Source organism: Camelus dromedarius, chromosome 1, assembly GCF_036321535.1.
Source record: "Camelus dromedarius isolate mCamDro1 chromosome 1, mCamDro1.pat, whole genome shotgun sequence".
NCBI lineage: Eukaryota > Metazoa > Chordata > Mammalia > Artiodactyla > Camelidae > Camelus > Camelus dromedarius.
The window spans coordinates 21531543-22684975 of NC_087436.1; the positions used below are offsets into that span (position 1 = coordinate 21531543).

Here is a 1153433-nt window from a genome sequence, read left to right on the forward strand (position 1 = left end):
CCATCTTCAAAGCCAATGACTTCACATATCTCTGACTTTTCTTCCATCATCATGTCTCTCTAACCACAGCTGGAAAAGGTTCTCTGCTTTTAAGTGCTCATGTGATTAGATAGGACCCACCTGGATAATCCAGGCAATCTCCGCTTCTCAGAGTCCATACCCATAACCACATTGTCAAAGTCCATTTTACTATGTATGGTAACGTATTCTGAGGTTCCGTGGGTGAAGATGTAGACATCTTTGGGACCATGTTTAGGCCTACCACATCCTTTTCTACAAACACGGGATGCACTGAGAAATGTATACATATAACTCCTGTTAAATCCCCATGTATAAATCCTTCTATATTCAGTTAAAACTCTCCTCTCTTGTCCTCTCCTTTCCTTACCACTTCCTGTCCTCCCATCCCCTACCCTCCAGTTTTCTTCTTTGGGGGATAGAGATGGAAAGAAAGTGAGATGAATATTGTGCTTTTGTCTACTTAGTTTCTTCTTGTAACAAGCCTTTGGTAGGAGAAGTGAGAGTTCTTTTTATCCACTCTAATCCTGATTTTCTGGTAGGGTTAGCAATCATAGTACTCCTCTACCTCCTTGCCTCAGAACCCCACATCCAAGTAGATTATCTTATCCATCTGGACATTGTGATGGGTTCAGTAGTGGGCATTTAACCAAAACTGGGCCAATCAGAATACTTCCCTGAGACTTTTTTTTTTGTAAGAGGCTCCATTGGGGAAAATTATTCTTTCTATCTTTGTTGCAGGAAAACTGAAAGCATATGATTCAGAGCTGCTGGTTCTGTCTTTCACCACTTGGAGAAACCAGGAGACTGATGAGAGCAGGAAGAGACAATTCTGGTGAGTTGTACCTTGATTTTATTCCTTGAGGTCTTCAAACCTTAGGTTCCTTTTTGATTTTATGAGTTACCTATGTTTGTTTCCAATAAATCTCCCTTTTGCTCAATCTAGTTTGTGTTGAGATTTGTTTCTTACAACTCAGAGTCCTGATTAAAATAGGTTATGTTCACTCTCTGAATGCGTTTGTCCTCTGACTTCACTGTTTATCTTGTTGATCCATTGGGTTTAAAAGGTCAAGGATGTCTCCATGGGAGAGGGGTGGGGAATCAAGAAATAATCAAAAGAGATTCTGAAATGAGTCCACATGATATTGCTTATGTTAATTCTTGGGTCACACTTTCTAAAAAAATTGACTCCCTGTTTTACAGTCCTTCTTGGATTATGCAACTCAGTTAATTAAAGAGGATTATGTACAGGTGCCAGTAATCCTATTAATACAATGGCAGTAATATGAAACGCTTGAAATTGGAATACTTTCTGTTTTCTATTATCCAGTCCAGTGAAATCAAAATCCTTAAAGTGAAGTCACCCTTCTCATTTTTCCTTATTTTGCTTCTGGAACTTACATATTCCCAACAAAACCTTCAAAGGCTTTTTATTTCTAAACCCAGATCTCTCATGCACTCCATTTTTCCAAAGTTCAGAAAGTTGTATAAGAACATTTCCACTGCAGCTCTGTACCTGGAATTTTCTGACCCAATCCAGTAAGTGCCAATTTTGCTTTATAAGTTAGATCGTCTCAACAGCATAGTTCTGAGACTTGGAAATGGTTGCCTCTTTGTGTATATTTCTGATGTACGTGGAGAGGTCCAGCATGCATTTTCCAATGCATTGCAAATTACGGTTCCAGGAGGGAATTGGTGGGGAGACAAATGCCCAGCCAGCATATGAGGCTTATTTCACATTAAATCATATGACTGTCAACTGGAGGTGCTGAACTACATTACTGACGAAGATACCTCTTCTGCATCCTGTTTAGGTATGGAAATAATTCCTCATCTCTAGCCTACAGTGACCATCATCACAAAACAAATTTAGCTTGCTGCTTAGAAAGTAGTTGTTCATCGTGTACTTGTTGAGCATAAGTTAGGTACTGGTATGTAAAGGTGGACGAGACAGACCTGACTCCAGCTCTCACTGAGCTTATCGTGGGAGACATAGGCACCCAATAAGTGACAAATAATGTTATAATTAAAAATTATCCTGAATGCTATAAGAGAAAAACTTCTAAAAGAAGGTGATATTTAATTCAAGATCTGAATGTGTTGGATGGGAAGGAACTAGTCAAAGGAAAACTATTAGGAAGAGGGTCTTAGGCAGTAAGAGGAGTGTCCAATGAGGAAGAAATAACAACTACATGGGTCCTGAGGCAGCACGTAAATTGTAGTTCTTCAGGGCCCTCATGCACACTGTGTGCTGGAGCCGGGTGAGTGATGTAGAGTGTAGTAAGAGTGTATGTGTGTTTGGAGGAGAGTGAAGGAAGGCAGATAAGTTGTACAAGGCTCAGTTTGCCTTAAACCAGGTTATGAATTTTAAATTTTATTTTAGGTACGATGAGAAGCTGTTGAAGTATTTTGGAACTGGGAGAGTCATGATCTAACGTACATTTTAATGGGATCACATAGAATCTCTTTGGAGAATGTCTTGGAGGGTTATCCCTAGTCAAAGCAGGGAGATTAGTTAGGGAACTATTACAATAGACTACACGGGAGGTCACAGTCATGACTCTTAGACTAGAGTCATGGCAATAGAGGTTAAGAGAATCATGTGGATTTGAGGTATATATTGGCAAAAAGGACCAACAGATTTTAGTGATGGGTTGATTAGGTGAGTGATGTCAAGAAATCTGCTTTGAGCGGCTGGATAGGTAGTGGTGGCATTTGGGGATTTGGAAAATGACTTCTAGTGGAAGAGATTTTGAAGATAAGTAAGAGTTCAGTTTGAGAAATGTTAAGCTTGAAATGTTTATAATACATCCAAGTAGAGATATCAAATGAGAAACTGAAAAAACTAGTTAAATTAGTCTGGAATTCAGAGGAGAAATCTAAGCTACAGTTTTAAATGTGAGATCAAAACACATACATTTTTCCCCCATGCTTTTAAAAAAAATAACTTCAGACATATAAAAAAGTTAGAAAATAGTACAAAAAATCCTGTATACATCCAGATTTCCCATATGTTAAAATCTTATGTAACCACATTACAATATGAAAACCAGGAAATTACCATTCATATAGCACTATCTAATGACAAACTTTATCCAAAGTTTACCAGTTGTCCAACTTGTATCCTTTTTGACATCCAGCATCCAAATCTACATATTGTATTTAGTTGTCATGTCTGCTCAGTCTCCTTTCATCTGAAACAATTTCTTTGTCTTCATGACCTTGACGTTCTTAAATAGTACTGGCCAATTATGTTGTAAAATGTCGCTTAATTTGGCCTTGGGTCTTTAGAGAGTCCTAACCAATATAATGACTAGAAGGGTAAACTTTGAACGTCCACCAAACCCTCAGAGCCCTGATACTGTCCAGCAAGGCCTTCCTGCTCCTAAATGTGTGAATTCCTGGCTACCATGCTAGTGGGCTAGGGAGGAGAATCATATGGTGGGAGGAGGTGGGAGGATGCAGAAAAGAGAAGCAGTATAGATTAAAACCCTCTTTTGCCCAGCAGATTTCCTGTCTAGAGCAGCCTGAAAAAGAATTGTGAATAAGTTTTGACCCTTAATGAATTTCAGAGTTTTGACTATTATGTGGGACCAGCTCTTAATTATTGCAATTAGACTATTCTTGGAATTAAAGTGACCAGAAGATTCTCATCATTTGAGATGCTGGGCATCAAAATTTGTTCCTCCAAAATGTGTCTCTTTGCCGTGAGGATTAATTGAGGCTGATTATTTTTAAGAAACAGAAGATTCAGGAAGTCTTGCTTTTTTACTTCCTCCATAGTTGCCCAAATAATTTAGATAAAAGACTTGTCTTCAGAATAGAGTCTGTCTTCTGAATATCACCAGAGATTTTGGGAAAGATTTTAGACCAGGTGTGGTCCATTGAGATCAGATTTCTCTCTGGGTCCCATTTTCTCTGCCAGCCCCAGCAAAATTTGTTTACCAAACATTTGCTTTTTCATCTCCATGTCAGTTGCCTTCTTCTCCTTTGAAGTCCCAAACCACTGATATCTTTTTTTTTTTTTTTTTAGCTGAAGATGGTATTTAGGGTGAGAGCTTCAGCCATTTTAGCAAGTTACTAGTTTTCCTGGGTCTCTCTCATGTATATATGATGTAAAATTTTTGTTTCATTTTCTCTTGTTCATCTGTCTCATGTCAATTTAATTCTTAGATCAGCTAGAAGAACCTAGAAGGGTAGAGGAAAATTTCTTCCTCTCTGACAGAGATGAAGGAAAAAGTCATGAGTTCTATTATACAGTTTACTCAAAGGGCAGGAAAGAACTAGCTTAATAAAATTTCAGTGGGCAAGAGGCAGGGTACAATTATTTTGTTTGTACTCCAGTTTCTTCTTCAAATGTAATAGTTAGACGTATTTGTGAATAAAAAGATTAAAAATTCATAAACTAAGTATTCAGCTAAACATTTTTAAAAAAGAATAGGGTTAGCCCAAACAACATAGAAGAAAGAAAATAATGCTGTGAGCATAAATTAAGGAAATAAAAATCAAACAAACAATTTAAGATCAACTAAACCAAAAGCTAGTTGTTGGAAAAGACTAACAAAATACATTAACTTTTTTCCAAGATTGAACAAGATAAAAAATAAAAATAAAGCATAAATAAACACTATTAGATATTAAATAACAGGCATCACTATAAGTAAGGTAAAAACTTATAGAGAATACTATAAAAATATTTATGTTAATGATTGGAAAAGAGCTGAAACAAATACTTTTCTAGAAAGATGTAAATCACCAAAATAGATTCAAAAGGAATTATAGGGATTAACAGATACACACCATCATATATAAAATAAACAACAAGGATTTACTTTGTAACACAGGAAATTATATTCAATATCTTGTAATAACTTGAAATGGAAAAAATTGAAAAAAAGAATATATATGTATAACTGAATCACTTTGCTGTATACCCAAAACTAACATATTATAAATTAGCTATACTTCAATAAAAAATGGAAAACAAAGAATTATAAAATCTGAAAGGACTTATTATACACACTAAAAAACTGAATGAAAATTCAAATATTGACACACAACAATGGCACCCTTCTCTGAACCTTTTACAGCTGAGTTTCATGAAGTTTTAAACGAAAAGAATAATCTCAATCTTATAAAACATGTTCATACAATAGTAAAAGAGGATGTACTTCTCAATTCCTTTCATGAATCCAGGTAACTTTGATACCCAAAAAATGATAGTATGAGAAAGGAAAATTAAAGGCCAATCTTGTTTATGAACATAGTTTAATAATTGAATAAAATATTTGCAAACTAAATCTATCACTGAATTTAAAAAAGACACATTTTAACCAAGCAAGAATCATGTCAAGAATGTAAGGATGATTTATTATCTGAAGTTCTATAAAGTAATTTCCAATAATCACAGGCTAAGCAAGGTTCAAACACAGTATAATGTCCCTTGTATTCTGTATTGTCAAGAAATCACCACAAATTTACTGGCTTCAAATAACACAAATTTAGTATCTTACAGTTCTGGAGGTCAGAAGTTCAAAATCGGTTTCAGTGGGCTAAAATGAAGTTATTGACAGGGATGCATTCCTTCTGGAGACTTTAGGGGAAAATTCACCCCTTTGCGTTTTCTAGCTTCTGGAGGCTGCTCACGCTCTTTGGCTCATGGTCTCATCTTCCATCTTCAAAATCAGCAGCGTTGTGTCTTCCAATCTTTTTTTCTTTCTCTCTGATGTTCCTGACTCCCTCTTATAAGGACCGGTGTAATTTGATCAGTGTACATTGAACTCACTCAGATATTCCAGGATATTCTCCCCATCTCAGAATTCTTAATTACATCTGAAAGTTCCTTTCTCATATAAAACAAAATATTCACAAGATCTGGGGTTTAGAATGCAGCTATATTTGGGGGCTATTATTCAGTCTACTACACCTTAGAAAAATAATTTGATAAAATTTAACATGTGCTCATAATTTTAAAACAAACAACAAAAACAATGATAACAAAACTCTTACCAATAGAAACAGTAAGAAACTTCCTTAGACTAGTGAATGGTATCTTTAGGAACATTTGCTTTTAAGGTCAGGACCTACTCAAGAATTCTCATTATCCTTGCTTCCGCTCAGTACTCTGCTGGAGGTCTTATCCAGTGCAACAGATAAAACAAAGAAATAAATGGTAAAGCACTAAACAGAAAAAAAAAAAATTTGTTGGCAGATTTTCCACAGAGAAAACCAAAGAAAATTTACAAATAAGTATTAGAACTAATGAGAAAATCTGCAAGGTTACTGGATACAAAATGAATTTACTGCTGTTCCTATTGTACATCAGCAGCAAACAAACAGAAAACATAAAATGTAATTTTAAAATTTCATTCAATCCTTACCTGTCTTACACAAATAAGAATTCCAGGTAGATTAAGGACTTAAATATTTAAGGCAAAACTATGGCATTTTTTGAAGGCAATATGAGAAATTAACTTTATAACATTGTAGTAGAGAAGGAGTCACTAAATAGGATACAAAAATGCAGCCTATAAAAAAAAGACGAAATTCAGCCACTTTAATATGATGAACTTCTTTTTCAAAAGGCATATAAAGGAAGCATAAAGACAAGTCACAGTGGAAAGATATTTTTCAAAATATGTAATTGAAACAGGATAAATACTCAGAACACATAGTGATCTTCTAGAAATTAATAAAAAAGAGATACCTAATAGAAAAATAAGCAAAAGATTTAAAAAGGCACTTCACAAAAGAGGAGCTCCAGATGGCCGATAGACATGTAAAAAGGTGTTCACCTCATTAGAATTAGAGAAAGACAAATGAAAACCACAATCAGATACCATTCCATACCTAACAAATGAGTAAAAATTAAAAAGCCGTGTACCGAGTGTTGTCATCAGTATGGAGCAAAAGAAACTTTCAGACAATGGCAGAGTGTAAAACGATAACATCACGTTGGAAAACAGTTTTAAATTTGAACATAAGTAGACACTGATTCAGCATTTCTACTCCCAGGCATAGACTTTAGGAAAATTAGAGCAGTTGACTGAAGATATATATACAGCATTGTTCGTACCAGTGTATTTTGTAATAGCCCCAAACTGAAAACAACCAAAATGGCCATCTCCAGTAGAATAGACAAAATTTAGCACATTCATGTTTGGAAATGCTCCACAGCAATGATAATGATTGAACAGCCATCATGTGTATCAATATGGCTCAACTGCAAAAATAAAAGTTTGACTAAAGTATAGAGAATATATACAGCATGATTCTATCTATAGAATTGAAAACCATCAAAACCTGATCAATATATTGTTCATAGATACATACATAGGTGATAACACTGTCAAGAAAAGCGCTGGAATGTCTAATACAAAAGTTAAGACAGAGGTTATGACTGGAGGAGGGAGGAAGATAAGATTATGGAGGTCATGAGAGTCTGGCTAAGCCTTATTTCTTGTCGGGGAGGAAGCAGATGGTTTCTCTACATAGCTGTTTTTAAACTACATTTCATACATCTTCCTTTTGTATAATGTATTTCTTCCTTTGTTTCTTTTACACCCACACCCACACTCAAGAAATTCCATTCAGATTAGCAATAAAAACTAAAGTTACTTAGGAATAAATCTACAAAAACATGCATAACCTTCATAGGGAAAATTCTGAAACTTTCTTGAAGGGCGTACAATGAGAAAATAAGCAACTATGACATTAGCGCTCAATATGGGTGAGTGAACTCAGAATTGAAAAGATGACAATTCTCCTCAAATTAACTTTACATTTAGTGTGTTTCCTTTTTTTTTTTCCCCCCCTTTTGGTGGACTTTGATAAACTGACCATAAATTCTGTGGAAAGGTAATGGGCCTAGATTAGCCAAGATAAATTAAAGTACAAGGATAAAGGGAAAAAAAATTCATACAACATGTATTAATATATTTCGTTTCTTTGAAAAAAAAAAAAAGACTGGGAAATGAAGAAATAAAGTAACATTTGTAGGCAACCCTTTTGAAAAGTTTGTCCGTGCAGAAGAGCAGGAACACAATTTGTCAATACTTGCTCTGGTGCACACAAACATCTGAGCTCATGCATCAGCTGCTTCCTGCGAAATTGAGACATAGCTTATCACTCAGATAATCAAGCTCAGGGTTTCCCAAACTTGCGTAGTCATAAGAATTGCCTAGGGTAGTTGTTAAAACTGCGGTTTCCTTTGCCCCATTCTAAATCAATTGAATTAGACTCTCCAAAGGAGGGTCCTGGGAACCTGTATTTTTAATAAACTGCCCAGGTGACTCTTCTGATTTGGCAAGGCTGTGTAACACCGATCACTTAAAGAATAATTGTTGTTAGAGAGAAACAGATGATAAAACACATTTTGTGGAAGTTTATACATCACTTTAAAATAATAGTAATCATCTAGAAAAATACGTATTTTCCATAGATGAAAAGTATTTCCGCAGAAGTTTGGAATCTGCCTTAGTTACTAAGAGACTTTTTAGGAGGCCACTTTATAAATGTGTCTAACTTGCCAAATTGAAAAAAGAAATGTAGAGGTCTTAATTTATAGGAGCAGTAATTATTTAATTCTGTTTACTTAGGATCTCCAATTAGGAGATCATTGGTTTAGCTACATTTTTCGTTTCTATGTATTTTTATAGAAGAAGGAGTTATGATACAAATTATGTTTTGTGGTTCTGTCCAACAAGATTTGTGATTCTTCTGTATTTGTTGCATTCAAGAGATAAGCAGGTCTAGGATGTGCTAAAAGATATAATATTATAGGTTTTTGACTCTTCTGAATTCTCACAGCCCTCAATTTGTACCTTTTGTTAGAGAATGTTTTTGATTGTTTTTTCAGTTACACAAATAGCATGACTAAATATATTCTCATTGTAGTTGATTCAGACAATTCAAAACATTAATATTTAATGCTTATTAGATGAATTCTCCGGGCACTTGGCGCATACATAGTACTGGCACCATTTTGCTGGTGGTGGGTGCTTGTGGAAGTGCAGGCTGGTGAGAGACAGGGCTTCTCAGCATTTCACCACTGCCAGGTACCATTCTTCCATCTCACAATTCCAGAAATGGGAATTTTTCAGTATATTTAGAGATAACAAGCTGCGCTATTGCTGACATGTTGCCTAAATTCCTACAATTTTGGTAGATGAGCCAGAATGTGATCTTCCTAATCTATGATGTAGTATATACCTGTTTGTTGTAACGGGAACGCTCACCATGCTCCACCAGGGCGACATCCTTCCTAACTACTGAGGAATGTGAAAAACCAAGCTCTTAGTTGGAGCACAGCTTGTGTACATGGAATCAGAACAAGGAGCATAGTCAATCCTTGGGGGAATATTTTATCTAAACTTTAGGAAATAAAAACAAAATTATCACTGGCCTATAACAGGAAGTTTCTTTGCTGACCGCAGTTGCCCAAGATAATTAGTGTCAATGAGAGAACTGGAAGGAAGAAGCGAATAAAAAGGTGTTTAAAAGGGAGCTTACTTTAACAACTGTGAGAAAAATTGTAACATGACAAGTTTTTATCAGTGATTGAAATCCAGACATCCAAGACTTTTCCAAGAGCTCAAAGCAGAAGAGTTATTAGTTAGCAATAGACTTTAAAAATATCCTGCCTGGGACTTAGATTTAAAATATGAAAAGTATTTATTCAAAGAAGTTAATCATGAATGGAAATGAAATGTGACAAGAAACTACCTCCGAAGCATTACAAATGTAAGAGTTTTAAAAAGTCACACTGAAAAAAGATTACAGAAATAAACTTTTTTTTTTTTTTTAACAAAAATAGGGTCTACAGCAAGTGAAGCTCTGCCAAATTTGTTTAAAATACCTACTTAAACAAGCAGGAATGTCAGAGTGCCTGTAATTACTGTCTCTGAATTTCCTGTGGAGTCTATTTTGCAATACTTTGGAAGTCTTTTACCTCAGTTTGCAGAGATGAGGGAAAAAAAAGTAAATAGACATTAAAAAAAAAAAAAAAGAACAATTTAAATGTAAGAATAAGAGACCTGAGTTGCACAAACACCCAAGTTCATTAACATATAGAGAAGCTCTGTACCACAAGAAGGTAATATCTGAGCAGATAAACAATACAATTGTTTTCTTTTTCTGATCTGAGCATGAAATCATCCCTGAGTTTAATAAAAGACATTTGGATGAGCTGTATGAGTGAAAACAGAGGGAAGAAAAATAAACCAAGGCCCTTAAGAGGAAAAAAAATCAAAATAGGCATCATAATCTTAAGAAAGAGGAATTATACAGATTATATATACATCAAGGAATTTGGACCTGCTAGTGCATTGGATCTTTTGGATATTAGGGATATTGAGTGAAACCCCTAGTTATCTTTGGTTCCTTGTTTATAAAAAATGAAAATAAGCATGTACCTTTTCAGTGGATGCTGGAATGTAAATGCAGGGTTTATGGAGAATGTTCTAAATGCTTTAGAAATAAGCTTAGAAGAATATGGTGTAAGTGCATTTATTTAAATCGAGCGAGCACCTTGGGCATGTTCATTTTTTACAGTTCATTAATTACAGGAGTGCAAATACTTTTATCTAGTGTTCACTGTATTTTAAAAAATAAATAGACTTTATTATGGTATAGTGTGCATATAATAAAATATGCCTATTTAAAGTACAATCCACCATATTTAGATAAATGTATGTACTCACCACCTCCACAGCCAAGACATGGAATATTGTCATCACCCTCAAAAGCTACTTCATAGTCTTTTGCAATTACCAGGACTTAGTATTTCAGACTTTTTAATGTTAGTCAATTTAATGGAGATGTAGCAGTATCTTATTGTGGTTCTAATTTGCATTTTATTGGTAGTTAATAATATTGACCATCTTTTCAAGTGCTTTTTTGCCATTCATATATTTTCTTTGGTGAAGTGTTGTTAACGTATTTATGTTGGGTTATTAGTTTTCTTCTTATTCAGTTAATGTGAGTTCTGTATATGTTCTGGATACAGATCCTTTATCAGATAAATGTTTTGCAAATACTTTCCCCAGTGTGTGGCTTGCCTTTCTACTTTCCTAAAAGTGTTTTTTGAAAAAGCAAAAATTTTAAATTTTAATGAAGTCTGATTTATCAATTCTTTTCTTTTCTGATTTGTATTTTTGGGGAATCTATGTAAGAAATCTTTGCCCATTGCATGGTCACAATGATTTACTCCTATGTTTTCTTCTAGAAGTTTTATATTTTTTGCTATTACATTGAAATCTATGAACTATTTTGAGTTAATTTCTATGTGGTATGAGGCAATGAATGAGGCTTATTTTTGTCCATATGAATATGGATATTTAATTGTTCAGCACTATTTATGCATGAGAGTATTTTATGCCCCTTAAGTTAGACTTAGATGGCTGTAGAGAATCACTTGACTCTATGTATGTGTGTTTCTGGACTCTGTCTTGTTCCAGTAATGTACACATCTAGTCTTGCACCAGTACCGCAATTTCCTGCTTATTACAGCTTTACTGTTTGGCCTGAGAGCAGAGAGTGTACGCTTTCTAAATTTTTCCTTTTTGGGCGCTATGCTAGGTCTTTATCTTTTGATATAAATTTTAGAGTTAGCTTGTTAAAAATATCTCCTGGAATGATTTACTGGTACTACACAGAATTTATTGACAGTTTTGTAGAAAACTGATATCTGAAAAATCTTCTGATCCATGAATATGGGGTGTTAATCCATTTGTTTTAGACTGTCTTCAATCTCTCTCCACAATGTTTTATAGTTTCCAGTACAAGGGTCTTGCATGTATTTTTCAAATTTATATCTAAGTATTTTATGTTTTTGGATGCTATTGTAAATTGTCTAGTTTTTATTTTCTGATTGTTTCCAGTATACTGAAATTAAATTAATTTTTCATATTGATTGTTTATTCTTCTACCTGGCTAAATATATTTGCTAGTTCTAACAGTTTTCTTTTAGAATCCTTAGAATTTTCTTCATAGACTACCGTATCACCTATGAATAAAGACAGTTTTACTTGTTTCTTTTAGTTATTATCCCCTTTGCTCACTTATTTTCATTTTATTGTACTGGCTAGGAAAAAATTAGAGGGAAAGCATTCCATTTTTACCATCAAGTGACATTTTAGCTATAAATTTTTCACTGATGTCCTTTATCAGGTTAATGAAATTTCCTTTAATTCTCAATTTATTGAGAGCTCTTATCACAAATGGGTGGCGAATTTTCATCAAATGCTTTTTCTGCATCTATTGAGACAAACCATATGGCTTTTCTCTTTTATTATGTTATTGTGAAGAATTACCTTGATTGATTTATAAATAGTAAATCAATCTTGTATTCCTAAAATAGAATCCACAATCTTATGCGGTATTATCCTTTTCCTCTATTGCTGGATTCTTTTTGTTAATATTTTAAAAGAAATTTTGTATCTATATTCATGAGAAATATGTCCATAATTTTCTTGTGATTTCTTTGCTTTGGGGATCAAGATAATACTGACCTCATAGTGTTGAATGAGTTGGGAAGTGTACTGGGGATCCCCAAGACCATCTTCAGGCTTGATGATTCTCTAGAAGGCTCACAGAACTCAGAAAACTATTATACTCATGATTGCACTCAATTACAGTGAAAAGATACAGATTAAATTCAGCTAAGGAAAAGGTACATGGGTTGAAGTCTTGGAGAAACCAGGCTCAAGCTTCCAGGGATCCTCTCCTAGTGGAGTCACATGATGTCCTTAATTCTCCTAGTAATGATGTGTGACAACATGTATGTTACCAGCCAGGGAGTTCACCTGAGTATTGGTGCTCAGACTACAGAGCTTTAGAGCAAAAACAGGTGTCCATCATAAATCACATTCGCTTGAACTACTTGATCAAACTGGTATCATGTGGCCCAAGGCCCCAGGCATACGAAAACTTTCTTATCAGTCAGAATATCAGAAGGGTTTAGGGCGCATATCCCAGAAGCTGGCTAAGGGCCAGTACTGGAGGAAGGACATTCTTGAGAATGTGCAGGATTTGAACCACCCAGGCCTGCTGGGTTAACCCTTTCCTGCACAGGATGTATATTTGTAGCCTCTGTTTTCTGAAAGAGTATATGTAAGATTGTTCTTATTTCTTATTAAATGTTGACTATAACTTACCAGTGAGGCCATCTGGAATTCAGATGTTCTTTGTGGAAAGATCTTTAGTTAAAAATGCAAAATTTTAGTTGATGTAGTACTATTTATGTTGTCTATTTTTTTCTTGTGTCTTCTTTGTAACTTGTATCTTTCAAGAAATTTGTCTATTTAATTTAGTCTTTAATTTTTTTGGCACCAACAAATTTTTAATAATATTCCTTCATTAGGTGTGGGAGTTTGAAAATAGTCCCCCAAAGATACATCCATATCCTAATCCCTGAAACATGTAGATGTTACTTTGGGAAAAGTTAAGTTGTAATTAAATTAAGGACTTTTAGATGAGGAGAACACCCAGGATTATTCAGGTAGGGCCTAAATGCCATCTCAGTGTCCTTATAAGAGAGAGGCCGATTAGAAAGTTACACAGAGGAGACACCGATGTGAAGATGGAGGCAGAATTTGGAGTAATGCAGCCACAGACAAGGAACACCAGGGAATGCTGACTGCTACCAGAAGCTACAAGAAACAAGGGGTTCTCTCAGAGCCTCCGTGGGGATGTAGCCCTGCTGACACCTTGATTTGAGACTTCTTGCCTCCAGAACTGTGAGATAATACATTTCTTGTGCTATAAAGTTTGTAACAATTTTTCCCAACAGCCTCAGGAAACTAATACTTTCATTTTTTATGGTCTATAATAACTGTAGCAGTATTGAAATTGGTAATTTGTGTCTTCCACTTTTTTCCTCTTGAACATTTTGGGTAGAAGTTTATCAGTTTTATTGATCTTAAGCTTTTATTGGTTTCTCTCTTGCTTGTCTAATTTATATTTCATTTATTTCTGCTCTTATCTTTATTATTTTATTCCTTTTGCTGGGTTTTAATTTTCTCTTTTTTTGCCTAGCTTCTTAAAATGGAATCTTAAATCATTGAGTTTGCCTCTTTTTTTTTCCTAATATAGGTATTTAAATTTATAAATTTCCCTCTGAACACTGCTCTAGAACCAACCCACAAAATTTGATGTGTTATATTTTTATCATCCAATTAACAATGTTTTAATGTTTTCTAATTTCTTTTATGACCAGTGGGTTCTTTAGAAGAAGTTTGCTCGAGGCCAACTTCAGCCAAAAAAGCCACAAATTTAATCCTTATCCATAATAGTAGCATCTCCATTTGTTTCTGTGAGCTTTTGGTTTTCAATGTCTACAAATAGTTACTTTTAAAACATTCGATCCACTTTTTATAATTACTATGTGCAAGAGGCTTTGCTCAACCACTTCATGGTGTGGAGGCAATAAAGAAAGGCCTTTTATTAGACATCCTATCCACTGCATTTTAATTGCCTCTTTTTATGCTTGTTATGCCTTTATTTCACTGTAAGCTCTTGGAATGTGGAGACTGTATGATATTCCACATTGCATCCTCAGCACCTAGAGCAATCCCTGGCACAAAGCAGTCCCTCCATAAATATTTGTTAACTAAATTAATAAAATTCTAGTAATGGGTCTCACCTGACATCTTCAGAAGCATGGCAGGATCATTGTTACGTATGCCCAGAAGGATGCACGATTATTAGAATTATGTGAAGGAATTTCAAATATGCAAGCAATATGTAAATAAGGAGTCCATTAAAGGTGAAGCCATGGTTTAGTGGGAGGGGAGATGGGATGTCAAGGCAGGTGAGGCTGAGCAGATTAGGAAATGACTATGATAAAACCCCAGGCAGAGAGATCATTGGGAGTCTCCTCATTAACACGTTCAGGAAGCCTAAATTTGTGATCACAGTGAATATAAGAATACTAAAGTGATCTTTGTTTCTCTGGGAACAGAAACAGAAGATAATTACTATTTAAAAAGGCAAATAAACAACACCTCTGTATTCATGGTTGTCAAAGAGAAGCTTACATATATATTAAAATATTTATGCTCTTTTCACCACTCTAACACTATCAAACCTTATTACTTGTACTGGTTTCGAAATAGTGATAAAGCAAGACTAAAATGGCTTTATTTATTTATTTTTGAATGTATCCTCAAGATATTTTTATCTTAGTCAAGGACTAATTTAAAAGCATATTATCTGGCGTGGGAGTGGTATGAAATAAAGAGAAGACTAAAGTTTCTATTTGTTGAGTTAAATACTAAAAATATATACTACAGTTATGGCTTATAGAAATGTAAAAAGAAAATAAATAACTAAGGGAAAGAAAGGAAGAAATTCTGCACAAGAAGAAGAAAGAAGATGGCCAACAGACACAAGGAAAGATGCTCAACAGTGCTATTTATTACATAAATGCAAATCAAAACTATAGTGAGGTACCGCCTCACACTGGTCAGAATGGCCATCAAAAAGTCTACAAATAATAAATGCTGGAGAGGGTGCAGAGAAAAGGGAACCCTCCTACACTGTTGGTGGGAATGTAAGTTGGTGCAGCCACTATGGAGAACAATATGGAGTTTCCTTAAAAAAACTAAAAATAGACTTACCATATGATCCAGCAATCCCACTCCTGGACATATATCCAGAAAAGACAAAAACTCTGATTTGGAAAGATACATGCACCCCAATGTTCATAGTAGCACTATTTATAATAAGTAAAATAGATACAGAAGCAACCTTAAAGGTCCATCTACAGATGACTGGATAAAGAAGATGTGTTATAAATATACAACTGAATTATACTCAGCCATAAAATAGAATAAAATAATGCCATTTGCAGCAACATGGATGGACCTGGAGATTGTCATCCTAAGTGAAGTAAGTCAGACAGAAAAAGACAAATATCCTATGATATCACTTATATGTGGAATCTAAAAAAAAATGATACAAATGAACTTATTTACAAAACAGAGACTCACAGACATAGAAAACAAAACTTATGGTTACCAAAGGGGAAGGGAGGGTGGGATAAATTGGGAATTTGGGATTAACAGATACATACTACTATGTATAAAATAGATAAATAACAAGGTCCTACTGTACAGCACAGGGAACTATATTTAATATCTTGTAATAACCTATAATGGAAAAGAATCTGAAAAAGAATATTTGGATCTATCTGTCTAGATCTGTAACTGAGTCACTTTGCTATATACCTGAAACATTATAAATCAACTATACTTCAGTTAAAAATATGTCAGCAGGGTGGGGGAAAATACCAAACTTTTTAGTAATTTATGAAGTATCTGGAAGTAGTATTTCTTTTTTTATTGATGTAAACCCTTTCGATATTTGGGGTAGTTCTTTTTATTATGGGTAAGATCATATTTAGGTGTACATAACAAAAGTCTTGTTTTACAAAATAAAAATTTTAAATGTTAGCCAAAAAAAAAAAAAAAAAAAAAAAGGAGGAAGAATAGGAATGCTAGAAATGCTTGCAGGGGGACAGACTTTCATCTCGAATGGGCCGGTTAGGTAACGTTACTGGTAATTCTGGCTGAACAGAGACTGAGTGGATGCAGAGTGTACCTCTGTCTAAAAGGGCGGAAGATACTCAGTAAAAGTTCATTGTCCATATGGGACCAGAGCCTTGTGTTACTAGGTTATTAATTTGTTTTCAATTCTGCTGCTGCTTTTGGACATTCTTCAAAAGTTCCACATAATTCTCTTTTGCTCTAATTTCCAGTTTATACCTAGCCTGGCATCCTTTCTGAGTTTCCCTGCTCTCTTTAACTAAACCACATTTCTAGTTTTTGAAAGATTCCTTTCTTTCCTCTTTTCCCTCCTTTTCTCTCCCCATTCTTCCCTCCTGCCCTACTTCCCTTTCTTCATTCTTTCCTTTTAAATAATTCTTTCTCAAATAGCTCTCTTAAATTGGAAAAATCTCCTTCCACAATCCTTTAACCTTGCCTAGGGACACACACACACACACACACGTGCATGCACAGCTTGACATTTTAAGATCTGACATACATTTATCTTGGGTTTTCAATGAAGTGTTCACAAATGCTTTCCAGCTTCCTGTAGGTTATTGAATTTTTAAATGTTATCATTCAATATCCCCCTAACTAATCTCCACAGATTTTTCAAGTTCTTTTCCTAAAATTGAATAACTGGGATGGATTTTTCTTTTGTTTTGCTTTCTCTCTTCCACTGGCATGCTCAATTTAATTGGCATTATCACAGACATTTATCAAGGGCTGCACTGTAAGGCACTGTGCAAGCGGGTGGGGACCCAAAGAATATGGCATGCTTCTCTAGTTGCTTATAATCATGATGGGGAGACAAGATATTGCATGAAAAGCTAAATAAGGATAGACTGTCATATATGCTAGGTAACAGAAAGGTAATATAAACAAGTACTGCAGGAATTCAGTGACAGGAACAGTTACTATGGCCTGGGATAGTCAGAGAAAGAAGGGTAGAAGTGAGCACTCATTTAATGTTTATTTTGTCTCGGTATTTCCCATGTGCCATTTCCCATTATTTAGTTATTTCAAGATACTGGTGAGGTTTATAATGTCATTTCTTTTCAAAATAGTGAAACTAAGACTCCGAGTGGTCAAAAACGGTATTTCCAAGAACACAGAGATAGTAAATTGCAACCCAGGATTTGAGATGAATAGTTATAACTTGTTTGAGAAGTAAAGAAGTGAAGAGCCTGGGAGAAGTGGAGAGTTCTTACGAGGTGTAGGAGAGAGAAAAGTTTTAATGTTAAAGGTCAGATCAGGTAATGCTTTGAAAGCTAGCTTCTCAGTGTGTACTTAATATATTCTAGAGGATTGTTTTAACATAGTCAAATATTACATGTTACTTTAGAAAGGTAACATATCTTCTAAAATTCTCTTGTTTTAGAAGATATCTTTTAGGTATCTTTTTGTCTGGTAAAACCTGTTTATACTACAGAAATACTGGTGTAAGTGTGCAAAAGTATATCTAGAAGGTGTTTATGATAGCCTTGTGTTTAATAGTGAAAAAAATGAAATTAACCTATGTGAGAGAGACTGGCTAGATTCTCATCAAATCTTCTTGTACTTCCTACACACAAATTCGAACAAATTTTCCAGCCTTCTTCATGGGCTGTAAGACTAGTTCTTGCCAGTAGAACATGAGTAGGAGAAATAAAGCACTTCTGTCCGTGACAGTGAAGAGTTATGTGTCTTCACACTTTCTCTCTCTTCCTTCTGTCTGCTGGGTGACCTTAAAGAAGGAAGGAACCTGATACCCAAAGGACCATGTGAATGAGAACACCACCTACTGACCCACTGGGCTGTGACCTGAGTTCAGCCATAACCTTCACTGAGTTGAACTGTTGAAGTTTCAGTCTTGTTTGTTATAGCTCTTAGCCTATCTAATTAATAACATCTGATGTACATCTAGGGGAATGAATTAGTAACTTGTGGTTCTTCTGTAACTGAGAAGGACCCTATGGGGCCTTCCAGGGACAGAGCCCCCCTCCCCACTCCACCACGACCTCTGCCTGACTCTTGTCTGTAGAAAAGCTTTAGCCTCCTATCCCTTTCCTTAGTTCCAAAGAATACATTTAATCAGAGAAGTGAAAAAATGCAGAAGCAAAGGAAAACAGTCAAACAAGACAAAGGAATACGAGTTTAGCCATTAACCAAAGTCAAGGACCTTTAGTTTCTCCTCAAGGGCTATAGATAATATTCTTAGCCATGTCCTTTGAGCTATTTTTCAGATACTGAAACTCCTACTAGGTGGAAGAAGTTAACTACATGATGACCAGACTATAGTTATGAAATAAGCTGCTCCATCTTGCACAATTCCAAGAATTAGCCTCAGGGAAGCAGGAGCAAGCTGACCCTGGAATTAAGAATTAACTGTACTTTAAAAATCAAGATGATGCTGATCAGGCCACCACATGACCAATTTCAAGATAATTGTCGAAGCTGACTGTGCTCTTCTGCACATAACACGCCCCCTTGGCCACCCCTGCCCCAAGCCTGTACACCTCTGAAACTCTTTTTTAAAAGCTCTTGCCCCTTGATTGGTAATGGAGAGTTGGTCCTTCGGGACATGCGTCCACCTTCTCCCCAGGATTGCTGGCCTCCTCAATAAAGCTACCTTTCCTTTACCCAACACTCTCTCAGTATTGGATTCCTGGGCTATGAGCGGCTGAACCTGAGTTTGGTAACACTTCTATATTATGGATTGCTATGTGGCCAGTTAAAAGAATTGGGCAGATTTTTGGTACCATCATAAAAAACACCTCCAGGCTATGTTGTTAAGTATGAAAGGCATATCACAAAATAGTATGTATAATATTCCACTTATGAATACCTACCTTCCTAAGCTCTGTGTTTGCATGTGCTTGTGCACAAACACACAGGGAAATGGTTGAAAGGATATTGGGCTTCAACAAGGAGGGCCATCACATTTTTCTCTATGTACTGTAGTATTTGAACTTTTAACAATGAAAATGTATATAAGACTTTCATAAGTGAAAAGAAAAAGAAAAAGAAATCTGTTCAGACTTTTTTACAGTCTTGTAAGTCTCAATTAAAGTAATAGTTGTAAAAATTCTTAGGCAAAAGTGCTAAATATATATGAGATTTTCATTATGACAAACCTCTTCAAATATCTATTGTTAAGATGTCTATTTAGATTTTTGATGAAGCTATAATTTTTTTGTAACATAGGAACGTTTTAGAAGTTGCAGGTTGCTAGGCTATCTTAGCTGCTTAATAAGGAATCACTGTGACTGCAATTTGAGATGCCTCCTGTCCTCTTATGTTTTTTGCTGCACTCATTCTCTAATTTTTCTGAAGATAAAATATTGGGAAGAGGAGGAGAGTTCTCTTTCCTTTTAGAGTAGCATAGAAACATTTTCCCAATTAAGTAGAAAGATTCATAAGTGGGGTGAAGAGGTGCCTACACGGCAGTAATTTTCAGCTCTCTGCTCTGGGAAGAGAGGTCGTAAATAATGAAGGTGTAATACTGTCAAAAGAAGCAAATAGATATTTCTAGCTGATAAGGAGACCTGAAGGCAAACTGAGCTTGTCTCTAATTAGCTTGAACAAGAATTAGTTCAAAGGCAATCAGAACATTAGACCAGGGGGTAGCAAGTCTTCATGAGGAGAAACCGGTGGAACCAACATGCTCTGCTTTGGACTGACCTGGGTTTGAGTCTTGATTTAGCCAGCTACATCATGTGCAATTTGGCAGAATGAAGTCATGTTTTTCAAATATCTAGGACAGTGTTTGATGCATGCGAGATACTCCATCCATTTTTTTTAAAAAACAAGTTTTTAAGAACATATTTTTTAAGAAGTACAGCACTTAAAGTAATTATTTCTATATTATTGTTCTGCTGAAAAGCTTTCTGGTTATGAAAGTCATTCTACTGCATAGTCAATTTTATTTGGTAGGAAATCTTAGGATCTGAGAAGAGGAGGAGGGAGGGAGATAGAGGAGAAGAACAAAAGGAGGAAGAAGATAAAAAATGGAGGAGGGGAACTGGAGGAGAAGATGGAGGAAGAAGAGGAGGATTGAGTGAAGGAGGACAAGGAGGAGGAGCAGAAATATGATTATAGTCACTTTTAGTTATGTGTCATATGACAAAAAATGTTCTTTTTTTAAATCAATGAGCTAGTCGGATACATTGCTTCCTCTTTTTAACAGAATTTTCATGACAGTTTTTACTCCTACAGTAATTTCCATTGACTGATTAGTTGCTAACTTGTTACCAGAAGTAATCTATCAGTAGTATTATCTTTATTGCTACCTATTTTATTAAAATCTAAGGATTTTTTATTATAGTGGCATTGATATGATAATCACGTGGAAATATCTATGTGTTAGTTGTTTTCTGCTAGAAAATTTAGAAAAGCTATGGTTCGAATGTATTAGTATATTGGTAAATAGAAATTATTAAATTATTAAATATTAAATTAGAGTCAAATTATTAAAAGATGAATTTGAAATTTATTTTGTTGCAGTTGTTGGTGAGAGAACATATGGACCTTATAGATCACCGTGAAACTCCACGGTGTGTGATTTGTAGGTTGTACTGATTCTCATTGTTTTCTCAATGTCCAAAAATAAACAGAGAACATTTTTTGAGTGTATCTTAATGGTAATTGTGACTTTTCCCAATGCTGTTTAAAGTTTTTATGTTTGTTGATTGAAAGTTCAAGAAATTTCTTCATTCTGCCCAAGTTGATCTTGCAAATGATGGTTACTAGAAGGTGGTTAGATTGTATAACTTTACACTCTTCTTGTAGAGAAGAATACATAATTATTCTTCATTAGTATAGTGTCAGAAATATTCATATTAATTATTACATTTAAAGATAATATAAATATAGGAAAATTTAAGGAAATGAATCTGAAAGTTCAGTTGAGGACCATACTTAGCAACCTTTACTATTAGACACGATTTGGTGTGGAACTTAAATTTCTATCTTAGAGACAAATAATTTCCTTGGTTAAAATCTATCTGCTGGAATACAACAATGTCTTTCCACTAACTAGCATGTTGTAGAATGAATAAAGAAAAGAAAATCCACTACCACTCTTACTGTCAATTATTTCCATTGTAAAATGAGGATAATAATATCAGCCATATCAGCACATGTTACTGTCAAGCTCAAGTAAGAAAGTGTGTGTGAAAATGTTTTGAAGATGTAAGGCATTGTTATAAGCATTGCCCAACAGGTATGATGAGAGATGTTTCTCATGGCCTGTTGGAAACTCAGTTCCATTCCCTTTCTTCTAGGATATTCCCTGTATTATAGAAATTGGAAGTCCGGAAACTAAATTTCTTAGACTCAAGACCAGAAAGATTCTGGGTTAGATTCTGTTAAGGAGAAGCAACTTCATGTGATTTGGAAGATTGAAGACAAGCTTCTGTCCTCTTGCTACTTCTGCAGCAGAGGGAAGGTGCTTGCATGCATCATCATATTCCCTCAAGTTCTCTCTTAAATGATAATGCCTGCCAACACCGACCCCCCTTCTGTCCTCAACCCATGGCCTCCAACATCACCCTATTAGTATAAAGCAGACAAAAGGGGTTCAACCATAGTCAAGATTTGTGGATATGATTTGGTTCCTATTTCTCCTTTTTTGAGACCCGCCTCCTTCTTTTATACCTTGGGTGATTGACAGTGATGCCCCTAAATTACAACACTTGTTTTCAAATTTGGGGATTTGGGATGTGAACTTCTTCTTTACTCTAAAATAGACAAAGTGGCAAGCATTCAAAATGTGATGTAGTGGGATTATTATAGATATTTAAAATTTTTTTCCTGTTAATTTCAACATCTTTGTCATATCTGGAACTTTTTCTATGGACTGTTTTCTTCCCCTCCTGGTTAAAAGTCAGATTTTCCTTTGCCTTTATACATCTAGTAATTTTTTTATTGTATGCTGGACAGTGTTGATGTCACGTTAAGAGTCTAAATTATGTTACCTTTCTCTATAAAGTGTTGATAACTGTTTTGGTAGGAAGTTAATTTGGTGATGATTCAGTTTGATTCTTCTGAGGCATTGTTTTCAGTTTTGTCTGCAAGGTCTATAATAGCCCCTACATTATGGTTAGATATGCTCCACTCCTAAGTTCTGAGGTCACATTGGGAAATGCTTAAAAGGATGTTGAATACTTAGAGAATTATATAAGATACATGGGAGGTCAGAGTGCCAGCATTGTATGATCTCTGGATTTTCCATTCAGCTTACAGACTCCTAGCAATTGATCCTTGCAGATACACAGCTAAGGATCTAGACAAAAACTCAAGAGAGCTTCTGCGTAGATTTATGTGTTTCCCTCTCTGCAAAGCTCCCTCCTCTCTGGCACCCCATCTAGCAAATAACTATTATCTCAGCAAACTCTAACTCTAATGTTTATATTCTATACCCAGGAAAGCTGATTTAAGCTCTACTTCTCTGTGAGGCAGTTTGCAAGTGTGCCTACAACAAAAGCCAGGGTGAAAGTAGAACCTAACTTATATGTTTTCTTTGAGTCTAGGATCACAGTCCCACGCTTTCTTCTGTTTAATGTTTAAAAACTTTTACTGCGTATATTTTTCCAGTTTTATTGTTACTGACTGCAGGAGGATAAATCTGATACTAATTACCTCATTATCGCTGAACTTCCAGAGAACTTTTGGAAGTCAGCCATTATTTTCCCTTGTGCCATTCTCATGTGTGAATGTGGTACAAGGAACCTCTGCATCTTGTTACTAGCATGGAAATGAATCCAAAACCTGGAGGAGGTCAAGGCCCAAAGAAATTGAGCCCAATATACTGCATTAAGCCAAACTTGAAGAATACTCTGTCTCTGGATTTCTAGTTATGTGAAGATATAAATGTCCTCATTGTTAAACCTAATTGGAATTACAATTTTTGTTACTTGCTGGCAAGCCATTGTAATTAATATAAGCCCACACATATATTTTTAAAATTAAGAGTTAAATCATGTTATAACATGCTATGAAAGAATATTAAAATTATTTCTTACACTGACTTTTTATTTGTCAATCATTATATGAAATAAATGCTCCATTGGTCAGGGCTAAATACAAGAGATTTTTCATGAAATTATGTTTTTTTTACTAATTAATTCCTTACTGCTTTTAACATTATGCAGTTATTTATTTAACACTCTGTGAAGCACTGGGGAATTCAGTTGTTAAACCCAAAAATAATGCGTGAATTTGCATCTATAAGCAATTATGTTCATGTATGCCTAGAGACAAGTCTAATAAGATTGAAAGAAAATGTCAAAAGGAGTTAACATGGGTGGTAGAATAGTAGATTATTTTCACATTTTAAAAATAATATTTTCTACTATTTCAGTTTTAAAAAGCACTGATACAATAACAGTACTATGTGTCTGGCATTGTGATAAATAACTTATATATTAATTTTTTTCTTTTAGTTTTCGCAACAAAAGATAGGAATTATATTATTCTTATTTTGTTGATAAGGATATTGAAACTTTGATTTTAAATATTGCCCAAGATAAAATAGTTAATAAATCATGGAGGATGTATTATTTTTGTAATTAGAAGACAAAAGAAAGTTAATTCTCCTTAATAAAAATAATAACATAGAAATGTTTTTAACAACACAGAAAGATGGTTATAGGTTAAGTGACAAAAAAATCTGTTTTAGTACAACTGTCTCAGAAGACCCTCATACTATGATGGCTATGGTCTGAGGAGATTTTTGACATTGGACATGTACAAACCTTTCTTCTCCTGTGAAAAAAATGGGACCAGTAAATTGACATTAGCTTTCTTAAGCTCAATGCCACAGCTATGTAAGAAAACATACAGTGTCCGGAGATCTGTGTTTATGTTCTCTCTTCTGGAATTATGGTTTATAGTTCTTTTAAAGATTTTATTAGGGAACAAAAAAACTGCCTCTCAGTGCCTTAATGGAGCCAAGAAAAGAACTTGTCATTGGTTAAGAATACTATTCTTCCAGTTTCTGCCCATGAAGCTTGACTACAAGAAACTCCTCCCCCCACCAAATATTTGTCCTGAGGGTCCAGACAGTGTGCCTATTTGAAAGAAAAATTCTCACCAGTAGCTGGTTGAGAAGCAGTCTAGGTAAATCTGACCCATACCTAACATGGCCTTGGGCACAAAATAGATGAATAAATCTCTTATCCATCTCTGTTTCTTAGTATCCTCAAACCTCTGTCCCATTGTTTCTGAAAGAAACAGTCAAATAAGACATCCTTGGTTTTGGAAAAACCATATTATCTTGTTTTTTTGCTAATCTGTATTTATAAGTTTTCTCTAATGAATGTATTTTACTTATGTAATAAGAGTATATATTATTTTAGAGTTTTAGGATTATAGTGGATCTTAGATATTATCTAGTTCAAACTCCTTTTCCCCTTTTACAGATGAGTACACTGAGGTCTACTGAGGGTAAATGCCCATCTTGTTGGAGCGTGTAATGGTACTGATTAGGAGTACTTTGCCAAAGGTTTTTGCTTACACTCTCTAAAAATCTATTTAATTATTACATTGTACTTTTTTGCTTCCTGGTTGGAGAATTTCTGGAGAATTTTTTTAATAAAGGAGGAATCTGAGTCATTCTCAAGTGAGTGAGAAATCTTTAGGTCCTATAAAAGCATATTCTTTCCATCTTTCTTTTTAAAATTCTAAGGGGATTTCACTATCAGATATTTAACATGGGTATTTTGTATCATTTTCTTCTTGCCATTTAAAAACTTTGCTGCTATAATCTCTAGGCCATCCAAAGACATACCTGTGGCTTTTCCATTCTGCACTGAAGTGCTCTTTCTAGTCTCTCTCATGAATGAGCTCTTCCAATACAAGGACAGTTTCCTTTGAAAAGGAATTTATCTGAGTGGTTTACAAACTCTTAAAAACTTTCAAAAGCCTGCCTCATGAAGGTCAAGTACTCTTGTAAAAATGGCATTTCACTGAGTGGGATGTTCATTGACTTTAGAATTCCTTTTGCCTTTGATTTCTCTTGGTACCTTGATCATGATACACAGCACAGTTGTCTTCTTACTGGGACCTAATTCACAATATTTACATGTAGTTCTTTTCTCCAAGAAGATTTTCTAAACTAAAAAAATCTTTGTTTCACTTTTCAATTTTTTATCTTTTCCTTGTGTATTATTTAGGATTTCTTTTGATTGCTGGAAACGAAAAATCTGGACAAGAGCCACTAAAGTATGGGTTTGTTTTGGTCAATATAATAAGAAATCCAGAGGCAGTTATCTGAGTTCAGTTACTCAGGGATGTCATCAAATACTAGGATTGTTTTATTTTCACCTCACTAATGTTAGTTGGTTGGCTTTTTCCGCATGCTTGCAGGAAAATTGCCAAGTAAATTCTGTCTAAAACTGAGTGAAGTTTTTGGGTTTTGGATTCACTTCTCCTTTAAGCAAACATCCAGTAAAGTGTGGGTAGATTTCAAGGACCTTGTTCTGAAAGGTGTTGAAGATTGGGAAGAACTTTCTTCTTTACACCATCCTTTCACTTTCTGTTTTAATCCAAGCCTAATCTCTGTCCACAACTCACTATCAGCAAGTAAAATGTTGAATTCTGGCATATTGATGTCCCATGAAAGGCTAGAAAGAGCAAGTCTGGATCTGAATCAAGCCACTAAGTGTGGGGATTTTGAGTCCAGACTGGGTAGTCATGATAGTGAATGTTTCTCACAAAATCCTCTAATACAGATGTTGTCTGGAGTCTCCCACCCTTTAGAGATCTGGCTGAACATGTCCTGAGACCCCAGTTTTTGAGTTTGTGAGACTCCTTTTCTGATTTCTGTGAATTTCTGTGACTTATTTTTTTAAAAAAATTTAGGTCATTTGTGATTATTTAAAGGTGTACAACGTGATGATTTAATACATGTATACATTGTGAAATGATTACCACAATCAAATTAACACATCCAACACCTCACATAGTTAACATTTTTTATAGTACTAAGAACATTTAAGACATAGTCTTAGCAAATTTCAAGACATAAGAGTGCATTATTAGCTGCAATCGCCATGCTAGCCATTATCCCCAGCATTTATTCACCTTATAACTGGAAGTTTGTGTGCTTTGGCCAGCTTTCTTCTTGCCTCTCTCTGCTTCTCTGCTCTTGAGTTTATACTAGTTCCTCTTTTTCTTTTAAACGTCAATTTAAAGATGGAGCCAAATTCTTCACAGTTCTTTGGAAAAATCCAGAGCAATGTTTTATGAATTCAGTATCATTACCAAAGGTTTTAGGTTTTAGAGGTAAGGATACAGCCTGTAATCTCTTGCTAGCCTCATGCTAAATACTCTCTGGTCTCTGCAAGTCCTCATCCCAAAGGGAAAGGACTTCAGTCTCCTACTGTAGTTCCTCTTGTGGGGAACAGCCTCATCAGGCCAGCCCTTTTCCCAGCGTTTTCTGAATTTTGGGGGCCATAGCATTCTGTAAATTGTTAAATTTCTCTACTAGTCAAAGGTCTTTTAGTTGATTTTGGCAAAAGCCAAACTCAAAGTTATTAGGGAAAAATGGGAACTTATTTGCTCATAACCCTGAAAATTCTGAGTAACACTGGCTCAGTCGGAGTTTGATCCAGAAACTCTCTTGGCCTCATCAGGACTAGATCTTTCTCTGATTTGTCTTTACTTTCCTTAGTAATGCTTCACTCACGGGTAGGCTCTGTTTTTGTTTGTATTTGTTTTTAACGGTTTTAAATTTTTATTCTATGTAGGTTATTTATTTCTATTTTATTTTTCAAAGTATGAATGTAGGAAGTTGGAAATTGTACCAGGTTGATCCTTTGGCACCTAGAGCTACTGCTGACCATCTGTGTGACCTGGAGCAAGTCACTTAACCTGTTAAATGTTAAATCTGTTATTTGGGAATAATACTACACGTATCAGAGCATTTTTATGAGATTATACGAGTTGATTTATATCGGACATTTTTAATGGCTTTTTAAAATTCTGGTAAAATATACGTAACATAAAATTTACTATTTTAATGATTTTTAAGTTTACAACTCAGTGGCATTAAGTATATTCACCGTGTTGTGCAACCATCACCATTATCTATTTCCAGAACTTTTCATCATCTCAAACAAAACTGTGTGCATTAAATAACACTTCTCCCCTCCTCCACAGCCCTCGGTAACCTCTAGTCTACCTTTTCTGCACAGGTTCTGTTTTAATAGTCTCCTCCACCCCACAGCGCCAGGCTTACATCCTTTAAATTTAGTGACTTCAGTAGAAAGAGTTTTTTACATCCCAATAATTTTCACAAAATTCCCAGGTTTGATCTCAGTTGGACCAAGTTGGTTCATTTGCCCTTCCTTGAACCAACCTTTGTGACCACTGGGATTGGCCAGACCTATGACATGCAGTACTTCTGGATGTTGGGGATGGGGCCATTCCTACCTTTTCCCCTAACTATATGGACTGAAGATAGTAATCTGTGATTTCTAAAGAAAAATCAAGAAGCTATGATCAGAATTGGAGGTGAGTTGAGGTGAAGGAGACGAGGCAGTGGTTGCTGGGCTGACAAACCCCAGGGAGAGTCTGGCCTGTGCACACTTGTCTATGTGGATCAGGTGACCTCTAATCTATGATCCTTCAAAAGGAAATGGGATGCTTTTTCTCCTAAAGGTGAATTGATCTACTAAAAATAATAACATCTGTCACATAAAAGTAAAAACACAATTTAAAAATCAATTGGAAACTTTTGTTGTGGTTGGGATGGGAGAAGATACTATATAAAAATTAATATGAAATTTTTAGGAGAAAGAAAGAATTGTTTTATTAAATAAATTTATAATTCTATTTTATGATAAAGCAAAAGGAATTAGGAAATAAATGAAGAGAGGGAGATACACATAAACGGAAACATAGACAGAGATTGGAAAATTCCTCTGTAGGGAGAGAGAGTGCAGATTACTAGAGACAAACTATTCTTATCCCAGGTTAGATTTTACTTGAACTTCTGAGCTAGGTATTTCAACTGTTTTTTCCCCGAAGTCCTTAGATCAGGATCAGTAAGTATGGGATATTTAAGTTGTTATTTCCCCCTTTCTGAATCCATGCATAGACGTAATCTCTCTTGGTACTGTTCCTGTGAGTCTATCTGTGGCCTGAGAAATGTTCCAAAGAATTTGCTCCAGGCAGCCATCAATGAGTTCACATGCAAAATTAAGCCTATTTGCGATCCTCGTCTTAGATGTTCATTCGGACTGAGACAAATAGGATTGTGGCCTAGGATACCTCGACAGTACCCAGGGCAATATTATTACCTTGAGAACTGGATACAGTGGACTTAGAGTTGGGTCCAGATCCAAACCTGATACTTCTTCATTCATGTGTTGTAAGATTGTGACATGTATCCTGAACTACCTTGGAGCAGCTAAACTGTCCCATTCCAGGACTATGCAGCAGGCCAGTGGGATAGCCAGCACGTTGATGTTGCTAGGAATCAGAGTTCTCACTGTAGAAGAATGGTGATAAAATTATGGATGGAGGCTCTAAAGGAAGAATCCTGTGGTATTACTTTGGAATCAGATACATCAGTAATTTTTATATATTCATTCAGAAGAAGTGATTTCATTTAGAAGCAGCCCTGCTCAAAAATGTGTATCTGAACTTAACCTACATATATTTGAAGTAACAGCTAAACACTCCTAGAGTGGTGAGAATGGTTGGCTAAAAGGAGAAGGGCATTACTTGTTAGTACTTTCCTATAAATAAATTCTATAAGCTTTTGTTAATACCTCATTAATAAACTCTAATTCAGTTGTTTTTAATAGGTGACAATGAAATGCTTTAATTTGTCATCAATATGCAAAAAATTTTTTTTGTTAACAGTTACTGTGAGGTTTTATGTCAGATGGAAAGTTGACTGATGCGTTATTTGACACCATACAGAATGGGTTAAAAGTTACTATGCAATTAAGAAGTTAGAAGCATATTTTAAGACCAAATAATGCCTGGTAAAGATTGTGAGTTTACTGTGATGTGTGAGAAATTTGCCTCTTGATTATCTAAGAAAGTGTGGTCAGGGCAAAAAATAGACCCCTCAAATGACAACTGAATTGTCTGATAATTCACTGAAGATGATTAAAGATCCATGTAACATTATATGACAGTTATAATTAGAAAGGAAATCTATTGTGACAGTAATACACATATAAAGTGTATTTATCCAGAGGTTTATTGTTACTTATGCTTAGAAATAATCAGCATATAATGGAAATACAATAGAATCAATGGCATCATATTAGTGGATTTAAGAGACCATGTCTTGGTCAATAAAGTATATGAAGACACAGAAGACAACGGGGAAGAACTTTAGAGTTTACATTCTTGTGATCATAAAAATTAAGTGAGTCAAAAACCACTGGGGATTCTTCCAAGTGGAGCAAAGTAAACTTTCCAAAACTCAACTGTGCTGACATCACTGCTGCTTCACCTGGTTGTGGGAAGCCCCCCTCTCCACTCCATTCATTAAACTGTAATAAATAAAGCAACATGCAAGTAAAGAAAGATGTAGTTAAATGCAAAGCAGCATATGGTCTTCAGAGCTTCATGCTGAAGGAGAAGAGATTCCTGGGGAGTTTGGGAGGATTTTAAATGGAGGACAAAGAGTGAGTTCTTTGGGGGAAGAAAGACTTCAGGCAGTAAATGAGAGATGGACTGAGTCTGTTAAGAGTATCCTGGGTATGGTGTCTGCCATCTCTCCTGCTGGTGTGTTTGGCCAGAATGTTTACCTGCCTGTTACCAGGAAGGAAATCCTAAGGAGTAGAGATGCCAGCTATAGGAATGATTACGTTATTGCTGAGATGTTAAAAGTTGATTAGTGGGTTTTTTAATATTTTTCAAGCACTGAACTGCCAAAACTTCTGATTTTAAAGTACTATAAACTAAAAATTTTGAAAACTATTGCTGAATGGGCTTCAAAGATTTGTCACCAGTTTTCTTCCCAACTGACTTGTGGATATATCTCATTTGGATCATAACTCAGCACGGGGAATTTTGTCAGCTCAGCTGTGGTGTGATGGAGGCAAAGCAAGTGAAATTCTAAGGAGGAAGAGATCCGAGACAGTAGTGGGACCAGAGTCCTGGTTTTCCAGTCTAAAGGAGATTTAGCTGAGAAGCAAGCCAGGGAACAAGAGAGGAGCACTCCTTGCCCAATGCTCCCATAGAGGTCTCAATCTGTGACTCCTGGACTACAGAACAATGTGTCATGATATCAAGCTTGGAGAATTAGGTAGTCATGAAAGGCGACAGATGAGGAATACAACAATGTGACTGAGTTAGAGTTTGGCCCAGGAGTGTTTCCAGAGCTGAGTAGGTAGTTGTAGTCTTTTAATATTAGGTTTCTGTAGCTGTGTGTGGTGGTGTGTCCCTTGTAGAAATACCAATAGGGAGGAGAGTCATTTTAAAACATGCTGAACTCCAGCAGCGTCCAGCGTTGGAAGAGTTCTGAAGCCCAGCTTGTTGGGTAGCTTGGTGTCAAATAAAATAAAGAGAAAGCTGTGAGGTAGAAGGAGGCATGAAAAGAAATGAAGGATTAGGGGTTAGAAAGGAAGAGGCTTAAATAATCTTAACTAAATTTTGTGCTAGGCAGACAAAATGAGTAGGATATTTTATGATTTGTATAGCTATGAAACGTCTTAATGATAGTTATGGCTACACTTACTCTGATTATTTGGGCAAAAATATTTTTTGTCTTAATTACCTAAATAATTGAGGAAATGTCTAATGGTCCCAATTAGCTATTTAAGATTCCTCAGTTCACCAGATAGTGTAATCCTCTATTGTATTTTGTATCAGGGAGCTAAGGAGAGATCTTCAGTAGAAAGATTTTCATATTTTCCCATTTCTAGTCCTTAAATCTGTTGGTGAAATTGGTCCAGCCTGTATAATTTCTGATAATTAGAAATCAAGACATTGTAGTGCACATCCCTTTTCACTATTTGTTAAAGAATTAGCTTTTGTTTTTCTTTTAAAACACTATGGAATATATCCAAGATCCTTCCTTTCTTTTTTTAAGTAAAGGGATCTTAACCAATTGTTCTAAATTTGCATAAATTTGAATACTATTTTACATCGAGTAGGAGAGTGCCTCTCTACTTTTTTTAAGAACACAAAGTTTGATGGGAGTGAAATTAAAACGTAATGACTATTAATTTCAAATATCATTACAATGTCAGACAATCGACAATTGTAAGATTCGGCTATTAGTCCTGTGTTCCATAAAGCTGAGTCACTTTTTCCATCAATATCTTGATTTCGGCTCTAATAGCATTTCTGTCTCCCTTAAAGGCTGTCAGTTAAGTTAATAAATAATGCCAGTAAAGTCCTTGACAAAACTTAGAAGCTAGCATGACATAGAAATCAAGATATTATTTATTATAAAATTGATTACTTGTTCATCTTCACACTTAAATTATGAGATGATAGTAATATAATATATAATATTTTAAAATTTAAAATGTGTCACTTTTACATACCCATCAATCATTGTCTGAGGGTTTTTTTTTTTTTATTTGAGAAATTTCTTACTTTCTGGAAGTACAAAATACTACATGTTTATTTTGTATATTTCCTGTACAAGACCATTCCTCTAGGGAGCCCTGGTTCCCTTCATTGGAGAATAGTATTAGCAACTAAGATCTGGCACTAGAGGTGCTCATTGGAACTGGACTGATGTTACTTCTTGGCTCTCTCAAATGACAAAGTAAGGAAATATATGAGTGTATATTAACCTAAGTATATTATGTATACATACAAATACCTATAATTTTATATAGAAATATGTAAATCTGAAAATGTCTAGAAGTATAAATATTTCTGTATGTAACCATCTGTGTCGTGTTACACTAAATAAACATGAGCTCATAGTGATGTCTCCAACCCTGATTCATTACCATGTGGATCCTTCTAGCCACCTCCCCTTGCTTATGTGAAACCTCTCACTTCAACAGTGAGAAATCTGGCTTGCACCATCTGCCATCTCCTTACTTAATTGCTTAATTTTTGTATTCATGTGCAGCGGTATCAGAATTGTTAATCCGTACTTCTGTGGCAAACGACATTATCAACTAGAGTACGGTGCTTATGTGGATTTATCTTGGCTTTCATTTATAACACCCATTAGTTTCCAGAGTTACTTAGGTCAACACCTTTTTTTCCCCTAACCTCTTAAGTGAGGTGATTTCATGCATCTGTAATGCAGTTAAGTTGCTTTGCCACATTCTGCATTCCACTGTGAGATTCTCCCAACCTTCTAAATAATTTTTTAAAAATTTAACATATTAAGGCTCACTGTCTGTGCTCTAAATTTCTATGGGTTTTGATAAATGCCTAGTATCATGTATCCACTACTACAATATCATACAACATAGTTTCAATGCCCTAAAAAAATCTCCTGTACTTTACGTGTTTAACATATCTCCCCTATCTCCAAATACCTGGCAACCATTGATTTTCAAAAAATCATTTCTATAGTCTTCCCCTTTCCAGACTCATACAATTTTCCATTATTTATTTTTTCAGGTTGGCTTCTTTCACTTAGCAATATGTATTTACAGTTCATCCATGTCTTTTCATGACTTGGTAGAAGAGGATTTTTCTCTCTTTATCCTTTCCTAGTCCCCAATATAATACCACAATTTTTGGTTAAATCCGTTTTTGGTGTTTTCATTATGATTGTGTGTGTGTGTATTCACTGCTGAAATCAAGTATTATAACATTAATACAGTTTCTTGTTAGACCTTTTTCCCTTTGGAGTTGATAAATGCCTTATTTTTTCCCATTTATTTGGTTTTGTTTAACTTAAAAGCTGTCTTACTGTACTCCCTAACAGTTCTGTAAAATATTTATGAATATAATTTTCTAAGCAGTCAAACTTCTGAGATAATCTGCTATCAACCTCACCATGATTTTTTACTTATTTTTTGCTAAAAGCATTCTTTCTGGAACCGTCAATATTCTGTTCCATGGTGATGTGTGGCATAGACTTTCTGCATGGCCCTCATATTGGGACTTCCTTTTGACAAGTTCATACAGATTCCTTTTATCTCTTTTCTCTTTTCGATCCTTGTACTGATTCCATGTCTTCTTTTGCCTTATTTACTTAATTTTAGTGTAACATATCCTTCAGTAACTTCTTGTAAAAAGGTACCTGGGAAGTTAAGTTTTTCAGACACTTGATTTTTCTTGTTAATTGTGAACACATTCTTAGCATTGTGAACCATTTTGCTAGCATCCCAGGTTTCTATTTGGAAATCCAGTGCCTTTCATATTCCTGAGTTTAGTGGAAATTTTGAGAAACAGTTTAATTGCTATTGAATATGTGCATGTTGATGTGTGTGTACTCTGGGTATTGCCTGGTAGTGTCATTAATGAAAAAAAAGGAAAAACTATTTTTTTGTGTTCTTCTTATAGCCAGTAGTATTTTTTCAAGAGGCTCAATGGTATGTAAAATGCTATCTTTATAAGCATGTTTTTGATCAAAGTACCCTGGTATATACCCAGTATACTACAGTTAGCAATTAGTTTTCATTTCATGATGATTGTACTTAACATTTTATTTACATCTTGAGTTTAATTAGAATCTTTTGCAAGTAGAACATACATAATAGCAATGATCACCAAGACACATTGTTTGTGTCATTATATAGTCATCTCTCAGGTCAGAACAAAAGTAAAATCATTAGATGACACAATTTAATAAAATCTCACACATAGAGTGAGCTTTATTTAAATCGTAAATGAAACAGTGAAAAGTACACTGCACTGACATAAAGACTCATAGGTGAAATATAACTAAAGGAAATAAACATTTTTTTCTTCACATCAGAATGGCAGAGGTAGGGATTCCATGTAATTTTCAAGTTACTAATATTAAAGTCAGTATTGTTTCAAAGAGCCTTAAATAAAGAAGGCTTGCAATAAGAAGTCCAGTTAGAGTACAGTTCTGCAAAACCTGACTTGGGAAATATTATGTCCCCAAATATCTGCTTGTGACAAATTTAACATCAATGACATTACGAGAATATCTGAATACTGGCTAATATCTTGTTTGTTAAGATAACTTACCCTCAACAAAAACAGACATTGGTCTTAAATGTTTGAAAAATAAAAATATATGTGTTCTGCTGAAGGTTTTGAAATGGTGATGTCATTTTAAGTGCAGTGATTGGTTTCATAGAGCAAGTGGCATAGAAATTTACGCATCTTGGTAAATGTCTCATTTAGACTCCTAGATAATGAGTATAAGTGTGGATAGGAAATAATGGTTTAACTGCACATATATTAGAATGAGCATACTAAGCATTCCTGCATGCATATTAATTTATCAGGAATTATGAGAAAATTAAAATTAATGATAATGATTCCTGTTCTTGAAGTTACAAAAGACTTATTAGAGTCTGAAGCTGAGAAAGATATTTGAATTTGGGTTTTGTTTTTTTTTTTTAGCAAAGGCAAGTAGTGTAACATTACATTATTAAGGATAAGGGAATAAAATAATTTCATTCCACAAGTGAATGTCTTACATGACTACTAGAGCTGTACTGGTGAATGCTATTTCTAGGAAGTATTGGATCAGTTTTCAAATAAATGATACTGGTTTGCCATAACAGCCCCTAACTAAAGTGGACACATAGGATATTTCTTTCCCATTTACTCTTCCACAGTAATCCTTTCAACATATTACGTTTTACAGGGCACAATATTGCTGGTTGCAACACTTAACTTAATGAATTTTCAATGCCTCCTTGTTTACAAACATAATGCCAGTGTTAAAACTCTTTATTTGTTCATTTATTATAAGGTAAATACCAGGTCACTAAGAAATATTAAATTCTTTTTATCCAAGTTTGTCAAAGTTATTACAGTACTTTTGTGCTTGGACTGGAAAATATATACACTTTATTGAGTTAGTGGCTTTTTACATTCTGGAGATCCATTCTGCACCCAATTCTCCAAATGGGAACAAATCGACACCTTACTGGAGAACACTCTGCCCCATTTTGTTTTTGCATTTATTTCTTCAGCTAAGAATATCCCAGTATCTCATTTTCTTTTCTTTATTGCTCTTTTGCGTGGGCTGATTGTTTCAGTGGTTTTTCCCACAGTAGCAGTCACATCTTTTTCCTGTTCACTGTGCTGGATGATTGTCCCATTTAGCACTTATTTGCTAGCTTAATTTCTTGCTTCTGTACTAATTATTTTACTTTACAAGGAACGCTGACAAAAAGAACAGACTGTTAGTCTAAACATTTACTATAGGTTCTATTCTCTTTCTATTTCACCAACAACAAATAAATACAGCATTTACTTAAATATCAGCAACAAAATCCAGAGGTTGTCAAATCACGTGGCATATTTCCATGCTTGGAACATTTCAAACTGTCTCAATATTAGATATTTTTTTCCTCATGGGATTGCTTGCCCCACTGTTTGATCTTGGAGCATTCATACCCCCCACCCCCATGCACTAATTCAGCCTACAGGGTTTTGACAACAGCCATGTTAACACAACAGGACTGGCCTCCTGGCCGTACCTATGCACCATGCTGGTCCAATCAGAACCTCTCTGAAACCAAGCTATTAAGTTTTGGTCTTGATCTGATGGGTCTTTTGAATTTTCAACACTAAATATTTTTTATTGGCCATGTTTTCCGCCAAAAGCAGAGAATGCCTGGCTGCAGAGATAGAAAGAAGGCTGGAGCTGACTTTAACGAATGAGCAGTGGTGAAGGAGGGAGAAAGAGTCATGAATGCATTTAAACTCCTGGTTTCTGTTTGTCCTGAGCTCAGCTGCATCTGTGTCTTTGAGATACCCTTATATATAGTCTTATGTTAAAGTCCCCTTTAAAAAATTTATACTACCCCTGGCTTGGTTTTTTTAGTTGTTAACAAAAGCATTCTAGTATATATATTTCTCAGGACCCAAGATACTTTACATTAATATTGTCTATACGTGTCTATGTTATTACAAAACAAAATACAATATAAAAATAAAACATAAAACATGATTCCTGACTTCTGTCATTCCACACAGAAAGGCTATGGTCCTTCTTAGATGTTAGCAAATAGTCCCAAACCCTTGAAATTTGATAACTGGGTGTCACCTGGGTGGTGTACATCAGTGTTTTCCTGATATATCAAAGATAATCTTATTTTATTCAGTATTAAACACTTTACATATTTTATTTTTTCCTGAAAGACAATATTTATGTATTGGATCATGTTTTCCTTTTGGTTTTTCCTTGTACTTTAACTATCTTTTCTCAATGGTACAGAGTTAGCTTTACTGCTTTTAGTGGTATGTGTGTGTATGTGTGTATATAAGTATGTATAGGTGTATTTATATATATATGTGTGTGTATATATATATAATCCAAATACATGCACATATATAAAGTTTTATGTATATATATATAAAACTTGACCTTTGTTAAAACATTTATTTAATTGTCCCTTTTTGCCCTAAAAAATCACAGTCTAAGGAAGTCTTAACCTACATTAAAAAGTGCATATAAATTAAAATACAGCAAAAATATTTCATTTTACTGAGAATCCTCACTTTCTTCATAGGTCATAGAAACTTATGCAGCCATACTAACTACTTTCCTTCTCTCTTTATTTAGAAATTCTAATGGAAACAGCCATATAAAAATACTTTTCAAAGGTTTCCAGGGACTGTAAGCCTTCCTTGATTTGTAATTAAAAGTAAGTTTTATATGAAAACGAACATATGTGTATATATGCATGACTGGGACTTTATGCTATACACCAGAAATTGACACATTATAACTGACTATACTTCGATTAAAAAAAAGTAAGTTCAGGGTGATGTCAGCAAAATGGCAGAATAGGAAGCCCCAGACCCTCCCAACAGAGACATCCACTCAACAATAAATGGACCAAATTCCTTTGTGAGAAATTGAGAATCAGTTAAGAGGCACCCGCACTCCAGGGGAGCAGTGAAACCAGCCAACATCAAAGTTAGTAGGAAAATTTGTGGCACCCACTCTGCCAGGCTGGACTGGAGAAAACTCCCAACTCTTGGCTTTTCTCTGGTGAGGGAAAGAGAAGAACGAAGCATATATCCAACTGTTCAGACTTTTCAGGGATCGGCCTGTGGGACTGGTTTCTGTTTTGCCTGAAGCTAAGCACTGACGGGAAAGGGTGCCAGCTCCAGGGCAGCTGAGAATTAGGTGATGATTTGGATTAGCACACACTCTTTCTTAATATTTCCTCCCCCTAGCTCCATGCAGAGAAAATCCCCTACTCCTGGCCTCTCCCTGGAGAGGGAAAGAGTTGGAGCATGTGTCCAATGTTTAGTTTTTCTGCGGGGAGGGCTCTCTTCCTCTCTGTCTTTACCTTTATGTTTTCTTAGCTTTTAAAATCATGTCTCTTTTTTTTTTTACATTTTTTTGTTGAGTGATAGTCATTTTACAATGTTGTGTCAAATTCCAGTGTAGAGCACAATTTTTCAGTTATTCACGGACATATATACATTCATTGTCACATTTTTTTTCCGCTATGAGCTACCAAAAGATCTTGTATCTATTTCCCTGTGCTGTATAGTATAATCTTGTTTATCTAGTCTACATTTTAAAATCCCAGTCTGTCCCTTCCCACCCCCCACCCCCTTGGCAACCACAAGTTTGTATTCTGTGTCTATGAGTCTGTTTCTGTTTTGTATTTATGTTTTGTTTTGTTTTGTTTTTTAGATTCCTCATATGAGCGACCTCATATGGTATTTTTCTTTCTCTTCTGGCTTACTTCACTTAGAATAACATTCTCCAGGAACATCCAAGTTGCTGCAGACGGCGTTATGTTGTCAGTTTTTATGGCTGAATAGTATTCCGTTGTATAAATATATCACATCTTCTTTACTCAGTCATCTGTTGATGGACATTTAGGCTGTTTCCATGTCTTGGCTACTGTAAATAGTGCTGCTATGAACACTGGGGTGCAGGTGTCATTCTGAAGTAGGGTTCCTTCTGGATATATGCCCAGGAGTGGGATTCCTGGGTCATATGGTAAGTCTATCCCTAGTCTTTTGAGGAATCTCCATACTGTTTTCCACAGTGGCTTTCCTTGCTTCCCTCTCCCACTCTTAATGATTTAGATGTCTTCTTTTACAATTTTGTGTTTATTCTTTTTGTAATTCATGGCAGTTATCTCCTTTCCAGTTATGAGTTTCTCATTTTTGTAGCATCCTGCTTCTTTTCTATTTAGAGTAGACCTGTCAATATTTCTTTTAGCATGGGTTTAGTGTTGCTAAACTCTTTTAGTTTTTGCTTGTCTGTGAAGTTTTTTATCTTAATCATCTCTTTATTTTTCACTTCATGCTTTTTTTTTTAATTGCGGCAAAAGAACATTAGGAACACAACATGAGATCTACCCTCTTAACAGATTTTTCACATGTAGAATGAGAGTAATATTAACTATAAGCACAATGTCGTACACAAGCTCTTTAGAACTTACTCATCTTGTATAACTGAACCTTTATACCTGTTGAATAGCAACTCCCCATATGACATACTTGTTGAAGATCATTTGACCGTAAATGCCTATATTCTCCTTTCTCAAGGTTGTTTTGGCTATTTGGTGTCCTTTGTGATTCCATATGAATTTTAGGATTGTTTTTTCCCATTTCTGCAGAAAAATACCAGAGATTTTGATAGGCATTGTATTGAATCTGTAGATTGCTTTGGGTATTATGGACATTTAAAAATATTGAATCTTAACATCCATGAATACAGGACTTATTTGTGTTTTCTTCAATATCTTCCAATAATGTTTTGTAGTTTTCAGTGTACAGATCTTTTATTTCCCTGGTTAGGTTTATAATTATTTCATTCTTTTTGACACTATTGTAAATGGGATTGTTTTCTTAATTCCCTTTTCATACTGTTTGTTGTTAGTATATAGAAACACAACTAATTTTTGTATATTGATTTTTGTATCCTGCAGCTTTACTGAATTTATTATTTCTAACAGTCTTTCAGTGGAATCTTAAGGTTTTCTGTATGTAAGATCTTGTCATCTGTAAACAGAGACAATTTTGTTTCTTCCTTTCTTATTTGAATATGTTTTATTTCTTTTTCTTGCCTTATTGCTCTGACTAGAACTTCTAGTACTATGTTGAATAGGAATGGTGAGAGTGAGCATCCTTATCTTGTTCCTGATCTTAGAGAAAAAGCTTTCAACCTTTCACCACTTAGTATGGTGTTAACTGTGGGCTCATCATATATAGACTTTATTGTGTTGAGATACATTCCTACTATCACCAAGCCTTTTACCTCTATTCTCTACCTCTCAGGCATCTAGAATATAACTGGGTCCTGGCAGTGCTCAGTGACAGGCAAGACAGAAGCCAGTCCCTTGGGCAGCAACCAGAGAAGATGGAATATTGGATGCACAGTCTAACTCTTTCCTTTCCCAGGGATAAACTGGGATTTGGGATTTTTTACCCACTTGCTTAAGGCTGAGTTACATGACCATGTGCATGCTCTTCCAAACTGCTGCCTTTGTTCTCAGCAGCCCCCAACCTGTGGACCTTTCCTGTCAGTGCTCAGATTCAGGCAAGGCAGAAAATAGTTCCTCAGGCAGTGCCCAGAAATATCAGAACTTAGGATATATTGTCCTGTCCTTTCATTCCCTCCCCAGGCTGATCCTGGGAATGGAGGGTTTCCTCCTGATTGTGTGGCACATTATCAGGGGGAGGGCTTACAGTGGTAGGGAATCTCAGACTTTCCTACTGGCTTCAATAGGGCTGTTTTTCACTTGCTAGAAGCTTCTAAGCTGGTTTCTGGATGTCTCAGAGAATTGGGCTGTGAATTGTTGTTGAATCATTGTGTCCGAGGAGAGTAGGGCTTCTTATTGTCATCTTGTTGACATCATTTCGTCTTGCCTTCATCTTAAAAACATTTATTAATTTGCTACTGCATATTGAGAGCTGTGCTAAACTCTGGAGATTCTGAAGTTACATTTCATTATACAGACTGCCGTAGGTGCTTTGTTCTTGTAACTCTGATTTTCTTTCTTTGTTTTCAGAATAATAACTTGTTTCTTCATCTTCAAGTTGTGACCGGTAAGTTCCTTTTCCTTTTGTTTTATAAAGCATTGGGGATCTGAACATGTTTCAAACTGTTACAGTCAATATTCCTACTGATGCTGAATTTATTTCGTTTGTGAACAGTGGTACCCCTTTCAAGTTGGCTCTTGAATCTTTATGATACAATCCTAGCGGTAGTCTTTGATAATTTCTTATTTTCTGGATAGGGTGTTTCAAACTCATCTTGTACCTTCCTTCCCTAGCCATGGGATCAGCCATTTCTTCAAAAATCTCTCTTCTTTTTTGGTGGGTAATGATATTTAAAAACTACAATGTTGGTGTTATTCCTTAGCATTTTGAATCAGTGATATAACATTCTTTCTCTTTCTTTCTCATTGTTAAACCATTCTGGCATCTATTGCTGTGAAACAAACCACCCTAAAGCTTAGTGGCTTAAAGCAACAATTTGTTGTTGTCTCTTAACAATTTTGTGGGTTCGCTGGACTCATCTGGGCACTTATTCCTTAGGGAGTCTCTTGAGATTGCAGTTAGATGGTGTTCAGACTGAAATCATGTGAAGGTTTGAATGGGGTGGATGTACAAGATGGCCTCTTCACTCATATGTCTGACACCTCAGCTAGGAAGGCTGGAGAAATTTGGGACTGGCCTGCCATCTATGTGTGTCTTCATTTAGTCTCTCTACAATGCCAGACTGAGCTTCCTCACATCATGTGGGTCTCAGAATTGTTGGGCATTTTGCTGTGGTGGCTAGGCATCCACCAAAATAAGTGTTCTAAAAGACCAAGGCAGAAACTACAGGTTTCTTCTGATCTAACCTCGGAAATCACACAGAATCACTTCCACCACAGTCTATTGGTTACAACAGCCAGCCCATATTCAACGTAGGGGGACACTATACTTGTCTAATAGGGATTCACGTGGTAATATTGTAGGGCCATACTTGGACGTTATCTATGATATACCATTTCTGTTAATAGCATCCTTTAGATCTAAATGCATGCAGTCGGATCATATCACTTTTCTTGGCGATATTTTTCAGAGGTGCCTCTACTACTTTTTCTAAGAATCAGCTCCCCGTTTTCTAATTTACCTATTTCTGTACTTTTTCATCAAACTCTTCCACCAGACATTTGTTTATCCTGCACACTTCTGTCTTTCAAGTCTGTTTAAATGTCACGTCTTCAGATAAACTCTGTGACTGTTTTATCTAAAATAACAACTTCTTTCTACCCCATTTCTGTCTCTAACTTTTTATCCTACTCTATTTTTCTTTACAGCATTAATCTCTAAATAACATTGTTACATAATGACTTGTTTATATGTCCACTTATTTACATATTTGCCTACAGTGTCTGGAATGTAATAAACCTTTACCAAATATTTGTAGGATAGATAATTGAATAGAGTGAACATTTTTACTCATCTTGCCTTCTTAAGAAATTTTTTTCTCAACCACTTTTGAGTTAAATTATGAGTTCATTTATTTCTATTTTTATTTAATAACCATAGTATTTAATTTAACAATACTTTATGACTGCACTTTTAATTTTTTTCTTTTCATGCTAGATTTATTTAGCAAGATTTTTTGATATTTCCAAGTGATTTGGGTATTTTTGTTGACAATTATCAGTTTCACTTTGCAATCAGAGAATGTTAGCTGTACAATGTATGTTTCTTGGCATTTACTGAGATTATTTTCATGAACTACTACTACATGGTAATTTTTTTTTTTTTTTTGGTAAATGTCCTCTAAAGTAAAGTTTAATTTATCTAATAAATAAACTTATTAATTGTACTACTCAAAATTTAGGAGAACTTGGTCAGTCTTTGTTTTGTAAAAAAGAGAGTTTTTTTCTAATTCTTATAACAAAAATCATTTTTCCATCAGTATTATCTTCTATTTCCTATATAAAAGTTAATGATTGTTTTATCTTTATTGAAATTAAATTGCTTATTTACTTTGTTTGAAATTAGTGTTACGATTTGCTTTCCTTTGGTCTGATTTTGCTTATTAAATCTTTGTTTCCTTTTGTTCTTAGAATTTTAATGTACAAATGTTAGGTGTGAATTTTGAAGTTGACTATTGTTAGATTTTGGCTTAATAGGAGAGTTCAGTTATTTTTTGTCCAAAGTCTTTACAGTGATCTTATTTCTGTTGTCTTTCTTTTTTCATTTTGAATGTTTCTTTGTTGTTAGATTTCTTGTCTCTGATTTTCATTTTCTTTTTTCTGGTGATTGAAAGATAAAAATCTTGTTTGAACTTTAAAAAACAGTTACTTGAATTAAAAATGAAACTTGAAACTAAATCTTATCTAATTAAATTAAAGAATAAGAATTTTTGAATTCTATGTAAAATAAAGAATTGAGCATAATTTCCTTTCCGTTACCTTTTTTTTGATTTCCTAATGTAGTCTGGAGTTATACATGTTATTATTTTTGTTATTTGGTTATAGTTTTCAACCTTGTTTCTCTTTCAAGACTCAGTTTTGCTTTTTGCTTTGAATTTTGTAAACATAAATAACAAAGACTTAACAAATTGAACCCCAGTATTTGATATTCTCATCTTTTTTTTTTTTAAATAGACTTCCTCCCGTACACACACATACAATCTGAGTTTCAGTTGGTCACATATCCATTCAGCTAGAGATTTTAGTTTCTAATCTCCCTGTAGCTAAGTGAGGCCATGTGACTAAGTTTTGCTCAACTGGATGTAAGCAAAGTAATGTGTGCAATTTCCAGATTAATTTTATATAAGGAAATGACTTGCTTTCCACACCTTCTATGTCCCAATTTCCGTGGCCTAGATTGTACATATGATTGTCCTTTCCATCTTTAACCTTATTCATGAGGACAACACTCTAGGGGATGGCAGAGCAAGAAGGTAGAAGGGATTTGGGTCCTCACATGACCTCATGGACTGTCTGCCTACTTACCAGGGATGGCCTTTCCTGTCTAGACTCTTATAAGAGAGAGAAGTAAACTGTAATCTTGTGTGAGCCATTGAATTTTGCAAGTCTTTTGTTTTAGTTTCTCAGCCTATTCCCTAATACATCATATTTTCAGGTTTTCATATTTTAAATTGCTTGAGATAGTCCTTTCATGTTTCTAGTTTCTCATTCTTTTTATTTTCTCTTAATATAGTAAAGAAATTTTTGTGTTTAATTTTTCAAGTAGATGTATAGATGGACAGTATATTTGTTAAGCCATTTCATCATGTTATCTTGTCTGAATCGCCACATTTTTTTTCTCCCCAAATTCTGAAGATAGTTCTGGTTTTCTGGGTTCAGTGAGACAGGCCTGACTTTCTTTTTTATTCTTCAAAGGTAATCTATTTCTGCCTGAATTAAAAAAAAATCTTATATTGGAATTTAAAATTTTGTTTACTTTATATTTAATTTAACCCATTTTATATAAATTTTGCCTGAAATTTGGTAAGCCTTTTGAGTTATCAATGTCTATGCTTTTTTTTCCCCCTCTGCTTCAGGGCATTACTATTTTTCCCTTCTAATAAATCTTTGATGATTACTTCTGCTCCCTTTCTCACTGGTGGTGACTATTTAAATATTGAATTTTCTTTTTCACTGTAGTTATCAAATTCTTGGGGAATTTCTCTAAGTTGTTACTGATTAAGTTGTATGCAGTCTTAATTCTGTACTTTACATGTTCCAGTGCATATTTTAATTATTTCATATTTTATTGTGCTTTCTTAAGGTCTTCTTTGCATTTTAATTTTTCTCTGCCAGGTCAGTTTTCATGTATGTCATATCTCTCATTTCACTGAGTCCATGATTTCTTATATTTCACTGAGATTAAAAAAACAATATAAGCTTTTATTTCTTGGGTAAATATTATTTAGAGGTAGACATCTCTATGTATTTTTAGGGTAATAGCTAAGTTCTTTCTTATATATCACAGAGGAATTTTATTTTAAAGGTCCCCTATTCCCCATTTCTTTCTGATGTTTTTAAACTTGAATGAAGAATTATTTCTTTGGGCCTGGTATTTGTCAAGTAACATGATAGTTTCATTCCCTTTGAGTTTATGTATTATTCACACCTTTATTGCTAGAATTCCCCCCCTCAGCTCTTAAGCTGACAACCAACTTCAAGAGCACAACCTCCAGCAAATTTCTGGTGTATAGCAGACATTCATGTAGGATCACTTTGTTCGATAGTGTGAGAAAATTTCTTCTTCTTTTAGTTTTTAATTCTTAAATTGTGAGGGAGTAAATTTATTTTTGGAATTAAAAATATTTTGAAATTTGGCTGATTTGTTTTAGATAGTCCATGAGCAGAGTAATGTCTGGAGGGCATTCTTCACTATGCTCTAACTAAAACCTTAATTTACCTCCAAAGAGTATACACCATGACCACCCATCCTCTGCCAAGTGTTCAGCACTAAACGTTGATGCTTCCTCAATGTGTGGCGAGAGAGAGAGGTAAATGTGAGCGTGGAGGGGAAATCTTCAGTATTAAGTCAACTGGTATGTTAGGACCTTTTCCAATTCGTTCCTATAAAGCCGAATAGGTGTTTTAGAGGTCATGTCAATGATTATTTTTAGATCCTATTGAAGCTATAATTAGGCGTAAATAATTAAACAACAGCTGATTTTTTTTTTTACATGTTTCTATTGCCCTTTAACTCTCATCACTTCTTTTTCTTTTTATGGGACGATAAGGAAGTGTGTGTCAGTTTCCGTTAAGTCAGCATCATCATGACCTCAGTGTTCTAATATTTCACCTCAGTTTTGTTTTAAGCCTCTTTATGCTTTGGGGAGAAAATTTCTTATTCTTTTGATCTAAAAATGAATAGATGTGAACTTCAAGCTCAAAGCTGTGCAGAGCTGTCATCGGCATTCCCAAAGGTGCATAATTGCCTGTGGGAAAGACTTGTTTTGTCTGAAAATCCTCTGAATGTTCATGAAAATTTATAGAAGTCAATTTGGCGCCTCACTCTGGGTAGTGGGACTGTTTTTTAGGCTTCCCCAGAAGTAAGTAATGGGTGGAAATGGTCACTTACAGTGTCTTTACAGAAATAGTCCTACAAAGGCAAAAATGCATTAGAAACTTGGGACAGATACAAACATTTCTGACAAGCAGCTTAATCATAATACATATCCATTCTCTTCCTCAAACTTTTAAATACTTTGCTCACAAAAGCACGCAAAGTCTTTGCAGAACCTCTTACAGGCTTTGCAGGAGATTCCCAGGAACTTAGAGGGTGTATTTACCCAGTTTTGGATGCCACATATTCATAGTCTTCATCTAATCAGATTAATCCATTTAGCATTTTTCAGATGTGAATTACCTTCTGTATTTAGGCCCTGGACTGTCGCATTGTGGAACTGGCTTTTGTTCTAGCAGAAGTTCCCTCACTGACCTGATTTTTGCTCTCTCTTTCCCGCCTTGATCTTTCATTATTTTCATAGGTCCTTGTTCTCAATGCAGTGACTTGTCTTAATCTTGGCAACTGTGTTCTCTCTAACCCTCATTTGTCTAGTTTTGATCTGTAGTTCCAAGTTGGTTATCAGTTTCCAGCCTTTTCTAGTATCTAAACTCTAAATTCTGTTACCTTTGATTATCTGAATTTGGCTCCACTTCTAATTCTGTAGTTTTCAACTGTTGAAAGTCTTGGAATATCAGAACCACTGGCAAATTCATATGCAATGTATATGTGTGTTTAGGTGTGTTTATGTGACTACACTTCAATTTAACAAAATATAGATATTACAGAACATCCTAAGCTGTGTCCAAAAAATAACTACCCCTTAAATTAAAAAAAACAAACAAACAAATATAGATGTACTTTTCCATCATGCCCTTCTCTCTGTGACTTCCCTGAATTCTGTAAGCTCTGTATTTTAAAGATATCAATATTGCAGAAATAGAAGATTCTGCATTTCCTGCTGCTTGGATTGCCTCAGGATCTAACACAGGACCACATAGTTATGCATCTCCTTCTTCAAGTTAGGGATTATTTAAGAATCTTAAATAATCTTTGTTATACTACACCCCCAGCCCCTACTGCCTGAGAGGTAATAAAACTACCAAATTAAAAGTATCATTAGGTGGAAGAGGAAGGGATAGGAAAGAAGAGGATTGGAAGGCTTTCTATTTATTCTTGGGAAACTGGTGTATTAAAGAAATTACATTCTTCCTTTGACAAACTTATTTGCCACCTTTTTTAAGATGAAGGGGTTTTCTCAGTTTAGATGGTCTCTGGAGACTAATGACAGGGTTCTTTTTAGGTAAGTTAGTAATAATTCCTATCCTCATAACATTTTCAGTCCCATGAAAAATATATGAAGTCATCTTGTCCTTGTATGTTTCCTTTTTGGAATGTTGATAATATATTCAAGGGAACAAACAAGTCATGAAGGTACAGGGGCGTGACATTTAATAATTGGTGACCTTCATCTTGAATGGTCAGCACTTATTACAAACATACAAGGGAAAAAGCCAGAGTAGAGAACCTTAACTCAGGAAAGAGAAATAGTGACTGGTAGCTAATGATGAGTCTTTTACAAAAGGTAACCATCACTGTGATTTTTAATTTAAATATATCTTAACATATTTATAGAATAATTTCTAATTCTTCTGCTGTATTTTGTTTTAAATAAAATTGAAAATCTTCCTTTCTTTGTGTATATTTAAACACTTCTAATTTTATTCTACCTGGTCTCATGTTTAGAACCCTTTGATGTTAAATATTTTGGTAAGTTAGCTACCTTCTGTTGGATCAACTGTTAGCTACTTACATTATAAAGTTATCATTTTTGCTTTAGTTTAGTTTGTTTAGTTAGCTTTTTTGCAAAATGTTTTTCATTTTGATTTTGCTTAGTTTGTCCTTTTACTTTCCAATACTCCATATTTTCTCAATTACTGTGATTTTTTCATCTTAATTGATCTATCATTGATCTCCTAACATTCTTACTGTCATTCATTATTAAGGTAGTGCCAGAGATGCACCTTGTGCTTTATATAGATTATTGAATACAAATGAATGGGTTACTGCTTGGGATAGAGCTATCTACCTTAGGGTATGATGTTTTCATAGTACCTGTGGTACCTGAATTGCTATGACGTTCTTAACTAATGGAGGTAAAAGGCTTTCATGGCAGAGGGCTATTGAGATGAAGTCACAGTACTCACTTCGTGCCGTAGTGATAGGAATGCTGAGTCTAATATTTACTTATTAGAGAGAAGTGATGTACCTTCTAATCTTTTGAAATTATATGTCAGCATGTATGACAGTCATAGGAAAATACATCTATAACCTTATATATTTCCTCACTGATTAATAGGGTAATCAAAAGAAAAATCATTATAGCTCAAAACCCCTAGGGCAGCTAGCAGGGACATTATGCTCGATTTGCAGAAAATCTTCCAAGCTTGCTTCTATGTACAGTAAAATGTTTTACTGAGCAAACTAAATCAATAAAGAGTAAGAAACGTAAAATGAGATAGGATACATATACTTAAAATTCTAAAGATGTTTTTTGACCTACAGCACGATTGGACAAAACCTAAATGATCAAAATTTGCATTACTCTTTGTAAGTTGTTTGAAAAAAAATTAACTCAATTTTTAGTTCCAGAATTGAATTAAGGTATCTATATTTGTGCTGCAGTCTCAGTATTCTCCTAGGAGAGCAAATGAATCACAAAATAAACCCACCCCTTTAAACATAGAGCCAAGCCGTCACCAAGCACTTGGGCTGCAGTCTTCACCTTCCTTAAGCAGTGGAAGCCCTTGTGATTTTAAATCCAAGATTAAAAAAAAAAATATTTTGGAACTCTTCCTGCTGTGTGAAGTTTCTTGATTCTTTCTCATTGTCTTTGCCCACTAACCCCATAGATTTTTTTTTTTTCTTTTTACTGTGTCCTTGGGCACGTGCAGAGAAGAAACCATTAAATAAAGGTGGTGTCCTTGTTTGGTAATAGAGGCTGGTCTTGCTACCAGCTCGTGTCTGAAAGATCATCGCATTAGCATACTAACCGATGATTTTTTTTGTTCTGTCTTCAACATAATGGTTTTAAATTTAATATATTCAACTCATAGTCTCATTAGGGGCTGTGAATACGACATGGGTGTTTGTGGAGCATACATTAAACTCTGGTTTAATCATAATATACTGTAATACATGGAGTAAGGAGTTGGGCACGCTAAGAGGTTTCAGGAGCAAGAAAAGAGATGCACAAAACCTTTAATTTTATTAATTTAGAAAGCATTTTTCTTCTGGCAAATTTTGATTTGTTAGTTTCCTAAATTCTAAGTGAACTCTGCTTGGCAATGGAGAGTTATAGTGAGTTTAGTCTAACATTCCACTCCTAGCCCATATTCAGCCCCTGTTAAAGTAAGTATTTAAATAATCTCTGCTAAGTTCCTATACAACTTGTTCTTATAGACTTTCCAAGTCCTCATAGAGTTTCCTAGCATGAAGACTTGGCAGGGGATTCTGCAAAGATCCATGGCCCTTTCTAAAGAAAACTGCCCTGTGCCCAGACTCTGCTGATGGAGAGTGCTAGGCAGACAGCTCTCGGCCAGCTCTCCTCTGCTCTCTCCTCTACTCCCACCTGTGGTTTTTCTGCATGTGGTTTAACGCCAATATGATTGGGCCTGATGGGCTTCTAACCCAAGGGCAGTAGGCTGGCAGATGACTAAAAGACGGATCCTTGTGGCGAGTTTGGTCCATGTAAAGTTTACCTGTGCTCATTAGTGCTTGCTGTGGGTGATGTCGGTTAGGAAGGTCAGAGGCAGTTAGCAGAGGGAGACAATGCTAAACCGCTATGGCCACAGTGGAGCCAAATCATGGGTAAACAGAAGCTATGAGAAGGCAACAGAGATACACAGAGGGTGAAGAGATTGGTGGTAGCAGGAAAAGAAAGAAGGAAATACTCACAGAAGAGCTGTCACATTAGCGATGGGCCACTAGGGTGAGATCCAGTTCCTGCTGCTCAGCTTCCCAGCAGCCTTCTGCTCTGAACCACCTCCCAGTTTCAGGCTCCAAGAGGCCAGCTCTACTCCAGTCCTGTTCTTCGTGAAGCCCAACTAGATGGTTTGGCTTTTCCTGGGTACCCCTGAGGCTAGTCGTGGACATAGTTTTTTTCTTTCTTATCTTACTGGTATGGTCCACTTCACCACTTTCACTTTGTGTACAAAAGAGTTCATATTTATTTTACTTTTCAAATACCGGCTTGAGTATTCACGTACCCAAATTATTAGAAAGTCCATTATCTTATTCATGAAGTTTTCTTCTCTTTCATTGTATTGAAAATGACTCGTAACCTTGGTCATACTTCTAAACTCTCACGGAGAAAGGAAGTCTTTGTTTTCTGCTGACTTTATTTCTGTCACCGCCACATGTTGCTGCTCAAAATGGAAGGCCTTGCAATTTTCTCTGCATTCAGTTCACTGATGCGGTGCTGTCACTGCAAATGTACTAGTAACTTTCAGCATAGGGAGGGGGATGTTCTAGAGGTCTCTCCCCATAGTGTTAAGTCTGTCTGTGGTCACATTAGTATTCTCATTAGTGCAACTATATTAATCAATAAAGTTTTTAATAATAACAATAATCTTTATTAAAAGAGATGCAGTCATGAGCTCAATGTTTGTGTTTCCAGGGGTCTCTTTAATCTAACTTCTATGCAATTTTTGCCCATACTTCCTCTATGGAGAACAGCTCTCCACACCAAGGGCTATTAGTAAGAGTGGCTTTCATTTGGTTATATAAATATAATGCTGCACCCATTCCCCAAGGCTTGGGGTACCCGCTTGTCTTGCATATATGTTACTAGGAAATCCACTCATTAAAGAAGATATCCTCCTAGTTTATGCAATTATTAAAAAGGAAATATGCACACTAGATTCAAAAATTGAAAGATACAAAAGGGTTTATTTTGAAAAACAAATTTCTGTCTCATACTGTTCCCTGATTGTTTAGTTCCTTTTTCCAGAGGTGTGTATATTTTATAATGATACTATATACATATACATAGACACATGCTACCATCCTACACATATAACTCTATGCTTTGTTCATTTTATAATCACAATTGCATAACAGTATATATAAAGAAATTTCCTTATTCTTTTTAAAGGTGACATATATTCTGTCATATGCAGAGTATGATTTATTTAGTCATACATCTATTAATAAACATTTAGGTTTACCAATCTTTTGCTATTATAATGCTAGAAGATGTGTCTTTTATATATATCATTTAACACGTGTGTATAGCATATCAATAGGACCAACTTCCAGAAGTGTAATAGTTGGGCCAGAACGTAAGTAGGTAATTACGATTTGCAATTTTGGATACACATTTCAAAATCCTTCTCCATAGTTGTTGAAGTAATTTACACTCCCACACACTGTATATGAGAGGGCCTGTTTTACATACCTTTCCTGACCCTGTAGGTTACTAGATTTTTTTAATCTTTATTAACTTTTTGGAGAAAAATGAAATCTAACTATAGTTTTTATTTGTGTTTCTCTTAGTAAGAGTGCAATTGAACATTTTCCCATATGTTTACAAATCATATTTATTTTTCTGTAAACTCATAGTTTTTGCCTGGTTTTCCATTGAATTTTTGGTGTTTTTGCTGTTGGATTTTAGGATCTCTTTCTCTCTGTTATCTCTCTCTCACACACACTATAAAGAAATTAATATTTTGTTTGTAATATGAATAACAAATATTCCAATTTTTAACTGTTTTGGGAGGACACAGTGAGCTGTGTTTTCAGGATAATTATATTTATCAGTCTATATTTTCATGGCTTCTAAATTTCATGTTCTATTTAGAAAGCCTTTTCCAACCCAGAGACTATGAGACTAGCATTATGCATCCCACTGCCCATATTTCTGCCAGTATCTGTATAGTAAGCCACCCACTACTTGAGATGACTTGAGTGAATCTCTGTTTCTTGTGACCTGAAAAGAATAACTTAAACTTGTGAGACAGTCAATAGGACAGAAAGAACATTTTAAAGGTGCATTGAACCATGATTTCCAGCAATGACATAGTCAGCAGGCAGGTCACCTTAGTGTGCAGGACTCACAGCTGTGGCAGTGTTTTTTTGAGCAAAGATTTGAACTCAGATACTCACCGAGACAGAGACAGAGTCTCAAATAGTAATAGCCCTGAAACAGGGACTTACTGGTGGGAAAATAGATGAACGTTTGATTTAGGAAATATTAAGCAAACATATTTAGAGTATGGACAACAGCAATTCAAACACATTTTTATCTACTTTAAATTTTTAACGTCTCTTTCCATCACATATTTCTGATGTATGTATTGAATAAATAATATGTGTAATTTCTATGTACATTAGTTTATTAGGCACCAAGAAGTTTAAAGAATTAGATGCAATAGTCTTTGACCTTCTGGAACTTAGAAGTTTACTTGAGAATTGATGAGTCAAGAAAATATGTATGTGTGAAACCAAGAACATATTTGCAAGGATATGTATCAGCTAAAGCACTGCAAATTGTATTTATAGATGAGTAGAAGTCAGTGAGTTTTTAAAAGTGGGAAGTAGATTAAAGAGCAAAGATTACTCCTTTTACAAAAACATTTATCATTGTTGAAAGTTTAAACAGATGAGCAAAAAAAAAAAAAAAAAAAAAAGGAGAGAGAGAGAGAAAAACATAACAGCACACCGGAGATCCACTTTGAGCATGTAGTGTCTCTTTCTTTCTCTGACTCAAATTACACATTATATACATTGTTTGGCAACCTTTTTTCATTAACAATAGGCTAGGGACATCTGTCATGTCATTGCATGTTCACCTAAAATATTTGTGGTGTTCTACTGAAGAGATATGCCATACTTATTTAGCCAATTCCGTGTTGTTGGAATTCTGGGTTAGTTTCTAAATGTTCAAGATTATAAACAATGGTGCTAAATATTTGTGTTTATCTTTATTTTGTTAGGCTACATTGAGTAAGTGCAACTGATGAGTCAAGTACCCTTTTTGAAAAAGGATTTTTGATATTCATTTATTCATTCATCCATCCATTCATTCATTCTTTATGCAGACAGATTACTCCGATTACACTCTCACCATGGCCTCATCAATACTTAATATCATCATTTATAAAAATCTGTATTAATTTGATGTACCAAAATAATGACTCACTGTAATTAGAATTTTCCAAGTTGCTAGTGAGACTAAATATCTTTTCACAAATATCTTTGCCTTATATATTTTGAGGGAGACAGTTTTTTTTTTTTAACATTTTTTATTGAGTAATAGTCATTTCACAATGTTGTGTCAAATTCCAGTGCTGAGCACAATTTTTCAGTTATATATGAACATATATATATATTCATTGTCACTTTTTTTTTTGCTGTGAGCTACCGTAAGATCTTGTATGTATTTCCCTGTGCTATACAATATAATCTTGTTTATCTATTCTACATTTTGAAATCCCAGTCTGTCCCTTCCCACCCCTCACCCCCTTGGCAACCACAAGTTTGTATTCTGTGTCTATGAGTCTCTTTCTGTTTTGTATTTATATTTTGATTTTTTTTTAGATTCCACATATGAGTGATCCCATATGGTATTTTTCTTTCTCTTTCTGGCTTACTTCACTTAGAATGACATTCTCCAGGAGCATCCAAGTTGCTGCAGATGGCGTTATGTTCTCAGTTTTTATAGCTGAATAGTATTCCATCATATAAATATGCCACATCTTCTTTATCCAGTCATCTGTTGATGGACATTTAGGCTGTTTCCATGTCTTGGCTACTGTAAATAGTGCTGCTATGAACACTGGGGTGCAGGTGTCATTTTGAAGTAGGGTTCCTTCTGGATATATGCCCAGGAGCAGGATTCCTGGGTCATATGGTAGGTCTATTCCTAGTCTTTTGAGGACTCTCCATACTGTTTTCCACAGTGGCTGCACCAAACTGCATTCCTACCAGCAGTGTAGGAGGGTTCCCTTTGAGGGATACAGTTTTTGAGTCAAGTGTTAGAGGGAAAAGTATAATTGTTTTGGGGCCACTAAGTGGTTAAGAGTTGTTTCTCAGATCAGTAAGTATTTTAAAGCCAGTCCTAACTTATAATTTTTAGTCATATTGCTTTTCTTCATTGGATAATACCTATTTATTGTAATGGAATGGAAAATATAAGAATAGCAAGAAGGAATGTAGTTCTAGAAAATTACAGTGAGAATTATATTTCCAGGACATTGGTGACAAAAACAAAGCAACTTGGGTTTCAAATTTTAATCATTTTTACCACCCCTACCTAACCGCACCTCATAGAGACGGAATGCACTTCTGATCATTGGCAAGTGGAGTGTAGTCCAGGCCGGCACTTCCATAGCCTTCCAGCATGGAAAGAAAGCCCCTTGTTCATGTTCTACATGATAGTCTGAAAGAGAATTCAGGGAGAAAGCAGGTTGTGTTGAATTCCTGATGTTTATATCCTAAGAGTGAAAACACATCCCTGTTGAGTTTGGGGTTACTCATTTTAGGTGAAAATTTTAAGCTGTCCATTTCACTTTCAGATGTTTCTGAAAGATGAACCAAAAATACTCCTGGTCACCCCAGTGTATGTATAGGACTCTAGGGACAAGAAGTTGAACCAGGCTAGAAGGTAGGAAATGGGTAACTGAAGTCACATGTGTCTGCCTGGACATGACCTGAGAAAGCGCTCTTGTCTCCTTTATTTCTTTATGTCTTTCATATTAAGACTGTCCCTCTTCCCTTTATATGCTGAGTCCCTGATCCCTGTTGTCATGGTATTTGGAGATGGAACATTTGGGAAGTAGTTATGGATAGATGAGATCATGAGGATGAGACCCTCATGGTGGGATTAGTGCCCTTGCAAGAAGAGACACCAAAGATCTTGCCCTCTCTCTCTTTCATGTAACTCCTCTGAAGTCCAGGAAGAGCATTCTCACCAGAACCCGACCATGATGGCACTCTGATCTCAGACTTCCCACTGTCAGAAGAGCTGTGAGAAAATAATTTTCTGTTATTTAAGCCACTCAGTCTTCAGTATTTTGTTATGTCAACCTTACTAGATAATACAAGGGCTGACTAGTAGTTAAACAGACTTCCTGGGTTCTGCTCTGGAGTGGACCCGAGTCATCTCCTGATACAAATTTATAATTCACCCTGCTAAGGTTGAAGCCTAAACTGGCTTCTCAGTGGACAGTCGATAACCATTGCTTGTTAAAAGGTAGTAATGAGATAATAGAACTCTTCTGAATATATCTCTTCTGATAGTGAAATTAATACTTCAGATCCTGAAAAGTTTAATGATTATAGGACTTTTGATGTTTATAGCTTTCAAAAATTAGAGGTTAAAAAGTGTGGACATATTAAGGTACGAAAAACACTGAATAAGAATGGGGGGAGACAATGGAATATAAAATAAATAAGAAATACCCATATTTCTCATATTTGAGAAATAATGGCTTTTTTTAAAAGTAAAAATACTCTTGGACTCTTAATGTTGGCTTAATTATTAATAGTATAACACTTAGCTGAGCACATATATATTTTATTTTTATCAAAATGAAAATTTTAAAGTTTAAACTTCTATTAGAAAATCATTAGATTCATCAAAATGTAATCATTTATTCTCTGGGATCTGTGGACTCCCATTTGAGAAATACTGATATGAACAGAATGTTTGGATAAACTTCTAACAAGAGTATTTGATATAGAAAAATTAAAAAAAATTCTTCTTCATAAAAAATGAGTTAGAACCAAGTTCCCCATCCATAGTGCTACTCACTTCCTCAGATGTGCCACCTTAGAAAATTTTTGGCATGTTTTTCCTCCTCTACCTCTGCCATGCTTCTCCATTTGTCTTTCTTCCTTCCCTCCTGACTATCCTCTGCCTTCTCTCTTTCCTTCCTTTCTACTTTATTTTCTTCCCTTCTTCCTCTCACATACTGTGTGCCAGACAGTATTCCACATGCCCAAAGGAGCTTTTGTATTAATGGAGTGAGTGACAGTAAACCAATGAACAAGTGCATAGATAAGGTGTCGGATGCTGATAAACAATCAAGGAATATAAAGCAGGGTAAAGAGGAATAGGTGACACTGGGGGTGTTATTTTATAATTACCCATTCTATATAGGATGATCTGGGAGAACATCTTGGATAAAGTGGCATTAAACCAGAGATACAACTAAAGAGCGAGCACTGTAGGTAAAACTGGGAGAAGAGTATCCCAAGTGTAAGTTTAGGTGGGAGAGTATTTGGCATCTTTAAAGTGTCTTTAAAGAACAGAAAGGATTTTAGCATGGCTGGAGCTGAGTGAGTAAGACGGAGAGTGTAGGGAATGGTCTAAGAGACATCAGAGGGTAATATCACATAGTGCCTCGTAGGTCATTGCAGGGAATTTGGCTTTTACTCTAAAAAAGGTGCAAACTATTTCAAGGTTTTGCACAGAAATGATTGTCTCCATGGGTCCCTCACATTCCTGCACATCTTCAAAGGCATTAACAGATAATTTGCTCTGAATTGTCTTTTTAAGGATGTTTGCCTAGCAAGCAGCCTTGGAAGGTAGAGCTGTTTCCTTTCCTGTAGCAGGTTTGTTTATATTGAAGAATAATAAAGGCAAACATAGCTCCCTCTGGAAAGGAGGATAGGCAGGTTTACAGGAGCCAGGTATATAATATTGAGGCTTCCTGACTCCTATAACACAACCCACTGCATATACTGGCAGTAATACCTGTGTCCTCATAATATCCTTGGAGAACTGGGGCTTAGGAACTTATGCAACAATGTTGCATTAACTCCTTCTAGTACTGTGGGTAATGCATTGTCTTTTGTCTCTGATCCAGTAGTCTTGTGTCTCTGTCAGCATCTATAAACTGCAGCAGGCTACTTTATTAGCTTTCTAGTAGGTAAAATCTCAAAACTGTCATAGTTCCTGTCCTGTGAGATGATCTGACTTATGTGAAAGCACAATTCTGGCTGATGTGTGGAAAGTCAGGTGCAGAGGACCAACAGTAGAAGCAGGCAGGCTGGTTAGTAGGCTCTTGCAATAATCTTGGAGAGAAATAATGGTGGCTTGGACCAGAGGATAGAAGTAGTGATGTATATTGAATGTTAAACAAGGATTCAGTAATGAATTGGATGAAGCATGTGAAAGAAAGGGAAATGCCAAGGATGATTCTAAAATTCTTGCTCAGAGCAATAGGAGGAATGGATGGGAAACTGAAGAAATCTTGGGGTAGATGTGGAAGAGAACTAAAAAATGTATTTTGGTCATATTCAGTTTATTTTATTTTAAACTTTTTTGTTACCCCTGGCTTTATTGAGATATAATTGACATAAAGCATTATATAAGTTTAAAGTATAAATATGATGATTTAATATACCTAATATTGTGAAATGATTACCACAATAAGGGTACTTAACATCCATCAACTCGTATGACTATAATTATTTAATTTGGTGAGAACACTTAAGATCTACACTCAGAGCAACTTTCATTGGTCAAGTATATAATACAGTATTGTTAACTAGAGTCACCATATTGTATATTACCCCCAGATTTATCCCCAGAACTTACTCATCTTGTAGCTAGAAGTTCACTTTGACATCATCTCCCATTTTGACCAACCCCTAGTCCTTGGCAACCACCATTCTACTCTCTATTTCTATGAGTTCCCATTTTCCTCTTTGTTTCTATGAGTTCCTTTTTAAAATTTTTTAGATTTCCTATATATGTGAGAGCATATGGTGTTTGCTTTTCTCTGCCTGACTTATTTCCCTTAGAATAATACCCTCTAGATCTATCCATGCTGTTGCAAATGTCAAAATCTCTCTTTTTTATGGCTAAGTAATATTCCATTGTGTGTGTATATACACCACATCTTCTTTATCCATTCATTTGTTGATAGACCCTTAAGGTGTTCTCGTATCTTGACTATTGTAAATAATGTTGCAGTAAATATGGGAGTGCAGACATCTCTTCAAGATAATGATATCTTTTCCTTTGGATATGTACTCAGAAGTGGATTGCTGGATCATACTGTGATTCTATTTTTAAGTTTTTGAAGAACCTCCATAATGTTTTCGATAGTGGTTGCATGAATTTAAATTCCCACTAACAAAGCACAAGGGTTCCTTTTTTCCTGCATCCTCACCAGCGTTTGTTATCACTTGTTTTTTTTTGATAACAGCTATTCTAACAGATGTGGAGTGATGTCTCATTGTGGTTTTGATTTGCATTTCCCTCATCACTAGTGATGCTGGGTATCTTTTCAGGTACCTGTTAGTTATTTGCATGTCTTCTTTGAAAAAATGTCTATTAATATCCTTTGTTCATTTCAAATTGGATTACTAGGGTTTTGTTTTTTGTTTTGTTTTTTTTTTTTTTTTTGGCTACTGAGTTGTAGAAATTTCTTATATATTTTGGATATTAACTCCTTATCTACTATATGGTTTGCAAATATTTTCTCTTATTCCATAAATTGCCTCTTCATTTTGTTTATTGTTTCTTCTGCTGTGCAGAAACTTTTTAGTTTGATGTAGTCCCATTTGTGGTTTTTGCTTTTGATGCTTATGTTTTTGATGTCATATCCAAAAATTATTGCCAAGACAAATATTAAGGAGCTTTTTTGTTATGTCTTATTCTAGGAGTTCTATGATTTCAGGTCTTACATTTAAGTCTTTTATCTATTTCAAGTTAAATTTTGTGAGTGGTGTAAGTTAGGGGTCCCATTTCATTCTTTTTCATGTGAGTATCTAATTTTCCCATTGCCATTTATTGAAAAGACTGTTCCTTCCCCACTAAGCATTATTGGCTCCCTTGTTAAATATTAGTTGACCAAGTATGCATGGGTTTATTCTGAGATCTCTACTCTATTCCATTGATCTATGTCTCTGTTTTTATGCCAGTGCCATACTGATTTATTTCCTATAGCTTTGCGATATAGTTTGAAATCAGAACATGTGAAGCCTGCAGTTTCATTTTCTTTCTGAGGATTTCTTTGGCTATTTGAGTTTTTTTGTGGTTCTATACAAATTTTAGGGTAGTTTTTGCCATTTCTGTGAAAATGCTACTCAAATTTTGATAAGGATTGAATTGTAAGTATAGATGACTTTGGATAGTGTGGACATTTTTAACAAAATTAATCCTTTCTATGAACAGGGAATATCTTTACATTTATTTATGTCTTCTTTGATTGCTTTCATCAATAGCTTTCATTATGCAGATCTTTCACATTCTTGATTAAATTTATTCCTAGGTACTTTATTGTTTGATGCTACTGTGAATGAATTTATTTTTTTTTCTTTTTTCATATATTTTGTTGTTAGTGTATAGAAGTACAACTGATTTCTCTATGTTGACTTTGTATCCTGCAACTTTACTGAATTTATTAGTTCTAAATTTTTTTTTGCTGGGGTCTTTAGGATTTTCTGTATGTAAAATCATATTATCTGCAAACAAAGATGATTTCACTTCTTCCTTTCCAGTTGGATGCCTTTTATTTCTTTATCTCGCCTGATTGCTCTGGCTAGGACTTCCAGTACTATGTTGGATAAGAGTGGTGAGAGGCAGCAACCTCATCTTGCTCCTCATCTTAGAGGTAAGGCTTTGAACCTTTCACTGTTGCATGTGATGTTAGCTGTGGGGTTGTCCTACATGGCCTTTATTATGTTGGCATAAATTCTTTCTATACCCAATTTATTGAGAGTTTTTATCATGAAAGAATGTTGAATCATCCTTGCATTCTAGGGATAACTCCTGCTTGATCATGGTTTATGATCCTTTAAATGTGCTGTTGAATTCAGTCTATAGTTTTCTTTTCTTGTAGTGCTCTTAATTGGTGTAACAGGGTAATTCTGGCCTGGTAAAATGAATTTGAGAGTGTTCCTTCCTCTTCAATTTTTTGGAAGAGTTTGATAAGAATTGGCATTAATTCTTATTTAAATGTTAGGTAGAATTCACCAGTGAAACCATTAGTTCTGGGCTTTTCTTTGTTGGGAGGTTTTTGATTACTGATTCAATCTCCTTACTAGTTATAGGGCTGTTCAAATTTAAACTTATTTATGATTCAGTCTGATAAATTTTATGTTTCTACGAATTTATTTATTTCTTCTAGGTTTACAATTTTTTTGGCACATAATTGTTCATAGTAGCTTCTATGATCATTTGTATTTGTGTGATATCCATTATAATGACTCCTCTTTCTTTATAGTTTTATTTGAGTCCTCTCTCTTTTTTTTTCTTGGTTAGTCTAGCTAAAAGTTTGTCAACTTTATCTTTTTAAAAACTCAACTCTTTGTTTCATTGATTTTTTTCCTGTTGTCTTTCTCATCTGTATTTCATTTATTTCTGCTGTAATATTTATTATTCCCTTTCTTCTGCTAACTTTGAGCTTAGCTTGTTCATCTGTTTTTAGTTCCTTAAGGTGAAAAGTTAGGTTGTTTATTTAAGATTTTTCTTTTCTGTTAATGTAGGCATAAATCACTATAAATTTCCCTCTTAGAAGCATTTTTGCTGCATCTCATAAATTTTGGTATGTTTTATTTCCATTTTTGTTTGTCTTAAGATACAGTCAGCCCTTTGGATCTGCAGGTTCTACATTCATGGATTCAACCAACTATAGATCAAAAGTATTTTTAAAAATTCCAAAAAATTCCAAACAGCAAAACTTGAACTTGCTGTGTGCCAGCAACTATTTACATAGCATTTATATTGCATTAGGTATTATAAATGATCCAGAGATGATTTAAAGTATATGGGAAGATGTGTATAGGTTATATGAAAATAACAGGCTAGGATGGATGAGAAGGAAAAAGAGACCATCAGTGAAGTAGGAGAACCAAGAGGAAGTAGCATCCTGGAAGCCTTATGAGGAAAATGGGGAGCGATCAATTGTGTTAAAAGCTGATGATAAAATAAAGATTAGGGATTTGCCATTGCATATAACAATGTTGTGGCAATTGGTGACTTGATATAAGCGGTTTCTATTAAGTGGTAAAAGCAAAAACCTATGTGAACTGGATTAAAGAGAGGTTGAAATTCAGGACAGAAAATTAAGTTTCTGAACAGTCTGGAATAGAGAATATGCAATAACTAAAGAAGAACTTGGAAACAACTTTTTAAAGATATTATAATATGTTTGTATGATAATGGTTTTGATCTAAGAGAGAGGAAAAATGATAATGGAAAAGAGGGAGGGAGAATAAATGTTGGAGTGATGTCTTTGAGTGGGTAAGAGGAGATTGGCCCCAGAGACCAGAGGAGGGGTTAGACTTGGAGAAGAGCATGGGCTGTTCATTTCTAGCATCAAGAAAAAGGTAGATGTAAGAGCAGTATGGCAATAAGAGCTTGAGAAATTTCTCTTAGGATATCATCTGACTTTTCAGAGAAATAGGAAACGAGATTATCAACCTAGAGGGCATAGTGTTGGAGATTTGAGGACAGGAAAGGCATGGAATAATTATCCAAGTGAATAGAAGAGTGAATGGACTAGAAAGGCAGATTGATTGCTAGGCATCCTCTTGAGGTTGAGGATTATGAAACAGAAGAGAGAAGGGTGAGCATGGTTGTATATTTCTCTTCAGCTCCATTCAGTTATCCAGGTGCAAGGGTAAAGAGCGTGGGGAGCTGGGCTTAAATAAGCACCAGGATTTAGCCAGGTGAGTATAATGGAAAGAGAGAGGAGGGTGGGTAGTTGGGAATGGGAAAGAGTGATTATAATTATGAATGGTGTTATTTAAATTGTGTAGGCAGGGAGGTGAGAACCTAATGGAGATGAGGGACAATTAATGGTTTCGGGAGATCAATGCATTGTAGGCAAAGGATTGATGGAAAATTTATTTGAGGGCAGGAGAATAAGTGGGGGGTTTTGGTTGAAGTGTTTATGGAAGAAAATCAGATCTAAGTGCAGATCTGTTTCATCTAATCCACTTTGAATTCTGTTTCTTGATCTTTTTTACATACATAACCCAGTCTGCGTACTCAATTGTTCGAACTCTTTTTATCACCTTCTCTGTTCTGTAAACTCTCCTGCGCACAGAGAGCAAGAAGCGTCTTTCTGAAGAGTCATTTTGATCTTGCTGCTCAAATCCTTAGAAGTCTATAATCATTCCAGTCCATTCTAAAATAAAAATTTGATGTTCTTACAAATAATATCCCCATAACTTCTTACTGTGGCCCTTTCTACTCCATTATTTTTATTTTTTTCATTTTGCATTTATAAACACAGTGTATTTCCCAGGAGTTCTTTCAATAAGAAAGGAATAGTTTTCTCCCTTTATCTCCTACTGATTTGTCTTATGAAAAAAGAAGCAGTTTAGGTCTAAAGTTTCTCTTTTGCTGATCTATGGCTCTTTGTAGTATCTTTTCACCACCTCTCCAGAGTAATTGCACCACAATCCCAGACCTTGATCTCTAAATTTTGCTTTATTTCCTCCTGTGATATCTAATAGGCTCAAAGCATAGAGAGTTAGGTTTTTTATTTTATTTTATTTTACTTTTTTAATCCAAATGTGTGGTTAAGATTCAAAAACACAGTCTTCAAACACAGAATGGGCCTTTGTCTTTCTGGTCCCTCTGGCAATCCATGCCCATTCTTTTTGATGTGTTATCAAGGAATTCCAGATGGAATCCTAACACTTTTTTTCTTTCTTTTTTTTTGTTTTTTGGCTTTCATCACGGTACCTTGCTCTAGGCTCAGTGTTCTAACTGGGTGTCTTTCCTTTTAAAGAGACAAGTATTAGGGCCCAAGGCTATTATTTTTTTCTCTACTGATTGGTTATTCTGAGTGATTAGTTATTCTCATTTGACTGACCTCTTCCATAGAACCTTGGGACTAGTGGCACTTGGGTAATTTTTTATGTAATAGATCTTAAAATGCTTTTTTTCTTGCATCCATTTCTCATCATATTTTTAGGGCTTTCAGGTAAACCATTTCTCTGCTTACAATGACAATTTAAGAACTGATGTGGGCTTTTTTTTTTTTTTTGATGTTTTTGGAGAGAGCTTCAGGCTCAATAAAGCTAAGTTCTGGTGAAAAATGGTACTTTTGATTTTTGGATGATCCTTATGAGGTCTAAAAGAAGAAGTATCTATTAGTCACAGGGCTTAGCTTCCTTATTTCTTTTTGGTGGGTATTATTAGCTGTCTAGGGCTACCACGAAACTAGGTGGCTTAAGACAACAAGAATTTATTCCCCCAAAGTTCTGGAGGCCAGAAGTTCAAAATCAAGATGGTGGCAGGTCCCTGCTTCCCCTGAAGCCTAGAGGGGAGGATTCCTTCTTGTCTCTTCCAGCTTCTGAGAGCCCCACACATTCCTTGGTTTGAGGCAGCATAACTCCAAATTCTGCTCTGTCTTCACATGTCTTCCTTGTCTGTATGTGTCTATGTCCAACTTCTCTTTTATAAGGATATAGCTCATATTGGATTAGGGCCCACCCTTGACCAGTATGACCTAACTTAACTAAATACATCTGCAAAGACTCTATTTTCCAAACAAAGTCACATTTTGAGGTTCTGGGTGGACATGAAGGTTTTTTTGGACATTTTTCAACTCAGTACAGTGGATGAAGAAAGGAGAGCAATAAAAATTGCATTATTATCATTCTGTAGGAGGGAGATGTTTTGGAATGGTGCTGTGGAATTTGGTTTCCCTTCCACCAATATATACCATTTATTCCTTTTATATGTAGAGTTGACATTAAAGAATGGAAATGATGGAGAGTGACTCGTTTCAGTGATTCATGATGCTTTTCTCTGGGAATTTTCACCAAACGTTAGAAAAATGAATGCTTTGAGGAGAAAAGTGGATTTGACAAAATATTATTAAAGTGGAAACATTAATAAATAATGTCTTTTACTAGATAAATGCTCTTTACCTGTGAAAGAAAAAATAAACTGTGAATCCTTAATTTTATCCATTTCACTACCCCTCAGTAGATGGCTTAACCTATTATTCTACTAAAAAGCCAGCTTCAGTGAGCCCTTTCACCTATGTGGAGTTGCCTTCAATGTCTTCATTTCTTCACCACCACCTGCCTCTTTTCTCTCACTTCCCTCCATGAAGAAAGTGCATCTCTCTTCCTGGCAGAGGCTGATCTTCGCACCTATGCTCCATCTAACCTCTTTTTCTTCCTCTGAGATTTCATTCCTTCAATTTTTCTTTCTCCTTCGTAAATGTGATCTTTCTCTCTACCGGCTGGTTCCCACATGTTGATAAACACGTTTAGGTCTCCATCTCCTGCCAAGCTTCATTTTTTTGACTCTGCCACTAAAATCAATACTGTTTTTCTCAGAGCTCAATTCCTTTTGCCCTCTAAGCAACATTTGATATGTTAACCATCCTCTCTTTGAATTTGCTTTTTCCACGTCTCTCATTTTTTTGTACCTCACTGCTGTTTCCTCCTCTATCTCCTTCACTAGCTCCTATCTTCTGTATAGTGTCTTAAAATGGAGGTATTTCCCAAGACTCTCTTTAAAACTTTCTCTTTTTGGATGATTTCCTCAACTCTCACATCTTCCATATATATGGAACACACACACAAAGAGAAGCCTTTCGAACTTACACCTCTTACTCCCAATTTTTCATAATGTCAAGAGAAAAAACAGCAATAAGAATATTAATTACTGTTTAGTGAGTGCCTATTGTGTGCTACCTACAGTGTTATGGTACCAGGTGCTTTTTCTTTCCTTTAAAAAAAATTATCTTATTTAATTCTCAAAAAGTCTATGAGTTGGATGTTATTATTCCTATTTTTCAGAGAAGAAAAAAGGTTTAGCGACTTTGTGTGTGTGTGTGTGTGTGTGTGTGTGTGTGCAAATCCATGTAAGTCATGGTGCAGAGAAAGCAAAGGTCTACACAACATCTCAATAAGCCCAGTGCACCTCCTTACCTCCAATTTTTTTTTTAATGTGTGAATAACAGCACCTAACTTCTTATTTTGTTAATTTCAGGGCTCAGGTTCTAAACCTTAGGATTATTTCCCCACTTCCTTTCTCATAGGACTCTTTACACAGTCACATAATTACTTGCCAAGTTCTTCATAATGTCTTGAGTTCAGCCCCTCTTTTCTAGGTTCAGGGTTGCCACTCTAATTCAGACCGCTCATCTCTTGCCTTGTCTACTACTAAAAAAAGAAAAAAATTTCACTGCTCCCCTTGGCATTCTGAGTTGTCCACGCCTACATGGTGACTGCCCTTCCTGAAGCCTAGCGAGAGAGTTCTCATTCATTTTCTCATAGTTCTATGAAATTTCCATTGCTTGCTGAATTAGGTACAGACTCCTGACACTAGAAGAGATATATAAAAGATTAGTTTATTTTGATGATAAACTAAGAAAGTACACATAAAGCACTTAGCACAATGTTTGCATATGGAAAGAACTTACTATGTATTTTATAATTATAGTAATTCAGTGCTCTTCAAAATGCGGTTCTAAACTTACTCTTTCAACATACATATTCCAAGGCCCCTCAGCCTTACCCTCTGTTCCAGCAGGACACATGAACGCGCATCCACTTTTCTGCTGTAGTGCTTTTGTTCACACTGTTTCTTTCCTCTCACTCTTTACCTCTGCTTTTGAAATCCTTTCAACTATAGGTCCTTCTCAAAGGTTGTCTTCATGAGACTTTTCCTGATTCAAGATTTCCTGGTCCAAATTAATAGGGTATTTCCTCCTATAACCCCATGGCACCTTGTTTATAACTCTCAGATGACAAGAAAAATAGGCTATGTGGTAATGTAATTGTCTGGGTACTTGGCTCATCTTTTCTGGATTATAAAGTCCCTGAGGGCAGAACTTGCATCTAATTAATTCTGCATCCTCATAGAGCCTAATGTAGTAATTTGTACAATACTTGCACTCAATATAGGTTTGAATTTATATTATCTCTCTCTCAATTTATTAGGATAATATTAAGCTGCTGCAACAAAAAAGACTCAAAATTGCTCTGGTTCGAGTGAGATAGCAGTTAATTGCCTTGAGGGAGGCATGGGGTCCAGGAGAGGTAGGGCACCCTGCTCTCTCTACAAGCTGACCTAGCGACCCAGTTACTTTGCCACTCTCCCCCATGAAATCACTTGTTTTATTTTGTTTTTTCTCTCAGTATCTTCTTATAATAAGACCACTTGGAATAAATCATTCTGAATAACAGTATTTTGGATAACTAAGTATGTATGTATTAAGGCACTAAAATGTCTTTTTTTTAAATTTTTACTTTTTTTGGGGGGGAAGGCAATTAGGTTTATTTGTTTGTTTGTTTGTTTATAATGGAGGTACTGGGGATTGAACCCAAGACTTCATGCATGCTAAGCATGTGCTTTACCACTGAGCTATATCTTCCCTCACCCTCTAAAATTTCTTATTTGGCTGTTTTGAACAGAAAGCTTTCAAAATGTATTGCATCGTCATTGAAATTATTGAGTCTATTTTAATCATTTCTTAAATGCACAAAGTTATTTTTATAAATGTCACCTATGTTACTGAGCTGAAATAGAGAGATCTCCTTGGACCTGATGGTTCAGGTTTGCTGCTCTGTTATGATGTAGTAGAGCGATGCTTTTGGACACTCACCAGGCTTTTACTCATACACAATGTCCCCATTTCTTACGTCTGTTTTTTAGCAATACCCCCATGCTTTCCCCTGGCTATTAGACTTTTAGCTGATAATGCTTTTGGGTGTCAGTGCAAATACCTGCAGAAGCCCATGTCCCTCTTCTTGTCCCTGTTTATAATATTCTGTGGGTTTAGAAATTAAACAAAAACTAATGCCTGGCACACTTCTAGGTGTTTTTACCTATTTTAACTCATTTCATCCTATAACAACTCTATAAAAGCTATTAATGTTTTCCTCATCTTCTGGGTGATCCAACAGAGCACTGAGTTTAAGTAACTTGCCCGAGGTCTCAGAATTAGTGAACAGCGGAGTCAGGATTCAACTCAGATAGTCTAACTCCAGCGTCTGTACTCTTAATACTGTACTGCCTTTAGGCTTCTCCAAATTCTACTTGAACTAAGAATGAGTGGATTCTGAAAGACAGTGAGAGGCACGCCTATAATAATCTCATTTTAGGTCATCAGGACATTCTCTCCTTGGTCGATTCCACGCAGATTGAACTGAGAGCTAGACCAGGTGCACAAAGGTGAGGTAACACGGCTGCTGCAGGTTGGGCCGTCATGTCCGAGAGCAGTTGAGGGAGCTTACTCCACACTTACACAGCCAGGATTCAGAGGTGAAATCAGGTGTTCTTCTCCGCTGCATGTGACATCACTGTGCTTGGAAACCCATTCATTCTCTTTTTCAAGGTGGCCAAACAGTTCGATGGCTCTTGGTCTGGGATACATGTGAGACTGCTATTTCACGTATTGACCATGTGCATCACCAGGATGTCAGAGGGAAAGTCTCAAAGGAGGAAAGAAAAAGTCTAGAGAATGTCACCAGTGTTTTTCTTTGGTGCTTTAATATAAAAGTTAGTTTACAAACATGATTGAGTGAAAGAAAAAAAGAAAAATCATCTCTTGGTCGAAGAAAAAGGTGGTTATGTTATGTGGAAATTTAGTACTTTGAAAGGAAATATGCATTTGAAAAATGCAATGTAAAGTATCTGGATATTGTTTTCAATGTAAAGTATAAGCAGCAGAGAGCATCTTAGAGTAAGGAGATACTAGCTTGGGAACAATGCTAATAACCAAGAGAATTAGTGAAGTGAAAACATGCTCTATAAATACTGATGGTAGTGTAGGCATTATATAAGATTATTGTAGCCTCCACAAGATTGATATTTTCAAATGACTTGGAGGCTTTGCTAGTTTATTTTGATGGCTAACAGTTTTCAGAGTGTTCCTTGGGTGTTTACGCATTTTTCTGCTTTGAAAACAACCCAGAGCATTTTCTTTTCTTAGCAGATGTGACTAACACTGATTGAAAAGTAAGAAGTCTCCTCTCTTAGCTGTGGCCGTGAATGGTTTTATTACAAGTCAGCAGCATGTTTCGGAGGCCTGCAATCTGGTTTATTATAAAACAAGTATGATAGTAGAATTTTCTATGAAATCACATACTTCTACCATTTTGCACTCCTGCACCTTATTAGCCTGTCAAAATGAATAGTTACAGTCATTTTTTATATAACAACACATATAATTACAAGTTATAAAACTTGGAATGCAGCATATAAAGGAAATAAACTAGCCTATATAGCATCAAAATGAGTATGAAGGGTGTAGTGGTCCAGTATTAAGAAATTTTGTATATCTAGCATCTGATATTGGCAGACATAAATATTTCTCCTTCAAACCAGTAGACATTCCCATTTCCTTCTTCGACTCCCCATCTCACTCAGCTTTGAGAACACAAGGGTACATCAATGAACACAGAACGCATTGAAAAGTTAAAAAAAAAAGGAGCAGATTGAAGTTGTTGGCCTACTGCCAAAGCATCCCTCAGCTTATACAGCGTTCCTTCAGTTCAAGCAATTTGGGCCAGTGCTTCTTGTCAAGGCTGTGCGACCTAAACCCCGTTAGGATTGATTACACCACTACTCTAAATGGGTGTAGGAAGAAGTAGAGGCCCGAGGTCAAAGCTGAATTTCTTGAGTTCCTATTAGAATCTTAAGCTGGTTTATTTAGCCTTGGCTCCGAATTTGAATAGTGCAATGTCATTTGCGATCTTGGGCATTTGGTTTTGCGACTTTGGTTTGATCTTTTAGATAGAATCAGTTTCCGTGGGATCGGATCACCCGGATTCCCTGGCAGAGGCTGAGGTCTTGCTCCGGAGGCCACATTCCTTTACGGCAGGTCTGAGTACTTTCACTGTAACCGGTGACTCTGAATGTAAACCCAGATTCACATCTTGCCCTGTCCTCTGGCTTTTGTGTCCATGAGTTTTGTCTCATGTTTTCACCCTCATGCAAACCTAGATTCTAGATACTGTCATTTCACTGCGTTGCAAGAATGAAAATATCCACTCATACCAAGATTTTCATGAATTTCCTACAACTGATAGAAGGTTTGAAGGTCTCAGGGTGAGGGCACCAACCTGGTTCTCTTTGCCTCGTTTCCTCTGTGTGCCTCACTCTGTTTTATCTTGGAATTCTTCAGACTCTGTCTTTTTATTATGGAGAGTATGCCTCATCCCCTCCAAGCTTTCAATGATTGATAAGTGGGGCCTGAGGGCTTAACTTTTACTCTAAAGGCCTCTCCTTATGTCTTTCCAACAGAAAGAGCTCTCTGCTGCAGAATTACAGCCTCAGCTGCCAGCTGTTATAAACTTTAACTATCCTATTATGAGTAATAGCTCAGTAATTTTATTAATTGCTTTTCTCCTTACATCTCTCTTTTCCCCTTTCTTCTTCCTTCCCATTTCCTTTCATTATTCCTTTCTTCTCTTCCTCTCTCCTTTCCTTTCTTCCTTCCTTTTTTCCTTCCTACCTTATATGCCTGATGTGTACTAGATACTCTTCTGGTCACTGAGATAAGGAGAATGAATAAGGCAGATGGTTACTTTCCAGAAGCATCAGTATAGGAAGGGGAGACCAACTTCCTCCCCCACCAAAAAACCCCGCCACATAGGAGTTGAGAGGCAGGTAGAGGAGCAAAAAGTCACTTCATGATTGCTAATTTGGAGGACTGCTCTGATAGAAATGCCACGAATAGAAAATACTAGAAAAGGCGGCTTTAGGCAGAAATGATAAGTAAGTTGGGCATGAAGTTTTATGCACCTGCAAGACACCTGAGAAGAGGAAAATTCAGTGTGGAGTTTAGGAAAGAGATTAAAGTTGGGATATAATTTTAAGAGTCACCAGCATGTGTGGTTGAGATTACATAGGAAGGAAAAAGAGAATAAAAAGAAAAAGGGGCCAAAAAAGGATGTCATTTTAAATAACATCCTCATTTGACAGCAGTCAGAAGCAGAGCCACAAAAAGTAAAAGCAAAAGAACACAGCAAAAGTAAAAACTTAGGTGGCGACTAACCCAGTTCATTTCCAAACTCTTGCCTTCTTTTCATGACCTTGAAACCTTGGAGACCATGGATACAAAACTGACCACCAAGGGAGGATAAGAATGGAGAGTTGTACTTTAGGAAGGAGAGGAAGATCTTCATAAGGGAGGAAGTAACTGACAACGTACAATGTCTTAGAAACAGGAAGTTCACTGAAAACGGGCCCTTGAGTGAGTCTTCTATCTTCTTTAACCTATTGCTGTTGATTGTTTCATCTTGTTCTGTTTCAGTGAAGCTGGAGGGCAGATGGTCACCATCTGGAATTCTCACTTTTCTGGTTTACTGTTTTTTTCACTGCTTTCCATTAAGTTCCATTATTTTAGGTACTATTTTGCGAGCCTTCTCAGAAATGCATTCTGGTTGTTTTTATTTCTCTAAAGTCCCTATTGAATCTTTATCTTGACAGAGTCTTACTAGTGAAATTGAGTTAATGCTTCATTTGATCTCATTATGCTTTTACTAATTCACTCCTAGATAGCACTTGTTTATTTAGAAGCCTGCTGAACTTCTGGATCATACTCAACCTGTGTTGCCTGGTAATCTCTGGATTTCTTTTGTTTACATTTCTACATAGACAAAAGTTAGTAGATCTTAGTCTGTTATAATAGAAACTTATTTCAAAGGATATGATTATAGGAAGCCCGAATGTTTCACTTTGTTTTGTTCTTTTGGCTAATGTGGAGAGAGACAGTCTGAGTAAACATAATGGAAAAGACAAGACAAAGGTAATTATTAAGAAGGTTTTTCAGTTAACAGAATTCACACTGAAGATTCCTATAAGCATGGACAATGGTCAGTAGGGTTTCTGTAAATTGACAGTAATGAACTGCCTTCCCAGTCCTTCCTACAAGAAGTTGAACACATTAGATGCTTAAAGACAACAGAAAGTTGTCTTTTTTTAAGTCATAGGTTTCTTTGGATTTGACATCTCACAAAAAGTGATTTTATTCTGTTATTTTCTATAAAATATGTGATTAGTTTTATGATTATTTTATGTTATTAATTTTATAGGGATCCTTGCAATAAATTTCAGTGCATTTTTTACAAGGAGAACAAAAAGATAAAATTGCAGTGGTGCTGAAATAATTCTTCTTATACCTAAACATTTATTATACAAGTTTATGTAAAACTTTGTGATCACAAGGCCAGTGAGTCTAAAGACCTATTTATATTTCATCTTTTGAGGGGAAAGCTGGGTGCCATGGGTCCAATGACCAAGTCTCTAATTCAACTCTTAAGTCACCAGGGATGGGAAAAAACTGCTAGATGTCCTGGTCACAGCCTTTAGGCCCTCGAAGTCTTTCTTCAGGCTCATCCATCTCAAAAAGGTGCACTAATCACAAGGTCATTAATCCAGAGTGGTTTCTCTTATTAGGCAGGGTGGGGGTTGAGATGTTGAGTTTTAAGCCATTTTATTATGATACTTTTTAAATAATCAGCAAAGTTGAGAGAATTTTACAGTGAAAAACAACACTATATATAGAACTACAACCCAGATTCTCTCACTTCTATTATCCTATAGATGCTTTATCATATATTTATATATCACTTTATCCATCCTTTAATCCATTTTAGCTTTTTGATGCATTTCAGAGTAAATTGTGGCTATCAGTATACTTCTCCCTGAATATTTCAGCATTCATATTATGAACTAGAATTAGATATCTATTTTTACATAAAACTTATATATAACAAAATACACAAACATTGCCAGCACATTCACTGAGTTTTGACCAATGAATATGCTTGTTAAAACCAAACCCCTATCAAGACATAGAATATCACCACCACCCAAGAAAATTCCAGTCAAACCCTACCTCTATCCCCAGAGGAAAATACCCTTCTGATTTTTTCCAACATAGACATTCTCTTCTAGAATGTCATATAAATGGAATAATATGTACTCTTTTGTGTCTGGCTTTTTTCACATAGCATGATGCTTTTGAGATCCACTTATGTTGTTGCATATATTGGTGGTTTATTCCTTTTTATTGCCATGTGGTATTCCCTTATATACAGATAAACTGATTGTTTATTCATTCTCTTTTTGATGGACCCTGGACTTTTCTAGTTTTGGGTCACTATGATTAATACCATGAATATTATTGTACAAGTGTTTCGTATAAACATACGTTTTCATTTCTCTTAGGTAAATATCTCAAAGTGGGATTGCTAAGAAATGGGGTAGGAGGAGTTTGTTTAGTTCTGTAAGAAACTGCCAAACCTTTTTTCAAAATGTTTATATCATTTTACATTCCTGTTAAAAATATATAAGATTTCCAATTGCTCCATATCCTTGTCAACTTTTAGTGTTGTCAGTCCTTTTAATTTTAGCCATTGTGGTGTGAATGAGAACTACAGAACTTAGGAGCAAATAATTCTCCTTTCACTGCCCCTGCCCCCTTTTAATTAAAAAATTAATTTATGTATTTATTTGCCTCAGGAACCTCTTGCAGTGTTTATTGTCTGATTATTAAGACCATCGAGTTTAGAGAGTTTCACCAACTTAAATCTCTGATCCAGAAGGACTCTACCTTATGGGCTTCTTGACCTTACATCTTTTTCTTTGGCTCACTACCAGATTATATAGGGACTAATCCAGTCTGCTTTCAAACTCTTGCCTCCTTTTTATGACCTTGACACCATGGACACCACAACACCAGCTAGCTGATCTAGACATAAAGCAGGGAAAGGGTGTGGAAGAATTGCTACCCTTTCTATGAGTGTTTTATGCAAGACAAAACATTTCTGCATTGATTTTTATATGGTTGAGAGAAAATACAGAGAATACAGCTGGGACACTTCCATCTGCATGGTTTGCTCTGTTTCTGTATGCTCCCTTGAAAGAATATGAAGAACTCCTTTTAAAAACACTCCTCTCGTTGGTTTCCCAAAAGGCCGGAGGAGCATGAGTGCATGTGTTGAGGTGTGATGAATAGGACACTGAACAGATCTTGTTTCACTTTCTCACTGCCAGCTTTTTTTTTTCTCCCTCCACCTCTCCCAGGTATGGGGAATAGGCAGTTGGCCCATAAGCCACAGGAAGTTTGACTGGGCTCATCAAACAGAATTTCCTCAAGAAGTCTTGATTGTTGAGGAATGCTGTCACATGTGAACTTTAAGAAATCTGTCATTAGCCCCATGCAGTGCTCTGAGTCCTTGGCTACATATATTGTCTCTTGAGTTACCTACTGTTTTAGCCTGCACTCTGAGATTTTGTTTAACCTGTAGTTATTTATTCTTAGTTACTATCTGTATTAGTAGTGGTATTTTACTGTTGCATTAGCCACTGGTTTTAGTGTCATAGGATCTTCTTATTTTTTCTTTGTTGGGTCTTTTCCCTTGCCTGTTCTCTTGTTTTGCCTTAAATTTGGATCAGAATGCTCATGGAACAAAGAAGATTCAAGTTCTGCAACCCTCTTTATATTTTGCAGCTGACTTTCTCTACTGCTGGTCTCATACTATCATTCCCTTCCACTCATTTCAGTTATTGAGGAAATTTTAATAAGTTTCCATTGCCCTCACAAACATAAGTCACCTTGATATTTATCTTAAAGGAATCCTGGACAATAGTATCAGTAATTACTACCTTTTACAGATACACAGAGAAATGACGTTCTCAGACTTGGTTAAGGTATAAAAATCAGAACCTAAGGCCAGAGTCTCCAGGAATCATTAATGGCTGTCATTGTCCCTTAGAAAGAATAGAGGTATAGATACAAAGTATTGGGGATAGAAAAGACAGAAGATGATTTTCTATGATACTATTAATAGCTGAAGTCCTGGATATTGCTAGTTAAAAATGAAATATATCAAAGAAAAGCAGGGTAACCAATACCTACCTTTTTTGTAATAATACCTACAATCTTTGTCATCATTTATTCATTCAGCAAATATTTGTTGATGGCATACTATGTGCCAGGCAGTGTTTTAGGGGGTTAGTAGTAATCGGTGAACAAAACATAAAACAGATTCACTCATTGAGTTGAAATTTTGATGGATGGGGGACAGAAAAATAAGGAAAATAAATGATTATTTAATATGTTAGGAAGTGATTAGTGCTGTGGAGAAAAATAATGCATGTGGTGGGTGAAATTTTAAAGGGGTGGTCTCATTAAGAAGAAAGCATTTGATCAAGTGACATCACTTATATATAGAATCTTAAAAAGTGATACAAATGAACTTATCTACAAAACAGAAACAAACTCACAGACACAGAAAACAAATTTATGGTTACCAAAGGAAAAAGGAGGAGGTGGAGGGATAAATTAGGCATTTGGGATTAGCAGGTACAAACTACTGTATATAAAATAGATAAACAACAAAGTCCTACTGTATAGCACAGGGAACTATATTCAATATCTTGTCATAACCTATAATGGAAAAGAATCTGAAAAAGAGCATATATTTGTATAAATGAATTACTTTGCTGTACACCTGAGACTAACACAACATTGTAAATCAACTATTCTTAAATTAAAAAAAAAAGAGAGAGCATGTGAGCAAAGATTTGAAAAACATAAGGAATAAACCATGTGAAAATCTGAGGAAAGATTGTCACAGGCAGTGAGCACCTGCTTGATACAGTGTAGGAACAACCTGGAGACCAGTGAGGCTGAAGTGAAGTGAACGGAGTACAGACAGTAAATGAGAGCAGAAAAGCAATGGAGGCCCAGATCCCACAGGTGTCTTGTCTGCTGTTATAAGGACTTTGCAATTAATTCTCAGCAAGCTATTTACTCTGTTAAAGGAGTGACATGATTTGACATGTCTAAACAGATCACTCTGGCTCTTGGTTGGGAATAAACTGAAGTGGAGCGAAAGTGTAAGTGGGGATATCATTTGAGCATGAATGTAACCTTCTGCATAATTGGAATGTACAAGAATTCTGAATGTAGTACAAATGAAGTGGGCAAATAGGGAAGCTACGATTAAAAAAGATAAGATTATACTGTGTAGCACAGGGTAGTGTGTACAAGATCTTGTGGTAGCTCACAGCAAAAAAAAAATGTGACAATGAATATATGTATGTTCATCTATAACTGAAAAATTGTGCTCTACACTGGAATTGACGCAACATTGTAAAATGACTATAACTCAATGAAAAAACGTAAAAAAAAATAATAAATTGGCTATGCCCCCCCCAAAAGATAACTGAGAATTTCTTTGTGAAAAGGCTACAGTGTGTGTCTGCCTTGGTTGGTGGTGTTTGCTGAATCTATCAGCTTTTTTATGCTTATGGTGAATAAATCTGCAATTGCGAATTTATCTTTGGCCCTTAAAATTCTGTTCTTTGCAGTTCTGTCTGTACTTCAGAAGTACCTCTTGCATCAGTTATATCAGGTGGCTTATCTTGGTGAATATTTGCCCAGCTGTCTCTGAAAAGTGTTATAACTGCTCAAGGACAAAAGCTTTCCTCAAACAAATAGTAATGAACTTGGGAAGGTATTATGTTAGGGGCTCCTTCAGGAATAATGGACTAGACAACCTCAGAAGTGTAATATTTAGAAGAATATGAGTCAATAGAAATTAACTAAGTGTTTAAAATAGTAAATATTTTATGTCTAAGACAAATTGGGTTTTAAAAGTCATCAAATCTATGGCATTGTGGCAAATAATAAGGCAGTTCATTCTTTGCTATGAGAGAATAAGGAGATTATCAAAGATTTCAGGAAAAATGAAATAGAAAAATTACTCAACAGAGTTAGCTGAATTGTAGTATATGAATAATTAAAATGATCAAACCAATAGGAACAAAAGCTTAAAGTAATTATATAGGTATTAATTTAACTGCCCACAAATTTAGTTTCAAAAATATAATTTTATTTTTCTCCAACTGGAATTAATTTCTGTTTCATCCCATTTTGCCTAGTGGCACAAATTTAACCATTGTCACTTCAGTCAACTCAGAAATTCCTCATTCCATTCAGGATTTTCTCCTTTCTGTTCTCCCTGAGAAGGAATACATATTCTGAGGGGTCTTTCTCCGGTGCCCAACTAGAGAGGCGGGGTATCTATTCTCCAGCCATCAATTGTCCTTTTCGGTATCTGTTTTCACCTTCCAGAGGCTGATCCTCAGTTGTTGGTGTCCATCTTTATTCTAGAGCTAAGATTTGGGTCTTTTGTTCCTTGTGTACTTTGTGATTCCTCTCCTGAGGCAGTGAATGCCACTGACTTAGTATGAAGAATGTCTTGGACACACAGGTGATGGGGTATGGTAGCATACTTCTAAGACGGCTGGCATCACTTCCTTCCTTACCCGTGCATGCATGTTAATTCCTCATTATGTAATAGTGTGTTTCACCCTCCTCCTCCTGAATCTAGACTGGCCCAGTTGACTTGCTTGACTAATAGAATGAGGTGATAGCAACGTTCTGAAACTTCTAAAGCTAGGCCAAGGAGTCTTGCAGCATCTGCCTGGGCCTCTTGGAATGCTCACTTCTGGAACACTGCCCGGGAACCCAAAGCATCTAAGTGAAGTCCAACTACTCTGAGATGGCCATTCTGGAGAGGGTGCATGTGAGCATTCTGATGAATGGTTTTAGCTGAGCCCAGCCAGCCATCCCAGCCAAGGCACTAGGCATAACACTAAGTGATGTTGTCTCGGACCCTTCCGGTGAGCCCAGTCACAAACTGAATGCACCAAGTCTCATCTATTGACACCATGCGGAGCATAAGACACGCTCAGCTGAGACTCTCCAAATTTGTGATCTCCAAAATCATGGGCAATAATATATTTACATGCTGTGTTAGGGCAGTTTGTTCATGCACCAAGATGGCCAGAACAGGAATGGGGCAACATAGTCTCATATCTCAAATTTTTATCCCATCACCTAGTCAGTATAATCAAGGCAATAACATAGCATTGATTCCACATTATTTTGAGCATTGTGACCCCATTGTCAGGGAAGCAGTTTTTTCCCCAAAGAATGGGGTCTGCTCCGTGACTCTGCACTTTTCTCTGTCTGCTGCTTTCATGTTTCACCACCCACAGATCTTCTAGGAATTCCTTCTTCGGAAACTTCCACCAGGGTTGTGTTTTTTTGTTTGTTGTTTTGGTTTTGAGTGTATAGCCACTCTCCTTGCTTTTAACCTGCTCCCTTAATTTCTCTTGCTCTTTTAACTGTTCACTATTTTAGATAGAGTACTTTCACTAACTCTTTTCTTCTATTTCTTTCGGCTTTGAAAATTTTCAAGTCATGGATCATCAGCATTAAAACAAGTGACCCTAAATGTGTGCTTCTGATCCTGGATTCCCTGTTCTGTTCTGTTGGTCTATTTATCCATCCTGGTGCCAAAAATCACACTTAACTAACCCTTACCTTACCTCTCTAGTCCTCTTCTGAACAGTACCTTCTTCATTGATCCTTTTATTTGGATTTTATTTGGATTGTCTTGGTGAATTTTTATTGAAAAAAGCATACATATAAAAAAGTACACCAATCTTAAGTGTGTGCTCTATGAATCTTCACAAAATGAACACATCTGTGCAACTACCCGCCAGATCAAGAAACAGAATATTCTGAAGTACCCAGAAACTCTCCTTTTGCCAGGCCTCCACTCATTATTCCAAAGTAACCTGCATTTTGACATTTCTAACCATCGATGAGTTTTGACTGTTTTGAACATTGCAAATGGATTTGTATAGTGTGTATCCTTTTGTTTGGATTCTTTCATTCAACTTTCTGTTTGTGGTATTCATGTATGTTGTATATATTTGTTTGTTCATTTTAATTATTGCATAGTATCCTGTTGTATGAATTACCACAATTTATTCATCCATTCGATTATTAATTAATATTTGAATCGCTTACAGGTTTTGACTATTAAATATAGTCAAATATTAATATTCAAGGATATTAGTATTCTAGTACATACGTACACATTTTTGTTCAGTATACACCCTGAAGTGGAATTGAGGAATCATAGAATATGTATATATTCAGCTTTGGTAGATACTTTCAAACCAGTTTCAGAAGTAGTAGTAATGCCAATTTACACATCTACTGGCAGCGTGTAAGAGTTCCAGTTGTAACACATCCTGGTCACTATTTGGTTTAGTTCAGTTTTTTTTTTTTTAAACTGTTAGCTCTTCTGGTGGATTATAGTGTTTTTTATTATGATTTTCATATTCATTTTACTGAAAGAATAATGATGTTAAACACCTGTTCATGTGTTTATGGCCCTTTGATGTCCTTTCTGTGAAGTACCTGTTTAAATTTTTTCCTATTAAAAAATTGAGTTGTCTATCTGTTTCTTATTGATTTATAGGAGTTTTATGGAATTGAGTCCTTTGAATGTATGGGTTTTGAATTTATTCTTACCCTTTACAGCTTGCCTTTTTACTCTCTTAATGGTGATTAAAGAGAGCTTTAATTTTAATGAAGTCTAATTTATCTTTTCCTTTATAGTTAGTGCTTTTATGTATTCTACTAAAGAAATGTTTGCCGACCTCACAGTCATTGTATTGGTTTTCTTTTGCTGCTGAACAACTTACTATAAACTTAGCAGCTTAAATAACATTATCTCATAGTTTCTGTGGGTCAGAAGTCTGAGCATGGCTTTGCTTTGTCCTTGCTCAGGGTCTCACAAAGTTGAAATCAAGGAATTAGCTAGGCTGTGTTTTCATTTGGAGACTCCACTGGGAAGAGTCTACTCCTAAGATCATTCAGATTGTTGGCAGTGTCTGTAGGACTGAGGACCCTGGATTTTTGCTGGCTGGTGGCTGGCGGCCACCCTCAGGTCACAGGGCCACTTGTAGTTCCTTGAGGCCACCTGCAGTGCATCACGTGAGCTTCCTCACAAGGCTACTGACTTCATCAGGACCCCAAGGAGAGTCCTTCTTTTAAAGGTGTCACCTGATTAAGACAGATCCATATGGGATAATCCCCCTTTTGATAATAACTCTAAATTAACTTTTTTGAGGCTTTAATTAAATTGGGAAACCTTGAACTTTTGCCACATTCTATTGGTTAGAACAACTCACAGATTCCCTTCACACTCAAAGGGAATGTGAGCACCAGGGACAGGAATCATAGGGGCCACCCTAGGGTCTGTCCCACAATCTGGAAGACTTTCTTAATGTTATCTTCTAGAAATTGTATTATTTTATATTTCACAGTTAGTCTCACAATCTACTTGGAATTGGTTTTTTATATGAGGATGAGGTTAAGATTTATTTTTATTTTATGTGAATAAACAACTGACCCAGGATAATTTATTTGTCATACATCAAATGAACATATATGTTTTCTTATTTTTCTAGATTCTGGTTTCTGTTCATTGACCTATGTATCTCTACTGTGCCAAAACCTCACTTTTTACTACGTAGGTTTATAATACATCTTGGTATCTGGGTAGTATAAATCCTCCAAATTTGTTCTTTATCTTAGCTATTCTTTGTTTTTTGTATTCCCATATAAATCATAGAATCAGCTTGTCAGTTTCTGCTAAAATCTCTAGTGTGATTTTTATTGGTATTTCATTAAATTTATAGATCCATCTGGAGGGAATTGATAAATTTAAAAGTTGAGTCTATCTCTGGATTGAGTCTTGGAATCTCTGTCTCTCTCCATATATATATGTATAAAACAATTTCTAACCATTTCTCTCCATATGTATATAATTTCTAACCAATGCCCTAGAGCAGGAGGCCAGCAAACTATAGCCCTACACACACACACACACACACACACACACACACACCTTCTAAATATATCTTTTAAATTTTATCTTAGTACTGTTTCATAGGTTTCTGTGTAGAGTATTTCAAATCTTTCATTATGGTTATTTCTCTAGGAAGTGAACCAATATTTTTTTATGTGGTTGGAGCTTTTCATTAATCTCAGAAGATCAAGCATTTCTGAACCAAGAGGCAAGGTTGGGAAAAGACATAAATTCCCCAATCAGAGACTTAAAATATAATTTCACTAATAAAAATTGTGAATGCTCAGAAAATGAGAGACTCCAATATTCAAATATATGAACAGACTCAATTCCAAAACCAAGTCTAACAGCAGTTACCCTGACAGCAAGAGAACTGACCTGTTTAGAATTCTATACCAGGGGTTGGCAGACTTTTTTTTTGTAAAGGACTACATAGTAAATATTTTAGGCTTTATTGGCCAGAAAGGAAATTTTCTTGCAATTGCTCAAGCCTGCTTTCGTGGCTTGAAAATAATCATAGGCAATATTTAAATAAATAGGTGTGGCTCTGTTCCAATAAAATTTTACTTGCAAAACAGATGCTAGCTGAATATGGCCCAAGGGCTATAGTTTGCTGGCCTCCTGTTCTAGGGTATTGGTTAGAAATTACTGAAATCTACATGTAGCCCATTTAATTATGGAAATGGAATGGTTAAATAGCAAGCCTCTGAGTCATTGCAACAAGGAAAGATGTTTAATGTTATTCAAGAAGTGTAAAAACATCTATGTCTCTGCCCAAAGGGGCAGTCTGGTTTCTGACCTTATAGTGTTTGCAGGCTAGTCTAAAGGGGAAAGAAATCCCAGCAAGAACTCTAGAATGCACTTATTGTACTTAATCTGACTTGCTTGTGAGTATAAACACTATTAATCAGTATAAATCATTTGAATTATGGGAATTCTGCTACTCACTTTTTGGTGTGCAGTGTTTTAGCATAATTACATTCAGAAGGTACAAAATTCTGAACTCAAAAGCTCTTGCTCTGAAGCTTTTAAACAGAAGGAGGGCAACCTTATTAATCATCTAAAACATTATATATGTTTTAATTACAGACCGTGAAAGAAGATTAATAGGTATGGGGGAAGGAATCCCTAAGCCCGGATATAGCTGTGGTAAATAAACTGTGAATCCAAATATCTGGAGCACAGGTTAAGATGAACAGATAGGTTATTTTTTCCCAAGAAGTCCTAAAACTTTCTGCTGCTATTTAGGAAACACATGGTGCAGTCTATCTATGGACTAGATTTATTTGGTTAGCTAAGGAATCAGGGGTACAATTTGTAATGTCTATTTTTGGAACTAATTATTTTAAATTTAGCAACTTCCTTGACATGTTGATAAGCATTTTGCACAACATGAGCTGTTAATAGCTATCATAAAAAAGGGGGGTTGTAATTAAATCAATGTGGGATGCATTGGATACTGCCTCCCTCCGTTAGAGATTCACCACCTGCATGAACATATGTTAAGGGCTTCAAGGAGTCTGGAAGTTATGAAACATGTTCATGCTTAGCCTAGATTTCTTCCAAACTTTTTGGATGATGAAGCAGTTTGTTTCTCCTACAGAACACTTATATTCTGAAGTGCCAATGTTCTAAGGATAAAAGCTTGGGAAACAACTTTTAATATTTTTAATCTGTAATTTTAATCTATAATTTATTTTAATCCATAATTTATTTTCCCATTGTTTTTTGGAACTGCTTTTCATTGTTTCTGACATTTCTAATCAAAATAGTTACACTTATTTCTGTCATTTCATATAGACTTGTAGAATCAGCTAACTTGAAAATAACTTAGGGAGAGAAGTTTATTTTTCTCTGCATGTTGATTCCTGCTTAGTCAAAGATATTAGAGGCAAGATATATTTTTGTATTGTTATCAGCAGTTAGAATAAAACATAAAAATTTCCCACTCATAAAGACAATCTCTGTGAATAATTTGGATTCTTCGGGAACCTTTAAAAAATGCATTTTAAAATTTGCTTTTTGACTTTTATTGCATATGTAGAAAGGCTTTTCTTTTCCCATAATTTTAAATAAAAAAACATATACTCCTTAAACATGATATACTTGTTAAACATGATGACCAGAAGTTCCGGAAGCCTAACTAAATATGCATAAGTGGCTTATTGATATTGTGTTACCATAAATACATTCAGTGACATTCATAATATGTTCAATGTGTTGTTTCTTATTAGTGCTGCATAGTTCAATGCTCTACAAATTTGCAACAAATGGGATACATTAACATGAAATTATCCTAAATCCCTGCACATGCATCTGTGATGCATTGATTTGTATCTCTGATTTTCATTGGATAAATCTGTGCCTTTAGTGTATCTCAGAAGACATCATCAAAGAGATTCAATTTGTGTGTGTATATATATATATATATATTTATATTACATTATTAAAAAATATATATATATATCCAAACTTTATGACTACTATGTATTTTTGTTAAAAAATCTTTACCTCTTTAACTCATTTAGGATTGAATTTTGTATATGGCAAATACTTATCTTTTCCCAAATGAATCATCAGTTGTTCTAATACCCTTATGGAACAATTCATATGAGACTTATGTATGCCCAACTTAAGGTGGAAAATAAAAGTTTCAGAGTCATCTGCAAAGAGATGAAAGTTGAGGATGTGAAGGTGGATGAGATCTTGGGGATGGGAGTAGATACAAGGAAGGAGAAAGCATGATACCCTGAACCTTACGACATGTGCTTGTTTAGAGAGAGAGAGAAAGAAAAAGAGTCTACCAGGAGATAGAATGACCCAGAGTGGTATCAAGGAATTTATGGATTAGGGAAGTTTCAAGGAAAGGAGACAGCAGTAGTAACCAGTGGGGAAGTAAGAGTCTGTTGTGAAATGGGTGAAACAGAACATTCAGTACATTGTTAATTCAGGTTATTAAATTCTGCACACAGCTGTAGTGTAACTGGCTTTTGGATGATTTTGCACTATCCACCATGTATTCCATTGTTTCCATCCATAGACATGGATGACTGAGTTAACTGTAGACATGGTCTGTTTCTGGGTAATAAAATGAAGTTTTCCAAACAATTTAAAGTGTCATTTTATGAAAATTTTACTTGTATGGTGCATTTAAGGAGTATTTGTAATGAAAACCCAGTGAACATACAATGATATAAATGTATATAAAAGAGCCTTTGAACTAAACAAACCATGAAATTAAAAGATGTGGTTTGCATCTGTAGTGTGTGGTGGCATCCATTTGGTGACAATATGGAGCATACTTGGCCAAGACTCTTAGCATCCCCGTGTTTGTCTGCACCCACGGTAATGCTATCAAAGACAGTTTAAGCTTGCTTGCTAATTCTTTGTTTTTTATAAGCTAGTCATTTCTAATGCCTATTTGTGGCTCACTTTTCTCTGTTTCCCTCTTCAAAAAGAGGTGAAAAGCAGAAGTGCATCTGTCCCATTAAGTTTGGACACATTGATCAGCCTGGGGCCGTGCCATAAGGGTGATAATCACTATATAAATGCATAGCAACACAGCATCCCACTAGCCTTTTCCAGCTGCCCTGGAAAGCAGCCAGTCTGCCAATACCCAAGCCATGTGCACCGCTCTGCTTGGCTGCACCCTGGCTGAGGATGGATGGCGGCAGGATCTGGAGCAGCTGCTCCACAGCAAGACGCAGGAAGAAACCTCCATCCAGGCAACTCACCGAGAAACCCATCGGACATGTGGACGTGACACCAGGGGAGCTGCGGTCGGTGATGAATGAAGGGTGCTGTCTGAGGGCAGACATGGCACACAGCAGTGAGATGGAGGGGGATCATTTTGATTCAAGGTATTGAGCAGCTTGTAAAGCTAGGAACGTCAGCAAACAGTGCCGGCCTCTACACTGGTGCCTGCAGTCAGAAGGCAGGGCTTGACCAGCTAAGCTCTCTGAGAGCTTAAAGCAACTTTCAGGGTTTTTTTTTTTTTAAAGCTATATCCATAAATATGGAAAGTAACATTGCCAGTATCATTACAATCATATATGAAGGAAGATGATGCACATCCATAAATCATACTAATGAATGCCAGCTAATGGAGATGTGCCCAACACTGTATTCCATAAAAGTCTTAAAGTCATTTTCTGTCTGCTTCTCCTGATTTATTTTTTTCACAGACTTATCTTTGCCAGATATTTTATTATATTTTTATTTCTTTATAGATCATTTCTTTCCTAGTCCCTACCAAATGGAAGTCACAGGGGCGTAGGGTCTTTGAATGGCCTTGCCTCCTGCTGCAGCCCAGCATCAAGAGAAGTCCCTGCATATTACTAAGCCTTTGACAGATACACGTGTTGAAAAAGTGTAAAAATTCAGTCTGGCATATTCTTAGTGATTTCCCATAATATTAAGGAAGCTTTAAACATCAATTTAGAGTAAAAAGTGTGCTCATTAAGTGAACAGTAATTTTCTTCAAAGTGATTCCTAAATAGCTGAGTTTTACAGTATTCAAAATGTATAAGGCCATATTCCTGATGGATTTACCAGTTAGCATTAACAATTTAGCTGGTAAGCTCATTGTTCTGTGCTCATGCCGCAGAACAACAGGTTTTGACTAAGTTTCCCTCCTCCCCTTTCCATCCCTCCCATCCTGCCCTGGAGAGGACGCTGTCACCGCACACAAACTACCTCCAGCTCACCGTCAATACCTGAATAACAGGAATCAAATGAGCTACTTCCTTTCATATATTGGGTGTGTCTGTATGTAAAAGGAGGTGGGAAGATACGAGTTTTCCTAGGTAGAAAGAAGAGAATGTTTGTACTTCCTTTAGGTGGAAATGTTTGGGCTCTTAGCTTGGAGGTGTTCAAGCAGACATAGGAGAAACCTTAGATTCCAGGTGATTCTTGGATCATGTGGTGGTTCTATTTTTAATTTTTTGCGGCACCGCCATACTGTTATCCGTAGTGGCTGTACCAGTTTGTATTCCCAGTCCCAGTGTTCCCTTTTTACCACATCCTCACCATCACTTGTTATTTGTGTTTTTTTGATGACAACCATTTTAACAGATGTGAAGTAATATTTCGTGGTTTTGATTTGCTGATCATTAGTGATGTTCAGCATCTTTTCATATGCCTGTTAGCCATCAGTATGTCTGTTCAGGGAATCTTCCCATATTATAATCAGGTATATATCTGAACAAAATGAAAACATGAATTTGAAAAGATATGCACCCCATGTTTATAGTGGCATTATTTACAATAGCCAGGATGCAGAAGCAACCTGTCTACCAACAGATGAATGGATAAAGAAGATGTGGTGTGTATATTTATATGCATACACACACACACACACACACACACACACAATGGAATATTACTCAGCCATAAAAAATGAAATTTTGCCATTTGCAACAACATGGATAGACCTGGAGGGTATTATGCTAAGTGAGAGAAGTCAGACAGAGAAAGACAAATACAGTATTTCACTTACGTGGAACCTAAAAAATAAAACAAAGGAACAAATACAACAAAATAGAAACAGACTCACAGATACAGAGAACAAACCAGTGGTTACCCGTAGGGAAAAGAGTGGGGAAAGAGGCAAGATAGGCAAAAGGAATTAGAGGTATAAGCCCCTAGGTATAAAATAAATAAAAATAATACAAGGATGTAATAGACAGCACAGGGGATAAAACCAATATTTTATTTACATGAAGTATAATCTATAAAAATATAAAATCCCTATGTTGTACACCTGACACTAAGATAATATTGTAAGTCAGCTATACTTCAGTTAAAAAAGGGCTCCAGGTGAGTCTTATTTTCAGGCACATTTGGAAACCATTAATGTGGAAGACGTTGAGGTCTGTTCCAGTCCTCAGATTTTGTGCTTATTCAAATAATTCTCTACTTCATCTGTGTGTAGATTCAGTCTTTAAATGATTTTGGGGAGTAGTGTTGGTTAGGAGTCATATAACTAAAATCATAGACAGTGGTTTATAAATTGGGCCATATATGCCTGGCTTAAGAACATACGAATGAATGAAGAGTCCTCATTTTATGCAAACTTCCCTGTGGAGTGACACACCCTCTGGATCACTGGACCCAGTCACATTTTTCATTTGTTTGTGGGCATGCTTGAGGGGCCTGCAGCCGTGGAGTGCAGAAGTTAAACTCAACAACTAGAAAAAAGATGACAGTCACAAAGTTTAAATAACAAAAAAGTGTGGTGCATGAAAACCAATCTTCAAACCCTATAAAACTCCCAATGCCAATCCCTCATTTTATTTTTAACTACATCATGATTATACAAGTTGAACTCCCCTGCAAGTTGAAAAACAAATAGTCAGGACTTAGAGCAATATTTCCCAATGATGGTTCTGCTTTGAATTTTCTTTTTCTTTATTTCTTTTTTCCCTATGTATTTCAAGTGGATTAAATAAGAGAATTTTAATTAAGAAAACAATGTTCAGAGCCCGATTTGCTTCTCAGATGCTGTACTCTATGGTCCAGTAAGTACTTTAATGAGTTGTAACGCTGCAAGATGTTTCTAGTTCCTTTACATCCTTAACTCCATCAGCATATATTTATGCCAGACTTACAAAATGAATTCTATTTTTCCCAAAGTGGATAATTTTTAACAAAGAGCTTAGTGAAAGAATTCATTCCTATTCTACTTTTTTAAAGTGCCTAATTTAAGGTATAAGCTATTCTTAACCCCAAGTAGGATTGAACTAATTTTTTCCCTAGCCATCTTACATAGCTATTCACATAGCAGAAGTCTTTGGATAATTATCTTATCTTAATTTTAGGTCTCTAGATACTGCAGAGAATAATTACAGAAATTTGGAATTTTATAATTTGAAGGAACATTCAAGATAGTTTATTATAACAATCTCAATTTTCAAATGTGAGGAATAAGACTCGAGGACTAAATGACTTGCTCACAGCCATTTAAATCAAGGAAAGCCAGTCAATGCTAGCACCTGGGCATATAGGAGCCAGATTCTGAGTTCTTTCCAACCCATGTGTTGACTTCAAGTGCCCTCATCCTAATGAGACCTGTTGATTCTGAATTATTCTTTCAAGCTATTCCGAAAGATGAATAGGGGTGATTTTGAAAACAAGATATTTCTGTTTATATACTATGTGCAAATAAATATACTTTAATGTATACACACGGTATTAATATCTATCATAACACGTATATACACACAGTAATAAAATGTCTCTCCAGACACAGACTTAGATGATTTTCTTCAAGCAGTGTGTGGCTTTTGTGTTCTCTCTTCTTCTTTCCTCCTCTTCTGCCCAACCTTTAGATCTCAGTTGGAGCATCACTTCCTTAGAGAACCTTTTCCTGAATGCCCAGATTGGGTCAGGGATGATTGTTATATGGTCTCTTAGCCCCTTTTAATCTTCCACCACAGCACTGCTCACAACTGTGATTTCATATTTGTGTGATTATGTAGTTAATGTCTGCCTCTCCCCACTCTAAACAGACTCTAGCCATGTGAGGACCGGGGTGCCTGCTGTTGCTCATGCTTGTCCCCCAGGGCCTGTCTCAGTGCTTGGAACACATTCTTAGGGAGCATTTGTGGAATGACTAAAGAAATGGAAATATCTTCTATCCTAAAATGAATCTATACATGAAGTTGTTGATCTATTGCCTTCCTTCCTTCTAGTATCACATTTAGGAAAATTAATTTAAATTTCTGATTTCTACTCTTACAGCTTCAGTCTGCTGCAAGTAGGCTTTATTTCAAGCATTTCCAAGTAGTCCTTGCCTGCGACCCACTCGGGTGATTCAGGAGAGGCTAATCCACAGGAACATCAAAGCCATCTTTCAGATGTCCTGGAGCTAAAGAGAAGGGAGGAGACCACACTTGAGAGCTAGAGTGAGAAAGTCTATACGATTCCTGGCAGAACTTCAGCCAGTGATTACAGCTCAGTATTGCTCAGCAGGGACCCTCAAGGTTCATCCCAGTCAGGAAGGGCAGTGTGCAACACCTAAAGGCAAGAGCCCCTAAGGTCCTCCTTAGCTACTCATGAAATGAAAACTCTCCCCATTTGGTCTTGGCTGTAAAGAAATGGCCATTTCCTCAGAAGGTTTGGGAAACTCCATGGGACTATTGAGATAAGTCACAATGACCCCTTGAATAGATCGAGGTGGATGAGTCCCTGGAAAAAGGATGAAGATTTCCAGGAAGGGAAAGGGGAAGGGCTAGCTGTACCCGTGCCTCCTAAATGGAGGTTGGCAGAGGATGCCACTCTCCACCTCCTGGTCCAAAACCAAGGCCAGAGGAAGGTCAGTGAAGAGTGTCCCCAGAGAGACACAAAAGCTGAGAGACTTCTGCCTACCCAGATCTATGTGCGTTTGGACTAGGGTGCCAGGAAGAAATGCCACATATACTCTTTGGGCTGCTTTGCCTGTGAAATACCATCTTTGGGGGCCCTACCCTGAGTGCAAATGAGCTTTGGAAAAAATACTAAGTTCCTACATTCTAGGAAAAGATTTCTGGAGAGAGACAGCCATCTTTGCAAAGGATTGCCAAGATTTTACTGGGGAGGTGCACCACGGCCTAGAGGGCAGGCATGACCATCCTCATTTTGGGATTGTGAAGGCTGGGCCTGGATTCCAGAGCCTAATCACATGAGATACCCCTGCCTCATGGAGAGAGTGAGCAATCCTGACAGACAGTCTAAAAAGAAGATGGCTTTGTGGGTCCCAGGGGAAGCCACATCAGGAAGTAAGTTATACATTAATCTCTGGATTGGGCTTTTGATCTTCTCCACGATCTGTGAAGCCTTGTGAGAGCTTACAGCTTGATTGAGCGGTGCTGTGGAGAAGTGATGGAAGTTCTCATCTCCTGAGTCAGTGTAAAAGGATGGTTGTGGCGAGAGACCCCAGTGGCAGCTTGTGGGGCCCAGCACAGTAGCCTTGGAGGAGGCTCACTTAACAGGTGCTGCAGAAACCAGTCCTAAGCAGGCACAAATGCTTGAGAGATAACAGGGGCTGGAAGTCCTGTGCATTGTGACTATTGTTATTAGCTGTGCTGGTGCAGGGAAGAGGCCCCATCCCAGACGAGCACCTCCCACTATGCTAATCTATGCTAATTGCACAGCCACCTTCAGCCCAGCACAGGCCAACAGAGCTTCTCTCTTTAGACACATGCATGTCTGGCAGGCAGGCACACGCCCTGCCCACTCTTTGTCTTTTAAACACCTAAAGATTCTTCTCACTCCTCTCTGTCCTTGTCCCTGTTTCCTTGGCCATTTTCATTCCCTAATGGCACCATTTTCTCCTGGTGTTCCCTATAAAGCTCTGAATACTTTTCATCAGTCTGTTTCTCGGAATCTCTGCCTCCCTCCTCCTCCTCCCTTTCAAACGTTGGCGTCTCAGGGTTCTGTCCTCCTCCTAGCTCTGCTGTCACCGTCGAAACTATCTTTGGGGGATCTTGGTCAGCTACTGCCAGGATGCCCACCCATGCCAGTTTTCTCTCTCTTCCCAAATATTTTTCCTGCTCTGGGGTCTATTGAGAGTTTTCTAAAAAATGTATATATATGAGATATGATCTTTTTCCTTACAGATAGTTTAAATTAGTTGCTATAAATGGCATCTTTTAATAGGAAACAAGTATTGTCCTTACGTCTGCATTTAACTATTCAGACTACTTTGATTTTTAGTTGAATTTAGAATATGATATTAAAAATTTTGTAGTTTATTTAAATCATAATTATATGAGATACTTAATATGTACATTTAATTTTTATTGGTAATAAAAATCATAATACTGAAGTAAGGATTAAAAGCCACTTAGGGGAATATAGAAACAGTAATAATGTCTTAGTACTTATAGTTAATAGAATTATTCTTTGAAATTACCTTGTCTCAAAAATTAAAGCATAAAATGAATTTATAGATACTCAGTTTTTAAAGCACTTTTATACATAGAAAAAACTTAGCTTTATACGTGGGCACAAATGTTGCTTATAAGGGAAAGGAATGTTTCCTTGGTAGCTAGCCATAAGTATAGTTACCAATGGAGAACGGAGAACTGTAATTTCCTTAGTCCCTAGATACATACAGGGGAGTTTTTTCTTTTCTTTAACATAAAAATGAGTTAATGCCCCTCAGAATTTTCTGTCAATAGTTAACTGCTCTGAAACTAGATCTCAGAGACAAAGTGACTCTGGAATTACTTAGATAATTCAAGAAAATCTTTCATTTTCATACAGAGTACTTCATTTAAACCATACAAGTTTGGGTTTTGCTTTTTCTCAAAGGTTATGATTTTTTTTTAAAATTCTTTTTTAGTTAACCACAGATGATCTGGGCATAGAAAACAAGTTCAGGGCGAGGGCCAGGACACAGGACAACCATTCTAACTTGGTGTCACCATCTGCCGAAACGAGAACGACACATACCGAAACACTCGTGGCAATCTATAGTGCCTCTATAAACGACAATAAGTGAGACAAACACTAAGCATAGTGCAAATATGCAGAATAGCGCTGTTCTGGGTCCTCAGAATCGGTGAGGCAAGTCTGCTGCAGCTCCAGGTGTCCACTTGAGCACAGTGATGGCCTTGTAAACAGATTGTGACGTGGCCAGAGCCATCTGTGCTGCTCCACAGACCAGCACAGAGTCCAACAGAAGGGAGCAGCCGCAGCGAGTTCCCCTAACCTTCCGCCCGTTCACAGCCTAGCGGTGCGCCTGTAGTTCAGGATCAAGAGGTATCTATCTGCACATCTGGACCCATTTTTGAGTCATCCCCATGGGAAGAGGAGTTGAGATGTTTGGCTGGCTCAGCTGCCTGGGCAGCTGTGAACTCAGCGGGAACAGAAGCCTCAGAGCACGTGTATTTATTGCTGATTAGGACCCCGGGCCTGATAATGAAAGTAAGTGGAACTTGATTGGTTGGTTTGTTCATGGAAGCGACGTCCTCATTGGCTGTCAGGGCGGCCGTTTGCCAAGGCTGGGGAAGAAAAGGTAGAGGAAGCGGAGAGCCGGAAGAAGTAACCCTAGAAAAGGCAAGGGATGCTGTATAGGCAGGAGTTAAGATGCTGCAAGGGCGGAGAGGAGAAGCGTTTCCGAAGCATGGTTGTGAAGTGGTTATGAGCTGGGTATATTAAGCTAGACTCCCCAGTTTCAAATTCCAGCTCTCATGACCATGGGGAAGTTCCTTACCCTCCCTTTGCCTAAATTTCCTCATAAAAGATGAAAATAGCAGTCTTTATGTAGGAGAGTTGTTGTGGGATTATATGAGTTAATAGAGGTGGGGCAATTAGAGCAGCATGAAACGCACAGAAAAATTGCTCAGTGAGTTTGCGCCTTCATTAGCCGCTGTGATGAATGTTCTTACATAGCGCCTGAATATGTATCACTGCTTCCCCTGGGACCCGCAGCCACACAGCACACCAGCCATGGGTGCAGAGTGTGGGAACCGGTAGCCGTCCTTGCGTGCGCCTCTGCATTTGAGGAATTGCCAGACTAAAAGCAGAGCACTTTCTAGAGAACGCAAAATAATTGGAGCCTTTAGTGCAAGGCTCTATAAACTCCACGTAGGTCGGTAACATTTTAGGGCATTTTTGTGGGAAACACGCACACACACACGCACACTCAGTGATCTCTTACTACGTGGCACACATTCTGTTAAGCGCTCTACATGTGTAATATCACATACTTCTCACAGCAATTCTGTGAGGCAAGCCTAACTATTATCTTCATTTCAAAGATGAAAGATCTGAGTTTTGGGTGTGTTACAGTTACCTGGGATCCAATATCCGGTAAATGGTATAGACAGAGTTTGGACCCATGTCTTCCTGACTCCAAAGCAAACGCTCTTAACTGAGGTACTGGAAGGTGTGCAGGCCACGGTGGTCAAAGGGAGGTCAGGGTGGTGAACACAGCCTGTAATGCTCTGAGGAAATTGTCACACTTTCTGGAGTTTGTGAGCTGAAAATTATGAAGCTTTGTTCTCTGTCACAGGGTTGAAATTTGACAGTTACACTAAAGAAGGGTGTCCAAATGATGGAGCTTTGTTTCCTGTATCCGAGATCCACTTCTCCTCGGCCCTCATTTCCCTCCTCATGAGAGGGAGAGTCACACTGCTTGCATCGGCCATCTAAAGCCCACCCAATATCTTCTGTTTTGTAGGAGTGAATATTCACTTTATTCAAAGTTCACCCGATGCTAATATCAAACCTGCTGTTATGTTTGCTTCCATTCTGTCGAACGTTCTTCTCCTTCTGTTTCCCAAGATGCGGAGTTTGGGTATCCTCAGGGCAGGGAGGCAGCAGACTGATTCCTCTGCTGAATGTCCCCAGGTGGGGTGCCAAGTGGGTCTTCCTCTTAGCGTTGTCAAGGTCATTACTCCTCTCTTGCTGCCTGAGCCTCCCACCTTGTCCTCCCGATGTGGCCGACCCTCTGAGGCATGGTCAGGGGTGCTGTTTAATTCCGAGACATTTTCCCTGGGCATCTGCTCTAGGTTACATTATTCTTCAAAGAGGGACCACCCTCCACCCACTCCCCCTGCAGCAAGTGTGCCAGTCAGCCTCCTCCAATGACTTTCCTTCTTCCTCAGGGGTGGGGAAACACATCCTCTAGACTCCCAACGTGCATGCTGTAAAGGCAGTTGCCTTCAGCCATTTCTACACTTTGACTTTGGAGTCAGGGTGAGAGCTGGGTGGTTCTCTGAAACAAGTGGTTTCAGAGAAACGGGCTTCTCTGAAAGGCTGGCCCAGCAGGCGGAGCAAAGACGCCTCCTGCTCAGAGAGGTCCTGTAACTTGTTTGTGTGTCTAAGCCACCCACCCTTCACCTGAGGACTTTTTCCGCAGGGGTGGGTTTGGCCCCAGTGATAGGGGAGGGGGCAGGAAGCCCCTCTGGAATTATTTACTCTGCATTTCTCTCTCTTCCTTTCTCTCAAAGAGAGGCTTAGCAGTTGGGTGGGAATTTTCTTTAGTGCATATCTTTTTTTTTTTCTCTTCATACTTTTAAAAAATTCATTTATTTTTATTGAAGTATAGTCAATTTACAATGTCATGTTAATTTCTGGTGTACCGCATAGTGATTCATATATATATAATATATATATTATATATATATTTCTTTTCATTATAGGCCATTACAAGGTATTGAATACAGTTCCCCGTGCTATACTTTTTTTAAAAAAGAAAGTTCTTTGTTATTTAATTATTTTATTTTTTAAGTGGAGGTACTGGGGATTGAACTCAGGACCTCCTGCATACTAAGCATGAGCTATTTCCCACCCTGCTTTAGTACATATCTTGACTAGTCTGCTTGATGATCTGCTATGTAGAAAATCTTCCAAAGTTCGTTCTCTGACTTGCGATGAGAAGATTTTGGAAATTAAGGAGTGTGTGGGGGTGGGAGGGGGAGGGTGCTCTTGCTCAAGGAAACCAGGCTTTCAGGAGTATTTCTCACTGTAAACTTTACAAATCTGATTTAACACTGAAATCTGAGCGATTCTTTTCCTCCAGGTAATATGGGCTTTTCCCTCAAGGCAATGAAAGCCCTTGATTCAATGTCTGGGAGAGCCTTAGGGAATTAAAAATACATGGTTACATTATTTTCAAGATATTACAGCCATTACATGTATATCTAGTTTAATGTTACTTTCTGTGTGGATTTCCATTTTGTGATCCTCAACTTTAATAAAATTTTTACTTAACTGTTCCAGGGTGATTTCAGTTGCAGTTTAGACCAGAGCATTAAACAGAGAACAACAATGGCCATGGGTTCCTGGGGGAAGGAACCAGAGATAGATTTAGGATACCAGCCTCGGGCTGTGTTGTGTGGTCCTTCAAAGGTCCCAGCCTCCCCCTTTAGTCAAGAGACTCGGGGTTTGTGAGTTGGCTTAAGTCTAGACGGATAAGGTATACATTTCCACTATGGTGATTTGAGTTAAGATTCTGATGCCTAAATCTAGACCACCTCTGTCAATTTAGGTACAGAAATGCTTTAAATAGGCAATCCATCTGCTTTATTTCTAGGGCTCATTGCTGATTCCATGGACAATTCACCGTCCCCAGGAATCCTTGCGGGTCAGAACAGCCTGACTTAATTTTCGCTGGAGGCTACTGTTTAATGGTATGCCCTTTCTCACTGGTGGTTAATTGCTAACACCTGGTCTCTGCCCTGCTGGGATCGCATTATTTCCATTGAGATCAGGAAGCTAAATTTTAATGCATCATCCTCCACTGTTGTCTCCAGCTTTCAGAGGACATCCAACACAGAGCTTTTCAGTCTTTCGGTGGCTTTCTCATCAATGCCTTGGTAAAGGAAGTATTCTGTGAGCCATCCCTAGGAGGTACAGTTGAGGTGGTGAGCAGGTTGCCACATAATGGATTCAGTCCAGCCTCCCATTCTCCATTAGGGCTCCTTCCTCTCCTATAACTCTGGAGCCTTCCCACATTTTGACCTCAGTGATGTCGATCAGGGGTCAGCAAATTTTTTCAGTAAACAGAAAATAGTAAATATCTTAGACTATGAGGAGAATATGGTCTCCATCACAACTACTCAGTTTTGCCATGATAGCTCAAAAGCAGCCACAGGCAATATGGAAATACATAAGTATAGCTGTGTTCCTATAAAGTTTTATTTATATAAACAGATGGAGGACTGGATTTGGCTAATGGGCCATAGTTTATTGGCCGCTGATGTAGATAACTTTTGGATCCAGCTTCAGTTAGCTAACTTAGCAAACCATCAACACCACTGTTGATGATCTAATACGTTATTTGCGAGTCCTTGGTGACAGGTGCTCTCAGGGAGCTAATGCTCTCAGAATCCACTTCCACACATGCTCCTCAGTCCTACTGGCACATGTTGTCTCTCTTTTGTTGTATAGATTCTCTCCTTTAGAGCTGGCCTTGTATTACTCTGTCTGGACTATGTAGGGCTTTAACTCTTGTTAGGGCCCAGAGTCAATGAGGGGGATTAGGGGTGAATCCTGAGAACAGTCATTAGTTTGTGGGACAGTTCTTCCTGGTTAGTCAGTGAAAGGCTCCTTACTAAGGATTAAGCTAGTTCCCTTGGAGGGTGGGCAGAGTATTCTTAAAGGAGAGAGAGTTCCTTGAACTCTACAAGGAATGTTCAGAGTTCCCCTTTGTATTTACCAGTGGTAATGTATAGACCACCCTTGCCCCCCCGCCAATAAATGAGCCTTCTGCATTCAGGGTGGGAAGAGCTGGGCACCCTTTGTCACTGGGAATAGTAACTGCATGGAATATGATGGCCTTAAGGAAAATAGAAGCATGTAAGGAAGGAAAGGTAATAGGTAATATGACAAGTTGACCTGGTCTGGACCTGCATGTATTTCCTGTTGGCTTTTGAGGAATGGGGAGGGGAACTGCTGAGCTGAGAGGCTCAAGATGGTGGTCAGATGTAGTCAGGCACCAAGAGAGATTGCTCTAAAGGCATATATTTCAGAATTGCAGAGTCAAATGCAAATTAGTCAAAAAGAGAAAATATGATTTTACATTTTAGATCATTTCAAACATTCAGAAGAGTTTCAGGAACTGTACAAGAAACACCATTAACACTTGACCCAGATCACCAAGTGTTTACATTTTGCTCCAAATGTTTATCATGCTTTCTCCCCTCCCTCTTTCTCTTGCTATATGTAGTTTTTGCGTGTGTGTGTAAACTTTTTCTTTCTGAACCGTTTGAGAGTACATTGAGGAATTGTACTTCTTTATCCTGTAATAATTCAGTGTGTACTTCCTAAGAAAAAGAACATTTTCTTTATTATCAAAACCCAGAAATGTAATATTGATATATAACATTACCTAATCTGCTGCCTATTCAGATTTTATCAATTGTCCCACCAATATCCTTTACAGCTTTTTTTTTTTTTTTTCTCTTGGTCTAAGATGGAGCAAGGTCGTTCTTGTAATGGATTCAGTTTCAATCTGTCTAGAACCATTCCTCAGCCTTTGCTTTTTTTGACTTTGACAATTTGAAGAGTGCATTATAGAATGACAGTTAATCTAGTTACTAAATTATTTTGTAGCATGACATTTAATTTGAATTTATCTAATTTTTCTTAATTTCAGATTCATTTTGTTTCTATGTATTTTTGGTAAGAAAGCAATGGAAGCAATGCTGTTTAGTTCTTAGACCATGATATTGAGAGGCACGTGACATCAGTTTGTTCCAGTGTTAGTGATATTAGCTTTCTGCACTGTAAACTAACTTTTTATTTTTGTAATAAGTAATTCATAGGAAGATACTACACAACTGTGTAAAAATAATGTTCCTCATCAAGCTTCCACTTCCTAGTTTTAGCATCCACTGATGATTTTTCTACTCCATCATTCTCTCTGTGTTAGTGGTCATTATACCGTAAGAGATTTTCCTCTTTCCCGTTTAATTATTGATTTACTTACATCAGAATGAACCCATGGATTATTATTTTATTCACTGGGTTATAGTCCATTATTATCAGTAGTTTGTTGCTTAATTTGTCCCAGATTTGGCCAGTGGGGTTCCTTCAAGCTGCTTCCTGTGACCTTTGTCAAATTCTCATGGTTATTTTGACACTTCCTTTTTGGCACAACAAGCTGCTCCAGGGTCATCCTGTACTTTTTCCTGAAGCATCCCTGAAACCAGGCATTGCTTTGAAGGATTTCTGGTTCATTGGAGTAAAGAATGGCATTTAGCAAGCAAGAACTTGGCTCAAGACTGCTCATTGCTACTGTGTGTGATTTATTTTAGGCCTTCTCAGATACAAGAGATAAGGAATACATGGACATATGTATAAATGGGTGTGGAGTCTTTAGTGTCTTGGGCACACTTAGTTATAGCAAATAATTCTCTATTTTGAGACTAACCGTTGAGATGTTGGTCCTGGTACTTGGGTAACTGTTAGGAGTGTAAGCTTTCAGGTAATCACAGTTCTTAGAGGATCTCCTATTAATATTACACATAGAGTTGATTTGACTTGATTTTAAAAATCAACAAATATTTACTGAGAACTACTATATCCTCCCCTTCCAGATACAGAATTAATAAAGAAAAAAAAATAATCTAGTGATTTCAGGATGGACAGAGTGATACTATAGGGAACACATGTGCACACAATTCCAGAATACAGTTGAGATTTCCACAGTAAATAATTTCTATCATGTTTTTAAAGAAAATTTTCAAGCCTAATATCAGATGTAAGAGTTTACCTTGAAATTAAGAGAACTTTTTCTGCTTCTAGTTTTAGTTCTTGATTCTTCCCTACTGTATGATATCTCATTGTCTAATTATATATCCTTGAAAATTCATTCTTTCAATGGACATTTGAGTTATTACTCTGTTTGTTTTCTGTATAAGAATTCTCATTGCTTTCTCATCAACATTTAGTATTATCAGACTTTATTATTCTTTTGGTTACTGTTTTGCCAGTCTGGCAGTTGTGAAGTGCTATTTCTTAATGGCCTAAATTTATGTTTCTTCCAGAGAGGTTTTCATCTGTTAGCTTGGAACCACTGTGATGATTTTAACATGGGGCCACCTGAGCCCCATTTGAGCAACCAAGTGGACCTCTCTGATTTAGCTTCACCACCTCAAGGGGGAGCCCCAAACTAGATTCCTGTCCCAGAACTGGAACAAATCTTCCCAGAGTAACAACTGGTTTTGTGTTTTCTTGTTGCTGATCTTTCTAACTTTATTTCACTCTTTCCCAATAGTTTGAACTTCCTGTCTGTACCCAGCCATGCATTATAGTGTTTATCTGGGATCTAGTTGTACTGTAGTAGAAGAGCTCTCAGAGATTCTAACCCACTTCATTTCCAGAAGCTGAAGCCAATGATGTACACATTTTTTTTTAGCAATATGCAAAAAGGTCACAGAACATTCCGTTCTCCCAGCCGAAATTTTCATAATCTGAGCATTTCACTAGCCACTCACATTGAATGCTAGGAGAGTGGAGTACAGTGACCTTTGAACAACACGGGTTTGGACTGCATGGGCCCACTTATATGCAGATTTTTAAAATAAATTTGTCCTGCAGTACTACATCATCTAGTTTTGTTGAACCTATGGATGCAGCGCCACTGATTAGGAGGGCCAACTGTAAAGTTATGTGTGGATTTTGATTGGGTGGTTGGGGGGATTTGTGCCTCTAACCCCAGAGTTGTTCAGGGGTTGACTGTAAACATTTTCAAGATAGACAAAGGAAATTTGTTTGCTATTTCAACCTTTGCTATTTGCTCAGAAGTTCCTGGCATCTTGTGGCCTCTAGCCCTCAGGATTGAAAGATTCAGGCTTTACCAGACATAGTATGATTGCTCCCTCCTCAGAGTTACCAGGAAAATGCCTTGAATCACATGGTTCCTACAGACGTAGAAGGCAGAGATGGTTTAGGATGGGTGGGTAGGGAGTTGACTCTATTTAATGTGTAAGGTGCCAGCTAAAAATTGACACTTGCCATCTGCCTCTACAAGGGTTAGATCATGAGTCACTGAAGCCACTGACCTACAACACACCTGGAAAAGAGTTCAGGACAGAGATCAGGAATGTGGCACTGTGTGCTCTGGGAAAAACTGGCAGAACAGGCCTTCAGATAGTTAGACATTTTCAGGAGAAGCTTTTATGAGCCCAAATTCTTACATCTCTTTATATCTAGAAAAACACTAAAGTTATTAATGGAGACATCTGCTCCTCAAGACTAGCAGTAATCTCACAAGACTAGCAGCAACCTTCTGCAAAAATGTGTGCTGATTGCATGTAACCCCTTCACCAAAATCACAAATATGCTGACCTCCCCCCTTACCTCTTTGGGGCAGTTCCTCAGAGCTGTCTGAAATGCTGTCTCTTGGGCTACAGTCTTCATTTTGCCCCCAATAAAACTTAACTCACAGCTCTCACAATGTGCATTTTTTTCAGTTGACAAAGGAAATCAGGCTGGGGTATTCCCTGGTACCTGGTGGGGGACTCTAGAATATTTTCCATTCTGATGAAGCCACCTCCACAAATGGAGCCCCAGCTGACCCTTTAGTCCTCAGTGCCCTCACCCCTGAACTCCATGCCCTCGGTGCTTTTAACCACACTGGACTCTGCTCTTCACCTGATATACAGGATACATTCCAGCCTGTTATGTTCATGCTGTGCTCTCTGCTTGGACTGCCCTCTTTTCTTCTCTTTCTTGTAAATACCAAGTCTTCCTTTCTGACCCAGCTTAGACTTCTCCTGGATCTTTTCCTTTTGTCCATGACACTTTTAATACAGTGAATTATGTCCTCCCAGATTAAAATTTAAAAAGCCTAAGAATGTGGCTTCTCAGTGCCTAACACAGTACTGAGCATGAAATAAGTACTTGATGGATGTTAAATGATGGAGTGAAAAGCAAAGGAACAAATTAATGTCCAAGTTCTTATATTTGCTGTATTCTGAGGTCAGGCTGAAGCCTTCCAGAAGGGTCGGAAGAGTGAGGATCATCCTCAGAATTGGAGTGAGGAAAATATACTGCTCTGTTTCCTCACCAGCCACAAGTCCAACAAGATAGAGTCATTATTTTGCTGTCCAGAAAGTGGATGGATGGGAACGAAGTGTGCTGCTTTGATGTGAGGCTAGGGGGTCCAATCAGCAAGCTCTCAAGGCTCTGCCAGGGCATTCCCCAGGAAACACCAATAAACAGCTAAAAGAGAGAGGGCTCTGTTGTAGAGGGAAGTCCTGGACCTCCAGTGCCCTGCTGGTGGGAGAGGAGAGTGACCTGCAACCCGTCTCACCTGCATCTGGTTAGCTCTAGGTCTTCCCATTCAAACCTTTTTCTTTGAGGTGGCTCTGACTGGGATTCAAAGATGAACAATATTTAAGAACATTCATTCAGAAATTTACCACTTATTTGCCAGAAGCAGACCATGGACCATTTTGTGTCTGAGTTTCTGGGCAACATGTTTTGCCTATTAGAGTGTCATCACCTTTCCTTCAAATTTTAACCTCCCAGGACCTCCAGGCCCCCTTTACATGCTCACAGTAGAGCTTCTCCTTTCCTTCTTTCTGTGACTCTTTGAGTGATGCCACTGTAACCTGGGGAGTTGAACTGAGGTCTGGGAAGTCCCTTCTTTCAGCCATCTTTTTTTCAGGGTTTGGTCATTCATCTTTCAACACAGAATATTTCTTCACCAATGTTCTGTGGGTTCCCTGAGTAAGACTGCAGGCTGTAAGCCTCATTGTGTGTCTTAGTCTAGATCTGTGGCTCTCAAATACACCAGAATCACCTGGAAATCTTGTTAAAACACAAATTTCTGGACCTCACCACTAGAATTTATGAATCCATATGTATTAGGTTAGGCCCAAGAATTTTCATTTCTAATAAAATCCAAGGTAATGCTGATACAGCTGGCCCTGGGAACACACTTTGAGAACCACTGGCTTCTAACTTTGAGACCCATTTATTTCATCCTGTGGAGATGATGATGGGATGGGTTATTAGTTATGACACTGGCCAAGCTGCTACAACTAAAAAACCCCCAAACATACTAACTCAATCAAGAAAGATTTTTATTGCTTTCCAATGTAAGAGTGCAGTGGTGAGTGGTCCACTGCTAATAGGAAATCTGTAACTTTTTCAGGAACTTCCCACCTTGTCCTGGGCATTTCTTTTTTCTAAGGAAATGGAAAAGGGCAAAGGAACAGTACAGACAGGTAGTGATGACTCTCAGGAGATGGCCTGGATATTACATACACCATTTCAGCTCCTATCGCATCAGCCAGTACTGTCAATAGCCACGCCTGCTTCAGGAAGGCTAGAAATGTAGCTACTTGGCCAAGCAGAAATGTTGTAGAGTTTATTACAAAGAGAAGAGAAGGAGATATACTGGTTGATGATTTGCTGTTGCTGCCTTGAATGAGGTTTTAAAGTTAAACAACTAGCAGGCAACACTTACAAGGACAAATGGAGGTAGGAGATGATGGCCTGGGACCCATAAATCTTATGTTTGGTGGAGTTGATTTGGAGGCTGAATTTGGAAGTTGGTTTATGAGTTCTTTGGTTTAGGATTTTGGTGTGAATATTTGATAACCTGAGGTACATTTATTGATCAGGAAGAAATTATGCAGTAAGTGCTATTCTTTTGTTATTGAAGTCCGTTGTGACATGCATAATTCATTTTTCTTAATATGTTCACTTGTCCAGTCATTATTTATTTTTGTGAGCTTATATTTATATTAGCCTTTTCAATTAAGATCTGCACTGATGAAACAACAAAAAGTCTAGAAGGGTTATTGGTTTTAGACAAGTGTATTTTACTTCATTCAACATGAGTGATATTTTTCAAGGTCTGAAAAGGACTTTATTATGTAATTATAAAGGTCTCAAGATCTCATATTTTGCCTTTAATAATGTAGTGGGGAAATGTGCTTATTCCTATTCATGCAAATCTAAATGCTGCTGGAGCTAATTCACAATAATTTGATAAGAATTTGAAATGGAGGCAATATTAAAAATACAGCATGCACTATGATAAAAAGTGCAATGGTCGTTTTGACATTACTATTTCTGGCTGATGCTAGGATTGGTGCCAAAAAAGACATTATTTTTGACACTTGAAATATTATAAGAATGATGCATTATATCTACTTGACATTATTATTTCTGATGATGCTTATGTCCCTTCATTTTAACCCTGGAGGGTAAGATAAAAGGTTAGTCTTTTTCAGAAGATTAAAACATATTTTTAATCTTACTTCTTTAGGCTAAGTAGAGAAAAGATTTGAAAAATTATGTAGAAAAGTCAGCAATATTTTTAGATCACCATGAACATGGTGCTGCCTTATTTACTTTTCAGGTGGTATCATGAGGGTATTATAACTTCTTCCATTTTGCCGAGGAATTAAGTAAGATTTAGAGATATTAAGGGCAGTAAGTCATTCAGCAGCAAACGTTCACTTGGTAGCAAAGTCAAGACTGAAGCAATTTCTGTCTCCAAATCCTGTATACTTTCTACTATACCACACTGCCTCTCATTACAGTAGACAAATAATCATGATCATTCATATTTTAAAAGACTACCTATTGTCCGGCCAATCACTCAATTTATCACTTTCTTTTCTTTTTCTTCAGATTATATTCCACTATAGGTTATTTCAGGATATTTTGTATAATTCCCTGTACTGGACAGTAAATCCTTGTTGCTTATCTATTTTTTATCATTTTATTTTCTAGGCTAGATTTCCAAAAAGAGAGCTTGGATTGCCTAAGTTCTTAGATTTAGCCACCTATAATTGTTATGAAATGTCTTCATGCTCACAATCCATGTTAAGTGCTATTCGTTGTATCTCTCCTGATTTTGAACTTTGGGCAAAGATTAACATGCTCAAGGGTTACAGGTACAGTCAAACAGCTACTGGTGGGATATTCCTCAAGTTGTGGCATCTGTGTAGACTTAGGGGGCATTTCAACAGGGGAAGGTTAAGCCCATCAACTTTTGACAAGTTAAAAAAAATTTTTAAGTTAAATTAAACTATTAAAAACTAGACAAATTAAACATAAAATACAGAATTTCTAATCTCAGTGAGATCATATTGCTTTAACTTTCCACAGAATAAAAACATCTAGTTCCATCTGGTGATGGATAGTTTGAGTTACTGGTCAAATTCTTTCTTTTCTTTCTCTTTATTTACCTAGAAAACCCCACCTTGCAGAGATTTGGTGAACTGGCCAATAGTTCTGGATGTTCAGGCCAAATATCCATCTAGTGATATTACGGAGTTTTCATACCGAAGACAGCATTTAGCACTCTCCCATCAGCTATAAAGTGAGAAACAGATTGCACACAGAAGCCAGAAGAGCTCATGAAGGTTTCATACTGAGAGGTAGAGGACAGTGGCCCTTTAAGTTCATTCTGGAGTTTCCTTTAACTCTGTTCCATTTCAGAGTTTACACATGGTAATGAAATAAGCTTTATAACTTAACTTATAAAATATACCATCAGTTTTTTGTCTGTAGGTGTGAAGAAAATCATCAGCTTTTATAATGTTAAACTCTTGGAGATAAGCCATTTGTATCACAGTTTGGTTTTCTAAAGAGGGCCTGATATCTTGTTTTTAACAATAGCAATATTTTGATCTGTTTCAAAATACCGGATATATCCCTAAAAACGTGTCAGCTGAGGAAGTAGAGAAATGGTCTCTCTTACATAACCGAAATTTCTCATTTAAAATGTGGCCTGCTTCCTTTTTAGAGAGTACACTGCACGTGGAGAAGCATCTCTTGTCCTGGCTGACCATCTCTTTATATAGCACGCTGAAAATAAAGTTCTCAGAGTTCCTGTGTATTGGATATTGGTTATGCTTTGTCTACTGATTTTAATCTGGTGGGACTTTTATCAGGGGCCCTTTCCTCTACTGTTCAAGGTGGAGAATTTGAACCCAATGCAGAGGGGAAGGGGAAGTTAAACAGCCGGCTCCCTGTGCTAACTCTTGCTTTTACCCGCGTGGCTCTGATACACCACCGTTGCTGGGCTTCCTGAGTCTTAGCCTCTGGGGCTGATTTCATTCCTGTTCATCCCCAAACCTGTTTCTCTCTCTGGCCTGCCATCAATTCTGTGAGCTCCTGTTACCATTCCCACAAGTTTATTTATACTTAAGTCAGCCAGAAATTGGTCCGGTTTTCTGTAAGAAAAGAACTTTGACCTGATTATATTCAAAATTATCACCATTTCCTGCAACAGTGAACCAACCACAAATTACTTATTTCTTGTATTGACAAAGCAAGGTGTTTGATATTTTGGTGCAGAAACTTATTTCATAACACCCTTTCTTGCTGCATAGCTAGTGAGTGCTACTTAAGTACTTCATCCAATACACCACTTCTAGCTGTATCATGGCTCAAAAAAATTGGTGCTAAAATTTTTAAAAAGGCCTTTTCTCCTGTAGGATGAAATTTTAGTGATAAATATTAAAAAGGAATCATCCTTTTCCCTTCATATGTCTACCGTGCATATTACAAGAACTGATTCGTACTGTACAGCAGTGCTGTCATCAGTAAAGTGAAGTAGCTTGTAGGATCCACGCATATTTGTAATTCTACATTTTGTGCCATTAATATTAGGTGACATACAACACGTTCACTAGATAAGACGAATTTTGCCAGTGACACTGTTATGAACTACATGTTTATGTCACCCCAAGTTCATGTGCTGAAACCTTAATGCCCAATGTAATGGTATTTGGATGTAGGGCCTTTGGGAGGTGGTTAAGCCTAGATGAGGTCATCAAGGTAGAGCCTCCATGATAGCATTAGTGTCCTCATAAGAAGAGTAGGAGACTCTCTCTGCCATATAAAGATACAGTGAGAAGACAACCACCATTTATAAACCAGGAAGGGAGCCTTCACCAAAAATCCAACCATGCCGGCACCCTGATTTTGAACCTCCAGGCTTCAGAACTGTGAGAGATAATGTGTGTTGTTTAAACCACAGTCTATGGTGTGCTGTTGTAGCAGTATGAATTGATTAAGACAGATAGGTGCTGTTTTCTTTTTAGCACAGTATTTTTCATTAACTTTAGAGACTTCTGGTCAACACTATGATTTCTGTATTTTTGCAAGAAGGTGTGCAGTAATGTATAATGCTTCTGTATTTTTGTCTCTTCTACCTTTTTAGTAATAACTATCACCAAATGTTTTTCCCAGAAACATTATTTTGTAATTATTCTGAAAAAAAAAAAAAACACAGTTGGCTTACAAAAGAGATCATTTTGCTTTGTTTGGAAATGAAATAGAAGCCTTGACAATGTTTTATATTTGAACTGCCATGGGGACTAGAAGGAATTCGATCACAAGTCCAGTATTATGGCTTATGCAAATAACTGTAACTGAAGATATAATCTTCCTAGCCTATTTTGCATTTGCTCCACGGTCATATTCATTATATATGTTTATGATATTATTCTGTTACAATATTTAGATTAATATTTTCTTTAGTTCTATTGTGCTTCAATAAACTAAACCTAAACCATATTCTCTGCTTTTGGGACTTAGCAACTTGACATTAGACAATAGTTAAGATAAAGTGCAACAGAAACAATAAAAAACCCAATGATAACAAATGTAAGTAGTAAGCACACAAATGATGTGAAAATGTGTTAGTTGAGATGAGCTACAATCTGTTACCTGGATGTTAGCTATGGTGACCAATCAGTATAACCTTTGTAGTGTACAGGCACACTTAATGCTATAATGATTGATAAGAACTTTAGAACTTCTTGTCAACAAATAGGAATTTAAAGGAATTCTCTTGGAATTCATAGGTAATATTACATCTAATCTTTGTGAAATATATACAAATAAACATGATTTTTACTTTGGAATCACCAAATCACCTGTAGATCATTTGGTAATTCGTAGAGGCATTTAGAAGACCACAATTAGATAGGTGTTGGATTAGAATAGAATAGTGGTTTCCATACTCTTAATTATACACTCATTCCAGTAAAATCCTGGCTATAAATGTTTATCTATTAATGATAAATTTTATACACTTACTTCTCTTCCAAAATTTTATGTACATTTAAAACCTATGCAAAATTACAAAACAAAAAAAGATAAAATAAAAACAAAGTAAATTATGTTTTAAAAATAGACTCATGACACAAAAATGTACTTTTTAATATTTATCCCTAGGCTTGCTATTTTACTGAGCTGTGTATTGTTAAATATACTTTATTATTTTTGAAAACCGTGGTCAACACTTTGTGATACAATGACTAAAAGCTATCTATGGTTGTGAATCTACCCCACAAAGAAACAGAAAGTCAAATTAGTTTGGCATTTCGAGGCCATTTATTCCATCAAGATGCATCATGCTTGACCTGAAAACTTGGTCAACATGATCTGCTACTGAAATCACTATCACAAAGAAATATGTTGAGAGAAGGAACACACACACACACACACACACAAACTTTGATTTACGTCCACTGCATCAGTTTTCACAGGGTTGGATAATTAAAAGGACCTACAAAATTCTCCATAGTATATTCACTTAAGCTTAAAGAAAGCTGAAGGATATGGTACAGCAGGAGGAAAAAGCACAAATATCACAGAGGTAAAAGACTTTCTGGCCAGCTCCCAGGTTCCTTTCTCAGTCACAAAAGATAGGTTGCCTTGATCTCAAAGAAATCAGAGTTCCAAGTGAAGAGATGTCTTTTATACTCCTCTGGCCATGTAGCTCAAATCAGGCTTTCTGAAGAGGCTTAATAACAGAAACCAAGAAAATACCCAGAAACCAGATGCAAACCATCCATCTGTATGTTTACTTATAGACATGATAAGCTGGCACAGGTTGCCCCTGGTCTTTCTTGGACCCTAGCTCAGGACTATATTCATCACTAGTTGGTACATTTCATTCATCACTAGTTGGTACATTTCATTCAAGTTTGGCCAAGGGTCAGCACCATGACTCAAATCTTCTCTGGAGATAATAAACATAGGGTTGCAACTGATCAGCTGAGAGTAACCCTGTTCTTACACCACCTACCCCCTGACCCTCTGTCAAGCTGTCTTAATTACAAATTGGTCATCATCATTCTTCTTTCTGCCTTTTGTGATATTTATAGAACAGAAAAAAGCAGAAAGATAAACACCAAACTACTAATCATTTGCAACATTCAATGAGGTGTAGGTATTCTTAAAAAAATAAAAACATGTTTGCTTTTCAAACACTCTAGCACAAAATTGTTCATTATCACCTATAAGCTTGACAACTTTTTTTTTGGTCTCCACTACCAAGAATATTAGAGCGTGGTGGCTGGAGAGCAGAGACAAGTCCTGGATTAGGGATGCACAGAAAATTCATATGTGTGAGTGTCCTAGCAGACGTGTGGAACATGGCGTCATGAAGTCCAGAATAGACAATAGGAGGAAAATCAAGATTTGTTTGGCACAAAGGAGATAAAGAAGCAGTTGAGGGAAGAACCAACCATGGGACCATAGTTCAGAAACAGTGCTCTTACACCTAGGACCACTGCAGAGCAAGGCAAGACCTCAGAAATATCAGGCGATTCACTAATTTGAATCCAGTTACAAGAAGGGCATGATGCTTAGAGCTAGGACACCAGAGAATCCATTAGTTCTTTCATTTATTTGTTCTTTCATTTTCACTCTTTCAATGTATATTTATAGAGCACCCATTATGTGGCAAAAATTAGAGCAGAATACACAAGGTTAAGCAAGACAGGAAAAAAAAATCCCTGGTCTCAAAATTTATATTCTGATGAATGGCTAAGGAAAGGTTACCTTGATTTTGGGCTAATAATCTAATGTAGAGATGCTTTAGTTCTTCGCAAATAGGAATGATACTATTTTTTTAAATCCACAGTCTAGAGTAGGAAGACACTGAAAGGAAAGGGCTTAGCATCCTTAGGTTTGAGTTTTGGAGGGATGTGCCAGTAGAAAGTCAAGCAGATTATTTCACCACCTATGTCTTCAGATTGGAGAGCTAAGAAATTACATAGTTTGTGTTGAAAATCTAAATCCATGTAGGAAATTCAGTCTCCCAGGTCTTCTTTTATTGTCATGATAGAATTATGTCTTGATGTAACTGGCTATTTCAACATTCCACTTGACTTTGTTACTGTAGATCTAGACTAAAATGAAGCATAGACTGAGAAAATGTTTAATATTTTTTTTCACTGGTGGTTGTTTTTAAAAGCAGATATTTAACAAAGGCTCTGCTCAAGCATCGCAGATCTGTTATAACAGTCAAACCTTAATGTCCTTCTGCCTCATCACTCAATATGATAAGTACAAACTGTATTCAAGCTCTGAATCTTTAAGGATTCAAACTTAAAGATAAATATCTTCTATCAACTACAGAAATATAGCTTTCGTGTTATCTTGCTTCCTGGAGCTTTGATAAGCTGACTTATTTTTTTCACTTTCCCTTATTTTTAACACTGAAATAGTGAGCACCCAATCATGCAATTACACTTGAAAACAGTAAAATCAGAAACTTCACTAGCCAATCAAACTCCTTGTAGCTTAATGGTGAGGGAAAGACCCTATATTTCCATTTCATTAAAACGTTGACTGCTACTTTCCTCTCTTAAAGAAATAAAATAAATTCTTACGGAATTAGCTGGCAGTTTTTAAGACTCTTATGCAAATTGGTAGCAGAGCTTAAGCAGTTATAAAAGAAGCTGATAACTATGGAAAATATGAAGAACTGGTTTGCTCTGACTTGCATACACATATGTGGCTGCATTTAAAGATTGAACATGAACCAATAGCTTTGTTGGAAAAAGAATGAGGTTTCTGAAGTATGTGCAGTGAGCAGAATGAAACCAGCATCTTTGCAAAGAAAATTTAAGTGAAAGAAAGGCAAAAGAAATATATTGGGGTCTTGGAAAAAATAATGGAACAACACTATATCATCAAATAATAATCAGAATGTGAAGGGTAAAAATGAGAGTGAGAAGTAACGTACCCATGACAACTTGGGTGATTTCTCTTTTCTTTTGTTAGAGACAATGGATCTTACCACCATGCTCAAATCTATAATAATAGCTTTTGTCACGAGAAAGTCATCCTGGATTTGTATTTGGGTTTATGCATTTATGTGCCATTTGTCTGTCTTTTGATGAATGACCTATCTGTGTTTCAGAAATGTAGATCTTATTTTCAAAAGCTATTCATAGTATTTTGAAAAAGAATGGTATATTTTGAGGGAAAAAAGGCAAATTAAAAAATTACAGCTTTGCTGACTCTAGAATTCTTAGCTCATTTTTCATTTGTTTCAATTATAGAATCTAATTAAACAATAATCCCTGCACATTTCATTGTAAGAAAGATTATGTAGCAGATGCCAAGGTTAATTAGTGGACAGTTGACTCCACCAATGAATGGAGAACGTTGTAATTAGATTCATATGAAGAAAAAAGTGTGAATTTGCACTTTTTGGATGTGTGAAGCCATATCAGTAATGCATACGGCTGCAAATAAACAATGAGGAATGGAAAGCTCTACCTCCAGTATCTTTAGCTGGTCTTGGCATGCACCAGTTGTTTTTTGTAGGTGGAAAGCATGTCTCAGTGCTAGATTGAGTCTACATTTAGGTATGGACTCTCGCTTCTAGGAGATTAGTATCCAGACAGTGAACAAGAGTCTGCAATATAAAGCACAGCATTGCCATGGAGAACAGGAACAAGTCTGGATTTGGAACCAAATGAAACTGGCTTACTCGTGTAGCCTTAGGTATACTGTACACGTTTTCTGGACCTTAATTTCTATAAAATGGAAAGTTGGAATCAATAATCTATAAATTTTTTCCTAACTCTAAATTCTTTAGTGTGTTTTTAAATTCTACGTTTGAGATCCTTCCTGGTCAACTCTATTTACTATGAAAGTGAAGTCAGGTTTAACTTTTGGCCACTGGCATTTCAGAAATATGAGTTAGATGGATTTGGATAGTGATACTATTAGATTCACACCATTTAATCTTAATGAAAGAATTGATTCTGTTTTTGCTAATATTAAAATCCTATGTCAGTTCAGTATTTCAAAACAATACAATCTATAAATACAGAATCATCTTCCTCATGCTGTGGGCCTCTTGAGAAATGAGGCATTGTGAACTACAGCAACATCTCAGGAGTGCCTCTGGAGGGAATCCCCATTTAATCCTGATTTAAATAATAGTTACACTGGGTAGCCAAAGAATCTGATTTTGAAAGTTATTGAGTATGTCCCTTTAGAAAATAAAACAAACCAAAACAGATCAAACAAACAAACAAAACCCTGCTGATCGAGACTATATATTTGGTGGTCTAAGATATCCAAATTAAGTAATTTCAACCACTAACCAATTTCAATTAAGAAGTGATTGCTGAATAGACAAATATTTAAGAAATATTTTTCCTGGCAAATAAGTTTCAGATACTTTTGCAAGAACATTTTAATAAATATACATTTGACTTGAACTGTCATAGACAACTGTGGGAGCATTTGTCTGAATAGTACTATGATAAACAAAGTCATAGATATATTTCTATACTGCCTGAATCATAATTTTTTGTTATATTTGATAGAAAAATCCAAAAATAACAGTTATTTAAACATAATAGAAGTGAATTCCTCTTTTGGATAGAATTCTGGAGTAGACAGTCCTAAGTGTGCATGGTGCCTTCTTTTTATCAGGCTCTACCTAAGCTTCTTGTACTACCCTGTCTGACTTCCATAGTCAAGAGCCTTTCATCTCCAAGATGGCTGCTGCAGCTCCAGGCATTTCACTTGCACTCTAGACAGCAAATATGAGAAGAGAGGAGAAGTATATATGTATATATGTGTATATATGTATATTTTTTTAAGGACATTTCCTGGATATGCAAATACCACTTCCACTTACATTGTATTGTCAGAAGCTAAAAATCAGAGGTTCTAATGGAGAAGTAGAATGGCAGGATGAATATTAGGGGACACTAGCTATTATCAATTATTTCTACCTGAATAAAAAGCAGAAACTACAAAATATGTAAGTGAGCATTTTTTCTTGACTAAGGTAGCCAGTGATTTGAACAAAATTAACAAAGCACTGGCTACCTTAATCAAGAAAAAAATTGAGAAACACAAATGCACAGAATAAAAAATGGCAAAAAAGTGAGAAAGCACAAATATACAAAATAAGAAACAAGACAGAATAATTTTTGTGTGTAAAATAAAAAATGATAGATTATCTTGCAGACCTCCTCTATGAAGATGTATTTGAAAACATAAATGGCTAATTTTCTATGAAATTAACTTTACCAATTATGCTTCCATTCAGATAGAAAGTTTAAGCAGACCAATTACTAAAGTTGTAGAGGAATTACCCCACTAGAAAACATTGAGCTTGGATGGTTTTACAGGGAAATTCTGACAAAACTTTAAAGACCAGATAGTCCTAATGCTATAAAAATGGTTTCGATTTTTTATGACTTCAATTATACCTCAATGAAGCTAAAAAAAAGCCCAATCAAATGTGATGTGAAAACTTAATTGAATCTTGATTCAAAAAAATTATAAAAGGTATTTTGAGAACAAGTGAATAAATTTGAATATGAACTAGATATTAGATAATTATTGAATTATGATCATGTCTTTATTTTCAGAGTGTGCATGTGGAATTATTTAGGGATGAAGGAACATAACATCTGCAACACCAAAAACAACAATTATTCCAAAGGATGGAAATTATTTGAGAACTTTACATTTCTTTTTTTTAACATGTAAAATATTGATCTCTAACTCTGATAAAAAACAGTACAAAAGAAAATAATCATGGATCAATATCACTGATATTGATGTAAATATCCTAAATAAACGTTAGTGTACTGAATTCAACGACACATTCAGAAGATAATATACTGGGACCAAATGGAATTCATTCTAGGAATGCCAGACAGATTTAAAACTTAGGAGATTCACTAATAAAACACACCATATAAAGTTCTAACAAGACAAATCATATGATTATCTCCATAAATGTTGAAAAGTCTTTGTCAAATCTCAACCTCCACTCTAGAGAAAAAAGTAAAGCATAAAAAATAGGAATTGATGTATACTTACTTAACATGAATTTATATATAATTATATTTTTATGTGATACATAAATTACATGCATATATAATTTTACATCAACCTATCTATATCTATATTTATTAGTCCTAAAGCCAGTATTTTACCTAATGGTGAAACACTAGTAACATTTCCACTAAAAATATGAAAAAAAGAATATTATTATTTAACACTGTACTGGACATATTGGCCAATGCAATTAGACAAGAGAAATCTATTAGGAGCATAAAAATTAGAAAAGAAGTAAAACTATTTTTTTTCTATTTGCACATAATGTGACAACATACCTGAAAATTCTAGAGAATCAGCAATACACTCAGCTTTTATGATGATGATTAATGATAACTCAAACAATAAAATAATTCACATATGCAAAAAAATATATAATTAGCACACAGAAATCAGTAGTCTTCACATACATAAATTAGCCAGGATAAGATATAATGGCTGAGAAGCCCCATGCACAATAAAAGAAGATAAAAATATTTAAGATAGACCTTACAATAACATGTAAAATTTATATAAAAAATACTCCAAAACATTTTGAAAAACACAAACTTAGACTTGAATAAATGAAAAGCGATTTCTTGTTTTTGGATAGGATTACTTAGCATCACAAAGATGCCATTGCTCGGTAAGTTAATTTATTAATTTAATAAATTCCCATTAAAAAGTGAACCAAACAACCAGCTTTTCCCCCTGAAGCTAGACAAGTTAATACCAAAATTCATGTGCAAAAATAAACATAAGAGAATAGTTAAGAAAATACTGAAATAGAAAGTTTATGGAAAATGTGAGTCTAGCCTTCCAGATATTAAATAGAAAAGAAACTTCTGTAATTAAAACAGTAAATTAACGGCACATAAATGGTGTGGCAGAATCAAAAGAAAGTTCAGATCTGGAGATAACACTGAAACAAAGGTGTGCTTTTTTTCTTTACCATCATAGTTTATAACAAGATATTGAATATAGCTCCCCATGCTATACAGTAGGACCTTGTTGTTTATCTATTTTATATATAAAGTGATAAATAGGAAGATAATATTAACAAAACATATTTAGAAAAAGAACTAATATGTCTAATACATAAAAAACTTTCAAAAATATAGAAAAAGCTGTACATTCACTAAGATGGCTATAATCAAAAAGACACAATAGTAAGGGAGGTTAGAGAGAAACTGGACTCCTCCTACATTTCAGTGTGAATGTAAAATAGTGCAGTGCTTTGGAAAATAGTCTGGCAGTTCTTCAAAATGTTCAGCATAGAGTTACCATATGACCCAGCAATTCTATTCCTGGTTATGTATCCAAGAGAACTGAAAACATATGTCCACCCCAAAACTCATGCACTAATATTCAAAATGACCAGAAAACTGGCAACAGCCCAAATGCTCATCAACTGACAAATGAATAAACAAAATGTGATCTATTTAAACAATGGGATATTATTTGACAATAAGAAGAAATGAACTTCTGATACATGCTACAGCATGGATAAACCTCGAAAACATTATGCTGTGTGAAATAAGCCAGACATAAAAGACCATGAATTGTACAATTCCCTCTATATGACACGTCCACCATAGGCAAATCCACAGAGACAGAAAGTAAGCTAGTGGTTGCCAGCAGCTGAGAAGAGGGGGCAGTGGGGAGAAGCTGCTAATATGTACAGAATTTCTTTTTGGAGTGATGAAAATTTGAAATTTTATACTTAGAATTAGATGTGATAATGGTTGCACAATTTTGTAAATATCCTGAAAAACACTAAATTGGATACTTTAAAAAGATGAATTTTATAATATGTGGATTATATCTCAATTTTTTTAATGAAGAGGAAAATTCCAAAAACCAGATTACAAAATCTGCAAATGACATGGAGAGACATTTTATTCTAAAAGATATATTTTTAAATATCCATTATCAATACTTTTGTTCAGTAATGATATATTTATATTTACCTCTCTTTTAGAATCCTTTTTTGGTTCTTTATGTTTCCTAGCACATAGCAATTACACCCAGGTTTTCGTATTTATTTGAATAGGGTTGAGCTCATAATTCTTCAGTGGTAGGTTCTGAGATCATGGTTTTATTTTTCTCCTTGACTCCAGGTTTAGTTAAGATTTTGTTACTCAAATCGGTTCTTAAATCAGCTGCATTGGTCTCATCTGGAGTGTGGAGAGCAATGCAGAATCTCTCACCCCACCTCCCAGCTGCCTACTGCAAATCATTTTAAAATGTGATCTGTAGGCCTGGGTTTTTTTCTCTGTGGTTCAGTCAGTACATGTGCACTTTGATAAACGTCCTTGGACATCTGAGAAGAGAACGTGGACTTCTCCAACACTAGTGAGTATCTATTAGAGCTATCTTATTGTTATTTAGGTTCTTCAGATTCTTACTGTTTTTTTGTCTCCTTGATTTCTCACAGTATGAGAAAGTTAAAATCTTTCTATTTTGTGACTATTTCCCTTGTGTTTCCTACAGCTTTTGCTGTATTAGTTTGCTTTATGTATTTTTTTTGTGTGTGTGCACAAATTCATGACAGTACCCTTTACAGACTGTCTACCATGCCTTGTCAAATGCTATGTAATTCCATGAATTCAGTATTTCCATCACGGCCTTTTTCATTGGCTCCTCTGTCCATCACTGGTTTGGTTGAATTTTACCAGGTGGTATCAGGAATGGCTCATGGGTACTATATTCCTCAAATTCTTCACATTTGACAACATCTGCCTTTATAACACTTTTAGTGTTATGTGTTATTTTTATGGCAACTTTGTTAAATGCTTCCTTATATTCTGGTATTAACATTGCTATGGATAATTTTAAGGCCAGCCTAATTTTCTGCCTTAAAACTGAGTTGACTCTTTTATGCCTAAAAGCTGACCATAGATGACTATCTGCTGCCCTGGAATCCTGTCTGACTTTGCATTTGCCTCAGCTTTTCCATATTTTAAAGATATTTTATAAACATTTGCATTACAGTAAACCTGGCATTTGACAGACCTTCCAGCTTTTACCTTGAAACTTGCTAGTTATGCATGTACAATGAGCAGAGTTTAGCTTGCTGTTAAATCTGAAAGTGGACCAGCAGTAACCTGCCTCACTTATCTCAACGCTTTCCAGACATAACCTAATAACACCTCCCTCTGGAATTCAGCAAGCAGGGCACGCGCCGTTGGAGTATACACAAACACAGACCATTGAGATATAACTAACTCCATTGGTATTTGGTGGTGGTGGGTTTGTGCTACTGCCTCTGCTGGCCATTTGGTGTACCAGTCAGCTGTACTGTGGCTTCTTGTGCCATTGCCTCTGAGATACACAAAGAAGCTCCAGGAAGATAAATGCTTTGTGCTAGTAGCTCAGAGCAAGGGCAGAAACTCTGCTGAATGAATAGAGAGCACTGGCTGCATCAGGCAGGGATTCCTAGAACTCAAAGACAAGCCTGAATCCCCAGTTCTTTTGCATCATGATCTGGCATTTTCTCTCCTTCTGCAGATCTGGGTCAGCAGCTACACTCCTGCCTCCTCCTCTCCTCCCACACCTGCTTCTGCAAATGTGGCGTGAGTCTGGCTCCTCGTTTAGCTGTGCCTCTTCTGCCACTCTGGGCTCTTAGATGACGGATGCTCACCTAGTCTTCCTGTATTCCTAGCTCAAAGCAAGGGTCATTGGCTTGCTTCCTCTTGGTTTGCCACTTAATTTTTGGAGAGCTCCTTAGGGTGCCTGAGGTCTGCATGGAAATATGTTCTCTCTTAATATCCTTTCTTGACTTGGTCTTAAATTCGGTGGCTATTTTAAATAGATTCTGGCTTGAGGCTGTGGTGTTTCCTAGTATCAATAGTTTTTTTCTTCTTTCTCTTTTTAATCTTTGTTGTTTCCTTTGGGTATCAGTGAGTGGAATGGTGGGAGAAACACCTTTATATGTCTGCTTTAGCTCTGTTTTGCCCCCACCTCCCCCACCCTAGTTGGCCTTTTTAGGTGTCTGACTATCCATCTTGTACAAAGATTGGGCCTGCCTACTACCTTTTCTTCTCGTGGATTAATTTTTTCCCATCTCTCCCTCCCTACCTCTTTGTGTCTTTCTTTCTGTCTTTAACATATTTACGTATACTCAGCATATACACTCACCCTAGTCTCAGATCAGAGTAGAAAATGAGTTTCTTATTTAGTATGAGGTAAGTTGTAAATACTTGTAGGTTAGCAATGAATAGTAAGAGGAAATAAATAGCACAAAAAATTCTGCTGAGAAATTGACTTAAATGATGCTTTTTGAACTCCATCAGCTGAAGTAGGTTTTTCCACTTTGTTTACATCTCTGCTCCAGCTGATTACTTTGCAATTCTGATGTTGCCTAAATAAGGAAGAGATGCTGTGGAACTATATAAATGGACTCACAATAGCCTTTAAAGGACAAAGAACAATGATTTTTTCCCCAGGTATTTCTAAAAGAGAATAGATCCACTTCCATTCAATTGCTTTAATGCTGTGATCCAGAAAATATAAATAAAGAAAGAAGATATCATGGGTCTTTGCTGAATAGTTAGTTCTGTCTTTCGTTTTCTTTTTTTTTATGGGAGATGAATTTTAGAAAAGTACTTTAAATTCTAAAATTATAGAATATTTTCCAGAATAGACCATATTTCATCCCAATCATTTGGAGGGTTACAGTCATTGGAAGGATTTTGGTGATTAATCTATATGAAATAAAGAATAACTGTAGAGTTTAGAAGACTGACATGATCTGACCTAACAAGGTCACTATGGTAGCTGTGTGAAGAAAAGACAGTGAGTGCAAAAACTGCAAGATCAGTTAGGAGGCTACTGAAATAATTCAGATATGACATAGCATTGACTGGGACTAGGATGGTGGCAGGAAGGGTGGTAAGAAGTAGTAAAATTAGGAATATGTTTTGAAGGTAAGATTGCTAATGGACAAGATGTAGGGAGATAAGGATGAGACCAAAATTTTTGTCCTGAGGAACTGCAAGAGGGGATTTGCAATGACCTGAGATGGGAAGACTTTAGGAGGACCTAGCCATGTGGAAAATAATGAAAACTCACTTTTGGACATGTTTTGTCTGAGATGTTTATTAGACACCCAAGTAGAGAGGTTGAGAAGCCGGTTGGGATGTAAGCATCTAGATTTTGATGGAGAGGTTTGGACTGAAAATGTATCTTGGGTGCCCTCAGCTTACAGATGGCATTGAAAGCCATAAGTCTGGATGAGATGATAAGATCATAGCTAGGGAGTGAATGTGGAAGGAAAAAGAAGACATCCTTGGGAACACCCACTTTTAGAGTTTGAGAGGTAAAGAGGAACCATTTAATGAGATGGATCAAGGCAAAAGCAAAGCCAGGGGAATGTGGGAATCCTGCTTCAAGAAGGAAAGTGATTGACTGTGTCAAATCCTACTGATGGGGCAAGGAAGACCAGGACTGGGAATCGAGCCTTAGAGTTAGCAATGTAGAGGTCCTTAGAGAGCTTGACAAGAGCTGTTTATAATGACATGTGTGTTAATTAACATCTTCTCTAACATGAGTAGCCAAGTATCATCAAAACGGACACTGCATCTTTGTTGGTCACCAGAATACCCATCACTTAGCATAATAAGCACTTGTAAATATTTGTTAAAGGAGTGAATTCACTAAAGATGGCCAAATTTTAATCTTTATCTGAGACCTGCTTCTGAGCTCCTATGTCATATACAAACATTCAGGGGAAATACTTTCCCTGGATTTACTACAGATTTACCCTGGATTTATGTGATTACTATGGACTAAGCTCCGAGCTTGGCCTTGGAATTGCAAAAGTAAATTAGGTGCAGTCAGTCTCCTAAAGAAGTTTGTTTGGGAGCCAGACAAATGAATGGACAATTAAAATGCCCTTGGATTAATGTAGTGATAGAAGTGAAGGAACTCTGTGAAGATGGAGGTGTGCCAGGTGGGCGGGGTGTGCCAGTCGGAGCATGGGGAGTGAAGAGGTGGGGAGACCACATCTTTGAGCCTGGTTAGTGGGCATCATCCAGATGAGGGCATGTGGGGAAGGCAAACCCGAGAGCACATGTGCTAGTGTGTGAGTGAGGGGAGCCTAGCCTGCAGATAAACACATATTTCTTTCTTTGGCTTGAACCCATCCTCCCACTCCTGTATCTCCCAGTTCCTCTGGCTTTGTTTGTTTTGCTTCTTTGCCTCTGTTCTCTCTGTTCTACCTCCTGATTTGTGGCTGACCTCTCTTCCTAGCTTAGTGCTTTCTCCGATTTCCTCTACAGAAACTCATTTCTTGGATTTAACCTGGAGTTGAATCTAATTAACTTCCACCATGTGCAGGCCTGACGGACACTCCCCAGATTTTCAGGCCTTCTCTTCATTTCAGAGGGGTCTAAGACCTTTACCGTTCCTCTCTCCTCCAGCATAACATCCTTGTTCTCCAGAAAAGTTTGACTACCTGAAGTTTCCTAAATTTACCATCCTGTTTAAAGCCTCAGAACGTCTCCTATGCCCACTTTGAGTCTCCTTCCCAGCACACTCTCCCCTCCTCTGGTGACTTCACCTCACACTAAGTTTGCAAGATAATTTGCACATCATCTCTCCTGGAATGTATTATCAAGACAGGCCAAGTTAGGCTACAGTAACATCATCAAAATCTGTGTGACTTGAGGCAATAAAAATTTATTTCTTGTGCTTCCAAGATTCTGCATGGGTCTGGGAGATGATCTTGGGATGATGTCTTTTTTGTGGAGGTTCAGCATCCCCCAGGATCTTTCCATCTTGTAGCAACCCCACAACAACAAGTGCTCTCATGACCACTGGGAAGGGCGAAGAGAGCGTGGAGAATTGTGGACTGGCTATTAAATGCTCCTGCCTGGAAGTGACACATGTCACTTCTGATCCCTTTTCAACAGCATGTGTCCATGCCTATAGTCAAAGAAGAAAGTGCCCTGAAGGAAAGGAGAACCAGAAATCTTGGTGATCATTAGTAATGTTTCCCTTGTGGGAAATACTGGTAAATGGTATTTGTGGGGACACTAGGTGGACTCCTGCTTCTAGCTCTATCATCAATGAGTTATTTACTGGGAAAATCACATAATTTCACCTCTGCCTTTGTTTCCTCAGCTATAAAAAGATCACCAATCATAAAAGGGTCATGGTGAGAGCAGAAGTGCTTAGATCAGTACCCAGAACAAATTGAGTTATCAAAAAAAATCATTATTGATTTTTACTAGGAACTCTTCCTTGAGCTGTCTGCCTCATCCCATCTTGCAGAGTGAAACATTTTCTCCTTTGTATTTTCACTCTTCCTTATGTGCAAATATAGATGTTTGCCTTTGTCTTGTAATACATGATTTTTAGGTGAAATGGTGAGTTTCTTAAAACTAGGATTTTGTCTGGTCAACACTGTACTCTGGAATCTAGCCCAGTGCCTGCCACATAGTAGAAACTCAATATATTTCATGTACATGAATGAATAAGTGAAAAAAGGAATGAGCTTGTGGTTTTAAAGCTCTGCACTGGGGATGAATCATTCGGGGGCTTACAAAAACCTCTGACCTTTTTATTCTAAAGTCCCACTCCTTAATGATCTTCTAGCTCCAAAACTGCTTGTAAATAATATACTGACAGAATGGAAGCATTCTTGATTTGGATATTGTCATGCTTAGAGGGATGTTTTCTCCACTCAAGAACCCAACTACTTTGCCCCTTGGTGTGGTCCACAGCCTAGCAGCCTCAGTGTGCCCTGAGAGCTTGTTAGAATTTCAGACTACACTCCAGAATTACTGAATCGGAATCTACATTTTAACAAGATCCCAGGTGATTTGTATGCACATTAACATTTGAGAAGCACTGTTCTATAATACTTGCTCAAGATGCCAGCCGAGCTCTGTTCCCTTCATGCCTATGGCTGAGAGTTAGGGACTGAGGGAATGCAGCCCTCCTAAAGTTGTTTTGGGTTAACTGTTCATTCTGATTTATTACTGAACAAAAGAACTTGCTTCACAGAAGCATTATTTACAGTAGCCAGGATGTGGAAGCAGCCTAAATGTCAATCAACAGCTGAGAAGATAAAGAAGATGTGGGGTTTGTGTGTATATATAAAATGGAATACTACTCAGCCATAAAAAAGAATGAAATAATGCTATTTGCAGTAACATGGATGAACGTGGAGATTGTCATATTAAATGAAGTCAGAAAGAGAAAGAAAAATACCATATGATATCACTTATATGTGGAATCTTAAAAAATGACACAAATGAACTTATTAACAAAACAGAAACAGACTCACAGACATAGAAAACAAACTTATGGTTACTAGAGGGGAGGGAGGTGGAGGGATAAAGTGGGAGTTTGGGATTAGGAGATACACACTATTATACATAAAATAGATAAAGAGTAAGGTCCTACTGTATAGCACAGGGAACTATATTCAATACCTTGTAATCTATAATGAAAAAGAATATGAAAAGGAATACATATATATTCCTTTACATATATCTGTATATAAATGAATCACTATGCTGTACACCTGAAATTAACACAACATTGTAAACTAACAATACTTCAAATTAAAAAAAACTTGCTTCTAACTGATCCAATGTTAGTAGGATATGTTTAGTATTGGGAGAATGATGGATTTAGAAATGCTGTGTTCAGGAAGTTGAGGGATTTGCCATTGATTATTATTTAGTGTCAATTGATCTAGTATGTTTTTGTTACCAAACATAAAAAACATATCCTGAGAAATTTCTAGATTTTGGAAGTTATGAAAATAGGTGGCTTTTGATGGGTGGTTTTATAACATGTAAAATTGAGCTGCTTCTTTGTAAATTAGCTGATCTTAACATCGTAGAAGACTTCATATAGTTTCTGTGGTACTTGAGAAAGAGATCAGGCAGCTGGGCTTCCTGGATGGGCAGTGATTGTTATCCTAGGTAAAGACCTTCAAAATATTTTTTAAAAAGTACTCACAAAGTGTATTCCCTGCTATAAGCATCTTCCATGTGAGCAGTTGAAGGTGATTCTTGACACCTGCCATGATTCAAGGCAGGCAAGGAGCAAGCCACAACTGGTTCACGCCCGAGGGAAGAACAATAGGGAAGCCTATAGAATCTAGCCAAGGACTGACTGGTGCTGCTTAAAAGCTTTTATTTCAGGAGCCATCCAATGACAGATTTTACAGAAAGTCTTATCTTATGACCTACCTTGAAGCTCCAAGTAGAAGGAAGCCTCCCATCGTCCTTCCTAATGAGTAATACCATTCAGCACAGTAAACATTAGTGCAGGGTTACATGGGGAAAATTTCCTTTCTATGTGAAAAATAGCCAGAAAAGTTCCCACAACTTCAGGATGTGTTTGGTTAAGGGAGCTAGTGCAGGACACTGATATGACTGTGTATAAATGTGGTCTGTAGCTTTTTAATAACAGACTCTGCCCAAGAATCATCAGGTTAGGTCTGATTCTACAAATTGCTGTCTTGTTCTTAGTAGCTGTATATTTCTGGCCTGCTGAGATTGCTATGTTCCTTTTTTTTTCACAGATAAAGAATTAATTAAAGATTTACTGGATAAGATATTCATAAATAAGTGGCAAACATTCAATATTATCTATCACATAAGGAACACACTCCAATTTTTATCACATTTTTGTTGCCTCCTCCTTAACATATTTCCTTAAAAAAGTATCATACATAAAAGAAGCATATTTACCAAGAGACGCTGCTGCATCTTTTGAGCAAGCATAACAAACAGTTTGCACCGCTATTTTAACTTGTTTTGATGGATTAATTGGTACTTACGACAAAGATTTCTTGCATAGTTGACTACAGGCTTACCTCAGAGATATTGTAGGCTCAGTTCCAGGCCACTGCAATAAAATGAGTATCTCAATAGGAGACAGTAAGGTGACTTACGTGAATTTTTTGGTTTCCAAGTGCATATAAAAGTTATATTTGTGCTATACTGTAGCCTATTAACTATGCAAGAGCATTATGTCTAAAAAACAACATACACACTTTAATTAAAAATACTTCATTGCTAAAAAATGCCAACCATGATCTAAGCCTTCAGCAAGTTGTAATCTTTTTGCTGGTGGAGGATTTGCCTCAGTGTTGATGGCTGCAGACTGATCAGGATGGTGGTTGCTGAAGGCTGGGGTGGCTGTGGCAATTTCTTAAAATAAGACAACAGTGAAATTTGCCACATCAATCGCCTCTTCCTTTCATGAACAATTTCTCTGTAGGATGTGGTGCTATTTGATAATATTTTACCCACAAGTAGAACTGCTTTCAAAATTGGAGACAGTCCTCTCAAAGTCCTTTGCTGCTTTATCAATTAAGTTTATGTAATATTCTAAATCCTTTGTTGTCATTTCAACAGCCTTCGCATCATTTGACTGGATTCCATCTCAGGAAACCACTTTCTTCGCATGTCTATAAGTAGCAACTCTTCATCCAGTAAAGTTTGGTCATGAGGTTACAGCAATTTAGAAACATCTTCAGGCTCCACTTCTAGTTCTAGTTCTCTCTCTGTCTCCACCACATCTGCAGTTGCTTCCTCCACTGAAGTCCTGAATCCCTCAAAGTCATCTGTGAGGATTGGAATTACTTCTTCCAAATTCCCGTTAATGTTCATATTTTGACTTCTTCCCATGAATTATGAATGTCCTTAATGGCATCTAGAAGGGTTAGTCCTTTCCAGGAGGTTTTCAATTTACTTTGTCCAGATCCATCAGAGGAATCACTATCTATGGCAGCTAGAGCCTTACAAAATGTGTTTCTTAAATAGTAAGACTTGAAAGTCAAAATGACTTCTTGACCTGTGGGCTGTAGGATGGATGTTGTATTAGCAGACATGAAAACAATATTAATCTCCTTATACATCTTCATCAGAGCTCTTGGGTGACCAGGTGCATATTATCAATGAATAATAATATTCTGAAAAGAATCTTTTTTCTGAGCAGTAGATCTCAAAACAGTAGGCTTAAATAGTCTGTAAATATGTTATAAAAAGATGTGCTGTCATCCAGGCTTTATTGTTCCATTGATAGAGCACAGGCAGAGTAGCTTTAGCATAATCCTTAAGGGCCCTAAGATTTTTGGAATGGTCATTGAGCACTGACTTTAATTTAAAGTCATCAGCTGTATTAGCCTCTGACAAGAGAGTCAGGCTGTCCTTTGAGGATTTGAAGCCAGGCATTGACTTCTCCTCTCTAGCTATGAAAGTCTTAGACGGCATCTTCTTCCAATAGAAGGCTGTTTCATCTACATTGAAAATCTGTTGTTTACTGTAGACACTTTTACTAGTGATCTGAGCTAGACCTTCTGGATAACTTGCTGCAGTTTCTACATCAGCACTTGCTGCTTTATTTTGTACTTTTCTGTTACAGAGACGGCTTCTTCTAAGCCTCATGAACCAATCTCTGCCAGTTTCAGAGTTTTCTTCTGCAGCTTCCAAACCTCTCTCAGCCTTCACAGAATTAAAGAGAGGTAGGGTCTTGCTCTGGGTTAGGCTTTGGCTTCACAGATTGTGGTGAATATTGGGGTAAAATTCACCAAAGTATTAATAGTGAATACCACTGAGTAGGTTACAATAGATGTTTTTAATTAAAATGCTTTTTAAGAATTTATTAGATGAGTGTTAACAATTTTGTAATTAGAAAAAAGAATATTTGAAAGTAACATAAAATAATTCAGTGGTGGGATACTTTTCCTTACCTGTTAGATCATCCTGGAATTCACGGCCACCAGCAGTGACCAAATGGGTAAAAACATTTTATCTTTCTTTCTCTATGAGCTACCTATTCTATTATTGTAATCAAAATTTCATACTTAAATCTTATATTACTTTATCAAAACCACAGGCCATTCCAATAGCAATTTCAGTAGTGTAACAAAAAGAAGTGCACATGTATATATTTAGACAAGTAAAACATAAACAAGGAAAGCAAAGAAAATTAAGATATTAAAAGTTTTTTTTTTGAAAAAGACATACAACTCATTTTCTTTTATTCAGACACTGTTAAATGAATTCCTATGTAACATTTAAATTGACATTTTCACTCAGGTTTCTTCAGTTTTTGCGTCTGGTTAGTGAACTGGCTTTTTCATGTCCCAAAGTCATAAGATTGTTAGAAAAGCCTTGTATTCTATAATTAAAAATTGCCAGTCCTTTAGCTGTTTTGCTCAGCAGAGGCATAGGGCACGGTGTCTTTTAGAGACATTGCTCCTGAGATGAGAATAAAAGATTTTGACCTTTTATTGCCATGTTCATGAGTCGGAAGAACTTCATTTATTTTAGGTAAAGAGCAAATGAAGCATTGCCTATTTTCAGTGATTCAAAGAGCGGCTGAAGTCACCTACAACTTGCCAGTCAATAGTCTTTTGTAATGTTTTCCGTTTAGAAAACTATTGTACTTTTCCTCAAAACATCAGTGGCTCTTAGCTAGCAATTTGAACACACACACACACACACAAAGACCACAATCCAGTTACTGGTGAACCATAGTCATAAACAACATTAGCCTCATGTGTGAAAATTTTCTTCCTCCTCCAACTGAAAACACATATTCTTCAAAACTGAGAAATCATTCAAAAATTGACTGTTAAATGTAAAATAATTAGAGCCATGGGGCTCCATCTAGTTTAATGTTTTAATGTGGGGGAAGAAAAAAGGCTTAAGGTCTCTTTGATATTAAGTCAATGCTATAAACACAATGACATTGGCTGCCCCAGCTTGCTCATATATAAAATTAAGTGCACGGAGAATCTCTGCACTCACTTCTATTTTAAAAGGAAAAATTATAATAGCAATTGAAAATTGGTAAGAAAAGATTATGTCACTTCCACCTTAGTCTATAAGTCACATTTTAAAGCTGTATGTGAGTGCTAAGAAAGCTAAGTTCCTTCTCTGGTTTGTTTAAACCACGTGCAATTATGGACACGTCAAAAATATGAACGTCCACAAGGTATTTGAACATCCTGAGTTTGTACAGCCCAAGAAGAAGCAAATCTTAGTTTAGGGCAAGTTTAGTCACTAAGATTCACCACTGCCGCTCTAGACAGTCGATATAAATTGCTGCATAATTAGCCCAGCGGCAATAATCCATCCATCAGGAAGACAAGGCGCAGACACCCGAAGCCATCGATTCTGCCTGCTGTGCTGCACCTTGTTAACCGTGCGCGCGCCTGGGAAACCCCGCGGGATGTAGTGTTCGCCACGTGGTTTGCTTCCGCATTGAAGAAGAACGTGGCAACAATTTTAAAAAGAGATCAGAACAAATAGCAGTGTCTATTTTTTAAAGGTTTGAAAGTACATGGGGTGGGCTCAGGAGTCAGGCTATGTGAGGGGCCCATGTTTCCTATTACTCCTGGTCAAGGAGACAAAGTTAGTTAATGCCTCCCTGGTTAGGATCCCCATAAAAGAAACAAGAATGACTTACGGATGGCGGTGATACTGGGGAGACAATGTGTTGATTTCAGAAACGTCATGGAAAGAAACATTCTGAGTGATATTAATAACTTGTGGAAATTATGTAATTTCAGAAGGCTACCCTGGGGGCAATCCAAAATCTATTTTTAGAATCAGACGTGTCAGACACATTTACACAAAACTAATTTCCTAAACTCATCAAAGATAGAAACCTTGGAACTATATGCTGGATATGTAATATCCAAAAAAACATAAAATGGCCGTTTTAGAACTAAATGTTTACTTTATCAGTGGCATGAGTAATAATTCAACAAAAATCTCGTATAGAAATAAAACAGAGTTCCCTCCTCATACTATATTCAACCTGATACAAACTATGCAAAAGATCAAGAATAAAATTCTGTAATAGGACAGTTACTAGGAAGATTCAACACAGTTGGGCAAAGCTACCATTTTCAATGAACTCCTTTTAAATTCTGCTATGACTAATATACAAAGGTCATGGGGTAGTGAGGGTCAAAGTGATCTTTGTGTGATTCACTGACATAAAAAATCTTTATGAAATATAATTATGTGCAAAAGGAAGCTACATACTTCATTTGGTACTAGATTCTTCAGAAAAATCTTAAGTTCAAACATAAAATCTCTGAAGTCAAGGAGTTTTGAAGAAAAGAGATGTGCTCATTAGGGTAAATCTGGTTACCTGAGGATGACTGATCAGCATAATTAATGGTCTTGGGGAACAAGAGGAAATATTTGAATCAGAAAAAAAAGTATGCTGTCTTATATGTGTGCTTGATTTAAAAGGAATATGTAAGATATTATTTAGTTCCTAGATATGAACTTGATAAATATTAATATCATTGTTAGTGAGTTTGTAAGAGATGATATGGGCTTCTTTGAAAATTTGGAATCGTTATCTAGAATGATGCCATTAAAGAGTCTTTATTAATACATAATGAGATTTGATGCAACATGTCCAAGTTTACTGCATCGGAATTGGATAGGTTGGTAGAGTCATAGGTACTTCTATTCAGTAGGCATAATAAAGAAGACAGCAGTAGGGGGTAGCAAAAGGTCAACTAGTAGGCAAAAAACTGCATGTGGAAGAGGATGACAAGGAGAAGCAGATAACAATAGTCCAGGAGGAGGTTCTTTTTTTAAACTGAAGTATAGTTTATTTACAGTGTTAGTTTCTGGTATACAGCATAGTGATTCAGTTATACATGCATATATATATTATTTTTCATATTCTTTTCCATTATAGGTTATTACGAGATACTGAATGCAGTTCCCTGTGGTATACAGTAGGACCTTTTTGTTTATCTATTTTTATATACAGTAATGTGTATCTGCTAATTCCAAACTCCTAATTTATCCCTCCTCCTCCTCCCGTAACCGTAAGTTTGTTTTCTATGTCTGTGGGTCTGTTTGTGTTTTGTAAATAAGTTCATTTGTATCATTTTTTAGATTCCACATATAAGTGATATTATCTGATATTTGTCTTTCTCTGTCTGACTTACTTCACTTAGTATGGTAATCTCTAGGTCCATCCATGTTGCTGCATTATTTCATTCTCTTTTATGGCTGAGTGATATTTCTTTCTGTGTCTGTGTGTATAATGAGATTTAATGCATATACACACACACCCACGTCTTCTTTATCCAGTCATCTGCTGATGGACATTTAGGTTGCTTCCATGTCTTGGCTGTTGTAAATAGTGCCGCTGTGAACACTGGGATGCATGTATCTTTTCAAATTAGCATTTTCTCCAGATACATGCCCAGGAGTGGGATTGCTGGATTATATGGCAAATCTATTTTTAGCTTTTTAAGGAATCTCTATACTATTTTCCATAATGGCTGCACAAATTTACACTCCCACCAACAGTGTAGAAGGGTTCCCCTTTCTCCACACCCCAAGGAGGAGTTTTAATACCAAATAATTGGGGGAGGTATTTGTCTAATAGCTGGAGATGAATGATCTCGGAGAAGTCAGTGTACAGAGATGTGGAAAGACAGGCAGGTTGGCATGAGGAAACCCCGGCAGCAGGTAGCAGAGTTCCAATCACCGGAAGCCCCCCCCCCCCCCCGGGAAAAGTACTGTGATGGCTACTGCAGACTGGCTTGCTCAAGATCAATTCCCACCTCCTGCTAGTGTGGTTTCCTATCCTGCAGAAGCTGGTGAGCTAAAATCTACACTTCCCACATTTCTAGATGTGATTTATGTTCTGCCAACCAGCTGCCTTTACAGAAGACTAAAATCCAGAACTGAAATAAGAGTGGAGGGAACATAGCGTGAGGCTCCTATTTTTGCTGGTGCGGATTGAAGTGGAAGTGATTTGATCTTGAGCTAGCAGCTGTCATCATGACTTCTTGCTTCATCAGGCAGCTTCCTGATTATGGGCAGAGCAATAGTAATTCTGCATCATGACTTGAGTGGTTTTTTTTTTTCTGGCCACAAAATACAGTTTTTTTCTGCAAGATCAGACTAAATTCTCTTCAGTTGATAAACATTATTATAAGCCATTTAATATCCCATAAAACAAATTCCTTTCTGCTGACACCATCTAGAGTAGGTTTTGTTCTCTATAATTGAACCCTCACAGGGCAATTACTGACTATAGTGATCGTAAGCAACAGACTCTCAAAGAAATGAGATTTTGAGATTGGTTAGCTCACCGGTTGGAAATAAAGGCAGCTAAGCTTCTGCTAGTATCATAAGATAGACACCAGCTGCATACTGGTGATGTACTAACTTAGAGTTAATATCATCCAGGGTTGTGTAGAATAAGAGATTCTTCATTATGGGAAGAAAAAGAATGTAAGGACTGTTCTGGGGATGTGGGGTGGGTTTTTCTATCAGTTCCATAGAACTTAAAAGAAGTGATAAAAGGAGATTTAAAGTGTTCTGCTTAAGGTATGGTCAGAACCAGAGAACTTCCATGGCTGCCTGTAGGACTCTCAGAGAAGATAGAAAGACAGAAACAGAGCCAGACCCTCTGAGTTTCTGAACTGCAATGTAGGGTGGATTCATAGACTTCACATCTCTTCTGTGAACAAGAGGGCATTTGGGGGAAAGAATGGGACCAAGGAAAGAAATAGGGAATTTGATGGATTCTTATGTCTCTCAGTACCTTAAAAGCCCATATTCCACCAAGTATTCCTTGAAAGCAAACTTGTTTCCTATTTTATGAAGCTGCTCCTTTCTTGCCAGAAGGCTCTGTGATGACTTCACCTGAGGGAGTGCAGTCAGCAGGGAAGCCAGTCTTCCCCGAGCTGTACACCCCAACATTGCCTTCAGAGCCTTCGCTAGAATCAAACCCCAGCATGCTGCTGTGGTGGCAAACACAGTCCAAGCTGGAGGGAAAAGATTTATACAACAAAAAGAATCATAAGATTTTGCTCATTTGCAATGGCAAAAACTTGCAGTCTGTGTGGGAATGGATTCCAAAGGTGTCAGACCAAGAAGGGAGAAGCTTAATTTGGATCAGGTTGATGATTTTGCATTGGGTGCACTTGCCAGAGATTCTGGGTTCAATATGCTCCCTTGAGCAGCTCAGAACGTTTAATAGAAACACGGGTATGGGGGTAGCCAATGCTTAAGCTATGATGCCAAAAGTTCTTGGGGCAGTGTAGGGAAATGGATGTAAAGAGAAGGAAACACTGGGGTATATTTATGATGTGCAAATCACTCATCAACACTTATTTATGTCTCCCAAGAGACTAAAGGACACTTCCTTCAGCAGGGCACTACCTTCATCAGGAAATACCTTGAGAAGAGTCAGAGTGGCTGACCTCTGATGGTAGGAGCTGCAGCCAAAGAAAAGGGCCCCCTGATTCCTCTGGGTGTGATGGGGTCCCAGGTGGCAAGGTACAAGGGGCAGCACCATGACAGGACTCAGAATAGAGGTGAAATGTGGTTACCATTATAAGCAGCAGGGCTGGACCGATGATCACAGGTTTTGAATGTCAAGGATATTTGACAGTGGTTAATGGAACAGGAGGTTCCCCTGAAAGAAATATACAGGCCTATTCTCATCCTCCTGGATCTGCATAAACTGACACCAAAACAAAAGTAAAGTCTAGGTGACCCGATAAACTCTAATTACGAGTTATAGCTCCTTACTGGTTCACCACCCTACAGCCCATAAATGATAATGTACCCTATGATAGTGCGGCAAACACTGCTCATCTTCTTAGTGGTCCCCTAAGAAGGATCTGCAGCCATCTGTCAGGAAAATGGCTGTGCCCAGCAGGAAGGAACCACCCAGATCTTTGTGGGATTACTGACAAGAGCTGTAGCTAATATTAATGCCAGGGGACCCAGAAATGCCAGAGTGGTCCCCTACTCAGGAGGGATTGATTGAAGTTAGGGAGTATAAATAAAGCTTTGGTTTGGGTTTATTGCACAGTGGGTCAACGTGGGCCAACTGGTGATTCATTCTATGGTTACTTTCCTAGTTTCCATACGTATGGTTGCAACAGGCATACTCATCAACGTCTGCATACTGGCTTCCAGATCCGTGGAATGAAGGCTCTGGCTGGGCGAGAGGAAGCTTCTGTACCAAGATGATGCCACAATAAACGTAAAGCAACGCCACACACCTGGAAGGGTGGTAGAGGTGAGTGTTACTGTCAAACCTTTCAGAAAGGGAGAGGTAATAATTTTTATTACATTCTCAAATTCCCACCGCCCCACCTTCCCCCTATCCTCATTAAGCTCTTCTGTTTGACCAGAGAGAAGACTGATGGGCCTTGGGAACAATATCAATGGATTATCGGAGCTTAATGAGAGAGTGATTCCAATTGAAGCTGCTGTCCCATATGTGGTTTATTTTCTGAAGCCATTGGACACAGATCCTTATGCCTGACAGAATTGTCAAGTTGGCAATTTTTTAAAAATTAAATACCCAATAAGAAGAGACCACAGATTCAGTTTCCTTTTTTGTTTTATTTTGTTTTAATTCTTATTTTTTATTGAAGTATAGTTGATTTACAATGTTAGTTTCAGGTGTACAGCAAAGCAATTCAGTTATACATATACATACATACATATACATATTTTCAGTTTATTTCCCACTACTTCTCATTACAAGAAATTGAATATAGTTCCCTGTGCTCTACAGTAGGTCCTTGTTGTTTATCTATTTTATATACAGTAATGTGTATCTATTAATCCCAAACTCCTAATCGCCTTTTAAATAGTAGGGAGCAGCAGAGGACAATGGGTTACATCAACTTTCTGGCTCTGTTTGGTAATTTAGTTCAGAGATTGGCTAACTTTTCCTGTAAAGGGCCAAATAGGAAATATTTTAGGCTTTGTGGGCCACATATAGTCTTTGTTGCATATTCTTCTTCTTCCTCTTTTTTTTTTTTAATAAAACAACCCAACAAAGTAAAAACCACTCCTAGCCTGCAAGCTTTATAAAAACAGGCTTTAGGGCAGATTTGGCCTCCACGCCACAGTGTGCTGGCCTCTGACTTGGTCCATGGGCTCCTTAGACGTCGCACGAGTCCACACGATATCACGCTGCTCCATTACATTGCTCATGCTGTAACTATGACCCCAGTAAGCAGAAAGTAGACCTGGATGTCCTGGGAAGACACGCTGATGTCAAAAATGGGAGAGAAATCTTTTGAAAGTTCAATTTCCAAGTCACAGAGCTTATTTCCAGAAAGATGTCTTTAGTTCTGGGTTTCAGAAACCAGGAAAATCCATCAGGAGCACTGGACACAAGCTGAGAGGAATGAACAGTAAGTGTGTCCTGAAGCCGGCCCCTCCATGTGGTGTGGCTGTTCTCAGGCTCTTCCCACCAGGGGACTTTGGAACTGTGAACTGGCTGAACTGACACCAGGGTGTCACATGGCTCACCTGCAAGGAGAGGAGGGATACAGTGGCCAGAAACCAGGGGCTTGGAGAAATAGGTCCCTGCCACATTGATTCTGAGCCTCTTCCACCAGTAAGCCATTTTGATTGAGGGTCTTGTCTGACTGATAGAAGGAAGTCAAAAGTTGACTTTATTTTTATTCCTCGGACTCCTAGAGAAAGAAATCTACCTATAGGTTGTATAAAAATGGCTATGTTCCAAGGGAATTTTAAAGAAAGAACCATTCAGATATTGCTGAAAACCATGTAATAGTGTAGTTGTGAGTGCAGAAATGACTTTTCTTCTTTATTCATTTTAAGAACAGTTTAAATTGGTTTGTGCATCATAAAAATTTAGCCTTTGATCAATACTTGGCTAAATAAACTGCAGTCTCCCTGGAATGTAGATGACCAAGGGACACTTACTCTTTCACATGGTACGCTTTCTCTTTTGGAACTAATAAAAGCCACAACTGCATGCTTTATTATAAAAAGCAGAACAGAATCTGGGCAGTTTTTTCCTTATTTCAGAAAGACAAAGCTCAACAATGAATAACATATTAGGAATCTGACCTGAATAGTAAGAGACTTGACTTTCTTGTTGCCAGGCTGGCTTAACCCCATGCATAAGCGTGGCCTGTAGTGGTGATAAGTACTTGAACCTTTTTCTTTGATTTCATGACCTTTAGCAGAAACATAATTTCACTGCATGTGTGTATCTTTTCACCCAAACTGTTTTCTTACATATCTGAATGTGCATTAGTTTCATTAAAGATCTTTACTGGCCTGATGCCCAATATCCCTGTCAAGCTGAAATTGTGAGCTCACAGTTCCTTGCTCTCAGAAACGATGCTAGGTTGTCCTTTGGACTCTCTAGAGAAGCGTGGACACCTGATCGAAGGCCAGCCTAACCATACATCAGCAACGTAGGAAGTAGCAAGAGGCTTTCTTCTTAATAGAACAGAGATTAATTGCCTCAGTCAGCCTGATGCTATCCTTTATAATTTGCACTGAGGAGAATGCAGGAAGTCATTGGAAGTAGGAGGAGAAAGAGGAAGCTCCAAAAAGAAGCATAGACAGTGAAAGTCGCTGAGATGTATTAATGATCACAGGGAAGGACGCAGATCAGAAGAGGGCAAAACTGGTTCGGAATGGCAGTGGCCCCCAAGTTTTCTTCATCCTGCCACTCCTAGCTGTCCACTCTGAGGTGATCAAGATCCCAGTAGCAGCAATGACAGTGGCTTCTCTGGCAGAGAAAAATGAGAGGTACAGAGAGGGGACCCATCAGGCCGACCAACACCACGGACTCCTAGTATTTCATGTCTGCCCAGGGTACCTCTGTCCCTTGTAACTATCACCCAAATGTGTGGCTTCTCTAGCCTCTGGGGATCACACCTCCCTGCAACAAATTATTAAGTGTATGGAAACTGAAAAATACAACAAATTAGTGAATATAACAAAAAAGAAGCAGACTCACAGCTATAGAGAACACACTAGTGGTGACCAGTGGGGGTGGGGTGGGGTAGTATAAGGGCAGAGGATTAAGAGGTGCAAACTATTTTGTATAAAATAAGCTACAAGGATATATTTTCCAACATAAGGAATATAGCCAGTATTTTATCATAACTATAAATGGAGTATAACCTTTAAAAATGACTCATTATGTTGTACACATGAAAATTCTATAATATTGTAATCAACTATACTTCAATAAAAAATCAAAATAAAAAAAAACAAGAGTTGGAGCTGATTTTTGGAGGTCCAGTATTTTTTTTTTTTTTTGATCCAAAGAATGCTTTTAAGTTCTACCAGTTTGTTCCAGTTTAGAGAGTCCCTTCAACCAATCATCTTCTCGTTCCAGCTCCAGGATGGCTTCTCCACATTGTTTCTGCCTTCTGATCTACCCTGGGAGGGGACAAAGTCACCAAGGCTCAGCTGAGATCCTGCTGTTGTGTTAACTGCACTTCACAGGTGAATGATGGGCACAGAAAGGAGTGACAATGGAGGAAGAACAAGCAAAGAACAGGCAATTTCTTGGGATTTCTTCTAAAGCGTAAAGACCGTGTCCTTCCATCATGGTACCTGGGATGTAGGGACAGAAGAGGGTGGAGAGGGGATGTTACTTGGGCTGCCAACATAGTGCAAGGGGCACTTGGCATCCTTGAGCAAAAAGTGCCTTTGACCTTGGGCTTCCTGCCTGGAGTTCAGTTGCCTCCAAGTCTTTTGAGGTCCAGCAAAAGAGAGATCTAGTTTCTGTCTCATCCACCACTCCTAACCTCCAGCTCAAAGCCTGCCTCCAGGAAACATAATCGTCTTCAAAGATGTAGTAGGGCCTAGAATGAGGGCCGCCTTTTTCATTGTTGTGTAGAGCCGTTGCTCCCTCACTGTTTTGAACATCCCATTGTAGAATAATATTCTTTTTGGCTTTACCATTACAAAAGCCCACCAAAGCACTTTTTCTCCTCTCAAATCAGAAGAAATCTGACCACGTGGTTCAAGTTAATCTTGTATTTGGAGAACTTGATAAAATGTTCGCAGTTTTAAAACAGTAGTATTCACCTGCCTCCTGCTTTGACTCACCTCTGAGTACCCTGTCTATCAAAGTTTTAAAATACACTGGAGACTAGTCTCAGCTAGAGCTTTTGGTTACAAAACCAGAAAAGGCTAATGCAGACAGGGAGGATTTTATTTTTATATTATAGAAAGCATAAAAAGAGTCACTCATTTTGTTTTCATTATAACTTTCATGAAAGTGAAATTCAGTCCTATAAAATGTTACTTCATCTTAGACCAAATAAAATGGTTGTCTTTGGTTGTCTTTTTACATTGATTAATGTCCTCAGCCTTTTCCTAAGATTTCAAATGATCCTATTTGCCCATAAGTGCTATGTTTCAAAGGAAGAACACTTTTGAGCTATCTATAATGATTTCTCAGCTTTTACCTTAGAGAATATTGCAGTGCATTCTGCGTGAAAAGCTCACATTCTGTTTACAAAGAAAAATATCTGTTACTTTGCTGGAATATGTTTTAGAAACTAATACTCCAATGTACATGAAAAGTTACTCTGGAATTTCATAAGTCTTGGAAAAGTTAGTGGTTACACACACACACACATACATGCACGCACAGGTACATACTCATACATCAATTTGTGTAACGTGGGATATTTTTCAAATAACCCAGATGAATTTTCTCCTCATGCTAGTTCCGATTCATTCTCTATCTTCTCTGGCATTATTGCTACAAGAAAGGGAAGCATAATTGCTGCCGGAGAAAGGAGAGGCTGTGATAAAAGAGCCTTTGTGAAAAGGGGAGGGAAGTGGAAAACCAGCAAGGGAGAAAGGATAGGAAATGAGAAAAGGACAGGAATGTAGATGTGACTGTCCTTTTTTTTCTTTAGAGGTTACTCTTCAAGGGAGAAAGAGCAGATCCACTGAGATATTTTCTGAAGAACCCCAAACATGGCACCTCTCAGAGAAGTTCCACACTCAACTGAGGGCAGCATTTAGAGAGCACTGACAGAGGAAGGCTCTGGATGGAGGGGCCAAGACTTCCCATGATCTTCATGCGCTACGTGGGACTCTAAGGTTCCTGATGACTTTGAGGAAACCAGGGGTCAGAAGACACCTCAGGACGAAGTAAACCCCCTTCCAAGCAGAAGGTCCAAAAGAGGTGAAGTGAACCCTAAGAACTAACAGATTTTTCAGCAAATATGATGAGAGGTTCAAGTTGGATATAACTTGATTTAAAAATAAATAAATGTAAAATTCCCTAAGCTCCAGATGCTCAGAGTTTTCTAGAACCTTCATATCTGTTATATTAAATAAATAAATAATAAATAAAGCATGGTTTCTATTCTCAGGAGGAGCCTACGACCCGGTGAAGGAGACATAGGGGTCAACAAATCCAATGCAGTAGGTGATACAACTGAGGCAGGTTCCTGGTGCTGGGGAAGCAAGGAAGACGGCTAAATGGATGGTCCCCTGGGAGTCGGTGAGACCTGCTCTGAAGGATGAGCATTTTTGTTTTCATCAGGTGGACTGGCCTGGTCTCTGCACTGAAATGCCTCCCTGTGGAATTTGTGCCAATTATGTTTCCCCAAATCCCTCACGTGTCCAACATCATCTCCTTCATGAGGATTTTTCTGATCCTTCCAACTAGATTTGACTTCTCTGGTCTGATTTTCATGGCGTGTCAGATTAATCTCTCTCCTCGTTTTGTCCTTTATGCTTATTTTGTTCTCTCAGCTAAATTTTATGCTCTTCCCTGAGTTGCCACATCCCTGCACCCTGTGTGTATGAGACACTCAATAAATGTGATGTTAAATTGAGTAGTAAATAAATAATAGAGAATAGGTTTAGGAAAATCAAGTCTAAACCTACTAAATGATGTGCTCTCTGTAAACAAATTTCCTTCCTTCTTTACCTTTTTGTTCCCAGAAGTTCATGTAATTCTTGGCAGAATAGTAGGTGCTCACTAAATGCTTATTGGAATTTAATAGGGGAGGCAGTTGTAAAGATAAACTAGGAGTTAGAAGTGGTTCTGCAGAAGGTTTCTATTTCAAGCTTTGTGGGAAATTCTCCTCTCAGATGCCAAAGACTATAGCTCCTTTAGCTTCTTTGGAATGATGCTGCTGTTCACAGGTGCTGACCAATACCTCTGCGACAAATTTCATTTTGTAGGTGATAGTGAAATACCGAGCCTCAAATATACAGATGAGAAGGTGTCCTGTTGAAACTCCACTTTTTCCCCTTCCATGTCCACCTTCTTCAGTCTTGGCAAGGGGCTATTGGGTGGATACATTGTGCAAGGCGGATGCCAGCTCATCTCGTGAACTTATGGTGTCACAAAGGATTCTCACAACCATTCTGTCTTTGAGGTAGGTAATGTTATCCCCACTTTTCAGATAAAGAAGCCAACTTAGACATTTTAAGGCACTCATCAAAAGGTCACACAGCTGGTGAATGGGAGCACCATGATGGGGCCCTAATTTGTCTGATTTCAAAGCACAAATCTTCTCTTGATGAACAAATGAAACCTTGATGGGTGGGGTCTCTGGAGATACAGGTTTAATTGGGAGATACAGTTGGGTGCAATTCTTCTGACTTACTCTGGTGATCAAAGCTGGTCTATTCCAGCCTAAATCAGGTCACTAGGAGATGAGAGAGTTTGATTATATGAAGAAGGGACCTAGGATGGTCAATTGACAGGAAGACTGGATGTAGCGAAGTTTTTGAAAACAGAAGGAGAAGGGTCTATCTGGGTGTTGAAGAGTGGAATGCAAGATAGAGACATTGCTGAACAAGATGTGACAAAATATTCAGGAATATCGCTACAATCAATGGCTCTGCTGACCACAAACCTTCCCTACAAATATGTCTGGTATGTAAGTTTCTCCTTTGTTGTATGCCACTGGTAACATTCTTAGGTAATAAAGTACTTGCTGGAAAATAAGGAGGAAGAAAAACAACTCAGATGTTTTCATTTTGAAGGCTTCTGTTAAAATGAAAAGCTTTATATTTCTCAAAGTGAAGTGGCATAATACTGTCACCTCTACTCCTTGAATACAGCTATCTTTACCCAGTGATGGTCTATAATTTCTCCATTTATGATTCTGTTCTTTTTCTGGCATTTACTAAACATAATCATGTGAGCTATTGTGCTGTAACCTACAGACACTCTTTATGAAAACAGAATTTCAAATAATACATTAGTGGAAAATTATACATATTAGCAGCATCTTTTCAGTTGAAAAGATTCTTCATACAACCAGATTTTAAAAACCAGATCCCTTAGGGCAAATATTCTTACTCTGGATTCATAGATGCTATTCCAGAGGAATCTATGTACTTGAAAAATGCATTAAAAATGTGAGGTATAAAGGATATATTTTTAAAAGTCAGCAGAGTCTTTACATCTCAAGTATAAAAAGTAGAACATAATTTTTCTACAATAAAATTAACTTATGAGCACCCATTTGTATGCAGAAACAGAAAACTTTTAGTTTTCATAGTCCCAGCCAGTCTTCTAAACCGAGTCCATCCTGGTTTAAAACTCACCCAGTTGAAGGTACCGCTGCTCCCTCTCCTCCTTCTCTGTCACCTCTGGGGTAGCTTGTTGGTCCAGGGGAGACTTAGAAGCATCGTGACATTGGCGGGACATGTCTGGGTGTTGATGACCCCTCTCATTTTCTGCAGAGATGACTTGGCCTCTGTTCTCCAGGTGTGAGTGACGCACGGCATCGCCCTAGTGCACAGCTGCTGACTGTTCTGAGCTCATTGCTTTGGCCCCGTGCCTGGTCTGGCAGTGCCACAGAACTGTAGCCAAGTCTCCGCGTACCGGTCAACAGGCCACACCCTTGCTTGGTCCTGCGTCTGGCTGCCCTCCTGGGTGGTCTCTTTCATGTCCCACTGGCTGTGTTTCCCAAAGAACTTCCAGGCCTCCTGCAGCTCACAGGAGCCCCTTGGTCACCACTAAGGCACCGTGAGCAAGCCCAGGGGCTGGCAAGGCGTTAATCCTCAGCCCTTTAGAATCTAGAAAAAACATACTACCATTTATTTTTCCACTTTACACCCTTGTGTTGTGGGTTCTTCCATTAAGACCGGGGTTTTGCAAAGACTCCAATGGGAATACTGAGTACAACTTTTTATTTTTAAACTCTTGGGCTCTCTTAATATAAAAGGGAAGTCTGTATTCCTACCTTCACCCTCAGACTCTTGGAGTTTGATGCAGTGCGTGTTGTTATGGGCTGAATTGTGTCTCCCCAAATTCATATGTCGAAACCCTAACCCCAATACCTCAGAATGTGACTGTATTCAGAGATAGATGATCAGGTTAAAAATGAGGCTGTCAGGACTCATAGACATAGAATACAAACTTGTGGTTGCTAAGGAGGTGGGGGGTGGGAAGGAACAGACTGGGATTTCAAAATTTGTAGATATTGATAGGCATATGCAGACTAGATAAACAAGATCATACTGTATAGCACAGGGAAATATATACAAGATCTTGTGGTAGCTCACAGTGAAAAAAATGTGACAATGAATATATGTATGTTTATGTATAACTGAAAAATTGTGCTCTACAGTGGAATTTGACACAACATTGTAAAATGACTATAACTCAATAAAAAATGTTAAAAAAATGAGGCTGTCAGGATGGGCTCTAATGCAATCTGAACATGTCCTTATGAGAAGAGGCTATTTAGACACACAGAGAGCTTGCAAAGAAAGAGAAGGCCACATGAGGATGTAAAGATAGGTGGTTATTGTTAAGCTAAGGAGCGAGGCCTCAGGAGAAATCAGCTCTGCCAGCACCTTGACCTTGGCCTTCGAGTCTTCAGAACCGTGAGAAATCAATTTCTGTTGTTCATGCCCCCCAGTTCGTAGTGTTTAGTTATGACAGACCTAGCAATGAATGTACAACATTCTTCCCCACATTGCAACTTTCTCCCATCCTTCTAAGAGCTCTCTTCTTCCCCTGCCTCCACCTCCTGTGCATCTCCTTCAGAGCAGGGGTGGTGGGAGGGGAATGCATTCCCCAAGGTCACACCTGCCCCAGCACTCCCTACTCCCGGCCAATTTTTTAACTTATACTTACTGGGCATTTTGAATCCTTTGTTGAAGAATCTGGAGTCTTTGTTTCATTTGTTCAAATGGGGTTGCTTGGAGGAATTCAAAAGACACACAATGTTAGAAGTTCCAGATCTCCAATAAATATGTCATATATCATCCCACTATCAACATGTGTGTGTCTGCTCATATCTTTTCTGGGGAAAGTCCACAGTTCTCTTGAAATTCTCCAAGAGGTTTCTGACCAGAAAAAAAAAATGTTAAGATTCACCATCTGATTATATTTGAACTATGGTTCAATTTCAAATATATGATTTATATACATTTTAGAAATAACTATTATGTAAATGAGAGAGCAGAATGTTTATCTTCAATAAATGTAAATGGTATCACACTCATTTTCTTCATTTAAAAAGATCTCTTATTTAATTTGTCATGAAAAAAAAAGCTAAAGCAAACTATCTGTGAAATACTTGATTCTGTCCTCACGCACATCTAGTCCCACATTGAGAGATCATAAAATCATCCTGTTACTTTTACGGGGACCAGCATCTTCAAGCATCACCGTCAGCAGGAGGCATTCCACCTCACTCAGTATTTAAACATGCATATGCACCCACACACACAGATGTCGTGGCAGCTAAAGTTTCTCCTCCCCGCCTCTTTCTGCCTTTTGTGCCATTATTCATGGAACAACAAGGATTTGGAGATAAGAGTGGTCAGGAAGGACCTATACTCTTCCCCATGTTCTGGGATTTTTTTCCTTTCCCTTCTTGCCTGATTGCTGTAGTCACTGCTATGGGAATGCAACTGGACCGTGAGCCCCTAGCCATGGTTGTCTGGACTGGAGCTTGGCAGCCAATCATGGCACTTCCTTGAGAATTTGAAACTAGCTGAAGAGTTATAAAATTCAAGAGCTGTTGGTGACCATGCAATTGAGTGCACACCAGAGAAGCAGAGAAAGTCAATGTATGGGGGGAGAGATAGGGAAGAGGGAGGGAGGGATAGAGAGAGAGAGAGAGAACAGAGCAGGCAGGGTTGTGGGAGAAAAGGGAGAGATAAAGTCCTTAACACATATCCCTGTTTCCAAGCTGTCGCTGATGCCTGGTTGCATTCCTGTCTTAGGTTCCATGGATAGCTGGGTATCTTACACAAGTTCCCCCCTTTTACTTAAGTTGGGTCAAATTTCTATTTCTAGTAACATCACTAACAAATTTAATTACACACACACACATATATATGCACACATAAGAGATGATCTTAATGTAAGTGTGTCAAAATGTCACTCTTCCAATGTTAAATTTTTAAAAATTGGGATGAAAACTGACTTGATCTATAATATAAATGAACAACCGTCAAACAAAAAACCCTTATGTCATACTTGGTGCTATATTTTGGAAGAGATTTTTAATAGTAAAGGCTCACAAAAGTGGAGAGTCCTTCTTGTGCCATACCAGTCTTACCTGAAATAAAAATCTCCAGGAACAATGAATCCATACAATGAAAAAGTATGAGCCACTTCACTAAAAAGGAGAATGTGATACCAGCCCTGCAGATTCTGGCTTGATTTTATTGCTTTAGACAGCAAGGTAACTACTGGAATCACCTTTGACCTCTGGCCCTACAAAGATATTTCAAAAGGAAATGAAAAATATTTTGTCCTTCACTGGCAAATAGAGTTATGTTTGGGGGGCACAAGTGGCTAAAAGTTCGAGGTTTGTAAAAGTGGATGCTGAATAAGTTTAATAAGTCATGGAAGCCAGGCTTATTCAAGGAAGACACTGCCAAATAACTAAAAAAGGTAAATATCAGTCTGACTGATGGATTTTTAAAATGTCATGTGGTATATGCATCTGATTCACTCTCTCTCTTTCCCCAGAATTTAAACTTCCTAGATGATGTGCACAGATATGTCCCATTTCCCACAGCAGCCCTGTAAAAGGTCTGCAAGGTCTTGGCCAGCATATATTTGTGTTTTAATTACAAGAGGGTTTTCTGGGTATCTCACATTAAGTGTTCATTTCCACAAAGACAGTTGCTACATCTATTTTTCAACTCTATCTTTTAGACAGAATGTTTTAGTACTTCTGGAAGTGTGGCAACCTTCATACTCACATGCACAATTGCACACGTGCACCAAGGCTCCACTTAAAGTTAAAGGACGGGTATGGTAAACATCTTTTCAACTTAGTGGCAAAGCTTTGGCACCTGGATGTCCTACTATTCTTCCAGTCTTTCTGTATCTTAAGAAAAGGCTGAAACTCTTGCCCAATGAGAAAGTCATCTCATCTTGCAGACAGATCTCTACAAACAGAACTTACCCATTGCTTTAAGCCCCAAGTACAACACAGGTGGTTGTTTTTCTTTTTCTTTTTTCCAAAATGGGTGTGTTCAGCACTAGCCATGGAGGAGAAATTCAATTGTGTAATGGGCTCCTCAAGTGTGATCCACATCCTCGCAGGACCACCTGGACTGCCTGTCCCTTTTGGCCCTCTTCCTCCTTCACTCCATCCAGCTCACGGCAGACTGTGGCTGAGTGTAGCAGAAAGAGCTTGAAGAGAAGGAAAGGTGAGGGCTGCAGGGAGACAGTGGGCCAAGCACAGTTTCTGGCCCAGAGTGTTTATTAATTCATTCTGTAAACATTTATTGAAGCGACAGCATGTTAGGCATTGTTCCAAGCTCTACGAGTGATGGGAAGAAAAAAAAAAAAAACAATCCCCAAACCAAACACCAGTGTCTTTGCTCTCATCGATAAAGCTTATAACCCAGTGGCAGCTGAATGCTTGCGGAGTGAATGGATGCCTAGATGCAGGAAGTGACAGCAGGGGTGACAGCTAGGGGCAACTCCAGCTTCCCACTTTGTGTAACTGTAAGAAATGACTTAGCCCAAGTCGATTTCACCATCTTAACTTTAGGATTCCAGTCTCTCTGCGTGACAAAGGGAACCCGCATGTACCACCATCTTCATTTTATTTAAAATGTGAATTTAAAGTGTCCTTAGGGAGGATGCGTGTCTGGACTGGAGCTCGGCTTTCCCAGCAGCACCATTACCTGTGAGCAGCTCAGTCGAAACCTCTCCACGAGAACCGCCAGGTGGCACCTGTAAGGCGCAGATGGGCAGTCCTTCGCCCCACACCCCACCGCCCGGAATAGTCAGGCAGCGTGCCTTCGCCCGTGGGCATGTTGGCGAGGAAGTGGGGGAGTTTTAGCCTCTGTTCAGACTGCGCGATTACATGCCCTGTTTTCCTGACATCCCAAACACTCATAGTGTAGATTTGTCCCCGCGCACCCAGGCTGCCACAGGCGTGTCACACGGTTGTTGGGAGCAGCTCGGCCTCAGTCACCGAGCCACGACGTGGGGGTTGGCGGTAGGTGGCCGTGGCTGCGCTGAGCTGGAAGCCTCGCCAGGGTCCGGGTCTCCCCCACCAGACCTCAACACTAGCCGAGGGAGGCGGAGGAGTGGCAAGAGAGACGGGTCCCAGGGTGGTCGCAGGCAGAAGTCCGGGGAACCCGGGGCCATGGCCTCCCATTACCGGCCCCCGACCCCCGGGTCCGAGCCGGCGCTGCCAGTGGCCCGGGCCTGGGGCGCCTTCTCCCGCGGGTTCAAACCCTGTGGTTTCCCGGGCCCCGGCCGCAGCGTGACGGTCCCGGGTCACCTCTCATCAGCGCTCCGCATTGGTGCTCCCAGCAGCCTAGCCTGAGGATCGTCTCCGCAGGCAGAGGGGCCCGTTAGAGGGTCGGGGTACGGGGCGGCCGCACACAGAGCAAGCGTGTTGGGGGTCACTTCAGGTTGGGCGACAGGGGCACCAACTCCACTCCCTTAGTCACGGGAAGCGAGCTGCGCCAGTTGCGCGACTGTCGCTGCCGTCGCTGCCTCTATTCGGCCGCCGGTGACATTGGGAGGAGACTGCTGGGAACGAGCAGAGGAGGAGGAAGAGGAGCAAGGAGGGGCGGGGTGGAGGGGAGGGGGTGGGGAGAAAGTAGCGACCGTGCCAGGGGGCGTGTGAGCAGCCGGAGAGGCGGCGCGCCGCTGACAACTTCTCTGGGGCGCGCGCGGCGGGGCGGGGAGCGAGCGGGGAGCGCGGCGGGAGCCGGGAGCCGGGAGCCGGAGGGCGGCGCGGGAGCCTCGGGGAGCCGCCGCCCGCGCCCTGCGCCCCGCGCCCTGTGCCGCCGCCGCGCCGCCGGCTCGCTTCCTCCGGGTTCCCAGCCCCGGGTGCTAAGGCTCCGCTCTATAAATAGCAGGTTACAGCTCCCGCCCCGCGTGCACACGCTCACCCGCGAACGCCGGAAAGTCAGGCTAAAAGTGTCTGCTGCTGCCGCTGCCGCTGCCGCCCCCCACTCTGCCTCCGGGAGAGGTAATTACCCGCCAAGGCTCCGAGGGCTCTGGGGGGGGGGGTTTGTAGGGTGGGGTGGGGGGCGGTGGGGGAGGCGGGAGGCGGGAGGCGTTGGAGCGGGTCTGAGAGCGCGCGGGCACATCTTGGCGGGGGGTGCTTGTCTGTTTTGGCATCAAGTTTCTCAGTCTTGTAGCCCCGATAGCCCCTCGCGCCTAAGGGGTGTGGTGTGCTGCCTCTCCTCGGTGGCCGGGGTACCCCTGACACCCGGGGACCCTCTGGCCGCGCGCCCCTCGGTCAGGCCCGCGCTCGGGTCCACGTTCACCCTCACCTCCTCACACTGTCTGGGCCCCGGGTAACTGAACTCTGGCCTCACTGACCTTCCAAGGCGGCGCCCACCTGCGCGGTCCCTTTGGAGTGGCTGCGGTGGCCCCGGGGGGCTCGCTCTCATCCCCATCCCGGCCGCAAAGCTGCCGCCGATACCCGCCTCAGAAGTCTTCAACGCGGGGGGTGGGGGTGGGAGTGGGAGTAAGGGTGACTGATACTGGGGTCTCAGTTGCCTCGTTTTTAGATTTTTTCTGAAGAGCTCCTCTCCATGAGCACCCCCAATCCCACTCCCAGCAACTCATTCTGGAAAAGAAGCCGGGTACGTCTCCTCTTGGCCACCTAGCATCTCTTGTCCTACCCCGGAGAGGTCTCTCTAGAGGCGTTAGAAAGCGGGGGCTGTGGCTTGAGGGCGCAGTGGTGGTGGGGGTTGTTTGAAAACTGCGCTGCAAGGTCCGCAGCTCTCTGGCATCTCTGGTCAGGAGGGCCCAGGCCGGGGGTGTTAGGAGCCAGGGGCTGGTTCCTGAATGGACTTTCAGGCTTGTAGCTGGGACTGAGATCAGGATGCTGGAGCTCCACATACCTGTTTTTGCCTCTGAAATCTCCTGCCTTTTGGGTAGTGGTTTCTGCCCCGGCACAGTGGAGAGGCACCGGCAGTTCTGTCTGGGGACAAGAGGTATAAGGGTGAGGATGAGCATATTGATTAGATTGTTGTTGCTGCTGCCGCCGCTGCATAAAACTTACTGGAAAAACCCGGGAGGGTTTTCTATTACTCTTGTTTTAATGATGCGGATTCACTTTGCCTGTCTTCTCCACTTCCCCCCCGCCCCTCTCCGGAACTAGGTTTCCTCCCTCTTTCTGAGATGTGTTATTTAAGGTCATTACATTACATTTTGCATATCTCCTTCCTCTCGGTATGACAGAACTTGTTTGTGAAGGTGTGGCTCTATAAAATAAGTGAAAGCCTGGAAGACAGAGTGTAGATTTGTCTTCCCCTCAGGATGGGCACTAGGTAGCCTGTATATAGGTGTACGACTGCGCTTCAAAGTCCTTGCTTGCAACAGGAATTTTCTTAGTGGGTCCTGGACCAGCAGTAGTGGTTATTGGACAATGCTAAGACAGCATACAAGGTGGAAGGAATCACCAGCAGGGCAGCTGGCTAGTGCAAGAAGTTGAGTAAAAAGAGGACTGGGTAAGTGGGCACCGTCTCCCTTAATAGACCGAGAAATGCATTATCTTGTGTTCCTTTGCGATATATCCCAGTAAAGCACTGGTATGAAATCAAAGGAGATAATCGGTGGCTTTGTAATACATACGTACTTGGGCGCTGAATATTGAACCTCTTGGATTTGTAGTAATGTAAGTAACTACTGCAGTGCAATGCTTTTCAACGTATTTCTTTAAAATGTGATTTGGTACATTGTCCTTGAAAGGTTATGATATGTATATACGAAGAGTCAAGATCTCCCGTGTTGTTAGCAAACATATGTGCTGATTGAAATACTGTTCTTATTTTAAGAGAATATTCTCTTTGATTAGGCAGATCAGTATTTATTTGTGATAAATTAATGACCAGTTAGGTTGTATATCTTTTTAACTGTGTTTTGCTTTTGATCCTTTGATAAAGTATAAGAAAAACCAGGCAGACCAAGTTTAGAATTGTTCCTCTAGCTGTTTAAAGAAGCACATGGTCAAAGTTATAGGCAGAAAATACTTTTTAAATGTTAGGTTTGAGCTTCACTTTGGGGTTGCAAATTGACTGAATGACTTCATTTCTCATAAGTTTTTTGTCAAAATACTCATAGCATAGACTCATTAGTTAAATTTGATTTTAACATAATGATATTATATGTGAGCTGTGTGCACCAGAAAATCACTGAGCTGAGAGAAAAGACAGATATTTGTTCTAAATTGTGAAAATTGAAAGTAATTCATTTCCTTTCTGACACCAGGGAGTTTCTGCTAATAAAAATAATATAAATCCTCACATGGGTAACAGAGGTAACTTTCACTGCTTTGAGGCAAAACCCTAGGGGCAATTCTCCTAAAGACAAAGAAACAGGTGCAAACTGATCTCATATTTCTTAGCAATGGAGTGGATGTCAGCTGTCAGGTTTACCTGACATCTGAGAATACAAAGTTTAAAAATTATGAAATCATAATTAGTGAGTAAAATGCTTCCTGAATGTCTGTTACATTTTCTTATTTCAGAATGTGCAATTCCTAGCTGGTACTAATATTAGATATACAAATATCATAATTTTTGTAATCGGTGTGGAATAAATTCTTATCTTTCACAACCATGGGGATTCTAATAGACAGAAATGATCTGTTTTAAATAATCTCAGGTTAAATATTAATATTCACTTGAAAGTTGTATCTGTCTCTTCTGTATTCTGTACCTTAATTTTTCAACACTTGCTATCTGTCTTTCTAAAGTCTTAGGGAATCAGCTTCATAGCCATTTTGTTGCTACTTTGTTGTATTGAGTTAGAAATCCGTGATTATAGAGCTCCTTAGAACATACTCATAAATATACATGCTTTCATATTCAGGCTAAGAAATGAGGTTATTAGACAAGTAATCTCAGTTTAAACATTTATTTTTAGATAAATCCAAATGATGCTGCTGTAATTGCATTTTTGTGTGCAAGATGCACACAGCTTTTGTTTTTCACAACTTTAAATGCCGTATGTACCTAGACCCACATGAAGATATGAGGGAAAATGTAAGGAATCTTCAGAGTCTCAGGCATAATTGTCTTTTGAATCAAGATTTGCTCATTTACTTTAGATATCACTCCCTTGTAGATCAATAGGAGCTTTTAAAAATGCTTATGAAGTTTTATTATCATAACTATATTGTTTGTGTATCTGCCACTGCTGTGGGATTTTTCTTGTGTAAGGCGTAGTTGTAACCACTGTCTTGTTTCCTGGAAGTGTCTTGTTATAGTTGGTATGCCATAAGGCCAATGGAATATCAAGGAGCAACTTGACTTTTTTTTTTTTTTCCAATTGTCTTTGTACTCTTAGTGAACACTGATGGATGTAGCCCCAGCACAGAGTGAAGAGTTGGATTGCAGTATAATATGTGTTCTTAAATCATGGTTTCCAAACTGACTCTCTTACATTGCAATATTTTGAGTAAGTCTTGTCTTCTGCATTGGCAGCAGTACCAGCTAGGTGTCCTAATTGTGCGGTAGAGGCCTCAAAATAGCCCTTTGCAGAGCTACGTGAAATCGACTTGGCGGCGTTCTTTTGGTTAAGCTGATTAAAGGAAATAGTGAGAAGTTTTCTAGATCATGTGGCTTTGATCAGAGATTCCTTTGGGAATTATCTAAATTAATGATTTCAAGGGGATGGAGGCAACACTTCCCTTAAAGGAGAAATTCCTTTCTCCCTCCCTCCTCCTTCCCTCCTTCCTTCCTTCCTTCCTTCCTTCCTTCCTTCCTTCCTTCCTTCCTTCCTTCCTTCCTTCCCCTCCACTTGTCTATCATCTATGTTTCTATTTTTACCAGCCCTACTGGTTGTTAAGAGGAAGCAATGCAATAGGCCTAATACTGAAATTACTGAGCTCCGTTCTCCATTTCCCACATTTCCAGGGTTGGGGAAGTTTGTGAGATGTAGAGGCAGCCTTGAGACTCTGATTTTGAATTACTAGCATAACAACAACAATGAAAAATGTCTTTTAAGATCAGTATAAAATATAATTCTTTAAAATTTCCATATATGGCTTATTTTTAATATATCATTTGTTTGTACATTGTCAGTACTTTAAAAGGAGAAACGGAGATTTTTATGTTTCTCCAAAGGGAGCGTGATTTTTAAAAAGTTAAGCAACAGTGATTTAAAGGGAGTCCTCTGAGCATTCTTCACTGTAATAAACTTAACTGACAGAAATATGACTCTTTCGCCTTTCACCTTAGTTCTTAAAACAGATAGTTACAGTACATTAAGAGGACCAAACTGGGGACTACCCAGTGAAGTAAATAAGATGTACTTTCTTAACCCTGGCACAGTTCTCTATAGCAATTCTGTCTTTAATCCAGCCTGTCAAATGTTTCTCATTTCATTTCCTTGGGGCTTTGCTTTTCTAGCCAGAAGATCTGAGATGAGCTCCAGCAATTAGCACAATCAAATCACAAAAATCATTCACCACTGGGAAAAATAAAGCAGAACTAAAAACCAGTGACATCTTAGGTTGGAATTATAATGTGTAGATGAGCGTACATTATAACTATGTCCTTAAGAAAGTTTGAAAGTTTCAGTAGTGATTATTTAACATCCTATGAAGCCCTTTTGAACATCTTCTTATGCCAAACTTGCTAGATAACCACATATTCCACTTAGAGCATGGGCATATATCACGTTCATAATAGAATATGTTGCCTACTTGATGCACAGTATTAAAAAAATCACCCTTTAAAAGAATTTCATGTCTTCATTAACAAAACCCATAAGTTTTTATACTTACTAATCAGATCTTTTTTACCTAAATTTATGAGCCAGGGATGATTTTACGTTATGTGTAATTTCATTTCTTCCTACTAGCCTTATTCTCTTGAAGCAATTATGAGTAAATATGTTTCAGAGCTGTCTTTTTGGATAAATTTGCTTTAAAATAGGGCCTTTCCACATCCATTGTGCATTTGGAGTGGAGTGAAAGAGACATTGAACACTAGGTGGCAGTGTGCAATGCTCAGTCGCCTTGGGTCTTTTTGATTGCAGTATACTCAGTATCAAAGCTTCTCTTTAAACGGAATTTATGTATATCACGAACGAGTTAATGAAATTAAAATCAACAGGCAGCTAAATCTTAGCAGTCAGTATATTTAGAAGATCTATTGTTTGTAATGCTTTAAAGATTTGATTGTAATATTTAACATACTCTACTTTTATGTGGGGTCCGCTTATGTAAGGAATTGTTAGGAATTAATTGAATTAAACATGCCAGAATTCTGCTTATGACTAGGTAAGAGAAAGGGGAAGGGAAAATTAAGTGAACACGAGACAAAAAAAAACCCCATGTGGACATTTTAAAACAGACACTGTATTAACCATCTGCATTTTAATCCTTATCCTCTCATTACACAGGCTAAGCAGATTCTTTTTACTAGGAATTGAAGGCTATAATTGTTAATTTTTCTCTATCTTCCTGCCCTTGAGACAATATGAAAAAAAAAGTGCAAATTGTTTCACTGACACTTCAGCAGTTCCCTAATGTCCTCTGTAATAGTGATGGTCTGGCCACCACAGTGATCAAATTGGATTAGCCATGTAGCACTATAATTTACTTTATTGTGACAGCTGAAATTTATCTAAACCATTTCTTCTTGGTTAATCTGGATGTCAACATCCCGTTCTTTGGCTGAATGATTAAATTATGGGTCACAGCAGAATTAAAATTCATTCCATCATCCGTGCACCAGAAGGTGACCTATGCATTGTACAGTCACCTGACTGGAACCTCCTCAAGACCAATATGGTAGGCATTTCAAAAGTGTTCATTGTTGTGGGAATGGAAACCATGGAAAAATTAATCAACATAAATTGGCATAATTAAGAAATATACTTCTTTAAAAAAAAGCTTTTTACTACATGCACTTGTAAGCACAACAAAAAAATAATACAGTGAACTCTCTTCTTTCCATTAGCCAGCTTCAGTAATTGTCAAATCATAGCCATTCTTGTTTTACTCACAGTCCCACTCACTTTTCCCTTCCCTGGAGTTTTGGGAAGCAAATCCTAGAAATTATATCAAAGGAAATAGACTTGTGAAGAAGTTATTTACAGAAATAGGTATCATATGAAGGGGAATTTAAAAATAATTCCTAAAGTATAAACACTACATATTTCACTTAAAAAATTAGACGTCTTGATATTAGGTAAATTAAACACTTGAATGTATTTCTGGAAGATATGGAAGACTATATAAGGAACAGATTTCAGTTTAGGTTCTGTATTGTATTTTTTTTAAATCACCAAAAGTGTGCAGTAATGTTCCTTGAACATGGTAAGTAGTTCGTACATGCTTGAAAACGAATGACTGCATTAGGATTCTTAGATGAAAACAAAGGTTGACTGCACATCTTATCACCACAGTTCTCTGCTATAACATTTTACTTCTAAAGAGGCAGACACTGTGGATACAGCAGACCCTTGGCATTAAAGAATTTAGTTTGCATGAGTCCAGATTTTACCATCTGTCTTAAATTACTTAAATTACTTCCATGTAGTAATCTGTAATTTTGCTGAAGTGTAAATTTCAATCACACAGTCCTGGAAACTGGCCTTTCAGGGAGGGAGCCGAGCCAGCGGCCCGGCGGTCATACGTCCAGGTAATTTTATGCTCTAGGTGACATGGCTCTTCGCTTTCTGGAGCTAATTATCCCTGGTGGGCGTGTTTGAGAATTTGGCAATCTGAGAAATTGTTTGGTCCTTCCCTTCGAGAATGTCATGAATCTCCCAAAATATACCTTTTAGATTTTGTGTGGAGTTGAAATTGTAAAGGAATAGAATTTTTTCAGATTTCAAAAACTTGACAGTAACCATTATGTATAAATCTTTGTTACATTATGTGTCTAAGAGAAAATATAATTCCATGATAGAGAAAACAGGTAATTTGTATCTAAACGGTTTATGCCACACCATGTTTTTCATAGGCATAAATTATATAGGGAACAAAGCCCCTGTATAATTTTATTAATATGAGGCACATAATTTTTGACTTTTGTTTTTGAAATTTCCTATAATATTTTCTTTCCTGGGCTATGTTTTAAAGGCTGCCTCCCAATTTATTCATGCTGTTCATGCTCCCATTTCCCATTTTATATTTTGGGTGGGAGTGAAGAATGGAACATATTCAGAAAAGTGTAATGGGAAATAATTGAGCCAGTTGGTTTCTGGCTGATTTCTTTCTTTCTTCCTTTCTTTCTTTTTTTTTTTCCTACTCTCTCTTCTTTTTTTTTTTTCAGATTATAAATGTAATAAATCTTTATTGAAAAGAATTTGGCAAGTAATGAAAAGTCCAAAGAGACAGAAAAAAAAAAAAAAAAAACCCCAAGGACATATCCATAACATTCTATCATATTTCTTTGTAGGATTTCATGTGATTCATTTACACAAGTTGAGATTATAGTATGTGCATATGTGTGTGTGAAGACGAGTGTTCTGGTTTTTTTTTTCCACTTAGAATTCTGTTGTTCAATTCAGTTTAGAATTTGAGCACCTACTGTGTGCCAGGTGCTATGCTAAGCTCTATACTGGTTTACAGCAATAAATGAAAAAGAAAACCAGTTTTCCCACGCCTGTAAACACTTCTCTAACCATTTTTAAAAAATTACTACCTGATAGTTAGGCATACGAATCATTATTATTTGTTTAACCATCCTTGCAACTTAGTCTCTTACATTATTAGCATTTTTCCCCTTTAACATGCTGTGATGAATCTTTTCTGTGTGACCTCATTTTCTGATATTCCTTGTCTATCATTTTCGCTGTTTTCTGAGGAATGATTCCTTGCGGTAGGATAATGGACCTTATAAAACTCCTTATACATATTGCCAGACTGCTTTCCAGAAAAACTGTACCCATTTTCATTGCCCCTGGAAGTACATAAGTCCAGTCTCCACCCTCACCAGCACTGAGGGATGTTATTATTTTTAAAGCTTGTTAATTGGAATGAGGAAGAAGATTCTAGCAACATCAGCAGCAGTAACACTTAGCACCTCGCAGGCCATCCATCACCCAAGACCTTTATCTGTACTGTCTCCTTTAATCTTTGCAACAACCTTAAGAGGAGGACAAGATTGCCATCCCATTTGAAAGGTGATTTTTTTGAGAGGTTAATTGTCTTCGCCAAAGTCATACAACTGGTAAGTGGTAGAACTGAGTCTGGGGCCAAGATGGATTTTACTGTGAAGTTTAGGCTTTAAAGTACTGCATTCTTCCATTGTTGTTTGATTAAGTGAGGCTGAACGTGTTTGAAGTGCTTATTTTCATTTGTGCTTTATTTTTAATATTACTTCATATTTTTAGCCAATATTTTTAATATTACTTCATATTTTTGCATATCAGGACCCTTGGTTTTCTTTTCATCGATTTTAGTGTCCTTTATGATACTGTCCTGTTTTCATTTATGTTATCTCTATTGTTTCTCTTTCTTATTTTTTTTAGCATATGAATGATGAAAATGTATGGGTAGTTAAGTTGAATGTCATATTTCTTCCTTTTTTTTTTTTTGCTTAGACAATACTTTCTCATTTATAAAACAGATTAAACTTTACCTAAATTATTCTTCCTTTAAAACAATTTGGATCTAATTCTTTAATGATTTTTTTTTTATCACTAGCCCACTCAACATTGTTTTGGTATATGGTGTGAGGTAAACATTAAATTGATTTCCCTCCTAAAAATAACATTTTTCTGCAGCAGTTTTTGAATAATCCATCCATTTCCCACTTAATTTGTGATTCTATCACATCGTATCATATATTATCTAATTCTAGAGGTACACACACACACACACATACTCCCACATAGTGGGTTTCTGCTTCTGGTATACCTACTTGATTCTTGTGTTCTGTCAGTGTTCTTTAATTAATATCACACAGGTTTAAATGTTATTTGCTTAATACCTGATAGTGTTAATACTTTCTTCTTGCTGATTTTTCTGTGTTTGTGTGTAGCTTTTAAGACATTCTCACTGATATTTCTTCCAGACTCATTTTAGAATAATTTGATAAAGCTGCCCCAAAATATGTTTAGATAAAGTTGAGTGTATTCATGGAATTGAGGAGAACTGGCAACTTTATGAGATTTAATCCTATAGTACAGAAACTTGGTGTGTCTCTCAGTAAAGTTTTGATTTGGGGGATTTTTCGTGCTAGATGTAAAGGCCTCTGTTGGGCATCAGTCATTTTGTCTAAATATTTTCCTTCTTCATGAGTCACTCTTCAGACTGACCAGGAGTCAGGCAGCATGCCCTGTGCACCATGGGCCTAGCTTTGCTCATCCAAGTTCACATATTTGGTCTAGTGGCATCTAATTGCTCAGGAAAGGAAGGGGCACATGAGGCTTGACAGCTTCTCTTTCCCATGACTGGGCTACAACTTTGCTCTAAATAAATATTTATTTTTCATTATTTTACTTAAATTAGCCAAAGAAGATACATTCAGTATAAATATTTAAAACATCAAAATGTAAATATTAATAGTTCTACTTCTACAGCTCACCAAGGAGGTATCATAAAATTATCCAAAAATGTATAATATTTTGTATATCAAAAAACAAACGAACAATGCATCAAAGATTGCTCAGTTTGCTATTTGGTTTCCAGGTGTCAAATCTGGTTAAAGTACCTCTACAGCCGTCAGTTTTACAGTGGCGTGACAGGGTTGGGTAACTAGCCGGAAGCTATGGCTTATTTATTCAGGTCTGAACATCAGTTACAGAGATGTTTTTAAAAAGTGAATATCCAGAAAGGTTTTCATACACACAGTTTGCATATGTCTTTTTAAAATGCTATAAAGCTATTATACTCCAGCTGTCTTCCATTGACCCTGGTATGTGAGACAATGTGCTTATTGGAATCATGCAGAAGAGAAGGCCTTGCTTTTATTAGCGTGAGTCCTCCAGGTTTGCTTGAAGCTGAGATTTTTTTTAGTCTCAGACTTAAGGACCCCACATTTGCTGTTGCCCTGTCTCAGGAAGCTGCAAATAGACAAGGAGGAAAAGTATTCCACACCTCCAATTCCAGTTATATTATTTTCAGTGGAAGTTCTTCTGTGTCATGGGATGGCATATGTAAGTTATATTTGAGTTACTAGCATCAGGCTGTGGTAAGAACCACTTTTATCTCCCTCCCTTGAAACTGTAAGGGCTTCCCCATAGATAGGTCTGCAAGTCAGATTCCAGCAACATCCACTTTCCATTTCATCGGCTAGATGATTGAGCTCAGCAACAGATGAAAACAAGTGAAAAACCGATCATTTGCTTCTGTTAACATTTTCTGGTTCCCATGCTTAGGTTTATATATTTCTTTTTAGTTGAAGGCTTGAAGCAACAATGCACTAGCAGTGATGAAAATCCTTTCAAAGCCTCAGGAGAGTATTTCTCCCACTAGTTTAAATTTTCCTGTCAGAGTTTCTCAGGTAATATGATACTGAGAAAGAGTGTGTGAGAGAGAAAAAGATAGACCAGGGTGAACAGTGCAGAGCAAAGACATTGCAGTGGGGTTGTGAATCACACGACATTTAACTTGGGATTCTAACTCACACAGACCTGTATCTCCATCATGTTTTCTGCTTCTAGCACATAAACATTAATATAATAAAAAAAGGTAAAAATGCACTGAAAAATATTGTTTTAGTTCAAGAAGGTACCTCTAGTGTTGAGACAGGAGGGAAGGGGCAGGGCACAGCCTTTAAAAGAATGAATAGCCATTGAGAATGGGACATAACCTGGTTAGTACCAACTTGGCCAAAGATGGTGGAAGAGTAGACTTCCAGTAGAGCTTGCACCTCATTATAGGCTTATTGTAATATATTATCTGACACACCCACATGTGTGATGACACTTCCCAGGATGACCATAAAAGGCCAAAAAGTGAGTGGGGCCCAATTCCTGGAAATCTCTGCCCCTTCTCCAAAACAGTTGGAATATCCTCCCACTTGTTAGCATATGAAATTACATGGCCCATTAAAAGCTAACCACCCCCGTACCTGGTGGCCAGTCTTACTTTCCTAGATGGCCTCATGCTCTGGGGCTGCCTCTCTTGCCTTTGGGATGGCCCTCGCTGTGTCTATGGAGTCTGTAGATCCCTGGACAAACTCACTTTCACTGTGCTGTGCCTCCCTCTTGAATTCTTTCCTGCGCAAGATAAGAACCTGTTCTCCAGTAACAGTTGAACTATGTCCGTGCTCCATTTTAGGATGTCCAACGTTTTGATTAGCTCAGGGCTAATGGGTTTCAGTGCTGAAACCTGATGAAATCTGAACAGATGGGCTGGTTGGTCACCCTGTCTCCACAAACCCATTTGAATAATATAGAGAGAGTAATAGGTAGAAGTTTTCAAATAACCGATTGTACTTAGTAGAAAGGAGAGACCGTTTTTGGTACATGAAAGTGTTCCTTGAATGCTCAACGAATAATAATCACCCCAGAGATGTTACAGAATCGGGACCCAGGTTGTTCTTTGCTGGCAGAAATTGGGTATTTTTAATTTATGTACTTGTACTTATTTATTCATAATTTATTCCCTGCATGCTTCTGAAAATGATTTGAGATGGTTTACAGTTAAACTGCATATAAAGATACTGAGTTTTTACAGCAGTTCAATACTAATGTAAAAGATACATTTTGGAGCTTGGCTAAAAGTACGCTGCCTTAAAAACTAAATTTGATAATACAAATACTAACCAGTATGAGATCTGAGGTGCTCTAAGTACAAACACGTATTGGGACATTTAAAATCACTACCCAAATCCCATGATTTTGGACAAAACTGTAGCCATGATTTGAACCATAATTTGATGTTAGAAGGTTCCCACCAGATGGCCTGGGTGAGCTGTTGTGGGAGGGCCCAGTATGCAAGAGCTCTGGGCCCATCCGAACAGGACTGGCTACTTCCTTTCACAGGCGTGTTTTTGATTCTGACTCCACACATTCTGGCGTTGGTGTTGCATCGAAAAGACGGTTGCATTTACTGCCTTTGTTCTTCCAAGTCCAGATGATAGTGACTTGGGGAAAGTCACTGTGATTTACTGGAGCCAGTTTTCTCATTTGTTAAGTACAGATGATAATAACTGTCTCACAGTTATGAAGTGAGAATTAAGTGGGACTATGCACAAAAAAATGACTTATCAAATACACTGTAAAACCATGGTATTAAAAATATTGACAACCACTAATGTAATTATTATTCTGTTATATCCTATGCTCAGAATGATCGTTTAGGACTCAATGACAGCTTTAAATGTAGCCAAGAAAGCGATATAGATTCAGAGTCCACTCTGATGGATTTTAAGCCATAGCCTCCTTATCTGTAAACTGGCTCATTAACATACACTTTGCAAAGATGTTGTGAGGATTAAATGCCATGAGGGTTGTAAAGCACACAGTGTCAGACCGTAGTAAGTCTTCAGTAAATAGTAAGACTTCAAGATATTTTATTACTATGATTAATACTTTTTTATATGAATGAATACAGAATTGATTTATTAGAGTTATCTGTTAATGTATTTTCTAAACTCTTGACAGAATTCTAAATGAAATCCCAGTGTATAGAGTAGATATAAAAACAATATTTTATTAGTGTAGATGCATTTTGTAAGTTCACATTTAAAAAATATGCTTGTTGATAAGGTCAGTCAATGGAAACATGTAGATTCCTTTGCTGAATACAAATACATAAAATCTGGGTTTATAGGTAATCTTTGCACAATTATATCAGCTCCATCATACAACTTATTTTTTCTTCTTTTATTTTTTAGATTTGATGTCTTTATATGATTTTGGCTTATTTGGTATTTTTATTTTGTGTCTTTGTTTGGGTAATATGGATTCTTCCTCTAAATTACAAATTTCTCAAACTTCTCAAAGATAAGTCTTCAACTTATCTTTTGGATCCAGTGCCCAGTAGAATGCGTGGCACATCAGAGGCCTCCACACTGCTTTGTGGATAAATGAATAATCAGCAGAGTGGGGCTTATTTTACCTCAGAAGAATTACTGTGTTTTTAAAGGTGTTAGAATATGAAGAGGATGGGACATGGAGTGATGAAATAACTGATCTAAAATTAACGCCTTCTTGATAAAGGGCTGGAGAACTTTAACCTATTGATAAAGCTCTTGCTACACCAGGGAAGAAGCTAGTCTTTGAAAAGTCTGTGTGTGTGTGTGTGTGTTTGCACACCTATGTGTGTTCCTTCATGCACGTGGGTTAATGAGAGCAGACGAGTGAGGGCAGGGTGAAGGAAGCTGCAAGGGCCTGCTCGTTTGTGCAGGACGTGCCGCGTGTCAGGCCTTGCCACGCGCACTGTCTTGACCATGGTCTCCTCTCATTGGGGGTCTTTGCTGCATCAGTGCCTGCTGAATGAAATGTGCCCAGGGAAATGTTTATCACACTTTGGCAGGTGGACTATGGGAAACAATTACCAACCCTTTGTAGAACAGTGGGCTCAACTGTTTTTTCTGTTTTTGAGGCAGAGTAGTTTGTAGAATTCTTTATCACTCCTGTCTTATCCATGAGCCAGCAAGAAAAGGTTGAAATAAATCAGGAAAACATCCTTATGGGAACGTGCATACTTGCTCCATTCTGATAAAAATCACAGTAGCTGGCATTTATTGAACATAATGGGTGTTTCCTTACTTTAACTCTTTTACTCCCCACAATTGTATGAGGTAGGCACTGCTCTTACCCCCATTTACAGGTGAGAACATCACGGCACAGGAAGGGAATGAAACATGCTGCAGTTATGTATTTAGGAAATGGTAGATCCAAGATTCTGAGCAATTCCTTCACCACTGAGGACCCTGCTCTTGCAATCTGGCTTTTATTTATTTATTTATTTTTTTGGTGGAGGGAGGCAGTTAGGATTGTTTTTGTTTGTTTATTTATTTAATGGCAGTACTGGGGATTGAACCCAGGACTTCATGCATGCTAAGCATGTACTCTGCCACTGAGCTATTATCCTCTGCCTGCAGTCTGACTCTTTGAATATCAGCTGCAGAAGTAAGAGGAAGCCTAATGTTCTTGCCAGTTTCATATTGGGGTTCTTCACTTGAGCTTCAATTGATGGGAAAAGAAAGTGCGCCTTTGAGGGTAGCTTGCAGCCATGGATGGTGTTGGGGCCAAATGTACTCTCCTTGTCCTTGTTGTGGTCAGGAAGGGCGATGGTGATTGTCCCCAACCAAGAGGGAGATTGGTTAGAAATAATGTAGATATCCTTAGGATCTTTCCCTTTGCCGTTTGTTTCAAGTTGGGAAAAATGGTTATTTGGTTCTAGTTGGATCCATCTGTTGAATATCTGTGCATTTAAAATCTAGAGATGCTATGATGATCATGAGCATAAAATTGCCCAGTGATTGGAAACCTTTAATCATGCACTTTGAACATTCCAGCCCCAATTTTTTTTGTGGCCTAAAAACCATCATAGGTGGAAGGAAACATCTGCTGTGTTTTTCATGAGAACCGTGGAATCAAATATGCCTCATTTACACGGTCAATTCATGTGCATTGGGCACGCTTAAGAATTTTACTTGTCACTGAGTTTTCTACTTGGAACATTCCACATACGTAGAAATAAACCTCTGTAAAATCCACTGGTTAAAGCCATCTATAGAAGTTGGCAGCTAAAGGTAGAAAAACCACTGTACAGGCTGGATTGTTTTTCCTTCCTGTTGTCTTAGAAGATATATCCTGAGCACAAAATATATTTTATTTTTAGGAAAGATATATTTACACCGTATGGTGCCAACCCTGCTAAGGTTTATTTGTACCCCGGCTACTTATAGTGAAGATACCGTGGGAATTCTTCTACACTGTAAGAACAGTATATTGGAAGGAAATGAGCACACCTTGGGTGACAGCTCTTCATTAAGATAAGCACGCATTAAATCCCAGTCTATGAAGAATCTTCTGTTTCTGAGTGGAAGATGGTGGAGCAAGCTAGCGTTGCAAGACCGTTGCAGATTTGTTTGCTGGTCTCTGTGGGTGGTTCATGTACAGATCACTCAACGTGGAGGCTTAATCTTGGAAAGAGGAAACAATGCTTTTTGAAAAACACTAGAGGAATTGGTGTTTTCAGTCTGATCATAATTCACTGAAAGCACGAGAGGATCTGTGTGAACCATGTTCCCGAAATTAATGGGGAGTGAGACGTCTTCCTTCACCCTTGTGAATCCTTGTAGAAGACGTTTGCAGAGAAATTATTGGAGCTGCTCCCCTGTGGGGAGATTAATGTTTTAATATGCAAAAGCAGACAACTCACAATTCCTTTGCGCCATGGCACTCCGAGCTGCACAGTCTTACTGCTTTATTTTCCCCTTATAGCTTGTCTGCCTTCAAACTTTTGTGGAGTCAAATAGAGCCGCTCATGCAAAGTCAAATCCTTGGTCTAGACTTGCGGTCTCGGCTACAGAGAACCACCAATTTGTGACCTAGCTTTGGTGGAATACATATCTATGTGAAGGTATTGAGATTTTCTTGCTCATGCCTTTGAAATTGCTACTTGATTTACCAGCATCAAAGTTAGCCACTGTTAGGGGAGGATGTGTTTTTAGGCTCTATTACCATGAATTTCCAGTAAAAGTAAAAGCAAACAAAAGCGTTACCTTAAATAACCTACCTTTAATCTACCACACTCCTGTGTCTTATCCCCACCCTCTCCTCCTTCCTGTCTGGTTGAACTAAAACCCACACCTCTGCACTCAATCCTGTTTCCTCCTGAAATCTCAGGGTTCTCTACATAGCCATCATTTCTTGTCTCCTGTATCTTCACTTCTCTGCCTCTATCCAATAAGCAGTGAACACACGCAAGATATGCACATGTTGAAAAGAACAGAACACCCTTTCTTCTGTATATCCCACTCCACCTGCCCGCATTTGTCTCCCATGAGGGAGCCAAGCATTTTGGAGGGGATGTCCAGCATTTCCTCTACTTTCCCGTTTCACTATAGTCTGGACTTTATCCCCACAGCTCCAATGAAACTGCTTCTGCCAAGATCTCTTGGAGGCTTTGAGTTGCATTTCACAAGTGGTTCTCTGTCTTTGACCACTTGGCAATATCAGCTCTGTTAACTATTTCTTAAAAAAATTCTTTATTTTTCTTAATACTGAAATCTCCTTTTCTTAAATTTAATTATTGAATATAAAATGTTTTTGACTCTCTCTCTCTCTATATGTGTGTGTGTGTGTGTGTGTACAGAATATCTGTGTAGTGTAAGAAAAAATAATCATCATGCTTGTGCCGTCTCCCAGCTGTGTCTCTCTCTCTGCTTGGAACTGCACTAAATCCTTAGACCAGCCTGAGTAGATTTGACCTCTTGTATTATTGATGTTAATCTTTGTATCCGTGAGCACAGTGTATTTCTTCTTTAGTGCCTTTTAAGACAGTATAAACATTTGCTCTATAAATGTCCTTTACATCCTGTGTTAGTTTTATTTTTAGGTATCTCGTTTTAATTGTAGTTATTTAAAATTGTATCTTTTTTGAAATTACATTTTCTAACTATTTGTTAATGGCATATAGAAATATTATTGATTTTAATGTATTGATCTGAGAAGCAGCCACTTTACAAAACTATCTTATTCTAACTTTGTATTTTCTGTAAGCTTTGCTGTTTCCTAAGTATATTTATTGCAATAAGAGTCTATTGCTAGTAAACGCTCTTGGTTTCTGTTTATCTAAAACTGCCTTGATTTTGGGCTTGCTATTGAATAATAGCGTTATGCAATTCCAAGTTGATAGTTTTTCCTCTCAGCACTTAGAAGATATTGTTCCCACAGTGCTCTGGCTTCTATTGTTACTACTGAGAATTTGACTGTCAGTCTAATTGCCATTTCTTTGTAGCGATCTATCTTTTCTTTCTGGTTAGGATAAAGGGGAACCACAAGGGAGAATGCAGAAGGTCGGGAGTAACGGCAGCAGGGCTGTCGCAGAGGGAGAGGTTACTGGACATTGGGAGGGAGAGTGGCGTCGTGCAGGAGCGGTGATCTTCTGTCCAGAGGCACAGCCAGTCCTGGGACTTCCCAGGGAAGGAGCCAAGGCCACAAACACCTGCACGCAGTCCCCCTCCTTCCTCCCATCTCCTGCCTGTGCTCTGTGTGCATTAAACCTTCAAAGAAGCCAGGAGTCATGCTGTGATTGACATGTTGACAAATAAAGGTCAGATCAACAGAGGGGCAGAGACTTGGTGGGAAAGGGTGGAGAGTGTGGATCTAGACGGCTCAACACAAGGTATTTAGCCCTTGTGATTTAGTTTTCTTTTTTCTTCAAACCTGTCTAGTCATTTTCAATCATTTTTGTTCCTTTCTTAAATTTCAATCCCATCTTTTATTTCTTTAGGCATCTCATATTTAATTATTCATATTAGATCTGTTAGAACTGAAATCTTAAGCCTTGAATCTGTAGTTTTTGGCTTTTCTGCTGACTCTTGCCATGATGGCTTGTTTTCTTGAGTTCATTTTTTAATGTGAGCACATCTTGGCTAAACATAAATGTGCTGCTTACAGGACCTGGGTTGAGGATCTTTGCTCCAAAGAGGAGTTGCATTTATTTCTTCAGGGACCAGGGACCTCCACCACCTTCTCCATTATGAGCAGTGTCATTTAAACCTCAGACTCTTGTGAAAGAATAATTAGAAATACATTTAGTCAGAGAAGACTATGCCTTTTTTTGCTCAGAGCTATGGTGGAGGCAGACAGATTACCTCATCTATTCCCTTTGTCGACGTGTAGGCGTTTTCCAGCCCGTGTTTTAGAAACACTACTTCCCTTCTGAGAGTTGCAGTTCTGTGTGGGGCTCAGGGTCAACCTCACCAGGACGCAGGTCCAAGACCTTAACACCTATTCATCTATCCCAGGACCTTGCATTTCCAAGGTCTGGTTTCCTGGTGTGACCACCTCTCCCACCCTTCTTGATTCATTGTTTATTTTAATTTGCCATTGAGAGATTGTCTTTAATTTCTTGTGGACTTAGCATTGTAAATATGATCGCAGTTTATCTGACATCTAGGACTCTGGTGTGAATGATTACCAGCTCTGCTGTGGTCTTTACTTCTTGTCTCACCCTGTCGATTTTCCCAAGGCCATTTCCTACCTGTCGTTTAAACTTGAGGTTCTTCAAAGTTCTGGCGAAGTCTCACTCCCTGTGTCATCTTACATTTGTGAATCAGTTATTACTTTAATTCACAGCTGACTGTAATCTCTGTGTGGGCGGTGATTGTGTTGATATTTTCCACCAATATCTCCCTAGTGTTTAGCATAATTTGTAACACCTCCTAAGTGTCCAGTTCATATTTGTTGAATGAATGAGTGAATGGAAGAACCGTAATGTGTCTCAATAGAGAGTGTTTAGTTTGTTGTACTGTAGGTGGGAGGGGTTGGAGCAGTAATGGTACGATAATGGATAAGTACTTTCATTTTACTTCAGTCTTTCTTGTTTTTTAAGTTAAAGTATAGTCAGTTTACAATGTTGTGTCAATCTCTGGTGCACAGCATAATGCTTCAGTCATACATGTACATATATACATTCGTTTTCATATTCTTTGTCATTAAAGGTTATTACAAGATACTAAATATAGTTCCCTGTGCTAATCAGAAGAAATGTTTTTTTACCTACTTTAATATATAGTAGTTAATATTTTCAAATCTCGAACTCCCAAATTTATCTCTTCTCACCCCCTCCCACCCCCTGCTCTCAGTAGCCATAAGATTGTTTGCTCTTCTCTTGATGAGATATATCTTGCATTTGGATTTGTCTCTACCTTCATGCTGCAGGCAATGTTGAATATTTTTACCCCTCCTTTAGAAATGTTCGTCCATAATACACGTGGACATGCGGAATTCTAAACAGCTTTAGTCCGTAATGGGATTTTTCTGTCTGCTGAGGTGGGTGTTACTGCATCTGGTGAATAGTAACAAATTATTATTGACCTTTTTGCCAATTAATATGAGGACCTTCTAGCTTGCGTATGACTTTATCACATTTGATGGTTGGGCTTGAAGACTTAACTTCAAGTAGAGCAGATAAAATGAAATTAACTTCTGCTGATACTCAGAGGCAGGCAACAACTGAATATAGGGAAAAGCACTTTGAATGCAGAAGTAGCAGGCCAGGGTGAAATCCGGTTTTATCAATGTTGCACGGTTTTTATGCTAACAGCGTGGGACTGGGTTGTGTCTATGAGATTCTTCCCACAGAGGAAAATCTGGAGAACAAGCTCCCGCTGTGTAGAGGCAAGCCAAAGACTGACCCCAGAAATAAAGAACTTCTGGTTTTTCCAAGAGTGCTGACTGACCTTGAAAGCAAGTGACTATTAGAAGCAGTAAGACAGGACCTGATTTGTGTTCTCCGGTGAGCCTTGAAAACAATGGTGGCGGTGATGACTTTGGGAGTGATGGATCCCGCGGAGAGGCACCAATAGGCGGTGGACAAAGAGATGCTACTGCAGATTTCAGGAGCTGCAGAGGGAAAGCTATTTCAATGACTGACAAGCTTCCAGGAGCTTTTAAAGATGAAAATGGTCATTGTACTTTATCTTGGCTATTTTAGAGAGCTTGCAGGGTTATTCATTTTTCCCGTCTGTCAGAAGCTGGAGAGTTGAGTTTGTGAAGGCTGTAGTGGGGAGAGCTCTTGTCAAAGTGTATAGAAACACAGGCTTAGCTGGCTGAGAGTTTCCACAGAGAAACAACCTTTGAAAAGCACAATATTAAAGATGAGGACAGTGCAACCCTGATATCAGAGAGGTAGGGCCTGTTGGGAGAACCGACACTGTGCAATTTTATGAGATGCGAGTGGGCAAGGTTGTCTGTTTGTTTTGTTTGTGTTTGAGCTTAAGAAAACAGTTTAGCATCAGGAGAATGAAAAGAGGTTCCGAACTCTGTGCTGACTAGGACTCAGAGATTGGGGAACAGCAGGCAAAATCTGCAGGAGCAAACCTGAAGGACATCAGCTTCTCAGGTAAAATGCTGGCACTAATGCTATTCGCTCTTCTGTGGTGTTGTTCTGATGTATCAGAATATTCAGAATGAAGAACTTGTTTTATGACATTTAAGGGTGTATTAGCCTCATTCCCCTGTGTGGCCAAATGAATTTATGGACTTAACTAAAGTTCAGGGAAAGGATTTACCATCCTGAAATTTTGACTGTGAGAACTGGGAAAAGAAAAAGTGTGGTCATTGCTTCTCATATATATATGTATATTTCTCAGATAATTTGTTAACTTTCATTCACGCTAACAGCATTGAAATTACATTTGAGCTGTTAATAGAAAACGGGCCACATAATCAAATTAAAAAGAAGTTTAGTGTCTAGAACAGGGAACGTAAACAACGGAACGTGTGAAAAGAGGCTTTTGTTTTCCACATTGGTAGAAACAGGAGATCGAACAAAGGGTCAGTGAGCTCTTCCTTCTCGCTTGAGCGTGATGTAGCTCTGAGAATCTACACTTGCATTTTATTTCCTGTTTCTTCCTTGCTGTGCCCTACGCTACAGGCAAATGAGGCTACTTGCTGGTTCCTAAACACACCCCCTGTTGTTCCTACTTCCTCCTGTTAGGGTGCTCTTCCCAATTCGGTCTCTCAAAATTCGACTCCTACTTTAAGGTCCATCCCAGGTCATACGCCACTCTTCAGCAAAGCTCTCCCCAGGTTTTCTAGCTGAAGGTGCTGTGTGCCAGGGCACTTGTGATTCTGCTATAATACTTTTCACGTGCTTCTTTGTGTTGTTTATTTACATGCCGTCTACTAGATTATAAACTTCTTGAGGTCAGGGATTCCATTGTTAGGTTCTCAATAATATATAGAATCGTGCTTTGCACATAACAGGCATTTTCTGTTTATATACTGAATTGAAAATTGAGTAAAGGAAGTGATTTGCTGGTAGATTAAAGCCAACTTGATAAAGTTACAGTAAAATCTTAAACTTCTGTCATGCATTTATTGAAAATGATAAGATTTAATGATCTAGAGTCTAAAATAAGTAAAATGGGGACTTTCTGGGGCATTTTAATTTCCAGATAAGAAGTTGGATTAGTACTCATATTAAAGTAATTCTAGTAACCGTGTGCCCTCTTGAAAAAGTGCTAAGGCTTCTAGAAGTCAAGAGAAAGAAAATAACGTCTCATATTCACAGAATGCACACAGCATGCCCTTCAACATGTCGAAAGGAACGTGGTTACTAGGAACGCCTGCCATGTACTTTAGCTCATCAAAGAGACCAACATGCTAATTTTGTGCTATTACACAAAACTGTCATTGTTTTTCCTCTCTCTGATATATTTCCTGGCTTTAAATTCTCTGAAATGAAATGGAGATGACTTAAAAACATCCTCAACGCTTTGTCAAGAAATGTGTCTCCAGACCAAGACACAAAGATTTCCATTTTGAACCATTTTTCTAATTTATATCACTAAAATTAAGGCATAATTTTTTTTTTAGTGCCGAGTTTTTTCTTTAAACTAAGAAGGGATCTTTTTAATGTAAAAATTGTTCTGTTGCCTGAAAAAATAAAAAAGCACACTGTGAGAACTGTGAGAATTGTTTTATTTGGGGCAAAATGAGGACTCTAGCCCTGGAGACAGCCTCTCAGATAGCTCTGAGGACCTGCTCTGAAGAGGTAGGGGAGAGGTCAGTATGTATGTGATTTTAGTGAAGGGGGTCTGTGCAGTCAAGCACACATTTTGACAGAAGGTTCTGCTGGTCACGAGGAGCAGTGTCTCCATTACTGGTTTTAGTTTTTCCTAGATACAAGATGTAAGAAATTGGGCTCATAAAATCTCCTGAAAATACCCAACTATCTGAAGACCGGTTCTGCCAGCTTCTGCCAGAGTACAGAGTGCCTCATTCCTGATCTCTGCCCTGAGCTCCTTTCAGGGTGTGATGAAGGTCTGAGACTGCAGTGGCTAGTAACTTCATTCTTGTAGAACCAGATGGCGAGTGACAACTTTTTGTTGGCAGTATGAAATGGAATAATGTTCAGGTGGTCCAACTATGTTTTTGAGAGACAGGCATTGAAACCCTGTATCTGAATAAAGGACTGGGGAAAATGAAGTAGGCTGAGATCCCTATGACAGCTTATGACCAAAGAAAGCCACCCTCCTGGCATTGTAGAGAGAAAGCTCTTGAGGGGGTGCCTTTGGAGGGGGTGATTCATATCAGGAGAGCCATAGCTCTTGGAGTTGGAGTTAATTCCGAATTTCAAAGGGACCACTTACTTAATTGAGTAGGTTCAAGACAACACTTAGCAACTAACTACTTTAGCCTGTTCTAGGATGTTTTAAAGCCAAGAGGGTTTAGAGGAAGGAAAGTGGTTTAGGATAAGAGCCCAGAGGACTGACTGCTGCCGCCTGGTGCAGCCTTTGCTTTCTCATTGGAGATTTTCAGAGCAGGAAAACAGCTTTTATCTTAAAGCACTATCAGTCCGAATGAAACAACCAAAAGTCTTTTGTGTCCCCAAGGCAGAGTAGATTTTTATGAATTACTGTTGAAGGTAGAGGTCATTTGGAAGAGAAAATATTTAGTCGTTTAGATCATCTGCAAACAATAAAGCACTTTAATGAAAAATGATCTTCATTTAAAATGACCATGATTGGTAGAAATTCAGTCTGTGCTTTTCAAAAGGCTACCTACTAGAAAAATTGTGCATTAGCTCTGCTGCGGTGGGTTGTTTGAGCAGTGGGTAGATTCGGTCGCATATTCTTGTAGCATTGCACATCTTAATTGTTTTTCATTCACGTTAGAAGAAACCCTACATTTTCGGAAGAGGTATGACTACCGTGAAAGAGAAACAAAGGGGCAATAGCGCTACCCTATTGTGTTTATTGTGCTACCAGGGTATTGTGCTACCACAGAAGGTTTCCTCTTTCTCTTGTTAATCACTTGGGAACATATTTTGAGAAGCTGTGAGATACTGAAGCTTTTGAATGAGAGAACACCTGGAAGCTGTGTAGTGAAAATGTGGTAATCAGTGCTCCTGTTCACCAGATACTCCTGGCTCCCTACCTGCTGAGTGAGCACAGGGTGGCGCTTCCTGGTCCCTTGTGTTTGGATGGGAAAGTGACTGATCTGACTAGTGACTTATGAGTGTCATTTCTTTACCTGAGCAATGGACTGCCACTGTGCCATCCTTCAGAAGTCTCTCCTTTTGTTCTGTGGTCAACAACGTATTTTGAGATGGTGGCCACCCCATCAACCCGGATCCAGTATTAGGAGACGTGAGGCAGGTCCCCGCCGCAGCCCATCATGAACATGTGTAGTAAGTGAGAAGGAAACCTTTGGTAGAAGATGGGAAGACTGAGGGGTTGTTTGCTAATATAGCGTAACCTTGAACATTTTGACTGATTCAACAGGAGGAATTCCAAACCATAGGACCACGTTGGAAGACTATATGAAAAAAATGAGATGGGATGTCCAGCTGCACTGGTATAAGGAGGGGACCCGAGTCAGGTGTATCACATCATGGAAGGCAATATAACCTAAGGTTGAGAGCTGCCAGGTCCTCCAAGGCAAAGAGGCTGAGCCATTATTTCCACATCTATAAAATGGGAGGGGTTATCTAAGTACTTACCTCCTGAAGTTGTTGTGATGATTAAATGACATGGTGCATTTGAAGTGCCTCCCACAGTGCCACGTAATAAACATGCAGTGAGCTTGCATGTTTACTGCTTTTTTTATTATTACAGTTGTAAGGACCCTTGAATTCTTCTGGTCGAACTTCCTAGCCATTTGAAGAATCACTTGTATAATATCTCAGGTAGTGGTCTTGCTTTTACCTGAAGTCTCTGGTAACATGGAACCTGCTGCCTTCTGAGGCAGGGAGAAGTTTCTCCGTGTCTGGAAACAAAGGCTGTCTTCCCATAGCTTCTACCTATTGGTTCGACTCCTGAGCTTTCTGGACGCTCAGGACAAAATCTCATCTTCCTTCCACAGAAGAGTGCCAGATCCTTTAGTCAATCTTTCAGCGATGCCTTCACTTCCTCAGATGCGCTTTGAGGGTCAGTGACCCATTTATGCCGTGGATCCAGACCTACACACAGGACAGGTGAGTGAGTGACACCCCTGTCCTGTGACAGTCGAGTTTGGTGAGCACTTCCTACCTGCCAGGCTGTGTCCTCTCCACGATTCTGTGAGGTAATTTTTATTATTATCTCCATTTTATATTTAAGAAACTGAGAAAAGTAAAAATACCTCATTCTACCTGTTAATAAGACTGTTGACCACATAGGAAACTATATGTATATACAGTTGTAACTGGGAACTCACAGAATAAACTGTACAATAAAAAATATGTTAAATACACTACATAGTTGATGGCAACTTGAAAAAGAAAATATGAAAATAACAATATATTAATATTGTTTAATTAGTTCTTATATGGTTAATATCAATCAGTTAAACCAATAATCAAATGTAAGAAATGTGTATTATTTTCAGGCTGATTAGTAACTTCTTGGATTATTCTAAGTAACAAAGAAAGAACATTGTCCCCTAAAAAAAGGTATAGCCACCTTGTGGTATCGTTTTAATTAAGGCCCTGTGTTTTCCCAACGCAATGTGTGAAGACAGAAAACCGACTGAAATATAGATCTCAGTGTTCCATGAGCAAGTAGTGTATAAATCAAATAAATAAATGAGCTCAAGAGAACGTAGTAAGTACTAAATCTTCATTGAAGCTTTTAATAATGTTATTACTAAAAAATGTGAACTAAAAATAAAAAAAGCAATTGGCCAAGTTCTCGAGAGGCATTGTAATTCCTTTGAGAAATAACGGACCAGGCAGAAGCAAGCTTGCATATTGTGAAGATAAGTCACACGGTTTGCTAATAAAATGCAGGAGACAGATTAAATTCTTAACCAACTATAACCAATATAAAGTTATAATAGAAACCATGAGATAGAGTCCTCTTAAAACCCATCAGATACACAAGACCAGCTTCATAAAACAAAAAAAAAATTAGAGTCAAGGGACTTAGAGTTGGCTAAGTTATTTCAGAGTCAACGTTCCTACATTAAAAGATTAAAAACAAATGCACAAAGCCCAACTAACCAACTATATGTGCAGAAGGGGAGCAAAAGGACACAGTGCTGTAGCACGCTGAAGGCATTCATTTGAACTGAGCACACCTGTCTTCCTCCCCAATACCGTCACAGCATACCTGGGGAAAGGACTTGTCAACTGAAATAGGAAAGGTTCCTCTTCTGCACGGAAACTTGTCATAGTTCTACGAACTCACTCATGATCTGTTAAATTCAAGGGACCTAAAATGAAGTAGGAGTTATTCCCATTTCATCTAATTTAAATAATTCTAATTTTGGATTTTAAGTCGATAGCTAACCAGGACATACACTGTTTCATGTTGGGTTTCAGGAGCCGAGTCTGAGACATGGATTCAGGAGACATGATTTATTGAGAGGATGCTCTTCAGGAAGGGAGAGGGCGATGCAGGCGAGGGAAGGGAGAAGAACTGAGCAAAGAAGTGGTTTCAGGTGAATTCTAGCCTTGGCTCGACGTGGGGTAAATGCTAGCCTTGGCTGGATGTGGATTCACAGTGGGGGTGAAAGGAGGGACTATGCAGGCATAAACCACACCACGAACCACAGCACACCGTAAGTGGTCATCTAATGATGCCAGTCAGTCATTGGCTGTGGGCTGGGTGTGAAAGTGTGTGTGTACCTGTGGGGTGTCCGGGGAAAGGGACGTGGCAACTTCCCTGATGAGGTGACTCCTGTCTACACTGGCCCCGTAAATGGGCAGACATGGACAGGGCATCAACAGCCTTCACCGCGTATACATCTGAATTTTAGTTTTAACAACTTGCTGTGGTCTACAGAAGTACCTTTTCTAGATATCTGGCTGGAGGGAGAGGGTAAACAGCTAGAATTTGCAGCCTAGACGTATACTGGTGTCTCACCTACATTGGTAAATAGCTGTAGACGGGGATGAATTGGGAAAAGGCTTCATTTAGCATTCTGGTTTTATTCCCTGAGACGCATGTTGAATTTTCTATTGCCGTTTTAAGACCTCCCACTTTGTGTGCTTAGTTTCTTTCCCTGTTGCTTGGTGAGTGACTCAAATGCTAACCAGACCCTGTGTTCTGCATCAGTGGGGTGTAAGCCTTTACAAGTTGATTTGAAAAAAAGGAATCCAACATCTCAGCACATTCCCTCCAGGCCATGTGATAAGATCAGGAGAGCCCTGGATGCAGCCCCCTAGGCCTCTAGGTGTTTGAAAGTGAAGTTGCTTATTCAAACTACTATATCTATTTACTTTCATCAGTACATACTCCTTCCTCAATGCTTGATCGTTCTTCTACTCCAGAGCATTTGAGTCTGAGAAGACCGGGAACACAAGTGTCTTAGACCCTCTTCCTTCTAGAGTAAGCACTGAAAGATCGTCCAACACACAGAGTGGAGCGGAGTCATTTCTCCCTCAAGAAAGATTCATTGGGAGCCTGTGAGACCCAGATGTTCTTCTAGGTGCTGAGTATGTGGCAGTAAACCAAACGGGCAAAGTCCCTGTCCTCATGGCATTCACGTGCTAGTGGACCAGAAACTAATAAGCAAATATATCAGTGGGAGAGATATATTTTTTTTAATTGAAGTATAGTCAGTTACAGTGTGTCAATTTCTGGTGTACAGCATAATGTCCCAGTCATGCATATAAATAAATACATATATTTGTTTTCATATTCTTTTTCATTAAAGGTTATTACAAGATATTGAATATAGTCCCTGTGCTATACAGATGGAATTTGTTTTTTATTTATTTTTATAGAGAGATATACTTTTATTTTATGGATAAAAATAAAACAGGATGAAGAGTTAAGGATGTTGGGTGATTGTGATTTTATATAAACTAGTGAGGGGGAAGGAGCTGTATGATATAGGAACAACTGAACAGTGACCGACAGAGCCATGAGGGTATCGGGGAGAAGGGAGTTCCAGGCGCTGGGTGCAGCACACGCAAGTATGGAGAGGCACCCTGCCTGGAGAGTAATGTGGCTGGCAGGCTAGGATGGGCCGCAGGGCGCAGGAGCTCACCTAGCCGCAAAGTCTTTTCTATTGCTAATGTTATGTTGATTTTTATTTTTCTATTGTCAATGCCATTTTTACAATCCAGACTTCGAGGCATACAATTGACTTAACTTTTGGTTTCTGCAGAAATTGTCATTCTTCGGAAATAGAGATATAATTGGTAACAGACACGTGTATATATTTAAATTGCATTCCTTTATTTATTTATTTATTTATTTATTTATTTATTTATTTATTTATTTATTTATTTATTTATGGTGGAAAAACCAGGCCCTAGAACAGCCTCTGATGAGAAAAAGCCATGGAACTGTCACTTTGGTAAAAATGCCAATAATGAAACCAAGAGCTGGCCTCATGTCTTGGGGAAAGCCGGTGTTGCTCAGGGAAGGGAAGATGGTCTTTGAAATTTGGGTGATGTATCGGAGGGAAGTGAAATGCTGGCGAGGGAAGAGGGTGAGAGCAGACTTAAGGGATCCACTTAGATCAAGGTGCTTCTCTCCCATTTTCCATGTAATGCCAGTAGTAGCTGGTTTCTTACTGGCTTTTCATTCTTCACATTAATGAAGTTCCATTTTCTTACTATTTTTGACTACTTGATTTTTTTTTTTTTCATATCATGTCACTTTCTTGTTATTTAAGTGTTGTCTCTCCCTTCCCCTCTCCCTTTCTGGAAAGCTGGCTGTTTATTTTTCTAATTCTAGTGAAAGGAAACCGAAAAAACCTCCTGGGTAAGTTTATCTAAGAAGTTCCAATTTCCTGGTGTCTTTTGTTGTTATTTTGGTTTCCTTTTTATAGCAATATATAGCCGTTGTAAAGCAGGTTTAGATGTTTTAAATTTTTTTTTTTTTTGGTTCAAATACATCCGGAATATAAAGTGGCACAAATATGGAGATGGAAGAGACCCAGGAAATCTTAATGTTAAGTTATTTAAAACGGATTTAGTTCTACTTGAAAGCTGACTTCCTGGGTGATGTGCTGTGGAGTCTTAATCCCTGGCTCTGGTTTCTGTGGTTGGCACACCTAAGCGTTTAATCAGTCAGTCATCACTCTGCTAAGGAGACTGTTGTGGCCCCAGCATTATAGTTGGGCTGTCACCTCCCTGGATGTGCCCCTCGGAACGGGGATGAATTGGATGCGTGGAAGGTGTGTAAGGGCTGGGGAACATCTGAAGCAGCTGCCTGTCCGGAGATGAAAGCACTCCATATGCAGTTTGACTTGAAAAGACTGGATAATCAAGGGGAAAGTAAGGAGAATGAAGAGGCTTGTAGGAGGCGGCTTGCTTGTGTTTGGCAAACCTATCGGGTCTGTGACTGCTAATTTCATTTCACACGCCTTTAGTTTTATGCTGCTTTTTAGCCATGGCTGGAAAGCTCACTAAACAACTTCTGTCCTGTAATCAGAATGATCGACCCCCTTGTTGAATGAACGCGTGCAGTGCAAGGTAAAGGAACAGGCCGGTAAACAGCTGAGAAAATAATCACATCCCATTTCCTCCCTGACTCCCATCTTCCCGGTTTGCACTTAGAATTTTACATCGAGGACAACCGTTTCCATACAGAAGGCCTGGTGTGTGTCAGCATTTTAGAAGGTGCTATTTGAACTGAATCCATTCTTCTAGAAGTTCTTGTTTGTGGATACATCTGTTTCGCTCCTGATATAAGCTTCCTAGGGCTGCCCACCCAAGTACCACAGATCTGATGACTCAGAGCAACAGAGGTGTGTTCTCTCCCAGTTCTGGAGGCCGGAGGTGTGAAGTCAGAGTGTTGGCAGGGCTGGGCTCTCTCTGAAGGCTCTAGAGGAGGGTCTTTCCTTGCCCTGCCCTCGCTTCTGGTAGTTGCCGGCAGTCCTTGGTGTCCTTGCTTTGTCACTGTGATCTGTGCCCCCACTGTCACATGGCAGTCACCCTGTGTGGGTCTCTGTGTGTCTATTTTTTCTCCTTACATGGACAGCAGCCATGGATTAGGGCCTTCCCTGATCTAGTGTGACCTCATCTTAACTAATTAAATCTTCAAAGACCCTGTTTCCAAATAAGGTCACACAGTGAGGTTCAGGTGGACATGCATTTGGTGGGGGGCACTATTCAAACCAGTAACCCCCCCATCCAACTAAGTTTTAAACCTTTTGAAAGACAGACCTATTCTTTAATTTTTTTATGTATCTCTACAATGGCACTTGGAACCCAGTAGATGCTAAGTAAATGATTTTTAAATAAAATAACAGGTTTACTTTGAACATTCAAATGTACTATAAAGGAAAAATAACCAGATTTTCAAATGGTACCCAAGAACATTTCTCTATGTATAACACACAGAGATTATATATGTATTTTATATATGATTTTCTAAAAAAGTTAGGCATCATGGAATATTGTTACTATTTTTACTATTTGTCTTTTTAAGATGGAAAATAAGCCTGAAGGAAATGACTAAGTGGATCCTTTTCCTTTCTTGGACTAACTAACTTTTCCTATAACAGCATATTTAACATAAGGGTACAGAAAACATGAACACATACTCAATTAAATATTTACAGAGTATCACTGTGATGTTCTTGATGAGATAATTTCTTATGAAATGGAGATTGGCCACTTGAAGTTTAACCTGCTTTGATCTATTCTGAGAATTATCTCCTCTGAAGTTACAACCCTACGAATGGAGAGTGGCAAAATATTCCTTCAGTAGGACATCTATGCCTGAAGACTTGATCATGGGCACGGAGGTGGACGTATTTCCCCGGGAGGGCCTACCACGAAGGGAGGCAGAAGACCTGCATCTCTGCTCTGCCCTGGAGTGGTTCTCATCATGTTCCTGACATCAGTCTGTTGCCACAGAAACAATGATGGTACCACAAATTTAGCGTTATGACTTCACAACAGAGAGTAGAAATTGACTTTCTTTATGCAGTTGGTGGACAAGCTCTGTGGTGAGGGGAGAAAAGCATCTTCTTTGAGTACAAAGCCAGCAATTTACAAAAGTGGAGAGAAAATGAATAACTACCTATGGGAAAAAAACGGGGTTTCCTGCCATTGGTTTTTACCTACCCTTTAAAGTAGGACATCTCAATTTCTGAAATGGGCCTCCGAACAATACACCTGATCTGTCATAAATAAAAATACATAGAGAATGAAGCTAATACATATAAAAATATGTGTAGAATTAAGCGAATGTTTTGTCAAGCTTACCTAGTTTGTCTTCATAAGGTTAAAAATCTAACGACAACTAAAACCCTGCAGAAAGACTTGGGTTGATTGGGACGTCAGGCTTGCCCTTCTCGTCACAGTTTACTTTAGTAGAATGAATAGCATGCAAGGTGATTGCTTTGTTAAACTGAAGTGTAAGAGTGGCATGATAGATTTATATTTGTTTGGTTTTCATTACAAGAAACTATTTTAGAACAGTTTTGGCTTTACAGAAAAAAAATTCGAGGTAATACAGAATTTCCAAGGACCCCATGCTGTCTTTCCTATCAATAATATCTTGCATTATTATGGTACATTTACTAAAGTTAATGAACCAGCATTGATTCATTATTATTAACCAAAATCTATACTTGACTCAGATTTTCTTAGTTCTTATCTAATGTCTTTTTCCGGTTCCAAGATCCCACCCAGGGTATCACATTACACTTTTGTTGTCGTGTCTCCTGAGCCTCTGCTTGACTGGGACAGTTTTCCCAGACTTTGCTTATTTTTGGTGACCTTGACGACTTTGAGGAGTACTAGTTGGGTGTATTGTAAAATGTCCCTCTAGTGGAATTTGATATTTTCTCATGATTCCACTGGGGTAATGGGTTCTTGGGAGGAAGACCATAGAAGTAAGATGCCATTCATACCACATCATACTATCCTCACGTCTCAGCGCTGCTGAGTTAACCTTGATCACTCGGTGAGGAAGTGTTTGTCAGATTTCTCCACTGTAAATTTACTCTCCCATTTCTTTCCATAGTGTATTCTTCATAAGGGGTTACCACGCAGAGCTCACACTTAAGGAGTCCTGGGGGCAGGGGTTAAGCTCCATATCCTGGAGGGTGGGGCACCTACTTAACTTGTCTCTTTCTGCACAGGAGAACCGTCTCTTCCCCACTACATGTTGATTTATTCATTCATTACAGTACTGTGGACTTGTGGATGTTTATCTTATGCTTTGGATTATAATCCCATGCTACTTCATGGATTTATTTGCTCAAATTGTTCCAGCTGCGGCCACTGGGAACTTTTTCAGTTGGTTCCTATGTCCTATGTGCAGTTTTTAGGCAGGCCAAATTCAATTTTAATAGCCCATGACACTTCCTTCCCTCTTTCTGCAATAATCAAAAAAATGATTTTGGAGAAGAGGACAGATTATCTGGTCATGGTATAAGTAGGTAACTTGACCAGATGATAACATCTACTTTCTATCTTAGTTTTTATTTTTATCTTAGCATTTTACTAATCGAGACTGTTTCAAGAAAAATGGACCTGCACTTTGCAATTTATGTTCATATATGTTTGTCAATTAATTTGTGCTCTCGGTGGTTTTTTTTTTAACCTCTTGGGGGTTGGGAGAAAAGCCGGGGATGTGGGTGGTGAAGGACTCGCCACCGCCACTGCAATTCCCTCTAGTCTTCCTCTGATGTTTTGCTTTTGCTTCAAGATACTACACTTAAAACATAACCTCTTCCAGAGAAAGAAAATGCGCGGTCCTCCTTTACCCCACGCATCTGCTTTCTTACCATTCCTCCCCTTTGGTTTTTGGCACAGTGATGGGGAAACACTCTGCCAGGGAAGAGGTTATGTCCCATCTTCCCACCACTGCCCCTCTGCAGCACCAACTCAGCCTGTGGCCGGAAGCACTTTCCCCTGGCCATGCCGGAATCAACGATGGCACCACAAATTTAGCATTATGACTTCACAGCAGAAAGTAGAAATTGACTTTCTTTACACAGTCGGCGGACAAGCTCTGTGGTGAGGGGAGAAAAGCATCTTTGAACACAAAGCCCTTTTGTGTGTGCGATGATTCCCTCCTCTCAGGAGCAACACCAAACTGCAAACAGTCTGATGGTTCTGAGTAGAGTGTCTTTTAGGGTTTATAGAGAAATTGGTGTTATGATTTTTAAGATAGTTACCACCATGTTTTATGTGGTATTAGAATTTCAGTTCAGAATATAAATGCTGCCCAAAGACACAGAATGCAGTGTAATAAAAGGAAGTGGGAGATGAGAGGGGGTGTCCTTCAGTTGCTTGGCTGTTTTGCAGTATATGGGACACCAGGAGATTGTAAATCATCCATTTAGTATTCATTTATTTTGTTGTTGGCACTATGATCTTTTAAAGTGAAATTTTTTATTCACTTGGATCTATAATCTATGTCACTAGAAAGCATTTCCAACTTCTTTTATGAGTAATTGTTTATTTCTTTATCTTTTTATTGCCAGTGACAAGGCATAGAGCAGAGCTCAACTGAGTAACACAAAACACCACTACATCGCTTAGTAACACAGGGGTGGTGGAAAGACATGGAGAAATTGGTATTAGAGAAACACTGTGTTATACTTCATGCATTAGCCCCGCTGACTCCTATGAGTCTGGACTCTTCATCCAGAGGTTTTTAGCTCCATGTGACGATTTGTCTGAAGAGGTGCTTCCTAAAAAGACCCATTGGCATTTCTTTACTTTTTATCAAATGAATGGTGGGGAATGACAGAGCAGGCTGCTACGAGACTGTTTGGAAAATGATGTCAATTTCCATTCTGAAATGACATACTATTTATGAAGCTTTATAAGGTTGCAAGGTAGCGCTATCTTTACTTGTTACTGGCTCAGAATATGAAGAGTGCGTGTATAAGTCTCCTTGCTGGGTTTAAGAAGGACTTAGGTGGCACTAGAGTGGAGTGGAAGAAACTCTGTCCTCCGGGAGGCTGTTTTGAAATCTCACTTTTAACATTTTGAGGCGTTAGATCACAAGTACATGAGGAGACGCTGAGGCAGGGCATATGGCATTAAAGACCCAGGTGGACCTTATGTTGTGGCTATAAATCTGATGTTGATCATAGTGAAGCCTTTCATTTTTTTTGGCATCTAAACAATAGATGAAAACCCTCCATCTGTGACCGGTGAGATGTTCCGGAAGGCTGTTCTTGTAATCGTTATAAAGGATTGTCATTCTTTTACGTATACGCAACCTGCCCAATCCATACAGCTGAAGACATTAGGAATCGTCTATGGATTTCAGAAGTCTATTGCTTAAAAATATTTTACTAAAATCATATGTTCTGATGTCTTTCTTATCCTGTTTTCTAATGCATATATATAAATAAGGCACCAATAAGGTCACAGAATTGTTTCTGTTTTCCTTCTATGGTAGCCTAGTTATTGATTAAACCCTTTAAGCATCTGTGTTGTTTGCTTCTCAAAATGGACAGCACATGCTCACATCCGTTACGGCGTATTAGGCAAGAAGACCAACGTTTTTGCAAGGATGGGATCAAACAGGATTTCGTGGGATTTTATTAACATCTATGTTGATTTAAATGCATATCTATCTTTCCTAATGCTAAAGGGGGAAAAACAAAGCAAAACTGAGACATTTGGTGATGAGGCAGCTTCATGTCCTGCAGAGCCAGAAAGTGCGGTGTCTTCTCCACTTGACATTCACAGCTGAAGGGAACAGCACTCGGGGCAATGTAGGACAGGCACAGTCCTGAAATCCTGGACCCTTTATCCACTATCGAGGCTGAAATAGCGCAGGTGTGTGGCCACGTGCATGCTGTTAGGTCTATCGCGTCCTGGAGATCCCGCTGTCCTTAGGATGCAGAGTTCAGCAGAGAAGTGTGAAATACATCTTAGGGATTTTAATTTTTATCACAAAACTCTATCTTGCATTAGATTTTAAATTTGTCTGAGAGCAGGGACTGGGTAATTCCTCATCCTCTTACCCTCCACAGAATTCCCATAGTGCCTCACACTTCGGAGGTACTTAGTGATTTGTGTGTGTGTGTGTGTGTGTGTGTGTGTGTGAGAAATTGAAGTTTGATTTTGGTTTTAGAGGGGCTTGGGGGATTATAACTTCTGGCTGAGTAAATACTTATTCAATTATTTAATCATTCATTGGATAATATTTTGAGGCCTGTTATGTGTCAGCACCACGTTTTCCTTTGGGGATATGTTGGTAAGCAAATGTAGGTAGAGGCACTCATCCTGATGAAGCGGGGGTGAGGAGAGTTGAATGAAAAAAATAATATTCAAAATATTCCTAACCAGATGGTCAGATGAATTAATATACAGATCAATGCATAAGAAAACATTTAAAAATAATGATTTTATTTTCTAACTTAACTGACATGGATCATAAGGCAGCTTCCCAAGTGCTGCAAATTCATTTAAATTTAACAAATCCTTCCAACAATTTCCAAATCATTGGTTGGCTTTTAGATAGGAGTTAACACAATGAATCACATCAGACTTTTCCAGTGACACCCTAAGTCTCCCCTAGTCAGCACTTCTGTGCACTTGGAGGGCAGCTGGCATGATGCCCTTGGGTCAGAGCAGGATACACACCTGGATGTCAGGTGACTCCCTTATGGCCTCGATTTAGGGACGTGCTGGCTTGGCCCTCTGTCAGCAATACCTCCGCCAGTGCTACCTGCCCCGCCTGCGTTGTGCTGCTCTGAGGCAGTGACAGCCATTGTCCATGACTCCACGGCCACGGCCACCCCTTGGTGCACTAGGCAGACGTATGGAGTGGGGGGCACATATTCACCATCACTGCACCCGGCCCCATTCCCAGCCTCTCCTGCCGCTGCTCCATGGCTGTAACCTTAGGTAACTCCTCATACAGCAATAGGGAGAACTCAGCAATTGGATTCAAAGTAAGTTAATATTTTAACAACCAGAGCAAAAAAATGTCAGCACTGTATACTGGTACCTATATAATATCTTTAATTTTTAGATTGCTAGAAAAGAGCCCTCTTCTGTCTGGACATGTATAATGAGTAAAATCAGGAGGAAATACTGTTAAACGAATGTGTTGTTGAATGACAATTTGTATGCAAGGCATTTTTTTTGGGAGGGTTGACAAGAGGATTAGGAGTTTGATATAAGTTTGGATCCATATGATGACAATGAAATTTGGTCTTGGAAAATCTCCAGGTGACTTTGGGATCCCAAAGTAGGGTTAATAAGAGGCTTACATGTACAATATACCTAAAGTATGAGTGTAAAGCTTACAAGTTAATCAACCGTATACTGAGATGACAACAGAAGTGTCTGAGAGAGTCCTTTGTGCTCTATAGGAATTCAGTATAAGATGTTAGTTGAGCTGATTTTATGAAGCCGCTGGTACAGCACGGAAAACATGATTGTATATATTAGCTGTGGTCCCATAACTGAAATGTTAATCTCAGTAGATTACTGCTCATATTTATGGCAGTAAAATATTTATATTCTGAATCAATGAATAAATAATGCTGATGGATCAAGATGTAGTTCAGGGTTGTGAGTAAAAGAAGCTAATACAACAGGAGCAAAACTTTATGTGTGGATGTGTAGTGGAAAAAATGTGAAATACATGATTTTATAACTAAATGCTAACTGCATTATTAATAAGTTCCTTGATGACAAATTCTTTTTTTAATTTGTGGTGACATTTACATAACATAAAATTTACCACTTTAACCATTTTTAAGTGTATAGTTCTGTGGCATTTACGTACATCTACATTGTTGTGCAATCCGATGATAAATTCTTATTAAGACCAAGGTCATATTATATCCTGTAGGATTTTTTTTTAAAACCCGGGAAAACTAAATCTTTTTGAGTCACTGATTGCAGAGCGACTGAATCTTGTTGATCTAGGACCATTCATCAGTCATAAAGAGGTTACCCAGGAAGAATACAGATAGTTTGGTACCACCTTCAGCACTTTGAAATACATTCTAGTATCTATTCTAGGATGTTCATACAATTTTTTTCTTTCATCTGAGTTAATAATTTCTGCACATGATGACAGGTTATTATTAATAGTTTACAAATGGAAATTCAGTCTATGAAGCCATCCTCAGTAATCTATATACATACCAAACGGATAGTTCCTGATACCTATTACTGTCGAGCTATATGGAGATGCGTAAGAAATGTACTGAAGGGTCAAACATTTGTCCTGAGTAGGATGTTGTAGATGTTAAAGACTAATGGAGTTCTGGAGTGCTTAGAACAGCTGGATTTTTGGAAGACCTTAGTTTTTTCAAAGAGTGAAATGAACATAAATTACTAGGTATTAAGGCAACATGCAAATTCATGATTAAAATTTGGCATGGCTGTTTAATCCTATTAAATATCTTTTCTTATACTACATCAATAGAATTGTGTGAAGAAATATGATTACATCTTAGAATCTTAAAAGTTTTACATCTTTTTCTTAAAATGAAAATGTTGACCATTTCCATTTTACCTTGTTTTTTTGACATCAAAATTCTTTCAGCGTGCACTGTATTCCAGAACACATTTCATTGATAAAAATCTATTTACTGATAAGATTAAACTTTCCTTCTTTAGTATTAAGGTTTTAATCCAAGATGACTGGTAAAATCACTTCTTATGTAAATACCTTGAAAATAAAAAATTAAAATTCCTTGTGTCCTTTCCCCTAACCAATCTGCATATTTGAGTCTTAATTTTTGAATACCGTATTGTAGTATTAACAATCCACAAACATTTAGGATAACAATGTTAGCTGCTTAGGCATTGTAGTCTTAACATTAAAAGATATCGATGATTTTTGTTCTGGTGTTTGGCTCTTCATAATCTTCATTATTTTTAATAGTGAGTTGTATACATAAATATCCTAACAATGGAAAAAGCATTCTGAAATAAAAATTCTTACATGGCAATTTCTGTTGGTGTCCTCATCATGAATTAGTTGGATAAACGTACAGAAGGAGAGAGATTTATATTTACATTGTCAAAGGCTACTTCCAAGTGAAAAATCTGTAAGTTTTAGCTCTTCCAGCATAACTACATCCTAAAGTACTCAGTTTATAATCTTATTAATTACGTATGCATATTATTTATCTAAAGTAGAGTAGTCTTGTTGCACTGAAAAAAAAAAGATGGGTACAGTTGAAATTAGGTTCTAGTTCTACTTTAAGCTTGTGTATTTTTTTCCTCCTGATGGGATGATCCTTTGAGTCTTAAAACAGGTGTATGAGAAATCTTTTGAGAGCTTTTCTCTATGTCATTTTCTTATGTATCTTCATCCGACTTTCAATTTGAGAAGTCTTGTGATTTCTCTGCAGTTTTACTTTCCATTTGAAAGCCTTCAAGCAAAAGTCCTAGGAAGTTTTACCTGTTGTGAAACCCTATTTGGTAATTTTCAGCGTTTGTTATTCAGTAAAATAAAACAAGAGAAGAAAAACGACTCCCCCCTCTGAAGGAAGAACCTAGCTGGTGGGTGGTTTTCTGGTGTGTGTGTGTGTGTGTGTGTGATCATGAAGGAGACCAGCAGGACTCCTTTCCTGGGGAAACTGTAAGTCTCCAGTAGAGTCTTTTAAGTGGTAAAGAGAGATGATGGAACTTGGCAACTTAAGTACTTATAACAAAGTGGAAAAATCAAAACACCATCTCTGGTACCTAGAGGAGCCAGAGTCAGATGAATCTTGAATAACATATATAAACTCAATCTTGGTTTTCATGTGATTCTAGTATAAATGTTAACATATTTAGATAAAATGTTGTTCCAAAATGCTCGAGCACCTACATATGGTATTCTTCCGGCTCAGGCATTGTCAGGGAAACGTCAAGTGATGGTGCCGACAACCAGTGGTGATTGACTAGGTAAGTTACTAGGTATATTATGGAGTAGGACACAAAGATGGACCTGGAGAAAATACCATTCTCATCATATCTCAGTAGACAATCGCATTTCTCAGTTTTCTAACTCATCTTTCACCTGCTCGGCAGCAGCGCGTGGATTTGGTCATGTGATCTCCCTGCTGAAAGCTCTTCTGGCTCCCAAGGACACAGCCTAAACTGTGACGCCTAAGCTCTTGTGGCATCTGACAGTTTGGTCACTGTTCTCTCTCCTACTTGTTTTCTTAAGATTTTATGCCAACACGTGTTTTAGAGACAAGTGTTTCTTTCCTTAAGAATGTATTTAATGTTTTGAAATAAATAATACATGCATAGAATCAGGTGTCAGAAAACATAAAACAAGATGTCCTATCAAAAGTCTCTCAACTCTGTCTCCCATTTGTCCTCTTCCACTGTCCCTAAGAGATAAAAATCATCCAGGGAACTTTTATGCTTGGAGGAGCTAGCACACACACGTATTTGTTACATGCTATTTCCTCCTCTGTTTTCACATTTATTCACACTCTTCCATGCCTTGCTTTTTTCACCTGACAGTATATTCCTGGAGATTTTTCTACCTGAGTGCATTGGCCAGAATAGGTTACCATGTTGATCCTAAAATCTCAGGGCCTTAAAATTACGTAGATTTACATCTCATGCACATTACGTCTACTGTGAATCATCTGTAGCCCTGGTCCAGGTCACTGTCTCTTGGGAATTCAGGCTGATTGAGAAAAGCTATCTGGAACATTACCAGGTACATGACAGAGGGGAGAAAAAAAGCATGGAAAATCACATGTTGGCTCTTTAATATTCTGTCTGGAAGTGACACATGACATATATGCCCACATTTTATTGGACAAAGCAAGTCATACCTTTTTCCAAGATCAACAAGGATGGGGATATAGAATCCTCTTACAGGGAGAAGCATCACAGTAAGGGAGTTTCTGGTGAATAGTAAGCTAGTCTGCCCCAATCAGTAATTAAGACGTCAGTATCATTTTTACACCTGCATTACATTACACTGAATGGACGTGACATAGTCTGTTTAACTAGTTTCTTATTAGTAGACATTAATTTGTTTTTAATCTTATTAAAGATTTTGGAGCAGAGGAGTGACACGATCTGACTTAAATATTAAAGTGATACATTTATTATAAGTATTAGTACATTTTCTCATATTGAAGGATCTTAGGATAAGCCATATTTGGTCATGATGCACTAGTCTTCTTTTTGAAGAAGTGTTGCTGGATTCTGTTTGCTTATATTTTCTTTGGGATTTTTACACTGGTAATCATAAGTGAAATTGGTCTGGAGTTTGTGTGTGTAGTGTCTGTGTGTGTGTTTTGAGTAGTACACATATCCTCAAGATTAGTATCAGTGTTTTGCTCACTTCATTAAAAGAATTGAGAGATTTTCTTCATTTTTCCATGCTTTGCAATACTTACAAGGAACTGGCATTATCCTTCTTTTTTTTTTTTTTTTTTAAAGTGTTTCTGGAATTCCCCTGGGAAACCAGAGACGTATTTCTTATCTCTATTCCTGCATTAGACTGCAGAAGGGAATTCACTTTGTAGGCTTCTTTGTAATGAAATTCAAAAGTAAAGTGGTAGAGATAGTTGGGTTTCAAAATTTTCTCTTATGAAAAAGTGCAAAGAAAATATGTTTTTTCTTATACAGCAAGAAAACTGAAAATGATTTTGCTGATAACTTTTCAGTGTTTCTGATGTCAAATGTAATCAGAAGTTGTTGAGCATCTAGTGTCTGATTATTAAATGAATACAAACTTGAAATTATATTGTACCTGTAGCTAATTGATGACTGTTACAAAGACCCATTTTAAAACTTGGATATTGTGTAAGGTGCTTTCAAGAACTATTTCATGATGTTTCCTGTCTTACATCCTCCCAATTTCTTTATTCAGTTTTATTATTTTTGCACAGAAAGGGTGATCAGTGCTATCTTTTAAATTACTATTATTTTCTGAGTAGAACCTGAAGGAGGAGACAGGAACCCCCCAGACTAAAAGCTGGAGGCTCGTAGCTTTATTGGGCTGAGCAGGCTGACATCCTGGCTCACACTTCTAAGATGCCATCCATAAAATGAAATTGCTATTTCAGAGAGATGTCAGCACCGTCATGTTCAGGGCAGCATTATTCACAATAGCGAAGACACGGACACAACCAAAGAAGTGTTACTCAGTTATAAAAAAGAAGCAAATCTTGCCTTTTGTGACAACATGGATGAACCTGGAGGACATTATGCTAAATAAAATAAACTAGTCACAGAAAGAGAATATTGCATGATCTCACTTACATGTGGAATCTAAAAAGGCTGAGCTCATAGAAAAAGAGAATAGATTGGTGCTTGCCCGGGATGAGGGCAGGGGAGATGGGGGAGATGTTGGCCAAAGGGTACTCACTTTTTCAGTTATAAGAAGAACAAGTTCTGGGAATGTAACGTACAGCATGATGACTCTAGTTAATACTGTATTATATACTTGGAAGTTGCTAAGAGAGATCTTAAATGTTATCACCGAAAAAAGATAATTATATACAGTGATGGAGGTTTAACTAACTTTATTGTGCAATATATATTTGTATCAGGTCATCACATTCTATACGTTAAACATATACAATGTTATATGTAAATTATATCTCAATAGAACTGAGGGATAGGTACCTTCCATGACATTTAGTAGGTGAGTTATTTGAGGAAAATTCTGGTACCTGTTGGTATGTTTTCAGGTGCACAAAACAGGATTCTCAACTGAAAGTGGAATTTTTTTAAAAAGTACACAAATGAACTTATTTCCAAAACAGAGACAGGCTCACAGACTTAGTAAACAAACTTATGGTTACTTGCGGGGAGAGGGGATGGGGAGGGATAAATATAAATTGGGAGTTTGGGATTTGTAGATACTAACTACTATATATGAGACAGATAAACAGCAAGGTCCTACTGTATAGCACAGGGAATTCTATTCAATACCTTGCAATAGCCTATAATGAAAAAGAATATGAAAAGGAATATATATATATATATATAGCTGAATCACTATGCTGTATACCAGAAATTAACACAACATTGTAAATCAACTATACTTCAATAAGAAAAAGTGGAATAAATAGTTTGGGATTATGTTTCTTCTACCATAACAAGTGAAGAAGTAGATGACTCCAGGAGGCATAGCAACCCCACATGTCCAGACCTCTGGGAAGGCTTCCCTTCAGTTCTCTTAACCATCCCTCATTCTTACAACGTGGCTGCCATAATACTAAGCATGACATCTTCTCACCAGTCCTCAAATTCAAGAAGAAAGAGGCAAACATTGCTTTGCACATATTTTTCCCTCTTTTTATCAAGAAGAAAATCTTTTCAGATATATTTCCATTGGAAATGAATAGTTCAAGTGCTTTGTAAACATTTTCTGGCAAAAGGAACTATGACTTCCATCTCTGGGCCTTGGCACGTTATTGCCCAGAACCTGAACCAGAGTAGCCTCCTATTAAAGAAAGCCCGCAAAGGGAAGTGTCTTCTGAATGGGCATTCAGGTGTCTGCCTCGATACCTAAAAGCCAAAGCCTTAGGGACCTTTGCAAGGGGAAGATGGACCCCTCTGTGATTGTTTCATTTCTCTGTCCTCATGTCCACATGTCACTGAGTTCAAGCAATCATTCTCTTGCTCACCAACAGGGTCTTCATTCAGCTACATGTCGAGGAACCTCGGCCCATTTCTCCAGCCAAGCTCTCTGTCCTGAGTTCCAGATCCATGTAGTTATCTCACTGTCTACTTCATAGTTAGATTTTCTGCTTGGATGTTTCGTAATTACAAAAATGCAATGTGTGCTCAACTGAATCCGTTATGTTTAGTCCCTCCTGCTTCTCCTGGAGCCCCTACTTCAGAAAACGCTCCACTCTCTGGAGTCACCTTGGCTCCTGCCTCTCCATGAAAGCTCATATCTGGTCACTGGATTTTGTGACTGTTGACTTCTAAGTGTCTCTCAGGCCCACTGGATTAGTTATTAGAAAGGCATCTGCATTAGTTTGCTACGACTGACTTAACAAAATGCCACAGACTGGCCTAAAAAACAGCTTCATTTTCTCACAGCTCTGGAGGCTTGAAGTCCAATATCAAGGTGTGTCAGAGCCGAGGGCTCTCCCCTTGGCTTGCAGATGGCTGCCCTCTCACTGTCTTCACACCATCTGTTCTCTGTGCGCACTCATCCTTGGTGTCTCTCTGGGTGTCCGTATTTCCTCTTCTTATAAGAACACCAGTGAGGTTGAATTGGGACCTACGCTAACAGCCCCATTTTAACTTAATCACCTCTTGAAAGGCTCTGTCTCCACCTGCAGACACATTCTGAGGTACAGGGCATTAGGGCTTCGACATCTGAACCTGGGGGGAACACAGTTCAGCCCATAACACCATCCCAGTTCTACTGTCTTAACTCTGGCCACATCATGTCTTCTCTCGATTACCGATTGCTCTTTGCCCCCCGCTGGAGTGTGCTTTCTCATCCTGACACCCATGTTTAAATGCCTTCCGTGGTTTTCTGCTACTTTAGCCTAGTATCCAAAGCCCTTTGTGATCTGTCTCTAGTCAGCCTCTCCATCTTTATCTCTAAACAATTTCTTCTCATCAGATCCACTCTCTAGCCGTATAGACGACCTTCAGATTCTCTAAGTGACTTGCTCTGCAGACGCGGGACCCTCAAATACCCACTTTGTTAGTAATTTACTTCCAGCGTGGAATAATGTTCTATCTTTTATTCCATCATCTTGAGTTATCACTACCTTCCTAACACCTTTAGTCACTTAATGGGAATTTAAGAAGTTCCAAGCACTGTACCAAGGGGGAAATACTAAAAGAGACCCTTAACATTTAACACTCAGGTAATTAGCACAAATCCTTGAAACAAAAGTAGGCACCATACTACCAATGCACTGTGATATTTCTAGGGTTATAAGCTAATTAATGTACGGTTAGTTAGTGTTTTGCCTTTTGAGCTTAAAAGACTAAGAGATCTTTAGAAGTCATTGGATCTCTTTCTTTCCTTTCAGAGATCTGCATGTAAACCTCAATTCTTTAATATCTCTTGAAAAAATGATGCCATGATGTATATGGTGATCCAGTTTCCATTTGATCAGATATACACACCATTGCGTTAACTTTATGCCATGTGAGAATCAGCGTCAGAGAGGAAGCATGATTTGTTAAAGAAACCCTTTCAACAGCCTTGAAAATAAGCAGTGGTACCTTATTGTTGACTCAGAATCTTCACCTGCTCTACTGCTTCCATAGAGATACATTGGCCATAAAAGGAATGAACCCAGCAGGGTTGTTTGTTTGCTTGGTATAAGTTATTACTCACTTTTGGGAGAAAGGAGATTGCTGTTTCTAAGTTTGCTGTATGTATATTCAACCCAAAAAGGATCATACTGTCTTACTGCTTCTCAGAGCACTTGAAAACAACTCATGCTTATCTTTCTGGTTCTTTTTTGTTTTTAATTTATGCAGTAATATTTTGCACAAGTCAAAGAATCGCTTGCCTTTATGTAAACTACATACTTTTCCTGTTATTGTACTCAGAATGATCTTTATATGGTCTAAATTTATTATACTTCTGTACAGCCAGTGTTTGTATTTCTGGAAATTTAACCAACGAAAAAAACCCAAAAGAGGCAAAGATTTTATGCACAAATGTGTTCATTGTATCATTATTTAAACAGTTAAAAAATTGGAAGAACACTAGTATTTGATAATAAGACAATAATTAATTAAAATTTGATAAATATAAAAGATATTTATAAAGAAGCTGATGTATAGGGGCATACTTTTGTTACAATATTTAGTAAAAAAATCAGGAAACAAACTTATATACACAATAGATCAACTATTAAGACACACTGTATGTGGAAAGATGGGAAGAGATATGAAATTGTTAAAACTACATATCTCTCGATTATGGAATTATAAAGAATTGTTGTTTTTCTCTTCCGTGCTTTTCTTTATTTTCTGACTTTCCTACACTAGTTATGTACTGTTTTTATAATCTCTCAACATTGATTTTAAAAATTATATTTGAATAGTCCTAATAGCATGGAAAAATTTTATATTATTTTTTGTAAGTAGAATGCAATATGTTAGTTGTGCTATGGTTTTAGTTACAGTAAACAATGAAGGCGATTACCACTGTTTTCAAAAGCAGTTGCTTCCGAAGAGTGAATTATGATGGTGTGTTCTATATATCTTTTCAGAATTGTCCAGTTTTTCCACAAAACGTATATCTTTTTATATGTATTATTTAAGATCAGTAAAAGATGCACACAACTATTTAAAATATATTGGGATTCGTGAGATTCAGAGAGTATTGCATAGACAGTATTCCTGAAATATATGTATTTAAGGAAAAGAGAATTAAGAGATTTTTTTTAAAGTAACATTTTAAACAATTATAGTTGTAAAACATTTAATAGAGGTTGAAGGTGAAATTTCCTTTATGTTGTGTGATACTTCAATGGGATTAATTCCAATCTTTGAATTTAGTGGTTTTGTGAAAAATTCACTCTTAAAAAAAAAAAACTACCCATGTATTATGTGTATGTGGGTAAAGTCCAGTGGTACCAAAGGGTTTATCAAGAAAAGAACCAGCCCGTTTCTCACTGTCTCCATCCCATTGTTCAGACACAAACACTTCAACCATTTAAACCACTTCTGATTTTGGTTCTTCCATTGATTAATACTATAACTTTAAATAATATACTTAAATACTAATTGATTTATCAATTTCTCACTTCTAACTACTTCTTCTTTTCACTATGGAATCTGGTTGTTGATCTCATTTATACAATTTTCTTCCCTTTTCAATTTTGAATATATATTTTGGAAAAGCTCTTCAATTGTGTCTCTGTGTAAGTTTTGATAATACATTTTAATTTCTACTTTTGTTCCCTAGTCTGTAGACAAGGTCTCTTCATTCCTCATGATGTCCAGGGGGATATTAATACCTCCTCCTCCGCTACACTTCTTTCCAACTCTGTCTTTCAACCTGTTGGCTGTAACTTTCCTTGTATGTCATCAAGGTAGATAGTATTTACAGTCTATTCTGAAACTGTAATCAGTTCCCTCATGCTTTAAGAATCTAAGTAATTTCTAGAGATGATGAGTAAAATTCTTTTCCTTCGTCATGGGCCCGGTTACCCAGCCCTCAAGCCTCTTGAATCAATCTAGCATCAAGTTAAGTGAGTTCTGTGTGATCTCACGCCCTGCTAACTGCTCAAAATCATGCCACATTTGGGTTTGCATTATATATGTAGAAATCGCTTTCTTGTAGAGTTCTCTGTCTTTTCTGATGTTTCTGTCCCTCCCTCTCCTTCTTCCCTCCCTTTGATAACCATAAACAACCTTTACACAACATCACTAATCTCTTCTGGCTGATTTTTATATTGATTGAGTTTATTTCATTTTTCTTCTTTGAGATTTTCTAGTGATGGCCCAGTGGCTTCCTGTCCTAACTGCAATCAGTTGCTTTCTAGGCTTGCTGCCTAGTGTTATGTCCAAATTTCCTTTCATTGTGCTCTGCTCTTCTGTTGTTTTTATTTCTTACACCTTTCTCTTTCTTGACTTCCATGCTTGTTTCAGTGAGGCATCCTCAAGAGATTTCCTCTGAAAGGCAGATGTGAGATAAATGTTCTGAATTTGTGACTATCTGAAGATATATTTATTTAACCTCACTTTTGAAAATAGATTATCTATGCTCAAAAAAAATTTCCCTTAAACTCTGAGAACACTAGAATTTAATGATGATAATGGCATATTTATTGTCACGCACTTTTTTTTTTGGTGAATTTTTATTTTTCCACTTTGGGAACATTTAGGATATGCTCTTTGTATTAGGGAGTATAAAATATCATGAAAGGATGTCTAGATTTTTTTTTCTTTTATTATTTCTTGGACTTTGAAATTTGGTGATTCCTTCTCATGTGAAAACATGTATCTTTTTTTGTCTTCACCCTCTAGAACTTTGGTCACTTAGATGTAGATCTCCCCTACCCGGCCCCCACCCTTTTTTGGAGATCTTATTTTACTCTGCTCTGGGAAAGCTCCTTGACTTTATCTCCCAATTTTTCTCTTGGTAATCATGATTTGCATCTGTGGAAACTGTTTTTCCTTCACATTGGTCTCCCCTGAATAGAGTCTGATTGGAAACTCCCTGTACGTGGATGAATCTTGTCAACTGACAGTCTGAGTTCTAGAGTGAATGAAAAGAAAGCTTCCTCTTAGGTCAAGAACTCCTAAATGCCAGAGTAGGTAAGTGCCAGCTTCAGTAGCAGAAGTCTAGTTTCTGCAACAATTATTCAAATCTTTAGCAAGAACTCTATTAGATGTTTTTCCCCCTGGCTGTAAATGTTAAGCTGCTGGAAACTCTGCCTCTCTGCTGTGGCAGGGATAGAGTCTCCTTGGTTAGACTTTCACTGACCTTCCGTGTTCAGCATCCTTTTTGCTACCCTCCATGCCTCGCTGCCTTCTAGCACAGGGCATGTTCAGTGTTCTCATTCCCTGGCTGTGGATTTTTCCATTCTGTTTCATTCATAGCACATCTCTTGGCTACTTTCCACCTCTCAGGATTTTGCTGAAATCTTTTGACTGCTGAACCCCTGATTCCTTATATAGATTTATTCCCCGTGGTGTTGATTTTTGTCACTTTAATGGCACTGTTGTCTTGCAACAAATGAGAGAGACAAACGTATCTGCCATGCCCTTTAACTTACACAAGAATCCTCCGTGTCTGTGTCCTCCTTAGTTCATTCATTTGAAAATCCATCCTTCATGCTTCAAACATTTTTTGAGCTCATATAAATGTGCCTGTCACATAGAGCGTGGTGTTGGGGATGGAACAATGATGAGATGTGACCCTCATCTTCGAGATGCTCACTTCCATTGTGCATGAATATTGAAATCAGATTCAAAGATGAAGGGCCTTTCTTTGGGAGGAATGGATATAAAAATGGAATGAATGTGGAGGTATTGTATGTCTCCCTCATATTAGATAATATTCTTAAATTAAAAATAATGACCTAAATTTAGGTGAAAGCATATGAAACATATTGAATAGAGGCAGCAATTATGAAAGTTTTAGAAAGAAGATTTGTAGTGGGAAGAACAGCATATATAAGACAAAAAAAGTAGTTGAATAAAAGCATAATTTATCAACAGAGTTTATTTATTTTTTGGTTGTAGAAGGGATTAAAACATTGGGTAAGCAGAGGCCATAGATTGGTTTGGCCACATTAATAATTGCATTGGTATTAGTAAATATGATACTGATGATAATAATAATGAAAATTAGCAATTATTAAGCACTTACTATATACCAGATGCTATTCTAAGATCTGTTGTATTTTCGCACATCCCTGTGAGGTAGATATTGTTAAAACTTGTTCTTCAAACTGAGAAAATAGGTTTTAAAAGGGCAGATTATCAGTCCAAGGACTTTAAGAGGAACTTTAGACAGCATTCTCTTTTACATTTTATTTTGTTACCTATTGCACAAGAAAACCCCCTATAAAGTATGCATAATATTATACAGAATGAAAATACAGCAGTTTTGCATACATACCACTCAAGTTAAGAGAACTGTTGTCTTTGAGGCTCCTGGGTGCTTGTTCCATTGTCATCCCTATCTACTCTTCCTAAGAGGTAATCACCTCTCACCCTGGATTTTGTGGTGTAATTCCTCTGTTTTTTCATCATAGTTTTATCACATGTGTTTCTATCCCTAAACCTATCTGGTTCGGTTTTTCATGCATTTGAAGTTACGTAAATGAACTCATGTAACTTGCTTTCTTACTGAACATTACATCTTGACCTTCACCCATGGTTTTGCACGCAATTATAGTTTATTCATTTTCAATGCTACATAGTGTTCCACAGAATGAATACAGCACAAGTCATTCATTTAATCCATTTTACCCTTGAGGCAGGAAGCCCCATAAAAAGACGGGCAGGACCCCTAGGCAGGGCCGCTGCTCTCCTTCTAGCACCGTCCGGTTCCCTGGCCCAGAGGCTCTATCTCGCTCTTTGCCTCTAAAGCAGCTAACTTACACCTAGAATTCTATTGGTTCCCTGAGCTAACTTCTGATTGGCTATCCTTTACTCCTGATTGGTTATTACTCTCACTTCTGATTGGTCCACTTCTCTAACTTCTGATTGGTCCATTTGTAGTACTTCATTTGCATGGAGCGCACTCCTGATTGGGCTAATTCTATAAAGCTTGTTCCTGGTTGGTCAACTTCTGTTGTACTTTATTTGCATATGATGTTGCAAAGTGTCAAACTGGCAGCCTATAAAAGGCCTGTGGAAACCTACAGAGGGGGTCCAGAGCTTGAAGTGTTAACTCGTCTTGGCCCACTGGCGTAATAAGCCTGAGTTCTCCAACCCTCTGATTCCTACTTGGTCTCTTGCCTGGATCCAGGTTGCTGTCACAACTGAGCTGTAACATGTTTTTCTGCAACACTCTTGGATTATATTTTGCCATTACAAAGAATTCTAAATGAATATTCTTGTGAAATATTCTTTAAGGTACATATGTGTGTATATACATTTCTATTTATCTATCTACCTATCTGTACTTAAGGTGTACATATATATATAAAACCGAGAGTTGAATTCTTAGCTTACAGTGTATGCACATACTTATACCCTAGTATCTAATGCCAAATTGTTTTCCAAATTACATTCTCTAAATTTTTATGGGTTTTTTTTTGCCGCTTTTGCTAAGTGCTGCCATTTTTCTTATTAGATTGTTTGTCATTTCTGATTGATTTGCGTATGTGCTTTGTGTATTTTCATGCTAACATTTAATATTATAAATTTTATCTCCCAGTGTGTGACTTGAATTCTCACTTTCTTTTTATGGTATCTTTCAATGAACAGAAGTTCTTAATTTTAAAGTAATCTAGCATATCAATATTTTCCTTTATGACTTGGGCTTTATATGTTTAAGAAATCATTCCTTGCCCAAGGGTATTAAAGATACACTCTCTTACCTTCTTAAAATTTTATTGTTTGCTCTTTCATATTTAGTTCTTAAATACACAGAATTTTTTGTGTATAATACCAGTACAGATTTAATGTTACATTATTTTTTTCCCCATTTTGTTTCAGCCCTTTATATGGAAAAGTTCATTCTTTTTCTACTGAGTTTCAGTTTTAGGGAAGTTTAAGGTTTTCTCTTTTAGGTGTTTACTGAAGAAATGCACAACTTAAAGCTGAGAGTTATGTTTTATTCGGTGGTGTTTTTGAGGACTACAATCCAGGTTGGCATCCTCTCAGATAGCTCTGGGGACTATTCTAAAGGGGTAAGGGAGGAGCCAGGCTATATAAAAGGTTTTGCTGAAAAAAGAAAAAAAAAAAAAAAAAGCCAAACATCAAAAGATTACTGCTAATCACAAAACAAACCTCTGAAATCTCAAGTTAATGATTTTAGTGCTTTTCCATGTATAGGAAGATGCATGAGTCTGGGGTCATTGAAATTATTCTTTTGATATGTGTGTTAATTATCTAGGGCTAATACTGTGTCTTTCTCCATCCTGAATTCCCCTCAGGGTATACATTTGGGGCAGCTGCAGTGGCTGATGGCTTGAAGGCTCAAGGGTGGGCAACATTCATTGTTTATGGGAATGGCAGGCAACATTTTTTGTTAACTTGAAACAGCGGAAACTTTTTTTTTGGTCCGCATATGAAAATTTTAAAGTTTTACTCTCTGAAGCTTTTGTATAACTTTTGCCAAGTTAATTTCTTAGTACTTTTTTTTGTGCACTGTAATGAATGATTTTTTTTTTAATGAAATTTTCTAGCTGATTACTAGTGGTTTAGAAACATTTCTGGATTTTGTCAGTTCGTCTGTATTTGGAAACCTTGCTAAACTATATTGAGAGCTTTCGTGCTGATTCTTGTGATTTGCCATGTAGATGATCATCTTCCTTACACATAGGGTAGTTTTGCTTCTTCCTTTCCAATCCTTATACCTCATTCTTATATTAAATAACAATGATAGCAGTTATCTTAATCTTATTTCTGAATTTAAAGACCATGTCAAAAATTTCTCTGTAAAGTAGGATATTTTCTGTAGTGTTTGGCCATTAAGCTTATTATCAAATTTAAGAAATGTTTTATTATTTTTATTTCTTTGCTTTTTATCCTATATTGTTGAACTTAAGAAATACTTTTTTTGTACCTATTGATATAGTCATATGAATTTTCCATGTAGTCTTTAATTTCTTTTCCATTTAGTTTTCTTTCATTTTTTGAATAAAGCTTTGTTTTTTCCATGTAGGTATTGTATATATTTTCTTAAATTTATTCCTAACTACTTTGTGTTTTTTAAATGTTATCTTTATTACATTTTATAGCTCCTTGATGATAGTGTTTAGAAATGCAATTGATTTTTGTACATTGATTTTGTTTTCAGCAACCTTGCTGAAATGTTTTGTTAATCTTGGTAACAAATACACTGTGCTTAGCACTGCACCTTATTTATTTATTTTGCCTTTTCAGTTTGACGTTTAGAATCACGGTTTTCTATGCACAGTTGATTGGAGTGTTTAGGATTACTGTCATGCTAGGGCTTTGAGGCCTCTGAGGAAATCCTTAGAGATACGTTTTCTTACTTGCAGGGTCTGACCCTTAGCTGCTGCGACAAATCCGTCCTCTACTTTGTTTTGTCCTTAATGCTTTTTGTCCTATTGGTGGTTACACTGAAGTAGTGCCCTGCTCACAGTTCTGCTTCCTTGTTCAGTTTCACATTTACTGAATTTCTGTTGTGGCTACACGCTGATCCAGACAGTGGGCTGGTGCTGAGGATACAAGAATGTGAAGTCAGTCCTTGTCTTCCTAGTAATGCAAGAGTTGGTAGACATTTGGGCAGATTTGTTCTTGATTAATTCTTCTGTGTTGCAAAGGGTAACTTACTTTCTTTGGGGGAGCTCCGTTTTTCATGCATGGGCAGTTACTGGAAATAAAACACTCTCTGTGGGTGTTTCATGTTTTTTAATCTTTGGGTTTAAACAAATGAATGTATGTAGTATTGGCCCATTTCAGGTTCTGTAGCATTTTTGTCATTTACTCTTTTTTTTTTTTTTTTGGTTTGTTTGTTTATTTATGTATTTAATGGGGGTACTGGGGATTGAACCTAGAACCTTGTGCATGCTAAGCATGTGCTCCACCACTGAGCTAGACCCTCCCCTATTGTCATGTGTTTTTTATTTCATGTGACATCTTGGGACACTCAAAAATTTAGAAGATCGTATTTTGCCAGAAAAGAAGTTGGACATTCTGACTCCTGGGTGTGGTCACAGATATCCATCTGGTCATGAGGACATGAGAGTGAAAATTGGGTATAGAGAAAGCTTGCGTGGCCCAATTCATTCTGAGATTACCTTTGGCAGATTTTAATCTTGTGTTTCTAAAAACATCTTGGGCACTTCATTTTCAAAGTCAGAGCAGTGTTTGAGTTGATTTGGTGGTGTTGTCACATCAACACTTTACCAGTGGTATGGAGGGTACCCTTGTTCTCTTGTGCTCTGTGACTTGGAAAGGCTCATCTGCTTAGATGTGGAGTGATTTTTGCATCTGTGACATCTCAGGACGTCTGCCACTCTAATGTCAGTGAGAATATGGTCAAAGAATCTGTTACCTTCTCCGAGCCCATGGTAATGCTTTTCATTTCTTAAGCACTGTCTCTGTTTACCTAAAAGCGGTTTCCTTATACTAAAAGAAAAAGCACTTGGGGGATGATTAAATCAACAATCATACTTTTATGTAATGGAAAATCATGCAGCATTTGAAAACATTTTCAAGGAATTTTTAATGTCAGGTGAAAATGTTTATGATAAAATAGTAAGTGAGAAATGAGTGACTATTAGTATTTTTCTGTCCCCTGCCAAACAAGTACTCTAATTGGTATGTGTTGTTTTGACAATTGGAGGGAAATTTTCTTTAAAAAATGTATAAAATCTATTTCTAAAACATATCACATATACACAAATATAATCAGTGGGATTAAATATGAGACATTGTAGGATTATTTACTTTAGAACTTAAAAAAATGAAGTTAACTTGAAAGGATTCTCTCTTGGTCAGTGCTACTTGAAGTTTATTTTGGGTTTCTGTCAACCACACTTGGGTGCTTGGGTTGTTGGAGGTGGGCTGATGAACAGCTGGAAGGCAGCGTGAGGCAGTATGAGAAGATCTGGGTGTGGAATCGGTGTTTGGGAGAACAGGCTGATGGTGGCTGGTTTGGTTTAGGACAGTCAATAGGTGGGTAAGTTGCAGAGCCCATTTCTCAGGGTCCAAACTGCATTGGTAGGGACTGTGGCTCTGAAAACGATTATAGCTGAGAAGGAAGGCAAAAAGAAGGCCATTCTTTACCTCTAGGGATGCAGTACAGTGAGCCAAAGTACTGGGGAGTTCTTCTGTAGGAAGATGTGGGTGAGACATTGAGCCAATCACTGAAGTAGAGCTTAGTTGTCAAGAAGAAATGAGGAGGCATGCACTGCTGGAAGGTACTCCTGCGGGAGGTCTCATCCGCAGCCTCCACATCACTGGCATCCTCATTCTAACTACCCCCCCCGCCAGTGCGCCCCCTGCCGGCCACTCTCTACACACACCCGCAGTAAAACTCATCCTGGAGTCTGAATGGGCAGGGTGTAATGCTATAGGCAGAATTCCATTTTAATGGCTGCTGTTAATAATCTCTGACCTTCTAGTATGAAACCATTACCTTCCCCTGGTTAATGGCCCATAGAAAAGAGTATTTGCTGAATTGCTGAAATCAAATGAAATGAAACAAAAGCCCTTACAGAGTAGCAGTATTTAAAAGTCCTGCTCTATACAGTAGTACGTTTCTGAGATGAAGTCTTCGATGCTGTGATATGAAGCTTTGGTGATAGAACTAGTAAGTCATGCCATTTCTTAGGCCTCTGATCTTGGGGAGATCACATCCCCATTCCAAGTCTGTTTTCCTTCGTTTCGGTAAAATCCTGGCTGTGAAGTCCGAAGTCAAAGATGGTAATGTGGATGAGAACACTGGGCGACTGTGATGCAAATGTCAGGTATTAGTCGTCGTCTTTCACGTAGAATATTCTGAAATGCGGGCAGGCTTCTGAAAGACTGCGATGGCGTCAGTGTTGGCGTTGGGGTGAGGTGTGGTGTTCGCCGTGAACTAGTGTGCCCCCCGGACATGGTCCTTCTCGCTTTCAAGCTTGTAAAGGAGAAAGGGAAATAAGGCAGCCCCTGAACTTGGTTTATGTGTAATATGAGAGAAAAAGGGATTCCAGTCGAAAACAATCTTCCATCCTTCACCATATAGAAATAGATGCTTGTATACATGTTAAAATACAAGGTAGCTTACTGTTCAGTCAAATGAATTACATCAGTTTTCTGTCCAGTTTGTGTTTCTTTTTCCCATACAAGACCACTGGCTTTGAAAACGTAGCTATTATAAATTTTTCATTTTCGCTAAGGTTTTAAAGAATATTCAAGGGTTAGTATTAAAAGACATAGCAGAACCAAGAGAAAATCCCTTGGGTCTATCTTGGAAAGCCTATTTTCTGTTCTTTTATATTGGCATTTTTGAGGTCCTTCTTTTACTGCTTTCAAGAATTGTGAAAAGTTAAGTGAAATTATTTTTGAAAAATATGTTGAGCTTTGTGGAATAAAGATACTTTATTAAAGTTATTAATATTTGCTTTGAATTTACCAAGTGTTTATTGGCTGGTGTATCATAATGGTTATGCCTTCTTCCCCATGGGTCAGCGTTCTTGGGGACACTGTATGAGGGGATAAGGTCCGTATTTCTTAAGCTGACTTAAGACTTTCTATAATCACAAGGGCTCCAATTGCTCCCATCTGAATTTTAGGGCTTTCTCCACTCCATCCATATTTCTCTATTCCCTGCTGGTCACATCTCTGCCCTCTCTCCCTTGCGTCTTGTACTGGTTTCTCTCTGGCACATTTTCTGTTGCTCAGGTCTACAGTAATCTTTCTGAACTAATGTAGCTTTTGTATTTACATGGGTTTTTACTGTGTTTTCTCTTATATTACCATTTGCCTTTTTATATGTATGTCTCTCCCACTGTGCTTCATCTTGACAGTAGGTGTTCTTTTTTTTTTTTTGAGACCAGACACTGTGTCCTGTAGGATTTTTTTTATCCTTTAAGCACCAATATAGTATTTTACTCAAATTAGAATTTGGAGATGGGTTTGTCATTGACTGTTGTAATCCCCAACTACTGTTGCATGAACCGAGGCACAACTGATTGCTCAGTGTCATAAAATAAGCTGATAACATGGATAGGAATGGAACCCAGGATAAAAGATTTCTAGTCATCCTGAACCTGACATGTATTTGAATAGATTTTATTTTTAGAGCTGTTCTAGATCTGCATCAAAATTGAGAAGATAGTACAGAGAGTTCCTATGCACTCCTACGTACAACTTACCCTGTTATTAACATCTTAGGGCAGTGTGGTATGTGTGATGTATTTAATGAACCAATATTGATACGTTATTTTTAACTGAAGCTCCTACTTTACTCACATTTTCTTAGTTTTTACCTCATGTCTTTTATTTTCCAAGGTCGCGTCCAAGATGCCACATTACATTTATTTAGTTGTCTTACTTCCTTAGGGACCTCTTGACCATGACGATTTCTCCCTTTACTTGTTTTTGATGGCTTTAACAGTTTTGAGAAGTACTTCATGTATTTTGTAGAATGTCTCTCAATTTAGACTTGTCTGATGTTTTCTTGATTAGATAGGAGTCATGCTTTTTTTGGGGAGAAAGCAGATAACGGTGGAAAACGGACATTTTTTGGACATTTTTGTCATCTCCTGTTGAGGGTGTATACGGCCACCATGATTCACCACTGCTGACGCTGACCTTAATCACCTGGCTGAAGGGGGTGTCTTTTAAGTTACTTTTTTTCCTTTTCCCATTTTCATCCTATTCCTTGGGAACAAATTGCTGTGCTCAGTCCTCACGTAGGGAGTGGAGAGTCATGATCCACTATTTAAATTCTTTGGAATCTGTTTCTTATCCCCCATGTATTAATTTATTCAGTCACTCATTTATATCTGTATGTACTCATGGATAGTTGTTTTCTACTTTGGATTATACTCTTACACAACTTTACTTACTAGCTTGTTCCAGCTTGGCCAAATGGAGCTCTTTCCCTTGGTTCCCGTGCCCTTTTGGTATAGTGTCCCCATCAGTCTGGGGTTCGAGGCACTTTCTTACTTTCCGGGACTGAAAAATGATTCTGGCTGATCTTGTATATTTCTTGTCCCAGTCCTAGAATTAACCGAAGAGCCTGGATTCTTTTCACTGAAGAATGGTAGCGACCAAGATATGCATGGGTACTAGGTATGTTTGTTTCATTTAGGCCCTCTCTGTTGACGTTCCAAGGAAATATGTGTGTGTGTTCTCCTGTAGACACACACACATATTTCTCTGTATAAGCATCTTTATCTTTATTAAGCTAAACGTGAGTTCTTTCTGATGCCTCCAGCTCTAATCCATTGTTGTATGCATCATTCTAGCCTTCTCCTCTTGCTTATCTGTAAATTCCCACTTGAACAGTGAGAACCCTGGCTCCCACCATCCATCCCCATGTGCATAATTGTTCAGTTCCAGTGTATATGTATAGCTGTGTCAGAACTGTTAACTTGTTACCCCCCCCATAAGAATAACTTTATCAACTAGAGTACAGTGTTTCTATGCACTTCCTTTTGCCTTCAGACTTACAGACTCCAGTCATTTCCAAAGCCCCTTAGGTCAACATCTCCGTCTACCACAATCAGGGAATTTGCTTCATACATTTGTAATGCATCTATATTCTCTTGTCACAGTCTATATTACTTCTTTGGATCCTCTGATTTCCAAAATGACTGACTTATAGAATCGGCATAAATTGAGGTTTACTCTTTGTGCCCGTATGGATTTTGAAAAATGCATGATGTCATAAGTCCAACATCGTAGTGTCATGCAGAATTGTTTAATCACCCTAAAAATCCTACGTGCTTCACCTATTCATCCCTCCTTGTCCCCTTCTGAATTCCTGGCAACCACTAATTTTTTAAAAAATATCTTGGTATTTTGCCATTTCCAGAATATCACATAATTGGAATCATACAGCATGTAGCCTTTTCAGGCTGGCTTCTTCCACTTGGTGACGTGCACGTAGGTGTTCCCAGCAGTCTGTGGCTCAGCAGTGCTTGCTCCGGGTAAGCTGTTCTTGGCTGTGGTTCTCTGTGCTTGCTCATCTCTGTAGATTTTGGGGGCAGTGGTTGGCCCTTAGACCTCAGTTCTTGCATTGGTCTAAGAATAGTCCTTGATTTTTAGTTTTTTCAGCTTTTTTCTTTCTGTAAGCATGGAAATCATGACTTCTAAGCTCTTTATATGCAGAAACCAAAAGCCACAGGGGTTTCCCTTACCTTAAAAGTCTTAAAAATCTCTTCTTATAAAGCAATTTATCTCTTATTCTTTATTGTCCAATAACGCACCTTTACTTGCTTGCTCTCGACCACTCTGGCGTTCCTCTCCCTCTGTTCTACGTTGACTATTTGCCACCCAGGCCTAGCACTTAAGGTGCCGAACCCACTTCAGTAATTGGCAAGGAAGGTGTGGGGAGGCTTGGGAGAAAGCAGGTGCTGTGCTACATGAAGTTTTATTACACTCCCTGTTCTTTTGAATGCCTATTTTCTATCATTTTAATGTTTTGCAGAGTACACAAAGGATTCTAAATTTCTGTTTATCATAATCCCAGTGTAGCAAAATGCAGTGTTTAAAAAAAAATCTTCCACAGGGGATGCATAAAAATAAAACTGGGAACTCAGAACTGAGAAGAGGGGAAAAGGAAGCTAGGTCAATAAAAATCGTCTCTGCATAATGCTTTAGTCTTCCCTCTAAAATAAATCTTTCTAATATGTAAGATACCCAACTTAATTTAAAATAAGTTTGCTTTAAAAAAGGTTAGCAAAGCGGGGAGGGCATAGCTCAAGTGGCAGAGTGCATGGTTAGCTTGCATGAGGTCCTGGGTTCAATCTCCAGTACCTCCTCAAAGAGTAGATAAATAAACCTAATTACCTCCCCCCCCACCAAAACAAAACAAAACAAATTTAAAAAAAGATAATGAAAAAGGTTAGCAAGACAAAAAAGGAAGTAAGTCAATCCAACTGAACCACTGGCTAGCAAGTAAAGCCATGGCCTTTCTGTAGTAATTCTTTAAAGGACGGTAGTTAAATCCTTATTGATAAAGCTTGGTTTTTCATAGTAAGCACACTTTCATGAAGTTAACTTTTTACTGTTAGAGCCTGTATGTCTAATATTGTCATGCCAGTGGCACACACCTTACATGTATATACTTTATATATATTTTATGGAAGTATAGTTGACTTACAATATTATGTTAGTTTCAGGTGTACAGCATAGTGATTCTGTATTTTTGCAGATTATACTCCATTATAGGTTATTATAAGATAAGGGGTATAATTCCGTGTGCTGTGTAGTATATCCTTATTGATGATCTATTATATATATAGTAGTTTGTATCTGTTAATCCCACAGCCCCAGTTTGTCCCTCTCCCCTTCCATCTCCCCTTTGATAACCACAAGTTTCTTTTCTCTATCTGTCAGTCTGTTTCTGTTTTGTGTATACATTCTTCGTATTATGTTTCAGATTCCGTATCTAAGTCCTATCATGTAGTATTTGTCTTTTTCTGGGTTACTTCCCTCACTATGAAGGGGGGAGACCTAGTCACCCTTATGGCATAGATCTCTAAATGAATAACCTCCCCCTCCTCCTGCTTTCCTAACAACCACTCTTACGCCAGCATTCCACCTCACCACCGTCCTGTTGAAAATTTGTCACATTTTCAGCGTATCTCACGTGCATGTAAAGAACCGCAGCGGTAATCCTGTGTGTTGTTATAGCACTTTTTAGCTCACAGATTCAGTGAGTATTATGAGATTGATTTCTTTAAAACCCCTAAAGTCTTGAGATAAATGAGCTTGCAGACACTCTCTCTATTCTCATTAATTTCAGATTCACAGCGGAAAAAGAAACAATCACACAGCTTCTGACACCTTTATGAGAAGTACATTAAGATCAGATTCAGTCTAGACAGAATCGAATTTTGGTTTAAATGGGAAGTTGTTTTCCTAGAGTTTATTAATGCCTTAATTCCTCAGTGCTAAATGGATGTGTCCCCAGCATCTATCAGATCAACCATAACTTGGTTTTCTGTCCTGCTTCCCTCACCATTTTGTATTTTGAGTAAGTTCTGTTGATCCTGCTCCTGAAAACTTATTCAAGCCCACCCCTTTCTCTCAATTTCTCTGATAGTCAGCCATAGGTGAAGCTCTCATGGCCGTACCTCTGGAATTTTGTTGAAGGTCAGCGATAAGAAGCCCTGCTTGATCGTATCATATGTGAAGATTCAGACGCTTAACTTGATGGAATTGACTGTGAAAATCATGTTCACTTTAAAGAATAAGATGTAAAAAGATGTAATTCACTCTAAATGACCCTGAACTTATGTAAGCTGTCATGGAGGGGCCAGAAGTCGCCCTATTCTTTCTTTGCTGTGAATACAAAAATAATGAGATTTATTTAATAAATATGAGCTCATTTCTCTAGAGGGCACTGCGTGCTTGGACATTTCCCTGACCTGTCACAGGCTTAGTTTCTGGCTCAACTCTCCCCAAGTCCACCCTCTTCTTCTGACTCACTGCCTTTTGTGCCCTCTGCCACTGTGGCATACATCGCCACATGATTTATAACAGTCTTCTCGCTTTCTTTCCATTCTTTCTGTTTCCTTCTTTCCTTTTTTTCCTCCTTTGTCCATCTTTATCTTATCATAATCTACTTGTCTATTCTTTAAAAGGAGGGTGATGGATGGTAACTTGACTTATGGTGACGATGACTTTGTAAATAACAAATATCAAATTATAATGATGTGCACCTGAAATTTATATAATATTATAAACCAATTTTACCTGAACAGCCAAATACAGCCTCCTGATCTCTTAGAACATGAGATTATGGAATAGGGACCAACCTCTCATGGTTTCAGTGACTATATTTTATTCTATGAACATGGAATGTAGGAAAAGAGGGGAAGGATGCTACACTGATATTGACCTCAGTGTACCATACTGGTATAAGATGATAACAGCTGGGAGTCATAGGTTTGTAGAAGGAACAGAAAGAAAATTTTTCTGATGGGACAGTAAACATATATCACTAATGCATCTTTTTTTTTTAATAAGCTTCTTTGGTCTATACTATTGATAGTTTTAAATCTTACAGATTCATGTGGACCCCAAATTACGTGAAGTTTGTATTCCAAAAGTTTGTTCATTAATGTCTTTGGGACCTTCTATAATTAAAACATTGTTACCAATGTTTGGGGTCCTAGGTGAGCCCACACACCATTCAACCCATTATAATGAATCTAAGCTATAATTTTAATAACTTTAATTCTGGTAACTGGCATTTATAAAATTGTCTCAGAAAGAAAAATTTTGAATTTTAACTTAGGATGCCAGGGACATTTAGCTGTGATTCTGTTAGTGATTGAGTTGAAATGGTCTGTAACAGTGGGTCACCAAAAAAATCAGGGGCATTTTAACTCTACTTCAGCTTAGAGAAAGTGACCTTTCCTGTTTACATACAAGATAATAAGTTGGTAATTCAGCTTACTCTCGAGAAGCTACATTCGTTTTTACACTCGTGGTGTTGATCAAGTAGAAATGCTCTAAATTTAGCTACTGAGCCATTTTTCACTATGAACCCATTTCTCGCCCAACATTAGAAGTCATATGTTGCATGCACAAAAATTTACACAATGGAGAGGTTTGGGAGTAGCAGTTTGTAAAAAGCTGTAGACTCAGAAAAAAAGTGACAGAGAAAACAAACATAACCTTGTACATCCCTGGAAGGCAAACTGTATGGAAATCTTTCTAAAATAATTATTCCTAACAAAGTAGTCGCGGTGAGTCGTTCACTTGCCTTGTCAGCATCACCAGAGAGTCTTTTTCAATCTACCCACCTGCCTTTATCTTATAGCTCCTCCTTCCAACCCCCACACTTACCCAGCCGAGAATCTCTGTCGTGGTGTCGCTGGTACTGAAGGGAGTGCATCTCACTGCTCTGGAGTGCTGGGTGGGAGAAAGCTGTCTAACTACTGGCTGTTAAAAGCAGGGGAATAAGGTGACAGCAACCTATGTTGAGACACCTTGAGATATTCCTGAATCTGTGCTGTAAATCCTTATGTAACTTGCCATTTTTTAAACTAATAAAGCAGAAAGAAGAATCTGAAAACAAGTAACAAGTCTCAAAAGAAATCATCACCTTTTGGCTTTCCCTGTCACCAGTGTGCCTTTAAACAGCTAACGTTACTGTATTATCTGTGTTTGGAGGGAAAAAAAAATAGAATAAGGAAGAATGTATGTGTTTGGGGCTGATGGTTCAATAATAAGCAGACAGAAAGGAAGATTAAAAATCAAATAGGAACTTCCCTGGACACACGTCTGGCAGTATGATGTGCTGCCAGGTGCCGAACGCCTACATTTCTACAGATGAGGACACTGAGGCTCAGTTTGAGTAACTTGCTCAAGGTACGCCTAATAACGGTAGTAAGAGCCAGCTTCATGACTAGTTGCATGGGGCCCTGTCCTTAGATGAGCCCATGCTTGGTTTAATGCTTGGGGCCACCATCCTGAAATTCTTAAAGATCTTTGTAACAAGAGGCCCCATGTTTTCATTGTGCACTGGGCCTTGCAAATTTCATAGCCAGTCTTTCTGGTAGGCTGTGCCGAGGTCTTCCATAGTGGTCCCTAGAGATGTATACTGAAGACGCCTAAGCTCTGTAAGGTAGACGAAGAGAAGGAGAGGTAACTCCAGGGCTTGGCCAGCAAGAACTTTGTGTTCTGGAATCAGGGTATTAGGTGTGGGGACATAACTTCCTCAGCAGAAGAATTGCTGCCTCATCTGGATATCAGTAGTGGTTCCAAGGTGCCATGTGGCCTGGTGCCTTATATTAATTTTCTGTTGCTATATGACAAATTACCACAACTTAGGGGCTTAAGTCTACAATATTTATTGACCCACAGTTTCTGTGGGTCAGAAGTCTGGGCACGGCTCAGCTAGGTCCCCTGCTCTGAGACTCACCAGGCTGCAGTCAAGTTGTTGGCCAGGTTGCATTCCTTTCTGGAGCTCAGGGTCCTCTTCCAAGCTCACGTGGTTGTTGGCAGAGTTCAGTTCCTTGAGGTTGTAGGACTGAGGTCCTAGAGACTAGAATTGACCAAGCTTCCTAGAAGCCAAGCCTAGAAGTTTCCTGCCGTGTGGCTTTCTCCATTGGCACTTCATCTGTATTCACACTTCTTCAAGGCTAGTGGGAGAATCAGTGTCTCTTTCTCCAGTCTGCTGTAATATAATTGTGAGAGTGACATTCTATTATCTTTGCTATATTCCATTGATTAGAAGCAAGTCACGAGGGGAGGGGTTTACACAAAGACCTTTACAACAAGAGGTGAGGAGTATTGGGTGGTCACCCGAGGGTCTGTCCACCACATATAAAAATCCACAGCTGTAGCACACTCTGCCTCAGTGGAACTCTCCCCGCACGCAGTTACTGAGACCATAAAACTTTGGATATACATCTGTGGGATATAAAGAAGGCAGCGTGGATATTCAGTTCCCACCTGGACCTATACCTTGTGCGTGCATATATATATACACACACACACATATATATATATATATATATATATTTTTTTTTTGCATTGCTTTGCTAGTTCAGGAATAAGTCAGATTAAAAGCAACCTTGAACTGAGTTCCAGTCATTTTTCATGATCACCTTCAAATCCAGGCCAGAATCTGTGTCTGCATGAGCTCACTAGTAGCTGGCAGATCTGGGGTTTAATCTCAGCTTTGTGTGGCTCTGAAATTCATACCCTTCAGGCTGGGTTCGATCCAGGTGTTCTGGAGTCTGAAATGTATGTATTTGTTGGGGGGGGGTCCACTTTGAGTAAGAGAATACAAAATGATTTCCAAGGTTAGATACAAATTGACTGTTAAGAATGAGAAAAGAAATCACAAAAAATTACCCAAACCTTGGAGATTCAGGTCTGTTTTTTCCTGAGATCTCTAAGTACTTTGCCAGACATGCTTATGTAGAAATGCTTCCTAATTGCAGCCTGGTTCCCTCAAATTCTCATACAGGCTATTCTCTAGCTATTGTCACCTTCCAGTATCCAAGGGAGGCAGCGCAGGTGATGGGCCTTGGAGCTTCATTAGCTTCACAGGAAACATGCTTTTGCTTCTCACTACATTCTCACTACTCAACAAGTGACTCATGGACCAGCAGTGTTGCCCGCTCTGGGAGCTTGTTTTAAAATGCAGAATCCCAGGCTCCATCCATACCTGCTAAAGAAAACCCTGCATTTTAGCAAGGTAATTTATATGCACATTAGCATTTGAGAACCATCTCAGTATGCATACTGAGCAGCATTGCTTTGTCTATGGGCTGCACCCAGCTTGTTTTCTCTTGGCCAGAACAAGTGGGTAATAGACTTTAGCCCACAGCCGGTAACAATCTTGACAAGAAATAGTAAGAGAACGTCACATTGCTTTAAATTAATACCAGTCTCCAGGGTCAGACAAATTACATCCTTGGGGTTCAGAAAAATTTATAGCTGTGATTAGAGAAACACCGTCAGTAATCTCTGAAGAATCCCAGGGAACCAGAGAAGTGCCATTTTTTTTCAAAGCAAGAAGAAGATGAATTCTGTAAATTACTAGGTAGTGAGTCTGACAGCAATTTCCTACAAAATTCTGGAAGGAATTATTAAACAAGTAACTTGTCAGCTCTTAGAAACAGAAATGGTGATTACCAGGAATCGTGCTAAATTACCTTCATTTGTTTTTCTTGTAGTGTGTTTCTAAGAGTGGGAGGCCCAGGGAAAGCTATAGGTATGATAGTTTTGATTTTAGGGAAATATTTGTGAATCTCCTGATGATATCATTATAGACCATATGCAGAAATTTGGTACAGATAATAGCACAGCAAAATGAATTCGTGGTTGGCTGAATGATTATCTACTCCCAATTAAATTGCAAATGGCGTGAGAAAAGGAGGTAATGGTAGGTCTCTGTATCAATCAGGGTTCAATTATAGAAGAACTCCTAGGAATGATACGAAATAAAGCATTGATTATAGGGATTTGACCTCATACAACTGTGGGAACTGGTTTATGTAAGGCTGCTGCTTTTGCTAGGCCAGGAAGTCAGGAAGAAAAGATGAAGTTGGGGAGAGCAAGGATAAACAGGAATGTGTGAGGAGGATGGTCTGGCTCCTACTTCAGCCTCCAGGTTTCCAATTCCTTTGATGCAGGCATCTGGCAGGAGAAACTGAGGCCCAAACATGCACCTGGCCTAGGAGTGGGAGAGGCTGACGGAGGTGTGGCCCTGGCAGCTGCTGCTTCCAGTGAAGTCAGCAAGCTGATTCATAACCCATCTGTAGGGGACCCCAGAGCACTCAGCTGAATGCCAGGCTTCCAAGCTCAAATATAGCTGCTGGTCGCTTTTGCCATCCAGTCTCACCTGAACTTCTCCTGTGGCCAATCTTAGCCCAGAACCCTGAGGGAAAGGAATTCTGGGAAATGTAGTTCCTGCTTAGCTGAGTCAACACAGTTGCAAGCTAATATAGCCATCAAGGTTGTTCTTGGCTTTGCCCTGTTGATTGTTTTTAGTAACACAAAGCCATGAATGGTAGCACTGGATGGTAGGATTGAAAGGAAAATCTTAATAGATTGATTTCACATTCAATGTGAGAGGCCATTCTTAACCACACTCAGTGAACTAGCATCTCAGCGTCCAGTGCCCCTGGCTATTCCCAAACCTTGCTCTACTTTTCCATAGTACTTACTAGGATCTGTTGATACAGCTACTGGTTTATTTATGTTTTGTCACCAGAATTGCATCAGAATGCAAGCTCCAGGAGAGCAAGGACTTGCCTGTTTGGCTCAATGCTCAGTCCTCAGCACCTGGAATAGACAGCACATAGACGGCAGCCAATAAATATTTGTTGCATAAATCTACAATGAAATATACTAATAAATGGAACATCATATATTGAGAGATTTAAAAAACCCACCTGCATTAAGTAGAGAATGGAAGATATCTAAATTAATAAAAATTCATAAGAAAAAATAAGCTTGGGGCTTTAGTCGATGGCAAGCACAAATTTCCAATCAAATTGGAGAATTAACACGTTTTATTTATGTTGGAAACAAAGGAGGCAATATTCACATTGCACTCTATATAGAAGAAGAGTTACCATAGTTTTAGAAGATAAGGAGCCACCATGTCAAGAGGCTAAAGAAGAAAAATTATATGATATCTATTGGTGCAGAAAAAGCAACTGACAGAAGTCCAATACCCATTTATGATTAAAAAATTTCATCAAACTATGAATAGAGGGGAACTTCCTCAACTTGATAAAGAACATCTACAAAAAAAACCTACAGTCAACATCGTACTTAATGGTGAGAAACTGGATACTTTCCTTCTAAGATCTGAAACAAGGCAAGGATGTTCACTCTTACCAATCCTATTCAACCTCATACTGCAAGTACTAGCTCATGCAGTAAGACAGTAAAACGTAATGCAAGGTATATAGATTGGGAAGGGATTGTTTGCAGATGACATGATTATCTATGTAGAAATCCCAAAGAATTGATGGGGAAAAAAATCCCCAAAGAAGTAACTAAGAATAGCTAGTTAGCAAGATTCAATGTTAATATACAATAATCAATTGTTTTCTTACATACCAGAAATTAACAATTTGATTTTGAAAATTAAAAAAAATACCATTTACAGTAGCACCAAAAAGTGAAATACTTAGAGGTGTAAAACTAACAAAATATGTATAGGATGTATAAATGGAAAACCACAAAACTCTTATGAAATAAATCAAAGAATATCTAAACATAATACAGAGATACTCTGTGTCGTTGGATTGGAAGACTCAATACTGTCAAGATGTCAGTTCTCTTATTTGATCTTTACATTCAGTGCATTCCCAACAAAAATCCCAGCAATCTATTTTAAACTTTATATGGAAAGCTGGGACACATGAAAAAGCCATACAATACTGCAGAAGAACAAAGTTGTTGGACTTATACCAACAGATTTCAAGACTTACTGTACAGCAATAATAATCAACAGAGTATGGAATCAGTGAAAGAACAGACACATAGATTAATGAAATTGAATATAGCACCCAGAAATAAACTAATGCAAATGTAGTCAATTGATCCTTGATAAAGAAACAAAGGTAATTCAGTGGGGAAAGGATATTTTTTAACAAATGGTGCTGAAACAATTGGACATTCATCCACAAGAAAATGAATTCTAAACACAGAGCTTACAATCGCTTACAAAAATTAAATCAAAATGGATCATAGAGATAATTGGAAAATGTAGAAGTACAAAACGTAAAATATGAAACTACAGAGTTTTTAGAAGTAATATAGGAGAATATCTAGGTGACCTTGGGTTTGGTGGTAACTTTTAAGATACAGCACCAGAAGCATGATCCATAAATAAAAACCTTATCTGTTGGACTTCTTAAAATTAAGAGCTTATGCTCTACGAGTGACACTTATTAAGAGAGTGAAAAGACAAGTCACAGAGGGGCAGAAAATATTTTCAAAATTCATATTTGATGAAAGTCTCTTCTCTAAAATATATAAAGAATTTTTTAAAAAATTCAAACAATCTGATTTTTAAACTGGGGAAAGGATCCAAACTGACACCTCACTAAAGGAAACATATAGATGGTAAATAAGGATAGGAAAAGAAGCCAACATCATTTGTCACAAGGGAACTTGAAGTTAAAACAGCAGTGAGACACCATGATGGCACGTGGGTTGAATAAGTGAAGTGTGGGAGACACTTAAGGATGGTTAAACAATTCTGTATTCAATTATACTGGTGGATACATGACACTATGCATTTGTCAAAACCCATAGACCTTTCCAGCACAATGAGTGAACCTTAATGTATGCAAATTAAAAAAAAAACATTAGTACCTTGGGAGGATTCCCAGAATAGAATGCAGACTTTAATGAAACATGTAACTGTATTACAAAAAGTATGAGACAGCCTCACTGAATGGGGTAAGGGGGAATAGATACTGATTAAGTAAGTTTGGAAATGAGTTGAATCCTTAAGAGTAAAGTCAAAAGAAACCATGAATAAGAACTACATAAAATTGCTTCCCACCTGGGGACAGGTTACAGTTTGGGCATTGCTTTACAAGTATCCTCGAACAGCTAAGTACACGGGGAATGGATAGTGGGAGCCAGATTTCTCAGTGTGGGAGTGGAAATTTGCAGATAAGTAACGGAGGAAGCTAGAATGATTCATGTAATGGATTAGAGTTGGAGCCATCGATGGGAACTCCTGTTTAGTTTAATACAGGTGCAAGTAGTTACATATGGAAATATTTTTAGACATGCATATAACATGGGTAAGTATATACACACATATTTTTTGCTCTGTGAGCTGAAAGAACCTCCAAGCAACTTCACCCCAATAGCAATAAGCATATCTAACTCTCTAACATATGGTTTCTAATATCATTCTTTAGTGTATAAATTATATAAAACCAGGCATCTGGGAGGAATGGTTGATTTTAGATGTGGGCCAGAAAATATACAAGATGAGCTCATAGAATCTTACAGTGCCTGAAAGTGAGGAACTACTTGAATAAACAAATAAATAAACAAAATCAAACAAATAAAACCCCTCAAAGAAATACAGGAGCCAACTGAAGGAGTTTCCAGTAGCCAAAGCTGGAATAATTCCAGGGACAAAATGAATAAAGCAATACTGGACTGTAATGCAAAGTATAAAATAAATATCTGTGGGTCTCTAAAGGTATAAATAAATGACTTAAAAATAAGTAGATGGGGGACAAAGACAAATGTCCTATGCAAATGGATTCCAAATAATGTATGTTGATATTCCATCTGCAAAGAGATGGTGCTTAGCTCCCCACTCTTTAAATATGGGATCTGTACCGTGATGTTCCTCCAGAGAGTACAGTGTGGAAAGGGGGGTGAGGGAGGAGCAACTACAGGTGGAGAAATCTGCGAAACACCACCTCACTGTGTGATCAAGGCCAGCATCAGCAGTGATGACACGTCCACAGTGTGGGCTTTTGACATATGTTAAAAATGTCACTTTACCAACACGGTCTTCCTCCCTAAACCCATCATCTTGGTCTAATGGTGAGAAAATCATCAAACAATTCTGATTTAAGGACATTCTACTAGATACTTGACCAGTATTCCTTAAAAGTGCCAAGGTCATCAAAAACAAAGGAAGTCTGAGAACTTGTCATGATCAAGAGGACCCCAATGTTTGTATCTACCATATATAAAATAGGTAAACAACAAGGGCCTACTTACAGCACAGGGAACTATATTCAATAGCTTGTAATAGCCTGTAATGGAAACGAATATGAAAAGGGATATATATTTATATGTATAACTGAATCACTGTGCTGTACACCAGAAACTAAGACAACATTGTAAATCAGCTATATTTATATTAAAGAAAAAAAAAGGAGCCTCATGTAACGTTGTGTCTAGATGGAGTCCTGGACATTGGTTAAAAACTAAGGAAATCTGAATACAGTCTAAACTTCAGTTAATAATAATTTGTCAATATAATGTCACTAATTGTGACAGACGTCCCATACTAATGTTAATAGTACAGGAAATTAGGTATTTATGGTATATGTAAACTCTCCCCTCTTCTTTGCAATTTTTTTTCTGTTAAGTCTAAAATATGTTTAAGACCAAGATTTTATTTAAAGAAAGACAAACAAAAAATGCAGAAGACGAAAATCAATGAGTGACCCTCATTGATTTAGATGGAATGGTTGATTTGAAAAAATAGAGAGCGAGTATGTATGAGGTACTTATAATTAAATAAGTGCTTATGAAGTAGCTGTCGTTGGAATACTGGTAATTCCTGCCTTCAGATATTTCACATGCTGAATGTAGAGGCATTATGCTCAGTGTAGTTTCCAGTGGATGAACAAGAACAAATGGATCAAAGTTACATGAAGCGGATTTCAACTCAGATGAAAAGAAGAATTTTCTGGTTATCAGAGCTGTCCCAATCTGACTCCTCTGCCTCTGGAGGGAGGCAGAGCACTTTCTCATCCTGGTCTTCAAGCTGAGGCTGAAGGAATGTCACGGTGAAGAGCGGCTGGAAGAGAAGGAGCCCTGAGGTGTCTTCACCTTAGATGCACTGATTCCATGTATGTTACCAACACCAGTGTGAGCACCTTGGTTCAGGCGGCTGCAGGCAGGCCCCCGAAATTAGTTATTTCGTCCAGGTGGCGAGTTTCTCTCTGATCATCTTAGAATTATACACTCCAGATAGGAAGGGAGATATCATTGTTGAGTACTGTGAGCAATGGGTTTAAGAAAAGCCTCTGTGATTACATTTGTGTACACGTAACTTCTTTCCTCTTAAAAAGAACACTAACAAAAAGTGAAAGAAAACAAAAAGAAGACATGAAACAAAGCCCCACAGTGGCTTTATACTGGATCCTCTCATCTCAGTTTTCAATACTGCCTGGTAATAACGATGCTTGTGACCAAGCCCTGTGAACAGTGATGGAGGGCAGGTATCCCCTACTGTTCTGTTACGCATCAGACCAGGTGGCTATTACCCTCCAGAAATTCAGACCAATTTAATTCTCTGCTGGGGAAACAGCACCAGGAGAAATTTTGGTCACTGCCCTTCTGCTACGTCTGACAGAAGAGTATTTTCTGCTTACGTGTTCCATACTCATGCATTTCTTCTTCACATATCTCTACTTTGTGATTCATGCTCCAAAATTAAGGCACTTCAGGAATACAGAGACTGCAGGATCTTCTGTCATGTCTGCTCTCTAACAAACATACACATTGAAGCTCAAGCAAAGTGTAGCCCATCCAGTAAAAAATAATTTCATCAGTAGATCTCAGATTAAGAAGTATCTCAGTGTATCTGCTATAGCGAGAGAAGTAAGTGCACATGTGCATTGGTTTGCATGCGTGCCTGTGTGCATAGCCCATGTGATTTTTTAAATAATGAACAATGTCTGTTCAATTAGAGACTTGTGCCACCTTGAAATATAAGGACATAAGTACATGGTAAATAATCTGTCTATGCCTTGGCAATGGTTTGCAAGCAAGAGTAAATGCAAATAAGGTAACTTTTTTAGTAGAAGACCGTGACCTTTGGATTTTATGTCTGCTCTCATGCCACACCAGTGTTCTAATTTCTTTGCTGATATTAATTATAGTCAAATGAATGCTATGGTGCATGACAAAGTGCAAAAGACAGCAAGACCCGTTTTTACTATGAATTTGCAGGCATAATAGCCTGGTCTCCCTGGCCCGTCTCCAGAGGATGGTTCTTGATTTTTATTTCCATCATCAGTTTCTAAGAGAATCTATTTCCTGGATTCAGACTGGGGGAGCAATGGTACTGCTAGAATGGGTCTTTAAAGCATCAGCTCACAGTGTCAGTATGCTGTCATCCTTCATCCACACCCTCCTCCGACCTCTTTGGATAGCCACGTTCATTATTTGTGTACATGTAGGTCTCCTTTCATAGACCTTAAGCTCCTTCCCTGTTGGGGACTGTGTTGCATTTATGTGTTCATTCCTTCCAGCTCCACCATGCTGTTTTGTATTCGCTTTTGTACCTCCCTGCTATTGCCCACACTGGACCTTCAACCCTATCCCTCTTCATCCACCTACCAATATCCACGCATTATTTAAGGGTCACCTGAAATGTTATAGCCTCCAAGGAACAGGTTGTTCGGTTGGAATTAATCACATCTTTCACTGGATCCCCGCTCCACTTTGCTCTGGTCTCTTTTATAGCTATTTCCTCTGCTGTGTGTTTTACTTATTTATGTCCATGCCCACCCCGGAGACACATGCAGGCACACACTCTGCTGGAAGCTCCTTAGGACAGCCATCCTGTTTATCCCAGCACGAGGACTGGCATCCGCTTTACACACTGCAGATGCCTCATACGTGTAAGTTTAATGACACAACACAGGATCTTGTTGGGGGAGTTTCAGAACTATTTATTCTCTAATGGCTCAAAAAATGATATCCCTAGCCTAGACCTCCCTTTTGCCTCTCTTGTACTCATGTCTCCAGTTATCTCCTTATCTCCAGTTGGCTTTCTAATTAGAATCTCATACTAAACATGGCCAGGAAACTCTTGAAATTTTTTCTAAACCTTCCTCATCTCAGTAAAAGTGGTACCATTTATAGCACCGTTTAGACTGAACCTGACAGTAAGCCTTGATTTCCCTTTTCCTCCTATTCTGTATCAGATTCATTAATAGGTCTTGTCAGTTCATTACCAAGTATGTATCTTGAATCTTACACATTTTCATCATCTCCAGATCTATAGCCCCCGTCCAAGCCACTGTGATCTCACCCCTGGATTTGTGTCACCATCATCTTACCTGAACCACAGCCTAATCAGCGTCCTGGACTCTGTTTTTTGCTCCCCTAAAATGGGTTCTCCACACAGTTGCCAGAGAACCTCTCTACTACGGCATACATCAGACCGCAGCATTTCTGGTTTTAAATCTCGCCAGTAGCTTCTACTTAGAACTAAGTGAAGACTTCTGCCACATGATCCAAAGGCCCACGTGATCTCACCTCTGAGGACCTCTGACCTTCCTCATTTCTCTCTGCCCTTCCTCATTTCTCTCCTCTGCCCTCTGTTCGCTGTGCTGTAGTTGGCCCTGTTCCTTTCCCCAGATATGGCAGGCTAGTTTGTTCGTACCTAGGAATTTATTTTTGCTGTAGTTTCAGGTCAGAGCTTCTCATGACCAGCTCGCTCTTCACGTCCTTAAAGAAGCCTTCCCTGACCACCCTGGCTCATGAGCCCCCGCAGTCGTCCTCTTCCATGATTTTGTTTCTTCCCAGCACTTCCTAGGTGCAGGACACCCTTTCTTCTTCCACTTCCCAACCAGAGTGTGATCTCTAGCATCTAAAAGAGCATCTGCCTTAATAGGAACTGACTGACCGATAGGCTAACACCATCTCCTTGGCAGCCTGTCTTGCATCTCTAGGTAGGTGGTTCCTTTTTAATGTGGTTAAGGATTTTTGCCCCACCTTGTGGCGATCTGCACACCTCACAGCTGTTTCCTGTGCTTGACCGTGAGCCACGCAGAAGTAGACACCGTGCTTGTGTCACCATGGCTTCTCAGAGGACTTGACACAGAGTGGTACCGAAATAGATGAGCCCATGTGTTTCCCCTTTAATTCTGTACTCTCTCTTGCCTTCCTCATTCTTTTGCTGTTGGAACTGCTTGTTAGTTATAGGAAACTTAAATTCCTATTAGAGCCTTTTAAAACTGAGACTGGGGAATTGATGAGGCCTGTAATTGGTAAAAGAAACTCTGACCCGAGGTTCTCGCCTAATGAAAGAATGTGGTGGGAGGGCAGTGGGAATAGTCTCACTTAGTAGAGGAGATGAAGATTTGATGCTCGTGGTACCAGTTTATTAGGTGGGAAAACCAGTGCTATTAATTCACTGAAAAAAATGATCTGTCAGAATAGTTCATCTGCTCTACAAGCTGAGAGATGGGCTTAGGTCTTTTCACCAGTTGCAGCTCTTTTACTTATATGAGCATGAGTAAATGGAGATTTATCTTTATCATAAAATTTTACATTCATTTAAAACTGAACATTGATATTGGACTTAGGCCACTGGCTTTATTCCCAACCAAGGGGATCAACCAGTGCCCATACTGGCAAACTCTCATGACCAAGAAACCCACTGATTTTGTAAAAACAAACAAACCAACAAAGAGTTATCAGTATTTTGCAAGCACAACCCTGTCTGTTTTTAATGCTTCCAGTATAGTCTTCTCGCACCACATTGTACTAGATTTTGAAAGTTGAGCCCCAAGAGCTAAAATCATTAAGTTGGCTTTTAATGATTTCCTATTTCCTTTGAATCCCACCCCAAGTCCATCTTACCTCTGGAAAGATTCTGGGCCTCTTAATAATGACTTCTGATCCCAGAGAAAAAGTAGAGACTTTTTTCATGCCCTCCTCTCCTCTGTGCTTCAAAGGACCTCATTCCTCCACCCCCGCCCCATCAAATCTCCTGCTTCCTTAGTGTCTTACTTTCAACTAGATTAATGAAGAAAAACATAGATTTGTTAATGAGTAATAACACCTCTATGTATGGATCTAAAGGTATTTGCACTTTTAAAATATAGATTCCTGGAGAGCACAACATTTTAAGAGTGATAAACTATCAGCGGTGGAATTTCAGACACATCATTAATCCATATCATGTTTTCAAACGCCTGTCATGCCCTGAATGCCTACTCTAATGAGGACATAGTAAATTAGTGGTGTTAAAAAAAATGGTTGTCTGTAGCTTAGCTATAGTTTATTAAAATATTGCACGTTTATTTATCAAGGTCTGGTTTCAGTTTGGTGCCCAGGAAAGTAGTTGAAAGTTCCCCGCAGTGCATCATGGGAAGCTCCCTGGGCCATTCTCACCTCAGCGTGGTCCCTCTGGCTGAGTTTGCCGTGGAAGCAAAGCCCAGCAGCTGTGGGCCCTGTGAGCTTGGAAGAGCCCTCAGTGTCAGCACGTGCAAAATGGACTCACTGTTTTTTAATTCCTTTCTCTGACACGGAGTCTCTTTTTAAATTTCCTGTCTTTGTTGAAAACATTACTAAACAATCAACTGTTTAAGCCAGAAACCTGGAGGTCATCTTAGAAAAATTAGCCTTTCTGAACTTTCATATATATTTAGCCACCTGAACGTATAAATTCTACCTCTCATCTTCACTGCCTTGCTTCTAGTTCGAGTTGGCCTTCCTCACGTTTACCTCAGGCTATTGCAATAGCCTTCTGTCTGATTCTTTCTGCACCCAGTGTTGTTCCTCACCAATCCGTCCTCCACCCTGCTAACAAGTTCCTAAAACATGAATCCTGCCTCTGTTCCCCATTGCCTATGAAATTAATTCCAAACTAAGGCCAAAGCTACCCTTGATCCTGCACTATCATGCTTTTCCTCTTGACAGCACGGCTTTGCTTCCTGACATTCGTCCGTGTAGCTCTAGGTTCCAGCCCCCTTGAGCCTCTAGGCTGTTCTTGCCCCTCTGACATGCTTCTGTATATACGATGCTCCCTCTGCATGAAATGCTTCTCCTCCTGAGGCCATTCCTACTTATCTGTCCAGATGCTGTGCAGACACAGCATCCGCCGTGAAACCTTTCTGGTTGCTGTGATCTCTGGGCAGAGTGTGTTCTCCCTGTATTGGGTAACAATTAGGCTCAATGTATGCCTTCATCAACAAATGCATTTCTTTGGGTGACAAATGCTTGATTCTTTGCTGCCTCTAATAGACTTTGACTAGATTGAGATATAACTGAGCAGGGCCCTGTAGGGCTTTCCCAGAAGTGATCTCCCCGCCACGTTCTCTGCCTGCCTCTTATTTGTAGAATAGCTGTGGTCTCCTAGGCCTCCTGTGAGTCACAAAAACCTGGCTCAGGAATTAGTGATTGAAAGGATGTGAACAAAGAGTGACAAAAGTAGCAGTTGGCCGGGAGAATTGGTAACAATTTAAACAGTGGATCAGCCGTGCGGCAGTCACAGAATCCTTAGTTCCTCCCTGAAGTACATAGATAACATTATTTGATGCACATTCCTGAGTTGTTTTACAGATACTAAAACCCCCAAGAAATGGAAGAAACTAACTGCATGGTGACCATGAGCACATAGCCCCCCAGACCAGCTGGAGCCTGAGGATTCATAATGTTAACCCTTGTGACCCCACCCTGTTACTTCACCATCAACCAGAGAATTTTGCGCTAGTTGGTCACACGCCCTGTGATTCCCCTCCCTCACTTTACCCTTAAAAACTCTTCCCTGAAACCCGCTGGAGAGTTTGGGTTTTTTGAACATCAGCTGCCCACACTCCTTGTTTGGCACCTGCAGTAAACACTGCCCTCTCCTTCACACAACCCACTGTCAGTAGCTTAGCTTTAGCGCTCCTGACCCAAGTTTGGTTTGGTAATAGGAGCAGAGTCTGTGATGTTTATTCATTTATTACTTATGTATTATTCTTATTTTTGTACCACGGGGTACAGTGTGCCTGGCATCTGGCAGGCAGTTAATAAATATCAAAAGGCTAATAATCACAGCTAACACGATTGATTGATTTTTATGTGGTTCTAACCCTTTAACATGAATGCCTTTATTAAATCCCTCCAGCAGGGCTTTGAGGTGGATAACATAGCCAGTGCTCTCAGCGCCCCATGTCACCGTTGTTTGACTCCACTCTGATCTCAGTCATCGGTGTGGCAGGTAGTTTTGTGTGAGCTCAGACTCATGCTGAGTGTTTCAGCTCAAGTCTGTGTGTGTCAATCTGCTTTCTGTCCCAGGCCTTCTCCAAAGCTGCTGGAAGCCACCAGGTCTGTTCGTGCACCTAGCACAAAAGTGAGGGGGATTTAACATCCCCAGGGCAGCCCTCAACCACAGGGGTGCCAGAGCTGGTGGGTAAGTGCTCCAGCCTCCTCGCCTTTGGGTCAGCAATTCTAAGAGGTTCTCTGTACTCTCGGAGGTCTCAGCGGAAGCCGGCTTCCATCGCTTGTGGGAGCAGCTTTGAATATTTGCTCCTATGCGGCTCTGTCTCTCCCCTGTTACTCCTCACTCCTCCCAGAGGCATCTTCCAAGCACACTGCTTACACACAAGAGCTCATCAGGTTCTGCTTTGGGGAGATCCAAATTAAGGCACGTTACAACTGTTGTCCTCATTGTGTTGGATACAGAGGCCCAGGAAGGCTAAATATGTTGCCTGAGGTCTTACGGCTGGAAAGAGAGGGAGCCTGGGTTTGAAGTCAGATGGCCTTTCTGCAGAGCCCATTTCTTGAGCTCCCCTCCATCCTGAGTAAATGTCATGGCAGATGCTAGGGTCTCAAACTGAATAAGTCACCTACCCCAACAGTGTTTAAAACTTGTAGCTGACAGATTAAAGTTTGTTTTCCTCCCCTAGGTTTGGAGTACAAAGGTATATTACTTCTTTGAACTTTTTCCCCCTCCAAGTAAATTCCCAATATTAAGTTCCACAGTGTTTGTTCCAGAGGAAGGAAAAGAACAGAAGAGTGACAGAGGAGACGTGAAGGTGTGATCACTTGACATTCTTAAAAGAAAAAAACAACAAAACTCCATTTTTTTTTCCCTTTGTGTCTTTTAAATTTCTCTCTCCTGATCCCAAACTTGGCAATTATAAATCTGTTCTTGAGAGAAGCCAAAAATATAAAGGAACAGAGGAATACTTGTCTGTACGCTGCTACCCAGACATGGCTATTATTTTGTCTCAGTCTCTTTTAACAGTATCGCCAGTCATCTGCTGGAACGAGCACACATGGGTTTATTTAAGCATATTTTGTATGTATGACATTTCTGGAAAATAGAAGTAAATTACTGTTTAAATCACTCATTAATTTTTGATACTTTTGTATTTTTATTTTCACTTTCTCTTGATTTTTTTACCCCTTTAGAGCCGTTGTTGCTGGTAATGAGGTTCTTGTCTCAGAATTCAGAGACGAGACACAGAGCTCAAGAAAGTCAAGAGAGGATTTATTAAGGGATGGCTAGTACGCTTCCAAGGGGAGAGCGGGCAGGCTCAGGTGAGCGGCTGGGCTGTTTCTTTGGCAAGTTGGTTACATGGAGTGTAAAATGAATGGGCGGAATATTCATCAAGGACGGAAGAGTTCGGGGTCGTATTCCCTGATTTCCATCCCATCTCCACCTTCCCGAGTGGTGGAGGGATTTTTGTTCTTATTTAGTCTGGACGGGAAGTGTCATGGTGTTGGTGCGTGAAGGGCACTTCTAATCTGCAAGGCTAATTTTATTGTAATGAGGGCACAATGAGCAAAAGGTTACATTCTTTGCTCATATCTATCTGTCTGCCGTCTCTAACACAGTGTTGTTAACCCTGTCTGACACCACAATCAACAAGGGAGTTAAAAGCTCCATTTTTCAGATTTCACAGTGAAGTCCTCTGAATAGTGGTGGTGTGGGAAGAAGAATGGGCATTTGATCATAATCTGGGAGTCCAGCATTATCTGAACCACTAAGTAGTTCCATGACCTTGGGTGACTTTATTCCCCGTTTAGGTCTCAATTTCCTAAGATGTAGAATAAGAATAAAGAGTTTACTCTACATGTATAGAATATAGAGAATAAATCTCATGCAGAGGAAAGAGAAAGTGAGTATTCCTACTTTCTTTCAGAGCCATAGAATCCCTTAAGAATCTGTTGAAATCTCTGTATATTGTCCCCAGTGTCCTCTCTCTCCCCACTCCAAATGCATGTGCACAAGTGTAACTTGTGGGGCTGGCGTCACCTGTGGGCCTTCTGAGTTTAAGAACCCATAGACATGACCTCTAAGTTCCATTTCAAATCTAGCTTTACTCTGATTCATTCTGCTTAAGATTTTTCTATAAGAAAAGAGATTATTCTTTTTGCTGACTACCAGACTCACCATGAGTGACTTAATAAAAGTCCAGGTGATTTTTAAATAGACATCAGTGATAAAAGTCAAACATTTATACTTACTTGCATCTCATTCTGTTATTATTCTATGTTTGGAAATCTTTTTAAACCATGGCAGTGGAAGATGTAAACGACTGACTGAAGGGCTATGTCCTACAAATAATATTTGTTACACAGCATAAATGAATTTAAAAGTATTAAGAACATGATTGAGTAGATGAAAATGTATTCCCACATGTTTCTATCACTGATCCAAATGTCTAGACTTAGGATATTCATGCAAATAGACTGCTCTGTATTTTTCTATAGAAGGCTATACTGATTCAAAATCTCAATTTTCTTCAGGGAGAAAAATCTCATTAAGTGAGAATCTAATGGGCTGGAAAAAACCAACAGACCAAACTCAATGAAATAATGTGTTTTTTGGGAAAAAAATAGGGCACCTTATTAGCTGGAAATGAATGGTAGCTTTGATTTACATTGTATTTGTCCTGTGTTTTCATGAAATTAGTACCTTTTGCTGACAGTTTCCCACACACTTCTTATGAGTTCAGGTCTTAGCTTATAAAAGAGAGGTAATTATAATCAGTAAAACAATGCTCAATTTTAATTCAGCTTACATAAATAAAAGAAAGATGGCATAATATCCTATTGTACTGGTTTAGTTAATGTTTCTCTTCAGAGTGATAGGAGTTATGACAATGTTAGCAATGAAAATCCTGTACACTTTTCTGAATCTAACCAAAACGAATTCTATGTTGTTAATTTTGTTTTGCACCAAACTGGCTCTTAGGTGATTTGTGGTTGATTGGAGGAAGGTGCAGAGATCAACCTATTCCAATCACAGGGATATCACCTTCCATCTGTGATAGAAGTACAGCTCTTCCTCCAAATACCATCGGAGTTATTGGTCCAGTGCGATTTTCTGCATTGTGTTTGGAGAGATTGTTTTCGTTCAGTCCACCACTCAGTGTGGCTTAGGACTCAGGATGTACCTGGGTGACCATGACTCTTGTGTTACAGTTCACAGTATTTAAAATTCAGTCCTTCAGCCCCTCCTTCCTTTATCATCTTGGCTTATAAGCACCTTGCAGATTTCACTAGCCTTGCTTGTCCCTCTGGACCCACTGTTAGTCATTTCAACAGTTCAACATTTCCATTGCCTTGCTGATCTCTAATGTTGAATCACCCCATTATCTGCTTTCTCCACTATCAGGTAACCAGTATCTGCCATGACAATTTTTGGGCTGAGGTCTGTGCAGCATTACACTGACTCCTTTCGGCTATGTCCCCAGTGTGTCTTAATCTCCTATTTATCTCTTAAAGACTTTCTAGAATATTTCAGAGAACCATTGCACCAAATCTTTTTCGCTATTTTCAAATACTTGGCTACTCATTGCCCCCTGCATAGATGACTTACTCTACTTTGAGATCACATACTTCCCCTGTCTTAATGAGTTAGCAGTCCCCTGTGGCCTTTCTAACCAAGTCCAGCTTCCTAGTTGCATATTCACGACCCTCCAAGCTCTGGCCCCAACATCCATGCTCTGGTGTGTGTGTCTGAGGGTCTCCAGTTTCTTAAGTTTCCTGAAGGATTTCTTGTTCTCAGGATAGATCTGATCATCATTGATAGTAGGAGGTGAAAGGGTGGGGATAGAGAGATTGGATACCCTTTGGGTATTGTATAATAGAGAAGCTCTTGGAAATCTAGAGTGTCTCTCAGTAACGTCTCTTGAGGAATAATGGCTCTCTGAATTTTAATATGGTCCTGGGAGAACAGCTGGTTCCTCCTTGTTCTTGTCAAAATAAGATGGTTATGTCACAGGGTGGGATTCCAGTATCATCAGAGCCCCAACTAAGTTACTTTTTGTTGAAAGTAACTATAGTATCAACAGCTTCTTTGATGTCAGCCCAGTATGGTGCTGTACCAGCTATTTTTTGACAGTTGCCTTGAATTTTTCATTACTACATAAAACAAGAAATGACCTTTGAGGGTTTCAGTATCTGTTTGATGTATGTGTTCATTCGTATACTTTTTCAACAATCATTTTAAAAGGGTCAAAAAGTGAACACAACGATTTTAGTCAGGAGAGAGCTTTTGTTGTTGTTTTTGGTTTATTTGTAAGTTTTTACTTACACAGTACAGATTAAATGTAGTTTATATTTTGGATGTAGATTTTTTATTTTTTACACGTGTAATTTTGTCTGACACATGAAAAAGGGAGATGGAGAATATCTTGAGAATATAAAACTTTTTTGGGGGGAAGAAAAATTTATACTCTTATAAATTAAATAATAAAATTAGCATTTTGTCATAACTTTTTAAATTTGAAATAAAGCGTCTTAAAACTGGATGAGCTCAAAGAATCTTAAACAGTAGATTAGAGCTTTTAGGAAGCTGTCAATGAATATGTTTAATTGTTAATTTCCTACAGAATTTTCTTTTTGTTTCTTTTCTGTAAGAATTGGAATAATTTCATCTGTGTTGACAATTTATATTGCTTTTATGTAGATTTTTTTTCCATTTAAAATTCCTTTTTACTAAGCAAAACTTGTGTTGTTGTATTTAGAAAATGCCATAGCTGTGGAGAGACAGAAGCATTAACAACTGAAACTTAGTTAAAATTGGTTCTGGCATGATTTTTACTCTTGACATACCTACTATGTTGATTTGACATTACAGGTTTCCTATTTCCTCATGATATTCTTTATTTCTCCTTTAGAAAAGAAACAAGTCCAAGTTGAATATATCTATGATTTCAGAGTTCTTCCTTAAGATATGATACTGTATTGTAATTCTCAAGATCAGTTTCCCTTCTCGATCATGTGTCAGTTTCTCTGGAGAAACTTCATCTTCATCAACTGTCCACAAAGGCAGTATCTTGATTCTCTGTCGTGTGTTCTGTTGTTTGTTTTTTGGTGTTACATCTTGTTACTGAGGGTTAAATCCATACAAGGAAGAAATTAATTAATAAATAGTGAAATAGTATTTCTCTTAAATCCATCCTTCTTATTTCATAAGTAAAATGCATTAATGAGCTTATTAGCAAAATTCTGAAAGGCTTTCCGTTAGTGCTGACAAGTGAGTATACTTGGAAAAAGACCTTGAGTATATATACTTATAAACTTAGAACCAATATTCACCCCGTATTCACAGTATTTAGGTTCAAGTAAGGACGTAGTTGCAAGCAGGTAGAAATTTATGCTTAGAGAATTTAAATGAATTCTCCAAGATGACACAACTGGAAGCTAAGATTTCATTCTCATTCTGATATTCTTTCTTCTGGCTTATACAACCTCTTGCAATGTATGTTATCCACCCTCATCCCCTCACCCCCATATAAACTACATTCAACTGCAATGATTGAAGATAACATAGTCATTCTCCTTGTCTCTTAGAACAGTATGCAGCAGTAGATTGGATCTGGGCTAACTAGGCAGGGAAATTCATGGAAAAATTTGGGCTGGCTTGCTGCAAAGTGCTTCTGCAGGATTGCTTTACTACTGGCAATGTACCAGAAGCCAGGTTTAACCAGAGGGGCCTTAGCTTAGGGCAGCTATTTTTAACTCTTGAGTGAACTCATCTCATCGGACTATAGTGGCTCCCAGAGTTACACTGAGAATTTAAATCACGAAGATGGTCTACCTTCCCAAAGTTCTTCTGAACTGTCATGAACCCTGAGCATCTGTGTTTGTGCTGGGGTGTTTGAGGGAATGCAGTTGGACAACTGTTGTGAGTGTGGTCAGGGATTTCTCTGCTTCATTCTAACATCAACCGGAGTGTTTCTAAGAACCCCACAGGCTCTAAAATGCTTCCAGAATGCCAGTGGGGATGCAGAATGAGGGCCAGAGCACCTAACCCAGAAATACAGAGTGCATCAGAATGAACAAATGAAAAAAGTGTGGGCATGTGTACATCTGGCGTATGCTATAGTGAACTCTCTTTGCCTGAGACAGTTAAGGGCATTGACCCCTGAGCCATGGGCTCAAGTTATGTAAGACATTTTTGTTTTAAATTCAATTATGTTAGGGTTTCATGTTGGAAATAGATGATCAGAGTGATCATTTTTGGTTAGCAAGCTGAATCTGGCCAACTTTGATGTCTACACAGTTGGCTTTGTGTCCTGAAAGATTTTGAAATGGTTTATGTTCTGCCATTGGCTAAGACATGTCTTAACTGTCCCTACGTGAGACTGATTCATATTCGAATGGACAAAAGGTCAGAGCTGCCCCAGTGTTTCGTTTTAACATAGCATCCAGAACGCAATTCACTTAATGTAATATCTGACAAAAAGGACTGTGCAATCTGTCATCCTCTGTCAATGTGTGAAAAACAAAAACAACCAGATATCCCACGTGTGTGGTCAGCTTGACAGTGACTTTCAAGTGAATTTTCCTAATATGGAACAGGCTGTAAAAATCACTCACAATGATTACAATGAGATCCACTGTGAACATTTTTTTTTAAAAAAACACAAAATTAATTGAAAATATATGACCTAGTCATCTGAAAAGGATGTTATAAATGCTCAAATGGACCCCTTTCTCCATCTTGACCACATGCCATCGTGATGTTTTGTGTAAAAAGGCTTTCCCAGTAACGATTTAAAATAAAGTACATGATATTATACATTTTCTCTGTTTTCAAAGTGGGAGATTAATTTGCAAAAGTATCAAAAGGGATCCATGCATCAAACTGCAACCAGTTTTCCAACTTGTGGAAGGACCAAGGACTCCTGCAACCATGTCCCTGAGATGAAATGGAGAATGTTGCAGAATACAGTTAAAAATGTGCAAGAAGATGTGTATGCTTTTTAGCTCACAGCAAAAATACTTTTTTATGACAAGTGCTTATTCATGAAAATTATGTTAGTTTCATACTGTGTTCTGGAAAACCCACTGGTGGATATGTCCTGGCTCAGAAAGATCTTGAATCTGCGTGTGTATGTGTGCCTGTGCATGTGCGTGTGCGTGTGCGTGTGCGTGTGTGTGTGTGTGTGTGTGCGTGTGCATGTGCACAGGATGGGGAGAGTACAGGTAGATAAGAAAGGACAGGACAGTGTGCTTTGTACTATGGTAGGGGTCGGCACAGAGTGTTAGGTCTAGTGGTCATTTTGGGGAGGGACAGTCAACCCAGCTTTGGGGAGGATGTTCAGGAAAGAATTATTGAAGAGCTTGTCATCTGAAACTTAAAGATTAAGTGCAATTCAGGCAGATGGGAATTAGGAGTGGAGAGTGGTAACTGATAATGTGGTTCTTAGATATGGTGACACCACTGCCGGGACAAAGGTGAAGGAGAGCATGGTTTGTTCAAAAAAACTTATTTTCAGTGGTTTTACACCAAATTTGTCATAAGAACAGTTGGAATAATTATAACCACAAAATTCCCTTTTTTTTTCAGTTGGCATATATATCGAGCTTCTTTATAACATGACTTCCATTTTTTTGAGTCAGTTGTTGGGAGTATTTTCAGCATAATTCATTGCTTCAAGAGTATCTTGGCTCTTCAGCATAACTGATTTCCTCTCTGGAATTGACTGCGAAGTCTTTTATAAATGTTGACACTAACTTCAAGTATACTGCTGGTCATTCATGTAAATTGCCAATTTGTTTAAAACAATAACCTTTCACAATATATATTTTGCTATGTGTTCTAAGTCCTCTGATTTTACATTCTTTTCTGTGTATCTCTTTTTTGAGATGAAAGACATTTTCTTTGTCTTTTCCATGTGTGACATGGCAGAGAGGCTGTTAAAATGATTTATTGCCGTTTCTTAATATGATGGCCTGAGAGCAGCATTTTCCAGATTTATTTGCTCAGGGAATGTATTCTCAACTCCACGATACTATCTACTTAATTAGAAATGTAGGTTGCTGGATATTTGCAAACTTTGGCAGTTGACTCTTTAGTGACTGCACTGACAAATCTCAGTGAGGTATTTGATCTTGGCTTTAATTATTTAAGATGAAATATCATTAAAAATATGGCAAAAAACAGACCTTCTGGTTTTCATTTTTCCAGAAAAGGAAACAGAGGGCTTCTCCTAAAAATTTTTGCCTCTATTTTCTTTTCTACCCCTTGGGGAGCTGGGTCAAAAGTGCACATGTTCTTTTCTTGTTTCTAGTTAACTAAGTTTGTAGCAGAATTGCTTCATGGTATAATAATAATAATAATAATAATAATAATAATAATAATAATAATAACAACAACAACAACAACAACAACAACAACAACAACAACAACCATATAGAACACGTAGGTTCAGGTTCTGGTAGAAGCTGCTTTTGGGATCCTGGGCAAATCATTTAAATTCTTCGTGGCTTCAGGATTTTTTTTTCATTTATTTAATCAAAAAGTGCTGACTATTTACCATGTGCATAATGGTACATTCAGTTTTGGAGGAAATTAGTGGGGAAATTTTAGAGATTAGTAGGAAAGAATAGACACACAAAAGTTGTTATAATGTAAATTATACACACACACATGCTTAATAAATGCAAAGTAGAAAGTTAATACTGCAAGAGAGCTAGTATAGAATGCAGTGGGGCTTCTAGGGATGGAAAACTTACTTTGAATTGAGGAGGAAGGAGACTTGAGGAGACAGTACTGGAACTGGGCCTTGAATTTGAGTTTATGGATATGGAGAATAGAAGAAGTGGTATTAGAAATGGAGGAGACCTTGTGCTTAAAAGGAAACAGGTAATTCAGTTTAGTTGGGTCATAAGGTGAATTAAGGGTAATGAGGAAACATAAGGTTGAAAATATAGGTTGGCGAAAAATCATAGAAGTTCTTGAACACAAAATAAGGAGTTTAGTATTCATTTTATTGATCTTGAGAAGTCATTGGGAGTTATCGTTAAAAAAAAGGAGAGACTTTGTCAAGACTGTATTTTAAGTCCTCTCTTGCACTAATGATTTAAATGTTTAAGCTAGATAATTTCTCAGAAGCTTGGCTTCTTCATCTGTAACATAAGACTAACTATATGATCTTTCTGAGTGGCCGTAAGAATTGGAGATAATGTGCATGTAGTCGTTGTTTACTACATGTTAGCAACTGTTATCTGTAGAATGAAGGGCATTTAACAGGTGAATTCCAAGTTTGCTTTCTGTGCTGTGTTTCTGTGATCTTTCTGTGACCTATTTGCTCTGAATACCGTAGACTCCCAGAGTCAAAGGTAACCTCAGCAGTGTTCTAGTCCACTTCCTGCTGGGGGCAGATCCCCCTGTGGCAGCCTTTGTACTTGTGTTCCACAATGTCAGTCATCTGACCTCCTGAGGGGACTTGCAGTTACGAGAAAATTGCTACTTTTCAAAGCAGTCCTTTCCACTGTTGACCATTTAATGGCTTGAAAAGTTTTCTTTATGTTGATCTGACACCTGTCATCTTCTAACTTCATGTATTAGTTCTCTAGTCCCCTTTATTTCAAAGCTAGCAAACAGTAGCGTCTCTTCCATGGGTCAAATCTGAAGCATCCAGCATGTCTTTATGGTTTTCTTTCATGGGTTCCTTCTGAGTACTTCCACTTCTACATCAAATATCCTTGGGTCTTTCATCTGCTCATCATATGACATAATTACAAGATTCCTTATCCTCTTGCTTGGCTTTCTTTGTGTGAGTTCCAGCTTTTAAATGTCTCTTTGAAACCGTGGTTCCCAGAGCTATATAAAGTCCCTCTGATGAGACTGACACAGAGATCAGTTCAGGGGATCTTGCTTGATCTAGAGTCTAGACCAGTTCATTGACTCTTGCCTATGGAATTTTACAACATGCACAAAACCAGGCTCAACTCCAAAATGTTCTGATTCACTAGATCTGGAATTGGGCCCAGATATTTGCATTTTTAAAAGGACATATAATTTTGATATCTAGCTGTGGCTAAAAATCAACCATCTAGACACTACACTCAACGGTGTCTAGAAGGAAGATTGCATGATGTTTATGGTGGCCACAGAGCATTATTTGTGCGTGCTGAGTTTGGGAACAACTAAAACCATGAGGGCTTCCTTTTAGCTCTTTCCTAAATCTGTACAGTGCCTTTTCTAGGACCGAGATCTAAGACTTTACATTTATTCCCATTACATCTCATCTTGGGCATTTCTGGCCATCACTCTGTTCTCCCCATATTGTTTTCAAAACTCACATGCCTTATTCAGATAACCTTTAAGGACTCATTTGTTCTGATGGGTTCTGGTTAGGCATTCCACAATGATAAATACAAAAAAGCTACAGATTCAAGTCTGTCTTTATTTATCACTAGTCTTCTCTGGTGAGGGTTATGTATTGCTCTCACTTTGTCATATTTGACATATTTATTATTTTGGCTAATGCTTTAAATGACTTTTCCATTCTAAGTTATAATAACACATGCCTATAGAGTTGGAAGCTGATGGAGGATAGGTCTTGGAATGCTATAATGTAAGGGCAGAAGCCTCCAGTCTAGCACCGAACTGATGGACATCTTTTAGCCTTTAGGAAGCATCTCATAAAGTGATATTACTATCGCTTAGTTAGGCTGATTTTGGCTGTAAGTATCAGGAACCCTAACTTAAAATGTCTTAAATTATGAGGACATTCATTATCTTACATAGCAAGAGCTCCAGAGGTAGGACAATCCCAAGTTTCGTTAATTCAGCAGTTTTATAATGTCATCAGAATTCTACCTAACTTTCACCTTTGTACTCTGCCATCCTCAGCATTTCCTTTCAGGCTAACTTCCTTCATGGTCCCAAGATGGGTGCTACAGTTTTATAACAATGTGCAGACATGACAATATCCAGGAGCAGAGAGGAGCCCTTTCTTCTTCATCATCTCTTTTCAGAATCCTCTCACCAGATGTCCTCTCCTGTCTCATTGTCCTGCACTATATCACATGTCCCAGCATAAAGCAAACACTGACAAAGGGAACTGGACAAATGGTGATTCACCCCCAGGTCTAGTACTGGGGCTGGATCTAAAAAGGCGGCCACCTCCCTTGAAGCTCATGGAGGGTTTGATACCTGGTGAAAATTGAGATTTAGTAAGCAAGACCTGAACAAAATTGGGATTCTGTGAGCAAGGAAGGAGGTGGATTTAGGAATAGTTTCTGGGTGAGCCAGTACTAAAATCCATTTTACTACCCGAGTTCAACAGCATTGTCTTTCTTCAAAGAGTAGATATGGTTATTGTGTCCCTGAAAATGTTGTCAAAATAGTGAGATTCTGTGAGTGTTGGCTTGTTACTAAAGATCAAGTGACCATTTTATAGGGCAAAGGTAACAGGACAAATCATTCTGCTGACCACATGGTAACATTTAATTTTTCTCTAAAGAAAATTCATTAAAGCCTAATTAAAGGAATATATAATTTGTGCATGACTCCAGATTTATGCTCTATTTGTGATTGTCGGTCCTATGTATAGGTGCTCCATCTTTGCTGAGAAGGGAGGACCTTCAGCTCTCAGAAGCAACTGCTCCTTAATTTTTTATTTTTTCCTTCAGTCTGACAGTCTTATAACAACTCTTTTCAAAGGAGTTAAAATTATAACTTTCACTTGGGAGTTAATGGGAAAAAAAGGACGAATTGAGATCCCTGACAGAGGAAAGAAGAATCTGGGAAAGAAACTATATTATAATCTTCAAAGAGCTGGATAATTAAATGCAAATTAAAATTTTATTTGGAAAAGTTTATAAAAAGTCAAAGTGATATGATTTCTAAGTGATCCTAGTGAAATCTAGAGTCAGGAATCCAAGATGTTGACGTAAATGTGTAGTCTGGGGGGTTCGTGTACTATGAATGACTCAGTGCCACTTGGGAAGAAAACCATAGGCGACTGAAAGTCCGTGGCCATTACTTGATTTCAGTGCTAACTTGAAGAAAAGACTCACAGACTTATAAGAACAGATTGAATAGAAACATATGTCATCCACAGAAGAAAATGAAATCGGTAACAGGAACAAGTTTCCATTTACTGTGACCTACGTATGTGTCAAGAGCTGACTTGCATTGTTTCATTTAATCTTTGCAACCTTTTGAGGCAGGTACAATATGAGGCAGGTATAATTATGAAAAATTATGTAATTTTAAATTGTAATGTGCCATACAAATGCAAGATATTTTTAGCCCATGTTTTTCTGCCCCTGTGTTAGTCTATTGTCGAGCAGAATGGCTTTCCTATGTGCTAAGGTGAATGCCAAAAAGCCCATGCGTGGGTCAGAGTTTAGCCATATAAGCACCATTAAGCAGTTTCACCTGATACATAGCCTCAGAAACCTCATTATATTGAATATATTCAGCACAGCAGGACTGAATTACATATTGAAATTCACAAACCATATCACACCTTGAGAACAAATCCTTTCGTGTTCCAGATATACATATATTTTTAAGTTGGCAAATAGTAGATGAACCCCCTAGATCACTTCAATATTCTTGAAGTGTTTAAAAATTTTTTTTTTTTATTTTGGAGAGAGATGTGTCTTGCTGATTTAACTGCATTTAAAATACTGCCCCAAGAGTTTTTAAGCCTCAATGTGGTATAGCTATGAAAAAAGGTAGAACTGTTGCTAAATGTTGGTGTGGATAAGGGGGAGCTCGATGAAGAAGGAGAGGGAAAAGCAGTTATATAATTTCAGAGTGCACTTGGCTTGTTCACATACAAATGCAGCATTTGGGTTCCAAGCAATTATTTTCTCTACTTGTCAGCACTCAGGGTCACCACTGCTTCAGCCCAAGTAAAGAAGCTCATTAGTAAAAGATGTCCTGGAGAACAGCATGACTCATTTCCTTGAGAAATCGAATGCAAAAGAAACCCCCTAGCTAATAATATTCTGGAGTTATTTTTGAGAAAAGAAGAGATATAGGGAAATTAGGAGAGGTATATAGGGAAATTTCGAATGGAAAATCCACATTCTTCTTCATTCCAGATAAGCTAGTTTGGAAATAAGCACAAATTTCACACATGACGTTAAACCTTACTTGGAATTCTACCATTGTTATTCATATTTTTCAGTTCCTGAAGGTAGAAATCAGTCATCAAGGTAGTGCCTTCTAGGTTTTTCTTTGGAATCAGGAAGCTCTGGACTGGGCAGACTTTTTCAATAACATTACGCATAAAAAGCACCCTAGATTTTTTGTTCAATTTTCACAAACAGAAAATGATACCAATACAGTTCTTAGATATTTACTTTGTCATCAATATACTGACTTAAAGCTCGTCTCTTTTTCCTATGGGAGGAACAATTTATTGAGATATGTTTTATTTCCTCTTTGAGAAGCATATTCTACCATAAGGGAGCTTTCAACAGTAAAATTTATCCTGAAAACAAATTTGTGAAAGATTTGCATTTTTCTGTCTTTGGAAAGATATATACTCCCAAGTGTCCCTAGATCACAGCAAGCCTCAAATATGATCAAAAAGAGACAGGGAGAGAGAAGAATCAATATGTACATTTGTTTTGAGAGGTTCTTTTGGGCTGACCTGGTCTCTGTCTTACTAGCTGGACAGCTGACGTCAAGATGATCATCAGCAAGTTGACCACAAATCGATTTTGCCTTCACTGTAAAGTGCAGAAACCTGTAGCACAAATAGTCCAACAAGCTAGCTACCGAGAAGAGCTGGATTTGCTTAACTATTTGACGACAACAAGAATGACAGAGATTTACTATGTCATCATTGTGTGCACCCCCCCCCACCACACAGTTAAAAGCTTAACCTTGAGAAAAGTGAAGATTTGAAATAAAATTTATCACTTTGTTAGAGCAAGAGATAACCAATTAATGTGAGGCCAACTCTGGTTATTGTAAGCAGGGCCTTATAAAACTAGTTCTGTGAGTGTTTTGTAACCATTTTACATCTTCATAAAATGTTTATTCTGACTAAAAATTCCTGATTTAGACATTTACAGGTTTGTCCGGATAAAGGCTTGATCACATGTGCTGAGGCTTAGAGCTCTCCTCTGCACAGGGCTGTTTCTACCTGGGCAGGGTATGCCAGGAATTATTTACATTATTCTGCACTAGATCTATAAATCCTAACTCAGTGCCTGGCTCAGACGGGGTACTTAGGAAGCGCTTCCTGGATCACTGAATTCTAGTAACTTTCTGTGAATACATGCTGTTCCTTCCCTCTTTCATAGAAAAGAGGGAAAGTTTGCTTTTCTTCAGAGACTCAAAATGTGCAGGAAAATGTGGCCAATAATGAAGACACACCTGGGCCTCTTTTATTGGGGAATTTATAGGCAATTGAGTCTCAGCTGTCTGGTCATCGGTAAATGATGTAAAATAGGACGCTATCTGAAGAATTACAGAGGATCTGTAAGACTCCTGTACCACTCTTGCTGCCTGGCAGCTGCATTCTGTGACTCTTCCAAGGGCAAAAGAAGGGCTCATTAAGTCTAGTATTTCCCCAGCTAGTTGCTTAAAAATCAAGCGATAAAGCCGGAAAAGGACAAAGCCTCCTTCTCCTCCAACAACCAGTAGGGTGTTTCACTTCTGACACATGAAAGACGGACAATTCCAAGCTTCAGGGACAGGGGCTTGGGCAGAAATTTGGGCTGTGATTCTGGAATCTAGACAAGTTACAGCTGGAAAAGATCTATAGATGGGGAATCTGAGGGCATGCCTGGCCTGTGGACTCTCCACACTGGAGATTTAATGCTGATCTTTAGGAGAAGATTACCAGGCGGGCCTCCTCCTGGATCAGAATTTCATTTCCCAGGTCTGCACCCCTCTGACCACAAGGCAACCTGGGCCTCCTCAATCTCGGGTCTCCACATAGAATTTCGTTTTCTTTTTCAGCCACATGTGGTACAATTCACTGATCTTTACCTCACATGGCTGGCTTCCATTCTACAGCTCTGAAAAAATGTCTGTTTCCTTAAGCAGGTCTTATAAGAACCCTCAACTTGGATGTCTATAGGTTTGTGGTGTTTGTGTTTTAGCCTTAGATGTGATGAGGCAGGCCCCTAGATAGGAATAAAATAGAATTCCACATCCTAAAAATGTTAAGTTGTTTAAAATGGAATTTTTTTTTTTGGAAAAGCACTTGTGTCTTAGTCTGTTTGTGCTGCTATAGACTGGGTGGCTTATAAACAACAGAAATTTATTTCTCATCGTTCTGGAGGCTGGAAGTCTGAAATCACGGTGCCCACTTGGTCAGGTTCTGGTGAGGACCCTGGTTGTCAACTGCCGACTTCTCAGGTGTCTTCACGTGGCAGAAGGAGAGTGAGCTAGCTCTCTGGTCCCTTCTTACAAGGGCACTAACCCCATTCACGAGGACTCCACCATCACGACCTAATCACCTCCCAAAGTTCCCACCGCCTAATACCATCACACTGGAGATTAGATTTCAACATTGAAAACTGGAGGGAAACCAATGTTCAGTCTGTAACAGGATATGGTTTGGGGAAATGAAATAAATAGCTCCCTAAGTACATGGAAAAATATTAAAGAAGAAATAGGGAAAATAGAACATACGGCGAGTGAAGCAGCACGTAGGTCAGGAATGAGAAAATTCAAGTTTCTAATCGTCTCTTTTGGATGGTGCACCTAACCCTCCAGGCCTTAGGAACAGTTTTCTATGCGGTTAACTGTTTAGTAATTTTTAAAAATCAGAGTCAGATATGGAATATGTGATGAGACCATAATATCTATCACACTTTTAATTACTGGTCGCTGATTCATATGGTCAAGCTGGCTTCAAGGAGTTCTCTCTCCTCCCAAATCCACGTGCCACAGGCAGAAGCCAGGAGCTTAAAATAGAACCTTACTGGATGGGACAGAATAGAGTCACAGAATCACGGCATTGGAAGTGCCTTCAGGAGGCCTTTGAGGAATGTGAATTTATTAAGTACATCGGGTGTTACTGCTTCATGAAGATGTCCGTCGAACTGGGGTCAAAGAGACAGAAGGGACAGAAGGTATGTGTTGAGAAGTGGGAAATACATCTTGTTTTCACGTTTAAGCTGAGTTTTTATTGTACTGTGCAGTCCAGATTTCCTGCAGAGATCAGCTAATCAGCATCGTACTCCCTAGCTCTCTCTGTATAGTTGGGGCCATTGTCATGACTGGGCATATTTTTTGACACTGTTAGCTCCTTTTTCTTTAAAAAATTACAACAACAACAACAAAGCTTCTGTTTTTGCCCTGTTGTTTATGCTAGTCCTGTAGCTTACTTTTAACACTTGATGAATGAAACTACCCCACGAAGTTCTGATTATATAGCATACACTGGCCTTTTCTTTGTCATATTCCTTTTTGCTGTTTCTCAGTGTCATATTATTTTTACAGTTGTACTCCAGACATGGCATGTGCCTGCAGAGTACCTGGGTCTTTCTGCAGGGGGTGTGCTTCATTCTTTTGCATACTGTATTAATTCCTGACTCTTCTGTTTTCTAAATACTTTTCCTCATTAAGTTCTCTTGTCTGGTATTTTGCGTTTTATCACCCTGTTTCTAGAATCTCCCGTGAGTTTCACATTAAATTATCTAAAGGACAGTAGTGTAGGTCATAACCCTTCACTCCCCAGGAGCTCTCAAAGCATCCCACTCCCTATGAGGATAACATTTAAATTCCTTTTCGTTGCGTCCGTGCTTATCATCTGACCTCGTGGGCTCCTTGTTCACTCGTTCCTCTAAGGACCCAGCAATCTGACCAGACCCATTTCCTAGGGCCCCTCATAGACGGACCCCTCAGCCTTGTCCCATGGTCTGTGCCGCTGTCACTGCCTGCTCTCAGACCCCTTCCCATTGCTTCCCAGTGATCTGAAGCCCACCCAGGCTTTGGCCCGCTCCTCTGACCCCCTCAAGAGCTTCATCCTGCCCTGTCTACCCAGTGTGTAGACACCTGCCTCCCCCAGCTCTGCATCGGCCCTGCAGAGCCACAGCTGTTTGGTAAATATCATAAAATGGTACCGAACAAGATTTTTGTCTTTTTTTCACCCTTTCCCCTACTGAAACATATTCTTTAAAAAAAAAAAAAAATGGGACTCATGCTGCTTTGTCAAGGTCATTCTAAAATGAGCTTTATTTTTCCTGAGTGGTGCCATTGAGTGACTCATTTTCTTCTCTATATACTTCTGTATTTTCCAAATACTCTTTACTAGAAAATAATGCAGTTAGTTTTTGTAGTAATAACAACAAACCCTTAGCTTGTGGCAACAGCCATCTAGAGTAGGCATCATTATTCCTATTCCGCATGTTAGGTAATTTACTTGAAACTAGCCCAAGTCTGTCTGACTCTAAAGCGGATGCTCTTAACCATCATACTCCTTTTAATGATCAGGAAAAAGAGCTTTAATCATTTTAAAAAATATTTTTGAGAGCATTAGTAATTCCTCTTAATTTAATATCAATGACAAGATTATATATTTGCCATTCCTTTATTCCGGGTTCATGAGAGATTATATTTTGACCACACCAGTATATAGATATCTTATCCCACATGTACTTCTCACATGACTAACGTGCCTCCCCTTGAAGATGGGATCTGTTACTACAGCTGGAGTCTGTGAGTAGGGTCTCCAACTAATAGACAATGACAGAAGTGAAGCTCTGGCTTCTGAAGCCGGGTCACAAAAAGTACGTGGCACCTGGTTTTCTCTCTCTCAGTGTAACCCAGTCCCAGTGGATAAACACTAATAATTAAGAGGGAGCAGGTTCATTCTGGGAGTTAGACCAGATATTAAGCAAGAAGTAAATTGTATAATTTTATGTAAAACAAGACATTTATTTTGAGGAAACAAAGGGAAAGCAAACGTTTAAATAGTAGGCATGAGAAAAAGCTGAAGGAAAAAGAGAGATGGGGATCCTCCATAAGACATTTATTTAGGCAGCACACAATTACACTTTGGTTGTAACATCGTTGGCAAATGAGAGTGAGAGTTAATAATGATGGGTTTAAGCGCTAAGAAGACAGATACATTGTTCCAGACACTTGTCATTTTTAAAAACAATACAGTCGACTCTCGGTATCCATGGAGGGATTGGTTCGAGGACTCTCGGGGATACCAAAATCTGGGCATGCTCAAGTCCTTTATGTAAAATGGAGAAGTGCAAACTACACCTGCATGTTCCCCACTCAGACAGATGAGGGCTTCCTTAATTATTCCCCGTTCTTTGGGCAGCTGGGTTGTTTCTGAATACTTCCAATCATAATGGTGTTACACATGTAATTTGTAGCCTGTGAGATGATTTCTTCTTTGTATTTTTCAGTCTGTATACTATTAGTTCATCTGTTTTGTCACTTCTCTGGAGAAATCTGGCCGTTGGTCGCTTACAAATTCCCTAAATATTTTTCAGAATAATTTTTCCACCAGTGTATTGGCATTCTGTTTGTATAGTTTTACATTTATTTTATCACATTTTAGTAAGCAATTTTAACAGGTATTTACTATCTTGTGTCTAATAATTTTCCTTCATCTCTTTAGTAGTCATAAGTTTTTAATCTCATTCTCAGATGGGAAGAAAAACTCAGTCTTTTATATTAAAATTGTTTTGAAATTATTTGATCCTTTTGAAATGTTTAGCCATGAAGCTGTGAATTACGGATTTCCAATTCTTTTCCACTCTGTTTTCACTGACAGTGACTAATAATGATTCTTTCATTCATTATGATGTTACTTTAATTTGACATTTATTAGGGTCTTATAATGATTTGACTCCTTTTCTTGGTTATCTTTTCTATTCTACTTATTTTTCTGTGTTAAATACTTTATGGTTTAAGTGATTTTCACTTTGTCATGTAGGTTAGCATTTCATAAGGTAACTGCATCAGGGCTTTAATGCTGTTTTTATATCATTTTATCTTATTCTTCCAAACGAATTGTGTCACCCTTGTGTAATACTATCTCTGTGGGATTGTCTGAGGTATGACATTAAATGCTTGCTTAGGGATTAATGTACATTTTAAGTTAATAATCTTAATCAGGACAGTGCTAATTTCTACATTTATTTCTATCTTCCTGGATTTTCTTGTTATGATTTTTCTGTATGTTTCAATAACTCTTTTGTGTTATGAACAGAATTAACACCTGTAGCCTGAGTACACTGGATTTGTCAGTGGAATCATTCTCTTATTGTCTATTTCTAGCTGTGCATCACTCATATGATAATAACTGCCATGTTTGAAGTGTTTAATTTATGTTAACTCTTTACATGTGATTTAATCCTCACAACAATGCTACAGGGTAGGCTCATTATCTCCAAGATACAGATGAAGCCACCAAAGCTCAGAGATTAAGAAAAATACTCAAGGGCACATCAGTGGTCAGCATTGGCTCCTGTGTTCAAGTCCATGTCTGTATGCCTTCAAAGTTAAATTCCTTACGCTGTCTCTCTTAGAAGTACTGTTGATAGTTCTGATATATCTCATATATTACAACTCTTCCCAACTCAATTACAAGGAGAGGATAGTATCTATGTTTTCTATGTGTAAAATTTATGAATTTAAATTTCCCCTGTTTTTTAATGACAAAATCCTTTTTGTGGAATCGATGGCACCTGCTTTCTTGTAACATGTAAAGTTAAAGTGCTGGTGGAGAAGGCTAATTTATCTGTCTCTCTAAAAATGTTTTATTTTGAAATAATTTCAATCTTATAGAAAAGTTGCCCAAAAAAGTAACAAATGTGCATACCACTATGCTCTTTTACTTAGATTCATTTTTTAAACATTTCAATTTTTATTTAGTTTTTAAAACATTTTGGCACATTGCTTTATTATTTATTACATGCATGCACAGTTGTGCATGTGCATGTGTGTGCACACGTGTAATATGTCTTATTTTCTGAGCTATTTGCGAGTGGGTTGCATGCATAGTGCTTCAATGAGTATTTCCTAAGAATAGGAATATTCTGTTGCATGTCTATAGTGTAGTTATCAAATTCAGGAAATTTAGCATTGATATAATACTTTTCTTTAGTCTGAAGTTTTCATTCCAATTCCATTAATGGTCCCAATAATGCTCTTTAAAGCGTATTTTCCCTTTTCTGAAACAAGATCCAGTTCATAATTCTAGGTTTCATTTTCCTGTCTTCTTGTTCTTCACTGCTTTATCATCCTTTTATTATTATTAATTTTTGTAGTACATGCAAAATATTTTAATATGATACCTTCAAGAGATCAGTGTTAAACCACATGATCGAAGTATGCATTTTAAAATGACGGTACACAAATCAGAAAGTGTTTTGGAGTCTTCTTAATTGTTTGGATATCTTTGTGATTGATCTCTAATTTATTTTTATTGTGATTAGAAGAATAGTCTAAAAATAACTTAATATTTAGCCAATTTGGGTAAATATTCCATGTATACTTGAGAAGAATAAGTTTTATCTTTTGTTAAGTACAGGGTTTTATCATTCCTATCATTTATATATTATTAATATATAATATATTTCTATCATTTTCCTTTAGATATTTGGCATGTTTATTAATTTTTGTTTCCTTGTTATATTGAGTACTCAAAAATTCAAAAAAAGTGTTATGTGTTAAAATCTCCCATTATGATAGTGTGATGGTAAATATTTCATTTTGCCCTTGTAATCCTATTAATTTTTATTTTATATAGCAAGGTGAATACGATTTTAGAATTGTTCATTGTTGTATTTTCAGGTGAATTGGATATTTTATCATTGAGTAGAAATCTCTTTATCCTCAATACTGTTTTTTGGCTTCACATGGATTTTGTCTGATATCAGATAGTAATGTGGCTCTACCTCTTTCTTTTACTCTTTTTACTCAGTCTATTTTTATGTAGTGTCTTTCTTAATATATTTGAAATTCCTACTGTTATTATTTTGTGCTTCCTATTTCTCTTTTTTTCTCTTATATTTTTCTCTTCTTTTTATGTCTTCTTTCTTTGTGAGAAAGTTTCTGATTATGAATTCAAGTTCTTTAGTAGAAGGAATGCCAGTTTTCTGTCTCCTTGATTCGGTTTTGGTAAGTTGGATTGTTCAGGGAATATATGCATTTCCTCTAAGTTATTGAATTAATAGGCATAAAGTTGTTCGTAACTTTTCTTTTTTTCTTTAAGGTCTGTAGGATCTCTACTAATATCCATTATGTCATTAATGATTTTCTTAATTTGTTTCCCCTCTTTTTTTCCTGATTAGTTTGCTAGAAGTTTATCGGTTTTATTAAACTGTTCAAAGAACCAATTTGTGTTTTTAAAATGTTTCTCTGTTTTTAATCTATTTAATGTTTAATTTCTGTTCTGATTTTTAGTATTTCTTTCCTTACTTTAATTTTTTCTTCCTTTTTCAGGGATTTAAGCCAGAAACTTAGATCTTATTTTCTAATAATGGGCATTTATTTGAAGCTATAGATCTCTTTCTAACTACTGTTTTAGTTATGTCCCATAAATTTTGCTATGTTGTATTCTTATTGTCATACAGTTTGAAACATTTTCTAATTTTCCTTACAATTTTTTCCTTGGCCCTTGGGTTATTTAGAAGTGGATTATTTAATTTTTAATTATTTCTTTTTCTATGTGGATAACTAGGTAACTGTTACAGACTTTTAATTTAATCATAATTTGAGAAGTGAACATACCCTGAGATTTTAGTCTTTTTAAATATATTGAGGTATATTTTATGGCTGGCATTGATTGTATCATGGTGACTATTCTGTATGTTCTTGAAAAGAATGTCTGTACTGCAGCTGTCAGATATAGGATTCTATAATTGTCAGTTAGGTGCAGATTATTGGTTGTTAAGGTTATTAAGATTGTTAAGATTAAGGTTGTTAAGATTATCTTTTCTTTGTCTTATATCAACTATTGAGAGAGGGATATTAAAAATCAATAATGATTATGGACTTATTTTTCTTTCTAGTTCTATCAGTATTTGGTTCATGAACTTTAAACTTTTATTATTAAGTGGATAAACAAATTGACCCTTTTATCATTGTGAAACATCCATCTTTATCTATTGGAATATGATTTGTTTTGAAATCTATGTTGTCTCATAGTAATATAATGATACCAGCTTTCTCATGCTTCCTGTTTGCATTGTAGATCTTTCCCCATCCTTTCACTTTCAATTTATTTATCTTCTTTAAATTTAAATTGAGTTTTTTTGTTGGCAGCATATAGTTGGATCTGGCTTTTAAAATCAGTCTTGCAAAATCTGCTATCTAATTGGAGTGTTTGGTCCAAGGGTTGGCAAACATTTTCTGTTAAGAGCCAGATAATAAACATTTTGGGCTTTGCAAGTCATATGGTCTCAGTCGTAACCACTGAACTCTGCCATTTTAGCAAAAAGCAACCACAGACGATGTGTAAATAGGTAGACAAGGGTATTTTTCAATAAATATTTATAAAATAAATGGGCAAAATTTGGCCTGCAGGTCATGGTTTCTCAATCCCTTGTTTAGTCTATTTGCTTTTCATTCTTTCTCTCTGTTTACATTTCATATAATTATTTATATTGTTGTTTTTAAGTCTATCTTCATATTTTTTCCATTTTTCCCTTACTTATTTTTTTGTTGTTGTTGCTTCTTTCCTGACTACTTTGGACTAACTGAATATTTTTAATACTATTATTTTATGTCCTTTCTTGCTTCTCATTTCATATGCTTTTAAAATGTATGTGGTGTTTGCTCTAGGATTAACGGTATCCCTCCTTAACTTCGAACGATTTAACTCTCCTTGAATTCTGTTAGAATCAGTATTACTCTGTGTATCGCCTGATTCTTCACAATGCCACCTTATTACTTCATATTTGATGTTCTTACTTCCCGGTTCCTACTTCCCCTTTCCAAAATGTTATACTCATTCAACAGAATTCCATTACTTGTCTCTCATCTATTGTGCTGCTTTTTGCATATTCCCTATTTTTTCATATGTCATAAATCCTACCTTGCAATTTTATTATTATTGCTTTTGAAAAAACAACTATCTTTTAAAGAAATATGGAAAGTAATACAGTCTCTTATATAACCCACTATTTATTTTTTCCAGCGTTTGTCTTTCCTTCAAGTATATCTGCTATTTCATGTGGTATGATTTTCCTTCCTTTTTTTTTTTTTTAACATTTCTTGTAGTTTATGTTTGCTGTAAATATTTTTTCACTTTTGTCTATAATAAAATGTCTTTATTTCACCTTATTTTTGAAGTATATTTTTGCTAGATGTTATATTCTTTTTTTTTTTTTTTTTGGCAGGGGGAGGTAATTAGGTTTATTTATTTATTTGGTTTTCCAACGGAGGTACTGGGGATTGAACCCAGGACCTCATGCAGCTTAAGCATGTGCTCTACTGCTTAAGCTATACCCAACCCCCTAGACATTACATTCTTAAAGTAAAAAAAAAAAAAAAATAGCATTTTAAAGATGCTGTTCCATGGTTGTTTGGACTATTTTGTTTAAATGAGAAGTCAACAGTTATCTTTATCCCTTTTCCTGTAGTAATGTGTCTTTTTCTCTGACTGCTTTATCTTTTGTTTTCAGTAATTTGATTGTAATGTGCTTTGGTGTACTTTGATTTTATCTTTTTGGGGGGCTTCCTCAAATTCTTGACTCCATAAGTTATTATTTTCCCATCAAATTGAGCATATTTTAGCCATTATTTCTTTAAATACCTTTAAGTACTATTATTTTTTTATGTCTGAGACTTCTATACATGTTTGATTGTTTGATACTGCCCTATAGGCCTCTGGAATTTGGTTAATTTCTTCAAACATTTTATCTCTGTTTTCCTCAGATTGCATAATTTCTATTGATTTCTCTTCAGCTTCACTGACTCTCTTCTACTATCTCCAACTTGCTATTAATCTGATCCAGTAAATTTTAAAGTTTACATATTAATTCTCTTTAATTCTAGAATTTCTGTTTGGCTTTTTAAATAGCTTTCATTTCTCATCTGAGATTCACTATTTTTTCTCTTATTAAAACCATGTTTTCCTTTAATTCTCTGAACACATTTTTCTTTGGTTCTTTGAATATGTATTTAATAAGTGCTTTAAAGTCATTGTCTGTTATATGCAAGAACTGTGTCATCTCTGAGTTAGTTTATTTTGAGGTATTTCCTTTACTACATGTCGTATTTTACTTTTTCTTTGTACTCCTAGTAATTAATGTATACTGACATTGTAAAAAAGTTACAGTATTAGGAGGTGTTAATGATCTACGTCCACTCTGGTTGGCATGGACTCCAATATCCATTGTCGCTGCTCGACCTCTAATATCTCTGTTTCATTCTCAGCGAGTGGCAGTGACTCTCTAAAAAGCCTCATGTTTTCTTGTGCTGCACGTGTATAGCCCAGTCTTTGCCTGAAAACTTACAGGGAATACTACCCAGACATCTGAGACTTCCCTTCCACACAAATGCTTCCTTTCTGACACCTTGTCTTGCGTATTCCATCTACTTCCGCTTCCCAGAACTCTCATTTTTGCCTTTTAAAGGCAGCAAGCCATGTACTTTGCTGGGATCCCAGCTTGCTTTACTGAGGTTGGAAAATTACTCCTCAGGAGAGTGTTGGGGAACTGGTGGAGTTTCCCCTTAACTCATAAAGTACAGTTCTGTGCTGTCTGTATAATGCCCAGGAAGATTTACCTTACATATTTTGTCCAATTTTATGGTTGTTTATATTGAGTGGACGAATCCAGGACCAGTTACTTTATTGTTATCAGAAACAGAAGTTTCTTAAGCTTTCTTTCTGATTGAGGTTTCCTAGTCTTCCATTCCCTCTTTGCTGGCTTGAAGTTAATATATTTGATTTCTGTTTTTGAGATAGTGACCTTAAAATTTTTGTTTGCGTTCTTAAAATCTAAAGTTAATTCATCTTGAGTTTCTACTCCTCAACAATGCAGGATATAACAACTTAAATTTAATTACCTCTCTTTTTTTGTGAAATAATTAATTCAACCTTATTTTATTATTCACTGAATTAAGCATTATTATTAATACAGTCATTGTTGATTAAGTTTACCCACATGCTCACTAATTTTTTTTCTCTAGTCCCTCTTGTGTCTTAGACTTCCCACCTGCAATTATCTTTTTTTCTGCCCTAAATCTTTTCTTTCAGATTTTTTTTTTTTTATTATGGGTCTCTTGGTGTAAGCTCTGCTTTGATATGTCTGAATATTTGTTTCACTTCTGCCTGAAAGTACAGTTTGGGAATAGAAATCTTAACTGACAGCTATTCTTTTCAGAGTTAAAATGTATTCTTTAGTATTCTGGCATCCATTGTTTTGAGAATCTGCTGTTTATTATCATTTGCTTATTGGTAAATGTACTTCCGAGTCAAACCCACAATAGGTATTCTTGATTTTTTGTGTTGAAATCAGAAGAAGAAAATTAGGAAAGCAGTATAGAAAAGAAAAAGCAGCTAGTCAAAGATGTGGATTTAGTGAAAGATCATTGATGCCACAGGAAGCTCTGCATCCTGAGGGTACCGCAGAAATGTCCCACCTTGATGCAGAGGACTAGCCTTTGATATCCTTTGATTAGTCATTGTTTGATGATGGGCTGTCCCCAGAAGGAGTATGGTAACTCAGAGACATTTCCAGGAAGCTGAAGACAGCTATCAAGAGAAGGGTAGGTGTGGGTCCACTGGCTGGTAAAGAGGATATGGGCGGGGAACCAAGTGTCCCCTAAAGTATTTTTTATTTATGACTGGTTCAGTACTCTTTGTTTCTGGTATTCCGCAGCTTTACTATTGTCTTTAAGGATAAATTTCTTTTTATTTATCCTTCTTGGAAAACATTGTGTTTTCTGGATCTCAAGTTTCAATTCTGAAAAACTTTTTAGCCAGTTAACTTTCTTGGTATTGCCCTTCCAGGTGGCAAAATTTAAGAAAAGTAAACTTCTCCTTTAGTTTTTGGCCCTTGCTACCTCACTTACCTCACCCTAGGTCTGGCCCTGGCCTCTCCTCCATTCTCTCTTATCTTCCCCTCAGAGAATCTGGTCACATGTTAGAACTTTTTATTCTCTCCTTCGTCTTATATATGTTTCATCACCTTTTCTTTCTTTGTTGCGTTTTATATATTTGTTCAAGTGTATCTTTCAGTTTATTAACTTGCTCTGATGTTGTACCTGGTTTTCTATTCAATGCATCTATTGAGATTGCAATTTTATTTTTTTTCCAGAAGTTACCTTTGGTCTTTCAAAATTCCAATTTTTTTTTCAGTTGAAGTACAGTTGATTTACAATATTATGTTAGTTTCTGGTACACAGCATAGTGATTCAGTTATATATACATATACATATATATTCCTTTTCATGTTCTTTTTCATCATAAGTTACTACAAGTTATTGAATGTACTTTCCTGTGCTGTATAGTAGGATCTTGTTATCTATTCTGTCCAGTTGATTTTTATACCCTATTGTTCCTTTCATATGATTTTAGTTCCCTTTTTTATATATTTAGAGATTTTTAGTGTATTTATTTTATGTTGTCTATCTGAGAGTTACAAAATCTGAAGTCTTTGGCAGTCTAATTCTGCTGTTTGATGCTTCTTTGGACCCTCCTTTATGAAGGCCCATTTTCTTGTAGGTTGCATAATTTTGGATTATGAGCTCATTTTTGGCTTTTTAAAAATTCTGGGAATCCTGAGAGGTCTGAAATGAGGTTATATTACTTTGGAGGAGATTTAATTTGCTTTTTTAAGTTAATTTCTCTGCTTGAAGTTTTTCAGGATTTGTAATCAGTGTAATCCAAGCTCCCTAATCATAAGTGAAGACTATGATTTATGCATTTTTAGAAGAGTGATTTTCTTCTTCTCTTCTCCAAGCTAGGGATGTCACAGATAATTTTCCCCTTGTCACTCCCCCTTGGTAGAGGGCATTTAAACTTTTTTTATACCCTTTTGGACTTTTTGATGTTTTTAATTCCAACTCCCCATCTTTTTCAAACCTTAAGTCTTGTCTGATGTTTCCTGTCAGGATACTGAAATCAATCTTGAAGATCCTCATATTAGTAAACACCACTGGGGCACGCATGATTTTTGCACGTGGATGCTACTGTTGTTTCTGCTCTGTCTTCATTTTGGCACTGTAAGGTCATTCTTATTTCCTGTGAGCTCAACAATGCATTTTAAAATGTGTTTGTCATATTGTAGTAAACATTCTACATGTTTTGAAGCAGAGGCTTTTTAAAATTACCAGTGTCTTTGCTACCAGAAGCAGAAATCTCCTAATTGGGCACCATACACTTTTTATTTTTTAGCCCCCTTTTTTCTGTAATACTTTGTAATGGAACATGGAGACATTCAACTATAATTTCTTTTTTTTAGATTTTTTTTCTTGCATTTAGATATTGTTCAGGTTTTCTGTTCATGAGTACTTTCAGCATTGTAAAATTTTTTCCTGCTGTGTTAGTTTTGTTGTTTATATCCTCCACCAAAATTGTTGATTCCTAGAGTAGGAGTAGAAAGTAAGAGTTAATTTAGTTAAAATTTTCTTCTAATGCCAGTTAATTTCCAAGCTTTTGGACTAAGTTTTACACTTGTATTAATGCGTTTAGGCACAGAAACCACCTACAAATAAAATATGGCTATCTGACTAGTGAAAATATCTTTTCATACCCTGTGGGGTGGAGTAAATATAAGATGAAACAGAAAGACTGTAGAGGGATGTAAAACTTCCCTCTCCTTGAGCTAAGCCAAGAATGTTATGAAAGTAGGCAAATTGTGCTTCATGTCTCTCCTAAATTGTCATTCTAAAGGTTAAGATTATTAAGAATAATAACATATAAAAGTTATCAGAGTAATTGGCTTGAGCAAGAGGCCAATACAATGTATCCATAGCATTTTTCAAATATAATGTGAATTATATTATGAATATTCATTTTGAATATGAATACATTATGAATACATTTTTTAAAAGTTTTTCTTTGGTCCCTTTTAATCCCATGAACTAATGGCTTATTTAAGCCTCCTGCATTGATATTAAAATGTATCTATTATTAATATCTTTTCTAGATTCCTAATGTCCCTCTTTTTCTTTTTGTTAGTGGTAGTTTTATTTTATTTCATTTTTACCGGTGGTGGTATGTACTAGTATGTCCTAATTGGCAATCTTTTTTGACATTTCAGCCCATACTTTTGTCTGCATTTCTAAAAGATAAGGATGTTTATCTTACATAACCACAATATGGTTACCACAGCCGATACAATTAAAATTAATTTTCTTTTACTGTCTAATAACTCAAACTCATTCTCAAACATTCTTTATTTTCCTATTGGAAACATTTTTAAGAGTGATCTTCCTTGATGCTATATACTCAAATAAGTTAACCTGTTTGCCTCAGCTAGCTCATATTTTGCAAATCCATGCAAGAACCAATGCAAAGAGATAATGTGGTAAATAAATCTGATCATGTTTTTTCAAGATATGGGTACTGGTGCTTCATTACAACAGTAAAAAGTAGCTACCAGCTCAGAATTTTGTCTTACAAAATTTGTCTTATTTTAAGATTGATTTTCTTTTGCATTAATTTACTCTTTTAAAGCTTATTTTGATTGTTTTCCATATGGATATTTCTGTTTGTTTGAGGAGTTTTTTGGATGGCTTAGGTGCATTTTATTGGTTTTCTTTCAGAATGAGGATTTTACGAATTAATGATTTTGGTTATTGTTGATGGTGGTAGTTTTAGCCAGAAGCAAAATCCTGTATTACTACTAAGATATTTTTCTAGAACTGTTTCAGGTCAGCTTATATCAAAAGCCAAAAAACTTTAGGGCAGCTTATAAGTGAATACCTGAGAAATAAGGAAATCTGAGAAGAATTCAAAAAGGATTTGAGATCAGCATTGTGCTATAATGTAGCATAAAATCTCCCAGGATTTGGAGAAAACAGTAGCTACTCTGCTATTGATCTTTTAATTTTGGAGCTCTCTTCGACATTTACAAGGCTGCACGCCAGAGTAAAAGCAAGTCAGCTCTGCCTGTTTCCAACTGATGGCATCTATAGTCATTTGTGGAGGATACAGCACCTTGCAAACAAAGAGCTTTACAGACAGCCCTAGAAAGGAAGCTGCTGTTTTTAAGTCCTCAGTAGTTAATTCAGCACAATTCAGTAACACTGCAGGTAATAAAGCTGACAGAGATAGTGAAGTACTCAATAATAATTTTAACAGACTAAAACACTAAGTGGTAAAATTGATAAAAGTATCTTTCACAGAACCTACAGAAATAAATTAGCTGAAGAAGGCCTTCAGTTTAGAGGAATATATCATCTAAAGTAAGTTTCTTGAAGTTGAATATTCCTACGGATCACCTGAGGTTCTTGTTGGTCTACTGCTGGTCTAGGATGGTACCTGGAATTCTGATTTCTAATAAGCTCTCAGGTCATGGTGAGGCTGCTGGATTATGAACACCCATTGAGAATAAAGAGCCTAGAGTCTGAGCATTTGACTTTGGCAATCGCGTGAGATAAAAGATGAAAAAATATGCGGTGAAATATGTAAAAATCAGTTCAGAGTCTAGTGCTGAGTGTGTATGTGTGTTTAAATTTAAGTGCCACGATATATGTAAATTGCTTCAAACTCTTAGGAGATAGAAGCCACTCTAAATTCAAAGTATGATGTATTTACAATTCTAAGGAATATATGAAAAGTGTAAAAAATAGCCAAGATAAACACAGAAGAGAAAATTTTTATGCAGCATACATTTAAAGTAAAATGGGAGATGTTGCAGTAAGAATTAATATTAATAATTTAAGTAATACAACCTAAAGACAGAACATGTGTTCTAGTAATGGGTACTCGCATGGAAATAGGAGAGGTACATTATCAGCAGAAGAGTCAAGGGAATGGGATTGGTGACAGCTACCTGTTTTCAAATCCTGCCTTTGCTCACTGGCTCTGTGGCCCAGGTAACTTTCAGTAATCAAGCTGTGCTTCAGTTTCCTCACTTATAAAATGGGATAATAGTGTGCCCAGCAGTTAAGGTTGTTATGAGTATTAAACGTGTAAGACAGCAACTCAGAACAATGCCTGGTTTGTATTTGACAGTACTAAATGTTTATTTTTTATTATTACAATAATAATAATAAGGTACTTCTAATTCAGCTTAAGAATTTTAAAAATAGTTTTCAAAAAGTAGAAGTTTTCTTGAGTTCATTTTATTGCTAAATTGCCTATGGGAAAATATTTGATTATTTGAATAAACAACAGAAAATGAAAATTTAAGATTAAGTAAATAAAATTATCAGTGAAATTAGAGTATATCATTTAGAGAAAATGTTTTCATCAATTAAGCAAAAGGTCTAAATAATGAAAAACAAAAAGGTAGAAATTAATTATTCCCAATATTAAGTGTTCTGTATGTTTTAAACACGGAATGTGGCCTTTTATCGTTATTTTATTTCTGCCTTTCCTCTGATATAGATTAAGCATACATTTCAAGTGCTTGGACTTTGATTATTACTTTTGTGGGTTTTCATTATTGATACTTAATCTAGGTATAATTTTAATTCAGAGAAGAGAAAGCTTTTTCTATCTCACTGCTTGTAGACAGAGGTAAACAGGTGTTAATTGTATTTCTTTTTTTTTCTTTCCAAAGTTTAAATGCAGACACTTCCAAAAACCTGAAATTCTAAACCTTTTATGTTTGTGTTTTTCTTGTCTGAAATAATTGTTTCATAAAATAAGCAAAGGGGAAATTAGAAAGGAATCCAGCTGGTAGCAGTTTTAGTATTTGCAAAAGGAAATACTTTCAAAGGTCAGTTATAACACTTCAAATCGGTCTCTAGATGTTTCCTGGCTAATGTAGCCCAAATTAAAAAAAAGTCTCAAACATATGTACTGTTAAATATACAGATATGCTTTAAAATGGAATATGCATACATTTTATGCTAGATTCCCTTTTAGTAAACAAAATCAACAATGAATAAGCAATTTTAGGAGGACTGTTATTGGTTAAAAATACAGAAAATGGCTTGTGTTCCAGGGAAAACACGAATGTTCTGTCTCTAGTTGTCATCCTGAGTTATTGCACCTGTAGTTGCTGAGGAAAAACATTTGCAGACCGAAATCTGCTCTTTTATTTCTTCCCAATCATCTTTAAAATCAAGGATTATCTTTAAAATTTATTTGTGCCCTTTTTTCAAGTGGGACAGACAGGTGAGTGGAGATTCCAATGCTATTTAAAAAAATACTTATCAAAGTATAACATGCATATGGAAAGTGAGCAGATCTTAAGTGGATAGCTTGATAAATTTTTGCAAAGTGAACACAACTGAAGATCTAAAAGGCAGATCAAGGAGAGACTAGTATCAGTACCTCAAAAGTTCCCCTTATGTCCTCTCCAAGTCGCTATGCACAGCACAAGAGGTACCCCCACCACATTATATATAAATGCTGTCATGTTGTGTGTGCTTTCTTGCATATGACTTCTTACCCTAAATATTGCATGTGATATTCATCCATTTTGTTCATTTAACTGTTCATTTGTTTGTTCTTTCTAATTAATGTATAGCATTTCATTGTATAAATAGATCTTAACTTGTTAATCTGTTCTGTTAATGGAATTTGGGTTATTTCCATTTTTTCCCTATTGTAAAGAGTCCTACTATGAACATTCTTGTACATAATTTTCGGCAGCCATAATATGCCTTTAGAGTGGTTATAAACCTAGTAGTGGAATTTGCCCAGCCATAGGACGTGTATACGTCTACCTTTAGTAAATACTACCAAACTGTTTTCTAAAATTACACCGATTTCCACTCTCTGCCCCCATCAAGCAGGATATGATGGTATCATTGTTCCATATTCTTGTCCACTCTCTTATTTTAAATTGAAGTACAGTCAATTATAATGTGTCAATTTCTGATGTACAATACAATGTCTCAGTCATGCATATACACACCTATATTTGTTTTCATATTTTTTTCATTAAAGTTTATTACAAGATATTGAACATAGTTACCTAAGAGACTTGTTTTTAAAATCTGTTTTTATATATAGTGGCTAACATTTGTAAATCTCAAACTCCCAAATTTATCCCTTCCCACACCCTTTGCCTGGTAACCGTAAGATTATTCACTATTTCTGCGAGTCTTTTTCCATTTTGTAGATGACTTCATAGTGTCCTTTTCCCCCCAACTCTTGATATTATCTGTCCTTTTTATTTTAGCCACATTTGTCTGCATGTAGTGGTATCTCACGGAGATTTTAATTTGCATTTCCAAAGGACTAGGCTTGAGAATATTTTCACGTTTACTGAAAATTTGAATGCTCTCTTTTGTGAAATTTCTGTTTATGTCTTTTGTCCATTTTTCTATTGAGTTGTCTGCCTTGTTCTTATTCCTTTGTAGGAGTTTATTTAAGTATTCTGAATATCAGTCATTTTCTGATATATGTATTGAAGAGTTTCTTCTTGTACTCTGTGCCTTGCCATTTCATTCTCTACCTGGTATCACTTGATGAACAGATCTTTTTTTCCCCCTGTTTTGTGGGTGAGAGTGAGATTTTATTGATTGATTGATTGATCTTCCAGTTTTTTTAAAAATTGAGATATAATTGACATACAGCACTGTGTAAGTTTAAGGTATAGAGCATAATAATTTGACTTACTTCATGAAATGAGTACCTCAGTAAGTTAAGTGAACATCTGTCATCTCCTATAGATAGAAAATTTAAAAAAATTTTTTCTTTGTGATGAGAATTCTTAGGATTTACTCTCTTAACGACTTTCATATATGACATACAGCAGTGTTAATTACATTTATCATGTTGTACATTACATCCCTAGTACCCATCTAGACGGGAGTGTAGGAAGGTGTGTTACCAGTTCAGGAGGTGCTAGAAAAAGTGGCATTGTTGCCTCTGCTTTGTCCTCACCTGCACAATACTCTTGAATAAATGAGTCTGCCACTCCGATCTTTAGTTTCCTCATCTGAAAAATGGTGACATTGGACTAGATGCTATTTAGTTCCTTTTTATCGAGGGTGGATGACTTAGATTTTAGATCATTGGCTGTGCTTTCAGACTTTTTCCCTTCTACTCTTCCCCTTGAAGCTTTGTGACTATAGGGGACAAGGGGTTTCTTATGATCTCATTTCGGGGGAAGATAGTAGGGGAGGCCAAGCCCACCCAGCACTCCTGTGTCCCCTGCTCAGGGCTCTTGGGAACATCTGTCTCCCTGGGACACCACACAGTGGCTGTGGGGATAGTGGGGTTCTGTCTCAGGTTCACGTCTTAGACACTTCCCTCCCTCCTCTGATGCCCCTTAACTGCTCCTATGTCATGTGAAGTGCTGAATGCTGGTTTTCTCCGAGTTTGCTTCAGTCTGTGCCCCGAAAAGTATCTGTTAGTCCTAATGCTCCTATTACCATGTTCATGTGGGGCTTTAACTTAGAGGAGGGGAAATAATGACTCCGTGTCTGACCCCTTCCTCTTCTGCCTGTCCTCTACGACCCTTGAACCTGGGGTAGTTTTCCGTATCCTTTTACATCACACGCTATGCTTTCTCCACTCTTGGCACTGTCATATTCTGTGATCTAGTTCTATAGGTCTGACTTCTAATGTGTTAATGGCAACTAAGATTGTGTTTTTAAAAATCTTGCTTTTCCTAAGGAAAGCTGGTAGAGAAGACTATTGTCTTGCTGTGGACTCAGAATTCTTGCTGGATGTCAAATTCTAAACACCTTTCTTATTTTATTGATCTTGTAACTATCCTAGTCCTACTTGAGGCGAGTGCTACCCCTGGCAGAAAGGTGAGGTCCTACGTAGAAAAATGCAAAAGCGTTACATGTAGATATATTTCCAAATAATAGCGCCCTTGTTACATGTTGACCTGTCCTCTTTCTCACATATCACCTCTATCTCTTTCCTATCTGATGTATCACTTTGTTCAGATATTCTTTATATTTGCACAACAGAAAGATTTTTTTAATAGAATTTCTATCATAGAACATGGTGAGATATTAATGCTATAAATGTTAACTCTGACTTATATTCATTAATAGGAACCTAATACATAGCAAGTAGCTATGTACTTACTAGGGATCTCCCTCCCATGCTGAGTTTTGAATTAGGCACTGAAGGGGATAGGTGAGAGTCAGAAGGTGCAATAACGGTCTTTTAGAAACTTGAAATATAGTTGGGAAGACGTGACAGCACAACGCAACCCAAGAAAGCAGTGTAAATGATAGGCATTGACTGTTTTCACTATACAAGGTCAGAGAGTATAAAATCAACAGAGTCCACAGTACCTGGAGATCATTTGTGGAGAAGCTGGAATTCAAGCTTTGACAGGGTGGTAAATTTGGAAGGTGCTGAAAAGTAAGAATTGAACCACAACCAGCAGGAATAGACATGGAGAAAGGAAGTGGGGGAGAAGAACACAGGGGCCCCTGGGCACTCTGCCTGACAGAATAGGAGGGATTATATTGAAGAACAATGTAAGACTCATGGAATGCTCAGGAAACTTAAAAAAAATCCAGTAGACATATTTTATAATTTTTAGCTGCCTCCCTCATGGTTTTCTTAAAGCTCAAATTATAAAAACTAATAACACAGGATGTAAAATTTGAAAATTTTGACCTCCTAAGGCAATAGCTACCAGATACCAAAGTGGTATTTGAGATGCATTACGTTGCAGAAGTCCCCTAGTAGGAGCTGGAGATCTAGTTAGATGCTGCCTACATTCCTAATGCAAAAGGGGTGGGAGATCTGGAAATTAAAGGCTGATTTCTTCGGAGTGACCCAAAGGTCCCCTAGGAACGTCCACAAGGAGGTAGGCTGTGTGGTGTTTTCATGTTTCCCACATAAGTGCTCAAAAGTGGTGTGTCAAGGAGACTCAGTAAGTTTTTTGTTTGTTTTGTTTTTGTGTTTATTTGGGGGGGCTAATTAGGTTTATTTATTTATTTTTTAATGGAGGTACTGGGGATTGAACTCAGGACATCATGTACGCTAAGCACGTGCTCTTCCACTGAGCTATACCCTCCCCTCCTCAGTGAGAGTTTAGTATGTGTCCCTTGAAGTTTTGGCGGTGGTCGTAGAGACAGTGCACTGGCTTCGGATGAGTCTAAAGACCAGGAATTGAGCTAGTGGGCAGTCCGTGGCAGAGCGAAGGAGAGGTGCTGAATTGGGATTAGCCTGTTTCCCTGGGGTTTGTTAGGGGGTTCCCTATGGAACCGATGTGGGCATGAGTGTGAGAAAGCTATCATGAGGCTGTCCAGGTCCTGTCCCCAAAGGCTGCCCGGTGACCAAACTGGTCTCAACTGATAGAAGCTTCAGGTGCCACTTGGAGCTGAGGGTGGAGTAAGGGATGAGGTGAGATGAATGACTCACATCAAGTACAGACGAGAGGACCCCAGTGACTGGAGAAGCAGGAGCAGTCGCAGGAGAACCTGGAATAAGTTGAGAATCAGCTTTAAATACATACGAGCCCGCCTAGCTCAGTGACCAGAAAGTCAGCCTTCCTTCTCCACTGACCTCTTCTTTCCCCACCTCCCCTTTTTCACTCCAGAGGCATTGGAACCAACATTAATTAGCTGGGGAGGAGGGACCTGGGGGAAAAAATATGGGACCCTCTTTTTTGGCTGTGGTTTCCATTGTAGCAGATCCTAGCCATGGAGGTAGACAATTTAAAGTTTAAATCAGCTCTTTATATGTAGCTGGGTATTCTGGTTTCTAAATTGAGGATATGTTTGGTGACTTCATGTAAATGTAAGATTTTTTTTGAAAGCTCTGGGTGATCAGGGTATGGGTAAGGCCCTAATGCTTATTGGCTCCAAAGATGATGTGTTAGTTAACAGGAGCTCCTGTAACAAACTGCCACAAACTGGGTGGCTCGAAACAGGAGATGTCTACTCTCTCACCGTTCTGGAGGCTAGAAGTCCAAAGCCAAGATGTCAACAGGGCCATGTTCTGTCTGAAAGCTCTAAGGGTCGTATGTTTATGACTTTCTCAGTCTCCAGTGTTGGCGGCATTCCTTGGCTTGTAGGTACTCGAGTCTCTGCCTCCCTAGGTCTCCACGATTGTCTTCCTCTGTGTCTTTGTCTTCACGTGATATCTCCTCTCTCTGTAAATTTGTATTTGTGTCTCATGTTATAAGGACATCAGTCATAGGGGATTAATGGTGTACCCTACTCCATGCAGTGTCATTTTAACTTATGTCCCTACTTACCTGCGTGCCAGACTTAGTCTTTCCAAGTCCTTCTCTTTTGTGAGATCTTCTTAGACCAGACAGGCTACGGTCAGCCAGTGTTTACCAGTTCAGCTAGTTTGATTGAACTTTTCTTTAAGATTATTTTTTAAATGACCCTTTCCTGATGGCAGAATATTCTTTTAATCCTTTCTGTGGCTTCAACACATCTGTATTGTTTAGTGATAGTATTTTCACAAACTACTTGAAATAATTGTCTACAAATGTGTCTTCCATTAAACTGTATTTTCCTCGAGTCCTTTTTGTTTATTATGGTTTCTCTGAAGTCTGTTATAGACCCTGGCTTGCAGTAGGGGCTCACTAAGTGTTTTCTAAATTGGATTGAGTATTCACAAGAGCTGACAGGGGCCTTTTGCTTCAAGTGAATGTTGGAGTATATCCCAATTTCTGGGAGGACATCTTTAAATTAAAATCCTCAGCAAAGTCCAGGGAAGTCACTGCAGTGGAGTGACAGCTTCCTCACCCCCTCGAAATGCTTTTCATCTTTTTCCCTTGCCTGCCCAAATACCTGAAACAACTCTATTTCCTTTGCCATCACAGAGTCTGATTAATAATAAATAAGCAAATTAAGTAACATCTAGTATGATGTGATTTAAATCATTCTACCATGTGGCTCACTAGGGCAGTGATTTTCAAAGGGCAGCAAGGTTTTTTTTTATAAGGAGAACAATGATAATAATGCTAATAATGATGTTTATAATTATAATAGCTAACATTCTTAGTTCTAGCTCCTGTATATGTATTTCTCTCATTTCTTTATCCTATCAGTTCTATGAAGTAGGAAGAATTATCATTCCGATGTTACAGATGAAAAAGGAAGGTTTACAGACTTTAATTTCCTTGCCTAAATTCACACCACTAGTAAGATGCTGTGGTAATTGCAGTTATATGACTGTTCTTATAATGACTGTTAAAGTCAATTAATCAACATTACTTTTAACTGTTTATATGTTTTTTTCAGTCAAATGACTTCTTAAGGGGTGAGTTTAAAATACCTATCTACGTGACAGTCCTTTCTGGAGACCTATTGCTCAGACTTGAATTTCTTATCCTCCAATCTGAACATTCAGATAATGATGCAATAAAATCTTTTATGGGATACTCCTCAAGACTGTTATATGCTAAGGGAGGGAATAAGATATATTTTCATAACTTTTGACTTCTACAAAGTACTTCCCTCCTCATCGCAGCATAGAAAATCTCTGAAATTGCATCTCATAAGGAGGGTAATCACCAATTATTTACCGAGTCATCCCACACTATCTCATTGTATCATTTCTGTGGAAAGACGGAATAGAAAAACATCCAAACTTTCATGCACATTTAAAAACCCATACTCACTGGGGGAGGGAGGAAAGTAAGTTTAGATAATTGCAAATTCCATTTCAGCCAGTTGTATTCCAAGTAAATGTTCTGTCCCGACATGGATTACATCTTATCTTTTGAAATGGTTGAAGCTAATGCTTTTCTGTGCTCACGTGCTAGTCTTGTTTCCATGTGAGAAAAGAGAGCAAAGCAAAGAAGTTGGGTTGAGAATCTGTCTCTGTCACCCATGTTCTCAGCTGCAGGGGAGAGGGGACCTTTGGGAAAGTTATTTGGCATTTAAAGGAAGTGGTTCCCAAGGCAGCTGCTGAAGGACATTGAATATTTTGTTAAATGATTTTCTTCTCTGCCCTCTTTTACTAATAAATCTTCTTTAAGAGGCATTTAAAGAGTAAAAGGAAAGGTTGTTTTTATTAATCTCTTTTCTCTTTGCCCACAGAACCTAAAGAAATGGTGTTACCTGGCAAGAGATCTGCTGTCCTTTATAAAAAGTCAGACCAAGGTAATGCTTATTTTGAACTGATTTTTAGGGTTTTTAGTCATTGTAACCTTCATACATTCCACTAGTTGGTTTTTCTTAATTCCTAGTTTCAGCTATTGAATAATCTATCAAAAAAGTAAATTGTTATCTGAAAAATAGAAGGAATGATTTTGGTTCATCACCATGTTTAGGATGTGAACAGTAAATTTTAAAATATACATTAGCTTAAAGCATTGTGGATAGTGGTTCATTTTCTGACACTGATCTTTCATTTATGTTGATTTATGGATAGGATCTCTACTAGAAGATTGTGTTCTCTTTGTTTGGAAATAACTCCTGTGAGTGTATCATATTTACAAATGATAGGCAGTAAGAGAATTAGATTTTTTTATTAAGATTTTCCTTTTATTTAAGCATTGGTCAGTTGTCTTTACATGTCATTTTTTGAATAGGCAAAAATTTCAGTGCAAATTCCTAGAAAACTTCATTGAGTCTGATGAAGACACCCTTACACAAAATGTATATTTTCTTTGGAAAGATTGAATTATATCTTACAGTTGTTGAATAGCATGCCTGATTATGTTCAATAGATTGCATATTTAGTTGCTAAATTTTCAAATTGCTATGTAATTTATTTACATATGTTGACCTAAGAATGTAAACACTCATGCAGATATTCTGATGACATATACGTGTAAACAAATTGGAGCATAGATGCAGATATAAAATGTGTGTATGTTTTATGAATAAAGCTGCTATCTCAAAAGAGTTTTTAATAGAAAAGTTTCTGAAAGGTTAGAATCCTGATGGGAACTAAATCCATCTATTGATACCATCTGCTTATATAGCTATGAAGATATGATGCCACTTTATATGTATAGACACACATCATGGATTTGTTGAAATGTGTATTAGACTACATAAGAATTGGAACTAATTGGGTTCTGTTTTTGATAAATTGTCTGATTTCTAAAGAACAAATGAGTGCCGAAACAAAGGAAGCATTTGAATTTAATGAACATCAGAAGAAAACTGGTTTCTGAACTTTAATTTGCAGTTGAGCAGAAGTAAATTGTTAGGCTGAATTACAAACTGGGGTGTTTCTAGTTATTTTTGGCTTTTAGTTAATTTTTTGAAGGAGATATTAAACCCCTTAAGGAAATAGCTTCTCTCCTCTAAAGGGGATTTTACATTCTAGGCATTCTGTTCAGGTTTTATCTATACTAAAATGTGAATTCAAACTATAAAGTATTTTTAAATGGTTAATGAAGTCAACTGAGGGCTACCTTTTGCATAGAACTATTAGCTGTGACTGCCCAAAGAGAGAGACACTGTGATGAGAGCTAATACCTAGACAATGTGTAGAAGAGTTAGTTCAGTTGAAGCTGAGCTCTGTGATGCAGACGTAGGGAGATGAATGGTAGAAAAGTGCTGGTTGAGGGATAATCAATGGAAGATGACACAGTAAAAAGAGATGTTATCCCAAAAGGGGAAGAGAAAAGACCCCAGTTTTTATCATACCCCAAAGACAGGAATTCAGTTGGAGATGGAGCACTGTGTAGTGAAAGATTTTACAGGATTTATTAGTAAAGGAAATGTACACTTGCAAGAATGGGAGGTGGGCTGATCCAGGGAGGAAAAGCGCTGTTTTTGCCCCTTATCTTACACCCTTGCTTAGAGGTGAGGTGGTCTTTTGACTGGTTGACAGTTCTTGCCCCTGGAGTGCTGAGTTATGTCTGGCCCCTTGGTGCATGTTCTTACCCATAATGCACACAGAAAAGCCCACGAGGCTAAACTGCAATGCTAACTGTATTACAGTGAGCATTGGGTCATGTCTGGCTGGGTCCTTCTCACTACCTCGCAGTTGCGGCTGTCGGCTTCTAACTGGTTTCTTGCTGGCACTCACTTAGAAGTAAAGCCCCTTTATGTGGGTGGTAGGCATACTGCCATCTTCTGGACCATCCTCCCTCTCCTCCACCTTATCTGCCCAGTGCCTCGACTTATCTAACTACCTAACAAAAGGGACACACTACAGAGGGTGGAGGATCCGTGTCCTTTAAAATAAAAAATAAAAGTGGAGGGAGGGAGCACAGACTGTCCACGAGGCATTCATGTGAAATTTTTCTTTTTTTAGAGGTATGCACATACTAATATATCCAGTTTTATTAGGCTTGTATGTTCTTTATTTAAGGTATGGATAAACTTAATCCAAACTGAGTGTAGTAAAGGAATAGTTGGGGTGAAGGAGGAAAATTCCCATTAACGTGACAGAATGTCCAGCAATGTGGACCCAGAGTAACAAAATTTGCTTCTCCCCAACATGCAAATAGAGGGGGAGTCCAAGTGCTTTGGTGTGACAACACTTCCAAAGAGGTTATGCTCTGGGGTGTCGGCGTTTGTATGGAGATTGGGAGTGGGGTGTGAAGGAGTAACTGGGGTGGGAGAAATGTTCATGTCATCACCTCTCTAGCTGGTCCTTTGGATTCATTGAAATAGGGATGTTTGCAACTTTATAAAAAAATTCCCGTGAATAAGACCAAGAGTGCTGATGTTCGCACACTCTGCCTCTATTGCCCTAATGGGATTTGTGCATTTAAATTCCAGTGTTCAAGTAGTAGAAGCAGAAGGCATACTGGTGAAGGTGCTATTTTTAGACCCATGAGACCATTCAGTTTTCCTCAGTTGTGCACGATGACTAACACACTCATTTTGTGTGTGTTTAACTCTGGCAGTGGGGTTTGGGAAGCAGCCTATTGAGTTAACAGGCACTTTTGTGTGTGCAGATACCTGAAAGTTCTACATTTGACTTTTTATAAAAGCGTTTTAAAATATGTTTTCATGTAGTGTTTCATTATGTAAAGTTATGGATGTCTGTTAGTCACAATATTCTTAATTTTGCCACCCAAAGGTAGAGGCAATTTTGCCTAGTCGGTTTAAATATCCCTCTCTATACCTAGTAAAATTAGGTACAAAAATAGAGACTGTTATTCTGTTCCATTTTTCCACAGGTTATATGTCCTGGAAATAGATTGAATTTGCATTAAGAATATTTCATGTTTGTAATTTATTTTTATTATGTAGGAATATTAAGTTTTATTCTCACATACATTTAACTTTCCTGTAGGAAATTGAAATAGGATATTAAGGATTCAGCAATTGTTTGGGGTACTGTAGGTTGAAATCTAAGCTTAGTATAAACACTTTTTTTGAGAATTGAAAATAAACTGTCATAAGGCTAGTGTCCAGCATTCTTTATGCCCTAGGGGCACTAAGAAATGTTACAAATACATTGTTTAGAGGTTGGCCTCATTGTGGTTTATTATAATTGGCTGTGGAACATTTTATAGATGTAATACACGTTGAAAAATTTTTAAAGGATACAATTCTGCTATTTTAAGAGCTTGTTACAAATTGTATTCTGTATTATTTCTTACAAACTACTGTAAAGTGACGATGGAAAGTAAAGCATCAAATTTACAGGTTAATTAATAAGTTAATGACCATGGATTTAAATGAGATTTAGGAATACTTCCACAGGTGTGATGAAAGGTGGGATGTAATTGTCGCAAGGCCTGAACTAATTCGTGTAGCGCCTGTCCAGGGCTTTACAGAAATGTAGCTACAATGTCAGGCGAACGTGCTTCCAAAGGGAATCCAAACTGAAAGTCAGAGAATAAGTCACTGAACAGTTTCATGGAGAAGGGATTCAAAAGTAATTCTTAAAAAGGAATTTACTTGACACAGAGTCATTACGATAACTTTTATGAATTCTCTGATTTTTTAGATGACTTTTGTCATTTGCAAAAGTTCATGGTGTTCTTTACTCTTCTGAATATTAGATTTTGTGGGATGCTCTGTCATTTGAAAACTTTAAGGAAAACTCCCAAGACTGCAATCCATAGCATCATCTAGAATTGCCTCCTGCTGATATGCAAGTTCTTGCATCGATTGCCCTCCTATGTTTCTTGCCATCTTTGTTTCTTCTTACTTCATTACGTACCGTTAATATTCTTGTCCTTCCCTGTGCTGAAAGCGCCACTTGGAATGCCCCCTCTTCTTTCTCTTTTATTCCAAAGCCTACATAACCTTAAAAATTCTCTTTACGATGCCTTCTGAGTTCCTCTCATGCTACACGTTCCATTACGCTACAGCTGTTTCTCCTCCTTAACCCATGTTCATTAACATGGATACAGATGGTATCTGTCACATGGTCACTGATCCGCATATAGTGCTATGTAATAGTTCTCATGTGTGCATGGTGTATATGTGTGTCTGTATTTACACACGTATAACTATTGTGTGTAAAGGTACACACACAGACATGGGATATTTTTCCCCTTTACTGTGATTGTAGAAGAGATCCCTCTGTCATCCACTTGACCCCTATCGGTGAGTGGAGTAGACAGGCGTTGGATGAATGGGCTCCTTGCGTCTCTCAGATTGCCATTGAAGGAATATCTAAAAGACTAGAAGATTCCTTTGTACTGTGAGAGTTACAATTTAGCTGTTATTTGTATTTATGAGGGCTAACTTGAGAACCTTCTCTCCCGTTACATCTTTTCAAGGTGAATAAAATCTAAATTCAAACGGACTAATTTATAAAGCAAATACTTTTCAACTATTGAAATACACTCTGTTCACCAAAGGGAGATTGCCTGATTCTGTCACCCACTGGCTTTGTGCCACTGTGCACATGTCATTGGAGAAAAATCTAACCTGGGCTACTCAGCAAAGGCACTGTTGCTTAAGCAAAACACTGCTTTACAAGGGCACTGCTTATTGCACACTTCAGATGAGAATCAGTAGGGGATAAAAGGTATGCTGTAATTTGCCACCTCATTTATTTATTCAATCATTCATCAATTCAACATTTACCCACCATAGCACAAGTGCCTTAGCAGGAGTGGGGTGCATGCAGAATTTGAGTGTCTCTCTCTTGTTCTACACACACACACACACACACACCTGTCTTATACGTACATATATACAGAGGCTATAAAATACACCTTTTTACTTGCTTTTAGAAGTTATCTCTACGCCCCTTATCATTTTTCACATCAATATCAATTTCTTGCATATTCTTCTGTACATCCTCATTCCTGTGGATGACTGGAAACATTAAAGCATTTTTAAATTTTAAAAATAGCCATTTAAAAGTTTTTAGTAATTATTGAATCTCAGGCATAGGGATTTCATGGCCATTTTGAATGTTCATGTCTGTGGATACGCAGTCTGAAATAACGTATTTCTAGTTCCGCAGTTGCGTCTCTTTAGGTTGGGACTCTCAAAGTCCCTAAATGCTAGGAGTGCAGGTTGGGGAAGGGCTATGGTTATTTGGGAAGTTAATAATACTAGGACTGGAGCTGGAGTTGGCCTTTGGGAACTGGGGCTTCCTGGGAGCTGGCAATTCTCTGGAAAGGACTAGGGATTTTGAGGGAGTTGGTTCCTTTAAGGCTTTAACAGATGTGTTGGTTTTCATTTCTTCAGTTTTGCAGTAATAGCGTTACCCTGGAAGGGGACGCATGTCACTGGGGCAGAGTGGTGTGGATGGAGGCAAATAATTTGTAACACGGCATGTCCACTAGACTTTGCAAGTACATGTGGATGTGTCTGTCCCTTCCTTTCTCTAGATTTATTTTTTAGTGCATTTAGCATTTAAAAAATTATGCCACTAGATGTCAGTAACAACCTCCTAGGGTTCCTGTGGCCTTAATATGTGGAAAAAATGGTACCTTATTAGAACATCTTATCTGAGAATAGTAAGTGCTTGTTTTGAAAGTTTAAAAAAAATACTTTTTGAGCTGTGAGGAGGAGGAAGATTACAAGCATCATAAAATCTTTAAACATTATTATTTTTTAAACTGGGTTTTGCTCACATGGGACAAGTCACTCTTACTTCCAGTCTTCTCTCTACCAATGAGATGGCATGAAGAAATATGTGCGAGGCTGAGTAATTTCTCAGAAATTGTACCTGAGCCAGAGCTTGAAATTTCTGTTTTAATGCTTTATGATTCATTTATGCCACGATGGCATGAGAATTTGTGCTTGGGGCTTGCTTCATTCTGTTTCTGTGGAAGCATATTTCGTGTACAGCCTATCAGAAGGTGGTGTGCTATTAATTTTTCAGCATCCACATCTGTGCACTCTTTACTTAGTAATGTCTAAACTTCCCTGGATCTGTGCTAGTAATGTTATTTTTATAATGCAGTTATTATCTGGTCAAATCAGATTTACATTACCAGAAGGCTTCAGACTAGTCTGTTGGATTTTGTCCATCAGCTGAAACTCAGTCTTAGGGGACTGGCTGTGAGTTGACCAAGTACCAAGCAGATTTTTGAGTAACGATGAAAAAAAGCAGAGTTCTCGTTTCTCTCCCTTGGAAAAATTCTGCTTTCAATATATTTAAAAAGAAAAGACCTTAGCAAAAGTTGGTGAAGAGAATTAAGAAAACATTTCCTTTCCTTAAACCAGTTTTACCAAGGAAAATACTAATGTAGATGTTACACCCTTATCACTTTGAAGATTTTTAAAAATTGTTTTAGTTGGTGCAGTGAGAGGGCTAACTCAGCTAGCACATAGACTAAAGAAATAATTCCTTTCACACCGAGGTTGCTATAGTTGAGAATTATTGGTTTATCTTTATAAGATTATCAGTAAGTTTGCAAATTTTTTGCATTTCTGTTTTAGAATTACTAGTAAGAAGGACTTACCGAGATTTTCCCCAGGACTGGGTTGTTATTCTTTGATTATGTTTGTAGGTGATGAGACAGACATTTGAAATCATGCTGCAGTTACTTGACCCACATAATTTCTTCACACAGAGCAGGTGCAGTGAGTAAGTGCCGTTAATAAATGGAAGGCACTTACTGGCCAGATGTTCAGTCAAGGCACCCTCAACATTGAATACACAGCTTGCTTGATCTATAGCAGTGCGTCCTATGCTTCCAGTACTTAACCCTCCAGAAGGGGGTCAGGGCTTCTGTCTTCAGTCTGTCACTTTCTTTGTCATTTGCAAATAGTTAAATGACACAGATGTATGTGAAGTATTTTGAGTTAGAGATGCTGCCAATTTCAAGCAAACAGTTTTAGCTCCATATTAAGAAACGAACTCCCACTCCCATATGGACCAGTGCGTCTCTGCTCAACCTGTTCATTTGCCTGTGCATTGACATGGCTTAAGTTAAGTATACAGAGGGTCAGGTCCCCTTTGGGCTGTACTGGAAGTTCAGACAGTTCAGCCTGACATTCAGAGCCCACTTTGCTACTGCTGCGTCCCAAATCTTCCCAAACCCATTTTCACCCGATTCTTCACCCAGGCGTGGCTTTGTAGCCCGTACTACCTGATTGAGCCCCATGCCTGTGTTTGATTGACTTATTTCTACCTTGATGACTTTTCATTCGCTATTACCTTTTTCTCTTTTCCCCTCCCCAACTTCTTATTCTTAAAAAAAATTTTTTTAGTCCGGTATAGTCGGCTTACAACGCTGTGTTAATTTCTGGTGTGTAGCAGAGTGTTTCAGTGATACATATATCTATATTCCTTTTCATGTTCTTTTTCATTATAGGCTTTACAAGATACTGAATATCCTCTTATTCTTCATTTCAGAGATAGCAGAATATAGTAGGGACACTTCTCAGTAGCCAGATGGTCTGCATTCAAATCCCGATTGATGATTTATTAGCTTCTTGCTGCCTGACCTAATGCAGGCTGTTTAAGCCACACAATCTCATATTGGTTTCTTTTACAAAAACTATTAAAGAAAAAATACCTAAGTAACTGAGTTAATGCTAATATTAACTTAGGATATTGATATTAACTTATAATAGTTACTGGTACATAGTAAGTGCTTATATGTATATTAGTTACTCTTTATTCTATCAAGTCAGCCTCAAAATTCACTTCCATAAAATTTAGTCTCAACACTTACCGTTCTTCATACAGCGCCTATTAATCTTACTGGTGTGTGTTTGCAGCTCTGTGTGCTCACCTCACCAGCACTTTTATGTTTGATGATCTGTACATCTTGGTATATTATTTTCCTCTTCAATAAAGTAGGATAATAATACTTACCATAGCCATCCCTCAGGTTATTATAAAGACAAAATTGGAGAACAAGAGTAACAACAGAATTGATGGTAATTATCATTCATCCGCCTTCTGTTATGTGTAAGGAACTGAATTCGGAGATTTACTTACAGTGAATTACTGCATAACGCCATACACATGTTTAGTGGGTGACAGCCAGGGAGGTGATGGATTCACATTTCAACTTAATGAGGGTGAAGAAATGGCAGACTATCCAAGTACAAAAGTCAAACAGAAATAGAAATCCGGAATTGGGTTCAAAAGACAAGTTACAACCTGATATGGAATTTGGAAACCTATGGAATTTGGCTGAAGTTGTTTAAGAGGCTGGAGGACTTATCTGAGAGAGAGAGCATGCAGGCAGAGAAGTCATGAAGAGCTCGCTCACTCCCACCACCGAGCATCTGCACGCTGATACAGGCGGGGGAAGCTCACAGTCGTGTGTTTCTGTAGTGTTTGTAAAGGTAAGGTCTGTAATACTGTTTTATTTCAGCTAATGTGTTTATTCTTTTGAAGTCCACCATTGAAAATATTATCATAAAATTATTATGTCTGAAAATGCTAGGGCAGATAAAATTACTCTTGTCCCAGTTTTTGTGCTGATATAAATATCATTAACAACAACAATTAATCATGTAATAAAAATGTTACTGTCCATTTTTCCTAGAAGTTGTTTGATATTTGATCTAATTGGTGATTTGATATCTGGGCATAGATCAGATATTAGATATTTACACGGCATGTGTGAAGGGCTTTGGAGATCATGTACTTTTTCTGCGTTAGCAATAGATACCTTGCTTTCCGTTACTAGAATATGCTTAGCTTTTGATGCTTTTTCTTAGTAATTTATTAAAATTGCTAAAGATGTAATAGATCAACATTCTCTGATAGCTCTCACGAAACTTGTGGTAGACATCTCATCTTCTTCAGGAAAATGGGAAACACATTCTGTGTGGTACTGGCAAATTTGGGGATAATAATAAAGGCAAATATTTATTGGCTGCTTATTTGATGCCAGGCACTGTTCTAAACACAGTACTTACACCTGCAACTGACATTGTAAATTGACTCTACTTCAATTAAAAAAATATTTAAAAATAAAATAGATAAACAACAAGGTCCTACTGTTCAGTACAGGGAACTATATTTAATATTTTATAATACACTATAATGAAAAAGTATATATTTATATATATATATATATATATATATATAAATATATATAAACTGAATCACTATGCTGTACACCAGAAACTAACACAACATTGTAAATCAACTATACCTCAATAAACAAACAAACAAAAATAAACACAGTACTGTTTATTAGGGCCTACTGTTAGCTCTGTTTCAGTTTTGTCACTAATACTATGGGACAAACACCCAATGAGCAAAATTCATTGGCACAAATCTGCAGATTTTCCGGGTTACGCTGGTCTTAGCTGGGGTTGTTCATGCGTCTACAGTCAGCTGGAAAGTCATCTGTGGGTTTGTTTTGCTGATCTTGGCTGACTTCTCTCACGTGTCTGTGGACAACTTTGGCTGGGACGGCTAAGCTGACTTGGCTTTGCTCTGCACCATCTCTGTTCCCCCAAAAGGCTAAACTGATCTTGTCCTCAGGGTGGGCTCAGGGATCTCAGAGAAATAGAGCGGAAATGCTAAGAGTCAGAACTAGCACAAAGCCATTTCTGCCACGCTCTGTTGGCCAAAGCAAATCTCAAAACAAGCCTGGAATCAAGGAATGGGAAAATAGACTCCAACGTTGGAATGAAAGGGGCCACAAAATCCCACTGCAATTGATTGAATACAGGAGAGTGGAGAACTGGGGTCGTTTTTATAGTCCATCCACCGGAATCTCCATTCTACATGTGAGAAAACTGAAATGCAAGGAGGTGCACTGTTCCTCTCATGGGCCCTGCCTAAGTTGCAGATTCATGAGCAAATCAGATGTCATTGATTTAAGCCACTCAATTTGGGGTAATTTTTTAAGCACTCATAGATGACTGCAACAATATCATTACACTTTTGCCCTGTAGCTCCTTCTCAGGAACATATGTCAGAGCCTGCTCCCACCCAGTGACTACCATTCCATTTTGACCCATGCTTTATTTAAACTTACTCTGATTTGCCAAGGAAACGTGGACATTTTTACCAATGCTGGCTAACATACTGAGCAGTGTAAAGTTGTAGAACATTTCCAGTGTCTCACTACGTTCTTTTGAGTGATGCTGCTCTAGGTTGTCACTTACACATGTGGTCCAAGGCTAACTCCTGTAAATATTGGCATGCAGTTGCAAACATCTTTTGACTTTGAACAGAGCCTTAAAGGATGTGGTCTCGATTTCCCAGGACTGAGCTCCAGGGGAGGACAGAGATGAGAATCTCTACTCTAGTTAATAGGGTTCTGTTTCATTTAAATCCACATGAAAAGGCAGCCTTTTTGTAGCCTTACCTACATTCTTTCCTAGCCCCTGGACATGTGGATAATGGTTTATTTTCTTGGCTACATTAGTTCCCTTTACTTTAGTCCTGCCTGACTTTCAGAATAATTCAATTCGCAGAAGTTATCCTAGGAACAATGATATCCCTCTGAAAATACTTGGGGGCTCTGTTCTCCCAGCAGAGAGTCCTCATGAACACGCAGGGCTTCTGTTGACTTGAAAGTGAACTCTGGCTGTGGAGTGGATATTACTCCCTTGAAAAAGAAAAAGAATAACTTCAAGGCAAAAGGGTCTTTATACTCCCAAGGTGTAAGTTTTCTTGAAAGCTTGTTTATTGATTTTCCTGGTAACAACTGAGCTTGCAAGCTATAAAAGAAAAAGAAACAAACAGAAGCAGGGAAATAATATCAACGATCAACAAGTATATTCATCAGCTTTATCTCCCTCGTAGGCAGTCACACCGAGCTGTGAAATAAAAAGTACCATATGCCCCAGTTCTAGTTTTATTATAGAGTCCAGAGAATTTAGTTCATCAAAAGGGAAAGCAAACACTTGAACTCTCAAGCCAGGGGCCATTCCCACTAAAGGTGACTGCCCAATTTAATGTCACTGTATGAAGAAGGTGAGGCGAATTGAAGAAAACATGGCCACTAAAAGGGATGGTACAAGTTAGAATGGTGTTGATTTTGGTCTCTAATTGTTCGATCAGATGGCCTGAAATAACCTCTATTAGCATTGGTCTTGTGGGAGGACATCTTCCTAAATTTCTGACCCATGTGATAACACTTTTAAAAAGTCTTATAATCAGGTAATTTTGGAAAATGCTGAATTTTATATCTCCCTCCTGTAGTTTTATGATGCACATTAGAATATTAGTCTCTGAAAATCCTGCTATAAAGAAACCTGTTTAACCCAGCATTTCCTAAAATTGGTGGACCATGAAACATTTCATACTTTAGTATATTTTTATGTAACTCATTGCATCCAGAGACTTGATTTCAGTGGTTTCTCAGAATGATAAATTTGTATTTTGGTGTTAGTTTGCTTTAACTAAGTTTTCTAACATTGAACACCTAAACTATTTTATCTAACAGCGATGGATTATTTTTGCAAAAATGCCTCCAGCAGTATATCCAGTCCACATGCTCCTCCCGAACCTTTTTGGCACTCCCCACCAAGATTATTTTCCCTTCCTTTGACCTTGAGTGGATTTGAGTGTGCTCTGATGGGCAGAGTGTACTGCAGAAGTGATGCTATGGGATTTCCAAAGCAAGGTCATAGAGAATGTATGGAATCCTCCTGACCTTCTTTATTTCTGGACCCTTTCCCTTGGAGTCCAGGCACCGTGGTGTGAGAAGCTTTGCTTTGCTTTATGACACAAAAGTTACCTGGGAAGAGTAGCACTGTAGCCACAAGCATCCATCTGCACAGATTAACTTTCCAAAATGAGCAGGATCCTAGGACCCTGATGGTGAGGGAGGGGCTGTAACATGGAATATTTTCTAAAGAGGGCTGTTTCAGGAGGGTTTCTGGGAAGGTAGACGATGGCCAAGCAGCTCTGGAAAGGTCTCTCCTGGGACATGAGAGTTTTCAGAGCTTTGTTTTTAGGAAGGTCAATTTTAGAAGGAGCCAAAAGGTAGATGATTAGCTGAAGCAAATTTTAATAGCTTCTGTAACTTCCAGATAGTTTTTAGTCACTTCCTTCCCCTTTGCAAATAGCCATTTCTCAGAAGAGCAGATTATTATCACTGTTTCTGCTTTCTCACCAACCATTCACTCTGACCTGTAATCTTTCAATCTTTCATTCACTCTCATTCCAGTCTCTTTCTCAGATAACTAGTTTGTTTTTTTGTTTGTTTCTATTTGCCAAATGTAGTGGACTCTTTCTGGGTGAACTTATTGGTCTCTGTGATTTTGGATTCTACCTAACTACTTTTAAGTTCCATATTTATATTTCCAGCCCAGGGCACAGTTCTAAGCTTCAAAATGTTACCCACAGGCATCTCAAGCTTACATCCAAAATTGATCTTACAAACTTGTACTCTAAACCTCTCCCTCCTGTAGATCATTGGAAGAAACATCATTCACCTGGTCGCCCAAACCAGAAACCTGGGAGTCACCCCCTATTCCTCTTTGTGCTCTTACCTTCTCTTCCCCACCAAAAAAATCAATCACAAATTTCATGGTCTCTCCTCTGTCTCATAATTCACATTTCTCTCCACACCTTAGGTTCAGAGTCAAATCATAGCACTTCTATGTGACATCTGAGTGATATTGAACAAGATTTCTAATCTCTTATGCCTCGATTTCTCATTTATTCAATGGGGATAACAGTAATGCCTAAATGAGAGCATTATTGTGAGCTGGGGAAGATTAAATGGGGATAAACTAGGGGAGGAGAGAAAAGATTAAGTTGATTAAGTTGACTTTTTTGTCCCCCTGTGGAGGGAAAAAGTACTATTTATTAATAGGGAAGGTTCTTAATGGGTTGTTGAGTATTTTTATAGGAGCAAATAGCTTTTAAAATGCTACAGTAGTAAATAAAAAAAACTAAGGTTGTAATTTGGTTGTAAGTCATGGGAAAATAGTTTATTAATATTTTTCTCCTTTCATTGCACAGTTATGGGATATTGTCAGGAAAATAAAGGAAGAGAATTGAACTATCTTTACCATCCTTTAGGCAAACAGAATTGATTGTGTGTGTGATGAAGTAGATTAAAAAGGAAGAACCCCAAAGCAGCGTCCTAGGACGTTTAACCAGGCCGATGTGAAGATACCTGCGTCTTGTAGGCTTAGCCAACAGAACACTGCTCACACAGGGTTAAGCCCTGGTTATGAATTTCAGACAATTTCCTGTAAGCATCTTTTATTTTTTGCTTAATAGCTAAAAGCCCTTTTAAAAATCATATTGCACATGGAGAGACTCATGCATGGAATAGTGTAGGTGAATCACATAGCCATGTGTACTCAGGCTACCACCATCAAACAAAGAATACATGATTGATGGTTGTCATCCCTTCTTTCAATGAATTTTTATTGGCCTTCTGCTATGGACCACTAATTCTGGATAGTAGTCTACAAAATAGACAGAAATCCTTTCCCTACTGGATCTTATGTCCCAGTAAGAGGAGACAGACATTAAACAAAATAAATAATTGTACTGTATTTTAGACAAGGGCTATGGAGGAAAGTAGGAAAGAGGGACAGGGCATCTTGTCATGGCGTTAGAATTGTCTGTTTCAAGAGAGAGGCTTGGAAGTCCTCACTAGGAAGATGCTATTTGAGCAAAGACCCCGAGGATGTCATGGAGTCAGTGAGTGGTTCTGCTCAAAGAAATGAGACGATCTGACTTTCCTTTTACCAGGATCCCTCTGGCTACCCTTTGAGAATAGACACAAAGGGAGATGAGTCATTAGGCTGCTGCAGTAATCCAGGCAGGAGTGGATGGGGCCTGGGAGGTAGTACCGGAGGTGAGCATGGCAGAGATAAAGTTCAATCTTAGTGTGTGTGTGGCATCTCTGAGGCCTATTCCTGTTTTGCAGAAATGCCAGTATTTGGGGGCAAGACTCAGGGAGAGGAACCAGGGAACAGAGGCTAGAGAGAAACATCAGGGAGCTAGCAGGAGAATCATTAGAAAGTGATGTCACAGAAGCCAGAGGCATCACGAGTAAGAGGGCGGCATGAACCATGTTCAGCACTGCAGAGAATTGAGCTATGACTGTATCTGAAGTGGGTACCTTCAGTCTGACAAGTAAAAGACCATCAGTGACATTATCAGGGAAAATTTAGTGGGTTTACTAAAGCAGAAATGACAGATTGAGATTGGGAAGTGAAAAGGTGTAGACAGAGAAAATAGATACTCGCTCATAACCAGTGGTTATATATATATATATATATATATATCTGTGTGTGTTTGTGTGTGTGTGTGTGTGTGTGTGTGTGTGTGCACAATCCACAGTAAGAAATATATTTTAGTAGGGGAGGGTATAACTCAAGTGGTAGAGCTCATGCTTAGCATGCATGAGGTCCTGGGTTCAATCCTCAGCACCTCCTCTAAAAAAATAATAATAAATAACCCTAATCACCCCCCCCCCCAGAAAAAAGAAAGGAACAAGAAAAAAATTTTTAAATTAAAAAAAATTTAAAAAAAAGTATATTCTATTTTGTGATCCATTGCACATGCACACACATACTAACTTACCAAGTTTTTCGTGACATAGTTATTACTTTTTATATGTGCCATCCACTCCATTTTCTATTCTATTCTATGTAATCTCTTATTAAAAATGCTTGCTGCAATCCACTAAATTGCTTTCAAAACCCACTCCAGGGTCCTGACTCATGATTTGGAAAACATGATCCCGGGCTGCAATCAAGATAAAAGATGTTCTCTTAGAACGTTCCCCACGTGCCTGTCAGTCTCATATTTTGGCATTTGTGTAAAACTTCCAGAAACAAGTCTCTCTTACACCCATGCCACTGACTTAGGATGCTGGTCTGGCCCCTATAGGCATATGACTGTGGAATCCCTGCTTTAAACCTCAGCCTATGGGATTTGTCTCTGTAAACAGCAGTAAAGACAGGCATACTTATTTAGCTTCAGCCTAGTCAGCCAACTCAATGGATTAAAGGTTTTTAAGGTCTGGTTACCAGCCCTAATGACTGAGCTCTGAGTATTGATTCATGCCGATAAAACATGTGAGACAGATTTACAAACGAACATGCACCCCTGACCAGACTAGGTGATGAACAGGGCATCCGTTTCCTGTGTGTGAGCCCATCCAGTGGTCCAAAGTGTTTATTCATTTACTGATACAGCCTCTCAAAATTGTTATTAAGTACCTACCGCGAGTCAAGAAGCCTGCGAGTTTGTGAACTTACAAAGACACGAGACAGAGATGAGTATGCTCTTGTCTCTCACACAGCTGAAAACCCAAAGCTGGAGACAGACAATTTTGCCATCACAACAGCACCATGCTCTTGGTATTCCCAGTTGCTGTGGGGATTCATAGCCAAGGCAATGGCCATGAGTGCTAGGGCCTGACTGTAGTAGCCAGGCAAGGACGAGTGGGAAAAGATGTTCAAGTGAAGGGAACTGCACTTGCAAAGTTTGGAGATGTGAGAGCATGAGGTTTGCGTGGAACTGATGGAAATTACCTGGGACTAGAACATAGAGGGCAGGAAAAAAAAATTGAGAGACGTGGCTGAGAGAGTGACTGAAGCCAGGTCTTGAATAATCTGGTAAAACATGTTAATGGATTTAGACTTTATGCCTCTTGCAACAGGAGCTGCCAAATGGTTTTAACTGGTGTAGTGACTTTATTGAATCTTTGTTTAGGAAGATCACTCGTTTTGCACTGTGGAGAATATATATCAGGGAGGAAGGCTGGCAGCCTGGACATACTCTCTCATACATACTGAGTACCTGACTCTTTGCCAGCACTGTGACAAGATCTTGGGCATTATCTCACTTAACTCTTATAATCGTCCTGTGAGGCTGGGCTTTATAAGCATTCCAGTTGTAAAGGTGAAGAAATGAAAGCAAAGAAAGATTAAGTAAGTTGTTTACAGTAGCATAATACATAGGTGGCAGAATTAAGATTCATTCCCTGCCTAGAAACCTTATGATGCTCTTGACAATTCGGCTGCATCGACTCTGTTGGCAGCTACTTATGTGATATATGGTCTAGGATCGTAGAAGGGGCTGAAGAGAGATAAAGTGCTTTTTTGGAAGTGAGGAGAATATGATGGGCTTGTTTCTGTGTGTCGGGGCACAGAGGGGCTTGGTGAGGGTCAACAGGAGAGAAGGATGTTATTGAGACTTTTGACTGTACCAGTTAAGTTGGTGATGAGCCAGTGTGTGGGAGACGATGATACCGTCATTTGACTATGTTAGATTTAAGGTGCCGAGGGAGTGCCTCTTGGAGCTGTCCAGTGTGGAAGCATGATGTGGATTAGCAGTGGAGAACTTGATGGTCCTGAACACCTAAGTAGCTGCCAAATCCTGGGGAATGTAGGACACTACCCAGGAGATATATTTAGGTTGGGAATAAAAAAATGACCTAGAAGAGAAGCAGTAGTTCTGGAATAGTCAGAGGAAGAAAGAGCCCATAAAGGGCATTGAGGACAATAGTTGATGGGAAACCCAGGAGACTATAATGAGTTTCAAGAAAAAGATAATGGTCAATGATCTTAAATGTTTTTGAAATGCTAAGTAAGAGAAGAGCTGAGAAATTCATTGGATTTAGTGATTTGTCTAGTGACAAAGTGACAGTGAGGAGGGCACTTTTGGAGAAAGATAGAGACAGAAGACAGATTACCATGGATTGAAGAATGAGGGTGAAAAGTATATAGAGAACATTTGTTTATTTATTGACATTTACTTATTTTAAAGGGCTAGTAAGTGGAAGGAATGAGGGCTGTGATGGGGGAGGAACAGGGATTTTAGAGAGAGGTGTTTTGGCATTTGTTAAATAAAAAGGAATCTTCAGCATGTTCACCTGCTGATAGAAAAAAGTGAGTAGAAAAGGAGAAGGTGAAAGATGTCAGGGAAGAAGGACATACAAGCAAATGAATTTTTTGAAGAAGTGAGAAGAAACGATGACATACAGAGCATTGGTGGCAAATCAGTTTTAAATTTAATTTTCCCATGATGATTGCCTTCGTCTGCTTGGGCTACTCTAACAGAAATACCATAGCGTGGCTTAAACAGCATTTGTTTTTCATGTTCTGGAGGCTGAGAAGTCATAGATCATGGTGCCAATGATTTGCTTCCTGGTGGGTCCCTCTTCCTGGATGGCAGACAGCCTTCTAGCTGTGTGCTTACATGGTGGAAAGAGAGAGAGGGTAAGCTTTCTGGTGTCTCTTCTTATAAGGGCACTAATCCCATCCCGAGGGTTCCACCCTCATGACCTAGTTATCTTCCAAGGGCCCCACCTCCCAATACCATCACATTAGGGATTAAGATTTCAAGGTATGAATTTGGGTGGGGAAACAACATTCAGTCCATTGCAGAAATAGAAGGAAAGAGTAAAAAGTATATATAGACGTCTATAAATGTGTAAGTTTTGTGGCAAGATGGGGGATTCTACGTGATGGCTTCCATTTGCTCTGTGAAGTCAAGGAGGTCTTGAATTAAATCCTGTATAACCCAAATGCCTGGATTATACAAGATTTAATTAAAGTGGATGTCTCGAGGGATAGCTTGGCCAAATTATATGTAATTCATATATCATTGTACTCACCATCATATAACTAAATGCAACTTCACTTTTTTTATATAGTAAAATTCTCATGGCAGAAGTCCTCCACTGATTCATCGCTGAGAATGAGCTCCCTCCAAGTGCACTGAATGTGCTGCTCATCACCCCCACTCTGTACTTAACCCCTCCCCTGCATCGTGCCTCTGTCTGTTTTTGAAAAGTTTGCCTCGCAGGTGTTTTGGAACAAGTCTGTGTGGTTTGCCCATTCTGGTACCCTTATCTGGCCGTCCCGCATCCTGTGTTGAGTGCCCTGTGTTGTGAGGCATGGCTCCTCCTATTAGTTGTTCTTTCTGATGCACCCTCCTTGGCTTTGGGGATGGGCGCCATCCTCCTTTTGTTCCAAGGGCGGCCATTGCTCCTGGCCAATTAAGGGCTAGATTTTGGGTACACCGGCTCCTTCCATATCCTGATGACAGTGTTTCCTTATTGGGCAGCCCCACCCTAGTGGAAGTAGAGCCCCAGAAACTGGCCATTCTCTCCACTGCTGATCTGGTGCTGCTGGCAAATAACAGAAACCGAATGGGTCCATTCACTTCTAGTCCAGGGTAACTTCTTTCACTGCTAAAACTTATCCAGTCTCTTATAGGTGACTGGAGGAGTTTGGTACCAACGCATTCTGTCCTCAAAGAGATGGACTCTTTCTATTTCGGGACAAATTCTGAGGAATGTTGATCATTGCAACATTCATTCTTTCAGGGATAATGGGACATGATGTCCGTCATTAAACTTCCCCAGAGAATACAAGCTATATATTTACTGTGCCCATAAACCCCAAACCCTGTGTACCAAGCTCTGGGCTAGTTTGTTTAGACTCGTTGCTAAATCTGGAAACACGTTTTACTTTTGTTCTCCTGAAGCTCTTGTTCTCCGTAGCCTTCTTATTAGTCTGTTTAAGGCTGATATTGTCATCTTGGCACCTCATGATAGCCCCTTCATGGTAAATCTGACCATAATAGTATTGTGGTCCAACCACTGAATCCAACTAACTGCAAAACATACTACTATTATTGTAAGGTATCAACTCATTTTTTTGAAAAGGAAAAACTGTTTACTAATTAAAAATTTGAGATGTCAAATACAGATTTGTTGTTTATGAGCTTGCGGCTTTGTTTGGAAGGGCACAAACCACAGGTGGCCCCTTCACAAACCCTCTTGAATTTAAACTCATGGTTTCAGGCTGTGGAGTTGATGCAGCCAGGTCTGTCCCTACCGTTTGGCAGTTAGGATGATGTGGCCATCCCGTGTATGGTAACTGATGGATGAGGATGCCCTGGAAGGGCTCACAAAGAGAGCAGGCAGAGTGACAGGCCCTGGACTGGGTGTTTTTAAAAATAAGTTCTCCCTTTTAATCATCATGTATTTATTATCTCTCTTTTGCAGTTAAGGGAATCAGTGCTAAAAAGAGTTAAGTAACTTGTCCAGAATAACACAGCTAATAAGCTTCTGAATCAGGCTTAATACCACATTTTTATGATTCCAGAGGAATCTCCAGTAATTATAGATGGTCTTTCTCCAATAAGGATAGATATAAAGACTGCTTTGAAAAAGATCTCCCTCAGTGTCATCTAACTTTATATGGAGCCAACACCAAAATGGAATTCCGTGAAGCCGAATTAAGGAAGAAATTTTGCAAATGTCAGTCTGTATTCTGAAAATGTTACATTTTGTAAGTCCAAAATAAATCCAAATGCCATGTTTTTAAACACTGGTCTATTGAAAAAATAGTCTATTTTTATATATTTTGGACTAAATAGATTTCTGGAATAAGACAAAGATCAGTAAAAAGAATAGATCATTGTTTTTCATTGAGCTTATTGAGGTATAATTGACATCCAGCACTGTGTAATTTAAAGGTGTACAGCATAATGATTTGACTTACATCATGAAATGATGACCACAGTAAGTTTAGTGAACATCCATCATCTCATACGGATAAAACATTAAAGAAATAGAAAAAATTTTTTTCCTGGTAATGAGACCTCTTAAGATTTACTCTCATTAGAGCAGAATAGATCAATTTAGAGTAGCAGGTTTGGATAGATCCTTGTAAAGACGGCCCCATTGGTAAGAGTTCTGTGAACTACACTCAGTGTGATAAACTCTACTCAACCCCTGTGTGGAGTCTCTCATGTCTAATGGTAACAGACACTTAGAGCTTAACAAGATCATTTAGTAAGGCACTAAAGCTGAAAGAAGCCAAAGCTATAAAAGCACAGAAAAGATGGCGAGTGGCATGTGTGGCCTTACCAGTCAGGAAAATCTTGAATGGGTAGGGCTCTTAACAGGTCTGTCACACTCCTGTCTTAGGCTTCACTTACTTGGGTGAGCTTTTGGTGTAAATGGGAACCTCTTTCCAATGACTTGGTTTGGTGTAGTTCATTTTATGTTGCACTATCATAGTGTTCTCAATAGTCCTTGTATGTACTCATGTTTGAGGCACTGAATTAGCTCACTGTGGACCTGCACTTGTGTTTATTGTGATAGAAGTTCAGAAGGACTTAGCCCTCACCGTGCTAGATTTTCAGTCTCTCCATAGTTGATTCTGTTCTCTGCACATCAGGATGTGGAGGTAGCAGCCCCTGATTTTTGAAAGCTGTGAATATAAGCAGTGAAAGCATCTGGCAGGAGAAATGGAAATGGAAATAGTAACTTCCAGCTAGTGTTCAAAACAAGATTCACTGCTTCACATATTTCAATGTAGATTAGGTGAACTTCTCAAGAAGGCAAAGTGCTTTTCCTTTCCTTGAGACCTCACCGTTTTTCCTGGCTACTCAGTGCTGCTCGTTTTAGGACATTTCTGATGATCATTTCAGCCTAATTGCACCTGCCAGAGTGTGGCTGCCCTTGATGTGATTGGATCTGTGAGGCATTCTTTCAAGGATGGCCTGGAGTTGGCTCTTAACGCTTTCTTGGCTATACCACATCCACTTAGGGCACTCCCTCACTCCTACTGTGTGGACACTGAGTTGGACGGAGTGTCCACTAATCTCTGTGGTAATTGAATGGGTGTAATCTCTACTCTTACCTTGCAATGGTCAGGGAGTCATCATGACCTGGCTCCATTGTCATCGGCACTTTCCTGACACTTTCAGGCAGAGGCTGTTAGCAGTGGCATGCAGACCAGACTGTTCTTGCTGTGTGACTTTTTCTGTGATTCCTGCTGCTTTATTGGGGCTCCCTTGTCCCCACCAGTTCTCCAAGACTGGCTTTCTAGCTTCTCATCAGCCCTGAAATCTTCCCAATAAATTCCTATATGGCTTAAGGTAGCAAGAGCCAATTTTTATTGTTTTCAGTCTCTCACTGATTTATGACCTTAACATTTTCTGAAATAACAAATATTTAAGTCATCTGAGTTTCAACATTGTGCAATATTTGAGGTATGATATTAACTAAGTATTCTTGGTCCAGATAGTTTTTATATTGAAAATTGGTATGAAGATATAAATTCAAGACATTTCACTGACGCTAAAACATAAAACTGCATATAATTTTTCCATAAGGTCATGTGACCTGATTCTACGGAAAGATTATAATCTGAGGAAGGAAAAAGCACTTGATGCAAGATTTAAAGATTTTAATTCTGTACAAACCACCCAGGGCAAAAACGAAGGATTAATAAATTGGGCCATATGCAATGGCTTGCTATTTTCTTAAATAAGAGTGCTCTTAATGTTCTTTAAAGTAATGAAGGGGGTTAATAGAATCTGGAACAGATATTTAGAAGACCAGAAATTCTCTATCCTACAATAGGAAGAAATATAGAAATATAGTTCTATAGAAATCTGACTGATTATGAAGACATAATTCCCTATGTACTGAGTTGAAGGAATACCAGATACACTGCAGAGAGGAATTATTAAAACCATATTTAACTCAGTATTGTACATTTGTGGGGAAAAGAAAGCATAGAGTCTCTCCATCTAGTGCATTTTTTAAGTTAAAAATGGCAGCTCATAATTTGATGACTTCATTTTAAATAATAAAAGGTTTATGCAAATATTCATGTTCTGAAACCAGATTACTCATTTACTGGGTCTAATCTGTCCCCCTGTTCCACTCTTCGTGGCTTTGGAAGTTACTACTCTGCATCCCCATGAGCACAGACTGAAGGTATCCTCTGACCCTTGCCTCCTTTTTACCTAAGAGACGAATCGCTGTGCAGTTACTGGAACCTCACCAGCTGTTTAGCTATCAGGTCATAGTCGCGTGGCCGTTGGTTATGCAACAAGGTTGTCATTGGTGGTCTAACAACAGAAGTTGTGGTAGGATAATGAGGGCAAAAGTTTCATTGGAACGGTTCCAAGGAGGGACGGAAAAGACAATTTGAGGACCAAGACTTTTGGCAAATCTATCAAGATGTTGTATGTAGAGGAAGGGAGAGATGGGGGGTGGTTACTGAAGAAAGTGTCATTTTGTTTTGTTTTTTAAGATGGGAGATGTAACAGGTGATTGAAAAAAAAAGACCCAGTTGTGGAACTGCATAGGAAAAAAGGGAAGAAGTACTAAAATGATGCCCTTGAGTAGAAGATGGGTTGAGATCTGGTGTGCAATTAGGATTGCTTTTAGCCAAGGGCTTAGAGTTTACCCATAATGATGGGGGAGATGGGGCCTATATAGGCAGAGGGTGGAAATGATGTAGGTGCTTGCATGCCTCCTGATCACTCATATTTTCTCATTGGACTGGGAAGCAAGGTCATCAGAGAAACAGAAGTATGGAGGAGAATGTTTCAGACATTTAACAAGAACAAAGGTGTCTGATAGTCCTTTAGGCATGTGGAAGAATGAATGGCCCAGGGATGTATAGTATGATTGTCAGGCTATCTTAAGAGCCTACTGAGGATAGAGGTGGATCTAAAGTGACACCAACCAGCGTGGTGATGAGATTTTCTCCAGACACATTCAAATGCACAGGTAGGAGTACAGGTGGGGAGATGGTTTTTCCCAAGTGAGATGATGAAGTGCAAGAGAGTTAGGGTTGTTTGGGGAGAAAGCAGGAGGTTGAAGGCAGGGACCAGCCATGATGGTTAAAGCAGGGTAAGAATGGAAGTGAGGCGGGGAGGAGACAAGGTATGCTGACGAGTGGTAGCACAGTGACTTGTAGGTGTCGGGGGCCAACCTGAGTTGCAGAGAGCTGACACCTGGCAGCCCAGCTGATTAAAATGATATGCTAAAATAAAAATGAGCAGTCAAAGCTTTCATCCGTTACTGGGATAATGTAAGCAAGAGGCTAATCCAGAGAAAGTCACCCGCCGAGGGGTCCCTGTCTTCCTATGGGGCATTGTTGGCTGAGGGTCCAGTGGGTCAACATAGATGTGGAGAATCACTTTACTGCCAAGGGAGCCCCGAACAAGAGGTTCCTGCAGGTTATGGATTCCGGGACCAGGTAAAAGGGCCAAAAGGAAGGGCTAGGAGTGAAAAAGTACTGCGTCAGAGGAGAGAAAATTATCTGCAGTGTTTCCCTCCCCCTCCTTTGAGTAAGAAGGTCTAGGCAAAGGTTCCTGAAGACAGTCTTGGTCAAGGTTCCTGGTAAAGAGGCCTCCAAATGAAGGGACTGAGCCAAGAGTGCAGTGTGCCAAGGAGTGCGGCTCAGCTCGGGGGGCCTGAGTCCTTGACTGCAGCTCCCCTCAGGGCCTGTAATGCGTTAGCTGGGTCTCAAGTCTGGGTTGGGCAGCGCAGCCTTCCCCAGTGAGACCTGCCAGGTAAAGCCTTTGTAGCCCCCTGGGCTCAGGTCTGAAAGATCACACACGGAGTTTTAGCCAGGAGCTGCACTGCTCAGTAGATTCTGAGATGAAGTCTACAAATTGTTGGTGACAGGGAGTGAGTTAGGAAAATGAGGAAATGAGATGCTGGCAGCTGAGATCCAGAGATTCAGGTTGTGGGAGTCTGGCAATGGAGATAAGTGGTCCATATAAGGTAGGAAAAAAATCATTTGAGAGAGGAGAAGCAGTCATCTCTCTGGATATTGAAATCTGAGAGAGTTATGACAGGAATCGTGCTGGAAAGAGAAATGGGGACCTATCCTTTCAGTGCTAAGATGCTTCAAAATTTAGCTCATCTGTGTCTTCTTTCTATGAAAAATATTTTATGAATAATTTATTGACTTGAAATTGATCAAAGTAACATATTTGTATCTGTTTCCTTTTTTTTTCTTCAAGCTGTGAGATCTGTAACTGCGTTGTGTTCTTTAGCAACAGGGTGTGTTCCTGCTGACAGTTGCCCTTGTCAGATGGCTGTGGTTGCTTGTCCTCATTAAAACCAAGTATTTGACAAAGTATATGTATAAGGTGAACGATGTGATGTTTTCATATACACATACATTGTGGAATAATTACTAAGATGAAAGTAGTTAATACATCTATCACCTCACATAGTTAACTCCTTTTTTTTTTTCCTGGTGGTAAGGATGCTTAAGATCTACTCTCAGCAACTTTCAAATATACAATACTGTATTGTTACCTGTAGTCATCATGCTGTGCATGATGGCCTCAGAACTTACTCTTCTTATGTCTGAAAGTTCGCACCTCTTGACCTGTATTTCCCCATTTTCCTCTCCCCCAGCCCCTGGCGACCACTATCTCTGTTTCTATGAAATTGCCTTTTTGTTTTAGGTCCCACATATAAGAGATATTACACATATTTGTCTTTCTGTCTGGCTTATTTCACTTAGCATAATGCCCTCCAGATTATCCGTATTGTCACAAATGGTAGGATTTCTGTGGCTGGATAAGATTCTGTTTTGTGTGTGTGTGTGTGTGTGTGTGTGTGTGTGTGTACATATACATATATATGCATATATATACACACATATTCCACATTTAGAAAATCCATTCATGGAAGAGCATTCAGGTGGTTCTCATACCTTGGCTATTATGAATAATGCTGCAGTGAACATGGAAGTACAGGTATCTCTTAGAGATATTGATTTCATTTCCATTGTGTACATACTCAGAAGGTGGATTGCTATCTCATATGGCAGTTCTATTTTAATTTTTTGAGGGATTATATTATTTCCATAACGGCTGCGCCAATTCACATTCCCACCAACGGTGTATAAGACTTTTCTCCACATCCTGGCTAGCGTTTGTTCTCTCTTGTCTTTTTGATGGTAGCCATCCTAAGAGGTGTCAGATGATAGCTTATTGTGGTTTTGGTTTACTTTTCCCTGATGATTAGTGATATTGAATACCTTTTCATCTATCTATTGGCCATTTGTTTGTCTTCTTTGGAAAAAAAGTCTATTTAGGGCCTTTGCTCATTTAAAAATTGGATTATTTGCTTTTTTGCTGTTGAGTTGTATGAATTATTTATCTATTTTGGATATTAACCTCTTATCAGATATATAACTGGCAAATATTTTCTCCCATTATCTAGGTTAGCCTGCGTGTCTTATAAACAGATCAGAATTTTAACAGCCTATCATCATACACTACTCTTCGTAAATTCAAGCACATGTCACATTCTGAGAACCCAGCCTTAACATATGTAGCCCTTTATTTTGTTAACTATTCAGCTTTCTGGGAATTTGAAATTCCCAAATAAAATCTTTAAAAATCTGAGTTTATCTCATAAGAATGTTATTAGTATTTGTATACGAATGGAGAAGGGAAAAAAGGGGGCTTAAGTAAGTCAGTGCCTAGAAAGTGATTAGTAATGCCTTGTCCCTATATAAGAACTTTTGCCCAGGCCTAGTGGCCTGGGATTTATACTTGGTCTCCAGTCTGGGGATCTGAATATATTTAAGTCATGATACTGAGAAATCTGATGGATGCATTTTCTTCCAGTCTTTGCATATCTCTGACCTTTGTTTCCTGTTTTTCTTGTAGGTTGCTAGGATAGGCTCTGACCACATAAATTAGTGAAAAGCAATTAGCTTCTGTCGTTTAATCCTATAGAAAAGCCCACTAAGAATATGCTGTCCAAACCTTTTCCAGTTGAAATCGATAATTTTATCTAATTGGATGGGATTTTTAGAAGATGAACAGAACATTGTCATGTGATTAAAACTGACTCCCAGAAACAATAAACTTGGCTTACCTATTTTGTTAGAGTATTATTTTGATTTATATGCTAATATGTATAATTCACTTTCACAGTTGATACCAGCTGCTTTCTTTTTTATTAATGGCCGCTCCATAAATTTAGGCAGGTTTTCTAGGAGTGAGGTTGGTGGCATTGGTGTGGGTTGAGGAAAATTTAACAGTTTCAGAGGGGAGGGTGATCTTGGGGTTGCTTGCCCTATGTTGCATCACAAATGTCTTTTCATTAGAAGTCTATCATTTAAATTGTCTCCTTTTCCTGGAAATTATTAAGCATGGTATAAGATTATTTAATAACAACATAACTCAGGCTGCTTATAACTGATATCAACATTACACGCATAAGATGTGATTCCAAGAAGTTTTTTTTTTAAATTTATCATTGGGATAATAAACTATAACTGACATACTATTAAACTAAAAGAAAGTGAAAGCTTGCCAACGTCCCTGTTGTGTTTCACTCTCTCTGACTTTCTGTTCTAAGAATGGCCGCACATTGTGAGTTTATCCACTTCCTTGATGGAGGAAAGTACTTTTATAAAAACAAGTAAGACATACAAAGGGAGGGGATAGAATACGTAACTTTACAGTAAGAGACTGGAACTATAAAAGTACTTTCGCTTGGATATCCTTGGTGTTATCCAATCTGCCCCCTCACTGGGACCCTCAATTGGCTGGCTGGCAAAGTGGATGACTGTGTATTGCCTAGTTTTGAAATGTTCAGAGAGCTGTATAAGAAGTAGCTGATGGTGAGACAGAGGGAGTTGAGGGTGAGGGTATATACTCAGTGGTAGAGTGTGTGCTTAGCATGCATAAGGTCCTGGGTTCAATTCCCAGGACCTTCATTAAAAAAGGAAAAAAAAAAAAAAAAAAGGTAGTTCAGCACTAAAGAAATCCGTAAGAGTCCTGCTGGAGTAAAAAGCAAAGTAAGGGCTCAAGACCATCATAAGTGCTAGTAAGCCCAGGGACACCCTCTCTCTTAGAAGACATGGAACAGGGCCGAGAGGAAACAACCTGTTTTAGGATCAGGATGTACTTTAAGTTCATTCTTTAGGCCAGCGTCACCATCTGACTTTCTCAACCCTAAACACTGTCTTCTAGACTCTTTGCTAGTCTTTTCACTCCTTCAACACTCAGCATTTTCCTGCTTGATCCAGGGCACCTAGCTAGTGCTCATAGTCCCAGCTTGCTCTCCTGGAACTTGACCTCTGACCTGAATGGCAGCATCTGGGTTTTGGTTCTTCCAGGCCATCCCATCCCCTTCACGCTAACATCCTGATACATATCGCCTTCCTCTGTTGGCCAATTAAGATTGGGTTGCGGTTGGCACTATGGATGGGTAACTTAGTCCTCTGTAGCTGTCTTAATGAGTATTATATAACTGATTTAAATTCTATTGCATAGCTTATTAAATCATATGTGTTGGCTAGGCTCCTGCCTTTGAGGCATGCTGCTAACAACATGATACAGCGTCTTATTTTTCCTTCAACCAGTTATTTCCAATCATAGACTAGTGAATGGTATTTTAAAAATAAGCTACTAATTTACAGATAATTGCATAAGGAAGTGACAGCTACGTTATACCTGATCCTTTGCTTAAAAACACATTAAGAACTAAGACATTCAGATCTTTTGCATGGGAAAGAATGTTTTCAGCATTATTAAAACTTATTTCAATATATTAATTTTTTTTTAAGATTTATTTTTAGGGAAGCAAAATAGCTATTAAGTTTAGCAGAATCCTTTGTTTTGGGCTTCCTGGCTAACAGAACACATACTTCAAGTCTGACAGCGCTGTTTGAGAACTAGCTCCATATCTGGGACTCTTCAGTTTCCTGATTCATTGTTGGACCTCAATTTCAGAACTTTGTATCTTTGTAAAATCCTGAAATAGTGTCAGTGATTTTGATGTCTTCACAAAGGAGATTATTTTGTCAAGTAATGCTTTAAACAATTTATAGATAATTTGATGATTTTTATTGCAGAGATGTAAGTGTTATTTAACAATGAAAAAAAAAAGTAGACGATGAAGATGTTATAAGTACCATAGAATTAGTCACACACATCCCTTCCCCAAGACCCTATTTTATTACTGGACCAATAGTAAAATGTAGTTCATTTTTAAATAAGAAAGTGGTTGTTTCTTAAGATTTTGCCCTAGTAGAGAGAAATATATTCCTGAGGGACCTCAGCTGGTATCCCTGTACATGTAGTAAAAGCAAATATATTTTTTAAGAATGCTAAATAATTGAGTCAGAGAACATTTTGGTAAATTTAATCCGAGAACATTTTTAGGTTCACTGTAAACCTGTTAGCAAATCAAAGGAAGTGAATGATGAAATGGTGGAAGGGATGCTTCCTGTTAATATTCTGTATTGTTTTTTGCCTTCAATATTTATTTATCTTTCAGTATTCTTTGCTTGTTTCTAGTAATCTACTTGAAGTAACAGCAAGGCAGATGAGAACCTAACCTGATTTGTCCCAACTGGGGCTTCTGAATAGAGGTCTTTAGTGGGACAGAGAAAGCTCAGCTCGTGGCTAAGGTTTCTGTTCTGTGTAAAGATCCAGTCTTAATCCGTTTTGAGAACACTGAGTAATTCATCAATTTTAAGCTGAAAGGGGGCTCTCAGTTTCTCTTATCCATTCCCTTCATTTCAGAGGAGACAGTGAGGCCCAGGAAAGTGACACCTGCCTGCCTGGGGAGGGGCAGAGTGGGAGGTGGACCTCAAGCCTTCTCACTCTCCCCGGCATTTCTTAATGTGGAGCTCCACACAGATCCTCCAAGGGAAAGCGTATGCAAAGGGCTCTTTGTAATCCAAGGTCAGTAGTCTAGGGGTTTTCTTGTTGCTAAGTACCCATCCCGCAGTCTCCGTTTTCCTGCGTTAGCCTGAGGAAGTGTAGAGAGGAGAAAAGGCAAGCAGAGCACTCAGTAGTCATAGGATGGATGAGGTTATCTGAGTCGGATGACTAGGGTGCTGAGATTGTGTTTCTAAATCTGGATTGTCGGTGGATCAGTAGTTGTGGTCTTATTAACGATTCTGAGACACGGGGTACCTGCCCTGACATTTTCTTCAATGGTTTCCTACCTCTACCTGATTCTCATAAATGTGTATCATGGTTGGACCTGCTTAAATGTACAACTTGAGTATTTACAGGATTAATCAGGAGACATTTTTTTAGTAGCATCTGTTTTTCAAACGTGGGCCTTGTGCATATGCTGCATTATGATATGGATCCTAAGAAACTAAAATTGACAAACAACAGCAACAAAAAGCCCGCCCCTGGAGGCATTTTGGACCCACTGCTCTTTTTCTCCGTCTCAAAATGCTTCAAAATCACCTGCGAGTCTTGATGTCAGAAGGGCTATCATTCCCCTCTGAGTTTTTTCGCTGGGCTCTTAGAGTCTGCTAGAAAATGTGGTGACAGCTACAGCTAAAGATAATGTTCCGATGAGAAGGAAATGAGACACATTGCAGGGCTGAGATGCGCTTGGAGCTTCATAGTCTCGCGGTGACAGGTTTAAATGGATGGTTCCTGCCGTTTTTAGTTCTGTCAAGTCCCACAGGTCAGCTGGTCATCACAGACTGAAGCATCCACTTTATGATAACTGACAATTATATTCAGAACTTGGAACAGTGGTGTGAACAAAGAGACCCAGTGGTTGTGTGTAAACGGCTTCTTAGTGTGCTTTTCTAAAAACAGATGCCAGGGAAAAGGTCCTTGACCTGTGGCCCCTGGTCTCTGGAGGTGGGTGAGGGGGCAGGTGCTGGGGGCCCTCCGGGCTAATTTCTGTCCCCTTGCTGTGCTTTACAAAAAGGTCAATTTCACTATTCATTGAGATAGAAAAGTCAGTATTGGGAGCCATTTAAAAAGTCTAAATTGGCTTTTCTAATGAAGTTGAAGGCACTGGGGAGGCTGTTGCAGGGATGGAAGGTGACCATTTACAATGCCTTCTTTGGTCCTTTTTGCCAGTTTTCCAGCAGTTCCCTGCAGGGGAGCTGGGTTTCTTTCAAGATTGTTTCAATGTTAAATTGACACTAAATCAAGAGCACAGTAAGCCCCAACTTAGCCTTTTTAAAGGAAGCAAATGTTGAAGGCAGCCAGGGCTCCTGTGGGGAGCTGATGCAGAAGAAGTGGGGAGACAGCAGATAAAATAACTGTTGAAGCTGGGGAGTGGAAAGTCAAAATTAAAAGGCTTTTGTATTTATTTCAAAATATGTCTTTCTTCTCTTCTTGTATGTCTTGTCCTCACTGCACCTCTTGTATTATTTATTTTCTATAGTGAATATTTTTCTCTAGTCTCTAAGAACAAAAATGACCTTTGAAACATTTTTCTCTGTGTTGTATTTAGGCCAGGACCTTCCAGATCATCCTTTACCTACTTGCAGGGCACCTTGTTGGCTCAAGCTCTTAGGCAGTGCCTCCTGCTTTGCAACACACCTGAGTCATATATTAATGGATCAATAAAAGATGCCCTATTGTGTCTTAAAAGGATATTAAGAAATAGAAGCTGACCTGAAAAGGCGTGGTGCTGATGGTGACCAGATCTCTTATCAGCAAAATATAGCTAAACATGTCACTCACTTTCTTAATAAAACTCCAAAGCAATATACAAGATAGTGCATTGTGGAAAAGATTATTAAATGTATAAATATCAGCTCACTTTGTTATGCAGATGGCAGTTGTCATCTTTTTTTCTTCCTTCCTCCTTCGCTCTTTTCTCTTTTTCTTTGTTTCTCTCTTTCTCTTTCCTTTCCTTCTTTCCTTCCTTCCTTTCTTTTTTCTTTCTTTTTCTTTCCTTCTTTTTTTCCTTTTTTCTCTTTCCTTCTTTCTTTCCTTCTTTGTCTTTTTAGCTATCTACCTGTTGTGCAAGATAAGGAAAGTTTGTGTGCCTTTTAAAATTGCATGAAACCAGAATTTAGTAGTTACTTGTAAACATAGTTCTACAGGAGAAGAGGCAGTTACATATTATTTTCTAAAGAATTACTCAGCTGTATATGAACAGGCATTTATGTGAAGCAGAATTTGTTTACTCTCAAATGTTTACCTCTGACAACTGTGAGACTTTTTAATGATTTAGTGTGAACTGAATTGTGGCCCATTCTATACCATCAGCTAGGGCTACTTCTTTAAGTTTAGTGATGCAGATCTTAAGACTTGATGCTACTTGAATAGAGAAATATCACTAGCCCTTCAAATATTCTGTGGACTTTTTTTGTTCTAAAATGGCCCCGAAACAGAGTCTGGGTAAGTCTGTTGAGGGAATTATAATTTATTGATTTAAAACTGACTGGCTAGATTACTGTAGGTAGCTTGACACAGCCTATTGAAAACACTTTTAACATTTTTTTGAGTAAGAGGTTGCAACTTGAGAAAATTTCACAAGTATTTATTGTCTGCCAGTGTGCTGGGAACTTCACGAGGTACTAGTCTCTCTTCTAAGTAGTTGATACCAAATAAACATGTAAATTAATTGCTGTGAGTTTTTTTTAGTGTATATACAAGGTACAGCAGTGACACAAAGGAGGACCATTGGCTTCCTGAGATGACTCAGGACGTGTACCAGAAAAGAGGGAATTCTTGGAGGAATAATATTTGCCAGATAAAAATGTTATGGGAAAACATTCCATAAAAAAAGAAAATCATGCAGAGTCACGGAGGCAAGAAATATCATCGTGTACTTAGGGAAGTGAACGCAGTCCTACAGTGTTTCCTGTTTGACTCTTGCTTTCATTTCAGTATTCATAAAGAAAACAAATTACATTGCTAGCCGCAGGTGTGAGATACTTGACAAGGAAACGGCCTTCAGCTCGCTGCTGAGGAGAATGACTTAGTACTGATTACACAGCTCATTCTGGTGAGAAAATGAATTAGGAAAATGTTTTGAAGACCAAATTTTCTAGCGTGTAATACTGTAAGATAAGAAGAAACGATACTCTGGAAGGGACAGGGGGTCTGTTGGAGAAGGCTAAGTGAAGCTTTGGTGCCGGTCCATGGACCACGGGTCATGAGAGGATGAACAGGATGGATTGTGCTGTCAGGCAAGAGTTGTGTTTCTTTGAGGTAAAGAGGCACAGAGTGAAGTTTGGTCAAGTCTGTCACGGTGGGACAGGGATTCCATAGGACAAGGTAGAACAGACTGGATGGAGAGGGAATCAAAGAATGGGGGGCCAAGGTAGAGAATGGTATAGGGACAGGCACAAAGTTATCCTGGTAGGGGAGGTGGACCTGACAGGGATAAGAAGTATGCGACCTGGAGTACAATTATGGAGACTGAGGGTCCCACAACGTCCCACACTGTTTGGAATGTCTCAGTGAATATCATCCATTTCATTCCTGCTCACCAGGATGGTGTCTTCTATTCCTAGCAATTTATTTACTATTTTTTTTTTTAATGGAGGTACTGGGAATTGAACCCAGGACCTTGTGCATGCTAAGCACACACCCTACCGGTGAACTATACCCTCTTCCTTACCCCTAGCAATTTAAGTGTGGCAACCAACTGGCCCTGGTATTCTCCATGCTCCCACTTTCTTGCTATTTTTGGTTGTCATCTCCCTGCCTGGCTTTGCCCTGCAGGACCCTCAGAACATGTGTGTACCTGGACTAGACCTAGGCTTTTGTTTTTCCTTCAAGGGTTTTGCTGAGGAAGGACGATCTGCTAAGAGAAAGAATTAGCAACTTCACTATCCCCATGTCCATTTTTGCCCTGAATCCTGGAAAAATTAAAGGTGAATTTGGTTTGCAGCTCAAGCAACTCTAGAAGACCTTATCTTCTGCATTTCTGTATACAAACCCCAATCAGAGCTTTATTGAATTTTCAATGGTTATTTTCTCTCTTTCTCAAGTTTTTTTTTTTTAATTGATTAATTCTTTGCTTTGGTATTGTAGCTTTGCTTTGGTATTTTAGAAGGTCCTTTGAAGCCTTTTGAAATGAATTGAAAATTAATAGATAAGAGTAATCAAGTCCTCTTTCTAACTTCATAGGTCCTTTGGTATAATCCTCTCAGTCTCTGTCTGCCCTGGAACATGTTCTTGGTCAATGATCAGTTTCACATCTTCTTCTATCTGATATTCTTTCTTAGGAACTCTTAGCATCACAAGTTTCAATTAAAAAAAAATTCCAATCTTACTAGTATCAAAACTCTTTATTTCTTCCCAGTTTTCTCAAGAATCCTGAGATTTTTTTTTCTCCTGAAATCATCACTGTTTCCAGTGATCAGAAAATAAGACCTTGCCATACAGCAGATTTTCTTCTCCAAATCTACTTTATTCTTAACAACAAGTCTTAGTCATCATCCCATATCTCCTACAAAATGAATATTTTCTGCTTTTCAATTTTTCTTGAGTTGGATGGCCTACTTTTAATTCTGGCGAGTGGAGGTAGACACATAATCTTCTCTCTGTTGGAGTTATTTTCTCCTAATAAAGGTTTATTTTTCCAAATTTTAAATTGCACATGGAACTGAGGAATAAATGAAGATTATTATTTATAGCTGAAGTTGTTTTGGGGACACATTATACAATATTTGAAACACATTTTATACTATAGTCAAGTTTTGAATGACTGATAAGAATTGTCAAAGATGAACAATATTTTGAGGATCACTGATCTTTCCTGTGCATGAGAATGGTGTTGCCCTGTGTTTTATTACTCCTTGACCTCATCTGTACTCCCGCCCTCATTTTGAGTCCTGACCAGTGAGTGTTAGGGCAACTCCCATTGAGGACCAGCTGAACTCTTGGTCTGGTTCTCAACTTGAACTTCATTTCTTGGCTTTTACCCAAGATATGACTAAATATTGCTTATTAAACTGGCAGCCAAGGTTATCAGAGTCAGCATTTCCCCTACTCAGAGTTCTTAACCTACAGTTGGTGATTTTGCCATTTTCTCCCTAAACTTGCCTTAACTTTCACATTCCATTAATTGAGAACTGGAATGTTAGTTTATAGCATGTAAGCATTTAAACTGCAGCATTCTAGATAACTTAATAAGTCCTTTTGGGCTATCCAGGGAGTAGAAACCACAGTCTCACTGTCTTGGAAGTATTTCTGGTCTCACTTCCAACCTGATTCTAGAGTTTGGAGAACTGGATCAACAGCTTAGGGGTTCAGTTGCAACCAATGTTGAAAGTAAGCCTGGGATTTGTAAACCTGTGCCTTGTAGTTTTTGTTTTGCTAACTTCAGTAATCTAGGTTTTAAGTTAATATCTATTTATAAGTCATATATTCTATGCAATTAATCTCTTGCTATTATATGACAGTAGGTAATTTTTGTTGACTTACTGTAAGTCCATTGTCTTGACAAGTATTTTTTTAAATGCTATGGATACATTTGCATGTAGACCTATTTGATTCTAGGGAAAGTATAATTGGTGTGAAAATTTAAAGACGACTTTAGCTTAGTAGGGAAACTCTTGACCCATTTGTATTTTTAGAAATGATGAAAGACAGTGAAATTTCAGTGAAAGGAAATATACCATATAAAAAACCCATACTATGAAATTTTCACCATGGAGTCACTAAAATATTTACTGTTTATAAAACATTATTTTCACCCTTGAACAGTCTTTGAAATATTACTCACTAAAAATGTCTCCCCGATGAAAGATTGTTCTAAAGGGCAATTGGCTTTTTTTCTCTTCTCTGCAGTCAGGGAGGATCTATAAAATGGTAAATATTCAAATGTTCTTCTTGTAAAGTACTATATATTTCCTTGTCTCAGGCAAGTAGAGGACTGTGTTGGCAGAAGTCAGCTTCTGCTTATTAAGTAATACTGCCGTGGCTTGTCAAATTGGGAGGCAGCGTACCTGAAGCCACAGCATTCCTTTGATATATCACTCACTGCTATGCCTTTCAGAATTATGGAAGACATACTTAAGTCTGAATCAGGGAGTAATGTCAGAGAAAATAAATATCCCACTTTTCTTGGCAGCAGTTTAAAATGTATTAAATTTTAGAAATGTTCAAAGTCACACATATGTTCTTTGATTTATCCCCTTTTATTAATATATAACCAGCATGCAGTGTTCAAACTGACCCTTTGAGGTCTGGATTATCACTCTGGCTACTGCTTTCTTTTCTAGTCTAATGCCAATTTAGTCCAATTATAATTTTGCCCAATAATTAGTAATAAGGACGTGTCTTTTTTCTTTTGTAGGAATCATGCGACCAGGGTATATTTAATTAAATACATTTTGGCTCTTCATTTCAAGCTGAAATGGCTGTGGCTAAATATCAAGGATGCCTTTTCAAAAACAATGTCTCTGAAGACTTGGGGAAAGGCAATGAAACATTGATGGTATATACAAAATCATAATTTAAAATGATCAACTTTTTAAATTTTTAAATTACGAGACTGCCTTTCTACCACTCCTGTAAATTCTCAGGCCTCTCTAAGTTTTGTGATTGTTGGGCTTACTTGGGAATTGCTGGCAGTGCAGCTCTTTTGCCTAAAGAGGAGTGGGAGAGGAGGGGGAGGAATTTTTACAGTGGACTTCAGTCGTTCACCTAGACTCATCTCCAGTCTGAGGGTATCGTCGTACGTGTAGCTCCGTCATACAGCCAAATACTCTTGGACAATTTTTATGGAAACTTTTTGGTGGTAATAGCTTGAGTCTCCATGAAGGAATCATACATGTGCAATCCTTTTTGGTAGAGCCATTTGTTAAGGTCTGGATTGCCTTCTAAGAACGTCCCATTTTGTATTGTTTCATAAAATGTACCTGAGATCTTGGCAAACATATCTATCCCCTGAGAAGCCTTGTTGGCTGCCAGCAACTTCCCCATTTGCAAGCATGCTAACCACAAAGATCCCAAAGAAAGTTTTATTATGCATACACATTGAAGGAGTTTTGTGGTGGACAAATCTGAGTTATACGTTTCCAGTTTTATTTATTGTCACTCCATCTACATATATACCCTATGTGTTAGCCTACTCCAGTAACAGCTAGTCCTGGAGCACACCGTGCTCTCTCCTGCCTCTGTATGTTTACCTGGTATGCCCGTCAAGTCTGTAGCTGCCTGGTAAATGTTTACTCACTTTTCCTGACTCATTTAAAACACCAATTCCTCTGTGAAGTTTTCTGAAATTTCCCTCCTTTTCCCCAACACACACTGGCTCTGGTGCTCCCTGTTTTAGATCACTCTGTACTCGTATCTGTTATCAGACTTAATAGACTGTATTCACATCTGCTGGTTCATTAACATATGTGATTCATACATCCCCAGGTCTTCCAGCCCGGAAAGTAAAACACAGGGTCACAGTAATTTGACAAAAAAGACATTTGTCTGGTGTCTTTCCCAAAAGTTGGTAGTCAGTGGAGTTGTCTCATATGAACCTGTTAAGTTGTCTTTTTAGCTTCCAAGTGGTAGATAGCATTTTAATCTTCCATAGCATGTTCCATGATACCCCTTGGAAGCCACCAGAGCCCAATACCCTTTGCTTTATCTTTTCTTTTCCACATGGAGGCTGGTCTGGTGTCTGTTTATCACATGCGTATCCTGTGTACCAGTGTCCTCCAAAAGCCTCCCTGATGGGGAATGTCCTTTCCTTCCCTCTGGTCCTGTGGTCTGTCCCACTGTCACCAAGAGTCCTGTTTTGTGCTGTCAGTTCCTTGCAGAAGTTTTCGTAAAATAACTCTTTGAGTGCCCCTCCTCTTCCACAGACACACAAACAAAACACACTGAGAAAATATGTCCTTTTCTTCCAGGGCGACACATTTAAGTGTAGGAGGCTGTTTGCATATGTAATATACATGGAGTCTATTAAAATAACTCAGAAGTTCAAGGGCCATATTGGTAGGGAACCGAAAAATAGGTAAGAGGAGTTTTGGCTGAACTAGCCTTCACTGATTTACAATAGTCATCTATCGCAAAACCTAAGAATTAAATTCTTCTGAGAGGCTTTCCATTTTTCATGTACATACACATATCATGTATATAGTGTGTAAATAAATATATATATGTGTATATGTATATAATACATAATCATTGTAATGGTTTTATTATATGATACGTTCTTCCTTGCCACCCCAAACTGCTAAAATACTCTTGTTTTTTGGCTTCTTTCCAACTCTACTGATATCTTATAGGTATCAAAGATATTTTCTATTAAGTATTTTTATAACATCAAACTCCCTGAATAGAACACTGTTCCTTTTGGTGATGAAATATCAGATATCAATTCCTTGTCTGTCTTGCACAATCCCATGGTCAGTGTCCATGGGGGGAGGATATTTTTAATTTCACACACCAATACTCTGTGGGAATATTTTCTACTTCCTTAAAATAGGGAAAGCAGTTTGTTTTAATTTTTCAAAGAATTATATTCTTTGTTCAGAAATTGGTTGTTATAATCATTAAATAATCAAATTAAGACTTTTAAAACTTGGTAAAATATAGATGCAAATGGAAAGAGACTTAGTCTTTTTATGAATTAATCAAATTATTTTAAATTCATTTTAATCTTTGGAAGGAGTCCACAAAAGCTGCCAAAATTGCTGTGGGAAGACAGCTTTACTAGATAAAAGGGAGAGCTTTAAAACCCATATTTATTTTATATCGGTTGCATTGTTAAGTATTTTTAAATTCTCACTTTTGTATTGGGATCCCTAAGACCACCCTCAGGTTTGATGATCCACTCCATGGACTCACAGAACTCAGAAAAACTGTTGAGCTCATGGTTACAGTTTATTACAGTGAAAGGATACAGATTAAAACCAGTAAAGGTGAAAGGTGCATAAGATAGCATCTGGGAGAGACTAGCCAAGAGGTTCAGGTTTCTTCTCACAGTGGAGATGTGTGGACAACAGTTAATTCTCCCTGCAACGATGTGTGACATGCAGAAAGTATTGGCAGCCAGGGAAGCTCACTGGACCCCAAGTGCAGGTTGTTTTTGGGGCCAGTCACATAGGCATGGAGGACCATATGCCTGACCTACTCAGTCTGCAGCTCTCCCAGATGTCAGACGGACTGTGGTCCAGACCCTGGGTGAGTAAAACACACAGGCATTCATCATATCGCACAATTAACGTAAACTATTTGCCCAAGGCATCAGGTATACAAAGACAGTCTTGTCAGGCAGGGTATTCTAAGGGCTTAGCGATTATCCACACCCAAGCCTGCTAAGTCAACCCTTTATTTTTAGCCTTCTCTTTGGAGACACCTAAGTTGAAATGATGCATATGGTTGCATTTTATTTAAGAGTCATGGTCCACCAATCAGAGTAAGTGTACTCAAAGAAGAGGTCTTATTTCAACCTCAGAAGATTGGCAAATACATGCATATGTTTATATTTTCAGTTAAAATAAAATGTTTAAAGCAGCAAATACCATTTTTTTGGATTCCTCCCTTATATTGGCTTTTAAATTTCCTAACTACTTGTCCCAATTTCATTTGCTCAAACCGCTTCTAATGAGCTTAAAATGATCTTAAATTTCTTTTATCCATGAAATGGCTCATAATATAAGGATGAAGTGAAGATTTAAAAAAAAAAATGAAGCAACTAAGTTATTCTCAGTAGTCACAAATAGAAACACTGCAAAAATCACCATCATGCAGTCTATTTAAATACATCTCAGTGCTTGGTGCTCCTTTAGCTCCAGGTTTCACTACCAAACAAAAGATACCAAAGGAAATGATACATAAGGGAAGAAACAGTGTTTTCAAGTAGGAATGTGGAGAGTCCTCATTTTGTCCTTGTGCTCCAGAGCATGCTGCAGTGAAACTGATCTGCTCCCCCCACCCCCACCGTCCCCCATCCTGGGAGGATTTGGTTGCATACAGGAAGTCAACAGGGTAAGGTGTTCTCATTGATTGATGCACACGTTTGTTGTACACAGCAGCATGTACCTTCACTCTTAATGAATCTCTTCTGCACATAGGGAGGGACATTGCCAGATTTCTTAAAATGAGAGGCAGCCTTAGCATGGCTGCTGTAAAGATGTTCACCTGTGCAGTATCTGTCAGAACTGCAGTAGCGGCTTCACATGGGGCTTGGGCCAGTGCCCTGACATGGAAGCCAAAGGTTGTCAGTGAGTGAGCCATCACTATTTTTATAGACGTCAGCTATGTTATATTAAATCAGATGTGGAGCAGTACTGATAAATTAGTAAGAAGTTATTCATTTGGATTGTGCTGTGCTAAACTTTAAGATCCAAATACATGGGATTTAATCTTCTAGAAAAGTTATTCTTATGCATGGTTCACAAATTCGTTGTTAATTTTTTGAAATTTTCATTAGGAACCTTTGCAAATATCTTTAATTATAATGGGAAACATACAAAGTTAACATTTTAAATCTTAAATCAGCTTCAACATTTTTAAGAAAAATGCGAGCACTAGCAGGAAAAAATATTGATAGTCACACTACTTTTTATCCCTGAGAAGGGTAGGCGTATTGAGTAATGAATTATTGATTCAGTGTGAGTGAACCTGAGTTTATCTTGAAACCTCCTCCTTGGATTGGGGCATAGCTAGAGTTTAACCTCTCTTTACTCATTATGAACCTCCATGAGATGGGAGTGGCCATAGGAAATGCAGGTTGTTGACATTTTCCTAGCAAAGATGTCTCTGCATACAACTTAATCCAACTCTTTATTGCCACTTCTTTGCATGGCAAATAATAGGTGCTGGTGGGAGGAAAGGTCAATACTGTGTTGGATAAATATATGCAAAAGATGGGTGTTTGTGAAGGCAGAGTCTAAAGATGTCCGGCTTCATATAGAAGCAAGACAGTGCATTTTGTTCCCAAATGAATAGTACATATTTAAAATGTACACAAAGTTATGGGGCTATCTTTTAGGTCATAAATCTAATTATTTCCTCTCCAATTAAAAATATAAAATTATCATCAACTTGTACCTCCTCATATTTCATGCATTGCATGAAGACAGTATTTTAGTATGCACTGGTATCATACTTCTATACGTTAAGGGTTTATTTCATCTCCCAAATCTTGTTTTCGGTCTACATGATCAACATAGTTACTCCATGATAAGAATAGATGATTGTCTGAATAAGGTTGTGACAGAGTAAATGAAAATGATATTTCCACATTTAAATCCTTAGGATGATTAAAAATCCAGAATCTGTCTTACTAATGTGACCTGGCATAACATAAAATGAGTGTTCATTTCCATAATTAAACTGTAATATTTATCTCGGTTAATATAACTTTATCCTATTCAATAAAATAAGTTGCTGATTTTGTCTTGTACATTATGACTAAGTTTGATTTTCATCTGTCACTGAATCCTGGTCAGGTAGATAAGGAAGTCATTCTGAGAGTGATGTACATGAAGGCATCAGGGCAATAATTCAGTTATCCAGGTGCCCAAGGGCTTCCAGTGCGGCTTTCTCTGTAGATCATCTCAGTCATATGTTTGTATTAAAGTGACACTGTCAAAAAAAAAAAAATAAAGTGACACTGTCTGTTTTAGTTAAAGATTATTATGGGTAAATCAATGATGCTATTTTAATGAAAAATAGGGTACTGTAATTATATTATCACTGACATAATTTAATGACTTTAAAGGATCATTATTGCATTTGCTACATAGTGTAGAACTATTACTCCTTTTCCAGTGTTTATTTTTTATTGACATTAATGACAAAGTCTTCAAAAAGAATATAACACTTCAGATTTTTTAAGATGTAATTTTTGTTTTACAATTCCCGTACAAGGTTAAATTGGGTAGGTATTGTTTTATAACTGAAAGGGAGAGAGAGGGAAAGAGAGAGACAGATTCTAGCCAAGTAATTACATTAAATATTCTCCCTGGGGGAAAAAAGTTTCCAAAAAAAGCCTCGAGAATTCATGGAAATTGATAGAATAAATTAACTTCTTGTAAAATCATTTTCCACATCATTAGAATATTTGTTTCCAAATGTCAGAAGCAGATGAGATAATTTTGCTGCAGATACTGCTTCAAGGATGAGGCTGAAACTCACCGAGCACTAGAACAGTGAGGGATATTGAACTTCCCAAAGGTGTAGAGCTGCTCCCAAAGACAGAACTATGACTGAACTTTTGAGTTGTTTCTGCCTGGATGTGGGATAATTATATGTGATGAAATATCGTGAAGCACAGACAGCGATGTCTGCCAGCCATATTTATTAAGATTGAATGCGCATGGAGAATTAAAATGCCAGACAATATTATTTGTTATGTTGAATTTTAAGAAATTTCAAGGCAGATTAAAAAGTGACATTAGAACAAATCGGCTGTCTTTGCCTTCTGCTATAAATCTTCTCATAATTGTTTTTTTTCCTCTCTCATCATTAACAACTTTCCTTTCTTTGACATTTGCAGACATCTACCTCTTTGAAAAGCCTTTCATTTTTTTCTCTTCTTCTCTCTCTTTCTTTCTTTGTTGTCTATTATCCAGATATTTGCTTTAATGCCAAAATTAATGACACTTTAAAATTACTCTTTATAATTTTAAGCTTTAGACACCTGACCTTTCCTGCCCATTTAATCTCTCTCTCTCTTTTTTTTCTTTAGCTTTACCCAGTAATCAAGGGCAGCTAATTAATTAGCATCCACAGCAGAGGAGGAAAAAGAAATTGCACTTGCTTGAAATGCCTTTTATATCACTACTGAACTGCACTTAGAATTTCATAAAGTCTAGTTTGGCTCAGTGGGCTCTTCCATGTTTGTTAAAGCAGGAGGTCCTGGCACCCTCAGGTTAAATGGAATCAGTTGCTCCGAACAGGATGTTTCTCTTTTTTACATGATAATAGGGGTATAGTGCCTGTGCTAGGAAAGAATATTGACTTCAGATCCATGGCTCATTAAAAGATCATACAGAGTAGAAAAAATGATGCTAGCATAAATGTGTGTTTTAGACTGTTTAAAGAGCCGTGTAATTACAGTCTATATGAGTATATACAGAATAAGACTGCAGAGAAGTGGAGTTTTATGCATGCAACCTGATAGAACAATATATTAACATACTTTGTATATAAATTTGAATGAAAATGCAGTCAGCCCAGCAGTCTTTCCATATAAATGTGTATAGCCTCGGGGATGGGCAGGATGATTCCCCTTGGCTCCTAAGAAGGAATATACTCAAGAGAATTACTAAGGATTAGTCATATGGGTAATTGGATTGTTGTGAATTGCTGTGAAGAGGGTCTGAGTTACCTTTGGGTTGGGGGTGTGTGTCAGAATCTTGCAGTATGACAGCGACTGAAGTAGATCATGAGGGAAGAGAGCCATTTCTGTCCACTCTAGCTTGCCCTGATACTTCAGAAACCTCTCCAAAGTCTTAAGCCTAAAACTCAAATGAGATGCCTGAGAAATGGACGTAGGAAGATGGTGGAGAAGACATTTCTAGGATTCGCAGCCCAGTTCTAGGATTGTGTTTGGTGAACCTGCACATCACTAGTAAAAAATATTTAGTACAAAAAGTGCTTTTTACAACTGACTTCAACTCCCAAATAGCTTGCAAGTAACTTGATGTGAAAAAAAAAAAAGAGGCTTAAATTATGTACTTACAGGAAACCATTTCATATCAAGCAAGAGTCTTTGGTTCTACAATTTTCTATCTTTTTATGTTTTATGATTATTTAGAGATGAATAGCCAGCTATAAATAAAGATTCGGGTTGTTTGGCAATAGCTACTTTACAGGGGGAACTAAATGCCTTTTTAATTTGGAAGCAAACCTAAAACAAATGATCATGTTAGTTGAAGTGCTTCCCTTGAGGGGGTGTGATAGGTAAGGATGGGCAATAGAATTTGGCATGAAGTAGGCAATTTTGGAATGCAGTGTAGCTAAGAAATATTTTGATTTGCTTTCCTGTTGACTTCTTGGCTGGGATTCCTGGCACAAAGGGAGAAAATCAAATTAATAGGAATATGTGAAGTTTTAATATTTTATGTTAAAATGCCATTTTAAAATTAGTCTAAAAATAATCAAGCTTAGTTTGAATTCAGCAACTAAGATCTGTAATTAGCTTTATGCATTGTGATTTTATGGCTCCAAACCAAACTCAAAGTGGATGAAGGGTAAGACTAGCTGAAACAAGCCAGCCAGTACATTGCTGAAAAGAAAATGGAATAGTTAGAAGAGAAGCTATGTCTTCTCTAAGAGTTGCCGTCCATTTCTAAGATCGGGTGTTCAGGTCTCTATGTCTAGATTAGACCATAGTGTATCTATTTTTTAAAAAAGTATTGACACAAAGGATACTGTTGAAGGATGCACAGCTCTTACGTCCCACTTGTCTGACTTAAGGAGAATGTTCAACTGGTACCATAATTGTGATCATTAGTGTCTTCTGCATAAGGATTGGATTCTATAAAGAGAACTTGAAGAGTTCTCTTTATAGAATAGTGTTTAATGCTAGATGAGGATTTGTCAAACCTTTATCTTTTAGAGCTCAAACCTCTGTATGGGTTTGAGGTACTGATGGTGCCAGAGAATAGACTGCCCATGCTTAAATACCTTCCAACTACGCATGACCCTTCAAATGACATTTATTTTAATTAGTGTTTCTCAACCTTTCTATAACAACTATTTTGGAATACCTGCTTTACTATCCTGAAACAAAATTCAGAAACAATGCAATCTGCCTATATACATAATTTTAAAAACTCAATCTAATGCCATAAACGAAGAAATAAAAAGAAAAGTAAGCTATCATCAAATAATATGTTTTGCAACAGGTAAACACTTATGCAGGATCTTACCAGAGGACAAAAAATAGCCCCACAGTTTCCAGTGCAATTTAGTTTCCAAGAAACTCAGAGGGGACCAGGGGGATCCCATTAGGATTCCTTGCTTTTTAAAGAAAGTATATTAAGTGTCTTATCAAACTTTGGATTCTCAATAAATGTTTTCCTGATTTGGCTAAAAGCAGCAGGACTTTGTCTTCCAAAGAAATCATATTCAGAGGTATAATATATAAATAAATAGTATATAAAGCAAATAAAAGCTTTTCTCCACTTTCTGTCTGCCACAGTGGCTGTCTCTGAAACATTGCTGTTCTAGGGGTCTGGATATCTGGGATATCCAGGGATAGCTTGAGAGCTAAAACTAAGTTGAAGGAGATGAAAGGAAACCTGTTTTTACTAGTAAGTGATTTCTTTTTTTTTTTTTTTCTTAAAACAATAGAACCATTCTCCCAGACTTACTGTTAAATGGAATTTTTAAGGTTAGAGAAGATAAATTACTGTCTCTTGGGAAGATGTCTCAGGAACGTTTTATACAATTCTTCATTGCAAGATAAAGGAAATAACAAATCTTTGAGTGGATGAGATACTCAACTTGCTGAATGCTGGTCTAACTTCAGGTCAGTTGCACATGTTTGCAGTAAAGCCATTTGAGGATAGGCTGTGTAACATTGCTTCCAGTTCAAAATGCAGATTAAAAATGTATCTCATGGAAAAACAAATCAAAACTACAATGAGATATCACTTCACGGCAGTCAGAATGGCCATCATTAAAAAGTCCACAAACGGTAAGTGCCAGAGAGGGAGTGGAGAAAAGGGAACCCTCCTACACTGTTGATGGGAATGTAATTTGGTGTAGGCACAATGGAAAACAGTATGGAGGTTCCTTTAAAAAGTAAGAACAGACTTACCATATGATCCAACAATCCCACTCCTGGGCATATATCTGAAGAAAACTCCAATTCAAAAAGATACATGCACCTCAGTGTTTATAGCAGCACTATTTACAACAGCCAAGACATGGAAACTACTTAAATGTCCATCGACAGATGACTGGATAGAGAAGATGTGGTATATATAGACAATGGAATGTTATTCAACCATAAAATAGAATGAAATAATGCCATTTGCAACAACATGGATGGACCTGGAAATTGTCATACTAAGTGAAGTAAGCCAGAAAGAAAGAAAAATACCATATGATAACACTTATATGTGGAGTCTAAAATATGATACAAACGAACTTATTTATGAAACAGAAACAGACTCAGACATAGAAAACAAACTTATGGTTACCAAAGGGAAAGGGCAGTGGGGAGGGCTAAATTAAGAGTTTGGGATTAGCAGATACAAACTACTGTATATAAGATAGATAAACAACAAGGTCCTACTGTATAGCACAGAGAACTATATTCAATATCTTGTAATAAATGTAATAGAAAAGAAAAAAAATGTATCTCATGTATGGATGTGTGGCAGGTAACTTTCCTTTCATTAACCTTTTCTGTATCTTATTACATTGTCAGATTTCCTTTATACTTGGTCTTCTTTTTTTTGGAGAAACAGATCATAGGAGTCTGTCATGCAGAGTCAGAAGAAACCTAAGGAATACCTATCTCAACATCTACATTTTGAAAATAAGGCAGTGAAGCCTGGCAGTGTAAACTGATTTGCCCGAGCTCACAACCAAAGTCAGTTGTCTAATGAGAAATACGTGCTGGCCACAGAGTCTGTACCATCTAAAAAAATCACTTCTCAAGAGGAACTTAAATCATTGTTACTAGTTTGGACAGTATCAGACACTTAGAATTAAATATTTCTTCTAACCAGATTGGTTTTATTAACTAGCAGGAACCAGACATGTTGCAGGACTAGAGGACATCTCATGGGATTGACCGCTCTGGGTGACTCACTTCTTACAGTCCTAGTGCCCAGCCACCAGGTCTTGTAGGTTTAATTCAGCAGACCATCACCATGGTCTTCTAATAAATAATGTCATGATGATCTGCCTTCATATTTATATTTCTCCTGAAAAAGTAAATTCATGTTGTCACCATTCATGACCTCAACAGGGCAGGAGACTCTCCTTGTGTACTCTACACTTTTAATAGGCATATCTATTTTTTTCTTAAAAATTGATTACCAGAATTGGCTCAAAACACTGTCCAAACTCAATCCATAATGCCACTGGTTCCCAGTAGGGCATCATAAACACCTGAGTAAGCTTTAAGACCAAATCGGGCCAGACTACCTCTCAGAGGTACTGAAAGAGGAACGTTAGAGGTGCAGGACCTACAGGACCTACAGGTAGGACAGTTTACACAGGGACCAGATTCTGAGTAGGTTTATATTCAGGGGGTTTACTGGAAAATGCTCTTGGAAACAACTCCTGTATGAAATTGTTGGGAGAAGCAGGGTGGGCAGAGGGAGAAGTTGAATAGTAATGTAGTTACGTTAGAGAGAAGCCTCAGACAGTCCTATTGGTAGCCTGGGATGTAGCCCAAAATTAGGGAAGGAGGTAGGGCCCAGTCATTGGAAGCAGACTCTCCCTGGGTGGAAGCGTAACCCAGGATGAGGGAGACAGCTTCCAGCTGCCATCTGGGCTGAGACTCAGCTATGAACCGTTAGCAGCCACCACTCCTAGCAGCTGGAGAAACGAGTGCTTGGGCCTGACAGGTTATCTAGGGGCTGGCTTCACCCAGATTCACTTGCTTTAAGTAGTAACTCACCCTATATAGGAACAGCTTTTCCTGGATTATGGTTGGTTTCTTTTTCTGAGGAAATATAATAGAAGAAAGTTAGTCTGACCGACTTCAGTCCTACCCCTGCAGCAGAACTTGAAGCTGCAACTGATACTCATGGTCTTCATCAATTTGTACTTATTCTAGGTTACATTCACCCCTAGCTGGAACCTCTGCTGGTCTGGATGGCTTACCTAGTGGTCTGATCCAAATCCCTGAAGGGTCAGAGCCCCAGATTCCCATAGCCTTCTCCGGCTAGTATACACCATGGCATTTGTCAGTTGACCATCAACATTGGGTAGGAGAGTACAGAGAAGTGCCCATCAGGAGCAGGTTGCAAATGTATTATTCTCTTCCCACACTGAGTTACAACATCCCTGTCTCCTCATGACAGTCAGAGTCGTGTGTGTGACTCCTTTCCTGCCTACCTATGTTTTGACATGAAGTGACCGGCAGCATTCATAGGTTAATATTCAACAAGACTCTTTCCAAACTATATCAGTGCAATTTTTAAAACTTTAAGGAACAGAATAGGTTCAATGCAATCTCAGTCAATACCAAAATAATTTTTTATGGAAATTGGCAAGTTGATTTTAACATTTAGAAAGGCAAAAGAATAATAATTGCTGAAATAATTTCTTAAAAGATGGACAAAGATGAAAGACTCACACTCAAGACTTAGTATAAAACTACCATAATCCAGAGTAGGTGGTATTAGAAAAAGGATAGATATATGGATGAATGAGAAAGATTTGGATTCAGAAATAGGCTTACACATACATAGTCAAGTGATTCTGACAAAGGTACAAGATTAATTCACTGGAAAAAGGTAGTCATTTCAACAAAAGATACTGGAAAAATTGAATATCCATATCCAAAAAAAATGAACTTCAATCCATACCACACACCATGTACAAAACTTAACTCTACATGAATCCTGGACCTAAATGCATAACCTAAACTATAAAACTTTTAGAAAAATAATGAGAGAAGGTATTTGTGACCTTTGGTTATATAAAAATTCCTTAGATATGGCACCAAAACCGATCCATAGAAAAATTATAAATTTTTAAACTATCAAAATTAGAATCTTCTGCTCTTCAAAATACATAGTTAAGAAAATGAAAACACAAGCCAGGCCATAGATGGGAGGAAAATATTTGCAGATGCATATTTGGTACAGGGCTTATATCCACAAGATATAAAAGATTCTCAGAGTTCAAGAAGAAAACAGTACAGTTCAATAAAAAGCAAAATAATTGAAGAGACACTTTGCCATGTACAGATGAAAAATAAGTACATGAAAAGATGCTCAATAACATTAGTCATTAGGGAAAAACAAATTGAAACCACAATGAGACACTACTATACATCTATGAGAATGACTGAATTTTTTAAATAAAGGAATATAAAGGACTATATCTATACCAAGGGCTGGCGAGAGTCCAGAATATCTGGAAGTCTCAAACATTGCTGAGAGGCAAAACAGAACAGCCACTTCCGAAAAGAGTTTGGAAGTTTCCTGTAAAGGTAAACGTACACCTACCATATAACTCAGCAGTCCTTCTCTTAGGTATTTGCTCACGAGAAATGAAAGCTTATGTTCACATGTAAGTACATTAGAACCTGTATGTGAATATTTATATATAACAGTTCTGTTCATAATAGCCAAAAATGGAAACCATGCAAGTGTCCTTCATCTGGTTAATTAATAAATAAACTGTGGTGCATTCATACAATGAAGTATGTAGAAACTCAGTAGTAAAAAGGAATGAACTATTGATTCATGAAAGAACATACCAATTGAAAGAAGACAGACTCAAAATGTTACATACTGTATAATTCCATTCTGGAAAAGGCAAACCTATAAGGACAGAAAACATTGAGGCATGAAGCATTGAGGATTTGACTATAAAGGAGCATAAGTATTTATTTTGGAGTTATGGAATTATTCTATATCTTGATTTGATGGTGGTACCTCATTAGATGCACTTTACAAAACTCAGAATTGTACACTTAAAAGGGTAAATTATGTAAATTATACCTCGGTAAAATAAACATTTAAAATAGTTCAATGGGACTTTTATTGTGTCCCCTACTAGAAGTGTTACTACCTGGGAACTATGACTTCTGTGCACTTAGAGCCTAGAGTTATGAGGATGATAAGCACACATTTCCCAGGTGTCACTGCCAGTGGTAGCAAGGACCGTGCCTTCCATCCCTTGGTTTCTGGATCCACATAGTCTACCCAACTCTAGTTGCAGCATCACACAGTGAGACTGTATGGGACAGGTCTTGCAGGATGGGTAGAATTGCAACGAATTTACAAAGTGGGAGGGATTTCTGGGAAGAAGGAATTATAAGAGCAAAAACACGAAGGCAGGAAATGCCTTGTTTGTCTCAGTCTGTTTTGTTGGAGCGCTAAGTGTAGGTGGAAATGTATGGTATAAAGGGTGCAAAGGAAAGCTGGATCATATGATGATGTTGTGCGGAAGAGATCATATGTAATTCTGTAATCCATTCAGAGGCTCTGAGAGATGAATTGGCAGATGGTCATAGTGCACTTTAGCAAGACTGGTGAGTCAGCAGTTGTTAGGATAGATTCATATGGCTCAAGAGTAAAGGTGGGTGTAATGATCCTCTGACTTTCAATATAACATGCTTCCAAACCCCAAAGCCTTGGTGTTTTCACCTACATCTATGTTTTCATCCCTTTCTCATGCTCTAGAACTAATTATCTATCTTGTTGAATGAAATTTCAGGTTTATCTTAACCTTTCAGGTAAGTTTATATTAAGATACTCTTGCTTTTTTTCCTGGCACTGATTTTATACCTAGATATCTAGGCTTCTAGCTTTTTATATGACAGAGATTAAACCTTGAATCATAATTTCAGAAGTTAGTTCCTAAACTGTACTCCTATTCCCTATTATCTCTGCCCAGTCATCTTCCTTGTCTTTCAACCTGAGCAGAAGGATCTGCGGGCTCGTCTGGCTCTTGAAGCCCTTATGTTTTTCACTATCCACAAGTAGCCTGCTCCTGGACTTACCAAGTGCTGGACATATGCTTGGCTTCTTATATAGACTCTCATTTAATTCCCAAAATAACCCCTTGCAGATATTTTCTCAGAAGGAGATACAGGCTTAGGGAAGTTAAGTGGCTCATTCTTGTTCATGCAGTTAGTAAGCAACTGACACAGGACTGGAGCCCAGTAATCTGACCCCAGAAGCTGCACTCCTGTCCTCTCTAATGTCCAGGTAGAAGCCACATTCAAACAGGCTGGTACAGTGCATCATCGTTACTGGGCTTGGTGGTCTGCACTTGTGGAGCTAGGTTCTGTGAGCATCATGATCAGTACCTGATGGTGGAAGTAGCTTCCAATGTATAGATAGCAAAGTCCTCGCCGAGTGGGTCAGGACTCTGGGGCAAGAAACTGGAGAAGAGATCAGGAACTAAGAAAAAAGGCAAAACATGAGTATCAGACAAGCATAGGAGGGGTGGAGAAAGTGGCTACAGTTAGGCACACAGATTCTAAGAGCTCTCCCTGGTTATGCCATTTAGGCAACGAATCTTACTGCTGATCCCATCTGGTGCTGGTTCTTGAGCCCATTATGATGTCAGTAAGGTCCGCATTGCCCCAGAATGTCAGCTTTAAGTGCCTGACCACAAAGAGTGACATGTCGTGTTCAGTGATTTCCTTTATTTATAAAGCCCATGCTTAAATATACAGGTGGACATTTGGTATGTGTATTTATAGCAACTGAACTCCAGCAGCCATTAAAATTTGACAGAACAGCATGAAAATAGCCTCAGGCAATGTTGACCTTCCATTCAAATAAAATGGCTTGTTTATCAAGCAAATGAATATTAAGGGTTATTAGTTCTCATTAAAGGATTTCAGCAAATTAAAAGGTTGATAGATAGCCCTCGTCTGTACCCTTTTCTTCCCCGTGCCAGCTCTGGTAATGTCATTGGACTTTAGCACTTTGTAGGTGTTTGGCATCTAGGAAAGTAAGCACATGTGCACACACAGGATATCAATTGTGTGGTAAAAAATCCTATTTCCAGCCTTAGAACTACTTGAATCTTGGAACTACCTCAAAAGTGTTAGAAAAAGGAAATTCATGTGATTGATTTTTGCTGTTATTAAAAAATCATCATTCTCTGTGTTTCTAGATTCTGAGCCATGACACTAATGAATTTGTTTTAAAAAACAGAAGAAAGGCTTAATTTTTTATTATTTTTTCATGTATTTTCCTCTTCTGATCTTATCTTTTATATTACATGAAATGATTGACTTTAGTAGCTGATACCTATTTCATATTTTAAATATTTTTTCTGTTTATAAAAATAGTATATTTGTATACAAATATGAAAATATGCTATGAATATTTAAAAAAATCATTTAATGAATCACCCAGGAAAGTCATTATGAATGTTTTACTTTATTTCTTATGGTCTTCTTTCATAATGTGTATGTCATAATAAGTGCTGTGCATAATATAGTCATTAAACTTTCTTATATGCATATTTAATATATTAAATGTAATATGCCATATCTATTGCATATTTTATTAATGGGTTTATAATGTGCATACAGTTAGGTGTCTTTTTTGCTTAATATTGTATCATAAGGCATTCATTAATAAAATATTGAGTGAAAATCTGGTTTTAATAGCTGTATAATGTCATTAATAAATTTTTCTTAATTCATTTAATATTTTTCAGTACAAGTGATGGTTTTATCTCTAATTACATTTTAACTTAACTTACCTATAAACTTTTCCTCATCTTTGTGTTTTGAAACTCTCCTATCATTTTCTTTAGGTGTATTACTTGTAAATAGGTTTTCACATTTTTCTTTAACCTAATCAGGGATTATATATAGTTTTATTCTTCTATTGCAGAAGTGAAAGTGTGTTTCTTGCAGAATAATTGAGGATTATGGATCAGTTATATGTAAATCAGCAATCTTCTCCCCCTAACTGTTAATATTTTGATGTGTACTTTTCAATTTTTTGTATATACACATATATATATACTTATGTAGTAAGCAGATTATTCTAAACATGAGATCCCATTGTTTTTAGTGTTCTTGACTACTTCGTAAAATATTCTGAAATTTTTATATCACTTCATTTAGTTAATGGAAATATTTTTAATGGCAGATTGCATCTCACTGTATCATAATGCTTAAAAAGGTCTTTTGGCTGTTTATAATATTTCCATTTTTTTCATTAGTAAACAAAGCTGCAGGGCATATGGTTGTAGCCTCTCTGACACATCAATCATTTCTTCAGAATAAAATCCTAGAAATGAAATTTCTGAGGAAAAAAAGGGATATGAAATATAAGAATTTGGGGTCAAAAAAATAAGATTTAATTTCTTACTCCAGTTATCTTGTTCATATTTTCTGCTTTCCCTGCTTTCTTGTAATTTTGTTTGCCCTTAAGTCTCTATTTTTTGTTTTCTCTTAATGAATTAAAATATTTATATCCCATTTCTATTAGTGTTTTCCTCTAAATTAAGGATTCAAAAAACTTAAATTTTTTGATTATAAATATTAAGTATATACAAATACGAAACTGATTGTTATTATTATTTTACTGTATTTGTTGTCTGTTTCATGGTTTTGAATAAAAGGGATTAACTGGATTTTGGCATTCCCAAGTGTTAGAAACTGTCTAATATCTCACCTTGGACTCTCGCATCCCCCACGTCTGTATATGCTGCAGTACCAGGTTTTGGATGACAACCACCTACTCTGAGCCGAGGAAGAATGACCCCAGCATTAGGTGAGACCTTGGTGTGCTGTATTAGACAGAAAGCTGGAAAGGGACGTAACTGCCATGGCCACAGAGGGCAGCAGAGGTGGCAGAGAGATCCAGGGGCCAGCAAGCAGGCAAACAGCTTGGGGTGGAAGTCGGGAGACGTAGTTGGGTGCGGCGGCAGCAGTATGGGCCTCAGCACAGTGGAACTAAGTAGGTGAGTCGCCAGCCAGGCTCTGAGCCTTGATGAAATATCTTGATGGGGCAGGGCGTAGTCCGCCCCCATCAGAGTTCCGGCGTGGATGATGTGGGTCGTGGTGAACAGGGAAAATCAACAAGCTGCTGAGTTAACGTCTTCCGAGGCAGGGGCCTCGCGTGCCTTCTGTCCAGCCCAGAACTGAAACTGCAAAGTGAGCTTGGTGGACCCATCAGGTGGACGATTAGAATCCTCAGGCCTGAGAATTAGGTGTTGACATTCCCAAGCAAAGTCATTACTTTAATTACTTCAAAGAACACACATATTGAGCTGTTTCTCTGATACATTTTAGTTCTTTGTCATCTTTTTGGAATATATGGAAATATTTTCCCAAGATAATTAGTTTGCATAAGCAGACATTAAAAAAATAACGTCTTTTTCTTTTTTTTACTTTCTTCTCATATTCCACATTCTTTAATTTTATCAGAGTAAAAAAATTTCACTGACTGAAAGGTTCCTAATTTCTTAAGTAGCTTTATCTGAAAATCTAAAAACTATGGTGACAGTTGCTATAGAAATGCTCAGGAACAGATCAAAACAATTAAAATAGTCTTTCAATTTACAAATGAATACAAATCTCAAATCTATTAACTTCTTTATGGTATAATAAATGGTCTATTTAAAAATATTAAATATAATTGTTTCAGCAAACTGGATAGATTTTTTAAAATATGCAATTAAATGGCTGTGTCTTAAAACAACCTGTTTCCCATATTGAAGAAAAATCTAATTGTGCAAATATTCTTATTCTCTAAAAAGAAGATATAGTCTTTGCATTTTAAAATGCTAACTTAGTCCATTCTTAAATATATCACTCACTTCTCACTCTCATTTTACTTCTAGATTTCTATTTCCTGTATTAAAATGTAGAATTACAAATTGCCTTGAACTTCTAACTCTAGTCTGAAAGATAAATGAAATTAATATAATTTCATTATCCTTCTATGTACAGACCTGTTCTGATTAATTTATTAGCAGTGATATTGCTTTACTTTTCTTAGTACTTGACAATTTTCAAGTGCTGTCACATCTTTTATCTGACTTGATATTTTAGTAAATAAATAAGATAGATATTAACCCTATCAAGAAAGATAAATTTGAGATGGAATAACTTGTTGGAGTACTTCTGGACTAGAAAAACACTGACTGTCTTTTGTTTCTCTGTCACATTCTTACCCTCAACCATGTTTTTAATCCCTTTCTGTTTCTCAGTTACCAAAATGAATGTTGCCTTCATCTTGATAATTTATTTCAACAAAGGATCCCAACCTGGTCCAATGATTTTTTAATCCTTACTAAAAAGATGACTGCCAACATTTATTAAGTATTTTGGATTTATGAAATGGCTTTCAATTGTTATAACAGTTCTATGTTGATACCAACCCATCTATTTTAGGATTGTAACTATTTATCCTACATTTCTATAGCCAGGAATTAAAATAAAAGTCTATATATCTGTATTTTTCTTTTACTCTATCCTAGGGTTTGGAGCTGTAGGGTTACTCTAGGTGGTCCAATTAATAAACTCTAAGTTTTCTTTACTTCTTACTTCTGTAAGAGACCAGTGGGGTATTCATAATTGGTGGAAAGTGTTCCTCCATGAAGGTGTTCAGAGAACTCAGGATCTTTCTACCTTTTGATTCTGCCATCCCCTGGGGCCTCTTGGTTCTCTATATCTCTACATCAGATCCATCTGCTTCTTAGAAGCTTCAGGATGGAGATGACACACTCCCATCTTCTCATCTTCCTTTGGTGGGAGCTAGTCATGTGGACAAGGCTGAACTGTCTCTCTGATTGAGAAGTACCTCCCAGAATCCACACCATGCTTTCGGTGGACAGTTAGCCATCAATGCCATAGAAGGTTAAAACTATGAATACTCCAAAGATAACACGTGTGATGGTATTTAATGATGAGGCAATAACAGGAGAGATTCAGGATTTTGCAGGGAAGTTTTTAAGAGCATGGCCACATGTATGCAAAGGATCAAGCTGTGTTCAACATCTCTCACTCTTCTGGTTGGTTATGTTTTGGAATCCAGTCTACCTCAACCTTCATCCGATCATCTAGAAGACCTGAGCGCACTTCATGGGCCCCGTTTACTAATGTCTTATCCCCAACAATGCATCTGCTAATAGCTTCAATTGGACTGTCTCCTGACTTGAGGGAAAGACTTCCAGCATCTGTTACTTCAGATGGAAGTAACAGCCTCACTGTTTCCTAGTCAGCAGCTGGTGCCCTCTAGGTGAATGGGGCTGGAAGATTTGTATTTTAAATAACCGTCCTTGAATATCTGACAGAACATGAAAGAAAGATCTAGTTGTGTTTTTAAAGGATTTTTCAACTCTGAGAGAATTGGTAAATTAAGAAGCTTCCGTGGTTTAACTATGAGAAAAGATATAATACTGCAATTGGAAAAAAAACTCTCAAACATTACCTCGTATTGAGATTGTAGCCTACTTTTCAAATTCTACCACATCTTGTCGATATCTGTTTTAAGGACTGAATGGCAGGAATCTGATTGAAATTCTTCATGATATAATTAAGGTCTTCCTTCTTGTGTTATTCTTCCACAGAATAGGAACAATTGCTGGTTATGACATTCAGCCCATTGAACTTTATCATTGCACATGTGATCTTGTTCTCTTACGGATGAGGTAATTTAAGGATCTTTCCCAAGATTATAATTTAATTTTGTCCTGAATCTTTAGTGTTGAAGTATTGATTTCACCTGGATCTTCCATTTCAGAATTAATCAAATAAATATTCTTACATTATATCACTGTCAATATTTAAGGAATAATATTAGCTTTTTAACTGATATTAAGTCTCCCTTTTGAAAACCAACAAAAATGCAGGAAGCTAGTAAATGTACAAGTGAAAAGAGCAAATAGATTAGAGGAGCAGAAAGCTCCCCATGCCCTTCATGTAGATTTTCAATGGAATAATGCATGTAAATGATAAAAACGAAATTAAGTTTATAACCTACAGTATGTTGCCACAGATTCCAATTTTTATACTTGTATAGTTAAATGTACTGTTCATTAACTTGACAGAATCCTTTTGATTCTTAAGTTACTTAACCATAGCCCCATGCTAGTTAATTATGGAAAATGTAAAGCGAAGGTGTATTTTTTTAGAAATATAATTCATTCAGGTGCCTTCAAACACTTAACATTCAGGGTGCACAAAATTAGCTACACTTGTCAGAAAATTTTCCAGCCAGATACTAAAAATGACCATGGGGAGGATCCTCTCGCCATGAGTTGGGCCAGTTTTGAAAGAATGTGGTTCACTGCAACCATGGTGTGCTCCATAACAAAATGATAATTCACCGAGGACACAAAATGTTAATCTACTGTTTGCTGCAAATGAAAGTTTAAAAAATAAAATGACAAGAGCTGTTCAACTGTGGAGATAATGGAGCTCACCTACTGAGCTAAACCACCAGGCGAGATGATTTTCATAAGTATCATTTTAACCAGGAAAATTGATACCATACAGCAATGATAAAAGGATTCACAGGAGGGTTTTTCTTTGTTGATGTTTTTGTTTTTGTTGTTATTGTTTTTTTAAGAGTTCTGAAACCATGCATGCTGAAATGCAATGGATTAGAAGACAGAAAACCCAAATTCTAGACCAAATTTGGTAATTTCTCATCCTGCATGTAGTTCCTCTGAGAATTGGAGGATGAGATGGATCTGAAAGTGCCTGATGCAGGTACTAGATTCAGGAATCCTTTCAGTTGCATGTTCTCTCTCTCTCTTTCTTTTTTGGAAGCTGTAAAGGATGGTATCTCGTGGCAGTGGCACTGAGATTGATCTGCTGTTGATTGTACTTACTTGGATATTTGTGTCACTTTGGGCTTTGGAACATTATTTGAGAACCGAGTCTCCTTACTCACTATTTTATCCACCTCATTGCTGACCACTGTTCTCTCAAAATGTTCTCAAAAAATGTATTGACTTTAACTGAGTAATTGGGTTTCACATGCGAATGAAATTGTAGCCCTGATTTTTTCTCCTTTGAATATTAGATAGGAGACACTATTCAGGGAAGGAGGGAAGTCTGGCTTTGAAAACAAGAACTTTAGAAAATCCAAAAATATGTGGAAAAGGAAACAAGAAAGATTTAATCAAGCAAGCCCTTCACCATTCCCTTGAAATGACACAATTCTACCAGAGTTTTGAGCCTGTGAATCTCCTTAAGACTGACTCATTACCATTGTATTTTCAGGGAACTGTGTAGAACAGAGGTAAGAGAACATTGCCCTTTATGGTCTCAGTTTACTAACTCATTTTATGTATTTTGCTGCTAGTTTGAGCCAATTTAGTTTTTTTGAGCCAGTAAATTGACCCAAATTTATTGTTTCATACTCTTGAGTAAAGGTGAATTACAGTTTTAGTACTGCATTAGGCAAATTAACCAAGAAAACACCTTTTTTTTGGTAGAGGAAATGGTACTGAGAATTAGTGAGTTCTTTTATAAGAAATTGAATTTACCTTGTGTCAAATTTTGAGGCATTTGGAAGTTCAGAGTAGAACCTAAGTGCGATAAAAGAGAGAGAAAGAGTGAGAGAGAGAATTTGCATGCACAGAATCAATAAGCAGATGTTTATTTAGAACTTACTAATCAATAAATCACTTGCTACAAATGTTGGAAAACAATAGAACAATGAAGGACAAGAGGAAGGTGCCATTTATCCTCATCTGCTATGGGCAAGAAGCTTATTTGCTATCTTATTTAATTCTCACACCCATCTAGTGTGGAGGGTATTATCCCTGCCGCATCATTTATGAGGAAATTGGGGCTTGGTGAAGTAACTTGCTTAAGGTGACTATGGTGACAAGGGAGCAAGGATTAGAATTCACATCTATTCTCTTTGTCATCCATGCTCCTTCAGCTACACTGTGCTCCCTCCATAGCTACAGAAAAGTCTTTCAGGATTTACTGAAATCACGCAGGGCTGTCAGCAGCACTTCGTTTGAACTGCGCGCACCAGAAGCCATAAAAGAGATCGACCATCTCTAAGGACAGCTTCTGTTTCTCCACACACAACTGGCAGGATTAAGCAAAACTGTGATGCAGATGAACATTTTCTTTTTTCCCAAGTTATCTTCATTGACCTTTCTACTTCTTTTCTTGGCATCTCTTCCTTCAGGTCTGTCTGTCTTCTCTGTACCAAAAAAACAGGGAAGGGTTGGTGCCTGGCATTATATGTATAGGGTTTTAGTTCCTGTGCTTACTGCATTTTGCTTTTCAGATATTTTTATTTTTTCAAATGATACATGTACATAAAGTGTGCTCTAAAATACAACAGAAACCCAGCATATCCCTGTTCCATCTCTCCTGGTTCCTAAATCCCACTTTCCTAAAACAGATACCTTCAACTGTTTAAACCATTTCTTTTGGTATTTCCTCCCCTCCCCACTAAATAGCAGGTCTAAACAGCTGTATCTTTATTTATGCATTTAATTTTACACAATATCTATAAATTTCTCTCTATGAAATTTGAGGATTTAGTTCTCAAATTTTCACCTGCTCATATCCTTCTTCCTTTCTACCAGTAAAGTGATGATTTCACTCTTTGGTGAAATCCTGTACTGTGTTTAGTTGTGCATGTTGCTCACCGTTGAGCCGCTTACTGTTATTACAATTTCATTCCTTTTCTTCTAACGCTTTTTATTTTCCTTGGCATTATTGTTTGCAGTGTTAATTAGGACAGGTTCCACCGCTGAAAAAAAAGAGCAGTGTGTCAGTGGCTTGAAAGATGGAGTTTATTTCCGTTTTATGCCCCATTCTGAGCAAGGAGTCCAGAGGCAGAGACCCAGACTCCTCCTGTACACTTTCACCAGCCTCAACACCTGGCTTCCGTTTCTGCTTCGTGGTCTAAAAACGCTTCTCTAACTTGACCGTCGTGTCTACTTTCCTAAAAGTGAGAATTAGAGAAGAGGGTGTGTGGAGCACACAAATTGAAACATCACATCGCATTGGCCAAAAGTTAGGCTCACGGCCACACGTAACTTCTGTGAGCAGGATGAGAAATATATGTCTTGGTACGAGGACAGCTACATATCTAGGTAAATCTGGGGGTTTTATACCGACGGAAGAAGGAAGAAAGCAACTGACTCGTCCTCTTCCTTGATTCCCACTCTGTTTTGCTGACTTCTGCCTCTACTACTGCACAGAATTATCCATTCTAAGATCACCTCTACATCCTCATTGCCAAATCCTGTGACCTCTTTTCAGTCAATAGGGCATTTCCTTCACTGAAATTTTGTCCAATTCTATTGACTATAATTTTACTGAAACTCTCCATTTGAGTTTATAAATGTCCTTCCCTTTTTTTTGTATTGTTGTAATTGTGAGAAGCAAAATTTAGAATTAATGAATGGATTTAATGTCTACTGTCTCCTATATATTTTTATTTGTTGATGACTAACAACATAAAATGTCAGCAAAGTTTTAAATACTACATCTTGACTTTTTTTTTTTTTGATTGAAGTACCATCAATTACAATGTTTCAGTCCCTGGTTCACAGCACAGTGTCCCAGTCATGCACATACATACACACATTCGTTTTCATATGCATCTTGGTTTTCAGTAATTGTATTATACAATCATCTATAACAGATCTTGCATATATATTTTTCCCACAGAATAAATTAATATTATAAAGCTAAGGTTTTGTTTGGTCTTCAAATACAGCCATAAAATAAATAAAAAGTTTCCCTGGAGTTGAATTACCTGTCATTTTATGTTGTTGAAGTTAACTAAAGCTAGTTACAGTAATATTCTTTTAAGCACTGAAGTTGGGCAAAAAAACCCCCTCTGTCTTAAGTTTTAATAATCTAAACAGAAATCATAATCCTGTGATATGATTTCATATCTAATTGGCCCATAATTTTAAACACTTCGAAGAGAAAGAATATCACCTGCTGATTCTTTGAGACTCTAATTAGAAAATATTATTGTAATATTCATGACAAGTAGAAGCAGATATTCTCATGTGGGGAATTGGTATAGATTCCTGCTGTTGTCTTGATTTTCTTGATCATGTTCTGTTCACATGTGATTCAGAATGAAAAAAAAAAGTCACTCAGCAGCACGCATCCTGTTTAGTAATTTGTTGCTCTCTGTCTTAACTTGAAATTTTATGGAATCCTTACCTAAACCTCCACACAATTGAGTGTTAAGTATTTTCACGGTAAGCCTTGCAGGCGAATAAGGCTGAGCTTATTATATTCCAAACAACGAAGTGAGATGAGAATTGAATGAGGATAGTTGTTACAATAGATTTTATCTTTTTTAAAAATTTGAGATATAGAAAAAATGTGGAAAATTGCACACACACACACACACAACACACTCCTTAATGATTTATCAAAGTGAACACCCCTGTAACCATTGTGAGGTCAAGGGTAAGATATCGCCACCCCTTCTGTGCCTCCATTGACTTGTCCACCCCTTAAATAGAATCATTAGGGTTACTTTGATTTACTCATTTTCTTGTTTTTCTTCATGGTTTTACCATCAAAGTATGTATCCTGACTAATCATGTTGTATACCCTCTCCTATTTTTGGACTTTATTTATTATATAAATATTGTAAAGCACACAGCATTCTTTCCTATCTTCTTTTGCTTGTTTCTGATATTCATCAGAGTATTGAGAAGCTGTAGCTTTAAAAACTTTGGGTATATTTTATTGTACAAATATACCACATTTTAGCTATTTAGTCTGTTGTTGATAGATATTTGATTTGTTTCTGGTTGGGAAAATTTTAGATAATATTGCTGGAAATATTCTTGCACATGTCTCTTAGGGCACGTGTGCATATATTTCTGATGGAAACATACCTAGGAATGCAATTTTTGCATCTCAGGTTATGTCTATCCATAATATTAACAGATATCATCAAAGAGGTTTTCCAAGTGATACCAATTTATATTCCCATCAGCAATAAAAGAGAGCTCTCTCTGCTTCACGTCCTCACCAATATAGGTGGTTGGGATTCTTTTCAATTTTAGCCATTTGACTGGGTGTGTGGCGGTATCTCATTGTGGCTTTAATTAGCATTTCCCTAATGAGCTTGAGCACTTTTTCATATCATTATTAACAATTTGGCTATCTTCTTTCTGCAAATGCTATTTAAAGGCTCTATTGTGTTGAATGTTTTTTTTTTTCAATTGTAGGAGTTCTTGATAGTCTGCTTCAAAAAATCTCCTCCAGCTTTCTAGATTGCCTCTTTACTCTCTTAATGTGAATGTTGATGAACAGAAGTTCTTAACTTTGATGTAGTCTAATTTATCCCTCATTTATTTTATGTTTAGTGCTGTTTAAATTCGTTTAAGAAATGTTTCCCTCTGCTGAGTTGTTGATGTTATATTACAATATACTATGTTTTTGAACCTTTGCTATTTTAGCTTCCATATTTAGACCATTTTTTAAATGTAGATATCTAATTGTCCTAGCACAAGTTATTGAAAAGTTATCTTTATCCCACAGCTCTGCAGTATCAACTTTCTAGTAATTCAACTATTCATGTATTAATAATTCTATGTCTAGGCTCTCTGTTTCATTCCATTTATCTATTATTTCACCCTTGTACCAATGCTGGCTAATCTTAATTACTGTAGCTTTATAATACATTTTGATTTGCAGTAGAGAAGACCTTCCACCTTGTCATTCTTCTAAAAGAGTGTCTTGGTTCTTCCTTTGACATTTTCAAATTAACTTGTTAGGTACAGCTAGAAAAACTGTTAGTATTTTATTAGAATTTCATTGAATTTGCATTTTTATTAAAACTGCATTGAATTCATAGAACTGCAATGTATGTTCTTTCCTGGTTTGCCTATGACTGTCCTGGTTTACACCTATGTTCCTAGTATCCTGTCTAATTTAGTATTTTTCTGAGGTTTTTTTAATCTTTCAATTTTTATTATTATCATTATTATTATTAAATTACAATAAGCAGGGCAAGTTTTGCTAGACCTCTACTTTATAATTTCAGTTCCTGCATGGTCTCAGCTAGAAGTGGATGAAACATGTGTACAGCGATAAGAATTCTCACTTTTATTTGTGGTTACATCTGGAAATAGCCAGCAGTGATCCACCTCTCTTTTTTCAGCTAATTCCTACCACAGTGCTATTAACATCACCCATTCAAAGACAGCAAGCATAACACTCACTGGTAGAATGAGGTGCACTCAAACATGAAGAGCTAGAGATAGCTAGCTCATTCTGATCCAGCATGGTGGTGGGAAAACTATACTATCTGATGTTTTTGTCTGTCTGTCACCGGCTGTGCCTATGGTATATTTGATAAATTATATCTTATAAAAATATTTGTCAAAAAACAGTGCTTTGAGAAGAGGCAGAGTTAATACCTGTGAAAATATTCCGGAGGAAGCATTTTAACATAGACAACTATATACACACAAATTTGACAACCTAGATTAAATGGACCAATTCCTTGTAAGACACAATGTGACAAAACTCACTCAAGAAAAAGTAGAAAATCTAAATTGGCCTCTATATATTCAAGAAATTCAATTAATAATTAATACCCTTTAAAAACAGAAAGCACCAGGTCCAAATGGGTTCAGACATTTAAGGAAGAAATCACACGAATTCTCTGCAGTCTCTTCCAGAAGGTAGAAGGGGAGAGTCTATGTCCCACTTCATTCTATGAGATCAGAATTACTCGAATGCAAAACAGACAAAGACATTACAAAAAAGAGAAAACTACAGACCAATATTTCTCATGAATGGGATGCAAAATCCTTAACAAAAGATTGGTAAATCAAATCTAATAATGTACACAAAGAAACTATACATCATGACCAAGCAAATTTACCCCAGATATGCAAGGCTGGTTCCACATTAAAAAATCAATTAATGTAATCCATCATATCAACAAGTTATGAAAAATTTTATGATCATATCAATAGATGTAGAACAATCATTTGACAAAATGCAACTTCCAGCATGATGAAAACTCTTAGCAAATTTGAAATAGAGGGGAACTTCCTCAACTTGATAAAAAGCATCTATTAAACCCTATAGCTAAAATTATACTTGATGGTGAGAAACTAGAAGCTTTCTGATTGGGACCATAACAAAGATGTTTGTTCTCATCTATGCTTTTCAGCATCATACTGGACATCCTAGCTAACGCAATCAGATAAGAAGAGGAAATAAAAGGTAGACAGATTGGGAAGGAAGAAATAAAGCTGTCTTTCTACTGATGACATAATTATCTATGTGGAAGAACCTAAAGAATCAGAAAAAACACTCTAGAACTCTTAAGCAATTATGGCAAGGTGGCAGGATACATGGTTAATACACAATCACTTCCCTATAAATCAGCAATGAACATGAGTAATTTGAAATTAAAAACACATTAATATTATATTAACAATCAAAACAACTAAATACTAGATATAAATCTCACAAAATATATACAAGATTTTTATGTGGATTAACTATAAAACTTCAATTAATTAGATAAACAAAAAACTAAATATTTGGAGAGATATTCCATGTTAGTGGATAGGAAGACTCAATATTGTCAAGTAGTCAGATTCTCTCAACTTGACCTATAGATTCAAGGCAATTCCAGCAAAACTCCCAGTGAGTTGCTTTGTGGAAAAACTGATTCTAAAATTTGTATGGAGATGCCAAAGATCCAGAATTACCAACTCAGTATTGAAGGAGAAGAACAAATAGAAAGCTGACATTACCTTACTTCAAGACTTAACAGAAAGCTACAGTAATCAAGACATTGTAGTATTGGTCAAAAAAAAGACAAATAGATCAATGAAAGACAAGGGAGATCAGAAATAGATCCCCCATAAATACAGTGGACTGATCTTTGACAAAAGAGCAAAGGCATACAATGGAGCAATGATGGTCTCTTCAACAAATGGTTTTGGAACAACTGGGCATTCACATGCAAAAAAAAAAGAAAAAAAGAATCTAGATACAGATCTTATAGCCTTCACAAAAATTAATTCAAAATGGATCATAGACTTAAATGTAAAACACAAAATTGTAAAATTCCTAGGATATAACACAGGGGAAAACTTAGATGGTATGGTGATACAACACCAAAGACTTGATCCATGAAAGAAATAACTGATAAGCTGGACTTCATTAAAATTACAGTTGTCTTTTCTATGAAAGACACTTTTAGCAAAATGAGAAAGCAATCCACATACTGGGAGAAAATATTTGCAAAATACACATCTAGTAAAGGAATGATACTGAAAATATACAAGGAACTCTTAAAACTCAACAATGAGAAAACAAACAACATGTTTACAAAATAGGATCTGAACAGACACCTCACCAGAAAAGATATACACATGGCAAATAAACATATGAAAAGATGCTCCACACTATATGTCATCAGGGAAATGCAAACTAAAGCAATAATGAGATAATACTATACACCTATTAGACATTTCAACATTTTTAACAACAAAATGAAATTGTAAGAATAATTGCAGGTAATTTTTTGAAAATTTTAAAATAATAAGGCCACATTAAAAAAACATTTTTTTCTTTAATGCCCCAATAATATTTTATAGATTTCTCTATAGAGATTTTGCACATTATTTGTTAGATTTTTTTCTAGGTATTTGATTTTTGTTCCATTTTTATGTGTATATTATCTTTTAAAAATTTATTTTTGTTTATTTTTGACATACATATAAATGCAATTACTTTTGTAGATTTTGTAGTTTTGCAAAACTTACTATTAATTCAAATAATACATTATAGAATCTTATGAATGGTCTAAGAGCACAACTATGTCTTTAGTAAATAATGATATTTTAATTTTTTCTTTCCATTTCTTATACATTGCACTGGGGAGAACTTTCCATACAACACTGAGTTAAAGTGGTGATAGTGAGCATTCTTTTTAACACTTTCATTCTCAAATAGAAAACTTTTCAACATTTCACCATTAAGGATGATTTTTTACAGAATTTTTCAGAGATCTCCTTTAGGAGATTAAGGAAGGTTTCTAAGAAATTTTAATGGTGAATTAATGGTAAATGTTGTAAAATTGTTTTACATAGATTGAGATAGTCATATGATTTTTATCCTATATATTCTGTTAATGTGATGAATTACAAAGCTTTATTTTTACGTGTTAAACTGACCTTGCATTCCTGGGTTAAACTTGGTTGTGTTGTATTATAATTTCCGTATGTTGCTAGATTTGATTTTTCCATATTTTATTTAGAATTTTTGCACCATGTTCATGAATGAGGTTAAACTATAATTTTTTTTTCTCAAAATGCCGTTATCTGGTTTTCATTTCAAGGATATATAGGATTTGAAAAATGAATTGGGAAGTTTTTCTTCTTTTTCTACTCTCTGAGACAGTTCGAAAGAGAGGGATATTATGTCTTTATTACGTGTTTCATAGAATAGGCAGTGAAACAATCTAAATTTGGAGTCTTTATTATGGATTTTATTTTTCTAATAGTGATAGTATTATACATATGCTAGTTTTGGTAACTTTTACTTTTTAAGTAATTTGTATTTTTCTTAGGTAGTTGAATTTATTTGTGTAAAAATGTTTCTAGTATTCCCTTTTTATCTTTTCATGTCCACAGGTTCTTTAGTTATGCTCCTTGTTCAGTTTATCTATTTTATTGTATCTCATTTTACTATTCTCTCCAGATTTTTATCAATTTTGGATCATTTTATCTTTTTGATCCTTCTAATGTGTATTTGTTTTCTCTTTTATAATTTCAGCTCTTTATTATTTTCTTCCTTTTATTTTTTAGATTTTATTTTAGTCTCCTTTTCAAACTTCTTAACGGACAATTTTAGTTACCATATTTACTGTTTCTAGAATTTTAATGTTATTCTTTATAGCCTCCACTTCTCTGCCAAAATGTCCAAACTATCTTTCTTTTCTCTCTGAAGATTTGAGCTTAGTTTCTTTAAAGTCTATTCTGATATTGGGAGGCTGTATTATTCTGTTTCTGTTTTTATTGTATCTGGAGGATTCTATCCCTATTGATCTGTTACCTTGTACCCTTATTTTGGATTATGTTATGAAATGGTATTTTTAAATTGGAGAAACAATTTGAGTTGTAGCATGACGGTATTTTCCTCCAGAGAGAAGTTATGTTAGCTACTCCCAGGCACTTGGTGGCACTGGTGATGCAGGAGTGTCTCACTTCAACTCCAGTCCTTGTGATGACTGGAAGCCAAGCGGTAATTCCGGTGAGGGACTGTTCACTTCTGGTTCACTGTTACTTCTAACATTAAGCCTTTTCATGTCTCAACCCAAAGAGATGAGTTTACCTATCTCCCCAACTTAGTAGGGCTTGGACTCCAATCTCATTCTTCCCGGTGCTGATGGGCTATATAAACTGATTCTTAACTGACCCTTCAGCTTCCTTGAAAAAGTGGCCCAAAGTCAGGCTTATCTTCCTGGGCCTCTGTCCTCTTCTGTATCTTTGCCTTGCAATTTTTTACTCTCTTGTTAGCTCAACAGAGTCTTCAAATATATCTTTTTTTTTATAGCACTTTATTCAGCTTTTCCAGTTGCCCTTAGTCACAGTATTAATTTATACTAAGAAGTCTGTGATGAACAGAAATAGAAGCCTTACTAGTGTTTATTTAGTTTACTTTTGTTAAAAAACTGAACACTGCCCCACCTCCAAAAAGCATAAAATATCACTAATATTTTTAAAAATTAAAAATGGAAGATAATCTATAATTTTTAAAGCATTTAATTTGGTAAAAAAAAAAGTAAAAAATTCAAAATAAAACACCAAATTATTGATTTGGTCCTAACAGAAATACAATTTTAATTATCTTGGATATAAAAGTATTGGCTTATTTAACCAAATTATTGAAAAAGTCTATGACAAGCTTGCCCTTGGTAGTGACTACGTGTAAAAAGCAAAACACTGTGAGGATGACACCTCCCTTGGTTCTTGTGCCTCTTCTGCTCTTTAGGTGTTCATCTGCCCTACTGGCAGACAGGCTTGGTCATTGTGGCAGGGAATACAACTCGTGATAATGTTGAGTTTACGTTTTTAAATCTGACTACCAATACAGGGAAGGAGGCTCTTCCTGTCCACTTCTCCTCTTTCCCATCAATTTCTGATAAGAAGAATTCTAGGAAATGCCTAGCTTTGGTCGTATGCCTGTCTTTGGATCATCACTGTGGTCCATTTCTACAGCTTGGCTTAGATGCTTCATCCATTCTGGACCCATCACTATGGTCAGTTTCCCTAGAAGATGTTACTCTTATTGGCTACAGTGGATGCCAGCCATGGATTGGGGTCTCTGTGAGGGAGGAAAAGAATGGGAAAGAAGAACAGTTTGATCCAGGAAAACAATTACCCCTTTGTTATGGAACATAAAACCTTTTATAAGTAAGTCCCATCCTGCTTCCAAAATTACATTTTACTCTTGCTTCTTCTATACCTTTATCCTTGTCACAGTAAACTTTTCAGCCTTTTCTCTAGATGTGCTGTCTTTTCATGAATTCATGTTGTTTTCCTGCCTAGAAATACCTTCTATCACACAACCTATCATTGCCTACACATTTTTAAAGACACAGCTTAAGGATCAGCTCTGTACACTCTCTCTCTTTCCCCCTTCACTCAAACTCACACACACACACTCTCATGCTTCAACTCCTCAAGAAAAATCTCTCCTTGCTGAAGCAGCGCCTCTGCATCCATCCTCTTGAACTCAATCTCATTACATGTACTGTTACACCAAACTCTGATCATCTCCAGTTCAGCTCCCATTTCTTATACTTATCTACTCATATTCTGCCACATCAAAAACAGGCCGTAAACGTTTGTTGAATAAGTAAATGAAAATCAACAACCTAAAAGATTTAGAGCTCAACCCAATAATCAGTCAGTGTTGAATGACTGTCTCTTCTCCCAGGAAGCAGTTCTAACATATGCTTGAGAACCTCCTTGCTCTCCCAGAAGTCCCGGGTTGAGAGAAGAACTGATGGACATGCTCTTTAGCCATTAATTACCTTTGTTTATTTCCTTAGCTCTAGAAGAGAACAGCAAACTCTCATCTGTGTAGTAGTATATTTTGTTTACTGAATTATTAATTGCAGGACAGCTAAATCTTGCTTCCATAAAAAATGGGTGAAAAAAGGGTAATAAATGAAGTGTGAGAGAAGCAGATTTTTTTATTGCCTCTTATGGACATATTGTGAACAGTAATGGATTATTTCTTTGGAAAGAAATGCTTTGTGTCATCCCTTTTATGTTTCGTTTGTTCTCTGCCCTCCATACACCTTCCCTGTCATGCCGCCTGGGCACTTACTGTGTTTATCATTTGTTTGGAGGACTCCGTGGGAAGAATCAATCTGTCATAGGGAATAAACACACTTTCATTGCAAAGAAATGAAACATTAGGGATTCCATAATATAGTGGGGTCATATGTTTATGAAATGTGCATCAAAAAGATGAATCAGAGGAAAATATAAGCAACCAGAGCATTCATAGAATAATCAGAACAGGAAAATGGTGCTCTTGGATGACACTTTCAAAGAATATGTTTTGAGAGTGGGGAGTTGGCTGAAATGCACTGATATTCCATAGAGGTGGGAAAATGGAAGAGTGTCATTTAGGTTATGCTCTGGTGTCACAGAGAAGGGCTCTTGTACCAGGGAGCTGTGTATCCACAGCTTTAGTGACAACGTAGATAGCCACTTGCAAGCATCTCTCAAGCAAAGTCCTTTAATCATAGCTTAGTTGCGTGAAGCTTTCATTTAGATGAGTGATGCACTGAGGAAACAGCTTTGTTGATGTGTTTGGATGGAGATGTATACCACAGAATGGAAGAAATAGTCTTCCTAGAGCATTAAATAATATTTATTTATTTGAGGAAATGTCAAGTGTTAGGAACAATTAACTTTTTCTGCCATTTGAGGGAGATAGATTTTTCAAATGGAAAAATGCAGGAGGGATATATAATTTTTAAAAAAAATACTGTGTAAAAATTCCTGCAAACTCAGTGGCTTAAAACAATGTCCATGTATTGGTTCATGGTTCTTTGGGGCAGAAGCTTGGGATCTCTTGAGGCTGAAATCAAGGTGTAAATTGGGCTAAAATCCTACTTGGAACTCAGGGTCCTCTTCGAAGTCACATGGTTGTTGGCAGAATCCAGTTATTTGTGGCTGTAAAATCAAGGTCCCTGCCTTCTTGGTGACTGTTGGCTGGAGGTTGATCTCAGCTCATAGAGGTGGCTCTGAGGTCCTTGCCACATGGCTCTCTTAGTCCTTGTAGCCAGTGTCAGAGACTCTGCCTCAGGTCAAATCTCTAACTTTAGGAACAGCCATATCCCTTTAAAGGATTTACCTGCTTAGGTTACTTCTTTTTGATGAATTCAAAGCCAGTTGATTATTAACTTAATCATGGAGATAATAGTCTGTCATACGCAAGTTTTACCCACATTCTAAAGGAGGGAATTATACAAGGCTTGTATACCAGGGATGAGACCACTGGAGGCCACCTTAGGATTCTGTCACCACAGTGGCTCTCTGTTTTAGGAGGGTGACCCTGGCAAAGTATGAATGATAGATTAGAAAGGTAAGAAGATACAGCCAATAGGCGCCATCTTGTGTGCCGCTTCCGGTCATGTGGTGGGGCTTCCTAGCGCATCGTGCTTAGGATGCACCAAGGCAGAAGGAGCCTCATAATTAAGCAAAGGAGTGGGGAGCAGCAGCAAAGGCATGATTCATTTACCACCCTTGACTTTTAGAGGGCGTCCCACTAGTCCTGAAAAAAAGACAGTGTCAACCTGAATCAAAGCAGGTACAACATAATGGAGTGGTTGGAAGATAGGCACACACCTTGAGGCTGTGATAGACCTTGAACAAGGAAACCGGAGGGAGAAGTGAAGATGATTCTGTTTGGCGGCATCACATGAGGGCTATTCACACAGGTTGCCTCAGGCAGTCAGAAGTGCACTCATGTCTGAGATAAGAGGGCATTTGGGAGCCTCCAGAGGACTCTCACTGGCCAAAAGTCTTTATGCCTCTTGGAAAAATCCAATTCCCATGGCTTAACACAGCGTTTTTTAATTAAAAAAAATAAGGGTCCAAGATGTCCATATCCTGTGGTAGCTTCTGTTTTCTACCGAGGCTATGATCTGCTGTGCCCATCTTTTTGCTTCTCCTGGATCACTAGTGACCTTCACTGATGTTCCTCTTCTAAGCCCCCTTGCCTATCTTCTTCTCTTGGTCCAGGGAGTTTTCCTGATGAGTTCCTTCCTCCTTCTCCACTCATGGGCTCTCTTCTCAATGTAAGGCAATTCATTTACCAGGACTGAACTGCAACAACTTCCATTTTTTCCCTTCATTTTATGTTCCATCTCTTCATCTACCACAATTCCTTACTGAACAGGTATTGCCATGTACACGGAGGTGCTTGGGAGCAGTTTGGCATCTGAGTACAGAGCTTGGGAGAGAGATTAAAGGCTGAGAACTTTCTTAAAAAAAAAAAAAAGTAAACCTTCACTTTTGATTAACATCAGCATTAAAAAGAAATCTCTGACTTTGCTGCACTGGTGAAGGGAAAATGGTGTGGAAAGTATCACAGTGTTAGCAAAATGGTTTCATTTATATCATTAGCATTTGTAGCCCTGTCCCGCTTTGAGTTTCTGGGAGCCCGGTGAGATTAATTTGCCATAAAAATAAAAATCTATAGTTATAGCAGCAACCATTCATTGAGCATCTACTCTGTGCCAAGTCATTTATACACGAGGCAATAATGGTGAAGTTGTTCAAGCAAATGGACTCTGGAACCAGAATATTTGAGTCCAAATCTCAGTTTCCAATGTAACTATATTCTCGTCAGTAAGTTACTTAACCTTTTGTGTCTGTTTTACTATCTGTAAGATGAGGATAATAATAACATTTGCCTCTAGACTTTTTCTGCAGACAAATAAATTATAATATTTAGAACACTTGGAAGAGTGTCTTATCCATGGCAAACACTAAATAAATGTGAACTGTTATTTGTATGCATCATAACATTTTGTCCACACAATTATCTATGGAGGAAGGGAGGATTATTACATTTATCAGTGAGAAAACAGAGACTCAAAGATGTTTTTTAAGAAAATTGTCAAATATCTCCGAGTGAGAAAGGGCATGAAGTTGCAATTTAAATCCTATTGTGTAATTGACAGTCATGTCCTTTCCGTGATCTTCTGGATTTATTCTTCATGTTTGCGTTAAATACAGATGATTGACGTTAAGAAATATTTCTTTTCCTCCTGAATAATTGTTCTGGACTGGATATAATTGACCCCCATCTAACACAGTGTCTAGCACGCAGGAACTCCATAAAGGCAGGCAGCTGTCATCAGTATCTATTTCAGCATAAACTGTTGAGAACTGACCTAAAAGGATATAATTTTTAAAATTTAGAGCCATATAGCTTACCTCTCTACTGGTTAGTTTCTCACACACAGAAATTCTCTCTCTCTCTTTTTTTGAAGGGGAGAGTCAGATTCAGTCCATCATAGGAGGAAGGACTTACAGTTCATTCTTATTTCCTTATTTTACATTTATATTTGATGATAAAGACATTGCAGCCAGTAAAGCAGCAGGCCGTCAAATACAATGGAATCAGTGAATAATGGACAGTGGGGTTAAAATGTCCTGATTTTATTCTTGGTTTTCTATTGAAAATAAATAAGAAATGATAGTATGAAGAATTCAGATACACTTGGTAAAAAGCCCAGCTTCTTCAGTAACACTGAAGGTTATTTTTTGGATGTTCTAAATTTACTTTTTGTGGTGTGCACTTCTATGAATTTTAACATATGTATAGACTTGTGCAAGTACCAGTACAATCAGGATACAGAGCAGTTCCATCATCCCAAAAAGCCCCCTCAAAGGTTATGCTTTAAGTGAGTCTTTGGGGAAAAAAATAAATAAGAAGGTTAAACTCAGAGATACAAAAAAGAATGAGAAAATACTGAAAACAAGATTGCATATTTGAACAAACTCTGAAGACCTGAGTTCTTCTCCTGCTCATTGTCTGTGTAATTTTTGTGAACATCCTTCACTTTTTTAAACCTAAGTTCTTTCATCTTTAAAATAAGGAAGTTAGTCTAAATGAGCCCTACTCCTCTTACTTGGTCTCAGATTCTGGCATTATGATTCTGTGTTAAATTAGGTGAACCCAAACTTTTCAGAAAGAATCCTTGCTTTATTTATTATTTTAATTTTTGGGGGGAGGTAATTAGGTTTATTTATTTATTGTTTTAACGGAGGTACTGGGAATTGCACCCAGGACCTCCTGCATGCCTTAATTTAGTTTTTAAATAAATGAATTTCTTCCATTCCCTTTTTAAATCTACTCCTGAGATGTAGTATTTAACCCCATGTTTAGATTCATTTCTTGATCTGCCCTTTGGAAAAGTTACTATAGCACATAAAGTACATAGCATCACATTTTCCTTCATTCCCTCTAGAGCATATGATTTAAATTATGGTTTCACCATTGTGATGACAGTTTGCCATATTGCTACTTCAATGTGATATTTTGATTAAGGAATTATTATAATTTTTGGTGGCCCATCTGCAACAAGAGAAGATGAAATTGGAGGAATGACAAGGGATGGAAGAAACTCAGACTTTCGCACTGTCCTCTCTGTTGCAGTTCCTGGAAGCTGTGTTGACATGATCCACTTTGGCAAGGCAAGGTGAAGGAAGATGTGTGTGCCCTTCACCCAGGGTTTTCTATCAGATTTCTGCTGTGGCTGACAAGTTTCACAGATGATGGACTCAGGGCCATTTCCCCCTTTCATCTGTGCTGTTTCCTCTGAACTCCAGGAGACACTGTGCTTGGGAAGTAAGACACTTGGCGCCTGGAATAGCACCAGATTTTTTAAGTTGTCTCACAAGCTAAATTTTATGAAATTAGTAACAGAGTATTCCCTCATTATATCACTAAATCTCATTTCCTCTCATGGCCATTTTGCGCCCCCTCTGGGTGGCTAGACGGTGGCTACCTGCTGTGAACTTCTCACTGATGCTGGGCCAGTCTTGCTGCAGGGAGCAGGGAGGACAGTGGGCAATGAGCCGGGGTCCCTGTCTGCAGGAGTTCCCCCTCCCAGCTGCCGTCACTGAGAGTCTGTGACCCAGAAGGACGGTGATGCAGGGCAGCTATGATCGTGTGCGCACTGGAGTGAATGTACCTCAGCTGTGTGCATCAACAGTGGCTGTAGGCATGGAGCCTTCTGGTGGGCTAGAAACTCCTGGTGCTCAAGGAGAGACATTGAGTAGAATGAACGATTACAAATCAGGGGTGTAAAGACTCTAGCCTTGAACATGTTTGGGTGGTTGAGGGTTTATTTTGACCATTGTCACTGAATTTAAGCATGAATTTCTCTTAACCAAGAATTTTTCTATAGCCTGGAGGGATGCAGAGCACACTGGCTATTTTATACAACAAACTCATGATATTTGTGGATTCAACCTTGGAGGACTTGGTTATTTACAAACAACCCTAAGGGTCATGATATAATTTTTTAAGTGTAATTTAAGGTATGGCTTTCAGTAATACGCACTGTGAGACTGATGTGTGGGACTAAGCCATTAACTGATGAGGGGATTTAGCCAACCACCAGCATCGATATCGATACTCTTCGCATTCCTCATTTTTTTACTGTATAGCTTTTTGTGTAGTGATTTAAACATTTTTCTTTGTAATGTGTGATGGACAGGTATTTTCAGAGACCGTGGGACTATGGACAGAAATTATATTTGTGAAAAATTAAGAGGTCTTTACAAAAATCTATGTGTTGTGAACTTTAGATTTCCCAAGGATCTCTAGCTATAGCTCCCCCAAATATTAAGAGTCTGCTGTAGTGTAATTAGTGTCTGTACTGTGGGATCCCATTAACCCCTATTAATTCAAAGTAGAGTTGACCTTGGTAGTAGCATGGAACAGTCCTTTATTCCTGTAATCTTGAAACCGTTTTATTGTACATCCTATCAGAGAAAAATCATGCATGTATTATGTGTATGTTAATTTGCATATTGTAAAAAGGGAGTGCTAACAAATCTATGTAACAATTAAGCTTAGGTTCAGCTGCATGCCATAGAAAATTATCTAAAATAGTGTCTTAAACTAGATGACGTTTTATTTTTCTTGCATGTGAAATCTGGAGGTTGACTGTTGAAAGCTGTTTGGTAGGTCCCTGAGGTCATCAAGTAAAAAGCTCTCTTCTTCCTGAGCTTCTGTCCTCACATAAGTCTTCTTCCTCATGGCATAAGGTAGCTGCTGAATCCCTAGCTATCATGTCCACATTCTAAGCAGCAGTACTGTGACTGCATCACAGTGGCCAAAACTTAGCTGCTAGGAAGGCCAGGAAATGGCAATCTTTATTCTAAGTGACAACATATTGAGCTAAAAATTGGGGTTTTCTTACTAAACAGGAAAGGATGGATTTTGCGATAGGCAATTAGCAGTCTGTATACAGTGTATATTAAATGTTTGTGAAGCTTAATTTCTCTCTTAGCTTTTTATATACACAATAAATATTAGTAGAAGTTTTCTTATTTTCTTTCTGTATACACATGGATCATCTTAAGCACCTACCAGGGTGTGGACCCCTCACACTGGAGGCAGAAGCAACAGAGTGCTTTCTCATGCACTGGCCATCTTCTTGAGAACCCCAACCAGAAGACACCATCCTTCCCCTGTCCCTTCTCCTGCTGAAGGTGGCTGGTGGGGCAGACCTGCTGACAGCACACCTGTGTGCGCAGTGTGTACAATCACAGTGTGTGTGCTATCCTGCAGGCTGCAGAAACCTGTCCTTCCAGAGAGACCTCTCAGAGGAGAACTGAAGCACTTGAGAAACCAGTTTTGTTTTTGCACATGGATGAAAAAATAAAAAGAGATTTTGTAACTACTCAGGCCAGATAAAATGTTTAATTCCTACTTATTGTGTGTTATATGCTTGTCATTACTTGCTTTTCCTTGGAGCAAACAAAACAAGATCTGAACGATTCTAGATTCTTACTTACCCATACCAGCATGTATTCTGGAGTGGTCCAGAAAAACTAATAAACTAGGGTTTCAGCAGCAAGATTTTAGTAAATTTGAGAATTGATGAGTTTGCATCATATTTTTCTTTAAGTATGTGTACATTGGTGTGCCATTTTCCAGTCTGCAAAGTATTCAGACATTTTTTTTCTCAGTTGATCCTCAAAAATATCCTTAAGGTACTTTGAAACTAATACAGAATCAAATCGTTTCAAAGTGGGTGATCACATGTTCTAAATGTTTAAGTCCCTGAGAAATAAAACAGTTTTCCCAACGCTGCACACCTAGCTTGGAATATAGCTGAAAACACACATCTTCTGACACCTAGGAAATATTCTTTCCAAATATTTGTTTTTATTTACCCAGAGATATGAACTCCAAGTATGAGAAGCATATACTGTTAAAATACATGTTATTTTATCCTGAATGTTATTTACTTATCCTTTGTAATTTCAGTAAATGCATAACCGTAACAGTGTTGAGTTACGAGCTCTATGTGGCTGTTTCAATTATCTAAAATGTAAACTCCAATTCCTCGACCACACTAGCCACACTTCAAGTGCTCAGTAGCCAGATACGGCTAGTGACTTCTGTCTCCAACAGGGCAAACTGAATAGCATTCCCATCATCATAGAAAGGTGGATTGGACAGTGCTCTGTTAGAAGGCTAGCATATTTGTTACTTCTAGATGAATTATGACTACATTCTTGTTTCAGCTGGTGCATGGGGCTGGCAGGAACAGTGAACAAACTAGCAGTATCAAAGGGTTTAGAGAATAGCTGACTCTTCAAGAAAGATTTTTCCTATTCAAGAGAAAATGAGTATGTGTGAAATTAGGATGGTAAATGCAACTAAGCAGATACATGGTTTTTAGGAAGTCAGCAGCACAATAGATATTTATAGATAGTACCCTAGATAAGCTTTTTTTGGGGAGGGGGAATTTTTAGATCATATTTTTTTTATCAGTGATAAAGCATTTTGGGGACAGTGTTCATATCAGTGAAGTTTTAAACACTTTGAGTTAATGTGCTACCCAACGATGTGAAGCTGAGCATGATAATCTTTCAGAAAAGGGGGAAAGAGAACCAAGTGCCCAGAGAGGAACAGGAGAGAAAGCTGAGTTCTGTCTTTTGGGATAAAAACACGCATTTACTTAATGTTCACACAACCACATCCTCATCGACCTGCATTTCTGGTTGAGCCGAAACCTTAAGATTCATTTCTGTGACTTTTACATGGCCATATTGTGCATCTGACAGGACTTGGGTAGTGAATTAAATCAGTCTCTCACCAGTGATTAGGCAGCCTCTGTGACCTGTGAGCCTCCACACAGTCTCACAGCCTTCCTGTGAATTACATTGAGACTACTGGGAAATCGCTGGGAGCATTAAGCGGGGAATGGAGAGGCAAACCACAGAAAAACAGGAAAGGAATAAAGCAGTAAGTAAGTGTAAGTTCAAACTAGGATAATCTCAGTGCAGAGTAAGAAAAGAAAAATATGTCACAAAGCAAGAGTTGAACTTCTTTTAAAGCATAAATGGAGTTTTGAGAGGGAGAAAGAAAGGTGGGCTCTTCTGAGTCAGTGATGGGTCCTGAGATGTTCGTGAATGTGCTTGCATTGTGGAAAGGGTGGAGGTGAAGAAGAGACCTTGGGAAGGCCTGGTGGGATCAGAAAGGGTGCCTTTGGTTCGTGATAAAAGCGTTGGCTAGAGAGGTGGGATACAGCAAAGAAAGAGAAGAGCTTGAAAGCAAGGGTGTTGGCTGTGGAAGGTGCTGTCAAAGGCAGCTTCTGTGGATTCTTGGTTGGAGAGGGGCGTGGCCAAACTGGTCCTCCAAGACCTGATCCACCTTAAGGTGGATCAGACACAGAGCGACAGTGGAGCCCAGAGGGTCCTGCTATGACCTCGGAAGTCCACTAATATTTCTTGAGCGCCTGCTGTCTTTCAGGCATTGTCCTAGGCACTGGGTTTACAATAGAGACAAGCCAGAGACTGATTTTGAGAGAAATGGGAGGAAAATTACAAGGTATTAAGAAAGGAAAGAGTAGTTCCAAGGTACAGGAGGTTTATAAATCCCTCATATATCAGAATGTTGGCATCACAAAAGGAGATGCTTTTCTTGTTTAGACCATTTATATAATCATGTTGGTTTGTAATCCCTGTTTTCTCCAAACTCATTGCAATGTTGAAGGTGTGATATTTCCGGGGAGGTAAGAGGAATGACTGCCCTTTGACTGGCTTTTGCCTTATCTAAGGAGGTCAATGAAGGGGAGAAGTGCGGATAATCCTGGCAGGAAACTCCGGAAGGAAATATCTGCCTTTATTTTAAGGAAATCTGATGGGCAGGGCAGCAGTCACTGCGCTGTTTATAATTAGAAGGCAACAGGCCCTCAGGGAGGTGATTCTTTCATTCATCCCAAAACAAAACAAAATGAAATTCACAAAACCTCTCAAATGCTTGCCTGTGCCCTGAAGATATAGCAGTAAATAGTCAGGTAATGGGAAGTGTCTGGTGGGGAGTGCCTGAGGTTCTGTGCTGATGCCTGGGGCATGCTCCATGCTGTCCTGGTCTGCAGAGGGGGCTGTGGCCATTCGTACCCTAGAGCAGAAACCATGTTTTCCATTCATGTTGAAAACAGATTTTCAAATAACTGAGGGCAGTAATGGAGGGTCCTTTTCTTCCCTTTGTCCCTAGCAGGGTATATGAATTGAAATCACCTGATCCTGAAAGCTAATATGTGTTCTTAAAAAAAAGATGTATATCTTCTCTATAAATTGTTGTCTTCTCTATGATTATTCTGTAGAACAAAACTGATATCATGTGCAGAAAAAGAGTAAGTCTTTATACAGAGGCTTAACATATTATTAGCTCTTAACTTTTTTATTGAAGTATAGTCAGTTTACAGTGTGTCAGTTTCTGGTGTACAGCATAGTGGTTCTTTTATATATACATCCCTTTTCATATTCTTTTTCATTATGGGCTATTACAAGGTATTGAATATAGTTCTCTGTGCTATACAGTAGGACCTTGTTGCTTATATGTTTTATATATAGTAGTTAATATTTGCAAATCTTGAACTCCCAATTTATCTCTTTCGTCTCTCCCCCTCTCCATAACCATGTTTGTGTATTATGTCTGTGGATCTGTTTCTGTTCTGTAGATGAGTTCATGAGTGTCTTCTTTTTTCTTTTTTTAGATTCCACAGGTAAGTGATATCATATGATATTTTTCTTTCTCTTTCTGGCTTACTTCATTTAGAATGACAATCTCCAGGTCCATCCATGTTGCTCAAAATGGCATTATTTTATTCTTTTTTATGGCTGAGTAGTATCCCATTGTATAAATATACCACATCTTCTCTATCCAGTGTCGGTGTCGCGATACCATGTACACATATACGCTATATGCGGAGAGAGCTGATGGCTGCTCTGAAGCTTTATTAAGTTGCACAGTCTTATATAACAAAGAAGAATGACAAGGGAAATGGTTAACAGGCAGCATTTGGCTCAAGGTCAGAAGACCCTTTATGTTTTGGTAAATCATGTTCCTGTTGGCAACAGCGAGCCTTACAGCTTATCAGGGCAGAACGTATGAGAAACGGCTGCTTTACAACATTCTTCCTGGACTCAGGCAGCTGTGCCTGTCTTAGGTTGCCCCCCTCTGGGGATTTTACCCGTCCTTGGCTAACCAGCATTCTCACCTCTGAGTCTGCATCTTTTTAGAACTTGTTTACCATTCCGGCCCAAGACTCGTTCCTTGGTTCCCACAGTCGGGGGCCTACAATCCAGTCATCTGTCGATGGACACTGAGATTGTTTTCACGTCTTGGGTATTGTGTATAGTGCTGCTATGAACATTAGGGTGCATGTTTTGTATAGAGACATCGGAAAAAAAACAACTTCAGAGTTTGCTAGTTTTTATTTTGGATCAGATTGGCAGACCAGAATCTGATGTACATTCTCTAGAGATCAAGAGATTTCAATACCAGACCAATGCTGGTGCCAGGCTTTATGTCAGCTAGGACTGAAACACTTTGAAAATGTGAAGCTACATCATAGACATATAAACACACACATGACAATTTATAAAAGCTTTGTATTAGTTTAACCAAATAGAGAGTGTTCAGAGTGCACAGTAATAAAAAAGCTACCACTGTAGCCTTTAGTATAGTTTATTTATTTACTTACATAGACTCAATTTTATGGCTAGTTTTATTTTTAAATAAAGTGCTTATCTGCTTTTTATGTATTTCCAAAATATCCAACAAGGAAAGGGAATGATGAAATGAACTGTTGGAAATCTACAAGGTGGAATTTGTACAGTATTAAAGGTTGTGTTTTTCCCTTTTGTTTTTTTTATTTTTTATTCTTATTGAAGGGCATGGGGATATACTCATGCCAAAATGTCAAGTAAAAAAATCAGGATATAATACTATATTTTTATTATAATACCATATGTGTAAGAAGGAAAAGAATATTACAAAATATAACATTTGTTAGTAATCTTGTTACTATGTTATATAGATTTTATTTTTTTATTTTTTGTTTATATTTTTAGATTTCCCAATTCTTTTACACTGATAGTACAGTCTCTTATAATAAGAAGAAAAGATTAGAATTTAAAAACATTTTTAGTCATCTTTTTCTTTGTGTTTTAAAGCATTTGCCTCTGATTTTCACTTAAAAGACTTATACTTGTACCACAGATAGTTGAAACTGTCTATTTCAGGGCTTCTCATTTTATAATTTGATCTGAGTTCAGAGTAAACTGATTTCAACATTCTTTCTCTAATGAAACAGAAATATTGCCAGCAGCTTCCTCATGGAATTTTAGCACTTTCAAGGCTAGAATGTTGCATGTGAAAAAGATTGAAAAATTCCTTTAGGCAAACAGTCTTAAGATCCAAAATATTTGAAAATATGTATTTGAACAGCTGTGTCTTAATCTGATGTTTTTAAATTGTATAGCTCTTCTTGATGCAGGAAGTTTGTCTCAGTCTTTTTTTTTTTTTTTTTTTTTTTAATAGAGTAATGGTTATTTCCAGAACAAATTTACTATGGAGTTAGGGCACTTGTTTTTCAACCTACAGACTCTGTGAAAGGGAGTCAGCACCTCGCTTGGTGGTACTTTAATTGCTCTTGCCTGTTACAGCTCCTGGTGTTCCAGAAAAGGGCTCAGGAGCCTTAGAGACAGACAGTAGATATTTTACCACAGTGAATACAATTTGTTAATGACTAATTTTTAAATGACACTTATCATAATATTCACTGAGTTTCCCCAAAGGAAAGATGCTTGCAGATAAAAGGATTTGTGTATCAACAAGTCTGCTTTTGAAACCTGCTGGCAGTTACCTTCCAGAATTTAATTCTATCTTAGGGGGAATGATTTTGTTTAGGATAAAGGGGGCTTCTGAGTGGCTTGAGGAATCATTCAAGTGAAAAACTACCTAGGTTCTCTGTCATCTAAATGTGTACGTTCATCTCAATTATTCTTTCTTCTGACATTGTCTGAAAAGCCTATGAAAGTGCCTGTGAAATGTTTAAGAACCAACTGTAGCCTCCTCAAAGCCCTGACCCCACTACATGTCTGCATCATTGACTGACAGAGTTTTCCCCGTGCAGAATCATAGAATCTGCAGGGCATATGGGAAGGTCTTTTCAAGAAATCAGATCTCTCTTAATTTGGACATTCAGGAAGATACAAATCATTAGGAGATTCCACAAGTTCTGGTATAAATAGTCCTTGAATTGGAGTGAGTCCCGATCTATTTGGGAAAACCAGGGCAATGAATTTACTCTCTCTGGTGTCTGGTACATGGTGATATTATGAGGGCTGATGACATGATGTATTTCCTCTAACTCAACACTTGGTTTCCAATAATGGAAACTTTTAATGAATGAACAGTGGCTTTGGAGCCCAGCAGGAAAAGGTGTTGCTTGTTTGAAGGTAACTGAGGTGACATTAATTTTGGAGGCCGGAACAAAAAGCAGAAAATAATGCCCTTTAATCTGTGCGGTGTGAAGCCTGCAGGGATATGAGATACGGTACAAACTCAGTCCCTACTTTATTGGTTTCCGCTTTACATCGAAGAGCTGCAGGGGCAAGCTTGCTGCTTTAGCTGGTGGCAGAGAGGCCATGTGCTGAAGATCGTGGTGATTTTAAAACCTGCACAGTCTTTGAAACTTGGTGGCTTGGATAAATCCCAACTGGCTTTATTGTAGTTATTAAACTACGAGTGTCTGAAGAACTATGGAGGAAGAGAGAATTTATTTTCAGCACTTGTTGCGGTTTTCATTTGTTGTGTAAGAGACCAACCCCAGATTTACTGGCTTAAAACAAAATGTGATTTGTTGTTTCTCACAGTTCTGTGGATTGCCTGGATGGTGTTTCTGCCCGTCTTTCCTGGGCCCGGTCATTCAGGGTGTAGGTCAAGGGAGGGGGGATGGTTAGCCTCTGCTGGGGGGATAGACCCCACTGTTGACACCTTCGTCCTGGGCTTCTTCACGTGAAGGTGGTCTCGGGGCATGATTCCTAAAGGGCAAAGGAGAAAGTGGCCAAGGCTTTGGTGGTCTGGGCCCTAGACAACACTTAACATCATTTCCTCCACGTGTTATTATTGGTCAAGGCAAATCACAAGATCAGTTCAAATTCAGGGTGAAGGAAAATAAATCCTGTCTCTTAGTGGAATACGTGGCAGAATCACATGGCCAATGATCATGGAAGCCATTCTTGTGGCCATTTTTGGAAAGATTTTTAAAAAGAGCCTATCTCAGCATTTCATAAGAAGGTGGATTTACCACAAGGAAAGTGATGCTCTGTGACCCGTTGAGGGGATACTGCTCATGTTAAGAGTGAAAGCAAAGAGCACCCTCTGATGTGTGTCTAATCAACCTGTATATCAGCAGGCAAATTGTTTACCATGGACAGGATGACTAAATGTCCTGGTTTGTTCAAGACAGTTTTGTTTATATCTGCTAACCAGAGTAAAAATAAAAAAGAGCTTCCCCTTTGCCTCTCAAAATGTCCAGCTTTGATTAATAAATTTTACATTAGCTTAAGTATAGTTTGACCATATACATTTTGTACCTTGAGATTCCATCACGCTATAGTAAAAATCACTTGAGTGGACACTTTGCAGGAAGAGTGTTATCTGGAGGAGGAAAATTAGAAAACGTTCCCATCCTGGGGACTTCTGTCCTTCATATATTAGTTTGTAGCTGTAGAAACTGTTAGCAAGGAGATGTCTCTTGAGTGAGACTGTTGAATGGAGCTGCCAGAGGCTACTTCATCTGAGAGCAAGAATCGGAAAGGAACAGGCAGAGAGAGGAGATACCACCAAGAGAATAAAGACTCAATATCTACTTCCCTGTTACTAAAAATTAGGTACTGTGTCACCTCACATACACCAACTTCAGATGTAATTTCAACTAATTATTGCAGACATCCTTAGACAGGCATTTTATGTAAAGAAAAATACAAATAAAGCAGAATAATGACAACAGCAGTGGAAATATGGGAAAGGCATTATAGCTAAGTCAAAGAAATCAAAACATAGCAGTCTTAAAGTATTTTATGCTATTAATACATCCCTTTTTTTAGAATTCTTGCCAGAATTCTAGTATCTAAAAATTTGATATATGTAATTAGTCAATGTGAGGTGACAATGAAATGTACTGTTCTGAAGTCAGACTGGATTCAAATTCAGCTCTGCCTGTTAAACATCATGTAACTTTAAGCAAATCACTTTTTCTTTATTTCTCAGTTTTCTCATCTGATGAAATGGGGTTGATGATAATAATAGTATCCAAACCTTTTAGGGTTTTTGTGAGACAAATGAGTTAATAGAGATAAGGTGCTTATAACAGTAACAGGTATAAAATAAACATTTGAAAAAAATTAGCTATTATTTTATTGTTGTTGGCATTGGATATTGATCCGAACTTTTTAAAAATGCAAAATGGCAGTGCATAGCAGGCACTGTAAAAATGTTCTTCACTTCGTCCCAGTGAACACACTTCTAAAAATTTACCTCATGACATAATCCAACAGAAGGAAAAAGATCTATTCTCCTGGGAAACATCGAGTGCAGTGTTACTTCCTTGTCAGAGCAAACACTGGCATTTGCTTTATATTTCAACATTGTTCACAGTGCTTGAATTTCGTGGGGTTGTTCTATGTGTCTCCTTATGTTATGGATTAGAACTGTGATGCAGATTCTGATTGGTGAAATCTTAAATGTACTCCCATCAGTGACTAGTTAAATTTATTATTATGGTATAGCCATAAAGCAGAAGCTGTGTAGGTATGAAAAAGAATGAAGCAAAACAAACCAAAAGATCTTGGTTTCTAATACAGTTCTTCAATGAAAGGAACCAAGGCTCTTTGGAGAAAAGGTTGGCCTAGGGCTGATACAGTGAATACATAAAATGGCCCTGGAATGTGTTTTACTGCCAGAAAGTAAGGAAGTGCTAATAGTAACTCACAACACCCTGCTCCTCCCTCCCAACACCCTGCTCCTCCCTCCCAACACACACAATTTTGGAGATACGGCAAAGGGACACAGGAGCCAACTAAAAGGACTCTCGGTGGCCGGAGCTGGAATCACTTGAACAACACATTAAAGTAGTATTGGATTGTAACTCACAGTATGAAGTAAGTACCCATGAGTCTATATAGACAAAAAGAAGTCATTGAATAAATAAATAGATGGGGAGAACAGATAGATCTCCTATGTGGAAGACTTGCAAATAATTTATGTAGATACTTGGCTTTCAAGGAGATGAAGTACAACCCTCACTCCTAGAATGTGGTCTACACGTAGTGACTTTCTTCCAAAAACTGCGGTATGGAAAGGGGGAAAGAAGGGTAACTTTGCAGTGGAGAAACCTGACCAAAAGGAGCCTTCTCCAGGTGATCAAGGTCGACGTCAGCAGTAACCAGTCATGCTGATCATGTGTACCCTTGATGTGATGTGATGAAAATGACACATCACCTCTGTGGGCTTTCTCCCAATCCCAGTCTAATCAGGCTGAAAACACCAGACAAATCCCAGCTGAGAGACGCCTTACAAAGCAGCTGACCAGTCTTACGCCAAACAAGTCACTCAAAACTGGAAAGGTCTGAGACAGTGTCTTAGGCTAGAGGAATCTAAGGAGATGTGATACCTAAATGTAACAGAGTATACTGGATGGGATTCTGGAGTAGAAAAGAGACACTGGGTAAAGACTGAGGAAGTCTGAATAAAGCACACACTTCAGGTACTAATAATGGATTAATATTGGTTCATTAATGCTAACAAATGTTCCACACTAATGTAAGATGTTAATCAGAGTGGAAACTGGGGATGGGGTGTGTGGGAACTCTGTTATCTTAGCAATTTGTTTGTGTATCTAACACTTCAAAATAAATAGTTTATCTCTGAAAAGCTTTCTGTAAACAAAATGAGGCTCTTGTTTTGTTTTCCTTCCTCCTCTCTCCCTGTCAGAAGAGGAGAGTACGGAGAGTCTAGAACAAGGAGGGCAAATGACCGAGCACATGGCAGGTTTCTAAGGCTGAGCCGACAGCTGGGGGATGCAGAGAGGCTTTAAGTCCACCGAGAGATTAAGGTTTTGGTTTTGATTGGAATAGGAGTGTTTAATATCTGATAATGCAACTGTCAATACTTGAAAACAACCAGCGAAGACTCGGGGGCCTTTCTGAGATAGTATTCAGGGGAAGAAAGGTTATCCAAAAAAGTGAATTTGAAAGCTATTCTATGAAACAAATACTATCATTTCTTGATTTCTCCCTACAAATCTAGCTGCTTTGGTAAACTTGTTCAATGAGATATGTGTTGGATATAAGAATGCATCCACACACAAACAGATACCTTGGCTGACTGAGCTGAGTCTCACGTGCTGTTTGTGTATCCCACCCACTTTGCACTTATCACCAGTATTTGTTTGCATTCGTTTACTTGCTCAGGGCTTTGTGTCTGGAAACTGGAAAGCCTTTACAGAGGTTTTGTTTGAGGTGAGGGATGGGAGGAGACAGACGGTTGGAAGGAGTGACAAGGGATCTCTTTTCTTGTTGAGTTCCATGGACTGGGTGATACATTATGGAAGGAGGGGGAAGGCGCAGGAGACTGAGATTCCAGAAGGAGGCAGCCCTGGTGGGGCTGTTCACCGCCCAGGTATAAAGACCATCACAGAGTTGGGAAGACGACCCTGTTTCCTGGCTCCACAAGGAATCAGGCACTGCTTTAGCAAACTGAAGATGAGCAGTTTCACAAGCGTCAGTTGGCAGCTGACTTGGCACAATACAAAAGTGTTCTCACAACTGCCTTGTTCTGCAAGGTGGCGGTAAGTTTCCCCTCTCCCAGCAGGATTTGGGCAGCAGGAGTGGTAGGTGGGAGCAGGAGAGGACAGGGAGAATGGCTGCAGTTGCTTAAGTCCATTTTCTAGACTCTCAAACATACCTGACAGAATCTTTGAGAGGGGCTGACTTCTTGCGCAGGCGGGTAGAGTCTCAGAATCATGGTAATTTTGGGCTAAAAATAAATATGACCCCATTCGGAGCAAAAAAAAAAAATGGCAAGGTTAGCTGGAGATACAGATTAATTTAATTCGATCCTTGGAGGTAAGAGGCACAATATTATTCTTATATCTGGTTTTCAGATAAAGAAAATGAGACTTAGCGAAGTTCAGATTGAGGTCACACAGCTCATAAGCTAGTAAAAGTGAGGCTCGATCTCAGCAGTTCATTCTCCGTGTTCTAGGTATATAACCCCATAGAAATGGTAATTAATCTCTGGTTAGGAGAAATTGTACTTTAAACATCAGTAGCAAAATGGACAGTGAACTGCTGAGCGCTTCATGCGTTCTCACATGATCATGCGGACTGTTACTCATTTTGGTTTTATAGGGAACTTATTGGGGAAGTTGATTTTTTTCCCCTGATTTTTACTCAGCTGTTACAGTTTAACAAGTGTGGAAAAACGCCAGAGAGGGAGGTTGCACTGTGCCTCCCGCAGGTGGCTCTGCCCAGGCCCATTTTATGAAGATATTTATTTTATACTCACCACACTGTCTGTCAAAAAGGCTTTTACAAAAATTCCTTCTTTTTTGTTGGATCATATTCTTTATAGATAGATGATGCTACTATTAATAACTATCACTGTCCCCTTTATGAGTTATTCTTGTTCTTTCTGGAACATCTCTAGTGCCAGGTGACATAAATGTTAATTTGCATCTTCTCTGCCCAGTTTCTCCTACCCACATGGCAAAATGTCGTGTGAACAAACTACAGGTTTCACAGACCTCTGGTCACCTGGGTTTCTTGCCGCCCACTTGAACAGACCTAGGTCAGCGCATGAAAGTCCTGTGCCCTCTTCTCTTATATACTTTTTGTGGTCTCATTTGACGGCTTTAATAACTGCAGGATCCAGTCCAAATTCTAGGTCCAGTCTTGGGCCTTTAAAAACTAATTTATGATTTTGTAACATCTTCTTTTGCACCACGTGTAGCCATCCATGAGTAGATGTATTTTCTTCCCCATGTGATGATTCTGTGTTTTAGCAGTTAGGGAAGTGACTGGCGAAGGCGTTCCAAGACCGCTAGGGCCTTTACAGCAAGGGCACACTGGCAGCAGCAGGCGTAACGTGTTTGGGAAGAGAGGCAGCGCGTACGGCACGTGCTCGCCAAATTGCTGCTAATGCGGCGGCTGCTGGCTCCCACCATGCACAGTGGCAGCTTCTCTTTTTTATTTTTTAAAGTAGGCTTTTCCTTGATGTGATTACTGTTCTTTTATTTTAACACAATTGCAGAAGGTGGTGAGCTTCACTCTTGCCAGCCTTACCTCTAGTAATTTTTCCGTAGCACCTGCTGTCCCGTCCTCCATTCGTGTAGATTCAGGATCAGCTGGTACAGAAGTCACATATCACTGCGGGATTCTGGGATAATCTCATACAAGGAACAGTGTGCTTGTGCTGACGCCCAGTTTAGAAAAATTGTAGCAGTCTCTTTTCCAGACCATCACAATCTGAAGGAAGATGAATTATTGGAAATAATTATTAGGGGAAGAATGGAATACCTGTCTATTTCTTGGTAACCCAGAGTTCATGGAGAATTGTCTGCTGACCTGAAGATGATTTGAAAGACAGCATGTCCATCAGTAGCCTGTTAATCTGACAGTACCTTGGGGAGTCTGTTTGCTTGCCCTTGATTGCCAGCAGAACTTGGGAAGCTGGATCTGAGAGATAACTGCTGTGTAGAAATGAGTGAGTGTTTTTCTTTGTGCAGTCTCAGGCTTGCGGCAAAAAGTCCCTGAAACTTTGAGGAGTATAAAATGTGTCCTTTTTGTCCTTCCAGATTTCATATCCTCTCTTCAAAGAGCAAACAAAAGTGTATTTTTCTAAACCTGATAGGTTTTTCTCTGCTCTCTTTTCTTTGGTCCTGTTCTTCACACCCAAGATAATGATGAGACATGCCACTGTCTGCCCCTTCCAGCCCGCATTCTGCACTTATTTCAGATGTATTTCTTCCAAAAATCTCACAGTGATGAAATGAGAGGAAGGAGTCCAGAATTACTTTTTGATCCAAGGGTGAATCTTACACATATTGTACAAGTAAGGGAAGTCCCAAGCCTGGGCTAGATGCCCTATAATAACATCAAATTCCACGTAACAGTGGGTCAATTCAGACCTGCTGAATTATGAAGCAGCACCTTCTAATCTGCCCCAGAAATTGAAATTACATGAGGGGTAGATTAATACTTTTGACCCAATTTATTTAATGTATCTCTCTCTCTCTCTGGTTTAACTTTATCCCATAAAATGAAACAGATTCTGCCTTCTCTGAGCCTGCCAAAATGTTTCAGGCACTCTTTTTGTTGTTGTTGGGAGAGGCGAACTAAAGAGAGAAAATTGAGTATTTCATACATGTTTTTGTCTTCTTTTAATATTTGAAGATAAAAATGAACTACATAAAAAAGTTCTTTGTCACCTGAGTCAGGATATTTTTTTCTTGACAGAATTAACACCTGGATTTTAAGCGTGTCTATCATCCCATGAAGTCTTTAAGGCTGAGTCTTCCCCAAATTAACTAGATCTCTTAATTAGAAACCCCTAATTAAGAAAAAAAACTTTCTGTTAGAGTTATCTTCAGATGCAGGTTTAATACAAGAAGGAACATAAAGAGAGAAATTTGTTTGTTGGGCTTATTTTATGTTAAGATGACTAATATTTGCTGAACACAGACTATGTGCCAGATGCCGAGTGCTTTACATTATTTAACTCACGTAGTCTTTACAATGACTTGCAAATGCAGAAACCTCCTGTTGCTTGTGAAGTTGGAAAGTTGGATCTTGGTTAACTTACCAGCTAGTAAGTGGCAGACATGGGGTTGGAAACCAAGTATGCACACACAGGCCCTTCGCCTGCGCCTGCTTTCTTGACCACACTGCTGTAACTTTTCAGTTATTGAGGTCCATAGTGGTGAGTCCCTGGGAACTTACAGTTAAGAGGAATGTACTTTCCCTCTGAGGGTTAAAATTCCACATGAGAGTGGAATGGATCACAGTCAGGATGGGTAAATCACTTTAAAGAGTCTGCAAACAAGTGAGATACGACTATAAGTTGATTAATGTTGCAACATTTCTAAGGATGGACTCAGTTGCTGCCTGCATTGTGCTCCCCAGAATTCATACGTTAAAGCCTTAGCCCCAGTACCTCACAATGTGGCTGTGTTTGGAGATAGGGCTTTTAAAGAGGTGATGGTTAAAAATGAGGCCCTAATCCAATCTGACAGTAGCCCTTGTAAGAAGAGAAAATTTGGACACACGAAGAGACTCCAGGAATGCATGTACCCAGAGGAAAGACCACGTGGGAAGACAGGGAGGAGGTGGCTCCTCTTGGTGCAAACCAAGGAGAAAGGCCGTCGTAGGTTCTGAGAAACCAAACCTGCCGATGCCCTGCTGTTGGACTTCCCGCCCCCAGAGCTGTGAGAAAATAAAGTTCTCTTAAGTCTCCGAGTCTATGAGATTTTGTGAGGCAGCCTTGACAAACGAATACAGCATCTAAGAATTAGAGGAAAGTGGGACATCCCCAGTGGCAGAGATAAGATGGTCACAAGGCAAACCTTGTCATCAGCTGTTTAAGTATTGCTCAGGGAAGAAGAGCATGTGGATTCTGTGTGTCCTATCTTGCTGGCAAGACTTTCTGGGCTGGAAACGAGGTAGATTCATTGGTCTGTCCTGGCCTGATATTGTCGCATGTTGGATTCTTGGGTCATTCATAAAACAAACATTAGCAAACAGACATTTAAGGCAGCCCTTTCAATCCCCACTCACTGGTGTTCACACCGTTGTGAAATCTCCTTGCCTAGAGTTTGAGCATGACCTGCTGTATTTTTCTAACCAATAGAATGTGACAGAGGTGACAGGCTGTACATGATTACATGTATATAACATGCTATGTAACATTATATGTTTTGGTTCCATGAGACTTTAGCATCCCTCTTGCTGGAGCCTCCTTTGCTGGCTTTGAGAAAGTACATGGCCATGTTGAGGAGCCCCAAGTGACCAGGACCTGCAGGTGACCTCTAAGAGCTGAGGGCAGCCTCTGGCCAACCCCAAACAAGACAGTGAAGCCCTCACTCCTCAGTGGAAGCACTCAATTTCACAAGAAACTGAATTCTGCCAACACCTAAGTGAGCTTGGGAGGAAATTCTCCCCAGTAAAGCCTTGGTTGAGACCGTGGCTCTGGCCAACACCTTGGTTGCAAACTTGTGAGACTCTGAACAGAGGACTCAGCTCTGATGTGTTAGAATTCCTGGCCCTTTGAAACTATGAGGTAATAAATGCCCTTTTTTTTTTTTTTATAGTTGCTAAGTTTGTGGTAATATTGTTACACAGCAGTAGGTAATTAATGTGCTTGATTTCCCAGATAGACCCCTCTACAGGGAAATAATTCACTGGTCAAACCAAAGTTATGGATTCTAGTTCATATGGCAGGGACTTCTCATTACAAATGAATGAGTAAACATTCTGAATATTATTTAGCTTACATGGATGTTTGTTTACTGGAAAAAATTGGGTTAATCCTATTTTCATTATTACCCCAGCTCACGCCTTCGCTGTAGATCTCGTTGTACGTGAATAGGTTGTCACTTGGATTTTTGCCAGTCTCACGAGCTTAGTGGTTATGAGTCTGCTCCTCAGAGGTAGATTTATCCTTCATGACATGACAACACATGGCTTCACCCAGATAACAAATGCTGCTTTGAGACCATAACTGCCTTCTGAACTCACCTCCCGTCTGAGCCACCAAGTACTGAGAGAGCCTTTTTATATTACTATGTCTCTAATATGTACATGTTCAACATCTTTAAATCTAAATGTTTGCATATCCCTGGTATTCCAACCTGCAGGGAAAAAAAACAAGTCTTTATGAGAATATTAATGTCGACTATCTTTGACTATAATTTGGACAATTAAACTAAGATGACCAAAACTATTAGGTGAACCAAGCATTCCTATAAGAAGGTAGTTAAACGAGTTGTTGTTTAAATTCAGTGTGTTGGCTAGTTCGTAGACAAATAATTCAAATGATCACTTTTGTAAGGTTATATCTTAGACCCTCGAAATCTAGCAGGACTTTCTCGTTAATGAGAAACAGGGCTAAGCAACATGCAACATGCTTTTTCCTATGACTTTGCTTTCCTTTAAGTGAGAAATTAGAGTGTGAGAAAATATAAACACTAAGTGTTGAATGCAGTTCTTATTATTGGGTTTTACTATTACTTGACCAAGTGTTACTGAATATATGCTGTTTAATTCTTAGAGCATTTGTTGGCTGTCTATGATGGATGAGGCACTGGGTCACTGGGTCATGTACTCGGGCACATCAGATAAGTGAAGTGTGGCCCCAAGTCACAATGAAGAAAAATGAAAAGGACGCAATTCTTACTATGCTTCATGTTCGTGCTCCCCTAGAGGTATTCTGAATAACTTAGCTTTTCACAGCACCACACATGTCTTTTTGGTGTCTTTTCACATTTTTTTCCCCAGACATTCTCGTGGCTAGCTTCAGTCCATTCACCAAAGCGAGGTCAAGCGGCCTTCCTCCAGGATGTCTTCCCTGGCCATGCTTTTGTCTCAGGCTGGACTAAGTACCCCATTCCACGCCCTTAGGCACCGAGGGATGGTGACTCCTCACCACGCCACTTAGTATGCTTTGTGGCAGTTCTCCCTTTGCTTTCCTCTCCCTCTTCCTGCACTAATGTCGTTTTCTTTCTTCTTAACAGTCGTGTTCTGGTAAAAGGGTAACTAATGGCTTTACCCTCCCCCTACCCATGTGTCTGTGTATATATAGTGTATATTGTGTACACACATATATGCATAGATATATACAAATGCATCAGTCTATTATACATCTTACAAATATAAAGGTGGCACACAGTTTATTCAATTCCATGTAGTCATTGATTCCTAAATGACATTTGCATTGATTCTTGCTTAATTCTTGTACCCCTACCAATCTATGATTATGATTTATCTATGATACCACTATTTTTTTATGCTATAAAAGACTTTGAAGCTTAATCTGCATGATTAACATATTGTCCATCACTTTCTTTAGATAACAAACAAAACAGCTAGTTAAGCCTTGATTTGTAGAGTTTGCTGAAATCTGTGGTGAAAATATGTTTATCATGGTCAGTTTCAAGCTACCAGCATGAGACCCCTGAACACAAAGTTGGGAAAAGGCACTCAGTAGCTTGCTGTTATAATGGTTTTCCTACCATACAGATAATTGGGTCTATATGAGCAGAACTAATAGTAAAATGTTGTACAGTAATTAGGAGCAATGAGTTTTGGTTATTCTACCTTTGTCTCTAATATAATTTATTAAAGTTTACATAATATACTTTTAACAAAAATAGTGGCTATGTTAAATAGCTGGCTCACAAAATTCCTGAAAATGTAACGATCAACTCCTATAAGCTGGCCAAATGAGACAAATGTTATAGTAAATGTTCAGAAATAGTGCTGGTGGTGCCCAGCAAAAGTAGAAGTCAATTGTGAATAGAGATTCAAGGGAAAAATTAAAGTTATCACTCCCTTATAAATAAGACTTCTTCTATATTTTAGCGTTTGGTTCACAAAACCCTTTCATGTGTATAATCAGATTATCTCATAAATACCCATGATAGGAAAAGAGCTAGGTTTGTAAACCCCTTTTTACACATGAGCAGAGCAAAATTTGAGGATTTAAAGTGATTTGTGGCTGATTGTTTTAATCTCCCTGGGCAATGTACAATCACATGACAGAGTTCTGGTCTTATAAGAGTTTTTCTGTCTACTACAAGAAACAGAAATGGGAAGAGAGAGCAGAAAGCAGGTCATGAAGTCATGGGTTAAGATGGAGCTGACTGTCTTGAGAAGGATTTTTAGCACGTGAAAGTCGGCAGCAGACTATCAAAGCCCCAGCTCTGTCAGTTACCAGTCATGAAAACTTGGGCAAGTTTTGTTAGTGTTCAGTGCTAGCTTTCCTTATCTGTAAAATGGGCATAATATCCGTACACATTTGTAGAGCTGAGTTTGCTTTTGTGTCAAGTAGAATAGTGCCTTGAACTTGATAAACATTGGCTTTCTTCACGATTACTCTTATTGCAAATCACCAGTTTCTTTATTTCTTTTTAAATAAAATATTTGCAACTAGCATGAGCCTTATAACAGGAAATACAGAACGCTCTGTTAATGCTCAGACGGTTCTTTTTGCTTTGTTTTTTTTTTTTTTTGAATTGTTCCTTGTATTTAAAAATTCTGGATTTGGATTTGATATTTTTATTGTAGCAGGTGGGGAGGGAGGAGGTGATACACTGCAGTGCAAACTCTTGAGTGTGATCACTAACCCCAGGTGCTGCTTTTGGTTTAAAAAGTTTAAGATACCAGACTGAGGGAGGAAGAAGAGGGAGGCAGAGATAGGGTGAATGGGCCCTAGAAGTGACTTTTGTGCATTCCTCTCCCTTGGAGATATGATTTATGCATTCTTTTTAAAGCTTTGGTATTTCTGATTTAAGTTATCTATTAATTACCATCCCTGTTACCAATAGATTTCCTCATGTTATATCTTTTGACATATTACTCTCATTTGGTATCCCTTGTGTAAATGAGGAAATTAAAGACATATCTGGAAAAACAATTGGTCATAAGGTACAAAGTCATACACCAAGTCTTGCCATTGTATAATGTCAAGGTAAAAGACAACTTTTCATTTAAAAAAACTTCATTTTGAGTATAAAGACAACTTATCTTTGAGCTTATTAGACGGCATTTTCAAAGACTAACCACTTTTATTTCTGCTGTATACTATTAAAATGTAGTTCCAACAGGTCAGGGGTTTTTATCTGCTTTGCTCACTGGTATATTCCCGGCACCAAGTAAGTGCCTGGTGCATATTAGAAGCTCAATAAATATTTGCTGAACAAACGAATTAGCCCCAGCTAGATATTGAGTGGAAATGTAGCTATGTTACATGTCAACTGTTGAGAGATCACAAATGATATCCAGGCAGAAGAAAAAAAAAATTAGAGCTCCCACACTACAACTTAGCGACTTAGTGGATTTAAAACATCTGTGAAAGGGCACAAGCAGGGATTCAAACTCTTAAATGTAACCTGGGCACACACAATATGTAATTTTGCATACAGCATCTTGACTTACTTGAGTCACTAGGTGAGTGGCAGGTACAGTGGTAAACACAGGTTGGAGGTGTGAGGGTTGAGTGTAGTTACCATAAGCTTCATTTCTGTGACATGGCATTGGATATGTCATGTTTGTATTTCTTCTGTTTTCATGCCAGCTTTACAGGAAGATCTTCATTGAAACAGGCATGTGTTTGAGTCAGACAATAGTTGGTAATAATAGTAATATTTATTGAATGTTTCCAATATGCCATCTCTGTTCTAAGCACTCTATACTATTGCATTTAACACTGACAAAGCCTCTGTGAATTAATTGTTCTGATCATTCCACCTTATTGATGAGGAAATAGGACTCAGAGTTGTTTATATTATTATATTATTACATGTTTATATTATTATTTTTATTGTAGGACTTTTAAACTTATAATATAGCAGCAATAGAAACATAGTAGAAAGGCAGTGAGGTATGGTGGAAAAAGTAAATGGTTGGTAGAAAACCTTGATTCAGTTAATTAATCTTAGTCACCTCACAACCCACAGAGGTCTTATCTGTTAAACTGGAGTAGGTTTTCAAAATCCTCTGCAGTTTTTTCAAGTTGCTATAATTCTTGCTTTGATTTCTTTGAGTGAGTCCACCTGCTGTTTCTGTCCAGTGGAAGCTCTTCCTCGTCTCCCTTTTCTCCTTTTTTTTTTTTTTCTTCCTTTTGTTTGGCCTCTGATTGATTCTGCTGCACCAGGGGTCAGATGGGATTTGGAGCTGAACTGAGAGCCAAAATAACATGGCTAACACTTCCTAAGGGAAACCATATTCCACAGTAAGTTTCTCTTCTGATCCTTATCAGAGTTGAAAGTTATTTCAGCCAAATAAAGGATTAACAAGGCTTTAGTTGGATAGCCAGAGACTGTCAGTGCTAGCGTACTGTCATTTAGGGAAACTGTTGTGACTTGCACGGAATCAGCATCTCCATTCATTCATTCATTCATCCTTCCATCCATCCAGCTACATAACATTGAGTGAAGTCTGCCTATCAGGAGCCAGTGCCATAGTGGGTCACAATGAGTGTCACTTTCCATGCATCTAGGGAGCTATGGAACTGAAGGCAGGAGACCACTGTGTAAACAAACAAAATATTTAAAGTTGTAGTAAGTGCTATGTAAGAAGATGTGCTGGGTACTGTGAGGGTAGGAGAAAGCTTCCTAAATTCTGACAAAGAGTCAGGGAAGCCGTTACTGGGGAGAGGGTATCTGAATTGAATCCTGACAATTTTGAAAAGTACTTTGTTGATAAATTGGTGATTTTCTGTCTGCAGTGACAGCGCAGCAGAAAGTGACAGGAGAACATGGTATCTCGGGGGAGACTCGTTCTCTAAGCTTCATGTAACTTTCTCCAGCCCAGGTAGGGCTGAGCGTTACTGTAGAAACAGCATTTAATGTCAGGAGGGTCTGCTCACAATGTCCACGTGACAGGTAGGAAATAACTGCACAGGGTTTTGAAGGAGGAGAGGCCATGCTAGGCTGTGGCAGTGTGGGAGGGCTGGAACAGAGTGGAATTTGAACCGATCCGGAAGCAGACACAAGGCTAGCACAGATTCTGGGTCAGGAAACACAGAGAGTAAGAAGACTGAAGAACATTCCGGGTTGGGGAATACACATAAGTAGGAAGAAACCAACTTCCCAGATGAAGTTGGGCAACCTTGCAAAGACTGGCTTTGCTAGAGTAGAAAGGTTAGCTATGAACAGCTGGCTGTAGTGTTGGAAATAGATGAGTTCAGATTGTGTAATATCTTAAATGTCATATTAAGGCATTTGGCATGAATGAAAGCCCTGGTCCAAGAGTTAAATGGTCTAGGTTAGAATTCTAGCTATGGTACTTTTTCAGGTGCATGATCTCAATCGTGTCTCCTAATCTCTCTGAACTTTTCACCTGTAAGATGAGGATGATACCAGTTTCCTTATCAGCATTTTTAAAGTAATCAACGAAAAGAGTGTGTGTGTGTATATATATATATATAAAAAAAGTATTTTGCAAATTGTAGAATTCTATGCAAATAAATAGACATGCCTCACTAGGAAGTTATATGTGGAGAGACGCGAGATGGTTGGAGAATGCAAATTGTCAGTGGAATTCAAGATGGATTTGATGAGGAGATTAAAGTCAAGGCAACAGGTGGCAATGGCACTGGTCCAGTATGAGGGCCAATATTCAGAAATCTTATGTGGTCATTCTTAAGCTAAACTTAGTCAACCTGTGATTTAGCACAAGGAGTCTATAATGGTGTGCTAAATCCTCCCGTCCACCCCCTGTACCAACACACATCTTTTACACCAGACTATTATGGGTCAAGCCAAAGGTAATAGATGGAGGTTTTTGGAAAATGGATCTTGAAAGTGAGAAGGTGACAGATATTTTTTCCAACACAGTAAGGTTTAGCTGGTGGAGATAACCCTTCTCTATTCAGGTGTATGATTGATTTTTAGAATTTTCAGGCCAGAACTGTGATAGCTTGCCTCAGGAACAGAATTCTCCGCTTCCTACTCTATTATCTTAAGGAGTAAAGACTTGCTGCCTGCTTTTGCCAGAGGCAAGCCATAAATGGATGTGGGGCCTTGGGCATGGAAGGGAGGAAAGGGTTTGTGAAAAGAACAAAGGAACTGGGTAGCACAGGATTCAAGCTAGAAGGTGCCAGAGGAATGCTTTCTGTCAAGGAGAATGGAGGCTGGCCAGGTGTGTGTCCCGAGGGCCCAGACCATGCTGCACTTCTCAGAAGGACTTGCCGGATAGACCGAAGAAGCCACTTCTGAATCCCCATCCCCCGAGGGCTCTCAGTGGGTTGCACATAACACTTCACTCTGACAATGAATTATTCTTAAGGCGGACACATGTGCGCTTGGCCGGCAGGCCCATGGGGCCCTCGCCCCACTTCTAGTCACTAGCACATACATATGCAGTTCTCGCCTGTGGAAAGCGAGCGGATACAGAGAGCAGTAAAAGGGGGTGAATGAACCAGCTGACAGAAGAATGTTTTTGTTTTATTTTATTTTGTTTGGCTTTACCAACCCTTTTTTCTGTGATAAAGAGCTTGGCAGTGGGGTTGCTATTTCTATTTCCCTTCCTCCTGCAGGAACTGAGAGTTTCTGGGTAATGATTGCAGTAACTAGAGACAGCTGTGGGGGAAGGAGGGCTGCGTCTTGTGTGACCCGCCCAAACCGACCAATCCGCCCTGTCTGCCATGGTAATTCTTTAAAATACATATAAGCATATATGTGTGTATACATATTACATATAATAGATGCATATATAATATAAATATAGAACATATTATATAACTATATATTATGTGATCTAATATATAATAACTATATAATGTATAATATACAATATAATAATATATTATGCCATACATAATATTATATACTAGATATATAATACATAATTATATTAAGTGAATGTGTATATATACACATATATTTACATTTACTGAGTATCTGTTTAACGCTCGCCAGTCATTCACTGAAAACTGACTAAGTGCCAACCGTGAGACTCGCAAACGTGGAAGGTGAGTGAATATTATCCCCTCCCGTTGTTTAATAGAGAAGAGAGGTTCGGGCACAGGGAGTGTAAGCATCTGGTCGAAGGTCAGAAAGTTCACAAGAGGCGGAGTTGGAACATTCTCACCTGGATAAAAAATTCCATACTTAAAAAAATCCTCAAATTACTAAATCCTTGCTTATTTATCTGTCCTACAAGGAGCAGAGAGAGTCCTTCTCTGTAAATAATAATCACATACAGATTTCTCACTGACTCATGCTTTTGCCAGAATATAGTGTTGTGGTTGTGAGAAGCGATGTTGTATTTTGATAACTTTCCATCAGCTCCTGAATGTTGCTAAGAGGTTTAGCGCCATTGCTACGCCAGCATCAGCATAACTTCTCACTTATTCCTGGAGGAACCCTCAGGAGGGGAGATGCCCCAGAGCTTGTCTGCACAGGTGTACTTTGCTCTCAGGCCTGCCCGGGAGCCACATATGCACCAGTGCCCAGCACCTCTCAGGAGACTTGACATTGCATCATTTCCCTACAACTCCACCTGCTGAGCAGCATTTCATAGTTTTATGTGCCAGTTGCATAGAGCTTTTTAGATCTAATTGAATTCAACAACAGGGCAGTATGACAGGCCATCTTCAAAGACAGGAAGGGCTTTGGAAAGAGAAGGTAAAATTAATGGGACCTACTACTGACCACCCAAGAAAATGAAATCTTCAGTGTTGATGGCTATGAAGCAGTAATATGTAGCTGAAGAATGTAGGAAATAGCTAGATATTTCTCAGTTTATTTTAACAGTCCTGATATAAACCAGAAAAGCAACTTACACTCATTCAGTGTAATTCAATTCAATTGAATTATTCAATTCAGTTAAATACTGAATGCTTTCTCTATATCAGGCACTATTAAGCACATATTTATCAACATTAAAAGTACCACTTGGCTGAAATACAGGTTTATGTTTTCTTTAGCTAATTGGTATTCTCTTTACTTTTGGCATAATCTGGTTTGAAGTAACTTTTTGCCATTCCTTTGCCAAAACCCTCAAAGTACCCCTTTATTTAATTCCGTGACTATTATCTTACTTTTACAGTTGTTGAGCTAATACTTTGAATCCCTAGAAAGGTGTGAAACAACATTTCTTTGATTTTTTTTTATTACAAGGAGATAATTATGCTAAATATGCAAGAATTTATAAAGACTGAGCACATTTGATGAGAATGGAGTGTTATTATTAAATAAAACTCACAACAAAGGTGTTTATGGCTATGTATAATCATTATTGGCCTACTGTTAATCGGTATATGTGAATAACGGTGAGCTATTTTATTTTACATAACCAAATCAAACAGTGCTCAGGTTAACCAGGTTGTAAAGGTGTAGGGTCAAAATAAAAATCAGAAACAGGAAGAGAGAAAAAATGAGGAAGATGGGAGCAGGGTGGATTGAAGCTTTTCTGAATGCAAAATAGGTTTCCAACTGGCTGTGTCAAGGGCCCCGCCATCTCCTCCCCTTCCCCTTCTACCCAGCCTTTCAGTCTTCCATTTCTGGGAGACAGCAAAGGACTGAGTGAGGACTCCCAGAAATCTTTGGGTGGGTGGGAAAGGGCTGGTGAAAAGAAAAAAAAATTTAATGGGACCCATGTTAAAAATAGGAGGGTAATTACAAGGTGCGACTTTAGAATAAGAGAGATCTGATGAGGGATTTTTGGTTGTCATAGGTTGAAGAGAAATGTCTTCCTTCAAGGGTGGTTGTGCATGTGATGAGATGTAGGAAAGAGAAATGAAGCCTGGAAGGAAAAGAGAATGAAGTACAGTTCATTAACAGTTAGGTTGCCTGTGCTGCGTGTACGCTACAGGTGGTGAAATCTATGATTAAGGGTTCATTAGAGGTCTTTAAAAGCATTTATTTATATGCAGGAATGTTGAAACAACATATATATTGTTTGAAAATTGCTAATACCCTTCTTCTTCTTTTAAATGGAGTTTAAAATGGCTTATTCCTAGAGCATCTTCTGGGTTCCCTACCAAGTTTAAAATCAACTTAGATCCTGTCTGCCTTCATGTGACTTACAGTCAGTTGCAGGGCACTGAGTCTTCCCCCAACTCAAATCAGCTCTAAATTACTTTCGCCAAACTTTCAATTTGTATTTTATCCCTCTTCCTTCCACTTAGAGTACTTTTAGAAATGTTACCTCTATTACTTCCTAATTAAAAACACGATTTGCAGTAAAATGTTATTTATTTAATTTTCATAATGCATTGAAGATTTTCAGTGGAGAAAGGAACAAGTGTAATAAGGGCTCTGAGTTAATTTTCAGATGAGTATTCAGGGATTAAAAAAAGAGAGAGGGAGAGAAAAGTCCGGGGCTCCTGGGATGTGGCTGTTTAGTAAGACAACATATTATTAATGTCATTGAAAATTGGTTCATTATTTGGTACGAAATGAAATACATAAAGAAGACATTTGGTTTCTTTCTGTTCTTACACAGACACCAAAAAAAAAATGATGTGATTTCTTTAGTATACAGTATAGTTCTCCATAGGGAGTTACAAATTTATTTTTTCTTAGTTTTGTTCCCTACATTTTCCTACTTTTTTTTTTTTTTTTGGATAAGAGGATCTAATTGACTCTTATACCTAGCTACTCACTCAAAATAATAAATCGTATTTTGGAGGAGTGGGAAGAAAAATAACATTGATTTTATTTTCTTACCTAGATATTTTCTATATACAGAATGTTTTTGTATGAAAAGTGGTATTTTTATATATATATATATATGTATATATATGAAGTTCTCTGATGAAGAAAACAGTGATTAGATCCACTATATATATATATATATATATTTATATATATATATTTATGTATTTATTTATTTGATATTTTGAGCTGATTTTAGTTGGGGGAAGACTCAATATCCTGTAGTTGACTATATCTATTATACATATATAGTGGATCTAATCACTGTATTCATCAGTGATGGAATGAAAGCGTCTTTCATCTTTTATGTCGACCTATGTTTTATATGAAAACTTTTCAGGAAAAAAAACATACTCCGTGAACTACAGAATACCAGAATGTGAATGTAGGTGTTAGTGCTAACTTTGAAATTAATCTTAGAATATAGTCATCAGTTTTTAAGGGTTATCTGTATTTTATTTTATATTTTATTTTATTTTATTTTATTTTATTTTATATTTTTATTGAAGTTTAGTCAGTTTACAATGCTGTGTCAATTTCTGGTGTACAGCATAATGTTTCAGTCATACACGAACATACATATATTCATTTTCGTATTCTTTTTCACCATAAGTTACCTCAGGATATCAGATATAGTTCTCTGCACTCTAGAGCATGAACTTGTTTATCTATTCTATATGTATCGGTTAGTATCTGTAAATCTCTAACTCTCAATTTATCCCCACCCACCTCCTTCCTCCGCTGGTAACCACAAGTTTGTTCTCTACGTCTGAGTCTGTTTCAGCTTTGCAAATAAGTTTGTCTTTTTTTGTTTTTTTTAGATTCCACACATAAGTGGTATCATATGGTATTTTTCTTTCTCTTTCTGGCTTATTTCACTGAGAATGACAACCTCCAGGTCCATCTATATTTTAGAGAAATTTTTTTGACTCTGTCCAGAACTGGGTAGTGGTAAGAGGCGAGATCCTCTGCTAGCCTGAGTTTCAATCCCGGCTCTTTTGTTCAGTTTCTTCCACCTGTAAGATAGGTGTGATAACAGTGCTCACTTTGTAAGGCTGTTACGCAAATTGAGTGATTTCATATTTATAAAGTACTTAGAATACATTTGGCACTCAGCACTATATGGTTGGTAATAAACAAAAGCAAGTAAATCACTCTGATGGGTTGGAAATATATTAAAGCACACATAAGAATATGTATGAAGTAATAAAAACCCATTATTATTTGCAGTGGTATTTTTGCATGTTCATTTGCTGTTTATTTTTGTGTATCTTTCCTTAATTAGGTGATCTTTTGTGGTTCTTAAATGTTATTGTCCTAGAAACTTGTTTCTACTTTTTCCTTTTTGAGTTTGCTACATATTATAAAACCTGAATATGGCAGATGGTTTACAGTGCCACATAAGAGGGACTTTTTTCCAATTATGTTTTCATCAGGCAAGCGGTCCTGCTGTGATGGGAATAAATGGTTATGGCGTTGCTATGAAATTGATATTGTCTGCTCCACAAGGCTGTAGAATTGAACAAACACTGGCCAGAATTATTCTTCACCTTTTCCAAATGTAAGGTCAAAATGGAAATAAACAGAGGAAGACTATGTACTTTTTTCCCTTTCCTTCTGGCCATCCAGTGGCCACCTCGAATTTGTAAAACAGAGAGACAGAATGTGTGTGTGTGCTCAGTCCCATGTAATGCAAAAATATTCTCTCTTATTCGTGCTCATATGCAGTCTAAAAAATATTGGTGGTATATTTAAATAATTTATTAAGTTACTACCTCATTCATGTAAAGAATTTTAGGTAAATATTACAACCATATAGTTTATTTTTAAGTTCTAGTTTCAGCAGAATGGTTAGATTTGTAAAGGTCAAGACTACTGACCTATAAATATTAATAATCCTTTTGCAATTACCATAATAATTTGTTCCATATGCCTATAAACTGTTTCTCAGAGTTACTGGATTATCACCTACTGAGAAGTTCAAAAATATCTATTTGATATTTTTTCCAACTGAGAAGCAATTCTGCTTCAATCCTGAGTAGCACTGAATTATATATTGAGATATATCTTATCAAGTAATATCTCCAGTAGCTGTTAAGTGTATCTATGATAATCGAACAAGATTGTTAATGTATTCCTTCTGCTCTTAATATATCAGGGATGGGAAAAAGACTTGATTTCTGAGAATTGTCACTTTTGAGTATCTTTGGAAAAAATCCATTAAGTGCCCAATTTTCATGAAATTCTTTGGGATGCTTAGGAATTTACATGATATTAAAGGAGAGAGAGAGAGGAAATAATGATAATAGCAGTGAAGTCCAATGTCCAAGTCCTTTATTTTTTCCTTTAGTTACTGCCTAAACATTTCTAAAACCCATTTTTATATGAGGGAAAACAGAGTTCCCGTAAGCAAGCCAGTTTCTGGGTGATTCAGGCGTTCAGGTACTGCTCTTGCAGGCTTTGGACCTGGGTGAGTCACTAGGAGTGATGAAGGTTCAGATGGTGCACCCAGAATAAGGCTGGGCTGGGAACCAACTCAAAAATGAAACATGCAACTTGAAAAAAACAACTTCCTTGGTAAGATCAGACTGCTCTTTCTCCCCGTAATTTATAATTCTGCTGAACAGCAGAAAGACAAAAAGAAAAGGAAAAGGGAAAAAAATAATTAAAACCAATCTAAAGTCAGAGACAGTGAATGTAGAGTAGGAAGCTTCGGCCCTAAGCTTACAGTCTCTCTCATTTTAGCTCCGGAACTATAATCCTTTAATTGAAGCTTTGCTCTGTTCCTGAGCGTTCAGCTGTTACTAACAAATTTCATGGAGTGTCTATTTTGGAAACATGGCTGTTTTAGGCAAGCCGTGTCTTTAGTAAATTGGTGTTTTAATTGCAAGAAGGTAGACTATGATATGAGAGTACCCAGATTCAAAATGTTTTTTTATCCCTTTTCAAGTGCATAAATAAATAAACAGCAATAATGAAAAAGCATACGCTTTTTTAGCGTATGTAATGAACTGTGGTTAGAGAAGGATTGAAGAATGTGATTACTCTGGCTGTGGCAATTTAAGAGAAGAATTGTGTTTGTATAGAGAATATGCCTCTTTTATGTGTACTTTTCCCAATGTGTATGGATTTATTTCATTGTTATTACAGGTATCAGAAACACAAAGAAAATTTTAATGAGAAGAAACTTACTTATTTCAGCAATATAGTCATTCAAACTTTTACAATACTAGCTAAAATGAAAGACTTCTCTTGTTCATGCCATCCTTTCTGCAGTGCAGTCTGCTTCTTTGTCTCATCATCTCCCTGTAACAGAAGGGTGACGGGGAGACTCTGGGCTCAATGACCACCCCCCTCACCAGGAGAGAACTGCTGGGACCGTTGTAGTTAGTGATCAGCAATTTCCACCTGGGTTCCCATTTCCCACCAAGGCTAAGTGATGCCCTAGAACCCAACGAGTTGAACAGGGCGGGGGGGGGGGGGTCTTCTGTCCACACTCAGAGCTGTTCTCGGTTATGTTGCTATATATGGATTCAAATATACTCAGGAAATGAGACTCTTCTTCAATGTAGACATTCAGGATGCAACACTTCTGCCAACTAACATAGAGCATCGAGCCCTAAAACTCTAGGTCCTGTCTGCTCTTAAAACAAGTTGAGAGACCTGGTAATAATTAAGTTACTTATACCGGAATCTTTTCATCTTTTCCATCGAACCTATGTATAAATATTTGAATGTGCAGGACCAGATACCTGATCTGTAAAATTATAGCACTTGAGTGGGTGATCTTTGAGGTTGACTAGAATCTGATAGTCAATCAAGTGACAGAAGAGGCTCTGAACATGGTCCTTACTTCAGTGTAAAGCCCAGTGGGGCTCACAGACAAAAAGGGAACTTACCTTATTCACTTACAGTTTTTAATGAGTTGCTTATAAGTTTGTGCATAGTCTGACTGTTTTTGCACTTAGAGACCGACAGTTGCTGATGTCTGCAGTTTTTTTTGAATCCTGTAGAGAAATCTTGATATACACAGAACTTCACATAGGCCACAGAAACTTCTAAACTTGTAGGAACGGGGTTTAAATACTGTTTCTGCCGTTCACTGGCATCATAGCACTGCACAAAGTACATGTACTCTTCAAACTCAGTTTCTTAATGGGAAATACACTCATGCCTACGTGCTGTATCTCTTTTCGACTGCAGACTGACCTTCCCTGCTACCTGCTGGATATTCTTTTTAGGATATCATGATGGTGCCTCAAATATCTGTCCAAAACAGAACTCCCTTTCCTCTCCTTCCATGTACCCACCTTCTGCCTAGATACCCAGGGGCTCAATCTGGTAATAGGGATCTCCTCCTCCCTCCTTCTCCGGACCTTTCATATTCAGTGAATGGAAAATTAATTTTGATTTTCTTCACATTATGTCTTGGCTTACTCTCCTCTTCTCCATTTCTAATGCCATTACCCTCTTTGAGATTATGATGACTATGTGCCTGAAATATCAGAACAGCTCCCTACAGGTTTTCATACCTTCCCCAGCTTTCATTTCCATCCCCTTTGTTTTGTATCTTACCATGTGCTGCCAGTTTAATCTCATTGAGACATAGCTGTCGTCCTGTCACTTTCTTCTTAAAAGCCTTCCAGTGGATCTCCGTGCACTGAACCAAGGCCAAACTGAAAAAGCACGTCACACACGAGCACCCTCGCGTGCCTCATACTAGGTCACCTAGGCTCCGGCAGTCGATACATTTTCTTTGACGTTTCCTCATGTTTAAGTTCAGATTTTGCGTTTTTTGGCAAAAAATACCCACAAGTGAGGTTGTGACCTCCTTGGTACGTCAAATCAGAAATAATATGATGTTAATTTGTTCCATTACTGAAAATGGTAACTTTGAACATTGGGTGAAGGTGATGTCTCTCAGGTTTATCCACTACAAAGTTAGTAAAATTTCTTTGTTTTTAACAAGGATCTTGGGGGGTATAATTTGAGCGTATTGAAATATCTTGTTGCTTATCACACCGTTAGCACTAACTTTAGCATCTGTTGACAATTCTTGTCTGAAACAATTATTACTGGGGTGTTTGCCAAATACTACTTGTAAATTTATAATAAGGAAGAATTTATTCAAACATTCATCTGTTCATTTATTATTTATATTAGTATGGGCAAATGAACTCATTTTATTCGATGGGTTGTAATCTGTCATAAATAATCATTACTCATTTCGTTGTTCAGTTTTCCCAGATTTGGCCTTTAGGAGTCCCCTTCAGGTTGGCACCTGTATCTTTTTAGAATGTACCTACCCCCACCCCCTTTTAAGCACTTGAGCATTTTCTGGCACCACGAGATATTTTAGGCTTACCTTGTACTTTCCCTGTTCCAGTCCCTCAATCAGCTGTTTCTCCAGAGACTTGTAGTTTTCTTTTATTGGAGCATGGTATTTAGAAACCAAGATCCGGGCAGTGAATGGGCTCATTAGTACTGGGGTATCACAATACCTGACCGACACTCTTGAAAGTTGACAAGGTTGTGAAAAACAAAGACAGACTGAGGACCTGTTCCATATTAATGGAAGCTAAGGAAACATGACAACTAAATGCAAAGTGTGATTTTGGATTGGATCCTGAACCAAAAAAGAACAATAGTAGGGCAATTGGAGAAATTTGAGTAAGTTCTATAGATTAAATAATACTGTATATTGTGTTATAGACTTATATATATCTGTCTTCCTGTAATGGTCAAGTCAAAATAACATGAGCATTCACATTATTACTGATTTTTTAAAAAAAATTATTGATGAAGTTCAAGAGACTGATCTAAATTAAGGTCAAGATAATTCATAAAAGAGATAAAAGTATAGTTGGTACTCTAACTATATCATTTAGAATTTTTGAGGGAAATTATCATGTAAACCCCAAATTATCTAATTAATCTCCTTTTGGTGAACATTTACATTGTTTCAGTTTTCCCCTGCTGATATATAATGCTGTATTAACATATTTCTGCATACATTTTAAAACATTTGAAAATCTCCTTGGGAAAAAAAAGAAAGAAAGAAAATCTCCTTGGGATACATTTCTTGAAGGTTGGTTTAATAATTTATGGTACAACCATAAGCAATATGAAATCACTAAAAATTGTGATATAGATCAGCATTTGGCAGACTATAGCCTATGGGCCAAATCATCTTTGCTCACTCATTTACATATTGTCTAAGGCTGCTTGCATGCTGCAGAGCAAGGACAGAGTCGAGTAGCTGCAACAGGGACTATATGGCTCACAAAGCCTAAAATATTTACTGTTGGCCCTTTACAGCAGAAGTTACCCAACCGTCCTGTAGATTTCTATATGCAGAATGACAAAATTCTGTGAAAAAGACACATTTTGATTACATATATTCTTATATATTTGTATATGTATATTTTTTCATTTTTTAATTGAAGTATGGTTGATTTACAATATTATATTAGTTTCAGGTGTACAACATAGTGACTCAATATTTTTATAGTGTATTCTCCATTTAAAGTTATTACAAAATAATGGCTATAATTCTCTGTGCTCTACAATATGTCCTTTTTGCTTATCTATTTTATACATAGTTTGTATCCCTTAATCTCATACCTGTATCTTGCCCTTCCCCTTTCCCTCTCCTCACTGGTACCCACTAATTTGTTTTCTATATTTGTAAGTCTGTTCTATTTTGCTATATGCATTCCTTTGTTTTTTTTTAGATTTCACATATAAGTTTATAACATATTATTTATCTTTCTCTGACTGATTTATTTCACTGAGCATAATACTCTGTAGGCCCATTCACATTCTTGCAAGTGGCATAATTTTATTCTTTTTTATGGCAGCATATTCTTGCCTTTTTTGTTGTAGATTAATTCTCTATAGGTGTTTTGGTTTATTTCTGGGCTCTCTATTCTGTTTCATTGATCTATTTATCTGTTTTTGTGCCAATACCATGCTGTTTTGATATCTTCAGCTTTGTAGTATAGTCTAAAGTCAGGGCACATGATATCCACAGGTTTTTATACTTCTCAATATTGTTTGGCAATCTGGGATCTTTTGTGGTTTCATATAAATTTTTGGATTATTTGTTCTAGTTCTGTGAAAAATATCCTAGGTATTTTGATAATGATTGCATTAAATCTGTAGATTCCTTTGGGTAGTATGGACATTTTAACAATATTACTTCTTTCAATCCAAGAACATGAGATAGCTTTCTGTTTCTCTGTATCAACTTCAATTTCCCTCATCAATATTTTGTAGTTTTCAGAGTATGTCTTTCACCACCTTGGCTAAGTTTATTCTTAGGTATTTTATTCTTTTTGATGTGATTGCAAACAAGATTTTTCTTTTTGCTTTCTCTTTCTGATAGTTTGTTATTCATGAATAGAAAAGTAGAAGAATTCTGTATATTAATCTTGTATTCTGCAACTTTACTGAATTCATTTGTTAGTTCTAATATGATTTTTCGTGGAGAATTTAGGGTTTTCTATATATAGTTTCATGTCATCTAAAAATAGTGACAATTTTACTTCTTTCCTTCCAATTTGGTTGCCTTTTTGGTCTTTTCCTTGTCTGATTGCTGCAGCTAGGAATTCCATTACTATATTAAATAGAATTGGTGAGAGCACAAAAAACTAAAAATAAGCTTACTATATGATCCAGCAATCCCACTTCTGGGCATATATCCAGAGGAAACTCTAATTCGAAAAGATACATGCACTCCAATGCTCATAGAAGTACTATTTACAATAGCCAATACATGGAAGCAACCTAAATGTCCATCAACAGATGACTGGATAAAGAAGCTGTGGAATATTTATACAATGGAATACTACTCAGCTGTAAAAAAGAAAAAATAATGCCACTTGCAGCACCATGGATAGACCTTATGAAAGGCATGTCATATACAGCCTTTATTATGTTGACATATGTTCCATCTATAGCCACTTTGATGAGAGGTTTAATAATGGATGGATATCGAATTTTGTCAAATGCTTTTTCCTGTGTCTGTGGAGATAATTGTGATTTTTATCCTTCCTTTTGCTAATGTAGCATATCATTGATTGATATGCAAATATTAAACCATTCATGGGTCCGTGGAATAAATCCCAGTTGATCATGGTGTATGATCCTTTATACTTACTGTTGACTGTATTTTGCTAGTATATTGTTGAGGATTTTTGCAATTATATTCATCAAAGATACTGACTGTAATTTTTTTTTTTGGTAGTGTCTTTGATTTTTAGCATCAGGGTGATGGTGGCCTTGTAGAATGAATTTGGAAGTATTCCCTCCTCTTCAATCTTTGGAATAGTTTGAGAAGGATTGGTATTAGTTCTTAATGTGTTTGTTAGAAGCCATCTGGTCTTGGATTTTTGATTGCAGGCATTTTTCATTTATTACAAATTCAATTTCACTACTAGTGTTCAGTCTGTTAAATTGTCCATTTCTTCTAGGTTGTCCAATCTGCTGGCATATAACTGCTTGTAGTATTCTCTTATGATCTTTTGTATCTCTGTGATATCAGCTGTTATTTCTCCTTTTTTATTTCTCATTTTGTTTATTTAAGTCATTTCTCTTTTTCTTGATAAACTCAGCTAAAGTTTTATCAATTTTATCTTTTCAAAAAACAAGCTCTTGTTTTCACTGATCTTTTCTTCCTTTCTTGTTTTCTTTCTTTCTTGTTTGCTTGCTTGCTTGCTTTCTCTCTTTTTTGTGTTTTTGTTTTTGGTCTCTATTTGTTTCCTCTCTGATTTTTATTATTTCCTTCCTTCTTCTGACTTTGGATTTTGTTTGTTCTTTTTCTAATTTCTTTAAGTGGAAGATTGTTCACAAGATTTTTCTTGTTTCTTGAGGAAGGCTTGGATCACTGTAAACTTCCCTCTTAGAACTGCTTTTGCTGCATCTCATCGATTTTGGAGCATGTGTTTTCATTTTCATTTGTCTCAAGGTATTTTCTAATTTCCTCTTTGACTTCTTCATTGACTCATTAGCTTTTTATTAACATATTCTTTATTCTCCATGTGTTTGTGCTTTACCCATTTTTCTTTCTGTAATTGGTATCTGGTTTTGTATATTGTGGTTGTGAAAAAAAAAAAGTGCTTGATATAATTTCTATCCTCTTAAATTTGTTGAGACTTATTTTGTGGCCTAGCATGTGATCTATCCTGGAGAATGTTCCATATGCATTTGAGAAGAATATGTATTCTACTGTTTTGGGATGGAATGTCCTGTGGATATCAATAAGTCCAATTGATCTGTTGTGTCTTTTAAGACCACTGTTGCTTTATTGATTTTCTATCTGGATCATCTGTCCATTGATGTAGGTGAAATGTTGAAGTTCCTTACTATTATTATATTATTGTCAGTTTATCCCTTTATATCTGTTAATATTTGCTTTATACCTTTAGGTGCCCCTGTATTGGGAGCATATATGTTCATGAATGTAATATCCTCTTCTTGTATTGAATCTTTTATCATTATATAATGCCTTTCTTTGTCTTTTGTTATAACATTTCTTTTAGAGTCTGTTTTGTCTGATATGAGTATTGCTACCGCTGTTCTCTTGTCATTTTTATTTGTATGAAATATCTTTTTCCATACCTTCACATTCAGTCTGTGTGTGTTTTTAGCTCTAAAGTGAGTGTCTTGTAGACAGCACAGAGATGTCTTTTTTTTTAAAAATTCAGTCAGCCACCCTGTGTCTTTTGATTAGAGTATTTATTCTATTGACATTTAAAATAATTAATGTTAAATATATTTATTGCCATTTGTTAATTGTTTTTAAGTAGTTCTTCTGTATTAATTTCTTCTTATTTTTATTTCTTCCCTTGTGGTTTGATTATTTTCTTTATTACTATGCTTATGTTCCTTTCTTTTTAGTTTCTGTGTATCTTTTCTAGGTTTTTAGTGGTTACCTTGGAATTCATATATATTAACCTATATCTACTTACTTTAAAGTGGTAGTCATAAGTTCAAATACATTCTAAAAGATCTACATATTTTACTCTCCTTTCCTACATTTTTGATGTTATTTTACATCTTCATGTGTATCCTGTGACTGTTTATTGTAATTATAGTTGTTTTTACAATTTTTTTGTCTTTTAATCTTCATACTAGCTTATTTAAGTGGTTGATCCTTATCACTTACTATATATTTGCCTTTCCTAGTGGGATTTTTTCATTTCCTACAGATTTTTACTTCTTTTCCATTTAGAGATGACTGTTTAACATTTCTTTGAGTGTAGGTTTAGTACTGATGAACTTGTTTAGTTTTCGCTTGTCTGAGAAGTTCTTTATCTCTCCTGCAATTCTCTATGATAATCTTGCCTGGTAGAGGATCCTAGGCAAGGATATTGCAGGTTTTCCCTTTCAGCACTTTGAATAAATCATACCACTGCCTTCTGGCCTGCAGATTCAGTAGACAAATAATTTGATAGCCTTATAAGATCTCCCTTAAAATGAATATTTGTTTTATTCTTGCTGTTTTTAGAATCCTCTCTTTCTCTTTAACTTTGCCATTTTAATTATGCCTTGCTGTGGGTCTGTTTGGGTTTTTCTTGTTTGGGACCCTCTGTGCTTTCTGTACTTGGATATCTGTTTACTTTTTCAGGTTTGGGAAACTTTCAGCCATATTTTCCATAAATACATTTTCCACCCATTTCTGTCTCTCTTCTCCTCTCAGACCCCTGTTATGCAAATGTTGGTATGCTTTGTGTTATGTCAAAGATCTCTTAAAAATTTTTTTTAATTTGTTTTTCTTTTTGCTGTTCTGATTGGATGATTTCCATTACTTTATATTCCAGATCACTTGTGCATTCTTCTATGTCACTTAATCTGCTATTCAGTCCTTCTGGTTTTTTTTTTTTTTTTAATTATTGAATTTGTATTTCTGATTTGGTCTTTTAGAATATTTTCTAGTACTTTGTTAAAATTATCACTGTGTTCATCTATTCTTTTACCTAATTCAGGTGGCATTCTTATTATGAGTGTTTTGAATTCTTTGTCTGGTGAATAGTTTATTTGTTTCATTATTTTTTTCAGGGGTTTTCTTTTGCTCTTTAAATTAAGACCAGTTCCTCTGTCTTCTCATTTGGTTAACTTTCTTTATTTCTATGAATTCAGGTGAAACAGTTACCTGTTGAAATCTTGAAGGAGTGTCCTTGTGTGGGAGCATCCCTACACAGACTGCTTGTGCCTAGTGCCTTTGGTTTGAGAGCTAGATTTAAAGTGGATGCAAGTCACATCTTTTCTCAGTGTATGCTGGCATGTATCACTTTGGTAGGAGGTGGGACTGGCTATGGAGAGGCTAGGGCTGGAGCCTAGTGTGAAGTGGGGCTTCCCTTCTGCTCACTGGCCATCACTTCCCTATTTGGGGCAGGTTTGGATCCCAAGTTCCTGGGTCAGAAGCCAAGAGAGTTGTGTCTGATCTGGTTCTATTCCCTTTAAGTGTTTGTTGTTCCATCTCCTAGCACTGGTACCTTTGCTGCAGAAGAGAGCAGTGCTGAAAAAGAAGGGCCTGTGGAGGCTCTCTGCTTGTGACAGGGCATGGGCTGCTGCAGGTCAGCCGGAGACTGAGATCCAAGCTGCCTCTGATGCGCTGCCTATGCCGGTACCAGCAATTGTTGCCCTCGCTCTGCTCAGACACAGCCTCAGGTCTGAGTCCTCTTTATCCCTCAGAGCTGATCACTCCCTCCAGCACCCCTCTGCCCTGCCCTATCTTAATCGATCTCCCGTGTGTATGTGTATATATACACATATATATACATATATATATATATATATAATTTAAATCATAGATCCTATTAATTTAAAATTATTTGTGGACAGAGAGACGCTGCAAGGTTGTTCACTGATGTTCAAAAGCAGTTCCTTTTTTTTACATTCTTGCTTATAATTTTCTGTATACCTAACATTTTCTTAAAAGGGTTGTGTAAATTCTGTTTTCACATTTTTACTTCAAGGTAACTACACTATTCAGTCTTCTACATCCAAAGTTCTAGTGAAATGAGACTGGCAATGATCACAAGAGACTTTGAATGACACATTTTAACTTTTAAGTAGGGCAACCATATGTCGTACTTTGCCTGGAACAGTGCAGGTCCATGACTACTGGGACTTTAATGTCATTGTAGCCGTGTTTCTCTCTTAACTCAGTGGTGGTTCTTCCTAGTCTCCTAAGCCGTTATTTATCCTTTGTGTGTGCTTTAAGTGTTTATGTACCTCTGGGTTCTGCCATTGGCCTTGTCCCTTCTCCCTGTGTTCACTCTCCTGGGAACTCTCTCCAACTTCCATAGTTTGGTTTACCCCTGTACACTGATGACTCCTAAATCTGTACCGTTAACTTCCAAACCAGTCCAGATTTCTGGACATTTTAAAGATATTTCAAATCTAATTTAATCTGGGTGCCGTCCTTGACACTTCCCTTCCCCTCCACCTCCATTCCTCCAATCAACAAAAATCTCTGACAATTTAACTGCCTAAATAATTCATAGCTTGATCCCCAATTTTTACTACCATTTTCCTAATTTAGATTCTCTGGTCCTTGCCTCTTCTCTGAGTGCCTTAAATTACCTTCCAAACCTCAGCCAGAAAAATCAGTGTTAAATGCCAACCTGAAAATAACAAGAGTGCCTGAGTCACTCTCTTTTTAAAATCACTTCAGGAGACCTCCCAGTGCCTAGTGATGTTTTTCAAAGTGTGGTCCATATACGACCTGAATCAGACCTTCCTGGGTTACGTTTTAAAAATGAAAATGAAAAAAAAAAAAAGTTGAAGCCCAGTCTGGGCTCCATCACCAAGCTACTGGATCAGAATTTATGGGTGATAAGAGCCCTGGAAATGTATATTAATTATATTCACCAGATAATTTCCATGTACTTTCATGGTGGAGAATTACTGGCCTAGGCCTCTATCAAGACACTTTTATCCAAGATGTTTATGAGAACATCCAGAGCCTTCATGGCCTGTTAACTTCTCTAGTCTCATTTCTTGCCATTTCCTAACTAAAACTTTACATTCTACTAACATAGAGTCCTGTATTTTCCTGCTTGTACCTTGCTGCGTGATTTCTGTATACATTTACCATCCCCTGTGACTGAAATTCCTGCCCCTGCTTACTTCACCTGGCCCACTCACAGGTACGTTTCAGGTCCTCACTCACGTCTCCTCTGCTGCAGGCCTTCCCGACAGCCTCAGGTTGGACTCTGCACCAGAGAGCTGCCTCCCCAGGGCACCGTTCCTGGGCTTTGTCAGTGTGCCCGGTGCGTGGTTAATACTCAACAGTGGTTTAGCAAATTGAGTTAATGACAGACTCCTATGAAGCTTCTTAGAATATATGGATTCTATCTGCTGTCTTTTGTTGTATAACAAATCACTACAAAACTTTATGGCTTTAGATAACCACTGTTTATTGAGCTCATGATTCAGGGTGTGGGATGGGCAGGGGTGGAATTTGGTCTGCGATCAGCTGGGTAGTTCTTCCGTTGATAAGACTGGTGTTACTCCTGCGTCCGTGATCAGCTGCTGGTTGGTGGGGTGGCTCTGCTTCTGGGACTGGCTTTCTGGTAGCTGGAACAGGGGCAAGTTACTGTGCAATGATTCCATTGGCTGCAGAAGTCTAAACTGACCGAGTTTGGGGTTTGTTCAAATGGAGGTGGCAGGTTCTGGGACTGGGGGTCAAGGGGCAGAAGACAGTGGGAGGAAAACTGCAAATTCTTTTGAGGTTTATTTTTAGAACTGGGAAAATATCATTTCTGCCGCTTTCTATTAGCCAAAACAAGTTACAACACCAGCCCAAATTTGAGGATGAAATGCCACTTATTGACTAGAGGGACTGTGAAGTATTAGGGCTGTTTCTGCAGTCTGTTCCATGGGTCTATGTATATGAATTGATAATTACCCTTTACAGTGGGAACTCTAAACTGGGTTACAATTTTCTGTCACATCGGTGCTCTTTCCTTATAAATACCTTTATTTCTTTTATCTTCAAACCATTTTATTGCCAAATGTTGCTGTTTCTTTTCCAGCTCTGTCACCTCATTTCTCTTCAATTAGCCTAATCTGGAGGGCCGTTTGCATCTATTCGTGAATAACATAAACAAGCATGTACCATTTAGTTAATGACTTGGATTTGGTTTAAGTCTTAAAATGAAGCCAACTTTCCCAGCACAACAAACGACAGACTCTTACGCATGACAAAGGTCCATGCTGCCAATAAGAAAACATGCCATTCCTGTCTCTTTGAATTTTACCTTTCATTTTCAGCTTTACTGCTTTAAAAAACTGACAGTATCCAGCTTTCGTTCTGTCATATCAGTTGACCTATTTTCTGTTTTGAAAGCGATATTCATCTTTCTGCCTACTGGAGGGTCTCTTCGCTGCTAAAAAGAGCTTTCTTTAAAGGGCAAAGCCATCTAAGATCAAGTCTGTTGGCCTCTGTACTGGTAAGGTGAGTAATGTTTTGACTTAGAGCTGGGGCTCTGAACCCAAGCATCGGACATTATAGTCTGCATCTTCCTGTCCTGATTTCCATGGTCAGTCTAGGGACTTTCACCTCAATGGCATTTTATTCTCTCTTCAGGCTTTAGAAGAAAATGTAGCAATAGTGAACATTTCCAAATAACATGAGAAGAAAGAATAGCATGGAAATTATTAAGCAGGCTTTTAGGGACATTTTTTCCCTTCTTTTTTTTTTGGCCTTATTGCCTCTCTGATTTTTCTCCTCATGGATACTGAATTAAACTCTCAACAATCTTTAATTTTTTTTCTTTAGCACACAAATGGATTTTATGTGAACACTTGGGAGCTGGACAATTCTGTTCCCAGAAGTGACAGAATTTCTTTCTTATTTTCGAGGGCACCTTGGTCACCAGTGTGTCCCTGCTCCTGGTCTCTTTGAAGGTTAGCATTCATGCCTGTCATTCACTGAGGGGAAAAAGTCCTAGAATTTTCCTTGTGACCTGGGACATATGGGGATGTAAGTGTGTGTTACAAAACTCAATGCATAAAGCTGCTACTTTTGATACAGTCTGGCTCATGGAGAGATGGGATTTAGCTGCTTATAATGAGAATTTGATGTGACCGGAAATTGAACAGAAGCATCTTTTTATTGAAGGTGCTGAGCCTTATAACAATCATTGTGGCAGAAGTTATTATTTTTCACATTACTTTTCAACTATAAAACCTTTCAGGCCTCATAAGAAAATCCCTATCCTTGTTCAAGCAACAAAAAGCTTGGTACCTTTTTCTTTACATCCACATAAAGCCAAACAATGTACCCCACTCTTTAAAGATCTGTCTCAGTTTTCCTCTGTGTTACAGATCTTCTTTTTCTCTTTCTAGCGCAGAACTGTCCTCTCATGAAATCTCATTTTTCCTCTTTTTTTCCCCTGTGAGACTCTCAAGGGAAAAAAAAAAGAGAGTGAGAGAAAAGAAATCTAGACAGGATGCTGGAAACTTGAAATGTACATAGAAACTTTTTTTTTTAAGATTTTTTTTACACTTTAGTTAGTATCTTTCTTACAATGCATACAAAACATTTCAGTCTTTACAGAAGATCAATACCCCAAAAAAATATCGAATTAGATATTTGAATTAAAGCTAGGAGAAAAGCATTCTATTTCTTGCTCCATTCACAAATCAACTTTAGAAACTTGAATAAGTCATTCAATTTTCCTCCTTCAGTTTTTCTGTTTTGAAATGGGTATCTATTCAAATGACATTACTTTGTGAATTGATTTCTGTTTTGGAAGTATTTTCATCTCAAAACTTTTTTTTTTTAAGCAGTACTATGTTTTATTCTTTCTCACTAGAAAATATATCTAGAGAAATTAGTAGAGAATTTTTTAATTTTCATTTTTGGTCTTCCAGCAGATCTGATAAAAAATAGTTTAAGCTCTAATCTCCTCTATATTTATGAGTTATCTTATTAGTGAGTTAAACTCTAACATATAAATTCTGTAAATTTAAGTATGGTCTTATTAAATATTTTTCTCTGGAATTTATAATGCTGGTTTGGCAACTATTCCCTGAAGAACAGCAGGTGATATTAAAAGTGTCACTTCAGTTTTCACCAAAATGACAGTAGAGATTTTATTAACCTGTGTGAGGATGATTTTTTAAAATCAATACTAGCATTTATGAGCTTTGGGGATTAAGAAGTATCTTAAATTCAATAGACAGGCTGGTTGCCCTGTGTTCATGCACCCTCCGAGCTGTAGAAGGGAGGACCAAGTCAGGTTTATGGTTTTTTTTTTTTAACTTTTATTTATTTATTTATTTATTTATTTATTTATTTATTTATTTTTGTCTTTGTTTTTGTTTCCTTTTTTTTTTTTTTTTTTTGTTAATGAAGATACTGGGGAATGAACCCAGGACCTTGTGCCTGCTAAGTATGCGCCCTACCACTGAGCTATACCCTCCCCACAGGTTTGTCATAGTTGTGGCAGTAGATACTTCCAGAAGGTGTGTTTCACACTACAGGCTTCTGGTGTTGAGGATTCCATCTTGCCAAAACACTTCTGTAGTGATATCAGTAGAGAAGACATTGCTTCATAACCCCAGTGTGTGAAATTAGAGGAGACATATTTGAACGTTTCTATTTCTTGCTGCTTATCTGATGTGAAGTGATGAGGGTTCTACAGAATCCAGTCCTGGCACACCACTCAGATGGCTCCAGGCAAATCAGATGGACAGAATTACAGCAGCCCTAATCCTACTGTAGGCTTTTAAAAGTGTATAAAAGCCAGGTCCATGAGTTAAATGTAAATAAACAACTCAAAGCTTTTTAAACATGTAATATGATGGAGAAGAGCAAGCAATAATAAAGGGTAATTCAACGGTTTTCTTTTCTCATTATTTTTAGTGTCCTCTTGGCAAAATGTTCCACTTCCGCCCTGAGAGTTTAAAGTATTTTAATGCCAGATCTAGGTAAGCTAGTGCCTTAATTAATACATGTTTTAAGTTGTCCTCGGTTTGTCTGTAAAGGGCTATGATTACAAGATTAAATACATATAGAAGTGCAGGTGATACTCTAGAATTACATCACAATATTGATAAGATCGATGCATATGATTTTACTGTTTGCAAGCCCACTGCTGCACTGAAACATTAAAGGTTGCTTTTAACAGGACATCCTGGCTTTTTTATGCTTTTGAATATTATATGCGAGTATCCATAAAAATAAGAGGTCAATCCTCCGCTTCTAATCTTGGTTCATTAAATACAAGGGAGACATTAAAAACTAACATGAAAAAAGTATTCTCCTCAAGTCACGAAAATGAAACAAAAACAGAAGAGTGAAATCAAATTGTAGAGCACAACCACTCTCGAATGCCTTAGGTTCTTAGCTCTTAACATCCACACCATCATTCCTCTTTCCATTAGTCCATAGTCATTCCTTTTTGTCACACTTGATTGCAACTAGAAATGAGAAGCATTGTCACCCCTGCAGGTGCATTAGCCCTTTAGCTAACATGACCACTGGGAGAATCTGAGAGCCGCATCGACTGGAATCATGGTGCCCTGGATGTTACTAGCATCCCCAGCCTCCAGGTCTCCTGTCCTTTGAACCACATGGAAAATCTGGGCTTCCCAGCCCCTTGAAGATGGGCAGGACCCCATGAGCACCTCCGGCTAATGAGCCGTGAGGAGTGATAGTGCTGATTCCAGGCTGACGCTGTGAAAAGCCCCTTGTGATCCTCTGATCCCTCTTCACTTGCCGGGAATTTAAGAAGGAGACTTGGTCCAGATGAAGCTTTGAGAAGTTGAGGCCTCCTTCAGCTCACTAGTCCCTGGTTCCTACATAGAACAAATTCTTTCCCACCTCCCAACACCCACTGAACATATAGGAAAAGGGGAAATAGAAGAAACCCTCCAGTAGGCATGTAAACCTGTCTCATGTTACTCCACTGAGATTCCCAGGTAGATTTATTAGCAGCCATACAGCCTCTCCTGCCCTGAGTAGTTTCTACAGATTGAATAATTTCCTCACCTGCAGGCTTCGTATTTAGCTATAATAGTAATAACTGTTTCTAAAAGAAGCCCTATCTCCTCCTTAACTTTTAGTCTTCATCTTTCTTCTTCCCTCATCTTCTGCTGCCAAAATCAAATGGTGGTCAGTGTCTCCTCTGGGCCAGGATGATGAAATTTGGAAGATAGTAAAGGTGTAAGGAAAAGTGGGCAGGACATATAAATATTATGAATTCAGCACACAGAGCAGAATCCGTCTGGATATCAAGCCACAAAATGGGCAACAAGGGACCAGAATACACTGGCTGAGCTCAGAATTTGGGGGTCAAAGTTGAGAAGAAGGCTCAGACAGAGGAACGGTGCCAGGCTGTGGGCTCTTCCAGAGTTTTGAGATGACAGGTGCGGTGTAGAATTCAGAGTGAAAGACTGTGACCAGTGCATTAGGACTGAAAAGGGCAAGTATGGTTGTCTTGGTTGGTACTACGGATGTGAGTCAAGGGCTTGCCAAGGAAGCAGAGACTCAGATGTAGAGGAACTAGGCAATGAGGTCAAATCCAACCCGGAGCAACCATGCTTCAAATACAGCAGTTAGAGACAAGATTGACTGTCTCCAAATTGCTTGTTTGGAATTCTTTGCGGCTCAGGGGGTGGGGCCAGAACCTAGAAGGGGAAGTAGGGGGCTGAGCCCACAGATGAGACCAGAAGCCCTGAAAGAACAGACCTTAGACATCGCTGTAGAACCCTACCATTTCTGATGGACTGACTTTGGGGATCTCAATTCCAGTGTTTACTTTATATGGCATTTTAGTTGACTTAATTCCATCTTAAATTTCATCACAGATGGTCCCCAGGGCTACCTCAGTAGTTTGCTTTACTAGTTATCAGATACCTGGGACGACCCTCCACAATTTGGGGCTTTATACTTCCCAGGACCACATCCTTGCAGGTTTTATGACGGGGAGTGGAACATGAGGAAGGGCCCTTGGAGCATGTGCCTGTCATCCTGAGGGTGTACCCTGTTCTGGCCCCGACAGTGGCCCGTGTGGCCCCAGAGGGTCATGTGACCTCTCGGCTGTTTCTTCCCCTGTGGAGGCAATGGGTCTGTGTGTTTGTGTGAGGTGTGCGTGTGGGTGGACTTGGTGAACTTCAAGACCTCTGTGTCTCCTCAGTTCTCTAAAATAATTCTCAGAGGGGAGTCTGACTTTCAGAGAATTTCCATTTCTGAGAAATAAAGGAACTTTACACGCCCCCCCCCTCACCGCCCCCGTCCTCACCTCTTATCCAGGTTGCTTCTAACATCAGAACCTACATTCAGCTCCAACATCTATCCATTCATTATTTTCTCCTCCCCAAAACTCTTTTTCCAAAGTTCCTGTCAGCAGCCCTACCCTGGCCGACTGCCAGACTTCCTCCAGCTCTGTCGGCACCATGAGGACTTCAGAAGATGCTCCCCTTGCACCAGCGAACCTCTCCAGGCAGCTCTTTGAAAGCCTCTCCGGGGCTGAGCAGCTGTGTTAAAACCTGACGTGGGGTGTGATGTGGGGGGCTGGCTGCCGGCCCCCTCCCTGGCAGGTCACAGCAGGACTATTTTGAGGAGCAGCTTTGTGTTGTATTCGTTCTGACACATCACAAAAGAGAAGAAAGAGCCCCTTCCAGCCCTCCGTCTTCTCTTCTCCTGCCTGAATGTATGGGGAGAGGGTGCTGGGTTCCCAGGCATCAGCTCAGATGATCAAAACTGCAGCCGACACTTTCCGCTGCAAATTGTGCCTCACTTTAGCCCTTTACCTTCTTGCTCTAACTGCTTAGATAATCTTTCTGACTCAGAGTGGAAATAAAACTGTCTTAGGTGATAGAAAACATTTTTTTCCCCAAATAGCACATCAGCAGGACATCTCCCCGTGCATAACCTGCCCTCTTGCCGAAGTTAATTTATCCCAGCCTGAGCTAACGGTTTTTCTCCCTGTGACTCTTGATGCCTCTCCTTCCCCTGTGACCCTGTTTTGGTCCATGGTACCAGCTTTCTTCCCACTCTCCAAGTCTTGGCTTCTTATTAAATACTTTCCTCTTTATCCCTTGTATCTTGTCAGACATTAAGTTCTTTTACCTTTTTCCCATATTGTCTCTAATATATGCACCTTTTTCTGTTTCAGTTACCATCCCCCCAATCCATGTCCCCATTTAAAAACCAGTAACTGTTTTTCTCCAGTTCCGTACTTAGTAACCGAGGGGGGATGTGGTGGAGCTCCCACTGGGTCGGTGGCAGGGGGATCAGAGCCTGCATGGATCAGGGAAGTAAGGAGGAGACTCCCAGGGGTCATGTTCAGGGACTGCGCTTTGACCCTGCGTGGTCTAGTGGACAAAGCCCTCCCCGGGTTGGCTGAGGTCCTGGGTTCTGGTTACAGATGTAGCTTGTGAGACAAGGGAGCTCTGAGCCTCTGTTTCCTTACCTACCACTTAGAGGGTTAAATTCATCCCATCTCTACAATCCTGCCTCCATGTGCCCACAGGTCACCCACAGCTTAGAACTCTCTTCTCTCACCAAATAGGAAAAAAAATAAATATATGCATTTCTGCTGGTAGGCGGAAACAGAGATTTTTTTTTTTCAATCAGCCTGAGGATCTTCCTCCTATTCACGCTGGCTCTGGACACTCTATACGTCAAGTATAAAATGCCCCCTGACAGCCAGTTAGTGTCTAATAAATATGTAAGTGGATTACATTGTAACTAAACCTTGCGGAGCTTCCCTCCTCTCCACCCGACAGCTGCTGTCTCTATCAGTACACTTTCGGGCACTCACCTGGGCTGCTGGACTTGCTTTCTAGATACAGGATCTTTGCCATATTTTGTCGACCTCCAATTTGTCCTTCACAGCATGCCTGAGTGTCCCAGAAAATTCCTGGTGGCTGCACTCTGATAGCTGAAGGCACTTGTACAGACTCTGCTTCCCACCTTCTTGCCCACCCCGCCTCTTCGGCCTGATATGGTTGCAGCCAAGTGCTTGGATTCTTCATGGCTTGGACTTTCAGTCTTTCTCATTTGGGTATGCTGAATTCTCCTTGGCTACAGATGGTCCTATCTGGAGGACAGTCCTTAGTGACACCCCCACCAGGCCCTCAGGACCCCAGCATGGATGCAGGGGCGCCGGGAGGGTGGATAGGAATTCCTAGGCACAGGGCTTGGGGCAGAGCCTCCCGGCAGAGGGAGCAGTACCTGAGGTTTGGTGACAGGAAAGAACGGAAATGCTTAAGGCGTCATTCTACCAACTTTTCAGTGTGATATTTGGTTATAAATAGGTTTTTCATCATGATGCAGTACACATATAATTGAAAAAAAAAGTTCTGGCAAATAACATTCTAATGTGTTTCTCTTCTTTCATTTCATTAAAATAAAATGCTGATCTTGACCAACTAAATTGCTTTCACGCCTCACTAAAATCCATTAGCGAGGTTGAAAATACAAAAAAAAAAAAAAAAAAGTGCTGCTTTAAGGTCCAGATTGGATGGAGCCAGGGTGTGAGGGGTAATGTGACGAAGATGAAGCTGGAAAGGAAAGTTAAATCAAAACCCGCGGTGGCTTGTCTGCTGGTTAAGCTTGTCTGTTGTTAGCTTAAAAGCCACAGAAAAACACTAAAGGGTTTCGGCAGTGGGTCATGTCACACTTGGAGAGGTTTGCATAATACTCTGGCTGCAAACCGATTTGAGGGTATCAAGAGTGGGTGAAGGTGGTCAAAGGGTACACACGTCCAGGTATGAAATAAGTAAATCCTGGGGGTGTAATGCACAGCATGGTGACTAGAGTTGAATACTGTACTGCGTATCTGAAAGCTGCTAGGAGAACAGATCTTAAAAGTTCTCATCACAAGAAAAAAAACCTTTCTAACTGTGTGTGATGATGTATGATAACTAGACTTACTGTGAGGATTATTTTGCAACATTTACATATATTGGATTGTTATGTTGTACACCTGAAACTAATATAATGTGATACATCAATTATATCTCAATTTTTAAAAAGTAAAAAAAAAAAAAAAAAAAAAGCAAGTGTGGGAGACCAGTTAGAGGTGTTTCATACTGTTCTAGGTGAGGAACGATAGCTTTTGGAGTAGGAGGTGGTAGAAGAGATGGAGAAGTGGACACTTTGAAGCTAGTGAATGGAGGACAGAATTTGTAGGACTTAACAGATGTTGGATCTGGAAGTAGGGCCAAGGATGGCTGGGTCTCCAGCCGGTGGAATAAAGTTGAAGGTGCACCCATACACTGAGAAGGGAAGACCTGAAGAAAATCACATGGTGGGTGTGTCTTCGTGTGGTCTTCTCAAGAAGCAGATGCCAAGATGGATTTAAGGGTTAAGTGGTTTATTTGGGAGTTGATGCCAGGGAACACCAATGGGGAAGTAAAGAAGTGAGACCGAGAAGGGAAGGCAGGCAATAAAAGGTGCATTTTTCAAGGGATTTACCACCATGGAGTTCAAGAGCTTATGCCTGTTGGGAAAGTCTAGAAGCCAGCATGGAACATGTGCCTTGGGGTCACCCCCACCGAAGGGGAGGGAAGCTGCAATATTTATGCCCCAGCTCCTCTCCTGTCAGTTGACTAGTGGGCATCAACTCTCCAGCAGAATTGCTTGCCCTGTGGGGTAGGCAGAGTGGACTCCAATGACCAGGGAAAACCTTCAGACAAGAGATGCAAATGCTGGAAGTTGGGAGTTGGGAGTTGGGAGTATGAACTGAAATAATAAAGCCAAGGGGATACAGGCAAGGCACAAGATGTTTTTGGTAAGGGAAGATGGAGGCGGCGATCTTGAACTTAGTTGTAGATCTATTGCATGTGACCTAACTTTCAGAGATGCAAATAGAGACATCACATGATGATATTAGTTTATTTAATCGACATTGGGGTCCTCTACTGTTTATTATTTCCTGAGGGAAATATTTTATTTCCTTGCTTCCCCAAGTATGGACCCCAGACCACCAGCCCCAGCAGCATCTGGGAGCTGATTCCAAATGCGGAGCCTCAGGTTCTCCCTCAGACCTCCGATTCAGAGTCTGCAGCTCGACAGCATTCCCAGGTGGCTCACATGCACATCAGAACTTAAGCAGCGTGCTCCTGAGGGCCCATATAACGGGGCATGGGCTTGCTTTTCTGCCACATGCACTCAGTCTCACAGAGCTTCCTTACTCAACCCTGTAAGAGTGCTTTTAGAGTGCTGGCCACAGCTTTCCTGTGACTTTGGGGTAGAAATCCTGTGCCCTGATTGGTTGATGCTGAGTTACTGCTTCTCCTCCGAAACAGGCACCCCATGGTTTGGCTGTCATACGCTTCTGGTACAGAACCAGGGCAGGGATCGAAACTAGGAACTCAAACTGTCTGTGGCATCAGTGTTCAAATGAACCTGAGTAGAACTTAAAATAAAATCCCACATCAGCTAGGGTGTCCCTTCCCTTCAAAGTAGATAAAGTTGGCTCGAATCACTACTCTGTGTCCTATCCTCTGCCTTCTTGCCATCCGACTTTTTGAAGGTTGCTACATGTGATTGACATTCTCTTGGCCATAGGCCACGCCCAGCTTCTACTGCAGCTGGGTTGGTTTAGTTTGCAGATCAGCGTGCCCACCCTTGCCTGCTCACCTTCCACTCTGTGTCAACACAGAGCTTGGCACTTGCCTTCTTTTCCAGGAAAACAAACAAGCAGAAGTACACAAGGCCTTTTTGTTTCGGGTGTAGGACACACGATAACAGGTTTGAGGAGACGGAAAGGACTTACATCACTTAAATGCCAACAATTTAATGGTAGACGATTAAGTCAATCCTTGCCTTAAAAACCCCCTTGGACATTTTTACAGCTGGAGTCCAGCCTCCCGCCTACTTCTGTGCGTCCTCAGAAAGGAAATTACAAAAGGAAAATACCCTACTAATTCTTTCCAGTTTTTAGTGCACTGTAATTCAGCGTTTAGGCTTCCTTTGTAACCTAGACTCTGCTGAAGCTTGCAAAAGGCTGCTTTCCAAGCTGTGTAACCAGAAATGGTGCGGACTGCTTCAGAAACACGCGGGCTGAGCCTGGGGAACAAGGGGGTTGTCCAAGGAAACTGGACTTTGTTGCCAAAGAAAGGATGTGCACTTGCCAGGCAGTCGTAAAGCAACAAATGTCCCCCTGTGGGAAGAGTAGCCTCCTCTTTTCTTTGTGTTTCTGACTCGTTATCATTTCTTGGAGAGAGTACTTACGCATCTGTGTTGTCACTTACTGGTTGGTATTAGGTCCCTAATATGTGCCAAGCCCACTATTCAGTGACTATATCCATTGATTCTTTCGTGTTTGTAACACTGTTGACAAGTTAAGTATTATTATTGTCATTTTACACTTGAAGAAACCGGGATTATGGAATTGAAGTGTTTCAGCCATAGTGACACAGCCAGGTAAGTACCTATGTGACTTACTTACCTCTCTGTCTCTCCAGCTGGACTCTGGGCTTTGGGGAAAGCAAGAATCCACATTGTCTTCATATGTGGTTTTGAAGTGCTTGGCCATCTAATATGTTGTAGGGCCCCAGTCATTGTCTGGATTGAATAAATACTTCAAAGCACAAGAGATGAGAGGAAAACCTCATTTCTCAGCTATAAAAAAATTCATATATATGTGTATATATATATGTATTTTTGTTCATAGTAGAGAGATCAAGAGGTAGGGGAGACAATCTTGAAAAGAACTCTATTCTGGATAAGTTCCCTTATCTCAGAGAAGTTTAACTCCCACCTCGAAGGGATTCAAATGAAGAATGAAATGTGGCTGTCCCCGTGAGCCACTCTTCTACCAAGATTACTAACATCCTGGTTTGCTCATTTTGAGTTCACAGACCTTAATTATGTACCACACAGCAGGACTCATCCTGTCTGTTCCTACAGAGAACAGCAATTTGTCTTCCAGACTGTGCAGCAAAGCACAGCTCCCTTTGACCGTGATAGAAAACAGGAAGGAAGGAAGCACATCAGACTCTCATCTGCCCACCGGGCGGAGCAGGGTGGGCGCTTCCCCTCTGAGGGGATAACAGCCTGGCCTGTGACCACCACTGGGAGCGCGTGGCTCTCACACATGATGGTTTTAGTCACAGGCAATGGCCTTGCTGTTGTATTAACCTGGACAAGTCATTTGCCCCCCAGGAGCTTCTCAGTCATCGCATCGAAGACAAAAGGGCGATTCTTTCAGAAAGTGAGAATTCACCATTCTGCCAGGCTCCAGCACAGCTGGCTTTTAAAATGCCATCTCCCTCTCTACTTACTCCACTGGGCGGTGGCCTTACCTGCTCATTGGCATGGGAACCAAAGCAGAAGGGAGCACCTCACCTACCTGGAATTTAATTGCTCTGAACCCTCGCAGGCTCTGGGACAAAGCCAGGAAAAGCTGTTACCAGGGAATAAACAAAAAGAGCTGTGAATTGCCACAGGCCCGTGTCTGATGCCCAGTGGCTGTTCTGCCTCCTGAAGACAGTCAGGCTGACTCGCCTGGATCTCTGGGACACCCGTATCTCACCATCCAAGGCATGAGTGCTCTTCTAAGATGGGTTCAAATTCTAATTGGTTGAGGGGCTGTAAAAGGAAGCTGGCTCCCTCCCTCCCTCCCACTGTGTTTACTTTCAAAATATTATCACCCTGGAATGGGGATTAAAACAACAACAACAACAACAACAACAACAACAACAACAACAACAGCACAGACATCCTTGTCATTCAGACTCTGCTGGACTGCCTCCCATGGCTTGCTCCTTCCTGTACCAGCTTCTGGGCATTGCTTCCTGCACCTCCTCCCCACTTTGGCTCTGGACCTTAGAATCCAACATTTGGTTAGATCCCTTGATTGAGGTCCAGGTTAGTGTACCCTCTAAATTTTAGATCACTCTCCTAAATTTTATCTGAACATTCCCCAGATCCTGACTTACGCCCATCACTCTCTGATGACCATGGGCTCCCCATCCTTTGCTTTGCACCAGAACTGCACCAGTCCCCATCAAAGCGCACTGTCAGGGGCTGGAGGAGATTGCATCCCCAGCAACCCTTAGGAGGGTGAGCACAGAACCCATAAAAAGGAGAGGGAGAAAGTATTAAAAAAAAAAAAAAAGAGAGAGACAGAAGAAGTAATGAAAAGCACAGGTGGCGGTGTCCAGTGTGAGGCAGTTGAAAGGACCCTGGAGGAGCAGTTGGGAGACCTGGGGCAGATGACTGTTTATGTCCCCTTCCTTACTGCACGTCACTCCTCTCTTGTCATCAGTGTCCTCATCTGTAATTGAGAAATCTGGACAAGCTCTCCAATCCTGTTTAATTCTGTCATTCTAAGGGCCATAAAAAGTATGCATTTCTGAGGGCCTCCCGGACATAATTTTATTACAGTGCAGTGTGACAATTAATATTCACCAAAATGACTCTAGGTCATCAAGGAAAAGGACATTATGCCCAATGGACTTTTAAGGAAGGCCACATAAAGTTTAATACATTTTGGAATGATTTTCTGTCAGAATGTTAAATGAAAAAAGTGTGTATCGTATTTGGTCCTTAGAAAGGTAAGCCCTCAGTTACACTGAATATATAGTCTAGAATGACTAAAATTTTTAAGATTCTGTAGAGTGCAGCTTAATGTATTTGTAAAGGCTTTGATCGAGATAACGGTTTCATACTAAAGTGTTTAACAACAGCAGAACTGTTTTCCAAATTAAATACTTTAGATGGATTGTTATGAAGGCAATCAGGTTTGCTTTCCTATTAACATGTATTTTCAGTTTTAACACATTAATCTTGTGTCATTGTTCTTCTGTAAGACAGGGTCATCGGCCATTTCTCCTACTAATTTATATATTGATCTTATCACTTATATTTCAGGAAGTAGATTTTTCTTTTGATGATATTTTTTCACATTTTCTATTTGGTTATTGACGTTCTTTAAAATGCATGGGCTATTGTTCCGTTCCTGACAGAAAAGCTTTAAAATGCTCAGATCACTACTTAAAATCTTACTCATTTGTCATTAAGTCCATGAGTCTCTCAGTGCTGGAAATGTTGCTCTGTAGTGACCAGTATGAGCATCTTGGTTCTTCCACTATTTAAGTATTCCAAGGAGATGGCTCTGCAGCCCTTGGGGAGGAGCTTGAGAGATGTGTTTAGCTTTCAAAGCTGCTCCTTTGGGCTGCTCTCCAAACTTATCGCTGATCACAGTCATAGCCTATTTCCCCCTCAACTGTGGCCTGTGTTAATAACAGTCCTTAGCTTATATCCAAAATCATTGGAGATGTATTAGCTTTTTTCTCAATCTTTAAGCATGCAGGCTCTCGAGTAAAATGTGGTGGTGATTAATGCCTGAATTTGTGTTGTTGCTACCTGAGTGTTACAGAACCAATGATTTTTTTTTATAGGTTCTTGTAATAGTTTAGTCTCCAGAAGAGACCAAATGTAATATATCAGATTCTAAGTTGGTCTCCAAATTTGTTCTCCAAGGATAAGGAAATATGATACAATAGAAAGTGGGGAGGCATTATTTCAATGTAAATAACTGGAGATGGGATATTTCCTTCAGGGGAGAAAAGGTAAAAGCAGCACTTTTCTGCCAGCCAGGGTGTGGCCCTCTCTCACCACACTGTGTCACTCCAGCCGAGTCACTTAACCTTCATGGTCTTTGCTTTCCTGAGATATAAAATGGGATATGAACTCGGTGACCCCTGATGGCCCATTTGGCTCTTTGGTCCTCTGATTTGCTAGTGAGCTACGTGGGGAAGATCACTTTTCCTTTGCCAAGAGTCGCTAATTGGGTTGCAGACAATCAGTGCAGAGTGTTGGGGCCACTTGTGAGTAGTGAATGTGTAACGATTGCCCAGCTATCCTGCAAGGACGTGGGGGCTCGGATGGTGAAGGGTCCTTCAGCCCATCTGAAAGCTCCCCAGAGCTTGGTGGAAGGATTAGAGCAGATGCACTGTTTAGTCAGAAGGCTTGTTTGGAAAAGGGTCTGCTAGCATCCTCAAAGACTTCTGAGACTCCAGAAATACTATTTGCATGTAAAATACTGATTTGAGATAAGTTCTCTGAATTTGCCAAAAGTAACTGCTCAGCTTTTTGAGGGCTTATTTGCTGTCCCGGTTGCCTTGGTAAAAATATACATAAAGTACAAAAAGCAATGGAATCGGGGAGAAGGAATAAGGAACACGTGTGTTGCTATACAATGGGAAATACACAGAGTCAGATGTATGACTTGAAAGAATCTTGAATGAAACAAATGCTCAAAATCTTCAGTTAACCAAAATAATCTAGGCAAAATGACTTATAATATGACTTTAATTCTGATAAAGAACATGAGCTATTAATAGTATTTGCAACTGGATGGTGAAATTATAGGTGATTTCTGTACTCTTTATATTTATCTACAGCATTTTAATATTATTCAAAAAGCAGGGATAACTTTTATAAACTGGTAAGTTAAATGTGTTGGGAATTCAGCTTTTCCTTAGACTGTTTTTTCGCATGTGCTTAAGTTCCATTACTGTTGAGTGGTGTGGCCTTTTCTTTTTTTGGAATTAATAAAAGGACATAATATAAAAACTCTACTTTAAAACGTTATTTGAGGATTCCCCTGTTCTGACTTATCAATAATAGATTACAGATACATTACTGAATAGCTTTTCAGCACTTCCACTTCCACTGTCCATTTTGATTCCTTTAACATCGCTTTGGCAGCATGACATTATAATTGCCCCAAGTCGTAACTGGCATATTAGGAGGAACAGCCTTCACTGTGTCACCTCAGGCTCCTAAGTGTCTCATTTTTAGGACATACGCTCTGGTCAAAAGTACTCTAGCCTGGGTATTTTACTCTATCAAATAAACATTTCCAGATTAAATGAAATAGAGCCTGGAAAATGAATGTCTCAATCATTTTTTTTTCCCCTGAATTTCACATCTCCAATTATTTGAATGACAGACCATTTTTGTATCTGTATTAGATCTAACATCTCTTGCTCTTTGCACAGGCAGGATAAAGTGGTATGTGAAAATGAATGTAATTGAGGGTAAAGGAGGTTTTCTGAGAATTAGAGGTGGATACGAAATTGTCCTCATAGGAGCTTGCCTTGCACTCAGAGCCGGGGTTCTATGGTATCTTCTTTGCCTCTGTATCTCTTTGGTTATTGAGATTGGTTGAGTTTCATCTCTGCATCTGTCTCTGTCACTTAGGACTTACTTAGTGACCTTGACTGAGTTACTCAATTACCTTCTTTGGGCCTTGGTTACCTTCTCTTTAGAGAAGAGACAGTGGGGATAGTAGCATTACCTATCTCATAGGGTTGATGAGATCACGTATACAAGTTCCCACTGTAAAGCCTTCAGGACGATGTTTGGCACAACATAAGTGCTTATTAGCATGTATTAGCTATTATCATTATGATTATTATCATTAAGCATAAAACTCTTGCACTGTAAATCCATCAGATCTTCACCTTTTATAAGGTAGTGTTTCCTCAATACATTGCATTCTAATCCTGCATGCCTGTAACTCTTTGGGCATTAATATAGACGTATTTATATATACTAATTTTTTTCTACATACCTATAAAAATAGTCCCTCAGATTCAAATTATGGAATTTCATAAAAAATAAATGTAACTGAAAAAGTACAACTCTCAAAATATAACCATAAAATCCACTTGATTTTGTTGTTCAGTGTCTGTGTAAAATAGATTCAGTAGCAGTTTTTCCCCCATTACTGGATGGAAACTTCAACAAGTTCATTACTCTTGGATAATAGGAAGTCCTAGGGTCACTTTACACAAAAAATACAGTCTCAATTCAGAAAATAGGCTGTCTAGTCCAATATATTCGTCCACACTCAGTCTTTATGTGGTCCCCTCCTCCAGCTGAGGCACAGTTCTGGTGGGTCACCTGCCTGCAGGAATTGATCAGCCCCTTCTGTCTGCACCCTGGCCTCTCCCTCCCTCCTTCCCTCTTTGGGGCTGTGGCTTCCAACCCTATCAGTGTCAAAACAGGGTGAGAGGGAGGGAGTTTGAGGGCATGGAGAGTATTCTTTCTTGAGTGATAACATCACAACTTGCTTTGTTCTTTCGTGTCCTCACAGGGCTGGTTAAAAGAATTTTTCTTTCACAGATGCTTCTGTGCTTTCTTTGGAAGTTTCCCTCGGATAGCAATGCCTGTGACTTGGGGAATGGGTTCCATCTAGCCAGCAGGGTCAGCCCACCCTGCCTGCGATTTTGTGGTGGGCCCCTCGACATGGTCTCTTTCCATTCTCGTTCCCCTTGAGGAGAAGTACAAGCCCCTCTAGGCCAGCTAGCCCTCCTGTGGGTTTCACCACATCTCATCCTCAGAAAACTCCCACGATTTGTTCTGATGAACTTTGAGGACCAGGTTGATTCCAACACATTAGTAACACTCTGGTTATGCTGCCAGAGCAGTTAGTCATTCCATTGCTCACTTTGTAGGTTTTTTCAACAAGAAGTCAGACCCCAGTCCCCTATTATCCCCCACACCTAACACGTATACCCTTCAGTGGTCAAACATTACACTTTCCGAGTAGCCCCTTGAATAGCTGCTTTTTCGAAAGAAAACTTCCATACAGACTTTGCTTCACGACAATCCACTTCCCTGTTTTAGACCTTCCTGTAGAATAGGGGCTACCATAGCCATTCCACGGGCTCTTGGGGATCTTTTCTGAGGCTCCCCCTGGTGGACACTTCCGCACTTACTTTGTTGCCTGTTATTTTGCGCATCTGGCATCTCATTTGAAACGTCGGATTTAAACTCCATTTTTATGGAACAGATACGTTTTTAAATATTTCATAAATGTTTCAGTAATTTCACACAACATATAATGTGGCAAGATTTTAAGTTAAAAATAAACTAAGGTCGCATAAAAACCTACGCAATGTAGATTTTGGGCAATAGTTGAAGACTTAAAGAGGAAAAAATGCCCTGCAATGGAGGAAAGAAAACATTACTGAGCGTCATTGTTTTTTTGGTTTTTTTTTTACTGCTGACTCTACAATTGAATTCTAAGATTAAGGGAAAAAGAACACTTATATTACAATGAAGTAAAATGACCTTTTAGCTGCACAGCTTGAAGTTTCACTAATGGTTTTTAGCTCCATCAGAAACAAAAGTTCCATTTCATTTTCTGCTTATCATCCACTATATAATAGATTATAATGCTAAAAGGGAATTAATCGTGTGACAGTGGAAATGAGTTTGCATAAAATTCGTTTACTTGAAAATAGAAGCACTCATATTTACCAAATTTGCAGTTAGCTAAAGAAGTGGCATGGTAACAGCAGAGTTAAACCAGAGAACAAACTGCACCACTAAACTTAATTGGAAACAGCGTTTACGTAGTGATTGAAATAGAAAGGTTGAAAATGTGAAGAACCATAATGTAATGTTTTCTGTTGGGATTTAAGAGTATTTATACTTTAATTTGTAAATGTAAACAAGATGCATTTTAAATTGTGCGCATGCATCAATACTTTGAGAAATGGACTTCCGATTCCCATTAATGTAATTTTTAGACCCAAGAAGTTGGTATTTCCAGAGAGTTTTTTTCCACCCATGGTAGTGAGAAAGATACTGTGTGAGTATGTAAATATGTATTTTTTCCCCTTTCTCTGGGCATCTGCTACCTTTCTTTATTACACAAACCAATTGATGTTCATTTTAAACAAGGAAAATTTAGTGTTTACACTGTGTAGAAGGCTAATTCATCCAGTGAGTTTTCATTGGTATATGCAACATCTTACCTAGCCTTCCTAAGTTATGTGTATTAGAAGAATACAATCTAGTTATTATTGATCTGGCAAAATGGCTTTTTTGGTCTGCAGTATTCCTAACATGAGAAGGAAATGAGCTTCATATGAAATTGGTTATTTAAGAAAGCAAGTGTCAAAGAACTGTGGCCCTGGAAACCACGACGAATGTGTATCCTAAGATTGGAGAAGTATTTCATAGAACTAACTATTCAATAATTAACCCCATAGTCCTGAATTAAGTTTCAGACACCACCCTAAGCAATTGCTTCATATGTATTAAGTAAAGGCAAGGAAGATTATTTAAAGATTCACAAAAATTTAAATTTTGTATCAAAGATGAGATTCAAAGAATCTGCTTCTTTTTCTCCTTAAACAGTTTTCATATCTAAAAATGAGAAGAGTTATTCACTTTATGAGGACTAGTGCCATAGTCTTCTGTAATGGGGAAGGAAATTTTTCTTTTTTTAATTGAAGTATAGTTGATTTACAATGCTGTGTTAGTTTTTGGTGCACAGCATAGTGATTCAGTTATACATACATATATATTTCCTTTTCATATTTTCATTATAGGTTATTACAAGATATTGAATATAGTTCCCTGTGCTGTACAGTAGGACCTTGTTGTTTATCTGTTTTATATATAGTAGTGTGTATCTGTTAATCCCGAACTCCTAATTTATCCCTCCCCCTACTTTCCCCTTTGGTAACCATAGTTTGTTTTCTATGTCTGTGAATAATTTTTGGTTTATAGATAAGTTCATTTGTGTCTTTTTTATTATTATTGTTCTTACAGCCAGGGCCTATTTCTAATCAGGAGATGGAAACCACACATTAATTTGGATAGAGAAAGTTTAATATAAAGAATGATCAGCTGGGAGGAGGGTATAGCTCAGTGGTAGAGTGTGCACTTAGCATACACAAGGTCCTGGGTTCAATCCCTGGTACCTCCACTAAAAATAAATAAAATAAAAATAATGATAAATAATAATAATAATTTAAAAGTACATAAATAAACCTAAGTATCTCCCCCACCAAACAAAAAAAATCAAAACAAAACAAACAAAAATTAATCAACTGTAAGGGAGGATTGGAGTAATAAACCGTGTGAGAATAGAAGCAATCACTTCCAGGAGGGTGGAGACGGAGCACTCTGCGAGGGTTTCCTCCCTCCTGCCTCCAACCCTGAGACCCAGGTCTTCTTGGAGAGGGCAAAGCCACAGTCACAGGATGGTGCAAAAGTTGTTGAGGTGTTGGAAGAACCTGCTGGACACGTGCCCTCTGGAATTTGTGGGAAACCCACGCTCTATTTGCAGGTAGGCATCTCCCCAGAGAAGCTCTGCTACAAAACGGCCCGAGAGGTCTGCCAGGACGCTCCTGGTGGTGAGTGGTGTTGGCCATCATGATCTTCAGGAGCTGGACACAGGAGAAGCATCTCATAGCTTTTTTCTTGGTTTTGTTTTGTCATGACAAATTCCCCCCAGGCAAGAAAAGTCTCTAAGCCAACATATTAAATATATTATAATCCCTATATTCCTCTCATTCTTAATCCTTCTCCTTGGTCATAAATTCTAACGTTTAAGCTATTCTCTAAAATCTGCCCCACTGAAGCAAACCAAATACTCCAGGTAATGTTGGGGAGATTTAAATGAGACTAACAGCCCATGAATGGGGAAAGTGCACATTTATTAATATAGTTTAATATTGCATTAATGTCAGCAGCTGCCTCAAATACCGGCTCATTAAAATTTTGGCGAACTAACACGTGTACATTTTTTTCTGTATAAATTGCTTCCTTGCTCATACATATGGTATTGGGTATTGGAACCAGAGCATGGATGAGAATGTTGATGGTTAAGTTGCTCACCATGATATCTTTTAAAATCTTAAGGAAATGTGACTCAGTCATTTAATATGTTTTCAGTTTCAGATGACTTAGTGTTACCTATAAACTTAAGAAACTTATCATCTATGTTTGTATTTAAATCATTGACTAAACAGGACCAGGCCAGGTGCTGCATGAATGCTGGAAGCTCATTATTTCCCAAATCGTGTTCTGATTCAAAAGATACTATTCATCGCTCCGAGGAGTAAGAGTTTCACCAGCATTTGCTTTATTGTAGATTCACATAACATATTAGCATTGAAAAATCTGAGGCATCTAGTAGAAAAAAAATGTTTAAAATTTTATTTACGAAGACGAGAGTATTTTGACAAGAGATGGTATTTTCCTCAGCCCATCCGTTTATCTGGTCATCTCTCTCCTGAGTTTTTTAGTAACATCGTTTTGATTCGTGTTGACATAGGCTAGCTAGTCAAGGCTAGAAGCGCATACTCAGTATGTTAATTAGGTGCTGAGATTAGCAGTTGCATCTGAACTAGTTATGGTGAGGCTAACTGCCTCAGCAAATAGCCTCCCAAATCCTTGTGTCTTACAACAGTAAAAGTTTATTGCTTGCTCAGGTCGCTGATGCTGTAGGCAGGCACGCAGGGTAAGGACGCTGCTCCACAGTCATCTGGAATCCCGTCTCCTTCCAACTTGAATGCCTCCATCCTCACCGTCTGGCCTTGGAGTTCATCTCCGAAGGAGCCGTTTCCTTCTGAACTACAGGGAGGGCACACTAGGTACAGAAACATCTTGAGCCACAGATCACTTCATCTTACGTCCCTTTGGCCAAAAACTTGTCATAAGGCGGACCTAAATAAAAGAAGACCAGGAGTTGTCTCCCCCATCTGGACACTGCTTCCCGTCAACAACTCTGCACCGTGAAAGGAAAGAACACATGTTGGATAATCAGCCAGTCATTTCTGCTGGAATGAAGAAGAGTGTTTTTGCTGTGATTTTTTGTAACAGAACTCTGACCAGGAAGAGAATTATACTTAGAAGAAAAATGTGGATAAGCCATCTGAGGAAAACAGTAAGACGTTGGACACATACTAAAAACCAAAACAACAACAACAAAAATCTTCAAAATTCTTAATCTGTCCTTTTGTTTTACTGATTACTGTGTTGAATTTCCTTATTCAATTTGGAGGTAGAAGCTGAGGCAGCAGAATTATTCCATTGATGGAGAAGAGAGAAAACTGACATTCCAAAAAGATCTTTAGGTGTTAGAGGAATGAGAAGGCCTGATAAAGACTGAAGGTGGAACAAGGAATAAAAACAGCAGGTGAGGGCATGACTGCAGGCAGCCTTGGAAATCAGAAACATCTAAGGGGTTAACCTGAGGAGTGGGCTGTTGGAGCAGCAGTGAGGGTAGGGGTGGAGGGAATGACAGTAAGAGCGAAAGAGAGTTTTTTTAGAGAATTTGAAGCAATGCTCAGACCTGTGTTTGGCACAAGATAAGAATAGAAGTGATACAGGACAAAAGCAATGGAATGGGGGCACCAGCCTCGGGGTTACAATTTGTAAGCGTAATTTCAGTGTCATCAGAAATGCTTACATAGCAGACATTATTTTTCCTATATAATGTGGCATTTTATCATGAGGGTTCAGTGCAAGAAACAGAAACAACTCTAGGTACCTCAGGCAAAATGGATTTGACACGAGGATTAAGTGCTTACAAAATCTTTAACAGCCTGGAGGAGTGGACGTCAGGGAGCCACCACATGACTCCTGGCATCAAAGCTTTTGCACCACCCCAGGCTCCAGAGGTCAGGATCTGCTGCTCCCACGCCTATGCTGCTGCCAAAGTCGCAGCCTCCCACACCCACCAAGCAAGGGAAGGACGTGGTGTTCAGCTGCCGCTGACACCCACCTGTGCTGGAGCCCATCTGCCCCTCGCCGTGTTCCCGTCTCCTTTGCATTTATTTTCCGACTCTCAGGATGAGACATCTCCTTGGCAGAAACAAAATTGCATCCAGAACAGCAGAGCAAGGGAGCTGATTTTTGCCTTCCGTGGCCGGTAATTCTGACAAGAAGTAAAACACAGGAAGTGGATGAAACTGGACCCAATATCTAACACAGACATTGTATTTTCATATTCAGTGCCTTTTTGGGGGGGGGCGGGGAAGGAATTAGTCATTTCATTAAGAGTTTAATGATAGTATCCCTTCTATGCATGTTAGTATTTCTACAAGTTATCTAAAATGTACTAATTAATTTTGTCATAAATGCATAGCCCCCTTTCCCTGTCAGTTCCCCATTTTGCCAAGGAACCCTTTAATCAAATATTCCAAACAGAGCACAAACATAAAAGGAAATTTTAACATTGGAGCTGGGGAATGAAGTGGAAGTTTATTCAGTTTGGCTAATCTCCTCACCAGGATCTCACAGGCAACTTTACAGTGAGAGCCGGGGAAGAAACTTTGAGACTCACTGGTTTATATAAACTAATATAGGTATGGTTCTCACATCGGCAAGACACAGTGTGAGAAAGAACTAAATTAGGGCAAGGGGAAGGAGACAGTGGTAATTTATGTTCTTTGCTAGATAACTGATCAAATGTTTTGAACTGACCAGTTGGTTCAATCAGTAAACAGTTGAGTGAAACCACTGTGACTTCCATCGAGTTGACCAGTTTGTTCAATCGGTAAACACAGTTGAGCACAACCACTGTAAGTTCCGCTGAGTTGATCAGCTATTAGAATGTACCTCATTGACAGGTGGATTGACTTAATGCAGCTAAACCTTTAAAAGTAGAATTATTCTGCCTGATGAAATTCCTCATTCAAATGTACTTTGAATCAGATACCACTTCAATAGGGAAAGCTTTTGTTGTTGTTGCTGTTATATTGTTCTGTAGATATGCAAAATCAATTCATCTGGCTGTTTTATGGCTTCTGCAGACACTCAAGTATCTGGGTGACAAGTATAGCAAATATCTAGCAGGTGGCGTGAGCAGTCTGAAGCCAGTCTTGTAATCTCAGCCTGGAGATGATCCAGACTTCCTGGTTTGAGAATGAAGGAACAGTTTCGGTCTACATCTGCCACCTCCGAGCTGCGGCTCACGAATGACTGTCTCCTCCGCGCGATATTTGTGTGAGTGTGAATGGATGGGTTGTACCTTGTTTGGTTTTTTTTCCCCCAGATGCACAAAAAGAGGCCTGAACAAGGCTAGGAACAAGTTCATATAATTTCATATGACTTCTAACCTCAGTGTGTGTGTGTCTCTCTCTCAAGTTCCCCCTTTTCTTAAAAACTGATTCTCTTTTTGAGTTTATTGGTAAAAGAATGCATGGTTTGTAACCATAGAGGTTCTTCTACAGTATCTAAGTTGAAGGAAGTCTTCTTTCACTAGGAAAATTATTTTGTTAAAATAATTCTAGGGAAGTATTTTTAGCCTTCCTTAACTTTCATGTCCAGGCCTGCAATATGGGTGTATGAATGGATACTACTCATCTTGAAAATAGTTAGAATTTCAAAGTGGCTTGTTCACCAAAGTACAACTTATATGCTTCTCAGTGTTCATAATAAGAGAACCCTTCAAATTCTTTAACGTTATATTTGCATGATTCATATTTTCTTAAACTGGCTTATTCATTCAAGGTATCCTTTTATGATATCACAAATAATTGTGATACCCCGTGTTACCGGTATTTAGTCAAAACAAATTTGAATTTGCCTGAAATATTATAGCTCAAGTATTTTGCTTCATAGTTATGTAAATTGCTTTATGTCTGTTTTTAATATGTATATTCACATGCATATAATCCTGATGAATTTACTAGATCATAGTCAGAATGTCACCATTATTTTTATAAATTTCTACCCTGTCACAGAGTCTGCAAGAAATCACTTCGAATGTATTACCATTTTTAGCACACTCCATATTGTTGCCTGCCCTTGCCATGTGGATTTAACCAATTTAGCAGCCAGTGTTGAACATGTTTGTGTTTAGAAAACAATGCTTACAAAGAAGGAGTATGGGGAGCCACTTACAGAAGGATTAAGGTGGATGATTAACAGCCAAGACCAAGCTGTGCTTTTTGTGCCTCTCCTGTGAAGGTCATTCATGATGATCATTTGCCAGAATCCTTAAGTTTAGGTGAGAGGTTTTGTTGTTGTTGTTGAAGGTACCAAATGTTTTCAAGAAAGGACTGGGAATAATACATTTTCTTGAAATAAGAATGTATACATCTTGAACTCAAGCTGACTTCAGTTTTCCTTTGCATTTCTTTTGAAACTAAGATTTGAAAAGTTCTAGGTAAATTTTGGAATAATTAAATATGCCTAGGGTTCAAGTGATAAGATGTATTTCCTCTTCCCTACCTGTGTGTGTGTGTGTGTGTGTGTGTGTGTGTGTGTGTGTGTGTGTGTGTGTGTGTATGATCTCTGCTCTCCTAGAACTGGTTTTCCTTCTGTTTTGTTTGTTGAGGCCACATCTTCGATGTATGTACTCAGCCTCCATCCAAGGTCTATACCTTGGTTTCCCTTTAAGAACCTTGCCCTCTCACTCTCACACCTAAGTCCTATTTCTCCTACTCCCCATTCCCATCTCTAGAAATCTGTGTCTGTTGATCACACAGGACTCTGCAGCTTTCAGTTTGAGTATATACCACTGTGCTTACTTTGAAAGTGGGCCTTTGCTGTCTGTGAATCGCATTTATTGTCCTGGTAACTTAAGCACAATTACCATAATCACTCCCTATTTCCTGGAACCTGTGCTTAGTAAACTTTTTGAAAATTTAGGATTGGCTGGAGTGGTGTTGGATGGAGAATGGAAAGCAAGGAGTGGAAAGTCACATTAAAAGAGGGTCAAATTTCCATAGCCACATTCATCCAAGGTCACCCAAGGTCAGCCTCACTCAAGCCTCGGGTGGAGGTGTGCTGGGATCTGACTACACAGGCTGAAGTGCAAGATGACTGCGGCATGTGTGGGAGACGTGCTATTTCATTTCCTCTCTCTCTTCTCTCTGGGGTTTAGTATCACCAAGTTCAAGGAGCAACAGAGGAACTCCAGTGGAGTGTTTTCAATTTGATTGATTTCAGTGTTGAGGAAGTGGCTCATGACCTTTACCTTAAATCAGTGTATCAGTATATTTGATTTCATTAAAAAACGTATCTTTAGGTAGATGATGATGGTTGTTGACGTATACAACATGATCATGTTCATCAAGCTAAAATAATACTTTCAAAATTAATAACTTAAAAAACCATGCAATATATTTTCTAGATTGTGAATTTTTTAAAGTAATTCTAACTTGATCTATAAAATTTATCTTATAGATGTTAACTATTGACTGTTACGATTATTGATACATAAAAATACACATCATAAACATCAGTCTCAAATTCTGACTAACAATTACCTTTGGGTACTACTATTTGGTTTTTAATCAAAGAAGATTTGAGAGAAGATGCAAATTTTTTTTTGTAAAATATCAAGTGTGACTAGACCTTATACTGGGTACTTGGGCCAACACAGAAAACACGTTAGGTAAAAAACTACAGCTCATTTCAAAAACATTAGACAGAAGTAATGCCCGGCCATCTAATTTTTGTGTCAGCAACACAGTTTTAAGATCATAACGATAGAAAGGAGCACAAGTGAGATAAAAAGTTAACCTTTAGAAATTTCATGAAATAGCAATGAAATGTCAAACTACAAGAAAAAGGGAAAAAAAGAGGTTTAAAAATATTTTCACTAAGTAATTTTATATTATTTATTAAACTGTATTGAGTTCTGTCTTTATACCCAACACTGCGATAAGTCTGGGAATACTGAGATTCTTACAGGCTAGCAGGATGGGCAGGCATATGAACAATTACCAAAGCAATACATTTTATCATTAATTTATATATACGTAATTTTTCCTGGGAGTGATCAGGGTGGGCTCTTAGAAGGAAGTAAACTGTGTCTTCAAGTAGATATAGGGATTTTCTAGGCAAATGGGGCAACTCTAAGCAAAAGGAGTATTTTGAAAATTCTAGCTGAGAAAGAACATGCGGTGTCCTGGAAACTGCACACTTCCAGATGAAATGTAGATGTTTATGGATGGTCACTGGAGATCACCAGCGCCTGAGATGCTGTGGGTATCTACTTCCTTAATGAGACCATATCCTGTAACCAGTGGATCAGTGGTACAGGTACATAGGTTTCATGTCATCATTCAAGTGAATTTACTTGGTTAACTGCTGTTTTCGTCTTGTCTTTCTTTGTCATGTTTTCCAAAATCACGTGGTCTCATGAACATCACACACATGCAAAGGAGAAGAAGCATATTGAACACTTACTTCCAAAGATATGATTTGTAGAGCAACTAAAGTTCCCACAAAGTGATAGGTCGCATATATACAGGAACAGAGTTTTAGATGTGGGAGGGCAGTGCATTTGAGAGATGATGAAGGTGAAGTCTAAAAAGGTTTAAGTGAGCTGCCCAATTGACCTGACAGATCCTTGCCAGATGCAGAAAAGAAAATGAATGTCGTCTCCCCAGCTGTGGTGATTTTGCCTGCTTAGAGTTAATTCATCTAAGTGAATGAGGGACGGAGTCATCAGGGAAGTTCCCAGCCCTTGGGGTTCTGAGACAGCCCCTTCCCATCACACGTGATGTTGCCTGGATTCCTTAAGTTCTGATAGAAGCTCTTTGATCAAGTGCAGGAAGAGGCAGCTTCAGCTCTAGCAATGCCAGGGCACACTGCTCTATGCACAGCTGTCTCTTCTTTGGATTTGAAAAAATAACGACGTTTCTACTTAGAGGGAAATAAAACCCTGAATTGTAGAAAGGCAGAAAATGATGACAACAGAGTCTTTTGTTAATTTTCAGGTGGTTAATTATCAGTTGAATTAATGGTCATTTATCTTTTCCCTCTTAGAAATTTTTCAGTTCCAATTTTTAGAAGTTAAAATCAGAGATGCTTTCTGAAGTGGAAAATGAAGAAAAAGATGGCCGTTAATTACCAAGACATACACAGAAAAGAGATTTAGCAAATCAGCTAGCATTGTTTATAGAAATATTTAACTGTAAGACTTTGTTAGATTTCATGAACCAAGGATTGAATGTTTATTTTAATTCCTATACAGATAATTGGGAGATTTAGTTCTATACTGTTAATCTGTCAATAGGTTTACTTGCCTTTGAGAAAATAGGGAAATTCTGAAATAATGATACAGTGATGGAAACTCTTGGTTCTGATGAATCCTTTCTCTGTGGGGAGGGGTGCAGTCAGAGAAGGGCCAGATTGGACCCCTCTAAATCAGACCAAGTCTAAGGCCAGCACTAGGTTAGAGATATGATGCATCTGTAGACACGATCAGTTTGAGATAACGATGGGATATCCACTTGGCAGTGTTACCCAGGGAACTGCACATATAAGCCTGTAAATCAGGGGAGGGGTGAGAGTGTAAACTTACAAATCTTGCTTTTGAGTTGATCATTGAAGCCTGGAGATTAAATGAGATTTCCATGGAAAAATGGAGTATGAAGTGGGAAAAAAGAGGACTGAGAAGTGAACTTAGGAAATGCCCATACACAAATAATTTATTGATTTAGATAATAGTAATAATTACCACTATATTATTATTATTATTATTACCATAATGACAATTACAATTTATGGAGCCGTTACCATGTGCCAGGCATTTTGTGTGGATTAGCTCATTTAATCCTCACAACCCTTGAGGTAAGTGATGTTATTAGTGTTACAGGTGAGAGAATTGTTGTAGCTCAATTTATCTTCTTGTATTTCTTCTTCTTCTTCGTCTCCTTCTCCTTTCTTCCTCTTTCTCTTCCTCTTCTTCCTCTTCTTCTTCTTCCTCTTCTTCTTCTTCTTCTTTCTTCTTTCTTCTTTCTTCTTTCTTCTTCTTCTCTTAAATTGAAGTATATAGTTGATTTACAATGTTGTGCTGGTTTCTAGTGTACAACATGGTTATTCAGTTATACGTATATCTCTATATATGTATGTGTGTGTTTTTTTGTATTCTTTTTCATTGTAGGTTATTACAAGGTGTTGAATATAGTTCCCTGTGCTATACAGTAGGTCCTTGTTGTTTATATATTTTATCTATAGTAGTTTCTCTCTGCCATTTCTTCTTAATAAATCAGGAGGAGCTGCATAGCAAATCAAACTGCTCACTTTTGTTGCACTACCGTCCTGTTCACTCTCATTTATGTGTAGATTCTCCCAAGAAGAGTCTAGAGATCTGCGTGGGTACAGAAGTAGGTAGTGGATTGCCTGATATGCAGGAAGTCCCTGCTCAGAATTTTGTCTTTGCTTAAATGACATGAAAGTCTTTGACATTCATCTGGAAGCAAGAAAAACAGGTTAACCCCGCTCTGAGTAGACAGATGAACTAAACTCTGCCTCAGTGTTTCTCTGTCTCTGAGTTGTTAACTTAACTCAAGGGAAAACATCTGACAGCAGACAAAAGATGTGATTCTAGGTGCTCAGGGATCTCTGTTCAATCATCAACTGACTCATGACGTTCCAGTGTTTGGCATTGCTAAACAAATTGTGCATAAATGTAGCCATTTGTACAACCTCTCAAGACACTATGTACTCCTTTTGATAATGCATGAAAATTGATGTTCTTTCAGTATTTTAATATGAACATAAGACCAGAAAATACTAGAGCATGAACCCTGACTTCTCCAGGGAATACATTTAACGAACAACTGGTATTGTTTTCAGTAACAAGTAAATTGTGCTGTACCTGTGAAAAAGAGTACAGAGAATTCTGGACTTACTTTTAAATAATTATAGGAATATATACAGTTTTCCTCTCTCAGGTTGAAAAGTTTAAAAAGAAATTTAAGAGAGCAACTACAGTAAGAAATTTTAATGAATTAAAATCTGATGACATTCCACAATCTTTGCATCCTTGGGCCTCGCATTCTGTGATGTCCATATATAAATATAAATATAATTGTAGTATAAAATTTGAAATTATTTTCGATGACTTGAGTTTACAAATGTTTGTCACTCAGAATGGGCTAGTTTATACTAGAGAAATGAACAACTTCAACTTTTAAAGGCTTAGAAGAGCAAAGGCACGCTTCTCACTCAAGATCCCTGTCCACAGTGGGTTGGCTGGGGTTCTAATCCATATCTTTACAGTTAGAGGCCCAGAATGAAGGAGTTTTTCCCATCTGCTGCAAAACCAGTGCAGCAGCAGCGGGTAAAAAACATTGCAGATTGCGCACTTGCTGTTAGAGCTTCCACCGCAAAGTGACACCCATAACTTCTGACATTTTATTGGCCAAAGTGAGTTCATGGCCATGTCATCCTAATAAAAGCGATCCCACTGTGTAAACAGAAAGGAAAATATAAAAATATTTGATGACTGGCACTGATGATCACTAGCTCTGGTTCTAACTGTGGTTCAAAGACGCAGATGTGGGGTTTAGACATTCATGAGTTGTCTTCACAGCTTTTAAAGGTGGATCATATTTCTGCCACTTCTTAAGAACACAAGATTTCATCTGTTCAAGCATTATGCTAATGAGGTCAAGGTGAAAATTTTATTACATTTTTAGCCCTGTTTCACCTCGCTTTGTTCCTGAAAACTAAACTGATCTTCTAAGTCTAGTATCTTAAAAAGTGTAGCATAGGAGTTGGTGTGAGTGATTGAGAATGGGTTTACTTCTTAAAAACGTCAGAAACAACTCTTATTATGTTCATATGGAGTTGTTGGATCAACTTGGCTTAGAAATCTCGACATTATTATTTGATTTTTTTCAGAAATATTTTGGTACATTTTAGAATCCAAAGCAACCTTGGTTTCTATTTGTTAAAAATCAAAACAAATGGTTGAAAGCGTATTGTTTTGAGTCTGTAACCCAGGCAGAGATCAGACCAAACGCATCTTTACAATTCTCCTAGAGGGATGCATCAGTGTGTCCTACGCTGATTTGAGAGCAAACTGTCTTTTGAACAGAACCTTATGATTGCCCTAGAGCAGTGAGAACATTTGTCTTGTATGTATAATCATCCAGTCGAAACTGAGCTCATTCAAATCATGAGACTGGTGAGATATTTACAATATACGTGTTGAACATTGACCTCCAGAGATAAAAGGGTGAACAGCACAATCACTTTTTAGACCTGTAATTTTGGACGCTGTAGCACCAAAACGATTTTCTGATTCACTTCCTTCTTGAGGCTGTGTTTTTGACATGTGTTTCACTTGCTTTCTAAGCCCATTAATGAATCTCTTTCTTAGCACTGCTATTAAAATAACCCCTAACATTACCAGTAGAGTTTACAGCTGCTAATGTGCAGCAAAAGAAAATCGTAAGGTATTCGGAAAGCCCATGAGGCAGCAGGTCAACTGATGAATGGCCTTTGAGTCAAACTGAAAGATCTGAATTTCCCAAGCCTCTTTTCTTCCAAATATCCATTTCATAGTCACAGCTGATTATTTAAATTTTTAGATGTCTAAATATATCTTTCACTTTCCCTCAAGTATTTTGATATGTTCCATTTTTACTCTCTGTCTTCTAACTTTTATCAAATGTTTCTTTTGTTTTGTGAATAATTTATATATACAGTAGTTACTCACCAAATAGTGACTGAGTGCCTATCTTACTCTATAGCCATCTGGTGAGCTTTAAGTGATTTTGGTCCCTCCCTGTTGAAGCTCACCATCTGGTAAAGGAGATGGCCATTAATGAAATAATCATACAGATTAGTTTTAAGTCACTACCATCATAAGTGCTATGAGCTCAAAGAACATGGGATGAATAGAGCATAAAACAGGGAGATTTGACCTCGATGGGGTGGAGAAGGGTGATCAGGGAAACATTCCCTGAAAAGTAAAGCAGGATGGCGAGAGGCCTGAAAGATAAACATGAACCAGGAGAGGACGAGGGTAAAGATTGTCCTGGGGGTGGGGTGGGGCAGGCTGTGCAAAGACCTTGGAATGACTGGGATGGAAAGAGCAGAGCCAAGAGCAGTGAGAGTGAGGGGGTCCTTCAGCTGAAGAGATGGAGAGGCCAGTTGCAGGCATCTACAGGTCCTCAGTGGTTTTTCATTATCTTATGAACATTTGGAAGTCTTTGAAAGTTTTTTTTTTTTTTTTAATGGAGGTACTGGGGATTGAGCCCAGGACCTCCCTCATGCTAAGCATGTGCTCTATCACTGCGCTATACCCACCCACCTTTAAAAGTTTTTAGGCTGAGGGAATGTAATATGTGATGTGAGTTTTGGAGAGGATCATTCTGATGGCTCTGCAGAGAAGGATCAGAGCTGCGCAGGACTGATGCAGAGACCAGGTGGGAGGAGATTGTTACTCCCAAACTACAGATGACTGTAGTTGGGACCAGGATGCTGATGGTGGCAATAGGGACAGTGGGTATGTCTAAGAATAATCAGAACATAAAATTAACATGGTGATCAACTGAAAAGGGAAATTGGATAAGTCTAACACAATTTTCTGATGTCTGTTCTCAGTGCCACTTGGTTCAGGATTTCATGTCTGACTGTTGAAACAAAAGTAAATTAAAACAAAAATATTACTCATTTAAAAATGTTCTCATACACTAAAAATAGATGAATAGTGTATATGCTTAGGGATTCTGTTCAGCTTAATCAATGCTTTATTATCAGTAGTTTGAAGAGAAATTGAAGAACTGGGCTTGGTGGATGGCAGTAGCAAATTCTGGCTCCTCTGTGGAGAAACAGACCACCTGTGACTAGTGTCTTGGTTTATTTGGTAGAGTCTTTACCCTTTGCCTGTGGCTGTGAAATTGACAGCAAATGTGACCTTCACACAAGCTTGTTAAAAAAAATCTGCTCTGAAGGAGTTTTATTTAGAGAAGGACAGGGCCATTTTACTGAAACGTGGATTAGATAATCATAAATCAAGTTGTAACAGTGTTGGAAGCTACATCATCCATTTGGACTCATAAAAGAGAAATTCCTTCTCACAGACCACACAAATGTGCATGAGCAGTCTCTCAACCAACACCAATGGACTTGTAGTGTGAATAAGAAATATATCATTTTGTTCAGGCTGCTGAGATCCTGACGTTATTGTGAAAACAGCAAAATCTAGCCCAGTGGTTCCCAAACGTTTAGATCTTAGGATCCTTTAGCACTCTTAAAAAGTATTGAGGAACTCAAAGAACTTCTGTTTACGTGGATTATATATCTACCAATATTTATCACACTCAGAATTAAAAGAGGTATTCTTAAATAATTCATTAAAAAGTAACAGTAATAAACCAATTTCATATCCACATGAAAATATTTTAATGAAAAAATGATGTATTCCAAATAAAAATAGTTTCATGAGAAGAGATATGCTTTTATACATATTTGTAAATATTTTCAGTGTCTAGCTTAATACAAGTTGGCTAGATTCTAGTATCTACTTCCACAGCACTCGGACCGTTGCCATTTCTTGTTGTGGTTGAAGTATATGGAAAAGATCCAGCTTCAGAGTTGCATATTTGAAAATGAAGAAGTAGTTTAATACCCTTTCCAGCTAATTGTGGATTTTTTTTTTTGACACCACACTGGAACTCTCTAAGTAATCTTAAAGGTTTCCTAAAGTTTAATTGCAAAATGTAACTGAAATCATATTAATGAACTTTTCATACTGTTGCATGCAATTGGTTGGTCTTTCTTGTGCTTTAAATGGATACACCCATGATTCTGTAAAAGCACCCATTGGTCATTTGAAAAACATTGGCTCACTGAGTTTCACAGCTCTTTCAGATGTTAGCACATTTCGTTATACATCTGAAACATTCTTTAATATTGCTGCCAAAATCTTTAGAAAAGTTTTTATATATTGAGGAACTGGTAAGACATTTTGCCAGATACAAGTTTTCCAAAATTCTAGCATTCACTTAAATATTCAAGTTCTATGGAGTGCTGACAATCAACATTGTTTTCCTTGAAGTGACAAAACTGATATTGTTCATTATCAAGAAATACACAATTCAGCAAATATCTGAAAAGTACCCAAGCCTGAATAACTAAAGTTCGTTTGTTAATTTTTCTTCCAAGTAAAAATGGTTTGTAATGAAAAACAGCAGCTAGTTCACCTTGCAACACAGAGTCACACAAGTGCTTTTTCCCAGGGACGGCCATTGTGGACGGCAGCTTCTGACTTGGCTCTTGATGGTCTCAGCCCCTTGAGACTCATGATCTCATGTAATTCCCTTCCCTCAGTGTGGTATGGGCTTAGTGACTTGCTTATAACAAGTAGAATATGGCAAAAGTTAAAAGGTGTCACTTCTGAGATTGGGCCATAAAAGACTGATTTCCATCTTGCTGGACTTCTCTCCATAGCTCTTCTCGAATGCTTGCCCTGATGGAGAGGGCGACCTGGCAAGGAAGGGACTGTGGCCTCTAGCCAATAACCAGGAAAGAGCTGAAGTCCTCAGTCCAAAATCCCTCAAGCAACTAAATCCTGCCAACAACCACAAGTGAGGTTTGAAGTAGATCCCTCCCCAGTAAGACCTTGAGGTGCCTGTGGCCCAAGTTGGTATTTTTACTGCAGCCTTATAAGAAACCTGAGCCAGAGGACCCAGGGAAGCAGTGCTTGAGTTCCTGACCCAGAAACTGAGATAACAAGTGTATGTCATTTTACGTTGCTAAATCTTGGGGTCATTTGTTACACAGCAGTATATAACTAATACAACTATCTATTTCATTATGTAGGAGAAGTGCTTTATATATATCTTGAATTTTCATTACACAGAATATTAAGATGTGTACTAAAATTACAGTTTGTTTACTGCTTCATCAATGATATTCTTAAGTAAAACTGGCATTTGAGTGCACAGTGGTGGATGAAATATACAAAATCTACTAGTACAGCATGTTTCTACTGCCTTGATTGTTCCAAGCACCAGTAATTTTACTCACTGTTGTATTTCTACCATCAGTGCAAATGCCAAAACAATGAAAAAGGCAAATAATGAAAAAGATAAATAATCCAGTGAGAATTGCTTGGATGCCACAAATCTCCCTGAAGCCTCCCTGGGACTTCTAAGGATCTGAAGATTACACTTTCAGAACTACTGATATAGACTATCCCAATTATTACATCAGATGAGTTGTTACTTTGCTATCCTTAGTCTGTATGTTGCAGCATAGTAAAATAACCTGAAAGGAAGGCAGTGCACACTTCTCTTTATTTAAATAGGAGAAGTGATTTTTGTAAAGTTTTGAAACCCTTTCTATGGAGTCTGTGCAGATGCTTGTCTCTGCCCATCAATTCAGAACTGCTGACAGATCTCCACACTTCCACGTCTGCTCTCCTAGTCCTAGATTATACGTGACAAGAAAACAGTTTTGACTCTCACTGTTACTTGCTGTTGCTGAGATTGGTGTCTTATTTCTTAGCTATTGAGAAAGGCTTTGTTCATATGATTTTATGTGTGCATTTGTGGGTGTGTATGTGTATGTCTTTGTTTTTGCTTTTGTATGAATACAAGTTTGAGGAGATTTCCAAGTATTTCCAAGTACATATTTCAATAGTGTCCTATTATTACTAACATCGGTGCTGTAATGAATAATAATACTTCCTTATGATAGGGAATCTAGGAAACATATATGTATAAATGAGAAGATTACATATAATCTTTCCAACAAGATAAAATCATTGCTAGCAGTTTTCTGTGTTTTCTTTCTTTTCATGCACTTGAAATTAGTATGGATAATATTTGAAATTTTCCTTAACAATATTAATGGGCAATTTTAATCCTATAACTTACTTTCAAAATTCTAGTTGTGGTTGTAGATAAATTAAGCACCCAAGTAATTGATTTTATTATGAAGAAAGGCACAAGACAAAGGCAGCAGTATTCAACTGTCCAAAATACTGAAAAAAAGAAAAAGCTTTTCAGCGTAAGTTAATTTTGTTCCTATTGTCAAATATGTTATATAGAATGATAATAAAAGATATATTTTATTGGTCTGCTTTTACACACTATCCTATATGTTTTAATTTCACATGTATGTGTGCATGCAATCTATAAATTATAAAGCAAAAGGAAAAACACATGAAGAAACACACAGACATTTTCTTGTATGTATAAGTAATAGGAGCGACATGTTTCAAGTCCCTGAAGATTGATTTCATTTTACCACACATGGGTTTCCTGAAGTTACAAGGCAGTCAGCACTGGTTTAAAATGCAGGTGATATTCCCATACACATTCTGCTCCAGAGAATGCCACAGTAGATTTACTTACCACAGACATCTACACAATCGATCCTCGTCTCCGGGACTGAGCTGATGCTTTGCTGCTGGAAGTGACACATTATGGCCAAAATTAATACACTGGTCAGGTCTCTAATAGGCTATTGTAATGAGATTTCTCCTTATTTATTACCTTTATATCTACCAAAGAATCAATAAAACTCCCTAAAAAAAACATAATGGAGAAATTTGAAAATTAGTCGATGTTTCCTGTGGCTAGCTACTGCTCACCTCTTTTTTCATACTTACACCTATTAGATTCAAGATGAAATTAGTTTTTAAAATAAAAGTACTCTTAAATAGTACTCATACAGCATGTTCTTTGCAGACGTCTGTTTTTTGGGGGGAAGAGAAGGGTCACTGGATATACATCTATTGATAACTGTTTTATATTTAATGGCCAGGGATTCCTACTATGAAAAGCGGGGTTCTAGGCTATTACTACCCTCATTTATTATATATAAGCCCTGTAAATGTACATGGTGTTTAACGTTAGATGAAATTGTGCCAGACAAATTGCTTTTCCCGAGGGGCCTCCAGACTGAAAGCTGGAGAAGAACAGTGCAGGAGGGAGGTTGTGGGAAGGATGGGGAGTAATTAAGGTTGCAGACTTGGCACTGCTTTGCCGAGTAGGCGGACTGCAAGGAGAACTTGAAAGCTGAGAAATGATTCTGAGATTGGGAAGCCATGCAGTAAAATCAAACCAATAGCTGGAAGCCAGCAAAGGCAGCAGAAAAAGGAGAATTTCAGCCCTTGAAGTGAGAATCTAGATCGTCAGCTCTGGCATTTCCCTGTACACCATGTTCACCTGGTTTCTCTGCATCACCTCTTACTCATCATGCTCTGAAACAATGGGTCTCAGACTTGTGCGAGTATCAGCATCACTCGGTGGGGTAGGGTCGGGTGGGAAGGTGTTGAAATACGGATTACCGGGCCACATGTCAGTCAGATTGTCTGAATCAGTACGTCTGCGGTCTTGAATTTGCATTTCTAACAAATTCTCAAAAATTGCTGCTGCTGGAACCAAACTTTGAGAACCTCTGTCTTAAACTGGTATCTTCAGTTCCTCTTAGGTCTTTTCCTCCAAACTTCAGCTTAGAGTCACCTCCAATTCTCACCTTCATAGTCTGACAATACCCTAGTTCTGTCTTTCCTTTCCTAGAAATTTCTTTCAAGTTTGTTTATCTTTTCAAACTTATAGCTACTAACCTACCAGATACAGCTACTCCTCCTCCTACTATTACAAGCAACAAGAGAACTACAATTACTACTAGTAACTTCTTTGAATACCTGCTATATTCAAGACACTGTGTTAACTACTTTCATATATATTATCTCATCAAATAATACAATTAGATAATCTGTGTTATTTCCATTCACAAGTGAAGAAATTCATTTGCAGCAAGGTTGACGTACAGCATACAGAAAGAGATAAAAATGAAGGTCCGTCTGACACCAAAACCTATGTCTTTATGTCCAACCAGTATTTGGCTCCTACCTGAAGGCCGCTTCCTTCGTGCAGCCCCTCATGTATATTGTCAGGGCCACAGTGAATCCTCTCCCCTCTCTCAACTAATAAGCATCTCCTCTATATTACAGAGACTTAGTATATGATGAAGTAGCTTTGGAGATCAGTATGGAAGGGATAGATTGATTTCCAAAAATGTCACTGGAACAATTAAATATCTGTATGACACCATGCACAAATAAATAGCAGATGGAATATAGTCCTCAATGAGAAAAATACAACTTTGAAAAAGTTTGAAGGAAACATAAGAGATCAAAGTACAAACTTTATAAAATTGATAAGCATAATTTAGACTTGTCAAAATGCAACAAAAGAAATAACAAACAAAATGAAAGTTAAACCATAAACCAGGGAAACGATTCGTGGTGAATTTGAACAGTGAAGAATTAGTTTAGGAGTATATAATTGACTCTGTCAGATCTTCCCAATTCACAAAAGAGGAGAGCCAGATGGCCAATATAATTATGAAACTATGTTCAAAAACAGATTTCAAAAATAAGGGAAATTAGCATTGTATATCAGCACATTATAAGTTCATACACATCAGGTTAATATAATGTCTGCGTGTCTGCAGATGTGAGTCCCTGGGAATTCCTGCAGTGCGTTGATTGGTGCGTTACTTAGTTCAATTACTTTGGAGAGAAGTTTGAAGTACCTACAAAAGTTAGTAATGTAGGTACCTATGACTTACTAATTCCACTTCTAGTTATATACTCTAGGACATCTCTCCCACAGACATACAAGGTTATATGTACAAGAATGTCCACCACAACATTGGTTACAATAGGAAAACATTAGAAACAAACCACGTCCTTAATAGGTTTTTGGATAATTAATTTTTGTGGTTTGTACAAAGAACACAATTCCATCTGTTTTAACACAGTTAAAACAGACAAGTCAACCTATATGCATTATCACGAATCTGTCCCATAAACATAATGTTGAATAAAATTAGTAAATCACAGTATGTACAAAAATGGTATTTGTGTAAACTGAACACACAGAAATCCTATGTATTACTTCTGTATACAAACATCTGAATCCAAGTAAATATATGGACAAGAAGAATATACACCAATTTCAGCATGATGGTAACCTCCAGGGAAGGAGGGAGGAAAAAGGGATGAAGGTAATCTTAATTGCATGAATAATCTTTTATTATTATTTAGATTTAAAAATCTGAACCAGATATAACAATATGCTAATGCTTATTAAATTAATATGGCAAATACGTGTGCTATTTTTTTTCTCTTTATGAAATTTTTGTAATCAAAAGGAGAGTATTTTAACAAAGGCTTCTATGGTTAAAGGAATTTTGAATATTCTGGGTTAATTAAAGTACAACCATTTTATTTTCTGCAAAGCTTTTCAGGCACTAATGTGCTAATAAACACTGTGAATTACCAACAGGGTAATAATGAAATATTCCTCAAATTATTTGACCATGGATGCCTTTAAAAAAAAACCTATTAACATCTCATGGATCTTTTGGGAAATGCTGTTATACATCACAGCACTTAATTTTTCCTAACTGTTTCATATATTTAACTTGATTTCTCTGGTTACGTTTTCATCTCCTTGATGTCATAACCTAAGTCTTAGGCCTTTTAGCTAGGCATGAGATGGACATACAAGTAGTACTTTGATGACTTGTTTGATTTTTCTGAGAAATTATTATTTAGATCATTATACTCAGTGTAGGTTTTGGCAGGGAGAAATAGTAAAAGTGGCCCTTGCACACAATTTTATATGGGAAGAAAAAGCAAAACTTAAGAACACAAGATCCACATAAAGATAGCAGTATTTTTCAAACAAATGGAGTGTATTTATACCAAAACATTGCCAGAACTAATTGCTGAAAATTCTTCGTGTATTCATTTATCTCATTCAACAGATATTTTAAAATTATCTGAAGAGAAATGATAGCTTAGTATATAAAAAGTAGATACAATCCAGTGCATAAGATTTTTAAGAATTAAATCATCAGTGATCTCTCAGGGCAAAATGACCCAGCCCTTTGAATTCATATTAAGCATAAGTCCATTCACAATTTTATTAAGTAATTAAATCATTTGACAATTTGTAAATGCTAGGTATGTCTTAAATTACTTGGTTTACAAGGGTATAATTTTGATGCAATAATAAATAAAATTGATTAAGCAAAATTTTGTCAACTAATACTTTAGCCTCTAAAGGAAGAGTCACTGTTCTTTGAAGCTTTGAAGCCAGGCATTGACTTCTCTCTGGCTATGAAAGTACTAGATGGCATCTTCTTCCAAAAGAAGGCTGTTTGCGTACACTGTAAATCTGTTGTTTCACGGAGCCACCTTCGTTAATTATTTTAGCTTAATCTTCTGGATAAGCTGCTGCAGCTTCCACCGCAGCCCTTGCTGCTTCGCCTTGCACTTTTATGTTATGGAGACGGCTTCATTTCTTACACCTCATGAACCAACCTAAGCTAGCTTCAGACCTTCTTCTGCAGTTCCGTCACCTCTCTCAGGCTTCGTAGAATTGAAGAGTTAGGACCTAGCTGTGCATCACACTTTGGCTCAAGGGAATGTGGTGGCTGGTTTAATTTTCTATCCAGACCACTAAAACTCCCTTCAGGTCAGCAATAAGGCTGTTTCCCCTTTTTGTCACTTGTGTGTTCACTGGAGGAGCACTTTTAATTTCCTTTGAGAACTTTCTCTTTGCATTCACAGCTTGGATAAATGTTTGGTGCAAGAGGCTTACCTTTCAGCCTATCTTTACTTTCAACATGCCTTCCTCACAAAGGTTAATCATTTTTAGCTTTTGACTTAAAAGTGAAAGGTGTATGACTCTTCCCTTCACATGAACAGATAGAGACTATTGTAGGATTGTTAATTGGTCTAATTTCAATATTGTTGTGTCTCAAGGAAAGGGGGTCCTGGGGAGAGAGAAAGAGATGGGGGAGTGACCAGTTGGTGGAGCAGTCAGGCACACACGACATTTACCAATTAAATTCACTGTCTTATTGGGTATGGTTGGTGGTGCAGATAACTACAGATAACTACAATAGTAACATCAAAGATCACTGATCACAGATCAGCCTAAGAATTATAATAATAATAGAAAAATTTTGAAATATTATGAGAATTCCCAAAATGTGACACAGACACACGAAGGGAGCAAATGCCGTTGTAAAAATGGTGCTGATAGACTTGCTTGACACAGGGTTGCCCAAGCCTTCAATTTCAAAAAAGCAGTATCTGCAAAGTGTAATAAAACAAAGTGCAGTAAAATGAAGATGCCTGTAGATATGTGACATCTAGTACCAAGAGTTAAGGAGTTAACTCATTTGAGTGTTTCAGAACAGCATTTTGTAATTCCTATTCCATAACCATTACCTTTTATGCCATTTCCTGTTTGGTAAAATTCTGCTGCTGTTTGAGGATAAAATATCTGAATCTCATTCCTTTCAAATTTTCCATTTTGGTATAATTCTTACAGCTCTAAAAACTGTTTTATAGACTCATATAAAAGAAAATTTCTGCCCTTTGCAGAAACTAAATTTGTATACAATAAAACCTCACTTGCAGTAGAATTCAATATTAATATAGTTTAGTTTAATTTAGAATTCTGGTTTTCCTAAGAGAAATTCACATCCATACTACTGAAGTAATCTGTGTTTTCGGGTCTGTTACTATATTGGAGTCTAATACTGAAAACAGGTTTTAAGTGGTTTTACTAAAAACTTCTACAGATAGCAAAAGTTCTTAGAGATGTGAGTTTTCATCTGTTTTGTCGTGTTAGTCTTGGAAATATAGTGATATTAACAGTAAGTGTGTATTTTCTCTAATTTTATTATACTTTAATATTGACCTGAAATGCTAATGACAAACTGATTTTATATGGAGTAGAAGGCAGGTGGGGAAGAATGATATATTACCTGCTTTGGGTGCTTCTGGTAATTATTAGTTCTTCAGCACTCTTTGTATAATGTCATCATGACTCATAGCAAAGGACCAGTTAATGATTGTTTGAAATTTTTCTGCAGCTGAAGAAACTCATACTTGGTTTAACTGCACTGCTAGATCCCAGCAGTATTTCAACAAGATATCCCTCTAAACCATGTAACTCACTTGTTTCACTATCAGCTGAGATAATATGACTCAGTTCCTGAGGCGAACAGGCGTTAATGGCAGGACATTAACTCGCTACTTATAACTGTCTGGGTAATAAAATGATGTCACCAGTATTCCACTTATGCTGCTGTAAGACAATGAAATAATCTACTGTGTTATAAATAAATTAGAGTTATATACCTTATGAAGATCAAACATGTAGTATTTATTTTTGTAAACAATTTCTTGGATGAGGACATTTTTTTTCCAGGTAGACCTTCAGTGTTTGTACAGGGGTAACACGTAGATCTTAGAGCATTAAGTCTTTAAAATTATGTTGTTATCGAAGTGTGCATATCCTCCTGTTGTTCCTAGATACTTTGCCATCCTCTTGTGTGGAGGGCTTGCTCGAACAATGGGTGTGTGTGTTGGGTTTGGGGGAAAGAATATATGTACATTCAAGGTAAACCTTGTATAGAACAGAAAATCAGCATAAATAGTATTTTAGTTATGTATTGCTATATAGCAAATTACCCTTCTATGCCACCCCCCAAAACCTTTGTGGCTTATACCAGCAAACATTTATTATCTCACACAGTTTCTATGGATCCAGTTTGGAAGCAGCTAAGCTGAATGATTCTGGCTTGGGATCTCTCATGAGGTTACAGTCAAGATGTCAGTTGGAGTTGCATTCATCTGAAGGCTTGAGTGGGGTGTAAAGATCTGCTTCTGGGATGTCTTAATCACATGCGGGCAGTTGGTGCTGGCTCTCGGTAGGAGGCCTCAGTTCCTCATCATGTGGGCTGTTCCATGGAGCTACTTGAGTGTCCTCTTCATGTCCTAGCTGATTTCTCCCAGAGCAAGTGATAACGAGAATGAGCAGAAGCCAAATGGCTTTTATGAACTAACCTTGGAAATCATACTACCATTTCAGAATATCTTATCAGATACGCAGGTCAGCCCTGATCAGTGTGGGAGAGAACTATGTGAGTGTGTGCATTCTAGAAGTTGATGATCATTAAAGGAGTTGACCTTAGAGGTAGGGAGGAAAAGAAAGAGCATGTGTAATTTGAAAGAAACACGGTATCTTGACTTTGTTTCAGAACAATGAGGTTCTCAATTATTTCAAAATTTCTAACTGAATTCAGCAAGGTGAAGTAGCAAAAACTTTTTGGATATTACTGTGTATACATATAAATCACTTTTTAAAAATGCCAGTCACTCTGCAAGCCAGGTCATACAGATAATTGTCATTTTGTAGTATTGGAGTTCTGACACCAAAAAAGTGGCAGTGTTATAATTAGAAAAGTAAGATCTACAATTCCTGTCTTTTAACCTTTGGTCTTGGTCATTGCTTCCTGCCAGACCAGAAGCACCCCCAAGAGATTCCCCAAATGCTTACTGCTGAAATCGGTCAATGTATTATACACCCATCTCTAGCCATTTTTCTATGAAACTGTAATTCAGAGATGTCAAAATGTTGCAGAAAAATGTGTTACAGCTCGGTGTTACAGCTCAGTTGTGACAGCAACCTGTATCAGGGCGAGAGACCAAGCAGCACCCGGAGAGTTGGAGAACTCAGGTTTATTACACCAGCGGGCCCAGAAGAGTTAACACTTCAAGCTCTGGACCCCGTCTGTAGGTTTACACAGGCCTTTTATAGGCTGCCAGTTTTACACTTTGCAACATCATATGCAAATAAAGTACAACAGAAGTTGACCAACCAGGAACAAGCTTTGTAGAAATAGACTAATCAGGAGTGAGCTCCATGTAAATGAAGCACTACAAATGGACCAATCAGAAGTTAGGGAAGTGGACCAATCAGAAGTTAGGGAGGTGGACCAATCAGAAGTGATACTAATAACCAATCAGGAGTGAGAGTAATAACCAATCAGAAGTGAGAGTAATAACCAATCAGGAGTGAGGGAAATAACCAATCAGAAGTGACCTCAGGGAACCAATAGAATTCTAGGTGTAAGTTAGTCGCTTTAGAGGCAAAAAGTGAGATAAAGCCTCTGGGCCAGGGAACCGGATGCTAGTGGGAGGAGAGCAGCGGCCCTGCGTAGGGCTCATGCCAGTTTTTTTATGGGGCTTCCCGCCTGAAATTTGCTGTATCTGTCCCACTGGTAATTGTACATGCTTATAGATTTTAAGACCTTTGTGACACCTTCTGATGATGTATGAAAGACAGCGAGTACCTTACCTCCACAAACATTTAACTTTGTAAACATCAAATGATGGTAAAAGGAAATGCATCCTTCTAACCAAGGTAGCTGAACTGCAGCTATAGAGCTAGACTTCTGACATGGAAACCCGGAGTAGAACAGTGAAGAGTTATCAGCACTGCTAAGGTGGATTAGGGGAGAAGAGTGGGTGAGTAACCATATTTTTCCTTTGAAGCATGACTCAGGGTCTTGTTCTTACAACCCTTTCAATGGAACCCATCTCTAGTGTCATCACAGGGTGAGCTGTTAAAGTAAATGACAAGATTAGCTTGAGATGTTTTGAAGAAGAGATGTTAAGGTCAGTCCAGATGCTCACTGTCTTTGTTTGGGCCCAAAACATTTTCATAAAAATGTATTGTTTCTGATGAATGACTAATCCGATTGAAGGAAAAACAAGGATGCACCTGGTATCTTTCTGCACCATGGGATTGCATTTCCTGGATATATTTTACTACCTCGTTCCAAGAAGTCAACTGTCTAGTGTTATCAGCTGCATAGCATCAGATATTTTTGTGTTTAATTAGGCTAAGAGTCTGATTTATGACACTTGAGTTAAGGTTCAGTAAGGTCACTCAACTCAAAGAGACCAACCCCCGATGTGAATAGTCGGTTACTGCCTGCTTCCTGACACTCAGGATGCTTTAATAGACCCAATGACTATTGTTAGGATAAAAATGCTGTTCTATTTGTAGACCTGAATTCCTGTTCTCTTGCAAAAACCAAGAACATTGAAAAATGATTTTCTCATAGGCTTGTTGTAGGAGTGACAGAGCTCTTTTTGGACAGCTGTGGAATTTATTTTCTGGGCCAGCTGTGCAGAGGATGGAAAATGGGGATGGTGAGGGTTAGGCTGCATCTTTTTGGTCTGGTTGTATGTAAACTAGATGGAGAGAGGAATTTGCTGCTCAGATTCCTGGAGCAGTGATTAGAGGAACGTTTAAGAAAGAACTGTTTACAAAGATGTGGTCAGGGTTTAGGGAAAATAACAAATGTGACTCAGTGCCATGGCAATTGTGACAGTAGAGAACTATTGTTTTCTCTAGGTCTTTAGGGGCAGAGGAAGGGAGAGACAGAGAATCCAGAGTGAAGTGAGTCACTGGACAGCCAGCCGGTAGTGACCTGACTGAGAGACCCAGGGAGACAAATACCCAGACCCTGCTCTCCTGTCGAGTTCTAACTGATGCCACGCTTGACTGGAAGCCTGCTGCTACTATTTCTCAGTATTCCTTTGGTGTTTCGCTGTAACCTGGGGTTAAAACATCCAGGTTGCTGTAATTGAATTTAGATCCTTAGGAACCTCACTTCCAACTAAAGGAGGCAGGGAACATTTCCCTGAATCTCCTCATAAGAACCAGGAAGTGTGGTGAATTTCTTTACTGCAAAAGATGACCGGCTGGGTTGACCCTGTGCGAATTAAATTTATGATGGAAAAGTTTAGTCAACTATTCCTGCTTCCTCCAGTAAATGAATCTCGTGAGGAATTCCTCTAGAAAGCATTTTAAATGTGCTTATTGCACAGAATGACGAAAAGGAATCTGGCTGGGAATGATGCCTTTTCTTGACATTTATTATCTAATTAAGTAATCTCCCAATAAAACAGGCATTTAAAATTTCACAGGAACCAAAAAAGAGCAATAATAATATTAAAAACTAATATTTGTAGATCACAGTACAATGCACAAAGGACCTCCACATTTCCTGGTTCAGTGGTTTTCTAGCTTTGTTTCATTCATGAACATTGTGTGTGTGTGTGTGTGTGTGTGTGTGTTTGACATGAAAATGGGGATTTCTGGTTCAAGCCCACCTGGTCAGCCCTCTTTTCTCCACTCTGAGGTAACATCATGGTGGGGTGCTGGGTTTCTGAGGAGTACGGTGTGAAAGCATCTTTCTTGTCTCTTTCTGGATTCCCTTCCTTCCTTGGACACAAGGCTCAGTCATGCCACTGCATTTGGGAGTTCTATTCCAAATACAGAGGGCTGGTTCTCAGGACAGTCTTCCCTGAACATATTTGTGTTAGTGTAGAGGAAGTCACTTAATGAGGGCTTTGAGAACAGAAGAAAAACAGAGAAGAATCGAAAGGACCCTTAGCAGCTCTTTTTGCCCCATTGTGATTATGTTTGAAACTTGATGTGTTGTCTGTGACCAAGAGTGAATGGAGTTTGGGATTTCAAGTCCCCCCAACCCCACCTTCTAGAATTCAGCCAAGTGAAAATGGTTGGATAGCCTCTTTTAGTCAGCAGACCACATGTGGTCTTCTAAGCAATAATTTTAAGAGGTCATTCAAAGAATAATATGGCAGGGGGAGGGCCTAGCTCTATGGTAAAGCATATGCTTAGCATGCACAAGGTTCTGGGTTCAATCCCCAGTACCTCTATTAAATAAATAAGTAAACCTAATTATCTACTTCCCCCCCCCCAAACAAAAACCAAAAGAATGAGGTATCACCTCACACCAGTCAGAATGGCCGTCATTCAAAAATCCACAAATGACAAATGCTGGAGAGGCTGTGGAGAAAGGGGAACCCTCCTACACTGCTGGTGGGAATGCAGTTTGGTGCAGCCACTATGGAAAACAGTGTGGAGATTCCTCAAAAGACTAGGAATAGACTTACCATATGACCCAGGAATCCCACTCCTGGGCTTGTATCCAGAAGGAAATCTACTTCAGGATGACACCTGCACCCCAATGTTCATAGCAGCACTATTTACAATAGCCAAAACATGGAAACAGCCTAAATGTCCATCAACAGGTGACTGGATAAAGAAGAGGTGGTATATTTATACAATGGAATACTACTCAGCCATAAAAACTGACAACATAATGCCATTTGCAGCAACATGGATGCTCCTGGAGAATGTCATTCTAAGTGAAGTAAGCCAGAAAGAGAAAGAAAAATACCATATGAGATCGCTCATATGTGGAATCTAAAAAACAAAAACAAAAACAAACAAACAAACAAAAACAAAGCGTAAATAAAGGACAGAAATAGACTCACAGACAGAGAACAGACTTGTGGTTACCAGGGGGGTGGAGGGTGGGAAGGGATAGACTGGGATTTCAAAATTGTAGAATAGACTACACTGTATAGCACAGGGAAATATACACAAAATGTTATGATAACTCACAGAGAGAAAAATGTGACAATGAGTGTGTATATGTCCATGAATAACTGAAAAATTGTGCTGAACACTGGAATTTGACACAACATTGTAAAATTATTATAAATCAATAAAAAATGTTAAAAAAAAAAACAAAAGAATATTCAAAGGGTAATATGGTATAACTAAACTAAGTCTTATTTTCACCACCATGTACTAAGATCTTTATCCGTGCAATATTTAAAATAATCCCAAGGGACAGTGTGTGTGTGTGAGCATTTATGCTGTTTCTCTTTCTACCTGCCTATGTATTAAAGGCTTGTGTGTCAGCCTCTAAGCTGAGTTCTCTGAATCATTTCTTTTAAAACACATTATTATTGTGATAATAATAATAATAATTTCCTGTGATAAGGAATTGTGGCTGGCCGAAGTAGCTTAGGTAAGATCTTACCATTGCACGTGTCCATGACCCATGCTTTTAACTGCAGTCCTACATCACTTGTACAAGCTTGACACAGCTCTGCTCCAAAATTGACAAGAACAATGATGACAACAACACAATATGAAATGTCAAAAATCATGGTAAATTGATGGTAAAAAAAAAAAAAAGGACAGCACACATTTTAATGAAAGTATATTATAAATTCTAACTACATGCTCAGTTGAAAGTTGAGGGAGGAGTTTGGTCACACCCATTCTCCTGTGATCAGTGAATGATCTGACAAAGGAATTGACCTCTAAGTACCTTTTGATGAAAGAATAAAGGAAGATTGGATCTGACACAAGAGAAGCCATACGAGGCTTTCAAGGAAGGGACATTTTCAAGGCTAGCTCACTCTTGGCCTGTACCTTTGTGAAGATCTATTCCAGGTAATTCAGAATTTCCAGGAAGGCAGCATTACCCCATTCTTCTTACATTTTCATATGCATAAGAGTTTCACATGGTTGATCTCTGCTTATCATTCAAATCTCAGATCAAACATTGTCCACTTGGAGATGGATATCTTTCCAAACACCTGCCCACTCTAACCAGCCTCCTCTCCAGAGTCCAAATCCTGTGACTGTTAAGAATTACTGCCTAAAATTATCTTTTTGATCAGTTTATTTTTCATTGTCTGTTTCTCCCCACTAGAATATAAGCTCCACAGAGCAGGAATCTTGTCTTTGTTTGCTCTGTGTCTTCAGAATCTAGACTATAATATCTGGTACATAGAAGGCACTGTATAAATATTTGCTCATTAAATTAATATTCTGAGGCTCTTGAAGTGCTCTGTAATATTAAGAATTTCAGCCATATACGATTTCAAATCTGTTTTATAGAGTTATTAATGAGAGTTTAAAATTCTTAAAATATAATATGAATATAAAGAACTGCATGCAAAATTTTAAATTCAGGATGATTTGAACTGAAAAAGCTTAATAAAGAAAAGGTTGTAAAGATATTACATATTATATATGGTTGTTATGGTGGTGGATTGTGAGTAATTTTATCTTGTACTTATCTAACGGTATAATGAGCACAAATATTTTATAAGGACATATAGAATAATCAAGAACTGAAAAAATTCTAAGTAGATCAACAGTAATTTTCCAGTGCCATAGCTTTGCTGTCAGACATACTTGTCAGTTATGTATTAGAGACTCTGAGTAGACAGTTGTGACAATCACCATGATGGTGATGAGATATGGTAAGAAAGCAAGAATGGAACAGAAATTTGGGGGGAAGTGGAGATATGAGAATCATTTACCATTTATTTTTGTTTTTGCATAAACCTTCACAAACTCAACTAGTAATGTTTACATTTTCAGTCTTTTCTGATCTCTTAGAAGATGGGGTATAGAAAAAGACATAGAATATCAACCAAGGTGACCTGGAAATACTGGGTTATATGGACAAATGGCACTTCATTTGTGATTTGATATATTACTAATGTTTAATACTATCTTGAGTTTACGGTGGATGTATGGATGGGATCAAAATCTTTGGCCTGACTTACAAATCAGCCAACTGGGCTGTATGTCAATGAGAGCAGGAACTGTGTTTTTTCAGACACCTTGTAGCCACAGGGCCTAGTGCAATGCCATGTATGTAAAAGGCACTTGACTACTTTTTAAGACGTTAATATACTAGTCATGTTTTTTATAATATTAAATATATAGAGCAAAAAGTTGTTTCCTCTGTTATAATATTCTTAAGCCAAATTTCATATTACTGTTCTGCTTTTGAGAAAAAATGTTACCTAACCAGTGAATGAATCTTCTGTTTCACCTAGAGTCAATTCAGTGAGTTAGCAATATATACATTCCTGACTTAGAATCTTATAAATGGCTATGTCACATCAAATTGCATCAACTCAAATATACACATATGGAAATGATTCCAATGTTTTGCTGGAATATCATTTAAAAAGTACAAAACTTAAAAAATCTATTTCAGTAGTGGTTTTAAATCTTATTTTAAATATTATAGTTTGGGGGTAGATAGGTAATTCTTATACTCTAAACAATTATATTTTCAATTATGAAAATCTATCTAAATATTCCTTTTAACTCTATGTTATAGAGGCAGTTGTTATGAAATCTTCTTTTTTAAAAGCATTGGTTCTCAACTTGGGCTGCTTATTAAAATCACCTGAGGAAGCTTTAAAAAAATACTGATGTCTGGTTCCCAGCCTACAGATTCTGATATAATTGATCTGGGGGCAGTCCAGGCATTCAAGTGTTTAAAAGCTCCCAGGGTGTTTCTGATGTACAACCAAGGTTGTGATCTACTGATTAAACTGTTAACCCCCTTTTCTACTTAGACGATGGTATTGTTTTCCAAACAAACTAACATGCTGACTTTTGTTAACTCAGCATCTATAACTGGTACTAATTAATCTACAGAAAAGTTCCTTCCAAACGATGTCTATAGAAGATTTCTAGATGATAAAATTTTTTCCCCTTTATATGGATGGTCAGGCAGATCATCTGTTAGGGTTATTGTAAAGGGTGATTTTATAGATTTCCTGCTCTTAATAAATTTAAAATAAAAATTTTTTTTGTAAAGTTCTTCTTAGCATCGTGTCCTGGTCTGTACCTCACTGAGGTTACACTTACTGTCCCCCTTTTCAAAAGTGCATTAGAGAGAACTAGCACTTTGAAGGTTTTATTCTTTGACTCAAAATTTTAGGGTAAAATTGAAAAAAGAAATGAACTTAATGGAAAGTTAAAGTAGGAATAGCATATTGAACCAACCAAAATGTACCCTCTGGAGCTCATAAAGAGAAAAGAAATTTGAAAATTTTAATACAACTCTGCTTTATATAGGAATAGAAAATGAAGCAAGATATCTCGCATTTCCCAGGATCTCAGAAACCAAGTCAAGTTCAATTTGGAACTGACAGGTCTATCTGAAGGAAAAATTAGTTTAGAAAACTTAGGGGTGGGCAGAGATCCATTGTTTTTCAACTTTAAGTTTCTTTTAGTTTGGTGGCTTAAAAGCATTCTTTATATATTGATTTAATAGTGAATTATTGAGTGGAGACTTCAGGGATTTTATGCATTTACTGCTCATATTCTAATGCATTTTTAAATTTAAAATACAGCTCTTGAGGAAACTCAGATACTCTTTAACATATTGCTAAGAAAGCACAAGACTGATATAAATAATAGAAGCTCTAAACGTGGGACAAATAAAAATAAGCCATAGTGTCTAAGGTTTATTACTCAACATGTGGTTCATGAGAATGAAGTAGAGGCTGACATTACAAAATAAACCAAGCTCATTCACATCTGAGCCACACAGAATCACTTTGTCAGTTTGTCCTGATACAGATTTTCTAGCTGTGTGCAAAAGGGGAGGAGGAGGGAAGGTGTTTAATTTTTTATTGTGTGCTTGCCAAATAAAATGATGTCAGTGTGTCACAAGTGGATTAAATGTATGTATGTTCTTTATTATTGCTACAATAACTGCTTTTTGAGTAAATGAAAAAGAAATCAGGTAATCTGTTTAAGTTAACTTGCCAGTTATTAAGAGAGCATTTGCAAACTTAGTGATTCTTCTAAGGGGGCTACAGGCTAACTAAAGAGCCCTTCTTTTGTCAGTGAGATAGTGACAGGGGGTGGCAGTCTGTATTATTAGTTGTTGTGCACCTAAATTGATTGAGATGGATCTCTAAAGAGATAATGGCAGAGTGGCAGTTCATTAGCCTATCCAGATTAATTAAACATCTAATTAGATTTTTCCTGGGAAATACCTTCATGTGATTATGAGACCAAAGTGATTCCAAAAGCCAGCCCACAAATTGGATTATTTGGATCTTAAATTCTCATTTAGATAATGGTGTTTGAAGAGTTAGCTTGGTCTCAAAATATTAAATGATGAACTCAGGACTTAATTAGACATCAGTTATTTCCTTGCTTGTTTATTAAGTAGCTAATTCTGGGGTCCCTATTTTCCTTTCTTATTGCGGTGTGTAAGTCATCATCACGTACTGAGAGTTTACTGCAAGGCGGACTCCGTGCTTCTCAGTGACGGCACGTCATCTTGCTAAATCTGTACAATGACACTGTGAAGCAGGGGTTATTATTCCTCTTTCACACCCAGGAGAAAACTAAGCCTGAGAATTAAACAACTGGGCCACGCTGCCACAGTTAGGAAGTGGCAGACCCTGCGCCTCAGCCACAGTGGTCCATGTCCTACACCAATATGGGCTCATTTCATGTTAAAGTAATAATTCAATATTCTGTAAATGTTATTGGTTCTACTCATGTTTCTCAGTGATAGTCTTCCCCAGAGCTACAGCTGACCTTCCGATCCATGCGTTCCACATCGTGTAGGGCTGACTGTGCTCTGCCATCTTGTATAAGGGACTTGAGCACCTGCAGATTCAGGTGCCCTTGGGGATCCTGGAACCAGTCCCCCCGTAGATACCAAGGGATGACTGTATTTGTAGCTACTTTTCAGTTGCCTGCTTTTGTTGTTTTTAGGATCTATAATCTAACTTATTCTGGTGGAGGCTTTTTAGCACAACCTAATTTTCCTGACCAGGCTGAGACTTAAGGAAGCGTGCTCAAGGGATCCTATATACCAGGTTTTCTCAGCCATGCATTATTAACATTTTTTGAGGGGCTGCCTTATACATTGTAAAATGATTAACAGCATCCCTGATCTCTATGCATTAGATGCCAAAAGCAAACCTCCCCCTTCTCTTCCTCCCTAATTGTGACAACCAAGAATGTCTCTGGACTTTATCAAATGTTCCCTGTTTGGCAAAATTGCTATTGGTTGAGAAGTACTGGTTGATAGAGGCAAGAAATTTTATTGAATATTTTACTCATCACACCTATTACCACCACTGTGTTATGGTTGAAGTGCTTTACAGTGGTTGTCAAAGAGCAGTTGCATTGGGTGAAGTTAAACAGGCAAGGAAGACTTTGATAAAGACTAGTGCAACAGGGAAGAGAAATTAAATTCAACTTCATTGAAACAAAGGGCTGGAAGAGCATTTAAGCACTGTGGTGAGCTGGTAGAAAAGTACTGGAGGACATTCGGGGGCAGGCTGGTCCGTGAGCAGTGTGATGAGGCCGTCTGTGGTTGCTAACTGATGCTATGGAAGTTAGGCTGCTACCCTCTCACAGAGGCTGGGTGAGAGGGGCACTATCATTCTTAATGATTCCATCTTAAAAGGATGGTCCCCAGGTTCTTGGAAAAGACAGTCCTGAGTTGTAAAACTGGCAAGAACCTGGGTGAAGATTTACACATCAAAGAGGCAGAGAAAGAATTTACAGTTACAAGTTTTCTAAAGTAAATCCTCTAAGGAAAAGAGATCAGGAGACTCTCATGAGAAAGAAACCATCTGAAGTTTAGTGAAGCTGAGGAGAATGTTAAGGCCTCTTGGTCAGGGTTATGGTAAGCTTTGTATACTTAGCGTAATTCCAGGACATTCCATTATTAAGTCAAAGGCTGGGCTGGGATTTACGCAACCGTCGCACACTCGCAGTAGAGGATGTCTATGGAAGGGGCTGGTGTTGGTGCCATGGCCTGTTTTTTCACCCTCAGCCTATGCCTACCTCTGTTTCCATGTCTTCATCTCCACGAGCTGACAACTCATAACCAGAGTTCCATCAGCTCCGAGTTTAAGCTGCCAGGGCTCTCAGCAAATGATGAATATACATTTTCCAAACTGAGATCCATTTTAAATGGCTGTAAACAAAAGTTAAAAGAACAGGCCAGGTGCTGGCTTCTTTATTTTTCATGCTTGAGGCCTGACAAATTATAGGTGCCTAATAGTTGTTTGCTCTGTGCATGGATGACATCTGGGTCTCCCTTTTCATGGTTGTTCAGCTGCGTCAGAATGACGGTGACTCTTCTCTGGGAAGTCCACAGGAAAGCAGACACAGTGTTCTGCTGTGTGCAGGATGATTTCTGGGTTTATCCTCTAGAGATATTGGGGCACAGCAGATATATCATGGTCCTACATTCTGTGACTGATTTCAATTATCAGTTTATTCCACAGCAATTTAATCAGCTAGTACTGAACATTTAGCCTGAGCAAGACACTGTGCCAAGAACTGGGAATAAAAAGACAAGTCTCTGTATGCGTCCTGAAGCAGCTCACTATTTCAGAGGGGTCTGACTATACTCATGGCTACAAAACTGTATAATTGATTGGGTGTAAGGCTGTGAACATAAAAAAGAAAGATTAATTTATTCGGAGATATTATGGAAGCAGGGTCATGGAAGGTGAGACTAGAATGCTGGGCAGAATTTCGAGAAAACAACGTATGTGAACAATGTCAGACAATGCAGAGGGGAGAAATAATGTTTCCTTATGTCACCAGTCAGTGAGGGATGGTCACAAAATGGCCTTATTCCTTCTCCCTCCACTGCCCTTGAACAGACTTTGTGGGACCTCCCGTCTCTGCCGCTGGGGATTATCTAGAAAGATCCTAGATCTTTCCAGAAAGAATATTAGGGTGGTCTTTGGATATTAGAGCTGTCATTTACTGATAGTAAAGCATAGGACAATCACATATCTTAACTTTCACCTCTAATCCCATTTAAGGCATCTATCTTTCCAGCTCAGTCCTGACGCAAGAGTTCCCCAGACCAACAGTGGTAAAGGAAGTGGGGGGTATTTTCTGCCTTTGCACTTTTCCCCCCATTTTGCTTTTACACACCTTTTCTCCCAAAGCTCTGAAGTCTAGGGGTCCTCCAAGATTGAGGTGGGACTAAGAAACAAATAAAGGGACACGTTCATTTAAGTCTGGTGCTCTTGTAGTCTGGCACAGTGCCCTGTGTCTCACATGCCCAGTAACTAGCTCCTTCTGTAATGGGGTGGTTCCTGAACATAGTCTGGAAGTGGGGAGATGAAACTCCCACCCTCTTCTCTCCTAACAAGTTTTCTTAAAAGCTCCATTACCGAATCAACCTTGTATAGACTGGTGATAGATGACAAAGAAGATAGGAACATGTTTAGATGTATTTCAGCAAATCTGTGTAGGAGTGTCTGGCACCTCTATTTAGAATGTGTGAACATTTATCACCTGCTATCCTCGATTTTAGGACCTCAGCCAAGACTCTAAGACAGCCGAAACCTCCCATGAGATATCGGGCGACTTTTAAACTCTTAGAATATTTACTCTTTATAGCACATGTGTACACTGATGGCGACAATTGATTAGACAAACCTGAGGTTTGGAACTAGACATGGCTAGCATTAAAACGAATTTGGACATTCATTTAACTATGAGAATATTAGTACCTTTGCAAAATGGGGGAGATAGAATGTACTTTTCAGTATTACTGCATATAGCACAGTGCCTGGCACGTAATAGGTTATCAAAAAACGTGAGTCAGCATCTCCCTTGTTTGACCCTAATAGTAACTCTGAGTAGGTATCGCAGGAATTGCTTGGGAAACAAATAGAATGTCTGGGTGTAGGAGAGTTGTCGCACTTGGGTGAAAGACCAATTTCAAGAATTTTGAAGGTCATGTTAAAACGTTTTGACTTTCTCTGCTACCCAATCAAAGCCTAGGATGGAGAATTTAAAATATAGCAACATAATTCCAAGTCATTTATGCTTGAACGTCAAAACCGTCTTGCTGCCCTCCTCTCCTCCTTTTATCTAACATGGACCTACAACTGGTCCCTTTGCAGTAACTATAATAAGAATGATAATATTAATAGTGATATTTATTGAGCATTTAGTATGGATCAGATGCTGTCCTAAGCAGTTTAATTGCATTGTTGCATTTTATTTTCACAACCTTATTTCATAAATAAGGACATTTTGAATTGGGAAAGTGAACAATGCAATGCAGTGGAAGTCTCCCCTCCAGTCCAGGACGGGGCTGGGACATGAACTCTGCTGTCCAACACCAGAGCTTGTGGGCCCACTGCCTCCCTGTCATTTCCTGAAAATACCCAAAGAAACTTTCCTAGTCACAGAGGAAATAGCTTTAAAGTTAACAGAGTGATCACTGTTTGTAAATTTTAAAAATTATATTCATGAATGTAATTTTGCATATTTGGATAGTTTCCAATTTTTTGATAGTCCTTTTTCTATTCTTTTTTTTTTTTTTTTTTGATCTGATTTTTTCCTGTTCTCCTCCATCTTCAACACAAATCACCATCCTAACTGCTTCCAGCAGCGTGGCAATTCTTGGTGGCGTCCTAATATTTATCCTTCCAACTTTCTGTTTCATATGATACTATGATGGTATAAATATGCTTATATGATTTGCAATCCTTTATATGTTTATTTGTAATCACTTATATTGCAAATAATTATATTTTACACATTTTTCTGTACTTTTCTGATTCAACAGTACGGTATGGTGTGGAGGGAAAAAAACCATTTTCTTCTACCCATCTTAGGTTCATTGCCTGAGTTTCTTTAAATTAGACTGATTGACAAAACAACACATCAACAACAGGAAAACAGTTTATTAACACGTGCCATACACTTCATGCTGGAGAAAATTCAGTGATTAGTGACTCAAATGGGTTGTGAGAATTTGGACTTAGCATCTTACCAAAGAACAATAGAGACGAACAAGACAAAGAAAAGGACTTTGAGCTTCTCGGGGTGGCAACTTGAGGGAGGACAAGTATACGGGGATACTAATGGTGGATCAGGCTAGTTAGCAAGGTTTGTGTAGACCTTGCCTCAGTGCCATTTTGTCTCCAGTAATAAAATTATTATCCCATTCGTGGTATGAGAAGTAGGGAGGGAGAAACCTTCATAAGAGGAGTGTATGCTCTGCTTTCAGACAGATAAAGGGGAGGCAGGGGGGGAGCTTCTCTTGACCTTCAGCTCTCAATAATCCATAGGCTAAAGTGACATATTTTGCTACCCTTGAATGAAATACTTCCAAGTGAACTGGTAAACCTCTCAGCCACTCTCTTTAATAACTGAGTAATATTCCATTGTGTAGTATGTCATCATTCATTCAGCCATTCCCCTATTATGGGCATTCACTTAACAAGGCTTTGCTTTTGTTTCTGTGTTTATTTTTGGTGAAAAGGAACAGAAGAGCAATAATCATCCCGTACATGAGTGTTAATGAACTGGGGCTTTTAGTCTCTGGAGCATATTCCCAGGAGTGGGAAAGTAAAAGCATTTATAATTCCAATAGATTTTGCTATACTGCCTTCCAAAAAGGCTGCAACACTTTGCACTCCCAGAAATACAGTAGAGTGCCTTTTTCTCCCACACCCTTGCCAGTATTTGGTGTTACAGCTTTTTTTTTTTTAATCTTTGGAAGTTCGATGTAAAGTGATATTTCATTGTGTTTTATTTCCATTTCCCCAACTATTGATAGATTTAAACATTTTTCCTTTGTGAACTGTCCTTTCATAACCTTTTGCTCATATTTCTATCCAGCTGTTTGTCTTTTTCCTATTATTTTAATACTTTGAATACATTTGTAGATTATGAATAACTGATCTTTGGCCTCACATTTGCTTGGCATTTGTCTATTGACTTATTTGCCTCAGAAAAGGTTTCATATAATCAGATAGATACAATTTGTGGGTTCCAGTCTTGTCTAGGATTTTCTGTCCCTTGACCAAATATTGCTGTCACTTAACTATTTTTTTTAACAATCAAGTTTATAATTAATCAGGAATTTGGTTTTTGCATATGATATAAAATAGGGGTAAACCATTGCATTTTTAAGATAGCTAATTGTGCCAGCATACTTATTTAATATTCTATTATTTGTCTGCTAATCACCATTAGCAAGATCCATTTCTAGGCTCACTTTCATTCCATTGATCTGTGTATTTCTGTACCAGTACATATCAAATATGATAATACATTGACTGTATCACAGTTCTTAAGTACCTCCTCATTGTTCTTCCATTACACAATTTTGCTAGCTGTTCTTAGACACCTATTCCTCCTGTAATTCCCCAAATATTTTATTCAATCCTATGTAAAGTCCTGTTGAGATTCTACTTGTAATTCCATTGAATGTATGTGCTAATTTGTGGGAAAATTGTCATTTTTATGCTTTCATGTCTTCCTACCTGAGGACCTTCCTGTTTGGTTCAGATCTTGTTTAATATCTTTCAGTAGAATTGTATGTTTTTTTTTCCACGTATCACACGTCTTATGCCATTTTTACTCTCCCAGTATTTTGTGATGCTTGTAACCATTATAAATGGTATACTTTAAAATTTTATTTTCAAGTTTATCATTGCTAGAGAAGGTAAAAGCTAAAGGCTATTTTTTGTATATTATTTCAAAGTACCCTTCTGAGCGCCTCCGTTATCTTGGACAATGGCCTTCACTTTCTCGGCACTCATAATCATGTGCATAAAACCTAACCATTTCAGCCCAGTCACTTTGCTTTACTTGACTCACCTTCCCTCATCTCAAAATTTCTGACCTGGTTGTTTGGTTAGAGTATTTTTCCAATTATTTTCTTCATATAGAGGATATTGGTGATTCTCTCTATATTATCACCTGTCCTCAAATACTGTTTTTTCACCCTGATGGGTGACAGATATCGGGGCTGATGAAAGGATTCTAACGTTGACAGGTCTGTCTTTCAGTTAGTTCTAAATTTTATTCCACTGTCTAATAGCTACCAGGGATTCCTGTGAGGAATCTCACACTGATGTGATTTTCTTTTCTTTTACTTAACTCGTTCTTTGTGGTTTTAAGCTCATGCATTATGTTGTCTGTGTTCAGAATTCTGAAATTTTAACTGCATAGGCCTGGGAATATATCTTTTCTTAGCAATGAAGTCTAGAACTGGGTGAGTCATTTCAAATGTCCATTTAAATGATTCTTCAGCTCAGAAAAATTCTCTTCTACTGTGGCTCAGTTATCACTTTGCCTTTATCTGTTCTTTTTCTTTTTCTAAAGTTTATATTATTTGAATATTAGGTCATATCTATCCTCCAAGTCTCTTATCTCTTATCTTTTCCTTTATCTTTTCCTAGTCATTATTTTTTTTGCTCTGAATTTTATAATAGGATTTTATTTTATTTCATTTATTTATTTTATTGAAGTACAGTCAGTTACAATGTGTTGATTTCAGGTATACAGCATAATGTCCCAGTCATGCATACACACACACACGTATTCATTTTCATATTTTTCATTAAATTTTTGTTAAAGGTTATTACAAGATATTGAATATAGTTCCCTGTGCTATATAGAAGAAAATTGCTTTTTATCTAATTTTATATATAGTGGTTAACCTTTGCAAATCACAAACTCCCAAGTTTATCCCTTTCTACCCCCTTTCCCCCGGTAACCATAAGATCGTTTACTATGTCTGTGAGTCTGTTTCTGTTTTGTAGATGAGTTCATTGTAATAGGACTCTTGGATTCTTAACCTTTCAAGCCACAATTTTGGTTCCTAGCAGTGGTAATCCACAACTGCATTTCATTTAATGAAATCTTTAGTTTGGAAATCAAGTTTATTAACTCTGTGTGTGTGTGTCTGCATGTGCACATGTGTGTCTGAGCTGAAGCATATTTTATTCAAATATCCATTTATCTTTTCCAGAAGTACTATTTTTCTGTCCAGGTTTTCTGATTGCTCTAATTTTCCTTTTATCTCTTGCTGCTAGTTTCCAAAAACGAGATGTAAGATTACTTTGTTTCATCATCTTGGTTTAGACCTTGTTGTTGGGATATTCTACAGACAGGCAAAGGCATTACAATTTCTACATCTGTGGGTCTGTGACACCAGCTGTCAGTCCCCACATAGATCTTGCACATATTTTATTAGATTTATACCTAAGTATTTTATTTTTGTGGGTGCTAATGTAAGTAGCATTGTGATTTTAATTTCAAATTCCACTTGTACGTTGTTGGTATATAGGAAAGCATTTGACTTTTGTAAATTAACCTTCTGTCCTGCAACCTTGCTATAATTGTTTATTAGTTCCATGAGTTTTTTGGTCAAATTTTTTTCAGATTTTTTACATAGATGATCATGTTATCCGTGAACAAAAACCATTTGTGTCTTTTTTTCAGTCTATGTATCTTTTCTTTAAGAAATTTTTTTTGTGTGTGTTAATTGTATTAGCAAGGACTTCCAGTACCATATTGAAAAGGAGTGAGAAGGGACACCCTTGCCATGCACCTGATCTTAGTGGGAAAGTTTTGCTTTTATTAGCATTAAATATGGTCTTAGTTGTAGGCTTTTTGTACATGTTTTTTATCAAAATGAGAAAATTCCCCTCTATTCTGATTTTCTGAGAGTTTTGGTCACGAGTGAAAGTTGCATTTTGTCAAATGCTTTTTCTGCATCAATTGATATGAATTTTTCTTCTTTAGCCTGTTGATGTGATAGATTTCATGAATTGATTTTTGAATGTTGAGCCAGTCTTGCATACCTGGGATAAATCCCAACTGGTTGTCTTGTAATTCTTGTTATGCTTTTTGAATTCAATTTGCTAATATTTTGTTGAGGATTTTTGCATCTACTTTCATCAGAGATATTGATCTAGTTTTCTTTTCTTGTAATGCCTCTGTCGGTTTTTGGTATTAGAATAGAAAGAGTTAGGAAGTATTCCCTCTGCCTGTGTTCTTTAAAGGAGATTGTAGAAAATGGATATAATTTCTACATTAAATACTTGGTAGAATTTACCACTGAACCCTTCTGTTTTTTCCTTTCTGTTTGGGAAAGGTTTAAATTATTGATTCAATTTCTGTAATAGATACAGGCTTATTCAGATGATCTATTTCTTCTGGGTACTATCTTTCTTGATGCTTACATTTCAAAGGGCTGGCTCCAGGATCCTTGAGAAAGACATTTCTGGGTTGTAAAATTGGCCAGAGGCTAGAAGAAGATTTATATATCAAAGAAGTAGAGAAAGAATTTACAACTGCAAGAATTTACAATGATTATTGCTCCTTGAAAAGCCATTCGGTTCTCAAGTGTCTTTGTAATCTTCTGGCCTCAAGGTTAGGAAGATTCAATCTGCCTGATGCACTTTCTCTACTCCATAGTGCAGGAGACACCAGAGTTTATTAAGTCAACCTTCTCAGGAGTAGTACACATGGTTTTAAGCACTAAGTTTGTCTCCAAAAGTACTGTTTACTGGATCTTGCTCTTGGGCTTCAGTGGAGTTCCTCAGAATCCTGCCAAGCCCTGTGTTTTGGGGAAGAGAGTGCATGCCTGTTCTCTCATGCTTGGCATCCCTCACTTCTGAGAGTGCTAGCTGGTGGTTTGATTCAGATTTGACAAAAAACCTTAGAGCTTATTGTGGAGGGGAAGAGAGCTCCTGAGTTTATTTTGCTAATTTCCAAAATCCAGCCTGCTTCTCAAAGCGAGTAATATTTTCTAAGGCTGCAAAGAGGCACACTGGGGGAAGCCTGAGGCCAGGCAGAGGACTTGACCTTTAGACTTTTATTTGTGACTTAAATGTCAGTCATCTTATGGGATCAGGGGATTTTGTTCAGATTGTAGGGTCGGAGTAGGAGCAAAGGAGTAAAGGTAGGGGATATATAGATTACTCTTTAAAGGCATAACAGGATTTAAATAATTTTTTGATGGTCCATCGGTTTGGTCTTTTTATTGGTTAAAGGGAAGAATACTTGGAGGATTGTTGAATTGTTAATTGATACCTTTTAGCAATTATGACTCCTTTGGGGTGATGGATGACAACATTCTCAGGATAGCTGATTCCATGGGATGCCTTTCACAGTTTCCTGGTGAAAGCAATTCCTGTTCCTGTGCAATATGTCTCAGGCAAAAGATGGCTTGTAAATAAAATCACTCAAAGAATTCTACCTAATAAAACTGGAAAAGGTGAAAAAAAAAATGAAATAAAATAAAATCACTCAAAGAAGCAAAATTATCTTACAACCTGAGTAACATAATGCAGTCTTAGTTTACTTCAGTGTAAGTCTGTCTGATAACATAGACTATAGATATGTCTACATTTAGATCAACACAATTCAAACCTATTCTAAATTTTATTTTGCATTAATTTAAACCACTGTTTCCTGACTAAGCCTTCTTTTAAACAAGTGGCAAATGCTAACAGTAGCTCCTTGTGCCCAGGTATTTGGTTATTGTTATTTTGTATGGTTGAGGCCTCTATTAAATACTATTTTTCTTTCTCAAAATGCTGGGCTATTGGCTTCCTTATAAGTCCAGTAAACAACCAGAGCTTTTCTCAGTGGTATTAAACTTCAGTTCTAGCTCCCTAGATAGGTTGAATGGCTTGTATGGAATAGATTTTTTTTTTTTCTTTATCCTTGGAGATCCAAGGCAGATCACAGGAATAAAGGAAAAGTGCCTGCATTATGCAGCTACAAAGATGATGATAACCAGTCCTTACAGGGTAAGAAGTCTTTCTGAATAACTTATCAAAATTCCTTGTACATTTTGGAAAATTGCTTTCCTCTCTTAAAGCCTGAGACTAGATATTTACAAAGACACACAGGTCGCTCTTTCTGTATTTGACAATTCTAACGCATACATTTGTCTTCTAGTAATACATTGTGAAGACTATCTTCTCATCTAAACCAGAGCATTTCAAACGAACTCTTCTCTAAATAAGACTTTTTAAAATAGGTGGATTCAGTGTAATGACAGTTGGCTTTCTCACAAAATCACAGTCATTTTCAGCTTTTAAAAGTTAAGGTGGTTGTAATTTTCTTAGTTAATTTCTGTGTCACATTGCTTTGTGGGAAGCAAGTTACCCATTAGAAAAATGATGTGATTGGTAAAGCCTGGTAGATCTGAGTTCCAGTCATACATTGCTTGGGTTAGCATTTTTGGACACTGACTTATTTCTCTGATGAAAACACCCAATAAATGTTAATATAAAGATAAAAAATCAGTTACAAGATAGAAATAAGAGGCTGTATCATGATTTCAAGTCCTTTTAAAGGCTCATAAAAATAGCTAACGTATGTATACATAATGTGTCCTTTGATTGCAGTTTTGTCTTTACATTTTAAATATCTTTATTATTTTCTGTGCTAGAAAATGTGATCTGTGCCTTATTTGGCACAAAACTGCAAGCAGTCATCTACTTCAGCTCATTTTGAAACTTTTTTAATTTTCGTTTTTTCGGCGGGTAGTGAGTGGACATGTATTAGAAGAGGTTGGCCTTTGCATCCTTCTGTTCAGCAATACACCAAGAATGCTGTAGGCTTCCTGTGCAATGACTGAAGCCAGTGATGATGTACTGGTAGGAGAAGATGGGAAATGTCGTTTCAAGATAACGTTGAAAAATTCAATGAAATTAAAAGGAAACCAAGAATTTAGACATGGTTTTTCTTCTGTAAGTATAGCACTGTTTATGGATATAATTATTTCCAAATTTGACTCTTTGGTTTATTTATCCTGTGTTTAGCCAATAAGACATTTGCTTAAAATATACTTTAAGTGAGGCAGAGATTAAACACTATGATACATTTTGTGGATTTAAAGCCAGCTTAAAAGTCCTGGAGCTTATCAGTATCTTCTGTATAAATCTGAGATTTTTATCATTAGCAGATGGAGCCTTGACTTTCTGTTGTGCTTTTTAAAGGTGTAAACTTCCAGAAGATGGTGTTACAAAATATATTAGATTGGAAATTGGTTTTGCTGAATGTTTACTGAAAGGAGGGCAAATAGGATTGTGCTGTTGCTGTTAGAGTCTTACCTTTTATCTGAAGTGATCCCACAATACTCAGAAGTAGAGCATGACAAGTTAAGGATGTAAACTGCAATATTTAGCACTATCATTAAAAAAATGACACAAAGAGGTATAAAATGAATAAGAGGCCACCAAAGAAGTAAAATAAAATACATGCTGTCTACAACAGATGAATTGTTAACATAAAGACACCTATATACATTGCGATGAAAGATGGGAATATATGCAGCACGCAAATAATAACCTGAAATTAAAAAACTGATGTAGCTAAATTTAGACTAGACAAAGTAAACTTCAGGACTTGGATTATTACTTGAAAAAGAGAACTATTTCATAATGATAAAGGGTCCGTATGTCAGATAACATAACTAGTCTATTATGTATACACCCATAACAGAGTTTAAAGTACATGAAGCACAAATGGCAGAACTAAAGGGAAAATGCAGAAATGCTCAAGCATCCTTAGTATTTTTAACAACCCCTTCAGTAACTGACAGAGCAAGAAAAGTTAGTAAGTATATTAAAAACTTGAAAACACCATGTATCAAATTGATCTAATTTTATTTGTAGAATACCTTTCTCAGCATCTGCAGAGCACACACTTCTCCAGTACTTACCGAGCCCTCGCCAAAACAGACCATGTGCTGAATCAGAAAAGAAGTTCCAATAGCTTTCAAAAGATCGACATTCTACAGAGTACTTTCTCTGATGACAAGGATTAAATTAGTAAAAAAAAGAAGTTACCTGAAAACTGACCAAATGTTTGGGAATTAAATAACACAACTTAAGGTACTCATGGGTCAAAGAAGAATTTCCAGGGAAAATTAGAAAATGCTTTAATTTAAATAAAAACAAAACCACACACATTAAAATTTGTGAGATGCAGTTGGAGCAGTGTTTGGAAACAAATGAACAGTTTTAAATGTTTATATTAAGAAAGAAGAAACACTTAAAGTCAGTGACCTAAGTTTTCACATTAAGAAACTAGAAAAGGGAGAGAAAATTAAAGTCAAGTAAGTCTGAAGAAAGGAAATAATAAACACAAATCAGTGAAATAAAAAAAGACAAAAAGTTAAAAGGCGATAAGTAGTTTTTTCCAAAGGATTAATCAAGTTGATAAACTCCTAGCAAGACTAATCAAGAAAAGAGGAAGTACGAATTACCAATACTGGATTTGAAAGAGAGGCATATATGACATATCCTAAAGATATTAAGAGAAATAAAAGGGGATATAAAAACTGAAACACATAAGCCAATAAATTCTATGATTTGGATGAAATGAATGTCCTTAAAAATCCCAACTTAACCAAAACTTACATGAGAAAAAATAAAAGATATGAGCAGTCTTGTATCTGGGAAACAAATTACATTTGTAATTCAGAACTTCCTCATAGAGAAATCTCCAGGCCAGTGTGGCTTCACTGACAAATTCTATCATATATTTAAGGAGGGACAAATTTCAATGTGATACAAACTTTCTTAAAATATAAGAGGAATGAGCACTTCACAACCAACTTTATTACATCATGATTCCAAAGTTAGAGACATTAGGAGAAAATACATTCCGTTATCCCTCATGAGCAGAGATGGGAAATCCTTAACAAAATATTGGCAAAGCAATTCCATTATATAAAGAAGGATAATTTATCATGAGCATTTGGAGTTTATCCCAGGAATGCAAGATTGGCTTAACATTCAAGAAGTAATCTTATATTGTACTACATTAGCCGGAGAAAGGAAGAAATTATATTGCCAACTCAATGGATACAGAATAAGCATTTGAAAAATTCACTCATTCATGGTAAAATCTCTGCAGAAAACATCATTCTTAATGGTGAAATTCTGAATGCTTTCTAGTTAAGATCAGGAATCAGCAAAGTGTCTGATTTTTTTTCAAAATTGGACTGCAGGTCCTAGTCATTATGAAAAGACAAGAGAGGGAGAGATAAAAGTCATAACAATTCAAAGGAATAGTTAAAACTGTCATTACTCACAGAGGATATATGTATGTAGGAAATTTTGACAAATCTAAAATGGAACTACTAGAAATAATAAGTAAATTTAAAAATACCATAGAGTAAAGGCCAGTTTTACAGAAATCTATTTCTATACAGATACAGAAATAATCAGAAAATTCTTTTTTTATTGAAGTAAAGTCAGTTTACAATTTTGTATCAATTTCTGGTGTACAGCATAATAGAAAATTCATTTTAGATACATTATTTATAAAACCATCCCCTAACTGTAAAATAATCAGAGAGATTTAATAAAACTTGTGCAATACTTCTACAATGAAAATTATAAAATTTGCTTAGAGGATTTAAAGAGGGTTTTTAACCCATGTTTATGGATTAAGTAACTCCATTTTAATAAAATGTCAATTCTCCCAAAATTGATCTATAAATTCAATGTAATTCCAATGAAAATCCCAGCAAATTCTTTAGGGATAGAAATTGACAATTTAATACTAAAATTATATGGAAACACACAAAACCTAGAATAGACAACATCTTGAAAAAATAATGAAGTTAGGGGATTTATATTTCCTAATTTCAAGAGTTGCTGCAATGCTGTTGTAATCTAGACAGTGTTGTACTGGCATAAATCAAGACAAATGGTCAATGGGACAAAATAGAGTGTCCAGAAATAGATCTACATGTAATGACCAATTGATTTTTATATAGGCACCAAGGCAATCCTTGAGGACATTCTTCGCAATAAATGTTGCTGGAATTGGATGAATCCTTGTAACAAAATGAACACCAGCTCTTACTCTCACGAGATGAACTATATTCCAAATTGCAAGCATTAAATATAAACTGTCTAAAAGCAAACAAAATTGACTATTCTCAAGAACTTGTGCAGGAAATGATCTGTAATACATGGTAAAAAAAAAAAAAAAGAAAAGAAAAGCACAAGCCATAAAAAGAAAAACTGATCCTTGGAATTTATAACTATGTAAAACTTCTCCTTTTTGAAAGATACCATTAGGAAAATGAAGTGGCAAGCCAGAGTTAGGAAGAAAATATTCCTGACCAAAAAGGATTCCAATAAAAATACATTTGACAAAAGATCATATCCAGAATTTAAACACTCCTGTCACACAATAACAAAAAGATAAAAATGGGGGAAAGATTGGAATAGTCTCAAATGAACATGTAACAAATGAGTGGTAGACATGGAAAATACTTTAAATTACTAGTCATCAGGAAAATGCACATTAAAGCCATGATTATTACTACCTGTGTACTGAAAATCTAACACCAGGATTATCTCTACACATGGACTGAATGTCTAAGGCTAGAAAGACTAATAATACCATACACTGAGAACAATGTGAAGCAAGTAGAATTCTCATACTTTGCAGGAGGGAGTATGAAATGTTTCAACCACTCTGGAAATTCCACAATCTTAGTAGCTTATTGACATATAAGTGTATTTCTTGTTCACATAAATTTCAGTTTGGCCACTCCTGGTCGGTAGAAGTATAGTATGATGACAGAGGGATCCAGGATCCTTCCTCTTGTGGGTCTGCCCTACTTTTACCTTCCTCGTCAGCTGGTGGAGAGGGAGGGAGAATAGGGGAGGTCAGTGGAGGAGGATTCTACCGGCCAGGTCTGGATGAAGCGTACAGAACATCCGTCCACACTCCATCAGGCAGATTGCAGTCCCAGGGCCACAACTAATTGCCCAGAAGGCTCGGAAGTGTAGTCTAGGCATGTGCTTAGGAGCAGAGGGAAAAGGGTTTGGTGAATGTCTATCCAGTGTCAGCCTCCCTCACACTGCTGTTTAGCTGTGGATGGATATAGGAGGCAATTTGTCTAACTAGGAGAACACTAGTTTGGGGGTTTAATTGTTAGTTCTAGTAGTCAGTGCATGTCACCTTAGACAAGAAAATTAAAATATAGTGGGTTATGGGCATGGGTTTAGAATCAGACAGATTCAATCAAATGCCAGTTTCTTCACCTATCTGGCTGAACCCCTAATTAAACCGGTTCACGCACTGGATGTTATTAAGTAGGCAGCTATTGATACATTTACTAGCTCTTAAAGCTGGAGTTCCTACTTCTGTGAAATAGAAATCATAATACCTGTTCTTAATTATTCTAGGAATGTCCTGAAGATCAAATGAGATAATGTCTCTGAACTATGTTATGAAAAAGAAATTATTTTTCTTCTTAGCTGACAAAGGAGTATTGATCTACATGGTATTTACATAAACTCAGGTTTTGGAAAAGACCTTTTTTTTTTAAAAGAGTATTATTATTTACTGGTTTCTGTAGCTGAGAAATACAGCAGACTCTCAGTCTGAAAATTAAATACCTAAGGTTTTTGTTTGGTTTTTTTTGGTTTCTTTAATGAGAAAATGTCCACTCCAATGAGATGTCCCTAAAAACACTTGAATGAAGATTGAGACCCCTCCTGCTTTCCGATTGCTTTGTTCTCTTCTCTCAGCCTTCTGGTCTAAGATTGAATTCTTCTCTATCAAAGTAACTTATATCTCTCTTAGTGTCGGGTCAAAAAAAAATGTATTTGTGCATGCCTTCTCTGAAAGCATTTACATTCCCTAGAAAGAAGACTAATTTCCTTAAATCCATACAGAACGAGGATGCTCTGATGAGTCGTCGAGTATCTCTGCGTTAGCCCCCAGGTGACAAGTTAGCATTCTGGTGACTGTAGTCCCCCCTTGACTGCACAGGTGTTTTAAACATAGACATCCTTATTAATCAAAAACTAAATATGAGACCCCTACTTTTTCTGAGGAATTCCTTAATGTGTAGATGTTTTCTTTCAGACAGTTAGATCTCAATTATTGTTTAAATTGCCTTTTTCAAAGTATTCTGGAATTTAATTGGTTCTGTACTCAGGCCTTTCTAATTCAAATGTTTGATTGCCACTGAATACCTCAAGGTATGGCTATTAGAAGTTGTGGCTTTCAACCCTAAAAATAGATTATATCCAGGTTTTCCTTTAATATCTGTCAATGGCTAAGTTTTTTCAAAAATTTGACAAATTCTTGTCAGATATGTATTTCCAGAGTGTCTTTCTAAATTGGTGTTATTAAAATACTGATGATTTTATTTCCTCAAAGCATATTTCTCTACTCTAATACTTTGAAATTTGTTGAACAAATCTATATTAAATTTGTACTTTATGTTGATTTTTAAGATGCTCATTTTTATGTTGATGTTATTCCTCAGCGTCTGTTTTCAAAGTTTTCTACTTTAATCAGACTGTATAGGGCAGCTCTCATACTTCGTTCACCTGATGGCTTTAGGTGCTGTTTTCTGGGTCTTCTAAAGTTTTAAATATCCTTAAAATATAGTTATGAGCACTGTACATGGTGTTCTAGGACAGGAAAAATGTTCTAATATTTTTACAATAACGCTTTTGTGTTGTACAACATTCTCTAGTTCTTATAAACTGAGATCCATGTTCCCAAGCAATAAGATTTCCAGCCCCCATTCCAGCTCTTTCTAATTAATTTTGAGCCCTGGGTTCTATGGGTAGGTTATCTTTTCAGTATCACATTTTCCTTAAATATCTAAGTAGTAATAATCTTGGATCCTCATTCTGTACAATGGCAGGAAATCTAGGTTCCTCCTCAAGAATTTCTGAGAATCTGCAGTGAATGTTCTTGAATTCCACAAACCTATTCTGGTTGCTGTTCATCACTTTACACCATCTCACTGCCTCTGATAATTGCATTAATCCTGTCTTAGCTCCTTGCTTTCCAATGTGATAAAATAAACACACAGGTGCTACATTAGTTCCTAAAGCACAAGATTTCAAGTTTACAAATTTGACTAACACCTAGGGAACTATGATGCAAAAATGGAAACCTAAATCTGAATATCAGGTATCACTGCTTCTTAAGTTCGTTAGTAGTATCCATTCACAGAGAGATCTCATTCACCTTTGCTCTTATTAACGCAAAGAATGCCATAAGGAGGAGGTACTTTGGGAAAATGATTAAAAAAAAAAAGAAAAAACAGAAAGAGAAATACCATATTATATCACTCATATGTGGAATCTAAAAAAAAAAAAAAAGACACTATGAACTCATCTACAAAACAGAAAAAGACTTAGTAAACAATCTTATGGTTACTGGGGAAAAGGGGTGGGAGGGGATAAATTTGGGAGTTTGATATTTACAAATGTTGGCCACTATATATAAAAATAGATTTTAAAAATAGTTTCTTTTGTATAGCACAAGGAACAGTGCTCAATATCTTGTAATAACCTTTAATGAAAAAAATGTGAAGATGAATATATATGTATATGCAAGACTGGGACATTGTGCTGCACACCAGAAATTGACACATTGTAATTGGCTGTACTTCAATAAAAAAAAAAAAAAAAAGATAACTGAAGCTTTTTTGAAAAAAAAAAGAGTTCTCTTTTGGCAGGACCCTTATTTCTGGGGACTATGCATAAAAGAAGCCCAAAATTAAATTTGCATCACAATCTCTGCTGCTACTGCAGATAATCTTTTATGTCATTAAATAAAATATGGCATTATTTATTTATGGAGTGTATCATCTATGTGCCGGTCATTATTCCAAGTGCTAGAAATAAAATGATGATTAAAAGATATTCACAGTCCCTTTCCTTATGAAGCTTACAATCTAGTGGGAATTGCAAGCTCTTCACTAATGAATTGCACAAATTAAGATACGATGTGTCATAAAGGAGAAGTACTAGATGCTATGAAAGCAAATACTGTGGGGTTAGACCAACTCAAGAAGGTCAGAAAAGGCTTTGATCTCAGTGCAAAACACTTTCATATGATTTATTCCTTTGGTTCATGGCTGCCTTAATACAAACTGATACCTGCAGAGCTTCTATATGTGTCTAAAAGTATCATTCAAGTGATCTCAGAAAAAAGAAAGTCCACCACAGAGACACATTCTACCTCTTATTTTTGAAGCCATTCAATCATCAGAAATACTGACTGTTGAATTTCTGAAGAGAGGGCCTGGCCAATAAATCACTTTTCTTTTCCCTCCATGTTTTGGAAGGAACTTATTAGTAGACATGGAAATCAGACATATGGAACTTTAAATTAAAAATCTTTAAATAACAGTTTTATTACTAATAATAGCTTGATTGGATAATAGGCCATACTTGATGCCACACTGAGCTTCTGATATTTCACTCTGGAAGTAAACTGAGACACCCAGGCAGATAGAGATGGATAAATGCAGTCCTTCCCTAAGGGCAGAGCCCACTATGATAGGTTTACCACAAGGTAGGGAACAGAAAGAATGCACAGTTTCCTACTCAGGAAAAAAGAATGAAATGATGCCATTTGCAGCAACATGGATGGACCTAGAGATGATCATACTAAGTGAAATAAGTCAGACAGAGAAAGACAAATATCATATGAGATCACTTATACTTGGAACAAAAAAAAAAAAAAAAAAGCACAAATGAGCTTATTTACAAAACAAAAACGGACTCACAGACATAGAAAACAAACTTATGGTTACCAAAGGGAAAAGGAGGATGGATAAATTAGGAGTCTAGGATTTGCAATTTTAACCACTTTATATAAAATAGATGAACAACAAGGTCCTACTGTATAGCACAGGGAACTATATTCAATATCTTTGTAGTAACCTATAATGAAAAAGAATCTGAAACAGAATATATATGTATGTATAACTGAATCACTATGCTGTACACCAGAAACTAACACAACATTGTAAATCAACTATACTTCAATTTAAAAAAAAGAATATACAGTTTTTTCTGATTCAAAACAAAGTGAGAAGTCCAAGCCGGTGAGGAGGGAGAAGGGCAGGAGTGTTACCCTAGTGTAACTGTATCAGAAATAGCATCCTAAGAAATGGAAGCTCTGCCCCATGGCAGCCAGGTTCTCTTTGTTTTCTTAACCTATCTGGTCTAACAATCAACCCCATGTCTCACCAGTGTTAAGCCTGGCTCTTATGGAGAACACTGATTTCCAGGATGTCCTGCTCTTTACTCATAAAGTTGAGAATGACACTGATCATTTGCATATCTGGTGGGAAGTTTAGTTTTTACTTCTAAAGCTGCATTGCCCAATATGGTAGCCACTAGCCACATGTGGCTATTTAAGTTCAAATTAACTAAAATCAGATTAAATAAAAATTCAGTTTCTTAGTAACACTGGGCACATTTCAAATGCTCAATAGCCAGGTGTAGCTAGTGGACGCACTCTAGGGCAGAAATGTTAGAGCATATTTGCATCAGTGAAATACCATCTGTTGGACATCATCTCTCTAGAGTGCACTGGAATAGGATAGGATAGTGCCTTAGTGAAGTCCAGGACTTTGCTACACCCTAAGACAAAACTATTCTTCATTTTTTTGGACTATCTTATTTTATTTTTTGAAGTATAGTTGCTGTACAATATTATATGTTACAAGTGTACAATATAGCAATTCATATTTGTAAAGTCTATATCCCATTTATAGTTATTGTAAAATATTGGCTATATTCCCCGTGTTGTACAAGCTCCTTGTGCATGATCCTTGTAGCTCATCCTATACCCACGAGTTTGTACATCCCACTCCCCCACCCTTATAATACCATTCCCTGCTTCCCTCTCCCCACTGGTATCCACTAGTTTATTCTCTATCTGTGAGTCTCCTTCTTTTCTGTTGTATTCACTAGTTTGTTGCATTTTTTAGATTTCACATATAAGTGAAATCATACAGTAGTTGTCTTCCTCTGTCTGATTTATTTCACTTAGCATAACGCTCTCCAAGTCCATCCATGTTGCTGCAAAAGGCAAAATTTCTGTTTTTTTACAGTATTCCATTGCATATATACATACACATGTATTCCATATATATATATATATATACACACACCACATCTTCTTTATCCGCTCATGTTAATTTCTCATTCCAAACTACACCTAACTACATGTCTAATAGGTTTCATCAGAAGTTATGCAATTATAACATAACAACTTAAAAATGCTCCAATGATAATACAATGTCAATAAATTATTTTTTTTAATTTTATATCTAAAGATAAAGCCCAAAGAAATTAAACTTCCAAATTTCTCTTCCCTTCACTTCTCATTCTGTTCTGTCTCAGCTAGAGGAGTCCACTCAGAAGTTTGAACAGAGTTGATTCCTTAGTGTTTGTGTTGGCTGTCTCTCTCCTTGGAATAGCCTAATGACGACCATATGTTCTGCCTGACAACTTTTTTTCCCTAATCTCCCTTTTCACACTTTTCAGGCCTTAGTAAGTTTCATCTCTTTAGGGGCAATAGAAATATTTCCTTCTGACTCATGCTTTTCTAAAGGAGAATGATCTGCCTCTAGTATTCATACATCCCACTTTAGAGAAGGGTCAGATAAGGATTAAACAGTTTAATCTGCTTATTTTTTATTGAAGCATAATTTGCTTACAAATTTATATTAGTTTCAGGTATACAACATAGTGATTCAATATTTTTACACATTATGAAATGATCTCTACTATAAGTCTAGTTATTACCTGTCACCATAAAAAGTTATTATAATATTATTGACCACATTATTCTGTAAATTCTATTTATTTTATAACTGGAAATTTGTACCTTTTATTCCCCTTCACCTGTTTCATCCATCTCTCCACCCCTTCTCCTGCCCAGCAATGACTAGTTTGTTCTCTATATTTATCAGTCTGTTTCTGTTTTGTTATTATTTGTTGTTATTTGGGGGGGGGGTATTTCACATAACTGAACGCATAATTTGTCTTTTTCTGTCTTATTACACTAAACATAAAACCTTCTGGGTCCATCCATATTGTTGCAAATGGCAAGATTTCATGCTTTTTATGGCTGAGTAATATTCTGTTCTATTTACACCATCAGACCATATCTTCTTTATCCATTTGTCTATAAATGGACACAAGTTGCTTTCATATCTTTGTTATTGTAAATAATACTACAATAAACATTGCATATATCTTTTCAAATTAGTGTTTATTTCCTTTGGAAATATACCCAGAAGTGGAATTGCTGGTTCATCTATTTTTAATTTTTTTAGGAGTCTCCATACTATTTTCCATAGTATCTGTGCCAGTTTACATTCCTATCAGCAGTGCACTAGGGTTACTTTTTCTCCATGTCCTTACCCACACTTGTTATTATTTGTTGTCTTTTTGACCATAGCCATTCTGACAAGTGTGAGGTGATATCTCATTGTGGTTTTGATTTGCATTTCCCTAAAGATTAGGGATGTTGAGACTTTTTTCATGTGCTCGTTGGCCACCTGTGTCTTCATTGGAAAAAATGTCTATTCAGATTCTCTGCCCATTTTTTAATTGGAGTTTTTTGTGTGTGTGTGTGTTTTTTTTTTTTTTAGTGTTGAATTGTATGAGCTCTTTATATATTTTGGGTATTAGCCCATTATCAGAAATATCATTTGCAAAGATCTTCTCCCATTCAGTAGGTTGTCTTTTCATTTTGTTGATAATTCTCTTTGCTGTGCAAGAAATATTCAGTTTGATGTAGTCCCATTTGTTTGTTTTTGGTTTTGTTCCCTTTTCTGATGAGACATAACCAAAAAATATTGCTAAGACTAATGTCAAAGAGCATACTTCCTATGTTTTCTTCTAGGCATTTTATAGTTTTAGGTCTTACATTTAAGTCTTTAATCCATTTTTAGTTTATTTTTGTATATGGTGTAAGAAAATGGTCTAATATCATTCTTTTACATGTAGCTGTCCAATTTTTCCAACATCATTTATTGAAAAGATTGTCTTTTCCCCATTGTGTATTCTTGTCATAGATTGATTGACCATATAAGCATGGGTTTCTTTCTGGGTTATTCTGTTGCATTGGTCTGTGTTTCTGTTTTTGTGCCAGTTCCATACCATTTTGATTACTATAGCTTTGTTGTGTAGTTTGAAATCAGGGCGTGTGATACCTCCAAGTTTGTTCTTCTTTCTCAGTTTGCTTTGGCTGTTCAGAGTCTTTTGTGGTTCCATACAAATTTGGGGATTATTTGTTCTAGTTTTGTGAAAAATACCATGGGTATTTTGATAAGGATTGCATTGAATTTTGGGTAGTATGGATGTTTTAACAGTATTAATTCTTCCAGTCCATAAGCATTGTATATCTTTCCATTTATTTGTGTCATCTTCAGGTTCTTTTGTCAATTTCATAGTTTTCAGATATGCTTCTTACATTGACTCTTTTTGTTCTCTACTTCATGGGCTTGCTGCATCTGAGTATCTTCTTTCTTTTTAATTTTGGTCCAGGCATTTGTTTTTCTATCATACCCCTCTGAATTTTTTTAATAGAGGGGCTCCTGTAGTGAGAAATATACAGCCACCCATTTCCACAAATACCAAAAGCATCTCATATTTATGTACATTTTATTTATCTTCACCTCCCTGAGTGGCATAACATTATTTCAGAAGTATTTTGTCATCTAACTAGACAGCATCTAATATAGACACAGTTGAGCTCTAACATCATCTTCCTTATATTTTCTTTAGTAGACCTCCTCTAAATTGTTTCTTCTTTTGGAGTCATGGTTCATAAGTGTCTTGAACTTGTCCCTCTAGGGCAGTGATGTGCTGGTAAGCTGGCTCTCTAAATAACAAAACTAAACAAGAAGTCCTGATTTTTAGTATTTGCACATTTTCCAGGTTTAAATACTCCAACTGTGGCTGATTTCAAGTCCCTGACATGAAGTTACAAATGTAGATATGGGGGAGGTGTGGCTCACCTAGGCCAGAGCAACTGCTTTAAGGAAACACAACACCAGCCTTCCGTCTACAAATATGTAGCCACATGGAAACCAACCCAATGACGTTCTGAGTTTTTGACACTGATCTTTGTGCTTTTGCTGCTCAAACATAGCTCTGGTTTCTGAAATCTCTTTCTAGAGTCATTGGGATTTTCAAGGTGTGATTTGCCTATTGCTCATATTATGATCTCGGCAAGAGCATGTATCTCAGTAGCTTTCTAGATCCCTTGTCCCTTAGGAGAAGTCATTCTGGTCTGTCCATAGTTCTTGACCCTGTTCTTTTGACCTTAATATTTTGGGTCTCAATCAGCCCTTTTAATATGGAAACAGCTAAAGCAAGGAGGCTAATGAGATAGTATTTTTAGGCACAGGATTTGTATATAATACATACCCCCAAATGCTAACTGCTATGGTTAGATTTTTGTGTAGTTATTTTATTCCACACTTCTGATCTACCATTTTAGAGAGACAGTATGTGGTATCTCCTAGCATCCTATGTTTCAAAGAAAGTATCCTGTCAGATTTAGTCTGTCTTTTTTTTTTTTTTTTTTTTTTTTTAAGACCCTAAGCCCTAAGTGTTATCTTTGATGGACTGTAATCAGGGGTGCACTGAGTCTCTAGCTGGCTCTTTTCTTTTGATATATTTAAAAAAAATGTTTTCATTTGCTTTGGCATTCCTTGAAAGGTAATCTTGAAAGCTGTTTTGGGGGGAAACATTTCATTCCTAGATAATACTCGATCTGTAGGCTATTTTGCGGGTTTTCCTGTCATCCTCACTCTGCCTGTCTTTCTGTGTTTTTAAAGATGATCTTTAACAGGTGACAGTTTATGGCATTTAAGGGGTGGTATTTACTGCTTGGAGCTGCTTGAAAGAGCAAAATTTCAAAGCAGTATTATCTCAAACTTGATAAAGATGGTTAAACTTTAAACAAAAAAAGTGTACCTTTTCCCTTACAATAGTATCATTTTTTTCCCTTTATTAGCCATGCCCTATAGCTTTGAACCACAACATGCATTTTTCCTGGGCTTGTAGTAAGGGATTTGGTAAGCAGTCACTGGGATTCTTACAGGCTATTGACTTTCTCTATTTTAATTTAAAATGATTTCTCAACTAATACCCACTTATTGCCACCATATGTCTTTTTTTCTAATATTTAACTATTTCTTCTGTTTCCTCACTCTCATGGGGGTGCTAAAGGTAATGTTATTGTGAAGATTATTACTTTGGGGCTCACTCACAATCATCTTTTTTTCCCACTTCTTATCTACTAGACCACACAAAACAGAAAAAAAAATGCTTCTTTCTTGAAAAGTTTTAACTACTTAGTCTAAGAAATAGATCCCAATCCTCTCTAAACTTTCCAGTGCTAAATCATATTTCTATCAGTTTATGTTGGGGTAGTTAAAACCAATGCCCTTGTTGGGTTTTGTCTGGAATGTGACTTAACAGTTTTACCTCAGGTTCAACAGAATCAGCCATCGATTTTTCCCAAAGCTGATGGAATCAAATTATCTGGGAGCTTTTTCAAAATACAGAGTACCCTAATTACACTGACTGAGACTCCAGAATCACCATCTTCTTGTATGCAACATGTTTAAAAAGCACTTGTTTAATGTATACATCTGTTTACTTTTTCAGTTGTTCACTCAGTAACAGTTTAATCTCTTAACCACATATGAGGAGATATGATAGTGCAAAGAGTCAAAAAAGTAGATTCATATGATGACAAGCAAATAAATAACCCCATTAAAAAGCCACCATAACATAAATAATACAGGCATTCCAAGGGGGAGACCATTCTTCTGGCATAAATATGAGGAAGCTTTGTTGGGTTGGTGAAGTTCCACTGGGTAGCAACCTGATGAAAGGTGCCTCCAGACAGGAAATCTGCAGAGACCAGAAAACAAAAGTCATTGTGGAAATGGCTGAGACAAATTCCAAGCAGAGAACTTGTAAAGAAGTCTAAAAAGGGGCAGACCTTAAAATGTTCTGAATGTCAGCCTGAGGAATATTTTCATATTATTATATCATGTAATAATCTATTATATGACTATGAAAATAACAATCCTAAAAATTCCCTTTTCTAATTTGACTTTTGCCCTGAAGAGATTTCTGACACATCCTCATCCAGAACTACATTACTCCTGGAACCCTGTATGTCCTCTCTCAAGTGCTTGCAGCTTATAATAATCACATTCTTCTGATTATCCTCATTTCTGCAATTTTTGATGTGAATTTTACCAAAGTCCTTACATCCTTCATGTTACCTGCTTCATTATTTAGGCTCTGGCATTGGTACAGACAAAAGTATGCAAACTGCCTGGGACTAACTGGGACTCTCACAATCTTTAACACTACGGGACTGTGATGGAGGCAGCCAGGTGTCCATCAGAGATCCTGGTTCCCTTCCAAGATGTAGACTTTTGGCTGCACAGGCTCCTTGCCCCTAGGCATGTCATGGGACAGTCCAGACCTGGCTCATAAAGGGGTCTCCTGCGATCCTCATTCTCTCTCTTCCCCAGTCTCCCTGCTGGAAGTCCATATGCAGGATGATTAAGTCACTTGCTTGCATGATGGTGAGATCTCTCTCAACCTGAGTTCCTGAAGGACGTGGTAAAACAGAACTCCTTCCCTGCCTCCGCCCAGCCGAAGATCGGATCAATGAGTCAGTACTTTTAACAACTGACTGAGATTTCATGGTTAGCTATTTCAAAACCTAGTTTTGGCATACCTTATACAAAAACTCAGAATGTTTCTGAACAAATGAATCAAAGGAAAGAATTTTCAGTTAATCTAGGTGGAGGTTTTGTCCTCATTTATGTCTACGTGATATCTATCTGTCTATCATAATTTTTTTTTTCAGTTGGTGGCAACTCGTGTCTGTGATCATGGGGCATTTAAATCTGTTAGTTTCCAAGAATACAAAAAATGCATACCTGATGATAATCAGGTAATAACTAATGATGGTGTACTTTTGATTTGAATCCCACCTAATACTTCTGTCCATTGGTTAAAAGAAAATCTTAAATACAAATGCAATGACATTGCTCAATAGTTTTAAGTTTACTTCATTAGCTAATGACTTAGGGATCTAATTCTTTGTTAGAAATCGAGTCACTAAATGTTAAGAATCTGAATTATCCCTCAAGGGATGGTGGGATCTGGATTTAATAGTTTACATAAGATTTCAGAACCAGAGCTTAGATTGCCAGATCTTGTATTGCCAGATTACCAGTTTTGTAGAGGTTTCACTATTTCATTTTGACTAGGTATTTCAAGAAAAGCAGAGAAACAGAAAGATTTTCCTTTCCAGAACACTAACATCTGAATTTTATATTGGGTTCCAAATTTATTTTAAAACTATAGCCCAGGGCAATTTTGTTTTCCTCTGATGGGAGTCAAAAAAATGATGAGTTTGTGCTCGAAAGAGAAAGAGTCAGAGAGAATGCCTCTGGTCTAGCCATTCACGTCTCTGCTTTGGAGCAATGGGTTACTCAGGGAAATGATAGACTGAAACAGGATCAAAGTGTCAAGTGGGTGCAGTAGGGATAAAAGTCTTCTGATTTGGGTTGCTATGCAGTGATTCCAGGGTGTTGTTATGCAGTGATTCCGAGGTGTTGTTATTGGGTATCTAAAATGGGAGCGTAAGGAATTCTCAGATGTTGGATGTGCTTTCAGGGGAAAAAAAGAGAACGTTTCAGGAATAAATATATTTTGACTCAATATTAAAGAAGAACTTTCTAATAGTCAAAGAGATATCAAGAGATAGGATGTCTGACTTTCTTCCTGAGATCATGAACTACTAAGCTCAGTATCACTGTGACAGCTTGGTCAGGGAGCAGAGAGAGGATTCAGATGACAGGTGGGTGATAGCACATGACATTTTCCCACAGGGATCTTTGCAGTCCCTTTCCAGCTTGAGATTCTGAGATCTGCATGTAAAGTTTGTCATTTAAGGCTAACTACTGGGGATGCATTCATTGGTCAGATTTTCTTCTATTTCTTCATATATCAGTTTCCCTTTAAGAAGAAATACATACCTTTTCAAAAAATTTGAGGATTCCAGAAAGTTGAACGAAAGTAAAACTTTCACTGTAGTTCTGTCATCTGTATCATCAGGTTTCATAGCTGCACAGAATAGACTCCAGCTAGTTTACAAATAAAGGAGTTCATCTGAAAACTTTAAGTGGAGCTGAGTTTTCTATCAGGGACGACAGGCGCAGTGCCCACGACTTAACAATGCTTTTACGGACCCATGAAGATGTCTTAATTTCTTTTAAAACATGAAAGGAAAAAAATGATTTTTTAGGTTGGAAGAATTTTTGTTATATGGTACTATGTTTTTATACCAACACAGTCATAAGCTATGATTATATATCCATATCTCTCTCTATATATAATACCCATATACATCTATGGAGGGATGTGTATGTGTGTGTATTACAGAGGAAAAGGCTGATGAAGGCAGAACTGCATGGGATCCATTAAAGTCTTAAAGAGCCTTGGCTCAGGCTTGGAGGCTGCCTGCCCAGGAACTCTAAGCCCAGCCAAATACACATGAGCACCGCTCCAGGACTCAAACCCAGTTTCTGTCCCTGGCACAGGCTCCACCACCCTCACCCTCACCTGATGGTAGATCCTTTTGCCCCCACGGCATCTGAAAGCTGGCAGAGATGTCAGCTCTCAGAATGGATTGCCAAATGGTTTCAGTGAAGCATGTGCTTCAGCACTGAAGCCTTGTACATGAGTGTCTTATCAGAAAAGCCTCGGTCACAGGCTTTCGCCCTAGCATTCTCCTCTAGCATCAGTCCCTTTGGGGATAATTTAGACTCTTCGCACGTAAGGAACACTGAGAAGTGATTTCAGGCATCCATTCTGGTGATGTGTAAACATGTTAACCGGGAAACTTCCCAAACATAGGAAAGATGTTCCAAAGGTGGTGAACAGCCAAACCCACCACACAAAAATTACTGCCAGTACATCGATACATTAGCATCTGGACTTTCTGTATGAATATGTTTTATTTTTGTTTGATAGTTCAAACAAAAGCTGTATCTGTAATTACTGAATATGTGTTACGTGATAGATGCTATTAACACTATTTGGATTATTTAATTTGATTTTTAATTAAAAATAACAGCCTTTTAAATAAGCAATATTGTTACTGCTGTTACATCTTAGAAGCTAAGTAACCTATTCATGGAGGTACAGTTAAGGATTAATGAAGATGAGATTTCGTGCTGAATCTTACCTGCTACACTACGCCTGTTATATAAGACATGTACAGTTTTACAACCTGCTTTTCACATTTAACATTTTGGCATAAGCCTTTCTAAACCTGAATTGTAAACTCTTCTTTTTAATGGTGACATAATATTCCATCAAATTTATATAACATAATATTTTCAAAGATGTCTCTATTGTTGAATATTTAGGCTGTTTCTAGATTTTTCCTATTGTAGTAATTCTTTATATATACACCTTTTTTCTCCCCTATAATTAGGATTACCGCCCTAGAATAGAAACTCAGAATTACTAAATCAAGGCGTATAAAAACGTATTTTTTGAGAAGCCAGCACCACACTTTTATTTATTTTAACTACAAAGAAACAAGCTCATTAATTCATCTAGTCAACATTCAAGACATTTATTGCATGCCCTCTATGTCCTTGGTATGGTGCCTATAATACTGTGATGAATATTTGACAGTCACTTACCTAAAGGATGTGGCGGCTTAGAGGGTGTTAAAATAGAATGTGCCTGAAATGAGCATCTTGTATGAATTATATATGGAGAGAATGCTTCCTAGATTATCTGGGACAAGGTAGGAATACTTTTAGAGCTCTTAGGGGCTGTAAGAAAATGGCATTCAAAGCAATTTCAAAATGGCATCAAGGATGAACATTTTTTATTCTTTGCCAATTTGTTAGATGAAATATTGTCGATCATTGTTTTAATGTTTATTTCTTTGAGTACTAATGAGAATGAACATTTTTCCATATGTTCGTCAATGAGTTGTTTCTTCATTGTGAAGTATCCTTTGATATTTTGGTGTTTATATAATATAGATTTTGGTTTATTTGCAATTATTTGCAGTTGTTGCAAATAATTTCACATCTGCTTTGCTTTTTAATTTTCTTTTTAACTTAGAGAAGTTTTGGGGTTTTTTTTTAACCTAGTCTTATCTACCAGGCATTTTCTAATTTCTTTTAGCACTTATATGTTTCAGGAGTAGACTTGCCCTCTCCAGAGAGGCATATAAATAATCAATTCCATTTTTATTTGTCTTTAATGTTGCATTTCATTTGTATTTAATTCCATAATACATCTGCAGTTTATATCTATGTCTAATGAGATGTATTTGATTTTATTCCAAAAAGATGGACGATTATCTCAACATTATTTATTAAAGAGTTTCTCATGAATTGGTGATACTCGTTTTATCATACACTGAATTGAGGCTCCCTTTCTATATGCATTCATAAAGTCCAATGCCCATTTGTATTAATTTCTGTCATGATAAAAATAGCTACTTTTTTTTCCCCGTCAAACTTTCTGAGAGTAGGAATTATGTTTTCCCTTTAATAACTAGCATAGTTCTTGGCATTAAGTGTATGTTGAATTAATGCATAAAATAGAATGTCTCTGGGATACCTATATTTTCTCACTAATCTGTATGTCAGTTTCTAAGCTAGTTCTGCACTGTGTTAAATGTTGTGTCACAACGATGTATTTTATCATTAGAACAAAACCTGTCATTAATATTTATATTTAGAATTTTCTTATGATCCATGACTCTTTCTTCAAATGAACTTCAGAAAGTTTTAACAGAAAGCTTTAATTATTCCTACTAGAATTTTGACTGGAATTATGCTAAAAACATAAAATTAATTTGGGAAGAAGTGATATTTATGTTGTAAATAATTTCCTACTCATGCATGTGTTATGGTTCCTTATTTCTTTTATAGCTTTTTTAAATTGTCTTTACAGAGTTATTCATAAGTAGTTTTAGGATTTTATTGTTACTGCTATAGTGAGTCAGGATTATTGATGCTATTGGGAGTTGCATTTATTTATTTTAAATTTTTTACTTTCTGTTTATTGCTATTGTACAGAGCAATTATCATTACAAATTTATATTGAATCCTGAGACTTTTTTTGAATCATTTTATTAATTCTAATAGAAATTTTTTAGTAGTTTTTTTAGTTGATGTGAAAATTGTCAACAATTGGGAATGATCTCATTATCAGCTAAATTCTATTTTATTTTTACAATAAAAGATGGGAATTGAAGAACAAAAGTGAGATTTTAAAAACCTGCTTTTTGAGATACAGTTAAATTTTCACATTTATTTTAGACACAGTTATTAATAATATAATATAATATAATATAATATAATATAATATAATATAACATATAATAGGTGATTATATGTGTATCATCTGTGAAGGAGTTATCATCTGTGAAGGAGTTATCATCTGTGAAGCAGGGTCTTCTAGGAGACAAATATGTGAGTCTTTCGGAACTGAGGAGGACCTCTGTAATACAGTTTCCTGACCTGCATGTCATGCTCTCTCCCTAATCTTTCCTAATCTCCACCCTACTTAGCCCCTGCCTTTGGCATAATATCCCACAACCTCCCATTGATGGGGACACTTGATCTAGAATCACCAGGCTGTCTGGGATCAACAAGGCATCTCAGACCCAGCTGTCACTCATGGGGCAACATGAAAAGGGCAAACAGCCAGCTCTGAATTTAGCTGTATCCCCATCACACCAAGACTCTGGGGTAGGAGGAGAGACAGAATGTGAGTCATGAGAGCCCCATTTAGGGCCACAAAGGAATGGATATGGGAACCAGAGAAGCATAGGTGGAGCCCAATAGAGGCTATTCCATTTTTTAATCTTCCATGTTTTATTCCTAATCAGTAATGCTCAATTTAGTATCCAAAAGTTGTTTGAAATGGAATTTTCTCTTTTCTTTTTAAAGAAAACTTTTATGTCCTAATCAAGGCCAATATTCTATTTGACCATTTATTGTGGAGGTCATGAGAAGTATTAAATAAGGCTTTTGTTTGCATTGACTGGGTGGGATATTTAAGGTGCCTAACACTTTGGTGGGTTTGGGTCAGCATTGGTTCTTGCTGCATAATGGGAGCTGACAAGTAATGACAACATAATGGGGACAAAACAAGTATGAAAGACTCAGGCTCACATAACACAGCTGATCCTTCTGCATCATAAACTTTTATTCTTTGGGCTTGCACAGTTACCCGGTTTACAATCTATGTATTTCATCATCACTATGTAAGGTGTTGCCCTTCCTCCGCGTGCTTTCCTTGTATTTTTCAAAGCAATTTTACCAGCTTGTTGGGACACTGTGGACCTCAGGAGACTACATGGACCTCTGTCCTACACGGCAAGGCAGACGCATTACCTTTGCAGAAGTAATGACATTTCAAAATACCAAGAGATGTGCAATCTGTTGGGGTGATAAGAAGAAGACACTGTAATTCACTATTGAATGTGTGTGTACAACAGGGCGCAATGCTTAGGGTGGGTTGAAAAAGATAAGAGAATGAATTATGGTTTTGTTTAAGTGTTAAAATAAAGCCTAATGAATAAAGCCTACTTCAGACACCTAATGACAATGATTAACTAGACCAAAGTGTTTTTTGCAAAGTCTACCTGAAAGAAAAGCTTACGATAGCAAACTTAGGACTTTTCTATGTAGCTAGTGTATTATTTTTATACGTTGTGTTTAGAAATCAGTAGATGGTTTACATTTTCTTTAGTAGCAACTGAGTGATTAGCTTCATGTTTTCTCCTATTATGAAGCTATTTTTTTTTCCTATCACATATTTTAAAAGCAACTCTGGATCTATCAGACTAAAAAAATAGAGATCTTAAGATGAATTATGATTAGGTGTTTTGTTTTCCCCAAATTAAATAAGACCTGGGATGAGTTCAAGCTGACACTTTGTGGTTTTCATCCTCCTATTTCATCTAGAATGGGAAGAAATCTACAAGCATGTGAGTGACAAAATCTTATGTCACATCTACATTACTGACATGACTGCGGGACAGTTTGTTTTGAATACAGTACAGAGGTTAAAGAAAACTTTAACTCAATAAAAGTTATTGCTCTCTTTTTGACAGATAAAATGAACTCTTGATAATTGATAGTAAATTTACAATTTGAAAATCATCATTCCTGATAATAAAGTAGAAAAAAGAACCAAGTGACATTTTTGATGCACTTATTGAATGACACACAGTAACAAATATTTTGATACACCACAGGGCACAGTGGTAAAATGTCCAAACTCTGGATCCAGATCATTGGGCTCAAAGTGAAATGCCGCCCCGGAAACTAGCTGTGGGATACTGACTGTCACCCCACCTTTCTTTGCCAATTCCTCTATCTATAAAATATGGGTAATAATAGTACCTACCACATGGGGTACCTACCGCAAGACCATCCTTAGGCTCAATGATTTGCTGGAATCAGAAAAACTGTTAGACTCACAGTCATGGATTCTTCCAGTGAAAGGCTACGGATTAAAATCAGCAAAGAGAAAGGCACCTGAGGCAAAGTCTAGCATCCAACTTCCAGGTGTCCCTCCCGGTGGAGTCACGTGGGGGCACACTTACTTCTCTTGGCAACCATGTGTGACAACATGTGTGAAGGGCGGGCAGCCAGGGAAGCTCCACAGAGCTCTGGTTTCCGGAGTTTTATTCGGGGTCAGTCACAGAAACACGCAGCACCAGATGACCGACCTCAGCTATTCAGACTTCAGCCTTCCCTGCCCGCAACAAAAACAGTTGTCCGCCATAAATGTATCTGGTCAAACTGGAAGAGCAGAGGCCTGAGCATTCAAAAAACTCTCTTATCAGGCAGACTATTCCAAGAGCTCGGAGGTTATCTTCCAGAAGCTGCCCTAGGGCCAATTCTAAAGGTAGGCCTTTCTTTGGAATGCGAAGCGTTTGAGTCATTCAGGCCTGCTGGGTTAACCCTTGCCTACCCAGTGGTTGTGAGGAGTAAATATGTTAATCCTTGCAAGTTAGAAGAGTGCCCGGCTCAGGTAAGCAAATAAATAAGGGTCAGCTCCAGTTCCTTCTAGTGGCCTCTGTGAACAAAGCAGCTCGATTTGGAATACCAACCAGAAACGGCTATATTCCGTGGATCTTGTGATCATGTAAGTCCTCAAGTTTGGAGTAAAGGGCATTACAAGCAAATTAAGTATTTTCGCCTGGAGTGTTTTCAGAAGAGGAGTTCCCAGTGAAAACACCAAATCCTAACATTTTGTCTTTTATTCTTTACAGAGCTCTGAAGTCTGCAAGGCAGTAATCAAAGACCTGAGCTGTTTGAGGAAGACAACAAAAAAGCAGGTACAAGGCTGATTCTCAGAAAATAACCCTCACTGTTCATTTAGACTGATGATTACTTCAAACTTACAGCCTCTATTGTTAGAAAAATATTTTACAAAAATTCCACTTCGGTGTCTTAGAATGTATGTGACTGCATGGCTGACTGTATCTTAAAGAGGAACTGTTTTCTAAGTGCACATTAAATTAATTTTGAGAGCTTCAATTAGGCCAGGTCTAGGCAGAAATGTAGAGTAATGAACAAATAATTATTACTCATTATTAAATCAACACATATTCATGAAAAGCCTGATATATGGCAAACACTCATCTTTGAGTTACTGAGTGATTTTAGAGACTTGAACAAAACAGACATGATTCATTCCTGCCCTCATGGTGCTTGCAGTCCAGTGGAAGTGACATGAAACAGATAGACAAGGATCAATATAAGAATAAAAACTGTGATACATGCTACTGCAGAGTTCTGTGGGAGAAAATGTTGGGAGATAAGGGAGGGATCTACTGGAGACGAGATAAACAGGGGGTGCATCTTTAGAAGGTGGTGTTTAAACTAAGAGCTGAAGTGTAAGGAAAAAAGTCCCAGGTAGATGGAACAGCAATGAATAAAGAAAGTAACTGAAGAAAAGGATATAGTGGCAAAGTCACAGAGGTGGAGAGAAGTATAAGATGAAACTGGGTTGACAATGGGATGAACGTGAATGTGGCAACCGGCTCAGTCCCACAGGGCTTTCGTTGCTCCAGTGAGGTGTCTTCAGAGCAGCTCTGCGTGGCCACATCCTCCCCTAGACATTTCTGTGCTCTGTCATTTGATTTTCTCTCCTGGCACCCTGAATATAGAAACTTTCAGATCTACCAAACCCACCCCACCCCCTACATCTCCTGCCAAAGTGTAAATGGCTTATGACAGTGCAGAGAGGTTCTCAGTGTGTCTGCATACTAGTTCCATGATACGTTCTGTATAAAATGGTTTAGGGTCAAGGAAGTTTGAAAATTTCTCAATACTATACCACTCTCAGGAGCTTTGAAGACACATTAACATTCTGTAATAAATATACATGTATGTATACACATATGTGTATATGTTTGTGTGAGTGTGCACCTTTATTTAACTTGATATTAGTTAACCAGTACTTCCAGGTTTACATTAGGAAATGTTTCAAAACTTTCTTGGAAAGAAAGTGTATTTTGTGGGGTTCCTCATACTCCTGAGGCTGACCTGCTTTTAGGTAACTTGACCTATTTTATGGCTATGCACATTTAATTATGTTAGATAATTTTCTAGAATCTAGATAATTCAGTCCAGAGAAAAAAGACATGTTTACTTTGGTGGTTTAGCTTTTTCGGGCAGAAGATTTTTCTTGACCTGAATTATGTGGTTAATTGCTTCAAATCCTGATTATACTTTACATGTAAAAATAGAGCCTTAAGTACCACTGAGGAGCACTGGAGTAAGAGCTCACTAAGTAATTTTCAATCTTACTGTTAGTAATACTTGTTCTCTTAAATCAAACAAAGGAAAACCAACTACAAAAAAAAATGTTGTCTGCGTCTTAGCTGCTCTGAATCTCATTCCTTTCCACTGAGAATACTTACTCTCCTTGGTTTGTAAAATTCTCATAATTTAGAAAGGTGGAAAGTGAGGAACGTGGCTGGGGGTGGTGCCTACTTTAGCACCCAGAGAAATGATTTGATTTTATATAAAATGTGGAAATCTTATATCTGCACCAATACAGGTTTCAAGGATTCAGAGTTAAACTAAGGTTATCCCAGAAGAGAGGTTCTCAGCATCTGTGTTGGAAAAGGAAATTGACCTTTTTAAATCAATTCAGTTATCTTTCAATTCAGTTAACTATTATTAAAATATATGGAAAAAAATTATGAACAATTCCCTACGATTTCATAACTTAGAAACAAAAAAACTTGTTTCATCCTTGGAAAGATAAAACATAGCGGTCCCTTAATTACTACTCCTGCCATTTGCTTTCTGCTAGAGATGTGTCTCAAATTTGGAATCTATTTAGAAATCTTAATTGAAAATGGTTTAAAAAAAAGGGAGAGAAAATAAAAAGAGCAATACAAAAACATAAAAGTAGGGAGAAAAATAGAAATGGAAATATTACAGCCAGATTGAATGCTCACCTATTTTAAAATGCGTTGGAGTATAAGAAACATGTTATCTGGCATAAAATTGAACTCTGTTGTTTCCTTTTTCAGGAATAATTTTCTCAACCAAATAACAAGTCTTTTTAATCTCTATAAATTGGAATTTTCAAGGACTATATTTTGCTCAGTGTAAAAATAGTGATTTTAAAGTTTGGAGACCGGATTGTCCCTTGTCTGACCCTAGGCAAATTCTCAATCTCAGTTTACCCATCTCTAAAATGAAATTTTTAAAATCCCATTTTGAAATGTGGTTTCTTTCTTGTCTCTTGACTTATACACTGACTAGATTATTAAGTTCTAGAAAGAAAAGAAAGATGAAAGTAAAAAAGAAAGAAAGCTAAATTTGAGAATGTATATCATAATATTTAGTACAGAATATGGCCAATACCAGACATTCAGATAGTGCTTATTGCTTCTGTGCTTTGGAGGCTGACTTCAAGGCAGATTCACTAATCCTTTTACTCTGTTTTTTTTTTTTTTTTCTTGTAGGTATTTTAGATTCTGCTGTCCAGATTGTAAATCCCATGTAAAGGCATAGTGACATGTTATTTCTGAATTACTCACAGTACTTTGCATGCTGTTAGGCAAGGTAGTTGCTCAATTAAGATTTGTTTAATGGAGTGAAGCTGTAAACTAATGCGGGGCCAGGAAGCAGATAATCCAGATTGCCCCAGCCCCTGGTTTACGAAAACACCACATCTAATGTCGGAAGCAGGGGTGGTTATGCCCCGCTGTGAATGATTTCATTCAGTGATAGGGCACCCACTTCCTGCTGCTTCTCCATGCACTCTGCTCCCATCAGATTAGTTAATTTCCTGTTATTTATGCGTATTCTACATTTGTGGCTTTAGGTCTTCGCTTGCACTGCCGTCATTTTCAATATTTTCTTCCTTGTTTTCTTTCATTCTTCCTCCCTTCTTCCCCCTTTTTTCTCATCCCCCTTCCTTTTATCTATACCTGACTTTTTATAGTTTTTTTTATTTCTACTTTTTTCAGGGGGAGTAATATGGCTTATTTATTCATCTATTTATATATTTTTGGAGGTACTGGGGATTGCTAAGCATGCACTTTTACTGCTGAGCTATACCCTCCCCCAACACCTACCTTTTTGATGTACAGATCTCTTAAAGTCTGACCAAATATCATCTCCTCCATGAAGCAGTCGCAGGTATCTCCTGAGATAATTATCTTACCCACCTTGATTTTTGTTTTGTTTTGTGTTCAAGCACTATTTCTTGTTCCCCATCTGTAGAGAGCGACCCTGACACAGAGCCAGTGAGAGCCCAGCCATGTAGTATGTTAATGGTTCTTTCCTTCCATGCTCCACTCCATTTTGTTACCTTTTACCAAAAAAGTCACCAAGGGAGTGGACCTCTGGCAGTGTTTGCTGCTTGCTTGCACCCCGGTGCCTGGGTGACTGGCGATTGGCGTACAGGCCGTGAGCACTGGGCTGCAGTCACATCAGCTGTCTGAGTCCGGTTGACTTTGTGGATGTGTCCTTAGTTTTGGCTGCTGTGTCCCTTAGAACCAGGAGCCTGGCTCTGCACCCAGCAGTCTAGGTGCCCTGATTCCCAGGACACCTGACTGCATATCTTTCCCTGTGGCCTTACCTTCTTTTGGGTATCCCTTCCAGCTGTATGACTTGGATACACATGTGATGCTGAGAACGGCCACTCCACAGGAGCCCTTTCTACTGCTTCCCTGTCCCTCACCCCAAACTCAACGGTGCCCCCATTTATTGAGGCCCATTCAGAGCAAACTTAAGTTTATCGGTTAAGTCTTGATCATTTGGACTTTTGCCTCCTATAAATCAACATTTGTTTCCCAGTTTATTCATCTTATTCCTTTGTGGAATGGATTTCTTTCTGCTTCCTTTTGTGTCTCTGCAGGCCTCTTGATTGAATGGCTATCAGCAAAGCATTCCCACTGTCCCTCTCTTAGGCCGTCTTCCCCTTGTCTACCCATGCTAATGATAGTAAATATTATTAAAATTAATCATGCTAGTAATATTTTTTGACCACTAGCTGTATTTTCTAATATCTTTCTTGTTTTGTGTTCACTGTTTTAAAATCTACGCACAGTAAAATTCATACTTTTTGGTGTTCAGTTTTAGAAGTTTTGATAAATGTTAGCATTCATACTCACTACCGTAATCATGATACAGAACACTTACATCAACCCCCAATTTTCTGTCTTTTACCTATTTATGATCAACCTCTCCCGCCTCTACCCACTAGAAACCACTGATCTGTTTTCTGTTTCGATAATTTGCCTTTTCCAGAATGCCATGTACATTGAATCACGTAGTATGCAGCACTTTGAATCCAGCTCCTTTCACTTACAGTAATGTGCTTGAGTCATTAATTTTTGGGGGTATCAGTGCCTTTTTCCTTTTTATTGTTGAGTAATATTCCCTTTTATGAATTTGCTTTGGTGTGATTATCCATTCATCTTTGAATGAACTTGGAGTGACTTTGAATTTTTAGTTTAAAAAAAAACAGGTTTTTGTGTGATCATAAGTTTTATTTCTCTTGAGTGTATATCCAGGAGTGAGATTGCTGGCTCCTATGGTAGGTTATGCTTGACTATGTAAGAATCTGTCATACTTTTTTCCAAAGTGACTATACTGTTTTGCCTTTCTACCAGCAATGTACAAGAATTCCAGTTGGTCCACATCCTTGTCAGAGATTTTGACAATTTTTAAAATATTTAATTATACCCATTCTAATAAGTACATAGTAGTAGCTCATTACAGTTTTAATTTGTATTTTCTTAATGATCTAGATCAATTTAAAAAAAACTGACATCTTAACAATAATGACTCTTTTAATCCATTGACATTTTATATATCTTTATTTGATTTTATCTCATTTCTTTTATCAATGTTTTGTAGATGATAGCTTATAGATTCTGTACATATTTTGTTTATTTCTAATTTTTTTGGTACTATAATAAATGATAGTTTTTAAAACTTTATTTTTCCATTTTTCATTGCTAGTTTATAGATAGTTGATTTTTATATGTTGACCTTCTAGCGCACAACTTTGATAAACTTATTATTTCTAGCTTTTTGGTAGGTATTTTTGGCTATTTTCTACATAGACAATAGTTCTGTCTGCAAATAGAGATAACATCAGTTGTTCCTTTCCAATCTGTATGTGTTTTATTTTTTTCCTTGCCTATTGCATTGGTTATGACCTCCAGTATGATACTGAAGAGGAAAGTAGAGAGTGAAAATTCTTACCTAATTCCTGACCTTAGCAGGAAAGTACTGAATCTTTTATTATCCAGTTATATGATAGCTGTAGCATTTTTGTAGATGTCCAGTATCAAGTTAAAGTTTTTCCCTTCTATTCCTAAATTGCTGAGAGTTTTTTTTTAATGGATGTTGAATTTTGTCCAATTACTTTTTCTGCATCTTTGATATGACCATGGTTTTCATTTTTAGTCTGTTGATATAGTGAATTACACTGATAGATTTTTGAATGTTGAGCTAGTTTTTCATTCCACATTAAACCCCTCTGCATGCTAGTTTATTCTAGGATAAACCCCTTTTGTATACTGTTGAATTAGATTTGCTATAGCTAAGATTTGATTGATAATTATTTTGTGAGTCTAAATTCATGAGAGATATTAGTGTGTATTTTTCTTTTTTTATAGCTTCTTTGATTTTATATTACAATAATGCTGGAATTCAGACGTGCATACTAGACTAACACAGAGTTAAATTATGGAAGACCCCAGAACAACAGCAAAAAATAGCCAAAGACACATTTGTTAACTTGCCAGATAGAGGAACAACAACTGGTGAAGAAATTCTCTCCCACTGAAGGGAAAGAAGCCAGAGGGTGTTAAGTGCTAAAATGTTACCGGGAGGGAGATGGAGGGGGCGTGGGGAGCGGGGAGGTAGACACAGGAGGGAGACAAAGGTACAGAAGTGGATGTTGTGTTGGTTATGCTACTTAAGTACTGAAAACTAGTCCTTTGGCAAGGATAAATTATGAAAGGTAGTTTTTCCATTTACAACAATGCATTCCATATAGTAGATGCACAATAAGTCTATGCCCCATGAACGAATGTTTATGGTACTTCCTTTCCTTACTTTTCCTTACCTGTGGGATCAAAACAATCCTAAACGTTGGTGAGCTTCAGCCTGAGATTGAGAAGATGGGAAAGGAAAAAAAGAAAGTCTATGCGTGTTTTATTCTGTATTCAGTGATTTATTCACAAATTAATGACATACTTTTCACATAAAATCTGACCTTGAATACCACACTCCCTCTGTGGTAATGCTTTATATACTCCAGCTGATCGTAAAAGATTAGCCCATGTTACAGATGGAATTCATTAAATTAATGGATGATTTTCTTTAGTTGCATAAGATGAACCATAGAAACTCTAGATGAATTTGCAGGTGGAACAATGGCTTGGAACTTCACTGCTCAGCCTTATTCTTTTTGTAGATATTCTTTCCAGTTCACGTTTAGCAACTGAATTTTCTTTTTCTTTTCTTTTTTTAAAGTACCTGTTGTTTGCTCTTATTGTAGTGCAGTTTTACTGAGTAAGTATTTTAAGGTAGAATGTATGCTTGTGTACATAGTTGAGTGGAAAAAAACTCCTTGTAATAAAAGAATGAAGACTCCTCATCTGTATGCAGTGAGCAGTATGAATGAGAAGACTCAGACATGTCATATTACATTTTTTGTAGATAACCTCAGGCACTCTGTGAACTTCTCTGGAGAGTTAAAGTGAAGTTATAATAATCACAAATACACATTTATTCTTGCCTGTCGTAATAAAAAGCAGAAGATAAAATTTTAATTACATTTACTATCTGCCTTACTTTGAAAATTCAAATTTCAAAAGAAAATGAGCAATTAATCATCAGAAACTCTAGATAATTTAGTCATTACTAATTGGAACCTGAAACATACCATCATCCAGAATCCAGTCCGTTCTGTGAATGAATAACTTCTGACGTCTGTGTTAGAAATGGCCTGCAGGGATGACCGAAGCTTCAGTTTTAGTTTTGCTTGGGCACATGGTGTTTAGCTGGCCTCGGGCGGACGTGTATGATGGTGTTCAGAAGGATTTCGCCACATTTGATGTTGCTGAGGCAGCACCTCCTTAGAGTCCTCTTTAGTATGTGTGAAAGAAAGAATCGCCCTCCAGCCAAGTTAAAATGGTTTCCTACATCTCTGCTTCTTGAGATGGGTTTAAGATGGGCGGTTAGGAGCCGTTACGTTTGGAAGATGCAGCTGTGGATCAGAGTATCAGGAAAAAAGCCCTGTCATCTTAAGTGTGGGCCATAGACTCCTGTCCTTTGTTTATGTGTTTAATGTGTTTAATGACACAGAAGGCCATTAAAAAAAAAATACTGAGGCATCTCGTGAATTGCTATATAACCCTTGTACTATTTTTTAAACCTCTGCTGTAGGAGCAGTTTAAAAAAAAACAAAAACAGTGGATTTGGGGCTTGAGACCATATTTACAAGTTTTTGTTAAGTAAGTAAAATTCAATGTGTCACATGAAGTATTTATAGAAAAAAAAGTTTCCATGAAAGTTCAGTCTTTTCTGGAACATTCAGTGAAAGTTCCTACCCTTTGGATGACATGTGAGAAGCAACCAAAAGTGTCACACTGTGAAGAAAAGGGTAAAAGGGCACCTTAGAACAAAAGACCTTCTCGCTAATTCCAGAGTGGCCACTGTCCCGTGGAGCTCTCTGTCCCACCTCTGGGGCTCAATGTTCATTTCTCTTGAGTGGAATGACACCTAGTTTCCTTAAGTCTGTTCTATTCTACTTTCTGTTAGAACATTTTGTCTCCGTGTGTTAAAGAGTGATGATAGGTAGGTATAGGTAACCAGCCTCTTGCAAAGAGATGATTGAGATTAAATCAAGCATAATTTCACATGTTTACTTTGTAATTCTTCAGGACACTTTCATTTTTATGACTGACACAGAACACAGTCTAACAAGTCAGATGACCGACTAGCTACATTCCCAAATTTGGTCCAAGCACTCCCCCTTAGGACATCTGATCACTGTTGGAAACTTTAAATTCTGGACAGATCTGATGCAGTGCTGAGACGTTCTGAGTTCCCAGGATTAAGAGTGCCTTGTCACAGCGATTGGCAGAGCCACCCTCTTTTACTTTATGTATAGTGGAGACTCACAGTGTTTTTATCTTCATTTGAAAAAAAAGCAACAGACTGACCTCTGATTTACAATGAGCCAAAGGCTTGGTCCCTTTGACTGTCCTTGCTGAGCTGAGTTCTCTGTAGGGCTGCTTTCTGTTCTGTCCTTCTGAACAGCAAGATTTTGCTAGTATCAGTGATCATTCAATACTCATTGTGATTTGGGATTTTTCTTGACTGGGATTGTGATCTCTAAAAGGAAGCCACGTGACTCAAAGAAGCAGAGCAAGAAAATCTGACCCCTTGGTTAAGTAATCAGAATGGCGGATCTGGAGAACTGGATGTGTTCAATCACTAAATTCTATTTTTAAACTTCAATTATTTCATATTTTTATTCTTGATTTTTTTCATGCTGTCCTGTCCACTAAAAGTATATTCACATCAGGACCAAGTGAAAGAACCAGAGATATGTATGTCTCAATCAGATAGAATGTTATAAATTGGATTATGAAAACATCATCCTGACCTGGTTTTCTCATTCCTGGGTGTTCTGGTACTTAGGCATTAAATGCTATATTGATAGGCTATAAGTTTTCCAAAGGTTTTTTATTTTTAAGAAAGAGTATAATTTAAATAAAAGACAGCATAAGTAAAATTAAAGTCTCCTAGATTTCCTCCTTCCTCTCTATTCCTCTGCCCTATTTTTTTTTCTTAAGGAGTAATAAAAGTGTGAAATTTTTTGTGTGGTAAAATGGAAAAGTAGTAGCAGGTAGAATAGGGCTCTGGAATCAGAAACTCAAGTTCACATCCTTGTTTCTCCAATTACTAATGGGGTCCTGGAATAAATCACTTTTTAACCTTCAGTTCTTCACCAGTAAAGCTGGGGTTACATCTTAAATTTGTTACAGAGGTTAATGTATTGCATATAAAGTGACGCACAAAGCATGGCACATTATGCATACTCAGAAAGGGCACATAAAAACTCAGAAAATTATAGCTGCTATTGGCTAAAGTGAATTTCAAAAAAGCAGTGGTGAAGACAGAAGTCTGTGAAGACTGTGGATGGATATTAGCAGAGTCTCCATTGATTTGGTATTTACAAGGAGAGAAGGCAAGTGTAACATGCTGGTCAGTTGCATTTTGTTAAAATGGTTCTCTTGTCTCTACCCTCTCTCCTCTTTCCTGTTTCTATGTGTTACAAGCAACCACCCTGAGCCCTAAAACCCCCAGTCTCCCGACATTTCCAGTGAACCGCTAGACTCTAGATGATCCTGCTTTGCTGACGCTGACACGAGTTCTTAGTGAGAGCTGCCATCTAATTGTCGGTGCCAACTTCTAATGCTTTCCTGATTGTGGCATGCGGTGACCTGGCTCTGTTTAGCCCCAAAGATAACGTGGTCTGACCTTGCCAAGAACTGAGTGGACTGTCAAGAGTCAGGCGGCAGAGTGGGGGCTAGAGAGAGCAGAGGGAAAAGGGAGTAAGAGCTGGGGACAGAATTTAGGGTTAATGCTGTCATTGGCCAGGGTCCATGAAAAGAGTCCAACTAATAGTTGTGGGTGGGAGGGTAGGTGGATGTCAAGAGCCCCAGACAAATAACCCAGATTGTAAAACACTGGAGAGAACGGGAGGCAGCCCTGGAGGTAGGACATGAGCCAATCGCTGGAGAGACAAGCCCAGGCCAGGATCCACGACAGCTCCTGGCAAAGGTCTCAAGTGTGGCTAAATGACATGAGCCTTTAGCTCGTATTGGCTTTTTCTTCGTGGAACTTCCTATTTACCTCTCCTAATTGATGAGCCTGGAATCTGGATGGTTTTCTGTGCCTTACAGCGGTGCTCCCTAAGCCTGACTGTGGATTCACCAAGTACTACAAAGTGGATTCTAATTTAGTAGATCTGGAGTCTGGCTCAAAGTTCTGCATTTCTAACAAGCTTCCAGGTGATGTGGATACTGCTGGTCCAGGGGCCATGTTTTGAGTGGCAGAGCCTTAAGAGAACGTTGCTGTTTGGTCTTCTGTTCTCTTTCATGTCTGTGCTGCGTCTTCATGGTAAAGGTGAAGCGAGCATTGCTGGCTGGCTCAATCCTGAGCCCCTCAAAGCTGGACTTCTGATCAAACCAGAATTCTGACAACTCTCCAGTTTATTCTTCTCATTAAAAAGCAGGTTCTCACTGAATTTAATACTGGTAGCAAAACCATACATATGACCTGGAGAATTCAACTGTCTCCTGACACAATTGGTTTTCCTGGACAGAATCATTGCCCTTGAATGTTCATCTGTTGCTCTGATGGAGGTTGTCCTCTGTCTGGTCAAGGGCCTTCTGAGAAGACAGGGGGAACTTTGACCTTAAATATATGCCTAATTTTTTTTTAGGTATAATATTTGCCAATTTATGCCATTTTTTTCCAAAGGGAATTTTTTCCTGAAATCTTTTTTTTTTTTTAATTCTGCTATTACTTTTGAACGATATACAGTAAGAATAAATTCCTTTTGCTGAGAATAGGGGCCTGGTTGCAAAAGTGTGAATATAATTTTTCTGCAATGATGGTGGCCTTCAAAGTACTCTGGCATTTCCCCTGAAGGGAACGGGGCGGAGAAGGCAGAGGTGAATCTCCTTCTGGATCATATTCCTGGTTTTACCTCTTCTTGGCATTGTATTGCATTCGGCTGATCCTTAGAAGTCCTGCCCATCCACATTCCCTGTTGCAAACTCCAGGTGTTCAGAAGGTTTTAAATTGACTTGGCATCATGAATCATATCTGATTTATCAGAATAAACTCTTGGCCGCAGACGTTTTGTGACACTGACATGAAGTGAGCAGTTTAGTAGCTTAGCTACTGAAAAGCTGTACTATCAACATAATGGAGACTTGCCCTTCTGTTTCTTTTTGAGATAGGTTAGAAATAATAATTCATTTAACACTTCATATCAAAGCACTGTTTGGAAACCTAAAGGAAAGTCGTAGGTCTATAGTGTCATCAGGCTTCCAACACTCCATGCTTGGACCTCAGCCTGAATGGGTCAGGAAGCATCTTTAACCAGAGGTCCACTTAGACCCCAAGAACATCCCCTTGTGCAATGCCTCTCATCCATGTCATCTGGGGTTCTCCCTAAGCCACAAGTGCGTTCTGTCATATATCTTTGCACATTGTTTCGTCCCCATCTTGCCATGGGCATGGTTGGCTATGACTCTGTCTCCCCCTGCTCCTCTCACTTGAAATACTATGTAAGGTCCTTGGGGTCTTCTGTTTCTATGAAAAAATAGTTTCATGCACTTTCTACCTCTCCAGAAAATGTTTTCTTGGTTTCTTTGTCTTAATAGAAACCTGCTTTTCTGGAGTTTTCTGCTTCCCTGCCTCCTACTGTAATGTAGACTGGCCACACACACAGAGCCAGAGGCAGGGTCACTCTTTTCCTGGTGCCACAAGAGACTCCCTAAGCTGTTATGTCTGACTGTGCCACACCTCTACCCTGATTTATCACACTCATCGGCCAAACTTTTGTTCTCTTCATACTTTTCCACCAGACACATAGTCTTCCTTTGGTCCCCAGGTTCTGCCTGCTCTCCCCTTGGGCGATTGTCTTTCCCATGGGAAAAACCTCTCTAGCGTCCTTGTTGGCACAGTTTCTTTGTCTCACCTGCTCTAGTGACCAGTAACATCTCTCCATTTCAGCCACGCATTTATCCCATGGCAATAGGACTGAATTCTTCTCTCAGCCCCCAGGATGTCACATCCTTCTCCTTTAATGACTTCTCAATCCTGCCTAGAAACCTTTCAGTTGCCTTAGTAGTAGTACATCCTTGGCCTCACCTTTCTGTCACTGCATCCGCAGACAAAACCCCACCACTATGTCAACTCAGCTGTCCCTCCCCGCCAGGCTGCTGAGCCCTGCGGGAGCGAGCCGCACAGCAGCTGGGCAGACTGAGGCCTCCACCAGCCTGTGTCTGCAGGCCCAGATGGACCCATACAGCCGCCCCACTTGTTCCTTGTTCCCTCATCCAGTCCTCAGAGGTCCGCAGAAAACTCCATCTTTCTTCTCAAAGCTCTTGCTTCCTCTCCATTTGCTCTCAACACATTTACATAATTTGCTTAGTTAAACTCATGATGAGTATTTAGAACATACTAACGTTATAAAGAATAATATAGGAGGGGGAGGGTATGGTAGCTCAGTGGTAGAGTGCTCAAGGTCCTCAGTTCAATCCCTAGCATCTCCATTAAAAAATAAATAAATAAATAAAAACCTAATTACCTCCTGCCTAACGCCCCCCCAAATTTTTTTAAATGTGCAAAATCAATAAGACAGTTCAAATAATTTTAAAAAAGGAAAAATATAGTAGATGTTTTGTACCTGTTACCCAGTTTAATGAATCAAACTTTTCCAATACAGTTGATGACCCCTCTGTTCCCCTTCCTGATCAGATCCCCACACCCTTCCTCCCAAACATCATAACTATTCTTGTTTTAGTATTTATCATACATTTCTCTGTGATTGTACCTCATGTGTGCGTAACCTTACACAGTACAGAGCTAGAGTATTAGTTCACATATTTTAAAATTTTTTCTAAGTGCCATCATCCCTCTCAATCTCTCTCTCCCTCTCCCCTTCTCTCCCTGTCATACACCTCTTCTCACTCTTTCTCTTTCCTCTATACTGTGTTTGTGAAGTTAATCAATGTTGATACGTGAAATGAAAATCCATTCTATATGGAATGAATAGACCATATTATATTCATCTGTTTTCTTATGGATGGACATTTAGCCTGCTTCAAGATTTTATCATTCGAAGTTGATTTGTTATGAACATTCTTTTAACTGTCTTGTGTTATGCACTTGCAAGAATTTTTCCAGAATCTCTTTGGAAGTAGAATTGCTTTCAATGTTAGTAGATATTACCAAATGATTTTCCATTGTGATTAGAACATCAGCGCTTAGAAGTTTATGTTGCTCTAAATCCTTATCAATATTTAAGGCTTTGTGACTTTAAAATGTATACTTATTGATGGTTATATAATTATGTCTCATGTGGTTTTAATTTGCATTTCCATGATAATTAGTAAAGTTCAGAATCTGTTTCTTGGCAATTTGTGTTAAATGTTTTTGAATTACCTGTTTACGTGTTTTGGTACTTTTTTCTACTGGGTTGTTTTGCTAACATTCCTAAGATATTCTGGAAACTAAATCTTCATCAGTCATGTTTATTACATACATTATTTCCTTTTTCTGCTTGTTTTAGGTTTAATTGGCTCCTTGTCTAGTTATAAGATGACAGCTTAGATCATTGATTTGAGACCTCTTTTCTATTGTAAGCATTTAATACTATGAATTTCCCTCCATTTGTATTTTGATATGAAGTGTCCTGATTGCATTCTGATTCAAATGAGTATGAGTGCGTGTGTATATGGACACCTTTGTTTTTATTGCAATTCTCTTAAATTTGTTAGTTTGTTTTATGACCTAGGATATAATCTTAATGAATGTTTTGTGCATACTTTGAAAAAAACCTGTATATTTCTGTTGTTGGGTTCATTCTGTTATAAATGTCAATTAGGTCAATTTGTTGGTAGTGATATCTAAGTCTTCTATATCCTCACTGATTTTTTGTTCAGTTGTTCTATCCATTACTGAGAGAGGGATGTTGATGTCTCCAAGCATATCATTGTGGATTTGTCTATTTCTTCTTCCAGTTCTTTCAAGTTTTGCTTCATGTATTATGAAGCTCTGCTGTTAGGTGCATTTACCTTTAGGATTTGTTATGTCTTCTTGGTGAATTAACCATTCATCATTATATAATGTCCCTGTTGATATTCCTTGATGTGAAATCTATTCTATCTGATATTACTATAGCAACTCTAGTTTTTTTTTTAATAAATGTTTGTGTGGTATAAATTTTTTATCCTTTTGTTTTAACCTATCTATGTCATTATATTTTAATATAACTATGAAGCATATAGTCATATAGCCTTGCTTTTTTATCCAAGTTGAGAGTCTCTTTTTTAATTGAGGGGGGTGTGTGTGTGTAGATAGTTTATATTTAATGTAATTATTGACACAGTTGGATTAAAAACATTTTGCTAGTTGTCTTCTGTTTATTCCAACTTTTTTGTTCTTTTTTCCCTGCCTTTGTATTACTGTGTATTTTTTATTCCATTTTTCCTCCACTATTAGCTTATTCTTTAAAAAATGTTAGTGGTTACCATAGGAACTACCATACACATTTTAGTTAATCACAGTCTACTTTCGTATATTTTAGTGATATAATTATACACTGTACTTTTAGTGTAAGAACAATAATAACTCCTTATTCCCTCCTCCTATCATTCTTGCTATTGAAGTTATATATTATTTTTTTACAAATACTGTAAGCATACAATACATTGCTACTATTTCTGCTCTAGATCAGTGGTTGGCAAATGTTAGCCTGCAGGTCCAGTCTTGAATACTAATTAGTTTTGCAAATAAAATATTACTGTAACATGGCCATGTTTATGTATCATCAATGGTTGCTTTCACACTATAGCTATAGAGCTAAGTGATTGTGACAAAGCACGTATGGACCCAAAAGACTAAAATATTTACTGTCTGTCCTTAACAGAAAAACTATGCCAACCCTTGCCTTGAGAAATTATCTTTTATAGTCAAAGTTAGAAATGATGAAAATTAACACTTATTTTCTTTTATAGCATTTATAGTGCTCTTCATTTATTTTGTGGATCCAAGTATCTTTCTGTTATGTCATGCTAGAATAACTTCCTTTAATTTTCCTTGCCATGAAGGTGTGCTTATAATGAATTTGCCAGTTTTTATTTGTCTGGGTGAACATCTTTCTCTCCCTTAATTTTTACAAGTTCTTTTTATTTTGTGTAGAATTTGGTGTTGACAGTTTTTCTTCTTTCAGAACTTTAAAGCTGTCACTTACATAGTATCTAACAAGTCCAAAATATTTTATTTTTGTTACTCTATATGTAATTTGCCTTTTTTGCTCTGGTTCCCTCAAAAATTTTTCCTTATCTTTGGTTTTCAGTAGTATATGTAGAGTTTTAAAAAAAATTTGTTTCTTTAATTTGCTTGGTTATTAATTGGTGCATGTGTGTGTGTATCACTACTTGGCTTGATGTTTTCTGAGTTTCTTTGATCGGTGTTTTGGTGTCTTTAAATATTTTTGGAAAATACTAGGCCATTATCTTTTCAAAAATTTTTTTGTCTTTTTCTGTCTTCTGAGGTTCAAATAATGCATTTTGGTTGATATCTCACAGTTTTTGAATGCTCTCATACATTTTCACTTTTTTCTTTTTGTTTCAGTTTGGATCATTTCTATTGGCCTATCTCCAAGTTCATTGATAATTTCTTTCATCGTGTTCATATCTACTGATGAGCCTGTCAAAGGCATTCTCATTCCTAACATTTCCATTTGATTCTTTTCAATATTTTCTGTCTCTGCTAAAAATTTCCATCTGGTCATGCACATCATCTACCTTTTCCACTATAGTCTTTTGTATATTCTCTTTCTGTCTTTCAATTTTTTTTTGCCATATCTGAGTCTGGTTCTCTGATTGCTTATTTGCTTTTTCTCTTGACTGTGTTGTTATTGTTGTTTTGTTATTCTTCTTTATCTTCATCTTCTTTGTGTAGTATGTAGGATAGAAGAGTCTGGTACTTAGGCCTGGAAATGGGCATTCTTCTTCTTCTGCTAAGCTTTTAATTCATGTGTTGGGGGAGTTGAATCAATCTAGTCAGAAACTGAGCTGGGTTTGGGTTTTGTTGTTTCTATGACCACTCTTAGTGCACCACTAGCTCCAAATCCCTCTAGCATTCACTTGTGTTTAGGGTAGGGTTTGTGTGGCTGGAGAATTTGTTCTCCACCTTCCACGTTAGGCTTTTCCTGGGAGCTTCTACATCAGAGAGATCCACTCTTCATGCTTTTGTGTCTCCCCTGGTGGTACTGCACTGTTACTTATTTCTTAGTGTCTGCTGCCCTGGTAGTCAGGAGCAGAGACATTCTCTGTTGTCCTATTTCAGCTGTGATCTTTGGCGAGGTCTATATTCTTGGGTCTTAGGGATGGAGCTTTCTCAGTGGTCCTTTTCCTCTCTTATATGTACAGGATTACAGGATCTCTAATGATCTGATCCCTGGAAACTTGCCTTCTCCTCTCTTGTTTCCATCCCCTAACTGCAGTGAGTTTTCACCTGTGCCCTGATGGTAACAGGGTCTGCCATTCTTGTTCTGAAGAGGAGGATCCTAGTCTGTGCTATGTTTTTCTGCAATTACTGCTGCTCTCCTCCCACAGGCCTGCATCACCAAGGGATGCTTTCTTCAGATCCTACTCTGCTCTCAGTCTTTCTTATGAGCATCTGATGAAGTCCATGAAAAGTCTGTTAGTGGGTACAAACTACCCTTGAGTTTCTGGCCCCCAGTAGCTCTATACACTCATGCTAGCCTACCCTGACCCTTAGTAAATCATTATATTTTGGTTGCATTCTTATTACCAGCTTGTTTGGGGCCTGACATCCCTTCCTTCTGTGCAAGAGAGTTCTCCTCCTTAGAGGCATTTATCCTTCCCTAGATTTCAGCCTGGTGAGTTTGCTCTGAGACCTCAGGTCTCTGATTAGTTAAGGAAAAGTTATGATACTATGTATTATTCAGCTTTTCTTGAGTTTATGGTAGGAGTAATATTCTTTACATTTTTGTCTAAACAGAAACTGAAAACTCCTGTGTTATAAATATATTTTTCCGGTATGTACTTTGTTATCTCACGCTTTATGGTATCTTTTGCTTACAGAATATTTTAATTTTAATATAGTCAAATGTATTAATACTTTCCTTTATGAACTATGCTTTTGAAGTCAAGCTGAGAAGTCTCTCCTTATCCATAGTTCACAAATATGCCTTTTTCCTGAAAAGAACCAAAAAACAAAACTGAAGCTATTGGGTAGGATATCCTCAAGTTTCTGTCCCTTACTTTGCAGATCATATCTCTTTTTCTATTTATCCCCTTCCTCTCATTACAGCAAAGATTAGCATCTAGATTTTTCCTTGCCCCAGCAATCATCCCCCTTTCTCCTTAATATTTGATTCCTCTTTTTTTCTCTTGGCTATGCCCTTTCAGCACTTAAATATGCTCAAGTATCCCCATTCTTTAAAAAAATAAAGCAGTCTCTTAACCCATTGATATTGTTTACTTGAGGAACAGCAGCTAAAAGGAGTGAGGACATTGTTCCCTCACCACTTCCTCTGCTACTCTTCCCATCACTGCCAGTGCCTTTCCCTGCTAACTTCTCTTCCTGCTTCCTCAGATAATTTGGTGCCTTGAGGTTGAATCCTCAGTCCTTCTTCTCATGACATGCACTGGCTTTCAGTGACTTCATGCATCCTTTTAACTTCAACTATTAGCCAAAGATTTCCAAAAATATATTTTCAAACCTTAATATCTCTCCTGAGACCTAGACCCATGTGTACAACTGTTTTCTGAATATCTTAAGGCATCTCGGAAGCAACATGGTTAAAACTAAACTTACCATTCTTAACTACAATTCCTCCTTTATTCTCCAGATAGTTTAATGGTCCATAATTTACTGAGTTTCACTTGAAATTTCTGTCTTTCATTATCTCAACTCTAATATCACATCTAATTCCATCACCAAGGTTAGGTAATTCTATTTAATAATTTTTTGAATCCAGATTCTCTTCTCTAGTTATCTGCTTGCATTTTGAAATAGACACTTTTTGTTATTTAATTTTTCTAGAGTAATAAAATTACCTCCAAACAGATTGATTTCCTTATCAAGTTGCCACCTTCTAGTATATTATCTACTTTGACACCCAGTAAACGTTCTAAAAGTCAAACATGATCATGTTGCTCTTCTGTTTAAGATATGTTTAACGTGACTTATTTCTGCGTTAAGAATTAAGTTTGGTCTTTCTGGCTGTCTATTTTAAATTTTTGTGTAGTATGTAAAAAACCTCAATCTATTCTTATGCAGGTTCTTTAAACCAAAAAATTTCCAGACAGACCTAGAGAAGGAACTACTGCACCTAACCATAACCATGGGTAAATGCTGTATTTCCCTGCTAGAAATGCTTGGTTTTCTAGAATTTTGCTAGTGATGCAACTGATTCCTTTTGAGATCTGTGCCTTGGTATAGTATCAAATCTGAAATTCTTCCTCAAATGCAACAAAGATAGAATGAAAATGAATAGAGTTATAAGAAGTTGTCATGTAATCCTTATTTTGTTTACGTGTCTCCTTTCTCTCTGAAATTGAATTCATTTTTCAGTTTTGAATGCGTAGTTCGCTTAAAATGGAACCATGGTAATGAGCCTTTGTGGCATCTTACTTCAGCCCTCTCTACTCACCCCCAGATTACACAAGTCACACAACCCACACACAGAGTTGACATTTATTAATTATTCACCATTAGTGTGCTGGGTTATTAGTTTGCTAGGATTCATCAATATTGCCTTATTTAGGGCCCCTTTTCAATTTCTGAGATGACTAATCAGGATTAGGGGTTGGATCTTTGGTCAAGAAGTATAGTGAAGTTAACAAGCTTCTTGTATCCCAGTCCCATATACATTGCAGTCTTCCACACGTATTACTCCACTAATGCTAAGGCATTTGTCATAGTTTCTTAAGAGAATGTGGTGTAATAAGTATACGTCTGTTCTTATTAGAAAAAAAAAAACTTCCAAATGTAAATAGCCCAAAAAGGAAAGTAGAAAGCATTATCTTAATTCAAAATATAATTTTCTACCCCTATATGCCCTGCCCCCCTTCCTTCTCTCAACTCGTAACCACTAATTTGTTCTCTGTATCTGTGAGTCTGTTTCTTCTTTGTTATATTCACTAGTTTGCTGTATTGTTTAGATTGTACATGTAAGTGATATCATATGGTATTTGTCTTTCTCCACCTGACTTATTTCACTTAACGTAATACCCTCCAAGTTCATTTGTTGTTGCAAATGGCAAAATTTTATTCTTTTTAATGGCTGAGTAGTATTTCGTTGTGTGTGTATGTATGTGTATGTATCACATCATTTTTATCCATTCGTCTTTTGATGGACACTCAGGTTGCTTTCATATCTTGGCTATTGTAAGTAGTGCTGCTATGAACATTGAGGTGCATGTATATTTTCTAATTAGTGTTTTTGTTTTTCTTGGATATATACCCAGAAGTGGAATTGCTGAGTCATATGATACTTCTATTTTTAGTTTTTTTTGAGGAATCTCCATACTGTTTTCCATAGTGGCTACACTAATTTACCTTCCCATTAATAGCGTAGGAGGGCTTCCTTTTCTCCACATCCTCAATGATATTTGTTATTTGTGTAATTTTTGATGATAGCCATTCAGATGAGGTGATATCTCATTGTGGTTTTGATTTGCATTTCCCTGATGATTCGTGATGCTGAGCATCTTTTCATGTTCCTGTTTGTGATCTGTATTTCCTTTTTGGAAAAAATATCTATTCAGATCTTCTGCCCAGGTTTTAATTGGGTCGTTTGGTTTTTTGATACTGAGTTGTATGAGCTGTGTGTATATTTTGAATATTAACCCCTTTTTGGGCAGATCATTTGCAAATATTTTTAACATTCAATAGGTTGTCTTTCTGTTTTGTCAGTGGTTTATTTTCCTGTGCAAAAGCTTTTAAGTTTAATTAGGTCCCATTGTTTATTTTTGCTTTTATTTCTAATATAGTTGTAGGAGATCAAGAGGTACAGACTATTATGTATAAAATAAGCTACAAAGATACATTGTACAAAACAGGGAATATGGCCAATATTTTATAACTATAAATGGAGTATAACCTTTAAAAATTGTGAATCACTATAGTGTTTACCTGTAACATATAGTATTGTACATCAGCTATAACTCAATAAAAATAAATCAGATATAATTTTCAAATTGATGGATTTGGTCTTATTGATAGTGCAATGGTCCTTTACCCCAGAAAGTATTCCTAGTTGTATATTTGGAAGCCAATGTGTGTTTATCTGCAACTTTATTGTAATATTTTCTAAAGATTCAAGATGCTTTCTGGATTTAATTTTTGCCAGATGATATTTAAAAACTAGAGCCGAATTATAAATGAGACTGCTTTGTTAAGAACAACAAGTGAGTCTGTGGATTTGTGAAGTTGGAGACTAAATCAGTATTCCAAACCAAACTCGATTGCTGCTATCTCATTAAATAGCATTGGGTAGACATTTAAAGATTTTTATGCATTTTAATTCAGCTGGCAACTTGATTTAAAGCAACATTGATTTTTTTTTCCTAATTCGTTCTTGGTCATGTATATCATGCTAAATATCAAAATGAATTTGAAGCTATTTGCGGCTGTCTGTGTAACAGAGTGTTAAATTCTTGGAGGCTTTCTTTCCCCATGCTAATTTGCATCATTTTGTCATTACTTTTATTTTCCTTGGAGCTTTATCTTTTTAGAATTATTATTCACTCTTTTCACCATATACCCCAATCATTAAACGATTAAAACTTTATTAAGCAGAGCAGCAAGAAACTCTTTGGATAATGATGAGGTTGGAAACTCCCTTGAACGACCTATTGGCTCATCTTGGAAGAAGAGTTTCATGCCAAATTATCTCCGTGTGCCCACGAATAATGCTTTAACAAGGGTGGATGAAGAGATGAGTGTAAAGAGCAATTCTAATGGGAGGAGTGGTAGTGATATTCACCTTGGCAAAGCATGCTGGTGCCTTGACAAGATGGTACCTGCTCTTGTTGCTAATTTAGGTGCATATTAAGTTAGCAGCCCCTATAGCTGTCTGCTATTTTACAAAATGAATTAGAAGAGAAAGAATAAACCTTTCAGGATTTAGAAGTCCCTCATATGACCATAAAATGACTGCACAGAGAATACCCATTTAACCCAGACTTTATGGTACATCAATTGGGTGGACTGGTTGTAATAATAAAAGTGGGATAGGCAGGAAGGAAATTCACATGAAGGTAGCTGTGGGCTCTACCTGACTTTAATTCTTAGCTTCATCCTGAATTCTGGAGTGACTGAGATGTTTGCTGTTGCTGTTTCCTAAGTGCAGAATTTCAGAGTGGGATATCCAGACTTTCGTGTGAAGATACGTCTGTATTAAACGAGGAATCATTGGCAGTGACATTTGGGCGTGAACATTTGGAAGATTTAAAGAACTGAGAAGAACTGAGATCATGGAAATCAAAGAGGAAGAAGCATCAGAAGAAGGCCAGCACTTTCTTCCCGCACCCCAGGCAAATGATCCTGGGGACTTTCAGTTCACAAGTGAGTGTGTGTGCACCCCCATATTAACCAACTTTTTTTCCTTTACACCATTTATTTCAGTGTTGTGAGTCTACGATATGCCTCCTATCCTTTACTTAGATGGGGTAGATGATAGTCTATGAAATGGTTAAATATCAAATAGTAGAATCGTAGTTCTTGAACATGTGTTAAGACACTAAGTACTTTTTAAGTACATTTTCTTTTTAATGTTTTTATAATCTCATGTGGAATTATTTTTTTTTAGAACCTAGAAATTTTCTCTTTAAAACCGAAGACAGTTGAGTTGAAAGCATTAGGGCACCGTGGTTTCACTAGATGCCCAGACTGTCACTGCCACACCTGAGAGCGCTTAGTCACGTAAATAGAGCAAGCTTGGAGATTTGGCCAAGATTTGCATTTGAACATTAACTTCGGTTTTTGTGCTACTCCACTAATTAAAATCATCAGAAGAATTCTATGTTTTCTCTCATGCTTAAAATTCTAGAGCTTGGGTTTTATTGTTAAACATAAGTTGTGTCTTTGTTGCTGAAAGATCGGCCCTGTCCCTGACGAGCCAAATTGAAACTCAGAGACGGGGTCTTGGAGCTTAGAAGAAAAAAGGCAGCTTTATTACTTTGCCAGGTAAAGGGGACTCACAGCAGGCTGGTGCCTTCACAACTTTGAGCCCACCTTGGGGGTAGGGTGGGGTTATATAGCCATGGCTTAAACAATAAAGCATAGATAACAATCAACAGAATCATTTTCTCATCAGAAGACTTACAGTGCTGTCATAATGTCTCCAGGCAGCGAACTCTGTAGAGGATAGCGGTTGTCACTTTTTCGATCTCTTTATCTCCAAGCGCCCAAGGCGTGGTCTTCTTGGTATTTTGTAAGGTTACAGTTCTGTGACCTTCTCCCTGTTGAACAACTCAGAAGCCAAGTATAATTATTACTTTTGATTACTGGAATAAAGTGGAAAGAGTGAATTAATAGCTTTATTTTAACAACGGGTCTGGAGCTGTAAGTAGCAAGTGGTCAGTCAGGTCAGTTGACCATTTTAAGGGCAAGCATAAGAATAAGCGATTTGTTAGCCTAAATGTGGCTGTTTTATTAATTCTCCTTCATCTTCTTTTTCTTTTCTTTTCAGAAGATTCCTGTTGCCCACTTATTTAACACAGGCAAACATATGCCTAACCTCTCATCTAATTTACATTATAAAAATAATCTTTAGGGAATGGTATTGTTTGGATGCATTTTTTTGAGAAATTTGATTGTCAGAGCTTCCAGCAGAATTGTTAATAACTTTTTCAAAAATCCACACTCTTTGAGATTAACAAAGACCCTCCTAATGACTGTCACTTCAACCTCTCTCAGAAAGCCTAAAATTGTTAACCATAGCATTGTTAAATGTCAGCAGGAAAAAAAAATAAATGGTTACTGTACAAAAAAAAATGTGAACTCTGTAAATAAAAAAACATGATTTTTATACAAAGAGGTGTTTCTAACAGTGTATTCATGACCAAATGCTAATAAACTAAAATTGTATCTGAATGCACCCGTGCAAATAAACAAGAAAATAATTTTTAAAATATTCTTACATTTACTGCACACTGGTTTACTTTTCCATAAATTTTAGTTCTGCTTCTTTGGGCAGCCAGGAGTTGGAACAAATGTCATCCCAGTCCTCATCCACTCTTGTTTAGGAAGCCCCTGCGCTGTGTGTGTGGTCTTTGAGAATCCACCTACCACATTATCACTTGCCACAGCCTTATCTTTCTAACTACTAACCTTTAGATGTTCCCATCTCCTTACCTTTGTTCTGACTCACTTCCCCCCCCCACTTCATCTTAAATTATTTAGCCATGTTTTTAATTGCCAAAGAAAGGAATAGACACATCTAACCGAATGCTGATTTGAGCTATCAATAAGTTGACAGAGTAATCACCATCATGTTCTGTATAACCTAAGCAAAGATAGCCCTTTAATTAATAATTTACTATTAACACCAGGCTGAAGGGGCGTGAAAGAGGAATCAGTGTAAGAGAGGACTTCGGTGAGGTCCTCCTTTGTGAGGGTTCCATCTCTGTCTACATGTATCCAAAAGAAAGAGGAACAGTTGAAAAACATGTTTTATATTTGTCATGGCTTACAAAACCAATATTTCTGAGTTTTTTAATGGCTATGGAGATAAATAGATCAGTCAGATTTTTAGTCATATGTAGTTTTGCTATAATGCCCTGCCCTGAGAACTAACTCCTTATGTATAAGTCTGGAAAGTTATAACTGAGTTTATTTGTCCTGCTAAATACTGCGTTTATACAGTCTGGGCAGGGTGAAAGTAATATATATTGACATATTTTTGATAACAAGTCCGATGTCTTTATTCTAAATGTGTTCCTACTATTCATAGGTATTCAGAAGTCTCCAAATGAACCACAGTTGGAATTCATCCTTGGTAAGAAATTCCATCATATTTATTTATAGCTATAAATATTAGAGTCATTTGTACATATAGTTTACAACTTTAGGTTCGTTAGTTATATCATTATATATTTTGTAAGCTTTCATGAATACTGTTCTATAAGAAATTTCATTCTATAAGGTGAGTATTATTTCCCCCAATTTGTAAATAAAGAATCTGAGCTGTGGGGCAGGTCAGTTCATGACCAAGCACTGAAGGCTCAGTGGTGATGGAGTTGTGCCACTCAACCAGGTCTGCTTACCACAAATCCGGTGCCCAGCACTCATTCTAATAAAGTGACTGGATTTATTGCTAATCAACATTTCTCAAAATCCATGTGTCTAATTATCTGCTCCTTGGGCTGGAGACTGGGCTCATGTAAGTTTTCCTTTATCCTCCTTGCTGCCACTTTCAAAGTTTGTGCCTTTCAGTCTCATTCACTCAAAATTGTCCCCTAACTCTTCCATCTTGATATTGTGGGGAGATCCTTGACATTTTGAGAATTTAATTCAAAGCTTTGACTTGCTTAAGCAACTCTAAAGATCTGTCACACGTAGAAATGTGTAGCTTTATCAAAGGATCAAGTGAAAATGTGCACCTTGAGGCTAGTCCACTTCTTAGTTAATGAGGAGGAGCTGCTTTTTGTTTAAATTGGCATGACTGCAAAACGCCATTAAGGAATTAGCTGCAAAATAGTATTTAAAGAGGGTAGAAATATGGTTCACATGAACTATTTAGAGAGAGTATTTTTTTTCTCTCATGGTTCTGAAATATTTTGAAGGTTCACCAGTGTCTTTACATTGTATCTGTAATGAAGTTTTTTTTTTTTGTTCTGAATGGAATTGTACATGCATGTATTCAATTTCATGTGCAGACACCAGATACATTTTGGTATCCAAATCTTTAAATATTAGTATATATTTTTACAAGGTTATGAGCAAATTGAAATATATGCATTCATTGTCTCTAGTAGTTTTTAGTGGTTTGAAGTCCCAACTTAAAAACAATATACATTTGCATTATATAATGAAATAAGTCTCAAATTTATATCCTTTACTCAAAATACTACATTTTGAAGCATGTTTTGAACGTATTGAGATAATGACCATAATTTTCTGTTTTGTTTGTTTTCTCTTTTTTATAGACTTTATTTTTAAAGCAATTTCAGGTTCACATCAAAATTGAGCAGAAGGTTACAGAAATTTTCCATATAACTGCATCCCCACAAATGCATATCTTTCCCCATTTTCAACATCCCCTGCCAAACTGGTACATTTGTTCCAGTTGATGAACTTACAGTGAGAGATTATTGTCACCCATTGTTTATATTAGGGTTCAACCCTTTCTTTTGGGTTTGGACAATGTATAATGACACGTATCCATCATTGTAGTATCATACTTAGTGTGTTCACTGCTGTGAGAGTTGTCTGTGCTTTGCCAAGGCATCCCACCCTCTCCCCTAACCCCTGGCAACCACTGATCTTTTTACTGTCTCCATAGTTTTGCCTTTTCCAGAGTGTCAGGCAGAATCATACAGAATGTAGCCCTTTCAGATTGGCTTCTTTCTTTTTATTTAATTTTTCTCCATATCTTTTCATGGCTTGATAGCTCACTTCTTTTTAGCATAGGTTGAATGGATGTACCACAGTTTATTTATCTAGTCACCTGCTGAAGGACATCTTGGTAACTTCCAAGTTTTAGTAATTATGAGTGAAGCTGCTAGAAACACCTGTGTACAAGCTTTTGTGTAGACATTGGTTTTCACCATTTGCGGGGTAAATACCAAGGAGCACAACTGCTGGATCATATGGTGAGAGTATGTTTAGTTTTGAGAGAAACTGTCAAACTCTTTTGCAAAGCGGCTGTACCACCGTGCTTTCCCACCAGCAGTATATAAGTTACTCCACGTCTTCACCAACATTTAGCATTGTCAGCATTCTGGTTTTCTGTATAACTCATTTTTTGAAACTTTTTTTTTTTTTGTAATAAATGTAGCTAAATGGTGCTGTAAGTTAAGAATTCTAGATTTTTTTAATTTTCCCAGGTATTGAGAAACAGACAGAAATGTGAAAACTCAGGAAACTTCTGTGGTAACACCAATAAAACTATACTTTTTTTCTTTATTTATTTTTCTAGAGCATTGTCAGATGTTGTCACATATAGAAAAAATTCGTTTTCAGAAAGGGAGCTGAGTAGCAAAGAAGGCCTGGGGCACGTGTTGACTCACTGACTGTAACTCTTGCTACTTGAGCCTCTATCTACCCATCTTTCTTTCTTTAAGAGAAGAAATTCATTTTTTACCTTTTTAGCAGGACTTCTGAAAAATGAAGATTTGTTAGACTAATCCAGTATATTTCAAAACACAAATCACACCTTCTTATTTGTATCTTGGAGAACAGAGAAATCTGAAGGGAGCAAAAGCAATTGGAGTGGAGGCTGTTGGTCAAACGTAGGGGCCAGCTCTCAAGAGACAGCATGTCTGGGCCAAATACCTCTCTTCTATTTCAATTAAAGTTAATCTATCTTGTCTAAAAACCTAACTATACTAGTTATTTTGAAATCACAGTCAAGTTCAGGAGTAATGCTATTGTTGCTTACATTTCTGGCTTTGAATAGATCTAAGAGATGAGCAGCTGTGAGAATTTATTCATTAAGAATATTCCTCCCGTTAAAAAAAAAAAAACTTTGATATTCTTTTTTTCACATGTATTCAAAAAATACACTAGAATTCCTAACAACAGGTAATTTTATTTTGTCATATGGCAAGAAAAGCCTGATGAATAAACCAGAGAAAGTTATTTAGCATCTTCAGGGAATTGTGTTGTTCATCCAGGAAAGTACTGTTTCGCAAACTGTTTGTTATGCTTGTAGCACTTTAAGATCCTCAACTGTACCATTTCTGGAAGATTTTTTTTTTTTAAACTACTCTTTCAAGGAGATTACAGCTAAACCCCTGTAGATTTCACGGTATATTTTAGTCACTTTTTTTCTTTGAATTTTTTTAATCTCACAAATTATTCAAGACTTCAACTATTATATAGTTGGCTTCATTTCATAATTAATAAAGGGACAATAATAGTTTCTTAAATATTTTTATCATTGTTTAAGAATGTGCATATTTATTTACTCAGAAAGAAAGCAAAGCATCTTTAAAAAATCTAGGAAAGAAAATAGAATAAGGTAACAGGCTTTTTTCCTACCTAATTTTCCAACTAAATTTTTTTTTTTATATTTGATTCTTGATTTTTTTAACCAAAGTATTCAAGTATATTGAGAGTTTCAGTGGCCCTGCTTTTTAAGTTGGGAAGACAGTCACACTCATTTTGTAGGTGTCCTATTGCTTTGTACAAGTTTTTTTTTCTATCAGGGGTTTGTTTCTGCTTTGTATGCTGCTGTAAAATCATTCTATCTTGTTGAAGTTCCTCTGCTACATCTTTATTCAAGTAAATGAGGTAGGAGCGCTTAGTCAATTGAGCAAGCTAATTGGCTAAAAATTTCTTGATAGCACAAGATAAGCATGTACTGAAAAAAATGAGTATTGCTTGCCCATTGTCGACTGTCTTTCCAGCGGCTGACCGCATTTAAATTATGTCATTCACCTTTACACCTGCAACTGTGATTCCACGTCTTTCATTGTTTCACTTGAGTGTACTGATACCCTTTTTACTTTCACAAAGAGAAAAATAATTAAAAACCCAAGAGAACACAGATTTTTGCTTACAGTTTAATGAAATTGTTTTCATTTCAACAAAGCTGGTCTTTAAGAAGAGAGAGCACTTTTTACAATCTGGTTACAGCTCTTTCTTGAAAGCATTGTGGAAAATTTATAGAGATGAATAATTGGGCAAAGATATGACAGGAAAGAAATTCCTATGAACCATTTCTTAAGTTTATCCCCCCCCAATTATTTTTATAATGTTTACTGTCGTGTGCCTCCACTTTCTATCTCTGGAGTCAATATAACATTTAGAAGAATGTGTTTACATATGTTTATAATGGACACCACATATGCATCCAAAGCAATAGTCACCAGTGCATGTTAAGTACATAGGAGAGAATGGCATGTGTATGTACATGTGGTCCTCGTGGTTTTTATTTGACACTGTGATGTCATATTCTTGAAATAACTTACACTTTGATGACTGATACCTAGTGGAAGCCAAGAGACCAGATACAGGGTACATCGAAGCACATTTCTTATGTGTCAACAGCCTCATGTCAGTTATGATAGGAATGTGGGGACATAGAGGCTGGAGTGAAGTCTAACAAGTACAAGTCATTCATTCATCTCAGTTGTGTTGGGAGCATAGAAAACTTATAAATAAAATAACTTTAGATAGTGTTAAGTTCTATGTAGACAGAAACAGGGCAACTATATAGAATGTGCCTGAGGGAGAGGTAGTTGACTTGGGGAACGGAGGGACTGTTATGGATATAGAAGGTCAAGGAAGGCCTCTTTGTGTCCAGAGGGACTTATGCAGGGGGCTGGAGTAGATACTTACACAGCCGGCATTAGGGTCGTAAGAATGGAAATACTGGGATTCAGGGGTTGTCAGTCAGGTTGCTGGTTTGATCAGACATGAGACTAAGTTATGAGTTGATCTGGTCTCATAGTAAAAAGGGAAATGGCGAATAGTGAAGGGCCTTCTGCTGGGCTACCAGAATGCCAAGGTCAAAGGAGTACAATAGTAGGGTAGAAGAGGGGCTCAGTCAGTGAGATCGCAGCCCCAGGGCCCCACTGGTCTCCCTCCCCGTCACCCATACCTGACCTCGCACAGTAGCGTCAGCCCTGCTGCTTGCGTGTTGCTGAGACTCTAGTGAGTAAAGGACAGAGAGAGATGGGATTCAAAGCCAACTTCTTGTTAGATCCTTTGCCTTTCGTGAAGCTGTTTTATCTTCTAAGCATCAGTATATAAACTTATGGAATGATTTTTTTTCCGGAGACCTTTTCCTCTTGAATTGAGAAATGCAGCAATTCCTCCTCTGCAGATGTTATTAGTACATAAAATAAGACTAATTAATCTGAGGTTCAAATTGTTTACCAGACCCTTGCTTTATTTTTCAGGTTTATCTGAAGTCAATAAATCTATATTAACTGCTATAATTTCCTTAGTCATATAGTGAAAGCTTTATCATATAAAAATCAATAAAAGACAATGCAGAAATACATCATAGTTACTTCTGCATTGTGGCCACTGTATGTTTTCAGATAGTTAACCCTCTTGATTTCTGTTTCCCCATCTCATTTCTTGACTTTTCTTCTAATTCCTCAAACTCAGGGTGGATAAAGAGAAGTTCAAGCCAGTGTATTTCATCTCCAACTCAGAGTCAATTGGCATGTACTGTTTAATTTTTATAGTGAAACATATATTCTTAAGATGGAAAACTATACAGGTGTTAAAAATCATGTCAAAAGTATATTTCATCAAACAAGGGACTATGAGAGTTGTCAAAGCAGCATAACAAACTTTATGTATAACATACCCCTTATTTAACTGTCTGTGTGTGCGAAATAACAAGATTGGAAGCATAGGTATCTGTATCTTTTATTGTGATTCTCACTACTTGGTACGATTTGTATTTGTTTTGTTACACTTTCCTATATCTTCTAAAATCTCTGCAGTGTGCCCATGTCAGTATCACAATCAAGTGTTTGTTTGTTTAAATAAATACCTAAATAAACTGAATAAGAAAGGAGGCATATTTACAGGAGTAAACTTCTGCTCTTTGCCTTCAATTAGCTTAAAGTATAATTAGAGAGATCAAACTAAGAGACTCCTGAAGTCACTCAAAAGATCCTTAAAAGCTAAGCTATTTTTCAGGGTCTCTAAGAATATACAAGATGGTGTAAAGGATCAAATTAGCGTGAGAATGAGTAGTCAAGAAAGGCTGTCCAGGGAAGACTAAATAAAGTCAGATTTTGAAGGAAAAAAAGCAGCATTAGAACAGGTGCGGGGAGGAGGAATCACCTTCTAGACCAGGAGAGGAACATCAGCAGATGCTGGGTGCTTGGAAAATAGAGACTCCAAATGCAGAAAACACACACATAAAGGCATTCAATAAGTACTTATTTATTACTCCACCAAGTTATGTATACAAAGCCAGCCATTAAACAGAATTCTTGATTCATCTACTTCCGGGTTTTTTGGGATTGTGGTATGTGCTGAAAAATCAGGGATTCTAAGTGCTTTCTGGCAAATTACTTCACATTCCACTCTGCAAGCCATGTCAGTTCTGCCATGCATACTGTGACTAAATAAATCAAATTACACCCTTGTAGAAACTCTGTTTTCTCTACAGAGATGGAGAATTAAAAAAAAAAAAAAAGTTTTATGAACCCACTTTACCTGTACCAGGTAAATGATGTGCACCAGCCTAGAATTTAGTGATTACAATTCAGTTTTAGCACAACATTATGTCATGGTTCAATGACAAGATTGCCCTTAAGTGGGTTGCTTCAAGTATTAAAGTGGCTTTCAATAAGGAGAGAATCTTTATCTTCTCTGGTTGTTAGGGTTTGTTCCAGGAGAGTGCTGACTCTAAATGCTTGGTTGTTCTATTGGATCATGGATTTGATCATCTGTACTGATTTTGGATTTTATAAATACAGCCACTATATTTCTAATAGCCCAGTTAGAAAAAAAAAAAAACAGTCATGTAAATTGTGTGATCAGTTTTCTGTGTTCAGAATTGAAATTGTATATAAATGCCCCAATTGACAAAAACAGTCTCATTTCTGTAAGGACACTGCTTCTGTAGCTCGCAGAGGCCTTCATTAACCTGCTCGTCAGATCCATTCACACTTTGTGAATTGCTATAAATCAAGCATTGTTTTATATGTTTCTCTAAAAGAAAAAAAACCAATCTCAGGAGGCCAAACGTGCCAGTGTTCTCCTGTGCTCACACTTCTACTCTCCTTCTGATCTGTGTTCTATGGATGATCATAAAGCCCTGACTGTTTTGAAGGCTCCAGTGGGGGAATGGAAGATTTTAGTATATCTTCTTTGATATTTTTACCCTCTATGTGGCATGCTAGGCAAGCTGAAGGGAGTGCTAAGCACAGAGGTTTATTTTTGTTTTTAACCTACTGATGAAGATATGACTTCTTCACATAAGCAGCAAGATGATTTTCAAGCAACAGGAGAAGCAACTGCTCAGAATTAGACAAGGTCTGTGCTTGCTCTCCTGTGTTGCCTGATTATAAGTTGGTTACCATTTCCCTTGCTTTTACAGTGTAATACTTCCCTTACAAAACATTGCATTCCACTGAACAATAATTGGGGGGGGGGGCACCTTCTAAAGACGAGGCATTGTGCAAAGCACCAGGAGATCACGGTCATCGCTCACATTTTTTGAACATCTACCATGTGCTTACCTCTTTACAAATAGGATGCTATGTTTTCCTCACCACAGTTCGACAGGATAATAACATTAAAAATAACTAACGTTTATGGAGGGCTTATTTGTTCCACATACCTTGTTCTAGATAATTTACATAAATTAATTAATTTGCACAATTTCATTATGGAATAATTGCTCTATGCTCTTCCTTGTTTTATAGGAAAGGAAACTTAGACATAAACAGGTCAAATAATGAGCCCAAGATTTGAATCCAGGAGCCTGAGCCCAGAACATGTTCCCTCATATTATCTTCAAAAGAGAGATGAGAAATGTAAGATTCCCAATGATCCACTTTTCCAAAGATCTTATGGAAGTTGAGTGACAGAGTCAGGATCCAAGCTCAGTCAGGTCCAAGTCTGAGTCTGAAGCTCCTGCTTTTAAGCATCGGGCTACACCCCATCCTTCTAGATTCCTGCTTCTCAAGAATTTCCAGGAGGTGGTGGAGACAAACAACTATAAGGCCAGGCAGATGGTGATAAGGGCAAAACAAAGGCATAAGCCAAGAACTATGGCAGTACTGAGCAAAAAGTGATTAAATACAATCGTGGGATCAGAAACAACATCTCAGAGGAGGTAGCATTTGCACCAAGCCTGGAAGGATGAGCAGGATTTCAGCTGGTTTAGAAGGAACACAAGAGACAATTTAGGCAAAGAGAGCAGCCAACTATATGAAACAAAATCCTACAGCTCATTTCCCGAGGTGATGAGTTTACTGCTCATTTACGTTTTCCTCTTTATTACTTATAATCCCACTCTAAAAATAAATTAAGGCTCTAGAAATCCTCTTGCAGTATTTTACAATTGTTGCACATTTATTAGAAACCTGTTCTAAAATTCTAGGTGAATGCAAGTCTTTAAACATTGTTTTGTCACTTGAGGTTTGTATTTAGGCATCAGGAAGAACTGAGTCTTCCTGGCTTTGGGGCCGTGCTAGATGAAGCTCAGGGAAGGCTCGGACCATGCAGAGCTGGACACAGCAGGCTGCAGCCACGCTGTGCCCTGACAACTGCCTACCTGTGCAGTTTGCATACACAGGGATCTTCCCAATGTGTCTTTCTTTGAGCTATCTCAATTTTGACAGCATGGGTAACTAGCAATAGTTTGGAAGACATATTTCTCAAAACAACAATTTATCAACACAAAAACAAAAATAATTGACAGTGGTTTTGCATTTCAGGCTCAGATTTTAGTCTACAATCTGAGTGGGAACACAATATAGCCTGCCAGCTAAGAGACGGGAGCACAGAGACCACTCTCGCATTTTCGCTGTCTTTGCTACCACCTAGCCATGTGACTTGGGAAAAATTACATAATGTCTCTGATTTCTCTGTTTTCTTCTCTATAAAATAGGAAGGATATCCGTGTCTACCTTAGATGGTTCTTGTTGGGATCAAACTAATTAATATACATAAAGCACTTAAGCTGGTATCTGACATATATTAGGGATTGGTTAACCTTTATTATTTTGAATATAACCATAGGTAAATCACTGTACTTTCTTGAACAAGAGGTCTTGGAACTGCATTTTTGTACATAGTAATTGCTATCATTTATTGGACTCCTAAGTGCCAAGTATTGAGTCTTACTGGTTTGGGGGCTGGGCTAGATGAAGCTCAGGGGAGGCTCGGGCCATGCTGAGCTGGACACAGCAGACTCGGTAGCCATGCTATGCCCCTAGCAATTGGCTACCTTTGCAGAGTTTGCATACACAAGGATCTTTCCACTGTGTCTTTTCACATTTTATCTCTGATCTTACAACAGATCTTCTAGGTGCTTCTCTATTCCTGTTTCACAGATGAATTCAGCCACTTGCCCAAGGGTATAAGGCTAGGAAGTGGAGGAACACAGATTTTTTAACTCCAAAGACCATGTTCCTTGGGGCTGATTAATAAAAGGACAAGATCAGGAAAGGAAAAACCATAAAACAGTTATCTAAGACCTATATCATGTTTTTGTACTGCTGATCTAATTAGAGAATTAATTGAAGGAAAAGAAAATGAACCAATTAGAGCTTCTTAGCAGGTCTGTCGGGTGGGCAGTGGTTTCTGGCTACTCGGGATTTAACGTGTGCTGCAGCTGAACGTAGCCTGTTCTCACTGATGCTGGTCTAAATTCTGGCTTGACATTCTTCAGGAGGTTGAGATACGTGACATCGGTTAATACGTGAATAGTATATAAGAGACGAACATCTCTTCTCACTTCCTTTTTGCCGCAAGTGGACCATCTAACTGAATTTTGTTGAAATAAATTCTATCTATCCTTCTGTTCACATTTAGGACATTTAGTTAAGGGAGGTCTTTGACCAGGTTTAACCTCATGGACCTAAGCAGATTATTCCACATATTTACAAATTATTTGTTATTAAAATTTTTGTTTAGCAAATTAATAAATTAGAAGTTTGCTTTTTTTTTTTAATGTTCACTTTCTACCTTTTTTTTTTTAATCTGTGTCTTTCATTCATGATCAACATGCCCCACCCAGTTTTCTTCTCTTTGTGTGTATCCACCTAATTACTAGCTTCCCTCCATTGTCTCCTTACTGAGCGCGCTGGTCACTGGAACAAGTCTACCTCTGCCGCACCTGTTCCTACTATGGGTAATTGAGGAGTCAGGACTACCTAGCGGCTTTGCTCATGAGGAAGTCGCTGAGGTTATGAGGGGGCGAGGTTCCCTGATGCTTCTGTCTGTGTGGCTGAAATTTGTCACTCTAGCTTCTTGTCGAGCAGATGGCATCCAAATGTATCCGAGGCCACCTGGGAACCAGGCCGGGGGAGGGGCCTCGTAGAGTGGAATGCAGGATTAAGGAAAAGTCTGTCACATGTCCACTATATGGAACAGTCTTTTCCCAGATACTTCTTACTTGAGCTTTGACCTTTTGCAGTTCGCAGTGGTGGTGCTCTCCCCATTTTACAGGGCAGAAGCTGACTCTCAGAGGGGTTGAGTGACTTGTCTGAACTTGTCTGTCTGGTAGGAGAAAGTCCAAAGCTTTTCAAGTGCTCTGCCCCTTACTCCAACATTACCTCTGCTTTACCAATGACAAAGAGATAGTTCTTGTCTGTCATCTATAGGGTTGGGGTGGCAGAAGTCAGTCTGAGCAGAAAAGGTTTTCCCACTCAAAACTTGTTCAAATTCAGAATATCTGTTTTATCCCAATACTCACAAAGCTTAAACACCCTCTTGCTCTAAGCAGTTTCAAAGTCCATGCTTTAAATAACATTTATGGATCTTTGTCTCCAAATTTGTAACTTTAACCTTCACTTTTCAGTGAAACTCTCTGCTCCCTTTTACAACTGGCTAGTAAACATCTCCACTTGCTCACCTAGGGGGTCATTTTTTTTTAAGGATAGCAAACATTTATTGGATATGTGCTAGCGTCTGAAATAAGTATTTTATCAACTTTATCTCATATAATTCTCACAGTAACTAATTAGGCAATGTTATTGTCTACATTTTGGGAACTGAATTACGGAGAGGCTGAGGAGTTAAGTTTTGAATCTTGGCAGACTGCCTCTAGAGCCCAGTTTTTCGGTCACTGTGGATTGTGAGACTTCTGTGCATGAAAGAAGAAAAATGCACTTTTGGCTATTTCAGACACCAAAGGTCATTTTGTCATTAAGGGGAAAAAACATCTCAAAGTAAATCAAGGTAGATCCATGACAAGAGAGTACACCTTTAAGACCAAGGTTTTTAGCCAGAATCCTATATCGTTTTATAGTTCTCCTTATATCTTTAATTCTATATCCGAGAGATCTACAATCAGATCTTACGATCAGGTCCTTGGAGGACTCCTTTACTCTGTAATATTGATCCTTTCTCTCTGAATGCCACGGTGTCATTTGCTCAAAATATTTGACTTTCTAGGTGGTATTTTAAATTCAAGACAGTTAAAACCTGACTTACTTAACTTAATATCATAATCTCCAGGTCCATCCATGTTGCTGCAAATGGCATTATTTTATTTTTATGGCAGAATGGTATTCCATTGTGTAACTATACCACAGCTTCTTTATCCAGTCATCTGTTGATGGACACTTAGGTTGCTTCCATGTCTTGGCTGTTGTATACAGTGCTGCTGTGAACATTGGGGTGGATGTATCTTTTCAGATTAGAGATTTCTCCGGATATGTGCCCGGGAGTGGGCTTGCTGGATCATATGAAAACCTGATTTCTTGATTCCCATTTCTTGTCCCCCTAAACATCTTATTCCCCCAAAGATATCTCTCCCCCTAAAGTATATCACCATCCATTCAGTTACACAAATCCTCAAACTATAGCTCTTCCTTGATTCTTCTTTTTCCCCAACCTCATGTCAAATCCATCATCAAGTCCTATAATTTCTGTGTTCAATATTCTGAATTTGACCACCTCCGTCCATTGCCACCGATGTAGTTCAGTTCTAAGGTGGTCTCAGCTCCGACCTGAGCCAGTTAAGGGGGTCCTCATGACACTCCGCAAGGAGCTTAAAGAGCTGACCCTTCTCGCCTCACCCATGCTGATCTTCAGTCACTCTGCAGGCTCACTCTGCACCTCCTCAGTCTTGTTCTCTGGCTCCCCACCCCCACCCCCCAGCTGGCTCCTTGCTAGTTTTTGGTCACACTCAGCTGTCACTTCATCAGAGAAGCTTTTCTTGATCCATGCTCCCCCCAGCATTTCCAATTTAATCACTCTGTTTAAAATTCTCACTAATTTTTTTTTTGATTTTATGTCTTACTAGACTATAAGCTCCATAAAATAGGGAACTTGCTTTCCTGTTCACTGCTATGAAACTGTCACCTAGAATCATGGTGGGCACATTTAGACATTCAATAAATATCCATGAACTGAACGCATGGGTGAATGCCACTGCTCTTTTACTCATATTTCTTCATAAAATAAATTTATATATTTAGAAATGCCTTTGAAAGGTTTTGTAGCTTTTGCTAGCACAGTTGTTTGTAAAGAGCAATTCATTTTTGTATTCTCAATGAGGACAATTATTTAACCGTTGATATTTTGTTGTTAGCAAATTTTATTAGAAAGGATAAAGCCTGACTGCCCTTGGGGTTCATCTGGAGTGAACTGACAGGAGGAATTAGTCATAGGCTGAGCTGGGCAAGTGGTTTCTGTCACTGGACTGGATAGCTAATGGTTGCTTACTTGTGCAGAATTTCATGCCCCAAATTCTTCACAAGGTAACTTCAAGATTTCTGTATTATGATACCATCAGGGAGCACATAGTCTTCCTGTATGTTGTAAGAACATACATACACAAATAACAAGAAGGATAGGAGACAACAAATAGTAGAAATGGATTGGCATCCAGAGATTTGAACCTAGATTTCAGCTACAACGTGTAATCTTGAGAGAAGGCAGTGTTGAAGAGACATGGACTGGGTTGCTATTCTGCGAGCATTTGAATTCAGATTCTGTTACCGTCTCCCTGTGCAATTCTGAACAATTCATCTTTATGGGGTTGTTTTGTAGATTAAATGAGGCAGTGTACTTAAAGTACTAAGAATGGTGCTAGGTGCATAAATGGTGGTTTAAGGGTATTTTTTAGTGATTATTTTGGGTGAACCCCTTAACCTCTAGGAAACTCTGACTCCTTACCTATCAGTTGTGGGTAATAATTCCTATTTCACAGAGTGTTTGAGCTAACATACATGAAAGTGAGAAGTCCATTATCAATATATCATTAGGAAATTAATACGTCTTTTTTTTCCCCCCACCTGTTTAGTCCTTCACAAGCACTCAGTGAGAATAACTGTAATTATCATGCCCCTTTCTAGACGAGGATACTGGGATTCCATAACATACCCAGAGTCACCCAGTCAGGACTGGAATCTATGACCTTGAACCTTTGGCTTTTGACTACACAGAGCGAGAAAGAAGTGCCAAGGAGAACTTCAAACAGATGTCTCATATTTTCACCTAGCCTACCACATGTCTGGGACTTGCTGAGAGGGTGGTTCTCTTTTAATTTAGTTCAGGTGGTGTAAACCACTACTCCTTTGTTCTGAGACTTCCTGTCTAGCTGGGGCTCTGAAGCATGCTACATTCAGCTCACAGGTGCTCTGCTGAGCTGGGAGTGCTCCTTGGAGACCCCAAATGTTCTGAGATGCGTGCTCTTTATTTCCTTCAAACTCTGATTCTCTTATAACTGCTCTCTCCCACTTTCAAGCTGTCTGGTCTACGTTCTTGCCATATACTGTTGAACTTGTGGATTTTGCTCTGGATAATAAGACTCTTTCTGCCTCAAGCTAGTCCACATTTGATGTCTCACCCACAGACCCACTCGTCTTCCTCCTCTTGTGTCATGTCTCCCGGCTCACTAGTCATTTCTAGCTTTACTATCTGTACCAACCTAGTCTTACTTCCTGTGAGTCAATCATCTTATGATGGGAGAATTGATACCCTGAAGGCCCCATATTCAATATGAATATTGAGAATTTTTTTCCCTCAAAGAAATTACACATATGGTTGACTCAAGAGACTCAAGAAAAATAGGGACTGATAACTTGCCCCCCACAAAGGATGTTCCAGGTAGAGACAATAAAATGAGAGGTGAATTATCCCTCAAGAACCATCTGTTCCTCTCATGCTTCCCTTTCCCCCCTTATTTCCTAATCTATCCATGTATGGCTTTGATTTAATACTTTAAATCTACTTGTGAAATATTTGGCACTAGAGGGTCAGGAATTTCATAAAATCTCATTAATTTTTTTATGAAATGGAAAAAAATCCACATATAACTGCTAAGCTGAAAACATTTATGGGGAAAATATTACTGAAAGTTTAAAGATTACCTTAATTTAAATACCTTATAAAATTTAAGCTCTTGGGAGCAGTATGATACAATGCAGTTTTCTAAAACGTTTTGGTTCAGGAAAGCATGTCTAAAAATGGCTTCATGCAGGATTTGGTGAAACCCATACCATGAGTCAATGTTTTGTGTGTGAACTCATTCACGTTAAACAGCTGCTTTCCAGATTGCTTGCTACTTCCTGTCCAAACAAATGGACCTCAGATTCCCTCAGGAGTCTGTCAATGGCTGAAGGCCACATCCCAGGTCCCTGTTTCGTTTATTCTTTCTCAGTCTTCCAAACACCTCCTAGACATCATTCTGTGCCCTCAGAGTTCAACAACTTTGAGTGCACTTTTCTTGGCCACCCACCTTTGGTGACTCAGGCTCCGACTTTTCTGCCACCTCGTCCTATAACTATCTTCACCAGCCAAACTGGCCTCATTTTTTGGTTCAGAGGTAAATCAAGGAAGCACCCCCTCCCCACTAATCATGTGGATCTACGGATGGGTTCTACGCTTGTCCTGATCGGGAATCCTCTTGGCTCCCATGTCAAAATGGCAGTTCTGAAAAAATGTTGTCGTTTTGGTCCCTGGATGGATAAAAGATTTAAGATTGTTCCCTGTGTTTCTTCCTCTTCTGTGACCCTAGTTCTAACACTACAGATTTCCATTAACTGACTCACGGACATTTCTTTTAGTATTTGGAGAGACCTGCTTCCATTCTTGGAATAACATTTTCATCCTTGCTTAAGCAGCACATATGTTCTTGCTGAAAAGAGCAGCCAAAAGCTGCAAGAACTTGTTTCTGAAGTGGAGTGTGGATTTTGTGAGCGTGCTCACAAAGAGCCGAGACTCTATGCAGTTTTAGGCGACGATGCCATGCCGGTTTGGGGTTTACATCATAGAGCATGGAATATTAAAACCGGAAGAGACACAAGCACAGACTTGTTTTTACTTCAGTTGCTCAAGGATGGAGTCACAGCCACCTAGGTAATAGTCACGAAAACCAGACAAAATAGAATTTTCTAAGGATTGACAGGAGGGAACCTGAGGAGGCAGGGGAGAAGCTAGAGGAGGAGAGACTTCTGGTGTTGACAACAGTGATTTCAACCAAATTTGCTCTTTTCATATGCAGATATGCTGTTTTCTGTATAGCTGGCATGTTCCCTGCTCTGGAGCACAGACAATCAGAGTGCATTTCCCAAGAGCACCATTGTTGCAGGCAGAGATTCCTTTTTTTTTTTTTTCCTATATAGATTCTTCAATGATACTTAAATTGAGAACCAGTACTGAGTGGTTAGTTTATTTTAGTATAATGTTCCAACTATAGAAGTGAATTTCATCTTCTTAGACATTTTTTTCCCAAAGGCCAACATGTTTTTATTTAACACACACAGATACATCTAAAATATGGTGGCATATTTTTATGTTGTTCTGTTATGGGGGAAGAAAAGTAACAAATTTTATTTCAGGGTCTATTTCCCAACAATCTGAATCTAGCATTTGACATCAAGGAAATTAGTTTAATTTACAAATGAGTCAGCTGAAAGGAAATTTAGAAGCAGTGGTGCTCAAATCTCAGTGTAGCAAGAATTCTGAAGCAGTATTTCAATATTTCTATAACAAAATCTCTTAAATTCCCTAATGCAAATTATTATTACCTGTATTCCTCAATAACTCTGTCATCTGCTTCCTCCCTTTGGCATTAGCCTCATTCTTTCCTCAAGGTTTATTTGGATTCTATTATCAGAGTGTTGAGAGGCTTAAAAATTCTCGTTACAAAGCTAAATCACCATGGGACGGGCACAGGACCAGACGGAGCAGAGTGATGTTATTAACAAAAAATTAACTCAGGCTGCTGAGCTATTGGTAAAAAATAAGCAAAACATAGTCTTCATCGGTGAGCCATATGTTGGGATCTACAAATCTGACTGCTTAGTCAAAAATACAGATGTGGGGAAGTAACGGAATTATGAGGCAGCAACAGGTACATCGCTGTTCTAGACTTGAGCTAACACAAGCAAAGTTTAAACCCAGTGTCACCTGGTGCACAGTAGGCAGTAAATCGTACTTCCTGCCCCCACCCCCATCTTCTCAGCATGCTTCCTGTATTATCCTGTAGTGTCTTAATTGAGAACAACCTTAAAATTCACATTATATTAGCATTTTATTGTTGTAGTATAGAAACAAACAATCTAGCATCATTTCACTATGTCTAAGGAATCTTTTCATTAGTTTGGCTTTATTATTTATTTGTTTGCTTGTTTATTTGTTTATTGATTAGTCTCTGTGGGTGTGTACTGATTCCTTGCATTGATTTCTTATCATTCAACCTTAAACTCTGAGTTACTTTTTCCGCCCTCTAACTTTCTAGAAACCAAAAATTAATACTGTTGGTTCAAGTTATGTGGGTATGCTTATCCTCCTTGAAAAGTAAGATTCTGATTTTGAATTTGGAGTATTAATATTTTGAACTCAGTGTCTTAAAAGACAAAGGAAAACAGAAAAAAAGGGGGGGGGGTGGAGAAAAAAGAAAAAGAAGAAAAAAAGTCCAAATTTTCTAATCACATTTTTCACACCAACTTTTATACATTTTAAAAATTTTCCCAACAAATATTACTTATGTTGGTATCTACACAGACCAACATGAGTAATATTTTACACACTCTTTAGGGAAATATATGTAAATTAAAATCTCCCACATAGTAGTTAAGGGGAAAATAACACATTTTTTGTTTTATTGCTATGAAGACTTAAAAAGCAGTTACTTAACTGAAGGGAGAAGCAGTTTTTTGTTAAGAGAGATGTATTCCTGACCCCAATAGTCCCAAGTCTTATAAATATATAAGTGATGATTTTGATAACCTCATCCTTCAGAGTGATGAGAGAAACATGTGTTAGCGAGGACATCTGAGATGGCCAAAGAGGACACAAATGAGAAAAATAATACTAAATGAGGAAAATCATAGAAAGTAGGCCCTAGCAGTTGAAAATGAGCTGAAATGAACAGAGAAGGCAAGGAGCAATGCTAGTAGACTCAGTGGATTAGAGACTCTGAAAGATTCTACAGAGAATACAGAGTAAACATGGAAGAATATTATTAATGGGCATACATCAGCTCTGCAATGACAAAGAGCCACATTTTTCTAAGAAGTAGCCTTAAGAACATCCTCACAAGTGAATAGCGTGTTCCTGACTACTTGTGCAGTGCACTTGTGTGTGTTAGTACGATTCCAGGACACTGTGTATTCTGCCGTTTTCCCACAGACAGTTGAATTATCATGGAATGCGGTGCCCCCGGAACGAGGCAGTATTGTCTGCTAAATCCACTCAGGAGATCTGAACTATAGACGTTGACATCCTAGGTTTCAGAAAATCGCTGTCTTAAAATTCCTGAGAGAAAGGAAGAATAAAGAACAGAAAGGCAGAAGAAACTAAGAATAGGAAAGCGTATTATACTGGCAAAGTAAGAGGGGCTATGAGGCTTTTTAAATGTTGCATGTATCTCTTAATGCAGGATGTAAATTGATTTAACCTGGATGTAGTCACGGGTATGGAGTGGTAACTGTGAAACCATGTAAAGGAGTCCAGTCATTTATTGGACCGGAAACATAACCCAAATTGGCCCATCAGTTGTTAAGTGGCATCTAATTTTCTGGAGTACAGTGAACAAGGATATATGTGTAACATTTCTGAGAAACCAGACCCAACATCTAGAATTTGAGAAGTAAAGAAAAAATTGCATTCTCGGGAGCAAAAGTCTTACAGCCTTAGGGAAGTGGCCGGTTCTCTTAGGGATGGTAAGGTAAGAATAGTGCTATTGGGGGAACTTGGAGCTAGATGATTATTTCCCTAAATCCTTGTTTGGATAAGCCCACTTTTCTGTTCAAGATGCCCCCTATCCTCTGTACCCTGGCCTATTGTGCCCTTGAGAGGCATGGATTTATCTCTTCTATTTTCCCTGTGAAGAGTCTGTAGCAGGTATAAGAAATTAACTTTCATCAGAGGGGAAGGTATGTTTCCATCAGGCTATATTGGGCTCAATCTGTAATATTTATTTATACTTGCAAGAAAAGAAGCTTTATTAGCATTCACAGGCTTCCTTTTCTGATGAAAGGATGTACAGAACAGAGGAGCAAGTCTTTCCATGACCCCTTGGGACATCTCAGTTGTTAAGACAGTGCCTCCCTGTGGACCAACTTTTTCTCCAAGTAAAAGAACACTAGCCTCCCAGATAAATCTCTGCTCAGAGGGTGAGTTTACCATTTACATGTGGTACACCTGCGGGCAGACAGAAAATAAAGCTTTCTGCAATTTTTGGCTTCTCATTTGGAAATGCCTAGTCAGAGGTGAAATTAACAAGCATAAATGTGCAATCTGGTTTCCCAGAGGCAATATATTGATGATACCTTTGATTTCTGAAATTAACAGATAATCTAATAAGGGGTTTTAAATTTTTTTGTATTTATCTATATGAAAACAGAGGTACCAAAAATCACAGATATATATTTAATAAAATGCTTTTATTGAGAAAGAACAAGGTTACACAAAATCAGAACCAACCCAGAATGTCTTGAGCATTTAATTACTGTAAGTGTATTGGATAGATAAAATCCATTATTATGTCAATGTATAACTATATTCATATTAACCTTAACAATAATTTAAAGGCCTATTGTGTGCCTAGCATTCTATATTCATTACTTCATATAATCGTTGTAACAAATCTATGAAATCTGTTCTTTCTCTTCCATTTTACAGATGAGAAAATAGAGGCTGAAAGAGATAGAGTAATTTATCCAAAGTCACATAATTCCTTAGGCTAGATCCTGGTTTCAAATACAGTTTTATCTTGAGTTTAAAAAAACGAAAAACAAAAAACATTTCTTTATTCTTTATTTGCTCCAGTGTGTGGTTTCTCCTCTAAGCCTAACTTTCCTTTGGCTAATTTAAGAACAGAATTGTGCAGATGTGGAAATTCTTGTCAGAGTCCCCCACTGCCACTTCCTCTGCATGTGGCCATTGCTTGTTTTCTAGAAGACAGAGGATAAACTTGTTCGATGCTACTGACACTGAACGGCAAGGAGAGATGAAATGGAGTGGGGCGAGAAAAATCTCCTGACCACGGAAGAAAGAGTTCTTAAGGGGAAAGAGACAGTTGCTTGGAATTGACCTTGAATTCTCACTGCCCCAGTGGCTCATGCCACTGTCCTTGTGAAAGCCTGTGGCAGTCACCTCTGCTTAGGTGCACACTCCATATCCAGGGCAGGTCTTAGAACAACTAGGATTTGGCCAGGGCTGCTGAATTCAAAGGCACTTGTACCAACAGTTGTGTTCTATTTCAAACTGAGTATTTCTGGACTGAGCGCTCCTATAGAACAGTCAGGGGGCCATTTTTGGGTTCCAGCCAAAGTTGGCTAGAATGATGGAACGACTCTATGGACTCAGTAGACTTCACATGATTTAGAAATGACGGCTAAATGAAACAAAAATGGGTATTTATTAAAACTGTATTTTGGGGTAAGCAGAAAATTAATTAATTCAGCATGAGCCCAGAAGACCCCTGCCCTTTAGCTTCTGGATTCTCAAATATTAGAGGAATTATAGGAGAAAGAGATGATCTGCACTTTCGCTACGAATCCAAGTAGCATCTTTAAGCATCTCAATCCAAGGTGGGCAACTTCTGGTCCTTAGGCCAGATATAGTCACAGATATTTAGCCTAAACAATGGCTGGGATTTCAAGCTTTGGACAAATCCTCAAAGCAAGCCGCAGGAGGCTTTTATTTCCTCAGGCAGTGGATCTGAATGAAGGGCCCTTCTTGACACTGGATAGGTATCCAGTTTGCTCAGTGCCTAGACCTCCCCCAGGACATTGAAGCTCCATTATGCTTCTATTGATGATTCCCTTTTAGAAGAGTAAGAGCTGTCTGGCGCTGCATCAGCCCCAGCTGGGGATGCCTGTGAGCGTCTCACTCACCAGCACTGATGATGGAAAATGAATCCTCAACATCCCCAGTTGTTATATAGCAAAGTTAGCAACAACAAAAAGTCACATGTAGATCTTTCATTTTTTTCTAAAAAAATTTTTCAATTATAGTTCTTTAATTACTCATTACTTTTATGTTGTTATTTTTCCCCTTTTCATTAAAAAATAACCAGTCAATTCAGTGGACACAAGCACATTTGAATCCCACCCTATCAACATCTGTTTATGTTTAAACCCTTTTGGGCTCTGACAATGCATTTATTTATTTATTTACTCTTTTTTATTGAAATATAGTCGGTTTACAGTGTTGTGTTAATTTTGGTGTACAGCATAATGTTTCAGTTATACATATATATGTTCTTTTTATATTCTTTTTCATTTTAGGTTATTACAAGGTTTTGAATATAGTTCCCTGTGCTATACAGTGGAACCTTATTGTTTATCTGTTTTATATATAGTAGTTAGTATCTGAAAATCCCAAATTCCCAATTTATCCCACCACCACCCCTACCCCACTTCCTCCCTGGTAACCATAAGTTTGTTTTCTATGTCTGTGAGTCTGTCTTGTAAAGAAGTTCATCTGTGTCATTTTTTTTTAAGATTCCACATACAATTGATATCATATGGTGTTTTTCTTTCTCTTTCTGGCTTTCTTCACTTATTAAGACAATCTCCAGATTGATCCATGTTGCTGCAAATGGCATTATTTTATTCTTTTTTTAATGACTGAGGAGTATGACAAGAGAATGCTTTTAAATAGCTCAATCCAAAGCAAAGCCAGTAAAAAGGCAGAAATGAAACTAAAACTCTCCTGATGAATGAATGGTGGCAGAGAGGCATTTATTTGTTCCTACCCATTTGATTGAAGAATTCTTAAATTAAAAAGACAAGCAATACAAAACTCCGAAAGCATTCTTTCAGTCATAAGAGTTGAGGAAGGCCATTTACACAGGTCACTCCCTCCTACAGTAGGGTTTTGTGTGGGTAATGGACAGTAGGAAGTATGGCTGAAAGACTAATACGACTTATTTTGATTTCTGAAAACAGATTTTTCAGGCTTCTTTAGTGGCTACCAAAAAGTTCCTATGTAGGTTAGACTTTATGGTGATCAAATGAGTAATGCCTCCTTGAAGTAATCCAGTCACTCATCATTTCTCACCCTTCCAGTGGGATAGTTTCAGTCTGTATAGATCCATAGGGTGTATGGGTTTCACTTTATGAAATGCCATGACTCATGCTGGTTTGGTATTTACAAGGAAATACTGAACCTCCCGACAGCTTTTAAGGAGTTGCCTGAATATGACTGAGTCAATAAAAAAGCCATCTCACAGAAGAGTAAAACACTACTGGTAAATGTTGGTGTTGATGTTGGTAAATATTAGAAACATGGTATTAGTAAACTTTATTTTGCACAGAAAAGTCCATTCATAAAAAAGGACTTAATAAGAAAAAAAAAAAAAAGGGCTTAATTTCTTCCTTACCTCCACCCTGAGAAATAGGGGAAATGATGGGGAAATTAAGTGTCTGAGTCTGTGACTTAACAGCATGTAAGGAGAAAACAAGGAATCTGGGAACACAGCGCAGGAGTTCTTTCCCTGACATCTTGCTGCAGATGTGTCAGGGTTAGGAAGGTCTCTGGGCTGCTGGGAAGGAAAGAGATACAGGCAGCCTGCGGTACGACTTTGGTTGTTGTTTTCTGTGCCTGTTTTTAGATGCAGAACATAAAGAAACACAAAGTGCCATTATGGTTGTTTTTACTTCATCAGTATTGGAGCATCTGCAGATTGAGTAGGACAGAACATTTGAGTTTCGTGGAGATTTTCTCTGTTTTTATTACAAGTGAGTCTGAGAGGTTCTCTGATAAAATGGAGAACAGCTGCTCACTTCTGAGAACTAACCACAGCCCACGATCAAGCCTGATATGAAATAAGAAAAAAGGTAACTTATTTTGAGTGACATATCCTAAGTCCATAAGGCAGAGATGAAGCTACCAGCAGAAAATGGGCAAGATGCGTGTGTTTGAAACAAATTGACTCCAGCTTCAAAATCCAAGGACAGATAAATGTCAATATCAGTAAGTGGAGAGAAATGCTGTATGCTGTGAGCAGAAAGCCAGGAGAATGAGTGATAAAACTAAACATCCATTAGGCAAGTAGAGGAAATGATCAAAATAACCACCAAAGAACAGTAAAGTCTGAATCTATCTTTTTTTTTTTTCCTTCCGTTGATATGTTGACATAATTGAAGCCTTGCAGTAGTGTTTTCTAAAACTGTAGATCTCTCGGGTTAGACAATAAAGAATGGTGGCCGAGGGTCTTCCAAAGACAGGTGCCATTGTGCAAGAGAGGAATTCGGTATGTCAGGAGAAGAAATGGAGCTGAGGGAGTGTGATGTGAGAAAACTACCAGAGCGTTCTAGTCATGTGAATGTGAGCACTAAATATTTCTAAGCCTCTAGTTATTAGTATGTAAAACTGAAATAATAATTCAAAGCACCGTTCTGAGAAATTAAGAGAGGACTGGCGAACTGCCTCAAATATAGTGACGGCTGTATAAGCAGTTGCTGTTACTTTTTCCACACATGCTTTCCTAAGCTTTCCTGCATGGCTAGAGGCATGTGGTTCTAAGAAGGAAAAATTCTAACAAAATGCCGTACAGGGGTAAAAAGGATCTCAAAGTCTGTCAAGAAGGAGTTAAGAAGTTTTATTTGCCCAGCATTGCTTAGCCAATAGAACTGGCCAAAAATCAGACCTGTTTTCATTCCAAAGTTCCTCTATCCTATTTTCCTTCCATAAATGAACTGATCTGTAAGCAATGGAAAGGTGATAATTACATTTCTAATTTCCTTTGTTTTGAAGTTTCAGATTTAAGCTGCAGTACCTCTGTCCCAGTGGGTGAGGCCCTGTGTCCTGCTGCAGTGCCACAGTATAGCTTAAATATACCGCCCTTCCGTCCCTTCCTGCACTGGTCAGGGGCCTGAGGTGTGGATGCTTTAGAGCCCAGCACACTCTCACCATGAATCCAGGACCCAGGACTACTTCTTAGTTCCTCTGTCACAGCTCCAGCCTGCCCCCAGCCACCAGCTCAGCCTAGCTTGAACCCTGCCCCTCGCCCCCTAGTGAGGACACTTTGCATTATTCTCAGGGATCCAAATGCAGGTAGTAAAATTACAATTTCAAAGCCAGGTGGGGAAACACAGCCAGAGGAGATGTGAGACTTGCTGAACAGGATTTTTTTTTTCTTTCCCAACTGTGGGAATGATATGTGAGAGGGGAAAATATTCAGGTAAATATGGTATGGGGAGGAGTGTCTGTAATACGAGCCTGGTATCTCAAGGGAAAGTCCTTAGTTTTGTGCCCCCCCCCCCCCGCCCCACGCAAGAATTAACCCATCCTTTCTCTATAGTTCTCCCTCCCAGACTTTGCTGGAATCCCAGACTGAGGAAGCTTTTAACCCTTTCTCCTCCTCCTCCTCTGCCCCTTGCCTGGGGCTAGCGTAGCCTCCCTTCCCAGTTTCTGTCCCTGTGCAGGACTGTAGGAGGCCAGCTCTAGTGAACAGATAGGTAAAGATGAAGTGTGCATTCCAACGTTTGACCTAATCCAGCCAGTGTCAATAAGGAGCAGCGTAATCTTTTCCCGGATGAGGCCCAACTCAGTTTACTTAGTCTAGGAGTGTGAATTAAAGCCCAGGCTTTGATGACTAATTAAAGTCCCTCAAGTCCCTGAGCTGTGTGTGCATAATCACGCATTAGAACTGGGATCCCAGGGCAGTCGAGACTTGCAAGAGCTGCAAATGTGGCCAGTGGAAATGAATTCTCAAGTCAGCTCCGTAACACGTGACTTCCTATTTCTGTAAGTTACTTCCAAGAGACTTCCTCTGTAAAGTCAGCCCCGAGTCCCAGAAGATTTCCATTCAGCACTGTAGCTAAGCTGACTTCCAGCCCGGGGCAGAAGTTTTCCCTGAGACCTGGTGTTAGTTTCTTTCTTTTTTTTTTTTCTCTTTCCTTTGCCATTGCCAGCATGCAAGGATCTCGTGGCTCCTGTCCGTGATCGGAAGCTGAATACACTGGTGCAGATCTCAGTAATCCACCCCGCGGAGCAGGGTCTGACAAGATACTCCAGCACGGAGATTGTGGAGGTGAGTGTGCTGTGTGCCGGCTGACTCTCGCGCTCTCTCTCAGTTGCTCTCTGAATTTGAGCACATGGGCTGAAATAAGTTAGATCATGGCCTGCAGCTATGCTCGGTCACTGTCCTCTGTCATTTAGGAAAACACACCTGAGGTTACTGAGCGTGCATTTGTAACTTACCAGAATAAACAAACGGGGGAAGAACTTGCCTTTTTATAAAAGACCTTATTTTTCTTTAGTAAATAGAAGGAAAATCTCCACTTTGAATCTTTGAGTAGAGTACTAAATAGAGAAAAAAATATATATAAATTTTAAATTAAATGGAATGAATATTTCTTTGGGGAAAAAAAGAAAGTTGTAAAGTACCCAGAGAAGTTTTAAACCTGTTAAAAGTGTTTTTGCCCATTTCATTTTTTCCTGTGTTCTCCAAACTGACTGTGGAAACTTGATAATCTCTGCTGTCCTTTTCTTTTTCAAAGAAAAACATGTCTTTTTAAAGTATGATGTTTTTCAAAGAAAGGTAGATGATTCATTTGAGCAACTGTAACGTTTCTAGGCAAGAGGTGTAAATATTACTCATCCCGATGAGAGATTTCCTATTTACATTTATTGTTACTAATATAACATCCAAAATGTGTCGGGAGGAAACTTGTATTATTGTGTTGGATCAGATTCAAAAGAGGAAGTGTTTCCCTTTTGATTATTTTGTTCTCATCTTGCATATTTCACAGCCCCAGTGAATGAGATACTTATTTGAACATCTGGAACCAAAGAAAGTGTACTCTAAACCCCTGAAGCTTTGCGTTTCTTAGACTTGGGAGCCCTGAAAGAGAAGTTTCTCTGCAAGAGCCTGAATTGCCTACCCCCAGACCACGATTGCTCAGTGCAGTTGGTGGAATAAATGATTCAGACTAAACACCACTCATTTCTCTAATGGGAATGACCCAGATCCTGCGCAGGGCCCTGAATCGGCCCCTGGGATACTTCAGATTCCAGTGCTGGTCTAATTAGTAGTTACTGCTGTGGTTGAATAAACAAAAATAGTTTTATTCACTTGTAGGAAACTTAACTAAAAATTGGAAAATTGTTCACTTATATGATAATTATTTCCAGGTATTATTCCAACTTACTTATTTGAAACATTAAAGAAATTATTTTGACATGCTTATTTGAACATGTATAGCTGTCGTCGACTGTTTCATTCACTGCCTGTTCCAAAGTGTCTAACACAGGGCTGAACACAAGGTAGTATTTGTTGAATAAAAGGAAGAAAGAATGAGTGACTAAATGAATAACTTTGGCTTCCAGAAACTTCCATAGACAACTGGTTTACAGAACTCTAGCAGACATCTCTGTGATATTCAGCAATATATGTATTCAAATATAGATACAAAATTTAATGTTGGATGGCAGCTCTCTAAAAATTAATTCTGAGGCATTGAAATACCCTGTGCACTGCATCCTGAGCTAGTAATCCCATAGCCCCAAATCCATCATATTTAGTTTCCTTCATTAGTTTTCAAATCAGTCTGAGAAAAAAAAAAAAAATAGCAGAACATCTGAAAACAAATGGATGCTATCAGAGCATGACTTTCAACTGAATCATTACAGAAGGGAAATAAATGGACAGTCTAAGATTACCTAATGCTTCTTTATGAGAAAATAGCTTCCTTTTAATTTGATCAGTCGATATCTTAGGTTATTTGCACCAATCACAGGTTAGATCCATTCAGTGTGTTCTAAGCGGACTGACCACTGACCCTAAAGAAGGGCTCTGGGTATAATGAAAATAAATTGTTTTTCAAGATTTTTAGCTGCCCTGACAATGATACAGGGCTTTACCAGCAGCAGCTCTATCAGTACTTTGGGGACCTGGGCCATGTTGTTCCCCATGGGCATCATTTGACAATTCAGATCTCTCTTCTCATAGAACTATTTCCTAGAAAAACAAACAGACCCAGACACTTTCTGCATTCTCATGTGTCACTGCCTGCTGCCGACTGCGGTGGCTGCCTTATTGAATCAAAGTTGTCTGCTTGTGCCGTTACAGGGAACAAGAGACCCACTGTTCTTAACTGGCGTCACATTCCCATCTGAGTATCCCATCTATGAGGAGACCAAAATAAAACTAACAGTCTATGATGTCAAGGATAAATCTCACGACACCGTAAGTACTTGCACTTCCTTCTTTCTTTGGGAAAAGAAATCAATAGGCTTTTCCAAACCATCGCGGATTTGGTATAACTGGCATTTTTCAAAGAGGGTCTTTGTACTGTGTTTATGCTTGTCTTATGTTTACAGTTTGCTGGGTTTTTTTTTTTTTTTTTTTTTTTTTTTCAAATTCGTGTGGCTTAGTACCAAGTTGGCAAATTGGTTAGGAGCAAAAGCTTTCAGAACAGATTTCCCTCTTTTTCAGGAAGGCTGGCTTGATGTGCTGGTTTACATTTTTGCTGTTGTTGCTGTAAGGAGTTGCTGAAAGAGTAACATTGTGGGCAGAAAGCAAGTGGAGGAGACTAAATAATGTTTCAAAATTTTCTAGATATTGTCATTATTCTAAAATGGGATTGATAACGTACTCTGCTTTCACAATTTGTTCTTTTACAATTTATTCATACTGAATAAGAGAAACTCCCTCTGTTCTTCTGATGTTCGTGGCATCAAAGCAAACAGAGGAGGTAACTGGCAGCACCAGGCAGGAGCTTTAATTAGCCTCTTCACCAGAAGCTTATGTCCAGTCCTGATGGTCTTCTGTCCTAGGTTCTTCAGTTTTCCTACAGGGTCTGACTTTTCCTCCTTGAATCGGTGGATTCAGGTGAAACTGTTAGGTACCCTGGCACTGTCTCTGGAGACCACTCTGAAAATCCCTGAACAGGAGAGAATGCCTTTGGCAGGTGTTGAGAAGGGGATGGTTTCAAGGGTGCCCTCTTTAAATCTCTCCCATAACGTGCATTTTTGTCTGTTTACAAGGTGGGGGGCGGGGGAGCTATGGGCACGTGGATGGTCCACAGAGCAGTATAACCCAGGAAACACTTTGAGGGCAGTAAGCCAGGAGGCTCCAGGGGAATTCTGGTTGAAGCTAAGAGGTGCTGCTGGGCCCGGAGAGTCACATATACCTGGTCAAGGGGAAATGCAACTCTGGACTCTACACTCACTAGGCATCTCTGTCTTGCTTGTGATTCTTTCTTTCCTTTCCACTCTTTACCATAAAGTATATAACATAAGTGAATGGTGGGGATATTTAATAAAGAGAAAAATATTCTATATTGAAAGAATTTCTACTCCTCTTAGCTCCAGAAAAGTTCATTTCCTTAAAATTGCAGAAGAAATGCCCAATTGCATGCACAGTACATACGTGGAAGAGAACCAGCGATGGGGTCTGGTAGACTTGTGGAGAGGGTGGACTGTCTGGTTCCTGTCCCACGTGCTGGCTTTGTGGCTCTGGGACAGTTGCTCCTTAGCTCCTCTGTTTCTTAACTGATACTCACCTGGTGGGGTTGTTGTAAGGACTAAATAAGTGAATCTGTGTAAAATAGTTAGAAGACTAATAGCTACAGATTAATTAAGAGCAAGGTTATTCTTGTAGTTATTGTTTTGGCTGCTGCCTTGTGGCCCCTCATCAATGGTAAAAATCAAATAAAGTGTAACCAAAGTCTTTTTCCGTATTTATTAACTGTTTTTTTCTCAAGTAATCCTACATTTGTCATTTCTGGCTTCTTTGTAGAAAAGGGGGAGATAAAAATACTTCAAGAGACAAATATTGAGGTTGAAACTGGCAACCACAAAAAAGATTTGCTTGTGAGTTTTGTTTTCACCTTTCCATGAATGTTCCTTGATTTTTGAAGTGATATGGAAAAGGAGTGGACTGTGCTTGGGAGATCTGGACCAAAGACTATGCACAAAGCCTACAGCATAGCTTTTTTTTTTTTTTTTTTTTTTTAATTCTACCAAGGAGAGAAATGGGGAAAAATCATAGAATTGGGGGAAAGGGAGATATTTTGCAAATGAATGGTGGGAGGAGGTGACACAACTGCAGAGAAGTAAGAAGCTGAGAAGTGATCAGGGTGACAGAGAAAGTAAAGCAGAAACTATGGGATTTTCTGTTTTTCCAAGCACATGATCAAATTCAGTGCTCCCAGTGGTCCCAAGGCATAGACAGGACAGAGAATATGGAAGGGACAGAGTTATGGAAACACTACACTGCAGAATGAACTCTTCTTAAGCTTATTAAGTCCTCAGAAATATCAGAGTTAGAAATATTAAGTACCAAAGGTGTTTCTGTCCCCTTCAGTCTGCCTCGTTTACAGTGCACGTGTACATTGATGCTTTAGGGATACATAATTAGCTTACTCATTAATTATGCTTTTTGTTGGCTCCTGTTTTGGAAACTCATTGATTAGAGTCTTTTAAAGACTTTCTTCCTTAATCTAGAGGTGTTATCACATAAAAGTATTGAAGGAACTGGAATCCCCGCTGTGAAATCAGACTTGTGAAATTTGAACATACTTAAGAAATGCAACCAGCTTTCATTTACTGAGTACTGTTAATTAAAGCATAACCTCTTCCTTAAAATAACTAACAATTAGCTCTGGTGATGGAAGTGTAAATAGAAACACAGTGCATTAATATGCTAATAGTCCCCATGGATGTGCAGTCTTTATTCTGGCGCCTTTTCTTTCTTTTTCTTTTTCTTTTTTCTTTTTTTTGGTGCAGAGGTGGATGCAGAAGTAGGGGAGGCAGCGAGGGATTTTAAAGTACAGTTTATAATTATGGGCACTTAAGAAACTAAATACTTTAAGATCATAATACCTTGAAGGATTAAGAAATGAGATTATGAATATTTATGTGTTTTGGAAAATCAACAAATTACGTGCATGTATTTAAGAGCAGTTTAAGTATTTGATCCTAGTAAACCATGATCATATTAGGACAGAACAATGAGATGTTCTGTGCTGGCTGAATACAAATTAATGAGGTCAGCTGACTGAGTTCCTGACATCTTGTTCGACTGAGTTTCTTATTACTTGGAATTAACCAGATGAATGTGTTATTTTTCCATCTCATTTTTGTTTGCATACATATTAATATTGAAAGTTTTTTATAGAGATATGATAACCTTTCATCTGTGTCCTTGATGTGGGGCTATTGTCCAACTCCCTGTTCTTGTACTCCCCTGAACAACTGAACCTAAGATTATCTTTCTTAATAACTTCAGCAGAAATGCAATTAATCATTGTAACAAATAAGAAGAATCTGTGGATTTGGAATGACTATTGTTCCCTCCCTCTACATCCTTCACCCCTTCGGATTCATTGCAGTGCATCTTCCGCTGTGGCAGATGGATAGATGATGCTTGGCTGGTAGGGAGACAGGGAATGCCCTGGGGTGAGGGGGTGGGGGTGAGAGGGTCATTCTTAGAATTAAAGTGACATTTTTGTTATTTTCCTCACCATGAGGAAATGGCCTGTTTTCTCAGAATGGGCTGTTCTAACATCCAGCTGTTTGGTGGAGTCCTCAGAGATTGGAATTGAAGCCCATGGTTTGAATATGAGAGCCCAGGTTCTAACAGTGATGTCGATGTCTCCTGGATAGATGCTGGTTGTCCGCTCTATTTTAAAACTCTTAGAAACTGAAACAGCATAGACGAAAGTGTTTTTTTAGCACTTCATTTTCAATGTTCAGCCCTAGGGGATCAAGCTGGGAATCTGAGTCTTTCATATGTTACAGTGAAAACTCAGAGGAAGGAGGAATTTGTGAATGAAAAGAGCATCCCCATCAAAACTTTCTTCTCTCTTTCTTCTTCCTCTCAAGCAGCACAGTGTTTGGGAAGGTCCTGAACAAGGTTCTCTCAGTACCCAGCTGAGGGCCACCATAAATCTACAAAGACATGAGTAGGTCACAAAACTGTTTTTGCCCATGATAGAAACTTAAATTTCTGATATATTTTGCAGGAGGGCACATTGATCTCAGTCCTTTTGCTTTGGGGTTTAAATGTTTGCTGTATCCCCAGATTGTTAGATTTTTAGCTTACAGGACAGAGTCCCATGTCCAATAGACAATGAACATTTCTCATCTGAGGATATATATCCTAAGACATTTATTTTTACTGCCAATAACTAGCAACTGTCCATTTATACCTTTTGGAAAAAGTGATCTTATCTAGGTTGGGTGTAAATTTATTCTATTATGTGTGTTATATGTCTAAGGAAGTTTGGTTCTTGTACAATTCCCTAGGCAGAATTACCCAGTTAAGTTTTTATATTTTTCAGTGGAAAACCATTTTCTATTTAGTATACTCTGACTTGGCTTGATTTCAGCATTGACTTCTTAGATGTTTAAGTCTAACTACACCTGTTGAGATAAAAATTCTGTGGCTAGCCTTCCTCTTGACCTGAAAGATATGGTGCACTGGATAAGGAAAAAGAAATTAAAATTGTTGATCACTAAGTATATACCAAGCACTATGTCTAATTACTAGTTTCTTTCTTAATCCTCATAAAAATTCTTTGAGGGAAGTATCATTATGTCCATTTTAAAGATGAAGAAATTGGGATTCTGAAAACTTAGGTCAAGTCAAAGATAGTTTATTTTTCCCTGCTACACTATGGCACATACGCAGTTGATAGGATTTCTCTCCTTTTCGTTCCCACAATGTGATATTTCTCCTTCAACTGATACTTTTAAAACATTCTTCATTTGGAGCCTAAAAATTGAGAAAAAATTTTCAGTATTCAAATACAGGAAAAAAACCCTCACATCTAAACATTTTAAGCACTTAAATATATGCAACAAACTACAGGTGTCTGAAAAATTTTTATAATGAAGTGGCCAGCTACTCTTCATGAAAAAATAGTTGTTATTGACTATTGTGAAATGGCTAGATTTATGTCTCATACTTTGGCCTTATTTTTCCCTTTTCTTTTCTGTGTGCTACATGGTCCTCTCAACCTGTTCATTCTCTCAGCCTTAGTCTTTTGAATGAACATACAGAAGTAGTTCAGGGTCTAACATGTTGCTGCCCTTCATAAATCACTTCTTGTCCTTCCTACCCTTGATAAGTCATATATATTTACAAAGAGCGTATTTATATTTCATTGGGGTATAATTGACATAACAATAAAATGGACAGATCTTAAGTGTTCAGTGTGATGGGTCCGACAACGTATGTGGCCATGTGGCCTCTATGCAAGGCAAGATGTAAAACATTTCCATCATTCCAGAAGGTTCTGGTGTGTCTGTCTGCAGTCAGTTGCCACCCCCCCCACCCCGAGGCAATTGCTTTATCATATCTACTGATGTAGATTTGTTGTGCTTGTTAAAAAGTTTGTGTGATTGAAATCACATAGCACGTGCTCCCTTGTATCTGGTGTCTTTTGCTCAACATATGTTTTTGAGATTCATTCATATTGTGTGGTGATTCAATTACTGAATGGTATTCTGTTGTAGTGATATGCTACAATTTGTTTATCCAGTCTCTTATTGATGGACACTTAATTGTTTCCAGATTTTAACAATGAGTAAGTCTCAACATTTGAATACAAGTATTTGTGTGAAATTGTGCCTTTATTTTGGAGGGGTAAATACTGAGGAGTATAATAGTTATGTCATAGGTCAGGTACATGCTTAACTTTTCTGGCAACTGTCCTTCAAAGTTATTGTACAGCTTTAGTCTCCTGTTCTTCGTAACGCATGAGCATTCCAGTTACTCCACCAACAATGATACTGTCAGTCTTTTCCATTTAACATTCTAGTGGGTATGAAGTGGTATCTCACTGTGGTCTTAATTTTCATTTTCCTGATAACTAATTATGTCGAGCACCTTTTCCTGTGCTTATTGGCTACTTATCTTTTTGTGTGTGTGAAGTGTCTGTTCAAGTCTTTGCCTGTTTAAAAAAATTGATTTTCTTTTTATTGTTGATTTCTAAGAATTCTTCATATTTTGTGGATACTGGGTACAAGTGCTTTTGATGAATATATATGTGTGTGTGTGTGTGTGTGTGTGTGTGTGTGTGTTTAAGTCTTTGGCTTGCCTAATAATTTCCATAATGATGTATTTTGTTGATCAGAAATTTAAATTTTAAAATTTTAAATATTAAGTCCAGTTTATCAGTTTTTTTTCCTTCAGTTAGTGCTCTTGTACCCTAAGAAATCTCCCTAACCTCAGGCCACGAGAGTATTCTCCAGTGATTTTCTCCAAAATATTTTATAGTTCTAGCCTTTACATTTTTGTAATGAGGTAGGGATCAAAGTTATTTTCTCCTATGTAGATACCTAGTTATTCCAGCATCATTTGTTAAAAAATACTTTTTTCTCTAGTGAATTTAGTTGATGCCTTGACTGGAATATCAGTGTCTCCTGTGAATATATTTCTGGATGCTCTGTTTTGTTCCATTGATCTATTTGTCTAGCTTCATGACAATAACATGATTATTGCTGCTCCATAATAAATCCTGAAATCTGTAGTTTAAATCCTTTATCTTTACCAGCTTCTTCTTTTAATTGAGGTTGTTGTTTTTGGTTTTTACCAATTCTAAAGCCTTTTGTCTTTCCATATATATTTTAGAATAACTTGTGAATTACATTAAAAAAAAAACCTGTTGGGATTTTGGATTAGAATTGTATTGAATCTATAGATTAATTTGGAGAGATGGACATCTTAATGATATTGTTGAGTCTCTTGTTCTATAGATATGGGATGTGTATCATTCCATTTATTTAGGTCTTTAAACTTTTATCAGCAATGTATTTATGCTCAGTATACAAATCATAATGTATTTTAGACTTATTTCTAGGTATATGATTTTTTTATACTGATATACAAAGTGTTTTTTTTAAATAAAGTTTTTAATTTAATTATTGCTTGCTAATAGGTAGAGATATAATCATTTCTGTTTACTGACTTTGTATCCAAGGTGGCAGTCTTGCTAAATTCAATTCTAAAGGGTATTTTTATAGATTCCATTAAGTTTTGTAAAATACACAATTATGTTATCTAATGAAAGATTTATGTTTCCCTTTCCAGTCATTGTGCATTTATATTTCTGTATTGCACTGGCTAGGTAGGACCTTTAGTGCAGTATTGATAGAAGTGGTAACAGTGGAAATCCTGATTTGTTCCCAAATTTAAGGGAAAAGTGTTCAATATCTCACCATTAAGTATGATCTTAACTGTAGGTTTTTCATAGATGCCTTTTATCAGATTGAGGAATTTCTGTTTTATCTATAATTTTCTATGTTTTTTTTTTTGTTTTTTTTTTTTTTTTACTGTGAATGGTGTTGAATTGAGTCAGAATTCATTAGGTTTCTTTTGTTTTTGGTATGTATTGAGACATTAAAATGTTTTTCTTATGTATTCTGTTAATGTAGTGAATTACCTCAATATATTTCTGTATATTAAACAAATCTTAGATTCCTGGAGCAGTTTTCCTTTTTCAGACTCACTGCCCTCCCACCTCTTTCCCAAGCTTCAGCCTAGTGCCTGGGGAGCCAACCTCTGCTCTTCTGCTCTTGCCTTAGAGAAAGCCCTGTGCACCTAAGCAGTGACTCCTCTGCCCTCTTGCACCCATCCTTCGTTGGGATACCCTCCTGCATGATGTGAAGTCCATGGGAAAAAGTGGAGGGACGGGTGAGAGACTCAGGCTGTGTCTAGGGTTCCTTGGGATTCAGATCTCTCACTCCTGGTCACACGTGCTCATTGAAAGTTCATTACAAGTTCATCTGGTTTCTCTGGAAGGTCTTCCTGCTGCTCAGGAAAGGATGACATCAGCTCTGGGCATTTCTTCCTCTAGGAAGGGTCTGTCAGTGTCTGGATGTCATTTCATTTTGGTTTATTTCCACTCTCAGTTTTCTGATGGGTTTAACAAAAGCTGTGATCTGGTGGTGTATGTAGCTGACTTCTCAGTGTAACAATGGGAGTGACAGTCTCTTGCGACTTTTTACATCTTAACTAGAAGCGGAAGTGCTAGTTATTTGATTTCTGTATATCTGCATTTCCAGCTCTCTCTTTAATTTCCCCTTCTCTGTAGTTTACGTAACAAGTGCATTACATTCTGTGCTGCTCTTTGCATCGTTTTTAACTTTTCTCTCTCTTCCAGTTCTTTCTTGGTGCTGCTTTCATCAGCACATGCACAGTACTTGTTCTTCATCATCTGTTCAGAGATTTGGTTTTTCTGTTGTTGTTTTTGTTTGGATTCCCACAATTGAAAAAAGGATACTCATCCATACCGCCTCACTTTCCACAAGAAAATGCTGTTTGCATGGAGAAAGACTGGCTCTTTGGCAATAAAATAAGAACATGAATTTATTCATGAAGCAAAACAAGTTTCTTAGAAGTTTTTTCTGGGCTGTAGTGGAGTGGCTGTTTGACCCTGAGCGGCCACGTCCTTGTTTTATGGATATCAGCAGAACTGTAGTTTTAGTCTTTTCACCCTTGACTGTTTTCAAATGTGTGAGTTTTGGAAACATTGTCTAACCTAGATAAAGGACAAAACAACAATACCTGGAATTAATTTGCTTTTTTTCCAATTAAAGTAGAAATGATTAGTTAAGGCCATTTCCCATTCTCTTTCCAAAACTGGGCAACTGAGTCAGGGGAGGGTAGAGTGCGTGCTTCTGGGGTGCACGAGGTCCTGGGTTCAATCCATTGAAAAAAATAATGAATAAATAAATAAATAAGTAAACTTAATGACCCCCCCCCAAAAAAAGACAACCAAACTGGGCAACTGTATTCATGTTAATCATAAACATAGAGAAGAATGATCAACATTGTGTTTCCTCCTGGAATGCTGAGATTGGTGGATTAGTAATCCTTCTAATATAAAGAGTTCTTTCAAGTTTAGAAGTAGGATCAAAAAATTAAGCAAAGTTATTTGAAGAGGCAGACCTCAGAAAAAATAAATCCAAATGACCAAGAAATACAAAACTTCTAACTGTATTTTCTTGGAAACACAAAATTAAAATAGCAATGTGGTCATCAACTTTGGCTAATAAACTGGCAAAAATTTAAAGACCATTGCTGTCCTTAGAATTCTGACTGAATGTAAAATTTTACAGCTAAAAAAAGAAAAAGACAACGATCTGCCAGCATCTATTAAAATGGAAATTATATATTTTGATTTAACAGTGTTACTCTTAGTTGTCCACCTCATAGATGTAAAACCACCAGTACTTTAAAATAATAGTGAAAAATTAGAAACAGAGTGAGTGCCTATCTGTAGGGGAATGTGTGAATAAACTCTGGTGTGTCCAAATTAGGGGTATTATGAAGCTTTAGAAAAGACAGATTAATTAATTGGCACTCCACATGCAGACTTGGAATAAGATCCACAAGGTATTGCAGGCTTGAGAAAAGCAAGATATGAAAACGGTGTGTAATAAGAACCCCACTTTTTGAAAATGAACAATGGAAAATGCCTTTATATATGTGTGGGTACTGTGTTTATAGCTAAGCAATATATAGTTGCATATGACTGCTGTGAGAACATAAAGAAATAAATGCAGCGGATGGAACAGGAGAGGAGAGGAGTAGATAATGAGGAGAAAGAGAAAGAAAAGAAAATGAGAGTGTGAAATAATAATATAAAAACAGTCCTGCTAATGGAGTTGCTGAAAGACTTCCTCATTTTTAATAAAACAGAATAAATGCAACTTAGAAAGGAAAATGTCCTTTATATTACTTCCCTTCCCTACAACATACTTTGTCCTGAGAGAAGTGTCACTTCTGCATCCTGAAGATTCCATGTGGGAGGGAACTGCCGGGACCAAGTGGCCGCCTGGAGGAATGCTGGGGTGGGCACGGGGGATGTGGGGGGCCTGCTGTTGGGGACCCTCGGTAGGGAATGAAGACAGCCGCTGAAAACATCACCGAGGGCAGTCAGAGTGGAAGAGGAAGAAAATGACGATCATTTGCATTACTTGAAGCCCTGGGAACTCCCTGAAATAACTTGGGGAACTCGTAGGGGACTCTTGGCTCCGCATTTGAGAGTGGGAGCTCCATCTTCTCATGCTGTTACAGTCAGCGAACTGAATCATGAATTCGTGCTTCCAAGTAGATCTCGGAGCATGTATTTATGTATTTATTTTACCTGCTAACATCAGTCCGATGATCTGATAACTGACCACTGGGATGTGTGAGTCTAACTTGGACCCTGAACTGAGAGAGAGTTTATTTCTGCTTCGGCTGACTTCCCTCTGTCTGAGCTATTTACCTCATTCTGATGGTTTGCAAGCATTCCCCAGTTGCTCCCATTTGTCCAGGGGCTTAGGCTGTGAGCGCCTGGCTGGCCAGCTCTGTCCCGTTCTTGCAGCCGCCTTCTCGGCACAGCTGTAAGTGCAGGTGGGAGCTTAGCGAACACTCCATCCTATGGGGGTGAGCCCTGAACAGCCCGACGTGGGCACTGAGGACACGGTTCTTGTATCGACTTCCCATTCCTGCTTGGTTTTACAAAGCTGGAATGTGATATGTGGCCGAAACATCTCTTCTGGTTAGAAAAGGAGCAGAAACGACTGATGTGGAAGGTTAGTCTGCTTCAGCTCCGAATAGCTTTTAATCACCTTAAGTTGATACACCCTGCACAGCAAGAACAGGGGGGAATTCTAAAGAAACATAGGCTTTCCTTAGTCATTTGAACGGAATGATAATTACAGCTAGGTTCAAGCTGGTATTTAAATTCATGAGAAAAGTATTTTTAAACATACTGAGAAAAGTCACTAGTATATACCAAGGCAGAAGGTGATGCCCCATTCTGAAAAAATGTTAAGAGCCATCTGTTTCCACATCACAAAGATTTTCTTCTCATGTTGCTGTGAGCCGGGTGACTCAGGTTTCAGGGCAGTAAGTCAAGCTCTCTTTTAAGATGTGCTCCCTGAGGATGGAGCTAAATGCTGAGGTGGCAGCCGTTCCTTATCGCACATCCTAAGATATTCAGAGTGTGAATTCACAGAGAGATTGGTCTTTCATACAAACTTGGGTAATAGTTTTTAACAGAGAGAGAGAGAGAGTGAGAGAGCATGAGCATGAGCAGATTTTGGAAGGCGCTACAGAGATTCGTGTAATCAGAAGGGGTCTGTAAGGATATTTAACCTTTTAAATAATACCCTGATCTTTTTTAAACTGCTATTTTGGTTTTTTAAAAAAGGCACCGATCGTTACATTAGCATGGTGGAATGTGGGAAAGCAGTTTCCCAAGAAAATCTTAATTGGCTAGCATTTAAGTACAAACAGGAGCTCAGCCACCTCACCCCTACCTGCCCCCACTCTGGGAATCAGGAGCGTATGTTATGGGTGCCACGTTTGCTTTTCATTCCTGGGTTTAAATTGAGGCATAGTGAAATGTGCATAGCAGCTTGCTCTGGCTTCCGAACAACAGAGACGATGGCCTCAAATGAGAAACTCTAGACATGTGCTTGTGTATTCATATCTACCTGTGTAACAGTTTTAAATATGAGTATGTAAACAGTCATATTCACAGATTTGTATATATGTGTACATTAGGTAAAGCCCTAAACTTTAGATTCTAGGATTAGATTCATTGGTTGCCAAACAAGGCCAAAAATATGCTTAGGGCAATGTCAGGATGCAGAGAGATGGTCTTCTACCTGTGAAGAGAACCTTTTCAGTTAGTGCAGGCTTGAAGGCAGAGGCATATCTGTCAGATTCTGTTTTACTGTCTTCCCCATCCGGCTGTCCCCAGCACACACATGTAATAGTTGCCTTCCCTTGTGATTAACTTCTCTGACTCTGAACTTGCAGTCTAAACAAGTATCTGAGAAAGGACGATACCTAACTGGAGGTGAATGATTATAACAGATCATAGGAGGCATTTGAAAACCATACCAATAGATGCTAAAACAGGGTTTCTGAATGCCATCATGGGAAAAGCAGGTTCACATAGTTTTGGAAGCAAGTGTAGCAAGAACATTTTCAAACTTGGGAATCAAGGATACGAGTCTTTTTCCCCACAAGGGGTCCCTTCCCAATCGGGATGCCACATTGAGGCCAAAGAATGTCGGTTTAGAATCAGAAGCTCTCATCTCAGATCTGCTACATAGTTATGTGGCTTCGAACAAGCTACCTGTTTTTGGTTTCCCTGGCTCTGAAATGGACACCATAATACCTGATCTGTCCACTGCTTGAAAGGAAAACAGGCTAACACGTGTAAAAGTGCCCTGGAAATGAAACACGCAACAGAAATGTAGGCATCCTCATCATTTCCTGCAGGTGTCCTCCTTGTTCCCGGGGTGTTCTTTCCCGAAGGACATGGGGGTATTTCCAGGACAAAGGATTAGTGTTTTCGTGGTATCTGGCTCCTCAGGGTTGACCATGTTTCCAGTGAGTTGATCGGCCTGGGTATCCCGTCTGTGTTCTCGTGAGGTGATGTGTGGCTGGCCGCTGAGCCTGTGCTGGTGCACGGAGCTGTTTCAGTTTGAAACATATGAACAGCAATGAATAAGAACCAATTTCCTCCGTTTTTATTTTAGTATTTTAGTAACCCGATACTCTGTATTCTGATACTGCAATATTCATTTCCCGAGTGTTTCTTTCCAAAAGGGGAGAAAAACTGCAAAAGATGATTGCAAGACATGTCCCCGCTTTTCACTGTAAGAGTCATTTTGATACCTGATTCTCATCTTCTGCCCTGGGTTGCAAACGACGTTGTGTCTATGGGTCTGTCTTCTGAAACCACACATGGGAAAGAATAAGAGAGGGGAAAAAACCCTCTTCTTTAAGATTCACTTTTGCAATCGTGCTTATGCTTGATGGGCTGACCAGTGAGTCACCCTGTACCTCCTTTTCACTATTCCAGCACTGAGTCATCATCCAGTTTGATTTTTGAGACATCATTCGAACTGCCCCAGATGAAAGGCTTATATAGGATATTTCTGACCTTGAATATAGTAGATAGTAAAAGCGGAGAATAAAGAAGTCTTTTCTATCTTCCTTGCCACCTTACTTTGCTTTCTTTCTCAAGATATTTGTTAGACAAAAGAAGCAGAATGTTTCTTCTCTCATCTGACCTCATGAAATTCATGAGTACTTAACTAGATGAGATTGTTTGAAGGAGACTCTGAGACCATAGTCACCTAAAAGTTGTGAAAAAACTTTTTTTTTGGCTTTTCTTCTGTGAGGCAAATGGCTTCACCAATTAGACTGTCAGAAACACCAAAGATAAAATAGAAGAAAAGGCTTAAGAGTTATTAGTTGATTAAACATCAGACCAGAGTACGAGTGATGGTATTGGGTGGCAGATTAAAGGAGAGGATTAACTTGCCCTATGGCTGTGCATGTCACTTCACCTGTTACAGCAGTGCTAATTCTATTTGGGACAGCACAGAAAAAAAAAAAAAAAGAACAAATAAATGACATAAAACTTCAATAATTACAAAGAACTTGTATATACAGTATTATAATTGATCCTTATAGGGATCCTGTTGTGTCAGGGAGCTGGAAGGTAAATTTAAATCATTTGTTCAAGGTTGTATTAAAATGTCAACCAGAATCTAAGTCTTCTGATACTGAATCCATTGGACTGTAGGAGGTTTTTCAGGAACAGTAAGTTTCCTAACTATTAATAATTTGATTTGATGATGACTTTCAATCAATCCACTGTGGAAGGTAACCACACTTGTAAATGTGGTTAAGAACTTCTTCTTACGTTGACCTCCAGTAAGGGAAAGAGGAAGAATTTATGTTGTGAAGGCTCTGTGAATATCCAGAGTAACTGCCTTGGATAATGCATCTCTCATGGGGTCAGCGTATCTGAGTTAGGTGCTAACACACTCTGATGACTCTTCCATTGTTCGTTTCAGTTTGGATAAGCCTACCTTGGGTTGCCACATAATACCTATGGCTACGTTAGTGTTATTTGGTGCCTGTCTCAGGTTAGCTGAGTTACAGCATGTGAGACTTCAGTATCAATGAACTGACATCCAGGAGGTGCTAAGCCATGTTGTGAGATGATCATGAGATCTTATTCCAGGATGCTGATAATGTCAAGATAAAAATAGTCAAGTGCGGAGAAGAGCTTATGTCTTAGTGCTGCTTCCTCTAATTGGAAATTCCTAGAGATTATTTGCTCTGCCATGTTTAGTCATGTCACAGTTTATTAATTCACTTAAATATTTAAACTTATCCTGTAAAATGTTGGCTTTATTAAGAAAACATAAAGATATGACAAATGGACAAGCTTCTTTATATCAATTTGATTTTTGTTACCATGAGTTTGACATGCAGAGGGGATATTCCTGTAGAAATATCTAAGCAGTTATTTGGAAATGGGTGCATGGAATTAGGGGAGAGTGACAAGATTTATATTGTGTAGAAACATCTGTCTAATGGTAGATTAAAATTGTTTTGTATTTTTTCCTACACAGCAGAGGGGAAGGGGTGTACTATCTGATTTTGTTCCAGTTCCTCAGGAAAGTAAACTTGTCCCAGACTGTTCTTGTGTCTTATGACTAGAATTGTGTCCCACAGTTACCAATAATAGCACAGAAAATTGATAAAACAAGTCTCTGTTCTTTTAAACCTTCTTTATTGGAATCTGCAAAAAAGAAGCAAGTTGGAAATGACTTTTGAATTAGGCAAGTAACCACAGTATTTGGAATAGAGATTTAGAAGGCATCCTTACAGAAGTGATCTTTGAAAATGAGAGAATCAAGAAAGAAAAATTGGAGAAAATGATCAAAGTCAGAACCTTGGGAAATAGGGACATGTGGAGAATGAGAGATGATCAGGTTTCAGTGAAAGATGAAGAGCAACCTTACGCCCATTAGGATGGCTCCTGTCAAAAACCCAGAAAACAAAAGGGTTATTTCCTCATGGCTCGGATGTGGAGAAATTGGAACCCTTGTGCACTATTGGGGGAAATGCAAAATGGGTACAACTACTATGGAAAACAGTATGGAGATTCCTCAAAAAATTAAAAATAGAATTACTGTATGACCCCACAATCCCACTTCTGGGTGTATATCCAAAAAGCTGAAATCAGGACCCCAGAGATACACACACACCCATTCAAAGCAGCACTATTCGCAATAGCTGAGAGGTGAAAACAACCCAAATGTCTATCAATGGAGGAATGGATTAAAAATATGTGGTATATACAGACAATAGAATATTCAGCATTGAAAAGGAAGGAAATACTATTACATGCTGTAACCAGGTGAACCTTGATGATATTATACTATTTGAAATAAGCCAATCACAAACAGACAAATACTGTATGATCTCATATTTAAAGTAATCAAATTCATAGAAACAGAAAGTAGAGTGGTGGTTACCAAGGGCTGGGGAGAAGGGGAAAGGGAAGTTGTCATTTAACGAGTATAGAGTTTCAGTTTTACAAGGTGAAAAACTTTTGGAGATCTGTTTCACAACAATATGGATATACTTAACACTACTGAATTGTCTACTTAAACATGGCTAAGATGATAAATTATATGTTATGTGCTTCTTCCATAATTAAAAAAAAAAAAAAAAACGACCTCAGATTTCTGCTTTGGTAGGTTTAGGCTTGGGCCTGAAAAGTTGAATTTCTATCACGTTCCAAGTAGTGCTATTATCGGTGGCCCACTGATCATACTTTGGGTATCACTGCTCTACCATGAGACTTACCACTCAATACCACAAGCCTCTGTTTATAGGCTAGCTCTCCTTCAGACTGTGAGCTCTTGGAACAGGTACCGTCTGATTCATCTTTGCATCCCCAGTTTCTAACCCATTGTTTTTTCCTGAAAAATTTGTGTTGAAGAAAAAAAAGATAGAAATGAAAAAGATTTAAAAACAGTAAGAAAAAAAAAAAAAAGAAGAAGAAGAAGGGAGCCAGATAGTGCAGTGTCCTAGAAGCCACATTAGGGGAAAATTTTCAGATGGAGATGAAGGTCAGTGTTGCCTGGCTCTACAGAGATATCAAGGAAGGTGAAGAAAGATGACTGGATTTAGTGAATGGGAGGGCACTAGCCTTTCAGAAAATAGATGTTGAGGAGATTACTAGAGTTCAAGGGATTAAGGAATAGGTGAGGGGATGAGATTGCAAATACTGGGTAGCAAAAAGAAGTAAGAGGAAAGGAATGTGAGTGAACACACAGCAAGGTTTTAGTTTAGGGTAAGTTAGGGTAAGTTTGAACACATTTGTCGAGGAGATCTGGGCCACTCAAGCAAACTGCAGGAGGCCCTAGGAGTTCTGGGGTAGCGGGTAGTAGGGGTCCCAGGACAGAGAGATGGAGATTTCTTGATAACTAGTCTTAACTTTACTAGAAATTCTTTATTCATTATTATTATTTTTAATTATAAAGTTTCTTCTGCAGCAGTATTTATGTTACAGTCCCTTCCTTGAATTGATTTACCAAGTGAGAAGTAATGAAATAGTGGGCTTGAACCTATCCCATTTGGGTAATAAGAGGAAGTAACAGTTATTTTTATGATGTGTTTGGAGTTTCTGTTGGGAAAGAATCATTGTGTTATGTGAAGGTTACCAGTAATATGACTTCCTTAAGAAACATGAAGAGAAGTATTACCTAATCATTTCTCAATTAACTAGTTTGACAAGCTCCAGGAATCCATAGTGATTATGAGAAAAGAAAATCATGGGGAAGAATGAGAGAAAGAATATACATGTATATGAAATTACATTCAGTTATGGCTTATATGCTCCCTTCCCATAGCATCTCAAAAATAATGCAAGATGGAAAGAAAGCACTTTTTTCTTTTTGGGGGGTGTTTCTTCTTTACATCTTCCAAAATGTTTACCCAAGCGGGTTTTGCTAAGAAATCCAGATCGCTGAAAATAAATTATAAGGGAAATTTTTTTCGAACAATAGTCTCTGAGATTATGATTAAGATGGTGAGCTGGGTTCATCTGAACAGGGGTTTATTTCCAGGTACTGACACTTAGGAATTCTGTGAGCGTGGGCCAGTTACTTTATCTCTCTGGGCCTCAGTTCATTCAGCAATGAAATGACAATAGGAGTAAATATTACAGAGGGCGGTTTTAAGGACAAAATGATATGACTGGTGTAAGTCTCCTAGTGTAGTGCCTGACCTGTGTTAGCTCCTCAGTGCATGCTGGCTGGTGTTACTGTGGCCTCAAAATGATGATGATGGTGATGATGATGACGACGATGACGGTGACGGTGATGGTGACGATGGTGATATTTGTCTGTATTTTAGCACCACAATTAACTGTGGAAATTCTTCATTTTAGAAAATTTTTTGTTTGTTTTGCTTTAACAGTAACTGCAGAAAGGCTCTCAATTGGGAATGTGATAAAACCTAGTGCTTCCTAACTGACTTTCTACATATTTATGTTTAAAGGAGTGTCAGTGAACATGCAGAAAGGTCTTATTTATATTGTAAATGGGTAACCGTCATCATCCTTGTCATTAACAACAGCAACATCTTAATAGCACTGCTCTGTATCACACACCGTTCTCTAGGCTTTACATATTTGATCATTTAAGAGTCACAAAATACTAAGAGATAGATTCTATGAATATGGTCCCTATTTTCCAGATGAAAAAATTGAGACTCAGAGAGGTACAAAACTCTTAAGTAGAAAATGTTTGGCCATAAACCAGGACACTTTAGCTCCAGGGTCTTTGTGCTAATTAATCACTGCATTTTAAATGACCATAAATAACATGGTAAATAATACTTATTGTCTAGATACCTATTACATTTCACCACAAGAGTGTTTTTACTTGTATAGTTTAGGTCTCAAAGGGAGAAATTCTAGCAATTTCACTAAAATGTATTTTTCTCTAAGTGCTTGAGATTTATGATCTTAGGATTTCAACACCTTAAAAGGTCAAATGCTGTTACTCAATTCATCTCCTCAAACACTTTCTGCTTTATGAAAGGGCACCAATCCATTCAGTATGGATGCAGAAGGAGAATTTATGGCACATACAGGTCTGGGCTCTTCAATCAGAGTTCTTTCCACTATGCTGTGTAACATAGAGTCAGATTTTCAAAATAGTAATTGTTAGAGCCTGCAGCTATTTGAGACTGGCCCCTGTTTTGGCCAAGGAAAGAAATGATTCAGTTTAAAACCTTCTATATTTCAAGTCCAGAAGGAGACTTCATGCCCTTATATTTATTTATTTACTTGTAGGTAGATACTGAGGGTAAGACTTGGTTCAGGTCCGATATCGGGGTAAAATCTACTTAAACCATCATATGAGATACTATTTGTGATGATACCAAGGCAGCAGGGGTAAAGATCCTCAGGCGTTCAGTTCCGATACGCGAAAACTGAGCTAAAACTCCTTCCTGGAGAAGACACACTTGCTGATGAGAGGAATGGGAAAGATGTCATCAGCCTTACTTACTTGTTCTCTGGGATGTGTCAGGTGCTCAGTCAGGTACACAGTGCTACCAAGTGTCAGAAGTCAGACTGGAAAGGAAGTCAGGGCTTGGGAAGGGAAACCTACCTATCATTGAAACACCTGCCGTCCTCCATTGCAGAATCCAATCCAAGTGGTATTTGCTGTCTGTATTTTTTTTTAATCTTTACTTTTCTTCAATGTACAGCATTGTGTTATGTAGATATAAGGCTTGGATATCTTTTATCAAGAACTACTTTTATCAAGGTGATTTATTTTTAAGGAAAATCTCAAAGAGATTTAGAACTCTACACAACCTCCACAGGGACTCATTGTGCAGAGGTTGGTGTGCTTCGTGAGAGTGGGGCATTTTTCAGTGCATACTGCTGAACAGTGTCCCAGCCTGGTGATTGACTATTATGAAGGCATTTATTTTTATCTAGAACATGGACATTGGGGATGAACGGACTTGGATTTGAATATTGGCCGTTTGTGAAGACCTTGAGGATTTAACCCTCATTTAACCAGGTTTTCTCATTTCTAAAAGGAGGTGTAAATAAGAAAATGAATATAAACTGCAATATTGGCTAAATAATCAATTCTACTCCTACTGGCATATCAGTATGTTCTGTCAGAGGTTTTATAGGCATGGGGCCGAAGCCAAGCCAATGAGACATTACCTGATCTTTCAGGATTTTGTTTTTCCTGGAAACATTGGAGGAGGAAGCCCTCCTTCTTAGCCAGTAAGATGATGTTCTCAGCACCCTTGTTGTTTCTTGGGAAGAATCTGTCTGAGAACAAGGGGGAAAAAATCAGACCCCCAAGAGTTCAAATGATACTCAGCACCACGTTCTAGGTCTGCCTGAACAAGTATCACTCCTGGGGACTCTAAGGCAGCTGACAAATTCCAACATCCCCTGCTTTTCTTTCTCCTTTTTTCCTCTTTCCTTCTTTCCTTGTTGTTGGCCCCTCCTCCTCTGCCTCATCCTCTCTCACCATCACTGTAAGAAACATCCGAGCTCCTTAGCTTCTCTCCTTGAAGTGATGCAGGCTTATTATCTCAGCAGTGTCTTCTTTCACTCCCCCTCACTCACCTGGAATCCTGATTTTCCCCCAAAGGCTTATTTTTCTTGGGTGATTGGACGTCCTGTCATGTCTGTGTTCCTCTGCAGTCTCTTTTCCCTTTCATCAATCACTTATCTGTCTGCTGTTTCCTGTGCAGCTTCTTTGGGAAGCCTCTCTTGACGTCTTTTTCCCTGAATTTAGGTCACTGTTTTCTCTGATCACCATAACAGTTTGTACAAACATACATTCCACCAATTGCTTGGGTAGTTTGAACATTTTGTTTTTTTACATGCCTAGATCATATGCTTTTGACTTACAGGTAGTATCTTTAGCCACTCTGTAGCCCCACTGCCTTTCAGATTATATGGTTTTTGAATGAACAAGTAAACATGTACAACTTTCATTTTCATAAGTGGTTCTATGGTATGTAGGCATCAGTTATTATTATACAGAACACAAAGGAAAAAGACAATAATTACTAATGTTACATGACTGACCAAGGGCATAGGGATGTCATTGTCCAAAATTTTGAATATTGGAAAAGAAAGGAATTATTATTTGGTTTTGGAGAAACTGCATTTAAATTGATAATGGCACTACTGAAAATAGCAGAATTTAACTCAGTGTGAGATTGATAACATTCATTGATAAGCAATAAGATAAAGAGGAGAATCATCATTTGACACCAAACCGTTTATTTTTATGCTATATGACTCTTATGTTATAGTGTTACTTGGAAGATGTATGAGAAATTAGCTGCTTTCCTTCCAGAAGCAAGAACAGTGACCTTTGTTTTAAAGAGTTATTTGGTATCTGTAAGTTCTAGGGAGTTGTGTGCTAAGGAAAGTTCACTCCTCCACCTTTAATTTACTTGAACCAAGGTAGGCAAAATCATGCAAACTATTAACCATACAAGAACTACTGAGCTCTCATTTCTGAATAGAGATGGAAATAACTAAGGAGAGAAGGATATAATGCAGTCAAATTCAACCACCCTTCATGACTGCAATATGCACCTATACATATATATATAAATAAACTAATCTAAAATGTTAATCAATAAAAAGATGTAGAATATTCATTTTAGAGAAGCAAATTAGAAGAAATCCAAATATAGATAATTCTATTTTATAATAAAAACATTATATTCCTTCTTGGGCTGTCATGTGATACAAGAATAAATTAACACCATTTGTTGAAGCTGAGACCAGGGACCTTGGCAGAAACATGGTCTGAACAGTATTTTCTCACAAAATTCAAAAGATTCAAAAGAAGGGGTTGGTTGTGGGAAGTTATTAGGCACTCAATCAGCATTTTCCCTGGGAGAAAACATGAAAATGAAGATTATTGCATTAACCAGTGTGGTGTTAGTTTAAGGGTGTTTCCAAAGTATTTTTAAAATTTAATTCACATTCTGCATCCCAGCCATTGCACTCCCCTGAATTAAGAACTCCAGGTAGTCTGTCAGTACTTTTCAGATAACAGGGTTTTGAATGACCGTCTCCCACAGCACAGGGCTGCTGTCAGGATTGAGGGTGCTATCTGTACATTAAGTGAAAAATCAACAAAAGTCTTTTCTACCCCAGACCTTCTTAACTGATCCCAGGGAATATTCTTTTTGCTTCTAAATATGCTTATATGGTGTCTATTACCATTGTAAATTACCAGCTTATTCACAGCTCTTAATGAAATTGTGCTGAACTAATTATTAGACCTTGTTAATTATGAAGGCCTCCAATATAATGGGCCAGTTAACATTTGAAGTTTGTTGAAGTTTCTACAGTGATTTCTATTTAGATTGAATGATCTAAAAAATAGAATTTTGTCTTATTTTCATGCACCTAGATTTCATTTGTAACCAATACTAAGATATCAGGGTAATTATGTTTTTGCGTCTCCCTTTTATTTCCTTTGACATACACATGTTATCTCCAGAGAATCAAGCCTCAAGACATAAACTGATGCAGCCAAACAGCCATAATGATCAAAATCCCCACCAGATTCCTGGAAGAATAGCCTGTGTTCCTTGTTTCTATGACATAGAGGGGCAGCCAGTTACTCAGAGAGAAGTCCTAGAGCATGTTCTTTGTTATCATTATCTCCTTATTCATGAGACCAGCCATGACCTTGCTCATCACCCTTTGGCAAAAGCCTTCACCCTTTTCCTTTACATTTAAAAACACAGTCCCTGTCATGAATGGAGTCACAAAAAATAAGGAGAAAAAAAACTAACTAAAGAAGAAAATTACAGATATCAACTCCAAGGAATTCAATGATATCACAAAAGCCAAGAATTATTGAGAAGAGTCTGTTCATGGCCTTGTTAATAATCAAGAAAACTTCTCAGGCCTTCAGTGAAACAGCTCTCAACATTTCATCCCCTCCACCAAATCTTCATTAATGGAGCTGTGATGATGTAAATATTTGGGGTAAATCCTTCCATGCTTCAAATGCAACTCTCATGACTCACTCTCACTTCCCTAATCCTAAATCCATTTAATCCTTGTGTGTCCTTAATGTAAGTATCTCACTGAATCTGAATTATGTATTTGCTAGCTCTCCTTATTTTCTTCCCTGTGTTTCCTGAATTACCAAAGGTGTATACAATAATGTCAGTTAGGTGCCTAACGTGAGACAGAGTTGTTCTCTTAAAACAAGGAAAGATGGAGCTGAGGATCTCAGCACTGAATTAGGAAAAAGAATCTGCCTCCTGTACCGAAGTTGAGATCTATGTATCCTGTTCCAAGCAGCACCAGGCAGAAGGAAGCTCATATTGTTTGGCACCTTTTTCTTTAATTTACAGGTTAGTCATGTGGACTCTCAATGTCAGCTTATCAGATGCTTGAAGGACCACAGTATTTTAATACAGTATTTGAAATCTCTAAGTTTTTCTATATTAAGCGTCATATCTTATTTCGTTATCAGAACAGGCTTCTGAAGCCTCGAACTATCAATTAAGCAAAGTCTGGTTTACCCTATTCTAAACTCTATATTAACAGAGGGTTTTCCTGTTTAATGTGCCTCCACCTGTCCTGCTCCACAGCCGTTCTTCTCCCCGCTTTTCCGCCCTGCTCTGGCCTCTCACATTTCAAGACCTGAGCTTTCTTGCTTTCAGCTTTACCAAGAGTCTAAATGCGAGGTCTTGCCGGAGATCAGGGCATGAGGGAGAGAGAAATCTGACAATTTACAGCCCTCGTTCCCATTCCTCAGCCTTGCTCAGGTTCTGAAATTCTCTGCTTTCCTCTCCTGCCACAGCTCCTGTCCAGTCCTGCAGAACTATTCCAGGCTCCATCGCTCAGCAGGTCCCCAGCAAATGTGGCCCCTCCCCTCTTGCTTCCCACTAGTGGTGTTGAGGACCGACCGCTGTGGCTACATTCCCTGATGCTTCCCTAGCCGGCCCTTCTTACATTCCTGACCCTCCTGTGACTCTATAAACAGTCCTTTCCTTTAATCCTCTTCAGTTAAACAATTTTGAGTGCACCACCTGTTTCTTCCTGAGCCCTGATCGATGCAGGAAATACAACTTGCTTTAGGCAGGAAATACATTGTTTATTATATAGCATTTTGCTGATGGTGAAACCCTCAAACTGTAGGACATTTACATTTATTCCACTCTTTCCTCCGTATTGACTACGTCTTATTTATCTTTGCCTTTCTGAGTCTAGATCAACGCTCAGCACATTGTATCCCTTGTAGGATGCACTGAGAAAATCTTTGTTCAATTGAACTGATGTGAATTCACCCTGAATTCTCTTATTTGCAGTGCATCGGACACCGTGAGTAATAATGCTGACTGCATGGAGATTATTGAGTGACAGTTTGCCTACATAACCCTAAAATAGTCATTTGTATAATCACTTTGCACTTTATTTCTCCTTTTTCATATATGAAATTTATCTTACTTATTCTCATGCAGAAACTTAATTAATGAGTCTTTCAAATTAGAAATAGCTGCCTCTAGAATATTTTATTAGCACCATTTATTCTTTAAAATTTTATGCAAAAATTATGATTGTCATTTTGTAATATAGGAAAGAAAACACTTTTAAAAATTATTGTTGAATTAAGGTAATGATAGGGTCAATTTACATAATGAGGATGCAAGGTCAAATGGAGAGAGGGAAATACTTGATTATTTAGGCCATTATTAGTAACTTGAGGAAGAAAATCATTGTAGAAATTTAATGTTTTTTAAAAATAGTGATGTGTGATCTATAATGATGCTTTGTGGTTTTATGCCTCACTGAATCTTGGCTGCTTTAGCAAGGCACATGCATTATAATGAGCCGCTGTGTGAAATGACTAATGCTGTGAGTACACATTGCATTTAATTGATGTAGCCACATGTCTGAAATAAATGTTTCTTGTAGTGCTGAGTGTAAACCTCTCTAGATTCTTCAGTGTGCACTGCCCATGTCTGAATGTAAAGGTAGGAATCTGAAAACTGCAGGTTCTGTTGCAAAAGAGAGGGCTGTGGTTGTTCATTTCTTTGTATTTTTCCCTTTGCCCATTACTTATGGGTTGTTTTTATTCCAGTAAGTCATTTCTGTAGAGAAGCATAAATAATATCCTCCTTTCACTGCTAAAGCCTCCCTGGTCTCAGTTGATTTTTGCATCTGTGTGTGTCTAGTTTACTGAGAAGGCCTAGCTCAGTGGGGAACACACACGGTATGGTTTTATTTTTCACCAGTCATTGCTCCCCCATTGTGCTATGTCAAATTCCCCTTCCCAGCTGGGTAGCAGATCCTTTCGTGACATCTTGGGCAGATGCCGTAACTCTCAAGTCATTTCCTATTACTCAGATTCTGCCCACTTGAAAATTCCAATTTTATTTCTTTTACAGAACTTTTCCTTTCAATGGGCCAAGCTCGAGTCCCTTGCTCCACTGGGGGGGGGCGTGGCTTGCTTGTCCACGCCTCCTGCCCCCTCCTACAGGTCCTTCACCTGCGAGCCACACCTCCTGTCCCCTCCTACAGGTCCTTCACCTGCGAGCTCAGGGCAGTATGAGTTCACTCGGCTTAGGACACTTTTATTCCTCTCGTTTTCCTTGCATGCTCAGATGGGGAGAAAAGGAAAAGGAGGAAGAACCATTGCCCCTTTCCTGACTGGAGCAGTTGTCATTTTTCTCTTGTCAGTTACTGCTGGTCCCCAGGCTCATGCTTCGTCGCTCTTGCATAGCTGGCTCTCTGGTCAGGGGTGTGTATGAGTTTGTTGGAGGTCTCTTGGGGGATGAGGGAACCGTACCTTTTGCGCAGGTTCCTGAACCTGATCCTGTTCATGTGCCCTGTAGCCTCTTGCTGCTTGAGGTTCTCATCTGGCTTGCAGCCCTTTTCTGTGGGTTGCTGGAAAGGTGGTTCCAGTCTACTTCCCTCCCAAGATGCCCACTTGACCTTAGGAACCAAGTAGTGGGAGCACAAGCTGGGACGCCAAAATCATCTCCTTCCACCTTTGATCTTCGGTTGATTCCCTTTTCCTTTGCTTAGGTAGGTACAGGGAAGATCGAGGTACCCTGCAGTAGGGGAAACCAGAGAGGTGCTAGCATCCCAATCTCAGATCTCTCTTATTTAGCTTGTTTGATGGGGACAAACCCTTCCCTTTACCCTTTATCCTTTCCCAATTTTTTTTTTAAATGGACAGGTAAGTGGAGTCCGGAGGCTAGGGTGATGTTTGGGGGGAGTAGGACGACTTCAGCTGCCTTAAGAAGCTCCGAAGATGAGAAGCCCTTATTGTTTGTAGTTCTCTTTAGAATGTGGGGTACTTATAGGTACTTATATTCTTTCCATTCTTTTTTTTTTTTAACTTTTTTTATTGAGTTATAGTCATTTTACAATGTTGTGTCAAATTCCAGTGTAGAGCACACTTTTTCAGTTACACATGAACATACATATATTCATTGTCACATTTTTTTTCACTGTGAGCTACCACAAGATCTTGTATATATTTCCCTGTGCTATACAATATAATCTTGTTTATCTATTCTGCATGTGCCTGTCAGTATCTACAAATTTTGAAATCCCAGTCTGTCCCTTCCCACCACCCTCCCCCCGGCAACCACAAGTTTGTATTCTATGTCTATGAGTCTGTTTCCGTTTTGTATTTATGTTCATTTTTTATTTTTTTTTTAAGATTCCACATATGAGCTATCTCATATGGTATTTCTCTTTCTCTTTCTGGCTTACTTCACTTAGAATGACACTCTCCAGGGACATCCATGTTGCTGCAAATGGCATTATGTTGTCATTTTTATGGCTGAATAGTATTCCATTGTATAACTATACCACATCTTCTTTATCCAGTCATCTGTTGATGGACATTTAGTCTGTTTCCATGTCTTGGCTATTGTAAATACTGCTGCTCATATGACTTAATAAGAAAAAAACAAACAACCCAATCCAAAAATGGGCAGAAGACCTAAACAAGCAATTCTCCAAGGAAGAAATACAAATGATCAATAGGCACATGAAAAAATGCTCACTATCACTAATTATCAGAGAAATGCAAATCAAAACTACCATGAGGTATCACCTCACACCAGTCAGAATGGCCATCATTCAAAAGTCCACAAATGACAAATGCTGGAGAGGCTGTGGAGAAAAGGGAACCCTCCTACACTGCTGCTGGGAATGCAGTTTGGCGCAGCCACTGTGGAAAACAGTATGGAGATTCCTCAAAAGACTAGGAATAGACTTACCATATGACCCAGGAATCCTGCTCCTGGGCATATATCCAGAAGGAACCCTACTTGAAAAAGACACCTGCACCCCAATTCTTTCCATTCTTAAAACTAAGCATTAATCACTAATTTGGAGCAACAGGAAAAGCCTCATTTAAAATCTTGTTAACTGTTCTCTCATATTCCTGTGGGCAGAGGCACCAGAGAGAGATGTTAGAAAGAGATATATCCTTTTCTGGAATTTATCCAGCCTCACTCCCCATCCCCCCACCACCTCTACTCAGGGGATTCTGTTGCCCAGATCAGTAGAAGGAGCCCTGAGGAGGAAACAGCCACGTGGAGTCTAGTGTGGTCTCTGCAGAGCTCAGTGGCTTTCTGTGACTTCACCCTTCCCTGCCTCGGATAATCCGTCTTGGAGAATGCAGATGAAACTTCTGGCCCTACTTATCTTTCAGGGTTGTTGGAAGACAAATGAGATCATATCTAAAAACCCTTTGGAAGGAATGTGATGTATAAATACAGGCGGCATTATATATGAGACACCACCTTAATCATTCTTCCACCCACTCTAGGATGCGCTGTCTCCGTGCTGTTCTAAATGTAATAGAAAGATCCCCAGACTCAGTGAGCTTTAACATCTTGGTTCTGCTTGGCTCTGAGCACTAACTGACCCTATTTCTGTAGGCAAGTTATGTCATCTCTCTGCATTTACCTCCATATCTAAACAATGTGCAGTGGAATAATGGTATTATTTACCCCTCAGAAGCACTGTAAAGGCCAAATACAGAGGAGGTAAGAGTGGTCTGTGAGACACAGAACATGTTTTGAAATATATCTGAGTGTCTGTTATGAATATATGCATGTCTAATGTAGCTTTACATAATATATAATATATAATATATCCTTATACCTGTCTGTGTGTACACATATGTGTCACATGTATCCCCTCCATTTATGTTAATTACATGGTACAATTAAGAAATGTCCTGAAAGTTTCATAAATCGATATATACAAATGATACAGACAATTCACTGCAACTCATTCTTATAGTAATTTAAAATTTGTCACACATACATGTTGCGTGTATGTGTGTGTTTATATGTGTATGTGTGTGTATTTACATGTGTGCACACATTTGTAATTCTGGACCCTCTCACAGGTTACCACAGTTGATTCTAAGCTCTCTTTCTGTACCTCCCCTCTGGTAATGGCACATGGGCTACAACATAGCCAAATGATGTTTAGAAAATAAAAGAACTACAGGGAGTTCATAGACTTACCTGCATTCATAGATACGTTACTTTAACCCTTCACACGTACTGTAAGCTGTAGTTTCTTCATTTTTTTCTCCTTTTACCTTTTTGTTAAATATCTAATCATCTGTGTTCTTACACTCATAATTGATTTCTTTATTTTTTTGGCTTTATTAATTCCCAATTTGGACATACTTAATTTTTAATTGTGTTAATTACTCCAACCTCCCTTCCCCACCCCTCTCCGCACTGAAGATTTTGATGGAACTTGTTGAGAACACCACAGCCAGTTTCTTCTGTCTCTCTCCTTCCATCTCTGTATTGTGATTCCTTAAATTAGCCTTATTAAAGCACAGTTACCCTTATTCCTTAGGACACATTGGGTCATCATCAGGTGTTACCTCAAGGTAAGGTGTTACAAGAAGCAAACAAATAGGAATAATATATTTCTTTGCATCTTTTTTTGGGGGGGGATGGGTTAAAAAAAAAGAAGTTTCTGCACTTTCTGGAAATGCCTTTTGAGTCTCCTCTGTCTGACATGTTGTTTTTCTCGCACCCTCTCACCCTCATCTACTGCCTTTACTGAAATGACACTCAACTTCATGGTCAGCTTAGACATTCTACCAAGATATCTTCCTAACACTCCGGTCACTAGGGATTTCTCTTTTTTTCTGAGTTCCCATAGCATCTGCGCCATGTTTATATCACCTGTCGCCCTTTATGGTTATTTGTGAACGTGTTTCTCTTTTGCACTAAGTCTGTGCGTTTCTTAAGTGCATGCTGTACTTACTTTTATGTTTCCCACATCACCGGGCATCATGCCTTAAACAAAAGAAAAAAATAATAAGACAAATGTCTGTTGACATGGTGGATTTGTAATATAGTTCATAACGTAGATGCTTATAAAAGTAATTATTTTATTCATTCCCTTGTCCACTGACATCACCTCGTACTGTGAGAGATGACAGTGTACAGCCGCCAATAGGCGTAAGTGGTCACTACTCACAGAGCTTGCAGAGGAGTCAGAGAGACATAAACAAACCAACAGACACAATATAAATACAAGTCATAATCGGTGCTAAGAAGGAATAGGATTTTGAGAAATTAACAGCAGGGAGCTTAATTTTATAAAGGATAATTAGGGACAGTGTCTTTGAGTAGGTGATATTCAATTGGAAGCTTGAAGGACGTCCCTCAGCATATATGTCCTCTCGTCTCTCATTGACTGAAGTCTGGTGGCTAAATCTAACCATAAGGAAGGCTGGGAAAATTGCCAATTCTAACAAAATTGTGTTCTTGGTAGTAAGAAAAAAGTGACACATTAACAAGAGGTGGGCCAAATAGTGGTGCCTGTTGCACCTACCAAAACGTTGCATGTCCTCTGTTAGAGGTTAGGCTGGGGATACGGGTGGGGTCAGCTCATGGTCAGCCTTAAAGGTATTTTAATTTAATTTTGTCTGATTTAGGAAACCACTGAATGGCTTTCAACAGAGAAGAGATTTAAGTCTATTTGTGTTTTTAAATGATTACAGTGACTACTATGTGAAATGACTTAAGGGGGTTAGAAGTAAGCAAGTAGTACAGATGATGGTGGCTGGACCAGCATGTTGGCAGTGGAAAGGAGAGAGGTGGCTGGGTTTTAGATATACTTAGGAGACAAAAGCAACTAAGTGAACCATAGGATAAAGTAGTCGAGGTTAAAAGAAGCATCAAGGGTGACACCTGAATGACGTACACAAAATACAGCACATGCACAAACTGTATAAAATAACCCTCACATCTGTATGTAAATATTTACCATTGGTGTAAACTCAGCTGCTACCAGGAAAGTACTAACACAGATTTTGAGTCACTTTGGTTGATTTTTCAAATCATTTGCAAGGCTATTGGAATTTATTTTTCCATATAATATTTTACAAATGATAACCATTGTTTTGGGTGAATTGACATAATTCAAAGGCATTCCATCATTGTAGTCACCATAATCATCCTCTTCAACCGTTATTTAAACTGATGTTTTCCTTTCCTGCAGTGTGTAGATCTCTGACCTGGATCTCAGGGGATTTGCAGAATTAACAGAGACATTATCCCATCCCTGAGATGACCCAAATTCTCAGCCTACAGAGGGATTTTAGCATTAATTATTTTCAGTATATCAGTAACTACACTTGGCTTTGTAATATGAAGTAGTCCTTGAAAGTGAGTGTCTGAATGTATTTTCAGGGTACCTTTCTGTGAATTTCCCAGGTTTCAAACATGTTTCTTCTTTGCTAAAGACTTTGAAACACCTTGACTGTTGATATCTGTCTATCCAGCACAAAAAAGCAGATGGTTTTAGATGACCAGCTGTTTCTCCGGGACAAGACAAAGTACGGAATATTGTTAAAAATCAAAAGGGAGCAAATTTTATAATTTGACCCTGTTTATATGTCAGCCGGGTTGGCTGGTCATTCACTCTTCTAGAAGTGAATTATTGGAATTGGAATTATTCATCTTGGCATGTGTGTAAGATGTTCACGTTAACATTAGGTTCAGAATTCATATATGTGCTACTAGAATCCTGATCTCAGAATCTGTGACGGGGGCCATTTTATGGTTAAAATTACCTCAAGTAACATTTCTTTTGGGGTTTCTTTAAAAACCTCTCCCCACTATTAAATTGAACTCAGAAGGAAACATGTTTCTAGTAGAATTTTTGAAGATTTGAAGTTCTTCCTATAATAAATACTAAGTAAGAATAGTGATCACAAGTCCCATTTTATAAAATGGGCACAAAAGCCAAATCTAGAGAAAATGGGATTAAAGTTCAGCATGACCAAATAAACTGTGACATGAAAAAAGAACTTCCTGCCCAAAAGGGTTATTTTAACCCTACAAGTTATTAAACTAGGTTATGGGATTCCAGGACCTAAAGATCCTCGAAAAAAATTGAATCAGAATAGCACAAAGCCTTACTCAAGTAGGTATTATTTACACAACCAAGGTATTACTTTCAAATTAATATCTCACAACATTATTTACCGATGATGGTGGTAGGAGGTGAGACAGATATTCAGTATGTTTTGGAAAACACACAGAATTTGTTACTTGAGAAAAGTTTTAATAATTTTGGTGTTTTTACCACTTTGTTTTTCCTTGTCTACACTCAGAATAAAGGAATTTGGGCAGTGAAAATGGGAAGGATTCTAGATGATAAACATGCAGGAATACCTGTATGAAAGGAGAACGGGAAAGTGTAAACTCGTGATAGTCATAATAATAAAACTTGTATTAAGCACGTAGGTTTAGGCATTTATAGTTATTTATCCTATTTAATCTTCATAACAACAACGTGCGGGTAGGTACTATTATCATGATTATTTTTACAAATGAGGGAACCAAAACGTGGTTAGATTTGGTGTGTAGCCCGTGTTTGCACAGTTGCTGGTGGAGCTGGGATTTACCTAGGCAGTCTGGTTCCACAGCCTGCCCTTTACCAGTGTCTCTTACAGCCTTGTCAACAAAGGTAAGAATGAGTTCTGTGGCTGGAATCTCAAAGGTTATTTCGTGGCACAGTGGGCAATGTGATACATGCACGTGAGGCGGCAGGACCACACCAGCCACCGTTACTATACGAAGCCCCTCAAAAGGTTAATGACACCCAACTGGGACCCTTTTCTGAGGAATCTGATTTTTTCCATTACAGCCAGACCAGCCATTGCAGTAGACAGGTCAGAATGGCCACGAGAGATGGATGCTATCCGGAAAGGCAAGATTACTTGCTTGGATTGATTGCTCCAGTGAATAGGGGCTTTCAAATGGCTCTAAAGTGGCCTTCCCATCACTGTTGAGTTGAGACACAGCAGTTCTGTTTCTAGGTATATACCTGAGGCATTTTTAAGCCTACAGCTTCCCAGACAGGTCCCTAAAGTGTTTGAGGCCTGAAGATATGCACTGGTAACAAGCGCCCTCGGTGAGTCTCATGATCGGGGAGTTTAGGAGATAACTGCTTGGCGTGGTTCTCAGCCTCAGCTCAAAGTGGGAATCACCTGAGAGGCTGAAAGAGAACTGATGTCTTGATCCTACTAATTCTAATTTAATCAGCCCGGGGTGCAGCCTGGGCATAAGCAGATTTTTAAAACTCCCCAGCAGATTCGAATATGCAGCCAAATTTGAGATTTCTTGTCCTAGAACAGAGCTGTGTAGCCAGTGTGACCTGCACATCATTGTACTGGAAATTGGGAAGGGTTTTCAATCAACAGAGATTTGATTCTTTTAGCCCTTGAGGTGGCTGCATGTGTTTGGTGAGGTAGAAGTGGCTGGTCTACTTTAACTATCCATCAGTAACATTTTCTCTTTACTGCAATGCACCCTATAAATATTACCATTTTCCAGGTCTGTTGTGATGTAAAACAGAATAGCATGCAAGCCATAGAACAGGGCATCTGGATTTAAACAAAACAAAACAAAACTCTCTAGATAATTAAAATATTTAGACAGGGTTGCCGTCCAGTCTCCTAAAACTTCTTTGCAATACTTTTTTCTGTTAGTATAAAATTGCAAGAGATCTGAAAGTCCACTAACACGATATGAATAAATAAATTGTATATGCACGAATTAGAGCAGTTAAAAATGAATGAACTCTTTGTGTACATTGTGAAAAAAAAAAGATATTTTAAAATAAAAAGTTATGACCCAAGTGCCCATCAATAGATGATTGGTTTAAGGAGCTAGTCTTGGTTTCCAGCTTAAGGAGAGGTCAGGGGTGTGTGTGTGTGTGTGTGTGTGTGTGTGTATATATATATATATATATATATATATATATACACACACATATATATATATACACACACATATATATATATACACATACACATTACTCAGCCATAAAAAAGAATGAAATATTGCCATTTGCAGCAACATGGATTGACCTAGTTAATACTATGTTTAGTGAAATGTCAGACAAAGACAAATACTGTATGATATCACTTATATATGGAATCTAAAAAATAATACAACTCGATCTATATACAAACAGACTCAGTCTATATGAGGAACAGACTCACAGACATAGAAGACAAACATACAGTTACCAAATGGGACAGGGAAGAGGGTAGGGATATATCAGGAGTAGGGGATTAACAGATATGCACTAATATACACAAAATAGATAAGCAACAAGGATTTAAGTATAGCACAGGAACTTACACACAACATCTTGTAATAACCTATAATGGAATATGGCTTGCAAAATATTAAAAATGAAAAGATAAAAAGTGATAGAGGCATACATGTTTATTAAAAATGTAAAACGCATGAGAACAATAACAACTAAATTCAGGACAGATATTATTTTTGGAATTAGAGGAAGAGAAATACAATCGAGAAAAGACCTACAAAATTCTTAATGTGTTTCTTTATCTATATCTTTCTTTAAAAGTAGAACTAAAGCAGATATGATTAGATTAATGGTAGATATATATGGATATATATATGTATTTATTTATTTAGTGGAGGTACTGGGGATTGAACCCAGAACCTTGTGCATGCTTAGTGTGCACTCTACCACTGAGCTATACCCTCCCCCTGGATATTTTTTATATCGTGCTTTATTATTTTCACTATCTGTCTATGTGTTTGAAATTAATTACAAATTAGTTAAAAGGTCAGGGAATAAGAATTGCTATAGACCAAAGCCCCCAAATCATAAAATGCTAATGCCAGAAAGGACCACAGAATCATTTTAGTCAGTACCTATATTACATTCATGAACACTTACCTGGAGGAAAGTGAAGTCTTTTCTCCATAACCCCCAGGTCACAGTGGTTTTGTGGTTTGTCTGAGGAGAAAGAGAAGGCCAGAGTGCCTGTGTGCCCTGCCCCACCCCGCCTCCACCCCAGGAGACAGGTGATGGATTGCATGGAACTCTAGTAACTCACGGGCAGCCTTTCTCCTCCCAGCTCCTCATCACTCCTACAGAGCCTGGTCCTTGCTTTCTGCTGACCAGGATCCGCAGCACTTCCACTCCACTCTCTCTGTCCATCTGCCCTTTCCATTCTGCCTTCTCCTGTCTCCCTACTCAGCCAGAACCATAGAATGGTTTTCAAAACGGTTCTCAGCAAAGAATCTAGAGTACTCTAGATTCTCTCACTGTCTTCACTTGATCCCTCCTGGTTTCCAACTGGGATGCTTTCCATTGTTCAATTACTTTCATCTCCCTAGACTACTGACTATGGCTGGAGAAATTTGCAAAATCGTGCTGACTGGCTTCTCCTACCGAGTCTTGCATCTCACTGGGACTGCTCCTCGACGGCTTTTTTCTCCTGCCTTGTTATTGCCCTAATGAATTGATCGTGGTGAAGTTTCCAGACTCATCAAGTGCCCTGAAAAAGCATGACATTACTCTCTAGAAGCTGGACTCTAGGTGACCGAATGTAGTGAGGCTATCCATGTTTTGCTTGCATTTTCTCTTCCTCTTTTGAAACATTTATGTAAGATTTATATTCCTTCTTTAATCAGTCTGTCTCTAAGAAACATAGATCAGCCGTCTCCTTACAAAAGTAACCTGTTCCTGGGTCCTCTTGATCCTTTTTCCTTATAGTCTTGGCCTCCGGTATTCTCATATAGTTTATTGTAGCAGAAATCTACCCTCTCTTCCTAACCACTCATGTTCTCTGTCATCAACTACTTTCATTGCTGCCAGAACAATCTTCCTAAAGATACTACTCTGGTTGTTTTATTCCAGTAGCTCCTCATTACTTTCTAAAGCAAGCTAAATTCTTTATCATCTGGCTTTGAGCTACATTTATACTATTGTTTCCCGTAAGTTTTCTCTTTTTAGACCCTATATTCTGACAAAACTAGACCATTCAGTTTTGTTTAATTACTACTCCCCTCTCCCTTCATCTAGAACGTCTTCCTCCAAGTGTATGTAAAAGTGCAAATATCACCATCTTTGTACATTTCTTAGGTTCCCTAACATAGTATCTCCCTCCTTCGAACTTGGATTATAATTTGTACTTCCTCTCCATCACGTTATCATTTTATACGTTGTAAACTGATTGAATAGTCCTATTTGTTTTGCTATCTTAAAAATTCTGGAATAAGACTACATAGTTCTTATTTTTGGTAGCCCTATAGCATCTATCAGAATATGTAGCATTTAAACTAAATATGCATTTTATTGAATCATACTGTCAATTTCTCTTGAGGTTAAGAAAGAATCAGGAGAGGAAGTAATCAAGGCTGTCCTTATATTGTAAAAGGTTTCTCTCCAGGAAGTTAATTGGCCTATCTAAGGATCTAAGCTTTGACTTCATTAGCTCCACTGAACTGCTTCCCAAAGTTTGCGTGACTAGACACTGTCTGCCTTGGGTGCCTTAGTCTTGCCAGTAACTGGTAACTTGTGAATCTCCTTTGTGTTGTTACATAAAGAATCTCTGTGCAAAAAAGTAATTGCTTTCCTCAGCTGAAAAGGTCATGACTTTTCATAGTGGATAAGAACATGCGTTCAGTAAATAAACTGACAAAATCTAGTTCAGTTTCTGTCAAACCTGCCTGTCCCTGCTGCTTTCCTTATTGTTATGTTTGGGTGTTTCGTGGGTGCCAGTTATGGTGCAGACATTGTACAAAAGCACAGTGATGGCATAGTTTCTATTTGTTAGAATTAAAACTAATAAATAATCTGCAAGTTTCAAAATGTACTATTAACTTTTTGAAACTTTTTATGATGAGTCTAGAGAGGGAAGTGAAATATGTGTATGTCATATCCTCCTGTTAACTCACAGCACATCCAGAACAGTCACTGAAGTATTCGCTACCATTTTTTAGTCCCAATTTTACCAGCTAGAAAAATATTTTCAGTTTCATAAATGATCTCAGGACAAAGACAAAGGCCCAAAGTTCCAACAGTAAAACATGGTCTCAGAGTTATTGGAGTCTGTAGACCCTTTAAGGTTTTAAGAATGATGTCAAGCAATACCTCATAGGCTCTGAAGGCTAGAGATTAAATATTATGGGCATTTTCTCCAGCATCCAGATTCTCAGTCCGAGATAGAAGGGGCCTGCCTAGAGGGGATTTATAGACGTCTAATGCAGTGGGCTAATTTGCTAAGTAAGGCTCAAACAGTTTTTAAGAAAATTATAAAGATGAAGATACCATTGGCCAACTAAAAGAGACAAACAATTCAAAAGGAAAAGTCTAGCCCCCCAGTTCTCTACAGATCTTTTCTGCTTAAGTCTCTTTTTCTTAAACCCTGTACAACAAAAAGATTGCTGTACCAATTATCTATTGCTACAATAAAAACCAAACAAACAAAAAAAGTGATGAATATTCTGAAAGCATAAATCAGTGACCTCTAGCACCACCTTTGTCCCTAAGGATATGTTCTATTGAAAACAAAGGAAATCAAATCAGTATCTTATTGAACATCCTGACTTCTTTTTTCTGTCTGGGTGTGGTAGATTATACATATCAGAGTAATATATATATATATATATATATATATACACACACACACACACACACATACACATATATACCCATGCACATATACATACAGGTTCTTTGTAGCACCTCCAAAAAGAGGTGGCATCTATTTTCCTACCCTCTGAGTCTGGCCTGCCTTTGTGACTTACTTTGACCTGCACAATGCAGCAGAAATGACAGAAAGGAACTTCTGAACCTCTACTTCTATTGGCCTTACAACTTCTACTTTTACCATCTCGGGATACTTCCAGCATCATGTAAAAACCCCAGGTGAAAGGTTGCATGGAGAGTGAGCCCTGTATGTTACAGCTTTTCCAGCCATTCTAGCTGAGACCGCAGGCTGTGAGGCCATTTTAAAGCATCGAGCCCCAGCCAGGCCACTAGCTGCCTGGGCCACCCCCACCTGAGTGAGGCCAGATGAGGTGAACAAAACTGCCCGGTTCCGTCACAGAGTCACATGGAATAAAACATCATTTTTGTAAAGTCAGTAAGTATCAAATGGGTTGTTATGCAGAAATAGGTAACTGATGCACTAGGCTTACGTTACTTGTGTATCTTTAGCTTGATTCTCTAAACTCTGGAGTGTGCACAAGCAGAATTTCCCATGCACAGAATAGCATGTAAGGTAAGGCCCAAACAGAGATCATTCCAGCAAAGGATTGGACCTCTCCGAGTTACAGTTTCCTCATTTGTAAAGTGAGGGCACTGCATCAAGTGCATTTAAGATCTTTTTTTGCTCTATTTTCCATAATGCCAGCTCATTTTACTAGACAGAGTCTCTGGAAGAATTGGAATTCATGATTCTAATTTTCTTCTTTCTCCTCTCTACCTGAATTGTTCTGGCCAATTTATTCCTTGAGCGTCCAGGATCAACAAAAGGTACAAAATGGAAATGGGTGAGAGCTCCAAGTATATGGAGGAACGTGGACCCTCCTTCTCCACCTTTCCTGTGAAAATCTTGTTCCTTCTATGTATAGATAAGCTGTGCTCATCATCACCTTTTCTGAATTGCATAGTTGCAGGATGAAAAGCCGCAGGCACAGTCAGGAAGATGATTTACGCAAGGTGGCTACGCATTCCACTGAATTTTCACGTGTAAGAATCTGCACACACATTTGCTGACCCAATGTCCCAAGGCCCTAAGAAAGTTCCGTCACACCTGATACCCAGTACGTGCAACTAAAGGCAGATTGTGATTTTGGTGTTGGGATTTGTCTGTTTAGATTGGTCTGGGCTGGGCTGCTGTGTTCCAGGTCTCTTCAGCCGGCTGGTCAGATACATTTGACTTGAGTTCTGTGTCCTTGTTGGATGTTTCAGGCTTTGCTCCATGATCCTGAGTGGCATTACGTCAATGACATCACCCAGCGGAGAAATGATTTAGACGGCTAATCATTGTTGGACATAATTTCTCTTAGCATTGGAAAGAAATTGATGAAGATAAAATGCGTAGAATAGTGCAGCCAGAAAGCACTTTAGAAACCATTTAATGAGGAAAGTGGAACTCACAGAACAAGGGACATGCCCAAAGTCACAAAACTAGTTAATGGTGTTCTGTGCATTTTAAAAGTAAGCACCCCATTCTATCGCTGTGTATTACTGGAAATCATTGGAAGATCTAGGGTGCTGTGATGTTATGGCCAGTGCATGGGGAATGTGAATATATTCCTTTACACAATATTTGCCCTTAAAAACATGGACATGGATGGCTGAGCAAGGGCAGTAGTCAGATAATCCTGGGTTTACTTGAATATGCATAGGTGTGTATACATATATGTGTGTATACATATGTATATGTATAAATATATGTGTGTATATTTATCTATATATACAAAGAGAGGGAGAGAGATGAGTGTGCCAGGATATTGATCAGCCTGTTTGCCACATGGAAGAACTAAAGAGCATGAAGAGAGTAGTAATCACTTATGCTGACTTTCAAACCCTCTGAAAGCTGCCATCCTACAAAACATGGTCCAATCAATGTCCTGGGATCCAACCAGCCATATCATTCTCTCTCAGTGTAGTGGAGGTTTCTCATTTTTTCCCAACTTAGCCTTTAGAAAAATTAAGGCAAAGAGCCTGGAGTTCCCCCTAGAGGCGAACGTTTATACACGCAACTTTCAAAGCACCCCGGGTTTTTGGCCTCGACGATTCCCTAATGAATACATCGGCACGCTGTCTGTTCATTAGCTTCACAGATGTTAGCAGGATGAAGGTAGGGTACTTACAGTTGTCCCTTGTGAATTAAAGGTTGCAGATGTAGACATTGTTTCTTTTATGATGGACATTAAAACAAATGCAGTAGGTGACTTCTCACCTTTTAACATGTGCTCTTTGGTAGCACTTTTGGGTTCTGTGATCCAAAGTATCAGATAATCTCCAAAGTCCAGTTGAATGAGGGGTGTAGTTGTCTGAGTGGTGAGCTGGGAACCACCACCCTATATGTGTAAGCTGCTCTCTTCGTAACTGAACAGGCCGCTTGTCATCAGCTGGCGTCCCGGTCACTGCTGTAGGAAGTTGCCTCTCGTGCAGCAGGCGGTACTCAGCCACAAGCAGAGGCAGCTCAGATGCCGTCATTCAATGATAGTTCTCAATGGCAAATCCGTGGATGATCAACAGATCATGTTGGGGCTATGAAAACAGGGGGATGCTCTTTCATAGGTGCTTAATTAATAGATAGTAATTAAGAGAGGTGGCAGGGTTTTTTTATTCTCTCGTTTCTGTCTTTGCTCTCTGTTAGTGATGTGTAATAAGCCACCAAAAGAGGGCTGAAGTCCAGTCTTATGAAATTAGCAGATGGATTTGTTAAATTCCTGGTGAGACATGGTTTGGGAATATTCTCTAGTGTAGAAAAGTAGTATCTATTTGTATCCATCTCTGTATATATACTTTAAGAGTAGAAATTCCATTTTCATGTGAGACAGGTTATGTATTTTAATATATAGCGTAGGCACTGCCCAGGTGACTACTTTCATCTTTTTTTTTTTTTTTTTTTTTTTACTGTGTATCGATTCTGAGGATTTAGAAAGAAATGAGGAAGAATAAAAGTTGATGTATTTGCTTTTGTAGTTTCTGTTTCACTTTTTCTGGTGTTGTCTTCGTGCTGCCAATTGTGGGAGGCCGTTTAGGAAGCATTCGGGGTGCTTTCTGCAACTTGATTGGCCCTTGCTGCCAGGGCTTCCGGTTGTATGGTGAAGGAATTCCTGTAATTTACAGGGACACAAAGCAGCCTTTAAAAACACACCCACCGAGCAGACAGGAGGAAAAAACACACAGTTTGGCCAAAAAAAAGTAAGGAAGCCCATGTCTAGAAAAGCTTGCTGAACACCCCATCAGGAAATGCTCATTACTTTCATTTTGAACAGCGGCTTCCAAGATCTGTTTTCATATTTATAGAGTGGCTGGCAGCAAGCAAATGTAATCTTGAAGGCTGTGTTTTACTTAGTATTTTGTTTCTGCTTTTTAAATGCCACTTTTAAAACTGTATAGGAAATACACCACACTTCTTTATCCAGTCATCTATCAATGGACATTTAGGTTGCTTCCATGGCTTGGCTACTGTAAATAGTGCTGCTGTGAATATTGGGGTGCTAGTATCTTGCTGAATTAGAGTTCCCTCTGGATATATGCCCAGGAGTGAGATTGCTGGATCATATAGTAGGTCTATTTTTAATTTTTTAAGGAATCTCCATACTGTTTTCCATAGTGGCTGCACCAAACTACATTCCCACCAACAGTGTAGGAGGATTTCTTTTTCTCCGCACCCTGTCCAACATTTATTGTTTGTGGACTTTTTAATGATGGCTATTCTGACTGCTGTGAGGTGGTACCTCATAGTTTTGATTTGCATTTCTCTGATAATTAGCAATGTTGAACATCTTTTCATGTGCCTATTAGCCATCTGTAGCTCTTCATTGGAGAACTGTCTGTTTAGGCCTTCTGCCCACTTTTCGGTTATTATTTGTTGTTGTTGTTGTTTTCGTTACTGATAGTTTGTATATTCTGGAAATTAAGCCCTTGTCAGTCATGTCATTTGCAAAAATTTCCTCCCATTCTGAACGTTGTCTTTTAGTTTCATTTATGGTTTCCTTTGCTGTACAGAAGCTTGTAAGTTTAATTAGGTCCCATTTCTGCTGCAACATGGATGGACCTGGAGGTAATCATACTGAGTGATGTAAGCCAGAAAGAGAAAGACAAATATCAGATGATATCACTTATATGTGGAATCTAAAAAAAATGACACAAGTGAATTTATTTACAAAACAGAAACAGACTCATGGAGGTAGAAAACAAACTTATGGTTACCAAGGGGGAAAGTAAGGGGAGAAATAAATTGGGAGTTTGGAATTTGCAGATATTAACTATTATATATAAAATAGATAAACAGGAAGGCCCTACTGTATAGCACAGGGAACTCTATTCAATATCTTGTCATAACCTATAATGAAAAAAATATGAAAAAGAATATATATGTACACATATATCACCATGCTGTACACCAGAGACTAACACGACGTTGTAAATAGACTATAGTTCAATTAAAAAAAAGAGAGAGAGAAAAACTGTATAGGAAAGAATGAGCTCACAATCATGGTTTTGACTTCTTCAATGGACTCAGATGTAATGGATGGTGACTGTTTATTACACTACAGGAAAAAGAATACATCTTAACCCAAACTCTCAAACCTATTAGAATGAATCGAAGTTAAAGAACTTTTGTGTAAAAATTAGCTTGGGGCTTTGTGCAAAAGATCTGACACGTTCACCTGGGCCACCTTAGTTACTTGGTGCAGAAGATTTTTTATTGCACATGTGCAGTATCTAGAAGCACTTAATTCCATTTACACGTAGAAACAGTGTCTGTGAAAATAGTGCCAAGGTTGGAGTTTGAAAACAGAGCTCAGATCCCAGGTTTTCCTTTCCTGGGCTTAAAATGTTTCTTCCTGGACATTCATGAAGTGGGGACAGTAAGTTTTGCCTTAACTGCCCCCATAGGGTTACTGAATCAAGCGGAGCCTAGTCAGGAGACAGAAAGCACACTGCTTTTTTGAACATAGATGTTGACTAGAAGTAATTAAGTAAGCATATTGTTTTGAATGAGGTAAAATTATAACAGATGGGAGCTCTAAGAGGTAGCTACCACCTCTAGAGCTGGAGGAACAGAGGGAAGAATTTAGAATTATTAAAACTTAGAACCTCAGAGGAAAGGGATCTAAAGATGTGAATTTTATAGAGGACATATTTGATATGACATTCAGATAGAGTGATTACAATATTTCCTTTTTTTCCTTACAAAGTTTTCCACTTCAAAGGGTATTCTTTTGCTATATAATAAATCTTCAGAGAATATTTTATTTTCATAAAATTATTGATATTGAAAAAAAGCCTATAGTTTATAGGTTCAATGAAATACAATATTCATATGCCTTTGCAAGAAAATGGAAAAGTTGATCCATGAGTTTCTCCTCGTGTCTAAATCTCTCTCTGGTTTTAATCTATTTGCTAAGAGAGCAGTTTGACTTTCATTCTCTTAGAGGACCATTTAGTCCTTAGTTACTATAAAAAAGTAGATCTTTCTTTCTAAGAACCTAACTTACTAAGAGAGTTCAACAGGCAGTCTGAAAAATAGCATCCCTTTTATGTCATTTTTTCTTTTTTCTCCTCATTTGGATAGTGATTCACAAATGTTTCTTTTCTCACTTAGCTATGAGTTGTCCTCATTCTCTGAGGGGAAATAAGAAGTATGTTGAGAATGGGCTATCTCCTGTGATGTCAAAGTTTTTATCTAAATTAAGACATATTGCTGATAATTGACCCAAGTTAGTTTATGTTAACTCAGATTATAAATAAAGGGTTGTCACCCTGACGACCTTGGCTACCAGACCATTAATGTAGCAATAGTTTAATAAAGGGCCAAATCTGGTGGAAATTTGGAAGAGGACCAAAACATTCTTTTTCCCAAAGGAGTGTGAAAACACGAGGAAAATAACATCTGCTCTGTGTTCCGCGCTGGTGCTGGCAAGGCTGAGCTATAAACACCGGCGTCCCAAGAGCAGAAGCCTGCGGCTCCTGGTGTTGAGCAGGCTGTGAAGTGCATGGAATCACTCCCCTGCAGCAGAAGAGCTCCTGGGAGCAGGCACTCACTGAAGCTGACTGGGGAATTCTTCAGACAGATGGGGCTTTGCTCTGCTAACCTTCTGTGGCTGTAGAAGGAAGGACTCTCACTTCTAACTGCTCACTAGGGCTATTTTAGACCATCAGTGCCTAGTTCTAGTTTGCCACCCTGGAGCTATGTTACTTGAGATTAGCGGGCCGCCAAACTCATATTGAGAATGAGATTCTTTTATTTCCTTATATCCCAGATTTGCACTTGTCAATTGTAAAGATGAAAAAGAAAGCAAATAGAGAAAAGGCTTCCCACTTGCAGATGATTTCCAGTGTCTCCTTAATCATCTGTGTCGAAGTAGAATTGGAAGGCAGGGCAGGTGGCCGGTCCTGGGGGTCCAGAATTAAGCGGATTTGGGTCCTCAAATGACTGGTGAATGATTCTTCCTCTAAGGTAAAATATTCTAGAAATAAAAGAGTCTTTATGATAAGACCAAACACTGAAGTGACGGGATGGTGGATGCCTTAACTTCATGAAAATGGCAAATGTCAACGCATTTCGTACTCTTTGTCAAAAGAATAAATGATGGAGCAATTGATTTAAGGGCTGATAGAAACCAAGCCTCCTCCTCAGTGACCTCTGTGCAGTAGCAGGTTGGGGCGGGGCCTTTACAACGCCTGCTCCTCAGGTCTAATGGCCTGGCCCCACCCCTCCCCTATATCACAAGCAAAAGCTTCAAGATAGAAGAATATTATCTGCAAGATGGAGCTTATAGACTGTCTTTGTTATTGATGTACACTTTGCCAAACTATGTGGCTATGTCTGCAGCAGCATAATAAAACTATGATTTTGTTTTATAATTATGCAGCAGAATTTGTGGATTATTGTGTTTAGACATTCTGTCATGTTTGTGACAATTATAGTTCCCCGATTCAATTCCTCCTCTCTTTCCCTCAGGGCATCAGGAAATTGTTGTGATTTAGGATGGTAATATCTAACCTCCAGGTGGGAATACGGGGACCCTTGCTAGTCTTTGTGGGAGACTATCCTTTTCTGAACCACCTCTGCTCTTATACAGAAAAAAATATTCGCCTAGTATACTCTCTTTCCGTCTCATAAATGCTTTCATATTTCATTTTCAGTCTTTTTCTATTCTGATGGTAGAGAGGTCCCAGGAAGAAAGGTCACACAGAAATGATTTGCTCAGGTACTTTAATGAATGGATTATTTTTAATAACGTTTTTTATTGAATTTTAATATTTTTCATTTTGATTTTTCCAATTTGGAAATTAAACGGAAGTCATAGCACCATTGCTAATTCAGCTAAGAGTGAATAAATTAATTTCATTGTGAAATTTTTGACCCCTGAGGCCGGCGCTCAAACTGATATTGATTTGGTTGGCTCTGACCTTCATTTTGTGTGTCAGCCACAATGCGATACTTTTGATGCTTCGTAATGCTGAAGGCCGTACTTTTCCCTCAGACCACTGGCCAAATAATAATCAGATAATTGGGATATATTTGGCACTTTCATCTGAACACTAATACATGGCAACCCTGGCTCTTAAGGACTCTCCTTATGTGATCCCTATTAAGCAGTTAGGTGAAGAATCCTGGTCCCAGTGGCTGGCAAGTAGTAGATATTCAATAGATATTTGTTGAATTACCTTTTAAAGTTGAAATTAAAGTGACATCAGTCAATGAACGTAAACGTAAGCACCTGTTCTCTCAATCTGAAAACTATTTACCGTACGAATTTACAGTGGAGTGGGATGGAATCAAACATCCTAACTCGATTTTTTTCTTCGCGTTTTAAAGATGCTGTTGCTTAGCGAGGTGTTTCAAGACCATCCATTGGTTTCCAGAGAGGCTGCTTCAGCGTCCTTGCAAGAGAGGCCGGGGAGGCACATCCACGCAAGGGGAGACGGGAAGTTAGAGCACCTATAGAATTTAATTAAGCCTATATCTTTACCTGTTACTTCCGGATCAGGCACGAAACCGGACCTGCTTAATGACAGGGTGGCCAGCACTACCAGCCACTACCTTTTGTGTCATTTCACGGGGGGGGGGGGGGTCCTCCATTTGTGGAACTTACTCTGCCCCTTAAAATGCCGTTTATTCAGCACTTTTATGCTGCTACTACTCAACATTGCACCTGGGTGTTAAGAAGTGTGAAAGGAGTCCAATTTAAACCAAATATTTCAAGTATTTAGATAGTGTAGGCTGGAATTACTTACTATTTGTCTCAATCTGATATTTTTGGCTGCCTTGCTAGAGCCATAGTTCCCTTGAGGGAAATTTATTTCGCAAAAGAGCCCCCAAGCCCTCTGTTTTATACTTTCTTTCTTTTAATATTTCTTCAGTCCTTTTCTGGTTTTGGCCTTAATTAGCACTTTGTGAATATCATTGGTCATCCAGATCATATCTCTTGCCGTATCCTTTGTTTATTTGGGTGCTAGTTTGGCTTGTCTAAGAGACTTTTCCATATCATCAATATGCCACTTTTTTCGAGTCTCATTTTGGCTTCTATTGTTTCATGCTATTTAATGTTTCAGAATATTTGCCTTTTTGATTCCTTCTAGAAGCCTTCTTGTTCCCAAAATCTCCTTAAATTATGGAGTAATAGAGGGCAAGAATCAAAAAGAAGTGTGAAATGGAATAAAGCTAATGACCAGTTTGTCTTTGTTCTAATGGTTGGATTTAATTAGGAAGCGCACAGGGCAGATCTGCGTCCTTCTCCTCTTGGAAAGGAACAAGTGTGTTATTTATGTTTTAGTTCATAAATCCCTAAGCTGCAGAGACCATGTCTCTTTAAATTACGTGCCAACTCAGCACCACGTAAGGTAACAGTGTTGTCCGATGAAGCACATGTTTACGTTAGCAAACTGAGGTGGAAGGCTGAGATGAAAACCACTTTGCCCAAACTACCACAATCACGCGCTAGAAAAAGAAACATCTAGAAGCCATTGATCCAGAAGTTCACTTCCTAGGCTGGGTATACACTAAGACAGTAAAGCATTAGAAACTGTAGGGACAATGGACAACTGTAAGCCTTAAATCAATGACAGTATCCACTTTCCATTTCCTTTTGATTGTTCTGGTTCTTTTGATCATTGCTAAATTAAATCACGTGTGAATTACTGTGACTGTTCTCTTCTGAAGACCACCAGAATTTATGGGAACTGGACAATTTAAGGTGGACTTGAGTTAAATGAATTACCTACCTCTGCTCAAAGTCTACATTTTCTAATTAATGTGGCTGCAATTCACATTTTGACGTCCTACTGAGGGTGTGCTTGTAAGCCTGTGTGCTATTCCCAGTCCAAAATGCCACGCACGTTGAGTGACATAACCACAGCCCTTCATCCACACCTGGCATTTCAGAGGCTTCTGTCACACACTGGGAATGAATAGTGTATGTTTTTCCCTAAATCTTTTTCTTGTCACTATTTTTCAGATGCTTTGGTTTTCATCAGTATTTCCTCCCTGCTCTGACTTTTTTTTTAAATCAGGAAATAATTATCTGACAGTTAATATTGATAATTCTCATCAAAAAATGGCCTCTTTTTTGCAGATAGCTGTCGCCTGTAGTCTGTCTTGTCACAGAACCTAGTTAGTTGTAAGTACACCTGCGGCTGTATAACGCCTCTTCTTCTATTAAAGAATAATATTATGGCTTTGCAAGTGTAGATGTTGCCATAAAGATTTTTTTTATTGTGCATATTCCCTTGAATATAAGTGAGTTAGGTGCACTTAAATGTTATTAAGTTGTGAATTTAAGACTGCATAGAACTGAGCAGAACCAAGCAGTTAGCTTAGAATAATTTAAGGAGAGCTTATAAAGCACTTATATACAAATCAGATGAGATGATAGACACTGAGAGAACAATGTTTTGTTTTAAAGTACTCCAACTCGAGAAAATATTGTGTACTAAATGAATGACACAAAATGGCAAAAAAAGTGGAAATTTAGGATTTTTTTATCTTTATATTTTAAAGAAAAACTATCAACATCTTAAGTGATGTGAGCATTTATCATATTGTCAAATAAAGTTATGTCCTTGTTTCTTGGATGACTGATGAGTGTGTTGCTGAAAAGGGAGTTGATTTTCTTGCTCTGCCTGTTATTTTTTTCCATTTATGTAAATTTATACCTTGTCGAGGCTGTATGATTGTGAACTCTGTGATTGTGCTGAGTTGCTCGGGATGCTGGAAATAGGAAAACTTGCCACATCTACATTTCCCATTATGATGCCATCCTTTAAGTTGCTAAGCCTTATACCTTGAGGAAAGAGGCTATAAAACTATATAAAAATATGCATTATATAAAGTTTTGTGAACATACATATTTTTCTCCTCTCTCTTAGCTTCCTTGTTTTGCAGCCTGCATCTGGCTAAAGTATCGTACCATTAAGGAGACTAATGTTCTCTTTTCCATCTGCAAAGGTTTTATTTGACTTTCTGTGGTTATTTCTTTTTAAGTGAATGCTATTCTTCACAAGAGAGGGTGACCATTTTAGAGGATGTGAATGGATTAGAACTAAGTTATAGAAATTATGAGAAAGATAACCAAAGTACAGTCAAAATTAAAAATGGCTAAATGGTGACATCTTGGAAATACAGAAATTCTCATCGTTCATAAGTGTTACTAAGTTGCAACTTCTATTTAGCAAAAGTGATACATAATGAGCTATCTAGGGCCAGAAATGTAATAATAATATTTGTAGTAATTTTACGGTAAATTTATATAGTACTTTATTGTTTTCACACGCATTATTGCTTCTGAGCCCTAAACAAAGGGAAGAGTAAAGGAAATGACTCCTCTCTTTTACTAGAGACAAGTTCAAAGAGATTAAATGGCTTGACCAAATTTGCAGTTAACGTGTGTTGCGCTAGCACCAGTCACTGCTGAACTTCATCAGCATTCCAGCTGATGAGCAGGTAAACAGATCAGAATACAAGGTAAATAAAAGTAGACATAAAAGGCATTTGGGATGGTTTGGAGCTATTAGTCATTATCCTGTCCAATCAGCTAGGGACTCTGATTATGGAATTCACATTTCAAAAAAAAAAAAAAACAGGCAAAATTCCAATTTCCTAGTTTAGTCAAAGGCCAATTTTTATTAGTTTGATTTATTATTAACTTTCAGGTATCTTTTAAGCCTTCACAGGTTTTGGGATTTATGTGAACTCAAAAGCAAAGGATATTCTCATAATCCATTAAATAAATGTCCTATAACTGTCTCCCCCTTCACCTCTAGAATATCGATATCTTTGTCACTACATAATATGAAATACAGCCCTTAGAATGGGCTGTGTATTCTACTCATTTCTTGAGATCTCTGGTTAATTTACTACTTAGGATATCAATTTTGGTGGCACCCGTTGGGTTATATTGGAAAACGTCCTATTTATTCTGTTGGAATCAGCTGAGATCACAAAATTGTTTCACATTGGCTTTTATGCTGCTAATATTCACATTTCTTCAAATTCAGATGTTTGAGTTGATAGGCTAGAAGTGAAATCCATCATTTTCTTACTGATGGTTTTTCTTCTGATGAAATTGAGGGATACATGAAAGTTTACACTTAAGTTAATGCTGTTGATTTGTACTTGACACACTTAAAGTGATAGTCCCTCTTTGCTTCACATTTCTCCGCTAATTACAGAGTTTTTATCCAAAATTTTTATGACACTGTTCACTTATAAAAATGGTTTATAGAACTTTTGGAATGAGGCCACTAACTGTTCCAGCTTTAAAAGCATCCACATAAGTAATAATCCATTCAGTGTTGGTACTTGCTTTTTATTAGTAATTAAAATGATCTGAAATCAAAATGAGAGTAATAAATAAAGCTCAGTGTCAAAGATCAAGGCAGTAGCGAGATAGTTCAGACTGCTATTAAGAAACACAAGTGCTTTTTCGGCAAAATTTCTCTGCACAAAATGTATAGAGTCTTTTGAAATTGTTCTACATTATTAAAATGTTTATGTTCTTATAAACATTTCCCTGTAATTTTAATTTAACTCCTTTTGCGAATATGCAGTGATTCTTATATTCCGGCAGAAGAGGCAATTGTGTTTTTGGTGAGGCTTAAGCTGTTATGAGCATCCCGACCTAAAAAGTGGATTCCGTGATCCTCAGCACACACAGCTACTAAGGGGAACCCAGTACCAAAGAGCTGAGAGAGTGTGGGAAGAAGGTGGGGAGGGCTTGAAAGGACAAAGGGAGGATGCTCAGGACAAGTGTCTTCCCTTTCTCAATTTTGTTTAGGACTGTTCTAGAAATCAGATGTAATAAAATTAAATTTGCTCTTGTTTAATCGGTATTATTTGATTGCATCTTCACTATTAACATCAGTAGCTCTCACCTCTTCCCAAGGCCTTTTCTTGTATTCACTCTTCTGAGATTTACTTTCTAGGATGCTAGGAGTAGTGATGTTACTACTGATTTTTGAGAGCTTTCTGTAAGCCAGGTCCTGGGAGTGTGTGTTGCAAACAGAATTGTATTTTATGCTCACAGCTACTCTGGGAGGTTCTATCATTTGTATTTTACATGTGAGGAAGCTGACGATTAGAAAAGTGTATGACAGATTATCACAAGTTTAGCACCTTCAAACAGCAGACATTTATTACCTTATCGTCTGCTAAAAAAGAGTCTTATGTAATGTGATATAATCACCGGTTGACATTATGTCACCTCTGCCATGTAATATAACAATCCTAAGAGTGACATTCTGTCACCTTTGCCACATTCTAGGTTAGAAGCAAGTCATAGGTCTTGCCTGCACTCAAGGCAACGGGATTGTAAACAGGAACACCAGAGGGCAGAGATCATGAGAGGCACCCTGAGGTCTGTCTGCCACATTCAGTAAATTAACCAAGGTCACACATCTACTGGGATTCACAGCCAGATGTTATTGACTTAAATGTCCATGCCTTAAGTGCAATATTTTTCCATCTACATAGGATCCAAAAGAAATAAAACGCAACTATGTAAGATTGTTGTCTACCTGGACTTTGGTAGATCTTCCAAGTATAACCTAAGTCTTGTAATTTCTACATTTGAGGATGTTCTTAATCCTAATCTACTCCTTAAAATAAAATATGTATGTGTTTTCGTGGACATCTGTTTAGAAACATAGTAAGTGTAGTGTTGACTTAGACACCAATAGTATTGACGTGAAGGGACTCACCGTTGCTTTCCATAAAGTAATGAGCGGGGTCAAGGGAGAGACACAAGTGGCTTTTCCAATCAAATAAATATATTTATATATTCACTAGGAAGCACAGTGGAGCCTGTGTAGTGTTTTTCTGTTTAATAAAAAAAATGTAGTTGAATTTTTATCATCAGAATCTCTAGTAAAATCATGGCAAATGCATTGTGAACTGCACTTTTAAGTTCCTGGAGTATGACCTTGTAATTGAGAAGTTTAGCTGTCTAGGTTTTTTTTTTTTTTTTTTTAGGACTGGAGGTGAAAAAACAAAAGGGCTGCAGATCTTTTTTCCTCCAGATGGTATTTAAAGACTTTATAGAGAAAGCTCCTCTGTGAGTTCTTGCCTGTATAGGGGTCTTCAGCTCACTTCGGTTTAGTCTTGTTGGATGCTGACAGAGGGGAGGCCGGAGGCCCTACCACACACACACGGGGTCATGTTTTCAAGGAAGGGGAAGATCCTTTCACGGAGGGTGGCTGGCTCTCATATCCGCTGTTGCCCCTGCTACCTGCCACAGCATCTAGAAAGCTGGGAAACAAGAGATCCTCAAACTAAGCCTTCCTGTCTTTTTCCCAAGGAACTGAGGCTGCCTTTCCAATAGGTGAACAGGTGGAGAGAGGCCCCCTCTGCTCCTCCCTGTACCAGGTTTACCTTATGTATTTCCAGTTAGTAATTTCAGTTCAGAAAATCTCTCCTCCGCTTGATGCACTTTTTATGGTGTTAAATATACCCTAGTTTGAGAGACTTTCATTTCTGTGGTATACGAATAATAAGACTTTTCCTTAAGAAGACAGTCTTGTAGCTGAAAATAAAAGTATTTCTTCGCTGCACCCTGAGGTATTTATTCATGTAGCTAATTATAATTTGTTCCTTTTTTCCAGTTTAATAATTGCTTTTTAGTTTTGCATAAACCACGTTAAAATGAGAAATTTTTGTTATTTAATATTATTTCAAAGCGTGAGAAAATAAGAAATCTTACAGTAAAGAATAGGTGAACAAGTATCAGATGAACTGTCTCTTTTCTCTAGGGAAAGAAAAAAATAACAGGAAAAGACAAAACTCTGAATGAAGTTCAAAGCAGGATGTATGGGGGTCACTTGAAACATAATTCACTTTCCTGCACTAATACTGGCCCCTTTCAGTTTCAGAATGTGGTAGTGAGAATGGATGAGTTAAGCAAGAGGCTGCAGAGAGTCGTTGTGAGAGGGAAGTGCTTTTCACCAGCTGGCAGATCATGACTGGGGTCTCCAACCTCGGCCTGGTAAAAAGAGCCCATCCTTCCAAGGGGAAGAATCATTTTGTTTCATTATTTACTACATTCCCAGGGTCCCACATCATTTTTGTGCTCCCTGGGGTTCTTCTGTTAGCTCCACAGACAAGAGTACTTGTGCGGCTGTGTGCTTTGCACAGGGGCCCAGGCGAGCAGCGCTTATGGTAATCTACCTTAATGCTCTGTTTTGCTTCTCTTTTTGCACACAAGCATGGCTATTAAGTCTGGATCAGCCGCAGTCCCAGCAGGAAACAGATGGCACTCGCAAATTAGGATAATTCCAGGAGGGTTTATTTACAAAGGGACTATTTACAAAGTAGAATCACGAAGAGTGGTGCAGTAACCTGGTTTCATAATGGTGGTGCTGTTATCATTCCTAGACCTGAAGGAAAGAAGGCGGAACAGTTTCCAGAAAACAGAGAGACTTGGGAAGGCCAGTGTGGTCAAGGGATAGGGCCACCAGGCGCTACCTCGCAGGAGGGGAGCCAAGGGCATGTATATCCTGACCTTCCTGTCCTCCGTGGCCTTCCAGCCTGCTGCCGGGGTCCCCACTGTAGGAACCCAGCTAAAAGTCAGAGGACAGAGGAGCCCCTGGATGTCATCCACACAGCTCAGCCCTCCAGGGGCAGAAGGCCAAGGTGGGGAAGAGTGGAGTGCAGGATCGGGAGGAGTGAATAGGATCCGGTATATTTGGCACAAATTCCAACATATGGAAATTAGGATCTTGAAATGTGTTTTTTATGGCTATGGTCATCAGAATAGATTAATAGCAAATATTTAGTCCTTATGAGGCATTGGAGCTTTGAGAGCCTTACTTTTTTGAATTTGGAAGGCAGGGAAAACAGAAAACAACTCACTCATTAGTAGGGCCGATGTCAAAGCAAAGGGACAGATTTCTATATGCAGCCTAGTCATTTTCTTTCACCGTTACCTTTAATTAGAAACTACTAGGACAGTTGCATGACTAGTCTGGCATGTGGCACTTAAGCAACTGAACTTTTTAAATTAGAGCGTCTGTTGGATACAGGTCAGTATCTCAGTGTTGGAGTTCTGTGGAATGGAGGGTTTCAGACACAGAGAGAGAGTCTCGAAAGCATTTGCAAAGTGACACCTAGACAAGTTTAGGCTGATATAGATGAAAGCAGGTATGTAAGTGCCGAAAGATCACTTCTAGAGTGCAAAACTGGAGATAATGATATCGGGTATGTTCTTGAGATGTCATCTTTTAAAGGTGTATGGTTCTGTGTTCCTTTTTCCTCACCTTGTCATAATGCTTTCAGATATGGGCATTTTAAGAATCAGGTGGAACAGACACCGTAAAAAGAGTGAAAGGACAAATTATAGAGGGAAGGAGACATTTGCAACACTTATAAATTACCAAGGATTAAGATTCATTGTATATATCAAATATATAAAGGACACCTGCAAATCAATAAAAATAAGACAAGTAATTGTAGGGGAAAAAAGATTTGAACCAGCACTTCACCAAAAAGAAATAAACATTTGGGAATGAGCTTCATTAAATAGAGAAATGTTAATTAAAACTACAATGAGATGTAATTGCATATCAACTGTTGGCAAAAAATTTAAAGATCTAATCATTTCAAGTATCAATAAAGATGCGAGATTTTCGTATAGTTGGAGATAAGTGATATAACCATTTTGAAAAACAACTTAGCATTCTAGTTCAGTCAACGATGTGATCTCTGAGGACAGAGCAGTTCTCCTGGGTAATTACCCTAGAAAGTGATTTGTACGTGTCCTCTGGAATACCCATGAAGAATTTCACAGCAGTGGGTCATTCCAGCCAATACCTGGAAGTCATCCAAATATTCATCAAGAGTAATAGGGGTAAATACATTGTGGTACAGTCATACAATAAATTACTCTCTGGCAATGAAAATAAATGAACCTTAGCTATATGCTAGGACTTGGATAAATTGCAAAAAAGTATTGAGTAAACAAAACAGGACCAAGGGATATATATGTATTTATGTACTTTATATTAAGTGAAAAGGTAGATAAAAAGAAAGTTTACACTTTTTTTTTTTTAATGTTTAGGCAAGCATTCTTTATCAGTAATTCTTTAAGGAAAAAAAAAAGGAAATCACTACAAAAGGACAATGGTTATCTCTGGTGCAGAAGATTGGGGTTGTATTGGGGAAAAGGCTCAAAAAGAAGGTTTTCTAGGTTGTTAGTAAGTTGCATTTCTTCCACAGGGGGTGGTTACACTGGTTTTAATTGGTACATATTAAATGGTACACATATGACTATAAAGTTTTCTTTCTGCTAAAAATAGATTAACAACTTTTTGAAAGTCTGTTGACTCTCCATTCTCCATGTTCTGCAATTTGGTGATTGATTCTGCCTGTCCCCCAACGGTGTTTGTAGGCACTATTTTTAAATTTCAGACTGCACTTAGTGGTTGAGAAGTTAACATGACTGGCATAACAAGGTGAATATATAATAAATATCCATTAGATTTGCATATTTCTTCCCTTCTGGCATATGAAAGCAAAGCCACGCTTAAGGTCTACGTGGGAAACCTGGTGTTATGACAAAGAAAGTCAATGCTTCTATTGATAGCTAAATTCTAAAGAGTAAGATAGATGAGGTGAGGCGTTAACACGAGGTAGTTTGGATTAAAAAAAATAATAACAATAGGATCAGAGCTGAAGGTAGGGAAGAGAAGCTTCCTGTCCCCCAAGCAAACAAACATTAGGAACCAGTTCACTAGAATTTTTGGTTTTGTTATTGAAAGGTTTAATCTGAGTTACTATTAATAAAGAAAATGGGGAAGTGAACAGGCTCCCATGGAAATGGTCAGATGCCTTTCTTTTTATAACTCCTCCAGCTGCTTTGGGAATTCTTGGACCCTTAGACTTTTTTTTCCTGCATTTTTCCCAGGAAGCAGCACACAGACAATTAGCCAGCCTGTTTGAGTTATTGGCGTCATCCTTGGGAGATCTTATGAGGCCGAAATTCTAGTGGGCTTTCAGGGAAGTGTGTTTGCCATAGGTGTGGTTGCTCCCTAGAGAATTTATCCATTCTGTACTTAAAGGCAGCTCACCCACTGCCTAAATGCAGTGTGAATTAAAAAACAAAACAAAACACCAAAAAAAAAAAAAAAAAACGGTGAATTTAGTACCTGTAACAATGACAAGATCATGCAATTATGCTGTTGAATTTTAGAATGTTTATTACCAATCCTTTTTTCTTATGTATAAGAACCTGATTGTGATGTAACATCATAAATATATGTTTATATATATTAACTAAATGTACTATTAGTTTCCAGTCTTTCTGATGCCTATAAAACAGAGTTTGAATAATAAAGGATAGGAAGGAAAAATCTGGTCATTTAGCGAACTCTCCTCCATTTTGGAAGGAAGCCTCCTTTGCATCCGGGCTTCTCAGGATCACCCGAGGACCCTGTGCAGGGCAGATGCTAACTTAGCAGTCTGAGGCAGGACCTAAGGTTCTGCATTTCTGACCAGCTCCCAAATGATCCAGCAACCTGTCTCTGAGGAGCAGGAACACAGTGAACGTGTGGCCCCGGCTCATCTAATCAGACAGGATGCTCAGGATGCACCTGAGATGGGTTCTTCCCTGTAGTTTGTCTTCATGTTTCAAGGTTCTCATTGTGGCTACTTGTCTGTGGTTTTCTAAGGTTTTAAAGAAAATAGAAATCATTGAGCCTGGACCTGATTTTGTTCTGAGCTAATTAAGAGACCAGGGAGATGCTGAACAGAAGGTACCCACTTCCAGTTATAAGACGAAGTTCTGGGGATGTGCAGCATGGTGACTATAGTTAACAATACTGTCTTACATACTTGAAAATTGCTAAGAGCTGATCTTAAGTGTTCTGACCACACTCAGGAAAGGTAACTATAGTGAGATGATGGATGTGTTAATTAGCTTGATGGCAGTAATCATTTCACAACATATATGTGTATCAAACCAGCACGTTGTATACTTTAAATATATACCATTTTCATTTGTCAGTTATACGTCAGTAAAGCTGGAAAAGTTTTTTAAAATTTACTTCACAAAATATTTTTAAATTGCTGAATTAAATTATTTCCAATGTCTTCTAGCCCCGAGGCCCCTTAGCTCATAAATAATAGAACACTCTGATGTGGATTTTCATCATGACAAATGTGACCCTGTCTTTTTTCTGTTTTCTAAATCTCCTCACCATAAGTGTTTTTCTTTGTCTCCCTCTTTAATAAGTTTTCCTATTCGTTTCCCAAGGACACTGAGAAATGTTTCTCTTTTGCTTTAAGAATAATGCTCTTCTGTTCCATTGTTCTTTTTATGAATATTGATGTGTCCACGAAGACTACTAATCTATTATTACAAAACCTGTACTAAATGTCTAGCCGTATTTACCTTGTGTTTTATTTTCAAGAAAAGGAAAAAAAATCCAAAAATGAAGTCTTGTTATAGTGCCGTAAATCTCTTTTTATATACTTAAATTGTCTGAAGTTCCTGAAACATGGTAATATAAGCACAGACTGTCATATAACTTGTCTTATTATATGGCTTGGTTTGAAATAAGCTGTGAAATAAAACTTGTGCCAGACAGCTGCTCTAAAAATTAACTTTTCTTAAGGAGGCAAAATGATTGGCATGATTAATTGCCTTAAAGAAATTTGTTTGCTTAATTAAAACAATTATTAAAAATTCCTTAATGGAAGATTCTCCTAAGAGTTTACTCTCTAATCTAAAAGTCCTAGATTAATGAATAGGTCTGTTTATGGATTAGGGTATGTACTGATAATATTAGGGTTTTTTTTTTCCAGCCTTGTGGTACATTGAGTGAAAATACGTTTCTAAACATTGATGCATAACATGGTTTGTGACCTGTAAAGTTGACAGTCAGAGGCTCCAAATAGAGAACATTTTGTAGCATCTTAATTCTAGCGGCCAGGGCACTTAGAATTGACCCTGGAGCCCAGCTATGTCATGAGACCAACTCTGGCCAGCCAGATTCTTTGTGTGCTTCTGTGTCTTTCCCAGGGCCAGAGTTTCCACTGATTTTTCAAAGATTTTCTCAGCAGCTACTGGGAATCTAAGTGAATAGATAGTACTGGGTCATCTCTTACTGAGATAATTGCATTCCCCTGAGTTTAAACTTCGTTAAAATCCTTGGTTTCTGAGATAGGGTCTTATTTCCCATGATATGCGACTAAAGATGGCTTCATTTTCAAATTATTAATGATAATCTAGTGGTGTTATATTAAGTTCTTTCTGGAATAGATGCCTGCGTGGCCGCAGCCAGGCTCACGTACACTGAGATCTCAGTTGATCTGGGTCCCAAACACCTCTGCTGTGCTGACTTCCACGCGTGATCCCGCGGTGGTGTGCTGGAGCCGCCTTCCACCAGCCCTGGGCGGCTGATCACGCATTTCTTCCCAGCTCCACCATCTGCTGTCTCACGTGGTAGCTTGAAATGGGCCAGGCTGAGGGTGATTTCACCACTGAAATGGGCACACTCCATAAATCATAGCTTCCCCTCCCATCCCCAGCCTCTGAGAACCAGTTGTTAAACACTCACTTGCCCACGATTGTCCCTAAACACTGAATTCCACTCAGCGTGATTAGATAAAGTCTCCGAATTTCCTTGCCTGTGGTCTCCTCCAGTCTGTGCCAATCATGAGCACCCTTCTCTGAGGATGTTTGAAAGTTTCTTCCTGGCAGCAGCAAAGGAAAATTCACTCTAAGAAGTGGGAAAGGTAAAAGCACAACTTTTGATACAAAGAATTTATGAAAATGCCCCTGGTTTCTGTTGTCCCTGTGTTGGACTTTGCTTAGTGCACTGTTTTCAATGGTCCCCTGTCAAGTGCTTGAACTCATTAGCTCCAATTAGCCAGCCTCTTTAGGCACCAAGAATAAACACACTTTAAGCACAAGACATGCATTATAAATGATGGAGATACTCCAACTGTTAAGCATTTTAAGTGTTAACAATTCTAGGTTTCACATGTCTCCTTGAGACAGCAAATTCCTTAGACATCTGAGAGGATATATTTTAAAAGCTTTGAATGGTTTAAAGGAATAGAAATATTTTGGCATCTGTTGAACAGTTATAGTTTAAGTCGAATTGCTTTACCAGATACGAGTGTGCGTGCGTGTGGATCTGCTTGCGTCTTTGGTCCTGACTGCTGGTTGATTGTGTAAAACAGACAGAAAAACTTGGATTAGAAAATGAAAGAGCCGTCTTACCGGCAGCTACTGCTCCGGTGCAGAGGAAGTATGTTCTGCAACTTTAACTTAAAAAACTCAATGTTGGATTTCCAAGGTGTATTTTAAGTCAGGCCCTATGATGTGCCACATTGTGAGTACGTGGAAAGGTGCTTTTCCGATGTCCTGTTAATAGGTATCTTGTCCTGGAAATAAGGGGTTTGTTTCCAAAATTAAAGATGTCGTTCTTCCCTCTTATGATTTGCCATCCATCCATTATTATTTGCCGTTCATGGGTCTTTCAGTCATTGCTTGCTGATGTGATTCCAAGGCAAAGATGTAACAATGAAGCTAATTTCTAAATTCTGCTGCCACAGGTACCTGCCAGAAGCTCTGAATCCTCCCATAAACAATCCTATTCATAGAGGTTTCTTAAGTAAATACAATTCTGCTATCACTCAGTTTGTTTATAATTTTTTGGTTAGGGAATTGAGTTCCCTCATGCTCTAAGGTAGCATATTTCCTCTGAAGGTTTTTAGATTTCAGGAGCTAATAGCGTATTTCTGTGCTATTCTTTAATATCCATAGTGTAAGCAGGATGTAAATAGTACGTTTATGATTTAGCACTAAATCTATTTAAAAATCACTCATCCACCAATATTCTTATGACAGTTGAACGTTGTTATACTCAGAGATTAATGTAATTCCACATATGGGAAATTTATATACTAACTTTATTTCTCTGTCAGTATCAAAGTGCTTTCCATAAATATTCAGAAACAGATGATGTGACTTCGGGTTACCTAATAATTACCCCTCTAAAATCTAAATACCTAGCTTGAGCCTGACTCCAGAAAAGTCTAGTTATGGTGATAAAACTGTAATTTGCAAGTGATTCCTAATTGTTCATCCTTTCCACTCTTGACCTTTTGCACTCTATTCTCCATATAGAATCAGAGTAGTGTTTTTAAAGCATAAAAAAAAAATCACATCACTTCTTGACTCAAAACCCTGCTTTTCCCATTGTAATTAGAATATGGCCCCTACTCTCCTAGAGCCCTCCCTTGAATCTACCTCCCACTTCATTCCTCCTCTTTCAGCTATTAGTTTTTAGACACTTTGGCCTCAGGGCCTTTGCACTTGATGTTGCTTTGGCCTGGAACACTGTTGCCCCTTATTGTTCTCTGGCTTCTCTCCTTTATGGTCAAAGAAATCCACCTTGCCATTGTAGGTCAAATACCCCCATCCAGTTAACCTTTTTTTCCATTACTCTACTTATTTCCATGCAGACTTACCAATTTACTCATTTTGACATTTTCCATCTCTTCCTGTTGCTAGAATGTACGTCCATGAAGTGATTATTCCTTGTTTACAGCTGTATCCCTCACAGTGACAATGACAGATCAACTTAGGGAAAGACATGCAGAGAGGTGGGAGAAACGCAAGTTTAGGGAATCACAGAGCAGCTGGATTAGTTGGGTTCAGGCAGTATACATCACATCCATATCTGAAAGAAATTCTCCAGCCAAAATCTTCTTAAAAACAGTAAGATTGTTAAACAGCAAATGTGAAATATAAGTCTCAAACATTGAGGGTCACCTGTAGCAGTATTTCTCAAACCTTTGGTCTCAGGATTCTTTCACATTCTTAAGAATTCTCCAAAATCCCAAAGGGCTTTGGTTTATGTAGGTTTTGATACCTGTGGATGCTTACTACATTAGAAATTAAAACTCAGAAAATTTATTAATTCTCTTCACATAGCAAACAATAAACCCATTATGTTAACATAAATAATACATATTTTTGAAAATTTAATTGTCTTTTGGAAAACTACAAAATACACTGAGAGAGTGGCATTGTTTTACAGTTTTGTAAGTCTCTTTTATGTCAGATTAACAGGAGAGACATGCATTGTCATGTCTCAGTCTGTCGGGAAATTACTTTTTTGGTAGCATCTGGAGAACTCCACTGTACACTTGTGAAGGATTGAGAGAGAAAGGAAGATACATCTTAGACGTTCTATGAAAAGATGTTGACCTTGCACATCCCCTGATTGGACCCCATGAGAGAGCTGCTGAGCTGGGGTTTGAGTAAGACGTAAACTGCAAACGTGTCGTGTCCCAGCTGCTCCTCACAGGTCTCAGGACTCATTATGCACCTGGCTTGTCAGAGTGAGACGAGCCCTCAACTTAATGAGATTGTGTTCCCAACTTTGGAAATCAGTCTTTTGTAACTTCAAGTACATCTTTCTATAGAAACACTGTTATAGATTGTTATTACCTTCCAGGGAAAAAGTTTACAGCATCCAATTTAGCACCTTTGCTCTTTTAAGACAACCCTGAGTGCGTCCTGCAGTAGACCCTGGCCCTTTCATAACAATGTTTCTTTGAGAGGAGTCATCCCTCATTCCTGTCTGAGATGCCACAGTCACACTGCACAGAAACTTTGCATCAATTTTCCTACATTGTCTTTAGTACAGCACAGTGTCTGGGTACTACCATTTCAGCCCGAGCTGCAGGCAATACAACAACAGAGCGGTTGAAAGCGTTCACATATGTTTGGAAGCGGAGTGGATTCATGTTGAAATAGCTGTTCTACATACTGGCCACATAACCTGGGGAGAAAGTTACTTATCTTTGAGTTTTGTTTCCAGGCAGGTTGAAAGTTACCTTAAGTGTGAGACTCTTTTTTTCTCATAAGGTTGTTTTGAAGAGTTAAAGAGTAGAGAAAGCAGTGAAAGAAAATTCTGAGTGATTAGAAACCGGTTAATTAAAGGAATGTGAATAATGCAGAGCACTAGCATCAGCATTTTTAAAAAATTGAAGTATAGTCAGTTTACAGTGTTGTTGCAATTTCTGGTGTATGGCACCATGTTTCAGTCATACATATACATACATTTATTCGTTTTCATATTCTTTTTCATTATAGGTTACTACAAGATATTCAGTATAGTTCCCTGTGCTATATGGAAGAAACTTGTAGTTTATCTATTTTATATATCCTAGTTACTATTTGCAAATCTCAAACTCCCAATTTATTCCTTCCCCCTCCTTTCCCACCTAGCTAGCATCAGCATTTTTAAAGCTTTTCCACGTGGTTCTCAACTGCATCCAATGCTTAGACCCAAGGATTGAATAAATTATTAGTACTTTGGTAGGACTCCATAGAGAAAGAAACTAGTGCAATAGTAGAACAGAGCTACTGCAGTGACCCCATCTTTGCCTGGGGATGGAAAAACACTTCATTGGATACATTAAAAACCCCTCCCCTCTGTGCCCATATACACCATTTTTTTTCCAATTCAAAAAAATATACTTTGTGGGTTGACTATATAAGCCAATTGATCTTTACCCAGGGCTTGGTGATCTTCTTTTGACCAGGGTTACAAAAGCTTGGGTTGTAAATGATCTCTTCAAATCCTGAGTGATATCACAAGAATTTTGTTTGAAGGCTACCTAGGAATTATTTAGCCTTACAGTATTGGGACTAATGGTGTCACTGAGCAACAGATTAATAGACATGTGCTTGTGTTGATATTACTGTTCTCTGTCTAATGGCTTCTTCATTAACTCATGACTGTGGTCTTAATTGGGGGCCGTTAATATGTAAGGATGGTGTTTTTGAGTCTGGCAATGTGATAAATCGTGTCTGTTTTTATTCCCTGAAACTAATAGATTTTTGGTTTTAAAACCTATTAAGCAGCCGTAGGGAAGACAATTAAAGTCACCATCAGTCTGAGCTCAGAAAAGGCACACTGCCCTGGAAGGGACGCACAGTGCCCTGGAAGGGGCGCACACTTTGGAAGCAGACTTTTTAATATCTGATCTGCAACTTGCTATTGAAATGATGCTGGGCAAAGCACTCTGGTTTTCTGAAACTGAGTTTTCTCTTCTGTAAAATGGGCCAGTCATAATACAACACAGAACCATAGGAATTAAGTGAGATAATATAAGTAAAAAAATAATACATGTGCCTCTGAAATAATAAACCCATAGTTGTTATTTTCTTTGATTCCATTATCCTTATGGGTCAATTAAATATTATTTCTTTCTATCGTAGAAGGTTTCTATCAGAGCACATATTCAACCCAGGTCTAATGCTGGAACCATAACTCTGCTCCCACTTTTCAGAATGACAGAACAATTATTTCTGTATATTGGTGTCTTGGCAAAAGAGAGGCAGGGAGCTGGAAGCAGTAAGAGGTTTGACCTGACCCCCCCCAAAAAAATGCTGTTAATATAGATTCGTGATATTTGAATTGAACAGTCTATGTATTGGAATGTTAATAATATTCTCATGTGGGGCCTTGGAAGTCAGAAGGGGCGGAATTCTCAACTTATGGCAGTTGTTTAGAAAATTATCAGTTAATATCTTCAGTGCCTATAAAACACATTGTAGATTGTGTTTTTGATGTGCAAAGAGCTCCTTTATTCTTTTTTTTTTAATTGAAGTATAATTGATTCACAGCATTAGTTTCTGGAGTACAGCATAGTGATTCAGTTAGACATATATATTATTTTTTATATTCTTTTTCATTATAAGTTATTACAAGTTATTGAGTATAGTTACCCTTATTGTTTATTTATTCTGTATATAGTAGTTTGTATCTGCTAATCCCAAACTGCTAATTTATCCCTCTCCACCCTTTCCCCTTTAGTAACTATAAGTTTGTTTTCTGTGTAAGTCCCTTTCTGTTTTGTAAATAAATTCATTTGTGTCATTTTTTTAGATTCCACATGGTATCCTATGATATTTGTCTTTCTCTGTCTGACTTACTTCACTTAGTATGATAATCTGTAGGTCCTCCATGTTGCTGCAAATGGCATTATTTCATTTCTTTTTCATGGCTGAGTAATATTCCACTATGTATATACACCACATCATCTTTATCCAGTCCTTTATTCTTCATTTCTGTTTTAAAAATATCTAAACATCTATTAACACTTAAAAAAAATCTTTGGTCTTAAACTTTGCAGCTCCTTGGAGGTTTATCTTTAGGTTTGGGCCCAGACAGGACTTGGCTTATAGACACAGTTCAAGAGCCCTGATGGTCCGAGCAGTGCTGCCTCTCCCAGCCTAGTGTCCCTTTCAGGAAGATCCAGAGGTAAAGAGTGTGGAAGCAGGTAGGGCCTGCTTTGGGTAAGGGCCCAGACAGGACTTGGCTTATAGACACAGTTCAAGAGCCCTGATGGTCTGAGCAGCACTGCCTCTCCCAGCCTAGTGTCCCTTTCAGGAAGATCCAGAGGTAAAGAGCATGGAAGCAGAAGGGTTTACTGTCAGAACAGTGATAGAGAGACCTCTTTGCCTTCCATGAAACCGAGACCTATTTCAGCATCTGTTATTTTCAACAGCACCTGTATCTTTCAGTGCCTCTCTTACAAAGGAAGGCAATGTTGAAAGATATTTTTGCTGTTCAGTATTTTTTTCACCTGCCTGTAATAGATCTCTGTAATAGTTGGAAAGGGACATGGACTAAATTGGGTAATGGCTGGGATACCCAGAGTTATATGACTCTGGTGCCACATTTGCAGTCACCATTAACCTAAAGAACCACAGGACACCTATATGACTGGTAGAATTTAGTATAATGGCACATTCATATAGTGAAATTAGAAGTCTTAAAGAGCCACCAATTAAACATAAAGGGGCCCGTGTGACCAGAGAGCTGTGGTGTGAACATCACTGCCTTAGAGAAATGGAAAACCTCTAAGATCAGATGCATCCAAACTAAGAGCACTTACATATTTCATACTCTTACCTATTTGGGGTTTGGAAATCTATAGACTGTTCTTGTGTATACCATTTGCATAATATGTTTTGTGTGTCAGCATGTCACACTTTATATTTTTGGATAGTGCTCAGGCTTCAGGGTAAACTCCGCTTTTACTGAGAGAACTACCTGTAGTTACACATTTATAACTGGTTTATTGAAGACTTAATAAACAGAGCAACATGTAATGGTGCATTTCCCCCTCTCCAATCATATTTAACTACTACGCTCTGTTGAACATCATTTTTCATCTCTTAACCACATGTTGGGAAGATTCCTCAGCTTTGCAGTAACTTTCAGACACTAAAAAGTTTAGTTTGGGTAGGATGTGGAAGTTGGTGCAGGCGACACTCCCTCTGACTCCACCTGGAAACAAGCCCAATGTTATAAACATCACATGTGAGAACATCGCCAAGCTGTGAAAGCCATATCGACAAGAGAAACTAAAATTCCAGAGAGAGGAGGGCCTTTTGGAGCTAAGCTCTCAGGAGCCTGTGATTTCTCCTCTTCGGGCATTTGGTAGTCCTGAGAGGGGGCCGGAGAACTAGACTTCTCCTGGACACCGGGCGGAGGCTGCTCAGGGAAAGAGAAATCAGCAGAGCTTTCGGAAGTTGTGTTGAATGCAGTGAGAATCTGAGACTTCAGGGACCTCAAATCAGTGGCCGATTTTTTCTCAGTAGAGACTTACTGAGTTCTGACCTCTGCAGGAGGCTGAAGAACCAAGCCAGAGGCTTCTAAAAAGCGGAGTGAAACCTACCACCGTTTCACAGTGCTTAGGAAGCCAGGGAAAGGGGCCAAAACCAGGCAAGAACCACAGCCCTAGAGGGAGTGGTGAATTGACACTGAGGGACTAAAAAGCCGTTTGTCACCTGGGGCTGTTCACAGATTCTCCCGGTAGCTAGAAGTCTGAGTATCAGTCTTTGCTGAACACACAGCGGCAGCTGGCAAACCGAGAACCCAGCAGAGATTTTGATTTTCATCTATAGCTGAAATGACAAATTTAGAGACCAAAGCGGGACTCCAACTCATGGCTGGCCTGTCTCTAAAGACATTTGCCAGATTTTGAGGCTGTGTGAGGCCCAGAACAGAAGAGAGATGCTGAGACATCCAAGAATCTCCGGCATAACTTTCAGGGTAGAGGAGCAAAGACCAGCGAGGCTCTCGATTGAAAGTTCCAGAGGGTCAGACCCTGCAACACAGGCAGACTGAGTGTCTTAGTTGCTAAGGCTTCCATGACAAAGTGCCACAGACTGGGTGGCTTAAACAACAGAAATTGATTTTCTGGACTCTGGAAGTCCAAGATCAAGGTGTTGTCAGGGATGCATTCTTCTGAGGCTTCCCTCCTTGGCTTGCAGATGGCCCCCCTCCTGCTGCCTCTTCCAAGGGTCATCCCTTTGTGTTTGCAACCCTAGTGTCTCTTCCTTTACTTATCAGGAAGCCGGTCCTATTGCATTGTGGCCCCACCCTAATGGCCTCATTTTAATGTAATTACCCTATCTCCAGTGACAGTCACATTCTGAGGTACTGGTGGTTAGGGCTTCAGCATGTGAATTTGGGATTAGGGGAGTAGGGCTTGGGGGTAGAGGAGTTGGGAAGGTGGAGATTTGGCCTCCAACACTGAGTCTTCCCAAAATCCCAGCCCAGCTCTGTCCCAGATCAATCCCTGACTTGATGATGAGAAAACAGCCTTTTCCCCATGACATGATGCCACAAAGCATAACAAAGGAAAGGGCATCTCTGAAAGAAAATACTATCTGGAACTTTTACAGGTGCTTGTCATTTTTTTTTTAATTACTAGATACCTTCATAACCAGAAGAATAAACTCCATTCCTTATTTAGGCATGTTTCCATGAAAATGAATACCTACCGTTCTCATCTATGACCTGTTTCACTCAAAAGCACCCTAGACCAGACTTTCTCAAACTTTAACATGCATATGAATTACTCGATGACGTGAAGACTGATTCAGTATGTCTAGAATGAACCTGAGACTCTGCATTTCTAAAATAAGCTTCTAGGGCATGGTCCTCAGACCATCCTCCTGACCAGCTGCAGACCAGTAGGTGATGGTTGTGCACACTAGAGTTTAAGAAACATTGCCCAATAAATAATGTCTAAGATTGCTTCCAGTTCTGAGTTTTGTTAACTTTTATTTAATTTCTTGTAATAAGCTATAATGGAAAATAATCTGAAATATACATGTATGTATGTATGTGTGTGTATATATATGTAACTGAATTGCTCTGTTGTACCTCTGAAACTAACATCATAAATCAACTACACTTCAATTAAAAATATATTTTTTTAATTTAAAAAATGTGTTTCCAAAGAAGCTTTATTCTAATGCTGGACCATTGCACATTGCATTTTTGTGAACTTGTTTAGGAGTTGGGGTTAGTTTATGAGGCTCACACTCAAAAAAAGCTCATTTATTTTAGAGCAGTAGTTCTTAGCTTTGGCTGCACATTGAAATCAAGTGGGGAGTGAGCCTTAAAAATTACTAATGCCAGGATCCTTTCTTCAAAGATTCTGATTTAATTATTCTGGAATTTGGCTTGGAAATTGGCATTAAAAATATCCCAGATGATTCTAATGTGTTGTCACGATTGAGAACAACTCTTTTAGGATAGCTCTTTTTTTTTTTTTTTTTTAAACTGAAATAGTACTGGGCCTGCTTTGACCACTCACCTCATTGCCAGGCCCATTTCTGGTAAAAGTAAGTAAATACTGATAACAGCCCACCTGAAGAAGAAGTAGGATTTACCTATTGTTGTTAGTTGCGTACATTTTTCACAGGAAGTTTGTTTTTTTTTTTTTTTTTTTTTTTTAATCCTTTGGCGCTGGATAGCTGCTGCTCCTTATAGACTGAGAATGTGATTTCCATTTTGCCACAGTCCTCCCCCATCCCTATTGTCTCTTATTCTCAGCCCATTTCTTTCATTAACTTAACCTGCTTGGAGTCTTTGGGTATATGAGTTTGCAACACCATCTCTACAATGATTAGTGAGGTAGTCAACTAGAAGTTAAACATATTTAAGGAGAAATTTTAAATGTACTTCCCAGGGGTATTTCAGATAAAATTTTCACATTGCATAGGTAGTTTTTCTAGGTTGTTTCTAAGACCCCTTCCATCTCTAAAATTCAGTGATCTAAATAATTTCAATTTGTACAGCAATCATTTTCTCCATCTACAACAAAAATTAAACAATTGGAAAATCAGTATCTAAGAACTGACAGGTTTTAGACAGTTGAAGATACTTGCCAATTATTATTACATGATTTGACTCTTACCATGTTGTTAGTATTACCTAAGGGAATACTATGTCTTCATAATCTCTGAGATCGCCAGTGTTTATAATAGTGGCTGGATCATAATAAGTACATAAGATCATAATGTGTATTTGTTGACATTAAAATAGTGAATTAGGATTTAATGTTAGCTATTTTTCTTTATTTCTTCAGAGCCATAAACTGAATTCAAAATTTCACTTAGAACATATGGGAGGTCTGAGTTATGCTGGCTGCTGAAACAAATACAAACATCCAAATTTCAGTGTCTTAGCATGATGGAAGCTTAGTTCTTGGTCACTGTGGTGGACAGAATTCTAAGATGGCCCCAAGATCACCACCCCATGTTGCACATGCCCTGCATAGTCTGAAGATCTGAAGTTTGAGAAGGTTTTGATGCAAAGGGGATTCTTTGTTGCTGGATTTGAAATGGAAGAGGCCATGTGGCAAGGAATGAAGGTGGCCTCTAGGAATTTATAGCAACTTCCAGCTGTCAGCCATCAAGATAATGGGGACCTCAGTCCTAGAGCTGTAAGGAACTGAATTCTGCTAACAGCCTGCGGGAGCTGGAAGCTGACCCTCCCCTAGTCAAGCCTCCAGATGAGGATGTGGCCAGCCACCACCTCCGTGTGAGCTTTGCAAATGAAGAACCCAACCACACCAGGCCTGGACTTCTGACGTAAAGATGGCGAACTCATAAATGAATGTTGTTTTAATCAGCTAAGTTTGTGATCATTTATTACATGGCAGGAGAAAGCTAATGGATTCAGTTAGCAGCCTATACTGGTAGTGACAGTTGGTGGATGGCTTTTTTCATGTGGTCATTCTGGGACCCACGTGCAGCTCTGCAGCCACCTACGAGCTGGACTCCTTGGAAGGAGATAAGGGAGTTGAGAGGGCATGCTACCCGCTTCTGAAAAGTCTAGTTCAGATGCAGCAGATATCCCTTCTACATATATTTTATTGCTGAAAACTAATGATATGGTTACCTGTCAATACAAGGTATCCTAGGAAATATAATCCGGACCAGGCAGCTTCCTTCCAGAAAGTTCATGTTGTGAAAGAGGCTAAACCCGCTGTCGCAGTTAGGCTTCCATGTGTTTGAATATTAAGGCAATTCTGTATCTCATTCCCAGTGGAACAAATACATGTGATGATATCACATATTCTAATTTCAGATGCACAGAGGATTAGAGTAACATTTTTATTAAAAAAAAAAAAAAGAGGGATGTGCTTCAATGACATATTCATTATCAGAGACCTTCCCAGATGTGACAGTAGTCAGAGGAAAGGATCTGGACGTTCTCCTTGCACCAAACATGTTTTTCCACTATTGCCAACGCCTCCCCCTCCGCCTTCCAGCTGAGATCGCCCAGGGGAAGATTTCTCCTTCCTCACCTAGCAGTGAGTTCCAGGCTTCATCCTGGTGTGCAGAGTCATGGCAGCTTGGCCTCCCTTCTCTGGATCTGGATTCCCAGCCGTATCCTAGCGTTTCTCACTTATGCGAAGTACGGCAGTCACCCTCCTCCAGTGCTCAGGGCAGCGGGGCCCGGGCTCTTTGTAACAAGGATGACTATTTTAAGAAGTTCTTCTCCAGGGGTTGGAGTGCTGTGTTCAGCCACTGCCATGGTAGCTCAAGCAGCCTCTTGCTTGGGAACAATTCAAGTTCAGGGACGAGTCGATAAGGATTTGATGAAAGCGTGTCACTCACGATACGCTACCTGGTTTTCCTTTGTTTTTTCTTTTTTTTCCAGAGTAACTTTAGTACATGGAAATTTGAGCCTATGAAGCTGATAAAGAAGGAAATGAATTTGTTTTCCAGGAACTTTAAGAGATATTGAAGATGGAATGTACATCTACATGACCTCTCCTAGTAATTGATCTTTCTTGCTTTATTTGATATCACAAAAATCTAAGCAAAAGGAAGTTATAAGAATTTTAAACTTGTAGTCAGGCAGGCGTTCTTATGTTCCAGGAAGGCTTAGGGAGGGGGATGAAAAACAGGGAGAAGAACTGCTAATAAGACCAAAAAAGGGAAGACAGCTTCCTAAGAAAAGCCAGTAACTCTCAGGAGGCATGACATTGGAGGGTGAACTGGAATATTTCAGATGCTACAGTGACCGTCTTTGCTTCATCCCTTTCTCATCTAAATCTGTCCAGGGTTTATTATTTTTTTCAGTGACATAGTCTTCCCTCCGGTCCTGTCTCCCTGTCTCTCTGCCTCCTCCTGTGTGTCCTCTGTCACCTCTCCCCTCTTCCTTTCTTCTTTCTTTTCCTCCTTTCCCTCTTCATTTTCTCTCTTCTCCCTTCCCTTCCTTTCTTGCCTCTTCCCTCCTTCCCTCTTGGTGGCAGGTACTGCTCTATGTGCTGGAAAGATGTACTACCACCGCCTATGGGTCTGTTTTAATTCCATGTTCAAGATAAGAGACGCAAAGAGGTTAAATGATTCTTCCAACGTGACTCTGGTCAGAACTGGTGTGATTCATGGGGTTCTGATCATGTCACTTCTCTATCCAAACACCTTCCTTGATTTCCTGTTGGCCACAAATTTTCCTGCAGCTGCAATGCTATAACATGATAGATAGACCTCTGTCTAGGCAAATGGCCCCATCTCTCTCCCCAAATATATTCAACTCTTGTCCCTTCCCTGGAGGCCCCCATGCTATAGCAGCATCAGAATACTCACTCTTTTCCAAACACAAATGGGCTTTTTCATCTCCATGATGCATACCTGTTATATAACACCCTGCTTGCTTTGTCATGTCTTCCCCTGCCTGAAACTCCTATTCATTCTTCAAAACCCAGACCACCTCTGTGTGAAGCCTTTCCTGACACTCCCAGGCTCAGTGAGTTACTCTTCACTCTGAATGCCCACAGGAAAATGCTCACTACAGAACTTATTACATTGTCCTGGACTATTCAGACATTTGTCCTGTCCACTAGACCCTGAATTCCCAAAGGGAGGGGATGAGCCCTTATTCACTGGCAAGCCCAGTGTTTGCCACGTGGTTTGTGTTCACTGTCAGGAGGGATATATATTATGTGAGAAAAACATCATTGATATGTAATCTATATGTTATAACATCAGTAATGTTAAACTTAAATATACAAGTTTTAGAACTGGACACATATACTGATTTAAACAAATATATCCTATAAAAGTCTGACTTTATAAAACTTAAAATTGGTTTACAATTTTATCTTTCAGTTCTTCTAAATCAAGCACTCTGCTAGTGATTTAGACATGCCTTGATTTAGGAAAATATACATATATATACAAACTCACACTTTATGCAGTTCTGTATACATTTACCCTCACCAGTTTCTGACTTCTTTAGCTTTATTTCTAAATTTAAGCATATCCACTGGATAAAGTTATTTGGAAGTCAAATATTTTCTTAAAATGTTGCATAAATACACACATATATGCATGTGTGTATAGGTTGCAAGTATGTAAATATATATTCACCATACATATAGTTAATTCTAATATACCTGTATTGTTAGTGTGTATGTACACACACTATGTATATAATCTCTATCTGTATACACACACATACTGTGTATGTACAGTCTGTCTACACACACACACACACACACATACACACACACACATGCTCTATATGGTCCGTTACAGCCCACTATGTATTAATATATATAGCTTCCTTGTTTTCTTATCTCTTGGGACTAGTTAATGATTTCCAGGTAATAAGACCGAATGGTACATCTGAACGTTCTGAACCAAAGAACATTAATGCAGCTTCAAACTAGAAATGCTCTTAGCCAGTGAGTGCTCTGTCATGAAATCCTGAGTAGAGTGCATTCTGAAAATTGTGTTGTTTACTCTGTTGGGATCTCTTGTGTCATTTATTTTGTGCTCTGGCGAGCAATTTTGAGCCATAATGACTGACAAATTGTGCAGGCGATGGTGCTGGATCTGCAATAAGGAAACAAAGAAAGAGGTATGATTGTCATTGCTGCACCTCCAAAGGGATTTTGTTTAAATGACCCCCTAAAATGTTGATCCATTATACATTCCTGAGTTCCTCTCTCCCACCCCTCCCCCCAGCCCTCTGCTCTCCAGTTAAACAGAATGTGCGTATATATTGCTCTGTATTTATTTGGTTTATTTATCTTATCTTACTTCAAATTAAGATATACTGGATCTAGGTTTTTATGTTTTCTTCTTCCTTTTACTAGCATTTTCTTAAGTAAGAAAGATAGTCGTGATTTCTTTTTATGTGAAACATTTTTTTCTTAAATAGAGAACCGTGGACTCAGTAGCTATACGTTAGAATCAATACCTGGGGACAGGAAAGAGCACTGGTAGTTTGAAAGGTCTCCAGGTAATTCTAATGTACAGCCAGTACTGGGATCAGCACTCAGGGGAAGCAATACATCTCCTTGTTATCTAAGGAGTTGATATTTCACCTGGAATGCAAATCAAAACTACAGTATCACCTCACACCAGTCAGAATGGCCATCATTCAAAAGTCCACAAACGATAAATGCTGGAGAGAATGTGGAGAAAAGGTGACCCTCCTACACTGCTGGTGGGCATGTAGTTTGGTGCAGCCATTATGGAAAACAGTATAGAGTCCTCAAAAAACTAAAAATAGACTTAGCTTATGATCCAACAATCCCACTCCTGGGTATATATCCAGAGGGAATTCTAATTCAAAAAGATATGTGCACCCCAGTGTTCACAGAAGCACTGTATACAATAGCTAAGACATGGAAACAATGTAAATGTCCATCAACAGATGACTGAATAAAAAAGCTGTGGTATATTTATACAACAGAATACTACTCAGCCATAAAAAAGAATAAAATAATGCCATTTGCTGCAACATGGATGGACCTGGAGTTCGTCATTCTAAGTGAATTAAGCCAGAAAGAGAAAGAAAAATATCATATGATATCACTCATATGTGGAATCTGAAAAAAAAAGAAAAGAAAAGAAAAAAGAGGACACTAATGAATTCATCTACAAAACAGAAACAGACTCGCAGACATAGTAAACAATTTTATGGTTACCAGGGGAAAGGGGGTGGGAAGGGATAAATTTAGGAGTTTGAGATTTGCAAATATTAACCACTATATATAAAAACAGATATAAAGCCAAATTTCTTCTGTATAGCACAGGGAGCTATACTCAATATCTTGTAATAACTTTTAATGAAAAAGAATATGAAAATACATATATGTATATATATATGCATGACTGGGACACTATGCTGTATACCAGAAATTGACACATTGTCACTGACTATACTTCAATTAAAAAAAATTTAAAAATAAATATATGAAAAGCTCCCCCAGATGACTAATTATTTTACACTATTTTCCTCTCCCCCAATTGAGAATTAGTTTTCAAATGAATCTAGATAATAGTGTCTGACAGTTTGGCTCAGAATTCCTCAAGCGGGAGGGATATTCTCCAAGGACTGTGGGTTTTGGTGCCCATGTGGAGAATAAATATTTACAAGCATGCATGGAATGACTTGGTCTACGCCAACTCTGTCCTTTCCCCTGAACGTGGAATGAGGGTTGCTCTTCAAGGAGATTAAAAGTGATTCATCTAAAGCCAAGATATCTCTGTGTTTGACGGAGGGTGATGAGGTGAGGATCCAGGCCGCTCTGCCTTCTTGGGAGCATCAGGGAGTTCAGGAAATGTAAAAGGGCGGCTTCGCTGCTGCACACAGAGGATGTTGTGCATAGGCACCTTCAGTAATGATTAACTTCAGAAGCTGAATTGATGCCAGATGAAGGAAAATGAAACCCAGCATCTGTGTGAAGCTTCTGCATGGGTTTATACTCTAAAGTCCTACAGAAAATGTTTGTTTTTCTCCCTAGGTTCGCACCAGTGTCCTATCTGAACATAAGGATCCTCCGCCAGAGGTTGGGGTAAGTGTTTCTTATGTTTCCGAAAGGCACACACGTTGCTTCTAAATTAATCATTTGGATTGTCTCTGGCCTCCTGCCTGGTGGCTGACAAATAAAAATTGAGCTAAATTAACAGGGTGTGAGACTCTGTAAGGAGGCACTGTCACATGTTTGCTGAATTGCATGGAAGTCATTCTCTGTCTCCTGAAAATTATTCTCAAGTGGATTCGTATTTGGTTCTGCTGGCTAGAGATGAGTCTAGAAATTGCCCTGCAGGTAACTGAGATGCGATTTCGCAGCCAACATTCTTGAACCAACAAGAGGCTGGGAAATTGCAGCTGTGAGCTCTACCGCTTCAGCAAGGAGGCAGAGAACCAACTGGCCATGGGACTGTGACGTTTTCTGCTTCCTGTAGTGCAGGTCAAAACAGAAGCTGCCACCCAAGCGCAGCCCAATGCTGGAAAGTCCTGCCGAGGTCTTCCCGCTGCCTCCCAACCATCCCATCTCCAGCTTCCAGAAGTTGGGGGAGCAGAGGGTAATAGGTGATTTTGCTTAGACAAGGCTAGACTAGGCAGTGAAGGCTCCTGAAAAGGTAACCCAGAAGGCTGAGTCCCTGGGATCTTGCATTCAGAAAGGAGGGAAAAGTTCGGAAATAAGTTGGGTCTCAGAGACCCTGTGGCTATGCCAACTGAAAAGCCGATTTGAAATTCCCTGAAATCCTCCGGGCAATTGGCAGCCTTCTTCCAGTGGGTGTGGGGAGCCCTGTACTAGATAGCGTTCATTTCCTCGTTGGCACCAGATGCCATCCCAAGGGCTGAGAAGAACATCAGCCACCTCTGCATCTGACAGCGAAGGGGGAGAAGGGCACTTTGTGCTCTCATGCTGAACACGGGCTTCTCGTGCCTTCCGGGGCAGGTTGCTTAACTCTCTCTGACTCAAGTGAACCTTCCTGCCCTGTTCTCAGCCTCTTGTGCTGCTCTCACTTCCAACACCAATCTCTGTGCCAAGACTGTGTGGGCTTTGGTTTCTCCCAGGGGACCAGCGAGTCCTTTCAGCCTCAGGTCTCCATCCCCGCAGGCCACGTGCCCCTCCCGCTGCCCGGCCGCTGCTCCTCGCCAGCGGTCTTTCCCTGCTTAGGGCTCAGGTCACAGACTTCTGCCTATGACCACCCAGAAGCCCTGCATCAAACTAGAATTCTATTGCAAGCTGTCAGCACACTTACATTTCCTTTATTAAATGTAAGGCCATTTGAAATTTTGTAACTCTTTTAAAATTTTTAAAAAATTCTTTAGTGCTTTAAAATTTTCAGGAGTTTCACACATATGATTTCATAAATCCCATAATAACCCCTTTTTTGCCCCTCCCCCGTCTTGCCCCTCCCCCCCATCATGTCCCTTCCCCTCGTCTTGCTCCTCCTAGCTTCCCTTTCCCCACTGGTAACCATTACTTTGTTCTCTATATCTGTGAGTCTGTTTCTTTTTTTGTTTTATTCACTAGTTCGTTGTATTTTTTTAGATTCCACATATAATTAATATCATACGGTATTTGTCTTTCTCTGTCTGAGTTATTTCACTAAACATAATGCTCTCCAAGTCCATCCATGTTGCTGCAAATTGCAAAAAAAAATTAAATTTGTAAATCTTAATAACTTAAAAATTTTTTTAAATTATTTATCTTTTGAAGTTCAAGAAAGATGAGCTGGTTTAATCTTTTGTCCTCTAACTGCTCACTTCCACAACTCCTTTGTGTTAAAGCTCCCTTGCTTGAGGTTTTAATGACATCTTGGCCTAATCATGTAAGTTTCCCCCTGTTTTTTCCTCTCATTCAAGGTTTTGGAATATATCTTACTTATTTTAAAACTTGAGGGTTTTGTCTGCTTTTACATTGTTTTCTTTCCCCCTCGTCCACCATTTCCCAGGGCAGGCTGTAGACAGCTCTGAACCTCTAGCAGCTGTGGTGGAGGGGGAGCCTGGTCCACTCTCACACATGCCCTCTCCCCTCTTACCACTCAGTGGCTATGACAAGGAGAAAGGAAAGGGGAGGGGTTCCTTCTGTGCTTGGCCACAGTGAGGGTGCATTTCCCTTTATGCTGGTGTTGATGCTTTTCAGCCTGACGCTGACTATCTGAGTCCTCTTTGTGGCGGATGGTGAAATGCTGGCTCTCCTTTGAGCACAAATATAGGTATTTTGGGGAGGTCCTTTCCCAGCGTATATTTCCCGCCCGTGGGGATTCTGGTTCTGGCTGAGCCATCTCTCTGCCAGCCCTCTTAGTAAGTCCCAGCAGCATCGAGTAATCGATGATTCTCAAAGGAGACACAATCACCAGTTCCCAACACAGTAGAAGTGAAGATGATTTGGACACCTTCAAGTTTAATAAGTGAGTTTTTAGGCCCCAGGCTCCCTTGACCTGGGGTTTGGGCTTGAGGATAGAGGTGTCTTGCTGAGGGTAAAGAACAGACAGATTTGCCTTATTTCCTAAATTGCATATTCCCTAAATTCAGACCTACCCTCTCTGGTAACACCACCTTTATATTAACTGGCTGTGTCATGGTTACGAATAGTCCAGTTTCTCTAAACTGGCTTCTCTTTAGGCCCTGTGATGAGATCTCTGAACTTGTAATGTGGAACATTTGGTATCTTGTGTCCTCATCTTTGACAAAGACTCAGCTGTAATTCTTGGACCAAAAGAAAATTCTCAGTGGACATTCTGTACCATGCCTATTACATCAGCTAGGAATGCGTGGAGAGGCAAGTAACCAGATAAAGGTTAGCTTAAGGTAACGGACTTACTTTTCTCGTGTTAGAAAAAAGCCATGGGGAAACTGTCCAAGGCTGCAAAATGGCTTAAAGCAACCAGGCTCCACCCATCGTCCTACTCTTCCTTTTTTAAACTATGGTCCGATCTGACCAGTATACCTCCAAGTATCATATTCCAGATTGAAGCCTCTGATCGACTCATTCTGTTCCTTCAATTCTGGAAAACAGTAACTTGCTGAGAAAACTCAATAGATATACAGTTGTTCCTAAGGGATTGGTCTCAAGATCCCTGGTGGCTACCAAAACCCACCGATGCTCAAGTCCCTACAGTCGGTCCTTCATTTCCACGGGTCCCTTATCACTGGGTTCTGCACCCCAGGATACAGAAGGCCGACTGTTCTGCCACTGACGTATCACTGAGAAGAGCAGAGTTCCTAGGTAGGAGGGAATCTGGGTACAACTCCCATTTAAACAAAATCAAGATGCTATTAGTAATGAAGCTTTGGTGGAATGGGTATTAATGCCTCTGCACTCTTACTAGATGTTAAACTGCATGAGAGCAAAGGTCCTGTTTATTTGTTCGCTGTGATAGTCCTAGTTCTGTGCCTGGAAATTAACAAATATGATATACATTTTGAATGCATTAGGAAGCATACCATAATTTTGGTTTGCCAACCATCTTATATTTTTTAGAACCACCAGAATAATAAAAGAGAGGGTGTCTAAAAATAATTACAATAATATGGCAAAAATGAGCACATTTTATGACACATTGGAATTCCACAAAATGGCAATTAGATTACTGAAACTGAATCTCAAGCATGGCATGAGTGAGCTTAAATAAGAATAAGTCAGCTTGCCTTGGCTTTCTAATACCCTCAGAGTATGTGGTACTCTGGCTAGAGAAGAATTGCTACACTTGAGCAGCTATGAGTACCACTGGCTAATATACATCTCATCACTCCTCAGAATATCCTCTGGATGCTGAAAAAGTCCTTGAGAGTTTAAGTTCTTGGCCCAGAACATAGAGCTGGTAATGGCTCGGCCATTACAATGTGCTAAGGACTCTAGCCGCTGAGTCCTTCAATTTAAAAATTGAACTAAGTCCATTCTTATAAATGCTTCAAATGTGTTCTGTACATTTCTTTACAGTCTTAAGCAAGTTGTAATAAAGAGGAAACCTATACTTTGGATAAAGGCTTTGTGAGATGAACATAGGTGATGTAGATTTAACCAGCTCCTGGCAACGAGTATGGGGGTGTTCTTCCTCTGGGCTCTCAAGTTGTATGGTTCAGCCAGGGAACTGGACCATCGAGGACTTGCTTCAGGGAGGTATGCAGCCCTGGTGAGCATTCTGAATATCTGTGACTTGCACCGAGTTCCTGCAAGGGCTGGCGGGATGAATGGTTTATTTGTACACTCCCCGCAGAAAAGGGCCAGGGATTGAGACGGATGCCCCTCTTTCTCCACCCTGCTTGATATCACCCTCCAGGCAGGTGAGTGAGTGAAATCGTACATCTAGCAATTTAATGATATCTGCTGTGGGTGCTTGCACAAGAACGATAATGGGGAGTGTTGCACTGTCACGAGCCGGCAAGAAAGGTCAAAGCCACACGTCGTGCGGGCAGAGAGCCAGTCGGAAGGAAAGGGAATTACCACCTGTCCTGGAAATGAGGCACAGCGTGATGGAGATGAAAGAATTCTCAACTGAAGAGCAAGAAACCTGATTTCTAACTTGGCCTCTGCATTATCAGCTAGTTCTGTGAGCAGGTGGAAGCCAGTTAACGCCTATGGGCCCTGTTTCTTCATTTACAGACTGGTGATGTCTTAAGTCTTAACGTTCTTTGATTTCATCCAGACATTTCTCAGGATCTGATAAACATTCCACATGATCTAATAAAAATTTGAGCTGTAAGGAATCCTAGGTAACGTGTGCTCAACATTAATAACTTTAAAGGACGACATAACCTTTGTATCTTTGGTTTTTTTTTCCCACGTTTTATCTAGAATTTCTTTAGAAGATATATTTAAATCTAATTTAAATATAAATTAGATTTATATTTCCCTGGATTGAATTTGTAGTTTTAAATATGTATTTCCTTTTCTTTAATAATAGGAATTTCTCACAGACTTTTAATTTTTATTACCCTGCCTTTTCCAAAAAGTATTTTAAAGTAGATTTATAATATGTTTAAGTCATCTGACCTCTGGGCATATTTTCCTTAATCACTCTGCAAGCTAGCATTTATGCAATACTTTATTTATGCAATAGTTTCTATTTTCCCAGCAATGTAGTAAGTGCTTTTCCTGGGTTACTTTAATTCTCGTAACAATAACTGTGAGACAGATAGAGTTGCCGTGTGCAGCTTTTTCATACAGAAACTGAGGCCCAGGAGGGTGGAGTACCTTGTCTGGGACCCAGATTTGTGAGAGAGAAGACAGAGAAACTGAGCCTGACGGTGCCCGTCTGTGGACAGCTGGGCCAGGGGCTGGGAGAAGCGACTTAATTGCCCAGATTTCCACTTTTGGACATAATCATGTATTTGGAACTACGCTTCAGACCCCCAGCTCTACTGACTTTTTTTTTTTTTTTTTTTTGCCTTTTTAAAATTCCTCCCCTGATACTGGAGCTCCGTTTAAAAGCTTTATGATGAGAATTTTAGAAACAATACCAAAGGAGAGATGAAAACATTGTTCCTTGAGCTATATTTGGAATATAAAAATTTTTTAAGAGGTCTCTTAAATTTTGATTATGATTAAAGTGACAGTAAAGATAAAATAACTATATTAAATTACCCTTTTACATTAGCTGTTTTCCCTCTGTGGGAATTTAAGTTTCAGAAATAGAGAGAACTATTTTCCCTGATTCTTTCTTTTACCAGGAGTCCAGTGACTGGGTAAATGATGACTGGGTGAATGAATGATGTGTTTTTCAACTTTGGGAGCACAAGGGGAGGGGTGGATGTAAGTTTTATTTATACTGAGATAAAGCAAACACATAAAAACCTGCTAGAAAGTAAATGTAAGGGCAAGTTCATCATTCAGTATTGCCACGTGAGACAATTACACGCTGTCTTTAAATTATGGGATTTTATTAATGCATTTTATGCCCTGTGTAGTCCCGATGTACAGTTATTTTTAGAATAAACAGGAGAATATTTATACCTAAATAAAACTTCCTCTGGCTTGACACGGTTTCATAATGTAATGCTATAATGCCATTATCTAAATTGATTTCTAAAGGATGGTAATGATTTCTAACGGGTGGTAATGATTTCTGTAAGCTCTTACTAACTTTTGAGATTAAGCATGTGGCTACAGTTGTGATGGAAAAGACTGACTCCTGGGCATTGTTCTGGGCACCAGGGAAGCACTCGTGGTGCAGCGGTGGGCGTACCACACAGCCCCTCTGTTCCGAACACTGGGCTGAGCTGGGAGATGGACAAGCCAAGGTCCTGCTTCCACAGGAGCGCCTGGTCCGGTGGGCAGGAGAGACGTCCGCTGGCTCGTGGTCGCAGACTCCACTTGCAGCTGTGCCTCATGGTGTGTCTGCAGAGCATGTCTGAAAATAGCCACTCCACCTGTCTCTCAAGGCTACATTCCAGTCCGGGACATCTGCTCCTTTTGTTGCTGAAAAGGCAATAACATTTATGGCATGTACAGTTTGTTTTATTAATTCTAATACCATCCATACCTTCAAAATCAAAAAAGGTGAAGGGAAGAAGTAATTTGAAATTTTGGGGCACCATGAAATTTCTGAGGGATTAAGAATTTTCTTCGAGTGAGGATAATGAGGGAGGGGTGGATGTAAGTTAAAAACGCTAATTACCAGTGAAAAAGTGAGACATTTCTTTAAAATACAAAATGCTAAAGTGAAATTCACTACAACAGTATACAGTCTGCCAGCTAAAAATTGTTTTGATTTCCCACATTTCAGTGAACAACAGTAGTTTATAAATATCTCTAGAAGGAGCATTTCTTCTATACCTAATAGAATAATTTGCTTAGAAGCTGGTGTCTCTGCCGTTCATTCGTTCATTTATTGTTGGTAATTATCACATACCTGGTGTGTGTTAGGCACTGGGGATTTATCAGAAAACAAAGCTCTTTGTAGAACTTCAAATCTCAATTTTTATTTTTTTTGGGGGGGTAACAAAATAAGCTGTTAAATACATAATATTTACGTGATAATAGAAAAATACAACAGGATAAGGAGTAGAGACTAGCAGTGTTGGGGAGGGGTATTCTTTCATATGGGGATGTTCTAGTGTCTCTGAAAAGGGGGCTTGAGTGCTTTTGTTCAGCCGGGTGTCTCCTAGACTCTGTCTGCCCCTTGCTGAAAGCAGGCATTGTTCATACAGCTCCTGGACTTCTTTTTCTGTCTTGACTCACTTATTTCCTCACCTGTATCATCAGAACTTGTGTCCACAAATCCTCTGTTTTCACCTAACACTCTTCACCTAATAATTTAATCTCACATTATTCTGAATTTGATGACTTGATGTCTAAACCAGCTCTTTGAGTTTCCAGTGAATTAATCGGGTTTATCATTACTGACATGCAGGCATCTCCAGCTTTGCAACCGACTTGTACGTCAAACGTTTTTGCCTTTAAGACTTTTGAACCAGTTCTTCTAAGATAGAGGTTTGAAAAGAGGGAGAAAGATTCTGACCTGAAGCTTTTCTTCCCTTTGCTCAACGGATTGCTGTGTGTAGATGCAACGTTTTATGTATGGAGTAACTGCACGCTTTCCTCTGAAAGGACCCGGCTGATCTCAGACTACTTGGGTGAAGCCTCAGTCTGTGCAAGCTGGCCACAGACCTATGAAGAGAGAGTGTTCTAGAAGCCCTGGTGCTGACTTGTAAAATATTACATTGTGTTAGGCAGCAGTGGTGTAGGTATTAATGCAGGTTTGATATTTTCATGTTTACATCTTGACCTTGAAAGGAGAATGAGAAATCCTATCTATGGTATACCATAATATTGTGGCTTTAAAATCACAAGTAGCCAGGAATATTAAAAAGAAATGAAAGATTTTTATCCTACAAAAGAAAACCAATTTAGAGTTTTATTCTTGGTATTACGAGTCAGAGAGTGTAGAAGGTAGATATTCGTTGATAGTCAATACCCAGTGTGATGGGTTAAAAAAACAATTTTAGAAAATGTAACTGAATAAATACCAGCCTTTTTTGTGTGTTGGAATGAAGATGTCCCCTGCTAGTATGGAAATAACAAAGGAAACAAATGCTTTTAAACATTGCTGTGAGGGGGGAGAAATTCAGCATTTCTATTTATAACTTGTACAGAGTCCCACATAAAAATAGCTCCAACTAACAGATTTGCTCATATCTGGAATACAAAGTTGTTGCTGCCCATGACTTGAGGAATTCTAATAAGAAGAACGGTGGCATGGGTAAATACTGAAAGTTTGTCATCTTTTCTGTGACCCCAGTTTTCATATGGGGAGAAAATCTATGCCTGAAAGACTCCTGGATTCTATGTTGGGCTTTTTGTTACCTTCCAGGCTATGGGGCTCTGATTGTAACGAGAAGGATGCCTTTGCCTGCCTCATCCTCACCCCATGAGCTGGATATATTATTGATGGTTGTATCTCTGTCAGTGAAATATTTGTCAGGCTGATAGATTTACCATTTCATTCTTCTAAAGACTAATTTTGTTTGGTGTGACAGCAAAATATTAAGAACTTTAGAAGTTAATGAGAACCCATTCTTTCTCTCTGATTTCCAGCGAAGTTTCCTGGGCTATGCCAGTTTTAAAGTTGGGGAGCTACTGAAGTCGAAGGAGCAAGTGCTGGCTCTGAGCCTGAGGTGAGTCTCATGCTGTTAAAGTTAACAGCCCGTGATGTTTACGGAAAGCTGGCTGGGTTCGAGAGTCACAATTCTCTCCAAGGCTTAGGTGTCAGCTCTCAGACTAGCTTACATTCTCCACTGCAGCAAGTTGCAGTAAAACAGCAGTTACTCAAGTTCACATTCAAGTTTGTGTTTCAGATTGTCAACGGATATCAGCTCTTGCAGGGAAAAAAATGACATTATTAACAAATGAGTGGTGGCCAGGTGGGAGCAGGGGGATGGACTAAAACGGTGAAGGATATTAAGCGGTACAAACTACCAGTTATATAATAAGTAAGCCACAGGGATGTAATATACAGCACAGGAGACATAGTCAGTAACATTATAACTTTCTATGGTGCACAATCTATAAAAATTTCAAATAACTATGTTGTACATCTGAAGCTAACATAATATTGCAAGTAACTACACTTTGCTAAAAAATTAAAGTGATGAAGCTCCTTGAAAGTAAGAAAGTAAATAGAAATTATGGGCATGTAATTAAATAGCATTTCTGTTACTTATCAGAATGTTACTTTTTAAATCAAGTGAGTTTCTGGGTTTGAAGTATGTTTACTAGAGGCAACATTGCAGATTTATAATAAAGGGTAAGTTGATTGTCGTTTTTTAAGCTTATTTTGTTGCTATGCTATTAAGTTTAAAGCAAAGTTGAAACAGACTTATATTGCAACAGACAACAGATCAGAGATGGTTTTGAGTGTTAGTACAATTTGTTTTTATCCAGAGGATGACACACCAATCTCTAGGAAGTTGCATGGTGTTTTGACACTAAGAAGAATATTAAGTAAAATAATAATTTCTTTTTAATTTCATTGTAAGTTTGAAAGAATTAGCATGTTATTTTCTAAGTGTATAATAACTTTAAAATTCGGTGTACGTGGAGAACACTGCTGTACAGTATTTATGTAGTACATATGAGCATAAAATCGTATAGAACAGTTCTTGAACATTTTAAGATGCTCTTCTTTTGATAAAACATAGGGACAACTCTCAGGGAACAGACGACATGTCTCGAGTTTGTTTGCCCTCTGCCCCAGCCCCCAAGGACCCACTTGTACTCAGTTTATTTCGGTATAGATGCCAAGGCTTATACTGGCATGTGTACTGCTGGCTGTGTTCTTTGCTGATTTTCCTGATCCTTACAGTTTTGCATTTTAACTTAAGAGATGGTATAAAATAATTTCAAGTAATTCATATTCACGCAGAAAAGTAAGTGCTGATCGATTCTAATGAGGCTTTTTCTTTTCATCTTTTCTTTTCATCTTCTTTTTGGCTTCCTTTTGGCTGTGTCTCTTAAACATGTTATTTTTTTTCTTGTATTTTATTTGGGAAGACACTTAAAAATCTTTATAGTTTTGTGGTGTTATTTCCAATAAAGTTTTGCTGTGGTTATTTTCAGTTTGAAGTGTGTAAGGGCCAGCTAAAATGCCTGTTCATCACTGTCACTGACATCCTGGAAGGTATCTATTACCCACCCAGCCTGGCGGTTAGACCCAAGTGCCCCTGGATGCCTGATAGGAGATGTCAGACATCGAGCTTGCTGAGAACCCCCAGTAGCCCCATGTTTTCTGTGTGCGATGCGTGGCACTTTATTTCTCACCTTGCTGGTCACAAACTGTGGAATCGATTGCATCAGAACTGTCGTTAACATCGGCGGCATAGATCCACAACATTTAGACACTAGCTTTGAAACAGAAATCAGGGGCCCAGAAATTCTTAGTGAACTGAAAATCAGTGAACACACACAATACCTCAGAGAGAGGCTAGGAACAGAAGGATCTAGTTTAGAGTACCACATTTAGAAGGAAAAAGGAATATAATAATCTCAGATTTAGAGGAAATTGAGGCACATTGCCACTTTTGATTTTAATACTTCTGCTTCTGATGTATTTAAGTTTGATGTATAAAAGGAAAACAAATTCAACAACAGAATTGCGTTTTCTAGAAAAAAGAAAAAAATAATTTTTGAAAACCAATTTTGAAATGGCTAGGTTATTATTTTTTTCCCTTTTTGTGTTTTGCTAAATCTGTGGATTTCTCTTCCTATGAACCAAATGCATTATAGACTTATCATAACCTTTTGACTTCTGGCGCTTTATGTTTTTACATGTGCTGTAATTTATCTTCTTTCCACTGACTTGTTGGCCTCTGAGATACTGAGCTGGAGGAACATTAGGTCAGGGATAAGAAGCATTTTTTTGGTTGTTAGTTTAGTTTTGTTTTTCATATTCCTTTGCACTGAAAATATCTAACTTGTATTGCTTTTACATTCTAGTCATTATTTTTAAAGAGAGAATTTTCAGATTTCTGTAAAACAAATTCGCAGGAATAAGAGTCTTTTGTTGGCACCATTCTTTCTTGGTGAGCTTCCCAAAATCCATATAGTTTTGTTTGTGTTCACTGTCCTTTTGAGTTGCCTTTTATCAGCCAATTCAGATTTCAAACTCTCAGACTACTGCCATGAAACACCGTAGTTTAATCTGGCCACTGTGTCATATGTGAACTAGAATTTTTGAATTTTGCACTGAATTTTTTTTTTTCCATAGAAAACTTAAAAGGGCAAGAAGTGTGTATCTTATTTATAGATTTAGACTCAAATTTCATGAAATGTGATATGATGCATTTTTGAATTACACAGTAAAATTTATTTGCATATCTTGGGGAGAATGCCTCCAGTACAGTAAGTGCTTTCTACTCATGTAACTAATCCTCGTTTGGAGGCACAGTCACTGCATCTCTGTGTGGGTGTTCCGGTACCCGAACCGGACTTGGTGTCTTGGTAACCCTTTTACCTGTATATTACATCTACTTTGTTTTGCTGGTTTACGTGTGGTAGTTCCCATCTACTCTGACTTCTTTTAGATCTGGAACCATGCTTTCTGGTTTTGTTCTGTAGTTCATTGCCATATAGTCCTGCCTTCCACACTGTAGTGTAAACCAGCTGAGGTTCTTGCATGGAGGATTACAATTGTAGGCATGAAAGACACTGAGTAACCTCAAAATAACAATGATAATAAGAAGAGGAAGCTACTATGAGATACTATGTGCCTTATGCTCTGATAAGTATATCAGAGATGCTGTTTCATTGACCCTTATCTAATTAGCCTATGATGTTATTAATTTTTGTCATTTTATAAACTAAGAAGCTGAGGTCTAGAAAAGCAGGTAAGTAATTTGCACAAAACTACAATGCTCTTAAGCCCCAAAGCCAAGGTGTGAAGCCCCACATTTTTGACTACAAAGCTTATGCTCTTTTTTTTTATTAAGTTATTTTGTGTGTATGACTAGCTTTTGTTTTTCTGTTTCATTTCGTTTTTTTCATTTTTTAAATGGAGGTACAGGGGATTGACCCCAGGACCTTGTGCATGCTAATAAGCACGTGCTCTACCTCTGCTCTACCCAGCCTTCTAAGCCTGGACTCTTAATGACCCACTTCTTGTCTCCTTTGACAAAGGAGAAAACTGAGATCGAGTTAAAGCAGGTCACACATCACGTGACTGTAACAGCAGAACAAAGCAAGGACTCAGGTCCAGGACCACTTGTTCAAGGTGTCTCCCACATCTGTTTCACCGCAGTGCCTCCTTTTACGTAAATGAAGACCTAATGAGTGTTAACAGGTCCTGGAGAACTCAGAAATGTGAGCTGTGATGGCAGAAACTGAGACGTGGCCTGCTCTGTTCAGGGGCAAGGGAGACTGAGCTCAGGAAACCTGTGGAATCTATCCTCATCCCAGAACCATGGGCCTGAACCTGGTTTTCTGCCCACACACCTAACAGCTATTTGCTCTACCAACCTGATCTGAGTCTCTTGAAACCATGACAAGCAGAAATTTGGAACATCATAGTCTTATGATTTAACAACAGAATGGAGAAACGGGGAAAATTACGTTGTTAGTAAAGTAATCTAACAATCACAAAGGTAGAAAGAATGGCCAGGGGATAAAAATTCTTTCTTGGGAAATCCTTCTCAGAAGAACTGGGGCAGATGGAAGTGTTCTGACCCTGTCTGAGAGCTGGTGCCTCACAGTTCAACTTCCATTTGGCGCTTGTTCAGTCAGCAAGTATCTATCGTGAATTTTTCATGCGCTAACTGCAGGAGAGGCTCTTTACAAAACTTTTAAAATAGCAGCAGAGTTCATATTTTGCAGTTGGTATTGCTAATAACACTGTTAATGAAAAAAATCTCATGATTTGTTGAGCATTTACTAGCATGCAAGGCACATGCTGGGTGTTTCTCTCGCACTATCTTATTTAATCCACACGGCGTTATCATCTCCGTTTTATAGCCACTTCCGCAACTGCCAATTGTACAGGCAGGGTTAGAATTTGTTTTGGTCTGAGCTTGTTCTGCTTCTTTTTTCCTGCCTCATAGAAAGTTAATGATCTAATAGAAGCTTTGCTTTCTTCTCTTATTCTGTCTTTTGGAGAGTTTTAGAGACCTCAATTAATTTTTCTTAATGCTTTAATTTTAAAATTCAATTTTATATGCATGTGACATAGTGGAGGTTCAATAAATCTTTGTTGGGATTTGGTTCATGATGATGACTTTTTAAAATATTTGTATGGGTGCTCAATAGAAAAACCTGGTACCATTTATTTCCAAGTGGAATCCACCTAAATTAGTGACTATAATGCAGTCTAAGCATTAAAGTCTATCTGAGACAAGGAACTTTCAGAGTCTTAGTGAGTGATAGATTGTAAGTTGCTTGAAAAGCTGAAAACCTTACATAGAATTCACATGTATTTCCGTGTAGACCGCATTACCTTGTCACAGAAACTTTCAGCTCATCTTAATGTCTGCTTTATTATTTCTTTTGTAATCTTCTACATGTAACCCCCTCCCAAATTAAGCAGACATTTATGTAATTTTATCAGATTGGATGTGACAAATTGTTTTTGAATGCAGATGTGGAAGAACGTATCCATAAAAAGAGAATGTATGTTTCCTTTTCATTTGTTACTTCTGCTACGCTTAGCACAGAGCTGTCATGTAACACACAACATGAGACTTCTGTGAGCCTAGATAGACAGGTAGTGCTACGGTTTAGAATATACACCTGTATGGAGGAGCTATGAAAGAAGGTAACAGTGAACTTCTACTGTTTGTTTTTAAATTTTCCCTATTTCACATGACATTTATATGTGCATATATCCATGCAAATATCTCATAGATTGTGTGGATGGATATGTGTTTGTGCATCTATATTATTTTAGGACGACTTTGCTTTCTCACAAACCGTGACTACTTGTTTTCCATTGTTGTCAAATGCATGTGCTTGGGGAAGGTAATATCCAAGTATGAAGTCTTTTTTTTTTTTTTTGGTATTTTGCTTAATTTAACCTCCTTAAACACACACACACACACAAACACACACACACACAGACTTCAATTTTGTTACTAAAATTAAAAGAACAACAACAACAAAAATCACATGTTTTAACTTAATCTCCCAAAGGCATGTTCTTAAGAGCTGGAAGCAGTGTTAAGGAGAAAGCATACTCAGAGTGATAGAAAGATGAACTTGTCACTAGCAACTCACAGATCGGGAGCTGAGCATGTTCTGTAAGCCATAGGGCAGTGGATCAGAATAAGTTTGTTCCTGAAATGCGTGAATGCTTCAGAACCCCCAGGGTACCCTGAGATCAACCTTGGCCATAGATTGACAATAGAGTTTTAAATGATAAATTTATTTTTTATTTCAAATGGAATTAAATATTCCTTTTTAATTTCATTACTCTTCTCTACATGCAAAGAATGGTTATGCAAATCTTCTTACTTTAAGCATCAGATACAGTCTTTAAAACTGCATGTGTGATGAGTACTTCTGTAACATCTTTTCTTATCAGCATTTACTTGAACTTCAGAGATGATTTAAAAAATCACATCCAGGCATCTTTAGAGTGATGTATCTTTTGAATATGTTTTGTTCTCTTACAAGTCACTTCCAATTAGTTTTTCTAGGTACCAGAAAGTAGAATTACAGCAAAAAGTTCTGATGGGTCCCAACACGAAGTCTTATTTGTGTCAAAAACATTTTGTACGCTAAAGAAGGGCAGTAGGCATTGCTTAGTGGTCAAAAAGCTTGCTTTGAGAGACAGTGGCATATCAATGATTTGTTATAAAGCAAAATAGCATTAAACTTTATTAAATGCACTAATGGGAAAGTTAGAGGATGGGAAGGCATGTAAAAGCTAACTTAAGTGATGCTTTTGCCTAGAATCTTCTAAAAGTGCCCATCCTAAACCCTGAAAGCAATGCCCAAGACCGCTGCCTTTCCCCCGCTTTGGGAGAGAAGGACAGGAAAGCATGCACCTCAGTAGCAAACGCGCACTCATGCTCGATCCAGACGCACGCACATGGGGAGAGCCTCGTCTCCTTGGAATGCTTTTCCCACTCTGCTTTTGGCCGGATTCAAATGAAGACAGGAAGCCCCTCCAGGACAGCTCCTCTGATTCTGACACTGACTTGGACCTTGTAAACATGTCGGAAGAGGTAACTAACACTACTGAGGTTTATGATGGTTAAACGGTTCAAATGTCTCATCTTCTTGCATATTCTCATAACCCTGCCTGGAAAGTTGGTAGTATTCCTGTTTTACCAATAATAAAAATGAGGGACAGTATGACTTCCTAAATTCCCACAGCTGGGGCAGGATGGAAATTGGGAGAGAAGAAGGGTCCATGATAAGGTATATTTTATTTAGAATCTTAGAATTAAATAATTTTGAAGACTGGAAGAGATCTTGGCACATCAACTTCTTGGAGCCCCTTACTGACCCGGAACTCAAATTCAAGAGAATTTTTTAGACAGATCAATGTTAGAAAAATGTTCCTATTTTATCGCAGATTTCATCTCCTTGCCGTGTTCCTGGCTCTCCTTCATGGAGTTAAGTAGAATAAGTCTCATGACTTTCTCTATAATCACCTTTGAAAACAGCTTTTTTTGCCCAACTTTGAATCTTCTCTCCTTTTTTTCTCAGAAAGGAATGTGATGTAGTGCAAAGTGCAGCAGACTTTCCTACCAGACTTGGGTTCAAGTCCCAGCCCTGTCACCCCAGGCACGTTGTCTGTTCTCTAACATCTGTTAAGGGAAGTAGTAACAGCCTCCCTCCCGGGGTGATTCTGGGCAGTTAATACATGCAGTGAGGTTCCATGCATTAGAGAAAAACACTAATAAAGATTGTTTTCGTTGCTTCTTGCATTAAACTTACTGATTCCTTCAACCATACCTTAATGCTTTGCTTAGTTTGCTGACTTAGTTTGTTGAAATTCTTTCTTAAAATATGACATCCACAATTCTTCAGATTGGTCAGTGACAGAGGGGTTGATTTAACCTTTGATCTGGGACATAACATTTCTTTTATCTGAGGAATTCATGCTCCCTTGAAACCTAAGTTCTGGTTTTACTCAGGCTACATCAGATTTGCATTCTTATCAGGTGGCAGATACCAGCAAGGGGCATGTGGAAAGGATTTGTGTGGTTCAAACAGGCAGCATTCCAGTAGAGTTGGGGGCAAATATAAAATTTGTTTTGACTTGAAATTTTAACAACATAGCATTGAAATTAGGACAGAAATTCATAAAAGTAACACAGAGTAGCAATTGCTTTTAGAGTTTACTGATGCATTTTATTGCTGAATCTATCAAAGTGTCTACAGAAATAAATTCGAGTGAAGTTTCTCAGGGCTGGACTGTGAGAAGGAAGAGAGACATCAAAAACAGAAGCGGGGGCATTTGCTTCTGAAACTGATTCCGCTCTTCTACGTAACTGTGTTAATGTCATTTAGGAACAAGACTGCCTAAAATTGTCAGAAAGCTATACCGTGAGTCACTTGATAATAACTGTTAAATGATATCAGTTTATGATAAAATCAGAGAAAGCAAAGTATGCAGAAATCATGGGATTAAGACAGTAGAGGAGTAGAAAGAGTATGAGATTTAGAGACATGGCTGAGCTCAAAGCCTGGCCTTTCTATTGCCTCGCAGGATGGCTGGTTACTCTGAGACTCCAGCTTCTTATCTGTGAAATGGGGGTGACAGTGGAGCCATCTTACAGCCTTGGCACATGAGTCACTAATGTGAGATGTTTATAACAGTTCCTGACACATAGTAAGTGCTCCGTGAACGTTAGCTGTAGTTTTTACTATTTTTTCCTTTTATTGATTAGCTCTTCTGGCCTTAGGTCATTTGATGTTGATTTTTGTTGTTCCCAGGTGAGAATTAGATGAATTATATACAACTTGTCTGCAAACAGTATCTGATGCAAAGCAGGTGCCCATCCGGCTTGTCACCTATTATTAAAATTATCATCGCCATCAGTATTATTATTTCCCATTTCATCCAACTAGACTGTCTTTCATTTATAATTTAAATGGCTCTGCAGTAGTATATTCTGCATTTTTCTTTATGTTCCTGATCCATTTTCATGAGGCTGGAGGTACGGCCATGGAAACCAATTAGCACTTCTTTAGTTTGCATTATTCAGAAGATGTCATATTTGTCAGATTGCAAATTAGAGTTTTCAGCCGCTGAAGGGACAACACGTACTCAGAGTACACTTCAATAGCTCCTCGTTTGTATAGAAAAGCCTGAGATCTTTCCTCTTTTAAAATGCAAATCACATAAAGTTAATATCTGTACACAAAGACCTACCTGCTTAAGAAGTTGGAGAGCTAATTTGGCTTTGAAGATAATTTGCAGGAATGATTAGGCCTGCAAGGAATTAGAGTTGACCTGAAAATTTTGTATTGGATTTGCTCATATTTACCAAAGTCGCTTTCATCATTATTACCCTGTATTTCTGCTTCTGTGCACACATTTATATCAGCTTTTTCCAAGCAGTGTTATTTGGAACATTGGTAACTGTTCAGCTTTTAGTATGATTTCTTTGAATGAAGAAGCTTTATGTCAAGTAAATTGGAAAATGCTATATTTAAGAAAAAAGTGAAATGAGTTACTTTATTGTGGAACTTCTTAGAGCCTCCATTTGTCCTCCAGGCCTTGTGGGACCTTCCAAGGAAACATGGCCTAGAGCTTTTCCCAAATTAATTTGAACACAAGAAGCTTTCTTCATGGAGCCCCTATTAACAGCGCATCAGCCACTGCGTTTCAAGAAAAACAGCAACATAGTTGAGAAAATGCTGATTTGGGACAACAAAAACAAGCAAGTATTTTCCAGAGAAATACACGAAGGACCCTGCATATGAATTCATCCACTTTTCCCAAAGTGAACATTTTTTCTAACGCACACCTCTGTAGGCAGGCGTGTGGTCTTCATCCAAAGGAACACTCACTCCTGCACACACACAGCCTCCACCTCCATGCGTTGCACTCTGATCCGCATGCAGTCAGCCACCCTGATTTCCCCCACCCCCTCTTGCCAACCTTTGCTAACCCTGTGGCATTTTACACCCAGGGCATGACCTATATAGGCACCGATTTGTGAAGCTGGTACAGAATGTGTGGGAAGGGGAAAAAGGAGTGACAATATACCTGATCTCTCGTTACGTTCATTGACAGATTCTTTTTAAGCTTGCGTAAGTGGACACACACTTACTTTCACAATTACCTAAAATCATAACTACCCAAACTGAACTTAGGTCTTCCCCTGAAAGCTCTGCCTTTTGGTGCTGGTCCTTTCTTGGTTAAACTAAGAACCATCAGGTACCCTAACTGTAGCCCAAGCTGGAAATCTCAGCATCATTTTCAGCTCATCCCTTCTACAATTCTCATCTGATCATGCTCTTTTCCTGCCTTCATCTTTATATTTCTTCCTGTCCCCACCCTGAAATGAACATGAACATGAACATGAAAATAAGTGTGCAAAATCCCTCAGCCAAGATACACAAGATAGTAAGTCTGCTTTTTCAGCCTCATCTGCAGCCACACACATCACCCTTGACACTGATCACCACTTCCTTTGTCATTTATAGTGGCTTATGTGCACGTAACACTTTCTAAAGGTGGAGTCAGAGTCTGTATTTTTTTTTGGAAACTCCTCCAGGTTTTGAGCTCAGTTTCAACTTCAGCCAACAAGACTGCGCAACAGTGTTTGTACGTGGAGATGGTGCGCGTTGGACTCTTTCCAACACTGGTGTTCTATTGTCTTCCCTCCAGTTTTTGGTATTTCTTGCCCGGGATGGTCTTACCCATCTGAAGCCCCTGGTATTCTCCAAATTTACTCTTATTAGGAACTGAGAGGCAGTAGTCTACAGACATGTCAGTGAAAAGGTCTGGTCACCATCCCCAACCAGGCTCCTCAATTTCCTATGACCAAATTGACCATTTTCCTATCATTAGGTTTTTGAGGGGTCCCTGAAGAAGCAGGTCAGAACTCACTGTTCCTGCCCCAGCTAGCACAAGCTTAATGACCTCTGGAAGGTCACTATTCTCAACTGTTCCCATTGAGGTTTGGCTTTGTTTTTCCATTTGCGCATTGTCAGTTCCACTTAATATAGATGAGTGAGCTGGGCTGGAGGTACCACCCCTGAGGAACTGCAGAAAGTTGCCTGCCCCTTAACAATGTATTCCCCCAATGTATTGTATTGGCTCTAGCCTAGGATTCTCCACCCCAGTCCGTTAAGTGAAATTCACTGATGCCTGTTGTTCTGTGAAATAGCATGGCTGGCTCATAGTAAAAGTATGTTTGAAAGAAATTGTTTGCAGTAAGACTTCAGTAGGTAAGGAATGAAGTCAGGAAAAGGAAGACAAATATAGTTTTATTAGTGGAAGATAGGGAAAACTAGAAAATACACAAAGTCATATGGTAAAAGATTTTAAGAAGGCAGAAGAAAAGGATGAGGTCAGAGCTAAAAAGACGTAGAGTAAGAGTGAGGAAAGAAGAGAACAGACACAATTATTTGCTCCACTTAGTTACTTTTAATACCAATATAAGCAAATTGTTTTTCTCAAGGCAGTGCTACAAAGGGGTTGGCTGCTTCTAATAGTGGGCCCAGCCTATTTTGTGGGTGATCCATTGGGTGCCTTGATCAATGTACTCAAACTCATTGGAATTTGATAGAAAAAAAATTAGGTAATTAAAGGTTCTTCTGTATACCTCATGTGGCACTGGTAAGTTTGTTGCGTCATGAGACAGTTTACCATCTTACATAGAAAGTAAGTTTAAAAATTAACTGAAATCATTGAATGAAGGTTTAATTGGATCTGATTTAAGTGTTACTGTATATATATTACATTATTACAGGCAAATGAAATGACAAAATTTGCTTGTAGATACATACTTCTTTCTGATGTTTGCACATGTACATTGGAAAGTAAACAAACACATTTCTTTAGAACTTAATATAAAGATTGATTAAAAACAAATTTAAGGTGCTAGAATAAACTTGGTCTAATCCTCATCCGTCCATCAAAGACCAGAGCAGAAAAGTTGAGTTTAATTTTATTTTTATCTTCCTCGACATCGATGAAATCTCTCTAATTCAAAGCAGCTTTAAAAGTTTCAATCCTAAACTTAGAAATAGTGTATAGTGGGGATTATTCTTCTCTTATCTAGAATCAAACTGAAGATTTTCCAGGGACCTCCACAGTAAATAGGAGAGACAGTCGCTAACAGTTTTGGGGTTTCCTTGTTTGCTGGGCAGACTGCCAACTAACACTAAATTTCTCGGCTATTGAGATTTAACTGTGGTACCGGTAAGCATGAACTGCTTCTGTGACCAGGAGATATAGCTTTTAAAGCACTTTAAGGATCAGCCTGTGATTATAACACTGGACAAAGTTAGAGTTTCATTACTGTCACCAAGAGTTGAGTTACTTCAAATTTCTTCATCTGTCTACTGATGATAATAATGCCACTGAGATGAGCTTAAATTATGGGTTCATAAGATAGATTTTAATAAAAGGATCTTTTTATACTTTAATAGGGAAAAAAAACGTTTTCTCTCTACCTCTTATTTCATGCCATCTCTTCTTCCTTTCAACCCCCACTAGTCCTTGAAACAAATACTATTTGAGTGAGGTTATCTTTCCCACCAAGTTCATTTGAAAAATATATTGAGACAATAAAGGCTATGTGAAGGTTCCACAGAGTGGAGAAAAGGTGAAAAACACATATAATTGTTTTCATAGTATTTGCTATGAAATTGTACCATTTTTTCAGATTGTGTTTGTAAATTCAAAAAAGTTTGTGAGTTCAAAAAAGCTAGCAGGAACATGATGAGGCAGCAAAACTTGCTGAGTTTTAAGGCTAAAGTGAACAAAAAAATGGGAATACGTGTATTCTGGAGAGTGTTTTTCCTTTTTTACACCCTACAAGCCCATTCCGCAATCAAAGTTTCTCAGGCTTTTCACCTAAAGCCTTCCCCATAGAGAGATGGAGACAGAAAGGATGACTGATGAGTTTCCAAGGGATGAGGAGATTTTCCTTCTGAAACTAGTTTTAAGAATAGAATCCTGGGCAACTCTGAACCTAGAGGAAAGGCTGAGAATGGGGGACAAGCAACATTTTGTAACAACAGATGAATACTTATTCTAGGAAAGCCTTTCCCCTCCTGTTTTTGTCATACATATTAATATTCAGAGCATAAAGCTGACTTGTGAGCCTCCAGTGCAGGCAGTAGGATGGCCATGCAGATTACCTCCCATGTTAGCTGGGACTGGAAACCAAGTCACGTCACTTCTAAGTAAAATTGTGGTCCAAGTTCTGTCATTAACTGAACATATAGCTTCAGGAAGTAGCTTTTTGTGTGTGCTTCAATTTTATCATCTCAAAAATGAAGATTTTGGATTCTGTGATGAGCTGTGAGGTCCGTAGGGGTAGGAGCCCAAGGACTGTCTCCATCTGTGACTTACTTAATAGGGGAACAGGGTCAGGGAGGTGGGGGTGGAGGGAGGCTGTGGACAGAGGGAGGTAAGGAGGTCATTTTTTCATTACTTAGAGGGCCCAACTAGTGAATTATACAAGGAAAAGTATTGGTTTTTATTGGATAACCTCCATGTTCCTGGAAAACAGTCCTTCCAGGATCAGCTTTAACTGGGAAGTCTAGAAACAGAGGTACTGCTTGGAGTTCTGAGGGCAGCTCACCATCCTCATCTATGATTGGGAGTAAGAGGACCTCACAAGGTTAACATTGTGGTTTTTAAAAAGTAATACATGCAATGCAATTAAAATAGTGCCTGGTGCATAGCACCCCCCGAAAAAAAAAAAGAAAGAAAGCAAGCAGCTGTCATCATCATCATAAACCCGAGTCTCATAACCCTAAGCCTTAATAGCTTTTTCTTTTTTCAAAAATGAGTATCCAGCAACTCCTGGCTGTTTATTCCTGCTGCCTTTCGTCGTACGTTTCCTCCACCTATGGCCAGCCTGGTCCAGTGGGTGATCGATCAGTGCCAGTCTCGTTGGGAAAGTGACATTCAAGCAAAAACTTGAAGGAGAAATTATCCATGTTTTAAAATTCATTGATAAAAGGGTATTTTAAAAAGTATCTGCTCAATGCTCTCAATAAAGTTGTGCAGCACATCAATTTATTAAACAATGGCAGGACGCAGAAGAGAGACTCTAATGTTAAAAACATAATAGCTTAAATAAAACCACACTGCAAATAAGAAATAATAATTTGATAATGCAGAAAACTTAATCAGCATAAAGGAAAAACACTCCTGTGTGTTTTTCATTTATGACGCACACAGAACACTTCACTTCTGACACTTTTGGTCACCAAATGTGTGGGATTTTCCCCACACCAGGCAACTCTCTGTGATACCAACTGCATGTCCCACAATTCAACTTAATTCTGTAACTAACCAGACTTAGTGCAGACCCCACAAGTTTAGGGTTCAGCCCCATAAGACTGCCCCCGACTTCAGATGCCAGTCATAGGTAAGTAGTAGGTCAGGTTACCCACAAGTTCTGTTCGATTTGATTACATATCAGAACTTCCCATGACTCTGTCCTTGGATTTAGTCATTTTCTAGAACACTTCACAGAACTCCAGGAAGCACTTACTTACTTTTACCAGTTTATTGTATACTAAAGGATATCGTAAAGAATACAGATGATCAGCCAGATAAAGAGATCCATAGGGCAAGGTCTAGAAGGGTCCTGAGAGCAGGAGCTTCTGTCCCTGTGAAGTTGGGAGGCACTACGCTCCCAGTACATGAATGCTTTCACCAACCCAGAAGCTCTCTGAACCCTATAATTTGAGACTTTTATGCAGGGTTCATCATATAGGTATGATCGAGCATTCACTCTATTTCCAGCCCCTCTCCCCTTCGAGGAAGGCAAGTGTGGAGCTGGAAGTTCCAAGCTGCCAATCCTGTCTTGGTCTTTCTGGTGACCATCCCCCATCCAGAAGCCCACCAACCATGGACTCATTTGAACAAAAAATACTCTTATCACCCTGGAAAGTCCAAGCGACTTAGGAGATCTGTGTCAGGAACCAGGGTCAAAGCCCAACACTGAGCACAAATGATTCTCCTAGTGCACTTATCACTTGGGGAATTATAAGGATTTTAGGAGTTCTGTGCCAAGAACTGAGATGAGAGACCTCTCTCTATGTATATTTTTCTATTATTTCACCATCAGTAAAGCAAAGGATAAACCCAAGCAATATTCCAGATTTTAAAACACTAGTAATAATTGTGTCCCCTCACTTTTCCACTGCTTCCACCACCAGTACCACCACCAACAAAATAGTGGTTACTGAATGTTTGCACAGAATGTCTTGTTTAAGCTTCAAAATATTTCATAAGGTAGAAGTATTATTGTCACCATTTTATAAATGAGAAACTTAAGCTTAAAAGTGTTAAGTAAATTGTCCAATACCACATTGCTAGTAAGTTCCAGAGAAAATGAAAAAAAAAAAAACCAGAATGAATAAGAGAGAAAAGAATTCATAGGCACAACAATTTATAGGTTTGCAATAATGTACTTATTTAAAGGAAGAGATGGCAGATTCAGTAATCAAAGTCAGATTAAGATAAAACTTTCCTGAGAGCCGCAAGTGTAATTCAAGTGAGTTTGCTGTGTTTGAAGCAAAAAGTAATGAACAATGACCAGTGTTAAGTTATATTCTGGTAGTTTTTAAAGTTTGAAGTTTTAAGAGTGCAATGGACTGAAGTATTCCCCCAACTGCATCTGTTGAAGCCCCGAACTCCACGGGGACGGTATTTGGAGATGGGCTCTTTGGGAAGTAACTGAAGTGAGACGGGGTCATACAGGTGGGGCCCTCACAATGGGATTAGTGCTCCTCTAAGATGAGACCCCAGGGAGCTTGCGCGCGCGTGCGCGCTCTCTCTGCCATGTGAGGGCGCAGGGAGAAGGCAGCTGACTGCCAGTCAGGAAGAGATTTCTCACCAGAATCTGGCCACGCTGGCGCCCTGATCATGGGCTTCTGGAAGCATTTTCTGTTGTTTAAACTAACCAGACCATGGTATCTTAGAACAGCCTGAGCAGGCTAAGGCAAAGAGGGATTTGGTTCCGACAGAGTTCTTTGAATATACTTTAAAGTCATATCCCCAATAGATTAACTGTGTTTTCTTTGTTGTCATCAGTAAAAATTAAATTATAAAAGTTATCGCCATTGCTGCACATCTGTAGTGAGCCATAGACACGAATCTCTGCTTCTCTGCTTCAAGGAATGGGGTTATTAAAATTGTCAAGAATGAGGCCTATTTCAAAAGATACCAAATGAACTTTACAAGAAGGTAAAACTGATTGTTGTGCTTGGAAATAGTTAGCAACGCAGGATAAAAATAAGTACAGTACACTTAGATGTGGGATGATGGTCCATGTAACCAGAAGAGACGTCATTTGTCAGGTTGCTTATGACTGCATTAAAGAGGCTGAGCTGGTCTGTGCAACTTATATTCATGAGCTCTCAAAGTATGGGGTGGAAGTATTTTTGCATCTGGATGCAGTTCACACTGGAAATACCCCTGGAAATAAAGTTTGGGGGGCTCTGAAGGGAGCTGTGGAAAGAAGCTTTTCCATCCCTCACAGAACTGAACAATTACCTGGTTATGGTTCAGAAAGCAGAGAATTCGAGGCAGAATTACCTTGGAAGCACATCATGAATCAAAACATTGCAGATTGTATATGGAAGGAAATGTGATGTTTAAACGAGACAGTTCTCTCAGTGCATAAGGGAGGCAACTCCAGGCACAGAGGGGGAGTACAAGGAAGTCCATGCCGCCGTATGAGAGGATCTTATCTCTGAGAAGACACCTAAGGAAAAAGTTAAAAAGAAGGGCTAGAGTTATCCCCAAATGTCTCTTGCTCAGAAGACAGATCAAGTAGAGCAGAGCTTTGGCATGGGCTTGGGAGAGTTGAACCAGAACACCACAACTGTATGAAGATTTTTCAGATAAGGACAATCAACTTACTGACCAAGAAGCTAAAAATAAATACGTTTAAGAGTTACCACAATTTCATCTTTTGGTTTTCAGAAATAATTTTAAAAAAATCAGATGTGGGCTTCTGGTTTCTGCTATTCTTAAATATCTGTGCTGCTGATGACCTGTGAGGTGACCTTGAGCCTTTCTCTTAAACAATCCGGGCCTCAGTGTCGACAAAGCGAATTGGGTGATGTTTAAGGTTATTTTCTGCTTTAAGCATTCTGATTTTCTTCAATCCTAATTCTGAGTTCTGAGGACTTTATCTTAGAATAAAAGAGAAAACAGCTGCATTCAGGGTTATTTAAAGCTAGTGAAACTTACTTGGAACACAGACTTCAATTCAGTTCTCAAATATTTACCAAAGGGTATATAGCGCTCACTCTTGAATTGAAAATTTTAATCCTGTGACTTTTCATTTTTACTGCCTTTCTGCTTCCTGTTAGAATTTCAGTCTGCCAAAGACCAAAAGCCATTTGTTTTCCTACATGGATTTTTAAAAAAGATGTGATATGACCTTTTAATTCCTCAGTGATAGTCTTAGAATCAGAAATCTTAAAATAATGTTTTAAAAGGGAGATATTCAGATAACAAGTAATGGCTTTCTCATGCACTTTATGTTGAAAAACAGGTGCAGGCCATTCGATTTATTCCTGCTGATCTTCAGAATCTATTTAGCATGAATAAAAGCAGTATACTGTATCCATACAGCAGGGTATCTTGAACTTTACCTTAATTACTTTTCTTCCTTTTAACAAAAGAAGTTCTGTAGAAATCTGTATTGTTCTATCTAGACTGATTTAACTGTGAATCAGTCACATTTTGACCTCGAAAATAATTACCAGATGATTTAGTAATGCGTTGTTAAGACTATGTAGCAGAACAAGTTAAAAATCAGAAAATGGGAAATTTCAGATCTTCAGAGTATTTTTAAATTACTGCTGCCCTGTCTGCCCGTGCATATTTTGCCTAGCTAAACGGAGTTTCCTTATTGTGGCAGGAACTGTTACTCATTCTCGGGTGACTGGTCACCACACAGAAGCCCTGTGTTCCAAGGTCACCCTTCATCCACATGGCTGCTCATCATTTTACCTGTTAGTCCACTCCCTACTATGGCTCTGATGCCCTCTGCTCCCCAGCTTTATTCTGATCCCTGAGGTCCCTCCTCAGCCCCGACCCCTATCCTCATTCATTTCTCTTTGTTTAACTGGAAGCTGGCTCTCTCCTCTGCAGCCCCGCCAAGTGGCTGCCCTTCATACCTGCTGCGGGATGAACCTCCTCTGAAAACTCCCCGGAACTGAGGCTTATGGCTTCTGACATACCACTGGGTCCTCAGCATTACTAGGGTGGACCTCCCCTCATTTCATGAAGATCTTAACTTGCAGTTCACTGTGTCTCTTCAGCATTATTCCTCCTATACATTTTGGGATTCAGTGGTCACCACAGATGATCATTGGTCTTTCAGGCTTTTCTCTGTCCTACCTCAGCAACCCACTCCTGTGGTCATCCCCTTGGTCTTGTCGTTAATCCCATCCCCACCCAGAGTCTTAACTTTAAGTTCATATTTAAGTATTCTATTTTCTGATTTCCATCTCCTATGTTTCCAGTGTACTCTTTCTAGGTGCTCTTTGACTGCACCAACTCATTGACTGCAAAGTCATGTTTCTACCCGCCCATCCTCCTCCCCCATATCCACTCTTCTTTTCTTATCCAGTTGAGATTCCATGGTCCATCACTGAGAAATCACAATTTCTTCTCATACGTCCTCAACTCCTGTGCCCCTTTTACTGTACTCCTTGAGCAAAGTATAGGTAGATTGAAAGATAGGTAGGTAGGTAGGTAGGTAGGTAGATAGATAGATAGATAGATAGATAGATAGATAGATAGATAGATAAAGTAAAAATAAATGCTACAACAAAAACTGTGATCAAATACATTTTGTTCACCTCCTCCATACTTGAGTCTCTGTAGCAGTGTGGGCTAGGAAAACCTGACTTCCATGAGGCCAGGTTTCAGCTGGGTTCCTGCCGTAACTTCATGGGTATCCTCACTGGTACTCTACAGTCCTACTATATTTCCCCGGTCCATTTGCTCTCCCACTTTCCTGGACTGTTATTTTACACCTCTTTGTTCCCAGAACCTCCAAAATATCCCCCCTCTTCCTCATTCTTTGCTGATGTATCTGGTTTCTGTTTCACTGAGAAGAGGAATTTGACAATTTCCCACGCTGTATTTATCAACCTACCAGCATCTACTCTGCCTTCCTTCCTGTTGCTATAGATAAAGTCAGCTTCATGTCTCAAGTCATCTCCACTAGTCTTTTAGATTCTGTCTCTTCTCACTTGTCCTAGAACATTACTCCAGCAATTATCCCCTTTCACTCTTGTATCGTAAATTACTCCGGCTCTGCTAGGTCATGTCTGTTAGCACAAACATACTACTGAATCTCCCACATCGCCTTCTAACTTATGCTTCATTTCCCTGTTCTTTACAGGAGAGCCACTTTGAGAGCTGTGTCTGCTTTGCCTCTTCTGATTGTGTTTTGAACCCGTTCTCATCAAGCTTTCATCCCCAACACTCAACCTAAACAGCTACAGTCACTATCAGGGATGAATGGCTTCTACGTTGTCAAATCCCAGGGACAGTTCTCAGTGTTCCTTTTCCTTGGTGTATCTGCACGATGGGTCATTCCCTCCTTAAAACACATTCCTCACTTGGTATCTGAAGTACCAGACTTTCTTTTTCCCTTCCTTCCTCCAGGAAGCTGGCTGTCCCTCTTCCGTTTCTTCTGCAGGTTGTTTATCACCTTGACCTCTAAATGTCAAAGTGGCCTGTATCTCAGCTTAGGAATGTTTCTTTTCTCACCCTTCATTCACTCACTTCCATCCAGCCTCGGAGCTTTTAATATCATCTGTATCTTGATGTTTCCCGTATTTTGGTCTCTAGCCTTGACTGATGCCTTGAGCTCCAGACTCTCATATCCAAACACCCAATGACATCTTTACTTGAACTTGAAATGTCTCAAATACAAAATGTTCAAAACTGAGCTCCTCGCTCTTGCCTGCTGCCCACTCCTTCCCCTAAAATCCTTTTATCCTCACAGTCTTCCCATCTCAGGAAACTGCAATTCCACCCCTTCCTTTGTTCAGGTGATAATCTCTGTAGTCTCTGATTACTCTTTTTCTTATCTCTATATCCAACCAATCACAAGACCTCGTTAGTTCCACCTTCAAAATCAAACTAGAATCTGACACATCTCAACTTCACTCAGATTTTTTTCTGTGTCATCTTCATGCTTCTCTCTTTGCTCCCTTACAGTCTATTCTCTGCCTTACAGCCCAAATTCTCACTTTAAAACCTGTGTCTATTCAGTCTTCGTTGGTCCTCTACCTCACTCAGAGTAAGAAGCAAAGTTTTGACAGTGGCCTCTAAAGCTCTAGATTATCTCATTCACCATTACTTGTGGTTGGCAGAATGTTAAGATGTCCCTTAAGATTCCCACTTCCCTGAGATAAACGTCCTGCAGCATCCCATCCCCTTGAGTGTGGTTAGGACCTGTGAATATATGATGGGGTAATCACTGCCTTTATTTAGTTATTCCATATCCCAAAGGTGATGGGACAGTCACTCCTGTAACTGAGATACCATCTCAGCAGACTAGAGAGAGAAAGTCTCCTGATAGCCTTGAAAAAGCCAACAGTCATCTTGTGTGTGGTAAAAATCGGAGCTGAGCATCATCTCGGTTGATCACTAGCAAGAAAACGAGGACCCTAGTCACACGGCCATAAGGAAATAAATTCTACCAACAACCTGAACGAGCCAGCAGAGGATTCTTCCCTAGGTGGACTCTTCCCTAAAGCCTCCTTGTGGGAGTGCAGCTCAGCCTTCATCTTGGCTTTAGCCCTGAGTAGATGACTTAGCGCAGCTTTTGATCTGTAGAAACGATGAGGTAGTAAATCGGTGTTGTTTTAAGTTAGTGGGTTTGTGGTCATTCATTATGCAGTGATATAAAATTAATACATACCTCTCTGACTTAGTCTTCTAGTACTTTCTCCCCATCTACCCAGCTTCAGCCACCATGGGGTCTTGGCTCTTCCTTGAACACGGGGACCATGTTCCACTGTAAGACCTTTAGACCATCTGGTTCTTCTACCTTCAAACATCTTCCCCTAAGAAAGATATGTGGCTCACTTCCTTGTGTCCTTTAGGTGTTTGTTCAAATGGCATTTTCTGGGTTTTGACCACCTCATTTTTGTATTTCTATGGAAATTCATAATTTGGGAAACTCTTTTTTTCATTAAAAATATTGTCATATTAGAGGAGGATAAAATATTTTTAAAATTGCAAAATTTTGTAACTCAATATCTGAAGAATTTAAAACAAATCTAAATGTGATTAAGCAGAAAAATATAGGCACTAGTAATTGCTTGGTTTCAGAGTGTATGCCTCATTGTACAATTTAAAGCTTAGTGAATTTCTTACCACAGAGGTTTGAAATACATTATATTCTAAAGTTATGTTCATACACTATACAACTTTGACCTTTTAATGCTAGCTTTACAAAAAGTCTCTTTGCACTATTTCCTACTATTAAGAAACTGACATAAAACCCAAAAGCACAAAACTTCTAATAAATATATGTAATTCAAAATTTGAATATTAAATATTGACCCATCACTCTGATCCTAATTATTTAATAATTGAATCCTTTAATTCTCTATGCCTGTTATCTCTGGAATGTTTTTTCAAAGTAGCTTAGAGTATTTTGATTGGTTTTGTGACATTTACAAACCATTGTTGTAAAGAATTTCTGCTGTAGGAACATGTCCATTTTAGTAAGAAAAAAAATTTTTGCCTAGCTGTCTATCCTGGTTGTTTGGTTTTTAAAATGTCTATATTTTTTGCTTTTAAAAAAATGTCTGCATTAAGTCAGGTTTCCCAGCAGTCTGTATATAACCTCCTGTAAAACCTTTCTTGCTACTATTCCCTTCCTCTTCCAGTGGTCTCGGCTTAATATGTAGAGTGCTTTTTCCCTTTCAATCTTTTTCTTTCTCTTAATAATTCAAACTAATAAATATAATAAAATAAACTAACTCAACAGGAAGCCTTAGCAATAGTTTCTCTTTTGTAAATCTAAACATGAGTAAATTCAGACAGTGGGTGGCCAGTTGATCTATCCCATGAACAGGAGCCATTGGCTTGGGAAATTCATTGCACCGCCTGCATGAGCAATTTTTTTCTCCATTCTCTGACGAAATACCCGCCATTTTTCAGGTGGAGAAGTTTCCTTCCTCTCACATGTGACATTTCTGTGTCGGCAGATATTTTGAAAGCATAGAGCATGGTATAAGTGACACTTTGACTCAAATAAATGTTGCCAGAAATTAGATTTTGTTCGCATGGAAGGGAATAGCCATTTAGTAATGTGGTTTTGTATTCACAGACTAAATGGCTGTTAGTTTGTTCTATTTTATAAACATTCCGTAAAATTGACTTTTTATTGTGTACAGTCCCATGAATTTTAACAATGTGTAGATTCTTGTAACCACCACCACAGTCAGGATACAGAACTATTTCATGACCGTAGAGGAATCTCCCTCCCTCTGTCCCTTTGATTCATGCCTCCACCCATGCCAACCTCTGGCAACCACCGTCTATCTGTGTTCTCCATCACCATACCTCTTACTTTTTGAGAAAGTCATTGAATCATAAAGTACAGATCCTTTTGAGACTGGCTTCATTTATTCAGTCTAATGACTGTGCAGTTCATCAAGGTATTGTGCATATCAACAGCAGTTGTTTTTTTCATTGCTGAGTAGTAGTTCACGATGGGGTGGTACCACAGTGTATTGAACTGTCCATAGTAAAGTATATTTTGGTTCTTTCCAGTTTTGAGTGATTATGAATGGAGCTACTAAAATATTCATGTGCAGGTTTTCCTGTGACCCTAAGTTTTCATATCTTTAGGGTAAATACCTAGGATTGGAGTTTCTGAGTCATATGGCAAGTATGTGTTGAACTCTGTAAGAAACTGCTGCGCTGTTTCCCCCACCAGCAGCGTACAAGAGTTTCAGTGGCTCTGCCCCCTCACCAGCCATTCTAAGGTATAGAATGACATCTCATAGTGCTTTTAATTTTCATTTTTCTAACACCCAGTTTTCCACGGGCCATTTGTTATCTGTATATCCTCTTCTTGAGACACGTCTGTTCGACTTGTTTGCCTGTTTATTTATTATGTTGTTCATTTTCTTGCTGTTGAGTTTTGAGGGCTCTTTATGTATTTGGGATGCAAATTCTGTCAGATACATGATTTGCAGATGTTTTCTTTCCAGTCAGTAGCTTGTCTTTTCATTCATGTGACAGTGTCTTTCACAGAGCAAATGTGTCAATTTTGATGAAGTTCAGTGTATCAAATTTTTTCTTCTTTAGATGGTGCATATTTAAGAACACTTTGACTTAGCCAGTTCATGAAGACTTTTCTCATATGTCTTTTTTTTTAAAAGTTTTCTATTTTTATGTTTTACATTTAGGTCAATGAGCCATTTTAATTTTTGTTTCAGTTGAGAAGTTTAAGTAGACTTTCATTTTTTCCCTAAGTGGATGTCTGATTGTTCCAGAACCATTTGTTGAAAGGACTATTCTTTATCTAGCACATTGACTGTAACTTTGTCAAAACACTTGGCCACATAGTTTCTGTATTCTGTTTCATTTATCAATATATCTGTCTCTTTGCAAATACCATACAATTTTGATTACTGTAGATTTAAAATAAGTCTTTAAACCAGTAGATACAATTTCTCCATGCTTGTTCTTATTTCTCAAAAGTACACGGGCATTCTAGTAACTATGCTTTTGATAAATTTTTGAGTCAGCTCTATCAGTATCTACAAAAAATGTTGTTGGAATTTTAATTGGTATTGTCTTAAATCTGTAGGTCATTTTGGGGAGAATTGACATCTTTGTAAAGTTAAGTCTTTCAATACATGAACACAGTATGCCTCACCATTTATTTAGACCTTTTTTTGATTTCTTCCATCATCATTTGTAGTTTTCAGCATATAGATCTTATACATTTTTATTGGATGTATACTTAAGTACTTTATTTGTTTTGGACTTATTATAAAAGATATATATGTGTGTGTGTGTGTATGTGTGTGTTTGTGTGTGTGTGTGTGTGTGTATAAAATTTCAGTTCCTAATTGTTAACTGCTACATATTTGTATGTTGACATGGTGTCCTGTGAAAACTTGTCATTTCAATACCATTTCAATATCACTTCTGTTTGCAAAACTTTTGTAATGTTATTTGTTCCTGTCCTTCAAGTTTGTCACCCAGGTGACAGTCTAGGAGCTGGAGTGTGGTGTAGTCCATAATTATTTCTCAAAGTGTCTGATACGCTATTTAGATCCATGCATGCACAGCTTGGGGTAAGCCCAGAAGTTCATGAACAACATTAAGAAGTTCCTTCCTGAGCCTCTTCCTCTCCCCCTGGAACATTCCTGTCTCCTGTGGCTTCCTTTTTTGAACTTCATCCAGAAAGCTGGGGTTTTATTTTCCCTTCTCTGTCACTCAATTGCACCCCCTTCTGGAAAGAGCAGAGAGAGATGAAAAATAAAGGGCAAGGGCGTTCACCCCATACCCTTGGGCTCACAGCTCCAATCAGAGAGGAAACTTTCCCTTCCTCGTAATTTTAGGCGCCTGCAGGTCCTCCGCGCTGCCACTTTTGCTGCTGCCACCACTGGGTTACGTGGGAGCTGGGACACAAGAGAGTGGGAAAAAGAAAAGGGATTTCATCATTCTTCTGAGTGTTAGGAGACCTCTGCTCTGTTCTCTGAGCCAGGGCTAGAGGGCTTCTCCTGGGGCTTTCTCTGCCCACACTATGAGCATCTCTGGGCTTGGGGCTGTGCTGGGTCTAGATCATGAGATACCAGAGGGGGAAAATGGTAAAGTAATGCTGGTTCATCAGTGATAGTTAAGCTTCTGATCTTCTTCCCCAGTATGCCTGGCGCTGTTTACTTTAAGTCCTCGAATAGCTGCTCTGAGCATCCTGTCCAGGTTTTATAGTTTCATTCGACAGGTACAAGAGAGTAGAGTGTGCTTCCTTTGTCTCACTTGCAGCATCTTGTCTACCAATGTGTAGCTCATGGTTTCCTAATAATTTTCATGTAATTTTGGTTGCCTATGAGTCCCAACAGGGACATCTGCAAGATGCCAACCTTGTTTTCTCACCTTGCTGATGGGATATTTCTTACATTCAAAGAGATAGTTTATACTTTACATTTAGTATTGAAATCAGGTTTCCAAATGTAACTCACTATGTGTGTATTTTTCATAGAGTCACGGGAGGGAAAGATGTCTTTAGCTTATTTGTGTTAGGGGAATCACTCATATTTGGATACTACTGTTTTCAGCAGTAAAGAGAAATCCACATGCCAATTAGTCTGAAAAATGGCTAGTCTACGTATCTACTATGGGCTCTCGAAGTTCTGTGGCTCAGAATTGTGTAACAGTCGTACTCATTACCATACACAAAAGCATTTTTATATTTTAACTTAAGACCTTTTATTTTTGGACACATATGTCTTATAAGTAGGATGGTTTACTGCTTTCATATTTTATAGCTGGTAAATCTTAATAGAGGCTGAGTTGCCTTCTCACAAACACATAGGTGTTTATGATAAAGAGCCAACACCATAACCAAGGACCTTGTCACTCAAAGTTCACTTTCCTCTAAACCATCCTCCATTATTTAATGGCGTGTGAAGACAAGGGTCAGTTTGAGGCAAAAGTACTGAGCTGTCCCTAACCCTTGACAAGTCCTGATATAAGGTCTTCAGAGACAGGCTACACTGCAGAGTCTCTGGGCAGGCTTTGCGCAGTGTCTAAAGGATTTTGACAGAGGAAGGAAAGTAAAATGTGACAGTGGGGCTTTAAGAGGAAAGCTCGACATGGACGGGATGGCAGAGGAAGATACTGGAAGATGGGAGGTAGTTTCCTGAAGTGTAATGAAAGAGAGTTGATGAGAATAACTGGATGTTGCTGTTGGGAAGAGACACATGTAAGAGACATTGAGGAAGAATCACTATGACTTTGTGCCTTATTGCACAGTAGGGGCAAAGCACAGGTAGAAATGAAATGTTTTGTGGTTTTGATCTCTGAGGAATGATATGCTACTGATGTAAGTGGGTTGAAGTTTGAGTTGAGGTTTCAAGTCTATCGAATGTCAAATGATACCAGGACAAAAGGAATTTGCAGTTCTTGGTCAGGAAGTCAGGTCAGAGTAGGGAGTATGGAATTGTGGTGGATCCTCATAGACAGGGTAACTGAATCCCACAATAGTGGAAGGAATTTCTAAAGGCAAGCTTGTAACGAGAAAGGAGGAAAAAATCAAAGGCAAAACCTTAGAGTGTGTAAGCTGCAATTTTAAGAACTACTGAAAGGTTTTATTTGAGGATTAGTTTGAATGTATTCTGTGACTTCTGGTATTTGTGAATTTCAGCCAGAGTAGAGGTGCATTTAGTCATATCTACTTACATAGAACTCTCACTTCTGTGAGACCTAAGCAAATCTAGCACTGCTAGATAAGAGTTTTCGCCAGAAAGATAGTCAAGGCACACTCACTCACTGACTCCATTTGCTTACATATGGCCTTTGTTTATTTTTCTGTCCAGGTGAGATTTTCATTTCCCAGTTACATGTCTAGACGGGTTAAATGCAAGGCACATCTCACAGATGACGGTTCCTGTGCATAGCACCAAGGCTGCTTTATATTTGCAAAGACTGACAGTGCTAATGATAGTTTTTCCTTGGATGTTTACAGAGTCATGTGTATCTCTGTGGCATTTCCAAAATAGGGGAGTTATTTACATGTTTCTGTTTAACATTTCCATAGGATAATTTTTTCTTTTTTTCTACTAAGGATGGTACAATAGGTGGTGAAGAGTTTAGAGGAAAAGCGTCATTAAATTGAAGACTGTTTCATATCCCCTTTCCCTCAGTCTTCCAAAAATATTTAAATATTTCAGCATGTGAGATTGAATATTTCACTAGGAAGCATTATGAGAGTTATGTTAAAGGAGGATTTTGAAAAATCCCAATCACTAATGTATTATGCATACTGAAAATCTAATTGATAAGGAAGTGTTGATTTGTGTTGCTGAAATTTCCCCTCCTCTGTCTTCCATCTTGTTGGCATGGTTAAATATTTAAGTGTATCTGCTGAGAGAAATAGGAACTTGATGTTGTGATTGAAATAACATAGCTGCCAAGAACTATTCATCTTTTACTTCTCTTATAATAACTCTGTGAATTAAGCAGTGGGTAATGACCTGACAAGAGACTGTTTGAGATGACATGGTTTTCTTTTTCTCTCTCTCTTCTTTGTATAGATTAAGATAGTTATTTATAGCTGCAGCCTGTTCCTAGTGCCATATAAATTGCTAGGAAATTGTGTGAAGATCACTTTTGTTTGGTTCTATCAAATTTGTATCCTTGTGAAAATGCCATGTGCCATAATGGTAATAAAATATATATATATATATATATATATACACGTTGGATACTATAAGAAAAACTAGCCTTTGTATTTGACTGTAAGTGTTAAGTCACTTTTCAGGTTTGGCATGCATTTGGTTGGTTTGTTTGGGGGAAGGTTGGACGGGAAGGTGGGGAGTGAGGAGGACAATCTGCCCTTGATTTTTCCCAAAGCTGTGTCCGCCCACGATAGTCTAGGATGCCTATGATGGAACCAAGTGATTGAATTCTAGCCTCGTCAGAGCATGAAGTTTGAGCGCTGATATTATAGCTGTCAGAGATCAACTCTTTGTTTTGCAGTACAGGAAACTGAAATCCAGAGAACTGAAGCAGTATGTCGTTGGTCACATAGCTAGTGAGCAGCTGAGCTGGACGTTGTGCTTTGGTTTCTTGATTCCTAGCCTGGAATTCTCTTCAGTATGTCTGCCATGCAGCTCTGAAGAATTTCCATTAAACAAAAGTCAGTAGGATTTTGCTGATTAATAAGGGTGAAGTAATGATTAGTAGCCCCCTGAACCTGATGGGTGATAAATTGGAAACATAATTCATGCTTTAAGAATGAATTTTTTTGGTAAATTTTTATGAAATCACCTTTGAAACAGCCTTTAGAAACATGAAATAGATATTTCAGTTGTGACTCTCCTGATTGAAGAGAGGTGTTGAATATCCATACTTTGTGTGTAGTAAATTGTATAGAATAAATTGGAAACTGCTTCTACGTCTCATGTTCCAGTTCACGGACAGGATGAACAATGCTTTTGGGTGTCTTGGGTTCAATTCTTCAGTTTATTACCTGCATTCCCCATTCCATCTCCCACGAATCTCAGATGAAGAAGCATGCTTCAGGGTACTCACAGCTTCTTACGCAAAATGGTTTTGGGTGGGGGAGGTTTTAGAATCCCTTTAGTGTCCCTTAATCTCATGTGACACAGAGACATGAAGTGAGCAAATGCTGTTGGAAAAATGGCACAGATAGACTTGCTTGAATCAGGGTTGCCACAAGCCATCAATTTGGGGAAAAAAAACCCACAATATCTGTGAAGCTCAACAAAGCAAAACACGATAAAGCAAGATATGCCTGTATTTTAAAAGTAGCCAGATAATTTTTAAAGGGAATAAATAAAGCTATAGTTCTGAAGCTTACTCCTTTATTCCCATGGTGCATTCCTTACTCATCTGACTCTGGCACTTTGAAAGGTTCACTTGCATTGTCATCAGCTATAGACTTGTGTTCTTTGCACTACTAGGATGTAAGCTTTATACCATCATCTGTCATCACTAAGTCTTTGTATCTCTAATGAGCACATAATCACTCTTGAAATGCATGTGCTATGAAATCCTGTAATCTTTTACAATAGTCTTAGATGTCCATTTTAGTAAAATTTCTGAAGAGAATCAAATTAAATAAAATATATTCATGATAATAGCAATTTGGTTGATACTGCTCCTACTACTATGAGGATGAAGAGAAGGAGAAGGAAGAAGCACTTGTCTTATGCAAAACGTTGTGCTGAGAACTTTACATAAATCATGTCACAATTTAATCCTTACAATGAAGTTATCATCTCTGTCTTACAAAGTTTCACATGGTTAAGTTTCTTATCCAAGGTCATGAAGCTAGCAGATAGCTCAAACTCCTGAGTTCACACTTTTAATTATTATTGCATATATCGCCTTATTACCCAGTCTTGACTGTGAGAAGCTTATTCTCTGTTTCAAATCATGACATTTTTTTGGTTTAGTTCAATGAAAATATTTAGGAATTTGTACCTAGAAATTAAGCTTGTATACCTAGAAATTAAGCTAGCTCAGTTTGCACAAGCCAAAAGTTTAAACAATTCCTATGAGAAAAAAAAAAGAAGATGTCTTTAATTGTTATTGATGATCAATTTGGGGGAAAAAGAAGTCTGCAGATTTCTAGAAAAAACTATGAGTGGTGACAGTGAGGGCTTTTACTAAACTCTTTATTTAACTGTCAAGTACTGAAGAATTGTACAGAGATATGTCACACTGTGATTTATGACAAGTTATGATGTCATTTTCAAGTGGGAAAATGGTATAATTAATTATTAAAACCATTCCAGAATTGGAGCTAATATAGTTTTTTATTTTACAAAATCATAGATTATATTATCATCTGTATAGATATATTCTTTGTAATGAATGCTTAAGTTTTCTATATTAATTTCAAATAATTGAGTCAGTATTATAAAAATCACCAAGAAGCTTCATATTTTATTAATATTAATAAACTAGTTAAATCACTTTTAGTTTTCTGTGTACATAATCTTTATTTTATTACATTATGACATTAGCTACGTGTATGTTACCAGAATTTTTCTATTTCGGTTTTCTTAAAAGCATAATTCAAAAGATACGTTTCAATTTATACTTTTTATGTTTTGAGGAAAACTTCCTGTGATCTGGTAACAACTGGATTTCCTTTTCACCTAACTTATTCATTATTTTAATTAGCATTTTGGTAAACTACTTATACTAATTTTCCTATTCCTCTTTTCTGACACCTCTAATAAAAATAGTGACATTCTGAAGGAATTGGTTGAAAGAAAGACACTATTTGTATTCAGATTAAAGTTAAAAACAAATTTAAAAGATGACTAAATAAAGAAAATGAAGTGTCACCGAACTAGTATTAGTCAATTAGGCTTGGGTAGAAGTTATGGTAACACCTCATACTGATGGGAGGCTTGCTACCCATCTTCAAAATAAGTTTCAAGGGAAAAATATCCTTATGTATCACAGTGTTCCCATGATATGATGCCACCACTTATTCTGTATATTTTCTTGCCCAGAAAAGAAAATTTGAGAATCTTAAAGGATGGGTGGTTGTTAATTTTATTTTTAATTTTAATTATTGTCAACTATAACATTTGTATGTTGATGACAGTAATGATGATGAAAATCTTAATAATAAAATTATCATTATCATTAAGTAGGGAAGAGTTGTTCAGTGGCCAACAGACTCAAAGAAGGTACAAACCTGGGTTTCTGGTTTCGCCAGTTTGCTTCCATGCATGAGGCTTTCTACCTCCTTGAGTCTCAGTTTCTTTATCTGAAAGAGTAATGGGTTGTGCTAGATGATCTCTGTCGCTAATTTCTGCTCTGCAGGTACCTTCTTTTTTTTGTGTGTGTGTGTTTGCTGGGAGAGAAATCTTCTTTTCTTGGTCTCTGAGAAAGAGAAATGATATTATGCAAAAGGCATAAAAGCAGATTTTATAGCCAATGGCTGGGTCGTAGAGGAATACAGAGATGTTTATGCTCTTTTCTGTTTTATTCAGCTGTGGTTTCTGTAGTAGTTGTGCACAGTATCCCATGCGACTGGTATAGAGGAGCCAGGGTTTATGCTGTTGTAGAGACGTGGAGTTGCCAAACTGGGCCTGGAACCATGGTCCTGGCAGCTACTCCTGAGAGCGCTGAGGAGCTTTTACCTGCATGAGATAGTATTTGACAGTCCATGCATTTACTGCACAAATTCATGATGAGTTTTCTTTGGAAATTAAAAACAATGCCAACACTATTAACATGTTTCAGTATGTTTTTTGCAGATTTGTTTAATTACAACCAATGCAGGTGAAAAAAAAGCAATGTTAGTGGTTTTCAGAGAAAAACGTGTTTGGACATACTTTCAGGAAAAAGAAGATTCTCACCTCTCCATTTCATTTATTTTTGGTTGCAGAACTTCAGATGGTGGCAAAGTTGTTGGCACCATAGAAGTCAGTGTCGTGAAGATGGGGGAGATTGAGGATGGGGAAGCCGACCACATCACGACAGATGTGCAGGGACAAAAGGTAGGGTCTCAGTCAGCTCACTGAACAATTTAAATTAGAAATGATCAGTTTTGCCAGATGCTTGAATCACCAACACCTCTATGGGGTATGAAATCTCATTATTCAAAAGCTAAATGAGAAATTGGCTTTGGAATTGGAGTACCGTAAGTGTGTCTCATCCTCTGAACCAGACGGCCTGTTTGCATGGAACTATGCAAAGCCATGCACCATTCAAAACACCTTCATCTTCGCAGCTGGCTCGCGTGTTGACACAGCCTCTTCTCAGAACAAAAGTACTGATCACGGTTGCATTCTGCCATAATTAACCCTACGTGAGATGCAGAGAAGATTCTGGGAGGCCTGCTGCCAAAAGTAACCACTTCTCTGATCTCACAATTCTCTTTGGAAAGAGATGCAGTTTGAATTTGGATTTCATTTTTATGTGAAGGAGGGCAGATTTTAATAACTTGGTGCCTTATGGAATTGCTGAGAGAGAAGCAGGAAGTAGTACAAAGCGGAGGGGCCACACTGGAGGAGGGGCCACACTGGAGGAGGGGTGATGCCAGCTGCAGGTGAAGCAGTTTCCTTGAAGCCCAGGATATAAGCCCCGATGCATATCATCAAATTCAGGATTTTCACTTTCTTTTTGCTTTCTTTTCTCTGAAAGAGAGAAACTTGATATAAATATTAGCCTAACGTCCTTTCTTGAGAGTGCAATTGCCTATTTTATTGAGGCACAAGGGACAGACTTACAAACTGCTAATTTTTTTTTTGTTTGTTTTCAGGAAAGTAAATTTGATTATGCGCTAGAATTCCTACCTTTCCATAAATGAGCTTTTTTTTTTTTTTTTCCTAAATGACAACGTTTATTGTGACCTATTTTCTGGCTTGGTGTCCCTTATCTGGGAGCCTGTTTACTTTTGGGTACCAAGGAAACACCTACATGGGAGACAGTGCTTATCTAACACTTAACCAATCATTAACTTTACAAAAAAAAAAAAAAAAGAATTCTGAACTGCCTCTCAAAAAAATAGTGTTCTTGCCCAGCATAGGCTAGGGTCTTACTAATGCCCTAAGCCTTCTTCTTCTCTGTTCCCTGCTCTCCCTCGAATTATCCCAGGTCATGAACATATGCCGGTGAAGCCCAATGTTTGAATCAGGCTGCTTGCAAGTGCCAGGGCCATGGTGAACTTCCATGGCAGATGGTCGTAGGGTTTGTGTACTTAAGATTCCTGTTTTGTGGCTAGGTACTGTCATTCAGCCCTTGTTGACTTTGGAGTTCTCTATGACTTCTATTAGTCACCACCACGTGAATATTTATACGTATCAAGATTAAGGAGGGAGAATTTGTAGACTAAGAAGGTGGGGAGGGTATGGGGGATGGGACAGGGTGGACTAAAGGCAGAAATAGGCAGATGATTGTGCCTGGACCCAAGGCAATGTGCCAGGAGACCGGGAGCAGAGACGCGTCTAATTTCATAGTAGACCTGCTTTCCCTGCTCCACTTCTATTACTAGCCACCTCTCTGTTTTTGTCAAAGCTGCCTCACCCTTTGACTCCTTTACAAGGTTGCTATTATGAGTTGGCACAAATTGAATCATGCTCTTTTCATAAATGGAGGACTTGAGAGCCAAGAATAGGCCCCACTAAAGTCCTACACAGTGTTTCTGACTTAGTAATGGGAACTTAAAAAAGGAGTAACTGAGCTGTTCTAGAAATAGGAGGTGGTGGTGTCAGCACATACCATGCAGAAGTCATAAGTGGTCTAAGATGGTACACACACCGAGAAACGCTGGTTTTAGCTCTGTTCTCTCTGGATTCTTGGTAAACCTTGACCTTTTATGAAGCTTTTTATAAAGTTACTATAAACTCTGTTGGCAGTCCTTAGGAGTAGTCATGATTGAGTGAAGGACATACAATAAGGTCCACTGTGCATGCTGTTTAGAAGACTTAATGTGGAAATAAGCTTATCTCAGTGTTTCTCAAAGTGTGATCAAAATCATCAGGAGCATTTGTTAGAAATTCAGATGTGGGGACCCTTTGGCAAATCTGCTAAATTAAAATCTCTGTGGGGTGTATTAATATGATCTACTCCTAACAGTGATTTAAGTCCTGAAGTTAGTCAATGGCTGAAACATGAAAAGACAAAGTAGCTGAAATTGAGATTATCTCTAAAACAACATCCCTCTCACTGGTTTGCCCAAATGGGGGAGAAAGAAATGGAACCATTTTTAGCACCCCAGTCATGTGCGTGAGTGATGTGTGTTCTCTCTCCTGCATACGGAGCAGATTGAGATTAATACCTGTATCAGTCAGCTTGGGCTGTCACAATAAAATACCATAGACTGAGTGACTTAAGCGACAGAAATTTATTTTCTCCCAGTCCTGAAAGGCTCCAAAGTCCAAGATCACGGTGCCAGATGACTTAGTCCCTGGTGAAGGCCCTCTTCCTGGCTTGCAGATTTCTTGCTGTGTCCTCACAAGGCCGTTCCTTGGCACACACGTATGGAGAGGCAGCAAGTGGACTCCGGTGTCTTCTCCTCTTCTCGTAAGGACACCAGTCCGAGAGCATTAGGGTCCCACTCTTACGACCTCATTTAACCTTAATCACCTCCATAAAGGTCTTTTCTCCAAGTACAGTCACATGGGGCATTAGGGCTTCAACATATGGATTCCGAGGAACATGATTCTGTTCATAACAATGCCCCTGATATAAAATACTACATTTTAATCTTGAATCTTACATAACCTCCTCCATGGAAATAAAATATAAATGAAAATCCAAAATCTTACCTCTCACATACATTTACTTACTTTGTTTCCAAAAATCCTATTATTACTATATATTTTTCATCAAGGGAAGATTATGCAGAGAGCTGTTCACCATATCACACTGGTTCAAACTTCTGTGTGATATGTACATACATAGAAAAAGAACACAAAGTGTTAAAATCACATAGCACTAGAAAGAAAAATTCACAAAAGTAATACTAACGTTGTCCTTTTATAAAGCTAGCATGTTAGGTGAAATATCACATTAGATATACAAAACTTTTTTTTTTTAATTTTGGAGTCATCTTTGACTCCTTTCTCCCTCTCACACTTACAAACAATACGTCAGCAAATCCTGTTGATTCTGACCTCTAAGTAAACCCAGAATCTGACGACTCTTGGCCTCCTTCACTGTAGCCAAGATGTCTGTCACTTAGACTTTTGCGGTAGTCTCTTCATCTCCCTGACTCCCTCCATCCTCCGTCCCTGATCTCCCGCCCTGTCGTAGTCTATTCTGTGCAGCAGACTTACTAAAACGTAATGTAGGACGTGCCATCCCTCCAGTGACTTCTCATCTCCCTGAAAGTATAAACCCAATCCTAATCTCAAGTCTCCAAGTCCTGGCCCCACTTCCTTCACCTCATCCTCTACTTTTTTTTTTTTTTGCTCATTTCAACTCAGCCACATTGTCTTCTTTTCTGTTCCTTGAATAGTCCAGGTACATTTCCAGCTTGGGTACTTGAACTTTGTTATTCAGTCTACCCGTGAAGCGTTTTCCCCAGGTAACTGTGCTTCACTCCTTCACTTCCTCTGGTCTTTATGCGAAATGTCACCTTCTCACCGAAGCCTTCTCTGCCACCATATCTAAAATTACAAGGCCTCCCTAAAACTATCTCCCTTCTCTGTGTTATTTTTGTCCTTAGTACTTATCACTGTCCAATATCATCTCTGCTTCATTTATTTATCTCTTATATTGTTTATTTCCCTTACTATAATTAAACTTCATGAGAGAATATTTATCTATTTTGTTCTCTCTCTTCCCCTCGGTGCCTAGAACAGAGCCTGACATGAGAAAAATGAATGAGTGAATAAATGAAGTCAATTTTGCTGTGAAGAAATTGCATCCAAAATTGTTTCCAGGAAGGGGAAATGTTGGACTACATATAGTGCTTGCAGACTGATTGGTCAGTAAATAAAGACTGGAATAAAGGTGTAGTGAAGGTTGTAGGATTATGAAGGAAAGAGGAAGAAATCTTAAAAAAATACCGTTGAAGTAAGTAGTCAAGAAAAAAAATGCTATCAGGGAAAGGAGAACTAGGAAACAGAATCGTCAAACCAGGTGATAGGGGAAAACCCAGGGAAGAAACAGCCAACAGGGCCAGCTGTGCGAGAGCCCAATTATGTCCTTTGCCTGCTGCAGACATGCCTGGCTTCTTCCTGGGGCAGGATTAACAGTCCTTGGATAAGGCTGATTAAACCAGCTCCTGCCTTCTCTTCCCCTTTTGTTTAACGTCTACATTGTATTTGAGGGGGCACAGTACTCAGGACCAAAGTGGTGGTGATTTCTACAAAAAGCTGGAAAATGCCTTGTTGATTTATGATCGCAGCAAAAATGGTACAAGTGGAGTAGTAATATGTCCCCTTTTGACTGTGAACCTCACCTAACTAGTATTTTGGTGACTTGCTGCCCTTCCCAGTTTATTTTGACCCCATGCTTTAAAGTGGTGTTTTGAGTGGACTTTCATCAGCTATGGTCAGGGAAAAGGTGGAGTCCTCCAGTAGCTAAGGACCAATCTCAAAAGGTTTCATCCCTTTACTTTCCCCAAATACAAACTTGAAAATATAACTGGCCTTACTTACCTTATAGAATATTGGCAGGCATATAATATTCATCATTCATTCATCAAACAATACAGCCTTCTATGTTCTAGACATTCTGCTAGGTTCTGGGTATTTGGCAATGAACCAAAAAGACAGAGATGCCACCTTCTGGGAAAATAAACAATACAAAAGATAAGTAATGTATTGTTGATCAGATGGTGCTCTATGCTATGGAAAAAATAAGACAAGATGCAAGAACTAGGGAGTGCTGGGCTGTGGCCATTTTATACTGTATGGTCAAGGATAGATTCACTGGTAATGTGATATTTGAGCTGAAATGTGCAGGAAATAAGGGAACAAGACACGTGGCTATCTGGGGGGAACAATAATTGTAGGTAGAGTGAATAGCAAGAGCAGAGGTCCTGGGGTGGCAGGATGCGTGTGTTGAAGGAACAGCAGGGAGGCCAGTGTGATTGGAAGTGAGGGGTCAAGGAGGAGAGTTGTAGGAGTTGAGGACAGAAGTTCATGGGGCAAGGAAGACAGATTGTGTCCCCCCTTGAAGGCCATTAGACCCTGAGCTACATGTAAAGACAGTTGAGGTGTTTGGAGTATAGGTGTGAAATCTGATTCATGCTTTAAGAGGACCATTTCTGGCTACTGTGTTGAGCAGGACCTGAAAGGAGGCAAGGACAGAAGAATGAAGTCTGGTTAATGCAAAGATTCAGGATAGAAATGAAGATGAGCTGGATCTGGGTGGTATTGATGGAGAAAGTGACATGTAGCCAGACTCCAGGTGGAAAGGACAGTCAAAAAAAAGCGGAATGACCATTTTCTCAGGAAAACTGAGAGAAGCAGGTGGAGGAGGCCAGGAGATTTTCAGATGTTAGGTTTGACATTCCTCTTAGACATCCAAGTGTAGATGTATCTAAGCAGTTGGAGGTTTGAGTCTGGAATTTAGGTGAGAGATCCAAGCTAGAATTATGTGTTTGTGAGTGATCAGACGATTTTTGGATGGTATTTACACCACGAGACTGAATGAGATAACTAAAGCATAGCAATTCTCATATTTTACAGCCTTAAAATTTATACTTATGTGGATTTTATCTATTGATATTTATTAGAGATTTTGGTAATTTGGATGATATCTATAGACATTTATCATATTAGAAACTCAAACAAGAAAAGTTTAATACAGAATACAAAAGACACATACCTTTGGCTGTCACATGATTATGTCATATAGCCTCTAGAAAATTCTACTAGGTACTTGTAAAAGAAAGAGGGAAACAGAAAGGTAATATTTTAGTGTTATTATGAAAATAAATTAGTCTTCACCCTGTGCTAGATGCTACAAAGGATCCAAAGACAAAAGTTATCAAGGACTTCCAGGAGACTCCAGACCAAACTTTGAGAACCATGATTTAAGGAATAAACTAACAGGTGTGAAAGTACTTTGCCAAGAAGTGTTGGTCTTGATGGATTCACACAGAACCTTATGAACATTGTTCATATGATATGGCTAATTTTCTAGTCCAGCGCTTGGCAAATTGGTATGTTAGCTGATAGTCAAAATCATTTAGCTCCGAGAATTTTACATAATCTTATGTGTTTTTTCTCCTTGGCTGCATTTACCATCAAATAACACTTTTTAAAGTATTAATCAAAATCAATAGGCTTATGGTGCTACATCTGGTACAAAAAGCATGTGATGTTTGTTATTCCTGCTCAGAATCACAAATGTAAAGTCTTTGCATTGAAAACACACACCATATAAGTTTGTAACACTGCGCGTAGCCATTATAATAATAGCCATGAACAATATATATTGCTAAACCTCCTTACGCACCGATTCCACATAATTTTAATCTTTGCATTCTCTGTAGCAGCCAGCACGGTGTAAAATTCATTCTAGGGTCAATAAAAAAACCCCAAAAACTAAACTAAATAGAACAGCTTAAGGAAGTAAGACTTAAGGTTCTTGTTTTGAAAACTTTCAATCTAAAAAGAGACACAGAGGTACACTCAGGAAACAGCTGAAGAAATTACTGAATCTAAATATGAAAACAATTAATTTAGTAAATATTTATTGGATATTTTCTGTTTATGTTCCATGGACTTAAATCTTGAGAGCATTCTGAATAGCAGAGCTGTAAAATACAACATTGCAAAATAAGAATATTAGGTTAAAATTGCCCTAAATGTCAGGTTTCCAGTGTGAATGGGAGATATGAATACATAAAAGTCATATGTCTGTATCCATTTGGTGAAATAGAACAGGCCTTTTGTTAGGAACAGGAAGTTGTAGGGTTGCCTCTGTATAGGGAAGCCGATTCTCAGGATAGTAGCCTGATCTCTGTGAGTTACGGACTTCTTCATGAGAAAGGTTTAATCTAAACCATTCCTGTAAGTCGTAGATGATGGTCTTCTTTTGGAAAGGGAGATGGCTTATAGCTAGTTATTATGTGGAAGCGTGTCAGGGACAAATCATGAAAGAATTTGAAGACCAGTCTGAGTTCATTGGATTTGATCAGGCAGTTAATAATCACTATACATCCTAGAACAGAACACTGATATGATGAATATAATGTTTGCAAACGATCACTTTAGCAGCCCTATGTAGGCTGAAAGGGGTAGAGAAAATATTGGAAATAGGAGAAATAAAGAATTTTAAGTATGTCCAAGCATCATTGCACATTGCTGTCATGATTTGGGAAGTGCATTTCCAAAATAGCTGTGGATAAAAAAAAAAAAAAAAAGGATTACCTCTGACTTCTGGTTGGTCAGGAAAACAATTTAAAGAACATTCCATTTTAAGAGCTGCTTGCAGTGATTCATTCTTTTCGTAAACTAGGATCCTAATATAAGCACTAAAAAATTAGGGGAAGGTATAGCTCAGTGGTAGAGTGTGTGCTTAGCATGCCCAGGGTCCTGGATTCAATCCCCAGTACCTCCACTAAATGAATAAACAAATAAACCTAACTCCCTCCCTCCCCACTCCTCAAATTTTTTTAAATTATGAAAGCATATTCTTTTCCCCATCAAGAAATTTCCTGAGTAATGTTATGAATGATATGAATGAGGAATGAGTGGTGGACTCTGAGGGTACAGGAAGTAACATTTAAATCAATGCTTTAAATTATTTGTCTTCCTTCTTCAAATGCTTCAGGGGCATATATATTCCATTATGAACAGTGACCTCAGTGGCCATGAATGGCACAGAGGGGCAGTCCCTGGAGGAGGAAGAGAGGAGTGGGGGGATGGTGAGGACACTTAGGGAGTAGCCCAGGCAAATTGGATACACCCTCCTGGGGAGGGCAGTCTGAGCCCTGGGAGTCTCTGGACCGCTCCATGCTCGGCACAGAACTCCTCGGCAGACGAACTTCCTGTGTTGTCATCTGTTTGCTTTCTTTTCATTTGCATTTATTTGTTTATGTCTGATGTATTTACTCTAAAAATTCACTCTCCTCCTCCCTTCATCTCCTTCCTCCTTTCTTTTCTTTTCTTTTCTTTTCTCTTTTCTTTTCTTTTTTCTTTTCTTTCTTTTCTTTTCTTTCTTTCTTTCTTTCTCTCTCTTTCTTTCTTTCTTTTTTCTTTTTTTCTTTCTTCCTTTCTTTCTTTCTTTCTTTCTTTCTTTCTTTCTTTCTTTCTTTCTTTCTTTCTTTCTTTCTTTCTTTCTTTCTTTCCCTCTCTCCCTCTCTCTCTCTCTCTCTCTCTCTCTCTCTCTCTCTCTGTCTGTCTCTCTCTCTCTCTCTCTCTCTCTCTCTCTCTTCCTTCCTTCCTTCCTTCCTTCCTTCCTTTCAAGCTGGAGATAGAAGGAAACTCACTTGAAGAAATAAATACTGGTCTCTCTGTGTGTGAATACAGGTCTCTTGACAAACTCCTGGGTGGGGCCAGAAAAGTTTTGCTTCCTCTGGAAGTTGAAGCAGAGTCCCATGCTTAGGGATGGACTGTCTGAGATACTGTCTCCCACTCCTGGTTCACACCCTAAGAACACAGCAACGTGCTCTCTGTGTCTCCTGTCTGCCGTCCAGAGGAGTGTCAGTTTTGTAAAGACCCATGAAGCTTAATCTATGAATCATAGGTTAATAGATCCATGATCTCAGGATCAGCTTATTTGTAAACTGCTTATTTATAAATAAGACATCAGCTGATTTATAAAACATCCTCATACTTTATGAGCAAGCGTTTGTATTGTTTGGCCAGAGACAAAAATCTCCTTTTGCCTTGTGAAATTAGATGCTACAACAGATTTTATCTTTTACTTAAAGTTGCCTTTACTTAAAAGCTAGAAAATAATTTGCTTTTTATTGATCCGAAATCAGCACAGGTGACAGAAACAGAAAGCCGTTTGGCTTGTTATACGTGATTTATTGTTGTGGGAACACATCTCTAGCATATTGGATACAATCTTTTTCCACTTTTCACTCTCTTTCCTGAGTAGTCTTTAACTCAAACTGAAATGTAGTCTATGATATCATAATATAAACTATATTATATATGTGTAAGTCAATGATCACCAGTTAAACAGGGTTCAGAGTAAAAATAAAGCTGAAAGTAGTTTTACCAAAATGTCTGGTTCAGCCTTTTTGAAAGCATGTGCACTGCCTCGGGTTTCACAAGCAAAACAAAAGAATTTCATTTTCTATTTGGTTAGCTCCGAAAACATTTTTTTTTCTTTTTTCTTCTGTTCCTTCCTAGTGTGCCCTGGTATGTGAATGTCCAGCTCCAGAAAGTGTGAGCAGAAAAGATAACTTACCTTTTTTGAATGCAGGTATGTACCTCCGTTTTGGAAACTTATGTTAATTTCATATGAACATAGATTTTAATATCCTGTGGACTCAGTACTGAACCTGGGCAGCGTTCCCACAGAATCCTGGTGAGCTCTCATCAAATACTGGTAATTATGGGAGTCAGCAGAGTGGGGAGGGTGACAATTGCATCCAACAGATAAATAAATACCTTGGCTATAAGGCAAAACAGATTCCTTTTAGCTGTTGGATTTTGTATTATCTGAAATAAGACACATTTGAAGAAGGAGTAAGTGTAAGAAATGTGAAGGTCTTAATTAGTTTGAATTTCTAATTATAGAGCGCAAAGTTGTTAAAGTATGTATATAGATTCAAGAGGAAAAATTCTACACACATTTGTACACTCCTGGGTGTGTATCTATATATTGTGTTACTTAGAGTAAAATGTTTGAATTTCAACAAAGCACCAAACAATGTGTTAAATGATGACTTTGAGACATCTGATACAGTTACACAATATGTGATAGTATGTATCTGTAAATTAAGGAACTGATCTTTGAGTGATGATATAAATTATGTTACCAGTAGTAATAACAATAGTAGTGACTATTACAGTGACAGGCAATATTCCAAAGGCCTCATACGCCTTACCTTACCTTGCTTTCTGATGTGTGCTATGAAGAAATTGCTCAAGGTCTCTACCTGACAGAGAGCAGGTCCAGAATTTAAATGCAGTGTTAATCCTAAGAGCTTCGCTCTTAATTACTAGGTCATGCTGTTACTAAAGACCCATTAATTAACAAGTTGGTGTAACAACAGATTAAACCTTAATATTTTTCTAGCCTTGCTATGTTGGACATTTCAACAGTGACAAAGATGGCGCGATAATCAGATTAGTGAGTGATACCAGACTTCAAAGGCTTACAAGTTCATAACTCCTAAAGTCTTCGCAGTTTTTCTCTGCAGGAAGTCACTAATAATAGGGGATAGAGAAAGTCAGGCAATGTTTTGACTCAAAGAACTCAAAATAGAATATAGCAACCAAAAACCAATTAACTGTATTTATTACTATAGTGTAGAAGGATTAAACCGGAGAGGAGCAACTACTTCTCAGCCTCTGACAAAATGTCATATTTTAGATGTTATTAAGGATGTAATTATCAGAAGGGATGTGCATCAGACAGTACAGGGACTACCCTGATAGCTAGACCAGCCATGCACCATAAAAACACTTGGTTAAGTTATCCTCAAATATCTAAAATACATAATGTATCCTCAAAGGTTCCTCCTCACATATACTTTTTCACCTGAAGGTTGACCAGACCTTTATCCTTTATTTCAGTGCATCCAGCTAATCTATTTAACGTACCCAATGTCAATTTTGAGAAATAAAATTGAATGTGAGAGCTATTACATACATGTGAAGTACAGTTTGAATGAATCAGGTTATCATCAAAATCACCTACCCTTTAATTTTAAGACACTTTTTAAATGATTCACTCATGTGAACCTTGTAATGTTGTATGCACACAAAAAGAAACGCCATTTTAAAAATACTGATTGGTTTAATATAAACTTCAGAGAGAGACAGAGAAAAAATGTCTCTCGGAGTAAGAAAATGTATTACCTAAGGAAGAAGAGACAAAGGGAATATAGTGAAAATAAATCTGCACCTCCTAATACTTGTGCCATTAAATCTGTAAGCCATGAGTCTTGGAAGCATACTAACTCTTCCAGATTACTAGGGTACAGTTCCTAATGTATAAATTGCAATATGACAAGAAACTGTAATATGACAAAGACAAGTGACACAGGAGTGATGGAAGCATCTTCATTCTGCAATGTAGATATACTTACTTAGTGGAGTGAAAGATGATTGATGGCTGCTTTTCCCTTTTCCTGGAGACAACAGTTTTGGTGCTGATACTCCACTGAGTCCTGCTATTTCTCTACATCCTTAGTCCAGGCAATCTGAAGAGGCACTCGGAACCCAGAATATTTGCCATAAATATTTCCTTTGAGCCTTCTTATGTTAGGGAAAGATACGGCTATGGGACAGTCAAATGTTATAAAAGCTAGATTAAAAACATTTTTAAATACAACTGAATGCTCTATATGACATGTTCAAAATGTAAACGTGCGTTGTGCAGGGATAGAATATGTAGCTAGAATGTGTACTTTTGACTTTGGCCTTTGTGTACCTTGGTGTTTGTTCTATGTGTTTATCTGTCTAAGCTCAGGAACCTTGGAATTAATCCTTTATATTCCCATGTGGTACTTTTTAAAACTCTGTAGGCAAAGGGAGCTATTGACATTCTTCTCAAGTCTTTGTTTCCATGTATTAAATGGAACGCGCCAGCCTCCAGTGAGTTATGAAGTCCTTCCTGAGTGAGTGGAAGAGGATGTCATATCTCATAGCTGCTCTTCACAGTTCTATTTATATCTCTAGAGGTTTAATTCATAACTCAGGAAATTCACGTATCTGTCGTGAGACGAAAAAGAAAAAGCTCTTCCCCCTGAGGTCTCACTTTTTCATGCCCTGTTTGCCTTGCAAGTTGAGTGTCTATGTTGGGAGCCATGGGGAGTGGAGGACAGGAGGAGAGAGAGGATGAGGGGGAGGGGGAGAGCAGGCAGAATTTACAATTTCTTAAAAGTTGGTATATAAGTACCTTTGCTATATGAGAAAACAGATTCTTTTCAGCTGTTGGGTTTTATATTTTTCTGAAACAAAAAAATGCACTGGAAGGCATAGCTAGTATTAGAATTGTGAGGTTCTTATTTGGACTTTGTTATTATACAGTTCATCAAATAAAGATTTACCTATTTAATGATTGGTTTATTCATTTATGCAAAACGGTAGTAAGAACATTTAAAGCTGCTCATTGTTGGGGACTTGTCTGCAGAACGGGGAGTAGGGGAGTGAATTTTGAACATAGAAATACAGGTGGCTGGTCTCTTCCCTGGTCACAGAGTTGGGTGTCCTGCCAAGTCACATCGGCTGAGGCACCTTGTCTTCAGCAGAGTAAGGGCAAGGCTCTGGTGGTGTTAGTATCAGAACACTGGACAGGCTGTCCCAAAGAACCAGTGTCACAGCCTGAATTTGCTAACCAGCAGTGTGACCCTGACAGACCGGTCAGCTTCTTTGGATGTCAGTTCTTTTAAAATGACCAAATTGACCTGGACCGTCTTTGATTTCCTTTTTGGCTCTCCATGTCTGAAGTCTGAAGAGGGTCGTTTAGCTTTTGCTTTGTTTTCCTTCTGTTTAGAAGTACTTCATTGAAGTATTCACTTGAATCTGTTTCCCATGAAGTCACATATCCATCCTTTGTCACTTACGGTTGTCTTTTTTTGGGAGTTATTTATATTTAATAAGCCCGTAAGCTTTTAAAAAATTTTGTCAAGAAGACAATTCTCTCTGGATTTCCCAATTTTACCAATTTTCTGTGTAAAAGTATAATGCTGCGGAAAACTTCAGCCTGTGGACTTGGCTATTATTATGCCAAATCTGAGGGGCTAATGGGCCCTGTCACAAAGTTTCCTATTATCTTCACATTTTGAGTGAGGTTCCCCCTGTCAGCAAGCATTCGATCTGATACAGCATCTTTCTTGGTTGAACTGCATACTTCTTGAGTCATGAAATTATTCCTGATACATTTTTTAAAGACCACTTTCATGCTGTGGATTAACGTGTGGGCCGCCTGTCCCACTCACATATCTGACAGCGATGATGTCCATGACCCTGTAAGTCGGAATCTAAGCAACAACTCTGCTCTTAGCCCTAAATCCGAGCAATTTCCCTCCTGTTTGGAGAATTTATTGGTGTTTGTCTTCCTGCCTCACAAATGAATCACACTTTTTCTCAAAAGAGTTCACGCTATCTTTGGTTCTTTTTCTCCAGATAGGGTTAAGCCATTTACTACTGTTGCTTTACAGAAGATGCCCGATTATGAGCTATCGAAGAAGGTACGTTGCTTATTCATTTCTGTGTCTGCAAGGCCAGACCACAATAGGAACTCAGGAAGTATTTGTCAAATGGCTGATAATGTGTGTATCTTATCATTTGAATTTATGCTTCAGGTAACAGAAAACTGCACTGTTATTCTTTCCATGGGAAAGATGTTCAAATTTAATTATTTAGGTTTGAAATAAAGGAATTTATTACTAAATTCCTTTAAAATCACTGCCCAATTCTCATTTTTAGTTAAGTTTTTTTCATGTCTCATTTGGCACCAGAGAGATAGTCTTTCACAATACCACACAACTGAACTCAGTATTGGGGTAATATTTCCACTACCACCTCCATCCAAAGCAATGCATAACAATATTTTAAAAGATATTTTCATATTTCAAAAATACTTCCCTCTATACTCATTTTGACTCCTGATAAATTACAGCCAAAAGCAGATCCCCAGTTTCCCCTGTTTTTTCCTTTTCATTCATGAGATAGTAAATCAAATACCTTGTCAAATTTTAGATGGTATCAGTTTAGACTCACAAAAATATCTCTGTTGTATTTCTCCATACTAGTTTAAATAGATTGTGCCCTTGTATTTATAAGTCTATGGTATACAAAATATGGGGCCATATTGGCTTATAACACCGGCCCTTTATTCTTTATATTTACTTACCAGATTTCTTTGTCATTTGCTGTTTTAACAAACCCATTAACCTTACTCTTTAGGAGTTTTTGTATGTTTTTATTACTGTGTACTAATATAGTTAGGCTGTTAAATGGCTTCACTGTCTAGTATTCAATGAAATCATCTCTTGGACACCTTTAACTTCAACCATCTTCCTGCTATAAGTTCATCACCTCCTCCTCTGCCCACCTTAGGTAAAGGAGAAGAAAAATAAAGGCAAGAAGATGATATAGTCAAAAGTTTAACATCTGGTGGGCAAATGTGAGGCTGGCTTTCTCAGCTGTGGTGTTTTCCTTCTTTTATTCTGATGCCTGTGGTCTCCCTTATAGTGAGGTTTTTATTGTCCTTCCCTCTTGCATTTTTGCCACTCAATTTACAGTTTGGGGGGCCCTACCTGTTCTCTTGGGGAAAGTGATGTTGGGAAACATCTGAGTTGTAAGGTTTAAGGTCATTTCTGTGGGATGTTTGCATTTACTGGGTACTGTGCTAGGTGCAGGAGATAGATGAGGAAGAAGAAAACAGCACAGCCGTGGCCTTCATGAAGCTCCCATTCCAGTAGTGGACTCAGCAGTAAACAGACAATGATAGCACAACTGGTAAGAACCACGATGGAGATGGGGGTGGGGAATACAAAGGAGAGACACCCGGAGGGAAGGAGGAGGTTGAAGCCAAGGAAGGCTTCCTGGAGGAGGTGCTGGCTGAGCTGAGTTTATAGATGATTACTTGTAACCAAGAAAAAAGAGGGTGTTCCTTTGAGGTGCAGGGAATGCCTTGAACAGAGGCAAATTGACAAGAAACAGCTTTTCAGTGAACTATGGGTCGTTCCAGGTTGCTCTGCATGAAACATGAACCAGAAAAGGACACTTTTCTAGATGTGTCCTTTAATGACTGAATTAGAATGATCAGAACAAATCATTCAGCCTAGAACAAATGAAGCAAATCATTTGTCTGACTGCCCAAACTCTAAATCCAAATTCTACACACTGAACTTACCAATTGTCACCAACTGGAGACTACATTTCCACAAATACTATCTTTGTGTTTTATTCCAACATCTGTAATAGTTTTCCTTACTCCTGGCCTTGAATTGAAGATGGGGCGCCAAGAGCTGGTGGGTTTGGCTGGGCTAGGGAAGCAGCACTTGGTCCAACTTGCTTTAAATCCTATTTCTATTCTTTTTTTATTGTTGTTGCTTTAAAAACAACATAATAACATAACTTAGATTTTATGCCATGCGTAAATAAAGTTAATTTTAAAATTCCTGGGAATTTATTTTGTTAACAGTTTATTTCATCCTTTTTATCTTAGAAGAACTATTTCTTTGTTGTATTTTCTGAGCTCCTGTCCTGTTTTCTTACCCTCTCTTTTCCATCGTCATGCTTAGGACAGTGTTTTAAAGATTTCTATTTAGGTTTGTTTAGTTCTCATCTAATCTTAAAAAGAACCAATCTGCATTTAAGATGTATGGATATAAATATAAGATATTTTCCAGGACAAATGAGAGTGTGTCATTATCTAATTAGATTACACAGACATATCTTTACTAAGTCTAATGTAGCATTTGGAGAATAGGCAATGCATGTACATCCAGCTGAATAATGAAACACTTAAACAACGGTATAATTAAAAGCTACAGAATGAGTAGATTCTCCACAAGAATTTGCAGTACATTAAAATGGTGATTTTTGTAAGGCTTGAAGCCAGTTAAGTTAGATTCCACGTGAATATATGACTTCTACGACCTCCTGAAAGCAAGCAATTGCATGAAGGTAATCACAGATGAGCTGCCCCTGGAGAACTGTGTTAAAGACAACCTGATGAAATAAACATTTGGCATTTCGATGATCTCCTCAACCCTGAATCCTGGTTTCCAAAGTTCCCTGTTTAATCCACTGACATCCCCAACACAAACACAGAAAAGGGAAAAATCATCCCTATGATGTCTCACTAGTTTATCTTTTCAGCCCCAGGTTGGCTGAGCAGCCATCTTTCCTCACGTGTTGTCTGTGTGTTGGCTTTGTCGAACGTTTCCTTGGCATCTTTACTTTGATAATTCAGAGTTGAAACCCTAGGCTTTCACAATTGCTGAATCCCATGGAAAAGCAGGTGGTGTGTTACCTTGTTAAAGAGGACCCGTTACAGTGTCTGGTAGAAACGATGCAGAAACTTGAGTTGTGCTGCACTTTAAGGAGAGAAAAAATCTTATCATTTACTTTCTTTCTCTGTGTTCACCTTAGGGGATGGATCTCAAGGGGAATGTATTCATATCTGGACCAGCTTATTATCCAAATCTTTACCGTTATTGTCATTAGTAAGACCACGATGGGGTCCAAAATATCTTCCCTACTTTTCTCTTGGTAGAATCTGTCACATGATGTTGTTAGCAATTATTTTGGCAACAGCAGTGAAAAAAAAAATGAATATGGACAGGGCTCTCTTTAAAAAGAATTTATAATAGATGTTAGTTACTGTTGCTGACTTGAGCCTATTGTGTGGTCAGAAATGCATCTTCTATAGGAGAAACACTTGGCATTAGTCGTGAGCCAGAGCTGAAAGTAGTGGGCTCATTTACACAGCTGGAGTGTGTGTGCAGAGCTGCTGAAATTGTATCTCTGCTATAGGGGAGAAGCATTTATAAAATGACAAAAGCATTCATCATTTATGGCCCACTATTCAATATTTGAAGCATGAATACCATGCCTTTCTTTTATGTGAGGACGACAAAAATTTCCCCACTTTGATCCCAGCAAAATTTTGTGTTGAAAACATCATGTCTAGTCTGTTTGTAACCATGCAACAAATTTCACGGTAATTAAAAGTCAGGCCTTTTTTTTTTTTTTTTTTCATTTTCTAAGTGATACTCCCTTATATGGTATCTCAGGCTACAGAGTAGTTCTTCTTGCTTTATGCATGGTAGGTACTCAGTAAGCAGTGCTGCTGGATCAAACTGCATTGTAAAATGGATCCCACTAGGTCTACATTGAGATCCTAATAAATATATACAATTTAGTATTAATGTCTGGAGATCTATGAATTTCAAAAGGTTAGAACCTATAGCATAAATGTTAGGAGACATTATGGAGAATTTCTTTTCTTGGTAGATCAAGTTGCCTAATTTTCTTTCGTTTGCCCCAAACATTTTCCTTAAGAACCAGCTGCATTCCCACAGGATCCTTGGATGTTTGTTGTGTACTGGGTGGTCAGAGGAGAATTCTATACCCCAGTAATCACACTGTCCTTGATTTCTACCTAAGTTATTTCAACAAAGTTTTATATTTAGAACACAGTGAAGAGCATTAAAATGAAAATACTAAAATCAAAAGTTGAAGGACTAGTTTGGGATAACAAGTTAAATGAAGAATTTTATATTTTGAAATTTATTTAAAAATACAAATTTTCTAAAAAAAAAAAAAGTTATTTTATAAATGACAAGAAAAATCCAAAGATTTTTAACCATGTTTTGGGTGATGCAGAGAGTCTGTGTAATCTTGAAGAAAAAAAAAAAACAGAGGTTAAAAAGCAGTGCATATACTGACTGTAGATAAACCTAGTAATTGAATATTTACTTAGGTTACTAGGAAACATTTGGACATTTCCCAGACTGAGTTTTTGTCTTACTGTAAAAGGATGTGTTTACTATGTTAGCTATATTAGAATTCCTGAGATACCATAAATGGTTTACCTGACTGACAATATATTGAATTTCATACGTACACTTTTCCTTCTCCAATTCTAGAGATATGACAATAGAGGGTATGGTAAAATTCTTACATCTTTAAAATATTATCACTCTAAAAATGAATGAAATGTCATAATTTATTTCATTGACTGGCTGTAATTTATTTTATTTCTGTTAAAAAATATATCTGATAAGGGCTAATATTCAAAATATATAAAGAATTCATACACATCAATACCAAAAATAACAATCTGATAAAAATGTGCAGAGGATCTGAAGAGACATTTTTCCAAGAACGACATACAGATATCCAACAGGTACATGAAAAGTTGCTCAACACAACTATTCATCAGAGAAATGCAAATCGAAATCACAATGAGTTATCACCTCACATCTGTTAGAATGGAAAATATCAAAAAGACAAGAAGTAACAAGTGTTGTTGGCAAGGATGTGAGAAAAGGGAACCCCTGTGCACTGTTAGTGGGAATGTAAATTGGTGCAGCCACTATGGAAAACAGTATGGAGATTCCTCAGAAAACTGAAAATAGAACTACCGTGTGATCCAGCTATTCCACTTCTGGGTCTATATCCAAAGAAAATAAAAACACTAATTCAAAAAGATACATGCATCCCAATATTCATAACAGCCTTATTTTCAAGAGCCACAACATGGAAATAACCTAAGTGTCCACTGACAAATGGATAAAGAAAATGTGGTGCATATATATATATATATATATATACACACACACACACATATATATATGACTATTATTCATCCATAAAAATAATGAAATCTTGACATAACGAATCTATGACAACATGGATGGACCTTGAGGGCATTATGCTAAGTGAAATGTCAGACAGAGAAAGATAAATACTGTATGATCTCAATTATATGTGGAATCTACAAAACAAACAAAACATAACAAGCAAAAAAAGAACTCAGATTCAAAGGACAGATGGTGATTGCCAGAGATGGGGTCGGGGGAGGGGGTGGGTGGAATGATGGAATGAGTGAAGGATGCCAAAAGATAAAAATTTTCAGTTATATAATAAATAAATTACGGGGATGTGATGTACAGCATGATGACTATAATTAATATTACTATATTACACATTTGAAAGTTGCTAAGAGATTTTTAAAGTTCACAAGAGAAACTTGTGACTATGTATGGTGACAGATGTTGACAAGACTTATTTGGGTGATCATTTCACAATATATACAAATACTGAGTCATTATGTTGTATATCTGAAACTAATATAATGTTATATGTCAATTATACCTCATTAAAAAGACAAAGAAAAGAAGTATAATTAGCCTCATATATGGATCTGTGATAGAAGCTGACTGACAAAACTTAGAGGTCATGTTTATGGCAAAAATATAACCTTTTTGGACATGCAACTCTAGATTTAAAATACTGTCTCTAAACATACTGGAAATATTTGACTGTCTTCTAGCTTCTATTAGTGCTTTGGAAAAGTGAACATTCTGGCTAATTCTTATGGGGGTAGATAAGTGTACTGGGAACTTTGAATCTGGTCATTGGAGAATCAGATATTTGAAATCAAGATTTCTGATGCAGTATTAATTCTGATAATTCTAATGTCCAGACTGGACCTCTGAGAATGGATAGTTGCAGGATGGATGAATAGATCCTCATTTTAATGTTCAGATATATGTATATATCTACTCAGGTAGTGAAAGAGATCAGTCTTATAGAAACCTAAAATGTTGAAAGGCTTTTTACCCTATGCATTGAGGAGACTTGAGCCACATACCAGGCTCCACATTGCTTAGAGCTTTACGTTCATTTCAACATCAAATTCTGTTTTTAATCAGTTTTCTTGGTAAACAGGAGCCAAATAGTCATAGATAACTTGACTGGTGGTTGACCTGATATTTTGTTGTCCATTAAGCTTTGCTGTATTGCAAAATATATCCATTGCCCAACAGCTATAGAAATAAAATCCTGCCCTGAAATTTAGGGCTTGGGAGTGCAATGGGAGTGCTGGCCTCATAGAAAAAGCATCAAATATTATCTTAATATCTAGCCCAACACGTTTTCTTTAAATCTTTTAAATCCTTGATGACATGACCATGTTCCTTCTCCCCAAATCACTGCTCATGCACCCCAAATATTCAGTTTGTTCATAGCCCCCCAGCCTCTGATAATATATGGTTTCTGGAAAGTATGTTATTGATTCATTGGCACTAAATTATGCATAATATTTGAATTGTAGTAGATCTTAAGCCAAGGAATGAACCGTTCTGACGCTTAAGAAATAAATCACTTTTGTAGTAGGGTCATTTAAAACCTCTAATATAACATATCAATTGTCACCTACTGTATAAGTGGGTAAAGTTGACTAACAGTGATTGGAAGAAATTCAGAAATATATGTTTTCAAAGTAGGTATGATATATAAATTCATATATTTTTATCTATATTTATAAATACATATGCTTCAAGAACATCTTTAGAAGAGAAAGGAGTTACTACGTGGTAAATCAGAGAACAGTAGCCACATTTTTTATTTGGAGTTTAATGTATCATTTTTTAAATTTTATGAAGACTGTATGTCCTAGAACCTACTGAAACAAAGATGTAAAAGTAAAATTCTTAGAAAATCAAATACCTTATGGATTATGATTTTAAATTTTTGATCAGATCAATAATTAGAACGCTACCCTGATTAATGATTTTGTTCATTGATCTTGATCTAAAGTGCGTATCTTTGTAATTTAACTATCAAACTTTTATTTTTTTCTCTTCCCAGTGTTAAAGAATCCAGTGTGTAAATTATATAGATTTCCCACATCTGACAATAAGTGGATGCGAATCCGGGAGCAGATGTCAGAGAGCATACTTTCTTTTCATATTCCTAAGGAATTGATCTCTCTTCAAATCAAAGAAGATTTGTGTAGGTAAGAGAAAATGATTTATGGTTGCCTCTTGCATTATTTATTTTTTTCTATAAAACGTGTTTTTTCTTTAAGTATGATAATAACATAAAAGTCTAGACCTGCATTGTCCAGTATGATGGTCATGAGCCCTGTATGGCTGTTAATCACTTGAAATGTGATTAATCCAATTTGAGATGTTCTGGAAGTGTAAAATACATACCAGATTTTGAATTCTTAGCACACACACAAACAAAAAAAAGACTGATTTCATAATGAAATGTTAACATTTTGGCTATATTGAAGTTACATACAATATATTGTTAATTTTACATACTTTTCTTTGTACTTTTTACATATGACTATGAGAAACTTTTAAATTACATGTGTGACTCTCATTTATGGCTTGCATTATATTTCTGTTGTAAACTTGGTATCTAGCCAATAACCTGAACTTCGAGCTTGCTTATAATCTGTGTGTCTTTACCTCATCTAATTTTGATTACTATTTCTGTAAGAAATTCCTACTTGACTCTTCTTTGGATTACTCATCTGTAACAAGACTTTCAGATATTTGTTGTTCTAAAAACTCTTTGAGATGATTGATAAAGTATGCTATGTGAATGGACAGTATTGTTAATACAACAAAATTAAATCTGTTGCTATAGTACAACAAAAGGATTTGAGAGCTGATTGTTGATAAGAATATTTCTGAACCATGACTAATGAAACAATTTGTTTCTCTGCCTTATAAACCTCTAGTGACTAAAAATGCTGTTGTTACACCTCATTCATTATACTACAAATACTGTTAGGGCTCTAAAACTCAGAAGATTGGCAAATATTTTTGAGTTAACATTTTGTAACTGGTGAAATACAGCAGAGTGTGAAATGTACAAAAGTTGGTATTCCAACATATGCTCAAAAAGAGTTACCTGATAGCATTGTACCCCTGTGGTCTCTGCGGTCCGTAGGGATGCCATATTGACCTTAGCCAGTGAGCACACTCTGGACAGGGCAGTATTGACAGTATTTGTTAGGACAGGAATGACTGCACTAATGCTGTATGTCCAAGTGAGGGGGGAAAATAAAAGATAACAAACAGAACCTGGATTTTAGGGGAAATCAGACAGAGAAAAAGAGAATTGTAGTATAAATTAATATAATGTAATCATTAAATTATATTATAATATGCAGTTAATATGATATAACATAATATAATAAATTAAATTGAGAATATAAGAATGGGACATCCTTCTGCAAAAGGACTTGAAACATTTTTGTTGATTGGGGGGAAACTCCAGCCTAGACAGAGCTTTATTCTGAAGTTCTTTTCTCAGCCTCTTTTACCCCTCATCTTATGCAGATCCCAGAAAGTATGTTACTCGCCTCAGCCTTCCTTCCAACAGCACAATTTCAATAGATTTTCTCACCTTGTTTGATGAAGACTGTGGGTGCTGTAGTGCTGTTTGTCTTTCAGTACTTGCAAAGAGGGCAAAATACTTCATTTGCACGCTTGGAAATCTATCCTGAGGGAATTATTATCAATTATTTTAATTGTTAATTAATTATTATTAATTTTTTTTAAAGCTTGCCGTTTTTTCCTCCAGAAGAAAAAAAAAAGTTGCCAGGGCAACTTTATATCATGGTCATTTACATTGCTAAGGAACCAAAACAACTATTTTCTGAATCTTTGAAAGAAATATTAACTAAATTGTATCATTTTAGTTGGTGAAGAGCAGTAAGTAAATGAGGAGCAAATATAAGTTGTCAGTAAGTCCTTTTTTATATTTTGTTCTGTGTAGAACCTGTGGACAGATGGAGACAGTTATGGGTGGATAGAGAGAGAGACAGCCAGCCAGCTAGACAGGCAGGCAGACAGAGAGATACAGATGTACAATATTTTCTTTCTTTTCTTTTCTTTTTTAGGAAAGTCAGTAAATACAGTATGAACTTAGCCATATATCAGGATTCACAAAAACTTTTTCTTTTTTTTTTAACTTTTTCTTAAAGCACTAAATAGTAAATACTTTACAAAATAGTTTACAAAAGCGAGCTGTCCCCTCTTAATTACCAAGATGATGAATTTGCAAACATGATCAGTCCTTGACTTCTGTGAAGTCTGGATTTTGGAAATCCTACACTTTCATGATACATTGACCCTTTTAATCTCCCTTTTCAGCCTAGATGTAAACTTTTCTACTTAAGCTGGTGACCAAATGCAGTCAACTTCTCTGAGTTGATGTGTTACCATTTCTCTGTAGGAGTGTTTAGGGAATTATCTGAATATTTTGTTACATAACTTCTCCCTTACCAAGGGAGTGGAAAGTGGAAAACTGAAAAGACTGCTGTGATTGATCTCAGCCTCATAAACTCACAGATAAAGATTTCCTAAATTTGACTATGGATTTAATTGTGAAAGAAAACAGCAGTTAAGGAAGGGAACTAAGGAAATATGAGATGTGCTTATAATCACAATTGTATCTGAAAGACAAATTATTACTAGTGTTTCATTTTTTAACTCGGTAAGAATGAAATTCCACTTACACATTTGAGTGTATTACTAATTTTATCACATCTGGGTTTGATACGCACTTAAGAGTAAGTTAGCATGAGCCTCTTGCAGGGACCACATGTGTGCATAGTTTTGCCTCTTTGCATAACGGATACCTTTATGTATAAATGAGGAAAATGTTATCCTTCTCAGCCGTGGAGTGTGTATGTTGGCAGGTACATAACGATGCAGCAGTTATTTTCCATCACTTATACACGGTGTCTGTCCTTGACTGCAGCTGCCATCTAACAATTCTCTTGCTGTTAGGCTGTTAGTCTCTTAGTCTCTTAGTTTATATGACATTAGACTCAATGGGAACTACTTATATTACATTTGAGGTTGTACACACACAAAGTCTTAGGGCTTTGATAGCATTTAAATTCTTTGGGGGCTCCTTTTGATTGACCTAAGCATTAAATACCTTCTGCATTCAAGTTCAGGTACATAACAGCTTTTGCATTGGCTGTGAGGTGTTTTCACAGTACTACAGTTTGAATTTTATATTATAGTTTAGGTCCAAAATAATCACAAGCAGGAAATCCTAGAAATCAATTTATGTTTACTGCTGTGAAGAAAGGCTTATATTGTGCTTAGCAGTTTTCTGATTCTTTGCTCCTGGAGCCATATTTTACAAATATATAAAATGTATGGTGAATTTTTTTTCTAGAAAAATGATATATGCTCACTATAGAAAACAGTGAAAATACACAAAATATAAAAAAGAAAAAGGAAAATCACTCTAAACCCACCACCCAGAAGAAATATTGTGTCTTTATGTTCTACATCTACTCTTAATCTTCATGAGCCTCTCAATGGGAAGCAGAGTTTTGGTCCCATGACTCTCCCACCCTGTATCATGTTTAATTTCTAGAAGGAAAATAGACTAGAAATACACTAAACTATTAGTAATATGCACACTAACACTAGCAATGATTATTTCTGGATGGTGGATTTAGAACAGTAACTGGGTTATTATGGAGTAAGTATAATGGAAAGGGAAGGAGAGAGATATGTTGAAGATGGCTCAGAGATGCGAAATACATCAAGGGATGTGTGTGTGTGTTTGTGCGCGCGCGTGCATGCGCTTATATGCATCTTCCTGTTTTAATAATGCCTCAAGCTTTAACTTCTTTCGGCTTGGGTTGCACACAGACAAGTTATGTAGGTCTCGCCAAACTACCACCTATACAATTTTTATAGCTTGTTTTCGTGTTGCTACATACTTTGTTTATGTTGAGTGTTTTCTTCAGATTTTGCACTACTTCAAAGGTTAGCTGTCCTTATCTACATTGAAATATTAGTTAATTGATAAGATGATGGAACTTGTGGAGTTGAAGCTTCATGACAGCTCTACACACGGTAATAAATGACCATATGCAAACATATGTTTAAATGGGAGACTTTGGGAAGCCATAGTGTGTTTGGCTTTATCAAAAAAGTATACTTTTCTACCTTATAAAATGATGGAAACCTATTATGGCACAAAAAGTTTTAAAGAAATGAACTTTCATATTTCAGTGAAAATGAACTCCATGGTCCATAAAACACCCCAGGAAAAAATTAGTTTGATTAATATCCTTCATTTCTTCCCTATACCTGTTTTTCTTCCTTGGTCCCAAAGGTGGGGAAGGAGAGAAATTTTCTGGCATATAATTTTGGGAGTCTAAGAAGAAAGAATAAGAATATTTTGTAACAGTTGACTTTAAGGAGTTCTTAGATTTTATAAGACATAAAAAAATTTGTGTGTGTCATGCAGAAGAACAGTCTTGTAAATAAAATATTAAAAATATGAACCAAATACTTTAGTAGGGAAAATGTGATAGGATTTTGGGACACACAAACTCTAAAAGTTTTCTAAACATTTCTTTGAGAGAATGTACATAATTTGTCTTAGATGATTTGTGTTTGTAACCATTGTACATATACTAAATTCATAGTGATAAAATGTTATGTCAGTGAAGACAGACACTTTTGTTCAGTGTTATATATTTCAAATATTCTGTATTTATTTTTAGAGTTCTGTTACAGACTGTGAAAGTTGTATCTATCTATATCTTAAATCTATTTCTTGAGCATAGTATATTCTTATATATTCAAAAGATGGTCAGTAAGATACATTGAAATCCCAGGTTGAAAGCTTACTTGCCGCACTGAGTACCATTTTAGAGACATGTTCTACATGCTTACTTAAATATTATCATATACTGTTAAATTGGTTTTCTAACACTGTACCTAGTTTAAGAGAAATGCAGAAGATACTCAATTTTCTAACCTTGCACCTTATCTTAAAGCATAATGAATAAAAAATATTCATTATATTTCAAGCTGATTATGCTACAAGTGCCATTTTAGAAGTGTTCAAAGTATATATTAGAAATTATAAACTAGAACTAGGGTATATTCAGATAAATTCTACTTCAAAAATGTCCTCACTATGCAGAAAGATATACGGTAGGATTTTACAACGTAGAGAGTCAGCCTGTCCACTTAACGTGGTTTGATGACATTCTCAAATATAATTTATGTACTTTTTTTCCAAAATTTTTTTATCACCAGACAAGGTTCCCCCTTTGCACAGCCTACGGGCAAGCAAGGGCTCCTGTCTACCTATGTTTCCAACCTCATCTTACACCTTATTTATTGTGGCCTGGCTGAAGCAATGACTTTTGAGTCATCTGTTGATATTTGCATACTTAGATAAAATAAAGACACACTGAAAATCTTTACTGACCTTAAAGAAACATTGACTAGTGGGAAAAGTGATAGGGAGCCAGCTATTGTATTTAGATCTCATATAGATCGAATGAACCTCAAACCGATGACTTTCATGGCTGTTTTTATAATGTTGTCTCTCCTACTTGGTTTCTCTTTGTGCTTCTTCTGTCTCTCTTGCTTGCTTTCTCTGAGGAAAATCTTAAGTCCTCAAGATCCAAAAACTGATGCATAAAATATATCACATCAGGACTCCACTGTTGACTCATACCTGATTAGTGTTATTTCTTCTGTTCATTTTTCTTCATGCAATGTTGATGCACAGTTGGAATACCATGCAGTATTTTATTTATCATGGAAAATGCATTTGCCTTACCAACTCCCAGTATTGAGGGCAGATGCTATGTGCCGTTAAGTTCCTCATTATGGATTCTTGGTATCATTTAATGAGAGATCCTGTAGAGCGCTTAGCATCACCAAGCTGGCAGTAGAAATATGTGTTTTATTTTGATCTTTGGTTATTACAGTATCCCCACAGGAACAAATAAGGAAAAGCTCATTCAGAAACATATTCGGCTATTGTGCCAAGATTCTTTATTTCAAATGGATAAAATAGGTAAGAGTGTGTGTTGTGATGATAAAAACACAGCATTGGAATAATTATCAATCCGAGTTTGAAACCTCTGTATTTGCCATTTGATACATACTTATAATTTATAGAAAATTACTTAATATCTCAATTTTCTTTTTTTTTAACTTTTTAGATAATAACTTTATCATTTATCCTGCAGGACTACTGTAGTAATTAACTGAACAATCAGGAGACTTTAGCACTTATGACTATGGGATTTGGTGTGTGTTTGTGTAAGTGTACCTCTGGGGTTGAAACCTGGCTCCCCAACTCCACTTAATAGCTGTGTGCTGTGGCACACTTTACATTAAGTATTCTAACCTTCAGTTTCCTCGACTGTAAAGAAGGGATTAAATAATAAGTGCAGATGTTATTTTGAGGTTTAAAATGAGCTGTTGATGAAAAATGCCTGGTGCATACATACATACATAGGCCTTTCATGTGCAGAAACCACTCTTACCAATTCTGTAAAGAATCATATTACAGAGTAGACACTCAGTATATCAAAACTATTATTGTTGTTTTTCACTTTAGCTGAGTGTTGGTAGTCTTTCAGACACAAAACCAAGCCTATAATTTATTTCAATTTCCTTTAGTTTGCTAACCTAGCATATGCCTCATAGGTATGTTTACCATATGGTGTCACAGATTTCCTGCGGGCAGAAAAGTGGCCTGGGCATGTCTTCTCCCACAAAGCTGATGTGCTTAGAGCTGAGACTGATTTGGGGATGATAGTCAGGTTCAGATTAGTTAGAGCCTTCTGGGACACAGAAAAGAAAGAACTTGTCAATTTTCTTATTGTGTTATTCCTGGAATCTAGCATAATACCTGGCATAAAATAAGCACTCAGGAACGTACTCTTTTCCCAAGAACAGCTGAAATTGTGAGAAGAGAATGACATGATTACATTTAGAAAAAGGAAGACATGAGTGGAGGGATAAAACAATTCAGAGAATATTGTGGTTGCCTAGGTTAATAATGATGGTGCCTGAGACCACAGTGGGGTGTGGGGGAAATGGTGAAATGTACAAACATTTGGGATTTTTTTTAGGGAACTAAACTCAGCAGGGTTTGTTGATGGATTATATCTGGAGATAAGGTGTTCAGGATAACTTAAGCATCCTGACCTACATGACTGAAAAGATAAGTATAATTCATTGATGGAGGAAATAGTCAGCAAGCACAAATTTAGAAGGAAAAAGGACCCTCTTTGGCTGTTAGTTGAACCAGCTAGGTCTGTGCTATTGAATACGGAAGCTACTTGCCCCATGTGGCTATTGCAAGTTAAGTTAAAATTTGTTAGAATTAAATGAAATTAAAAATTTAGTTTCTCCATCACCTCAGTCACATTGTAAGTGCTCAATAGTCACATACAACTATTAATTATCCTAATTAAAAGTGCAGCTTTGGAAAATTTCCATCATCACAGAGAGTTCTGTTGCACAGCACTGATCTAGGGTAACCAGCAGTGGCATCTCTAAATTTAAAAAGAAGAACTCCAGTAACATAAACTCCTCCTTTCTTCCTGCCCATTGGAATTTAATGTAAAGAAGGAGAAGGTTGACATCAAGCTTTACCCTTGTTAGCAAAAGACAGAAACGTTTTGTTGTTGATTTTTTTTCCCGCAAGTTGATAATATCAAGATGTATGTTCTTGCTGTGATTTCTAGTGAGAATGAGATTGTGTTATGTTTCTATTGGAGAATCTATCTAGCGTAGTAGTTTAAAGCATGGGCACCCTAGACAAACCTCCTGGGCTTAATACCAACTCTGCTACTTACTATCTGGATGACTTTGGGTAACTTACTTATCTTCCAAGAGTCTCAATTTCCTTATTTGTAAAATAAGGGTGATAATAATAACACCTACTTCTCTGGGCTGTTATGCATAGCAAATGAATGAATATTTGTCAAGTTCTTATTATAGTACCTGGCATGAATAAGCATTAGAAGCATTACATAAATATTTGTTAAATGAATAGAAAATACATAACGTTTTGTTTTGTTGTTTGACATCCCAACCATTATGTTAGCCAAGGCTGTCTGGTAAGGGCACACTTGAGCCAAATATTTGCACTGGCTCTCTGTTGACCTGGGTGGAAGTTACATTCATATGAATCCCTTGGGCAAGAGATTCCAATCTTGTCCTCCTATTCAGGGATACTTTCTTAAAAGAAATCATACTCACCAGGAATTGACATAAAAAAGAACAAAATTTGCAGTCATGTGACCTATGTACAAGTCTTGATTCTGCCACTTCCTAACAATGTGGTGTTGAACAAGTCACTCTACTTCTGACTTACATTCTTCTCATTTGTCTAGAGCAGCGTCATTCCATAGAACTTTCCATGATGATGGAAATGTTCTATACTGTACTGCCTTGTATGACAGCCACGTGGTTATTGAGCACTTAAATTGTGCCCAGTGTGACTGAATTTTTAATTTTGTTTAGTACAGCTCTGGAACCAGTATATCTGAGGATTGTATTGGGACCAAAGAGACACCTATGCACAAGTAACCTTAATTACCTGGAAAGACTTTTGGTGTCCACCAGAGAGCTCTACTGCCAAGCGCTTTGCTGAGTTTCTTGAACTCCATCTACCTGTGAAACTGAACCGGGTGACACCTGTACTCCAGGTCCAGGGCTGGGGATTCAAAGGGGAAATACCCACAGATGTTTGCACTTTCTAAAAGTATGGGCAGGAGTAATGAAAAGTGATGATAGTGTGAGCATACGTTCTTGTTTTACTAGCCTTTCAGGTGCAGTTAGTAATTTTTAAGGCTGTCCTGAATGAAAAGGCATGTATTAATAAAGGTGGATTTAGCAGGAACTTCATATAACATGCCACCACCTTAAAGCATAAGTAGAACACTGAGCTGTAAGGTATTTTGAAAAACGTCCATGTTTGACAAACTTTGAAGGATAAATAAGACATTATTTAGAAGTAAATCAGCACCAAATTATCTTTATCAGGAACAGCAAATAAAATCTCAGGACGGACTAAGACATGCTTATCATTCCTCATTTTTTTTCTAGTTTGGTTACCTAGAATTAAATTATAGAATCTCCCTACTTATCAGATACAAACAGATTTCATGACAACAACTAGATCCTGTGGTTACTGGGTTCCAATTCTTAGTCTTTGCATATAAACTTGAAACCTTGAGGGTACAGTACAACAGCCGCTTATTTTAATGTCAATTGAAAAATCAGTGAATGACCATTCAGAATATCCAGTCATTTTTCAGTGAAATAGTGGCCCATGAATTGCAACATTACCCACATTGTCATTTACAAAAATCCATTAAAAAAAAAAAGCCTGTGATTTATGGATGCAGCTTTTATCCCTCTGTGGGTTAAAGCACAGACAGTTTGAACTGTGGGTTGAAAATACTGTGAAATTTGACATGTAGTTGAAATTTGTTCAGTTTTATGGTGTCACCTGACCACTTTACAAAATGAAGCCCCCCACCAATCATTTATGTAGTCTCTTCTCCATTGACTATTTAGTATTTAATTTTTTTTCTCATTTCTTTTTTTTATGTAAATTTTTTATGACTTCTTTCCCATTTGCTTTAAGGTCTACTCTTGTTTAATGAATGAAAGCAGTTTGGCCATTAAATTTGTCACCCATGTACACCCACATGTAGTTTTAGAGTGTAATAACTACCAAAAGGCTCTTTGTAAATTGTGTGGCTATTTTTATTCTATACAATGGTATTGTACAGCTCATTGTGGGAAAATATTTCCATTTACTTAGATAATAACAATTTCAAATAACATTTTAATGTCTTTCTTACTGGGCTGTATCCTTTAAGAGATAAACTTTTATTAAGTTATTTGGTCTTACTACAGTCTTGGAAGTGAATTAACTGTTATTCTTGGGCACTCTTTCTTACAATAATTACTATTCATAATTTCAGAAATTTTTGACTTTACATAACCAGATTTTTTTTAAGTTGATTACTCTAGGTTTACACTTTTAATAAAATAGGTGCTCAAAGGTGGAGCTTTGGCCTCAGAACTAGAGATATTATTTATTCTGTATGTTCCTTAGACAAGCAGAGCATCTCTGTGGTCATTTTTCTTTTGAAGGTGTCAGCAGGGCATTTGTAAGATGTGATGGGAGGGATAAAAGGTTGTGAAAGAGCCTAAACTATATGCTAGATGTTTCCATCTCAAATCCTTCCCCGCCAATTTCTTTTACACCAAACAGAGGGAAATCTTTGCGATGGAACATCTACATAGTGTATTACTCAGGATTCTCTAGAAACACAAAGCCAGTAGTGTGTGTGTGTGTGTGTGTGTGTGTGTGTGTTTGTGTGAAGACTCAGTCTGAGACCTTCAGGGTTAGTCAGCAAGTGGAGACCCAGAAGAGCCTATCCTGTAGTTCTAGTCCAAAGGTCAGCAGGCTTGAGACCCAGGGAAAGCCAGGGTTTCAGTTCAAGTTCAGTCTGACAGGAGAAGTTCTCTTTTATTCAGGAGAGAGTCAGCCTTTCTGCTGTGTTTGAGTCTTCAACTGATTGGATGAGGCCCACCCAGCATAGGTAGGGCAATCTGCTTCACTCAGCCTATTGATTTAAGGGTTAAACTCATCCAAAAACACCCTCATAGAAACATCTACAACCACATTTGACCAAATATCTGGACACCTTGTGGTCTAGCCAAGTTGACACATAAAATTAACCACCACAGTAAGAAATGCCACATGAAGATACATTTTCAGAGCTTTCTCTATCCCTAAGGAAGACTTGCCCAAACTAGGGGTACAGACCTAGACCATGTAAGGTTACAGGACCCAACAGTGACTCATGTATCTATTGCCTGTATCCATTTTAACTGGAGCAGAGCTCAGCATTCTACTTTAGGGTTAGTTTATATTCTGACTTTATCTCGAATTTCAGGAAAATCTAAGAACATCAGTCTGCAAGCAAACCTTTTACTTATTCAGTCAACAAGCCGATGTAACACTTTCTATGGACTGAGAACTGTGGCAGGACAAAATGATGACTAAGACAAGTCCCTACAACTCACAGACTCAGAGCAAATTTTCCCTATGTTGGAATTTTCCCCCTTGAATACATCATCAGTAGGTTTTAAAACTATCTTTTAAATGGAAGCTTTAAATAAATGCTTAACTTTCTCCTCTTTTATCTGTGTTCTATTTTGGTAGTCTCAAACTTAGTTTTATTTTTTAACAGCAGGAACTTTTTTTCCCAAACAGAACTGCACATGGAATTCCAATATTAATCAGAGAGATTCAGTTAGAGCTGGTGGGTGGCTGGATGAAGGAAAACAGCCTGCTGCCTATTCACTTACTTGGCTTCCCTGTGGTCCAACACCTGCCCCATCCTTCTATCCTCAACAGCCTCAGGGGTGTAAAGAACGAAGTTTAAAAACCATTTATTTGTTTAACATTCTTTTCAATGTTTTATGCGTTATATGTAAAAACTGTAAAGCAGGTTTGGCTGTTTCCCTTCCAATTCCTCTATGACTTATTTCGTGATTCAGTTTTCTTCATTCTTCATAGAGTCTGGTTTTTTTGGGGGGGAGGGATCACATTTTATCTCCATGTTATTTAATAGTCTGTGTTTCAAACACATTATAAACTTAGTAGTGTATCCACATTATGGAAGGTTCAGAGGATCACAGTGACCTCTCCAGGAATTGCAATTTCCCTAAAGAAGAAGAGCATGTATTTTTGAAATATTTAAACAAAGTAAGATAAAGCAAACCATATAGACAAAAGAAAAGTGCACCATAAGGTTATTTCCAGAGATCTGTATGAATATTTCATCAAGTATCAAGAATGTCATACTTTATAGTTGGAATGTCAGGAACCATAGAATGTTAGATATTTTTCAAGGAGGCTCTTGCAATCACCTGTCTCTCTTGGAGATTTATTTTCTATGATTTGCCTTGTATTTTTGTAGGTAGTGAAGTGCAAGTGGATGGATGGCAGTAAGTTCCAAAAAAACTTTAGTGTGTAAGCGGCCTAAGCTTATTAATATTTGAATATTCAGTCTTTTCACCTTCCTGTGCCCACCTATTGGAGTCTCGGAGAATTAGAAAGGGTTAGAGACAAGCTGGAAGATCGGTTTTAGAAACAGAACTTTAGTGAGAGTAAAGCAAGAGTTCATAAGAGATTATATGTGTTTAGCAGGGCAGTGAATTTTCCACAGAGAAATTTTTGTTGTTATTGTTGTAAGGTAGCACTTGAAGGAAAGAGCTTTTGAAAATAGAAAATTGTTGTTACTGTGAGTGAAATGAGAATGTTTATAGATGAGAAAGAAGTAGTTTACATTTTACTTATTTATTTATTTAATTGAAGTATAGTTGATTTACAAGGTTGTGTTAATTTCTGTTGTACAGGGAAGGAGTACTTTAAAAAAATATTTTCCTATGGATTAAAACCGCTTTTACAAAGCTCATCACCTTTTCCATACATACCAAAGGTTTAGTAAAGATGTGTAACTAATTAACTCTAGCGTTGATGCCAGATTTCTGTTTAGCTAAATGTAACAACATGCAGACTGGTCCACAGGGGCCACGTCTGCGGGTCTCATGTACTAGACACCGCTGTGCTCTTGAATGTATTTTAGAGATGATTACTGCATATCTAATAACTGTGCCATTCAAACTAAAAGATTCAGAAGTAAAGAATGCAAAATTACAATGTATCCTTTGTTCAGGTTTAATGTTAAAAGTACATGGAAGTTGATAAATGTAATTCTGGAAGGCAATAGGTCCAGGTTCTAAACCCCACTCACTCAGCATATGTTCATGGAGTACCTTCAATAAGAAAGGCACTTGTGCGGCTTGTGATTTTGTTAATTTGTTTTGTGTTTCTTTGTTTATACAGTGGAGAGTTTTATAGGGTGAGGAAAGAGTGGACATGGAGATTATAGTCTAAAAGCCTTATGGCTTTCTAGTGACTCTGAGACGAACAATCAGTTTTATTTAGAGGCCACCATCTGTGAAACAAGAGGTTTCAAATTATTTGCTAAATTATTTCCTTCCAACTGTGAGTCTGTAGTGGTTGTTTTCTTTTACTGTGTCAGAAAGGAAATATTAACTCTGGTATCCTAGAACTTGGGTAATCTAATGGGATATTTTGCAAACGAAGGAGGTGCTAATAATTACAGTGTAATAATGGATGTAAGCTGGTACATGTGGTTGCTCCACCTCTAACATTTGTTGGTTCAGTGACAAATGATGGGGGAAATCAGTTAATATAGCACATACATGTACACACAAAAAAGACCTTTTTTATTTATGCACGTAAGTAGATGTGCTTTTGAACTGTATTTCTGATGTGCATACCATTAAATACATATAATAAATACATATAAGTGTCATATATATGTATACACACACATGCATATAGATACATAAAACCACTAGTGCAGAAACAGAGTGTATCATATAGAGCCCAAACAAGAGGGACATTTCAAAAGATCCTGGCTGTGTTGCAAACCCTTGGGTACATGATCAAGGAGATCCAGCCACGGGCCTGAAAGTGTCTATGGTGAGAAACCATGCTGCTGTGTGGAGTTTTTGGCAAATCCAAATAGGATCATTTCAGTGCAGACCTTTAGGGTTCTGAAATGTACTGGTGCCTCCTGCATCATCCTAATATAAGGCTGGGCCCTCGTTGGAGATGAAACCCTTAATGATGGGACATAGAGTCCACACTGTGACTGGAGCTGCCCATCATGAACTGGCTATTGATGTGATCCCATGTATGATGTAGGAGTAACGTATTGTGAAATGTGAGTGGTTCATTTGGAATTGGGCCCAAGCCGATCCAGAGTTACGAGTATATATCATTGAAGCACTGTCCCAGAGTCTCATGTCACTGGCCTCATGTCTGTCCCTCTGTTTCATGATGCTACTCTCTCATTCATACTTATACTGTGGAAGTTTTTGTATGATTAACTCATGAAGGAAGAAAAAACTCAAACCCTTAAAAAGATGGGTCAGCCTCATGTGTTAGGTGGATCTTAAGGTCAGCAATGAAGAAAATCCATCCAGTGGGCAGATCTTAAAAACAGTATAATTGTTATTCACTTAGAGGAAAAGATGGCTTGAGGTATAGATATACACTGAGTATTAGCAAAATGAATGGCTTCAAGGGCCTGGAAGAAATAAGACTAGAAGATTGGATACAAGAAGTCTGGGCAAGGGTGTGTGAGTGGGCTTATAGGAGTGAGCACAAGGTGCCTTTATGCTTCAGAGCCATGCCTGTCAGAAAGCAAATACTACAGAGGAAACTCTCTCTGACCGGACAGACATTATCACCTGCCCATGGATACTAGCCAGACTCCTTTCTTGGACACCACGGAGTTTGTGCAATAGACCATGAAGAGGATGTCCTTGGTGGCAGACAAAGGGGCTGTACATGGACCTAAAGATATGGTCTCCTTCTCCAAGGCTGTTATAGCTACTGTCACTGCTAAATGTTAAAGGCTAGAAGTAGGTAGGCAATGGACACAAATATGGTACCATTCCATGGGGGAGACCCTGCAGCTATTTGGTGGCAGATCAATTGAGGTGGATCCCTTTGACCTTCGAGAGGGCAGCAGTTCGTCCTAGGCACATGAATAGCCTGCATTTGTTTGCCTTTTCTGCTCACCATACCAGTGCTTACAGAATGCCTGATTCAATGATATGGTGTCACACACAAAAGACACTTGTTTCACCAAAGGAGGTGCAACAGTGAGTTTGCAGTCACTCCATGCCCCACCACCCAAAAGCTACAGACTTGATAGACCAGGGGAATAATATTATCCATGAAAGACTCAGCTCAAGTACCAGCTTGAGGAAAAACTTTAGAGTGGGAGTACTGCCCTCCAGGGTGAAATTTCTATAGTAAACCAACAGCTTATATAGGATGTTGTGCCTACCATAGCTAAAATGACCATCTCTGCAAGAAAGGGTGGGCCTTTATAACCCATCACAGTACCCCACTTGGGGATCTGTGCTTCCCGTTAGAATCCTGGTTTGTGGAGAATGGGTAGAGGCACTTCTGTCAGAGTCCTGCTTAACTGGAAGCTGTGATGAGTTTCACATGTGATCTGGCTACATTCCTAATTAAGTGGACCAGCAAAGATATTAAGAGATACTTTGCTCATCACCATGCGAAAATAGGGCTGCAGTGTCGCAATCTGAGCAAAGAGACATAGATCTGGAACTCAGAGGTGTCCCATGCACAGATGTGAATGGGAAATTGCCACAACCAAAATTTCATAAAGTCAAGGAAACAAGGGCCCTAATCCCTTGGGATTAAGGTCTGGGTGACCTCACAAGGCAGCAACACCGACCAGCTGAATGCTGGTGGAGTACGAGGCAAATCTGGAATCAATGGTAGGAAAGATTGGTGATGAATATCAATGAAGGCTCCCCAAATCAGCTGGAGTGTTGAATACTGTGCTTGGTTCACTACCTCTCTTTAAATCTTTGGGGAATTGCAACTGGCCACCACTTCGAAGGGTTGTACTTGAACTTCCCTCTTGGGGAAGATGAGGAATGTTGTTTTCTGTGCTATCTGGATTTCATAAAATGATGCAAGTGAATTGTGCAAGAGGTTGCCTGTCCCGGGCCCCATTTATGTGCTTTTCTATGCTGGCTCAACCCCAACATGTCTTAAAGTTTTGACCACTTGGTCCACAGAGAGCCCCAGATATTGCCACCATTGTCACCTTGTCTCCTGATGCCAGCAGTTTATCAGCATCCTTCAAGGTGAAGACCAGCCATTAGCATACCCCCAATGGCATCTGCCATGGAAAGATCCAGAAGGGCTCTGGCACCCATGTCTTAAACCAGACCAGACCCAGGAACATTCAGTCTCCACTGGGGTATGGCTTCCCCAGTGGCTGCCCAGAGGAGACAGATGATATTACTGGAAGTGTGGGGGACTTTCTGTCCCACAGGGTGAATCTTTACCAGTGAAAGAGAGACGATGGTAAGGAACTGGCACATAAACGTCTCTTCCTCCACCTAACAAGCTGTCCCAAGGTGCAAAGATTCCATATGACATCCCTAGAGTCGTTCCACTCGGCCAAGTAACTGGCTGTGGTTTCTTGTGAAGTTCTGCCCAGTGCGTTAACGGACCATCCTGTGTTTGCTTTCTCTTTTTGCCTGCAACTTCTCTTACTCTCTCTGGCTGACCTGGGATTGCTTGATCGCAGGCCCTGCCTTCCAGAGAACCGGGATTGGGGTGCAAAACAAGGCTCCTAAACTCCAGAATTTTTCTTAATTGAGCGACAAATTAAAATGAAGTCTAAAGAGCCCTAGCCATCCTGGCTGAAAAGCTTACTGACTTGGGTGCACCCGATGGCCTTCTCTCTTTATCTATTTCAATTAATTAATGTAATTAATTTCTTTCATTTAAAAAATACTTAAAGTTGCCTTTTTGGCTCTGCCTCATTTTGTTTTACAACTTTTTCATTACTCTACTCTGCATTATTACATCTTTTTTCTATAGTTCCCTGTATTTGAACTTTTTTTTTAGTGCAAAGAAACTTTATGTTGGTTTTTTGTCCTTTTCAGCACATGTCTATTTAAAGTCATCTCTTAGAACAAACAAGCAGTGAAAGCCAGGTCTCATCTATTCCTGTATATAAGTTTTGACGTATTAGAGGAGTATAATACATTTAAAACACCATTTTAGAGATTCCTCCCAGCTTCCCTCCAGTCATGCCCTGCAGAACACTAAGCTTTTCTGACCACACTGTCAGATTTCTCTTGGGCAAGGAAGTGTCCAGCACCCCAGTATCCCACACCATAATCAGGGCTTCACCTCTTCCCTCTGTCACCACTTACTTTTTAATTATTATTTCTGATAAAGATTCAGAGACAACATAAATTGTAAACCTGTGGTGCATTTATTAGTATTAAATAGGAATGCTTAGCTGGTCTTTATGTTATAACTGTATATTGGAAGTAAAATCTGAAACCTTACATACTAAGTTGATGTTTGCTGTCTACCTCAGATTTGACCTAGTTGTCCAGGTTCTTCTAGACTTGGACATCTCGAGCTTTGGGAATTTTCTGTCTGTCTGGGTTGTAGTTTTGTTCTGAATTTGAATACCTGCCACTTGAGTGCACACAGAGAACTTGACTCTCCAATTCTTCAGCCTTCCCTCCTAACACCCCTTTGGTCACAAACTTCCTTTACTCTCATTGTCCATTGATTAATTACTTCTCCCTCGAATGTTGTGTGATGAAAGCTAACCTGTGGGAAAGTTGAGAATGAGATTAAGGTTCACAAAAATGGTGAAGACCTCGGATGGAAGCTGCAGCAGTACTGAGTCAAATTCTCACTGAAGCAAAACAAAGGTGGCTACAAACATTTGAAAGCAAGTCACATTTTTGCACATCATCCATTATTCTTGCGACAAACAGGATGCTCAGGATTCTACATCTTCAGAATTTATTAGCTTGGTATTTAGCATGTTTCACAGCCAAAATAGCAGAGAAGCTTCATTATTGCTGGTTAAATTAGCCTCATGAAAATGTTGTTGGTAAAAGGTTACAGAAATGAATAAGAAATCTAACCAAGCAGCATATTAAAACATTTATCATGGTAATTTAAAAAGGCATTCTGATGATTTAAATCAACGTGGCTAAAGGGTAGAGAATTAGATAAAAGTTAATAATTAAAATCTAAATGACTTGATTAGCTCTTCCTTTTGATAAAAAAGGGGGCAAAATATAGGCAGATAATATTTACTTAAATTGTCCTCTTGCGAGAAACAGAGATCAACAAAATCATACCTGATCATACTATTTGTGTGCTTTAAAAAGATAACAGCTATATGATACATAAACTAGATTACTTCAGACATAGTCAGGTAGCCCTTTCCACATTATTTTATCTTAGAGAATCAAAGCCTAGAACTTAGCCATTTCTCTACTGAGATTTAGTGGAGTTTTTTTTTAATGAAATATTCTCTTTATATGCCTTAGTCTTTGCCATCTCTGTGAAATTTTTATCAGTAAAGTTAACCTTTTTTTTTTGCTCTTTGACATAATCTTTTTTTTTTATTGAAGTATAGTCAGTTACAATGTGTTAATATCTGGTGTACAGCATAATGTTTCAGTCATACATATACATACAGATACTCGTTAATGTTTATATGGCCTGAATTATTCATATCATCCTTTGTGTTAAAATGATTTTTTTTTCTAAAAGTGTGCAGAGCTTTCCTAAAAGGGATAGTGAATCAAGTTTTTATTAGTTTGGCGACTTTGATTAAGCATTTTGTGTCTGTGGATTTAAGATCAAAATAAATATTGTCTCCTCTTTTCCATTCTTAATAGAAACCAGGAGCTAAAAGAACTTGGTGAACTATCTCCACACTGGGACAATCTACGAAAAAATGTCCTTATTCACTGTGATCAAATGGTGAATATGTACCAAGACATTCTGACAGAACTTAGCAAGGAAACAGGTGTGAAATCAAGAAGTTTACATATTCAAGCTGAATTGCATTTCATGTATGTTATATAAAAACAATAATAAATAATGTTGTTGTGGGTATAGAAGAGCCAAGATTTAAAAAAATCTTTATTTCCAGCTCTACCATCTTGGCATGAAAAACAAGGAAGAAAAAATTACACTATTTTACCTCATGGCATCATTATAGGAATGAATAACTGAGATTTTTTTTAAATTAAATTTCTAATAAAAGCAACTCATACAGGATCTATTTTTCTTTCTGAAATTCTTGTCACATTTTTCTATGTCAAGTGTACTTTTCAAATTATGTGAGCACACATACAGACATTATTTATTTACTAATGATACTCAATTTTTTTTTCCACCTAGGGTCCTCTTTCAAATCAAGCAGCAGCAAAGGAGAGAAAACATTAGAATTTGTTCCGGTAAATCTACATCTACAAAGAATGCATGTACACAGCCCTCACTTGAAAGGTACTGTATCATATTCTTTTGAAAAATGAGCAAATTATGTTAATGTGTTCTTTTTTAAAAAGCTTGACTATTGGCCGGATTTAAAAATTTAGCAGTTATATAAAGGTGAAAATGAAACAATTTAAGCAAATAATGATCCTAAATACTACAAGAGAAACTATTTTTTTTCATTGCTGTGTTTCTGGGCAATACTTTGTAAATATGGCACCTGAACTGAGTTACAGGTGAGTATGCAAAATGAGTATTAGTTTTCTTAAATAGTATTAATGATAGCTAATAGCTACCAATTTTGCTGCTGTTTGAATTTTAAAAAATAAAATCAAAAGGAAAACAAGGCTTATTCTTTTTGCACCTATCTTGAGAAACCAGAGAAACCATAGGTGGACTCCTCTGCTGTTTCTCTGACTTCGTGGTGACTGTCAATAGAATCACCCTTTTCCCTGTGAGATGTGGATTTGTCAGGCAGGAGGTGGTAAAGTATTTTGATGTACTCAGTTGTGAGATACACTTTCCAAGAAAATATGTATGATTTTCATAACATACCTGAATAGCTCTAGAGTGAATGATAGGGTGTTGTATTCATTGCCACTCCACATAATTCCTTGCCATTGCTCAGTAAAATGGATTTTAAAATACCTCTCCTTTCCCTTTTTCTTTAACTTACTGCTGTATCAATTCTGGTGTATATTTAGGGTGACTGCCTTCCCCTATTCATCAACAAAAGTCCCACATTATTTTGTTTGTTTTGTCTTTTTGTTTTGGTTTGGTTTTTTTTTGAGGGGGGAGGTGAGTAGGTTTATTTATTTTTCTTTATTTCTCAATGGAGGTACTGGGGATTGAACCCAGGACTTTGTGTGTGCTAAGCATGTGCTCTACCACTGTGCTATCCCCTCCCCTCAAAAGTCCTACATTATGCCTGTTGCCCAGGATCTTTGCCCTCCACCTCCATTCCCTCTCAGATGTCTCCCCATTTGAATGATATGTTATGGTCATTCTACTTAGTACACATCTTCATAGGAAACCAAAAGTTACTTTAGATCATCAAATCCCTCATGCTAAGTGTATCAACATACACTTACAAACTTACGCAGATACATCTGAAGAAGGGTTTTAACACCCAGTGTTGTAACCATTGTCACAACACAGAGGGTACAGGTTTTAAAAAGTTAAAATAAAATCTCTGTTCTGCTTTAAAATTATCTGAAGTTTTATAATTAGAAAAATTAATTTTTCTAAGTTTGTACATACTGATGGTGTCTACAAAACCAGCTAACATATAAGGTCAAGTGTGGTTACAATCATTCTGATAAAACAATTTTGTTTTCTTTGGCAACCCTTATCAACTATCTGAAATTTTAACTTGGATCCTGTTCACCAAAAATTATGTGAAAGGTAAGAACTGAAATAAAAGTGAGATGGATTAGCCTAAAGCATTCAGGAACCTTCCTTGATTACTGTGTCTGTTAATAGTTTGAACATAACAACATCTAATGGTTTTAAAAAATCATCCAAACTGAAGTATCAACAAGTAATAAAGAAGCTAAAATACTTAAAAACTATCTGACAGCCAACATATTTTTTCTCTAGTGGCCGGTATGAGAAGACTTTTATGATATAGTAAAAAATTTATGTATTTTGGAATGGAACAGAATTTCAGCTTTACCATTTTACATATGGCTTAAGTCTGTTATTTGATCTTTCTAAGCAGTTGTTCTGTTCTGATTAAAAGCATGTACAACACGTAGAATGAACAGTAAGAGTTTTTATGATACCTGTAGAATTTGCCCTCACTGAAACAAATGGATCTGTCAGTTTTATCAGGACTGTTAAAATTGGAGAAAAGTGATCAGTTAAGAGCCTATTAGGAGACACTGAAATCTTGAATTAAGGAAGTAGCCAGATTTAGAGAAAAGATGATTTAAGAGCAGCATTTTGGAAACATCATCATAAACAAGTATTCAGTGACGGATAGAATGAAATAAAAGAGAGTAGGGTGACTCAGGTTACAGCCATGGATAGCAGTATCATCAAACTAGATCATTTGTTGGGCCAAGTTAATATGAATGTATATTGAAATATGCATTCAAATATTTGGTGATAATCTTGAAAATACTTCCACCTAACAAAGAGAAATTATTATCTAAGTGGCCTTTTGCTTTATACTTATTTCTTGAAAATGAAAGAACCATTCACATTATGCTGTTTTTTCCAAGGTAATATCTGAAAACAGACTAGAGTGAACGGAGATAAATACAAGGCATTTAGTTTTCGTTTCTCCAATGTGAAAAGAAGAAACTGACAACTAAAGATATTCTAAGTACCTTCTTAGGGGGACACAATTCAACCCACTTTAGGATATATACAAAAATGTCTTGTCTGGGATGACAAATAGCAAGCAGCAGAGAGAAGAGTAAGATTTTGATGTTACAGAACTAGGGTATAATTCAGCAACTAGAGGATTTTTGATGCAGCAGTTTTCAGGAAAAAAAAAAAAAAAAAAAAAAAAACTGGTTCCTTTTTTTGAAGACCTAAGGCGAAAACATGAGAAAGGAGTAGGTATTCTAACAGCCAAGAATTATACAAAGGTCCTGAATTCTATTACATATTAATTTTCCCTAAGGCTACTCATGTATTATACATACGATGTGCATGTCATATGTATACCATTAAATATTAAATTTGTAAGTTTAAAAACATTTATGTTTTGGTAAGTTTGAAAGTTCTTATTTTAAATTGAAATTCAGATCAAGTAGGTGTTCTATAGACTAGACCACCAACTATATACCATAATAGAAATTGAAAACTACTGAATTTTGGGGCTTTGCCACTTACTTCTTCGATTCTGACTAAGTTGATAACCTTTCTGAACTTCAGTTTTTTTTATTTGTGAAATAAAATGGTTGAAAGTTATAGATGGTAGTCAGTCAGATTTTCTACTTGCTTATGTAACATGTATTTAGGAGATTAAATGAATTGCGGTTAAATTTATTTAAGATCCATGGTTACTGATTTGACTGTTTAGCTGAATGACAGACAACATTTTGCAAGGTAATGATGCAAGTAAGATTGGCCAAGCCTTGGTATTTGTTGAGTTATTTGGTTGTAGCCTCCATTTATTTTCATTCTTACCATTAGTAAATTGCATCTATCCACATTTGATTAATATGCCAGCTATATTTGGAGAGGCAGCTTTGCAAACAATAGCTGGCAGATTCACCAAATCACAAGGCTAATGTCTAGCTCTTGAAACAAGCAACTGAGCAGAACTAATGTCACCATGTCTCATACTGACAAATGAAATAACCTCCATTTAACTTCAGGTGCCCCCAGACCCGTTAAGTTAATTTTTTATCCTTGTTCATTACTTAAATGCAACGAATAGAGTTCCCATTCCAACAGAGATCTTAGCAGCAGTGACAACAGTAACACAAATCCCTGAAATTAAGAAGAAAAGTTCCCTCTCCCATAGAACTCAATAAATTTTATTTTCATAGAAAATCAGTTTGTGAATATGATAAATTATGGATTCTTATGATATTACTCCATGTTTAAGTTATTTTCTATGTTGTATATATAGTATTGTATTATAGTACATAGCAAAGAAAGAGTGGGAGGAAGAGGGAGAGAGAGCAAGGAAGGAAGGAAGGAAGAAGGAAAAAAAGGAAAACAGAAGGAACCTACTCTATTATATCATAGGGCTGCAGTTGGAATCAGGTGCATCACTGGCCAGGATTTACTGTGTAACTATGAATGAGTCAGCTAACCTCTCTGCCCTTTAGTCTTCTGATTTCTACACAGAGGGAAGGAAGAAACAAGAGGAGCTATTTCGAGCCCCCTGACTTCTGTCTCTCAAGAGTTTGGGTGTATCACCTCTTCAGTGAAGTGTAATTACCTTTTAGATGTATTTAATGATGATGCCAAATGGCTTGGACTCTTTTGAAGCAGACTTCCCTTAAGATTCCCTATTGCCTTGTGATTCATGTTGAAGTCATTTTGTGGACCATTTGGAAGTCAGGGAGTATGCTTAAATTGTTCCTTGAAATGAGATCAGCATGTCTACATTTTTTTTTCATCAGCACTAATTTTATAGTTGTAGGAATTTTAAAGAGATCTTCTGGGAAAAAAATAGACTTATTATCTCATTTCTATTATTAAATGGCTTTTAAAAGGCTACGAGGCAGCCCTATTATTAAATTTCAAACCAACCTATCATCTTTAGCTTGATTACACTCAACGGCTTGAACTCAACTTTCCTAATATGGTGTATCAGATACCATCTTCATAAAGCAAGGAATTTTTGAAATATAAAATATCAAAGAAAGACGATATGCAGATTATATTTTTTAAAAAAGAAAAAAGGACCTTACAATGATTTTGCTTAACTTTTCTTGAAAATAAAATGCCCATCTAGATTTTTATAATTATCTCCTAGTACCAAAAATCTGAACGTTAAGGGCTATTCATTTCACAAAGATACCTAATTTAATGAGCAGGATAAAATGAGGAAAATTTTAAAATGAGACAGATATCACTGCTCAGTTGTTGTCTTAGACCCTGTAGATAGCAGTGCTACACAGCAGATTTTTAGAATTTATTCCTCTTGTTTGACTGAAACTTTACACCTTTTAATTAGTAAGTCCCCATTTCTCTCTCCCCACCACACCCTCTGGCAACCACTATTACACTCTTTGAGTCTATGGATTTGACTGTTTTAGATACCTCATATAAGTGGAATCATGCCATATTTAACTTTCTGTGACTGGCTTATTTCACTTACTGTAATATCCTCAAGGTTTATCTATGTTGTCACATATTGCAGAACTCCCATCTTTTTCAAGGCTGAAAAACACTCCACTGTATGTATGTAGCATATTTTCTTTATCCATTCACCTGCTGATAGATGTTTAGGCTGTTTCCGTGTCTTGGCTATTATGACTAGTGCTGTAGTGAACACAGGAGTGCTAATATCTCTTTGAGATCCTGATTTCAGTTCTTTTGCAAAAACACCCAGAAATGGGATGGCTAGATCATATGATAGTTCTGTTTTCAATTTTTTGAGGAGCCTCCATTCTGTTTTCCATAGCAGCTGCATCATTTTGCATTCCCACCAACAATGTACAAGAGTTCTCGTTTCTCCCCATCATGGCCAATACCTGGCATCTTTTTTTTTTTTTTTTTGATAATAGCCACCCTTACAGATGTGAGGTGATATCTCATTGTGATTTTGATTTGCAGTTTCCTGATAATTAATGACATTTAGCATTTTTTCATATCCCTGTTGGCCATTTGTATGTCTTCTTTGGCAAAATGCCTATCCAAGTCATTAACCCATTTTTAAGAAGGTTATTAATTTTTCTCACTATTGAGTTGTGGGAGTTCCTTACAAAACCTCATCAAGTATACAGTTTGCAAGCATACAGTCTTATGTTTAAATCTTCAGTCCTTTTTGGGTTGATTTTTTTGTGCATGCTCTAAGGGTCTAATTTCATTCTTTTGCATATGATAATCATAAGCTCTATGCTATTTAATAGAATATGAACTATGAGTGGGTATATGAATGGATGAATTCATTCCCATCCCCTGGAGATATATATATATATATATATGCATTCTATATTATACATATATTCTAATATGTTTATTTCTGGATAGTATATCTAAGTATTTCTTTTTAGTTAAGAATAGTGATTCCCTGTATGATCTGAAGACAAATATGACAAAGTGAGTTGACCCTCAAAATACTTGTTTGTTTGTTTGTTTGTTTGTTTATTTATTTATTTATTTATTTATTTATTTATTTATTTATTGACATTCATTGGGCACTTAAAACATGCATGATGCTGAGACATTTGCATGTTCTTCTATTAATATTTGAAATCTTTGAAGAGGGATATGAGTACCAGAGCCTGGGTTCTGGGCAGTGATTGCATGGCCACTCATATAGGAGAAGTGATCCTCTACACTGTGGGTGCAGGGAGGCCAAAATTGAAGAGGCAGTAGTAATCCTGACAAGAAGTTAGAGAGATGGGAATTAAGGTAAAGATGGTTAACATGGATAAGAGAGAATAAAACTTTGGTAGCGGAGTGGTTAGAACTGATCGGAAAAAAATGTTGAGAGGAAGAGAGAAATTAAAAATGATCTTGAGATCTTCAGGACATTACTCTGGAATATTTAAAAGAATGAAGTATCTAAATTGGTCACAGGGAACGAGGGAGGAAAAGCAGGTTGGAAGAATCAGAAAGCTAAGCTTAATAGCTGGTTGACATTCAGAGATGTTCATAAGGCAGCTTAAGAACTGGATTCCTTAGTGTGGAAGAGGTCAGAACTAGCCAGGGATGGAGATTTTATAGCCTTTGGTAAAAATACAGCGTTAAAACTCTAAATGGGATGAGTTCATGAAGAAACAATAGGATGGAAAGAAGTAAAAGTCAGAACTTTGGATATGAGAGAGCTTGTTCATAACTTCGGAAGTTCTTTAGATTAATTCAAGAAATGCAAGCTCCTCCATCTAGATTTAAAAATAAATAATCAGTTATTTATTGAATGGAGAGTATTTGAGCAACTTGCTTCTCTTCCTTTACCTGCTGTTTAAAAGTCTCTTGGTTCCTTCAAGTTGACTAGAATTCCCAAGAGCAGTGAAGGAAATGAATAAAGGAACAGAAAGTTTCTGTTCCTAGAAAGTAGCTTTGGAAGCTGCTTGAAACTATGAATAAATTGAGGCAGATTCACCACGAAGCTAATAAAGATTAAGTTCAGGGCTCTGCATGTGCGTGGGCCTCCTTACAAGACTCCACAAAGGGCCCCAGCAACAAGTCTGTGGTCAGATGGTTTTGCAAATTTTGCAAAGTAAGTCATTTTAATCTCCATCAATTAAGACTACTCTCTCACTCAGATTTCCCCTTCCCTCATTCTTGCCCTTTTGCTGAGTGGTATTGGAGAGGCCATGGACAACTTTTTTGGAAATACAGTTAGGAGAACATTTAGTTTGGGCTTGGAGGGACCTGTGGATACAGTTTATAGTTTCTTTGGTATATTGTTGGTGTTGCTGGTTTTAGCAGAAGTGCAGTGTATTTCATTGCAGCATTATGATGATTTTTTTTTTTTGCATTTAGTTCAAATTAATGCAGGAACTGATCTTATTCAGAAGACTGAGCCCCAGAATCACTTTCCTTTTCAGACTGAAAAGTTTATTTTTATGGAGAAATTATCAAAAGTTAAAATACCACTTTTCTTTGCTTAATTGGTAGAATTACTTCCTATAGGGAAAATAATCATAGATAATACATACTGAATGCTTACTTTTTTTAACTACTTTTCAACTCCATTTTCTAGTTGAGGAACTGAGATATAGAGATTGTTAGGTAATTTTCCCAGTACTGCACAACTTATAATGGCAGAGCTGGGATCCGGAGCCAGGGACTCAGGGTCCAGTCAGTAACTTACACCACTGCCTCTCCATCCCTGGGTTAGAAGGCAGAAGCCCCTGGGTGTAAGGTCTTCGAGACTTTAAACAAACCCAGTAACTTCTTAAGGTCATCAGGTTTCTCATCAGATAAAAGAAGATGGACTAGAATTTAATGTTGGCAACTTTTGGGTGATCTCATGACCATTTGAGAAAGCTGTGACCCCTTTCCATGAAGTAGAATGGGTGCGCTAATCCACTTCACATCTATTCATGGACACTTTTACCCCTTTTCTTAGCCCTAGGTTAAAATCCCCTGGCCTCAGAAATCTTAAATTTTCACATGAGTCTAATATGCTGCTATTTTAAGAAAAGATGACATCTAGTTTATTAATGATATTTTAGAAGGGCAAGAGATCACCACTCCAGCAGTCTATTATGTGATGGTTCAGTATCTACCATGGTTTTGCTTGAGTTGTGTTTCTGGTGTTTTATGACCTTGAGTTCTCAGGGTGCTACTGAAGTCTTTCACTTGAAGACATATTTTATTAAAAAAAGAAAACTATTTCATTTGGATTTAACCACTATGAAGAAGTTATGGTGTTTACCTGAAGCTAATAAAATAATGTATGTTCTCCCTGTAAATGAGGTCTGAAAAACAACCATGATGTCAATACCAAATCAATTTGAAAAGGTTCTACTATGAAATTAGGTTTCTCAAACAAACTGTGGTTTAACAAGAGGGCATTCACCTTGTCTTCCTTCTTATGGCGACAGTTTTCATTAGAATGTAAAAATGATGGCGTGTTTTGAAGCAGTAAACTTAATATGTATCAAACTTGATGGCTTTCAAGATCAAAGGACTGAGTTTCAATTTAAATGTATGGATTTTTTATTAAAAAAACAAAGTATCTCACTGGAAAATAGATCAAGAGACATTTTTTATATTCTTTCTGTGTCACCTAAGTAAATTGCAAAACTCAATTGCAGACATTCAAAATAGTGTAAGATTTAGGATACAGGCAGGAACTACTCTGTATAGATTTTTTTTTAATGCACTAGTACTGTTCTGCCCTGAGTCAAAATGCATTAATATTTTGGTTCTTTTCTCTGTAAATTTTGGTTGGAAGATTGTTCATTATTGTTGAATTTCGAAATAATTGCAAATTAAATGATGCAAAACTAAGTAAAGTAAAATACACAAAAGACCAATTAACATGTTATCTCAGTAAGTCTACAGAAGAATGAGAGAACATTCTGTTCTACACAGTAGCATATAATTAAGATGTAGTCATAAATCAAGGAAATATTATAACTTGTTTAGGTGCACAGGTGGCTTTTAGAAAGATTGATTAGCTCCTCTTGCCCCCTTGAGATACGAGTTCATAGTTATTCCTGCAAAATTAAACAGAATAATGTCTCCAACTTCCCACAGTGTGTATGCTTCAGTGCAAACAGCATGCTGGAGATAAATGTTTGCAAAGCGTTCATCTCCTTGTCCATTCCTGTTCCAGATGCCCTGTACGATGTCATCACCGTGGGAGCCCCAGCTGCCCATTTTCAGGGATTTAAGAATGGCGGTCTTCGGAAACTTCTCCATAGATTCGAAACGGAAAGAAGAAAGTAAGTGATGACAGGATGCATTAATGATTCTGCCTTCTGTTTGGGGAAGTTTGTGTACAAGGTTAGGATAAAGAAGCATGGTCCATCACAATGAGTAGTTCTTGACATCTCCACCCATTCAGGAACTTAGAAAGTTGCTGAATTCAAAAAAGAAAAAGAAAAAGAAAACAAACAAAAGTTAAGCAGAAATTAAATTAGAATAAACCAAATGACTGAGATGACTGAGCGTATTGCTTACAGAGTGGCACTAGCACTGTGCTGGCAGAACATTTTGGTAGAAGCCATGCTGCTTAAACATAGATAGTGTTCTAGGATTAACTGTTGCTCATTCAATGGGATGGTGTTCAGATTTAGCTGAAAGTATAGTCTAATTTAACTGTGAAGCCAGACACTTTATGGAGACCATGAGTCCTAATTTATGACTCTGACGCTGCTAGTGATGTCCACTGTGGCTTGAGGCAAGGCACTTAACTGCCCTATTATTTAATTATGCCATTTGAAAAAGAGCCATCAATACAGAACTTTATCACTTAAGTGATGAGATTAAAAGAGGAAGCTTTCTATTCCTTAGGGAAAAGGCATGACGCAAAAAGCAAAGTATTATCACTACTATTTATAATTTTTAGATACTTTCTCGACTTCTTGTTTTGCTTTTAGCTACTTTCAAATATTGCATCAGTAGTTTATCCCACATGGGCCAACCAACTGAGTTTATCCTGTAATATCCTCTGGTTATGACTACACTCCTGTAAGTCAAAAAGAGGGTTATCCAGATGTGAAGGAGTAACTTTCCTTTCCTTTTCAAGCAGTTACTCTTCTTGGATTAAGAACGCAAATTTTCAAAGTTAGGGGGAAAATAGTTATTATTTAGTTACAGTTGGCTTAGTAATAGTATTAGAAAATCTGAGTGGCAAAACCAGAACGTTTTTTTAAAAGTTTTATCACATTTATTACATAATACATTTGTTATTTGGTGTCCAGATATTCAGGAAGAAAGCACTGAAAATAAGTTAGAATTGTCTAACCAATATACTGGTATATCAATGCATAAATATATATTTGTCTTTCTTGTTTTAAAGACGTTGACTTTGTGCTATTACAGTACTGTTAACACAACTGTGGTCGTTATTTCTCCCGTTTTTTGTTTCCGGTTTTGGGTTTTGTTTGTTTGTTTGTTTTTGTTTTTGGTGAGCAGGCTATCTAGTTCTATGAGATTCTATTACAGGTGTAGATTAGAGTAATCCTCACCATAAGTGTCATAAATACCTGTTCCACTACCGCACAGAAACTGTCTCGGGTTGGGTTAGCCCTTAATAGTCACACCCTCCTGCCCAAACTCTTCTGCTGCAGAAAGTGGCTCTGCTGCCCTATAGTTGCAGTAGGTGGTGAAGTCAGAGTTCCAACTGTGGGCTCTGGGGAGGGGCACCTTCTGTTTAATTCACGGCGGTTGGAAGTCAGTTCAGTGACAGACCCCACGGGGAAAGGGATGCCATCCCTTTGGGAAAATGAGCATAGGAGCGGAATACGGCTCCCTGCTCATGGGCTTCACTGGGGGGGCTGTTTCTCAGTGACCTCTTGTTGCACCGTCCTTTGACTGGAAGAGCACTGCTATTTTTGTGATATTCAACCTCAGAATAGGCAGTTATGGTTTAAAGTTTTCTGTTCTGTTGGGCAACCTTTTTACTAGTCCTTTGGCTATTCTTGGGTGCTTTTTTATTTGTCATTTTGCTGTATTGGGGGCTTCTTTAGCTCCTAAGTTGGGATATATAGGAGGCAAGGGAAAAAAAAGAAACATTGTGATCAATTCTTCAGTCCTGAGGCTCCTAGGCAATCTGCCTTCTTTCCTCCACTTCTTAGAATGTTCTGAAAATGATTTATATGTTTTGTCCAGAGTGTGTTTTTGTTTGGTGTTTTTTTTTGGTATGATTAGTGGGGAAAGTAAAATAGATTGTGTTTATTCCACCTCGTCTGAAACTGGAAGTTTCTACCTTGAGAATTCACTATTTTTCTCAATCCAGTTTCTAAATGCATAACACAGTGATAAGACTGAAAACTGTCCACAGGGTGCACCAAATCTACATGAGCATATATAAAGCATTGGTATGTGAAACATGGAACCTACCCTTATAATTTCACTAAATACTACTGTATGCTACTGGCAGAGACAAATGTTGAGGTGTGGGTGTAGACTCGACTATTTCTTGAGTTTTAAATATCTGCATGAATATGCAAGTTCTTCGCTGTTCTTCACTTCTCACTGGGGTGTTTGTGTACATGTAAACACATACACATATAGCTCTAGGATCAAATTTAAAATAAAAAAGGAAAGTATGGCCAATGCTTGTAAGCATTAATTTGCTTTAGGTTTTTCATATGTATTATATATCCCATTGCTTTATTAATGACTTTATTGATGAAATACAGTTTTTTAAATTAAAACGATAAGTTGATGTAGATCTTAAAATTGCCCTAGATCATAGGGCAGTGGTGTGGGACAAACATGGAGGCAGAGGCAGTACTCAGATGAGCATGGGATCAGCTTGTCCATCAAGCTGAGCGCTGATCTGACCAAACACTTTAAGCTTAAAATGATATCACACTATGCAGATCATTTTCTGCGGGCTTTTTCAGCAACGGGTATTGCATTTGTCGGTCAAAAGCAGTAATGGAGAAGTAAATATGGCTCTATGAAATAAGTACTCGTTAACATTTGGCAGGGCAGAAAATCACGTTAAGTGAAGGGAACTTTCTTCGCCTCTTCTCCCTTCAGATAACTACCCCTTCCCCCCAAAAAAAGATAACCTAGTCTTTTAGACCAGTTTTCTAGGGGAACTACCACAGCCATTATTACCGCTTCACTTTCATTTATTTTCTTCTCAGCTAAGCCAATGAAATATTGTCATCTGGGAACAGATGTAATCTATGTGATCTACTGTTCGATGAATACGTTAACCACATAATGAAAAGGGTTTTAACATAAGAAAGCCTTGCTTATAGTATTCATATAATGTAATTCAGATCACATTTTTAAAAAGTATTTTAAAGGCTACAAGGTAATTAATTAGGAAGATTGATTCTTTTAAAGCACAAATGTCTTAATACATTACTCCCTGCTCAGAAACCTTCAGGGAGTCCCGCTCATTCACTGGACAAAGTCTCTGTGACGTCACCGCACTGACTTTCGACCTTCATTGCCTCCTTCTCCTGAAGAGCTTCTTAAATGCTATACAAACTGTTGTTCCCTTAGTGGATTTCACTTTTCACCTTTCCCTTTTCCCTGCTGTGTTCCTTTCGCAAGAAATTCTTCTCTTCTTATCTCCCCACTATTTTCTATTTCTTTCTGCCAAAACCATGTATGTAATCCTATTCAAAATTCTGCACATGGTCCATCCTAAGATTCCACCTTCTCCATTATGTCTTCCTGATTTCTCAAGTGGATCTGACTCTTTGTCCTAATGTTTTATTTTTACTGCCCTTATGGTTTTCCCCAGGTCACAGTTATGGTGCATTAGGTTTGTTCTTGTCCAATTCTTTCATAATGATTTGAAATTCCCTTGACTAATAGGCGAAATTCTCTTGAATTTTGGATTTTCTGGTGTGTTCCACAGCATACTTAGCCCACAAGCCTTATTCCATAGCTCAAGTTCAACAGGCGTTGAAATTCATGAGTCAGATACAACCTGACTTAAAGTGCTGAGAACTGCAATGGGAAGTAAAGTTTCAAAAATAATCATAATGCAATAGGTCAATAATATATAGAGCAGGGGTGTTCAACCTTGGCTGCACATTAGAATCACCTTTGGAGTTTTATAATATTTTATCTATGCCAGGATATCACCCCAGACAGATTAAGTCAGTCCTGGGAATGTAGCCCAGGCATTGGTAAATTTTAAAAGCTTCCCAGGTGAGACTAACGTGTGGCTCAAGTTGAGAACCACTGATGCAGGTGTAAGTGAGTAGTGCTGGGAGAGACAGATGAAGGGCATGGAGAAGAGAAACAGAAATAGTGACACAGATGAGTTAAACTTAAAAAATGTATAGGACCTCAATTAGTTTTTGCAGAAGGAAAGAAAATCTACATAAAGGACTATTTGTTGCAATAAAGAAGAAAAGCCTTACATCACACTTCTTGGAAATTTTTGCTTGAAAATCTCAAACTTATTAAATCATTGTAACATGGAACTAAAGATGAGAATAAAACTGAAACCATTTTGATCTGGGAAGAACTTGGGCCTGAGTAACACAAAGGAGTAAAACCAAGCATATTATATATAGAGCTGTTCACGCTTTAAAAATGAGACTTTTCTAGGAGAACCAAAGCACCTAATTATTCATATATTATTTTAAAACCTGGATGTCTGTAACCTATTTATTCATTTGTTCAGCAAACACTTACGTGTTCCTGGATTCAGTGATTTACCTGAACACTATTTGAAAGCTTGTGGATTCCTCCCTCAAAATACGAATCAGTGCTTTACATCCAGTATTACTTAAAAGAAAGGGGAAAACTACCACAACACATATTTCGCCTGCTTTGATCACTTCTAATTTCAGCAGGAACCTCAGATTCAGCCAGAACTTTCACTGAGAAGGATCATGACCTGAAAGCACAGCCCTTTCATTAAGATAAAAAGCAACCTCATGAAAACCAAGCATCTTTGTAAAGAAGAAAAAAAGCCAGTGAGGGGCAGTGTTCATTTCTAATGAGGAATATTAATTCCCTGTGATCTGCCTCCACATTAGGAGCGGACTCAGAGCGAACTCCCGGCCGGAGGTCCTAATGTCAAATGCCTGCCTTGAGTGTCTGCCTTGGTTTTCCCTCCGCTCACCACTCCCCGACCCCCCAACTTCAATCTGCTCCAGGTCCCATGGTCAACATTGACTCCCCCACAGTTTAAAATGGAAGAGAGAGAGGAAAAAAAAAAAATTCAGAAAAGTCCCGAGGAAAACAGACTAAAATTTGACTGATAGAAATGTTGCAGGCTGTCCTTGAGCCTACAACCTGAGTCCGTGCTAGAATTTGGGGGCGTTTCCTGAAAGAAAGCAAAACAGTAAATACAAAGAGTTAAACAAACCAGCCTTACCTTTTATGAGGTCAGTGGTTCTACAACCACAACAGTTACACAGTTTCTAAGGAAAATGTCCTTACTATTGTAAGGAGAAATATGAGTAGACACTTTCCCATTGTCTAGTGTAAATAAGAGGCTTCTTGGGTAAAAGGAAAGGTGTCGTATCTCTGTAGCCTACAGTGAAGCCGGCACCCGATAAACCGGAAGTGGGAGAGATGGGCATAAAATCATACCGCTACCTTTAAAATTCACTCTTCAGATTGAATCAGTAACCACTGCTTAACTGGGGGGAGACAAAACATAAATTAACATTTTTCATTAGTGGTCTGAAGCTGAGCTATTTAATAAGCAAAACCTTCAAAGTTTTCCATCTCTTCCCATTTTGTACTTTCTCCAGGGACATATCAGCAAACTAGGCAGTAGTTACAAAGATATTTGTCTTCAGACCCTTCACATTCAAGCTTAAGACAAAGATCCTCATTTCTTTTTTGAAAGGGAATGAGTAATTCAGATGTGTTCCGTGAAAGCAAGAAGACTGCATTCCTGATTTGATTTTGAGCCAGTTTTCTTTTTCCTCCTACTTGGAGCTCTTTCTCTGTTTCCGGCTTGATCTGTAGATTTCTCTCAGAAATTTTTCTTGTCCCTCACTGGTGGAGCATTTCAGAGTCTGAGCTCATAACTCTATTTAGATCCATGTATCTGTGCTCGCTTCGGCAGCACATGCACTAAAATCCATGTATACTGTCATATATCTTTTAAGTAGCAATCGTTGATCTTTTAGTAGTATACATTCTTAATAAAGACTTTCTATTGACAGTTTTCCAATTTTGTAAATATGTTTATTGGAAAATGAAGACAAGTCAAAAGAACGACATTAAAATCACCCATCATCTCCCTCTTCAACATGACAGTTACTGGGGGCACGTTGGTGCAGCCTCTTCCAGCTTGTTTTTACACATGTAATCTGTATCTTTCTATTTTTTCAATTATAAATTGAAAAATTCAAAATGAATTAAAATGACTGTTTCTTCAAAGTATGTAAATTGAGTTCTCTCCGTTTAAAAAATCTTATGTGTCTTTCGTTTTTGGAAGTCATGCCCCCTCCACCAACGTTTGTATCTTTAAATATATCAGTCTTATAGATTACAGCTAAAATTCACCTCCTATTCACTTTCAAATATATATTTTTCTCTTTTGGAAAAAAAAGCACCAACATTTTTTTTTAATTAAGTATAATAAAAATCACACAGACTCTATGGAAATAAGAGGAAGTGTGAATAAAAGCCCTATCCATTCCTTTTTCTTTTTTCCTTTTGAACTGTATCCAGTAGCTGATTATGTCATTTTCAAGGAGAAGACAATTTAATTTTGTGTTGATTATGATTTGATTTCCTTGGAGGTATATTTTCTCCTTCGAGTGAGTCAGTTCCTCCTTGACCACATTTAGCTCTCAGCGCAGTTCATTTTTGAGCAAATACAATGCTGGGTCTGCCAAAACTGTGTACCTGGACTTTCTCATGCATGTGCACTTCCCTATATGTATCTCCCTGTACGCAACAACAGATCTTCAAGAATAGGCCAGTTTTAGCTCTTACACATCTACCACTTGGAGTTGGGAGAAAATAAAATAATTAAAAAGCCTTGTTAAGGCTTGGACATATTCTTCAGACTAAATGATGACACTTACAAAACATTGAACTAAATGTAATGTAAGAGAGTAAAAGGATTTTTGCAAAGTTGCATCTGATCCTAAATGAATTTATAATGCAGGTTTTCTCCTCCCTTGTTCTCTTTTTAACTATATGAAAAAATAAAATTTGCTTGTAGTACACAAATTCTAAGAATAAAGAAGCATATAGTGTGAAAAGCCTGACTTTTCTGCTCTACTTCCCCAAAGTAAACAAATCTGAACAGCGTAATGTATTTCCCTATGCAGTTTCTTCTGGGTATCAAACTATCTGAGTTTTCAGTGATCATGACTCTTAGTCTACAAACTCAGGTCATGGGAATGTGACACTCTTGACTTATAACTCAGTTTCATTTTTCTGGCCTCCATTTCTGGGTCAAGGCAGAAACGTTAATCTTAGATAATTCATAGGACTCCACTCCTAGGATGGATTGGAATCCTGGCTTGGGCACTTACTGACATTATGACGTTAGTCAAATTACCTCCTCTCTCTCAACCATGGTTTCCTCATTTGTAACACAGAAATAATATTGCTTACCTCATAGGATTGTTCTGAAGATCTGATGACTTCATATGGACCACACATTTATAATGGTACCTGGCACATAATGAAGGCTTAGTAGATGTTAGCTATTATTTATGTAAAACATGTAAACAAGTTTTTTTCCACTAAAGAAAATGTTCTGACAACCTTTCGTTTCAAAAACTATAAATCTCTTTTTCCAAAAGCTAAGTAGGATTTTATTGATTGAATGTAGCATAATTATCTAATCAACACAGTATTGATGGTCATTTAGATTGTTTCTGATTTTTGTTATGACTCTCTCTGTTTGCAAGATATACCTGTACTCTTATTCTCGTATATCTGCAAATGTATGAGTATTTCTTTTTGATAAAATTTCTAAAAGTGAAATTACGTAGTTGAAGTGGTGACATTTTAGAGATGCTGCCATATTGCCTCCACTAAAGTCACATCAGTGTGCACAGATACCCAATTGCCCACATACTCTTGAGCATTGGGCTTCATGAATCATCTCTGTGCTAAGCCCAGGCTTGGCTTATGAGTTTCAGACATGTATTTCCAACCATCTGGTAGACAGCTCCACGTGAATGGTATCATCCAAATACCTCAAAGTCAACATATTTGGTCATTTCTCACCCCTTATCCTCAAACTTCTTTTGGGGGTTGTTTTCCTTAATTAAGACACCATCATCCATTTATATGTTCAACTTAGACACCTGAAAAATCCTTGCCTACTTTTCTTCCCTTGCTTCTACTTCAAAAAAAATAAAATCAATTCTGTCACTTCTACCTTCTTACTTCTGAGGAAGCCATTCGTGTCAATAATGAATCATGGTTAGGATGATCCTAAACCCTAGAATCACTGTCGTTTAAATGTTCTGCTGCCAAATCTCTTAGTCACTCTCCCTCTTCCAGGCTGGCTCTCATCTAATCCATTTTCCTCACCTCGGTTGGAATAATATTTCCAAAATAACAACCTTGTGATTTCATAATTTGAAACATTCTATAGCTGCCTCTTGCCTGAGAATAAAGCACAAGGCGCATAATGCATTCCTGTATAATCTGGCCTTGATGTCTGCTCGGCTTCATCTTCCACTATGCACACCATCGTCTCCTCTCACACCACCCTCCATGGTGAACCGGACTGAACCTCCTCAACCTCGCAGCCTTCGATGACTCCTTGGTGGGGTCACATCTGCTTTTAGCCCCCAGTGTGCAGACACACTGAACTGTCTCCCTTCCCCTCTAGACTCTGTGTACCAGGGCGTGGACCAGGTCTGTATCCCCAGGAACTAACTTGATAAGTGCATTGAACAAATAAGTTATATGAGGGAGTAAATGAAAAGCGTGGAAGCATTGCCTGCCATAGGAGAAGGGAGAGCAGATTACTCTGCCTGGAGAGATCCTGATGTCTGTATTAAGTAACAGAAACAGGGGTGTTTGTGGTAAATGTCTTGTAGGCTTTAAAACAGCCATTTGTCAGGGATTAGAGTGTGTTGGCTTGTGCCTCACTAGGAAGAGAAAATATACTTCTGAAAGAGGGAAAGGTGATGATTTTCATTAAAAAAAAAAAAAACCTAAAATTTGGGTCAATATTAGTAATATGGAGGTGACTTTAACATTTAAAAATTGGCAACATTCTTCCAATCGCCTATCCAAAAGCTTGTGATGCAAAGTAGGATCTGAAGCTTAGGCAAGAATCACTGTATAAAGTGCATCAGTTTAGACTTCCTAAAAATTAAATCTTTACTTTAGAGAAAATTACTTTAATTGTAAATGAAAATGAATTTGCTAAATGATGCTAGAATTTATAGAGATAATAAATTTGGGAAAGAGAGCAGTGTCTGAAAATAAAACACATAATCTTAACTGTGTGATATCAAAAAATCGAATGACCTTTCTAGGAATTGATTTTGCTATTTTTAATATTTTTAAATGGATAAAAATTTTACAAAGTTGATTCATTCAATTCTTTCTCGGCTTTTATGAAAATAGAGTTTTCAAAGTAATTTACTTTATCTGTATTATTAAAAACACATGATTTAACATGGTGATTTGCACTCAAATCAGTTACCTTTTTAATCTGCTACTGTATAGTAGTCAGTAAAAATATTTCCCAGACTCCAGCCTTATTGGTTCTCTGTCTGCAGCCCTCCCAAATACACCTCAGGAAAACCACTTATTTAGGAATAAATGTATAATAAAAATAATAAAGGGAAAAAGTAAATATTTTAGATGTTCATGGATTTTATTCATAATAGTAAAATATTAATATTAGAAACACCACAAATGAGCAAGCTATTCTGCAGCACTAAAGTGGAACACTATGTTGTCATTTCAATTAGTATGTAGATTATGAGGTGTCTAGAGATGTACTTTAAAAGTACACCAGAGATTGACACATTGTAATTGGCTGTACTTCAACAAAAAAAATTTCCTATAAAAAGTTAAAAAAATCTTTCATTTTATAATCTGATATCTACTTCTAAAACATTTTCAGAATAATAGCCTTTAATGCTAATAAAATAATATGCACATAAAAAAACACACTTGCAGGAAAACATGAAATTATGTATACACAGAAGATATCGACCTAAAGATATTGGTGAATGTTTTGGAAAGGTAGTAAGTTTCCTTAGATAGATACCAGTAGATACAGACGAAGTCCTGTTTCTTTTAAGATAGTTTTGTTTTCTATCTCTCTTTTTTATTTAGTTGTAGAATGAGAGAAATATCTTTGTAAAACCCTGCTGCCCTTTCTGTGTTATGAAATAAAACATACATCTTCTCAAATGAGCTTTGTCTTAATTAGAAGATGAAAACTTCAGTTAACTTTATCTTACTATTATATGCTGTACCTACCATTATGTTACTAAATAAAAGATGTTTCCTCTGTTAGTTATGATATTATAATTTTTCCAAATTAAAAATGGATCAATACCATGTTTATAAAGTAGTAAAACATAATTAAGGGTTCAAACTGTGAAATATAGAGACCTGCACTTAAACTCTGGTTCTCCCATCTATATCAGTTGTATGTTCTAGGCCAAGTTACTTACCCTACCCAGCTTCAATTTCTAAATCTATATAATGGAATATTTGTTCCTCAAGAGAGTTATTGTCACAATTAAATAAAATAATCCTTGCAAAGAAATTAGTGCAATTCTAGGCCCATAGTATAAACCCAATAATTATTAGCTATTAAAATGAGAGAGAGAGAAGGAGAAAAAGGCTTGGGTTGTTAGTGTAAATTCTATAGTATAAACCATTGGCTTTATTAGAGACCCTCCATAAAAATATCATTGGATGTAACAGGGCAAAACATGAAGTGTCTTCTAAATATACCTTCTGTTTTCCTGAGTTCTTATCGCAGAATCATAATCACCAGCACTGTAGTATCATATGCTGGGAACATTTGCTTCCCCCCACCCCCCAGCTTTATTGAAGTATAATTGACAAATAAAATTTTTATATATTCAGGGCGTATAACTTGATGTTTTGATATATGTACACATTGTGAAATAATCACTGCAATCCAGCTACTTAGCCTATCCATCATCTCACATATTTAGCTTTTTTTTTCTTTCTTTGTGTGTGTGTGTGTGTGTGTGTGTGTGTGTGTGTGTGGTGAGAAAACTTAAAATCTACCCTCTTAGCAAATTTCAAGAATACAATACAGCATTGTTAACTAGTCACCAGGCTGTACATTGCTCTCCAGACCATGTGCCTCGTGCGTAAATGAAACTCTATTTCCCTTGACCAACGTCTCCCCAGTTCCCTGAGAACCACCATTCTACTCTCTGCCTTTGTAGTATAATCTGCATACCATGCAACTGACCTATTTTAAAACTATGGTTCAATGATTTTTAGTAAATTTATAGAGTTGTGCAATTATCATCACAATCCAATTTTAGGACATTTCCATCACCCCTAAAAATGTCCCTCAGGGCCATTTGCAGTCGAGGGTCCATTTACCTTTGCCTTGTGTTTGGAAATGGTTTCTATTCTTGTAACGTAGGTCACTCTGTGCTTTGATTAAGGCTTATGGATGAATAAGGTCCAGGATGGAGCTGAGAAATGTTTTAGGTGGGAGAGGACTGGAGGACCTGGTTAGGGTGTTACTGCATCACATCTTCACAGAGGAGTGAGCATGAAGATACCGGAAGCCAGACGAGGCAGAAATAGATCTGAGCAGACTCTTGGAAGTTGGCAGAGGATATTAGGGCAAGGAAATCAGAGATAAATGGGAACAGGCCATGGAAGGAAGTGAAAACACACTGGGCTTCGTTTACTCAAAGGGCAGATATTAGTGCCTGGGAACTTTTTTATTGGGGCTAGAATCAGACTACGGAAGGGCTATATACAGAAAAGAGGTCTTAATGGTTAAGGAATTGCAGATGAGAACTTGCAAACTGAAAAGGGGGATAGTAGAAGCCACTGTGATCAGAGCCAATAGGCAGATATCCTTTGTGGATGAGTGGAGCTGAAATGAAATGAATTTTAGTTTCTTTGTTCCCATCTTCATTAGCGTCACCTGTCACAGAGCTAATCAATGGCAGAGTCGAGCTTTATGCAAAATGCTGATTCTAAAATTTCCATGAAGCCAGTATTTTTAAAAGAGTAGTTTCAGAGGTAAACATCAATTTAAGCTTAGATCATGAAACTCTACATAAGTGAAGTCCATAGGAGACAAAAAAACAAATATTATTTTCTTTCAAGTTCTTTTCTCTAAGTCATACTTCTAACAGAAAAAGAAAGAAAGAAAGAAAAGGATGCATGGGGAAAAGCAGAGGCGGATTTTTTTTTTACCTTCTACAATTGCATGAAGCACGTTGTTAAACCCTGTGAAGCCAAAAGGGTATATTCAAGTGCACTAAGGTGTAAATTTTCATTTATTATCCACACGATTTTCTTCACAGTTAGAACTGAAGGCATGTCTATCCCTCCCTTTGAAGTCAAGAAATTTTTTTTTCTCTTTTTTTTTGCAAGTAGGGCTTGAGTAGGGAAAAAAAAAAAAAGGTGGAAATAGTCCTTAGACTTTTCTCTGGGGATTTGGTTCTGCCACTGGAGGGGAGGCACATCACTACATAGCATTTTCCAAAGTTCATCAGCCGTCATCTACTCGTGCCTGTCCTCCCTCTGTTTTCCTTCCCTTTTCCCTCCTTGCCTCCTCGTCATCTCTCATCTTTGTTTTTCCATGACTCGGTTTACCAAAGTAGTAGCTTGCTTGAGTAAATGGATTAAGGAATGGAGGTAGCGGCAGTGCAGGGGAAGAAAGGCAAGGAGAAATGGCAGAGTGAATCCCCGGATTTGGGGCCTGAGTGTGGGGCTAAGAAGGAACTGCTTTATTCCTCCCTCCTTGCCTGCCTCCATCCAACCTAAGCATAAGTCAAGGATTTCAGTGTCTCAGAGTGAGGGCAGTGAGGTGGTTGCAGTGAGTGTGGAGATACGTGGTTGGATTCCGCATAGTTTTGGAAGAGAAAGGCAGAATTTTCTGAAAAATTGGGCAAAAGTTAGGAGAGGAAGAGAAGAGATGGGGAGAGACATAGACCGCATCAAATGGACTTGCCATGAGCTAGGCTGGAGAAGCGGGTAGAAGCAGCTGGTTGCTGAGAACGTCCTGTCTGCTGATCAGGAGCTCAGTTTGGAACATGATACGTTGGAACTGTCAAGAGGAGGGCTTTTGCTTTTGATGGAGTTCAGGGAAAATTCTAGGCGAGAGATGAATGAATTTGAAAATGATTAGCACAACTGAGGTTTTTAAACCCCAAGATTAAATGAGATTACTTAGGAAGGAAATGTAGATTTTAAAAAAAAGGAAGAGTTCCAAGATCTGCTCCCTGGAGCATGCCAGCACTGGAGGATGGGGAAATAAGAGGCCCAATAGGAAGCGACTGAGGTGAAACATACACACAAGAGAATATAATCATTGTTTTAATCCTGTTCTGGTTGTCAATTAGCGTTTATGAATACTATTTCACTATGTGCTTTACTTTTCTTTTTATATCTCAAAAAATGGCACCTCTAGTAATAACATGCACATATGAGTATGGGTGGATGTGTGTGTATTCTAATTAAACAGATATTAAATAATTTAAATAAATATATATTAAAGTGTGTATATAGATATACATGCATATATACACTCCACTGTTTCATCGATACAAAAGTATTATGAAACTAATTTCAATTTAATTATCCATGATTTGTTGTATTATTTATATCCAATCAAGTATTTTTTGGTCCAAGCAAATATTTTTTCTTCCTTCTGGTTTTGTCTGATTGATGGTTGATTCAAGTGTTTGGATTGAGTTTAAATTTCAGACCTCTATAAAATAGAGTTTAGCTATATTCTTTTTATCTCAATAATTAAATTATATTCATAACTTTCTATTTAAGAAGCTATAACTGTTAAAATATATGACATGTTTAAAGAGTAAGGCGCTGAATAGGTAGATGAAATTTATGTATTCTTAAAATTATTTTGTGGGTGGTGATATTTTTTTTCCATACCATACTATTTCATTCTGGACACCAACATTGGCTTTTATCGTGGAAAATGAATCTTTCAGCCTCACTAGGTAAGATACTTATCGTTAAAAGTCTTAGCCAGGAGAACCAATGCCTGTTACATAACTCTGCTCAAACGGAGGCTGACTTAGGGGCAGGGGGCAGGAGTTACGGTTATGTCCCATGATGGTGATTGAAGAATGTATGGGGGGGAGGAGAGGAAGTATAGGGGGAGGATGGGGAGTATACTGGGAGAGAAAGGATGAAAGGATGATGGAAAAGGTCAGGGGAGGCAACACTGGTAATGAGACGGGAGCCAAACTAATTTGCCCTGAATATAAAGATGGAGTGCAAAAGTAGCCTTAGAGAGAGCATTATGAAAATTAGAATGAGTTAAGAATAAGAAACTTAAGACTAAGAATAAGGAACTTCTTTCAGGGTCATTGTGTATTGTGATCAAAGGTGTGGAGGACATCTCGCAGTCAAAACAATGGCAGCGGGTGTCTCTAAAAATGCTCAGCCGTCCACCTGCATCAGCCTTCCTGGGTGCTTGGTTACCAAGGCTGTGACCTACTGTAGCAGAATTGCTTGGTGTTGCCAGGGACCCTGCATTCTTTATTAAAAACACCCAGGTCCTGACCTCAGCCCCAAGTGAATCTTATACCTGATAAAATTTGAGCAGTACGGAGCTAGGGTATAAGGAAAGAACATGTAAGAAATACACCTTGTTGATGCATTTCCTCCAGTGGAGAGGAGACTCTTGGCAAGTAAGAAATATGTAGAAAAAATAGTGAAAATAGGTAGTGTGCTGGAATAAAGTAACAATGAACTGCCAGGGGAAAAGGATGTAAGTGAAGAAGGAAGGTAGTGTGACCAAAGTCCAAGAGAGGGCATGGGAGTGAATGTATTCGAGGCCAGGAATGACACACTCAGAAAGAGGACAGTTCTGGGAGTTGGAAGAGCAAAGACTGCACTGGTCTTGAGACCTCTGTCTTCCCCAGGATGAAGCCGTGGGAAGACCGTCAGTCCCCATAAGATGACACCAGAGAGCAAATTCTAATGACAAAAGAGCCCATCAGTGAGAAGGGACCGCGAAGCAGCCTCCACAGGCTGCTTTCTGTGTCTGGTCCTTATTAAGTCCTGTCCGCCGTCAAAAGTGCTGGGTGTTAAACGTCATCCCTGCCCTGGTGAGGCATCGTATCTTTAGATAGTCATTTTCTTTGCAGAAATAACACGGGGAGTTGTTTGATTTGCTAAAGATTGTGGTGGGTTGAATTTGTATCCAGTCTGAGTACAGAGGAGTAGGGGGACATCCCAGTTCATGACTTTCGTTAAAGACCTTAGCACAGCCCCGCAGAAGATGAGGTGAGCCAGAAAGACCTGGATACTTGACTGGGAGTTTTTTTTTCCCTCCTCCTTGCCATTGTTAACTTGTCATTAGCTTTAATTTGAATTCAAATAAGTCAAGTCATATGTTTTATTTTTAAGCTCCTGCTTCTGAAAATTAAAAATCTATGAGTACAAAATTAAGAGCAATTCTCACAAGTGTCACAGGAAAGCAATGTGTTTCTTAGCCTTTATAAACCTGCCTCATTCATTCATCAACTTCTTGTTCTATGTTCTGAATAGTCTAAGCAACCAAGGACTTTTTTTTTTAAATCATTGTGAAAAAAATAATAAATAAAGTAAGAATAAAATAAGAGAAATATTTATTTATTGTCTCCCTGAAGAAACTGATACTTTGCCCTGAAAATCATTAGTGTAAAGGGAAGGGGGGGGAAGTGCTTCCTAGATGTTAATTTTTCTTATTGGAGTCTAGTGTTGCAAAATTAATAGAATTATGGGAATGTCAATAATTTATCTGGTAAATGTAAAGAAAATATTCAGTAAATACTCAACACAGGTTGCAAGGTACAACCCAGCAAAGGGCTCCTGTTCCTGCAGCGTAGAAAGCCAAACTCTGACAGTGGGAGTTTGTAGCTAAGTAAGGATTGGTTGCAGGGCACCCAGCAAGGGAGTGGCAGGCAAGCCTCAAATCCACTCCAACTTAGTCTTTGAGTTGGGGATTCTTTTAAAGGGGAAGAACAAAGAGACTGGAATTAGTCATCATTTTTGTGACATTCCCTGGGAAATCCTTAAGTCTTATCCTTAGTCTCAGGAGTCAGAATGTCTCTGGTTTATGATTCTCTGGCCAGGTGGTCCATGGCTTGGGGGTCTGTTAGCTCATCCTGCCCTGGAGAAACAGCCTGAGTAAGTTAATCTACAACAGCAATTTTGGTGCATTAATGGTGTTATCCACAACAGCGATTTTAGTCATCTGACTGGTGGATGAGCACAGGATGGAGGTCAGAGGGGCCAAGAATGGGAATAAAGTTTTGGACAGAGATTAATCATAAACTTGGTAAGGGAACTTCATTTTAGGGGGACGTGGTTTCAAAGGTATTATGAAAAACGCGTTGATGGTTGGATATAAAGGGCTGTAACAAGTGTTGCACAAAACATTTGGAAGCACCAACTATGGTCCCTCTCTTCTTTTACTTTGGCTGATGTTTTGCTGTTTTACTTCTTTCCCTGCTGGAATGTCTGCTTGTCTTTCCTAATGAAACTGGCCGCAGTCTTTCTCATTCCGTGGAATTCTCACTCTGTAACATGCTTGACCATTTCCTAATTGATGATTATGAAAATCAGTAATTCTTCCATTTGTAATCAATTTAAGTTTGGTTTTTTTTACAAGTTAAATGAGAAACCTCCAGGAACAAAAATGGTGGTGACAAAATAGCATAATGGAATTTGTATGCCGTAAGTGTCCTTTTTCTATCCAATAAAATTCTCCATATGCCCATTTGGTATTAATTTATTTTTTCCCCATTTCTCTGCTATTCAAATTTATGCCCCCTGCCCTAAGTATCATGGGGGGAAAATATAGATAGTCTTTATTAAGTGTTTCTTGTCAAGCACTATTTTTGGCATTTCACATGAATGATGACCAATCTTACCCACCTCTTTGAATTGTTTGGATAATTATTCCCACTTACCTGATGAGGAAGCTAACGGCTTCCCAAGATCACCCAGCTAGTAAGTGGCAGAGCCAGGATCTATATTCATATTTGCCTAAATATAAGGGCTCCTACTTTTCTCTCTGTACTATGTGACCTCAAGTTCATTAGTAGTTAATATTAATACTAATTTGTTTTGAATACTAATACTTGACGTACATAATCATGAGGAATCTTCTAGTGATTGAGCAAGGACTGGATATGTTTCACCTAGTCTTTTGAAATATCTTGGTCATTTTACTGAAACATCTCTTTGGTTATCATAAAAAATACCTCTTAGGATAATTTTTATCTGTTCAATAGGAACGAATGCTATTTGGTGTTCTGTGTATCATTTGCCATCCGGTACTAAGCACTGAAAATTCTTCCTGCTTGTTGTGTAACTTGCCTTTATCTTTGTTGTTGCAGTACTGGATACCAGTTTATTTACTATTCACCTGAAAACACAGCCAAAGCAAAAGAAGTTCTCAGCAACATCAATCAGCTACAACCTTTGATAGCAACCCATGCAGACCTACTGCTTAATTCTGCAAGCCAGCATTCTCCAGACAGCTTGAAGAACTCTTTAAAGATGCTTTCAGAAAAAGTAAGATCCAAATCATCACTACAGTGGGGGAAATTCCCAAATTCCCACTGGTGCTGCTTTCCGCATACATTGCCTTTCATAGCATCTGGAAATGTAAAATAGACGAGGTTAAAAAGTAAGCTTCAAAGTACTGCCACAGGATCAAAATGAACTGGCCTCATCCTCTTTTCAAATCTTACTGAGCATTATTTTTTTTTTTCCTGGTAGGAAATGAAACCTATTATTGGTTTGGGTATATTTTCTCTTTTCCTTGGTATCTTTCGTTTTCTTTGGTTCATGGTCTTATTAACTGAATTAAATTAGATTTTGAAAATTATTTTCCTCTGGTGATCACCTAATTTTTATGCATATGAAGCTATACATTTGGGTAGGAATGTCACTTCATATGAAATCAGAACTTTGATATGGATTCTCATCAGGGGCACGGGGTAATTCCCCGGCCTCATTTTGCTTTCTACAACATTATCTACTGGGAGAAGTTTCTAAAAATTTCCCAAAGTATCAGTTATTGTTTGAAAGGCAGTGGGATCTCAGCCTTAATTTTTCCAAAAGGGACTTGCACTTGTATATGGTAAGAGGAAGGGTAGTCTGGCATGAGGTAAATATTCAACATCAACTTCCATAACTAATGAGGGCATCTGAATGGTCTGAATAGAGCCAATATAAAAAAGGACAAGTGGCAGTTTGATTTGAAACATAAAATCAGCTGTCCTGGAGTCCATTTCTAGTACACTCATTCTTAACCTCTGCACTCCGAGGACATTTGCAACTTATTATTGGATACAGCCAATAATATGCCCTTGAAGAAACTGACCAAAGGAAATTCTCATGGTATCATGTTAGAATAAAATAACAGTGTAGTTATTGCATCCCTGAAGAACAGATTCATAGAAACCTGAACACTGTATGTGTATATATATTTGACTCAGATATGTTAGTTTATAATAATAATACCTTGCATTTATTTAACATTTTAGTTAAGTCTACATTATCATATGTTTTTCTCATGGGATGTAACTAATATCTATTTTCAGAAAAAAAAAAAAACCTAGTATGTATTCAGAAAGGTGATGTGAGTTGTCTAATAAACTAAAAAGTGAGAAATTAGAACCCAAGACTTCCTGTTCAAAATGCAGTCTTCCTTCCGGGCCAGAACAGGTGCTTCATCAAGAAAAGGAAGGAAAAAACTAGCCCAAATTTTACACCTACTACTTTGTCAAATATTTTGCCAGGGACTTGAGGGATTTACGGTTAGAACATTGAATCTTCACATTTTGGGTATATATTATCTCCATTTCACAAAGGAAAAGATTGAAGGTCAGAGGAGTTTAAAAAATATGCAAAATCATGTAGCTAGAGTCAGACCCAGGATTCAAACAAAACTGGGTTCAACCCCAGGTCTGGTTGGCCGTGGAATGGAAGCCCTTTCTGGTATCTTCTATGTCGTATATGTGTTTTGAGATTTCCTTTTTTTTTTTTTTTTATTAGAAAAGAATTTGTTAAACAGATTCCTCAGCAATACTTAAATATTCTAATAGTCAGTAAATATGTCTTAATAGTCAATGAATATGTTATGGCTAAGAAAAAGGAAAAGAAGAGGAGAGTGTTGCATGCAGTAAAATAATAGAATTTATTCTTCGTTCATTTCTTTTTTAGATTTTCAGATGAGGTGAGGTTTTCCTGGGTTTACCTAAGCAGAAAATTTTAGCAGCTAGCACATCACTGCAGTGATTACAGAACAGTATTTTTATTCTTCCTGTTCCCTGGGCAGGGATCTGTCATTTCATACATCATTTACAACTCGCTGCAGTGATTTGGTGGGGGGTGGGGTGGGGGGAGGTTTTTTCTTCTCCATTAATTCAGCATTGCTCCAACTTTTTTTCCCTATTTTTTTTACTGAGTAGACAAGCTTTGTCTACTAATAAATCTGTCAGACCTTGAAATCAGGAGAATTTTTAATGTCAAGTTTGCAAGCCATGCATTCCTTTAAGAATTCATGCCTGGAATTTCAAAGAAGTATCTAAGTTAACAAAGTTTTGCATAGTCAACGAAGACAGTTACTGGCTTGTGGTTTAAAATAAAGTCTGATCCATGAATCTAGCATAAAATATAAATCATTTTGTGGCATCTTAAATTTTAGTATCATTTAATATGAGCAAGATTTAACTTAAAACATTTTGTTTTTAAGACCTGGGATTTGCACGCTGGATTAGAGAATAAATCTCTTCATTGATAGTCCCCTTGTTTCTTTCATTGACTCTGAACTGGCATGTTTGGAAAATAAGTTCTGGAGTTGTCTTCTTAGGAACTTATGCATATAGTATATTCAGTACATAAAAGGGACATAAGTGCAATTTTACAAGAATAAAAATTGTCTACAAAGTTTTCATGTCCTAATGTGCACAAACTCAATTAAATTGTTCTAATGTTTTAATTCTTAGTGTATCTTCTGATGGATAACTGGATTTGTTTGCTGCATATTAGTTTATGAAAATATTAAGAGATTATTTCATGTTGTGATGTAGGGTATAACAAAAGGCAAACTCTGACTTTGTATGAATAATCTCAGCATAGAAGACAAAGCATAAGCCAAATTGTTAACATAAGATATGAAAGGCTAATAATAGAGTGGGATGAAAATGCATTTTCCTTTTCCCTAGACTAAAAATACGCAATGCTATGGCCAAAAAAAACAAGACGGAGGGAGAGAGAGAAAAGTAGTGTAAAGAAATTCAAAATGAAAAAATAAGGACCTCATTGTAGGCATGTGTCTCATAGCTCAGATATATGTGTGACATTAGCTTCAAATGCCCACCATAGTCTGCATTCCATAGAGACTGATCGATCTTGCTAAGAAAGTCATTATTGTGCTGTTCATCACAGAGCAATATTGAGCATCTAATTACGTGTGATATTGTACTCAGTGCTATATGACAAATACCTCACAGACATGGTCCTTAACTTTTACAGTCTAAGGATTTAAAAGAATGGGGTATTTCGCAAAATGGTAACTGTGAAATGGTAAACAACAACAAAAATAAGATTTTGTCACCAATATTAGAGGCTATGCTCACAATATGTTTGAGAAAATCTCACACCTTTCAATTCCTACTATCTTTTCAACCTTGACGTAGTAGACCAAAGCCCTCTGTTGTGGTCAAAGAAAGAGAAGATCACTTCATTCTAAAACTTAACTTAGATGTTCTGTTTTTCTTACTAACAAAGCCAGAAAGTCAATGTGCTAAGGAGTTGAAGATACACATAATTTATAGAGCACTGATTATGTTCATTACTTAGGTACTGAGAAGGAATTTCTTACTGTTTATTCACCTCACCCATTCTATCTCAGTCCCAAACTAAAGAGAAGATCTCAATGAGTAGAGGTTTTCTGTATTTTACAGTCTGTGAAAGTATATATACAAACACATGCATACATACTATATTCTAAAAGAACTTGAAAATAACTAGTATCAGTAAAGGTGAAATTTCAGGATTAGAATTTATATTTCTTCTTTTCATAGTCTCCTTCAGATGGTAGATATTTAAAATGTGAAATAAGTAATAGTGTATAAAAACAAAACTTCTATTTATTAGAATATTGAAAAATAGGGAAAATAAAGATAAGAAAATAAAATACTATTAAGATTGATACTTGTACGTAAAATACATGGAATTAGAACTTCTGTTTCTTCCATGATAGAGTAACATGGATCCTTTAACGTTAAACAACAAGAAAACTGGAAGAAATGTATGAAATAGTGGTTTTTAGGTGTGGGAAAATAGGCAGCACAAGAAGATAAAGTATGCGATCTTTCTGACCGCCTAGCATCTTCCTGGAGGCAGTGCCCAGGCTGTAGCACAAGGGAGGGGAAGCCAAACAGTAACTTCTCAAGTTGAGGAGGCAGAGATTAGAGTTTGGGAAAACCAAGATGGCTAAAATTTGCAGAACAGCATACCAAAAGGAGGGAACTGCTCACAGGAGATCTGTGAATGAGTGCTTTTCTGAAAAAAAACAAAAAAAAAACAACAAGCAGACCCACAGGTATAGAGAACAAACTAGTGGTTACCAGTAGGGGGGAAGGGATAATATAGGGGTGGGACAGCGGGAGGTACAAACTGTTGGATGTAGGACAGGCTCAAGGATGTATTGAGCCAATATGGGGAATAGAGCCAGTATTTTGTAGTAACTGTAAATGAAAAGTAACCTTTAATAATGCTATTTAAAAAATTAAAAACCCACTTTGGTAGCAATCATAATAAAATAAAAGCTCTTTACCTGAGTGCTGATTTGTAAATATGTGCAAATAAACTACTGAAATCCAGGGAAATACATATTAGAAATAAGCAGACAAAATAATTCCTGGTGGTCATGTAGGACTGGGAATAGTTTACCTTCTCACTGGCAGAGTGCAAAGACTTTGTAATATAGAGGGCATTGCGTAGAGCCTCCAGAAGGGTATGGCCCTCGTAGTGAGGCTAAGTTTGTCCTAGATTGAAGGCTGCTCTTGATCCACTCTAACAAGGCTGAAAAATAAGGCTTGAAGGAATCTTCCTGAGTCCTTCTGGTGTGAAGTAACTTAACTTCAAGCCAAAACAAAATCCAACATTATTTAAAAGAATACAGTAAAACCTAGCAACCAAGAATGTAAAATAAAAAATACATGGCATTAAATAAGCATATACCAAGCATGCAAAGAAGCAGGAAAATGTGACCCATAACCAGAAGAAAAATCAAGCAATAGAAACAGACCCAGAAATGACAGAGATGATGTAGTTAGTAGCCTTAGTTGTTAGTAGTTAGTAGTTAAGAAGCTTAACATGGCAATTAAAAACATACTAATATATTTTGGAAAGCCAAGAAACTTATAAACAGGGTGGGGAGAAAAATGGAAGATTAAAAACAGGATCCCAGAGAACTCAAAGAAAAGTGAAATATGATTTCTGAAATAAAAATATGCACTGGGTGGAATTAGCAGATTGGTCACTTCAAAAGAGTAGATAGTGAATTTGCAAATCTAATACTAGAAACTATTTAAATGAAGCACAATGAGAAAAAGACTGAACAAAATAAAACAGAGCGCCAGTGACTTCTAGAACAATACCAAGAAATCTGACATGCATGTAATTAGAATCCTAGAATAAAAGAACAGGGGGATGGAAAAATATTTGCAGAAATGATGGCCAAAATTTTTCAAAATTTGATGAAACTGCAGATCCAGGAAGCAATATGTATTCCAGCAAAGTAAATGTTTTTTAAAAAAGAGAAATACATATATATATATATATATAAAATCATTAAATTGCTGAGAAATAGAGATAAAGAGAAAATTGTAAAACAACCAGGGGAAAAAAAATCACATAATCTGCAGAGGAACATAGATGAGAATTATAAAAGACTTATTAGACACTACACAAACCAGAAGATAGTAGAGTAACATCTTCAAAGTACTGACATATACCAAAAAGTTATAATTCCTTATCTAGAGAAGATGTGCCTCAAAAATGAAAGTGAAATAAAGATCACTTTAGACAAATCCAAACTGAGGATTTTATAGTGGACTTGCACCACAACAAAACTTAAAGGAATGTCTACATGCAGAAAGGAATGATACCATGGAAAATTTGGATCTACACCAACGAAATAAGAGTACCAAAGATGGTAAGTATGTGGACAGAATTTAAAAATCAAATGTTTAATTTACTCATGCATATTTACCCTTTAAACAAAAATAATACCAATTCATTGCAGAGTTTGTAACATATTATGTAAACACAGATCTATAGATCAATGGAATAGAATAGAGAATCTAGAAATAGACCCATACATATGTGTCTAAATAAATTTAGACAAAAGTGCAAAGAAAACTCATTGGGGAAAGGATATCTTTCTAACATATGATGCAGGAACAACTGGATATCCATATGCAAAGTAAACCTTTCTTAAAACTTAATATATAAGCTAAAAGAAGAAAGCAAAAAATAAAAATTAACTTTTAGAAGACAACATAGAAAATTTTTGTCATTTTGGGTTAGACAAATATTTCTTTGATAGAACTCAGAAGGCATGGACCAAAAAAAAAGGAAAAGAAAGACAGACAGAAAGAAAGAAAGAAAGAAAAAACAAATTATATATGACTTCTTCAACATTAAAAACTTTCATTAAGATTTTCAGAAGACACTATTAAAGAAAACGAAAAGGCAATCATAGACCAGGAGAAAATATTTGTGAACTAGATATCTGACAAAGGACTTGTATCAGAATATATATTCTTACAACTTAATGATGAAACAAACTCGATTAAAATGAGCAAAAGAATTGAAAAGACATTTTGCTAAAAATGATGGATGGCAATTAAGCCCATGGAAAGATACTCATCACCATTTGTTATTGGGGAAATGCAAATTTAAACTAACATGAGGTACCATCAATCACCCACTAAAACAGCTAAAAGCAAAAGGGCTGAGCACAGAAGAGTTAGCCAGGATAAGGAAAAACTGGCGCTTTCATCCATCATTGATGGGTACACAGTTGTTTGCACAGTTTGGAAAACAGTTCAACAATGTCTCTTAAAGCTTAAAAAAAAAAAAAATGATCTAGTTGTCTCACGCCTAGTTTTTACCCTGAGAGAAGGTGGATTCTGTAGGTACTGAGAAGGCTGCTGAGCGAGGAAGACCAGGAGGTGTATTTTGTGAAGATCATCTCAGGAGCAATAGGGAGGCTGAGCTAGGACTGAGGATTTGAACTACTGAGCATCACAAAATGCCAGTAATGCTTCTGAGGGAACTTGCTAAAATACAGATTCTGATTCAGTAGTTCTGAGCTGGGATTCAAAAGTCAGCGTCTTAATATTGGTGACCTTGGATAGCATCCCGAAAAAAGTAACAATTAGTTTAAGGTAAGTCAACCAATAAGAAGACTATGGAAGTATCAACATGGAATGCAGAAAGAATTTTAACTGGGATTTACAATGGGAATATAACATAAAGGTCAATCTTTGAAACTGTTGGAAAGGTACAGCTGATAAAACTTGATCACTAACTCAGAAAGTAACTATTACTGAAGATGATCCAGATGTTAGAACTCTGAGTTGCTGAACAGTAGTGATACCACTCAGATGGAAAACTGGAAGAAACACATTTATTTAAAAAGCTTGAGATCAGGCTGGGACCTCTAAACTCAGAAGATTTGCAGATGGAAGCACTTGACAATGCTGCTTCAGAGGTAGGCAGAATTCAAGACCTTAGCATAATGAAAAATGATGCTTGAAGTTATGGCACAGTGAGTTACGTCACCAATGGTAAAAATGTTTTTAAGAAAGTGTTTTAAAATCCTTTAGGGGCCACTCACCACGTTTTGAGTGTGTAGGGGATTATGAGTCAACAAAAGAAACTGAAAAGGTCAGTCAAGAAAGAAGCATAAATAGAAGAGTACACTTCACAGTTTGCAGTGAACTCCCATAAGAGTCTCACGGAGAAGCACTGTAATTTTGTACAAGCTGAGGAAGTGTGGTTATGTGATTTAGCCAAGGTCAAGTGGATAATTTATATAAGCTGCCTGATGTCAGGTAGCCCTCCTGGCTGAAAGTTCAATGTTCTTTCCTTTAGGGAATGTTAAACACATATCAATGCACCGATGTCAAGTATAACACTATGGCTCTATGAAATCATTAGAACATATCAAGTTTAAAAATAAACAGAATTCTTTTTTTTTTTTTTTTTTTGCCATCTACATGACTACTAAAATGATAATTACTTGTTTATGGTATCTCTATATGGCAGATAGGACGAGGCATGGCCATGAATTTTTTCAGTGATTCTAAGGAGATTCTGAATAGAATGAGACTTTGCTTAATTTGTTGAGTCCTCTAGTTTAGAAGAGTGGTTCTGAATGAACATATCCTAACTACTCCTCTGGTATTAATATTCAGGAAACTAGGGATCGTACCCCCAGGAGAAGCAATTTTTAGTAGTTTTATACTGGCAGATAATTCTGTATGTTCCTTTGAAGAATACTTGTAGGGGAATGTGAATTGGAAAAATGGCAGTAAGGCAAGAAAACTTTTCATTTTTAAGATAAGATTTCTTTCTCTTTTTAAAATATGGAACAAGTGAAATAGATATAGCTTAGGTTCAGAAGTTAAGCTTTTTTTTTACTTTATTCTTATGCTGGTATTTTAAATGAATTGTTTTGCCTACCCTTACAGTAACATTTAGACAGCTTTTCTTTTTCATTTATTGTAGTCGACACTAAGGAAAAAAAAAAAGGGAAAAGGTTTTCAGAACTCTGAGTAAATAGGCAGCTCAGAGTCACTTATTTCCCATGACATTTAACTCCCCTAATATTATCTCAGTAGCAAGAACAGCAACATACCAATGTGTCAAATTGAGTGACTACGTTAATCTCTTCAGGCTTGTTTATTTTGATGGTAAAACGTCTAGGTCTGCATTGGTCTACATTTACCAAGTAACACTGGTCAAGAAAATTAAGATTTTTTCCAGGTCACATGGATTTTGCCATGGAATAATTTGCATTTTTCTAACAGAATATGATTCTACACGCAGGATCTTGGTGATCCAGAGAGTTTTCAAGGAGTCAGTTAAAATTTTGAGTGTAGACACAAAGTAGATCAGCTTTTACTGTGTTTATTTAAAATTTTGTGTGTTACGTTCAGCTATCCTCCAAAAAGTCTAGGTTGTAAAACTGCAAGAATCGATTGTATTATTTCCCATGTCTTTGGTAATAAATCAGCCTACATGAGATTTGAATAAATGAAAAGGAAACTCTGTGTGTGCATGCTACGGGAAGAAATGATGGTGATTATAAGAACCATAGGAAATTTCATTGGCTGTGAATAGTATTCAGCTACAGAGTAATTAGTGAGTGTTGTGGAGAGTGGAGCTGTGGTAGCAGGAATTCAAAGAAGTCAAGCTGTTCTGCTCTAAAAATAAATCAAAAGAACTTATTGAAACTATCAATAGGGAAATAGTTTAGTTAAACTGAATGGAAGCAAATTCACATTTTTAATATGTAATTCACATCGATGGACACATCCATGCTATTTGGAAAATCATGTTAACAGCATGTTTCCCCGTTTTGCTGTAAATATACTGACTTGTCTAAGTACCATCTAGCCAGCTTTTTCAGCAGTTCTTTGAATTAAAAATCTACCTTTTAAATTTTTATTTTCTAATTTATTATAGAATACTTTACATCTTTTTATTCTAATAGATCCTTTTTTATTATATTTCTTATCTACACCTTCAAAGTGCCTTCAGTGTGACTAAGAGATTAACAGATTAAAAGAGTGTTTAAAATATCCAGTAAAATTGAGCAGTGCAGATAGTTACATCAGCAGTTGTGGGCACAGTCACTAGGAGAGCCGGTAGATGATCAGAACACTTGGGGAGCTGGGATTAGAGAAGAAGAGGAAGATGACCAGGAGCATCTAGGCTGATGGTTGTGGTAGAGATGTGAGTAAGCAAACTTGTTAGCAAACTTGGTCCCTGTTTCTTTTGCGCTGCCGATCAGCAGTCCACCCTGGACAGGTCACCACGCTTCTGCTTAGTGATTTTTTCAATCTGGTTAGTGGAAGAGGTCCACTCAAGTTCTCTTCTAGCTCTAGAACTTCATGGTCTAGTACAAAGCTGTACCCTGCAGATACGATGTAGTCTTATTAGGCACTTGTTTTGCATGTGGTGTAACTGGTTTTCCATGCTTGCTGACATTCACAGCAGGGAGATTTAGAAACAATTTAGTAGCCATTATTGGGCGTGGCACTGTTGAATGCATATCGAGAGAGCACACATAAATGATTACCTTGAGTTGCAGCAATAGTGAAGACAGCATTATATCCGAAGTGTCTCAAGAAATGGTGTTATTCGAAATAATGCTATGGGTTAAAAGGCCCCTTTCCAACAGATTACAAAATATAAATATGTTAACGATATGGGTCAGTGCTTGAGTTAGTTCTCTGCTCTTTGACTGAACAGATTGTTAGGCCACGTGCATGTTAAGTGTACTATTATACATAAAATCAATTACTGCACCCTCCAGTACATTATCTGGTGAAGCCATTAAACATTTCATCAGGAAATTGCAAAGTACAGCTGTAAAAGTTCTTTATTGTTGGGAAGCCTTCATTACAATAGTACTTACTAGATATTTACTACCAGCTTGTAAAATCTACCATGGCAAGTTTCACAGTAACCTCGTTAACACTGAACATTACTGAAACCATTTGGTAGAGGAGACAGTTTAGGGGGTAATAATAGGAAGTAAAAGCCAAATGTTTTCAGGGGAAAAACTGTCTGTGTCATCTCTCCTGTTGAAATCTGTCCATGATGCTAAAAAGAGAAAAAGCTCTCCTGCCTCTATTTTTTTTTAAAATATGTCTTTCTTTAGCAATTAATTATGTTTAAAATATAAACTCTACATAGTCTGATCCATTTTCTTTAAAGGTGTGTTTGGAATTACTTGAAAGGCACAGCGGGTAGATAGATGGTGTTCAAATGGTAATCCTCAGTGAAATACATCTCAAGACAAGATTTGGAACTGAAAGAGAGGGGGCTGAGGAGACAGATGGGGTTTACAAGGCATGTAGAACCGCAGCGTTAACTTTAGAATAGGAGACGCAGGCCCTGGCAGCAGCCCCACGCCAAGCTATTGTCCGTCGATTGACATGAATCATTTTCTCTCTCTGTTGCCGGTGCTTTTTCCACCATCCACACCACTTAAGTGCCAACGGATCTGCAGCTGACCTTTCCATAGCTCTACGTGGAGATGCCTACCATGCTGTTTCTAATCCTCGCCCGTTGCTTTCCAGACAGAGCATTTTGTACATGCCTTCAAGGATCAACTGGTCAGAAGCGCTCTTCTAGCGCTTTACACTGCCAGGCCGGGAGGGGTCCTTAAGAAGCCACCGTCTCCTAAGGACGGCACGGAGGAGCACAGTCCCCAGGACCCCCCGCCGCCGATGAGAAGACAGGACTCCATACCGCATCATTCAGACTATGACGAGGAGGAGTGGGTAAGTCTTTTTTTTTTTTTTTCCCCACATGACTTGCTTCCTGATATTAGTTCTGAGAAGTAAACCAAGAATGATAAGAAATCTCTGCTTCTCATCGAAAGAAATCAGAAAGCAGTCATAATACAGATTGTGGGCGAATAGGTCACATTTTTCCTTAGGGGCAGTTTGTAAGTGGAAGTTTTATTCCTGATCATATTTTATTTGATGTAAAAAATGTAAAAAATGATGCTCCAAGTTCTCTAAAATTGGAAGAAGAATGACCACATAAAAGCATCTGAAAAAATAACTAGTAAGGACAAATAAACAAAAGAAGGCAACATGGTGGTAGGAACTCTAGGTGGACAGACTAAAGCAGGAGAGAACCAAGATGCTGAGTGAGAGGGCAGTGTGTTTTTCCTGCATACATATTAATACATATTAATTATCAACACATTAATTGTTCAAGAAGCTTTAAAATATATGCACATCACACACAGAGAGAAAGAGACTCTTTACTGTATCGTATGTATAACCAAGAAAATACTGTAGTATCCTAGCTGTATTAGATATTAAACAGCTAATGATTACTTTTCCTGCCACCTGAAGTGTTTGGGAAGTAATTTATTTGATAGGCCCAGTTGCTCAAAAAATTGCTGTCTGAGGGACTCTGACATGATACCTGCTCTTTCTTTTGATAAAATTTCTATCCCAGGGAAGACAGAGCTGGGCTTCAAGAAGTAAATGCTGAATAAGTATTTGCTGTTGCTGATGAAGATCGCGTTTCTCCCACTGAGTCATTTTCAAAAGAGCAAATCTAATATCTCTCCCTTTCATCTTCAACTTCTTCTTCAATTTATTCACAGCTCCAAGGCATGCGTGTCTCTTAACCTCTCTGAAGTTCAGTTTTCTCAACTGCAAAATGAAAATAAGAGCCCCTGTTCTGCTTAGCTCTTTGTGTGGTCCTGAGATAAACGGTTCACTTGTGTGACGATGCCGTGGTACCTGGAAAGGCCCGGGCAAATGCATGGCATTACATTCGTATTACCGTGGTCTGCATTCTTTTGTACGACATGTAAATTATATAATCTTATTATGAGGGTCAATGCTACCCCTTGAGATAAATGAAGAAACGGGATAGATCATAAATGTGGATTGCAAATTTTTTATTTAAAGAATTTGGGTGGATTAGAATAGAACCTGTATTTCACTGAAACACACAGTGTTAACTTTTTGACAAATAATTACCCTTGTATATTAGATCAAGTGAGAATTTTAGAATTGAGTATCTTTTGAATTCTCATGATTTTCACCTTGTGTTGTGCAAACCCTCTCCCACACCTTGTCCTCAAACTGTCCTCCTTCCCTCCCTCCGTATTTCCTTGTCTTTTGATTCATTTGGGACCTTCTAGATCACAGGTGCTCCAAATGGGAAGAGAAGTACTACACCCATAGGTCCTAGTGCTCAGAATCTAGTGGTGGATAAGCATGTGTTAATACGTCGTTACAAACTGTTGTGACCAGGACGGGGAGAGACCAGTGGGAAAAAACAGGCTCTGCTAAAGAGACTCCAGCTCAAAAGTTTAAACACAGAAACTTCTCATGATGGGGAAAGAAGGCAGAGAGTGGGAAACTTAGTGAGCTGGGGAGGTTTCCGGGGCACTGCTCAGTTCAGTGGGTGTGAGCGAGCCCCTGATCTGCCGGGGTCACTCACTGTGCGTGTCCCGGGGACACAGAGGTGAACCGCCCAAGGCTGCAAGGGCTCCACTGCCTGTTCAGGGCTCTAAAAAGACAAATGGCAATGACATTGCAGTTTAGGGTTACACATGGGGTAAAGCAGGAGTCTGGTGGTCACGCAGGGCTTCCAGAAGTAATTCCTAGGATGTAAATGTGAACAGAAGTTGACAGCTTGAGAAAGAGGATGAGGTGGCCTTTAGACTGGAGCACATTAGGTGACAGATGGAGAGAGAGCTTTGGAGTGTGTGTGTGTCTGTGTGTGTGTTAATTAGTGTTGTTTTTGTTTCAAAAGTGGTGAAATTGAACATGTTTATCCTCCAAAAGCCATCTGAGAGGCTGAGAGGCAGAGAGGCAATGACTGATAGAAAGAAATCCTAACAGAGAAAAGATGACCAATTTTAGGAGGCAGGAGGAGAAGAGTCCTGGGCAGAAGGGTGCCCTTCTGCCAAGACTGAAGGGAGGGTGTGAACATGGACTTAACTTTTGTGAGGGTGAATAGGGCTGGATGAATTCTTTGTTCTTTGTTTAAAATATTTTTTTTCTCCAGTTTTGTTGCGATATAACTGACATATAACTGTGTATTAGTTTAAGATGTACAGCAATGATTATAAATATATAATATATACATAGAAGTAATATGGTAATGTAATATATAGTGGTGATGTAGAAATAATCACCACAGTAAATTTAGTTAACATCCATCACCCCACACAGTTACAGTTTTATTTTTTAGGATGAAAACTTTGAGACCCATTCTCTTAGCAGCTTTCAAATATACAATGTAGTATTGTTGACTATAGTCACAATGTTGTGCGTTACATCCCTAGGATTTATTTATCTTATACCTGGAAATTAGTACCTTTTGACTGCCTTCACCCATTTTGTCTCCCCTTCCTTGCCTATGGCAACCACCATTCAACTGTTTCCATGAGTTTTTGTTTTGTTTTATTTTGTTTAGATTCCACATGTAAGTGAGATCATACAGTATTTGTCTTTCTCTGACTGACTTATTTCACTTAGCATAATGCCCTCAAGACCCACCCATGTTGGTGCAAATGACAGAATTTCCTTCTTTTTTATGGCTGAATTGTATATATTTATATTTGCCACCTTTTTTATTCATACATCTGTTGATGGACACAGATTATTTCCATATCTTAAGTATGGTGAATAATGCTGCAGTGAACACGGGGGTGCAGATATTGCTTTGAGATGGTGATTTTGTTTCCTTCTGATACATACCCAGAAGAGGAATTGCTGGATCACGTGATAGTTCTATTTTTAATTTTTGGAGGAACCTCTCTACTATTTTCCACGTTGGCTTCACCAATTAACATTCCTACCAACAGTGCACAAGGCTTCCTTTTCCTCACATCCTCTGCCGCACTTGTTGTCTGCTGTCTTTGACGACAGCCATTCTAACAAATGTGGGGTGTGTCTCATTGTGGTGTTGGTTTGCACTTCCCTGGGGATGAGTGATGTCGAGCACCTTTTCATGTCTTCCTTGGAAAAATGTCTATCTAGCTCCTCTGCCTATTTTTTAATTGTGTGGGTTTTTTTTGTTTTGTTGTGTTTATTTTATTCAATTTTTTCTGCTATTATGTTGTATGAGTTCTTTATGTATTTTGAATATTAACTTGAATGGCTTCTTTTATCATTAAAGTAGAATCGTGTGCAAAGAGAAGGGAGCAGTGAGGATGGGCTGAGAAGAGTGGTGAAAGTTTCAAAGAGGCGCAACAACAACAAAAAAAGATAGTGTTGCATATTAACGACATTTGAAAAAAATGGGAAATCCCAGTCCTTTGAGAGGGCTAGCCAAGATTCCAGTAGGAGTCTGCATGGATGTTGGCTCACCTTCGGTTGTTCTCTTGGGAATACCTTGGTAGGAAAAAGTCTGCCTGGTATTTTTTTTCCAGTTGATGCAGGAGTGCCTTCTCAATTTCTCTGGTTCTTTTGGTTTCCTTCAAAGGGAAAAAGGGTAGGGTAATAATGATCTACGTCTTCCTCTCCTTTGGTGTAACTGCTGAGTTTTCTCCAGAACCCACTGTTTCTAGAAAGCATATAAATACTATGATAAATTGACCACGGTTACAAGGAAACTCTTGCTCACTCAAAGTTACTTCTAACTCTCTTCTCCTAATATAATTTTACTCTATTTGCAAACAATAACCAAGTTTGATTGTTATATAGCATTTTTATTGATTTTTCTTAGCAACCACTTTCTTTTACAAAGATCCCTGTGCCAAGAGATGGAAATCCTTTATTTAAAATTTAAAAATCACCAAAGGCACAACCATTTAACGTTGTTTTCAATGTTAAACTTTCATTGTTTAATTTTGAAAAGTTCAATAAATCCCAAGAAAATGTGGCTAATTGGAAATACCTTCAGAGGCTGTGCTATTAAATGAATTGGAAACATAATTTGTGTACTGCTTTTCTTAGTTAATTAGGTGTTAGAAAAGTTTCGGCACTGATTACAAGTCTAGTCAACTTCCTGAAATAATTCAGTGTTTAAGCTAATTTAATTGGTTTTCTGTGATATCATACAAAAATATTCTCTGATCACGTAGGTTGGTTTAAGTTTGCCCATAAGATTACAATAGCTCCATTTTTTAAAAATCTGTTTTATTTAATTTCTGGTAGTGATGTAGTTTTAACAGTTTTAACTAACTTGAACAGCAGCAATTAGCTTCTCATAATAAAGATTTGGAAAGTAAATACATATGAATAAATTACTCTCTGTCTACTTAGCTTTGCATGTAAAAACTTTTCTTTTGGAGATCAGGTGATAGAAGAATCTCTATTGACTCTCAGTCAGTATGAGAATGTTCTTTCTCTGTTCAGTTTGTTTTGTTGGTAAATTTGATGACATCTGAATCTGGATAATAATTATCTAGTCAATATGGAAGAGACTGAAACTAAAATGATCACTGATCAAAAATAAAGTCTGTTATTTGCTGAATTTTACTTATTAAATAATTGACAGCTTTAAAGGTTTAATTTTCCTGAAAAGTTAGTAAACAATTGGGCCCCAAAGGAATATTGGGATTTTATGACAATCTGTGCAAAGAAATAGATGCATACAGCATTCTTCATCTTTCAGCTGGTAAAGATGACATACTGCTTTTCTTTCTCTCCATCTCTACAACAGATGCTTCCAACAGCTGGGATTCCAAGATTGGTTTGTCCAAAATATGAAAGTATATCATCCAACCAAAGTATTAAATTGACCCAGTTTTTGTGGCTTCCAGTAATTATACTATTCTCCAGAACACTGTGATTTAACTTCCACATTACTACACTGACAAGCTGGGGGCTACATCTGCCTACCCTTATTCAAAAATTGTTAAAAGGAAAAAGATAAGCTTCTGATGCTTTATATTCCAATCCACTCCAGCAAAGTGCAGAACTAAGAGAACTTATTATTTAACCGTATCCCAAACCTATGTTTTGGCTGAACTACATTTCCGTATCAGGCAACATTTCAGCATCCAAATTAGCCAATTAATTCCCTTCTTCATGTTGTAAATGTAAATCAAATTTTAAATATTAGTTTCTATTCTTAAGCTAGGAGAACATTTTCTATGACTTATTACAGTAAAATGTGTATATGTCACATAAGCACAATAGATGGTCCACATGAATCTGTAAAAACTTCAATAATTTCATAGATTGTAGAAGCAATAGCACAAATTCACAGTGATACTTATGGCAAGCATCCATTTAATAAAGTCCCCATACAACCTGAAAAAAATAGTGGTTTCTTGGTAACTTAGTATTCCCAGTGATTGTGTTTTGGAGGAAGAATTGTATGAACCACTTTCTGATATGTTCTTTACCAAATGCTCACAGTTCAGTTTGTACTACACCTTTCTCTCATGAGGTAGAGAACAAATATGAATGTTTCACCTTGATAGGAGTATTAATAGAGCTATTTGTATTGTTATAATTCATAGCAGTGGGCATATATGGTTGCGACGTATTACTAACTGTTGAGGACAAGACCCATCTAGCCAGGTTCATCCTCCACAGGCCATCTGCTGTGGTCTGTATCCTCAACTTCTCTTATCAGTTTCTATCTCCATCTTAGACCTTACCTCTAGGGAAAATAGATCAAGGCATGCATAGTGCAGAGGCACCAATGCCAACTGATATGCAAAAGCAATTCTCTTCAGTTCTCTGACTGGCTAGAATTATGCCTGTGAAACCACTGACCTGATCTTAATAAGAAGGAGATAAATCATTCCCATTTTTCAGAGGTAACGAATTCTCTTAGACAACTAGATACTAAACTGTGATTTAACTTTTCTAAACTAATACCTTATGGCTTAATTACCTGACTCAGTAGAATGTCCACTAAAATATGGCCATTTGTATCCAAATTTTATGTTATAGAGATATATGTATATATACGTATGTATGCATTCAACTCCAAAACATTTTTGTATAATAAAGCGCTATTCTTGCATCCCATAATCACACAGCCTCTGAGCACTGAATTAAAATTAGTTGTTTATATGTCTGTTTCTTCCATGTGTTCATGAACTTTATAAGCTCCTGAAGAGCAAAGACAATGTCATGCTCACTTTGCTGCCCCACAGTTAGCAGAGCCCTTGCACATAAAAGGTGCCCAATACTGATTTGTAGAATAGATTAATGAATTTGAAATTTGCCCTCAAATTATTGTGCTTGTTTACCTTCTTATTTTGAAACACATAATATTTAAATTTAATATAACTCTGCACTATGTTAGGGGCAAATTTTCCTCCAATAGAATTCTTGATCTTTTTTGAGGAATTTTTTTGTTTCTCTCTTCCAACCAAAATTACCCAGTTAAATCTCTCTCTCCTTAGTGCATATTTCCCAGAGTCATAACCAACTCTGAGGTGACTATTCAAGTCCTCTTCACAATTCTCTCCAAACATAGAAAGCGATAAAGTTCATGATGGACACAGAACATTGGAAAGGACCAAATTTAGGAACATGACGAGTTAAGGCCTCCAGTAGCTCCTAGAAACCCCGTGGTGGCGATTTGTCTTTTAGTTGATTATACATGTGCAGGTTACAGAAATCCTGGTTACACAGAAGTAATTTCAGATATTTCCCAGCAAATATAAATTGGAAGCAACTATTTTACCTTTGTCCCAGCTTTGTCTTTTTCATCTGTGAGTCACACACAATAAGGTTGTGTGGTTTTGTTAATCTTATAATGAGGAGGGGACATTGAAAGCATCCACTCTCCCCATCAGAAAGGACAGACAAAGACAGGGAGAATTTAGGCCAGTTGTTCCCTGTGTGGCAACGGCAAGTGTTCTGTCATCTGTTTTCCTGATGTATGGGGAACATTCCTGAACTTCTCCAGTCCATTTCACCCAGGAGAAATGTGCTCTGCATACTTATCTGATATTAAAGTCCACAAAAGGTGATTAAGCCAAGTTCATGACTGTCCATTAAAGTGCACAAATGTTCTATTAAAGAAAAGAAACCCCAGATGAGATCTTTATGTGCATGCATATTCATGAAATCCTGCCCGTTTCTCGATTTTCCCACATGCAGTTAATACACTCACCTTCAGCCCCCTGTTTTATAGCACCTAATATACATCCTACTTCAATGTATATTTTATGTTTATTTAAGTAATGGTGATTTTCCTATGGTTTCCTATTGGAGACCATCGTCTCCCTTGGATACTTCCCTGACTCTGACAATGCCTTGTTGAGCGTCAGGTATTTTGCTGTGCAAACTGCATACACACATTTTTGAAATTTATGATTACATTTAAATCAAGTGCCCTCAAACTTTAATACATTCTAATGTGAATAGTGAGATATTATTTCCTAAGTAATTTTTGAATACCCCAAATGTAATGAATAGTTAAAAGAAATACTGAGGTCTATAGAGGCAGACTATTGATTTGATTTATCAGGGTACCTTCAGTTAAAAAAAAAATCAATCCTGGAACTTGGCTGTGTGTAGCACACTCACTGATAATGTCATATAATTCAGCCAGTTGTGCAACTATCTGATGGTGCAAAGATAACATCCAGTTACCAATTGAAAATTACAAGCTTTAGTGAATCACTGACATTCTTTGGCTTATTATTAAACAAAAGCTTTATTTCATATTTCACAGAATTGAAAGTTTTAGCATGATGAGACATATATTACAGTGAACTGAGCCACACAGAATGTGAGCTTAGTTCTAACTTCAATTTGAAGATGCATGTGGTAATACTTCTTATAGTTGTATCTTAATTTATTTTTACTACCAGGTAGCAGGCTGTTAAGTCAATCAACAGATGTTAATTAAGCATCAGTGATGTGCAGCAATGCTATAGGTAATTGGGGGAAAACAAATTAAGTATAAAATATGGATCCTGACCTCAACAGCCATATAATCTAATTCAAATGAATGGCCAACACTTGTAAACATAAGCAGATATTCTGAAAGACATTCCCAGAATGGAGGTGGTTATGTGATACACATTAAAAATGTCAAAGGATTCAGAGAGAAGTTATATGAGGGTTGGAGAAGATGAGAAAATTATCCTTTGTTTTTTTCCTTCCTTCATTTATTCATTCTTTTGTTTATCTATCACCTGATAAGTACTAGGGCCTGAGAATAAAAGGATTAATAAAAAATCAGAAATAAAAAATATGTTAAGCAAAGAGAGTAACAAGAACAGTTCTTGGAGATGGTGAGACTTGAAGGGATGAGAATTTGGATTGATGGAAGGGAAGGGAGAAGGCACTCTAAGCACGAAAAGCAGCTTGTGTCAAGTTAGAAATATTGGTTCCTCCAAGGTTTCCTTCATTTCTTTGATTTTCAGCACTGAGCAGGCAGATGGCAGATGCCTAGAAAATATATGTTGAGCTAATTAGTAGCATGTTGCTAGGACAGCAAGGAGACTGACCTGGATGAAGTTTCCTTTTGAAGACTAACAAGAAATACGGAGAATTATCTAGGTTGAACCAACTACAGAGATGCCTCTAGGCTGAGAGAAGAACGAATGCCTGCTGCAGTGCTAAGACTGCTTTTGGTCAGAGGAGTGATGCATGACTGTGAAGGTTAAGAGGAAGGCATGGCTGTCATGTGCAGACCTCATTGTGTGAGAGCTAACAGATAGGTCTGGGCAAGATCCACCAGGGGACTGTGGAGAAGCCACTGCTGGAGAAACAGTGGCTGACCACCTGAATCCACTTGTGTGACTAGGGACTGAATTTCAGGGTGAGGCCAGCCGTGTGGTTACTGGAAAATGAAGCTCTGGGATTTTTACATGGGTAGGTAGGTAAAGTTAAGCAGGAGGATCAATAGGAAGTCAAGGTTGGGGAATTTCACTTAATTCTGATGGATGCCGCATGTCTGGCTGTTTTTAGTGGACATGATGTGTGTGTGTTTATATGTGAATGTGCACGTGTGTTTGTGTTATGTAGCTTGGGCCATACACGTGCCAGTTTGTACCATAAAGTATCTTAAGTGCAACTCCTTTCACCTAACAGTCTGGGTAAAGTTAGGGTTCAGAGAGAAGAGCTATCAAGCTATGGAAAGAACAAAGGTTTGCTGTGTGGAGGAACTAGGCCAGTATAATGCAGCTTGTTCTCAGTCAGCCCAAGGATAAACTGAAGCTTCTCTTTAGAGATGAGATTGGCCTTGTTAATTTACTGGCTGATTCTAATCAAAGGGCTTGGAAATTGGTAGTGACAAGTGGGAAATTGTGCATGGAGAGAAAGATACAACAGGGCCCCCATTTCAGTTCTGGTTTTGTCTTCACATTCTTTCTGATCAAAAGGTGTCCCTAGAAAAGTTGAGCAGCTTACATTACCTAACTCTTTTTTTCTCTAAGTTAACTGCTGATCTAAAGCAGTCAGTATTTCTCTTGATGCCTCCAAGCTCATAAATGTGTGGCATGCTGAGTAAGCAACGTGTTCCCTGCCCTCGTGGCTCACTCTGCCAGGTGTCATGTCCCCCTGGCTACTCAGCTCCATCCATCAGATATGTGCACCTATTGCCACTGGGTTTGACCTGCATGTTAACGTAGGTCCTAACCCAGAAATAAATAAGAGCCAAGATCAACACCCGACTCAGAATGGAATAATTATTGCCGCTAGTTCCCCACTGACTTTTGCCCTCATTGCTGAGCAACACTTGAGAGCCACTTCACTTTCAATACGCTGGGTTGTCTGAAGACTCTGTGAAGGTCAAGTGCACCATAAGGTTCCATTTAATAAAGGTTAGTCTTTAATCCACCAATTTTCCATCACTTCCTTCACTAGCCAGATAATGGCTGCTATTTCTAGGTGGGAGGATTCTATTTTTCTGATAGGTTGCTGTTGTGTTGTTTTATTTTGTTGTCATTTTGTTTTGTTGCTAAAAGTCTCATGGAGCTGAGGGGCTAAACAGAATCTGGAGGCTGATCGTACTTGCATGGCCTGAAAAGGGGCAGGTTTGGGGGGCTGGAAGCACCAGGTACTGTAGCTACATTCTTGCGCATCCATGCCCGTTGTCATCTCCTCCCTAAGCAGCATTTCCTCTTCATATTCTGTCTGAAACAGATTGTGGGGTTTTAGTAAGGAAGAAAGTGGAGTGGGCCCCACCATACCACCATACCAGCAATCAAACAAAATGAATCTTCCTTGTGAATAAAAATCATCGGAATTAAGAATAGATTTTTGTTGATTATTTTCCTCTGTGTGTACATTTTCACAGAGATATTATGGAAAGTGGCTTGCTTTAGAGAGAAATCAGATATTCAACATATATCTTCAAGAATCTTGGCCTACCCAATTTTAGCCTCCTAGCACCAACATAATTATCTTGGCTAGGAATTAATAATAATTCATAATTACCTTCTAGCAATTGAATGATCACCTTTCTTCCCTGAAACTCACCCCCTGTTTTATATCCCAGTCATAGGAATGGATATGGGGCCTTGATGCTGACACTGTCCTCTGTTAATATTGGCCACTTATGTCCTTTGACCCAAGCTGATTGACCCTTTAGCCGAGTGATTGCTCCATCCTGATTCTATGACACCGTTGATTTCAGACTTGAGGGCACACAGGACCAGCCTGTCCTTTTCATAGAGTCATCTCTTAGTCCAGGACCTGACACTGGGCTCATTCCTAAGTCTCAGATAGCTAACACCTAACCTTGCTCCTGTGAGGTAACACACACCTTCCCCTTGCCCTCCTGGGCTGCCTCTCCCCGCCTTCTTCTGTCTAGCTTGTCCCCAAAGTTCTGGTAGTCTCATGAAGAGGAATCCCTACTGTGTGTACCAGAACTTGTGAGAAATCATAGGGGAAGAATCAAGCCTTTGGAATCAAATGGAAATTTCTAGTCTAGTTATACCATTTTAATGTTGAATATCAGTCAATATCTCTTAGCTGAATTCTCCTCATCTTTAAAGATGGAGTTAATACTATGGACCCAATGGGTTGGTTTTTGAAGGTTAAATTAGCTAATGTTCACATACTAGGTGAACATGAACAGAAACCCTCAGTCTGTCTCTGGGTTGGAGACCTCTCTCTCCCCCTCCCTCCTTTGCCCACCCCTCTCTGCCTTTCTTCCAGTCCCCACGCTGTGCGGTGAGGATACAGCCCTCAAATAACTCATAGTCTAGTATTAGAGTCAGAAATGTTAATCAGTAACGTTAATCTACTTTGTCGATGCCGTGAAAGAGAAGGAAGGAGTGTCAGTGTTGTTTCATCACCAGTGAGGCAGGGTCTCCTCCCCAGAAGCTCAAGACCAGATTGAGTCTGCTGGGGGTCTGCTGCTGAGTGTGCCTTTGATAAAGAATTCAATTATGCATGTATTACTATTGCATAAGAAACTCACCCCCAACAACGTGCTCCCAGTTTGTGTGTCCTCCAAGCATTTTAATGACTTAAATGTTTTTCGACTGTTTACCACATAATCCGTCACTATATGGTTGTTGATCTTGGTCATTGAACACACTCAGCTTTGCTCCTCAAGCCAAGCAAGATCTCTCTACTGATGGCAAAGGTTACTTTTTATCCCAGTGGAATCCTGCTACCCGAAGTATCTGTGAAGGAAGAAGAACAATGTATAGGTGTAGAACATAAAACCATCCTTTTATATACCCTTCTGTTCAAACTCTTCAAAGATGTGATTAAGAGCAGTTGATCCATCCCTTACATGCCTTTACATAAGAAAGACAGCCTGCAATTCTACGTATCTTTTGTCAAAATATAAAATTTCCTCTTAATATGGGCAGCAGGAAGAGGGTTGAAAATGTAGTTCATGTACAAAGTTAATCTGGAAAATTAAGAGCAATTCTCTTCCCCTTTTCCCCTCAATAGCAGAGTTTATTCCCCATATTAGCTGGAAAGTTGCTTTATTTTTCAGTTTAGTAGCCTGAGAGGTGCAGTTGGTGATGGCGATTAAGACATATTCACAATGGGGGCCGTTCCATTTGATATTATGGTCTGGAATATAAGCTTCTCAGCAAATTCCAATTTGAATGATGTCAGGACCTCAGTTTGCTTATTTTTCTTCAGCCTTTCCTCCTCCGAGAGGTGAGCTTTTTAGGTCTCACGGTTCATGGCTCAGAGGTGTCTCCAGCTCACCTTCTCAGACAACAGGCAGATGATTTAATCTATGGATATGATTGCTGTTAACTAAAAGCAGAAGGAAAGTGCTTGCAATCCCTTGGGGGAGGGAAGAGATCTGCTTTTAGGGGAAAAATTGTTAGGGTTATTTGTGATTAATTTACACCCAAGATTACAAGGTGATGGAAAGCAAATTTAATTCATTTAGGAAAGCCAGAAAGGAAAGGATGTGATTTTGCCAAATTGTAATAATTTTACTAAGCACTTTTATAGAAACCATGTTATTTCACTCCCACTGAAGCATGGTGAGGTAGGTAGGGCAAAGAATTATCATTCTAAACTGTAGATGAACCAGCTGTGGGTTACTAGAAATGAAGTGTTTTTCCCAAGGTATCATAGGTCGTGTGTCACATAGGCAGACCTCAAACTTAACCTTTTGTAACTTTGAATGCGCTATTTTTCTACTAAACCCGCTTTCCCGCTCAGCTATTATGCATGTCTGCACGGTCCCAGATTTGTGTTAATGTGGTTGAATTATTCAGGCAACTTAGTCTTTACAAGACAACCATCAAATAATCTAAATTCAAATACAGTTCTTTCTTCCTACCCAAAATTAGTTTATATGTTTATAAACTAACAAAATTAACTTAGATAAAAAAAACATTTGGGTAAAAAAATATATAAACCACTAAGAAAGTAGTATAATTGCATATTGTCTTTGCACTATGTGCTATTCCAGGAGCCTGAAATAGCTCTATTACAGAGAAAGCACGTACTGCAAGATTTCTTTATGGCAAGATGCAGGAAAAGCACTGAAAATCCATTTGGATCATATGCACTGGCATATTAGAGATGGTTCTCCAGAAAAGTAGAGCCAATAGGATATTATTTATTATAAATATGTGTACACACACATATATATATGAAGAGATTTATTATAAAGAATTAAGTCACACAATTTTGGAGACTGAGAAGTGGCATGATCTGCCGTCTGCAAGCTGGAGACCCAGGAAAGCTGAAGGTGTTGTTCAGTGTGAATCTGAGGTCCTGAGAACCAGGAGAGCCAATGGTGTAGATTCCAGTCCGGCTCTAAAAGCCTGAGAATCAGGAGCACTGAGGGCAGGGGAAGGTTGATGTCTTACCTCAAGCAATCAAGCAGAAAGGGTCAAATTTCTCCTTCCTCTACCTTTTTGTTCTATGCAGGCTCTCAATGGATTAGATGATGTTCACCCTCATTTGTGGGGTGGGGGACAAAGTGCTTTATTGAATCCACCAATTCAAATGATAGTTTTATCTAGAAATGCTCTCATAGACACACCCATAAAAAATAACGTTTGGCCAAACATCTGGTCACCCTGTGATCCCATCAAGTTGAGCCGTAAAATAAGCATCACAGATGAAGAGTCAATGCCTCCATCCAAGCGACGGGGGAAGAGAAACAGGAAGGGAAGGCAGGCGTGACAGGCCACCATGATGATACCTGAGTTAAAATGTTTATTTAAAAAGATAGGAACTTTATGAATCAAATAATTCGGTGTTACATATTGCCCTTAGCAAAAATGGATGCTAATCAGAACGAGGAATATTAGTGACAGAGAGGAACCTTAGGCTTAAATCAACCAAAGTGGTTTCTTAATGTAGATGAAGTACATAATATTGAGTAGACGTTCTCAGGCTTAGTGTGGTCAGAAGCACCTGAAGAGCCTATCAAGAACTTCAGTGTGGAGTTCCCAATGGTTCTGATTAACTTGGTGCCACCCAGGGATCTGCATTTTAATTCTCTGGGTCATTCTGTTAGACGTGATCTGAAGTCCACGTTGAAAGAACTTCTAATACCTGGAGCAGTCAAATTCATAGAGTCAGAAAGTTGAATGATGGTTGCTAGGCACTGAGAGAAGGAAGAATGGGTCTTTCAAGGGTATAAAGTTTCAGTCTGGGAAGATGAACAATCTTGGAGGTGGATGGTAGTGACGGCTGCACAACAGTGTCAACGTACTTAATGCCACTGGACCGTACGCTTAAAAGTGGTGAAAATGGTCAGCTTTACGTTATGTGTGTATTATCACAATAAAAAGAAAAAGAAGTTTGAATGCAAATGGTGGCCATTCTTTAAAAGTATTGGTGTATCATTGCTTTCTTATTAAGTATTGATGAGGAAAATAGATGTCCCCAGTGCAAAATGTCACAATTTGTACTCAATTATGGATTAGTGCTGTGTGGTGGTTCATCGTTGGTTTCTGACAGAGGAAAAATAATGGACTAAATAAAAAGATTTGTAACACTTAACCTATGCTTTACTAAGAGGAAATAGGCTTCTTGTGTGTCCATAATTTGGCCAAGTTAATGGGGGCGTAAGAGTTACTCAGGCTGCATTCTTAGGTTTGCTCCTCTACCTGCTTCTTTCAAATGGGTTTATCTGATTTTGCCTTTTCTTGTTTTTATCATACAACCGTGTAGTGATACTCATGCTCTTTTCAGGACAGGGTGTGGGCCAACGTGGGGAAGAGCCTGAACTGTATCATTGCCATGGTGGATAAACTGATCGAAAGAGATGCCGGTAGTGAAGGTAGCAGCGGCGGCGGCCAAGATGGAGAAAAGGACCCTTCTTTAGTGGACTCCATCATAACTCATCCAAAGGGTAAGGAATCATTTTTGTTTTCCAATCACTGACTGAGTAAACAAAATAAGAAAGCCAAGAAAAAATGAGGTAGAAAAAGAGGAGTCACTAGTGCCTTTGATGAAAGTGCTGATAGCATACTTTCCACTGCTGGCTGGGGTGATGGAAGGCTATTTATCAAATGCATCTTGGTTGTGTTTTCAGAACTGCTTGCAATGCTCTTTTTTTTTTTTTTTTTGCTACATTAAAAACCTTCTTGAAAGGAGAACAGTGTTTTCTTTTAAAGAGTCTGACATAGTTTAATCTACTTTTTACACATTCCTCCATAATTGTATTAGGAAGAAAAACAAGCATCTGCTCTTAAAACCCTTAGAAACTTTGAGGGATAGTGTGTTGCAGTATCTCAAAATAGTTCCTAAAAAGAAGGCAATATGATAAAATGCTTTTTGCCTCATTCTGAGGAATAATGTTGTGAATTATTTAAAAAATGTATAGGAAGTTTTAGTATCATATAAGAAGAACATGTGTGCATTATTCCAAAGGTATATTTTCATATTTTCACAAAGTCTAGACCTTCATAGACACATGTATGGACACACACACACATATGCATGTACATGTGGGTGTCTATGTCATTATAGGTAGACACATATGTAGACACTTTCAAATATATGACTTATTACAAGGTTCACTAGCAAATACGATCATCATAATTTTCATCACAGTTGTGTCCCTATAAATGGCTTTTTTTCTTTTCTTTTTTTTTTTTTTTTTTTTTGGTTAATTTGATTAATTTTGACAACAAGAACTAAGACAGATTTCTGCATTTCTTTCTGGTAGTAAGACCTGCCATGAGAGTTATCTCAGCCCTCTTTATGGGTATCTCAGGGGTTTGGAAAGAAAAAGAGTGTTGCTCTAACCTCGTCTTCTAAAATCAGCATTTCCTTTTCCTTTAAGAAAGTAAGTCATAAGAAAATACGGCTGCTTATAAAATTAAATTTGTTTTCTCAATTTGTTTTCCTGATTTTTCATTACGCACGTTTTCATCAGGAGTTTAATTATGTGAAACATCAATCTTTCATCACTTGATTAACAGTAGAACCACTTCTACATCACATTTGTAAACGATGGCTTTCTGAAGTTTTCTTACTGGAGAGGGTCTTCATCCTCTATGGTACATTCACATAGGTGGAAATTTACACTAATGTTCTTTATGTTCTACTTGATCTAACTGCCTATGGGGATTGTCTTTTCTAATAATATCAGATTTATTAATGAAGCTAGTCCAGTTCCATAACTACATAAATCAAAATGAAAGCCTGTCATAACTTATGTCATAAAGAAATAGTACACTTCAGTTTTCTTTAATTGAATATTTATTGACTATCAGCTAAGAGCCAGACACTATGCTGTGGTCTAGAAAATGAGGTAAAGAAGCAGAATCCGTATTAGTGACTTGTTCTGTCCATTAATGGGTTTTCAGGCATAATACTTTTTAACAGAAATAAAATGAAAGGATTAAGAGATTCTGAACCCTGCCACATTTTTTTCTGTTTTGATGTTCCTGGAAACTATTCATTGATGAGAACAAAGTTCCAGAATATTTGAAATTATGCATTTTTTCATATTTTGCATTTTTTCAGAAGACTGTATCTGTGCAATCAAAGTTTCAATTTAGAAAGTAAAAATATTTAGAAGATAAATCATCTGTAAGATTAGATGAATCACTTTTATTTGAATGTAGAACATTGTTTGGATATAGTCTAAAACCAGATGGAAGTTGCTGCCAACGTAGGCTTCACAACTAGATTGGTTTTGTGGATGGTTAGGGTCAAATTACAACACAGTGCCCTCCAGTTGATTTTATTATTTCTGTTTTATTATCCATATTTATTTTATTCATTCTTTTTTGTATTATAAACATTTTTAGGAGATAGGATACTATTTAAATGTATAAAATAAAATATATACTGTGGTCTGGAAATTATTTAATATAGTATTGTCAAAGAATTTTAAAGTTAAAACTTCTGCTAACATTTTATGTGTTAGACAGTTGTATATAGAATGCATATTTCAGCAAGAGTATTGGTGCATAAAAAAGGATGCTTCACAGACATAAATAGATGTCTTACAAGTGAATCTGTGCTCAAGTATATTAAAATATATTATGGATGTTACTGCATAGAGTGGAATTGATTAGCTCAATCAATTATTTAATAAAACTTTAATCTTCCTCTTAAGTTAGGGAAGAAGCACTTTCTGTCTCTACCCTGAATTTTGTCACATAAAACAATGCAGCAGAGAGATGAACAGTGGCTTTTAGAACTAATGTGATGCAAAAAAATCAAACGTCATGTGTTTACCTATAGTTGCCCTCAAAATGTTTCAGATCAAAATATTTGAGATATGCATTCATTAGTGATGTGTGCCTCAACTTACCTGTATTTTAAAATTTTGTTAGGAAAAAAGCATTTTAGAAATTTGAGAAGAAAAATAAATAGGATCACACACGATTTTCGTTTTCTCTCAATCGTTTTGAACATGTCCGATGTTTACACACAAACACACACACGCATGCACACACACACTGTAACCAAACTGGACTACACACTATAAATACAGATGTACCTCTTGATACCCTGTGATGTCGTTACATTATGGATATTTCCTGATAAACTTCCTCTGGAAATGAGATTATAATGACTGTAAACTAATTCTTCACTATTTTAGATATTTACCCATTATAATAATGCTGCAATTAACATGTAAGCGTGTTTGAATATTTAAATCTTTAAGTACATCTCAGAAATGTTCCCCTAAGTTAAATTGCTGCAAGTGGAATTATTTTATAAGGAAGAGTTACTCCTTCTCTCCCAGATATTTACTTACACAATTACTTGTTTACATCAGTGCAGGCTTGTGAATGCTTATTTTATTCTTTTGGTTTATAAATCAATACTATTATTTATTTTAGGCTCAGAGTATTCTAGAGTTAGTTCGGTTGTGTGCAAGTTAGGTGGGGAGCACTTTCAGTGGCCTTTTGCTAGCGTCCCCTGCACAGGCAATTAACTCTTACACTTACTTACTTTTTCACTCACTCCCTTACTCTCTGGTACCATGAGGGACTTACTCTAGACTCATCTGTATTTCCCCTGCCGCATCTCTCAGTTCAGCTATTTGCAAAGGAACCCTGGTTTCTTTTCTTGGAAAATAGCATTTAGAAACCAACATTTGGGTAGGTAGGAACATTTGGATGTTTCTTTAGAGTAGTGGGTACTCTCACCAGCAATACCTACATGCACTTTTTTAACTTCCCAGCCTTAAATATTTTCACTGATTTCATGCCATCTTGGATGAAGAAAATATCATATTGTCATTTCTGATTACTTGTGGCTTGATATTCTATAACAACACTATATTTCAAAAAACTATGTTTGATAATAAAATTCATGTCTTCAGTAGCACCAAATGTATCTCCAGCCCACAGCTCGGGTGGAAAAGTCATTACATTCTTCTCTTTTTACAGTTAATTAATAAATTGATTCAGTGAGTGATTTGAGTCATCTAGTTTATTGCTGTGTATGATGTGTTAAATATTAATAGGCGTTTGTGGCCACATCGTTTATTAGTGAATAGTTTCCTCGCGTTTGATTAGTTGTTTCCTCGCGTTTGATTAGTTTTTTCCTTTTAATTAAGTTCTGCAAATATTTTTAATCAATTTAACCAGTTTTAACTAATAAAATAATTATAATCAATATCTGATCGATTAATCAATTGAATCAAATTTTGTTCATGTACTTTTGACTATTGTGTTTTACACTGAGATACATTTTGAAATCTCATAGTTAACCATATGACAGTTTTTCTTTCTTCGTATTTTGTTTACTTTTTAGCCATAATTTGTGTTTCTTAGTTGGTTAAACAGATGGTCTTGTGAATTGTTGCTACGTTTATTCATTTTTTTATGTTCCTCTATAACCTGCAGATATTTCTCTCTTCAAGTTGCAGATTTTTCTTTCTACAGTGTATCAATTTAATAATGTTTTAAACCTGTAGTTTTGAAGATTTTTTTGTTTGTTTTACAGCCAGGATTTTATAATATACCTTCCTCACGTCATAAATTCCTTTCTGGGATTACTACAAATAGTGCTGAGAGAAGTATAACTTTCTTTACTGCTCTGAACACAAATAATAGGATAACTGTTCCAAACTTCTATGACCTGTGTACATTTGTATACTTTTTTAATGAAAAGAATTATCCTTTACTTTGTACACTTAGGCATACTTATAAGCATCTACTGGACGAGTAGTACCACATGCCTTCAATTTCATAATAAATTGAGGACTTGGGGATAAAACCAGTGAATTTAGAATCTTAGATTTTTGATGTGCCCTTAAGGATTATGTAATTAAACCTCCTAAATTATGTTAAGTTTGCCTGCAATATCTCTGCCAATTTTCACCTAGCCTATGATACTCACCTCCACTAGTAGGAAACCCATTTTTATTTTCTAGTGTGACGTACTCCAGATGTCGATCTAAATATCTTTTCTTTCATTTTACCCACTAGACCAGATCTAATCCTTTGCAACAAACAGAACAAATTCAGTTTCCTTTTTTCACACGATTTCCTAAGGTATCTGAAAGCAGCCGTCATGTCCCTTTTGAATTGCCACTTTGAGGGTCATTTTCCAATAATACAGCATCCAGTGCAGAGTAACACAGGAGGACCATCTCTCCACTTTTAGGTACTATTTTATTAATGATGTCTAAGTTTATATTAGCTCTTTTGACAGCCACATTTTACTAATAACTCTATTGAAATCCGTAAACCTTGCTAAATTTGCCCTATCCTTCAGGCTTCTCAAGATTCAAGTAATGTTTAAGCACCACTATATGCTAGACATTGTGAAATATGAGGGGCATAAGGAGATTAAGACATGGTCTATCTCAGTTCTACCAAAGGGATTGATGTCTATACCCATGACTGCACCATAATACACTTTTGAGTACACTCTGATAAATACCTGTTTCTTTCATCCGTCAAACTGACCGCCCTGCTGAGGTTTATTTTATTCAATTCTTATCAGCATTTCCTGTCCACTCACAGGAATAATAGATAAAAATGATGGAGAAGCAGAGAGAAATGTAGGTCCTTGAGGCACATTACTAAAAAGAACTGTGTGCATTGAAATACACTTGTTAATCACTACCCTTTGGGGATGCGTGTTCAACTGGCTGTATGTGGACCCATTCACGTTATTGCATCTCCTGTATTTCTCTCTTTCAAAAGGGTGTCATGAAATGCCCTGTGAAAGGCCAGATACCATATTTCATTGGTTATTTTTTTCTAATCTACCCAGCCGTAAACCCTGTCAAAAAGGATGAAGTTCCTGTGACATAATTTTCCCTAATGAGCCCAGTCTGGCTTCAGGTCAGCTTGGCTTCCTCATACATGCAGATCGCAAAATTAGTTCCCTGGCCATTGGTTAGAGTTTCATGTTCCTTGATACTCACGTTCTTTCCCAATTCCTAGCTTTCTTTTAACTTGCAGGCACATTCCTTTGGGGATCTGAGAATTTCCTTTTTCCCCCCTACATCTTTTATTTTATCTCTGGCTGCCTCCAGCTGACACAATTGTCTAGTAACTACCAAGAATTTATCAGTAATTTATCACCCATTACCCATGATTTGCTATGCCCAAGATTAGTCATCTGAAAAATTTACTTTATTCTCCAAATAGAGGCAAATCCAAGGTTTTAGCAAATCACATTTTTTAGCAAATCTTTTCCCCATCTTTTATGTTTGGTTGGCCAGAGTAGCTATCTACTGAATACACGTGAAATAATTAATGACTAGATCAGTTAATTAATTGACACAATTAAATATACATAAGAATTCATGGCATTAAGCCTTATGGAAGAGACGCACTAAATATATGGAAAACAAAGAGGAAGAGACTTTCATTCAGTTGTTAGATATTTTTTGAGCATCTACCCTGTCCCAGGCACTATATCTAGAAACATATCCAGTCATTGCCCTATTCTTGCAGCCTGGTGGGTGAGCAAGTTGTCCTTAAAAGGAGATACACAGAGATTTTTTTCCCAAAGAATAGCCTCTACAAGACAGAGATGGTAGAATAGGAAGTATATATCTGGGACTCATCAGCAGGTAGATAGATTAAATGGGATAAAATGAAAAGAGAAAGATGAGGAGAAGATGAGCGGAGTGTCTAATGCAGAGCCCTGGGGCATGGAGATGGCCTTCAGCTGAGGAGTAGGAAGCACCAAAGAATGAAAATGAAATGCAACTTGGATACCAAACAAGGGTATCAAAAGAGAGGAAATAGTCACATTAATAGTTAACACTGACTGCACTCACTCTGAGTGGCAAGCACTTTGCTAAGCTTTGTCTCCGCCTCCCTTCCTCCTCACAGTGAGCTTGTAAGGGAGCTTCTGTTTCTCTCCCCATGTTCTAGGTGAGGAAGTTAAGCACTGCTTCTCAGACCCCAGAGCTGCTGGACATCTGAGCAAGGATTCAAATCCAGGCAGAATGATTCTGATTCAATCTGTCAAAAAGAACTGGGTCTTCAGAATAACTTTTGGAAAAGGAATGCTTTTATTTTGAGAGCAGTTTTGCACATGGATTCACTTGCCTTTATGTTTGCTCTTAATATCTTAATGAACTGCTTTTCAGATAGTCATAGCTAATGCTTCACTTGTTTGTTACAAAGTTTCCCCTTATCTTATAAGGCCCTAAGTTCCCAGACCCCCACCTGCCTCTTCAGGGTGCCTTGCCATCTCCTACCTCCCCCTGATTAATCCTTCCTGAACCAGCCGCACTGGATTCTTTTGAGAGCTCCCCCTCATACTTACCATGCAGGGCTTTCAAAGGTCTGCGCATCTCTACCTTCCTTCCACAGGCTCAGACTTCACATCCCCTGAGGCACCTTCTCTGATCCTTCACAGCAGGGCTGACTTTATGAGCGTGGGACCCGTGCAGGTGCACAGAGTTCCTCACTCTGCAGGGCCCTGTGCTCTGGGTTTAATGCTCTACAGTCACCACCTGCCTTTTGTTGTAGATAAAGTCCAACAGAGCAAAGAAGGCTGGGCCTGGAACTTGGAGACTTGGTTCACCTGCAGTTCTGCCTCCCAAGTTCTACAGTGCCTGCCCAGCATCCCCATCCTTGTGCTGGCCCAAGACCACCTCCCCTTCCCCCTCTCATGTACCAGGAGGCCTGGGCGTGGGTGCTGGAGAGCCGGGCTCAGGCTGGTTGCCTCTGAAGCTCTCTGCATGCACACATCCCATGGACTATGACATGAAAGAGTAAATAGAAATCACCATGATAGGTTAAGAGAGATTAACTCTGTGGAAGAAAGACAAAGCTTGTCTGTGGCTTTTTGAACAGAATTCTTACATTTTTATTTTTCACTGGATTCTACAAATTAGGTAATGATGCTCTGCAAGGGTTGCAAGTACAGAAGCCCACAGACATCATGCTGGGAAACATGACTGAGTCGGGTGAAATTGCGTGGACACTGGGGCAATCTAGAAAGTATATCCCTTCAAAAGAGGGCCACCACTCAGCTCTATTAGTCATTTCCATAGGGAACTTTGGACCTAAAGTTACTGTAACTTCTACTTTTTTCTAGTGAATCTGAATTTTATATAAAAAAAATCTCAATTTTTAAAATGTTGACCATTGATTTTTTTTAATTATTACAATGTGTGGAAGGCCAAATAAAATATATTTGCGGGCCAAAGGATGCTGTTTGTGGGCCAGGAGTTTGCAGCCTCTGTATCTCTAATGTATTGGAAATGCTGTTTGAAATTGTGATCTCCCCTACTGGACTTGGCTCTGTGAGAAGATAGGCCAAGTATTTTTCATTTGCTCTTGAATCTCCAGAATCCCTGACATAATTCTTGGCAAGTAGTCGGGGCCAATATTGTGGAGTAAAGGCCTAGTCACTTTGATCTACAACTGCTACACGACAAGAAACGCTTAGTCAGGCTTTCTTGTTATTATCAAGTGACTATCTTCAGCATATGTGCATTTTTATGCATACATGCCTGATAATCATTATATCCTCAGAACTTGCTCTTAACATTGGACAGTCATTTCAGTGGTTTTTATACTGTGTAGCAAGTCTGTTTTATTTTTTAAAGTGCAAAGATGCAAGCACAAAGCATTATTTTCATCAAAAGGCTTATATAGCCCTGTAGGAGTCCATGAATTTCTACACATGAATGTTTAGAATTTCATTGGGAAAGAAACACCAATGAATGAGGCTCTTCTAAACTCAGGTTAGGTCAACAGGGGAAACAACTTTTAAAGTACACGTACAGGTTAAAGAAGAACTTGGTAAAAAAATAAAAGATAACAGATATTTTTATTATAAACTTAGAGTTCTAATAATAATGATACATTATGACATTTTTGAACATTTAGCCTTATCAGAAACTAATGTTTCCCTAAAAAATTGTGCAGTGAATTATGATGTAACAAAATAACATGTGACTCAGAGCCAGGGTAATTGGCAAGTCCACTTATTTAGCTACATGGCCTTTGGCAGATCACTTAAATTCTCTGGACCTCACTTCCTTTGTTGGTAAAATAAAGATCATCTGCAAATTTGTAAGATCTCTTCCAGCTCTAAAGTTTTATAATGATAAGGATGTTGCATTATTTTTAAATTGATTTAATTTTTTTCTTTTAAGTCATTCAGAATATTTTAGTTGATCATCTACTATGTGCCAGGCAGTATTCCAGACCCGGGGGTACAACAATGAATGAAACAGACAAAACACCTGACATCCTAAAGTTTATATTCTTTTTATGTCTCTTGACATAAAAAAATAACAAAAATAGGGCATTACATGATATGTTAATGGTGATAAATGCTGTGGAAAAATAGAGCGCAAAGTAAAAGTGTTTGGGGATATTGTTGAAGTTTAGTAGTGTGGTCAGTGTAGGCTTCATTGAGAAATTGATGTTTGAGCAAAGACACAAGGAGATAAGTTGCTGAGCCATGTGGATGCCTGCGGTAAGGCTATATGGGGCATTGGAAACAGCTAGTGCAGAAGCCTTGATGCAAAAGTGATTCTGCTGTAATCAGGAAACAGCAAGGAAGCTGATTTGGTTTGAATAAAGTGAAGGAGAGAGAGTAGAAGATGCATTTAAAGAGGTAACTTGGGGGAAGACTCATGTGGGGTCTTTATATTGACTTTGGCTGTTACTCGGAAAAAATCGAGAAGCAATTGTAAGGTTATGGGCAGTGGATTACCCTGATTTGACTTTGATTTTAACACCCAGGCTGTTATGTTGAGATTAGCCCGTAGATGGAAGGAGGAGAAGCAGGTGTAGACCAGTTAGAGAGCTAGTGTCATTCTCTAGGTGAGACATGGTGGTGGCCTGGACTAAGAAGGTGTCAGTGGAGACAATGAAAAGTTGATACTTTGAAAGTGGTGCCGACAGAGTTTTCTGATGGTTTGACTGGGAGAGTGAGAGAAAGGGAGGTGTCAAGGATGACTTGACAGTTTTTGACCCAGGCAGCTGGAAGGATGGGGTGGCCATGTACTGGTCGGGGAAGACTCGAGATAGAATAGTTTTTGTGGTCCGGAAGAGGAGCTCACTTGGAACATGTTAGGTTTACGTGGAAATATCAAGTGTGCAGTTAGATATAAGAATCTGAAATTCAGGAGAGAAAGAGGTTCAGGTTAATGATCTAAATTTGGGAATTGTCAACATATAGATGGTACTTAAAGCCATGAAGCTGAATAATGTCAGCAAAGAACTGAGTCTTCAGAGAAAAGGGAAATGACCTACAGATTACAAATGGGGACATCCTGATAATAACAAGTGGAGGAACTGGCATCAGAGTTGAATAAGGAATGGCTAGTGACCATGTATGACAGCCTGAGATCCAGGGTTAGGAAGTATTCCATGAGGGAGTGATCAGCATGCCCGGTGCTGCTGATAGGTCAAGTGAAACGAGGACGGAGAAGTGACTTTGGACTTAGCCGTGTGGAAGCCATCGGGGACACTGATGAGAGCAGCTTTACTAGAGCAGATAGGGACTAAAGCCCCAGTGGGGTGCGGTAGGAGGAACAGGAAGAGGAGGAGCTAGAGACAGCACGTAGGGAAAACTCTGAGGATTTTCATCATGAAAGCAAGCAGAAAAATAGGGTGGAAGCTACAGAGGGAAGTAGGGTCAAGAATGGGTTGGTTTTTAAAGATGGGGAGATAATTAGATCAGTGTGTATGCTAATGGGAATGATCTGGTAACCAGGGAAGTGTTAATAATGTCGGAGGCAGGGAGGAGAATTGCTTGACTAAAACTCTTACGTAGTGAGAAGGGGTGAGATCTGGTGTCCAGATAGAGGAGCTGGTCTTAACTAGAGAACAAATAGTTCATCCTCCGAAATAGAATAGAAGGAAAAGTGTAAGAAATAAATGCTGGTAAGTGGACAGATATTGGGTACCATGTGCAAATTATGTTTGTTTCAACTATTTTAAAGATAGTAGCTAACAGTTTGGGGTTGCTTAATCTGGGCTAAAAGTTGTTTCTAAAATACTGCCTTTATTATTTCATTCTTGCAACAATCATAGGAGTAACTCTACACGTTTAACAGACAAAGAAGTGGAGGGTTGAAGTTAGCTGTGCACTTTCACGCCTAGTCCAGTGGCAAAGCCTGGATTCCAGCCCTGGGGTCTGAGTGGAGAGCCTGTCCCTCTCACCCAGCTTGCGGCACTGCTGTTCTTTCCAGGAAAAAAACATCTCTAATCTTAACTCTGTGCAGATAATTTTTTGCTATCATGCTTTTAACGAAATGTTAAGTTTTATCAGTCACAAATTGGCGATATTATGAGATAACTTCATGAAAATCAATCCCCTTGGTGTCTCTTAAAGGTTTACTGTGGAAACGTACCTTTTGCAAAAACTGAGAATTGCCACGTATTCATAGTTACAACTGAAAAGTTACTTAGCATTCTCATAAATCTGATGATATTCACACCTACAGGGAAACTGAGATGGACAAAGAAAAAAGATTCAGATCTCCCACGTGGGAACTTTGGGGCTTATAATTATTGAAAAGAATGAGAAATGGTACTGTTCACATTATGTTTGGTCACTTGCCTACCTACTCAGCACTTGTAAGTTAAATTTATTTATGTGAGGCTTTGTTGTAGTTGTAGAAATAATTTTTTTAAAGGGTGCACTATATTGAACTTTTCTAGGAAACTACTGCACTCTCCTAGTTCACTTCAGGATAGAAATGTATCTCCTCTTCTGGCCTCTGGATGTCTGTGCTCTGATCAGGCTTCAATCAACTCAAATTCATCACTTTTCTCAATTTTAGAAACTGGGCCAAATTTAAATGACAAGAGCTCTGTGATGCAGATGTATTGGCGATTTCAGGTTGACCAGTGACCTATGAGCCACGCACTTAGTCTTCAGTGCTCAGCGTATTTATAGGTCAGAGTCCTGAGGTTACAGTTCTTTTGAAGCCAAAAGACAAAATAAGCCCGATGAATATGAGTATGAGGCTCTTCCCTGCCCAGCATAACCGTGGTCCAAAACTTTTGTGCTACAACCTATTTGATGAATGGATTTAGTTCCTGGAAACTGTCTTAGCAGAATTTACTTAAGGCTTTCAGCTTTGTGCTTTGAAATGAGAAGTTTAACCAGGATATCAGTTGATGCATTTCCTTTGCTATTTTTCTGAGAGCAGGACTGGAAGGTTTTAGGACACTGCTCTCCACCTGGCAGGACTTAAACAAGGTTCCTTTGACATGAGAAGAAGTTGCCTTTGTTCTTCTCCTAACAGTTCGCCTGGAGTTGAGCAGTGCACTCATTTCGCGTACATCCGGAAGGTGCCAAGATTGTCACGTACCTTGGATCATAGTCCCCTGGGCACCAGGATGATCACATTTGAACATACAGGAGTGTCCTTTGTGTGAACACCCTTGGGGCCTTTAAGACTGCTCTTAGGTAGAGGCAAAGGAAGGTACAGCATTCATTTGTGACCTGCCTCCCTGCCGTAAACCTTGCCGTCCCTGATACCCATTATTTCTAGATTTGGCTCTGCTGCTTAACTGTGGGCTCTCTGCTCACTCACATGCTGCACCTTCCTGTTTCTCTCCCCAGTGCTACATACTCAGCCCTATGCCTGCTGTGGTGACTGCCCACCTGGTTTTCCACTGGTTTTTCCCATAGCTTCAGACTCAACATTTATTTCCCCTTTACTCCTGCCTTTTCCAAGTCCTTGAGTCATCTAGTCCCTTCCCTCTCCCCTCCAGTCCCCCTTCTGACCTCCTCACAGCTTCTCTTCACGGCACTCAGCCTCATCACACCAAACATCGCTCCCAGATTCTGTTCCTGCAAAGGCTCGCTCGATGGGGATGTTCACTCCCCACACACCTTGCAGCTTCGCTGAACTCCCTCTGCACGGGCCTTCCTTCAGGTGTTCAGTGAACCACACAGCCGTGAATGAATATGATCTTCTCACCGGAGATGCAATCTCTTGCCTCTAAACTGTTCACCCCCGGAGGTGTTTTGTCACCGTCCCAACTTTTATAGCAATGATCTTACCCTCCTTATATTATAGGTATTACTTTACACCTCTTATTTTCTCTTCTATATTTTAAGCTTCTTGAGGGTAGGGGCCATGAGTTTTAATATGAGTATCACCCATAGGACCTCACATCTCAGGTTCTGTGTGGCTAACAAGTGAGTATGCAGTCAGCCCTGCACATCCGCAGGTTTCACATCCACCGTTGGTTGAATCCCCAGATGTGGAACCTTCAGATAGGGAGAGATGGCTGTACTGTACCATTTTATAGAAGAGACTTGAGCATCTGTGGATGTTGGTTTTCACAAGGGGTCCTGGAACCAATTCTCCATGGATACCAAAGAACAACTATATTTCTTATGATGGCAATGAAAGAAGATGGAAATTGATATAAGGAAGACAGGTTAGCATTTGCTGAAGAAAGACAAATGCAGATTTTTAAAAAGTCCTGGACCAGAGCAAGGAGATGGATCATAAAGATGGGTGAGGAGTTGGGAGGACTTGAGAGTGGACATTCTGAGTGGCTGTGGGAGTCATTCTAGGCAGCCCAGCCTCAGAATGTGCTTTTTTCCCTCTTGCTTACTCATTTGTTGTCTGGATCAGCCTCCTTTCTGTGTCCTCTATCCCTGGGACATGGCTGATACTTGGAGGCCTCCTGTGGCCTGGTGTCTAGGGTCTAGGAGATGTGACTGGGGTCTAGGGTCTATGACTAGGGTCTAGGGTCTGTGACCGAAGTTGGCCGTGTGTATCATACGAAGGAGTCGATCTGTAAGGTAGCTGGAGAGGAAGCCTTATCACTAGTTGACCCTCCAAGTGCTGATGTCCACATTGTAAAATTGTACCCAAAAGACAGAGGGGCACGTAGGTAGCCATATGTAAGTTGATGTAGGGTGGAGGGTCTTCAAAACCAACCAGGACTCTATGGGCAGGACGTGATGGCCCCACTCCCAGCCCCCAGCCTTGAGTCCACTGCTAGTTCTGTACTACCTGAGGTCCGAGCATCGTATAGAAGCCCTGCCAGCCCTGGGACTGGTCTCTGCTCCTCTCACCATCCTGGAAATGGTATCCTCCTCCTTAAAGACCATTCTGATTGTTCAGCTTCACAGTTCGTCATCTTCTTAACTTAGGCAGGTCCTGAGAGCTGGGCTCATTTCTTCTCTTATCTCTTTGCATAAAGTTTCATGGGCATGCAAGCCTTCAGCTTTTCTTTTTCTTTTTTTCCCTATGTCTGAAAAGTTGTGATAACAGAAATAACAATGGCTACAAGCTTCTGTGAAGTTAATTATTTTAAATGAGCAAAGGAGACCAAGCACCTAAGAAGAAAATGGCTCAGAAATTGGAAAGAAAGCATTATGCTCTGCTCCAGTTGGTTGGTGTTTGGCTCTTTTATTTCCCTCCTGAGCCACATAAGAGACGTTGAGCTCAGAGGACGTGAACATCCTGTACAGGAAATAGATGGTGTGTGGAGGAGGTGAGGGGGGCGCCGGCAGCCGCTCTCTGAATCCCTCAGTGAACTCACTTGAATACGTTAGAGAAGTGAGTCTAGGGCTGGAAAACAGGCCCTGCTTGGGTGGCTTCCAGCGCTCGTCACAAAGCTCAGGAAAAGCTCAGCTAAGCCGCACGCATTTCACGCTTTCCTGAGGAAAGACTCTGCTTGTTGGTCTCAGGGTTAAGGCGTTCTCAGCATGTTTTTATAGAGACACTAAAACATGCTCTTCGTATTTTCCTCCGTCACTGAAAAGAGCCCAAGGGGATAGAATCAACGATGTGGGCACTTAAGTGCCTGCTTGACTGTGAGCCTCTGTCAGAGGTGTTGTGGCGAGCCCTTAGCTACCAGTGTCCCTGGGTACACCAGGAGTGTGCGTGTGTGCGTGTGTGCGTGTGTGTGTGTGTGTAAAAATCTCCTTGAAACTTGAGGAACCTGAACTCACCAGAGTGGACTTGTGCACTTCCAGATTTCTTCCTTTGACTAGATAATGCAGAATGACCGCCGTCTTCCTCCCCCAGAAAATGGCTTGACCAAAAGGACAAGATAAACAGCATGGACATCGTGAAGTATGGAGAGACAGGAAGCGGAGAAGGAAGTGGCAGCGGCCTCAGGACTATCAAGAGCGGCAGCTTTTTTTTCGTTGTTGTCCCCCAAAAATATTTTTAAAGAGAAAACTAAAGCATTTGCTGTTCTACTGTGAGAGTGATTTGGGTGCTCAGTGGAGCAAAAAGGCCGCTTATGAACTGACCTGGGTCTTTCTTTGGCCCGTCACACTCCGTTGTGTCTATTTCAGAACCTGAGATTTACACTGAGCGAATATTAACCGGGAACAAAACCTGCAGTCATCGCAGTTTGCATTTGCCAGTGAGGTTTTCCTTTTTCTGCTGAACTTAAATTGTTCCTTTTCTGGAAAAAAGCATGTATTTTTAGCTTGCTCACATATGTTTCTTTATAGGAAGCTTACAACTATCTTTATGACATTTGACCTTGCTCACAAACTTGTAATTTTCTCACTCATAATTTATGTCTTCTTGCATTGTCATTTTCCTTAAATTTTAGCCATAAAAGGTATGTGCTATTATACCTGGAGACATTGGAATATTGTTAGTGTCAGGCAGTTATCTAACAATACTCCTAGGTTTAGAATATCAGTGTATTTTTTTTCCCATGTTCTCAGTTTTATTCTAGTAGGACTAGAAACCACTCTCTTTTTTAAATCTCAGTGTAATTTCTGATTAAGAATCAAATGGTCAAGTAAGTGTGATGGTAGCTTTGGAAAGGAGTAAAGAAAGTATCCTGTTGCTAATGAAGAAATGCGTGAAGATTTCTTTCTTAGAGACCCTCAAGAAAAACCATCAGCTATAATTAATTTGAGCTGTCACTTAGTGTGTTCCAAGGGAAAAATAATTAAGTTAATTGTCCATTTTCTAACTAGAAAGGACTTTATTACACTCTTGCCCAAATTATTGACCACTTGCCCCAGGGGAGTCGGATGCAAGGTGCCTAGACAACATTTGGAAACTACAAAAGTGAATTAAAAAAGTGTAAATCAGCTACCTGGAGTAAGTGAGCGCGTAGTCCTGCTTCAGCCGGTAAAGCAGCGCCACCTGCTGCACACAAGCTTTCTTTTATGTTGGAGAATTCTTAAGGAGAAACTGATCTCTGCAGAATTAAGCACAAAACAGGCTTGGTTTGCAGTCTGTTATCTTTTAAGATCTATCTCTGGGTCAATTTGTTGAAATGTTTGTTTTTCTTCTGTGTGTGTGTGTGTGTGTGTGTGTGTGTGTGCGCGCGCGCAAGAGAGCGAGAGGGTGCCATTCACTCTGAGAACAAGAATTGAGTAAGAGAGTGGGAGAAAATGGGAGATAAAAGAATGCACATGTGAAACAAAATAGAAATATCGAGTATTCCTTTGTTGTATCTACTGATGTGTCTTTGATTCTGAAAATAAGTCTGATGTACCTCCGTTCGCCCTTTCTTACATTTACTAATGACATAAAAATCAATAGTTATCCAATGCTTGTTTCAACTGAACCATTGTTCGTATTTCATCCTAGGCTGCCCACAAGTGAGTCCTTTATTAAATGATTACAGACTTAATAGGCCTTCTTTGAATTCTCTTTTCTCTAGTGTTTTTTTTTTATTCCTATCATAACACCTCATTCTACAATATTTAAAAATAATAACTCCTAATGTTCCTAATGTATTTTGCATTGTAGCATCACACAGGCATTTACATGCAGTATTAACAAGAGCCGATCTTTTTTTTAAGTTGGAATCACTAGTTATCCTTTCGCCTATTTTGGTTTGTTTCATCTAATCTATTATACCACAACATAAGATAAGTAAGTGACAGTCAAGGTGGTAAACAGTGATGGTGATTCTTTTCATCGTTCCCTCTTCCAGGGTCTTAACTGAGTACTGACCGTTCACATCACTCACAATGACGCTTACACTTCCATACTGACAAGGTCAAATCATTTCAGATCTTGACTCGTAATTAACTTTTCAGCGTGCACTCATTTCTATCAAAGCGTATTTGTATTTGTTATACTACTGTTCATTTATTTTTACATTAATGGAATATCACACAGTCTGGAATTTATAATATTTGGCGTTTGTCAGGGCTTTGATTTCCAAATAAACTGAAATAGAATATAACTTGTTTCTATATCATATGCCAAAGCCATAATTGTATAATTGAAACATGTTAAATATCTAGACATACAAAAAGCACAGATGGTTTCAATTCTGTATCTCAATTTGAAGGAAAGCTACTCATATTCCGAATCCTGTCCAAAACTTGATTTTCTTATACTTGTCTGTAGCTTAAAAGATTTTTGCTGTATTTATTGTCTCTTTACTCATTCAATTAAAAACTGATTGAATATCTGCTGTATGTAAGACACTGCGTGAGGTACTGGAGATACAGTGATTTCAACAGGAATTCCTTGTGCTCAGTGAGCTTCCTTTCTTGCAGAGCAGTGTGTGGACAGTTCTAGAGCAGTAAGAGCTAGGAGCTGTGAGCACAAAAGAACGTGAGCTCGACCCCAACTTTAGTAAATGCGGGGAGGAGACAGGGTCAGGGAGGAAATGAAGACTTCCTGGAAGACAGAAATCCTTCATGGAGCCTGCAGAGAAGATACAGTGTTTGTCAGGAAGAGAAGGAGAGGAAGGGGCTCCGGGACTGGTGATAGGATTTGCAAAGACACTGAGATGAGAGAGCAGAATGGTTCTGGGGAAATCCGTGCTGTTCAGTCCTCCTGGGACTCAAGGCTGCCAGTGAAGAAGTCCTGAGAGATGAGACCATGCAAGTAGGCAGAGGTCAGATAATGAAGGATCTTTCATGCTTTTGGACTTCGTTCTGAATGCTTTGGTGTTTTTAAAATAATTTAAGTAAGGAAGCAAGGGCATGAGTGATGGGATGGGGTCCAAACTGATTAGAAAGCTCCCTGTAGCCACTCTGTTGAGACTGGAGGCGGGGGTAAGGGGATTCAGTTATGGAGCGGAATAGAAGGTGGTCCAAGGGAGATGGATAAACGCTGATGGGAGAGGGCAAGGGGAAGATGAGTGTATGGTGGTTTACTACGGTGGTAGAACGAATTTAATGACCCAGTAAGTGTGAAGACTATAGAAGAAGTCCAGGGGAACTTGTTTCCAGCATGGGAAGTGTTGGGTGGTGCCATCCACTAAGATACAGGCAGTGCAGAGATTAGAGATGAGCAGAGAGGAGGGAGGAGTTCTACTCTAAATGAGTTAAATACACCAAGTGGAGAGATCCAGTGGGTGGCTGATTATAGACACCTGGAGTTCAGAGGAGAACTCTGAATCAGAGATGTCCAAATCTAACCTTTGTGACTCCTTAATAATGTGTAAAATTTTGCTGAAAAAGAATAGTGAATTGGTTCTATCCTCCAAGACCTTCCTTCATCTGTCCTGCTCTTCTCATGCCCCCTTCCTCCCCTGCAGAGGACTGGTATGAACAGTTGTATCCCCTCATCCTCACCCTGAAGGACTGCATGGGAGAGGTGGTGAATCGAGCCAAGCAGTCCCTGACGTTCGTGCTCCTTCAGGAGCTGGCGTATAGCCTGCCCCAGTATTTGGTGCTGACGCTGAGAAGAGACGTCGTCTTCAGCCAAGCAGTAGGTGCCTCTTCTTCTTGTGAGTCCAGCACAGTGATGGGTTGTCAGATAGCATCCTTGGTCAGGATAGAGGTCTTCTTTTGGTAGTGTTTTTTTGTTTTTTTTTTAAGGGATCCTTTTCTTAAAGTTTCGGTACCTAGCTTTTCTTATAATAAATAGGAGCCAGTTAATGAGAACTTAAGTATTTATTTCTGCAAAGAGGTGGCCAAGTCTCTGAAGTGTCCATTCGGTTTCACAGGGCAGAGGGTCTGTGAAGGATGTGGTCCTCTGTCCTGTCCTTGTATTGTGCCTGGGGGTCTCTGCACCGGGCAGGGTGCAGATGGGAAAGGGTGGCTGCCTTGCACTGCAGATGGCAGCTGGGACCGACTGGCAAAAGGGATCTGTTTGCAGTCTCCATTTGTACAGCTCCTCACGAATCCCAGGACAGGGCCTCATAATGATCTGTTGTTTTGTTGTTTAGAAAACAAGTTTTCTGGGCAGTAAGGCTTGAATGGGAGGTCTGACAGGACCACCTTCTTTGCCTACCCACACCCAACCCTAGCCCATGGCACCAAGGCTGGCCTCCATCATGAAGGCTGTGCTCTTTCTCCCCTTCTGCCTCCACCCATGATTGAGTTTTATAGACAGTCACATGGAGGGAGAGAGACAGAAGCCTATCTTCCGAAACATGGCAGGCAACAGGAATATTTTAACCAAACTGTTCTGGCCCCCGACTGTTTCATGGATGTTCCAGTGACAAATGGAGCTGACAGTGCATCAGACAAGATGCTCTGTCCTGTACACATTTCTCCACTGTGTCCCTTCAATGACCCTGTGAAATGAGGACTTTTGTCTCTATTCTACAGGTACAAGAAAATAATAAGAAGAAAAAGATTTGGGAGTGTTAAACAGCATTGTATGGTTTTGCTGCTTAGAAGTGGTAGGGACAGGATTTGCAGCTTCCAGAATCCACAGTCTTTCCCCTTTCACAATGCTGCCTTTCCCAAGCCGAACTCCATCAAAGGCAGTCTGTAGGTTTCAAAGGGGATAAAAAGATTTCTACTTTTGTTACGCATACTGGAAAAATTTCTAATTAAATCTGTGGTGCCTCAAAAGCCTTAACTATTTTTCAATTAAAGTTTGCTGACTCCAGAAATTTCATTTTTTTTTTTTCAGCTTGCTGGATTAGTCTGTGGTTTTATCATCAAATTGCACACGAGTTTGCATGACCCTGGCTTCCTAGAGCAGCTTCACACGGTGGGGTTGCTAGTACAGTACGAAGGCCTGCTAAGTACATACAGTGAGTATTGCTTTAGTCCACGTTAAAATGATAATTTCCTATTCATAAAGATACCGGAAGCATAGATTCTTCAGTTCGTCATAAAAATGAGAAGTAACCCTCCCTTGCATCAAGCGTTAGAGAAAGAATGTAACTTTCATTCTTTGTGTTCGTTCCCCTTGTAGCTGTGCTTTTACCTGCAGTATGTTTTGAAAATGGAATTAGATTATTTCACAGTGGAGTCCTGAGCAGCCGTCTGGCTTTTTAAATATAAAAGGCTTTTGCCAACGCAGCTTCAAGGACTTGATTTTTAAAGTCCCAACTCTCTAATGTCTAGAACTGCCCTATTCAGTGCATAGCTTGGTGTGGCTGTTGAGCACCTGAGATGTATCTGGTCCAAATCAATATGTTACTGGACGCACACACCAGGTTTCAAAGACTAGTGGAAAAGAGTTTTATATGAATAATTAATGAATGATTAATAATTGTATATTGTAATTGCATATATTGAATGCTATTTCAGATATATTGGGCTAAAGGAAAATAGATTATTAAAGTTAATCTCACCTTTAAAATTGTACTCCTTAAAAAAATGTGACAACCAGGAAATTTTCAATTATATATGTGACTCATATCACATTTCTGTTGTACAGGGCTGATCTAGAATCTTGCTTAATTACCTCCTTCTTTCTCAGTGTGTTGAGGTATAAAACTAGCATGAGCCTGGGTCAGTGATCTTCAGTTCAGCCGTGTCTATTATTTCTAGAAATCAAATGTCAGTCCTGCCAGTGGAAAAAGATCTGCATGATGCTTTATGTCGTGTAAGAATTAAAACTTCTCTCTAGCCTTCCAGCAAAAGGTATACCTCTTTCCTTCCCTCAAAGGGTACACAGACTGCTGGAGTCTATTGAAGTGGTTTTTATGTCACCGATGAAAACCTTCAGGCTCTGAGGGAAGGTATTCAGAATGACTTCACTGCACTGAGAAACTCATTCACTAAAATGTTAGAACGCATTCCGGCAGGGAGGTGTGGTACCCAGTGACATTTTCTTCAGATAGTGTGTTTGTAACCAGGCTCCTTTCCCTTGTTTAGGTGATGAAATTGGAATGCTAGAGGACATGGCTGTTGGCATTTCAGATTTGAAGAAAGTCGCATTTAAAATAATTGAAGCCAAATCCAATGATGTCTTGCCGGCGATCACAGGAAGGCGGTAAGTGGTATCCATTTCCTAAAGACCAAGCTTTGTGAGATATTTTTAATTAACCCCTGACAAAGGAGCCAAGGAGAATTAAGGTTTGGTTTGGACATGTTTCTTTTGTTCTTTTTTCCTTTCTGCTGAGAATTAAGTGTTGGTAACATGACTAGGGAAGACTGGGAAAAGCTCCTAGAAGTCTCACAGATGTTTGTAAATCGTGTTGCGGTGAGGTGAGTTTGGGGATGCTACCCTGTGAAATACGAGGAATTCAAAATAATAGGAGGCATGAGAAAGCCACTTTCCCTTTATTACTGTCTAATTTAAAGCCCTGGATGTTTTTACTTTTGCTGGAATCATTTGGTTAATAGTGTCATAATTCTTGAGATGACTTTATAGTAAATTCTGTTAAAAGCAGTAACATTTTAGAAAAGATGGGTTCCTATGTCAAGGGCATAGACGACCACTTTTTTCTCAATTATTTTTGACAGTTTACTCCGAGATTGATATTTCTGAGAATAGTTTTAAATAAATAGCTCTGAAGGTCAGTGTATGATGCAAAATATCAGAAATAATTAAGAATTAAGTGATGGTGTGTAGAATAGACCTCCAACAGAAGAACTGTATCCTATGGGCAAATCATTTCAATCAGAAGTCCTCCAAATTTTAACCGTTCTGGTGTTAGCACTTTTAAAGGCTACATGAGGATATTGGAAATCTCACATCACAGTGGGAAAAAAAATGAGAATTTTACTAAAGAGAGAGCCCTTTTCATGCTAGCGAGATAGAGAAGAGACTGAGTATAAAGTTCAAACTAAATTCATTTTCTTATCTATAGTAAACATAGAATTATTTAAAATTTTGTGTGAATGATGCCCAGAAACACATGGTAGAATAAAAGGTAACTGTTTCTTATACATAAAGAAAAAACACATCCTTGTAAAACTAAATATTTCATCTGCACACTAATGCTTAATTTGCAATTCACTGGGAGAAAGAGGAATAAAATTGCTCATATACACACCTAGAAAATAGTGCCACTCTGTATTCCTGTGAAAATTATTATCAAAAGTGGGAACCTGATACCTTCATCACTGTTACCAGGGGAGCTTACCAGGCCATCTGGTATACGCAGAGGGCAGGTGCTTTTCCTCAGGGAGTTCTTAGGCTACATCTAAACCCAGAAGTTTTCACACAGATGGGAGTGAAACTTCCAGAACGGGAAGGTGAGCAGCTTGGCAGACCCTCTCTCCAAAAAGCAGCATTACAATTGGACAGAATTTTCCAAAATAACCATTACAGGACTAAGAATTATATTTGTCCACAACAAATTCAGAAGCATTTATTTATGAAAAACTAGTGAACATTGGATAAGTCAGTTGGACCGTGTGGCATTTTTGCCAAGAGTTCCTCCCATCAGCCCGAGCTCTGTCAGCACAGTTTTGCCAGGGCCAAAGCAGGCCATGAAAACCAGCAGTCTCTAATGAGAGGAGGCTGATTTGATTTGAACCAGAAAAGACAAAAAAGCACATTCCTGAAAAGTTGTTAGATACAGTGGTAACTAGATAACAATTCTATTCGCAACAGCATCAGAAAGAATAACTATGTCGGACCAAATGTAACAAAATACCCTAGGAATTGTACACATAACACACAAAATGTGCCTAGAGAAATTAATAAGATCCAACAAACGGAAAGACAGTCCATGTTCACAGATTAGCATGCTCAGTATTGCTCAGACAGAGATGCTCCACAAACTGATCTGTAGACCCAATGCAATCAGTATCCAAATCCCAGTGCCTTTTTTTTTTTTTGCAGAAATTGGTAAGCTCAACCTAAAATTTGTATGGAAATGCAAAGGATCTGGAATACTAAACAACAATTTTATGGAAGAAGAAAAAAGTTGAAGGATTTTACTTATTGATTTCAAAAGTTAATATAAAACACAATAATCAAGACTGATAGTACTTGCATCAGTATGTATGTATATAGATAGATAGGTAGATAGATCAGTGGAACAAAATTTAGAGTCCAGATATAAACTATTATCCTTAAGTTCAACTGATTTTTGACAAAGGTGCCAAAGCAATTTAATGAAGAATGGAGAGTTGCTGTGACAATTAATTATTCACAGGCAAAAAGAAGAATTTAGAACATCAATTTACACCATACACAAAAATTAACTCATAGGGGATCATTGGTCTAAATGTAAGAGCTAAAACTAAAACTTCTAGGAGAAAAAACTTTTAAGTTGAGTTAGGTAAAGAATTCTTAGACATGACCCAAAAAAATCTAGATTCATAAAATAAACAATTTGATAAATAGGATTTAATCAAAATTATAAACTTTTAAGCATCAAAAATACCATTAAGTAAATGAACAGACAAGCCACATATTGGAAGAAATTACATGCAAAATACATATATCTGATAAAATACTTGTATCCAGAATATATAAAGAAACCTTCAATTTAATAATTATAAAACAAAAAAATCTAATTTAAAAATGGGCTGAGGATATGGATAGATATTTTGCCAAATAAAATACACGAGTGGCTTATATGCACACGAAAACATACTCAGCATCATTAGTCATTAGGAGATTGCAAATTAAAACCACAGTTAGATACCACTTCACTCACAGTAGAATCATCATAATCAGAAAGTCAGACAACAACAAGCATTGGCAAGAATGTGGAAAATCTGGAACCCTCATTCACTACTGTTGGGAATGTAAAATGGTACCACCACTTTGGAAACAATTTGGCAGTTGCTTAAAAACTTAAACCTAAAATTGCTGTATGACTCTTAGGTATATTCCCAAAAGAAGATGAAACCATGCATCCACACAAAGACTAATGCATGAAAGTTCATAGCAGCATTATTCAGAATAGCCCAAATCATGGAGCAATCTGAGTGTTCATCAACTTGAAGGCAGAGACAAAATGTGGTTCTGTACAATAGAACACTATTCAACAATAAAAAGGGAGAAACTGCTAATAGCATGCTACAACATACATGACTTCACAGTCATGCTAAATGAAAAAAGCTAGACACAAAAACTGCATATTGAATGACTCCATTTATGTGAAAAGTGTAGAAAAGTAAAATCTCTAGAGACAGAAACAGATCATTGGTTTCCTGGGGCTGGCAGTGGGATTAGGGTTTGAATGCAAATAGGCACAAGGGATTTTTTTAAGGTGATGGAAATGTTTTGAAACTGGATTATGGTCATGGTTGCACAACTCTATAAATTTGCTGAAACTCTGATTTACACGCTTAAAATGCATGAGTTTATGTCAATTATATTCTAATAAAGATGACAAGAAGTTATCATAAAGAAAGTAGATAATGTTTCACCTTCAAAGCAACCTTTAAATACAGACTGACTCATTGAATTTTCTCATATTCCTGAAAAACTTGGAATAAATAAACATCAGCCTTCTATCAGCCAGACTATTGTGAAGGGCACTGAGCAATTTTAAAAAGAAAAATAAAGTATGCATCCATCTGAGGGTAGTGCTAACATCCCTACTTGATAGATTGATGATATTTCCTGGTTCTCTAGTTCAAAGCTTAGGTAAGAAACAAGTCTCATAGCCAAGGATCCAGCGTATGTATCAGCGTTGTACTAGGAGAAACTAAAAAGATTTTCATGGAGACTCACCAAGTGTCCTGAGCTCCTTTCCCCATACATGGATTACAACACCAACACTATATATAGTTCTGGAAACACATGGATTTTTCTACATTATGGGTTAAACTATACATTTCTATACTCAGTTCACACCAGCTCAGAAGTTACCAAGTTTCAAAATATACAAGCAGCTATTCTTGTTGACCTTATTTTGTGAATCCTAATTTAAATTTTCAACACTAAATATTCGGGGTAATTTTTAAAGGAAATTTCCAGTGAAAAACGTCCCCATGATATGTTAATGTTGCAAAATGATCAAAACCCCCCAAAGGTTAGACCTTAAATGAAACCATTACATTTCCATCGGGCCATCCCAAACAGGGAGGTTCCTCAGTACTAGCAATTAAGCCATGCTACAAAATGTTCTAAGTGATTGGGTTCATTGGTTTCACTCTATTGAAAAATCCATCATTGAATTGCTTTTCTTTTCATTGAAACTGGGTTTTAGAAACAATTACATCAAGGAAATAAATACTGATGCTCTTATGCACACGGCCCTGGTATACAAAGATGCAGTAAATTCTTCCTTTCCTAGGAAAGCTCAGAGTAATGGAGAGAAAACAAGTGTAAACAGTTCTTTCTGCCAAGTAATAGTGAAGTGAATTAAATGATTATCAAATGAATTAATAACAGGAAGTAAGCCGATAGCAGCCAGAAATCCAAATCTGTGCTATATTCAAACTGTTTTATTATTTCTTTCTAATGAATCTAAAGGACCATAAAAAGTAATGAAATGAGCAGTGCTTCTTCTCTGTGTCCTCCGCTTCCTTTAGTGAACATTACGTGGTAGAGGTAAAGCTTCCAGCGAGAATGTTTGAGACTCTGCCACTACAGATTAAAGAAGGACAGTTGCTTCATGTGTACCCAGTACTTTTTAACGTTGGAATCAACGAACAGCAAACTCTTGCTGAGAGGTAAGCTTCAGGTGTAAGATCGGTACTTGAATTTCTCTTTTCAATTGTTACAGATATGTTGAGTAATTCCACGTGTTCCTCTACGTAGAACTTCAACAGGTTCATAGGTAGCATTTTCCTTTTCATCAGTACCAAATTATTTGATATAGCAAGGAGAAATATTTATGCTTAAGGATTCCTGGCTCACATCAAATTTCAGTGTGGCAAAATAACAAAAATATTGGTGTCAATACCAAAATATTCACATGGATTAACTTTCTTTGTGTTTCCAAATACCTGGGTGTGTATATCAAATTTTAGAATTTTTTAATGCTCATATGTATTTTGACATTGTGTCAAAATTTTCTGGACCTAAAATAGAGTCTATTTTTTCTTTTATTTACTAAGATAGTCGTTACTGGGAGATGTTAACATATCTATAATAATTGCTCAGACAACAGAAAATTATATGTGATTCCATGACTGACTGTCACAAACACTTTTCGAGCCCACAAAGGAATTACTTTTGCATCTTACACAGTTCACATGTAGAGATTATCAAAAATGTGGGTGAGAGTTAAGGTTCACAGAACACATTTTTAAAAGATTTTAGAGAAAGAAGTTACCATCTGGCTGTAAAGCCTGGTTGGAAAAGTTCCCTCAGAAGCAAGACTTTCAGTGAGAATTTAAAATGCTTTCTTGGCTATAATTCACTCTCTTAATATCTCCGTTCCCCATAGGTTGCTGGAATATGCTTTGCCATAACTTGATAAATACATTTTAACCCTTTACTAATGTTTTTTGCTAAAGTAAAATACCATTGTGCTTATAGTCCTTTTGAATTTCGATGCTGGTCAAGGTGCCTGTTTGTAGCTATTACTTCTCCTTTTCCCCCTTTTATCCAAAAGATTCCTGGACAGCATGGGTTTTTCATCATTCTGACCTGCCGGTTACACATTCCCATGCCAGCTTTGTGTTGCACGTTTAGTCTCAAACTGTGTAGAAGCTACTCATGGCTTTTCTTATGGTATGCATAAATCAGAATATAACTTTATTCACTGTTGTACAAAGAGTTTTCTTTAATAATTGAGCACTTTCGCAAGTCATTGTGTGAGATCAGAGTGTATTCCAGTCACTTCTATGTGTTGTCTCACAGCAAGTTCGCTGGGTGTGGTGAAGGGTATTTATGAGCAGAAATTACATGATTTAGGGGGAAGAAGCAGCACTCTTAATTAATTGCCTCTTCTTTGCTATACGAGAGTACAGAGAGTTTTGATTCTGAATTAGTAAGTCAAGGCCTGTGAGTATGGTCTTGAGAGAGACATGAGACTCTTCATTCACAGACTTTTGAAGGAACAGTTAGCATTGTATTTCCCAGTCTTATAGATTAGGTTAATTTACAGCCTTCCCTTTTCTCTCATCTGTCTTGCATATTAAAACGTGTTTTTTCATACCTGGGTGCTGCATAAGACACATCAGACTTGAAAAGGAGACACAACGGCAGCAGAGAGAGAAATGCAAAGGGAAGCAGGAAGGCTGCGCTCGGATGTCTATCAACTATTGATCTGAGCGAATCACTTCTCTGTTCTCTGAGCTTCGTAGTTCTGATTCTGAATTTTGAGCTTTTCCTGGCAACATTCACACATTAGGTATGCTCCTGCTATGTAATCCTTGTGTAAAATATTATTACATATGTACCCATAGCCAAAACATATGTAGTGTATATCCATTTTAAAATAAGTAAGTACTAATCAGTCTGCCTGGGCTGCCATAACAAAATACCACGGACTGGGTGGCTTACACAACAGAAAATTACTTCTCAGAGTCCAAAAGGCTGAGAAGCCCAAGATCAAGGTTCTAGTCAATGTGGTTTCTGGTGAGAACTATCTTCCACTTCCTTGCTGTGTGCGCACAGGACCTCTTTTGTGTGTGTGGAGAGAGAAAACCAGCCCTCTGATGTCTCTTTTCACAAGGACACTAATCCTCCTAGATCAGGGCCCCACCCTCCTGACCCCATTTAACCTTAATTACTTCTTTAGAAGGTCCATCTCCAAACACAGCCACACTGGGGGTTAGGGCTTCAACATATGATCTTTGGGGTGGACACACACGTTCAGTTCATAACACTAATATTACTCCAGCAAGGATGATGATTTTAAAGCACCAGTTGATGATAATGTCTAAAAAAGTTAGAAGAGTGCATTTCAGAGTTTAGGGTAACTCTCCTGTAGATTTTCCTGCGTCTATGTCCCTGTCCTCCAAGTTTAACTCAGGAAAGGTTTTGAATATGAATTGCAGCAGGCACTGGTCTGCCAAGCTGTGGGACACAGGGAGCAGGCAGCGCAACAAGAAGAATGGCTATGATCCTGTCCTGGAAGAATTTACTGTCCAGTAAGGAAGACAGGTCAACACATGTTACACTGCAGTTCAACTTGTGCAGTAAGCAAAGATGTAGAAGGGACAGGATTCGTGGGGGAAAGAAAGTGGTTCACAGATGGGAGAACATTCATCAGGGAGGTTTCATAGCGCACATAAGCCTTCACAAGGCTTTGAGGGACAGATAGATTTGAATGGAGATATTTGGATAGAGATACGTAGTGAAAGCCATTTGCATAGCCTTCTTTTATAGAGAGACAAGACAATTTTAAGTTTTAAGCCTGGGAAATGCTTAAAGAAAGCACAAGGTCGGTGATTATGCACCGATGCAGTTTTGACTTGAGAAGGTGGCAGAAGAGCACTAGTACAGAGGCTGGCATCCTTCATGGTGTGGAGAGAAAAAAATGTCAGCAGAAGTAAACTACTCCCGGACAGATTGGATAGCTCTCCATGTGCCTACAGCAGTTGATAAAGTGTACAAGACTGTATGCAGCCCAGTGTCCAGCCCTGGTCTTCCAGACCTCTCCTCCAACTGTCATTGATGAAGAGGAGCACTGGAGGGATAAAAAGAGAGATGAGAGAGTTTCTGTGTCTTTAGAGATACAGCACTGCCGAGGTGGGGAAATTAACATTAACTGAGTATCAATTATGCAGAGGCACAGGGGCTGGCGTCTAAGATGTCCTCTTTCATTCAGGTTTGCATTTGATGATGGTGAGAATACTTTGGTGTGTCAAAAGTGATTGGTGGGGCAGGGGGAGGTATAGCTCAGTGGTAGAGTGCATGTTTAGCATGCACGAGGTCCTGGATTCAATCCCCAGTACCTCCATTGGAATAAATACATAAGCCTAATTTCCCCCAAAAATATATTTTAAAAAGTGATTGGTGGAATGAGGGCCAGTGGAGACTGCAATATGTTTGAAATCACCGTTGTGCAATGTTGCTTAAAAAAATAGACTCCTTTCTTAGAAAACTATGGCCATCTATTTAAAAAAAGAAAGATAAAAGAAGTTATTTTCAGGTACTATTCTATATTCCATTGTCTTTTTTTATTTTCTATTTTTTTAGGTTTGGAGACGTCTCTTTGCAAGAAAGTATTAATCAGGAAAATTTTGAACTTCTAAAAGAGTATTATACAATATTTATGGAAAAGATGCCTCCTGATTGTAAGTATGCAAGTTACAGAAAACAACGATAATAATTTCTTGATTATAATTTTTCAGGGGAGGTCAGACATAGAGGTCAGACACAGAGGTCAATGGAAGAAGAAAGCCTGGGGTGGGAATGTGAGAGTAATTTTAAGATTGTCTGCGTCAAAAAGACTGACTGCCAAGGTGGCCTGGCCGACACCTGCCTCATTGCCCTGATTGCATTGAAGTGTGTCCTGCTGCTCAGGCTAGGACATTAATTTCAGTGCCACTGCAAAATGCCAAATGTTAAAAATAAGGACTTTATAATTAGAAATCTCAATTGAGTCCAACAGAAATTTTGTTTAATTCATAACCAAGTAAACGATTTTAATAAAGATGTAGGTTTCTGATTTGTAAGCTACATCAGATATGTCTCTCACACACGCACATACACCAAGATATGTACATACACAAAGAGAAACTCAGATGAAATAGAAATTAAATACATAATAAAAATGATACAAAGTAAGGGACAAATTAGTGAATATGCTTATTGCGATGTTTATGTGAAAACGTTAGGGCCTAAGCCTATAGAAATGCGTTTTACCTTTTGCCTTTTATTTTGTTTTGTGCCATTGTTCAGTTCTACAGCTCTTTTTTTCCCACAAAATTAAGCACATAACATTTGAGCCATCCAAAATCAGAGAATCAAGAATGTATTTTTGAGCTCATCAGTAAGTAGTATGAATAAATAAATTGAGATACTTAGATATTCACAATGATAAGAAACTAGGTCTTGATAAAGTAGGGTGTTTTTTAATATTTGTAACCAAAAGCTGTAATAAAAATGGACCTGTCATCTATTCACTGGCAATTTGTTCACTGATCTATATTCTGATACTTAGTTTGAAATATCTTAGGTAGCAGCATTTAGGTCTTTTCATAACACAGTGATCTTGCTTCAGCACTCTCATAGATCTGGCACAAAATGAAGGTGTGATGTGACTGTTTGTTTTCCACCACGAAAGTCCAATGCATATCTATGCAGTTATATTGGCATATGTGGGGTTATTCCTCATACAGAAATATTGTAACCCAAAGCATCATTTGCATTACACTTCATTCAAGGAAAAACCAAAAAGCTTTATTAAGAATGTGGATAAAGGGTAGGCTATTTATTAAGGAGGAAAAAAACTGCCACACAGGATCAGACCATATCCATATAATCTTATTATTTTTCTTTCACAATGAAATCAAGGGACAATTTGTATGAGTGTTATAAGGATAAGTTAACCCTCTTCACATATTACTTTCACTCATTAATCCATTTTGGATGTCCTGGTCTGTTAATGTACTCACCATTCTTTTTTATGATTTATGAATTAGTCAAATTCTACATGTTTTTAAATTTAAAATGTCCCTTTTTTCCCAAGAGGTTTTTTAAACCTCAAAAATGTCCCCTACTTTTGTGATATCAGAGTTTATTGAATAAATCAATTGCAGCCTATGTAGTCACTTCCAGTCAAATAGCTCTCATCTTTTTACTCTTCTCATGCAGAAATCTTATGGTCTGAAACATTCACTCTTCCTCACATATTCTCTAATTCTCCTACATATGCAGGAGGTTCAATTGATAGTCTCAATCCAGCAATCTCCACACACGGAATCATTTTATTTCCTTGTAGCTGCTGTCAGCTTTGCTGAGCACGCCCCCCTTGGGAGTTGTTAGTAACTGAGAGGGGAGTAGAATTAAAGTTTCCAAACAACAGCACCTCATTTCCTTCTGGTGTGTTCACTGTGGCCTGGTGATTTGTATGCTAATCTATTTAAAAATCTCAAGTTCAGAATTGTGATAGATTCTGACCACAAGACAGGAAATATTTGACTTTAAGGAGTCACACATTGTTTCAGGGTAGGGGTCCAGTAAATAGACAGGCTGTCACGAATTACTTTAGGGTGAGGTTCCCATAAGTATCTTGAATTTCTGGCAGGTGTTTTGGGTGGCTTCATCAGGTCAAACGGTCAGAGGCCATCCAGACTAAGATGTGTGTGCATCAAACTTCCTTAGTGGCCTCCTGGTTCCATTTTAGTCAGCTCTCTTAATGATACTGACTCCATTTTTATTTTCCTTTCACAAGTAAAAATCTCCTTAGGAAAAAAATTAAGAAATAAAAATCTCAAGTTCATTGGGAAGAAATATTCAATCAAAATCAAGAATTACTGTCCTTCCCCTGCATCTTCCTTGCATCTGCAGAAAGGCTGTTAGTGGAAAGCTTGGTAGGGAGAAATGGCCTCCCTCTCTCCCCCTCTCCTGGAGGACTCATAGCGTCTAGAACTGCGAAGTGCCTGTTGCAGAGGAGGAAGCCAGGAGCGGGCAATCCCTTTCTTGTAGATCTTTGCTGAAACTTCTTCTAAAGCAAGAAATGTAATATTTTATTGATAGATAGATCAATCGATCCATTGATGGATGCTGATGCTGGTGTCAGGCAGAGCTGCTGACAATGGGGAGGTCCGTTTGCTCTGTCCCTGTACTGTGTGTCGTGCATTTCTCCTTTCACATTTTCTTGGCTTAACGATGCAGTTCTCAGGCAGTTATGCTTGCTGCCCTGACGCTGAGACACAGTAAATCATCAGGAGTACTTCCCCTCAGGCCCTACCTGTGATATTCCCTGGCCCCTTTGATCAACCGGGGAAACTCCTGTGGGGCAGGTATGCATGTTTCTCTCTCTTCTAGCTCTGATCTTCCAGATGGGTTTGATGATCTCAGAAACCTTTCAAGGCCCCTTTGGTACCCACCTGAAGCATGAAGACACTTCAGTTTGGGGTGAGCAAAATAAAATTAAGTCCTGCTGTACATCACTAGCACACACTGCTCCATGCTTTAGAGTCGCTGTCACAGCTCATACATGATTTGGGGCTCCTGACTTTGATGGAAGGAGCAGATGCAGTGCCGCCTCCTCTCTCCTTTAAATGAGGAGTGATCAAGTGTCAGTTTATAATCTCAAATCTCTGTTCTCTCTCTGAAAATAATGCCCTGCTCTTGCCCTCTTTCTGAATATTGTCGTACAGTTCTAATGGGATGCTGCCACTACTGACTCCCATGTGAGTGCTGTAAGGGTGTAGGTCTAGCACGTGAGCTAAGAAGGAATATCAGGCAGGACCTTTTGTGAGCAGTTGTAAATTTTCCCCACAATATTTGATATCCCTGTCTTGCATATAATATTTCATCAACTGTAGCATAACAATTGCCCACAAAATACTGTTTAGGGGAAAAAAAAGTTTAGGCTTGTAATGAGGGTAAGTAAAATGTTGTTGTCATATTTCATCCTGTATTTTTTTTTTTTTTTGGCAATTGTTGCTGGAACTCTCATATTCAATTTAGCAGACATGGCTGGGGATCATGTTATGTGGAAAACTCTGTGCCTGTCACTATGGGTGATGAAAAATGAATAAGATACAATCTCTGCCCCTAGTTGCTTATAGTTTAATGACTCGATGTGATCCAGGAATAATCTATGTTAACTCAAATCTCTTTCAAGAATACTAGTTGCAGTTTTGTGGTATTGATCCTTTCTGTGAATAATTTAGTTGTGTTTGTGTTGCTTTTGTTGGTCAAAAAGGGTTGGTTTCTCCTTGAACATTTCTGATGTTCATTGTGTGGTTAAGCATTGCTGCAGATTTCACATCTGCATTAAGAAAAAGAAAAGATCCTATGCATTCTTGCCATTTTTAGAAACAAACAAAAAAAAGATAAGATTTCATGGATAATTTTAAAGGAATTGTTTAAGTAATTTTCTGTGTATTCCACATAGGAAATGAGATAACATACATGATAGGAGGAGACCATTCATAAGTATAGGGAAGGGGGGACTAAGGAACCCACAGAATGTGGAGAAGTCGTTAGAGATGGAGGGTCATCGAGCAGCACTGTAGCTAAATGAGAAGAATGTCAAGACGGAGATGGTGAGCGAGAATAACAGATGTGCTGATGAAGAAAGGAGAATGAGGACTAAAGAGAACCTGTTGGATTGTGGTTAAGAGTCTTGGATGGCATTCCGTGGAGTAGTTCTAGTAAAAGCATGGGATGCAACCACGTCACAGGCAGTTAAGGAGAGAACTCTTGTTATGCAAGTAGAAAAACAGAGTCAAAGCCACCCGGTTAAGATAAAGTGAACAGAAAGAGAGAAATGAAAATGCAGGCTAGAAGCAGCAGAATCACAGGAGAGGGTTGTTCTCCCTTCTTTCTCTTCGGTTTGCTTTCCCAAGAGAGGTGGAAATTATAAAGACAAATGGAAATTGCAGGGCAGTGGCTGGGGAAAGCACATGCCCTTGACCCTGCCTCGACGTTCTAGAGAAGAGCAAAATGATGAGGCCCCCGGACTATCCAGAAAGCCTGCAAGGGGCTGCAAGAGAGAACAGAGGACTGGGCCTCCCATATGATGCAGAGACAGAACCCTACTTGAGAGAAAAAAAATAGTATTCTGGATTTTAGAGAAAGAAATCTGCCATGCCTGACTGAAGCCCTTTAATACCTGAAGAATTCCAACAAGAAGTCCCAGATAATTCTTTAAGATGGTGTTCTGAGTACAGAAGATTTGTAAAGAGTCAAAGAGAGTTTCAGCTTGGTCTGACCCTGGCTGGTCCACCCCTGTCGTCAGGTCTCCCACGGCCCTCCCATGATGGCTTTAGAGGAAAAGGCCTTGAAAAAAGATTTTGTTCACATCCACAGTACTAACTTTCAAAATCAGATCAATCATGGTTTTCCCTGATAGTCTATCAAATTATTTTAACATAATTTTTTAACAATCATTCATGAAAGCTGGACATGCACACCATGCACTCTGATGTTTAGTTTTGCTGAGCTAAGATTTAGTGCAACTTATTATTTCTGTGCTCTTCGAACTTATATTTTCAGTTAACATTTTTTATTTTTCATGCTTTGACTTATCTCTCATTAAAAAAAAATATAGATCAAAGGAGCAAAGCTGGTTCAGTTAAGGATAAAATTACAAAGAAAATGATAATAAATATTAAAACTCAAAATAATGTGAAATAGAGAGTAGCAGGACTCCACTGGGACACCTTCAAATGAGAAGATTTCCCAGAAGTAGAGAAAAAGAAAAGCTTCACTATGGATACAATGTTGAATATCTAAAACTGGCTTTTGTCAGATCAGAGAATGGATCAACTCACCCCCAAAGTCTAATACTTTGTCTTTTAAAAATATTGCCACTGAAAATTTAGCCAGTTTTTCAAACTTAAGGCAGAACTCTCTAGTAAATCAAGATGACATTTTTCTAGAACAAATATGTGGTAATACTTTCCTGAATGAAATCATTGGATATTGTTTCTGAAAGGAATGAAAAGAATGGAACCACCAAGGTGTCATTCGTAGTTGTACTTCATGTGAAATGAGCTTATAAATTGATACACATCACACTGTTGCTGAGAAACAAAATTAGCTGCATTTATGATATATAATGTGCTCTGGAAGAAACCAGCCCTCAGTCTTGGCAAACTTTTTAGCCTGTCACCCTGTTGGATTTTCTGTACTGCTCGGTGCCAGGGAGGATGGAAGAGCTGTCACTATCACATGCCAATAGATATCTTGTGTTACAAATGGATAAAATCACTGAGGAACAGCATACAAATCAGTTCTTGGAATATTGAGTTCTTGGAATATCAGAGAGAAGAGTTGCCCTGTTTATCAACAAAAATCAAGGCTACTTAAGTGGATTTTTTTTTCTGTTAGTGGTTATTTTATGAGCTCTGTTGCAGACCAGAAAGTGTGGGATGAAATCAATACTGACATTGATTGACAGCTCTCTGTGCTGCATAGACTGGCGATGCTCTGCAGACAAAGAAGGGTGCATCTGAATATTAATCCACTTACTGTTCATTTACCTACAACTGAAGCCCATATAAACTGGCTCCCCTTCAGATCGTGTAAATCTTTCGCCTTTTACAACTGAAGCCCACGTGTGCTGACCCTCACAACAGGCTCACTGCCACCATGAGTTTGAACCTGCTTTCAGTTCTTAAAATAAGTTATGATGGGTGTTTCTTGTTCCTGCTTTTCAGAGCCCTCTATCCTTAGACTGCCATCCAAACTGAGCCTGGCCCCCCAGTCTTCAGCAGGCTCTGGAAATAAATGTATAAAGTAAGGAAATGAGGTAAAGCAACGATCTCCAAAGACATTAACAAGCACGTGCACAGACAGGCGACTGCACACACACACGTGCACTCACACATACAACACACACGCACACACACACACACAGCACACATGCACATACCTCACTAAAAGGCTTTCAACAATCTGAGTATTTCTGATTAACAAAGGGACTTTCTGATACAGGTTAACTATTTCAGGTTTCAAAGTAAATTTCTAAATTGCTAAACTTTCTCCCCCTCGTGGTAATACTAGATTTCCTCCGAAACGTTCACATTTATATAAAGAGACCTTCTCTGAACATTAGGACTGCCTCTCAACATTCACAGAACAGTGACATCAGAGGCTACTTTTTATTCTGTCACCTGAGGTTCCGCTGCAGGTGACAAAAAGTACCGGTAGACCCTTTGCCACATCACCTTTCTCCCTTTTCCCAGTGTCTGTTTTATCTCTGCTTCCTCTCAGCTATAAACTTTGGGGATGAGGCCAGGCTATGATTCACCTGCAAACAAGATCATGTAGAGAAGAGTGTCTGAATTAGACAGGATTGCTAGCCTAGATCGTCCTGTGGTCAAATGAAAAATAATACTAAATTCTTAGTAGCCATATTAGTCGGAGCCCAGTCCTGTAAACAAGCATTCTCAGAATTTACTGCAGAGTATTGGAGATAAACATGAAGAAATCTGGGAGAAATTTACCAGGGTGATGCAGCCACCCAGCATTTAGCAATCGCAGGAACCTGGCAACGGGTAACCCAGGTGCTAAAGGGACCTAGGTCAGATATAGTGGCACCAGAGCACAAATGCCGCCCCCTCCCCCATCGGCCCCCAGATCCAGCTTCTCGGCAGGGGCTGTCCAGCAGAAGCTGGGACCATGAACAGAGATGTTGTCCCATGGGAGCTGTGGCCATGGAAAAGCCATGACCACTTTCAGAAGCAGCAGAAGAAAAAGAGATCGGGAGAGAAATATACTGGCTTCTGGCTTATTCCTTCCATCTAATCACCCCCTTAATCCTCATGTCCACACTTAATTGTGGATCAAAGGGCAGCAAGTAGCCTGGGAAGTGAGGCTACCTGTGATAAAGAGCAGAATGGGAAAAGTTCAGGTAGATATGAGAGCAAACCGGCAGTCGATGAGCACAGCCTACCTCTCTGCCACTCATCACCTCTCCCCACCTTTTACGCGTGCAGGAGTCATGTCAAACAAATCCACATCTGGACGTGGGGTCAGCAGTTTGTGTTTTAACAAGATCCCACCTCCCCAGTCCCCAGGTAGTTTAACTGCACGATAAGATTTGAGAACTACTGGCTTAGATTTGTAAAATGTTACCGATTTGGCTATCAAATTGTAAATCTGTGTTTTGCATTTCACTAGTACTCTAGGCAAGAATGTGAAAGAAAGTGAAAATGTTCAGAATAGTAAATCTATTGTATCTTTTATTTATTTGTTGCTTAACATTTATCGACCTACGTGAAATGTGTATATAAAGCAACTCAGCTGTCTTCATGATTCTGTTCAATGCAAGATTACCTTGATTTATTATGTCAAGGTAAGTTCATGTGTCTAAGTTTCCTAAGCACAAAGAATAATCTGAATATTATAAAATGTTCTGTATTTTTAACAAATTTGAGGATATAAAGTAAAAGAAGATATAAGGATTTTCTTAAATTAACACATGACAATCCTTCCAATAGAAACTATAAGTTACTATGACATAATTAAATTAGCAATAATGATTTCTGTTTTACAGACATCTCGACTTTGATACTATGTAGACATCCAAATATACAAATGAAAAATCCAGTTAGTCATCCAAATATTTTGCTGATTTTATTTCAAACATATGTGTATTTGGAAACATTCAGATGGCTGAGGAATTTTTCACATTTTATCCATATGTTTGGCATTGCATAGACATACAGAAAGATGAGTAAAATGTATTGGCAGTACATGGGAAAATTATGTTATAATGCAGGACTTCTTTAAAGTTGGAAATGTTCCCCAAAGAGCAGACAAAACTGGAATTTGAAGATTATTGTCTCCAATTATTCTCTACCCAATTTTCTCCTAAGCCCACTGTAGTCAGCCTTTGGTCCACATAACTTCACTGGAACTGTTTTTATCAGGATTTCTGTTAAAATTAATGCTCAGTTCTCTGTCTTCATCCTACTTGATCAAGTAATAGGTTTGACATGGTGGTTTTTTCTCTCTTTCGTCACTCAGCCTCCAGGCCACCACCCTTTTCTGTGATTTCTCCTGCTCTCTGGTTGCCATGTTCCAACCTCCATTACTGATTCAGCATTCTCTTTCTGACGTCTAAATGTTGAGAGTACCAGGAGTCAGTGCATGGATGTCTACTCTGCTCCCCTGTTGAACAGTCTCATTGCTTTAAATGCCATCCTTTAATTATCCCCCTCCATACCTACATCACCTGCCCATCTCTCTTCCCTGAACTTATGTGTGTCTCTCATCACCTCAAATTCTGTTCCTGATGTGCCAATAAAAACTTGCTTTTCCCATAATCTTCCCCATTTCAGTTTTTATCATTTCCAACTTTTTATTGCTGTGATAAGAAAAAAACATAGCTACCCTTGACTCTTTCTCTCACATCCCACTTTCATTCCCTCAGAAAACTTCACTGGCTGTATTTTCAAAATGTGTGACCAGTTCTGTCCACCTGTACTGCTACCTCTGTGCAAATCTGTGCTATTGTTGCTTCCAGATTATGGCAAAACCTCCTCCCAGTCTCTTTATTTCTGCTCTCAATGTTATTCAGTCTTTTCTCTAAAAAGAACAATTGGCTTTTTAAAACTTTATTTTATTTATGTATTTATTTTTGACAGAGGTACTGAGGACGGAACCCAGGACCTCGTGCATGCTGAGCATGTGCTCTACCACTGAGCTATTTCCCTCCACCCACCGTTCTGTCTTCTTTGATCACAGCAGCCAAGATGACGTTTTAAAGATGAAAACCTAATCATGTCTCTTCTCAAAATCTTCCAATAACCCCCTATCTTTCTTTCTTTTTTTTTTTTTTTCAGAGTTAAAACCTAAATTCTTACAAAGGCCTCTAAGGCCCCGAATAATCTGGCAAAAAAAATCCGATCTTTTGACTTCTCTCTCCTCCTCTCTCGCCCTAACTTGCTTCATTCTGCCCCACACTGACCTCTTGCTATTTCTTAGAACCTTGTCATTGGCTGTTTCCTCTGCCTTAAATGCTTTCCCCCATATGGTTGCTCACTCACCTCCTTTGAAGTCTTTCTCCAAATGTCACTTTCTCAATAAGACTTTTTTGACCACTGTCTTTAAAATTGCAGCCCCAATGCCCAGGTCCACATCTCACTTTATTTTTCTGCATGACATCTGTCACCAGGTAGAATACAGTATGTCACACACCTTGCTTGGCTGTATCTCCTCCCCAGAATGTGTGCTCCATGAGGACAAGTCTTCTTGTTCATTTGTTAACTTTATACTCCAACTACCAAAAACATTGTCTAGCACATACATTATACTCTATAAATATTTGTTGAATGAATGAATGGAATAAATGGGATAAATTGGGTTATTTAGTTGGATGTTTTGAAGAATCAGAGAACAATTGGATCTTGGAAATAATCTAATCTAAACTATTCCAGAAAACACTCTTTCTGCTAATAATTGTTGGAGAATAAAAGAATTCTATCGTCAAATGATTTTGGAATTGACGTTATCACACTGAAAGTTTTCAGAAGGTCTATTGTGCAGCCATCAACTGTTTAATGTAAAGGATCAGAAAGTAGATACTTCAGACTTTGCAGGCCATGTGATCTGTCACAACTCTTTGACTCAGCCATTGTAGTGCAAAATAAACCATAGGCGATATGTAAATTAATGTACTTGGCTGAACTCTAATGAACCTGTGTTTATAAAAACACAGAATTGGCTGGGTTTAGCCTGCCAGCCATAGTTTGCCAACCCTAATCTATAGTGTCTGCACCTATTTAATTTTATTTAAAATAGCATTTTGATTGCGTAATAGGACCACCACACACACACACAAAAACGCACGAAATATTCATGAGCGTCTTACTAAATAAGTGTTCCTCAGGACATTGCTTAAGAAATACTGATCTAGTTTAACCCTATCATTTATTATGAGGGGTTGGGATTCAGGATAGATTCTGTTAAGTTCACACACCTAGCTGATGGGAGAACAGGGCTAAATTCTATGATTTTTTTGACTCCCAGTTCAGTGTTCTTATCACTTCACCACTGCTATTCTTCCATGGCTGTCTATGGGCTTCTGCTCTTCTAAATTTAAAATTGTAGATTTAAAAATACTAGAGTATTTCCAGCAGCAGACTTTGATTTTTCTGTTTATAATTTCTACATTTTTATAATTACAAATTTATTTTCAATTCATTGCATAAAAAACTCAGATGCACTTACCTCTTGAAATTTTTAATACTGGTAAAGATTAAAAATACTTTATTTAATTGTGATGTCTTTTGAAGCACTCCTGTGTCTTTTTGAAAAGAAGAGTGATACAAAACAATACTCAATTTTAATTTTCTATGGTTGCATAAAACCACAGGCAGAGTCTTTTAGTGCCCATTAACTTGTGGTCTGGATCAGAGCAGCAAATACAAACACTGCAAGTAACAAAGATACATACACGTACTCAAATACACACATACAAATGGCCACCTCCTTGTTCAACTCAGCATTGATCCCTGCATCTTCCATGTTATTACATGGTCCTCACAAATTAGACACATCAGTTATTTTGGTTAGCCCTGTTCTCAAATTTGTGTGGGTCAAGACTCAGATTTTTAGCCATCCTTACATTTTTGTACATTCTTTCCTTCTCACTGGGGCTCTCCTTGCTTCAGACTTCACTTATTAAAGATTGGCTGGACTCCCAGTAAACCAGTCTAATAAGTCTGCCCAAAATGCCATAAAATCAAAAGATAGGAATTCAACTGGAAGTTCACTTGGGTGAATGACTTGATGCTGTGAATGCCTCCACTTGATTATCAGCTAACTGAGAATAATTAATATGTATATACCTGCACTTGAAAGTACGTTCTGCCATTATCTCACCAGAGAAAGGATGTTAATATTTCCAGTGCCAGTTTCTGTGATGAGAAGGTGTCACACCCACACTGCACTTACAAATGTTAGCAAGATGGAGAAGACAATGATTATGTGCACTTTGAGCTTCTCAAGAGAGTTCTATTTCTCCTGTATACAAACTTATTATTGATCCAGTTAAATTTGATTGTAAAGCTCTTCCTACCATTTGAACTAACTTGCCTCTCCTCCATTCAGTAGCCTCTTTTCTTCTCAGTCATGTCTGTAATCCTTCAAATAGCTATCTATAGTAACCTTATTGAACTTTTTTCATATTCTCTGCTTTTCTGGTAATCTTTTGAGAAAAGCACATTTTTCATTTTGGAACTCATCACTGTTAGGATAAGATCATCGCCCCCACAGTGAGAAGGGAGGTGGGTGTTAGAAATCTTAGGACTCATCTTCCCTTTGGAGATAAATATCTGAATTTGACCTGAATTAATACCAGTATCTTGAGGAGAGCAAAACTTACATTTTTGAGAGTCACCTACCGACAGTTTATCTCCTTACCCTTGACATGACTCTAAATTGTTTGAAGATTCTAAAATTAAATCATGAATGCTTCTTAAAAAAATAGGAAAAAGGTTAATATTTTATAATTCTACGCTTCTCTCTACAATCCAAGTCTCATGGCCTTCAATGTGCAATAGTGAGTGAGGAAATTCTAAATGAATTGTTAAAACATGGCTTTTAATTTATTTGAACAATTAGTTTTGAAGTTTGTCTTTTCCTTTGCTCTGAGTGATGCAACCTTGAAATTTACATAAGAAGAAACAATGAAAATGTGTAGGTCAAAAATATTATTCAGCTCTGATCAGGTTGGGAGTTTGATAATTGATTTCTTATATTGCCTTTTTCAAAAACTGGATATTAGAAATACAATTTAAGTAAAGCTGGTTTCAGTGGGGCTTTTTCTTTTATAATTTTCAAGATTTTACAGCCTCTAAAAGAGCATAATTTCCAATTTTAAGACATCTCAATGGCTTTCACCTAATTGTATTTGCTTGCTAGTACATTTAGCTATTATTGTTTCAGAATTAATTATAGAAAAATTTGGTATTACAGCATATAGTACTAACTGGAGTGGACTGTGAAATCATTGTTCTTCAAATGTTCATTTTTTTCTTACTTAAGAGCACAGTCCCTTCTAAGGTGTTTTTACTGTAGTTGTTCTGGTAATTTATTGCTAAGTAATAAATTATCCCATCTTTACTGATATAAAGTCAGAATCATTTTATTCGTGCTCACAGATCCTGTGGGTTAGGTATTCATACAGGGTGGGTGGAGATGGTTTCTCTCCACTCCATGATATCTGGGACCTGAGCTGAAAAGAAGAATGGCTGGGGCCCCTTAGGTGACTGGAGTCATCTTCAGCCTTCTGCACTCACGTTCTGTCATCTGGACTAGGATGACTCAAAGGCTGGGCTCAGCTGAAGCTGCTGACTGGAGTAACTAAATGGGATCCTCCATGTGACATAGGCTTCTCCTAGCATAGTGCCTCAGCTCTTAGAAGATTCCTGAAAAGGAATACAGAGAGCAAAATTCCAGGAGAATAAGGCAGGAGCTACATACTTTTATGACCCGGCATCTGAAGTCACATAGCATCATCTGTGCCATATTCTATTAGTCAAGACAGTTGCAAGCCCACCCAGCTTCCAGATGAAGGTACAAAAATTCCATCTCTCAGTAGAAGGAGGGTCAAAGAACGTGGGGCCCTGTTTTAAAACCATCACTGTAGAAGTGACTGATGTGCTGCTTTCCATAAATACTCTTCCTTGTCATTTTCTCATCTCTAAAACAACAGGACACATTTGCACTATGGCTGGTCAATGTTAAAAGCGCCTGTATAACCATGTATTTGCCTTAGAATGCTTTTGGTTGCAAGTGACAGTAACCCTCATTCAAACAGGCATTGTTTAACAAAACTGGACATTTCAGTGGCAAGGCAGGCCACCCTTTAAGAGAGGGTTGGTTCAGTGGCTTAGCAGTACCAAAGGACACTTCTCTGTCCTGTTTCACCACTGTGTCACTTTTATTGTTGACTTTATCCTACATCTAGTCCCTTTGTGATGAAGGGATTGCTGGCATGAGCAATTATTCCCACTCTCAACTGTATGCTCGGACAAAGCTAAAGAGAGCTTTCCTTCCCTCTTCCCCTTTATAGAGTCCTGAGCTTCACTCAGGAGGAACAGCATAGATCACTTACATAACCCTGAAACAATTTCTGAGGTCAGAGTCAAACTGATTGGCTTAGATTTAGGTTTTCTTCCTTGAACTCATCCTAATTTCAAAGGGGACGGGAATATACCAGTTGACTTCGGTGTGACTGATCTCTGTAAATGTTGTGCCTGCAACTTAGGGGAAGATGGGTGGAACAGGTGACGGGAAGGCAGCTGTAATTTTCATTTTATGCTGGAACATTCTCTAACTGCATAAAATCATTTGACCAGGAGGTGATGAAGCTGTTGCCTTGGCCTCCTTAGCATCACAGCTCAGTGAGCTGAGAGCACGTAGAAGCACATGGTCCCACTCCTGTTCACTTGTCAGACCCTCCCTGCCTTTGAGTCACATCAATGTCATGTTCAGAACTGCTGTTAAAGAAATCCCATTTGACAAAGCAAGGAAAAACAGACACTACAAAGGGACTTTGAACTTGGCTCTTCTGATCCATTGGGGAGTGGCAAGAGGATAGTCACCGGCTTTGTGAATGTTTGAGGTCACGATCGTCTATGCATCTGTCTGTGAGAGCCTATTTCTTACTTTGGGTAAATTCAGGCTTTTGTCTAAGAAAATAGGCTTCCTATCTGAGGCTATGTACACTTCCTTAGGACGAATGTCTGCCTCTGTTTTTCAGAGTTGACACAGAATTTAATAATGTGGCCTCTTCTGCCAAGACTTTTATTAATTGTTTTCCACTACAAGTCGATGAAGCGTGTCATGGTCATTGTCCTCACTTTGCAGTTGAAAAACTAAGGACAGAGGGTTAAGCAATCGCCTATGACCACACGTCAAAGCAGGGATGGAGTTAGCGTTAGAAGCCATTTTCCTGGAATCTTGGCTCAGTGCTTTCTTTAAAAAGAATATTGAATGTTTCAAACAAAAAGAAGGAGCAGATCATAAAGTACAAACACTGGGGACCCCATCACTCAGTCTCAGAAATTTTGTAAGAAACAACTATTTATAGACAGAGTAGAAGCCCCCTTTGTACCTTTTATGGTTCCTATCCCTCACCTTCCCTTCTCTGAGAAAATCAGTACCTTGAATTTGGTGCTTTATGTTCTCATACATATTTTTCCTGCATAGGTATGTATCCATAAAAATGTGGTACAGTTTTGTACATTTAACTTTATATTGCTGCTATTATCTTGTATGAATCTTTTTTTTTTTTTTGCTCCATAGTTTTTAGTATATATCTGTTGATATATACAGCACGTTTATTCATTTGGCCTATTATATAATATTTCTTGTCAGGGATATATATATATATATGTATATATATATATATATATATATATACACACACACACATATATATACACACACACACACATACATACACATACACACACACGCACACACACACACATATACCTGACAGTTTTTCTTTTCTCTTTATGATCATTTAAATTTCTTGCTGCTGTTTAATTATAAGCGATAGGGCAATGAACATTCTTATACCTTTCAACTTCTGGTTACTTTCTTGAACTCCACCTGAAAAAAAAAGAATGCTCTTATGGAGGTTGGTATAGAGAGTCAATTGTTCTGTCTAAATTTGGTGCTAGAGAAGTGCCGGAGTGAGTAGCAAAAGCAAGATTTATTGGCTTTATTTACATTGTAGGAAACTCATTCTAAGTCTAAAGCCATGTTCCTTGTATGCCATGATTTTCAGTTGGTATATCAGGATCGATCATTATATCTTGAAATTTCACCTAGTAATGCACAGTAATAGTCTTTATTAATGCTACTACTTTCCAGAACTGGACCTGAATTTCTACAGCCTGCAGGATTTTTGTCAGGTTGAAAACAATTGGCAGCAGCCAGGGTGTTGGACTGATAGGGGTGTGCTCTGAATAAGCAAGTTCCATCATTACAAAAATAGAAGCAGTGGCTGAAATTTTAAAAACATCAAGATGACCTTCTTCTAAAAAGCATGCCATAGGGAGAAGGGGTGAAATTTCTGTCGGATATCATTTCTGTGTATCTGATAGCACTATCTTTATGGGGTAGAAATGTGCAAAAGATGGCCATTTGCTCAACTTATTTTTAGGAACCTTATAGTCTGTTTTAAATGGCTGTTTAAAAAATCTCCATCTCAACTATGAAACTAAATTACTTTGAAAATTTATTATGCTTTGTTCTGGAGTCTCAGAATTTTCAAGAAGCTGGTCCACTGTGTTAATACTAGATTGCTTTTTTGTACCACCAGTTGTGAAGACGCTAACGCAGATTTGAGGGAAATTACTGGCATAGGAGTTGGGAGACTGGATTTTTGACTTGACTCCCTCTGACTGTGAACCTTGTGAAAAAGTCACCTAAGCAACTTGGCCATGGAGTTGCCCTTAATCAGTGCTTTGCAAGTTTTTTGTGTTGACCTTATAGGTGTGAAATCAATTTGGTGGGTTGGGACCAACACTCAAAAGAAAGCTTGATGGAATAGAACAAAATATATTCAGGGTGCAGTGTACTCTCTAAGGGTAAATATTATTTTATAAAAGTGTTGTTGCAGAAGGGTGAATGTGTATGCACACCTGCTGTGGGACATTAAAGAAAGTAAAATTCTTATTCTGTATTGCTTTAAAAAAATGTTTGAAAGTGTTTTGTACGAGGTGACTTCAGAAAGTGTCTTGAGGGCCTCTCAGAAATGATATTGTCCATATTTAAAATTTACCAGGTGCTTCCATTTTTGAGGATGAAGCTCAGATATCCCAGAATAGCAGAACAGGCCCTTCCTAATTCTTGCCTCTGGGACCATGCCCTCCAAGGACATGGTGAACTGCAAGCTCCCTGCTTCTACAGTACTGCCTCGTCAGTCCATGTCTTTGCTGACATGTTTCTTTTGGCCTCAAATGCTCTCTGTAGACAAAGCATTACCTTTAATAGAAACCTTTCCACATCCAACCATTCTTTAGAAAACTGACCAATCCTTTTCTTAGGCCCCCATACCTGTACTGGCTTGTATCATAGTCCACAGTACACTTTACTGCAGTTAATAATGGTTTAAAAATCGATCCCACCCTACTAGACTGTGGAGACCTAGAGAGCAGGTCTTTGTTTTTTTCCCTTTTGTTAAACATATTTACTCTGTTCTCCCTTGCTCTTAAAACCACTGTATTATTTTAAAACAATACATATGTATTTTAAAGGTCCCAAATGACATAAAAAATGCAGTTGAAAAATCACCCTAAATCCCAACAACCTAAAGATGGACACTGTTAGTATCTAAACGGATATCTAGCTCTGCCTACATTCAAATAGAAAGAGAGGTAAACATGTACACACGTGCACACTCACATGTTACACAGATTCATTTACTAATATGACCATTTTTTCCTTTCAGCAATGTCAAGGGCACTTTCTGTATTAATAACATATTTGTACACAATTTAAAATTGCTGCTTAGAGTTCTAATTCAGGGACTGTTTCGGGTTTTGCTTTGGTTGCCATTTATGAACATTAGGAGCAGTGCTGGTAGACCTGACTTACTTCTCGTGTGCTCCAAGTATCAATTAGAAGACACCCTTGTTGTCCTTACTTTCTTTGATGAGCTGTAGCGTCTTGAGTTGGTTTTGCAACTCTCTTCAAGGCATTCTCCATTATACCGCCTTCCCTTTATTCTTGGGCCATGTCCTGTTAAAATCTCTCTGTATTAGATAGTCTCCTACCTAGCAATGCGATATCTTTAGTCAAAGCTTCTCTTTCTTAAGAGAGTCATTTATAGTTAACATATTAAGGATTTGATTTTTGACAGTTTTCCCATTTCGGAACCAATAAAGTGGAATCATGCATATATTTGTATGAACATTTTGAATCTCACCTTCCTAATACAGGGTATGAATCTAGATTGTACCTGACTTTCTTCTAGTCTGTGGTCATGGAATTCAAGATGATAGATGATTGTTTTCTATGGACAGTTCCGTTTTACCAATCACGTCCACTCTTTCGAAGATACAGATTGCTAGTACAGTTTACTAGGATATTTCCTCTACTCTTTGGAGCTAAAGTCAAGAACTACTCAGAAATATTATTTTAATAAAGTTAAACATCTGGTACAATTTTGGAAGGTGCCAAGCTTCATTATGATTAAAGCTTATTTGTGTAATTTTTTGTGATCTGATTCAGGAATGTATCATGGATTTATTTCTTCAGTGTGCCTGGATACCCTAGATGTAGTTCATACTGTTCTTATGTATTTTCTCCTGTTTTTAGCCTCAAATAAAGCTCTGAGGAATTCTTCATCCCTCAGTTTATGGATTCCACAGTAGAGTGTATTTTCATACCATACGGTGCTGTTGCAACTACTCTCTTACAAAGGCTTTTTGTTTTCATCACTGTATTCTAGTCTTGAATTCCATCTCACCGAGTCTCAGAGACACTTGTGTCATAATGTGCATTGCCTTAGATTTTAATATAAACCATATGACATTTGTTACCCAAGCTCTAGTTATTAGTATGTAGAGATCTGGGCAGTCAGTCATTGCCTGCTCCCTCCCCAGTTGTCTTATATAATTAACTATCGCCTCTTGTGTTGTTCCTCTTTCCATCCATACCCGTGCTTCTTAACCGAAGTTATTCGCAACCAGGATAGATTTTGCCCTTAAGGAACACTTGGCAACAACTGGAGATATTTTTGGTTGTCACAGCGAGAAGGCTTCTAAATGATGCTCCTTAACGTCCTACAATGCAGAACATAGGCCCACTCCCCACAACAAAATGTTATCCAGCCCAAAATGTCAGTATTGTCTAGATTGAGGAATCTTGCTCTATAGAAGCTGACTTCATGTGTTTTAGCTGAACTTTCAAATTCCACGTCTGAGATATTCAGTTTGATAGAGTCCCACGATTCAGACTAGCTGCTCAGTAGGAAAAAGTGGAAAGTTGTATTTCACGTTGTACACTTTGGTTGAAGTGAGGCAGCTATCGTCGTGAAAGACGTTTCCCTTCTTAGTATTTTATGACCAAGTGGCATCACCACAGTTACACACCACAGGGAATAAGGGGGACTGAGGCATATTTCTAAGTGGAGAGTAAAACTGGAAGGATTAATAAGTGTGATTATCCTCAGATACTCTCTGCTCCAACTGGCATTTGTTGTTGCAGAAATTGCATTTGCAAACATTAAAGAAAACTCCATGGGCTGCTTAGTACTAACATGGTTTCCTTTTTTTTTTTTTCCTCTGTTCTTTTTTTTTTCAGACATTTCACATTTTCAAGAACAAAATGATTTAAAAGGATTATTAGAAAATCTCCATCAAAATATCCAAGCCAAAAAGAGGAAGAATGTAGAAATTATGTGGCTGGCTGCAACGGTGAGCCCTCTCCCATCTTGTTCCCTGTCACCTTAATGATCAGTGAGCACTACTGGGTCTCTGCTATGTAGAGACTTGACCGCTGCACTTTGGGTTACCAGATGTCACTCTCCATTATCCAGGAAATTGGGCATCTAGTCTGTCAATAGACTAGAATACAAGATGGAAGAAGATAAATTCAACTAGAAAGAATCTTACTCATTGGCTTTTCTTATAAATTCAGGATGTGTTTGATACTTTGAGGTTAAAATTAAGTCTCAGTGATTTTCTTGATCTCACATGTTGCAATGTCAATCACTGGTATCAGTCAGGATTTGGAAGTGCTGCTCTACAGACATGTGGTTTCAAAGAATGTGGTTATGAGATCTCAGACTCACAGCCTCAGTCAGGCTCCTGGACATATTGTTAAATTAATGAGCTTGTAAATGCATTGGTTACTTTAGATATTGGCATAGAGTTTATCCCTGATGGATTGCTCTTGGGGTAATGAGCTATATTTTGTATGATTCTTTCTCATTTAATGGCTCTCTCAAGGTAGACAATCTACCTGCTTTCCCACTTCAGGTTTCTATAAGATTGAAAGAGAAAAATTTTGCCTGTAGTTTTCTAAGCTCTTGTCTGGCAACTGTTCAGGAATAGCTCACATGAACTTACGAATTTTGTTAAACATTCAGACCCAGAGATCCTTTCACTAGGAAAGGATCTTTTCATCAGGAAAGGCACACATTGGATATCTTTATGATGAGTGCCGTATTTGTAGTTACTGCCCCATGTTGCTCATGTAATTTGGAGTTCACAGTGGAGCTTCTCACATATTCTGTTCATTCTCTATCAATAGTGTTTAAAACAAAACCTTCCCCTCTACTGCCAGCCCTTCAGTTGTAATCCAATATGACTTACTCTCTTCTGGGAAAAGAAATGGATAATTTACCATGAGTCTATATAAAATAATTTACCAAGAGCAAGGCAGAGGAAAGCTACTTCAGTTTCCCTTCATGCCCTCTTGGAGCCCCAGGGAAGAACATCAAAGGTAACAGCATGAAACATTGCTTTCAGACAGCTCATTTACACTGGTCCCACTTAGCACCATACTGCATTACATGAAGGTTATTTATAATAGTTCTTTCTCCAGTGTGGCAGCCCTTTATATTTTCAAGATTTGCTATGGTTGCTAATTCTCACAAAAAATTTCACAAAGGTAGGTTGTAAGTTATTTTTGCTACATTGCTAATAACATGATAGCACAAAAGTAGTTGGATCATTTACCAAGGCTATCTGACAGCTTAGGAAAGTAGACATATGCTGTTATATACATATCATATGATTATGTAAATTGGTAAATGAAGGATGCACAGGGGTAACCACAAATGAATATTTTCTCTAGTCTATATAGTTATTCCCTTTTGAACATATAAAAATTTTTCCCGGAAATTTCTGAAAGTTTTTTTGAAATATATATTTCAACCAAGTAAGTATGGCTTACTCACAGCTTACTATTGAATGCATAATTGCCTGCCTTGATAAACATACAGCACTTACAGTGTACAATTTTGGCTTTCTGTAGTAATATTGATTATTATTATTAATACCATGTCTGTAAGCTAATACATGAGTCTTGGTATCCTTTTTGTAAACCAAGGACGTTAATAATACTGTTAAAAATGAAGAAATATAGAAATTCCCTTTGACGTTTTCCAAAACTCTTTTTAAAAAAATTTTTTTTAATCAGTTGCTGTTCCTTTTTTTTCTTTTGTTTAGGTTTTTTTTGTGGGGGAGGGGTAGGTAATTAGGTTTTATTTATTTATTTTAGTGGAGGTACCGGGGATTGAACCCAAAGCCTCATGCACACTAAGCATGCACTCTACCACTTGAGCTATACCCTCCCCTACCCCAGAAAACTTTTATTTCTGTCTCTATTTAATTTTCCTCTCTTCTTTAAATCTGTTAATGAAATACTGCTTTTGTTAATATCTTACATTTTAATTGAAAAATGGAAGGCTGTTTGGTTTTTATCTTGAATGAATTTAAACAAATAAAAGTGAGAATTTCAAAAGACCAAATGCCAATCAGGTATGTTAAATTAAGCTCATATAGTTCAAAACGAGTTGTAGAAATACAGAAACCAGGACCCCACCTATTTGCTGTAATGGAATTGCCCTTGCTTTTTTTTTATTTTAAATTTGTAACATGAAATATCTTTGCAGGATGGTTGCATATAATTGTGACCATACATTTCAAAGAATATCCATTCTTTTTACATTTCATTTCTTGTAAGTGGCCTTTGAGGTCTATATTTTATTACTATAAATATAGTCAAGCCTTTGTTATTTTATATTAAATTTTGAAATACTGTTTATTTGAAAGCATTAGAGTTTCATAGAGGAAAAAATATAATATGGTGAAATCATGCTCTCATATGTCTTTAATCATTTACATTGGAAATAGTGAAAAAGTACCTTAGGTCTAATAAGGACTTGAAAAGCCTAAGGTAAGTATCAAAATCACAATTAAATCATGGTTAAAAACCCTTGATAAACTGTATTATTATATTCTCTCTTCAAAGCAGGCAAGTGTTAAGTCCTCCTTGTTGGCAGATAATAAAGCAGGTCTTATGATATCATATTAGATGGATTTTAAGTGCATGTTGATTAACATTGTTGATGCTAAAGATGCTTATTGGTATCTCATATCAGAGCATTACTATGGGCTTGGGAAAAGAATGGAATGATTCACCTGTTAACCATAAAGCAGTGAGACCGTAAATTATTGCCACTCAGAGATTCTTCTCCTGGCTTACATCAGAATAACAAAAAGAAGTAATTACAGAGAGAAACAGAAAAGGACCAGATGTTAAAGACTTGATCCTTGTTAGGTAGACTTATATTAGCATCCTGGCTCTGCTCTGTTGTGCACAAGTCACTTAACCTATCCAAACCTCCATTTCCTCATCCGTAAAATGAGATTAATATACCTTCCTCCAGGGTTCATGTGCAATTAAATTAAAAAAGCAAATCTATATGACATTTATTAGCATTGTACAGTAGATATGCAATTAACATTGGCCATTTTTGGTGTCTTTATTCTTATTAGTTGCATTGATGAGTGGTTTCCTTGTCTGCTGCACTTGGCACCATGTGGATGTTTGAAATCTCATAACATACAACCGAGACTAGCAAAGGTGTTTTAAATGTACAATAAGAAGATTACTAGCTATTTAAGATTCCAATCAAATGACTGATCCAGGAAAGAGAGATTATTTTTTCCCCCTTCACTATTAAGGTATTGCTTCTGAACTGTGATTGTTACTTATTATCCCCTGCGGCTCTGGTCCCCTCTCCTGGGGCACTGCTGCCTCTGCTGGATATCTACTGTCTCAAATGGCTTCAACAGCCCCACACCTCACAAAGAGCTAAATAAATTAAATGGATTCCACCAGCTTTTGAAATGAAAAGGTAATGTTTTTACATTCCAGAGGGCAGAGTGAACCAACTGACTACTGTAAATTAGCATGAGTTTGGTGGGTTTAGACAAGAAGTGGTTAAGGGACTCCAGCACTTTAGAGTGATCTACAAATAAACAGTAAGCTGTTTATATGTCTGTTACAGATTTGTCGCAAACTAAATGGCATTCGTTTCACCTGTTGTAAAAGTGCCAAAGACAGGACGTCGATGTCGGTGACGCTGGAACAGTGCTCCATCTTGAGGGATGAGCACCAGTTACACAAGGACTTCTTCATCCGAGCACTGGACTGTATGAGAAGGTACCCCACATATCTTCAACTTTCTTTCTTTTAAGGTCATTTTAAGGTTTAGGTTTTTTTTTCCCCCCAAAATACATATTTTGCTGGAGGACTAAACATTTAGTAACAACAGTGCATTTCCATGGCTTAGAGCTCATGACATGAAAGATAAAATAATTTTAAATATTCCCTCTACTTATTACAGGGAATAAAAAAGAATGTGGCCGGATCTTGGTAATCTGCATGTAGGATAGAGTTCCTTAGCTCATTTAGACCCAGTTAAAGGGCTCTGGTCCTTTTGTTTATAACACTTCAAGGGCACCGTTCATTTACGTGCGTGTAGTTATGTATATGCACGAAATAAAACTAAGTCGTTATCCAAACAAAGCAACTATCCAAAAAATTACAGCTAACAAGCAATCTTCCTGTGGGCGTGCAGGGTCTCTGGGTCACTAACCTCTTTCCTAAAATCGTTCTCACGTCACATCACTCAGACTAAAGATGGGAGGACTCTGATCCTTTAAAACAGGAAATTAATGTCGTTACTCTGCCGACATTTAACGTGCTACGCCGGAAGTCATGTTTCTTGATTCATTTCCACTGTAATTAAATCTAGTCTGAGCCATAATAGGAAGGAAAGAGTGCCTCATCCACAACGCCTGTCAGCAAGGACACACGTTAATTAAAAACTTAAGCGAAACGGTCTCTTTGCTGCAGAGACTGACTCAGAAGCATGACAGGATACACGGGACAGGCTCCCTGTCCTCAGAAGGGAATGTCATGAGATGCTCCAGAGAGGGCTGCTTCTTATCTGGCATGTCATTAGCTCCCACCTTTCTTTTAACTGCTGCAGTCCTTCCATGGCGACAGTGACGCTTGCCTGCGCTCCTTCTCCACTGTGTGTTTTCCGCACTAATGAGAAGGTTCTGAAGTCCTCTTTTTCACCTCATTTCATGTCTCTTGGCGTTTTCATTGTTCGGTCAGTGGAGTTCTATCATAACTTTTCGATCAGTGTCTGAGGATGCCTCCGAGGCCTGACATGAGCATCTCAGCCATATGAAACACATTTGCTTGTTATCAAACACTTCTTCGTAATTAATCTCTCAGCACTCACAAGGAAGACTCAGAATCTGAGTATGAAATCCAGTGTGCATTTAAAAAGTATAAATGCCACTGTGGACAGAACAAAGATGCAGGGTGACAAGGGCAGAAGCACAGGATATTAGAGAGCAGAGACCCTGAGGACTAAAATGATTCGACCAACATCAAGGACCTGGAAGGTGAAACTGGTACATGTTAATTTAAGCAGGGGTAAGAGAGTTTCCTTGAATGAGCCAGGTAATTCTTTCAGATTGGTAAATAAAGGGTGTATCTGTCATATACACATTGAACTGTGAAACTACATATTTTGGTATTGCATAAAGGTGGTGTGGAATTGACGTTATATGTACAACACATTTGCTGATGACAGAACATTTTTGGGGGTTCATATTTGGATTGTAAAATAAAGTAAGGCACTAGAAATTTAACCCCAAAACTCTAAAACACTAAAACCTTAACTTCTGTATCTCCACTACTCTGGTTTTATATATGTATTTTATACACACACACACACACACATATATATATATTTTATATATGTGTGTAAAATATATATATATAAATATATATATTTTATATATATAAATATATATAAAATATATATATTACATATACCTTTTTCGGTAAATTTCAAATCTGTCAAACTTATCCTTTGGTTTTGTGTATATATAAAGGCTGTCTGAGAATGTGAGGGTTTGTGTGTGTGCGCATGCGTGTGTGTATGCATGTGTTTAAGGGAAATATGATGTGTTATTTTCTTGAATTCAACTGCTGTCCTTTCCCTCTGTAGGTACTGTCTTACATCACAAGGGCATAGGTTTATACACTCTGGCAACAGGGCAGAGTAGATGAAAGGCTGGGGCCTGGGCATCAGCTGACCTGAGATTGAATCCAGGCTATGTGCCACTTACTAGCCAAGAGGAAGTTAATCTCACCTTGCCTCCTAGTACCTTAGGCAAGTCAGTCAACCTCTTAGTGCCTCAGTTTCCTTGTGTGTAAACAGATGTGCTAATAATAGTGGCTCTTAGGAATGGTTTGAGGATTAAATGAATTGATACGTGTAGAGTGGTTAGAACAATGTTTGAGACACACTAATCACTATACAACATTTGTTAAAAAAATAAATATCAAAGGTCATGATCTTCCTGATACAATAAAATCTAGGCAATTATGAGCCTCATAATTTTTGTGGATATATTAGGACACACAGTTTGACTCCAACACCTCATATTAAAATAAAGTCTGCCGCCGAATCTTGTAAATAAGGTTTCAAATGCAGTGTTTTATCTATTTAAGAAAACAAGCTCTTTAAATAGCACTTTTAAAATGTGTTTACAAATGCTGTGCTAGTTACGGATGGATTGCATTCATTAAAGTCAGCCTGGATAGGTTTCCTAGAAATGTTTTTATGTTAATGTGTATCCTTGTATACCTGTACAAATAATCATAGAATTTGAGATCAAGGAATCAGCTTAGAAATTCAGTCAAACCTGTTTTGCCTTGTTCACTGTATGAATAATGAAGCTGAGCTCCGCAGAGTGTTCTTACTCAGAGGCTACTGGAGCTCACGCTAGAACACAGATGCCTTAGTTGTGCTTTAACGTTATTTTCTTTGTACCAGATAAAACAAACTCACTTACAGTTACTTCATTATGTATTTGACTACTTCAAATTTGTTAGTTAAAGTATGGTTTGTCATAAAAACCATGTACGTTTAGAAATTTGAGACTGTGTGCAAGACCAGAGTGGTCTGCCCAAATCCTGAGACCTTGAAGAGCAAACTCTAGTTCGAGAATGAACTCTTTAATTTCAACCATATCTGTCGTGTTCTCCGTTGTAACTGGGCACTGAGCACACTGTCTGGTCTAAGCTGAGATAAATATAAATAGTACTTGAATAAATGAAGAATGGTCCAAATAGGAATTCATTCTGCCGCTTTATGCTTTTCAGAACCGGGGAGCAACTTGCTCATCTTTCTGTAGAATTATGTTTTCAGTTTTGTCCTGAGACAGTAGTTTGGTTCTTACTTTTATGTCTGTCTTGTTTCCTAGGGTTGCACTTGGGTCTCTGTAGTGTAGTCAGTGATCAGCCAGAAGTTGTGCTCAAACAGCTCAATCCAGTGTGGCTTCCAGCCTCTGCTGATGGAGCCCTGTGTGGATTGGGGAACATATTTAAAATTCAGGAGTTTTCGTATTTGCCCTGCCTTTTATTTCCACCAGGCCCTGTTAGGTCCTACTGGTCAGCCGAGGATGTGTGGGAGTTGATCAAAGCCCTCGTGGCTCTGTCATGTCCAGGATCTCATTTCCGGCTGCATTTATGGCTAGTCCACTGGCCTGGGGAGTGGCCCCCGTGGGAGTGCAATTTTAGACCTGCTGTGAGGTTGGCGGCCATCAGCATTTGTTTGCCTCAAAGGACACTAGTGCTTCTGACAATGCCTAGATGTGAGATTTTTCCACTTTCGACTTCAAATGGGGTCAGACCCTCAGGCTGCAAAGTTGCCGGTTTCCATGGCAGCCCCTCCCTGGTAGAGGTTGAACAGAGATAGGCAGGGGTGGGAGCAGCCCCAGGCAGGAAGACCATAGACTCCCCCTCTTCTTACCCACCAGTCCTCAGTTTTCCAGGAAGAAACTCTTCTCCGTTAGTTGCTCAACTTTGGCTGGTTACTGGGTTCCTAAAATGATTGGTTTTGACAATGTTTTCCAGTGCCCTAGTTTTTTGGAGAGGAGGAGGATTTGCAAAGCTCTTTGCTCTGCCATCTGAGAGGAGGCCCCACCCTCCAGATGGTGACCTTTAAATGCACATCGGAGCTGCTTCTGGGGCATTTAAAAACTATGTATATTTGGACCCCATGCAGTTTATCCTTGATATCTGAGGGGATCCAGGAATGCAGAATTTTTATAAACTTTACAGATATTCTGGGATATAACCCTGGATTAAAAAAAAGTTAATGTTTTAGAAGAGTTCAGATTTTATGTTTTAAATGTACATAGATATTTGGAAATAAGCAAGTGAAATTATTGCCCAGTTGTGACATATTTTTAAGCAAAAGTTCCAGAAGATGAAAATGAAAGTTTTGGAGAGGTTTTGATATAAATTCATAAACAAAGAGGTCACAAAGAATCTACCTTAACTCACAGTCTGAATCTAACTGTCAATCAAAATTTTAGAAACAGACCTGATTGAAATAAAAAGGTGTTTATTTGGGGCCTGTTTGAGCTGCAGCCTGGGAAACACAGATTCAACAAGCACTTGAATTGTGTTCCACCAAACTCCAAAATGGGAGAGAGAGTCTTAGAAAGGCAATGTAGACTGGAGAAAAATGCACAACCTAAAAGTTGAGAGTTATGTTTTATTCGGTGGACTTTCTGAGGACTTGAGCCCAGGAGGCAGTCTCTTAGAGACTGCTTCAAAGGGGTAGGGGAGGAGCCAGGATATATAGGACTTTTTGCAACAAAGACCAGGTAGTTGGAACATCAAAAAACTACCCTTAATTAAAGAAAACCAGGTATCCCAAGTTAAGGAATTTAGTGCTTTTCTATGTATGGGAAGATGCAAGAGTCTGGGCTGATTGAAATCATTCCTTTGATATGCACCTGGCTGTCTAGGGCCAGTATCCTGCTCTTTTCGATCCTGAATTCCCTCAAGGTGCACCACAGCAGGTGGCAGCAGAGGCTGGGTTGCCTGCTAGTCTCCATTCTAAGTTCCCTCCAGTCCCACAGGGGCAGGGGTAGTGGCTAATGACTTGATGGCCACAGCAGCCTTTGTTTACTGATATGGTGGGCAATATTTTTCATTCACAGCAAAAACCACAAGGTAACAGTTCATTGCATGAGTTGTTTATCAAGAATTATAATTGGAGCTGGCAAGAAATAAGGGTGCTTGTTAAGAAAAAATTGGTTGGAATCTGAAATGGTTGCATAGTTACAAGGGGAGACCATGAGACCATAAGGTAGCAGTTGGCAGAAGTTGTTCTGAACACAGCTAGGGTGTCCTTGGGTCTGGTACAGTCCAAAGAAAGTTCAGGTTCTTAGTGGTGCAGAGATGTGTCTGAGACCAGGTCCTCAGTGGTCGCCTGACTCCATTTTTGTACGACTGCACCGTGATCGCTCCATTATAATTTAACTAGTCATCGCACCATTTGTAGAGTTTTCAAGCATTTTAAACTCTTTCTTTTCCTCTATTCAGTATTATTTACAGCTTCATGCTCCTAACACGTGCCGCTGGTACAATCTGTTTTACTGAAATGGCACAAGGTCCTCTTCAGATTAGGAAGTTGGCAAGGTGTCTGGGTGGATCTGACTTTGCAAGGAACTCTTAGTGATTGCGTCTGTTCTAAGACCAACACAGTGATGCTCAAAGAAGTTCTAGGTCCCGCAGACTAGGTTCTGGGATGGAGCCAGAGTTGAGAACCACATAACTAAAATCTGCCTCATATAAACCAGCCACCCTGCAGTAATTGGTTTTAGTGGTATTGCAGTAAGACTACAAGCCTGATATGTCTACCTTTCTTTGAGTTTTGAAGTGTATGCATATCACCCAATTCTCCCTTGATCATGTGTAGCAGACATTTACAAAATGGTGGCTGAATAATGGGTAGATTTTTATTTTTTAAAAAAGAAAGGGAGAATGAAAGCAGTGTCAGCACTCAATTGTTTCTTACAGAATCACTATTGAATGCTAAGAGCCATCTTCTTCCAGTGCATTTGCAATAAAGCATTTTTAGTGGGGACTTACAAACCTATACTTGATTAATAGATGATTAAGGTTAGATTTAAAAATACAAAATTTGACTGGATTATAGAATGTTATGTTTTATCAAAAAAATAATTGTATTTGGAAATTCAATGGCCACTAAAGGTAAATTAAAAAGAAAAATTCCAGTGCTCTGTAATTTTCCCTTAAGAGGAACTACAGGATTATGTGTGTGTGCCGTGTACCAATCTGACACCATATTGCTAAGTTGCCTGTCTGCAACTTTTATTTTCCTTATGCTACGTTACTCTGCAATCTGTCGTTCTATAATGGCTCTTTAAAATTAAAATAGTTGCTATGCCATTAGTAAGATTAAGTGGGGTATGTTTCAGCATACAGTCTATTTATCACTCTTAAGATACAGAGTTTTAATCATTCTATTTTAGTAAATATTTAATTCACAAGAGAGAGATTAAAAGGCCCATCAGCCTTATTGAGTTTTATTATCTTGTTGAATGTCGTATTCTCAGCATGAAATTTATACGTCGGGGAGCATAACTTATGAAGTGTTCTGCTTTAGAAATAAGTGACCTTAATCAACTGATGTCAGTATAGATTCTGTTTCTCATGACTTAACGCCTTTGTGGGGTTCATTTTGAGTTACATAGTTCATTTGTGTTCGAATGGAAAAATGTCTCCCTTCCTTAGTCTTGTTTCCTACTGTGGCTTTTGTTTGTTTGTCCGTTTTACTTTTATTTGATTGTACTAGTTGGAGAAGAGCTCCCATTGTTTCATATTATCCCCTTTCAAATATTAAAGTGAATAATAAGCACTGCAGACACAGGTGATGGAAGCTCTCGGTTATCTTGTGACTGCTTTAAAGGGATGTGTTTGTGTAGTACAGCACGAGCGGGAACAGCTTCTCTCGTATCACGTAGTGTTCTCTTTCCTTGAGAATTTCAGTGCTGTGCTTCCTGCATTACTTCAGTTCCCATCCGTGACAAATAACAGTAATCAGCCCCGATGAAGTCACCATCATCTTAGGCTTGCTCATAATTACGTGAAAACTGACCCCCCTCCCCTAAAATGCTGTTACTTCAGCTGATGGTAAGGGTTTAAAAGATACTGCAGAGAGCACACTTCTTTAGAAATCACGTTGGAGCAAATATCTCTTACCAAGAGATCCACAGATGAACCACCAGAAAAGAACTGCTCTTACTGGAGAAATCAAAGAATGGCCTACAGAACAACTTCCAACTTCCTGAACAAAGTGTGTGTGCTAATTTTAGGTGACCTTCTTTAAACATTTGTGTGTGACAGATTATTTTGCTACCCAAAAGTAGTGGTTGTGAGATCTGTTTCTTTTCCTGAATTTGTTTCGTATTTAATTTTGTTTTCAAGTGCTAGTGACTTGAGACCCTGTGAGTATGGAGCTGGTCATTCAGAGCAGTTACCAACTTAGACACATCTTTCCAAATAAGTCACTTCTTTTAATTCTTCAAAGTATTAACTGAGGACCTAGCCATATAAGTGTATGGTATAGATGGGGTATTTTAAATTTAATTTAATGAAATGAAATATAAACAAATCTAATTTAGATAAGTAGAGTTAACTTCTGCCATAAACATGGATTTTGAAAGTCAAGAGGACCTGGGATTAAATTCTTATTCTAGCAATTATTTTCTGTGCAGCTTTTAAGTTAGTTAATTTCCAGGCTTCAGTTTCCTCATCTGCAAACCAGAGTTAATGAGCTCTCTCTCTGTCCTGTAGATCTTGTGTCAAATGAGGTCACCTGTTTGGATTCTCTATGCGCAGTGGATATTGGGTGCTCTGCTTAATAAATGTTACCCTTGCTCTTGGTTGGGACTTTCCCCATCCCTACCTTTCCTGCTTATCTTTTCCCATCCCATGTTTCTCTAGAACTACTTCTTCTGAGACTCCTGAAATTAAGGAATTTCCCTAGTGCTCAAGATCTTAGAAGAAAAGTCCTAGGATTAATACTTGTTTTCTAAAAGGCTTAGACTCCCTCAGTGACAGGGCTGGAAGGTTTGGATGTCCTACAGCCCTGCTAATAGCATCAGGGGAATCTAGGAGCGGCTGAGCATGGAATAAGAGGTTAGTGCTCATCAGTGGTCCCCAGACTGCGGTGTCTCAGCACTCAGCCAGTGCAACTTGTGACTGTCCAACTCTTGAATGGCCACAGACTTCATTAGTGATTTCAGATATCCAGAAGTAACAAGCCAGGACCCTCACCTCAGGAGATGACCTGGCAAATATATCATTAGCAGAAATATGGCACTGTCATATTCATAGTTAAATGTAGACATTTATTGGGTTTCTACTATGTCAGAGCACCATGCTAAACAAAGGGTAAACTTTATAACATAAACTTATGATAATAGCAACTAATAGCCAATGAGGTCTTGTTGTGCACTAAGAATTACATTAAACATTCTACACGAGGGACCTTTACTAATCCCCATAACGAGAATATGAGATATATGAGGTCACATGCTTAAAACTATTACTATTAGGGTGGATCAGAGGAGAAAAGGAATCATTGTGGGTTGGGGTAGTCCTGAGGGAGGTAGGATTTGAACTGTGTCTTGAAGATGAGTATAATTTAAGGTAAGTAGTAGGGAAGAGTTAGGAGTTGGTGGCTGAGAATATGTAAGTGGTTAAGGCTGAGTATTATTTATTAATTCATCACATTTGTTAAGTGTTTGTTTACAAACTGGTCCCATGGTGTGTGTCACATTCAGCAACTCATATTGTTCAGCTGACATCATGTTTTTGAGATCTATGTTCATATATAAGATCTAGTTCTCACTTTTTTGATAGCCATATAATATTCTTCTGTATGAAAAGGCCACACTTTATCTATTCCCCAACTGAATTTTAGGTTGTTTCCAATATTTTGGTACCATAAGCAATAGTGTAATAGACATGTTCACATGTATAAATTTGAAGATACATAAACTTATTGGTCGGGTGGCTAATATTGATATTGTCAACTTTCCTAGATGCTACGAGATTGCCCATCAGGGTAGCTATGCTAATTTATATCCCACAGGCCATGCACATGTGCTCCCATTTTTCCACATGCCCCAATGTTTGTACTATAAAAGTTTACCAATTTAATGGGTACAAAGTGATATCTTGGTTTAATTTGTATTTTCCCAATGATAAGTGATACTGAATATCTTTGTCAACACTGATTGGCCACCCCAGTTTCCACTTTTGGCAACTGATCTTTATTGTCCCATGTACTGAGGGGTTTGCATATAATTATGACTTTTAAAAAGGGTTCCAGCATTTATGAAGCACTGGTTTACTATGTTTAAGTCAAGTTCTAGAAAAGAGGGGTTCAGAAGTGATAGTCTTTAAAAAATATTTTTATTTGTTTTGTTTCTTTTCTTTAAAAATGAAAGCACAGTGAAACAGGACAGAGGAGTCTCTTGGGTTTGGAAAGAGAAATACACCGTGTTTTGACAGAAGCCTGTGACATAATCTGAGACTTTTTAGAGCTCCATTTTTGACAAGGGAAGGAAACTTCCAGCTGAGACACAGACAAAAACCTATAGGCTGTTAGGGAGATGATTGATGCCTTTGCACTTGGAAAAACAAGGTGTAGCAGGAACCAGTCCTAGAAAAGGCTTGTTCTCATTAAAGAAGTCAGAGGTGCAGGCAACCCAGGCCTGCGTGATAGGTGGAGACCAGGTATGCGAAAACCCAGCAAGTTCATTTATGCGCCTGGAAGGTTGAGGGGCAAGACGCAAAGAAGTGAGTGGTGTAGCCTCATAGAACATGTTAAACTTGAATGCTGTGTTCAGAGAGAGAATCAACTCAGAATTAAACACATGGATATGGAACAAATATCACAGTTCTATCCCAGATCGCGTTTGCTTTTAAAGTTTACCACTTTGTTAAGACATTCAGTTTCCACATAATAATCTTCCCAAATCTCAGTCATTCATTTAATGACCCAATTTTTTTTTCCACAACTGTCATGTGAACAATCATTCATTTTAACTTTGTTCTGGGCAGGGATATCCATGAAGTCATACACTTGTTATGTTTGTTATGTTTGTCCTAACACACGTGAGAATAAATCAAAAACTATTAAAATTGTCAGCATACCACGTAAAAATTCTTGCCTTCATCAAAGTGCTTACTATACTCAGGTAAACACTGTCATTAAAGGGTTTCAACCCTGCTTCTAACCTGAATTCTGGTTGTGGTGCTCCAGTCTCTAACCCAAGGTAACAAATTGAAAGTCCTACTGGGAGGCCCTAGAGTTTATGGAAAAGCAACCAAAATATTGCAGACTTTCCTCCTGATCAGAAGATCACAGATGACAGAGAAGTTCAAATGCCCAAGATGATACACTTATACCTGGGGACAATGGTCTCACGTCCTATAGGCGAAAATATATTGTGCACAATTACACCCCATTCTCTTCCATTTAGGGAGCCCATCAGAATTCGTGTGAGTGTGAGCAACATCATTTTAGGGATCAAAAGTAATTTATAAACCATATCATTTCCAAAATTGGTAGTTTCCCAGTGGTGCTTCTCAAGTATTACAGCATTGTTTCGGGGAGTCACTACCCTGAACCCTCTAAAGGTGAAGCCCTCTCAGGGAGGGCAGGATGTCATGTGAAATAAGTACAGTCCGCAGCTTAAGATGGTTTGACTTTTAGGATTCGGGGGTTTTTCAATGATGTGAAAGGGATACACATTCAGTAGAAAGTGTGCTCTGCATTTTGAACTTTGCTCTTTTCCCGGGGCTAGTGACACGCAGTACACAGACTCTCTCGTGCTGCCGGGCAGCGGCAGCCGCGGTTCCATGCCGCCACGGAATCCTGAGGGGGAACCGCTGACAACCGTTCTGGTTTTCGCGTTCAGTACAGTATTAACTTACGAGAGACAGTCAAGGCTGTGTTATTACATAAGCTCTGTGTTAGGGGATTTTTGTGCAACTGTAGGTTAGTAAGTGTTCTGAGCAGGTAGTAAATGCATTTTTGACTTATAATATTATGAACTTCAAATGAGTAATATGTGTTCTGAGCACTTCAAATGGATAGAATTCTTTAAGATTTTTTTCTTTTTTAATCTAGTGGCCTCATTCCTAGTTCAGTTTTATGACATAACCCTTGCATTTACTATTTCTCACTTTCCATTCTTGATATCTTACTCGATTTTATGTATCCATTTAAACTGCCTTAAATTCATTTTAAAACAAGGCATGGTGTAAATACTTCAGAATAAAAATCACATAAAATATTCCATACCTGCTGTGCTCAAGGCTCTTTCTAAATCTGCTCTTAGCACTGGTCAAATCAGGTTGAATAATACTGACCTATAGTTTTTTTCAAATTGCAAAAAAAAAAAAAAAAAAAACTAGTCTGACATATAAAAATCTGAATGTATAGATTTTCAAACTGATGTCTGTCTTCTTAACTATTTGAGAAGATAATGGCATTATATTTTTGTGTGCTTCAGAGTTTGCAAATCACCTTGACTGCTCTCTTGCTCTGGATAATAATAAGAGTACAGTAGGTATCATCTGTTGTGCTGTTTCTCTTCCCTAATTTAATTTTATAACATAAATTCAGAGATGGAATCTTTATAACAGATAGTTTTATTTGATTTTGTGATAAAGATTTTTTTTCTCTTGGGAAGACTAAAACAAAAGTGAGAAAAAGGCATATTACAGCTGTCAAGAGATACTATTTTTGCCAGAAAAGGAGAGGGAAAATGCCTTCCTCTTCACAAGACTGAATTGATTTTACAGCAGCTGCTCCTGAAATAGATATATTTATTGAAAACTCCTACTTATCTCTAGTCCCTTTAAAAAAAAAAAAAACATTTTTCCTATAAGAAAACAAAAACCTCACATGAGTATGTGCAAGGGACATATAATCAAATATTACACGATCATAAGGTCAAAAGGCAACTGAGGCAGCTGTGTAGACGTGCCGTGGGTTCAGCTTGACCGCGTGCGAAATGTGTAGAAAGCCCAAACTCCAGCCAGCATTTGCCGAGTTCAGCCTTTTTCCTCTGCGGTTGGATTACATAAATATAATTTTACCACGCACGCTAATAACTTTAAAGTTGCTAATGAATTATGTTGTTCCTGAACAGAGTACAGATATCCTAGATAATTGGAAATTAATTCTAAATCAGGAGGCTTTTGCAGGGGGTTGGGGTTAAAACAAATCTTTTTTTTTTTTTTTTTAGAAAGTAATACAATTTGATATTCATGCAGTCAAATGATAACCTCCCCAAAATGCAATCCTTCAAGTTCTTTTATAAATGAAAACTCTGTGTTACTGAGGTTGTAGTCTCAGATCATAATGGAAAATGGAAACTGTTTCATTTCTGTGTAGGGCAAGGTGAAAGAAAGAATGTCATGTTTTTTCACAGTCTGCTTTTTGTAGTTTTATGATAAATGTGTGTATGTTTATTTTGCTACCTTTGCCCACATCTCTTGAATAATAAAAGAAGGAAACACTAACAATCATGGTGTGGATGCTGGGATGAAAGGAAAATGAAAAATAGTCCATCTTCTAAAAGGCTTTAAGCATTTGGGGATGTTGGTATATTAGTGCTAATGAAAATGAATTTATGTCTGTGTATTTTTTTAGCTTGAAGCTTAATTTAAAACTGAGTCATTGCCTTTTGAATACCTTACCTCCCAATAAATGTTAAAATAGCATTAGCACATTTTGATAATATGCTGGTGACCTCTGCTTGTTTATTCCTGAAGTTTGATTAGTAATGGAAGCAAAATGTTAATTTAACTCATTTTATCAAAATCAAGAAAAAAACAAAACCAAAAGATCTGGAAAGAATCTGGACCTATCTGTGTGGAAGTTTGAGGGGGAAAAAAGAAGCTTTCTGATTTATGTAGAGTTTGATGAGGTGAACTTTCATCTCTCATGGACCCTTGGCCAGGGATGGCGAGGGTCTTCAGGCAGGTAGGGCTTTTTGCTCCCTGCAGAGGCAAGCCTTCTGCTTGTGCAGATCATCTGGGCTGAATATTTCCCCCAGCAGCTAAAAGAGAAAATTGCTGCAAGGAAGACAGATAGTCTGTACTCCCCATAGACGCCTATTTCTCCTCCAAAGAAAATGCTGAGCAATCTGATATGCTTGCCATGCCCCTCAAAAAATAAATAAATTACTACTGAAGCAGCATTCTTCTTCACATATAAATGGCACCTGTTGCACCGTTATCCTCGTGAGGTCTTAAATCTCCATTGGTACCAGCATACCTCAGAGCAAAATATAGAATTTCAGCTTAGGTCAAACATTTTATTGAAGAATCTGAACAAGTATAGTTAGCATTGTTTTGTCCATTTCTGTCAAGATACATACCTGAGGTCTGCAATATGTTTTCCTGCTGAATCGGTGTGGGAAGGGAAGCAAGGTGTCTTCTAGTCCAACAGCTGGCAGTATCTTACATTAATGAGTATATGCCCAAGAAAGTAATTACTTTTTAATCTAGATACTGTTTGGAAGTCTATGCTAGCCCTAGGGTTTTCAGCGGAAGGCTCTGTACTTGAACCTAATGTGACGGTGGGTCATAGCAGACACTCTGGAGTAAGAAAGGACATTCCTTCCTCGAGTCTGAGCTGATTCCACTGTGAGAAGATGTGCTTCTTTGAGCAACAGTGGGAATGTATACAGAATTACTGGAGCAAGGTTAGACCTCTGTGTTTGAGGAAATAGTCTAATGCCACTTCAGAGAAAGCTACTTTTCTTTGGCACAGTGAATTTGACAGCCTTGCAAGACTCATAATCCAAATAAAAGAAGTGAAATGAAAAAGGAAATTGCAATGAACTTTTTTTTGATATCGCTCTGACTTCCTTTAGAGGCCAAAGATATAGATATTAAGCAATACATATTATATATAAATGATTTAATATTTGCTTTGTTTAGACCTAATTTGATCTTGGTTGTAAATTACACTTTCATTCAGATAACCCAGTCATTATGACTCCGGAAAGATATACCCATTCTTACACTAATGTTTCAGCCACTACGTTTAATATTAAGGAAAAACAAATTCCACTGCACTATTTCAGTGAAATGAGACAAATGGAGAAAAGAAAAAGAACCATATGTTGACACATCAACTTCCCCCAAATATGTCAGATGCTTACTTCGCTCATTATTTTCACGGGTTGGTGAAGGACCACAAGGTTTTGGTACAGAAGAAAACATTGTTTTTCAAGCCTTGATTGTCACTCTCCTAAAAGTCAGGTTTCAAACTACTTTCATTTCCATGCACTTGTAATGCTTCGTATTTATGATGTTTTAAGACTGCAACATTTGGAAAGGACTTTAGAGATGACCTAGTGACCCTGCCAACCAAGGCAGGAATTCTTTATACAACACCCCTGACAGGTTGTCAGCTAACCTTTACTTGCACATGTCCAATAGCAGGGAGGCTGTTGTTTGTGTATCAACCCATTCTGTAGTTGGACAGCTATACCTTTTATAAAATTTACCTACATGTTTAGCCAAAATCTGTCACTCTGTGACTTCCAATCATTAATCCTTTCATCTGCCTGGATCAACATAGAGTAAGTCAGTCTATCCTTCCTTTTGTCGGCCCGCAAGTGTTTGAAGATGGTTGCTGTGTTCTGCTTAATTGTTTAAGTTCCTTCTAAGATGTAAAATTAGATGTAACTCCTTCTGCCCTGCCAGAAATCTAATGCCACCAGCTCTCAATCCTTTTTTTCATTTTTAACACCTTTTTATAAATAATAATACAGAATTACAAGCAAAACTGGACACCATGTTCTAAATGTAATATGAAGAACACAAAGCAAAATAGGATGAAAGTCTGCATGTCCTTCCCTCCCTCCCTCCCTCCTTCCTTCTTTTTTTCTTCCCTCCTTTATATAGTGCTTACTATGTACCAGGCACTTTTCTAAGCACTTGACAAGTACTGACTTCCCTAAACCTTATTTTAACCCTAAGGACTAAGTCTTAAAATGAGGAAACAGTCCCAGAGGAGCTAAGTGATTTGCTCGATGCCTTACAGCTAGGGAGCGGTGTGAGGCCATCTGACTCCAGGTCCCTGCTTCTAAAAGCCTAGGCTGTCTCTCTTGATCTGTATTTATCTCTTTGTTCTTGAGTCTGTAAATCGCATGACCTTTATAACAGAATGTTGTCTCAGTGTGTCATAAATTGAAGCATGTAGTCCTTTGTCATATGTATTGCAGCCTAGCAAGGTTTCTCCTGAGCTCTCCTGGGGTAATTGATATTTTGCAATGAAATATAAATGCATATATTTTTAAGCTTGTCCACCTTACCCTGGGATAAGTATGGTGGCCTGAATAATTATGGTGGCCACATTATATATTTTCTGTGCTTTAAAAAATGAGACTGAGTTTTATAATAGAACATATTTCTGAACAATGATATCTAACTAATGGGTAATTTAAGGGCTCTTAAACCAAAAATCTATATAAATAAGTAAATAAGTGAATATTTAAAAGAGAAATTTCATGGAGGCAGTCTTTCTGGGCAGAGTAAAATACCTACATTGAAAAATCATTCAAAGTACAAACCCAAAATTTATCCATGTGTACATAGCGTGTAGCGATCTGGGACCAGTTTGTGGTTGATCCTTGGCCTCACCAGACCACAGAGTCTTGACCAAGTTTGCAAGTTGGTTAAATAGACAATTTGGACTTGGTTCAAGTTCACTTCAGTTCCCCACTGAGCAAGCAGTGCCGGGATGCCAAAGAAAACAGGGTAGCAGTGAGGAGCTGCAACTACGTGGGACCTGCCAGTTCCTTTTCCTCATAAAGGCTCACCCAAAATACAAGGGGGCCGGGGAGTGAAGTGAGCAGTCAGACCCCTGAGCTAGCTCAGTTTGGTGCCATTGGTGGGGTGGAGCCGTGTCTCCCTCAAGGGTCTACTTACCACCACAGAAGGCAAATTTACGGCATGATGATGACCTACTTTGCTCTGTTTCTTTTGCAACATGGAGCCTACACAGGCTGTTCTTGGTTGACTACAACCCTATTAATTGTTCCTACAAAAGTATTCCACTCTATTCCGGGTCATTATTCCACTATGGCAGAAGTCATTAACCATAAGGAATAGGTGGTTCTGATGACTTTCACATGTTAAAAAAGGAAGCATTTTTTGATTGCATATTATTTACTGACCGCCATGTTTCATGTTACAGATATATGTGAATATGGTATGTTTCTTGTCCTCAAAAAGCTTCAGAGCCTTTTGGGAGAGAATTGCATACAAATAAATAATGATGGATTAAGTTTTTTATGATATTATGTATAAACTGCTTTTGGAAACATAGATAAGGGCACAGTTAATTCCCTAGTAACTGGTAGGGGGAGTGTGGGGCACTGTCGGAGCCTCAAAGAGGAGGTGGCCTTTGTGTTGGTATTATGAGACAGGTAAATTAAGGAAGGACATATTCCACCTGCAAGAGACATTGATGCTTCTTTTTTAAACAAAAAGCTATTAATTACTCTAGAATTTTTAGTATGTTTTGCTAGTGGCCTAAGATTGACACATTTTGACAGTAAATATTAAAAGTAGGTTACTTTATCAAGTTACGATTTCTGAGGAAGCAATGACCCAAAGAAAAGCTAGAAACATGACTTGTATAAGTGTCCAGGTTTAGGAGCCCTTATGCCTCCACAAATACATCATTTCCTCGATGATTTCTAACTTGCCTGCACTTTCGCCCCTTTATAACTGGCTTCCTTACATCGAGGCAACCACGACAGTATTTCTGGGCTAGAAGTCGTGACACAAACAAAAACTTAATCTCTCGCATTAGTGTTAGTGTTAGTTGACCTCCCTCCAATACTTGTAAACATCATTGCTACTCAACCCAAATGAACCTCCATCCTTTATTCCAAGAATGAGGAAAAGCTTGTGTGAGAGCCAGACAGCTGGCAACAGATAATCGTAATCCACTTTTGCCTAAGAACACCCCCCCATTTAATACTAGATTAATTAGTTTTATTTAAAAGACTACTTTTCCAAAATTGAATTTCATTTTAGTTTTTCTATTTTGTGTTTAAAAATCTCAAACTGTTCTTGTTCTTCAGTTCCTCATTCATAATTGCCAGGCGAGAGTGGTGTAAGAATTCTTTAACTTTAAATGGCTGCTTTAAGCATCATACTGAACTGGAGAGTAGCTAGTCTCACGTACTACTGTTTGCTGTTGGAACAGAGAACAGATTAGACCTAAAATAGCTTCCTCAAAGATGCTCAAGGAAAAAAATAATAATAAACGAGCACCATCTGAGAAATAATAGCTCAGTGATAGAGTGATGTTTATTTTTAAACCATTTGTGAATGGGACACAGGGGGTTAGTTAGAAATGTCTCCTTTCTGTTATTTATTTGTACTGTTTTTAAGAACTGAAGAGACATTATCTCATCAACCTTAAAGTGTATATGAGAATCAGATAAAAGATAGACAATAACTTTCCTGTTTGACCAAGACCTGCTTTGCTGTATGAACTTGGGGTTCATACAGTATTTACCATGACCACCTCTGTCTTTAAAGCCCAGAGTCCATGTGTACCTCAGAGCTGTGTGTATCATTATAACTATCAGGAAGGACTGCAAAGTCTGACTCTTTTTTTAGGTGCTTCTTAGAAATCAGTGATTGTCAGTATTAATAGTGGTCTCTTTAACCATCAATCCAACTTTAATGCACTATGCTATTGAAAATGGGTTAGTTAAATACTGCTGTGGTTCCTGTGACTTTGGAATTACAGGTGCACAGAGTGGGTCCGCAAGAAATATCAATTGAAATAATGAGACAAAGTTAAGAATCTAGAAGGTTCAGACTCGGTATACACTCGTATGTGCTTGGTCACTCTTACATCACAAAACACCTTAATAAGCAATCCGTAGCTAGTGATGGTAGTTAGGATCAGGTGACTGTGAAGCATCCACACAAATGCAGTAGAGCGGACCTTTCTGAATAAGGCAGTACAGATAGAAAGACCTTCATCTCCTCCCTTTTTACAGACAGTGCGTAATAAAGACTAAGTGTCCCTTATGTCCATTGTTATCTCCACTCCCTGAATACCCGGTGCTCAACAATGCCATTATCTGTCTGTGGATATGTTTAAGCATGAGTTAGGAATCCTTTGTGACTATCCAGCCTCCGATGATCACAGCACTAGTTTTAGTAATATATCAGAAAGTATTCAAATAAATGTGGCAGATCCTTAATCCGGGCAAGCAGACACCCACAATTAAGTTAATTCTCAATAAAAGAGAAAAAGAAAAAAAAGGGACTTTCTGGACTGTCTGTGGCATGACTGGTTTTTGTGTTACCGTGAGTGTGCACAGTGAGCTGTCTCAGCCTCTGTGTTTTCAGCCCCAGGGGCAATCTCTGTCCCTGTCGTTGTGCACCATCTCCCTCTAAGCAGCACAACGGGGACAGCAGAACCCACTTCAGTCTCAGTTTTAGTTTAATTCCCAACTGGAACTTGGAATGAGGCCGTAATGAACTTGAACTTGCAGCAGTGATGATCTCATCCATGCATAGAAAAGCGTTCAGATATAGTAGCAGTGTTTCCAGAAACTGCTCTGAAGGCATCCAGTCCTGCAGGAGCAGCTGAAAACCAGTGTTCTGGCTTCCCATGTTATTACACGGAGCACAGGGCAGACAGCAAGGTTTTGCTGTATTTTACTTTATATATAACAGGATGACAGAACAGCATATACCATGATCAGAGGATTCTTCAGTGACCTATAGAACAACCTTTCCATCAGAAGTTTCTAAATTAACTCATAAAACATCAGCAGTGTTATCTGAAGAAAATACATGAAGGCAAAGGTTGATAATGTATAATATTGCACTAAATATATTTAGGGATATGTTGATTAGAATTATAAAATATTTCTTTAAAAAAGAACAGATCTCCCCAGTGTCCAAATAGCTCCCCAAGACCATTTAGGCTTCTAAGAAGACACAGTCATTCCTTCAGCTGTCAGGGACATCATTTAGTATTTTATCACTAAAGTACTAACTTACATTTTGTGGACATAAATGAATGATGGTTCCTTCTTATGCATTTAATAGGCCAGAATTCAAGTAGGAGGAAGTTAAGCTTCTGCTGGATGAGAGAATGGTTACTGGAGTTTATGTCACCAGGTAAAAATGGACACAAGAAAGACCTGAATTGGGGTTCTTACTGTATCATTTTTGCTCTCTGGTAGACATGGGTAGTTCTCAACTCACTATCTTCCCACAATTTTCTACATCCATGTTATCTTTTCCATGATTTCCTAAAGAGAAATCGAAAGATTCAGGTAAATACTGAGTTAAACATTCAGGCGTATCTAAAGTGTTTCCTGAGAAGCTGGACCAAGACTACAGGTACCATTTTAACTTTTCTCTTTGTGAGAATGTGGTGGCCCGCCCTTGGGACAAAGCATGTAAGTCAGGATCACTCCTGTTTCTTAGTAAGACACCAGTGTTGGCACCACTACCAGCAATGTCTAGAAACATACAGATTTTCTTTCTGTTGATAACACAGAATGTTAACATCCACTTAGTACCTGCTTTGGACCAGCCAATACTATTTCTCACCAGATTCCCTCTCCTGACTGCCTCCTGGAGGCCAATCCTCTGTGTAGCAGTCCCTGTTGATGTTGAAACATACAGCCGAATCTTATTTATACACAGTCAGTTCTTCATGATCCCTTAACCAGTTTTTTGACAACTGGCTTTCAGTGCATTATCTGCTTTTATATAGGGGAAGGAATTAAAAGAGTGAAAGTCAGTATTCTAGCCATGTGGTTCTGGAACTCAACACCACCACCTGACTAAAAATCATAAAATCAGCTCCTAGATCAATGGCACTTCACGTGGATATGACCCATGGACCTTTTTGTTAACTGATTTGTGGTTTGGAGATATGGTGCATGGATGGTCTTCCATATTTCTTAAAATTTTGCCTTTTAATGAATCTTGCAAGTCGTCATTTATTAATTTGGCCATAAAATAAATTCCTACCTATTGATAAATTCACCTTTCTGGAAAGAAATGTATTTAATGTCCACCACGTAACCACAAAACCCGTATTTTAGGCAAGTGCAGCTATTGTAAAGTCTTGGGTATCAATCATAGCTTATATGGTTGGTTTTATTGCTCATATTGCTTTACTTTATGTTTTGCCTTCAGAATTTGTCACCCACAACATGTACTTCTTGATGTGATCTCAGCTGCTGCTGTTGCCTTTTAATACCATGTTTCCCTCCTGGCCTCTTGTCCTTTGACTCCCATCCACCAGTCCACTTAAACTGGTCAGTTGCACATCGCTGATTACTGCCTCCTTGCCAAAGCCACTGACATAAATAACAATCTTATTTTTATGAGATACTCTTTCTCAAACTTGAGTCAGGTGTTGACCTCTTTCTGTAGAAATAATTGTTACATATCTTCCTTTCTGACATAAACTATTTTTAGTATGTTACTTACATGTGCCCAAACATAAAACCAGGTATAAACTCTCTATGCCTTTAACCATTATACAACTATAAAGCCAAAGCAAATGGACAGGTTACACAGAACAAAACTGACAAAATTTGAGTCAGTGCAATTCTTTTCCTGTGACACGAGACTGTTTTGCCGAAGTTATGTTGCAGGTGACAGCAGTTCAGTTTGCCTGTACTTTCTGTGCTGTACGACATAGTTCTCCCATCACTGTTTTTTAATGAGTATAAAAACTTCTGGGTAGCATCTGCAGTTATTTCATTATTTTATTATTTCATGCTCTCCCCAGAACATTATGACTGTACCAGGCAATACTGTACTTACTATTCTCTCACTGCCCGTGATGATGGTGTGTAAAAGTTGGGACCAGTGTAATCATAAACATGATACAGGGCTTAATTATTTGTCTGTTAAAAATCTGCTGTTTCTTCCCCTCAACCTGTCTTTGGCTTTGACAAGCCGTCCTGGTCCTTTCTTGTTTGCGTCCCATCTTGGTTATTTCAATCTTCTTTTCCCTGGCTTTTCTGCTTCCAATTTCTCTACTTCAGTCTACCCTGCATCTTATTTTCAAAATAATTTTTCTAAAACCCAAGTATCGCATGTAGAATCATATGATCTTGTAATATCATTTTATCTCCTCTCATCTCTTTGTTAGACCATGCCCTCCCTGTTTCTCTCACTCAACTTGTCACCAATTCTTTGCATAAATACATGTCCCTACATGCTCGCTGAGCAAACATGAAACAAATACACTGAACACCACAAATCTTTGCCTCTGCCTTTTTTCTTTTCAGTTCTTTTTAATATTGTGTCCTTTTACTGAGATGCCCCCGCTCCTTCCTGCCATCTAACTCCTGCTGGGGCAGTAGGCATAAACTGGGGCTATCCCAGGCAAACGGGGATGTGTGGTCACCTGAAGCCTAAGCCCACACTGAGAACCTTAGACTGAAAGCCTCTGTTTCACGTATGGCAATGCTACTTGTTTTTCTCTAATCACCCTGGGTATGTTGGGCTGCCCTAGGTCGACTGTAAGGCCACGTATGCAGGTACTAAAATCTACACAGTTTCTTGCACGATGCAGAATGTAGAAAAGGAAAGTGCAACACAGTTATTATGAGTGTTAGGAGTCAGAAGGAACTGGATTCAAATTCTGTCTCTACCTCTTATTACCAGTGTACACTTGGATATTTACCTAATATTTCTGAGCGTTCCCATTTGCAGAATGGATCTCTGTATACCTCACAGTAGTGGTGTCAAGGTTAAAGGAGATCAGTGGGGTGAAGTGATTGGCATTGGTGAAATAGTCTGTACTCAATACGTGGCGACCCTTCTTACTAACTTTCTATAAGCTTAGTTGTTGCTTTATGAATGAATGTTCTAGGAACCCATCCATTTGTTTTCTTCCTTCCTGGAATTCTCAGTGGTTTGTAAGCTGCCAGAACAGCAGCAGCAGCCACAGTGGCAGATTCAGAAAGGCTAATTTTTTACACCATAATTATCTAGAAGAAGGCACCAAAGCACTGTAGGGATTTCTAAAGAACAGTGAGATCACGATGAGTCATATGTGGATGGTCTCCCGCTCTGCTCCCTCCCAGTCCCCGGGGCATTTCTCCACCAAATGTGCTCGACACCTTGTCCCCACAACGTGAAAAACCTGAAGAGTGAGAAAGGACCCCTTCCTCTCTATTAGGGATGAGGCACGAGAGACGATGCTGTTCCATTGTGTGGGAACTGAAGAATATCATTCATCTAATTGCTCTGTGCACATTCCCAGCTCCGCACCCCGTGGACCACTAATGAGACCCTGGTCCTCCTCTGGAGGCCTCCGCTTTCTCATCTGCAAAATGAAAGGGTTGGACCAGGGGATCTCTAAGGTTCCCTTCTAGCACCGACAGTCTGAGTTGAAGAAAAGCTTTAAGCAATTTAGAGGAAGCCTCAACAAGAGAAGAGTAGAAAAAAATACCCTTTTTCTAAGCTCTGCGTCTTTGTGTCTTGCTCAATTGAACAGAAGAGAGTCGATACAGAATGTGATTCCTGACTGATGTGTAACAAAGCGCAAACCAAACGGACAGAAAAAGAAATTGTGGGGCCCTTAGTTTTCTCTTGGTGCTACTAGAACGAAACTACTGACACATTTTTTTTTATTTTAATCAAAAAAGTTAACTCTAAGCAATTACTACGGTTGGCTCTGAGTGATATTTTGTACTCTCCCTGGTAGCCATCTGTTTGGCAAACAGCACAGCCATTTCAAGAATTATTTCAGAAAATGGTTGCAAGTGTCAGAAATAATGGCTCTGTTAGACTCAGTTTGATTATCTGATCAGTGTAGTTACAAAAGAGGACAGAGAAGGCAAATAAAAGTATTTGACATAAAATACTCTCTCCTGGGTCTTATGATTTATAATTGCTACTTCTGTCTATTATTGTTAAAAGGCAGGTTCAAGATGTTGCTTCACCCCATCCGCCCATCTTATATATATGTTTTTTTTCTCCCATTTATTTCTGTTTCATTTGCTTTACACCAGACCTTTGTTACATTTTACCTGGACCACTGCTGTAGTCTCTTGACTGTTCTTTCCTCTAGTCCCTCACTTTCCAATCTATTTCACACATTCCTCCCAAAGAGTTTTTCCTGAAGTTCAACACCAGTCATGTCACTCCGTCTGTGTAGAGAGTAACGTTAAAGTACTTTAGCCTGGAATTTAGAGGCTTCCGTCATTTCAGGATCAGTCAACTTTTTCTATGTGATTGCCCCCTTCTCTTTCTTTTTATTCTTAGATTGTAATCAGTTCAAACTTTTTATTGAAGGTACAAAGTAGGTACTCAAAAAATATTCCTTGGATAAATGTGTAAATAAGAAGTCCTGTTTGAGTTTTTAGCTCAGCATTTCTCCATCTTATTTCATCACAGATATCTTAGAAAATATTATTTTCATGGCATTGTATTCTGTATCCTTAAAGGGGCTTGAGAGGTACAGTTCAAAAAGGGAAATTAATCAAGATCCGTGGTCTATTGACTATAGTACCAAAACAATTTTTAAAAGGAAAAGAAATACTCAGCACTGAACAGAAAAACAAGGGGAAGTATCCACCTGTATCAGCAGAAGATAGCTGGGTATCTTTTAAGATCATGTATTAACTCGGGGCAAATACTGAAGTTCTGGGAAGCCAGTTGTAAGGCTTCCCCAGTGGCCATAATCAGAAAAGCATGTTGGACACAAAATCAAGTATCAGATAATTAAAGTCATTAGCAGTATTAGAAATTAAAAAGGAAGCAGAACAATGCATTCTGGTGTCGTCACTTTGATGATGTGTGTTGATACCTGCTTCTAACTAGTCATTTTTATGTTTATATGATCATTGGAAGGCTTCAATCCAAAGAGCCATATGGAAAGACATCAGTTTGGGAGAAGCAGACACTGTTTTGAAATCTGTATGTGAATGTAAAGTGTAAACTCTTAGGACGTACATGACATTGGGCTTCAAAACTGTGTGCAAAGATGCTTCTTCAAGTACACTGCCAGCAGCAGAGATGGTGTCGTTTCTTATGACATTGATGGTTAGGTGATTAGAAATTCCATCTTGGCTTTATTTCTTTACTAAATAACTGATAATATCTTACATAAAATTTCCAGTTGTGTCACAAAGTGGAAAGAGATGAAGCTTCTCACTAGGTTATGTTTACCCTCCATTCCGTGTTCAGATGAGTCAGGGAATGCTTTGGTTAGTGGACTCCTACTTTGTAAGGACTTTTTGATAAATAATGAGAGCTCCCCATTTTGTAGCTAGTCCTCAACCCATAAATATCTACTGTTTTTCTAAAAAAGAAAAAGATGACCACCTATTCCATTTTCTTGAATCCTCTTCATAGTCCCTTTCCTCTGTGCCTCGAAGCATACTCACCTCACATATCCCAGAACAGATTCATCAATCCTGTTGACTCTTTGAAGGTCTGTGATATCTTTCTTCCTTCTTCTTTCCACCATCAAGGATCTGGACCCAGCAGTTGAAATAGAATAAAATGCTACCTTCCATTCTTTGCTGCTCATTTATCAGTTTGTCAGTTGGTTGCAAACTAATTTATCAGTTAGTTGCAAACTAATTTCTGTCTCTAAAATTCTACTGAAAGTCAAAGGCTACAAGTCACATAATAATAGAGTGACCTTTATTTACTTTGCAACCTCCTTGCTCCAGCTGACATGATGGTTGAATTCTCTTTCTTTGAATCTGTGACTATATGCTATGTCGTCGTCCATTGTCTGCCTCCTTCCTCCCTGGACTTCAAATGCAGGCATTCCCCAGAATTATACCATCAGCCCTCATCTCTGATTATCATATAATCTTTACAGCCCACTATTTGCAGAAATTGTCCAAATGGATGGTATAGAATTGTGGTTTAGATCCTGTCTAGACCTACCTTTTATAGCAAATATCTAAAGTCTTGTATCAGACATATCATATTAAGCAGCATTTTATTTACAATAGCCAAGACATGGAAGTAACCTAAGTGTCCATCACAGATCACACACATACACACACACACATAGATAGATAGATAGATAGATAGATAGATAGATAGATAGATAGATACAGGAATACTATTCAGCCATGAAAAAGAATGTTTTTTTTTTTTTTTTTCCATTTCCAGCAACATGGATGGACTTGGAGGGCATTATGCTAAGCGAACAAACTAGTGGTTACAGTGGGGAGAGGGCGGGAAGGAGGGGCAATATATAGGTGGGAAGGAAAAAAGGTTTTATGGGATTGTATGAAATCATGTGTGTGAAACTTCTGAAAATTGTAAAGCAGTATAGAACTTAAAGAATCTTCCATTCAATAAAAAATTAAAATGAAAAATCAAATTTAAAAAACAGCATATTTGAATAGAATGCATTTCCCCCTAAACCTGAACATATTTTGTTTTAACTTTCTTTCCCTGATCTTCCCTTATCTAAACTCTTAACAGATATTCTATGTTTTGAATCACTTCTTTTTTGGAATCTGTAACTTCCTCATCCTTCCCTGGACTCCAAGTTCAAGCCCTGATCATTTCTTGTCTTGACCTCTATAACAGCCTCTTAATTGGTCTCCATGTCTCTAGTTTATTCCATCCCTGCCACGGTCCTGGCTCAAGCCATCCCACCTACTGGGACCAGGTGCTGTACTACAGCACACAGCTAATCGCACCACTTCAGTGCTCATGAGTCCTCAGTGGTTACCCACCCAACATTTTTTACTGACAATACAAACATTTGCAACAGAGCCTCATCTCATTTTAAAACAATGTAGTTGAATTTCTTATCACAAAATATGTGTTTGTTAGAAAATCTCTAAAATATATAGACAACAAAAAAGAAAGTGTCCTAACATTTAATTTTCCTGCCTTCATTTATTTCCTTGCTGCCCCATTATTACAACCAAAGCAGCCTGTGGGTCATTCCCAAATGCATCTGACATTATCCTGTGTCCGTGTCTTTCCATGTTAGTTACATCCCCGCAACCACACCCAATTTCTAGCCATTAAAATTCTATTCAGCCTTCATTGTCCATCACAAAATTTTATTTCTCTAAGATGCCTTCACTGATCTTGGAATTCCTGTGGCAGAGATTACTGATAATATATGTAAAGCACTTTGAGTTATACCTTCAGGTTAGCCCTCCTTGGTGGATTTTTATTTTATATTCTGTCATTTTCATAGTTGTGTAACTGTTGATGTTTTTAATCATGCACTTGTTGTATCCAAAAATGAAATCTAAGGTTCTTGAATCTACTTTATTCTCTTTCACTAGGATTTTCATAAGTCATCACTTCTGGGAGTTACTAACATAAATTATAGCATCGTGCTGTTTGCAGGAGATGGAGGGAGTAAAGGGAGAACTGGGAAATAGAAATGGGAAAAGACTGAAGGATGGAGAAGGAGAGAGACCCTATCCTTCCAGAGAAGATGATGACCACTCCAGGGGCAAAAACTCTAAATTGGTTCTTTTGGAAGTTCCAATTCAAAGAGTGGGTGGAAGAAAATGTCTAACAGTATCAATGCTGCGATTATGATGTCTGATGTTGCACTGGTCCATGCTCAGCTCCATCCATTTCAGATGCGACAAGGAAGACCAAAAGCAGGATTACATCTTTGAAAAATGTTGACAGGATTCGTCTCAGTCACGGTTATCCCATAGAATGGTAAGGGCGGGAAGGGATTCAAAACCTGGGAGATCCAAGAGATTGTGCAAAAGAAGATATAGCTGAACTCCCTCCTTAAGATTCAAGAGCTTTGGTCTCAGTGCTGAGCAGATGAAAATATTTCCATCTCCTTGCAGATGGATAAGCATCACTGCTTTTTGACAAGCTCAGCTCCCTGTGGGAAGCTGCTATAAAGCTGGATTTTCATTCCATAAAAGCTCTATAGGAAAATGGTTTTAGGATGCAACCAAAAGAGTGCATTGGTTGCTTTGCCATGTGTCTACATGGAGACATTAAGATTTATTGAAACTTACTAGAGGAACAAGAGTGGTGCAGTCAAGGAAGCAGCTTCCATCGGTACCAAGTCAAGGTGATGGAGGATCACAATCAGGTTACAGTAGCGGAGACAGTGCAAAGTGATCTGACTGGTTGACAGATGGATGTGGGGTGTAAAGAATGCAGAAGGATCATGGAGAACTGAGATGCCTGACATGAATGTAACATGAATGTCTGAGTGTGGATGAGTGTCATTTCCTGTGATGGGAAGGAAGGGAGGAGCTGATTTGGAATGGTGGGAGAGCAGGTGGACTCAAGTTCAGATGTGACCTCGAAACTGGAAGGGAAGTAAAACTTTGCCCTCTGAGGGTCTCTGGCTGGGCTTGAGAATTAAACTGCTGTAAGACAGATTAACGGGAGAAAGCGTACGCACTCTGTATGTACTCTTTTTTGGCAATCCCAAGAAAATGAAGACCCAAAGAAATGTCAAAGCCTCAATGCTTTCATACTAGGTTGAACAAAGAAAAGCAATTGTGGAAAATTAACTGAAATATATGCGCACACAGGGTGGGGGTGGGGAGCTAAAGGAAGACAGTCGCTTCATCTAGGTCTGTTGTATAGAACTCTCTCAGCATTGACTCCCATCTCTGGTGACAAGAATGTTTCTTTCCTCCTAGTAGAGGGAGGGCATCTTTCATGGGATTTTTATCTCCTGCTTCCAGGAAGGAAAGGGGAGGTCAGAGTATCTTTTCTGCCCCTGCTGCTTTTCAAGTGCCTTCAGCTCAAAATAATCCTTATGCCAATGTGACATACTTGGGGGTGGCATATTCTGCCCCCTTCATGACCTTAAAATGGCTGTTAGGCATCCAAGTGAAGATGCGATATATGTCTGTAATTCAGGGAAGAGGTGTAAAGTAGAGAGAGAAATGTAAGATGCATCATCATACAATGATATTTAAGTTATGAGACTGGTTGAAATACCTAGAGGCAGTATCTATGGTATAGGAAGGTGGAGTCTGCTGTCCTAAATCCTGAGGCACCTCAGCATTAGAGAGGACAGACCTGGAACTTGGCAGCTGCACGTCTGGTCAAGGTATTCCTTGTCTGCGCAAAAACAGAGATGTAGCAAGGGGAGGGATAAAGAGGGACTTTTTTTTAATACGTATTTACTGATTTTTTATTGCTGAGAATGTGGTTCAGTGCCTTTACATAATCTCGCAGTAATCCTATTGGGTAGATGTTAACATTCTCTCTTTAAAAGGGAAGATGGAAACTTGACTGAATAGACATTAGGGAGCTGGGCTGTTTTCTTTCCTGTTAACACCTGTCCAAATGTGCATCTGTTCTCACTGATACCTGCTACTTCCCCAGGCTACTTTCAGAATAACCCAGGCATGTGTGGTCTTTTATTTCCATTTGAGAACTAAGAACAGCCCATGGGGTCAGGCTGCCTGCTCTGCCAAGTTCCCTGTCACACCAGGGAAGCTGGAAGGCGATGGGTTTAACCTCATTATTCTCTGCCTGGTGCTTATCGAGAATGGGATCAGAAGTCCTAGATTTTTGTTTGTTGGTTTCCTTTTCACTGGAGTATAAAAGTGACTCCCAACTCCAGGAGGGTGACAAGCCAGAGCAATGAGACCGTGGTGGTTCTTTTTTTTTTTTACGTACTTTAGCAACAAACACACTTACAGAATGTTTCAGAGGCTAGTCTCGTTTCTTCTTTCTGACTCTTACTTTGAAGTGATGAAAATGAAGGCATCGTGCAGGAGCTTCTATACAAAGAAAAAATTGTTACATTGCATGGGAAATAGAAAATGAGTTGTAGGCATCTGTCTACATCTATGTACTTATTTCTTTGTAGAACGGCCCTGGCTGTCTGTCTACTAACTGAAGGATGTATAGTGTAATATGGTTTGACTTGTTTCCTTTTTACATCATTTCTTTAAGCAAGTTTCATTCCACATTTCAGTTCCTGTCTAGCCAGGTGGGGCGAAGGTCAATCTCTATCATTTTGAGCTGTCCTCTTGCGACAGGTCCTTTTTTGCACTGAAACATCTGGAAGGTTTGTCTGTATCAATCATCAGCCACTGACGTGCTCGTTTCTTATCATTATGGTACCTTTAAGCACCTTCGTTTCATTGCATCCAAGCCAAGCTCAAGAGAAGAGCATCTTTGGCAAAGCTGAGCGAGGGCCATCCTCCCTGGATGCATCTCCCCGCTTCTGGTGGTCCTCCCTTCCCAGACACAGACACAGAACAATGCACAAGGTTCCACCCTCCTGGCACCAATGTTTGTCCCTTTGAATTCTCCACAGTCACTATGTTCTCTCTCCCTCTCCCCTCTTCTATCTCCCTCTCCCTCTCTTTTCTCTTTCAACCCTCAAAGATCTTTTTCCCCCTCAACGGACATCTCACATTTTCTCTGTCATAAGATTAAAGAACGCCAAATCTATTTAGTTCAGGCAGCTCTTGCTTTCAGCACTGCTAAAATCCCTGGGGCACATGCTTTATGCTACAGCCTAAAATATAAGAGAGCCAAACACAATTCAATACCTCAGAAATTATTTTACCACTGTCCTACGTACATTTAAATATAGCAGTCACATTGCGTATTAGCCTCCTTTATCCAAACAAAATTAACCTTCAGCATTTCCTCCTAAGCTTTTTGTCTTCAGTCCTTTAATCCTTTATGATATTTCTTTCTGGACCTCATCCAAATAGTCCCCTTTCTAAAATTTGGAGATCAACACTGGAATCAATTTTCTGGTAATGGTCTGATGGATGCAATTATACTTCAAACTCATTCTCTCTTTTTCTTTCTCTTTTTTTCTTTTTAATTTTTTTTTTTTCTGAAACACTTTTATCTATCTTTTCTTGAGTTGTCTTTCTGGGATCTGCACTTTTTTTCTCTTCAAAGCAATGTTAAGTATTGTCTGAAAGTGTCACTACTTGGAGCCTGGCTGCTTCTGACAAGAAGGTAGGCCTATTTTCCAAATATTTTGTAAACTAAAAGAGTGGAATTGGAAGAAGAATGCAAGCCATCATACCAGGGAAAAATTAAATTCAAACAGTCAAATATGTCTGTTTATTTTTTAAATTCTGCAAATAGATGAGAATGAGTAAGAACCACTTTAGAGACCAAATACAATGTCAACATGCTTTGCAGTCTGATTTTTGCCACACACCCCAATTCCTTCTTATTAAGCTGTCATCTGTTCTATTAGTAGAAAAAGTATGCTTCTCTAGAGTATGCAGCTATGTTTCAATAAAATCAAAGAATCGCAGGGAGATAGAGATGAAAGAAATTTTAGAGGTCCTTAATCTAATCTAGCAACTAGCAAGCAATCACACCTGCCAGTTTCTGAGAGGCAGCGGGAAATCCTTGCTTGAAGGATCCCAACCCTGAAGTGAAAAGAATGTATTTTTTCCATTTGAAAGACAGAGATAAAAATTCCCTATCTACTAGTTGAGCAAGTTTTGTAATCCTTTTAAGCCTGTGGAGATAATAATATTGACCAGTTGGACTGTTTGTATGGAATGAATGAGATAATATCTATAAAGCAGCTGTCCCATGATAGGACCTGATACATAGGAGATCGCTTCCTTTGCTTCATTGTTCATATGTCCATTGCTTTGCAGGATTGTCCAAACTTTAAACTCCTGAACCTTTGACTATCTGAAATCAACCACTTAAGCATAAATGTTCCTCTTCTCGAAGCCAGTGGAATTGCTCTCATCCCCATTGTCTTCAGTCTTTTCTGAGTGACCGCTTTCCCAGTCATCTTCCTGGCTACCATGCTCTATTGTCCCCGAGTTCACAGTAGCCCTCCCCTTACAATACCATGTCCAGAAATGCATGCAGTGTCCTGTGGGGAGGACTCCTGCCCCCCTTAGTGTGTGGTCTTGCTTAATACTGCTCTTTCTTTCATAGCAAACTTGTCCGTGATTATTGGAAATACTCTGTGACCTGGCCATTCCAAACAGTGACATAGTCTTATGTCTTCTAAGTAATTTCCCCATTTAGGGGCTTTTCCAATGAATGTCACAAAGTATTTTGAATTAGGTTCTGAAATCCATTTCAATGAAGAAAGCATTTTAAATGTGGCTGGTGTTTCAGTGGCCACAAAGGCAATCTTGCTTCGAGGCCAGTGGAAATTATCCCAACTTTGATATTCTTTCATTAAAATTTCCCCCATATTTAAGTGGTTTTTTCTTTATATTTTTAATTTTTTTTATTTTAAATTTAATTTTTGGAAAGTTTTGGTAGATAATTTGGCATCTAAGAGTATTTTGAGTCACCAGATTTCTAATTGGACTTTGATCTGAACTGAAAACAAAAAACCCTCTCCCCATATTTTACCAGGCTATCATATAAGCATGCTCTGAATCAGGGAAACTACATTCTTGGGATCCTTTTTTGCAACTTGCTGTTGTAGAAGCATGGGCAAAGCCTTTAAATTTATTTTCTCGTATATAAAAGGTGTAATTCAACTTGAAGACTTTTTAAAAGTCTCTTTACATCTGAGAATCTCCAATTCTATGGCTTCTGTCCCACAAGGCTCTTTTTGACACCAGACCCACATTATATTCATTTTCACACAGATCTGCCAATTTAAAATCTGACACAATCTAACATTCTAGAGCCTGAAACACGATGCTCTATTAAGATCGATTTATCAAATGACTGTAGAGTCGAATAAAGCTCTGTAAGATGTTGGCTCTAAAATCTTGACTCATAATTTCAAGATGGTATGCCTATAGCTCTGAGCTTGGATGTAATTAAAGGTGAAATGGTCTCATTTTAGTGTGGCAGGAAATCAACTTTCTGGTCAGAAGGAGAGATTCTTCAATTCAGTTTTAATTGGTGATTTTCCTTCGGGGGAGCTTGAGGAGCTGGAGTGGTTAAAGGGATAAAATACCAAGTAGCGACACTATTCACGAGCAATGGCCCAGCAGGGGGAGCTGGGAGGACTCTGACTTCCATCTTTAGAGGTCTGAACGATTTGAGAGGAGACCTGTAGTGGGGGATTTGTGATCTAGGCTGCATCAGAAGTCGCTGGTAGAAAAGAAGGGGGGATAAGCAAATATCATCAAGTCACGCACGTTGGGTTTTATTTAAGGAAATGTCTCCTCTTGTAGGCAGTGATGTGTTTAAGACTGAGACATTTCCTTTTACTTGTTTCTATTTTAAGTGATTGCTTTGACAGTTCTTTGAAGAAAAAAAAATCATTTTCTGTGCTGCAGATTCAGTAACTGCCCTTAAACGTCTGATCATGTCACATTTTCAGTGGCGACACCAATGTAATTCGCTTCCATGGTGATCTACCAGTTAGGGATGGTGAAAACTAATGACACGGGATTTTCAGGGTGCCGTGAGGGGCAGCCACTAATTAATTATTTGTCATAATCTCCCGGCGAGGAAATTGCTAATATTATTACTTAGCACATCCTTTGCATTTACACTTGCAGAGTGTTGAAAAATTCATCGGTGGCCCTGAAGAAATAACCTTCAGTGCTGTTCTTAGCAGGATGCAAGAAAGCCACCCCAGCTTCGTGTGTGCACTTGGTGACACGGTCAGAGCCCCAGCTCCATGTGCTCTGGCAGCCTCGTCTGCTACACTGCTTTTAATTCCAGCTGAATAATAGCAGGGTTATGTCAAAGGCATTTTTAATTTATTATTCTAATCTCCAGAGACTGAAGTTAGTAAACAACAAATTAATTCAATTATAAAGCTGCCCCTCAAAAAAAAAAAAATCTTTTCATGTAGTACTTTTACTTGGAAGGCATATTCAACAAGCAGACTGGAAAATATTAAATGTGCTCTGGCAATTGTAGAAAAATGTCATTTGGTATGAATAAGTCCCCTGTATTTGGAGTAAGGACTGTTACAAGGTCCTTGCAACATACTCGTCAACCAGTAGTCTGTTCCTCAGCCAGAGCCTGTCTGCAGGTGGCCTCCCTGGGAAAGGGAGAGTATTTCTATAGTATTCTATTGATAGATGGTGGTTAACATTTAACCTAAATTTGTAATCAAAACATAACTCTTATATCATGATAGATAGATAGGTAGGTAGGTAGGTAGATAGATGATAGATTGATAGATAGTTATGGTAGATGGGTGGGTAGATGGATGGATGGACAGATGGGTGAATAAATAGATAGATGGATAGATAGATAGATAGATAGATAGATAGATAGATAGATAGATAGATAGATAGATAGATAGATAGATAGATAGAGGAAGGAAGAAAAATGATATAGGAGACTATGTACTTACCCTTAACAAGGATCACTGGAAAGGAACCAAAGTTTTCACAGTTACTAAGCTTTGCTACAAACAACCTTCATCTTAATAGTGGACAAGAAGGATTATTAGTGACGATATTAGAGAAATAATATTGGATGAGGATGCTTTTCTTAGTCACAGTCAAAGGTATCCATACTTTAAAATCTACTGCATATTTCCTACCTAGTGAGGAGTAGAAAGTGTAACGAGTAGCCAAGTTACTTGTACAACTGACAACAGGAACTACTTAACCCTCCCTTTTGCTCGGGAAACGATTTGTTTTCCAGAGAAGCTTCTACTTCACTTTGTCACTGGCTTCATAGTCCTCAGGTCTTAACTGAACAAGGAAACACTAGAGCACAAACCAGCGTGACTGAGCTGATGTTTTAAACTAAGACAGGTTGCTATTTGAAATAATTATGACTGCTGTTTGTCCACATGTGGCCACTGGATGTGTTCAACACCAGGTCAAAAATCTCTGTGTAGGAGGTTCTCAGAGGCTGCGACTGGTTGAAAGGGGACCATAGATTCTAAGCAGCTTGTTTAGAAGGTAACTTTGCAGGGCACTGTTCATAGACAGAAGAACAGCCCAGTTTTCTCCCTCAAAACCTGGTAGAGCTAACAGAGATCAGAAACGCCTCGACAACTGAATTTCTGAATTCTCTGAATACTGAAGAAATATGCCATAGAAAAGAATTTTGATTTTTGACTTACATCAGCATGTTGTATTTCAGATGTGCTGTAGTTGGAGCTGCTCGTAAGTCCAATTACAAATGCCCATTTTTCATTTACAAAGAAAACACAAAACCTGGAAATTTAGAATCTTTTTATTTTTCACTGTGTCACTCTGCAAATATGGATTTCTTTTCAGATCGAGAGTCCATAGGAGATAGATTTGGCCTCATCTCAGTAAGACGAGCAGGAGACAACATAACTTACGAGCCAAACTGACGGAAGGGTGCTGAGTCGGGTTTTGTTAAACTAATCTTATGGCTGGCAAGGATGACATGTCAGGTGTTTCATTCATTTTAAATACCAAGCCATTTCCATAAATCACTTTTATAACTTTAAATACATTATACAGGCACAGTAGTAATAGATGGGGAGTTTAAATGTGCCAGACATGTCCATGTCCTTCACTACATACTGTGTTTCTCATTTCATTTTCCAAAGATGTCTTTATCAGGTTGTTTTTATGGACTGATCCGTATTTTAGTTTCATTCGTGCGTCTTGCCTATTGGTGCTGTGATGCTTACTCAAGTCTTGCCGGTGCATATGCCTTCAACACACGAGAACGGCATCATCGCGTCTCTTCCTTTTTGCTCTAAAAGCAAAAGGAATCTTTTTTTGCTACATTTGTCGATGTATCACAGTGAGGAAAAAAAAATACACAGGATGCATTTGGGGGTAGTTAGCATAAAAACTTCCTCAGAAACCTCTGTATTATAGAAGATAATGTGTTATATTTCAGGATATTTACAGTTGCATTTTTTTACTGTGTGAATGCTATACTATTTTCTTTTCTCCCCTAACTCCCCACCCCCCTCCTTCCCTGTTTAACAGCAGACAAACCCAGGGAGCACTGAATGAATCTGATGATCCTGAAACAGGCTGTCTAAGTGATAACAAGCCAACTTCTCGACACTTCTATCCCGTCGCCTTGCTGCTTGTCAGCTCACACCTGCTAGTCGTGTGGCTTATTTTAAGTCTGGCATTACTTTTAGCCAAATACCAATAAGTTCTATGTTGTATTCCTTTCTTTTCTACAAATGACAATGGACCTAAAATCATGAGGACACTGCTGTAATTTCTACATTTTCAGATTCACAGAATTTAAAACACACACACCCACACACACAAATGTTTGACTTGTAAGTGTTTTGTTTGTTTTTCCTAAAATCTAAAAAAAATAGAAGTACTATGCATTCAGTGAAATTACTTTGCTCTTTTGTTCATGGAAAAGTGTTTCCCACTGTTTAACTCAAGAAGAATTTTTAAATTCCTGTCTTTGGAATAAGACAAAGAGCAGAATCCTGAAAGCTTGAAGTTCTGCACCTCCAGTTCCTCTTCCCATTAAATTTATCAAAGAAATTGACTGAATTTGCACAACACATGGAAACCCTGAGACAAGTCCTAGAGATGTGCGAGGTTCCAGACTTGATTTCCGCTGTGCCGGTCTCATTGTTGCCGTCAGCTGATGGAACCTTCTGTTTGAGTTGTTAACCTGGTCTGTGATTTCTTTGCTGCGATTAACCCTTTTCTGTCAAGTAACTTTCTGGAGAGAATGGCTATTTCTGTTTTGTAATTAAATTAACCTGTTTGTAACTATTGTTTGGGTTGATTTGGCTTTCAGAGTCCTTTTCTATTCTTTCTGACAAAGTCTCGTTTGTGTCTTGATGCCCCGTTTTCAACCCCTGTGACTCGTGTACTGTCTGTGCACAAGCTCGCTTCTTTAAAGCTGAGACTTGGACCAGGCTGTCCCGAAAGCCATTTTCCTCTTTGTTGCACAGCTAAAATATGATGAAGTCAAATAGAGATGAAACTTTTCTTTAAAAAAATCTATAGGGCCAGACTTAATAAATTAAATGCCTTATTCCTAGAACCTACATCCTTAGGGCTACATGTAGATTTTAATGTGTTTTAAAGAGATGGAGAAATTAATTTATGGAAAAGTTATAAAAAGGTGGATATATTTATGAAACTAAAAATGAAGCTGTATTGTGGAGCAAATTATATTTAAAGAGTTTATGAAACCTTAAATATATGTTAAGAGCCAAGGGACTCGAATCATCGTTTTTTCCGAGGGCAATAATGGTGTTGGGCCTGGCCTAGGATTTAATTTTGTAAGATGTATCATCATTTGTGAAAAAAAAAAATGTAGAGTTGAATCTTTGTTATTTTTACTCGGACTGTTGCTGCAACTCTGCATTGAACAAATAAAGCATATTTATTTATTCTGTGTTTCATGAAGTTGTCCTTTTTCCCCTTTCACCAGAGAAGGATGCCGCATAGAAAATGTCATGAAGAATATCAAATGCAGGAAGTATGCTTTCAACATGCTCCAGCTGATGGCTTTCCCCAAGTACTACAGACCTCCAGAGGGGACTTATGGAAAAGCCGACACCTAAGTTTACCAACACGTAAACTAACAGGAACACAAATACGTTCCCGTTGGATAATCGCCACCTTTCCTTATGTTTTCATTGTCATGCATTTGTGGAGGGAGGTGATCAAAGATGTATGCCCAAATCTAGGAATTGCCTGAATTAGTCATCTATCAGCATATTACTCGGAAAGAAATCCATTAAACAAATCTGAAATACTACTGTGTATTCTAGTTCTAAGCTTCCTCGGATTGATTCTCGCTGGTTGAGATCAGCTCAGAAAGGGAGCATGTTGTTTCATGGAGTATTTTAATGAAAGGTGTTCAGAGAAGACCTAGGTTGCTACCAAGCAACTGGAGGTGCTTCAGAGAATGGCCCTCTCGACTCCAAAGTGACGATACGTGTGTGTCAAGAGGGGGAAGGCTTTGACATATAACTTCATGGCCTTTCTCACACAAAACCTGAGAGCCCTTGGGTGGACTTTAAAAAATATTTTTCTAGTGACTTGAAATTAGGGAGAGTTAACTCATTATCTTGACTACAGAAGCAATTTGTGTGTGCTTGTAAAGACTTTTTTTTTTAAATGGAGGTACTGGGGATTGAACCCAGGACCTCGTGCATGCTAAGCATGTGCTCTACCACTGAGCTGTACCCTCCCCCTGCTTGTAAAGACTTCTGTTATCCAGTCACGGTGTGACTAGTCCTCCTTACCAGGCAGATGGACAGTGTTATTAGTAAAGCTGTAAAAATACTTTCTGGAAACATGGTGTCTTTTCAAAACTCTGACTTGGGTTGGATGGATCCATAAGCCTGAACTTTACGTGGTCAAGTTCAAGAAAGACCATAAGGTATCTTTGAGGTATTTTCTAGCAGTCATCTTGGTATAGAAATACAGATGCTCTAAATATGCATAGATTAGCATATGTGAATAAGCCTTTTAAAACATATGCAACCATAACTAGTGAAAAACCAAAACAATTATTTCTCTTAACCTGAATTTCAAATTTGTCCTTCCTCTGTAAAATAACGCCAGAAGTTTTCCAAAAATCCAAATTAGAAGTTACTTTTAGAGATCAAGTATAACACCATTATAAATGCCTAAATTAAAGCATAAAGAAGATCTACCCCCGATCACCCAGCTAGATGGTTTTAGAACTATAAACGCAATCTCTTCTTACCTTCTTAGCCTGTGGCTTCTGTCTTCTCTAAGTTGCCACACTAAATATACACAGAAATTGGGGGAGAATGCTAGTTAAATAGAAACTGGTGTTTATTGCTGGAATTGAAGCTTAGAGTACCACGGTCTGAACAAATGAAATTTATTTTCTCCAAATTTTAAGAATATATTCTTTTTCCTTCCTCATCTGAGGAGCATGCCATCCAGAGCATAAATCCTCCATGGAAATGCCAAAAACCTGTTACACAGACATCTTTTAATTATGACCACATTCAATGGGTGACCTTAGGGGCTTTCCGTCACTGATGTGATAGCTCTTTGGACAAGACGCCTGTTGAAATTAGGATTCCAAACAGATCTCTAGGCTCACACTGGGTTTTTCAAATTACTGTAATTTTAGCTAACCCTTTGGGGCTTTTAATACCAGAATTGTCAATCTATTATTTTAGTTAAGGACTTCTGGGGATTGTACATGAGGTAGTTAACGACTAATTACAGCCTTTTTAACAAAAAGATGCTGTGTGCTGTGGATTTATTCATAGACAAATTATCTTGGTATTCTCCTTTGTACCTCATTCTCCATTTTACTGATTAAACATAACCTTTGAATTGTTCAATTTCATTTGGAAATGGTAGGATTTGTGGTTATTTTCATTATCCCTCTGGATTTAAGGTAAAGAGGTTAGGGTGACAGAGGTTTCCTTGAACAACTGTGAAACCCTATTCGGTATATGAAATGGTACTCTGAGCTCCAAGCTACCTTAGGTGATTATCATCCTGTAAATATTCTTATAAACAATAGCTTTTGTTTGTATTTCTAAAAATGAAACCTCGATTCAAATATGGGAAAAATATTTATTAACTAGAAAGCCAACAGTAGGGTTTTCTGTTTGGGGAAGACATTTCAAAAAATTTTTTTTCTTTTTCATTAAATGCTAACATAGAAGTTCTCAAAGAGTTGAGCTTACTGTAAGCCAAATGCATATCAGTTCTTATTTATTATTAGCGTAGTCATCTGCATTTCCCTATAGGAAGCCTGTATTTGTGCTACTTCTAAAAGTGGATTTCATTACGAACTTTGTTATTTCATATTGACAACAGTAATACTCCTTTCCTGAGAGATTCTCCAAGTATCCTTGGAAAACTTAAGTTTCTTTCTAAGTTGAAGAGAAAAAGTTACACAAAAAGTTTTCAATCTCTTTTGTACAAACACAGCCTCAGTCATGCTTTTCTATTTCCATTTTCATTTGAAAGATGCACCAGTCATTCAATTTTAAAAGATCATGTTGAGCCAGAAACTGAACTAAGAAAATAATATTTCCAAACAAGAGAATTTTTTCCTACTCAAAAACATGTTTACCCTCTGATATCATCAAATATAGATAGCAATTCTGTATTAGTTATTTAGAGTCCTACAGAAAACATTTAAAAACAAGATAAGGTGGTATGCTGATTATGTTTGACCCAGCGACAAAAGACCCAGAGCCTGAAAATATTCTGCAAAACAGTTAAAAATAAAAATTTGAAGTATTTTATTGAAGCAGACCTACGCTTAGATGCACCCATTCATTTATTTCTTATGCAGCTGTTTCTTTCTTAGAAATATCACCTTCAGTTTTGTCTGTACTCTGCCAAAACAATTCTCTGATGTCAATAGTTTGGTCAATCCAATAATCCAGTGAGGCAGAGTAACCATCTGATCATGCTAACAAGTTGTACTAAAGTGACCAACTGCCCGGATTGAGCAGGATCCCTGTAACTAACCTCCAGTCCTTACTTTATAAGACTAACACCTCCTCTTCTGGAGAAGTGTGAAGTCTTAAATCTAATGTCTGGATGGAGGGAACTTCTCTTTTTCCCCTCAGCTAAGTATGGTGTTTTGCACAGAATAAGACAGTGGAAAAGAAAAGATTTGTATAGAGTAATACTTTTCTTCCCTAGAGAACCAAGTCCCTCCCTATATAAAGTTCGATAAATGCTGAGAAAAGAGGCTAACAGTGGTGTGCTGGAACTGGCTTATGCTGACTCATGATAGTTGATCATTAAATTCTGTAAGCCAGTTGTTAAGCACAATTACTAAATATTAAATTATAAAACCCAACTGAATAAATTTTATTAAAAACAAAGGTAATACTTAAAACTTACCAGTTCCTAATTATTTTACTGCCTTTTACTATTCATCTGTGCTCTTGAGGTTATGTATGTCAGCTGCATTTGCACAAATCAGCGTGTGCTAACGGTGCCTGACTCCACATCCCACTGGTAGCTTGAAATTCACCACAGTGGGCGTTACACCACAGAGGCTGCCAAGTGCTACCAACCCATCCTTGTAACTCCTGGAGAAACAGTTGTTAAACACTTACCAGAACACAGCTGAATGCCACCATCACTTTTTCTCCAGAAGATAACCAATAATTGGAAGCAGTATTAAATTATTAAAATGGCATGAAATGCAATCACTCATCTTCTGATGGCTACCGTTTTGTTTTGGTTTTTACCTTCTTTAAAGACTCTTATTAGGCTATAAGCAAAATTTGGTGTTTATATTTTAGTCATCATTAAATCATTTTATCGTAATGATGCGTTAAAAAAAGACTCTCTCTGTAATGTTCTGCAAGGGGAATCTCAGCCATGCAGCTTTAGTGTAAACCACAAAAACTTTAGGCTAAATTCAGGGAGATGTTAGCCTCATTAGAGCATCACTAAAAATGCGTTTGTACTTCAGTATCAATTTTGAAGTTTATGATTTTCGCATTTGCTAAAAGCAGGAAAAACAGTAACGTATTACTGTGCCCAGATTCTAATAAATATAGCTCAGTTGAAAACCAAACTGTTAGATTAAACAGATTAAACTCTGGCAGTATGCTAAATCACATAGATGTTTTAGGTGTTTGTTTTCCAAACAAAATGATATATCAATTGTTTAGTTCAATATACAAGGCACCTTTTGTAATCTTTTGGGAAATAAATTAACTTTTATCACGGATTTAAGAAACTGGTCTGAGAAAAACTGTGGTCAGCAGTTGTTGCAGAGGGAAGCAAATACATTGAACACAAGGCGTCCCTAATAGCTGGAGGCTTCACACTTTAAGAGCTACTGAAGAGGATAATATGCTGAGAGTCCTGTCGTTGATTGATACTTTTAGGTGAATTCACAGAATTCACATTCATTGAACCTAGCTGCAGTCTGCAAGAGCTACGCTTTTTTCCCCTCCTATATTTATGTTTCATTACTTTATAAAGGAAGTACCGATCGATTATAGCTTTTGTTTCTTTGGACGATTTAACTCAGAACTTTCTGTCCAAACAAATGCTACCTATAGCAAAAACTGCCTTTAAGAAACAGAAAAAAATATAATATTTTAGATGAAATATTGCAGGCCAATTAGGTGTAGAGTTAAGGTGTGGAAATTTGGATTTTCACCTTCTAAGTCGTAGTGCACCTTTATCATTCTAATTTTATTTCTAAGCAAGTAAGAGGAAGTCTAAAGCATTTCTGATATCAAAGAAACAAATCCTATTTGGCTCTTAGTAACAAGGCGGTAGGAAAAATTATAAGATGCAATATTAACCTAAAAAAAGGTGCATGTAATCAGCTCTCCTGAGCTTGAATTTTCATAGATTACATGAATATTTAGAGTTTTAAATTTGCAAGGGAAAACAAGACTCACAGTTAAGTATGGTGCTCAGAGAGACTGAGCATTAAAGGAGAGAAGACCTAGTAGGAGTGATGTTACCTGGTCAGCCGTATCCTGCTTATCTTCTAGTAGGTCTTTAAAATGATTCACTTTCGCACTCATGGTATGATTACATTTCACAATCTTCCGAAAATCACCAGAATTACTCCAAGGTCATAACAGGGCACAACCAAACAGTACATCTTTAATGATGACTTATTGTGTTTTTATTAAACAGCAGGAAATATTGACTCAAATATTGGCAAGATTGCTATATTATTTGTATTGTTCTCATGATGCTTTTATATCAGTATCAATATTAAAAAAACATTTCATGTCTAAGAGTTTTCAAACTTCTAAAAGGCAGACTCCATGTGTCTGTAACAGTATAGACACCCCTCTTTCACTGCACACGTGCAATGCTTGGTACACATATACTTCTCATATGAATATTTTGTCCTTTTATTTAACCTAACATCTAATTTTCAGATTCGTGTGGTACTTATCTGAAACATTGGCATTTGTTTTCTTTTAATGTTAGTTACATAATCTCGATGAACCAATAATGTAGTCCTAGGAAATGAGGCACAAATAGGTTAGATCATTTTATATTGACATTTGAAGAAATGTCATTTTGTTTTATTGTTCTGTGTAAACCATATTCATTGTACACTGTGTGTATATTTTGTTTAAATAAATGTGATTTTTATTTTTTATGTTTCTGTCTTTTTCTCCCTAATACACATTTTTTTTCATTTTTATCAATGTAGCAATGTCTAAAAATTAAACAGCAGCAGGTAGCCTAAACAATATTTCAAAAAGAAAAGACTAATTTTCTGATGAACTACAATTACAATAGAGATTTTAAGCTGATGGTAGTTTAGTGTCAAATTTACTAGCAGAATGCATCTTTTAGGGTTGCTGTTCTATGGGAATAAAATCGACCATAATTTAAAAAGGATTCAAGAACCAGATGTCAATGCTTCAACTCTGAGCAAATCATCGATCTTTGTCCTCTAGATTATATTAGTCATTTGAGCACATGAGATAACTTTTCCTTATAGGCTTCAAATATGATAAATTGCAATTCATTATAGCAGTAGATAGTAGAAGACAAATCCCAAAAGGTTTTAATTAGATCTTGTTCCAAAAAAAATTAACCAACTGAGGCCCTTGATTGCATGTAAAGAAAATAAAGTTTTGCTATTGGAGAATTTCAAGAACGTATCTGATCCTGCAGCAAAAAAGTTCTGTAATGTCATCGTCATCAATATATATTCATACTAACATGTCTCTACGTCTGAGCAGGAACAATGCTGGAGGTAACCCCATGGTAACAATGCATAGTGAACGGTAGCAAAACGCTGCCTACTAGAGAACCAGAAGAGTAGCCTGAGTGGAGTAGGAGTACTCTTCTGTCTTTATGCAAAGGTTCCTTGAGTTTTGTAGGTGACAGTCCCACTCAAAGTCAAAGTAAAACAAGGAACTCATAACAGCTACAGTTTGGTATCTCCAGAGAGGGCAGTTGGAAAGATGGATAGATATAATCAGAACATGTAAAGCCAACACCCATTCTAAACCGAAGTAGCCACATGGGCATGATTCTGTGGCTCCCTAGAACAGCAAAAGCTGAGTTCTCTGTTTTCTTAATGATCTTGATGAGTAAGAGTGACCCAAGAACAGATTTTTAAGTAAAAAGGGGAAGAGAAAGGGGAAAGCACACTGGGGTAGGATTCCAGGAATGTGATACTCAACCATTAAAAGCTCCCTTCTATCCTACGCCATATGAATTTGTTACTATAGCCCTTCATTTCAGAATTAAATAATAGCAATGATGATAATGGTCTGCTTTTTGCCTAGAGTGACGACTTCTCAGTTTTCAAACCAGCTGACCATAAACCATTCCTCCTTGGTGTTTATTCACCTCCTTGGAATGTGAATGTGAATGTGCTGCACTTAACTACTATTTCTGCTTCCTCTGCTTGCTTCTTGCATTTAAGAATTACCCAGAAGTCTAGACTCAGTGTTATTTTCTCATTTGACATGCTCTCCTTTGAGTTCTTCAACTGTTTATTTCTAAGGAGAAAACTCCAGCACAGGACTAAGGAACGTGGACTTTTGAGTCAGACTTTCTGGATGCAAATCCAATTCCCCCACTTTATTAGATATGGAAATATGTCAAGGTACTTAACGTGTCCATGTCTTCACATTCTTATCCGTAAAATGAGGGTAATAGTATGACTTAGTATTTCTTGATGAAGAGGGAGTGAGAAAATGTATGTATAGCCCTTTGCCCCAGGTCCACTCTGCTGGATCTTCTCTGCTGGCATTCAGCCTCTGTTCCCACCATGGGTTAGCCTCCTGAAGTCCCACTTACCGGGAACTTAAGGGCTGGAAGACTAAGAACTGTATTTCCTTAGCACACTTACCGAGAGAGTGCAGGATATCACATAGCTTCTGCCAAGGAGCCCCACCTACACCATATTTGGAAGGCAGAAGGAAGACAGCAAGGCGGGGGAGGCACTGACCCCTCGTGCATCAGAGCGGGCGGATCAGAGTGCATCGGTCCGCAGCAGCTGAACTCCCACATTTATTGTTGATTCCACAGCGTGCTGGTGGTGGTGGCTATAACTTCAGCCTGGAGAATGCCATAGCAGCAGTGTTTTCCTAACCTGTAGGCGTCTGTAGTTGTTCCTGAACACTGAATCAGAGGAGCTTGAAGTCAGAAGCCTGGTAAGAGTTCACTTCTGGCAGGAAGTTCCTCTTTCCTTTCCAATGGTTGTATCAACATCAAATCCCCCATATTACATATACTAACTTATTTTCTGCTAGGAAGAGCTAGACTGGATTCTCTGTCCTGCACTGAGCTCTGGCTGATGCTCTCAGCCTATAGGACGCATTCCATAAATGTCTTTTTGATAGTTGTTGCTGATTAACTTATTTATCTTTGATTTTTCCAGCTGGCATCCAGCACCACCTCTCCAAGTATCTGCTGGCTCTTTGTGTATGTATATGTTTTAAGAAACTCTAATTTCATTGCCCTCCTCCCAGTTTGCACATCGCCGTCCTAAGGATTCCATCTCTGTTAACAGAATCCATATCCTAGTCACTTGGGTTCACGAGCTTGGATCAGCTTTTGACACATAATATTCCATTTGTCCCAAAGGTCCGTCTGTGTTACCACCATATCCCTCAAATCTGTCACTTCCCCCTTTCATTGCCACAGCGATTTTCTTCACATGCATCCTCTATTACCCTCATAACTACTGCTCCATCCAAACTAAGTGAGGCTTGGTATTCAAGGACACCCACAGTGTGGCCTTATCTTCTCTATCAAGGCTTATTTTCTATCCCCATGCATATCCACACTAGGAGTTTGCATACACAGTGTATGTCCCTTAAACACACACGAACACACACATACACAAACACACTCAGACACCCAGGTTTTCTCACGGATATTCTCTCAGGCTATCTCCTTTTCCCCACCATTCCCAAAGCTATTGCTCAAAGTTGAACTCAAATGCTTCTTATTCCGAAGCAATCTTCTCATCTAACTCTAGATGAAATTCGTCTCCACCATTCCAGTTCTTACATAGTACTTTGTGTTATTCATTCATTCATTCATTTGTACATTCATTTTTTTTTTACTCTTTCATTCATTTAAAAGATAATGTTTGCGTGTCTGTGTAGCTGGCGTGCTGTTAGACACAGGGTCCAGGCTGGTGGGGGGAGGCAGACAAAAATAAAACCAACTAAGTAACAAGTTAGAAATATTAATTATCATGTATGATATGAAGTAAGAGATCTGGGAATTTTTGCAGAGAATCATGGTGTAGATTGGGTGGTTCATTGCTTTAGACAGAATGGTCAGGGGCGATCTCTCTGAGGAGATATCATCTAGATTAAGCTGTAAAGGAGGAGAATCATCCAACCAAAGGAAGGTAGGGGACAAACAAGGACAGTGTGTTGGGAGGACCAGCACCTGGACAACAGAGTCTGGGGCTGGGGGACAGACGAGATTTAAGTTAGCAAAAGCTTCTTAGACCAGGAAAAAGGATTTAAATTTTATTTTATGTGCAATTAGAAGCAATTACATGGTTCCAAGCAGGGGATTAAAGTGACCTGGCTTAGAGTTTTAAAGGTTCACGTCAGGTGCTACACAGATGCTGAATTATAGGGAATCAAAACAAAGTGTGAGGTGGTTGGAAGGTTCTGCAGTATAGTGAGAGGTGGTGTTGGACTGGGGTTAAGGCAGTGAAAATTAAGAAAAGTGCAGAGAGAGATTCAAGTGATATGTAAGGAGTAAGAATGGCAGGACTGGCTGATGCGTTGGTAGCAGTGGAGAGTGAGGGAGACCAAGTAATTAAGGTGAATTTCATTCCTGACTTGAGCAACTGAAAAGTGATGGCAACATACTGAGATGCAGAAGAAGGAGGCAAGAATAGGTTTGAGGGGAAAGCAGTTGTTTGGCCTTGAACATGGTTAAGTTCAGTGGATTAAGTCATCCAATTCAAGCCTGGAATTCATGGAGATGAATCTGGGGTGCAGAGAAAAGTCTAAAGTGGGAACAGAAGAGCAGTGTAAGCTGTCAGCCTGTGTAAATGAATAGAAACACTCAGAATAGTAGTCAGCACTTGGAGGAAAGTGACAGAAAAAAAACTTAACTAGCTTAAACAAAAAGCAATTTCTTGACTCATAAACTGGAAAAGAGCAGGAGTTGAATTATAGGCTCATCTGGTTATCTGATGTTTAAATCTTTAAATGATTATTTCAATTCTGTCTCTCTCTCCCTGTCTCTCTCTTTTTCTCCCTCCCTTCTCTCTCTCTCTCATCTCTTTCTCTACCCTGTCTTGTGGATTTTTTTTTTTTTTTTGGACTGTTCTTTCCCCTTAGTATCATTTTCCAGAAAAAGTCTGCCGGTTCAGGCTTACACGGTGTTTTCACCTTATGTCTCCTAAGAAGAAAGAAATCCTTTCCCTCTCAGCAATCACATCAGTCCCCAAAAGGACTCTCCTCAGTCCCTGCATCCTGGGAGGAGATTCTGAGGGACCCATTTGGGCCCCTCTCCACCTCTGTGGCAGGTGAAGTGGGCATTTTGAATGACAGCTTCACCACATTCTATGACATTGGAAATGATCGACTCCCAAGAGGAAAAGGCATGGGATAAAAAGGACATCCACTTCATCTGGGGAGTGAGAATACTAAAAAAAAAAAAAAAAAAGCCTGGGAGCAAACCCTCAGGATCTTTATTTAACATTAAGAAGATGGATTATATTAAAAGCAGCCTACTTTTTTTTTAAGTATAGTCAGTTTACAATGCATCAATTTCTGGTGTACAGCATAATGTGTCAGTCATACATATACATACATATATTGGTTTTCATATTCTGTTTCATTATAGGTTACTACAAGATATTGAATATAGTTCCCTGTGCTATATACAGAAGAAACATGTTTATCTGTTTTGTATATAGTAGTTAATATTTGCGAATCTTGAACTCCCAATTTATCCCTTCCCACCCCCCTACTCCCCAAGTAACCATAAATTTTTTTATTATGTCTGTGAATATATTTTTGTTTTGTAGATAAATTCATTAGTGTCTTGTTTTTTCTTTTTTAAGATTCCACATATGAGTGATGTCACACGGTATTTTTCTTTCTCTTTCTGACTTACGTCACTTAGAATGAAGATCTCCAGGTACATCCACCCGAAAGCAGGCTGCTTTTGATAAGAATTATTTTACTGTAAAATTGCATTTTATTTTGGAGTTATATGCTAAAGTAACTAGTAAGATAACAGCGAAAAGCAATTTCACTGAAATAAATACGACTCAGGAAATGACTGTAACACTACAGTGAGAGGCAAGAGGTCTAATGGTGTCTGGATTTGCCGTTAACCCTGAGTGAATCAGTTCATTGCTACTTTCCATTTTCCCCTATGTAAACTGAAGACAGCATGACTCTCTCTATGCCTTTCCCTTGTTAGCTTCATGAACAAGTGAATTCACCTGAAGGCAAGGATTTTCTGAAGCAGACATTGCCTCCAAAATATGTTTTCCTTTCAGAGGTCCCTGAGTTGCTCCTAAAGAGATGTATGGACTTGAATTGGTTTGCTTTTAAAGGGAAATAAAATAGAGGGCTAAACATCCTTTCACCTTTGCCTCATGTTTTTCAATGAGCAACATCCTGTAGGAAAATATTTGTGGTCTCTCATTACACATTGCACAAATTGTTATTCAGACAGTGACTTTTTTGATTGGTGAACGAGGACACAGCTGGATATGCATAGTTTAACCGCTATCTGTCTTCTTTTCTGATGTTTGTATACCTACAGATATGACATTCTCTTTTGGAAAATTGAATAGGAGGGGCTATTTCCCAACTCATTCCATGAGGCCAGTATTATCTTGATGTCAAAACCGGACAACAACATTACACAGAAAGAAGACTGCTGATCAATATCACTCATCAAGTGATGAAAATTTTCTAAACAAAATATTAGCAAATCAAATTTAACTAGTAGGATTTATCACAGGAATAACATGGTTTAACATTCGAAAATCAATCAGTGTAATGCATCATATTAACTAATTTAGAAAAGGAAAACTGTATGATCATCTCATGTATCATTTGACAGAGTCCAAAATTCATTCCTAAGAAATAAAACTATCGGAAAACTAGGAATACAAGGGAAATTCCTCAGCTGATAAAAAGTATCTATACAAAATCTACAGTGAACATTTTACTTAATGGTAAAAGGCTGAATTATTTTCCTCTCCAATCAGGAACAAGACAAAAATGTCTACTCTCACTATTTTTGAAAATTTTACTGACAGTTCTAGCCAGGTGAATAAAGCAAGAAAAATAAATAAAAATCACACAAATTATGAAAGAAGATGTAAAACTTTATTTGCACACAACGTGACCAACTATTAACAATCCAGTGGAATCTACGTAAAAACTAGAAGTAATGAATGAATTTAATGAGGTTGCAGAACACAAGATCAATGTACAAAAATTAATTTTATTTCAATATTTCTAGAAATCAATGTAAATGCAATAAAAGTATCATTTGCAAAGGTACACAGTTAAGTCAACTAATACAAGGATGGTTTTTACCCAGCAAATGGTGTTGGAACAATTGGATGTTCACAGGCAAAAAGTAAATCTTCATGAATACCTTAAACCTTATACAACAGTAAACTCAAAATGTAAATGTAAAACATAATACTACAAAACTTCTAGATGAAAACATAGGGGAAAATATTTTTGACTTTGGGTTAGGCAAAGAGTTCTTACATATTACATCAAAAGAACAAACCATAAAAATAAAAGAATTGATAAATTGAACTTTATTGATTAGAAAGCTTTGCTGTGTATTTAACATTATTAAGAGAAGGAAAAGCCCAGCCATGGACTGGGGGAAAATATGAGTAAAACATATATCTAATGAAGGATTTGTATCTAAAAATATAAGTAACTCTTAATACTCAACAATAAGAAAACAAACTACTCAATTTGAAAAATCATGACCAAAAGATCTGAATAGACGTCTTACCAAAGGAGATACATGGATGGCAAGTAAACACATGGAAAGATGCTCAACATTATTAGTCACTAGAGAAATACAAATAAAAACCACGGTGAGATGTCACTACAGGCCCACTAGAATGGCCAAAACTGAAAAGATTTTACTGAACCAAATGACAGGGATGAATCTTAAAATAATCATGTTAAGTGAAAAAAGCTAGACAAAATAAGACCAAATACTATATGATTACATTTATAAAAAGAAAAGAAATATGAAAATAATGCCCCCAAATAATGTAAAATTTGGAGGCAGTGAAAAGAAATTTTAAAGTAATATTTCTGTTTTGAAAGTACAAATTTTTGTTCATGTAGGCAATATTTTAGTTTAAGAAACATCTTTAAAATTGAAGTTTATTGTTTTTTAAATTAATTACTAGTTTTAAAGCTAGAGAGTAAATAAAATAATTGTTGATTTTTATTGATTATTACTGAAAATGATTTTGTTTGTTTGGATGAAGATGTATTTAAAAAATGATGTGTCCTGGTGTCAAATACACTGTCGGGATGTAGGCTCAACAGAAATGCATAATGCATACATCCATGCTCCCAAACATTTATAAGAATGCTTACAGAAATATTAGTCATAATATTCCAAAATAGTAAATAATCTAGAAAACCATCAATAATACAATTGATAAATTTCGTTATATTCATTTAATGAAATTCTATACAACAATGAAAAAAGATGAACCAGTGCTACATATAAAAATTTTGAAAATGCAGACAAAATTTTGTGTGAAAGAAGTCTAAGACACAAAAGTAATACATCATAAATGATTCAACTTATATACATTCAAATAAAGAAAAAAAAAACGAATCTATAGTGCCAGAAGTTAGAACAGTCATTACTTGGAGGAGGAGGAACAAAAGGTACCTGAAAAGGGCCATAGGGTTGACTTCTGGCATGGCGGTGATGGTCTATTTCTCGCCTGAGGTAGTAATACCATGGGTGTATTCATTTTGGGATAAGCTATCAAACTTCCTTCTTATGATCTGCACACTTTTCTAAAATATGTTATTTATTTTAAAAAAAAGCTAAAGAACAAAAGAGAATCACCCTCTACTGGGCAGCCTCTAGTTAGCTCTGAAAGTTATTCTTTAAAAGAAGAATGCTGCTAATTGAGTTCACCTTTGTAGATCATGAGCTCCAGATAGCCTGGATGGCCTAAAATCAAGATTTTTCACCATCTGTCTTTTCCTCTTTAAATGCCATTTGAGTTTCTGTATGGTCTTTTTTTTCCTCCTAAGTCGATTATTTATCTATCTATCTATGTATCTATTTAATATTTTAAATTGAAGTATAGTCAGTTTACAATGTGTCAATTTCTGGTGAGTTTCTGCATGGTCTTTGGTAACACTGAGTACTGAGTTCTGACTTAAAGGCAGGGAGTAGCTTGTTTTTTATATCAAGTACAGGCCACTGACAACTGTATATGTATCTGTTGTTAACTCTGGATGCTTTAAAATTAAGAATCTAAGAGATTTGCCATTAACTACAACTTCTGGGGCTGTGAGAGAACTGTGTTCATGCCAGAGCAGCAGCTTAGACTATAGCTGCTGAAGAAACTGCAACTCTGCCCAGATGCAAAACTCCCTCGGGCGGAGACTGAACATGGAATGAATTGGTGAAGTCTGAAATTCTCTTGGATTTGTAATTCATAAGGACAAGATACTTGGAATTTTCACTCTAAAATTCCTTTAGATTTTGGCATCTTAGCATTGTAACTTACAAGAGGATTTAGTTTGCAGATTTTAAATCTCCCTTAGAATTTAATAATGGAAATAAATTTGGGCATCTTTATTTGTTGTCATTTTATATTGGCTCCCTTTTACATTGTTCTTTATTCTTATTTTGAAATCTTATTCCATTTTGGGCAATATGGATGCATCTAATTTGGGAAATAAAATCGAGAGTGAAATATAGAGAGCTTGGAGTTATTTAGTATTCTCTTTTGACTCACTGAAGAACTCTCTGGTGGTGATAAAGCCATCCCAGAAGTATCAACAAAAGGTCTTTGACTACTTTGTGGGGTGTAGCTTTAGGAAGGTAGAAACATAACTCTAGAAGAGTTTTGGTTTTCTCCTCCAAGTTAACCACTGATGTATTGGTTGAATAGAATGGGTCACTACAGCAGCAGCTGGAGAATATTACTGTGAGTGAGGGGGGTACCTCTATTCCTCCGTGGATATAGAGGCACTTCCATTACAGCCGCATTCCTGGTGTATCTCACTCCCATACTCAGTCCACCCCAGAAAGAAGGATAATAGATCTGGCTAACAAATTTGGGAAAGAAAGTCAGCATATATAACTATACCTTCCGCTCTTCATCTTTACTTTGGGATTTTCCAGCTGTAGAAATCATGGACGTGACACAGGTTTACTGACCCTGTTGGGGAATCCAGCAGTTTTCTGGGGCCTGGGTGGGTAAGTTTGCCTAATGCTGAGTTTTAGCATCAGTGGGCTTTGTACCATGGCATCCCTGGGCCACATTCCCTTGATGACTACATTTATTCACTTGTGTATTTGTTTATTAAAATTTTTATTGAAGTGTAGTCAGATTACAGTGTTGTATTAATTTCTGGCATATAACATTGTGATTCAGTTATTCCCCTCATGTTCTCTTTCATTATGAACCACTACAAGGTATTGCATATGGTTCCCCGTGCTATACGGTAGGACCTTGGTGTTCGTCTTTTTATATATAGTAGTTTGTATCTGCAAATTCTGAATTCCCAACTTATCCTTCCACCTGGCCATAACACCCTGAACTCACCCAATTCTCGTCTGATGACTACATTTAAAATGCTGAGATTGATTTACAGTTTCAGTCCAGAAATACACAGCTGAAAAGAATATTGTTCTCACCCTTACAACAAAGGTAATACTGCATGAACTGTAAACTAATGACTTTTCTTCAACTTATCACACAGCTGAGCTTCCATTAAGACCCATATCTACTAACTCTCAGAGAAAACAAAGGTTTTAATTAATGGAAGGAAGGGAAATAAAGACTGGCACTGGTAGAAACCCACAAGGGCTAGAGAGAGGGAAAAGCAAGCAAGCAAGCAAGCTTTAGCCCTGAGGGAGGGTTAGGAGTACATGGCAGACCCAATATTACAGCAGGAAGAGGGGCAGGAGCACTTGTAAAGGTCACACACCTGAGGCCCAGGGACACATGTCCTGCTTAAAACTAAGAGACTTAATCCCATCATCACAGAGCACCCCCATTCCCTTGTCCCCAACACCAGGCTATGAAACCTGAAGTAAAAACAAAAAGTGGACTACACAGAGAAGAGGTGCAAATGGCAGACCCTTTGTGGAGTGCAGTACAGAGGTGAGACCCACAGCCAAGTGTGAAGCACCACTGAGGACATAACCCCTAGCAAATCAGCTCTCCCCCTGAACACAAGGAATCACTAAAGAACCCTGAAGCCCTGTGGGTTACAGATGATAAGTGTGACAACAAAACTCGAACCCAGCCTAATTCTGAACTAGATTAGCACAAATCCCCATAAAAGAGGCCTAGAAGAAGGAAAGGCATGCTCATCTCCATGCATAAAAACATTAGCCTTAGTATCTATTGTCCTAAAAAGCATGCTCAGCATTTAATAAATAAATACAAAATTCGAGAATAAACACATCTCCAAAGTACAGAGCACTCAGAACCAGTCTCATATGACACCAAGGTAAAAGGTCTCAGAGAAGTAATTTAAATTAACTATGACTGATAGGCTCAGTGTAAAATATACACAATATGCAAATCAGATGGGAACCTAGAGTGAGAGAAAAAACTATGTAAGAGAATCAAATGGGAATGTTGGATATTAAAAATACATCAAAATATATGAAGAATGTCCTTGAGTCTTATCAGTAGACTCAACACAGCCCAAAAAAGAATCAATGACCTTGAAGATAGATTATGAGAAATTACCTGAACTGAAAGGCAAGGAGAAAAAGAGTAGGAGAAAAAGAGTAGAAGAAAAACAAAACAAAATAAAGAACACAACAGAGATTCCAAGAGGTATGAAATAATAGCAAAAGTTCTAATATATGAGTAATAGGAAACCTTAAAAGATAATGAGAACAGGGTAGAAGAAATATTTGAAAAAGCAATAGCAGAGAATTGGCCAGAATTAATGACAAACACAAAACTATACACAAAAGAAACTCATACAATAAAGAGGAGGAAAAAAACTAGGTGCATCATATACAAACTGCTGAAGACGAATGACCAAGAGAAAATTGAAATGAAGGTATCCGCAAAAATAAAACACAGTATATCCAGGAAAGCCAGAAACTGTTCATTTTTTATTTTCTTAAAGAAGCAGCTTAGATTGCTGACTTCAGATATTTCTTCTTCTCTAAAATAAGAAATTAATATACAATGAATTGCCCTCCATTGCTTGAATTACATAGTGCATAGTTGATATGTTGAATTTTTCCGTTCATTCAGTTCAAATTTATGTCTGCCATCGGCTTTTTAATTCCTATATGCCTCATGTCTACATTACAAATATCTGACATAATCACAAGAAAAGGAGGAGGGACGAAAACAGTGTTTTGACTGTATACTGTAAGGCTAAAGAGGAAAAGAACTGTAATAAACACTGTATTCTAGTTCATAAATTGTTCTCACTTGAGTACAAGTTAGTAATTTTGAGCCTCCAGCTACACTATAGTTGAACAAATAAATAATTATTTTATAGATGATGAGAGCCGAGTTTCTCCCTGAGGAGATAGTTACAAATAAGGAAAGTAAACTCGGTGGTACTAAATTAGAATCAGAGAAATCAGTATAAATTCGTGTTTATATGTAAGTATACACATACATGTATGAAGATGTACACGTGTATGTATACACACAGATAGGTGGATTCAGAAATATAGATTTATGTATATACTTAGAAAGATATGCATGCATACATTTCTTTGCTTTATGCATTAAAAGGACCTAGAAGAAATCACACACCAGTAGCAATGAGAACACCTAGCACCTGGATACTGGTTTCTAAATTCCAATTTCTAATAAAAGGAACCAAGATTACTTGGATAAATGGTTTATTCCAGGGTAAGGGCAGAGAAAGTGCAGATGAATCTGGATCATCTTGAGGTACCAGAAAGTAAAGACAAAATAATCAAATTTTTAAAAAAGAACAAAAATTTAAAAAGAACACAATGGGAACATATCAAAAAAACACAAGGGCCAACTTGAATGAGCCCCAATGGCCACAGTTAGAACAATTAGAACCAAGGAAACAAGATTATAATCACAAAAGAAATAATGATAGTATTGGATGATAAACTGCAGAATAAAATAAGCACATGATAAAAATAAATTATTGCATCAATAAATAAATGAGGGAGAAGAGACAACTTACCCTTACAGAGAATTCCAACTGATGGATACAGAAGGAAGGACTGTAGAAAGTCACCATTATCAATTACTCTCACCATCACTAATAATGAAATATATTGATATCATGTACCTTCTGTCAGGATGCAATAATTAGAAAGGCAAGTCATCTCTCTGGTATTTCCCCTCATCCATAAACTCAGTCTTACAATGAAAAACACTCAGATAGATCCAGATTAAGGAACAGTCACAAAAAAACTAACCAGTACTTTTCAAAATTGCCAAAGTCATCAGTTACAAAGAAACACTGAGGACTGTGACAGAGGAGGGGACTAAGGATACAGGACAACTAAACACAGTTGGGACTCCGGGTGGATCCTGGACCAGAAACAGGGAAATCAAAATAAAGTCTCTGTTTTTTTCACTAGTACTGTATCAATGGTTATGTAACATGTTACCATTAGGAGGAGCTAGGTGGAAGTTTTCAAGAAATCTGTATTAACTTAACAACTCTTCTGTAAGTCTAAAATTATCTAAAAATTTAGAAAAAATTCAGTGCTTGTCTTCATCTCTGACAGCCTTACTTATTGTCTACCTCCTAATCTGTTCAGAACATAGACAGAAAAAAGGAGGTACTATATTAATTCCTTAAAATCTCCCTTAAAAATAACTCTTGTTAGAATTAATAGTTTAAAACTGTGCAATGTGATAATGAATAATAGATTAAGTGATTTTTCTACCACAATTTTATCACTCATCTTTTAAAAATTGGCAGAACCCCCTAAGAATATTGTGTATGAGAAATTTATTTGAATTGTTTCTGCATTTAGTAAATCTTTTTAGTAAATATAATTTTGAAAAGTTTTAGGTAGAGGCTGAGGCAAGAGACCAGATACAAATACCTGAGAGAAAAACTGACAGTTTAAGTATGATTTTAAAATTCTTGATGTAAAATTATGGCTTATGAAAATAATTCACTTTTCTCATAAAAAAATAAAATAAAATAAAAATATTTTGAGACATTTATTGAAATTATTATTTCTTAGAATATGTTTCTGAGGAGGAAAACTGCAAAGATATTAAATATTTTGTTCTATATCTGAGGGATGACAGTAGAAATTAGATTTTAATTCTGTTTTAAGATAAATACACATTTTTTTGCCTTTACATTTATTTCTAGACTAATATCTTTTATAGTATGGATTTTTTTTCCATTTAAAGTATCCGAGCATCCAACATGTACTGCTGAGAGGATTGTAAAAAGCTTTTCTGTATGAATTAATTCGTATTTCACAGACATTGCATATATAATAGTTTAAAATCTTTAGATCAGCTTAGACCAAATGCTGAAAATATTCTGGATAAGGGAGAAAAAAAAGCACTTAGACAAATGGAAGCAAGTGCACACATTATCTGACTTTTAATACCTTGGAACCAGAAACCAGTAAGAGACTACCAAAAAACTTTTTAAATATATTAAGATGTGTAATGAATTCTCAAGAAGACAAAAGAAGAAACTTGCCTGGAATGTGTGATTGATTTTGCTCACATATGCTTCACTATTGTGCAGAAAAAAAGATTTGAAGATGACGGAGTAAATCATCAAGAAAGCTAAAAAAGCACCTGCTGCTGTTCCATTAAATCCAGAGTCAGTGAGATGAGCAAACAGAGGTTGCTTACTTACATGATACAATTTTAACTACCTAGAAAGCTCAGCATGGACTTCTGTATAAATTTTAATGCATTATAGGCATTCAATAACTGCTTAATGAGTTGAACTGACCTTTGATCAGAGAAGGCTATGCTGGCGCTGAGGTATCGAATAAAATATATTTCTTCTTAAATGGAATAAAGGCAACAAAACAACTACAACTATTAAAATACAAAATTTAATTGAGTAAATTTTAAAGATCTTATTAGATTTTCTCAATGATTCATGAATCAGGCGGTAGCCAGCCTAGCAGGTAGAAAGATGTTGTGAGGAGCTGTACAAAATGAAAGGCCTATAGACAGAAGGGAGCAGGAACAAGGAAGCTATTCTAGGCAAAAAGTAGGCTGGTTATAGTAAGATGAGGTTCCTTTAGGAGATGGCAGGTTTCTATCAGACAGATGACCTCATTAGGACTGATCAGAGGATTCCTGATTGATGATCTAGGATTTCAAGATTTCTTGGGGAGGCAAAACTGTGATTAAGTTAAAACTCTGGTGGGCTTAGCATAAGTGATTCCATTTGGGGACCACTGTATTGTTTTTAAAACTACTACATCTTTTTCTGCTGAGTACTGCTTATTGTACTGTATCTCTCTGTAAAGTTATTTTCTATGTAGGGGTTAATAGAATATTTTTCCTCATTTGGGGTATTTTATATTTTTGGTTTGTTTGTTTTGTCTTGGACAGAGAGCCATCTGCCTAAAATGATGCATGTATCGTTTTATCTGAAAAGATAATGGCCCATCAAAAATGGAATCTATTCTTGCTCTAACTCCTCTTTGTTCTGAGTGTAATTTTAAAACAGAAATATTAGAGAAGTGACTATCAGACATAAAAGTAGTAAAACTACAAAATAGGTGAACTCTCCTATTGGCTTACTAGTGTTTCTGTGTCAGAAAAAGTTTGATCTCTTTTGCTTAGTTTCCTCCATTTTTAAATGGAGTCAGTATGGACCATCCAAAACACACGGAAAGAAATGATTTATTTTCTTGAAAAAGTATAGTATTTTAAAAGACCTGAAGCCCTTGGATCTTGAGTATCATTTGTGGATAAGACATTGTTAGCTGCATTGTGAATTCTTTTTTGCATGCTATTTTTGACTGATGTGATCTATCAATTTGAGCAAGTAAAATTGTTTTCTGATTTTTTAGTGTCCTAATAAAAGAATAGAAATGCATCGTCTTATTTTAGCTCTGCAAGATAACCACAAATGTCCTTAAGATGTCTGCTATTCTAAATGAATGAAATCCTTTTGTATATTGGACTTCTACTAACCAGGAATTGCATTTTCACCTGTGCTACTAGCATTCTTCTTTCCTCTTAACCATCTTTGATATGTTATTCCCAAATCATAGTTCTAAAATCATCGGTTATTTCTACCTTTGTTTTACAGTTTTACCTTATTGATAACTAGGACCATCAGGTAAGTAAAAGAACTCTCTCAGAGAGAATGAGTTGTAATCAGTTTAGAAACCATCTTTTATTTGTCTAATTGGGCAGAGCAAGTGTCCTGGTCCTTTCTGTGAGGTAGGAAGGAATAATCATCATTTTTATTTTGCAAAGTAGAAAACCAAAAACATAGAGTGGAACTCATCCCATGCCTGAAGAGCTCACATCCCTGAACTCATCCAATTGCAAGTCACATGTTACAACTTTGATGAGTTGTGTATACGTATCACTCTCCCAAATATCAGAGTGAGATGCTGGAAACCCACCACTGCAACACAAATCAGAATTTGTTTTCTTCATACCAATGCTTCCTTCGGGAAGTTGTACATAAAGAAGCATTTTTCTCAGACTAGTGGAAACTTGTCGATCACTTTGGAATAAACTCAGTTACACAAACTGGACCATGAATAGATACAGTTCACGTCAACCAATATCTATTGAGCACACAGTATGTGCTGGGCACTGGGGTGGAGGATGGTTCTGAAGAATAAACAAGGTTTCACAATGTAATGGATAAGATAGCCAAGAGAGCTACAATTTTTGAATTATAAGGAGTGATTTAAAAGTACAAGGGAAGGGCATTTTGCTGGTCTTGAATAGGAAGAAAGGATAAAGGAAAGCTTGCTGGAGGGTACTGAAGTTAAATCCTGAAATATACACAGGGTTAGCTAGGAGAACAGATTAAAACATTTTACACTAAATCACCCAGCAAAGCTTCAGAGTGAAAAATTGGTGTGATTACCAGCTGCTCCATGTTCTAAATCTAGTAGTGGTTGCAACAAAATTATTTACAGGAAGAATAAAAACAAACAAACAAACAAACAGGTTTAATCAAGAAGGTGAGGTAAGAGATACGGTAATTCTTTTACCAAGAAGAATGTAGCCATCATGAGTTGCCTTTGGGCATGCCCCAATTTACCATATTCTTTAAAGTCTGTCTGATCATATGCTAGGTTCATGCTCAGTTTTAAATTCCAGATAAAAAGTTCATCTTTAAAATTGAAAACAACCTATTTATATTTATTTATTCATGAGGATTCTAAATGGACAGCAGCAAGATGGGCTTATGCAGTTAAAAGTGTGTGTGTGTGTGTGTATTCACACATCCCAAACAATACAACTCTATTTGCATTAAACTTATTAAGTCAAATCAATTTTACAGACATATGGGCTAGATAGAGCTTTGGCATTTAATTCCTCTTGATCTTCCACCTGGTAAATTTTATTTTCCACTGTGCTTCCCTGCAATTTATTTTTAACATTGTATTTGTTTGGACATCATTAACACAGAAAATAGCATCCTAGGAGTGGTAAGGTGCCGTAGAGCATTTCAGATATTTCAGTGAGAAAACAATCCGATTCACATACTCAGGTCTTTTTGTCACACAGTCAAATAAAGTTGGAAATACATTTTATTCATGAAGTCTGGAAATACTTAATTATTAGGTAGACCCCAAGGGTGTGCTGATCAATGAGCTACATAGGGAAAAAGAGAAATCCGTAGCATACTTCTCACTCCCCCAAGGTATATACCTTAGATGGGGAGAATCAATTATTATTTGCTGAGCATCTGTTATATGCTGGCTCAGGGATAGCCACTCTGTTACACTTTACCTCATTCAATTTTCAGAACAACAATGTAAGGTCAGGAAATAGAGCTCAGAACCGTGAAGCGGTCTGCTGTCAGTCACATGGCTAGAATTCAAACCAGGACTTCTGACTCCAAACTGATGCTCTTTGAACCACGCCTGTATCACCCGAGGCTTTCAGCAAAATTACACACTCCAGAGGGTTAGTGATCATAATGTGGTTTAGCAGCAACCAAAAGAAAAGGAAATTTGTGAAAATCCAAATTTATGATACAGAAAAATTAGAAGGTGTTTTTTTTCAAGGAATTTGAATAAGTAATCTGATTTTGTTTATGGTGAATACGTACAGATTACCTACTACATGCCAGGCGTTGCGCTACATGCCTTTTGGTGATGATCTCATTCAATCCCCAAAATAATCGTAAGAGGTAGATGTTGTCATTATACTACTGAGAGAAAAATGTGAGATTTGTCTCTAAGGCTGAGTCCACAACCTGTTTTGTTCCCAACTACTCCACAGCCTTCTCCCAAACTTCCTTACGTGTTGGAAGTCATGAAGTCGTGAGCAACCTTGGAAGTGAGTTAGTCCCTCAGACAGTATACGTTAGTGAGAAAATAAAAAGTCACAGATACTTTCCATTTAAACAACTTTGTACAGACTTTCTCTCTGCCCATGAATTGGGGTTCATTACTAAAAGGCGCTTAACTCACTGTGACCTAAGACCTGACCTACTCTCCTGGCCGCTGCACAACTAAGGACATGTCTACCTCTAGGAAGGAAGTCATTTGAATTTAGAGATTGGAAAATAAAAATTAAGGAAAATGTCTATTATTTAAAATAAAGAAAGTGTCCTAGATCAATTCTCTCGTGAAATGTCACCCAGATTAGAAATCCTAGCTGGGACGCCCATCTGTAAAAAACGTGGTTTAAGTGCACACTAAACATTATTTCTTAGAATGTTAGCTTCAGTCTGCCTTGATCCTTGTGATGGTAACACTGCTCACATGATTTGTTTCCATGGAGCTCAGAATCCTTGTCTTCTTATTAGGCCTACTTATCAACCTGGCAACATTTCCAACCACAAGAGGCCGTGGTGCTTTTCTTGTCTCCATCACCATGAGGCGGGAACCGGGGAGGGTGCTTTCCTGGATTTAATGACCACCACCTTGTCTTGGAAAGGCATTTTCAAGAATCGTTGAGAGAACTCACCTGTCACTTTTTTAGGAGGTATGGCCCACCAGCCTTGCATACTTTGATGGAGTAGCTCCTGAATCGTAGGACATTTATTTATGTTTATACTGATTTGGTTTTGGATCAAGCCTTTGTTTTGAACGAATGAGAGTTTGTTGGACCATTTGGAGGCCTGGTTCTATAAATTATGTAGGAGGAACTGTCTTCAGGCAGCCTAGTAACCTTCCAGAGACCCGTGGAAAGTCCAAGTGCATCCAAAAATGAGTTATGAAATGATACCAGAGCACCTTGCTTGACCACCCAGCATTCCCTTTTGGTGGTAGGAAGGTGATAATGGTGAAGGAGTAACAGTCGTTCCAAGGTAATGGCAGAATTGATGTTCATAGGATGCACAGAGATGAATCATATTTGTCTTGAGTTGGTCTAAGCCAAGTTGTCTACCTACAACTACTAGGTTCCTTTTGACAAATATTAGTGACTTCTAATAGATAGAGGTGGGTGAGAAAATACATCTTTCCCTCCACGTCGTGAAAATAAGTCAGTCTTAGGTTGACTTCTGTCACACATACAGATATTTAACAGCCAGCAGGTATAAAACAGAGACATAAGCCTTTCTGTATGTTTAAACAGTCTGTTGGGTGTTCAGATAAAACCTTGAAATCAAAAAGTTACCTCAAGGCAAACGTGACCCCATGCCAGCTAACCATGTTAATCTGAGTCATGTGATCAAAAATCTATTGGCTAAACATAGGACCATTTAGGAATGAGATCCAGGTAGTCGATTCTCTGGGTCAGGGATGAAGGGCTAGTCCAGATTCGTCTACCCTACCCATGTGTGTTCCTTTGCAGTGTTTCAGCCCACCCACAGATCTTCAATACCACTCATGTGTTCCACAAATTAAGAAGGTTGTGGGGGGAGGGTACAGCTCAAGTGATAGAGCGGATGTTTAGCATGCCCGAGGTTCAATCCCCAGTACCTCCATCAAAAAACTAAATAAATAAATTAACCTAATTACCTCCCCTTGCAAAAAAAAAAAAAAAAAGAAGGTTGTGATACTGAACATTCATAAAATATAGCTGAACCTTATGTTGGCCACATCTGGAATAGGCTCTTTTGATGAAATACGAGCTAACAAACCTTCCTTGGAGTGAGTACTGGTTAGAGTACTTGACTACACCTAGGATGTAGACTCAAAGTAACGTTACTATGATTGGAGAATGTTTCTGTAGGATAAATGAATGTCAAACATTTAGAGAAGAGTTTGTGTTTATTTACAATTCCATGTAACCTATTTAGTAAGCTCTTTCTCATTGCATTTCAAATACAGTCTAAGGTATTAATTTACATAATGCTAAAAACTTACTAAACAATATTGACCCTTTCTTAAGAGTTAAAATAAAATAGAGTCTAGCCCATTTGTTCACTACACCCAGTCTGATTTCTTAAGGAAATAAGACTGGTATGGAGAAAACAACATAAACTATGGAGTCAGATAGACTTAAAATCAAATCCCGATTTTTTACTTTCTCACTGTGTGAACATGGACGCTTTGCCAAACGAAATCTGTTTCCTCATCTGTTAAATGAAGATCATTTCTATGTCATGGAGTAGTAGTGGAGATTAAATGGAAAAACAAACAACATGTTCTTGGCGTATAAGAGATAGCTATTCAATAGGAATTACCATTACCTTTATTATCAGGATGACTTTGAAAATAAAAATGAAACAAGTTGTTAGTATTCTCATTTTAAATAAGTGGCAGAGCAGGACCTACAATTCAAAAGGCTTAACAGCCCAATTCCGCTCTTTGTTCTGAGTGTACAGCGTGGGTGTCCTGGGTTTGCAGGGCAGAAAACCTATTCGATCTCTGACTGTAGAATATCCATGTTTTTGGCTTTCTTTTTTCCTGCCCTAGTTGCCCTGTTCAGATAAATGTTTTAACTCTTTACCAGCAGTTCACCTATGGGAACTGGATGACAGTGATAGTACAACATCAAAGGAAAGATTCCAGTTAATGTAGAAAATAAATTTTTGTCATTGTGGTTGTGGTTTGTGATTTTATTTATCCTATTCTGTTTCTTGTTGCTGGGTGCAGAAACTGAAAGGTGGGCCTAGATCCAAAGTTCTTAGGTCCTATTCTTTCTCTAAATAAACAGATCAATACCACACTCCTTTACGACGTGGGTATGAGAACCACCTATCTGAGAGTCCTTTCTTGAGGGCAGATCATCAATACACTTGGAGTGAAAGACAGCAAAATTGTTGGGTTAATGATTTATCAGCGTGGTTTAAAAGGCCATGTCTAACAACAGTTTCCTTTAAAAGGCTATAATAATCTCATGAGAAAACTCAGGCAAGGCTTAATTTGTTCAAACAATTTTTAACATTTTAAAACCACACATGGCACACCTTTGCGACGGGTTCTCATTAGCCTGATGAGGAATATGTTGAATTTGGGCCTTTGTTTTAACTCCATTTGGGAACGAGAGCTTTCCAGCAGGCTTCAGTAGAAAACAGTTGTGAAGGTCATTGCAAAAATGAGTGCAATGATTACCAATCTTTATTTTGCAAGTTATAATTGCCAAAAAATCTTTCAGGTAAGCAGGATATGTGGCTGCTGTGTGATAGACTGTTGCAAATATTTTGATTGTGATATTTGTTTTTCTTCATAAAAGTACAGTTGAAGAGATTACATAGTTGAATTTGACTGCAGGATATAAATGTATTTTTTTCTGTTGAGTATTATCAGAAGGTCATGAAAAATAAACAACAGTAACACTTTCTTTATCCATTCCTAGGGAGCTAAAATAAATTCACTGTTTTATGAAATTTTACTGTCCATGGAGGTCAGGAATTTCTTAAAATTACTCCCTGTGCAAAAATTACTCTTAAAGATAAGAGTACAGATGGGCGGGGGTGGAGGAAATTCCTAAATCACTCCACTAAACCTTGAGAGATCCAGCCGTGAATTACCCATAAAACCATGCCAAGACGACCTTAAAGACGTTTGCCTGGTCCATGTGCAAGTCTGCTGTTTCATTTTCTCACTAGCATCATTTGTAAATTTCCCTCCAGTCTACAACATTTGTGGTGCTCGGGAACATGCCCCTTGACGAGGCACCACCACACCCCTGGAGAATAACACGAGGCCATGCAACGTGGCCTAGGGTCTGGGGTGTAATGCTGCCTAGTTCTCACTAGCTTCGGTGGCCTTTCAACTTAGCTTTCCTTATCTTTAAATAAGGGCGTTGAGCTAAGATACATCCTGAAGAATCACTTTACTTCAGTTTAAATGTTTCCGTGACGTCAATATCTTCAAAACCTCACTGGTCTCAATATTCCAAAAGCAAAGATGAAAGCACTTCCATATCTTGCCCCAACTTTGACAACGGGAGTTTTTTGGACTCGCTCATTGTCTAGCTTCTCCCTCCATCCTCTGTTAATTCCTACAAACTGGAAATTAGAACGACTTTGCGGGTAAGTATCCAGAGTGAGTGATGCTGAATACTACATTACATCACAGCAGAAAACTTAGTTTCTGGTTGACCAGCTGTAGCACTGGACTAAGGGACTGACCCACCAGTTGTTTTGTTGTAGTTAGTTTCCCCTGTGCAAGCCAGAGACAGTCGGAAAGGGGTTACATTTGCAATTTTCCATATTCCCCATCAATCATTCACTTAATTGCTTTAGGTGATTTTTCTTACATGGGTCAGTAATATCATTAGGGGTTCCAAAATGACAATTATGTTAATCCTATAACTTCTTGTACGTAATTAGGTGGTTTTCTTCTGTGTTCCTTCTTTCCCAAGCCAGATAAATTGCCTATGGGCTGTATCCCCCAACATCCAGCCTTATCACTTTGCTTGCTTTTAAAACAGCGCCACACTGCCTTTGCACATACTGACATTTGACCTGTAGTGACTTTCAGATTTCTTTGTTGTACATATACTCAGGCAATCACTCCAGGATGTTTTCAGTTGCATTGATTAACCTTCAGCCCAGTTTAATCAATGCACATATTACAACAGGTGTGGATTCCAATTCACTGATATTTTTTTTTATTAAGCAGCATTAGGGCTTATGCTGTAGAGAACTTCACTCAACTTCAGCACTTAAAGTGGGGTTGCCATTTAGCATTTGAGGTAATTTACTTGCTAAAATATATGTTTGTGACCTGTTTATAATACCATCTTTAAAGTCAGGAAGACCTCCCCCCTGATAATCTCTCTGGATTTGTGGATCGGATACTCATTTCCAGGCCACAGATTTCTGTTTCTGTTTTTCAGCCAAACAGTACCCATTTTAAAAGGTAAGTTGCTTACTTAATATCTTTCCTTTCAAAAGATATATTTTATACCTTAATGGACTTTCAAGAAAGACTTCATGGCATATATAATATTTTAAAGTCAATTTTATCATCTCTATAATTCATTTGATTAGTCAACTAATCAAATAAAAAGAAGTTAAATAGTTATACAACACACAGCTTATTTCTTTAGTTTTCAGCAAAATTTTTATTGCAACAATGACTTTCCTATGCAGGCCTCATTATTTTCAGTTATGTAAGAGATTTAAGGTACTAGTGCATTCCAAGGACCTTCTATGTAGAAAAACTCTCACTTTTCTTGGCTTCGTGTGAGCATAAGTTGTTTTTCTTTCCACTGAAGTAAATTAATAGGGTTAACTAGAGTTAATGGGAAATGTTTAAGCATGCTAAATGTTGACTTTTTGACAAATGTTCTCTCAATTTGATCAGCTAAGACTGTATAATTATACAAAAGCCACCTCGGCCCTTTGCAGCAGCATAAAATCGTTTCTTTCCTTTCCAAATTATGCTTAGTCATTCTTATAAAAGTATTTTACCACAAATCATCTCTTTGGCTATTTGTTCCAACATATTTCTTAGAAGGCAAAGTATTAATTTATAGAGACAGATTTAGGGTTGGAGACGGAATACCTGTAAGAACTACAGTTTTCCTTGACAGAAAATGCTCTCTTCCCTTAAGGCCACAATGGATTAAATTGTAACTAGTGTTCTCATTTTTGTGGAATTTCAAAACAAGACAGTATGCTTTACCTAATAAACGAGCTTCCTTTTTGGAAACATTTAAATTTTCCCACATAATTTAGTGAACATTAAAATCAAAAGAGTTAAGAAGGCAGCCTGTCACAATTTATGGACAATAAAAAAAAAAAAAGAGGATAGAAGGAAAGAGATGAATAAACAATAATAATTTTGAAAATGTCTTAAGCATTGACATCATCATAACTTATCATGAAGGCCAAGATACTTGGCTTCCCTAGAAATGATATCATATGCAAGCATTTCCATATTTCTGTTTCAGTGAAAGTTACAAAATGATGACACTATAACCCATTTTGACTGACCACAGTTTAAATATTTGTTTCCCTCAATGTTACAGCCATTCTCAGCTCCCATTGGCTAGAAGGAATGGATAACGTGTTGAGTTTAATAGCAGGCACTACACAAGGCTATCAGAACTATAAAATAGAATTGTAGGATAGAGTATACTCAGGGATTTTGAAATATCTGAGGTGAAAATAAATTTCTTCAGTAAAGAAATATTTTCATCCAAACTTCAATGATTGTAGAAGCTAAGCGAATTGCAGTAGAGGTAAACTTATTGTCATATAATAGAAGGTAGATGGCCTTGGAGTTAGCCAGATGTGAATTCACATCCTGATATTCCTACCCACTATTTCAGGCAAGTTACTTATCTCTGCCCAGACCTGTGTCAAAAGCCATTAGTCTGTCCTCCTCACTCAGTCATTTGAAAACTAAATGAACTGATGCTTGTAGGAGAAATAAAGAAACTATGTATGTGTGGCATAAATAGCTCAATTAGGGAAACACCAAGACTTAAATTTCTGGATTCAGAAGTGGAAAAAATAATAAAATTTTAAGAGTATGGGGAAGAAAAAACAAAAAATATGTAATTACCTTGATATAAAAGGAAAGATGAACAGTGCACGGCTTTTTTTTTTTTTTTTGGCTACAATTAATGAGAGATGGAATTTTCCATTTCTGCCTTCTTTTGTGCCCACTCTAACACTTGAGCAAATAAATTGAGTGAATTTGTTTCTGTAATAAAAGCCTGAGTTGTGGCAGAAATAGACTATTCTTGGATCAGTCTTACCAAAAGACATCTGTACTCTGTCAAATTTGAAAACATCTCCCAGCATCGCATCTGAAGATTATTAATGTTTGTTCAGTGAAATAAGCAAAAAAAATTCTATTACAACATTTTCTTAAAAACCTTGCTTGTATCCAATAGTTTATTTGCATCAGAATGAACTGGACTAACGTTTCCTTCATTTTACACTTTGTGCTTATGATTAAAATACACTTAGGTTGTAAAAATTGTCAATGCTGTGTATGTCAAACCTACATATCTCTGGTAATCGATGTCTGGAAAGAGAAAGTTGGACATTCTAATCTTTATCTTATGAAGCTTTTAAAAATTATTTCGGGGGTAGTCAATGAATCTCAATATGCAAATACTTTACCTTTAAATATTTCATATTGTAAAAATTTTAATCCAATTTGCTCCCCTTTAGAAAATTTATTAGAGAAAATTTACATTCATTTCTTTATGCTTATATGGTAAAAATTGTATTCTCAAGATTCACAAATTAATTTTATTCTACCTTAAGATATTTTATTCCCCCCAAACAATTATTATACATGTCAATGGTAATTCTGTCCACAATTTTGTTTCTTTGCTTATCTTTTTACCGGTTACTAGAGATGTATTGATGATAAATTCCTTTGAATCTCTTCCTGGTTGTGTGGCCTCCTTTTAGAGTGGCCTGTTGGCTTATCCTATCTGATGAAGTCCTTTCTACTCCCTTGCTTGGTGACTCTCAACAATTACCAAGTGACAACAGGAACACTAAATGCTTTTTTTTCCTGTTGTCTCTAACTAATATTCCCCACAGTCTGAAAAACTGTAGATATTTTGTTTAATAATGAGTTCTAGGGTCTTATTAATTGGCCTAGATTCCTTTTGCTAATTCTTAGTTATGCCTTAAACTCTATTATTTTAATGTACCTTCTGTAGGAATAGACACTAGGAAATTTATACACACAGAAAGCAGCCAGCAAATACGTATCCCTGGCAGTTTAGTTATACTATTTTCCACAAAAATTAATTAAGCAACACATCAGATACTGATATTAAAAACATTATGGGACCTAGCTTACTTCTCTAGAAAGTACTAGCTAAAAGTACTGTTTTAATGCTGCTTCATAGGATTAAAAGTTTGATATAATATGATCCCAGGTTCAGATTTTTTCTCATTATTTCGCAGGCATTGGGTCATGTGACACAGATAATTGATCTTTGGGCTATTATTTTGATGAACTCTGAATTTTCACAGATCCATCTTCCTTTCCTTCCTTCCTTCCTTTCTTCCTTTCTTCCTTACTGACTTCCTCCTTTCCCATGTGATTACTCTGGCTAAGCAAATTCATTGGTGTTACTCTTCAGAAAGCCTCAGACTGGGACCACTTTCTGCCTTAGAGATAATGACTGGTTACAGAAATGTATCAGAAGGTATAATATATTGACCAATTGACCTTTAGTCCAGACTATGCTGCAGCTTTTATTCCAAGTGTCTGGATCATTATCATTCCTGAATCAGTTACTTGGTTTCATAACTCTTACTTTGCTCTCAAGCTTCAAGCCAGAGTTTCATTTGTCAGGGGGATATCTTCACATGTCTTTCCTACTGGTAGATTACTAACGTGCTTCTTACTCAGTGGTTTCAATAAAAGACCACTGGGTGGAGGAAACAAGATTTGAGATAAACCCTCGTAGTTTCCCATTGCTGCTGAAACGCATGACCACAAATTTGCTTAGAATAAGACAAATGTATTACCTTGCAGTGTCAGTATTGAAGATCAAAAGTTCAAAATGGGTATCACTGGGTTAAAATCAAGGCGTTGGTGGGTCTGCAATCCTTCTAGGGGCTCTAGAGGAATGTAGTGGGTTGGATGATGACCTCTAAAAAGATATGCCCACATCCTAAACCCTGACTGTAATCTGCACTAGTATGCTAACCGCTAGTTACATGAACCTGTTGAGCACTTGAAATACGGCTAGTCCAAATTAAGCTATATCATAAGTGCAAAATACATATGAGATATCAACAACTTGCTATGAAAGAAAGAATGTAAACTATTTCATTAATAATCTTAGAATCAGTTACATGTTGACGTGGTAATATTTTGAAAAGATGAGGTTAAAATATATTATTAAACTTAATTTCACCTATTTCTTTTTACTTGTTTTCATGTGGCTACAAGAGCATTTGAGCTTACACGTGTGGTTTGTATTTTGTTTCTCCGGGACGGTGCTGGCTTATATCCTTGATATAGTTTTTGGAAGAGGAAGGACTAATCTAAGTACACAGCAACAGCAAGGAACATTCACCCACTTCTGTTCTAATTTCCTGTACTGTTTCTTTTTTTCCCAAGAGAATTAGATAAGGGAGGTAAGAGTGCCAGCCTTGGGGCAATGACTTTCACTTCAGCATCTCAGAATCACTGATTCAGAGTTCAATAAATATCCAATAAATAAATGAACAAATGAGTTGAATGAATGACCAGTTGCATTAATTTTGTGAATGAATATTGAGCAGCACTTAAACATTTATCTTTACCAGAGATGATCAGTTATTATGGTATGTTTTGAGTATATATACATTTCATAATCCTGTGAATATATCATTAGAGAAAAAGGTCATTTTCATTCAGTGAAGACCCTACTTTAACATAGTGCAAAATGTTCTAACTTTGTCATATCAAAAAGGACATGTGTCCTAAATCATCCTCTCGGTAAGAAGTCATTTGTAGCTTTTTTCTTACTTGCTTATAAGCAAATCAACTGAGATAATATGACATGTCAGCAACTTTAGATGAGAACAAAGCTCCTCAGACCCTTTAACATTTAGAGGACATATTTATCAAATAATTATATGCATGAGAAATCTTATGGGAAGTACATATGACAAGCAACATAAACTAACATTCATTGACTTAACACATTTTTATGAGCACAGTCCATGTACCAGCCACTGCGCTGATTAATTTATATGCATAATTTCATCCAATGCTGAGAATATTCTAATAAATCTTATTATTGTTTCCACATTTTACTAATGAAGAAACTCATGGAGTTTGACTTGTCTATAGTGGTGGACCTAGTGGGTAGGGAAGAAACTATCAAAAGAAAATCTGGAGAGCGTTAGTTGATAAAAATATCTTATCAAGCAAGAAACAAACTGTTTGCAAACAGGAAGACTTCAAAACCAAAAGTGCTGTGCTCTCAACATTTACAGTTTATAAAGCGTGAGTGAGGAAGTACGTTGTTTTGTATTGTGATTGTTTACTAGAAAGTTACATTCCTTTTAGGATCGAAGCACTGCATGAGCTTACTTCTTTGTAGCTAATTGGTTAAGAGCAGCGTGGTGATGCTGACAGGAAGAAAGCTTAAGTTTTATTTAAGATCAGAGTCAGCATTTCAGGGAAATCAGAACAGTTTAAGTTTGGGTTACATGGCTGTGAATGGTTGAATACTCAAACTATGGGCTCCATTTTGGGTTTTCTTTAATACCACAATTTGGTCTTCATGCTTATTCTAAGGCCCTTGTTCTACTACAAAAATTTTTCTATGTGCATTTAAAACTTTATATAATTTAAACAATTCTTTGATAATCATTTCCAAGAAAGCAATGTTATGTTTAAATATTAAATATGTACTATGTTATGACCACTGTGTATCTTAGCAAATGGCTTCATAGGCAGTTGCAGAAGAAGTTGTCAGCAGTGATTAATGGCAGCAGGGATAGTTAAAATCCCCTACTCTGAAGGGTCTTCAGTTTCTGCCAGCTCGGTAGCCCTTTTCCATTTTTTGTTTGTTTTACTAACAGTTGGTAGGGTTTCCCTTTGGAAGCTATACACATCACGTTTGAACTTAAGATGTGTGAATTTGTGCTCCAAGTCACTGATTTGTGAGAGATGAGGAAAATGTTATGCAGTGGAAAAGGAACCCAGCTAGGAAATGAGAATCTTTCAGTCTAATCCAGCCTCTAACTGGCTGTAAGACCTTGGAAAACTTACCTAGTTATCCAGGTGTAAACACCTACAAAATAAAGGGGTTGGTCTTTACATGACCTCCGGGAGAAATCCAGCCCTGGTTCTGTGATCTTGCCTAAGAGAAGGTTTGAAAATTCAGCCCTCAAGGAACTGTTAATTTTTTTCTGTGAGATCCAAGATGATTGAGACTCCAAACCAAGCACCTGTACCTCATTTTTGAAGTTGTTTATTGAATAGCAAATAATCATATTGGCCTGACTGATAGCAATTTACAATGAGAGGGCATAGAAAAGAGAAGTCTGTAAAATATCAAAGACTCAATTCAAGAGGATTTGCCAGAGTTGACGGAAATGTCTCCATGTTGAAACCACCTTCTAAACGCCAAATAAATGTATAAAAAATTCCCTTTTCTTGAAAAGTATTTGCGTAATTTAGAACCAAAGGAATAAAGACAAGGTCTTAATAATTTCCAGAAAGAAATGGAGTCATCATCTACAGTGGAATGATCATATTGGTACCAGCCTTCTTATCAGTCACACTAGTGCTAGTCACGGAGCAAAGCTTTCAGATCTGAGAGGAACAGATTGGGTGAAAATCCTATGTCTAGCCAGATTTTCAGTCAAGTATTTGGAATAAACACATTTTTAGACACACAGTTTTCAGAAATCACTTCCCACACACTCTTTGCTCTAGCAAAACAATGTAGTAATCCAAGAAAGAAAAAGATAAATTCCAGAAAAAGAGGTCTCCTTCCCAAGAGAAAAATCCCAGGATGATCACTTCAAATCTACCCTAAAACATGACTTGTCCAGATGACAGGTGAAGGACAGAGTGTTCCTGAGGGAAGTCAGTAAAACAATCAGACACTCCATAGAATGTCTGATAAGCTAAAGAGTTGAAATACAGTATTTGCGTAAAGAATTATAGTGGATGAAAAGGGAAACTAGAGACTTGGTAAATCAAAAAGCTGCACAAAAATAAACTATTTGGATTTCAAGTAAGCTACATTTACATAGTTTCTTGATTTAATTATAAATCGTGACTTAACTATAGTAAGTGGTTGGTGGATTAAGATACAACAGAGTAAATAAATAAATCCTAAAACTGAATAATTAAAAAATAACAGTACAAGATAGTATTGAGGGATATAGTAAGAACAAAAAGAACCAACTAAGAATCAAAAGTTACAAACTTCAGCTATAAATAAATGAGTCCTGGGAGGTCATCTATAGCATGGTGACTATAGTTAATAATACTATATTGCATATTTGAAAGTTGCTAAGAGAGTAGATTGTAAAGCTTCTTATCATAAGACAAAAAAATTTAACTATGTGAGGAGACAGATGTTAACTAGGCTTACTGTGGTGAACATTTCACAATACATACAAATACCAAATCATTATGTTGCACAACTAAAACTAATATAATATTATATATCAATTACATCTCAAGCCAAATAAATAAAAGAATTAGCTAAAAGAATTAAAAATAGTCGCCTATAGATAGCCAAACTGGAGGATAAGCAGGAACCTGTTTACTTTCATAAAGCTTTATCATGTTATTTGGTGTTTTCACAGGGTTCATGGGGTATTGGTATTTAAAATATTTTAATTTTTTTGTTTTGTAATAATGATATCAGGAAAGATCTTTTAAAGTACTTTTGATGTATGAGCATAGAATATATAATTCTCTGTATAGTATGAAATAAATTTAGTAAAATAAAATAAATACCCAATATATATATCTTTTAAAATATACATCAGGTATTTATTTTATCTATTAAAATATTAAGTTGAATATATGTATTATATATATTTTACTAAATTGCATGTTACATATATTCAATTTAATACATTCTAATAAATAAATACTGGACATATAAAGGAAAACATATATATATATCAGGTACTTATTTTATTTATTTTGCTAAATTTAGATGATAGTATGAGAATGTGTATTCTGTGATTGATATATGTATATGTTTTTATATATGTTTAAAACCATGTATGTGTGTTTAAACTCCATATTTGAGGACTGAGAACGTGGAAAAGGAGATAAGAATCTGGAAAGCACGTTTCCTGTGGAATGAACTTCTGATGCGCTCTTAGTCTTTAATGCCTAGGCAGGGGATTTTGACAGCGATGGTCTGTCTTACACTAGACCAGGTAGGTTTTTACCTTGCAAACTTAGCTTTGAACTGCTGACAGCCAGCTAAGGGTCGTGAAGCATTAGTCACTAGGTATTTTTGGCTTTGCCAGGTGGCTGCAACTTGTTGTGGTTCTGACCCTAAAAGACTTTCTGTGGAGATAGGGCCAAAGACAGGGGCCTTTAGCCAGCACAGATGGCTTCAGAGTGCAGATTGCTCCAGTTTGACCTTAAACTTGTATTCTAACGCAAGGGCTTCAGCAAAGCAGTGTCTTTGGCAGGTGCCAAGGCCTAAGGCTGCAGGCTGCTGTAATTTATCCTGATGCAGGCACAGCTTGGCCTGCCATCACTGGCCAGGCTAAAGTGAGATTGTAACCTGCATGTACATGGCAAATCAGCAATTACACAGGAACCACAGAACACTATGGAGCTTCTAGCCTTAAATGGTTAAAATATAAATTATCACGCTGCTGTGGCTTAAGGTCTTTTGCATTAAGTGGCGGTAGGTGGCGCTCTATTCTGCATTCACAGTACAGGTTGAGACTGGTGCACTTGACCTCAAATCGTGTGTCTTGTCCAAAGGCTCAATCATAGAAAAAGAAACTAGAGAAGGATGTTTGGGTGAGTTTCAACACAATTATTGTAGCTGAGCATGTGGGTATCCCAGTAGCCAGGAGATTTATGGGATGGAAAAGAAGAAGGAAACTGTCTAGACATTAGAGGACCACGAGGCTGAGGCACCTGTCCTCTCTGGGACCTCAGGGCACATGGCTCAACAGTCTCTATAGTAGCTTCAGTTCAGAAATTCTGAGGCCGCTTTTTCAGCAGAAATAAATGTGACCCTAAGGTGAAATCCTTTTCTAGGAGGTAGGGTTTTTTTGTTTGTTTGTTTTTGTTTTTGTTTTTTGTTTTTTGTTTTTAGGCCAAATTAATTCCATTCCAAGAAGCAAAGGAAGATGCCACTACACACACACACACACAATACCTCCCAGAATACCTAGGAGTCAGTACCATCTTTAAAACTCATGCTTAAAGGGAACTGGGAGGGAAGAGTTTCTGAATAGGTTGGGTGAAAAAGAAAGGATTCTCAAATAACACCTTGTTAGTAGGGAGGGGCACTGCCATTGTGAACAAAAATGGCAGCATCTCAAGGCCACTTTCCTCCGGAGACATTAGGCATCTGGAATGTCCCCCACTGTACATGTGGTAAATTCGTAGTGACAGAATTAATCATTTGCTGGGAGGTTCCTACCAATTAAATTCACTGGTTGTAGATTCCAGAAAAGTAGACCAGCTGGCAATGCAGCCATGCTGAATCCAAGATGCTCACCATCTACCATCTGCCCTTCTTCCTCAGACACCAGTGGGATGGCCTTTGACAATACTGTGTATTGGATTTAGGGAACAGGATTGTACCATGGATCACTGCTCTACGGGTGAGGGTTTGGCTTATATTCTAAATTTGGTGGGTGTGGGGTTAAGTTTACTTTTTGAGTCTTACTTTTAAAAGTCTGATTAGAGTGAGAATGAAGTATCTTGACACTGAGCTAAGAATTTCTGAGGCCTTAAAAGATCCACACACTTCCCAGGCTGTATTTGCTGGGGGGAAAAAAAAAACCCAAATACAAAGCTCTACCCATTTGTGGTGAACTCCTCTGACTGAACGGAGCAGAATTACAAATTGGGAAGGACAACTTTTGGATTTTATCTTTTAAAGTCAAAGGGATTTGATTTTGAGCCTTATTTCCTTTGGATTTAACTTGCCAGTGTATTTATTCTTTGAACTTCAATTTCTCTTTAGAAATTTAATATTGGCAGAGGGCTTAGAGATAAAATTAGGGAATCTTTATTGCTGGAATTTTATGAATCGAAGGTCTTTATGCCTTTATGAAACTTTCACACTATTGTCATCTAATCTCATTGCAAAATTTCTGATAACCTGTATAAGACAACATGGCTAGACATAATCTGGCTTGAAAATTAGAATAATAATGGCTAATTTCTTGAAAGTGTACTTTCTTGGGTTGAATCTCTACATCATATACGTTTGTAATTACATATATGTTAAATATAGTATATGTAATGTCATATTCATTAATCAGAAGTAAGATGCAGGGTTTAAATGACTAAGTTCAGTTGTCACCGTGACTTGTGTCCTGTTTCTTCCTCCTTTCAGCAGAAGTTCCCATTTTCTTTTCACAAAATGTCTTTAAAATGAATGAGAACGTGTTTCAGTGTGCTTTGTTCTATTTGACTTGCAAATTTTGCTCTTTGGTCACCCCCATTACAGTGTGACTTAAGAGGAAGAACCATGGCATCTTAATTCAAGTGTTTATCATGTACACATATCAATATGGTTTGCATACAGTGACTAATCATTAAGTACTTAGTAAAATTTGATTCTACCACTATCTCCAGGCAATTGGGTTGTACACCAATGAAATAATTGCTTCAAACCGGAGAAAAACAATGCTCCCAGACATACGCAATGAGGTAATTTCACACAATGGTCATGTAACAGTTCAATGAAGTTGTCATAGAAGGCTTAAAAATAAAACCATATGCCATGAAGCATCAGACTTAGATCAGGCTCTGGTGCACCAGATATGATTTAAGGTAAAATAATGTGAACGTGCTTGAAATCAAGCCTAGGCAGAGTGATTACGGAAACATAGTGGGATATGCTTAATATTTCCTCAGAGGCCATAACAACTCCTCTTGCCAAATCAACAAATCCTGTTATTCTGTCTCTTGAGAGGCTAGATGACTGAGTAACCGGCTGCAGATGTGATCTTTAAGCTTGCTTTCTGTTTGAGGAATTTGTCAGGCACCACATAGTGTGATGTGCCGATGCAATCTCTGTAGGACCCTCAGAGCAACCAACACCAGCCCTGGAGCACACCAGTCGCTCGGGAGCTGTGAAATGCCTAATACCTGGTTCTCATGCCCCCTCTCAGCAACCCCACCTCCAGCTTCCTCTTTAATCCACCTCATGTGCAGCCTGAGCATCCAGTTTTAAACTTCCCCCACCCAAGTTGATTGTAGAATGCAGCCAAGAGTGAGAATCAATTCTTAAGGGTCTCTTGGAAGTCTCAATGCATCTTTTTCCCCCTCTATCTATAGATGGTCCCAGACAGACACACCTCCTTCCTACAGACTCAAGTGAAATCTCACAGGTTGGTTCCCTGTTGGCCTGGAATTGTAAAGATAAGTTTTCCACCTTCAGGGCTTCATTTCCAGCTTAATGTTGCTAAGCCATGATTGATCCTCCCTCTCAGGAAAAGTGTGCTTTGTTGCATAGAGTGTTAACCTGTCCTATGGATATGAAAGAGGGTAAACAGCGTGCTAAAAGTTACAAAGACAGCTGTAAATACTTTTAAGTATGGAGACTGTTTTTCCTGCCTCACTTTTAAAGAGTTTCACGGATTCTCATCTGTCAGCTGGATTTTGGAACTCCTTGATTGGGAAAAAGCATAGTATAAAAAATATTATAAATTTTAAAAGCTGTAAAAAAGTATAAATGTATTTACTAACCAAGTAAGAAGCTACATTTTTTTTAAATAAAATGCATGCATGTCTGATTTTAATTATTTAGCACACAGAAAATGTTTAGTACACGTGAGAATTCATGGACTTTTTGCAATAACTCTGTGTTTCCTCCAAGGTTCATTGCCCAAAGACTGGGGCTACTGTTCAATGGTGTCTGTATATGGCAATGGTTTGATTTGTTCATCTCACCACTTCTAAGACATTTATTCCCATATAATCTGGCCCATGATGGTACCAAGGTCTAGAAGGTCATTCTCATCCCTGCTCCCAGATCCCAGAGCTATTCAAGCAACACAACTCAGTCTTTTTTTTTTTTTTAAATACTACCCTAGAAGCTTTCACTGATCAGTTTTTACGCTTAGCCTGGGAGCAGTAAAAGTTATATTCAAGCTGTAAGTAGTTGGTCCTTAACTATTCTTTCTAACTTCAATCCATGTCGGTAATATTACATTTCCTGTTGGCCATGAGAGAGTAAGAGAACTATCAGAGCAGTCATTTCTGTGATGAAGTGTAACTATAATGTTAAATAAAATACAGCTATGGGAAGTTAAATAAACCTACACTGTGTTAAATAAATCTATAGCCTGAAAGAAGTTTGCTTGTTAATGTAAAGAGCCAATCAAATCTGTGACACGGATGAAAATCAAGGACAAAATTGCCATACGAAAGGTCTGACAGCAGAGACAGCATCCTTCCTTTAAATGCATAATAATTGTGGGCATACGTAAAATGGAAACTGTCCCGGTTCTCTCTTCAAGGCTGTGGGCACCCCTGCAATACCTCTTTTCATTTTCATCTTTCTTCCTCCACAAAGGCAATGAATACTTTTTATTGGGTAATGTATAATTTGCGTTTGGATCAGTGATCAATGATAAAATTTTTATTTTCACATAATTTTTTTAAAGCTTACAATCTAGGAAGTAAATATGCAAGTCTCAATTTCTTAAATTATTCTAGTAAATTATTTCTAGTTAAATTTAAATCTAGTTAAATTTTACATTCTCATTAGCCCTGGGAAAATCTAATTTTCCAAGAAAAGTTGCTCTTACTATCTTATCTTCCACTCAGTTACGGTGCCACTAAGGTATATTCTCTGTTCTAGCCTAAATGGAACCCTGGATTCTTTTATTTTCCCCGTCTCTTTGAACTTTTCGAAGTTGTGTTTATAATATGGAAGTCAAGTGCACTGGAGTTATAAAACTGATCTAAGATGGTAAGAACTTTGGAATATTCAGAAGCCCTTGTAACTTTATTATTTGCATTTATTATACCTTGTTTGCAGTTGGTGATGAGCAATGAAGAAATCAAAATTATGAGCCCCAGATCTTGGGTGTTGCATTGGATAAAATTATAAATAAAATCATAGGCACAAGTTTCTACGGTACTTACTTAGAAAATTTCAGTGAAGATATTGTCACAAGTGATTTTTGAGAGTGTGAAGCACTGAATTAGCCATTATTCTGCTTAAAAGGAAAAATGGAGACGAGAAAATATTTACAGACTTTTATGTCAAAAATTTCAGTTTATGTCCCGGCTTATTTAACAGCCAGTTTTTGTCAAATCTGTTCACTGATAGAGGGAAATCCTTTCCTCCCCTCTAGTATGTCCTTCCACGTGGAGGGAGTAAATTGGTGCAGCTCTTGGAATCTCTTTGTCCTTTTGCTGACCTCACCCTAGATGAGGTAAGTGACTTACCTGACTAGTAATTTGGGAAGAACAAACCGCCTTTTTTTCCTCTTGGAAGCAAACATACCCACAAGTTAGCCTCTGTTTTCTGTGCTGGGAATCTTAGACAGGAACTCCCCTCCAGGTGGAGATGGTTGCCCCAGCCCAGTTACCTATGAAAAGGTAGATTATTCTAACGATTTAGCTGTTCAGTATTATGAAATTCATTTGGTTCCCACACAACCTCCACCTTAGCCTTTATGAATAATGAAGGTGATATACTGGCTGGCCTCCTTGCTGCTTTTTTTTTTTTTTTTTTCCAATTTACTCTGAACCCATATAGAGAGAAGGAATAAAAACAGCATGCACTGGGAAGGGGAAAGAACTGTGTTATATTTGTGAGTTTGCTTTCATATTTTAAAAGAACCATTGTCCTGTGTTCCAGTTATTTACTTCTGTGTTAACAAACCACCTCAAAACTCAGTGGCTTAAAAATTTATTATTATTTCTCATGATTCTTTGCATTGGCTGGGCTCAGTTGGGCAGTTCCTGCCTCGCATTTGTTACTTGGTTGCAGTCAGAGGGCGGCAGGGGTTGGATTCAGTTAATGGCGCATGGGGCTGGATAGACCGAAATGACTCACAAATCTGGCACCTCGGCTGAGAAGGCAAGATCAGTTCTGTTTCTCCCTGCGGCCCTTACACGTGTCCAGAGAAGGCTTCCTCACATAAGAGAAAAGGGGGTTAGACTGATAGACTTCTTACTCTGTGATTGGCTTCCCTCAGCATTAGTGTTTCAGGAAAACAAGGCAGACCCTGTAAGGCATCTTATGACCTCAACTTGGAAGTCGTGAAGCATCGTTTCTGCCGCAGTCTATAGCTTTTGCAGGGCCAGCCAGATCCAATGCAGGGGGAACCAGCCAGGTTACCAGCTCCAGGAGCCTTGGCACATGGGCACGGGGGCTTAGCCACAAACTGTCATGTTGGAAACACAAATGTTTGTTATAGGAAACTTTATTTATTAGGATGTTTATTAGAGATTATGTTTGTTCACTTAATTTTGTAACCACTTGTCTTAGGAAGCTAAAATCTCACCAATCGTATGATGCTTAAATGCTGATTATTTAATTTAATGTATCACTGAAATTAATGTATTATTGATTTAATTCAATGTTAGTTAAAATAAATAAATAATTCTGCCAGCTTAATTTTTTCTATTGAAGTATAGTCGATTTACAATGTTGTGTTAGTTTCTGGTGTACAGCATAGTGATTCAGTTATATATGTATAACTTTTCCTTTTCCTATTCTTTTTTATTATAGGTTATTATAAGGTATTGAATATAGTTCCTTGTGCTTTCCAGTAAGACCTTGTTGTTTATTTATTTTATATATATATATATATATATATATATATATATCAGCTTAATTTTAAAGCACAACGTAGAATCTATTTCTTTCACAGCAGGAAAATCTTAAAAACATAAAGTGCTTACATGACCACAAGGAGGCAGTAATACCTGGAACCGGGGAGCTGTCAGACCAATACCTGTTCCATGAAAATGTTTCACTGCTCAGTTTCTCTGGAAGAACTGAGAAAGAAGGGGGGCCCCAAAGAGCAACTGAGATTTAGGACCAATAAACAGGGGCAAGGCAAAGACCTTGCTATTAGGACTGGAATTTATTGCAGGAGTAAGTATGTCAGAGTTTTATATAAGGCAACTACAGACACTCTAATATATAAAGCACCAATGTTAGTGGTTTTTCATTATGAAACTTTATTTTTCACTTAAGTTTTAAATGAATGTTTCTGATTGATGAGTGTCTCTCCTTCAAGCAATGATTCAGAAGCAGATACTCTTTCCATCTTCAAACTCTGTCAGTTTTATCATGAGGATTTCAAGGTTGTCATGCCCATCTGCACACAGCAGGCAAAGGAAGAGGGACTGAATGAAGGGATCATGAGTAAGAGACTTTCATGGGCCAAGGATGCAAGTGACACACGTAACTCGGATCACACTTTAACTCGGTGGTGTGGCCAGTGCTAGCTGGGAAGTGGGACACAGCCAGGGATAATGGGGCATGTGATCTAGCTGTGTGTCCAGGAGGAGGGAACAGGGCTTTGGCGAGGGCTTAGCCAGTCTGCCACACTCAGGAGCTAGAATTAGACACAGAATCAGAGAGACTTGGTACTGGCCCTAAAGAGCTCTTGACTTTGATATTCTTAGATTTCCTGTTTCTCTACAGGCGAGAAGAGCCCCAGAATCTTGGAAAGGGCTAAATCAACAAGGAAGCTTAGTGATCCAGTCTTACAGCTTAAAAAGACAATGCCATGGAGGGATATTGTATCGACAAAATCTAATTTTGACCAACTCTGATTCTGCTAAAGAGCATATGATTGGCAGATGACCCAGACAGCCTAGAGAGGGGTCAAATAAGCATTAGTGAAGAAGTATATCATACAGAATATAGGTTGAGAAAGATTGTCAACAATAATCAAAGAAATAGCTGCTCATAGAGATAATGCCATTTCACAAGAAAATTGAAATTTGTTGAGTGCTGTCTCTTTTATGAAAACTAAGAAGAGTATTTCTTCAGAAATCTAAATGTTTTCCACCTCATTAATTTTCTTAGTGAAGACGTACAATGCTGGTTGACCTCTGGGCATTTGTTTTACTTTGACTACTCATGTCTGCCTTGATTTTGCTATCAGCAGAATAAAAAGCCCCTACTGACATCAGACTTAATCTTCCATTTCATTCTGTCAGCCTTAAGAGTTGAATAACAGTTTTCTCTATATAACTTTTCCCTTTTGTACTTTTAAGCATATATGCATGTTCATTTTTGTTTTAAATTTACTCCATTTCTTAGCTTTAAGGCATTGAAATGTTTCTATGTTAACTTGTCATTTGCTTTGGAAAAAATAAACTTTCTATAACTTGGGGTGACCCCTGTTCACAGGAAGCACAATGGGACCCCCGGCAGAGGGACAAGAGCATGAAGGTCCCTGAAGCCAGACAGAGCAGTATCTTCATTTCAGAGCAAGGTGGGAGGTGGCTTCTGCAACCTCTTCCTGAGGCGCTGGTAAATCTGTGAGTCCCAGAGTGAAGTAACCATACGGAGAGGACATGTTTCTCGTGAGACATCCAGAATGCCAGCTGTTTATTTTCTTAACCAGTGTTCCTCTAATCCATTTGCTAAGCACTATGGCTTTGCAGCAATTCATGAGGGAGGAAATGGTTGCCTAATTGCCCAGAAGAATTTCCTCGAGATGCTTCGATAGTAACAACTTGTCTTCCTCTGCCCGTGATCCATGAATAGCAAAACAACTGAACATGAAAGTCAGATTGAAAGTATTACAATGGCATCTCTAGTCAAAATAAAGCCCAGCACTGAAATAATCGTTTGAATAAATCACACCTCTCTCCCCTCAAATACCCATAATTTCCATAGCTCAGTTTGAAGCTTTCTAGTACTTGAGAATAAAGTATAATTTAATTATTTTCTTGACTTCATTATATGTGAATACATTCAGCCAAAGGGATAAAAATGTCAAGAAATATCCATCTTACTCTACTAAACTATCTCCCTCCCCAGCCTGTATATCATTGTCCTTAGAGATGCTGGGGAAGGGAAAATTTCCCCATATGCTGTAGGGTTTGGGGGGGGGGGCTGATCTAATAGTTGAATTGACATAAGAAAGATTAACAGAAAAAAAACAAATTTAATTTTGTATGTATGGAGGTCTCATAGATATAAGACCTAAGTGGTGACCAAGGCAGGCAGCTTTTATACAATTATTTTAGACAAAGAAACAATACATTTGTAAGGAATTGACAAGACAAGGAAACTTAGGTTTGGGTGCTTAGTTAGTGAAGAATCTAAGCAGAGTTTGTTTACACAACCTTCTGGGCCCTGAATTCCCTGTCTCTGGCAATGAGGATATCTCTGTACCCCTCTGGTGCAGGGAGGGTATTTTCACATGGGAGATTTATGTCCTGCTTTCCAGGGACAAAGGAGGGTCAAAGTGCTGTTCTTGCACTGGCTATTTCTTAAGTAACTTTAATATAAAATAATCAATATGCTACTTTGACATCTTTGGGGGTGACCTTCTCTGAGCTCTAACAGAGGCAACTTCCTGCCATGAAAGGAATCCTAGGGTAAGAGTCAGATCACTTGGGTTCACACTGTCCCCTGTCCCTAGCTGTCACTTTGTTTGTGGATCAATTACTCCATTTCTCTGGATCTAATCTATATACTGAAGAAGATGGGATAGCTCAGACTTCTAACTCATTCTATGATTCTATCATTCTGTTTTCTCCTACGATAAAGTCCCGAAGATCAAGCTTCAATGCAGCGTCCAGAAAGTGATGCCTCATTTGCAAACCGAGGTTTTTGACATTAAGTTTCCTTAGGCTGAGTCTGATCACAATCCACTTAAACATCTATTTTCCTTTGAATTATCATTATGTGACAATGGTAGAGTTTCCTAAAATCTGTCATCTGTCTTGGCATTCTCACAGAAACAACAAACAAACAAACAAACAAACAAACAAACAAACAAACAAAAACTTCCCCTCATATAGACCTAAATTTCTGGGTAATGCAGACCAAACATCCAAGTTTCACCATAATTCACTATATAATTTTTTCAGATTAAGTGAGATTACTAGCATAAGAACACTTTGCAAGCTTTGAAAAGTATCATAAAATATTCAATTTTATTGATTGTGTTAGCATGCTATAACATAGACCAAGCCAACTGGTGTTTAAGTATGGCTAGAAAATTTTCTTTCTTTTGCCATTATGTTTTCAAAGTAAATCTGCAGCCTCTTTCTCTCCTGAGTCTGCTCCCACCATTTCTAGAAGTGTACATTCACACTCTTTTTCCAGAGAAAGCCAGAGTTGGTCTCCTTGAGGATATTCTTAAAGAGTCATGGCTGGAAGAGATCAGGCTTATATATCTAGACTGAAATGACTGAGGTATGAATGTGACTTGGAACAAGAGGAAATGAATTTTCAGAGAGTGTGGAAATGTTTTAATATATTCCAGAATGAACTATATTATTTTACCAGCGCCTTGTGCACTTTTTAATAAAGATAATACCCCCCAAAAGGAATGTATCACCTGTCACTTTCCTTGTGATCTATAATGAAGAAGGTGAGTTTCTTCATGACAAATGCATACTTAACGGTAAGTGACAATAGTATTATCTCTCTTACTGTGTGCTGATGAGGTCACCTTCCAGGTGGTCCACAGTCAAGAGCTTCACTCCACATATCAATGCAATATCAGCTTCTTGGTGAAGAAAGTTAAGCTAAGAGAATTTCTCTGCAATTTCAAAGGTAAAAAGTGATGATGGTAATGGCAGTTTCATTTAATAGAAATGATGCCTGAAACATTGAAACTTTAGCTTCTTCAGAAAGGAATAGCTCCTGAGTTTCCAGTCCTGTAGTAGATATTTTATAGATATTATTTCTAATCTCCACAAAAATGTTTGAGTTATAGACTATTCCCTTTTTATAGTTGCTAGAACTGGCACTTGGAATGTTTAAATTTCCCCAATAACTCATGGTTAGTAAATGATTGAACAGGATTTATATCCAGAACTGTCAGACTCCAAAATCTTTCAGCCTCTTGACCTGTGCTGTCCATGGTGGCAAGCCACCAGACTGTGATATTTGTTACAGCAGCCTGGGAAAATTGAGACAAATAGTTTTTATATTGATTGCCTGTTGAGAGAATAATATTTTGGGTATTGGATTAAATAAAATATATTGTTAAAAGTCATTTTGTCTTCTTTTACTGTAACTACTAGAAAATTTTAAACTATGGAATGCTTTCTGTAGCCCACGTTATCTTTCCATGGGCAGCGTTACTCTATACAACATTGTCTTTTACAGAGATCCGTGACACAGATCTCATTCTCACCATTATAATCTCAGAGGTTTTGGCCAAAATCAAAATTAGTGCTTAGAAACATTTATTGAAATTAGAAATTTCTTCTTAATAATATCTGTAATAAGGCTTCTAATTAACTCAAGGAATATCAAATTAGCTTAGTAAATCTAGTCATTACTTTTTAAATTATCTTAAGGCAAGGATCAAGAACTATTACCCATTAAATTTAATTTCTAAATAATCTTTTTTACATTGATAAGTTAAATACCATTTTTTAAAAAGATAATATCTCTATTCCCTGAGGCCTTCTTTAAAAAAAAAAACAACAAAGAAAGGAAAGAAAAGAAAAAGAAAAAATTAGTCCAGCTAGTAGAGAAATTGTCCAAGATCCATAAGAGTTTCAAGCCAATGAACCTGTAGCAAATGTATTGTTGGTTTTGAGATCAATGGTATTCAATTTTTCTTAAAATAGTATCCATTAAAAATTCAGCCCCAAATATAAGACAAGTCATCTTGACTGGAATAGGAATTCTTCTGAAAAATTCTCATAATTGTAGCAACATCACAGAAATCCTTACTGACATTTCTCATCTTCCTACATGCCCCTAACACCAGGAAACACCTCTTACAAGCTGTGTCTTTTCATCAGATTTCTTGCCCTGAGGTAGTAAATTCACCAGCCTAGGCAGCCACTCGATCCGAGAGCCTGGGCTTCCAGCAGCAGAGCCACAGTCACCGTTTACGTTATTAAGTGGTTCCTCTGCTTACACTCACTTATGGGTTCATTTGGAATTATGTTTTGAGAGTCTACGCTGTGCCTGGTACTACTGTAGGTGCTTGGGATATAGCAATAAAATGTAAAAAAATCTTCCCATCTTCTTGGAATTTTACAAGTTATATTGTAAAGACTTCCTGGTCTGGATTATAAACACCATGGAAGGTTCCAAAGTCCCAGGACTATTGGAAGAAGATTCAGAGTTATAAGATAAATGCATATTATCAACAATCAGCTGGATTTATATGTGTTCAACAGGTACTGAGTTAAGTCCTATAAGTATTAGCTCAGGTAATAATAGATGTTAAGTGATATATGCTGAGAAGAAGACATAGAAATATTTAAGTTCATTTGAAATTTTTTTTTCCCCAAAAAATGTCATTCTGTAGAATTACACAACAGGCTTGTATGAGATATAAAGTTGCAACTAGCATCAGGTTCTTCAAGTAATGGGCACCATGACAAGTCAGTGGTCGTAGGACAGATAAATGGAGAAACCAGATAGGAGCATGTGGCCTGAAACACTATACATGCACTTTAATCAGCCCTTCACCACACCCACTTTAAGTCATGTGCAACATGCACATCATTGTCCAGTGATCCGAAACCTTGATGGAAAGACATTGTCCTTGCCGCATAGTAGATATCCCTAGTCTAGTGATGCAATTGTCATGCAAATTGTGATGCAAATGCAGCTATAGTCACCAGGTCTAGTAAGATCTTGTCTTGGCACTGACTGGCTGTGTAATCTCCAAAGAGTGGTTTGTGCTTTCTGAGCCTCTGAGCCCTCACTTGTAAAGTAAAGGTGCTGACAAGCTCTCCAGCATTCTGTGCCGATAAGCAACTATTTCTCAAGTTTGACAATAAAATACTTGATTGGTCTTACTCTCTTCTTCAGTAAAATCCTATGCTAGAGAACCAATGATTTTAATGTTTTATAGAAAAATACAGAACTGAAAATTAAAAAATACTTCTTCATTTATCTTAAAAGAATCCAGCTTCGGAACAAGAGTTCTCTTGGTCATATTTTACAAAGCAGTTAAACGTACATCTCTTTTTATAGAACTTTTTTCGTCAGCTTCATATAATAGCCCAAGGAAAACATATTTTCCCAATGTTAATTATACAAGAGAAAAAGAGAAAAGAGAGAGAGAGGGGAACTCAACTTTTATGGGAAAAGGTTGAACGTATGAAAAGACAGTAATTTTTTAGCTCTGTTCAATCCTTCTGTGTCCTTTATTCTTTATTTGTGTGAGGATAATGTTGTACCAGTTCCCTAGGGAAAAAAGGCATCATGGAATTGACAAAAGAAGGGAGGTCTGTTTGCTTTTCTATGATGCTAACGCAGTCCCTAGGAAGTCACTTGTCAGAGGTGACAGCGATTTGCTTGAAGATTTGCCACCTTAAGCTGGGATTTTATCTTTGTTTTGATAATTTTTCATGTCACTGCTATTGTTGGGTTCTTTTACAAAATTTACTTCATGAGCTTTTATATGTGCAACACATGAGTATATCGTTAAGGAAAAGATTTGGCCCATTTGTTACCATTGGTTCACTTGCTAACTTTAAATTAAAAAAAAAGTAATTTTACTATTCTTATTTTTAACTCAGGGCTTTGATTTGTTTTGTGTTTGACTATTTACACACATTTGAAATCAATTTACATAGAATTTCAGTTGAAGCAGAAAAATTAGAGCAACTTAACCGCCTAGCACAACACTCCTGCCACTTCGGCTGCCTGCCATCGTTTACTGGTGTGTCTGGTGGATGCAGACAAGGGCTATATGAAAAACCCAGTAGAACATTCACCAACCCAACATAGGAAACTGTGGTCGACAATGACTGATGCCAGGGAGAGTTCCTTAGCTTTGTTTAAAAGCATATTTATTATCTTTTCTAATCATAAAAACAAACAAGCATATGACCTAAGGAGACAATTTAAAGAGTACAAAAACTTACTGCTAGATTGCTTTGTAGAAATTTCGAACAAATTATCATTGCCAGCAGTATTACATAACACTTTTAGAGTTTTTTTCTTCAACATCGGGAACTCTCTTCTTCTAATTACAAATTTAATGAGGTTTTGTGCTTTTAAATGTGTCTATCTTTGATTAGTTGTGAACTGAAATGTTATTTAATATGTTACTTATTTTTCTGAGAACTTCTTGCTCAGGTTTTTCTGATTTTTCTTGGAGGGGGAGATTTTTATCAGTTGGCGAGAGTTGTTTAAAGCTGTTTTTAATGGAGATAATACTTAGAGGCTAGTAAATTAAATTATTTTCATTCTCCAAGAGCTCTAGTTTTTTATCATACCCCAGGGCTCCCAGTTAAATACTCTAGAGGATGTTGAACCAAGTGCTTTTTTTTTTTCCCATGGAATTTGTAGAGAATTCCCATCTTCATCCTTTATATGACAGCTAATCCAGGAGCCTTGTTGCCATAGCGTAGGAGACTATGGCAAAGAGAATGAAAGAATCTTCCCTCCTGGACAAGAGATATGAGGAAAAGAGGAGATAGGTCAGTAAAGAAGGAAGAAGGTCATCACAAGGGGTCTATCCCTCACTCCTAACCCTCAGTTATTCACTTGCCAGGAGAGAAATGCTTTTGTCTTTAGAAATACACAGGTAGGCAGAGCATGTAATTAGGCCAGACATTTGTTCACATTACAGATCCAGAAGGAGATCAGAAGCCCCTTATTTCACCTACAATACCCTGATCTTCACAAGTTGTATTCCCATCTGTGTTCTCTACCATCTCTACCGTTTATGATCTCACAGCATCAGAAGGGATGGAGTTTTTGGATTGGCCCTGACTTCTCAGCATCCTCCAGTCTCCACTGGAAAGCAATGAGGCTGTTGATTCTTTGACCCGGTGCCTGCTGAGTGTGACTGGGTCCCACTAGCAGTTTGAGCCTCGTGTCCTGGCGCCCTTCACAGGAGTCTCTGGTTCTGGCCATTTAGCTCTTGTTTCCAAATCCTTGTCCACTGTGGCCTCTTCACCCAGATCCAAGTGCCTCACTGCCCCCCTCAACAGGTGCATGGGCACCTCTGAGCCCCTTGCTGCACGTGCGCAGGCTAGTGGGAGCCAGAAACACCTCCTGAGGGTCTTTCTCACTCTGGAATTGCAGTTCTGAGCCACTGTTCCAGCATCATGATGGAAGTAGCTTCGTATGTCTTCTCCTGGCGAATTGCAGTTCCAGGGTCCTTATCAGCATATGCAGAGACAAGTCTCTCTCCACATGGTCTTCACTTCTTGAGTGTTTAAAAATTAGCTCTCCAAGAAGTAGACTCAAGGGATTAGGGGATAAGGTGGGAGAAAATGATCAACAATTCACAATTCTACCTTCCTTTTCAACTTGAACTTTCTTTGCTATTCCCATAATGCATTGGACCAGAAGGGGTGCACATGTCCTTTCTCTGAAGAATATCTCCCTTCTACTCCCTAGGACTTCAAGACTCACGGGTAAGTATGTAGGTGAAGTGCTACCAATTGGAAATAGGAGTTAACAAGGACAAAAATAACATCTCCATTACATAATTAAGAAGAAAAACCATATCTATCATATTTGTAATAAATATTGCCCTAAAATTGCCTTCTCTTGTCATCAGTGTTATTATGAGCAAGGATGTTTTATTTCTATGTTTGAGAAGTCCTTCTTTATTCAAGGGTCAGAAGAAAGTTCATATAAATTGTGTATAATTTTATGTATACTTTATAATATTTTTGACACAAACTTTAATATACTTAGAATTTATTTTGATATATGGTATAAACTAAAAATCAAATGTTATAATTTTCTAAATAATCATCTATTATTCCCAACAATTTGATGACTAGTTAGTCCTCTAACAGTTGATGATATTTCCTTTACCACAAACAAAATTAAAATGAGTGACACCGTGAGCTATGTTGCTTTACTGATCTGATGATCTTTTTATTCATATTACAAAGTTTTGACTTTAAATCTTTCTAAGACTGGTCTCTTTTTCTGTTAGCTTTTCTTGCTTATTTATTTTTTCAAATGGATATTGTATTAAAGTGTAAGTAAATCTAGCTCATATTTAATTAGAATTACCATCAACCAGAACATTACCTTGGAAGGAATCTATTTCTTTAAAATATTGTCTTGACATCAAGACATGTGGTATGTGACTCTCTCTATGTGCTCAGTAAAGTTTTAGTTTTTGTTCATGTGTGCTATATAGTTCTCATAATGGTTATCCTAAATATTTCATATTTTTGTTCATGATTAATTATTACTTTTGATTTGATTTTAATTGATTATTGCTGATACAAAGCTGCTGATACATTTAAATTTATTCTTAATCTCATCCCTTTTAGAAATTTTCAGTAAGTTCTATTTTACCTTCTAAGTGGAAAAATCGTATCATTTGCATACAATTATTTTCCTCCTCCTGTGTAACAGGTAAACCTCTTACTTTTTATTCTTATTTTATTTTCATGTATTGAGAAGAATTTTAGAAAAACATTAAAGATGGAAGTTATAGCTGGAATCCTTGTCTTATTCTTGATTTTAATGAGAATATCTCTAACAGTACATCATTCGAATGGTAGAAACAAATTTCTAAATGAAGGAGAGTTGACAAAGACTTCATAGATGTTTTAAGGCCTCTGTGTGTGACTGTTACACTCACATACACATGTTTAACCTGCGAGTTTTCCATGTTCCCCCTCCAAATTTGACATAAGGCATAGGGAGTGACTATGGGAAGATGGATTAGCAAATTGAAGTGGGGTGGACTAGTTTCCTGTGGCTACTACAACAAATCACCACAAATCAGGGAGCTGAAAACAGAAATTCATTATCTAACAGTTTGGGGGGATGGACGTCCAAACTCAAGCTTTTGGTGGAGCCTCAATCCCTCCAGAGGCTGTAGGGTAGTTCTTTGCCTCTTCCAGCTCCTGGTGGCTCACTGTGTGTCCTGACCTATGACTGCATCACCCCAATCTCTGCCTCCCTGCTCACACTGTCCTCTCCTCTTCTGTCTATGTTTTTCCCTTGCCTCTTTCTTGTAAGGACACTTATGATTGTATCTGGGACCCAACCAGGTATTCCCAGGTAATCTCCCCATCCAAGATCCTTAACTTAATCACACCCGTGACCATATAAGGTACTGTTTTCTCTTTTGTCATATTAGGTAATATTTACAGGTTCTGGGGATTAGGGTATGAACATATCTTTGGAGAGGAGTGGTCACCATCAACCCACTACATGTGGAGAAATGAGTTATTGGCAAAACCAGATATACCTTTTCCCTAGTTGCAGAAACAACAGAACCTGCATGTGTTAGTCTGCTTGAGCTGCCATATAAACTAACATAGACTGAGTGGCTTAAACAATGGAAATTTTTTTCTCAGAGTTCTGGAGGCTGAGAAGTCCAAGATCAAGATGCTGGCCAAGTAGCCTTTATTCTAATACTTCTCTTGGTTTGTAAGTGGCTGCCCTCTCCCTCTATGCTCTCGTGACCTCTTCTTTGTGCATATGCACATCTCTCGCCCTTCTCTTTTTATAAGGTCACCAATCCTATCCTTATCAGTCCCACCCTTATGGCCTCATTTAGCCTTAATTACCTCGTATATATCCTATCTATATCCCAATACAGTCACATTGGGGGTTAGAGTGTCAACATATGAATTAGGGGGGCACATAATTGAGTCTATAACACTCCTTAGTTTCTATAAATCAACTGCAATCTCTCTCCAGTAAATGTTGCTTTATTAAATAAAACAGAGCAAATATTTTCCTTAATGGTAGGATACATTTGGACAAACTATCAAAGAATAATTTCAATATAAAATAATAAAGCTATCCATTTATGGAGATAATCTGGTCAGTCAATTTTTTTTCCCAAAAGGCAAGGAGGGCAGAAGTATATTTACCTTGACCAATGGTCTGAAAAGTATATGTAGACCTTGAGAAATTAATGAAAAGTCCACCAGTATTCTGAACAGCATACAGTAACTTTTAGGAAAAGAGCTACCATATGTTCTGAGAAAAACTTCAAGGACCAAGAGCTGATTCTGTTTAAGAGGCCATTGAAGCACCCATGAAGTATCTCAGACGGACTGTCAAGCACTTGTTCCATTGTACAAAAATGAATAAATGAATAAAAATAATTAAATAAAAGTTTTAAAATTGGTGTTTGAATCAAAATTGCTGTTATACAGTATATTGTTTAATTTTTGTAGTAAAATTAGATTTTCCATTAAAAAATTCCCTTTATTTTATTTTGTTGAGTTCTGTCTCTTGTTGATTCATTCTTGAGATTGTCCTGGTTCTCATGCTCTTATTTGTTATTTAAGACTAGAATTTAGTAATTTACAGATAGAGTCTAAGTTCTCTCTGAACTTCTTCTTTTTATTTATTTTTTTAAAATGCTATTTCTTTTTAGTCTTCTCTTTGTTGTAAAATCTATTTTTAGTTACTCAAATAGTACATGTACATAATTGCTGTGTAAAAATCCAAAGCATTACAGATGAGATAAAATTCTCTTTGATCTTCTTCCTTGATTTTGATTCTGGCTCCCTTTTCCCAAAGGATCTTACAGTGTTACGTTTTCTAAGCATGTGTTGTTCTCTGATTCATCCAGAGGATGAAGTGGGTATGTTCCTCCCTCTATTCATTGTGTGTACTTACTTATTCACTTACTCAACCATCAATTCCTAAGGACTGGCTCCTGCACTCTGAACACCTCACATGCTAAAGTGATCAACTTGTGTGTAGATGAAGGAATTTTTACATTATGGATTCCTGATTCTAATCTCTGACTCCTACTTTCAGACAAAAGAGAATGTTTAGCACGCGCAACACTCTAAGGAATTTTACCATTTGTGAATTGTACCTACGTCAATTTCTTTGTTTTGTTATAGTTGTTAAGACATTACCATTGGGGGAAACTGAGTAAAGAGTACATGACACTTCTTTTTATTTCTTTTTAATCGTACTGTGAGTCTATAATTATTTCAAAATAAAACAATAATAAAAAAAGTAGAAAAAGAGTTTTACCATTTTCCCTTGGTATTGAAACTATAAATATTTTTCTCTTAGATACTAATTTTGTGAAAAAGAGAAAGAGAGAGTAAGAAAGAAAGCCGAATTGTGATTGCCATATATTGGTAGCAAAACTCCTAAGGACAAGTTGTAAGAGCACTTTAAATCACATAAGCAAGAAAATGAAAGCTTGTTAAACAAAGTCATTAAGGCAAATGCCCACTCAGAGGAGGCACAGTGAGCCCTGTTATAACTCCACTAAGTGTTACCTCTAAAGAAAGTTGCATTCATTGTGTTTAATTTGCCTCAAATGCTTTTAAGAATAAACTTCTTATATACTGAGTTTATGGAATGTGGAAGGTAAATAGTCCTTGGAGAGCATATTGGAGGTTGTTATAAGAGGCACACATCATTTTAAACTAAACCTTTAGCATCTGTTTCAGGCTCCAATTACAAATGATGAAACTGACAATAATTTACACTTACTCTGTAAAACGGAAAGGAGGTGATTAAGGATGTTGTGTGATCCTTATTCAATGCAAACTGCATCTGCTGTGGTTTCTCTTATACCTGCCTGTCTGGAAGAAAAGTTGCCCTGATCCCCCGAACAAGGGGAAGAAAGCTCTTGTACACTTTGAGATATCTGACTCAAATTTTGTGTGTATCCTCTGTGCATCCTAAACTAAATCATTTTCCTTTTTATCATCCTAAACCAGATAAACGCGCTAATATAAACAGTTTACCATTAATAGGGTTTAAAATTTACTTCCTGTTATAACACACACTTAGAGACTTCAACCTCTTTAGGAATGATAGCAAAGCCATTTTATATGCTCAGTGTATATGCTCACCACCACCATATGATTGTCTCTATGTCTATGGTTTTGCATTTAGGTCAATTTCAATAACAGTATTGGTTGAAACCATTGCTGTATCTTGGAATCACCTGAGAAGTGAAAAAATGTCTCGGTTGTTGAGGTTCTGAAACAATTTCCTAGGATGGATGGGAACATCTGGTCTTTTTAACATAATAGTTAAGCTTGTAAAGCACTGCATATACAAAAATTCTTTGACTGACTGACATCACTGGTGTTGCTCATCTGAGACATTTCAAGATTTTAATCATTCAACTAACTTACTACAGCCTACTTTCAGCCCACTATTCTCCTTCCCCCTTCTTCAAACTCACCGTCATCTTTTAAGTTACAAGTCTTGTGGCATCAGATACTTTTATGTACTTGCTGATTGCCCGCACTAGACCTAGTCACCTGAATAACATACGTCTGGCAAACTTACTGATTGTACAACAATTACCATTTACAAATGGTCTGGCAAAACCAAATTGCAATAGGGTGTCAATCTCAGCTTTAGCTAGGGTTTTGGGTTCCAAAACACAACATTGCAAATTTTAGATGAATACAGTCAGAAATTAGGCTAAGAAGAATACACATGAACTATTTTGCCAAGATCCCAATTGGCTGCAAAGGAAACCAAAGGAAGGCAAGAATGATGATTCATTGACAAACTGGTTCAAGGAACCAACCTATATAAGTTGGTTCATTGAGTCTTTTGAAAATGCCTGTAATATAAATCTCCTCTTTGTGCCTTGATAATGACTGGAAGAGTCCAATGAAACAAAATTCAGGCTCACATGTAATTTCTGTCATTTATTCTTTGAACAGATATTTATTGCTTAACTAGTATATGTAAGACCTATTTCTAGCTACTTGCTCTGCATTCATGAATATGTCACAGATGCTCAAAATTTTTCAGGAAACGTGTGTGTGTTTGTATGTGTGTGCATGTGTAAGTCTAGCAGGGATTCTAAAGTTTGACAAAAGATATCTAACATAATGAGTAAAACAGAATTCTTGGGAGTAGTAATTACTTGCAGTAGTAATTACTTGCAGAGGCTTAGAAAAGCATATGTAATATTATATACCATTATATTCATAAGTTTTTAAAAAATCTATTTTTTTTAAGTTCAAGAAAATCTTCATGGCATTGATAGTTTATAGTGTTAAAAGACCAAGAAATAGTGCTGTAATGTAAGATAAGTTATAGTTATTCATTTAATGGGATTACAAGATAGAAACTGGAGTAGAAATAGAGTGCACCCTCTGGGATACTCAGGGATGGGTTCAACCAAGATGATGTTACAAACTCACCTCAGTCTAGCCCATCAGAGAAGTTTGGTTCTTTGGGTAAATATCCAGTAGCCTTTGATTGATTAGAGCTATGTGAGGCCTTTAACCATCTTTCTCCTTTTACTACCCTACAAGGTGATATGTTGTGATGAAAACAAATCTTAGACTGAATTCTGTTGAAAGTGGGAACATTTATTGACAAGTAGAGACAAATGAGTAATACAGCTTGTTCTTAGGGCGTAGGCAAGTCCCACTTCCTGCCCTTGGCATTGTACCTGAAGGTAGATACATACATCTTGAGTTAGCAGGAAAGGTGTTTATTTGGGGTTTGTTAGAATTGCAGCCCGGGAGACACAGATTCAAGAAGTACTTGAATTCTGCTCCACCAGACTACAAAACAGGGGATGCTTATAAAGACAAAACCCACAAGGTTACAGTTAGTTACGTGAGTTGTTTATCAAGAATTATAATAGGAGCTGGCAAGAAGTAAGGGTGCTTTTTAAGTAAAAATTGGTTGGGGTCTGAAATGGTTGTAAGTTGCAAGGGGAGACCTTGAGACTATAAGGTTTCAGCTGGCAGGTGTTGTTGAATATGGTCCTTGGGTCTGGTACAGTTCAAAGAAAGTTCAGGTTCTAAGTGGTGCAGAGATGAATCTGAGACTGGATTCTCAATGGCTGTCCAACTCTATTTTTGTATGCCTCAATCATGATTACTCTGTTATAATTTCAATTTGTCATCATCTTACATTTATATAAAGTATATTTTCTCACACATAATAAAGTAGATGAAATATCTGAATTGAAACTAGGGTGACTAGGGGCCTGCCAATTGCACTAGGATGGAGAGAGCATTCTCTGTAGAATAAATGGCAGGTTGATGTACACAGCAGAAAAGAGCATGGGGAACGTGGTTTGGTACACTGGAGCCTAGGGTAGATGCGTAGGAGCAATTGGATAAGTACAGTGATTACTAGCTAAACTATGCAGAATTTATACATGGCGCTAAAGTTCTCCGGTCATTGGTACTACAGAGAGAAGTTGGTTATGGACTGGATAAGTAATTTCCAAATAGACTTCTCCTATTAAAGTTCTACCTTAATACTACGGGAATCAGGGTTGGTAGGAATGGTCTTTATGAAAAAGAGTCTAGTGTGGAGGTTACAAAGATGGGCTTGGCAGTCAGCTAGATTCCTGCTTTATCATTTACTAGCTGAGTTAAGTCACTTCTCTTAAGCTTCATTTTGTCATCATAAAATGCAGACAACTGTACTTTCCACAAAGAGTCAAGGGCTGTTCTACTTTGCAAATGTTCCAGGTTAATTATGGAACTGGTTGTTCATTAGATCTATGTGTCGGTGAAGACCAAATAGCACTTTTTGAGAATAAAAATTCTCTCTTCCTTGGCCTGCCACACAGGAAGGCTTATTAAGAATATTTCTTAGTTGTTTCTCTGTAAAGAAACACCTCTGTCGTCTCTTTATTTTGCAGGAGTCTATCATCATTTATAATTTGCTTTAAATACTTTCTGGAAAAATATCAGACAAATATATATACAAATATATATATACTATTGCTTGCTGAGGGCTGGGCTTTGTTCTTAAAGGCATTGGGGCGTTATCAACTATTTATTTGGAGACTGACATGGTCAGATTTGTGCTATAGAATGCGTACTCTGGCACCATAGAAAGAGTGGACAGAGAAGGGTGGAATTAGTAATTTTATCAGAATATAGTTTTGTTACCAAACAAAAGTTCATGTGCCCAAAGCATGAAAACAAAAAACAGAACCGTCAGAGTTTGGAGCAGAGAAAGGTTTATTGCAGGGCCAAGCAAGGAGGGTGGGGGGCTTGTGCTTGAAAAACCTGAACTTCCAGATGGTTTTTGGGGAAACGTTTTTATAGGCAAATTTGGAGTGAGGGCTGTGGGGTGTATGAGACTTTCTTCTGATTGGTTAGTGCTGAGGGGGCAGGGCGGTGTTCTAGGAATATGTGCTTAGCCTGAAGGTGCCATCCACCTGGGTAGGGGCCTTAGTTCCAGCAGAAGAACTCAACCATATTGTTATGCATTGTTACAAGGAGGAACCAGGACCTTGCCCCAAGGCTGCACTATTGTTTTCTGACTGCTCCTCCCTTGTGTCTGCATCCCCTCCCTTCCCTGATTAGCAATTGTTTGAATCTGCCCTTTGGAACTCAGGGAAGGTCAAGGAGGCTGAAGGAAGCCCATTTCCTACTAATAGGAAATGGGGGCCATGGAAAGGATCTGTACCAGGGAGGGTACAGGGTCCTGCTCTGTTTCAGTTTGAGATCTTATATCAGTATTTCCTTGGTGTCTGTTAAGAATGAACTTTCTGAGGATAAGATCCAGGACTCTGCTCTTCAAATGACATTTTGTACCCACTTGAGTTTGAGAGCCACTGGAAGTGTCCCATAGATTGATTAAGAGACCATTTCACTAAGCCAGGCAAATAATAGATGATGGAGGTCTAAGGAAGGGAAGTAAGAATGAACGTTGGAAAAATACAGTTTTTGAGAAATACTGAGTTCTAAATTAATTGTTTTACCAAATTCTTAGCCTTTTCCCTGATGAGGTTAATCTCCAGGTCTCCAGGTCCGCTTGAAATACTTTGGCAATAAGTAATGACACATCTGAATAACAAAAGTGGTATCAGAAAGGAGACAATTGAACCCAGCAGTTGCTCAGTTCCTCCTTTGCTTCAGTCGAGTCCACTGACTGGGTTTGGTCCTTGTCTTTTATGTGAAACCTGTCAGATCCAGTTGGTTCAGGGAAGCTGTTAAGTAGAGGGAGACTAAGCTTTCCTGACAAGCAGTGGAGCCCAGAATAGTTTAGTTTCCACAAGAGACAATTTGCTAAGATCAGAATGGAACTCCACCAAGTTTTTACCCCTGAAGCTGCAGGCGATGCCTCAGGCGGTGGGTGTGTGTGTATCAGTGTCAGATTTTTGGTGAGATAAAGGCCAGTGGCAGACAAAATGGGAGCAGGATACTGAAAGGACCTGCCATTTTGATCTTTAAAGGTCCTTTTGTAGGAACTGACTCCAGTGATTGCTCTTCAAACAAGTAAGAAAGTTGAGAAATCAGTCACTCCTGAAAGGCCCCCAGGGAGGTCCCTGCAGGATTCAGCAGGCTTTATTACCAATGATGTTTTCTCTTCCCTAGTTGTTCTTCCACAAGAAAAGATGGCCAAAATCTGAATTACCAATAAAGCAAGCTTCTGCGACATCCTCCCCTCCCCCCCCCCGTTATTTGATATATAAGCTGCCTCCTCACCCAGGTTTGTGATGAAGAAAGTCTCATGCTTGTGCTTCTCCAGATTGAGGGAATGCCTAAATGGCAGAAAGGGTATAATTTCTTCCTTTACTGTGAAACCTCTAAACCTGTAGCAGGGGCGCTCAGAGACAGAGAATATGAGGAAAGGGGGTGGAGGGGGTAGTTGGAAGAAGAAGGGTTGGTAGAACGAAAGTACTATTTTCTTAAGAGGACTTGAAAACCTTCACGAATAGAACAACGGTTTGTCCATCCGTTGATTTTTCTCTATGCTTTTGTAAAGGGAAATATCCAGCTTGAAGACTACAAATGTCGACTGAAATAAATGTGCAGCCTAAAAGTTAAGAGTTATGTTTTATTTGGCAGGAGGACTCGAGCCGGGATGGCAGCCTCTTAGATCGCCCTGAGGGGCTGCTCCGAAGAGGTAGGGGAGGAGGTAGGATATAGAGGAGCTTTACAACAAAGACCAGGTAGTTGGAGTAATAAGAGATTACTTGTTATCTAAAGAAAACCAGGCATCTCAAGTTAAAGAATTTAGTGCTTTTCTGTGTATGGGAGGAAGCACACATTTGGGCTCACTGAATTCATTCTTCTGACAAGCACCTAGCTGTCTAGGGCCAGTATCCTGTCCTTTATTATTCTGAGTCCCCTCAGGGAGCACCATTGTGAGTAGCTGCAAGGCTGGGCTGCAGGCTTGTCTTCACTGGAGGGGGGGCGGCAGTCGCTGACAACTTGATGGTTTCAACCTTCTTTGTTTACTGATATGATTTGCAGTATTTTTCGTTCACACAAGAATGAAAAGCAGAGGTGGAAAAACAAATGAAGTCTATTAGTCTGTGTTTTCTGTTGGCTAACTCCAGTGTTGGAGGACGGGGACGGGTGGGTCTACACCCTCAAAAACACGCCACAATCAGTATTAGGTAAGTCAGGAAGTGTGACGTTCAAAAGACTAATTCCTGTACCACCATCGGGCTTGAGAGACTGGAAGAGACTGGTTAAGGACCCAAACTCCTCAGCCAGCTGTTTGAGAGTAAATCACCAGCATCGAGGTGACAGGAAGCTATCCTCTGCTCATGGGCCAATAAGAAATGGCGCCAGTCCTTCAATAAGAAATGGCGCCATCTGAGAGCGGACAGCATTTATTTGCTCCCAGAAACATACCATAAAATGTCTTTTAATTATTTTCTACATTATCAGAAGGAACACCAATTTTCTAAGAGGTAAGGACCATTCTTTGATGTCCCAAATTGATGACTTCTTCGATGGCTTCCTAGTCAGAGTGGCCAGGTAATTTTAATTCTAGAATTTGAGAACGCAGTTCTGGTAGTGACTCGAATTCTTAACTCAGACTCTGTTCTCTTCCTCACAAAGATCCCTGGATTCTTATAGCCTGTATGCTTGACACTTAATACACTAATTTATGAAATAATGGCTAACAGTTTCCGTCTTGATGGCTTACATCAGCGAGGTCCAGCCTGGGATGTATAAGAGAAGACATGGAAGGTCTCTCTGATTTTCAATAACAAGGCTACTACCTAACACTTTGGAGCACCTACTATGTGCCTTGCAATATGTTGCTTTATGCTTAATTTTCATTTATTTTGTAATAAATCTTAGAAATGTGATTGCTTGTCTCTAATCTAATCAAACTTTCTCATACACCACAATCACCTGGAGGGCTTTTGAAAACACAGACTTGGGGGTTTCTAACTCCATAGGTCTGCGGTGGAGTCTGAAAATGTGCACTTTTAAAAAGTTTCATGTGATGCTGATAATGATTATCTGCCTTGAGGATGACTGTATCCTTATATGGTGTTATCTGAATTTCATACCCAGGACCAGGTCACACAGCTAACAGCTGGAGGAGGTGACTCTAACACAAGACTGTGTGCTGCAAAGCTTTAAAAAAAAAAAAAAAAAAAAAAAAGGATTTGTATTTATCTACAATGCAAGTGCTATAAGGTTAGCTGAAATGTAGTACTTCTTTCCTCCGGTTGGAGAAAAAGAGAGTGTTTCCACTGATAACCTGTTAGGTGAAGTTAAGCAAAGCCTCCTTGATGAATTACATCTGCGAAATGAGCTTTTATATGATACATGTCCAGAAAAAAAAAATCAAAACCCAAGGTCCAAGAGGAGAAAAAACATTAGAGAGGCTTAGGTAGTCACAATGTTGGAAGCCTGTGCCTGCAGGCGGAGTGCAGGCCTGTTGCCCTATAAAAGTCCTTTTGAGCTGAAACCTTATGTAATTCCCAAGCTGCCGTATTAGGCAATAAACCATTTTGTAAGGAGGTTAGCATTGCCTAGAGACACTCTAAGATACAGAATTAATCAAAATTTAATTTTTCCCCTCAGCTATCTTGAGTTTTGTTTTACTTTGTAGTTGGGTTCAAATCTAAAACTTTAGTGATTTAGAAACATCTCTTACTAGGAAGAGAGAGGTAAGCCAAAAACTACCTGCCTATCAAAGCTAAAAGAAGTTTTTTGCAAGACACAAACCTGCCAGTTCAAGGTACTTCCAACTCGGGATGTGTGTGTGGACGAAGATGGAAAGTGCACACAAAAATGGAAACAGACGCGCCTGGCTGGAGGGGAGAGACGTTATTTTTCAGTTGCTCCTCTTCCCAGCACGAGGGATGTGAGGTTTGTATTTCAAATCAGTTTGACTGTCTCAAGGCAAATCAGCACACATTTCTGGGGAGGGGAAAGACAGAGACCCAAATGTCACTGGAGTGCTTAATTATACCCACCTCGGAGGTCTGTGGTCTTCTAGGTTTTCATAGCTATCCTGAGGGGTGGTTATTGTTATTTCCTTTTCACAAATAGGAAACTGAAGCTCTGGAGGCTGGTAATTGCCTGATAGCCCCCGATAAGAAGTGATAGGAGTAATCTGAGTGCAAATCAACATGGCTATAGATCCATGCTCCTGCCTTTATATCCCATGGCCAGGATCCATCAGAGACTCCACCCATTTCCCCTCGAGAAGCAGGGTTGAAACGTACAAGAAGTGTAAGCTTAGAGACAGCTGTTGTAACTCACCCTGCTGTCCCTCTGCACCTGTCTCAGCTTCATGTTCTGGTCTACACAGATTCTGTGAATTCTGCAGGAATCCCAGGCTTTTGACATAGCTCTTTACTGACTTCTCTGGCCTTTGCCTTTGTGAAAATTCAATAAAGTATTTTTGTTTAAATATCATCAAAACAAAATTCAAAATATAAATGGTTTGAGTAGGTAGTTTTAAAATAGACGTGAGAAACTGCAAAAGAATTTTAAAAACGGACTGAACTTCAAAGTACAAAGCTGACTCAGCAAAGCTTTGGGGTGTGTAGGGAAGGAAAAAAGGAGGGTGAGGAGATGGAGGAGGAAGGAAAATGGGAAAGTTAAAGTACCCTGTGTGAAATTACTAGTTTTGCCTTTTTATGTGTTACTTGAGAAATTTGTATGAATATCAGAAAAGACACAAACTTTGATGGCATGGAAAAGTGCAGCATAATTCTCACATATATGAGGACAAAAGAAAGAAGTAAATTGATGGAACTATTGGAAATAAAGGAAAACGAAATTAATAAAGTAAAATAAATGATACATACAAGTAAAACGAAAGGAATAAAATCAAGTAAATTAGTTAAAGCAAGTATTTCCTTTTAATAGGGCAGACTGTAATATTTACATTTTGAAAAAATATTATGCCGTTTATAGAGGACAAAGTATTAAGTCTGAGTTTAAATTAGAGATGGTAAAAGAGATATTATTCAAATATAGTTGCAACCACAAAAGAAACAGGAGTGACTATATTTATGTCATACATGGAACAGTTTAAGGTTATATTTACTTACCAAAACAGAGAGGGAAATTAAGTAACTATGAAAAGCAAATTTTCTGAACAACAACAACAAAAAAGCATAAATCTGAATTAATCCTACACAAATATAAAATTGAAATTATTAAAAAAGCAAAGGGGACTTACTAAAAATAATAGAAGATTTCAAAACATTTATTTAAAATTAGAACAGATTTTATAAATAAGAAATAAGTAATAACTCTCAAATTTGCTAGAGATAGATAGAACTTTAAATAGCTTGACTAAAAATATTTTGTGTATGTTCACTGAACTTCTAAAAATTCTGTGTACCAACTGAGAAACAATATTTTAAATTTTAAAAAGTATGACTCTTACAGACCAATTCTCTAATCCTGAGGATATAAACTTTAGGGGGAAACTTTTAGTACATCAAAATTAGAAAATTAACTTTGAGGTAGTGGTTGAATCAAAGAAGCATTTAAGCCTAAAAAAGACAAATTATCAAAAAAACTGTAAAGGAGGAATGGTATTACAAAAATCGATTTACAATAAAAAAAAATCTATTGGACATATCCAAAGCTCTTTTTAGAGAAAAATACATAGCAATATACTTGTATTATTAAGATGAAAGTAGAAAAATTAAAATAAAACTGGTACTTATATCAGTCAAGATCTTTAGTGGGAATCACAAAAATTCAGAGAATCTACTCTAGTAAATAGAAAATAAATATATAAAAGCATTATGATGGTCAATTTTATATATCAACTTCACTGGGCCTTGGGGTACCCAAATATCTGGTCAAACATTATTGGACGTTTTGCTAAGGGTGTCCTTGAGGAGATTAACATTTAAATCAGTTGTCTGAGTCCATTGGATTGCCCTTTCCAATGTGGGTAAGCCTCATCCAATCAGCTGAAGATCTGAATGGAGCAAAAGCAAATAAAACATTCGGCTGCAGAAGCTCAGTAATGTCACCATCTGTCTGCTGGTCCAGGCATCACCTCAGTCAAGGAGGTGAGAGGGTCTGAGCTAGGCAGAGTCTCCCAAGAACCCACAAAATCACCCCACAAAGGGAAGTATTAGCAAGTCATGCATCTGTCACAATCACTCTGAAATAGTCCCTGATGACAAATTACAACCACAAGTCATGTTGTATTCTCTTACTCCACATCCTGTCTCTTCCAGCCGCAAGAAGCAGCTGGTTAGTCAGGGGAAGTGAGGGAGTGTGTCCTGCTTACAGTAAGCCCACACTGGGAGAGGAGAAAGCTTTAATTCAAATAGACAAGAATGAGGATTTCTGATATTCACACTGTCTTCCAGTAATGTGCTTTTTTTTTTTTTTTTTTTTTTTTTAGGCACTGGAGATTGAACCCAGGACCTTGTGCATGCTAAGCACTCACTCTACCACTGAGCGATACCCTCCTCCCGACAAGTATGCCTTAAGTGAGTGTCTTCAATGTGCTCACCACCTTTTTAGTGCACACACACATACACACAGAAAAAGAAAAGGAAAAACAAAATCTTTGCCCTCAAGGAACTTACTAGTGAAAGAAGACAGAAAACAAAACTAGTAAATTATTTATCAGAAGGCAGAAAACAAACAGCACAAAGGACAATATGGAATGCTGGGGTGGAAGAGAGACTTGAAATTGTAAATAAGATGCTCAAGGAAGATAACATTTGAGCAAAGACTTGTTGGTTGTGGTAACTACCCTGAAGGGACTTTTAGTACCTAGAAAAAGAGAAAAAGAGAGAGAGAGAGATTTTTATCATTCAGGAGTCATTGGGAAAGCTATGGAATTTATATGAGTTTTAATCTGGAGCAGGAAAGACTATTGCACAGAGTGAATTTAGTAGGGACTGGCAAGAAAGAATAAAGTATCTTCGTGAGTTCAAACTGACTCACTTTATTAAAGTGATTATAAATAATTCAAAGACAGGAGCATGCAGCAGCAGATTCCACAACTGCCAGCATCCTATGTACTTAAAAAGTGCTTATTTGATGTTCCAATTGCACTCAGGGAAAAATATCTCTACTTACAGGGTCCAATCTAAAGGCCTTTGTAGCTTCCTCTATAGCTCTTTGCACAATTGGACTCTTCCATAGTCCAAGAATAGTTCTGTGATTTTCAAGAGGGAGACATGGTGATTACTTCAGTTAAGAGTGTAGCTCCTCTCTGGGGTATGTAGGTAAGAGTGCACTTTTCAGGGTGGATGCTTAGAGGACTGGTTTTCTTTAAATTCATTGTGTTCCCAAAGGTCAGAGGTTTTTCTCTTGCTTCCTTGAGATACAGAAATAGTATCAGAAGGCAGTTCCCTTACTTCATATTCATAATTCGCCAGCTCAGGGAATGAATGAAAAAGAGAACTCCTCTGTTTCACTTGGCAGTCTGTCAATACGAAATATTCACATGCTCGCAATTATAAATAGAGGATGTAATACCACTTTTCCCAAGCCTCATGATCTAATCCACGTCTTAGGTAAATGGCAAGGCTATTTCTGAAGGTTTTTGGTTGGTAGAGAGACCCCCTAAGCACAATTTTATAAATAGATAGATTGCCTGTCTTCACAACTAGAATGTAAGCTCTATGACGCCTAACACTTTGCCTTATTTACTGTTGTTAAAAGAAAAAGGAATGAATTTCTCAATGTATCTTATAATTTCTTATAATAAAGCATATAACTAAATGCATTCATCTATCCCATAGGTAAAATGTGTCTTTTGTAACATAACTGCATAAATTCTGGTGGCATGAACTTAGCGTTTTGAAGGAGAGAGAGGTTTTTCAGAACCAGACTAATATGAAACAGTGGTGCAAGAACAATGGGGAAGAAGTTGCTTAACATCATTCTTTCCAAGTGTTTTGTTTGCATTATTTTACTTACATATCACAACCATTTTATGTAGAGTAACACTACTATCCTAATTTTGCAGATGAGGAAACTGAGGCTGAAGTGGGTCAAGTAACGTGTCCAAAGTCATGTAGCCAAAAAACAACAGAGTAAATATTCAAACCCAGTTCTGTGTGGCTCTGAACTTCAATTTTATTGGGAGCTGCTGGTCTTACCAAAGTCTGAATTATTTTGACCAGAAGATGCCATGTTCAATCTCATCTATAGCTTTATTCAGATGTTTGAACTGTCAGGGCTTTTTAAAGCTTGCTGGGAAAGTCTGCATTGACAAAATTGGAATCCTAGAATTCCACTTCCTGAAACATAAACTGAGAGGTATTGAGTCTTGTGTTTTCAGGATGGTTTAGCAATGAATGATTCAAGTGGAAAATAGATAAGAGACCATGTTGACACATAGCCTCAATTCAAAGGAAATTGGTGAGGTCAGTGTAGGGGTATGGAAATGATTTTCTTCTTTTTGTTTGTGCAAGTAACTCAAGTGGCTTGCCCTAAATCTTCCACTAAATTTATGTACTTTGAAGTAGGGCATGTTCTGTAAGTCTGGATGGTCCTGTGATACGTTATCAGATGGGATCCTAGCAGGAATCCAGGCACTAACAAATGAAGTGTTTAAGAGACTGGGACTTTAAAAAGTTGGGCAAAGGATCTGAATAGATATTTCTCCCCAAACGATAAGCAAATAGTGAAGTATATGAAAAAATGCTCAACATCACTACCCATCAGGAAAATGCAAATCAAAACCTTACCACTTTCTAACATCCTATGAATATATTTATTTATAACATTTATTGTTTAATATTGTCTTTGGGGAAGGAATCTTTGTCTAATTTGCTTACAGATATGTCTCAAGTGCCCAGTACATCAATAGATAATTCAAAATTGTTTTTTGAACAAATGAAGCTTACAAAGACCGTATTTTCAGCCTTGCACAATTGTGTTTTGTAATTGTATTTAGCTGTCTTTTCCCCTTGTGAAACCACGTTTTCTGTTGTTGAGAGTTAGTATTATACTTTATTTATCTTTGCATCTCTAATGTTTCCTAGTATTTGGCATCTAGTGGATGTATAAGATGTAATTGTTACACAGACAATTACCCCCAAACTTAGAACCTTACAACAATCCCCACCTATTACTCCTCATGAGTTCTTGGGTCAGTTGGTCAGTTGCTCCCGCTGCTCTCAGCTGGACTCATTTATTTGTTTCCAGTTAGCTGCAGGATGCTAGCACCTTGATGATCTGGACTAGGCTCTGTACGTCTGGGGCCAGGGCTGAGACACCTGGCTAACTGGGCTAGTCCACACGATCTCTCATCCTCCAGCAGACTAGAGTGGGCTCACTCATAGAATGGAAGTCCACAATTAACTCCTGGTGCTCCAGTCACCACTCTTCCTGGGTCAGAGCACACCATTTTATGTATATATCCTTATATATATACAAGTACCTAAATATATACATATATACATTTGTGTACACACACACACACACACACACACACACACATTTCCCCCCAATGCTGTGAGACTGTTTCTGACGTTTGGATCCAGCACAGAACAGGACACTTTTGAACAATGATAGGAGCCAACGTTCACATCATCACAATCAGGGTGTTGGGGTGAAGTCAAAGCTCCTGAACCAAGCAATACATTAATTGGGTGGAAAATAAGGAAGTCTGCCAAGGTTTAGATTTAACGCAAATTAAAGAGATGGAAATCTAAGCTAAAATCTTTGTTCATTTCCCACAAAAGAAAGCCTGCTCTTTGAGGAGTTTAAGAATCTTGCTCACTGATGGGATGAGAGTAGATTGCTGGCAAAGCCTGAAGGAAGACAGTGCGCACCACGACCTCCTCTGCTAGAGTCTCAGCACCAGCATGCCTTTTGAGCACCTGTGTTTAATAGCTTCTGATTTCTCCAAACTTCATTTTTCTCTGCAAAAACGAGGCAGTGCATAGGCAAATTAAACCCTCACAGGAGTGATTCCCACAGGGGTTCTGTGGCTGCTCTGTGAGTGGCTTCCTCTGACCTCCCATGGTTTCACTCTTTGTCACAGGGTGGTGTGACAGCAGACCCTGGGAGCAGAAGGCAGAGCTAACATTGAGAGGAAGGGAGAAGTGAAGTCAACTTTCCTGAACAAGAGAAAGGTTGAGGGAAACGCTCTTTCCTTCTCTTTAGCCATTGTTTCTTTCTATTTGACGTGTTTTCTTTATAATCACATTCTAGTTAAAATAGTACCTTTGTTTTCATTAATCACAACTCTTACTTTTATCATCTTTTTAAAAAATTTTCTTTGGTTGACTCTAGTATCCATCTTCTAAATTTTAAAAATAAATCTTAGCACAATTGATTTTAAACAATCTTCTTTTCTAATACAAATACTTAAGACTGTAAATCCCTCTCAAAGTATTCCTTTGACCACAACTCATAGGTTTAGCTTTATAAGCTTTTCATTATCTTCTATTGTCATACTATCCTAGGAATTATGTATTTCTTTTAAATTTTAATTTATACAACATGAATTGTGTAGTGCTTTTTTTGAAAAAAATTCAAATACATGGGACCTTTTTTCTTTCACCTTTTAAAAAATAACTTCTAACTTAATTAGATTGTCATTAGAGCTCATGATCTGTGTAATATATGTGGTATCTTTGAAATGTATTGTGTTCATTTCCTTTATGATAAAATGTCATAATAAACCTTCTATATACACTTAAGAAGTATATGTATTCTTTAATTGCTGGCTGCAAAATGTACATATGTACACTAGGTTTAAATTTGTTAAGTACATTGTTCAGATCTGTATACTTCCTGATTAGTTTTGTGGTTTATCTATCAATTGAGAGCAACATGTTGAAATCTATGATGGTGGATTTATCAACTTATCCCTTAACTATATTCTAGGCTTTTTAAAACTTGGTGCATACATGTTTTAAATTGTAAGAGCTTACTTCATGAAAATTTTTATCATTGGATAATTGAAGGAAGATTAATAAAATGGCCACACTTAGGCTAACAGATTGCTCGTTCTTATGCTTGCCCTTAAAACGGTCAACTGACCTGACTGAGCGGTTGCTACTCACAGTTTCAGGCCCACTGTTAAAACTAAAGCTATTGATCTTACTCTTTCTACTTTATTCCAGTCATTGAAAGTAATAATCAGGCTTGGTCTCTGAGTCCTTCTCTAAGGAGAAGGTCACAGGACTGCAACCTTACAAAATAGCCTGAATTACCATGAAGACTACACCTTGAGTGCTTACGAGATAAAGAGATCCAACCACTGGCCTCTAGAGAATTGATTTCCTAGAGGCATCACGACACCATTCTGTCTTCTGATGAAAAAATGATTCTGTTGATTGTTATCAATGCCTCATTATTTGAGCTATGGCTATATAACCACCCCTCCCCGTCCCCAAGGTGCACTTACAGTTGTGAAGGCACCAGTCTGCTTTGAGTCCCCTTTGCCTGGCAAAGCAATAAAATTGCCTCTTTTCTTCTAAGCTTCAGGACCTTATCTCTGGGTTATTTGGCTCGTCAGGGACGGGGGCAGATCTTTCGGCAACAAACTCATGGCGCCCACGCGAGGCATGAAACACCCTCTCTTCTAAGAGGGGCTTCAGGTTCTACCCCGCTACCAGGCCAACAAGGCTCAAATGATTGCCACTCCGGGCCATCGGGAGGGACAACGGAGAACGGAGCCCAGCAGCTGCCAGGGCCCTTTTGCCCTGGGGATCCTTTCATCCCTTCCCTTTCCTCCCGTCAGCGGACTGCAGTCGCCTGAACTAACTCCTTGGAGGAAGAGAAGATGGTTCTGCTTCTTCTGAAGCGTCGCATCTGATCAGCAGGCCTAGGATAAATTCCCAGTGACGACCGAGGCCCCTTGATCTCGCCTTGAGAGTTCTCTAATTAGACAGGTGGGAACTCTCATTTGTATTTGAGTTTTTCTTAATTCTTTTCTTTGTTCTTTTAGGGTTTTTAGGGCTGAGATCTTTAATATTTGGGAGGCCGATGGTTGAAGTTCATTTTTCTATAACTCTATTCTATTTATGTTTTATAACAAATACAGCTAAATTTTTAAATGTTTATTTCATATTGCTAATATCTTCCCTTACCTATTTTCATGTGTTTATTAGGCTAATTTTAAAGTCTTGGTTCTTTTGTTTTTGTACTTTTGCTTTAATGGAATCTTTCATGCAGTATGTTGTCTTTCTTCTTAAATAGTTGGACTTTTCAAAAGTTTTATTATTTTGGCCTGTGAGGTTTTGTTTTCTGGTTTTTTTTTCTTTCTTTTTTTTTTTTTCTTTTTTTTGGTACTAGCCATGCTGTCAGGTGGTGCATGTTGGGGGAAAGCCATCTCCAGTTCAGGGAAGCTCAATGATCTCATGGAATTAAGGGTGAATGAACCCCAGGGTCTAAAAGGAAAATAAAATAACAAAACACTCCTAAGTCCTCTCAGATAAAGCCTTTATTTCCTGATAGATCCATGTATCAGAAGAAGTGCCTCTTTAAAGTGTAATTCACCAGTCCTTGGAAAATTTGAAAAGGGAAGTGTTGGAAAGTGACTACCTAAACGTAGTTCTTTTTATTATGATTGTTTTCTTTTAATCTGATGCGCATAGCACAAGGCTTCTTATCTGGCATGAGTTTACTTTTGATGACAGCTCGACTGGAGCTTTGGGCAGCAGCAGGTGCCAGGACGGGCACCGTTTGTCCCTAGGCAATGTCAGGGGAGAAACAAAAGGTGAACTCCAGCAGTTCCCTTACATTTTATCCTTCCACATCTCACCTGGCTGTTTTCTCCCCTGGGTGAAAACCACATTTCTACACAAGGCTTCAAAATAATCCCTGCCACACCAGGAGTTTTAAAATCATTTTCTGATTTTCTTTTCTTTTTCTTTTTTTTTCCCTTTGTTTTCCCCTACAGTCGTTTAGGGATTGACTTTGCAGTGAGGAATCCAGCCGTCTTGCTGGTTCAACATTTTAGTGGGAACCTGGACCTACAATGATATTTTAAAATGGAATGTTGAGCCATAATTTTTTAAATTAAACGTTTACGTTTGATATGTTTATAGGTTTCCATGCAGTTGTTAAGACATAATACAGAGAGATCCCAAGGACACTTTGTCCAGTTTCCCCTTGTGGTAACATCTTGCAAACTACAGAAAAATATCACAAGCAGGAAACTGATGGTGATACAGTTAAGATTGTTATGTCAGAGCAGGCAGATAGCTAGATATAAGCAGAGAAAGGGGGACACAGACCAAATGGCAGGAATTGGGCAGAAAGGAGGGGCACAGGCCAAATGCAGGAAACCACACATCATGTAAGTGGCAGGGGTCCCTGGGCAGAGAAAGAAAAGCAGGAATCTTTGGGCTGATAAGGGATCATGCTTTTTGGGGTGACAAGTGGCCTGGAGAAGAACAAAGAAAGGTGAGAAAAGGCAGGAATTTCCAGTGTCCAAATGTAACCTTTTGCTCATTATGCCCTAATTTCAATAAAATTAGCCTTGCAGGTCAGAAGTACCCATTATGCACCGACACCATGACAGTTCCCATCCAGACTAAATGAGGACAAAAATCCCTCCTCCCTTTGGGAAGGTGGAGTTGGGATGATAATCAGGGAAAACGACCCCAAGCCCTTCCCTCCCCAGTGAATATTCTGCCCATTCATTTTTACACCCTATGTAACTAACTTGCCAAAGAAACTCAGGGCAGCCACTCACCTGAGCCTGCCCGCTCTCCCCCTGAGAGTGTACTATCCATCCCTTAATAAATCCTCACTTTACTTTCTTAACCTCTGTGTCTTGTCTCTGAATTCTTTCTGGGATAGGACAAGAACCTGGAACACCTGTTGGATCCACTGACAACAATTATAGAAAAGAGTATGTCCACCAGCACAAAAATCCCTCAAGTTGCCCTATTAATAGCTACATCCAGTTCCCTCCCACTTCCAACCTCTCCTTACTTAATTCCTGGTAACCACCAATCTCCTTTCCTTTTCTATAATTTTGTAGTTTTAAGAATGTTAGATTTGGGGGGGAGGGTGTAGCTCAAGCTGTAGAGCGCATGCTTAGCTTGCACGAGGTCCTAGGTGCAATCCCCAGCACCTCCTCCAAAAATAAATAAGTAAACCTAACTACCTCCCCATGTCAAAAAAAAAAAAAAAAAAAAGCTCAGTGGAATCATACAGAATGCAGCTTTTTAGGATTGGTCTTTTTTTTTTCATTCATTATAATTCTTTGGAGACTGATCCAGATTGTTGCATGTATTGACAGTTCATTTCCTTTATTACTGAGTAAATTCCATGGTTTGGATATTTCACAGTTTTTGTTTAACCATTTACCCATTGAAGGACATCTGGTTATTTGCAGTTTTTAGCTATTACAAATAAAGCTGTTATAAACATTCATGGACAGGTTTTTGCATGAATATGTTTCCATTTTTCTCAGATAAATGCCCTTAAGTACAATTTCTAGATTATATGGTAATTGTATATTTGTTGTTGTTTTTTCTTTTTAGGAAAGTGCCAAAATATTTTTCAAAGTTATGCCATTTTATACTCCCACCAATAAGGTGTGAGGGACCCAGTTTCTCCCCATCCTCACCAGCATTTGGTGTTGTCATTGCTCCTGTTTCAGCCATTCTGATCGGTGTTTGGTGATTCTCATTGTGGTTTTCTCTTGCATTTCCTTAGTGGCTGATGACAGTGAACAACTTCTCATGTGCTTATTTGTCATGTTTGTCCTCTGCAGTGAAATGAATCTTCATGACTTTTGCTCTATTTTTAACTGAATTATTTGAGTTTTCACTGTTGACTTGTCATAGTCTAGATATTCAGCTCATATTCTAGATATTAGTTCTTTGTTGGATATGTAATTTCCAAATATTTTCTGCCAATCTGTGGCTTGACTTTTCATTAAAAAAAATCTTTGAATAATAGTCATTTACTAAAATGGCCATTAGAAATTTGAGAGCAACCCTCTTTTCCCTTTCTCATCATAAAGACTTGAGTGCCTGTTTGCACAAAACGTTCCACTGATTTTTGGAAGTGATCTTCAGTATTAAAACTAGTGAAGCTACAGAGGTTGTGACTTCAGGGATCACAGACAGTTTCAGCACTTCAGGGATGAGATAAAAGTTTACACTTTGAATTGGAAGGAGCTACATTGATAAAACATTTTCTTGGGAAAATTCTGTACTGGCAAAATAACAAAAAGACAGAGCATTAGACTAAGATACTTAAAAGTTGTGAGCCCAGCAAAATAATGCAAATACTGTGCTTCAAACTGAGTTATTTAATATCACAGGCATGCGACGTGTTGGAACAGATTAAGGAGGTTAATATTAATATTTTTATATCTTGGCCTAGGGCCAGATGAAACTGTTTGAGGCTTTGGATTAAGAGCTATTGAAAAGGGGCTTCATTCTTGTTGTTACTGCTTTCCTAGTTTTTAGTTAAGATGGAAACTCACAAGTTGAGGTCTGAGAAAAAAGACTCAGGAAAGAACACTCCAAGAATGCGTGTTGGTATGAGATTATGGAAATATTACTACTTGTATCCGGTTTTAAATTTTCTATGTAATTGAGTCCATCATTATTATTATTAAGCCTTTAATACAATTTCATTAAGTACTTCAGCCTGACATGAGTGCTGTTTGGGTGAAATTAATGTGGGAGTCATTCCCCCAATGGAGTCAAGCTTTGCAGAAAGAGAACCACTGCCGAGAGTTTCAGGTACGACACCCCTGGAGTGATCACTGGAGAAGCTTATGGAAAGAGCCAGAACAAGAGAACCAGATAGAGAAGAGTCTGTGTTCTCCATATGGCACACAGTTTGTCATTCTGTTCCCTGGTAATGGAGGGAGGGAAAGTCCAAAGAAGTTTAGGGTTTTCAGGTTATACTTTCTTTTCCTTATAATGTGATTTTAGCATTTTAGCGACTTGGACCATGTCTGATTTCTATTAACCAGCCATAGCAGCTCCCAGAAAACTATAAGCCCTTTTCAAAGGTCACAGCAGTGACTTAACTGTTCTTTTCCTTATTGCATACTTAAGAATGAGAAAAAATCTGAATTGCAAATTGCAAGCTATTTTTAAAGATTCAAGCTTTTCGTCATTTGAGATTAAAACAAAAATCATTATTTGTCCTCAATTTTAGTTTTTTTGCTCATCTCTTGACTTTGGGATTTCTGCCAAATATTTCTTTCCTATTAGTGTTCCGTCGGTCAGGACTTGGATTTGTAATTGTCTGTGCTACTCTTTCAAATGTGTTGGCCTGATTCTATGTATGAGAGTTATGAGAAAAGCAGACTCTAATCATTATCAATGTAAGGGTTTCCTGAGAAATATTCAGCGCTCATCTGTGAAATGTGGAAGGTGATACTAGTCCTTAAATAGGTGCAGAAAGTAACAAGAGTAGTATCAATCTCCTTGCAAGACGTAGGTAGCTCAAACGTAATGAACCCTTCATTTCACAGGCAGGATTCTCTGTCATCTGGTGCAATGAAAGGCAAACAGCTCTTTTTTTAGTTTATCAGACTTCAGTTCAGTTTCTGGAGATGTCACGAAATAGGGTCATAAATATTAGATAAGTCTATTTATTTTTCACCAAGTTTTCTTCCACAATGCGTTAGTACATAGCCCTTGTTTTTTGTCAAAACTATTCATTAACCCCTCCTTCCTTCTGGGCCATCCAGCTTGATCTCAGCTAGCATGTACCTACGGAAAGTTATTTTTATTTTTGAGGAATCACATGGCAGCATGACATAGGTATTGCAGACTACAGTCTCAGTTGTGAGTAGTACATAGTAACTATCTCCATTTATTCACAGACAGGAAGTTTTGTAAAGCTGCAGTGCTTATCCTGAGAAACCTTTTCCATGATACTGCATACCTCAGAGAAGCACAAGTCAATTCCACCGGTTTGATTAGAAGGAACACAGTGTGATATGTCCCTCCTGAAAGATACATTCCTCATTATTTTATCCTGGTGTTGGCACAGTACCAGCATAGCCCCACCCTTTCATAGACATGATGAATTCAGTGGGATGAATCAAATGGTCTTTTGTCATAAATTATCAATGTTTGAATTAAGATTGTATAAGTAAGTTTTATTTCTGATTTAAATCTCTTTTCCAGCTATAACCACGTATATCCTTTAGGATCCTATAAAGTATGCAACTGTTTATTACCCAGTAGACTTTTTTATCACTTTGATAAGAAATTATCGAAAACTTCAAAATAGAGCAAAAGGATGACTGCATTTCTTTGTAATGCCATGCTGGAACATTGCCTAATAGATTCTTAAGAATTATATATTTTTCTAGGGATGCACCTTTGTTTGAGTCATTGATAAATACCCAGATTCTGTAAAATACATGTTGACTTTTGTCTGAAAGAGACATAAATAAATGATTTTTGTCAGTTAGAAAAGTAACTCCAAAGATTATGGCTTTATTACCCTGTAGGGCATTAACCAATTTTCTCTCACTCTTAAAATACTTATCTCAGCATGCCCTACTCTATTAATTATATAAACTTGTATTTTAAGTGATCCTTCAGGCGACTTTATCTATCTGTACCTTAGTTTGCTCATCCAGAGTGAATCAAAAGTGGTGATAGAAACTTAGCTTTGCTGACTTGTTTTCCCCTGCGCTGTTTTGTTTTCATTTCTGGTTTATGGATAACTTTGGTTCTGCTTCTGGTTTGCAAATGTCAGTAAGTTATTCCCAAGAACTGGTGACACTATTTAGGAATCCAGTTTTGTGATCTCCACTGAGATGTTGGGCATCTATTCTCTAAGGGTGAGCCACTACAGGAACTCTGGATTGAAGTCTTTGGTTTGTATGTGTTTGAGTGTCCCCAGACCACCCACGTGTTCAGTGATTCACTAGGACTTATGGGACTCTGAGGGCCTTAATTATACCCATGGCTATGGTTTATTACAGGGAAGTGACACAAAACAAAACCAGCCAGTATAAAAGACTCATCCAATGGGGTCTGGAGAGATCCAGACACAACTTCCAAAGCTCTTCCTGGCCAGAGTTGCACAGAACACGATTCTTTCTTCAGCAGTAAACTGAGGACATGTATATAGTCTTTCTGGGTAGAGAAGCCTGCTTCCGAGAGATAGCAGAGGGTTTTTATTGGAAGCTGGTCACGCAAACACTTTCTACCTGCACTACCAGCCATAATTACCAAAATCCCAGACACTCAGAAGGAGAGCAGGTGTTCATCATAAATCCATGTAAGCATAGATTATAAGTAAGATAGAACACTGAAAATCTGGTCATCAAAGATAATTTTTATTTAAAAATGGTACTGAATGTCTCTACCTTTGAGAAGTGTTAATGAACATCTTTATTTTTGCTACTGTAAGAGTGTAAAAGAATGTGATTTTAGAGGTTGTATAATGTATACTCACGAGCTTCTCTGGTCTGGCAAAATGCTTATAAAAGTCCATTCTCAATTACATACCTCTTATTTTTTGCTGTGAAGCACAACTTGGTACTTTGGTTAAAAGAGGTAATTAACATGGCTGGATGAGACTCTATGCAGAAAAATAATAGAAAATAAATACAACTTGTGTATACAAGATAGATAGAATGTATTTTTTTAAAGGAACTAGAGAATAGTTTTGTCCTAAAATAAAGGGTCAGATTATTCAAGAATTTGAAAGAATATAGGGGGTGACAAGATTTGAGTGGCTATAGCGAGTTATAGAAGGTTTAAGGAAAGTAAATTTTCCTTGACTTGGGTTATAATACCCGAAAGATGTGTCTAAAAAGAAGCAATGAAATGTGTTTTGATGGATTTGTTCACAAGAGGAGAAGAAGGTTTGTTAGTTCCTTACTGTCAAATATTCTATTAATGCAATATCAGAATTCAAATATTCTTTCTGCTAAAATTGAACTTGAAATATTCAGCTCTTCTTAACAAGAAATGACAAAGGGTTACTCTTTAGTTTTTGTGTAATTCTCAGACAGCAGAGAATCTGTATCTCATCAGCATAATTTTTGTTTGTTCTGCTGTCTTTTAACACCCTTGATTATTTCTTTAAAAAAACAAAAAACAAAAATTACTTCCAAAAGAGTGAAGGTATCTTACAATTAGGTTACCTTTTGCTATATATGTTTAAAAAAATTTTTTGACATTGTGATTAATAGGTAGACAGGCGACAACCATTTTTTTTAGGCACTCATGTCCCTGTCTTAATCCAGTGTCTAATCTCCTCTGATAATGCTTTTGATTTTACTCTTCTAAAATCAGATTGAGAAAAATATTTTTTTCAAGGTATTTTTAAATACCTAAATAATGTTTGGGGTTTTCCAGAGGTCCCTGGCTCCCTACGAAGATTCTTCTTTCATCTTATTAAAGGAGGGATACTGGTAATAATTAGGTTGTTTGATGTGCTCAACTTTTCTTAGTTAGCTTAATACTATTGTCAGAGTTGCTTGGGAAGAGGTATCAAATCAGGAGAAACTATGCTACTTTAAGTTGGTTTTGTACAGGAAAATACTATTAATACAAATATGTTTCAGAGGTTATCCACATTATAGGAAGAATTAGAAGGCTCCAAGATTGAGGCCCTTAGACTTCATTGTATGTTTGACCCATAGGGGAAACCGGGATCAAATCCATCCTTAAAATATCATTATGTATTGTGACCCAACAGAGAATGTTATTCCCATTGAATCTCATAATATTCTAGTCTAATAAATTAATCACTGTCATTTGGTCTTATCAACAGCATTTGTCTAAAGGCTTATTATAAACTGCAGTCTAGAAATAGGGTCCTCAGAAAAGAAGCATGTTCTTTGGGCCTCAGAGAAAGATGGTACTAGTTACTGATACTTTGAGGGAAAGACTTCTGAGTGCAGGCTTCTAAGCCAACATCATTTAGGCAGGGAACAAATTCAAGACTTCCAGAGCTCTTTTTAATCAAGAAGCGTACAGCTTCATGAAAGCAGACTGCTGACCAAGATCCAATGGAAAAACAAATGATTAAGTAAGACTGAATAAACTGGAAAATTTAATTGTGGTTATTCACTTCAGAATATTGTTGGCAATATTTTTTAATACACTGTTTTCTGATGGATACATGAGCAAGCCATCTCTATTTCTCAGTGAAATATGGTTTTGCAAATTGAAATGATACTTTTAAAAAATGCTATCTTTTTCTCACTGATCTATCAGTGGACAAGACTAGACACTGAGTCTCTCCTTTTCATAGCAATATAAATATTTACATAGGTTAACTACGATTCTTTTTCTTTTTAACCAGAATATAATTAGGCAAATCAATTTTACAACCAAAGGTATGGATGAAGTGTCATATTTGAGACTAAATCTTCTTTATTCACATATAAAAAGCTCACAAGTAAGGAAAAGGGGTTGTACCTTTTATGTGACGAATATCTTCATAGCTCTTCCAGGATACTGGCCTAAAAATAGGATCCTTGCCTTACAGATATTGAAGAAGGTCCTGAGAGTCCAGGAACCTCAGCAGATTTTGAAGGCCTCAGAGAGAGAGGAATTCAGCATCATTACATATACTGCAAGCAAAACTTGGTGGAGATAAATCTCTTGTGTTTGGTTTGTACCTTGAGAAAGAAGAGTAAATAATGGAAGCTTTAAAAAGTACTTTCTTATATTCTTAATGAAATCTCCACACAGAATTTAATTCTATGGGCTTAGTGTTCTTCTAGCTTTGTAAAACTCTAGATTAGAGGACCATTCAGAAAGGACATGTTCATATGTTAATTGCTGAATTTAATAGATGGAACAGGGGATGAGCCTTTTTGTGATAAACAATATAATCTCTGATGATTATTTATGTTCACAAGGAAAGTCTACGAAAAGCTACCAGAAAGTTTTTAAATAAGGAAAAAGCATGACTGCATGCCTTTTCAAGGTCATAGTGGAGCATTGTCTAATAGACCCACCCCCAAATTATTTCTCTATATGGTCCGCTTAAGTTGATTCATTACTTAACTCGTGACAAGGCCTGTGCGATTATATGTTTACTTTAACAAGGTTTGAAGCAGAGGTTTTATCTGTTTGTTGTCAGAGTTTGTCTGTTGAAGATGCAAATGATTGCTGTCTGATAGAAAAGGTTACTATTTTATTGCCCTGTAAGATATTAACCGGTTTTGTGTCTAACTTCAAGTTTTTTCAGCATGCCATGCTAAGTTGACTGTATAAATCTCTTTGATGCTTCTTAATGTAGCTGGATTGTTCTGCTGTTTCCCTCATTAATAAGTTAAGCATATTTGACTTGTTCTCACTGTATATTTATGTGATTCATTATTTTAACTTTTTAAAGAATTATACTTTGAATAACATATTAGTTTACAAAGGTATCAAGGCAGACATAGTTATTAGTTCCTAAATACCATATTTTTAATTTAAGTCAGGTGTCACCCAGTATATGGGAAACATAGCATTTGATGGTATTAAATTTTTGTAAATACATAGACATTTTAATTGAAATGGCCAAACATAACGTTCACCAATATATTTAGAATTTATGCAGTATTTAATTAAAGATAAACACTTTCTAACTGTTATTCTGATGTTCCGTCCCTTCTCTCTTTGGTTTATTACTGACAACACCATCATAAAAAAATTTCTACATTTATTTTATCATGTCCTTCCAATGAGGAATTATTCTCTACAAATAACTGCTTCTGTGTAGAGTCCTGTGAAAGGACTTGGGGCTGTTTTTGTCTCTGTTCTCTGATTTAGCTTTCTAGATGTCATCTATTTTTCAGAACTCAGTTCAAAGCTCTGGGTCTGTGAAACCTCTCCTTAATCCTTTCCATAAAGTTATTTGCCTTATAGCTCTAATCATATACCTTTACGTGATTGGCTAGCAGTTATGTTAAAATTTTTTGTTCATGTTTCTCCTAGTTGATGTTGAGCATCAGGACGGTGCCTGAGTCTAATAACTGTTCAAAATTTGACCTGTTTAAAAAAGCCTACTAAAATGAGTCAATCACTTCCTTTTCAAAGCATCCTATAATATTAAAAGCCTCCTCGACTGTATTATTAACCGTATGCCAATTTACAACAGCTATTAGATTTTTCTCTTTAACTAATTTTTAAGTCACAAATAGTGATTTAGCATTTAGCCTTTTGTTTTCTTTACAAATAAACTTTAAGATCATTCAAGGCAAAATCTGTGACATGCTATATATTTGTATTCCACAAGACATTATCACAATGCCTTTCATAACAGCAGTTACTCAATTAATGTTTATTGATTTGACTTTGTCTCTTGAACGTTGCTTATTTTGATTTTGCCATATTTAAGTAGTACATAACTTTCTATATTGATCATAAATATTTTTATGGGACATAAAAATGTCCTAAATGCAAAGGTGGTTTTCTCAGTGTTTTCAGAAGTATGCAAATATGTCAATTAAATCTTTGCTGGCTGTGATCTCAACTTTCAAACTCAATTCAATCTGGGAAAATTTTAAAATGCTGCTTCATCTCTGCTTCAATAAAAAAAATTAAAATAAATACATAAAATTTAAAAAATGCTGCTTCAATCCAACCTTAGATTAACTTTCTTCCGTGTCCCATGCTGGTATTAGACCCTACTTCATTCCATAGAATATAAATAGAACTCTTTGACCAATATATTGCAATAGTGTGAATTCTAGTAGTTACAGTCTTGTCTTATTTTCCCAGTCAGCAGTTTCACATCTACGCCAACTCTTTTCTCAGCATATTTCTAGCTGGTAGATGGCTATTCATTAATATGCATCACTTACAGTGATTTTTAAAAAAAATTCCCACTTGCAATATTTTGTAGCCTGCCTTCTGACACTTTTTAATCTGATTTTTAGTTAGTAAGTAGTAACCAGTCATTGAGTTTCAAATACATAATCTCTTTTAAAAATCTTTTCTAATTAGTCTTTCATCTTTACTATTCTACCAAAGCTGTTTTTAGCAAAGCCACCAATTTCTGACAGTGTGCTAAATCCAAGGATTAATTTGTCATCATTGTGGAACTTGACCAGCCAGCAGCATTGCTTCAGGTAATGACTTGCTCCTCTTCTGTATGCTTTCTTCGCTTTCAGCACACCTTTCCTCACTGGCTCACATTTCTTCCTCATCTCTCTGGTCTCTTAATGCATTGATGCCCAAGGAAATCGACTATTTCCTACTCATAGTCTAGGTAATTTCATCTAATCTCAATGGATATCATAGTTTCAAATGTCATCCATGGACCAACAGTTCTGTTCCTCCCTCTGAACTTCTTTCACCCACGTAGAGGCATCTTCAATTTAAAATGCCCAAAACTGCACTTGAGATCTTCCTTCTACATCCATTCACCTTATAGTCTTTCCCAACTTAGCTATCGGCAATGTCACCCCTCCAGTTACAGTGGTTCCCCTTATCTGTGGTTTCACTTTCTGCAGAATTAGTTACTATGGTCAACCACAGCCCGAAACTATTACATGAAGAATTCCAGAAATAAACAATTCATAAATTTTAAGTCATGCACCATTCTGAGTAGCATGATGAAATCTCCCTCCTCCTGCTCTGACCCACCTGGGACGTGAATCACCCCTTTTCCAGCATATTAGTCACTTAGGAGCCATCTTGGGTATAAGATCAACTGTCAAAGTATCATTATCATAGTGCTTGTGTTCAAATAACTCTTAATTTACTTAATAGTGGCACCAAAGTGCAAGTGTTGCTGGCAATTCAGGTATGCCAAAGAGAAGCTGTGTGCTTCCTTTAAGTGAAAAAAATGCAAGTTCTCAAGTTAACAAGGAAAGAAAAAAATTTGTATGCTGAGGTTGCTAAGATTTATGGTAAGAAGAAATCTTCTGTCTGTGAAATTGATAAGAAGGAAAAGAAAATTTGTGCTCGTTTTGCTGTCACACCTCAAACCGCAAATGTTACAGCCACAGTGTGTGATAAGTGTTTAGTCAAAATGGAAAAGGCATTCAATTTGTACAATAAGATATTCTGAGAGAGAGAGCCCACATTCACACCACTTCTATTAAAGTATACTGTTATAATTGTCCTATTTTGTTATTTGTTGTTGTTTATCTCTTACTGTGTCCAATTTACAGATTAAACTTTATCATAGGTATGTATGTATAGGAAAAACCATTGCAGACATTGGGTCCGGTACTCTCCGCCGTTTCAGGCATCCACTGAAGGTCTTGGAACGTATCCCCCACAGATAGGGGGAGATGACTGTGCTCAATTTCCCTTCCTGTCATCCCCTACATCCCATCCATGAGCAGTTCTACTTCAGGATATATTCTGACCACATCTCACCACACGTGTTACTCTCATTCTAACCCAATCTCAGACCATATTTGTAATTACTGAAATAACTCCTGGCTGTTCTCTCTGCATCTGCCTTTGCATTCCCGTGCCCCCCCTTCAGCCACCTTTCTGTTTATTCTCAGAGAGTACTTGAGGCAATCCTTTAAAAATAAGTCAGATCGTGTCACTCTCCTTTCCAAAACCTTCACCTCAGGGCATTTGCAGTTTGCCTGGAACCCTCTTCCCCCATTTATCTGTGATTTCTGTGCTCAGCTTCTGGGGTTTTCCCTTGGTCTTAGGAAGATCTTTCTTTACCCCCTTCTTAACACTGTAATAACACCACCCTACAGCACACACAAGCTTTTATTCCCCTTCCAAGCCTTCTTTTTATCCACAACATTTATCAGCCTCTAACATACTATGTGTTTTACTTTTTGTTTGTTCACTAGTCTTATTCTTTCACTAAACTGTACGCTCCCTAAAGGCAAGTCTGTTGAATGGTTTCTTCAGTGCTGTATTTCCAGTATCAAGTACCCAACATATAGACTGGATCAAGAAATGTTTATGGGATTAGCTCATTAATTAATAATTTTTTAAAAAACACATAGGACCAAACCACAAGCTTTGAAATAATATATCTGTATTTTCCATACCGATATGGTGACAGTTGGAAATAATGAGAAACCTTCAAAAATTATGATGTATTTGCATGTGATATTGTGTTAACCTAAACTATGTTTATCTTATTTATACATGCTTCAATTTGTAAAAGATTTATAACAGCTGTTTCAGTTTGGATGTTGACAGGTATTTGAATAAATCTTAAATTGTGGATGGAACAATCAGCTCATCCTCTAAATTCTCATCTGACCATGCAGAAAACATCCAATCAGCAAGACACCCATTCTAATTTTCTAATTTCAAATTATCTCTACAGAAAATTATCTATACATTGGCCCTCACTTCAATGTCATTACTCTTCCAGAATTTTTTTTTCAGTTACTAAATTGAAATCTTCAATGGTTTGTTAATAATTATTTCCTCTTGCTCTGGACTCTTTGAAGAACAGCAACTAATCATCATTCTCATCTTAAGAGAGTTAATGACTATTAATAGATGTATTATTGCTGTTGTTCCTCTTAAATCTAATATATCTGTGAAATATATATATACACACACACACATGCATACATATATATGCACACATATTTGTATTTTGGATTTAAACCTTCAAAATGACCAACTTCCCTGCAATAATCTGTCTCCTTCAAGCATCAGATATTGCTCACATTTAGAAAAGGCATTAAAACAAAAAGAAAATGCCAAGTGACCCCTCAGAATACTAGACCCCATCGTTAATGGATATAAAGATTTGTTTTCCTAATTGTGATACTAATTATCATTGTCTGAATAATGACCCCAGTTAATAACACAAGGACATAAAACTTAAATAGACTTTTTCTCAACCTTATCTTCATTTGTGGAAATTGTAAAATCTTAGAACTGGAAGACACCTTAAAGCTACCTAATTCACTGTTTGAATGTTTGTATTGGGTGGTTTAAGTGATTCTGTCAGCTTGTGCCAAGCTGACACAAAGGAAAGTGACAACTGGAAAGAGATGTCACGCAAATAGCTCATCTTTGGAGAAAAGCTATCATGCCCTGGATGAAAGATGTCCTTTTAAGCTTTGCCCCATCTAAGAGCAGAGAGAGAAAATTCAAGCAAAACTTCACGTCGCATTGTATTACTGTCAGAAGGATACTTTCGTCCCCTGATACTTTCACCCAACCTGAAGCTTATTTGTATTGCACTTGGTTTTCTTCTTCCTCTTACAAATGACAGATCCCAAAGCAAAAGCAGAAGAAACACATGAGAGTGACTGCACAGAGGAACCCAGGAGCTCACAACATCCCCACTTTTGCTCATGCCTTACGGACTTATACCCAATTCTTGTCTATCAAAGCTGTTCCCTAGGGGCTAGGGAAAGCATCTCACGTAAAAACACCAGGGAAGATTCCACATGCAATGCTCACATTCACATTTGCATTTCACAATTAATTGAATGATGATGATGATGCTGATGAATTGTCTCTGCCAGACAACGTTCTAAGTACTCCTCAAATATTAACCCACTAGTCCTCCCAACCTCATATGGGAGCAGTGTTATTATTTATTCCCATTTTACAGATGAGGACACTTAAGCATAGGGAAATTAAGAACTTGATAAGGTCAAACAATTCAGATGCTGGATTACATAACTTTTTTCTCACATGAGTAGACAGAATCCCTCTTCTTTGAACTTAAAACACAGCAATATTATTTTTCATTTAATTCATTGGCTACTCATTTCTCTCTTTTAGTTGTTCAAACATCCATTTCTTAAATAGTGGGGCTGTTCTATGGACCTGAGATTGTGACTGAAGTCTCTGCTGTCTCTAAGCAGATAGATACTATCCCAAAGTTAATTTTCTTTTTAAAATAAACTATATTTGTAACAGTTTTATATTTACAGAAGAACTGTAGAGGTTTTTGTTGTAACTAATGCAAAGAGTTCCTGTACACCTTACACCCATTTTCCCCTATTATTGACATCTTATTATTAGTTATCAAATTTGTAAGTGTGCATTTGGTCATAGTATTTTTTGATTACAATTTAATGTCCATGGGTTCAACACCAATGACCCTCTTCTCTCGTTCTGACATTGGTAATTCGTGTCTGCTCTATTTTTCTTGATTACCTTTGCTAAAGTTTGATTTTATTGATCTTTTCAAAGAACTACCTTTTGTTGGTTGGTTTTTATCTATTATTTCTTATTTTCGATCTCATTTATTTTTCCTCTAATTTTTATTATTTATTTTCTTCTGTTTATTTAAATTATTCTTTCTTCACTAGATCTCTAAAGATGAAACTTGGTATACTGATTTTTGAAAGGTTTTTTTTTAATATGTCATTTAATGTTGTGAAATTTCCTGTGAGTACTGCTTTTAAACATCCCAGAAATTTTAAGCTGTACTTTACTTTTAATTTAATTAAAATATTTTAACTGAAATATAGTTGAAATATAATATTGTGTTAGTTTCAGGTGTACTACACCTGACTTGACGTTTACATACCCTATGAAATGATCAGCATAATAGATCCAGTAACAATCTGTCCCCATACAAAGTTATTACTATATTATTTAACAAATTCCTCATGCTGCATATAACATTCCCATGATTTATTTATTTTGTAACTGGAGGTTTCTACCTCTTAATCCCCTTCACCTATTTCATCCACTCCCTGCACCCTCTTCTCTCTGGCAACTACCATTTTTCCTCTGTATCTACAAGTCTGTTGTTTTGTTTTGTTTGTGTTGTTTTTTAGATTCCATATATAAGTGAGATCATATGGTATTTGTCTTTGACTTCTTTCACTTAGAATAATACCCTCTAGATTCACCCATGTTGTCACAAATGGCAAGAATTTATTCTTTTTAATGGCTGAGTAATATTCCACTATATACACATGTAAATACTCAGAAGTGAAATTCCTGGATCATATAGTAGTTCTATTTTAAACTTTTTGAGGAAAGTCCATATTATTTTCTATAGTAGTTGCACTAATTTACATTCCCACCAGTAGTGCACGAGGTTTCCCCTTTCTCCAAATCTTCATCAACACTTGTTATTTGTTATCTTAATCATAAAACATAATAGCCATTCTGACAGGCATGAGGTAACCTCCCATTGTAGTTCTGATTTGCATTTCCCTGATGATTAATGATGTTGAACATCTTTTCATGTGTCTGCTGGCCATCTGTATGTCTTTGGAAAAATGTCTTTTCAGGTCCATTGCCCATTTTATAGTTAGAGTGCTTTTTTTTTTTTTTTTTTTTTTGATGTTGAGTTGTATGAGATCTTTACATAATTTAGATATTAACCGTTTATGAGATGTATCACTTGCAAATATCTTCTCCTATTCAGTGGGTTGTTTTTTCATTTTGTTGACAGTTTCCTTCACTGTTTAAAAACTTTTTAGTGTGATGTAGTCCCATTTGTTTGTTTTTGCTTTGTTTCCCTTGTCTGAGGAGACATATTCAAAAAAATACTGCTAACACTGATATCAAAGAGAGTATTGCTTCTGTTTTCTTTTAGGAGTTTTATGGTTCCTGAGTCTTTTATTTAAGTCTTTATTCCATTTTAATTTTATTTTTGTATATGGTGTGAGAAAGTAGTCCAGTCTGATTCTTTTGCCTGTAGCTGCCCAGTGTTCCCAACACCTTTATTGAAGAAATGGTCTTTTTCCCCATTGTATATTCTTGACTCCTTTGTCATCAATTAATTGATGGTGTAAGCATGGGTTTATTTGGGGGCTCTCTATTGGTTCCATTGATCTGTGTGCCTGTGTTTGTGCCAGTAGCATACTAATTTAATTACTGTATCTTGTAGTATAATTTGAAATCAGGGAGCATCAAACTTGCAGCATCCATTTTCCTTCTCAAGATTGCTTTGGCTATTTCAAGCCTTTTGTGTTTCCATACAAATTTTAGAATTATTTGTTCTAGTTCTATGAAAAGTGTCATTAGTATTTTGATAGGGATTGCATTACATCTGTACATTGCATTGGGTTGTATGTTCATTTTAACAGCATTGATTCTTCAATTCATGAGCACCATATGTTTGTGTCATCTTCAGTTTCTTCCATCAGTTTCTTCCATCAGTGTCTTATAGTTTTTAGAGTACAAGTCTTTTCCTTCCTTGGTTAGATTTATTCCCAGGTATTTTTCTCTTTTGATATACTTACAAAAGGGATTGTTTTCCTAATTTATCTTTCTAATAACATCATTATTTTTGTATAGAAACATAATAGATTTCTGTATATTAACTTTATATCCTGTAACTTTCCTGAATTCATTGATGAGTTCTAATACTATTTTGGTGGAATCTATAGGGTTTTCTATATAGTGTATCAAGTCATCTGCAATCAGTGACAATTTTACTTCTTCCTTTCCAAATTGGATTCTTTTTATTTACTTATTTTTTGTCTGATTTAGAGAGACTCACTTAAATGAGTCACTCTCTTTTAGAAAGACCTTACTTTACATCAAAATCAACACATTCAAAACCCAATCTAAAGTCACATGTATCCTATTCTTCACTCAGCTTTCCCTTGTCTTCTGTTAATGTTACCATCATTATGTATGAAATTAGATCTTGAAATGATCTTTGATTCCTTTCTTATCCTCAATATTGACATCCAATAATTTGGCAGATGTTAGATTCCTCAACTGCTGTGTAGAGGAATTACCTCCTTCCCAATTTTACTTTCAAATGTCAAGTTCAGACTTTCATTAGGTCTTTTCTTGCCTTTTACAATTGCCTTCTACTGTCCAGTGATCCCAATTTTAGATTAATCTTTCTAAATGCAACTCTGATCATGCTATTACATGTTATTAGCTATTTCAAAAACTATCAAAAAATCCCTTTTGGATACTGACGTAAATGCACCTTCCTCTGCTTTGAACTTGGCATCCTCTCCAGTGTGATGAAGCCCACCTTTCCAGTCTTCCCTTCCTTCAGTCCTCACACTCCCATGGTTCATCCTGAGTGAGCTGCTATGAATTCTGCCTCATACTTTCCAGTCTCCGTGCTCATTCTGTTATTTTTCAAAGTCTCCTTTGACGTTTCAAATCTTTCTTTCCTCTCAACATTCATCTCATGTTTTCCATGGACTATCCATCTTCTCTCCTTCTTCTCTATGTTGATGAGAATTTCTGTTTCTTTGATCCCCTATAAAAATAGTTACAACTCTAAAGTTATCATTTTCCCTCTTGCTTTAGCTGTGTGTTTCACTGTTATCTTTCCCTTCCTCAGACACTATTTGCATGCTCTGGAGAGCAGAAACTGGGAAATATTCATCTTTCTATCATTTTAAGTTCGCCACACTTCCTGACACTTAATAATTATTTAATGAGGATATATTTAAGTTAAATAAATATACTTTTCATCCCTCTTTTCTTGTTTAGTGATATAGAATGGAGTGGTGAATGAAGAAGGAGACAGTCTGTACACATAAAATATTTATTTTAATTTTACTTCAGAAAACCAGAGTTTGACAGCTTCTCAAATTGCTAAATAACAAGTCTGATCTTGAGGACTATCTAATAAAAGCTGGTGATGTCTGGATATCAAAACCTCTAAGTCTCAGCAGCTAGCAAGCCTGTGTGTTGGTATATACCCAATGGTAAGGCTTGATACCATAGCTTCAAAATTGATAATTATATATAATGAGGCTCTAAAATTGTTTGTCTGCTTCAAAACTAACTACCAGCTCTGGCTCAAATTCATTAAGAAGCATTTTTCTCTTGAGTGTCTCATTATGAGAAAGGGTCTTAGTGCCAATAAACTTCTCACGTGACTGATGCTAGAATGCAGAGCTCGGATGGCCTTGGGAACCATGATTGCCAAGCCCACAATTTAGTATCTTGGAAAAGCACTGATGTCTGAAATGCAACTTCAGAGTGAAAAAATAAGCAAGGGAAAGAGGTAGACCACACTAAGGTAACACTCCAGGGACTCACTGTGGCCTTGAGGAAAGCTAAATGTCTTCTAACATCCTGCCAAAGTTTAGTGTATGTGTCCACCAGGATTTTAGACTTTTCAACTGAAATGCCTGAGAACTATCTTCAGTTTGAAAGTTTTTGCTGTTAAAAAAATATGAATGCCAGGATTTGGGCTTTAATTTTCTTTAGTCGCTTGCCTTCACAGGATGCTCAGGCCCCTGGGTGGCAGTTTCTCTATAAACACTTCAGTGATGAAAAAAATTAATGTTGTGTTTTACGAATCTTTTTGTAATCAGTCATCTTTGAACATTGGCCTGAAAGGAGAAACTTCTTTGTCCCCATAACTGAAGTAAACCTAGGTAAACAAAAATTACTTGTCTACTATTTTATTAAACTTATGAGACCTTTCGCATTCCTTCTTTCATACCTTGTTTCCTTCCTTTCTCATTGCATTTATTCATGCAATTGGCTACTACTCAAAAATATATTTTTGTGTCAAGCACAGACAAAGATGAATTAGGTTCTTGGCCCATGAGAAGATTCCAGTCAACAGGAAGAAAAGAGCCACATGAAGAAACAAATGCAGTTGTGTGTTGTGGCAACTCTGATCTAGGTAATTATGGAGTACAGAGGAGAGCCAAAGGAATTACTGATCAGTTTTACCCAGATTGGGGTCAGAAAGCCTTCATAGAGAGAGCCTCACGAGTTGAGTCTTCAGTGCTGAATGTATGCTTGTTAAGAAGAGAAGGGTTGAGGAAGCCATGTGAACAATCCCTTGGCAATGCCGATATGGTGCTTCAAGGGCACCACACATCATTAGGCATGGCAAGGGTACAGCAGGACTATGTCAGGGGTAAGTCTGGGTACCCAGTGTCTGATTAGCCTCTTTGCATCCCTCTTAAGAGCAAATTGGTCTTTTCTCTTTGATTTCAGATCCCTCTGGTTCTTTTCTTTCGTATTGCCCTGGGAGTGCTATGAAATGTTTACTTTGATCTTCAATTAACTCTCTAGCTTGCCCTCAACACCTTCTCATTTACTATTTAGCCCTTACTTGCTCTAGGTCAATTATCTTGGGCTTGTCTTTTTTTTTTTTTTTTTTTTTTTCAGTTTTCAGTTTTATTAGGTAGGATTGTTACAATTTGACTGCACATATACAATATATTGCATGTAAATACATATACAAAATATACTGGACATATTTTTTAATTTACATATATGTACTGTTTATTGTTTCTAAGAATGTTTAGAGCTTTAGCTTTTTAAACTTACATAGTTGTCAAAGGAATAAAGCCAACCACAAAATAAGAATGAATTCAAAAAATACATACAGCCCACTATAAACAGCAAAATTATTTATAATTGTAAGGCTTGCCTTTTTCGGAAAACTTTCTATCCTCAAATATCTTTCTGTGATACAAGAATTTTCAGAAGAAATGTTAAAATCCATACTCTGAACCATATTTTTCCTGAGTACCAATGACATCAAGCACATAATCGTATTGTCAGTATGTTAGAGACAGAGAGATGAGCAAGCAGTGCTGTCCACCATTACCACCTCCCATGTAAATGAAATGAAGTTTACATCTACCTAGTTATGTGTTACTGCATTCCCAGAAAATGACTGATGGGTTTTCACCCATTTGGCCTGACCTGAAATATAGAATTTAAGGGGTCCTGTCATAATCATGGGGTGGAGGAATAATAAAGAAGCAGTCTTTCCTTTTCTTACTGAAATAAGGTTTAGTGGAGGCCGATGTGATTATTAATCAGGAGAAACATGTCATGGTGTTAAAAATAAAATGTGCAGTGGAAAGAAACAGGCTTCAAATCACAAATGATGAGAGGAAATGTTTTGAATTTCAAACCATGATTTTTCAATCAAACTACTCATATGGGAAACCCTAATTAATTGTTCTAAAGTGAGTTGCGTTGAAATGTATTTTACTTTTTTATTTATGCTTCTTTGGCCATCTCTCTGTCAAAGGCTATGGTTCTCCCAAACAATAAGGGATGGGCCAGAATTTGTACCACTTATTTTGTGCCTAACCACCATGTTTCAGGCACAGTGTGCAGGTACTATACCTACATACTGGCTCCTCATCTGGATATTCCTATAGCCCTGTGCAGTAGGTGATGTCACTCTCACTTTATAGATTATAAAACAAGGCATAAAAGATAAACACTGTGGTCTAAGTCACATCATATGGTTAGTAAGCAGATTTGGTATCTGGCTCCAAATCCCAAGTTTCTAACCACATTGATTCTAGTTAATGAGCTAGACAGAGGTCTGTTTAGAAGATGGTTGATGCATCATATTGTTTATATGTAGCAGAAATGATCCACTCTGACTCTGGAGGAGTTAGTCTTGTTGAAACAGGACACTGACTCTGGCACTGTGAGTTAGCTAGACGCCCTGGATTTGCATTTATACACGCAAGAACCTCTGCCTCTGCCTTCATCCACTGATGTGCTTGTGCCCATGAAAACAAGATGCCCACGAGTGGAGAAGAATTGAGTAGTGGGCAATTCTTAGAAGAATCTCATTTTCCCACTTTTGCCCCTCACTTGCTGTATAATCAGCTTAATCTAATATTCCCTCACCTGTCCTATGAAATTAAATTCTACTAAAATTTTAAGTAATATCTGTGTCCATCTGATGAATTTCTAAAGGATTTGACATGATCTAATGTAATGTTTAATACAAGCCCCTAACACTATAATCTTTTAGATCAGACAACACAAAAAATATCCTGGGAGTGTTATAGCTTCTGGTCTGTAATATTTTCTCAGATATAATATTTTTTTCTCTATTTTTCAGAAAATTCAACTCAAAGTTCTTCTCCAGGGAAATAATTAAGTCAAAACCCCAAGTCTTTTTAGTGGAGCTCTCCAGAAACTAATGGTTTTACAGAGGAAATAATTATTTTATAAGATAACTTCTTTAAAAATAAAAGCTGCCACAATATCCAATTTGAGTAGAGAACAGTACACTATAATGAAATAACTAATTTAAATATCAAATCAACAATGGTGCATTATTTCCAAGATTACGCTGGAATTTCTTGAGTTATTTTAGAGATTATCTGAAGTTATAGCAAATGATAAAAATATATCTTAAGACTGCAAAGTCTAGGTGAAAAGTGGGGTGAGCATCTTTTTTATTATGCCTTGTGTGCTGAGGGGTCCTCAGGACCGCCCCCAGGCTTGATGATTCATTAGAACTCACAGGATCCAGCATATAGTTATATTCATGGCTGTGATTTATTACAGTGAAAAGCTGCAAAGCAAAATCAGCAAAAGATAAAGCACATGGGACAAGGTCTGGAGGGGACAAGGTCTGGAGGGAACCAGACACAGGCTTCCAAGAATCCTTTCCCAGAAGACTCACATAGGATTAACTTAATTCCTGAAACAACACTTGTGAAATGTTGTCTACCAGTGAAGCTCATTAGAGATTCAGTGCCCAAGGCTTTCACTGGGGGCTGATCAAAGTGTTACCAAGTCCAATCTTATCTTGCTTACCAAACAACAGGCCAATAAATCAGGAGACAGGGTGTTGGGCAAGGAATAACAGCTTTATTGAGAAAGCCATTGGACTGAGAAGATGGAGGACTAATGTCCTGGAGAACCATCTTACCCAAGTCAAAGTTCAGATTCCTTTTATACTAAAAAGGGGAGGGGGCGTGGTTATTTGTTGCAAACTTCTTGGTGTCAGAATGTTTCGTTCTTGCAGCTGTCCATGTAGGTCAGGTCACGATGTTCCTATAAATCTCCAACAAGACAAACGTTATTCTCTGTTCCACAACTTTTTATCTCTATATAAATGGAAAAATGTTATAGCTTTAAAGGGCAGAGCCTTGAGAATGGGCTATCCTGCATGTTTCAGGCTATAGGTAACATTGTTTTACAAAAGATGCAGAATCAGGATGACTAAGCACAGGAAACAGAATACAGGGTTAGAGCTAAAGGAACAGATCCAACATGGAGTCAAATTTGTGCTTCCCTATTACAATAGGCACCCTCTATCAAGCACATGCCAAAATTCCAGACTCCCAGAAGGAAACCAGATGTCCAGTATAATCCATATTATTGTACAAACACTTTAGGCACTTTGGGTCTCACTCTTGTCATTCTGGGAATGATGGAAAATCCTCCCAAAGTCCCAGATGTCAGCCAAGGGCCAACCTTGCAAGCAGGCCTAACTTGCTATCCTGTCTAAGGATGGTAGCGGTTTCGGACCTACTCTGTTAATTGTTTCTGCACACCTTGCCGGCCTGACAGTAACACTACTTCCAGCCCCTGTGACTCCCTCACTGGCCCAGACAGAGAAATTGGAATGCATAGGGCAAGAGCGGAGAAGACAAGAAAGCTCCTCAAAGGACCAACAGGAGGTGATGATGATTGACCTATTTCCCCAGCCAGAGGCTTGAGCCTCCAGCAATCTACTGCCATCTCACAAGGCCTTTGCATCAAGAGCGATCGCTAATGACGAGAAGTTAAAAGTGAGGGATACTGACCTTTCTCAAGGGCATTTGTGCTTGCAAATAATGATTAATTATAAAAGATTCAGATCACACTGCTAATGTCATTTGGCATGAAATTACCCTTCTTTTTATCAGGACCTAAATGATAGTCATTTTTTTTCTGTCCTCAGGAGGGACACTAGGTACCTCTTGGTTGGCTGCCTGGCTTCACTGTTCCCCAGCAGTTCAGGCTCTAAGATCAGCAAGGATAAATTCCAATTGGCCAGCCTCACACTCCCGGCTCAGGGATAATAGGAGCTAATTTAGTTCTTCATGATGATATGATAATACTCCTTCTCAGGCGTATGAAATGGAAATCAGTTCCTGTGTGAAATACCAAGAGGGTGGAAACCATGGAACTGGAAAATAAGTTTGGCTCTTTGAGGCTAAATTTTGCTCTTTTTTCTATAAACCTTAAAACTGTATTTGCATGAGGCTTGGATTAGGAGTCAGCAGGAAAAAGTAAAGGAAAAAGAATGCCTGCAATTACCACTGTGACAGTTCTCCATTTTTCCCGGGGGTCCAGTGCCTAAGAAGAAGAAAATGGATGACAATTTGCTAATTGTTCTGAAGTGTTTCAGACAGGTCTGATTTTATGCTAAGGAACACAATTAAATTCTCAGAAATACTCTCTCTAACACAAGAGCATCTCCCTGGGGAGTCTCAGAAGCCAGGAGAAGGGATTTAAGAATGAGTTTTTGCAAACTGTTCTTATAATCTCCATTCCTACCTTATAGCTTTGAAAAAGCAGAAGATAATTTGGAGAAAAATGAAAACATGCATCCGTAGGTAGTTGCTCAAGTACTTCCTAGAGACTTTAACCTTGCTCTTTTAAATAAGATTCTGATTTATATTCCAAGTCCCTTGCTTTCTTTGTCTTTCATCTCAAGCAATAATAAAAAAAAATAAATAAACACAACATTTTACAGAGCTCTAACCCAACTTCAAACTTTTGCATGCTCATCTATTCGTCCAAAATCTGAAATATTGAAAGAGGGTTTATTCATTAAACAATGTCAGAGGGACTTTATGTTTACATTATTTTGTGATTTTAAACATGAAATTCCTGCACAGGATCGCTATCCATGTGACTAATCATGTGGGTGTTTCTCACTTCACAGCTGCTGCAATTTTTCTTCCAAGGCTGACACCCCTGTTAACGCGGTCCCTTAGACTTGCTTTCATGTTCTCAATAATATCTCTCCTTCAAAAGTATTTCATACCTGGTGATTGTACTAGGTGTCCTTTATGTGTAAAATCCTTCCACTGAAACTCTAAGAAAAATATTATATCTGGCTTAATTTTTACAAAGATAAAATGAAACAGTATTTCCAATTTGATTAAAGATTTGTATTTATTCTTTTTATAACTATTCCTGTCACTGACAAAAGGAAAGCCTGAAGTGAGGGGGAATACGGATTCAGTTTACTTCAGAGGAACCTGTGGCGTTGAAACATGTGTACCAAACTAAGCCATTTAGACAGCCCTTGCCTTAGAACAGCTAAACAAAGACTACTGAAAAACCAAGAGAGACAGCTGGGTGACAGTGCAAACTAAAGCACTATGTGCAGACTTTGACCAGACATGAACCCAGCCTGGATCAGACTATAGCTATAGAAACGAAATCTTCTAAATGTGTGCGACGTGTCAGCTCTCTAGACATTCTCTTACCAGCCGTGCCTCCTACTGGGGAAAAGAAGATTAGACTTCATCTCACACTTTGTCCAAATTTAGACCCAATCCAGGATTCTTGAACCTAGTTTCTTACTTTGTATTGGCAGATTATTACTTTTTTTTTATTTCCCCTCTTGGAAGTAGAAGTCAAGAAGACATACTAAAGAGTTTAGGCTTAGCCTGAGATGGGAGTTCTTGTGTCAGCAAGAGTATTTCAGAGATTTAATTGCATTCCTTAATTTAAATTGAAACGTGGTTCTTTTTGTACTGATCGATGCCCTCTGGCCAGAAAATTGTTATTAGGTTCAATGATGTCATTTTTCTTATGAAAGATCAAGAAGGTAATCCAATAGTAATTCAATTACTTCTTCCCCTGACCCCTGAACAAGTAGCCTTCTTCTGACTCGGTTTTAGGGAGAAATAAGCCAGTTAAGGATCAACCTTTAATCCTACCCCCACCATAAAGTATTTCCACCAGGGGAGAAATCCCTTAAGTGAAGGCCTGTTTCAAATAGATGGGAGCTGGGGAGGGCCCAGGGCAAGGGTTGCCGTCAGAACCACTACATAATTGGTGGGGCTCAGTGCAAAATGAAAATGCAGAGCATCTTGTTCAAAATTACTAAGCATTTTAAGAGAGTGACAGCAGAGTCCTAAACCAAGTGCAGGGCTCTCCTGAGGGTGGGTCCTTTTGTGTCTGCACAGACTGTGTGCCCTTGAAGTCAACCCTGTCACAGTATCTGTACACATACCTGAAACCAGTCTGCTTACAGCTTAGGGTCTGTGATAGGGTCTGGCTCAGTGAGTAAAATTCCCTCTCCTCTTCTGGGGATCTCTTTCTCAGAGTCCTTGAAGGGCCCTCTGCCATCTGGTTGTTATTAGATAAGGAAGCCACTCAGCCAAACATTTAAAGTGCGTCTGTAGGTGGAAAGCCTGCTCTAAAACAAAATCTGGATCTTTGTCCTTTTCCTGTAATGGAGCCCCTCCACCCTCTGTGTAATCCATGAATGCAAGTGGATACAAAGGGAAGTGGGCAGACCCCAGAGCAGGATAATTGAAGACCTCAGGCACTAACTCCTCTCAGCCATCCCCGCTGCCACCCCTACACTTTCCTAGACATGCCACACAAGAAGCCTTAGCACAAATGTGACACCTTTTACAATAGATTTGCTGGTGAGACTCAGCAACCCCATGGGCTTGGATGCAATGACTAAAGCAAACATTGCATTGATTCTATTTTTCCAGTATCCTTATGTCAAGGAGATCTGCTTCAGTCCAGCATTTCCACTCCCTCCTATCAAGGGCACAAATCCTTTTCTACTCCTTTTCTGCCTAATTACTCAGTCAGGCCTTAATTTGTTAAAAATTAAGTACACATATTCACATGCAAATTTTAAATGCCTTTAATGGTGGTGACCGGGAGCCAAATTCACTTCTCCAGACAACCCAACAAAAATTGGTTTTCAGCCCACATCCCCGGATCTGCTTGAACCACGCTGTGTTTCAGAATAACCCCACACTGAGTCATAAATGAGTAATTTAGGATTGCCAACTCCTTTTCCTTTCAAAAATCCAATCAAGTCAGGACACATAAATTCCACTTGACACACTGATAAAGATTTGGGGGAAAAAATACTGAGAAGGGCCATGGGAGCTATTCTCAGCTCAGGTTAAACCAGCTTCATCTCATAAGAATAGTGGCAATCAAATTTGTTCTCGCCTTTCTTAAAAATATAATTAGAATGCAGAGAGAAGTATATGAAAAGGGATGGGATTATTTATGAAAGTTTTAGAATAAATCTTTCTGTGTCAGGAGATTTGCCCAGTGGCAAGAATTTAATACATAAGCATAACTCTTTAGAGAGCTCCTGCTCCAGGGAATTTTTTTTTTCCTTCCCCAACCAGGGGGAACTTGAGGAAATGAAAATTTTCAAAAAGATGTTAGAAGTGGATGGGCAAAACCCAATTTGATCTCCACTGTAATGGTATTATTCCATTTTGGCATTAAAGAATAATATCCATAATGTGAAGATTATGCCAAGTGCTCTGTAAAAGGCTGCAAACCTTGAGGCAGTCATTTCTGACTTGCTTCCAATTGTGCTGGGAACAATGCACACAGATATGCCGAGAAGTGCAGTGTCAGCAAAGCATTTGGGGCTGACAGTTTGGAGAAGCAGGCAGCTGAGTCCCACCCTCAGAATACAGAAGCCACTTATATAGGAGAGAAAAAACATAGTGTAGAAGTTGAAGGCTTTGTCTACCAAAAGGGTGTGGGTATATTAACAGTATGCTTTCTTGCTGAAAAAAAATGTATATATATATGTGTGTGTGTATTGCATGTATATATGTGCATATATATATATATATATATATATATATATATATATATATACACACACACACATTTATATATTTCTCAGCATAGTGTATATATTTTTGAGAGAAGTCCTGTAAGTACTGGAAATGTGTTGAGGTCCAGCAGAGCATTCATCTCTGAAACTCAAATTTCACTTTTGTACCATAGCATGCTGCTCCTAGCCTTATATCCTTGCTCCTATCCACAGAGGAAGGTCAGAGACCCAGCCGGAAGTAGCCGTCAGGTTTCATCTCACATGTCACATCTATTATAGTGGCTTCCTGGGAGCTGTGTGGAGAAGAATCATGTGTCTGTGTCTGAGATCAGCAGGAAAGATGACAGTGACTGATGAGTGAGGTCTATCATGGCGCACAAGGGAAAGCTTTACTATAAATTTTTCATCTCTGTTCTGGACTTCGTCAAGTTTGGGGAAATAGATGGAAGAGGGTAGATTTATAGTGGGGCAATGGAAGTGGTGTGGTGGTCTTGGAGGTACATGATTTCCCTTCAAGAGTGACCCAGTGGCCACACCTTTGGGATCCACTGATGTGTTCACAATTAGGCCATAAGTTCCCTGGCTTCTGCCAGCTAATGAATGAGCACGGTTGTGGTACTAGAGCCACGTAGTTTCTTCTTGACGTGGGACTCTTCTAAGGAACGATCTTTGCAGTGGGGCTCCTCTCAGGCCAGGCCTAAACTTCCTGGGAGATGCACTGCATGCAATCTGAGACCTTTCTCACCCAGTCCCCCTTCTTTTCCTCCCTCCTTTGACAAGCACCATACTGGAATGTCATCTGAGGGCTCTCTCTGCCTACTTCTGTTCTCTCTCCCTCTTTTTTCTCCCCTACAGCCTACACAGGCATTTTCCCAATCAACACTTTGCACTTCCAGTTCTGTCTACAGCATCTTCTTCTCAGAAAACAAGAACTGACACTCCTGGGACAAAAATTAACCCTCACTTGGTGGAGTAGCTCAATAAAATAAAATTTATTCTCTTCTTCCCTTTCTCATTCAAAAAAGCCTAAGTAATATTGATATCAATCGATGTACAGTTTAACACAGAAGCTCCTCAATATAAAACTTTCATAGAAAGAAACAAAGCTATACACCTAAGGACCATGGATTTGTGTACACCTTACCCAACCTGACTGTTAGCAAGTAGTAAAGATTGTTCGATAATTAGACTGAGTACAGAGAAAGGAAGTGGGCTCTCCCCTTCACACCCAGTTGGTTCCTGACATTAAATTTTGAATTTTACCTGCATTTACTGTGATAGAAATAATTTCTGTGTCTCTTATTGTTGGCTTAGAGGGCCTTGGAGTTGAATCTAATAAAGTATCTTGCATTTTTTGGCATGGCTTACACCTGAATATATATTATATAAAGCTAGTTCTTATAATCTTGTAATCACTAAAAATCAAGACTTTGGGCTGACAAGTCTAATCAACTCCAAACAGACAATTTAACATTAACTCTGGATGGCACAGAAGCGGTCATGCCCTCTTGATTTTCTATGCTCATACTCCTCCAGTCCTGGCCTGATACTCAGTAGGCTCTCTACAGATGGATGAGAACTTCCCTCTTGGGTTATTTTCCCCACCAAGAAGTGATGTGCCTTCTTGGGCTCAGCCTATATAGTCTGTTTGATTCCCACCCTTCCTTCAGGAACCTGCCGGCCTTACCATTCATTCCAACAATATAAATCTATGTGATGTGTTCTGATTAGCTATATTTCTGTATTTCCAAGAGTGGCTGTGAAATGACAAAATCAAGCCCATTGTGTTCAGTCTGTTCTGACAACTATGAGCTCAAGATCCTGGAAAAGCTCTTTATGTAAAATACATCGATTTTATAAAGGGACATTTGCTATGTATCCACTTTAAATAGCAAAGACTTTTCACCGGATTTGATATAGGATATACATTTTAATTTAAATATTCATAAGCGTTACAAGTGATACTTCTCTTTAGACTTTGTCCCTCAATGTTTACATTTACAATCTTATAAAAAATCTCAGACAAGGAAACTAAAGGGATGGCACCCTGAGAAAAAAGCTAGCAAACAGTAGGTGGAGAGAAAGCTTAGTCTCTTCTAGACTTGAACCGATTATGTCAGATCTGCTGAAGAAAAGATATGTCTCACTGAGGCACATGTGTTTTAGGGAGACGAAGGAATGACTTCACCATCTAGTGGGATGCTGCGTAATGATCCATTTCTTAGGCAGCAGCAGGATATTTTCCTGTTAGAATTTTAAAAACCTGTCCTTTCTTTTTCTAGTGAATGATTTTTTTCATTCCTCGCATATTATTTCGCTTCACTGAAGATGCTTCTAAAATTCTTTCCATAGGATTGAGTTTCATTCTGCTTATGATGAATCTGTCTAAGAAATCAGAAGAAAAAAAATGAAAGTCTATAAGCTTGGTTTCAGATCATATTTTTGGGCTCATTGCTAATGTAAAGAATACTGGTTACAGATTAAAAGGATCCAAACTGATTGCTGGGCAAGAGCTGACCTTGCCTGGTAGCTAAAGTGCAGGTAATAGTTTCTATAGAAAAAAAATCCTGGGTAATCTTGTTCTCTATCTATAATGCATTAGTGGAATTTTGATTTATTTATCCATATTCATTTAATGAGGCTTCCATTTCAGGGTAGATATATTATTTTTTAGGACACATCCTTCTTGAACACTTTTACTTAATTTTGGCCATGGCAATTTAATTTTTAAGCTGGTTGGGTTCAATTGTGAACTTACAAACATCTATAGTTGTTATTCAGTTAGCAGAAGATTAATTCTACAAGAAACTACACCTCTATAAGATATCCATGATTAAAAGGATATCATCAAAAAAAGAAAAATAGGTATCAGTGAATTAAGTTAAGCCTGAGATGCAGTCTTTAAAACTTTTGGTTTCAAATATATGGAAATATATAGTCATCCATGAAACCAATAATCAAAGCTACCTAAATGCCTGAAGTGTCTATTTCCTCTGTCAACATTCTGCAGTCTTTTCTTAGTCTAAAGGAATGAGTGATAAAATGAATGCTTTGATATGATTCTTTAGTTGCTGGAGGCATATACATCTATTAGGCTCCCTGCACAGAGCAGAATGGCACTAAGATCAAAAGGCTGATTTTTCCCTTTAAAATGCATTGAAACTGCAGATCTCAACAGCAAACTCCAGGTCCACCTTCTTACTAGGTTGCAACTTGTACACAGTTTTAACTTATTCATCATTCTCTGCTTTGGTTTCATATCCAGTTTTATCCATCCGCCAGCTATGTGATCTAGAGTAAGCTAGTTCCCCTCTCTCGGCTTAAGATTCCCTATTCATAAATGGCGTTAAAATACCAACCTCATATATCTCTACAGTGATTAAAAAAAAATGCACCTAAAGTGTTTAGCAAAGTCACATAAAGAATTTTTAAATAATATTATTTTACATTTTTTTAAACACATCTGAGATACTTCCCTAGAGAAATGACCTAACATACAGAAAAAGTTAGATGTACAAAGATATTCAGTGGTTGATATTAATGGAAGTGTAAAACCAGTAAGTGTGTAATGCATAAGAACTGTTAAAGACTGGTAAATAAAGGTAATTTTATGCAATCATGGACAATGGTAGCTATAAGTTAATACACAAAAAAGCAAAGTGCAAAACTAAATTTATTACAGGGTCAAAAAATTTAAGATTATGAATTTCCAGAATGAATATACCAAATTTACATCACTGATTCTCTTAAGAAGGTAGATGATAGCTGAAGCAAAGCTATTGTTTCCTCTGTTTTTCAGAATTTCTATAATGTGGCTATATTCTTTTTATAAATAAAATTTTACCAAGAACTTCATCATCATTGTTTGAGGTCTGGAAGTCTGGGGTGGTGAAGAGAGAAAGAGATCTTCTCTGAGCTGGCTTCACAGCATCGCAGTTTACTGTCGTGGAGGTAGCTTCAATATCTAGGTGGCTGGGAGGCAGTCTTAACTGAGAAGGCTGAGGGCAGGGTCCAATTTTAATCCTGAAACAGGGAGACCATGTCAGAAGAGTTCTTCTATATTATTTCTACTTTTGGTTAAAAAAACTATTAAAATTTCTGTCACCTTGCCCCATCACCATCATCATTACAAAAGCCCAAGAAACTTTAAGTGCTAAGAAGTCAGCACCTGGATGGTAAATCTTTGAGCAGAAATAGTTCAAATGGGTACCTTGGGATTAGTTAATTTCATACGTGTATGTGAAAAAAAAAAATCTTCACCTCTTCAGCAATCCTATCCCTTCTGCTCCACCCAACCTCTAACTTCTTCCAGGTCATGATCCACAATTATTAGCCCCAAGTAGCTAGCTGCTCCACATCACTCTCACTTTTGGTGGTCTCATTCCTAACCATCACCACTTCCTTCTTTCTACATCAATTTATCTCTTGTTCTTTTACCTCCACTCCATGGCCACTTGCCTTCTGCTCTCTGGAACCCCTGTGCTACTGGAACACATTTATTTGAAAAAGATTTAGAAAACTTATTTCTCCTTAATTTCTTTATTTTTCTTGTATATATATATGTCTTTTTTTGTTGAAGCATAGTCAGGCTACAATGTTGTGTCAACTTCTGGTGTACAACACAATGCTTCAGTCATACATCAACATACATATATTTGTTTTCACATTTTTTTCACTGTAAGTTACTACAAGGTATCAAATAGACTTCCCTGCATTATATAGCATGAACTTGTTTATTTTATATACATATATATATACACACACACACATATATATATATATCGGTTAGTATCTTCAAATCTCTGACTCCCAATTTATCCCCTCCCCCCATCTAATAATTTTTGAAATGAACTTTCTCCCCACCTTCAATTCTTATGCATCAAAAACCTTAAGGGAGATAGCCCTTGCTCCACCTGCTATTTCCAGTTATTTGTTCTGCTTCCTTTGACTCACAACTTCTCTCTTCAACTTCAAAATATCCTTATCACTATTAAGTAATCTTCTTGTGCAAAAGCCAGGAATAGGACAGTCAGTCCTTCTCAACAATTTGTATTGATTTCATTCTTCTTCTGAGAATTTTTGGCAGCAAACTTAAAAGGGAATTAGAAGTGCCAAAACAACATTGAAAAGAAAATATATGTATCACAAAGCAGTCATCACCGCAGTCCCACAGCCTTTCTAATCTGTATGAAAGCACTCCCTGCTCAAGGCCCGCTTACTTGGTCGCTCTTCAGGGCTGTATCATTGTTGGAATAGAAGGGTTTATTCCCAGGCTGAGTCCTTTCCTCCTTGTAAATTTTTCCAGAAAACAAGATCTTTCATTAGTGATTATCTAAAATCACATTGGGCATTTTCCAAACTGTTTTTTGCAGCAGGTCTCCTGGACTGAGTTGTTCAAAGTTCAGTGTCACCCACGTTAGGATTTCAGCACAACTTTTAACCATGAATCGAAATATGGTGACATTCAGGGATGACATCGGCCAGATGGCAGGATAGGAAGCCCTATATCCTTCCGCAGAGACACTGATTGAGTACCAATACACAGACCAGTTTCCTTTATGAGAAATCCAGGTAACAGTTGAGGCACCTGCACCCCAGGCGAGCATGATCAAACCACATCACTTCCACTAAAAAAAATGCATGGCCCCCATTTGCCATAGTCCCTCCAGCAAGCGCAGCATAGCATGATTGAGAAAAAGACCTCCCAGCTCCTGGCTTCTCCCTGGGGAAGGAAGCAGAAGACATACATCCAGCACACAGACGTTTCAGGGGGCTGCCCAGGGGACTGGTTTCTGTCTTGCCTGAACCTAAGAGCAGGCAGGAACGGGCATCAGGTCTGGAACCTGAGAACAAAGGCAAAGGTTTGAACTAACACCGACTCACGCACTGCAGCTCATCCCCTTGGCTCACCCTGGAACAGGGGGGGAGGGGAGGGGTGTGAGAAAAACCCTAACTCCTCGCTTCTGCCTGGAGAGGGAAAGGGTTAGAGCACATGTCAGTGTTCTGACATTTCGGGGCCTGCCTGAGGATCCGATTTCTGTCTCTCCCAACTAAAGAACTGATGGGACCCAGCATACTCCGGAAGCCTGGGACCACTGAGAACAAAAGAGAGCTGGGCAGCTTGCAGCAGCTCCAGAAAACCTGCGTTAAAGGCAAATATATAGACAGACACAGAACACTGTACAACTATACCTGCAGTGCTGTGACAAGACACAGAGGGATCAAGACCCAAAGGGAGTCTATGCACAGATATGCATAAATATATTTTTTCACACAAATTATAGTGTTTTAAACCCAGTGTTTTGCACCATACTCTTTTCACTTAAAACTATGCCTTGGAGATTATTTCATATTGGCATATGTAGGTTTACCTCATTTTTTTTAAGCCCAACAATAAAATACCTCATTCTTTTATAGAACAAGATACAGTTATAACAGTGGTTATGAGACTAAGCTCTGAGTTCAAATCCCAGGTCTACCATTTACTAGCTGCTGTTTCCTGGACAAGTCACTTACCTCTCAGTGCCTGTTTTCTTGTCTATAAAAGGAGGTTAATAGTCATCTGAGCTCCCAGATTTATTGCGAGGAAATAAAATACTCCATACAAATAAAACAGTTAAAATCGTGTCTGATACATATTAAATACTCAACATTTTTCTATTATTATTTATCTAGTTCCCTATAAAAGACATTAGGTCATTTCTAATATTTTGAGGTTACAAATAATTCTATAATGAATATCTTCAAATAGAGTCATTCTGCATTTAAGCAAGAATATCTGTAGGATAATTTCTGAGAGTAGAAATTTCTAGGTCAAATAGAACATTCATTTTATATATTCATACGTATTGCCAAGCCACCCTCCATTCAGAGTATAATAATTTATTCTCTCCCACCAGTGACGGGAGAGTGCCTTCTTCCTCTCACCATTGCCAGTTTGATGGTTAAAAAATGATATTGCAGCATAATTCTAACTTCAGTTACTTTTTTATGCTAAGCTTTTTTTCATATGTTTAAGAGCCTTTTGCATTTCTGTTTCTCTTTTTTTAGGATCAATTCATTCATATAATTGCCCCATTTTTCATTTCTTTCTTTCGTTTAACTATCAGTTTTTTCTAAAGCGTAAATGTCCAGTGCAGAACCTCTGACTCACTTCCCTTTCCATTGAAATTGTAACCTCTGTCTCCACTTTGTTCGGAAGCTGCTCCCTGGAAGTCACCAGTGACCCCCCTAATGACCCCATTTAACTGTGTCTTCTTAGTCAGAATTCTTTTTTTTTTTTTCCAAAGATGTCAGAAACATTTTATTGATTTATATATTTCTTTTTTTCCATTTTCTACTTATTATTTGCATATAAATAATACAAATAATACACTTCGTGCTGTACCTCAAATCAAGCATTAAATCACTGGGAATTTTAAGGATTGTTCCACTGATAGCTTTTAGTGTAGCAGAGAGGGTGTATTATCACAGAGAGGAAAGCATGCCCACATCTGAAACAGTGACCCCATAGCTAAGGGGACAGTGTCAGATGAAGCATGTGGTCCGGGAAGATGAGCTGAGTTATTAAAGGTGGATACTCAAGGGAGCTCTAGAAGCTCAAAGTGGCCACACCTTTCCAACCGATGATAACGTGTTTCACTTTAAGCCATGAGAAGACCCTGATGTTGTGATGGCTCATCTGTGAAAACCACTGCAATTGTTTTAAATTTTTCAGAACCAAAACACTGGAATAGGTCCCCTTCTGCCCAAACAAGGAGACACCACTGGAACAGGTGGTGAAAGGTGGACCTCTGACAGGCACACACCGTTGTGGACACTGAATTCTTCCTGCAGGAAGGCAGCCTGTCCACCCGCCAGACCTGTGAGCTATGAGGCTTCTTGGCAGGTTTCATCCTGGATTGGAGCTGCACCAATCACTCTGCTTCAACTCTTTCTACATCCATATATAAGGCTGGGTTATGGGAATAACCTTGTATTCTTTGTGTAGCTCATAAAAGGGATTTTTGTGGTGAAAGCCAAAAGGCATGATACAAAGGCTATGCTTGTAGAGCAGAAATCCAGGAGGGGGACAGTGACTCCCTTTATAAATAAGTTTTATGTTGGGCACTGTAGGACCTCTGGCTACAAACCAGTTTCCTCACCATCATAATCCTCCACAGATACCCACCTAAGGGCAGGAGAAGTCAGAAGAAATCAATGGAGACAGAGGAAATAAACCTTCAAATACAAAGTTGATTGTTTCAAGATCTAAGGCCATGTCCCTCTATAGTTTGGTTTAAATGAAAATTCTCATTTACTCACATGCAATGAGAATCTCCCAGACATCAGGCACGTGGATTTATGAACAGACCAATAAAGAGGGGTCTGGAAATTGTAACAGAGAAAAACAAACCGACTCCATATTGGATCTATTCCTTTAGCTCTAACCCTTGTGCTCTGTTGCCTGTGCTGAGTCACTCTGAGTCTGCATTTTGTAAAATAATGTTGCCTATAGCCTAAAATACACATGAGAGCCCATTTTCAAGGCTCTGACCTTTAAAGTGTATATTTAACACATTTCCATTTATATAGAGACCAAAAGTTGCAGAACAGAAAATAACAGTTTTCTTGTTTGAGGTTTACAGGAACATTGTGACCAGATCTACGTGGACAGCCACAGGAAACAAGGGATTTTGGGACCAAGAAGTTTGCACCAACCAGCCACACCCCTCTTCTTTAAGTAGAAAAGAAGCCTGAATTCTAACTCAAGTAAGATGGTTCTTTGGGACACTAGTCCATTATCTTCTTGATCTGCTAGCTTTCCAAATAAAGTTGCTGTTCCTTGCCCCCAAAACTTATCTCTCAATTTATTGGCCTTCATGCAGTGAGCAGTACAAACTTTGACTTGGTAGAAAAACAAGAGAGGTGAAAAGTGATTTATTTAAAAAGGTATGTGGTGGATAGATATAGATATAGATATACAGATATATGAAAATTCTTGAATGTGAAGTTCACAGAAAGAAAATAGGAAGATGAGGATAAAAATGGACAGCAAAAGCAACCAGGTTCAAAGGTAACAAGACAGATTGGAAGTAAAACAAAATCAGATGAAAAGACTGAATTTAGATGAATAGTTTTGGTTGAAGGCACAAAAAGAGGGAGAGGGTTCCCCTTTACTTTACTTGGAGACTAATGTGTTTTTCCTGAAATATGTTCCATAGCTTAAATAGGACATGTAGAACTTATTAAGTTTGGAGCTTCTGAATTCTGTTTGAGGTTTCCCAAACCAGGGCTGCTAAAAGTCCAACCTAATGATGTCACAGAGAAACTAGCCACCCTTGCTGTTTGCCTCCCCACCACCTACTCCTGCCTCCTTCCTCACTGACACAGCCTCACTGAGGAGCACACTGACCTAATAGTTTGGCTCACTCTCTTTCTTCCATTTCCAATCCTTTCCATACATTGCTCCAATCAGGGTCAGCTTTAATCATGCCCATGTCAGGCTCAAAAATCTGCATAGGTTTTTCCAGTTTCTAAGAATAATATTTAAAGCATTCATTATGGTTTCTTCCCACCGAATGCATAGCACAGCATATTACATCCAATATATTTTTTAGCAAATGTTTACTTTTTAATTTGCACCACAGTTCTCAGTAAATGTTACTATCTCACTTTATAGATAGGAATAGAGGTTCAGACAAAGTTACCTTGCTCTAATTATTACCAATAAGGCTGAGGAGTAGAATCTAAGCTATAATGATGTCAAATGTATTTATATTCTATTATTCTAAATTGCTTCTGTATCATGCAACTAAATCACCCATCTTGTTCCTCCATTTCTCTCCTTGTTATTTTTCACCCAATCTGAAATATCAATGATTGTGCTACTAGGAAAGAAAGAATGCTGCTGATAAAACCATGAAGCAATACTTTAATGAATGCCCTGCACAATTTATGAATTAGTCACACTAGTCTCTCATTGCCCTGAAATTTCTTTCATCCCTTCTGAGGGACTGGTCAATTTCTCCTATCTTCAACTACATTGCTTAGAATCTAACAGACAATCTTTTCACACATATCTCATTCGGAAAACATAATATAGCTTCATTCTTTGTCAACATTTTATTTCTTAGATCCTTGATTGTTGCTCTGTCAGAAAAATGTATAATTTTAGTTATTCTACCAGCAATAAATATTTGTGTCAGTAAGAGCAAAGTTATGCCTTGCTGTACTGTTGCCAGGTCTTTTTGCTTACATACCAACTTTTCATTCAATATCAGTTAGACTTCAAAATGGCAGTAGAATACAAGGTACATAGCAGTAAGTTAGTGGATGGGATGACAACTGAGAACAGTTATGTCCAGGTTGTTCACACCTACCTGGCTGGGAATGAGGGTAAGACACCATTGATTCTATGATAAATGTTGATTTCTAATATGTTGAGATATGAAAACATGTCTTAGAATCAATGAAATTCCATTGTTGTCCAAGTTTTACTCTAACAGTGCATCCTGGGACACAAGTGTTAATTTCAAGGTGCAGTTTAACAACAACAAAATCAGGCCTCTTTTACCTCACTTATCATATCCTCAACAACGTTTGTGTTATGTTATGCTTAGCATCTCTCAAGAACAAATGAGAAATCAATTCAAAAAACTAAATCTGACGTTTAAAAGAGAGTTAGAGAGTCAGCCGTCCAAGTAGTTTATTTCAGCGTGCAGGGGACCTCCACTGACAGAGCGTGACAAGCCTTGTTTGTATAAAATGGAAAAACAGAAACAATTGCCTTTGCAAAACAAGGGCTTGTGGAATCTCCTCTAACCTGCGATTTCAATAAATGAGAATAAAGTCTCAGAGAGAGGTCAGGAGCGGTTTCCGAGAACTAATGGAGTGAGACGGTTTGAGAGGCAAATACCACGTGCACTTATGTCACCCCAATATAGTCCCAACACTTAAGAGACCTCTTTCATTTATTCTGCAAGCATGCGTTTGCAGTTCAGCTGTGTACATTTTAGACACAATTTGTGTGAGTGTTTTATTTGCTGCCGTAACTAATTACCACAAGCTAACTGGCTTAAAACAACACAAATTTGTATCTTACAAATTCTGGAGGTTGGAAGTCTGACACAGACGTCACAGGGCTAACATCAAGGAGTCAGCAGGGCTCTGCTCCTTTCCGGTGGCTTGAGGGGAGAACTGATGCCCTTGCCTCTTCTTATTGCTAGAGGTCACCCACAGTCCTTGGCTCACTGCTTTCCTTCTCCATCTGCAAAGCCAGCAGTGTTGCCTCCACCTGTGTCTTTCTCCCGTAGGCATGTCTCCCTCTGATTCTCATCCAGCATCTCCCTCTTCCATTTTTAAGGACTGTTGTGATTACATTGGGCCTACCCATGTAATCCAGGACCGATTTTAAGGTCCTGTTGTAAGATCAGCTGATTAGCAACATTAATTCCCCTTTTCCAGGTAACCTGACATAGTCATAGGTTCAGGAGTTGCACAAGGGCACCTTTGGGGGGCCATTATTGTGCCTAACACACTGCTTCTGCTCTTAAGATTGCCTCCGATTTAATTTACCAAGTCATCTCAAAATTTTCACATTTATCTTTAGAGTGCTAGGGATTTTAGGCTCATTTATTTCACTAAGTATAATTTTAGCACTCGCTGCTGTTTTCATGAACGACCACCAGGCTGTTTTAAAATAGGGCCGTTTCTTTCCTGCTATTGACTTTCTGGGGAAAATCACTTCACTTCTTTGCATCATAATTTCATGTTCATAACATATGGATAATTGTACATTTCCTTCTTACCTTATGGAGTTATGATAGGATGAGCAAATATATGTAAAATATTACAATGCCATTGCTATACAAATACGACAGCGTGTCTGTTAGTAATAATGTTGGTTATAATAATTTAAGTGTTCCAATTTAACCACTAGCTCCTTATCTCCGAGCTTCAGGATACTAAATGTTATAGGTGTTAAAGCCCCATTAGAAAGTGTCTCCTGTGTTTTCAAAGAATGAATTATTGTCTAAGCACAGCATTTCCTTTAGGAGTAAAATGTTTTTAGAGAGTCCTAAAACGCCTGAATCCCCAGGGTGCTTCATCTTCAGAGGATCTGGTTTAAAATAGACGTCTGTATTATAGATGTAAATTGTGTAACAGTTACGATTGGCTACGTCTCCCATTTTCTGCAGGTGGTGCTTCCCTGGGCCCCGCTTCCCCCTTAATACTTACAATTGTGTCAAGGAAGGAGACCTGCCTGCTTAAGTGAGAGGATGCACACAGGTGGGGCAGGGCCTATGGTCCTGAATTTAAGGGCACACTTTTCATTTTCAATGTAATTAGCTATCTAATTGAGCATCCAAATTTAGCAGTGCATTTGCATGTGCAATTAATTATGATTTAAAAGCACTCTGAGTTAATGGTTTCTTTTCCATTATCTACAAATGTAATTACTGAAGGATGGATTGAGTTTGGAAATCATTTGGGAAACTGTTTTTGCACCACTGGAGCCCAGTGCTCCACTGTTTCGCTGGTAACAGTGCGATCAGAATACCATGCCCAGAGGCCTAAGGCTGAAAGGGAGTTATCTGGGGGGGAGGCCTGTAGGACAGCGCCAGACTGCTGATCGGGGTAATCTTTTCCTTGCTTACCAGAGCTAACTCAAATTATAGTTACTGTGTGATTTCACTCAGACAGACCAGAGAGAAACCTTAACTTTGCAAAAGTAGATTTTAGAGGGAAAAGTCCTCAAGTTAAAAACAAAACAAAGCAAAAAATCTAAAAGGACACAATATCTAAGTAATTTTTTTTATAAATCACAAAATTAATTACCTGTTTCAGCTTAGGAATATTTGTATAATTTTCTTGATTAAAGGAAGTAAAACTACAACCTTAAAAAAAAAGGGGATAAAACTCAAATTAGGAGCCTAAAAGAATTAATAGAGAGCAGAGTGAAAACCTAGTCACTGGAGAGAATATACAGTTTTTGAATAAGCAGATTGTGTACTTTCCACTGGCTGAACAATTGAAAACCTCTGCTCTTGTTTCCTGAGGGAAAACATTAAGCATTTGCTAACCTGAGATTTCTGTAAATGTAATGAGCACAGGCTGGTGGCAAAAGGCAGAAGTTCCAGAACCATTAGAGACTCTGAGCTCTTGTATTTCTGTCCCCAAGGAACACAAAGACCCGGAAGCACAGAGGGGTACCTGCTGGGGTTGATCTCCACTGGACTGTTTAGAAGGGAGCCTGGCTCTGTTTCTGGGAGCCGCTGAGGGGGGAAGCTGTTAGAGAGAAAGTAAGGGGGCACTTCAGAAAGTGAGGGGAGGGGAGAAAGGTCAGCAAGGCAGTGTGAAAGAAAAATCCACAATCACTATCTTATTCAGGTTTTAATTGTTTTTAATAAATTATTTTAAATAAATAAATGTATTTTAAATATTATTTTTAAATTAAGTATTAAATTATTAATTTAGAAGTTAAATTTTAAAACAATTGTTTAAAATAAGTGTTTAAATTATTTAAAATAAAACACATATATATACGCACACACATATATGAAAGAAAACCAAACAGAACAGTGTAAAACAATTAGCAAAAGTCTCCCCCTCAACTCAGACTCCTGGTTCTTCTCCCCAGAGGTGACCACAGTTAACATTTTTCATGTATTCATCTATAAAATACATATACAGAGATTAAAACTTTATACAAAATTTTGTAGCATGCTATAATTAATTTCTGTTTTGCTCTTTGCTTTTTGTTATATATTAAAAAATCTTTGATTTCTTTGCATCAAGACATTCAGATCTACCTCCTTTTTTCTTAGGTTGCTTGGGATACTATTGAACGGATGTATGATGATAGATTTGGCCATTCTCTTATTGATGAACATCTGGGTGGTTCTAGTTTTGTCTTTTATATATAGTAATGCAAAGAATGTTTATACAATTACTGTAGCATACTTTGATATAAATATATAGAGAAAAAACTTTAGAAATTACATTGTTGGGTCATATATCCATTTTAAGTACTGACAGGTATTGGTAAATAAAAGTAAAAAAGTCAAAAATAAAAGTAAAAGTTTTAAAATAACAATATTCATCACCACCAATAGTGTCTCAGAATGCTAATTTTCCCAATACTTTACCAATCTATTATCAATATTTTAAAACTTTTCCCAAGCTAGTGAAGAGAAGAATATTGTGCTTCAATTTGCGTTTTCACAGTTACTACCACTGTTAAATATTCTTTCATGTGCTTATATTGGCAATTAGGTATTTTTCTTGTTGTTGTGATGGCTTATTTGTACTTTTCTTCCTTTTTTTAAAAAAACATTTTTTCCTTACTGATTTGTTAGTTCTGATAGTCTGAACCTTAATCTATTGTCTATTCTGTCTCATTCTAAAGTTTATATGAAGAGACAAACAGCCCAGAATAACCAACACAATACGAAAGAAGATCGTTTCGTTAGGAGGACTAACACTACCTGACTTCAAGACTTACTAAAAAGACAAGTAATCAAGACACTGTGATGCTAAAGAAAGAACAGACAAACAGATCAATGGGACAAAATATAGAGCCCAGAAATAGACACACACAAATATAGTCAGCAGATCTTTGACAAAAGGGCAAAGGCAATGCAGTGGAGTAAAATAGTCTTTTCAACAACTGGTGCGGGAACAACTGGACATCCATATGCCAAAAAAATGAACCTAGATACAGACCTTACACCTTTCACAGAAATTATCTGAAAATAAGTCATAAACCTAAAAGTAAAATTCAAAACTATAAAACTCATAGAATATAATGTAGAAGGTAACCTAGATAACCTTGAGTATGGTGGTGACTTACTACATACACTGGCATGATCCATGAAATAAATAATCGATAAGCTGGACTTGGTTAAAGCTCAAAACTTGAGCTCTATAAAAGACAAAGTCAAAAGAATGAGAAGACAAGTCACAAACAGAGAGAAAATATTTGCAAAAGATACATCTAATAGAGGACTATTATCCAAAATACACAAAGAACTCTTGAAACTCAACAAGTGAAATCAAACAACCTGATTTTAAAATGACTTTGACAGACACCTCACCAAAGAAGATATACAGATGGCATATTAGCATATGAAATGATGTTTTACATCATATGTCATCAGGGAAATGCACATTAAAACAAGATACCATTATACACCTATTAGAACAGCCAAAACTTGGAACACTGACAACGCCAAACACTGACAAAGGTGCAGAGCAACAGGAATTATCATTCACTGCTGGTGGGAATGCAAAATAATACACCACTTTGGAAGATAGTTTGGCTATTTCTACAATACTAAACATACCCTTATCATATGATCTAGCAATTGTGCTCCTTGGTATTTATACAAATGAGCTGAAAGCATGTCCACACAAAAACCTGCACATGGTCTTTTATAGCAGCTTTATTCATAATTGCCAAAATTTGGACCAACTAAGGCATCCCTCAGTAAGTGAAGTGATAAATAAATTAGGGTACATCCAGACAACGGGATATTACTCAGTGATAAAAAAAAAAAAAAACTGAGCTAACAAACCATAAAAAGACATGGAGGAAACTGAAATGCATATTACCAAGTGAAGGAAGCCAATCTGAAAAAGCTGCTTACCATGTAATTCGAGCAGTATTACATTCTGGAAAAAGCAAAACTATGGAGACAGTAAGAGGATAGTTGTTTGACAGGGATTGGGGTGGTGGGGGGTACAAATAGACAGAGCACAGGCAATTTTTAGGACAGTGAAAATACTCCATATGATACTATAATGATGAGTACGTGTCATTATACATTTGTTCAAACACATCGATGGACAATACCAAGAGTGAACCCTGGGATACATTACCGATTTTGGGTGATTGCGAAGTGCTGATGTAACTTCACCAATTGTAACAAATGTATTGCCCTGGTGGGAGATGTTGATAATGGGGAGGTTATGCATTTGTGAAGAGAGGTGGTAAAAGGGAAATCTCTGTCCTGTCCTCTCACTTTTGCTGTAAACATACAACTGCTCTTAAAAAATAGTCTTATCTAAAACAAACACACACACATACACACAGACATTACCCAGGGTACAGAGAACTGGGAGGTGAATCTGGCATGTGGAGTCTTTCCTCAAGCCAAGGGCATTTGTTTTTGACACTTCCATGAGTCTAGAGCAAGTATCAGCAAATGTTTTATCATAAAACACCAGGTAGTAAATATTTTAGGTTTTGAGAGCAACATATAATTTGTTGCATACTCCTTTTTTTTTAATTTTTTCAACTCTTTAAAAATATTTTTAAAAATTGGGAGATAGTGATGATGATTTCACAACATCACGATGATAATCAGTGGAATTGCACACTTAAAAGTGGTTAATAAAGGATAGACCAACTTCAAACAACAGAAAATGCCTTTCCTGCTCTTTCCCCTTCTGTCATCTTGAAGCAGCTAACAGGGAAAGTTCAGAAGCCAAGCGCGGACGATGACAGAGCCGTAGTCAGGAAGAAGCCTGACTGGGTCATCAGAAGGAAGAGAGCTACCTGAAATCAGGACTGCCTGTTGTGGATTTGACATGAGAAATAATTTTGATCATTTAAGGGAGCTTACCACTTTAATATGTATACTGCTATAACCATATATTATATATATATATATATATATATATATATGTATAAATACATATTATATACTATATACCAATAAATGATGCACACACTGTAGTTACAATTATATATATACACATATTATATACTATATACTATATACCAATAAATGAGGGCTAAAATAAAAGGAAATCCAGAATCCACTTTTCAAGATACATAATCTTTTCATTGTCAAACAAGTGTCTAAATAAAAAAGGCTTAATTTATTATGTTGATTTTAACATTTTCAAGCTTGTTCCCTGGCATGAGTTATTTAGCCTTTCTGAGCATCACGTTTTCAAGGTTATAATGCCTACTTCTTAATACTGTTTAAGGATGATAAAAAAATGTCCCTTAAATTGTACCTGGCACAAAATAGTCCCTCAAGGTGTGTTCTCTCACTCTTACAGCTTTAGATGTTGCCCTAATGTCAACCAACACCAACAATATCACAGTAAAATAAAGAGAGAAACACTTCTTTATTCATGATATCCTGGTGTAGTTTGATACAGAATCAATATCTCCAATGTTTTTCCAGAATTAGAGGTGAATCACAAATCTATCTTTATTAGTTCATTGTAGTTCACTATCTTCCCTAAATTAGGTTAAAACTTTAATTTTCTAAAACAAATGAGTGTAAACCCACCAATGGAAAAAAAAAATCCATACCTTAATAAAGTATATTTCATTTAAACGTTCTTTCATTTCCTACTTACTCTCCAGGGCCTCTTAGAACACAGCCAAATTAGAATCCTTAATTATAAGTAGCCATTTGGAATTGCTTAATCAATGCTGATTTACAACAGAACGCATAGACCGACCTTATAATCATAACTGCTTTCTAAATGAATTTCTAAGTATGTATATCTGGGTGTGTCATGGAATCTTCCTTTTGATTTCTCTAGATAGTGTCAATTAAACTGGTTAGAAGTGGATCTAAGTGCCTGTAGTATACAGACACATCTTCTTACGAGGAGTAAGAATTTCTTTCTAATGCAATATTTACCCTAGAGGCATCTAATCTCTTTACAAACTCTTGTGAGCTTCAGGGAGCCCTGGAATGAGGACCATAGGGTATAAATGTGCCAATAATATGGTGCTATGATTCTAAAGAATTGTATGTAATTTTAAAACACCTTAAATGATTTTATAAGGAGGAGACCTAGGTGGTGTTCTAATGAAGCAAACACTGAAGAAAAACATTTATATAACTTGATAGCAATCTTTATTTCTTGCTATGTTTGTTGCTTCTAAATACAGTATTTGGCCGGTGTTGAAAGGTACTGCTAACTACTGTTAGCTCCCCCAGGGATGTTTATCTGAGTGAAAGAATACTGTGATTTCTACTCACTGATGGTTTCCTTTATATAAACAAAATCTTTTGTTTAATACTATTTTCATTAAGCCAAACATGATTGTTAGGGTACACTTATTCATATTATTAGGAAGCTGATTTATTCCACTTATGCACCTGGGTTTGAGAAATAACCACATTCCTTATTAAATCATTTAGTTAATAATCAAAGCCTTCTTAAGACTTATGTATCTTACCCATTTTTTTGATTCTTCACAGCAGTCCTGCTATCGAATTCCTTTCAGGTAGCATTTTTGTATTTTTTCATTGACTTCCATTTATCAGTGACAGACTATTCTTTAGGAAAAAACAAGTGTGACTCAGACCAAGATTAAAGGCTTTTTTCAGATGATAAGCATCAGGTTAACTCCCCAAGTGGAAGCAGGCTGGAGTTTCAGAAGGTGAGAGGACTGTGACAAATGTCCTTATTGTTTGACTCTGGTGGAAGTTTTGTCTTTCAACAGCTGAACACTTGCAGATGGAGAATTTCTGGGTTTCGTGCTCTGGCTCAGGACTGTTAGTGCAATTCCATCCTGATACCTATCATAATGGTACTTTTCCAGAACTGTTTTTGCAAGTCTTTCAGTCTACCAGACTCTGAGGAGGAGTTTATAGAGGTAGCGAAAAACAAGAAAGAAAAAGAAAGAAAAGAAAAAGAAAGAAAGAAAAGAAAGAAAGAAAGAAAGAAAGAAAGAAAGAAAGAAAGAAAGAAAGAAAGAAAGAAAGAAAGAAAGAAAGAAAGAAAGAAAGAAAGAAAGAAAGAAAGAAAGAAAGAAAGAAAGGAGGGAGGGAGGAAGGAGGGAGGGAGGAAGAAAGGAAGGAGGGAGGGAGGAAGGAAGGAAGGAAGGGAGGGAGGAAGGGAGGAAGGAAGGGAGGAAGGAAGGGAGGAAGGAAGAAAGGAAGGAAAGAAAAGAAAAGAAAGGAAGGAAGGGAGAAAGGAAGGAAGAAAAAGAAAGGAAGGAAGGGAGAAAGAAAGGAAGAAAAAGGAAGGAAGGAAGGGAGAAAGAAAGGAAGAAAAGAAAAGAAGAAAGCTACAAAGGAAAAGCTGGGGACTTTCCATTATGTCTGCTTGTCCTTTCACATAACACAGAAAATGAAATGCCTCATTCTATATGTGTCTTCATTCAAATTGTCCTTGTTTTTATTACACACAGTAAGAAGCAAGAAAGGATTCTTACCATGTAACATGTCTACATTCCTACCATATGAAAAATCTAGCTGGACTAGCCACAATTTCCTGTTCTATCCTGCCTACAGACTAGCCACCTTCTGGGTTTGTTTCTGACACCTCTTTTCTATCTTCTACTTGAAGTTATTGCTCTGGTTTTCATACTAAGCTTAGCTTTACACATTAGCTCTTCCTTTAACAACATTGCTAAAACCTTGAAAATTTCATAGTCTCCCTTTTGACCAGGAATACTTTCTTGAAGACTTTGGAATTACAACATCTCAGCAATATTAGACCATGACCTTAAGAAACACATTTGAATAAGACATACCTTCTTAGGCAGAAAACATTGCCTTCCCTTCCCGTAGTACCACTTGGAAGATGTACACTGGTGGTGGTAGTGTCACACACGTCCTTCGAGGCTTTCAGCAGTGGTTGTGCCATCTACATTTAGAAGTTAAAAACAAATTTTTAACATAGCATATTTTTCATACAAATGGAACATTCATTGCTTAATAGGAGTTCAAACACACAAAAACTATCTTAGAACTACTGCTTAGCATATTGACCTTTATTTCAATCTCCTTCCCAGAAAAGTATGATTGGCACACATGGGACCAAATGTGAATGAAAATCAGTAATTATCAACATTGTTCCTTTCTTTGGGATTCATAATTTATTGGAATTGTCTGTACTTATGAAAAACAAAGCTCTCTGAGAGAAGATGCTTTGGCAATTTTTAAGCTTTTTTTTTAATTTTTAAGTTTTTTACACTAACAGAGATGCACATGTCATTAAAGATTGATTTGTGATTGATTTGTACTGTAAACATTCAAAGTATCTTAGCATAACATTAATTTAGGTATAAGTCATTTTACTTTCCACCCCAGAGCAGGTGTGTCTAGAGACCAACAAGCAGGTGGACCTGGCGCTTTGCTGAAATCCAATAACTATTCAGTCAATCAGTTCACTCTCTTGATGGTTAACCTGCCCAAGAAGGCTATAAAATATTCATTTCACTCCTTTAAAGTCATTCACAAGAAACTGATGGCTTATATATCCTATTTCAAGAGGGCGCCTTGGCATTTATCTGCCTGAAGTGGAGAGAGAAGCAGACTTTGGGTAATTGGAATGTGAACCTCAGATACATAAAAGAAAACTATTCGTTAGGTCACAATATGCACCAGACCCACGTCATGAAATCCCACTATCTGCAAGGTTCTGTTTCTTTCCTTCCACTGTTTATAGCTTGAACTGCTTGTGCTGCCATCAGTTGAATTCTCATAAACAGAACTGAACCATGTTGGTGTTGCCACAAGGGCTGACATGGATGACCAGAAAGTGCAGGTAGTTGATGGGTGTGTAGAATGTGGGGTATATGCCTTCAGAAAACTAAAACCATCTGCTACCAGTCGGTTCCTAAGTATTTATGCTAGTTAAATAATATTTTGTGGCCATATCCATTTTAGCCAATGTTTTCCATACTCCAACGTAGAATGGCACATCCTTTCTGCCTAAATATGTTCCTGAGATCCAATGGTTTGGAGTTTGTTATTTTGAATTATGGACAAGGAAGGAAGGAATAAAAATTTTCTAATTCACTAGAGACCACTGATTATATGACTACTGGCATGAAAATAAACTGCTTCTCAATATTTAGATCTAGAACATAGTAAATAATACCATCAATAAGATTTATGTCTAGACCTTCAAAGACAGGAGATTTCAACTAGAAGCCCTAAAGTTTTATTTTGGTTTTAGTGAGAAATCGAATTTTTAGACCATCAGATTGGAACTGCTTTAAAGTTCTTGCCAACAGTATCAAGCAGCAACAGTACACCTTAGTGATCTTTAATCACCAAGGAAAGTACAGAAGGAAGGATAGACAAAAGGACAAATGGTAGGAAGGAAGGATGGAAGGGAGGGAGGAAGGAAGTGAGAATGGAAGGAAGGAAGGGAAGGAAGGAGGGAGAAAGGGAGGGAGGGAAGGAGGTCAACATGTACAAGGTAGCTCCATTCTCTAATTTATGGGCTTAATATTGAGCTTGCATAAATTCATGGAGGATAAACTTCCATAAGTTTACATCTATGTGGGCAAAAGTATTCTCTCCTTTCTTCACACTTTTCCAAGTAGGAACAGCGTAGCTCATCCTGCAATTGCTCAAATCCAGTTCCGTGAACATGATGCCATCAGTTCAATTGTCCCTACGGCAAATGCAGAACCTCTGGAATTTAAGAATCATCCCAGTTTCAAAGCACTTGCATTTCTGTCCCCCATTCCAAGTACAGTGTAGTTCAGTGATGGAGCCAAATGGCCTTACTCACATCAGACTGACTCTTAAAAAGCTTCAAATGGGAAGATGAAATCAAGCACATTCATTCTGGATGTTTATTGGTGAAAGAATGACTGAAATTAGGGAGTAAACTGGGGTCAGTCTTTGAAGATAGAAAGTGTGTCCTGAACATGATGATGAAGTATTGTCTAAAGAAACTTGCTATTAAAATGAGGAGTTCATCTGGGCTCTGGGGGTTGGTGAGGAATTGAGTTTTTTTGAAATTTGGGGGAAATGAATACTCCCCCTCTCTAATTCCATTTTATTTGAAAGTTAACAGCCTAAAACTGTTGCACATTTCAAGCTGTTTGCTGAGCCTGGAAGCTTTTTGTTTCAGATTAATCCCGTAGTGACTGCCTCCACCCCCATTGTTTTCTTTATTAGGAAGCAAAGATTCCCATATGTTTCCATGTAAGACAGAATGACTCAGGCGTTTTATATTTAATGCACCCTTGGATAGCTGCTTTAGATTTTATATGCTGGTACAAGAGCATAGCAATCGACTGTGACACCGTCTGTCGATGAAATGTAGAGAATGGCCCAGGAGACAGAGAGTTTTATGTTCCAGCTGAAAATAGGCAGAAGATCTGTTCAACCTATTATTTGCCAATATCTCACAAATGGACCCTTGGTTCCAGCATTAAATCTAATCAAATAATAACAGTGATGAGGTTGCCTTGACCAGTGTAGAGGGCAGATGCAAGATGCTTATCCCCTAATACCCCTCAGCAACCAGCAATATATTTACAGGAACTTATGGCTGGAGCAGAAAGGAAGAACTGTGTGAAAGGACTTCCATTTTCTCAAAATGAGTTCTGCCAACATTACCCACTACCACATTCTTTTCTCCATGGTCTGTGTCTTCAATCCATGTGGGGGAACTTTGCCTGAGATATGTAGTTTCTGCGGGTCCCCGGATTATCAACCCAGGGAGTTGAAATGACAAAAATACACTTACCCATTTCCATTTTTATACATCAAAGTTAAACTTGCTTCATCATTCCTTTTTAGCAAGATTCACTAGGTCAAAAAATTTGCTTCTTATCAAAACCTTGAGAATCATTCTCCATCCTTGTCTAAAAATCCATGGTCACCAAGTCCTTTAGACACTACACTAAATATTTCTTACTTTTGTCTCTTCTTCAGCTAATTTGTTAATGAAATCTCAATAGTTCTACTTGCTTTATGTTAATGGATTCGTAACTAATCGCCTGTATCCAGTGCCCTCTCCCCTTTATCTATTACCTGTAAAACCATTATCCAAACTGGTGTCAAACTCAAAATTGAACTGAACAAAAATTAAACAGGCAAGGAAGACTTTATTCAAGACTATTGATTGTTACAGGGTAAAGATGGCACTCAACTCCACTGAAATGAAAGGCTGGAGAGTTTTGAAGAGCTGGGAGGAATTGTATGACACCCTGCCTGCCAACCAGGGTTTGCTAACTGGTCTTACCCATTGGAAAAGTAAACTTTCTCCTACCTTCATAATAAGAGGTAGTTTTGGAACAAGTAGACTCCACCCTCCTGCAGAGGCTGGGAGATGGAGGGGCTATCTTATTGATGATTACATTTCAAAGAGATGGTCCCTAGGTCCTTGAGGAAGACATTCCCTGGGTTGTAAAACCGGCAAGAGGCTTTTAAGAAGATTTACATACATCTCAAAGAAACAGAGAGAGAACATGCAATTACAAGTTTTCTAAAGTAAATGTTCTAAGACAGGGAGGTCAGGGCCCTAAAGACCAGAAGAAATCTGCCTAAAGTTTAGTCAAGCTGAAGGGACATTTAAGGCCTTCTTAGTCACTGGCAGCAGAGGGATCTTTCAAAAATGCAAATATAGACATCTGAGTTCCCTGCTTAAATATCCCTGATTCCTGTTCTCACATGGGATAGAACTGAAATTCCGAACTTGTCCTGTAAGAACTAATTTTCGTTATCTGGTGCCCTAAATACTTTTCTGGTCTCTGCGCTTCAGATATAGTGGAATATTTGCAAATCTCTAACCATAGTGTATCTGTCTTGTCTCCGTGCCTTCATACCTTCACACCTGCTGCTCTTTCTATTGAGGGTAATTTCTGTGCCTTGTTTTCCTATCAAACTCCTCTGTTACCACCTCCGTGAAGAAGTTGTGACTCCTTCGCTGACCACATGGCAACTTTCACATAATTCTAGCATGGACTTATAAGATTGTGTTACCACTTGGCATTTCTGTCTCTTGAGAGTTGGAGCAGGAATAAGTAGAAGTTGTATATTTTTCATATTATATTCCTATTACCCATTTGAGTACCAATTACCTTGAAACTACTCCTTTAATATTTTTTAAATAAACTAATAATGTAGTTCTTAGAAATAATACTAGGAACCACAAATGGAGCTTGCAAATATTCTCAATGGTATCAAATTACCATCTTTTGAGGATAGGGTTTTAAAAACATAATAATCAAGTATAAGTTGGAACTATATTTGAATAAAGAGTATGATTAAGCTGATTTTAAAAATCTGTAATAACTTTTTTCAGGTGCTTTTTAAAATTAGCTCTTAAGGTTTTAAGCAAAAAGCATATCATTTAAATGAGGATCTAGATCCAAGGACTTACAAGGACAACATTGAATTAGATAAATGAGACTGATATGTTTGTTAGAAAATTAGTCTCAGCACTATATTGGTATTTGCCAAGTAGCTCTGGGGAGGGCTGGGTCATCTGTGAGTTCTTAATAAATATACGTCGACTAATCATTTTAGAATAACCCATTGTTTAAGGCATCCCAGCAAAATAGAAATCAGGTCCCCCTGGCTTAAAAAGCTTAACACATTTGCAACACTATAAAATCATGCTCCGTGTGATAATGATTCCATTAGTCAGGCTTCCTGTAATGCTCAGGCACTTCCCCACTGCACAGTTGCTTTACACCTGCTAGTGAATGATCCTCACTCACTAAGTAGGCGAAGTCCTATTTAAAGTTAGGTTCATATCTGTGAACATGAATTATTTAAATCCCTAAAGTCTTTGGGGGGAAAAAGACATTTTAAAACTTCTTTAAATGATAGCTCAAATCTGGCTACATTAAGTTAACTCCATAGACAGGGAAACATATCAGGTCCTATCTGTTTGACAAAAAATAAGATAGGAAATTTTAAAAAAAGTATTTTTCATTGAATATAATTTATACACCGTGCAATACAGAAATCTTAAGTGTGTACATCAAAGGTTTGATAAATGCATATGTTAGTATAATCCACACGTCTACAAAGTCATGGAATATCTTCATCACCACAGAAATTTCCCATGTGTCCCTTCCCAGTTAAAATTTCTCCTGAAGAAAATATCATTTGTTTTGCTGGCTCTAGAGCATTATATAAGTGGAATCTTACAGTAAGAGATACTGTTAGGTCTCTCTCCTTTCATTTAGCATGGTTTTGGTGAACTTCATAACAATGACTCTCAAGATTCATGTTTCATCAATTTGTCCCCTTTTTTAAAATTGAAAAATAGTTGATTGTAATACATTTCAAGTGTACAGCAAAGTGACTCAGTTATATATATATATATTCTTTTCCAGATTCTTATCCATTCTAGGTTATTAAAAGATGTTGACTATAGTTCCCTGTGCTATACAGTAAGTTCTTGTTCTTTATCTATTTTATATATAGCAGTGTGTATATGTTACTCCTAAACTCCTAATTTATCCCTCTCCTCTCCTTTCTCCTTTGGTAACCATAGTTTGTTTTCTGTCTGTGCATCTGTTTCTGGTTTATAAATAAGTTGATTTGTATCTTTTTTTTTTTTTTTTTTTTTAGATTTCACAAATAAGTGAAATTATATCCTTTTTTTTATTACAGAGTAGTATTTAATTGTATGACTATACTACATTTTGTTAATCTGTTCTTTTGTTGGTGGACCCTGGGTCTATTTCCATTTTGAGGCTATTACAAATAAAAGTCATTGTATCTAGGAGTGCAGTGGCTGGCTTGTATGGTAAGTATATGTTTAACTTCATAAGAAATTGCCAAACTGTCTCCCAAAGTTGTTATACTCTTTAACACACCCAAAAGCAGTGAATCAGAGTTTTAGTCGCTCTGCATCCTCTCCAGCATCTGGTGTTATCATTTTTTCCATTGCAACTGTTTTAGTTGGTGTGCAGTAGATTGTCACTGTGGCTTTGAATTGCATTTGCCTGATGACTAATGATGTTGAGCATATCTTCATGTGCTTATTGGCTATTTGTATATCTTCCCTGGTGAGATATCTGTCAAGTCTTTTACACGTTGGGATCTTTGTCTTTTTATTATAAAATTGCAAGAGTTCTGTGAAATAAAATTCACATTTTATGGCAAGACAAAAAAAATTTGAACATAAAAAATTTTCTCTGCCTTTTGGTTTCCTATCTCCCCTCTACTGCGCATTGTGTATCTGCATTTTACATCGACCAAACCTCCCCATTGGCAGGAATACCTGCTCAACCATAAACAGTGACATCTTCCGAGCACCAACAAAGCAACCCCTTTAAACGTAACAGTTCTTCCTGATCTTGTAAGGGGTCACAGTGACCCACCATTTTGTACTTACAAATATGGCTTGTGTAAACTGTCAATAACACGTCATTTAATGTGCAGCTCTCTGTCTCAAAAAGCTTATATAAGTGTGCTTTGACTTCTAACAGATGGAACAGTTCTTGGAACTTTCTGAGAGGCTATTCCCGGTTTATAATTCTCAATTTGGCTTGAATAAAATGTTTCATCTCTTTCTTAGATGGACTGAATAATTTCGTCTACAGTTCTTTACATTTTCTGGGGGGAGAAATCCTTTCGGAACCATATAATGCATCTTGCACCCTCAAGGTAGAAACAAAAATGAAACAAAATGATTAACGAAGATCCCAAGCTTGTTTTGCAGAACAATAAGGAAACCGCAGAAATGCAAACAACTTGCTCACTGAGCCTTGCGCAGGCGCATTGAAGGACTAGAAAGACCAATAGTGAACTTTAGACATTTCAGGTTGAAAATTCACTGCCTGCAACACACAGAAACCCCACTCCTGCCCCCCACATTTGGACATGCAGCCCATTAAGAAGCATGAAGGACAGTCACGCCTGCACAAAGAACTCGTGAAACTTACGTTTACTTTCCACCAATCATTTCTGAGCCTCCCCCCACCACTATTCCCTACTTCCACAATAAATACCCCAATCAAAACTTTGATGGAGAGACCGATCTGAGCATTGCCTCCTGTCTCCTTGCTTGGCCGCCCTACAATAAAGCTTTTTCTCTTTCTACAAAAGACCCTTGCCTCTGTATTTGCTCCTTCTGCTGCACACTTGTTGGGTTACACTGCGTCTGATACCTGTGTTAAGAGTAGCTTCTCCAGCCTGAGTCTTGTCTGTTTATTTTCTTAATGATGAATTTTTATGAGCAGAGGTTTTAGTTTTGATGATGTGCAGTTTATCTAATTTTTCTTTTAAGTTTAGTGCTTCCTGAGTATTAATCCAAAATTTTGATATTGCTATATTGGCATGAAGAGAAGTATGGGGTGGAAAGGGCATAAATGAAAGCACAAAAGTCTCATCTGCCAGAGAAGAGAGTCCAAAAATAATATCGAGGATTAAAAATTCTATTCTATTTAGAAATAAAACACAAATTTAGTATTTAGAAATAAGAAGAGAAACATGAAAGTGTTAAAATTATTGCTAGTGGTTGTCACCTTTGAGCAAGACTGAGACTTGGGCACGAGACTGCTTTTGCTTCAATCATAAACCTTTGTGTTCCATTTGACTTGTGAAAAATTATGTACATGGATTATTTTGGTTAAAAAATAAGAGAATAATTTAATAGAGCAAAACCCTTTTATGTGTGGGTCCCATAAGAAGGTCTGTAAGTTACCTTTTCCTCCTGATACATTTTATGTCAAAGCATAATTTCTCAATTTTTAATATTAGAGAGATTTTAATCTTTTTAAGTAAGGAGAGGAAAACCATTTGTAGAAAAAAAAAAAAAACCTCTCATGAATAGGCTGAAATATACTTTTTGAAATACTGACTCTTAAGTTTAGATGGTCCTCTTTCTAATATTTTGTACAGATAAAAACGCCATGAAGGGCAACACTAGAAGGGAAAATAGGTCACAATGATAGCTGAAAAGAGATACTGAGGAGAAGGAAGTCCAATCCTCTTTAGAAGACTTAGTGAGAATGAAATTTAATGGGTTGGAGAGAACAGGAAAGGAGAAGGTGGGACAGTTTATTATCTAGTCAAGAGACTTCTCAGTATCTTCTGGTTCTACCAACTTGTTACAAAGCACTAACCCCACCTCAAAGTTTAAGACCAAAAGAAACATTGTATCTTTAAAAAATAATTTCCACTTTTATTGAATCACAGAGAAAAGTATTTGAGAAAAGACAAATACTTTTTTTAAGTTGAAATATAGTCAGTTTACAATGTTGTGTCAATTTCTGATGTACAGCATAATGTCACAGTCATATACATACATACTTATATTTGTTTTCATATTCTTTTCATCATAGATTACTACACAATATTGACTATAGTTCCCTGTGCTATACAGTATAAGCTTGTTGTTTATCTATTTTGTATATAGTCCTTAGTATCTGCAAATCTCGAACTCCTAACTTACCCCTTCCCACCCCTTTACCCCGCCCCTCCCCCCCACGAAACCATAAGTACTTTTTAAACCATCACTTTGAACTAGATTGTCTCAAAAGGAAAAGAAACAGATGTGCAGTGGAATTACCACTCCCCTCCTTTTTTTTTTTTTTTTTTGCCTCTTATTTGATGGTCAAGAATTGCTAAGTAATTAAATCCATTTGTTTTTTCCTCAGGATTTGAAAAACAAATTAAATAGAGTTCTTCCAGATACTGATTCCAACTTTTCTGTCTTCAAGCAGTCCACAATTTTTATCTAAACTTGATTACCTCTCGGAGAGGATGCAATGCAGGTGGTCTCAGCCATATATCATGTCCTTGTGTTTTCTTTCTAAGAGGAATAAACACATTTTTAATGAGCATTCCTTATTGGCGTAAAGAACTATTATCCGTATGTTCTTATCTTAAATTTCCCTTAAAATAAGTTGGCATTATTAAGTAAGGGTCCCAGAAACCTTGTTGTCCCCCCACTCTAAAGTACAAAAAAGTGAAAATGAACTCTACTCTATGGAAATAGACAAAATGTGCTTTTAGGTGTCTAGATGGTTTGGTTCAGCTGAGATGAAGGCTGACTGTCTGATTATTACACAAGCCCTATTGGCTCCGCTCAGAGGAAAACTATTTTAGAGTTATTGTGCAGCTTCGACATGTGCAGACCCAAATCTTGGTGACACCAACATCCACAAGCTCATGGAGGAGGGCAGTTTAAAATTCTACAACAAGATTTATATCTGCTCAAGGACCAGACAAGTGCATCTTCGGACCAGTACATTCTCTTCCACTAGGCAAGAAAACAGGAGGTCAGATTTAATTCAGAGATTTGCTCTTTGAGCAGCAAGTCAGAGCAAAGGCAACAAGTAAAATTCAAATGTGTAGTAAAGTTCAGGATCTGAGAGGCAGGCACACATGTCCCTGTGAGAGGGGTACAGCCATCTCTGGCAATGAATAATTCAAATCTTAGCCAAGGAAGCCTTTTTCCAGGGAACAAACACATGAGTTTTCCCAACATTTGTTTGCATCTGTGGCTCTTCTTTATTTTGTCTCCTTTTATGACCAAAACTTCTTATCATGGATCCACTCCTTTTTTAGTTATGTTACCTCCATCCATTCAGTTACATTCCACTCACTGCTTCTTTTAAAAGCCTTTGCAAAACTATGGATTCATCATTCTGCACAGGGTAAAACTTTTCTCTTACATTTTCTTCCAAATCTAATCTGTAATGTTATTTTTTCTTCCAAATCTAATCTTTACTGTTACTTGAATGTAATGTGAACATATTTACTTGTTCACATCGCTAATACAAACAAAATGTTCTTGGTCTGCTCACAGAATAATAAGAGTAATAGGCAGGTGAATAAGAAAGAACAGAGAGTCAAGAAAGGAATGTAACTGTATTCGTGGAAGAATACTCATTTAATAAAATGCAGTTGGTTAATTTTGAGGGGAAATAATTAATGGAGACTCTATACTTTATACCTTGAACCAAAGTGAAGGGTCAAATTATTTCTAAGCAAAAATGTAACCCAAAACCTACCTGCGGGGAAGACAAATGGACTGGAGTTTGGGCTGAGGAAAGTTTTTCCAAGCAAGATACAAAGATGAGAACCAGAAATAAAATAATTGATCTATTTGACCACAACTTCATGGACATTAAAAATTTCACGTCAAAAACATTACAAATGTACTTGATAATATGCTCTGAGTTCTTTTCATGCTCAAGGCCCTTTTGAAGGAAGTAGGTACAGATGTTTTATTTCAGTACTCATCCACTCTCTACTCTAGGTTTCACTAATGAGAGGGGATGCACAAAATAAATGATGGTGAAATAAATGCTGGTCTAGTGAATATTGTTCAGTACTACCTACCACCCGTGCCGTCATGCCCTTCACATAAGCACTGACACACCGGAACAAGCTGAGAACATGGCTTAAACCAAGAGTCTTAGGTATGGCTTCTCATTTCTTAATCCCTAAACTTTGAACCTGACTCTACTTACCTACCAGCCACAAGAACCTGGAACCAAGGGAGAATTCTGGTTCAATCCACCCATCTACTGGGTCAGAGTCAGAACAAAGAGGGTCAAGAGCATGGCTGGTTCAAAGACACTTAGGTGATAGATGGCCAGCCCAGATGGAAATGCAAGGTGCTAGGAGTGTGAGATAAGGCAGGAAAGCACAATGCACTCACATCTGAATTTTAACTTAAAAATCCTAACTACCGGCGGAGTGCCCTCTGATCAATTAGATTAGCCACCCTTTCTCCCAGAAGAGGATGGAGAATGGAGTGCAGAAATGCCAGATGTGTCTCCTCCAACACTTCCCTAAACGGGATTCTGAAGCATATTCAGAAAGGTGACAAGAGGAGAAGGGTCCCAGTCAGCAGTACTGCCTCTTTAAATGTATTTATTTCTCTTAAAAGAATATACCCTGAAAGAATAATTAAATGTATGCAAAAAATTTGTCTCAAGGATACTCATTAAAGAAAATTTATAACCATGAAAGAATGTAAAGTTACCGATGCCCAACAATTAAATATTGTAAAGGGATTTTAGTAAGAAATTATGTTACATTAATACTTGCTTTATGGCCAGTAAAATGAGGTTCACAAAAAATTAGGTGAAAATAATTCATAAAATATTACTGATAATATAATCTTATTTTTATATTTAATAAGTGTACATACACAAGAATGGAAGCTTACAAAAATAGTTGTCCATAGTGACCGCCTCTAAGTGGTAGTACTATGTGTGATTTTAAGTTTTTCTTCATTAAGAACCAAATTATCTAATCTTCCCATAACAAACATATAGAACATACACAGCATAAAAAAATGAATGAAAGAAAAACAGGTCAATTATGATGAAAGAAACAGCTGTGTCAGGAATTGGGGAAAAACATAAATATTTGGCTTATACGGGAGCCACTTCCAAACAACTCAATAACTGATTCAAAAAGCTTAGTTTGGGCCATCTGTTAGGAATGACCATGGATCTCACTTATATATCCCTCTTCTAAAGTAAATGTTATCTGGTTTTTCCTTTCCCTTTTTGACCCTGCGTTACTCACTCTCACCTTCAAATGAACTTCACCGGAGATCTGAGTATTCGTTCATCTATCCAGCTAGTCACGCACATTTGCAAGTGGAATGAATGCATTATTTACTAGTGCCCTGGGGATACAAAAATGGAAAGGACTTCTCCTGAGAGAAACTTGCAGCACACTTGATGCCTATTTTGGGAATCAAATCATACTTGCTTGAAATAACTTGATTACACGCCCAAGATAATATGATAATGTGGCATGATGCACAGATTTTTGCTGAGAACTAATGAAGAGTGAGACAGATTTGGATATTCTAGGGTGCCATGGTAAAAGATTCTTGGAGGAAGTGTGGCTTACCTTGAGCCGACAGAGTACACAGGACTTGGATTTGCAGAAAGGAAGGATTTAGTTATTCCATGACAGCACAACTAATGAAGTTAAGGGAGGAGAAAGTTTTAGGGAAATAGAATGATGAGGTTGGAAAATTAAGGTAAGCTCATTTGATGGAAAGTTTTAGACTCCAAATTGAGAAATTTTTACTTTATGTCAAAAATGAAGAAAAAAATTTGAACTAGTCTCCGTATATCAAGTCTCCATAATTTTTCCATGATTTTGCTGTAGAGCCCATTTTGGGGTGCCCTAGTGGGGTTCGAGGCTGCTGCTTTTCTGTTTTACCACTTCCAGGCAATATCAGCCCCAACCAGCAAGATCTTCTCCAGGACCACTATGCGAGTTGAACTCTGAACACCTCTCTCCAGCCACATAAAAACACCCTGTAAACCCCAAGACACAGAAGCGTTAGGCTCAAAGCTACTCTCGAGATCACTGTGTTAAGAAGGGATTAAAGATATGCGTCCTCATGTATGTGCTGGGTAAGGGTGGGGGTATCTTTCTGACTCATTTTCTCTAAGGACTCTCCTCTTCTCATGGAGCTGGTAAGTAAGCCACCTTAAGGATTCTTGGACTGGGTAGCCAAGTTAATGCTCCCTTATCTAAGAATTAAGGAACTATTTCATTCTTTATTTGATTTTTTCTGATAGTCTTAGGCTTGGTGCTGAGCATTGAGATTCAGGGTTATAGTGCCGAAGGTAAGTGAGACCATGGAGCCAAAATCCAGCAAAGCTGGCGAAAATTCCATACTGGGGCTTGGAGGTTGCAAACCCCAAGCTCCCATCTGCCTTGTTTTTTTGTACATACTTTCTCAGAAACACCTCTGGAAGAGGCAACCAGGATTTGTGCTCTGAGTCCAGGGTTTCTATGATGACCCTGCAGTGTGAAATATATGTGGCCCAGTCTTTCAGTGGTTGTACAATCAAGTGGCTCCAGAGAGCAGGGAGATACACAGATGTGACAACCAGGCAGGTGTGACGGGTCCTGTGACGGTGGGGAGACTATTTTATTGACGTAAGAAACGTCGGACTGAGCTCAGTACTTTATAGAAGCACAAAGTGACCTCAAAAAGTCACCGAAACCTCTGAGAAATGTCTGAAGTGGCCAGGACACAAAAGAATCTCAGCCACTCTTAAAACTACCAGAAAAGTCAGAGGTCTTGCACTCTTGATAATTCCTCCCAGAACATAGCAGCCTCTGTGCTGGAGGAGTCGCCAGAATTTCCCGGCAGATTGTTTAGGACCAGTTTCTCTGTGGACTCTACTTTCTTTTTCAAACACCGATCATCATTTCAGTTTGATTAATTTCCTGTGTGTAATTGCTAGGACATTAAAGCGAAATCTTCCAGAGTGACAATTTTGTTCTTAAGGTATTTGAGGACACAGCTGTACAGGAAAGGTCAAATTATTAGTCCTTGGGGAAAATGACGGTGGGGAGAAAGTGAAAAATAATTTTGTACTTGTTCTAACAGAGAAAAATCTGTACAGCACTTTTAAGGTCAAAAGATGAGAAAAAACTTTACTCCAATATGAGCCTAGAGTGATAGATGTATGCACTGAAAAGGACTTTTGCCTTCTTCCACTCTTTTGTAAGAGTGAGGAAGATTGAGACAGTCATGGGGCAGAGAGAGAATACCCAGAGAGGAAGTGATGAGGGCAAAGTGGCAAAGCAAAAAGTCCTTTAGAAGTTCGGGATTAGCAGATACACACTACTATATATAAAATAGATAAACAACAAGGTCCTACTGTATAGCACAGGGAACCATAGCCAATAGATTATAATAACTATAATAAAAAAGAATATATATTTATAACTGAATCATTATGCTGTACTAACACAGTATTGTAAATCAAAATATTTCAATTAAAAAAAAAAGAAAAATCCTGAGGTCAGGGTAAAGGTATTGGAATATCTTCCACCCACTTTTTTGGTGAGTTTCTACTCTTAAATTTTTGACACTACCTCCTTCAAGAGACAGACTTAACCTCCACCAGGCTCCTTTCAAGACTCTTGTATTGTTTGTTTTATGTATGAGAGGTAATTAGGTTTATTCACTGATTTCTGCTTGGAGGAGGTACTGGGGATTGAATCTAGGACCTTTTGCATACTGAGCTTGCACTCTACCACTTGAACTATATCCTTCTGTCAAGACTCAAGTTCTTATAAGATTCCCAAGTACATATCTAATAGTGTATTCCATTTAGTGTGCTACTTAGTTAGAAATAGGCAGAAGTGTGACTTTGTATCTTTTTCCCTCATCTTGCCCTCCTTGAGCTCTGTAAATTTAGCACTGAAAGGTGGAAAACTCAGAGTTATGACACCCAGAGTTCTGTAGTACACATGATAGAGACCTAGAGGAAATGCTGTTGTGGTTTTGCATTTGCAAAGTAAATCTAATGGAAAATGCTGTGGGGATTTGCTGGCCATGCAACAAATTCTATTAGCCATTCTAACAATGGTGTCTATAAACTTCAGTTATTCCTAGAATCAAAGAGTATTCCAATGCTCCAAATTATGGCTAAGAGCAGTCACTGGGTTTGTTCTTGTCATCAAATGGCATAGTCAGCAATTTATATCCTTTCTTTATCAATAATTGACACTTGAGTGATAATTGAGTTACAACAAAATCATATGACATTTCTATAAGGGGTTTCATTTTTAGAGATTTGTTCTTCAAATTTTTTTTTTAAGTTCCTATCAATGAATTTTACTATGCTGTATTTTCTTGTCTCTAACTGCCAATGGCTGACCGCAAACATGGCCTCCATATATTTATTACAACCAGAGCAGTGTTAAAGAAACTAGTGCAGATTTCTTCAGTTATATCTGAGCAGTCAAGTATTTGAAGAGTTCCTCCTCATGGGGTAACCACTTCCTGAAGATAGCTAAAGTCCTTTGGGAACATAAAAACACTCAGACTGCAGAATCCTCCCTTTTTAGACATACTCTAAAATTCAGCAATAGTGCTAGAAATCACTTTTTTTTTTTCCTGGATAAGTACCCAGAACCTCCTTCAGAAAGGAGGAGGACAGCACTCTGACCTATGTCCCAGAAAAAAGGAAGTGACCTTTTTTGGGGGATTGTATCCATCAAGTTAATAGCTGTGGCTTCCGGGGGATCTCAGAGGCAACATGCATTGTCACTGATGTGCTTGCTGGCTCAGGGGCCCCTGTGGAAAGGGTATTCATTTTGTAGCTAATGTAAATTGCAGTGTCTGTCTTTGTATTTCAGTGATTTGAAGTGACATTCTATTAAAGGTGTTCTTGACATAAACAAGCTTAGGTGGTAATGGGAGAATTAAACAAGAACTATGCTTGGCTGGTAACCTTGAACTTAATAGTCTTCAAGAATAACACAACAGTCTTTCTTTCACTCCATTTTTTATGCTGTGATTTTTTTTTTAACAAGTGGCAAACGTAAAGATTTTAAAAATTGCAGATTAGGACCATTGTTTTCTACCACATTAGTTTACTATCAGCTCAGAGACTTTATCAATCATGAGAATTTGATAGCAGGTCAAATTAATGTTTCATGTTAATCATGACCTTGATACTTCGCTAATAAAAAAAAAGTAGTGACCAAATTTCCTGCCTTTGAAGCTTGATGGTGAGAGTGTGAAATCATTTATTAGCAAGGGTAATGAACTAAATGACAGAAAAGAGTAACCTTGACCTGTTCCAAAGCATTTAGGTCCTCAGCTTCACCTGGCTTTTGAGAGTTGGGATGCAGCGCAACCTAGACACGTTTGATTCTTGACAATCTGAGGACGGAAAATAAGAAGTTGAGTAATCAAGGTCGTGCATTAAATCATAATTAAAAAATGTAAGTGATTGTATTCAGCAGCAGTGAGATTGGTGAAATCTAGGAGATAGAATAGCTTGAAAATGAGTTGGGAGAGAGGATGAGAAACTGAGAATATCGCGGTATTCGCTATAATAGGTGACAACTGACACACCTGGAGCAAAGAATTACTGAAGTTGAAATAGGGGTGAGAGAGAGGAGTGATCAAATTGGCTTAAAGGCAGCATTCCCCAGGGCAGCCTGCCAAGCTAAAACCACAACAAATAGACAATTTGTCTTGGCAGTTTACTGGTGAGATTTGATGGGTAGAAAAAACTGGAATTCTAATTCTGCTTGAGACCAGGTGGTATTAACTAGAACTCTTTCAAGGAAATTCTGGGCATATGTAATACTGCACTTATTTTCCACCTGAGGCTATCCTCAGGTTTGTTGATGATAACTCCTAAGTCATCATCTCCCTAGAGTAAAAGGAAACTACAGTCTGCTCAGGGGAAGCGGGAAGGGGAAGAAAGTTATTTGTATCTACTCTGTACTGAGAACTGCAGTCAGCATCTAATTCAACTCACTACCATCCTGGTAGTTGAATAACATCATCATTATTGCCTTTTTAGAGACAAGAGCATAGGCTCAGAGTGATCAGGCCACTTGCCTAAGCTCAGATGACTGAGGCCAGAGCTGGTTCCATGTCTCTCTGGGTGCTGTCCATTCAGCAATGGTGGTGGCCCCCCGGAACATTTCAGAGGCAAAAGTTCTCTCTGATGGCAAACCCTTGTTTCTCAAAGTGTGACCCATGAGCCAACAGCATCACATCTTCTGGAAGCTAATGAGTCAGAATCTGCATTTTAACAAGATCTTGAAATGTGCATTCAATTACAAATGCAAGTTTTACAAGATACAACAATGCCTGACCCTTCAACTTAATAGGGACAACAAGGGATTCCTAGGGAGGAGATCTTAAACTTTCTGATTCATGGAACACTCTACGAATCTGATCAAAACTATGGACTCACTCCTGAAAAACAATATATGCAGACAGATACACAGATTTATTTCCAGGGTTAGAGATTCCTGGGAGCCCACTCATGGACAACCCAGGTATCTGTAAACTCCAAGTTTGAAAATGCCTTTGAGAGTCAATTAAGGTAACAGAGAAATCAAAGCAGTATAAAGACTTTGGAAAGTGAGAAACCATGACAAAAGAAAAATGTCTACTCTTTCAACTAGCAACACTGTAATTATATAAATTGAACCATATACATACACATTCTTAGAAGTTGGCAGAACATTTTCTTTAACTCACTTAATGTGGGCACCATGGATTTTCCTAGATATTTTTTCTCCATTTATTTCTCTTTTTACTGATTTCTTCTCAATGGACTTTATCAATAGTTGTTTGAAGCTTTAGTCCTGATGTCAAGACCTTCCATATTGATACACATTTTTCTACAATGATGTTCAGATACTTCATTTTTAGAGACTTTTGGATACAGTTTCAATTATGTTTGCAAAAACTTAATTTCAATAACCTATTACTAGCTAATTATAAAGTTGGATCTTACCACTTTTGTCTTATTGACTATAAGCCTGCAGTAAAAAGAAGACAAATAATTATTTTATTCTGAGTAAACTGTCCAAGTCCTCAACTCTTTCCACCATTTTGTAAATATTTCTAAAACCATAAAGTCATCAAAGGTTGACTCCCTCTTTTGCCCTTTTTGCCTTTTCCTTGGACTTCAGAGAAAAGTTTATTTTTATTTGGAAGAGATCCACTTCCTTCCTAACCAGAGTAAGTCTCAAGTCATCTGGAACCTGCTCTGGACAAGCAGTGATATAAAAGTAGATTATCATCCATCCTTGCTTCTCTAATAAAGCTTTGGTTTTGCTCAAGTCTTTACTAGTGCCTTGGTCTAGTCTTCTGTGGCCTTTACTAGTAAGTGCATTTCTCTTCTCCACTAAAAAAAAAAAATTGTTGTTTGTTTTGCATTTTGCTAACACTTCCTGTCTCTTCCTCACTGTCAATGACCCTAGAAGAGGATTCACTGTCACTGTAATTTCATGTTGGTATGGATTCCTCACATCAGTTTCTTTACAAAATGTGGAATAATTATGAACCAGTTGCTACTTTCACAAATATACTATAAATAATTATAAGTACCGCCAGTTTCTGGAAAATAAAACCAAGATGATTTAATTGATTTAAATCTACATAACAGTTTAGAATTTGATTCTTTGGTAACCATCTCACCAAATAACATTTAATTTTATGTAAATGTAAGTGTTGACCTTAAAAAACAAAAGGGCCAGTTATTTTACCAGCAAAATGAGTGTGTTTGGGAATAGCAGAGGAATTGCAATTCGGGGCAAGCAAAGTGTGGGGAACCAGAGGCAAATCTGAGCAGCAGAGGAAAGGGGTTTGCTTTTTTAGGGGGAAGAAAGGAGTTGGAAGAGGCTATTTCTAAGAGTTCAGGGTGATTGCATCTTCTCATTGGCTGAGTGTGGCAGTTTCTCATTGGTGGGGCTGTTGCTAGGCAAAGAGAATTTCTTCCTTTCTCCTGCTGAGGTGTGTAAAGTAAGCTTCTTCCTGTTTTGGGGTGTGAATGTTCGTGCAGGAGAGCCCTCTCTTCAGGGCTTCCCTAGTCTATTTTAAATGACATCTTCTATATTTACTTTCACATAAATAATTGACTAACAACTAATAATTAAATTTTAATAGAATAGAACTATCTGCGAAAGATACAATTTAGACAACTACTAAATCAAACCACAGATGGGACATATTATTTTCCTCATTCTTTCCATTATTTTAAAATCAAATAATTAACAACTCAAAAAGAGGAAATTTCAAAATTAGTCGTGTTCAGGAAGCTATTTCATGAATGAACTAAAATTTGAATTTGCTAAACTATTACACCTCATGGTTTGCTCTCTTTTTCAGCTTTAAATGTTAAACGCAAATCAAAATTGAAGTAAGATTCAGTTTCTTAATCTTTGCAATTAGTGTGTTATCATAATTTATTTCAATCTATTTAAAGAATATGCAAGACCAAAAAGGTGAAATACATCAATTGTGTGAACCAGGCTGAACCCTTTTAGAAGTCATTGTCAACTGAATCCACCAGAGTTGATGGACGACCATATAACTGAGGTCTCCAAACTAACTTCCATGTAGAATACAATGCTTATTAATGGATATTAGTAATAAATATGGGCTAATTTGAAGGTTACAAGTATATTATTAAAAACTGTCATCTGAGCAATTGTTTCAGACTTAGACTCTCAAAAAACATTTTTTTTTCTGGAAAGCGTATTCTATCACTAGCATTGTTTAGAATCACTGGCACACCATGATCATAAAGGCAGATAGATTTTTGGTCAGTTTTATTTTATTATTTTATTTTATTGACTGGTTGATTTTTTATATTTTTGAGGGGGGAGGTAGTTTGACCTATTTATTTATTTGTTTCCTTAATGGAGGTACTGGGGACTGAACCCAGGACCCCTTGCATGCTAAGCATGCACTTCACCAATTGAGCTATACCCTCCCTCCCCAGTCAGTTTTATTTTTGATTTTCAGATCTCTACAAACAATGCACCCACTTGAAGCCTACATCTGTAGCTTCTGTACCTGGACCCATTATAACACTGCTTGCAAAGTATTCATTCCCGTGAGCACAGTTTATGTTTGTCATTGAAGATAAAGATGACTAAGAAATGAAATGAATCCTTAGGGACAAGTTGGCTCTGCTGAGAAAAAGTATGGCCTCTTGGGAAACTAAGATTCTTCAAACAGGGAAGTCCAAAGCCCAGTCAGATAACCTGGAGAGTTAAGATCTCATTGCGAGGACATGGTGTTATGCTTTGTCTTACCTTTCCTGGCTCAGAGTTCAGAATACCTCCCTGTGAGATGACAGGGTTCCTCTGCTTTGCAAACCTACTCACTCTTACTAGAGGAAAAATCCCTTCTACAATGGCTGTGTTATCCATCAAAAAGCCATTCAATTGAAGAGCAGGAAATAGCATTGTTGCAACCACATAGAGTAGCTTTCTGTTTCCAGGAAGAGCTGCTTTGACGATCTCCACACTCTTAAGCTGTGAAGCACTGAAAAATCAGGGCCATGTGACCAGCAAAGACAATACCCATTTAAAAGAGTACCGCCTTATGTCTGCAATTTGAATGGAGTGCCTCTTCAATGGACAGCATGATATTTTTCTTATTATGCTGCAATGTGGATAACAGGTCTGTGGTTTTCACTCTTTGGGACAGCAAGAGCTTGCACTGTATTGAAAAGAGTGGATTTCTTTTCAGATGAGATGTTTAAAGCAATGCTATTAATACTGCTGTGTCTAACAGCTGCCTCGATTTATTCATAAATACAGCACAAACATCTTTCTTGTCAAAAGAAGAGGATTTTCTTTTACTATAAAAAGATAATTAATTCAGGCTGAATAAACTTAATGGCACATTTGCCATCTGGGCAAAGCAAACAAAACACCAGAATAGAATTGTGTGAAGAAAAAAAAAATAATCAAAATGTAGAATAAAAATACATGCTTAAACTCTGTTTCGATTTCCTTAACAACAAATAATTTTCCACCCTAAGTATTATGTGCATGCTTATTTGAAAGGAAATAAAAAAGACAATAGGGCATAGAAATAGTACACAGCTAAATGTGGACAAAAATTTCAGGTGATTTAAACATAAGCAAAATGTTTCACAGGTTCTGCCTCTCTTCATCTATACCCATGAGGGACAGAAACTCTTATCAAATAGTATAGATAAAAGTGCTTTGTGAACTTCAAAGAACCACAAAAGTGTAAGAGGATCTTTTTTATTTCCATCAGCCTGGTGTGTCCTTAGAGAGCAGAACTCTTGGACATACTTGGGGCTTTGTCTTTATTAAATCAACTGGAAACTGAGCCTGGCTGATGATCATGATCTTTAAAGCCCTTGAAAAGCTGGTACTTGTCATGTGGAACCATCACTGCATTGACATTCTAGTCTCACCTCTAGGCTTTTAGCTGTCACGTATTCAGAGATGTTGCTTCTTTCTTATCATCTCCTTAAGAACGTCAGCTCTTGTCTCTTCTAAGCTGTTGTACAGCCTAACCCATGAGTCCTTGACTCTGTGTGGTGTAATTGTGCTTTCGAAGCTTTCTCTCTCTCCACACCATCCACCTAGCTTGCCTCTTTCCACTTCTGGTTTTAACTGTGCCCTGTCGCCAGTCAGGGGAGCACTGTTATTACATCGGGTGCCTTCCGCTACCCCATTTGTCTTAATGAGAATGACTGGTTGCCCTTATATCAGCTTGCTCTCATTAAAAATTGACTTAGAAAGTCCTTCTTTCAAGAAGCCTTCCAGCATTAGAATTTTGACCACAGATCCATTCTGACTGTCCTCAGAACCCAGTGCTAGACTTACATATTCATCCTTGTGACTTGGGTCTCTCAAGTCAGAGGGACTGCAGACAGGTTTGCTGTTTTTGACAGTGAACAAATAAATCGCTTGCTAAAGCTGATCTACATTAAGTATTTCAAGGAATTCATGAAGTGACTTGACTAAAAAGGCCCATGTAAGATGATATTATTAGAAATGATCATTTTCCTGGGATTTAGTGGTAAGGAGATTTTGACTCCAACTCTTCTCTCAACAGCAGAATTCTATAAAAAATAAAACCCTGTATTTTTTTACACGTCAGAATAAGAGTCCCGCTTTTTGGAGTATAAAGAAAAATCCTTATGAGAGCCTATGAGACTAGTTGATAATTATTTTTACCAGTTTGTTTCAGTGCTTTCTCTGACCCTATAGCCACTCTGGCCTTCCTTTCGTTCTTTGAACATGCCATCGTCCTCCCTGACTGAAGGTTTGGCAGGCTGTTTCTCTGATCGCATCCTTATGATTCATAGCAGAGCTCAGATCTCACTGTCTCAAAGACGCTCTCTGACATCCTGAATGCATCTGCTCTTCTCTGTATCCGCTCACCTAGCACCCTTCCTAGAGAGGAAACTACCAGAATAAACACTCAAGTGATTACTTTGATAATGTGACTTTCCTGCTGGAACGTGACCGCCACAAATGCTGGGACGATGGCTGCTTCATCTCAGCTGTGACTGCAGCACCTCGCATAATGTTCACACACAGTAGGTTTTCAAGAAATGGGGTTACGATATGACTGACGGAGTGAACTCCTTAATGAAAATGATGATAAAGATGAACCACCTGGAGGGTAACACTGGCTTCTCTGATGATAACATTCTGGGTGCATTGACACAATCGGTAAGAACTAAATGTCCAATTTTCAATTCTGCTTCTGCGTAACAATTTCCTCTTCAATTTCTCTAATAGTTAATTCACTCTGAAATCCAGGATAAAAGAAATAAAATATAGGCCAAAATAATGACTCTTTATTAATGATTCATTAGTTTTTCTTCTATGTTGCATCAGATAGATTATACAATTAGGGGACTTTTCAATAAAGCTAAAGTTTACCTTGCATAATACATTCCTTAGTGAAGATGAAGTTTAGTCATCAGACACATTCAGAAGCATTGAACCAAATCTCTATGGAAATGGGATTTCTCCTGGGCAAAATATTTATCCATGACATGCATATGTTAATCTTGACTCACATATGAATGCAGAGAGCTTAGACTGAGCCTGATATAACACAGATGAACTGAAATGCATTCTCCATGTTCCTCTGTGTGTAAGGAGGAGGGGGATCAATCACATTGCTTGCTTTTTGTATTATATGTCAGGTTGAACTTATAAGCCATTGACTTTGATGGGCAGAAACAGTAACACACCAGAACATATACACCCCTCTCACAACAACAGCAACAGCAGCAAAACAAAATAAACACACTGATTCTCTCAGATAAAGAATGAGCGTCTATAAAACTAGACTTGAGATTGGGTTTTAAAAATCTCTGGGCTCACAAATTATGTATTGGTTCTATTCGTATTTCCATGTCCTTTGCCTTCTAGTCCTTTTTGCTTAGTGCCAGGGAAAGTGCAGATATAATACGCTCTCATATATTTTTTCTTTATCTGAAATTAAGAAAAGGTAAGAAGAGAATTCATCAATATGACTTTGGGCTGTAAACCTGATATTTATTAAGCTTGACTTTACTATTTGAGGTTCTAAGTCTATGAATTTGTGCTTTCTCTGCTACATGTAATGTAAGGCAAGTACTTTCAACATTTAGGGCAGGTGAGACATAAACACAGCATCCTAGTCTAGGCAAACAATATTGGACTGATTAAGGAGAAGAGTTCAAGAAGGGAACATTTTGAAACACAAGTGAAAGACTAATTTTGTTAAAAATAAAAGCTTGAAAAATAAAATTAAGTTGTTTTACATGATTACTTTGTTTCTTAAGTCAGCTGAGAGTGTTTTAAGAAGCTGCACGCCCATATCTTGAGTTTCTTAAGATCAACTGAAGTGATCCATATTAAGTAACTAATGTGAGAGGAACCTTAATTTTGAGCATTGGAAAATAACCAGTTTTAAACCCACTATGTGCTTATATTACCAGAATGGATTATTGGTCACTATAAAATGTTATTGATAATGTGACCACCACTATGGTTTTCCTTTCCTCATCCCAACAAATGTGGCAGGGAGGCTAACCTTTGTCAAAGGAGTGGACTGGATATTTACAGTTAAAAATGGTGCATTATTTTTCTATTCTCCATCAACAGAAAAACTAGGAAAAAATTTAAAAAATTAACTTTATTGAGAGTAGCCTAGGGCACCTCCTCACCCCCACCCAGGCAAGGGGGCTGAGATACAGCTCTACCTACTGTGGAGAGTGTCTTCTGACCCCACCTGACCAGAAGGGCTGGAGACAATCCTGGAAGCTAAGCAGCCAGGGGCACCTAAGCTGAGAGGCAGGTGGGCAGAGCTGACTTCACAGAACAAAACCAGTGGCCCTGCTTTGTCAGGAAACTTGGGGTGTGAGTTGGCTTAAGACAACAATAAAGAGCTTTACGAGCTTTACAGCTGCTTCTCCCATGGCTCCACTCACTGCTGAGTACAACCTTCAGCTTAGCCTACCAGGGAACCTACTAGAGCACGCTGGAAGCTACATCACCCATCCAACAGCTCCATGTATGGTGGCACTTGAACAGAGTGCACAGCCCATGGTTTCCCCCATTTGCAGAGCAAAACTCATGGCTTCACCTGACCAGGGCATTTAGTACATGCTTTGGCCTGATTCAAGTCCCCAGACAATGAGTTGTAAGGCCCTGGGTCCTATCCTGCTGCTCTACCAGGGCAGGGAAGCTAACTCATAGCCCCACCTACTACTAAAAATAGCACCCATTCCTGACCTTCTACTAAGCCTGACCAGAGAATCCAGGCACCTGCAAAGCCCACCCGATAGCCTCATTTGGGTAGGAAACCAAGTTAGCAGTCCTATCCAACTGTTCACAGCCAGTGGTACCCCACCCCCAGCCCCATCCTCAAAGCTCAGTTGCCTTGCTCCAAACCTGACCATAACAGCAGGCCCACATACTTAAGGACATTACCAGCAGACATACCCAGAAACTCAAACTGAGATGACTGTTGAAGAAGTCTCTCTCCCAAAGCACTTTGTAAAACCTGAAAGAGGAGCCTGATTACTCAAATGCACAGATACCAAAGTAAGGAATCAAAGACCTTGAAAAATCAGATAAATATGACCTCTTCAAAGGAAACTAAAAAAGATCCAATAAACCCTAAAGAAATGAAAGAAAAGGATTGTATGACAATCTTAATAGATGCAGAAAAAAAGTTTGACAAAATTCAGCATTCATTCATGATAAAAACTCTTAACAAATTATGCATAAAAGAAATATATCTTAAAGTGATAAAGGCTATATATGACAAGCCCACAGCTAACATCATACTCAGTGGCGAAAGGCTAAAAGCTTTTCTCTAAAATCAGGAATAAGATGAGGGTGCCCACATCACCACTCCTATTCAACATAGTACCAGAAGTCCTACCTAGAGTAATCAGACAAGAGAAAAAAGTATCAGAATTGAAGAAGTAAAATTATCTCAATTTGCAGATGAAATGACTTTATATATAGAAAACCCTAAAGACACAACAACAAAAAAACCTGTTAGATCTAATCTATTAAATCAGTAAAGTTGCAGGATATAATATTATATAAAAATATAAAAATCAGTAACATTTCTATAGGCTAACAAAAAATTTTATGAAAAATAACAAACTCAATCCCATTTACAGTAGCATCAAAAATAATAAAATACTTTGGAGTAAATTCAACAAAAGAAGTGAAAGTTCTCTGCTCTGAAAATTATAAGACATTAATGAAAGAAACTGAAGAAGAAATAAATAAATGGAAAGGTATCCCATATTCATGGATTGGAAGAAATAATATTGTTAAAATGTCAATACTATCAAAAACCGTCTATGGAATTAATGCAATCCTTATCAAGAGTCCAATGGTATTTTTCACAGAGGTAGGAAAAAAACACTCCTAAAATTTATATGAAACCACAAAAGACCTCAAATAGCCAAAGAAATCCTGAGAAAGAAGAACAAAGCAGGAAATAACACTTCTTAATTTTAAGCTATACTATAAAACTATAATCATCAAAACAGTATAGTAATGGCATAAAAACAGACAAATAGACCAAAGAAACAGAATTGAGGGCCCAGAAATAAAATCAAATATATACAGTCAGCTAATATTTGACAAGGGAGTTGAGAAGACTCAGTGGAGAAAAGACAGTATTTTCAATTAATGGTGCTGGTACAGCTGGGTATTCACAGTAAAAGAATGAAATTGGACCCATATCTTGCACCACTCATGAAAGTTAACTAAAATGAATTAAAGTTTAAATGTAAGATCTGAAACCATAAAGTTCTAGAAAGAAACATAGGAATAAAGCTCCTTTATATGGGTCTTGGTAATGATTTTTTGGATATGACACCTAACACACAAGCAACAAAAATCAAAAATAAATGAGTGGGACTCTAACAAACTAAAAAGCTTCTGCACAGCAAAAGAATCCATAAGCAAACTGAAAAGGCAACCTATGGAATGGGAAAAATATATGCAAATTGCATATCCTATAAAGGATTAATATCTAAAATATATGAAGAACTCATATGACTCAATAAAAAATAATCAAATTAATCTAAAAAATGATGCAAATGAACTTATTTACAAAACAGATATAACTCACAGAGATAGAAAACAAACTTATGGTTTCCCTAAGGGGAAAGGTGGGGAGGGATAAATTGGGAGTTTGGGATTAACATATGCACACCACTATATATAAAACAGATAAACAACAAGGAACTACTGTACAGCACAGGGAGCTATATTCAGTATCTTGTGATAACCTATAATGGAAAAGAATCTAAAAATTATACATAATTATATGTATTAACTGAATTACTTTGCTGTACACCTAAACCTAACACAACATTGGAAATCAACTATACTTCAATTAAAAAAAATCCAATTAATAAATGGGCAAAAGATTCAAATAAACATTTCTCCAAAGAAGATATATAAAACCAAAAGATACATGGAAACATGCTCAACATCACTAATCACCAGGAAAATACAAATTAAAACCATAAGAAATCATCCCATGTTAGAATGGCTAGTATCAAAAAGACAACAAATATAAAGTGCTGGCAATGATGTGGAGAAAAGGGAACCCTGTGCACTGTTGGTGGATTGTAAGAGAAAACAGTATTGAAGTTCCTCAAAAAATTAAAAAGAGAACTACCATATAAGCCAGCAATTTTGCTTCAAGAAATATATCCAAAAAGGAAACAAAAACAGTAACTTGAAAATGTATCTGCACCCTTATATTCATACCATTATTTACAATAGCCAAGATATGGAAACAACATACTTGTCCGCTGATGGATGAGTGGATAAACAAGTTGTGGTATGTATATATATATATATACATATATAATATATATATATATATATATATATATATATATATATATATATATATATATATATATATATATAATGAAATATTATTTTGCCATAAAAATGAGTAAATCTCACCATTTGTAACGACATGGATTAACCCCGAAGGCATTATGCTAAGTGAAATAAGTCAGATAGAGAAAGACAAATACTGTATGAGCTCACCTCTATGTGAAATCTAAAGACACATATAAAACAAAACAAAACACTCATTAAAAAAGAAAAAGGAGATCAGACTCAACAGTTACCAAAGACAGAGTAGGAAGAGGGGAATTGGAGGAACGTGGTCAAAAGGTACAAACTTCCAGTTAGGAGATAAAAAAGCACGAGGGATGTAATGGAGGACATGAAGATTATTGCTAACATCGCTCTATGATACACAGGATAGTTGTTAAGAGAGTAAATCCCGTTAAGTTCTCATCTCAAGGAGAAAATTACTTCCTGTTTTTTTCTTTCTTTTCTTTTTATTGTATCTGTATGAGATGATCTTAGCTAAACTTACTGTGGTAATCATTTCACAATATAAGTAAATCAAACCTCCTGCTGTGTGTCTTAAACTTACACAGCGATGTATGCCAACTGTTTCACAATAAAACTGTAAAAATCAAAAAAACCCAAAAAATTTCCAGGTGATTTTGATGCCATCAGCCACACTTAAAAAATACTGACCTAGGTAATAAATTTATATTAAAGTAGCCAACAATTGCAATTGCCTTTTTAATAGTCACATCAAACCGTCAACTTATACTGATGCATTTACTGGTGCATAAATATCCTAAAATCTTTTTTTGCTGAATCCAGCTGCATCTTCCTTATTCTTCCCTTGTGCAGTTCATTATGGTGGTCCAAGTACAGAACTCTCTGTGTATCCTTACCGATTTTCGTCTTGTTACACCGGCATTTCCTTTGAGTCTGAGGGAATTGTAAATCTTCATTCTGTTACATATTTTGCATAATCTATAAATTTGATAAGCACACTTCCTATCTTCATCTAAGTCTCAAACCAAAATGCTGTATCACAAGAAACAAAAGAAAAGAGTGGAGGCATGATCATGACTGTGTTTTACAAATGCCATCATTACCTCTAGACTATTTTTTTTATCTCAGAGAAATAGACTATCATATTTTGAGCATTATTATTTACTTCAAGAAAGGCTAAAGTAAAAACAGAATTCCTGTAATGTATTTGGGTTTAATGCATATAGTAAAATTTCCTTGACATATTACAATCATTTGCCCTCTCATAAATTATTTATCAAAAAATCTGTATTTTAACTTCTAAAATTTCTGCTTAATACTTTCTGATACAATAAACAAAACAACTGCATTGTCAAAAAATCCATTTCAGATGAAATTCTTTTATAAAACTGCCATAATTCCAACAGCTGCCAAATACTATTGGACTGTATTGAGATCAGGCAATCGACTGAGAGCTAACACATGACTCTTTGGAAGTCAAATGGAATACAAATTTCTCTAAAACTATCTTGAAACAAAACCTTAAGCACACATCGACTAGAGGGATGAGATACGTGAGCATGGATGGGGCACCGGACTATTAAAGAATGTGTCAAGAGAGGAATCGTTTGTACAGTGACATGGAGAGAAACTGAATTCTTAGGAAATCAATTCCTACCCTACAGGTCTCTCAGCAAAGACTGCCAGAAGTGAGCTGAGTGAAAAAAATTTGTGATGAGATGAGAGTATTTCATTTTGGTCACTTCCATTAAAAAGAGAGCTTGCAAATTTTAGACAGTATATTAAAAAAAGTAAAAACAATGATTTTATGCCAGATCATGTTAGCTCTTCTCTAACTGATCAGCAGATTTTAAAAATTATTATTATAGAAACACGGCAAAAACAATGTTGAAAAATAAAATACTTGTACTTGGGAAAGCATGAAATATAAACATGATTGCAACCATTACTTTTTGATCCACAATTCCGTCTATCAGTGAAGGTTTATTATTGCCAATGCCACCTAAGATGGCCTGATTGATGCATATTCTATGTCAGGTACTTGCAAATTCTCTTTCGTAACAAGTGCTTTACGTATCAGTAACTAAATTTCACACCTAGTAGCTCCTTTCTTGCTGGTAGTCAATTCTTCCTCCAAGTGCTACGCCAAACGGAGAAGCAAAGGAAGGCTGGTAGGCGCTGTTCCACACCGCCTGGGGCATACACTTTACCTACAGTACTGGTGCCCAGCCCCACTGGTTGTTAAATAATTTGACTATCACCCTTAAACCAAACACTCCCTACTTTCTTACAAGAGGTAAAAATATCACTGCAATTTCAAAGGATAAAATATGTACACAGTTTTATTCAACATTTTACATTATTCTACAAATATGTACAACTTTAATAATAAATTAAACATATGAACAAAGTAAGTCCAAAGACAGTTCATAGACGTCAGGTTACACAATGCCATCTTTCTGCCTTCATTTCTAAGAGTCCTGATCCAAGCTCTCGATCGTTTTCTTGCTAGAAGAGCTTGTTTTGGCAGCATATTGGAAACGCTGAGTGTTTTGTTGCCTCTAAGCGGTGGGAAGATGCTTGTTAATAATAGAAATGCTGAAAAGGATCAGCCGCAATCAAGAAGGGTTGATGAACATTTGCACAATATGTACAAAACTCTTCAAAAATTCGTGAATGTTTTTTTCCTCCAGCTCCTCACATTCTTTGCATCCCAATTCAGTTTTATGCTGCCAAGTAAAAAGAAAAGATGAGATTGGAAAGACTAAAATATGCCTTTCCTGTGAATATTACATCATTTGAACCATAGGGTGAGGTCTTGAGCCACAGAAATTTTGGCAAATTAATATCATATTAGGAAGAACTAGGGGAAAGAGAACTGGGAGATTTGGTACTGGCTGATTTTCCCTAGAGTGGATTCAGGACATTGAAAAAAAATAAGCATGTCTATCAGACCGTGAACTTCCTGCTTAGAGCCCTTCAGTGGGTTCTGGTCACCTACCCCAGCATGAAGTCCATGCCTCCCTGCACTGCACACAGGCTTGCGTTGTGCCTTACCTGCCTCCTTCACCTTTCCCACTACCTCAACAGTTATGCTTTGGGAACTCTGGGCTCATGACTGTAGCCCCCATGCACACATCAGGCTATTAGATGCCTCACTGCCTTTGTCTTTCTCTCTGCCTGCTCCACACTTCTAGTTTAGCTATTCCTACTCACGCTTAAGATTACTCAGGTGCTGTCTCCATTAGGAAGGCTCTTCTGAACCTGGGAGCTCCCAGGGCTGGACTAAATGTCCTGTCTCTACATTCTCAGAAGCCTTTGTTTAGACTCTCTCTCATGTTGCATCACGCATTATATTGATATTATGGAGTTTTATGCTTTCCATACCACTATTCTCTAGGCTTTTCCAAGAGTGCAAAGCTATGTATTTTTGCTTCCCTAGCAGTTAGCATAAGGCTTGGCACATATATTCACCCACTCATTATTGGTTGAACTGAACTATTTGGGTGAATACCACAAATTGCTGTAATCCAAACACAGTTTCATGGATAACTTGAATATTCCAAATACAGTCATCAAAAATAAATTTTCCAGAGATCATCTGAACCATGAAAGCTGTACCAGCAAAAATCAAAATTAGATTTTCCATCCGTTAAGTGTTTGAAATTCAGATTCACCAAGATTTATCAAGCATGTACTCCATGCCAGGCACTGGCATATTCCATATAATGCTGTCCTATTTGATCCTGGCAATAATCATGTCAGAATGGAAGGCAGAGATGTCAAATGACTCATCTCAGTTGACATAATTGGTGAAATTCCCCGTGTCCAGGTCTTCTGACTGTGCAGTCCTGCCCATCCTTCTGCTGCATGTGTCACAATATGTCATGATGAGGATGACTATGAAAATGCTCACTAAGAGCCCCCCATTACTGACACTGCCATGAGTTATCTGTTGCATGGCTCAGTCTTTCAGTCACAGAGAGATAACATATCCCAAGAGTATTTCGAACATTAATCCATTCATTTCAGAAATAGATCAAGTATTGAGTATATGCCAGCATTATTCTGGGAGTTTGAAAACGGTGCTATAAAGAACCCCAAATACCTGCCCCTTTGAAGCCGACATTCTATTAGGAAAAGGTAGACAATGTCCATCAGGTAAAATATGTAGCATGTCAGACAGTGAGACGTGCAGAGAAGGGGACAGGACATGCTGATGAGGGGGTGGGACTGCAACTGTGAAGAGGTGACATCACTGACAAGGTGACGTTTAAGCAAAGACCCAAAGCAGCCTGGCATTTTCAGGGAAACCCAGGTGTCCAGCCACACCAGCTCAGAGGCTCTGCTCTCTCAGTTGGGTCTCTGCCTGGACGACGTCCCCCCCCATCCTGAAGGCTTGTTCCCTCACGTCTTCGCTAAATGTGAGCTTAGTAGGTAAACCTTCTCTACAGTAGCGCCCCAGCCCCCTTACCTGCCTCTTTCTTTGGCCACTGGACTTAATAAATACCTGGCTTATTATTCATTTGCTTATTGATTGGTTTCTACATGCTTCTTCCTTTTGTAGGAGCTGGAACCACGTGTGGTTTTTTTCACTTCTGTTATCCTGAGGGCCTTCAGTGCAGCCTAAGGACTTGTTAATGAATTATTATGATGCCTTCTTTGTTTGTAAAACATTTTCTGTCCACTTTGCTTTGGCCACCAGTGTTTTGCCACGAAAGCCATGATCCTCCAGTCTCAGGGCCTTTATACACTGATGCCCCACCTGCCGGGGGGTCCCTCCTGCCGGGGGGTCCCTCATATTTGCGTGCCTGGAGCCCTAGACTGTTCATGTTGCCTGAGATGGCCCAAATTATCTCCAATTACTCCTATTTTCATTATTATCCTTTTGCAGCATGTACCTTCTCAGTATATAAGAAGACAGACTCTGGAATGAAATGGCTGGGAGACCCCTGGCTCCCCATTTTACTAGCTGTGTGAATTGGAGGAAGACATTCAAGCTCCCAGTGCCCCAATCTCTTCAACCTTAAAACAGAAACAATAACTCAGTCACAGATTTATTGTGAGAGTTCCACAAATCACCTGGAAGACCAGGGTGTGGCTCAGAGTAACACCCCAGCAACTGTGGATGCTCAGTGATGGTGTAACTGACGTCCCCCCACTGCACCTGGTGATCAACCCCTTGAGATCAGTCACCTGACCGTCTGGTTCACCCCTGTCGTTCCAGCACCGCGGCACACAGCCCAGAGCAGGCAGGCAAAGTGTGTTGAACAGATAAATCAATCAAAAAAAGTCCAGGAGTGTGGGCACGCAAGAGATGGTGCCACTTTTGGATGCCACTTGGCTGGAATTAACCCCCTCACCCGAGTGCCTCTTCAGAGGGTCTCCCTGTCTGTTACACCCAGCTAATGATTTCTCCCAATCAGGCCAAGAACATCCAACGGGGCTCTGTACAATGTTGGCATAACTCACCTCTATAGAAGACAAACTGCTGTTTGCGAGGATGAGAAGGTTTTCTACTGTGTCAGTAATGTCCATATCCCTGGACTCCTGCGAAATAACGTGTAACTCCAGGAGAAAGCACTTCATCGCTGTTACTTTGCAACTGGGCTAAAAACAGAGTCACAAAGAACTATTTTGAAAAAAAAAGATTATTTCCCCGTTATTCAGTTTCACACAGATGCAGTTTTGATTTTTTAAAAAAGTCAATCAAACTATTTTAGGAAGAAACATAGCACCTTTAAGAAGTTTTATACAGGAAGCAGCTTGATATTTCGTTTTCTCTTTGAGCTTTGATATCAAAATCAAAACCAAAAACTGATTAACAAAACAATGGGGAAGGATGGTGATATTGTGCAGAAGAAAGAGCACAAAACTAGAAAACATGGAAATAATAGGCCACTTTTTCCTCACTAAGCACATTTCCTCTGTGTCAAAGGGTGACAGTACTGGCCCGAGACTCTCAAAATATTAACATAGATGGCCCATAAGGAAGAATTTTTTAGACTCTGATTGTATCGTTAACATTTTTTAAGTGGTAGCTGCTAATCATACGACCCCTGCAAATTCCAAAGTGCCAGAGGCGAACGTGATTCCAAGAAATTTCTTGGAAATATCAAAGCAGAAGTATGGCACAGGTTGGCCCTATCAGAAAGGGACATTTTACCACAAAAATACTCTTCCACAATGATTAACAAAAACTCTAAACTTAAAAGAAGCACTTAATGAGCATGTGGGGATTTAACCAGGACATGTCTGATTTTCTGTTCTCAACGCGGTGCGTGCACAGTGTCTGAGACTCCACAGGCGCTTAGCGAGTGCTCACTGAATGAATGGAGGAAGGAACACACCCACGTGCCTGGCTGTGGCAACACTCCTTCCCCCCCACAGGAGCTGCTCCAGACTGAAAGGGTGAATACCGTCCCCATGTCGATAATTAAATAAGAAATAAATACAGTAAAATAAATCATAAAACTGGGGCTCAGAAATATTTAGTGTCTTCCAAGGTAACAAAGCTAGGAAGTGGCTGAGTCAGGGTTTACATCTAAATTTCAAGCTCAGCTTCTTTCTATGACCCACACGTTGCAAAGTTATCTTCTTGCAGAAAAGCAGTCTCAGGGTTGTGAGTGTTGGTGGTTAATTGATTGCTTTCTACTTTGAAGAAAATGCAAAGAAAAAGTGGAAGACATGTTGAAGCCAAAAGAGGGAGACACTTTCGACGTGGAGCAGCACTGTCTAAGTGGATGATGGATATCTGTTTTTTTCTAATTTCTGGCTGTGGCTTCTTTCCAATGCTCAGAAAGTCTTGGTAGAGCAAAACCTTCTATTTAAGAGAAATTCTAACTGAGGAGTAACAGAGCAAGGACTCTGTCCTGAATGCACACAACATAAAGTTTGTTTTCCAAGAGGTGAAGAAGTCAGGGATTTGTTCCTTGGTCTTTAGTAACTAATCCAGAAGGAAAGGACTAGCAATAGGACTGAAATCCTGCATGCTTTAGGCAATGTCAGCATATTAATGAAACAAATTCAAGATCATTTTTGAATTCGGGTAGTTTCTGTTGGTCTTGTTTGTTTCTTTTCTCACATAGAGACTAACCAGTCAAAACCCTTTTCTGACAATTGTAGAAATTCAGGCAAAATGTAGAGCATGAGTGCATTCAAGTAATTTGTAGAAAATATGATTAAAAGTAATATGCTACAGCACTGGAAACAACCGATATGTTGAATACTTTTAAACTGAATGAGTTAACTTGATTCTTGCATTTAATTGCATCGTGATCTAATTGCATCACAGAGATGTATACATTTTGTTTGACACTGATGGAAAAAGCTTTTTTATATTTTTGATTTGGCAATGATGCTATAATGAAAACAGCATCTACGTAACTCTTTGTCCCCATGTCCCATAACCTCAATAATTACATATAAAATTCCTTGACCGTATGTTGTAAGAACACACCAAAAGTTAGATTTAAAAACTACACTATTTCAGTAAACTTAAGAAAATATACTTCTTATGCTTTTGAACACTGGAAAATAATAACAATATTGAAAATAAACTATACTCACATGAGCATCACTTTCAGTATATAAAGTGGCATCCATATGTATAGACTGAAAGGGAACAAAATTAGGTAATATGAAAAACTATGCTTTGCTATAGATGCAGTAACAACAACCCACTGAAAACATTCAATTATGCTTTTTAAATTGAATTCCTTATTTTGGGATAATTTAGATTCATATGGAAATATAAAAGAAAATACAGAGAGGTCCTGTGTACTCCTTCACCATCTGCCCTAGTAATGATGTCCTGCATAACACAGTGCAACATCACAACCGGGAAACTGACATGGATATGACCCACCCACTTTGTTCAGATTTCACCATTTTACATCACTAGTGTGTGTGTGCACGCGTGCGTGTATAGCTCTACACAATTTCATCAGATGTGTAAATCCATGTAACCACTCCCACAGTTAAGATACAGAACAGTCCCATCCCATAAGAATCCTCTTGCTACACTTTCATCCCCCAAATCACCTTCCTCCTGAAACACTCCCCCCTACCCCTCATCCTTCTAATCCCTGGCAACCACTTCTCTGCTCTCCATCCCTATGATATCATTCTGAGAATGTTCTATAAAAGGAATCATACAGTATGTAACCTTGCAAAACTGGCTTTTTGAAAAAATAGACTACTTTTAAGTAATTGTAGGTTTACAGAACACGAGCAGAAAGTACAGAAAGTTCCCAACGTCCCCTTGCCCCCGCTTCAGGTTTCCCTTATTATTAATATCTTGCTTTAGTATGGGACATCTATCACAAATGATAAGTTAATATTGATACATTTTCAACTAAAGTCTATAGATTACATTAGGGTTCACTCTTGGTGTTGAACATGCACATTTTTTAACAAATGTGTAATGACATGCATCGACCATCATAGTAACATACGGAACAGTTTCACTGCCCTAAAAAATCACCTGTGCTTCATCTTTTCTCCCTTCCCCCTCCCCTTACGCCTGGAAACCACTAATGATTTTCAGAAGGTCATACAGTTGGAATCACAGAGTATGTAGCCTTTTTTGATTGGCTTCTTTCACCTAGCGATATGCTTTCAAGGTTCCTCCAAATCTTTTCATGGCTAAATAGCTCATTCCTTTTTATCACTGAGTAATACACCATTTTATGGACATACTACAGTTTTGTTTAATCCAGACTGGTTTTTTGTCCACACAGCACAACACTGCGGAGATCCCTACAACTTGTTGTGAGTATCAGTAATTTGTTCCTTATTATTGCTCAGTATGATTGTGTGATATAATGTACCCAAGCTTCACTGTTGGAGGACATGTGAGTTATTTCTAGTTTTTAGTTATTATAAATAAAGTTCTATGAACATTCATGGGCGTGTTTTTGTGTGAATACAAGTTTTCATTTCTCTGATATAAATGTTCAAGAGTGCAACTGTTAGATCATATGTCAAATGCATGCTTTGTATTGTAAGAAACAGCCAAACTATTTAGAGCAGCCGTACAATTTTACATTCTCACCAGCAATACATAAGTGATTCAGTTCCTCCACATCCTTGCCAGCATTTGGTATTACTGATACCTTTCATTTTAAATATTTTTATAGGTGCACTGTGATATGTCATCATGGTTTTAATTTTCATTCTTTAAGTAAAATATAACCATTTATTGGTACCTTCTCCCAAAAAACACTTAAAGTGATTTATAATTTCTTCCTTTCTAATCTGCATACCTATGATTTATTTTTCTTGCCTTAAGCCTTTTATTTCTTTTTTCTTGCCTTGCCAATTGAGCTAAAGTTCCAATAGTATGTTGAATAAGGGTGATGAGAGAAGGCATCCTTGCCTTGTTTCCAATTTTAGGGGAAAAGCATTCAGTCTTTTCCCATTAAGTATGATATCAGCTCTAGGTTTTTTGTGCATCCTCAATATCAAGCCGAAGAAGTTCCCCTCTAGCCCTTGTTTGCTGAGAAATTTTAGTATGAATAAATGCTGCATATTTAAAATGTTTTTTCTGCATAATTGATATGCTCATATGATTACCTACTTCAGCCTGTAGATTTGGTGGATTACATTGATTGACTTTCAAATACTGAACAGGTCTTGCACACCTGGAACAAAATCCACTTGTTCATGGTGTATAATTCTTTCAGTGCACTGGTGGATTTGATTTGCTAATGTTGTGGAGAATTTCTGCATCTAAGTTCATTAGCGGTATTTGTAGCTTTCTTTTTTGGTCCTGTCTTTCTCTGGCTTTTACCTTCAGGGTAACACCTGCCTCCAACAATGAGTTGGAAAGTGTTCTCTATTCTTCTGTTTTTAAAAGAGAATGTGTGAAACTCATGTTAACTCTTCTTTAAATGTTTGGTAGAATGCTCCAGTGAAACCAGCTGTCCTGAAGATTCTTTCTTGGGAGTTTATAATATGGTGGATTCAAGGTCTTTAGTGATTATAGGAGTTTTTGGATTATCTACTTCATCTGTGTTACATTTTGGTAGTTTCTGGTTTTTGAGGAATTGCTCCATTTCCTCTAAATTATCAAATTTACAAGAGTAAAGTTGTTCGTAGATTTTCTTTATCATCCTTTTAATGGTTGTAAGTTCTGGAGTCACAGACCTCAATTTCAGTCCTGATACTAATGGCACGTGTCATCTCTTCTGTCTGAGTCAGGTTTGCTAGAGGTTTATCAACTTTATTGATTTTTTTCCCCAAATAATGAGCTTTATGTTTCATTGATTTCTCTCTATTGTTTTCTTGATTTCAATTTCATTAATTTTTATTCTTATCTTTATTGCTTCCTTCCTTCTGCAAGTTTTGGGTTTATTTGGCTCTTCTTCTTCCAGTTTCTTGAGGCAATAACTTAGATTGGTGATCTGAGATCTTCTCTCTTTTCTAATGTAACCATTTCATTTTATAAACTTCCCACTCAGCAAAGCTTTAGCTAAATCCCACAAATCTTCATATGTTGTTTTTTCGTTTTCATTCAGTTCTATGTATTTTTTAAAATATCCTTTGAGACTTACTCTTTTCCTAGGGAATATTTATAAGGGTATCACTTAATTTGCAAGTATTTGGAGATTTTCCTGTTGCATTTATGCAATTTGACTTTTCTTTGATTCCACTGTGATTAAATAACATGTTCTGCATGATTTCAGTTCTCATAAATTTGTTGGAGTTTGTTTTATGGCCCAAGATCTGTCCAGTCTTGATGAAAGACACCTGAAAAAGCATTTATTCACTGTTGTTGGTGAAGTGTTATCTATGGAAATTAGACATTGTTGATGGATTGTGTTGTCCAGTGCTTCTACACCCTTTCTGATTTTCTGGCTGGTAGTTCTATTCATTACTGAGGAGGTGGTAAAGTCCTCAACTGTATTTGTGGATTCACCTGTTTCTCCTTTCAGTCTTACTAGTTTTTGCTTCCTGCATTTGAGGCGCTGCCGTGTGGTGGGTACGCATTTAAGATCATTTATGTTTTCCTGGTGGATTCATCTTTTACCATGACGTAATGTCCCTTTGGACTCTAATAATTTTATTTGCTGTGAAGTCGACATGATCGGCTATGAATAGAGCCACTTCTGATTTTCAAAATTATCGTGTCCGTGTGTCTCAGCTTCCTAGAGCCACTGTAGCAAAGGATCCCAAAGTGGGTGTCTTCAGACAACTACAGTCTATTCTCCTACAGTTCAAAGCCAAGGAGTCACCTGGGCCCACTCCCTCTGGAGGCTCTAGAGAACTGTCCTTCCTTAGGTCTCTCAAACCCCCTGCAGCCCCTGGTGATGCCTGGCCTTCGTTGGCTTGTAGCTGCGTCCGTTTCCACAGGCCCTTCTTCCCTGTGAGTGCCCGTGTGTCCTGTCCTCTTCTTATGAGGACACTAGTCATTAGATTTAGGCCCAACCCCCCCTACCCCAGTATAAGCTCACCTTGACCAATTATATTTGCAAAGACACCCATTTCCAAATAAGATCCCATTCTGAGGTTCTTGGTGGGCATGAATTTGGGGGGGGGTACTAATACAACATGGCACATTCTTCTCTCTTCTTTTCAACCAACCTTTGTCATTATATATTTTGAAATGAATTCCTTGTAAGCAGCATAAAGTTGGTTTGCATTTTGTTCTCAATTTGGCCAGCCTCTCTGTCTTTTATTTGTATTCTTTTCCTCCTCTCCTTCTGGGATGCTAATGCTAGGAATGCTGGAGCTTTTATTGTCCCAAAGATCCCTGAGGCTTTATGTACTTTTTTTTCAGTCTGTTTTTTCTCCCTTGTTCTATCCTCAAGCTGACTGTCTTTCCTCTGTCATAATCATTCTAATGAGCCTCTTCAGTTTGTTTTATATTTCAGTGATTGTCTTTTTTAGTTCTGTAATTTCCATTCGGTTCCTTTTACATATTGTATTTCTTTGCTAAGACTTTCTATTTTGCTTTCCAGTTGTATTCGTAATTGCTTGCTGGCACATCTTCCTGATGGCTGCTTTAAAATCCTTGTCAAATAATTCCAGCATCTGATCCATCTCAGTTTCAGAGCCTGTTTCAGAGTCTCTTCTCCTTGAAGTTGTGATTTTTTTCCTGCTTCTTGATATGAAAAGTGATTTTCCACTGTATTCCGGTATTTGGGATATTATGTTAGGAGACCCCGGTCCTATTTGAATCTTCTCTTTTAGCATGTGGCCACCCTGGGCAGGCTTAGCACCTTGGCACGGGCTCTGACCTATGTTTGTATGCCTGCGAGTCCAACGACGGTTTGGTTTTCAGAATCTTCGTGACGTTAATTTGGAAGGCTCGGTTCACCTGCTGCCCCCGGGACTCCCACTGGTCCCATTGTGTCACCCACACAATAACGTGGCCCCTGTTCTCTCCTCTCCGCACTTTCTGCCAGGCCAGCTGGTGTCTCCAGGTGGGAGAGGGGTTCCTAACCCACAGAGCAGAAAGCCCTCTCCTGGGTCACCCCATTCTCCCTACAAGCACAACCAAGCCATCTGGTTTCTCTGGCAGGAGCAGGGAGTCTCCCTGGCCTGTGGGGACAGAGAGCTCGCCATGCTGGGCACTCATAAATTGAGTTTTAAAGATAATTACGATCTGAAAATTCTAAGTAAAAGATTTCATTTGAGGCTCACAGATTCTACAAAAAGATTATTGTTCCAAGGGAGACTTCACTAAGACTGACGGCAAGATACGGGGAGGCACATACTCCATAGCAATTACACCAGATATTTTATGGAAAAATGAGTACTCACTTGAATAAGATTTTCGATTCTTTTCAGATCACTTATTACATACTGCCAGTTTGCTTCTGTTTTAGGAAGACCCGCACTGATACAGCTGAAAGAGAAATCAAAGAGCAGAGCATCGTGAATGAACACAATACTGTCCTGATGAATACACAGGAGACTTTTTTTATTCTGACAAGTGATAAAACGAGCACCGTCCTCCCCTGTGTGCACTCAACAGCCTTGTAGGTGAGGATGAACACCGAACACGCCGGACAGCTTTGATGCGGCAGGCCAGCCTCACGACCAACCCGGATTAGAGAAAGGCCTAATTTGGAGGGATCACTTCTACATAACCTGGTGCAGTTTATCACAGTGAGATAAAAACAGTGCTGAGAGTGTGGCAGTACTTAGTAAATGTTTTTGCACAAATTACTCCTTTAAGTACAATTCCCATCAGACTTTTAAGTCTAATGAATGGGTAATAACCTCAAAATAAGCAATAATCTTTCTTATGTAATGATTCTGACAATAAATGCTCTTTACAGTCGGTTCAATATGCCCCTTCCAGGCTCCCGGTAGTGCTTTCCCCATAAATATTACGGATTTGAGCCTAATCTAGCCCTGTAACTAGATCATACAACTTACTCATCTTGGTAAAACAGAAAGTTAGTATCCGAACAAAAGACACTTACACTGACCAAGTGTCAGTGGAATAACTTTTAGAGCTTCAGGAAAAACAGTCCCTTCCTGGCAGATCCCGTACAGAAGCACGAGAGCCAACGCTGATCTTCCTCGCTAGGAGGGTTTCCCTGCACAAGTCTCTGGCTCTCCACAGCACGAAGGCATTAGCAGAGTAAAACAGAACTGAGAGTGAGACTACATAACTACAGGTTGGGTGCTTTGGGCCCACTGAGCGCAGTGTATTAGTTGCATCTAACAGAGAAGAAAAAAGTTAACAGGCATGGAAAAATACGAATGTTTATTAAGAGGAAAGACAAAAGGTCCAAAGAACGAAGGACATGTTTTAAACTGAACTAGGATCGGGCTCAGAGGACAGAAGTCAGTGTCAGGAACAGATAAAAAAGGAATGTGGTTGAGCCCTAAAGACCTATTGTTTTACTGCTGTGAAAATCCTACAGGATGTAACAGAGTGTACTTCCAAGTTCAGTTATATACCAAGAGGTCTAATGTATTTGCAGGATATAACACTCATTTGGAATATTACAAGAATATAGAAATGCTCTGTGTGATGTTTACTCAACCTCCCCTGGGTCCCCATAATCTGACCCCTCTCACACCCCAAATACTGAGTACCTAAGGATTTAAGCAAATGGAACATAAACAAATTTAGCAGAGAAGATATTGAAGAACAATGATCATGGCCATGAACACGATGTTACTTATGCTGTAAGATAAAATTACCCCAAAATGAAGACATGAATGCCAGCCTCAGTTAAAAAATGACTGTTCAGAAGTAAACACAAGTAGCAATGGATAGAAGAACTTCTCAAATACGGTTTCTGAAAAATATAATCACAGACAAAGTGGTTACATTTTTTTAGTTAAAAAAATGAGATTTAAAATAAGACTTTATCATATTGTTTAGGTTCCAAAATGTAAATGTATCATAGTTTCAGAATGAATATTCCTTATCAGAATTAATGAAATTAGAGTATCTTTTTTCCTTTCTTCCACACCTTCAGCTCTGTCTCTTATGTGCAAAATTCTTTAAAACATATTTCTCCAGATGCATTTCAATGACAATAATTTAAAGAAAATATACATATTTACTAATTTACATATATGCTGATATCATCACTTAATTTGCTCCTATCATCCTTAACCTCCTTCTCATCCTTCTTTCCTTTTTAATTGTCCAAACTATTTCATACAGCACAGATTAATAACATGAATTACTAATACAGGTGTACTAGTTATCTAGTAATTTCATGCAACGATATGAAAATTATATATTAATATAATTTAAAGAAAAACTGGATAGAAATGGAACGAACTAAAGACTCTATGCCATCCTAAAAGCCAATATATAATAATTTTTCTGAGTGATTTAGGAAAGTCACTTATCTTAGCCCTTCCCAGAGTTTCGATACTTCTGCCTGCCTCTTTCAAGCTGTCAAGGCCTTTATAGTTTGAGAGTGCAGCATGGATTTAACCACTTAACCACTAAGAACCTGTGACTCATGAAGTCTACACTGAATGGATGAATCACACATACCCAGGCCTCGTCTTCAGAGACTACACAACCTACTGAGTAAATAAGCATTTAAACAACAAAATAGGATGAGATACGTGAAATAATACATCTACCAGAACATGAAGAGCACAGCAGGGTGTTAAGAGACTTTAAAAACCTATTTGATTTATTTTCAAAATAAGAACAATCCACAGGTGAACTGACATCTGTGACATTTCAAGAGCTTCAGAGAAGAGCCTCCTAACTTGTTGCAAAATCTCTGAGATACAAGGGACCTTTTAAGAAAAGTCCACATACCATCTTCATCTAATTTTTTCTTACCGAAATTCTCATTACTCAATGGCAGGGTAACTCCTTAAGTATTGAAGAAGAGCTGGCTAGGGCAATGGGTTTCCAGCAGCCATCCATCCAGAGTACTTCCTACAATACAATCCAGAGTAAAGATGATCTGTTAAAAACACAAGTGGACTAGTGAGGGGAAAGAGAGGGATTTAATATGTTTCGAGCACTTACTTTTCCACGGGGACTCTATCAGTCACTTAACATGTTTCACATTTAATGCTCAGAACAATCCTATGGCCAAGGGTTAGCAGCATTTGGTGAGCTGCCCAGGCCCCACAGTGAGGATAAGACAGCCAGGACGTGAGACCAGGCCTGTCTGATTAAAGTCCAAGCCCTTCCCACTACACTATGTTCTTGAACTGGTTAGATTCCAAAGCCATATTTAGTGATGGTATCTGTGATATTATGATTTATAATAAAGTATGTATTTGGTCTTCATCTTCATGGCTGGCACTTGGCTCCTAAAACTCTTGGAATTCCCTAAGTTATGACAGCGATACAGGTGTCTGTTATTATGTTAATGAGGTGACTTTTGGACCTCACCCAAGGATGGGGACTGGTTCTAGGAGAAACAACCATGTATTAAACGGTTGAAATGTTCAATCCAACCTGTGCCCCTCACCTCAAGGGAGGAAAGAGGAATTGGAGGTTGAGTTCAAAAAATCACCAATGATCAATGATTTAATCCATCATGCCCCTAGAAGGTCAGAGTTCGGAGAGCGTCCAGGTTTGGGGAACATGTGGAGGTGTGGGAGAGTGGTGTGCCTGGAGAGGGCATGGATGTTCTGCACCCCCTGCCTCATATCTTGCCTTATACATCTCTTCCATCTGGCTGAGTAATAGCTTTTATAATAAATCAATAAACGGGGAATGTTGGAACCTCTGATTCATAGCCAGTTGGTCTGAAGTACAGGTAACAACCTGGACTTTTGACTGGCAGCTGAAGGTAAGAGGTGGGGGAGGACTGAGCCCTCAACCTATGGAACTTGACTCTCTGGTTAGATAGTGTCAGAATTGAGTTGGTAAGCTAGAAAGAGAAAGAAAAACACCATATGAGATCGCTCATATGCGGAATCTAAAAAAAAAATACAAAACAGAAGCAGATTCATAGACACAGAATATAAACTTGTGTTTGCCAGGGGGACAGGGGATGGGAAGGGACAGACTGGGATTTCAAAATGTAGAAAAGATAAACAAGATTGTACTGTGTAGCACAGAGAAATATATACAGGATCTTGTGGTGGCTCACAGCAAAAGAGAATGTGACAATGAATGCATGTATGTTCATGTGTAACTGAAAAATTGTGCTCTACACTGGAATTTGACACAACATTATAAAATGACTATAACTCAAAAAAAAAGATTTGCCTAAAAAAAAATTTTAAAAAATTGTTTATAAAAAAAATAAAAAATAAAAGTTAAGGCATTGAAGCACATTAGTAAGTAAAAATGTATCAATAACTTCAATAAAAATATGGTACTTAAAAAAAAAAAAGAATTGAGTTGAATTCTTGGAAAGCCTGCTGGTGTCTGAGAATTGCTTGCTGTTGATGGGGGAACTCCAGCCCTGCACACTGAAACTGAGTGCTCAGAACACCAAGAGGATTTCATGCTCAAGTGGGGTGGAAATTTATCATCTATTGTCATGAGAAGGAAGGCTGAGTGTAAGGACAGATATAAGGGCTGAGAGGTAGACAGATGTCCTGGTGTATGTTCTTGACATTGCTCTGATTTTCTCAGTCGATCAGGACAAAAAGGTCATCAGCAGAGAATGAGACTGGGGAGGAGGTGTTACAGGTGGAAGACAGGAGAATATGTGAAATAGCCATCGAGGTATGAGGTACGTAGGAGAGTGAACAGATGGAAGTATTTTAGAAGAGCCTGGCCTGTAGGAAGTTCATGGGCATGAACGGTCAGAAAGTAAGATCTGTCAACATGTTTGTGTGTGTTTCCTCTGGCCACATTACTATGGACAAAGAACAGGTAGACCTGGAACAGGTAGAGATTCATAGCTGTGTTGCCAAGCAAGCACAATCAAGAGAGGCAAAGGATTTCAGAGTCTGTGTAAGGAAGTGTAAGGGAGAGGTATCCAGAAAATTCAATTTTCTTTTTTTACTATAGGACTTCATAAAGGAAGTGTTATTGGAATCATACTTTGAAAAATGGATAGATTTTAGACACAAGAGTAAGGAAAGAAACAACATTCTAGGTGGAGGAAAGAGCCTGAGCAAGGGCATACACAAACACATGTAGTGTGTATTCAGGGAAAAGTGAGTCATTGATGACAGAGTGAAAGTAGTTGTTGGTAAGAGCAGACAAAACTATCACCATCGTATAAAGCAGGGATCAGTAAACATCTTCCGTAAAGGGCCAGATAATAAATTTCAGGCTCTTTAAGTCTTGCAGTCTCTGTTACAGCTACTTAACTCTACCATTATAACGTGTAAACGGCCACAGACAATGCGTGAATGAATGGGTATGGCCATATTCCAATACAACTTTATGTATCAAAACAGACAGTTGGTGGATTTGACCATAGGCTACAGTTTGCCAACCCTGGATACCTATGGAACCCTTAATCAGTCCCAGTTCAAACAGCTGAGAAAGTGGTATCTTTAATGTCTTAAATCATCCTGTCATTTAAGTGTACCGTCAATTTTTCAGTAATTGTTTTCAAGCTGTTTTCAACTGACACCCATAATATGGAATTTTAAAATAAGAAATTTCATGAAACACAATCTGGGTTCAATATTAAGGCTAAAAAAAATCCAATATGAACTATGTTACCATGGGTTACTACTGTGATTTTAAAAAATTAATGCATACAAAAATAAGATCTTAAGTTGGTATAAAATTCTCTTATAAGACCACACAACATGTTATTAGGGCCTGTAAATCTCAATGGTTTATCAAAACAAAAATTCAATGACTAGATAAGATGTGTCTTAGTATTTAAAAAATACTATTTCATATAAGGTCTATACATTATGTACATATATATTTTAAATAAAATACTTTAAAGTTCTTGGGAATACTTAAAATAAGACAAATTGCCTAACTACATTGAAATTAATCCAAAGCAAATCATAACCATTTAAGTATCTATACTGCCAAGGACAAAGGCAGAGATAAAGTTTGGATATCTTAGTTACCATGACAACTCAAAAGGTATTCATTAAACAGCTGGTATTTACCAAAAACAAATACAGAAACACCTGAGGTAGTTTATCATCTAAGACAGACAAGGATGATGCATATATGTAGCTAGACAGCATATATAGTTGATGCTCTTACCACCCTTGGATCTCAGTTCTATGTAACAATATGTTCACATGCTTTTATTTTAAACCATTTGGTGTGAATGTTGTTGCAAAGCATTTTGTGTGTTTTTGAAAAAGGCTAACTGGTACAATTCTCTAGGGCAGGGATAATGAATAGCTTCCTCAGAGCAGTCCAGATAGGATACTGAACCTAATGTCCAGGAATAGTCAAGAGATCTGTTCCTCTAGCTTAGTTTCCAAAAACACTTCATTCAAAAACATTGGTGAAAGTGAAGAAATTCTCCCAAACCATAGTACAAAAGGACAAAGAGTTGGAAATTATGAGATAGGGATAGAAATTCCAACATAGTATCAAAAAGGAACTCCAGAAAGAGGAAAAAGAGCAGGAAAAAATAATCACAAAAATGATAAAAGAAAATTTCACAAAGTTGGAAAAAAACCCCACTTTGTCATACTGAAAGGGCATAACAAGAATAAAATGAAAATATGATAATTTAAAATGAAATTTCCTAATGCTAAGATAAAGAAAAACAGGCTATTAGCTAGCACCCATGGAGTAAAAACAAATTAATAAGGATAAGAATCAGAATGAATCTGATCATGGTACTTACTTATAAGACAACAGAACTAATCCTCAAAGTCTAAGGGAAAATGAGGTTGAACCTGGAAAGCTATTAGTATTTGAGAGAGAGGACAAAGAACATACTAGACCTTAGCAAATTTAAGATCCACAGAATGTGAAATAATGTGAAAATGCATTCCAGGAAAATGAAAACTTACCCAAGAAAAAAGAAAGATGTGGGATATAAAAAACTATGGAGCATAAAATATGTAATATTTATACTTGGGTATAAATAACTAATGATAACATTTTTTAAGTCTGTTGTTTTTCTCATTCATTCATTTGTTTTGCAAAAATGTGAGATTCTTCTGGTTAGAAACCTTATTTATCTTATTTATTGCTGTACCTTCAAAGCATAAAAGTATATGAGGTACATAACAAACACACATTACACGTTTGTTGGATTTTATTCTTCATTTGTTTACAACTATATGGTCCTCATTCTCACAATTATCAGCTTCTTACCTGTACTTGCCTCTCCCTCCAGCAGGCGTCCCAGGTGGCCACTGCAATACCATCCTAAATAGCTAAGGGACTGAAGTTTCCTCCACATTTCATCTTCCTGCTACTTTTATTTTGCCAATTTCAAATTCCAAGCTACAAAATATTACTGGAAAAAATGTGCCATTATACTTTTTTGAGATGCAACCTTTAATGGGCCTTCTCTACATCTTGCTAATGATTTCTGGTTCTTTTTGACATTCCCCACTGCACTTCTAAAATCAATTTTATGGAGGTATAATTTCAAGGTAATAAAATATACACATTTTAGGTATGATATGCAGAATTTTGACAGTTGTCAAAACATGATGGAGTGACAGAAAACATACCTATAATCACAAAAATTTCTCTCACTTCCCTTTACAGTCACCTTATTCCCAACCTCAACACCAGGCAACTCCTGAACTAGTATGTCCTTTTCTAAATAGCAATGTGGAAGGACGGTCACAGGTGGGGACTCTATGTGGGAAATGTTCTGGGAAAAGAAGAAGAGGAAGTAAACTCATGCCAAGATTGTTATTTCATTTGATGAATATGTGACATTCATGATGATTAACTGGACAAATCAAGAGAAAATTTCATGACAGGAAAGAAAACAACCTAGATATATCATAATTTCCAAACCAAAATATAAAATAAAATGTGGCAAAGAAAACTTAAGCAGAAAACAGAAGGCAGTGGTAGGTATAAAAGAAGAAAATTACAGAAATCACAGTAAAAAGCACACATTAAAAAGTAATATAGCAGTAGTAAATCTAAACACGCAAGTACATTCAGCCACACGTGCAAAGACTGTGATAAAAACTATATTTGCTTACTGAAAAACACTTAGATTGGGTTTTAAAAATAGAGAGGCCAAAAGACAGATTTTTAAATATACCATTTATAAAAAATGGAACAAAAAATAAATGGTAAAAAAAGCTTGAAAATGAAAGTACAAAAAAAGGCACGCTAAGTAAATATGAGTATAGGAATAATAATACCAGATAATTAGAATTTGAGAAAAGTTCAATTAAAATTCTAAGCAATCTAAGGATAATGCACATGGATAAAAGTTACAACCTACAAGAGAACATGACAACCATGAACCTTTATGCTTCTAACCATATAGCTTCCAATTATATAGAGAAGAATCTAATAGAAAAAACAAGAAGTTATTAAAGATTTTTAAACATTGCTCACAGATTTAAACATAAGCAAAAATGAGTAGGGCTGTGTTCTGGGTATGCAAGTTAGCTGCTTCTCAAAAAACAACAGCACAACAACATTGTCTTGTAGCATTTGCCAATTTCTGTCATGTAAATACCCCACCATACTGATTTCAAGCCATCATGGTTTAACAACTAGTTCACAAAATGCAGGAATATTTAACCACTGGCTCTCATAAGCCAATTAGAGGTGACGCCATCACACCACTGCCTGTGTTAAATTTTAAAGCACAATGAACAATGTTTTGTGTAGCACATATGTATATTAGGTTAACTATAGATAGATAAAAACATTCTACCCTACAGAAAATGGCACATAGAAAATAAACACACAGAATATTCACAAAAGGTTGTTTATAACATAGATCTAAAATGTCTATGTGCTAAAACTAAAATAACATCTCAAAAAGTTACAAAAATCTGAAATCACACCTGCCATATTTTGTAGTCCCAAGTTAATATCAATATTATTGGATTATTGACTTAAACAATATTGAATTAAAGTAATATCAATTAATATTGAATTAAATATTAATAATAAAAATTGAAAAAATCTATCCACTTGTAAGTGTAAAATTATCCTTTTAAATAATGCTGGTATAAAAGAAAAATCAATTTAAAAATAACACTATTAAAAAACATATTATGGCAAGAGCATAGTCATAGAGAATTTTATAGACTTTCATAGAAAATTAGATTGAAATATTTTGTTATGCATTAACCTCAAGAATCTATAAAATAATCTTTAAAAAATAAAATAGAATAAAGTGTTACTAAAGATAAAAACAAAAGTTAATAAAGTTAGAAAAAGGAAATTAGTGAAACTAAGAGATGGATCTTTGAAAAACAAATCTGATCAAAACTAAAAAGGAAAGAAAGTGCCAAATTATATATATATTAAAATGCAAAAGGGGCCACTATTAGTATAATTTTTATAAATTTATATGTGCATGAAAGTCAATTTGAACGTTGACTTTCTAAGAAAGTTATCAAAATGGATTCACGAGGATGCTGAAAACCTAATTAAATATTAGTCAAAATACATGCATTTTTGATTTCTTTATGAAGGTTTTTACCAGACATTCAGAGAATTTACAAATCCTTATGATAATACAGGATTATTCTAATTCATGGGCACCAAAATCTGATATCAAAACTATCTAATGATATGGAACGAAAATTTTATAGTAATCTCTTATATAAACATAGATGCTAGTTTCCAAAATATAATTTTAACAAATTTCACCGAGCAGAATGTTAACAGAATAAAATTGAATAGGTAGGTTTATTCTTGAAAAGATGGTCAACATCAGGAAGTTTATTAGTGTATTCACTACACTAACAGATTAAAAGAGAAAAGTCATACAGTTGCCTTTGTAGATGGAAAAAATATTTGACAAAATTCAACATAAATTCTTAAAACAAAAAAACATTGAAATATTCTCCAACTGATAAAGACTGTCCAAAACAAACCTGCAAGATTCCTACCTGGGGTTATTTTCACTAAGTAGAGGCACAGAATGAGGAGACACACGCCCAGGGTTGCAAGTTAATCACTGATGCGCTCGCAACTAGATGGGTCCTAATCCTAGCTCTCATTTACTCTCTAGGTGACTTCAAGATGCTGCAAGACCTAAATTCTTTTTTTCCCCCCAAATCAGCAAAATGGAGATGATCATAGAACATACCTCCTATTATTATTGTGAAGATTAAATTTTATATTGTGCATGGGGAATAGTAAAGACTCAAAACATCACCTATTACATTGGTATCTCACCAACAGCCTTTGAGAAACGTATGGCAGGCATCATTATCATCAGCCTCATTTCACAAATGAAGAAAGTAAAACTCAGAGAAGTTAAGTCATTTGCCCAACATGACACACGATAAGGAACATAACTGGAGTTTAGTCCTGGTTCTTTCATTCACTAACACATTCATCAAATAGTTATTGAGCCCCTACTTTGTGTCAATCATTCTTCTTCTAAAGACACAGCACTGAACAAACAAACAAGCAAAAACCAAGAAGGCAGGAAACAACTAAAGGAGCAATTATAAAGTATGACTGACAGTGAACTCCATTACTGTAGAGAATAATAAATACAGTATGTGTGAAACGCACCTCTATTTTACAAAGATGGACTAGAAAGACCTTACTAACAAAGTGACAATAAATACAAAGGGAACCAGAGACCCATTGTCTTCACCATCTAGTTCTGTTTCCCACCGTTTACTGAGCATCCTCCGTGTGCCTGGCATTAGGGTTACAAAGATGAATAAGCACAGCACGTGTCCTTGAAGAGACTACAGAAATGCACACATACCTTTGTGGGAGCACAGACTTGGCTTAACAAACTTTGATACTGTAATAATTGCTTTACTAAATCATATTCTCACCTTTATGTATTCTCACCTTTATGCAAACACATAAGAAATGTTTAATTAAAACCAATGCTTTCTATATTTGTCGTTGTACTGCTACTACAAAGCAAAAAGTCTAAGAGCATAAAAGACTGAACTCTCAGTGCCAGTCACCACCTTATCTACGGAACTCAGCTTAGTTGCCTTGAAGCTGCTTTGCTAGCAGAAAACTGCTACAAACTGCCTCTTTGCCATAAAAAGCAGAGACATGCTTTGCTGGCTTTGCTTAGTTCGAGGTCATAGATTCAGGGCTGCTTGTGCTTATGGAAAACAGTAACTTGTCCCTTGCCCTAACTGGCAGGACATGCTTCACTCATCAGGCGCAGGTGGACAGTGCAGGCTGCCCTTGCTCACAGAAGACTGACTCAGCCCTTAGCTGGGAACAGCGGGGCTGCTTTGCGTGCTTAGACGATTTCTGATCATTGTATGGAGACTCTGTGGTGGTCTGGGTTTTCATTATCAACTATTCTGAACACTGTAACCTTGCTCACGACTGTTTGAGGCTTAAAATAATTGTTTGTACTATCAATATTGTAACCTTCTCTCTAAATTTAAATTAAGATTATAATGTTTCTGTTTTTCACAAACTGAAACTGCTGACCTGCATCCTTGCATGTATATCATGCCCCTGACGTATTTCACTTTTGACTCTTTGTTTGACTATTCTCAATAAATACAAGAGCTTTTCAGGAGCTTGGGTAGTCAGTCTCCAGCTCCCTCTCACTCTTGTGACCTGATAAAGTCTTGAGTAATTTCGTTCTTCTGCGGTGGGACTTTTGCTGGACAAAATCCATGACGAGCAGAACCCACATACTTTCATTGTAATATTGTAAATGCTAAACCAGTTTGGGTACCACAGATGTGTAGGTAGAGAAAGCATCCTTGAGGAGATGACAAAAATAGATTACCTTAGAGAATGATTAAAGTCAGCCAACCTACAAAAGGAGAAAAGGGCTTTCCAGGTAGAGGGAAAATAATGGGGAGAGGCACAGAGGCATGAAACACTGTGACGCATTTGGGTAAATGCCAAGCACTTCAATTTTACCAGCACATCGAGCTGGAGAAAGTGAGTCACCATGGTATGGTCAATGACAAATGGGTTAAGTCATGGACAGCCTTGATTGACAGGAGAACTTACTGTCCCCTGTATTCATGGGTGCAATGGCACAATCAAATTCTCATTTAATTTAGATCATCTAGACCACTCTGCAGAGAATATATTTAAAGGAAACAAGACTGAAGATAAGAAAATGAGTCAAATAGTATTACAGTAGGTAATTCACATAAGGGCCTATACTGAAGAAGTAGTAGTAGGAACTGAAAAGTGGTAATAGCGTTACTTATTGGAGTAATATTTCCCTGCAAAATGGGCAGGTCTTGGTGGTGGTCTGGGTATCTAAAGCAAGGCAGGAAGAAGAGTCTAGCTAGAATGTCTCACAGGCTTTATGGTTTGGAATGTCAGGGTAGAGGGGCCACTAATCGAGACTGGACACAAGATGGGGCTGGTATGAGGGGGCAGTGACTCACCCAGTGTTGGACATGTTAAGTTTGGGAGGCTGGTGGGATATCAAAGAAAATGGTCTAGCAGACAGATGAGTATGGAAATTAGAAACTCAAGACATGGCAGAGCTAAAAATATAACACATTGGCTTAAAACCATGCGTTCAGAAGAGATCAGAAGCAAGTAAGAGAAAACTTCAGTGAGAAAAGGGAAGAATAACAATCTTTAACCTTTCTTCCAATAATGGCTTCAGTGAAAGGCTTCTAATTGCTTCGGGTTATTGGTCACCACTAACACAATCACACAGCAAGCAATTACAGCCCTCTCGTGGACTTAGCACACATCCTTGAATGGAGGAAGCACATTCTGGCAATTTGAACATTTCTGAAAAAGGGTCACATCTTATCAAAGATCTCTGTTCTCATCTCCTGAAAGCTGTTAGAAAAAAGACTGTGCTTCTTAAAGAAAAGGATGGCGTTTCAGGGCAAGTTCTCTGGGAAGGAGACTCTGAGACGGATTTATGTGTGGTATGTCTATTGGACAATGTCTTCAGCATCACTCCCTTTGGGGGAAGGGAAGGGAAAATGAGGCCATTCGTTATGCAGGCACTATCTGCGCTCCATGGAGCTCTGAAGCTAGGATGGCCCTCTGGAGTTGTCCAAGCTGGAGAAAAGAGTGCCTTTGTAACACTTCCCTCCTTGCAAAGAACACCAGACAGAGGCACATGTCCCTGGAGAGTGGGCATGACCTTGGGCAAGAGAGTGTCTCCCAGAGTCGACTGTCCAATGAAGACTAGCAGGGAGCACTCCCAGCAGTCAAAATAGCAAATTCTTCATTCCTGAAGGAGAATAAGGCCATACATGGTATCCACTGCAAACGATATTTAAGAATGAAGGAAATATGGCATTTTTACCTCAATATGATTTGATCTTAACATGATCATGAAATATTAAACATAAATATTCCAAGGAACAGCCCACTTCAAAATCCATTTTAGTAAACGTTTAGGTCACCTGGAATCCTACCCTATTTATTAGCACAAAGCAGAGAAAGAAAATTACTCCTGAAAATTAAAAAAAAAAAAATTTATATAAGATCAAAAAAGACATTCACTGCAAAACTCCTAGGGATTTTTTGAAAAATTATTTGGCAGTGAAAGAGTAGAGACTAAAGATTAGGAGCAAATTTATGGAGCACTGAGAATGAGGTAGGTTTACCATGGAATCGGTGGAGCTTCTGCTCTGCCCCTAACTCACATTGCCCATAGTGAGGAAGCAGCAGCCCAGCCCTTTAGTAGGGGCATGGGGGGTGACCCCAGCCTGGTGGTCAGTTCTACCTCCTAGCTGTCACCCCAGGTTTTCAGCAGATGCTGCTGGCAGGCAGGCTGCCAACGCTCCCCTCAATCTATCTGGACTCCAATGACAATCTAACCCCAGGAGACCTCACAGAGAATCTGGACCTCATCTGTGGTTCTAAGAATGTGACACCAAGCCTGATGTCTTGATGCCTCAGGGCCACTGTGTCCCCAGGCTCTCTGCTACTTTACACAGATGCTTTATTTAGATACGTGTTGATGTGCATTTTCCCTCTTCTCACAAGGGTGGGGATGGGGAGTCAGCAGGGAGCAGAGAGGACCTGGACAGGCTGGACACACTGTGAAGGCACTGGCCCATCTGAGATCGTGCCAAGTGAAACCCAAACGTTGGACTTTCTGAGGCTCCCCTCCAAACAAGAGGGACTGCCTGAGCACGCAGCCCTGGAGGAAGTTAAAAATGGGGGTACTTCCAGTTACGTGTTCTGAAGGTAAATGAATACTACCTAAACCATCAGTAGTGAAAAACAAATTTCAATCTGTTTTGCTAGAGGAAAGAGTAACTTCTCTTCCTAGTCTCTCTATAGAAAGTATTAAAAAATCATTCTCATAGCAAAGAGGAAATCTGAGTGTGTGCAGACAAAAATTTGCATTTTTGGAAATAAATGTATATAAAGATGAGCCAGGAAGTTTAATTATGATGATAATGCTTTGTGATGCTTGTGGTATTTTTCAGTTTTTTGGTATTTGTAATTTGTGATTTCTTTTCCCACTCTAAGTAAATATCTGCCAAAAAGTTCTAATTGATTTTGTACTTATAATTTGGTATTCTTTTGCTTAAAGAGGGTCCCAGACGCTATAAAATCTTGAGGCCCCATAAACCTGGATTCCCCCATTTCTAATGTGCTAATACTCGTCCAAGCACTTAATCAGATAAATTTATGAGGTAGACACTGACATTACCACACTTTGCAGATGAGGAAGTTGAGGACAAAGACTTTGAGGAACTGGCCTTCAGTGACTCATGGGAGACAAGGCAGTGTCAAGGTTTGAACCTGCCATCTCACTTCTTGAGCCAATGCTCTTTAAACCCCATGCTGTTCTGAAACAGGCAATTTAAAGATCGTTTTGATGCACTTTGACATGCATCCTCTCATTTCTCATTCAACATTTAACCAAGTCCCCTCTTAGTTAAGGGAATGTGCGAGGTACTGGTTAACAGCAGGCAGATTTGAGACAGCTCCTAGCCCCGAGCATAAAGACTCACGGGGAGACTCAAGTTGCTTTAATAGAAAGTATAACAAAAATACAAAGGTATTAAAAATCACTATGAATAAATAAAGTAGAAATAATGAATTAAACATTCTGATCTGCCAAGTGGAAGAGTGTGAATAATGATATGTGAACATCTGATAAATCTTTCCTTCATTCGTGGAACATAGGAAAGCTAATGCTAAAATACTCTATTACTTTAGCTCAAGATAGTGGATATACTGGGGACAGCAAAATTTTAAAAGTTTCATTTCAAGGCTAATTAATGGATGCTTCCTGAGTACCTATGATGTGACTGGCATTTTGATAGGTATTTGGTGATCAAGTTGAGAAGAACCAAATTTTATAAGTGGAAAGAATAACAGAGATCCTATAATCTACTCCTGTTTCCACGAGGAAGCTGAAGCGAAAAGATACTGGCATATTAACCAAGAGCCATCTCTTTCCAGAAGCCTTTCCCGAAATGACCACAGTTGGATATCATTTTCCCTTTGTCTAAACCCAGCTCAGAACATTGTTGCTCTTCTTCAGTTCTTTTTCTTTAGTTGGGTATTTGTTTTATACAAATTGAGCACTTTCCCCCTCCTTTTCTTAGTGATCAGTGACACATTTAACATCTAAAAGCTATGTACTCCCTCCTCAGAAAAATGCCCATAAGCACATATCCAAAAATGTAGATAAAAATCATTTGAAGCAAAAGCATTAAATCCTGTAGAGGTCTCAGGACCCCTTTCTTCTAAATTGTTGGTGCCATAAAATGATGTTTTTTAATGCATTCCCATAACACATGAATAAAACACATTTATCTGTGTATCTTCTATAGCACCTAATATTGTAATCAACAGGATAGAAGCTTAATAAATGTCCCCTGATTTGAATTACCCAAGAATGGAGGAGCAGCCAACAGGAGACACAGAACCAGACTTGCAACTCCCTGCCTGGTTATGTCTCATGCTATTTCATAATTTCCCTTTTTAAAAAAGACATAATTATTGCCATTGTGGGTTAGTTTTACAGTGTAAGTAAAATAAACATTAAACTACAAACTCAGTATAACTACTTGGATATGACTATACATGCAATAAAAATTCATGTTTAGGAGAGGACAGTACTTGTAACATAGATAGCACTCAATAAATATTCGTGTTGTGATTGTGAATACATGAATATATGCATAATAAAGAAGACTGGATAAAGGCTGTTGTAAATGGAGAAGGCTTTTGGATGGGGTGGCAACTGAGGTTAGTACTGAAGAGTCAATATAATTTGAGTTGGAAGAAGGAAGATATTCCAGCTAATATAGACCCAGCATAAATCATACCATCCGACTACGACAAAACTTAAGACGAGCCACCAATGGGAAAGTAACAAAGGAAGTCAGAGGAAATACATCTGCATAGATGGGTTGGAGCAGGATTGCATGTGACCTTCAAAGTTAAGGTGAGGAATCAGATATAATTTTCTGGGCAATGGGATACAACTTTAGATTCTTAGATAGTGATGTTATTTAACAATTTATAGGAATTAGTCAGCAATTCAATCCACACTTGAAGAGGAAAAAAAAAAATCACACACCATTTTTTTAATATCATCCAGTATAACACTCAGACAAGTTGTTTACCTATTAGGCAAACTAGTGCCCTAAGCTGATAGACAGTCTTTCTACTTTCATAAATAAGTTTTTGTCTCCTGGTCAACAGCAGTCATACTTTTTATAGGAAAAGAGACACTGTTGATTATTCAGGAGTGAGAATTTGTAGTTGACTGCATGCTGAACCCACATGTTCACCATTAGATGGGTAAGTATCTGACTAGGTCATAATTAGTTGAGATCCCAGCATAACATTTCCCAGCCTCCCCAGCACTCCCAATAGGCGGTTCCACCTGGGTTGTGGCCTTCTTTGTTACTGTGGCTTCCCTAAGTCCATATATATAACTTGCTTTAGCTAGTATTCATAGCGTTTCTGTATTTTGACTGGCCTGCTAAAGCTGGCCTTTATTCAGTCTCCCTCCAGATCCATTCACAGCATATTGGGGTTCTAGCCCCCTTTAGAATTCTATTAATAAAACTGAAAAGTGAGCAATGCTTTTTTCCCCCAGAAATTCTGTCCCCTCACCAAGCCTAAAGCCTTACTCTTATTCTTCTCTTCAGCATCACCTTCTTCACCGGCAAACAACTATTATTCCAGTGACTGAATGTGAAAATAAACTCAAGAATGTTGTCCTAATATATAGATCAGATAAAAGTGAGCCAGAAGTTATTAAATAACTTGTGCCAGGTTCCCACATTGTTTCTAAGACATCACAGTGTCTCTTAGCACTCCCTAACTGTCCCGGCAGCTTTCTAATGTTGGCTTTCCATGGCGTGTGTGTGTGTGTGCGCGTGCGCGTGTGCGAGTGCTGTGTGCACACACATGCATCTCTGTCATTCTTCAGGATGTGATACAATCTACACTCTTACAGAGCTTTATATATTTTTCAGTGTGATATATGTTACAGACGCATGGTGTAGACAAGGTAAATAGCACTGACGCTGTGGTAGAAAATTCTAGCTAGCACCTTATACCTTAAATAGTTTTGGTCAAAAGTTTGATGGGGAAAAATTTATAACTAGATAAAATTAATTTTTTTGTGGATTTCAATTATCAATATATTCCAAGGTTGGACTTGACAGAAAATTCAAGGTGAGTCATCATTAAGTAAAGTTTTCCTGCTTGTTCACATTTTCTTTCAACAAATATGGATCTGATTTTAAGAAGAGGAAGGAATTGTTAAGGAGAACAAAGCGAGGTATTTGATATCACTGTGTTAGTTGCTTATAAAGAAAGATAATAGTTAAACTTGTCTTTGTTGTTAGTATTAATCAATGTTCAGAAAAAACTCTCAGTTCACCAAAAACTGTTTCTGAAGGAAGAAAAGTACAATGAAAGAACAAAGTCGTACATTAATAATCCCTGTAGTGGACTCTACTTGTTCAACTGTTATCTAATGTTGACACTTGAAAAAAAAAATTGAAAAAAATTGTCTAGAAAAATCACTCCTTGGCAGAAATTACTTCAACACGAACTACAAATTTGTGAATTAAGTTAAAATACACAATCTGTATGACGCCAAAAGAAAGTAGCGATTCTTGGCCTCAGAAACAACACAGCGGGTCAGCTAACGCCTGGGCGTCGTGCACACCCAGCGGGGAGAATAGGCCCTCTGCGCTGACGTCTCTTCTCAGGCAGTCAATGATTTCACCCGAGCCCCTGAAGAGTCCGCGGGTTATTATAGGAAAAGAAAGAAGGTCCTATTAGAGGGTGAAAGGCCATGAAGAGTAACTGCCTTAGGAAAGCAATGGTTTTTTAGCTTCCAATAGAAATATATAAAATATAAATGATACCAAAATGAAATACATGTCAAGAATCCTACGATTTCACTTTGATTCTTTTGGGTACCCATTACTGTGCTGGAACTGAATATTTACATCAAATAAGCATCATGAGCAGAAAAGAGGAAAGAAAGTTCTCTTCCCAGTTAAGCACGTCAACATCTGGGATTCCCTGGGCCATCAAGGCACAAGGAAACAGCCCATCTGGACTGCCACCTACCCTTCTATTTGTTTCTTTAAAGGAAAACGTGAAAAAATAGCTGTGTAGTTAGGCTCCCTTTTGATGCTGGGCAACCCGTTTCTGGGCAAAGCAAAAGATTATTATGACTTCTATTACCCTTTAAAAAATGTCTTCTCCACCTTTTTATTTAGGTTAATTAGACATGCCAACTCATAAGAAAAAATAAAAGGAAGGAAAGAAATAGTGTTTCACGGTGCAGCTCTTTTAAGAGTTTAGATCAAGAATCAAAAGGTGTTTTGGGGAAAGAAGGAACATGTACAATGATGGAGGACAGGCACTTTCTCAGGCTCTGCTTAATTAAGGTAAAACAGGACCACTTGCAGGCACAGAATTACAGGGAGAATGTAGGTGTGCCCTGAGCGAGCTGAATATCAGAGGCGTTAGCCAGTAAGGGTACAAAGCCAGGGTGACATGACCACAAAAATGTTAGTGGAGAACAAGAAGTTTTAATAAGGAAGAAGTGGCATTAAAGTATGCTCGTTTCAATAAAAAAGACTCCCCAGAATGTTCAATTAATATTCATTGAGGATTCCCCAGCATGAAGCACTTCTTAGGAGCGATGCCAAGAGTAATAAAAGAGGTGAATTACTGAACATAAATGATGCTTGATCCTTGACAATGCTAATATCCAAGAAAAACACCCAAGAGCCCGTTCTAATGTACAGCAAGGGTGGGCTGAACCAGACTATTGAGCCCCAGAAGAAAGGCTGGCGGGAGAGAAGTTCTGTGGGAGGAAAGTGGTAACATGAAGGATGCGTCCAAGTACACTCGGCAAACACAGCTCTGAGCTAAAACGAACTCTCAGGTTCTCAGCTTTTTAACAGCACACAGGGCAGCAACTCATAAACACAATTTCTGATCAAATTTTATGGGACTTTCCTTTATAGCCAAGACATAAAGCCATCTCCATGCAGGAAGGTTTGCAACAAAACTTCCCGTCAAGAGTTCGACAGAAACAGAACCATCTGACAGGTCTCTGATACTCAAACAACAACAACAACAAAAAGCAATCATACAATATTCATTCAGTAGAATGAAGCAATAAAACACAGGAAGACAGCTCACTTCTGGACATGGTATAGGAGGCATTAGACTTCCGCCTCTAACCCTCACAGTCACACACTCCCTCCAGCTATAATAAAATATTGCTATCCAGACAGAAAATCAGCACATTGGCTTCCAAAGCACATGGACTTGGTAGTTTCCCTATCAGAATCCAACAGCTTTATGAAGCCATGCGCTGACAGAATGGCAGTGTAAAAAGAAAATAAAATCAAAAGAAAAACAGATAAACAGCTGCTTCCCCTTGCACTAGGGCATCACTGCAAACATATAGTAGAAGAGGTTCCTGCACAGTGAAAATTCTTTTTGTTCCTTCCCTCCTGAACAACAGCGTGAATAGTTTTGTTCTATTTTGGTTGCTATTTTCCAAACTTTATTACCAGGAAAATCATTTCCCAAGTGCAGGTTGCCCATAATATCCTCCCTTCTAGGGAGAGAAGTTATAGCTCAGACCCTATTTCTAATTGAACTGCTCATTTAATTTTCTTGAACAGTTTAAAACATCATTTGGATGCTTTGACTTGTCACACTGGGCCATCAATTTGGGGGAGAACCCATCAGAATGACAACACTAGTGTTTCATATATTTCACAAAGAAAGGCAAAAACAACTTTGCTAAGACAATGTGTAATAAACACTTTGGCCGTAGTCTACTATCATGATGCCTGTGTTTTCATATTTTGGTAATTTAGCCTGAATAACAGAAATATTCATGTCTTATCAAATCATGGCTAGATTGTGCCCAAATAACAATCAAAATAAAAGATACTTCTGGTGAAGTGAGAGAAAAAGCAACAAGAAAAGGAAAGAAAAACACTTGAGAAGAGCAGAGTGTGCAAAAAATTGGAACCCAAGAGTTTCACTGTGTGAAGAAAGAAAAACAATCCTATAACTTAAGTATGACAAATCCCATGCACATTCCAATCAGTTTTACTATAGTCACACACATTCATCTACACATTTTTTTTCATCTTTTTGAGATCCAACAAACAAATTTCTAAGTAGTCAAATCAAAATAAATTAAATATCTCTAGCGACTTGGAAACTGACAAAAGTACACCACAAACGTGTTTAGAAAAAAAATCTGCTCATTTTACAGTTAGGGGCAGTGAGGTTCACAGATGGCTAATAAATTGTCTGAAATTACTTAACTATTGAGTGAACTAGGATTGGACTTTGTTTCACCCATAAACTAGACTGTTCTTAATAGAACTGAGCTCGTTATAGTCTGTGACGCTCTGCCTGACCTAGTAAATCATGGGGGAAAAAAACCCAGATTCATTCATTGTCTTGATGGAGAAAAAAGGAAGATTCGAAAGCTGTCAACAAAGAAATTAATGGTTCTCCTGGAAAAAGTTACACTCAACAGCCTAAGGAGTATATACCATATATTTGATTATGTTATTTTAAATCATCAAAGTAACACTTATCTGATTTGTGTGTGTGTGTGTGTGTGTGCATTGGATCAAATATCCCACTTCCTAAAAAAATCATGTGGTTAGATCTAGCTAATGGTAGCTTTGTATGCTAAGAATGGGATTTTTCTTGATTGACTTTATACTTTTTTGCAGTTCCCTTAGCACATCGCTATAGGAATTATTGTCACTCAATCACCTCTGAAAAAAATACGAATAAAGGAGAAAAACTATGATTGCACTCAAATTTCTGCAAGAAACTGAAATGGGCGTGACTCTGAGTTAACCAAGTCTTTAAAGTGTGTTCAAAAGATAAGCAGAAGGTAGACGGGGTACAAGTAGAAACCAAAGCCTGAAGTCAAATAGGGCAGACTAAACTAAACTAAGTGCAAATAGCAGACAGATGCAGAGCATGACAAAACCTAACTCATGTGACTCTTGACCGTCTGGGTCTTCTATTTCACAGGACCAGTGTGCATGTAAAGTCTGTGTTGGACCTTCTAAGGCAGTACTTTTCACAGCAGTATATGGTACCAACAGAGTCTGCCTACACAGTAACAAGGCCGGCTTCCGAAATGCCCGTGGATAAAATCAAGCCCCCTGATGAACATGGTCTAAGGACAAAGTTCTGTAGTTCGACCAAACGAGGCTGGAGATCCAACTCAGTCAATTCCTATTTTGAGTAATAGGGTGTAGCAAGCAGAATTATACACCTCATCCCCCAAATTCCCACCTTAAATGGACGTATGATAAGCTATCACCCCTGTGGATATATGATGTTATACAGCACAGTTGACCCTAACGGGGAGACTATCTGGCGGTGGGGGGGTTCTTTTCTTTCTTAAAAGCAAAGAACTTTGGCAAAAGAAAGCCAGAGAGACTCCAGTCACGAGAAGGATTACAGGTGCCTTGACTGGTCTCAGGATTAAGGGAGCCATGTAAGAAGGAACCTGGTAGCTTCTAGAAGTGGTGTGTAGCCCTTGCTGACACCAGCAAGGAAACAAGGACCTCACTCCTACAACCACAAGAAACTGAATTCCGCCAACAACCTGAATGAACTTGGCGATGGATTTTTTTTTCCCCAGAGCCTCTGCACAAGAGCTCAGTTTGGCAAATACCTTAATTTCCACATTGTGAGACCCTAAGTAAAGCACCCAGTCAAGCTTGTATGGACTTATGATCTATATAACTGTGATACAATTAATGGGTGTTATTTTAAGCCACTAAGTTTGTAATGATTTGTTACACAGCATAGAAAATTAATATATAGGGCAATTTATTTAACTTCCAAAGCCTGTAAAAAACAGAGATAATAAAGTAAATCATAACTAGTTGTAATGAGGAGTAATGAGACGATGCATGCAATGTGTCTAGCCACAATATTTAGCATGCAGTAAAAATTTAAGATGCAATTACTGTACTTTTAAATACATCACTTTATAAAATTTCAAAGATATCTGACACATTTTGTAAGTCAACCTTTCTGAAATCCTCTGCAAAACTGTTTGGATGTTACTTGCTCCTGGATTCCCTCATACCTTGGACAGACTTCCAGGTTTGTGAAATTAAAATGAAGTTTCATATGAGATAGCACAATAAAATAATCAGATGATTCACAAAGTACATGCGAAAATCAGTCTGGTTAATTTGCATTTTCATCCTATATATGCTACATTTCATTTGAGCATAAAAAAAAACAAACTAGATAGCCTTAAAAAGGATTAGGATACTAATAAATAAAAATCGTAAGTGCTCTAAGTTGTGGTTCTCTATTACAATAAAGGACAGCTGAAGAATTACCTGAAACCTGTACAAATCTAATATCAATTTTATCAATGCTCTCTAAAATTTAGGACTCAAACAGAAAAGTTTAAGTGCTCTGTGAATGTTCAGTTTGCTTACATTCTTCCACTGGTCCAAACAAAGCTTGGTTATGAAAGCAGAAATGTAGGTTGAGAGAGAAGGGCAGAAAGTTAATTACGTTAGAATATTAGAAATGGGATAGGAAACCAGAGTGTTTGTTTTGAGAGAGGACAAACCATATAATAAAATTAAAAAGAGTGGATCTATGAGATTGCTGTCAAGATTACAGCAAGATGTTTTATATATATGAGATACATGGACAGAAGTTAAGGAAAGGTCATTATATAATGACAAAGGGGTCAATCCAACGTTTGTAAATATTTATGCATCCAACATAGGAGTACCTAAATATGTAAAGCAAATGTCAATATACCAAAGGGGAGAAATGCAATAACAGTAGGGAACTTTAACACCCCATTTGTATCAACGCATAGATTATCTAGACAGAAAATCAGTCAGGAAACACTTGGCTTAAACTACACGTTAGATCAGGGCCTAATATTCCATCCAAAAGCAGCAGAGTATTTAAAGACCAGAAGATAAAAAATTGCGTTGCATTTCAAGAAAATGAAAAGCATTCCGTATAGCTAGAGACTATAATCAACATATAGAATTGTCTGTAAGCTGGATTATTTTCACTTTGTTTCCACTGCTTTTTTCTGTTTGTTGGTTTGTTTGTTTTTTAATTAGGCAGCACCAAACCAGAATGGTTAGAAGCTCTCCTGCTTTCATACACTAAGTCTACTCTTCAGTCTATACTCTGTGAGTATTTTTCAGTGGAAGATTATTGCTACTCCCAAATGTCTGAAATCCTTGTTTTTTGCAAAATGGAGACATTTGTTTCTGTTTTATCATACATACCTTCAAGATGTGTATATAAATTATAAAGTCACTGAGACTACAAAACAGCAATGATAGATCAGCACCACAAAATAAATATTTTGTCACGAGGTCATTTAAAAAATAAGGAGACTAACCACTTAGAAATGACATTGAAACTACTAGATTAAAACAAAAAATAAAGCAAAATGACTCCCTCTCCCCAATCTATTCTCTCTAAACTTTGGTTATGGATTGAGATGAAAAGAAAACTGAATTAAAGTATATTTATCGTTTCGTCATGAAAGAACAAAAGTGAAAGCTAGTAAGAGGCAGAATTTATTTCTATTGCTAAACCACTGAAGACAGTGTCATGATCAACTAGTGAGACTTTAAAATTCTGAAACTAGCAGACTTTCCTCTTAGATACAGACAGATCCGTTTACTCATAACACATCAGTTAGAAGATGCTGCAATATTTCCTTTATCTTAATTCATATTATTATTTAATAGAAATGATTACTGAAATACAAGAAAGAAATGCAACTGTCAGCCATTGTATATAGAAAAAGACTTACATTTTACCAAACGTGAAATGAAAACCTACCATGTTGCAAAGATGACCACAACAATTTGTCCCTTCCATCCCGGTGCCCTTGTGCAATGTGATGTCACCATTTCTCCTAGCAAGAGGTGGAGTCTCCCTCCCATTGACTGGGGTTGGCCCTGTCCTATAATTTACTGTGACTGACAGGATGTGGTCAAAATAAAGTACAACTTTCAAGGCTTGGGGTAAGAAGCCTTGCCTCTCTGTTTTCTCCATCTTTGAATGCTTCTGCTGTCACGAAAGAAAATCCAGCTAGACTGCTAAATGAAAAAACCACATGGAGAGAAAAACACAGACCACAGCCAGCTCCCAAGGCCCCAGACATATGAATGACGAATCTTGATTAAACCAAGACAAGACCAGCAGAGAAACTGACCAGTCAACAAACAGGATCATGAGAAACAATACAGCATTGTGGCTTTAAGTCAATAAATTTTGAGGGGTTTGTTACCCAGCAATAGATAACTGATCACCATATGTAAATTTTTAAAACACAAGATTTAGAAAACATTAGTTAGTAATCTCTTGTCAATAAATCCCTCAGTCTATAATGTGAAATCATCTAACTTTCTACAGCGCTTTGCAGTATTTTTCACAACCTCATTTCCCCCCTAATCTTATGAGCTAGTTAATTATTTTTATTATTATCTAGACTTAGAGAGAAGAAAACAAAGGCTGATTAGACTAGCTGGCTCATAACCTTGCCACAAAACTGTATCTTCATTAATATGAGCTTCCTTAGGTGTGCGATATCTTACTCATCCCTGTGTTTCAAGCACATGCAAGACGATTAACATAAAAAAGGCTATTTTTAAAAGGTTGGATGGATGGATGGATGAATGGATGGATGAATCAACCTGTTGCTTCCTCTGCTATTTCCGCTACTTAAGAAAACTGATATACATGTAGCCCACCCCCACGCCCCTCCAAGGTCTTTCTTTTCCATGCTAGTTGATTTTGCCATTTTTCACTTGAGTTAGTACCTAGATAATTTATATTTCTGGTTGTCTTTTTCTAAGTAAAACCTAATTTATCAATGTTTTTCTCAAAACTTAGTACCTGAATTGAACATGATATTGAATTTATCTAAAACCACTTTCTGTAATCTGGACTCTGCATCTATAAGAAAATTATACTCTTTGTAGATGTCAAAAGTTTATCTGCAATAAGGTATCACCTTAAATAAGACAAATCAAATAATTTCTTGGTTTTAATGGGAAAAGACTGAATCTCTCTCAAAATCTGTTGTAAAAAGCAAAATGCCTTTGATAACTCGAGATCAATAAAATTCTGTCTGGCAAATATAATTACTCTCTAGTGATCTACTTGAATTGAGGGCATAAATGAATGGACTCATTAATTCTGGCTAGTTTAAGAGGCTTCTTAAAATTGTGCCATTGATTTTGGTTTATGTAAAAAGAATTAAAGAACTCAAAATGTTTTATTAAATTCTTTCTAGAATTCATTCATTTTGATCAGGTTTAAAAGAATACAACACCCTCAAATCCCATAGTTAACACATAACTAATCCCCATTTCTTTCTTTTTTTTTTTAACATTTTTTATTGATTTATAATCATTTTACAATGTTGTGTCCAATTCCAGTGTTCAGCACAATTTTTCAGTTATTCATGGACATATATATACACACTCATTGTCACATTTTTTTCTCTGTGAGTTATCGTAACATTTTGTATATATTTCTTGACGCCAAGTGCAGTTGGCTACCATTATGTGCTGTTTTGTTCTGTCATTTATCACGATGCTCTCATAAACCAGAGGTAGCACTTTTTGTCTCTGTGACACCCAGTAAGTCAAACTTTATTTTGCATTAATTTTCACAGAATTATGGAATTAGGAATTTTCAGAAACTATATTATCTATGTTAAATTCTAAACAATAATTTATAAAACTTATCTGTGTTAATTTCATTGAACTTACTTTTGTATTTAGTTGATGGAAGTCCTTAGAAAGTAACTTTACAGGGCTCACAAGAAGTAAGACATAATTTTTATAAAATCTATTTCTGGGAAAAAAACTTATAACTTAAATACTTATATAATTTTATTTTCACAAGAAAATTAGACTCTAATTAGAATACTGCATATAGTATTCCATACTCAGTAATGACTTTTCAAAATATTTATATGCTGAGATTAAGAAATCTAGATCTCCAGCCCTACTACCTGCTACGGCTCTGTTCTTATAAACTACAGCAGGAGTTTGTAAACTATGGATTTAAAGGGGCCAATCAGGTGGCAGATTGTTTTTGTTCTACATTTTTACTTAAAAAAATTTAAAAATAGTAAAAGAAGAAATTTTTAAAAGATTATGTAAGAGAGACCATATTTATACCACAAAGACTAAAATATTTACTGTTCAGCCCATTACATAAAAAAATTTGCCAATCCCTACCTGAATAGCCTGTCACTAAGACTATACTTTCAGGGATTATTTCTATAGTTCATGAATAGCCTGTCACTATCTCAGACTTTTTTTTTTTTTAACATTTTTTACTGAGTTATAATCCTTTTACAATGTTGTGTCAAATTCCAGTGTAGAGCACAATTTTTCAGTTATACATGAACATATATATATTCATTGTCACATTTTTTTCTCTGTGAGCTACCATAAGATCTTGTATATATTTCCCTGTGTTATACAGTATAATCTTGTTTATCTATTCTACAATTTTGAAATCCCAGTCTCTCTTCCCACCCCCCGCCCCCTTGGCAACCACAAGTTTGTATTCAATGTCTGTGAGTCTATTTCTGTTTTGCATTTATGCTTTGTTTTTATTTTTTTGGGTTTTTTTTTTTTCAGTTGATTCCACATATGAGCGATCTCATATGGTATTTTTCTTTCTCCCAGCTGGCTTACTTCACTTAGAATGACATTCTCCAGGAGCATCCATGTTGCTGCAAATGGCGTTTATCTCAAACTTAATTAATCTAAAATTAATTTTCAGTTTTTCTGTGAAGACAATACCCTCTTCTTAAATTCTCCATTTCTCTTAAAATCAGCCATAATTAAACCATGACCCTTAGCTTAGAAACACCCTTTGCCAGAGTCTCTCTCTGACCCCTGATAACCATTTCTGTGCTTTTCTCTGTCACCAGTGCTGTTTGCAACAACTGAATCGAGGCTTACGTCACCTTAAGGCTGAATTCTAGTGATCACTATCTTTATTTCACTCTTTGATTCTACTGTCTGTGTTCTAATGGGTTAATTTAAACAACAACTTTACTCTCTTTATACCATCACTCAAATTTTATCAAGGCCTCCTAGTCTCACTGTTGTTTGTTGAAATTATATGGCATTTTCAAAGTCCTACTTAATCAGGTACCTGCATTTCGAATTTTATTATTTTTTTAATTAAAGTACAGTTGGTTACAATGTATCAGTTTCTGGTTCCAACTTTATTTTCCATGTAAATGTTTGCCAGTAGGAAGTTACTCATCTCCCGTCAGTCAGGCCATCACTTTATTTTACTTATGTTCTACATTTTCAAATATATAAAAGAAGGCTGACTTTTTTTTACGATTACTGATAATAATGGGAAAAGAGTAATTGCTAACAAATATTAAGTACTGATTACTAGTTACTGTTCTAAGTTACTTACATATTATTAACTAATTTATTGTTTCATTGACTTTATAAGGAAGTTAGTGTATCATCATTCTAAAGATGAGGAATCTGAGGAACAGAGATTTCTTGCCCAAAGTCACACAACTAGTGAGTGGCAGCACCAGGGCAGGAAACAGGCAGCCTGGCTTCCTTCCATGTTTTTACCATTGTAATACACTCCTCTCAGAATTAAACCAGTGTCACTTCCTGTTTGGAAAATGCCTACTGCCTGGCTATCCTGAGGCTCCTACCTTGAAAATGAAAGTTGGCCTGAACAGAGCTAATTCTACAGTAGAGAGTGAACACACTACCTGTCAATGAAGGGTAGACAACAGGTTGCCCTCAGGATCAGAAAGTGGGAGGCAAGTAGATGTTTCAGCCAGAAGGGTGCGTGATAAAGCCTCCACCGAGGGGCTGGTACCTTGGTGGAGTGGGTTGAGTGTGCATTTGGTGGCAGGGCTTGGTCCTGCCCCCTACTTGGGAATCCCTGATGGACACCAAGAAGAAGGGCAGCTAAATGTGATAGAAAAGCAAAGGTGAGGACTCATTAGGCAGAGAGAAGGACTGAGTTAACACACCCAAGCTTCCTCCCTAGAAGGAATCCAGAAGTTTTTGCCAGAACCCACAAAAGAACACAGATGACAACTAAGGAGAAAGACAGAGACTTGCAAGGGAGAGGCAGTGGTGAGGTGGCATACAGGAAGGTGACCCCAGCACAGCAGAGATGGCTTAAAGGTGTGACCTAGATAGGCAGACTGAGGTTCAGAGGATCTGCAGTACCTGTCTTTCAAAAAGCCCTCCTTTATAAAGAAAACACATCTTAACAAGGATGTGCCTATATTTTCTAGCATGTGTAGCACTAAGCATTATCTCTGTCACAAAATCAATCATTTAACAAGTTTTAATAATATCACAAAGTGGTTTACCTGCAATTATATACTATATATTAATAAAAGGGATACACCCTTCCTGTATACTTTTTAAATGAACAAATTACAGTTATATGAAGTGAGCTTTATTAACAGTGAGAGTTGTCCCATGAAAAATATTAACAATATCAGGTTAGGTTTCCACAGAATATTAAAATAACCTATGATATCAGAAAATTAAAATTAAGATAAGAGAAAGGATTAAATAACTAGCTTACTGATGGTGGATGAGGTAGTGAGGGTCATGCTTATACGCAACATGACTAGCCCTTGGTATATATGTGCATGTGACTAACCAATCAGAGTGTTTTGACAGCTTCCTGAGTATCATGCATATTAGGTTACCAAGACAAAAATAAACACACTCCACGTTATCACCCACTTTGAGAACTAAAAAAAACAAACGATTTTCAAAATTAGTATTTAACTCAACTCCACCCTTCCTTCCTGAAAAAAGAGCCTTGAAAAGCAGAAGACAAACTTGTGTCTAAATCCTGCTGACTGGATGAAGCACATACATTTTTTTTTTCAGAGGTGAGTGGCATACTGAGGGTGAAAAAATAGTGTGTAAATTAAACCATAGATGCTCAAGCACAGGGTAGACAGATATGTGGTCTTAATAAGGTGAGCCCCTGCTATTTGAAATTCTAGTCAGACTTGCTTTGCTCGAATCTCTCATCTTAGGTTGTCCCATAGAAAAATCACACCATCATCTTAATAGATGACAACAACTGTAGACGTTGCTTAGGGAGCGCCAGCTGCAGTCCAAGGCTGTGTACAACACGTTAAAGACTCCAGCTCATGTGCCGGGAGGAAGACAGGAATGCTGTCTCCAAACTGGGAGCATCAGCAGCTAGCTTGAGGTCTGATACAACACTACCATGTGGTAGAGCTGGGCTTCAGATTCCAATCATCCCAGTCTCTGCACCAGTAGCTCCCTAACAATGGACTGGACAAAATTCAGCACCCATGCTTTAAAAAAAAAAAAAGTAAGAAATTCTTACTAAAAGGAATAGAATAATTTCTTAATTTAATCAAATCTTCTTTAAACTAATACCAACTTCAAACCTACTAGCAAACCATTCTCGGTATCACCACACTTTATTCAGGGATAAGAATAAGATACCCTGGTGGTTATTCTTTGGCACTTTCCTGGAATTTCTGATCAACAAAATAAAGCAGAAAAATAACAAACTATGGTTATAACTATGCAAAAGAATAAGAACATTACTTGTAAATTCTGCAATTATTTAATTAACAACACTAAGCAAAGAACCTGAGATATCATAATAACTAAAATGGCAAGTTCTGTGAGATGATTTGGAACAACACAAATGATAAATAAAAATTAAATAGCCAATAATTTTCATATGCATCATTGTATATCTTAGCAATATGTAGATGAAATTATCTAATTCACATTGGCGACAAATTTATACAACACTTAGGAATAAATATGAAAAGGAATATACTAGAACTATATGAAAATCAATAAAACTAAATTAAAAAGCAAAAAAGACAGATAATTTGAGAAGTATACTTTATTCCTGGATGGAAACACTATGTATTTCAGAAATATCATTTTTCTAAATTATTTCATAAGAAATGAAATTGGAAGTGAAATTGACAATCAGTTCATCGGGGGAAATCCACTGGTGAAAATAGTGAGAATGATTTTGAAATAGAAAAATAATAAAGAGGAACTAGACCTAGTGGGTGTTAAAATTTACCACGAGATGAAAATAAGTTTGTCGCAGAAGTACTGATAGATAATGAAATATCATAACACTAAACCTTAAAGTAGCAGGCATGGGAAGAGTTATTATTTAATAAAGGTTCTATGAAGTCATTGGTTAGCAATTTAGGAGAAAAATTATACTCTCATCTAACCATATGACTAATTCCAGCTGTGAAAAACTACATCTGAAAAAAATATATGTAAGAATCTGATTTCTGGATAAGTTTTAAAGCAATCTTAACAAATCAACAAAATAAAATTGACAGACTTGAGAAAAATAAAAATTAGTAAGTTTTATAAATCACTGTATAATAAACAAAATGATAGAATGAACAGAGTAAAAAAAGGAAAATAAATGTGTTAAAATGTACTGGTTCTTTGTATTTTAAAGGATTATAAAATAAGGTAAGAAAAACAAAAGTATCTCTAAATATAAAATAACTTGAACAGATAGTTCAGTGAAAATACAAGCAATAAATGAACACCTTAAGGAATCCAATATCTACAGTCATCAAGAAAGCAAAATAAAATGAAATGCAATTCCTCGCTTTTCAAATCTGGGAAGGAATTACATTTTATTGACTTATGGGGGTGATAACTATGCATGCAGATGTCAAGTTATAATGTACAGCTGAAACACAAAATTTAAAAATTACATTTTATTATATTTTTTTGTAAAGGTAATGTATTTTCATGGTTGAAAACAGAACAAGGGAAAAGGTATTCACTTAGAAACTGCGCCCTGATTCCTGTCCCTGTGAAACACCCTATTTTCCCTCCACTGGCTTCTCTTGATTTCGACAACCATTCTTAGTTAGTTCTCGTGGATGCTTGAAAGTTTCCTTATGAAATGCAAGCAGATTTAGAAATATATGCTTATATTCTCATATTCCTTAAATAAAATTAAACAACAACTAGCATTTTACACAAGGCTGAATTATTTTCGTGAATCCAAATACAATTTGTATTTTCTCATGCAAACTGTTTATTCACCTTTGCCCACTGTTCTACTGCTTGGGACCTCCCCACACTCATGACTTCTAAAAATACATTTAGAAAGAAAACTCCTGGTGATCTGAGAGGAAAATATTTTTTCCCAGTTTATCATTCTTTAGAATTTCCCCAGAGTTTTTGTTTTGTTTTGTTTTGTTTTGGTTTGGTTTTTGCCAACCAAAAGATTTTTTTTTTTAATAAGTCAGATTTATCTTTTTTTTTAAGATGCTGGAATTGAGTAGTAGAAACTTTTCAGTTAGATTCTTTTGGGTCTTCTAAGTGTTATGTCTTCTACAAATAACAGTTTTACTTCCACCTTTCTATATTTTACACTGCCAATTTCTTTCTCTTGTCTGGCTTTATTATCTAAGAATTCTAATACAACGTCACTACCAGGGGTGAGAGACAGACACACTTACCCTGTTTGTACTTTTGAGCAGAAATAGCAGAAGGGCTTCTAGCATTTTGCCATTATTTATGATGCTGTCTCTGGGCTGAGTTAGTGTATATAGATGTGTGAACACATACATAGTTTGTCAGCTTGTCATGGTTATAAAATGTTTACCTATTTCTTTACTGAGCTATCTCTTTAAAAAAAAAAATCCAGAATGGCTGTTGAATTTTGTCAAATGAGTAGAAGTTAACATGATTTTTCCCCTTAGATCAACTATTATGATGAATTATTTTAATACGGTTCATAATCTGTCATCCCTGGAATGAACCCTACTTCATCATGATATATCACTCCTTTAATCAGCTGCTGCTAATAATTTTCTGAAGTTTTTCACTGATATCCATAAATGAAACTGGGAATAGTTTTTTTCTTGTGAACTTTTGACCAAGTTTAGGTGTCAATGATAGCCTCACTTCATTATAATAATTTGAATTTGTATTCCTCTGGAAAAGTTTAAATCACACTGAAATAATCTCTTCTTTAAAAAAAATCATTAGATAGAATGCATATTGTAATATCTTTAACAACTGACATCTAGAGTAACAACTTTAAAAGATACATGATATAATAATAGTTAAGGTATCAAATAAAAGAGTAAAATAATGTTAATTAAATTGGTAGAGGAAACAGGATAATAAAAGTTGGTTAATCCAAACAAAGGCAAGAAAGGAAGAAAAAACTACATAAAGAGATGGGTCAAATAGAAAAAAGAAATAGTAGTTGGTAATAGAAACACAACTATATCAGTAATTATACTAAATGAAAATGGACTACATGTTCTCTGTAAAACACTAAGGTTGTCAGGTTAAATTAAAAACAAAAATGTAAAAACACAGCTACATGTTACAGGAGGCACATCTGAAACATAAGGACAAAGGCAGGCTGAAAGCAAAAGGAAGGGAAAATATATATCATTGCAAACACTAAATGAAGTATGCTGGGGTAGATATACTATTATTGGAAAAAGCATAATTGAAGACAAGTCACTTATTAGAAAGATACGGGGGCATTTCATTCACAAAAAAAGGTCAATTCACCAGGGGGATATCACGATAAAAAACAAAATGCAGCCTCCTAAAGTCATAGCTTTAAAGTTTATAAAGCAAAATCAATAGAACCAGAGAAAAAAGAAAGAGGCAAATTCACCATCATGTGGGTGATTTTAAAATCTCTCTCTCAAAAGTAATAGAGCAACAGGAAAAGAAAAATTCAGCAAGGATAAAGCAGGAAAAAACAATTAACACACATGATCTACCTGACATGTAGGGTGCATTGCCCCAGAAGAGCAAAATTTACCCTTTTTACTCTTGGAATAATTGCCAAAGATGCCCATAGGTTCACCTACGTAATGACCTTAAAACAAGTCATTACAAAATTTAAAGGACTGAAATGATTCGTTTTTTGTTATCTGACAGAATTCTGGTTGTGAAGTCAGTAACAAATAAACTAATGAGGAATTCTCAATTGTTTGAAAAATAAACACTGCATATTTTTAAATAACTCAAGAATCAGAGAAGAAATCCCAAAGGAATTCAGGCAAACAATAAGGATATGACACCATCACAAGGCACAGAAAAAGTATGCCAGTAAAGAGTGCAATTCCAGGAAAGCGGGAGAAAGTAGAAATGGGAAAGCAGCAGGAAAAGAGATGAAGCCAGGGAAGGAAGTGCTGCAGGGCTGGCCATTTCTCAGTGCGCAGAGCTACCGAAAATGCAGCTGCTGCAGTCACGCCCAGGCAGAGAGAGGCACAGGAATGTGTTACTAACTCCTGCATCCCACCGGTCAGAGGTTAGCCAGGCAGCCTGTTAACTTGCCCACATTTCCACGGCAGGAGGAAAGTCCAGGCAGGAAACCCATGAGGCGGGCAGGTGCACAGCCCAACCTGGCAGGATGCACCTTGTGGAGTCCGTCAGAGCTTCCGCACCAGTTCTGACCTCCTCCAGCTTTGTCACCAGAAGCTACCACTAAGGGACACAGACCCCTCCTACCAACGCATTTCCCTCCTTTTGGAGAGATGTGCGTGTTGCAGTCCACCACCCACGTGGACGAAGAATCTTTCTCCACGTCTCCCAGCAGTGACTCCATGTTCAAGCTCAGCTTCCAGTCAGAAAAGGGCTTTTTCCTTGGTGGAATATTATCTGCTGCTGACTTGACAGCTGTCATCACTAGGCCCCCTCATACTCCCACATTCCTCTGTCACTCCAGTGGAAATTCCCGTGCAAATTCTACTGGCTTCAGTTGCTTTTACCAACACTTTACACATGTTCTGAATTTTATGGCTTGTCATTGTCTCTGAGTCTTGCTATAGACTTAGTTTGTGGGTCTTTCCACAATCCTATGTGATTTCCAAGAGAATTCCATTTGGCACAATCCACTGCCCCATTCATTGTGGAACCAGAAAGGATTGTTTTAAAATTGTTAAATGTCGGCACTTACTAGGGTACAACGTCACCAAGACTCACAAAGGGATGACGAGGGTGTAAACATGTACATAATTTCTGGAATATGTCTTCAGCACCATTAAAATATTTATAACTTTAAATATCTTAATTCCCTCCTAGAAAACTTTCCTAATAAAATTTTCAGCAATCTGGTCAGAGATTTGTTCAAAAATATATTTACTGAAGTATTATTTTAATAACCACAAATTTAAAATATTATAATGGTTGTGATACATTTTTAAGTTGGAGTACTACATACACATTAAAAATAGTATGTCACAGGGAAATGTCACAGTTTGCTGTTAAATAAACAAAAGTACAAGGCAGATTTTCAGTATTTTTACGTCAGCTATACAGAAAAAGTAACCCTGGAAAGAATCATGTAATAAGCTGTCTCTTAGTTATTACACTATTGGTGACATTTCCCCCCACTTTACACTTTTCTGTAGTTTTCACTCTTACTAGAGTGAACACGTTACTTCGATAATCAGAAAGGTAATGAGAAATACAGCTGAAATCTTGAGACCCTCCTTCACATCAGATAAGAGTAGCTTTCACAGGCCTCCACAAAACCACCACATCTAAATGCCTCTGCTTTTAAGTTACAAAGGAAGGAAGTTGTAGCTGAAAATCTTGCCATCAAGAATTTCAAAACAGAAAGCACTTTCCTTATGACTTCAAAACAACTGATGGGAGAGTCCTGTTTAATTTCTTGCATATTTCAAGTATGATTTTATTGAAAGAAAATTCCCCTGGTTTTTGCCCTGGAATTGCTCATAATGGAATTTTTAGAAATCGTCTGTTTATTCCTCTTCATAAACAGTGACAAGACAATTCAGAGCTATGTTGCTACTATAAAAATGGTCCAAGTTCTGTCCCTCAACATCCAAACTGCCCAACGTCTTCTTCTTTGAGCCTCAATGATAGCAACACACAAAACATGTTTAACCCTAAGACTGTCAGTAAGTTGTTTCTTGAGTTTACTGAATTCTTAAAAAAAAAAAAAATCTAGGAAACAGAGGAGTTTCAAGGAAGCACATGAAGTTGGAGGATACATTTTCCTTTGCAGGTAATTATGAGCAACATTTTCTTCATACTTTTTCTTTCAATTTACATTTATTTTATTATTTTCTGAGGCCAGAAATGATTGCACAAGAAAGGAATTACTTTTTTTTCCTCTTAGGACTTTTGTAAAAAAGTTTCACTTTTCATAAACTCCTATATTCACTCCACTGCTTCTCTTGTTCTATACACATGGTACAGAAATTTTTTCTAATGACCTAAAGATTATAACTGAAAGTAAAAATTAAGTGTGTGTTCACTTTATCAAGAAGAAGCCAGTTCCTTGGATTTCAATTTCTGTGGCTTTAGCTTGTTTACTTTTTGAGATTGTATTTAATTTTACATTATTCGCAAACATTTTCCACAGTTTCAAGTAGTCATTTAAACACTTTAATCTACATTATTCTCTAATTTCCTCACATTAGTTAAATCATTCAGCAATTTGATAGTTGCATTACATTTATTAATCAACCTCAACCACCCCAGTTCCTTTAAAATTAACTTTGCAATATAGTAGAAAGTGAGATGCAGAATTTCTTCACCTTATATACCCAGGGTTGCCAAACTATGACCCACAGACCAAACTTCACCTGCCACTTGTTTTTGTAAATGAAGTTCTGTCAGGCCAAAGCCACGCCTACCCATGTCCGACAGCTGTTTTCCACCAACAACAGTAGAGCTGAGCAGTTGTGACAGAAATCGTTTGGCTGGCAAAGAATCAAATATTTACTATCTGGCTCTTTTCAGAAGAAAATTTACCCACCTCTGTTATGTGCAATGCTCTCTGTCCTTAGAAAATTCTTTCGACATTCTGTGACAAATAGCATTTTCTTTTTCAACTAAGATGCTCATTTCTTAAAAACTTCCGGGTGTATATATATATATGATGTTATAACGTGGATTCCACGTATTCATTATTATTAGTTACATTATTACATAAACGGGTCTATACTGCATGATGTAATTCTTAAAACCTTACTTACATGACCTTCTGTAGGCTGGCTATTGTTACCATTGACTTCTTTGCTTCCTGTGACATCACCAGCGTGACACATGATGGGACATTGCTTTAAAGAGCCACATGACCATACATAGGAATGGATTCTGTAGGAGTCAAAGGTAAGATAAAAAGATTAAAAATTATGCACTGAATAGTCTTCATTCCTTGGATTTATGACTACATCCATACCTGATCATGCTTGAAAAGGCAGGAAGACTCATATGCAGAAAGCTTCAGAAGTCAATAGGAATTTCTTTGGCTTTATTCCTAAAATCTTCAGCCTTCCTCGTAATTTAACTCACATCCACATTGACTATAGCTACTTCATTTGGGGAAAGAAATAATCATACATCACTTAAACTAAACTATAACATTTCATGCAGTTCCCTCCTAAAATGGTTTTAATTTTCCCACAAAACAGCACAAAGTAAATGTGATGTCAAATGTATTTGTGGACTTCATGTCAATTTACTGAGCAACTCTAAGGAAGATGCTGAAAATAAGTTGCAAACATCTGTTCTAAGAGTGAAATGGCAAAGTCTCCACTCAGACACTCAGTAGTAACATGGAATATTATAACATCATGGCTCCAAGGGATATGTGATTTTGAAGGGTTTTGAATATACCAACAGATTACACCATTAGAAAGCCTTAAAATAGTATATTTCTTAATTTTAAAAAAAGGTAGTCTAACTTATGTAGGCCATTTAAAAAAGTTAAGCAACGTAATTCCTAACTTATAAAATAAATCAAAAAACATCTTAAACAAAATTCAGTATGGTCTGTGATATAAAGAATACTTATATTATTAGTAATAATAAATTATCCATGTAATCTCATTTCTATTATTTACTAAAAGTTCAATACAGTAGTAAGTTCCAAAAGTTTAGCCATTCAATATGCATGCCAGCAAGCTGGCATCTACTTGAATTATTTATTTAAAAATATTTACTCAAAACTTATTGTGTATGAGGACCTTTGCTTGATAACTAGTCTTAATCTATAAGAAACATGCCAACCAGTGGAGGAAAAACCCCACAAACAACTCATTAATGCTCCTAGTATTTTAATAGCAGAATGAAGAAAGCCCCATGAAAAACCACAGTGTGACTTAATCCTATAGAAAAGAGGAAGATGAGGGACTCGAAAGTACATCAGTGAGGTGCAGCTGAGCTGGCCTTGAAGAGTGAATAATGTTACTCCAGCAAAGGGGATGTTGTTTGCAGAGGCTCAGAATTCAGGAGGGTGGGTGAGGAATAGACTTTGAATGTGGCTTTACTCTTGCCCTGGAACTGAACCCAATGCTGGGGATGAAGAAGCATTAAGTTGTCCCACATTCTAAGGAGTGCTTTGTTGCTAGGTCCAGACAGCTGCTCCAGAGTGAACTCAAAGGCAGGCAAACTCTTACTACTTCTACTACCTCCAAGCCACCAACTGCACCCCAAGACCCCATTTCTGGTCCATATAAGAAGACTGAAATATCAGGAAGGTAAGGGAAAGGCAATGGTTGGAATCATCAGCCAGGAACATGGCAGGACTTATACAAGAGACACTGTGCTACAGACTAAACTGTATCTCCTCAAATTCTTATGTCAAAGCCCTAACCCTCACTGTGATGGTATTTGGAGATGAGGCTTTGGATTAGGGTTAAGTGAGGTCATAAGGGTGAGGCCGTCATGATGGGATTAGTGCCCTTATGAGAAGAGACCTCATAAAGCTCCCCCCCCCCCACCCAAGTGAGGACACAGCAAGAAGGCAGCCATCTGCCAGCCAGGAAGGGAGTCCTCACCAGAGCACTCAGTCAGCTGGCTCCTTGGTCTTGCACTTCCCTGTCTCCAGAAGTCCAGGTATGGGACTTTGTTATGGCAGCCTGAGCTAATACAGGCTGGCATCTCATCCCTTGGCTGGACATCATGTCCACTGGTGGGATTGATTTGCTCTTAAACCTACCTGACTAAAGAAAAAAGAAAAAGAAAAACAGAGAAAAGTATCACATTTTGTTTCCAGCGTGTGATCCAGCAAAGCTGTGTGAATTTCCCATGGCTCAAGGCTGGCCTCCTTGCAAAGGGACTCAAGGGCTGTGTCACCAGGGGAGGGAGCTGAGAGGTAGAGAGAGGTTAAGCCTAATCGCCTACAGAGTGTCGGTGGAGAGGCCACTAGAGGTGTGTGGAAGAACTCACACACATGGCCCGCAGGAGAGCCCAACTGTGGGAACCCCCACACAGAAGGTATCAATGCCTGGTTACTGTTAGTGAGGAAGGAGACGTCACAGCCACCAGAGGATGGCCTGGTGAGGTCAGGGCCTGTCTGGTCCATCTGCCCTAGGCCACCCTCTCAGTCCCCAACTCTCCGTGGTTAAAACCAGAAGGAGGTTAGAAAGCATGAAAATGCAGACCACATCCTCTTTCTAACATGAGCTGAGGGAACATACGGAGAGGAGACTGGGATTTTAAATGAACTAGACAACTGAATAATTGGAAGCAACCAAAATGCTATAGGATCTGACGCTTTTGCAAATGGGTAATTAAAAATGGATTATGGGGGGAGTCGTCCTGCGTTCTGGAAACATTAAAGAGTTAGTATAAATAGGTCTTAGATACCACCAGTTATGCAGGAAAGGGGAAGAGGCAATCATTGTTCAGAAAAGAGTAATTCATTTTGGATCGATTTAAGACAAATTCCTATTCCATCACTTTTCCCACTCTCTAGCAGTGTCTTTTCTAGGTTATTCCCTTTCAAATTCCCTTTTTAACAATCTCTCACCTGATCTGTTATTATTATACAATAATAAGAGCAAGAATCCTTATGATGCTTTTTGTTGAAAGGAAAAATGACTACGTCTTTTGAAGGAAATGTTTGTTCAATTCAAAAGTTGATCTCAGACACAGCCATCAATCTTATTAGCTTTTTGTTTTTTCATTTTTGCTTTTTCCTCTACATCATGTTCATATAACAGCCAACTCCTTAGTCCTGGTTTTACTTCCCAATTCTATTATCCGATAACAATTTTTCCTTTGAGACTTTTCTTGGATTTTTTTTCTTTCTATCCTCTCTGTGGAACCTTCACCAACTCTACAGGACACACCTAAGAGCAATGTTCCTTATGCCTTTTTCTTTTCCACCCAGGAAACAAGCTTCCGGGATGGCCACCACAACTGATGAACTCTGCAGGAGGCAGAGAATGAAATTAGCAAGTGCGCTGAAAGGCACAGGAAATGCACTCAGACCCACTGGATTCTCAAATGGAAGGACCCCGGGAACTGCTATAGCTTTTTGGCTACATCTGTTTACCCCCTGAGCTTCGAAAGAATGAATAAGAGCACCTAAGGCTGTGGTTCAAAGCTAGATGGACTCTTGCCTTTCATACCCCATGTAGTCTTATCTTTATTAACTAATAAATTACTAGTTTCTAGGAAGTTAGCAGGCTAGCTTTTCCAGGAAACATCTAACAAGGGGTAATCAAAATACTTAAAAAACAAAGACGTTCAACTCAGCTCTTATGCCATTTTGCCCCAATAATCTATTTCAAGTTAAGTGACATACCCTTCAAAGTGCTATGAAAATAGATGTTCTCCAAAAGTGCAGAGCAGTGATAATGGAAGATTACCGCTGACCTGTTCAGATCGCTGGCCTCCATGTGGACAAACACATGTTTGGGGAAATGTGGCTCTTACCCCAGAGCTCAATTAGTACATATTTAAATGGAATTAAAAGCAAAAAATGATAGATACTCCAAAGAAGGTCCAGTCAGGCACCCACTTTTCACAGAGAAGAAAGATGCGTCCCAAAGAGGCCAAGTGACTTTCTCTGACCAGCAAGGCTCTCTAAGAATAGATATGCATTTCCATAAAAGATGCAAAGATGCTCTTTAGAGCTGGAGTGAACACTGAGGCACCCATCACCCCAGCTGAGAGCTCAGAGCTGAGTCTCTTCCCAGAAATGCTCTCAGTGGAAGAGAGCTGCCTAGTACAAGGTCACAGCCCCTCCCTGGGCGACTAGCCTGCTTCCCTGGAGTTGGAACATCTCTAAAGGGTCATCTCAGCTTGAGAACACTCCCCATGGGAGTTGTCGGCTGAGGCCTCTGCTGCCAGCATCCCACTCCCCTTCTCCTTCTTACCCACCTTACTTCCATCGGGCGCTGCTCCTGAGAACATGCCCTGGTGAGTCTCCTGCATGTACATTCCTATCTCGGAGTCACTTCCCAGGGAACTCAGCCTACACAGATGGTGCATTCTATTAGTTGAGAAAATGTAGGGTTGGGAAAGACTTGGATTAAACGGACATAGAGTATTGTGGGACTTCCTTTAGTTTGACGATATGCACTGTGAACTGTCAATGAATACCCAGAGATATCAAAAGTTACTTAGTCACAGAACCTCTTTTAATGTTGAACAACTTCTGAGACTTGTGTTCTGTGGAATATGCTCTGGGAAACACGAATGCAGTTCACTCTGTATAATTACTAAAGTTACTCAGCTCAATATTTTCAGTAATGGCAGAAGGATGGAAATAGCAATAGGGGAACAATAAAAAACAATAGAAGGATGCTTAAATAAAGATATGTCCATTAAGTAAAATATTATGCATCCATAGGAAAAAAGATGAGAAGTTCTTTCAGTACTAGAATGAAAAAGTAGCCAAAGTATATTTTCAAAGTCCAAACAGCAAGATTAGTCAATAGTGTGTATTTGTTTCTAAAAAGGGGAAGGAAGAAATACATGTGTTCATTTTCCTGTGTGTGCACAAACTACTGACAAAGACGCACAATAGAAAATGGGAGCACCAGTTGTTTCTATGGAAGGAAATTAAAAGCACTTCGTACCTTTTGAATTTTAAACTGTGGAAATAGATGACCTCTTTAAAAAACTGAAAAATTAAAAATTAAAAGCAAAACACCACAAACTATTAGCAGATATTTAAATACTTTGTGTAATCATAAAAAAAGAAACTCTGGAGAAAAAAATGTATAAGATCCTCTACAAAGTTACTTAGACTATGAGCTCCTTGAAGACAGGAACCACTTCTTATTCATTTATTCATAATGCCTACAGCCTAGCACAGGGCATCAACCAAGAGGAGGCAGTCAATAACTTGTTTTTTAATTGAATCCTATTGCTTCCATATAGCAATGGATTTAAAATTAATCTTTCTTTCTCTTTCTTTCTTTCCTTCCTTCCTTCCTTTCTCCTTCCTTCCTTCCTTTCTCCTTCCTTCCTTCCTTTCTCCTTCCTTCCTTCCTTTCTCTCTTTCTTTCTTTCTTTCTTTCTTTCTTTCTTTCTTTCTTTCTTTCTTTCTTTCCTCTCTTTCTTTCTTTCTTTCTTTCTTTCTTTCTTTCTTTCTTTCTTTCTTTCTTTCTTTCTTTCTTTCTTTCTTTCTTTCTTTCTTTCCTTCCTTCCTTCCTTCCTTCCTTCCATCCTTCCTTCATTTCCTTCCTTCCTTTCTCTGTCTCTTTCTTTCCTTCTAAAAAAAACATTTTTTTTTAAAGTGGGATCCAGAGAAAATCTAGAAATAGAGAAAGAACAGCACATTCTCTTAATGTATTTTCCTGACTTGGTTTTCCCCTTATTAGCTTGTAGTCAGCAACATTTAAAAGTATCTGGAGCTGTGCTGTCTAATACAGTAGCCATGAGCCATATGTGGCTATTTAAATACACAAGTAAAACTGAAATGAAATGAAACTAGAAATGCACATCCTCAGCTGAGCCAGCCACATTTCAAGTGCTCAGAAGCCACACGTGGTTAGTGGCTACCATACTGGACACAGCACACAGAGAACATTGTCATCGCTGCAGAAACTTCTTCTGGTCAGCCCTGACCTAGGTATAGTACAGACTCTGGTTTCAGGCACATCTGGGTTAGATTCCAGCTTAGCCACTTACTAACAGTAAGGTTTAGGGAAAGTTAATTAATGTCTCAGAGCCTCAGTTTCTTCAACTGTAGCCTAGGGAAAATGATGATACCTACGTCCTGGGTTATTGTGAAGTTCAAGTGAGCTCATCCATGCAGACGACACAGGACACAGTGAGCATCTGAACATGCGACCCCTTAGTGATTATCCCCGCTGTGAACAGGACACCTCACTATTAACAGTCATCTCATCCCTCAAACAGGCTCTTCCACCCTCAGGATTGGAAAGAGAAACATCCTCAGAAGCCATTAATGTCCTCAGAGTCTAGTTCCATGGTATTACAGTGCCAGTTTACAATGAAGAAAGCTTGCACCAATTCCTTTTTCAGGGAAGTCTTGTTAGAAAAAAAGTGTTGGGTGAACTCAACATGTGTTGTCAGTGATGTGGTGAATTTACATTCTGGTGCAAGCTCTTTACTGGGTCAAATTCTGGGAACAAACATCTTCATACTTTGGATTGCAGTGGTCTAGATGGGAACACATACCCCTTGACAGGACTTTAAAATTCTCATGAAGAAGAAATCTGTTCAACTTTTCCATGAATAGGGCAAAGTCTAGGACAGCAGAATTGAAGGGGAAGGGACAGCTGGCTCAGGTGAGGCTGTTACAGCTGATAAATCTGAGCCACGTTTTGAAGAACATAAAAATCATAATGAGGAGAGAGAGAAGCGGAGAAGAATGGCAAAGGAGTAACACTGAGAGAAAGGGAAGAGAAAAAAGGGAGAGACAACTTGTAGCTTGAGCTCTCCAAGAATAAAACAATATTTTCCTTTTATCTCATAGACTAAGACATCCCCTTGTTAACTTGAGGCTTCCCAAACGGAAAACCAGGTAGACCTGAATTTAGTAGCAGCCAGTTTTGGCCTTAGTCCTACATGAAGTATTTTCATATAATCGGAATATTCAATATCTATAATTTTAAACTCTAAAAAAAAAAAGCTATTTTGGTGACCTTCTGACCCTTCAAATATTTGCAGTTAAAAATAAATGAGCCAAAAAGCAAAAAGTTCCTAAGAACCTGTTTAAAATGAATGTTCTTCTTTGGCATTCTTCAGGTAGTTGTATAAAAAGATCTATACAAAAATCATTCTTCATCATAAAAATCAGCCAGTCATTACTAAGCAATTTTCCAGTACTGCCACTACAGATAATTGTTTAACTATTAAAGTGTATGTTGTGATTTATAACAGTTGTAATGACACCGATCTCTACATGAATGCTCGGTGCTGCCGCGGAAGACATACCTCATCTGTTGCAGCATGAAACGCCATATGACCGTTTACAATGATGCACACTTCTTACTACCTGCTGATAATAACCTATCAGTGGAAATGGCAGCTTAATTATGTACCACGTCTCCCGCTGGCAAATAACTGGATTCAAACATTTCTATTGCTTCTCACTAATCCCTAACAGAAGCAAAAGAGGTGCGATTACCACAATCCTCAGAAATAGCACTTAACAATTAAGTGGAAAAAAGTGAAGGCAAAGCTGAGCTTGGATTAAATACAGATGCACTTTAGACCGACAACCCCTCAGCGCTCTGTCTCTAGTTTTGCTAGAGCTGGTTCTCATTCTCCTAATGTTTTATTTTTCTTGCTGATTATATCTCTGGTGTTTCCCATTCCAAATATTTGGCTTTTTATGTAATAGATCAAACGACCTAGCCCAGCCTGGCAACACAATTGCATAACTGGGTCCAGTGCCCACACACGTGCCGGAGTGGTCCCAAACGTCTTATTTCTAAGACGCTGCTTGTTGGGCTCCTCCCTGACAAGGAGACTAAACTCCTCAAGTCTACATAGCAAAACAGTAATGCTTACAATACTGCTAAGAGGCTGGCTGTCTCTATTAACAAAGTTTATTTAAAAATTGGCAGAGTGCTTGCACTGGTGAGTTCTCGTGTGGTCCATGTGACTGCTGGCTTTGCTTGGTCTGGATGGTGGAACTTGTCTACACTTTCAGCATTGCTGGTCCGCTCCTCTCCACCAGAGCTGTGTGTAGTTACCTGGGACACAGCTAACAGAATGCCTGCCCCCAGATTAGGAGACTTAATCTGTTTTAGTTCTTTACCTCCTCTTTCCTTGGTCTCATTAAGTAGTCTTATTTAAACAGTAGTTACTAAAACTACTATGAATAGACTGCCTTTGTTTATTCTTTCTAATCTTCGCTTTCCATTTTTCTCTGCTTTCTGCCACTTCTTCCATGGTCCTCAGCCTTTGTGCAAAGAAAACGGGCTGTACTGACATCATCAGTCAGTGTGCTTCATACCTGCTACTGGGCTCCATATTTGTTATGGTCTTTAGGATTTTGACCCTCTCTGCTGTGTGTCCTTATACAGGATGTCCAAGGTGGCTGCATTTTGAAGTTTAAAATGTCAGATTTCTTTTGAGGGCTTCTTTATTTATTTGTTTTCAGAAGGGGTCATGAAGAGGTAAATACAGGTGGCTGCTTCTTGAACCAGAACCATCCCTAAATAACAGAGGGTGAACTTAAATGATCGAATTACTCATCAGAAGATTCTTTAACAAGCATGGAATGAGAACCAAGCAGATGGGAAGTCTTGTAGAATATCTCTGCAACACAGAAAATTATCTCCACTCAGTTACAGAACTGAGCCTTCTAAGCAACTAACATTAAATGTGTCACTACCATGGGCTGGGGCTACAAACGTTCATTTTTACAGAAATGAAATCTCTTTCTTTGGACTCATGTAAACAGTGGTGGTGTTGACCAACTAGACTCCATGCAGACTGCCATCTTTCCATCCTATTCAGTATTAAAATGCTATGATTTCCAAAACTGTAGTTGATGTAATATTGAGACTGAAGGCTCCCTGATGAAAACTGGAGCCTCCCTAATCTCACCAAAACCATGGAATGGGCTGGTGGCCCAGAGACTTGGGCCCTGGTCCCAGTCCTGTCTTTAGACAGCTATGTGACCAGAGCAAGGTAGTTCATGTCTCTTAAGCTCAGTGTCCTTAGCTTTAAAGTAGGGAGACTTGACTGGAAGGTGTCTAAAGTCCCTTCCAGTAAGTACATCCACTAAGATCACATATCTACTGTTTCTTGAATAAATCAGTTGGGAGGAGGGAGAGCCATTCGTCTCAGGCAGCTCCTAGTTAGACAAGGAGCCAGCAAGGGCAGCTGGCTTCCTCTCTGGAAATCTGCTCTATGGGTTCTGAAGAAATAAGGTGGTTCGTAGAATGCCAAGCCATGCTTAGGAAGTGATGCCAAATCTGTGAAAATCCCTTGGGAGGGAGAAGGAAATTGTATGCCACTTTGGAAGCCTAGAACTGGACAGAATCAGGGGTCAGAAGTGGAGGACAAGAAGAGTAGGAAGGTTCTAGTTGCTGCATCCTGTTCCCTCTCTCATTGTCCCTGAAAGGCAGCATTGGGAGATGCTTCACTTGACTGATACTTGGTGGGCCTGTTCATGGGGCCTTCAGAAAAACGGGCAGCACAATTGCATAACTGGGTCCAAGTAAAGGTTTTTCCCATCACTACTACCAGAGGGTGGGGCACCAAAAGCAAGAGACTGGGAAGGATCCTTGAGGAACAAGGTATCGGAAGAGTGAAGAGTCGTGGAGTTGTTAAATCCAGAAGGCAACAGTAAAGGGTCTTTAACCTGAAGGATGCCCCAACCAACACATCTGGAGGGACGTAAGCTATGGCTTTGTCTCTTGGCTGACAATACTAGGCTGACGGTGCTCTCAATTTAAGAAAGAGATGCTTACAGGGAAGACTATATAGTGGAAACCCTTTAAAAGAGAGACAAATACTGGAAAAATGCATGCCAGATGGGGAAAGCCTAGTGGAAGAGATAAGAATTTAAACAGGAACTAAAAAAACAAAAAACAAAACAAAACAAGCTTGTAGAACAGTGAGAAGGATCTTGGACACATGAATCAGGAGGAAGAAATTATAAAGAAATAATTGGGTATAAAATTTTTTAAAAAATAAGGAATAAGTAAGGAATTAAGTAAGTAGCTTGAATGCTAGAGTGAATACTGTTGGAGCGTGGAAGAATGAGCTACACAGTTAGATCAGCAGCATCGTGGGGAACGTTAGGGAAATAATATTTGGGGAAACTGAAGGAAGAGTCAAGTGACACGGAGGATGAAAGCAGAAACTGCAGCTTCTGCCCACATGCGGTCTGGGAGAAGAAAGGAAATAAATGAGAAAACAAGCAAGATGTTTTTGAAACCTGTAAACCTAAGACCACAAAATAAAGAAGATAGTAGAGTGGCAAAGAAGATAAATTAAAAGCAAACCCATACGCAAAGTCAGGCATATTTTAGTGGCACTGAAGAACATTCAAGCCTGGGAGGAACTTCAGAAATATTCATTAGCGTGAAAGCAAAGGTCAGACTGACATCAGGCTTCTCCAAAGAAACAACAGATCCAAGAAGATAATGGAGTAGAGACCCCACGATGTGGAAGAAAAATAACCTTGTACCGAGAATTAAATATCCAGAGAAACCATTATTTGAATGCATAGACCAAATTAATAAATACATAAGCATATGAGATCTCAGAAAAATTCACCCTTCATTGACCCTGTTTAACATAATTTGGGGAGGAAGCAAAAAGATATAGGAAACAAAGATAAATAAAGAACTCAGAGTCGACTACTGTTTAAATAAGCAAAACATATAAAGCACTTAAAATGCTGCTTGGCACATAGTAAGAACTCAAGTGAAAATGAGATGTTATTATTATCTTTGCCTTCAATACTCTGCTAGATAGTTGTACTGATAGTGACATCATTTCCCAAAACTTAAGAAAATTGCTTTTTAAAGTTCTGTATTAAGTATGATGTTTACTTTTTAGTATGGATCGTTGATTCTTTCACTCACTCGTTAGTGTATTTATTTGGAAGATCCTGTCTAATCTTACCAAGCTCTTATCTAAGATAATAACTCTTCCTGAATCCCTTAGGATTATATTGATAGATTTTCTAATATTGGACCATCCATACAATCCTCAAGTAAGCCCTATGTGACTGTGGTAAGAGCATCTTCTTGCTGTGTTGAGTGTTTACTGTTGTGTTATGTTAGTTAACATTTTATTTAATGTTGAAAAATGCTGCTGACTTTTTGTTGCTCTTCTGCCTGACAATCTTGCTGAACTCGCTTACTATTTTAGTAGTTTGCTAATTTTCATGGCTTTCACTTATAAACAATGATAATTTGATCCCCTCCATTTTCATCTTCATGCCTCCTATTAGTTTTTCCAGGGAGGGAAGGCTCTGGAGAGAGACCTGGATTCGAACTCCAATTCCAACACACTGTGGAGTCTGGCCAAGTCACCTTCAACGCCTGGTGTTTCAGTTTCATCACCTGAAAAGTGGTGAGGAAATCACCTCATGCAGCTTGGGACAATTACCAAAGTGAAGGTGCTTGGCATATGGCAGAAAATAAATGCTAACTATAGTCTTCTTTCTTTTTACCACCTGGATTGGTTGAAGGACAACCCCTTCCCCCTACCCCACCTCAGCCCCCTGGATATCAGAATCCAAGGATGCTCTAGTCCCTTATATAAGACGGCATAGTATTTGCATATAACCTACACATATCCTACTGTATACTTTGAACCAACTCTAGATTATTTACAATACTTAACACATTGTAAATGCTATGTAAATACAATGTAAATATTACCTAAATAGTTGCCTTGCAAGGTGAGCAGCAAATTCAAGTTTTGCTCTCTAAAAGTTTCTGGAATTTGTTTTTCCTGAATGTTTTCGATCTCCCCTTGGTGGAACCTGCAGATATGGAGGTCCAATTGTCCTGAAATATGTACTAAATGAAACTAGGAATGAGAGAGGCCTAGCCCAACCTTGGAGGTCTAAGGGAACAATTCCCAGAGGAAATAGTATCAGAATGCGGTGTCTGGCCCAGGTAAGTGAGTTAGGAAAAACAGGAGAGGAAGAGACACTGGATGAAACAGTGAACTGCCAATGAGGGAGGGGCACGTTCACACGTTGAGCAATGAAAGAAAGCCTGGTCTGTTCAGAGATCAGACAGTAGTGCACTGGGTAACTCAGCTCTTCATAGATGAACATTAACTGCTCCACTGGGTAATAAGTCCTAAAAGGAATCATGCTTGGTTCATCTTTTTATCCCTCTCAGCACTTGGCAGAGAGCCATGCACAGAAAAGTTACTGAATAAATCATACATATCTGCTATTGTTTCCGAGAGCTTCTGGTCCATTATTACCCTGCCTGATTCAAAACCATAGCCTAGAAGCCAATGCCGTGTGAGCTGCAGAGGCTGAGTAACACACTTCGAATTAACAGAGGTCAAATTTTAGAGGAGAAATACCTCATATCAAAACAAATAAGCCATCATAAAACCACATGTCCAAAGTTTTAGAAGTCCTTCACAAAACAATGAGAATGAAGATCTTGCTATCGAGGAGTCAAAAGATACGAAATAATACATTTTTCTTTAATTTGACATTTGGGATTACTGCAGATATTTAAGTGACAGAATAATGTTGTTATGCCTGCACATTTGTTCTCTTGGATTCTCAGGAAAAGAGCTACCAAATAAATTCAATATTAATAATACTACTATTTCTTACAAAATTTCTCTAATCTTCTTTGTACAATTGAATTTGTTTTCCAAGATAGTTGGCAAATATTGCAGAATTAAGGAAATGAAAGAATTTTTATGTGAAGGAATTTAGAGACTAGGGTGTGGCTTGCTTCTCATTCCTTTCATTTATTGAAGCATTTACTTTGCAATTTATATAATTTATCCTGTCAACTAATAAAACTGACACAAAATATTAAACATCCCTTTTTTTTCAGTTCCAAAAAAATCATTCTAATTCAAAAAGCTCATCTGTGTCATCCTACATATGAATATAAGGATTCCATTGGCAGCCTAGCCCAAAATGGGCCTTCAGGAAATTTTCTACTTCCTGTCCTGACCCTAACAATAAAGAAAATGCTGGCAGATTCTAATAGCTATGTGATCATGAGTGATTTATTTCCAGTCAAATCTAGTCAAACTCCTGTTCTCAGAACCTTATGTTACTTGACAGCTCAGCAATGTGATAGGTTACTGACAACAAAAATAACATAATTAAAGGTCTACTATGTACCAGGCAAGGTGGCAGGCACATAAGGATGTGGCGTTTCCCAGACTTCAGCCTTTCCAACTCCACCATCACAATTCGTGTCATCCTTTGTACCACCTTGGTCATTTACCCAAGGAGAGGAACAGCCTGAACACGAGTCAATACAGAATATACCGCAGATTCTTAGAGAAAGATCCATCAGTGGAGATGGCACAGAGGAGGGATACGGTCAGTATTTCCAGGTGGCCAGAGATGGGGTAAAGTTGGGGTTTTGCCAGGAGAACTTCATAGAAAAGGTGACTCACAGAGAGACCAGATGGGTGGTTGTCAGAGGTGAGGGGCAAAATACATGCAGAGGGTCAAAAGGTACAAACTTCTGGTTATAATATAAATAAGTCATGAGGATGTAATGTACAGCATGGTGACTATGCTTAACAGTACTATGGTGAATATCTGAAAGTTGCTAAGAGAATAAATCTGAAAATTTTTCATCATAAGAAAAAAATCATAACTATGTATGGTGACATGTTCACTAAACTTAGGGATGTGATCATTTTGCCATATATACAAATATCGAATCATAATGCTGTACACTTGAAACTCATATAACGTTAGATGTCAATTATACCTCAATTTTTAATTGAGGAAAAGATGTGTGGGTAAGAATAGGCATATGAGGGACCTAGAATCCATCCTGAGAGGAGCAGACAGAGTGGCTATGACAGGCAAGAAAAGGGTAGAAGGTGTGAAAAGCTTAACACTCTCTTCTGAAGACCTAAAAACTGGCCAGCCCTTTCTTGAAGACACTGCCTGAACATCTCCTCTTTCAGGGTGCCTAACTCAGTAAAGTCCCTATCATCTTCTTATGTGACCCCAAACCTTCCATATGTACATTTGCCTCCTGGGGAAATATTGTGAAAGTTGGCTTCAGTCAAAAATTCCTGACTATTAGCCCAGGAGCCAAAATCTCTTTTGCAAATAGCTCAGCTAGTCTTCAGTGTAGTACTTCTAATGGCTTATAGGGCATTTTTGGTTTTATGTTCTACTTTTATCTCAATCCTCACATTTCCACAACGAAGTGCATGCTTTTCCCTGCCTCACCTCCATGTTTCTGCTACAACCCACATCAGTTCCTGCAACGTTAGCTTCTCCTGACTCCCAGGATTGAAATCTCAAAGCCACCAGGATGCTTCCTGCACTTTGTACCTCCAACTGGGCCAAAGCCAGTCAAGGGCTTAGAACGGTGCCTGGCCCACCCCAGGCACTCCAAATCATTCACTGCTGAGGGAAAGAAAGCAACACAATAAATAAAGAAATGTATAAATAAACTAGATCTTCCTGAAATAGCGCTTTTATTTCCCATTACTTTTAACATATCCTACTCTTTAGCATCCATTCAGCAAGTATTTATTGAGAGACTATCATTCACCAGGCACTGACAGGTGATGGGGATATAGCGATGAACAAAATAACAAAAACACATGCTCTCCTGTAGCTCGTGCACAAATGGGGAGAGATGGGAATTAACAAAGAAATAGGTGAATAAAACATATATAAGACCATTGTCCCTTATCTGAAAAATCTTACATCAAAAAGTCTCTAAAAATTGAAAGTCTTTGTCTAATTTATTGAGTAACAAAACATGAACTGGCATAAGCCTATTTATAATCTGTATTTAATTTCACTTTGGAGGAGGTACCTGAATAAGCTTACCATCTACCATAGCTGTCGTATGGGGTACAGCAAAGGCATTGTATCGCTCCATCAGTGTGCGCTGGGAGGGCGGCCGTAACAGAACATCACAGACAGGGTGGGTTACACAACAGAAAGTTATTTTCTCACCGTCTGGAGGCTGGAAGTGCAAGATAAAGGTGCTGGAAGGGTTGGTTTCCCTAAGGCCTGCCTTTCTGGCTAGAAGACAGCCATTGTCTTCACTACATCCACACATGGCCTTTCCCCTACATACGTTCACTCCTGGTGTCCCTTCCTTTACTTATAGAGATAGCAGTCCTACTGGACTAGGGCACCACCCTTACGACCTCATTTAATCTAAATTACCCCCTGAAAGCCTTGTCTCCAAATACAGTCACATTAGGGGTTGGGCTTCAATATACAGATTTGATGAGGACAGGGAGAGACACAGCTCAGTCTATAACAATTACCTTTCTAAACACTGAAAGAAATCTGAATTCTGAACACACCTGAACCCGAGTTTTGGATAGGGTAGTATAAACTTGGTAGTATATCAGGCAGTTATGGGTACGGAGCAGAATTTGAGCAGAGAGGGCTGGTGGGAGTGTAACATGAAGTACACCAGTCAGGGAAAGCCTCACTGCAAGGGGGGCATCTGAGCCGAGCCCCCCACCAGGTAAGGGAGTGGGCCATGTCTGAGAGAAGGGCATTCTAGGCAGGGGGAAGAGCAAGTTCAAAGACCCTGAGACAAGAACACAGCAGCACGGTTGAGGGCTAGAAAGGCTGTCGGTGCGACTGAAGCCCTGAGCTAAGGGAGGAGGAGGAGACCAGGTAATAGAGGTACAAATCACTGAGGCCTTACTGACCACTCTGATGGAATCTGGCTTTTACTGAAGTGAGATGAGAAGGCAATGGAGGATTTTGAATAAAGGTGTGGCATGAGCTGATTAATGTTTTAACAGGACCACAACGTGTGACTGGTTATCGCCAAAGATGGTGGCCATCAATGTCTTCCTTCCACAAACAAGCATGACGTTCTACACAGCAAGTGGCTGAGTCTCTGTCCTCTCCCCTCGAATCTGACTTCCTCCTTTACAGAAGCTGGATACTATGTAAGAAACTTGACAACCCTGAGGCCACCATGTTGTGAGTAAGCCCAATGCAGCCATGTGGAAAAGCCAAGAATGAAGGAACTCAGCCAACAGCCAGCACTAAGGCCCCATATAAATGACCCAATTTCTTGAACAAAATCTCAGATAGTCCTTGATCTTTGGAGTTATACCAGCTGGGACCACACACATGCTGGAGTAGACACAAATCATTGCCACTGGGTCCTGTCCACATTTCTAACCTTGGAACTTTGAATAAATAAAAAGGACTCTTATTTTACACTACTAAACTTGGGGGTAGTTTATTACATAGCAATTAATAACTGACACGTAAATTGACATGAAAGCAGGTGATGGGGAGACACCTGAGGAGTAAGTAGCAGGGACACTTTTAGTGAAGCTAGAAAGGCAGTGATGAAATTATTATTAGAGGCTGGAGGAAGGGGAACTCATGTAACATAGTGGCAGATGCTTGGCTACAATAATATGGTAGAAAGAAAAGGTATCAAATGAACTTGTGGACCTGGCTAAGAAGATTTCTGAATTTGATACCTGGCTTCATTTCCCTGCCGAGGAGTAATTACAGGAAGAGAAAACGGAACTAAAACGCTCAAGCCAAATTTAGAGGAAATCACTCAACCCGAATTTAGAGGAAATCATTTAGGTTGGAAAATAAAAATTGCCTCTCAAGGCAGCAAAAGATTCTCAAAGAAAGAAACAGTCTTAGGGCAAAGATCAAATCCAAAGTCTATTAGCACAACGTACTCACAGGTTAAAGATCAAATCAGGTATGCAGCTGGAAAAAATTTAAGAGAGTACCTCTAGACCCTGTCAGTGAGACCAAAGTGTTTATAAAAATTTTAAGGGCTTTTCCCACAGCATTCTGACTCACAGCCAAAGTAAACTGGAGACTGCTTTAAGAATTTTCTGAGTATGTCTTTCCCAACGGAATGAACCTCAATGAAGTTTACAGGGAGTCTCCAAGGTTTATAAGAAGATTGTACAAAAAAAAAAAAGTACCCTCAGCTAAACAAAAAGACGGACACAAAATGTCTCTAGAACATTAACTCTCTGCGATCAGGGAGTGGCCTATGTAATGGCTAACAGGCTATTTCTAACGGGCTGTGATGGCTATTTCTTATGGAAAAGGAAGGCTCGAAGGAGGAACCTTTAACTTCACAGCCAGCCCAGCTGAGGTGTCAGACACACAAATGAAGAAATCTTTTCGAATGTTTCATTCCTGAGCAGCCTAGGAGGAGCCAACCAGCTGAATGTCGCCCAGATTGTAGAATCATGACAAATAACAAATTACTGTCACTTAAGCCCCTGCATTCCAGAGTGTTTTCTGTCTGTCTGTTACATGGTTTTATTTGTTTGTTTAATGCAGGCAGGGCAGATCACTGGAAACAGATAATTAAAACCGTCTTGGTGGAGAGGGAGGGGAAGGGTAGCAACAGAGACACCAACTCTTGCCATTATGCCATGAGACATGAGAGTGGTGGCCTGCACCCGGGTGGCAGTGGTGAAGGTGGTAAGAAAATCCGATTAAATGTGGGGTGTGAGAAAACTCCAAGACTGACTGATTGATTATCCATGCAACTGAAAGAACGGATTTGCTCTCAGGTGGGATAAAGAAGGCAGTAGTGAGGGAAGTGGTCTGGGGGCTGAAGCCAGGAATCTGATGAATACTAAATATCCGATCAGGGATGCTGAGTAGACTTGCGTATACGAGTCTGGAGATCAGAGGGAGGCCATGACTGAAGACACACATTTATGAAGTATCAGCGTTGGAAGGTACTGAAAGCCAGGAGACTGCAGGAAACGATCACCAAGGGAGTGAGCAAAGACAGAGAAAAGGCCAGGAACTGAGCCCTCAGACGCCTGCATTTAAAGGTTAGGGAAGTGCAGAACCAGAAAAAGAGACTGAACTAGGTGTTGATGAGGAAAAAAGGAAACTAAGGAGAGGGGGATGGCCAGGAAGGCAAATGAAGAACTCTCCAGTCCTGCTGACAAGGCATCAAGGAAGAGACCCAAGCATTAATTGCTGGATTTAACATGGGTTAAGAAATGAGACCACACCCCTGAATGACTGCGACGGATTTCTGGCTGGTTTCCTTGGCTCCAATATGTCTTTTCTTTTCTTTTCTTTTTTGTTTCTTCTTCCATAAATCCTAACCCAGACCAATTTTCCTAAAATAATGTTTTTATTATAATGTTCCAGCAATGAGTTTTGCTATATTACTTATGTTTCCTACCTGTTTTTGCATTCCTCTGCTCAGCTGTCAAACTGTTCAATGATTGTTGAAATCAGTGAGTACGGCCAACCCCCTGTTGGGTACCCAGGACATAAATTTAGAGACAGACACACAATAAGGTGAATTTACAGGGAGAAAGGCTATTGTAGGGGGATGCAGACAGCACCAAATACACTTATATAAGGGAGAGAATAATTCTGCCTGGCCAGTAGAAGAGGGCAGCAGAAGTTAGAGAGGGTGGGCATTCCAAGCAGGACACTTGAAGGCTGACAAGGGAATCTAGCAAGTGTGTCTAGAGCACAGAGGAAGTGTGATTGGAAATAAGGCTACAGAGGCTCTCCAAGCCTCACCAGAGCTGTCAGTGGGAAGCCTCTATAGCAGCCAGACACCCCTTTTTACTGCCCCTACACACACACACACACACACACACACACACTTTATTTTTAGGCACAGTGAGCCATGGCAGTCCAGAAATCAAGCACAGAGGATGGGGATAAGGTTGAACTAGATCAGAGATATTCAAAGTGAGGAGCAAACAACCCTGGGGAACCCCCACAACTTTCCACGATCTGCGTGACTATCGAGAGTTCCAAAGAAATGAACTTCCAGATCCGCTACTTCCATAGGAACCCCTTTTCATAAATTATGTGCCTGAAATGTGTCTGAGGCAAGCAGATTTCTAGCAAGTTCTCTTTTCCCACTTCCCCTTTCGTAATTATCCTTCTCTCATTTTACAAAAGAGAGGCGTATCTCTCTCCCAATCCAGAATCCTACTCTGCACTTTTGGCCCTCCAAGGTGGGAGGGACAGGTGTTAAAATGAATATTAGAGCTCCCTTCTTTCATCAAAGCAGTGATATCAGCACTACCTACATCCACGTCCATATATACACGTCCAATATAGTTTAGTTTTATGTTGATGATTACTTATCAAAGGCTAGTGGGTTATTCTGGTTAACTGTGTACTAGTAACACTTAAAATAACATAAAGAATGATTTTAAACAATACACTTATTCTGCTAAAAAATTAAATCTCAATGTATGTACTTATCTTTGTTGCTGTGGAGTAAGGAGATCAAAGAAGTTGGAAATATCTAAGCAAAATGTTCAATTAAAAATAATTATTTGAAAATTTTAGAGGTCAGTGCCAACAGTGTGCAAAGGGTACAGCGGAGCCTTGAACAGTCAGAGGGAGCAGGGGCGCCAACACTGCTGAGTGGAAAATCTGCTGTAATTTACTAGAGGTCCTGGTTCCCCTGTATCCGCGGCTCCGCACCTGCCGTTCTGCAACCGCAATTCTGCATGCGCAGATTCAGCCGACCCCTGATTTCTGATAGTACTGCAGGACTTACTGTTGAAAAAAAATCTGCCTAGAAGTGGACCTCACAGTTCAAACCCCTGTTGTTCAAAGGCCAACGTATTTCTTCTCTCAAATTTTTATCAGAGTTACATGAGCAAAAGAACCGGTGAGGAGACTTCAGTGATAAAAGGGATCACTGACTGTGTCACTGGGCTCTTTTAGTGTCATTATGATAATTAGCTTCTTCCCCTGCCTCCCCTACCACCACCACCAATCTTACAGCCATCATATTTTTCTCTTCTGGGGTCATTTTCAGTTTCAGTTCCTTTATTTGACAAAATACTTTGTCACTCTCCTGTCAGGGTTTGGAAAAGAAACAACTATGCAGTCTTTGAACACGACCAGCTAGTAAACATCCAGAGTTTTTTTAAACGCATTTTTATGTGGTCTATATTCAGTCTCTGCCCTAACAATGACCTGCCAGGCACCACCAGATTCACAGTGGGAAGAAACACTGGAAAATACATGTATATAATACCCTGCCTCCAGGTAGAAAATGCATACCAATAATATCCTTATATTGAACTGAGGTCAAAGAGTTTCTTATTTCCTATTTCTGATACCAGCACTGAATAACTTTTTTTCTAAAGAGTAACATTCCTTGACATACAGCAAATTAATAAATAATAATATATGAAAAATTGGTTATAATGAATTAATAAAATTCACCATTAAATAGTAGTAAACACTACCAGCAGAACCCACAAATGTTCTCTCAACTCTCCTATGGAGTTTTTCATCCAATCCACAAAACCGGACAGCAGTGAGCACAGAAGGAATGTTCACCCTCAACAGGCTCACGCAGTAATCTGTAACCACCAAGTAAATAAATCTAAGAGTAAATATTGAACTAAAGAAAGAAGCTGGCTTCTTGCCGACCCTCAGACCATGAAATCTTCTGAAAAGGGGACTTCCCAAATACTTGACTACAGCACCTCAGTTGTGATATGTGAGAATCTTCTGATCTCTCCACGAATCCCAGCCTTTGACTTGGATGGATGGGTGGATAGACAGTTAGATAGATAAATACAAACTTACAGATCAATTCATATTTGCCTACTATTTGTCCAACTCCATCAGCAAAAACTATGTAAACTGGACAAATGTTTTCATTCAGGAACCATAAAAATTTTTTTCTGCAAGGAGCCAAGCATATATAGAAACTCCTGTGAATATTATTTGATCATAAAGATAATCTTTAAATATATAACTAATAATAACAATACAAGTACCCCATAAGTATTACTTTAAAACCAACATTCTATCATTATATCACTCTGCCTCAAAATGAAATAGGGGTTGATTGTCACTGTCCAATTGCAGGAACTGTTTCTATGGAGATAACATCTCCATTCATAAGTGCCAGGGATCTTAGATCTGTTTGGGGTTAAATTCCAACTCTACCACTTTCTAGCTCTGTGACTTTGGGGAAGTTATTCAATTACATTACTCTAAGCCTCAATTTCCTCAGTTATAAAATACAGTCCCCAACACCATCATAAGTTTATGATGACAACTTTTGAAAATACACACATACTTCGAATAATGTCTGCTATGTAAGAAGAACTCAGCAAGTGTCGGTTATGACTCACTATTTCTCACAGTTCAAGTTGTGGGCTAAAATCCTACTCTCTGTATTATCATTAACTAACCTTCAAAAGAATAGTTACATAACGAAGAAAACAGTAAACTCTTAAAAGAGAGAGGAAGAAAGGGCAGCTTTCTAACTTTTCAAATGTTTAAAAAATCGTTTAAGAGTTGAGATGTATTTAAAAAGCTTATTAGAGTTACAGGTATTTTCCTCAGAAAAATCCCCTTCATGTAACTTTTCTGAGCTTCACTCACAGCCTTCCTGAAGTCCACCCAGGGCCAGCAAACCTGAGAGGGAGGATCCTCTAGGTTTTAAAACTCTCCAGTTATCAAATTCTATTTCAAACAATTTTACACCCTTGTTTTCCCGCATCCTCCAAAGATGTTTATAAACATGCATTTCATTGACAAACATTATGTCTTGTGATACAGCTGTTGACATCTACACACTAATTTCATGGATTAAAACAAAAAGCAGCAAATTGTTTTCCTTAACCCACCAGTAATCTGCAGGAAAATTCCTAATTCCAGAACTATAGCTTCAAATCAGGTTCTGGAGTTTCCACTCCATATCAGCAGAAAACACTGAATCTGAAAGTATAGGAACACTCTGCCTATCACAAGTTCCAGACCAGCCACCAAACTAACCCCTGTCTGTCTCTCTGTCACAGAGCGGATGGTACTGCTGGAAAGGCCATTCTGAATATGATGAAAACTCTGAAAGGAGAAAATGGAAGGGGAAATACGAGGATGTGACATTAAAACACAACCAGAACAAACCTTCAGAGTTTTCTAGTATTCTAACTTTGAGTAAAATTTAAAATGTTCTCCTCATTTTAAATCTCAAATGGCTACTACTTTGTCTTTAGTCCTTTCCTTTGTACCTCCTGCCTCTGTCTACCATGCCCACCACACTGCTTTTTAGTGAAATGACAGGAGTTCAAAATTTAATGTATATTGTACCTGGATGCTTTCCACAGAACAGTCCATCTTCTGCATAGTAGGATGCTGTAACCACCTAGACCTGATCTGTTTATTCAATAGGTCAAAAAAGCCTCTTCAGGCACACTGACAAGATAAGGATGTCTATCAGTTACAAGGAGATGCCATCACCAGTGTCATAACATTAGAAAGTAGCTTTTCAAAACATAATGTAAATAGCGAGTGACAACCACTTTACTTCCAGTTTCAAAACTTCTGCTCACTCTATTTAAGAATCTGTTTATAAGCATCATCTAAGAATTAACCTTGCTTTACACAGACTCTGAAGTTGACAAAATTTTAAATGCATGGAAATTGAAGTTAAATTCAATATATTATTAATTAAATTCAAATATATTGTATACTTTTGGAACATGAAATCTCAGTAACACTTGAAAAAATTAACTGGATTTTAAAGCAACCTTGAATAATAATTCCAATGCAATACGAGTCTCCTGCATTTCTTCCCAATTTCTAGCACTGATTTTCTGGAAACAACAGAAGCTCAGCCTGACTGTCAAACGATGACCATTCCTGTAAATTCCGCTCCCAAGTAAGGTAAGTGTCCAGAACGAAAAAGAGGAGGGTAATTTGATTTTGCTAACAATGGTCGAGTCAGACAAGCGGGCTCACACACGAGTTGGCACAGGCCGGCGGGGAGTTTGGGAGGGAGGCAGAAAGAAGCGGGGAGCTGCAGTACCTTTCTTGAACTTTCTGAGCTCCACGAGGTGCAGAACTCAGCGCTCTGTGCAGTGAGACCTCGCCTCCTCCGAACCCGGCAGATCAGCGGGGACAGCGAGGCGCGCGTCCCTCCCTCTCCGCCGGCCGGCGCGTTGCCGGTGGAGCGCACGCCGCCCTGCGCAGCCGCCGACACGGAAAAAGCGCAGCGCTCGGCGGCACCGCGCGGGACCCGCAAGTGGACGAGCAATCTGTGCTCTGCTGGAAGCGAGGAGAGCCCACGACAGGAATAAAGGGTCAGAAGGGGAAAACACCTTTGCACGTAGCGTAGCCGAAAACCGAAGTCGCGGTCATATAAGAGGGCGGGGCGGCCGGACCGGCCGCCGGTCGGGGGGAGACGGGTGGGTCAGGCCAGAGCTGGCAGGGGTCCGAGGCGCAGGCTTTCGGGGAAAGTTCCCTCGCCCTTGCCACCACCACCACCTCCCTTCCCAGAGCGGAGAAGCCAAGCTCTGTACCTCCATCGAGTCCGGGCTGCAGGGTCGGGGGCGGCAGGCAGCGCAGCCGGGCGGGCGCGGTCACCCTGCTCCCTTTCTCGACGTCGGGCTGTTGCGGCTGCCAGCGAGACAGCAGAGGTTCCCTGGGCGCCGGGAACCCAGGGCGTCCCAGCCCCCAGCGAAAAGAAAAGTGAAAGAGAAAATAGCGAGGAGGAGAGGCGAAGATAAACACCCCCATGAGGCTGGGGGAGGGGCGGGTGGCAGCGGCTCTTGGACGACTGCCCCAGGTGTCGTGGCTCCCCGCCCCCTGGAAGGTGTCCGCCACTGCGATGCCCGGGGGGCGCAGGGCCTGGAGGGCAAGAGGGAGGAGGTCTGGGAGCGCCGGCTCTGCCTCGCGGGGACAGTGGCCCTGGCCTTGGCCTAGCCCTTCTAACGCACCCTGCAGAGTAGTCATGAGGAGGTGGCGCTGAGCCCACCTGCCACTTCCACGGTGCCCCGCATGGAATGCTAGGCTTCCCGAGCCAAGGCTGGAGACTGGTCGCGGCCCCAAGTCGCCCAGAGGAAAGGGAAAAAAACTGTGTCGGATCAGGGTGGGCAGCTACTCCAGACTTTGACCCGCCCCGCAGGCTTATAAGAAAGGCGGCTCTGAAGTCTTACTAAAGACAACGTTGGAGGAAGACAGCTGGGTAACGACTTGGTCCAAGGCAGTTGGCACCGAGGGTCAGTGACTTGAAGGAGTAAGCCTGTCAGCGGACCGCTTTTTCAAATAGGGCGTAGTCCAGTGTAAAACATTGCAATGGAACCATGTGAAATGTTCCTGTGGAATTTTACAGTTGAAAGAAGGTACTGAATTTTCTGAGGCTGAGTGATCGTGCCTCAGAGCCTGCAGAAAAAGTCTCATGTCCAATTTTTGGGAACACTTGAACTCTTTGGACAACCTTGTGCACATGTGAATCACTGAAAATCCCTAATGGAAGGGTGCTGGCCCAAATTTTTCAGAGTCATGTCACGGAAAAAAAATGATACAGCTCCCTGGAGCTTGGTAAAACATAATTTAACTAAGTTTTCTTTGCCTTAAGTGTATGCTAAAAATAAAAAAAAATATTAGAAATGGTTTAAATATTAAATGTGCATAAAGTTCCACATAAAATCATTTAATATTTTTATGAAAAGGCTGAACTCTAGATAGTTACTACCAACAAAATAAGTAAGATTTGAAAAAGTAAAAACTTTTTCACAATCTTTCAAACTTTTACCATAGTTGGAAATTATATTTAAAGAAATGAAGCAATCATTCTTTTCTAAGACAATGGAATGTTGCATTTTCTTGTGATGATACCAGTGATGTCACATCCAGTCAGACTTTTTCACAGCAATACACTGAAGCTCTGGTTTGCAGCATGAGTATGCATCATGAGATCAGGCTTTGCAGCTGGATTGGATTCTGCTGCAACAGATATAGCAGCACCCTAAGGACTAAAGTATGTGTAGAGGTGAATATCGACATTAGTGATGGAGAAGTGGATCTGTGTCTGCACCTCACCTTGAACTGCTCCAGTGCTTCTTGGCTCTCCTTCAAGGTGAACTCTTATATCTCCTTCAGCTCCCTTACAGATGCTGTGTGCTTTGCAGGTGGTCGCTGAAGTAGTTGTGCAGACAGTAAGGCCCCTCACTGGCCACACTCAGTACCAACTAGCAGAGCCAGGTATCACTGCAGCCAGAGGACACATCATCACATCCCAGATCCTGCTTCACCTGGGCTGCCTAGGAGGACTAGAGGAGGCAACTCTTAGCTAGGGCTCACCAGCCTGGGGGCTTCTGCTGTCCCCAAGGCTGAGGGGCATTAATGTCTGACAGCACACTTTTAACATGTGGCCACCATGAATTTTCTGAGCTACTGGAGAAGTTTTCACAACAGTGTAAAACTGATGGGAATTTTCTTCATAGAGCCAAGCTTTAGAGTACAATCTGAAGACATAAGAATAACAAAAATTGGTCTATAAATATTGATTGAGCTTCTAATACATGTAAGTTCTGGAACAGAATGAGCTGAATAATATATAAAGCATTTAGTCAGCTTGGGAAGATAAAATAAAATGCATGATAATAAAGTGAAATTGAAACTGACTATAGCCATAAGATGGACTTTGCTCTATCACTTGACTCTGGAATATGTAGGCCAAATTTGTTTTCTTCATTCCAGGAAAAAAAAAATGTTTTTTAATTAGTCATATAAATGCCTGCAATTCAATGAAGCTGGGTTTTCAGCATAATGTTTTTGTTGCACTGCCTCAGACAGAGAAATCTAACATATGCAACTTGTATTTTCAGTTGCCACAGGCCGTTTGGCAAGATATTGAAAATTACTCACACCAATGAACAAGTAAATTCCACTGTATAAATTAAAAGCAAAGACCAAGATTGATGGAATAATTTGAAACTGCCTAAAGGCAACTAATAAAATTACAGTGTGGAAAGAAGTAAAGATTAATTAAACCTTACAGAAGTGACCATAATAATCTTTCTTTGAATTTAAAAAATTAATAATACAATCATAGTTGAATAAGTTTTTAATATCTGATTTTTCATTCCAAAGACAATGTTAGCCAACTGGCTAGTTCTCTTTAAAATAAATGACTAATAAATGTTTTCTATAGCTTTGGAGACTACGTGGAAGTAGCTGAAAGTTAGCTCATCTGACTTAGTGTTCAAAATCCGTCACTGTGACCTTATTTGTGGTCCTCCTAAGGAACAAATCACAGGCCAAGAACAAGTTGATCTTCTGGTCTTTGAAAAACATAGCCAGGAGGAACTCCTCAAGTTTCCATTTTGGTTAAAGCATGCCTGAAATGTAGCCTTACCTCAAGATTGCTTCCCATCTCTGTCTTTTTGGTGGTCCTGACAATAGAGGGATACCCTTCCTCTTAAAGATTACTTAAATTTTCAAAAGCTTCCTAGGTTACTGCTTTCTCCGTGGCGCAGCAAGACTAGCTAATACTTCTGTAGCTCCTACATTGTGTGCCTGGATGCTCAATATTTGCTCATGAAATCCTCACAGCTATGCTATGAAATATGAACTATATCTCCATTTTGCGGATAGAGAAACCAAGGTCCAGAAAAATGTCACAACTTGCCTGTAATTCACATGCAACTGAGTGGCCCTGCAAGGATTTGACCTCAGGTGGTCTGGCTTGAGGTCACACCCTTACTCTCTACCAGCTCTAAATTGACAACCACCCTCCACTGCTTCTAGAACAAAGAGTTCCTGAGGAAAGACTTTGACTCTCAAGCAGTATCTTTCAATCCAAATTTGTTTGCTCTAGCTTAACTTTAGCCAAGGCCAGGGAGGAAACTAATTAGTTTCCTTGAATTTCTGCTTCCTGATCTCATTGTGTTTCTGTGATAAAACTGCTGTGAGGGTTGCAGCCCCGCAAAGAGCATAGGTTATCTGAGTCAAGTCACCGACAACAGGCTGGCTGAGCGCTGCTGCAAGTCAGAAACAACACAACTAGTAGATGGCACATTCTGGCTGATGCCCATTAGAGATGGTGATTTTGTTTCAACTACAGTGTCAGAGTGTGCCCTTGGCAAAGGAGGAGAAAGGACACCTAGTTTCAAGCTGCAGATGAACTTAAAATAATTAAATAATAGCATAGTCAATTCTTAATATGTTTAAAAGTATATGGTATCTTAAATATTTTGGTACTTAGTTGGGTGGGGGGAGAAGGGATTTAAACAGAACCAAGAGATAATTCAATGTGCTAATAATACTATTCTGAACAGTCTTTTAAAGCTGAACTTATCAATCAAAATCTAGTTCAAAAAACATTAATTACTTTACTTAGATTATATAATGAAAGTATACATTATAAACGTACACAATATGAATGGATCTTGTTGGCATTTATTTCAATGACTAACTGTAAAAAGGGATTTTATTTTCATCACATGTACTTCCTGACATATGGAAAATACATATTGCTTGAGTTCTCTAATTTAAATTCATGCACTTGTTGTAATATGTAATAACTTTAACAAAACGGTGTGAACCAAAGTCAACACAATAATGTATCTACATCAGCCAAGTTAAATTGACATTTATTTTGATTTTCACCCTATAGGCCCTCCAAAAATGTTTGTTGAGTTTATTTTTGGTCAAAAATAATTTCACCTGTCATTTCATAGTTTTAAATTCTTGCTAGAATCAAAATCTGAGAACTTACAGATATATGTGTATGTATATGTGTGTATGCATATAATAGCTCTTTGAAATTATCATGAAATAATTTGCTAATTTACATAACTTAATTCTGTGGTTTATATATGTATTTGATAATTTACATAACAATTCTATGGTTTATATATGTATTTAATCCTACAGTCACTTTTCATTGCATTTTTAACTAAATTTTCTTCAAAACCTTTATCAAAATCAATTTTCAGAAGCACTCTTGACATATGGCAGCTATACCAACAGAAGGCTCATAATCATTGATAAAAATATCATTGGTTTTTTAATTATGGTAACTGTTGTGCGGGACGTTACCTTGATGAAATGGTAGCCTCTAATCACTATCCTATAAGTATCATAACAAAAAGGCTTACAGACCAAATTAAGATACTCAAACAACATGGTTTGTGAAATCAATCTAAAACTCACAATGAAAAGGACAGAAGAAAAAGGCAGAGGGTACAGGTGTGGCTTAATTAGTAAATTCTATTGAACAATTAAGGAAAAATAATGCCAATCTTACACCAACTCTTTAAGAATATAGGAGGAAGAAATACTTCTCAACTTATTTTATGAAACCAGAATTATCCTACTAAAACCCAACAAGATATTACCATGAAGATAAGTCTACAGTGGAAGTCTTTTTTTAACATAAAATAACACAAAATATTAGCAAATCTAATTCAATGTTTAAAAAGAATAATACATCAAGAACAAACAGTATTATTTATGTAATGCAAAGCTGGTTTAACATTTTAAAGGCAATCAATATCATTTTCCATATTAATTGAATAAAGGAGAAAAAGTATTTGACGAAAGTCAACATTCTGCCATGATAAAAACTAGAAAACTAGAAATAGAAGGAAGCTCCCTCAACCTGATGAAGGGCATCTACAAAGAAGTGTACAGCTAGTATCTTACTTCGTAGTGAAAGATGAATGACTTACCCCTAAAATCAGCTGCAAGCAAAGATGTCTGCTGTATTCAGCTGGTACTGGAGATTCCAGGCAGTTCAATAAGATAAGAAAAAGAAAAAAAGTCATAAAAACTAGAAGGCAATAAGTAAACTATCTTATTTGTAGACAATGGGTTCCTGAGAAAACAAAAAATTCCTGTAACTAAAAGTGAATTTTTTGCAGGATACAAGGTAAATATATAAACATAAATTATATTTTGTATACAGCAATGAATAAGATACTGAAGCGTATTTAATACTGAAGAGTAAATTAATAACATTACTCTGAAAACTGCAAAATATTGCTGACAGAAAATGAAAATAACTTAAATCAAGGGTGGGCTTGCTGCTTTGGCCTATTTTTGTATTCAGAATACAGCCACTCCCATTTGTTTACATGTGGCTAAGGCCACTTTTGCAATTGAGAAGTTGCAACAGAGACCATTTTTATTTATCAAAGCTTAAAATACTCACCTTGCCCTTTGCAGGAAAGTTTGTTAACCCTTCATCTAAACGTTTGGAGAAATACCATATTCATCTATTGGAAGATGATATAAAATTATTAAGATGTTAATTCTCCAGATTCAGTGCAAATCCCAGCAGGCTTTCTTATCCAACTCAGTGAGCAGATTCCAACTTTGATATGCAACTGTAGAGAACCTAGAAGAGGCAAAACACTTTTGAAAAAGAACAATGTTGGAGGATCTGTACTACCATATATCAACACTGACTGTAAAGCTACAAAGACCAAAACAATGTGTAATGGCATAAAGATAGACAGACAAATCAAAGGAACAGAATAAAGAGTCCAGAAAAAAATTCACACGTATATAGCCAATTGGTTTTGATAATTATGCCAAGGTAAGAGATTGAGAGGAAAATTTTTTTGACAAATGATATAGGAACAACTGTGCTTTTTAGGGGCAAAATATATATATTTTCAATTTTCTAACACATGTTATTCATGAAAATTAACACAAAGTGGTTCATAGACCTAAATGTAAAGTTAAAAGCATAAACCTTACAGAAGAAAGCATAGGAGATTTGCAATCTCGAGGCAGGTAAATATTTCTTAGACAGAACACAGAAAGTACTACCTGTAAAAGAAAAAAAGTGAAATAATTGGGTTTCATCAAAATATAAACTTTTTTCTCTTTTTAAGGTAAAAAATGACAACCAATTACTAAAAATCTCCTGTTTAATATTGCCCCCCCCCCCGAATATGCCTCTTTGGTGTAAGGATTATCTTGAGCTGATTATTTATAAGAAACAGCAGACATAGGGAAAGCTCTGAAAACCAACTAGTTACCCTTTTATAAGAGAAATATACATGTATAAGGGAAATCTCCATTTTAAGGGTGTCTCCCTCTCTGTACCAGGAAGTGGAGAAGGACCAATATTCTAGAAACTCTTATCAATTAGCGAATCAATTAGAGAACTTAAATCTGTATAACCATCACACTTTTGTTTATTGTGCTTTTCCTGGTAACCTCCCATAACTGGCCTCCCCCACCCTACCCGACCCCACCACGTCATTTTGTCTTTAGCTGGAGACGACATTTTAAGGTGGTGGCTGGGTAATTTCAGTGAGTTACTTGGTTTTCTTGGGCATCTCCCATATGTACAGGAGGTATACATATTATTAAACTTTTGTTTGTTTTTTCTTGTTTATCTGTTTTTTTTATTACGAGTGAGTCTCAGGCAAAAACATAGAAGGGCAGAGGGAAAATTATTTTTCCTCCCCTACATGCTTTAAAAAGTGATAAGGCTATCACTAAAATTCCTCACTTGTAGATCTTAAATTAAAACTGACAGTAATGATTATGTTCCAAAATATCTCCAATAAAGTTATATTAAAAACAAGTATCATTCCAGTATAAGAAAGAGTTGTCAATAAACCCTGTATTAATTAAGCAAACCACAGAAGTAAACCCGCTCACATAGTTGAAAAAAAAAGTAAAATTCAGATAAGTGTAATATAATACGTATTTGGATTCTTGTCCAATATAACAGAGAAAATCTGCTGTATTCCAAGAAAGTATGTCATAGTTTACTATTGATTGCAGAAACTCACAAAAACAGTGAATGGGCATTTCCCTGAAAAATGACTTTCAAAAGGGAGGGTTGGCCTTTTTCTTCCTTTGAAACATGAATAAGAAATGAGGTTCTAGTGCAGGCGAAGGAAAATTTTATGTTTGCAAAATCGACACTATGCTCAAACACAGTGAAATAAAAGAAGTGTTGGAAATAGGTATGCAAGGTGTTCAGAAGTGCTTTCATTGCTACATGAATAATTATGGCATGTAAATTGTGTTGGAAGTTTTGCTGCTTCATTTGCTGGTCTGAACCCCACAGATACAAATCTTCCCTTTAAAATCTATGTTTGTTTGCATTTATACCTAAGCTTAGTTTGGGAAATCGAAGATCTGAGGATTCAAAATCGGCTTTGACAGACCTAAAACTAATGTTACCAAACCAGCCTTTCACCAGCATTTTTTTTTTTTTATTACTAAGTCTGCACTGAGAATCTACTACGTAGCACAGATTATACAGAAGTAAGTATACGGTCTAGTTCCTCCTTTCCAAGGGGAAAATATATGCCATAATTGCTACCATTGAGAAGTTTACAACAGGTGGTGGTTGATTTTGTGGGTTAATATAACTGCAAACAGTGGCTTGCAGATAATCCTATTTGCTAGCATTTCCTATCACAGTTACTTTTAGGTAAAAATCACAATGTCATTTTAAATGACTAGCTTTTCCCCCCATGATTGTTCAGTGGGACTTTTCATGGCAGATGTGTGCTAATTCTTGTGCACTCAAAAACAGAGAGAAAAGGAAGCCTGAAATTAAAGTCTCAAAGTCTGATCTATATACGTAGGCACCATTAGTCATACAAACTTAACTCATAGATGTACATCCACTGAGACAAGGTATTGTTGCGATGTCAGGATGATATAATGTGGAAAATATTAAATTGTTACACACGCTAATGTGGGCCTAGTTTTAAATCTGGCCAAAGGGGACACTTTATTCAATAAGAAACTGAAAATCTGAGATAAACTTACCTGGATCACACAGAAATTAAGTGGTGAATCCAATATTTGAACCCATCAAAGCCCATATTTGAGCAAAGCCTCACCCTCCTTAGCATATTACAAGCTAGTTAAGGATTGGCCAATAAATGATGAACAATGGCTGTATTATTCACCAGCTGTCTATCCTACGGCAAGTATAACCTGGCAGTTTAAGATGCGTCATTTTTCATCCTAAAACTGAATACAACAAGATAGGGATCATTATCTCCAGTTTACCTACGGTGCAAGTGGGGTTCAAAGAACTAAGTAATGTGCCAAAGTGTTACCGCGTCCAAACTCGCTCTGCTCACTGCACAACAGGCCAAGATCGGCAGACCAGGTGTTGGGGCGAGGAATAACGACTTTATTCAGAAAGCTGGCCGACTGACAGAATGGCAGACTAACATCCTGGAGAATCATCTTCCCCCAAGTCAGATTTCAGGCTCCTTTTATACTAGAAAGGAGAGGGCATGTGGTTGGTTGTCACAAACTTCTTGCTGTTGAAATCCTTTGTTCTTGCAGCTGTCCGTGTAGGTCAGGCGATGGTGTTCCTGCAAACGTCCAGCAAGACGAATCTTATTTTCTAGTCTGCAACTTTTTATCTCTGTATGAATGGGAAAGTGTTATACCCTTAGAGGTCAGAGCCTTTAAAATGGGCTATCCTGTATATTTCAGGCTATAGGCAACATTCTTTTACAAAAGATGGACACTCAGCATGACAACACAGGAAGCAGCACAGGATGAACATCAAAGGAACAGATCTAATATGGAGTCAGATTTGTTCTTTTCAATTGCAAAAGGATGGATAGCTGGAGAAATACATGAAGTGCCATTTTCTTAATTCCACCTGTGTTTCAGTAAAACACATACAGATTTACATATGCTTGTTTGGAGACTGAATCAATAAACAACCGTAGGAAAACCCAGCCAACTAAAATGACCTTGTGGTATTACTTCAAAGCAACTGTGAAATGAACTTTTTTTTTTTCTGGGAAACTTTGGACATTTCTGCTTTATAAATGAGCCATTGGATTTTTTGTGTGGTCTGAATTCAATAGTCTTTAATATGGGGGGGAAAAACATGCCTGCACCCAAAGTTTCAATAAAAAATGACTCAAAATAAAGAATAAAACATAATTTATTGGGTAGCTTTTTGAATTAACATAGAAATAGGTGAGAAAGTGCTATGTTCACTTGCAAAGGAAAAGAAAAGATCAAACACCAATTTTACGTACTGGACAGCAATCAGAGCTGAACCTTAAGATTCTATATAAAATCAGATACTGACTCCTTAGGCCCTTATTTAAAAAGCCTCCCATTCGTTGATCCACTGAGTTTCATCTCCCCTTATCATCTTGTATAATTATAGTTTAGAACACATCATTTTGCTGCCTCCTACTTCTAACCCTTCAGATGTGCTTCCCTAGCCCTTTTTCTGGTTAGTATTTGACACGGTATCCCAAACCCTTCTCTCAAAGGCTTTCTCAAGAGAGTTCGCCTTCAAGAAGACTTTCCATATTAACTTCAATTCATATTAAATAATTCCTTTGCACTTGAACACACTTGTTTGTGTATTAGCATGTTTGTTCTCTGTTTTGGGTGTGTACCTGTTTCCTCACTTAGATGGTGGTATCAGTTTTCCGGTGATTAGCATCTCCAAAATCAGATAAATGTCTTAGAGCTGAGACAGATTGAAGAGAACACAGAATGTTTGTTTGTATGTTTAATAATCCCTACCTTATGGGGCAGGTTTTACGGTTCGAGTTGAGTGCCTGGCAAGTGGTAGGCAGTAAGTATATAATAGGGAACATGGGATTTTGAAGAGAGAGAGACAGAGAGACGTGAGTTCAAATGCTGGATTCACCATTTCATCTCTGTGTGACCCTGGACAAGTCCATTTTCATCTGCAGTTTCCACATTTATAAAATAATGACAAGCAAATCCTACTTTCCAAGTGTTCACAGATCATTTACATGATAAAAGTTTTCATTGGCATAAACAAATTGACATGAGGCCAGCTGTGTGGTAGTCAGGAGTTCTCACCATATTAAATTCAATATGGCCCAGGTTTCTGTTATATGATTTGATGTTTAATAGCCTTCAGATCTTGGGATCGCAGAATATCATGTGCCCCGCTTCTCAACAGCCCAATCAAATAAGTATGCCATCTTATCAAGACACTTTTTCTGAGGGTCTGTGAAAGGGCAGCCCTACCAAGTCCCTTCCTTCTCTCTGCTCCCATCACCCAGAAATGTTCCTTGATTCATATTTTATTCCTTCCTCTTGGTACGACTGCAATCAAATATAGCTCTAGTCTGGGAATTGATTCATTCTTCTCTGTCTCCTCTCCTCCCTCTTCCCTCCCCCTCCCATCTCTCTCTCTCCATCCACCTCCTTTTTATTCTCAGCTTCTTATTTTTGCACGGCAGTCAGTTACTCCCTTCTCAGCTTGTTCCTTACGTATTTCTGATACTCATAATTCTTAGGAACGACAATTGCTTGAATCCTTTTGCAGACACCAAACAGTTGTCTCAGTTTCTTTTGCTTCCCTTCATAAATTATTTTCCCAGAGACTTAATTTTCCTGGATATTCAGAGAAATATGCTTCTCTTATGCTACCATATTATTTTTCTTAGAGGGACCATATGATGTTTTTCGTCTATTTTTAAAATTATGGAGCAGTTAGTACATAAAAGAACATATGTAGCACATATAACATGTTAATAAGTAACAATACAGTGAAATAGGATGTTACCCACACTGTGGAAATCCTCTTAAATTACTTTCATTTGTGCCCCATTTTTTGTGTCCCACTTTAAAATACCTCTCAGATCGTCCTTGAAGCATCTTTTTCCTTCTTTCTGAAGTATAAACTTCAGATGTTACTTCAGGGAGAATCTGTTGTGGTAGACCACTTACTACATGAAAATGTCTCTAGTTTGGCTTTCTTTGAAAAGATATCTTTGCTGCATCTGATTCTAGGTTGAAAGAAGCTTTCAGCATTTTGAAGATGTTATTATAGTACCTTCTGTCTCCTGCTGAGAAGTCAAATGGTAATCTAGTCACCATTCCTTTGTTCATAATCCATCTCTTCTCTCTGCTTTTTGTAAAGACTTGCTATTTTATTTGGTGCTCTGCAGTTTTGCTAAATTTGTACCTAGGTGTGATAATTTATTCTATTTGTGATTTTTTGGGGTACTACAAAAAATAAGTTCATTATTGCTCATGAAATTCCATCTCAGCCATTATCCACTTAAATATTGCTTCTGTTTTGTCTATTATTTCTTCCAGAACTTTGATTAGATATATGTTGGACTAGGCACATGAAAAAATACTCAATATCACTAATTATCAGAGAAATACAAATCAAAACTACAATGAGGTATCACCTCACACCAGTCAGAATGGCCATCATTCAAAAGTCCACAAATGACAAATGCTGGAGAGGCTCTGGAGAAAAGGGAACCCTCCTTCACTGCTGGTGGGAGTGCAGTTTGGTGCAGCCACTGTGGAAAATAGTAGAGTCCTCAAAAGACTAGGAGTAGACTTACCATATGACCCAGGAATCCTGCTCCTGGTCTTATATCCAGAAGGAACCCTACTCCAAAATGACACCTGCACCCCAATGTTCATAGCAGCACTATTTACAAGAGCCAAGACTTGGAAACAGCCTAAATGTCCATCAACAGATGACTGGACAAAGAAGATATGGTATATTTACACAATGGAATACTATTCAGCCATAAAAACTGACACCATAATGCCATCTGCAGCAACATGGATGCTCCTGGAGAATGTCATTCTAAGTGAAGTAAGCCAGAAATAGAAAGAAAAATACCATATGAGATTGCTCATATGTGGAATCTAAAAACCAAAACAAAACAAAACATACATAAATACAGAACAGAAACAGACTCATAGACATAGAATACAAACTTGGGGTTGCCAAGGGGGTGGGGTGTGGGAAGGGACAGACTGGGATTTCAAAATGTAGAATAGATAAACCAGATTATACTGTATAGCACAGGGAAATATATACAAGATCTTGTGGTAGCTCACAGTGAAAAAAAAATGTGTGACAATGAATATATGTATGTTCATGTATAACTGAAAAATTGTGCTCTACACTGAAATTTGACACAACATTGTAAAATGACTGTAACTCAATTAAAAAAAAAAGAGAAAAAAAAGATGTATGTTGGACTAGCTCATTCTATCATCCATGTTTCTTAATCTCTCTTTTATACTTTTCCATCACTTTGTCTTTGTGGGTACCAATTATATGATTTCTTAATCTGTATATTCTGGCTTCATTAACTCTCAAAGTGTTTTTCTGTAAACTTAGCTTTAATTTCACTGACTACATCTTTCATTTCTAAGTCTAATTTTGCTTTTTTTCAACTATGCCTGCTTATCTTGGATAGATGTTTGATCCTTAATCAGATTTTTTATTCCACATTTTATTTATATAAATTTACTAGTCATACTAATCTTATATTTCTATTAATTCCAATATTTGTCTGATTCTGTCATACCTACTCTTTCACTCACCATTTCTTGTTTTATTAATGTGTTTTATGAGCTTGGATTCAAGCATGTTTGTTAAAATTCTGTGGGAGTTTGCTGTGGCTTGGTACAAGGATGTATTCACCAAGAGTTTGCCAACTTTCTGTATGTCCCAGTAAACTATCAGCTCAGATCTTCTTTAAACCAAAAGTATTTCATTATGAATAGTGTGAATTCAGGTTCCAAGCCCATTAAAGAATAGGCCCATGGTCAAAAATATTTTGTCCCTTTGCTTGTCCCTTTACCCAAAGCCAGTCCTAGTCAGAGAAGTTTCCTATTTCTTTCCTTCTCTGATTTAGGCCTTTGTAAATCTGGGCTTTATACGAGGGTCTGCAGTCTTGACTCCTCACTGTCAAGGCCCTAATCTTTGACTTGCCCCTCTCTTAAGCACAGTCATTAAAACCAAAGCTGGAAACCAACTATTCAGAGGTCATATTTCCTGGGTCAGGGGGCAGCTTCAGCCCTTAGTTAACTTCCTGGACTTCTGCTGTTGCTTCATTTCAGGCTTCAGAGAATTTCTATCCATTTATTCAGATCTCATTCATTTATGTAACTGCTATTTTTTAAAACTTATTCAGCACTTGAAAGATTTTTTGATAGTTCCTGTAGAACTTATCAGAATTTCCTTGAACCAGTAGTGTTGCTTGAAACCAATGACCTTCTGTGTAATCTTAACATTGACAGCGTGTTTACCATTGCTCAGGCTGAAAGAGAAATGCCCAGCTGGTTCTGTTTAGTTCCACCTTGATCAGGAGTAGAGTTTTCCTTTCAAGCCCTCATCCGCACTTAAGATATTTCTATACGAGGTGGGCGCACAAAAGTCTACAATTGCTGCGGAAGAAGTCGAACACAGAGGATGGACTACAGGGAAGGTCTACACTGACAGACCGCTCAATGCTGAGTCTCTATTTAATGATGCCGTCCTATCTACCCCTTACCTCTTGGCCAGGTCTTTCCTTTCAGTTCTGTCTGCCATCCTTCCCCAGCCCCACTCGTGTTTAGCTTCTACAAACAAGAGTTAAAACACTCTGCGATCTTTCTGTGCCTCTATTTTTGCCTCTGTGTTGTCCCATGGTAGAAGTGGGGAGATAGGGAGGGAAAATCTCCCCTTAGAGTACCATTGAAAAAGCAGAGGTAGGGGAAAATGCGCAGAAAATATGTAGATAAATTCTTCAAGGTTTTATCGAGAGAGAGAGAGAGAGAGTCTCAGATTCTTCTTGGGATACTGTTGCTTTCTCTTCAAGGGGGTAGGTGGTTTTCTTTTCCTATGCTCTCCTACCAATGATCTCATGCCAAGAAAATTAGGTCATTCTCGTCCATTACTATTGTCTTCCAGTTCCTGTGCTCAAGAGTGCAGATGGGTTTCACTCGGTCCCACAGAGCATCTTCTGCTTCCTCTACTCGAGGCGATCCCTTCACTACAATTGCACAATCCTCGCCCCAGCAGATCAACGGGAGTGCTGTTGCCCAACAGTGCAGCTGTGCTGCTCACTGGCTCTGGTCCAGGGTGACCTTCTTGTCACCTTTTAGATTCTGCAAAGTCAGCATTTATAGGAACAATGCTGCTCAATAAACAGCATGTGCTTGAGGCCTGAGGTAAATGTATGTCTCAGCCGCAAACATGGTCAAACATGATATTAACTTTACTCCTTCAGTCAGATTGGAAACTTATCCAGTAACTATGGTTTGCATCAAAGATTTTTTTTAAGTTACTATTAAACTCAAACTCTTAGCATTTCAACCAGAGCACAACTATCACAAATGATTTGCAAACTGATAAAAATGAGGAAACCCACAATAACAAGTGTTCTCTTTTACTCTTGAATATGTATCTGTAATATTAGTGTACGTAGATGCCTCTGTTTTCTTCCTACTCCAAGTTCTGCTCTGCTTTCAGACTGGAAATGAAAAATGCTTTAGTTTCAAAATCTATTTTGTTCATTTTGAGAAAAAAATTGTTTGACAGGCACAGAGTGGAAACTGGCAATAAGCTTAAATGGGGAAAAAAAAAGATTAAGGAGATTCTATCATTTATCCTTTATATTGATGAATGGGATACTGTATTAAATACAAATTTTAATTAAACAAATCATGTAATTAATTCAATTATATGGGTTTTAAAAATTATTAAAAACAAGTCATTAATGCTGTTAAGAATTTCTTAGGACCTCTCCATCTTTTAATTCTCTGGGGAATTTAAAAAATAATAAATATAGTTTTGGGGTTCTATTTTCATGAAATAAGTAGAAATTAATGCAGATTTATTTTTTTTTTAAGTTTTAAGCTCTTCAACAAGACAGACTATACTCAGTAAAATGATCAACGTTTGTTTAAGCTAGTTCATAAATCTTTATTTTTCACTCTCAATCTCCTAATTTCATTTAATGATATATTTGACAATTATAGGCTACTTGATTTGTTTATGAGAAGCTCATCATCTTTAAAAAAAATGTCTTCAGACTCAACTAAAGGTAAAAATTCTCATTGTTAGCACTTATTGACCTTTATTAAACACAAGTTGTGAGGCATTTGGTTGAGCGCTTACCTGCGTTATCTCATTTAGTTATCACAGTGCTGTAATGAGCTGTGTATGTTATCTTAATTTTACACTTGAAGAAACCTAGGCTTAGAGAATTTAAATGACTTGATGGTCCCCATTTAGTAAGTGGTGGATGCAGGATAAAAATCCACAGGTGCTTGGTTTCAAATTATTTACTCCTTTACGTGCTGCACTTCAACGTTTTTCTTTATGAAGGGTACAGATCTCAGAATGTAGTGGTGTCTTTAAACCTGATTGCTGTAAAGACGAAATGTCTTCCAATGTCAGAATCTTCTCTCTACACAGAATCATAGCATTTTAGAGCTGGAAAAACCCTACAAACCATGAGGTCCTGTGGTTCCCATGTTGTGGGCCAACGTGCCCTGGTCTATTGTAGCAAATTCACAAACCCACAGGGTAGTAGGGCCTTTAAATTTTTCAGTGTAAACACACTGACTTTTCAAGCATCTGTCAGATACTGAACGACTCACTCAAAGCATTTGGGTTTCAGTTTTTAGATAATGTGAAATTCCTTTGAGCGACATGATACCTTTCAAAACTGTTAGTTTCCTAGGTTGAGATGGTAAAAAGTACCGCAGCACAATCAATGTGAAGCACCAGATGAAGGGGGCAGGATCTAGTCTAGTGTCAAGGTTTGAGAAGTTGTGCAGTGCTCAGTGAAGGCACACAGCCCGTTAATCACGAATTGTGCTTATTTAAGAATAAAAATATTTAACAATTTTTCAAATGATTTTATATTATTTAAAATAGATATTAAGTTTTGAAGATGTAAATATTTATTAACATTTTTGGACCTAGCGACTTACAAAAGGAGCTGTAAGGTAGTTCTTTTGGTCTAGACATGGAAAAATTACTGAGAACTAAGAACATCATGAATCCAAAATATTCAGGAACCTCTGATCTAGTCCAATATTCCATATAATGCATGACGTAGACTCTCTGAATATATTCAGAGACTTATAGATGAGATAGATCTATAGCAAAGACACAAATACACTAAAACATGTAAAAAAGAAAATTATGTAGTGATTATAGTACTCACAAATCATGATTTTGTTTTAAATTATAAAGCATGGTATGGCAAAGCCTTTATGGCTTCTTAAATTTACCCTGCCCATATTTGCTCAACTCATTTTACTCTTTTGTTCACATCAAGAAAAAAATCTCCTATTTGTTTTGATCTCCTATTTGGCTCCAAAGTCTGTAACAAACAAATTTTAGGAAATCCATGGAGATGGAAAATACCTATAAAAAATATTTTAGATTTCCTTTCACAAGCAAGTTAATAACAATATATATTGTTGCTGTCATTGTTTTTGTCCATGTACTCTCTAAATACTAAAGGCTTATTAATTCATTTAACAAATTTTTCTTGAGTGCACAACAGAGGAGCATTATATTAATCTATTGCTAAGTATTCCATAATGAAAGACTTTTTATTAAGCAGAGATGATAATTGTATTCAATCTGGTTCTCCATAAAAATATTTTAAGTGAATTAAAAAATAAAATTTTGTTTTTCTTTACTTAACTCATGGGTTAAGATATCTTTAAAAATTTGATGATTGGTAGTTTACAAATTAAATTAGAATTAAATTTGGTTAAACAATTAATAAATGAATATTTGGCTATAAAAAATACTCAAACTATAAATAAATATAGAATAATATGTATAAGTCTTATTTAGCAAACTTCCTCACTGTTTTACATCCAAATCCCATCTTCTGCCTCAGAAGTCACCCTTGCCTACATTGTAGGGTGTATCTTTCCACTACTACAGGTATTAAAGTAGACAAAGAGTGGGATCATATTATAATATGTATAATTCTGTTGTCACCTGCTTATTTCCACTCATTCATAAATTCTGTAGCATTATATGTATATATACATATGTATATAAGTTATTTATTTTCCTCAGTTTTATTCAGATATTCAGATGTAAGTGACATAAACATTATATTAGTTTAAGATGCACACCATAATTATTTGATATAGGTATATATTGTGAAATGATCACAATAAATTTAGTGAACATTCATCACCTCACAGTTACAAATTTACATATATGTATATATGTGTATACATATATATATATATGTGTGTGTATGTATACATATACACACACATCCTTTCAATGAATTCATAGTTTTCCATTGTATGGATTGACCATAATTTAGCCAATATTCTAATTGTGATTTTCATTAGATTGTTTCCAGCTTTTTGATATTACAATGATGTCTTATATAGCATCTTCATTCATATGTCCTTATGCACATATGTGAGTGATTTTGTTGAATACATTCCTCAAAGCAAAGTCCTTTGGGATAAGATATATGTGCACTTTAAATCTTGATAGACATGCCCAAGTCGCCTGGCAAAGCTGTTATAACCACTTGTATCATCAGCGGTACAGCAGAATGCTACTCTCCCTAGACACATTTATGGAGAAATATTTGCAATTTTATTTGTGGTTTACTGTATGACCAAATATGTCACTGTTCAATCAATAATGGAAAACTAACAGAATTAGTCAGATCATACATATCGATACATTTTGTCTCCATTCTCGGCCAACTTTTGAGAAAGTTGTGTTAAAAGATTCCACTATAACTGACCTTTGTCAGGTCTTCTTAAATTTCTAATAGTTTTTCCTTTACTTTAAAGCTATGATATTAGGTGCATAAAAGATTCATGAGATATAACATACTGGTAGGTTGTACCTTTATAACAATATATAAAACTGTCACATTGAATTTCTTTTGTCTGACTGGGAATATTTGTTTTCTGATAGTACCATAAAGAATTATTTTAGTTAGTTGTGTGTATCCATCCCTTAACCCTAAAACATTTCATTTCGTTTTATGGGTGTCTCTTTGCAAAGTGCTAATGACTGGAATGTTAACACTTGTTTTTAAAATGTATTTTATGTCACTTACTCTGGGAACTTCTGTCTTTTGAAAGGAATTAGTTGTGATTATTGATATATTTTGACTTATTTGAGTATCTATTTTATGCTTTCTTGTTTATAGATACTCTTACTTTCTTCTTTATTTGTTCCTTTATGTTATATTGTTGGCTTGAATCAGTTTTCTTTGGTTTAGAAATCCCATATCACATTTGTATTCATTTAGTAGTTATATTTAATTTTTTGTTATTAAGGTAAAATTTATATGTAAGTGAGGTACAAAGACCTTGCATGTACAGTTTGGTCAGTTTTGAAACTGTACTTTCTTGGAATGCCATTTTGTCCCTTTTTAATTACATTAAAAAAAAGGCAAATTCAGGACAAGGAAATGTTGGATGACACAAACCCCAATGTTGAAGATGTATCCATATCAAGTTCTCCCTCACCTAAGAAATTTCCCTTTAGAACTATCCCAATCAGTCTCTGCCGCTCAGAAATAAAATGCTGTTCTCACTTCTATAACCATAAATTAGTTATGCGAATTCCAAAATTTCATATAAATGGAAGTACATGGCATGTGCTGTTTCATGGCTGCCTTATTTTAGTCAGTGTATCTGGTAGGTTTTCATCCATGTTATTGTGCATGTCAGCAATGCGTGCCTTTATTTTGCTAAGTAGTATTCCATTGAACGAAATACCAGAATTTGATTATCCATTCATCTGTTGTTGGATATTTTGTTTGTTTGCAAATGTCTGCTATTATGAATTAAACTACAATCAACATTCTTGTATAAGTCTTTCTTGGTGGATGTACACGCCAAGAACTGTAAACAGTCTGGGATTTTACTTTTTCACAAGCTAAAAATTTCATGGATTCCGGCATAAGATATGAGACTACTGAGTCAGAGGCAAAAGACTTTGTCCCTCAGGGCACAGTAAACAGCTTGACTATCAATATGTTTGCATCAGTTTCCCCTGCTTCCACGTCTCACGAGCTGAAGTGATGAGGCCCAAGTGGTTGTTATGCATGCAGGGGGTTTGTGACAATGCTAAATGCTGACAACGCCAAATGCTCATAAGGACACGGCGCAACATTAGCTCTCACTTATTGCTGATGGGAATGTAAAATGGTCCACCCACTTTGCAAGACAGCTTGACAGTTTCTTACAAAACTAAACATCCTCTTACCATATGATCCAGCAATCGCATTCCTTGGTATTTATCCAAGTGAATTGAAAACTTATGTCCACACAAGAACCTAATCAGGAGTGTTTTTGGAAATTGCGTTAGTAATTGCAAAACAATTGGAAGAAACCAAGATGTCTTGTAATTGGTGAATGATTAAACAAATCATAGTAGATGCATACAATGGAGTATTCATCAATGATAAAAAGAAATGTGCTATCAAGACTTGATAAGACATGGTGGAATATTAATGTATTGCTAAAGAAACCAATCTGAAAAGGCTACATAGTCTAAGACTCCAAATATATGACATTCTGGAAAAGGCAACACTGTAGAGAAAAAGAAATGAACAGTAGCTGCCAGGGTTTCAGTGGGAACTGGAGAGGGATGAACAGATGGAGCACAGGGCATCTTTAAGGCAGTGAAATTATTGATACTGGAATGTCAAAATCCACAGAATTGTATAATATAAAGAGTGAAGCCTAAGGCAAACTAAAGACTAATTAGTTAATACTAACATACCAATATTGGTTCATCAACTACAATAAATACATTACACTGAAGCAAAGTGTTAATAAAAGAGGAAACTGTGTGTGATGAGACAGTGGTGGAGGGTGGTAGGCAGTATATAGGACTTTCTATACCTGATGTGCAATTTTTCCAAAACCCTAAAACCGTTCTAAAAAACAAAGGCTACTTAAAACAAAACAAAACAAACAAACAAATCCTTAAAAAGATAGCTTGGAACCAAGGCTTTTGGTGTCACTGGTCACATAGTACATGGAAACACCCAGCCTATAGGGAATTATTCCCAGCCATATGGACCCCTGCTTTTTATGCCATATTGATTTCTGGTAAATTTTCCCATGAGTATGACACCCTATTTGTTACTCTGATTACTCTAATAGATGTTAGAACAGAATACATTTATTTGCCTTATACACCTTTTAATAAGGCTACTGTCAACAGGGCTCCAAACACCAGGAGAAGGAAAGCCTACAGTACTGACCTCCACCATGCTCTCCCTCCCAGGGTTTCAACTAAGCCAGCTGAACAAATGCTATAAACCGTCAGGGCATACCTTGAACATCCAGAGACTTCAGACATTTCTGTATGGACCTTTCCACTTGGCCCAGGTATGGCCTGACGTATTAGCAATTACACAGAGTCTGTCCTGGCTTGCAAGAAGGAAGTCTAGGGAAATTCCATCATCCATAATAATGCCGGTCAGTGAGTTGAGGCATACTTGAACCCCTTCCAGATCTGAAGTGGTGCCACTGATTACTTCAGCTAAAATCAAAGACAAATGTCACACAAGTTGAAATTGAATGATTCTCATCACAGGGATAAATAACTAGACAGCTTCCCCTTGGGAAACTCTCCCAAATAGCCAAGGATAAGCTCATTTTGGAGAGGTCTCTGCAGTTATCTGAGAAACACACGAACTACCTGTAGTGTTTCCTTAAATACATGAATATAAGCATCCTAAGGTCCAAGTCATCATGTTTTCAGGAAGGAAGCAAGTTAATGCCTGGCAAGTTGGCACACAAAGTATCATTTCAGGGGCACATGTGCTATCTGGAAAGAAAATGTTGCTTATAAACTTAGGGGCCCTTCAAGTGGGACCTACATGAGTCAAGGAGGTTGACAGTGCCTCCAGTGTGGTCTTCTAGCTGACTGGTAGGTTTTTAGGGTCCCCAGTTCGGTTCAAATAGCTGACTCTATTCTTTTTTTTGGAGGGACTCTCTGAGGACAGACAGTTCAATCTGTGCTGTTTGTCCATATGATCAGGTGGGCAACATTTGCCTGCTCTGCAGAATGACTGAGAAAGTTAGTGGGAAAGATATCCAGATGTGATGACTAGTGTTTTGCATGAGACAGAGAAGACCTGGGATCATTCCCTGCTCATTCTAGTATACTTTATAATAAGGTTAATGGGAATAGAAATCAAATGATGGTCAGGACCATCTGGAAAGGGTTGGCCAACTCTGCAGTCAGTTAGACTCAAGGCATTTGCAACACTTTGGTAGAACTGCAGTAGACCATTTCCCTTCATAGAAAAAGTTCCAAGAGTAGTTCTGAAAGACAAACATCATTAGTGACTTTACAAGAAAAAGTGGCAGCTACCACACTAGGATTTAAGACATTCCTTCCCCAGGTGCTGGGATTGTTACTCTCCCTCAATCATCATAAAATTGGTGTGTCTCATTCTGGTAGCTACAACTGCACTTTTTTCTCCCCAGTCATCTCTTACTCTCACTCATACTTTCCATACAGAAAGGTCAGGTGCTAGAGGAACGGGCATTTTTATAAATCTTAGAGATTTGTGCCCCATTTGGCCTGCATGGTCCACTGTAGGGGGACTCAGCTCACAGTGCACTCGGCCAAGGGGTTATTATCTTTAGGCTCTAAAAATATTGTCAGTTCAACAAGTGAATCCAAGAGCCTTAGATTCTCTTTCAGTTGGTTTACTGCTGCCTAAATGATATATCCCCAAGGCTGGCCTTGATTTACTGTAAGGAAAAAAAAAAAAAAAAAAAGCGTCATATCCAGGAATGTTCAGAGCAGAATCCCCAAAATTCAAAATAAGTCCATAAACTCTCCCATCTCTTTTATCCTGATAATTATTCAGGAAGTGACCGAGATAAGATTATCTCCTTCTGGGGACCAAACTGCCTACTAAGGTTTGTGGACAAGAAAGAGATAAGAGACATAGAGTCAGAAATAGTTTTGAATCTATTTTTAAGGAGCCATTCCAACACTCAAACATACCAGATGTCTCTGAATGGTGGGAAGTGTGGAAAGTCCACTGAATACCTTGATCATTACTCATTGTTGAGTGGCCTTTGTGATAAAAGGTGCATCTTCTCCCAATTGCAAATGGACCAGAGATTCAAAAACATAACATAGATTAGTTTCAAGGGACACAATAATGTGGCTAGAATTGGCTGATCAAACTGGAAGAATAACACTGTAACCTGAAAAACTATCAGCAGCAGCGAGGCACTACTGATAGCCCTGAAAGGGTTCAAAGATCTAACATAGTCAGTCTTCTAGGAATAGCAGCGGCAATGCCCTGTGGGACGTGGTCTTCTCCACTGCAAGACAAATGGGTCAACTTTTGATAGAAGTCTGATAGTGATGCTCTCTGAATCAAAAACAAGGACACCTTTACTTTACTTTGCGCCAAGTCTCTGATGGTAAATGTGTTGGTAGGTCTGGTACAATGGTGAATCAGGCAGCAATGGTGGCATCTAGGTGGAGAAGTCCCCACTGGTACCTTGATTCCATGCAGTCTCATCAGAAAACAGGCCCTTACCATGGGCATCTACATGTGTGACTCAGACAGTATCATCATGAATCATGATTATATTTCTATAGTTCCTGGCTCTGAAGAGGTATGTCTTTAATCTGCCATGTAGCTTTTCAAGTGGTAGACCAAACAGCCAGACTATTGACAAAGGTCAAAGAGTCAGGAAAAGCACAGCAGGGTTCACTGAGGGCCGTAACAGAGATACGTGAAATGCCTTGGGTCCTCAGCTAAGTGGACTAACCATGTCTATTTTTGATCCTGCACAGCTGGGACTCAGGCTGAACTGAGGCTGCAATCCAGTAGACACTATCAAGTTTCAGCCTGGTTAAGTTATAAGTGAACAAGGCCCACGCATTTAAGTGAATCTCCTTGAATCAAGAAAATCCAGTGGCATTGCTTTAGGCAGCAGACTGGGGGAGGAAGTTTCTCCTAGTGTGGTAGCTGCCACTTTTTCTTGTAAAGTCAAGAAACCACTGGAGCCAGGCCAGTTGCATTTTTGAATATACCATTTTCATTTTAAAAGCAAAGCTTTATGTACCCTTCCCACCTTGTTAGCTATGGAGTCTGAGTTGAAATACCCCAAAATGGAAATATTAGGCCAGAGAGACACAGGGCTCCTGGGGTTGGGAGTTGAGAAGAACCCTAAAAGAAGTTAGTAGCTAGATGTGACTGGAAAGTGATGAATCCAAAATGCCAGGTGTACCCCGCCCCCCACCCAGTAGCAGCTCCCTTTGCCAGAGTGTTCAATTGGTGGAACTATCAGTCCTCGAGACCTACAGCTCAAATGAGTCATTAGAGTTGTGAGTCCCCAAGGATATTAGCACTTTCTTTACATCTAGCTTTTCCTTTGTCACTTATGGGATTAGTAAGTATATGCCTATGACACATCTAATCATACTACACATTTAGATGTAGAAGCAATAACAGAAGTACATTGAATTGGTCTAAAAGGCTCCACCCACAATGTCCTCTTAATTTTCCTTACCCATTGTACACCCCGTTCAAATTCCTCATCTGAATTTGGGTGCCTCCTAAACTCCAAAAGACTCGGTAGGATGGTGAGTTGAATGCCAATATCCTACATGGAGTAAAAAAAAGTTCCAAAAATTCCTTTTTCCTTAAGACCACAGAAAAAGACGAGCAAACTAAACCTAAAGAGAGCAGAAGGCAGGGGAAAATGAAAGATTAGAGCATAAATTAATGAAACAGAGAATAGAAAAATAATAGAAAAATTAACAAAACCAGAAGTTGGGTCTTTGAAAAGATCAACAAAATTGGTCACTTCTCCTCACTTTGTATATAATTTGCTCTTCTTTTTCTATCTTCTTAAACTTGCAGCATAAATCATGGATTTAACAACACTTTCCTTGTGTATTATAGCCACACAAAGGTATAATTTTATTCTAAGGACTCCTTTGTGTTGTAACCCACATATTCTGATATGCTTTATTTTAATTATCTAGTCATTTAAACTACATTCTAATTTCCTTTGTGATTTCTTCTTTGACCCATGGGTTATTTAGTTGTATAATTTCCTAATGGCTTGAGATTACACTTTTAATTAATACTTATTATTAACTAATTTAACATTATATCAGTGAACATATTGTGCATCATTTCAATACTTTTAAATGTATTGATATAGGCTTTATAATTCAGCATATAATCTGCTATTTGTTCACAATAGACCCATCAAAAGATATCTTGATCTTGATATTTTTACTATTTCCGCTTGACTTTTGTAATCCATCTCTCCATTAAATTCCCTGTCTGGAGTGGGCAGAATAATGCCCCCTCCCCTAAAAGACTTCCATGTCCTAGTTCCTAGCACCTGTAAATGGTGTGTCTCATGGCAAAGAGGAATTAAAGTTTCATATAGGATTAAGATTGCTAAACATCTGACTTTGGGAGGATGAGATTATCCTGGGTTACCCAGGTAGGCACAATGTAATCATAAGGTTCTAATAAGTGAAAGAGGGAGGGACAGGATTTGAAGATGCTATGATGTGTTGGCTTTGATGATGCAAGAAGGGGCCATGAGCTGGGGAAGGAAGGCAGCCTTTGGCAGCTGGAAAAAGCAAGAAAACATATTCTCCCCTAAATGGAAGGCAGCCCTGATGATACCTAATTTTAGCCCACAATCCCAATTTCAATGTTCTGACCTCCAGAACTTGAAGATAATAAATTTATGCTTTTAAGCCACTAAGTTCATGGTAATTTGATACAACAGCAACAGGAAATTAATGCACCATCAGTCTAACAGGCTAGCCAACCCTCTCCACTAACTTTCTTAAAATATTTTTCACTTATCTTTTAATGTCCCTGTCTGATAACTCCAATAGTTGGGTCATCTCTGGCTCTGGTTCTAGTGGCTATTACTTCTCAATAATTGGTCATTAATTCTTGCTTTCTGCATGTCTCAATTATTTTTAATTGAATGCTGGAACTCACAAGTAAATTAACAGCAGAGACTGAGTAACCAATATCTATTTCTAGAAAAGGAAGCCTCTTCTTTGTCAGGCTGCTAAGGTGGGTTTGAGCTGAGCCTAGGTTTCATTGTTGTTTTTATTAGACTCTGTTCACCACAGGCTTCAAATTATTTGATGGTTGGATCAGAGCCCTGTTATTAGGAGAGATTGGGTCTGAATGCCTGGAGGGTTTCTGTCAGTTCTCTTGTGCTCTGCTCTCTGCCTTCAGAAGACCCCATAAAAATGCACCTAGGGAGGGGTCTTTCTCAGTTTTCCAAATCTGCCTAGAACGATGGAAGCCACTACCTTGAATTTAGCATGAAGTCTGGCCTGACTATAGGGTTTCTTTCCTTGTCTTTGCCTTGCCTCCAGACGTCAACAGAACTCACATGCCTGGACCTCAGGAAAGAGGAAGGGGTCTCTTCCAGCTCTCTTGCTCTTCCACTGGCAACGGACAGCCTCTGCTTCCTACTAAGTCTAATGCCCACAATACCCATAGGGCCTACCTCGGCCCTCTGGCTCTGCCCTTCCTCTCTTCACAACCATTCAGTGAAGGCCCATGGAAAAGAGCTCACAGGCGAGTACAGACTTCTTTTGTAATTGGAGTTTCTAGTCATTTGAAATTGCCACCTAGCCCACAGCTGGACTTTAAACACTCATTGAAAAGTTTGTTTTGTTATTACCTGTATCTGTGGGCACTTCCTCCTCTTCTCTCTCCCCTGCCAAAGATGGAATTAGCCATACGTGTCTTCTTTCCTAGGAGGGGTTGGTTTCTTTCACATTTGGTTCATTGAGTTGCTTTGTGATCTTAGCTCTCAGATGGGCTTAAACAATAAAGCTGTGATTTTTGTTGGTTATCCAGCTCCTTCTCATTCTCATGGCGGGAATGCAACTTTCTACATCCTAAGTAAAAGCAGAAAAGTTACACTTAAAATTATTTAAAAAAAAATTTTTTTATTGAGTTATAGTCATTTTACAATGTTGTGTCAAATTCCAGTGTAGAGCACAATTTTTCAGTTATACATGAACATATATATATTCATTGTCACATTTTTTTTCTCACTGTGAGCTACCACAAGATCTTGTATATATTTCCCTGTGTTATACAGTGTAATCTTGTTTACCTATTCTGCATATGCCTGTCAGTGTCTACAAATTTTGAAATCCCAGTCTGTCCCTTCCCACCCCACCCCCTTGGCAAACACAAGTTTGTATTCTATGTCTATGAGTCTGTCTCTGTTTTGTATATATGTTCCTTTTTTTTTTTTTTTGGATAGTATTTGACACTTTTGATCATTCCTTTGAAACACTTTCTTCCCTTGACTTAGCAGAACTCCACAGTCTCTTGGTTTTTTCCTCCTACCACCCTCCTTCTGTCTCCTCTGCTGCTCCCTCCTCTGCTTCTTGACCTTTTAATTTTGGTTTGGACTCAGTTTTGAACCTCTTCTATTTTGTGTCTACAGTCCCTTCCTGATGACTTCCTCCAGTCTCAGGGCTTTAAATATTATCTCTGTATCAATGACTCCAAATTTATAGCTGTAATCTGGACCTAAGTGCTGATCTCTGGACACCTGTATTCAATTACCTTTCCAGAATCTCCACTTACTTTTCTAAATGAAAATATCTATCTATTATGCTAAAAACTGAGCTCTTGGTATTTTCCAGTATTTCACAAAATGTCAACTCTATCCTTCCAGTTACCCAGACCCAATGCTTTGGAATAACTCTCAACTTTTCTCCCTCACAAGGTACATACAATCAGTCAGTAAAATTTAACTCATGCATTTTGATCATCACATTTGCTATCAATATTCAGAATTAATCAGTATCAATGGCCAACCATAATATTGACAAGACTTTCAGAATATTTTTGCTTTTTCCCGCCCTCTTTATCTTTGCCGAGTCCCATGGTTTGTTGAAACCACTGGAAAGTCTCCACATCTCTACTTGTTTTTCAGGCATCATCGCTTAACAGTTTCCTGAAAATTTATAGTTATGTTGTCAACTACTATTCAGGCTTCACTCCAAATTTTACTGATTTCCTTCTTCTGCCTTCTTAAATATTTTATTTCCCTTTGGCCTAGATCCAACTTTATTAAGCCATACTTTCAAAAATGTTTTTTAAGATAGTAAAATCTCTTTGTTTATTCACCCTTTTTCAATATCATTTGAACTATTTATTATATAATTTAAGATTTATAATTATTTTCCTTAGAGAATCTTAAAATATTCTTAAAGACAAAAAAGGATACAATGCTAAGTCACATCCAAAGAATGTGCTTAATGCTAGAGTCTTTTCTAAGACAGTACAAATAAATATTGAGCTCTCATGCCGTTTTTACCATCTCCATACCATTTAACAAAATAACATTTTGTCAATAAACATTTATTTAAATCTTTCTATGTGCCAGATACATTGCACAGCACCAGAGAATCCAAGACAAACAGATAACACCTGCCCTCAGTTTGTTTGGAAGTAAAAGGATGATTACAATATAAAGTGTGCATGTGTGTGTGTGTGTAGAGATAAACTCAGGATGCAGTGCTTACAAGCATAAGATATGGCAAAACCAGACTGGCGCAACTTTCTACATGTGTGGCTCCTTAGCTAAGTCTTGATAGAAATAATACTCAGTTTAGCAAAAGAAAAGATGGGAATGTTTGTCCCAAGAAATGGGAGCTGTAAGTCAAAGACCCAGAAGCTAAACAGAACCTAACAGGGCCTGTGAACTTCAAGTACTGTATTTCATGTAATATATGGCGCATACTGTAGAGCATAAAGGAATTTCAGATTCATATGCGCTTGGAGGCTCATCATTGTAAGATGGCCAAGTCTCATATATATATGATATACTGTGAGTATTAAGATATAATACATGAAGGTGTGCCCTGCCAGAAGTAATTCAAAGAAGTTATTCTGAAATACTGATATCGCTAAAAATAACAACACTAAGAGGCACTGTGAGCCGAATTTAGCAACAGGCCTCCAGTTTGAAGTCCCTGATTTAGAGAGTAAAAACTGTGAAACATTGGATCATGGCTTAACCATGTGACCCAGAGTGGAATATTAGACTTCTCTGACAGTGTCCTCATCCAGTGTCACTTCCAGCTGTGACATTCTAACAACGAAGTTATAAAAATACTAAAAACCTCAACGTGAAGTTACATTATGTTGTTGAGGTTACAGGCCCTCCCAAAACCAGTAAACAGAAAGGTCAAAACGCAAAGCACATTCATCTCATTTTCTTTAACGTTTTGATGGCTTTTATTTTATTTTACCTGTTACTATATTATTTTTATGCCACAGTCTCTCCTACTAAAATGTAAGCCTCCTAAGGGCAGAAATAAGTTTTCTTTTTCCATCTTGAAATGTCCCACAGCATCTCATCAATGTCTTACAAGTACTAGGTCATCACAAATAAAAGGTCAAAGGAAAATTTAAAATTTAAATAGGGAAACAGTTAATTTTTGAAGACAGAACTGAACGCATCTTTAAGCTTAGGAAAATAGTTTTAGAAAGCAATCTTTAATTAATAAAACCAAATCGTAACAAAGGCAAGTAACAAAGCCAACAAACAAGAAATAAGAAAGGCCAAAAACCGTTTCCTCCTGTGACCCTAGGTGAAGCATCTTGAAATGGCAAGAAACTATTTTCCTTTCTCGTAAAGGATGTTGACAGTTTCTGTCCCACAGTTCTGATATACATGCACCATCTACTTTCTCTCAATTATGTTACCTTTTGCCAAATGAAATAGTGCTATTTTAGCAGGAGTATATTCATATTGCCTGAGGCACAGCTATTCCTGAGCAGTTTCCAGCAGAGCTTTCTCTGTAGTCCCACAATGCTTTGCTCATTCCGTTATTATAGGACTAATTATGTACAATTGTGGTTAGCTCTTTACACATCTATTCCTGTCCTGAGGCTAGAAACTCCTCCAGGGCAGAAATGTTATCTTATTCATCTTCACAGCTAAGGTGGAAACAAGAGCTTGGCATATATTTCACGTAGTGGTAGTCATAAAAAATACGTGTGAAACTTTCCTATCAGGTTAAACTGTAGACTGTGCAGCTCCGTGGGTCCCAACCTAATGGAGCAATAGGGGTCATTTCTTCTAAGCGAGAGGCAGTAGCAGCTTGAACAATAAAGTCATTCCTCAGCTTTGACTTTTAAATAAGATTTTTGCGCCCCAAGCAAGACAATAGTCTTTAAAGACTCTGGTCAGACCACAGAAAGCGATTTCAAACTCCTTCCATTCTTCTTCTTCTTTTTTTTTCCCCTACAAATATGTTTTTCTAATTTTTTAAAACATTTTTTACTGAGTTATAGTCATTTTACAATGTTGTGTCAAATTCCAGTGAAGAGCACAATTTTTCAGTTATACACGAATATACATATATTCATTGTCACACTTTTTTTCTTGCTATGAGCTACCACAAGATCTTGTATATATTTCCCTGTGCTATACAGTATAATCTGGTTTATCTATTCTACATTTTGAAATCCCAGTCTGTCCCCTCCCACGCCCTGCCCCCTTGGCAACCACAAGTTTGTGTTCTATGTCTATGAGTCTGTTTCTGTTGTGTATTTATGTATGTTTTGTTTTGTTTTGTTTTTTAGATTCCACAAATGAGTGATCTCATATGGTATTTTTCTTTCTCTTTCTGGCTTACTTCACTTAGAATGACATTCTCCAGGAACATCCATGTTGCTGCAAATGGCGTTATGTTGTTGGTTTTTATGGCTGAATAGTATTCCATTGTATCCATAGACCACATCTTCTTTATCCAGTCATCTATTGATGGACATTTAGGCTGTTTCCATGTCTTGGCTATTGTGAATAGTGCTGCTATGAACATTGGGGTGCAGGTGTCATTTTGGAGTAGGGTTCCTTCTGGATATATGCCCAGGAATGGGATTCCTGGGTCATATGGTAAGTCTATTCCTAGTCTTTTGAGGAATCTCCATACTATTTTCCACAGTGGCTGCACCAAACTGCACTCCCACCAGCAGTGTAGGAGGGTTCCCTTTTCTCCACAGCCTCTCTTCCATTCTTCTTAATACACAGCGAAGTCGATGTTCACACTCTTTAACTATCAGGCAAAGTAGATTACCGTCCCAACCAACAACGGATTGCAACCCAATGAGGCTCTGAGCAAGAGCAGCTCCACTTAGGCTTGAAGTATTTCCTGGATTTTTCTTATTTGAACACTCTGTTTTCATTATAGTAATTATACGGCAAGACTCCCACATTCCTTTTTATTGCTGTGTAACAATGTACCATAAAGTTAGCAGCATAAAACAGCTCAACTTCATTATCTCACAGTTTCAGCGAGTTAGGAGTTTGCACAAATACCCCCTCTGCTCAGGCTCTCCCATGGCTAAAAGCAAGGTGTTGGCTGGGTCCAACTCTTGTCTGGAGTTCTCTGGGGAAAAATCCACTTCCAAGTTCATTCAGGTTGTTGGCAGAATCTAGTTCTTGTTGGCTGTTAACCCAGGGGCCCTTCTCAGCTCCTAGGGGCAGCCTGCCATTCCCTGCCATGTCACTCTTTCCAAAATTGGCAGTCACTTCTTTAAGGTCAGCAGGGGAATGTCTCTGCTATTTCAGATCTCTGACTCTCCCAGTCCCTGACCTCTAGACTGAGACTTAAAGGGCTCATGTAAGTTTAGAAAAGGCCCATGTGGATAATCTCTTTCTCCAAGTCAACTGTGCCATCTAATGTAACTTCATCACAGGAGTAAAATTCATCATATTTACAGCCCAGACAATTATGCAGGTGTGTACATACACGGCAGGGATCTTGGGGCAGGGGGCATTTAGAATTCTGCCCACCACAATCTCTAAGGCTAAAACATCTTTACACGTATATGACTTCATTTATATTTGTAAAACTTCAAGGGAAGCTAGGAAAGCAATTATCTAGAATTACTTAGAATATTCACTATTGTGGGAAGCAGGCTCTTCTAGCCATGAAATAAAGGGCAGGGGACCAGAGTAGGGTCCAATAGTGTTTGTCAAGCAAAGAATTAGCAAAATGATACAGGCGTTGAAGTATTATTACCCACATTTTAGAGACGGGACACTAAGACTTAGCACTGATCATACTGAAATGCCAAGGCTGTTAAAAGATAAAGTTTCTTGCAGCCACTGAGCAAGAAATCAGGCTGGATAGCTCCCACTGGACCCCACCTCAGGGTCATTTATTACTTTGGTGAGACTATGTAGAGATTTGGATCTATCTCTGTGTCAGGCTCCTATGGATAGAATACTCAAAATTAACATATTAACAGAAGCGCTATTTATTTAAGTATAAAGTGAAATGTAATTTTCACATGGACTGAAATAGCTGTACTCATAGGACCAGTGCATTTTTCTCCTCTGTAGGTAGATCTAAAATACGAATACAAATCTGAATCAGAAGGTTGTTTCCTAAGCATAAAATCAAGAAAGGGCATTAGTTAGCAAATTAAATGACTGGGACTAACTTCACACTGGGGCCAAGTAACTTAAAGGCTGTTAAGTAAGGCCTCTCTCTCTGGATAGTGCTTGGATGGGCAATAACATTGTTGTCCTGCAGTAGGGAAGAACAAATCTGACTCCACATTAGATCTGTTCCTTTAGCTCTAGTCCTGGGCTCTGTTTCCTGTGCTTAGTCCTGCTGGTTCTGCACGTTTTGTAAGAGAATGTTGCCTAGAGCCTGAAATACACAGGACAGCCCATTCTTAAGGCTCTGACCTTTAAGGTATAACACTTTTCCATTCATACAGAGATTTAAAAAAAGTTGCAGAATAGAAAATAACATTTGTTGTGTTGGAGGTTTACAGGAACATCATGACCTGACCTACATGGACAGCTGCAAGAACAAAGGATCCTGACACTCAGAAGTTTACAGCAACCAACCATAGCCCCTCCCTTTTTAGTATTAAAAAAAGCCTGAATTCTGACTTGGGTGAGATGAGTAAGATGGTTCTCTAGGATATTAGCCCTCCATCTCCTCCGTCTGCTGATTTTCCAAATAAAGTCATTATTTCCTGCCCCAACACCTTGTCACCTGATTTATTGGTCTTTCCTGCAGCAAGCAGAATGAGTTTGAACTCAGTAACACTTCCAGCCCCGACCCCCAGGCTTTTAGGGCTACAGATACCATTTTGAGGAGCTTAGACACTCTATCAGGAAACACTCAATCCTCCTGTCTTGAGAGTTCTGTGTTTTCACATGTTGTCCAGACCTTTGAGTTTATCCTACAGTTTATTTACCAAGAGAGGATCATATTTTCCTATCATTTCCATGTTCTTGGTGGTGAGTTGGCACCTCAGTAGAGTTACCAAGTTCTGAAAACTGGTATAGGTATTTTTCAAACACTCATTTTTCTTTTGTTGAAATTCCTGTAAGTAATGTGTTTTAAAGCTGTGCCTTGCCTGTCTAATTTCTGTTGCTCACTTCATTACCAGCCCACGGCAAACTTAGCAAAATTAAAATAACCATTAAACCTCAATCTTTTTTTTCTAGTAAAAAGAATACAATAAAAACTTTATAATAATACTTAATTTTTTCAAAAAGCTCCCCCCCCAAAAAACTCTATTTCACATACATTGTCTCTTATTTCAGAAAAAGTCTATTAAATAAGAAAAGTTCAGAGTATTATATTTATGGTTACACTCAACCAGATATGTACAGATGTTTTTCCAGTAAGATAAAAGCATTATTATTTGTAATATACTTTAATACTAATTTGGACTGGTAACTATAATTCTTCAAAAAGACAAGGTGTTGTGGCAAACACACTCTCAAGTCTTCATTTAAGGAATTGACATTTATGTGATACATAAACTTACTCATTAAAAAAAAGAATAGTTTTGTATTTTTACCCTTAGGGATCAGTCATGTGATTGTTACACATAAAAAGCAAAGATAATGTGGAGAAAATACGCTTTTGTTGGTATGATTTGTAGAAGTGAACACTTTACTGGAATTATCTAAAAATTGCTTCAATGCAGCATTTAACTTCACATGTGGGGCACAGTCTCTAGGCTCCAAAATTTCACCAATTAATATTATCATGAAAGTTTAATGACAAAATATTCTACCCAACATACACTGGCAACAGAAATACAGTGATGTGTCTTTCCCGTAGGCACCAGAATTCCTTTATTAACCAGTTTTGAAGAACACATAAAGTGCCTTATTTGGGAAAAAAAAAAAAAAGGCTTCATGACATTTATAACACTGTTATCAAGGTAAAAATTTCTGACATTCATATAAGAAATGGTCTTAAGAATTCTTTTACTCATCAGTGAGTGTATATAACAATGAAAAAAATTCACAGTGACTTTTATGCTATGATTGGGAATTTCTTCCTGCTGTTCTCAAATGTGAAGAGGAAATGGAGTTTCTATTTCTTCATAACTGAGCTGTTGTTTTTGTAAGACCCCATGAACCTAGGTGGAGAGTTAGCATGTAGGTGCAGGTACAAAATTTAGTGTTGTCTCATAGAGTTTTATCTAGTGCCAACCTATAAATAGTCAAGTCTTGAGATGTTACTCACTTGTTATGCCATCCCCTTGCCCTACGATTACTTCTGGGAGTTGACTGTGCCCTCACGGGTTGACAGGTAGGTGAGCAGGGGTAGGCACTAGCTTACACCAGGGGCAGCATACTCGTATCACCCCTGGTCTTTGGAGATTCCACAGTGATGTCCTTCCCCACCTGATAATTTCTGCTGATCTCCTGTGTTGAAGTCTGTGACTGGTGACCTTGTGGACTGTTCTCTGACTCTGGTACCTCACCTCAGGAACTGATTTTATCTAATGCCAACCTATAAATAGTCAAGTCGCCTTAGGAACTGACTATCTTCACTTTCTGCCTGGGACCCATTCAGCTCTCACATTGCCATCACCCACTGAGGCTTGCTTTGTAATTCCATTTGTTCCTGGTTGAGTGTCATCTGCCTTGCCCTAGGTCCAAGGTCTTTCCTTTCATTACTAAAGTGAGTATTTCTGGCTGACTTGTCAACCAACCTCATGAGATACCTACTAAGTTTCCCCACGTGGTCCTTGAACAGTCTTCAGGACATGAAATATGAAAGTCAAGGGGGAGCTTCTGGGCAGCCAGCCTGGAAGTCTCCCATTCCCCAAGTGCACCGCTGCACGTATTTCAGTCAGGATGCCCTGGATGAGTGTGCAGGCACTCATCCAGACACTGGGGGAGCTCCTGTACTTTCCTGGCTATTTCTAAAGCCACTCTCAACCCCTAGGCTTGACTGGGGAAATGAGAAAGAGTTTTCCTCCTTTACCCTATCACCTCTCTTCCTATATTTCCTTGAGGACGGAAGATGTATGCTTCCTCTTTTATTACTGTTCCATCAGCATTTTCCAAATTGCTGATCACTACCCTCTAGTTACCAGGACATGACATTAACTTAATAGGTAATTATTATTATTTTTCAATGAAAAAGAATGAAAACTATTAAAATGCATTGCAAACTGGAAAGGTGTACAAGTATTGTTTTGTGATACTTTGCTCGTGTGTGTGTGTGTGTGTGTGTGTGTGTGCGCGTGCTGGGTATCTGAAGAAAATGTGTTTCTTGCTGTAAATCAGGGTTTAAAAGGCTTGAATGCCATGGTTTCTGTGTAGTCTTCCTTCCTAAGTTCAAAGTCAGCGAGGACTAAGACATCCTCCCTACCCTATGGAGGAATCTTCAAGATCAATACACTGGAACTAGATCTTGATCTTTTAAATAGGAGCAAAAGGAATTTAGCCAAAACTTCTTCTTTCCACCAAGCCTGGCTCTAAATCCCTGATAACTTACTGAAGAAATCAAGTACTACTATGACCACATCTCTTATGTTGCCAGGGATGGTCCTGGATTTTACCTGTCAATTTCCCATTCCACCGAACTTTCTTCTCAGATTTTGCCATTTCTTTTTAAGCAAAGTATTATTGTGAATTGTGGCATCAGAATAATTAAGGATGAATTTGACAGACCTCTTCTTTGTACTTCCACATCCTGCCATGGTCTTGTATAGAAGTAGCTGACACAGATGTGAAGGGAACAGAGTTTCTCATTTTAACTCATGGTGAACTTTCAAAGACAACCAGCAATAGCCTGCCTCTCTTTTCTCAACTTTTTTTTTTTTCACACAATGTAACTGATACCTTTTTTTTTTTTTTTTACTTTGAGTTTAATCTGATTAGTGATTAAAACCTTCCAGAAATTAATTCTCATATTTGCTGGATTATGAATGTGTTTAGTAGGGTAAAAGGATATATATCTTTTTTTCGTTTGTTTATTGAAATACAGTCAGTTAACAATGTGTCAGTCTCTGGTGGACAGCACAATGTCCCAGTCATACATATATTCGTTTTCATATTCTTTTTCATTAAAAGTTATTACAAGACATTGAGCATAGTTCCCTGTGCTATACAGAAGAAACTTTTTTAAAATCTACTTTTATATATAGCAGCTAGCATTTGTAAATCTCTGTAGCTGACACCTTTTAAAGGACAGAATGCAGGGCAATCAATGATAGAAAAACTAGTACCTTCACAAGAGTGGCTAAGACAGCTAACTCTTTCTCAAAGCAGTTGGCAATGTGAGAGGTTGTGGGAGGAAGTATATACAATATTGTTGCCCCAGCCATTTGGTGTGTCCCCTCGTTGTGTTGGATGTGTCCAGAAACTGGTACCATGAAGGAAACCTCCAGCCACCACACCCCCAATACCTGTGTGCTCCCAGAAAGATAGGTACTTTTCACTCACACTTTTGGAACCTGGGGTAATATTGCTTATCTTGCAGAGTATTTGTGAAGATGAGTGGAGATTAGTGTATAGTACCTTAAACACTGACGTATAATGTTATGTAAATGTTGATAAATAAATGTTTTGTATTTGCTGCCTTTATTGCTATCTTATGTGCTCTCAGTTGACCATCTCCTCTACCTAGACTCCCAGTTTTCTTTTAATGACTCAGCTATTTAGGTGCAAATAGGTTAGGTACCCCTGGCTTGCTTCCTCAGAAAGTCAGTATTTTCCAGAATCCTTTGTTTTTATACAGGCAGTGTTCCAGTCTCTAGCAGAACTGGCCTTAGCAGTTGTACTACAGTCCCATGGCCTGACTTGAACTGTACTGAATAGACCTCTTTGATTCCAAATATCTCCTCCCCATTTGCATAGTATTAAAATTATTTCACTACAATTGGAGTTTTGAGTTTAGGTCTTGAGGGTGTTCAGAATTTTAAGAATAATAAGATAGTGGGTTGCAAGGGCTTTCCAATAGAATTTTGACAGATAAGGAAACTAAAACCCAGAAAGGTTGAGTAACTTTTCCTAGCTTACCCATTTCAATTCCTATACCTTTACTTGTATAGAAAAGAAAATGGAAACCCAGAGCAGTGAAATAGCTCAGGTCCTATATCAAGATGTAAATATACTTGGAACCAACTATGAAATCAAGCAATAAAATCCACTGCCTGAAGTAAAATCTGTACCTGAAGTTAGAAGTAAAACGTAATGGGAGTGTATTTTGTAAATATTAAACGGATGCATTTTTATTTCTCCACTCAATCATGTTTACTGGCAGCCTTAAATTTCCGAAGCTACGCTCAAAGTTTATTTGTCAAGGGAAGAAGAGCAAGGTACTGCCTAAAGCAAAGAGGCCAACAGTCAACTCTGAGATTTAAACCTGAATTTCTCAGTCTCTTTAGCAACATTTCAGTCCTACAAGCCAGAAGTCACAAAAGAATTTTCTAAGTTATTTTATTTCACTCGTTCATAATTAAAAAGCTTGCTTGATGCGCTTGATTATACACTACTGCGTAAGGGAGAACACATCCAGATCACAAAAGGAAAGGGAGGGAGCTAGCTCCTTAGAATCCTGGTGAATTGTGCCAAATTGAGACAGAGGGCAGAAAACAGGGAAGTCAAACACCAAGGCTCTGGTTTGCCCTCACTCAACTCCAAATGTGTCTGGTACCAGGATGGGGAAATTGCATCATTTGACTGTACTCCCTCATCTCTTCCTGTATCTATGCCCTTCTGCCACGTAACTTTGCAGTGCCTGCCTCGGCAGACAGCGTGACCTGTATGCCACTTGATTCTGAACTCAACCACTGACTTGCTTTGGCCAAGAGATTAAGACAAACGTGGCAGGGAGCCAGTTTTGAGCCTAAACTTTAAGAAGTCTTCCTGTCTCTTCTTGTCTTCTTGTGCCTCTGTCATTGCCATGAGAACATGCTCAGGCCAGCCTTCTAGAGGATGAGAAGCACACGGAGCATAGCTGAGTCGCCCTGCACCCTTCAAAGCAGCTTAGAGCAGTGAACACCAGCTACCCCCGAACAGGTGAGTGAGTCCAGCCAAGATCAGTACAGCTGCCTAGCTGATCCCCAGCTGAGTCCAGACGTGTGAGCCATACACATATAACTCATACACCTCTAAGGTTTGTTGGTTATTTGTTATGCAATTTTATTTTAGCAAAAGGTTACAAAAGAAGTAGTATGCTTTGCATGCTTTTTCAAGAATAATAGGGAGAGGTTGTTAGCCTGGAGAAGTTATCCAATATGGTTTGGGGCAATGTCAGCAGCTGGACAGAGTGATACAGACAAGCCTGATTCAGACTTCCTGGTTCCTTATTGCATGCATGTGACATGCAAAGACTGAGATGTACCTAAATGACACAGTGAGGGGAAACAGGGGTGATGAGAGGGCCAGTGGTCTAGGGGAGTCTCCAGGTCCAGCACATGAAAACTAACACGTGGCTCAACAAGCCAGATCCATCCAGGCGCACATGGCATTGGCGGTGCCAGTCTAGGGAGCATGGCAGAGATCATTCCTATATCTTTACTTGTAGAGATAAGGGAATGGAAACCCAGAGAGGTGAAATAGCTCAGGTCCTGTATCAAAATGTAAAGACACTTGGAACAAACTATGAAATCAAGCAATAAAATCCACAGCCTTTCAAAGTAGTTTGGGATTTCCAGAGTCTTTACCTCAAAGCTGCAGAAAGTAATTATCTGATTGTTAATGAAAAGAGCTGTTTACTTTCTCACCTAAAATTTCAGTCAGCAGAAGTAGGCTTAGCCCAGCCCGCTGTCTGAACTCTTTCCAGGTCCCCCCAGGGGATGTTGGTGTTCCTGCTCTGGGCTTCCCTACACTCCCCACCTCAATCGTTTCTTCCTTTAAGACCCATCACTAGAGAAAGGCTTTCATGTTATGATGTGAAATCAGAAAGCCAACAACTCCTGAAAGCACAGTTAAGGTCACTCAAAGGTATAACATAGGCAGAAAAAGGAAATGGACGTGCAGAAAACAAACTTAACTTGTTCACAATTTTGCCTCTTATCTTTAGATGATCTTTGCCCAAATTGTGTTCTAAGAGAGTGCCTCGTGAATATAAAACAAGTAAATCAGTAAACCACACTCCCTGCGGCCAATCAGGAACTCGACCATGATAAGGTAAGGTGGGAAATCTGTCCCTGAGAATTTACACATTAACCACCATTAGATGTCTTGCTGTTAAAAATAATATTTTAAATTTATTTCCTTTCAACCAGCTTATTTCAACCCAGAATTGTCTTTTCATAAGGCATTCATTAAAAGTTCATAGAACCTGTCCTGGGAACTCTGACTTGATGGATCTACACTGTACTGAGAGCTTGGCCTGTTTGTTACACATGTCACTAGAAAACTTACACTAGGTCCACCTCTCTGGAAGAAGTGAAGTTTTTCTTCAATAATTAATTCTCTATCATTCACTCAAGATCGGTAGATCAGAGTCTTAAATATAATTTTCTTTTGGTCAATGAGAAAGGAAAACAGGAGTATAAGAATATGCTAAAATTTGGATGATTGTTCACTATTTATTTTAATCACATTTTTTTCTTTAAGCTAAGCCTTCTTGGCATTATTTTTACCATTCAAATTATAAATAAACTTACTAAATTTAATACTAAGTTAGGAAACATTTAAATTAAATATTATTATTATTTAATTTATTTATTAACATTTTTATGTATTATTAAATTTAACATTATTATTTATTTAATTAATTTATTTATTAGCATTTAATTTAAATGTTTCCTAACTTAATATATGATTTCTTCTTTGACTCTGGGTAATTTAGAAATACCATACTTTATTTACAAAAACTCGGGAATTTTCTCACCATCTTTTTTGTTATTGATTTTGACTTGTGACAAGACATTTTGAATTCTCTTACTTCCTAACTCTTTTTAATCCCCTCCTCACAAACTTGTGAGTTTTGCTGATGGAGTTTAAACTTCAACATTTCTTTACAAAACTTTTCAAACATTGAGCACAGATGAAGTATTTTACAGTGAACATCCATATGACCACCACTTGGTTTCTATCATTTACATTTTACTGTACTTGCTTTATCACAGATTTTTCTGTCTCCTTCCATCCCTCTATGCACCCATCAATTACTCGTATTTTTTTAGGTATCTCAAATTTAGGTATCATTACACTTACCTAAGTGCAGTGACCACTTCAAATCTAGAGGCTTTAAATAAAGTGAATTTCCCCCACTAAATATATATTATTTGCATAAAGAAGTGATATCAAATACAAATCTAACAGAAGTCAAGTAAGATAGTTAGATAGATAGACAGAAAGACAGACAGATAAATTCTGGTACTTACTACTTCTGGGAGTGATACAGCATTGACACATTAATTCTACAGTCCTTCATTTAAAAATAAACAATACTCTGAAAGATATAAATTTTCCAACAGATGTGTTTTTATGAATTACGTCAGAAGCAGAGACTGCTAGGTCTCCTCATACATATTTTCTTCTTTTTCCTTCATAATGTAATTTCCTGATTTTCATAATAGAAACTCCTGATTGTTAGCTGGACACACTACGTTTTGCCAGCTTCCCTTTCAACTGTTTGTTGATCAAGTCCTAGCCAACTTCTCAGAAGAGGTCATAAAGGAACAAGGCATAACTTTCTTCACCCCTCCTCCTCCTCCCTTCTGGCTGGGATGTAAATGTGACAGCTAAGGGTCAGCAGCCATCCTGAACTGTAAAATAAACAATGATGAAACAGCAAGCTAAGAGAAGTGGGTCCTTTTGCTATTTTAAAGCCTTGACCACATTATATAGCACCCTTAGTAACCCACGATTCCCTGGATTTCTGTTTAAGTGAAAGCAAAATAAACCTCTTTATTGCTGAAGCCATTCTTATTTGGGGGTTTCTGTCATACACAGCTAAATCTAATTTTAGTTAATGTAAAAAAAACTGACATTTGTGATCAAGTGGAAGAGAAAAAGTGAGCATATTAATGAATGGTTTGAGAAATATAATTTTAAAAATTTCAGTTATATTACTTTCACAAATATAAAACAATCCACTATGTCTTTATTTTTAGCATACAAATGGCAGTTATAGCCTACTTATATCTCTGTAATTATCTTCTCTCCCGCTGGATTATATGATTTGCTAAGAGAGGCAATTGAAATCAATGTAAAAGAATTTTTTATATTACATAAATTAGATTTTATAGTTTTATGTTGTCTATTTCATGTTTTTCATATTTATTTGGAAGAACTCTTTATATCAAGGATATTTTACTTTATTTGTTACACATAGTATGACTTATTTCTTTCAGATTATCATTAAAATTTAGTTTATGGCGTTTTTTGACCTATGGAAATTCTTTTAATTTGTGTCATAAAATCTGTAAGCATTTTTACCTATGAATTCTGCCTTTGCATACTTTGAAAAGTCTTCCTCCAAACTCTTAAGATCTTGTAAGTAAATGGCCATTTTTTTTCTAGATTTTGAGAAAGGTATATTATTCTTCAAATATTAATCTTCAGCACATTGATTTTATTTGGTTGTTCTTTTGTTTCTTTGCTTATGGCTGAAATAAGCAAGTAACCCTACAACCGTTCACTAAACAATTTCCCCACAATATAAAATGTCCAGTTTACTATATAATATATTATGAATACACATGCCTAATTTCTATGTCTTCTATTCTGGTCCGTTGAATGTTATACTGATTTCTTTGGCATGAATATATTTGCTTTACCTGAATTCTGCAAATTTGGGAAGCATTTCTACATTGAGCAAGGGTCTTTTAATTATAGAGTGTAGTCTCCCTTCTGTGGTATTTCTTCAACATTTCAACTCTCATTTGTTTTTATGTTCTTCTACTTCCAATAGCATTTAAATTTTTACCTCATAATTTAACACAATCATTTCCCCCAAATTGTCATATCTTCAAAAATGTATATTGAGTACTTAACTATCTTCCAAATAGGTGCAGTGCAGTGTGTAAACTATCATAACGGGTATTATACAGAGTTGAATGGATACACCTTGTATATTTCTTCAAAGAGATTTTTAATTCTTTGGGATAATAATGGAAAAATAACTGAACCATAAATTTGTAGTAATAGATTGCCATGGCTCTGCCAAATTTTGCCTGTTTCATTTTGGACAAGTCAGTGAATCTCTTTACATTTCTTCTCATTAATGTATAGATTGAAAGAAGTAAAGCCAAAGAACTCCAAATTCTCACAGAGTTTATGGTTATTATAGCCTTGGTAATCCTTAAATTTCATAAGCATTTGAGCTGAGATTTTGTGTATTCAACAACAGTAACTTACTTCTTGTGGATTGACCAAATATGATTGCTCTTTCCCAACTGACCTTCACAGGACCTCTGTGTGATAGGATCAGAATCATGTAACAGACATTTCTGCTCAATGAATTTTCACTGGCTTATCTGAAACGACGTGAAGATGGATATCTTCTCCATATTCCCATTTGATGTCTCAACTCTATATGATGGATACTTGCTGAATATTTAATCTATTAGCAGAAACTGCTAAAACATCTGGAATCATAATAAAGATTTCTGGAATCTAAAACTCTGGGAACATTGCATCAGATCAATTAAAAACATTAAACCTGTTTTGTTATTTAACAGATAATATTCCCCCATTTGTATCTGAAGCTGCTGTAATGCAGTGATGAAGAGCACAGTCTGGGGCCAACCCACTGAGATTCACGTCCTTCCTCTGCTCATTACTGGCTGTATGATCTTGGGCAGTTTGCTCTGCGTCTCTTTACCTCACTTTTCTTTAAGATGGAGATCACAACACCTTCTTTCCTAGGATTGTCTTCAAGTTTCAATGAGTTGGTGTCTGGCACATAGTAAGAACTACATAAATGGTTCCCTGCTTTGTTAGCTCGAGGACTGTCATTGGAATATAAGCTCCATGTAGACAGGACTGTCTGGGTCACTGATACATCCCAGCAGAGAGCAGGCCCTAAATACGTTTTGTGTTGAATAGATGTATTGAATCAGTGGCCTGTTAGGAGAATTTTTAGGTTACACCATGTTTTCTCAAACTTAATACTCTTGACATATTGGACCAGATACTTCTTTGTTGTGAGGGTTTTCCTGCTCACCATAGGATGTTACCAGCATCCCTGGTTTCTACCTGCTGGATGCCAATAGCATCTCCCCTTAGTTAGGACATACGAAATGTCTCCAGATGGTGCCAATATCTCCTGGGAGATGAAATCACCCCCAGCCACTGACAACCACTGAGTTATACAAAACTTTACCCTAAAAGTATAAAATCTATATCTGAGAACTATTGGTGTTCATATGTCAACAAATACACATTTTTGTTGTTGTTGTTGAAGTTTTGAATTTGTGCTGAGAAGACAGCAAAAAAGATATTTCTTGTTACTGTAATGTTAAATGAAATCCTAAAAGAATAGACTGCCTGAAAATCAATACCCCGAGACACTGGAGAGACGACTACTGAATTAATCAATCTTTTCCTCCCAAGAGGTCATTCATTTATTCATTCAACAGATGGCGTATGTGACTAAACAAAACAGTCAAGTGTCCCTGTTCTCATTGGCCTGATATTCTGGGGGAGGGCATACAGGGTGGCGTAAGCAATAAACAGTAAGCAATCAGGAGGTAAATTAGATGGTATGTTGGAAATGATAAATTTGATAGATTAAAAAAAGTAGTTCACTGTAAGGGGAATCAAAGTGTGGGCGTAGAAGAGGGCAGATTGCAGGCTTACACTGGTCATGGTGGAATTCATTTAGAGCAAAGTCTAAAAATGTCCTGGTGGGAGGTTTAGGACTCACCTAGAAGATTATTGCAGACAAGAGGAAGCAGCTATACCTTGGCTCTAAGACAAGAATATGCCAATTGTGTTCAAAGAATAATTAGGAAGCAAGAGTGGAGCAGAGTGAGATGGGAAATGGGATTGAGGAGGAAGAGGGAACAGTAAAATGAGGTGGGGTTAAAAAATGCACAGAAAGGAGAGGGTTTCGGGCTTCTGCTCCAGAGGACATAGGAGAGCCTTTGCATAGTTCTGAGCAGTAGACTGATGATCAAATATTTATTTTAAAAAATATATCTCGATTTTCTATGTTGAGTACAGACTGTAATGGGGCAAGAACAGAAGCTGGGAGACCTGTTAAGAGGCTACGGAGGTAGTCTAGGTGAGAAGTGATGATGGCTTGAGTCAGGATGAGAGCAGTGGAGGTGGTAGAAATATTCGGATTCTGGATATATTTTTAAGCTACAACCAAGACTTGCTGAGAAAAATACAAGAGTCAAGAATTAACCCAAGGCTCTTGGCCTGGATAACTGGAAGGCTGGTGTTGCTCTAAATGAGATGGGGGAATATTGTAAATGGAGCAAGTTTGGCGGGAGGTGGGTAGGAGAGGAGTTCAGTTCTGGACATCCTGAGTTTCAGATGACTATTGGACATCAGAGTGGAGACGTTAGTACTTGGTTGTGTATATGAACGTGACATTCAGATGAGAAATCTGTGCTGCAGATATGAGTTTGCTAGTCATTGACATAGAGGTGGCCTATAAAGCCTGGAGAGTCACAGGGGAAATAAGAGGACCCAGAACTGGCTCACCTGCAGCACTCCAAGCATAGAAGTGGTGAGAAGAAACAGAACAAAGAAAAGAGACAGAGAGTGAAAGCCCCCAAAAGAAGAAATCTGCAAACTGATCGTTTAGTTTGGTGATGTGGAGATCACTCGTGAGGGTGCTCGTTTTGGCTCCAGCAGCAGCCACCTCTAAACAAGAACTTGAGAGGAGCGAGTTCACTTGAGAGGTTCAGGAATGTCAGTAGTGAAGTGGAGAAATGATGTAAGAAAGAGAAGAGAAGGCAGCCAATAAGTGTGCATTATGGAGCAACACGTGACCACTGGTGCTCCATCACATAAGAAAACTCTGGGAAAGAGTCTAATAAAGTATCACTCAGGATTATTTTTCCTGGGAAGCAAGAGGCGGTGTATTTTACACTCCCAGGAATTAGTTAACACTGTTGTGGGGAGAGTGTGGGTGATGTTAATTCCCTGATATTTCTCACTTCCTCCTCACGTGAGTGTGACTTCCTGAGCATCTGGAAAGACTCAGGCAGAGATGCTGATCCTGGGAGTTTTTGAGTTGACCTTTAGCACAGTGAACGGGTAGGAGTGAGACATTATACCATCTCTGTAAGAGCACTCTTGGTGGAGAGGAGATGATAATGAAAGCCAGAAAGTAGCAGTTTTGAGAGAGAGTACAGATAACTTTCAGGAGTAATTCTACTAAAACAGGGGCAAAGAAATGGACCAACAACTGATGGAGGTAGTGGGGCTGAGAGAAGTTTTAACAAAATGATAATAATTGTAACACTTCAGTAGACAGTACTGATCTAGCAGAAAGCAAGAAACTGATGCTTTAAGAGAGAGTAGGGGAGAATTACAGGAGTGATGACTTGAGAAAAACAGAGGATGAACTCTGACCCACAAATGCCAGTGTTGGCTTCAGGCAGAAGCAGACAGGAGCAGGGAGGAAGAGAGTACAGATGTTTGAAGGTGGGTCCTGGGATGGAAGAAGTCTGTAATGCTCCTGGTCTGACTGTTTTATTTTTCCTAGTGAAACCAAGAAAGGAAGTAAGCTGAGAGTGAAAATGGGAGAGGCATTGTTTCCAGTAAAGATACAAAAATAGTTATCTAGAACAATGGGAGAGCAAATGACTAGGAATGTCTAGTACAACTGCCTGGCAGACTAAGGGTCTATTTGGGACTCATGGTCATGAGTCAGCATCATATACATATATTTTAAAAAAAAATTTTTTTTTCAGCATGATCAACTTCCAGAATAAAGGAGCAGGAATGGAAGAGTGAAAGTTTAAATGAAGTGGTTTGCTGGAGCTGGCTCCCACCTGAGCTGATGCTGAAAGTTTGAAATTGGCCATGGTGAGACTATTTACAACAGGGACATTGGCCAATGCTGCATAGCAGGGTCTTGTTTGTTTGTTTTTCCCCGAGATGTCTGGTTGTTAAATATTTACCAGCACACTCTGCTTAGAGGTTATATACAAGGCCTATTCTATGCTTTCTTTTTGTCCACTCTTAAGACAAACTTTCTTAAAGAATTAATACTCAGAGGTAGACACAGTTTGTATTCAATTGACTTCTATTGAATGATACACAACTAGAATAAAAAAAAATTGGGGCAAAATGTTTCCTACCTTAAAATTCCATGTATTAGGTCCTCATCCTTGGATCCTTTATGGGCACAGACAGAAACATAGAAATATTCATGTAGGTACATCCAGCAAGCAATGACACTCAGCATTAGGAACCAAAGAGAGTGGGACAGCCTGGTGAACTCTTCACCTTACTCTCCCATTTCTTAATCACCTCTCTCTCCTAGTCATTCCACAGTCCTTGGGGTTGCTCCTGGGCAGGGAATCTTTGTGGATGATAGTTCCATAGCCCAGTGCACTGTAATTCAGAAATGCTCCCACTGAAGAAAGCATGCAGTAAAACAAAGAAGGAGGTCAGTGTTATTACAGGGATAACGGAGCATCTACTCCATCCTTTAATGTAAATGATCTGTACACTTTGGTCATGTAGGCACATTATTATTTTATAGCAATTTACTTGATCCCAAAGCAAAAGTGTACCCACTGGAGCTGAGAACCATTGCTTTAGTATAGTTTTCATATCAAGATCATCAGTGCGAGTTCTTAAGTGTCTTGAAGGGTCCTTTGTGCATGGCAAAAACTACGTCCAGTTACTTAGTTTTTAAATTAAAATAACTTTCATTAAAGTTGTAATTATAAAGGAAACTACCTTCTCATAAGCTTTTAATTTCACTAAGAAATCTTATTCTACTATTTATAAAACTAATAAGCAAAGAGCAATTATTTTCTCTTTTACTTTGATGAATGTTCAGTTAATTCGAGTTGAATAGACTGAATTACTTTAAATAATTAATCCCATTGACAAATTTAGTAAACTACATTTTCCAGAATATTTTAGGCTGCACTTAGAAATTTTATATATTTTATCTTTAAAGCATTTAAAAAACCTTCTGACAACTTGAAATCAAAACCATAACAAGGAAAACCTGTCTATACATTTAAAACAGTCTTGTAAATATAATGAAGTAGGATAGTAAATAAAATGCATCTCCAGTTTTTGTATTTTTACAAACTTAGTCAAGTTCTCAGATACAGTTTTAGCTTAAAATCTCAATTCCAAAATCTACTGCACATTTTAATTTACACTCAGATCCTTTCACTTAGGTTCTATTAAACATTATAAATTCTTTAGATACCAACCCTATAAAGCTACCTCAGGAGCTAAAAAGTTTATTCCAGACCTTGAACTCAAAATATAAGTGATCTTGGGTTAATATATTACTTTCTCATCTCTTTATTTAATTTAAAATTTCCTGTGGTCGATAGACTACATAATCATCAATGGAAGCATATTTACCATTTCAGAGGAGTGAGGTTGACAATTCATGGTAATAATATGATGACTTAAGAATCAGAGCCCAGGAACAAAACGCAAGGGCCACATCACACATAGGGATCTTGTGAGCCTCCAACTGGCATGCTTAGTTCCTTTTTAGAGTCGCTAAGGTATCAGGAGCTTTCAACTCACACACATACCCAGTTCTTACACCCGGTTGGCATAGCCTGAAGTCTGTACACGGAACCTCCACCTCAGCACTGCTAGACTGAATTCCATAATCTTTCAAATTTGGGGGAGTGCATGAGACTAGAGACGGTAAGTTGTATCACTGTGTCTATCTTGTCTTCCTCTGCCCAGACATTTTCTTATCCACATAGTCAGCACTTCTCACAGCATTTCTCACAACTTGATCTGTTTTGAATACAACCTTATTTTCATGCAAACACTGAGCTAACCTCTCATATCAGTGATAGCTTCATAAACCCTAATTTTATCATTTTCAACAATATTTTTTTAATTGTGGTAAAATATCCATAACATTTTAACCATTGTAAGTGCACAGTTCACTTTGAGTACATTCACAGTATTGTGCAACTATCACCACTAACCATTTTCAGAACTTTTTCATTATCCCAAAGAGGAATTCTATACTCCTTAAACAAGTATTCCTTATTTTTCCCTGCCTGCCCACCCCTGCACCTGGTAATTTTGTTCTACTTTCTATCTCTATGAATTTGCCTATTCTAAGTACTTCATATAAGTAGAATCATATGCTATTTATAATTTTGTGTCTGCTTTATTTCACTTAGTATAATATCTCCAATGTTCATCCACTGTCGCATGTATCATAATTTCATTCATTTTTTAAGGCTGAATGATATTCCATTGCATGTATATAGCACATTTTGCTTATGCATTTATCTGTTGATGGACGTGACATTGTTTCTACCTGTTGGCTGTTGTGAATAGTGTTATTATGGACATTGGTGTCCAAATATCTGTCTGAGTCCCTGCTTTCAATTCTTTGGAGCATATACCTAGGAGTGGAATTGCTGGAATTCTGTGTTTCTTTTTTTGAGTAATTGCCATACTGTTTGCTACAATGGCTGCATCATTTTACATTTCCACCAGCAATGCACAAGAGTCCTAACTTTTCCACATCTTTGCCAACACTTGTTATTTTCTGATTGTTTGTATAACAGACCCATTTTAATGGGTTTGAAGTAGTTTTAATCTGCATTTCCATAATGACTAGTGATGGACACATTTTCATGGGCTTAGACAATTCTAACTGACACGAGAGTGAGTATGGTCTATGGAACGAGTATGGTGTATGGAATTTCTGTATTTAGAAGACTAGGTTAGAATTCGAAATTAAATAATTACCACTATGTGATCTGGAATAATGTAGTTAAACTCTTTGAGCCTCAGTGTCTTCATTTAGAAAGTGAGGGGAATCATATTTATTTTTCAGAGTTTAAGGTGCACACCCAAATAATGTCTTTGTTAGTAATAATATGAAAATAAATTTAATGTTTCATATCAGCATGCTAATTATACTCGAAAAATTCCATATGAAATTCCTGTTTTTCTGACAGCAAAGAAACTCTCTATTTCCCAAGTCATTTAACATCACATTACAGGAGAAATGAAAAGAAGATGGTCCTTAAAGCAATGAAACTAATGATCATAAAATTGAATTTTAATGTATAAAAGTTAAAGTGAAATAAACTATTTAATGTCTTTTTTTTCTTAAATAAAACACATCCTACATTTTTTCCCCACTTCACTACTCCTAAGAACTTTGGCTTGCTTAAAGTTCTGAGTTAAACAACAGAAGAAATTCTAGACTTCTTGTAATGGGGGCTTGAACAAACTAATAAATCTTGAGCTGCTGGCATTGTTCGGTAGCAGACACAAGGGTGATGTTTTATTTGCTTAACAGAGGGGGGAATTAGATCTGGTTGTGCTGTCTGGGCAGAGTGATAGATCTAACTCCTCTATCTAAATGAGGATCATTATTTTGAATAAATTCTTCTTCTGTGTCAGAGAAAATGGAGCCCAACACTCTGTAATACAGACAAAGGAGAGGAAGGACACGGGACTGCCCACTCCTTTTCAGGCAGAGATCTGTCACAGATGAAAGCAGAATTGATTAAAACATCCATTTTCTGATTTTCTGCCAAGTTACATCACTTGTAGATAAGGAGATGGGCCTGAAAAGTAATCCAGCTACAGTCATTAATCACGCATCGTAGATTCGCCATTGGTGTTTAAGAACTCCCCTTTGGCAGAAGCAACTGATTGCTATGCAGATTCCTGTTATGTCTCTTAAAGCAGCTAAGTATCAGAAACATAAAAATTCTGTACTCATAACTCACTGAGCATATAAGACATTCACTGAACTAGTCCTTGAAGGAATTAAAAAAATGCTTTTCAGCTTTTCTGATTGAGAACAACCCCTAAGTCTCCCAAGAAAAATGAGTGAGTTTTCATGGATTCCACCAAAATACTTGGGTTAATGATTATGATCATTTGTTCTTGTGTCTCCCTAATGTAAGAGCACACAAGGTAGAAATAATCATTTTTTACAAAAATGAATCAAGCCTGGGGTTGAATTTTCAAACTACTTCTTCATATCTGTGGGTGACCTGGGACAAGATAATCTCAATGAACCTCAAATTCCTTTTCACTAAGAAGGAGATAATAATCTGAGCCACACAGGACTATTGGTACCAAGAAATGTAGTAATGTTGGTGAATGCACCCAGCACAGTGCCAGACTAGCAGGTACTCAAAATAAGTTTTTCTTAATTTTTTTAACCTTTATATATATTATTATTTATAAACTTCCCACATACGTATCATTCATTTCTCTAATTTTATATATAAGCTCTTAAGGGTAGAAAAATCATATCTCCTTTCCTTCTATACTAATTTAGGGGATTGCACGTAGTACTCAATATAGAATGCCTTTTTTTCTAATTATAAAAAGAGTATGTGTTCATTTAAAATTATTTAGAACTTACCTGGACTGTAAAGAAAAAAATTAAAATTGCTCACAATACAACACCATAGAGAAAGCCACTCAGAACTCATTTTGGCATATTTCCTGCTGCTCTTTCCCCCCATATATGTTTTTAAAACTTAGGAGCATGCAGTACTTAGAGATTTGTCATGTGTTTTTCATTTAGCTTTACAAAATGAACATTTTTTCATATCAGAATTTTTCAGAAATGTGAATATTTAAAGCTTCATAACAGTCCACCAACTAAATGTTCACATTTTATTTTACCTTTGTTTTGTACAATTGTTTCCAAATTTCCACTACTATAAATAATAATTCATTAAAACATATTGTACATAAATCTGTGCAAATTTCTTATTATTCCCTTCAAATTTTTTATAAGTGGGATTAAAAGATCAAAGAGAAAGCATATTTTTAAAGCTCATTTTTCTCCTCTAATTAATATGATTTTTACTAATTTATAAAGCACTCATTATATAAGATTCAGGTATTACAAATATCATTATTCCTTATGGATAGCAACCATATCACTTTTGTTACTGCTGTGTTATCAATGTCCTGCATGTGATAGTAGTCCAACACATATATGTGAAATTAAGTTAGCTTGAATTACCTTAAAACCTTAGCACTGTTGACATTTGGGGCTGGATAGCAACATCCCTAGCTTTTATCTACTTGATGCTAGTAGCCCTTCCCCAATTGTGACAACCAAGAATGTCCCAGGTATTGACAAATGTCCCCAGAGGGAAATCTATTACTAGTAAGCAGATTGAATCAGTAATCAAAATCCTCCCAAAAAACAAAAGTCAGTCTATTCAGATTTTCTATTTCATCAAGATAAAGTCTTAATAGTTGTATGTTTCTAGGAATTTATCCATGTCTTCTAGGTTGTCCAATTTGTTGGCATATGATTCTTCATAGTTGTCTCTTCTGATCTTTTGTATTTATGTGTTATTGGTTGTAATATATTCTCTTTCATTTCTGATTTTTATTTACTTGAGTCTTCTTTTTTCTTAATCTAACTAAAAGACTTGTCAATTTTCTTTATCTTTTCAAAGGACTCACTCTTAGCTTCATCGATCTTCTTTATTGTCTTTTTAGGCTCTATTTCATTTATTTCTGCTCTAATCTTTTTAAATTTCCTTCCTTCCACTAACACAGGGCTTCACGTGTCCTTCTTTTCCTAGTCTCTTGAGGTGTAAAGTTAAGTTGTTTATTTGAGACTTTTCTTGTCTTTTGAGGTAGACATTTATTTACCCACATCCCTCTTAGAACAGTTTTACTTTACCCAGCATGTTTTATGTTTTTGATATTACATTCTATATCTTTTAATCTTGTGCATCCCTTAATTAATTATTGTCATCATAGTTATTTTTTTTTACTACTTCTGTCTTTTAACCTTCATACTAGCTTCATAAGTGAGTAATCCACTACATTGTCCATATAGTTACTTTTCCAGTGAGATACATTCTTTCATGTTTTCTTGTTACCAATTAGCTTTTTTTCTTTTAAGCTTAAAATAGTCCCTTTAACATTTCAGGTATGGTCAGTCTAGTGGTGATAAACTCCTTTAGCTTTTGCTTATCTGGAAAATGATTTCTCTCACCTTCAATTCTGAATGATAACTTGCTGGGTAGAATATTCTTGGTTCGAAGTTTTTGTTTTTGTTTTTGTTTTCCTTTCAGCACTTTGAATATATTGGACTCCCTTCTGGCCTGCAAAGTTTCTGCTGATACTCTTACAGGGATTCCCTTGTATGTAACAAGTTGTTTTTCTCACTTCTTTTAATATTCTCTCTTTGTCTTTAACATTTGACATTTTGATTATAATGTGTTTTGGTGTGGGTCTCTTTGAGTTCTTCTTTTTGAAACTCTCTGAGCTCCCTAGATCTGGTTTTCTGTTTCTTTCCCCAGGTTAGGGAAATGTCTTCAAACAAGATTTATTCCCCTCTCTTCCTTCCTTGTCCTCTAGGACCCCTATAATGCAAATATTAGTCGCTCTGATATTGGCCCATAAACCCCTTATGCTCTCTTGACCTTTTTTTCTTTTCTTTTCTTTTCTTTTCTTTTCTTTTCTTTTCTTTTCTTTTCTTTTTACTGCTCTGATTGATTTCTACCACCTTGTGTTTGGCTGATCCTTTCTTCTGTTTCATCTAGTCTGCTATTGAACCCCTCTAGGGTATTTTTCAGTTCTAGGGTATTTTACATTCTTCAGCTCTGTGACTACCATTTAGTACTTTCTAATATTTTCCATCTCTGTTGAAATTCTCACTGTGTTCATCCATTCTTCTCCCCACCAACTCAGTGAACCTCTTTATAAGCATTACTTTGAACTCTTTAGCAGGTAAATTGCTTATCTTTGCTTCATTAAGACTTTATATTATTCTTTTAATTTGAACATATTTCTGTTTTATAGGTTTCCTTGACTTTCTGTATTGGTTTCTATACAGTACATGAAACAACCACTTCTCCCAGTCTTGAAGGAATGGTCTCTTGCAGGAAATAAACCTTGTATTCAGCCCTGCCCCACCTCTGTCTTCTCCCAAACTTCTATGCTTATGCAAACAGGCTATTCTATCTCTAATAGCTCCCAATAGTTGAGGATGTGCCAAGACTCGTCAGCGTCCCAAAGGCGAGGATCTCAGCACCTAGATTCACACTGTTTGGAAGCCAGACCTTCAGGCAGCAGCTTCTAAGTGTATGCAAATATATCAGTCCTGTGGGACTGCAAGTATAAGCCCCACTGGCCATCGGAGCAAGGAGATCTGGAAGTGTTCAGGTTCAACTGTCCAACAGTTGCAAAAACTGGAATTATAGATGAATGTAAAAGCTCTTTTGTGGGAGATATGGGTGTCCTGGTGCAAGGCAGAGGGAGAAAAGCAAGATGTCATCCCCAGCTACATTCCATACAAACAACTCCACGGTCCCGTAGACGTGAGCCAAACCTGAAGCCTACTGCTCAAAATGAAGCTCTAAGGCAAGAGAAGAGGCTTCCTTCGCAGAAAGACTGTGAGGCATGCCTCATACTGCTCTGCACAGTGCCCTGGGGGGTGGCAGCCTGCCATGAACCATCTTTCTGGCTGCCACAGCCCCGTGGGACCCAGGGACTCAAGGCCCCCTGGTCACCAGAGTCAGGTGATCAAAGCCCCCCTCCAGGAGATAGGAGTGTGGCAGAGAGTGACCACAAAGATAGCACCCACCCTTCAAGGTCTCTGTCTAGAAAGAATTACAGTCAGCCTGAGACACTTGTTTAATTAGAAGACTGCCCCTCAGGCTGCAGCCACGATAATTAGCTAAAAGGCTTCCCTCGCTGAAAAAATGATCTCCTGTGTCTGTTGCCTCTTCCTGTGCCCTGGGGATGGCAGCTGTTTAAGAACTTTTTCTCCATTGGTTATAGTCCTATGGGACCCACAAGCATAAGCCCCACTGGCTGCCAGAGCAAGGTGATGCAGTCCCCTGGGATGTAGCTGCAAAACCAGGGATGTGACCTCAATTCTGGGTGAGACGGTTATTGCAGTCCCATGGGACAAAGAACGCCATCAGCCCTGACCTCCAGAGTCAGGCAGTCAGGAAGTGTCCCTTGGGCTGCAACCACAAAGAGCAGGACAGCAGGTGCATGTAAAAGCTCCCTTCTGAGAAATACTAGTGCCTGGAGCAGGGGAGAGGAAAGTTCGATGGCGGTACCCACTAGTCTCTTCGCTGGGGACTGTTCCAGTGGGCTCCCAGATGTGTGTTAAAAAAGATGCCACTCAGGCCAACACTTTACTACAAGCAGGTGAGCCTCCTTCACTTTAAGTCTGGGTGTGCAATTTCCTTCTGGGTCCCACCGACTCATTCAGTCAGCAAACTGTGTACCTACTCTATTTTATGCCCTGAACTAAAAAGATGGAGTGCAAGGATGAATTGGACATGAATAAACTTTCTCAAGGGATTTATGCTTTAGTGGACTCAGAAAAATTGCGATATAGTATGGTGTTAATAACAATGGTGCTTAAAAAAAAAAAACACTGAGAGGAACAGAAGTTCAACACAGTGAAAGAATTGATGTCTTCCATACACAAAGAGGAATTTTAGCATTTATCATTTTTCTACATTATTAAAACTGTATTTATTTATCTTCTACTATGTGCCAGACATTTTGGTTGGGCTGGTGATACAATAGGGCACAAAACATTCCCCTCAAGAATCTCACGGAGTAGAGAAGAAGGCCGTTAACAGCAGAATCAGACATATTAGTACATAATTACAAGTAGTAGTAAGTGTTTTGAAGGAAGAGTATTCTCCTATGTATTATGGCAGGGTATATAGAAGGACACAACTGAGACTGGAGGAGCAAGTGACAGTTAAGCCAAGACTTTCAGGCTAAGCAAGGTAAGCAGGGAAAGAGTACAGTCGAGGCATTCCTGGCAAAAGGAATGGCTTGAACAAACACACAACATGGGAGAGAAGTTGGAATATTTATGTGGATACCAAGGAGACATCAGATGAGATAATATATCCTAAAGCACATTGTAAACCATAAGGCACTAAGTTATGTTAATTATAATCAGCAAAACTATTCTCAAGGATAATCATATAATTAGTTGGTGCTCTACCACATATATTGACCTCATAAATAATGTTATTTGATCCCAGCATGACTCAAGAAGGACTAAGAAATGAATATGGTGCCCTTTTATTTTTCCCTCTGAAGTTTCCACAAAAGAACATTTTAGTGTCTTTGTTATGTGTAATTTTTTTGTTTGTTCTAGAGAAATGGAAGCAAAAATGCCATCTTTCTCTTTAAAAATGTAAGATCATTCACCAATTTCTATTGATTAGAATACAACAGTAATATTCCAATCTATCCATCCTAAACTCTTTTCACTTATATGACTCATATTTGAGCTGATAATCTCATCTCTGAGTTTCAGGAACCCCTTCTCACGTCCTTTCAGTCCCAACCATCATCCACAGTGTATGTGGTCATGCGAGTTATAGTAGAGAAACAAAGTTGATTACAGTACTTTCTTGTTTAAAAATTCACAGATCAAAAAGCACAAGTGTGTTTGTTGATGCTCTTTATACATACAACCCCTAACACATCCTACATCAGGGAAGCACTCCAGGTATTTATTTACTGTGCAGGTAAATGAGATGAGGGGAAAGAAACTGAGATTCTAGAGTCGAGATGGACAAGGACAAGTATGCATAGTGCATTAGCAAGAGGTTAAGTTCAGTACTCAGGGGATTTGTCTTTGGATGTTCAAATCTGATCTTAGTGGTTAGTTATATTCATAAAAAACAAACTGCATATTTAATTTGTACGTTTTGTCTCTTTTAAGTAGCAAAGCAACACCTTCTTTAGAACATCTGCTTAATATAATCAAGTGGTATCTTCCTCATCGTATCATCAAATGTGTACATGTTACCTTTGTTAATGAAACACTTTTTCTTTACCTATGCTCATCTCAGGAACACAGAACATAATTCTCCAAATACTTTCCTGGGCTTTCTTAAATATTTTAATCCCATTCAGGATTCATATGACTTCAATGTAACATCTATTAGCTTTACCACGATCTTTCGAGCATTTTAAACCAGACTTTACACCAAGAGCTATCTGCTTTCATGGTGAAATTGTTTGCACGATATGACATGGATTTGGCTGTTTTCACTTTGGTACATTTATTTGCCTTCCCAGGAAGAAAAACAGGAACCAAAGAATCTAATTCCATATATTCGGTTCTTCATTTTTCATGAAAACGTGGATGGGTATGCACTTACGCCAAAGAGATATCTAATACCATCACCAATTTTCTTTTGAAAAGGCTTAGTAAAGAGGCAAGAAGACTGAAATATGGAAGAGGAGAACTTCTCACCAGAACTAGAGAAATTTAGCTCCATCCCTACCAATGAGCCTTAGGAAACACTGCTCCCAGGACAAAATGAAGCAGAGATCCGAAAACTTTCCAAGTCACTGTCACTGCTTAGGTCCAGGGAACAGATGATGACAGCAGAAACTTTCTTAACTTAAAGCTTTGTTGAAACCTTCACTTAACTTGTACGAGGACCAGATAAACTTCTTTCATACTTTGGGTGTGTAAAGCAAGACTCCTGCCAATAATGGAGATAACTATGCTGTAAAAATCCACGGTATCTAACAGCTTGGCCTTTAGAAGTTACATGTCTTACCAATGAACTGAAAGAAAGACTGTTCCTTTCTCTTTTAGAGATTTGTCATGCAACAGCAGATCAAACGATGTCTTCTGAAGCTCTCGATAGCCCAGGATGGACAGTTAAAATCGCATCTTGCTGCTCTGCATTTCCTATCAATATCTTTTGTAAAATTTTACCTCTCTGTACAAATCAAACTACAATTTGCCATCAACTGAGCTGTAACTGGGAATCCAGCTATATTCTGTAGACCCATATATCATCAACTATCTCAAATAACAGCATGTCTGAACTCAGGGGGCAGTTCTGGCTGATGTATGAGACAGAATGGAACACAGCTTATTCTTTGGCTGCTATATTGACTTTGCTGTATGACAGTAGCAAGAACACATTTTTTATTTTTTATTTTCTTAAACAGGTCTTGGAGAGTACACAAAAGAGGGAAAACGTAGTGATTCTCACAACTCCCTTGTCACCTTAATGTGCTATCAGGAATAGACTATAATTATGGGAATTGTTTTATTGTTTGGTTTTTAAAGACTGTATTTCAAATAATCATTCATTTATTGCATTGTTACAAAAATATCCAAGTTAAGGTTGATGATTATAAGAAAGCAGCCACTCGACATTTAAGAAAATTAGTAGGTAAACCTTTATAGACAGTCTGAGGTTGAGGGACCGACACAGTGAGTATTCAGTATGCTGTACGTGTTTGATATGCATCACTTCATTCAATTTTCCCAATGAATTATTTCCCTGTGAAATAAGGGCTGATGCTGTCCCACCCATATTCCCTCCCCCTTCCTGCTTCAGTGCACACTGTCCAATTTCCAATCTCCAGCAACTGCGTTTCTTCAACCTTTACCCAAGGCCTTTCTCTGACTGCCAAATCCTACAGCACTAGCTTGTGTGGTAGGCAAGGAGGCTGGAATTAACTCCCTGTGGAGCAGCCTTCTTCTAAAGTCTGACATGAGTTGATATCTTCCCCACCCTCCATCCACTACCCCTAACCTTGTCCAGTAACTGCACAGACTTCCAAAATTTCCCCAGTGGGTTTCAGCTCCAAGGCTCACATGTTAATGGCCTCAAAACACACATTTTGTTGGCTACCTTCTCCCCTCTGTCTCACTTTTACTCATTCCTACTTTTTTTCCTCCACTTTTTAAATAAAGTGCTTGCACTCAAACTCCCATCACAAAGTTAGCTGCTGGGAACACTCAAGGCAAGACATTTCTCTTTTACAGAAGGGGAAACTGAGGTTTAGAAAAGTTCCTTCCCCAGGCTCACACAGCTCCACCCAGGATACAGGCCCAAGACACTGTCTTAAAGGCTCAGCACTTAATCATTAGATACACAACTTCCACTTGGCAAGGTGAAAAGTTCTCAACTTTACCTTCAAGGATGCACTCATAAGCACTCACTGATAAAATTCTATCCACTTGGGCATCTTATTTCTGAATAAAATTGAGAAACATCATTAGGAAAACAAAATATAGTCAAAATAATCCAAGATCCAAACTGATTTCAAAAATAAAATTTGAAAAGGCTGGACATGTGGAGGATGGAGGAAGAAGGAATTAGATGAAGGCAGTCAAAAGGCACCAACTTCCAGTTATTAGATAAACAAGTATTGGGGATATAACATACAACATGATAAACATAATTAACACTGCTGTATGTTTTATATAGAAGTTGTTAAGAGAGTAAATCTTAAGAGTGCTTACCACAAGTAAAAATATATTTTCTCTTTTCTTTTGTATCTATATGAGATATTTACTACATTTACTGTGGTAGTCATTTTATAATGTATGTAACATAATGTAATGTAAATCGTCCTGCTGTACACCTTAAACTTACACAGTGCTGTGTGTCAATTATATCTCAATAACACTGGAAGAAAAAAATCTAAATTCTCACTGCTCAAAAAAATAAAATAAAATAAAAATAAAAAGGCTAGACAAAGCAAGCTACTTGAATTTGAAATGCAGGTGATTCTATTTTTTTTTTTAAGAATTAAAACACAGGTCTTAATGCATGTGCTCGCTTCTGTTTGAGAAATAGAACATGCTCATTATAGTAAGTACCAATTGTAATGAAAAATTCAAATCTGATCAACGTCCAAATATGGGAGTTCCTGGTAGGCTCTCGACAGACTTGCTGAGGATTCTTTATCCTTCTCCTCCAGCTTTGGTGCCACCACTGTTAAAAAAGTGGTTCTCTCCTATGCATCAGAATCACAAGAAGCTTTTAAAGACAGGTGTCTGAACTCCTCTGGACTTAACATATTTAGAGAGGTGTATTTTCAGAAGCTCCAAATGAGGTTCTAGAAAGAGGCACAGGGTCATCACAGGGCATGTGTCCTCGCCAGGGTGGAAAGAGACTTGCTGCTCCAACCTGCCTAATCAGCTCCATGGAGGGGAGTAAAGTGATTAAAGAAAACTGAAACTGTTGGAAGCCAACTGGTTCATCTCAGACTTCTTTAAGAAATCAGCTCTTGAAAATTCTTGGATATTTTAATATGCCTGTCAGGAATCTCTGGGCCTCCTTGAATTTTCCCATAAAATTTAAATATCCCAGCAATAATTTTGAGATGTCATCTTCTCTCTACGTGTAAGCAACTTTTAAAATGTGGCTTTATTAGTAGATTTTATTCAACATGCTGGATTAGGAGGATTTGGGTTAATAGATTTTATGCTAAGAATGGTTTATTTCCCAAAAGCTGCTCTAGCATCAAAATAATTGTGCATTTAAATAATGAAAATAATAATAAATTTCTTAAGTTTCAAAATAACTTACACTGTAATTAAATTATGTGGCATTTGGGAAAAAAAGGGAGAATATTGTAAAATTAAATAATATTCAAGGATTTGTAAACTATAATTTCTAAAGCAGAAGAGAAAATTTGAGTATTGTGCTGTGACTAAATCAAGAATGATTTATTAAAAGCTCAAGTTTAGCTGTAGCTCAGCTAAGGTTCAAAGTGGAATCAAGTTTGAGGATGCAACTCCAGAGCCTGGATTAGACGTGAACACTGGAGACATATGACCTGGTTTTTGAAGTATTTGTTTTTCTTGGTCGGGGGTACCCTGAGAAGATGACCCTGTATCGGTTCAGCTTTAGAATTCAGAAAGGCTTAGAATCTAAGACTACGATTGCTTTTGATTTCTATTGTTATTGTTTGGTTTCTGTTGTTTCAAACTGCGTATTTATGAAACAGATTCATAATACCAGGGATATAGCATGCTAAAGAAATCATACTGATTCTAAGCTATCGAAATTTTAGTGTGGATGTGGATAGAGGCAAATTAAAATAATTTTTTAACGGAGAATCCTGCTGTAAAATTGCTGGAAGAGTGCTAAGTTTCCAAGTTTAGAGGTGTCAATTTTATGAAGTTTCTGTTATGATTTTCAAGGAAGCTTATAGTCAGTGAGAAAAGCATTACTTGGATTCCCTAATCTTTGATAAAGGGCATCCTAGAAATTTACCCAGCAGACCTCAATGGCTACAAAACCCAGTATATGTTTTATGCAAAGTATAGGAGGGAAAGAGGGGAGAGGGTGTTGACTGAAGAGAAAAGTAAAACATTCTTTGAATAAAGAGTCTTCTAAGTTAAATTCCACAGTAGAAAAAGGGTTGTTGTGGTTTATAACCAGGTGTAATAATGAAAATATTTAATGACTGCTATGGCACAAAAACCAATCAGAACTGAAACCAGAGGTTAGTCTGTATTGATCCACACGAGGTGACTCTTAGAATTCCCTATTAAATGGCTAAAAAAATAAACATGATAGAAAAGATAGACTGAAAGAAATTGCAAGCCAAAGAGAAGATTTTAGAGTACGGTAAACTAATTTCAGCAACGTGAAATGTAAAGGGAAAGATTTCTGATCAAACATGGAAAGTTAAACACTGTACCTTCTACACTGCCTGTGATGAGAATGTATTAGTTTTCCATTGCTGTTGTAATCAATTACCACAAATTTAGTGACTGAAACAACACAGATTTATTCCTTTCTGAAGGCTCTAGGGGATAATCCATCTTCTTGCCAGCTCCAGTTTCTAAAGGGTTTAAAAGACACCCACATTCCTTGACTCATGGCCCCCTTACAGGACCTTCCAAGCCAGCATCTCTCTGACCCATCCTGCATAGTCCCCTCTGACTTCTTCTGCCTCCCTCTCCCACCTTAAGGACCCCTGTGATCACATCTGGCTCACTCTGATAATCCAGGATACCTCCCTGCCTTAAATTCAGTTGATTTGCAACCTTAATTCCTTTCGTTATATAACCTAACATATTCACAGACCCTGCAAATTAGGCTACAGAATTCCTTGGAGGACTGTTATTCTGCCTACCTCAGACAGTAAAGGGATGGGGAAGAAAAAGGGCCATTAATTCACAAATCCAAAGAGAGACGGGGTAGGGAGCTAATAGAAGCACAAATCTGTAAACTGAGAATTGTGGTAACTGACTCAGCAGACCAGAGTACGCTACAGTCTTCATCAGCATGTGGGAAAAGTGCAGAAACAAGCTGATCCCATCCCACAGCCGTAACACGTAGTAGAGAAAGTGGGGAGAAATGTATTGATAACATGAAACCTGTAAGCCTCCAGATCTCCTCAATTTTCAGCCTCCTGGTGACTGTCTCTCTTCATAATGCCTTCAGAAACTAGATTCATCTCGTGAGAGGATGAGTCAGGAAGACTTAGGATTCAGGGACTCTGAGCACAGCTGGACAATGAAATATACTGAGGCAGCTGGATGAAGTACATGTCTAAGTGTTAAATACTGAAGACCCCAGTCTCCTTTCCCTATCAGTCCTGAGAATTCTGGGGGATGATAAATCCATTTCTGGGGATTAAACAAAGCCCCAAATAAAGAACCACAGACAACAACTGTTGGAAGCCAAATTAAAATTGCCCATCCTCTTAACCTCATCATCCTACAGTGAAGCCCAACAGTTACTACTAGTCAAGGTTTTGTCCACACTCATAGAACTTCCAGTTAACTGTTTTCGCTGCAATGTTAGTCACCCTTTTACCATGTACAATTCAGTAGTTTTTAGTGTATTCATCATGTTGTGCAACTGTTAGACCGCTATCTAATTTCAGATATTTTCACCGCCCCCAAAGCAGTATTCATACTTATTAGCAGTTATTCCCCATTCTTCTCCAACTCCAGCCCCTGGAAAATATTAATCCACATTCTGTCTCTATTCTGGCCATTTCACGTACATGGAATCATCATGTGGCCATTTGTGTCTGGCTTCTTCCACTCATCATAGTGTTTTTGAGGTTTATCTCTTGGGTAGTATGTAAGTACTTCATTCCTTTTTATTGTTAAATAACATTCTATTTTCTGGACATACCATAATTTCCTTTATCTATTCATCACGTGATGGTCATTTGGGTTGTTTCCCCTTTCCAGTTGTTTTGAATAATGCTACTCTTAACAGTCATACACAAGTTTTTATGTGAAGTCATACAAATGTCTGCACCATTCCCACCAGCCACGTATGAAGGTCCCACTTTCTCCACTACCTGACTCTTTTCCATTAGACATCCTAATGGGTAACTGGTTTCTCATTGTAGTTTTTCTCCTGGTCATTTCTTCAACAGCTAAAGATGCTGAGCATGTTTTCAGGTGCTTATTGGTCATTTGTATATACAGATGTTCAAATTCCTTGCCCATTTTTTAAAAATTAGGCAACTTGTCTTTTTATTGTTCAGTTCTAATAATTCTTTAGGTAGCCTGGATATTAGAGCCTTAACAGGTATATATTTTCTCTCAATCTGTGGATTATTTTTTCACTTTCTTGATAGTGCCATTTGAAGCATAAAAGTTCTAATGTCAGCAAAGTCCAATTTATCTATTTTTCCTTTGGCTGCTTGTACCCAATTAACTTTTTGTGTACCTCTTAAATGTGAGCTGGCCACAGATCAAAGGAAGCTGCAGAGGATCTCTAATAAAAATGGCAGTAAAATCAACAAACTTATAAAAAAACCCAATAAGAATATGGGCAATGCAGGAAGTAAAAGAAAAATTTTTGAATCTATAATTAATATTGTATATAGGGAAAAAGAGTAGAATCTATAATGTAGAACATTCCAAAACTAAAATGTCATTTGGAAATTAAAAATGTAATTGTAGGAGTTAAATGTGATAGAATCACCACATGAGACAGCAAGAAGAAGAGAATAAAAGAATATATTTAGAGGATCTACCCACGAAACCCTACATCTGATTAGTAAGAGTTCTAGAAATAAAAAGCAGAGGAAAGAGAATTATACCAAAACATCCAGAGATGTGTTTTTTAACTGAAAAATAAAACCTTTGCTTTTAGATAGAGAAGTTCTATGAGGGGATAAGCACAATGGATTTCAAAAAAACACTCTTCATTTGGCATGAAACTTCAGAACTTTAAAAACAAAGACAGTCACTTACAAGTTTCCAGAGAGAAAAGAAAGAATAATCATATTTGACAGAAAATCATAGAAGTATCAAACTGCTGAATAATAGTCAAGTGAAGGCTGGCCACTTTCACTAAAGGGGCATGTTTATTGGAGTTATGCCTTTCCTTCTTCACATAGTATGTCTGGTAGGCTAAGGGAAAACAACATGTCCTTTAGTTTATAAAAGGCCACAAGAAGCCACACAGTGACCCAGTGGAGAGGAAAGGACTAAATGTGATCTAGGGATCTTATAACAGACTTGAGAGGTTTACATAAAGTCTCCATGAGAGCAGAGATCACCAAATCTTTACCGATGTGTTCAAAAGGCATGGAACAGTTTGTGGAATTCCATAAATTCTTAATAAATAATTTTAAATGAATGAATGAAGATTTGTATGTAATTTTGAGGTTATCTTCCTTGGAGAAAGGAGTGAAGACATTTCATATAATGTATATATATGGGGAAGAAAGAATGGTAAATGTATTGAGTAGTTCACTTAATACCAACACCAACTGAATTTCCTTCAGTGTTTAAATTATAGAGGCTAGAAAATGTAGCAAGCACCTTGGCAGAACTCCTTCTAGTAAGGATGTCCATGTGTCAGGATTCTCACCAATGAAAGATCAGTAATCTTCTAGATTTTTTCTAGGAAATTCTTTGTTTTCTTGCATTAAATATTGCTGCTTCTTGATTTTCTTCATTCTTCTTTATTCTGATTGGAATGTAGATATAAAGGCTGGTGCTATTGCAGCTACATTGGGATCAGGCAGGCAAGGTCAAGAAATACACAGAGACCTTGGTCATGACATTTTGACCCATTGAACCTACCCTCAAACTTTCAGTCCGAATAAAGGAATATATTTAGGTCATTGTTAATAAGATTTATTTTGTTGTTGCTCACAGCTACCTACATATGCTAAAGGACACACTGTCTAAAGGGAGAAATAAACAAAAAAATTAACAAATTAATCTATAAATACAAATCATAATAAACACTGAGTAGGATGCAATGATGAATTGGTAGAAGGAGATAAATGAGACTAGGTAGGGTGTCAGACAAGCTCTAAGAGAGAGAGATTTACTTGAGCCCTGGAAGATAGAAGAATTCAGCTGTGGGAAGAACCAGAGAAGATAGGTACAATCAGAAGGTAAGAGCATGTGTTGAGTATCTGAGATGAGAATAAACCTCACATGTTTGAGAAATGAAGGCCAGTGTGCCTGAATGCAGAGGGTTAGGGGAAAGGGGCATATAGGGAGGTGGGTGGTAGACAGATCAGTTCTAGTGTTTTAAACCATTGTTAGGAGACTGGATTTTATGCAAAGCATCAAGTGAGTCATAAAAGGCTTTTACAGATGGGAATGATCAAAATACAATTTTTATTTATTTTAAATGGAGGTACTAGGGATTAAACCCAGGGTCTCGTGCAAGCTAAGCATGTGCTATATCACTGAGCTATACCCTATGCTGGAGTTTGTTTTTAAAAAAAAAAAAACAAGTCAAAAAGTTTGGTTGTGAGGAAGAAAAAAGAAATAGGCTAGAACCTGGAGGGAAATGCAGGATTAAGGAATGTCTTTTTATGATGATGGTAACAATGCAATAGTGAGGAATACATTTAAGGTCCAGAAGAGAGGTGGTGATTAGTGGACAAAATCCTTACACTGGTGATAGACAAGGCTGCCAGGACCTTGAGCAGCTATGGAAGAACAAGTCTTCAAAAGGAGGCAGGACAAGTTCTCAGTTTTATCAGAAGTGGAGAAGAAGACGGACAAGGTGTTGGACTGGATATCCCCGTGGCTGGTGCAGCTACCAGGAGTAGTGGAAAGAACTGAGCTCCAAGAAAGATTGGGAGTTAGAAAATACCACCTTCAGGAAGTAAAGAGCTCCAGAGATGACAGAAATTAGAAGAACAGGGGATACGTCAGGATGTGTGTTCATGGAGAGAGCAGGGGGTTTGCAAGGGGAAAGAGAGTAAGTCTCCAGGGGCAGCAATAGAAAATAAAGAAGATGGGTATCTCGCCTCCAAACCAAGTGTTCTCAACGCACAGGCAGGGTTAAGGTAAGGTCAGGGTAAGAGGTGAAGGCAGGTAAAAGGGGTGCCCATGTGTTTTTTGGTTTTTAATTTTTTTTTTTTTGGAATGAAGTTAATTTTTTAGAGTTCATAGCAAAACTAAGTAGAAAGGACAGAGAGCTGCAAAATACTTCCTACCCACCACACCAACACCCGACACCAGAGGTACACATTCGTTGGCATCCATAAACCTACTTTGATACAACATTATCACCCAAAGTCTACAGTTTGCATCAGGGTTCAGTCTTGGTGTTGTACTTTCCATGAGTTTGGATAAATGTATAATGACATGTATCCACAATTACAGCATCATATAATAGAACATAGAGACAGAATAGCTTCACTGACCTAAAAACTCTCCATGCTCTGCCTATTTAACTATATTAAGCCCTTGGCAACCACTGACCTTTTCCCTATCTCCGTAATTTTGCCTTTTCTAGAAAGCTATATAGTTAGAATCATACAGTATGTAGCTTTCTTCAGATGACTTCTTGTGCTTATGCATTTAGGGTTCCCTCGTGTCTTTTCATGGTTTGATAGTTCATTTCTTTTTAGTGCTGAATAATATGCCATTGTCTGAATGTATCATGGTTTATTTTTCCACTCACTTATCTCACTTATTGAAGGACATTGGTTGCTTCCAAGCTTTGAAAATTACTTATAAAGCTGGTTCAAACATCCATGAGTAAGCTTTTGTGTGGACCTAAGTTTCCAGCTCCTTTGGGTAAACACCAAGGAGCACGGTTGGTTGATCATATGACGAGTATGTTTAGCTCTGTAAAGAACCAATGTGTCTTCCAAAGTGGCTGTACCAGTTTGCATTCCCACTAACAATAAATGAGAATGCCTGTTGTTCCACAACCTTGTCATATTCTGTCAGTGTTTCAGATTTTGGCCATTCTGATAGGTGTGTAGTGGTATTTCATTGTTTTCATTTGTATTCCCCTACTGACAGATGATGCAGAACATCTTTTCATATATATTTGAGCTTATTTTTGTATATGATGTTAGAGAATGTTCTAATTTCATTCTTTACACATAGCTGTCCAGTTTTCCCAGCACCACTTACTGAAGATACTGTTTTTTCTCCATTGTATATTCTTGCCTCCTTTGTTATAGAGTAATTGACCATAACTGTGTAGGTTTACTTCTGGACTCTCTATTCTGTTCCATTGATTTATGTGTTTGTTTTTGTGCCAGTACCATACTCTTTTGACGACTAACTTTGTAGTTTGGTCTGAAGTCAGGAAGCATGATTCCTCTAGCTCTGTTCTTCTTCCTCATTATTGTTTTGGCTATTTGGGGTCCTTTGTGTTTCCATACAAATTTACTGTGAAAAATGTCACTGGTATTTTGATAGGGGTTGCATTGAATCTGTAGATTGCCTTGGGAAGTAGGGCAAGTTTAACAATATCCAACATATATAAACAACCCATACAAATCAACATCAATAAAAAACAAATAACCTGATTAAAACATGGGCAGAAGAACTGAATAGACATTTTTCCAAAGGGGAAATGCAGATGGCCAACAGGCACGTGAAAATATGCTCAACATCATTAACCATGAGGGAAACAGAAATCAAAACCACAATGAGATATCACCTCACACCTGTCAGAATAGCTATCATAAAAAAGAACATAAATAACACATATTGGTGAGGATGTGGAGAAAAGGGAACTGTCATACACTGTTGGTGGGAATGTAAATTGATGCAGCCACTGTGGAAAACAGTTGGAGGTTTCTCAAAAACTAAAAATAGAACTACCATATGATCCAACAATTCCACTCCTGGGTATATATCCAAAAAACCCGAAAACACTAAATGGAAAAGATACATGCACTCTAATATTCATAGCAGCATTATTTACAATTGCCAAGACATGGAAGCAAGCTAAGTGTCCCTCAATGGATGAGTGAATTAGGAAGATGTGGAATACTACTCAGCCATAAAAAGAATGAAATTTTGCCATTTGCAACAACATGCATGGACTTGGAGGGTATTATGCTAAATGAAATAAGTCAGACAGAGAAATAGAAATACTGTATGATATCACTTATATGTGGAATCTAAAAAAATACAACAAACTAGTGAATATAACAAAACAGAAGCAGACTCACAGAGGTAGAGAACAAACTAGTGGTTACCAGTGGGGAGAGGGAAGAGGGGAGGGTCAATATAGGGGCAGGGGATTAACAGGTACAAACTATTATTCATAAAATAAGCTAGAAGGATACATTGTATTATAAACTGACTATACTTCCATAAAATATATATAAAAAGTGGGAAAAAGAATATATTGTACAACACAGAAAATATAGTCAGTATTTTATAATAGTTATAAATGGAGTATAACCTTCAAAAATTGTGAATAACTATATCGTACGCCTATAAATTATGTAATACTATACATCAAGTATACTTCAATGAAAAATGTGTAAGTGAAAGAGCAGATGAGGCCATGAATAAAACGGGCAATATCTAATGAGGAAAAGCAGGTTTGTAGAAGAGGACAGTCACTCACTTGGGGCCTATTAGTCTTGAGAGGTCTGCAGAACATCGAGGTGGACACATTCAGGATACATTTAGAAATAGAAATTCGTATATTGGTACAGCACTGAGATGTACTTGCCTTCATCACTGAGAAGGGCATCACTGATAAAGACTGTCTCTCTGACTACCCTTTAGTCAGGCTCCTCTAAGCCCTCTAGATTTCAACCTTGGGCTCGAGTGGCCACCCTCGTCGGGCCTGCATTCCCCAGTTTTAGCAATAATTTTGTTAAGTCAGTTTAGAGGGAATCCCCGACCCTTGGTATCTGATCACTCTTGACACCTGGTAAAAGCCTTTATCCCCCAGTTTGATATCTGGTCACCCCAGCTGGCTTTCAGTAAGAATCCCGTGAAGTCTGGTTAGCCGGAATCCCCCCTTACTCCTGGTGTCTCCTCTTACTAATTTTCTAACCACAGACCCCTGTCCTGTTCCTTGGCCATAAATTCCCACTTGTCCATGCTGTATTCAGAATTGAGCCCCGTTCTACAGTGAAGTTTCTTTTCTCATATTACAATAGTTACTCAATAAACTCTGGTTTTATTGCCCTAACTACTGTTCGGCTCTGTTTTGTCTTTAACATCACTCAAGGAAATAAGGAATAGAAAGGAAGGGGCCAAGATGAAAACCCAGAGAAATGCCAATACTCAGGGATTAGAAGTTCTAGTTAGTAAAGTGAAATAGGAAAGTGTGATCAGATACAGGAGAAGAATCATGGAAGATACATAGGAGTAATCAGATTCATAGAAAAAGAGAGAGTTTCAGGAAATAGAAGGTGGCTAACGATCCAAGTGCTGCTGAGAGGCCAAGGAGAATGGCTAAGAAGAGAGTGTGGGATTTAGTACATCATCAGTGGCCCTTGAGGGAAGCGGTTCATTTGAGTGATAGCAGATGGGAACCTAGTTAAAGTGGGATCAGAGGCAATGAGAGAGTATGTAGAGCGTGGATAGATTAATGAAAACATTATTGACAGAATACAAGCAATTTGTGATCAGATGGCAAAACAGAGTCAAAGGCAACATTTGGTTGAATTGATACTAATCATGTTGTACAGATTCAAGTACAAAAAAAAAAAGAATAAAATATGAATCCCCACACTTTAAAAATTTAGAACATGCTATTACCACTTTCATGAATGAAATTTACTGCAAGCCCTGCCCATGATATTGTCCATTACATAGGGCATGAGTTTAGGTCAAGTGAGAGTTACTATTAAAATGAGAGTCAAACAGATATCCTTGGGCATTTAATGTGCCAGAGAGGGTCCAAATTTCATAGTCATTCAATTCTAAGACAGATCCCTTAAATTTTCTAGGCTTTCACACATTAATTTAACAGTACTCTGGGGAAAAGTGGATAGTAAAACTTTGGGGATTTTATTATTCTGCTGGCTTAAAATAATTGAAAATGTTCTCCCAAAAGATTGAAAGGGAAGAAAAACTCACCAGAACAAATTCTGCCTTCATCACTGTCAAGGTACTGAAAGTCCTTCTTTTTTTTTTTTCAATATCTGATGCTGGAGGTGAGTATTTGAAGACAAGACATGGTCTGTCCAGTTAACTTCACTCTGTTTTCAATCTGAGTGAAATTTTTCTGTGCTGTAATTTATTGAAGCTGATGTATGAAGCAGGTTGACAAATTTCTTTTTTTAAATTAGGGGGGAAAAAGTATCTGCTTAGGGAGTCTAGGATTTACCTTTATTCTGAACTCTAAAGTGTGACCTCCCTCCAAAATATGGAGCTATGTATATAATTACTGTTTCCAATTTTATTTTGGTATGAATTTTACTGACTGTTTGAACTAAATATCAGATCCTCTCTAATTTTATACATTTGCAATACTTTAAAATGTGTCTTTTTTTCAACATTAAGGAAGATGGGGCTTTTTAATGGGAATTGTGAGAATTCATTCAACTTGGCAAGCCTTCTGTTTTAACTGTATGTTCACATATTGAGGACATAAGTCATACGCTCCATTTGCATTTTTATTTCCCTTCCACTTAAAGGAAATTTTCTGTATTGTTTCTAACCGAGGTTTATTTGACATTTTGCCTTGCTTTGACTCATTTATTTCTGGGGTTTAAATGACTAATTTAAAATTTGAAATGTGTGTAAGTAAATAAGTAGTTAGGTACAAAGGTAGGTCACTTTTTTTTTTTCCTAAAAAAGAAACCAGAGTGAACTCACTGCTTTTGAGTATTTCCTCCTTTGCCCCACCCTCTATCTCTATGAGCATCAGATACAAGAAAGCATGAAAGGAAAGAATCACATAAATGAGAATCAACTGCTTTTAATCCCAAAGATACATCACGTAATGTCAGTCAGAGGCTACTCCATCCAATGCATTCTAAGGCATTCTAAAATTCATTTCTGGATTCTGCTTTCATAGGGCTTATGGTTTTATAAAGAAGTAAAGGCATATATGAAAGTAATTGTAATTTAGGATAGAAAGTATTTATCCTAGGCAGGGGTTTGGAAGAACTGTATGGAAAGAAAGATTCATAACAATTTGGCATTTGATCAAGCCCTAAAAGTTATCTAGGATTTGAACGCGTAAAGATGGGAAAGAAATTGTTAGCAGAGAGGACTGTGGACAGAGGCACAGAGTGGGAAGTTAAAGGTATAATGAAGTTTGTCTGGAGCATAAGGTGTCAGAGAACAGCTACACAGTGAAACTTCATTCTTTAGGCAAATGGTAAATAGTTAAGATTTTGGGGCAAGGGAATGGTGTGATCAGAGCTAGCTTTTGGAAGAAGATTAATTTTGCAGCACTGTGCAGGACTGCCTGGCATGAGGTTTTACTACGTTATTCTCTTTTAACCACCTTCACTATAGCATCCAGACAGCTGCGGAACTGGAATGTGTAATCACAGATGATCCTGTACATCTTTAAAGTGGAATAAACATTACTTTGATGGGCTCTGTTCTCACATGAAGTACTTAACTTTAATTGAAGTCTTCAATGATGCTTTACATTTTATCCACAAATTGTGGTTTTCCTTTTGTATTCTTTTCTATGAGGATTCACGTTTACTTGCAAGGCAAAATAGAAGACAATGTGATTTATTTCCACTTATTCTGTGGTTTATGGAGAGCTGTCAGTAGAATGATCTATGAGACGTTATATCGTGATGGCATATGTTATAGTATGTTGATGAAATGATTTATTGAGCTTGATTAAAGGTTTGAAGGAACACATCTTTCACATAAAGAATAAAAATATTTTTAAAAATTCTTCTAGTGGTGAATTTGTGATTATATGAATTAACTCTGTAAACATGCTTCCTGTTCAGTTTAACTCAATAGCAAAGGGTCACATTATTTCATCTACATACTTTTTTTCCCACTGTGAAAAAAAGTGTAGCAGTTTTAGTGAATTGTTTGAGATTCTATGTGCTTATCATTCCCTGAATACCCTTCCTGACTTTGTGAGACTTTCTGTGACCTCATCTTTGTCCGTGGGAATAATTTCACTTTTTCTTAATTTTCCACTGATGTGTTTTGCATGCTTGTTGATAGGAATGGTGACAATTTCAGCATGTTATACAGTTCAGAATATTAAAATTTATTATAGGTTACAAATGACATCTCAATTTCCAAAGGGGAAAAAACTCAAAACTCTGAGAATATAGTGCATCAGTTGACGTCTCTCTTTCGAGAAGGAAATGCTCCTCTTTCAAATGGCAAGTTAACCCAAGAGAAGCACATTGACATTGACCAGAACATGGGGAAACGCTTAACTCTCTTAGAGTGCTGCAGTCTGGAGTGGGCAGAGTATGAAGTCACGTTAAGTGCATCCTGGCACCCACGCTTCTGTCTAAAGGGAGCCTGCAGCTTGGTTTCAGCTTACATCTCAACCGGGAAGCCCGTCTTTCCAGCAAAGGACCAGAGAGCGCCTTCCAGACCAGCTCAGCGCACACCAAACCACTGGGTTCAGGTAGGTGGGAAGGGCGGCAGCCTGGAACAGACCCGGGGGCCCAGCTTACTGCACAAACTGTGTCCAGAGGCTTAGTTGGCCATAACTTCACACATACAGAGCTTTTTGAGCAATTACATACATATGACTTAAGAACTTTCCCCAAATGGAAATAAGAACCCTGAGAGGAGGAAGTAGTGTTCCAAAAGGTACCACTACAGGACATGGCCAATGGGGGACCAACATAAGAAAAGTAGAAAAAGCTAGATCAGGTGAGAAAAGTCCATACTGCAGGCTAAGGGTTTTCACCAGCTTTTTCTATATCATTCCATTCATTGTTTTAAAATTTTGTATATTGGTACCTGATAGGTATTTATAGTTTACGCTTAAGTTACCATATATTCCATAACAGCATTGTAATTCCATTACAACATCAGTCGTAATCAATGTCTCTTGTTTGAATGAAGATCTTCTCCTAGGATTGTTTCAAGAGATATCTGGGCCGGGCAATCTCTCCCTAACTATTGCTGTCATTGTAAAATGTATATGCACAACCTATATGAATCATGAAACCCATCTCCCTTTCAGAATGTCAGAATATTACTTTACCAATGCTTATTTTGGCTTGATCAATTAAACATTACAATAGATAATGAGAACTTAGCAATAAGTGTCTACTGACCAGTTTTCTTTGGTAGGGGCAGGAGGGAAGCAATTTTAAAAAGGGCAGATAATCACAAAGTAATTTCATTAAAGTTCTTTATAGTGATAAGCTCCATATGTATATCTTTGTTATAAATGTGCGTGTTGTATCTATGAACTCACTTAATCCTTTACATGTAGTATGTGTTAAACTGTGGTTGACATCCACAGTTATGACCTTAGGACCCATGTTTATAATAACTGCAAACACATACAGGGCTTGTTAAGTGCCAGGCACTTAATTCTAAGCACATATAAGTCATTTACTCCTTACAATGATATAACCCTGTGATGCTGCTGATGATATTAAAACCACTTTATAGACATTCAGGAAAGTAAGTAACTTGCCCAATGTCACATGGATGAGAATTGTCAAGTCTGGACTTTCAAGTTAGATAACTTGGTTTCAGGGTCCACTTAACAGCTATCTGCACTGCCTCTCATTAAGAGATGGATTTGTCAGAGTGAGCTTCCGAAGGCTAGAGCAGGCTAGCCAGCCTTCCCCCTTAATCTGCCAGGTGCAGTTTGCGGCACGGAGGATACCAAGGAAAATCAACTCTGCCCTTTGACCACAAAGAATATTCAGTACTTCATGATGAACTCCAAAATACAAATTTTCTTTTAGCACTCTGAAACAATAAAGTCTAATGTTATATTTCAGTGATTTCTGTGAGAGTTAATCATCAAGTCTGTGTCTAAGGATGGACTGGCATTGAATTTGTATTTCAACGCCCCTGGCCTTTTAGAGATAATTCTACAGCTCAAGGGGCAAGATGTCTAATAGTAGGAAAGCCCAAAGGGAAGTCAGAATCCTGAGGGAATTCCCATTCTTCAGTTTCAGTTAAGTTTCATATGTGTATGACACACTATATAAAGTGACTGAGAGTAGGCTGTTTCATCCTGGAAGCATCCTGTTTAGGTACAAGGGCCCAGGGCTTGACCTCTAACACCAGTCCCTCTTCTCAATAACTTCTAGATTCAGGTTAAGTCCTCCTGATGAGCCTCAGTTTCCTGTTCTTTGAACTGAACACAAAGGACAAAATGTATCTTAAAAGACTGTATTAATAAGCAGGGTGTGTGTATCTGTGCGTGTGGCAATTTTGATAACATGCATGAATTCTTATTTAAAAAGTAATAAAGTGTTTCTGGAGGAACTTTAAACTCTGATAACTGTATCTTTCCATAGGGAACATCTGAAGGTTTTGCAGGGACAATTAAAGTCAATAAACAGTGATATTCAGTCTTGCTTTCATCAGTCCTGCTTGAATGACATTTTGGCGGCTACAACCAAGCCTTCAGAGAGTCTCTTGCTGTAGCTATCAATCATAGACATCCAGAGAAAACAAATTGATGTATTTCCTTGGGAGGGGGTAGTGGTGGGTGGAACATGGATGGAAAGAAGATATATAGATATAATATTGCAAATGTCCTTTGCAAAGTTAGCCAGAAGGCATCTCTAAACCTTATAAGCACTTACATGTTCAGAAAGGTGACTTGCTATAAGTGCTACATCTTTCAAAAAAGATCATTGGCAGCCTGAGTAAGAAACTTTCTTTATCTAGCAGCAGATTCAGCTATAGACCATGTAGATATTTCTAAATGAATACAAAATATATTAAATTAATACCTATTAGGCAGCCATTCTGTCAGGCACAAGAGAGACAGTTGTTAGTAATATATGTCAATTTTCTGATCTCCAAGCTTACAGCGTGTTAAGTAAGTAAACAAGAAAAGCATTAATGGAGTGGGATGAGTGGTGTGAAAGGCAAGAGAAAGTATTACGAGGGAAATAGGAAGGACACCTAAGTCAGGGAGAGCTTCGCAGGGGAAGTAATATTTAAATTGACGGTGGGGAGAATATAAAAATCCTCCAAGTGTAAATATTAGTGTCCTCATTTTATAAGTAAGGAAATTAAGGCACCAAGAGGTTAGATGGTTTGGTGGGAATAAAAATGATACCTTGGAGTCAAGGCAGCTGCTTATGTGGGTGCGTGTAGGTGTGTTTCTGAGTCTGTGTACGTGCACACATCCCACGTATGGGGATGGGGGGTTAGTTTTTATTTCAACGATGTGATAGACTTCAATATACATAAGACTAATGGGAGAGAATCAGTCCCTGTTAGGCCAGAAGGGAAGGGTTCTAGATCTCCCAAGGGGGACTGGCCTGGATGTTATATTGTCAGAGTAATTGGTTAAATACATATGTAGGCAAGTGAATTTTAACCTGTACTCTAGGGTTGGTTGGTTAGCTTTCAAAGTGCCCTGATCAGAAATGCACCACTCCAGAGGTTGCTGCTTTCAAAATATTGTTCTCAAAATCTATACCAGAGGGTTTTAAAATTAGCCTAAAATATGTGATGTGATTTAACCTAAAATAATGTTCATTAGTGTGGTGAGTAGTGTTTAAGATATGTTGTTGGCTAGGAAGTCTGTCCAGGCCCCACCATACTCGTGTGGTTGCGGCATAAGGCTCCGGCAAGCCCAGCTGCACTGTAGCTTTGTAACACTGCTCCTATTGGCCTGTACTCCTTGAAGAAGACTGTCGGCTAATTCAACTATATTTCAGCTGGTCCAGTCATATGGTCTCTGTAATGCCTGACTAACACTTTCATTGCAGGACTCGCTATATAATTTGCAAGATCCAATGAAAAATACAAATGCAAGGCCACTTGATAAAAAGCAGGAAAAAAATGCCATTGTGGATACTAAAATAGAATGTTTTTTTTCTTTTCTTCTGAGGTCTCACTCTTGACTCGTTACAGTATTTTTTTTTCTAATTCTTTTTCTTGTGGTAATATATATATATATAACATAAAATTTACCATCTTAACAATGTTAAGGGCACAGTTCAATAGTATTAAATACATTCACAGTATTGTGGAACCATCACCACTATCCATCACTATAATCCTTTTCATCTTGTAAAATTGAAACTATACCCATTAAACAATAACTCTCCATTTTGCTTTCCCCAGGCCAAGGCAACCACCACTTTACTTTCTGTCTCTATAATTTTGACTACTCTGTGTATCTCATATTAACGAGGGCACAAGGTGGATTTTTATGACTGGTTGATTTTACTTAGCATAACATTCTTCAGGTCTGTCCATTTTACAGCATATGTCAGAATTTCCTTCCTTTTTAAGGCTAAATCATATTTTATTGTATGTATATACCACATTTTGCTTATCTATTCAACTGCTGATGAACACGGGTTACTTCTAGGTTTTAGTTATTGTGAATAATTCTTCCATGAACGTGGTGTACGTATTCACATCTTTCTGAGACCTTGCTTTCAATTATTTTGGGTAAAACAACCAGAAATGGAACTGCTGGGTCATATGGCAATTCTTCTTAATTTTTTGAGGAGCTGCCATGCTGTTTTCCATTGTGGCTGTACCATTTTACATTCTCACCAACAGTACACAGGGATTCCAATTTCTCCACATCTTCACCAACACTTGCTATTTTCTGTTTGTTTTGGTTTGGTTTAGGTTTTTCTTTTGATGGTAGCTATCTTGTGAGGGTTGTGAGGGTATCTTTCTTTCTGTGGTTTTGACCTGCAATTCTCTAATAACTAAGGATGTTGAGCATCTTTTCATGTGTTTATTGGTTATTTGCATATCTTCTTTGAAGAAATGTCTATTTAAGTCCTTTGTTCACTTTTTAATCAGATTGTTTCTTTTTTTGTTGTTGAATTTTAGGAGTTCTCTATATATTCTGGATATTAATCTCTTATCAGAAAATGATTTGCACATTTTATCCCATTCTGTGGGTTTCCTTTCAATTCTATGATACTGTCTTTTGATGCACAATTTTTTCATATTTCCATGAAGTCCAATATGTCTATTTTTTTTCTTTTGTCGCCCGTGCCTTTGGTATTATATCCAAAAAATTATTGCCAAATCCAATATCATGAATCTCTTGCCTTATGTTTTCTTCTAAGAGTTTTATATTTTACATTCAGAGCTTTGATTCATTTGGAGTTACTTTTTGATATATGTGGTGTTAAGTAAGGGTCCAATTCCACTCTTTTACATGTGGATATCCAATTTTTCAAGTACCATTTGTGGAGAAGACTGTCCTTCCCCCCATCAAATGGCCTTGACATCCTTGTCAAAAATAATATTACTAGATATGAGTGTTTATTTCTGGAAATTCTATTCTATTCCATTGGTCTATACATCTGTTTTTATACCAGTATCACACTGTCCTGATTACTGTAGCTTCATAGTAAGTTTTGAAATCAGGAAGTGTGAGTCTTTCAGCTTGTTGGTTCCTTTCAGATCACTTTGGCCATTAAGGGTCCCTTGAAATTCCATGTGAATTTTGGGATGAGTTTTTCTATTGTTCTCTCACCTCCTTCTGGGACTTCTGTGATATATATGTCTGTCTTCTTGATGGTGTCCCACAGGTCCCTTAGGCTCTGTTTACCTTTCTTCAATCTTTTTCCTTTCTCTTTGTCAGATTCAATAATTTTCATTGTCCTGTCTTCAAGTTCACTTATTCTTTCTATTGTCTGCCAAAATCTACCTTTGTATCCTAATAAATTTTTCATTTCAATTATTCTACTTTTCAGCTCCAGAAATTCTTTTTGGTTTCTTTTAAAAATTTTCTGTCCCTTTATTGATATTTCTATTTTGTTCAGCCATCATTTTCTTGACATATTCCTTTAGTTCCCTGAGCATCTTTAAGACATTTGTGTCTTTGTCTGGTAAATCTGCCATCAGGTCTTTTTAAGACACAGTTTCTGTTGATGTAGTTTTTCCTTTGAATGAACCACACTTTATTGTTCTTTGTATACTTTGCGGTATTTTTGTTGAGAACTAGACATTTGAATCTAACAATGTAGCAGCTCTGGAAATCAGATTCTCCCCATCCACCAGTGTTTGTCGTATTTTGTTATTTAATTAATTAATTTGTTTGTTTCTGTTACAGGCTGTTTTTTTTTTTTTTGCTTCTTGATACACACCCATTCTACTAACACTTTCTATCTTCAGTTTACTGATAAGTAAGATAGAACTAAAAAGCAGAGAAATATGAATTGCCTTATCTTTCCTTTCCTTTCTATGTCATCATTTTCAGCATAAGTGGTTGGCTAATACAGGGAAGTAACTTTAGTAAGAAAGGAAATGACAGGCTTCCTTGGTTGTTTGTGCTTTACAGAATACTACTGCCTTCTTTCTAGCATGTTTTGTTTCCAAGAGAAATCTCACTGAACTCCCAAGCATAGTAGTTCCACCAGCACTCTGTGGTCACTGGGGATCAGAAACACTGTGAATAGGGCATCAAGGAACAATGGTGGACACACACTGCATGTGTATCCTCTACACACACAGGCTCTATTAACCCATTAGTTTTTATTTTCTTCCCAACACCTTGTACCTTAGCAATGCTCTCTCTTCTCTCCTCATTACAGACCAGTTTGTATAAAAAGCCCAAGAATCTCACAAGGAGATGTCATAGATCTAAATCTTTTCTCCAAATTTATAATGGATTAGTATGGACCACAGTGAAACTGCCTGAGTGTGCCTCCAGATTTCTTGAGCAGTTCAAGGTCAGAGATGGGAATAACAGTGAGGAAGATCCCAAAAGAGCAGTAATGCATTTACTGCTAAAAATGTTTGGTGGGTGCTAAAGTAATTAACTGGAAAAAATTAAAGAGGGCAATCATATTGGAGACATCACAAACAATATTAGTTTTATAATTCAAAAGTCACTCTGCTCAACCACCAGGAGGTGTCTTGGGTTTGGACTGGTTATAAAATTCATGGGATACAATAGGTTTTCCATAGTACCAAGTTCACTTAGCTAGAAGAAAGCATATGGGATAGAAAACCCACAGCTTGGCTAGCCACAGCATAGGGGAGGTCTCATTTCTCCAACTAGAAATAGTTTCCAAATACCCCAATACTCTCCACATTTTGGGGGTGGGGTGGGGCTGTGGTTACAAGAGAATAGACTGATTAGACACAGACCACTGAAGACTGGAGAAACCATCAGCTCTGGGATCTCTTGAGCTTTTCTATCTGACTCCAGTACAAATGTATCCCACTAGCAGCAGCTATAATTACCTGATGCACAGTCTCAAGTACAATGAGTTACATAGCAACTTCAACCAATTCTGATTCTTCTTGGATATAGTGCAACTGGTCTTAATATACTGAAGATAGTGTAAATAATATCTATCTGTCTGTCTGTCTGTCTGTCTGTCTATCTAAAGATTAACCTTGCCCTTTGTCCCCAGATCCTAGTAGGTAACCTATAAGCCCTTGGGATGTTCTACCCGTTTAACTGGAAGCTTTAGGCCATTGTTATAGTCCATGCTAACAGTTTGATTTATCGTGGGGACCTTAGGCCACATGGTATCAGCTTGAACTTTGAAGGGGCTGGAGACTGAGGTTAGCCACGGACAGACAGTAATGTCTATGAGGTCAGTCTGTGATAAGAATTTCTAAACCACTTAGCAAATTTCAATTCTATAATACAGTGCTATCAACTACAGTCACCATGCTATACATTAGATCCTCAAACCTTATTCATCTTATAGTTAAAAGTTTGCACCCTTTTACTAGCCATATAGCTGAAATATTCTAAGGAATTAGAACTTAAATGTTCTTATCAAAAAAAAGATAAATATGTGAGGTGATGGATGTGTTAACTAGAAGGGAAGAATCGTTTCACAATATGTGTGTGTGTGTGTGTGTAATAACAATGTGCACTTTAAATATCTTACAATTTTATTTATCAATTACACCTCAATAAAGCTGAAAAAAAAAAAAAAAAACCCTGGAGGCTTGAGGAGCTTCCCTGGTTGGCATACACTGTTGCTGGGAGAACTAACCACTGTCCACAAGACTCCACCAGGGGAGACACCTAGAAGCTCATGCTTGGAACAGTGGGTCCAGGAACCCGCCCTCTGTACCCCTTCCCTTTGCTGATTTTGCTATAAGTAACTGCAGCCTTGAGTCTAACAGCCTTTCTGAGTTCTGTGATTCCTTCTAGCAGATCCTTACACGTGAGAGTAGTCTTGAGGAACCTCCAGAACTTGCAACATCCTCCTGTGAATTTCCTAAGTTAATGTTTCCAGGAATCCCAAAGTTTAGAGGAAGGATCACAGACCTGCTGCTAGCCCTCTCCTTCCTCGCACGTGTCAGCAACACGTTTTAGAGGGACGTAGCTCTGCCGCGGTGCACACTGAGTGACTGTACCCAAGGCTGTGTTAGTCTATGATGGGTAAGACCATCTTTAACTCTAGGCATAATTAGTTTTTAAGAAGAAAAGAATGAAAATATAACACAAAATGCAAAATGGTAAGGACACTGATGTCCTTTATTTCTCTGTAGCTTAGTTTTCCTACCTGCAAAATGAGAGAGAAGTCATAGTATATAGAAAATGAAGACAAGTTTACAGACTTCTTTCAGTAGCTATGGTTAGAGGAAAAAAGGGAAGGTTTTGTCCTATTCCATCCAAGGACCTTGCTTTTAAAAATGTTTGCTGTGCCGTGAAGGCTGGGCATTTCATTCATTAGCACTTGCATCTGGGGCCAAAAGCCTTGAAGTTCGTATTATGCTCTCCTCTCAGGGCACTCTGTTACACACTGATTAAAAATAAAATATGTAATTGATATGCACTTTATTTTCATGTGCTTAGAATTGCCATGTCCCAAACTAGTCTCTTATATGTTTGCTAATTTTCATGTTAATAATGAGATGCCTGTGGCTTTTATTAGCCTATAAATTAGAACTCTATTTAGAAGTCCCTGCCTTCAATTAGCCTTAAAGATAATTAAAGACCAATTTTTCATTGCTTCCTTTTCTACACAATATTCTCCAATGTTAATTGTCTACTCTTTTGTTTTAATGTAATATAGTAACAGCAAAAGTTTATCTGTGACTCTGGTCTCACTCGGTCTATTCTTTATGCCACCAAGAGGAGGTATAGGTAAAGTCTGAAAATTCACATGTTTTTATAGATAAAAGAGAAAAATATGAAAGAAATTCTCTATTTATAGAACCCTAGGAAGTGGTAGGTAAAATTCATGTAAATTTGACAACTTGGGAAAAAAAAAGATATCTGTTTTTCCTTTTTCTTTAATGACAGAGCCTAGAACATTCACAGTTACCATTTACTTTTTATGTCCAAAACCTATATTCAGTAATGACTAAAGCTCAAAAATTAATATTAATGAATCACTCGTTAGCTGTTAGCTCAGCTATTTCAATGTGCCCTGATGAGGCCAAAGGCATGGGAGTGAGCAATAACTGGGTCTACGGCAGTGATGACTACAGGGGGCCCTTACACGTGTCAACCCATTTGTTCCTCGCAATCGCCCTGTGAGCTCCTTAGAACAAGCATGATTATTGCTACTTTATGGAAAAAGAAACAGATTCAAAAAAGGTTAAGGGGCTTATTTAAGGTCTCACAATTAACAAATGGGGGTAAACACTTGACCCTCAATTTTCTGACACTGGTGTCCTTTGCATCCAATAACACTGCTTCAACTTGATTTTGTTAATCATTTCCATGTAAGTAATAAAGTAACTGTGACAGTCATTCACCTATTAATTACTCCTGCATTTAGAAGACCCTGGCCTCTGGGTTGAGATCACAATAGGTTATCTACCAACTTGCAAATAAATTACAGGCAGAATTATAACGAAAGGCAATAATGAACAAGAGCTTAAAAAATAAGTACAGGAATCAAATGTATAGGACAGGTGTTGATGGATATTTTCATCTATTTTAATTTTGCAGCAATTGGATGAAGAAGCATTATTGGTGACCTGCATGCAATCTATTTCCTGAACTAGACTGACAAGCCGGAAATGAAAAGGGAAAAAGAGACTTTGACTCATTTTTACAGGTTGCTTTTAAAGCAACAGATATTACATTAATCTGAAAGCTGAGCAGCCACCCTCTCCTGTCTTCTGAGACAGCTGAGATCTTGTCCCTCTCTTCCCAACAGCCCTCGTCCAACACAGTGCCTCTTGTATAACACGGCCAGGGGCAGGGGGCAATGGAGAGTGTCATTCGTATTCTAGGGAGAGGGACTTTCAGGTAAAGCTATATAAATTGAAGCAGAGACAGGGAGGGTCTTGGGCATGGTGCATGCTGGAAAAACACAATTTTTCATGGACTCTACCTTAGGATATACGTTATCTCCCTTATAGCAAAGACACTGAGAAGTAAGAGCAGAATGTTCCATTTCAGTTCCACGTGAATGTTTCTGAAGTATCAGAAATTGAGCTGGGGTTGTGCACCGTTGAGATGATGGTTTTTACCAAAACATGAGCAATGTGAGGATGGCCATGGGAAACCTATGCCAGTGATGTGTCTGCAAACCCGCGGCCTAGACAGAGCTCACTACATACTAGAATGAAAAAGCTGCAAAGAGTAAGCTAAGAACAGGGTGAGATGGTGAAAGGCAGATATAGCTCAGTGGTAGAGCATGCACGAGGTCCTGGGTTCAGTCCCCAGCACCTCCATTAGATAAGTAAATAAATAAATAAATACCCCCAAACACACCCCCCCAAAAAAAGAACAGGGTGAGATAAGAACAAACATATAAGCAAAACAACACCTTGAAGAAATTAAGAAACAGAATAATGGGGTTAAAATCCTCACTGGAGTCATTAGAACAGAATTGATGCCAAACAAGTCAAATCAGTGATGTTAGCAAAAAACTTCAAAACTTCCCCTTCTTAGGGGAAGAAATCATGGAAATGATAAATATGATAACATGTGAGAAACAGAGAGAAGAGATCCAATGTGTTGATAAAAAGATGTTCTATAAAAGAAAACAAACCAAGTAGGAGAGAAACGATAACTGAAGACACAATAGAAGCTTCTCTAGATAGGAAAGACCAGAGTCCGTTGTGTTCCAGGAAAAATTAATAAATAAATTATTTTAAATTACAAGTATAAAGAGTAGTATGCTCTTTTGGCTATTAAATTCCAGTAAAGAAGAGAATAATGTCTATAGAGATCTGAGATTACAAGATTGGGAACACAGAATTCAAAATCAGGCCAAGATTTCATTCATGGGTGATAGTAACAAAAAATATTTTATATGTGCAAAACCTCCAAAAAATATAATACTCATGCACCTCTCATGAATGAAAGAAACAAAACAAAACCTCATGGATGTACTTCATCCAATTAGGAGTTTAATCATGATCCAGGTCTCTAAAATGAGGAAGAACTTACGAATTGGTGAGTATTGAGCAATGAAACTGATTACAAGTATGCAAAGAATTTTTTAAAGTGTCTTCAGAAAATTCTTAAATTTAAAGTGAAAATTCAAAAATATTCGTATAGTTAAAACTTGATGTTGAAAATTCATAATCAGGGTCTATAATATCGGATAAAAAGAACAAAAGAATAGTAAACAGAAATAGGGGATGGGTGTGTCATAGGGAAATAAGGGAACATATGTTAAATTCCTGATTTTAAAACAATTACACAAAACTTATTATTTTTCCTGGCTGTCATAGTTAGAGAGCCAAATGGATTATTTTCTTTTTGAATTATTTAAAATAATTATTTATCTTATTAAATACAGGCTGCCTACCTTCTGAATCTTTATAGAAAATGAAAGCAAATTAAACTTGAAACGCCAAAGATTTTCTAGACTGCTGAATATAAATAAACTTTTTTTTTTTAAATTTTCAAACTGTGTTGCATGGAGTACTTGGTGCTTCCTGGTCCACAGCTAGCATCAGAGGAAGCAGGAGGGGGCGAGCGGGAAAATCTGCAGCTGAGTTCTCCTGCCTCTGTCTGATGAAGCAGAGCGGGCCTAAGGGGTTTACACATGGGGTTTACTTTTGAGTTAGAGATCCACTGTTCCATTGGTGAACATGGCTTGAGAGACGTGCTCTACATTACAATTCTGCTGAGCTCTCACTGGCCAGATTAAGAGAAAAACCATTTGTTCACAGACAAGGTGGGCTTCATGCAGGTGGGACCAGTGTGGTCCCAGGAGGCTCAAGCTCAGAAGGGCCCTGTGCTTGGGATTCAATGCTCTTTGGTCACTACCTTAAAATTCCTAGTAATTTTATCTTTGAATTTGCATGTTGTAAGTGCAGTCAATAAACAGTGGAGCAGGTACTGAGGGCTTGGAGTCTCAGCTCACAAGTAGTCCTGCTCAGAGGCAGCCCTGATTCCCACCCCTTCCTGCCTTCCCCGGATAGGTTCTCCACAGCCCATCCCTGCCCCACACCCTGTCTTCCCATTTTTCTTACTTCCTTTCTCGACCCAGCAATTGCTGTGTGCTCTGCCTCCTCTGGGGGCCTGAATGAGGATGTGGGGAGGTCCAGTGGGGCAGGCGCCCTGCAGCGTCTCAGGGCAGACTTGGCAGTGGCTATAGGCGAGCACGCGCCTCTGGATGTTCGTTCAGTGGGTCACTAGGCAAAGGTGTTTGCTGTCCTCTCCGTCCTGATAATGGACTTAACCAGATATTAAAGTTCTTTTTTTAAGCCATCTCCAGCCACAGTGAGTTGGGTGGCAGGTCATGGGAAGGGAAGATTTACTTCCTTGCCTCCAACTGGGACATGATGCTGTGCAGGGATGGCTGTGGGGAGGAGGAGCCCTGCAGATGGTGGTGTGCTCGCCAAACCATGGGGTGCCTGTGAGCATCTGTACCCAGTGAGTAACCCCACACCAAGAGTTCAACAGTGGACAGCAAATAATACACCATGACACACTGAGAGAGGCCCAGGAAGAAAGGAAAAAGCTCTACATTTAATGCATTTAGTGGCATTATTTTCCTGGCTTTTGAATGAGGACCATGCATTTTCATTTCACACTGGGCCCTTGCAAATCATGTAGCTGGCCCTGTGCAGAGATTTTCCTTTTTAGACTGACTGTGCTGATCATTTCACAATGTATGTCAAACCATTATATTGTGCACCTGAAACTAATATAATGTTGAAAGTCAATTATACCTTAAAAAAAGGAATAACTCGTTTCAAGGTGAAGTTAAAAGAAAAAAAGCACGAAAAAATGACCCATCACTACTGCTCACTGCTGCCAAGAATTCTTTTGTAGTGCTAATAAACATCACTATGAGTTATATATTCTCAGATTTAAATTGTAGTTCAAGTCATAAAAGATTACAGAGAGGGAAAATAGTTCAATTATTAACTTAAAGATCACACAGTATGTGAGTGGAAGATTCAGTATTTGAATTTTGGTTTAACTGATGGTGAAGTTCATGATTTTCCAACAGTTTTTCTTAAGTAGGAGGAAAGATGAATGATAATGTCACAGAAGCCAAAGTATAAGAAGTTACTGAAATTAGAAATTGTCACGTTGAATGTATCAAGGAATCAGTGAAACAAGAATTGAAAAGAGATTATCCAATTTGAAGAGTAAGGAATTTCAGCAACATGGTGAACTAAGCTAATGCACTCAAGTCCCTCATACATTAGAAATAAATAGAATTGATGGATAAAGTTAATCAAAAATATTTTTAATACAAAGCTGAGCTCAAAAGATAAGGAGGGGAAAAATCCCAAAACACCATAAAGAAGACTGAAAGCAAATATCTAATGGGGTGTAGAAATTACTACTGCATTGGGAGTTTGGGTGTTCAGACCCACATTGGCTCTGGGTTTGGAGCTTGGGTTTTTAATACCCAAGCAGACCATGGAGACAAGAGTTTCAGGCAGGAAGGGCTTCAAAGGGCTGCCCTGTCTTTTGAAAAGGAAGTGAAAAAGCTGTATACACTGGATGGGAAAGCAATAAGAGTATTTGCTGTTCCTATGCAGCAATGAAGGAAGGACAAAGGGTCAGTCCTGAGACATCTGGACATATATCACCTCTGTGGGTGAGAATTCACAACAACAACAACAACAAAATCTGATCCAGAAACATCAGAATCTCCCTGTAGGACACTTTTGTAACCTGCACAGTTAAAACAACTTTTGAAGAAGAACTGGCAATGAAAAATGAAGCACACCACAAGAATGGAGAGTCTACATACAGGTCAGCCATCGACTAAATTTTCACTCTAAGAAACAGGCCAGAAAAAATAATTGGAAAGGAACCATCAAGAGACTCTATTAAAAAAGCTTAAAGAGTTTAAAGAAAGGAAGAGAAACTATCATGAAAGAATAGGTAAGTATAGAAGATATAAAACAGAACCAAATAAAATTTCTAAAAAGGAAATATAGTCATTAAATTTTATGACAATGTTCCTAGCTTTATTAGGTATAACTTGCAAATTAGAAGATTCATCCATTGTAAGGACAGAGCTCAATCATTTTTGCAACCATTACTGCAACCTTGTTTTAGAACATGCCCGCTGCCCCAAATAGCCTTTGAATTTTAAAATTGATGCGAAGTCAAATAAAACTCCAGACAAGAAGCATAACCTATATGAGTGAGAGTAAGCAAACCAGTGCTGCCTGTGGTCAAGGCTTGAGGAGGGCTGAGGTGAGTGTAAAGGAACTTTGTAGCGTGATGGAACGTCCTGTATCTTGGGTGTGGGGGGTTACGGAGAATAGAAAATTGCAGAGCTCATGGAAATGTGCGCCTAACTAAGAAAGAAGTGGCCTAAGTCCTTCTGGGATGTTATGACAAAATACCACAGATTGGGTAGCTTATAAACACCAGAAACTTATTTCTCACAGTCCTGAAGCCTGGAAATCAAAGATCAGGGTGCCAGCACAGCTAGGACGGCTGAATTCTTGCTGTGTCCTTACCTGGCGGAAGGGGCAAGGGAGCTCCCTGAGGTCTCTTTTATAAAGGCACGAACCCCACCAGGGAGGCTCCACCCTGAAGAAACAATTGTCCAGCTGAGAATGGAAACCACTCAGTTACTACCGTGAATCCATAGCAAATTATTTGGGCAGAAATATATTGCTCCTTTAGGTCAATGGAGAGTGAAATTTTAGGGAGATGTTAACAGGTGTTTGGTGATCATATTTTTTAACTCCAGGTTTTAAGAGGTAACTTAAAATGATTATCCATCATGGCAAGCAAGATATTCAAGAGGTATATGTGTCAAAATCAAGGAGGGAGGAGAAAGGGCAAAAGAGAGTTGTCATAAAAATTCGTTTTCTTGCCAGTCTGTGTTTCTTTTCAAAATACTTGAATATAGTCCAGGTAGAAGGATTTTTTTAAAATATATATTTTTTAATAGGTAGGTGAGCTCCTGCTGTGTGAGAGGAGACTATTTTAGGTGCAGTGGTGAGCACAAATTTAAAAACAAAGTGTTTGCTGTCAAACATGAAAAGGCAGGTCCCAGGATTTCAGTCCAACAATGTTGAGTGTGAACCGGGGCTCCCTCCATCTTTGAGCAGGACCATGCTCATATTCTTTTCTGTGGTAACTGGCATTTCTGGACATCAAGACACCCAAGCCAGTCAAAGAGTCTCACCAGCTTCCATAGTCCTCACTGTCCTCTCCAACACTCTTCCGAACAAGGGAACCTTTGGGTGTCTGGAGATTGTGGGCCCTGAGCCGATTTTGCTCCGTTAGTGAGAAAGGGCTTGCCCTCATCTTATAGTCCAGAGTCTGTAGGATGAGTAGCTCCAGCAAATATAAGCACCTTCTCTTCAGCTTTTGTCACTCTCCCTCAGGCAGAGATTGTGGGTTCACGGTGAAACCCAATTGTCATCTCGTTTTATTTTATTTGGCATACAGAAGTGAAAATTGCTTTTTAACTTCTTTTCAGAGCAAGCGTGTGGGTTTCCTAAACAAGAAGGCCATCAGCCAAAGAATTAGCAGATCTGCTCATTTTACATCCAGGTAAACAGTCTATCTTTCAGAAAAATAGTCAGTGGGTTTGGGCCACCTTGTTGAAGAATTCTAAGCATAAGGTATTTACTCTTCTGTCATCCCATAAGAAGGAAAAGCACCAAACATGTGAGCAGTGTCCCATTACAGGACGATTTCCCTGCCACTCCCACAAAGGGCAAAAGGAAACAACACAGAGGAATGAAAAAGCAGCTAAGCTGAATATTTAGTGACTCGTGAATGTGACCAAGTATTTGCCTATCTGAATAACAGAGAAAATATTAAGAGGTATGTGTTCTTTTCAGAAAGAAGGAGAGGGAGGTGGTTCCAATATTAAGAGTTATATTAGGCAAACGTGGTTATATTTAATAATCAACTGATCTGAACACTTGGATTTTATTAGTTAGTAAACAAATCATTGATTTTATGCCACTCATGCTTTAACTTAGAAATACCTGTTATTCGTTTGAAGGCTTGTTCTGTCTTGCCTGGTCATGATGTGTGTGTGGGGACACACTTAGGTGTTGAGAAATAAGAAACGGAACTGAGTGGAGAGCTACAGTAACAGAATAGAGACATTGTTTAGGCAAGGCTACCTATTCCACAAACAAAATCCAGAAGCACAAAACCTACTGTACACTAGACTAGAAATTCAAATTGGAATGTAAACCCCAGCAAAGATTAAGTCAGAAAGTAAGTCAGGACAGTGAAACAGTTACTACTTTTTAAGCTCATTCTGAAGGTGAAGAAACAGGCTCAGACAGGTTAAGTGACTCACTCAAGTAGCCAGTCAGAATCTCAAACCTCAAGTCTACGTGACACCAGCTGGGCTTTCTGGTCTCCCTCATGCCTCCATGCACTTGGTAACACAGAGCCAGACAGAGGTGCCCAGGCGGGGGGCTCACAGTCAGAGCGGCGAGGGGCCCCTGCGAGCCAGGTGTCGGATAGGAGGTTATTCTGTCCTTGTCTAGACAGTGTCAGGCTGTCTTGAATATACTGGGAGAGAAAACCACGATAACACATTTACACCTCCGTGCCCATGTAAATTTAGCTCCTTTAATCAACTCAGCACACACACAGCTGGAACTCAGCTCTTCATTCTCACAGAAAGTCAAATATTGCAATTCAGAGTCATCCGTAAGTGTTCTCAGCCTTCACCCTTGGACCTCTCTTCTATTACTCACAGTGTTCAATTAAATTACGTTGAGCTGTTAATAGGTTTTATTCTTGTGTCTCTGAATGTACGAAGTCAATTTTGATTTAATAGTTGTTTTCATTCTACAGCTACTGTAAATTTCCAGCAAGCACATTTTATTGTTATAGAAGGCCCACTGCCACTAATTTAAGGCGTTCCACTCTTTTGCTTCAATTTTTAGTACCTTTAATTCAAAAAATGTATTAGACGATCTATTTTCGCAGAAAATGCCACTCTACTCCACTAACAATGGTTTTATGATTACCATAGCTAAGATTTGTCTGTATCTTAGAATTAGAAAGGAATTTAGGGAATTTAGAAATCATCCATCTCTTTTGTTTGTCTTTTGTTTTTGTTTGTTTGTTTTGGGGGAAGTAATAAGGTATTTATTTATTTTGATGGAGGTACTGGGGATTGAACCCAGGACCTTGTGCATGCTAGATGCGCACTCTACCACTCAGCTATACCCTCCCCTAGAAATCAACCATCTCTGCCTGCATTTTACATGAAAGGAATGGAATATGAAAGCACTTAAACAATGTGGCCAAGGTCACACTATAGCAGCCAGGATAAACATCCAGCACTTGCAGCTACAGACCACTGCTCCAACCTACCATGGCTCTTATGCTGCCAAAGATCAGACTGATCACATTAGAGAAGCTGCCAGAACCATGTTAATGTACTAAGATATTTCCGTCATACTCAGACTACACTTAAAAATATATAGTTTTTAATTAGGGGAAAGACCTGATAAATATGACAATTCATTACCAAAAATGCAAAATAAACTCAATTCTATTCTAATCAATCAGATTCATTAGTCAAAATCATTCACAACATGAAAATGTGAGAAGACCTAAAGGCCTGCTCTGAGACGGGCTCTCTGCTTTGGCTGCAGTGAACGAGGTTGAACCCTTCTGCATGATGAGAAATGAATAAAAGAAATACAGGAGGTGATATTCTTCTCAGGGGACATTCAGAACTATTTTCTACTTATGACGGTGCTGCAAAATGCCTGTCATTTCTGTCTCACAGATGGGAGCTGAGGTTTGGTTCTATGACAGGTGGAGCTGCCAAGAAGTGGGGGGGGGGACGCTTCTTGGCAGGGTGAGCAGGATCGGAGGGAGGCCAGGAGAGTCTCCCCCTAGTTTCCTTCTGCCCTTGGGTAAGCCAGTCTCCTCTCATGCCTTCCTTCCACCTGCTGTAAAATGAGGGTGGTGGCCTAAATGAATTTTAAGTTTCATTCCAAAGGTAACAGACCAGAATCCAAGTCTCTTAGTGCCTAATCTCTGTAACTCCACAGCACTGCATATAGTCAATATAACATGGGAAGCCTCTTCTTGAACAAAGCTAAAGGATACTATGTGCTTTGAATGTGGACCCAATAGTGAAGAAGACGGAAACGGATGCTTTGCTAAATCTGAGGCTCTGTGGGAGACCAATTCATGCTCTGGAGATCTAAGGCATGTGGTCTGGATCCACGTGTGTATAGATGTTACTAGCGGTCACGACTCGGAGGAGAGAAGGGACAGGAAAAATATAACCTCATATATGTTAGATCATTACTGTGCTACTCTGGAAAAATTTCCCCCCAATCTGCTAAAAGTGCTACCTTCCCTAAATCAGCTATGCTATTCAAGTTTATCAAAACGGGATCTGTGCCAAGTCTGTCCTAACTACCAAATGGGTGGTGAACATTAGCTGGCGCAGCGACCGAGGGGTGTAGATCTCGATGCTTCCACGGTGGGTCAGATGGGGTAAGAAGGCAACCAGCCAGTTCTTCTCCTTTCACTTTTAATTGGATCAATTCCTAAGGTTTCTGCCTTCCAACTGTCTCATCACTGAGCTCGTCCCAAGGAATGTTGGCTGGATTTGCTATGGGAAATGAGGAGAGAAGGTCCAAGCCAAAAAAAAAAATTCTTTTTTTTCTTGACTTAAATTCCACTTTCAGCATCAACAAGCCATGAAGAGCACAGACTTTCGTTTATGTCCCTTAGGGTCAACATGTTTTCATTTATTTAAGTTTTGTTTAAAGATCACAGAACACAGAGAGACTGTGAGCGTGTGTGTGTGTGTGTGTGTGTGTGTGTGTGAGTGCGTGTGTGTGTTGCTCTCTTTCACAGATCTGCATTACTCACTAAAATCCAATTTCTTGGTGACATAATGTTAAAATCCAAAATTTAAAATTTTCTCAAGTTTAAATTCATCATACATTACTATGTCTTAACACAGAGTAGATTTCCAGTAATTAGCTACTGCTTGATTGAGGAGTAAATACATAATCATAGAGTAAAATATTATGCTCTGAAAAGTTTATCTCATTACATTTTAAGGAAGTTAACAAAATGGGAGAAAAAAATGAACATCTTTTAATTAAAAAACTGTAACTTTCTCTTTCTTTTTTGTCCTAGTCTCATTTGTTTCTACAAACAGAAAAATAACTAAGGGGTCAAGAGGTCAAGTGTGAGGAATAGAAAGGATGTGGAAGTTCGCTTGTCCAAGCAGGGACAAAGGGTGACAGTTCATGAAAGAGGAGCACTTGGGAGACATCAGCCTCAGGGAGCGCAAAGCAATCCAGCATATCGGCAGTGCGTGCGGGCAGACCGCGGGCTGCACAGCTGCCAGGCTGTTTAAATTTGGCCTCATCTCAACCACATTTGGGCAATTCCATGTTAGCAAGTGTGGTCAGTTGTTTGTTTCTCATTTAAAATTTTTTTCTGTAGAGTATCTATATTAGGGAGAGCTGGTCTGAATATAATTTCACTCAATTTACACATCAGTCTCCCCTCCTTTATAACTTTTTTAAACAATTTCCATTCCATTAAATTGAACTCAGCAATATTTGTCACTGATGTAAACAGTCTTTGAAAACATTAATTTCTAGTATCAGTGAGTAACATAAGCAGCTTTTTTTTGCTTTCCATCCATGTAACTTTATGTTTTATACAATTTTTGAAGGTTACAGTCCATTTACAATTGTTACAAGACACTGGCTCTATTTCCCATGTTGTACAATGCATCCTAGTGGCCTATCTCACACCCAGTAGTTTGTACCTCCCACTCCCCCACTCCATACAGCCCCTCCTCCCCGCCCCACTGGGAACCACTGGTTTGTTCTCTGTATCTGTGAGGCTGCTGCTTTTTTTGTTATATTCACTAGTTTGTTGTATTTTTCAGATTCCACATATAAGTAATATCATCCAGTATTTGTCTTCTCTGTCTGACTTATTTCACTTAGCATAATGCCTTCCAAGTCCATCCAAGTTGCTGCAAATGGCAAAGTTTTGTTCTTTTTTTTGTGGCTGAGTATTATTCCATTTTATATATCTATATATATATCACATCTTTTTTATCTATTCATCTATCGAAGGACACTTATGTTGCTGCTATACCTTGGCAACTGTAAATAGTGCTGTTATAATAGAAGCAGCTTTAAAACAGATTTTCAAAGGGGAGTTATGACTTCCTAATGCAGACCATCTGTATTATCCTGATCAGCATGGGCTAGAAACTCAGATCTCTTCAATATAAAACATGGACTTAAAAGTCTTCAGACTCAAGATTTTCAACACCTTCACATCCAAATGAAATTAACTGAAGGACCGGTCTGATGGACTGGACACAAACAAGCCTTTCAGAAAGCAAACAGGATGGTGGGATGATACCTGGTGGCTATTTTTGCTGCACAACCTCCTAGCACAGGAGCCCTTGAGACTGATTTCAAAGTTAAACGCAGTACTCATTTACTGCTGTCTTCTCTGGGATCTTTTCCTGCACAGGAGAGTGTGTGCAAAGACAGGGAAGGGAGGGAGGGAAAAAAAATAACACTGTCAAAACTTACTGTCTGCCAGGAGCTGTAATAACCTGAAGAAAAGTCCAGTGTTTCCACTTTGTTAGTAGCTCTAGCAGATTTCACATGCAAGTCTAAGGGCCTAACTCTGTGATAGGTTTCCATACGTGTCAGTGGTTCACACTTGCGTTTGCAGGGACTGTGGTAACTGATCTCTTGTTGCCTGTCCAGTAACAGATGTGTACTCCAAAGTTCCATTCCATTATAAGTAAGTTGCTCACATCTCAAGGGGCAACAGAGAAGTTTCGGTCTTTTTCTGCTTTCATTTTTACTCTATTCCAAGAACATCCTTTTTCAAGAGAATTCTTTAAATTTTAATGAGGTGGGCAAACTGTCCCTAAATTTACTGTTCAGCTCCACATTTCTGTGCTAATGCTTTGGGGGACGTAAACATTCACACAAATGGTTATTATTTCTTTTTATCAGTAACATTCTCTTTCCTAAGAAGTGAAGAAATTGAGGAGAGCAGTAACTCATTATATCTGGTGGTGAACAGACAGCGAGTGGCTTCCAATGTGGCTCTGAACCGTTTTGATTGCTCAGTGTCCCAGGACAGATCATAGACTTTGGAGTTTGTTGCTGTTATTTTCTGCGTGTTTTAGGGACGAGGGAGCTTTATTTCATTTTTTCTCTAAGCTCTATTTGAGATACAGAGGGTAGCTAACCCTTGTCACAGGCTATTAGTAAAAATCCCCACTGATTTTTAACTCCAATCTAATGCTACCTATTCCTTTGAGAAAATACACACTTTTAATAATAATTATCATAACCAGAAACTCTGCTAACACATTATATATACTTCATTTATAATCCTTGCAAATAACCTAAGGCAAGTGTGTTATTTGATGCACTTGGTTTTGTCCACTGCTATGTCCCCAGTAACTTGTGCAGCACCTGCTTGGTATTGCTTGATGAGCATTTGGTCCATGATTGAATGAATGATGAAACAAAGGCATGGAGAGTTTGGTTTTCCCAAGGGTTGCACACCTGGTAAGTCCAGGAGTAGGAATTCAAGCCCAGCTCTGTTTGAGTTTAGAGCCTGAGGCAGAACTGCCTCAAGCTAATGTGCTCAAATAACAAGATGCTACAATATGCCTCTGTTAGCCATTCCAGAATCTCGAGAATACTCTAAGGAAGTATTTTCTTTGTTTTCTTTGGGTTTTTTTTTTCCCCTCCAATCAAAATTTCTTATGCTATAGTTGAGACACTATTTCTTTTGTTCTGTTTATAGTGGAAACACAGAAATCCCATCTTCCAGGATTCTCTTCTTCAAGGTATATGGGAATAACAGGACAGTTGTACTTAAGTTTTACAGATTGAGTCATGCACTACAGGAATTTACTTCCCAAAGATATTTTGTGGTGAATAATTCCCTGAATTACATGGAGATTTTTTTCTTTGTAATCTTGATGCCCAAGTCATATATCAAGCCAATTAAGTCTTAAGCCCTGAGTAGAGGACCAAGGCATCAGTATGTTTTTGGAGTTTCCCCAGTGATTACAATATGGGGCCAAGTTGGAGAAATACTGCCTTGGAAAAAGAAGCAATCCACTGTCGTCTCTTCTCAGATGAATGCTGTTTTTCCCTCATCCACGTCTTCCCCCAAATAACCCCTAGTTTCCTTAACCTTTTCCCCTGAGTTGTAAATTTTTACTTCAATTATTTTCCTAGCTTTTTTGTAGCTCTTTGCCAAAGTCTTTATATGTAGAAATGAATTAAGAGCAAAACAATGAGTGTCAGACATGTTCCGCATGTTGCTAAAAAACAGCTTCTTTCTGGTTAGCTATAAGTAATAATACAAATACACATATACGAAATTACTAGGAATACATCTTTGAAATGACAAGCTTTAAAATAAAATTATCCAACTCACAGAAGAAGGATCTAAAGATACAGATTTCTGTGCAACAGTCATTTAAGGTGGACTTTTCCTCTTCTGAGGTCATGGCAAAAACCGTCCCAGCAGAGTGACAAAGCTCACTAACTACTTGGATTTCAAAGCTATATATTCAGTGTTAGACAAAGTGGACAGTGGCTTTCAGTTCTAAAGAGTCATTTATACATTTATACTCTTATGTATGAATTCAAAGCTATACTGGAACATACAAAAATGTCTGACCATATTTTATTTCTAGTCTTAACTGAGATTTTTCAGACTCTCTTTCTTTTCACTATGAGTATAATTTAAAATGTTTCCAACCACCAAAAAAAAAAAAAAGGGTCATTTTACGGGCAGTAACCAGAAGTGCATTATCAGTTTACAATATAGAATGACAGCTTAGGAGCATATGATTGTCCACCCTCATTGCTGCGTGAAAAAAATTATCTTTTTCTAAGCCCAAATTTAAGATACTTAAAAGAAGGCTTTAGATTTCCATTGTTGAGTCATGGCAGGCTAGACTATGTACACACACACACACACACATACACCTCACACTAAAAATAAAGAAAGACACTAGATAAAATCATTTCTTAATTTTGAAGCACTTACAATATAGTAAAGAATTATCAGCTCAAGACGTATGAGAAAGCAAGAACCCAGAGAACCAGCTTAGCAGGGCACTCAAGCCTGCTTTGGCCTAGAAGCCCTTTAACCATCCAGGATAAAGTGAATTATACAGCTGAGCTATGATTTTGATGAACTTGTGGGGCAAGAGGGCAGAAACTGAGCTAAGGGCCTGCTAAAATTAGAGGATCTAATAGAAAGCTGCCCACCTCAAAGTCAATACCCCACCCCAAAGGACTACACATATCCTTAGGGTAAGGCAGAGCCCCAAGTAGTTATACCTCAGGGTAGAGAGGACCTAGCCTATCCTTCCTCTCCCACAAACCCCAGGACTTGCAGAAAATTTCCACCGGCACCAAGCAGCTCAAGGAGAATGTATGTTAAGAAAACTATCTTGAGAGACGGGCAAGATAGAGGAAGAGGATTAAGAGGTTCAAACCACTAGATATAAAATAAATAAGATACAAGGATGTAATGTACAGCCCAGAGAATATAACTGATATTTTATAATAACTTTAAATTTAGTATAATTTATAAAAATATCAAATCACTATGCTGTACACCTGGAACTAATATAATGTTGCAAATCAACCATACAAACTATCTTGAGATATTATAATCATGGCTGATGTATCTGCAGCCTACATTTTTTATCATTAAAGTGTTCCAAGAAATCATAAACTATAAATGTAAGCAGTACTGAACTAACAGTGCTCCTAAACATCTGAAAGTGACAAATGAAAATCATTTCTAGAGCAAAGCACATATATCCTAAGCCTCAGGGAATCCCCATAAATAATATTTTTCAAGGACAACAAGCAGCATCCAATTAAAGGCAACTAAGCATCCAAGGAAATAAGTTACTACAGGCAATAAATAGCAGAAATAATAGCCAGAAGAAAAGGAAGGCTACAAATATTGCCATTATCAGAGAGTTGATTTAAAAAATGATGTTCATGAAGTTTATGAGAAACTTGAAGTTATATACATGAAATAGGAAAATATAAAAAGTGACATGGAAGATTTGGAAAAGAATCAAGAGAACTTTAAGAACTGAAAAAATGCACTAATGAAAAACTCAAAGAACAGGTATGGTAGCTGATTATACAACAGAGAAAAAGTAATTATTAGTGAAACAGAAGGTAGGTTGGAAGAAACTGTTCATAATTTAGAATGAAGACACCAAAAAAAGTTGGAAAAAATCGAGCAGAGTGGTTAGGAGGCAAGAAGGACAGAATGAGAAAGTCTTACATACACCTTGTTATAGTTCCTGAAAGAGAAAACAGGGTAGAGGGAATATGTGAAGAAATAATGGAGTGGTTGAAGAAAGAGGCTGACTGGTATTCATAGATGCATCGAAGAGCCTTGAGTTTCTTTATTGTTTTGGAAATTCAGTGGTACATGTGGTTGAACAGCCTCTCTTAGCCACATGTTGATGCAGAACACCATTTCACTCGTCAAAGGGAAAATAAGAAATAAATGGCCTTCATCACCTGATATGGAACTTGATAACATTTTATTTTTTTTCAATATGTGATAATCTGCTCAGAGTAGCAAAAGGCACATCAATCTGCTGAAAGAATTTCCAAGCATAGGCAGATATCTGCATTATGAATAAATGAGCTAGTACCTGAATTATGCTTGCCCCATTCAAGGAAGCAGTGGCTGCACGTTAACCTTTAAGAAAGGACAGAGATTTGGGGGGTGTTTTGTGGTTGTTAATTGTTGATGATTTACATTTTTTTATGCCTTATAACATCTTTATATTTTCCACTAAGCCACTTAAAAATAGCACTAAGTAATTATCCCTCAAACTTTGCAAATGAATTGAAAAGATGATGTCTAGTGAGTTGAGAATCAATTGTTAAATTTACCGAATTTGAGAACTGACCTGTCTACTGCATCTAAGACCTTCAATGAGTTGAATGATCGGTAGTTCCTTGTGTTTAAATTAGATACAGTCTTTAGATTCTCTTTTACAATATTCTTTCATTTTCCTTTAAATTCTCTCAGAACTGGTGATTAAGAGGTTATTTTTGTGTAAACAGGAAGTTCTTTGTTCCCTGCTCTTCTTCCTACAGACCGATTAGGTTAGTGTTTATAATGTTGTAGTACATCACCATGGAAATGCTGCAATGTGACACATATTACAGCAAATAAAATGGGAAGAGGCTGTTCAGGGAGAAAGAAGGCTTGTGGCTGCATCTCAGTTTCAAAATCTTCTGCTCTGTCCTCTAGGGAATTCACTCTACAACAGATGTCTTTCAGCCCTACCGTAAAGATGCGCAGGCAGCCCTTCCACTGTAGAATCAAGTTCATGATATCCTCTCTCTGTCATAGACAGATTCCTCTTTCTCACATTCCACTTTGTTTAATTACTTTCTCTCGTGTAATTTTAATGTAATTTATATTCAGAGCAACAACTGGGCATTCAGGTACAAAACTGGGAATCCTTCATACCCTGCTGAGTCTGTGAGGTGAATGGAAAAAGGGAAAGATGAGAAGACAGACAAGAGTTGTAGTGTCGGCTCCATCACTCATAAGTCTCAGATTCTTTACACATGAAAGGGATGTAAAAACAACTGCTTACAGGGATGCAGTAAGAACTGAGATAATACACGAAAAAAAACCCAATAACAACCTTGGTAAACAAAATCCAATACAAAATGTTGTATATTAATCTTAATAGAGAAAAAAAATAATTAATCTATATTGTTCTCCTTCACATACATTGGTCCTTGATGAGTCATAATGTCCTTCACATACATTGATCCTTGAGAATCATATAATAATAAAATATTATAATAATAAAACCATAATGAACTGTCCTTTAACCACATCATCATTAAGTGTATTGGCAGACCTGATTTTCCAGAGGTTGTGTGACCTTGATGCTTTAAAACAGTTACTATTCAAAGTCCTGGGGGAGAAAAGTGCTAAAATTAATTAGACTTTGGCAGAAAGATGTACTGGATAAATGAGTAGAGATTTTTAATCTCTAATTTTTGAGGTAGTAGAAACAATAACTTCCCAGCACTCAACTGGTATTTGCCCTAACGTCCTACTGAGCTAATTCATATCAGGAGTGGGCACATTGTGACTTCTGCTGTGGGTTCCATGTATGAACAAAAGACCAATTCTCTTTACTAGGAAACAAATGGTCCAAATTAAAAGCTCCTGTAGGTCTGAAACTGCAGAAGCAACCTAATTTTAAAAGGACTCTGAAGACACATTTCTCTTCAGTGAGTGGACATAAGATGTGAGCAATTATTAAACTCATAAACTAGCTTTAATTGGGATGATAGCTCAATAGATAAGCACTCAGTAGTCGGGCTCCATCCAGATCTACAGTTAGAACCAGGAATTGAGCTGGGCTACAAAAGTGAGCGTTGGCTTGTGTGGTCTCTCCTGGACCCTCTCCTCCTTTTCCATCACCCCTTTCTTCTCCTGCCCTCTTTCTCCTTCTTGTCTCCCTCCTTTTCCTTCCTTATTCACTCCCCCTTTGTCTACTTCCTTCCTCTTCCTTGCCCTGCATCCCGCAGATTAATCATCCAGACTCTTGCAGTCCCAGTTATGCAGACAGCCATGCTATTCGTTTCGTTCTAAGGCATCAGTGTTTTCCTTTTGAGCTTGACCTAAATTCATCAGACAGTGCTGCCACAACATTTCACTTTTAATTTTTAGAACCTTTTATGGCTTGAATTGTGTTCTGTTAAAAAATGCATCTATGTTGAAGTCCTAACCCCCGGCACCTCAGAACATGACTGAATTTGGGAATTGGGCTATTGCAGATGTAATTAGTTATAAAAAGAACGCCATGTGAAGAGGCACAAACACAAACACAGGGAAGACTACGTGGGGACATAGGGAGAGGCTGGAATTATATTGCTGCAAATCAAGGAAAGACAAAGATTATCAGCAAACCACCAGGAGCTAGGGAGGAGGATGAAATAGATTCTCTCTCACAGCCCTTGAAGGAACCACCTCTGCTGGCACCTCGACTTCCGACTTCCAGCCTCCAGAACTGTGAGACGACAAATACCTGCTCTTCTAAGCCACCCACAACATTTGTGGCAATTTATTGCCACAGTCCTATCAAGTACAGACCTGGACCATAATTTTATCTTATTTTTTATTTTTATTTTTGAAAAATGAACTCCTGTCATCACACTTCCTTCTTGAGGACATGAATGACAGCTCAGTCCATTAGTGACGGGAGCTTCCTCAGCCCATTCTGACTAAGCCATATTCCAGCTGCTTTATTTATTCCATTTGAGCAACCAAAAGCTCAAACAAATTGATCTGAAGACCTAATTTTTCTTTAAAACAAGAGCAACTAATAATTTACAGCTCAAAACTCGTAAGTCAAGGGCAATGAAGAATTACTATTGCCATTTTCATGGTAACTCTGCAATGACTTCTCAGTTCTGATTCGAGAGTATTTCAGACTGAATTATGAACTTATACTTGGCAAAGGGAGTCACAAAAGGGGGTGATCTGGAAACTTAGTAAACTTGGTCAAGAGAAATGGGCACTGCTTTGTGAGTCAGATGCTAATTCTTTTTAATCTTAGCTTTTAGCCTTATATTTGGGGTAGGGCTTGAGTCATGTAACTTAATCCTCTGAGAGCTGGTTTTCTCTAGAAGAGTACCTGGAATTTAGGCAGTTCTCCTTAATGTTTGCCTTTTATTTGCTAAAGCTTTCCTTTTCCTAGATACTAAGGCAACTCTATCTAGCAGGGCCTGGCTATATCCCATGCCATTCCTGCCAGCTGTTTACAAAATAATGTTTTTTACTTTTAACTGATCCGAAAAAATCTCTGTTTTCTTAATAACACAAGCCACAACTATGGTGCTTAAAACACCATCTTAGTTTACTTTATCTTGGTGATCTCAGGACTTTTACATAATTCACAGCCAGGGAATGAATAACAGCACTCAGGACTTTTAAACTAGACTGTGAGCAGTATGTTATCATCTCAGATAATTTAAATTTCAGTGCCAACTCTAAAATGAAGCTTCACAGGCTCTTGGAAGTCACTGTGAGGTTGTATTTTAGAGTTGGGAAGAGATAAATCCAACGCAACACAAATGGTAAAAGTATGATTTACATTGCTTGGTAAAGATCAAATTCTTAAAGTTCTGGTACTCAGAGAAACCAATAAATATAGCTAGAAATCTTATATTATAAAAGACTGACCAGTGGGAAGTGGCAGGTGCACCAAGCAGAACATTTGTGTCTCAGGTTATTCTACAAAAAGCTTTAGAAAGAAGGGAAGTCGGGCATGTTGAGTGTCCCAGACAAGGTGCTGGGCACTTACTGTACATCACCTCACCAGCTCAATCTGCACGGTGCCCCACAGGACAGATCATTTATCCCTACTTCTTCATGTATGAAGAAATGAAGCAGTTCTAGGTCTGTTGTCAAAATGAGAAACAAAATCCGGGGTTGGCTGACCAATAGCCCATGAACCCTGCTAACCAGAGCCTGAGGTTTGGTTCTGACTCTCGGTCTGCCTAGCTGGGTGACCTTGAATAATTTGCTAAATCCATGTGGGTCTCAGTATCCCCCCCGTGTAAAGCCGATGTTTTAGAGTAGATGATTTCACAGGCTCCTTCTAGCTAGAAAATTTTATTATTTATTTATTTATTTATCTATTTATCTTTAACAAATGCTTTACTATGAAAGTAACTTTCTCAATCAATGCCCATAATACAGATGCACTTTTACAATCCAATAAACAACTCAAAATGAATTATCCTACAAATTTTGTGGAAAACCCACAGCAATTTTTTGGGTAGTAATTGGATCCAACAGTATTATAATTCTAATGAACGTGTTAAATCAGGAATCTCTAAATTTTGGAATCCCAGTGTTAATCAAGTACAAATAAACATTAGCCCACATCTATCACCAGTGACTCAGACATTTCTTTCTAATGCATCGACCGTAACAGAGAATTTCTACTTGGAAAAATAAAATCAGTGCAAGTCAGAATAGCAAGGTGCGAACAGGTCATTGTTGACTCCATTATGATATCGCGTTATGATTCCACCATGATTATGAGAATTTGCTTAGGTATTCCATAGAACCTCATACTGCTATGCCTTTAAAACATGAATTTTTAGCTATGTAACTCAAAATAGTATATGTATCACTTAAATTAATTTTTGTTGCTTAAAGCTTGTAAGTGAAAAAACTGTACAACATACTGTATAAAGAATGTAGAAGTGCAATAGTAAAGATCACCAATTTCTATTTTGCAATAATTTTCAAATAAGATTCTATTTCTTCAGCAAATTCAGGAACAGTATTTACAAACTAGTCCCTAGAAATGTATATGCTTTTATTCTCGTTACTTTCAGAAAGATCAGAAAGAGACATAAGATGAGCAAGTGATCTGTCCAGAAAGACTTCTACAAACCACCTAAAATATCACTCTAAAACAATGTAGGGAAGAAAAGCATGTGTGACTTTGGATATAGCAAAGCAAGCTCTTGCCACAAAAAGTTATTTCATGTAACTATTAGAGAAAAACTTGCTCGATGACACTTTCATATAATATAACATTCCTAGGAAAACAATTTGGATGTATAGAGCATCCTTTTGGCAGACAATTATAGTGTTTATTATCTCTTTGGCTGCTGTTCATTTAACCAAGAGGCAAAAATATGTTGTGAAGGCTACAAACAAGCAATTTGCTGTTCAATGTTGATTGATAGAAGAATTAACACAGTACTGGGCGGGTGAATCTTGATGAAATGGGCCCTACCAAGATGTCCTGAAATCCTGCCATAATCACAGGCCAAGAACTCCTGGCCAGCATCTAAACACTCTGCAGACCCTGCCATCCCATTCAGTAAAAATGTTGCAAAAACCTGCCCAAGACGAACATGTATTTGGCCCTTGCAGAGGATCCAAAGCAAATGTGGAAATTGAGATTCATCAAGGAGAGCCAACTGTCATGGAAACTGGATGGGTTTCGCATGAACCAGTTGGACCTGTGGAACTGGATATTTACCATGCGCTGACAATACACAAGATTGTAAAGGGTGGCGTAGAAGTTCACTGATGTAAATTTATAATTGGTCTCTCCCTTACCCCATGCCTTTATCATACTGCTTGACCCACATCTATGATCTCTTAGACACCTTGTTTTTAGGTATGAGGCAGCATCTTACAAAATCACTTCATTTTAGGTGCTCGATATTTGTGCCCTGCACCTGGTAGAGTTGTTTCAACATGCAGTTGTCTGAGTTTTGAACTAGCTATTGGCCCAGCCATGTTATTTATAATTTAATCTCCTGTTTATAGACCATAAGTAATAAAATAATAGGGGTGTTGATTAAAGACATGTGTATTCAATACACTACACTGAACAGATCTTAAAAAAAAAAAAAAAACAATTTAACCAGAATAACATGAGCATTCTTCTCTGACCTCCCTTGAAAAGTTTTTGATTTATTCTGATTAGATTTGAACTTACTGGCACTGTACTTTTGTAATCACAGTCAGAAAAGGGTGCCATAAAACAATACACACTGCGCTTGTTTGCTTAATTGACTGGCTGCTTCTCTTCCTTTTGTATAGTGTAACTGGATGCCAAAGAATGATAAATTGGTCTCAGAAAGGTATGGTACATACAACTGCATAGTAGAAATAATTTATTTTAATTACCTTAATAATTATTACGATAATTTCTAAAACATGTTGTGTCTTCAGAGTCTCAACTAAGTGGAGAGGTATAAAATCACTCATATGTGGACTGTGCTCTAAAAGCTTGCTGTATCTTTGGCATGTGTGAAGAAAGGAACAATCTAGATGCCTTGTGTAGGTATTCTAAACCAAGCCAAGGTGTGAAATTAGGACTAGATCCCCTCCACCAACCTTTTGCCAGGGAATGAGGATAATTTCTCTATCATCTGCACCGCCTTCCTTGGGAGCATGATGCTATGAAAATAACACAAACAATTTAGTATCTAGATATCTGATAAAATATCAGAGATCTGACACCCCAAGGCCCACGGCAAGTTTTAATTGGTAAATTAACCAAAGATGAACCATTCAGTTAAAAACAGAAATAAGAATTGACTGACATGAAACTTTCAGAAAGTAATCAAAAAAAGAAATTATTTTCTTTTCCTCTGAGTAGTTCAGACTGACAAGTGAAAGGGCACAGGAGCTTCTCTAGTTTGAGTTCAACTTCTGTTGTTTTTTTAGTCATCAGGACTGACCAAAGTGTCCTTGAAATTCATGGTTTGCAGGAGATAATTGTACAAATCATGGATGCAAAGTTAGGCGATCATACTAGACATGACTGGATCTCCTGTCTGTCTCAGTTTCTCTGTATGTATTTCTGTCTGTCTATTTCTTTTCAGTTTTCCAAAGTCACAATATTTTTAATGGCACTAATAGAAATTATAGGATGTAAAGACCATTTTACAAAAAAGTAAAAAGTAAATTGTTTCCTTTGCTAATGGTTTTTTTCCTTCCTAGAATTGAATGACAACTAGAAAAAACAGGGTCCATAGCTTGCTTTTCATAGACGGTAGCTAAGAATTAGGGAGAAGTTTTAAGGAGTAAAAATATATTTTTGTTTTCTAAAAAAAATTGTCAAGGTTTTATTTCCCAAACTTCAGTCATGTTCTTACCACCTTTAAAATACTGGGCATTTCCATGTATCATTTCTATTTTATTTTTTATGTTAAATATTTTATTTACATTCACAAGTACATTTATTAAAGATGGAAATACATCATTACTGTACATGAAAAACCAGTATCACTTGCCAGAAAGTATAGAACAAAACTGTAAAAAGAAAAACATAGTTCTTGAACGTATCATGCTTTGAAAAAATGTTGCTATAATTTGGATGCACACAATAAATGCAAATGGACAGTTGAGTCTATTCCACGAGAAAATCCACCTGGATAATGCACAGACGTGTACAGATACACACACTCACATTCACGCACACACCCCACCTCTGAACAGGAACTGCTACCTTCATCCAGAGACTGGGTAGCTGAGGGCCACACTTACCCTCCCCAACTCTTCTCCAGATTTACTCATCAAGTCAATAGACATCAATTTCTCACCTACCTGAGAGCAAATATCCCTGCTGGGCATGAAAGCCTTCAAAGGCTTTACACTGCCTGAGTTTTCTCCCCAGTATCTTAAATACCTGAGTCTCTCCCATCTCTCAACAAATATGCATTATGGGCTTGCCAATGTGCAAAGCAGTGGGCTCCTTGTTGGAAGTTCAGTGGAAACGTGCAATAATCCCTCCTTTTGAGAGAAGGGATTAGGCAGGCTGACTGGCCTAGGCTGATTAACAACAAGGGAAAGAAGGTGTCAACCTGTTAAAAAAAACGAACAAACAAACAAAAACAGGTTGTTTCTCTTATCCCGAAGCTGGCTCCTTGGTTCCAAGGACATAGCCATTCAAGACATTTTACGTTCTACAAACGCTGCACCAATCCCAAGGACATACCCCAGTATCTCTTTCTTTGTTCTTTTCTTTCCTACTGAAGTTTCTGTTTCTTAGGGCTGAGCTCCATGGGATGAAAGATCCCATAACAAAAGATGACTGGCACCACCAGAATGAAAACACTGATGGCAGAGCCTTCCAATAAAAGACCGTGCCTCCTGACAGGGGGCTGGAGCTGTCTGACCTGGCTGATGGCTACCCGCTTGAGTGTTTTCTTTTTTGGTTTCTTTCCTTTCTCTCTCTTAGCAATAAAGCAGCTCTTTTTCACTTTGTCCCTCTGACTCCCCTGAGAATTCTTTCTCAATTGGTGGGCAAGGACCCACAGTGGGCAGGAGTGGGGGTTGCCTACTCACTAGGTCGGCTTTCCAATTTGGGGTCCCTCTATCTGCTAACACTTTCCAGAAGTTTATGGATGGTGAGAAATAAAGAAAACAGAAAAGATAGACTAATATGTGGCACAAAACACCTTACACTGCAGTATATTAAATGGTTTGATAAGAACATGCCCAAGCCATCTGGTAGCATACTGAAGCCATCCTCACTCAGGGATGGGGGGAGGGAGGAAGCGTCCTAGATTTGATGTATAAATTACTTGTGGAGCCCAGACTTCAGGCTTATACTTGCTGCTGTATAGAAGACATTCAAAAATCAGAAAGGGGCTCAGTATCACTAATTATCAGAGAAATGAAAATCAAAACTACTATGAGGTATCACCTCACACCAGTCAGAATGGCCATCATTCAAAAGTCCACAAATGACAAATGCTGGAGAGGCTGTGGAGAAAAGGGAACCCTCCCACACTGCTGGTGGGAATGCAGTTTGGTGCAGCCACTGTGGGAAACAGTATGGACATTCCTGAAAAGATTAGGAATAGACTTACTGTATGACCCAGGAATTCCACTCCTGGGCATATATCCAGAAGGAACCCTACTTCAGGATGACACCTGCACCCCAATGTTCATAGCAGCACTATTTACAACAGCCAAGACATGGAAACAGCCTAAATGTCCATCCACAGATGACTGGATAAAGAAGCTGTGGTATATTTATACAATGGAATACTATTCAGCCATAAAAACCAACAACATAATGCCATTTGCAGCAACATGGACGTTCCTGGAGAATGTCATTCTAAGTGAAGTAAGCCAGAAAGAGAAAGAAAAATACCATATGAGATCGCTCATATGTGGAATCTAAAAAAAAAAAAAGAACATAAATACAGAACAGAAACAGACTCATAGACATAGAATACAAACTTGTGGTTGCCAAGGGGGTAGGGTGTGGGAAGGGACAGACTGGGATTTCAAAATGTAGAACAGATAAACAAGATTATACTGGGAAAGAGCACAGGGAAATATATACAAGATCTTGTGGTAGCTCACAGCGAGAAAAAAAATGTGACAATGAATATATGTATGTTTATGTATAACTGAAAAATTGTGCTCTGCACTGGAATTTGACACAACATTGTAAAATGACTATAACTCAATAAAAAAAAAGTTTGAAAAAAATCAGAAAGGGACACTCAGATATCACAAGAGCCAGGTAAAATACAACAAGCAAAGATGACTTTATGACAATATTCAGGATAGAGGAAGACAACTTGTCTGCAGGACCATTTCCATTAAAGACTAAATCAAGCGTCTTTGTTTATAGTGCTAAAAATAGTCAGTTTACTAATCAATTACTATGCATCAGACTCTTAAGCTAAGTTCCTCCTCACAACCATTTCCTACTGTTCCTCAGATACAGACACAGATAAGCATGTTTTCACCCCAGAGTCTTTGTGCTGTTGCCTTCCTCTTCCTGGAATCCTCTCTGCAGGTATTTACATGGACCCTTCCAGCACTGATTCAGACCTCTACTTCTCTACAAGAATTTCATGTCCCCCAGTCTAAACCAGCACTCCATGCCCCTCTTTGTTTACTGGCCATGAATTAGTTTTCTCTATAGCACCGAATACTACTCCAAATCATTTGGTTCTATATTTATGTTTACTGCTTGCCTCCCTAGATAACGCATGAGATCCCTCAGGAGAGACAGGTTTTGTTGTCATTGCTCTTGTTTTAGCCATCGTGTCCCCCGGAACTGGCTGCTGTTTATCATGTACATCCAAGGTTCTCAGTGAATACTGTTGACTGAAAAAATATACATACCATTTAATCCTTAAGACAACTCAAAGAAGTTGAATAAATGGAGGATTGGAGAGGATAAGCAATGGGTCATACATCTCACAGGTAGTCAATGAAAGAGCTAGCATCTGAATCCAAGCAAGTCTGTGGATTTAAACAACCACACACATACATTGCCTTTGGGATCAGTGTGGGTAATTCTGAGAGGAGTGCTCAGGTTGAAGAAAGCAAGAACATATAATGAATTAAAAAACCTATGTGCACACCAACTATTGCAAGAATGGGTTCTGTTTTGTTGAAAGAAAATGGAAAAGAAAAATAAAGAGTGATTGTGAGGTAAGTGGGTAAATGAGTCCCTAATTGCCTCAACATTGGGGAAAAACAGGACGATCAGCAACCACAATGACAAACACCGAAGCTGTCAATCTGCTAACTTGTGAACACCAGAATTCTTTTAGTGTCTGCTCGTAAGCCTGGTGAAAGATGGAGAGAAAGTCATTGAATCAGTTCACACATACTTTTCTGGAATGGTAACCTGCTCCCACTCCATTATCCAATCAGAATGCAGACCCGTTCTATCAACCAGAAGACAATCATTGTTCTGGGCCCTGGCCTGGCCCGAATTATTCTCAACTGTCTCTGCTGTGATTGCATCATGTCCTTCCTCCTCACCGTGATAAAATGCACCACTTTCTCCCAAGCTTTAAGCCTATTTCAAGCTACTGGAAGCAAATTCTCCAAGGACCTTCCCCAATAAAGTTTTAAATTCCACAAATTACCTGACTTTCCCCCTTTAGGGTAAGAACTATTTTACAGTTTGGTAAGTCACCATGAGCATCTTTTTCTCATGCTTGGAAAAAGAAGCATTTCCAAACTACCTCAGAGCCATAGTAAGCAAAATCGCTTTCCTATTGAACACACCGAGCCATTCCTACAAGGCTGAAGGCCACTGAACCCTCACCTACTGGGGCCAAGGAGTCAGCATGCCTTTCCTCAAAATCTTAACAACAGCCAGAGAGAGAGATGTAGGCACTGGGGAGAAATGAAAGCCATTAGGTGCCTCTAAGCACAGACCAGGTACTTAATCATGTTAAATGAAGGCCATAAAAACAGGCGGTCAGAGAGTAATAGAGATTTTGCACCCATCCTCCACTAGCATGCTGCCAAGAACATTGTTATTCAAATAAATCATCAAGGTAACATTCTATTTAAAATTCTCTCTGTCTTGGCTCCCATTCCTTTTTTCAAAGCTTCATTGAATGCTATTTTAATTTATGTTTTCAAGAGGACATCACCTCACCATATAATACAAATGAGCTATTATTTGTGACTGTATCTCAAGCAGTATTGGAAGCAGACTTCTAAAAGGTATAGGGCATATTATAGAGAGATACACCATTTTTCCTGCAGGGGTTAGCATCTTCAATTTTTCACTCTCCCCAGTTAAGAAAAAGTTTCATCTTAGACTCCTGAAGGTAGTGGTCCTAGACCTGTGTCCCAGACGATGGTAGATGAGCTCCTGCCACAATGTGAAATGAGGATGGGGTTATCGGACACGTGGGACAACAGAGCAATTTGGACCCTAGTAAATTTCATTTAATCTCACTTGAAGAACCAACATTTATTGAGTCTAACTGCACTGAACCCTCTCTGCTAGGCACCTCCTCGTAGGTTATCTTTTTTCAGCCCCAAAATAGCACTGTGAAAGAGACATCATTTATCCCACTCTCGTGGAATAAAGCCAAGGTTCAGAAATGTTAAATAATTTGCCCAAAGGGAAGAACTGACATTTAAACTCACAACTTCTGATATCATTTGTGAAAATTTTGCTGCAAGGTGGGTTCCAATGTCCTGTCACATGTGAAAGAAGAGACAAACATTTTTCTTGGATTTCTTAAGAGTTTCATAACTGACCTTTATTTACTCCATAGAAGGATTCTTTGGATTGAGAATTTGCCACATATCCCAATACGTATCTGTATCTCAAGCTGGTCTTTCTTCTCTACCATGAGTAGTTATTTCTACTTTGGCACATTTTTCTAGTCTTTAAGCATACACGCCTTAAAGTGCTCTTTGAGCCTCTGTTCTATCTTTTTTTCTTTTTTTTAATTTATTTTTTATTTTGCTTTATTTTTTGGGGGGGTAGGTAATTAGGCTTACTTATTTATTTATTTATTTGTAGAGGAGGTACTGGGGACTGAACCCAGGACCTTGTGCATGCTACGCATACACTCTACCACCTGAGCTATACCCTCCCCACTTCTGCTCCATCTCTTCAAACTACTATCAAATTCTATTTATTTTTTCTTTAAAATGTTTTTCGGTTTTACCCCCTTTCTCTTCATCTTATATTTCTCACCTTAGTCTAGTCTGGCCTCACTTCTGTCCTGATCACTGCGATGCCTTCTAACCGATCCTCCTTTCTATAGTTTTTCATGTTTTCCACTGATCACGCCCTCCAGGCCCACTGTAGAGTGGGCAGACTCCTGGGCAAATATTTTCTGCAGGATCCTTGTCTATATAAACCAGTTGATTAAAAATGTATTATACAATTCATGGCCCCATGTAGGGTAGCATGGTTTATCAAAGGTGCTTTAGAATAATGTATAGAGAAGAGATGCTTTTTTTTTTTTTTTTTTTTTGATAATCAGTGCATATGAAGACTCTTCACAGTGTTCAAGTCCAGGAAACACCTTTCCAAGTTCTTTATTTTCCTGGCTAATTGTATATCTCCCATCATGACAAAAAGGTAGTAATGTGACTACTCATAACACTGCTATTCTTCAGAACTTGTTTATGTTGACGAATATACATCTTCTTGCCTCTGAACTTCCCTAATACCATGTATGTGATGCTGCTGACACCGTAACTCAAGATGCTCCCTCGCTCACTGTGCTGCCTGTGGCTCTCACAGGTTATTACTGGGCATCACTGATGCTCTGCCTGAATGTGTCTTGCCCAGAGCATGCAGGAAAACATAAAAGATAGTTATTTCCTGGCGACGTTAATTTACCATTCAGCATTAACAGAAAATAATACCTCTTCCTACCATGTGTTCTCTTGATTCTGGGGTCTCTCACCACTGTATTGCTAGAATGTGATCACTTTTGAACTTTTTCATATTTATTGAGGTCCACTTAATATACCAAAAAACTGTACCTATTTAATGTGTACACTTTGATGAGTTTGAACATATGCATACATCTATGATACCATTACCACAATCAAGGAAATAAACGTATCTATCACCTCCAAAAGATTTCTTGTGTCCTCTTGCCTTGTTTGTGTGTGTGTGTGTATGTGTGTTAAGAACACTTGGCATAAGATTTACCCTCTTAAGTTTTTAAGTGCGCAATACAGATTGATAACTAAATTGTTAACTATAGGCACTATGTTGTAGAGCAGATCTCTAGAATTTATTTATCTTGTATAACTGCAACTTTATGCCCACTGAACCACAACTCTCCACTTCCCTTCCCCTCATCCCATGGCAGCCACCATTCTATGCACTGCTTCTATGGGTCTGACTATTTCATACTCATACTTCATGTAAGTACCAGCTACCCTGGTCTAGGCTCAAAGAAATCTGCTTGAGGTCACTGCCAACTCCAGCTGGTCTTGGTATTTGACAAGAAATAAGAAAATTTTATGAAAGGTGCTCCCAAGTATGGAGATGCTCTGAAACATGAGGTTCCAGGGCAGGACCCCATGTGTCTGCACCTAAGAGTGGTAATACCCTCCTACCCAGTATCATTTCCAGACAACCTTCCTAAAACACCGCTTGTCCAAGAATTCATGTCTTATTACTGTCAACCACATCCATGGTGCCCTTTTATCTGTTTTTTTCTGACTCAGCATAATCTGACCTCTTTGGTCATTGCAACCCAGTTTCTCTGTATTCTCTAACACTCATCCTTAAACAAGTGTTGACCATATCTTACATGTTCATTTCAACTCAGGTGTCTTTGCTCATATTCTTCTCCCCTACTCTTCTCATTCCAACAGTATAAATTCTGTTCTTTTTTGTTTTTTTAAATCAGCTCAAGTCTTAAGTCTTCTATGAGTGTATTAGTTTGCACTGTTTTCTCCATTTTTTGTCACTATACTGGGTTTAAAAATCTCTACTAGTCACTTTAGGATAAAACTGGTTGCTTTTCCTTTTCTTTCACATGTGAGCATATTAGTTATCTCTCTTCAATTAAGCTATAAATTTGTTGATAGCTAGGAGTATATAATGCCTTAGCTGGAATCCACATAGCACTCTGGACAATATGCATTGATAAATTCAATAAAACAATGTATGATCAACCCAAAGCTGAACTTGGTCACTGTGTTAGAATAAGGTATTTCTTGTTGTTTAGGAGTCTTAGTAAAAATAAGTGATTAGGAAAATGGCAAGATGGTGGCCCAAGTTATATGGAGAAAGCGAAACTTGGAGAATGATAAAGAGAAAAGGAAAAGTAAAGAAGAAGATGATTTTTGTGCCCACCTCTTCAAAACATCTAAAAATTCAGCTAGGTCTTTAGTTTTCTCTCGGGAGGCCAAACGATATGTAAAGTGAGGTCACTTAACCATGGTTTCCTGAAGACATGTAATGCCACAGAGAGCATTTTAAACCAAAGAAAATCAGGTCAGGTCCTTATTAATTGGAGACAAAAAAGGAATGATAGAATTGCAGATCGTTGAAGGAAAAGCTAAAAGCAAACCCAAAAATCCCCACAATTTCTCCATCCATCTTTACTAATTGCATTTTAAGGCAAAAAGCAAAAGATAAAATACGATCTTGTATTTTAAAAATCATTATTATATTTTATATCTATCTATCTATATTTGTAACCTTCTGTTATACAGTATTTCAAACACATACAAAAAAAAGAGGATAATAAAACAAATTCCTCACTCAGCCATTCTTGTATCATCGCTACCTCCTATCTCTCCACCCAGATCATCACTAAGCAAATTCTCAACATCATATAATTTCAAATTAATATTTCATTATATATCTCTAAATTATAAGCACTTCCCCTACAAAAAAAACATAGCATTTTTATTAAACCTACACACAAAAACATTCCCTTAATACCACCAAATAGCCAATGTTCACATTTTCCAAATTATATTGTGATTTTTAACATTTTGAATGTTTGAATTAAGATCCAAACAAAGCCCACACATTGGACTGGTTAATACATCACTTGTATGAAGGTAGAGGCTCCTACCTCCATTCATGTTGTTGGTTTCTCCCTTGCCATTGTTTCCCTGCAATAACTTACCTGTAGCTTCTGCTTCCCACAGCGTGTTTTACTGATTTCACTCCCTGTGGTGTCATTTAACATGTTCCATGACTCTGGCTCTTTTGTTTCCTCTAACTTGTCAGATTTAAGCACTTGAATGATTCAGGGGGCTTTTTGTTTATTTGTTTTTGTTTTTTACAAAACTGCTTCATAGGTGGTATTGTTACTTCGAAAAGTAGGTACTTACTGGCTTACTGTCTGATTCTCTGTAATCTTAGCAGCCATTGATGAACATTGCCTGGATCAGTCAATTCTTTATGGGCTGGAAAATGATTTGCTAATCGTATTGGTCTCTACTTGTTAGTTGGGATACTTTTAGAAACAGAAATTTCCCCTTGTCAGCTACACCAAAGTAATAATTTTATTAGCAGTGGTTAGGTAAGTACTTGATGCCTTCCATTTACTTATCCATTTTCTAAATAAAACATTGTTTCGCTAGTATCTCCAGTGATGATCAAAGAGATTCTTAAAGTACCATTATGAGCTCATGGATTTAAATATATTAAATGTATTTCAACCTCTTCTTTTTATTATCTTTATTATCCCAATTTTGGTGAGTAGGAGCCTGTTCAAGTTGGCTTTTGCACCTTTTTGACAGAATTCTAGCGGTCTCTGATAGCACCAATGTTTGATAGCATAGATGTTCTAGACACATCTTGTATATTCCTACCTGAGACCTAGAAACAGCCATATCTCCATGGAGGACACACACCCACACACACACACATATATATGTCTAATATTTGTGTACAGTATAAGATCACACACATGTGTACATATTATTTGTTGCATTTATATATTATATATTTATTATATGTAAGATTATATATGAATAATATATGTTATATAGTATAATTATACCTATATATCATGTTGTTCGTATATATAACCTTATATGTGATAAATATATATAATCTTATATATTATAAACTTATTTTATCATACATTACATATTATAAGTATATATGCATCAGACAAAAATCATTATGAAATTATACTGATATATATCATTCAAATTTCAGAATACACAGTTTTGGCTTATCCTCATCAATTTCATGCATGTCTTTTCTTTCATGCTGAACACTCCAATTTCAAGTTTTATCAAGTTAGCTTACACCACACACACATAGTCTGAGGATGGTAGCAATGCCAATGTTAACACCAAAAATGTGATTACTGAAAACATAGTTGTACAATCAAATTACTGTGATTCGCAGTCATTTAAAATAGTTCGTATCTCTATGGTTGTCACATCACATTTTTGTTTGTTTTAGATTGCATTCCACTTTTTAAAGATTGCTTTTTAAAATTTAATTTAAATTATAATTATTTTAAACGTGTTTACAAAGTCCAACCTATAACGCAAAGTAAATTCAAAAAAGTATCACTTCTATACCATATTGACTGCAACCTAATTTCTCCCTCCTCTTACAGGAAACAATTTAATATCATGGTTTACCTTTCTGTGTAATGGTAGCATACATAAATGATTCCTTTATCTATCTTGCTCTTTTTACTTATGCTGGAGCCTACTCCAAAGTACTACATAAAGCTGCACTATCCAAAACAGTAACCATCAGACACATATGACCATTTAAACTTAAATCTAAATGAAATAAATTTAACTAAAATTTAAAATTCCATTTTTCAGTCTTCTTTGTCTCACCAAGTCTGATCTAGCTACTGCTGCTATGACTACCCAACTTGCCAAGACAAAGTCTAAGGCTGAAACCTTCTGGTATGGTTTCACCCCTTGAAGAAATCAAGCAATTAACTTAGCCACTTGATGGCAAGTTGATTAGATTCAACGCTTTACTCCCTAGAAATACAAAATTCATTCTGGCCTAGATTGACAGGTGCTCAGGGTATGGTTTTGCCTTTCTTTCCCACACTTTCTCAGCCATTTGAAGACCTGAAGTGTTTGAGTTATTGACATGGGATCATGTTAAATAATTCCTTGGACCAAAAGACATGCTTTCCCATTCAGAGATGGGCAACTATCGACAATCACTATGGGTTCCACTGTGGTCTACCACACACTGCAATGTCCGGAAGCTACTTGACTGATAGACCAACAGAATGACTTTTTGAGGGCATAACTGAGGCATCAGTTTAGAGATAAATCCCTGCAGGAATAGAGTACTATCCTTCAAGATGAGGTTCATCTTAAAGTAATGGCCATGCCATGGCATTATGTCTGCCATAGTTGGAATAACTAAGTCCAGGAATCGAGGTGGTAGAAATAGGAATGATTATTCCCACTCATAATGATTATGCCTATTCCTATTCCTGTTCATTCATGATGACATACTTGAGGATTTTATGCTTCACATCCCCACAATTCTTGGCTCTATATGTCTAGAGTTACAACTATTACCCGGCCACATTGGATTCCTCATGCCAGGGAACCAACTGTCAAACAAAGTATTTCCATACTGGCAGGGTTAAGTGACTTTAATTATCATGAGGATACTGGGTTACTGCTGAATAAAGGGGCAGGGGGGTGGTGGAGCAGAGAGGAATCTCTTTGGCCCTCGGGTGATGTACTGGGCATCTCTTTGAATTTGCATGCCCAGTTTTAACTGGAAATGGATACATATAATAATCACAGGCTGACAAAGGCATGATAATCAGAGGCTTAGGTTGGAGGGTCTGAGGTACCCTGCCAGGCAGGCCCCTTACACCATCAGAAATGCTAGATGAGGTTGGTGAGAATCTAGACTAAGTGGTCGAGGAAAGAGAAGTTCAGGGTCAACAATTTTCTTGGAAACAACTGTAGCAGTGGTGTTAGAAGAGGTCACTGAGGGGAAATGACTTCCAGTTGACCCCTGAGCTGGACCCAGGCATTTGGAGGCTCCTTACTGCCTCCTCTGTCCTTGGAATGTATGCTCCTCCCATTGTCCCCACATGGGAGCCATTCAAGGACACAGCCTTGAGAGAGCAATGTGTTGTTGGCAACCATGTGAACTGAATACATGACTGAACCCCATTAAGGCTTCTTTGTAAACATTTAATAAGATTCTGGCGGGCCGGTGCAGAGATCTACTCATCTGTCAGCTGCCCAAGACAAGCCTCATACATAAGTTCCCCTGCTTATTAAAACTGCTACCTACAAAGCTGGCGTGGCCTGTGCCTTTGTTTGGTGTCTCTTTGACATCTGTGTACAGGAACCAGTATCAAATTTCATCCAGGAAACTCCCAAAGTTGTGAACCAACAAGTGAACACTTGTATTTGTCATACTGACTCTCCTCTTGTAAAGTTCCCAGAAATTGGAGCTAACCAAAATCACAGGGAAGCTGTCAGTGAACAGAGAACACTCACTGGGAAAAGTGAATAGATTTCGGTAGTATAAGGTGGGACTCTACAGATACTCTTGGTATGGTGCAAAAGATCTCATTTACTAGACACTGTAACCATCTCTCAGCTGCTTGAGTTTTGACCTTTAATGGCTCACACCTCTGGCTTTCTGTCGAAGATTGCCTTAGGCTGACAGGAGCCACCTGACCCAGAAATGCTTTGGAATTTATGCACTCATCCCCATTTCAGTTGGTCGATAGCCAGAGACAATGGTATAATGGCTTAGCCTCCCCATTCCCATCTGGGTGAGAAAACCTCTGGTGCAATTCACACTCCAAAGTATAAGGCTTAATGCCTGACTTCCCATGAAACTGTATCTTTGCCCATCTTGCCCTGCTGTTCTGTTTCCCTTATCCCCTTGCCTTTTTCCCAAATAAATCCTCACTTACTTGCAAAAAAGAAAATTCCCCATCTCAGAAATCCAACCTAAAACCATATTTGCAGTGGTCCTGGTATTACTGCTCTGAGTTTCTGTGTGTGTGTGTGTGTGTGTGTGTGTGGTTGTGTAGGTAGTGGAATGAAGCCAGTGAATAATTTTGGGATATTCTATAGAGTTTTACCTTTCCCAGGGTCATTGGAAATGAGATTCTTGAGGGACAAGAAAGTAAACACAGATTTAAGGTTAGTAGAGATTAAAAACTCCTTGTATTTAAATTTTGATTGGAAGCTCATCTTCATATTGAGATTTTTTTCATAAAGCATTTTTTTAAAAAACATATGTCCTAGCTCTGTCCATTGAAAAGACCAAGAAGCAAAGACCGACCCCATGGCAAAGTGCTCAGATTGTCTTGAAAATACTATTTCCCACAAAGAGTAACCAGGGTTCCTTAAAGTTATGTTCACAGCAGGAAACACACAAGATGAGCCTGAAATGTCCTGTCACAACAGATAGCAAGGCAATTAATAAACACCAGTAAGTACCAGCTTAAAGAGGCTTTCACTGGCCAAAAATAAGGTCATTTTGTAAGGATAACAACTGTAATAAATTAAAATACACCAAATATGCTTAAATTCATGCACTGATAATAATAATACTAAAACAAAGAACAACAAAGTAAACAGATTGTTCACTGGTACACAATGCTAGAGAACTGAATTCAATTAAAGACAGAAGAAATGGTTAAATCTCCTGAAATAAGTTCATAGGCTTTGCAAAGCTAGAAATGCTCTGTCACAAATTCCTGCCTCATCCACTTGTCTAATTTCTTAGCCAATTTTCAAGAGACTTTTTTTCTGTTTCTAAGATTAGGTAAAAAAAAAAATCAAAGTGCAAGCACATTGTTAATTTATAACTACAACATGCCTAATAAAAATGTATTTTATTTGGTATCCCCATTAACCTTATTTCTAGAGTTGAAAGATATGAAGTAAAATTTTTGAATAGTAGAATATTAAAATAAGCTTGGAGATCATAAGCCAGTGTCTCATTTTACATATCAAGTGTCTGAGGTTTTTCACTCTATTTCCAAGACATTACCCACACAACTATGGTAGGAAGATGTCTCCATCAGAGAGTTGAATGTTCGTTCTGAAGAGCACTGCAGGTGGGAAGTCTGTTCCTCCCTTTTCCCAACATGGCAGAAGGTCTGTTTTGATTAGCACTGCTGCCTGCTGAGTTCTTGTCCTAGCCTTGGGGTGTATTGGAAAAACATTTTATTTTCCTTCTGCTGTATGAATTGACAGGCTTTTCTTTAGCAATTATTTTGATGGCTCATATTCCTTACAATGAGGAAGTTACCATGATGGGATGCAGATGCTTAAATCCTTGCCCAAATCTGTGAAAGGCTGTATGGAGGAAGAGGAGGAGTTTGCTAAACCAGAGGAAAGTAGTCAGAGGGGCTTGACCGTGAAAGCAGTCATGGAGAGAGCTGGGGAGTATTCAGGAGACGACTGTGTCCAGGACTGGCTGGGGGGTCAAGGCACTGACCCCGGGTTAAAGGTTCACAGATGATTCACACAACACTATAAACATGTCCGTTGGATGAATGAATACGGGAGCATTCCAGGCAAGACAGTACAGGGATGAGAAGGTGAAGCATAGAAAACTCTCACTCTGCAAAGGTAGAAACACTCATGGAGTTAAGCTGATAAAAGGCTCGTAAGCTCATACATAAAATTAAGTGAGCCATTAATGAGAAAGTCCCCTAGAATCTCACCTATGTTAGACAAACCTTAAATAATTCATAATAATAAAAAAGAAATCAAGCCATTAGCTTCTCTTGTGAGAACACGGTATCTTCTGTGAGAAGACTACTGTTGGCCAGACATCTATTAGAGTGTAGGAGACAATTCTTAATCTCAAAATAAATGTGGGAAAATATTCACCAAGGAAAACAGAGTTGATCAAGTCAGATCCAACCACAGTGAGCTCCACAGGAGTGTTTAAATTCTTGGGTTGCTCTAGAGCTCTGTTGCTCAGTTTCCTTGTGTATAAAATGGCATATCATCATATAAATCTCCTAAGATTGCAGTCACAGTGAAAACAAATGAAATATGCACAGCAGAGTCCCCTCCTTTCCCACGACACCTCCCTCCTACTAAAACAGCAGAGTTGGGTAGTTGCGACAGAGACTTATGACCCCAAAGCCTAAAATATTTACTATCTGCCCCTCACAGGAAACAGTATGTTGACCCCAATTTAAATCAATAATAGTAAGTAAGTACTTGCACCTTGAGGACTCACTGAGCATCTAAAACTCTGAATTGCCTCCTATTTCATCTTAGCAAGAATGTTGGGCTAAAAGCTGGGTAAGGCTTACTGAATTAACCTAGAGCCTGTATTCTCTCGGAAACCACAATTTGCACTTGAAAGGAGTAATCTCAAGGATGCGCACGCTAACCCTGAGGTTCTCCAGGTTCTGGTATGTAAGAAATTATAGATCAGAAAGCTCCAACCCCTTGATTTCTTTGCTTTGTTTCTTCATGGCCATTCCTTACAGAACTGTAATTTGAAAGGTTGACCTTAGTCCCCCAAAGAGCAATGCTGTATCTTAAATAGAACTCACGTTCAAGTATTTGTCCATTAGATCATGCAGTATTCTTTGGGGGAACTATGTTAAAGGAGGATTTTAGTTGACTATCTACAGTGACAGTAAGACTATGTCAGAAAAGTATGGGTAGTATTTCTACTTGCAATAAAGGAGTCTTGAATTCAATATTAGAGACAACTTAGTTCTTCCCGGTAAACTCCCATACTTTTATTTTTAGTTTGATGAGGGCTGAATAATTCTTCACGCTTCTGCATTTGTTTCAGGCCTATGGAAAGACAGAAAAATGAAAGATTTGGAAGCAGTGAGCCAGCTGGACCTGAGGCTTCTCCCCTTAGAAATTGAAATTAAATGCCCCATAGCTCGTCAGGTGCCAGCTACCAGCAAACTGACGTTTCTCCACCTTCTAGGCTGCTCTTAGGTTCCTTTCATAACAAAAGAGCAAAGCCCCAAAGGGTGTCCAGCCAGACCCAGACTAAGGCAACCACGGCACAGGAGGCAGAGACCCCAGGGGACCCATGAGTTACAGCCAGCACCTAGGGACACCGCATGCTCTCTTGAGCCCTTTTCTTAGGAAACTCAGCACTAAATTCTGTGGCAAAATGCCCTAGAGCTTACGGTGTAATCATTTCCATGGGCATTATGGTTCTTATTTTTGCTTTTTTAAAATCATTACTTTAATGGTCCTATTATGTCTATTATTATAAGCCAGCTCAAATCTTTTCTGGAAATAGGGTATAAATAATAAATAAGTGAAATAAATTCCTTTTCTTTGCCCAGCATGTGCTGTATACTTCGGAGGACATGAAAAACATAATCACTGCTCGCCGGGAGATTTTATTGTCAATTGGGGGATGAGAAATACACTCGTTAAACAACTAGAGGATATTTTAAGACTACTTATCATTTTTACTGCCAATTGTCTGATACAGACAGTCTATTAGAGAGATTCAGAAAAAGGCGGGTTCTATATAAACAGAATTAGTCAGAGAAAGCTTCATACACGGGTTGAGATACAGTCCGTTTAATGCCACATCTCCAGCCCAGAGCTCCCCGACCAAGGTGTCAAGTTGATATCGATCCCTTCTTCCCCCTCGGTAGCTGAGAAGGCATGAAGCAAGCACCTGGCTGGGAGCAGCCTGCTTTGAGCTTCAAACTGCCCTTGATTTTACCTTAGTGGGTCACACCAGCACGATCATCTTCTTTGTGTGAAAAGCAGTCTCACGATTGGTCTAGGGAAAATGGAACTATCTAACTATATTAATTTCAGCTTCTCATATCTGATTACATTCAGTAAGATTTCCCTTAAACAACATTCAGCTAATCTGAATCTTTCTGGCTGAGCTGTTGGCTTTGCAAACTGTTCCCCAAAATTCACAGTCTCATAAAGTGAGTCACTGTGCCTGTTCGCCAGAAGCGATTTTGGCCATATAAACAGTTCATTAGTTCATTTCCTGTGGGAATTCAGTAGTTAATTGTTAGTTGATTGTTGCTTCCATAAAAATAATCTCTTTGCTTCCTACTACTATGTAAGCAAGCCTGCTGCCCATGGTTGACAAGCATATACATATATATACAATCTGTATGTATGTATGTATGTATCAGAATAACACCTAATACCACTAAAAAGAGGAAAATACACTTTGATTTATTAGCATCAGGTTTCTAGCTGCACATTGGCCAGTTTCGTCAAAAGTTTAAATTCTTCCAGTGAATGGATTCTTTATCATTTTCGTCATCCAAATAGTGGGTATCTTTACATCATAGAACTAAGTTGGTGACAACCAAAATAAAAAGAAAAAATTCCAAATGTTCTTGGCTGGCAATGTTAAGAATCTATAAACATAAGAAAATAATCAACAATTTAGTAAAAGAAAATGGTGAAATAAGGAAAAGAAAAAGAAAAACTGAATGTTGCAACAATGTTCTGAGCACCAAACACTTCAATGGTGAGGAAGAGACTCTAGATTTAGTTTTCTAGAAAATTCTCCAGCTCTGCAGGTATGTGCCAAAAAGCCTTCAAAGAAGAACCTAGTAGCTTGCAGCTAAAGGTGCCTGGTGAGGCAGCCTTATGCATCCTCTGTGAACGCTTCAAAGTTCATATCCTACACAAATGCAGAAGTGATTTTGTTTCTTTCCTTATTTTAATATGAATTTTCTGTCTTAAAAAAAACCCCACATACTATTCTGTAATTAACTCCAACTTCTTTTAGTGAATTTTCTATAGTCGATAGAAAATACCAACTCCCAATTACTCAGATGTTATGATTTTTTTTTATGTTTACAATGAAGCCTAGCTGAAGGACTGGCAAACTTCTCCTGTAAAGGACCAGATAGTAAACATTTAGGCTTTGTGGACAATATCTTCTGTGTTGCAACTATTCCACTTTGCTGTTATAGGGGGAAACAGACAAAGACACTATATTTACAATGGCTGTGCTCCAATAAAACTTGATTTATGGACACTGACATTTGAATTTCACATAATTTTTACATGTCACCAAAGTATATTCTTCTTTTGATTTTTTTTCAACCATTTTCAAATATAAAAAAGTTCTTATCTTGTGGGCTGTAGAAAAGCTAGCTCTTTTTGGCCTGCTAGACATGGTTTGCTGTCCTGGCTGGATCATTGATTTGTAATTTGTGGCTCATAAACCAGTCTGGTGGGTGGGAGAGGAGAGATTTGAGCACAGAATTATTACAAGCAATCTTCTAATAAAGCATTGTCTCTAGACTGGAGAAATGACCTGTCTCATGTACATAATATCTCCTTTTCAAATGTATGTGAGTGTAATTGAAACTAGTAAAATAAAAATCACAGTACCTTCAAGGGGGTTAATAAGGTAGTATAAGATAGTCAAACAGATTTTAATCCACCTGTTCCTAAGAGCTGCTTTGTTTTATGTTTGTTCACTGAGAGTTTAGTAGTTCTAGTCTTTAGAACAAAATTAGGCACACATGGAAGAATAAAGATGAATGGAAGGAGAAAGGAAGAAAGAAAAGAATGAAGACATGGAGTGAGGGAGGGAATAACAGAGGGAGAAGAAGACCTGAACAAGGCAAGACACAAAGAGCAAGATCTTATTGGAAAAAGATACCAAGCAATTGAAAGAGAGAGAGCGAGCCAGCCATTGCTTTTAGTAAAGCTCTCATATGTTTGGAGTCACAATTCCTAATCTTTCCAGACAGATAAAAGCATAGCATTAAAGAGTCTAGACAATAGAGTCACAAATATGATTCATTTCCTAAGTAACTTTTTAAATCTAGATTATTCCTTCATTAACATGCAAAATCTCCCAGGGTGTCAGGAATGCCAGCCTTTATGTCAAACGCAAACTTTTAAATTTGGGGAGAAAAGAAGGAACAAACTGAAAGGACTTCGGGTGCTAGAAAGATTATAATTATGTTAATAATATGATAATAAATTAATGGCCGTGATAAGAAGTTCACTTTGGTATCTCATTGGAAAGATTCAGTTAATGTGGCAAGTTCAGAGGGAAAAGAGCATCTCCAGATACTGGAGAAAATAAAAACCATGATATTTACAGAGAACCCTAATTATAGATATGTTTGATTATGGCCAGTGTAATTTATTATGTAACTGAATTGCTAGCCAAAAACCTGAAATCCAGCTGTGAACAAATATGCTGACATTTAAATATGTGTCAAAAAAACAGCATATGAATTTATCATATCATAGAACTTATTTTAATCTTACCTGATCCTAATTTTAATCTTACTCTTTAAAACACATCTAAATATAATTTATACTAATTCTATGCTTTCTGCATATTGAAATAATACATATGTATGTGTGTATATATCTTTACTGGCTTCCATTGTGCAAATAAAATCCACTATAAAAATGAAATTGGATACATTCAAGAATTTTAAAATTGAGAGAATGAAAAAATTGGAATAAAAAAAGAAGATAAACAGAGAAGTTAAGAAGGCAAAACAAAAAGGAGTAGGACAACAGGAGAAGGAAGGGAAAAGAGGACCCTGGCTGTTGGAGTCCTGACGATACAGAGAGGAAATATTGCTGCTTTACTCTTCTAAGGCACTATCTCTGGAGAAAAGGTGTGGCAAGCATAATTATCTATGAAGAATTAAAGAGGATTTGAACACAGTATTTTAAGACACTTGGCTCCACAAACTTAGTTCTGCACCTGCTATTGAGATTCCTTTGACTGCAAGGCTCTGGTACACTCAGTGGAGAAGAGGAGGAATTTACCTTAAGACGTGATGGAGAGGTGGGAGGGATGTTGCCAGATTATTTATAAAGGATGTTTTCAGACCTCTGGTAAAAGGTAAGCCATATGGATTTTACTCTTTAAAGGATGCTCTGCTTAGAACACATTAGTTTTAAAATAGCATAGGTAGCACGCATGTTTTCAACAAGCATGTTTACTCCTTTTCCTCTCCCATCCTTGTCCCTCTGATGTGCTGTTTGCTAACAGCAAAAATGACTAGTTGCCCCCTCAATATCTGTTCTCCTTTCTCCTACAGCAAGAGAAGTTTCAGCAGGGGACATAGTCTCAGAGCTGAAGACAGTATTTCCCAGCCTTCCTCACTGCCAGTCCATGTGACTAGGTTCTGGCCAAAAAAACGTGAGTGGAAATGACTGCAATTTCCGATTCCACCTTTCTAAAGAATGAGCATTCTCTCCCACCTCTTCTGCTCCTTCCAAGATCTCCCCTTTCCTTGAAGGCCATGGGATGGCAGAAGCTTGAGCAACTTCATTCCTTCCCCACCTCTATCCTCATGACTGTATGTTATATTTCTCCCATAGCATAGATTACCTCCTAATAATACCACACATGAAACGATTTAAGTAAAAATATATATTAGTTGCTCATCAGATTCACCACTGTCACTCTTCTGTAGGAAAGAGTAGGGTTTTTTATTTTTCTGTTTTGCTTCCTTAGCACCTAAAACACCTTAAGATACATAGAATGTGCTCAATAAATAATTGTTGAATAAATGAATATTCATATGAAGAGAACCAGGAGAGCTTGGAAAACTAGAAATGTATAGATACTCTTGAAATCTATGGCAGCAACATGTGGTTTGGATTTTTACCTACAAAGAAATTGTTTTAGATCTTTGCATAAATAATGTTTCTTGGACATGCCTACTCTGTAATTTCTCGTTCTGAATTTTTGTTTGCTTGTTAGTTATAGATTAAGGTAGTATAAGGGGAAAAAGAGGAAAAGGCATAAACCAGCTCTAGGATTTTTTTTCTTTCAATCAAAGCCCACAGGAGAAAGCAAACTGGAATTTCACACAAATAAGACACAAAAGATTTTACTGTTGTTATTTTTCTTTTCTTTGTTCTGGACATAGAAACAAACTGTTAGATTCTGGCTTTGGAAATTAAGCACAGAAACTTTAAACCTTCTTTAGTAAATACAATAAATAATAAATTTTCTTCAATGTATTGCATAACTATTTTAGGGGTCTGAATTTGGACATAGAAGAAAAGGAATAGGAAAAAATGTGAAAGAAATGAAGGAAAAATGAGACAGGAAAAGAGAGCTATATTTGGATTAGGCAAGCAAAGAGTGGTATAAAGGAAGACAAATTTACACACATTACATACAGAAAGCTATTTATACTATTTCATTTATACATGTAGAAATATAAAATAAAAATATGAAAGAAAAAATATATATCAGAAATAAAATATGAAAATGATACACCATATAGATTAAATAAAATACAAATAAAATAAATATGTTATATAAATAAAATAATATACAAAATATATAAAACATAAAATAAATATATAAATAACAAATATAAATAAAAAAATATTTAAGTAAAATATAAGAGAAATATTAAAAATATAAAAAATAAAAAAGATATAAAATAAATCCTCATTTATTTTAGACTGCCACATTGTGCTCTATAGGGTGGTAACACTATAATTTCTTCAGTCACTGCATGACAAACAACACTTTAGTGAAAATCCTCTTGTCTGCAAAAGTTGCCAGGCATTGGACATACTATGTCATAGAATATATGCAATTTAAAAAATTTTAGTAGATACTATCAAAATTACCGTTCACAGTCAGAACCCCTGTAGGAACATTGCACAGCTCTAGGTGTTACTCCCCTACCACGTGATGGAGAATATGCAACAACTAGCTCCATTTCATTAGGGGACGTTAAGTCAAGAAGAAATAATTGCAGGGTGTGCTATCATATACAGAGTGGTCAAGGAAGGCTTTTTTGATAAGATGGCACATAGATAAAGACCTAAGGGCTGTGAGAGAGTAAAGCATATGGATACCTGTGGGAATGGTGTGCAAAGAGCATAAACAGCAACAAAGCCTGTGAGGCTGGAGGGAGGAATGAGGGGGAAGAGGTAGAAGAAGTGATCAGGAGTTGCCAGGACCTCAGTATGGTCTCTGAGTTTTACTCTGTTACACGGGAAGTTTAGAGCAGAGGACATGACCTACCTTTAAAGGCAGCTGTATTGAGAGCAGAGTCTGAGAGAGAAACATAGACGGAGGGGCCAGGGGCCCAGCTATCATCATAATCCTGGCCAGGGATAGTGATGGCTGGAATTGGGAGTTAGCAGTAGGCATGATGGAAGTGGTCACGTTCTTAATTCCAATCCAATTCTTTTCTTTCTTTCTCTTCATGTGCGTAAGTTTTTCATTATAAATGCACAGAATAGTTTTACCTACACAAAAGATGCACATCAATGAAAATGAACAAGTGAAAGGAAGTTTTCCATAGAGTATCCTTTTATTGCTGTCTTGGAGTAGACAGATCCAAAACCAGGCAACCGGTAGACCTTAAAGATCACTCATCCTCATTCCTTAAAATCAAGTCTATGTTGTTTTCTGCCTGCAAAAGCCCAAGTAATACTCCTTTTTCTCCCTTACCATACTTACTAAAAGCAGCCAAGCACAATACTTACAGATGGCAGCTGCTAATGACAAAGTGGGTCTTTGGAGAGTGATTTAGTAATTCTTTAGTGTCAAAAGTCCCATAAATAATGACAATGGGAGACAAAAGAATGTTTAATTTTATTAGAAGTTTTGACCAGTATCAACATCTCTCCTGAGAAGAATTTACGTTTACAGTTGAACCAAATTACCCCTCTACAGGGAATGGTAAATGGAGTAAGTGTGGTAGTTGTGGTAGTGGTGTGCATGTGTGTGTGTCTAAATAACCTCCCGGAAAGTACTAAAAATACTCCCAAAGTGTCAGGGTTTGTTTTTACTATCACAGTAAGCAGATATTACTTTGAAAAGTAATTTATCTTCAGTTAATCACAGTACTTGCTTTTTTTTTTTTCAAATAAACCACTGAAGTGGACATATTCTGAAAGACCAATAGGCTTGATATACTGAGCCATCAACTGTTTAAATCCCTTTCTTTTCAATCTATGCAGTGACTCTGCAGGGGAAAAGATAAAACAGGCCTCTGCTCATTCAGCAGCCCTAGAGAAAGCCTTCTCCCTGACATTAATTTCTCACGGTATGACACGAGCCTGTTTTTGTCCCAGGCTACTTCCTCCTGATCTTAATGAAAATGGCAAATAGTTATAGAGCATTTATTATATGCTTGGCTTTGCCCGAACACTTAACATAAATTAGTTCATTCTATTATCACAATAATTATGATTAAACCCGTTTTAGGTGTGGAAATTGCAGCCAGAAAGGTTAAGCAACATTCCCCAGGTCTCTGAATGCAATTGGTAGAGTGTATTGGCAGTGGGAGCGCAGAGACCCCTTACCCATTATGCCACAGTCCTCCGATCTATGTTCCGAAGATTATTCTTTGACATTTTTGCAAACTATAGCACACCATCGTTTCTGGTCTCATATCTCCTGTTCACTTTATCCTTCACCTTTCAGACTCATTGATAGGGTCCTTCCGTCTTGACTTTAACAGGATGTCATTTCATTTCTCTCATTTTTTTGAACCATGATAATTTGCTTGCAAGAGAACATATTAAAAACTCAGCATGTGACTGACAAGGAGCCGTAGACCTTGAAGGGGCTTTATCTTCCTGTTTGTGATACCATCTAATCTGATCTGGCAACAAAACTGACAGAGCACAACCAATCTCATTTTTTTCCCCCAGTGGCCCATCCAATAAAGACAAAAACGTAAATCATTTGATATGTGTGGATATACACATAAATAGAATCTTTCAACTCACCATCTCCACCCCAGCCATCCCTTTCACCATTATGACAGCTGCTAAGCTTTTCCCATCATGTGCAATATTCATTTCCATCAGGTCTATTTCTCTCTGAACTTGTCTTTCATGGGTGAGGACCTAATTGCCCTTAGATCCTGTTATTCTCTTGTCTTGTCCATGTCAGTTGCTCTGATGACCCCGTGGCAACAGGAAAAAGATTATTAAGATCACAGGAGAGAAGGGCAAATAAATAGGAAGAGAAGAAGCTACTGTGGAACATAGGAAGTTGGAAGTCAGATGTTTTAAGGGTATTCATTTTTGGTTATCAGGACCTGCTTTTTTAGAGTAGTGATAATTTTATTTCCTTGCATTTTTTTCAGTTCTTATCTATATATTTTGGCCTTGTAAAAGGAATATAGCCTGGTTAAAAAGATTTATTTTAAGAAAGGCTACATCACAGCTTTGATGGTTGATTTCCAAGCAACTTATTTAACTTATCTCAGCCATAGGTTTTTCATCTATAAAATGGAAATAACTACACATACAAAAAAGGTGTTGTAAAGAGTAAATTAAAGTTATGTGTATAAAAAAATCTAGGACAGAGGCTGGAACATAGTATTCATAAATGCAAACACATACATGTTTCAGTAGACATATCTGATCATTTTGCATGTTCATGCATGATCATTTCATATTTAATATGGATTTATAATTATGATGACATGTATAAACTTGGACATATTATCTAGAGAATAATAACTTTTATTAGCATTGAGTATATATCCATTAGCAGAAAGAAAAAAAAATGATTTGAAGGATTAGTTCACTTCTTGTTTAATAAAGAGAGATTAAAAAATAAAGCAAGCCTGAAAACGCCACACTTCCAAGTGAGAAGCTGTGATATTATTTCAGAAGAATTTCATTAAATTCTAATAATTAACAAGCATAAATTAATACACAAGGATTTCAAATCTAATTCTAGGCAAGCTGAAGAGATACTATAAGCCCTAATAAAGTTTTCACATTCTGAACTGATTTTTCAACAAAACTAAATTTCAGCAAAAATACGTCTTCTATTTGGTTTCTCACTACTCATTCAGTGATATTTCCCCTTGGCAGGGAAGATTTCAAGAAAGATTGCTGGTGAATGCTAAAATAAGGTGAAAGCTTTCCTTCACTTCAGATATATGCCCTTTCATGCCACTACTTTATTTGCTTATTAAAGGTCTTATAGGCATGTGGCTATGAAATAAGTATACCACACAAAAATGAAAGGTCTCCCTTTTAAGTCAACCATAGCTACCACCTTCTTTCCTTTCAGAAATGAAAAGCATTCTTTGCTAGAGTTTCTAGGACTCACCATGAGATGGTGGGCAAAATGTTACCCAACAACAAACCACTTATGTTTCCCCTCTACAAAACAAGATGAGACTAGGTTTTTCTCTATAATCCTCCCAACTTTTTTTCACATTAATTAGACAGATATTAAACAATTAATTATTCTGAACTAGGAGTCCGGAGACAGAGAGAAAGATGAATATACATGGTCCGTCCCCAAAGGATTTATGATCTGCTAAATCCATCATCAAGGCAGTGAGGCTCCATCCATAGGTCAGTCCTCTTCTCATAAAAGAAGGAAGTGTGTCCCAGAGCTTCAGTGCTCTCACTGACCACAGAGGACCATCTTGTAAATTGATAGCAGGTGAGAGGGTGGGTGTGACTGACCTTCACTAATCGCAACCACCAGGAAAGAAAAGCTGTGCTCTTATCCCACGAGTCGACATCTTTGGTTTCTTTGCGAAACGGAGATTACAACATTTCTGAAATATACTTATTGCTTCAAATGACTTTGAGTACAGTTTGAATACCTTTGGGTTGGTTTGTTCTCATACAGGTCCACCTTCCCCCAGAGGAGATCCTGTTTCTGTTTGGAACTCTCTAACTTCAGCAGTTTTGAGTAGAGGCACATTGACTTCCAGGCAGCCGTCTGATTTCTCAGCCCTGTTACTCCTCTTCAGCCTTTGCCTGTGGTTTTCAGGTGACCTTCCTTATTTCTGAAGTTTGTGACAACCTTGCCTTTCTTTTTAATTCTCTAGGATTCGTTCCTTCACACATTTTCAATAAAGAAAGGGAAAAACTATCCTTTCGTTTCCCAACCTTGAACTTCTCCATGGTTCAGAGTTGTTTTAAAATGAAAATGACTTATTATTCTATCACACAATGCAGAGTGAATGCTTTTTATTCACAGCTTTAGAGAAGTTACCATTATTCTACTTCTCTTACCTCTGTCTTTGAAATCTTTTAAATGTCCTTGTAATTTCATATGGACACAATAATAAAGGTGAAAATGGAAACATAAGCATCCTCTTTGATGATCTTGAATATCCAGAGGGAGGTTCCATTCTTTGGCACAAAAATCTTAATTCATAGTGAATTTCTATTTCTGGGAAAATACTGATTCCAATAAACAAACACAGAAATATGTAAATATTTGGAGGGAGGCTAGATCACAAATATGACCCTGTTAAATTTTTGTTAGTTGATTTATTTTAAGTTGGAATTAATGTGATTATAACAAAGATATGAAACTTCAAAGGCAGGAAATTCTGGCTACCTATTAATGTCAGGAAACCTGCTTCTGACCCCTCACGTAACCAAAAGAAAAATAAATTGTGTTCCAAATGTAATGGTGTCTAAACATGCTCATTCCATTTCTATAATTTCCTCTTTTATTTACTTATTTTTTTTACATTTTTTTATTGATATTGTGTCAAATTTCAGTGTAGAGCACCTTTTTTCAGTTATACATGAACATATACATAGTGTCACATTTTTTTTTTTTTGCTGTGAGCTTCCACAAGATCTTGTATATATTCCCCTGTGCTGTACAGTATGATCTTGTTTATCTACTCTACATTTTGAAGTCCCAGTCTGTCCCTTCCCACCCCCCGCCTCCTTGGCAACCACAAGTTTGTATTCTATGTCTATGAGTCTGTTTCTGTTTTGTATTTATGTTTTGCTTTTTTTTTTTTTTTAGATTCCACATATGAGTGATCTCATATGGTATTTTTATAATTTCCTCTTTTTAAAAAGACTCTTTTATCATTTTCGTTGTTCCATTAATACATGTTCTTTTGACATGCACTGCTTGCCTTTCCTCCCCAGTGCCTAACCCCCCAGGTCCTGGTTCTCTATATGACCCATCCAAGATCTTGGAGACATGTTGAGCTCTAAAATGGCTTGTGTCTATTTTTTTTGACTAATTCATTTTTTATTTAAATTTTAAAATTTTTAAGTTAAAAAAATTTTATAAAATGGCTTATGTCTTGCCCAAGATAATCTGTTGGCAATACACAGACGTACTTGACATCACCATTCAATGTTGTATTTTAACTGAGCTACAAAAGATAATAATAACCGATTTGTAAGAAACTATAAAACAATACACAAACTTGCATTATCCTGACCGTTCAAGTGTCACCAAACATTCCAATACAGGAGACTCTAGGCCAGAGATGACATACCTCATAAGCCAGGTCTCACCACCCATGGGGGCCTTGGAAACACTCTACATGGGGACACAACTGCCACTCTTCCAATACACCACCCATTCCTGCTGAGGCCACGCTTCCCCCAGGCTGCATGATGGGGGTACTAATAGAGATGCAGGTTGCAGACATGGGGGACTTTTCTAATGGTCAGCTTTGGCTCCAGGTATACCCTTCAGCTTGTACAAAACTTTCTTCAAACACTGTCTCAGTCTGAGACTCTTCCCACCTGACCCTCTGTTCTCTCCCCTGTCTCTTTCCATGGGTATCAGATCCTGCTTTTCAATCTGGAGTTCCTGCCTGCCTATGTCTGCCCCTTAACTGTCACAGGCATTTCTTCAATAAATCTCTTGGATGTCTAATCCTGTCTTGGGTGTTTGGCTCTCAGAGGAGAAACTGATACAGGTGGGATTGAAAATGGTCTGAGAAGTAGGTGGTAAAAAGGAGTTTGCAGACTGGCCTGGCAACAAAGACTCTCTCCTGAGTAGTATTTAGGCTCAGTGGTTTTTGACACAAGGGGGCAGCCCAACTTCTGGCTGTAATCTGCAAAAATACGCTTTTGAAGGGAAATGCCCCTGCCGGCATGATTTTTCAGTCATTTGCAAGATATGGGGGAGCAATGCTTTCAAAGGCTGTGGAGCTATTGCTGGTTATCGCTAGGCTGTGCTGATGCCCTGCAGAGGGATAAAGAGACACAGGGGCTCTTCAAAACAGTTGAAGGTTAAGTGTGAGAGTCAGAGGACTGCTTTGGTATTTTACAGAGGGATATTTACCTCTTCTTTTCTTCTACCATATTTTTCTAATTGATTCTAATTTGTTAATTTGCTGTACTCTTTTTAATTCTTATTTTAATTGAAGTGTAGTCGATTTTAATTTGCTGTATTTAATACATCTTTTAAAGTTACTTTAATGTGTTAAGGCAGGATATGAATTCATATAGTAATTAATTCATCTTCTCACAGACCTAATATAAGCATCAGATTGACCTTTATCATGAGATTTTCAGTATAAGCAAGACTAGACTAGAGTTCCTTGCTAGATACATAGTTTGAATTCATTTTAGACTCGTCTAAAGGAATCCTAGTAAAAAGAAATGACTTCCAGGGAACACTCAGGGGTTCCTTACCAACCCTACAAAATACAAGGTAGGATCTTCTTTCCTTCCTGTCTTACTTCCTTCCACTTTCCTTTCTTCTTTTGTTTCTATTGACTTATTCCAAAAAGAATTTAATGCAGCTCTAGCCTAGAACTAGTGAAGACTGAGACAGTGTCTCCTGAAATCTCCATCTGTTAATTTTCCCAGGTTCATAGAATTCTGCTCTTGGGGTTAATTAAACCTTGAAGATCAGGCCTGGGGAGCTCATGCTTCCTAATCCTCCTGCCTTGCTAGGTATCTTGGGAAGGATTCTCCGCAGCCACAGGACATACCAGAGCTAAATCTCTACCCCAGACTCAGGGTGAATACGCTGGGCTAAGCACTATGACAAGAAATGTAAAACATGATACCTTCCACTTGAGTGGAAAAAAATCAAAACAAAAAAATAACAATAAATAAACTCCAATGTAAGATGATATATAGTTACATGCCAAAATCGCTCATAGAGGAGGGAAATCAAGATGGGACAGATCTGGGCAATCAATCCATATGAAGGACGCTGGGAGTTCTGAAGTGAGTATAATAATGTATGCAAAGGGATGGGGGCACAGACCTGGCTGGTAATACACTTTAACATTTGGAATTGTGAGAGAGAAAATTGGACAGAACTGATCAGAGCAGATTTGAGTTTATTTTATAGGCAAAAAGTAGTTACAGGGAGTTTTTCATATTGGGATTACACTAGGTGGTAGGTTTTGCAGAGGGACTGCAGACAGATAAAGCTCTGAACTTCTTCTTGTGCTCCCACATAGAAGCAGTAAGCATTTGAGATTGGACGAAAACAGTGCTATTGAAGATAAAAGAGGCAGATGAAAGGAAAATTGCAAAATAAGAACTGGCAGAATTTCTCTCTGTCGCTCTCATTTTTTCTTGCAGGTTACTTCTTCCAACTGATCTCTCATCCTGTAAGCCTGAGATTATCTGCCCTATCCTATCAGTTTACCTTCCTTCTTTTTTCTTTTAAATTCCCCTGCCTGAATTAAATTTAAATCAGAATTGGATTTCAGATCTCTGTTAAAATACAGAACAAAAGCATTCTTTGAAATTTGACTATATAATAACATTCCAAACTTTGTTTTATTAATTAATTAGTTAATTTTGCACCATAAAATGGATTCTGTACCCTGCAATATTTAAATTTTGGAAGTAATGAAACAGAAAGAGGTAGCTCAAATGAAAAAAAAGTGCATCATTTATTTTTTATAAGATTTAGAATTTCTGCCCAAACATTCTATAATAAGATTAATATTTCTGCATAAATCACAAAGAGTTAATAGTCATGCTTAACAATGGTAATTAACTAAACTGCTGTACAGATTTTCAGTATTAATCAACTTATAAAATACAGATGTGACATTTTTATTCTCAGAATCTCCCAGAGGCGAAGTTAAATTACTCTCAAAACTATCAAGGGGCCAGAACACAGTGACTAGAGCACTTTATCACTGATATGCCACAAAGGCAGATGGAGCACATAATCCTCCTGCAAGTTTATCTCAATATTATGTTCCTTTCTTTAAGGCTCGAAACATGGAGATTTCCCCTTACTCAGCAAATTAACGCCTAATCAAACAAGAATGATTCTAAAGCACTTTATGTAAGTAAAGTATTAGGTCACATAAAGATAATAAAGAGCATATACATGACATATATGTTTTCCTCTATAATCAGGAACACAACAAACTGTTCCTAACAGGCCCAAACTGGAAACAACACTAATGTCCATCAAGGCATAAATGGATAAACAAATGTTTGTGTAGTCATGCAATGTAATATTATGCAGCAATGAAAAGAAACAAGAGTAGTGTTATATTTAGCACCATGAATAAATCTCAAAAACTTTTAACTTCTTGGGTCAGCAAAGGGCGGATGAGCCAACTACAATTTCTCTCTTCCATAGAATATAGCCAAAAATTCTAGAAAGAACACAAAAAGTGACTATGAAGGACTCAAAGAAGCAAAGAATGGTAGGTGGCTTGGAAGTAAAATTTTGAAGAAAGAAAAGTACAGTATTAAGTGTTCTGATCATTTTCCTCTTTTATGTCCTCTTGTACAGTGAATGACTCAAGTCCTAAATCTGCACAAACTCCTGAAGAACTCTGGTTTTGCTGATCAGAAGATTGGGAAAGGGGATGCCTATGGAGCCAGCATGTAGGGAAGAGAAGATAATTCCTGCTTTTCCTTTTTCTTTTCTTCTTAACATCTTTTTTCCTTCTTGGTACTGCCCTAAGACCAGCCCCAGTCATGGAGATGTAATGAGGCAGCAGCAACACCACCAATACAAAAACTGGAAATTCAAAGGGAAAACCTGTATATTTGGCCAGAAGAATCAAGAAAAAGGACCTCTGTAAACTAAAGAAGGGGGTGGGAAATCCTGGAGTAGAGAGAATTCTGGTGCATGAGTCAACTCAATCCAGGGCTCACTGCCAATCTGCACATGTGCAGAACAGATCCAAAAGAGCGCAGGAAAGGCTTGGAGAACTGAGCTACAATATAAGCCACCACCCAAGTCCTAGACTAACCCCTGAGAGATGCATGTGCAGAACAGACTAAGAACAGCGTAACAAAAGCTTTGAGATCTGAACTACTCTATGAAGCACTTCCCAAGTCCCAGACTAAGCCCCAAGTAGCTCAGGCATGAGGCTGACCCAGTGTAACAACAACTTTGAGAACTGAACACATGTTGAGACCATCATACACTAAAGGAGAGCTAGAACTTGAGATCAGAACCAAGATGGTATGTTTGTCTACTAATACAAAAGATCAACAGTGTCCAAAGGATGTTAACAAACCAAAGTCTCACAGTGTAATATTCAAAGCGCCCAGGGTTATAATCCAAAATCACCTGCTGTACACAGAACCATGAAAACACGACCAACTCTCACAGAGAAAGAAAATTAACAGATGCTAACACCAAGACAACACAATGTGTTCGAATTATCAACACTTTAAAAACAGCTGTTACTACCAAGCTAAATACTACTGAAATGAATGGAAAAATAGAAGATTTCTTCACAGAAATATGAGTGAAAGTAGCAAATGAAAATTTGCGAAATCAAAACTACAACATCTGAAATAAAATTTTATTGGATTGGCTCTATAGCCAAAAGAATGGAAAAAAACCGACTGAAGATAAAAGAAACTAAGAGAATTAATGGCCAGCAGGCCTGCTGTAAAAAGAAGGCTAAAAAACTGTTCTTCAGGCTGAAGGACAGCGATGTCTCTGGGAAATGCAGAGATTCAGGACTGAAAGAGGAGTAACAGAAATGGCAAATATCTGAGTAAATATAATAGGCTGCTTTTATCCTCCTAAATATTTTAAATATGATTGTGAGTGTTAAAAACAAGATTTATAACACTGTCTGGGTGAGTTTTTAATGTTTAAATATTATAATATATAAGAACTACAACAAAAGTAGGAAGGAAAAATGACCTAAAATGATTTTTTAAATTCTGCATTTTATTAGAGGTGGCAAAATGTTAATTAACTCTTAGTAGACTGTGAAAAACCATAGAGCAGCTCCAAAAAAATACGAGATTTAGCCAGAAATCCAAGATATTGATTAAGATAGAATATAGCCGATATTCAAATAATCCAAAAGAATGCAAGAGAGGGGGAAGAGAGGAACATAAAACAATGAGGGAACACAGAATACAAATAATAAAAATGTTAAAACCTAAATTTGATTTTAGCAATAATTGTATAACATGTAAAAGGCAGAAACATCAATTAAAAGGCAGAGATTATCAGATTACATAAAAATGTAAGACCCAATTATATGTTGAGTATAGAAAGCACATGTAATTATAATTTTGTATATTTATATGTAGGCTAAAATACAAAAAAAAAAGGAAAATAGATACCATACCAACACTAATCCATGTATTAATATCAGACAGTATTAACTTCAGAGCAAAGAAATTTACCAGGAATAAAGGAATAATGAGAGGTTATCATAATGATAAAAGTGTCAGTACATCTTGAAGACATATGATTCTATATGTGTATGCACCAAAAAAATGGAGCGTCCAAATACATAAGTAAAAACTGATCCAAATGGTAAAAGAGATAAGAAAAATCCACAATTGTAGTTGGAATTGCTTCTCAATCTTTGGCTAAGATCATATATAAGTATAATTGGAGACATCAGTATTCCTTTCTCTATAATTGTTAGAACAAGTAGACAAAAAGTCAGTGACGATGTAGAAAACCTGAACAACACTATGGATCAACTTGACCTATTTGATATGTATAGAACATTCTACCTAATGACAACATAATGTACATAGGTTTCTATTGCAACTGGATATTCAACAACATTAACTACATCCTGGCACTATAAAAAAAAAAGCAAAAAAGAAACACACACAAAAATAAAATCTTAACAAATTTAAAACAGTTGAAATAATACAAAATATGTTTTCTGAACAAAAAGAATTAAGCTAAATATCAAAAATAGATGCTAATAAAATGCCCCATATATTTGGAAATTTTAAAACACACTTCTAAATGGCTAATGGATAAAAGCAGAAGTTTCAAAGGAATTAGAAAAATTTTGGAGGTGAATAAAAATGAAAATAAAATACATCAAATTTATGTGAGACAGCTAAAACAGTGCTTTGAGAAACATTTATAGAACTAATGCTTACATGAAAAATAACAACAGGTTTTAAAAACAATCTCAGTTTTCACCCAAACTAGAAAAATCAGAAAAAAAATAAACATAGAATAAGCAGAAGTAAGAATGAGTATTAACCCTCTCTGTTGTAACAAGATTCTTCCTGTATTATTACTACTTATATTAATAGTTTTTAATGTCACAGCTAGAAATTATTGGTACTATCCTGTGTGCATTACTGACACAAACAGAAAACAGCATAACTTTTTACTTTGAAATAATAAAACCCATTCTGCCAGGGTAAAAATTTTTGAGATAATCAACCATCCACAAAAGTGAGTGTCCCAGTGTCTTAAAATTTGAGTGACTTAATAAGCCTTATAGTAGTCAGAGCAAAACTTCATAACTAATAAAATATTTTAGTGGTTTTATACTTGATTCAGTTTCATGATCCAAACTTTAAAAAAAAATCCAAGTCATAAAACTTTACATTATCCAGGCCCAGGAAGATGAAAGAGAAATAGAGATTTCATTATGAAATTTTGCTTTTTGCTTTTGTGGTTTTTGTACTTTGAGGATTTTCCAAAACTTGACCTCTCAGGATGTCTTGTCTTGGCTTTATGACTCATCCAGAAACCATTCAGAGGCATAAGAATATATCAGATTTTAAAAATCTGCTTTCATTAAAAGAGACTGTCTTTAAAACAAATCCCTACCTCCCTAAGGAATTATGATCTTGAGTTTTAATCTTCACAGTTGAGATTTCTACTTCCCTGTACAGCAAAACACTCCATAAGCAGGTTCTGTTAGTAAAAAATGATTAAAAGACTGCAATTCCATTATTAAATTTCAACTTGGTCTTCTATATTCCTTTTCATTGTATGTTCTTTTTAATTTATTTTTTATTGAAATATAGTTGACATACAATATTATATTAGTTTCAGATGTACTACATAATGATTTGACATTTGCATACACTACGAAATGTTCACATTGAAAAATCTAATAACCATCTGTCCCAATATAAAGTTATTACAATATTGTTGACAATATTCTTTATACTGTATATTACATCCTTGTGACTTATTTATTATATAACTAGAGGTTTGTACCTCTTAATCTCCTTCACCTATTTCACCCACTCGCCTTCCTTTTGGCTACCATTTATTCTCTGTATCTATGCATCTGTTTGTTTAGTTTTGTTTGTTTCATTTTTTAGATTCCACATATAAGTGAGATCATGCTTATTTGTTTTTCTCAGTCTGATTTATTTCACTTAGCATAATGCTCCCTAGATTCATGTTTTATATTTATTTATCATTTATGCAGTAAGTCTGTCTTTAACAACTGTAATACACTAGGTACTATTTCTTTTTTTATTGAAGTATAGTTGATTTACAATGTTGTGTTAGTTTCATGTGTACAGCAAAGTGATTCAATGACATATATATTCTTTTTCATATTCTCTTTCAATATAGGTTATTACAAGCTATTGATTATAGCTCCATGTGTTATACAGCAGAATTTTCATGGTTTTGCTGAGAGTTGTGCTGACCCATAACCCTGCTCCTTCTCTAGCTCTGTGGATGTTCCAAAGAAGGCTGGAGATGCCACGAAGAAGAGATATTTAAACTCTAGGTGGCTGCGGGGTGGAATATAGGGAAAGAGATACAGTACACTCTTTTCAGAATCAAGAATGGATAGATTCCAGATCCTGGCACTGTTTTCTCCTGTCAGAACTATCTTCATCCTGATTCCTTGGAAGTAATTACTTTGACCCAGGTCTCATTCCACTCTAATTCATCCAACACTGCTGTCAGAGAGTCCCTGAAATAGATGGTTTTAATTATGCTTCTTTTCTGCTTCATACATCCTCTTTTTGAGACCTAGAACCAAACTCGTCACACCCAAGCACTTCATCATTTTAGATTCTTTCACACTTCCTATGTTGCATGGTCACTTTGATGCAGATATTCCACTAGATTCTTAGAGGTAGGGCATATCCTCCAACTAAGACCAGAAATATTCAATGGGAATTTTCTTTTATCTTCTACTTTTTTTTTTTTTTTTTGATAAACTTTAATTGCCTATGTAAGATCTCTGTGCAGTAGTTTGGTTCTGCGGACACAGAAAGAAGAAAGGGAAAATAAGAGAATCACCCGAAGCACAGCATCATAGACACCAGTCTGGCTATTCCTGTTTTTAAATAGCTACTACCCCAAGCCTCTGCACACCTCCATGCCACCAAGACTGCCCGGTCCCTCTTTCACCTCCTCATAATCCAGCAAATAAAAATTAATCCCTCACTTGGAGGCAAGGGATTACAGACCCTAGTCTAGAGCTATGGCCCATGTCTATACTGATGGGTCAGCACTTGTGCTATGCTTATTTTTAATACTCTAATTATTATCTCTAGACAGATACATAAGGTCATGCATTCTGTGAAAACAGTTTTATTTCTTCTTTTCTAGTCTGTATACATGTTATTTTTTTTTCTTGCCTTATTATATTGGCCAGTACCCCCAGTATGATGTTAAATAGGAAAAGTAACAGCACATAGCCTTGCCTTGCTCTTCACATAGGGAGAGAAAACTGTGGATGCCCTTTGTCAGCGAGAGGTCATTTCTTCCTGTTCCTAGTTTAATAAGGGTTTTTTAAATGCATGAATGTGGAATTTTGTCAAATACTTATTTGACATTTGAGATGACCATATGGGTTCTTTCTTTAGTCTGTGTGGTGACTTTGTAATGTGTCAACTTGGTCACCCTGAACTATGTTTCCCAGAAGGACATTCTCTGTGTTTCCAGTTAGGGTAGGACACAGAAAATATTTTTGCATGACCTTTGAAAGGTGGAAGTGAAACAGTGAAACATTTTGTTTCTTTGCTTGGAAGGTTAGGATGGGCTCTTTTGTCCTGATGCACTCTGCTTGACTGTGGGCTAACTGCACTGGCATAGGGTAATAGTCAAGAGTGCAACTGTGTCTATTTTCACTTGACTCCTCCTTCAGCTTCTCCAGCTCCTGGGCCAGCTGTGTTTAGCTCCATGATGAAAACTGTCAGCTTCTCCTGCAGGACACCCACATCATAAGGCTGGAGGCAACAAGAACTGACTTGGGTTCCAGGCCATCCTCTCAAGTTCCAGCTCTTGCTGTGGGTTCCAGATCTTGTTCTTCCCTGCTTTACAGACATCTCTCCTTACTGACATTTTTCTATGACCTGCTCTGAAGATTTCAAATTCCAGCACCAGACAAAAGCAAAAATCTTATGTCTATGACTTAAGTAGATCCCATAACTGTGTAAAGTCAAATTTGTATATAACATGCCTCTTCAATGTAACCCTAACTGACACAGAATCTGGTGCCAAGAGTGCTACCAGAAAAGCAGAATCTTAAGAATGAGTTATATGAATTGGTTCATTTTTTCTGAGTTTTCTGGAATTGATTCCCTAATCCAATTATATATATAAAAAATTAATGGCCCTATTTCCAGTGTTGAAGAGGACACTGATAGTCGATGGTATGCTACAGCAAAACATTGACTCAAATTATCACCAGCTGAGAGCCTGTAGGAGGCAGGATGATGATCGGTTATTTGTTACCAACCATTTTAATGATCAGTTATTTGTTACCAACCATTTTAATGAAAAAAAAAAAGGAATAATGGGGATCAGTTGGTTTCCTCCAAATGAGCTAAATAATTTAAGGAAAGAAAATGAAGAGCTCAGGGCTTTAAATTCCTAGTTCACGTAAGATATCTAAAAACTTTTATGTTTTCCCTAAAAGAAGCTCCTACATTCTAGAGTCTATACCCTATAGAAATTTTAGTCAAGGGATAGATTTTCTAAAAGCAATATCCAATGTGTAATCTGTACATAACTAACTTACAACACAAACTGATGTCATGTGGTCTCTTATTAAAGTTAGGGCATTAACTGGGACGGAAAGGGACACTGAAAATTGGGATGGGAACTTATGAGCAGATTGCAATGAAGTTGCATACCTTGAACCATAAATCTAAATTTTGAAGAGACTTCTTTGTCATTAGAAGTAGCCTTTCCATACTAAGACAGTCTCTCCTTGATGGAGGAAACTGTAGTGGCCTCCTCTGAGGTAGATGTCTTGCACAGGACAGCCTACCCTCCTCGTAACCTACTTCCACTATCTCTCTTGGTTTCTAGACTCATACGTCAGGAGGTCCCAAAAAATGAGATTCGAAGTATGAATTACGTAGAGATGTGATACATACCAAAAGATTGCATGATTTTTGCCCATTTATATTGATAGAGGCTTGAGGGATATGTTTGATAATATATCTCAAGAATGTGGCATCAAGGTGGAAGGACTATAAAGATGAATGAGACTAAATTGATTAATGTAAGCTCGCTATGCAAAGATTCCATATTCACTCAGTTGGCCTGTGCAGAAGACAGATGGATCTTAGACAATGACAGTGGATTATCATAAACATTATCAAGCAATTGCAACTGCTGTTACAAATGTGGTTTCATTGCTGGAGCAAACCAACACATTCCCTGGTACCTGCTATCCAAATATTGATCTGGCAAATTTTTTTTTTTTTTTAATATATATACCTGTTAGTAAAGACCATCAGAAGTAGTTTGTTTTCAGCTGGCATGGCCAGCAATATATTTTCGTGTTCTATCTCAGGGCTTATCAGCTCTCAGCATTGTCATAATTTAGTCTGCAGGAAACTTGATTGCCTTTTCATTCCAGTGGAATCATGCTGGTCCATTACATTGATGAAATTGTGCTGATGGGGCCCGCTTAGCAGGAGGTGGTGACCACTCTACACACATTGGTAAAACATTTGCATGCCAAAGGGGAGGAAATAAATCCCAAAAGAACTCGAGAGTCTGCCACATCAGTGAAATTCCTTCCAGGATGAAAAACAAGTTGCTGCATCTGGCCCCTCCTAACATAAGAAAAAAGACACAATATCTGGTGGGCCTTTTGGGATTTTGGAGGCCACATATATCCCCTCTGAGCATGCTACTCTGACCCATTTACTAAGGGACCTGAAAGCTGCCACTTTTGAATAGGGCCCTAAAAAAAAAAAGAAAGCTCTACAACAGGTCTACCCCTCCATAAAAGCTGTTCCACCACGTGAGTTATATGTCCTATCAGATTTGATGATGCTTCAAGTGTTAGTGGCACATAAGGACATTATATGGAGCCTTTGGCAGACTCTTAGAAGTAAATACAGCACAGACCTTTAGTGATTAAAGCAAGACCGCACCACTCTTTGTATATAACCGGTGTCCTTTTGAGAGACAAACTTGGGGCTTGTGATTGGGCTCTAATAGAGAGTGGTCACATGACCATGGGCCACCAAGGTACCATGCGATCTGAACTGCCAGTCATGAACTGGGTGTGGTCTAACCCACCAAGACACAAAGTGGAGCACGCCCTCCATCATAAAATGGGAGTGGAATAGATGCCCCTGGGCTAGAGCAGACCCAGCAGGCATCAGTAAGTTACACAAGCCCTAGTCCTACTATTTGCCTTCTTTTCTCTCAACACACACCTGTGGCTCATATGAAGTTCCCTATGACCAGTTGACTGAAGGAAAAAATAAAATCCAGGCTTGATTTATAGATTGATGGTCCTGTCCAATGTACAGGCAGTCACTTGAAAGAGGACAGCTATGGTGGTCCTATAGCCCTGTCCTGGGACACCTTTGCAGGATTGTGGTAAAGAGAAAACCACCCCCAGTGGGCAGATTTTTGAGTACTGAATCTGGTCATTCATCTTGCCTAGAAGCAAGCAAACCATGGGCTATCTGGCCGATGGTTTGGCTGGAAGGTCAGGGACTTGGAAGAAAATTGAGGTCAAGGAGGTCTGGGTAAGAGGGATGTGGCTAGATCTCTATGAACAGGCATAGAATGTGGCGATATTTGTGTCTCATGATGCTTACCAAAGAATGACCTTAACAGAGGAAGATTTCAATAATCAGGTGGATTGGATGGCCGCTTTCTATGGACATCAGTTAGTTTCCTTCCCCAGCCCCCTCTGCCATTGTCCAATGGGCACATGAACAAGGCAGCCGTGACAGCAAGAATGGAGTTAGGCATGGGCTCAGCCACATGGATTCCACTCAATTCAGAAATTGGCCACACTGCAAATTAACCACTTGGAAAACAGAATTTGGTAAATTTGCTTCTGGAAGCTTGCTTTTGGCCAACTGATGTTTAGAAAACAGGCCTGCAGCCAATAATATATGACTCACAAAAGCCACAAGAGAATATGGAATGTGTTACTCATCATCATCTCAAGGCCAGTAAACTACTAAACTTATTTAACTTGAGAGCTTTACACTTCAAAGCCAAGGTTTGCCTAAGGAACAATGCCTGGAGCTTAATCTAAACCTATTTGCCTTTTTAAAAAACTTTTTGGCCACAGAGGGGAAAAAAGGTACATATTCAGTTGTTAAAACAACTGGAAAAGTCAAGTTTGAGGCTGTAATAGTATATGAATTTAGAATTTTGTGGGGGCACATTTCTGATTTAGGGTCAAGGAAAGTTCTGGGTCACTGTCTTCGATCTCTTTTTATGATTTCCCATAGACATATACCCAGAAACACACTCATATCTCAACATCCAGTATGAAATTTTATTTTTATTTCATATCACGAAGTATCTGCTGTTGACAAGGATTATTTGCAAGGGAGTTTATTACCCTCAAGGGAATGAGTTCTGGGCAAGAATAACAAAGGAGATGAGACAGCTTTTGCTTCAACTTTTCTGGCTGTAATGTGAATGGGTCCTCAGTTTCCTAGTCAAGATGAAATAATTCAGTGCTTTCAAGAGGAGAGACTCAGACCCAGTAGCAATCAAGAACACAATGGAAAAAAAAAAAAAAAGGAAAATTGCACTGAAAACATTTCTGCCAGGTAACCATCAAACAAATGTCAGCGATGCAAAATCTTGATGAAGTCCCTTTTTCTTCCTGTGATAGAGGACACCTCTCTTCTTGTAGTAGTTATTTGTTTACCCCACAGCATTTGATGGTAAATTTTCTTCCTAAGGGACATTTCCTTGTTATAGCCTTTAATAAGTTGGCTTCTCTAAGCTTTTCTGAATTACATAATCACTTGCTTTTTCATCTTCATGGGGCAAATCCAAGGCTCAAATAAGTAGACTTCCTTGGGTTTTAAAGCATGTTTGAACAAAGGCTATTTTGTTTTCTGGATGCCTTTGTAACAGTCATTTGTGAAAACTCATACATAACTTTTTATTGCTTAAAACCTAAGCAATTTTTAGAATCCTCCTTCCAATGAAAAAAGAGCCAATTTATAAAGAAGCCCAAGTAATGACTATGGCAATCCAACTTTTTTCATTTGCTTAAGTCTGATGGGCAGTTTTCACTACTTGACTGACCAGACATAGGGCTTCACATTCGTAAGTCTATATTCAGCAATGATGAATGTTTTCTAGGACACACCCCCAATTTTTGTCTGATGTTCCTTCATGGGAAGTACCAAAAATCTAAAAAATAACTGGACAGAACTAGTCAAGTATGATCAATTTTTTAAAAGATCACAAATTCTCCCCCTTCCTGCACTCATGACTTGGTAGTGTGACACCTTTGTAGTGTGATGCCTTGCAAAGAGATGCTGCAGATTCTTCTAGACAGAGGAGTCTGTTTCCCCACTCTGAATCTGAGTTGGTCAAGGCACTAGTTCTGATCGACTGGACATTAGTGAAGGTGACACAAAGAGAGACTTAAAAGTGCTGACACATTCAGGCTTCCCTCTGCGTGGCGCTCCTGACACGGCTCTGCAGCCGCGTGAACATGCTCAGACTAGCCTACGGGGGGCTCACAGACCCATGGAAGAAGGTCTTCCCTGCCATTGAATCTGAGCTTCCAGACATCTGATCGAGTCCAGCCGAACGGAAATGAACCCAGCCCCGATCACATGGACTGCCCAACAAGCCCAAAGAGATTGCCAACACACAGAATCATGAACTAAATCAATGTTTTCTGCTGGCCCCTAGATTTGGGGTGGTTTACTACATAGCAGAACCAAGCAATTTGTTGTCCCAGTTAGTTAGAATTTAGTGCTTATAAGGTTAACATCATAGTCCAGAATTTCTAAAGAGGCAAAATCTTCAATAGCCATTGTCTGTGACCTTAAAAAAATGGTGGAGCCACAGTTGGAGGCACTACAACCTCCATGAAACAAAGTATGGCCTTTGATGATCACACAGACCTGGGTCAAATCCTGGCTCTACTCTGCTAATTCAAGCTGATCATTTCATTTCACCCTCTAAGATCAGATTCCTCACCTATAAAATGGGGATGTGTGGGTGATAACACCTACTTCATGGGAATGTTAAATGGATTAAATGAGAATATATCATCTGTTTGTATGGTACCTGATAAATAGTAATTAATTAAATTGTAGCTACACCATCACACAAATGTAACAAAATTGAACGGCCACGGAGAGAGACTACAAATAGTATAAGACGTCTTTGCAGGCAGCACAAAAGCAAGGCGTCTGCTGTGCTCTCCAGAAACTGCTAACATCTTTGGCTCTTAGGAGAACCTCACACTTTCTTCACTGGCCATGTTAACGTGATCTTCTCTCTGCTATGCTGTGAGGTCGTTAACTTTGTCCCCCAGTCCACTCCGTTCCCCTCCTTTCTCAACAGATGCCCAGTGACTTTATACTATGCAGAGTCCCCTACTTGGGCACCTGGCAAATATATCTTTGCCTAAGCAGGTCACCACCCTGTGGGAAAAAGTTGCCACTTTCTTACTTACATACTTTCCCTGACTGCCCCCCCCATCACCAATTCCCAGTTCCATCACTGAAATGAAGAAAATGAATCTACTATAATACTAATAATAAAACATGAATTATTATTATATTCTTATTCCAACCTCTGTCCCAGGGAATATATTTTTTTAATATCTTTTAAGTGTTTTTCAGAATCCATATCTTCAGGCTGGGAGACTGGGGGCCTCAGGCAGGCTGGTGAAGGGGAGTCTAGGATGTCATCTCTGGGGATCTCACATCCTGTTTTAGGACCGCTTGGCCACTGCCTCTGTCACTTTCAATTCTGAGATTTAAATCAGCAAGGAAATCCATGTGAAGTAGAGTAGCTCTGTGTAATAACCTATAATAAATCCTGCCAGACAAACCATTTTCCACTGTGATTTCCACTGGACTATAACAAATACATTTTACAAAGGAATTCCCCAGTGAATTTGGAGATTGCTTTTAATGATTATTTGTGTTTAAAAGCCCCAAGGCCAAAAAAAAAAATGTTCACATGGTTGTCCCTGACTTGTTAAAGCATGCTGAAAAATATATATTTATGTAAGTAAAAACAA

At 37.9% G+C, this 1153433-nt stretch overlaps 2 protein-coding genes and 1 long non-coding RNA gene across 12 annotated transcripts; 2 read left to right on the forward strand and 1 right to left on the reverse strand.

Moving 5' to 3' along the window:
- The first annotated feature begins 141881 nt into the window (after positions 1-141881).
- On the forward strand, positions 141882-803425 carry INPP4B (inositol polyphosphate-4-phosphatase type II B). Of its 9 annotated transcripts, none has more exons than XM_064493334.1 (27): positions 141882-142074; positions 254486-254548; positions 451766-451831; positions 473182-473396; positions 475786-475830; positions 500024-500142; positions 502183-502299; positions 573600-573650; positions 582135-582214; positions 612839-612950; positions 622221-622293; positions 633375-633522; positions 651719-651849; positions 652227-652331; positions 661249-661357; positions 678611-678788; positions 689612-689815; positions 704576-704735; positions 722746-722918; positions 724074-724197; positions 725270-725387; positions 729839-729979; positions 733401-733498; positions 736197-736286; positions 752160-752272; positions 755878-756032; positions 790631-792018. In XM_064493334.1, exons 4-27 carry the CDS (start codon positions 473306-473308, stop codon positions 790800-790802), a joined length of 2907 nt encoding a protein of 968 aa, XP_064349404.1. In that variant the 5' UTR covers positions 141882-142074; positions 254486-254548; positions 451766-451831; positions 473182-473305; the 3' UTR covers positions 790803-792018. The 9 variants fall into 9 exon arrangements, 8 of the variants coding, with proteins under 8 accessions (XP_064349404.1, XP_064349388.1, XP_064349381.1 ...); XM_064493318.1 differs by having other exon boundaries at positions 141883-142074; positions 473177-473396; positions 790628-792018; XM_064493311.1 differs by having other exon boundaries at positions 141883-142074; positions 790628-792018.
- Positions 803426-939250: 135825 nt separating this feature from the next.
- IL15 (interleukin 15) lies at positions 939251-1009293 on the reverse strand. 2 transcript variants are annotated; one of them, XM_010978726.3, is made up of 8 exons: positions 1009153-1009293; positions 985962-986082; positions 952217-952315; positions 951103-951200; positions 949705-949789; positions 944506-944550; positions 942409-942546; positions 939251-939665 (listed from the first exon to the last, which is right to left on the reverse strand). In XM_010978726.3, the coding sequence occupies exons 3-8, from the start codon at positions 952226-952228 to the stop codon at positions 939555-939557; spliced, it is 489 nt and encodes a 162-aa protein (XP_010977028.1). In that variant the 5' UTR covers positions 952229-952315; positions 985962-986082; positions 1009153-1009293; the 3' UTR covers positions 939251-939554. The 2 variants fall into 2 exon arrangements, with proteins under 2 accessions (XP_010977028.1, XP_031321481.1); XM_031465621.2 differs by lacking the exon at positions 1009153-1009293 and adding an exon at positions 1008660-1008759.
- LOC135322877 (uncharacterized) lies at positions 1008410-1021551 on the forward strand. The gene is made up of 3 exons (XR_010383857.1): positions 1008410-1008517; positions 1020377-1020447; positions 1020686-1021551. It is a non-coding gene; the product is annotated as an uncharacterized LOC135322877 (long non-coding RNA).
- Positions 1021552-1153433: the final 131882 nt, after the last annotated feature.

Bases quoted from the DNA above. Each gene is read 5' to 3' on its own strand.
- INPP4B (XM_064493318.1), top strand. From the start codon at position 473,306: ATGGAAATCAAAGAGGAAGAAGCATCAGAAGAAGGCCAGCACTTTCTT. The intron at 689,816-704,575 runs GTAAGTCTTTTT...TGCTCTTTTCAG, and splicing joins ACTATGACGAGGAGGAGTGG to GACAGGGTGTGGGCCAACGT. The intron at 733,499-736,196 runs GTAAGTATGCAA...TCTCTCTTCTAG, and splicing joins GGAAAAGATGCCTCCTGATT to CTCTGATCTTCCAGATGGGT.
- IL15 (XM_010978726.3), bottom strand. The intron at 944,551-949,704 runs GTGAGTACTCAT...GTTCCCTTTCAG, and splicing joins GAATCGAAAATCTTATTCAA to TCTATACATATGGATGCCAC. The intron at 939,666-942,408 runs GTGAGTTATGCC...TTTACTTGGCAG, and splicing joins GCAGTTTGTCTTCTATAGAG to CATAAAACTGAATTGGGATG.